General features: G+C 38.1%; 46 protein-coding genes and 3 long non-coding RNA genes across 76 annotated transcripts in view; 22 read left to right on the forward strand and 27 right to left on the reverse strand.

Moving 5' to 3' along the window:
• Positions 1 to 34828: 34828 nt before the first annotated feature.
• Positions 34829 to 40535, forward strand: LOC126373905 (uncharacterized). The gene is made up of 3 exons (XM_050020261.1): positions 34829 to 34973; positions 38976 to 39034; positions 39801 to 40535. Exons 1-3 carry the CDS (start codon positions 34895 to 34897, stop codon positions 39951 to 39953), a joined length of 291 nt encoding a protein of 96 aa, XP_049876218.1. The 5' UTR covers positions 34829 to 34894; the 3' UTR covers positions 39954 to 40535.
• Positions 40536 to 68117: 27582 nt separating this feature from the next.
• On the reverse strand, positions 68118 to 74896 carry LOC126373901 (uncharacterized). Its single transcript, XM_050020258.1, has 3 exons — positions 74781 to 74896; positions 71903 to 71977; positions 68118 to 68361 (listed from the first exon to the last, which is right to left on the reverse strand). The coding sequence occupies exons 1-3, from the start codon at positions 74854 to 74856 to the stop codon at positions 68150 to 68152; spliced, it is 363 nt and encodes a 120-aa protein (XP_049876215.1). The 5' UTR covers positions 74857 to 74896; the 3' UTR covers positions 68118 to 68149.
• Positions 74897 to 100385: 25489 nt separating this feature from the next.
• Positions 100386 to 101609, forward strand: LOC126373897 (uncharacterized). The gene has a single exon (XM_050020254.1). The coding sequence runs from the start codon at positions 100583 to 100585 to the stop codon at positions 100976 to 100978; it is 396 nt and encodes a 131-aa protein (XP_049876211.1). The 5' UTR covers positions 100386 to 100582; the 3' UTR covers positions 100979 to 101609.
• Positions 101610 to 153048: 51439 nt separating this feature from the next.
• LOC126373907 (uncharacterized) lies at positions 153049 to 197908 on the forward strand. The gene is made up of 7 exons (XM_050020264.1): positions 153049 to 153227; positions 174502 to 174731; positions 184723 to 184876; positions 189147 to 190412; positions 192496 to 193679; positions 194197 to 195163; positions 196096 to 197908. The coding sequence occupies exons 1-7, from the start codon at positions 153225 to 153227 to the stop codon at positions 197545 to 197547; spliced, it is 5256 nt and encodes a 1751-aa protein (XP_049876221.1). The 5' UTR covers positions 153049 to 153224; the 3' UTR covers positions 197548 to 197908.
• On the reverse strand, positions 176474 to 179544 carry LOC126373918 (uncharacterized). The gene is made up of 2 exons (XR_007567372.1): positions 179513 to 179544; positions 176474 to 176790 (listed from the first exon to the last, which is right to left on the reverse strand). It is a non-coding gene; the product is annotated as an uncharacterized LOC126373918 (long non-coding RNA).
• A 145-nt stretch (positions 197909 to 198053) lies between the features above and the next one.
• On the reverse strand, positions 198054 to 200272 carry LOC126373795 (SET and MYND domain-containing protein 4-like). Its single transcript, XM_050020097.1, has 2 exons — positions 198852 to 200272; positions 198054 to 198535 (listed from the first exon to the last, which is right to left on the reverse strand). The coding sequence occupies exons 1-2, from the start codon at positions 200270 to 200272 to the stop codon at positions 198142 to 198144; spliced, it is 1815 nt and encodes a 604-aa protein (XP_049876054.1). The 3' UTR covers positions 198054 to 198141.
• A 75-nt stretch (positions 200273 to 200347) lies between these two features.
• On the forward strand, positions 200348 to 201549 carry LOC126373910 (protein OSCP1). Its single transcript, XM_050020267.1, has 2 exons — positions 200348 to 200459; positions 200571 to 201549. The coding sequence occupies exons 1-2, from the start codon at positions 200348 to 200350 to the stop codon at positions 201377 to 201379; spliced, it is 921 nt and encodes a 306-aa protein (XP_049876224.1). The 3' UTR covers positions 201380 to 201549.
• A 6608-nt stretch (positions 201550 to 208157) lies between these two features.
• LOC126373759 (nuclear pore membrane glycoprotein 210) lies at positions 208158 to 246288 on the reverse strand. Its single transcript, XM_050020029.1, has 29 exons — positions 246017 to 246288; positions 245782 to 245932; positions 245241 to 245361; positions 244706 to 244793; positions 236870 to 237106; positions 235119 to 235590; positions 234645 to 234730; positions 233800 to 233976; positions 232752 to 232883; positions 231086 to 231171; positions 228361 to 228524; positions 227016 to 227144; positions 225910 to 226052; positions 225050 to 225257; positions 223538 to 223657; positions 222021 to 222218; positions 221235 to 221477; positions 220014 to 220160; positions 218808 to 218918; positions 217711 to 217900; positions 217164 to 217264; positions 216173 to 216324; positions 215608 to 215740; positions 214922 to 215100; positions 214309 to 214448; positions 213688 to 213869; positions 212785 to 212977; positions 209711 to 210178; positions 208158 to 209249 (listed from the first exon to the last, which is right to left on the reverse strand). The coding sequence occupies exons 1-29, from the start codon at positions 246178 to 246180 to the stop codon at positions 209026 to 209028; spliced, it is 5139 nt and encodes a 1712-aa protein (XP_049875986.1). The 5' UTR covers positions 246181 to 246288; the 3' UTR covers positions 208158 to 209025.
• Positions 228716 to 229782, forward strand: LOC126373915 (uncharacterized). Its single transcript, XR_007567369.1, has 3 exons — positions 228716 to 229235; positions 229371 to 229444; positions 229556 to 229782. It is a non-coding gene; the product is annotated as an uncharacterized LOC126373915 (long non-coding RNA).
• Positions 246289 to 249240: 2952 nt separating the features above from the next.
• Positions 249241 to 268397, forward strand: LOC126373764 (uncharacterized). Its single transcript, XM_050020041.1, has 9 exons — positions 249241 to 251964; positions 252058 to 252219; positions 253213 to 253431; positions 257871 to 258025; positions 258821 to 259043; positions 259476 to 259656; positions 260928 to 261034; positions 261502 to 261618; positions 262046 to 268397. Exons 1-9 carry the CDS (start codon positions 249391 to 249393, stop codon positions 262151 to 262153), a joined length of 3846 nt encoding a protein of 1281 aa, XP_049875998.1. The 5' UTR covers positions 249241 to 249390; the 3' UTR covers positions 262154 to 268397.
• A 2226-nt stretch (positions 268398 to 270623) lies between these two features.
• Positions 270624 to 280737, forward strand: LOC126373827 (homogentisate 1,2-dioxygenase). Its single transcript, XM_050020161.1, has 10 exons — positions 270624 to 270731; positions 271152 to 271324; positions 271876 to 271972; positions 272517 to 272700; positions 273334 to 273454; positions 274135 to 274265; positions 275455 to 275609; positions 276318 to 276444; positions 278165 to 278346; positions 280035 to 280737. Exons 1-10 carry the CDS (start codon positions 270717 to 270719, stop codon positions 280167 to 280169), a joined length of 1320 nt encoding a protein of 439 aa, XP_049876118.1. The 5' UTR covers positions 270624 to 270716; the 3' UTR covers positions 280170 to 280737.
• A 1652-nt stretch (positions 280738 to 282389) lies between these two features.
• Positions 282390 to 283394, reverse strand: LOC126373866 (uncharacterized). The gene has a single exon (XM_050020217.1). The coding sequence runs from the start codon at positions 283377 to 283379 to the stop codon at positions 282489 to 282491; it is 891 nt and encodes a 296-aa protein (XP_049876174.1). The 5' UTR covers positions 283380 to 283394; the 3' UTR covers positions 282390 to 282488.
• A 3672-nt stretch (positions 283395 to 287066) lies between these two features.
• Positions 287067 to 293474, reverse strand: LOC126373828 (chromatin assembly factor 1 p55 subunit). 3 transcript variants are annotated; one of them, XM_050020162.1, is made up of 10 exons: positions 293243 to 293474; positions 292914 to 293094; positions 292602 to 292717; positions 292102 to 292306; positions 291522 to 291596; positions 290202 to 290384; positions 289680 to 289797; positions 288930 to 289069; positions 287408 to 287585; positions 287067 to 287202 (listed from the first exon to the last, which is right to left on the reverse strand). In XM_050020162.1, the coding sequence occupies exons 1-10, from the start codon at positions 293268 to 293270 to the stop codon at positions 287110 to 287112; spliced, it is 1317 nt and encodes a 438-aa protein (XP_049876119.1). In that variant the 5' UTR covers positions 293271 to 293474; the 3' UTR covers positions 287067 to 287109. The 3 variants fall into 3 exon arrangements, with proteins under 3 accessions (XP_049876119.1, XP_049876120.1, XP_049876121.1); XM_050020163.1 differs by having other exon boundaries at positions 292914 to 293091; positions 293243 to 293471; XM_050020164.1 differs by having other exon boundaries at positions 288939 to 289069; positions 293243 to 293467.
• A 418-nt stretch (positions 293475 to 293892) lies between these two features.
• LOC126373877 (uncharacterized) lies at positions 293893 to 295420 on the forward strand. The gene is made up of 2 exons (XM_050020230.1): positions 293893 to 294018; positions 294093 to 295420. The coding sequence occupies exons 1-2, from the start codon at positions 293907 to 293909 to the stop codon at positions 294662 to 294664; spliced, it is 684 nt and encodes a 227-aa protein (XP_049876187.1). The 5' UTR covers positions 293893 to 293906; the 3' UTR covers positions 294665 to 295420.
• A 1046-nt stretch (positions 295421 to 296466) lies between these two features.
• LOC126373872 (transcription factor A, mitochondrial) lies at positions 296467 to 300692 on the reverse strand. Its single transcript, XM_050020223.1, has 5 exons — positions 300517 to 300692; positions 299204 to 299414; positions 298531 to 298689; positions 297427 to 297620; positions 296467 to 297000 (listed from the first exon to the last, which is right to left on the reverse strand). Exons 1-5 carry the CDS (start codon positions 300588 to 300590, stop codon positions 296889 to 296891), a joined length of 750 nt encoding a protein of 249 aa, XP_049876180.1. The 5' UTR covers positions 300591 to 300692; the 3' UTR covers positions 296467 to 296888.
• Positions 300693 to 301364: 672 nt separating this feature from the next.
• On the reverse strand, positions 301365 to 347541 carry LOC126373798 (frizzled-4). Its single transcript, XM_050020101.1, has 3 exons — positions 346498 to 347541; positions 306699 to 306874; positions 301365 to 302925 (listed from the first exon to the last, which is right to left on the reverse strand). Exons 1-3 carry the CDS (start codon positions 347421 to 347423, stop codon positions 302282 to 302284), a joined length of 1746 nt encoding a protein of 581 aa, XP_049876058.1. The 5' UTR covers positions 347424 to 347541; the 3' UTR covers positions 301365 to 302281.
• A 296-nt stretch (positions 347542 to 347837) lies between these two features.
• Positions 347838 to 365949, reverse strand: LOC126373786 (ralBP1-associated Eps domain-containing protein 1). Its single transcript, XM_050020078.1, is given in 6 exon segments — positions 347838 to 352100; positions 352102 to 352954; positions 353727 to 353880; positions 362176 to 362335; positions 365115 to 365525; positions 365614 to 365949. Coding segments are annotated over 6 exon segments (2094 nt in total). The 5' UTR covers positions 365764 to 365949; the 3' UTR covers positions 347838 to 351734.
• Positions 365950 to 366766: 817 nt separating this feature from the next.
• Positions 366767 to 369577, reverse strand: LOC126373855 (glyceraldehyde-3-phosphate dehydrogenase 2). The gene is made up of 2 exons (XM_050020201.1): positions 369430 to 369577; positions 366767 to 368002 (listed from the first exon to the last, which is right to left on the reverse strand). The coding sequence occupies exon 2, from the start codon at positions 367995 to 367997 to the stop codon at positions 366999 to 367001; it is 999 nt and encodes a 332-aa protein (XP_049876158.1). The 5' UTR covers positions 367998 to 368002; positions 369430 to 369577; the 3' UTR covers positions 366767 to 366998.
• Positions 369578 to 370148: 571 nt separating this feature from the next.
• LOC126373900 (uncharacterized) lies at positions 370149 to 374318 on the forward strand. The gene is made up of 3 exons (XM_050020257.1): positions 370149 to 370302; positions 371318 to 371441; positions 373098 to 374318. Exons 1-3 carry the CDS (start codon positions 370219 to 370221, stop codon positions 373250 to 373252), a joined length of 363 nt encoding a protein of 120 aa, XP_049876214.1. The 5' UTR covers positions 370149 to 370218; the 3' UTR covers positions 373253 to 374318.
• Positions 374319 to 374629: 311 nt separating this feature from the next.
• Positions 374630 to 381254, forward strand: LOC126373728 (uncharacterized). The gene is made up of 7 exons (XM_050019964.1): positions 374630 to 374650; positions 376010 to 376112; positions 377322 to 377482; positions 378328 to 378488; positions 379912 to 380260; positions 380345 to 380641; positions 381243 to 381254. Exons 1-7 carry the CDS (start codon positions 374630 to 374632, stop codon positions 381252 to 381254), a joined length of 1104 nt encoding a protein of 367 aa, XP_049875921.1.
• Positions 381064 to 388646, reverse strand: LOC126373843 (PI-PLC X domain-containing protein 3). Of its 3 annotated transcripts, none has more exons than XM_050020183.1 (8): positions 388388 to 388646; positions 387293 to 387406; positions 386867 to 387029; positions 386129 to 386258; positions 384869 to 385027; positions 383902 to 384098; positions 382817 to 383047; positions 381064 to 381453 (listed from the first exon to the last, which is right to left on the reverse strand). In XM_050020183.1, exons 1-8 carry the CDS (start codon positions 388416 to 388418, stop codon positions 381327 to 381329), a joined length of 1152 nt encoding a protein of 383 aa, XP_049876140.1. In that variant the 5' UTR covers positions 388419 to 388646; the 3' UTR covers positions 381064 to 381326. The 3 variants fall into 3 exon arrangements, with proteins under 3 accessions (XP_049876140.1, XP_049876141.1, XP_049876142.1); XM_050020184.1 differs by lacking the exon at positions 388388 to 388646 and adding an exon at positions 387647 to 387808; XM_050020185.1 differs by lacking the exon at positions 388388 to 388646 and adding an exon at positions 387605 to 387623.
• A 5508-nt stretch (positions 388647 to 394154) lies between these two features.
• Positions 394155 to 423976, forward strand: LOC126373801 (6-phosphofructo-2-kinase/fructose-2,6-bisphosphatase-like). Its single transcript, XM_050020104.1, has 9 exons — positions 394155 to 394652; positions 400800 to 401155; positions 408315 to 408449; positions 409904 to 410064; positions 411023 to 411412; positions 412477 to 412698; positions 420348 to 420582; positions 421445 to 421572; positions 422631 to 423976. The coding sequence occupies exons 2-9, from the start codon at positions 400810 to 400812 to the stop codon at positions 422736 to 422738; spliced, it is 1725 nt and encodes a 574-aa protein (XP_049876061.1). The 5' UTR covers positions 394155 to 394652; positions 400800 to 400809; the 3' UTR covers positions 422739 to 423976.
• LOC126373919 (uncharacterized) lies at positions 413228 to 417017 on the reverse strand. Its single transcript, XR_007567373.1, has 2 exons — positions 414307 to 417017; positions 413228 to 414235 (listed from the first exon to the last, which is right to left on the reverse strand). It is a non-coding gene; the product is annotated as an uncharacterized LOC126373919 (long non-coding RNA).
• Positions 423977 to 427146: 3170 nt separating the features above from the next.
• On the forward strand, positions 427147 to 472131 carry LOC126373826 (NAD kinase-like). 7 transcript variants are annotated; one of them, XM_050020156.1, is made up of 10 exons: positions 427147 to 427318; positions 430114 to 430248; positions 460489 to 460572; positions 462919 to 463048; positions 464730 to 464924; positions 465263 to 465365; positions 467140 to 467334; positions 468051 to 468208; positions 469421 to 469503; positions 470577 to 472131. In XM_050020156.1, exons 2-10 carry the CDS (start codon positions 430115 to 430117, stop codon positions 470782 to 470784), a joined length of 1290 nt encoding a protein of 429 aa, XP_049876113.1. In that variant the 5' UTR covers positions 427147 to 427318; position 430114; the 3' UTR covers positions 470785 to 472131. The 7 variants fall into 7 exon arrangements, with proteins under 7 accessions (XP_049876113.1, XP_049876114.1, XP_049876116.1 ...); XM_050020157.1 differs by lacking the exons at positions 427147 to 427318; positions 430114 to 430248 and adding an exon at positions 430398 to 430686; XM_050020159.1 differs by lacking the exons at positions 427147 to 427318; positions 430114 to 430248; positions 470577 to 472131 and adding exons at positions 436302 to 436819; positions 468664 to 468746.
• An 823-nt stretch (positions 472132 to 472954) lies between these two features.
• On the forward strand, positions 472955 to 473597 carry LOC126373890 (39S ribosomal protein L41, mitochondrial). Its single transcript, XM_050020246.1, has one exon. It carries the CDS (start codon positions 473033 to 473035, stop codon positions 473519 to 473521), a length of 489 nt encoding a protein of 162 aa, XP_049876203.1. The 5' UTR covers positions 472955 to 473032; the 3' UTR covers positions 473522 to 473597.
• A 955-nt stretch (positions 473598 to 474552) lies between these two features.
• On the forward strand, positions 474553 to 487121 carry LOC126373790 (1,4-alpha-glucan-branching enzyme). Its single transcript, XM_050020091.1, has 14 exons — positions 474553 to 474931; positions 476433 to 476602; positions 476985 to 477202; positions 478071 to 478215; positions 478562 to 478652; positions 479374 to 479583; positions 480405 to 480476; positions 481722 to 481893; positions 482900 to 483109; positions 483401 to 483572; positions 484078 to 484262; positions 485640 to 485777; positions 486345 to 486458; positions 486756 to 487121. Exons 1-14 carry the CDS (start codon positions 474819 to 474821, stop codon positions 486801 to 486803), a joined length of 2058 nt encoding a protein of 685 aa, XP_049876048.1. The 5' UTR covers positions 474553 to 474818; the 3' UTR covers positions 486804 to 487121.
• Positions 487112 to 489014, reverse strand: LOC126373797 (glutathione S-transferase C-terminal domain-containing protein homolog). The gene has a single exon (XM_050020100.1). The coding sequence runs from the start codon at positions 488911 to 488913 to the stop codon at positions 487132 to 487134; it is 1782 nt and encodes a 593-aa protein (XP_049876057.1). The 5' UTR covers positions 488914 to 489014; the 3' UTR covers positions 487112 to 487131.
• A 775-nt stretch (positions 489015 to 489789) lies between these two features.
• LOC126373888 (guided entry of tail-anchored proteins factor 1-like) lies at positions 489790 to 490643 on the forward strand. The gene is made up of 2 exons (XM_050020244.1): positions 489790 to 490058; positions 490147 to 490643. The coding sequence occupies exons 1-2, from the start codon at positions 489972 to 489974 to the stop codon at positions 490567 to 490569; spliced, it is 510 nt and encodes a 169-aa protein (XP_049876201.1). The 5' UTR covers positions 489790 to 489971; the 3' UTR covers positions 490570 to 490643.
• On the reverse strand, positions 490640 to 511156 carry LOC126373847 (mitochondrial carrier protein Rim2). 2 transcript variants are annotated; one of them, XM_050020189.1, is made up of 8 exons: positions 510743 to 511156; positions 508767 to 508923; positions 498114 to 498181; positions 496517 to 496695; positions 496217 to 496329; positions 495195 to 495414; positions 493129 to 493231; positions 490640 to 492520 (listed from the first exon to the last, which is right to left on the reverse strand). In XM_050020189.1, the coding sequence occupies exons 1-8, from the start codon at positions 510781 to 510783 to the stop codon at positions 492400 to 492402; spliced, it is 1002 nt and encodes a 333-aa protein (XP_049876146.1). In that variant the 5' UTR covers positions 510784 to 511156; the 3' UTR covers positions 490640 to 492399. The 2 variants fall into 2 exon arrangements, with proteins under 2 accessions (XP_049876146.1, XP_049876145.1); XM_050020188.1 differs by having other exon boundaries at positions 498114 to 498271; positions 510743 to 511154.
• Positions 511157 to 516447: 5291 nt separating this feature from the next.
• LOC126373878 (superoxide dismutase [Mn], mitochondrial) lies at positions 516448 to 521299 on the forward strand. Its single transcript, XM_050020231.1, has 5 exons — positions 516448 to 516639; positions 516909 to 517087; positions 518295 to 518433; positions 519567 to 519721; positions 521016 to 521299. The coding sequence occupies exons 1-5, from the start codon at positions 516608 to 516610 to the stop codon at positions 521159 to 521161; spliced, it is 651 nt and encodes a 216-aa protein (XP_049876188.1). The 5' UTR covers positions 516448 to 516607; the 3' UTR covers positions 521162 to 521299.
• A 444-nt stretch (positions 521300 to 521743) lies between these two features.
• Positions 521744 to 661623, forward strand: LOC126373756 (kinesin-like protein unc-104). 14 transcript variants are annotated; one of them, XM_050020012.1, is made up of 41 exons: positions 521744 to 521880; positions 537872 to 537911; positions 595482 to 595639; positions 612889 to 612971; positions 622042 to 622120; positions 623742 to 623902; positions 625597 to 625781; positions 626931 to 627042; positions 627631 to 627774; positions 629115 to 629278; positions 629879 to 630018; positions 630545 to 630586; positions 632519 to 632653; positions 632987 to 633187; positions 633776 to 633933; positions 634461 to 634590; positions 634843 to 635015; positions 635407 to 635521; positions 635956 to 636089; positions 636501 to 636712; positions 637750 to 637956; positions 642252 to 642389; positions 642937 to 643067; positions 644166 to 644333; positions 644928 to 645108; positions 646884 to 646974; positions 647791 to 647889; positions 648647 to 648691; positions 649423 to 649635; positions 650236 to 650374; positions 651010 to 651130; positions 652015 to 652117; positions 652707 to 652878; positions 653327 to 653439; positions 655195 to 655323; positions 655689 to 655821; positions 656243 to 656372; positions 656900 to 657086; positions 658035 to 658171; positions 659055 to 659156; positions 660271 to 661623. In XM_050020012.1, exons 3-41 carry the CDS (start codon positions 595540 to 595542, stop codon positions 660449 to 660451), a joined length of 5388 nt encoding a protein of 1795 aa, XP_049875969.1. In that variant the 5' UTR covers positions 521744 to 521880; positions 537872 to 537911; positions 595482 to 595539; the 3' UTR covers positions 660452 to 661623. The 14 variants fall into 14 exon arrangements, with proteins under 14 accessions (XP_049875969.1, XP_049875976.1, XP_049875973.1 ...); XM_050020019.1 differs by having other exon boundaries at positions 660285 to 661623; XM_050020016.1 differs by having other exon boundaries at positions 635977 to 636089.
• LOC126373729 (uncharacterized) lies at positions 555963 to 560068 on the forward strand. The gene is made up of 2 exons (XM_050019965.1): positions 555963 to 557652; positions 560019 to 560068. The coding sequence occupies exons 1-2, from the start codon at positions 555963 to 555965 to the stop codon at positions 560066 to 560068; spliced, it is 1740 nt and encodes a 579-aa protein (XP_049875922.1).
• A 7010-nt stretch (positions 661624 to 668633) lies between the features above and the next one.
• On the reverse strand, positions 668634 to 691711 carry LOC126373768 (vacuolar protein sorting-associated protein 11 homolog). The gene is made up of 18 exons (XM_050020049.1): positions 691584 to 691711; positions 691289 to 691357; positions 690794 to 690967; positions 689656 to 689808; positions 688867 to 688997; positions 687586 to 687736; positions 686259 to 686690; positions 685491 to 685625; positions 684160 to 684300; positions 683270 to 683489; positions 678069 to 678291; positions 677810 to 677968; positions 676373 to 676530; positions 675945 to 676026; positions 675138 to 675353; positions 674745 to 674867; positions 670991 to 671184; positions 668634 to 670324 (listed from the first exon to the last, which is right to left on the reverse strand). The coding sequence occupies exons 1-18, from the start codon at positions 691596 to 691598 to the stop codon at positions 669945 to 669947; spliced, it is 3156 nt and encodes a 1051-aa protein (XP_049876006.1). The 5' UTR covers positions 691599 to 691711; the 3' UTR covers positions 668634 to 669944.
• Positions 678479 to 682798, reverse strand: LOC126373773 (uncharacterized). The gene is made up of 2 exons (XM_050020054.1): positions 682222 to 682798; positions 678479 to 681898 (listed from the first exon to the last, which is right to left on the reverse strand). Exon 2 carries the CDS (start codon positions 681892 to 681894, stop codon positions 679288 to 679290), a length of 2607 nt encoding a protein of 868 aa, XP_049876011.1. The 5' UTR covers positions 681895 to 681898; positions 682222 to 682798; the 3' UTR covers positions 678479 to 679287.
• Positions 691712 to 692891: 1180 nt separating the features above from the next.
• On the reverse strand, positions 692892 to 694069 carry LOC126373906 (uncharacterized). The gene is made up of 2 exons (XM_050020263.1): positions 693981 to 694069; positions 692892 to 693470 (listed from the first exon to the last, which is right to left on the reverse strand). The coding sequence occupies exons 1-2, from the start codon at positions 694067 to 694069 to the stop codon at positions 693260 to 693262; spliced, it is 300 nt and encodes a 99-aa protein (XP_049876220.1). The 3' UTR covers positions 692892 to 693259.
• A 347-nt stretch (positions 694070 to 694416) lies between these two features.
• LOC126373730 (beta-1,4-galactosyltransferase 4-like) lies at positions 694417 to 699904 on the forward strand. Its single transcript, XM_050019967.1, has 8 exons — positions 694417 to 694562; positions 695397 to 695566; positions 695817 to 695934; positions 696284 to 696378; positions 697367 to 697553; positions 698169 to 698300; positions 698880 to 698969; positions 699687 to 699904. Exons 1-8 carry the CDS (start codon positions 694417 to 694419, stop codon positions 699886 to 699888), a joined length of 1140 nt encoding a protein of 379 aa, XP_049875924.1. The 3' UTR covers positions 699889 to 699904.
• A 503-nt stretch (positions 699905 to 700407) lies between these two features.
• LOC126373838 (beta-1,4-N-acetylgalactosaminyltransferase bre-4-like) lies at positions 700408 to 964162 on the reverse strand. Of its 2 annotated transcripts, XM_050020174.1 has the most exons (11): positions 963824 to 964162; positions 719510 to 719596; positions 717127 to 717322; positions 716512 to 716795; positions 715232 to 715367; positions 714553 to 714653; positions 713296 to 713485; positions 712145 to 712267; positions 710946 to 711041; positions 708766 to 708937; positions 707676 to 707816 (listed from the first exon to the last, which is right to left on the reverse strand). In XM_050020174.1, the coding sequence occupies exons 3-10, from the start codon at positions 717291 to 717293 to the stop codon at positions 708805 to 708807; spliced, it is 1230 nt and encodes a 409-aa protein (XP_049876131.1). In that variant the 5' UTR covers positions 717294 to 717322; positions 719510 to 719596; positions 963824 to 964162; the 3' UTR covers positions 707676 to 707816; positions 708766 to 708804. The 2 variants fall into 2 exon arrangements, with proteins under 2 accessions (XP_049876132.1, XP_049876131.1); XM_050020175.1 differs by lacking the exon at positions 708766 to 708937 and having other exon boundaries at positions 700408 to 707816.
• A 3289-nt stretch (positions 964163 to 967451) lies between these two features.
• Positions 967452 to 973964, reverse strand: LOC126373869 (beta-1,4-N-acetylgalactosaminyltransferase bre-4-like). Its single transcript, XM_050020220.1, has 6 exons — positions 973814 to 973964; positions 973064 to 973161; positions 971900 to 972092; positions 970928 to 971050; positions 968815 to 968910; positions 967452 to 967629 (listed from the first exon to the last, which is right to left on the reverse strand). The coding sequence occupies exons 1-6, from the start codon at positions 973951 to 973953 to the stop codon at positions 967497 to 967499; spliced, it is 783 nt and encodes a 260-aa protein (XP_049876177.1). The 5' UTR covers positions 973954 to 973964; the 3' UTR covers positions 967452 to 967496.
• Positions 973965 to 984990: 11026 nt separating this feature from the next.
• Positions 984991 to 988984, reverse strand: LOC126373731 (beta-1,4-N-acetylgalactosaminyltransferase bre-4-like). The gene is made up of 5 exons (XM_050019968.1): positions 988924 to 988984; positions 988037 to 988234; positions 987213 to 987321; positions 985804 to 985899; positions 984991 to 985261 (listed from the first exon to the last, which is right to left on the reverse strand). Exons 1-5 carry the CDS (start codon positions 988982 to 988984, stop codon positions 985129 to 985131), a joined length of 597 nt encoding a protein of 198 aa, XP_049875925.1. The 3' UTR covers positions 984991 to 985128.
• Positions 988985 to 998062: 9078 nt separating this feature from the next.
• LOC126373732 (beta-1,4-N-acetylgalactosaminyltransferase bre-4-like) lies at positions 998063 to 1004900 on the reverse strand. The gene is made up of 8 exons (XM_050019969.1): positions 1004717 to 1004900; positions 1004024 to 1004113; positions 1001843 to 1001975; positions 1000905 to 1001002; positions 1000494 to 1000683; positions 999542 to 999664; positions 999035 to 999130; positions 998063 to 998213 (listed from the first exon to the last, which is right to left on the reverse strand). The coding sequence occupies exons 1-8, from the start codon at positions 1004898 to 1004900 to the stop codon at positions 998063 to 998065; spliced, it is 1065 nt and encodes a 354-aa protein (XP_049875926.1).
• A 2673-nt stretch (positions 1004901 to 1007573) lies between these two features.
• On the reverse strand, positions 1007574 to 1013036 carry LOC126373758 (sperm flagellar protein 2-like). The gene is made up of 2 exons (XM_050020027.1): positions 1009726 to 1013036; positions 1007574 to 1009644 (listed from the first exon to the last, which is right to left on the reverse strand). Exons 1-2 carry the CDS (start codon positions 1013034 to 1013036, stop codon positions 1007574 to 1007576), a joined length of 5382 nt encoding a protein of 1793 aa, XP_049875984.1.
• Positions 1013037 to 1014152: 1116 nt separating this feature from the next.
• On the forward strand, positions 1014153 to 1015732 carry LOC126373895 (uncharacterized). The gene has a single exon (XM_050020252.1). It carries the CDS (start codon positions 1014377 to 1014379, stop codon positions 1014839 to 1014841), a length of 465 nt encoding a protein of 154 aa, XP_049876209.1. The 5' UTR covers positions 1014153 to 1014376; the 3' UTR covers positions 1014842 to 1015732.
• Positions 1015733 to 1019811: 4079 nt separating this feature from the next.
• Positions 1019812 to 1034134, reverse strand: LOC126373824 (PAT complex subunit CCDC47). 2 transcript variants are annotated; one of them, XM_050020150.1, is made up of 11 exons: positions 1033985 to 1034134; positions 1032883 to 1033031; positions 1031847 to 1031947; positions 1030374 to 1030478; positions 1028458 to 1028632; positions 1026861 to 1026994; positions 1025069 to 1025227; positions 1024160 to 1024350; positions 1023331 to 1023484; positions 1022681 to 1022815; positions 1019812 to 1020018 (listed from the first exon to the last, which is right to left on the reverse strand). In XM_050020150.1, exons 2-11 carry the CDS (start codon positions 1033022 to 1033024, stop codon positions 1019914 to 1019916), a joined length of 1401 nt encoding a protein of 466 aa, XP_049876107.1. In that variant the 5' UTR covers positions 1033025 to 1033031; positions 1033985 to 1034134; the 3' UTR covers positions 1019812 to 1019913. The 2 variants fall into 2 exon arrangements, with proteins under 2 accessions (XP_049876107.1, XP_049876108.1); XM_050020151.1 differs by lacking the exon at positions 1033985 to 1034134 and adding an exon at positions 1033537 to 1033559.
• A 10462-nt stretch (positions 1034135 to 1044596) lies between these two features.
• Positions 1044597 to 1060043, forward strand: LOC126373893 (lysozyme-like). The gene is made up of 4 exons (XM_050020249.1): positions 1044597 to 1044745; positions 1054962 to 1055153; positions 1056178 to 1056251; positions 1058782 to 1060043. The coding sequence occupies exons 1-4, from the start codon at positions 1044679 to 1044681 to the stop codon at positions 1058926 to 1058928; spliced, it is 480 nt and encodes a 159-aa protein (XP_049876206.1). The 5' UTR covers positions 1044597 to 1044678; the 3' UTR covers positions 1058929 to 1060043.
• A 3988-nt stretch (positions 1060044 to 1064031) lies between these two features.
• LOC126373896 (lysozyme 2-like) lies at positions 1064032 to 1071552 on the forward strand. Its single transcript, XM_050020253.1, has 4 exons — positions 1064032 to 1064720; positions 1069220 to 1069396; positions 1069787 to 1069860; positions 1070314 to 1071552. Exons 1-4 carry the CDS (start codon positions 1064669 to 1064671, stop codon positions 1070452 to 1070454), a joined length of 444 nt encoding a protein of 147 aa, XP_049876210.1. The 5' UTR covers positions 1064032 to 1064668; the 3' UTR covers positions 1070455 to 1071552.
• A 226-nt stretch (positions 1071553 to 1071778) lies between these two features.
• LOC126373880 (low density lipoprotein receptor adapter protein 1-like) lies at positions 1071779 to 1092164 on the reverse strand. The gene is made up of 6 exons (XM_050020233.1): positions 1091946 to 1092164; positions 1078747 to 1078920; positions 1076893 to 1076998; positions 1073813 to 1073984; positions 1072508 to 1072564; positions 1071779 to 1072193 (listed from the first exon to the last, which is right to left on the reverse strand). Exons 1-6 carry the CDS (start codon positions 1091992 to 1091994, stop codon positions 1072113 to 1072115), a joined length of 639 nt encoding a protein of 212 aa, XP_049876190.1. The 5' UTR covers positions 1091995 to 1092164; the 3' UTR covers positions 1071779 to 1072112.
• Positions 1092165 to 1101856: 9692 nt separating this feature from the next.
• LOC126373868 (inhibitor of growth protein 5) lies at positions 1101857 to 1104376 on the reverse strand. The gene has a single exon (XM_050020219.1). The coding sequence runs from the start codon at positions 1104124 to 1104126 to the stop codon at positions 1103305 to 1103307; it is 822 nt and encodes a 273-aa protein (XP_049876176.1). The 5' UTR covers positions 1104127 to 1104376; the 3' UTR covers positions 1101857 to 1103304.
• A 4540-nt stretch (positions 1104377 to 1108916) lies between these two features.
• Positions 1108917 to 1110446, reverse strand: LOC126373733 (nucleolar and coiled-body phosphoprotein 1-like). Its single transcript, XM_050019971.1, has one exon. It carries the CDS (start codon positions 1110444 to 1110446, stop codon positions 1108917 to 1108919), a length of 1530 nt encoding a protein of 509 aa, XP_049875928.1.
• A 207-nt stretch (positions 1110447 to 1110653) lies between these two features.
• Positions 1110654 to 1111429, reverse strand: part of LOC126373808 (wiskott-Aldrich syndrome protein family member 3) — a 27307-nt gene continuing 26531 nt past the window's right edge. For both annotated transcript variants that reach the window (XM_050020119.1, XM_050020120.1), the window contains exon 10: positions 1110654 to 1110847. In XM_050020119.1, the coding sequence (XP_049876076.1) occupies positions 1110654 to 1110847 (194 nt within the window). The remainder of the gene's footprint in view (positions 1110848 to 1111429) is intronic.

The raw sequence follows: 1111429 nt of genomic DNA on the forward strand, positions 1-1111429 counted from the left end.
AAATCACTTTGTGACCCTAGTTTGGTTAGGACGTAACACGCTGATCACCTGATTGTCCGAAAGTAATATGATCCGTGCTTCGGAAGGCACGTCAAGCTGTTGGTCCCGGTTACTACTTACTGATGTAAGTAGTCGTTTCATAAGCCATGTTAGGGGATATTTTCGTTAAATGCCAACCATTTGCGATTTTAAATATAAAAAAAACATGTCAACCATTTTGGATGAAAATTACGACATAGAAAAATCAACATCCAAGGTCAAACTTAGAGGTACTTTCAACTTTCTAGTGACAGATTTAGAGTTTACTATAGTATTATGTAATTTCATTGGTAGACAAAGTCGCGGGCAGAAAGCTGAGTAGTATTATTTTATTAATGAACATGCGAATGGAAGATTTTAATTAAATTCACGTGTTTTACTTAGTATCTAATTTATATTTGTAAAAGAAGAGAATGTGTATGGAATAATCTTAACATTTTACGTAACTATCAATTAAAATACGTACACTGTAAATCCGATTACTCTAGCCATAGAGGCAGCCAATCAGCTCGCGACACCAAACACTTCAGGACCCCGATACCGACCCTGTTGTCTTAAACGTTGTACCGGGTGAGAGCCTTCAGCGCTCCCCATTTGTCCGGCCAAGTAGTTAATGCCATCTGCGGCAAATCTACAATAAGTCACGTCAAAAAAAAAAAAAAACGTATACTGTAAGTAATTACAATGTCACTTCTTTTTTTTGATCTTTTATTTACTTAGTGTCACTTTTAGGAACCGCTTTTCGTTCGTATTTTTGTTTCTATTTATATTTCGTTTGTAGTTCACCATAAAAGGCACAGTTTCAAAACTTTTCACCACTTACATAAGCTCACGACTAAACAGAGGTGCGTCCATCACAAGATGAACTGAGTACCTACGTTTCACGGAACTCTAGATCAACGGGATAGGTAGTAAGCCGCGCTTGTCTATAACAGTAGAGTCAACCGTGTTAGTGAATATGATCAGCTCGTCTATTCCAATGTTATCATCAAAGCAGACAAGTTAATTTAATAACATATCAACACAATTAATGCTAGAGCTTAATAATAGATCGACAGTTTATTGAATAGGTAGTAAACAAGCATACGAGTATATGTCGGAAAATCAAATGAATGAATGTAGACTAGATATATTGAACTACTAGGTTATCAGCCACGTTTCAGCACATGAGTGATTATGACATAGAGCAGGAGATCCCAAACTTTATAAAAGGTTTTTGCACGGCTCGGACACTCCATACAAAAAAATATATTGTAATCACATAAATAATGATTTTCTGTATGGCCGGCTAAAGTGCGAGCGAGAGAAACTGTCCGCACGCGCACTCTCTTACTCGTAAAACTAACGACTATTTAAATTACAGCACACCCTGGACACTTCATACAAAAAGCCTATTTTTACACAAACACTACACATTAACATTGCCCTTTAATCCACGTTCGTAATGCGCGTGTACGATACGCGCATCTGTGTGTGTGACGTCTGACGCGATACGATTGTACACTGAAGTAAGACCGAAGGGGGTGAGCTCAGCCGCTGGTGGGGAGCGGAGAGTTGCTGTTCTATACGTAGTATTATTCCTTATTCTATATCTAAAGTGCGATCGCGCGGGGGGTGAGGTAAATCTAGCTCGGCACCGATACGAATTGGTGCGGGGCGGAGTGTGAGTTTATTCAGTGTTTTTTGTCTCGGATACAATGATTGTAAGTAGGTAGGAACAAGAATTACTACATCCACAAGAGTATAATTTAAGTATAGTAACTGTTTACGGTAAGCCACGGCGCCGGAAAGTAGTTTGGGAACCCATGACAGGGGATTTATATCAGTAGATCAGATACGGAAACGTTTAGGCACTTAAACAGTTTATCTACGTCATACTACTGGGCACACTTCACGCAAAGAGGATTACACTATATCTACACTTCATTTATTAATGAATACATTACGTATAATAGCAGCGCGACGTATATGCATGTCCGTCAATGTGTTAAACACAGTCTACACATACATTCTATCAAAATTCAAGAATTGTAATTGCATTTTTAATTAAAATACTTATTAGGTATTTACTTGTATTTTGTAGAAGACATTGGTGCCAATTCCTGTATACGTCATCTTATTTTATTTTAAGTTATTTCTGTCATTTTCTTATCCACTGACAAAGAAAGGGACGGGTAATCGACAGGCATAAAATTTATGGAACACGCGACAATTTTAGGCAGAAATTTAAAAAATATATTGGCCAATAACCTGACAGAATTAAGTTGACAGCACACGTCAAACGGGTTACATATGGACGAGATGCTTATTTTATTTGTCCGGTTTATATTAATTCATTTTAAAATTAACAGTATTCAAACATCCGTTTCCTTTTCGGCGGATAAGAAAATGACAGGTATAACTTAAAATAAAATTAAGACGTGTCTGCAGGAATTGTGGCCGTTAATTTTAAGACGCAAGAGTATTTTAAATGGTGATGATGTACAGTCATGAGCAATATTATGTACCCACTTTAGAACCCTGTCGCACTATCATATTTGACATTTAACGAGACTTACGGTTTAATTTGTCAAAAAAGTTAATGTGACATGGTTTCAAAGTGTATACACATTAGTACTCGTCACCGTACCCGTCATGGTGCAAATGTACGACATAAAACTTTCCACTAGCATATTATTTTGTACAGTACACTTCCTACATAATTAAGTAACTAGTCGGGCACCTGTTACTAATAACAACAGGTTAGATCGAATACAAACATAGATTAGAACGCTAGAACTGTATCGGAATGACTATTTATGTAAGACGCAAGGTAGGACAAATATTGTGATTAACAGCAATGCGATTCTGTAAGAGCAACTTCGGCCATCGCATCGTTCGTCTGTTTACATTGCAAGCGACGTTCTACGGCTATGCCGCCTGAGGGGTACTGTTTTGGCCATGTAAGTTAAAATGTTTACATAAATTCAATTAAAAAATAAAATAAATTAAAAATATATATTATTATTATTATTTATCTATATAATATTTAAATTTAATTTTTGAAGAAGAATAAATAATTTTTTTTAAATACTATGATAAAATGCAACAATGTCATTACTTATTAGAAATATGAAATAATATATGTACTTATATATATGTTTAATTTCATTGAATTTTGTAATATCTGTGACGTGTAATTATTATTATCAATAAATGACTATGACTATGATGTTCCACCTTTCTTTTTTCGCTTTGAGCTTCTATTTTTGCAAGTTTTTACCACGCACTTCCCCGTGTTGCCAGTTCGGCGCCTAATCACGCACTGAGGTAAAGTACTGTCAACGTCGCTATATTAACAGAAACTTTGCGTCCCACTTTTTGAGCGCTGATGTTCAGTCTACGGTAGTAGTAAATCTATTCACAGCAAGCGCTTACAAACCAAACCTCTTAATCAAAGACTTATTCGAAGTCCTCGTTAGAGGTCCATAAATCTACGTACCTACCTATACCGTCCGTCGTCTACTAAATTCCTGCGTAATTATAACAGCCACAGGACCCTTAAGACCTTGTGGTAACCCACCAACTAATAAATCTCATGTTCCCAGGCTTAATAACAAATGGCTGGAGCCTTTAAGGCTTTCACGGTTGTAACTCATGACCAATCATCCCTAAAGGTATTCCCTCACCGCGAACATTGGCCTGGAATGAAATGTTACAGATCCGAGCATTACATCGCGCATCGGTAAGGGAAAAGAACCGCTTCCCTTCTATCGTGTGGGTTGTGAGGTGTATTACCAACCTCAGCAACCCTGGTGTCAGGGTTACTATTGAGTCGCCAAAGGCCTCTGACATGGCTCTCGTAGCGATTACTCACTTACATCAGTAAGTAGTATGCGGGACCAACGACTTACCGTGCCTTCCAAAACACGGATCACCTTAGCCTGTAATGTTCTAACCAAACTAGGGATCACAAAGTGATTTTTGTGACATATCACAAAATCATGGTAGTGGTGGTGGTGGGGACATATCCCCACCGGGATTCGCGCCCGGGACCTCCGGATCGTGAGCCCAACGCTCAACCACTGAACCACAGAGGCCGCTAAAAAAACCCGCTAATAAGCAGATATGCAGTATTGTAACATAATGCTCAAAATCGAATCATAATTACATTACAGGGGAATGCTCCCGCTGAAGGAGTATCTTTATATTCTGCAAAGATGCGGTTTCATTCGTTTTAGACATTTTCTAGCTTTATTCATCATCATCATCTAGCTTCATAGTCATCTTATAACGATTTGTGGACCTGCGAAATAAAAATAGCGGTCAAATGTGAGTCCGATTCGCGCACCATGGATTTCTAAGTGAGGCTATGACGTTGCCGACGACATAGGTCGCGATTAGTTTACCAACTGCAAATAAGTTTATAATCGTAAAAAAAACATAGTATATATTTTTGTGATCGAACAACAAAGTGATCGTAAGAAGGTTCCATTTTTCCTTTTGACTTTTGGAACCCTAAAAAATCTTATAATAAAATTGCTTTGTTAAAAATGTTTTTTGGATTCAAATGTGTAAAGGAATATGACATCAGCAGTATGACTTCAAAATATATACTTATTTAGACTTTAAATCTTGAATTGAAATATGTACTTACTGTATGTAGTTAAACTGAAAGATAATATATAACGGCGAGTTCGATTGGCGTTTTCAGCATAAGTAGGTACTTATAAGCGAATATCACGGTTGTCGCACGCGACAACTACGTAATGAAGGAGTTTCCTGACCACGTTTCCTAATATAAATAATTATAGATGGCGTTGTATAACGCTGCCTTCGTTTAACCTTCTAATTTCATACATACCAGATATACACTATCTTTTACCTTTGTTTTTGGGTAAAAAATTACAAGGGTATTGTTGCACCCAGGCACAACACCAACCATTATTGAAATATAAGCAACAAATGTGATGGAAAATTAAGCAAAATTTATTTTTACACATGTCTCTATCAATGCTTAATATATTAATAATATAATCTAAAATAAATAAAATATATCAAATAATACTAAAAAATAATAATAATAAACAGAAAATACCTTAACTAAACATTGTAGCTGTAGCAGGGATCCATGCTTAGTCAAACAGCCCAATATATTGACTTAATTTTAATTTTACTATTTTATTGATTTTGGAATTTTAATTTTATAATTGCTCATGTAAATATGGGTTACATGCCTGAAATATATTTTCTTTTTAATAAATAATAATTTCGAATAATTATACATCTGAGTAATGAGTAAATAGGTAATTAACACGTAGGCATTTTTAGCGTCATTTCTTTTTTTTGAACGTCGCCTGGATGGTTCCTCATTGTTATGCTACAGAGGGCGCATAAAACTTTTAACTAAATCGAAATTTCACCATTACCATCCTACAACAGCGATGCCTTTGACTGGAAACCAATTAGCGGATTGTCAATTAATCAAACTCACGTTATCATTGTACTAGAACGTAGCTTGAACATTGAATAGGTATTTGATAGGACGAACTATACATTAATTGATAAGATACACGTGCATACATTACATTAGGTTGTCGCAACCAACTATTAGGCTGGTTTAACACGCGCGACGAACTGCCTCCGTGGTCCAGTAGTTGAGCGTTGGGCTCACGATCCGGAGGTCCCGGGTTTGAATCCCGGTGGGGACATAGGTATCACAAAAATATGAAAGTAAGACGATCCGTGCTTTGGCACGTTAAGCTGTTGATCCCGGTTACTACTTACTGATATATGTACGTAGTCTTATGAGACATGTCAGGGGCCTTTGGCGGCTCAATAGTAACACTGACACCAGGGTTGATTAGGTTGGTAATCCACCTCACAATCCACACGATAGAAGAAGAACACGCACGATGCTTAAATACCGCGGTTTTTGACTAACAAACGCAGCGATATTAGTGGGGTCTAATACGTCTAATACCGCGCGCGGCGCGACGATTGTCGCGGGCTTCAACTGTAGCAAGGATCGTTTATCTATGTAAGCGTGAGAAGCTGTAGTAGTTTTAGGCGGATGAGACGTTCGTTATGTAAAAAATCGTTTCAAAGTGTAACTATGTTATCTACTGAATAAAGATATTTTTGAATTTATCTACTATCCTATCCTATAAATCCTATAAATGCTGATTCAATGGTAGATTACAATACAAAATACAATACAAAAAATCGTTATTGCACTTGAATCACATTAAAAATACATTAGTATTATAATTAAATTGGCAGTACAACTCGTTAGTACTATTATAATTATCTAGGTAATCTTACCTAGATATTAAGGCCCGTCCAGACCAGGGATTCGAACCCTGAACCTTTGGAGGTGATGGATACTTTAAGGCGTTTATACCCTATAGAAAGTAATACGATTTGAATTCAAATTCAATTCAAATTCAAAAATATCTTTATTTATTTATTTATTCAGTAGGTAACATAATATTAACACTTGAAACGTTATTTTTTATTACTTAGAGTCGTCTCATCCGCCTAAAACTGCTGCAGCTTCTCTCAACCTGTATAGCCGAGGAAATGATAAACCTCGGCACAGACCATAGAAATTATTTTTTTAAAACATAAAATATGATTATACAATTGTTTTAGGTTTACGCGGTTATTATCATAATTAAAGCACATAATAACGGGTTCTTACCGGGTTTAAATGGGGATATGAGTATAAAGTATAGGTATCAAAAACATAAACAAGCGGCAGAGAAAGAGGGTAGACAGATATGTCTGCCCGTAGAAAATTATGGATCTACCTACTCCACTCCAATCTCATCAGTCATCCCGTGATCATAGCACTTGCAACAGTGTCGAAATATCGGGAGTCTCATATCCCCATTTAAACGCGGTAAGAACCCGTTATTATGTGCTTTAATTATGATTATACAATTTAGTACGGAATGTACTATTAGTAGTATGCCTACTATTAGTTCCTAGACGTTAATCCCATGCGTTCATATCTTCTAAATAATCACTAACCTTATAATAATCTTATGACAGGAGGACGGAGATGTAGTATATCGGCAAGTGCGAAAGAGACGAGAGATAATATCACGGTAATCATGTTAAGTTTTATTTATAGGGTAAGTATAGACTGCTATATACAGTTTTCTGTAGCGAAATTCATATCCCAAAAAATGGGATGATACAGGCTATGATTCATGATTTTTTATATTTTATTTTTTTATATTTTCAATTCTATACTTTTGCGATGGAAAATTCCACTTGATATTAACTAAGAATCATAATCTAAATCAAACCACAAAGTTTTCGTTACGATGTCACTAACACCCTGAATATCTACCTACTTATAGGTGGACTAACTAGCGGTTATTCTCAAAACCGAAACCACGAAACTCGGAAGACAGTCACTAGACGTAAACAAGAATTTATTGCACTGGATATTTATTATACTTACACAAGAAAATGCTGTTTCTGCTCCCCTGGTACATTTTACGACTATCACTAGTAAAAGGGTACTTTTATTGTGTCCGGTGGAAACACACTAATGCCGTTTTGTGTCTGCAGGTCGTCGCAAGTAATGAAACACACTTACCTACATATAGCACATTCAATGGTTGTCGGGTTTCAGTAGACAGACACATCCGGTCACGTAGTTAATGCCATTTGAGGTCAATCTGCAATAAATCACGTCACAAAAAAGTTATACTGATAAAAGGATAACATACTTGCCCGTAAACCATCACCTTTAGTGTTCTCTAGCTATAGAGACGGCCTATTAAATAAATAAAAATAAATAAATTGCCTTTATTGCAGAAATCATAGTTCCATACAGAGTTTCAAATAATTAATAATTCATATAATGATCGTTCTTAATATTATAAGATCATTCATCATCAATATTTATAAAATTACTATACAAAAGCAATGAAAAATTCAATACTAGGTTAAAAAGACCACATTGAAGCAATTCATCTAAACAAACAATATTGCTATTTGATATGTGTTTGCATTGAGCACTTAATTTTATATGCGCAAATGGCAACACCGCTGGTGTCAACGTATTCCCTCATTCAGCGTTTATGGCTATCGCGCCCCTAGAGTCGATTAATTCCTTTATGTGGGAAACCGTCGATCGGTCGGGTAGTATGATCCGAAACCGCAGACAAAACTCTATGAACCCGGCCTGCTTCTTCAGCTTTCCAGCTCTGTATGCAACAAGCATTAGGGTATGCCAGACACGATATGCATCTAAACACAACCTAATGTTTTTTCAACTCCTAATCCAGAATAAAAATCCGGCCAAATGCGAGTCAGACTCACGCACGGAGGGTTCCGTGCCCAGAAAGTTCACAACGCACAGCACTCAAAACAACCTACAGTGATTAAAGGAAATAATAATTGTGACTGCGAAAACCAAATAAAAAAAGACGAGTAAACGATTAAGTAAGTACGGTCACGAATACTAATATGTATATATACACTTTGCAACCATGTCACATTAACTTGTTTGACAATTTAAAACGTAAGCGTAAATGTCAAATATGACAGTGCGACGGGGTTCTAAAATGGGTACATGATATTGCTCATGACTGTACCTATTGTAGAACGGTCGTTTGAACTGACTGACTTACTCTCACCATAAGGGTTTCTTTTTACCAATTTGTTACGGAACCCAAACAATACTAGTATTAAATAGATACATTATTATAATGTCCTAGACTAACAATGAATGCTTAGGCAACTAACAGCGCGCAAACAAACTATCTAATTTAAGACAAAAGCAGGCGTAATAAAGTCGCAAATGGAAGCACAGTGCCCGTTTTCATTAATTTTAACTAAGTAAGTGCGTACTTAATTTTATAAACGAATACATTTATCAGCTAACTTTTGTTAGGGCCCAGCCCGCATAAAGTTAGGTTTTTATTTTATTTTGTAACTTTTATTTACTTAACAAAGACCACTTCCCTTTGTTTCAAATTATCTCTGTTGTGGCGTTTAATTGAAAGATAAACTGTCTCACCTAGATAATGGGGTATTTTCCAGGCTACGTTTCCCAAAACTAATATAGACAGCACTGTCGAGATTTAAGGTGATATTTTTTTTTCTTTGACGGGTTTGCTCTTGGCCCCAGACTTGCCCGAAGGCACTGATGAGGCCTAAGATGGAGCTCGCCCAAAATCGGACAAAATCGGAAGTTAGTAAAGTATTTAAGGCAAAAACAATTAAGAAAGCAGACACACCAATTTTTAGTGACTGGGCGACGGTAGGAATTTATAAGAGTAGAAACAGGTTGTATGAACTTTATGAAGAAAGAACATACAATCATAGCGTAGCTTTTCACGACTATGTAAAACGGTATTCAAAAGTTTTCAAACGTGTTTGCGTTACCGCGAAGGCAATGTTTGTTAGCAGTAAAATTAAAGGTAGCTCAGATATTATTAAAATGACTTGGAAAGTTATAAATAGCGAAAATGGGAAAGTCAAAGCACGCGATCTCGAGTATCAATTACAAATTGACGGTAAACTACTCACAAATGATAAGCAAGTTGCTGAAGCTTTTGAAAAATTCTTTACTGACATTCCATTTTCGACTACCAAGGACTTGAAGTCATCTCCTGCACTCGCTCAATCACTTGTAAAGGAGCACATAGATACGTCCAAAGTAGATAAACTAACATTTACACACGTGAGTCCTAGGGACGTCTTAAGAGCTTTTAAATCTTTAGAAATGAAAAAGACTGCAGATCTTCATGGTCTCTCTGTTAAAGTCATTAACTCTGTGATTGATTGCATAGCTCCCTATCTATCATGTATATTTAATAAATGTGTAGACAATGGTGTGTTTCCAGATTTAATGAAGCACAGTAAAGTCATTCCATTGTTTAAAGCTGGTAGTACTTCTGACCCTACTAATTTTAGACCAATATCTATACTACCCACGCTTAGTAAAATATTTGAAAAAATTTTATTACTGCAATTACTTCAACATTTCAATTTAAACAATTTAATGTCTAATAAACAATTTGGTTTCACAAAGGGTCGCTCAACAACCGATGCTGGTGTTGAGTTAATAAATCATGTTTTTCAGGCTTGGGAGGAGTCCAAAGATGCTATTGGTGTCTTTTGTGACCTTTCCAAAGCCTTCGATTGCGTTTGTCATGATATATTGATCGCGAAACTTCGTCACTATGGAATAACAGATAATGCCATCGCTCTTTTGGAGTCGTACCTTAGTGGCCGCGTTCAGAGGGTTGATGTGCATGGCTCCAGATCGTGTGGATCTAACGTCACTATAGGCGTCCCGCAGGGCTCAATTCTAGGTCCATTTCTATTCCTAGTTTACATAAACGACCTACCTAGTCTTGTAAAACATGAAGTGGTGCTGTTTGCAGATGATACCTCCTTACTTTTTAAAGTAAAGAGACGACAAGATTCCTTTGACGATGTAAACAACGCCATTTCAGAGGTAGTGGATTGGTTTACTGTAAACAACCTGCTACTTAATGAAAATAAAACAAAATATGTTTATTTTACGTTATCGAATGTTAGTAGGCCGCTCGATTCTATTATTGTAAAAAATAAGGAATTGGACCTCACGGATACTGCTGTATTTTTGGGAATTACTTTGGACGCTAAGTTGCAATGGAGTCCTCATATTGATAAGTTGTCCAAAAGGCTCAGCTCAGCAGCATTCGCGGTCAAAAAAATTCGTTTAATAACCGATGTAGAAACCGCGCGATTAGTTTATTTTGCCTACTTCCACAGTCTAATGTCGTACGGCATCTTGCTGTGGGGTCATGCTGCAGATGTGAACAGCATTTTTGTTCTGCAAAAGCGGGCCATTCGGGCGATTTACAAATTGGGACCCAAGATGTCACTTAGAAATAAATTTAAAGAAATTAATATTTTAACTATGGCATCACAATATATCTTTGAAAACTTAATATATGTAAAAAAACATATAGGATTATTTGCAAAAAATAGCGATCGGCACATTGTTAATACCCGGAATAAAAATAAACTTGCTTTACAAGTCAGTCGATTACATAAGATTACTAAATCTTTTAAGGGGCAATGTATACGTTTTTACAATAAGATTCCCATTGACATTCAGAATTTGCCTTTCAACTGCTTTAAGAAAGTAGTTAAACAAAAACTTTACAAAAAAGGTTATTATAAAGTTAGTGATTATTTAGAAGATATGAATGCATGGGATTAACTGTCTGAGAACTGATATTAGGCAGCTAAATTACTCAATTGTATATCAATATTTTATGTTTATTTTTTTTTTTTTTTAAAAGAACGTCTAGGGCCCTGTGCCGAGGTTTTTCTTGCAGCTTCTTTTCCCCGGCTATACAGGTTGTGAGAAGCTGCAGTAGTTTTAGGCGGATGAGACGTTCGTTATGTAAAAATTGACGATTCAAAGTGTAACTATGTTACCTACTGAATAAAGATATTTTTGAATTTGAATTTGAATTTGAGAGAAGACGGCAAAGAATTCCACTCCCTATATTCTCATTACTCGAGAACATAATTATTCCGAAATGATGATGACAGAAGCATACATAAAAATAATTGTTGCTTCATATTGGATCAAAATATGTATAGAATTATGTTGCAACCTAAGTATATGGCTTCTCTTATTTTGATCACAATAATAATGGAAGAAGATGTAATTGTGACTGGGTGTAATAAAAAGGGTCGTCATTTATACCCGAAAACAAAGATAAAAGATGCATTGCCAGAGTGGGATCTATTTGTGAGTGAGTGGACGTATGTGTGTCGCGTGTGTTTAAGGTTCTGCGAGATGATGAATGATGTGTGAAAATTAAATATGTTTTTATATTGTTTACACCTAAGTTTAATTATATTATTGTTTATATTGAAATTTTCACGGCGCATTGGCGCTTCTGCACTGTAAAGTCGTGAAATGTAAATAAATAAATATTATATTTGTTATCCATGAAATTAGAAGGTTAAACGAAGGATTTTTTTTTCTATATTGTTCATCTATATTGTTCTTGAGGAACGTAGACTGAATAGTCCCTTATAAAAAAAAACTAAATGAAGCTCACTCGCAGGTTTGCAAATAACAATTTACCTATTACCTACATAATTAAGTTCACATCCGTTAGGGAGCTATTTGGGGTGATGGGCTGAAGGCACAAGAAATTCTAATCAAAAGACAACGTAGAATGCAAGTGTTATTTATTGCCTTATTGGCCCAGATTCCTGCAGACACCGCCTAATTTTATTTTAAGTTATATCCGTCATTTTCATATCCGTCGAAAAGGAAAGGGACGGATGATTCACAGCTCTTAATTTTAGGAAGAATGAGTAAATGATTGAATAACCCGGGCGAATCAAAAGGTACGTCGCTGGTATGCAATCCGTTTGACGTGCTGTCTACGTACTTAACTGTGTCGGGTTATTGACGGATGTAAAATTTTTAGACGGTTGGTTTAGATTTGTGCTTAAAATTGACGTGTGTTCCATAAATTTTATGCTTGTCGATTACCCGTCCCTTTCCTTTTCGGCGGATAAGAAAATGACAGATATACGTAACTTAAAATAAAATTAGATGGTATTTACAGGAATTAGCACCATTGTGTTACCACGTACTTAAGTGCCTTTTGTGCCTTAAGTCTCCGGTTGATTGAGAGGAGGCCTGTGCCCAGCATTGGGACGTATATAGGCTATTTATGTTATGTTATATAAGTGCCTTTTTAAAAAATATCATTCTAATGTGATTTTTTTTTCAATTAATTACTTTTAGCTTGAGTATTGCCAGGTTTTGTCAAGAAAATTTAAATCCAAATGTGATTTTTACAAAAAAAGCACTTAATACATGATTTTCTCTATAAGGAAATCAAGTGATCAGAATGTCCTAACCAAGCTAGGGATCACAAAGTGATTTTTGTGATATGTACCAACCGAGATTCGGACCCAGGACCTCCGGATCGTAACGCTCAACCGCTGGACTGCAGAAGCCGTTATTTTCACAACAACACAACAAGGTACGAAACTACAAAAACAACAAGGTTTCGTTTCGTTTTGTTTGACACAACACGTTTGTTATAATCATGTTTACGAATGCAGCGAACACGGACCCAGTCACGTCTCGTAACTGATTGAGTTTGATCAAACTTTTACAGTTCCAACTAACTGAGGACACGAATATACTCGCACTATAAATCAAAGGTTTAAGAGCTACTTAGGTTTATTACAGTTTTCTGCACGGGATAGAACATAAGCATAGAATAAGGAATAATACTACGTATAGAACGGCAACTCGCCGCTCCCCGTCTGAGCTAGGTTTACCTCACTCCCTCGGTCATAGTTTAGTCTTCAATTGTGTGGTGTCTGCGCAAAACGAGGTTGTTTGTATGAAGTGTCCGGTGTGTGACATAAGATCAGTAGAGTAGAGTAAATAGGTAGGGCTCGGTGAGGAGTGGGTACTTAGGTCATCTTGCGATGGATATACCTCTGACTACCCCAATTGGGTTGTAGTTGTGTGCTTATGTGTTAGAAAATGAGGTCGAATACCTTTCTGGACGATTACACACACGACAAACAAACGGTAATTGAAGCGTATCAATGGGATATATAACTGGTCAAGTACCTATGCTATTTTTATGAACATCAATGACGTTCAAACAAGAAAAACATAATAAATTAATCCCTACGGCTTTATAGCAGGCGAAACAAAGGAAACAATGTCTAAAGAAAGGCGCTGAAAAATATGAGGCTGTAATTAATTTTCTCAAACCGAGAAGAATAACTGTCGCAAGCTCTTAGTCTACACAAAAGGTGTCGTTTTCCCATTCATACGCTTTGTATACGAGGACAGAAACTGTGTTGACGCATGGAATTGTGTTACGTTTTCTGTTTTGTAAAATAAACAAGTAAAGTTCAAATTTTGCTGACGAGCGCATTTTTGGGGATGAAGAGAGGTTGACACTTTAATACTTTGTCTTGCTAAGCTGTTTTTTAAGTATGCGTAAAACGATGTTTTTGAAACAAATTGTTGTTAGGAAACCGACTATGAAACCCGGCCATAAACTCCTTTGTTGCTTGCCACAAAACACCCCATTACAAAAAAAATCGTAACCTTATGTAGATTTGCCGCAAATAGCCGGACAAATGGGGAGCGCTCTCAACCGGTACAGAAAAGAAAAAGAAAAACTCTGTCGACTCATGGCCATTGGGCGCGAGAACTCTACAAACGTAATAAAAGTCTGTTAAACCTTATAATGTCTAAAATCCATTGAAAAGTGCATCAGAATTTTCTAGAATAAACCCCGCGAATAGAATAAAAAACGAACGGAAGAAATCCAGATGTAAGTAGATAGACTTTTCCCCGTAGTCGTGATAAGTTTGGGCATTTATTACTTAAACATTTTATTGTATTTCTAAATCACCAGTTACAAAATTAAAAAAAATATATATTTATCAAAATTTGAAATTTTCTGGAACGTTCCTCAAAGTTTCTCTTTAACCGTTCATATTCGTTAATACTGAAAATATCTTCGCCGAAGTAGGCACCCACAGAAAGATAATTATATTTCTGTAGCGTGCGTATGTTTAGTGTCATTTGCCAAATCCCTTTTTGCCGTGATAATGGATGTTGCCATTTTCCTTCCGGGACTAGCGATCCATTCTACTTTTAGCTCAAATATAATAGGAATATTCTTGACGCTAAATACTGTAGGATTTTGTGTGCAAAGTAAATATGGAACATATTTGCTCTTGGATATTAAATAGGCGCAGTATTTATAGCGACAAATACACAACAACATTATAATTATGACGTATTATATTATGCAAATACTCTCTTAATAATAGATTTATTTTGTATTATTTGAACTTGTCTAAAATTATTACATAAATAATAGAATTTCACGTCAGTACGTAATTTACTTTCATTAATTCTCTCTACATGTCTGAACCATCTAAGCGTCGCTGTCTCAAATCTCGTCTCTCTTCGTTCTCTCTCGACTACTTACTTACATCGGTAAGCAGTAACCAGGACCAACGCAACGGCTTAACGTGCTTTGCGCAGCACGGATCATCTTAGTTTCGGACAATCAGGTGCTCAGCGTGTAATGTCCTAACCAAACTAGGGATCACAAAGTGATTTTTGTGATATATCGCCACCGAGATTCGAACCCGGGACCTCCGGATCGTGAGCCTAACGCTCAACCACTGGACCACGGAGGTCGTTCTGCTAATTGTAATGCTTATTGTATTGCTAATTGGACTGAACTGGTCGATGTGTTTAATAGTGAATACATACCTACTGCTGATACATACACTGATATGCAAGTTCAGTGTACCCCTGTTACTGAAATGTAACAATTAGTACAGATTCTGACCACAAACCGTTCTCGTTATTTTGTGTTGATGCTAAAGGCTATTTGGGGAAACTCATTTTGTGAAATTATTACTATTATGCGTTCTACTTTTATACAGGGTGTTAGTGACATCGTAACGAAAACTTTGAGGGATGTTTGAGGCCATGAGTCTGAGATGATATCAAGTGGAATTTTCCGTCGCAAAAGTATGGAATTGAAAATAATTAAAAAAAAACCACAAAAATTTTCAGGAATATTCAGACTAAAATTCCACTTGATATCAACTCAGAATCATGGTCTGAACCATCCCCCTCAGTATTCGTTATGGTGTCACTAACACCCATACCTACTTGTATGGCTACCGTATGTACTTGTGTGGGGTGTAAGTGACATCGTAACGAACCCTTTGAGGGATGATTTAGACCATGATTCTAAGTTGATAGCTAGTGGAATTTTGCGTCGCAAAAGTATAGAATTGAATATAATTCAAAAAAGCTATTTGAATTTTGCGACGAAAAACTCATCAACGATTTGGTCTGAATCATTCCCTTCAGTATTCGTTAAGACGTCACTAACATCCTGTATATTGTGGTTTTAAAACCGTTATATTGTGCCCACAATCTATTCTATCCTGGTAAGGTCTAATTAAATAATTAGATCTTGCCTGTTCGCTAGATAACTAACCAACGGCGGAAGCGAGACGGTTGTATATATCTACTTCTGTCTTCCATAGTAGTGTACTAGTTTAGGTATCAATATTAGGACCCCGATACCGACCCCGCCGGCGTGGTCGACGATTTCCCTCATTCAGCGCTTATCGCTATCGACCCACTAGGGTCGATTAATACTTTCAAATATTTTTCCTCTCAGACGACGCCCTGAACCGAGGTTCGCGCCCAACTGGGCACCCTCAGGCCTGTTGTCTTAAACGTTGTAACGGGTGAGAGCCTTCAGCGCTCCCCATTTGTCCGGCCAAGTAGTTAATGCCATCTGCGGCAAATCTCAAAAAAAAAAAAAAAAAAAAAAAAAAAAAAAAAAAAAAAAAAAAAAAAGTATCAATATTTATTATAATAATACATGTTACATAATATAATTATTATTATGTAGTGTTTAATATGCACTTGTAAGTGTTGGTGCTTCGGAAGGCTTACTGATGTAAGTAAGTAGTCGTTACATGAGCCATGTCAGGCGAGGTTGGTACTCCACCTCACAACCCACACGATAGAAGAAGAAGTGTTGGTCTACCTTTGTATTTTATTTTTAAAGTAAGGTCGGGGCCCAATACGGGTTGTATTCTTTATTCTAAGTCTCTATTGTAGATTTGTATCTGTACCTATTACATTATGTGTCCGATATGACCTCCAAACCTTCAAGAAAAGAGCACACCCCATCTGAAAGGCTGACAACACAGTTGTGACTCGGGTTAAAAACTGAAGTCCGACAAACTGTTAAATCCGACAAGATACTTCGACAATATGAAAATCCTACACTTCTTTATTCCGACAATACATAATTACGACAAATTCAAATTCAAAAATATCTTTATTCGGTAGGTAACATAGTTACACTTTGAATCGTCAATTTTTATATAACGAACGTCTCATCCGCCTAAAACTACTGCAGCTTCTCACAACCTGTATAGCCGGGGAAAAGAAGCTGCAAGAAAAACCTCGGCAATGGACCCTAGACGTTCTTTAAAAAAATAAAAATAAACACAAAATATTGATATACAATTGAGTAATTTAGCTGCCTAATATCAGTTTTCAGACAGTTAATCCCATGCATTCATATCTTCTAAATAATCACTAACTTTTTAATAACCTTTTTTGTAAAGTTTTGTTTAACTTGTCTTAAAGCAGTTGAAAGGCAAATTCTGAATGTCAATGGGAATCTACGTATACATTGCCCCTTAAAAGATTTAGTAATCTTATGTAATCGACTGACTTGTAAAGCAAGTTTATTTTTATTCCGGGTATTAACAATGTGCCGACCGCTATCTTTTGCAAATAATCCTATATGTTTTTTTACATATATTAAGTTTTCAAAGATGCCAAAGTTAAAATATTAATTTCTTTAAACTTATTTCTAAGTGACATCTTGGGTCCCAATTTGTAAATCGCCCTATCTTCATGACATGTCTTATCTTCGCTCTTCTTCGTGTTGCGGGTGTCTATGGACGACGGTAATTCGATACCTATATAAGGGAGAAATAAGTTACGCTAATTCTAAATACAATTCCAGATTTCGTCTAAATTAGCTTCATTTATTTATTTTTAGCTCTCAAATCAGCCGGATGATGTCTATTTTAGCAATACTCGTGTATTTATTTGACCTTCATGTGACCTCTGTATTGTCTGTTTAGAATAGAATAGAATAGAAATCATTTATTTTAGGTATAAGTAGGTATAAGGTTTACCCAAATTGTCGTTGCCAAATGCCGTTTATAATAAATAAAATTTAATATAAACCGTCGTCATCACTAGGGTAAGGTGTCCTACGAGTGTGTGGTGCAAAAAAAAGGCGTAAGTATTCTTAGGGACCACCCACAGTTTGGGCCTGGGCACATTTCCCTAACAAAATGACAATATTAAAATTTTAATATAAACTAAGCAAAGGCAAAGGTATGAACGTCATTCCGCCTACTTTAGAAGATATAATTTAAAAATTAACAACTACATGGAAAACAAAAATATACGTACCACCACCATAACATATGGTACTAGTTTTTTTTTTATATAATAGCACAACGTTTATTTTAAAATATAAAAAAATACCTTGAAAACTATCTTACATACAAGAGAGCAATTCATTTAAAAAAAGCAATATTACAATTTGACAGTTGCGCGTATAAAATTAAGTGCGTAATTCAAACAAATGTCAAATAGCATTATTGCTTTCTTAGATGAATTGGTTCGATGTGTCCATTTTAACTCCCCCAGATATAATCTGCCGGAGGGACTAGCCGGAATACGCATAGGACCGCAAAAAATGGAAAGAGGAAGGGGAGGCCTTTTCCCAGCAGTGGGATCTAATAGGCTAGATTAGATTAGATATAATCTACCTATATTATACCCTCCCACTCATAGGGTGTTAAACACAATGCGATCCATTAGACTTCTATAAAATACCCTAAGCAGCTGTTTTCTTTCTAGAAAAGTATTTAGTGGTTTATTTATTAAATGGGTTGTTCTTCTTTTTTATCGACAATGATCTGTCCTTCGTTCTGCTTCTGATAAGTTATGTTTTAGAATTTTATTTCATGTTTTGATTGTCCAAAAATATAGTTATCTTATTATACTCAAAATACAAGCAAAATACTAATCGGTTCCTCAATTAGTTATTAACGTAGCTTGATCGTTTTTCACAAAATTATGTGACAGAGTGGTAAATTGAAATGCTGTCTCCGATGAAAAGGGCCACTCTGTCACAATATTTTTTGGAATGCGCCTGCAAAGAAAAGTATGTTACCAAGATAAAGAGAACCACTAAATAGTCCTCTACAGACACATCTTTATATGATGTTTTAAAATATTTATTGCCTTTATAATTTTAAAGATGTTAAATCCGATAAATCGAGAAAATGTCTTTTTATTGTCGATAAAAAAGAAGAACGACCCAAATAACATTATATTGGCACTGTATCGTATTACATTTTATGGCAGAACCCATTAGCACACTCTATGATGCGCTGAAAACCATTATGTCCAATCACACAAGGAATCTTGATAACACACACATTTTCGAGTTTATATTATAAACTCGAACCATGGTCGCCATGACCATGATGTATCTGTGACCAAAGCAAGTTGTTAGGAGATAACTTAAAAAAAAATGATTATTTTCTAATTATTATTTGTATGTCGTTTCCATATCTCGGGCCTACGAAGTCCCGGACTTTTGGAAGGCGTGCGTGGGGCCGAAGCCAACACGTAGAGGCCCCTTAAGACAATTGTTAATTATTATTTGTATGTCGTTTCCATATCTCGGGCCTATGGAGTTTATTATTATTATTAGCCTGTATGATCCCACTGCTGAGCAGAGGCCTCCCTCGTGTCTTTCCAAGTATCCCGATAGTGTGCGAGCTCTATCCAGTCTTTTCGGTAACCGTCGAGATCATCGCATATTTATCGTATATCGTATATTTTATTGTTATATGTTATTTTGATTTGAAATTGCCAGTACTGCAGAACTGCAATTTCATGTGTGATGCTCTGTCGCGGGGCCACCACCTCCAATTCAGTTGAAAACGATATAGATTACTGTACGTACCATGTACATAGTGTACGTGAAAAGATTTTATGTGTACGTGCTATAATTAGAAAGAAAACAACAAATTAAAGTGGCTTCGCTGGAGAGCATACTCCCCAGCGGAGCCACTCAGTTTGCATACTTCGAGATGTTTTCTTCCTGTAAATTGAAGTATAGTTTGATGTACGTACTACGTACATAGTGTACGTGAAAAGATTTTATGTGTACGTGCTATAATTAGAAAGAAAACAACAAATTAAAGTGGCTTCGCTGGAGAGCATACTCCCCAGCGGAGCCACTCAGTTTGCATACTTCGAGATGTTTTCTTCCTGTAAATTGAAGTATAGTTTGATGTACGTACTACGTACATAGTGTACGTGAAAAGATTTTATGTGTACGTGCTATAATTAGAAAGAAAACAACAAATTAAAGTGGCTTCGCTGGAGAGCATACTCCCCAGCGGAGCCACTCAGTTTGCATACTTCGAGATGTTTTCTTCCTGTAAATTGTAGTATAGTTTGATGTACGTACTACGTACATAGTGTACGTGAAAAGATTTTATGTGTACGTGCTATAATTAGAAAGAAAACAACAAATTAAAGTGTATATGACGGCATGAACAAAACGTGAAGCGCTGAAGATTTTAAGAAACAATCTCCTTGCGAGAACTTTTTATCTATGCACAAACTACTAAGAGAACCTATTTCAGACGAACGTCTCTCATACAAAACAAAGAGCCTCAGAATTTAGAGTATGACACTTGATTTGACATATAAAATTATATTGCCACACGCAAAAATAATTGTGGGGTTGCCATAGTAATGATATGGCACGGCGTGGCAGTAGTGATAGCTTTAAATTATTTAGATTACTTTAAATTTTGATGACAAGGTTTGGTGACGGATCGGTACGGCACTGACAATTTATGTCAAATCTGTCATAGATACACGGCCGGAAATGTTCATACAAAAAAATTGTACCATAGCGCAAATGTACCGAGTTTAGAAAATGACAGCTACTTCACCCCTCTCCTACTTCATTTCACCCCTCTGCGATCTTCCGCCATCTTGGGACAATCTTAGGTTAGGATATAAACATAGACACAAGGGCAAGCGCTGCCCGCCCGGCGTCCTAACCAAACAAAATCCAAAATCAATCATTGTTTCATTGTAGTTTTATAAATGTAAGTGATCGAGTGAAATTTGCGTTGAATAAATTCCGTAGTTAGCCTCTCAACTAGAAAACTGTGATATCCATACAGTATGAGTGTAAGATAAGTAAGCGAAAAGACGAAAAGACGCTATATTTCACCAGTTTCCTAAAAGTGAGCTAGGAAGAACTCTAGAAGTGCAGAAGTTACAGTGTTTGTGTGATGACAATTTGCGAAGGCTTAGGACTACTGGGAACAATTGTGTTTGACATGCGGATTGCACAAAGACATTTTTATTAAAAACTTTCCGGGTCTCTCAAGATTAGCAGTGTTATTATAAACAAAATATTAAAGGGTACAGATGTCTCTAGATTAGAGAGTTTAGAGGAAAGTTTGCCATTAATGCAAAAAGGCATATTTAAAATAATAATAATAAAGCTCTATTTCAGAAAAAAAATCCATAAAATATAAAACAAAATTAAAAAATAAAATGTTATACAAGTAAACTGCAGTTTTTTTTTTTTATAAACCTTGTCATCAAAATTTAAAGTAATCTAAATAATTTAAAGCTATCACTACTGCCACGCCGTGCCATATCATTACTATGGCAACCCCACAATTATTTTTGCGTGTTTTCAATATAATTTTATATGTCAAATCAAGTGTCATACTCTAAATTCTGAGGCTCTTTGTTTTGTATGAGAGACGTTCGTCTGAAATAGGTTCTCTTAGTAGTTTGTGCATAGATAAAAAGTTCTCGCAAGGAGATTGTTTCTTAAAATCTTCAGCGCTTCACGTTTTGTTCATGCCGTCATATACACTTTAATTTGTTGTTTTCTTTCTAATTATAGCACGTACACATAAAATCTTTTCACGTACACTATGTACGTAGTACGTACATCAAACTATACTACAATTTACAGGAAGAAAACATCTCGAAGTATGCAAACTGAGTGGCTCCGCTGGGGAGTATGCTCTCCAGCGAAGCCACTTTAATTTGTTGTTTTCTTTCTAATTATAGCACGTACACATAAAATCTTTTCACGTACACTATGTACGTAGTACGTACATCAAACTATACTTCAATTTACAGGAAGAAAACATCTCGAAGTATGCAAACTGAGTGGCTCCGCTGGGGAGTATGCTCTCCAGCGAAGCCACTTTAATTTGTTGTTTTCTTTCTAATTATAGCACGTACACATAAAATCTTTTCACGTACACTATGTACATGGTACGTACAGTAATTTATATCGTTTTCAACTGAATTGGAGGTGGTGGCTCCGCGACAGAGCATCACACAATTTCATAGGTAAAGACCTATTATTATGTGCACATAGTTCAACTAGGTTGCATCGTTATTATTCAAACTATATACGCGATTCCTATAAACTTTTTGAATTTATTACAGACGTTGTGTAAGCTTTGAGCGCGAATCGAAAAAGTTTTTAATACCCATCGACGTACCGAGAAAATCCGAAAACTTCACAATTTCAGTTCCGAAGCTACTTAAGATGTTATATGTTAATAATTAGGGTCTTCTTTTGAAGGGTCCTTGATGTGCAATGTAGCGTTTTTTTTGTATTGGATGATATAAATAAGTACAGATACTTACAGAGTTATTTTTATTTACCGTATTACGACGAAAGTACTTTTTAACAAGGATAATTTTGGTAACAGTCTTTTTAATTTTCCAAACAAAGTTCCAAATAAGATTTAAGAGACGAAATACGTACGAATAATTTTATACCTAGGTATACAATCGTTGAGAAGCTCGGTGGCGCAGCGGTTGACGCGCTCGGTCTGCGATTGTTGAAGTTAAAAAGGCCGGTCATAGGATGGGTGACCACAAAAAAAAGTTTTCATCTCGAACTCCTCCGTGCTTCGGAAGGCACGTTAAGCCATTGGTCCCAGCTGCAGTAGCAGTCGTTAATAACCACCCATCCGCACTGGGCCCGCGTGGTGGTTTAAGGCCCGATCTCCCTATCCATCCATAGGGAAGGCCCGTGCCCCAGCAGTGGGGACGTTAATGGGCTGGTGATGATGATACAATCGTTGGCACTAATTTCGGAAAAGATCGTAAGTTATCTACTGATAATATGCGGTTCAATCCAGCCTGATATTGATATGGGATATAAAATAAAAAAGAGATATTTTATTTACTTATCTTGACTCCTTTTATCTTCAAAAAAGAAATGCCCCTTACATTCCGACGACAAACCAATAGTGGACAACCACCTTATATTTTTTATAACTTCCTTCCATCCCATTCATTAAACATCTTAAATGATGCGTGCTTCGGACGGCACGTTAAGCCGTTGGTCCCGGTTACTACTTACTGATATAAGTAAGTAGTCGCTACATGAGCCATGTCAGGGGCCATTGGCGGCTCAATAGTAACCCTGACACCAGGGTTGATGAGATTGGTACTCCACCTCACAACCCACACGACAGAAGAAGAAGAGAAGAAGACCATCCTAAATTCATACCATAAACAACCAAATCCCCATTCATGATCCTTCCATAGTATTATCTCTGACTTGGACTTTTTGGCATGCCATAGAGGCGGCCAATCTGCTACCGACCCCGCAGCCGTGGTCGACGATTTCCCTCAATCAGCGCTTATCGCTATCGACCCACTAGGGTCGATTAATTCTTTAATTTTTTTTTCCTCTCAGACGACGCCCTGAGCCGAGGTCCGCGCCCAACTGGGCACCCTCAGGCCTGTTGTCTTAAGCGTTTTTTTGCGTTAGGACTTTTTGGCGGGAACGGGACGGTTGCTTTCTTCATTGAATAATCTAAATAATTAATACGAAGTGGTATTTTGTGGTTAATGATCGCATTAAGTTAGTCGGAAAACATTCGCAATAGTGTTATTATACCGGAATATTCAATAAACAAAGTGTACCTATCTATTTTCGCTTCGTGCCTACAAGCCGCTTCATAACTCGAAAGTTTATGCGGACTTTTGAGTTAATTCGTTTGGGGTTCGGAATAGGAGTCTGCTCCGAGGGTGGGGGCTTAGGTTTCATCATTCATCGTCATCACCTTTAATTAATCATCATCAAGGAAAAAAAATAGATACATAAGACATGGCTGTATGGGCATAGTTCCCTTTGCCTTGCCCTTCGGGGAAAACGAACCAAAACAAATATCTCTGATTTTCTACTCACTTTCCAACATGGATTACGGGCGTGAATTGATGTATGTGAGTTACAAATATTATAAGTGGATAATAAATATTATTTAATAGCCAATGATGTTCTACAACAAAGGCCCTCCCACCAGTCGACAAATAAACGCAAAAATACGAGGGCCGGTTATGTTTAGCCTTTTAAAATGCGATGTTTCATTTTACGTAAATAAAATTTATGTACTTACTTAATTAAATTGCATAAAATGTAACGTGTTTCTCTTTATATGCCTTTAGCTTCACATGATTAATATCCCAACAGGATTTAGTATTCAAAATTCGTTCGGTTAAAGTTAGAACAGTATTGCAGGCAATTTAAATTTCAGCAAGTATCTACGACGCTACGTGAGCAAAGCAGGAAGTCTCGGTAACTCATTCCTAACTTTGCCACAAAGTGCTACTAAAACATTAATGTATGCATGTTGCTTCAATAGTACCTACCACAGGCAATTGAAGTTGAGTGAAACAAAAGTTGTGTGCAATGTCCTATCCTATCGCTTCGCTATCGCTATTTTTATCAGACCAAAGCCTTCAACGCTTCCTATTTCATCCGGCAAAACATACTATTAGGGCTTATTACACCTACCTCTTCGATAGGCTAGACGCGCCAAGGTCATGGTGGTTGCCATGGTTACTCCCCACCAACTCCCGTTTTCCGATCAGATCATGTAGCCTAATAGCAAACCGGCAGGTCGTAACCATGGAAACGAGTCGACCGAGTTGGTGGGGAGTAACCATGGTAACCAGCCATAACCTTGACGCATCTAGCCTGCCGGACAGGTAGGTTTAATAAGCCTTATAACAAGATTAATAAGTTATTTCAAAACAAGATCTACCATGCGACTGGCTGTTACATTAATTATAACTTAAATACCCTTAATTTATATCACACCCAGCTATCACGGCGAGACCTCGTGAATGAGGGACTTTCTAATCGACGTTCCCCAAACACACGATAGATGGCGTTGTTAAGTTTTATCTTCGTTTAAACTTCTAATTTCATGGATAACAGACATAATTGTGCATCTTTTCCGAGAAAATGTGCCCGGCGGCCGCAGCAATGGGACGTATATAGGCTGTTTATATTAATTTGTGTTACGTTCAATATGATCAAAATGCGTGAATATTGCCGGATTTAGCATAGAGATCAAGTATCAATTCTGTTGATAATTATCAAAGCTTGTTCATTATAGAGTACACGTAATTACACCGCACCGCAAGTAATTGTTATCACGTGATATTGATTCGCAGGTCTACAGAATACAAGTTTAGGTAGAGTTACAAGTATTTAGAAGACAACTTGCAAACGTTCTTGATACGTAGTCCGATGATGGATACGACGCACCGTATACTTCTTCTTCTTTGCGAGTCGATGGCGATCGATATTAAATTTTTGCTGACCAATAATTGGCCACGCTTACGGCATTGTCAGTGGCTTCGTAAAGGTCTTTAATAGTGAAGGTGTTAGGGCACTTCGGACAGCACAACAGGTGAGCCATAGTTTGTGGTGATACTCCACACCAGTTGCTGGTGGCTCCACCAGTTTGTGGAGCCTCCCCGAGCGGCGCATTGAAGTTTTCTCGCGCCCGGCGCACCCCGGTAACAGTCTGCGGACGGTTTAGTCGGTAACGCAGACTGGCCGATCATTTCACCACGATGGCGATCCAATGTGATCGGTCCTCATCAGGACCGTATGCTGACAGGTGATCATCCCATCCCCCGTATCTGATCTACCATGTTAGAAAGAACACAACCCATTTGTCGATTTAAACGACATAAATCATGCTCAGTAGAGCTAACATGCGTAGCGTGATACAATTTTTTCACGGTCATTTTATCATGAACAGCCTCCGTGGTCTAGTGGTTAGAGCGTCAGGCTCACGATCTGGAGGTCCGGTTTCGATTCTCGATGGGGACATGGCGTGCGTGTAAGGACTTTTCAGGCTTGAATCACCTGATTGTCTGAAAAAGGAAGATGATTCCGTGCTTCGGAGAGCACGTCAAGCTGTTGGTCCCGGCTATTAGCCGTAAAAACACCTTCACTAACCCGCAGTGGAGCAGCGGGGTGGAGTATGCTCCATATCCCCTCCGGTTGATAGAGGGGAGGCCTGTGCCCAGCAGTGGGACGTCTGATTGTCTGAAAAAGGAAGATGATCCGTGCTTCGGAGAGCACGTTAAGCTGTTGGACCCGGCTATTAGCCGTAAAAACACCTTCCACCAACACGCAGTGGAGCAGCGTGGTGGAGTATGCTCCATATCCCCTCCGGTTGATTGAGGGGAGGCCTGTGTCCAGCAGTGGGACGTATATAGGCTGTTTATGTGTGGTCATTTTATCGATTCTGATAAAATTATGTCGTTTTGTCGATTGGTGCTAATATGTGAACCCAAATAAGTCATGTCGTTCTGTCATAAACAATATCACGTGACACGCATGTTAGGAAAAGAAAACAAACTTATCGATTTCGACAAAATTTAAATAATTTTATCACGTTGCGCGTATTAGCCCTACAGGAAGATAAGCAGCTGACTGCACCCGCATTTTATGTTTTTTTTTTGACTACTGAAATACTGAAATGTACATTCCATAAGTCCCTTTCCAAAAGATGAATTATTTTCCACCCAAAAGCTTTCGGTACTCATTATTTTCTTAATGTCTTAAAACACGAGCCGCTCTGGGTAATCCTTTAATACAGTTCTCATATCATTGTGAGAATAACACCTGCTCACTTTAAAGAGATTTAAGTGTCAACTAAGCCTTTTAAAGCGACACTAAAACATAATACCTACTCAAATTTATAGACGTTAGGTTCACTTTTGCCTGACCTGGCCTTTCTGTAAACATCCTGGATTTGATTCTGGCCTTTTGGGCTTTCTTTCACTTTTTTTTAATATTATTTTTTTCACTATATTCTTAATTGGACTAGCCATGTATGTCTGACCAATCACATATTCGAAATTCGAAACACATTCGAAAGCTCGGTGAAGCGTGGATATTTAACGGCAAGTTTTAAGAAGACACCTTTTAATTCTTATTTTTTTCTAAGTCTCTATCATCAACCAGCCCATTAACGTCCTCACTGCTGGGGCACGGGCCTTCCCTGTGGATGGATAGGGAGATCGGGCCTTAGACCACCACGCGGGCCCAGTGCGGATTGATGGTTATTAACAACTGCTAATGCAGCCGGGACCAACGGCTTAACGTGCCTTCCGAAGCACGGAGGAGCTCGAGATGAAATCTTTTTTTTTGTGGTCACCCATCCTATGACCGGCCTTTGCGAAAGTTGCTTAACTTCAACAATCGCAGACCGAGCGCGTTTACCGCTGCGCCACCGAGCTCCTCCAAAGTAACTAAGTCTCTATCGCCAGTTAGTAAAAACAGTGGAAATAATCTTGAAGTATGGAAATGACGTACCTACAATAAAGTATATAACTGTTTCCCAACGTCGCACTACTAGATTTCCCGTAGGAGAACCACGCTTCATTGAGCCGAGCGGAATGGTAGAGGCAGGGAGGAACTTAGGATGATCAAGTGGGTCCCAATTTGGAAATCTAAAACAAAGATTAAGATTTTATTTTATTTCGTGTAATTTCATTTTTATTATTAATAATATTATTTTTTTTATTTATTTATTTATTTATTTATTTATATAATTTAATTTTAATTTATCTAATCTAATCTGATGTACTTATAAAAAATAAATAAATAAAATAATTTTATTTCAGACAGATGCCCATATTTGTTAGTATTACAAAAACTTAAAAACTATGTTAGTAGTGACAAAACAAAATTTAATTTAATTAATTTAATTTTATTTTATTTACTTATACTTATAATTATGGATATTAATCTGAAATAAATAATTTGAATTTGAATTAAGTACACACAATTGACTTAATTGGAGACGCCTTTAGAAAAGGTTTAGTATGATCTACACTGAACTGGCGTGCGTGTATGAAACGATTGATGAGAGGAAGCAGAAGTGTGTCAGGATCGAAGCAAATAAACTATTTCTGTTCTACTCTATTCTATTCTACTCAAATGGAATTCCCTATGTCTTTACTTATCCCGGTGGGAATTGGCATGAGTTTATCTATGTATTAAATATTAACGAAGATAAAAGTTCAAATAGCGTACTTTTAAGGCTTAAATCCTTTTTTAGGTTTACGAGGGTAATCAAATCACTTGCCAATGCGAAAACACCGAGGTGGGAAAAAACACCTCCCAAAAAACAGCAATCTTCTGCGAGTAGCCTCATTTGTTATTAGGGCAATATCTCACTGAAACACCATGGTTGCACCACCCCGGTGGGAAATTGTTCAGAATTGTATTAGATAAGGATAGGAATAAAGAAAAATGCGTTGCGGTAAGGTAACATTTGTTTCGATTTTGAGCATAGTCTTCTTCTTCTATCGTGTGGGTTGTGAGCTGGATTACTAATCCCATCAACCTTGGTGTCAGGGTTACTATTGAGCCGCCAAAGGCCCCTGACATGGCTCATGTAACGACTACTTACTTACATCAGTAAGTAGTAACCGGGACCAACTGCTTAACGTGCCTACCGAAGCACGGATCACCTTACTTTCGGACAATCAGGTGATCAGCCTGTAAAGTCCTAACCAAACTAGGGATCACAAAGTGATTTTTGTAATATGTCTCCACCGAGATTTGAACCCGGAACCTCCGGATCGTGAGGCCATTGCTTAAACCACTGGACCACGGAGGCCGTTAGGCCGTTTGAGCATAGTTAATGCCAATGTATAATGCTCGAATCTGTAACATTACATTAAGAACAGACAATGCTGCGCACATGTTGCGCACTTTAATGTTCAGTTCTCCTGCCCAACAGAACATTACATCTGCTGTAATGTTCGTATCTGTAACATTATATTATAGGCGAATTCTCGCGGTGAAGGCGCATACTAACTTTATCAAATCAAATCAAATTCTTTATACAAAAAGATGTTACCTCCATATTTTGTTCGGTCTCTGCATTCAGCCTGTTAGTAGGCATACAAATAGTTGTTTATAGTTTAAATAATTAATAATAAATTCAAAATTTTACAATAGGACTAAGCAAAGGAGCCAAGTTAGGTATTCATTAATGTTATGATAGGCCTTATTAGTCAATAGTACATATACCCGGTTCTTAAAATTTTCTAGATCTAAACATTTATTTATTTTATTTTATAATTTATTGTACACAGGATAACACAGAAACACAATATGACAACACGAGGAGAGACAAAAGGTACAACTTATTTCTAACAGAAATCTCTTCCAGTAGGCCTGTGAGAGTGAAAGGTTAACGCGAAGAGGGCAGATATACACTAATCGCAACAATTAATATAATAGACTTATATCTGCAACAAATTAAGTATGTACTTACATACTTTAGACTATTTATTGAGGATCTTATGACCTAGACCTAAAATACTTTTTTGTTATGTTTATGTTATGTCAATTCTCACCCCTAAAACGCGTCTGGATGGGCACTCATACTTACCTAACACCAAATACTTACTAAATATTTCTTTGCAAAACTTTCTTTGAATAAAAACATTTTTCTACAAAGTTTAGCTAATGCTTTCACAGTCTTCTGTCTGATTTATAAATATTCGGGGTCGACAGACGACTATTCATTTATTTTATATTAAGATTGTTTGGCAAATAAATATACTTCAGATGCCAAAAGTCTCGTATGAAAAGATACAGGTCGCCGCAAGGTCACAATTGTGCCTTTTGTGGTTTAGTAAGTAATGCAGGGGTATAGCATGGGTAGAGCATCATACTTCAGTAGGCCGGAGTGAGATGGTGGCTGAGTTCGAATAGGGACCCAGACCTACGGGGTATAACGTAGAACCCTTGCCCAGGGATACGGGTGAAGACCTCAACGGTTGCAGAAGCGAAGATGGGAGCCATCGGTACGGCAATGCAGAACGGAAGGCGTAAGTCACAGGGACTGTAACCTGGAACCTGACAGAGGGCAGCAGTAACTGTCAGTACTATTCAGAGGCGGAGGACAGGAGTCCTAGTATGGCTTTGTAATGGACTACTCTGGATACCATCCCACTTGCGTCAGACAGAGTACTGCGGGGCGGAAGGCAAGAGGGAAACCACTGCCCTATTTTTCCCTAAAATAGTAGCAATCATGCTACACCGACAAGAACGTGGCTCATGGGAAGTGATGCGGAAAAATTATTTTCTATTAGAGCTGACACAACATGTTCAGGGAATCAACATGTCACTTTATATCAATCCAATATATTTTAATCACTGTTACTGTCGATTGTCATAATCGTTTGTAACTCGGCTAAGGCCCTCGGAGAAGCGTGGAAACTTTTCTTTTTCTTTTTTTTTTAATAAAATAAATTTATTTCACACAACAACAACAATTTACATATTTTTAAAAATTACATTAACAATAAAATATAATTTTGTTGGTGGCTATTTAAAAGCAGAAGGTAACCCTGTCTCTCAAACTAGGAGACCTGTATCTTGAGAGGCAGTGTTCAGTTTTTACAGTTTTTAAAAATAGCATTGAGTACTTACTTCATGGATGTACCTCTGACTAGATCAATTGATAAATAAATAATAAATACATTGAGTATATAGTCGTGAGCTTATGTTATATCATAACATTTACATAATAAATACTTAAGTTAAAAAAATTATGATCAAATTTTTTCTCGAATTGAAATTAATTTAAAGAAAAAGATAAAAAAATATATATTTTTATTGCATATAAATTTAGGTACAGTTTATAAATAAATGTTGCAGTTATATTTGCAAAAAATTGGGTCCTGTACTAGCTTCAAGATAAATTATGAAATTCTGATTACTAAATAAAGACAGATCTAAAACTGACGGAAAACATTTACTTTTTTTTAATTACTTACTTTTAACTTGTTTATGAATTTTAATAAACCTGATATTTTATCAGTTTTTTCTATGATTTAGTATACAATTTTCATAATAATTTTGTGTTTTGGCGTTTAGTAAAAAGTAATTGATTTCACTAGTTGGAAACTAGCCTATTACGTCTCATTAAATTCAAAATCAAAATTACGTTGAAAAGATTGCTCTATTTAGGATCAACAAATGCGGCACTGGCGCAGAACTGCATCGTGAACTTCTACGAGACGACGTCGTTTCGGGTGACGAGGCCATATCGTATTTATGTGAGCCCTTACCTCCCCCCTCCCCATTCTTTTCGGGATCTTGCCGCTGTTCTTGTTAATCTAAGTAGATTAACTACACTTACTTAGTATCTCGCACGTTTCACAATACTTAGCAAGTTTGAAACTACTTCAAATCAAATCAAATCAAATATACTTTATTGCACAGAACTAAAATTTCAACAATCAGACATAACACATGAATACAGTACAATTTGGGCGGCCTTATTGCTCTAGAGCAATTTCTTCCAGGCAACCAACAAAAGGAGACAAACATTTACAACTTGGATGCGGGATGGTGCAACAAAAAATAAATAAATAAATAAATAAATACCTAAAAGTAAAACTAAAGTTAATATAATAAATATTCTATACTACACGTACATATATTAATAAATACTCAATTTAATATAATCCATATATACTAAAAATATACCTAACCATAATCTAAAGAAAACTATAATAATAAAGAATAGACTATACACACACATACAAGACAGGTATTGAAATAAATAAAATACATCATACATAATAGTAATATCCTAAGAATATCCACATAAGGATTCAAAATGAGCTCGCAACTGGTTTTTGAAACTTTGAAGAGAGTTAGCGACTCTGATGGAAGCAGGTAAGGAGTTCCATAAACGCACAGCTTGCACAGTAAAAGACTGGCCGTAGTAATCAGTTCGGTGGGTGGGAGCTACTTCACTGGATATTTTTTCATTCATTCACGTTGGTCTAACAGAAACCCCGGTGAGGTGTGGGTACTTAGATCATCTTGGGATGGATGTACCTCTGACTACCCCATTGAGATATAGTTATGAGCCTATGTTATTGAAGAAAGAAAGAAAGAAGCGATTATTATATAGTGACATTACAGTAACAAATATAAAACAAAACTCGGAATAACACATAACTTACAATCAAAACACGCAAGAAAAACAATTTACACAACAGAGTACAAATAGACAGGAAACATCAAGGCAAATTCACAAAAAAAATGTGTTCATTCACTTCTAGTATTTCATTCTCAACGTTCTCTAGTGTTTCATTTTCATAGCTATATATAGCTACCTAGTAAACATTTTCTGAATACCCACTTACTACTACTTACGTACTTGTGCCACGTCGAGGCCAAGCGATGCGCAGAATTTGCCTTTTTATCGAAATTTACAAAGTAATTACAAAATTCATTAGAGCGTAATTGCCTTCGTCGTAAACAGGTCAGTAAAAACATTCTTTCATAGTAGAAAGCCTTCGTCCCGGGTTGAGACAAAATACCCTCATTTTATATCTACATAAAAGAAAAAAGCTAATCTATTAACCCGCCTAAAGTCATTGTACTGTGAAAACAGTTAAAAGTGACTCGAAAAGTCACCGTGTAGAAACGCAAACCCACCCTGTAAAGATGTAACTAACGACTAACTGTTTTTGTGCTACTTTATCTGATCTGGGGGCACGGGAGTGACACCGCCAAGACGAGTAAGAAATCTTTCGGAATTGTTTTGTTTTCTACAGAAATCTTTTAAGTTCACGTACTTAACGATAACAGTGACTTGATACTACTGGCCCGGAGAAGTTTTAATGAGATCATCAGGTACAAAATTTAAGACAACAGACCTGAGGGTGCCCTGTTGGGCGCGAACTTTGGCTAGAGCATCGCTTGACAGGATTGTATTGAAATATAATTAATCTACCCCAGTGGGACCATAGCGATAAGCGCTGTATGAGGGAAATCGTCGGTCACGCCAGCTCGGTATCTCATTTTTTTTTCTTTTTTTTTGACTTGACTTTTTGTAGATTTGCCGCAGGTAGCATTAACTAATTGGCCGGAAGTATCGCAATCGACAGTGATAAAAATGTATGGGATTGACATAAGGTGACAAGTCATTCCCATGTACATTTTATTACTGTCATTTTTGACTGTCATAATCATTTGCAACTTGCCTAAAGCCCCTGATGACAGAGCTATTATAGTATAGAGTCTTGTGTAGGTAATATTTTTCATTTTTAGAGATGTCTACTTAAATACAATTAGATAGATACACATACATAGAATCTTTTTCTTTTTTCTTTTTTTTTTATTTCTTTTCTTCAATTAACTTTTGTCTGCCGGAATCAGACACATTGTCAATAGATTTTTAAGTTTTCATCCATTGTGTAGGTGGGTCGTTCTTCTTTTTTATCGACAATAAAAAGACATTTTCTCGATTTATCGGATTTAACATCTTTAAAATTATAACGGCAATAAATATTTTAAAACATCATATAAATATGTGTCTGTAGAGGACTATTTAGTGGTTCTCTTTATCTTGGTAACATACTTTTCTTTGCAGGCGCATTCCAAAAAATATTGTGACAGAGTGGCCCTTTTCATCGGAGACAGCAATTCAATTTACCACTCTGTCACATAATTTTGTGAAAAACGATCAAGCTACGTTAATAACTAATTGAGGAACCGATTAGTATTTTGCTTGTATTTTGAGTATAATAAGATAACTATATTTTTGGACAATCAAAACATGAAATAAAATTCTAAAACATATCTTATCAGAAGCAGAACGAAGGACAGATCATTGTCGATAAAAAAGAAGAACAACCCAGGTACTTACTATTCTTATTCGAACAACAAAATAAAACAAAACAATGTCGCTTTATAAAATAAAAAGAGCTCGTAACTGGTAATGCGTGACAACCGTTTGGAAATCAGGTCAGGTTAGGCTGTTCAAATCGCTGCCAGTTTATCGAGACCTGTCTCTCAGCGTCAAACGTATTTATTTTATTTACAAACAAATGAATAGTATTGCAGCAAATACAGAGATCAACTTAAACTGGCTGTGTTACATAAGCTATCAGATTTATAGCCAGCAGTAAAAAGCTACAGAACAGATAACAAGAATTTTAAAGGAAAATCCTGAAGCTCCGAACGACGTTATTTTACACTTCCAAAGGATTGGGATAACATGGACATAACTCCCGAAACAATTTATATTAAAGCTTTTTTATTAATTTCGATTTTCCGATTCTATAATATTATGTGTAAATCAGAAAATAATATTAATGAAAGGAATTTATATGAAGTAAAACCCTTCTACGCCACATCTTATGAATAGATAAATTTAGATAGTGAAATTGATTACAGGTAGCCTTTCCCGTATAAGATCTATCTTCTATTCTTCTTCAGGGTTGATGAGGTTGATAATTCACCTCACAACCCACACGATAGAAGAAGAAAATAAGATCTATTAAAGCACTTTATTTCATTAGGTTTTTTTTTTTCATGAAATTAGAATGAAACGACTACGAGCGCATTTTATCGACTATGAATCCATACTGGCGTCCGGTTGTCCAGCCAAATTAATTCTGTTAGTTCCTATTATTATTTTGCCAATTTTCAATATTTTCTTTGTGAGATCCCCTAACCACTGGTAAGTGTTATGAAAATCAAATAATAATATATAATAAACCACTTTATTGCACAGAAGAAACATAAAGTACATACAAAACAAACAATATAAAAAATAAAACATTTTCTTATCAGCCGAAAAAGAAAAGGGACGGATAATCGACAGGCATATACATACTTTATGGTCATGTCAATTGAAAAAAGTTTTAAAGTAAGCACCCAAAGCCATGTCCATGTTTTCTTTCGTACTGTTACGTTTCGTTCGTACTACTTCTAAAGGACGGACGGACATATTTTTTGCCATTACACGAATAGCAGCAGCACACGACGTGATGGCATTTTTCAAAATTTTGCTCTTATTGTGCCTATTGTGCACCGCTGTGCATTGTCTTCCCGCCGGAAGGAGTGAAGGTAGGTGATTATTTTAGGGATAGGTATAAGGAAAAGTATTTTTTGTGGTACTTACTGAAAGAAAAAATATATTTTTTTGTACTTTATGTGGCTTGATACCTAACTTTAGCTTGAAATGTTTTGATATTTTATATATTATTGTAAGCCTTAATTATCTATGTATTGTATTAGAATAACAAACCAAGCTAATAACCAAAACACTTTAGACTTCGTACTAAAAGTTACTGCAAGTTATATTTTGATTAATTTTGTCTCAGCCCACCCCATTAAGGGTTATAGGCGTGAGTTTATGTACGTACTATACATGCATGCATTTACTATAGACCTAGAGCCAGTTTCCCTCTCCTGGACCCTTCCTTATTAATCCGTCCACCTGTACAAAACAACCTTGTAATTTTCTTCTTCGTTAAACCTGCCATGGAGTCTAATAAATTTTTGGCACCTATATAAAAGCGAACCAAGTGCGAGTCATAAATATGACGAGGGTTCCGTCACGAAATTAAAGCGAAGGAAAATCGTAAAGATTAGATGAAATTAACAAAGACACGCTCATTGGCCGATAGTAGAATTCGGTAGGTAGGTACTTAGAAAGTAGAGTACAGAGTTATAGTAAGAGTTTGGTTACATTTGCAACGTTTTTAATAGATCTAATATATATTTTTTGTAAATATACGTTGCCGTTACCCGAAAGACCACTAAAAGCAAGATTGTATGAAAATACGGAGTGTAGATTTTTATAACTAAAAAATGCAAGAAAGCTACTGTAAGTGGCGATTCTCGCAATTGCACATTTATTTGAATAAAAAAATTGTAGAAACCGAACTCTACCTTGCCGTTTCCCAACAGGCATTTAGTTAATGGCAAAATTAAAAAAAAAACACTCGAAAAACGGCGTGTAAAAGTCTTATTTTTTTACGTGACTTATTGTAGATTTACCGCAGATGGCATTAACTACTTGACCGGACAAAAAAAAGTAAAAGTCTTAAATACTTACTCTTTTATTAATGTAAAATACTGCGATACAGGGCAAATAAAACCTTGTGCAGGACCCGCTATTTTAAAACTTAAAACTTAAAACTACCCGCTAACTTAAAACTGCATTTTTATTTAGTAAATAAATATTTTATTATTATTTCTTATAAATTGTTTTAAGTTTACGCGGTTATTATCATAATTAAAGCACAAAAATAAAAATAAAAAATAAATATAAAAAAAATAAATATCGGGAGTCTCATATCCCCATTTAAACGCGGTAAGAACCCGTTATTATGTGCTTTAATTATTTCTTATAATATTTACATGCCATAATAATATTCTGTTTCACTGGCAAAACATCTTTCAGTTGATTGCATCCTATACAAACTCTTTATCAATCACTCTTCCAACCCAACTAAGTTAATAATGCGAATAATATTGTCAGTTTATGAAAATTTCTTGCCCTTAGGGTTGGGGTATAAACAAATATACTTTCATATTCCTGGCCCAAAATATAGCCAATTTCCTTTTTCGTGACATTATTGACAAACAAAATTGTTGTCTATTTTGTTGTTTTGTTTGGTTAGGAAAGTAATAAACGAGAACTATTGTATTCATAATATTTTTACTTAATTTGTTGCTCACTCTTTGTTTGTTGTAAATGCCACAATTAGGCTGCCTGTCCATTTAAGCGGAGCGAGCTTGCGGAGCGGTAAAAGGGATAAATATTAACCAATAGGATTAACCAATCTCCGTCCACTGCAGCTGAGCGGAGTTTTTATGCAATCCTATTGGTTAATATTTATCCGTTTCACCGCTCCGCAAGCTCGCTCCGCTTCAATGGACAGGCAGCCTCATAGACGTATTGTTGCTTTTGTTAATAATATACAGTGTTAGTGTGACATCGTACCGAATACTGAGGGAGATGCTTCAGACCATTATGCTGAGTTAATATAAAATGGAATTTTCCGTATACAAGTACGTATGGGTGTTAGTGACACCGTAACGAATACTGAGGAGAATTCAGACCATGATTCTGAGTTGATATCAAGTGGAATTAATTAGTTTAGTGATATTTTAAGTCAAGTTTAAAGGCTATTTTTTTATATTGTGAACTTTTATTGTTCAAAATTTCTCGTTTGTAAATCATGTGGTAAATAAATATATATTAACTGATTATTATAAAAGCATATTTCGTAAGTACCTACCTAAGTAAGTAAATAACGGTTAAGTTAGGTATTGTAATTGGCAGCCCTCAGACGTCACACACACAGTTGCGCGTGTTAATAATGTCAATGTGTAGTGTCTGTGTAAAACGAGGTTGTTTGTATGAAGTATCCGGGGTGGGACAATAGTAAACAATCGTCGTATGTAAAGTCACGGCGCGGCGCCCGTAATCACTTTTGAGCTTAGTAGGCCCACAAGTTGTCAAAGGACAACTTGCATCTATTCTTGGTATGAGGCTGAGGGGTGAGGTTTGTTTACACGGCTTTCACAGCTATAATCACCTCTATTTTCTTAGTACTAGTATAATATTTATTTTCGAAAAACGCTTACACATCCAAAAAAATATTGAAAATAAAAGACGTGGCCAGAAAACCTCCCAGCACAGGGCCCTAGTCCTACTGTTTCATGTCCTTGGTAAACGTTAATCGTCATCCTGGTGGACACCTAACTTTAAGAGTCACTGTGGTCTTGTGATACACCGGCTTGCTTCTCAATCGGGGAGCGCCAGTTCGAACCCCAGTACTGGACTTAAGTTCAGTTTTCACTATCACAGTAGTTGGCTCGACCATTATAGACGGCGATACTGTTCACCGCCTATCGCTCAAAACGAATACAGATGGATTACAGCTCAGCGGTCTCTTCAGCTTCAGCTTCTTTTATGATACCTATTGATTTATATTGATCTAGTAGAATAAAATAATTATAATTATAAGCTCACAATTATATTCCTAATTTTTTTTACGAATTTTAACATAAGACATTTTAAACTTAGTAAACCAACCAAGTAGTTAATACCATCTGCGGCAAATCTACAATAAGTCACGTCAACAAAATCTAAATACTAAGTTTAATAAGTAATATACTCAACGTGTTACTAAAATAAGTGACTGGACCCTAAAATCCTTTTACGGCTGAAAATTTCTGACTTTCGCTTTCAATGTCGTAACGGGTATTTTGCGCATTTTAAGGCTTGGTGCACAGAGAACCGGGAAATCGAGACAAGCGGTCCGGTACGCTAGTCCCTATCATAGAATAAAAAATGTAGAACGGTAACGAAGTTAATTTTAATAAACTAGTATTTAAAACCGAATTATACAATTTGTAATTTTAGACAGATTCATTAATGTAATTATACAATTTATTATTTTTATTTTTAACTAATGTATTAACGTAATTGGGTATACTTACAATTTATTTTAGCGTTTTAAATAAATTATTACTTGTAATGGTTTATTACGTTGACATTGGAATACGTAATAAATACCTCCCTACCTACTTATGAGAAGTTGTGAACTAATATGACCTGTAACGAATGTTATTAAATAAATTATCATTATCATCATTATCTCCGCTTGCACCGATTCGCACAATCGTTTGCAACTTGGCTAACAACTCTGGTCTAGAGTACGTTATGTAAGTTATGTACCTATATTTCATCTTCTTTTATCGTGTGGGTTTTGAGGTAGATTACCAACCCCATCAACCCTGGTGTCTGGGTTACTATTGAGCCGCTAAATGCTCCAGACATGGCTCATGTAACGACTACATACTTACGTCAGTAAGTAGTAACCGGGACCAACGGCTTAACGTGCCTTTCGAAGCACGGATCCACTTACTTTCGGACAATCTGGTGATCAGCCTGTAATGTCCTAGCCAAACTAGGGATCACAAAGTATTTCTTGTGGTATGTCCCTATCGGGATTCGCAACGGTCAACCACTGGACCGCGGAGGTATATATATATATATATATATTTTATATTCATAATAGGTATTCATCTTTTAACCTACTGTTGTTGCAGCTACACAAGGTGCCAAGGGTATATGCAGTCAGTTTTACAAACCCAGAGGGGGGATAACGGTATGATATTTTTAATATTTTTTTTTACTTAAGTGTAAATCCGTGATGAGCCCGAACCGGAATTCGAACCCGCGACTCTACGATATAAGTCACGTGTTCTCCGAACAGGGTTCAAAATAATCCCAAACATACATAATATTGAAAAGAGAACCATATTGAAGACTATAGAGAACCGGAGAGGAAATATGATTGGCCACCTGATACGACACGATTCATTTATAACAAACATTATAGAAGGAAAAATTGAAGGGAAGAGAGGAAGGGGTAGACCTAGGATAACATTTATGAAACAAATAAAAGAGAAGGTGCAGGTCGTGTCGTATCGGGAGGTGAAGGTTTTGGCGGGAAGAAGAGAGGAATGGCGGTTACTCCACCGACAAGAGCGCAGCTCTTAAATAGAGAGAGAGAGAGAGATACATAATATTAAACAGAATGACCAGAGGGGTTAAAACGGCGACATCGAAGCAATTCATCCAAGAAAGCAATATTGCAATTTGACATTTGCGCATATAAAACTAAGTGCGCAATGCAAACAAATGTCAAATTCTTAGATTAATTACTTTATTAGAATTAGATCTGTCAAAGTACGTCAGCTAGTGTTGTGCCGTTCATTAGCATAGTGATGAGATTAGCTCGATCGATTCTTTTCTATATAACAATACTTAGATATATTTGGTTAAAAAATAATGTATTCATTTAAACATACATATATATTATACCTAAATGCGGTATGTATATTGTTACTGGCAATATTTTCCTTCCACAGGCGTGGTGCTTGATCTGCACCGGGTTCGACCCATCATGTTTCACCACTTCGACCACCACACCGCCCACCACCACCACTTCTACAAGCACCACTACCACGACCACAACCCATAAACCTCCTCCTCCCACTAAAGCCACTGAAAGTCCTGAATAAACAAAAAATATCAAGTTCAAATTTAAAAATATATCTTTATCCAGTAGGTAACATAGTTACACTTTGAATCGTCAATTTTAACGTAACAAACGTCTCATCCACTTAAAACTACAGTAGAGCTAATTTTAGTCCTGTCAAATTAAATTAAAAATAAGTGGGTGGTTGCCCGAATCGGCACCATTTATCGTTAAAAAGGTTAGTAAAAAGTTAGTAAGTAAACTTATATTATTTCCATTTACTTTTTGAATATTTTATGTGGATTAAGGCACGCAGAACACACGCTAGTGTGATCACGGCCTTAGACCAGCGCCTAGTTACATTGTACTTAAGTTTTCGCACAAAAATACGCAGGTCAACTGGAAGAAATCTCTTTGTTTAGAGATAAGCTTACCCGTACTATCAGTTTTTTTTGTATGTTCCTTGTGTCTGTTTTACTGTGTGCAAATAAATAAATAATAAAAATAATAGATTTAATAATTTTGATACATTTAAACGGTAAAGGGTTGTTTTAGTAATTATTATTTTTCAAAAATACTTTTTACTTTTTGTGAGTGTTGAATTACACACGTTTATATAATATAACGCCTCAAATTGTTTTATTTATCCTTTTCCGTTAAGTAAAGTTAGTATGGCGATATAGAGCCGTGGCATGTCACACGAATAAATGGAGCAGTGAAAAACTTTTGACCGATTCATACTAATAAAAATAAAATGTAATAAATAAATAAATAAAATCATTTTATTTCAGACATGTAACCCATATTTACATTATTAAAATACAATTAAAATTCCAGAAACAATAAAACAAAATAATAAAATTAAATTAAGTTAAAACTAAATCAAATTAGAAAAAAGAAAAAAAATAGAAAAAATTGAAAAATAATCAAATAAAGATGATATAATTATAATATTAAGTACATATTCTACTATCGTTAAATAAAGAAGAATATTGCGTATAGAACGGTAACTCTGCGCCCCGCACCAATTAGTATCGAGCGCCGACGTTACCCCCTCAAAGTATTACTCTTAAATGGCCGTCAGCCGCTAATGCCTTGATCACACCTACCGAGTGGACGGGCGAGACATTGCGCTCGGCCGTGCACGCGGTGTGCCCGACCATTACGACGAGTGTACGGCCGAGCGCTCGGCCGAGTTATTTGGCGAGAGAGCTACTCGACGCTTGTTCTATTTGCTAGGCCGAGTATCCCCCCTCGCGCTCCCCACACTGTCTCGTCCGTCTACTCGGTAGCTGTGATCAAGCTATTACGAGTAAGGGGATACGCGCTCGTAGTCGTATGTCTGTCTCCCTCACACTTACACATGGCGACAGTAACAATTAGATTTGCGTATAGAGTGTCCGGTGTTACAAATGCGAATAGAATTCTAATAATCTGTCCATTATCATTTCACGAACAAGGAGTGAGAAGCAAAAGCTAATTCAGTATGAAATGAGCAGATTATTTTGTGGCAAATGTAGGTTAAGGAATACTTGTTAACATCGACAGCAGAAGCGCAGAAGCTAGGAGTAAAGAGCATGTGTTATGTGTTGTGCTGACATGCAATCAACTGGCTGCTAGTGGAGTGGAAGAGCAATCTACTGACACACACACACACACACACACACTTTCTTGTTGTTGTGAGTTTAAAATTCTTCTCAACAAAATGCGATACAAATTGGTAATAGCTTGAAGCGATGCTATCACGCCACACTATACTGCTATCAAAAGCGCGTTTGCAACACTGCAAAAAGTCACAGTGTAACCCGCGACAGACTCCGTACACAAATCGGCCGGAGCAAAGAAAACCGGTCCTGGTGGAGTTTCACAGATTAGGCGGACCTTCGCGGGAGGACTTGGTGAGTGCTTCCGCCCGTGCTATTGTCATTTTGGGCTGATAAATTATAAATTACGTCGACTTGTCATCGACGCAAAAGAAGAGAAGAAGACTTCAACTTTGCACTCCACTCGCCCGTAAACTTTAAGATGCACGGAGTAAATCATCTCACTCAGTATTCGATACCGTGTCACTAAGACCCTGCAGGTAAAAAGCCGAACGTTGACATGGCAAATCGTAAATTCAGAAGATCCTTAGTAATAAAAAAAATCAAAATTCAAAATTCAAAATTCAAAATTCAAAAACAAAATCAAATCAAATCAAATATACTTTATTGCACAGAACTAAAATTTCAACAATCAGACATAACACATGAAAACAGTAAAATTTGGGCAAATTCAAATTTTAATTTTTTTTTTTCAAAATTCGCTTACAAAGTTAGCGCTTTTTGAACGTCAAAAATTTAATTACATAATGGTTTTAATTCCTGTAAATACCATCTAATTTTATTTTAAGTTATATCTTTTTCTTATCCGCCGAAAAGGAAAGGGACGGGTAATCGACAAGCATAAAATTTATGGAACACACGTCAATTTTAAGCACAAATCTAAACCAACCGTCTAAAAATTTTACATCCGTCAATAAGCCGACACAGTTAAGTAGACAGCACGTCAAACGGATTGCATACCAGCGACGTACCTTCTGATTCGCCCGGCCCGGGTGAGAGCCTTCAGCGCTCCCCATTTGTCCGGCCAAGTAGTTAATGCCATCTGCGGCAAATCTACAATAAGTCACGTCAAAAAAAAAAAAAGATTCGCCCAGGTTATTCATTAATTTACTCATTCTTCCTAAAATTAAGAGCTGTGAATCATCCGTCCCTTTCCTTTTCGACGGATATGAAAATGACGGATATAAGTTAAAATAAAATTAGGCGGTGTCTGCAGGAATCGGGGCCATTATGTAACTAGCTGTAAAACTACTACCATCTGTAACGCCGAGGGAAAGACGTGGCCAAAAAACCTCCCAGCACAGGGCCCTAGTCCTACTGTTTCATGTCCTTGGTAAACGTTAATCGTCATCCTGGTGAACACCTAACTTTAATAGTCGCTGTGGTCTTGTGATACACCGGCTTGCTTCTCAATCGGGGAGCGCCAGTTCGAACGGCTGCTGCCGGATTTAAGTGAAGTTTTCACTATTACAGTTGGCTTGACCATTATAGACGGCAATACTGTTCACCGCCTATCACGTTGGTCTAATAGAAAGCTCAGTAAGGTGTGGGTATTTTGTTTATCTTACGATGGATGTAGGTTTGACTACCCCAATTGGGATATAGTCGCGAGCTTATGTTATGTTACATAACTGTTGTTCGTGACGCACGCATCTCGTCATGTAACCACAATTTATCGGTGTATGTATAATGTAGATGGGTTCCGCATATCGCTACGAGTACACAACACTAGATCGCCGTCCACAGCAGATTGAAACGCGGTCATTGTCTGCGCTATCTGTGTACGCCATGGAACCTATTAATCCAGTCACAACAAGAACTGAATTGTGTTGTGGTTATTAATATCTATACTCACTACATACACGGAAACTTACTTAAATACGACCATAGTATAGTTGTTTAGTCACCTAAAAACCTAAATGGGCAGAGACAAAAGTTATTAAAAGAACATCTGAAGGAATTACCTTTTGACAGAATTTTACCACTGAATAATGAACAGCGTTACGGCATAGTGAGGAAATATGGAAGGCCATATTCCCTACGACTGAGGGAAGCCTATTCTCAGCAGTGGGACGTAATAATAAGTCGGCTTCAACGACATTGGTGCTAATTCAATAACAGCACGTCAAACGGATTGCATACCAGCGAGACGCCTATTTTATTCGCACAGGTTATTTATTCATTGTAAAATTTACTTGTTGACAATCATCCGTCCCTTTCCTTTTCGGCAGGCAAGAAAAAGACGGGTATAACATAAAGTAAAATTAGAAGTTGTCTATTGGAGTCGGGGTCAATATCTACTCATGAAACAGCGTGAAATATTCAAAGTTTTCTTTCACGTCTCTGATCAGGAATGGAAATAAAATAAACTAAAATTGCAACAAATATACGACCCCATCTCTCTCGCACGATCCCGCGAGGTGTAAACCGAGCTGTAAACCAGTTTTACGGGTCACTTTATAGACTCATCTGACAATAACGCTTGGACATCCCCCTTTACTTCTTCCGGGTTTTCGCCGTGTGTTGCATAAACTTAGGTTTTATTGTAAGTGCACGCTAATGAATAACAACTATTCTTACTGACAGCGATAGGTACTTTCTTGGTGTTTATTTTATCTTTTAAGGACAAAAATAAAACGTTTTACGAAATAAGTGTAGTTATCCTTTAAAACATCGTGGAGAGACTAATATTGTAGTTTGTTATTGATGCCTTTTGTGAGAATTGTAGCGTTGACAGCGACTTTCCGAACGGCGACTCTCGCTACGGCGAGTCTCTTTACGGCGAATGGCCTTATTTTCCCTCTACATCGAGCGAGTTTTGATGTTATTGTACAGTTATGGTAAAAACTGTTTTGCTGTTTTCTTATACTTTTCAGTTCGAATACTCTGTTGCAGTTATAAGAAGGAATCCTCACTCGGATTGCAGAGAGAATGGACGATATGATTCCCGCGTGATAAAATAACAATGAAGTACTTAGTTATGTATTCAAATTCTGATACACAACAAATCTAATAATAGTAAGCAAGTAAAATATTTATTTCCGCTACATTGCTGAACATGGAAATCAGCTTTCGAAAAGTACTTTTTTTATTAATGTCGGGAAATTAAACAAATGTATTTTAAATCGACACTGTTTCATTTACTTACTAATAAGTATATATAATTACATAAACATTTTTAAATTCCTTTAACCTTTGTGGTGCGACTTTCCGTGATGTTTTCCAGAAGAACTCTGAAACAAAACAACGACAATAATAACTATTTAAAAAGTCAACTCAATTTGTTGGTTTTTTAGAACTCAATTTAAGAGACGTTGAGAAACGCTTCAGAACCCCGATACCGACTCCGTCGGCGGCGTGATCAACGATTTCCCTTATTCAGCGCCTATCGCAATCGACCCTCTAGGGTCGATTCATTCTTTTAAATATTATTCTCTCAGACGACGCCCTGATCCGAGGTTCACACCCAACTCAGGCCTGTTGTCTTAAATTTTGTACCGTCTGAGAGCCCTCGGCGCTTCCCATATTCTTCGGCCAAGTAATTAATTCTATTTGCGGCAAATCTGCAATAAGTCACGTCAAAATACAGGCTTTTTAACCCCACAGGAGCAACTACGTGTTGCCTTATTGATATATATATGTATGTGTGTACAGTCCCAGCTGTTCAGACTGGCAGCTGATATTTTTACATCAGTTTCTTTGTAGGTATGTGACATATTGTGTGCCGATTTGTGAATAAATTGCGTCTTTATCGAAAAGGACGGGAACCGAATTTAGGGAACGAGGAACGATATTGTCCCTTGCAATAATACGTCTTTCAGATGGATACGAGTATGTTATAGATTAGGCCATAGATCTATTTGAGGAATAATATTTGGACAGACAAAATGCATAACATCAGTTATCGTAGTCAGCATTTTATTATATTACTTACGCCTAATCATTTGAATAGGCCCAATTGTTTTATTCAAATAAATAGGCGTAAGTAATATGCTGATAACAACGTGTGACTATTTTATCTGTACTTAAACATTTTTTAGATGAATCACTGTTGAAAAATGACATAAATAATTAACAAAAATAATGCTATTTACTGCACTCCTTAAAAAGCCCGCCCCTGACTAATCCGGGCGCGAAGGGTTTTTTAGGTAATCATTAAATAATCATCATGATAAATACTTTACCTCATTTTGTCCGTCACTCCCTGAACCCCCTTCACTCCCACCACCGCCGCCTTGTGTGAAAATTTCAGGGATTTCGAAGTTGGACACCGATCCTGGGTTGGGCCAACCTTCGGAGCCTTGAGACCCCCCTAACCCTTGAGAACCCCCTAACCCTTGAGACCCCCCTGACCCTTGAGACCCCCCTGACCCCTGAGATCCCCCTGATCCTTGAGGTCCTTGTGGCCCTTGCTCCCCCGGCGGTCCCCCTATTCCAGAATCTTGAGATTCCTCATTCTTTGCAGATTTGGAATTCTGCTTTCGACGAGCAGCTGAAAATAAACAGTATTTTATGAAAGTCCTTAATAAAATTTGACAACCTTCAAATGTTATTCTCCATACAATACTGAAAAAACTGACAGCGCGTACCATTCGGAGGGATCCCTATATATCTGCTTGCACCCTAACCTTCTCACAAAAATATCATAGTGTTGCCCCATTCTTAATCCATTCATAAAGTTCAAATGCGAGGTTTTATTTCAACGAACTGAGCCACTAGTTCTTTCAGCAAATCACTAAGACAATCGAGGAATAAAAATTGTCCGCCTATTAGTAAACACAATTGGCATTATCCAGGTTTACTGAAGTTAACTAAGTAACAATGAGCATTTGAGTGACTACTAAGGATTTCTAGACAATGAAACTGTTCAAACGAACTTAACGAACTTAGTGAAGGCAAAATCACTAAGGCGTTTACGAGTAGGCACCTCGTTAATCTTATTGTGATGAAACTTATGTTAGAGGAAATATCGGGGAACAGCTGCTATCACAGAATTAATAGTAGTGCTTGGAATCAGGAGATTATTATTGCACGCGACCACTTTAGTACCATCATCACTAATATAAGAGCCACGCTCTTGTCGGTGTAGCATTGTCCATTGTTGTCTATCAAAGGCAACTCTACAATAACTAATGTCAAAAAAAGGATGTTAAGTAGAAACTCTAGCAGTGTTACTGCAAAACAAAGACTAAAAGATAAACTATTTTTAAAATATAATCCGTATACGAAAGAAGTCGGCGGCGCTACTGTCGCAGATTCTGCATAGAATTATGATAACTTGTCAAGTTAGTTTCATTAAAATCCGCCGACTTCTTTCGTGGCGCGAAACTATTTTAAACCTACTTTATTTTTAGTTCGTGTTTAGTAGGTACACTGTAAGTAGTTTAAAAATATTGATTTTAAAGACGGAAGCAAACATAATCCAGCAGATTTACCGAAATATAACGGAGATCATATTCTGTATAAATTCTCTAGAATTCTCGTAAACTCTTGTAGAATGTTCACAAAGCGTGATGCCAATGCGGGTAACAATATCGTTGACTTTATCTAAGCGTGAATTTTATCCAAGAAACCGATATACATTCGTAGACTTAATATCTGCCTTATTCCTTCCTGCATATTCAAAACGTCCACATGCTTGACTGAGGAGTATTATCACGAACAATGAATACCTATCAAGTTAATCTAACAGAAAACTCAAGTCTTCTATCGTGTGGGTTGTGGAGTGAACTCTAGTGAAGGTTGGGTACACAGTTCATCTTGCGATAGATATGGGTGAATATCAAAATGTGCCAAGTTTGGTGGCGAACTTTCATATTATTTTTTCGTGAAAAATTGGGTTCCGACAAGAAAAAGGAACCAAAAGGATCCCAATTTTTCACGAAAAAATAATATGAAAGTTCGCCACCAAACTTGACATTTTGATATTCACCCATATACCCTCTGACTTAGAATACAGAACAATACTACGTGAAGAACGGGAACTCTCCGCCCCGCGCCAGTTCGTATCTAGCTAGATTTACCTCACCCCCTCTGGGTCTTACTTTAGTCTAAATGGTCGTCCGATGTGTGCCTCTGAGTACCCAATTGAGAATATTATCATTGGCCACAACATCTTGATAGTTGATGGTAACATTGGCTGTGTAGCTGTCACGTTTTGCTGCAGAATCTCTTGTGACTTATAAAGCCTATAGCAGCACGGCATCCTTTGCCGCATTTCACACTAATAAAGCGTGAGTCGAAAGTATTAGATTTTTGTATGTAGTGTCCGATGCGTGCATCTGACTAGCCCAAATGGGAATATAATCGTTAGCTTATATAACGTTTTATATAGGTAATTATATAGCTTTATCATAGTATACCTATAGATACAATACTATAATCTTGAATGCAGTTTTCACTAACACAATTAACTCGATCAATGAAGACGGCAATACGGGTACCCTTTTACGTAGGTCTGTACAATATTTTAGTTTTTTTTTTAAGAACGTCTAGGGCCCTGTGCCGAGGCTTTTCTTGCAGTAACGTTTCCTCGGCTATACAGGTTGTGAGAAGCTGCAGTAGTTTTAGGCGGATGAGACGTTCGACAAAAGATATATTTATGTAAAAGTTGACGATTGAAATGTGGGTACTTAGTTCATCTTACGATGGATGCACCTTTGGCTACCCCAATTAAGCTATAGTCGTGAGCTGACGTTATGTTACCCATGGTATAAGAAAACCAGGTATGCTCAAAACTGACAGCTAGCATTTCAAAGTTAGCCCAGCTGACGTCATCCTACCCTACGTTGCCATTTCGTAAAAAATAAATTACCCACGTCCGATGTTTTTCATTTACTTTTCAAGGAAATTTTGTACTTTTATATTAAAAGAATGACGTACAGTTTTAATGTTTTTTATATATGTGACAAATAATTGTACTCAAATACATAAACTATATAAACTGCCTATATACGTCCCACTGCTGGGCACAGGCCTCCCCTCAATCAACCGGAGGGGGTATGGAGCATACTCCACCACGCTGCTCCACTGCGGGTTGGTGGAGGTGTTTTTACGGCTAATAGCCGGGACCAACGGCTTAACGTGCCTTCCGAAGCACGGAATCATCTTACTTTTTCGGACAATCAGGTGATTCAAGCCTGAAAAGCCCTTACCAAACAAAGGACAGTCTCACAAAGTGATTTCGACAATGTCCCCATCGGGAATCGAACCCGGACCTCCAGATCTTGAGCCTAACGCTCTAACCACTAGACCACGGAGGCTGTTTCTAACCACTAGACCACGGAGGCTGTTGTACTCAAATACATTAGTCAGTAATTCTATTAATTTTCAATAATAAAATTTACGTACTTGGAATGTTTGAGATACCCATTTTAAGGTAACACTTACGTCATTAATGGGCTAGCAATGGCGGCTTGTCATAGGTTGAGCATACCTGATCTTATACCATGATGTTACGTAGACTTTAGTTTGACTTCATTTTTTTTATTAATACCAAAGAGCGTAGCAACAGCATCCTTATAATTTCGTGGTTCACATAAAATTGTATCTGAGTTGTGTTGAAACGGAGCGTAGCATTTTAATTAGGTAGCGGTTGTTCTCGTGCAGAACGTTAATGAGTCATTAATTATAATATTACGGCCTCCGTGGTCCAGAGGTTTGGGCGTTGGGCTCACGATCCGGAGGTCCCGGGTTCAAATCCCGGTGGGGACACATCCCGAAAATCACTTTATGATCCCTAGTTTGGTTAGAGGACATTACAAGCTGATCACCTGATTGTCCGAAAGAAAGATGATCCGTGCTTCGGAAGGCATGTTAAGCTGTTCTAGTCTACCTACCTACCTTTGTCTACCTCTAGAGGTAGACAGATGACAAGGTGAGAAGACGATATCAAAAAAGTGGCGGGACCATTATGGACCTGTTAGATATTAAGCAGATAAGAGGGTAGTTGGTAATTTGTGAGTAGGCTGCGACCTCTCACGCTGGAGTTGTCAGTCGAATATAGACCTCGAACTAGCTCTGTTGTTTCATTGTGTCTTCTCGACTCCCTCCCCGGTTTAGGAATTAACAGGACCCGAATAGCAAGGGACAGAACCGTTCGCCGATACAGTTGATTAAATAACAGATTTAGTTCAGATTTTTATAAAGTCTTGGTAATTAGATTTAAAATGTAAGTAACATAAGTAACAGCAAGCTTTTTTTATGTAATAATCGAATAATGTATTCTTACCCTCACTGCAACTACAAGCTACTACCAAGATTACCACAAAGTATACAAACGTCTTCATCGTTACAAGTATCGACTGCCAATACTCAGCGATATCGTCTGCGACATTTTTATACTGTAAAATTATAGGTAAGTAATTTTCTTCACCGGAAGCTTAAAGGATTTTCAAGATAAAGAAATACTTAGATAATTTACATAATTACACTTAAATATTTACAGAATTGTCACTATCGATTATACGTAATTACAATGGACATATTCTGAGGATCGCATAATTACACTTTTAGTTAGTACTCGTAGGTGCAAAATATTACATAACGTAAGTTCACGACTATGTACTTATGTTTTTATTCGTATATTTATGTCCTTTGTATATGTCGTTGTGCAATAAAGTATTATTGATTGATTGATATCCCAATTGAGGTAGTCAGAGGTACCCATCGCATGATTATATAAGTACTTACACCTCACCGAGCTTTCTGTTAGACCAACATAATAGGTAGTGACAACATACTCGTAATGAAGCGTAAAACAAATTTATTTTTTATTTTTACTGTTATTTTTATATAATAAACGAAATTTTCATTTTTAAGCCTTTTTATATTCACGGGTAGCGTTCGAACCCGGGCACTGGATTTGCACCAATCAGTTATTTATATCTTAAGTGGAATTTTCACTAACACACTTAGCTCGATCATCATGGACGGCGATACAATCACTTTGGTCTAACAGAAAGCCCGGTGAAGCGCGGGTACTTAGTTCATGTCGCGAATTTTGATGACAGATCAAAAACTAACGACAAAACATTTATTTTTCTGTTTAACTTATTTATGAATTTCAATCAAGAAAAACGTAATAATAAGTCCGAAATTTAACAACTTTTTTCTATGACGTCACAGTGTGCTTTTTCATAAAAATTCCAACATAATTTCGTGTTTTGACGTTTAGTAAATAGCAACTAATTTGACTTGTTGGAAACTAGCCTACTAGGAACAGTCATGAGCAATATAATGTACCCACTTTAGGACTCTATCGCACTAACATATTTGACATTTAGTGAGACTTACAGTTCAATTTGTCAAAAAAGTTAATGTGACATGGTACCAAAGTGTATACATATTAATGATCGTGACCGAACATAGTCGTGGTCGTGAGCATATGTTACTATGATGTAATATTAGTATACTTAGATTTTATATTCAAACTTATAACATTAGGTAAACTATAATAATATCTGTGGCTTTCTAAAACACATTACGCCCCAAAAACTATCATATTACAGTTCCAAATTACATAAATCGCTCGCGTAATGTAGAGCTCTAATACCCTTAATTTGAAAGCTAAAAATATCTTCAACCAGGGCCGTACTGAAAGACTGTAATGATGCTCATTGATCAAGAGTTCACCAGGTCTATCTTGTTTTAGCGTGTGGGTTATAAAATAGATTACTAACCCCATCAATCCTGGCGTCAGGGTTACTACTGAGCCGCCAAAGGCCTCTGACATGGCTCATGTAACAACTACTTGCTTACATCAGTAAGTAGTATCCGGGACCAACAGCTTAACGTGCCTTCCGAAGCACAGATCGTCTTATTTTCGGTTAATCAAGTGACTAGTCTGTAATGTCCTAACCAAACTAGGAATCACAGAGTGATTTTTGTGATATATCCCCACCGGGATTTGAACCCGGGACCTCCGGCTCGTAAGCCCAATTCTCAAACCACTGGACCACGGACGCCTATAATAAGAACATTATAGACAGCGTTATGAGTCACCACCTATCACGATGGTCTAATTGAAAGCTCAGTGAGATGTAGGTACTTAGTTCATCTTGCGATGGATATATCTCTGCCTACCGCAATCGGGTTATAGTCGTAAGCTTATGTCATCAAGATTTCATTATTGGGAAAATACTGGACTGGAAAAATCTGAACAACCGAAACAATAAGAAGAAGAAGACTTCGTTTTCATCTCTACAATAAATCACGTAAACAAACCTCCTTGAGATATCTTCGAGAATAGAATAAGGAATGATATGATACTACGTTTAGAACGGCAACTTTCCGCTCCTCACCAGCCACTGAGCTGGGTTTCGCTTAGTCACAGATCATATAAAACTAACATATTTTAGTATTGTCCACGTTACAAAGGGCCATAGAGGCGACCAATCAGCTCGCGACACCAAACACTAAAGAACCCCGATACCGGCCCCGCCGGCATTATTGACGATTTCCCTCAATCAGCGCTTATCGCTATCGACCCACTAGAGTCGATTAATTTTTTCCAAACATTTTTCCTCTCAAATGACGCCCTGAGCCAAGGTTCGCGTCCAACTGGCACCTTCAGGCCTGTTGTCTTAAACGTTGTACCGGGTAAGAGCCTTCAGCGCTCCCCATTTGTCCGGCCAAGTAGTTAATGCCATCTGCGGCAAATCTACAATAACTCACGTCGAAAAAAATACAATAAATCACGTAAACAAACCTTAATATGATACTACGTATAGAACGGCAACTTTCCGCTCCTCACCAGCGACTGAGCTGGATTTAGCTTAGTCACAGATCAATAATACTAACGTAGCTTAGTATTGTCTACATTACAAAGTGTGTTACTCAATCGTAGCTTTGCTTGATCTCCTTCTTCCTAGCTCCCATCCTGCCTCCAACATATTGGCATTTTGTCTTAAGGCTCTGTTCGCAATAACTGACTTTATGCGAATGTAATCCCTAAGTCGTAAGACGTATAATTTACGGAGGATACGTTTTACTGCCGCTGCCGGTTGCCGTGGCAACCGCGTTATTCCGTCGCATCGATTACATTACTCTAGGGGATGAAATTAGTTCTTATCACTAAAGACTTTATATATCGGAATATACATGAAGCTATAAAATTTAAAACTAAGGATGTTACCTGATAAGTGAAGACTGAAGACATTTTCTGGGTGCTTCTCTAAAAAAGATTAAGATGACCAAAGACTAGGCTGTATGGGCTAAGTTCCCTTTGCCTGCCCGAATGGGCAAATAAAAAAAAATGCAATTAGTTCCCTGGATTAGCTAGGGTTTTTGGCAAATATTTATAAGTGAAATAAAAGTGAAAATGAAATTAAAGTTCAAAAATATTATTGTGATAAAATTTATTCAGTCGGAAACAATGCAGGAAATCTCTGAAACTATTTTAAGTATCGTTCTTTTCTACATATGAAACAATCGTTTCATGTGGAAAGCCACGGAAGCTCCTCAGGCCTGTTGTCTTAAACTTTGTACCGGGTGAGAGACTTCAGCGCTCCCCATTTGGTCCGGCTAGGTAGTCAATGCCATCTGCGGCAAATTTACAATAAGTCGCGTCAAAAAAAAAAGGTTCTATACAAGACCATTAACCCGACCCGAGGGAGGACAGAGTCATCTTCTCTGCCCTCCACTAGGGCAAATTCATTCGGCCAGGTAGTTAATGCCATGTGCGGCAAATAAACAATAAGTATACGTTTAAAAAACAGCAGTATACGTTCTCATACTTTTCTCACATTGAGACATCGCTGGCATCCTTTTTGTATAATATCGTCTTTTGATCATCTGCCCTGTAACGTGTTAAGGAATTATGTTTCATAATAGCAATAATAGCGATAGACTGGTAACCCTTCACCATACGCCACTACTAGTTGACAGCAGTTGACACTATCTTAGACGAGCACTCGACCGTGACGTATGTAGACTGTCATATTTATACACCGAAATTCACTGAGTGTGTTTGGAGACATCCGCAAGTTTGCACATCGTTAGTTAAACCTTTGACATCAATCATTGTCTGTGAGAGCGCAAACACTCCATGTTGGACTTAGCAACGAGACGCGGCGGCGCAATGTGCCATGCCTTACCTATCATACATACCTATAATATATCTTAGCGATGTGACAGCTTCAGCTTTACAGTTTCAAGTTTGAGTTTCACATTATAAGTCACGGTTGCCTGGAAGAGATTGCTACTTAGCTATAAGGCAGCCTATTGTATTCTCCTATTTCTCTTTTTTGGTTATTTGCAGTTTTTGGCAGTTTGTCATTGGCTTTTGCTTCCTTGATTTCCCGTCCCTTAGATGGTGCAATAAAAAAAAAATTTAATAAGATTAAAATGTAGTATATAATTACTTTTGACAGACTTTTTTATAATTTCCTGTGAAAGTTTTCACTTTCTTAAGTATCAATTACAGCAATAGCTTAGGTTCAAGATAAATTATGAAATTCTGATTAGGTACCAAATAAAAACAGATCTAAAACTAACGAAAAACATTTTCTTTTTTCTATTAATCTTATTTATGAATTTTATTCAAGAAAAGTGTAATAATAAGTCCGACATTTTATTACGTTTTTCTATGATGTCACAGTGTGCTTTTTCATACAATTTCCTCCGTAATTTCGTGTTTTGACGTTTAGTAAAAAGTAATTGATTTGACTAGTTGGAAAATAGCCTATTGCCGGGACCAACTTAGTGTGCAATTTTGCAAGCTTATTTCCGTCTTAGATATTCAAATTGATGCAGGTAATGCATTATTACAGCAAAAGTGATGAAGTGATGAAGATGAAAAGTGGTGATAAATATTAATTATCTGTTTAAACTCGAAGTTTTGGCAATAGTAGTTTTAGAAAAAAGTAAAAAAAAAACGATTGTACTTGTTAGGAACTAAATTTAAAATTTTAACGGACCGCAAGTCTGATGATACGCTCTAACAAAACAATTAAAGCCATACTGAGGAGGTGCTGTTTAACTATAGACTCCGTACGGGCAGTGATAAGTTAACTCCAGAGCCTGATAACGCGATTTCTACAGGCGTTAAAAAGTTACGATATTATTATTGGGTTGACGAGAAAATTTAAGTGAATGCGGAGCCACAGAAAAACAGGTTTGACAGTACTCGCATAAATGCCACACAATACCAAGACGGTGATTTGGTACTTGTAATAATTGTAAGTCCGCCTTCCGAAGCACGAAATAAGCTCGATAGACTGCTCCTCCTGGATTATTATTTGTGTAGTTAAAGATCTCATCACATTACCTACCCGGTATACCTAACCAATAAACGTCCATCTCTAGTATCGGGTGTCAGGTGTCACTCAACCATCAAGAGTGGTTATGCTAAGTACACTTCAATCACACAACTCTATAATTGAATTAATAATTAATTTATCCCTAATACATAATATAACAACACCCCGGACACTTCATACAAAACACCTCGTTTTAGACACATTGACGTTATCATACATGACCATCTGTGCGATATCTTAAGGGAGTTCCTTATACAACTCATCATCCCGGTCACGTTTTTCACACGGTCCGCTAACCTAACCTGAAGATTTGACAGGTCCGGTTTTTTACAGAAGCGACTCCCTGTCTGACCTTCTAACCCGCGAAGGGAAAACCAGCACAATAAAGGTTAAGTCACATACCTCTAATATGGTTTTCCTTCACCGCTGAGCACGTGATAATCATTTATGACGGCCTCCGTGGTCCAGTGGTTGAGCTTTGGGCTCACGATCCGGAGGTCCCGGGTTCGAATCCCGGTGGGGACATATCACAAAAATCACTTTGTGATCCCTAGTTTGGTTAGGACATTACAGGCTGATCACCTGATTGTCCAAAAAGTAAGATGATCCGTGCTTCGAAAGGCACGTTAAGCCGTTGGTCCCGGTTACTACTTACTGATGTAAGTAAGTAGTCAGTACATGAGCCATGTCAGGGGCCTTCGGCGGCTCAATAATAACCCTGACACCAGGGTTGATGAGGTTGGTAATTCACCTCACAACCCACACGATAGAAGAAGATTTATGATCCAAACAGGAATTCGAAAACAAATTCGACAATCATTGGTTTAGGCCTGTGCTGTATTCGAACCTGCGACCTCAAAGTGAGAGACAAGCGTTCTACAAACTGGTCTACCACGGCTCTCCATACAACTAAAACATCTATTTTGAAAATCCATAACATCAATCCACATGCCATAATGACAATTCACATAATGATTAGAAAGTATAATATAGGTATACAAATGAAATCGTATACCATTACTTGTCATATTTATAAAAATCGATAGTTTTATAAACCATAACTAGAAAAACCCATAATTTGAATCATCACCATTCATGACTAACATTGTCGCAGAGTCATGCATTTTTTTTAATGGCTGTGTAGGCCAATTAATTCTAATTTGAATATTTCCATAAAAGTAACAATGGCGGTAACAGGTGCGAGCGAAGCAAACACAAGTCCGTGCCACCTCGGCACTGTTGATATAGGTTAAGGCTGTATGGCAGGGGATCGCTTTGCTTTGTATAGCCAAGTGAATTAGGTTGCTTGGGACCATCGAGGCCCGAGGATGGAGAGGCGGCGGAGCAGACTTGCTTTTATGCAAATAAAAATTAGACGATATAAAAATTTGATTAATTGATTGTAAAACCATTATGATAAGCATTAATTTTATGCTTAAGTATTTAAATTAATATTTATATTAAAGATATACTTATTCAATTTTTACATTTTAATATTATAGATTTCATTGCTTATGGATTTTAATGATTAGGTATACCTAATCAAATTCAGTATTTTCAATTATGGATTCTAATATAGACCCATCCCACATCCATACGATTGAAGACTAAAGTAAGACCGAAGGGGGCTAAGGTAAACCTAGCTCGGTACAGGGCGGACAATTGCTGTTCTATACCTATTATTCCTTATTCTATGGTATTCACATCACTAATTTAAGAGCTACGCTTTTTCGGTATAGCATTTCTCCATGGTACTTTTTAGGGAAAAATAGAGCACTGGTTTCCCTCTTGCCTTCCGCCCCCATTCTATGGTACTACTCAGGGTTTATTGTTTACCTACTAATCGATCGTTTTACAAAGTTACATTAATTTTGTAAACTAACCTTGTATGCCTACTTAGTAGTGCTGGTTTCTGTACGGTTACGAATACTAATATGTATACACTTTGAAACCATGTCACATTAACTTTTTTTAGAAATTAAACCGTAAGTCTCATTAAATGTCAAACATGAAAGTGCGACTGTGCACTAAAAAGGGTACATGATATTACTCATGACTGTACACATCATCGAATTTTATTTAATTTTAAGTTTTGACAGTAAAATAGTTACGTAAAATGACGGTTTATTTATCGAAAATATTAATCAAATGCGTCTAGCATCTGTAAGTTTTTGGATTTAGAACGAGTATGCAAATAAAGAATATTAAATATTGAATATTGCAAGTAAGTCTAAAAAGTTATTATTGATAAAAAAGTAGGTAAGTAAGTACAGCTATTTGCTCCTTACACGTAGTTGTTAATTAATACAAAACTTGATGAACATAACAAACATAAAACGGCTATTACACCGTACCACTAGATTGTGTTGTACGATAAAATTAAAACGTTCAATAAATGTTATTTTATGTCCAATAATCGTTTATTTTCAATGTAGGATTTTTGTTTTTCATTTTTAATATTAATTTAATATTTTTTAATATTTTTGTTTTTAATATTAATTTTATCAAAAATCATTAACAGCAGCTAGGAGGCCGGGAAGGTATTTGCCCTCGGGGTCATATTTCTTCTGAAACTGTCCTACATCTTGAGGGTACTCCTTTACCAGCTCCTGGAAGAAACGGTGGCAATGGTGCTTCTGTTTCGGAGTGCACCTCAAACAGGCAGTCTCCACCGATTCCGGTAACACTTCTGTGTATAAAAAATCTTCATTAGTAACAGACATATTTTTTCTTGTCCACAATAAATACAAGTCCAAGAAATATCCACCCAAACCAAGAAATCGACCCAAGAAAGTCAATGTATTTATTGCACAGTATAAATGGTAAACAGTTGTTACAAATATTATTATTTTACCACATATGGACCCGGGAGGGTATAGAAAAAACAAGAAACTAAATTAAGCCAGAAATCAAAGTGTGGATTGATTTTGTGAAGAAGGATATATGTGAGAAAGGTATGAGTACTGACATTTCGACTGGCATTATGAATGGAAGAAGTACATAATTGTGCCGACTCCATTTAGACCGGTAGAAGGGCAGGTGGATGAGTACGTAGTCGTTACATGAGGCATGTCAGGTGACTTTGAGGGCTCAAGAATGACAAACAATGAAGATACAGATTAACCCTGAGTATTATGAATTGACAAACATTATAGAAGGAAAAATTGAAGGGAAGAGAGGAAGGGGTAGACCTAGGATAACATTTATAAAACAAATAAAAGAGAAGGTGCAGGTCGTGTCGTATCGGGAGGTGAAGGTTTTGGCGGGAAGAAGAGAGGAATGGCGGTTACCCCACCGACAAGAGCGCAGCTCTTAAATAGAGAGAGAGAGATTATGAATTGAAAATGAATCAAAAATATAATTTGTAAATTCAAACTATTAATTGTATGTAGAGTCGTTATAATTGTGTTTTTGAACTGTTCTAACAAATGACAGACGCGACGTAAACCCACTGATTGTGAGGAGATTCTCACACTGCCCCGCTTGATGCAGCGTAGCGCGTGGATGCGTGTTCTTCCGTTGCTTGTAAGTATCTCCGTTTGTATAGAAAACACGCACGGTCTGTTTGTATATACAAACCCCACCCCACCTTCTTTCACCCTAAGGCTGCCTGGCAGAAATTGCTATTTAGCAATAAGGCCGCCTATTGTACTTATGTTTTTATTCGTATGTTTATGTCCTTTGTATATGTCGTTGTGCAATAAAGTATTATTGATTGATTGATTGAAGAACACGCATCCACGCGCTACGCTGCATCATGCGGGGCAGTGTGAGAATAGCCTTAAGAGTATCTTTACAGCAGTGGAAATCGACGTTCGGAGACTCGCCGCCGTCAATGCCATAATTCGAAATAAGAGTTATTTTAGGTTCACTTACTTCTAATTTTAGCTCCGATTTCATCACATGGTCCCTGGTCCAAAAAGCAGTCTGAATATTTTTTCAAATTCTCTTTGACTCCAACTATATTTTCTATATCCAAATTATCCAGTCTACTGTCGTAATATTTTATCGGGTCACTTAAAACCATTGTAATGGAGAAAAGGAATATTGTGAATATGGGATTCATGTTTTTTTAGTTGTAGATAAACTTGTAAGTAGATTTTCAATTCTATGTTTCCAATAACGTACGTTAATAATTCATGATTTCAAAGTGTTCAAGTTTCAAAATGTAGGTAAGTAATAATAATTATTAGCACACGCGTGTAGTTTGAACGGAAACAATAGAATAAGTAAGAACCTTTTAATGGTGTCATCTTTTTATATTATTTTACGAAATAAAAAACAGAATAATTCCATTATAATTCAATATAATAAAATAATCTTGGGAATACTATATTCATAATTTAAAATGGAAATAAGAAAATTCTCCCAGCGATTATGTTAAATTACTGAATTTACGTAAGCAAAAATTATAATACAGTGTATTAGCATTACTTTACTTGGTGTAAACAACATGACCTTTATTTTTTTAAATACTTACTTCATATATGTAATATATATGCAAACGATTAAAAAATGTTCATGGCAACAGTTTAGATGCGGTTCTACAGGCTGGCCACAATGGCAATGCTATGCGCGCGCTATGTTACCTCAAAGGTTTCTTTTGCATACCTTCAGTTAGCTTCTTCTTAATCTATTGTGTGATGCTCTGTCGCGGGGCCACCACCTCCAATTCTGTTGAAGACGATATATATTAATGTACGTACCACTTTACGTACACTATGTACGTAGTACGTACATCGATCTATACTTAAATTTACAGGAAGAAAACATCTTGAAGTATGCAAACTGAGTGGCTCCGCTGGGGAGTATGCTCTCCAGCGAAGCCACTTTAATTTGTTGTTTTCTTTCTAATTATAGCACGTACACATAAAATCTTTTCACGTACACTATGTACATAGTACGTACATTAATGTATATCGTCTTCAACAGAATTGGAGGTGGTGGCCCCGCGACAGAGCATCACACAATCTATTGTGTGGGTTGTGAGGTGGAGTACCAACCTCATCAACCCTGGTGTCAGGGTTACTATTGAGCCGCCAAAGACCCCTGACATGGCTCATGTAACGACTACTTACTTACATCAGTAAGTAGCAACCGGGACTAACGGCTTAGCGTGCCTTCCGAATCACAGATCATCTTACTTTCGGACAATCAGGTGATCAGCCTGTAATTTCCTAACCAAACCAGGTCCACAAAGTGATTTTTAGATATGTCCCCACCGGGAATCGAACCCTGGACCTCCGGATCGTGAGCCCAACGTCCAACCATTGGACCACGGAGTTCGTTAGCTATTAGCTATTATACAACTTCACATCACTCCTGTAATCCGCAATGGATATAGCCACAAGTAATCAAAGACAGCACGAAGCTCAACAAGGGACTTTCCAGGCTACGTTCTCCAAAAAGAACATAGATGGCGTTGTACAGTTTACTTCGTTTAACCTTCTAATTTCACGGATAACAGACATATGCATCTTTTATCTTTGTTTTTGGAAATTATTAAATGAAGACCCTCGTTATTAGTGGGTAAATAAAAAACAGCAACACATCTTTTAATTCAATATGGGTACATTACAAGTTATTTAATTACTAGAGGAGCACATTTAATACCTTACTTATCATTTAGCTAATAATTAATCTTATGATAAGCTTTTTTACATAAAGTAAGCTTTACATGAGCTTGAATTATAAATACATTTATTATTTTCTTTCTTTCTTTCTTTTAAATTATGGAAATACTGAATTATAATTCTTTATTAAAATTCATAAATAACTATAAAAACTTAGTCTAATTACACATAGATAAAAAATGATGATGAGTGGGTAAATTGGATTATGTATTTCACAATAATATATCGTACGCTAAGAAAGGAATTCACCAAAGTTATTTTTTTTAATTTTATTGATTTAATTGGAAATAGTTGAATATGTTTCTGTTCATGTTATATTTAGCAGTTTCAAAAGATATTGTGCTTCTCATAATTTAAATACCAATTGAAAGGAAACTAACATTTCTTAGAAAAGCTTGTTTATTACGAAAATGTTTTGCTTCCCGTTTGAATATTGAACCACATTCCTTTATCCTAGTATTATTATGTCAGTCCTCACCCACCTGTTGTCTGTTTTTTACCGGGTAAGGACCCTTAAAGAACCATAATGAAGCCTATAGAGAACCGGAGAGGAAATATGATTCGCCACCTGATACGACACGATTCATTTATAACAAACATCATAGAAGGAAAAATTTAAGGGAAGAGAGGAAGGGGTAGACCTAGGAGAACATTTATGAAACAAATAAAAAAAAGGTGCACGTCGTGTCGTATCAAAAGGTGAATGATTTCGCGGGAAGAAGAGAGGAATAGCGATTACTCCACTGACAAGAGCGCTGCTCTTAAATAGAGAAAGAGAGGAGAACCCTCAGCGGTCCGGCCAGTGACTGCCATATGCATGCAAATCTATGACATGTAAAACCCGTATATTGTTATGTCTCATCCGTCCCTTTCTTTTTGGGCGGATAAGAAAATGACAGAAATAACTGATAATAAAATTACGGCAGCGGAGGCAGTGTCTGCAGGAGTCAGGGACATTATAGTAGGTAACTTAATTCAATGGCCACTAGCCACGAGAACCACAAGTCAGGCGTAAGTCAACTAGCAAATGACAGACCGCATTGTGAAAGGACATTTGCGAAAACCACCTTGGAAAACCATCATAATTTATTACGATATTAGTGCTAAATCCTGTACATAAAATAACATAACATAAACAGCCTATATACGTCCCACTGCTGGGCACAGGCTTCCCCTCAATCAAGCGGAGGGGGTATGGAGCATACTCCACCACGCTGCTCCACTACGGGTTGGTGGAGGTGTTTTTACGGCTAATAGCCGGGACCAACGGCTTAACTTGCCCTCCGAAACACGGAATCATCTTACTTTTTCGGACAATCAGGTGATTCAAGCCTGAAAAGTCCGTACCAAACAAAGGACAGTCTCACAAAGTGATTTCGACAATGTCCCCATCGGGAATCGAACTCGGACCTCCAGATCCTGTACACAGTATTTAATTTTATTTTAAGTTAAACCCGTCAGTTTCTTATCCGCCGAAAAGGAAAGGGACCGATGATTGACAACTCTGGTCCGCGGAGGTCCGTGTTGCTCTATGATTGACTGCTCTATGGTTAATTTTAAAATAAATAAGTTAATAAAGGAACAACCCGGGCGAATCAAGTAGGTATCTCTCTGTTAACTTAATCAAACTTGGGTTGATGAGGTTGGTAATTCACCTCACAACTCACACGATAGAAGAGTCAACTTAATTATGTCTGGTTTCTATAGAGGAGATAATTTATAGAGGGTTGTTTTAGATTTCTGCCTAAAATTGACGAGTGTTTCATAAATTTTAAGCCTGTAGATTTTTCGTCCCTTTCCTTTTTGGCGGATAAGAAAATGTGAATTACAACTCGAAATAAAATTAGATGGTATATACTGGAATTAGCGCCGTTAACTAAACACGGAAACTACTGCAGCCACGTATAAACATAAGTAAGTACTTAAACACAAAAAATATTGCATTTTCTCGATTAGTAAACATCTTAAAAGTATATACTTTAGTATAAGCAGCGTATTGCGTCCCACCACTAGGCACAGGCTTCCCCTCAATCAACCGGAGAGGGTATAGAGCATACGTCACCACGCTGCTACACTGCAGGTTAAAAGTATACTATTCAAAAAAAATATATCAAACTGCTGATAATAATGTACATTTCTCGTTGGAAAATAATACAAAAAGTTACTAAGTTGCGTTTTGACGACCTCGTCCTTCGACTCGATCTAATATAAGACGCAGATTGAAGAAATATATTGTCTAAATCCAAATACAAATCCCGGAAAAGGCTGGCGAATTTTTTCTGCATCCTTCCTAAGGAAAAAGTGTCTCCTGTTATCCACCGTTAGATTTGAGACAGTGATCTGTCTTAACTGGACACGCTAAAGTCAAAGCCATTATGGTCAGTGGTCAGAACGCGCCTTTAATTGCGACGAGTGCAGATTCTAATCCCGGTGCCTGTAGGTATCCGATGTTTGGTTTTCCAGTTAATGTATAGATCATAAAATTGATTGATTGATTGATTTTGATAGTGAAAAATCCGTTAATAATTCACAGTAGGTACATAAATAGGCAGCTTATATGTATACGTTCCACTGCTGTGAGCATACCTCATCATGCTGAACAATTGCGTGTTGGTAGTTTACAAACAATAACCGGGACCAGTGTAACCTACACTCCCGAGAAATGAATTTTCGGAGGTATGTGACTTAACCTGTATTGGGCTGGTTTCCCTTCGCGTGTTGGAAGGTCAGACAGGCAGTCGCTTCTGTAGAAAACCTGTCAAATCATCAGGTTAGGTAAGCGATGATGATGAGCTGGGACCAGTGTAGGACCGGGGTTAGTCCATGTAACCGTGCAAACCGTACAGGTATAAGAAGTCTCAAGTAAAACGACGCAAAACTATTTTAGATCTATTTATTTATCAATTCCATTCAATACAACGTTGGCAAATTTATCTATTTAAAAATGATGGATTCGAATTTGAGAATATTTTTCAACCCTGGGTCGTATTTCTTTATAAATTCTGCGTAAAGTGTTGGCTCCTTAACCTTCAAATGCATGAAATATTGTCGACACTTTTCCTTCTGCCGTTTAGTGCACTTTGCGCAACCAGTCTGGATTGCTTCCCGCATTAAACCTATAAAAAATTAACTCTATTTATTTAAATTCAACCTTCCAGCGCAGTCTGATAACACAATAGCAAAAAAAACCCACCAAATAACAAAATAGCAAAAAAGAATTGTATTATTTTAATAGTGTTTTTTTTATTATTATTAAAATACTTATTATATTGCATTACAGGCATTTTTTTTCTATGACCACAAAAAGAAGTTTTCATCTCGAGCTCCTCCGTGCTTCGGAAGGCACGTTAAGCCGTTGGTCCCGGCTGCATTAGCAGTCGTTAATAACCACACTGCACTGGGCCCGCGTGGTGGTTTAAGGCCCGATTTCCCTATTCATCCATAGGGAAGGCCCGTGCCCCAGCAGTGGGGACGTTAGTGGGCTGGTGATGATGATTACATTACAATGACAGCTAACATCATCATCAACATCTTTACGAACCATCTTTATTTATTTTCAATTTCCCGATTCTCAGAAAGGGACGGCCACAAATCGTTACAAGAGGACTCGTTCGTCCCTATATTATAAAAAAAAAAAAAAAACTCACCTTTGATGCTCTTCGCAAGCTTATTACACGAGCCTCTGTCCATAAAACATTCGTGTACGACATGCAAAGCCTGTCGATTTTGAAGTAACTTGTTGACGTCCATCTCATTTAGCCCTGGAATATGGTAGAATGTACTCGCCATAGCACAGATGTATGTACCTATCACTGATAGAAAAAAAATGGCATACAATGCCATATTTGTTTAGAGTTCGAGCAGCTTTGGAAGTATTGAAATATTCTATTCCCTGTCAACCCTAAAACAACCCGCAAATGTTCAATGGTTGTTTACTTACGAATGTTCATTTCAACTGTAAAAATCTAATTAAATTCTTATCATTGTGTAACAAAGTACCTAATTGCAATTTAGAAACGGAAGAGAATACTTCCTTTACAGGCTCGTAAAAATATAAAGATTATATTAATTGATAAATTACTCGACACTTTGTAGATGAGTACTTCTACTCAATAAATCTAAATATCACCATAACATATAACTAATTCCACACGCTCTTACCGGTGTCTCTATGCGACTTTTTCAGGGAAAAATAGGGTATTGGTTTCCCTTGCCTTCCGCCCCGCAGTACTCTGTCTGACGCGAGTGGGATAGCGCCCAGAGTAGTCTATTTCAAAGTTGTACTAAGACTCATGTCCTCCGCCTCTGAATAGTACTGACAGTTACTGCAGCTCTCTGTCTGGTTCCAGGTTACAGTCCCTGTGAGTTGCTCCTTCCGTCCAGCATTACCGTATCGATGGTTTTCATCTCCGCCTCTGCAACAGTTGAGGTCTTCACACGTATCCTTGGGCAAGAGTTCTACGTTATACCCCGTAGATCTGAGTCCTTATCCTTTCTGGTTTATTGCGGAGAGATCTGTGCATGTACATACATACATAAACTCACGCCTATTTCCCACCGGGGTAAGCAGAGACTATAGAATTCCATTTGCTTCGATCCTGATACACTTCGCTTGCTTCCTCCACATTCATCAATCGCTTCATACACGCACGCCGGTTCAGAGTAGATCGTATTTAACATTTTCTAAGGACATCTCCAATTTGGCCAATGTGAGTCCTTCTCGGTCTTCCTCTGCCAGCCCTACCACCAACTGCGCATGTAATTGTATTTTAGGACATGCTCGAGATGAATAGCAATTATATTATTAAAAACAAGGACAGAATATAAATTTATTAACGTAGATATGTAGTAGATACAAAAATAAAAGTTAAAACCTCATTATCGTCGTTAAAGTCGATTTTATTTATGACCCCAACTATTTTCGTAGCGACTCATTGACCGACTCTGATTCAATCTAATAGCTTGTTACAGTAACTCTGTGAAAGCCTCCCGGGGCCCAGTTAGGCACGCCTCAGGAAATTAAATAGTTACATATTTATTGACGGAATTTTTCCGTACCCATTCGTCCGTTCTGTCAGGTCCGTCAGGTCCGTTTAAGATATCATTAACATTATCTATGTCGTGGCCAGATCGTAAAATTGATCATTTCATGATGTGGTCGACCATTTCATGAAATGGTCATATTTCATTAATGGTCAACTTAAGTTGGTAGGTAGGTATGTGTGCTTAGGACTCGAACATCTACAAGCTGATATCATACCCCGGACACTTCATACAAAGAACCTCGTTTTGCACAGGCACTACACATCGACATTATCGTACACGCGCATCTGTGTGTGTGACGTCTGATACCATACGATTTAAGTCTAAATTATGTTCGAGGGGAGGTGAGGTAAACCTTGCTCAGACCCTGGTGGGGAGCGGAGAGTTGCCGTTCTATACGTAGTATTATTCCTTATTCTATTGTAATTCGTAAGTCTCGCTGACCTTGTGCAAACATTAATTATTGTGTAGAATTTGCATATTCCCATTATTCGTTTTTTCATTATTGTCTGACTTTTTATTACCTGTTCTCAAATGAACAACTTTTTATTAAACGTAAACGAACTCACGCGCAAAATGTCCCAGACAGGGATTGTAAAAAGATAAAAATAAATACCAAGGTTTAATATCAAATTGAATTGTCGTTTTGGTAAATTTGGGTGATCAGGAAAATCCAGTATAAGTTACCTTTTACAATAAAGGTTTAAACATTTTTAAAAGTAAGGGCAATAATTAATTAATTAATATAACATAAATAGCCTATATACGTCCCACTGCTGGGCACAAGGTTCCCCTTAATCAACCGGAGGGGGTATGGAGCATACTCCACCACGCTGCTCCACTGCGTGTTGGTGGAAATATTTGGGCTAGTAGCCCGGGTCCAACGGCTTGGCGTGCCTTCCGCAGCACCGAATCATCTTATTTTTCGGACAATTACTTAGGTGATTCAAGCTTGCAATGTCGCAATCGAATCGCGCTATATGCAAGGTCGTTGCCCAGGTATGTCGTTACATTACGCATGTATCTACAAGTAAACCACATAATTAACCATTTAAGCATTTCCTTGAACAAGGTAGGAAGATGTTTTGCAACTCAACGCTACTTATTATGCACAATTATAGAAATAAGCCCCTAATCTGTAACCAGTAGTCGATGCAACCGGTGACACTGGTTGGTTATGAAAAAGTGAGAGTGGTTCTCAATTTACCCAACTGTTTAACATAACATATCAACACGCCTGCATTCCTTAAGGAGTAGGAAGAAGTGTAAAGTATACACTCCAACTCCTCGATGAGCTAGGCGTGGAAACCCCGTAATATCCTACCAAACATTTCATTTCATTTCAAAGTCACAAATTCACGAGTGGTTATAAAGGCCACGTCGAAACAATTCATCTAAAAAAACAATATTGCAATTTGACATTTGCGCATATAAAAGTAAGTGCGCAATGCAAACAAATGTCAAATAGCAATGTTTTAGATGAATTGCTTTGTTCTGGCCTTTTTAACCCCCAGGTATAGCACGGGTCCAAGTGTTTACCTTACTATAATACGTAGTATTACCACTAAGTATGTTATTTCTCTACAGAATATTTCATTTATTCATATATCTATTTATTTATTTTATCTAATACAACTTAACAACAATGTAATAACAATCACTTTCTACTATGTTTTTATTTATTGATAATGATTTATTTTATTCCTTTTAATTCACTCCACGTTGGCCCCGATTCCTGCAGACACCTCCTAATTTTCTTTTAAGTTATACCCGTCATTTTCTTATCCGTCGAAAAGGAAAATGACGGACGATTGACAACTGTTAATTTTAAAATGAATGACTGAATGAATGAATAACCCGGGCGGGCGGCTAAAACAGGCATCTCGCTGATAATATGCAATTCGTTTGACGTGTGCAGTTAACTTAAATCTGTCAGGTTATTGGCCAATATACAATTTTGGGCTACTTTTCTGCATAAAATTAGCGTGTGTTCGATAAATGTTATGATTGTCGATTACCCGTCCTTTCCTTTTCGGTGGATATGAAAATGACAGGTATAACTTAAAGTAAACTTAGATGGTGTGTACAGGAATCAACACCATTATACGAGTAAGTAAATAATTCTTACATTCTAAGCTCAATGCAGACAGAAACTGTATTGGATTGGATGCGGTCAAAACTTTGGCCGAAACATAGTTCATAGTTCTTGGTTAAATCTCTGTAATTTTTGCGGTTCTTCACGTAGGTATTATGCACATAGCACAACTTTTTTGTCTACAAAAGTTTTCAGACTAAAGAGTCCACATAACATATACCGATAACGCAACTTTAATTCGCGGTGTTCCTAAACATCTGTGTAGCCTGTTTGCATTCAGCTTATGTGGTGAAGCTAAAACAGATCACGCGACGATGTTTTGTTTAGGTTCGCGCCATATAGCATTAACTACTTGGCCGGACAAATAAGGAGCACTGAGAACTCTCACCCGATACGAATATTTAATCAACAAGCCTAATTTGGGCGCCGTTTGAGAGAATTATATTTGAATGAAATAATCGACCCTAGTAGGTCGATAGCGACAAGCGCTGAATGAGGGAAATCGTCGACCACGCCGGCGGGGTGTCGCAGATTTCGAAGGAGTAACGTCAAGTCTATATTGCATCGCGCGTGATGCGTTTTAGCCGTAAACATATTTCGCAAATTCATCCTCGAGGGTAATTGCATTTTTCTTTGCAAAGGTCGCAGATGTAGGTGGTTTCCTCATCGGATTTTGGTTTCATTGTGGTGGTGGTAGTGGTGGTGGTGGTGCGATGTGGTTTGCAGAAGAAGTAGCGGCCGTAGTATGGGCCTGGCCAGTCCAGGTCGTCGGGACCGTCATGCCACGGAGGCGGCGAGTCTTCATAGTCTACGTAATCTGAAAAACAAAAGTATTGTCTAAAATATTTTTGTTTGTATAGCACTCAACCGTGTTTACTCAATCGCCGGGCGCCGGGTTAATGACGATACAGAGATCGAAGAATTTCACATGGACAGGAGGAGGACCCGATGGTGTAATGGTTAACATGCTCGTCCATGCCTGACAAGAACTGCAGGTTCTTGAGAGTTAGAACTTTTTCGATTTAATGTTCTTTTTAAAAAGTATTGTCCAATTATTTTTTTTCGACGTCACAGACCAAAAAGATCGCATGGACAGAATTAAGCAGTGATGTAAATTTCTTCTTTTTTTGGCGTGACTTATTGTGGATTTGCCGCAGATCGCATTAACTACTTGGCTGGACAAATGGGGAGCGGTGAAGGCTCTCACCCGGTACAACGTTTAAGACAACAGGACTGAGGGTGCCCAGTGTTGGGCGCGAAACTCGGCTCAGGGCGCGTCTGAGAGAAAAAATATTTGAAAGATTTAATCGGCCCTAGTGGGTCGATAGCGATACGCGCCGATTGAGGGAAATCCTCGACCACGTCGGCAGGGTCGGTATCGGGGAAAGTGATGTACCGGTTAAACACAAGAGTTGCGGGTTCGAATCCCATCCGACTCTGATTTTTTCGATCCTTTCTCGTTAATAGTACTTAGATATTATTCAGCTTCTCTATTTTGTGTTTGGAGCTCAAAAGTAAAATATATATTTCAGGTCAAGCCTATAATACTAAAGTGTGACAACATGACAAATTGAACTCATTTCACATGTGTCTAGAGTTCTTTTTTCTTTTATTTTTTATCTATCTGAGCAAGTCGTTTAAGTCGACATAAGTTGACTTTTATGACCTAGGTGATAAGCGCAATAACGGCTAAAGTAATGACGACGAGGAAAATCATACCTATTTCGTCTCACAGAATACCAGCTCACGCCGCGGCACATTTAAATTAGGTATAAGTTTCTGTGTTCGTTTTCCATGTTCCTATGGGCGAATATCAAAATGTCAAGTTTGGTGGCGAACTTTCATATTATTTTTCGTGAAAAATTGGGTTCCGTCATGAAAACGGATCCAAAAAGATCATTTTTCTTTTGATGTGATGTCATTCTTATGTACATATTATGTAATCCGTGTCTGTGGTGTCCTAAATAATAAATAAAGGTTTCTTTCTTTCTATTTAAAAGTTTTTTTCTTTTATTTTATAAGTATGATACACGGCAAATAGAAAGAAGAAAGAATTCATGAATATTGCAGTAAAATAAATATACATGCAAATGCAGTCGCATATATTTTACAATTTATAAAAATTGTATTCTGGGTTCGAAAAGTATTTGAATTTATCCCAATGTAGGAGCTTTCTACTCTTATTGAAATACATATAGAAGGTATAAGTGACACCGTACTGAATACAGCAATGATTCGGTTTATGATTCTGAGTTAATATCAAGTGGAATTTTCCGTCGCTCTTCATGAAAATGTTAGTTTTTTTCTTTAAATTATTTACAATTCTATACTTTTGCGACGGAAAATTCCACTTGATATTAACTCAGGATCATGAGCTGAATCACCCTCCTCAGTATTCGGTACGGTGTCACGAACACTCTGTATCTATACAGTTTTACATACAGAGTACATTGTATACAGAATGTTATCTGACTATGATTCTGAGCTAATATCGAGTGGAATTTTCCTCCGCACAATTCATGTTTTTTTAATAGTTTTTTAAAATTATTTTCAATTCTATACGTGCGGTGGTGCGTGCCAGCACCAACAGCATCCTGGCTGTAACAGCTGATAGGTGGGATAGCAGCTTTATAAAGCACTGGACCCATCAGCATTTAAGCGTGTGCCACTATGGTGTTTTATAGCTTTTAAGTATTTTCTTTCTTATATTTTAGGTTAGTAGATATGGATGTAAATTTGTCCGAAATAAAGTATATTTTATTTTATTATTTATTTATATATACTTTTGCGACGGAAAACTCCACTTGAAATTAACTCAGGATCGTGAGCTGGATCAATTCAGTCTGAATCATCCCTCAAAGTTTTCGTTACTATGTTACTAACACCCTGTATATAGCTCAATATTCCTATGAATAATCAGAAAATATTCCTATGAATATTGAGCTCATGTTAGATCGAGGGAAAACTAAAACAATTTTATAAAATTGCAATTTTGATGAGAGCGAATGAGACGAAAATGAAGTGTTCTATTCTAATATTCATGATGTCTCTCTCTATAGGCAATTCACGTGATCGTATTTGTATAAGCGTAAACACATTTTGAACAGCCTCCGTTGTCTAGTGGTTAGAGCGTTACGCTCACGACCTGGAGGTCCGAGTTCAATTCCCGACGGAGACATTGTCGAAATCACTATGTGAGACTGTCTGTGTTTGGTAAGGACTTTTCAGGCTTGAATCACCTGATTGTCTGAAAAAGTAAGATGATTCCGTGCTTCGGAGGGCACATACCCGTTGGTCCCGGCTTAGCCGTAAAAACACCTCCACCAACCCGCAGTGGAGCAACGTGGTGGAGTAAGCTCCATACCCCTCCGGTTGATTGAGGGGAGGCCTGTGCCCAGCAGTGGGACGTGTATAGGCTGTTTATGTCCACACATTTTTACATATAAACATACATATATAAACTCTCGCTCGTAATGCGTAAAGGGGTGGGCAGAGCCACAAGTAGTCAGGAGACAACTTGCAAGTCCTAAGATGGATATGAAGAACCTTATGGTGACCAGGAATGAGCTAGATATTCATTAGACGATCATGTAAGAAAGGACACAATCCCTCTGTCGGATTTTACGACAAGCAGCCAAACGTGTTCTGTATTTTTTCTATTTAATAAGATTGAATCTATCGATACTTAATACTTATTCAATAAGTTAAAGCCTCTGGAGAGGAAAATCGTTAAAACATCATCTTAACTTTTAATAAGATTGCTTTAATAAATATTAAAGAGTATCGTTTCATTCCAATAAATAAGGAAATTATTTACGTTTTCTAATATAATATCAATTATTCTTCTCTCGTGTGGGTTGTGAGGTGGATTACCAACCCCATCAACCCTCGTGTCAATGTTACTTCTAGCACGGATCATCTTACTTTCGGACAATCAGGTGATCAGCCTGCTTTAAGTGAGTAGTCGTTACATGAGCCATATCAGGGGCCTTTGGCGGCTCGATAATAATCCACACCATTCATAATATGAATTTATATAATATGTAATATTATGTACTTATTTATTTATTTATATACGTATGTGTCTACATATTCTATTGTTACTTACTTACTTGTTATAATTATTTTCTTGTCTGTCTTGTTTTGTATTCTTTTCTTTTTCCGATGTTTCATGGTAGAAAACTCAATGATTGAGTTAAGCTCGCCTTTGTTCATGTTTGCTTCAATTATATTTATGGACCGGAACTGGGTGCCCAGTTGGGGACCCAGTTCCGGGAACGCGTGATTTACTTACATAAAAGTTTCACGGGTTCGAAACCCAGCTAAACATAAAAATATATAAACATAGTCAAACTTACCAACATAACGCTTGTGCCGTGGGGAACAATACAGCGGACACACTTTTATGCAGAAAAATATTGGCTCCGTTTTCACTGAAACAAATAAACGGGTATAAGAGCTTTATAAATACACAACATAAACAGCCTATATACGTCCCACTGCTGGGCACAGGCCTCCCCTCAATCAACCGGAGGGGGTATGGAGCATACTCCACCACGCTGCTCCACTGCGGGTTGGTGGAGGTGTTTTTACGGCTAATAGCCGGGACCAACGGCTTAACGTGCCCTCCGAAGCACGGAATCATCTTTACTTTTTCGGACAATCAGGTGATTCAAGCCTGAAAAGTCCTTACCAAACAAAGGACAGTCTCACAAAGTGATTTCGACAATGTCCCCATCGGGAATCGAACCCGGACCTCCAGATCGTGAGCCTAACGCTCTAACCACTAGACCACGGAGGCTGTTTATAGCTTTGTAAATATAAAATTCAAATACAGGGTGTTAGTCACATCGTTCCCTCAATCAGCGCTTATCACTATCGATTCTTTCAAATATTTTTCTTCTCAGACGACGCCCTGAGCCGAGCCCTCAGTCCTGTTGTCTTAAACGTTGTACCGGGTGAAAGCCTTCAATGCTCCCCATTTGTCCGGCCACGTAGTTAATGCCATCTGCGGCAAATAAATCACGTCAAAAAAGTGGCATCGTAACGAAAACTTTGAGAAATGATTCAGGCCATGATCCTAAGATGATATCAAGTGTAATTTTCTGTCGCAAAAGTATGGAACTGAAAATTCCGACAGGAAATTCCACTTGATATCAACTCAGAACCATGGTCTGAATCATCCCCCTTGGTATTCGTTACGGTGTCACTAACTCCTGTATTCCTTAAGGCACCAAAATAAAATCAAATAGTTACAAACGTCACTTAACTAAGTACATGGCGAATGGCGGCCTTATCGCTTAAAGCGATTTCTTCCAGGCAACCGTAAGGTGAATCATCTCAGCAATGTCAGAAACAATATAGCAGTCGCTATATTCAACTGCATGCATTGAGGGACTTTGCAGGCTACGTTCCTCAAAAACAATTTTTTTTTTTTTCGTAGTAGTATCTGCGCGCTACACTGCAGCTGTACAAGTCGGCCAACCATTGCCGTCTGGCAACCATTGCCCAATGGCTCAAATTAGCTTCCAAACGTTTTTTCGATTCTGCTCCGCACCACCCGAATCCCCTGGTAGTTGCGGCTTCCGAATACATCCCGCTTAGGGATGGTACTGAAAAGTATCGGCGTCCGAAGGACGTAATATACGATCCCGACGACCCGATTACTCTAGCCATAGAGGCAGCCAATCAGCTCGCGACACCAAACACTTCAGGACCCCGATACCGACCCCGCCGGCGTGGTCGACGATTTCCCTCATTAAGCGCTTATCGCTATCGACCCACTGGGGTCGATTAAATTTCTTTCAAATATTTTTCCTCTCAGACGACGCCCTGAGCCGAGGTTCGCGCCCAACTGGGCACCCTCAGGCCTGTTGTCTTAAACGTTGTACCGGGTGAGAGCCTTCAGCGCTCCCCATTTGTCCGGCCAAGTAGTTAATGCCATCTGCGGCAAATCTACAATAAGTCACGCAAAAGAAAAAAAAGCAGCTGTACAAATGTACCATATCCTTTGCCGAAGGTTGTCTGGAAGAGATCGCTCTTAGCGATAAGGCCGCCTTTGCCCACCTTAGAATAAGTTTATCCTGTAAATGTTTTGTGAATTTGTGTGCAATAAAGTGTTTTTATTATTATTATTAATATAGATGGCGTTGTACAGATTTAACGTGATAATTAGCTATTTTCTCATTGCTCGGGTACATAATTATTCCAAAATATAATGTAATTTCAGAAGCACTTGTAAAAATAATTGTTATTTGATATTTGGATCAAATACGTATAGAATTATGTCGCTGCCTATAAAAAAATCAAAATTATTTATTTGCTCATAAAACATGGTACAATAAAGGTTTTACAATAAATGTGAAAGTCTCATGTTTTGCCGCAATTTATTTGTTTTTATTTATGTTTTATATTGCTTCTATTTATTTTGATCAGAATAAAAATGGGTGGAAGATGTGTTGTGCCAGGGTATAATAATAAGGGTCATCATTTGTACCCACAAACAAAGATAAAATTAGATGATGATGAAATTAGAAGGTTAAACGAAGGCAAATCTGTAACAAATGGACTCCATATGAAGTTCCACACGAATCCAAGCGACCACGTGAACTTGAAGTCACGACCATACAGTCGCACTGCGATACAGTCCATCTACTCAATAAATTATAAGAAGTTTCATTATATGTAAATATTCAGTGGGTGGATGGTTATCAGGGTCCACAGAATACCAGCATCGTGGCTCGCGCCGCGACTTATGCTAAGTGAGAAGTTTTATAAAGGACACCACCACCATTGTTGACCAGTCCATATACCAAATTACAATTTGGCTTAATTTTTTTTTTTGCTTATTAATTTTTTTTCTTGTTTTTTTTTATTTTCTTTTCCGCGGTAAGAACCCGTCATTATGTGTTTTAATTTTGCCTTAATATTTACTATTTATTTGTACTCTCTCGTGTATGTTTTTTTTATTACGTGTTTTGATTGTAAGTTATGTGTTATTCCGTCTTTTGTTTTTTTTTATCTGTTACTGTCGTGTCCTTTTATAACAAACGTTTCTTTCTTTCTATTACAGTAAACAATTTTTTACGTGTTTTTTTTTATAGATTTGCCGCATATGGTATTAACTTTCGTCGAACAAATGGGGAGCGCTGAGGCCTCTTACAACAAGGGTAGATATATAGATATACGTCTATGAGTATCTAGAAATAAATATACTTAATTATAAATAAAGCTTACGTTTGAAAAGAAAAAACGCTTCCCCTATCGCGACAGCCAATCCCAGGAATGCAATTATGAACAAAAAGAAATTCATTTGGTATTGCACAGAAAAATTCAGTAAAAACCGTACGGAACCACACGCGCCTTTCACTTTGGGAAGGAGACAGGGTTCGTTACAAGTTTTCCGCGATCTTTATAACAAGTACATACCACTTTGCCACTATTACGTGTTGCGATGGAAATTACAATATTAGTAGCGTGTTTACACAGCAAATATTTTACAAGTAAGTATTTTTACTTTACGAGTATTTTAGCAAGAAAGTACGCATAAGACTTGCAGTACTATTCAGAGGCGGAAGGCAGGAGAATTCCATTTGATGGAAAATTTCACTTGATATTAACTCAGAATAATGAGCTGAATCATCCCTCTCAGTATTTGTTAGTTACACCTCGTACAAGTACATACAGGTAGCCACACAAGTAAGTAGTACGTATGGTTAGTAGTGACACCGTAACAAATACTGAAGGGGAAGATTCAGACCATGATTCTGAGTTGATATCAAGTGACATTTGTTGTCGGAAAATTCATGGAAATATTAGTGCTTTTTAAATTATATTTTTTAAATTATTTTCAGTTACTTACATACTTTTGCGACGAAAAATTCTACATGATATCAACTCAGAATCATGGTCCGAATCATTCCCCAAAGTTTTCGTTACGATGTCACTAACACTCTGTATTATAAGCACCTTTAAACAACTGCACGCTTGGAGATATGATAAAAATTAATTGATTGTTTGTTTTGTGAAAATTTGATATGATGTTATTGTCTTGTTTTTGTGTGTGGCGCCCTTTTATAAAAAAAAACTATTTCTATTTCTATTAAACTATTTCTAAAAGCTATATAATAATATTGTCTATTCTAAAGTCTACCAATGATACGACGGTTCGAATGATGATGAATCGGACTGAATTTTGGGCCGATACCATTCAGTTGATATGCTGTCGACACGAAAAGAAGAAGAAATGAAAACCATCGTCCTTCACAATATTGTAATAAACACATGTAATACGACAGCTTAATAAAAACAGGGAAATATTGACCACGGCACATAACAGCCAGCTTTTCTCTCGTATTAACCGACAAAGTATCTACTTAATGATCAGTGACCTTAGGGCCCTACCTCACTAGGATACCGTGGTGTAAATTAGCGCCGGGAAATTATTCGGGATTTGGTTGCCGACAACAAGTCTTCAAGGCTAGAGTGAATAGGCTAGGTTTTCGTGATCTAGACCACATTGTCACTTACCCATCAGGTGAGATTGTGGTCAAACGCGAGCCTATTTTATTAAAATAAAAATAATATTGCTCATATTTTTCATACTGCAGATATTACACCTTAGACATCTACATTTCTCCCGGTTAAAAACTTTTACCCACAGACAGCAATACAATCCCGAGCAATCTAAATAAATCTGTCTGTATATAGCCTTAAGCCGACTATGGTCAGACGCCGTAAGAATGTGTTTAAGCCTTACAAGCAATTCTCCCAACATAACAACAAAGAAAGTTCATATTTTATATGAAGTACCAATTGTTTGAGTTTGGAACTATACTTTCGCTATTGTTCTTGTAGTCTTGTACGACACGTTATAAATTTCCAAGTTTTGTCGTTAATTCTATTATTATTTATTGTATGGTTTATCTTTTTTAACATACATATACATAAATAGCCTATATACGTCCCACTGCTGGGCACAGGCCTCCCCTCAATCAACCGGAGGGGGTATGGAGCATACTCCACCACGCTGCTCCAATGCGGGTTGGTGGAGGTGTTTTTACGGCTAATAGCCGGGACCAACGGCTTAACGTGTCCTCCGAAACACAGAATCATCTTACTTTTTTGGACAATCAGGTGATCATTCACATTCATTCATCTTCATTCATTCATTTGGTGGTAATTATTTCAGTTAATTTTCAATTAATTATTTTGAATTCCACACTTTTGCGACGGAAAAATCCACTTGATATCAACTCAGAATTATGGTCTGAACCCTCAAAGTATGAGCGAAAGGTCACTCACTGACTGACTCACTCATTGCGTAATCTCAGAAGAAACTATAAGTGCTAGGAGTTTAAAATTTAATAACTAGTTTATAATAACTAGCTGTTGCGAACGACTTCGCGGCAAAACATACCATTAAAACTATAGAAGTTTCATAGAAAGTTGCCCACCCTTTTTACCCCCTAAGGGGTGGAGTTTTGTAAAATCCCCTCTTAATGAGCACCTATGTCCTAAAACGAATCCCTATCCAAAATTTTAAACTCCTAGCACTTATAGTTTCTTCTGAGATTACGCAATGAGTGAGTCAGTCAGTGAGTGACCTTTCGCTTATACTTTGAGGGTTCAGACCATAATTCTGAGTTGATATCAAGTGGATTTTTCCGTCGCAAAAGTGTGGAATTCAAAATAATTAATTGAAAATTAACTGAAATGATTACCACCAAATGAATGAATGAAGATGAATGAATGTGAATGATCACCTGATTGTCCGAAAAAGTAAGATGATTCCGTGCTTCGGAGGGCACGTTAAGCCGTTGGTCCCGGCTATTAGCCATAAAAACACCTCCACCAACCCGCATTGGAGCAGCGTGGTGGAGTATGCTCCATACCCCCTCCGGTTGATTGAGGGGAGGCCTGTGCCCAACAGTGGGACGTATATAGGCTGTTTATGTTATGTTATGTTAACTAAAATGTTTTTTTTTCTGACAGAAAATTCCACTTGATATCTACTCATAATCATGGTCGAAATCATCCCCCAAACTTTTCGTTACGATGATTAATATCCGCATACTAGGCTACATCTTCGCACTTGTACAGGGTGTAAGGGACATCGTAACGATTACTGAGGGAGGTGATTCAGCTCATAATTCTGAACTAATTTCAAGTGGAATTTTCCATCGCAAAAATAAAGAATTGAAAAAGAAACACAAAAACAAAATTAATTGTGCGACGGAAAATTCCTCTTGATATTATCTCAGAATCATGAACTGAATCATCCCCCTGAGTATTCAGTACGGTGTCACAGCAACTTCTCAGTTATGTTTTCTCTATTATTTCTCATTGTAGTACCGGACCTCAGACCACCCCGAAGTGTTCTTATATCGAGTTTCCACTAAGGCTTTGTTGACAGAAGTTATCGGACCGTGGACGGCGCTTCGTCTTGCCTTTACACTGATTTCACCCTCTTCCACCTGATTGGACAATTCCAATGAACATTCCTTCACGATTTGATACTCTTAAAAAAGCTCAAGAATGGGGAACACCAATCCTTTTGTGTTAGTATTTCGTTGGATTTTATTTAAATAAAGACAATCATTCCGGTCGACACATAAGACGTGTTACTATTTATACATCAATGTATAAGACAGACACAACTAACTCCAGTAAAGACTTAAGCGAGTAGTCAAGGAGGCAAAAAGGATATGTGTTTGACCGATATATATAAATATGTAATATTTATGTATGTATGTGTATATGTACGTCTATTCCAACTTCTAAACCACCTGTCAGAAATTAACAAATGAGGTGTCACAAGAAGCGTTTTAATTGGCTATGTGACGTCACGCTGAATTCAATGTGGCGCCTTCTAGACGATTTTTATGAATCGTAGTGTGTTGCATATCAAATGAAAGTGTTTAATTTGCACATTTCAATTATGTACATATTACTAGCAATTATTTCCGGATTTCCTAGTATTTACTCGATAATTACGTCGCATTGATAACATGGCTGGTCAGATATGTTCCGAATAGGTATTATCTCCAAATCTGGCATAAAACTACCTCAAAATTTACCTACCTCACTTAGCAGGGTCCACAGAATACCAGGGTCGTGGTTCGCGCCGCGGCTTATGCTGAGTGAGGCCCTTTTATAAAGGACACCACCACCATCGTTGACCAGTTCATACACTCAATTATTTGTATTTCTCGTTTGATTGTAAGTTGTGTGTTACTCTGTGTTTTATATTATATATTTGTTATTTGTTACTGTGGTGTCCCTTTATAATAAACGTTTCTTTCTTTCTTTCTTTCTTTCTTTCAAAATAATAAAAATAAAAGTATAAAACTAAAACCCGACTACGGAATAACTTTTAGGACATATTGGCATACGACCACGTCTATCTTCTAAACATCATTATTCAAAAAAACATCAGGGAAATATACCTTTTTTCTTGTTTTATAGTTTTTAGAGCGTGTTTTTTTCGTAATAGGGTTTTAGTTTTTAAACTTTTATTTTACAGAGGTTGTAAATTTTTTATTCGAGTTCTATGTTTTTTTTTCGTAAAATTATTATTTTTATGTATTACTTACACAATGCTTCGTGTATCAACTACAATTATTAATCAGGTGCTATATTAATACTTAAAGGATATTCGGAGCCACATATAAGACCCTTTTCAATAGAATCTATTGTGTAATGTAGGAGCCTTAGGTATTTGAGTACATAAAACCCATTTTGTTTGATGTATCCTGCCTTTATGGCAAATTCCTTCGGTAAACGGCGACAGAAATATCGAATATTAAGTATATTAGTCAACATTCTCTCGTATCGGAGGGACTTGACGTTCCTTATAATGATATTTTTTATGTTCTGTGATAATGGCTAAAATGTTTTTATTCAGATTTCTATTGTTAACAGCCTCCGTGGTCTAGTGGTTAGAGCATTGCGCTCACGAGCTGGGGGCCCGTGTTCGATTACCGACGGGGACATTTTCGAAATCACTTTGTGAGAATGTCCTTTGGTTGGTAAGGACATTGAAGTCTTGAATCACCTGATTGTCCGAAAAAGTAAGATGATTCCGTGCTTCGGAAGGCACGCTAAGCCTTTGGTCCCGAGCTACTAGACCAAACACCTCCACCAACCCGCAGTGGAGCAGCGTGGTGGAGTATGCTCCATACCCCCTCCGGTTGATAGAGGGGAGGCCTGTGCCTAGCAGTGGGACGTGTATAGGCTGTTTATATTTATATATCTACCGTTATATACTTTCAAGCTGATACTAACGCATATAAACTATAAACAATAATTGAAACATCAAAAATCACTTTGAGGTCGCAGGTTCTAATCCAGCACTAACCAGCCTAAACCAATGATTGTCGAATTTGTTTCCGAATTCATGTTTGGATCATAAATTATTATCACGTGCTCAGCGGTGAAGGAAAACATCCCACATTCCCGAGAAAAGTATTTTCGGAGATGTGTGGGCTGGTTTTCCTTTTGCGGGTTGGAAGGTCAGACAGACAGTCGCTTCTTTAAAAAACCGGACCTGTCAAATCTTCAGGTTAGGTAAGCAGACCCCGTAAAAAACTGGATGATCAAATTTTCTCAGTTTGTTTTCTGATCACTTCGACACTGGCAGAATGGTCATACTCCTAAGCGACCCATTGCCATAACAAAAAAAAAAGGGATAATGCTAGAGAGATGATGATGATACTGAAACATCAAAAATCACTTTGTGAAACATCACAACCGGGATTCGTACGAGCCTAGCGCTTATCCACTAGACCATGAAGGCTACGGCGATTATCAAATACACTTTCAGATGTTATTAGAAATTAGAAGGCACTTGGGAAATGAGAGGGTATTGAGAGGAAAGGCTTATTTTGAGAGGACTACGTCTCAGGTAACTCTCGCAGGTAAGGAAAATGAAAATAATTACCGCCCTCTTGAGATGTTGGATGTATTTTTAATGTAGATTAGTTGCTGCTATTTATAAACAAAGGTATTTTCTTTTGTTTGAACGAAATTAAGTAGGTAGGTAATTACTTCATAATTATGACCTTAGTAAAGGACTGTATACATCGTGGCCAGATCTTAGAATTGATCATTAATTTCATGATGTGTTCGATCATTTCATGGATCACGGATTACAAAGGACTTCATACCTCTGCCTACCCCTTTAGGGATACAGGCGTGAAGCTATGTTATGTTATTCCTTTCCTTTTCCCCCCCGACGCCGCCTCTAGTTATATTTTCGCGCTGATGCACTTAAATCTCAAAATAGTTACTTACAAAATCCGTCCGCCCCTTAACGGTCGCAGTCTTAACTTTTTAAACTTAAATTTCTAAAGCCTTTGAAGCACTTGGAGTCTCAAAGACTCGAGAGCACTAAGATGACGCTTTCAAGTATTATTAAGTGCTTCATTATTACTACCTCATTAGTGAAACAAAGACAGTTAAAAGTTTCAAACATCATGTTAATTGGCTGAAAACAGAATGCCACCGCCGTTTGAATTTAAAATGTTTCATATTTTTTGTTCTCATTTTAAATTTGTATTTGTATTTGTTTGTGGTCTAAATTTAAATTAATAAAAATAACACTTTTCCGCCATTAGGTTATAATGGTAAATTCGTGTGTTCTATCTTCAAAGTGAATATTGATTTGAGACTGACAATTGCCATAATGAGAAGTCCATTTGCGAGTCGGTTGCCATAATGAGAATAAGACCTAATGCACCTAATTCGGTCATTTATTTGGTAATGAACAACCTTTTTGTTTTCTTGTTGCAACATAAACATCTTTCTTAAGTAAGTACTTTTATTATTTTTCGTCTATTTCGCCTTCATCATCATCACTGCTGGGGCACGGGCCTTCCCTATGGTTGGATAGGGAGATCGGGCCTTAAACCATCACGCGGGCCCAGTGCGGATTGATGGTTATTAACGACTGCTAATGCAGCCGGGACCAACGGCTTAACGTGCCTTCCGAAGCACGGAGGAGCTCGAGATGAAAACTTTTTTTATTCGTGGTCATTCATCCTATGACCGACCTTTGCGAAAGTTGCTTAACTTCAACAATCGCAGACCGAGCGCGTTTTCCGCTGCGCCACCGAGCTCCTCAATTATTACTATTTCGCCTATCAGATAACAAAGGGAGTTCGGTATCAAGTGCCTCTTTGATTATTTTCCGATGGTAGCCGAAATCCCTTTTCATTATTATAACCCTCGAAAAATCCTTAATACAGGCTTTCTTTGTGAATAAAAGGCCACTTCGATATCTTGTACGAAGACTATAAAGATGGAAAGTTGCTCTTTTACGAACTTTTTTATAAAGACGCTCACACAGCTTACGTTACATCAGGATGGACAGAACGACCTACCACACCCCAGGAAACTCTATGTAAAAATCTCATTCTTACCTTAAGTGGGAGGGAGGGAGACAATCCAACGCGCGCACTCTCTTTCTTAATAGCCATTTATATTTTTTAAAACGTCAGCAAGTAAATAGGTAGGTATAAATGAATATCAGTGTCCTGTTTATCAAACCTTACAAGCCCTGTCATAATCATAATCATCTCCCTAGCATTATGCCGTTTTTCGCAGGGTCCGCTTGCTTAACCTGAAGATTTGACAGATGCGGATTTTTACAGAAACCGGAATCTGACCTTCCACAAACCCACAAACAACACAAGACAACTCACAAACTTACAAGCCTTGTGTTACAAGAAATTTTCTTGTAATACTAATTCATTATTAATTTAATTATCAAAACTACACATGTAAATTACATGTTACAAGTGTCAATATTTATTTCACAAGTATATTTTACAATCCCTATACTTTTTTGATAAACGAAATTTACGCACACTTGTTAGTGAGTAACTTGTAGCTTGTGAATGTGGAGATTTGTAAGTTTTAATCATCATCATCATCATCAGCCCATTAACGTCCCCACTGCTGGGGCACGGGCCTTCCCTATGGATGGATAGGGAGATCGGGCCTTAAACCATCACGCGGGCCCAGTGCGGATTGATGGTTATTAACGACTGTTAATGCAGCCGGGACCAACGGCTTAACGTGCCTTCCGAAGCACGGAGGAGCTCGAGATGAAAACTTTGTTTTTGTGGTCACCCATCCTATGACCGTCCTTTGCGAGAGTTGCTTTACTTCAACTATCGCAGACCGAGCGCGTTTACAACTGCGCCACCGAGCTCCTCCGTAAGTTTTAATAAACACAGCATATTATTGTAACGATGAGATTTTGAAATCTGTCTGTAAATAGTGATATATCCGTAGAGTGGTACCCACGCTTCGCAAGGAAACTAATAATAATAAGTGTCACACCACATTTAGATTAAACTGTCATAAGGGGCCTCTACGTGTTGGCTTCGGCCCCACGCACGCCTTCCAAAAGTCCGGGACTCCGTAGGCCCGAGATATGGAAACGACATACAAATAATAATAATAAAAAAGTTTATTTAGGCGAAATCTACTACACACATATACATGAACTAGTTCAGAATCACTTAGCTAAACAAAAACGAAATTAAATGGATGATTTTGTACTATGAGTTTTACGAATATAGCTTACCCTTTGCACACACAGTATGAACAAAACAATATTTGGTCTATCCAATTGATACAAAATGCACTAAGTCCTGTGACGTGGCGTGGCCATGCATTTTTTAAAACAAATTAATTGAGTAGCGAACACACATTTATATTTTTTATCAATCCATGAGCTTATCCTTCCATTAGTTGTGTTTTATATTTGTTTTATATGAAAACACGGATTTTATTTTTATGAAATAATCGTTCATTTCGGTCTTTTCACCGGCAGGCATCTTAAAATTTACCTCTTGAGCTATTATAAAAAAGGATGTTTAGATGTCCAGTAGTTGAGCGTGTCACGATGCGGACATCCTGGGTTCGATTCCCGGTGGGGACACGTGTAACTAAGATGACTATACTAATATAACATTATTACATATTTTTTTTTATTTATTTACCCACAAACTGAAATAATCAATTTTGATCGTGTGAGACACAAACAGACCTCTAATAAGAAAACAGAGTCGGTTTCCAATAACTGCAGGATTAATTTGTTGATGTCACACTAGCTCCATCTATATTATGTAGTGAACCCTTTGGCTATTTAACGTCGGAGCGAGTAGGTATAAACAAAACACAGATAGGAATACCGCTAGCTAACTCTCTCTCTCTCTCTCCTTAGCATTTATTATTCCCATCTGATGGTGGGGTCTGCCTTCTTCGTACTTCTCTTCCACTTCGCTCTATCAGACGTGTCGTCCTCGGAGACATTGCACATACACAGGTCCTTTTTGACCACATCCGCCCATCTTGTTTACCACTAGCTAACTCTCTCTCTCTATTTAAGAGCTGCACTCTTGTCGGTGGAGTAATCGCCATTCCTCTCTTCTTCCCGCCAAACCCTTCACCTCCCGATACGACACGACCTGCACCTTCTCTTTTATTTGTTTCATAATTGTTATCCTAGGTCTACCCCTTCCTCTCTTCCCTCCAATTTTTCCTAAGTAACATAATCTCACTACTATCCCAATTGGGGTAGTCAAAGGTACATCCATAGCAAGATGAACCCACACTTCACCGAGCTCTCTGCTAGACCAGCGTGATAGGAGGTGAGCCGCATCGCTGCCGTCTATTATGAATCTGAATCATTTATTCAACGTAATTATCATAGATAAACTTGTTGAAGGTCAATGTAACATTTTTGAATCTACGTCATTTCGCAAGGTTTTATGGTTGAGGAGAAGAAATGACAAGAAACTGCAACAGCAACACATCTTTTAAATCAATATAATGTTATTTAATAACTAGAGAAACACATTTAATACCAGGCATTTTTATCATTTAGGTAATCATTGATCTTATAATAAGCTTTTTTACAAAAAGTAAGCTTCACATGAGCTTTAAATGTATTTTCTGATAAATTCAAAATACTGTCTGGTATTGTAAAAAGGTATACGTAACCCCAAAAAAGATGAATTTTATTTACTTAGTCTAGAATTTTGGATAGCAATTTTATAATGTGACTATTAATCGTGTAATAGTCAAGCCAACTGACTACATAGGTAAGAATATATTATTTTATACTTAATGTTTTACTTCTATTCTTCCAGTTGAAAATAATATTAAATACTAAAGTAAATTGGCATTCATAAGTTAACAAACATTAACATAATTTAAGAAACAGAAAATAAAACAGACAAAGTTTTTTTTAAGTTCTTTTAAAGATTCTCAACATTCCCATTTTCCAACCCTATAGAATGTTTGGGGTGTAATATTTTGTTAGTATATAAGACAAGTATTACCGTAATCTTATAAAAAGTAGATTTGAGTAGTCTATATTCGTCTACAGTCTGTGGAACAATACGTGCACAAGAGAAACTTTAGAGGAAATACTCGTCTCCAAGTCAAGTCCGTGAGGAGAATGATATTTACCAAAATATTTACGAACGTATTTTTTTTTTAATAAAGACATGTTTTGTTTGCATTTGAACAGAATCTCACCTGATGGTAAGTGAAGATGAGGTCTGAGGTACAATTACCTAGCTAATGCTCCTGTACGGTCACGAGCATTAATATGCATACACTTTGGTACCATGTCACATTAACTTTTTTGACAAATTGAACTGTAATTCTCACAAAATTTCAAATATGTTAGTGCGACAGAGTCCTAAAGTGGGTACATTATATTGCTCATGACTGTACGGTCAGCAAGGTTCCGCACCGCGCGATTCGCGAATTATGTCGAGGGTCTAAGCCCTCTATTGGTTTAGACCAATAGACGCAGCGAATACTATCTACGTAGATAAACCTCGTAACGCTATTGGGCGAAGCCCTCTATCTAATACGCGCCGCGCGTTGTTCGAATAAAACTTACTTGTCTCTCTGAGTATGTTGTAAATATATTGTGTGTGTCCTTTCTAACAATATGATAGACCATTACCACAGTAAGCTGAGGCTGTCATCACCGAAGTTCATGACTTTGAAGGTCAACGGCCAAGGTTGATACCAAGCGCGATGAATTGAAAATCACCTACGATAATCATCACATCAGTAATTTAAGTCAGTTGTCGGTGTAGCATTCTTCACGCTACTTTTTAGGGAAAAATAGAGCAGTCGTTTCTCTCTTGCTTTCGTAATGCGGATGGCGCCCAGAGTAGTCTATTTCAAAGCAGTACTAGGACTCCTGTCCTCCGCCTCTGAACAGTACTGCTGCCTCTGTCAGGTTCCAGGTTACAGTCCCTGTACCTCGCCTCTTCTACGATAATCAATTATACATTTAAATGATGTGCTCGCATTCCCGCAATGTGCGAGGATCTTTCCCAACAAAATTGGTTATATAAGCCACATGAAAGCATATAAACGTCGGAGTTAAAGCAGTCGCCGTAGCCGAAATCGGCTGGATCACATCACCATCTATGCTTACTGCGTCCTTGTAAAATTGTCTAGCATGTGTGAATCACAATACAGTCACGTATGATCCAAACTCATCCAATTTTGCTCATAAAAGAAATAAAAAAATAATAAGTATTCAGATGCTTTTGTAAATGCTAATTGCTCTGTCCTTCATCCAATATGCTCGAGATCAGATACCATGTAACGATTAAGTATCTGCTTGAATGCGTGTGTGTATCAAACGCAATACCCAGCCAGAGACGTATTTGGAAGAGGTCCAATGTACTTACGACCACGAGTACCGTATCACATTAACTTATTGCCGACGAATTAAAACAAAGTCTCACGAAAAGTCAAATGTATTAATGAAACAGGGTTCTAAACTTTATACCTCTACAGGTATCTCTATTGGTCACGTCTGTACTCTTATAGATAACAACTAGTTCATAACAATTAGTGCTTCAATTCAATTCAATGCAACAATTGGGTATCTGACTGGGTCAAAGATATATATATTTTTTTTTGTTTTGGTATTCCCCGAAGGGTAAGGCAAAGGGAGCTATGCCTTAAGTATTTTTTTTCTTGATGATTAATGAAATGATGAAAGGTGATGATGATGAAACCTAAGCCCCCACCCTCGGAGTAGACTCCTACTCCGAACCCCAAATGAATTAACTCAAAAGTCCGCATAAACTTTCGAGTTTGCATTTGTATAAATTTGTTTTGTATGTTGTGTGCAAAGTATATTTGATTGATTGATTGATTGAAGAGTAAATCGTCAGGAGAAGGGGGAGGAGGGTGTCAGGATAACAATGTAACCACAGAATACAATCCACAATGAAATTACACAGGGTTCAAAACACTATGAATGGCTTCAAGGGAAATATGGTGCGGCGGCGTGCAGTTGTTTTCGCTTGACTTGGCAGAGACCCTGCGGTGCCCGCAGATAGCACAATAAAGCATTCTGCTTACTCGCACATCCCTCATTCAGCGCTTATCGCTATCGACCCACTAGAGTCGATTAATTCTTTCAAATATTCTTCCTCTCAGACGACGCCCTGAGCCGAGGTTCGCGCCCAACTGGGCACCCTCAGGCCTGTTGTCTTAAACGTTGTACCGGGTGAGAGCCTTCAGCGCTCCCCATTTGTCCGGCCAAGTAGTTAATGCCATCTGCGGCAAATCTACAATAAGTCACGTCAAAAAAAATGCTTACTCGCACTAAGTCAGCTACTTGGCTGGTTTTCACCAGGTAAGTTCACAGGTGATTGTTTCATAAGTGTGTCATTTTTTTGGGTACATACAATATAAGACGGCCCTGTGCCGTGTCAAGTCAGGGTTTCGTTCACTGTTCAGTGGACCCCGACGCGGCCTGATGGGATGCTCGCCCATCTATGATAATCGGTTCTTTCGGTAATTTCGCCTTTTTCCCATTTCCCACTCCCACACTACCCGACCTTTGTGGTCTAGTTGCTACAGCTTTAGTCTCACGGGCAAGGTCTTGGGTTCAATTCCCAATGGGGACACTATCACAAAAAAAAATAAAGTGTATTCCCTAATTTGATTGGGACATTGGCTGATCAGCCAATTGTTCGAAAGATCATCTATGCTTCGGAGGACACGTTAGGCAGTCCGTCCCGGCTACTATTTTCAGTAAGTGTGTAGTCGTTGTATGTTTGTAACAGCCTCCACGGTCTAGTGGTTAGAACGTTAGGCTTACGACCTGGAGGTCCGGGTCCGTTTCCCGATGGGGACATTGTCGAAATCACTTTGTGAGACTGTCCTTTATTTGGTAAGGACTTTTCAGGCTTGAATCACCTGATTGTCTGAAAAAGTAAGATGATTCCGTACTTCGGAGGGCACGTTAAGACGTTGGTCTTGGTTATTAGCCGTAAAAACAGCTCCACCAACGCGCAGTGGAGCAGCGTGGTGGAATATGCTCCATACCCCCTCCGGTTGATTGAGGGGAGGCCTGTGCCCAGCAGTGGGACGTATATAGGCTGTTTATGTTTATGTGTAGTCGTTCGTCCTCCGGTTGATTGAGGGGAGGCCTGTGCCCATCAGTGGGACGTATATTGGCTATTTATGTGTAGTAGTTGCATAAGCCATGGTACCTTTGGTGCTCAATAATAACGGTGACTGACACTGGAGTTGATAAAATCGGTAATTGACCTCACAACCCACACTAGAGAAAACTCCCACACTACCACCACACCCGCACTCACACAAATATCACACATTACACCCACTCGTTTCCGATTCGATAAATATTTTGAAATACAACTCTCGCTCTGTATGACGTCATTATCCAATTTAAATAATTCCCAAGCAAATATGAATAAGTTACGCGGCATTACCGACAAAAGATATGTTGGTCCTAAAATTATTTCCTATTGGAAAATATTGGTATATAAGTGCCTACTCTGTATCCCGGAATCATTATTTATTATACCTATTATGAAAATGATTTATGGTGAAACGTTCGTAAAATATTTGTAATTATTTTAGTAGGTACTAGCGACAGTCGGCGACTTTGTCTGCGTATGTACATATACAGGGTGCTAGTGACATCGTAACGAATACTAAGGAGGATGATTCAGACTATGATTCTGATGGAAAATTCCATTTGATATTAACTCAGAATAATGATCTGAATTATCCCTCTCAGTATCCGTTACGATGTCACTTACACCCCGTACAAGTACATACAGGTAGCCACACAAGTAAGTATGTGCATCGTAACAAATACTGAGGGGGATGATTCAGACCATGATTCTGAGTTGATATGACTCAAGCCATTATGATGAAAATACTTGAATTAGACAACAGACGATTACTTGGAAACGGTCCCATTTGCAAACCAAACTACGCAAATCCCTCGCAAATTGAGTCAAATTACCGGCGGTCTCATACGACATCGGGGTTATGAGGGTCATATTATTGACAAGTTAGAAGTCTAAATTGTTCTAGATTATGTTGTAATAATAACCATTTATTTTAAGCCACAAGGGTTCTTACATTTAATACTTTAACCCAGGTTTTTCCAAGTATCATCATCTCCCTAGCATTATCCCGTTTTCACAGGATTCGCTTACCTAGCCTGAAGATTTGACATGTCCGGACTGTCCGGTTTTATACAGAAGCGACTGCCTGTCCGACCTTCCAACCCGCGAAGAGAAAACCAGCTCAATACAGATTGGATCACATACCTCCGAAAATACATTTCTCGAAAATGTGGGTTTCCTTACGATGTTTTCCTTCACCGCTGAGCTCGGTTAGGCACGTAGGTAGGTTGGGATATAAAGTATATCACCATTATTTATTCAAGTTTGTTGTCGTGTCGTCATTACTTGAGCCATGTGTCACAAAAGTTACAACCCACACAAGAGAAGGAATACTCTCTCTTTAGATTATAATTAAGGTTTATGCACAGAATAGAAAATATAGGTTGGAAAGGTCCTAACGCGCATTTTGTATGGGACCCGCTGTCGCCGGTTCGACCCTACTCTCTTTTGTTTGCTATTAATTTTGCAAACAGATTACTACGATAGCTCTACTGCTTCCATAGGTACTTTACCGGGAATGTATATTTTATGTGATAGACTGCAATTTTACCATTGCATTTCGTAAGATACTTACTGCACACAATAGTATTTTAGCTTTCCTGTGATCAGGAAGGTTCTCCTTGCATCATAGTCGATATTTGTTTATTGTGTTTTAATACACTAAACGACATTTTAATATACTATCGCGGAGCTCCTTGCGTGGTAAAGTTTGCGGACGAGTGGAGTGCAAAGTTGAAGTATGAACTATTTGCTCGTACTATTTTCGTTTCGCGCTCACTTTGCCACCCCGTGATGCGCAATGTCCTGTGCTCTAGTGCGACGATATTCCCAGGTTTGAAACTTCATAACTACAAGGGTCGAAGGAAGAGCAAACCGCCGACATTACGACGAAAAGTGACTTTGGGTCGGATCTAGGTAGCAACAACTAACGACTCCATTCATGATTAAATGAATACCATTAGAATAGCCATTCGGTTAATCATCAAAGTTAAAATGAAGTTTACACTTCAAAATTGGCACTCCAGTTAAGATCAATGGCCCTGGTGATTAGAAATAGTAAACTGATAATTTGTAACTTGAAGTGGTGGGTTAAAAGAAATGCCCATTTGAAACTCTTCCGGCGCATCGAGTATAAAAAGTTTCCGTTTGGTACTAAAAAAAGTAAATGTAACACGGGATGTACGTATGCATCCCAAAGTTGTATACTATACGTATACACCTACTACCGGCCGCTAAGCAATGCGTCCTCTCATCTGCTGCGATACCAGACAATAGATTTTACATTGTGTCTGGTTAAGATCTGCGGCGGGCTTTCAAAAACTTTTTTTTTTAATAATAAATGTATTTATTGTTTTATAAACTGCTACAATATAATTGTTGATACATTGTTATTATTGGTTAATGTTATATACAATGAATTGATTCTCTGGCCCCCAAACTAGGTATACCTGTGTCTTGGAGGTCAGTGAGTCTGGCATAGTCTTATCACAATTTAAAAGGACTTCGGGCGGTCGGGCGTGCGTGCGTGCGTGCGTGCGTGCGTGTGTTCATTCAAACTCAGAAAGTCGAATTCAGTTGTTTAAAGCCCGAGTTGGGATTCGAACCCGTAACATAAGTTGTAAATCACACGGCTATCACTGATACACCAACAAAAGCGTGGCTCTAAAGTGGTTAAAAAAAGTTTGAATTTATCCAATCGCATGCCAAGCTCTAATTACATTGTATCGGAGTAGAATAAAGTCATTCAAATAAGGGGTGATTTAAAATTAAAAAGCGTATAATGAGAATTTCGGGTCCGATTTGAACGGTTCGGCCAAGTGTCAATTGGCTTGAGGCCATTTGTATTCCGTCCGAATAGCGATCAAACAGAAGTAGCACTATTACTAAAAAAATATAAGTATTCATGTATTACGAACGTATGTACCTACTCATCATCATCATCTCTCTAGCATTATCCCGTTTCTCACAGGGTCCGCTTACTTAACCTGAAGATTTGACAGGTCCGGATTTTTACAGAAGTGACTGCCTGTCTGACCTTCCAACCCGCGAAGCGAAAACCAGCGCAATACAGATAATACAAAACAAATATAAAATATACTTTATTGCACCAAAAATAAAAATAAATCAAATAAAAAAATAGTTATTCGAACAACATAAGATCCATAGGATTAGTTACAAAAACTTACATAAGTACTAAGTTAGTTTCCAAAATAAGGTGGACGATGTTCGGATTTAAATCCGCCCGCCATCACAAATCGTATTTATCGGCAATCGAAATGATTACAAAAGACTCTTAACTAGGTACATGGCAAATGGCGGCCTTATCGCTTGAAGCACCTACTAAAGTAATATATTTCTTTCATGACAATTGAATTGTTGAACAGCAGGCTCGATTGTCGAACTTATGGATCTACCTACTCCACTCCAATCTCATCAGTCATCCCGTGATCATGGCACTTGCAACAGTGTCGAAATATCGGGAATCTCATATCCCTATTTAAACGCGGTAAGAACCCGTGCTTTAAGTATGTACAATCCAAAAGTCCTTTATCCGAATCCCAGTGCGTATATAGTACTAAAAAAAACCACTGTGAGACAGTTTTCAGATTAGTAGGGACATACGAGACAGATAACATTTACTGGTCCGAATAAGATGTAAATCTAGAAGCGGACATCTACACAAAAGCATTCTTACAATTTCGCTAGATTGGTTAGCAGAAGCGTATATTCCATATTCTATGGCCGAAGTGTCTGCTAAGCTGACCAGTTAGTAACCAACTACCATAAGTACCTAGGTATTTGCATACGCTCATTTTCTCAAGGATCTCTAAAACCGGGTTCTCAACTAATTTAGGAACTGCCAAACTCAATCTCAAGGGTTTTCGTTCACACTTAACAATTGATTACTACTGACTCTTCTGCATCAATAAGTACCCATTTTCCCCTCTTTTTCATTTCGTGAGGATCAGTTAGCGAATACGTAATAGAATTAGATTTTATTCATCGAATTGACACTTTTTATGAAGGGGCTTCGTTATTTTTTTCCTTTTAGTTGTAGAAGCGATAACCCAGAAAAGCGATCCCGGACTGACATTTAAAGTAATTAAATAAAGGATGCTTCGTCTTTGAGAATAACAAAAAGTGTAAAACCATCTGTCTATGCTTTGAAAATAACACAAAGAATAAGATTACTCTTAGATTTTTAAAATCAGAATTTGTATTTGTGTTGGAACTTATTCAAAATTCAAAAATATCTTTATTCAGAATCGTCACTTTTTACATAAGGAACGTCTGATCCACCTAAAACTACCGTTCAACTTCGTACAACTTATAATAGCAAGGGAAAAGAAACTGCAAGAAAAACCTCGACATAGGACCCTAGGCGTTCTTTAAAAATGTTAATACAATTTAATAATTTGGCTGCCTACTATCAGTTCCCAGACAGTCAATCCCATGCATTCTTATCTTCTTAACAATCGCTAACCTTATAATAACCTTTTTTACAAAGTTTCAGTTTAATTACTGTCTTAAAACTGTTCAAAGATTTCTAAATCTAAAGAACTCTGAATGTCAACGGGAATTTTATTGTAAAAACATATACCCATTATTGCCCCTTAAAAGATTTAGTGATCTTATGCAGTCGACTGACATGTAAAGCAAGTTTATTTTTATTCCGGGTATTAACAATGTGCCGATCACCATTTTTTCCAGATAATCCTATTTTTTTTTTACCTTTATAAATATATTGTGGTCGATGGTACGGCGGGCAGAGGAAGACCTAGAAGGACGTATATTGATCAAATTGGAGATGTCCTTAGAAAAGGGTACGATCTACTGTAAACCGGCGTGCATGTATGAAACGATTGATGAACGTGGAGGAAGCAAGAGAAGTGGGTCACGATCGAAGTGAATGGAATTCCATAGTATCTGCTTACCCAGGTGGGAGATAGATCTCAGACGACGCCTTGAGCCGAGGTTCGCGCCCGACTGGGCACCCTCAGGCCTGTTGTCTTAAACATTGTACCGGGTGAGAGCCTTCAGCGCTCCCCATTTGTCCGGCCAAGTAGTTAATGCCATCTGCGGCAAATCTAAAATAAGTCACGTCAAAAAAAAGGTGGGAAATAGGCGTGAGTTTATGTATGTGATGCCAAAGTTAAAATACTAATTTCTTGTCTTGGGTCCCAATTTTTAAATCGCCCGAATGGCTCGCTTTTGCAGAACATAAATGTTGTTGACATCTGCACAGCCTCATACTATATTAATTGGGTCGTGTACTAGGTTCAAGATAAATTATGAAATTCTGATTACTAAATAAAGACACATCTAAAACTAACGAAAAACATTTTCTTTTTTCTATTAAACTTATTTATGAATTTTAATCAAGAAAAACGTAATAATAAGTCCGACATTTTGTCACGTTTTTCTATGACGTCACAGAGTGCTTTTTCATACAAATTCCATAGTAATATCCTGATTTGACTAGTTGGAAACTAGCCTATTATGACATAACACTGAAAAATAAACTACTCACGTGGTTTCTATATCAGTTATTAAACTTTTTTTGACCACGAACTGGACACCAAAAACCTAAACTAACTCTTAGACATCTTATCAATACGAGGCGAGGACTCCATTGTAGCTTAGAGTCCAAAGTTATTAACATATCTCTCTCTATCTATTTAGATTTTACGTACTACGTAGTCACTTGTACTAAAAACAATGTTACAAAAGCGGAGGCCTTTGTTGTTCTATGTACAAAAACCCATCCCAACCACTTTTACTCTTCCCTTTCAAATACTCATAATATGAATCTTTTTATAAAAATGTCTATCGGTGAATAATGGCCTCATTCTCCATCATAGCAACTGCAGAGAGCGCATTAAAAGAAAGTTTGCTCTAACAATCCGATTAGGCGCTTTTAAAGATTCTTCGTTCTTACTAATCTGAACACACCGATCAATACTTAAGGAAAAGAAGGATAAATGTAGATAGGTCTTCTTGATATATTTATTACGGTGTGCATAGAGTAGACTTTTTACCTTTAGATCGGTACCTAAATAGTCTATGGTGTCTGGAATTTCAATTAACACTTTTAAAGAACTCACTTTTTTTTAAAGAAAAGAGAGAGGTCTTTGCCCTGTAGTGCGAAAGTATAGGCTAGTAATGATAACTTTTCACTTTACAAGAAAGATTCTTTTTTCAATCAATATGTTCCTTTCAGTAATAATTGATGAGGATTCAAGAGTGGAATTTCAGGAGTATCGATTTTTGTTCGCCCTCTATACTATAAGGGTTCTATCTCACTGGGACACCGTGGTTGTCCCACCAGCGGGAAAATACAGCATCAAATTGGTTGCGCAACCAGGTGAGGTAACCTTTACACAACGAACTGTAATGAAATTTAAAAACTACGTAAGCGCCTTTTTTAAGTATCATATTTGATTATGGTCTCAAGTTTTACACCGAACGAAATTCATTAAATGAAATCGATGATTTGTTGAAGAAAATCACATCAGAACAGGGCCACATCGAAGTAATTCATCTTAAAAAGCAATATTGCCATTTGATATTTGTTTACATTACGCACTTACTTTTATATGCGCAAATGTCAAAACGCAATATTGCTTTTTGAGATGAATTGTTTCGATGTGGCCTTTTTAACCCCCAAGAATGTGACATTACCAAAAAGGCGCTTACGTGGTTTTTTTTTTTGCTATAAGGCTACTTACCTACAATTCATTTTGTAAAGTTGCGCCACCGTAGTGTCCTTGTAAGACAGGGCTTCCCCTCTCTACCTCTCTCACCTGTCGAAGTCAATCTTTTGAAGTGCTCTTCTAAAGGAATTCCTTTGCAGCCAACGTTAAACTGAGGTGCAGTCAAAGACAAGAATTGCCGTCGTGTCGGATGCGAAATCACTTTGATTCAGGAATGTTTCGATATCCCGTCACATTACCGCTTCCTTTCACTCTGCGCCAAATCTACTAGCTAGTATATCGTTATAAATTGCTACTTTTAGGTACCTGCATAAGTATCATCAGCTAGGTCATGGCGGGAGAGTTGTAACAGGAATAGAATATCGTGTTATTAATCTCTTTGTATTGTGTCTCTTTGTTGGAAAGTATATAAGGGGGTATAAAATGGCCAAATCAAAGAAATTCATCTAAGGGAGCAATATTGTTAAGTACTTGACATTTGTATGCATTGCGCGCTTGCTTTTAGGTATGCAAAGGCGATCCAGATTTAATTAGACCGTTATTGTAACGGTTCTGCTCACTCTCCAGTACTTTAAGAGCGTGAATTCATAAATGTAAATAAGTAAATGTGTAGTATCTAATATGTAGTAATAACCTATTGCATTTTTTTTGACTTCCATTTGCCCTAATGAGACCCAAGTAGATATGTCTATAAGATGTCTTCTTACGATTTGAAGCTTTGCCAAACCTACAGGATTATACAATTAAATATATTATATTTAGGTATTGTACACACTGTATACAGGGTGTCATCGTAACGAATACTGGGGAGGACGATTCAGACCATGATTCTGAGTTGATAATTATCAAGTGATTTTTCCTGTAGGAAAATTCATGAAAATTTTAGTGTCTTTTTTTTAATTATTTGGCGTTTCATACTTTTGCGACAGAAAATTCCACTTGATATCAACTCAGAATCATGGCCTGAATCATCCCTCAAAGTTTTTGTTACGATGGCACTAACACCCTGTATAGGCTGTTTGTATGTATGTATAAACGATTACGTACATTCATATTTTATGTATACATTGAAGTACTATGTCACATTAACTTTCTTGTTGACAAATTGGACTGTAGTCTGCCTAAATGACAAATATGTTAATGCGACAGGGTTCTAAAGTGGGTACATGTTACAATACTCAAGACTGTAGATATGTGATACATAACAAAACATCACGCCTGTATCTCCCGAGGGGATAGGCAGAGGTGTATACATATAGTACAGTCATGAGCAATATAATGTACCCACTTACGGATTCTGTCGCACTAACATATTTGACATTTAGTGAGACTTACAGTTCAAATTGTCAAAAAAGTTAATGTGACATGGTACCAAAGTGTATTAATGCTCGTGACCGTACACCCACTCTTGGACTTTCGGGGGCGAGGCTAATCACGTGATATCAATGACCTATGATCCGAACATGAATTCAAATTCATAAAGTCAATATTTACATATATTAATTTTATATATTTATGTATAAAATAAATATGTAATTAAATTTTCCTGTACCCAAAGGTTGCCTGGAAGAAAGTGCTGCATGAGCAATAAGACGGCCTGTTGTGTTTTTCTGTATATGTTGTCCTTATCTCTGTATTGTGTGTCCATTGTGCTCAATAAAGTATTTTATCTATCTATTTATCTAAAGTCGAGTTCAGTGGTTTAGAGACCGGATCGGGATTCGAACCAGGGACTCTACGATGCAAGTCACTCGTTCTCGGATCACGGATTACGTGTTTGATAATGATGTGGGTACTACAATATAACATGAGACGATTCATTGAATTAAATTCGTCTCAAATTCATCTAGTATGAGAGAAGCATAATGCAGTAATTGTTCAAATACGTCAACATTCTGTAATACGAGTACTGTTTAATTAAATTCTACTCCTTCAATAAATTCCTTATACCTAAAGACGTACTCATACATAGTAACTGTATTTGTGGCTGAGAATATAATTTAGCTACACAAGACATATCTAAATGTGACAGTTTTGTAAGTTGTAGCATAGGATAAAGAATAATACTGCGTATAGAACGGTAACTTTCCGCCGCGCATCAATTCCTATCGGGCGCCTACCTCACCCCCTCTGGGTCTTACTTTAGTCATAGAATAAGGAATAATAATACTACGTATACACCTACCATATACACCTCGCCACATATACACCTTCTATCATTCTTCTAGAATGGCGACCACGTGTCGGACGACGCTCAGTGGGTAGGCCCGCTACAAGGTGGACCGACGATCTGGTGAAGGTCGCGGGAAGCCGCTGGATGCGGGCAAGGCAGGACCGATCGTCGTGGAGATCCTTGGGCGTCCTATGGCTGATGATGAGTACGTATACACCAGCGTCTGAGCTAGGTTTACCACATCCCTCCTCGAACATGGATCGTGAAGGCTGCGCGGACCATTGTTTTTATTTTTTATCAGTTTAGTAAAGCCTATTTATTAACATTGTGAACCATCATTGTTCAAAATTTCTTGTTTGTGATTTGTGTGGTAAAGTAATAAATATTCACTAATTATTGTAAAATAATCTTTCGTAAGTATTACTACCTATACCTAAGTATTAGTAACGGCAAAAATAGGTACTGTATTGTAATTGGCAGCCCTCAGACGTCACACACACAGTTGCGCGTGTTGATAATGTCAATGTGTAGTGTCTGTGTGTGTGTGTTGTGTAAAACGAGGTTGTTTGTATGAAGTGTCCGGGGTGTGGGGGAGTAAGGGGGAGCGCTGCTGACTGTGTCTCTTTCGCACTTACGCGTTAGGCTGCACAAGACCAGAGATTCCCAAACTAGGCGGAACTTGTATCTTGCAAAATCGAATAAAAAATGGGATACATACCTACAAGTAAGGTTGGCGTACAATCATGAGCAATATCATATACCCACTTTAGAACCCTGTCGCACTATCGTATTTGACATTTAATGAGACTTGTGGTTTAATTTGTCAAAGAAGTTAATGTGACATGGTTTCAAAGTGTATGCATATTAGTACTCGTCACCGTAAAGGTTGCCAAAGGAATATTAATAACAAGTACGAAACTTAAAGTTAAACTTACATCTGAATGTTAGAGTGAAAGGTGTGTGAGTTGAGTAGTACTATGCATGTGTGGGTGTGCGAGTTTAGCATATGCGAGTATCAATAAGATATAAATGCATGTGTATTTATGTGTGGGAGGGAGTGCGTTTGTCCATGTTTATGTATGTGACTGTATTTATGAGCGGGTGTGAGGGTGACTTTGTATGAACGTATGATATAAGCGAGTATACTGCTTGTAAGTTATTCTACAGCAGCTTTAGTACTAAGTAAGTATAACTACCTTTCTTTACAAAAGTTTCATTTTTCACACCCTTTGTTATGAAGCCCCGAAACCAGCTGTTAGCGTAGTTTAACTAACAGGCATTCGATTTGATTATTATTTTAGGAATGGAAGGCTGAATGAAACGTAACGCAAATGTAAGTATGTGAAAGAGAGAGCGACGAGTGAGCGAGAGAGAAGTGAGAAATGGCGGACGGTTGTTTTTAAAGAGGAAAACGTAAAAGATTATAAAACGTTTTTAAATAAACAAAGTTAAAGAAATAATAATCGTTTCGTTCATGCCTTATCCCTTTTTATTGTTTTTTTTAATGGATCACTTACAGCTATGCACATTATAACATTTAGTTAAGAAATAATTTAACAAAGTAAAACTACTAATGTGTAAGCCAATTACAATTAGTCTGTTGAGACTAACTTCTCAGCAGCTAAAATCTCACTACCAAATGGTTCTCGGAAAGCGGCAAGATAGTCGCGCGTCTATTTGACCGCATCCAGGAAATTTTAGAAGATCCACGAATGCTTGTCTGTGTTCTCTTGGATGAGGTGAGTCGTCATGTTAATAATACTTCATTCTTGGTCATAACAGTACTAGAGGTATATCATAATAAAGATAATCAATTATATTAAACGGTAGCTTCAGTAAGCTTAAAATAAACAGGGGGTTAAAAAGGCCACATCGAAGCAATTCTGATCATCTAAAAAGCAATAATGTAATTTAAAATTTGCGCATATAAAAGTAAGTGCGTAATACCAATAAATAATGTCAAATAGCAATATTGCTTTTCATGGTAAATTGCTTTTATGTGACCTTTTTAGCCCCTCTGGTGACATCAAGGATCATGTAATGAGAATGACAAAAAAAAATACTTCACTACTAATTTAGTAAAAAAGAAATACATAGAAAGTGTTAATTATGTCTTCGCCACGAGATGGCATATTAATATTAGCGACATAGCCTTACCTACTTAATATAATTGTACGTACCTACGAAAACGGTATTTCCGAATTATGGCATTGATAGCGACACCCAGAACGGCGACTCCCGCTACGGCGAGTCTCTTTACGGCGAGTGGTTTTATTTTCCTTCCACGTCGAGCGAGTTTTGATGTTATTATACAGTTATGGTAACAACTGTTTTAATGTTTTCTCGCCGCAGCGGGAATCGCCGTTTGGAGAATCGCTGTCAACGCCATAATTATGATAAGGTTGGTCATCCACCTCATAACCCACACGATAGAAGAAGAAGAATTGAATATGAATAAGTCGCATCGCGCGCGGTTCGGTTGCCGTGCCGCGAGGGCTGAACGTTTCCCGCTACTAACATAATCTCGTGGCCCCTCCGCCTATCGCCTTCCGTGTTATTCACTACGCTCCCATTTGTCACAGAAGAATGTCAGCTGAAACATGAAAGGGAAACTTTCATTGATAGCCTGAACCAACGTTATCTTTACTATAATTAGCCTTTTTAATCGTTTTTCAGTATTTTTCAAAGAAACTTACTTCTTTACCGACTCCTTTTTTGTCCTTAGAACTGGAGACTACAATCTTATTACTTCAAAACATATTGTTAGACCTTAGACATTTTTATCGGATTAATCTGGCGTATACAAAAGTTTACAATGTAAGAATCCACATGGGTCGCGAGTAAACTACGCCACAAGTAGCGTTGAATAAGATTTAAAATCAAAGATACTATATCTTAAGTAGCCTTCCTTTGTCAGCGCAGCGTTGCCTCAGTATTTGTACTACCCACGTATAAAGTTTAACTTGTTTATGTGTACACAGGTCGCACACTAATAGCTTTAAAACGGATTACAGGCGCGATCCCAGCCAGTACATACGTACATATACACGGCCTGTCAATACCACCTCGTTCCCCGGACATAAGCCCGAGTATTGATTTTTTTGCATTTTGCGTACATACAACTATGTGCTAGGTTCCACTTTTGCATTACCACGAAATGCCCGGAAAATGAGGTCTCAGTCAGTCGCGGCGCGTCCGGCGGCCGGCGAACTGACCTGCGGAGCGCGCTGCAGGCCGGGCTTTGTTTACACAGACAGGCGATAGTAACGGTCGGGATAATTACACCGGCACCTTGAGACGCAATCCACCTGAGCCCGGCTGACGGCAGATGCGCCGCAGCTGCCGCCCCGGCCGGTCCTGCCCGCCCGCGCCCCACCCCCTCCCACCGCGCCAAAACACCCGCGCAATCGCGGCTAACAGTTTTATTTTCCCGAATAAACTTTATCAAACAAAGCGTGCGTGCCCCGCGCCCTGCATCTGCTCGCCCAGCTGTTGCCGCTGCAGCTGGCGCGTGCCGTCCCGCTCTAACGCAGCCGCCCCGCGCGCGCCCGAGCGAGACAGCCGACGCCCAGTGTAACCGCGTCGGGCCCTATTCCCTGTCCGCTCTCGCGGCGCAGTCTGCATCCCGACACCGTCAGATTAACTATGACGAACAAACGTAAGCGCGAGGCCGACGAGCGGCGCGCCAAGCGGCAGCGGCTGCGGCACCGCGCCAGCAGCGAGCCGCTCATGCACGACACCGGCAGCGCTGAGAAGAAGCAGGCGCTCAAGCGGCTTTTCGGGAGGATTTGCTCGGTGGATAACCGTCCTGAAGAAGAGGAAGAGCCGGAGTTGTATTTCCCAGAGGTCGGGGACGAGAACGAGGACCCGCTTTTGGACTCGGTCCCGGTGGACATGGACCCGGAGCAGCTGGGGTTCCTGGTGTGCGCGCAGGAGACGCTGCGTTTCCTGCACGGCCGCGGCATACCTCCGAACCACCCGATGTTCGCCCGCCTGCGCTCGCGCCTGCTCCAAGGGATCGGCGAGATGGCGGCTGCCTGAGCAATGCTTGGCCCGGAGCCTCCCCGCAAGTAAACACCTATCTACCAAGCTAATCAGTGTTTCTCAGTGTCTAAGTGTATCTTGAAAATTCCAAAAATTCTTTGGAAGGCTCGGCGAGTGTTGAAGGACGAGATGGTATTATATTCTTAAGACGTATTTAAAGTTCCGGAGCAACAGGTGGCCCGCCAGGGCAATCTAGTCACTATCTAGTCAGTTATAAGGATTATTATTTAAGCAAAAATATACCTATATTATAATGTACTATCGAATTTGAAATACGTCCAATCAATAGTGTCGGGCTTTATTACTCGTATTTTTCCATCCTCATTCGGCGGCGATAGTTTTATGGAAGGATTCGCTTTTTGTGGCTATATTATGTATGTGTACAAGTACTTTTTTCACTTTAAAATGTTGTCATTTCTATAAATCTATGATACCTTTTATCTTACGTCCTTTTACTGTAATTGTACTCCCTGATTTAGGTATGTATTGTAATGTATTCTTCCTTTCAAACGCTACTTCTGTACTTGATAATCATTTCGACCATGTTTAGTTGAAAACAAAACTCTATATTAATGTTTTGTAGGTAGTATGCATACCTATATGTATAAATTAAAATTTTATTAGAATAAATGGCTGTTCTACTGTGTTTAAATCATTTTATTTATCACACACAATCCAATTTATACATATTTATCTGGTTAACATTAATACACAATGAACTATTTACTAGCTTACATTACTATATGAGTATTATTTTAATATTCCAATTATATAAAATAAATCAATTTATAAATAAAATCTAGACTAGAAAGATACAATGGTATTCGATTACAATACAACATCTTCTTAACATTAATATGACACTTTGGTTTCATAGTTGGATTCACACATTATAGAAAGTAAATTTTAAAACCTTAAATAATCAGAAACTGTACCTAAGTACAACAAAGGATTTTTTTATTGTACTCATTCTATTTCTGTTTTGTTTTTTCCTGTTTCTGCAATAAAGTATTTGTGATGTTATATACACCAACAGCTTATTATAAGACAAATGATTATTTAGCAAACAGGAAAGCTTGGGAATTGTCGCCTGGGAACCAGTATTAGGCAGCCAAATTACTAAAATAGTACAATATCAGCTTCATTCTTGGCATATTAGTACCTATAAAAGTTCACCGTACCATGGAGTCATAATATAAGCTGTCATTAGTATTTACAGTCTAATCTTTGGTTGGCAATACGAAAGTTTCAGACTATCTTCTAGACTCTGTTCTAGACTGTGTTGGTCGAACAAACCAATAAGTGTGAGAAATCCTACATTCCAGAGAAATCCATTTTCGGAGGTATGTGCACAACATGATATGTGTGGTATGTGTGGGTGGTTTTCCCTTCGCGGGTCGGAAGGTCAGACAGGCAGTCGCTTCTGTAAATATACCAGACCTGTCAAATCTTCAGGTTAAGGTAAGCGGACCCTGTGAAAATCGGGATAATATTAGAGGGACGATGGATTGACATATAACATTATATCACCTTTTTTTATTTTATTCGTTTACACTGTAGTTTTTCGTAATCTATAGACTGCAAATTCCTATCAGAATCCACTGATGTAGAAAAAAAACTACGTAATCTAGAGATACTTGGAATCCCTGGTATATAAATAGTCACAGCATTTTCCTTTCCAGGAAAACGTCTTAAAGACGACACTTAAATGGAAAGTAGTGAATCTTGCGAATTGCGCAAATAAAGAACTGCCCATAAGTTGTACGAATAAAGCAGATGTGAGACCTCTGCGCTCCACATTTGTCCGGCCAAATAGTTAATGCCATATACGGAAAATCTACAATAAGACACGTAAAAAAACGAATAAAGCTTCAGTTGATTTTTGAATACCCAAAGATAATTGATTATCACGTGATTTCCATGATTCGTGTCCGGTTAATGCCAATATGTTCGCCCCCTATTACTTTTTTTTTTTTTGGTTTGGTTTTCCCCGAAGGGTAAGGCAAAGGGAACTATGCCCATACAGCCATGTCTGACGTATTTTTTTTTCCTTGATGATTAATGAAATGATGAAAGGTGATGATGATGAAACCTAAGCCCCCACCCTCGGAGTAGACTCCTACTCCGAACCCCAAACGAATTAACTCAAAAGTCCGCATAAACTTTTGAGTTATGAAGCGGCTTCCTGACACGAAGCGAAAATAGGCAGATACACTTTGTTTATTGAATACTCCAATATAATAACACTCGCGAATGTCTTCCGACTAACTTAATGCGATCATTAACCACAAAACACCACTTCGTATTAATTATTTAGATCATTCAATGAAGAAAGCAACTGTCCCGTTCCCGCCTCCCGCCAAAAAGCCCTCGCCCCCTATTACATAGGACTTAAACATAGATGGAAAGGAGTGGACACCTTTGCTCTATAGCGCTGTCTACCCTTTCGGGGACGAAGGCGTGATGCTATATTATGATAACTCCGAAGCATAGATCATCCTACTTTCGGACAATCGGGTAATCAGCCGGAAACGTTCTAACCAAACTAGACATCACAAAGTGATTTTTGTGATATATCTCCTCCCAGATTCGAACCCAAGACCTCCAGATCCGAAGCCCAACGTTTTACCACTGGACCACGAAGTCTGATATATTTGTTTCACCTTTAAGTAGTAAGTGGGTACCAATTAGTGATTAGAGCGTAGAGCTCTTAAATTGGAGGTCCGGGTTCCATTCCTGATGGGGACATTGTCGAAATCACTTTGTGAGACTTTTTTTGTTTAGTAAGGACATTACAGGCTTTAATCACCTGATTGACTGAAAACTTAAGATGATTCCGTGCTTTGCAGGGCACGTTAAGCTGTTGGTCGCGCTTAGTATCCGTAAAAACACCTTTACCCACCCGCATTGGTGCAGTGTGGTAGAGTATGCTCCATACCCCCTCCGGTTCATTGAGGGGAGGCCTGTGCCCAGCAGTGGGACGTATATAGGCTGTTGATGTTTTGTAAGGCTAGGAGAAAGTTGTTTGCGTCTCATTTCCAACACAAGTTAATAATTTTACTTACTGGGAAGGTTCGTTTTATGTATTTAATAAGCAGTTAAATGTATTTTTCATTTCATATAGCATAGCATTAATAAGCGATCCAGTTTACATACATAAGATTACGCCTATTGCCCGTTGGGGTAGGCAGAGCCTACAGAATTCCACTGTCGCTTCTTCACTCTTATCAAAGACTGCTTACATGCTCGCCGGTTTAGAGTACTCTTGATCTGACCTTTCTTTAAAACATCATGGCGGTAGGTACGTCTAGGCTCTTTTTTTTTTCTTTTTTTTTTCTAGGCCTTCCTCTTTCAACCATACCCTACGTACACATGTCGTAAATCTTATTCGTAACTCTACTTTCATTCATTCTCTCTACATGCCCGATTTTTTTTTTGACGTGACTTATTGTAGATTTGCCGCAGATGGCATTAACTACTTGGCCGGACAAATGGGGAGCGCTGAAGGCTCTCACCCGGTACAACGTTTAAGACAACAGGCCTGAGGGTGCCCAGTTGGGCGCGAACCTCGGCTCAGGGCGTCGTCTGAGAGGAAAACTCTACATGCCCGAAGCATCTAAGCAATTCTTCCTTATTTCAATTCTCGTCCATACATTCTTCAGTCCAGTTTACATAGGGTTAAAAGTCGATATGAAATGAAGTGGTATTTTGGTGTGTTTCAGAATGAAACCGAACCAGGCTGGCGATGGCAACTGCGCATCAAATTAAGCATCCTTTGTTCCATTCGTTCCGACTATTTTCGAATATTCCACCGAATTTCTGTGTATCTGAAAATACTGTAATTTTCCGTAATATCGCCGGTGCCGGATTCACAAAAACCACTCAAAGTACATTGAATTTTCCGAGCTCTTTGTATATAGATATGTACCGGTTATTTACTTTAACTATGTAATTTGATATACTGGTTTGTGTATACGAAATCCCGTTTCACAGTTTTAATTACGCGTAGCCGTAGGTGCTTTATTAAAATGAACTTTTAGGGCAGGTAGAGAAATAGGAGACTTGTAATTATTTTGTTCTGTACTACAATCTATTCAGAGTAAATACTTCTTCCGCTAACACCACGCGCCATAGTCACTTGGCTTGCAACTTTGCAAGCGATTACGAAAGACATCACGTATTTTGTAAGTGACTTGTTGTAGGTTTTCCTCAGATGTCATTAACTACTGGACCGGACAAATGGCAAAAAAATGTGACATGTCAGTCCAATATTCGATTACAATGTCGCTTTTCGTAATCGTTTGCAACTTGACTAAAGCCCTGAAGCTTTGGAGTAATCAGAGGTGTATAATAATATACATAATATATGTATACAGATACATCTTTTTTTTCTTTTTTTGACGTGTCTTATTGTAGATTTGCCGCAGATGGCATTAAGTACTTGGCCGGAACAGATACATCGAATCCTCGCACTCCGAAGAACGTAATATACGATCCCGACGACCCGGTTACTCTAGCCATAGAGGCGGCCAATCAGCTCGCGACACCAAACACTTCAGAACCCCGATACCGATCCGGCATGGTCGACGATTTCCCTCATTCGGCACTTATAGCTATCGACCCACTAGGGTCGATTAATTCTTTCAAATATTCTTCCACTCAGACGATGCCCTTAGCCGAGGTTCGCGCCCAACCGGGCACCCTCAGGCCTGTTGTCTTAAATTTTGTGCAGAGTGAGAGACGTCAGCGCTCCCCATTTGCCCGGCCAAGTAGTTAATGCCAGAACAAAAAAAACAATCCTCGCACAGATATGTTTAGTCCCGTTACGAGGCAGCCTATTGTCAATCAGGGGTAAATAGAATATAACCCCGACATAGGCAGTTTTGTTTTTATGACTGACATGCAGTACAACCATCTGAAACCTCTCTGAAACCATACCACTATTATCAAAAGCCTCTATCGCTGAAAATCGTAGTATCATTTTTCTCTCCGCTTTTGCGCAACAGACTTTTTTTGACTAGTAATAAAAAAACGTCCACTTTTTTAAACATTTGAAGCGCGTGCCTTGTATGGACTGTTGCCTGAATCCGGCTTTTTTTTTAACTTCCAATATTCATATAACGACATTTTTTTCCTTTTATCACATTCTTTTTTTGTCACTCTTTACGTATAAAATACTACAAAACTACCGAGCAAATAACCCTATATGGTCTCGTTACTTAAAAGGTCTCATGAGATGTAAAAAGTGGAAGTTCTATAGTCTACCTATAGGGTGTTAGTGACATCGTAACGAATAATCAGGGGGATGTTTCTGATCAGTTGGAATTTTCCGTCGCAAAATTCATGATTTTTATTATTTTTAGTTTTTTAAATTACTTATTTTTAATTTAATACTTTTGCGATGGAAAATTCCACTTGATATTAACTGAAAATAATGAGCTGAATCATCCCTCAAAGTTTTCGTTACGATGTTACTAACAATCTGTATACATATAGTTTAACTTGAAATATCTTGCTTATCGTCCCAGACATATCGAAGGACCAAGCCGCCTTCTAAAGACGGTAATACTTTAAGTTAAACACCATCGTCGTATGTAGCTTAGGTTACTATTAACTGATTTTGAAACACATTTGCCGAAAATAACTTCCAGGAAGGTACTGACGCGAATAGCACTACCTACGCGAAAGGTTTTTTTGACGTGACTTATTGTTTTGCCGCAAATGGCATTAACTACTTGGCCGGACCAAATGGGGAGCGCTGAGCGAAAGGTTCTATTTGAGAGGAAGTCTCGTATGATGTGCACGAGACGGTCTAGAACACCCAGAGCATGCGAAAGGGAATCACGCGAGTTTATTATGTTATGTCCAGAAAATCTTTATAATATGTACTTGTTAAATACACTTCTGGACAAATAAATCGACTCAAATGTTGTTACTGGGTATTTGGAAATTCGGCTTATAATTATGCAAATTATTATTTGTCATATTGTTTTTTTTTATCTTCTAACTGTGGATAGGTACCTACCTAGTTACCTTCCCCTATACCTACATAACATCGTATGACATAAGTATAATCATATTATGGCCTCCGTGGTCCAGTGGTTCAGCGAGCCTAAGCTCACGATCCGGAGGTCCCGGCTTCGAATCCCGGTGGGGAAATATCACAAAAATTACTTTGTGATCCCTAGTTTCGTTAGGACATTACAGGCTGATGACCTGATTGTCCGAAAGTAAGATGCTCCGTGCTTCGGAAGGCATGTTAAGCCGTTGGTCGGGAGCACTAGTTACTATTTACTGATGTAAGTAAGTAGTCGTTACATGTGCCATGTCAGGGGCCTTTGGCGGCTCAATAGTAACCCTGACACCAGGGTTGATGAGGTTGGTACTCCACCTCACAACCCACACGATAGAAAAAGATAATCATAATATTTATAGGGGCTTGCATCGTAATGTTCCGGGTTCGAATCCCGGGTCGGGCTCTAAACCACTGAATTTGACTTTATGAGTTTGAATTAATTTTATTATCATACATACATACATACATAAACTCACGCCTATTTCCCACCGGGGTAAGCAGAGACTATAGAATTCCATTTGCTTCGATCCTGACACACTTCTCTTGCTTCCTCCACATTCATCAATCGCTTCATACACGCACGCCGTTTCAGAGTAGATCGTATTGAACCTTTTCTAAGGACATCTCCAATTTGGTCATCGTAGGTCCTTCTCGGTCTTCCTCTGCCAGCCCTACCATCAACTTTCGCTTTATATACCGCTTTTGCAATTCTATTATCCTTCATCCGCTCTACGTGTCCAAACCAACCTAACATTCCCTTCTCAATCCTAGTCACTATATCGTCTTTTACACCACATCTCTGTCTTATCACACTGTTTCTCACTCTATCACTCAACTTCATACCGCAGATGCTACGCAAATCATAGATATTTATTATCATAGATAGTTGATATCGCGTGATATCCAGGATTTGTACCCGGTTAATGGTAACAGGCTCGCCCCCTATCACATGGGATTTAAACATAGCCGACGAAGAGTTGGTGTATATCTATATACTATAAATCCCTGCCCTACCCTTTCGGAGATACAGGTGTGATGTTATGTCATGTTATTAAAAACCCGGCAACAGATCTGATTTTTATGTCTACCAGTGTAGTTAATAACTTTGGTCCCTGGATATACAAACTTCATTTCAGATTACTATCCCTTTGAGAAAACTCGATGTTTTCCAGTAGGTAGCTTTTTAATGACGTCATTAGTTACATATTGCTTCATTACAGCATATTCATTTGGGATTTGCGACTCGATGTAACCTCACGTGATTTGTTGAAATAGAAATATTAAAGCTGAAAGCAAACCTAAATTCTTCCGCGTGGTACGGGCTCACAGAATTTCAGTTTTAAGTATATGGAATTAATAATAATAGTTAATAATAGTAAATGGAATTGGAACTTTTTTGGTATTGTATCAATTTATAATTCCATATACTATAACTATATACTATATATAACTATTAATTAAAAAAAAACACTAGCATCCGAATCCTTTTTTTTTTGCTCATTCCAGTACACCATCTAATTTTAATTTAAGCTATACCTGTCATTTTCTTATCCGCCGAAAAGGCCCGTCCCTTTTACTCTACAGGCACCTACTCGACAGGCACAAAATTTATGGAACATACAAAATTTTATATTGGCCAATAATCACACGACGTTCACATTCTCTTTAATCTGTTCCATGTAAGCTCTTCTTGGTCTTTCCCTCTCTCTCTCTTTCCTTGTAGCTTTCCTTCTATGATGTTTTTAATAAATTCGTCGTGTCTTATTAAGTGTCCGATTGGACACTTCTCTCAATCATCTTGCCTCTTCTGTCCTCAATAACTCTCGATATTTGCCTCTTTTCCCTTACTCTTACTAGCACTTCCTCATTAGTAACTCTTTCAATCAAACTTATTCGTTCCATCCTCCTCCAACACCACATGTTCATGTCGTAAAAACTATAATAGTAAGAACATTTTATTTTTCAATTGTTCTTTTTTGTACTCTGATCCCATCTGTCTTAGGGCCAGGTAATAAGGTTCTGTTTGCATAACTTTTGCGCCTTTTTCCGCCAAAAATATTTCCAAAGTGGAAATGTTCCCACTTTGGAAATATTTTTTCCAAAGTGGGAACGTTTCCGAGAATGATCACATCACAGACAAATATTAATACTGTAGGTACACAGAGAACGTTTAGTTTACAGTGATCTGTGTGTGTCATGTGTAAATAAACTGAGTTCAAGTTCTGACTAGGTATACAACCATGTACCTAATACTAGTGCTTTGGTATTAAGTTTCTACATACTAGGTATTGCATGTCTTGTTGAGTAGGTACGGAAGATCGATCGGGGCGCGTCTCGTTTCTAAGGTGAGCTTAGATGCCTGTACGTAGTTACAAGTTACAAGAAGGTACTTTCCAAGCTAAGTTCCCCAAACAGATCACAGATGGCGCTGTACAGATTTAACGTGATAATTACCTATTCTCATATTGTCGGGTACATAATTATTAAAAAATATAATGTAATCGCAGGGGCATATATAAAAATAATTATTCCTTGATATTTGGATCAGATATGTATAGAATTATAACTACTCATTATTTTGATCAGAATGATGATGTGATCCAGCCGATTTCGGCTACGGCGACTGCTTAAACTCCGATAACCAATTATACAACCACATAGCGGGCATGTGAGCACACCATTTAATGGGTGGAAGATGTGTTGCCTGGGTGTAATAACAAGGGTCATTATTTATACCCAGAAACAAAGATAATGCATATGTCTGTTATCCATGAAATTAGAAGGTTAAACGAAGAAAACTCTGTACAGTGCCATCTATACATTTTTTGGGGAACGCAGCCTGGAAAGTCCCTGCATTCAATGATTTGAAATTTTACTAAGAATAATTTCTTTAGACATAACTACTTTGGCTGCGTCAGATTTCAATTGCCCATTATGATACTATTACGTTTTCTTTATTTAAATTAGAAACGAGAAAATAAAATTGCTTAATAATCTCTCCTCTACACCTTCCCACAAGGAGCTTAGTTTAAAACTAATAATAAATTCTACATTTACAAAGTATAAAAATAAAATTCAATTTATCTAAGAGCAACTTCACTTCAATGGTCTTATCATATTTCTCGGCAAAATGAATTAACTGGGTTCTTTAAAAACACCGCGTGGGTTTCCGCTAGAGGAGATCGTATTATTGAAGTAGTTAATATTACAGCCTCTATAGACGTATGCTATAAGGGCTCGATTCAACTGGGACTTACTCACTTCACAATATCGAGGGTCTTTGGACAGTAACTCGAGAAGAGCCATGTGAACTTCATGAGCTCTTTGCTTGGGTAGCACGCTGGCCTTTGACACGGATGTGTGGTCTGGTATCATTCTGAAACCAAAAGATTAAAAATAAAAGAAAAAATCAATATCTTGAAAATTATCGATATCAAAAAAATCAATAAAGATTTACTCAGTCATCCCGTGATCATGGCACTTGCAACAGTGTCGAAATATCGGGAGTCTCATATCCCTACTTTAAACGCGGTAAGAATCCGTTATTATGTGTTTTAATTTACTTAAAGATTATTTTTTTAAAACAAAACATTATAAACTGACGCTTGTTATCTCTAATATGGTAGAGCTACAAGCAATTCATCTAAAAAGCAACTTGACATTTGCTTATATAAAAGAAAGTGCGCAAAGTCAAGAAATGTTAAATAGCATTATTGTTTTTAGATGAATTGCTTTGATATGGCGTTTTTAAACCCCCTGGGGGATAAATAAATGATTCTGATTCTGATTCTGATATGCGTAAATGTCAGATTGCAATAAATTTTGAAACCCCTGATGTTTCTATAAAACCTCCACGACTTTAGCTGAGGAAAAACCACACCCGTTTTATAATTTTGATTATTACAAAAAAATAAAAAAGATTCTGCACGATCCAAACGTACCAAGTAGTTGTAGTATGCTTAGTAGTACAAAGTTTGTAGTAGACACAAAAACTATAATACAATAGGTATCTAAGTATATTTTTACATCAGAATATTAGTCACGATTCTAACTAAAATTGTAAACAGAATCCATAAAGTTACAATTTACACGGTAATGTGAACTAGCTAAACAAAGTAATTGGAAACTGTAACTTTACAAATATAAGAAATAACTAACAGGCATAACATAATGTACATAAGTAATTATTTACTAAGTCTAATAATAATATCAAAGTAAGGTAACAAAAAAATAATTCTCAATTGAATTGGGAATAATGAAAACCATAAACTGCAGCTATTTTATAGAATATAATAAATAGTCTATATTTGTAAAACATGGTGTATAAGTTAACAAAATCATTATATATCAGTACAATATATGTTTCGCCATAACAATGTAGACTGTAGTAAGTGCTTAAGTAAAAAAATATGTCCCAGGCGAATCTTATAAAAAGATTAATATGATGAATTATCTGTACGTATTTAGACTGTGGTAGAAAGACGATATAATATAGACGGTATGAGACGACGACCACTATATGTCACGCCAAGTTTTAGTGATGAAGCAAACGCGAAAAGAAGAGTAGGAGAGGAGAGGAGAGAACTGCGCTAAGAAGGGTATGACAGCATTTGGCATTGACCACAAAAGTCGAGAGAAACTCATCGCAGATCGAAACAGTTGGCGCAAGTTTCAAGACACACATCCGTTGATATACACATCGACGCATGGTTTAATCTCTTGGCAGAAAAAAAGTACCAAACGATATGAAAATGACACGGTACCCCCAGCCACTGACTATGTCAGTAGATCTTGACATAGCCATCATAAAAAGCGCTTCCTAGACACTAAAAATCATCTAGAAAAGATGAATGACAATGTAAGGCGATGGAGTGGTAAGCTCTCAACATAATGGTTCACCATATCCATCTAGGAATTACAATACCAAATGTGGCTGCAAATTGTGTCCCAGAAATCTGTGGCTCTGTTCACCCACACGGATATAACTGGGGAGAGCAATTTATTTAAAAATATATTAAGTATACAAATTATTCCTGCCTTTTCCTGGTAGCCAATAAAGAGTACATTGGTTTATTCAATCTGGTTTATTAGAGCGAACTGAAAATCGGAGCCAAAACTGTCGGAAATGTTTCTCCCCTTGTCAAACAAGTGAAGCCAAGTATAAAGGTCTCACCTGCAAGTCCCGTCCTGCGCAAACCTTACGAATCACCTTATGCTAAAGAAACACCTTGTGAACACAAAAAAACATGAACACACCACGCTTAGCGTACGACAACTATCGTCAAAATGCCAGAGGAACACACAACCGTTCATTCAATGGTTTTTTTCCTTAGTTCACTAGTTAACCGCTTTTAGACCCAATGTAATAACGTTTACGATTTATAATGGTTGGTGTTTGTATAGCGAGGGGTGTCTGTTAGACGTATGGCCCTATTTGTGTGATTTACCCCATGTGGCCGGGTCGATCCGCTTCTAACCGGTTTCGAAGCTCGTCTAAAACAATCAGTTAGTTACGATGTGCGATCGGCAAATGAATGGATTCAAAACGACAACTGTGCTTGTTTTTTTTTTTTCTAAAAAGTGTCTATCTATGTATTGTTATCGTTCGTCTACACCGCATGTCGAATTGTCCAGCGTAATTCCAAACACGTGCAAAATGGACCGTTGTTCGCATTTTGCTTGAAGCATTGTTTCAGCGTTTGTGGTGTTCTCTTCAATGTAGAGTTTACAGATAACAGAGAACAAATTGTAATTGGCACTTAGGAACTACTGACTTATTATGGTTTATTGGAGCGAACTTAACATCGAAGCCAATTATATCAGGAATGTATCTCTTCCTGACAAATTACTGAATCAAATCAAATCAAATAATACTTTATTGCACAGAATTTAATTTTAACAATCAGACTTAACACAACTGAATTGTATAACTATATTTCATTTTTATTATGAACGTCTAAGGTCGTGTGCTTATTCTTTTCTTTGACTATACAAGTGAGAAGCTACAGTAGTTTTAGGCGGATGCGACGTTCGTTATGTAATAAAAATTACGATTCAAAGTATAACTATGTTATCTAGTGAATAAAGATATTTTCAGAAACAATTCCGCTCATCAATTATTCCAAAAAAGTAAACATAATAATATGTATTTATTTATTTATTATTTATTTATTTAGGATCAATGCCGTAGAAATGAGGTCTTTGCGTAGCATCTGCGGTGTGAAGTTCAGTGATAGAGTGAGAAACAGTGTGATAAAATAGAGATGTGGTGTTATGGCGATATAGTGACTAAGATTGAGAAGGGAATGTTAAGTTGGTTTGGACACGTAGAGCGGATGAAGGATAATAGCGAAAGTTGATGGTAGGGCTGGCAGAGAAAGACCGAGAAGGACTTACGATGACCAAATTGGAGATATCCTTAGAAAAGGTTTAATACGATCTACTCTGAACCGGCGTGCGTATATGAAGCGATTGATGAATGTGGAGGAAGCAAGAGAAGTGTGTCAGGATCGAAGCAAATGGAATTCTACAGTCACTGCTTACCCCGGTGGGAAATAGGCATGAGTTTATGTATTATTTATTTATTTATTCATTACAAAACATATTATAAAATTCTTACATTACGACACTGAAACCCATAATGGGTTTAAGATATGTCAAAATATCAAAATTACAGAGCTTTTAATAAATCTATGACATGATACTACGAACATAGGTACGACAGAGGTTTTTTTGTCGTCCAATCAATAACATCTGGCCTGCGGGCTAGTTCACACTTTTTAATCATTTTTGTATTCTAATCGCCTGAATATCATCTGGGGTAGTTTACTCCGAGCGAAAAATGAAGGAGAGTTGGTCCTAAAACGTTGTAAATGATATTTTCTATGTGGAATAGGAACAATTTACCCAACACAGACGCAACATTAAGATTAACGTAACACAACATTTGAAATAGGTAAGCGATTATAATTAAACTTCTTTTTTGTGAGATACCTAAATGGTTTTAAACATTGAGGGACTGTCCAAGCTACGTTTTCCGAAAAGAATATGGATGGCGCTGTAGAGATTTAACGTGATAATTACATGATAATTATTTTTATAATTATGCTTCTGCCATTACATTGTATTTTTGAATAAATATGTACCAGAGTAATAAGAAAATACGTAATTATCTCGACAACGCCATCTATATTAATTTTGGGGAACGTAACCTGGAAAGTCCTTCATAGGTGCGGGGCGAGGTTTTACTGTTTTATATGTAGTACAATTCCTTATTCCACACCAACATGCAAGGGACGCCACAATATCGACGTGCTCGGCAAGATAAGGAGCTGAACGTATTCTGTTTTTTATTCGCTCCCAGTCTCGTAAAGAGGCAAAACTGGTATACAGTTTAGTAGGTACTGAACCATCTCCCTAGCATTATCCCGTTTTTCACAGGGTCCGCTTACCTAACCTGAAGATTTGACAGGTCCGGTTTTTTACAGAAGCGGTTTTTTACAGACCTTCCAGCCCGCGAAAGGAAAACCAGCCCAATACAGGTTAAGTCACATACCTCCGAAAATGCATTTCTCAGGAATGTGGGTTTCCTCACGATGTTGTCCTACTCCGCTGAGCACGTGATAATCATTTATTATCGAAACATGAATTCGAAAACAAATTCGACAATCATTGGTTTAGGCCTGTGCTGGATTCGAACCTGCGACCTAAAAGTGAGAGGCAAGCGTTCTGCCAACTTGGCTACCACGGCTCCCCGGCGTTAGTAGGTGCTGAATAGGGAACGAAAATACAGTATTGGCAACACGTCGACTGTCATCAAACCCAACATGACATATCCTCCGGCGAATTGAAAACTCACTATGGGCTCTCTATTAGCAGAAACAAAAGACCTAGGTAGGTAAAGGTTTTGTTGCTTACCGGCAGATAGACAGACAATGCTTACCGCTCGTAATCTGTAATCAAGCTGATAAGATGTAATAGGTATCCTCCTGCGGCTCAGATTTCCAGAAACAATTAGGTTTGGGTTTTAAAATAACTTTAATACGCATAGAAGAAAAGAAAGAGTTAGAAGAAAAAGAGAGAGAAAGAGAGAGGGGTGTTAGAGTGCCAGAAGGAAAGAGAGGAAGGGGGAGACCAAGAAGAGCTTACATGGAACAGATTAAAGAAAAGGTTAACGTCGTGTCTTAGGAAGTCAAGGATTGGCCTTTGATAGACTGAAATGGAAAATGCTACACCGACAAGAGCGTGGCTCTTAAATTGATGATGATGATGAATACACATAGAGCGGATGAAGGATACAGGATTACGAAAGCAGTATATAAAGCGAAAGTTGGTGGTAGGACTGGCAGAGGAAGACCTAGAAGGACTTACATTGACCAAATTGGAGATGTCCTCAGAAAAGATTCAGTAAGATCTACTCTGCACCGGCGTGCGTGTATGAAACGATTAATGAATGTGGAGGAAACAAGAGAAGTGTGTCAGGATCGAAGCAAATGGAATTCCATAGCTTATCCCGGTGGGAAATACGTGTGAGTTTGTGTATTATGTTGAAACACTGTACTTTGAGTAAGCAAATAAAGTAAATATATTATATTGTATTAAAGTGCGTGCGTGTATGAAACAATTGATGAATGTAGGGTAAGTAATAAAAGTACTTATATCAAAATCAAAGCAAATGGGATTCCATAGTATCTGCTTATCCCTGTGGGAAATAGGCGTGAGTTTATGTATGTATGTATTCTATTAAAGTGAATAACAGGTCAATAATAAACTGTTGTTACTTTCCTCAGCAAAAAACAATACTTCCTACATTATACAATGATATTAATTGCATTTGTAAGTACATGTAAACCTTACCTACTAAGTACCTACTTATCAGGCCATTTATGACTTCATTGAGGAGATATTATTAAGGATTATCTTCTTCAAGACGTTAATCCGCAATTATCAGGGCGCATTGTATTGTAATCTATTTCTGTAACATTTTTTTATCCTGTCAATGATAGAAATGTGAACAGTTGAACACTTTTCACGTAGGGAATCTGAGGTATAACATGATGGATGATCACGAGAATTAAAATGGCATCATATTTGTTATTGTTTTTCAAGTTCAGTCTTAATTTAATTGTTCCCATACTACACAAAGTCACGCACACCGGGGGAAAGCAGAGACCATATAATTCCTTTTGGTTCATCCACAGTAATCAATCCTTTAATACACGCGCGCCGTTGCTTAAAAGAAGTGTTGTGGGTTTAACCTCTATGTTAGTACGTATATATTTATTATCCCAACAAAAACATTTTCATGTAAAATGTGCCAAGACGAGAAATCTTATCGATCGCAATGTCAAAAAGTTATCAGGTCTCATGTAGAGCCAAGCTTCTAACTCTACACGGCTTAACTATAAAATCCCTACGTTTACAAACTCTACGTTAAGCAAAATATGGGGCTTGTCTGTTTCGTTCTTACAAGAACTGTAGTAACAGAATGGCAATAAATAGTCAATAAAGTTGTCCATTGTGGCAGAGTACAAACTCTGCACATACTGGCCTTTCGTTCTGACCATCATCATTTTGAACTACGAAATTCTCATTCGATTCCGCATTTCCTTTCATTTTATACTTTTTTGACTCACTGCATCCCCGAACTTCATTAAAACAACACAAGTGCATTATACTGTTTAGGGCCGTGCCCTTTAATTCTTGATTTTTTTATGAAGTACTTACCTATGTAGGTATATTGTGAACTATGTATATTCCTATCCTGTTCGTGAAGTGTTTTTAATAAACTGTATATATTCCTGCTTGCTGCGTGCTTCTAATTTATCATAGTTATCACCAATCACTCCCCTACTCTGTCGGTACGTCGGGATACCATATCCTCACCACCCAGCGTGCCGCACCATGGTGACGGCATAAAATAGTTTTTTTCATTCTGTGGTAGAACCCCGCCGACGTCGATGATTTCCCTAAATCAGCGCTTATCGCTATCGACCCACTAGAGTCGATTAATTCTTTCAAATATTTTTCCTGACGCCCTGAGACGAAGTTCGCGCCCAACTGGGCACCCTCAGGCCTGTTGTCTTTAACGTTGTACCGGGTGAGAGCCTTCAGCGCTCCCCAATTGTCCGGCCAAGTAGTTAATGCCATCTGCGGCAAATCTACAATGAGTCATGTCAAAAAAAGTGATGGTAGTGAAACGGCTAAACCACATAAGTATTTTATGTAGAATATTAAATCTCAAGGACACTGTTAATTCAATCAGGATTCAATACAAGATGTTTTCTAATTACAAATACTGTTTCGCGCTATTTATTATCTGCGTCGTCGGGACTCTTTGAGGGAGCTGTTTAAAGAAATAAATATACTGACGGTCGCAAGTCAATATATTTATGAAAACATTATGTATGTACGTAAAAATGTATCTCTGCTTCCGAGAAACTGTGAAAGGCATACTTACAATACAAGAAATAAAAATAAAATTGCTATTCAAAATTCAAAATACCATATAATATTTTAAATTTATCAGAAAATAAATTTAAAGCTCACGTGAAGCTTACTTTATGTAAAAAAAGCTTACTATAAGATTAATGATTACCTAAACGATAAAAAAGACTTGTTTTAAATGTGTTCCTCTAGTTATTAAATAACTTGTAACGTATACGCTCATTGATTTAAAAGGTGTGTTGCAGTTTCTTGTCATTTCTTCTCCTCAGCCATAACACCTTGCGAAATGACGTAAATTCAAAATACAAAAATGTTACATTGACCATCAACAAGTTTATCCATGATGATTACGTTGAATAAATTATTCTGATTTCTGATTACTTATTGTAATTTCATAAAATGAGGTTTGTAAATAAAAATAAATATGATATCCACGGTTCAGTGTTATTAAACTCTACTGACACATATACAGATTGATATGAATTATCATAATTATACCTATCACATGTTTTGCGAGGTAATTAATGTTTACGCTATAAGTTCATTAACCTTTTATCAATACACAAGTAGGTACCTACATAAGTAGTTTATAATGCCAGTAATCACCTATCTTGATCTATAAAAAGAATTGTAGAAATTCGTTTATTTTTAACGGCTTCCGTGTGGTGGTGGTATGGTGACAGTGTTTGAGTGATTGTCTCACAATCAGGAAGTTCCAGGTTCGAATCCCGGTGGAGACATATCACAAAAACTACTTTGTGAGCCCTGGTTTGGTAGGACATTACACGCAGATCACCCGATTGTCCGAAAGTAAGATGAACCGTGCCTCGGCAGGCACGTTAAGCTGTTGGTCCCGGTGACTACTTAATGATGTAAATAGGTAGTCGTTACAAGAGCCATGTGGCTCAATAATAACCCTGACACCAGGGTTGGTAAGCTTGGTAATTCACGTCATATCCCAAAGGAGGGGGGGATATTATTTTTATTCATTCGTACCTTATAATATAGGTATATTAGATAATTAATACTTAGAATGTTATCATGCTGCTTGCCATCTCAGGCTTCACGTCACTTACAAGTACAAGTATATACAAGTAGCCATTCAAGTACTTATGGGTGTTGGTAACACCGTAACGAATACTGAAGGAGATGATTCAGACCATGAATCTGAATTGATATTTATGAAAATGATAATGTTTTTTTAAGTTTTAAGTTTCATACTTTTGCGACGGAAAATTCCACTTGATGTCAACTCAGAATCATGGTCTGAATTATTATTATCCCTCAAAATTTTCGATACGATGTCACTAACTCCCTGTATACCGCTTTCGTAATTCTATTATCCTTCATCCGCTCTACGTGTCCAAACCAACTTAACATTCCTTTCTCAATCTTAGTCACTATATTATCTTACACCACACCTCTTTATTATCGCACTGTTTCTTACTCAACCTAAAAAAATATTATAATATAAACATATGTAACATCACGCCTGTAACCCCTGAGGGGTAGGCAGAGATATATTCAATAGTATACACAACTACTCCTCCAGCTATGTTTAAGTCCTATGTAATAGGGGGCTAGCCTATGGTCAACCGAGCACAAATCCTGGAAACAATGGTCCACACATGAATTCAAACTCATAAAGTAGAATTCAGTGGTTTACAGTCCGAGTCGGGATTTGAGTCCCGGGGTATTAAACAATGAAAAAAATGAAATATGAAATAAAATTTTATTCGCTCTAGAGGGGTACAAAAGATCTTAAATAATATTGTAACAAAAAATACCATGACTCAACCATATAATATAGCGTGCGAATATTAAGTAATGTAAATAATTTGTTATTAAAGGAACATGCTTTAAATATAGTCTTTAATAAATCTGTCTTATAAAAATAGATATTTTAAATACACAAAAAACGATTAACCTTAATTTAAATAAACGGTTGTGACTTTAAATTAAAATATTCATTCACTGAATAAAAGGTACGGTGAAACAAAATAAGTACATTATTGTGACTTGTAACAAAATCCGTTTTGTCCAAAACTTTCAGTAAAAATTAATTCGTCCATTACCTTATAAGTTATTTCACAGCTATAAACCTACATTATGTTTAACAGTCACTCTGTTTCATCGAAAAGCTTTCCAGTAGAATTTAATTGGGCTTTCATTGTTCAGTTTCTGTATTAAAACTGTATTGATTTACTGCGATGTCCCAAAGTACACATGTAGCCGACTACCATAGGCTATATGATATTATTATTATTAAACACTTTCACTTACCCACGGCATACTCGTAGAATAAAAAATAATACTACTTACATGAAGAACGGGAACTCTTCGCCCCGCGCCAATTCGTGTCGGGCGCCGAGCTGGATTTACCTCACCCCCTCTGAATCTTACTCTAGTCTAAATGACCGAAAGGACAAGGCGCGCGGACTGTCTGTCTCGCGGCGTAGTATTTCTTAACCTATGCTCGCGGTAAAACGGGACACGATAAAAATGAGATTCTCGTATAGAGTGTCCGGTCTGGGGTGTACTCACAGTGAAGCAATCTTAAAAACAAAATATTTTTTACAGTGGGTATTCTAAGTTTTCTTTTAATATTAATGTTCCAAATTCAAATTAAAATTTTAATTAAACTCGTGTTTTTCAAATTCGGAAGCTTCGATCATTCTGTGATGAATGAATTGAATTTTTTTAATGAGAATAATAATTAAGTATCTATTTATAGAATTTTCAACGGGTTTTACGTCGGGAAAAGCAAATTAATAAGGTGATTGTTTTTACCTTATTTACATTTAATCAGGTAATATCGATCCGTATAAAAATAGGTTAGGTACCTACTGTGCGTGAATCTTTAAAAGTTACTAGAAGTAAGTATATCTGTCCTATAATTTTATCATGTACCTAAAAGCAAATTATAGTTACTTTCTTCTTCTTATCGTGTGGGTTGTGAGGTGAATAACCAACCTCATCAACTCTGGTGTCAGGGTTATTATTGAGCCGCCAAAGGCCCCGGACATGGCTCCTGTAACGACTTCTTACTTACGTCAGTAAGTAGTAACCGGGACCAACGGTTTAACGTGCCTTCCAAAGCAAGGATCATCTTTTTTTTTGGACAATAAGGTGATCAGCCTGTAATGTCCTAACCAAACTAGGAGGGATCACAAAGTGATTTTTGTGATATGTCCCCATCGGGAATCGAACCCGGACCAGATCGTGAGCCTAACGCTCTAACCACTAGACCACGGAGGCCGTTAATTTGCTCTAAGCAAATATAAAACCAAGTGTAACATGAAAAATAACCTTTTGTGAAATAAACAAAACCACCCGGCAACAAAGCAGATTAATAATAAATTGAAATCCTATCGAAGTTATTAAAATGAGGCTTAAAATCTTTGTTCTCTTTTGTTTGCTGGATATGACGTAATACATTGTTTTATTATGATTACAAATTAAAATTCCCTTGTTTTTGCCGCAAATGGCATTAACTACTTGGTCGGAGGTTGCATTATGAAACATACCTAAGTTATTTGTAAAATTCAATCAAGATCTCTCTCTTTCGTCGTTGTATTCTTCAATAGACTAGTTTCCAACTAGTCAAATCAGTTACTTTTTACTAAACGTCAAAACACGAATTTTGTATGGAATTGGTATGAAAACCCAACCTGAGACGTCATAGAAAAACGTGACAAAATGTAGCACTTGTAATTACACTTTTCTTTATTAAAATTAATTGATCATTTTTATAAATAATAATTAATTATTGATTAATTGTTGATTTTTATTATTAATTGATAATTTTTTAATCGAATTAATTAAAACGGGATTAAATCCACCACAGGCTTCGTCAAAAAGGAACTGAAACAAGAATAATCCATAAATCCACAAAAGTTTCGTCAAAATACAAACCGAAATCAGCAACAAGCTTCGTCATTATTTAAAATTAATTATAGAAAACAGTTTTTGTCACCTTTAGATCTGTCTCTATTTAGTAGTAATCAGAATTTCGTAATTTACCTATTTTTTAGGGTTCCGTAGCCTAATGGCAAAAAACGGAACCCTTATAGATTCGTCATGTCTGTCCGTCCGTCCGTCCGTCCGTATGTCATAGGCACTTTTCTCCGAAACTATAATATAGCTATACTGTTGAAACTTAATAAATATGTGCATTCTGTGAACCGCATTAAGATTTTTACGCAATGATAGAAAAAAAAACAATAAATTTTGGGGGTCCCCATACATAGAACTGAAACTCAAATAATTTTTTTTTCATCAAACCCATACGTGTGGGGTATCTATGGATAGGTCTTCCAAAATGGTATTGAGGTTTCTAATAATTATTATTTTTTTCTAAACTAAATAGTTTGCGCGAGAGACACTTCCAAAGTGGTAAAATGTGTCCCCCCCCCCCTGTAACTTCTAAAATAAGAGGATAAAACTAAAAAAATATATGATGTAGATTAGCATGCAAACTACCAACGAAAATTGGTTTGAACCAGATCTAGTAAGTAGTTTTTTTTTAATACATCATAAATCGTAAACCGTAATTTACTTTTATATTATGTTACTTGCTGTTACGGAACCCTTCATGGGCACGTCCGACTCGCACTTGGCCGCTTTTTTGTAACTTAGAATGTTTTGTCATCTCTAATTATATCAGTAACGAGGTAGTAGAGAAGGATCATATCATGTGAAAGTTGTAGAATACACGTAAGTGTATGTGTACGGTCACGAGTACTAATATTTATACACTTTGAAACCATGTCACATTAACTTTTTTGACAAATTAAACCGTAACTCTCATTAAATGTCAATTATGATAGTGCGACAGGGTTCTAAAGTGGGTAGATGATATTGCTCATGACTGTATATCTATCATAGGCATGTCACAACTAGGATATGCAATCCCGACTCGATATCGCAAATTCGAGATCCCGCGGGATTGGAAATATCAATCCCGCGAGATCCCGAAATGTTCTTACATCAGTAAGTAGTAACTGGGACCAACGACTTAAAGTGCCTTTCGAAGCACGGATCATCTTACTTTTTGGACAATCCGGTGATCAGCTAATATTCTACCCAAACTAGGGATCACTAAGTGATTTTTGTAATACGTCCCTACCGGGATTTGAACCCGGGACCTCCGGATCGCGAGCCCAGGCTGATGAGACAAAAGATCTCCAAATTATAATTATGTAACAATAACTCAGGAAGATAATCCCATTTTATTATCGCCAGGGCGGTGATGTAAATTGTTATATATTATGACGAATGTATGATAATAATGAATCGAATAATATTAATCATTATCGTTACAATATAACCATGTAATAGTTAGTAATTGACTACTGACCGAGACTATAGTGGAACGAACTTGACACGTGTGTCAGCGTGCGTCGCATGCGCAGACATATTGATCGACATCGATCTGTAAACGGACTCGTATAAAATTTAGAGTTAAATCTCGGTTTGACTTCAACGACCTTAAATTATCTTGGTTATTGTTTTAGCAATATTTTTATTATTATTAGACAATCATTAGGCATACTAATAGCTTCTAATAACTACATCAATACTTAAATATTATGACAAACTTGAGTATTATTTTAATTTTAATTACATGTAATTATTGGTAAACACCACTGAATAGAAGAAAGACTGCTAATGCAGCCGGGACCACCGGCTTAACGTGCCTTCCGAAGCACGGAGGAGCTCGTGATGAAAACTTTTTTTTTGTGGTCATCCCTCCTAAACAAAAAACCACACGAACTATCACATTATAATTACTAACTAATATTCTTTGAATGTCACACCACTAACATTCAAAGTTATCAGTACTTATTTAATATACTTAGAACTTTATTTGCGTTACAATATTTGCTGTGCGAATCTAATCTCGAGAAATTGGCCGCATTTGTTCTAGACGCAAATAAATAAGCATTAAGTTGTAAAACAGTGTTATCAGCCATACCATACCTCATTGTGGTGCACGCACCGCTCGTCGCATGCGCACGTAAGCGGTTATTATGTTGTATTGTAGTGACGCGACCATACGTTTACAAACCGCGCTGCCGGACGGTCGTGTGTCACCCGATATTCAACATCGGAAAACGACGCCGGAAAAATCGTGACTAGAAAACTAACACAAATGACGTAATCAAACAAAGTTCGTGCTAACTGGTTCTCAACAAAATGCTCCGGTTTGGACCTCGCAGTTTTAAAAACTGATGTAAGATAATTTTATTCATAATATAAAATGTTAGTTAATGTAGTTGTGAAACGTGAATGAGGAACTCCAGGCTACAACAATATAGATGGCGTTGTACAGCTTTATGGTTAAAGAGAATTTATTTCTTATTTCCAACATATTAAATGTCATTTCCATAAGAAACAAAGTACTTACATTTGTATACATATAAGTTCACACTTCGCCTAATATACTTACACATATGCATTTCCTTCACGCACTTCCACACATACAGAGACTGGTCCGCAGAACCAAGCACCACACTTTCAAAATTATGATATTTTTAAGTAGGCTTTAACCTGATAATTACCTATTTTCTCATTACTCGGGTACATAATTATTCCGAAATACAATATCCTCTTAACGCCGAGATTTCCAGACACAATAGTTAAACAATGGGTTTTGGATTTTAAAAAAACATTCGGTCTTACGACTATTTAATGGCAAAAGCACGTTATACATATAAAAATAATTGTTGATTGATATTTGGATCACATTATGTATAAAATTAGAGGTATGTTGCTACTAAATAATAATAATGGGTGGAAGAAGTATTTGTGCCTATGTGCAATAAAGTGTCAACATTTATACATACATACATACATAAACTCACGCCCGTAATCCCTAATGGGGTGGGCAGAGCCACAAGTAATCAAAGACAACTTGCAGCCACTGTTGATACGAAGTCCAAAGATGGATATGATGAACCTTATGGTGATAAGGGATCAGCCTATCGCCCATAACATTAGTCCATCATGTTTGAGGACACAATCCCTCTGTCGGTTTTTACGACATGCCCGGGAAGAGAAGCAGCTGAACGTGTTCTATGTTTTTTATATGCTCCCAGAACAGCATAGAAGCAACATTCAACAGTCAACATTTATACCCAAAAACAATGATAAAATATCCATTATGTCTGTTATCCATGAAATTAGAAGGTTAAACGAAGGGAAATCTGTACAGCGACATCTATCTATATTGTTTTTAAGGAACGTAGCATGGAAAGTCCCTAGTTATGCACGACATGCTCGTAAAATAATAAAAAAGAAAACTCGTAAGTCATTGGATCGTGACCATGGAAATTATGCTTGTCATTTATTTTTTATTTTGATGGCTTTCCATAGTTGTAACTTCGTTCTAAGGTAACTGCTAAACCCTAACTGATAGTCACATTCATGGTTTATGAAAACCTGGTATGCTCAATACTATGTCAAGCAGCCATTGCTAGCCCATTGATGACGTAAGTGTTACCATTCAATTGGTATATCCAACATTCCAAGGACGTAAATTTTATTATGTACTGAAAATTAAGCAAATTACTGACTAATATATTTAATTATTATTATTTGTCACATATATAAAAATCATTAAAATTATACGTAAATCTTTTAATAAAAAGTACAAAATTTCCTTGCAAAGTAAATTAAAAATATTGGACGTGGGTAATTTATTTTTTACGAAATGGCAACGCAGGGTCGGGTGACATCAGCAGGGCTAACCTTGAAATGCTAGCTGTCAGTTTTGAGCATACCTATCTTCTTATACCGTGGTCACATTGACCTGATAAGTGTACTTCTGTTTTACGACGGTAACGTTGTAAATGGAAACTTGTTTCTTAGATAACTATCTCCTTTTCATCACTGATGTCACTAAGTGACGTATCTGCGATTTCCGGCGAAACTGATTTGCACCTTTTGCAATTGTCAATAAGACACAAATCACTTTAACAAAAACATACAGATACGTCAATTAGCAAAGTCAGTCATGTTTTATACACCTATAAAAGTAACTGTGTACGTTCGCGTATTGATTTAAAGTGGTATTTAAGGTGAAGGGCTGGCAGAAGACTTATAAGTATGGTCACGAGCATTAATACGTACACACTTTGGTACCATGTCACATTAACTTTTTTGACAAATTGAACTGGAAGTCTCACTAAATGTCAAATATGTTAGTGCGACAGAGTCCTAAAGTGGATACATTATATTACTCATGACTGTACGTACGTTGACGAAATTAGGGATGTCCTTTAAAATTTTTGGCTGCCTGTCCATTGAAGCGGAGCGAGCTTGCGGAGCGGTGAAACGGATAAATATTAACCAATAGGATTGCATAAAAACTCCGCTCAGCTGCAGTGGACAGAGATTGGTTAATCCTATTGGTTAATATTTATCCGTTTCACCGCTCCGCAAGCTCGCTCCGCTTCAATGGACAGGCAGCCTTAAGATCCGCTCTGGACTTTGGACTGGTGTGCATGTATGAAACGATTGAGCAAAGAAAGTATGGCAGGATCGAAGCAAAGGTAATTCCGTAGTCTCTGCTTACGCCGGTGGGAAATAGGCGTGAGTTTATGTATGTGTGTATTATTTATAAGGAGCCTATAGCTTAGTTGTATTTTAAGGCAGTCAACTTTCATAGGCTCAGTCCGAGATGACAAACAGCATGATATTCTAAGTATTAATTATCCAATATTATAAGGCACGAATGAACACAAATAATATCTCCCCCTCCTCTATCGTGTGGTTTATGACGTGGATTACCAACCTCAGCAATCTTGTGCATTATATGCACCAATTTTGATTTCGTAACAATACGTAAACTGCTAGAATACAGAACAACAAAAGTAATTCCTTTTGATTTAAAACCTAACCATATTCATCATTATTACACTATGGCTCTGTGCATACAATTCCACTACACCATAGACTAACAATCCGTTTCCATTTACAGATACGCAAATTGGTACAAATGTGGACGTATTCGAGTGTGGACATTCCGGGGAATCGCATGAGCCGAACTGATCGCATCAAGATTTACCTCTCAGAGTGTGTTGTGTGTTTTTGTATAGTATTCTTTATAGTCTGTGTTGGACTACTTCTGTACCTCTTTTTTCATCTGTATAGTACTGTTAATAGTGGTGGGAAGATAGCGGCGAACCTAGCTGAGAGCTGAAGTGATGTTAAAAGTGAAAATGGGGTGAAAAGTGAAGTTTAAAGTGATGTGCTGCACAAAGTTAGTGATTCTTATAAATATACTAATAAGGACTGAATTGTGATTTAGGTATGGGAATAAGAATAATACGATGAGGTGAATGGGAAAGATACAGTGAAAAAGAAAATCAAGTTAAAGTTAATAATGAAGTGTAGATAGGAAATGTTGTTTTGAATAATGAATAGCATTTGCTAAGTAGGAGAACAATGTAAAATATCTCTACAAAATATTATAACAAAAACTATATTTGCAGTAACAAACCTGCGAGTTTATTATCAATATCTGTCAAGCGGGGAACAGACAATGTACCCACTCTTATATTTTTAATAAATATAGAGCCACAAGTGTTCTGGTCTCAGGATTATTTCATAAACGTTCAGATTATAGCAACATTTCGGTGCTGATTCCAATACACACCACCTAATTTTATTTTAAGTTATACCTGTCATTTTCCTAACCCGAGTAAATGGGTAATCGAAAAGCATACAATTTATGGAACACACGTCAATTTTAGGCAGAAAACGAAACAATCACTCAAAATTTTACATTAGCGAATAACCCGACAGAATTAAGTTGACAGTACTCGTCAAACAGGTTGCATATCAGCGAGTTGCCTATTTTATTCCCCGGGTTATTTCCAATCATCCGTCTCTTTCCTTTTCGGCGGATAAGAAAATAACTGTAACTTTATATAAAATTAGACAATGTCTGCAGGAATCAGGGTAAGTAAATGAAGAACTTCCATCTATCTACCACATTTATAACAAGACATTTTCATTTAAAATCATTTCAATTTTCCAATGTGAAACAACAATCGTCATTATTTTCTTTTTAACTTCAACGTGATAGGTGGTGGGCAACACGGGCCTCCGTGGACCGGGTGGTGAGCCTTAGTGCTGTCTTTAAAAGTCGAGCCAAGGAAAGATTAAGGTTGCAGTCTTCGCAAAATTGTTTATGTTTATTTATTTATTGCTTCATGTACATAATTGTTACTGGCAATAAATTTATTTTATTCTTATTCTTATTCAAATTCAATTCAAATTCAAAAATATCTTTATTCAGTAGGTAACATAGTTACACTTTGAATCGTCAATTTTTACATAACGAACGTCTCATCCGCCTAAAACTACTGCATTGTATAACCTCTTTAAATTACTACTAAAAATGATAACAAGATTAACGTAACATAATAATAATATAGGCTCACGACTATATTCCAATTGGGGCAGTCAGAGGTACATCCAGCGGAAATTTAACTAAGTATCCACAGGTATCCACACCTTACCGAGCTTTCCAACGTGATGGGTGGTGAGCCGCATTGCTGTCTATAGAGAGTTTTTTTCTTCTTTTTTTTTTGACGTGACTTATTGCAGATTTTCCGCAGATGGCATTACCTACTTGGCCGGACAAATGGGGAGATCGAGCCAACTGAAGATTAAGGCTGCACTTTCGCAAAATTGAGTGGTTGCGATTTTTGCTGACAATTATTTTCCTAAAGTGTATTTTTTAAAGTACATTTAGCTGCTCTGTTTTACTTATATCATGTTATATGTATGTGCAATAAACGGTTATCAAAGAAATATCTTAACATTGCTTCAAAAAGGAACATAATTGTCAACAAAAACCCGCAACAACTCCATTCTCAACAGGGTCATGTACACCCTACCACAGTCATGTACTTACCTTATTAATCATAAATCATTATAACATCCTGTATAATTATGTACATGAAGCAATAAATAAATACAAACATACACAGCCTATATACGTCCCACTACTGGGCATAGGCGTCCCCTCAATCAACCGGAGGGGGTATGGAGCATACTCCGCCACGCTGCTCCAATGCGAGTTGGTGGAGGTGTTTTTTTTAATAGCCGGGACCAACGGCATAACGCGCCCTCCGAAGCACGGAATCATCTTACTTTTTCGGACAATCAGGTGATTCACGCCTGAAAAGTCCTTACCAAATAAAGGACAGTCTCACAAAGTGATTTCGACAATGTCCCCATCGGGAATCGAACTCGGACCTCCAGATCGTGAGCCTAACGCTCTAACCACTAGACCACAGAGGCTGTTAATAATAAATAAATAAACATAATCAATTTTGCGAAGACTGCGATCTTTCCTTGGCTCGACCTTTAAAGACAGCACTACGGCTCACCACCAGGTCCACTGAGGTCCGTCTTGCTCAAAAAGGTTAGACTTCAGTAATTCAAAGTAAAACAGAGTTGTGAAACGAATTGTAAAAGTACATTTAAAAACAATTCAGATTGCTAATGCGGAATAGCAAGCAGAAGCAATGTTTAAAAAACAAGAAATAAAAATAACTAGACTTTTCAATCGCAAAATTCACGATAAAATCAGACTGAAAGAGAAAACCTTTAGATAATGTAAAAGATAAAAACTCGAAGCAAGGTACGTGAGATAAATGAAAAGTAAAAAACTGGTTGAGAGAAACTAGAGAGGATATTGAATTAGCAGTACCTTACTCTACATTACAGTTCCTTTGAAAGCAAATACCGAGAATCGCTTTATTTTATTACGAATCTTTTTATAGCAAGCGAAAATAATGGAGTTTTAATGTTATTGAGTAATGAGTATAATAACAAAGATATAAGACGATTTATATCTGTTATCCACGAAATCAGAATGTTAAAAGAAAGAAAAATATCATCATCCTTATCAGCCCATTAACGTCCCCACTGCTGGGGCACAGGCCTTCCCCATGGATGGATAGGGAGATCGGGCCTTAAACCATCACGCGAGCCCAGTGTAGGGAGCGCTGGTAAATTGTAATAAAACCCCACACAAACAATGAACTGTATTACTTAGGATATTAAATTAAATTACAAGATCCAAACATTGAGACGCGTTGGCTTGCTCGCGCTAGAGATGTGACTGACCATAAATGGTAGACTATTAGGTATGTCCCTTACACCCAGTGCGGATTAGTGGTTATTAACGACTGCTAATGCAGCCGCGACCAACTGCTTAACGTGCCTTCCGAAGCACGGCGGAGCTCGAGATGAAAACTTCTTTTTTGTGTGGTCACCCATCCTATGACCGGCCTTTGCGAAAGTTGCTTAACTTCAACAATCGCAGACCGAGCGCGTTTACCTCTGCGCCACCGAGCTCCTCGTAAAAGATTTATTTACAGTTTAAAAATATATACAGCGCCATCTGTATTGCTTTTGAGGAACGTAGCCTGGAAAGTCTCTCATTGTAAACACCGGTTTGTTCGTTGTCACTATTTATTTATTTTATACATCATCATCATCATCACCGCGTCCAAGCCGTGTCCGGCGACGGCGACTCCTAAATGTCTATCCCAGGTCGTTTTTATACATATGTTACAAATCACATTTACGCGAGAGGCGTCGGCCATTCAATTTGGTTTGATATTGGTGCTAATTCCTGCAGACGCCATCTAATTTCATTTTAAGTTATACCTGTCATTTTCTTATCCTTTGAAAGGGACGGGTAATCGACAGGCATAAAATTTAGAGTACACGTCAATTTTAAGCAGAAATCTAAAACAAAAGTCTAAAAATTTATATCGGCCAATAACCCGACAGCGTTCAGTAGACAGCACGTCAAACGGATTACATACCAGCGAGACGCCTATTTTATTCGCCCGGGTTATTCATTCATTTTAAAATTAACTTGTTGACAATCATCCGTCCCTTTCCTTTTCGGCGGATAAGAAAATGACGGGTATAACTTAAATAAAATTAGGAGGTGTGTGCAGGAATCGGGGTCATTGCCAAATTGAAATATTCTAAATTGTGTAATATATTATTTTAGACCTCTGTTGCCAGCAACACATGTAAAAGTAATGTAGGCGTGTTTAAAAGTAATTTAATGAATTCGTGCGAAAGCGCAAAAGGATTCCTAGTAGTAGGTAGAGCCACTTCAACTTACTAATTGGCTTACGTTATTACTGTGTTCGGCGAATAGACAGTTAGTTAGCTCTTAGTAGATACTGATATTTGTAATTCTAGAAAATACTTAATGAATAAAATAAGAGTCTTTTAAAAAATTACAAATTAAGTAGTAGTTTTAAGACTTTCTCTCGTGTGGGTTGCGAGGTCAATGACCGATCTCATCAACCCTGGTGTCAGGGTTACTATTGACCCGCCAAAGGCCCCTGACATTACTTATGTAACGACCAAATACTTGATTATGTAAATAAATAGCAGCGTGCCCTCCGAAGCACGGGTCATCTAACTTTTGGACATTTGGGTGATCATCCTATAATGTCCTGAACAAACTAATTATCACAAAGTGAGTAATATGTCCCCACCGGGAATCAAACCCGGAACCTTCTCTTCGAGAGAACTTTTTTTTGACGTGACTTATTGTAGATTTGCCGCAGATAGCATTAACTACTTGGCCGGGCAAATGGGAAGCGCTGAGGGTCATCGAGAGACCAAAACTCTTATCATTAGACCACGGAGGCTGTTTCTAGATCTGTCATAATAGCACAGTAACCATTTCACGGTTAAACCGCTGAATTTAATCATGGATATAGTTTGAGGCCCAGGAAAAAAAATCAAAACTAGGTATTTATTTTTCAAAATTGGCTTACTAAGTTAGCGCTTTTTGAACGTCAAAAATTAAATAACATCTAGACACGCGGTAGCGTGTCAAGCCAAGTTCAAGAAACAGAACTGGCGAGCCGCACCGTCTGTAATATTACACGAACCATTTGGAGCCACTTTTGACCCCCCTCATAATATTATTTAACTAGCTGTAAAACTACTACAACATCGGAATCTGTAACGCAGAAAGGATACAGTATAAGGTTTAATTCTGGTTATCATCCCGAGGACGGACGAAAAAGGGAGTGGATCAAATAGCCCTACGCGGACAAAGTGACGCGCGGAAATTTAGTATTAAATTAAATAAATGAAAAAGGTACCTTTTCATATTAAATCCTTGTAAAGGTATGTCTACCTGTACTCTATCGTCCGCAATTGCCAAAGACTTATCCACAATAAGACTTATTATGTATTGTTAAAAGTATCCTCAGTTATTACGTATATAACTCCTATAATTATAGTTACCTATTACTAATAATAGTTATCATTATTGTTACGAGTATTTACAGAATGTGATATTTGTTAACTATTCTAGTGCCTGGTCTGTTAAATGTTTAAATAAACTTGTTTATTTTTTATCTATTATTTTTTTATCTCTTTTGTTTGGAGCAGTATAAATACGAAGGTTAACCATTAGTTACCACAGCTATCACGTACTAATGAGTTACTGGAGAAGCGTGGTGGAGTATGCTCTATACTGCCTATAGCTGTCCGCCGGGGTCATCGTCCGCAAAATTTCATCATTATAAATATCTTTAAAAAAATGACAAAGTTATATACAAACTTTCAACCTCTTTTTTAACCCTTTGGGGCTTGAATTTCAAAATCCCGTCTTAGTGAGCACCTACGTCATAAAAGGAACCCCCTTGCAAAATTTGAGACTCCTACCACTTGTAGCTTCTTGTATTTTGTGATGAGTCAATAGGTCAGTGACCTTCCGCATGCCTTTTATAATATAGAATAAAACATATCTTTATGTGAAACATATCTTTGTATGTGTGTTTATTCCTCGCGATTTCCTAGTTTGTTGCACAGCGGTAGGGCTTCCAGAGAAAGACCTAGACGGACGTACGTACAGTCATGAGCAATATAATGTCCACTTTAGGACTCTGTCGCACTAACACTTTTGACATTTAGTGAGACTTACAGTTCAATTTGTCTAAAAAGTTAAAGTGACATGGTCCAAAGTGTATACATATTAATGCTCGTGACCGTACATTCACCAAACAAGAGATGTCCTTAGAAAAGGTTTAGTACGATCTACTCTGAACCGGCGGCGCGTGTATGAAACGATTGATGAATCTGAAGGAAGCAAGAGAAGGGAGTCAGAACCAAAAATTGAATTCCATAGGCTCTGCTTACCCCAGTGGTGGGAAATAGAAATAGAAATACTCGTTATTTAATATGCATGAGTTAATATATGTTTGTCAGAGTATTTATAATGTGTACTTATAAGTTATTATATCCCTGTTGTTTTCCATTCCAAGACAGTAAAACCGATTGTAAATACTGTCGTATTGTCGTTGACTTATTGTGTAGATAACAATGAAACTGCAGCGCTGCACATCTTTATGATCAAAGTGCAGTCGCTTGGAACCATAAACAACAGTGCCTGTACTATTGTTGTGGAGTTTTCTAAGCTCTAAGTAGTAAACACTTTGGTGGCCATTCTAGCAGACACAAACTTAATTTTATTTTAGTTCGACAGTTCTAAAATATCTAGTAAATAGTAAAGAAGATAAAATAACCTAGGAACGTAGTTTTAAATATATGGGCTATTATTTTATTTTGGGTCCCATAACCTGTCTCTCACGTTCAAACACGATTTTTATAAAGCAAACATTTATTTTTTCAATAATTACACTATTGGTATATTTCTGATGTTATACTCGTACTTTTATGTTCCACGTTTTTATCAAAATTATTTGAATTTAAACAAAAACACGGTAACTAAGTTGTACTTTTGAGTAACGCAGTTGTTTCCCTACAAAATTCCACTGTCCCTCTCATATATTTACTCCATATAAACACACATTACTTAAAAATTCTTCAAGACGCTATTAAAATGTAATATTTGCGGTAATAACACGTAATTTAATCTTTACTTTAACAATACTAAATATTATTTTCCTTTATCAGTTTTTAATTATTCCAAAATATTTATTGTGTCCCCGCGGCAAACCAAAAAATTACGAACACTATGTTACCATACGAAACTGAGTCTTAAAATTAGAATTTTGTATGCATTTGCGCCAAAAGTCGTATAACATATAATCAAATATTATTGGGGCGCGGGGGGAGTCCGTGGCTTGGAAATTCGCCGAGTCAGTCGCGAGGACGCCGGCGGGATAGGTGCGTGTATTAATTGGGAGACCGCTGCGTGACCGCTGTGATAGGTGAGTTTTTTGAATATTGAATAATCTTTTCCGTTATATCTTTAAAAAAAGGAGCAAATATTAATTGTACACGATCTGTTTTATAAAATGAATTACCATATGAGTGCTATTTTAGAATACACGTGGTTTCTACAACTGAGTTACCGATGCACTGTGTTACTGCGAAATGTAACGCAGTTGTAGCCGTCGTAACGCAGTGGAAATACTCAAAGTTTTTGCTCAATATTTACAAATTTAATAGTTTTAATAATTTAATTTATAATTATTTCGTTACAGAGTGTCGAGTTTATCGTCCACAAGTCCCTAATCAACAACGTGTTGACCATCGGTAGTGTTTCGAGCAGGGTAGCGTGCCTGATACTCAGAATATCATCTCGATATTCGCTGACTGTCATCCAGGTATACGCTCCGACCTCGGGACACCACGATGACGAAGTGGAGACTATGTATGAGGAGATTTCTAAAGCCATGCATAGCCATAAAAGCCACTACACGATTGTGATGGGGGACTTTAATGCACAGTCGGGGAAGCGTTGTGGTAACGAGCTGAGAGTAGGGCAATTTGGATTTGGGGTCCGGAACACCAGAGGCCGGATGCTGGCGGACTTTATGGAAAAGGAGAACCTCTATATGATGAACTCCTTCTTTAGAAAGCCCGCACCCGCAAATGGACCTGGATAAGTCCCAGTAGAAATTATAAAAACGAGATCGATTTTATCATGTCGACGAAAAAGCACATATTCAATGATGTCTCTGTGATCAATGCCGTTAAGACGGGAAGCGAACGAACGGGTTTCCGAAAAGGCTTTTGCACCATAGACCACATCCATACACTGCGGCAGGTTATACAGAAGACCGAAGAGTATAATCTGCCACTTTGCTTGGCGTTTGTGGACTATGAGAAAGCCTTTGATTCGATCGACACCTGGGCGGTGTTGCAGTCTCTTCAGAGGTGCCAAGTGGACCATAGGTACATCGAATTGCTAAGGGACCTCTACCAAAATGCCACTATGTCAGTTCGAGAACAGAACCAGAGCTCTAATCCGATCCAACTGCAGCGAGGAGTGAGACAGGGAGATGGCATCTCTCCGAAACTGTTCACTGCTGCATTGGAGGATATTTTTAAGCTTCTGGACTGGAAAGGATTTGGCATCAACATCAACGGCGAGTACCTGACGCACCTTCGATTTGCTGATGATATAGTCCTAATGGCTGATACCCTGGAAGACCTGAACACCATGCTCGAGCATCTCAGTAACGCATCCCAACGAGTGGGTCTTAGCACGAACATGACAAAGACAAAAATTATGTCCAACGACCATGTCGCACTCACTCCAGTTCAGGTTGGGAACGTTACACTCGAAGTTGTAGACCAGTACATTTACCTAGGATAAATAATCCAGTTAGGTAAGTCCAACTTCGAGAAAGAGATCTCTCGTCGGATCCAACTCGGATGGGCAGCGTTCGGGAAGCTGCGGAATATCTTCTCGTCCAAAATACCTCAGTGTCTCAAGAGGAAAGTCTTTGACCAGTGCGTGTTGCCAGTGACGACCTACGGCAGTGAGACGTGGCCGCTTATTATGGGTCTCGTGAGGAGGCTCGGTGTCGCTCAGCGGGCAATGGAGAGAGCTATGCTCGGTATTTCCCTGCTCGATCAAATCAGAAATGAGGAGATCCACAGGAGAACTAAAGTCACCGACATAGCTCGGCGAATTGCAAAGCTGAAGTGGCAGTGGGCAGGACACATAGCGAGGAGAACCGATGGCCGCTGGGACGGAAAGGTTCTAGAATGGCGACCACGTGTCGGACGACGCTCAGTATAGGCCCGCTACAAAGTAGACCGACGATCTGGTGAAGGTCGCGGGAAGCCACTGGATGCGGGCAGCGCAGGACCGATCGTCGTGGAGATCCTTGGGGGAGGCCTATGCCCAGCAGTGGACGTCGTAAGGCTGATGACGATGATGACATACATACATACATAAACTCATGCCTATTTCCCACCGGGGTAAGCAGAGACTATAGAATTCCATTTGCTGAAAACGAATTGAATGAATTTGATGTCCCATTAAATATATTTGACTCAGACAGAAACTAATGTATGTTTAATATTGTTTTTTTGAGAAGTTTTGATTTTATTTTATTCTAAGAGAGTTTTGTTTAATTTGTTATGGTTTCAATTTAATTGTATTCTGTTTTTAATTGTTTTTAGTAAGTTAAACACCATAGATGCGGAAAGTTTACCATTATGTTACTTACTAAACTACTGCGTTACTTTTTTGTCCCCCATTTTTATGGAGACATTTTCAGACTTAGAACTAAAACTATCTAAGTATGTTTTAAAATTTTTGACTTTTTTTGATAATTTTGAATATATAAATGGCCTCCATAAATAAAATGCTTGAACTGCTATTGTTTTCCATTTTATTGCAAAAGTTTATCTCATAAAATCAAAATTAGGTAACGAAGTGGTAAACCTAACCATAAAAAGATGTATTAGACTGAAATGTTTCGTGATTTAATAACATAACGTCAAAAATCTTTTATCTTAATTTAAAAAAGAAAAGGTTTGAATTTAATGTGAACGTTCCCAATAATAAAACTACATAATGTAACAAAGTAACACAGTTGTTGTTTTTCTGCACCCTCCCTAGTATAAATATAAAAATAAGTGAAAAATAATTGGTAAACATCGCTGCAAATTCCTGTAAAATGTAATTTAAATATTATTATTGTTATAATAGTAAGAAATACTAACAAACAATAGCATAAATAAAAAAAAATTTTTTTGGCGAATAAGTTAACCATGGCACCCAGAATAAAATAATAGCCCTAATTTGTTTCCACTAACACAGTTGGCTCGACCACTATAGACGGCGATACGATTCACTTCCTATCACGTTGGTCTAACAGAAACCTAGGTCAGGTATGGGTACTTAGATCATCTTGTGATAGATGTACCTACCTCTGACTACCCCAATTGGGGTATCGTGTAATGACAAACTAAACCAGCATTAGCCCTATACACTACGTTAGTAAACATGTCATACTTACTAATATACAACTAACATTCTGATTTTCCAGAATATTTGCAAATTTTACCTATGGTCTTGTAAAAAAAAATCGAGACTATCATCCCTCAGAGTTTTCGTCACCTAAGTTGTCACTAACACCCGCTGTATAACACCTAAAGATTACGGCCCCTATAATTAGAACAATACCGGGTGTTAGTGACATCGTAACTGCGAAGGAAAATTCCATTTGATATCAACTCAGACACAACAGCCTCCGTGGTCTAGTGGTAAGAGCGTTAGGCTCACGATCTGGAGGTCCGGGTTCGATTCCCGGTGGGGACATTGTCGAAATCACTTTGTGAGACTGTCCTTTGTTTGGTAAGGACTTTTTATCACCTGATTGTCCGAAAAAGTAACATGATTCCGTGCTTCGGAGGGCACGTTAAGCCGTTGGTCCCGGCTATTAGCCGTAAAAACACCTCCACCAACCCGCAGTGGAGCAGCGTGGTGGAGTATGCTCCATACCTCCTCCGGTTGATTGAGGTATATAGGCTGTTTATGATGATGATGATCAACTCAGAATAATGAGCTGAATCACCTCTCTCAGAATTTGTTACGATGTCACTTACACCCCTTACGTGGGTATTAGTGACACCGTAACGAACACTGAGCGGGATGATTCTGAGTTGATATCAAGTGGAATTTCCTGTCGCAAAAATCATGAAAATTTTAGTTTTTTTACATTATTTTCATTTCTATACTTTTATTATTATTATTGTATGTCTTTTTCATATCTCGGGTCTATTATTACATTTATTTCAGATTGTACTCCATATTATTGTTAGTAAGAAAAAAGGCGCTTATAAACTATGTTAGTAAAGTAACACTTGGTAATATCTATTTTTCGTAGGCACCAGAATTAGGCATAATAAGTACCTTCATCCAGTGTACTACGATGGGCAGACAACCCTCTCGGTTAACGCGCTCAGGTATATGTTGTCGCTGCCCCGCACCCTGCGCCTCAGGGACGGAAAACTTTTGCAACGGAAAACTCCACTTTATATCAACTCAGAATTATGGTCGGAATTATCCCTCAAAATTTTCGTTACGATGTCACTAACACCCTGTATAGGTATTAGGGTACTGTGTTCCGAGACGAACCTCTCCGAGACGTGCCTCTCTAAGCTACGTCATCGACTGAATTCCTCAACAATGGATCTATACTGAATGATTCTGATATTTTGAACGCCAATAAGGGACTTCCAAGCTACGTTCCCTAGAAAATAATATAGATAGCACTGTCAATAATTACCAGTTATGAATAGAGACCACAAAAAAAAAGTTTTCACATCGAGCTTCTCCGTGCTTCGGAAGGCACGTAAAGCCGTTGGTCCCGGCTGCATTAGCAGTCGTTAATAACCATCAATCCTCACTGGGCCCGCGAGATGGTTTAAGGCCCGATCTCCCTATCTATCCATAGGGAAGGCCCGTGCCCCAGAAGTGGGGACGTTAATGGGCTGATGATGATGATGAATACAGAAAAAAAAAACATTTTCGTAGCTGGTTATGAAACATGGTTACAATAACGACAAGTAAAGTCCATTATCGTAACTGGTTATCAAGAAAGAAAAAAATCCATGTTCATATCTGGTTACCAAAGGTCAGTTACGAAGGATTAAAGGGATTTAACGTGATAATTTCCTATTTTCTCATTGTTCGAGGTACATAATTATACATACATTTACCATTAATCTACAGCCCAGAACCCACTCTTAGAATGATTTAACACCATCGATCTTCTCTCTGTCTCTATTTAAGAGCTGCGCTCTTGTCGGTGGAGTAATCGCCATTCCTCTCTTCTTCGCGCCAAAACCTTCACCTCCCGATACGACACGACCTGCACCTTCTCTTTTATTTGTTTCATAAATGTTATCCTAGGTCTACCCCTTCCTCTCTTCCCTTCAATTTTTCCTTCTATAATGTTTGTTATAAATGAATCGTGTCATATCAGGTGGCCAATCATATTTCCTCTCCGGTTCTCTACCATCCATCTATCCATCGATCTTACTTGACCAGTTATGAATTACTTAACAGCCTCCGTGATCCAGTGATCGAGCGTAGGGCTCACGATCCGGAGGTCCCGGGTTCGAATCCCGATGGGGACATATCACAAAAATCACTTTGTGATCCCTAGTTGGGTTAGGACATTACAGGCTGATCACCTTATTGTCCAAAAAAAGATGATCCGTGCTTCGGAAGGCACGTTAAACCGTTGGTCCCGGTTACTACTTACTGACGTAAGTAAGTAGTCGTTACAGGAGCCATGTCCGGGGCCTTTGGCGGCTCAATAATAAACCTGACACCAGAGTTGATGAGGTTGGTTATTCACCTCACAACCCACACGATAAGAAGAAGAAAGTAACTATAATTTGCTTTTAGGTACATGATAAAATTATAGGACAGATATACTTACTTCTAGTAACTTTTAAAGATTCACGCACAGTACCTAACCTATTTTTATACGGATCGATATTACGTGATTAAATGTAAATAAGGTAAAAACAATCACCTTATTAATTTGTTTTCCCGACGTAAAACCCGTTGAAAATTCTATAAATAGATACTTAATTATTATTCTCATTAAAAAAATTCAATTCATTCATCGCAGAATGATCGAAGCTTCCGAATTTGAAAAACACGAGTTTAATTAAAACTTTAATTTGAATTTGGAACATTACTATTAAAAGAAAACTTAGAATATCCACTGTAAAAAATATTTTGTTTTTAATATTGTTCTCTTAAGTAATTATAAGGAATTATAAAATTCCCTGGTGTTTCGAATTTCGATCGTGTAGCATACCTACTTATTGAACATAAAGGACACACAATACTGAAATGTATTCCGTTGTCGTATCCGCCAAAATAAACGATACATCGCCAAAAAGGTTTTAGTTCAGCACATTATAATTCCCGTCGTACACCACACCCGTCTACTTCTAGAATACGTAATGCCTAGTACGGTCACGAGCATTAATATATATACACTTTGGTACCATGTCCAATTAACTTTTTTGACAAATTGAACTGTAAGTCTCACTAAATGTCAAATATGTTAGTGCGACAGAGTCCTAAAGTGGGTACATTATATTGCTCATGACTGTACATACAATAGTTAGTCTATTAGGTGTTGTGATTATATTTTGTAATTGTGTTTTGTTTCATATTTGTTACTGTGGTGTCCCTTATAATAAACGTTTCATTGGATTAACGGCCTCCGTGGTGCAGTGGTTGAGCGTTCTGCTCACGATCCGGAGGTCCCGGGTTCGTAACCCGGTGGGGACTAATTACTTTATGATCCCTAGTTTGCTGATCACCTGATTGTCCAGAAGTAAGATGACCCGTGCTTCGGAGGGCACGTTAAGCCGTTGGTACCGGTTACTACAGTACTTACTGATGTAAGTACGTAGACGTTACATGAGTCATGTCGGCCTTTGGCGGCGCAATAGTAACCCTGATACCAGGGTTGATGAGGTTGGTACTCCACCTCACAATCCACACGATACAAGAAAAAGAACGTTTCATTCTTTCTTTCAATAGTTAAATAACGCGCAAGTGTGTAACCTCACTAAGTAACACTATATATATAGGTAAGTAAAGTTGCGATAACCAATCGTTCACAGTACGCCTACGCTCGACATCTGTCTCATAATAGAACGCTTAATGAAGCTTTAGACAAGGGATGATATCTAATTATTCCTAATTGGACGACAAGAAGCCTTACCCAATACTACGTCAGCTATCAAGGAAGTGAAGTCCTCAAACATGATTGGAATAATGCTGAATTAACGATCCGAAGGTCCTGGGTTCGATACGCGGCGGGCACATGTCAAACATTCTCAAAAAGCACTTTATGTGACTTTTCCTATTTCGATAATAATGAGATGTACATCAGCATCATCAGCCCATTAACGTCCCCACTGCTGGGGCACGGGCCTTCCCTATGGATGGATAGGGAGATCGGGCCTTAAACCATCAGGCGGCCCAGTGCGGATTGGTGGTTATTAACGACTGTTAATGCAGCCGGGACCAACGGCTTAACCTGCCTTCCGAAGCACGGAGGAGCTCGAGATGAAAACCTTTTTTTTTGTGGTCACCCATCCTATGACCGGCCTTTGCGAAAGTTGCTTTACTTCAACAATCGCAGGCCGAGCGCGTTAACCGCTGCGCCACCGAGCTCCTCCGCCACCGAGCTCCTCAATAATGATTATAATAGGTATATTGAAATAAAGTTTACGTTGTTACGATGTCACTGACAACCATACCTAAGTATCCGTATGGCTACCTATAAGTACTTGTACATGGTGCAAGTGACATCGTAACGAATACTGAGGGGGATGATTCGGCTCATGATTCTGAGTTAATGTCAATTGGAATTTTTCATCGCAAAAGTATTTAATTGGACAAACACACACATATATAAACTCACGCCCGTAATCCCTAATGGGGTGCGCAGAGCTACAAGTAATCAAAGACAACTTGCAGCCACTACTGATACAAAGTCGTAAGCTGGATATGATAAACTTTATGGTGATAAGGGATCAGCCTATCGCCCATAACATTAGTCCATCATGTTAGAGGACGCAATCCCTCTGTCCGTTTTTACGACATGCCCGCGAAGACAAACAGCTGAACGTTTTCTATGTTTTTTATTTGCTCCCAGAACAGCATAGAAGAAAAATATATTTAATTGAAAATAATTAAAAAAAGAGTTTAAAGAATAAAGGTTTTTGTTTTCTTTCAAAAAATATTTTGTTTTAATTAACCTCACTATCACAAACAAGCAGTTATGATCGTTTTCCCGAAAGTTTCAGGATCTCGCGGGATTGATATTTCCAATCCCGCGGGATCTCGAATCTGAATTCTCGAGTCAGTATTGCATTCCCTAGATGTCACACACACAGATGCGCGTGTACGATAACGTCAATGTGTAATATCTGTGTAAAGCTAGGCTATTTCTATGAAGTGTCCAGCGAATGCCGTACATCACACGCATTACTATGTATTATACGTATGTGGGTCGTTCTTCTTTTTTATCGACAATAAAAAGACATTTTCTCAATTTATCGGATTTAACATCTTTAAAATTATAACGGCATTAAATATTTTAAAACATCATATAAAGATGTGTCTGTAGAGGACCATTTAGAGGTTCTCTTTATCTTGGTAACATAGTTTTCTTTGTAGACACATCATTCCAAAAAATATTGTGACAGAGTGGTCCTTTTCATCGGAGACAGCATTTTAATTTACCACTCTGTCACAGAATTTTGTAAAAAACAATCAAGCTTCTTTAAGGACTAATTGAGGAACCGATTAGTATTTTGCTTGTATTTTGAGTATAATAAGATAACTATATTTTTGGACAATGGAAACATGAAACAAAATTCTAAAACATAACTTATCAGAAGCAGAACGAAGGACAGATCATTGTCGATAAAAAAGAAGAACGACCCATGTAGCAAATGTCTGGCCACGAATATGAAGGTAGGAGTACTGTACACACATTGGGAATCTTGCGGCCTAAGGCGTCCAAGTCACATGCAATGCAATGTCTATTTCCTCCCTAAGACGTATGGCTCTGCTGTGGTTGACGTTAACGAACATCAGTTCAGTACGTTTACGTAATAGGTATGTTCCCTATGTATACCTAGAGCTGGCAGACAACGTATGCCACGATTAGAGCGCTGAAGGTGATTTTACAGAATAGCATTGGGAAACCACTGCCCTATTTTTCCCTAAAAAAGTAGCATGGAAAATGCTGCACCGACAAGAGCGTGGCTCTTAAATTGATGATGATGACCATTGGATAAGCGCCTTTTAAAAAAATCACATACAGTAATACATATAAAGCTTTTACAGACAGCATTATAAAAAGAAAGACTTGGTATTGGCCCCGATTCCTGCAGACACCTCCTAATTTTACTTTAATTTATACCTGTCATTTTCTTATCCGCCGAAAAGGAAAGGGACGGATGATTGACAGCTCTTAATTTTAGGAAGAATGAGTAAATTAATTAATAACCCGGGCGAATCAAAAAGGTATCTCGCTGGTATGCAAACCGTGTGCTGTCAACTTAATTCTGTCGGGTTATTGGCCAATGTAAAATTTTTAGACGATTGTTTTAGATTTGTGCTTAAAATTGACGTGTGTTCACTAAATTTTATGCTTGTCGATTACCCGTCCCTTTCCTTTTCGGCGGATAAGAAAATGACAAATGTAACTTGAAATAAAATTAGATGGTATTTACAGAAATTAGCACCATTATATGCTTGCCAATTACATGCGTACACAGCATTTACCGTAAATGGTAAGTATATTTATATAAGTATATTTTCTATAATTTTCTTTCAATGTACCATTTCTTTATTTTTTATTTTCTTATGTATATTTGTACGCCTGCATGCAGGCCGAACACATCACAACATTGTTATTTAAATTATTTTACCACCTTTATTGTATCTATGTGTTCTCGCAAATAAATTGATTTGATTTGATTTGATTTATTTATTTATTTATTTAAAAAAAGTACAACCACATCACACCCAATTTGATGGAAACAAACAAACTATATAAATTAACACATTTTTTATGAACAATTTTAACAAAATTTAAATACAGTGTAACGCTTATAACGACAACCAAAGTGATTTAGCACTTATTTTCTTCAGCAAAACCTCGGTTTCTGTCAATGAATTTCATTTTGGGTAAAATGAGGGATTTTCCAGGCTACGTTCCCTAAAAACAATATAGATGGAGGTGTACAGCTTTAACGTGATAATAACCGTTTTTCTCATTACTCGGGTACATAATTATTCCAAAATACAATGTAATGACAGAAGCATATATGAAAATAATTATTTGACATTTGGATCAGACACGTATAGAATTTTGTTGTTACCTATATTTCTTCTTTTTATTTTGATAATAATAATGGATGGGAAATGTGTTGTACCTGGGTGTAATAACAAGGGTCATCGTTTATACCCAGAAACAAAGATAAAAGATGCATATGTCTATTATCCACGAAATTAGAAGTTTAAACGAAGACACTACTGCGGGGCGGAAGGCAAGAGGGAAACCACTGCCCTATTTCTCCCTACAAAAGTAGCATGGAAAATGCTGCACCGACAAGAGCGTGGTTAAGAGCTCTTAAATTGATGATGATGAAACGAAGACAAAACTATACAGCGCCATCTACAGTTTTTTTGGCGAACGTAGCCTGGAAAGTCGCTCATTGGACCACAATTTTTACCTAGATTGATACAAAAACCACACACGAATGCGATTTTTCATAAAAGACGCTTAAGTACGTGGTTTCCACTAACAATATCTGGGTTCGAATGCCAAGTTATACCGTTGACATGAACCCGAGGTAAACCTAACGCAATAACGTCACTCAAGCAACTACACTGTAAACTGTATTCGTCTGTCGCCAAGTTGAAAACAAAGTTAAGGCGAGACGAATGAGAGCGGAAGTTGGGCAAAGGATGGAGTTAACTTAGTATAAGTATGGTAGAACGTCTAACTGGAGTATGAAATTTGCGCTTAGGAAAGTATTTACTTAACACATTAGGTACTGTCTCCTTGCTGGACTGGGGGTAAAGACAATACTTACATAGAATGTACACACACATAGTCATTGTATTTCTGATTGAAACACATAATAACGGGTTCTTACCGCGTTTAAAGTAGGGATATGAGACTCCCGATATTTCGACACTGTAGCAAGTGCCATGATCACGGGACGACTGATGAGATTGGAGTGGTGTAGATAGATCCATAATTTTCTAAGGGCAGACATATCTTTCTACCCTCTTTCTTTGCCGCTTGTTTATGTATTTAATGTATTTGTAGTTTATGTAGTTGCGGCTTCCGAGTACATTCCGCTTAGGGACGGTACTGAAAAGTATCGGCGTCCGAAGGACGTAATATACGATCCTGACGACCCGATTACTCTAGCCATAGAGGCAGCCAATCAGCTCGTGATACCAAACACTTCAGGACCCCGATACCGATAATTGCATAGTCTCTGCTTAACCCAGTGGGATATAGGCGTGAGTTTATGTATGTTTGCAGTTTTCACTAACACACTTGGCTCGACTACCTATCACGTTGGTCTAACAGAAAGCTCGGTGAAATGTGGGTACCATCTAGTTTTTTAGAATACTGTTAATTTGTATTGTTTTACTGTATACATTATTGTCAATAAAAATAAATAAATAAATGTTATAGAATGTGTTCAACTGTGTTCCATAGACGTATTGTTGAAAATTAATGTTATCATTTATCTTTCACCCAGTAAAATATCCTATTATGTTCATCATATCCATCAATCTTATATTATATCCAATATAATCATCTTAAATTTTACTTATTGCTCTAGAATCTAAAGCAACAAGAAAATCTAGAGATTGAAAAAGCGTTGATAACCACTGAATTTTTCGGAACGCCTTCTCAAATAAAATAGCAAATCTTCACACCATGAACACAAAGCATTTGCTCATAACAATGTAAAAGGAATATAATGTGTCGCATGATGCCACTTTTGATCAATACAATGTTCGTTGAGCTAAAAAGAGTTACATGATAGTCTGGAATCCTTTCATCCTATTGTATTGCTGTCGGGCGCCTTGGCGCTGTGGAACAAACAGTATTACTTAGTCTTGGGGTTATTCTATGCTTGGTGTTATCTTTGATACCATGCATTATGCCTTTAAACCTATATAACCTCAGCCCCCCCCCCCCCCCCCCCATTACCTACCTCGTAACCAACACGGTAAGAAGAAGAGACCTATATACGTTATTGTCTAGCTAAACTTAACACTATCACATATAAATAGATGACAAAGTAAGAGGTAAAAGAGGTAACATACTTTTTTAACGCAAAAATGTGGATGATATTCCTGGGATATACTAAAAACAAAAGTTTTTTTACACCCAATTTATCCAACAAACAGAAATGAGTAAACACAGCTACCGGTTTACTTCAAGAATGAATAAATTAAAATGAATATTCTTGATAACATTTTATAAATTAAATCATAGTAAACATACAAAACAAAATATTTAAAAAATAAGTGCAATAATATTGTTAAAATATAGTTAAATTGTATCAAATAAATAAGAATAAGAATAAGAATAAAATAAATTTATTGCCAGTAACAATTTACATTTGCTATATAAACTAAGTACTTAATTATGAATATTGCGAATACGGGCAAAAGGAAATGGCTCAGCTTGTGCTGACTGATAATTAAGTATGTTGTCCTCTCTACCAGTTGCAGTGCCCTTACCGATACTATAATACTTACTATTGTACGAACACATGGTCGCAATAAAACATTTCTATTTCTACAAACACCTGTAATTTTCAGGGCTGATAATAAGGGATTTTCCAGGCTACGTTCACCAAAAGAAAAGATGGCGCTGTACTGATTTGCCTTCTAATTACATGGATAACAAACATATCCATCCTATCTTTTTTTGTATATATTTTATTGTATAAATGATGACCCATGTAATTACGCCCAAGCAGAACTCATTATCATCGTCATCATCAGCCCATTAACGTCCCCACTGCTGGGGCACGGGCCTGCCCTATGGATGGATAGGGAGATCGGGCCTTAAACCATCCCGCGGGCCCAGTGCGGATTGGTGATTATTAACGACTGCTAATGCAGCCGGGACCAACGGCTTAACGTGCCTTCCGAAGCACGGAGGAGCTCGAGATAAAAACTTTTTTTTGTGGTCACCCATCCTATGACCGGCCTTTGTGAAAGTTGCTTAACTTCGAATCAACAATCGCAGACCGAGCGCGTTTACCGCTGCGCCACCGAGCTCCCCAAGGCAGAACTCATCTTCCACCAATTATTACTGTGATCAAAACAAAGAGAAGCATTATAGGTAGCTTATTTTTATACACGCTATCTAGAGGTCCGGGTTCGATTTCCGATGGGGACATTGTCGAAATCACTTTGTGAGACTGTCCTTTGTTTGGTAAGGACTTTTCAGGCTTGAATCACCTGATTGTCCGAAAAAGTAAGATGATTCCGTGCTTCGGAGGGCACGTTAAGCCGTTGGTCCCGGCTATTAGCCGTAAAAACACCTCCACCAACCCGCATTTTAGCAGCGTGGTGGAGTATGCTCCATACCCCCTCGATTGAGGGGAGGCCTGTGCCCAGCAGTGGGAGGTATAGAGGTTGTTTATGTTATGTTATACACGCCTCTGCTATTACATTATACTGGGTGGGTACATAATTTTTGAATAATTATGTACCCGAGCAATGCAATGAGCAAAATAGGTAATTATCACGTTAGTTCTGAACAGCTCTATCTATTTTGTTTTTAGGGAACTAAGTCTGGAAAGTCCCTCGCTGAAAACAAATTGCCTAATTAAGTAAGCCAACTGATAAAATCAAATCATGCACCTGTGCCATGTGAGTGTCATGTACCTATTGTTTATCCAGCCAACTGGTTAATTCCATATTCGGCGAATCTGCGATAAGTCACTATCGCTGTTGTTGCAACAGTCAGAATCAATCGATACTATCGATACTGGTTTTTTTTTAACTATTGAATCTATCGATAGGCAATGAATTCCAATCTGTCGTCCTAAGAGTCCGCTTACAACGGCATAAGACCACAGCTATCTCCTAAACACCATTCCACTATTTAGAAGAATTTCGAGAAATATTTTCTTGTTTCGCACTTTTTACGCGCGATTTTATCGTAGCCGGATTTTAGTTTTTAAACTTCTATATTTTTTTAGCTCTCAGTCCAAAATAGAAGCATAATTCATCCCATTTTCCACAGGGTCCGCTTAGCAAACCTGAAGATTTGACACGTCCGGTTTTTTACAGAAGCGACTGCCTGTCTGACCTTCCAACCACATACCTCCGATAATGTATTTCTCGGGAATGTGGGTTTCTTCACAATGTTTTCCTTCACATAGAAGCATAATTAAAACTATAGTCGTGTGTAGTTATACTATTAGTCGGTGGTTCCGGTTACTACTTACTGATGTGAGTAATCGTTACTTGAGCCATGTCAGGGGCCTTTGGCGGCTCAACAATAACCCTGACACCAGGGTTGATGAGGTTCATAATTCACATCACAACCCACACGATAGAAGAATTAAAACTATATTATAATTCATTAAAACTATAATAATTATAATACTGGTTGCATGAGTGTGTCATGTCGTGCCACGTAACCAGAACTTTTTAGTTTTTTGTGATCCCCCGTGCGTTCACCCGGCGAAGTGATGATTGACAAGCCAAAAATACTAGTTACTTGGTCACCACATTCATACCTAATATAGATCGTGTTCGAGTAACTGTGACAAACGTCTGGACTACACTAGGAGCACCGTTATTGTTTGCATTGTGTGGATTCGAGAATAATAGGCTACTTGACAACCTAGTCAAATACTTTTTACGAAACGTCAATATGGAACTTTTCTATGAAGTTTGTATGGAAATACCATCCTGTGACGTCATCAATAAAAGCGCTTAATTCGTAATTAAAATTCGAAAATAAGTTAAAAGTAAAATTAGATTGATTTTTGAACATCATAGACTGGCTTCTATTTGTAGATTGGCATTTTATAATTTATCTTAGACCCCGTCAAATACCCAATTAGACATGTTATCAATACGCAGTTTAAAGAAAGTCTATCCTTTATAGACAGGGCTAATTTGGAGAATCACTGAATCGATTTGCATGCGTTGGATCTGCAAGAGGCTAAACAACTACCCTGATGAAAATTTTAGACCTAATTAGAAAGGGAGTTCGTCGCGACGGAAAATTCCACTTGATATCAACTCAAAATCATGGTCTGAATCATCCCTCAAAGTTTTCGTTACGACGTCACTAACACTCTGTATATGTATTATATTTAAGAGTCTAAAGTTAATTTAGTGCGTTAAGTTGATAATATGGACTGAAGAAGATTATAATTTCTAATAATCATTAATAGTTTCATTAATGGGTCTACCAACCCGCAGTGGAGCAGCGTGGTGGAGTATGCGTCGTACCCCCTCCGGTTGATTAAGGGGACGCCTGTGCCCTGCAATTTGACGTATATAGCCTGTTTATATTATATTTTTAATAGTTTAAAAATTAATTCAAATAAAGACAAAACCCTGACACCTGACAGAGGGCAGCAGTAACTGTCAGTACTATTCAGAGGCGGAGGACAGGAATCCTAGTATGGCTTTGTAATAGACTATACTCTGGGCGCCATCCCACTTGCGTCAGACGTAGAGTATTGCGGGGCGGAAGGCAACAGGGAAACCACTACCCTATTTTTCCAAATCAAAAAATCAAATCAAATATACTTTATTGCACAGAACTACATTTAAACAATCAGACATAACACATGAATACAGTACAATTCCCAATTATTTTTTTCCCTAAAAAAGTAGCATGGAAAATGCTGCACCGACAAGAGCGTGGCTCTTAAATTGATGATGATGAAAAACAAAAGCATTAACCTCTAAAGACCGAGATTGCCAGGCACAATAGTTAAACAATGGGCTTTGCATTTTAAAAGGACATTCGGTCTTACGACTTTATGTTACTACTGATTATAATTTGTGTTTCACAAATCCTGAGATGTCCTGGTATAACAATAATGATGGTCATCCTACAGCCGTAGCAAATGGTTCTATTGCGTGTAAATTTAGATGGCCGTCGGAATAAAAGGTGTAAAGATTATTGTCGTGCCGGTCAGTTTTTTTTTCTTTACTGGGCAATACTCGGAATAGACCAAGGTTAATAGCACTAATTAGTTCAAAAAGATACATAGGTATTCTTGTTACTATGTTTAAGATGAAGATGGTCTGAAAAAACAAATCGTAATTTAGGGTGGTATTAATAAACTAATCTTTCTCAAGATCGTGTTCAAGTCCCTGTTTTTATATGAGAACTGTCACATTGAAATGATCTTGAGGGCAGTCTCAAAGCTGAGATTAGTTTATTAAAACCACCCTTAAAGTTTATTTATTTTCACTTCTTACTTCTACATCTCCATTGGAGTAGGTAGCCACATTTAAATAAAAAAAAATATTTACCTAGAATGTTTTAGCTAAATTTTCATCCCAGGCAAGTATCAACAGTAATGGAGAGCAAAAGTAATTGAAGGTTATTAGTTTCGTTTCCAATACAATAGACTACCTACTCGGAGGAGCTCGGTGGCGCAGCGGTTAGTGCGCTCGGTCTGCGATTGTTAAAGTTAAGCAATTTTCGCAAAGGCCGGTCACAGGATGGGTGACCACAAAAAAAGTTTTCATCTCGAGCTCCTCCGTGCTTCGGAAGGCACGTTAAGCCGTTGGTCCCGGCTGCATTAGCAGTCGTTAATAACCATCAATCCGCACTGGGCCCGCGTGATGGTTTAAGGCCCGATCTCCCTATCCATCCTTATGGAAGGCCCGTGCCCCAGCAGTGGGGACATTAATGGGCTGATGATGATGAGGCTACCTACACCGCCTTGATATCTAATTAGGGAAAAACAGTAGGTATAGGTAATCATTGGTACTGATTCCAGTTCACGCCATCTAAATTCATCGTAAGTTATACCTGTCATAGACATGATAGACAACTGTTAATTTTAAAATGGATAACCCGGGCACATCAAATAGGCATCTCGCTCATAATAATATATGCAATCCGTTTGACGTGAGCTGTCAACTAAATTCTGTCGGGTTATTGGCCAATATAAAATTTTGGAAGGGTCTTTTAAATTTTTGCCTAAAATTGACATGTATTCCATAAATATGCCTGTCGATCGGGGGTTTAAATGATTGAAGCAATTCATCTAAGAAAGCAATATTGCAATTTCACATTCGCGCATATAAAAGTAAGTGCGCAATGCAAACAAATGTCAAATAGAAATATTGCTTTCTTAGATGAATTGCTTCGATGTGGCCATTTTAACCCCCCATGAATAAGCACCAGTGTTATACCGTGAGTATTAATTTTACAAACAAAATACAAAATATTTTTCTGACGTTTTCATCCGCCGTCCAGTCTTAACGAACGCATTGTGTATTTAGACAAATGAATATATTCAGAATTTGCGTTTATATGTCGCGTCGCATGCCAAAATCTGATAGTCTGAAGTACATTAACCCTACATACTATATAGCACACAGTATGTAATAACATAACACAACGTAAGCTCATGACTATAATATATCTCAATTTATGTAGTCAGAGGTGCATCCATCGCAAGATGAACTAAGCAGCCAGCCCTCACCGAGCTTTCTGTTATACCAACGTGATAGGTGAGCCGTATCGCCGTCTATAATGAAATAAATATGATGTTATAATATACTACAACTGCCAACATGTACTGAAGTAATCAACCTACCAAGCTGCTTAAATACAGCCTTTTTATGTTCACTAAAGATGATGGATGGCGAAACAAACTTGTAACAAAAAGTAATTCCTCGTCTAATTTACAAGTAATATTCAATTTTGAACAGACAGGAGGGTAAAAAGGCCACATTGACGCAATCCATCTGAAAAACAATATTACTATTTTATATTTGCGCATGTAAATGTACTTAAGTGAGAAATATAAACGAATAATGGTGCTAATTCCTGCAGACGCCATCTAATTTTATTTTAAGTTATACCTGTCATTTTCTTACCCGTTGAAAAAGAAAGGTACGGGTAATCGACAGGCATAAAATTTATGAAATACACGTCAATTTTAAGCAGAAATCTAAAACAACCGTCTAAAAATTTTACATCGGCCAATAACCCGACAGAGTTACGTAGACAGCACGTCAAACGGATTGCATACCAGGGAGATGCCTATTTTATTCGCCCGGTTATTCATTTGTTTTAAAATTAACTTCTTGACAATCATCCGTCCCTTTCGTTTTCGACGGATAAGAAAATGACGGATATAACTTAAAATAAAATTAGGCGGTGTCTGCAAGAATCGGGGCCAATGTCAAATAGCAATATTATTTTTTAGATGTCAAGAAATTGCTTGAATGTGGCCTTTTTAACCCTCAGACCCAAAACGGCTTAATTAAAGTTTTTATCTACTTGTTTACCGTGTGATTAAAATATTCGAAAAATAACTAATATATACGTACCTACTAGTTATTTTTCGAATACCTATTTTAAGTTAACGTACTTTTTTCTTTCTTTCTTTTTTCTAAATACGGCTACGAGTGCAAAAGAAAGAAAAAAGTGGAACTTTATATCGATATCTTATTGGTGAATCTGCTGAATTTCGATATCTAAAGATAATATAAAAATTAGGTAGGTACTATATGAATCATCAAAATAATGAGTGGTAGATAACAATTCCGGATTCATCATTCATTATTTATCGTCATTTACATACATAGGTACATAAATAAACTCACGCGTATTTCCCACCGGGGTGAGCAGAGACTATGGAATTGCATTTCCTTCGATCCTGCCTGACACACTTCTCTTGCTTCCTCCATTCATCAATCGTTTCATACACACACGGTTCAGAGTAGATCGTACAAAACCGTTTCTAAGGACATCTCCAATTTGGTCAATGAACGTCCTTCTATCATGTCACTTCTTATCTAAAAATAACATTATTATATACTTAAGTACCTAATTAAAGCACATAATAACGGGTTCTTACCGCGTTTAAATGGGGATATGAGACTCCCTACGAAACTCTCTCTTAAGTACCTACTCTCTATGTGTACCTAAAAACATCATGGGAATATCTTATTCTATTTATAAACATTCCCATTCTAATACTTCTCATTATATGGACCATTTTGTACGAGATGAACAGAAAATCGAGGTTGGTAAGCAAAAACTCGTACAAATGGCGCTTTTTGTCAGCCGGCGGATCATTTCACGGTATGTTAAACGTGGTAAAACTAACAAAATACACGTCTTTACATTCCTTCTATAATTGTCGAGTTTCAATCAAGACTTATTTAAAGTTAAACGGTTTTAAGTACTTGTACATATTTTGCTAAGTAAGTGGGTAAAAAATATAACCGCTGGCACTGAGAAAAACAACATTTACTATAAGTACAACGTAGAATCCACGTTGTAAATACTAAAGGGTTCCCCATAACTACTATATTTACCTGGTTTAATGTTTAAGTAAGGTTTTAATAGTCCTACCTACGTATTGCATCATTATATGTCATTTTCTGAATAACCTTGGTGAAGCTGCAATTTATAATCAGAAGCAAAGATAGCGTCGTCATAGCGCGCTCATTGTAGTCGCAGACGGGAAAATGGCGCGAAAATCGTTATCAATGAAGATGCGCTCACGCATGTAATTGTCACGCCGAAACCAATTTTTCATCAGTTGCGCCCCAACCTCCGGTCGAGGCGCCCGCTCGCCGCTCTCAAAAACCCCGTGATATCGCGTGTTAACCATAAAAACATGGTGAGTGCAATGTGATTGATTTATTCTCGTGTAATTTTGTGCCGTGACTTTTAAAGTTATTCGTAATTTATTTGCGTTAGCGTGCAAAATTTACAAAACACGTGTTCTCAATATCAGGGTTGAAGTAACATTATTGAAGCATTACATTTTTTATACAAAATTCGTGAAGAATAATATACCTACTTACCTACATACTTACTAAAAATAATTTAAATGGCGTTGCTTTTTATTGCAAAAACCACGTAAGCGCCTTTTTGAATAAAACCTCGAGTTCTTTCAATTAATTTCATTCCGGGTAAAGATTGAGACCACAATTTTTTACCTGAAATAAAATTAGCTTCTCTAATGAGAGGTTTTGTTAATTTCTAAAATGCGCCAACGTGGCTTTCACAAGCGACAATATATTATGCAAATTCCATAAATAAACTCATAAAAATGATGTGGAATATTTCTTTATCATCAATAGTCATCAGATTTCACAAGTTCATCATAGTACAATGTGTATATACCTACTTACACTAGCACACTAAACATGATTTCTTGTTGTAAAAAATATACTTACTACAGGACATAAAAACTTATTGAGTGAGAGCAAAAACCAATAGGTAGGTATACGGACCAGTTCGTTTTTTTTTAAAGAATATAAGGCTCTCAACTATGCAGGAGCTAGGAGGAAAAATTTGAAACGTAAACGATATAAGTTAGTTGTTCGGGTTCGTCCGCGTAGAATCCTTTCAGAAAGAAGCCTTTAAGCCCTGAGATAAGACCATTAATGCAAGCGAACACTACGAAGGGATTTCTGGATATTCAACACCTAAAGAATTCCTTTAAGTCAGTGGTTCTTAACCTTTAAAAGTTCTGGGACCACTTAATGAATTGTCCACATGCCATGGACCACTGCTTGGCGGTAATAAACATTCATATTGGAGCTCTGTTCATTAATAAAACACGTTAGAAATTATTCATATTTTAATCAAAAATATTATTAAGTACTATTATTTTCGAAAATAATAAAAGAAATATCTTAAAATTGTGTGGTATTTTTGCGGCACTTGTTGACTTTTATAGTAAAATTCTAATAATCTTCGGACCACTTTGGAAGGTTTTAAGGACCACCAGGGGTCCGCGGACCACCAGTGAAGAACCACTGCTTCAAGTGTTCTTAATTAATTTGACTTGACAACAGGTATTGATAAAATTAACTTCAGTGAACTATATATGTATATTTACTATTAGATAGTTAACATGCTAAAATGAAGCAACTTAGACGTGTTCTATTGCAATTATAATTGTTTTCATAGCGTTTTCAAAAGTTCTAATTAGGTACGTCGTCTAATTTAATTACCTTATCATCATTAATTTAAAAGCCACGCTCTTATCGGTAAGTATAGCATTCTCCATGCTACTTTTTTAGGGACAAATAGTGCAGTGGTTTCCCTCTTGCCTTCCGCCCCGCAGTACTCTGTGTGACGCGAGTGGGATGGCGCCCAGAGTAGTCTATTTCAAAGCCGTACTAGGACTCCTGTCCTCTGCCTCTGAATGGTACTGACAGTTACTCCTCGCCTCTGTCAGGTTCCCTTGTTCCATCGTTACGGCAATTTATTTACCTATCCCAAAACCCCTAAGAAATATTAAAAGGCAGCTTAATCGTAAACACAAGAAAAAAATAATGAGTTTACCTAAATTAGTGTCTAAATCTATCGTCCTAAGTAAGTTAATATTCAAGTTATATTAGTACACCACTGTTGGCGATAACACGGTTTTGTGTCTTGTTGTTTGCACAACCCATGGTATAAGAAGACCAGGTATGCTCAATCCTATGACAAGCCGCCATTGCTAGCCCATTGATGACGTAAGTGTTACCACTCAATTTGCTGCGTAAGTTGGTGGCACCACCATGGTGTCCTAGTGACATATGGCGTTAAGAATATGACTCAAACTAAAGATTAGGATAACAGTGATTAAGTACTTATCTACGTAATTATTTTTCGCAGAAATAATAATCTCATATCATTTTAATCAATGATAAATTACACAGAAATAAATATTAATTAATAAATCTTATTATTGTTTATTATTATGTTTAATATAATAAAATACCGGAATTGTTTCGGAGCGGAAAGCGAGAGTATATATAGCAAAGCGCCGCAGCAAATTTATGTGTCAATGGGTACATATATAAGATCACGCCTATTCCCGTTTAGGGTAGGCAGGCCCCACGGAATTCCGCTTGCTCCCGTTACACCTCTCTCATAGAGTATCTACTCTTGACCTGGCCTTTCTTTAAAACGTTCTGGATCTAATCGCGATAGACGCCAATGTCTTCCTCTACCAACACTAAGATTTACACCGGCATAATTAATCTTTTTCGTAAGGCAATTTTCATTCTTTTCTACACGTTCTAACCATCTAAGCGTCCATTTCTCAATTATCACATACATATTATAGTATCATCATCAGCCGTACGACGCCCACTGCTGGACATAGGCCTCTCCCAAGGATCTCCACGACGATCGGTCCCGCGCTGCCCGCATCCAGCGGCTTCCCGCGACCTTCACCAGAACGTCGGTCCACCTTGTAGCGGTCCTACCCACTGAGCGTCGTCCGACACGTAGTCGCCATTCTAGAACCTTTCCGCCCCAGCGGCCATCGGTTCTCCTCGCATAAACACACATAATATATAGTATACACAAAAATAAATCTACCCGAAACGCTCATCTCTCGTTGTGTATTCAAAACCGGACCCACTGAAGAAGAATACTTACAAATGAAGCAATGCATGTTTTATAGCGTATCGTAACACTGATCCAAATACCTCCTACATAATATTTCTAAGGACTAGCAGTATCAGTTTTCGTTTAGTATCGAGTACGAAACAGTATGGTAACCATCAATTGAACATCAACGGAAGTAAATCGTTAAATCACCCTACTAGAGACATATGAGAATATTACTTAGCCGCTATTTAACTGTTGATAGCTTACTAAATACACAATACACACATATATAAACTCACGCCTAATCCACACCGGGGTAGGCAGACTATGGAATTCCACGTGGTTTTTGAGCATAAACCTTTTAGATACCTATCTAAGTACATCATCAACATAATATAAGTGGTTGGTAAAAATTCTGGATCCATCATTCAAGTATTTATCGCCATTTTTATTCATGTAGTTTACATACATACATACATAAACTTACACCTATATCCCAACGGGGTAAGCAGAGTATGGAATTCCATTTGCTTCGATCCTGAGATACTTCTGTAGCTTCCTCCACATTCATCAATCGTTTCATACACGCACGCCGGTTCAGAGGAGATCTTACTGAACCTTGTCTAAGGACATCTCCAATTTGGTCAATGTACGTTCTTCTGTGTCTTCCTCTGCCTGCTACGTATTTTGAATTTTGAGCAATGGCGGCTTGTCATAGGAGTGAGCATACCTGGTCTTCTTATACCATAACTATTTACTTACTCTTTCTTCTCTTCCGCGATCCTGACACTCCACTATCGCTTCGTTTACTCTCAACAGTCATCACTAGTCATTCTTACCTAAGACCTTTCTTTCTTTCTTTCTTATTATGGCCTTCTTTCTCACCTTTAGGCAGACAGGTACATAAACCCAGATAAGTAGAAAGATAGAAGTACTACCTGTCATATAAGGACGTAAACGATACCTATTTCAGAGAATTTCATAAACTAAAATCCATTTAAAAATTTCGCCTCTATGAGAAATATTACTGGGATTAATATTGTCCGTTATCTTTTGTCAACGTCTACTTATCTGTTTATTCTGTTCAAAACAAAACAATACAATTATGAATACACCTGTACCTACTTTATTGCATGTAGGTAAAAATATTACCTATATTTTATCAAATGACAAATAAGTTTGGGAACTCCGGATTCAAAGTGACAGTACGAAAATCGCTTTATCAATTTTTATTGTCCTAATTATCACATATGTTTCTTATCAAATGATTGCGTTATTAAGATAACATCGATCGATCAAAGCTTTTTCTACGTATTGTCCTATCTACACTCCTGTTATAAAAATTACTAAAATTAATATAATATCGCTTCCGCGTCTACCATCTTTAGATAGGTACTTAACGGTATTTTTGTGCTACCAGAATGATTATATTATGAATGATTGCGTTGACAGCGATTCGCCGAACGGCGATTCCCGCTACGGCTACTTTGTTTACGGCAAGTGGCTTGTACGGTCACGAGCATTTTGGTACCGTGTCACATTAACTTTTTTGACAAATGGAACTATAAGTCTCACTAAATGTCAAATATGTTAGTGCGACAGAGTCCTAAAGTGGGTACATATTGCTCAAGACTGTACGACGTTTGACCGCTTTTATTGATGACGTCACAGGCCATTATTTCCAAAGAAAACTTTTTTGTTAAGTAGCCTATTGCTTTTTAGGTGAATTGCTTCAACAGACATGTCGAACTTGTATTCATGACGTAGATAGGTGTACATTGTAGGGGTATTTAAACGTATTAGAAAAACGTGTTATTTTTTAATATAATGGTAGATATTTACTTTGTAATGGCACTTTAGTTAGTCGGAGTACCTATCTACTTACCTACCGCTTTGTGTTGGTAATATAAACAAATGGGAAACAATGTAATATAACAGGTATGGAAAATTTCAATTTACACAAAAATGTGAGACGAATTTCTACTCGCATTCATACTTACAAATGTGAATATGATGTGAATGTGTGTGGACTGTGTGTGTGTTTTATTTGAAAAGGATGTCGTAAAAATGAATCCAAAAAACAATATATGAAAATACATTACATTAGAAAATAAATAAAAAACAATTAGGGACTTCCCAGCTACGTTCTATAAAAATGTTGGCGTTGTTCAGTTTCGAACTTCAAAGTCCATAAAAAAACAAATACTTTAAAGCCAAAGAAAATATCAATACTTCATTTTATTTTTTAACTTTGGTCCGCTAGCTAGGTCTGTGATTCAGAATCAGAATCATTTATTCAACGTAATTATCATGGATAAACTTGTTGAAGGTCAATGTAACATTTTTGAATTTACGTCATTTCGCAAAGTGTTATGGCTGAGGAGAAGAAATGACAAGAAACTGCAACAGCAACACATCTTTTAAATCAATGAGGGTACATTACAAGTTATTTAATAACTAGAGGAACACATTCAATCCCAGACATTTTTCCATTTAGGTAATCATTAATCTTATAATAAGCTTTTTTACATACCTAAAGTAAGCTTCACGTGAACTTTAAGTAAATTTATTCTCTGACAAATTTAAAATATTATCTGCTATTTTATTGTAAAAACGTATACAAAACCCCAAAAAAGATGAATTTAATTTACTTAATCTAGAATTTATTTAATATTTATAATTCACAATTTTATTATAATAATACAATTTGTCATATAATCAGAAGCATACGTAACTTATATCTAGAATTTTGAATGGTAATTTTATGTTTATTCCGTGTATTGTAAGTATGCCTTTCACAGTTTCTCGGAAGGAGAGATACATTCTAAACTCAACAACGCCATCTATATGATTTTGAAAGAACTTCATCTGGAAAGTCCCTCATTGCATATAAGTAATAAAAATAAACGTGTCTTCAAAACATGCCGGCATCACGACAAATGAATTTTATCATAATAGTTCATAGTAATCTCACAGTACAAACGTCTCCTCTAAGATTATAATTATATTACTATTTATGATATTCACAATATCTACGTACAACACTAAACGTAATAAAATTATGAAGATAACGAAGGAGGTTTCGTGCCAGAAATGCTATCAGAAGGATTTACACGCGCATACCTTTAAAAAACCAAAACTAAAAATTACAATAGAAGACCGTGACATAGAATAAGCAACCTTCAAAAACATAAATGTGAAATAAGAGCCAAGTTCAATATTATGATATACCGATGCCTTGGTTGTTGACTTCAACGACAAAAGAAGTGAGATCTAAATGGGTGCCAAGTTCAATGGTCAGTCCTGATAAAAATGTCGATTTTTGGACGTTAATATCTAAATAACCGTTTGAGATGTGTTTATGAAATTTAAAACACATAATATGTATTACTTACTTTGTTTAATTATGTCCTAACTAAATGTTATAATGTGCATAGCTGTAAGTGATCCATTAATAAATAAATAAATAAATATGTATCTCGCAAGTCTCAATATATGAGCCAAATTTGACACGTGTAGGTAAAATAGTTTTTGAATTATGAGGGGGTCAAAAGTGGCTCCAAATAGTTCGTGTAATATTACACACGGTGCTACTCGCCAGTTCTGTTACTTGCTGAACTTGGCTGGACAAGCTCCCGCGTGTCTAGATCATTCTATGTGATAAAGTATAACCATATAACGTCAGCTCACGACTATATCTGAATTGGTGTAGTCAAAGGTACATCGCAAGATGAACTAAGTACTCACACTTCAACGAGCTTTCTGTTAGACCAACGTGATAGGTGGTGAACCGTAACGCCGTCTATAATGGTCTTGGCGTTTGTGAAAACTGCACTGGTGCAAGTTCGACACCGGGATTCGAACCGGCGTTCCCCGTTTGAGACCACAGGTCCACAGTGACTCATCATTAGGAAGTTTATACGCAAGGTTTTGACATCTAGATACCGGTTGGCAGTCTGTTGTATTGAAGTGCGCAAACAGCTATCGCATTGACGTAGGAGCACGAGCGCCATAACACAGTCGCGTGCGCCGCTGCGTGCGATTTCATGAAATGGAATTCATATAAATTGAAGCTATGTTGATGTCGATGACAGTCGTGTCTACTGACGAGTCAGAATCAGTGACGAATGCATCGACATGCGCGTCCTTATACGGCTCACCACCTAACACGTCGGTCTAACAGGAAGCTCGGTGATTCGTGGGTACTTAGTTCATCTTGCGATGCATTTACGATAAGGTGTAAAACTCCAATCAGTTTCTTGCAACGTAATAAATTTACTGGTTGCACTTAAGACCTCCTGGTTACATGTCGTTTCTGTAATAAACCAAAAACACCTACAAAACTACAACTAACTTGTATTGTATAACTTTACAATATGTGTACTGTTGGTATACCTATCTAAATAAATAAATAAATAAATAAATAAACACACATTTTGTAATTATGCCAACTGATGGTTCATAATTTCACCACTGTTTACAAATAATTCGCTGGGCTCAGTGACTGCATTTTTTCTCTTTGATTGTACCTCTGACTACCCAATTTTGGATACAGTCGTGACCTTATGTTATATTATTATGATTTATTTACCTACAAGATTTGATAAATTACTTAATCGTTACCTGCTTTTTGTTGTTTTTTACTCATCAATGATTACATTCAGGGTCGAGGTCACAAGTGAGGAGAATTTCATCAATAGGTATCATAAATATTTTATCGTAAATATAATTTACCTACGTATTATTTACAGATAACTTATTACGTAGATTACCTACAAAATAATCACACAATTTACTAACACACCACATTTTTTATAACCCAGTGAAGGAGTTTCCACGCTATGTTCCTCAAAAAAAAATATGTACAAATTTTCCTTCGTTTAAGCTTCTAATTTCATGGGAAACAGACATGTCTGCATGCATATTATGCTTATTTTATCTTTGTTTTTGAGTATAAATGATGACCCTTTTTATTACAACTTCCACCTTCCAATTCCAAATTAGATTAGATTGGATCTACCTACTCCACTCCAATTTCATCAGTCATTCCGTGATCATGGCACTTGCAACAGTGTTGAAATATCGGGAGTCTCATATCTCTGACTTTAACGCGGTAAGAATCCGGTATTATGTGTTTTAATTATGATAATAACCGCGTAAACCTCAAACAATGGAGCTAATTCCTATAAACATCATCTAATTTTATTTTAAGTTATATGTCATTTTCTTATCCGCCGAAAAGTAAAGGGACGGGTAATCGACAAACATAAAAGTTATGGAACACACGTCAATTTTAAGCACAAATCTAAAACAACCGTCTAAAAATTTTACACTGGCCAATAACCCGACAGAATTATGTTGACAGCACACGTCAAACGGTTTGCATACCAGCGAGATACCTTTTTGATTCGCCCGGGTTATCCATTAATTTACTCATTTTTCCTAAAATTAAGAGCTGTCAATCATCCCTCCCTTTTCTTTTCGGTGGATAAGAAAATGACAGGTATAACTTAAAGTAAAATTGGGAGGTGTCTGCAGGAATCGGGGCCAGAGTATGTATAAAATCTTTTATTTTCCATGAAAGTCTGACATATTTAAATTCTTTCCTCGTTTATTCTTTACACTTGGAGCTTTAAAAATGTCGTACATCGTACCTCAGTCGGAGACAAGATGAATTAACCTAATTTTATTGGAATTCCTGCGTGGGGAACTAGATCGAATACCTACCTGAGTTGCTCGACAGCCTCCCACGTGACTCGCTTTCCGAGAAAATGAGAAAGCATTATGTCAGGTTTGCTATAAATACTACCTGGGGGGTTAAAACGCAACATTGACGCAATTCATCCAAGAAAGCAACAGTTATTTGACATTCTTCTTCTTTTTCTATCGTGTGGATTACCAACCTCATCAACCCTTGTGTCAGGGTTACTATTGAGCTGTAAAGGCCCTAACATGGTACATGTATCGACTACTTATTTACATCAGTAAGTAAAAACCGGGACCAGCGGCTGAAGCACGGATCATCTTATTATCGGACAATCCGGTGATCACCCTGTAATGACCTAACCAAACTAGGGACCACAAAGTACTTTAGTGGTATGTCCTCACCGGGATTCAAACCCGGGACCTCCGGATCGTGAGCCGGACGCTCAACCACTGGACCACAGAGGTCGTTATGTAAATAATCGTAATTATTTTAAAATATTTAACTTAAAAATAAAAATGATATTGATTTGCTGATCATCTCATGAGATTGGTCATCCTATTTCAAAACTTATCATGTTTTATTTTAGCCTGTGAAATAGACAATTTTAGGACTTCAATAGTTCCTAAACAAGTTGTCTTCTGGCACTTGTGGCCCTTCCCATCTCAACAGCGATCGCAAGCTTGTCTCAGTCAGATTTTTGTAAACGTGTTTAATTTTTAGTTTAAATAAAAAAGCGTACTTTTCAAAAAAAAATTCAAAAATATTTATTTTTCAAAATTGGCTTACAAAGTTAGCGCTTTTTGAACGTCAAAAAAATTTAATTACAAAAAAATATTATGTAACTAGCTGTAAAACTACTACCTTTAGTTTTTGTATCTTAGCAGTCGCGAAACTGTTTCTTAATTGGGTGTCAATTATTTATAAATATGTTATATCGGCTATATCCGACAATTTGTTTGTCAGTTTCAACAAATCCGGGAAATGTGGATTGTGTATAAGTATGTTTTACATCAATAATAACAACATTTTATATATATTTAGGTAGCACATTATAATAGGGTTTACTGCAGAAAGAAGCAAGACGATTGCATAGTAAGTAAATAGGACTCGATGAATTCGCTAAAGACATCATGGAAAGAAAGAGAGGAAGAGAAAAACCAAGAAGAGTTTAATGGTACGTGTTAAAGAGAAAGCAAACTTCTTGATTTCCTCGAAGTCCAAGAATTCGGTACCTATTTAATTGTATTGAAGGTATTCTTTTATATTTTTAAATGAAAAATTAAGCTATTAAAAAAAACTAATTTGAATAGTTTTGTTTTTCATGCAGTATTTACTTTTTTAGATTTTTTTTAAAAAGCTGAATGACGATTATCCTTTCCCTTTGCTTAGTTTATATTTTTTTATATAAATATTGTATTTTGCTAAAATAAACACCATCCAACTGTTTTAAGTGCTAAATCTAGAGAAATAAGGCTGACGAATTCTCGAAATGGTTTTAGAATTAGCGTAACTTATTTTTTCTTACACACCGAATTGGTTTCGGATAGGAAAATGCTATTCCGAACTACTACTATCGTGTGGGTTATGAGGTGGATTACCAACCTCAGCAACCACAATTATTATTGAGCCGCTAAAGACCCCTGACGTGGCTTATACGACTACGTTCTTAGGTACATCAGCAAATCGTAACCGAGACCAACCGATTATCGTACTTTCGGACAATCGAGTGATCAGCCTGCCAACCAAACCAGGGCTCAGAAAGTGATTTTTGTGGTATGTCCCCACGGGGATTCGGACATGGGACCTCCGGATCGTGGGCCCAACGCTAGACCAATGGACCACGGGGCTCTTTACATACCTATATCGAAAAGGGTCAGATGTCTATCTGTACGCCCATAAGAAAACCAGGTATGCTCAAAAGTGACAGCTAACATTTCAAGGATAGCCCAGCTGACGTCATACCCCCTGCGTTTCCATTTCGTAAAAAATAAATTACCCACGATCAATGTTTTTATTTTACGTTGCAAGGCAATTGGGAACTTTTAGTAAAATATTTATTTACAGTTTTAATGATTTTTATAATGTGACAAGTAATAGTAATTAAATATTTTATATTTTATTTATTTTTTTAATTTTGACATTGTATTTAGTTATGCGTACCTAATGAAATTAATTTTAATCATATTCACATTTATATTAACTCACATTATTTTAATATCTAATTGAAATTGTAATTTAAATATATTAGAATTAAAATTATACACCTAGACTGGTATGCTGCAGTGGATGTATGTAATATTGTTTAATACCTTCTTGACCTGTAGCAATGCAATAAATACATTTGAATTTGAATTTTTTATTAGTCAGTAATGTACAATAATAAAATTTACGTCTTTGGAATGTTGGAGATACCAATTTAATGGTAACATTTACATCATCAAGGGCTAGCAATGGTGGCATGTCATAGGACTGAGCATACCTAGTTTTCTTATACCGTGTACACCTACAGATGTCTATATCAAGCACCAACGTGGCGTCCAGTATCGCATGAAACAATATAATGGCTATGCTATCAGGCTTATCGGTATATGATTATAATCCAAAATCGATTAGGACATATTATTACTGATTGTGACGTAGGATAATAATTGGCGTGGTAATTGAAAGGCGAGTGAATGGAATGAGCCGTGACTGCATTGTTTGTCGCACACAACCATTATCTACAATTTCTTCATAATAACCTACCCTGTGTTGGGCTGGTTTTCCCTTCGCGGGTTGGAAGGCCAGAGAGGCAGTCGATTCTGTTAAAAACCGGACCTGTCAAATCCTCAGGTCCTCAGGTTGGGTAAGCGGATCCCGTGAAAACGGGATAACGCTATAGTAATCGTCATCTCCCTATTTAGTATTATACGGGTCCCGCTTACTTGACCGACTTGACAGGTCCAGTTTAAAGTTTCTAAAAATACTTTCTAGAAAGTTCTTACATAAAGTAAGATTAGGAAAATTACATAGACAATAACGGGGATGACGGGGATAATATTTACTTCCTTCACTATGTATGACCACATTTACTACAATAAATTTCATTTCATTTCATTTGGAGTGCGGGCGAAAAGCTAGAATTGACATAAAAAATTAGACAAACTCTACCATAGTTACATAGAACGACAACTCTCCGCTCCCCACCAGTGACTAGCTAGGTTTACTCCCCCGAGGGGGAGATTTACTACAAGGGGTAAACTTTAAACTTTAAAATAACACTGTTTAGTTTTTTTATATTACAAATTGTATTCCATAGAGGTTGCATGAATTATCAGTGGAAACTGTTTTGTTGTTAAGCTAGTTAAGTATATGTACTTATTTAAATATGTTATCAAATACAACTGTTTGGTTCCTAAATAAACTAAAATAATTCCATAATCTTTACCGTCTCAGTTCTAATCCCACTGAGGTAAACATACCAAACGAAGTAATCGATAAGCACCAGCTTTAATAGAAGCGACAGTCATCTGATATCCTGACCTTCGAACCCGAAGGTAAAACCATAGACGCGTGTACATAAGTTTATTGATTGATTGCCATGATTTTGAGCCATACAAAAATGTTAATCAGTTCCGCGAAGTTTTATTGCATGGATTTCAAAGTCTAGTAGTAATATAGCAATAAAACTAAAATCAAATACAGGGTGTTAGTGACATCGTAACCAATACTGAGGAGGATGATTTAGACCATGATTCCGGGTTAATATCAAGTTTTTAATTATTTTCAGTTGCATGCTTTTGCGACGGAAAATTTCACTTGATATTAAGTCAGAATCATGGGGTCCATCATCTCTCAGTTTTCGTTACGATGTCACTAACATCCTGTATAAATAATAGGTAAGTATATACCTACTTGTTAGAACCTATCATACTAGATCCCACTGGAATCATAAGACGAATTTCAAGATAGAATCGAACTACGATTTATAATGAAATAACAAGTTACTTATAGTAGATTTTTATTTCAGACGGCCTCCGTGGTGCAGTTGTTTGAGCGTTGAGCTCACGATCCGAAGGTCCCTGGTTCAAATCCCGACAAACGTTATTTGTGATCCCTAGTTTGGTTAGGACATTACAGGCTGATCACCTGATTCTCCGAAAGTAAGATGACCCGTGCTTTGGAAGGCACGTTAAGCCGTTGGTCTCGGTTACTACTTACTGATGTATGTAGTCGTTACATGAGTCATGTCAGGGGCCTTTGGCGGCTCAATAGTAACCCTGACACCAGGTTTGATTGTGTTGGTATTCCACCTCACAACCCACAAGACAGAAGAAGATTTCAGACACCAATCCGTATTGTGTTATTAAAAGAGAAACTAAAACTTAAAGGTTTTATTAGTAAGCATTGTTTCGGAAAGCAAGAACCCAAATGTAATTGTGTGCTTTACAACATAAGGCGACAATTTGAAATTCTCCCTCCAGGAATCGAACCCGGTTCTGATTTTTAGTTTAGGTCTCAACCCAACTACAGAGGAATAGCAGAACCAAATAGGTACACACACGTGTAATTACGCAATACTGTAATATAATATACAACACACATATAATTTTCCTTCCGGCTCCTTATGGCTATCAGCCCCTCAATCTATGGTATTGGTTCACGGCTGATTATAATTCATACGCAACCGTCGGAGTCAATCAACTAGGTTCATACACATCACATTATAGCCATGGGTTTATGAGTAATAATTTTAAAATTGCATATACAAGGACAACTACAAATGTATTATAATGCTTACGGCAAATATTAAAGATCTTCTGAAACACATAATAACGGGTTCTTACAGCGTTTGAAATAGGGATATGAGACTCCCGATATTTCGACACTGTTGCAAGTGTGTCAAGATGACTGATGAGATTGGAGTGGAGTAGGTAGAATTATTATATGTTTTAATTATGATAATAACCGCGTAAACTTAAAACAATGTATAAGATCTTCTGGCCTAAAACTATTATAAACACAGAACTGTGGAGATTGACTGAGCAAAATACTGTGGAGGCTAATATCCGCACGCGGTGGCGGTGGATTGGTCATGTCCTTAGAAGACCTGTGGAACACCCGTCCCGACGAGCTCTGACATGGTGTTCTTCTATCGTGTGGGTTGTGACATGGTGAGCGCGTGGAAAATGCAAAAGGGGGCGGTGTAAAAAGACCTGGCGGCGCTCCATTGACCGAGAGTTGAAAACTCTCGGCATGTTATGGGAACAAACTGCAGACGCTACAATAGATCGGGAGTAGTAAAAATCTGAAAAGGATTAGAAGAAGAAGATATACAAGGACAATGATGTGTTAGATTTAAAATGGGACGGTCTGTTAAAACGGGATAAGCATAGTTATGGTATATAAATTCTGTGATATTAGTTACACATGATATTTCAATATATGTACTATCGTCGCCATGTAGTAATATTTCAGTAAACTAAACTCACGCCTATTTCCCACCGGGGTAAGCAGAGACTATGGAATTCCATTTGCTTCGATCCTGACACACTTCTCTTGTTTCATACATCAATCGTTTCATACACGCACGCCGTAAACCAACTGCTACTTTTGCAAACCTAAATAAGTACCTACTTTAATATCATCATAGCACAGAACAAAGAAATTGAAAAGATTAACTTGATAAGTTTAATGGGACAATTTAATAAAATCCATTGGTATGTAGCTAAGTTGTGAAATAGCAATACTCACCTACTAAGATATTTCTTACTTGATGACAAACTATAAGGCAAATTAAAGGTTTTTTAAAGAACGTCTAGGCCCTGTGCCGAGGTTTTTCCTGCAGCTTCTTTTCCCCGGCTACTTGTACCGGTTGTGAGAAGATGCAGTAGTTTCAGGCGGATGAGACGTTCGTTATGTAAAAAATGACGATTCAAAGTGTGACTATGTTACCTACTAAATAAAACATTTTAGAAATTGAATTTAAACTTCTCAAATATGAAAATATATAACATAAAATACGGTAAACAATACTTGACGTAACTTGGCGTCTTCGGATTGACTTGAACTCGGTAACTTAAGCCAATTTGAATTGTTCCATGCTTAGAACAGTAACTCGAAATTCAAGTTGGATAAAGCATTATATAACTTTGGTACTTAAGTTAAATCCATGAGGTAGAGTCGCGTGAAATGGGACAGTACGTGATATATCTCTTCCGAGGCGAAAATTAAACACATTTTTGTGGTAGATAAAAGAAAACAATCATTTCTGAAAATCACGTGTTCTACCAGTGCATGAGGAAAAAGTTGTAATAGGTTTTGACGGAACTTTTATGGGATTTTCCTGTTGTCCACCCACCTACCACCCGCCTACTACATTTGTACAAAAAAAAATATAGCTGCATTGGATATTTTACTGGATTAACAGATGCTAAATTAATCTAGAAATAGAATGCAATAATCAGTCTCTTTTTTTTGTAACGGCCTAGCCCAGCTAGTGGTTGAGCGCTGTGCTAGTCCGGTGGTCCCGAGTTCTAATCCCGGTGGGGACAAATCACAAAAATCACTTTGTGATCCCTAGTTTGCTTAGGACATCGCTGATGTAAGTACATAGTCTTACATGAGCCATGTCAGGGGCCCATAGCGGCTCAATAATAACCCTCCAGGGTTGATGGGGTTGGTAATCCACCTCACAACCCACACGATAAAAGAAGAAGGGGTCTCCTTTTTCATTTTGATTTATTGATGAATTTGGATTACTTAACCCTTTCACGGACAGAGATCATGGGTCATTGATGGTTCATAATAGGTAATAATATTATGACACCTTGGGACCGGAACGTCATTAGACGTTCTGTCCTTGAAAGTGTTAATTAACAATGAGTACGTCGTCCGACCGCTTTTATTCACGATATCACATCGCAGTATTTCAATACAAATTCCATAGAAAGTTATCGTTTTGGCGTTTAGAACCATTACACACGGTGACACACCACCTATCACGTTGGTCCAAAAAAAGCTCAGTGAGGTGTGGGTACTTAGTTAATCTAGCGATAGATGTACCTCTGACTACCCCAATTGGGATATAGTCGTGAACTTCTGTGCGTGGTGGCCTTAGCTTATTAAAAAATTGCATAATATTCATCATATCACCATCTCGTAATATATCTTAAAAAACAGTAAAACCCGCGAAAAGATTTCCACTGTAATTTCCGCAATAGTTATTACGTTGTCAACAGTAATATACAAATGGAATATTTTATCCAAAGAAAGGATGTTTATTGTTTAAATTAGAATAGAAGCATTTTGGGTCATAATAACCTTTAGTGTATTTGTCTTTTAAGATAATTTTAGCGCAGTAATGATAAGGCGTGTTACAATTTGACAGAATAATATAACAGGTAAATATCTACCGTACTTACAGTCCTGAGCCGTGGTAGCCCTGTTCGTATAACGCTTGACTCTCACTTTGAGATCGTAGGTTCGAATCTCAGCATAGGCCTAAATCGAATTCATGTTTGGGTTATACATGATTATCGCGTACTCAGCGGTGAAGGATAACATCGTGAGGTAACCCACATTTCCGAGAAATGCATTTCGAAGGTTTGTGACTTAACCTATATTGTTCAGGTTTTCCCTTCGCGGGTTGGAAGGTCAGACAGGCAGTCGCTTCCGTAAAAAACCGTCACATCTTCAGGTTAGGTAAACGGGTCCTGTGAAAACGGGATACCGCTAGAGATGACTTACTTACAGTCTAGGGAATAAATTCATGTTAGGTACTTACATTATTTCACAGAATTAATACGTTTTTCTATGATATCTCAGGTTGCTTTTTCATACAAATTCCATGGTAATTTCTTGTACTTATTAACGTTTAGTAAAAAGTAACTGATTTGACTAGTTGGAAAACGATATCCTTAAGAATTTGGCAACACATCTGCCGAAGAAACATAACTCGTACAATATCGTGGCACCGGCCATAATTGCATAACCATTTCATCCGCTCTATATCGGCTCCGTTTCTCCATAATTGGCCTCGTCTCGTCTCGTCGAAAGGCAAAGGCGTTTTTATTGTCAGCCTTAATAAGATTCTGAGAAGCCGGTACCTGGCAGCCATTATTGCAATTACCTGTCTGTATGACAGCAAAATATTTTCAGAGTGCGTTCAACTCGGCCGATGTTTTGGCGCGAAACGCACGTGCTATTTTGAGGTTAAATTATTTTTAGGTTACTAAATTTTTTCGACGCAAAAAACTATGCCAAAAAAAAGATACCTATTATTAAAGATTATAACTATTATATAACTAGCATCATTACGTGACAATGTATAAGAACTGGCATAGTATAATTATATCTAAGATATAATATATTTACTTAGTAATACTTAATGGAGTTAAAACTTGGTATAAATATCGTCGTGGAGATCCTTGGGGGAGGCCTATGCCCAGCAGTGGGCGTCATACGGCTGATGATGATAAATATATTATAAATAAAATAAATAAAATAGCCTTAATCACTAACTTACATTGCTTTCTATTAATATTAACTTAAATCTAATAACTAGCCGACATCAACGACATCTACACCCTCCTTGTCAGGCTGTCCTAGGACATAGGCCTCCTCTAGGCTTCTCCAAATGTGGGCGATCTTTGGCCACTCTTCTCCAGCTTTTTGGGAGATCGTCTTCCCATCTTTTGTTTTGCCTTCCCCTTCGACGTTTCCCATCTCGAGGGTACCAGTCAACAATTTGGGCTATCCATTTATCTTTCGAGCTTCTTACCATGTGGCCCGTCCATCGGCATTTTAATAATGTTTTTACTTTATGGGTCACATCGACAACTCTTGTTTTCTTTGTCATGGTAGCAAGCCTCCATATGTCTAGTAGTTTTATTCCCAACATGCTCCTTTCCATTCCGTGTTGACAGATTTTTAATCTTTGGATGATGTCTTTTATGTAATGTTCTCCAATTTCTCCAGTAAGCTAGGCAGACAGTAAATAAATAAAACCCCATTTTTCCATTCTTACCGAACAAAAGAAAATTGCGACTTAGGTGTTCACAAAATAGTAAATAAATAAATAATTATAATATTATGTACCTACTTATACATATTTAGTTTTATAAAACAACCTAAGTATGCTTTCATCCAACTGCTGAAGACAAGATACTGGCTTAAAATTCAAAATTGCTCAGCGAGTATGGAGATACAGTTCCTTCCTTATGATCGAAGTTTCCTCGCGTGATTTGATCTGTAATTAGAATTTCCGTAGGAGAACTACTGTCGCCGTAGCTTGCAGGATAAGCTACAACTTATCAACAGTTGATTGCTACAGGAAATAGTAGGAAGCAGCAATTTTCATTTGATATACTTAAGCTCAATGCACACAACGCGACATAGGCAACGTTCTGGCACACACCGCTCATTCATCATGCAAAAATTACATTCATACCGCGTGCCCTAACGCCCTAAGCGTTTGCGAGAGAGACAGTCCGCGCGGCGCGAATTATATCGAGGGTTTCGACCAATAACCATACGTCTACGTACTCACGCCCGTTATCTCAAATGGAGTAGGCAGAGCCTCAGACTAGCAGCCACGGAGACGACATACCGTAGATAACATTCGCTGTGTCTATTGGCCGAAGACCTCGATATAATATGCGCCGCGCATGCAGGTTGCCGTGCAGATCCCGCTGGCGTCAGTTTTTACATGTGTTTCCATCGACGATAATAATTTTCCACATGCGGCATTGACCCCCCCCCCCCCATATCTACATATATTTTTTTTTATTTTGGGGATTTTCAAAGCACAAGTGAATAGACACTATTTGAGTATGCGTGCACCGCATTAGACCACATCGCTGTTTAAGACCAGGCTGGAACGTGGTCAAACATACTCAAAAGAATGTATATGCAACTGGTCTTTTTCTTACATATTTGTAAAATTAAACTGCCGCTCTTGAATGAAATAATGACCTTGACACAGTTAATTGACGTATACAAGCTGAACGTGGCTAGAACAGAACAATTTATTATAAGCCATTGTCGAACACTAACAGGCAATTAGATGCGTTATACGAATTAGTGAAACCAATTGAATAATGATACTCAAACATGGGAGCATTATCTTTTTGGGTTGTTCGCAGGTAGTCTAGAGAGCAATACGACTAAATTCATTAAAAACTATATCACAAACCGACTAGATATCATTTCACCCAGATCTCTCACCTCGACGCGAATTCATTTGATCGCAAAATGGCTACATAGCGGATTGTGTTTTGTTTCATAAATGTACAGTAAATTATTTGACGCAGGTTTTTACAAATATAGCCTTCCGCCCATGACTTCGTCTATGTGTATATCTACTTACTCTAAGTGAGGTCTCTGGGTATATTATATATCTGATATATTATATCTATGTGCCAATTTTCACCATAATCGGAGCCAAAAGAGAACAGACAGACAAGAGATTCTGAGACTTTCGCATTTAGGAACAATATAAAGAGTGAATAACTTTTTTATAATTAGTATGAAGATAGAGGGAGACAAAATATTGAGACGAAGACAGCCATAAACAAAATTACTCCCTTAAAAGTAATCAAGACTCGTTAGAAACCAGCTTTCATGCAATTTGTTACTTATCTAAATTGATACCTGCATTGTTAATTAAGCATTTTGTTGTCTACGAAATATTTAAACCGGTTGCATTTGCAACCACGAGCGCCAAAGAACAATTCACGACACTAAAATGTTTTCAATTTTATCTTAAGCGTATTTCAACAATACCTACTGCAAGACAATTCTGAGATTATTATCCATTTAAAAATATTGTAACAAAAACCTACCTTGAAAGATTTGCTTGGTAATTTGCATATTAATGTAATTAACTTCACATAGTTTTACATAATGGTTTCATTCAGACAAAATATAGATTATTGACTTATAATAAGCAGAAAAAAATACACCTGAAAAAATATTAAGGACCCAGTCTCTGAATGCAGAATTCAGAATTTCAATATTTCACCTCTCTCGGGGAGCATCCAGTACCTATTTATTTATTATTTTAAAGCGTGTTTTGGGCGTAGCTGGCGAGGAGTGGCTTTGGTACCATGTCACATTAACTTTTTTGACAAATTGAACTGTAAGTCTCACTAAATGTCAAATATGTTAGTGCGACAGAGTCCTAAAGTGGGTACATTATGTTGCTTATGACTGTACTATACAGTTATACACTTTTGCCTACACCTTCGGGGATACAAGCGCGATGCTATCTTTTGTTGTTAGAGCGTATGTATTTACTTTCCATGAATACAAAATTCCCACAATTTACGATCCAAAAAAATCTCTGCGAAGAAAACAAAAGAAAATCGCAGCCCCTTACAACGATTACTGGGTGGGAACAGCGCGGGAGCAGATATTATTCTATTAATTTCGCTTCAATGAACGCCTTCATTCATCCCTCAATTCATTCAAAGTCATTCATTCATCGGAGCGCTATAATGGGTGATTTACATTGACAACCATTCAAGCTAGTGAGGAGTCGGCGGCATTCAAAATATATTGCACGGGAATATTCAAGTCAACGCTGGTCTCCCAACTCCTCTTTTCGCGTTTGCTTCATGACTAAAACTTGGCGTGACAAAAGAGACCATTGTCTTTATACCACAGTCTAAATACCTACAGATAATTCATCATTTTAATACTTTTATACCAACCGTCTGAGACATTTTTCTTACTTAAGCACCTACTTGTAATAATAGGGTACTTTCCTAGGTCAAAGATAAATTATGAAATTCTGATTACTAAATAAAGACAGATCTAAAGGTGACCAAAGTTAAGTTTTTTTTTCCATTTAACTTAATTATGAATTTTCGAATGAAGTCGATATAACAAAACTTTCCCGAGCCGGAACTCCCCTTTTTATGGACGTGACTTATTTTAGATTTGCCGCAAATGGCATTAACTACGTGGTCGGACAAATGGGGAGCGCTGAGAGCTCTCACCCGGTAAAGAGAACTCCCTGAGCTGCGCCTCTATATAATACGTATATTTCCTTTTATTTTGGTGCAATAACGTATATTTGTATTGATTGTATTGTAAGCTTTAGACGTTTGGCGCCACACCTTTTGTGATGGACTAAGGTATTTTTATTGCAGTCTACCTTTAGTGTAGTACTGTAGTGAACAAGCAACAATAAAGTCAAATTATAACAATAGAAACGATAAAATTTCTTTTAAGATTTATAAACGTCAATGGGACCATGACTTAAGGGTGGTCGTGCACTTGTAGTTCAAATCTAACGCATATAGAAGTCTAATAAAGAGTCTAACGTATCATCATCATCAGCCCATTAACGTCCCCACTGCTGGGGCACGGGATAGGGAGATCGGGCCTTAAACCATCACGCGGGCCCAGTGCGGATTGATGGTTATTAACGACTGCTAATGCAGCCGGGACCAACGGCTTAACGTGCCTTCCGAAGCACGGAGGAGCTCGAGATGAAAACTTTTTTTTTGTGGTCACCCATCCTATGACCGGCCTTTGCGAAAGTTGCTTTACTTCAACAATCGCAGGCCGAGCGCGTTAACCGCTGCGCCACCGAGCTCCTCAACGTCTAACCTATACAGAAGGTCATTAATACCATTTTCTTTATATTATAAACCCACAATTATTGCGGATGTGCGGGTCAAAGTAGTTCCCAATTTCCGACAAGGTTTAAGAAACAGGCAGTCGCTCCTGCAAAAAACCGGACCTATCTTGAGGTTAGGTCAGCGGACCCCGTGAAAAACGACATAACGCTATGGAGATGACAATGTTTAGGAAATTAGATAGAAAAATGTTATCATTGACGAACGTCTTAACAAAATTCCAGAAGTACCTTACACAACTGGCGGCTGCCTTAGCCGTGGTGACCATCACATCTACGAGCGTGGTGAAGTCCCCGATGGTCACTCCTGGTGACGGCAAGTTGGAGCTGCTCATCCTGCACAACAACGACATGCACGCACGCTTCGAGCAGACCTCGCAACTCAGCGGCGCCTGCACCGCGGCAGACAGAGAGGCCGGCAAATGCTACGGAGGGTTCCCGAGGGTCGCACATGTGTAAGTCACCTTTTTTTTTGAAGAGACTTACTGTAGATTTGCCGCAGATGGCATTAACTACTTGGCCGGAAAAATGGGAAGTGCTGAAGGCTCTCACCCGGTATCAACGTTTAAGACAACAGGCCTGACGGTGCCCAGTTGAGCGCGAACCTCGACTCAAGGCGTCGTCTGAGAGGAAAAATATTTGAAAGAATTAATCGGGGTACATAAGATAGTTAATTCTCGGTAATTCCTAATACATAGCATAAACAGCCTATATACGTCCCACTGTTGGGCACAGGCCTCCTCTCAATTAACCGAAGGGGGTATGGAGCATACTCCACCACGCTGCTCCTCTTCGGGAATTCCTAATAGATTAAGCAAAGTAAATTAAACTGCGCTGTTGGTGGATTAAGTATTGATATAATAAACGTGAGATAATAATTTTGACAAAAGTACGTACTAATTTCGAGAAATTCAATTATCTTTGATCAGGCTTGCTACTTATAGGTACTTTTATCAGTTAGATTAGTGATTCATAAAACACTGACCGTTTCAAGGTATTCTTGTTCTGTTAGTTTTGCTAATTTGTAGCAAGAGGGAAACCACTTTCCTATTTTTCCCTAAAAAGTAGCATGAAAGGAATGCTACGCCGACAAGAGCGTGGGTCTTAAATGAGTAGTGTGATGATAAAAATGACAGTACCAAGATCAATATATCCAAGAAAAATCTCAAAAACTGTAGTTCAAGCGCGTTTCAACGACTCTAATAGCGCCGATTCTAGCAAATACTACATGTTCAGATATATCTCCACTGCCGAATAACGCCTGGGCAAGGCAAAAGACGATTACGAGCGAAATTCCTAAAGGCCGATCTCGGAATATAGACTAGAATATAGTCAAACAAGAATGTAATTATTACGACATACCGTTTAGAAAGTAAAACCAACTGGTTTATGGCAGGAACATAGAAACTAGGTTTGCAGCATCTCATTAAATACACTTGTCTCGAACTGTAATCAGTTCTCGAATTTAAATAATCAAATTCATAATAATATTAAAATACATCATATCGATTATATTTTTACTCGAGTGAGTAATCGATTTGTAGGTTATATATGTCATAACAACACTGGCCAGAAAAAAGTTGATGCTTTTGGCGGGCTGTCATTACGAAAAAACTAAATAATTTTCAGAGAACAAAAGAAGGTGCATTAGAACAGAGAACAGAAATAAGTGAACATTCAGATTATTCAGAAACAGATCAGAGCAGAAATAACAGTGTATTTTCAGATATAACAATCAACAACAGTTTTATCAGACTTCCTGTCGATGCGCAGGAAGAATATTCAGTTAAGTCTAATAATACTTATATATTTTCCTAATTACTTAGATATCAGTTATGCTATAGGTATTTGTATTATTTGGTATGAATCGACAAAGGGAACAAATGAAATTGCATTAAGAGGAGAGAACAGAAATCAGTGAATATTCAGATTATTCAGAAACAGATTAGAGAAGAATCAGTGTGTTTTCAGGTATAACAGGAAGAATATTCAGTTAAGTCTTATAATACTTATATATTTTCCTAATTACTTAGATATCAGTTATGCTATATTTGTATTATCCGATACAAATCAATAAAGAGAACAACAGACAGTAAACAGTAAAACGGATAGTAAAACAAACAGTAAAACATTGCAGTAGGTAATATCGTTGTGGTGATGTATCAGGTAATCAGATGAATTTATCAAGGCATTCTGAGTGGACAGGGATGGCTGTAAGGGGCGGTTGGAGGCCATTCGCGGGGTTTCACCCCATATTCAAACATCGTGGGCTTTTTGCCCTATATTCAGACGGCTATGGGCACGTTGTCCATTTGTGGGTATTTTGCCCCATAGGTATTCATATAACTATAAAACATTCTAATCACATATTCTAACATCGTTGGTTTTTTACCCTATATTTAGACAGCTATGGGCACGTTGCCCATTTGTGGGTATTTTGCCCCATAGGTATTTCATATAACTATGACACATTTCAGTTTTGGAATGTGATTCAGAATTCAGATAATTCGTGACCTTACATGATTATGTATGGCTCACGACATGGTGGAGGTGCTGGGATATCTTGAACATGTAATTTAGTGTTATGATACCCAGTACAAAATCAGTAGATACAGAACAGTTGACATCAAATCAGATGGACCTAATTAGATGGACCAATTCAGTTGTTAAATCAGATGGACCTAATTAGATGGACCAATTCAGTTGTTAAATCAGTTGGCTCAAATCAGATAGGCCAATAACAGTTGTTAAATCAGTTAGCTCAAATCAGATGGACCAATAACAGTTGTTAAAACAGGTGACTCAAATCAGATGGGTCAATAATAGTTGACTTAAATCAGATGGGCCAATAACAGTTGTTAAATCAGTTGACTCAAATCAGATGGGCCAATAATAGTAGTTAAATGAGATGGACCAAATCAGTTGTCAAAGCAGATTGACCAGATTATTTGCGAATCAGATCAACAAAATCAGTTGATAAATCAGAAGGACGAAGCCAGTTGTTAATGTTATCGACATCAAATCGGATAGACCATGTAACTGTTGACCATAACAGTTATCAACATCAAATCGGATTGACCATGTTAGTTATCAACATTAAATCAGATAGACTATACCAGTTATCAACATTAAATCAGATTGACTATGCCAGTTATCAACATAAAATCAGATTGACTATACCAGATATCAACAAATCATAAATCAGATCATGAAATCAGATCTGTTGAATTGAGTTGTTAAGTTTGTTGTCAGTCAGTTCATTTACGAGTTTCGAAAAGTACTAATTCATTGATTTTATGTTTTTGGGGTACAAATTTTATTATGTTTTACTTCAATTTATATTGCAAAAATTCAGTGTAAACATGTTCGTGTCATTAGAAGGAATACCAACCAGTTGCTAAGAGTTAAGACCAAGTTTTCAATTAAATATCATATATTAACCAATTCATATACAACAGTTATAGAAAATGAATCAACAATCGTGCTATCAGTGGCGCAGAAGCAATCCAGGAGTCATTTTCCACAGCTAGTGGATGCCTTCCAGGTTATTATTCAGTACAATTAAGAGTTCTTTCTTGTTGACGAGCTTCGGGAGTTGGAGAAGATTAAACAGCAGTTTAATGAGGTAAACCATACGCTGACGCATACCAGGGAGCTGTCAATGATATCAGCAGCCTCGATCTCTTCAGTCGCAGATCAGGATATTCAGGTGAGAGCCTAATTGCCCTCTATTAAGCCGTACCTTCAGTAGCAACAAATTGGAATGCCTCCGATTTTTAGACCTTTTTCAGTCGTTAGTTGTCAGCACAAACCAAACATACCAACATCATCTGGAGAAAGTTGTGATATTAGATATATTAAGTTGTGATGTTACTGTTACTTTCCAGTTACCCAGAATAGACGTATCTGCTTATTTTTATCAAAAACATCAGCCAAATTTTCAGTCAGTGCGCTGTCTCACAATCAACAACAGCTTCAGCTAAATTAACAAGACAGAGAAATGAACCAGAGTTTGAGTCTAATTCAGCAAACTGCTGTTGCTCAAGTTGTTCCGAACATAGTGCAGCAACTTACACAATCTACTCAAAACCTACAGCAGAGAAAAATGCTAAACTTAATCAAAACACAGGTGTATTTCATAATTCTCGCGTCGGGGCAGTGTCTCGAACTGTAATCAGTTCTCGAATTTAAATAATCAAATTCATAATAATATTAAAATACATCATATCGATTATATTTTTACTCGAGTGAGTAATCGATTTGTAGGTTATATATGTCATAACAACACTGGCCAGAAAAAAGTTGATGCTTTTGGCGGGCTGTCATTACGAAAAAACTAAATAATTTTCAGAGAACAAAAGAAGGTGCATTAGAACAGAGAACAGAAATAAGTGAACATTCAGATTATTCAGAAACAGATCAGAGCAGAAATAACAGTGTATTTTCAGATATAACAATCAACAACAGTTTTATCAGACTTCCTGTCGATGCGCAGGAAGAATATTCAGTTAAGTCTAATAATACTTATATATTTTCCTAATTACTTAGATATCAGTTATGCTATAGGTATTTGTATTATTTGGTATGAATCGACAAAGGGAACAAATGAAATTGCATTAAGAGGAGAGAACAGAAATCAGTGAATATTCAGATTATTCAGAAACAGATTAGAGAAGAAACAGTGTGTTTTCAGGTATAACAGGAAGAATATTCAGTTAAATCTTATAATACTTATATATTTTCCTAATTACTTAGATATCAGTTATGCTATATTTGTATTATCCGATACAAATCAATAAAGAGAACAACAGACAGTAAACAGTAAAACGGATAGTAAAACAAACAGTAAAACATTGCAGTAGGTAATATCGTTGTGGTGATGTATCAGGTAATCAGATGAATTTATCAAGGCATTCTGAGTGGACAGGGATGGCTGTAAGGGGCGGTTGGAGGCCATTCGCGGGGTTTCACCCCATATTCAAACATCGTGGGCTTTTTGCCCTATATTCAGACGGCTATGGGCACGTTGTCCATTTGTGGGTATTTTGCCCCATAGGTATTCATATAACTATAAAACATTCTAATCACATATTCTAACATCGTTGGTTTTTTACCCTATATTTAGACAGCTATGGGCACGTTGCCCATTTGTGGGTATTTTGCCCCATAGGTATTTCATATAACTATGACACATTTCAATTTTGGAATGTGATTCAGAATTCAGATAATTCGTGACCTTACATGATTATGTATGGTTCACGACAACACTAGGCAACAAATTAGCAAAACTAACAGAACAAGAATACCTTGAAACGATCAGTGTTTTATGAATCACTAATCTAACTGATAAAAGTACCTAGAAGTAGCAAGCCTGATCAAAGATAATTGAATTTCTCGAAATTAGTACGTACTTTTATCAAAATTGTTATCTCACGTTTATTATATCAATACTTAATCCACCAACAACATAGTTTAATTTACTTTGCTTAATCTATTAGGAATTCCCGAAGTGGAGCAGCGTGGTGGAGTATGCTCTATGGAGCATACTCCACCACGCTGCTCCACTCCACGCTGCTCCACACAGGGGGTATGCCCCCTCCGGTTGATTGAGGGGAGGCCTGTGCCCAGCAGTGGGACGTACATAGGCTGTTATGTCATGTATTAGGAATTACCAGGGATTAACTGTCTTATATACCTATGTAATATAAAAGTTTAGTATTCATTCACTCAATTATACTAAATTCATTCCTTTCTTATTATTTTCACCCTCTGGTCCTTGGCACGCCTCAGTGAGATAATGTTGTGAATTTCAATAAATAATTAGTGCTTACGAAATCTTATGAAATCATCATCATCATCATTCGAATCCCGATGGGGACACCACAAACAATTATAATTACGGTTTAGGTACGTAATTATGTGCTTAGACTTTAGAGCCCAGTTCTTTTTGTTTTACTGTTTTTTGATTCCCCAACCGGCTGCAGCTGAAAATCAGCATCATAGTCTTGCTAGAGCTAGGCCGTGACATTTGCTGAGCTGAAGCCGTTTCGGCACTATGTATAATCATTATTATTTTTTTGTTAATTAGTGTTTAGTATGCCGAATAAATATTTTCTTTCTTTCTTTCTTTCTTTAAACATAACTTTGTGAACCCTAGTTTGGTTAGGACATTACAGGCTGATCACCTGATTGTCCGAAAGTAAGATGATCCGTGCTTGGGAAGGCACCGCGAAGCCGTTGGTTCCGGTTACTACTTACTGATGTAAGTACGTAGTCGTTACATGAGCCATGTCAGGGCCTATGGTGAGGCGTATCGCCGTCTATCATGGTCAAACATTGGAGCAAGTCCGGTACCGGGTTTCGAACCGGCGCTCTCCGATTACTTGGATAATGTTGGTTGTAATGTTGGCACTTACATGGTCTGCCAACCATTGCCCAAGGGCTCAAATTAGCTTCAAAACGTTTTTTCGTTTCGACCCACACACAGAAAGAGATAACATATCAAAATAATTAACAATAAGTATGTACGGAAACTTATCTATGCCTAAAATACAAGCATCTGTGGACTTATCGCTAAGCGATGTAGGTAAAGATAGATTGACCATTGTACTCTGAGACCGCACATAAATACTATTGGAAGCAAATAGCAGGCCATTAGTTGTAGCCCTCAATAGTGCTAAAATACCCCGACTATATTCGTCTCGATCTACCTAACAACACCACGATCACGTTACGAATACAGATAGATAGCTGGAGTACCTACTGCAATCAGTGAAGTGCCGTCTCCGGCAATGTTCCCATATGCGGCGATAAAAAATTACAATACAAGGAATAAAAACAAAATTGCTATTCAAAATCTATCCTCTAGATTAAAAAACTTAAATTCATCTTTTATAATAAAAAAAAGTTATTTATTTACAGGCATGTAAACCCATTATGAGTAGAAAAAGAGTAAAGACATAATAATATTAATAAGTCCGGGACTCCATAGGCCCGAGATACTTAAAAACGACATACATATTAATAATTATCAGATTCAATGGACGTCCATACAAAAATAAAATAAAATTGCAAATACCAGGTCTTAAAAGTAACAGAAATAACTTTTGGGGTTATGTATACATTTTTACAATAAAATACCAGATAATATTTGGAATTTGTCAGAAATTTAAAGCTCACGTGAAGCTTACTTTATGTAAAAAATCTTATTAAGTATACGATTAATGATTACCTGAACGATAAAAATGACTGGTATTAAATGTGTTCCTCTAGTAATTAAATAACTTGTAATGTATTCATTGATTTTAAAGATGTGTTGCAGTTTCTTATCATTTCTTCTCCTCAGCCATAACACCTTGCGAAATGTCGTAAATTTAAAATACAAAAATGTTACATTAACCTTCAACAAGTTTATCCATGATGACTACGTTGAATTAATGATTCTGATTTCTGAAAGGTGCAAAAGTTATGTAAAAAGAGCTTTATCAGAAAAAAAGAAAAAGAAAGAAAGAGCTTTATTAGCCTTTAGGCAGATAGCCTTACTATTATAGAGATTTTATAACAAGAACATACCCACTTTGGAAATATTTCTAGAAACGGCACACCACATTGCAATCCAAAAATTACGAAATCCATTAATTATTAATTACGAAAATTAAGTTTAATATTGAATTATTGATATATTGACCTTCAATCATTATGAATTAAAGATGGTTGAATTAACTTGTTAACAAAGCCACTCTGTTCGAACATTAAAATAGACCTTGAGAGGAAAAGTGGGATTACCAACCGGAATTAAATATTAAAATCTCCTATTGAGGTTTTGTTTAGCCTCAATTGTAATGGAAAATCTTTTGGGAAATTAAAACTGTACGTCTCTCATTCTTGGACTACTGACTTTATTTATTTACATTTCCTAAACTATGGCTCCGGCGTAAGCAGAGTCTATGGACACACCCCGGACACTTCATGCAAACAACCTCGTTTTACACAGACAACACATATTGACGTTTCGGACACGCGCATCTGTGTGTGTGACGTCTGACACCATACGATTCAAGTCTAAACTATGTTCGAAGGGGGAGGTAAACCTAGTTCAGACGCTGGTGGGGAGCGGAGAGTTGTCGTTTTATTCCTTATTCTATGCTATGGACTTCGATTTGCTTCGAACCTGACACACCTCTCTTGCTTCCTCCACATTCATCAATTGTTTCATACACTCACGCCGGTTTAGTGTCGTAGTTTAAACCTTTTTTAAGAACATCTCCAATTCGAAAATTGAATTTTAAATTATTTAAAGTTGATATAAATAGGAGGAGCTCGGTGGCGCAGCGGTAAACGGTCTGCGATTGTTGAAGTTAAGCAACTTTCGCATCGGCCGGTCATAGGATGGGTGACCACAAAAAAAAGTTTTCATCTCGAGCTCCTCTGTGCTTCGGAAGGCACGTTAAGCCGTTGGTCCCGGCTGCATTAGCTGTCGTTAATAACCATCAATCCGCACTGGGCCCGCGTGATGGTTTAAGGCCCGATCTCCCTATCTATCCATAGGGAAGGCCCGTGCCCCAGCAGTGGGGACGTTAATGGGCTGATGATGATGATATAAATAAACTAAAATGTCCCAAATTGCACATCGAATCGGTAAATTCTATTATAGGTATATTAATGGATTTGTTTATTTATTGGCTCACTTACAGCTATGCACATTATAACATTCAGTTAAGACATAATTAAATAAAGTAAAACAGTACTAATGTGTAAGCCAACAAGTGAACACAACATTCATTATAAAAGAAACATCTAGTCTGTTCTTGAGACTAACTTCTAAGCAGCTACTTATTTAAAATCTCACTATTAATAACAGTACTCTATCCTAATATATAATTATTGCACAAGTTGGTACAAAAAACAAAGAAACTATACTAATATAACAAAATTTTAATAGAGATCATTTCTTGTCAGCTTGCTCTTGAGAGCCCGCTGCTGTGATTCTATAATAAACAAGGTCGGTCTTCTTATCGTGTGGGTTGTGAGGTGGAATACCAGCCTCATCAACACTGGTGTCAAGGTTATGATTGAGCCGCCAAAGGGCCCTGACATGGCTCATGTAACGATTACTCACATACATCTGTAAAGCCGGGACCAACGGCTTAACGTGCCTTCCGAAGCACGGATCATCTTACTTTTCGGGCAATCAGGTGATCAACCTGTAATGTCCTAACCAAACTAGGGATCACAAAGTGATTTTTGTGATATGTCCCCACCGGGATTCGAACCCGGGGCCTTCGGATTGTGAGTCCAACGCTCAACCACTGGACCACAGAGGCCGTTCATATAAGTATGGTATTGACAGAATACAAGCCCATCGACGTCAATTCCGTCAATCATTTCAACCACATATATCTTAGGAAGCCAATAGCAAGCACAACTGCAAATCGTCATCAAGTTGTCTTATGACAAGTGGTTCTGCTTCTGCCCAACCAATTACGGATTATGCGTGCGGTTTGCATTGTAGGTACGTGCGTCTAGACCATAGAATAAGGTATAATACTACGTATAGAACGGCAACTCTCCGCTCCTCACCAGCGGCTGAGCTTGGTTTACCTCACCCAGGGTCATACTTTAGTCTTGAATCGTATGGGCTGCGCACGGACCATTGTTTTTAATTTTTTATTAATATATTGTGCTAATTTTGAAATTGGACACCGACATTCTTTCGTCTGATTCGAAATTTGATCAGACCGTAATTGCCGCGCCAGCGAGCCCGCACGGCGTACGATCACGAGTACCAATATGTATACACCTTGAAACCATGTCACATTAACTTTTTTGACAAATTAAACCGTAGGTAAGTCTTATTAAATGTCAAATATGATAGTGCGACAGGGTTCTAAAGTGGGTACATGATATATATTACTCATGACTGTACCCTACCCACCTACTTACTTCATTTTAGTGTCTTTTTTTTTTCAAAATATACTTAGGTACTTACTAATAAAAAAAAAAGCTATAGACAATATTAGTTCATACTACACCGTCGCATGCGATGTTAAATGAATGTGGCCGATGTATTTCTGGTTATATATAGATTACATAAGCACTTGTATGTACCTAATAGGAGCGATGGTCATATTGATGAATATGTTCATTGAGACACTGACCTACTTATCTTGTGTCTTGGAATATATTACTCTTTTGTCCTCAAATAAATGGTGTTATAAAATTAAATAAACGTCACATTTTTGTATTCTTATACAACCGTTGATGTAAAATTATATTACTATAGTAACACTATACAACCCCGCTATAATACATACGAAATGAGGGGGTTTCCAAACTACGTACGTACCTCAAAATGATGGATGGTGATGGATGTACCTGACTGTATATAGTCGTAATCTTATGTCAAACTATTGGATGGGATCAAACGCAATACTTGTCAACTTGCAGGGTGAAGGAAGCGCGCCGCGCCGCTGCCTCGGGCGAGGGCCCGCCAGTTCTATACCTGAACGCCGGAGACACCTACACGGGGACTGCCTGGTTCACTATCTACAAGTGGAAGATTGCCGCGGAGTTCATAAACGCATTGCAACCAGATGCCGTGGTGAGTAATATAATAAAACTTGTCAACAACTATAACGTTGCCTTAAAATGAAAATCACATAAGCACCTTTTTGAAAAAAAAACATTCAGGGCGTTAAAAAGGCCACATCGAAGCAATTCATCTAAAAAAGCAATATTTCGTCGCAGACGTCGCAAAGTGACGTATCTCAAATTTTTGGCGCATCTTATTTGCACCTTATGCTATTGTCAATAAGTCACAAATAATTTATCAGAAAATTGCAGATACGTCTGTTTCTTTGTTTGTGTGTTATGTTGTTCTGGTTGGAGGCCGAGGAAATTGATTCTGGTAGGGCTCTAGCTAGAACATCACCGTTTGAGAAGTTGGTCGGTGTACTGCGGAACGGAAGGCGATTGGGGCAACGTTCTACACGCCCTATCTATAGAGTAAAGGCGATTACTCCACCGACAAGAGCGCAACTCTTAAATAAAGAGAGAATATTTGTTGCTTTTTCAGACGAATTGATTCTCGCCTTTTTAACCCCCCCGAACTGTCAAAGAGAACTGCTGATTGACAGAACTAATGGGATAAAAAACTCAGTAGTTCTCAGCAGAACCTAGTTTTACCACATTAGGTAATACATAGATTTATAAGCGTAAATTGACGTATTACAAGGCTGCCATTATTTGGGTGGGGTGCCAACATTGGGTTCAAACTACGTATTTACAAAAAGCGTTTCTTTGTTTGTCACGTCACATATGCGTTTGCTCCATACGATTGCAATTAAATTGTGAGTTGTTGTGCGTGTTCCCGTGGGGTCCAAGTTGGTTATACTGGATTCCACGACAACGATTTTGCTAGCAACAGCTAGTATGCTATACAGTATTGTCTGCTATGTTATTTATTATGTCAAGTTTCGTACAGTGTGATTTGTGGTGTTGATAAATGTTTGTCCATGTCTCCATTGAAATTAAAAATCTGCGCTACCTGTGGGTAAAGCTGCACTTGAGCGGAATCGTAGCTTACTTACACCATAACGTAGAGTCGGGTTCGAATCTCGATTCGGGCTACCACTGAATTCGGCTTTATGAATTTGAATTCATGTTTGGATCATGGATAATTGATACGTGGTTTCCAGGATCTGTGCTCGATTAATGGCAATAGGATCGCCCCCTAGCTGGCGAGGTGAGATACATAATGATTACACATCTGCCTACCCCTTCGGGGATACAAGTGTGATGCTATGTATGTTACTAGATCGGCAAATCCGCGCCGGAGGTTGCCATAACAACTCATATGCCGATGCTTCGTACACGCCCAGTAGTTGCGTACGGTCACGAGTACTAATATGTATACACTTTGAAACCATGTCTTATTAACTTTTTTGACAAATTAAACCGCAAGTCTCATTAAATGTCAAGTATGGTGGTGCGACAGGGTTTTAAGGTGGGTACATGATATTGCTCATGCTTCCAACCCGTACACGTTGGAAGGGCACGTACGTGTCCTCTTACATAGGTATATAAAAATAATTATTGCTTGGTCAAAATAATGAGTGGAAGAGGTAATTGTGCCTGGGTGTAATAAAAAGGGTAATCATTTATACCCAAAAACAAAGATAAAATATGCTTATCTCTGTTATCCGTGTAATTAGAAGGTTAAACGAAGGAAATCTATACAGCGCCATCTATAATGTTTGTGAAAAACGTAGCCTGGAAAGTCGCTCATTGGATGTGGCCTTTTTAACTCCTCTGTACTTTGATACCTATCTATAGTAAAACATTGCCTATAAGTAAATATGTACCAATTTTCTGAATTTCGTTCAATAAAATCCAATTTGGTTTTTAATGACTTTTTCATAGCGGATTAAATTAAAATCAGCTGACACGTGTTACAATGAATTGACGCATATTTTGTTTTTCCTTGAAAACTGAATATTAATTTAGAACAAAATCACGTGCAAAAATGTTTAGACATGTTAAGGCTATGTTGAAAATCCAGTATCGGGCGTTGAACAAAAAATAAGGACAGATTCGATTCGGGCTGTGATGGTAAAAAGTCCGTTGATTGCCACAATTCATGGACAACATAACTATAGTAGCATGTGTTAGGCGCTGTTTATAACAGAAACAGTGCCTGACCAGTTTTCGACCTAATAATACATGCTTGTTTCTAAAAAAACGCATTCTGTTTTTATATGTACCCATAGCTACTTACTTAGTTCGTCTGGCTAGGTAGTACCTAATGTCCTTGGGGGTTAAAATGGCCACATCGAAGCAATTCATCTAAGAAAGCAATATTACTTTTGACATTTGTTTGCATTGCGCACATACTTTTACATGCGCGAATGACAAATTGAAACACACATTGGTGACAAGGATCATCATTTATACCCAAAAACAAAGATTAAAGACGCATAATTAATGTTCTCCACGAAAATAGAAGGTTAAAGGAAGGCAACCCTGTACAGCCATCTATATTTATATATTTTTTTTTTTTGGGAACGTTGCCTGGATTTTGTCCCACATTCTCGAGCTGTAAGAATAATTTGGCCGACTTCAGTGGGCGTACCTACCAACTAAAAGTACAGACACCTAGGATAAATTTAGTATACAAATTTACGACGCAATTTAGAAATCTTATCTCCTAAGTTCGCTAACTAAAATTTACTTAAGCAAACACGTCAAACACGTTGAAGAGTTTGAATCGTTTTGTACGGCTACCCACATTCGACATACGTATTAAATTGTATAATTTCATATTGTTTCTATGCTAGAGTGGGAGCGAATAAAAACAGGCCGCGTAAACCATCAGCGAGGGATTGTCTTTATAACATCGTATTTATATTATACCATCATTAAAAAAACATATACTTTATCAGATTTTCCTCTTCGTTTTCCTGTTTTTTTTTTATATAGGTAATAAAAATATTCTTTAACTAAGAGATAGGTATTACACATGTTGATATTAGTTGTGGGTCATTATAATTGAGGATTTTACCTACCAAACTTAATCGTAACATTTATTTATTTGCAAGATAAGGATAAAGAGAAAAACATACATAAACAGCCTATAAGTACATACTATAGACTATACGTTCTACTGCTGGGCACTGGCGTTCCCACAATCAGAAGTCTGCCTAGAACGTGAGTAAGTTTTGATTTACAAGAACTTTTATAACTAACACTAACAATTGTAAGAATACTATAAGAAACTAACAAGTATTGTACGTGTACAATAAATTAACATAGTACCTATACATACTACGAACTAACCCATTCTAGCTCTTAATAAAAATACACAATGGTCCTGGTTCCAATACGAACCATCTAAGTTTATTTTGAGTTATAGGTACCTGGCATTTTCTTATCCGACGAAATGGAAAGGGACGGGTAAAATTTATGGAACACACGGTAATTTTTAGCAAAAATTTAAAAATAACATCCCAAAATTTTATACACCGACAGAATTAAATTGACAGCACATGTCTAACGGGTTGCATATCAACGAATTATACGCCCGGGTTATTCATTCATTCACTCATTCATTTTAAAATTAAGTTGTCAATCCTCTGTCCCTTTCCTTGTCGGTGGATAAGAAAATGGCGGGTATATAATAGAACTAATTTTATTTTAAATAAAATTAGGTATCTGCAGGAATCGGGGCTAACATGTAACACGTAAGCTAAACGTACTATTACGCATAAAATAAAAGCAAGGGTTAATGGTTTCTAATTTCTACCCGACTGCGGCGAAGCAAAAAGGAGAGTTGTTTGTTTGATGTCCGCCTGCGCCCGCGGCACGGATTCCGCACCGCGCGTGTAGCAATGCCGGGTGTTACACTAACACCCTGTATATGTATACGGCCGTACATAATTTATTTATGCGTAATATTATTTTTTACGTAATTTTATTTTATTTTACGCGTTATTTTTTTATGCGGATTATTTTATGCGTAATTTTAACGCCACTAGCACGAACTGCTTTATATTAAGGGTTTTGTGGCCAACCAAAGTGAAACTATAATTTAAGGGAGGATAATAAATAATGCTTGTGGTGTTGGTAACTGTAAAAAGACGGTGGTGGTTTCAACTTCTGATATAATAAACTCAAATTTTAATAAACTAACTCCAATAATTTTGCATGCCTTCTCCTTACTTACAAACTCCTTACTTTTATATTACCTATTAATTTAATATAAATAATAAAAACTTACTAACTTTTTCCCGCTCTTTTGATATAAAATTTTAATAATACTAACTAACAAGCATTTTGGTTATAAAAATACTAACACATTATGTTTACTATTTCAGTCTCTGGGCAACAATGAACTTAATGCTGGATCGAGTGAGCTGTCGCCTTTCTTAGAAAACTTGGAAACAAATATAGTGGCCACTAATGTCATCGTCAAAGGAAGGGAAGATAAGCTACAAAAATCCTTAGTGTTTGATATAAAAGGCGTCAAAATCGGCCTCGTTGGCTATCTCGCTCTTGACGCTAAAGTCCTAGACAGTGTCGGTAATGTCGAATACATAGATGAAGTCATAGCTCTGAAAGAAGAAGTTACAAAACTACAAGAACAAAATATCAACATTATAATAGCTTTAGGACACGCTGGTCTCGATAAAGACATAGAGATAGCAAGAGAAGTAGAAGGAGTAGACTTAGTGATTGCTGGTGAGAAAAATACTTTCATGTGGAACGGCGCAAGCGCTATAGATCAGGAATTAAATGAACCTATTGAAGTAATTCAAGAATCAGGAAAACGTGTACCAGTAATCCGATCTTCTGCGTACAATACCTACTTAGGCCAAATCTACGCTGAATTTGATGCTTTTGGAGAAATTACAGCATTGAGTGTAGATCCAATTGTTCTTGATGACTCCGTAAAGCAAGATAATGAATCTGTTGATATTCTCAATATGCTTCATGCAGAATTTTCAACAAGACAGGAAGAAATACTTGGTCAAACTGCCGTTGTACTCGATGGAGATTCTTGTAAATACGAGGAATGTAATCTGGGCAACCTGATAACAGATGCTATGGTATACTATCATGCTACAAGGTTTGAGGGCGAACAACCGTGGACTGACGCTTCTATAGCGATTATTCCTGCTGATATAATTAATGCATCTATAGCACCATCTATCCGACCAGCGAGCATCACGTTAGGCGACATACTAACAGTCTTACCGGTTGAAAGTAACATAGTTACTGTTACTATGAACGGAACTATTCTACTTCAAGTATTAGAACATGCTGTGTCCGACTACGATGTATCCAGTGAGCGGTTCCTACAACTTTCTGGTATTCGAGTAGAGTATAATTTAGAGAATGAAATCGGTTCAAGAGTAGTGTCCGCTGTAGCACGTTGTTCCTCGTGTTATGTCCCCGAATTCTATTCTATTGACTCTAGGAGTTACACTGTAATGATGCCTGCGTCTTTAGCTAATGGTGATTATGGATATTCTATGCTCGTAGGACTGCCAAGAGAAAATTTGGAGTACGATGAAGTAACATGTACAGCAGAATTCATTCGACAGCGCAGCCTAGTATATCCCGAAGTAGCCGGTCGCATTACGATTCTAAATGATCTAGAGACCACAGAAACTCCTCTACCATCGGTGACGGATACTCCAACAGGTACCACAGACCCCAACACAGAGACCACAGAGCTTGACACAGCCACTACAGAACCAAACACAGCGACCACAGAGCCTGACTCACAGACCACAGAGCCCGACACAGACACGACAGAGCCTGACACGGCGACCACAGAGCCTGACTCCCAGACCACAGAGCCCGACACAGACACGACAGAGCCTGACACAGCGACCACAGAGCCCGACACAGACACGACAGAGCCTGACACAGATACCACAGAACCCGACTCAGAGACCACAGAGACCACAGAACCTGACTCAGAGACCACAGAGCCAGATTCAGAGACCACAGAGCCTGACACAGAGACCACAGAACCTGACTCAGAGACCACAGAGCCTGACTCAGAGATCACAGAACCACCGGTAACGGAAGCTCCAGAGCCTACTGAGCCACCGGTGACGGATGGTCCGATATCTACCCCAGAGCCTGATACTGAGCCCACAGACCCACCAGGGACAGAAGGTCCAACAACGACGCCTGAACCTGACTCAGCTATTGCGCTAAGTTCTACACTTACAGTTCTCTTACTTACTTGCATACCGTTTCTTATGTCATAAAACTATAAAAAGTATTACTTGTATGTAATTATGATTTATGTTTCAACAATAAAATATATTTATTTTCTTGTATTTTTCTTTATTTATTCACCAGAAATATCACCAGGATGGGAATGCGTAAATACTGTTTTCTGCAGCTAATATACCGCCGATGATCGGTGTCAGTTAAACATAAATGGTAAATGTGAGTCAACTTTAGTATTCTAAGCATGTTCTACTTGGAATTTACACTCTAAACCATATTTTTTCTCGTAGTGGGCAACCCTAAAAACAATTAGCTTTATTAAAAAACTAGAAATTTTACTTGGTGTATGAAATGCTATCATGTGAACGCTTACTACCACTTCAGGTGCAAGGTTTCATAAAGCTAAAGTACACTGCTTCCATAGAAGGCGTCACTTCTGACCATTATTTATTCCGTCTACATTTTCATTAAGATTTAGTTCTTATCTAAGTATTAAAAGAGTGCACCAAAAGTTTCCATTTGCACAATCTGCGCAACTTTTGTAGGTAACAAAAACCCTAAAACTAGTTACACTGGTGGTGGTGGTGTTAATGACACTATTTTAATACCCCGATCTTTATTAAGTACATTTGAGTTATAATTTTACTGATAGGTAAGTAACGTATCTGAAATTTTTGCAAAGCATACAAACATAAAAGTAATAGGGAATCAGAAGTGATGCCAGCTACCGAATCAGTTTTCCAGTCTGCTTTAAGAAACGTTGCGCCTTAACTACTTTGCTTTCGATCTAATCGATGCAGTTTTTCAGAAATAAACGCAACTTATACATAATCTGCTATTGCCCCCGATTCCTGCAGACACCTCCTAATTTTACTTTATGTTATACCTGTCATTTTCTTAGTCGCCGAAAAGGAAAGGGACGGACGATTGACAGATCTTAATTTTAGGAAGAATGAGTAAATGAATGAATAACCCGGGCGAAACAAAAAGGTATCTCGCTGGTATGCAAACCGTTTGACGTGTGCTGTCAATATAATTCTGGCGGATTATTGGCCAATGTAAAATTTTTAGACGGTTGTTTTACATTTATGCTTAAAATTGACGTGTGTTCTATAAATTATATGTTTGTCAATTACTCGTCCCTTTCCTTTTCGGCGGATAAGAAAATGACAGATATAACTTAAAAAAAAATTAGTTGCTGTTTACAGGAATTAGCACCATTGTGAATATATTTTTTTAGAACTCGTTGTGTATTATCACATGCGAAACTGAATCGATTTGTATATAGTTAAAATTAGTTCTGTATATACTAAGAAGAATCATACTCTATTATCGACTAAATACTCGTACTTGATAACTTACCTTCATCGAGGTTTTGTAGATAGGGGATAAAATTAACATCGAAATGTACATATTGCATGCCGAATGTGTAGATTTTTTACTGCATCTTTAACTTTCTTGCTTTGTTTGTTTCAGTCGCTGGGAAACCATGAGTTTGATGACGGCGTCTCGGGCCTGACACCATTCATAGAAAATTTGACGTGTCCTGTACTAGCTGCTAATCTTAATCTCTACAACGAACCTACTTTACAAAAAGAAGCAAATCTAATGAAATCAGTCGTATTCGATATTAACGGTACACAAGTTGGAGTCATAGGTTATCTAACCCCTGAAACTAAAGTCCTAGCTGTAAGAAACAATGTTGAATATATCGAAGAAATAATCGCTATCAGACAAGAGGCAACAAGGCTGAAAAATACAGGAGTTAAGATTCTGATAGCTCTCGGTCACTCTGGTTTCAATAAAGACTTGGAAATCGCTGAAAAAGTAGAAGACATAGATCTAGTTATAGGAGGACACACAAACACATTTTTATGGAATGGCACTAGTCCTGATGTAGAGAATCCAGAAGGCCCATATCCTACACTAGTTAAGCAAGCTTCAGGTAGACAGGTACCCGTGGTGCAAGCTTACGCTTACACTAAGTATTTAGGCAAGTTGCATTTAACATTTGATGAAGATGGCGAAATCGTTCACATTGACGGAAATCCTATTCTTTTAGACAAATCTATACCTCAAGATCCAGAAGTTTTACAAATTGTTGAGCGATATAGAGAAGGAGTAATGAAGATATCGGAGGTAGTAGTAGGTAGTACGGCTGTGGTATTAAATGCGGTAACTTGTAAAAGGGGGGAGTGTAGCTTGGGCAATTTGATAACAGATGCAATGGTACATAAGTATGCATCGGAATACAGAGGACAAGGGTGGACAGACGCACCAGTAGCTATTATTCAACGTGGAGGCATCAGAGCTTCGATTGTTCACATAGAGCGACCTGCAAATATAACAAAGGGTGATCTTCTAGCTGTGATGCCGTTTGATGGCAATTTAAAGAAAGTTGAAATAAGCGGTGATAAAATCTTAAAGATGTTGGAATATGCCGTTGCCAAAACTGAATACGGACGTTTTCCTGGTCAATTTTTACATTTCTCCGGTATGTTTGTTGAGTATGACATAAAAAATCGACCAGGCATGAGGGTGGTAAAAGCATCTGTCCGGTGTGGTATATGTGATGTACCTATGTATTTTCCAGTGAACAGAAGCGAAACATACCATATATTGATGCCCTCATTCTTAGCCAGTGGAGGAGACGGATTCTCAATGTTTGATGACTTGCCTATGTCTATTCTAAATTACAATGAACTAATCGCGACCACGGAGTACGTAACAGGTCACAGTCCCATATATCCAGAAATTCAGGGTCGCATAATTATACACAATGCAGATAGAATTAATAACGCACCATTAACAAAGTATTCACTATTATCAATATCAATCTGTTTACTATGTACAAAATGGTTTTAAAAATGTAATTTGTATTTCCATTCCGTTGTATGTATAAAGTACAGTATTAGCAAAGAAACATTGTTAGTTATACTTGAAATAATATTGATTAATGAATAGGACATAATGTTATTTTGTTGTAAAGATCAAATTCTGAGTGAGATTTGAAGTATTATTGACGGATCTAATAATTAATTATATTTTGGTTGGTATACACAGCTGATATTAATAAATATTAAAAATAAACGTGTTTGCATTATTTAATTACAGCCTGTATAATTTTCATCCTCTATTTATTCTTAAGATTAAATGTATTCGGAATTATTTGTTTCAGTCCCTCGGAAATCACGAGTTCGACAACGGCGTCAGTGGACTCACGCCATTCATAGAGACGTTGAAATGCCCTGTCCTAGCAGCCAATCTTATACTTGATAAAGTCCCTGAATTAGCTAATCAAACCAACCTTAAGAAATCCATCGTGTTCGATATAGCTGGCACCAGAATAGGTATAATAGGTTACCTGACTCCAGAAACCAAGCAATCTGCTATTAAAAATAATGTCGAATACATAGATGAAATTACAGCTATTCAAGAAGAAGTTTATAACCTGCAAAATGATGGAGTCAACATCCTAATAGCACTTGGTCACTCGGGCTATGATAAGGATCAGCAAATTGCCAGGGAAGTGGAAGGTATTGACCTTGTTATAGGAGGACACACCCACAGTTTTCTGTGGAACGGCTCTGTTCCAGACACGGAGGAATCTCAAGGACCTTATCCAACTTATGTGACCCAGGACTCGGGGCGGATTGTTCCAGTAGTTCAAGCGTACGCATATACCAAGTATTTTGGAAAAATACACTTAATATTTGACTCTGATGGGGAAATCACTTTCTCCGATGGATTACCTATTCTTCTTGACAAGACAGTTCCTCAGGATCCAGAAATAGTAAAAATATTGGAACGTTACCGAAAAGAAATTCTAAATATTACAAGCCAAGTTGTTGGTAATACATCCGTCATACTCGATGGACAAACGTGCGATAAAAAAGAATGCAATCTTGGTAATCTAATAACTGATTCAATGATTCATTACTATGCAACCCATTATACTGGAGAGCACTGGACTGACGTTCCAATCGCCATGATGCAAGCAGGTGGTATAAGGGCATCTGTTGCTCATATAAAAATGCCGACAGATATTACTAAAGAAGATCTTTTAGCAGTCATGCCTTTTAAAGGTCCCCTAGCAACAATAACCATGAATGGTACAATACTTCTAGAGATGCTAGAACATTCCGTCGCCAATCACGACGCGCCAAGACCGCGTGAATTCTTACAAATATCAGGCCTTCGTGTGGTTTACGACTACAATCGTCCAGAAGGAAAAAGAGTAATCAGCGCTGAAGCAAGATGTTGGGCTTGCAATGTACCAGGATACTTTAAAGTGAAACCTAAAGAAGTTTACAAAATCATCATGCCTGCTATCATTGCCCAGGGTGGCGATGGTTATACCATGCTTCAGGATTTACCACAACAAATATTACCTTACAACGAGTTTACGTGTGCTGATCATTATGTTCGGAAAACCAGTCCAGTATTCCCCGCAGTTGAAGGAAGAATTACCATAATAAAAGAACAAGTACACAAAGGCACAACTCTAGCCTCATTTTCGACAACTTTATTATTTTTAGGCGTAGTTTTTAGTTTTTTGGTTTCTCGATAGTATAATTGTATTGAAGTATTATGTTGATAACTGATGAAGTATTAGGTACGATGATGACGACGAAGCAACAAATGACAACTTAGTATTTAAGCATTTTGATCGTCTGCATTGATACAAGACTAATAACGATCTCTTATCCATTGAACAAGCGTGACCAATGAATGTATACTGCATAATATTAAGGTAAAGTACATTGAGCATAATATTATAAAAAATGTTGTGAGATTATTACCTCAAAACTGTAATTTATTTTAATTTAACGTGGAATGTGATGCATGCGAAGTGTTTTATATTGTGAGCGTACATTTTCTATGTAGGTAATAAATATTTTCTGTAATACATCAATTTGTTGTTCTTTCAAGTACTAACCCAACATCATGGGAATGGAATATTTATTTCCCGATAAACGGACTCTTATCACAAATTACATAGGTATCTACTTTTTCTGTCGTTTGCTTGTAGTAAATTCATGTTATGCACATACTAAACTTAAACTTTCCTTGCAGTCTTTGGGAAACCACGAATTCGACGAAGAAGTGGCCGGAGTGGTACCCTTCATAAGAAACGTTTCGGCCCCCGTCCTAGCAGCCAACCTGATCCTGGATTCTGTACCCGAAATGCAAGAAGAAACAAATCTACGTAAATCAGTTATCCTCCATAAGAAGGGAGTAAAAATCGGCGTCATAGGATATCTAACCCCAGACACGAAGTTCCTAGCTCCACGAAACAAAGTCGAATATGAAGATGAAATAATAGCATTAAGAAGAGAAGTCGCAAAACTCAAGGATCAAAACGTAAAAATACTCATAGCCCTCGGACATTCCGGTTTCATTAAAGACTTACAGATAGCCAAAGAAGTTGATGATTTAGATCTAGTAATAGGAGGTCATTCCAACACTTTTTTGTGGAACAGTAATACTACGAAGGAAAAGCCTGAATACCCGCAAGGATCTTATCCCACTTGGGTAACGCAAGCATCAGGTAGAAAAGTTCCCGTGGTGCAAGCATACGCTTACACTAAATATATAGGAAAGTTGCATTTGATCTTCGATTCCAATGGGGAAATAATAGAATGCGATGGAACACCAATATTGTTAAACCAAGACATTCCAAAAGACCCAGAATTATTTAGATTGATAGAGAAATATCGTGCCAATATAGACAGTATAAATAACGAAGTCGTCGGTAGTTCGATGGTGTTTTTAAATGGAGAAGTTTGTCGTTTGCGAGAATGCAATATAGGTAACGTGATCACTGACGCAATTCTGTATTACACTAAGAAGTATTACGATGATCAACACCCGGAAACCTACATATCTGTTGTGCAAGGAGGTAGGATAAGGGCTTCCATCAGTAACCCAAAAGAGCCACCGTTTGGGTTGACTCATGGCGACTGGATCACAGTTCTACCGTTTTCGGATACGCTTAGTATTGTCTACATGAACGGTACTACATTATTGCAGACATTAGAACATTCCGTTGACTCGTGGCGTAAAATTGATACACCTGGACAATTTCTGCAGGTGTCCGGGATCAGTGTTACGTATGATTTGGCGAAACCACCTGGCTCTCGTGTTGTAGCCGCTCAAGCTACTTGCTCGAACTGCACTGACTTGGAAGATATTAGACCAGGTTATCAATACAACTTAATAATGTCCACTTTCTTGGCTGATACTGGCGACGGGTACTCTATGTTTGAAGGGCTTAGAAAAGAAACACTTCCATACAGTGAAGTTAGTTGTGTTATAGAATATCTGAAAAAATATAGTCCTATAAATCCAGGAGTGTATGGTCGTGTCATAGTTCTGAATGAAGATAAAGTAAATAATATTCCAGTCTTAACTAATTCAAATAGCATAAGGGAAAGTAGACTTTTAGGGTCAGGCGCTGCGAAAATCTACAGCAGTATCAGTTTTATAGCTCTCTTACTTTTATTCACATCCAATGTGGACTTTTAAACCTAATATTTAATCATTTGTGCCATCTACCTCTATTCTACGTAGAATTATAATTATTATCTCAATACAGAAATAACCATTTCAGTCATTCAAAGGCATATATTTTTAGATTATATAATAAAATGACAATGCTTAAAATTATATAACATAAGTAATAAAATATTTTAGAATATAAGGCACTATTACTTAAAAAGCTCAATGTAATAACATAGCAATGTAAATAAACTCTTAGTACAATTTTTGGTATACACATTTTTAGATAATAGATAATATGTGATAATGTATGTACATTGTACAACATTTACTGAAAATAAATTATATACCTACAGTACATAGCTTTTGATTAACTTCTAATAGAACTATAACAGCAAATCAAACAATTACAATGTTTTATAAATGTCAAAGAATAATCAATTATAAAATACACAAGCAACTTGGAGAGTATTCAATGTCAATATTATTCTAAAAATCAGTAATATAATCAGGTATATTCCATACCATATGTATTTTTGCCCGCATATGATAATTATTTCTATCCCAGTACACTCAAAACTCAAACAAAATTCTACAACTTCAATAAATCTAGTGGACGATCTATTTTACTTTAGGCACAGCATCCCATTGCACTATCTTACTATAACCATAAGGCACCAGACCCCTCAATATCGTCAAACACTGCTTCACTGATTCCTGACAATCAGCTAATTCCCCGCATGGGGCGTACGGCTCTAAAGCTTCAATCAATTCGCATAGAGGTTTATATAACTTCAAAGCAGTACCTTGATCTCCCTTCTGTAGCTCGTCTATGGCATCTGCATCTAGAATTTTGTCTTTAGTTCTCAGGATGTTTGCTGGTACATTTCTACATCGAGTCATTTGTAGATACGTAGGCCAGTTATTAACACATGCTTCACAGAGACATGTGAATTTGTACTGGAACCTCAAGGCCTCTTGACGGCTTTGCCTGTCTTGTAAAGCATGGTGTGACCTGGAAAATATGAAGCATAATGTTAATTTCCTAGTACACTACAAACAGCATAATAATATATAAAAATTCTATTTCCAACTAATTTTAGTATTTGAGCACTTAAAAATAATAATTTAGGTATTGAAATAAATATTCTATATATTTATATTGACCTTTTTTTATCATTATTTTTTTTTAATCATCATTTATCCAATAAATCTGATAAATGCCGAGAGGCGGGTAATAGCAGGAAAAAATAATTAGTAAGTATTTACATATAAGTACTGCAAATATCAGTGTCAATGAACACTGCTTATTAATATTGTAAAACACTCACCCATAGTTGTCAAATAACTGCATCCCTTTTTTGATAGGTCTTAAAGCGTACAAAGTCATCTGTCCTGTTCTCAATTTGCTAAACCTCACAACATTGGGAGCACATGAGTGATTCAAAAGACTGTGATAAGCATAAGGTGCGCTGGCTATACTCATCTCTTCTATGTAGTTGCCATCCCAAGTCTGTATGTTCGTACTCAGACCATGCATATTGGTCGGACTCGTCATAATATGCAGTAGTAATGTCCCAGCAACACAATTAAGTACTGCTTCTTCCTGGCTCTTATTATCAGGCTTAAGAAAATCAGTATTCGTAATCAAAAAGTGTAAGAATACTGCAGCAGTAACCGCCTTTTGGAAGATATCAGATATTGACCTCTTCTCTATATTGGAGGCTAGAGTATGTATTGATGGATAATACTGAGAATCATATACCCATTCGCCATCAACTTTGACATGACCACGATATTCATTATTCATATTACGTTCAGCCTCTTTGATGGTATCAAGCAGGCCTTCCCAATCAGAGTGGTCATTACGAGCTTTAATCACTGTCCTCAAAGCAAGAAGTTCTAATTTTGTAAAGTCCATTTGGACCAAAGTTGCCATCAAATAGCATTCAACTGCATGGTACTCCACCCATGCTTTCTTTCTGCACTCCTCACTACAGTAAAGACTTAAGCAGCACTTTGTACAAGGTAGTAAATTTAAATCCCGAGATAAACAATAGCTGCAACTGAATAGAAATTGAGACTTTAATAACAATGTAAAATAAGGGTCTTCTTGAACTAAAATTTCTCCGACTTTAATATCCTCTCTTGCAATAACATGACGACCCATTTCCTCACTGAAGACCACTTCTAATTTAGTACTTGCACAAGGAAATCTAGGATCTCTTGGCCCTTCTAGTTTGAGTATTTTTTGTGTGGTTTCATCATTACTTTCATGTATAAATTCATTTTCTTTTGCAAAATATTCTTCACATGTGGTCTGTCTTTTCAACATTTTATCTTTTAATTTTTCTGGATACTCCATGGTTTGTATTTCTTTGATGTCCTGCAAACATTCTTTGTACTTTTTCAGAGAGAGAAAAACAGCAGATCTGTTGGATAAAGCTAAGCAATAACATTCTGACTTCAAAGGGGCATGTAGGAGGGCCAAATTATAGTACTGCAATGCTCTGTAATCATCTTTGTTTTTAAAAACCTGGTTACCTTGGTTACGGTAGTATGAAGACACATTTTCAGTCTTATGGACCGCTGTGACTTTGGGTAGTGCTTTCAAGGTGCCTAGGAGTTCATATACATACAAAACTCTTTCGCCATTTGTTGTTAATGATAATAGTTTCTGGGAAATATCCTTGATTTTCCCCTGATTTGTTAGCTTTGCAATGACGTTTTCGTAGCAAGAATCAATAGACATTGTGGACTGCAGGAAAATTATTGATTATTTATAATTCAGTGTTGTTAGACTCTCTCGTGAAGAAGTGTTGTCAATATGTCGCACTTCGCCACCCCTTTTATTGTGGTCAACCTGGGCTGCGAGATGATTTATGTCGTGGACCAGCGTTTAAAAGCCCAGAATATTACATTGGACAAATCGGAAAGAGGTTAGTTTGCAGCTGTTTTTGTTTACATCTGTAATAGAGTGATAAATTGGATGTATATTACTATTAATATCTAAATATAAAAATTAATAGATGGTATTCTATTTATTGCAGTACTTACGGATATAGTTACAGTGCTACTCCATCCCAAACTGCTGGACGAGCTATTTATACCACAACCGGTAGCCACCCACACCGTCATCAAACAACTGCTGCAGGACATATCAGCCACATCTATCATGAAACTCGACGACTATTCCATGAGCAAATTATGGGATTTAATGACCATGATCTTCAAATGGCAGCTTTCTGTGACAACAAACCAAAATATTTTTGACATTACCCGCCGACATTTAAAAAGTGTTGCCACAATAATGCCAATCTATTTCTCCAAATTTACTATTGAACAAGCAATGATAAGATTCGAATATTTAGCGCAACGTTTTACTGACGATGATTATAAATGCCTACACAACACAATGATTTTGTGGTTTTCAGAATATCACACAAAAATATCTGTCCTACTCCGATTAGGACTTCAAAAAAAAGATGGAACATTTAGTTTGCCTGCTACGATCGAAACAAAGATTCTTCAAAATCTTGGTGAAAATATTTATAAACACGATAACAAGAAAAATCCTGTTGAAGAATATGAAAGCCGATGTTCCGATTCCAATGAAATAAGTTGTCTCTTGCCATCTATTGAAAAAACTACATCAAAACCAGTAATAGAATTACAATTGCCGATACAATTAGGAAATCAAGATTCAAAGAAGAAAACTCTGGAATTAACAAGAGATACTAAGTTTGAAAGTATTGATACGAATGTTAAGAGCAAAATTAATACCGATTTAACATTTGTTCCGGATATTCCTAAATCAACTCATGAAGATCTATTGGATATGTTAGAAAGTGACGAATAATATTTTCTTGTAGCATATTGGAAAGGGATTAATTTTATTTTTAGAACAACTTTGCTTTAGTAGAACAATGAAACGAATATATTTTCGATTACTGGCAACACAAGTACATACAGGGAAATAACCCTTTTAGTACCTAGCAAGTTACTGTTGACTATTCAGAGGAAGTTAATTCATAGCAAAGACCTTGTATAGAATAGACGGAGCATATTTAAGACGAAAGAAAAACATAGGTTTTGTTTTTCGCACTCATGTGAGCCGTCATAAGTTAAAAAGAGATAAATATACTATCGTCGTAACGCCTTTTGTACTTGCGTAGCGGGTTTGTTATAGAAACGTACTTATTTGTATATATTTTGTGTCAGGACCACTAGGGATGTTCTATGTCTTTATCGATATTATTTTAGGCCAAGATCTAAAACTTTGTACATACAAATTGAGTGATTAAATGCAGAAACAAGGCCCTTGTATCCATATCGGAGTGGATAACAAGTATTTTAATCAAAACGATACCTATTCGTTCCCAAATATATAGATACCTATGAAGAACCGTACGGTGTGCTCACAGATTCAAAATAACTTCGACCTTCTAGACCTTCTAGTATATAATAAAAGCAAATACTTCTTTATAAGATTTTTATTCAATATAGTTAGAATACAATGACCACGAAGCACTTAACAATTCCGATTTTTGGTGGTAAAAAAATTTTTCCTCATGTTCACTTTCTTTAGAAGTGTACAGTGTCGGCTCTGGTCGTTATAACTTTACCTGCAAGAATGGCACATATTAACGTGGAGCACACAAATACACAAGAATTACATGTTTACACATTGCACATAGAAGGAATAATCACAGGTACTTACAAAAATAGTTATTCATACTAATTATTTTGTGCAATAGAGAATATTTGTATTGTATTGAATTATTTTTTCCATGCTAATGTAGAATACAAAAACGAAATAGCTGCAAATTCATCTACAAACTTATAACTAAACTTAAACTCACCTTATGTGAGATATGTGAGTGAATATTGTTGGTACTGCATCTCTATGTAATATTTTTGTTTGGTATCCTGCTCGATAGAAAGCAAGATACATCGAAATGTAATTAGCACAGGCTTAAATAAGGAGAAGGCGTCCTTCAGAAGACAGAATCATCTCGTTTCATGGTCTGAATCCAATTGTTTCTTAATTTCTGGTTTCGTAAATTAGGATATTTAGAAAATCTGGAAAATACAATATATTTATGTAATCTTCATACAAATCGGAAACAGGTCGAAAAATAAATTAAACGAGAATAGAATAACACATGTAGATGATACATTAAAACATAATATTATGTTATCGACATCAAAGGACAACACTAGCGATGGGTCGTTATCGGTTTTTGAGATAACGTAACGTAAGCGTTATGTGATTTCCAATAACTAGTTTCTTAACTAGTGATTTTTATAACTAGTTATTTTCACAACGTTCTGAAGCAAACGTGATAATTGTAACGTAAAATCGTTTGGTTAGGTAGCAGTATAACTTAATTCTTCTTCACGCACACGTAGACCGAAAGCCAAAAAACATATACTTGTTTCATTCACACTTACGCTCGTGTTTCATTTAATACACGAAAGAAAGGATCGATTTTGTTGCGATCCTTTTTTTTAGGCGCGTTTTACATTACTCGTTTTACTCCTTTACGTTGTCAAAGCTATGTGTAAGGTGGTCAATGTAAAACGTCGTTTTCATCTTGTCATTACGAATATTGTAAAACCAGTGATTTTGCGTGAGTAGTGAAAGTAGCCAAACATCGACGCTATGCCTTAAACATAAGAGTGAATTCGATTTAACTTTATGGCGTTGTGATTAAAAGAGTTATTGAAGACTGATGCCTATTTCGATCGTTAAATGGCGTTATGAATATCACTAGTTTTTGTTGTAGTGGAAAACGAGTGATCACTGTTCGAGCTCGTAACTGCATATATAACCAGTTATGGTTAATAACGCCCATCGCTAGACAACACTACTTATAATACTTTGGGTACATGATCTGTCAAAGCTGATTAACGTAAAATGTGAAATCAATTATTTGTACAAATGGGACGGCTTTGCTGAAAATATGCATCTGCATCGTGTTTAGGGCTCAATAAACTTTACAAAAACCAGACCAGGTAATGTATTTCTTGCACACAAACATGTATTATGTGGTCGATAACTTACCCATGGTGAGACATTGTTTGATCGTTCTCCATTATAACACCCATTCTACTCTCACAACCAATAGCTACGCAAGCCATGGTTCATAATGAATAACTATTTCACAGATTGTTTATATAAAAAGTTAAAATAACGTCCCAAAACACCAAAAAACTAACGGCAGGTTTGGTATCCAGCTGACTACCACAACATCTCAAAACGGTAAACACTGACGTTCTAGACAGCGGTGTTTGTCTATGTTTGTTTCTTTTTTCCACAGAGATTCTTGCCATAGGGAAGAAAGAGAGCTGTGATAGTTTGATCGTCACACTAAAATATTATCCGTCTATTCTATACAAGGTCTTTGATTCATAGGTATACATTACATTCTATTTCGCGTAGCTATAATATAATTATTACCATGAAGTCAAGATTCAGATTATAATGAACGATCTTGCACATTCTTACACTGTTAATAACACCAACCTGAGAATTCAATGATGCCAAGGTCATTGGTTTTCACAAGGTTTTATTTTTTGATTTCGAAAATTGGAAAGTGCAATGAGTTGCTGACAGACGGGGTTTGACCCTTAGACTTACTTGTCGTTTAAAATATTATACATAGCCCATGTTCAATGTTTGTTGCAAAAAATCGCCTTTGCGCCTCATGTAGTAAAGTAAAAGTACTCAATTTTAGCTGTTCCAAAAGGTAGGTAAGTTATAAGTAAGTAAAAACCTTAGTAATAGTAAAATAATTTATTCACACCTTGTATCTTACGAAAATACATTTCATACAAAAGTATAGAACAACCACAGATCTAATAACAAACACAAATTTTTACAATTCCTTCGAAACAATTTATCAAAATATAATAGTAATGAATAATCCGTATAAAAATGTGTGTCTGTATATACAAGTATTGAACTTACAATCACGAATTTTCATTTAAAATGTAATCGTGTTTTATTTTATGTCAAACAACTACATTTTAATGAGATCTTTAAGTTCTATGACTTTATTATTCTTATTTGCTAGTTTTATGTAAGACAGAAATGCTATAGAAAGTTAAGTACAGAAGAATACCTTAAAGAACTTTTCAACAGGAGATAAACTCTGGGAATGCGTTTCAGACTTGGATAAACGACTAATAAAAAATCTTTGGAAAATGCCACATTACTAAACATCCGACAAAGATTATCTCCTCCGTTTAAAATGCCTATTATATTGTAAATCACTTATTCAAACATCATTGAATAGCAAATTAATGTATCTCAGCAAACATTAAATAAATATTACAAACACCAGTGTCAAACTTTATTGGAAAATATCTAACATTAAAATAAAACCAAAGCGCTTCAGTCACAACCATTCTCAAGCTTTACTGTAGCAACCTGAGCACTATCACCCGTATTCAAAGTTGTTAACTCAAAACTTCCTCCACTCTGCCTCAACTGAGTATTTCGGTATTTTAAGTTAACAATTACGACCTCGACTTGAGGATTTTACTCACTACAGCCCAGAGCACGCACTGCTCAGAAATAAAAAGAATATCAACCTCACTGGAATAAACTCGAGGTAAAGTTCAAGCTCTCCCTATCCATCCATAGGGAAGGCCCGTGCCCCAGCAGTGGGGACGTTAATGGGCTGGTGATGATGAAAGTTCAAGGGTCGTCTAAAGGTGGGCACTGACTGGTGTTACGAGGCCTAATGTAATGTGTTACACAGCGAGCGTTCGTGCTGTCAATACCGGGAAATAAGGCGCTTGTAGCGAGCATCAACACTGATTTTAAGCACATGACGTAACATATCATGCTCGCTGCGAATGGTACAATACGCCTCATAACGCCGGTCAGTACCCACCTTAAGAATACTGATTTTGAGTCCAGTTCGCGATCTTCTTTAACACGTTTACTGTGTAATTGAAAATTAGATGTCAACCCTTCACGTGCAATGTTATTTTTCGCAACACGTGGCAAAAAAATGTGCCCCACATATGGGACATGCACGTATAAGTTTCAAATTTATTGCCTCAACTGAGGATGGAGTCGAGGAAGATTCGAGTTAACATCGCGATAACCTTATTCGACAATGACGCCCCCTAGATTTAGTGTAGCCACCTTTTTAAAAATATACAAAAACTATCAAATATTATTATAATGAATGATACAATAAAGTATTCGTCAGGAAGCAAAGGAGAATGGACTACGGGAACGTCGGGGGTGATTGACCGGGCTCATTAGAGATAGTCTAGCCATGTCTATTAGTCCGGCATACGGTCTGTCTATTCTGCAAAGTAAAAGAAAGAAAATATACGATTGGCATGTAAAGCACATCTCTGGTTTGAAAATCATTGGTTTACGCCCGTGCTGGGATTACAACCTACGACCTCAGTAAGAATCAAGGGTTCTACAGTATATACCTATACATATATATTTTTTATATTTTTATTCCCTTTTGCCTTTTACTTTTACCAACCAGCATTGGAGCAACGTGGTGGAGTATGCTCCATACCCCCTCCGGTTGATTGAGGAGAGGCATGTGCCCAGCAGTGGGACGTATATAGGCTGTTTATGTATTCCCTTTTGTGCGCAATCTATCACCTCTGGATAATAAGCACTTCTTGTGGTGTATAGGTATCATTTTAGGTAAGCGACCCGTGTCGCTTCCTATTTAGGGCCAGTATAATAGTCTTATGAAAATATGAAAAGAAAAATATTCTCGTCATAATAAAACTTTTTTTTCAGTAACTTTTTACAGGAATTCAAATAATGAAGACAAAAATAAATTGCCGGATTAGTAAAACAGTTTAGAACTCACTCATTGTCGATCTCGTAAGTGTATGTAGACTGTAGGCAGTTTGATTATTATTTTTAATTTCTTTTTAATTTTTTGAGTCGCATTACACTCACCAACTTTTTCTAAAATAATTTATATTATTATTAGGTGAGAGAGGTCTACTGTATTGCAGGATATATGGATCAAGTAGGACGACAGGAGGAGCTCGGTGGCGCAGCGGTTAACGCGCTCGGTCTGCGATTGTTGAAGCAACTTTCGCAAAGGCCAGTCATAGGATGGGTGACCACAAAAAAAAAGTTTTCATCTCGAGCTCCTCCATGCTTCGGAAGGCACGTTCAGCCGTTGGTCCCGGCTGCATTAACAGTCGTTAATAACCATCAATCCGCACTGGGCCCGCGTGATGGTTTAAGGCCCGATCTCCTTATCCATCCATAGGGAAGGCCCGTGCCCCAGCAGTGGGGACGTTAATGGGCTGATGATGAGGACGACAGGATGGAGATAATTATTACAAACATAATCTAGGTTACTGATAGAAAACAAGCAATTACTATTGTACTAGGTTCAAGATAAGTTATGAAATGCAGATTACTAAATAAAGACGATCTAAAACTAACGAAAAACGTTTTCTTTTTTCTATTTAACTTATTTAAGAATCAAGAAAAACGTAAGTCACAGTGTGCTTTTTCATACAAATTCCATAGTAACTTGTGTTTTGACGTTTAGTAAAAAGGGGGACTATATTTTCTATCACCAAAATTTATATTTGTCATCAAGATGTATCACCTAATAAATAGATCTATCGCCACGAAATATTTTCGTTCTCAGATAAACAAAAATTGTTCCCAGGTATGAATTATCAAATTAATGTTAATATATGTGTAAAATAAGAGATCGATAACCAATAAAATTATATTGCATTACATGAATATAAACTTCGTTCTTATAATAACAGTTTTGTTACTTAAATAATAACTCTGTGCTCAGAATGGTAGATCTGTCACCAAATAAATCGATTATCGATCCCTGACTGCGACTCCTTTTTATTTGATATTTTGTCACCAATACAGTAGTAACATTTTATTTCGTTCAGATATTAAATTAATAGTATTCGTTACCAATTTAATACATCAATTTATAATTTTAATGAAAAAATGATCAAAGGGGCGGAGACAAATTGGCGCGCTTTAAAAATTGACCAATCCGGCCTCAACGATGGGTAGTAGGTAACTAGGTTCGATCACACGATGCGCGACGCGGGCGGCGTGCCATAAGCCAGCTATTTTAAACCAGCGCTGATTGTTCAGTGGTAATTATTTTAAACAATAAATATTGATTATATTGACTTTAATTGTTTTATTTACTACTCTGCTAAATATAATTTATACTACCAGTGGAAATTTAGAACCTTGGGAGTCTAGTTAAGTAGCAGAATCTTTTGGTTGAAACGATGATGACAACCTTAATTTTTTATTTGAACTTAATGCAATTTTCTAGTAACATAATATAATTTATTGGTAATCTCTTTAAATTAGTTTGTTTAAATACTTATTAGGACACACCTATTATAATACATACAAAAACATTTATTTGGTACTAGACCTTATATCTCAGGATTTTAGGTGATTTATTGTGGAACTGATTTTGCATTGTTTGGTGACTACATTTTGGTGACAGATCTACTATTTTGAGGACAAACCCTATTATTTAAGAAACACAAAACTAATTAAATTGGTGATAGCTTAAATGATACCCAGTAAAAAGTGACTGATTTGAATAGTTAGAAACTAGCCTATTCGTTATAGATATCTTATTTTATTAATGGTTTTCAACCATATTACACAATCAACAATGAACTTTTAGAAATGTCACTTAATTTGTGAATGATTATCATTGTCGAAAGATAGGCAACTAATTGTTCGTTCAAGTGAGTTAGCGTTGCCTATCTTTCGATGTAAATGTCTAACTAAATCACTATTTATTCTCTAACATAACACTAAATGAAGACACAAGAATCGAATTCTCAAACTTTTCAAACCCTACGAGTTACTTAATTATATCACAATTCAATGACAAGTTTTTAGAAAAGTTGGCGTTGAAAATTCGATCCTATCAGTACAATAATTAATACGTTTATGCGGCGCCGTTATGTAATTAGTTTTAGTCCAGCTATTCTCACATATGAAATGTCTTTAACAACATTGAAGAAATAAAAATAACAAAAGAGATCGGACTGTCGATCCCTAGTCACACTACCAACTTGTGGCTAGCTAATATGCTCAGTTCGGTCCCCGAAAACCATCCTTTGGCGGCAGTACATCCTCGTCGCCAAAATGTGACCCTCGACTGTAACTGCTTTGACAAGGGCGTGGAACGCCACACCCTCCAATGACACAAGAGTAACTACCAAAATTGAATTTAGAACGAAATAAAAACAATTATTATCAACTCTATTGCGGCGATCTATCAGATAATTAACTGCAGCATGGAGCCGGCGTCGCGTCTCGCGCGATACACGAAGAAAAAAAAAAAAGAAAAAAATGCATACTCGTATTCATAACAAACACTACATAACTGCGCGCTAACTCCTTTATACCTTACATGAAATTTAACCTACATGAACAAAAAAACATACTACTTACTTAAAACGATCTTACTAGTGCTACTGCTATAGAAACCTTGAATGCATGCGCGTAGTGTTAGGTGAGAAGCTGCTGTCAGGTAGGACACTGGTATCCCCGTATACAGGGGTGACCGGGCCGTTGGACGCGTATGGGCTGCGGGCCCAAGTCCTCGAGCGGTTGAGCGGCGGGGTCGATTCCGGGGGTAGCACTGATTGAGGGGATTCTTTGCGGAGCGCTGTGTTCGTCCGTTGCTGCATTTTCGTTTGTACTGTGTAAGGAAAAAACATGATGAGAAAAGATATACATAGGCTCTTTATATCACAATTCAATCATTTATTTCTAAGATTATTAAATCATACTCAGTGATGCCGAGTTTAGAGAATATCGAGTTTGTTCTTTAGTAAACTATAATCACATCGTTCCATCGTTCTTAGGACCAAAGCTGCAAGTTGTCTTGTGGTTATGTTTCGCTCTGTCTACCCCATTAGGGATTGCGGGAGTTTATATACGTCTAAATGCTTTGTGAGTTTTAATTCATATTTGGATCATAGAATTGGTCTCACGTGGTTTCCAGGATTTGTGCCTGGTTAACGGCAAAAGGCTCGCCCCCTATTACATAGGACTTAAAAACTGGCGAGGAGTGTGTGTACACTTCTACCTACCCCTTCGGGAAGACAGGCGTGATGCTATTTTATGTTAAATAATGACATTTGTTAAGATAACACTTACTGAACAACAACCCAGCAGCAACAGCAATAATGGTGAATAACGTCGACAAGTATGGCTTGATCAGTGAGAAGATAGCTCCTAGCAGCGTCCCGCAAGTCATATCACACGCGCGGTCGATTTCTACCCGTATCTCCTGTGCCGTAAGCTTCGATTTCACGTTCACCCAGCCTACACCACACGCGACAACTTCACTCTTGACAAGGACACTGATTTCACTCTCTTTCACGTGTTTCTCGATTTTGATACCAGGGGATATGGCTAACTTCACACCTTTCAGGGCTAAGGGATGGCCGGTGATAGTGAATATTGGGGATGGGTCGAGGAGAGAGAGTGATGTGGTGGAAACTCGGATAGGGGGGAGGAGGAGAACGCGCGTGCATGTACGGTAGACCTCCCATTCGGCGCAAAGTTCTACTTCTGACGATTCTGTGACCGGTCCGGCTGGCACGATTCTGCAGCCCAGTTGACCTAGAAATGAGAAATTAAATAATGCATCTACATAGTTTCAATCGAACTTGTACGTAGTCGTTACATGTGTCATGTCAGGGGCCTTTGACGGCTCAATAACAACGCTGACAACAGGGTTGATGAGGTTGGTAAATCCACCTCGCGAGCCATGCGATAGAAGAGAAGAATTTGTTTTAATAAGGTACAAAGAAAGACCTCTGTGACGTAATTAATAGTTGTCTAGACTTTGACCACAGAATAGAGAACTACGTATAGAACGGACACTTTCCGCCCCGCACCAATTCGTATCGGTATCGAGCTAGATTTCCCCCAGTCCTTCACGTCATCCCGGAATGCGTTGGAGTTGCAGCACAACGGGTACAAATCCTACAGCAAACAAGGTCGCTCCGTGAAGGATGTGAACGCCCCAGAAGGCTTCTGAGCTTCTGGAAGGAGCTAGATTGGCTAGTATAGCCAAAACGTATTACACGCGTAATGGGCCATCCATATGTCTAAATGCGGAAAATAAAGCCCACTACCATACCACACCATTCTCCCAGACCCCTGCTGGGTCTCACGCGCGAACTGTCTGTATCTTCAGGCGGTAAGAACGAGATCTTTGTTGGTGTGCGTCAAGCTAGCGGCCTCAAAAAAAAAATGGGCACGAAAAAATAATTTGACCATACCAAAAAATAGTACTTTTATTGAAAAAAATAGTACCTGTTGTAAAAAAATTAGTACCATCACGGTTCTGGATTTATAGCCATGTTTTATTGCACTTGCTAGCTTGACGGTGAGCGAAATTTGGCGAGAGTTAACGACAAGGTTTTTCGCTTTGATTTAAACGCCAAAAAATAGTACCGAAATAGTACTCACCCCCTGCAAAATACCGAAATGAGTACTTCAACGGTTCCAAACTTATAAAGGCAGTTCTTTGATCCCGCTGGCTTGACGTTTTGAAAATACCTATTATCTAGGGAACGCTTGCATACTTCAGTTTGTAACTAATGTCAATAAACTCGTATGAAATAGTACTCCCTACCATCATAATTTGGACCTGATTCTCTTTGTAGAAATATGTCAAAAAGTCATTATAACCTATGTCATACATTTATCAAGACAGGTACAGTCGCGAACAAAATTATTACACATGCTCAAGAAGAATGTTGTCAGATTTTAGTATTTTTTCCCCATTTTTGGGTAAAAATTGGTGAAGTGCCAGGGTTGTCAGATGAAAGTAATATCATTGTTGAAACTCTTTGAGTTATTCTACAAATACTGCAAATTGTTTATTAACAAACACTTCGATCCGTAACAAATTGAACATGAAGGTATAAATTATAAAATAAAACAGCAGATTAAAAATGTATTATGATGTATTAAAATCACAGATTGTTTTCAATAAGAACTAGACCCATGCAGCCATTTTTTATTAAAATTATTGCATATGGGTGTATGCAATAGCAATTTTTTGTAATAGCAACACTCTGAAGTGCAAAGAAATGGTAGGGTAGACCTCCAAAATGGCAATACTGGCGATGGCAATACTTACGAATAAATTGTGAGGTTATGTAATTGTCTACGTGACTGTATCAACAACAAATGTATGGCATAGGTTATGATGATTTTTTAACATATTTCTACAAAGAGAATCGGATCAAAATTATGATGGTAGGAAGTACTATTTCATACGAGTTTATTGACATTAGTTACATACTGAAGTATGCAAGCGTTCCCCAGATAATAGGTATTTTCAAAACGTCAAGCCAGCGGGATCAAAGAACTGCCTTTATAACTTTGGAACCGTTGAAGTACTCATTTCGGTATTTTGCAGGGGGTGAGTACTATTTCGGTACTATTTTTTGGCGTTTAAATCAAAGCGAAAGACCTTGTCGTTAACTCTCGCCAAATTTCGCTCACCGTCAAGCTAGCAAGTGCAATAAAACATAGCTATAAATCCAGAACCGTGATGGTACTAATTTTTTTACAACAGGTACTATTTTTTTCAATAAGAGTACTATTTTTTGGTATGGTCAAATTATTTTTTCGTGCCCATTTTTTTTTTGAGGCCGCTAGCTTGACGCACACTCTTTGTTGGAGTGTCTGGGGTGTGCTTTCAATACAAAGGAGGTCCTGGCATCCCGATCGGATAAAAGGAAAGCAACTTTTCTTGCCTCGGGATTAAATGCTTTATCACCAACGCGCAGAGTAGCATCGTTGATTAAAAGAGGCTGCGGTTGATGACAGGTGCGCTTAGGAATTTTGATTGTGATAGAAACTCATCATCATCAGCCCATTAACGTCCCCACTGCTGGGGCACGGGCCTTCCCTATGGATGGATAGGGTGATCGGGCCTAAACCATCACGCGGGCCCAGTGCGGATTGATGGTTATTAACGACTGCTAATGCAGCCGGGACCAATGGCTTAACATGCCTTCCGAAGCACAGAGGAGCTCGAGATGAAAACTTTTTTTTTGTGGTCACCCATCCTATGACCGGCCTTAGCGAAAGTTGCTTAACTTCAACAATCGAAGACCAAGCGCGTTAACCGCTGCGCCACCGAGCTCCTCAACAGATAGAATAAGGTGATAGAAACTAAAGTTACACAATTAGGTTTCAAGACTTACCATTGACAATGTCCAGAACAGGTTCGGCGGTATGCGGGGCCTTAGTGCGGCAAGTGATCGGCAGTTCTGGCTGTACTCCGTCTAGTGCGTACTTCTGATCTTCCGAGCAGAGTAGAGGCCCCGAAGTGAGGCCGGCCGCTTCTATTGACAGTGGGACTAGCGCCGACGGCCATTCACCAGGTAGGAATTCCATCTATGGAGAGACAGTTTGGTTAATGTATTAAACATGATGATAAAATTTGAATCATCATTCTCCTGTCCTTATCCCAGTTTAGGTGGGGTTGGCACAACATGTATTCCTCTTCCATCCACACTTTCTTAGGTCGTCCCCTACTCCTATATCTATCCACATATGCTCTTCATTCCGTCCTCATTACATGCCCATACCATGCCAACCTGTTACTCCGCAATTTCTCCCTAACCAGCGCTACTTTCAGACTTCCTCTTATATATTAATTCCTAATCTTGTCTATTCTGGTCACACCACACGTCTATCTTAACATTAGCATCTCTGCAACACTCTTCTTTCACCCGTCTCCTTTGTCACGTAACATTCGGAACCATACAGCATTGAATATTTCTTTTGCCTTTCTCCGTCGTAGTGAAAAGATTCGTGTCTAAATCTTCATAAAAATTACACAGATTGACCAAGACCTAAAAAGATTTTGTTTTAAAATCTGACAAGTTTTTTTTTCATTTAGGTACACATACAAAACCTGTACAGTTTTTAAAGTGAAAAAAAGGTGACTATCTTTTAACACGTTACGGCTTACCACTATACGTTAGTATAACGGAAAGCTTAGTGAGGTGTGGGTTATTAGTTCATCCTGCGGTGGATGTACCTCTGATTACCCCAACTGGTACATAGTCGTGAGCTGATGTAGTAGAGTGGTTGCGGGTTACCTTGGTGACGGGTATCTGGTGCAGCGTGTAGGTGGCGGGCGCGCGGTCGAGCCGCAGCACGTGGCGGGCGGGCGCGTCGCGGGCCAGCACGGCCAGCGTCACGCCGCTGCCCGCCCACAGGGACACGCCCGGGGGGGCGCGCCACCCCACGCCCTCCAGGCACACGGCCCAGCCACCCGTCGCTGTTGGTAACGATAATATTACCACTCAAATGCTCCATTCAATTCTTTAGATGATTCATAATTGGGTAGTGTCGTATATCAAAGATAAATGATGAAATTCTGATGACTAAATAATGACGTAAAGCTAACGAAAAGCATTTTCTTTTTTCTATCTAGCATATTTATTCTTTATTATATTTACTTATTTATTTATTACTTTCTTATTTATGAATTTTAATCGAAAAATGTCCGACATTTTGTCACGTTTTTCTATGACGTGACAGTGTACTTTTTCATACAAATTCCATAGTAATTTCGTGTTTTGACGTTTAGTAAGAAGTGACTGATTTGACCAGTTGGACCAGCCTATTGCATGAGCATGCCAAGATACAATGCTCAATGCGCGAGATACATACATTATCAGACCTCCTCACTCGTCTTCTGGTTACAATAAACTCACCAACAATCCTATCCGCGCGCGGGTCGGTGCCTGTGACCCACACCTCATCCCGGACTGTGACCCCGCCGGCGGTGCTCTGGAACGTCATGAAAGCTCCTGCAGAGTCCAGGCCCGCTACCAGAAGCTCGTTGCCGAATGCACTGCGAACGTAACGAAAATTAGAGGTAATTACATAGCTGGGGATCTACATAGTTGCGTATAATTCGACAGTGAACGTTGTACCGCGGCTCATATGGCGACAGACGTACGGAGGGAGGGAACAAGAAACGACTAGTTCAGATAATGCTCGACAAACAGAGAGGCAATCGTAGTTCTTTTTTCCAGAACTGTTGACGGGTTTATTAAAAAAAACTGCACACATTGTAGTTTTTTTAATCTCTGACGCCATTTGGTGCTAGCAGTCAGACTTATTTAATTATCCAATTAGAAATCGGCGTTAGGTTACGCTACCGGTATATAATTACTGTACCGATTCGGTTATCCAATAGGAAACCGGTGTCGTAATTTCTTACCTGTACGCCACCAATATGAAATTACGGTATCGATTTGGCTATCCAATAGGAAATCAGTACCGTAATTTCCGGTAGCGTAACCACGTAGCCTGCGTGCATACCTGTGTACAGATCGTCGCGCATGTGCCGCCAAGGGCGACACAAGAGACACGTTGGCGTCTGGACCCAGAAGCTCGCGACCCAGATTGTTGCGTAGCACCAACCTCACAGCTGTCTCATCTTCGTCGCCAGCTGGCTCGGCCGTGCAATAGTGCGGCACAGATACTTCTACATGGATAATCTGGGAACATAATAAAGTGCTCTATAAATTTCGAGAAGACAGTTCTTAAGATCACAGAAAGGCAGTCGCTTCTATAATCAGACTTGGGGGTGAGGTAAACCTAGCTCAGCCGCTGGTGGGGAGCGGAGAGTCGCCGTTCTATACGTAGTCTTCTTATCTTATCTAGCCTAAAGTGTCCCTCTGCTGGGCAAAGGCCTCCCTCTATCTTCCTTCCAGGACTCTCTCTCCAGTGCTTCCTCCGGCCAGCCTTCCAGGAAGGCATCCAAGTCGTCGCGTCATCTCCGCCTCGGTCTGCCACGCCTGCGTCTGTCTCTATTCGGAGATCATTCTGTGGTGATCTTAGTCCACAGGTCGTTAGGCATCCGACAGACATGACCTGCCCAATCCCCAATACGTAATATTATACCTTATTCTATGCTAGAGGTGAGGGTTAGGGGAGGGGTGAGGTGGGACTAGGCTTTAGGTTTATTTATATTTATTTTATTTAGATAAATATGTATAACTCACCGATTGTCTATAAAGGTTGTTCCTCTCATCGTTGTGCGTTGCTATGACGACGCCGTGTCCTGGCGTGATCGCCTTCACCTCGCCTTTACTAGTCAACTCAAACGCTCCGTCAGTGATCGCTTGCCAATTGCTCCTAGATAGATAAATTATCTATTTTGTAATAAGACAAAAACATACTATAAGCTAGAGCTACTCTATACCCAATGGACCCCTATTGAAGATACAGTCAAAGGTAAATTTCATCGCATGATATAACGGCGGATAACGGCCTCCGTGGTCCAGTGGTTGAGCGTTGGGCTCACGATCCGCTTTGATGGTAACAGACACTAATGACTCTTAGTTTCGGGACCAGTGCCACAGGTCAACTGTTCTTGATATTGTTAAAACTAAAAAGGACTGTCAGGGTGTCTAAAAAGGCCACTAGCATGATCATCATCATCATCTAAAAAGCAATATTGCAATTCCACATTTGCGCATATAATCGTAAGTGCGCAATATCAACAAATGTCAAATAGCAAATTTGCTTTTTCAGGTGAATTGCTTCAATGTGGCTTTTTTAACTTACCTAGGCATACTCTTCAATCGTACAGCCGCGCCCGGCACGATAGCTAAACGGTCCCCGGCGGATAGTTCCCTGGGTAAACCCTCGATAGAAGACCTGATGTCCGATATCGCGAGGATTTCTATTGTGCTGTCCCAGGATCGAGTTTCTGCTACCTGGAAGTAATGTTCTTTTAATTCCTTGTTTTTAAGTTGGTAGTATTGAAATGAAATACGCTTCAAATTCAAATTCAAAAATATCTTTATTCAGTAGGTAACATATTTACACTTTGAATCGTCATTTTTTACATAACGAACGTCTCATCCGCCTAAGACTACTACAGCTTCTCACAATCTGTATAGCCGGGGAAAAGGCTTCGGAAGGCACGTTAAGCCGTTGGTCTCGATTACTACATACTGATGTATGTGCGTAGTCATTACATGAGTCATTTCAGGGGCCTTTGGCGGCTCAATAATAACCCTAACACCTGGGTTGATGAGGTTGGTAATCCACCTCATAACCCACACGATAGAAGATAGCTTATTTATTAGTACTATTAAAAATCAATAAAATACAATCAACTGGAGCTCGGTGGCGCAGCGGTTAACGCACTCGGTCTGCGATTGTTGAAGTAAAGCAACTTTCGCAAAGGCCGGTCATAGGATGGGTGACCACAAAAAAAGTTTTCAACTCGAGCTCCTCCGTGCTTCGGAAGGCACGTTAAGCCGTTGGTCCCGGCTGCATTAGCAGTCGTTAATAACCATCAATCCGCACTGGGCCCGCGTGATGGCTTAAGGCCCGATCTCCCTATCCATCCATAGGGAAGGCCCGTGCCTCAGCAGTGGGGACGTTAATGGGCTGATGATGATGATGACAATCAACTGTCACATATACTATTATGACTTCGCACGAAAAGTGGTAGGCGGGAAGATGCCTTTTGATCTCCTGCTCTGCCCACCCCATTAGGGATTTCAGGCGTGGGCGTATGTATGAAATATGAAATTGTATGTCTTACCTGTCCCATATTACGCACTCTAACGTCGATGGTGATAAGACCCGGCTTTAGAGGTACCACTCGAACTGACAGTCCTTCAGCGACCGAACGCTCTAATAAATCTGCAAATAATAAACCAACATTCAATTGAAGTCTGTCTGACACACACATAAAACTATTAGGAAACAAGAATTTCCTCAAGATATTTATAGGTCTCACGATCCGGAGGCCCCGGGTTCGAATCCCGGTGAACATATCACAAAAATCACTTTGTGATCCCTAGTTTGGTTAGGACATTACAGGCTGACCACCTGATTGTCCAAAGAGTAAGATAATCCGTGCTTCGGAAGGCACAGTAAGCCGTTGGTCCCGGTTACTACTTACTGATGTAAGTAAGTAGTCGTTACATGAGCCATGTGAGGGGCCTTTGGCGGCTCAGTAATAACCCTGACACCAGGGTTGATGAGGTTTGTAATTCACCTCGCAAACCACACGATAGAAGAAGAAGAATAAAAATATATGTTAATGTATGCGAGCAAAGTAGCGTGTATTAGTTTGACGAACTTACCATCAGCATGCGTAGTATAGAGCCTGGCGGTGGCAGGGTCCCTCACGCTGAAGGTGACGCGTGGCAGGGGGTGAAGCGCCGCGAGAGATGACGCCGTCAATCCGCCGGCTTCTACCCACAACGGGCTGGGGGAGCCCACTAGAAGAGTCTGTGTCGCGGCGCGGACGCGAAGCCCTGATATTGGGATCACCTGTTGACATGTTTTTTATGATATACTTTTGCGATATAGGTATGAAGAAAACTTTGTCCGGGCGAATAGTTAATGCCATTTGCGGCAAATGTACAATAAATCACGCTAAAAAATAAAACGGTAGTGGGCTTCCGCATTTAGATTTTAAATAATCCAATATGCGTGACAAAGTTACATTTGCATTAATAAATAATAATGTAAAAAGAAAACAAAATACGTATAACTTCACATTATCTTCGTGGAATTGTTCTCATATTCTTATGAATTTATGTTGCGATCGTAGTGAAACGAAAGGAATTACAACTCAAATTCAAATATGGAATTTGTGTAGAATGTTTTCATATCTTAGGTATAATCTAGAATACGCCGGACGCACTGGAGGTGACATATACGTAAATAATAAATATACTATTTACTATATATAATAGGTACTACAAATAAACGTTAGGTCGCGATCCTAGTGTTTCCTTCCTATCAGGAGGTAACATAAAATACAACATACATAACATAAGCTCGCGCCTATATTCCAATTCGGGTAGTCGGAGGTACATCCATCGCAAGATGAACTAAGTACCCACACGTCACCGAGCTTTTTGTTAGACAGACCTGCCCCACTAATACGTCTGTTATTATCTATGGATCGATTTTCATCCAGATTGCAATGAACATCGGAAATTACCCGGTACCAAACGCCGAACTTCGATTTATCTGAATCGTTTTCAAATCGCCGAAGTTTGGCGAATTAGCCGGTAGGAGCCGGTAAGAGCCACGCTCTTGTCGGTGCAGCATTTTCCATGCTACTTTTTTAAGGAAAAATAGGGCAGTGGTTTCCCTCTTGATAAACATCTGAAGGTATATATACAATTAATCGGGCACCATATGCCATATAGCACATAATTGCTCTCACCTCGACTTCGGATTCGGCACTAGCCATCTCGACGGCGTTGATGTCAGTAGCCACAAGCTTGATACGCGCCATGCCAAGTGAGAGACCATGCAAAGATCCAGACGACGAAACCTGTTAACAGAAAAAATATAAGTTTAAAATCATAATCCCGATTACGGAAAAGGCAAATTGTGATGGTTTGATCACAAACCAAATTTCCCAATGGAAATGAGGATAAAAACTACCTAATTCTCCCATCAGGTGTCGCTACTGTTGAGTGTTCTTAAATTTTGACAGTTCCCCATACTATTTGAATAAACAAACTAATTGTTTCAGTTATATTTTTACAATATAACCCTTTGCGCTGCGTTTAACTGCAACATAGTGTTATATTTATCCCCTAAAGATCGGAAAGAAGAAAACTTAGACAAACTTATTTTCAATCAAAACTGCCTTTTTCCAACTGATGGCTGGTTTTCTTTTAGTGACTCATCCTTCAGACGGGATGCACTCCACGTTGCTCCATTTATTAAAGCAGTTTATCACGAATTTTACCTGGACGGTATGGGGGAACTGTCAAAATTTAGGAACACTCAACAGTGCTGACGCCTACATTTGGGCTTCTAGTTTTTATCCTCAATGCAGCTTGTCTTGAAAAGTTTACTTTAGAGAGAATTTAATTTAGACATTTTACCAACTGCTGAACATTTAGCTTCTTGGATAACGATGCTTATTCTGGTGCACACAAACTTAACCTATATTAGTTTGACAGGTCTTAACCTGTGAGAAGCTCGGTGGTGCAGCGGTAAACGCGCTCGGTCTGCGATTGTTGAAGTTAAGCAACTTTCGCAAAGGCCGGTCATAGGATGGGTGACCACAAAAAAAAAGTTTTCATCTCGAGCTCCTCCGTGCTTCGGATGGCACGTTAAGCCGTTGGTCCCGGCTGCATTAGCAGTCGTTAATAACCATCAATCCGCACTGGACCCACGTGATGGTTTAAGGCTCGATCTCCCTATCCATCCATAGGGAAGGCCCGTGCCCCAGCAGTGGGGACGTTAATGGGCTGATGATGATGATGATGATGAGGTCTTAACCTATGTCCTTCACTTACAATAAGGGCAAGAAAGAGATAAAACTAGTTTTATCTTGGTAAAAGTTTAAATTAAGTTAGTGGTTGCTCGAATCAGCACCATAATGGTACCTAGAGGACCTAGATTTCTTTCTTACCTCGACATTGTTGACTCCAGAGACAGCCTTGTAGTGCAAAGACGCGAGGTGCGGCGGTGGGCCTCCTTGATGACGCAGTTGTAACCTCGCCCCGGGCGGCAGTCGTGCCTTGCCCGGGATGATTTGTAGTGGTGGGAACACTAGGATCTAGAAAGGGATAAATATTTGAGTGTTTTTTGTTTAATGTGTTACCTGATCACCTTACCGGTTCCAACTGAAAATCAGCGTCATAGTCTAGGCTATGGCATTATGCTGTCGAACTGTTTCGGCGTACTTTCATAATTGTATTATTATGTTTCAATATGTGAAAACAATAAGTATGTCGAGTAAATATTTTTTATTTTCTTTCTTTAGTTTCTTTCAAATAAAGTACTGAATATGTAACGGCTACTTGATCACAATAGTTTATAATTTATGGTCTAGTCGGTATGCTTTTCTTCAATAATCACAAAACCTAGTACTTGAAAAAATAATATATGTCCGATAGGTGACACTGTGTGGTCATTTTGGTAGTTTTTGAGACCCAAAATTTAAACATTTAACCATAACCTCAGGACTCCATACACCGCCAAGGGCAACCCGTACCCTCCCGATCTATCCTGCAGTCCACACATCAATGGATCTTTAATCTCCATGTTACTCGTCACATGAAACTCATGCTCGACTCGTGCTCAGGTAGCGATGGCACACGCCCTTAACCCTAGCTGTGATGAACAGTCAACGTACGAATGCTGGTCTATGACGATCAACTCGCATCCGTAGCACTAGGGAGGTTAAGATTGTTCCTGCACAAATATACGCACAAAACGAATTCGTACGCAAACGCGGTCAAAGTGCGCCCGACCCTATGAATAAAAAATAACGGCCCCTGTGGTCCAGTGGTTGAGTGTTGGTGGCTCACTGTCCGTACTCCCCGGGTTCGAATCCCGATGGGGACATCACAAAAATCACTTTGTGATCCCTAGTTTGGTTAGGACATTACAGGCTGATCACCTGATTGTCCGAAAGTAAGATGATCCGTGCTTCGGATGGCACGTTAAGTCGTTGGTCGTGGTTACTACTTACTGATGTTAGTAAGTAGTCGTTACATAAGCCACGTCAGGGGCCTTTGGCGGCTCAATAATAACCCTGACACCAGGGTTGTTGAGGTTGGTAATCTACCGCACAACCCACACGATAAGAAGAAGAATGAATAAAATACTAACAATAAAACAAACTAACCTCAACTTCAGGGCTCCACACACCGCCAAGAGCAGCCCGTACTCTCCCCGATCCCTCTTGAAGTCCACACACCAATCCATCTTTAATTTCCACGTTGCCCGTCACCCGCCACTCCGGCGCTCGGGTCGTGCTGAGGTAACGATGTGACACGCCTTTAACCACAGCCGTGATGGGTACGCAGCCGCCTACGCAAACAGCGCGCGCAGCTGATATTTCCACGCTTAGAACTTCTTCTATGTGGACCTGTTGGGAAAGATGGAGAATGTACCGTATTGAAATGTTATACAAATGCGTACATAAACTCACGCCTACTTCCCACTCGGGTAAGCAGAGACTATAGAATTCCATTGGCTTCGATTCTATCTCTTGCCTCTCGCCGGTTCAGAGTAGATCGTACTAAACTTCTTCCAAGGACATCTCCAATTTGTGGCAGGCATATATATATAAATCTTCTAAAACTGCCATGCCCTATCAGGCGTCGGTGACCACCACCGCAAAGTCTTCCCTATTCTATACTTCCATGTTATATTGAAATAGGTAAATAAAATACAAAAAAAATAGTACTTTCAGATTAAGTTAAATTTTGAAATGTAAATGTTACGATCAGAAGTCGTACTTGGTTGCTTCTGAACACTCCATACAAAATGATGTTTGTATGGAAATGACAAAAAGTTTTATTTTTTCAGTTCCATATTTTTGCGATGGAAAATTCCCTTGTTATTAACACAGAAGCATCCCCCTCAGTACTCAGCACGGTGTCACTAACTTCCTGTATAAAAATGTTACCTCGACAATCTGGCGCTCCTTGACACAAGTGTCTTGGACGACGAGGTCGTAGCTGCCGGGGCCAGGCACCACGACGGCCAGGGCTCCGTCAGCAACCGAGCCGCTCACTCCGGCCGGGGTCTCCACGCTGTACCGCCCGCTGCCGCCCGTCACAACCGCTATATTGGCCACGCTCTCGCCTTCCCATGCTACGTTCACCTGGTGACAGATAAATAGATATTGGTGCTGATTCCTGTACCATTCAACCATACTATTTAATTTAATTTTAAGTTATACCTGTCATTTTCTTATCCGATGAAAAAGGAAGGGATGGGTAATTGACAGCCATAAATTTTGTGGAACACAAGTCAATTTTAGGTAGAAATTTAAAAAACCCTTCCAAAACTTTATATTGGCCTATATAACCCGACAGAATTAAATTGACAGCACACGTCAAATGGGTTGCATATGAGCGAGATGCCTATTTTATTTTTTCGGGTTATACATTCATTTTAAAATTAAGTTTTCAATCATCTGTCCCTTTCCTTTTCGGCGCATAATAAAATGACAGGTACAGCATTACTCCTGTATCCCAAAGGGGTAGGCAGAGATGTATATTATACGATCTATGTTTGATAGATAGAGGAAGACATTTATTTGGTTTACCTACAAGCACATACATACAACTAATTACCACATGCATTGGAGCAGTTTGGAGACATTGTATGAATGAAGTTAATCGATTCTAATCAGGAGCCTTACTCTAACTATAGAAGCATGATTATAATGTAGGACAGAAAAATAGTGCATCGCCTAGTTAGTGCGAGAGAGACAAGATATGTCACTCTAATCGTGCTACATTACATAAGATCACGACTCACCCAATAGGGTGTAGTTATTGTAGTTATCATATAATCATAAACTGCCTATATACGTCCCACTGCTGGGCACAGGCCTCCCCTCAATCAACCGGAGGGGGTATGGAGCATACTCCACCACGCTGCTCCAATGCGGGTTGGTGGAGGTGTTTTTTACGGCTAATAACCGGGACCAACGGCTTAACGTGCCCTCCGAAGCACGGAATCATCTTACTTTTTCGGACAATCAGGTGATTCAAGCCTGAAAAGTCCTTACCAAACAAAGGACAGTCTCACAAAGTGATTTCGACAATGTCCCCATCGGGAATCGAACCCGGACCTCCAGATCGTGAGCCTAACGCTCTAACCACTAGACCACGGAGGCTGTTATTGTAGTTATTGTATTATTATTGTATTATCGTGTAGTCAGAGTGACATCCATCGCAAGATAAACTAAATACCCACACCTCACCGAGCTTTCTGTTATACCAACGTGATAGCTGGTGAGCCATATCGCCGTCTACAATGGCTACGTTAAATAGGATATAAATACTTCACCGAAAGTAAATATCTTGTTAAAATGTCAACAGAATTTTAACAAACGATGGGATACAACTTCTAAGAACCTTACCATCGCTCTGCCATTACATAAAAACACAAGCATAGGAAACCAACACTTACCTTCAGAGGATCCACTTTGAGAGGGGCTACTACTTTGGCTTGAATACTGGCTGTGGCTTCAGGGATGCTCGCCTTCAACACCCCACTCCAACCGACAGCTTGTTCGTCCGTTACCACCAACTGTAGGAGGTAAAATCAAATATATTTTCATCCTTCAATAAGTTAACATGGTCAACGCAAAATATTTCGTTGTCTCATTCAAGCCATGCAGGACACAGGTGACCCAAACTATACTGACGTATTCAGGCCGCGGGGATCACCCGTGAGCCACGAGGGTTTCGATTTAAAAACCATTTACAGGCCATAAAGCAACGATCTCATGTACCGTTAGAGTGGGCCGCGTGGGTCTGTAGAACAACCAAGTCGACTTGGTTCTTGTACCTCGCAAAAAAAGACGTAATAAATATTTACGGATCCCAAAAAGTTTTATTCTAAACTTTACCAAAAAAGTCATGAATTGTGTAGTTTTTTTTGAGAAAATAAAACAAATTAGTAAATTATCAAAATTTTTATATAATAAATACTAATTTTCGGCTTCAGCAGTTACAGTCGGTTACAGTAGCTCACCATCTGGATGTTTCTGTTCGACTTCCGATTGGGATATTGTCATAATTTTTTTATGATAGTTTTAATATAGTTAGACTTGCAGTATTCTAACCATATTATAGGCCAAGTCAACTGATTGGACTAAAAGCATAGCGATTCTGGACATTCCATACAAAAATAACCGCCTAACGCGTAAGTGCAAGCGAGACACAGTCCGAGCGCTCTCCCCCCTACTCCTTAGCGGCTTACGGCCATTTAAGACTAAAGTAAGGCCAAGAGGGGGTGCGATCGGCGCCCGATACGAATTGGTGCGGGGCGGAGAAACACCGTACTATACGTAATATTATACTATATTCTATGGTACGTCTTTATGATACGTGTTAGTTATAATGAGGCCTCTAGCATTTGGGTAGTTTCCTAGGTCAAAGATAAATTATGAAATTCGGATTACAGATCTAAAGGTGACAAAAAACGTTTTCTTTTCTCTATTCAACTTATTTATAAATTTCCATAAAGAAAAATGTAATAACAAGTGCGATATTTTGTCACATTTTCTATGACGTCACAGGTTGCCTTTTCATACAAATTGAATAATAATTTCGTGTTTTGAAAGTAACTGATTGGACTAGTTACTAGACATTAACAGCTCATAAGATAAAGAAAGAAATACTTTCATCATCATCATCTCCCTAGCATTACCTCGGTTTTCACGGGGTCCGCTTACCTAACCTGAAGATTTTTCAGGTCCGGTTTTTTACAGAAGCGACTACCTGTCTGACCTTCCAACCCGCGAAGGGAAAACCAGCCCAATACAGGTTAGGTCACATACCTCCGAAAATCTATTTCTCGGGAATGTGGGTTTCCTCACGATGTTTTTCTTCACCGCTGATAACTATTCTATCTAAACGTGAATTCGAAAACAAATACAAAGAAATACTTGAATAAAAACGGAATATTAAAACTGACCTGATAGTACTTGTAAGGCACGGGTACGGGCGCGTACTCGGGATGTGTCTCCACCATCAGTCTGTCCGGGGATCTGAACTCTATGCCGAGGTGATGCGGCTCCACATCCCACGTCACCTTGGGCCCGCGTTCGTCCAACAACTCCCTGCCTATCGCGTCTAGTAGAGTAACTTTCACGCTCACTTCCTGTCCCGGACGGAGCCAGACCCTGGAAAACAAGAGGTTTTAGAACTGAAAATGTTCATTATTGACCACAAAAGGCACACCATCACAGAAATAGTGAGAAAGATGTATAAAAAGGGACCTTATGTAGCAAATTATTAAATAAAGACTTCCTTTTTACTTATAATAACTTTATTGTAACTTTTTTGTTGACTCTGTCGGAAACATAGAATTGTATGCTGGCTATATTTTTGTGTCTTTCTCCAGGAGAGAGGTATCATAGACTGAAATACAAGTATTTATATACTTAGTCGGCTATGGTACCTACTCAATTATATTCATGTCAATTATGCTTAACTTAAGGAAAACTATGTACCGATATTTTTCTCAATAAATATTATTATTATTATAATTATGATCTAATCCTTCTATTTTACTTATTTATGAATTTCAATCAAGATAAACGCAATAATAATTCCAACATTTATCACGTTTTTCTATGACGTCACAGTGTGCTTTTTCATACAAATTCCATAGTAATTTCGTGTTTTGACGTTTAGTAAAAAGTAACTGATTTGACTAGCTTGAATCTACCGACGTGTTTATTGGTGACGTCACACGGACAGTATTTCCATACAAATATTTTGGTTTTGAAGTTTCGTAAAAAGGATCTCAGCTGTACATCCTATTATACTTACTTAGGTCCTCCAGAGCAGTTGCCAGGTGTCTCAGAGGGTTCGAGCCTTATTCTGGAGACGTGGGGCGCGCACGCCGCTTCGAAGTCAACTGTCTCCCTCTCATCCTCCGTCTGAGATACCAGCTCCAAACGGGTATCTCCTTTCTGTTGGGAACTTTTTTACTTAGATTTACTGTTTCAGTATACGTCGTAACTTATACTTACTGTATACTTATTATTAGGTTATAAATTACAACATATTATAAAATTTGTAGTATATATTTTTTACATAAACAGTTAATGCAATTGACTTAGAATTGAATAGAAATGAAAAACCCGTTGTCATAGGTCACGATTACTCCAAAACATGCCAAACGGGTCCCAGAATTAAAAAAAAAAATACAAGTCACGACGCGAACCCCAATTGATATGCAAGTGGAAACAACCCTAGTGAATCGTGAATGTTAGTAACATTATACTTAATCATTCATTCATTTATTTATTTCCTACACGAGGAATTGTTCAAGTAACCTGAATTACAGTTAAGCTTAACGTGTTTTGCTTTACATAACATAAATATACATAGAAAGCGTATATATAGTGCTGGGCACAGGCCTTCCGTAACAAACAGATGGGCTATGGAACATATTCCACCACGCTGCTCCACTGCGGGTTGGTGGAGGCGTAGACTAATAGCCCGGGACCAACGACTTAACTTACGAAACGAAGCACGGAATCATCTTATTTTTTCGGACAATCCGAAGCCGAACAAAGGACAGTCTCACTAAATGAAGGATTTTTTTTTGTGTGTGTCGTCCTTTTATAATAAACTATTTCTATTCTATTTAAATGATCTCCAGATCGTGAGTCCATTGATCTAACCACTAGACCATGGAGGCGCTGTTTGTGTTTTGCTTTATATTCATTCAGTTATTGCGACATTTTTTTTTTACTTGTATCGAGGAGCTTAAGCTGGATATATGATCCACGCAGGATATTTCATTTTTGTCTGCCATACGCAATAATAATTATAACAAATTAAATAACTCAAGTATTCGATCTTTTTGGTGCTTTAAAGTATGTTGTTCTAATTTTTATCAACCACAGAGAATAATTAAAAGTGTTTACCCTGCGGCATTTGATGGTGAACAGTTGTACATCGGGGTACCGGTGCGGCGGCGGTCCGTCGCGGGTCGACAGCTCTGCTATACGCGGCTCGTTAGACTGGGTAGTTAGCGCCTCTCCTTCCGCTAAAACCTGGTTAAAACATATCATATGATTCGAAAGGGACACGGAGCATATTCAATTTCACCACGTTACGTTGCTCTACTGTAAGTTGTTAGGAGAACGAACAAATCCAAAATTTAAAATAGTTTTGTCAAATCTCTTGTTATGTGGGTTAAGAGACGGTTCCAAACGCATCAACCCTGTCAGGGTTATTATTGAACCAACCGAAGGCTCCTGACTCCTGACATGGCTTATGTAACGACTACGTACGGTCACGAGCATTAATATGTATACACTTTGGTACCATGTCACATTAACTTTTTTGACAAATTGAACTGTAAGTCTCACTAAATGTCAAATATGTTAGTACGACAGAGTCCTAAAGTGGGTACATTATATTGCTCATGACTGTACGTAGTTACAGCAGTAAGTAGTAACCGACACCAACAGCTTAACGTGTCTTCCGAAGCATGGATCATCTTACTTTCGGACAATTGGGTTATTAATCAAACTAGGGATCACAAAGTGATTGTTGTCATATATCCCCACTGTGATTCGAACCCGGGACCTCCTGATCATAAGCTCAACGCTCTACCACTGGACCACAGAGGCCGTTTCTATATGTTAAAGTGACGATATATTAAGGAGCTGTAACATTACATAGATAGGTATTACATCTTTCAATCATTCGTCAATTACGACTAACATCCATATTCTGAGATGTTAACTAGAAACTTCCTTCACTCGACTGAGAAGAAAAACTGAGGACGGAGTCGGGAAGGTTCGAGTTAACATCTCAGAATACGGCTGTTAGGATTCAAAGAAAACTCGACGTTATTATTACTATACTGTAACCAGTGCCGACCCTAGGGTGGTGCGAGCAGTGCGATCGCACCGGGCGCCGTTTTAGGGGAAGCGCCAATATCAACCGAATCCGACCTCATAACCGCTACATAAAACTCATAAATTTAATGGGTGGTCGTTAATGAGGCCTTTGGCGGCCCAATAATAACCCTGACACCAGCGTTGACGAGGTTGGTTATTCACTTCACAAGTTCACAACGCACACTATAGAAGAAGATGGGTGGCCGTGAACGACATTTCATAAAAGATTTAATTAAGTATATTTCGGTGGCCGTAAACTAGTGGAAAAAAACTGTATCTCGTTGTCTCGCACCACCTATTTTAGTAGGGCCGCCACTGCATGTAATCTTTATTTGTAGGGTGTTATAGAGGTGTGAGTTACCGGCAGCGTGCCGCCGACGAGCGCGGCCACCCCGGCGGGCCACAGCAGCGCGGGCGCGGCGCGCACGGCCACGCGCGCCGCGTCGCCCATGCGGCCGCGCCACACGCGCAGCGTGGCCACGCCGCGCGCGCCCCACGAGCACTGCACCACGCAGCACGCGCCCTCTGGACACGGGGGGGAAATACAATTTTAATAAAAGTACAAATACGCTTTATTGCACCTAAATGAAAGGAAATATTTAGAAAAGACTACTACTACTACTAAGGCGCAGGACCGATCGTCGTGGAGATCCTTGGGGGAGGCCTATGCCCAGCAGTGGGCGTCGTACGGCTGATGATGACTACTACTTATACTTAGGCCCGTATTAATAGATCGATCTCAAACGTCATCTTAAGTGCGTCTCAGCTGAGATTGACTTGAGACGTGAGCAACGTCTTAAGTCTGTCACTAATTAATAAACATGACTTAAGCTCAACTCAGCTGAGATTGATCTCAAGTAGCAGTTGGAGACAAACTCATGTTTCTTTTTTATTTCTTGGCTTAGTTACCAAACTTTCAAGTCCATTTCAATGAGTTGCGCGTGAATAGATGGCTTTTTTGTTATTATTTTTAACCAACAAAACGCAGATGTAAGTTACCTACTGACGCTAAACGCAACTGTCAGTATTTGACAGGCCAGACCGATTTGTTTGATTGAATTTTGCAAAATGGATAAAGAAATTTACTTTTTCCTGTGCCGAAAAACAATTACTTATTAAAAAACAGCCATATTATAGAAAATAAGCCGACGGACGGGGCCACACTTCGCATAACAAAATGAGTCGTAGAACTCAGTAACCCGGGAATTCAATGCGAGCCCGCTTACTACGCAAAACGTAAGTTCCCAATTTATTTTGGTCATGAACACAGCTATATATAATCTAGTAAATGATTGCAATCGAAAGCTTTATCAATTTTAAATATACAAGGAATTTTCAATATATATGTTAATTTTTAATTAATACTTTTAGGTCAAGAATCAGCACCTCCGCAAGCTGTGGCAAAACCTCAAGCAGCGTCAAAGGGATGCCTTGACCAAAGAAAGGTATAATAATAAATAAACTTGTCCCTTTTTGCAATATTTATATTATATACTGTAATATTCATTCCATTCTTTTGAAAATATTTAAATAAATATAAACTTTATTATTTACAGAGTATACAACACCGCTTGATTCTACGGATTCCGACCCAGACAAGACCCAGACCCAGACGACTATAATCCGACTACCGATCCAGCCTTGATTTAAAAAATGTGTTGCTGTTGCAGTTTCTTGTCATTTCTTCTCCTCAACCGTAACAACACCTTGCGAAATGACGTAGATTTAAAAAATTCGTAATTGTAAATAAGAATTAAAGTATACATTTCTCAATAACTATCTTTTATTTATAAGTCTACCATTATAACATTTACTAATAGTGGACACTATCTTTATATGGGTGCAATCGAGAGCGCCATCTATTCCCGGTAGACCAGGCCAGCGCCCATGTCTCCCCATTTCTTGAGATAGTTCCCTGTTTGCCATAGCTTCAGCTCCTTGCGGAAACTTGACATATTGCCGGATGAGTTTGGCCAGGAGTTCAAATACAATAATTACAATAAAGAACCATTCTTGTTGAAACCTGTATTTTTTATTAAAATCACGGTCTTCGTATGGATTACTAGCATCTCTGATATACCGCTTAGGCAAACGATTCCGCGTAGGCCGAAATATATATCGTCATAATATTGGATATCAACAATAACTTCGTATATCGACATGCTTACTTTCGCTCGATGCACTGTTTGTTGCGTTGAAACTGCTACTCAAGTCGTGCTCGAGCCGCACTTGACTTTGACAGCTCAAAATACGTACTTGAGCTTCGTCTTGAGTGCCGAGTTTGGTTTATTAATATGAACGTTTTTGACAACTCTCAGCTGAGAGCGAGTGTGACATTAGTGAGTCAAGTCCAATTTATTAATAAGAACAGATACTTGAGATCAATCTTGAGTTGACACTCGGAACTTGAGATTGGTTTATTAATACGGGCCTTAGTTACACTACACTACCTACTTATGCTTTGCCACTTATACTTAGTTATACTTTGTACACGCAATTTTTCAATTTCAATTTTTACATTATTCCTCACCTTATGGTCTGGAAGAAATCGCTATAAGCGATAAGGCCGCCATTTGCCATGTACCTAGTTAAGAGTCTTTTGCAATGATTTCTTTTTATTTTGGTGCAATAAAGTACATTTGTATTGTATTGTAAAATACTCTCAACTGGAAAATGGCGGCCTTATCGCTATCATATCACGATAAGGCGAAGAAATATGTAAAAATTGTAATTGAAAGATTGCGGGTACAAACTGGTGGACCGACGATCTGGTGAAGGTCGCGGGAAGCCGCTGGATGCGGGCAGCGCAGGACCGATCGTCGTGGAGATCCTTGGGGGAGGCCTATGCCCAGCAGTGGGCGTCGTACGGCTGATGATGATGGGTACAAACTATAAGTGCAACTTACCAAGAAATATAAAATAATGTGTACTAACTTACCGTTGAGTAAGAGATCACGCGCAGACTGTTTGTCTTGCTCGCACTTACGCGGTAAGGCAACAGTAAGAATGAGATTTTTGTATGGAGTATACGACTGCGCCAAATTTTCGATCTATCTATAAAACATTACAGAGATGACATTACTAACCAACAGGTTGTATCCAGGGCGCCGCGGTTACATTGTGAGGCTCCGGACCTTCCAGCAAAGACACGGTAAAAGATCCGCAATTACATCTGAAAAAAAAAAACAGTATACTATCACACAGAACGACTAGTTCGGTACAGTTATTGATTATATTTCAATAAAATAACAATTTACAATCACCTCAAATGCGCGGTAACAATTTTTTTTTTATTGTTTTGTTTTTCCCCGAAGGGTAAGGCAAAGGAAACTATGCCCATACAGCCATGTCTTACGTATTTTTTTTTTCTTGATGATTAATGAAATGATGATAGGTGATGACGATGAATGATGAAACCTAAGCCGCCATCCTCGTACATATTTGGAACATGCAAATTATGCCCTTTCATTTGATACCAAACACTCTTGGAAAAAAATGTTCTTTTCGTCCTCAATTTATGTCCTCTAGAGGACGCCACATTGATTTTTACGCAACACGTTGCGTATAGGCTATGTCACACATAGCCTATAACCACCGGACGACCAAGATGCTTCTAGTGACGCCTCATTTGTTAAATTCTGACAGGTGGTTTAGAAGTTAGGTGGAAACAGACGTGCATACACACATATAATAATATTAATATTTTGTTTATAAGTAAGTACTAGTAGTAACCAAACTACTTTACCGACCGAGCTAGAATCGGGGTGCGGCGCGCGCGATAGATAGGTACTAAGACAGACTACACAATACACATTCATGGAATTCGTATTTGTTTATATTATTACATTTGTTTACTAGTTTTACCTATATTAATAACTTTCTTTTTTATTCTAACCTTAAGTATTTACGTATACATCTTTGCGATAATATTTGTCTATGTACACTCTAATTCTATTAAAATAATTTGGTATATATTATAATGTATATTTTTGAATTGAATTTGAATATACACAGCATTAACACATGTTTATGGAATACGATGTTCGTGCATCACCTAAAAGGGTCCACATAATACCAGCGTCGTGGTTCACGCCGCGACTTGTGCTGAGTGAGGCCCTTTTATCTCAGGACGTCCACCACCACCTTATGGCCATTTCGACAAACATCCGTCTTGCTTTTTTGTAATTGTTTTAGTGGAAATTTGATATGATGTTGTTGACTTTCTTTTGTGTGTGGCGTCCTTTTATAATAAACCTTTTCTATTCTATTCTATTCTATTCTATTCTACATACATACATATCGGTTAAACACATAACCCACATGAGTGCATGTCTGTTGAGTGCTGCAGATAGCGCCATACTTGTTGCCAACTTTTGGGCCGATACTTTTTAGTTTGCCATCGACACCTTTCTGCTTCGCCGGGTAAATCTTCTTCTATCGTGTGGGTTGTGAGGTGTGGTGTCAGGGTTAGTATTGAGCCGCCGAAGGCCCCTGACAAGGCTCATGTAACGACTACTTACTTACATGAGTAAATAGTAACCGGGACCAACGGCTTAACGTGCCTTCCGCACGGATCATCTTACTTTTTGGACAATCAGGTGATCAGCCTGTAATGTCCTAACCAAACTAGGGATCATAAAGTGATTTTTGTCCCAACCGGGATTCGAACCCGGAACCTCCGGATCGTGAGCCCAACGCTCGACCACTGGACCACGGAGGTCGTTGCCGGGTAAATAACTAAATAGTACTTACGTGTGAAAGTTATAGAGTTCTCCGGTGTCGGGGTGTGCGGCGGTGAGGGCCACGTGCAGGTGGTGCGGGCGGCCCACGCGAGCCTGTCCCGACGACGACACCTGGATGTACTCTGCGGGGGCGGACCACACCCTGCGGGTACCATATTTACTCATAAATACTGATCGACAGCGACAATAATACAGGGTGTCAGTGACATAAACATAAATAGCCTATATACGTCCCACTGCTGGGCACGGGCCTCCCCTCAATCAACCGGAGGGGATATGTAGCATACTCCACCACGCTGCTCCACTGCTGGTTGGTGGAGGTATTTTTACGGCTAATAGCCGGGACCCACAGTTTAACGCACGGCTTTTTTGTGTCAGTCACATTGTAACGAAAACTTTGAGGGATGATTCAGACCATGATTCTGAGTTGATATCAAGTGGAATTTCCGTCGCAAAAGTTTGGAACTAAGAATAATAAAAAAAAATTAGCTGAATCATCGGCTTCAGTATTCGTTACCATGTTACTTACACCCCGTAGTACGTACAAGTAGCCAACTAGCCATACAAGTACGTATGGGTGTTAGTGATACCGTAACGAATACTGAGCCATCGCAAAAGTCCAGAATTTAAAATACAAGTAATTTAAAAAGAAACACAAAAAAATCATGAATCGAAAAATGCCACTTAATATCAACTCAAAATCATGGTCTGAATCATCCCTCAAATTGGTTACGTTGTCACTAACATCCTGCATATATATGTCGCAGATGGAATTGGATTTACATGAAAACCTACATCGCTATTACCGGTCGCGCTTATATTTTCGTCGGTGTCTAGCGGTGGCAGACTAACTGCCTGTAATCGCCCCCCGAACTCGTCGCAGTCTCGCGTTCACTCACCAGAGAGCAAAGAAAGTAAGACCGAGGGGGATAGGATACTCGTAAATCTAGTTCAGACGCTGGTAGGGAGCAGAGAGTTTCTGTTCTATACGTAGTATTATTCCTTATTCTAAGTTATTGTCTAACCCTAGTTACTCCACACATCAGACCAGTACTTACTTGCCATATGCCCTGACATGCGGGTACTTCTTCAACATGACTCGTACGCCGAGATCCCCGACGCCGCGCACCGCGACCACGCCATTGGGAGTGAGAGAGATAGGACTATGTGCCTTCTCGCTCTCAGACCATACTACTGCCTCGTCGCCCCCGCCTCGGTGCTGGAGTGTTACTTCTCTGTGAAGGAAATAGAGCTTAGTTTCTTGCTGCTTGTGAGTACTTTATTTATTTATTTATTTATAAAGTACAGCCACATCACATACATTAAAACATTTTGACATATAGGTTACGATAGTATGACTAATATATATGACAATTACGGCGTACATAACTTATACAATAAACACGGGTACATGAGCACGCGACAATAAACATGGGCTTTGGTTAATAGATACCGTAGTAAGCGTTTAAGCGCCTGTGTATTGGTCAAGTTATTTGTGTGCCGCCCGTGCTTAATGGGATCTTAAAATTGTGTCAGACCAAATTAAAACATACACGTCTCACTGCTGGGCAGAGGCACCCCTGGACAACAATCAACCGGAGGGGCTATAGAGGCACCACGCTGCTCTACTGCGGGTTGGTGGTGTGTGTTTTTTTGCCTTCCCCTCCGAAGAATCATCTTACTTTCCTCGCCGAAGTTCTCCCGTCTCTCGCCACGGCATCATGTTAAGGGACTATCCTTTTTTATTTTCAACGTCCCACCCGTTATTGTTAAGTGTTTGTGTATTGCTGAATAATTGTTTTGTGCTTTTTTGTTTTGTATAAATTTGTATAGTGGCGTCTTTAATAGAAATAAATCAATTTTCTTTCTTTTGTTTTTTTTTTTTATTTACAGAGATACTCACTGTACTGTTTCAGTCCAGGCGACGAATAGTTCAGGCGGCACGATCGCTAGAGGTTCCACAGCGATAGCCGACACTTGTCCCTCAACCTGCAATTAAACTAACTCATTATACTAATAATAATTTTATGGCGTGGCGATCTTGTGACGTAGCGAGTAGGCGCTACTACTTCAAAAGCGCACCCCTGATACCGAGCAGCAGTCTCAGTACTGGTTGGAGGTCGAGGAAATGGATTCTGATAGGGCTCTAGCCCATCACCGATTGAGAAATTGGTCGGTGTACTGCGGAACGGAAGGCGATTGGGGCAACCACCTTTAAGGGAGTAATGAAGGCGATTACTCCACCGACAAGAGCGCAGCTCTTAAATAGAGAGAGAATTTTATGGATAAAAAAGCAACGAAGACAAAGGTTACAGGACGACTCGCGTCGTCATAGCAACTGGCAACACACAGATTTCGCTGTACATAACATACGTACCTTATGAGACAACGTCCTTCCAGCAATGGAGTACAATCTCGCGGTGATCGTCAACGCTCCAGCATACCGCGCCACAGCGTCTGTTATCGTCCCATTCTCGGTCGACTTCAACAATTCCACATCAGCTTCGCCTTCCGCCGTCAACCGTATTAGCATTTCACTGCCTGCTGTCAATGCATGACCAGTTTTGTCCAACACTGTACAGTGCGCAATGAATGGCTCCCCGCGAATGAGGAGGTTCGGCGGCCGTAGTGTAACCTTGATTGAATGCGGCTCGGCCACTGATAGCGTCGCCTGGGCAACCTCTGTTACTCCAGACATAAGGACTATTGTCGTTGAGCCGATCTTGTTGCCTCTGACTAAACTGACGGTGTCTTCTAAAGCTGCTATTGACGTGTCCGGTACTTTCATGTAGTAGAGTGTTTCGGATATGTCTTGAACGGTCAATCTTCCTGCGCGTGCTCGCACCACTCTAGGAAAAAAGTTAAGATAAGTTTATATGAGGAGCTCGGTGGCGCAGCGGTAAACGCGCTCAGTCTGCGATTGTTGAAGTTAAGCAGCTTTCGCAAAGGCCGGTCCTAGGATGGGTGACAACAAAAAAAAAATTTCATCTCGAGCTTCTCCGTGCTTCGGAAGGCACGTTAAGCCGTTGGTCCCGGCTGCATTAGCAGTCGTTAATAACCATCAATCCGCACTGGGCCCGTGTGATGGTTTAAGGCCCGATCTCCCTATCCAACCATAGGGAAGGCCCGTGCTCCAGCAGTTACGTTGAGGACGTTAATGGGCTGATGATGATGATGATGAAGTTTATATAACAAATTATAAGTAAGTAACACAATTCCGTGCTTCGGAAGGCACGTTAAGCCGTTGGCCCCGGTTACTATTTACTGATGTAAGTGAGTAATCGTTACGTGAGCCATGTCAAGGGCCTTGGCGGCTTAATTATAACCCTGACACCAGAGTTCATGAGGTTGGTATTGCACCTCACAACCCACACGATAGAAGAAGAAGTAACACAATGAGATGTTTAACATAACACATAGCGCCACTCCTCGCCAGCTATGTTTAAGTCCCACGTAGTAGAGGGCAAACCTATTGCTATTAGCCGGGCACAAATCCAAAAATGCGAGAAGTTTAATTCGAAAACCAAATAATAAACTTTTTCAATTTCCTTGCAAAGTTAAAAGTGTTCTCTTTAATTATTTATATTAAAGAAAAAAAGAAAAAAGAAAAAGTTATTTATTTCAACAAAAAGGTACAATCATTGCCAAGTGTAGCCTTCTGTTAAGTGAACAACACCTGTGTATATTATTCTCTATTCTCAACTTTCAATATTCTTTATTTGCATACTATGATGGTGTACAAGTTTGTAAGTTACATATGAGTTTCACATCATAGACCCTTTCGGGCACAACAAAATAGAAGTTTAAAAGAGAGAAGGAAGCTTTAATTGTAACATCAGTATCATTATTCACTAGTGCTGTAGTAACATTTATTAATTAGAAGTTCTTTTACTTTTTTAATAAAGATTTTGTCACGTTTTTCTTCTTTTAATATGTTAGGCAATAGTTAATACATATGTTTAATGTGTTTTTTTTATTCTATGCTATAACTTAATACAATACCACAGATATATCGAAATTACTCACACCTTCTCTCGTGTATTGTGAGATCAGTGACCGATCTTATCAACCCTGGTGTCAGGGTTACTATTGACGATACCCACTAAAATACTCTACTTGAATACTCACTTATACCGCAACGTGTCATGTGGCGCGATGGTAGCGATGGCCGGAGTGAGCACGACACTGGCCACCACGCTCAGCGTGAAGTCCGTGCAGATGTTAGTGTCTGACAAACAGACAGTCACACGACACTCGCCCATAGCTTGCCCGTAGAGTAGCACCGAGTGGGACCGCAATCCTAATGCTTCTAGCTCAGCGACTCCACGCGGTGCTTCGTAGTCTGTGTCGCGCCACCGCACTAACCTGAGAGAGAATTTTATTTATTAATACTTTCGTACTTTCATACATGACGAGCTCAGTGGCGCAGCGGTAAACGCGCTCGGTCTGCAATTGTTGAAGTTAAACAACTTTCGCAAAGGCCGGTCATAGGATGGGTGACCACAAAAAAAAAGTTTTCATCTCGAGCTCCTCCGCGCTTCGGAAGGAACGTTAAGCCGTTGGTCCCGGCCGCATTAGCAGTCGTTAATAACCATCAATCCGCACTGGGCCCGCGTGATGGTTTAAAGCCCGATCTCTCTATCCATCCACAGGGAAGGCCCGTGCCCCAGCAGTGGGGACGTTAATGGGCTGATGATGATGATGACTTTCATACATAAAGGCGATATTCCGGTTCCAAGTGTCATACTATTTTGAATGAAAGGTCAATGGCCTGGTCTTCTGTCCCTGAAGGTGTGAAGCTCCAGTACAGTGTGTATAGGGACCACTGGATCGTGGCGAGGTGTACAGGAGGCTTTAGATAACTCTGCTTCGTTCTAGACTTTTTTTCGTTCAACTAGTTAGAAAAAATGCTCTTATACAGGGTGTTAGTGACATCGTAACAGATACTAAGGGGAATGATTCAGGCTATGATTCTGTGTTAATATCAAGTGGAATTTTCCGTCGCAAAATTAATTTTTTTTAAATTATTTTCAATTCTATACTTTTCTGATGGAAAATTTCACTTGATATTAACTCAGAATAATGAGCTGAATCAACCCTGTCAGTATTAATTACGATGTCACGTACACCCTGTATATGTACGAGTATTAGATATGTTAGGGCTGATGTGAACCTAATGTAGGCGGTAGGTGTACTCAGTTATCATTATCAGAAAAATATTTACCATAATATTTACCAAGAATGTTGCTGTACAAAAACAAAAAAAGAATCGCAAAAATGACGTCATAACTTACACAATACGACATAATGTGCAAATTATGAACAGTGACTCATAACATTGTACGACGTAACAACAATTATGTAAATATATGCAACAGATGTATATTCTTAAGTAATTTAACCGTTCCGTGCATACATTGTCTGGGATACACAAAGAAAAACTGAGAATTACACACCATACATAACATCGGTACTAACATAAGCTCGACTAATTGGGTTGTGTACAAGGTTCAAGATAAATTATGAAATTCTGATTCAGAAATCAGAATCATATATTCAACATAATTATCATGGATAAAACTGTTGAAGGTCAATGTATCATTTTTGAAATTACGTCATTTCATAAGGTGTTGTGGTTGAGGTGAAGAAATGACAAGAAACTGCAACAGCAACACATCTTTTAAAAATTCAAATTCAAATTCAAATTCAAAAATATCTTTATTCAGTAGGTAACATAGTTACACTTTGAATCGTCAATTTTACATAACGAACGTCTCATCCGCCTAAAACTACTGCAGCTTCTCACAACCTGTATAGCCGGGGAAAAGAAGCTGCAAGAAAAACCTCGGCACAGGGCCCTAGACGTTCTTTAAAAAAATAAAAATAAACATAAAACATAAAATATTGGTATACAATTGAGTAATTTAGCTGCCTAATATCAGTTCTCAGACAGTTAATCCCATGCATTCATATCTTCTAAATAATCACTAACTTTATAATAACCTTTTTTGTAAAGTTTTTGTTTAACTACTGTCTTAAAACAGTTGAAAGGCAAATTCTGAATGTCAATGGGAATCTTATTGTAAAAACGTATACATTGCCCCTTAAAAGATTTAGTAATCTTATGTAATCGACTGACTTGTAAAGCAAGTTTATTTTTGTTCCTGGTATTAACAATGTGCCGATCGCTATTTTTTGCAAATAATCCTATATGTTTTTTTACATATATTAAGTTTTCAAAGATATATTGTGATGCCAAAGTTAAAATATTAATTTCTTTAAATTTATTTCTAAGTGACATCTTGGGTCCCAATTTGTAAATCGCCCGAATGGCTCGCTTTTGCAGAACAAAAATGCTGTTCATATCTGCAGCATGACCCCACAGCAAGATGCCGTACGACATTAGACTGTGGAAGTAGGCAAAATAAACTAATCGCGCGGTTTCTACATCGGTTATTAAACGAATTTTTTTGACCGCGAATGCTGCTGAGCTGAGCCTTTTGGACAACTTATCAATATGAGGACTCCATTGCAACTTAGCGTCCAAAGTAATTCCCAAAAATACAGCAGTATCCGTGAGGTCCAATTCCTTATTTTTTACAATAATAGAATCGAGGGGCCTACTAACATTCGATAACGTAAAATAAACATATTTTGTTTTATTTTCATTAAGTAGCAGGTTGTTTACAGTAAACCAATCCACTACCTCTGAAATGGCGTTGTTTACATCGTCAAAGGAATCTTGTCGTCTCTTTACTTTAAAAAGTAAGGAGGTATCATCTGCAAACAGCACCACCTCATGTTTTACAAGACTAGGTAGGTCGTTTATGTAAACTAGGAATAGAAATGGACCTAGAATTGAGCCCTGCGGGACGCCTATAGTGACGTTAGATCCACACGATCTGGAGCCATGCACATCAACCCTCTGAACGCGGCCACTAAGGTATGACTCCAAAAGAGCGATGGCATTATCAGTTATTCCATAGTGACGAAGTTTCGCGACCAAGATATCATGACAAACGCAATCGAAGGCTTTGGAAAGGTCGCAAAAGACACCAATAGCATCTTTGGACTCCTCCCAAGCCTGAAAAACATGATTTATTAACTCAACACCAGCATCGGTTGTTGAGCGACCCTTTGTGAAACCAAATTGTTTATTAGACATTAAATTGTTTAAATTGAAATGTTGAAGTAATTGCAGTAATAAAATTTTTTCAAATATTTTACTAAGCGTGGGTAGTATAGATATTGGTCTAAAATTAGTAGGGTCAGAAGTACTACCAGCTTTAAACAATGGAATGACTTTACTGTGCTTCATTAAATCTGGAAACACACCATTGTCTACACATTTATTAAATATACATGATAGATAGGGAGCTATGCAATCAATCACGGAGTTAATGACTTTAACAGAGAGACCATGAATATCTGCAGTCTTTTTGATTTCTAAAGATTTAAAAGCTCTTAAGACGTCCCTAGGACTCACGTGTGTAAATGTTAGTTTATCTACTTTGGACGTATCTATGTGCTCCCTTACAAGTGATTGAGCGAGTGCAGGAGATGACTTCAAGTCCTTGGTAGTCGAAAATGGAATGTCAGTAAAGAATTTTTCAAAAGCTTCAGCAACTTGCTTATCATTTGTGAGTAGTTTACCGTCAATTTGTAATTGATACTCGAGATCGCGTGCTTTGACTTTCCCAGTTTCGCTATTAATAACTTTCCAAGTCATTTTAATAATATCTGAGCTACCTTTAATTTTACTGCTAACAAACATTGCCTTCGCGGTAACGCAAACACGTTTGAAAACTTTTGAATACTGTTTTACATAGTCGTGAAAAGCTACGCTATGATTGTATGTTCTTTCTTCGTAAAGTTCATACAACCTGTTTCTACTCTTATAAATTCCTACCGTCGCCCAGTCACTAAAAATTGGTGTGTCTGCTTTCTTAATTGTTTTTGCCTTAAATACTTTATTAAATTCCGATTTTGTTAGATTAAATAGGGAGTTATATAACAAATTTGGGTCATCACAGTAAGGAAGTTCTGGTAATTTGTTTGACATATTATCTTTGAATTGTTCTAAACGACTACTTGATATGGGATTGCATGTAACATCCTTTTTCAGTGAGCGGTCAACAAATAAGTTGAAAGATATTTGTTGACCACAGTGATCTGACTTTAATTTATTAATTATTAATTTATCACAAGGTTCTAAGTTACTAAAAATATTATCGATACATTTCGCGGACTGTGACGTGATTCGGGTTGGTTCTGAAAAAAGATTTACAAGATTATAACACAGAAATAAAGATTTGAATGTAGTACTTAATGAGCAATTTTCCAGAATATCAATATTAAAATCACCGCAGACGATAACATGTTTGCTTTTATTACATAATTTGCATAAAGCTTCATCAATAACTTTCTCAAATAGATCATAAGATGAAGCGGGGGGTCTGTATACGCTCAATACAATAAGCCGGCTGAGTTCAATACAGGCTAGCTCAACAGTTCGCTCAACTGAGAGACTTACAATATCCGTTCGTTCCTTATATTTTAAACAATTACGTACTAATATTAATGAACCGCCACGGATAGCCGTCTCCCTGCTGTACGAGCTGGCAACCTGGTGATTATTGAAGCAAACGAACTCATGTTTTTTTAGCCAATGTTCAGTTACGCACATAATATCAACACAATTACTGTTTAAAAAAAGTTCAATTTCAAGTTCCTTGCCCAATATTCCTTGTATGTTTTGATGTACCAGGTTGATTACATTTGTATTTTTCTTATTGCATTTTATATTTAATATGTCCTCATTTAACTTACTACAGCCAAAGTTTTTCTCTGTTGTCATTAAATTTAATTTAAATTACAAATGTCAGAAATAAAAATAGGCTGCTCAATAGGAGCAGACGCGTTAAAAGCCAACGAATTGGCTGATTCTATTGTAAAAAAAAAGGATAGCGACTTCGCTATTTGTCTTTTGTAAAAGTTAGATAGATAGTAATATCTACCTTTGGTCAAATAAAAATTCCTAACATAGGAATTCGTATCAATGAACTGAAATTTATTATAATAATCGCATACTAAAGTATGCAATGTCAGGTTTAGATCATGCCTAAACTTATTTTCGGAATTAAGCTGACTTTGGCTGAAAGGCAATGCAAACAAAATCACTTGTTCTACATTCGGTAGGCTGTTAAGTAAGGAAATATAATGGGAAAGTAGTTCTTTGTTCGCGTTACCTCTCCTACCGGCCAAGATTATGATTGTACTATTTTTCGAGAATTTATAAGAAATTATTCTTTTTAAAATGTCTAAATAGGAGGCACCCGGCATACAATTATTAATTACTGCCCGCCTCAAGAAATGGCTAAGTTGTAAACCCATTGTTTTGCCAATTTCGTCACTAAACATAATAATATTTTGCGCTTTGTTTACCGGCGCGGGCGCCGCCTGCCCGGTCGCCGACGAGAAGGACGTATTATTGTCATTAACAATTGGTGTGAGGAGCAAGTCCTGCGCCGCCGGTACCAGCTGATGGGCCGGCGCGGGCGCGGACAGCGGGGAGGACTCGGAAACACGAGCAGGCCGCTCAGTCTGCGAGGATGAATGATTGCAACTATACTGACGATTAATTAGTGAATCGAAGCGTTCCGCGTTGTGAAAACTCAAATTCACTAACTTATCAGCGGCCAGCTCGTGCTTTCGAATAGTTTTCTGAGCTACTTCGTAGTCCAGTGTCATATTTTCTAAGGATTTTGTCAGTTTTTTTTATCTGTGCCTGGAGCTGATCAATTTCACACTCATATTTTTTTGTTTGGTTTTCTAACGTTACGGTACAAGTATTAATTTCGTTCAATAGATGTTGCCCCGTATTAAACAAGTGGTGGTGTGAAGTTGATGCTTGTGGTGAGTCACAAGTGAGGTTACTCTTTGAACACAACACCTCGTGAGATGGGGTGGCGGCAGGGACCAAGTCAGGTGAGTCTGTGATCAGCTCGTCAAACAGCGATTGTGTCCGAGACGTTTTAGAAGTACTGTCCGCGAGTTCAAAGTCCGATATTTGTTTATGCGCGTCGCGCAGCTCGCGTTCCAGAACAACGGTGCGCTTGAGGGCGGTCTCAAACTCATCGCAGCTCCGGTCAAACACATGCACCGTTCTTTGTAGCTGGTCATTTTGGTCTTCCACATCATTTAAACGCTGATGTAAAGCCGCCATCTCACTCTTTAATTGTTTATTTTGTTCTAGTATGACTAATACCTCCTTCTCGCTATCCTCTCTCTCTGATAGTAGCTGCTCACATAACGCTTTAGAATTCTTAAGTTCTAGTAAAGTCAGCTTTAATTGATCTTCTAGCTTACGAGCTGCCACACTGCGAGTAGTCATAGAAGACATAGTACTCATAGTGTTTTAGAGGCAACAAAAAGAAAAGAAAACGTGTCAGTGAGAAGCCACCAAAGAAAGAGTGGTAGTTACTTACAATTTTGATAATCGTTATTCTTTAATAAGTATTTAAAATGCACTATAGATTCCGAAAAGATTACGCACTTTTGAGTTTGTAACGGTTTAACTGACACAAAGACACTTATCACAATTTAAACGCCTTATAGCACTTATAACCACACAAATTTATACAATATTGTTAAAATATGATAAGAATATTATGACGAAATTGGTTTTTTATGAATTTATATACGATAAATTAATTTAAATAATTAAAAACTACGAGAGCTAATTTGTTTACAACTTAACCGTAGGGTTGCCAATATAACCGTGAATCAAATATTATTACTAGATTACTAAATAATGACAGATCTAAAACTAACGAAAAACATTTTCTTTTTTCTATTTAACTTATTTATGAATTTAAAAAAAACGTAATAATAAGTCAAGGTATTTTATCACATTTTTCTATGACGTCACAATATGCTTTTTCTTTCATACAAATTCCATAGTAATTTCGTGTTTTGAAGTTTATTAAAAAGGAAGTAATTGATTTAATTAATTGGAAACTAGCCTATAAATCTTATGTAATCAGTCGATTACATAAGATTACTAAATCTTTTAAGGGGCAATGTATACGTTTTTACATAAGATTCCCATTGACATTCAGAATTTGCCTTTCAACTGCTTTAAGACAGTAGTTAAACAAAAACTTTCCAAAAAAGGTTATTATAAAGTTAGTGATTATTTAGAAGATATGAATGCATGGGATTAACTGTCTGAGAACTGATATTAGGCAGCTAAATTACTCAATTGTATATCAATATTTTATGTTTATTTTTTTAAAGAACGTCTAGGGCCCTGTGCCGAGGTTTTTCTTGCAGCTTCTTTTCCCCGGCTATACAGGTTGTGAGAAGCTGCAGTAGTTTTAGGCGGATGAGACGTTCGTTATGTAAAAATTGACGATTCAAAGTGTAACTATATTACCTACTGAATAAAGATATTTTTGAATTTGAATTTTGAATTTGAATTTGAATAAGAGGTGAGTACCCAAGGTTCACAAAACCCCGTCTTCTGAGTCTCTGTTGTCTATGCCTTAGAACATGCATAACCTCCGTTTTTTACGAAGTTTTGTAACGACGAACGTTTTTTACCCTTTAACGCTATTGTTTAACAAACCTGACCTTCTAATATTAATCATAAACTTCTGAAGGATTATTTCATCATGTGAGATAAAGTAAGTATACATGTTTGTCTATACAAACCCAATGTATAATATGTACAGTGTGTGTTTTTCGTTGATCAAACCTACAAACACATAACATGACATAAACAGCTTATATACAACCCACTGCTCGACACAGGCCGCCTCTCAATCACTCAAATTACATTCACGTACCATAGATGTAAAATATTTATTTATTTCTATTTGGAGAAAAAACAGATACAGGCTTATGATAATTGCAATCATAGTTTTCTTTAATGTATAGATGGATATTTATAAATATACTTACGTAACAAGAAGATCTTCACCAGCGCTATGACCAAGGTTCTCTATACTCCAGGTAAAACTGACACCTTCTAGAGTGGAGAATGTATTCCCTGTAACAACATAATGTTTAGGCAACCTTTTAATGATTTAAACTTTGCTCAAAAGATGTCATTTTGGCATTAATGGAATTGCTCACAACATTAATAACTAAAATAAAAATGGAGACCTATTCATATTTTGTCTATCTGCCAATTGTTTTTGCATTTTAAAACTAAATAGGTAAATAATTCTATTTTACACAAATAAAAAATAAATCTAAGGGAAACTACACATCAGCACAAATTTTAAACAATAGATAGAGAAATCTTTTGAGGTTTACACAGTTATTAATTATAATAGTTAAAACCTTTTCACATTGATATCATATCCCTGATTTTAATGTGGTATTTAATTATGATAGAAAAATTACTTGTCTCACTGAGACAACTGGACTGGACTTGAGTCTTGTCTGATTAATACTTTTTGTTACTCATCATTTAATGCATAAATAAACTTACCCTGATCATCATAAGCAACTACTTCGAAAGCCTCTGGGGCCTCCTCTAGGTATAGCTTCCATGTTGTACTCATCACTTTCAATGACCTGATCTTGTCAATGTCTACATCTCCTCGTAATATCTGGAAAAATATCAGTCTTATTTCACTTAATTTTGTATAAATACAACAATTTTATTAAAAGAAAGAAAATATTTATTCGGCAAAATTATCCTCAGTATACTGTTGACAACTCTCAGCTGGAAATTGAATTGGAAATTTTGTATGAAAAGACAGTAGGATTTACATAAACCTGTATGAAGCAAACAGCTAATTAGCAAGGCTAACTATGCTAAATGAATGATTTTAATTTTTAAAAGATTTTAAAAGTCCTAACATTTAAATCTTTAGACAGAAAATCCAGTAATATATTTTACAGTAATTCATACAGTGTACTATTTTTTCAAGTTTTATCATTGGTTATAGTACTACCATGCGATCTTCATGCGATGTTTATAAATAAACCGGCGTGTTCCCGCCAATTTGGGAAACCAAGCCCCTTACCTCGCCAGAGTTGACTTCCTCGGCCAAGATGATGACTGTTCCGGGTGGCACGCAAGACTTGGCCACCGACACACGTGCCGCCCGCGAACAATGTCCCCAACTGTCCTCGTACTGAGGCTCCAAATCAATGATGTCATCGCGAGACAAACTCCTACAAAAAACACCATTACATAATCAAATCACCCACTTTTTTTCAATCTATAATACTTGTTTAACATATTTAAACTTTGCTTACCAAGTATAACAGCCCCCTTCGATGATTTCAAACGTAAAATTAACGTGTATGTCCTCGAACCATGGTAACAACACTCTCGGTGTATTGATTTTAGCACTTTCACACGAAATTATTAGTAATTGTAGCACGCATATAGCGAAGACAGTTTTTGATAACAGTTCCATAATTATTATCAATGTAATTACATAAGTAAAACGAAAATATTCACAGTTTCTTAAACACCTCTAACCTCAAAACACAACCACAAATACGAACGAAACTCGCGCAGCCTACTCGCGCCTCAGTCGCGCTGTTTGGCCATTCATTCTTTCATTCATCGTTCGCAACAAAGACCTTGTATAGAATAGACGGAGCATATTTAAGACGAAAGAAAAACATAGGTTTTGTCTTTCGCACTCATGTGAGCCGTCATAAGTTAAAAAGAGATAAATATACTATCGTCGTAACGTCTTTTGTACTCGTGTAGCGGGTTTGTTATAGAAACGTACCTATAGTATATATTTTTGTATCAGAACCACTAGTGCCGTTCCATGTCTTTATCGACATTATTATTGGCTAAATATTTCATGTTAGTCCAAGATCTAAAAAAATATACATTACAAATTGAATGATTAATTAAATACAGAAATAACGACCTAGTATCCATACCTGGGTGGGTAGAACCACAAGTAAATTAGTTAAAACGATACCTATTTGTACCCTGATAGAAAGATACCTAAGAAGAACCGTACGTTGCGGTGACAGATTCAGAACCACTTATTCAACGTAATTATCATGGACAAACTTGTTAAAGGTCAATTTATCATTTTTGAATCTATGTCATTTCGCAAGGTGTTATGGCCGAGGAGGTCGAGGACGGTCCATCTAGTCCACATATACTATAGTATCATTTTAATACGACATTGCGGCCACCCTTTGGTTGCTATAAATCACATACCTACCCTTTTATAAAAATTAAATACACGTTTTTCATTGACTTGACCGGAAATCGAATCGGCTCTCGATACAAGAAGTAGACGACCTTCTAGTATATTTCGGGGATTATCTCAATGCGATTAAAGATTAAAAGCAAATACTTCTTTATAAGATTTTTATTCAATATAGTTAGAATACAATGACTACGAAGCACTGAACAATTCCGACTTTTGGTGATAAAAAAAAATATTTCCTCTTGTTCACTTTCTTTAGAAGTGTATAGTGTCGGCTCTGGTCGTTATAACTTTACCTGCAAGAATGGCACATATTAACGTGGAGCACACAAATACACAAGCATTGCATGTTTACACATTGCACATAGAAGGAATAATCACAGGTAATTACAAAAATAGTTATTCATACTAATTATTTATAGAAGGAATAATCACAGGTAATTACCAAAATAGTTATTCATACTAATTATTTTGTGCAATAGAGAATATTTGTATTGTATTGAAATATTTTTTCCATGCTAATGTAGAATACAAAAACGAAATAGCTGCAAATTTATCTATAAACTTATAACTAAACTTAAACTCACCTTATGTGAGATATGTGAGTGAATATTGTTGGTACTGCATCTCTATGTAATATTTTTGTTTGGTATCCTGCTCGATAGAAAGCAAGATACATCGAAATGTAATTAGCACAGGCTTAAATAAGGAGAAGGCGTCCTTCAGAAGAGAGAATTATCTCGTTTCATGGTCTGAATCTAATTGTTTCTTAATTTCTTGTTAGGATATTTAGGAAATCTGGAAAATACAATATCTTTATGTAATCTTCATCCAAATCGGAAACAGGTCGAAAAATAAATTAAACGTGAATAGAATAACGCAACATGTAGATGTTACATTCAAACATAATATTATGTTATCGATATCAAAGGACAACACTACTTATAATACTTTGGGTACATGATCTGTCAAAGCTGATTAACGTAAAATGTGAAATCAATTATTTGTACAAATGTGACGGCTTTGCTGAAAATATGCGTCTGCATCGTGTTTAGGGCTCAATAAACTTTACAAAAACCAGACCAGGTAATGTATTTCTTGCACACAAACATGTATTATGTGGTCGATAACTTACCCATGGTGAGACATTGTTTGATCGTTCTCCATTATAACACCCATTCTACTCTCACAACCAATAGCTACGCAAGCCATGGTTCATAATGAATAACTATTTCACAGATTGTTTATATAAAAAGTTAAAATAATGTCCCAAAACACCAAAAAACTAACGGCAGGTTTGGTATCCAGCTGACTACCACAACATCTCAAAACGGTAAACACTGACGTTCTAGACAGCGGTGTTTGTCTATGTTTGTTTCTTTTTTCCACAGAGATTGTTGCCATAGGGAAGAAAGAGAGCTGTGATAGTTTGATCGTCACTCTAAAATATTATCCGTCTATTCTATACAAGGTCTTTGGTTCGCAAAGATCGTTCGTCGCTAAGTTTGACAGAAAAGTTAGTATTGCCTGTTATTGATGTTTTAAAAATTTAAAACATGATGCTGTTCATGATTATGATGTGAAGATGATGACTTGTTAATTATTCTTTTTTGTCGATTACCGGCACTTATGTATAACAAACGTTTTTATAATAGTCTTCTTGTGCATTTTATTACTGGCTCAAATGTAGTAAAACGATGTTTATTAGCATTTTGCTCCTAAGGAAGAAAACGGTTTTGTTATAAATACAATACGGAATGAGAAAGAAAACCCTAAATAGAAATAAAGAATACGAATACAACCATTTTATAGAATGGCAAGAATGATTATAAAAGTAAAAATTAGCGATGGGTCGTTATCGGTTTTTGAGATAACGTAACGTAAGCGTTATGTGATTTCCAATAACTAGTTTCTTAACTAGTGATTTTTATAACTAGTTATTTTCACAACGTTCTGAAGCAAACGTGATAATTGTAACGTAAAATCGTTTGGTTACTTGTCATTACGAATATTGTAAAACCAGTGATTTTGCGTGAGTAGTGAAAGTAGCCAAACATCGACGCTATGCCTTAAACATAAGAGTGAATTCGATTTAACTTTATGGCGTTGTGATTAAAAGAGTTATTGAAGACTGATGCCTATTTCGATCGTTTAAATGGCGTTATGAATATCACTAGTTTTTGTTGTAGTGGAAAACGAGTGATCACTGTTCGAGCTCGTAACTGCATATATAACCAGTTATGGTTAATAACGCCCATCGCTAGTAAAAATGTCATTGTAATATTAAAAATGGCTGCTTGTGTTCGTCATGTTTTGTGTCGTATTTTATGTGAATTTTGTAAATAGAATCAGAAATGGGGACGAGAATCGCTTGAATTTTAACGTTATACAAAGTTTTGTTCAGTGAATTAGTGTTTAATATCTTTGAAACCTACAAGAACAATCATGTCACTCGAAAAGCCCACAGAAATAAAAAGCAACGAGATCGATAAAAGCAGACGTCGTCATAAAACTGACGACACTGTTGTTGCGACAGTGGCAATGAGCGGCGGCGAGGATACATTGCAATACGCGAAGATGGAGAACGTAGATGAAAGTGCAGGGAAACCTACAGAGTTATGTTTACAAGGCAACTCGCATTTGATATCTAGTACAACGAGTAGTTTGGCGGATACACCCGGTGATTCTGGTGTTCTGTGTTTGGATAGTGAAGCCTCGGAGGTGACCAGCCAGGCCCTAATGTCCCACAGTTTAATAGGCGCCGAGGAATTGGCTTGTGATAGCTTGTACGACGCCCTTCCGTCGTGTTCCCAGGACATGATCAAGAGCACGACGAGTAGTCTCATGACTCGCAGCGACATAGACAATCAAAACATTGGAGCACCTGGCGATATTGTTCCAGAGCTCCTTGTTGAGACACAAAAAAAGTCTGCACTATATGAAAACTTACCAGATGTAGTTTTAAAAGCATTAGAAAGTGAGAAAGTGTGCTCAGAGGAGCCTGCAAAGAAATCAGCATTAAGAACCAGTGAACCAAAAAAGTCATTATCTGAAGATATTGTGTACAGGAGGAGATGTAGGAAGAAGTCTCAGAGTGGACCAAGCTCTCAAAAGAAAAGGGTATCATTCCATGAAGATATTTTAAACAATACAAGAACAGACAACATCCATATAGAGAGGGGATTTGTCTCATATGAACCAGATAATTCATACTGTGATAGATTTCGACAAAAGAACAATGTTATTACTGATAGGTTTTCATGGTGTGCATCAGGTGACAAGCCAAAGTATGCAGCAGATGTTGCGCAACAAACCATGTCTGACATTCTTGGTTATGGCAATTCTAAAAATGACAGAAGTGGTATATTTGAGTACCAGGCTTTTGATAGAGTGCAAGATGACAATGGCAACAAAGATAAAGACAACAATAATGACTCAAGGCCACAGAGGAAAATGTATGGATGTGACTCTAACAGCTCAGATTCAAATTTCAGTTGTGACTCTGAAACCTCATCCAGTGACTCCTCCACTTCAACATCAAACAAAACTGAAACCTCTCCAGTCCACAGGAAACATGATAAGGCACAGAAGTCATATTCTTGTGATGGATTTGATAATGGACATGTAGCCTTCATGAGAAAAACATATTTTTCTGAAGCAGACATTGATCAATCACATGACAGAACAAAAATGCCTCTTGAGGTATCACAAAGCCCTAACACTGTCAAATCTGTATTGAAAAAGAAAAGGTACATTACTACTAACATTGTTGAAGAAAGGAAACAAAATAAGAAAATGTTAAACTTATTAGATGCAAATAACATCATAGGTTCTCTGAAGAACTTCTACAAAAACTTCAATTTCAACTTTACTCCTGAAAAAGGACTGCCTGAAAACAGTGTAGAATTAAACAATGTTGTTGAAGCTTTAGCTAGTGACGTCAACCAAAATAAGACACTCTCAAAAAGTCTTGATTCTGGGCTTCAAATAGATGATGAAGATGATTTTGTTGAAATAAACCTTTATGGTCAACCTTTAGAAGCAGATAAACCTAAAGAACTGATAACATCAAAAACTACTGTTGCAGGAGATAGAACCCCCAAAGAAGGGTCTCCTAGACATAAACTCACTTTAAATATGAAAGGTCAACATGACAAGAAGTCTGTCAACAAAGATGAGGTATTACCCCCTATCACCAAATATGTAGTCAACTGTGAAAGCACAGTCTATGAACATAAAGGAGTTTCTTATAGTTATGTTCATGATACATTCCAAACAGCATTTGATGCACCAAAAGAAACTTTTGTTCCATTACCAGAATCTACACCTGTTAAAGAGATGATTACCAGTTCAAGTAAATCAGAGTTGAGCTCAAAGCTATCAGATGTAGACACATCTAGCAAAACTTCTACCCCTAAAAGGCAATTTAGCAAAAATATACAGGATGAGACAGATTTAAAGAATGGTGTTTCGAAACATTTGTCTTCACCTAAGAAGCAAAATGTTAGTAGGTACAGTCGAAAATCTGCTACAATTTTGCAAAAGTCTAGTGAAGAAAATGGTCAAGCAAATAGTGATAACTGTTCAAATACTGATAATTCAACATTGAAGGGAGCAGAGGACTTTAATGATGAATATTTCGACAGCCCTGCTAACACGAAGCTGCAGTCGAACAAGTCTGCTCTATTGAATAGATACTTGAAGAATGTGTGTCAAAGAAAGGACCTTGAGCTGAAAATCAAGAACAATAAGTTTTATCAATTCAAACTTATGATGGAGAAACGGTTTCCAAGCATAATATTCCCTTTCAAAGACGTGTCGGAAACATTCCCTATTTCCGCCGAGCGTATGTCGAGGCTCATTGACAAAGAAGTGATAGAGAACAAGAGGCTTTCAGTGAGGCTGCTCACAGCTGACGAGCCTTCGTACTTTGACAGTTTCGAGGACAATGTCGCTATTGAATGCAATGAAAAGTTGAGGCTCAAAATATTTACGTATCCCAATGAGACTTTGAACAGGGTATGTAACATTTTTACGACATAGGTCGTATCTTTATTTGTATAACATATGTTTTGAAAGTATGGTGCTAATTTGTAATGTAAATTGTTTTAGATGATGAAAGTCCAGTCGCCGTACAACATGGAAGATGGCTCATGGACCCCTATGCTGGTGTTCATCACAGACTATGCCCTTTATGTGGCCTCAGTAAGACCTGGGGGCACAGAATACGACATTATATGCCGTCTACCGCACAATGAACTCGACGCTATTGCTGTGAGTGGAAAATTATTTTATCTTACGTTTATAAACAATAAGATAAGAAAGTAATGAATTGTAAACAGTTTAATTGTATTATGACTTATCTGGCAATGTTATTACTCAATTATACTAATAATAATCTTGGTTTTCCACTTAATGATTAGCTATTTCTTCTATTAATAGTATAATATTGCAGTGTTTACAATATTACCACCTACAAAGTTATACAAATGCTTTGAAGTTCATGAAATAGTTACTTAACCAATGCTATGTACATTAATTTTACTGTCCTTGCTTTGCTATCAAATGACCTTTCTACATTATACCTTTTATCTACAAGTTTCATTGTAAGCAAGCTGGTAACTTGTACTTTCGTTATTGGTTTTAAATTACTCAGATGAGATTAACTATTCGCACATTGATTTATCATACATTTTGGGAAAAAAAATCAATGTCTTGCAAAGAATATTCATAATAAAATACCCATGCAACACTACTCATAATTTCATAATATGATGATTAAAAAAATGACTAAGTACTATTACATCTTTATACAAATAAAGACTTCTGTCGCTAAAATTCTTATGATTTTTTGAGATGAACATTTTATGCGATACTGACTTTAGTCAATACGCCCAGGATAATAAGCAGATGAATAGTTCTTTCTCTCCAACAAAACAATTTAATGTTCGATTTTCATTTAATTTTGCAACAATCCTTGAGTAACAAGGATATACTTAATAATGACATATTTACTCACGTAGATTATTTAATTGCGTATACTAGGTTCAAAATAGATTATGAAATTCTGATTACTACATAAAGACACATCTAAAACTAACGAAAAACATTTTCTTATTTCGACATTTTATCACGTTTTTCCATGACGTCACAGTGTGCTTTTTCAAACAAATTCCATAGTAATTTCGTGTTTTGACGTTTAGTAAAAAGTTACTGATTCGACTAGTTGGAAACTAGCCTATTATAATGAATTTTACTTGTTCACAGGTGGGCCCGGAAGCTCAGTACATCCAAGTGATAGATGTAGCCGGGAACATAGCGTGTTCAGTGGTGACGGCTGAAGCGTCCCTGGGGGCTCGGCTGGCGTCCTCCCTAGAGTGGAGTGCGCGGACCTCTCCGCTGAGGATACAACGACCGCCTGCCATGCTGCAGCTCACGTGCCGGCAGCTCGCGTCGGCTGTTGCTAGACAACGACTTGAGAAGCGGGTGCGTTATATTAGCTTATTAATTAAATGAAATTAAAATGAAAAATGAAATAAAATTTATACGCTCTAGAGTGGTACAAAAGATCTTAAATATATATTATATCAAAAAAAGTCCATCACTCAACCATACAGCGTGCGAATATTAATATTAAATAATTAAACTGCCAAAGTTAACAAGATGCCAATATTGTATAAATTGATACATCCCAGGAAACCAAGCATTGGACAAATCAGTCCTGGATTAGCGATGCTCTGCGTCAAAACTGATACCTACTCAAAATTGCCCGGGTGAGAGCCTTCAGCGCTCCCCATTTGTCCGGCCAAGTAGTTAATAATATGGCTCATGTTACGACTACTTACTTACATCAGTAAGTAGTAACCGGGACCAACAGCTTAACGTGCCTTCCGAAGCACGGATCATCTTACTTTCGGACAATTAGGTGATCAGCCTGTAATGTCCTAACCAAACTAGGGATAACAAAGTGGTTATTGTGATATGTCCCCACCGGGATTTGAACCCGGGACCTCGGGATCGTGAGGCCAACGTTCAAACCACTGGACCATGGAGGCCGTAAATTTTATTATAACAAGTCATTACAATTTGTAAGTGCAGACGCTCTTCACCGTGCACACGCGGCTTTAGTTATGAAGGCAATCCTGCGTACATCCTTTATAATTAATTTACTCAAATAACACCCAGACGCAATATAATCAAATATGCTCATCACACAAATCATGTCCTAGGTGGAAATCGTAATCACGAACAGGTCTAGAAGGCAACCGGGTATTCCATGTAGCTGTAGTATGTACTAATATTATTTAATCTGTGTTGTAGTGCACACAAATATTCCTAAATTAACACCAGTAAGGATGCTTTCACACTGGCGTATTTTCCTCGGTGTTTTCCACACGCCGCGATTTCGTTGCGATTATTTTCATACAGCATTTGTTAAAGGGCGATCAATAAATCGCGGCGTGCTCGTGAAAACAGCCATTATTTAATTTACTTAATTTAGAATTTTTAATAGCAATTTTATTTTTATTCCTTACAATTAAGTTTGCCTTTCACAGACAGTAATCGGTGAACGATATCGATCATGTAATCTAAAACTATATGTGGTAGATACAATATATTTTTTTTGAAATACATTTTGATTGATGAATCTATATGCTCCCCAACCGACTGATGAAATGAAGGAACACACCTGCTTATGGTCCTCGGACCGATTGCAAGTGGTGACAAAATAAGAAAAAAAAAATTTTGAACTTAGACGTATATAGGCACAAAATACACTATACTACACATACTCAGAGTATTAAATTGACTATAATTTCTTACTCCATATTGAAACTAATGTTGTTTAACTTTCTGCACCTGAAAAAAGAATACAACAATTTATTAGCATAGTAAAAACAATAACAATTCGCGTTATTAGTCCTATACGCTACAACTGAGTACCCACTATGTAATCATATTAAAACAATTAATTAGCATGTAACATGGAATGTCTCCACAATGAGTGCGGAAGTTGCACAGCTCACCGCCACCGCTATCAACAACCATACCTGGTTCCGACCTTGGTGGTAATGTGGTAGCGAACCGTACCGTTGCAATCCTTGCCCAATAAGAGATTGATCTTTATCGGTACACCGTTTTGCTTATTTCTTTACTTGTGTTCTATATTTAAAAAGAATGGCGGGAATTTTATTTTAAGTTTTAAAATACTCGTAGTGTTTTCATTTTATGCTTAGGAACGGTAATCACATGACTTTGAACATCATGGTTACACAGTCATTTAACTAATTCGTATAAATATTTTACCCTACCGTACTTATTCTTGTTTATACTACTAGAAAACGGTGACGTCATCAATAAGCGTGGTCAAACGCCGTACCTACTCATTCTTATTGAAATTCATATTTTGAAATTCGTAAATGAGACAAAACGATAAACGAGGTTGATTTTCGATCACCGTAGATTAGCTTCTATAATTTATTATAGCATTTTATGATTATTTTATCATTATCGAGTCATCTACCCTATTAAGACCCGATTTTATAACTTCTTATACGTATTGTAGATGTTGCAATGCAACTCATTTAAGTAGGTACTTATTTATTTAATGCGGTATAAGTTAATTAAATTAAATATTTATATACTGTTGCTGCTACGGTGATTGCACACCAATAAAACCTTATTATTTGTCGGAAGTTGACGATAATGACGATCTCTAACCTAATAAACATCTATTCATTTGAAGCTTAAAGAGTCCAAAATTATTTTATTTAAAAAATGATGCATATTTGAGAACAAACACCGGCAGGTAGCCAGTTGGCATCGTTGTTAAAGTCATTGAAATATCTCATTTACTTTTAAATTACGAACACTAACTATGTGACAAACCACAAATCTGAAAATATTTTCCTATTATTAGGTACTTATAGAGTAAAATAAATAATTAAATTGTTATACAACACGACCTTTTGACGTAACAATGACGTCTGAACAACCTTTAACGTACATAAATGTGACCTAATCAACAACTAGGTAGATAGAGTAAGGAAAACGTATGAAGTCTCCTTGCCGAACAGCTTCTGCGGTCTAGTGGTTATAACGTTGGGCTTACGATCTGGAGATCCTGGCTCGATTCCAGTAACATTATCAAATTCCCTTTGTGAGATTGACCTTTGTTTGGCTAGGACATTGCTGGGTGAATCACCTGATAGTCTAAAAAAGTAAGAGGATTAAGTGCGTGAGATGGCACGTTAAGACGTTAGTAACGGTCTACTAGCCCAAACGCCTCCACCGACCCGCACTGGAGCAGTGGTAGAGTATGCTCCATTCTCCCTCGGTCTCCCTCGGGAGGTCTGTGCCCAGCAGTGAGACGTATATAGGCTGTTTATGTTACGTGCACCTCTCATGTTTCTGTTACGTCTTCACCTCCCTAGCGTTATCCCATTTTCACAGGGTCCGCTTACCTATCTTGAAGATTTGACAGGTCGGGTTTTTACAGAAGCGACTGCCTATCTGACCTTCCAACGCGTGAATGGAAACCCAGCCCAATACAGATTAGGTCGCATATCTCCGAAACGCATTTCTCGGGTATATGGGTTTCTTCACCGTTAAGCACGTGATAATCATTTATGATCCAAACATGAATTGGAAATACAATTTCGAAAATCATTGGTTTAGGCCCGTGCTGGGATTCGAACCTACGACCTCACAGTGAGAGTCAGGCGTCCCTCCAACTGGGCTACCACGTCTCTTTCCTTATTCATTATCATTAATTTAAGAGCCACGCTCTTGTCGGTGTAGCATGCTACTTTTTTTAGGGAAAAATAGGGCAGTGGTTTCCCTCTTGCCTTCCGCCCCGCAGTACTCTGACGCGAGGACGGGATAATCATTTATGATCCAAACAAATTCGAAATACAATTTCGAAAATCATAGGTTTAGGGCCGCGGTGGATTCCCGTGCCGTAGATTGCCATGGTGGAATGTTTATAATACTTATAAAATGGTATTCTACAAATGCTACAAGTATGCCAATCGTAATCGTACGACGGTTTTCCCATAAACAACAATTTATTACAACGTATTATTGATTATTTAATAAAGTTTTATAAAATTACCCGTCTAATTATATTACAGGAAAGTATGAATGGATCATTGTTTCGTTTCATAATAAATATTCAACTCCATAACATGTTTAAGTATAGGCAGACAATGAATTGAATAACTTGAAAGTTACATAAGATTGTGTGTGGCTATTGTTTTGGAATATATTATAGAAAGCACACATTTATACAGTTCTTCTTCTATCGTGTGTGTTGTGAGGCGGAGTACCAACCTCATCAACCCTGGTGTCAGGGCTACTATTAAGCCGCCAAAGGCCCCTGACATGGCTCATGTATCGACTACTTACTTACATCAGTAAGTAGTAACCGGGACCAACGGCTTAACGTGCCTTCCAAAGCACGGATCATCTTACTTTTTGGACAATCAAGTGATCAGCGTGTAATGTCCTAACCAAACTAGGGATCACAAAGTGATTTTTGTGATATGTCCCCACCGGGATTCGAACCCTCCGGATCGTAAGCCCAACGCTCAACCACTGGACCACGGAGATCGTTTTTTTTATACAGTTTAATCATCAAAAACCTATATTTGATTACAAGTATGGAGTATTGTATAAGTCCGTACAGTCATGAGCAATATAATGTACCCACTTTAGGACTCTGTCGCACTAACATATTTGACATTTAGTGAGACTTACAGTTCAATTTGTCAAAAAAGTTAATGTGACATATACAGGGTGTCAGTGACATCGTAACGAAAACTTTGGGAGACGATTCAGACCATAATTCTGAGTTGATATCAAGTGGAATTTCCTTTAATATACAATCCGTCCTATTTACAAATTCATGACCTCTCTTCCAACAGATGCCACAAATCCTGTTCTACGGTCGCGCGTGCTCAGGCGACGCGGGTGACCGGCTGATCGAGGCCCCCGGCGCCTTCGCCCCACCCTTGGAGGGCTACTTAATGTGCCGCACTGATAAGAGCCGTCGGTTTGAACCCTGCTACTTCTTGTTGAGGTTAGTAGTAAAAAATCTTCAAATCTTCCAAGAAGTTTTGACGACATAAAATCCTTAGCCCAGCCGCTCTTTGGACGCGATATCGTATGAAATCGACTCACGGTCGCGCACGGTCAATGTTGGTCGCATGTTACCGCATCCAAAGTGCGACCGACTACAGTCTAAAATCTTGAGAAAAATTTTAAGATGAAATGTTGCCTCCAGTACAATTAAAACAGTACAGTACAAAAAACAACATAATACAATTATTGTCGAGTCGAAATTTCATTTTAAATTTTTATTCACCTTTATTTCGTATTGGTTTCAAGTCATTGCTTTTCTTTTCTACTCCATTCTTCTTACATCTTCTTCTTTATAAGGTAGGTAGTACTGTCATGGTTTTCTTTCTTCCATAGTAATGTTTCTATATATTTACGTATTTATATAATTATTATTATCATTATTTATTGTTTTCTATGTATTGTTTATAATATAGTGTATCTAGTTATAAGTACTTATATTTTTTCAACATTTATTTTTTTATTTTGCACTGTCTATCACGCTACACTTTTCATTAAATTCATATCCTAAAGGTTGCCTGGAAGAGATTGCTACCTTAGCAATAAGGCCGCCTGTTGTACTACCAATTTAATTATAATACTATTTTTTTTAATGTGATTTAAGTGCAATAGTTTTTGTATTGTATTGTTAACCTCGTAAGGCCGAGATTGCCAGACACAATAGTTAAACAATGGGGTTTGGATTTTAAAAGGACATTCGGTCTTACGACTTTAAACTTACTCTACAACTAAACAGGGCCGGCGTCCTCCACTGGGGCCCGCACTCGGACGGGACCACTCCGTTACCGCACAACATCTCGCTCCGCGCCGTGGTGGGGGTCAGGAGGCACGTGGACTCCTCACGGCGACCTCATTGCTTCGAGATCGCGCTGGGGGACAGCAGCCGGCTGCTGCTCGCTGCCCCCGACGACCCCACCGCCTCGTCTTGGCTGCAGTCGCTGTTACTTCACGCTGCTCAGGTATTTAAAATAAAATAAAGCTTATTTCGTTTACAATAACCTTCATCATCATCATCATCAGCCTATTAACGTCCCCACTGCTGGCACGGGCCTTCCCTATGGATGGATAGGGAGATCGGGCCTTAAACCATCACGCGGGCCCAGTGCCTGTCAGTAAGTGCCAAAACACCTGTGACAACAGGCTCCGCTCCTCCATAGCCATTCTTAATTATTACAACATTTGCCGCTTATGTTGGTAGTTACTTTCTTTTTACAAGGCAATTAAGTTCAGAGTTCTTAAGGAACATTGATTGTAGTTGTTTCTTATGTCCCTGAAGGTGAAAGAAGCTGAGAAGAGACGTTAACAAATAAAAAAAAATGTGGAAAATTTTACGATTAGTGTATTAGATATTTTTGAGTTTCAGTGATAACCAACTGGCATATTGCTTACAGGCGTTAGAAGAAAAAGATGGCGCGAAGAAATCCGACCCCCGCGCGGGTGCTCCGCCCCCCGCGTGCACTGTCATAGTGACGCCCAGCGAGGTGATCAGCTTGCGGGACACCCTCGACATGGCGTTCGTGGCCGGCGCCGCCGCATACCTCAAGGAACGGGGCTCCGACGCCTTACTCAAAGGTAGGTTTATAGCAAGTAATGATGTTACAAAGGGATGTTATGGATATGAAATTTCGGATACGGATACGGATAATAATTTATTTCGGATTATCCGCTAGTTTCGGATAATTTCGGTTACGGATATCATTTTTTAAGGAATTTCTAAAGTAAAATACAAATAGGTACCTAATAAAGTGGTTTTATTTGTAACGACAAGTTAATATAATGTTATAAGTTTATAACGACAAAAGAAAAAAACAAACAATGCGCGCGGCTTGTGTGCCGGCACTGGCAGCGGCCAGCTAATCAAAACAACTTGTCATAACGTGTCTCCATTAGGCTCCGCCCCTATCCGATATTATCCGCAACTTTTATTTCGGATTCGGTTACGGATGATTTTTATATCAGATATCCGATAGTTTTGGTTACGCTTACGGAGCTCCCTAACATCCCTGTGTTACAATCTATACTTCTTTTTCTTGTTGAGCCTCCACTACGGGAGATCGGCGATCAGCTCACAGAATGTTTGCCGTACCTGGCCATACGGAATAGTTGCCACCCGTCACCACCTTTATCCACTCCTTGATGTCGTTTAACCATGGTATCCTCGCCCTTCCCACGCGTCTGCGACCCTTGATTTTGCCCGACTATATAACTTGAAGCAGGCAATACTTGCCCTAGGTACCCGACTACACGACGACATACAAATTCAGACTTTTAGCAAATAATACAGAAATAATACACTTGGTCGGACTTGTTTGTCGCGTGCACCGGGCACCGTGAGCGGTGGGCACGGATCGTCACACATTGGGTGCGTCATCACCCATGCCATGATTTGGACGCTTGTCGGAGGGACTGCCTGGAGTACGCACAGGACCGTGAAAAATGGAAAGAGGAAGGGGAGGCATTTGCCCAGCAGTGGGATCTTGTAGCCTAGATTAGATTAGACACATTTGGTGCGTATAACAATAACATACCCTGCCTCTTTAAGGCCTGCGTTAAGGAGTAAGGGAGAGTGCGCGGACTATCTATCTCGCTCGCTTTTACGCGTTAGGCGGAACACGGTAACAAAGAGATCTATGTATGGAGTGTCTAACGTGTACTTGTACGACGATGGTGTGATCATGCATTTGAACATGTTCTATGTTTTTTTTTCTTTACACCCAGACTTTTGAATAAAGAAGTAAAAAACGTTTATTATAAAAGGAAACCACAGTAACAGATAAAAAAACAAAACACGGAATAACACATAACTTTGTTTGGTTTTTTAATGTTGTAAAACTCTGTTACAGAATACATTGAAGAGATGCGAACTGACGTGGAGATCCTCGCGTGCGGGTCTATTAAGAACTTGACGGCGTTCAAGATACCCGACACCGACGAGAACTGGTGTTGTTTGGTAAGCAATATACATAATATACAGGGTGTTAGTGATATCAAGTGGAATTTCCACTCGGAAAGTTCATGAAAAGTTGAATTTTTATTTAATTATTTTCAGTTCCATACATTTCAGTTACTTTTTACTAAACGTGAAAACACGAAATTACTATGGAGTTTGTATGAAAATGCACACTGTGACGTCATAGAAAAACGTGATAAAATGTTTTTCTTGATTAAAATTCATAAATAAACTAATACATATCTGTCTTATTTAGTAATCAGAATTTCATAATTTATCTTGAACTTAGTACACGACCCAATTCTTTGTGTCGTTAGTTTCCTAAAAGTCTCGCAAAGGATTCCTTAAAGGTTTGTTGGTGAAAACGGCTTTATTATAAAACGTCTACATATGAAGTGGAATTCCGTGTTGTCTGCCTATCCCACATGTAAATAGGCGTGATGTTATGTGTCTGTGTATTGTTTCAGGAGTGGAGTGTCTGCGAGGCTCGTGAGCGTGGTGCCGGTCTGGCGCTGGTGATGAGCAGTAGTACGGAGTTGGAGCGGTTCATAGCGGCCGTTGAGCAGGCCTTCACTGCGCTCTCTGTAAGTTGGGTGGATTATAGTTAATTTAGACATCTATTTAAAAAACAACCGTTTAGCCGTTGGTCCCAGCTATTAGCCGTAAAAACACCTCCACCAGCCCGCAGTGGAGCAGCGTGGTGGAGTATGCTCTATAGTTCCATACCCCCTCCGGTTGATTGAGGGGAGGCCTGTGCCCAGAAGTGGGACGTATATAGGCTGTTTATGTTATTTTGGAAAACATGCGTGCGTGTATGAAACGATTGATGAATGTGGAGGAAACAAGAGAAGAACAAGAGGCGCGAGTTTATGTATGTATGTTGGGATGATAGGAGTTAATATAAAACTGCACTGCGCTTGTGTGAAAGGTACCGGAATCAGAGTGGTGTGAATGTCATAGTATTTCTTGCTTACTTATATTGATTTTGGAATGATAAATGATCCGTTCCAGAGCGAGCCGTTCCCGCTGAGCGTGGTGGAGGCGACCAAGTCGGCGTGCAGCTCGGCGCACACCAAGTACGAGGCCGCGTGGTGCCACATGCTGCCCGCGCACCAGTAGACACGCGGTAAACCAAACTGGCACTATGTATTTTTACAATGGCAACACTTAACTGCTCCACTCATAATGAATGCCCGGGCGGAGGTGACGCGAGAATCGTTGTTTCGTGGCTTTCTTGGTCGGATAAATGTCATGCAATTCGCGGGCCGTTTTCAGCCAATGGTGCCTATTCGGGCGGACACAAACTTAACCTAATTTTAGTTTGACAGCTCTTCTATCGTTGCCGTCCTTCACTTACAATACGGGCAAGAAAGAGATGCGACTAGTCCTGTCAAATTAAGTTAAAATTAAGTTGGTGGTTGTCCAAATCGACACCATTATCGCGAGAACTACAAACCCTTACAATACTGAACAATAATGAACGATCGTTGTGAGCGAAAAAAAAAATACAAATATCCATCCTAGGACTTCGCATCAACAATGGCTACAAATTGTCTTTGATTACTTGTAGCTCTGCCCACCCCGTTAGTACCGCGCCCGCGCTTTTACCATGAAGGTGTGTTGTATTTATACATAGTGCTTTATGTCTGTGGAGAACGATATATTATAAGCATTGATAGTGAGGCGCCTCATTCTATTAAGCCATATAGAGCGTGGAAAACAAGAATTAAAATGGATATACTTAACGTGAAAATTATAGTTTCCAAAAAAATGTTGCAAAGTGTACTGTTTCCTCTATATGTAGGGGCGTGTAGTCATCTTTCACATTGTTAACACACTACCATTTCCAGCCCCTATCGGTATAGTAATTTGTTCATCTAACCAAAAGTGTGTCTAAAAATATCTTCAATAAAATACTCGTATGATTACAAATAATAATCTAATTAGAAGTACTGCGCTCCACAGACATCAAATAATACTCAAATATTAGCATAATATGCACCTCGTGTACATTAAATAAACTTAGCGATAAGTTAGGCAGGTCGGCACAACATAGTTTAATTCCATCAAGTTACGTATTTACTTGAAAATATGCTTCCTCACTTTATGACTACTATAAGTGAGTACAATAATAGGTAATATTTATAAAACTGCACGGTGTTTTAACTAAATTTGGACCGTGTATTTCAGAAAATTCAAATGTTATTAGATAAACGAAATATTTATTAATATTACCTAATAACGCTACCTTCTTACTATCTCACTTATAATATATTTTTAGACTTAGATATTTATATAATATTTATTGCAGCTAATATGTAGACATTAGTATAGTTCGACCTTAGACTTAGGTCCCAAAATGATCTATAATATTTATGATATTTAGCTTGTGGGTACATAATGTGCATTCCCAAAACAAACAGCAATTTATGCATATAAAACGCATATCTAAATTATTCATTAAAATGAAATAAGTCAAAAATATCCCAAAGTCTTTTCACTTATAACCAAAATTTAATAATCTGATAATAATAATATTTATTATTAAATGTATTGTCCGTTCGATATAGATGTAGTAAAACCGGGAATTAAAGTTGTTGAACTCTCAATCTTATTACAATTGATATGAGATAATAATTGTTTAACAACTTTAACCGAATGTGTCCTAGTAAATTTATTTTCGTATTTATAAGGGACCGAAAGGATGGCTTACGCTGGTTGTAATGTGATGCGCTATTCTGAAACTTGACTCAAGGAAGTCAAGTTCCCTTTTTCATTGAGCATTGTATAAAGTTAGAATTGCACTTGATAAATAAGTATAATCAGTCAAATGAAATTATATCGCTCTTCAGAAGTATTAGAATGTAAAAAGCAAGTGATGTTTTCATAAATCATCTGTCATTTATAGAGAATATAAATTGCTCATTTTTCAAAAGGGATGTAGTGTTCACTGTCAAGTTTCAATGAATAAGGCTGCTTTAGTGACATGGCGAGGCTAGTAGATTTTGTACGTGAAAGAAATATTTTTCTCGCGAACCTTTTGTAGCTTTATTATTTTTGTAAAGCTAATTTTAATGGTTTCGTTGATTTAAAACATTTGTTTTTTGTAACCAAATTTTTGAACGAAAATGGAACGACGTGACGGTTTGTTGTTGGCTAAAAATATGTGTTTATAAAACGATATGAAGTACTTTCCAGGCTACGTTCACCAAAAACAATATAGATGGCGTTGTACAGCTTTAACGTGATAATTACCTATTTCTCATTACTCGGGTACATAATTATTCCAAAAACAATGTAATGGCAGAAGCATATATCAAAATAATTGTTGCTTGATATTTATATCACATTATGTGTAGAATTCTCGAGAGGAGCTCGGTGGCGCAGCGGTAAACGCGCTCGGTCCGCGATTCTTGAAGTAAAGCAACTTTCGCAGAGGCCGGTCATAGGATGGGTGACCACAAAAAAAAAGTTTTCATCTCGAGCTCCTCCGTGCTTCGGAAGGCACGTTAAGCCGTTGGTCCCGGCTGCATTAGCAGTCGTTAATAACCACCAATCCGCACTGGGCCCGCGTGGTGGTTTAAGGCCCGATCTCCCTATCCATCCATAGGGAAGGCGTCCCCAGCAGTGGGGACGTTTATGGGCTGATGATGATGATGTGTAGAATTACGTTGCTACCTATATTGCTTCTCTTTATTTTGATCTGTAATTGTGCCTGGGTGTAATAAAAAGGGTCATCATTTGTACCCAAAAACAAAGATAAAAAATGCATATGTATGTTATCTAAGAAATTAGAAGGACGAAGAAAATCTGTACAGCTCCATCTATATTGTTTTTGAGGAAGTAGCCTAGAAAGTTCATTGCTTTAAAAAAAAAACGGGTTGAATTCATCGTCTCAAATGACTTAGTAGTCGCTGTTAGAACAATTTACCAATGGTTGTCTTCGCTATTTATTATGTTTTTGTTACCAAATAATATATCAAATATCAATGTACATTATCATTGTCATGTGTATGTGTAACAGGCCTCTGTAACGGCCGTGTGATATTACTGTATATTTAGGTTAGAATTAGTGTTTGGAAGCTTTGACACTTAGAAATATACTATGTAAGGGTATTTGTATGTGTCGAAGTGTAGTTACAACAATAACTATTAAATAATAATGTTATAGTTCTAACTCCATTCGTAGCCCAGTGTTAAGGTGTCCATGTGGATGTACGCATCGATTCTGCCCGGGCCGGGTATAAAATCCGGGTATTCAAAGGCTCAATGCAGTTATTCTACTGTTATCGACAAATACGTTCATGTGCTTGGAAAGGTAACTATAATGAAATAAACATTTTAAATCAAAATCAACTATGTATGTAGGTATTTGTGGTTAGTGGAAGGGTCTTAGCAAAATCGATGTGTGAATTCACATTTAATATTCAATTCTTAAAAAACTTTTATTTTTACGTTACTATAATCAATGAAATCATTTCATTCGAAATTTGTATTTGCTTTAGATTTTTTGTTTATGTACAGGGTCTGTTTATTTACAATGTTTTTAGGGCCTATATTTTAAATTTGAGATTTTTTAATGATATTAATTTATTTGATAACCGCTTAACGTGTTTTGTGAACGCTTATCTTCGCAACTGTGATTGTGTTGTTCACCATTAAGTTTATTGTTGCATAATATTAGTATCGATGTTTTTAGCTTTTATCCCGAATATTGGAATGGCGTTTAAGTGAGTACGTTAGTACTTAGCAGCTTATAATGGCAGTTACTTTTCAAAACTTGTAAGATCTCACTACTGTTCTGAAATAATCGAGCGTTTAAATTTGGTGCTCGGTGTTCTTGTGCATTTCGTGAATCGATCGATTTTACAAAAAGAAACTCGATTTGAAATTTTCAGAACATAGATCTCTAATAGTAAAAGGCTAGTGCAATTGACGAAATATAGTAAATAAATCTTAAACGACCAACCAGTATTCGACGCAATAAATTGTGATCGTTATTTTTGTATTTAGAACCCTGAAATACACAGCAAGTGCCTTTCATAAAATCGCTTGTATTGTAAGTCGACGTGAAGTTCGCGCGGACGATGTCCCTCTCATTCACACTTATAGCTTGTGCCATAAGTGTGAGCGAGAGGAATAGATTGATAAAGTTGCTTGAACTATCTACACGCTTAAGTAGATTATGAGGTTTGGGTAATTACGTCGGGAATAACTTTTACTTATAAAATACAATATGAAGTAGTTTTATGAAATGGGACAAAGGGTAAGTTAGGCTGTTGATTTAAGCTGTTATAAAATGTAAAACTTTCGCTATTGGCTGTTTATTGCGCTTTGGTAGGCGCAAATGTTTAGTTATTTTCGCAAGGAATAAACTTTAATAGCTCATATTTACCCCGAATATTAATATTAAAACAAAATCAACTTTGAATGGTATAAAAATTAAATAATAATATGTATATTTTTTTTAATATTCACGTTTTAATTTGCATTTGTATTTAATTTGCTTCTTGCTATATTAGTAGTGTAACTAAAAGTATAATGCTAACTTACTTGTAATTCATTTTATCGTCAATAAGTTTGCGCTTGCCAGTTTTCTACAGTGTAATTTTGTAAAAACTTATGTAACCTGACAATATGTATTCCGTGACACTGGCAAAGTATTAATAAGAACAATAATAATGTTAATGTTTCGCTGTAAGTCGTAGGAGCGTTTTGAATATAATATCGCCCATTTTGAATGTTTATTGTCACATCCTTCAAAATTGCGGGTAAAGTCGAATAAGTTCGCATGTAAACTATAAAAAAACAACATGTCTGTATTCCAATATAAGTCAGCCTCAGGTTTCGACCAATGAGCGCAGCGTATTTTTAGTATACGGAACGATTATTGGTCGAAGCCCGTGTTATATGTCGCGTCAGTGCAGATGCTAGTTTATAAAGAAACGCGAAACCGGCAGTTTGTGCTTATTCTTGCCAATATTGTAATAAATTAACAATTGCCTGTCGGTGTTGGCTTTCTTTGTAACTGTGTACGGTCACGAGCATTAATATGTATACACTTTGGTACCATGTCACATTAACTTTTTTGACAAATTGAACTGTAAATCTCACCAAATGTCAAATATGTTAGTGCGACAGAGTCCTAAAGTGGGTACATTATATTGCTCATGACTGTACTCTTGGGCTTAAACCTACTAGATGTGTGTGAAAGAAAGTAAAATCGACTTTACCTGCATATCATACATACCCTAGTGAGTGTCTTTATCATGTTCTAATTGTACAGGAATCTTTCCTTTTGTAACTAATATCAGTCACCGTTCGAGTAAAAAGTACCGATCTCAAATATTTTAGTGGTAGTGTCAATAATCGAATACAAGGTAAATTATATTTGTGACTTTCTACAGGAAATAATGTCGGCTGCTAATTTGTTCTTTAATCTTTTATGGGCTTAGTTAAACGAATTTACAAGAAAATTTCAGACGTTTCCGTTTAGTAACTTCGGAGTTAAGGGGAAAGGAGCACGCTTTTTAACCAGACGGACTTACTTTCAGCATAAGGGTTCCTTTTTACCATTTTGGTTCGGAACCCTAAAAACGATGTCGTTGTTGTAGTATGAAAAACTCGTAAGGATTATTTTTCTGGATTCCCTCACAGGCTTTATATTAAATATCTTAATCAAAAGAGTAAAATATGTTCTTTGTGAGGTTTTTCGTTAACACCGACGATTGTGATGTGACGTGGCCGTTATTACCTCGCTCTTGGTAGAGCAGTTACTATAAACGTAGTAACCGTTTTGATCGGGTCGATAAGTGATTAGAATATTAAATAAGGTAAAAACAAATTACCTTATTAGTGATTTACTTTGTACTTTCTATCAAAGTAGTCTGTTAACCGTTATATAGACCTCAGCTCTCGCGGCACGACAACCGCGTCGCGCGCGCCTCTATTTATATCGAGGGCTTGAACCGATAGCCGTACGACGTGTATCTACGTAGATACTATCCGCTGCGTTGATTGGTCGAAGCCCTCGATATGCAGTTCCTTCAGCTATATAAAAAAAAACGATCGATCTTAATGTCTAGAAAGTTTTTGAGTGTAGAAAGATCGTCTGATTAAGCCCTAATTCCCGTTACATCAATGTCAAGAACTTAAGGATATAACAAAATAAGAAGGACTTTCCTCGTAGAATGTCACAAAAACCCGCATAGAAAAAATAAACGGCTTTTTAAATAAACTAAAGATCCTATAGACACTCAAATCATTGTAGCATAGCCATTGTCCTTCATACAAACAATAGATTGTTACTGCTTTACATTATTATTCATGTAAACAATATGTTAATAAATCCTTGCGGAAGAAATCTATCTTTTATTTATCTCCCGCATTTGTAAGGTCGACAGTCCTAATGGAAAATTTAGTCTGTAAGGCTGCTTCTACGGAAAATGCTTTACTTTTCGCTAAGTTCGACTTTATTTTATTTAGTAATAAAAGCATGCGAGTTGGTGGAGGTGTTTTTACGGCTAATAGCCGGGACCAACGGCTTAACGTGCCCTCCGAAGCACGGAATCAACTTACTTTTACGGACAAAAAAATTTTTTTTTTTTGGAGCAGCGTGGTGGTTTATGCTCCATACCCTCTCCGGTTGATTGAGAGGAGGCCTGTGCCCAGCAGTGGGACGTATATAGGCTATTATGTTATGTTAATAAAAGCATGAAAATCAAGACTGTCCGTCGCGTCGTTTGCATAAAATGGGAATCTACGTGAGGTAATGGAATTGAGATTGGAGTCACAAACACAAACTTATGCCTAGTTTTATAGACGTAAACTTGGACCACATTTTGCTAATTGCAAAGTGACGAGAAGTTCAATGTATTCGTTAGCGACTCGCCTTGGTAATTTCTTTTTCCTATAAAGTCCCCTCCCGACCCGTGGTACAACAGTCGACCGAATGTTCTTTTAAAATCCATAACCCATTGTTTAACTATTGTGTCTGGAAATCTCGGCGTTAAGAGGTTAAAGAAATACAGATCATACTTAACAGTAAAAAAATCGTTTAAAAAATTCATTCAGAGCTTCTCGAAATTAGCTCGAACGTACTATGTTATTGATTGAGTACCTAAGTACATTCAACTAGTCAAATCAGTTCCTTTTATACTAAACGTCAAATCACGAAATTACTATGGAATTTGTATAAAAAAGCACACTATGACGTCATAGAACAATGTGATAAAATGTCGGACTTATTACGTTTTTCTTGATTAAAATTCATATAAATAAGTTAAAAATAAAATGCTTTTCATTAGTTCTAGATCGGTCTTTATTTAGTAAGCAGAATTTCATCATTTATCTCCTATTACACAACCAATTAATAGGTAAATGTACTTATGTATTATTTTTAAGATAATTACTTAAGTTTTTTGCTTCTAATACTCTTATATAAAGCAGTGTTTATGCCGTGGAGGTGTGTTCGACTAGTATGCTAATCTAAAGACCTGTTTTACTTCGAGAATGTCTAATTCTTGTTTACGGTATTTATAACATTTCCATCGGCTATTGCGTAAAATGGTGCAATAGTTTAAGTAAACAACATAGAACAAACTCGATAGGACACACAACACATAATGAGATAGAAATACATCACCAAGCCTAATCGGTCATTGTAAATAGAGTTCAAACAGAGAGTTAACGATGTTCTTAGCATAATTACAGAAAAAATAGGGTGTTTCCCGTTCGTCCTGAAGGTCGACCAGCCAATCGCCCCAATAAGAATTCTTTTCCTTTTTTACCGTGTTACGAACGAGAAATAAAAATCATGTCCGATTAATCGGGCGAAGGGGAAAGTCTGTAGAAAACAGTTTTTTGATAAAATAGCACTGGGTGAGTTGAGATCATGGGTCCTAAGTAGCATTTATCCAGAGTCTTCAACCCAGCCTAGAGACCCCGCCATCCGGTTCAGTCCATCTTTGGACTTCAATGCGAAGGACGTCTCTGTTCGGCCGGCCTACCCCAATCGAAAAGAAAACCAGCACAATACAGGTTACCCCCGAAACGGATTTCTCGGGTAAGTACTTAAGTATGTGGATTTCCTTTACTTTTTTAGTCCAGTTGGGAATATAGTCATCAGCTTATGTTGTTTTTTTTTTCATACCTTTTCTCAGGGTCACAGCCTCCGTGGTCTAGTGGTTAGAGCGTTAGGCTCACGATCTGGAGGTCCGGGTTCGATTCCCGGTGGGGACATTGTCGAAATCAGTTTGTGAGTCTGTTCAAGATCTTGCAGGCTTGGTACACCCGATTGTCCGAAAAAGTAAGACTCCGTGCTTCGAAACGTTATAGCCGTTGGTCCTGGCTATTTGCCGTAAATCTCCTTCACCAACCCGCAGTGAAACAGTGCGGTGGATTATGCTTCCTACATCTCCGGTTGTTGATTGAGGGGAGGCATGGGCCCAGCAGTGGGACGTATACCTATATATATAGGCTGTTTATGTTGAATGCCATAAGTTTTTTATCACATCGAATATTTAATAAGTCGTTTATAAAGTTATCTACGTAGGTATGTAGTGATTCCACAAATACCTGTTATCTGGAATAACAAGGCATTTGCATACCGGTGTAGAGCCGGTTAATGTAAATATCATCTCGACAGTCTCTAGTTTGCTGTGGAACTGATAGTTCGCTAGAAATGACGGAATTAAAGGTGAGTAACAGTTGGAATAACATATTAATTTTATGTGGAGGAAGCAACAGAACTGTCAGGATCGAAGCAACTGGAATTCCATAATATCTACTTACTCCAGTGGGAAATAGGCGTGAGTTTATGTACTTATTAAATATACTTACTTAATTATTATATTTTATTTTACTCGAAGGTTGCTTGTTCATGACAAAAATACTGTAATGTTGAGTACACACGGGTGACACAAAAGCATAGGCTTAAGAATAGGTACTAGATATTAATCCGTAGCGAGGGTTCGCTCCCACTTAGGCACCCTGTACCTTGCCTTGACTGTCTTCAATTTTGTAGATACCTGGTGAATCAGCGCTCTCCACTTGTCTGGCTAAATAGTTGATATAATCCGCCAATATTTAACGCTACAGTAAACTTCATGATCCCCAGTACCTATCGGGCTTCGGGTCTGAGTTCGCGTCGGAGGACCCGCGCAGGCCGGGTGCTCTGCCCCCCGCACAGAACAGCCCGCAACGCTGCCCGTACGGACTCTACGCCGAGCAGCTGTCTGGCAGCGCCTTTACTGCGCCTAGGCATGATAACAAGAGGTCTTGGCTCTACAGGTAGGGTATATAATTGTAGCGATGTAATCTGTTTGGAACTCCTCAAAGCTAGTTTAAAATGAAAGCGAAAGTCCTTATTTGAATATAGAAAATAATAGTTTAAAAGTCAGCAGTTTCTAGATCGTCGCAATTTTAGTCCACTACTCAAATAGCAACGATTAGTAACTATGAATATTTGATCTTCGTGGCGCAGGCAGATAAGTCAGGCGTGTAGTGAAGGCAATAAATCATTTCGTAAAATAATTTTGGACTGAGAAATTATTCGGCCCAATATATTGAGGTATTTGTACTTTTATGTACTTATAAAGGTAAGGCTTTTTAGGTATCCAGCCAAATTACTGCGAATGAGAATTTAATGTTGGGGTCTTCATACAAACAATCGCTTCGTTTCCTACACTAGTGTGTATTCGCATAGCATGATAGCGACATATCTCTCGTCTCTTTCGCGCTAGGCGATGTACTATATCTCTGTCCTGCTATAATTCTAATCACGCTGTGTTGTAAAGGGTACCTAAACAAAGTACAAGTACCTACTTACAATGTGTCTGCAGGATTCACCCTTCAGTGGTTCACACGCCGTTCAAGAAGTACAATGTGGCCGAATATCTCACTCATAACTGGGACGAGCAAGAGCCAGATCCAAATCAGGTAAGTAATATTCACTTTTTAACTCATCGTTCATATAAGTACTTTTTATTCACCACTAGAATTTATGATTGTCAGTTTAGAAATCGAACTTTTATTTATTTCCCTACCAACCCGCAATGGAGCAGCGTCTTGCTTCGTCCACCCTGCCGATCGATGAAAAGGCTGTTTATTATATCGAAAATCGAAGATAAATCCGTGCTTCGGAAGACACGTTAAGACGTTAGTGCCGGTTATTAGCCGTAAAACACCTACATCAACCCGCAATGAAGTAACGTGGTGGAGTAGGTATGTTCCAAATGCTCTCCGGTTGGTCATGACATGAGTAATATAATGGACCCACTTTAATTTAGGACTCTGTCGCACTAACATATTTGACATTTAGTGAGACTTACAGTTCAATTTGTCAAAAAAGTTAATGTGGCATGGTACCAAAGTGTGTACATATTAATGCTCGTGACCGTACAGTGGGGGGGGCTGTACCCAGCAGTGGGACGTATGTCGGCTGTTTATGTTCTACTTATATGTAGTTTATCTTCTATACTAGTCCCGCTGGCTCCCGTTCGACATCCCATCCTCACCGCAGCGCGTGGACTTCGTCTCCGGGCTGCACACCGTCGCAGGCGCAGGCGACACGCGCGCGCGACACGGCATGGCCATTCACGTCTACTTGTGCAACGCCTCTATGGAGAACAGTGCTTTTTATAGCAGCGATGGAGATCTTCTTATTGGTAAGTTAACTGGTAAATTGGTGGTAGGTAAGTTGTTAAGGCCTTTAATTTATATAGAAAAGTACTCGTAGTCACTATAATTAATTAATATGAGCATATCCATGAAAAAACCTGAAATTATCCGCAGTCCAACCTATAAGTAGCCTATAACCACCTCCCCTTGACCAAAATTCTAGATTCATCATTGGAAAAAACATATAAGTAATGGAATAAAATTTTATGTTTCACTAATATTTTAGGAGAACTGCATTAAATATTCCTAAATATAAATTATAAGTAGACATTAAATAAATAATAAATAATGTATTTTACTTGAAAAATATATGATGTCCTTAGAAAAGTATTGACTCACGATCTACTCTGAACCCCCGTGCGTGTATGAAACGATTGATGAATGTGGAGGAGGGAAGTGTGTCAGGATCGAAGCAAATGGTATCCCATAGTCTCTGCTTACTCCAGTGGGAAATACGCATGAGTTTATATTTGAAAAATTATCATTAAAAATAACTACTTTGGTAAGAAAACTAATTTTCTATACAAAAGACATCAACGGGATCACCAATAGGTATGTAATATTTTTATTTACAGCATAGTTGAAATGTTGATAATTTACTTACATAAATAATGTAACAGTCCCGCAGCAAGGCACGCTGAAGATCACGACAGAGTTCGGGGTAATGCAGGTGGCACCCAACGAGATAGCCGTCATCCAACTCGGCATGAGGTTTGCTGTTGACGTCCAGGGTCCGACCAGGTAACAAACTTTCAAAATATACTTACTGGGACAACTCGGCTGGTCTGGGAGTACACGAATGCTTTCAGACTCTTAGCTCCTTATCATCATGAGCATGTTAAATCGACAAAGGAATTGTGTCGATGGAGATGGATTGGTAAGCCATCAGTATCCGGCCCTTTCTTCTCTTCTTATGACCTGAGAAAGACACAAATACCAAGTGAGACTGAAAAAATAAAACCGGCCATAAATCGGTCTTGAGTATTATAATTTTAATAACAAAGAATTTAAGAGCTGCTCTTTCTTTTTCTATTTTTTTAAGGATGAACTAATTCCATGTTAATAAAATCCTAGGTAAGTATCTACCGTCAGGTAGAATCTAAACAGATTTGTGGATGAATTACCTTGACACCGAGCTTCCTAAGTTGCTAATAGTCTAAATTTAGGTAAGTAAGTATCTTACATCCCGTACGATAGAGGATAGAAATTCAAACACCATAATGTCCAGTTAGAACATATTGTTAGATATCCAGTTATGTAACTGTGCAACATACATATGTTCTAACTAGATATTTTCCAAAAGACAAAAGGATCTAAGATATTTTTGTGGTAAGTACTTAATGATATGAAGATAAGAATGATTCTGACTTCTGGTGTTCGAAGAACCACCCTAGAATGTCAAGTAATATATTTGTTTACAGGGGATACATCCTGGAAGTGTTCGACGGCCACTTCAAGTTGCCGGACCTCGGTCCGATAGGAGCCAACGGGCTGGCCAACCCTCGCGACTTCCTCACGCCTGTCGCCAGATATCACGATGTCGAGATACCTGGTACGTTCATATGCGACCTGTTCATGTTTAAAGTTTAGTCAAAGATGTGAAATACTGGCTAGAACTCTAACCAGAACACCACACCAACTAACACTACACCAACACCAACCAACACCAGAACACCAACGCAAACCACACACCAACACCAACTAAGCCACCAGCCACCACACCAGCAAAACACCAACACCAAACACCACACTAACTAGAACACCAGCTCTAGACGCGAACCAATTGTCCGGCAAGACTTAAGATTGGCATTATTTAAAGCAATTTATTTCAAAGGTCTTTTTAGGTAGGGGGTTTACCCCTACTTTAATTACAGTTCAGGGTCTTTTTATACATACCAGTAAACACGCGTCATTGTACAACAAAATCTAAATTCGATGAAAAATGAAGTACTGCCATAATATCCGAAATCAGAGAGTTACAAACAAATGGCAATAGGTTTCTACATTCGTTGCAATGCTACAAGTACCGTTTTGCTACAACGCGACGGAGCAGTCCCCCACCACAGACTAATAACTATTTTAATATCTCCAGCGATAGACAAGATAAAACCGGATTTCAGATTAATCTTCAACATGCAAGCAAAGACAAAAAAATAGTTGACTACCCTAGCAGTTGCTGCTCTAGGGCGGTGCGAACGGTGCGACCGCACTGGGCGCCGAAATAGGGGGGCGCGCCAAAAACAACATGATTGGTCCGCTCTGGCCAGCATCCCCGTATTTAGAGGGGAGTAACTGGGTTTTGTGCTGTTTTGGGCTGGGTTAGGAGCTCGGTGGCGCAGCGGTAAACGCGCTCGGTCTGCGATTGTTGAAGTTAAGCAACTTTCGTAAAGGCTGGTCATAGGATGGGTGACCACAAAAAAAAAGTTTTCATCTCGAGCTCCTCGGTGCTTCGGAAGGCACGTTAAGCCGTTGGTCCCAGCTGCATTAGCAGTCGTTAATAACCATCAATCCGCACTGGGCCCGCGTGATGGTTTAAGGCCCGATCTCCCTATCCATCCATAGGGAAGGCCCGTGCCCCAGCAGTGGGGACGTTAATGGGCTGATGATGATGAACTGGGTTTTGTATTTTGAGGGAATGAGGGGTGCCACTTTGAGGTCTCGCGCCACCTAAATATTTTGCTAGGGCCACCACTTACCCTAGTAGTAATTTGCACCGTAAAATATCTACTTTTTTCCCACAGGATTCAAGATAATAAACAAATACCAGGGTGCCCTGTTCGTGGCGGAGCAGAACCACTCCCCGTTCGATGTGGTAGCGTGGCACGGCAACTACGTACCATACAAGTATGATCTGAGCAAGTTCATGGTGATCAACTCTGTCTCCTTCGACCATTGCGTGAGTTTTATTTTTTTATAATCATATTTATTAACGATCTCCGTGGTCCAGTGGTTGAGCGTTGGGCTCACGATCCGGAAGTCCCGGGTTCGATTCCCGGTGGAGACATATCACAAAAATTACTTAGTGGTCCCTTGTTTGGTTAGGACATTACTGGCTGATCACCAGATTGTCCAAAAGTAAGATGATCCGTGCTTCGGAAGGCACGTTAAGCCGTTGGTCCCGGTTACTACTTACTGATGTAAGTTTGTAGTCGTTACATGAGCCATATCAGGGGCCTTTGGCGGCTCAATAATAACCTTGACACTAGGGTTGATGAGGTTGCATCCATCCACCACACAATCCACACGATAGAAGACAAGAGCATAAAAAAATAATTTTGTTTATTTCGGAACAAAAAGGGGGCTTACACCTAGATCGGCCGCTGGTGGAGAGCGGAGAATAGCCATTCTATACGTAGTATTATGAGCCATGTCAGAGGCCTTTGGCGGCTCAGTAACAACCCCGTGTGGGTTGTGAAGTGGAGTACCAACCTCATCAACCTTGGTGTCAGGGTTACTACTGAGCCGCCAGAGGCCTCTGACATGGCTCATATAACGACTACATACCTACATCAGTAAGTATTAACTGGGACCAACGGCTTAACGTTCCCTCATTAATTATATCTCTTCCTCGTGGAAGAATCTTATACCTGCTTGCTTGTTCCAGGACCCGTCTATCTTCACGGTCCTCACCTGCCCATCAACGAAACCGGGCGTAGCGATTGCAGACTTCGTCATCTTCCCACCGCGCTGGTCTGTACAGGAGAATACCTTCAGACCACCGTACTATCATAGTATGTAGCATTTTTTTTAGTTACGATTTTATATTTACTCACGCCCATAATCCCAAACGGAGTGAACAGAGCTACGAATTATCCTAGTCATTGAATGCATCGGCATAGAAACCGTGATTTTTTACCGATAAACTTCGGTTGGGGGAGTCTTGATGGCTCTCACAGGAAAACATTGACCAAGCCCGCGGGGTCCAACTCCCACCTGACCGACCCCCCCCCCCCCCCATTTTAGGTAGGTACAAAACCTCACAATAGACAAGCCAGCTTCAATTCAGGTATTAATTTGTGGTCCCAATTTACACCCGTAACGAAGAAATCGAGGTTTTGTCAAAGAAAATTACAAAGGAATGTGTTTTTTTAAAAGGTGCGACGATATGCGAAATTAGCGTCTCTATTTCCATTTCCAACGTGGTTTACCAAACGAATCAAGAAGGTGAGCACCTTCGACATTAGAATGACGTCACAGTGTATTTATGTTGTATGTTGCATATAGATACTGACGTAAATATACAATGTTGACATTACCCTGCGCTATTTTCATCCCTTAAACGCACCCACGCGCCCACTCCCTATTATGGTTGCTATTAACACGATTCAGGACTGAGTGTTAAGAGGCAACCATACAAATTGTGTTTGATATCATACGTCACGTAGTCTGTCGACGATGAGCTTTGAGTTGAAATATGTCACACTATTAAGAATCGGGCAATCATACATAATAAGACATAACATAAGCTCACAGTCAGTAGTACTAACTAAGTACACCTCACCGAGCTTTCTGTTAGAACAACGTGATAGGTGCTGCTGGTAGCAGGTAGTGGCAATCATAATTCAATATATGGTAGACTGACGTAGGTACCTAATACTTAGTGTCCTATTGTGAGAGCTGTGGAGTGTCACATCGTAAAAACTTTCTTTTCTTTCTCGTTGCAAGAAATGTGTAAAAAACCCAAGTTTTTAGGGCTCATTCCTAAAATTTTTTTGTGTGTTCTATTTAATGTGCACTAAAGAAGATGCACCTGTTTGATTTGTTTTGAAAAAAAAATATGGAAAAGAAAATATGTATTTATCTGGGAAAATTAATGTGTCAATTTGACGCTCTGTTCCACAACGTGTTAAGCACACTATAATAAGCTGAAGTCACGGTAGTCACGCAATCACTTTTAATCAGTGTTAAAGTTTCCACAAATGTGTGTTTTGTTTAAATGCGGTCGTTGGCCTCATTAGATATGTCCTGTATTCTGTTTTGGTGACATGGTTCTGCCCCACGGCCCACCTGAATCTATCTGCGGATTTGTCATAACTTTAAAGGATGTATCCGATCATTATTCTGAGTTGATACCAAGTAGAATTTTCCGTCCATAATGTATGGAACTAAGATGGAATAATTAAAAAAAACACTAAATTTTATATAAAATTTCACTTTATATCAACTCAGAATCATCGTCTGAATCATGGCCCTCAGTATTCGTTACGAAGTCACTAATATCCTGTATATCTTCGGACACGAATACAAAGAGTTTTTTTTTATCTTTTATTTAATAAAGGACTTGGTACAAGAATAACGACCATGTCGTCCTCGTAATTAAACAGTAAATAGGAATTATTTTACATGAAATACAAAGAGTTATGAAGTTGTATTCTAAGGGCTTTGCCCCGTACGGCCCCATACGTCCACACACGCGTCAGTTTCTCTACAATCAGAACATACTTTTGCCAGGAAACTGTATGAGCGAGTTCATGGGCCTAATCCTGGGCTCGTACGAAGCGAAGGAGGGAGGCTTCCTGCCGGGAGGCGCTTCACTCCACTCCATGATGACTCCGCACGGTCCTGACGACCAGTGCTTCAAGACTGCGTCCAATGCAGAGCTGGTACCGCAGAAGATTGCTGTCGGCACTCAGGTTTGTGGTGACACTTAGTGGGAAGTTTAAGGGTTTTGTGCTGCAAAGCCAGTCCGTTTACCTAATGTAAAGTTTCGACAGGTCCGGTTTTCTACAGAAGGGACTGCCTCTGACTTTACAACCCGCGAGGGAAAACTAACCCAATACATGGTACGAGAGTGGACCGTGACAAACTCTACGCGATCTGTTACCACGATGGAAACAGTTTAAAGTTGTTACGGACTGAATAGGTCTTCTAAAAATATTGAGGGTTGCCTCAGTTATTCCTGGAGGGCTTGTTACAGTCCGCTCTCGTAATAACAAGTTCGGTCACACTGAACCGATGTAGAACCAACCACGGGAAGTCGAACCATCACCTACATAAATGGGGCTTAAAGGAGTCGCCATATATGAATGTGGTCACCCGGATCAACCCTATCTCACATAGTGAACGAGTGCCCTCCACACTGAGCTGCATTGTGTAATGCTGCAGAGACTTGGTTGAGGGAGCTTAAATTAGATACACGCTGAATATTTTTTTTTTATTTTTTTGCCATACGCAATAACAGTAACACACACATACACACCTCACACCTCCGAAACGCATTTCTAGGGAATGTGGGATTCCTCGCGATATTTTCCTTCATCGCTGATAATTATTTATGATCCAAACATTTTGAGAACAAATGCGAATATAATTCCAGTTGAGCGTCCTCACGCTGACAAGTTAGCAACGAAAATAACATCAATCGCAACATTGAATCCCACGCTCTTTTTTTTCTAGGAATGTAAGTAGATCTACGTTGTAACTTGTACGTCATCGCATACTAATTAGCTTACCTAGTTTCATTATTTTATCGATAGTAGGCACTAGATAACATTTACTCGTGTGTGTCTTTCTAGATTGATTTGGTCTGTTTTTATCCCCACCAGTGGACTAAATCAGAAATTAAATTACTTACAATCAGAAATTAAAATCAAAACTAGAAACCAATTAAATAAAACAAAATCAAAATGAGCTAAAAGTGGAGTAGCGTGGGGGAGTAAGCTCCATACTCCTTACGGTTGATGAAGAGGACGCTTGTGACCATCACTAAATGATTGAGTACCTATATAGGCCGTTTACCTATTTATAAAGGTGTGTTATAACACACACTAATAAGGCCTTCTCTAAGGGTCCTATCTCACTAGAATACAATGGTTGCGCCACCAGCGAGAAACTATTCGCGATTCGGTTACCGTCAATAAAGTTGCGCATCTTTGCCCTAGTCAAAAGACAGGTGAGAAGAAAAGTCCCAGTTGTCATTCCGGGGGATAACACGAGGCGACCGGGAATAACCCGCAAGTTGTCTTCTGACTATTGGTGGCTTTTACTACCTCATTAGAAATAGAGTATTTGACCGGGTCAAAGGTAAATTATAAAATGCTAATCTAGGAACCGGTCCAAGACTTTTAAAAATCAATCTCATTGTACTTTCCGAGTAGATATTTATGATTCAAGTACTTAACAATGAGTACGACGTTTGACCGCTTTTATTGATAACGTCACAGGATAGTATTTCCATAAGTACAAACTAAAAGGAAAACTTTCGTTTTGAAGTTTCATAAAAAGTATTTCATTTGACTAGGCTGTCAAGTATCCTATTACCCGCATGAGTTATGTAGGTATGTATATTATGGTGTGTCATTATTATTTTATGTGTTTTCAGGCTTTTATGTTCGAGTCGTCATTAAGTCTGGCTATAACCAAGTGGGGCGCTAAAACCTGTCAGAAACTGGACGCCAAGTATTACGAGTGCTGGCAGAACTTGCCCAAGTTGTTCTCTGATAAGATCCACGTGTAAAAAAAAAGTTCTTTTTTTTAAATACAGGTCATTGGGCGTTTCACACCGCGAGCGATTTCGACTTTACCTACGTAAAGTTTACAGAAAATTAACACGACGCACCTTAGTCCGAAAGACCAAATTCAAAAGCAGCACTTTGGCGATTCACCCTGTGGTCAATATCGCTTGTGGTGTAAAATGTTCATAAAGCCAAATTGATGATTGTTTTTTAAACATTTTTTATTATTCCAGTTGTTATAAATGTACGGTTTGAAAAGTTCAGTCCGTTTTGTTATTCTAACTATAAGTACCTACCTACCTATACATAATAATCAGTGATATGCGTGCCCCGGAATGTTCCCATTTTGGGAACGTTCCTGTCAAAAAGGTGCAAAACTTATGTCATAAGACCATCGTAAAAGAAAAAACAATTTGAAAAAGAAAAGCAGCCAGTGTCCTTACTATAAAAGAAATTTTATAACGGGAACATTCCCTTTTTGGAAATATTCCCGAGAACAGCACATCACTGTATTTAATAACAATTCCATAAGGAAAATATTGTTCTTTAAATAAAATCATATTTATCGAATCGTTTTTCCTTGTACGGATTTTCCTAACATTATAGTAAACACAATACATTTCAATTATAAGGATAAATAACATGATAATCGAAACAATTTATATCTAATTGGAAACCATGCACTGGGTAAACCGGGGGTAAACCCATTGATAGAAACATTTAATCTCTATTAAGTAGGTACCTTTAGGTACTTTAAGTAGGTATCACAGAACACAGATAATAAGGTCGATATAAATCAATACCTACTACATAGGTACACAACTAACACGTTCTTTTTTGTAATTTATAACAGTAAAGATTAATTAATAATATTTATTAACAATGATTCTATTTTCGCTCTATAACCAACAATATTATTAAACTAAATATCACTGAAAACACAACCAGCGGCGTATTTCGCCATCCATTATTGCGAAATGAGTTTTGTGTGTATGCTTGTAACAACCCACACGACACATTCTTATGCGAAACATATTTACCCCTTGATATCCAGATTATGTCACAAATCGTCTCTGGAGTAACAGACAACGATGGTCCTTTGTCATGTAAAGCATCAGTAGTATTTACGTTACCAGTCGTTACAGTAACCGCAGGAGTCGTCGTTGGAAACTGAAGCCTTTCCCCTTGAGCATTATAAACGAAGCCCGCCATCAATTTGCATTCAAAGCGCGCCTCTTCGAACTCACTTTTAGTTATGTTTACGCGTAGTTTGCACTCCTCTCCTATACACCCATTGTACTCCCTCCGTGGGTCATAAAAATTATCGGGCGATGAAGACATTATTCCCAAGTTGTACAACGCCAGACCGGTCAGCAAGTCGGCAAATCTGCTACCCGATGTCCTGTACTCGTTGACGTAGGGAGGCAGTTTACCGTGGTACACCGGATAATATGTCGACGAGTAGTTTATTCGCATCGGTGGCGTGTAGCTGGTAACGTTGTCGTCTTCCAACTTGTAGTATCGTGACGTCGTGAGGCAAGGCGAATTGGGGATAGGGGTACCGGTAATAAAAAGTTGGTCGTGCGGAGAGTCGCATGTTGCGAGTGATATAAGACACAAAATAAGGAAACTGAACCAAGGCGACATGACTTCGCGAGCGTTGCAGTACTACTAAACAGAATTATTACCGAGTCGCGTTTGTTATGAATCCCACGGCCGGAGAAGATCATAGTCACGACGTCACTAGACATGATGAATATAAACGCTGCTAAGTACCTAAGCTATGGGTTTCTCCAAGTAATGAAGGAACACACCCAGTAGGATTTCTATGTAGGTATTCTGTGTCATATGCTATGTATTTTAAAACGATGCGACGGGACCAATTAAATTGCTTGAAGGTCGATTGAATTAAAGACAACTGACAACAAATTGTTTAGTTTTTCCTGATGAAGTAATTCTTTAGCGGAATTATAATAAAATGGTGGGTAATATGTTTAAATATACTTAAGTACAAACACGTACATAAACTCATGACTACCTACCGGGGTAAGCAGACTATGGAATTCCATTTACTTACTTCGATCCTGACACACTTCTCTTGCTTCCTCCACATCCATGAATCGTTTCATACACGCACGGTTCAGAGAAGACGTGGAGTGGTTTATATTAAGTAGGATAGGATAAAAATAAGACTGGAAAAACCAGTTTAATCAAAGAATGTATAAAAAAAAAATCATTATATTTAGCAGTGTTAATAAAATCCTTTGCTTACTAAATGCTTGCTTAAATGTCCTTTAGAGAATTATTGTATTAAGTAAATTTTATTTGACTAAGAAAATTAAACTAAATATCACTGAGATCAGTATACGCGGAGCATTGCGCCGTGCATTATTTCTGAATGAGCTTTGGGCGTACGCTTGCAACAAACCACACTCGACGTTCTTCTTTAAAACACTGGTGTCTCTTGATACGCGAATCATGTAACACGTCATCCCAGGAGTGACGGACAACGAGGGACCTTTCACCTGTAACGCGTCCACCACAGTCGTGTTTTGAATCGTTGTCTTCACCACCGAGTTGTCGTTACTAGAATCTACACTAGTCGTTTCTTTAACCGTCGTAACAGTATTCGTCGACACAACTCGGTTCTGTTCTCTCTCTCGCTCGGCTTCCCAAATGAAACTCGACATTAGCTTGCAGTCGATACGCGTCTCTTCGTACTCGCCGTTAGTTTTACTTATAACCATCTTGCACACCTCCCCAGGTGTGCCTGTGTACTCCCTGTGGGAGTCGTAGTGGCTGTGGTGCGCCGACATTCTGCCTAGGTTATACAAAGCCAATCCAGTGAGCAAAGTGTCGAATCTGCTACCAGAGTTCCTGTATTCGTATACGTACACCGGCGGTCGCTCGTGGTAGACGGGGTGGTACCCCGACCCGTAATTTATCTGCTGCGGCGGACTGTAGTGGTGATGATGCACCTCCGTGTGGTGGTAGGTCGTGCCGTGTGTCGCTCTGTTGTTACCGGAGAGACCTGTTGATTGCGGGTACGTGCCACCTCCTGAATAGTGGCCGTTGCCAGTACCGGTACCGGACAGACCGTGCGACGAGGGGTACGTGTGACCCCCATGACCCCCGTGACCGCGGCCGCCGCCGCGTCTCGCATACACCGGGATTACAATAAACAAGATAAGTAAACTGACCCGCGGCGACATGACTGCACGAGCGTCGCAATACAACTAAATTACTGGCATCGTGTTTGGAATCTCACGGCGGGATACACCCTAGTGCGTTCCGAGACAAGTGTGACGTCACCAGGCGCCATAATAATGTGGGGAGCAGGGAGGCACGGGAGGATTGCGTCATTCCACTCTGCTAAGGGAGTGTGCATAAGTCGGGAATACTGTTTGCACGCAACATTTCGCACGGATCTGTTGTTCAATTAACGAAATTAAGGCGTGTCCATTTCTCTACTGGGTCATGTTTGATTTACTTATAGCGTTTAATCCTGTTTAGAAAAATTAGATAAAACGGCGAGCTTGCAAAAACGTACCGAGATAAAAATCAATACAAAGGAACGCTCTCTATCTCCCCGTCGTAAAAATAAACGGGACTTCAATGTATTATGATTGTATTAATATAGCGTACGCCTTGGTGGTATGCACGCCCTATCCCGGGTCGGAATAAAACCAGCTTCATAAAATCTATATCCTTATCTAACATTGTACCTAGTGTACGTAAAGTGTGTTTACTTGTCTGTGATGAGGATTAGGATTGCTGTGCTGTGCTGTAGCGGAACAAAACAGACACACAGGCGGAACAAAGAAAATGCATATCCGTGCTTCCAAATGTGGATAATAATCTCTCTTTGGCGATGAGGTGACAGTGTCACCATATCCGTCCCGGGACAAAATCATGAGTGGCTACGGGATACGTTATTGATGGCTTGTAGCTCTGTTCACGATTTTATTCGCGTTCTAGGATTATTCTCATGAATGACGAAATACACCTCTGCCTAACCCTTCGGAGATACAGGCGCGATATGTTATAAATAAATAGACCAGGTCAGGCTGATCACCTGATTGTCCGAAAGTAAGATGATCCGTGCTCCGTAAGCCGTTTGGTCCCGGTTACTACTTACTGATGTGTGTAGTCGTTACATGAGCCATATCAGGGGCCTTTGGCGGCTCAATAATAACCTTGACACTAGGGTTGATGAGGTTGGTAATCCACCACACAACCCACACGATAGAAGACAAGAGAATAAAAAAATAATTTTGTTTATTTCGGAACAAAAAGGGGGTTTATACCTAGATCGGCCGCTGGTGGAGAGCGGAGAATAGCCATTCTATACGTAGTATTATTCCTTGTTCTATGGCCAACCCGCAGTGGAGCAGCGTCGGTGGTATGCTCCATACCACCTCAGGTTACGTTCAACTTTTAAGTAAATATCTGATTAGATATTTCACTAGACATCCATCCGCAATCGCGATAATTTTTGGCTAGGTTGCCAAGAATGACACAGCGTTAACATGACGCCAGACTATCGATCATGTATTGTACAGGATAAACGTGCATATAAATCTAGGACTAAGGTTTTTCGAAGGACTTCAGGGCGTACGTTAAAACTCGCGCGGGTCGGACCAACTTATACTGGATAATTGTACAAATTTCATATTCGCCCAGTGTAAGTTGATCCAACTTGCGCTTTTTGTTTTTTGCCGTAACTAATTGTAGATTTGCCGTACATGGTTAACTACTACTTGGCCGGATAAGCCGACCTGCGTGACCGCGTGCGATCACTGGGCGATGAACAAGTTTGTAGAATACCAAGTTAGTTTCACCCAAGTGTGTTTAGCGGAAGACTTGAACAGCAATACTTAATTATTTTATTTTTTAAAAGGCTGCTATGTCTAATTTTGAGCTGAAAGTTACGTGATATTAACTAGAAAATAGTTTGCTGCCTTATGAACAGAGCAAAAAACTGCCTACCAAATAAATCCAGCGTTGAAAACCTTAGGAAAAACTGCGAAAACATCCTACGCAAATAGGCGAATCCTTAAATTCCAAAGTACATATTCTAATTGATACCACGAAGAGAATAAAACAAGTAATTTTATCACGATAAACTTTAATCAATAATTAGCAGAGCTTAATATTACATTCCATTACTGCATTAAAAATACCCTCGGTCAGTCGCGTCACAGGAGCTTCCTGTCGCAGTGAAATCATTCTAACAGAAACTATCCTTCTTGTGACTTACAATAACAAATAAATTAAAATAATGGAATTCTCACGGCTAGCGTGTTGTGCGAATTTCGTCGGTTTCTTGTCCGAATAGCATCTAATTTCCAGAATATTCCAGACGCTATTCTAGAACATTGGTTTATCTGTCGTAGTGGTTTATACGCACATGTAGACTGTGGCTACTAACTATCTATTGGCAGGAAATATTAATTCTTAGTTTCGAAATACTCCAGTGAGATTCGCGTGCATATAAACCACGTGGCGTTGGACCCTCCCAAACAGTTTCATACATTGACATGAACAATTTTATTCTCAATTTACATTTAATTTTTCTTAAGTATTATTTTTACATACATAGCATAACCCCCTTGATATGCCGAAACATTTACCGAATTAATTTAACAGATGGGAGATCAACTTGAGATCTGATTATGTAACTATTGCATAAACTGAAGAAAAAAGGAAACTTAGCAGCCGTATTTTGCAGTAAGCGTGCGACATACTGGCAACATCTACCCGAGGCAGTTACATTTACGTATATGTATGTATATGCTAGAGGTTGAGATCTATTATACAATGCAAATGGGATATGAAGGGGATTACACACATTTAATTGTTTATTTTATAAAGGACACGTGTTTATGTGATATGAAAAGCGATAATTTGTAAGCTTACTCTCCAGTTTCAGTCATAAAGACTGAATAATAGTGTTGCCAGGAAAAATACTCTAAATATTCATTTTTAGTGGAAAAATATAAATGAGTTTTATCTGTGAACTTTTTTTCTTAACACATCATTCACAACGATTCAACCTTAGTGCAGCCTACAAATTAAGCCTAACAAGTGTCCTCTATAAAAACAGATCGACAACGGCCTAGACTTACATTATGCCACGAAAATGAACATACGTTACGACGTAAAATTGCGACGTACTTTAGGCATCTGTCGCGCAGACACAATATGTCATTGGAACATCAAATCAACATCCACTTACAGCTAACTACGAACGTTCCCATTGCTGGAATCATCGCAGTTCACGCGATCAACTCCAACGGCTTCTATTTCACGGGGAAAAGTTTCGAGTATATAAATAAGTTTTTGAAACACACTGTCGGACGTTCTCTCAATTAACACGGGGTGCAAATATCGACAAGGATCTTGTGGCATATGGATGACATCGACAGAAGGGCGCTGGTGTGCGCCATTTGCATACATACTACATTTATTGAAACTGTCAATGCCGGTATAGCGGTTGTTAGACTAGCCAATCCGTTCCGTCCAATGCGTCAAGCTCATGGGCTCGGCGATCGGAATCGTGTAGTCTAATAGCAAATTGGTGGGCGTAATTATGGTAACCACGATCTCGAACGAGTCTAATAGCGTCGATTTTCGTGATGCGCGAGCCCATGACCTTGAGGCATCGGGCTGGATGGATTGGGTAGTATAATAACCGCTTAAGGTTACGAGCCAAAAGATCGTTGTCGCGGTCGTCGGGGATGACACTGGGGGTGTGGTGGCGCGTGTTTACATGTCCATGTCTGCGGAGAAGTCGTCGGCGGTGTTGCTGTCGGCGGCGGCGCTGACGGGCCGCGGGCGGGGCGCCGCGGGTGGGGCGGGGGCCGTGGGGGCCGCGGGGGCGGCGGGGGCCGTTGGGGCGGCGGTGGCCGCGGGGGGCGGCGCGGCCGCGCGCGGCGCCAGCTAGCCGTGGTTCACGTTCACGCCCGACTCCAGCTCCGACGCGGGCGTCTCCGGCTCCTCGTCGTTGTAGATGTTCTCCGCCATTTGCCATACCTGGTAACGATATTGATAACTTTATATTACATGGGAAATAATCTTTAAAGCCTGACCATAAGTTCATGAGCTCACTACTATATCCCAATTGGCGTAGTCAGAGGTACATCTGTCGCAAGATGAAATAAGTATCCTCACCTCACCGAGTTTTCAAAGGCTGACCTGATAATGTTGTAATACTAAAGATGCGAATATAGCACATTACCTGCATTATGTTGTCCTCGGAGACCGAGCAGATGACCCAGGGCTCGTTGGGGTTCCAGGAGAAGTCTGATATCTTGGCGGTGTGTCCGCCGTGGATGAACAACAGCTCGGGCGGGCCGTCTTCCGCGTCCTCCGCCGTCTGCTCCTCGCCGATCTTTGATAGGTCCCACACGTGCAGCCTACCCAACAAAATTTAAATTAAAAAATATCTTTCTTCATTTCCGTTCTCTTCTATCATGTGGGTTATGAGGTGGAGTACCAACCTCATCTACTTAAGATTACTGTTGAGCCGCCAAAGGCCCCTGACATAACTTATGTAACGTTTATGTAAGTAGTAACCGGCACCATCAGGGCTCACAAAGTGATTTTTGTGCTATGTTCCCATCGAGATTCGCCTCGGGATTCAGTTGATCGTTGGTAGTTGGTTTCAGTTGGTTGGGTTAGGGGGTGGGTTGGTTGGTAGTTACACTTTAAATCGTAGTTTTTTACATAACGAACATCTCGGCCGCCTAAAACTTCTCACAAACTGTACAGTCGAGGAAAAGTAGCTGCAAGAAAAACCTCGACACTAGACGTTCTTAAAAACGTGAACACATTTGGAATTATTACTTACTTTACCAATCAATATTATGCCACTGCTAAGCAAAAGTGTTCAAATAATAGTAAGATGTATTTTTTGGTATCGTAAGACTTTGGGTCATTTCGCCAAAATAATAAATGAATTGATGATGAACAAAACATCTTGAAGACTGAACGTCTAATAACTGTTCGAAAATTATAATTGTAGAATCGATTCTGTTCAAGCACTGTTTTGATGTCTAGTTAGAATGTTAATTGAGATTCTATGGCGTCGGAGAAGATAACTCAGCAAGCATAGATATAACTCATATAAGGCGACTTGACACCTTGAAATGAACCTCGTAACAGAAATGAAGTGTACAAAGTGCATAAACGAACGCTGCGCGCCGACAAGCGGAAAAAGGGTTGCATTCCTGAGACGTATCAAGTTGACTCACACTTGTAGTACATAACATGGCATCACGCCTGGATCCCCGTAGTGGTAGGCAGGTGTATAGTCTATACACCCACCGCCAGCTATGTTTAAGTCCCACTTAATAAGAGGCGAACCTATTGTCATTGTTCGAGCACAAACCACAGAAACCACGTGATATCAACTATCTATGTTCCAAACATGAATTGAAACTCATAAAGTCATATTCAGTGGTTTAGCTCGAGCCGGGATTCGAACCAGGGACAATACGATGTAAGTCACGCGTTCTCCGTACAGTCCTGGTATTTTTGAATCGTTCGTCCCCAACTCTGCGAATGTATACCTGTCTCATCTTGCAAATGACAAGTTCTGATGTGCTACGTGAAATGGGTATATACTTACGCACGCGAAGCGAAAAGGAACGATTCAAAAATAGTACTCCAATGTTGTTAAGGACTCCATCACTTGTATCACTTATAGTAAAAATCTAAATGTTATTTTAATTAAAGGTATAAGGTATAAAGTCCAGTACAGTCCATACCTCCTGTCAGTGCCGCTGCTCGCGAGGATGGTCTCGTTGTGCGGCGACCATTGCACCTGGAAGATCTCGTCCTTGTGCGACTCGAACGAGTGTAGCTTCAGCTTTAGGTTGCGCAGGTCCCATAGGGCCACCTGGTGACAAACAACAATAAAGTTTTAATCTAAATTACATAACATAAGCTCGCGATTATATCTCGGGGTTATCAGAGGTACATACATCGCGAGATAAAACATTCTAAGACGTACAAAATAAGCGTTTGTAATTTTTAAAATACTTATCCGAAAACTGTCAAGTAGGTAGTCAATTGGTTAGTTTGCTAGATCAAAGATAAATTATGAAATTCTGATTACTAAATATAAATCTAAAGGTGACAAAACATGTTTCCATTTTTCCATTTAACTTTTTTTTATTAATTTTAATAAAGAAAAATGTTGCAAATAAGTGCGATATTTTGTCACGTTTTTCTATGACGTCACTTGTTGCTTTTTCATACTCATAGTAATTTCGCGTTTCGTTTAGTAAATTCAAATTATTTATTTTCAGACACACGTCCATAGATGTTAGTAACAATGCAAACTTAAAGCTAGGGTTAGTATAAAACAGAGAAAATGAAAACTTAATAGAGGTGGAGCTTCAACCATCGCCGCAGCAATGGGGAGTCCTACTTATCAGCGAACACGTAACTGCGTAAAAAGTAATTGATTTGACTAGTTGAACACTACCGTATTGTATTGAACTTACAGTTTTGTCAGCACTGCCGGTGGCGAGGATAAACTCGGAGTAGGGGTTGAAGCTGAGGCAGTTCACTTCAGCGGTGTGAGCGTCTACTGTGTGCGACGGCTTTGAAGTATTGTTACACCTGGTCAAACATCATAATACTCATTTGAGAAGTCATGCAGACATTGATATTCTGAAAATAACTATTGGTGAACAAAAAGAACCTCACGCCCTGCTGGGATGGACAGTGCTAAAGTGGCCTATCGTGGACATATTAATACTTGCGTAAGTCAAAGTGAATGTACACATGACTTTTATCAAACAGATGTTTCTCCTGAACTTAGAATAAATTTGAAACATTGATTCAATCATTCATTGCCACCATTTCAAGTCCCAATGTTTTACTTTGCATCCACTTGCAAGCAGTCTGAAAACCATGATGCCAATCCTCTTTTGGGCTATCGCAGGATCAGGTGTCTTTTAAACCATGATAATGTTTCTTTCCTAGAGAGTTGGGCTGCCTTATTAAAAAAAAAGTTTCCTGACCTGGTATCCCAAATCATAAGCTTCTGGTCGTCGGCAACGGACCCGAAGAGCGACTCGTGCAGTAGATGCCAGGCCACATCCTCCACCACGGCGGTGTGGCCAGTGAACACTGACTTGGCCTCAATCACGCGGCCCTCCTTCGGTGTTGCGTTGATATCCCACAGACAAATTGTGTGGTCGTCACTGGGAGACAAATTATCATTTATTTGTTTCATGTATTCACCAATACACAAATGTTGTTAGATATACACACCCATAAAATAAAATATAGTCAATAAAGTGTATAGTATGCCTAAAGGCAGAACACAGAGTATTGGCCTACTGCTTAATCTAACATCTGGGGGGTTAAAATGGCCACATCCAAGCAATTCATCTAAGAAAGCAATATTGCAATTTGATATTTGCGCATATAAAAGTAAGTACGCAATGCAAACAAATGTCAAATAGCAATATTGCTTTCTTAGATGAATTGCTTCGATGTGGCTATTTTAACCCCCCTGTTACTATTTGTATTTACCTGTGTCACAATAAAGATTATGATTACACATGCATACACATCACATCACCATTTCATTACATTTATTATAGACCTACATTTAATATGAGAGTGGGCTGCTAATAAACGTGACATTTGTTACACAGATCATTTATTGAGTGTATCACAGAACATAATCATCTTACAGCACATGACTTTGGCTTTTGAATTTGAATGCTCCGAGGATAATATATAAAAAACTAATAATAGGAGAAAGTTGAAAATCAATATCACTCCCTGGGCAAATAATTGCTGAATCCTGACCTTATTTCACACCCATGTGCGTTTATATTCTGTTTTTTTCTAGGCAAAAGTAACTAAATGTTGTTTGTCTGTGTAAGTAAATGTTTATGTATCTCAAAGTTGGTCTAAAATATACATTTTATGACGAAATGAAATGACGTTTAAAAAATCGACAAAACATTTTGAGAAAAGTAGGTAGTGTCCTGCCCGTGCGCTTCCCTTTACCCGTCTCGGCGGGGGCACTCTCGTGCCCTCAGATTTAACTGTTGCTTCGAAAAAATGGGTACTCAAGGAATAATCAGTTGTTGGACTTCTGTTTTATTTCTTTTATGTGTCCTTTGTGCTCAATAATAAATAATAATAGGATACATGCATTTCAAATAGACCTCTAGAGCCTTCCACTTCAGCTGGTCTTATGTCAGTACTTGTTTGTATGTTTATATCTATCTTAAGTTTGTATCTACAGTCCAAGCATTTGTTTGAAAATGAAAAAACTGAAAACAAGCAATTTCAATGAAAATAAAATATATATAATTGCTTACCTGGCTGATAGTAGATATCCATTGAGGTTGGGGTTCCATGACAAGCCATAACCCTCCTTCTGGTGTCCTCGTAATCTGTGTAAAAAATAAACATAGTTTGGTTATTTACATGAATTGTGTCTATATCATCCTATGATTTATAAACCAGTTCACACTAGATTTCAATTAAGGGTACACAATATTTGTTGTATCTTCTACTCTCTTATAACCTTAAGTAAATAATACGTAAAGTAAAAGTAAGAAATTGCCACCTCTACAAGGCTATACAGAGATCGAATTACTCATCACCAAAACAAACTGGCCCGGAGTTTAAGTGACAACCACTATATGAGACGCCTAAAAAGGACGCACATATGGGATAACATACAGTAGCACCTTAATGAAGGCAGCCTTCTAATGAGGGGGCCTGTCCTGCATGTTAATAAAACCAAACCATCAAAACTGCTTATGGTCAATCGACCGATCGCATGTTTGGGCACAAAAATGAAAAAAAAAAAAAAAAAGTAAATAATACAAAAACCAACCATTTCTAATAAGAGGAAAAGTACCTACATACATGTATTAAAGTTAATCTCCTCACCTAAGATCTGGGTGGCATTCTCCTGAAGGCTCAGGCTTGGATGGGTGCTTGGTGTAGTCAAACACCAGCACATCTGATGATGGAGTCTTGGTGGCAATGACGCAGGGGTTCTGTGGCATGTAGCGGGCTCGGTTCACTTCTCCCTCATGGTTGATCTTGATCTCTATATCTATCTTGCCGGACACTGACCCGAAGCCACCAAATTCTGGAATTTGAAAGTATTTTTTATAGCTTATTTAAAAGTATTTATTATAAAGGAACAAATAATACCTTACAGCACAAGAACTACCTTAGGTGTCTACTAAATGAAATATCTAAATAAAGGTTTTTGTTATAGCTTATTAACATTGACTTTAGAAGAAATCCTTCAAAGATACACCTGAACACTTTCAAGGATACTGACCATGGGTCTTTGACCTTTCATTCATAATAGCATGACATTTGGGTAAGGGATAAACTCTCCTTGAATGTTAGTGTTGAGAAGATGAGGTTGTACATACCACCCTTATCATTGTCATAGTGGCTGGCATCAAACTGAGCGTCTTCATTCGGAAGCTGGACGCTGGCAATCAGCAGGTGGTTCTGTTCATCAGATGTGTGTGTGCCCAGGATCAACCTACACAACAAGTCATGAATTAAACATACCTTTCACTTATACATGCTGTAACGGTACTTCCTTTGTGAACTAAAATCTCTATTTCGGCTTAGTACAATATTTACACGAGAAAACAATGTCATTATCATTATAACAAAAGAAATAAAACTTATAAGTTACAACGCGCTTTGTTGTGTATCATGTGTTAATTTCGTACCTGTGCACAGAATAGTCCTTCCCCTCGGGCCTTGTGACGTCTGGAAGCCACTGAGCAGTCAGCGATGGCCACTCCAGAGCGTGTGTCATCACCAGGTCGTAGAGGAATGGAGTATTCTTCTTCCATATTTTGTACTCCTCGTTAATTACTCTCTCTTCCACCGCGTCGTCGAAGGTTTCTACTACAACAAACTCATTATAATACCACCGATACTCGCAACAACTTACTCAGATAACCAAAAAATTGCAACCAAGCTGTCAAGGAATTAGAAGCAGTGATGCTACAATATTCTAAGATACAGTGTGAAAGACTATCGCCAAAATATTTACCTCCGCCACCATCGCCTTTGTCTCCCATTTTTACGTTATTTGAGTTTCGCCGGAGAAAATAGCGAAATTACAATGAAATTTTACCGGCCTCGTAAAGGCGCCAAACAACTCCCTTGGCGTTGTGTTCGGTTCGGTTCGTCGGCGGAGCACTCTCCCGACAGCACACAAACTTCCGGTTATTGTATAAACTCAGAAACTGTATTGTTATTAAACTGCTTAAAATTCTTAAGTAATTATGCATAGAAATATTAAATTTTACTTCTACCTACATGTATCACTTATATGCAGTATTTTGTTACATAATATTTAAAAATAATAATTAGTGCTTGATTTGATACCCGGAATTCAGCACGTTTTTAATTTTTAATGTTGCCATTTTTGTCACTTACATGTTTTTTTTTTTCCAATCGTCCGTTCAACCGACCGATTATTATTTTAGCTGATATAATAATATGATTATGATATAATATAACATGGTTTCCATTATCAATAAGTTCAAACTTTTAATATTATGTAGTATGGCTCGCTGCACGAATGAAAGCGTTCTACTTCTAAATCAAGTTTCCGGATCTGGGAATCGGTTTACTGGATAAAAACACTTTCGTGAGACTGACATATTCTTTATATATGGCAATATTGTTTCCCATCTGTCAAATTGTCAAACATGGCTGATGCTGCAGCAGCACGTCGTGAAGCTCGCAGAAGAAGAATACTGGAAAACTCTCATAACAGGCTTAATTTTATATCTGGAAAAGCTAACGACGACTGTCCCAAAGGTAGCTTCATATATTATTATTAAATAACTATTGAACCCTAAATGTTTCATAACTAAAGTAATAATGTTTTTCAGAAACACCGAAAACTTTTTCGTTTACCGAACAGAGTTACGAAAATCTAGCCGCTTCAAGCAGTAACAGTTTCTATTTACCGCCTGTGAACAATGGCGTGGTCGTTCCAGAGGCTGAATCAGAAGAATTGTTTACTTTGTTACCCCATCAACAGTCTGATACGGCAGGTGACACTGAGATAGTAAATGACTTGGCAGCTTTCCTGACTCCGGCCTCTGAACCAGCTCAAACAAAGTCGTTATCGGAGAAAATCGTAGCCTATAAGTACGATGTAGTGATATTGGCCCTGATAATACAGTTACTGTACAGTTTGTATGCATTTGAGACTGCCTACTTTTTCCTCCCTCTCATAATGTATACAGTAACAAAACTTATATGGTTTCCAACAGAAAGTAAATCTAACATTGCCAATGCCTTTCTTCTTATGAATGGCTTCTCTGCGAGCAAAGTACAGAAATTCATGAATATCTCTCAATGGGTTGGTGTGATTTCCCAAGATGTCTGTGTGTATTTATTCACTACAATTTGCATACAATCGCTAGGTATCATGTTGAGGAATAATGTAATTACCTAGTAACAGCTACATTTTTACTTTTTATACAGATTTAAGGGCATTGCATTGACTGAACAGTTAACACTAGCCATCTAGCAATACGATAGAAAGTTCCATAGTTTGATTGCTTGTGCCTTCCATAAGTGAGACATGACATGTGTGCGTTTTAGTCACATAATGCCATTTTAGTTTTAAATAGGGTCATATTTGTACATAAATTATTAATGGGAAACTTTAGTTAATTTATTAGAGAAATTATTTTTGCTCAATGCTACTGTCATCTATGCCTTATTTGTATTTTCTTTGAATTGGTAATAAAAAATATTATTTTTTGTTTTAAAAGTCACAAAAGCTCCTTTATTTTCTGCATTTAAATGTATTTATTTTCAATGTTGGTAACTAATACATGAATAATAGTGGGTTGTTGAGGAGAAAGTATATCAAATTTATACCAAATTACATTTTATAATTCCAATTTTCACTTTCTGTACTATGAAATAGAAGCAATTAAGTAATATTAGTAAAATAAAACAGGATTTCATTGACTTTCTAGTCTTCTATACATAATTTATTTTCTTCTGAATATAAATAAATACTGTCCTGTTTTATTTGGCTAATCAAAATGACCATATTAAATGTAAATTACCTATTAACTATTTTCATATTGATAGAATTGATTATGGCTCAGGCCGTCTTGCAATTAATACTCTCAACACATTCTTTGTATCAAGTGAAGTATATTTTTAAAGAGTTGAAAATATAAGTGACCATATTGTTCTTCTTTATTTTATTTCACCTACCCCTAAATTTCAGAGGCAGTACCCAAATGAAAAACAATTTTCATCAACATTTTTTTAATAAAACACCAGAGCATTACTTTTTACTGTGTAACAAGTTCCTATAGTAGATCATAGTCCTAAAGAAGCAAACAAAAATCGTCCCTTTGACCTGGTTTGACAGAAGTTCTCTCTTCACTGGGAATCCAACTGAAATTGAAGTAAAATATTTATGTTTTTAATATATAGACAACAGCCTAAACTATGGTACAGCTTCATGATCCATGTGTTAGGCCAGGTATACACAGCTGCTTGACTAAGACCAAAAATAGAGTACCTCTACGCCTTATTGTGAAAGAGATATATCGGGAAAATGTACTGGAGGGTCATTTTTAACCCCCTACAGGCCATATCAAAGCAATTCATCTAAAAAAGCAATATTTCAGTTTGACATTTGTGCATATAAAAGTACCTAATTGTGCGCAATTTTGCAAACGAATGTCAAATGGGATGGGCCTTTTTTAGCTTTTTAGCCTTGTTTTTACCCCCTGTTCTGGCAGTTGTCCACAGACATCTAATACTTTTACATGTCTGTGTAGAGCAGTTGTCATTCTACATTAACATAGAAAAAAAAACAAGTCTGTGTTAAGTTGGCAACTCTGAATAGTAAGAATTTGTAATAACATATTGACTGATCTGATGATTGGCGACGGCAAAGAAAACTGTTATGATGCACTATACTTCCAGCATCCGCGGCACGGAACATACCATCTACATAGACGCAACAAGTAATGCTATCAGCGCCCTATTGGGAATACTCTTGAGAATATTGACTCGGAATACTATCTACACTCAGATTACGCACCGTGGTTTGCGGTTTGAACTACAGACAATACTACAAGTACACGCATATTATTTATTATATATGTACAGCTCTCCGGTCCGCGGAGGTCCATGTTGCTCTATGGTACAGCAAGATGATAAATGAAATTACAAACTTATAACTAAAAGTGAACAAAAAATAAAGGTTGAATAAAATAAACAAAAAAGTACTTAGTAATAGTTTACTACTGTTTTGAGAGAAGCATCTAAAAATCTTAACTTACAAATAATACATTCAAAATGCATACAACTCATTTATAACAAAACAATAGACATGATTGATGATGGCCACAACTGATAGAAACGAACAACTAAAATTTGAAGAAGTTTTTAATGCTACTCATGATTGTCTTACTTTCTTTCCCGTCACTAGGTTTTGGACGCATCTGAGGTGCCTCAGATTTCTTTTCACCCGTGCTCTGACGTCCTGACTCTTCCTTCCTTGGGGGAACAACTTCATTTGTTTGTGGCTTCTCTGAACTAGTAGAGTATGTCTTACTAATACTTTGTACATCTTGGTTATCCTTATCACTAGGGAAGTCAATGGTGGTTGAGGAGTCGATGGTGACGTCAGAGCACCCGAGTTCCTATTGGGCCTTCTTCACTGTCTTTGTTTTGCTCAGTCGAATGGGTTTCGTTCTGACCAAATCAGCACGGCCAATTGATATCATTTTCAACTCCCACGCCTCGATGTCTTTTCTGTAAGTAGATAAAGCTATTTTAATCAACTAGATATTGGAATACTCGCAGTATATCGCACTCGCGACGAATTTCTCGTTAATTTGTATAGAAGTGTGAATTCTGTTCCTACCACAACTAGTCTTTTCCACCTAAATGATGAAACATGTGACTTCAGATAAACAAAATTCCAGAGTAGTTTCTTCAATAAAGCTATGCAAGTTTTTGAGTGAAAGCAAAATGGACGTAAAAGTAGTTTGTTTCTACATGGATTTTTCTAGCTAATTTCTAAGATGAAAACTGGGCATTGTTTCCATAATCCATTCCAGTAAAGATTGTATGCATGTCATGCTAAGTACATCATGTCAATTTATATGTCTGTGTATATCTAAGGTTATAATATCTGTGTCTGTGGTAATGAGTAAACCAATAAAAAAAACGCCTTACTTATATTTAGTCATCAAATCCTGTGCTTGTTTCTCGAACTTGACTCGTTCACTCTCCGGCAGCTTGGTCCAGTCTTGTTTCACCTTGGCCTGGAATTCTTTCAGCTGTTTCCCTTGGAATGAGTCTTTTCTTGTCTGCATGTACAGGAAGTATGAAGACATCGGCTTTTTTGGTCGACCTAACTCTTTGTATTCCTAGAAAACAGATTTGAGACAAGTTATTTCATTTATTATTGCTATTAGTGTGTTCTACGGTATTTAGTGCGGCACTTTTTCTGCAAGAATGTAGAGCACAATGATGCCTAGCCTTTGCCACCAGGTAGCAATAAGATGGATAACAAAATTAACTGCACATAGGATGTATCCACATGTAGGTATTACAGTAAGGTGTCTGTTAAAGTCGTGTTGCGAGTTGGCGACACACATACTCAGTACTATATTTCATCATAGTCCAGTATTCTGAATTTGAATATAATGTAATTCCCACTACTGGATATAGTAACTATAATCTTTCTTTATAGGGTGAGGATACTCATAACTTTAGCTTGCCTCTTCTATCTCCTACTAACAACCTTTCCAACTGTCTCTCCTGGGGGGTTAAAATAAAAAAGCAATATTGCTATTCGACATTTCTTGACATCCCACTTACTTTTATATGCATAAATATGAAATTGTATAGTTTCCTAGGTCAAAAATAAATTATGAAAGACTGATTACTAGACAAGAACATGTCTAAAGGTGACAAAAAATGTTTCCTTGTTCCTATTTAACTCATTTATGAATTTTAATAAAGAAAAATGTAATAGGTAATATGTACGACGTTTTGTCACCTTTTTCTATGACATCAAAATCAAAATATCAAAATAGTTTATTTGCTTTAAATAGTACATCAATATATAACCTCGTTATTGGGACTTCCTAGTAAGCCTCATTTAAAGACCTGTCATCACAGGTTGCTTTTTATATCGTGTTTTGATGTTTAGTAAAAAGTAAATGATTTGACTAGTTGGAAATTACCCTATTGCAGTATTGCTTTTTAGATGAATTGCTTCAATGTGGCGTTTTTAAGCTCCCTGGTTTGCCATTAGGTTACTTATTTACTTACAGCTTTAAGTTTCCTCTTCTCTTTAGCAGTAGCCATTTCTTCCTTAACCCTCCTGATGTCTTGCTTCTGTTGGTCTGTGAGAGATGCCTCGTACATTGCCTTAATCTTCTTGTAGTCCTCCAGGTCTTTCTCATATTCCTTCACCATTTGTGATTTTGTCTGTAAAAAATGTTACATTGTTTTCAATTAGCTATAATTTTTTCTAATTTATTCTATGGCAGGAATAGCTGGATTCACTGTAAATATGGCAGTACATATTGTCCTAATATCTGGGCAGAATCACTTGATAACACACACACATACATACCTACCATAAACTTTTCCCTAGTTCTAGTGCACAAGATACTTCTCTAAAAATAACAGAATAAATCTTGCTGGTTTAGTTCCAGTGTTCGTTCAACAATACTTAAGGAATACTAGGGAAGTATTTAGGTATACTTAATATCTTAATGTTTGTTTTCTCAGATAACATTCAAAAAGAAAATTTTATTATTCTAAAATTTTTTATATACCTACTTAGATACAAAAATACAGAACATACATAGGTACATAAACTCACGCTTATTTCCCACCAGGGTAAGCAGGGAAAATGGAATTCTATTAAAAAAAAATTGTCTCGCTATTTTTCTTTCCTTTTTTTTCAAAAATAAGAAGCCCTTATAAGATAGTTTACCTCAGCATCTAACTGCTGCCAGTGCTTCGAGCTCCAAGCAATGGCCTCTTTTGATGTGATGCCTGGAGTTTTAGCCAACAGGGCTGGCCTCATTTGTTGCATGAACTTGAAGAACGGAGTCAACGGTCTTTTGGGCTTCTCTATGCCCAGCTTCTCCTCTGGAGACTTCCTTGAGTATGAGCATGCTTGGATCGGGCTAAGCCAGTTTGATCTATGGAGGGCAAGTAATAATTTAAATTGGTGTTTTGTCATCTTCATACAGTGTTCTTCTATCCATAGATATAGGTGTATTATATTCCAGAATGTCTGCTAAGTATTGGCAATTAATTAGGTATGAAGAGATAAGCACAAAATTATGTTAAGTCTTTTTTACATTTATCACATTTTAATAAGAATAAAAAAATACAATACTAGATAAATGTTGAAGGACAAATTCCTAGATAAATAAAAATAAATTGCTGTTATTTTAAAACTTCTAAATTTTTACCGATGTTTTTAGCACCTGGGGTGACCATACCAGCCTTTCACACAACAGTGCTTTCACATAACTTTTAGGCAAAGATAAATAAAATAAAACCTTGCAAAACAGCAATTGAGTCCTCCGTTGCCAAGGGAAATTACATTATGAGGATGAATAACACTAATCCTGTTTGTGTTTCTTGGTAGAGTGTGACCAGAACAAAGATATTAGAAGGAAATTATTCCACCAAAACCTACATGGAGGAGAGATTGGGTGCCTCTTGTCAGATCCAGTATCTGTAGCGGCAAGCCTTGAATATAATTACTGTACGGTGTCTCTTAGGAATAACAATCCCTGAACAGCATGGTGTAGTGCTGTAATGGTGTTCTTTTGTAAAGTGATGATTTGATCATCATTAAACGCTGTAAACTATGAGGCTGGCATAACCACCAAGAGTGGCTCAAGCCTCGATAAAAATTAGATAAAAAAAAACTAATTCTGTAGTTGCTATGACACCATTTGAAGATCTTTTTTTTGCTTTTAGTGAAAATTATTATGGTTAGATATTAGCAACATTTCATAAAAATAGCGAGACCTTGTTACTATGAGCGCATTGTCTATTTTCGTCGCAATACGCCGGGCGACGCGTAAAATATAATGATGGCTTATTTACGTGGATTCCTCAAGTTTGTTAACCCCTACACGCGCCATCATTACAGAAACATAGTTTATTATAAACGTACATTTACATTTCATCGTCCATTAGAACATAATTCACGTTCATTATTCAAAATAGTGGAAAATACATTTAGTAAACAATTAAAAAACTGAGCGTCCTAACCTCAACACTTACCTTCCGTGTAGAACAGTTTTGTAGCTCCCTATTACTAAATTACTCAAACGACACAACTGAGTTATCGAAGACATTGTTTTGGTTAAGAATTTAGAAATTAATTCTTAGTTTTCTCTTGTTACTCATGGAAAACGCCAAAAAAAATAACGCATTCCCAAAAACGACAATTTTAATGTGACAGATTTGTTTTTTATATATATTTTTTTTGGACAGGGTTGCCAATCGTATAACTTTTTTCCTCCTAGGTAGGGTAACTAAAATATACTACTTTGGCTTCGAACCTAAAATAAAACAGTAAATAAAATTGTTCTAATAAAACAAGAAAAAAAAGCGTATTTATATGAATACCTAGTTTAACTTGGCGGCTGTACATTCTCGAGTGAATGTTCGTATCAAGTATCGTCGAGCCACCTTAGGAGCGAGACGAAACGAATATTAAATACTCTCTTACTCGAAGTAAAGTTTACAGCTGCCGCCATGAAATTCCCAAAAAAATAAGTATTATATCTGAATACTTCTACTTGGTCTTTGTTTTGTTATCTGAGCCAATGAGCTTGTCTGAAACTGATGTGTTGCCATTATAATCTAAACCCTACCCTATGGTAGAATAAGATTATTTTTGTATAAGGTCAGCAACAAACTTTTCTGATTTTATTTGTTTGCCGTCTATATCTATTCCGATTACCAAAGAACGGCCAATAGTTTTGCATTATTGTTTTCGCAGTTTTAGCAGATAAGAAGTATAGGCATGCTTTTACGATACTGTAGGATTAAAGCAACGTGAAACATATTTAATTTTTGTGTTCTTCTGTAGTTATGGAAAAAAGGAAAGTAGTAAAAAGTACATATAAAAAGATTTTATTTTAGAACTTTATTTTATTTCTTAGTGTACAATTTACAGGCTATTGCATAACTTTAATAGCAGCTAATATTTACAATAGTATTTACAATTTCTTTATTATGTAAAAGGATCTTGGGCAAATTGAGAGTAGGGTCAACAAAAACGTCACTCAGTGCAATGCTAGTGCTTAGTAGATGTTAGGATGTCAGACGTCAGTTTTATCAGCTACCATACAACTTGCCCATTATCCTCGACAGTTAATATTTATTTAAATACCAACTACCTATGATAGTTAATATAGAAACGTATACACGACATGTAAAATACTCACTATAATCACTTACAGTAAGATAATGAAGTTAACATAACGTCCTTCTTTTTTGAAATCGGTTAAAAATCTATAAGCCAAATTCTTAGATAGTAAAACTTTCAATTTCGATGTCGAGACTTTACAAAATTACTTCAAAGTCAAAAACATACACCTATTTACACTTCAATTAAGTAAGAATTAATTTATTCATATGCAGTTACTTGACATGAAGGCGTCATCACAATATTCTGTATACGTAAGCGTAAGTAGATGAAGTAAAGTTACTTATTCGTAATTTTCAGTCGTATCATTTAAAATTATAAATTATCTTGGAAATACTTAGACACCTACTACGTATTCAATACAGTAGCACTCAAGAGACAATTAAGTAACTATTTTAAAGATTGAAGTCTCATACAATCAGTAGGTGCCTACGCTTTTCTTATCTGCTGTAAGTATAAGTAAAATTCATATTTAAAACAATTTGAATGGCACTTACGAAGCATATCTCTTAACCTACTTAATTACACACAACTATACAATAAATGCATCGGAGGTAAGAGGTTCCTCTGTAGAACATTGTCTTTTCAGTCATTATTCCACAAACAACTCGGTCAGATAATCGTCTCCCCGGCGGAGTAGTGGTAATGTCGAGGTTTTCTATACGAGTGTTGTTGCGGCGGCCTGTACGTCGCGTACTTGTGTGAGTGTCGCGACATAGTGTGCGTGTGGGCCGCGTAGCAGTGCAGCGTGAGCGGCGTGGGCGGGGGGCCCGCCGGACACTTGGCCAGCGCCGGCTTCCTCGGCCCCGCGACCCTCCTCCACAGAGCCTTCAGCCTCGGCGTTGCGATCCACACTGCGACCATCACGCCCAGAATCTGCGTCGCGAAGATCCTGAACAGGAACACCCAGAAGGCTGGCTGAGGATGCGTCGAAGGCTCCGAGGAGGGCACGGGCGCTGCTAGCCAGGCGTCTCTCCACGCGTATTCGTACACCCACGTGGCGAGGATGCACGCGGAGGGAACCGCGTAGAGAGCGGCGAAGGCGCCCAACCGCAGCAGACTCTGGTCGGTGTGCGCGAGAGGCGGTGGCGCCAGCAGCGGCAGCGGCGCAGGCGCGGGCGCAGGCGTGGGCCGCCGCAACACGGCACGTAGCCCCGACGACAGGAACACACAGCCTAACAGCAGGCAGATCGCTTCTGGCACGATCACCAGCGCCAGCAGTGACTTGCTCGACTGGTTGCCCACGTAACATGTCCCTGCAACAAAAACGACCATCGGTAAACGAACTGCAAAGTAAGTAGTTCGGCGGATACGGATTCTTTCTGTCGAGCCCTCTTTATCGAGCTGAATTACATTCCGATTTCCGAGCTCTCAATGCGAACACCTACACAAACATGCAGCGAGAAAAAAGGCTTGCATTAATAAGGCACCGGTTAAAAGGGCCGATTTAAAATTGAAATACGAGCGTGCGAGGAGGAAAGGTGTCGTATTTAACGGCTCGAATAATGGTCGAGCATTTCTTTCGCCCGCCATAATGGACATGAAAATAATGAAAAAAATAAAAACACAATACCACGAGGCATGATTGAAACTGCAATATGCCTGAGAATCGGGCGGTGTGGCACTTCGCCTGCACTTCTTGAGATGGCGATAAAAATAAAACCTAAGGCGATGACCGACACGACGACTGGCTCTTTAAGTTTAACGGGCAACATAAGTGTTGGAATAAGATCGCACGCTAAATGCATCCTATAAACCGCCGCTAAAAGCAGGAGCAGCGTCATGTTTTTATGTCTTTCCTTGAACTAAATTTAAACAACAATCAAATTGTTTTTATGAGTAGGTATTGGCGTTCGTATTTAAGTACTTAAGTATTAAATAAGATTCATACTGGCCCCGATTCCTGCAGACACCGCCTAATTTTATTTTAAGTTATATCCGTCATTTTCATATCCGTCGAAAAGGAAAGGGACGGATGATTCACAGCTCTTAATTTTACGAAGAATGAGTAAATGAATGAATAACCCGGGCGAATCAAAAGGTACCTCGCTGGTATGCAATCCGTTTGACGTGCTGTCTACTTAACTGTGACGGGTTATTAACGGATGTAAAATTTTTAGACGGTTGGTTTAGATTTGTGCTTAAAATTGACGTGTGTTCCATTAATTTTATGCTTGTCGATTACCCGTCCCTTTCCTTTTCGGCGGATAAGAAAATGACAGATATAACTTAAAATAAAATTAGATGGTATTTACAGGAATTAGCATCATTGTGGCACGAAATTATATTTGCATGGGGTAAATTCACTGGTTGCGAGTTGCGACGCGCCACTTGTCGAAGCACAATTTATGGCGACGCGACGCCCGGTCTTATTGATTTATGCAGCACTTCATTCGCAAGCAGCAAAATATTTTTATTCCGACTTGTCGAAGAACATAAATAAAGATATTGATAATAATAACTGTACTTACTGAATATAGAAGACTTAAAACCAAAGATTATCCTTATAAGTGAGATAAGACGCCAATTTATTACGAAGACAACAATAACAATAAAATAGTCTTTCGAATCGAGGTTGGTTTTCTCTGGAAACTTTTATGTTTCGTTTGAATCTGAACAAACTTTCTCATTCTCTGTACTTTTCTGCCTTATAAATCTATCGCACATTATCTTCGTGTACACACATTACTAAGATCCAGATCTTAGTATGCACAGCGTGTTGTCCATTCTATTTTATAAACAACTCTGCGGTCTTTTTTCTTTGCCGCAAAACTTAAGCCACTTAAGCACTCGTATCTTGGACAGGAAGACACCGAAATGTAAGGATTTAGGTACCTATCTGGACAGTTATTCTTAGCACTTACTTATTTATAATTAAGTTTTCCCTACTAAGTATATCAGCGCGGCAGTTTTCAAACTCACAAAAGTATAATCTAGGCTTATGATAAGGGACTTTTTTGATAAAATAATTTGTATTGCCATACCGCTTTTTGTTTGAAGTATTTAGGAGGGTTTACTGAAAAATACACTGCTACCGTAGAGATATAGTCGCCTATTAATTAGCCGCTATTTACTTTTACTAATTACAAAACAAAAAAAACCTTTAGTATAGTCCGCTGGCCCGTGTTGCTCTATTTAGTAAAAGTTTCATAGATTTACGCGGGTTCTAGGTACTGTAAAAGTGTAGACTTGCTGTCATATCAATATTTTGTCGTAGTAAGTAAGTAATCTTAAAGTTTCACCCGCCGATTATTTCTCTATCCCAATGGTTCAGCTGAAATCGCATTGATCACAGGACCACAAAGCGTCGGTTTTAACAAAACAGCGACTCAATGCCATCGCCGCATGAATGCGTGCCTCTGCGCACTTGTACCAGATTTAATCGCTTTGTGAAACGCCGCCGATCAAACAAGAAAGAGCTATAAAACGAAAAACTCCATTGTGATGCGATACGGATATGTATTAGAAGGTATTGATTGAATACGTTGAAACAATACGCGCATTCAGACAGAAATCTTTGAGTTTTTCTTAGTGGGTCTCGTTAGTTTGATCGTGAAATGGTAATAGGCTCAGTGGAGCGTGAGTGTGAGCCGTTGATTTTGAATGTACTTAATCGGTAGCTATAATAGAAGTTTTGAAATTTTGTTGAATCAAGTTGGAATTAGGAGTTGGAACAAAAATATATGATCTCTCGATTCGACATTTGAAATTATTTATCTTAGTCTAGCTGTAATTCGAACTCGATTCAACAAAATTTCAAAGCTTCTATTCAGTTTAGTTATCCACTTGTTTGAACAATCATTATGCAATGAGGGACTTTTGTCCAAAAAATATACAGATGGCACTGTACAGATTTTTCCTTCGTTTAACCTTTTACTTTCATGGATAACAGACATATGCATCTTTTATCTTTGTTTTTGGGTATAAATAACGGCCCTTGTTATTACACTCTGGCACAGCACATCTTCCAACAATTAATAAGTATTCTGAACAAAATAAAGAGATGCAATATAGGTAACAACATAATTCTACTACATAATGTGATCCAAATATCAAACAATAATTATTTTTAGATAAACTTCTGCCCTTACATTGTATTTTTGAATATTTATGTATGTACCGGAGTAATGAAAAATAGGTAATTATCACTATTAAATCTGTACAACGCCATCATATTGTTTTTAGGGAACTTAGCCTGAAAAGTCCTTCATTAGGTAGATGTTTTTACTCGTCGTACTTACAATAAAGGCTGTAAGTACAATCTAAGCACAATTAAATATGGAAATGCTTTCTATAGAAGCTCACGAGCTACTTCGTAATGAGATTACATAAAGACTACATTTCCTTTACAAACAAGATCCTTTGTAAGGCAACCAATATATGCACATGTTATTGAAACTTAATTAGGTATTTTCATATAAAAAAGCAGTAGTTTTTGCGCCTTTAACGCATTTTATTTATTAATAAGATGTTTCAACACCCTGTACAGTTACGTATGATGGGTCGTCGTATATGGAACTTCCCCTTATGGACAGAAGTTTCTTACGAGGAATATAACCCGACAGCTAACAGATGGACATGGATGTATGACTAGTTCTTATGATAGACAGACGTATTCGATATGGCCATGTAATAGATAGGTAATTATGGTGGTAGCCAGTAATGAGAAACGAGGTGTAAAAACTGGAAAAGTTGATGGATGGGCTTCTGGGACATTTCTAGAGGGTTCTCACCGTGGCCTCATACATAAATGTAAAAGTTGTTTTATTGAAGAGGTTTTTACTTTGGTACGGGTATGGTAAGCAAGGAGATAAATACATCCTGCAGGTTGATGATGCAATATCATTAGCTTTATAAGAAGCACCCCCCTCCTTCCTTTCCCTTCGTCCTTGCTTTTTAGTTGACATCTAATTAAGTACATTAATGACTCTAGATGTTTTGCAAGATTAAACTGACGAAGGCGTGCGCCCAGGACGCGGCCAGCTACAGCAGCTACGAGTGCCTGTCGTTGCGAGCATGAACGTCCTACCTGTGAGCTCATCAGCGTCAACATCCCTGGTGACCAGGACAGCGGCGGCGAGCGCAGCCGGGACGCCCCACGCGGCCAGCTGCAGCAGCGAAGAGTGCCTGTCGTTGCGCGCTGCCCCCGCCGGCGCGGGCGGGCGCAGCACGCTTGCTCGCCATGCCCCTGCTACTACCACCCACCTGAAAGAGAAAGACGACTGGTTAGACAGAGACAAACTTCAAAAACCTATACACAAGGTCTTTGACCTATACCTATGCGTGCTACACAGGATTCAGCCGAAAAAGATATGGCGCATACGGTGTCGCGGGTTTTTTGCGTCGCTTCTACTCGTCAGCCATAAGTACCTTTTACCTAAAACATTCGTGAGTGGTGGTAGATAGAAAAATACGATTTTGTTTTTCAATAGTGTTCTCTGATGATTCTACAGTGAAAATAAACGATTTTATTTTGACTCCTTGATTCCATTAAACTATTTCACTAGCGCAGCGGTGGGAAACGTTTGGGTTACATTTTCTAGGCGTAGTATTATTCCTTACGTATTCTGTGCTTCAGTCTTCGTAATTTATATAGGTATATAGAGTAGGTACATATTTATGAATACAAGTGTGTGTCTGTGTGTGTGTTTGTCTTTTTTCACTACTTGGTCCGCGGAGCGACGCGAGCGAAGGATCTTCATCATTTCTCACTATATATATTTTTTTATCGGTAAAGAAATGTCTGGAAGTGTATAAGTAAGTACCTATACTCTAGATTTACCCGATTATAAAACTGACCGTAACCGACCATTGGGTGGTTATTGAAATAATAACTGGTCAGCGGTGAAACCGATCAGCTGTTGACGGCAGGTGATAATGAAATTGCCATTGAAATGGCAACACTAAGTACCCATTTACAGGTACTTTGATCTGTAATTTTCGCTCTATTCTTTGAAATTAGAAGGTACAGTCAGAAGCAAATAGTTAGTGACAGTCAATGTATACAGTTAGCAACACTCAGAAAGTTCAAAAATTAGAGACGTTCAAGGTGGCCGCATAGATAGTAACACTCTAAGTGACCAGAAACATCGGCACGACCTGCGTGGTCAAAAAGTTGGCAACAACCTAATCGTACAGATTCGCGAGACGCTTACAATGTCCAGTAGTTCGGCTCAATCGTTGTAAATATGACAACACTCACTGCGCCAATCACATTCAAGCAATGAGTGAGAAAGTAACTAAATCAAATTAAGCACTTTGCCGGTGTAAAAGAACCCGTATATTTACAAACATATTTACTTACCATAAATAAATACATGAAGCCAAGTAACCAGTTCAACACGAAAACAAAGTCAGTGTCGGTGTAATCGAGAAGACAGCGTAATTCGATATCAAATGAACACAAACTTGTTTCGGAGATTATAACGAAAACGTTTTGATGATCCATGCGTCGGTAAAACGTTCTTTTATTATTTCTTTTAATTATTATCCAAAAGCAAATAGTAGTAAGTAAGTAGATAAGTACCTAATAATAATAAAAAGTAAAGCAAAAGTATGGAACTGAAAATAATTTACTACAACCAACAAAAATCATGAACTTTGCGACGGAAAATTCCACTTGATATTAACTCCGAATCATGGTCTGAATCATCCCCTCAGTATTCGTTACGATGTCACTAACACCCTGTATAGTTATAGTGAGTCAGAAAAGCCTGAAAGATCCCCAACACTTAACATTTTTAAGCGAGTGTGGTCGTACGAGACCCTTTCAACAACGGCCGTAAACCTTGTTGAACTTACGTCCAAATAAATTACAGCCTATGTCAACTCTTCAGCTCGTTAAAACCCGTTAAGACATCTGACAGGTAAATCCTTCGGCTAAAGGTGTTGCGTTGTGTACTGACAAATTACTCTTGAACCGCGATGTAATAAATTACTTGGGAAAATCAGAGGCCTACTTTCATCGGTCGGCCATCCAGTGGCGTGTTATGCGGGTACTTAGTCAAACAAGTGTTCCTTGTTTGAAGAGAACCGAAAGTGGCGATAGTCTACAAGTCTGTTTGTCTTCGACTGTGTTTGATCCGGCCTCTGCCGACATGTGTAGGTACATTTACCGATGTTTGAACGATTTGCATTGTAATAATTATGTGTTCTTAGAAGTGCAGTTGTGTGAACACACCGGACAGAAGTGTAGTATGAGTATTATTCAGTATTGATTAGGCAGTCGGTCTTGTAAGTGAGACTATGTGATTTACATTCGATATGGGTTCAGTGGTTCTATTTTCCTTGAGGAGGTTTTTCTTGCAGCTTCTAAGTATTCCCCGGCGACACAGGTTGTGAGAAGCTGCGATAGTTATAGACGGAAGAGATGTTCGTTATGAAAAAAAAAATACTATTCAAAGTGTAACTTTGCTACCTTGGTAATAGGTAATCATCGCATTTCCGAATACAAACGGATGCTAATTTCCATGTCGTATATCAGAATTTGAATTCAGAACTAAGTAACTAGTTCTAATAATAATAATATCTAATAATCATCATCATCATCATCAGCCCATTAACGTCCCCACTGCTGGGACACGGGCCTCCCCTATGGATGGATAGGGAGATCGGGCCTTAAACCATCACGCGGGCCCAGTGAGGATTGATGGTTATTAACGACTGCTAATACAGCTGGGACCAACGGCTTAACGTGCCTTCCGAAGCACGAAGGAGCTCGAGATGAAAACTTTTTTTTTGTGGTCACTCATCCTATGACCGGCCTTTGCGAAAGGTGCTTTACTTCAACAATCGCAGACCGAGCGCGTTAACCGCTGCGCCACCGAGCTCCTCTTACGGGTTTAGTTAAGTTAATCTACCTTTACCTATCACCTATACTATATGGGCTAGGTAAATTGAGAGCAGGGGGGTTAAAATGGCCACATCGAAGCAATATTGCTATTTGACAGTTGTTGGCATTGCGCACATACTTTTATATGCGCAAATGTCAAATTGCAATATCACTTTCTTAGATGAATTGTTTCGATGTGGCCATTTTAACCTCCCAGAGCACATAAAAGAGCATTTATTTGAGCAAAGTGAAAACGTTTATGGCATAAAAACGAACATTATATCCTAACATTAATAAAAGCTGTCTCAACAATGAAATTAAAAAACTTATAGAATATACATAACCATATTATGGACATACTTATAGTGAACAATTTCCGAGATTTCAAAATCCAATCAAGATTTAAGAATTTATGACATGTACTTAGCTATAAAATAAGTCATTTTAGTATACCTAGAAGTGTCTGTGGTTCAGTTTTATTGGACTATAAAACTAAGGTTTAGTATTACTATGAAAGGAAACTTATTAGGTACCTACCTAGTACGAATTTGATAGCACTTCTTTATAGTAGAATCAATTCTTTACTATTATATTGTATGTTCTTCTTCTTCTATCATGTGGGCTGTGAGGTGGTTTACCAACCTCATCAACCCTGGTGTCGGAGTTATTATTGAGCCGCCAAAGGCTCCTGACATGGCTTATGTAACGACTACTTACTTACGTCAGTCAGTAGTAACCGGGACCAACGGTTTAACGTGCCTTCCGTAGCAGGGTTCAACTTACTTTCGGACAATTTGTATGTTGAAATATTGTTAGTATTACTCAACTAAAACAAGATGTGGGGGCTAATGCCGCACTTGCACGACTCGAGAATGCGGCTGTGGGTGCAGAGCTGGCTAGGCTCAAGGCGGTATCGAGGGCTGAATCGGAAGCGTGGCTGCAGGCGTTACCTTCTCCTCACGTGGGAACACTGCTTGACGATGACTCGATGCGTGTGGCGGTAGCTCTCCGCCTGGGCTGCGATGTTTGCGAACCTCATAAATGCATCTGCGGCTCCATGGTGGAGGCGAGTGGTCGCCACGCGTTAAGTTGCTGTCGGTGTTCAGGTAGATTCCCACGCCACCACGCTCTCAATGACATCGTCCGGAGGGCCTTAATATCCGCCAACATCACATGTGTGTTGGAACCGCCGGGGCTTAGTCGGTCTGATGGAAAGAGGCCAGACGGCCTGACTGTGGTACCTTGGCAGAGAGGGAAATGCCTACTTTGGGATGCCACGTGCGTCAGCACTTTTGCCGCCTCGCACCTCAGCCGAACGGCATAGACAGCCGGTGCCGCGGCGGAATTTGCCGCGAGTAGAAAGCGGGAGAAATATTCGGCCCTGGAGGGCAACTACCTCTTTGTGCCACTTGCGTTTGAGACTACAGATTGTTGGGGGTCGGAGGCTATAGCCTTCGTTAGGGAGGTGGGGCGAAGGATAAGTGACAGGGGGTCGGATGCTCGTGCGGGTTGTTTCCTGGCGCAAAGGTTGTCCATCGCCATACAACGTGGTAACGCGGCAAGCGTGATGGGGACCTTTGCGCCCGGATCCACCCGCGGGGGCTAATTTGACTAAATAGATTGTTATTGTCTATTTTATATAATGTGTATTTCTGTTTTGACTGTAATGTTTATTACGAATATTTGGTTGTAAGATTTTAATAAATAATTAAGGACTGAAACAAAACTTAACGAAATACTATTTTATTTCAAATTAATAAAACGTAAGTAAGTACAAGTAACTCAAAAACCGATGAAATGCAAATGTTATTACAGAGAGGCGCGAATGGACAAACCTCTTGCAAGCTTTTAAATGCATTTTATTTTTCTTTTTATGCAGCGTCAAGTTCGCTTCAAGTGGCCATTAAGATAGCGTTATCTGCAAGAACGATTGGTTTCACGCTACGGCATTATGGAACCGACTTCTTAAAATAAAATTAGGAATTTATAGTCTGTAAGTACTTGGAATTTAAAGTGTATAAATCAATAATTTATTATTACACAAAATAAAAACATTTCTCCCTAACAAGAAAACTAATTTTAAAAGTAAGTACTTACCCACTTACGTATTCCTTCGTTTATTTTTAATGGTTTAAAATATGCGCGTCCAGTGTTTCCGCTAAGTAAACAGCCATATTAAAGTGGCCAGTATTATTTCTTAGCTCGTTATTTTTTTTTTTCATGTTAACCTTTAGGATACGGGCCACACACGTCGCAATCATGTTCTTATTTCAAATGTGTTCGGAATCGTAAACGTCAAAATAACGTATGCCTGACTGTGCGTCACTCCCACCTCAACTGGGTGCAAGAAGTTTCGGCTTCGGCTTAAAAATAAGAAGGAAATAAGTTAGGTAAGTACCTACTAAGGTTATGAAATGATTAAAATGTTTGCTGCATACAGAGCTAGAAAAGCTGACTGTCGAAATGAACACTACAAGTAATTTGTTATTTATATATCTGAATGAACATCCGATAATCGAACGTAAATCCTTAGGTACTTGAATTGCTGCCATAAAGAACACTCGTTAGGCGATCGTAACAATAAAGCTCACACCCACTGCACTATTTAGAACGGACCGTTCATCTACTTATGCCTGTTCGGTCACGAGCATTAATATGTATACACTTTGGTACCATGTCACATTAACTTTTTTGACAAATTGAACTGTAAGTCTCACTAAATGTCAAATATGTTAGTGCGACAGAGTTCTAAAGTGGATACATTATATTGCTCATGACTGTTCACCGTCAGACACCTAAGACAGGCTTTACAATCAGGAATAAAAGGTATCTCTACTATGGTTATAGAATAGGGAATAACAACGTTTAGAACGGCAACTCTCCGCCCCGCACTAGTTCTATCTGGCGCCGACCTCACCCCTCTGGGTCTGCCGTTAGTTAAGGAGATGAGATTTCTCCTTTTCTTTCTTGAGTGGTCGGGGTGTGCGGCGGTGTATTCAGAATTATCGACACCCTACACATCATAAAGCGTCGCAATTGAATTAGACTCCCAACAATAGCCTAGTTTCCGACTAGTTAAGTATTTTTACTAAACGTCAAACACGAAATTACTATGCAATTTGTATGAAAAACAACCTGTGACGTCACAGAAAAACGTGACCAAATGTCGCACTTATTATTATTGTATATGTCCCTATAAGGCACTAAGCATCCTGGAACCAGCAGAACAACTTCCGGGACAAGGAAACACGTCTGTCCACAAAACGAGATTTATTACAAGGGCGAATATCAAACTACTCACATTTCATCTTAATTAAAAATAATATTAAACGCCTAGTACTTTTGGTGGTATTACTTTTAATCGAGCAATTACGCTCATACATTACAATTATTACATTTACATTTATTAAAATTCATAAATCAGTTAAATAGAAACACGAAAAAGTTTTTTGTCACCTCCAGATCAGTCTTTATTTAATAATCAGAATTTCATAATTTATGTTTGACCTAGGAAACTACTTACCTAATTGTCGGTTGCAGGAGTTGCAGGTCAAGAGGCGGCTCAGCTTGAAGAAAGTTGAAAATTTCACTGCCCCTTGACTTCAAATATATCTACCTACTTACACAGAAAAACGGAGAGAGACTTGAGGCCTTTCAAATATGGTGTTGGAGGATAAGTATAAGTTGGACAGACAGGGTTTCTAATGAGGGAGTGCTAGTAAGAGTCAGGGAAAAGAGGCAAATATTGAGAGTTATTAAGGACAGAAGAGGCAAGATGATTGGACACTTAATAAGACACGATGAATTTTTTAAAAACATCATAGAAGCAAAGCTACAAGGAAAGAGAGGAAGGGGAAGACCAAGAAAAGCTTACATCGAACAGATTAAAGTCGTGTCTTATAAGCAAGTTAAAGAATTGGCATTTGATAGACTAGAATGGACAATGCTATACCGACAAGAGCGTGGCGTGGCGAGTGGTGTCTTAAATTAGTGATGTATCGACGTAGTGGAATTTCACTTCAAATTATTCATTTATCAGCCTTGCATGTTTTGAAAGTTAATCCTATAAGTGGAAATATCTAAACTGACTATTCAATACTTCATGCGGCTTTACTGGTGTTGTGTTGATCCTCAAAGATGAATTAAAGAATTGTTTCATTCACAAAATAATGCTGATCTGAATGCAAGTTGATCCTTTGTTTGTCCTATGCGTTGTCATAAAGACTGCAGAATGTGCGCAGTCAGGCGACGTGGGGCGCGTTATTTCGGGCGTCGTAAAATCGATTATCCACTGCGCGCGCGCCGAAACAGGATGCACTATTTTTGTTGCACCGCCATCGTTGACAGTGCGCCATACTTATGTGCTAAATTGACGCAAAGATTACTAACAGGTTATGTAGATATATTATCACATGGGACAGAAATTTAACTATTTTCAGGATTCTTCTGTAAAATGTATGTTGTGTTTTTGGTCTTAACTGTCATTCTATGCTGTGGCAAAATTTTCGTTGGAATAATGCCGTAGAATGTTATAAATCGAAGCAACTAAGTACTTATGTCGTTTACGCAATAGTAGCAAAGGGAGCCTATAAATAAATCAAACGGACAAGCACTGTATTTTAGGAATGTACCATTCAGTCTGTCGTGACTAGTGAACCAGCTCCTGGTTAACTTTGAAACTTCAAAGAATTCCTACGCGAGGCACGACCAATCAGTAAAATGAAGAAACATATAAGGGTGCCTAACACACTTAGCCACGGACTTTAGAACCTTTGAACTTCACGATACACCTTTAACGATAACCGAAAACGGCGAACGAGTTCACAGCAGGTGGCTAAATATGGACGCTCTTAAGTTGAACGAACACCATAATTCCATCCACCAACTTGTACAGACCTCTACCTAAAGAATTCTATTATGTTATCTCCAAGAAAAAAATAATAATTCAGAGCTCGACAAACTTCAGCCATGTTATGCATATGTGATGGATCCGATCGTGTTGAGATCGCGTATGATTGATGTTTTTGGAAAGGAAAATAAATGAGCTGCGTACACGCATACCGGGAACGTAAAACATAGCCATAATTATATTGAAGTAAGTAATTTTTTCTCGCGTCTCAGAATATTGTGAGTAATTTTTAATTTCGTCGAGGCCTTATTTGATTTCCACGGCAGTTTGTGAATAATTATAGTCTGTCAATATACTCGGATGTCGAGTTTGTTTCGTGTAATTATCGAATCGTTATGAAAATTTACGACATCCGACGGTCGTTGTTAATATTAGATACAAATTTAGATAGCGTAGACCGGTAGCGTGTTTCATGTTGGTAACATATACTCCATATTATACCGTTGTTGGTATCTCGCTGTTTTCCTTTTTAATCTATGGCGGATAATTACGGCTCCCATGGTCTAAGGTTCTCGCGAAGTAATAAATATGGATCGATGGTGTTACCGAGAAGGGCGAACCAGTGTGTCTTGTTAGACCGCTGTGGCTGGTGATCAGTGTGCGGTTGATTGAGTTTATTTTACGATGGCAAATTGCGAACACTCCCGCGCCGAGATGTTTCTCGTTAGCGTAACGAGGAGGATGCAGCAGTTATTTATTTAAAGTCATAAAATATGACAATAGCAATTACGCGGCTTGTTGATAAATGAGTATAAGAATAACTATTGATATTTTTTTTATTCGTTTTTATATTTTTTAAATTTAAGATAAGCGGTAGAAACCAAGTATATTGTGTTTTAACGTCGTTTAATTAGTGTGTGCTTGCCAGATTTTGATAGCAACGAAAGTATAGGTATTATTCATTATTTTCTTGTCCAAAATCCTGAACAACTCAAAACTTATCAATAAAAAAGTAAAAAGATACCTTGTTAAGGTTTCTTTTGTCGATAATTTATCAGGGGAACTGCACGCCGGAGGTATCCATCAATGTCCGCGTCTCATCTCATTGTATCCTTACGGGTTTGCCGCAGGATGCTTTGTACATGTTTTTGTTATCTTGTAACCACTAGTTATTTACATAATGGTGGCCCGGCTCGTAACGAAGCGAGCTTCGCGCATACAAACCATATCCTATTTACATTTTCTCTATACAGCTCTGAGAAAATTTTCTTTTAAGAGTCACGACTTGACTAGGCAGCGTATGGTTTTTAAGGTCCTTTTTGTGGACGGTATATCTATAGTTTTCGATAATGATGCTCCCATAATGCCAGTGGACTCTGCATTTCAAATTGCAACGTGAAACTTTGGTTTAAAGTTTATCCAAAATGTGTATTACTTGGTGGTAGAATTTGTTTTGTTCAAAGGTAGAATTTGGCATCGTTATGACGATTATCATCCGTCACATCTCTACTAGTGGCACCAAAAGAAGGATTACTTACCAAATTTAGCTTCGATCGCCATCGACTCGCAAAGAAGAAGACTTAGAATAGATTTAATTATACAAATGACTCGTATACCGAACACTACACACCTCTAGTCCTTGGTCTGAATACTTTACATACTGCGACTTAATGTATGGACAACTGTAACTAACAATTGTGCTAGCCTCGCCATTAAAATGCCGAACCTTAAAAGGATTTTGAAACACCACAATATTTACTCTACTAACTATAATTGTCCAATTTTCCTAACAGGCAAAGAATGATTTTGGATTACAATCAAAACAAACAGCGTTTGAGTGACGTTTTTAAGTCGCCATCGAAAAATCGAGCACAATAACAAGGGGCCTAGCATGCCGCCTTGAGTGACAGTCGATTCTCGATCAAAGGATGACTGTGCATTCGGCGCTCGGTGATTTCAAAGAGGTTTTTCGAAAGTTGCGCTTACGTTCGAACATTACGACAGTTAGGCTTGGTTCATGTTGAATGTATCCGTAAAGCTTTCCGAAGCTTTAAGATTTTCCTATAGGTAGGATACGACAGTTGTGTTCGTGGTTGAACAAGGTAAGTAGGTAAGTAAAAGTAATTATCTAAAGTAGTTATTAAACACTGTCAGTGTTACTACAAAACAAAGACTAAAAGATAAACTACTTATGTTTAAAATATATTCCGTATGCGAAAGAAGTCCCGAAGGCCACGGCGCTACTGTCGCAGATTCTGCATAGAATTATTATGACTTGTCAAGTTAGTTTCATTAAAATCCGCCGACTTCTTTCGTGGCGCGAAATACTATTTAAAACCTAGTTTATTTTTAGTTTGTGTTTTGTAGTAACACTGTAAGTGTCACTCGGTCTCGTCCACGCGACAAAATTATTACTTGCTACATAAGAAGTGTACCTACCTACTTAAATCGATAGGAAAATTCTTCAACGCTTCTATACAAACGGGTTTATTCTACCTATTTAGGCTACCACCCTTACAAATGAGGGACTTTCCAGGCTACGTTCACCAAAAGCAATATAGATGGCGTTGTCGAGATTAAACGTGATAAATACCTGTTATATCATTACTCGGGTACACAATTCCAAAAATACAATATAATGGCAGAAGCATATATAAAAATAATTGTTGCTTGATATTTGGATCACATAATGTATAGAATTATGTTGCTACCTATTGCTTCTCTTTATATTGATCAGAATAATAATGGGTGGAAGACGTATTTGTGTCTGGATTTAATAAAAACGGTCATCATTTATACTCAAAAACAAAGATAAGAGATGCCTAATATGTCTATTATCCATGACATTAGAAGGTTAAACGAAGAAACATCTAATAATGTTTTTGACGAACGAAGCCTGAAGTACAAGATTTCTTGCATTTCCAATCTCCATAGCTTTATCTTATCCATCGTGACTGTTCCGGATCCAAACCTTTACACTCGAATGTGTTCGTTGTCCAAATCCAATCGGCATCTCCGGTGATTAACTGTTTGACGGATTGACGGGCCGACGCGGCGTATTCTTCAAAAAAATATTTTTTTTTCAAAATTGTTATAATGGCTCCAATAATACGAGCGTAACTCGTTTCGGACACAACAAACACAACATTATAGCATCACGCCTGTATCCGCGAAGGGGTAGGCAGAGTGTACAACTTCTGTTGGACTGAAGAGCTGGTGTATGGTACAAACACGATGAAAGAAAACCACGTTTTGTTGATAGCATTTTCGCTTATATTTTATAAGTTTTAAAAATACAATACGAACGATATTCGATGTGAATCAATATGGCGGATTGTATAAAAAAAATATGACAACTACAAAAAAGAAGTTCGTTGTCAAATTGTCAGTTAAAATTACGTTGGTAAGGTTGGTGTTTCCATCACACAGGTTTATTGTATCTACACGAGCGAGCCTATCACACGTGATATAAATTATTGGTGATGCAAAAATTTTGTGGTTTAGAGCCCGAACCGGGATTTTAACCCGTGACACTACGTTATAAATCACGCCTTCTCCGAACTGGGCTATCACGGATCCTTAATCATGGAGAGAAGATGATAGATCTTTAGACGAAATCTAAAACTTAAGCTTCTAGTCCTTTAAGAACCACTAAAATGCCATCAAAAACTGTCGGTCACTACCATCAAACGCCAGTACGGTCACGTGCATTAATATGTATACACTTTGGTACCATGTCACATTAACTTTTCTGACAAATTGAACTGTAAGTCTCACTAAATGTCAAATGTGTTAGTGCGACAGAGTCCTAAAAGTGGGTACATTATATTGCTCATGACTGTACCATACTACAGTACCATATTCTCAAAGAAACCTCCAATCCTAATACGTAGAAGCGATCAGACAATATCGGGTGTAACGAGCCGATCGCTCGATTCCACTGAAATGCCACTTTTTTATCTGTTTCTTATTTTTGTCCGGCGCGGGAGCATTGCCTCCGATATATGAAACAAGTGCCCCTCGTACAACCTCCTGTTTAGACATTTTAAGGACATTTATTTTTATTTTTTATGAGTTGATCGTGTTATGTAATCTGTAACGTGTTAAAAGGAATTTCAAAGTAAGTAAATTCTTAAGTGCTAAATGGTAAACATTTTATTGGTATCTTGGGGAATAAAAATGAAAATTTAATAGGCTGTTTATAAATTAAGAAAGTTATTTAAATAACCAAAAATGTTTAAAAAAATTTTTTACCTTTAATATAAAATAATATTGTCAATAAGTATGTAGGTATGTTCAACCTGCATCCCTTAACGAAATCTTTTCTAGATTTCATTATCATATTTAATTTCACTTAGAAATTTATAAAATGGATTATCCTAAAATCCAAGAAGTTATAGTGTCAGTAACCGAGGAAGATAGAGCGAGTGTGAGAGTGAGACGGCGATATAGGCGCGATGCAGGTGTGAACGGGACACGCGCGGAACATGCCTCGAAAGCCTCCTGTCATTGTTCTCAAACTTCTGTTTGTTATTATTTAAATTTCTTATATTAGACTTACATTGACCAAATTGGAGATGCGTTTAGAAAAGGTTTAGTACGATCTACTCTGACCCAGCGTGCGTGTATGAAACGATGGATGAATGTGGAGTAAGCAAGAGAAGTGTGTCAGGATCGAAGCAAATGGAATTCTATAGTCTCTGCTTACCCCGGTGGGAAATAGGCGTGAGTTTATGTATGTATGTGTCTTATAAAAGAATCAGCCAAGGCTATTTTATAAAGTCGGCCAAAACATACTTAGTCCATTCAAATATTAGTGATTGGAGGTCTTTTATATGTGCTTCCAAAATAGGTATAATCGTTAATGAATTGAATATAAAATATGTACATCTTAAAAAAGTACAGAAACAAAAACCTGGCGAATCCTTTCACCAAGTGGCAATTCCTATTGCAAAATACATAACATATATTGGTATTATTTACTATCGATAAAAATTGATGAATGTGGAGGAAGCAATAGAGGTGTATCAGGTTCGAAGCAAATGGAATTCCATAGTCTCTGTTTTGTTTACCCTGCTGGTAAATAGGCGTGAATGTATGTATGTATACCAGTTGAAAATCCAAAGCACAAATACAGTTCATGGGTAAAAAAAAACCAAAACAATAACATTGAAACTTTTTAAAGCCTTTTAAAGTGCTTACTCAAGCCACTTTGAGAACCACAAGAAGGCTCGTGCTTTTCCTTCGCTTCTCGTTAAAAGCTTTTAACGAGCTGACCTTGCTGTAACGACTAGAAAGAGACAACGATACCCCCACACCTATGCCAGATAAGGACGCAAGATCACACAGCCAACAATAAGCTTACTAACAAGATCCACTCACCAAAGGAAAAACGCCCTAAACGCCGCAATTATTTTTTAAATTATGTAACTTATTTTATTTGGTTAGGGTGTAATTTTCTATAAATAAACATTGGTAGTTATTTGACAGGTGCTGTCACGGTTATACGGCTAACGAGAGTGACTCAGGCGCGGGTTTTGGTCGTTTTTGGATTATAAACCTTTCAGTGAAATGAGAAGGTGTGTTTTGGTTTGTTAGTGTTCGGCTGAGGGGTTTTCTCATAAATGCCTTTTTTGAAATTTATTTAAATTAGTTTTTCGTTGCGGGGCGATACAAAGCGGGCTATAAAGAATGTTACAGGCGCACTTTTACGAGGCTGTCGAGATACGATCGCCTATTGTGGTCATGAAATATTATAGGGCACTATCGTATACTATCTACGAGTGCGTATGCGCTGGACACAGGGTCTGTAGGGCCAACAACCGTTACTTATTATTATGTCTAATTAAAATATCTTAATTTATATTTGTAGCCATTGATCACCCTGCTAGGGATGTAGCGTGAACGTATAACTTTAACTAAGGGATGGGAATAAAATATACTTGAACATGTTATGAATTAGTTAGGTACTTATAAGATATTTTCCATTTGAATAAATAGCGCGCGTTGATGTCTTTTGTATCGCTTATACATATAGTGGTAGTATGCGATACGAAACAGAGCTTTATAGGAAAGTAAATATTTTTTATATTTATTCACTTATGAAAAAAGGATTTTAAGTATGTTATGTTCTACAGTCCGAAGACAAAACTTGAAGTCACTTTTGGTATTTATAAGTATTTCAAAGTTGCATAAGTGTGCCTTCTGAAGCACGGACTAACTACTTAAGTTTAATTAAAAAAATGTATTTTTAGTTAATACATGTGATTAACAAACAATAGGTAAAATTTTACATATTTTACAAAAAAAAGCACTGGAAGTTTTTCCCATCGCCATTAATGTGTAAAAAATATATGTTACTATTCTACCGCGGTATTTTTGTTTTTTCATGACTGTCATGTAGCTGTCCGTTAGGTAACGAAGCATACTTGATATGAATCGTGAATCATGTCTGACAGGTACAGCCGAAAAAGTCGATCCCGACCATAGTACAACACGGGTCCGCTAACATTCCAACCTGGAGATTCTGTGACTGACAGTCGGCGTGAAGATGCTTAAGTTACTGATAGAGACGTCAATCGACCTTCCAAGAGATCATATTCCACAAAATAAACATAACTAAATCACGTTTATAACAGCTACTGGAGTAGGTAGAGATTTGAAAGGGTAACATGCATCTACTTCCCTTCTATAGTGTTACCAACCTTATCAACCCTCGTGTCAGGAATATTACCCTCCCGACCCGTGGTAACAACTGCGATGTCCAACTGGTTGTACTACGGAGAAGTTAAGTTACCCATGGAATATTATTGAGACACCAAAGGCTCTTGACATGGATCATGTAACGATTAGGTAATTACATCAGTAAGTAGTAATCGGGACCAACGGCTTAACGCAAAACAAAACGCAACTACATATATATTATTAATTATTAACAGCCTATACAGCTCCAGGCTAGTACTCCGAGACCAACAGCTTCAACCTGCCTTTCCAAGCACGGAATCATCTTACTTTTTAGGACAATCAGGGTAATTATCGCTTATTCGTACTGAACACGGGCAAACTAGCACATTCTATATATTTACTTATGGAAGGTACGCAATTTCTGACTACACTGGAAAACTAAGTAGTAGGTACAGGTACACATTAATTTATTATTTCCAAACTATACACGAGTAGGTTGAAGGTAAGTAGAGATTTAAAATAAAAGAAAACCGTTTAATATAATTTTATCAGCTTTGTAAACACTATAAGTTAGTAAAAATTCGAGTCCTTTTTATTTCAAGTTTATTTTACAATGTTGTACGGAATAAAGGGCTTCTTGATACTTTAAACTTTCAAGGGCGAATAATATTCGTTTATCTCGTGTAAGTATTTAAAAAGTTACGAAATACTTTTAAAAATGTAGTGCTTAGTTTAGGCCAGTGTTTGTCAAGTTGCATAGTCAGTCATTATTGAAACAGCATTTCAATACCTATAATAAGTAGGTATATATCTACATCGAAAAGTTTCTTCTCGAACCACGATAGTTATGATCACCTTTGAAGCTGCCGCTCAACAAAATGCAAAATAGAGTTCAAACGCGCCGACAACGCCCGAATGAACTTGTAATTATCATATAGTTTATCACGTCTAGCTTACGTTAGGCAATGTTTCCTGATTAGAAGCTAGTATAACCTATAATTAACATAAGCTCACGACTATATCGCTATTGGGGTAGTCAGACGTACAACCATTGATGAACTAAGCAACCAACGTGATAGGTGGTGAGCCGTATCGCCGTCTATAATGGTCGAGCCAACCTATAATTAAGTAGACTAAAAATACATGTAAATCCATTGCAAAAGTAACTCTGTCTGTTACTTATTCATGCTTAAACCGCTGGAGTGATTTAGATGAAATTTCGTACTTAGATAGTTTGAGAGGGGAGAACATAGGATAGTTTTTATCCCGGAAATCTTTAAAGAGACAAAAAAGGAGACGGAAAAAATAGGTGTCGCGCGCGAGAATCGAAGTCCACGCGAACGGGGACGCGGGAGGAAAGTTAACAGCTTGTAAATAGCTTGTAATCAAAAGTCAAAGACCTAAAAATTATAGCTTAGGTAATGTGTGGTAAAGCTATTGTTTAACTGCGTTTCCTTGTTGGTTGCTTGTGGTAACGCAATCTTTGTTTTTCACGCTTCAATCGTGTTCGATTGTTCATAATACGCTGTGCTGATAATACATTTATTATAGGGGTTAGAAAAAGTCTTTAATACTTGTTTGCTTCTCATATAAGTACCTACACCAAAATTCGATAGAGTACGGAGTACCCATTTGGAATATGCGAATGACAAAGCTTTTCCTTTATTACGTGGGCTGTCGTAGTTTCACTATGGTTGGATAAACAGACAGCGCTGAAGGTTTTCATTAGGCAAGGAATTCCTGTTATAGTTCTTAACAGCTCCTCCACTTCCTTCTACTCTTGTTTCTTTGCGTTAGTACTTCTTTTTGTGTTGGGTGAATGTAATGAAATATACTTACAACCAAAGACCAACACAGCTCGGCTCACGGATTTTCGAATCAGTACCTATATTTTCAGTCAATATCACTAGTAAGTGATATTTAAATAACTAAAGTAACATGGGAAATTAATTCTATTATAATGAGGAAAGCGTAAGACATGTACTGGTATTAAACACTGGATATCATAGCGCAAGCGGGTCGTCTATCTGTTCGTCATGGCTGTCCAATTTTCCGCCTTCGCCTCACTCGATTCGCGTTACACGGTGCATCTCGAGAACTGGTAAATTGTTAATCGTATTGCCGGTAAAATACGTGCTTTAAGCCAGGCTTATTTATTTATAAATAAGTAACACCTTGAAGTCAGTGGTATAAAGTAGCTCGGTTAGGAGTTTGTTTTGCGCGCCAGAAGAACGCTCTTGGTTTATACCCCGTCCAGGAACAAGCGACGAATGACAATCAATCGAATGACTGTTTTCGTAGTTGATAATGCTACGTCCTTGCTATCCTATAGTGGTGTTACAAAATTTAAACTCTATTTTCGATACGTAAACATAAAACGGCTTTATTAATTACTTACCAAATTAACATACACTAATGAGAATCCTTAGACGTAGAATTTATTGACATAAGGCCAAATAGGTTCACTGATTAGTAATAGCTTTCATAATAACAGGTATTTCTATAATTAAAATCATACTATAAAACACTAATTATAGAGCCAGAATTTTGATAGAAAGGCATAAAATTATATCAATGTTGTTGCCGCCGCTCCTGCCATTTTAAATCGAATTCGAAATGGCGCGAAAACGCGCTGTCATGTAATGGGGCGAGATAAAATTCCGATTCAGAAATTAATTGACCGAATAAATAAGTTGGAAGTTGCGCCCGCTTCGGTGGGAAGAAAGAGCTACAGAGGCGCTTATGTAAACGATCTTGTTATATTCACTTTATGGACCATCTATGGAGGTTATTTTACATACAATTGAGCGTTGTTTCTTATAAGACGTAAATAAACTGGTTCCATCCTTTTGTTATAAAGGAATTATGATGCGGACGAATGATGGATCAGTAACTCCGAGTTGCATTCCGATTCGAATTTTGAATAAATACTCAGGCAGATGCAGATGGTAGATCTATTACAGTAAAGACCTTTAAACACGATTTTATTTAAAAAAACGAAATTGTTTTAATGTTTTGGGAAATATTCTGAAAAAGAATTAAGTACTCTCACCTTTTAACGTAAACGTTCCTTCAAACAACATGCGGAAACATTTAACCCTTTCAAAACTTTATACCAATCTCCGTAAGGTGGAATATATTAATCCCAACAAAAATATTTTCATGTAAAAATGTTGTCAAGACGAGGTCATATCGATCACATTGTCAAAAAGCGCCAAGTATCTAACTCTACACGTCCTAATTATACCTAAACTATAAGTTCACTAAATCTACACGTTAGGCAAAATATGGCGCTTGGCCGTTTCGACTGGCCGTTTTGACTGCCGTGCTCCCAGATATAGGTAGGTATTGTTACCTAGTAAGTATATTGTAATATTAAACCTACTGATGCGAGTTTTATACAAATGGAGAGGTTATAATAAAATCCTACAAATAAGATACGAAATTGTACTTAAGTTACAAAAATAGACCCAATATAAGTGTGACTACTTAGTCATATGTCGGGTATCGACGCGACGCCATAAGAAACGTATTATATTATATCCTCTATTACCATAACTGTGGTGCGGCCATAAACCGCCATAAATAACGTCCAGTCTCGTAACTATCTTATGGCACGAATTACATCGCTCATTCCATTTCTACGTGCTTCAGGTGATATGTTATAAATATAAATGTTTAGGGCATGTTTCTTCAACTGCCTGGCGCAGTTATAAGGCGATGGAGGTATGAATATCGGCCAATTAAGTTAAGGCACACCCTGGACACTTAAAAATAATCATAATAATAATGAAAAAGTTTATTTAGGAAAATCCTTCGACACACAGACAACAACAAGTATACATTTACAACATTAAAATACACTTCATACAAACAATCTCGTTTTACACAGACACTACACATTGACGTTATCGTACACGCGCATCTGTGTGTGTGACGTCTGACACCATACTATTCAAGTCTAAACTGTGTTCAAAGGGGGGTGAGGTAAAAAACCTAGCCCAGTCGCTGGTGGGGAGCGGAGAGTTGCCGTTCTATACGTGTTATTATTCGTGATTCTATGGCTAAGGGTAGGGTAAGGTAAGTTTAGTTGCATAAGAATATATTGGATTCCAATCATTGGGAAAGACTGAGCACGTTCAGAAAGGTACGGCGTCATTATCAGCGGGTTTGCGCTGAGTGGACAGGGTACCATCCTCTCCTACCCCCTTCGTGCTTTAAAGATAGTTTCACGAACTATCTGACGGGTAGGTATCGTTAAACTTAGGTTTTCGGGCGGCATTTGAACTCCGACGGATCACCACCTATTATGTTGATCTAATAGAAAGCACTGTGAGGTGTGGGTACCTCGTACATGTAGCGATGGATGTAGAGAAAAAAAACAAAAGCAAATCGAGCCATTCAGAAAAATAAAATACAGAAATTTTTATAACCTAAGGAAATTATGAAAAGTCTAAAGTCCGTATAAAAATGTTCGCAGGGCGTACGCAAGAGGTTTGCCGGAATCACGATATCTGGCTATGTCTGTCTTCTCTCTTCACTTCAGTCTACGGCCAAGAATCTTCAAGCAGTAAGTATGCAGTATTGTGTTCAACAACAAAACAGCCACAATCCGCCTTTTAAAATATTTTACTTTTAAAGTTGTGTGATGACCTTAATCTTAAGGATTTTGTATAAGGCGACAACACATTATGTGGGGGCAATTTATATCCGAAATAATCCCTTTCCCTTCTAAAGTTGTGACATAAAACCTTTTCCTATCATAGTAGAGTCTACTTTACAACATATAGGGATTATAATCCCCGATTTAAGCTGCAGGGATTTACCCTCGTAATCTCAAAGAACTATAAATAAGAAACAATCTACGGCAATAAAGTAATTTGTAGAACTGTGTCGTTTGTCCTGTTCTGTCTAACGGTGATATAGTGGGGATAGAAAGAGATGAAAGACGTGAGATAGTGGGAGGATGCAGGTATACCGTATAGCAAGCATGTGCATCTGCTTAGGGAAGCGAGTGTGGGACAGAGAATAATGGGAGTCGCATTGTATGTCAAAATATTATATTTATGTACTTATAATATAAATATGTAGTTAAATGTACTTATTTTATGTAGGTTGTTCTTTTAATTATTTATTTTGTTAGAATGCACTAACCCGCTATTATTATACTTGTACAAAATTTTCCTGTACCCAAAGGTTGCCTGAAAGAAATTGCTGCATGAGCAATAAGGCCGCCTGTTGTGCTTTTCTGTATATGCTGTCCTTATCTCTGTATTTTGTGTCCATTGTCCTCAATAAAGTATTTTATCTATCTATCTATATTAATATGTTTCATTTCTATCATGGACGAATATCATAATTATGTCTCGTTTAATCCTAAGTAGATGGAAAGTATTTACAGAGGAATTTATGTACTAGTTAGTTCAAAACACATCCGTACTGGGATATGTAGAGCTAGTAAACCATGAATCGTAACTATTTACAATTAGTAAATAATATACATACATAAACTCACGCCCGGAAGCCCTAGTGGGGTGGGCAGAGCCACAAGTACCTAATCAACGACAACTGGCAGCCACTGTTGAGTCGAATTACAATCAGTCTACTTATTATAAGGTGCGCGTCGAATATTTTTTTGTAATCACGCAGTGTGTACAACAAATAAAGAACCGGGCAGAGACTATGGGTCATTGATGGTTCATAGATAGTATGATACCTTGGAATCGGAACGTCATTAAACGGTCTATCCTTGAAAGTGTTAAGCTTTGTTCACTGATTCATGAATCATCAAACCTCTAGCAAACGACTCTAAACATTTCCCTGTCCGAAAGACCTCGGAAACATTTCGGTCGGCCTGAGTTTGGGTTGTTGTTTAAATCACCGCCGGGATTTCTCCTTACGATCAATAAATCAATAAATATATACATGCCTGTCCGTCCGTTCGTCCAGACATTAATGGAAATAGTTGTTTGTTTAGGATGCTGCGTCGTTATCTCGCAATGGATATAATTTTCGATTCGTTTCCTGTATAATTGTATAATGTTTATTCAATGAATGCTAAAATGCGTAAGGGGGTCGTTAAAAGCTGTGTTTTATTGTTAATAGTCTGACTTCCATTTCAACTGGATTTTAAACGATTCGGGCGATTTTTAAGGTGAAGAACGAATATTACTTAAAGTTTCCCGCCCGTTCGGTTGCTTGACAAACTGTGTTGCCATATTAAACGTCGATGTGCTTTTAATGGGGGACTTTTCAGGCTACGTTCTCCAAAAATAATATGGCGCTGTCGAAGTTTAACGTGATAATTACCTTTTTTCTCATTACTCGGGTAAGTACATAATTATTCCAAAATACAATGTAATGGGGCGGAAGGCAAGAGGGAAACCACTGCCCTATTTTTCCCTAAAAAAGTAGCAATCATGCTACACCGACAAGAGCGTGGCTCTTAAATTAGTGATGATGACAATGTAATGGCAGAAGCATATATAAAAATAATTGTTGCTTGATATTTGGATCAGAATTGAAAATAGGTGGAAGATGTAATTGTGCCTGGGTATAATAAAAAAGGGTCATCATTTATACCCAAAAACAAAGATACAAGATCTCTTTTATATATGAAATTAGAAGGTTAAACGAAGGCAAATCTTTACAGCGCCATCTATAATGTTTTAGAGGAACGTAGAATGGAATGTCCCTTATTATCCTCGGTCACATTTTACTATCACTCGTAAAAACATACCTGGTAATTGTTTACAAATAAAGGGCGCTTGTAAATTTTAATGGAAAAAATCTGCGAAAATCAATAAAACTTCAAACCGTACACGAGTTACACCGAAACTACTGTTCAGCGCATAAAAACAGCCGCCTTCAATAAATTATGAGTTTTTTTCTTGGTTGTATGGACAGGAAAAAAGTCCTACCTGCCTCCCTCACAATGGGGTCCCACCATTTATTTCGACGTCGTAACATTTTTCGAAAAAACGAACAAAGATCCAAATTTGAGAACAAAAGTGACCTTCAAAATTGAATAAACGGAAAAATCCGCAGACATTCGGGAGAAATTTGAAATTCATAGCTTAATGTGAATTTCTTAGCATACTATTTTATACGCGGCGCGGTGGGCGGTTACTTCACCGACAAGAGCGCAGCTCTTAAATAGAGAGAGAGAGAGACTATTTTACAACGTAAGCTCACGACTATATCTCAATTGGGGTAGTCAGAGCTAATGAACTAAATACCTGCACCTCACCGAGCTTTCTGTTAAACCAACGTGATAGGTGGTTAGCCCATACAGCAACACGGACCTCCGCAGCTGCATCGCTACCACTGAAATAAAATATATAATCATCATTATCAGCCGTACGACGCCCAAAATATATAATAAGCTCCCAAAATACGTAAAAGCCTAAACTAAGCCTAATTTATTTATAGAAAATCTAAAAACAATGCTAATTATAAAGAGCTTACACTGTAGACGAATTTTTAGGTGATAAGTTTAAATTGTAATACACACTTCCTCTCTTCCCTTCAACGTTGCTGTGCCTACCAGGGTCCATGTTTTAGTTCATATGCCTATGTAACACCCCATTGTAATACATGAATGCAATAAATAATTGAGTCCTACTATTATTATAATTTTACTAGGCATTAACCTAACGAGGGCTTTAGAAGCAGGCAAAGATATGCTTTACAGCACACGTTTTCAGTCTTGTTTTAAGTACTTATCAATGTATTGTATAAGATTAAGAAAAGTAAAACCTCGTTTTGGAACGAGAATATGTTAAGTAGTAACGAACGATCATCTTTTAATCGATTCACTTGTTTTATGCCCTTATTATCGCACGCGAGTAGTTCAGTAGCTTACCTAGCGTCCACTCTACTATCTTCGTAGAGTATTTAAAAAAGTTTAAGAAGGTAGACAACTGATAAAGCTCTGTCGCTGGGAGGGCGTTGATAATGTGAGAATGAAGCGTGAAAGCTTTTAAAGTTTGAGACATTGCGCGGGCGCATACAGCCTCGTTTGTGAGAGCAGGCGCTAAATGAGCCGCGCGCACGCCTCCGCGGTAGGGTCGCCATGATGAACTACAAACTTTTAGTTTAGTGAAGTTAGTTTTAATAGGTAAGTAGTAATAGGTGTTATTTACATTAATTACTCACTTAAATACATTTTACTAACAGTGATTGAATGTATAGAAGATTTAAACTAATTTTATAATTAATTGCGTATATGCGTTACATTTTACCTAAATTCTTTATTAGTTAATTCCTACTGAACAATTTATTTCACAAAAAATATTTACAGACAGAAAAAACAATAATATCTTAACCTAAAAAAGTAAAAAGCATAATAAAAAAGCAAGTAAGTGACTTACTTTTTAACATATTATTTAGGGTATATTTAAGTTCGCCAAACAATATTTAAGCGAAATAGCGAAACAAATACCATATATGCCTTTATAACACAAGCAAGTCGTGTCTGTACGTTAAAAAGAGGCAACAAAGTAAGTCTGGTCACCCTAGTAACATCAATGTCTAAAAGTGTCTTTAGTTACGTGTGGTCACCTTACTACGGGGCTCACTTTACATGGGTCGAGCAAACTTGCTAAGAGCCGCGACGAGACGGCGACCTGCCTACCTCACGTGCACTGCTGTCAACTTGTTCCTATGCTATCATGCCATGCTACTGGCATAATACGACTACATGTACAACATTTCGATGCTACCTATTGCAACCAATACTTTATAAAAAATGTTCTTTGTCAAAGTCTTACGGGTCCCATCTTCTAATAGGCATAGTGTTAAAGGCGAGATGTTCCTGCTTTTAAATGATTTATTTACCATTTTACCTTCTTTTTTCGTGTGGGTCATCAACCAATTCAGCCCCCTGACATGGCTCATGTACTTAACACTAAATAGGGCCAACTACTCAATCCTCCGAAGCACGGATCATCTTACTTTCGAACAATCGGGTGAATGCAATGTGCTAACCATTTTACCTTAATCTATGTTGTACAAAGGAATTTAATTGAGATAATCTACAGCTTATAACATCTAACACTTACCCTTTCAAAGGTTACGATAGCTTCACAATGTTATAAAGCTCTTACCAAAGTTATCCACCACATTACTTGTATACAATGTACTTAGAACAACCATTCCTTCACCTATTAAAGCAAAAATAAACAAAAAGTTTAACGAAGAACGAAGCCTATAAAATTTTACAACGAATAATTGAATGGAATTATCTTATCGATGACAAAAACTAGTTGTTTGCAGCAATTCAGAATAGCGTTCGATAATGGAGCTTATTACTTATTACCATAGCTGGGTACGTGGAAATTTAAGTCAATTTTAAAATTCCTGTCATGAGCGGTGAGCTTCGGGCGTGGTCGGAGATAATCGTCCTTAATTACACGGCTATCCATCATCGAAAACCAACAAACGAGGTGGTTTCCGAAACGCGCGCCCACCCACCCCGGGCAAAATTGCCTGCGAGGCTATATTTGTGTGCACGCGTAAGTTATAATTTCTATTTGATATCACTACATAGTATAAAACAAAGTCGCTTTTTCTGTCCCTATATCCCTATGTACGCTTAAAACTTTAAAACTACGCAACGGATTTTGATGCGGTTTTTTTAAAAGATATAGCGGTTCCTCCTCAAGCGCTAGTTTATTGATAAAATAAGGTAAGTACTTGTAATTAATTTTACAACAAGTCGGTTATAGACTATCCTTCAGTTTTATGCTCATACCTTACCATTTTATATATTTTACGATAAAGATGAAAGTCAAATTATAAATCTCGTCAAGAAAATAGAGATTCTATTTCACTTAAGATTACGACCAACTTTTGAATGGGAATGCTTTTATTACGAAACATTTCGAAAACCATCAAATACATCTACACCTTTATAGACTAAGTATTTACAAGACTTGTCTGTCGAGGAAGACACGAAAAGGAATGTTGTGGTTATTACCTTACCACTATTGTTTCCAACGTTCAGAAAAGGTACAGTTACAGTCATGAGTAATATCATGTACCCACTTTAGAACCCTGTCGCTCTATCATATTTGTCATTTAATGAGACTTACGGTTAAATTTGTCAAAAAAGTTAATGTGACATGGTTTCAAAATGTATATTTCGCAGTCGGATTGTATAATCCACTGTATTACATTACAGCTAGCTGTTTTCAAAAACAGGGCCGTTTTGTAATGCGGCGGTTCAACGATTAGCCGTATTGTCATTGCGATACGTTCTAAAATAAAGCGTAAGTATAGTAAGGTAAGGAGTCACTATGGACCATTATTACGGCGATACGGCTCACCACCTAGCACGTTAGTTTAACAGAAAACTCGGTGGTACTTCATCTTGCGATGGATGTACCTCTGACATTTTTCCATATCAAGCTTCAACTTCTTAGAAGACAGAATTGGCAGTTGCCACGGTATCAGCTGTCACTCGTCTACTGAGAAGGCTGACACCAAACATTCGAGTTCAAAGTCGCGCAACAATGGCGATTGGACCGACTCCGGCGCAACCCGGCTTCGTGTTGGGAGTATCGCTCGTGCATCGTGCTTAACAAGACCAGTATACTGAGAAACTTCAGAAGGACTTTAAAATGCTGTAAGGTTTATTGTTAGTCTAACTAGATAAGTATAGAGATGTTTTTTTTTTATAAAACACATTTCATATAGATCCCAATTCTCACTGAATGTCGTGGAATGACGATGAATACATCGGTTTATCCTATTAGAATCTCACTGGCCGTCCAGCAAGGCAAGGCAGCCAGCATTATGGGCACTTTTGTACAGGGGTCTCTGAGTAGAGGGTTGTTCGAATACATTTTGTATATATAACATAACACATAAACAGCCTATATATGTCAAAGGTAAGATGATTCCGTGCTTCGGAGGGCACGTTAAGCCGTTGGTCACGGCTATTAGCCGTAAAAACACCTCCACCAACCCGCAGTGTAGTAGCGTGGTGGAGTATGCTCCATACCCCCTCCGGTTGATTGAGGGGAGGCCTGTGCCCAGCAGTGGGACATTTTGTATATTTTTCCTTTATTATTATTTACTTATTATTATTATTAATTTTTATTGTGCTGTGTTTTTTTTTATATTATTACTTATAAAATTGTTATTTTAGTAATAAAACTACACAACGTTCCTTTTCACATATATGCTATATGTATAGTGATATCGGCTAGGAGTATATTTAATTCTGTGGTGATAACTTTCCATAAGCCGTTCTTTTCGTTAAACCGTTGGTCCCGGTTACTACTTACTGATGTAAGTAAGTAGTCGAAACATGAGCCATGTCAGGGGCCTTTGGCGGCTCAATAGTAACCCTGACACCAGGGTTGATGACGTTGGTACTCCACCTCACAACCTACACGATAGAAGAAGACTTTCCATGCTTTCATTTTGAAAACAGTAAGCATTTCTGTGTGTTGTGTTATAACTTAATAAAGCTAAGAAATATTTTGCAAAAAAAAAAAACAAAAAAAATTAGTTGTTTGTCCGTACAGACCACAACCATTACCACAACTTCAATGTTTATCTTACAACTAAATATTACCTTTTAGCAAAACTATAAAATATTAACGATATATGTTAGTAGGCGCATATATCTAATAGTTTTTGCGGTTTTAAGTAATTTAGTTTTATTATTGTATTTTCAAACGAATATTCAGAGGTTGGTACTCCACCTCACACAACCCACACGATAGAAGTAGAAGTTCAAGAAGTGTGTTTGTATTTTAACCGACTTCAAAAAGGAAGGGGTTATCAATTTGATATACCTACAATGTATGTAATTTGGGCCTTGCTTCGTTTAAAACTATTGGTACTCGTAAAGGCGATCTTCCTGTCTACGTATATATTTCGTCAGTCCTTGGAATTCCGATTAAAAGAAGTAAATAACTTCTAAACCAATACAGGCTGATTTTCTTTTATCTCCTTAGACAGTTCTCGGAGCTCGCGGTGTACTATTTGGCTCCAACAAAGCGTGTTCCAATAATGAGGATCGCGCGATACGATCGCGGCGGCGGCGGTGCGCGCGCGCCGATCGACGCCACAGATTGTGCACAATCCTGCTCTTCGGCTCTTTTGTACTCTCATAGGGTAAACACTGCATTGTTGCTGCGTCTCACACTACGCTTATAGATTTTAAATTTCGAATCAGTTTAAAAATCTTATAAAATGTGAACTGGTTCTCAACAAACGTGGCAATTAAAAATAAAGGCTCGCTGGACCTTGAGACCTTTCCCTGTATCTTCCCGATCGATACCAAAACAAGATTTTACGATTCTTTTATTGCACCTCACAATCGTTGCAATCATTGGTTTACAAGCAAATAATATTTTATTATTTGCAGGCTTCACCGATCCTGCGTACGCGTCGATTCGCAAATTGTTGCTTTTAAAAACAAGAAAATAAAGTTGGATCTCCCGTCGGTTGTTAAAAATGAAAATTATTCTGCCAGCGCAAACCACGGTGATTACATATCGGCTGGAGCCCGAGGGGCGCCGGGGCCGTCTCGCGGGCTTATTGCCACGTGATTGAAGACCGCCGCTTCGGCCGACAGGCTGGCGTGCGAGCGAGACGGCACGAGCCGGGGGCGTGGGTGAGAACGGGATGCAACCAGCTCAGCATCTGATTAGCATCCCAATTACGGCGCGGGCGCACTGGGATCGAATCTTCGGCTGTAGTGTTGTGCAGTCATGGTTGGAAACCTGTCGATGTCTTTGATTTTGTTTGTTTATTATACACACAACTTTTCATTCGGTCTCTGTGTTTGACTGTATGGATAAACAATACAATACAAAATTCTTTATTACACAATCACACAAGAAAAGATGAAGAACTTCATACAAGGTGAGGATACTTCCCGAACAACACGAGTTCAAACTATATTAAACCGAAATAGAAGTTCAATAAAATACTAACAAAATTACCTAAATGAAGTTATGAAGGATGTGATAAATAGACAATGAGAAACTCCGCCCACAAGTACCTATCGGCTAAGCTGAAATTGCAGTTTCTAATAAATACAGCTAGGCTATCTAGATGTTAGTAAGGAAGTTATTTCAGATCGATAGAAAGGTGGCAACCCTATTAACAAGAAAGGCGATGGCGGCCCAGCCAAGGCGGGGCGGTCGTGCCCAGATTACATCGGCAGCAAGGAAATTTTAAATAAACAAGAAATTATGAAACGACCCAAAGATTATACGCTACGTATTGACCGACCGACAACTAGCCAAGATAATGGCCCATCGTATTTTACTGCCCATCCGATATCGGCACCGAAGACCAAACTCGTAAAGTCAAAGATGGAACGCTTGGCTATAAACTGCAACGGCCAGAAAGTTGCTAGAGGATTTATGTTTTCCTGCAATATTGTGAACGGTTTACACATTCAGGATTTATACATATATCTGGTGCTTGCTTTTACAGCCTATTATTCAAGCAGAATTTATTTCGCTATAAGTTTAGTGAACAACAAACGGCAACAAAAGAATTTTACTATTGCAGTAGTAAGGTAAGGTAAGGTAGTATATACAATAATCTACAGGTTAGGTTAGCTGACCTCGTGAACGATAACGTAGACCCCTTGAGCGAAAAGGGAGGTGATACTGATGATACCAGTATCAAGGTGTTACAGGGTGTTAGTGACATCGTAACGAATACTAAGGGCGATGATTCGGAGTATGATTCTGACGCAATATCAACCTGGTTTTCTAAGATTGAGTCTTCTAGTAGAAAAACAACTGACAGTGTTTCTTATGAATTTACGTCATTCAACATTAGACAAACTTTTAAAGTAATTAAAATTTGCTTTGATAAAAATATATTATAGGTAAGTATTTTGAAATATTTCGAAATAATTACTTCAACCCGCATCACTGACAATCGCCATGTTTGATTACTATAGGGTACGATCTTTATAAGACATATTTATTCCTCATTATAATACAATAAACAAACCAAAGCCCAGCGAGTCCACCGCTAGTTTATAAAATTATGGATTTTAATAATTATGGCAAGTAAATACTTACTATTAATTGAGTCGTGTACTAGATTCAAGATAAATAATGAAATTCTAATTACTAAATAAAGACAGATCTAGAATTAACGAAAAACATTTTCTTTTTTCTATTTAACATATTTATTTGGCGGAAGGCAAGAGGGAAACTGCCCTATTTTCCCTAAAAAGTAGCAACGGAGAATGCTACACCGACAAGAGCGTGGCTCTTAAATTAGTGATGATGATGATGATTTAACTTATTTATGAATTTTAATCAAGAAAAACGTAATAATAAGTCCGATATTTTATCACGTTTTTCTATGACGTCACACTGTGTTATTCATACGAATTCCATAGTAATTTTGTGTTTTGACGTTAAGTAAAAAGTAACTCATTTGACTAGTTGGAAACTAGCCTGTTATGTTTAGGTAAGTACGTTTTCGAAAATATCCTAAAGATTTGGTCTATTATTGCCTAGAAGGACGTACATGAAGATGTCCTTAGAAAAGGTTCAGTACGATCTACCCTGAACCGGCGTGCGTATATGAAACGATTGATGAATGTAGAGGAATCAAGAGAAGTATGTATGTCAGGATCGAAGCAAATGGAATTCCTTGGTGCTTACCCCGGTGGGAAATAGGCGTGAGTTTATGTATGTTTTGTCTATTTATAGAGTAAGGAAGCTTTTAGCTGAAGCAAATGTATCTGGCTACAATCGTCGAACAATTTATTTAACAGTTTATTGTACACAGAACAGGATGAACAACAATAAGACTAACACAAAACAGACAAACAGTTAAGCTTATGTGGGTGACTATCAAAATGTCAAGTTTGGTGGCGAACTTTCATATTATTTTTTCGTGAAAAATTGGGTTCCGACATGAAAAAGGATCCAAAAGGATTACTTAGCACATTTTGATATTCACCCATTTCTAGTAGAAATCTCTTCCAGAAGACCGGGAAAGAGATAAACTTAATCTTTATTCTTCAGTTCTGAAACGCTAGCGACCGAAAATGTTAATCGAAACGAATACCGCAGTTTATGACGGCATCTGTTGGAACTTGGAATTTCGTCGTAATGAAAATAAAATTACTGTTATTTACGAATCGTAATAGAACAAAGCCCGTCTAAATTCTATAAACAGAGACGATTATCTGTTGAGGTCCGATCATAATGGTACATGAAACGCTATACCTCCGATCCGATTGTTTTTCTGATGAGTAAGAATATTGAAGTCGTTTGCGGTTTAGACGTATATCAATATATAATAGATAGATAAAGTATTTATTTACCTATAACGACATAACACAAAACATAAATACAACAGAAAGTACAGGCAAAAGAGATTTCAGCTCAGCAACTGAAGACCCACGATCAATGGAGCGCTGATTTTCAGCTGAACCCTAAAATAAAACACTTTCTTAACAATAAAAAAAACGTGCTCTGTGAACTTATGCTACTAACTTTCCTTTTTTTTATTTCTTATCTGCTTGATTTTCAGATCTTAAGATAAGAAAATTAAAAAGACATATTCGACCTGTTCAAACAGGACAGTAACCTACTTACTTCATAAACTAGCCGTATAACTTTGCGCATTGCATTCGCACCTTCGATAACCTACTCAAAACACGGACAAATTAAGCCCCATTCATATTCCAACAGCATATACAAACGATTCCAGTTTAAACGGAGTTTTACTGAGTGTAATCCTAAGGTAACGGCACCGGGCACTCAGGCGCATGCAGCGCGCGCATACAAACCAATTTGACGTCTCTCATTATGGAGACCACAATACGAAGCTAACTAGTCTCGAGCGCTCCGATCTGTTATTATGTTAATAGGACTGGCTTGGAGACCAATGCCCATTGCTTCACATGTAAAACTTTTAGATAAGCAATCTTTAGAAGGAAGGAAAACACCAGAGTTAATAAGTAGGTACTAAGAGTAGGGCCTGGAAGAGGTTGCTACATGGAAATAGAACCGCTTAATGTAGCTGTAGTTTTTATTTCTCCATTGTTTTTGACTCTTCTATTTTATAATGGTATAATACTTATGTAGTTTATTTAATTTAGTAAATTTTTGTTTCCTGGAAGTGCTTGCCTGGAAGAAATTGATCTAGTGCAATAGGGCCGCCTAAATTGTACTGCATTCATTATGTTATGTCTGATTGTTAAAATTAAGTTCTATGCAATAAAGTTAATTTATTGTAAGATGCTAGGCTAGATTGAGATTATTGAGTAGGAACACGATTATCCAAACTATAATTTAAAAAGTAAAATATCGATGTTCTTTTCCAAAAATAGCTTACGCACTAAATTACTTACGTAAGTATTATCTTTAATATTGTATATATTTATTTAAGTATAGTATAAAATCTTGAGTTGAGGAGCTCGGTGGCACAACGGTAAACGCGCTCGGTCTGCGATTGTTGAAGTTAAGCAACTTTCGCAAAGGCCGATCATAGGATGGGTGACCACAAAAAAAGTTTTCATCTCGAGCTCCTCCGTGCTTCGGAAGGCACGTTAAGCCGTTGGTCCCGGCTGCATTAGCAGTCGTTAATAACCATCAATCCGCACTGGCCGGCGTGATGGCTTAAGGCCCGATCTCCTTATCCATCCATAGGGAAGGCCCGTGACCCAGCAGTGGGGACGTTAATGGACTGATGATGATGATATTATAAAATAACATAACAAATACTTTATTACAGAAAGGAAATACAGAAATACAAAACAAAAGAGAAATGGAAATCGTACAATAGGCAACCTATTATCTAGACTACATTACAATAACCATTAAAGACAGACTGCAAGTCTGTCTCAAGGTGATAAGGATTAACAAAAAAAAACCTACAATCCTGTAATCACACTTAGTAAAACAAAGACTGCTTGCTGACATTCATACGCGCTTCTAAACAGGTTGAGCACGATAATCACGGGGCAATTAAACCGGCTTTCAGCTGTCAATATAGCTTGATAACTGCTAGTAATTGATAGTGTAATGCACGCATCGTCTCCACGGTTGTACACGGAATAATTTACACCCACAGGCTGTGCACCATGGAAATAGAAGTGATAAATACTAGTTACTTCATTATTTCAAATAATATAGCGAGATCTGAGACGATTCATATCATGTAGATAAGGTAACAATTTGATTTTACGATTTTTTAGTTTTGTCCACCGTATTAGCCGTGACAGGCGTTTTAATCTTCTCTTTCATTTATTCAAATCGCTGATCTTGTAGCCAATTACTCTCAGTTACAACAGAGTCCTTGTAAATGGTTGTATATTGTTATACTTGTACGGAAGAACCCTGACTCCCATAATCCAGATTCACTCTAGTTTGGGAGTTCAGAGGTCATTACTTTGTGAAAAATTGAAACAGCCACACATTGTAAAATTTATTTTTTAGCTCCCTGTGTATTAGGCTATTTGAAACAAATATTTTTATTATTATTATTAGTTTATATTCATTATGTAAGTAGAAAGCCATATATCTTAATAGCGACGTAGATAGAAGCCATCAAAACTTTTTGTCAAAGTGTATGGTGTGTATGGGTATCCAACGATAAAAAGACGGAAAATACTAAATAAATGGTTTATTTAGTAAAAAGCCCTGCCATACATCGAGCGTACAGAAACCGGAAGCAAGGTAGCTGTCAGAATAAAATTAAAAATGGCCGAACAGTGTTGTCATTTGTAATGCCACAGATTATATAATTCTACCTGAATATACTTTTTTATAATGTATATTTTAAGTTTATTTAATTGTAAATATTAATATAACAATACGTCACAAAAACAAACTTTTTTATTATTATTATTTTTAATTCTTATTTCTATCCGCTCAACACCTTTCCATAAGATCGTTTGCAAATAATTAATCGATTATTCTTGGTCCTTCGAGCCGGATCACGATGATTAATGGGGACGCCAAAAAATGCGTTGCAAAAAGATGGGTATCATAAAGCGATGTTGATGCATCGGCTGTCTGCTTAAAGGTGATATGGCTCGTTAAGTACACTTTTTATATGTAATTCATATTTAATACCTTCAATTGATGACGCTTCATCTTCCGACAATAAGTTTACTTACTTAATTATTGTATTGTTTATAATTATGATGGGAAGACATTTTTTATGCTTTCTAACAATTCTTAAAAATGTCACGTCAAATCTCTATAAAAAGAAAACGAGATCGAATACTACTACTTCATAGGTAGCATTTACATACAAATGGAATATCATTTCTCTTGTCATAACAGAGAATACGTAACAATATAGCAATATTTAATTACAATAAGATTTCTATCTTGTATGCCGGATCGTTGTCAGGTGACTCGTCTATGCTCGTTCCATTCCAAACCCCAAATATCACAAGATAAACATGCGGCATTACCACTATCTGTGATATCAATAGTTATTAGTACATGCCGAGGGCCATCTGATATTCCTTTACTGCGCCGTTTTAATAAAAACCGTCCAGAATTAAAAATAACACGTTATTCAAACCATATTTGGTGCGACAAGAAGGATGTCAGAGATCTTTTAAAATTTGTCGAGGAGCAGTATCAAAGAGCACCGACAGCACATAAATCTAGTAGGAATTATCATAACGAGTCGGTTTTGTAACGAAATTGGGACTTTCTAAGAAATCACTGGCGCGCGCTATAAAGTGAGATTTACAACGCAGCGCCGGGCATTTGTCTGCAACTGCCTGGTGTTGGTGTTTGTGTACTAGATGATGGTGATATATGCTGTACAACACAAACACACAAATAACATAAAAAGAAACATAGAGTAAGAACGCAAATAGGTGCAATATTTCCAGTTGATGAACTATCCATTGTTGCTTGCTTTTGTATAGACATATATTGGTGCTAATTCCTGTAAATACCATCTAATTTTATTTTAAGTTATATCTGTCCTTTTCTTATCCGCCGAAAAGGAAAGGGACGGGTAATCGACAAGCATAAAATTTATGGAACACACGTCAATTTTAAGCACAAATCTAAACCAACCGTCTAAAAATTTTACGTCAGTCAATAACCCGACACATTAATTTACTCATTCTTCCTAAAATTAAGAGCTGTGAATCATCCGTCCCTTTCCTTTTCGACGGATACGAAAATGACGGATATAACCTAAAATAAAATTAGGCGGTGTCTGCAGGAATCGGGGCCATTATAGTTTTTTTTTATAGAATAAGGAATAAGTATAGGTACCATAAGTACAGCGAAATGTCGCCAAGAAATAAGAAAAGTGACAGACCCAAGTATGAATTTGTGCTAAATCTACACTAATACAATTAAGAGGTAAAGTTAGGAAGTTTGACTTTAAAATATAAATAAATAGGGTTTATTTCTCTACTTAAAAATACTGTTCTCCACTTAAAAAAAACAGAACAAAACATTCTTACGCTAACTTTGTGATTGTGATACAATACAAGTGTAAGTAGTGTGTGTTTTTAGTGTAGTTTGTTTGTTAGTGTAACTACTGAACCGATTTTGTAAATTCTTTCCTGTAGAAAGCTACGTTATTCCTGAGTGATATAGGTTATATTTGCCCGTAGTCCACGCTATACACAATAGTGTTTTCGAATAATCGATTATTAATCGATATACAGTCGATTATCGGGCAACAATAGATACAATATACGAGATACGTAGATATAAAATGAAATACAGATACCAGAAGGTAAATTGTGGTGATAGCACTATATAAAATGCATTTTATATTAAACTAATTTACGAAACTGTAGAACCAAAGTCGTTAGCGAAACGATTAGACGATTTTACAGTCTAGTTCGCTATAAGATTGCCCTGGTTTTATTTAATGAAAATAATTGGCAGTTATTTAAAGCTGGTTGTGAATGTAATATATATAATAAAGGATGACTATATATTACCTGCCTATATACGTCCCACTGCTGGGCACAGGCCTCCCCACAATCAACCGGAGGGAGTATGGAGCATACTCAACCACGCTGCTCCACTGCGGGTTGGTGGAGGTGTTTTTACTGCTAATAGCCGGGACCAACGGCTTAACGTGCCCTCCGAAGCACGGAATCATCTTACTTTTTCGGGCAATCAGGTGATTCAAGCCTGAAAAGTCCTTACCAAACAAAGGACAGTCTCACAAAGTGATTTCGACAATGTCCCCATCGGGAATCGAACCCGGAACTCCAGATCGTGAGCCTAACGCTCTAACCACTAGACCACGGAGGCTGTTTGGTTTTTTATTTGGTAAAGGATGACTATAACAAGAGTATAATACTGGCGCATCATTGCCGATTGAACTTTGATTGCCTCCATAAACGTTGGAATACGTTTATATCGCGAACGTGTTGTAAAACTGTTAAAGCAATGAGGGATTTTTCGGCTACGTTCCTCAATATAGATGGCGCTGTAAAGATTTTCCTTCGTTTAACCTTTTAATTAAAGAAGGGGGAGGCCTTTGCCCGGCAGTGGGACACTAACTAGGCTACAGAAAAAAAAATCTTTTAATTTCATCTGCATCTTTGTTTTTCGGTATAAATGATGGCCCTTTTTATTACACCCAGGCACAATTACACCCATTATTATTATGATCAAAATAAAGAGAAGCAATATAGGTAGCTACATAATTCTATACATGATGTGATTCAAATATCAAGCAACAATTATTTTTATATATGCTTCTGCCATTAAGTACATTGTATTTTTGAATAATATACCTGATTCTGAGTTGATTTTGATATCAACTCAGAATCATGGTTTGAATTATCTCTCAACATTTTCGCTTCTCGACAATTTTACTATTTGGATTTTACGAGGAGTGTAAGACTGAGTGATCACGACCACGTTTCTCGGACTAGGCACCTAATTGACTTGGAACATTCTCGAAGCTGCTCTTGCCAAACGACCAACCCAAAGTGCTTTGCATCCTCAATACCCTTAGGCACACCTAGGACACTTTATACGAAAATCTCATTCTTAGTTTATGCTACCTAGCGTGTAAGTGTGAGCGAGACAGTCGTATGACTCCTTAGCGGCTTACGGCCAGTTAACACTAAAGTAAGACCCAGAGGGTGAGGTCGGCGTCCCATACAAATTGGCGGGGGGGGGGGGGGGGGGGGGGGTTTTGGAAGAGTTACCGTTCTATACGTAGTATTATTCTTTAAAATACATAATAACGGGTTGTTACCGCGTTTAAAGTAGGAATATGAGACTCCCGATATTTCGACACTGTTGCAAGTGCCATGATCACGGGATGACTGATGAGATTGGAGTGGAGTAGGTAGATCCAATCTCATCAGTCATCCCGTGATCATGGCACTGATCACGGGATGATCACATCATGGCACTTGCAACAGTGTTTGTTTTAATTATGATAATGGCCCCGATTCCTGCAGACACCGCCTAATTTTATTTTAAGTTATATCCGTCATTTTCATATCCGTCGAAAAGGAAAGGGACGGATGATTCACAGCTCTTAATTTTAGGAAGAATGAGTAAATGACTGAATGAATACTGCACAGTACTAGAATGAATAACCCGGGCGAATCAAAAGGTACGTCTCTGGTATGCAATCCGTTTGACGTGCTGTCTACTTAACTGTGTAGGGTTATTGACGGATGTAAAATTTTTAGACGGTTGGTTTAGATTTGTGCTTAAAATTGACGTGTGTTCCATAAATTTTATGCTTGTCGATTACCCGTCCCTTTCCTTTTCGGCGGATAAGAAAATGACAGATATAACTTAAAATAAAATTAGATGGTATTTACAGGAATTAGCACCAATACCCGCGTAAACTTAAAACAATGTACCTATTTATTCTATGCCTTAGGAATTTATCACCTACTTATTTAATACTGGTTTCCCCTCCGCTTGATCGAGGGGTGGCCTGTACCCAGAAGTGGGTCGTATGTATGATGTTTGTCACGTATATTATTAAGTAAAACTAGTTAATGAGAGGTACTTATCCTTCAACGAAGTTGAGAGACCATTAATTTGCAGAATAATGCTACCATCTGTCAAAATGTCAAGCGTACGCGTTTCAATTAGTCCTCTAGGGTCACATGCCACCCTTCGATACTCATTGAATTAATACATGTTGTGTTCAAACTATACGTTTGACATGTCAACAAGAGGGGCTCTGGCATATTGGAAGTGAAAAAAAAAGATAATACCAAAGGATATTAGACATTTTTTTTGACATTAGAAAGACCCAAAGCTTCTTCTATCGCGTGGGTTGTGAGGATTACCAACCTCAGCAACAATGGTGTCAGGGTAAGTATTGAGCCGCCAAAAGTCCCTGACTTGGCTCTCAAACCAAAACCAAAACTAAACTATTATGTAGGACCAAGCCCAAACTAAACATTTTTTTTCCAGTAATTAATGGTAACAATGCTACTCAAGAGTTTTCGCTGTCGCAGAAGTAAGTAATTATATATCTAGTATCTATTAGTGAGTAATATCCTAGTTTAGAATATTCTTGAAGACTAACAAACTAATAAACCTGAAGGCTGACGTAATTCCATCTCGGAGTTCATTATTGAGAACAACGACTATACTCTGTGCATTCGAATCAAGTGTATGAGTGCAAGAAACAAGAGCCCCTTTGTATCGCGAGTATGACATAAAAACAGATGAAGTGTTTATAATAATTAGCTGACAATGCAAGGAATGAGTTTCACTTTCCCAGACGCGCTGTGATTCCAGAAAATGTCTCGAGGTTCGCCTCAAACGGGACCCGACATTGATGGAATAACTTCCACGTGTTTTTCTATACGGCTTTGTTATGATGACCTCTTTGGTTAATTCGAAAACGGATGTTGACAAGCAAAGAATTGCTAAAAGCTTTTGGTTATCTTGGTGTTGTATGTAGTGGTTCGCCATTACCAGAAATGAATTGGACAAATAATATGCTTTTCTCTTCATTAAACTTATTTTTCTTCCGAAAAGAATCTCGAGTGTCGATATATTTCTGAATTAAATTAATTAGGTAACGGCACGGTGTCAAGCTCTCTAATTAACTTTAAAATATGTCGCTCCTCTTAATTACTACCAAAAACAACATATAACCGAAATATAAAAGGCCCAAAATTCATTACTGTTCCGAAAAAACTTTACAGACATCGTTTCGTTCGATCGTTTAAGGATACGTTGTTAAACCGAAATTTATGTAGAAATGCGAGTTGGCCAGTTTTTGCGATGCATCCAGGCGCATGCTGGTGCACCAACTTGTTTGTTCTTTTACATCCAACCTTCTTTATTTCGCATTAAAGATCAAAGTGGAAGAAATAAGTTGAACATTATCTTGGTAGTCTTGGAGGGCTAGCTTTTTTCTCGACAACGTGTATTTTGTTACAACGTTAACACAGCTGCTTGGTGTTATTTTTTTAAAGAGCGTCTCTCATTTCCTATGCAGTAAAAACGAGCTCTTGTGTGACAATATTAATGGTCTCTCTACCGAGAAGTATTATAATTTATGTTGATTCGTCCGGGAGGTCAACCAAATGCGATTTAAAATATAACTAACATATGATGTGGGAAAGCCATAAACAATTTAATTTTACTTCTAATACCAAAGTATATCTACTCAAGGATGACTGTAAATTTAAGAGACGTGTTTATGAGCTGCTTTCAACAAATGTTTCTGTAACTATTTATTATTTCCTTCGTAAATATTTTTGCGGTCTATTTCTCGTCTCAACTGTACAAAGTTTTTAGCATATTATTATAATTATTTGGGTTTATTTGGTAATTCATTGAATTGCTTTCCAATGGTTTGTCCACGTAAAACAATACAATCAAGTTGATATCAGTTAAGCTTTGCAGCACACGAACCAATTAAAAGCATTTCGATTTCCATTGTGAAGCGATATCAAATAGCTGTTGACCAATTATCAATGAACCGGGGCACTGAATGTCTTCACGTAGGGTGAGCCTAAGACGCCGTAATGTCGCTATTACACGAGTCGATTTTAAGGGCCCTATAGTATGTCTAAAGGGCGACTCATGTTCCTCCCTAAGTGTTGTTACACCACCCTGAACCCAACTTAGGGTCTTGAAATCGTGTAGTGTAATAGCGGCTTAAGCCACGTTAGCTTTCATCTGCACCGTCTCCACGTGATTTATTTTATTTCCCAATTTTACTACCGGCCTTCTTTTGGTTTCTTTCGTTTCATTTTAGGAAACGTTACGAGGAACACATGTGATTTATGCTCCTGTTTCGTGATCTTAGTTACTAAATTGCTGCATTGGAATGCCGGATTCATATTTTTTAATGCCCTTATAATAAATGATAGAACAAGTCACCAGCATTGTGAAATAAATGGAGCTTACTTCATAATCTGTGTTAGAGACAAACTATTTGGTCAGATGAAAAAGAAAGATCTTGATAAACTAAATCAGAACTTATGAATCGTATAGGTAATACAGTGCTAACAAAGATGGAATTCTAAATAAAGTACTTTTTTTTGACGTGACTTATCGTGAATTTTCCGCAAATGGCATTAACTATTTGGCCGGGCCAATGAAGAACGCTGAGGGCTCTCACCCGGTACAAAATTTAAGACAACAGGCCCGAGGGTGTCCAATAAATAAATTGCCACCAACGTCTACTATAAAACAAACGCTAAAACTCGAAGTACCAGAGGCCAAAAGCTATTTGTTTCAAACGGTTTCTAAGCATGACTTATTGCCGAGCAAACAATAAAGGCTACCAGCTACTTGCTTGTAGGAATTCCTGTTACTCTGTACTATTCACTTTAAAATTTAGTATTGTTTCAGCTCTCCGCACCGACTGGGAACAATGATCTGCGACTGATTATGCAGAGATCCTTACTTTCTGTAGAGTTGTCTGATTGCCTCGTGCATTAACGTATTTGTCGCTCAAAGGTAAGCATTGTATGCTTTCTAAAGCTTTCGGGCCAAGCCGAAGAACAAATTAGAAAGCATCTTTTATGTGACAAGTGACAAAACGTAATTGATCGGTGACAAAGTTACGGTTTGGGACGCTTTGAGAATAGATGCAGGTACTAGTAAGCCGCTTTGAGTCTGCCTATTGTAGCACCGCGAAGTGACGATTGTCGGGACTGCAATTTTTTTGCGTAGTAAAGTTTGTTTTGTATTTTTGCAAGGTGACGGTATGTAATGCTCACCCAGATAAAAATTGAAAACGAAGGTACTTATTGTTGTTTAGACTCGAAAGTTGTTTGGAAATCGCCGTTTGCAATTTAGAATGCTGTTTATAACCCTTACAGGCTTTGTTTGAATTTATATTAGGTATAACATCTTAGGTTTGGTATTTCTGTGGTACCTACACGTGTTTGATGTATGGATGTAGACATTGTATTCGACTTTGTGTTTCTAAATTCTTGGCCAAGTCTCCTATATGTTCTGAAGAACAAGAATCTTGGCGTAGATTACTCAATGTGGCGTAACTCACCAAACGGAAGCAGCTAGGCCGAAGTAGTAGAGCAGCAGGAAGACGACCGCGCAGTTGGGGTTGGCGAGGCCGTCGTGCGCCAGCAGCATGCGCGCGGGCGACGTGGAGTCCTTGGCGCAGCCAGCGGCGGCGCGGCCCGCAGCGGCCCGCACGCCCCAGCCCGCGGCCGCGGCGCAGCGGCACAGCGCCACCAGCACCAGCGCGCGCGACCCCGCGCCGCCCGCCCCCGGGCCCGAACCGCCGGCCCCGCACGCCAGTTGGGCGCCCACGGCCGCCAGCGTGCACACGAAGCTGAGCGCGGCCCACGTCGCCAGCCACACCTCGGCGGCGCGCCGCTCGCCCGCCTCCCACAGCACCTCGGCGTCGCAGAACTGCGCGCAGCGGCCCGAGCCCCGCACCCACACCCAGCTGTTGGGCTCCACCAGCTTCCTGCAGCCGCTGCGGCCGCCCGCCGCCGTGTCCAGTGGGGTCGTCCCCACGGGCGGCGCCCGCTCCCCGGGGCCCTCCATGCACATATGCTCGTGGTTGTTCTCGGCGGGGAACAGCGAGCAGTCCAGCTCGGCGGGCCACGTGAACCCGAACCCCTTCAGCACGGGGTAGCACCGCTCGTACACGCTCTCGCACAGTCCCCGGCAGGGTCCTATTGGCAACGCGACTTTGTCGGTACACATGGGAACGTAAACCGCGCACAGAAACAGGTGCAGCTGCGAGGAGCAGCCGTACTGCACGAGCGGGCTGAAGGTCTGCAGCGTGACGTCGGCGTCCGCCTGCAGTGTGTGGCGCGCCAGGTTGGGCATCCCGGTCTGGTTGTAGCCGATATTTTTGCACATGGCCACCTTGATGGGCTCGCAGCTGCGCACGGATGCCTCGCCGGCGGCGGCGGCCACGAGCGCGGCGGCCCACAGCAGCGCGCAGCAGCCCTGCATCGTGGTGGATGGCTCACACGGCTCGCATCGCCCGATGTTTACGCGCGGCCGCTGACGGAGCGCGACGTACGGCGCGCGGCGCGTCTCGACACGTAGTGCGGCTGAGGCGCTGCGCCCGCGACCCGGGGGAGGGGGGAGGGGGTTCACGCACTACGCAAACAAAAAAAGGTCCAGCGGGCGCAGGTATGCGGAATACAGGCGGAGGGCGGAGGGCGAGGGCCGAGGCGCGGGGCGGCTCGTTACCCCCCGCGCCGGTTATCGCTCGTTATCGCCGCCGGCTTTACACGCCGTGTGCCGCCTCCTCCTTATCCAATATCGATTTTTCGATAATCATGTTGTCGATGATTACGAAAGATATTTTGAGTCCGTTTTTTACTATAAATAAAATATAGATTCGAAATACAAATACGAATAAAATTTTGATATAAATTTATTGTACATAATTTACTACAATAATAAGCATTACTGTATTTCATGAAACATAAATAGGTAGGTAATATAAGGTGGAATATTAGTACAAAATTGGACCGAAAGTAGATCAGTGGGGTTATCAAGCTTTGCTGATACATTAAAATCGCGGGAGAAATGAATATATTTACACGCCACGGCTGCCGGACAGAGGATGGCCTCACTAACACGACTAAAATAAAGATAAATACTTTTACAATAATCTTATATGTTACAAAGTTGTTTTCATTCATTTTCATTTATACTCTATCAATAATAATTTTAAACTATAGGTATTTGTTAATAACAACATCTGCCAACATGTCTCGATGGCCGCTGATCAGCTGAGGGGTCTACTCAACAACAATCTTCTCCGCGTACTAATCAGTAACAAACACGTCTTCCCCGTCAGCTAGCGTACATTTTTACATTCGCTACACTAATTCAATATTATACAACATTCACATTTAACAAATAGTCTCATCTGATGTTTCATTTCTTTACAAATAACGTCAAAGCAAATTACATTAAAATAAGGAATGCAATGCAAGCAACTTTAGCGCCACTCACTCGTGTTTTAAATACTACAATCACATACAAGTTAACGTGTAGTAATAAAATAATTGTACCAATAAATACACCTATTGTGTTTGCCTACGTAATACGAGAAATAAAGATAAATGCCTTCATGTAACTGTTTGGTTCAAACAATACATTTGATACAGAATAACGCCCCGTCTCCACTAGACGCGATTTGACGACGTCGCCAGACTTCTACAGACGCTCCAAGTATGTATACAATTGGGTCGTGTACTAGGTTCAAGATATATTATGAAATTCTGATTAGATAAAGACAGATCTAAACCTAACGAAAAACATTTTATTTATTAATTTTAATCTAGAAAAACGTAATAAGTCCGATATTTTATTATGACATCACAGAGTGCTCTTCCAGACAAATTCCATAGTCATTTCGTGAATTGACGTTTAGAAAAAAGTAACTGATTTGACTAGTTGGAAACTAGCTTAGATGTCGGGCGATTTCTGGCGACGTCTCGATATCGCTATCTCCGGAGTGGAGACGAGGCTTAAGGTCAGCTGAAATATACAGTAAAAAGGTCAAGAAAAGAAATCATTTTGATAATTGAAAAAAATATCAGCTTAAATTAATAATATAGAAGATGTGCGCCGACCCTAAAATTGGAAATTGAAATAATACATTGAAATGATTAAACGAGAATAATGCAATGCACCCAATTATTCGCAATCGTGTTACAGTAAATAGTTACAAGTGATGTGTTAACACAACCATACAACGCATAGCCACGCCTCTACGATTCACCGAGAATTTTATATTTTAAAAATTTTGAGGTAGCTTTTCCATGACACCGAAAGTAATATATCAAAATATACGGAATTATTTCATAAAATTGACGTTTAAATTTGGCCAAAAGTGTATGTCTATAGGTACCGACTCTGGCAGACACAAACTTAAGTTGAATTTTAAAAGGACATTTTGGTAACGATTCCTGCAGACACCTTAATTTTATTTCAAGTTATACCTGTCATTTTCTTATCCGGTGGAAAGGAAAGGGGCGGGTATGAAGAGGGAAAGAAGTGAACAGGCTAAACATGTATGGAACTCACGTCAATTTTAGGCAGAAATTTTAACCAAACATTTCAAAATTCTATGGCGCATAACCCGACAAAATTAAGTTGACAGCACGCGTCAAACGGGTTGCATACCTATTTGATTCGTCGGGATTGTTGTTTCATTCACTCAGTAATGAAATTAAAATCTGTCAATTATCCGTCCCTTTCCTTTTCCACGTGTAAGAAAATGACAGGTATAACTGAAAATTAGAAGTGTCTGCGGGGATTATTACAATTGGGCCTTACGACCTTGATTTAGTTAGACAGCTGTAAAATTAGCTCTATCTCTTTTTTATACTCATCTCAAGTGAGGGACAGTACTATTTTTAAAATAAAATTAAGTTTGCGTTTGCCAGAATTGCTACCGTTGTAACCCTAAACTGCGTTTGTAAAGATGATACAATTATGTACTATTTTTTAAAAGATTTGATACTTTCCCTCGTTAGAAATAGAGCACAAAATAAGCATTAAAGTTACTTAGTTTACTTCGAGTCTTCAAGATCGACTGCTTGGAAATATTGTGAAGTAATATAATCTAAACGTATTTATTTATAGCTATATACAATGTTACATATAAAAAAACAATAGGGTTGTGACAAATTTCCTGATTAAGTAAGTAAGTAGTCGTTACATGAGCCATGTCAGGGGCCTCTGGCGACTCAATAGTAACCCTGACACCAGGGTTGGTGAGGTTGGTACTCCACCTCACAACCCACACGATAGAAGAAGAATTTCCTAATTTTGTTATTACTTTGATTAATATGCAATCAGATTTGGAAAAATACAGGAAATGTAAATAGCCTCTTAAATACTTGACGATTTTGAATAGCGTGTAAATGAGTGAGCGACTGTCCAGGCTACGTTCCTTAAAAACAATATAGAGGGCGCTGTACAGTTTTTTCTCCGTTTAACTTTATAATGGTGCTAATTCCTGTAAATACCATCTAATTTTATTTTAAGTTATATCTGTCATTTTCTTATCCGCCGAAAAGGAAAGGGACGGGTAATCGACAAGCATAAAATTTATGGAACACACGTAAATTTTAAGCACAAATCTAAACCAACCGTCTAAAAAATTTACATCAGTCAATAACCCGACACAGGTAAGTAGACAGCACGTCAAACGGATTGCATACCAGCGACAACGACGATCACTCTAGTTATTACACCTAGGCACATCTTCCACCCATTATTATTCTGTCCTCTGTAAAGACATTTATTTTTACATATTACATTCTATTTTGCATCTTCCAATACATTCTATTTTTGAATAATTATGTATCCGTGCGATGGGAAAATAGGTAGATATCACGTGAAATATGTTCAACGCCATCTATATTGTTTTTGGGGAACGTAGCAGGAAAGTCTGAAAGAAATAGAGGTTCCATTGAATGTACATACATACATACATACATAAACTCACGCCCGTAATCCCAAATGGGGTGGGCAGAGCCACAAGTAATCAAAGACAACTTGCAGCCACTGTTGATACGAAGTCCTAAGATGGATATGATGAACCATTGAATGTTTCTTTTCGAAAAGGCGCTTACGCCGTTTTCATTATAAGTCGACAAATGCAAATATAAAGTTCGTCATTTCATGGTTTTATACAACTTTCTGTAAATTCAGGCGTTTCAGTCTCTTCACTATTCACAAATAATACAAATTAGTATTCGTTAGTTTAGTAAAATGTTAACGTATACTGGGAATTCATGAGTTTACAATAACTGATATGAGATGTACAAAATGTAATATCTTGAACGTGAGAATATATCGATACAAGACGATGTGAATATTACATAAAACATACAACAAAGACGTAGTGGAGAAATGTTAGTCATACAAAAATGTAAAACTGCGGAACCATAATCCACTGAACCAATTCAGATAAAACTTTTTCAATACATTTTAAAAGTATATAAAGTCCAACACATTTTCGACAGTCATTAACTTCGACAGGCAGATCATTAATAAAGTTCCCTCGAAGACTGCATTTAGTAAAAGCTGCATAAAATCCGTCCAGCAGGTTTCGAGATTAGTAAATCCAATGCTCTAGATTCAGGTCCCGAAGTTTTTAACCTAACGTTCCTCCACCATCAATAGACATAGCAGTTCGCACCAGTTACATTACAGTAAGCCCAGAGAAAAACGCGCGTCTCAGAGTTTCCGGAATATCAAAGATATTCGGATAAAAGTGTAGAAGACAGCTCCCTAGACGGGCGTGTGCCCCAGGCGCACCCGCAGCGCCTCGCGCTCGCGGGCCACGTCGGCCAGCTCGGCCTGCAGCGCGCGGCACACGCGGTGCAGCACGGCGTTCTGCTCCTGCAGCGCCTTGACGTCGGGGTCCGCCTCGCACGACGACTCCCGCGACGGCTTGCGGTACACCTCGAAGGCGCCGTGCATCTTGGGCGCGTCCTCGCGGTTGTAGCCGAAGCCCTCCGCGTCGTACTCGCGCGGCGCGAAGGCGTCGGGCGGGAAGGCGGGCTCGCCCTCGCTGCGCTGGTTGAGCAGCGGGCGGCGCGGGCCGGCGCCGGGCGACGCGGCCGAGGGCGAGTGGCGCGGCGGCGGCGCGGGCGGCGCGGGCGGGGGGGGGCGCCTTGAGGCGCGTGAGGTCCAGCGACGACGAGCGCGCGTGCTGGCGCAGCGGGCGCGGCGGCGGCGGCGGCGGCGGCTCCTTCTTGGGCGGCTGCAGCGACGCCGGCCCGTCCGCCTCGTGCTCGCGGGCCGGCGGCGGCGGCAGCGGCCCGCACGCCGCCCGCGGCTTCTTGGGCTGCGGCCGCTGGATGGACTTGATCTCGGCGGGGGCGCCGTTGGGCGGCGGCTCGCTGGGCGGCTGCGAGCCCGTGCGCTTGGGGCTGGCCAGCTCGAAGGCGGCGGCGAAGTCGTCGCGGCGCGGGGACGTGGACGAGCGCTCGTCGTGCGGCAGCGAGCCCGCGTCGGGCGTCACGCGGAGCGCCACCGGGTGGAAGATCTTGGGGTCGCGCTCGAGCGCCGCCTTGTGGAAGTCGAAGTTGACCGGCTTGGGGCCGGGGCTCGACACGCTCGACGTGGGGGAGTCCACGAACTTGGTCCACTCCTTGTTGTTGACTTCGGGTTTCGGCGGGGTGAGGGAGGGGTGGTCGTCCTTTTTCGGTTTGGGCTCGTCCTTGGGGGCGAAGTTGAAGTCGGCGGAGGTGCCGGAGGAGAACATGTCCGGGCCGAGGTCGACGAGGTCGGTGGTGACGGCTCGCTGCGAGTACCGGCCGTCGACGCGCGGCAGCAGCGCGGCCGGCAGCACGTCGGGCACGGCCACACTGTTCCGCCGCAGCACTATCAGGTGCATCGCTATACTGAACTCCTCCAGCGACAACATGCCGTCCTTGTTGATGTCTGACAGCAGCCAGATCTTGCGCAGGTCCGGCACCGACAGCCGGGACTTTTCGAAAAACAGTCTGGAATTAAAAAATTTCGCATTAAATTCTTGCTCGAATATTTTCTACGGAACAAAAAGGCGTATTAGATTGTTACGTCTCTAAAGATTGATAATGAAGTTTTTCTTCAGTTCCACGGCCTTTAGCAGTTCAGTGTTCAGGCACAATAGATTGTCTCAAGGGCTTGGTTAGTAACAACAAAAGGTGCATGTTTTATAACTATTCCAATGATTACTGAACTCGCAACAGTCGACTTATATTTAACTTCATTAGACAATAGTAAGTGATCCTTTCCTTTTGAGATTCTTAGGCTATATAAAGGTGAAATACCACTTACTGATTAATCATGAAATCTCACAAACTACAAGTGCTAAGAGTCTCAAATTTCGCATGAGGGTTCCTTTTATGACGTAGGTATTCACTAAGTCAGCATATTAAACAGCGGCATTTTTACTGTTGCTAAATGTTTGTATGTTTTGTTTGTGTGCAATAAAGTATGTTCGTGAAAGAAAACTCAAGTACCGCGGGAAAACTAACTTTTTTATTGTCCGTTCATAGTGTATACAAATTGACCATAGACAACAAACTTATTTTTTTTTTAAATATATTGGCCTGGTTTTCTACTTGAACAGTATATTTGATTTGATTTTACGAAATTCAGCCCCCAATGGATTTAAAAAGGGGTTTAAAGTTTGTATGAAACTTTGTCATTTTTAAAGTTAGAAACGTGTAATTTCGCAGTTTCGTTTTCGTGTGTGGCAGCTAGTAGGTTTAGTAACGATGTATAACCCACCTGGCAGTCTGTCCGGAGAGCAGGCCCCGCTCAGGGCGCAGCTGCGCGAACTGGGCCGCATAGTGCCGCGCCTGCGCCTCGCTGATGGCCCACATGTCCCCTCCCTCCCCCTCCTCCTCCGACGAGTGGCGGTCAGACGACTCCTCTTCGGTACCTGGAATAGAGATGATAATAGAGTTCGATATAGTATCCTGAAAAAGTCAGTGGGCGTGACTGAAGGAAAACTGTCTTCCTAAAAGTAACAATTATATAACCTCACAACTATATCCCAATAATATAGAAACTTTATTTACACCATAAACAAAACAGTTACAAAGCAAAAATATTTGATAAATATGAAACAAAACAAAAATAAAATTTAAATAAAACTAAAACAAATAAACAGAACTCAAAATAAAATAAATTATGTACAATTAACACTTAAACTAAACTATATTATTTAAAAAAGCCCGCCTCGAATCGTACCTGGTGCAAATGTACCCATAATGCTGGCTGCGTTTCCGCGTTGATAACCTATGTACCCAAAACTCACCGAGTTTTCTGTTTAAACAATAAGTGGTGAGCCGTATCGCCGTCTATAATCTTGGAGGTGCTATAGAGTTTATCCTGTTTTAGTCCGGACATAGTATAGAAGGGTTACTCTCCGCTCCGCACTTATTTGTACAAGGCGCTCACCTCACCCCCTCTGAGTGTTACTTTAGTCTTAAATGACCGTAAGGCGGTAAGGAGTGAAAGGAACAGCGTGCGGACTGTGTCTCGCTCGTAAGATTTCTGTACAGAGTGTCCGTCTTAATTAAATAAATAACCTGGGGAGGTTAAAAAGGCCGCATCAAAGCAATTCATCCGAAAAAGCAATATTGCTATTTGACATTAGTTTGCATTGCGCACTTCCTTTTATATGCGTAAATGTCAAATTGTAACAATGATATTTGAATTGCTTCAATGTGGCCTCTTTAACCCCCCTGAAGTTATTAAAATGTAAAGAGGCTTTAAAAGATATAGTTCTCAGTGTAGAATGAGCAGTGAAGTGAAGCGTTCAAGACTCTAGAAGTGAATTCTTGTTATGGTTTAATGAACCGTGAATAAACGTTTACGAGTAAAGATAAAATGTTTCTTGTCCATAATCCGTATCAATGACTAACTTGGAAAATAAAGAAAAAATATTACGCAACCGAATAATGACAGGGCGAGGAAAAAACCAGTCCACAAGTTGTCAATTTTTGAAATTAAAAAATAGAGAAATTCTCATAAATGTAAACATACAACATGACTTTCGCATCACTAATTTAAGAGCCACGCTCTTGTCGGTGTATTCTCCATGCTACTTTTTTAGTGTTAAATAGAGCAGTGGTTTCGCTCTTACCAACAAACAAGACATTAAAGTGAAATAAATATACATACATACATAAAGTCACGTCTATTTGCCACCAGGGTAAGCAGAGACTATGGAATTCCATTTGCTTCGATCCTGACACACTTCTCTTGCTTTCTCCACATTCATCAATAGTGTCATACACCACCGTTTCGGTGAAAAAAATATATTATGTAAAATTAAAGCACCTATTTATAAACCAGGTCACAGTTCAGGTATAAACATTATAATAAATTAACTTAAGTATATCTGTGAATATGAAATAAGGTATTTTTTCCTATAAATAACGTGAGAGGAAAAGTTTTATTATGCGCGTTGATTTATAATTAAAATGATAATTGAATGAATTAACTTGTTGTTTTTGATACACTATCGCGTAACGAGGGGATATAAACACTAATCGCCTAACCAATAACAATAAACATTCGGTGAACATTTGATAATTGCTTATTTGATTTGGTTAGAAAGCTTGGTGAGGCGTGGGTACTTTGTTCATCTTGCGATGCACGTATCTCTGATTACCCCATTGGGATATAGTCGTGAGCTTATATTATGTTTAGATCTGCTTACCCCGGTGGGAAATAGGTGTGAGTTTATTATGTATTGTTAGATAGAAAAGAATCGATCGACCTAATCGATACATCACTGTACTAATGATCGTCACAACACTAGCTTACGTACTTTGACAGATCTAATTCTTACCGCGCATTGAAACGATTGCAAATTGTTATCTTATTGAAATATAATCAATAATTGTTCTGAACTGGATGTACTGACAACAGCCTCCGTGGTCTAGTGGTTAGAGCGTTAGGCTCACGATCTGGAGGTCCGGGTTCGATTCCCGATGGGGACATCGTCGAAATCACTTTGTGAGACTGTCCTTTGTTTGGTAAGGGCTTTTCAGGCTTGAATCACCTGATTGTCTGAAAAGTAAGATGATTCCGTGCTTCGGAGGCACGTTAAGCCGTTGGTCCCGGCTATTAGCCGTAAAACACCTCCACCAACCCGCATTGGAGCAGCGTGGTGGAGTATGCTCCATACCCTCTCCGGTCGATTGAGGGGAGGCCTGTGCCCAGCAGTGGGACGTATATAGGCTGTTTATGTTTATGTTATGGATGTACTGAATGAGGAACTTTTCAGGATACGTTCAAAAACAATGTAGGTGGCTCTCGTTGGATTCAATTTCGCTTGGCTTTCGGAGGGCACCTTAAGCCGTTGGTCCCGACTGTTAGCCGTAAAAAACACGTCCAACAACCCGTGGTGGAGCAGCGTGGTGGAGTATGCTCCATACCCCTTGCAGTTGAGTTGAGTCCAGGAAAGATGTATATAGGCTGTTTGTTTTACGTATGTTTGCTTGGCTTTGAAATACATAAACACATGTACCTATGTACACTGTTTATTTTTTATTGGTAAAGCATTATTGCTATGATTCTTCTCTTCAGACTAGCCGTGAATGAAAAAAAAACGACTTTTGTTACTACACTATGGCGTAAAAATGGTATTTGGCCCTCGAACGCCCCCGGTACCGCAGTATAACAAGTTTAACTGTAGCCAAAAGTACGAAACATTTCACTCCAAACTTTTAACGAGCCCAGAACCAAAACAAAATACGGGATAAAAATAGAACGGGAGCAAACACCACGGGAAATACTAACGAGATTCCAAACAGAAACAATTAGAAACGAACACCGCTGCAGATGTGAATACATTTCATTCATACAGTGGTGCTAATTCCTGTAAATACCATCTAATTTTATTTTAAGTTATATCTGTCATTATCTTATCCGCCGAAAAGGAAAGGGACGGGTAATCGACAAGCGTAAAATTTATGGAACACACGTCAATTTTAAGCACAAATCTAAACCAACCGTCTAAAAATTTTACGTCCGTCAATAACCGTTAAGTAGACAGCACGTCAAACGGATTGCATACCAGCGACGTACCTTTTGATTCGCCCGGGTTATTCATTCATTTACTCATTCTTCCTAAAATTAAGAGCTGTGAATCATCCGTCCCTTTCCTTTTCGACGGATATGAAAATGACGGATATAACTTAAAATAAAATTAGGCGGTGTCTGCTGGAATCGGGGCCAATATTGAACGTTCTCAATTTACGGCGATACGGCTCACCACCTATCACGTTGGCACACCCTGGACACTTTATACAAACACCTCATTTTACACAGACACTACACACTGACGTCATCGTACACGCGCAACTGTGTGTGTGACGTCTGACGCCATACGATTGAAGACTAAAGTAAGACTGAGAGGGGGTGAGGTAAACCTTGCTCAGCCGGTGTTGGGGAGCGGAAAGTTGCAGTTCTATACGCAGTATTAGTCCTTATTCTACGATGTTGGTCTAACAGTAAGCTCGGTGAGGTGTAGGTAATTAGTTAATTTCGCAATGGGATGTAGTCTTCTCTTCTACCTTGTGGGGTGTGAAATGGAGCACAAACCTCATCAACCCTGGTGTCAGGGTTACTATTAAGCCGCCAAAGGCCCCTGACATGACTCATGTAACGACTACTTACTTACATCAGTAAGTGGTAATCGGGACCAACGGCTTAACGTGCTTTCCGAAGCGCGGATCATCTTACTTTCGGACAATTTGGTGATCAGCCAGTAACGTCCTAACCAAACTGGGGACCACAAAGTAATTTTTGTGATATGTCCCCACAGGGAATCGAACCCGGGACCTCCGGATCGTGAGCCCAACGCTCAACCACTGGACTACGGAGGTCGTTATGGGATGTAGTGACCTTATGATATGTCAATTTATATAATTCTACAGGGCTAACATACGCAAAGTGATAAAATTATCGATCGATTCAATAAATTTTGTCGAATTCCATACGTTTGTTTTTGTTTTCCTAACATGCGTGGCACGTGATTTGTTCATATTTTGACATAACAACATTACTTATTTGGATTCAAATATTAGCACCAATCGACACAACGACATCGATCATTGTGATAAAATTTTGACCAAAATGACCGTGACAAAATTTTATCACATTGTGCATGTTAGCACTAAAGGTATGCCAATCATGTCTTCCATGTTAGATAGAGGACACTATACTGGTTTTTGGATATTGTACGGTCACGAGCATTAATATGTATACACTTTGGTACCATGTCACATTAACTTTTTGAGAAATTGAACTATAAGTCTCACTAAATGTCAAATATGTTAGTGCGACAGAGTCCTAAAGTGGGTACATTATATTGCTCATGACTGTACGTTGTGATGTAGGCTAAAGATGTCTTTTTCCTTTAATTTATTTTTTGTCAATAAAGTGCCCAGCAAGGGACGTATCTATATACGAAAAACGCACAAACATATTGTACGGGTTTCATAATAATAAAACAGTTACTAATCATTGTAATCGCCCTGTAGTTAATAGTCGTTGTGGGATGGAGGGTATAAGCTGGATTGAAATGGTGTCAAATGAAAGTCCTGGAAAGAGTTTAAGAAAAGAGAACCATAATGAAGACTATAGAGAACCGGAGAGGAAATATTATTGGCCACCTGATACGACACGATTCATTTATAACAAACATCATAGAAGGAAAAATTGAAGGAAAGAGAGGAAGAGGTAGACCTAGGAGAACATTTACGTAACAAATAAACGAGAAAGTGCAGGTCGTGTCGTATCAGGAGGTGAAGGATTTGGCGGGAAGCAGAAAGGAATGGCGATTACTCCACCGACAAGAGCGCAGCTCTTAAATAAAGAGAGAGAAATCAGTTACAGAACGACTTTCAACTCATCACCCGAATAAAAACTCGATCAGTTTTCATCAGAAAATCCTTGCATATTCATTTAAAATACATTTTATTGCTACTAAAACTATAAAATTACACTAGAACAAAAGGTATGAGAACAATCGACCTCGGCTCTGCGGTTAGGAATGCTAATATCATTGATAACACCGCATAATGATCACTAGTTTGCATCACAATTATATACTCCATTCATTATGGGAACTCGATTGACTCATAGGCGTACTCAATTGTATTAAAATGCGAAATTGTGAACCTCTTGTAATTAAATAAGTTTTATGCATTCGTTTATAACTCGGCTACAATTCTTTAAGCATATATTTTAATAATTATACAGATAAACTCACACCCGTAGCCCTTAAAGGAGCGGGCAGAGCGATAAGGAAGCAAAAGCCAACTTGCAGCTGCTTTTTTTTTGACGTGACTTATTGTAGATTTGCCGCAGATGGCATTAACTACTTGGCCGGACAAATGGGGAGGCTCTCACCCGGTACAAAGTTCAAGACAACGGAACTGAGGGTGCCCATTTGAGGGAAATCGTCGACCACGCCGGCGGGGTCGACATCGGGGTCCATAGTCCTAGGATGGATATGATGAACCCTATGTCGACAGACGATCATCCATTTGTCGGTGTGTCAGAAAAATAAGCAATTGAACCGTTCCATTTTTATTCGCCCCCAAATGAGATACCTTTTACAAAACGTCAAAACGAAAATTTTCAATAAAAACTGTTTTAAAATACTGCGGTGTGACGTCATCAATAAAAGCGTTCAAACGCCGTACTCATTGTTAGTTAATTCACGATTAAAATTTGAAAATAAATCAAAAAGAAAAATGAGTCAGTTTTTTGATCAACTTAGTCTGGCTTCTATTTCTAGATTAGCATTTTATAATTTACTAGCGACCCGCCCCGGCTTCGCCCGGGTGCAATGCTGAGGAAAAAATGAAATTATTTAGGACATCACATTAAAAACCTCAAAAATAACAGTATTTCTCCACTACTTATTTAATGGATGTTATTATACATATAAACATTCCTCTTGAATCACTATATCTATTTAAACAAACCGCATCAAAATCCGTTGCGTAGTTTTAAAGATTTAAGCGTACGGTCACGAGCATTAATATGTATACACTGTGGTACCATGTCACATTGACTTTTTTGACTAATTGAACTGTAAGTCTCACTAAATGTCAAATATGTTAGTGCGACAGAGTCCTAAAGTGGGTACATTATATTGCTCATGACTGTACATAGGGATATAGGGACAGAAACAGCCTTGGTCTGTACCTTAGCACTAGAACTTTCCGTTGACCCTCCAAAATACAGGTTTTCCTGGTTTGGGGGGACAGAGAATCACTATCTGTATCAAAACTCTGTACGATCAACTGCTATTGTAACTTTTCGTTTGTGTTATTTTTGGAAATAAAAAACTTATAAACTTATAAAAAGCGACTTTGTTTTATACTATGTAGTGATCTTTGACCCAGTCAGCTATCCAATTCAATGGAGCGTGTTCTTTGAGCTGCAATTTTATTCATAAGGGAGAAAATGTGTTATTCATGTCGATACAGATCACGTGCGGTGTCATCTGGCCCCACGCAATGTCGCCAGACATTTTGTCTCGCGACCTTGCCGTGTTGTCTGAGGCGTCAGACGCCTTACCGTTTATTATAATCTATCTTTGAACTTTGCTTCTATGCTGTTCTGGGAGCAAATAAAAAACATAGAACACGTTCAGCTGCTTCACTTCCCGGGCATGTCGTAAAAACCGACAGAGGGATTGTGTCCTCTAACATGATGGACTAATGTTATGGGCGATAGGCTGATCCCTTATCACCATAAGGTTCATCATATCCAGCTTAAGACATCATATCAACAGTGGCTGGAAGTTGTCTTTGATTGCTTGTGGCTCTGCCCACCCCATTAGGGATTACGGGCGTGAGTATCTTTGAACTTCGTATCAAAAATGACTGAAAGCCGTCTACTACATAACATAAATAGCCTATATACGTCTCACTGCTGGGAACAGGCCACCCCTCAATCAACTGGAAGGGGTATGGAGCATACTCCACCACGCTGCTTCACTGCGCGTTGGTAGAGCAATTTTTACGGCTAATAGCCGGGACCAACGTAACGTAACTTATTTTTTCAGACAATCAGGTGATTCAAGCCTGTAAAGTCCTTAGCAAGCAAAGGACAGTCTCACAAAGGGATTTCGTCAATGTCCCCATCGGGAATCGAACCCGGGGTTTCAGATCGTGAGCCGTTAGGCTCTAACCACTAGACTACGGAGGCTGTTAAGCTGTCTATTAATTACAAGTAAATAAGGTAACAAATTGAGTTCTTGCGGCTCTCTCTACCCCGACGGGCCTGAGTTTCCGTGCTTCCGTTGTCCAGTGGTTGAGCTCAGGCTCATTATCTAGATGTCCCGGGTTCGAATTCCGGTTGGGACATATGTTAAAAATACTTTGTGATTGCTATTTTGGTTAGGACATTACAGGCTGATCACCCGATCGTACGAAAGTAATGATCCGTGTTTCGGACGGCACGTTAAGCAGTTGGTCCCGGCTATTACGTACAAAAAACCTTCACTAACCCGCAGTGGAGCATGCTAAATACCCCCTCCGGTTGATAGAGGGGAGGCAATGATCAGCAGTGGGATATTATATAGTCGTTATATGAACCATGTCTAGGGGCCTTTGGCGGCTCAACATGACACCAGGGCTGAAGACGCCGCAGACATAGAATAAGGAATAATAACAACATATAGAACTCGGTATCGGTCTTACTTCAGTCTTCAGTCGTATGGGCGTCAGACGTCACACACACAGAATGCGCGTGTACGATAACGTCAATGTGTATAGTGTCTGTGTAAACCGAGGATTTTTGTATGAAGTGCCCGGGGTGAGCCGAAAAGAAGATGTGATATTATATGTTTTATTTTTTTTAAAGAACATTTAAGTCTCTGTGCCGAGGTTTTTCTTGCCAGTTCTTTTCCCTGGCTATACAGGTTGTGAGACGCTACAGTAGTTTTAGGCGGATGAGACGTTGCTTATGTAAAAAATGACGACTCAAAGTCCAACTATGTTACTGTGCTTCGGAAGGCACTTTCATTCAAGCCGTTGGTCCCGGTTACTACTTACTGTTGTAAGTAAGTAGTCGTTACATGAGCCATGTCAGGCGCCTTTGGCGGCTCAATAATAACCCTGACACCAGGGTTGATGGATTTGGTAATTCATCCACACGATAGAAGAGACTGAATAAATATATTTTTTGAACATTGTCTTACCTAGCAGCCTGGTGTGTTCCTCGGTGGTGTTGGCGGGCCAGACGCCGCGGCCGGTGGCGCTGTGCTCCCACACGGGGTGCACGCGCTCCGCCACGCTGTTGGTCGGCGTTGGACTCTCGCTGGCTGTACTCCACGGCGACCCCGTCTTTGTTCTCCTCGGCTGAAAATGTCAAAGAATTGAAAAACAACATGTAACTAAAAAAAATCACATTTTTTTAGTTACTAAAAAAAATTCACATTTTACATAAAAATACATACATTACATTTTTTTTAGTTACATGGTGGCCGAGAGTTCCAATTAAGTAATCCTAGGATACTTGTGGCGGGAATGTCTCAAAATAAATATAATCAATCAATCATCATCAGCCCATTAATGTCCCCACTGCTGGGGCACGGGCCTTCCCTATGGATGGATAGGGAGATCGGGCCTTAAACCATCACGCGGGCACAGTGCGGATTGATGGTTATTAACTACTGCTGATGCAGCCGGGACCAACGGCTTAACGTGCCTTCCGAAGCCCGGAGGAGCTTGAGATGAAAACTTTTTTTTTGTGGTCACCCATCCTATGACCAGCCTTTGCGAAAGTTGCTTAACTTCAACAATCGCAGACTGAGCGCATTAACCGCTGCGCCACGGAGCTCCTCAAAATAAATATAAAGAAATACTAATAATAAGTTGTGCCTTTTGTCTCTCCTCATGTTGTCATATTGTGTTTCTGTGTTATCCTGTGTACAATAAATTAATAAATAAATAAATACTAATTATATACATACATAACATACATAAACAGCCCATATACGAATATATCCCATTGTTGCACTGCACAGGGGGTTGAAAAGGCCACATCGAAGCAATTCATGTAATAAAAAAAGCAATATTGCAATTTGACATTTGCGCATATTAAAGTAAGTGCGCAATGCATGAAATGTCAAATAGGAATATTGCTTTTTTAGATGAATTGCTTCGATGTGGCCTTTTCAACCCCCTGTGCAGTGCAACAATGGGATATATTCGTATATGGGCTGTTTATGTTATGTAAATAATTATAATTTATGGCAGCAGGTGGTCGCGCCTTGAGCTCGTCTCGTCGTCGACATTGTATAGCTATAGCTAAAGAAAACAACTTTTTCTATTTAACTTATTTACAACATAACACATGTATTAAGCTCACGACTATATTCCAATTGGGGTAGTCAGAGGTACATCCAATGCGAGATGAACCAAGTACCCACACCTCACCGAGCTACTTATGAGTACGAACTTGTTTACGAGTTTGAATAAAGAAAACACGCAACAATGTCGATATTTATTCGAGTTCTTTTAATGACATTGCTTGCGTATCTATACAAATTCCATAATTTATTTTTATGTAAAAACTAACTGACTTGACTAATTGGCAACTACTGCAATGTTCCCAAGTTCACCAGGACGAAAAAGCTAGTATATTCAGTTCTATCATTGTTGTAATAAACTACTGTGGATTTATTTGATATCTTGTGGTTTAGAATAGTAACATAATCCCAGTTAACAATAGGTATGGGAGTGCCTAGATTATCATTGTAAATTGGCTATACACACCCACATCTAGTTACATCACAATTATTTGTTTAAGTTTTTATTTTAATATTATTATTTTGTCAATTTATACTTTGTATTTGGTACCTACAAATATAAATATACTTTACTGTACCAAAACTGTGGAAATATATACAAAAATAGTATATTTTATCCTCAACAATGCTATAAAACTGAAATGGTGATGGACAGGGCACATAATGAGAGAAGAGAAAGAGAAATGGACCACATTAATAACAGAATGGTACCCAAGAAATGCTAAAAGAAGTAGAGGTAGAGAGATGACAAGGTGGGAAGATGGCATCAAAAAAGCGGCGGGACCATTATGGACCCAAATAGCAAGGGACTGCACCAAATGGAAATCTTTAGATGAGGCCTTTGTCAAGGCTTACTTTATTTATTTTATTATATTTTATATATTGCACCCTTTTTTTCTCCCGCAACTATTCCTGTACTACCTCTTGGTTGGCTGGAAGAGATCTCTGCTAGAGATAAGTCCTCCCTTGTTAAAATCTATTTTATGTTTATAATGTAACTAGTTGTTAAGAGCATTATGGAATACTATAATAAAATAATAGTAAACTTGTCAGTCAATGTATAAACAAAAAGTGTTCAATATCATTCTGTGACACAGAGCACAGCTGTGTCCAAGGTCAAGATCTATCTCACTGACACTCACTTGACATGAATGGTGCATTGTTCAACATACACTAACAAATAACTCATAATCACAGTCATGAGATAAGAATAAATTCTGATAACAAAGAAAGTAATGAACACAAATATATAACAAGTTTTCTTTAGCATTTTTTTTAGTGTTAACAACAAAATTTATATCTCCATGATGATAATAGAAAATCTTTAAAAGAATAATTATGAATGATTTCTTGTGTATCTACGCTGAAGCGACATGGATGTATAAAAAGATTGATGTATGTGGAGGAAGCATGAGAAGTGTGTCAGGATTGAAGTAAATGGAATTCCATAGTCTCTGCTTACCCTGGTGGGATATAGGCGTGAGTTTATGTATATGTACGTTCTTGTCAAACTTGTATTTATTTAACGTCCTAAGAACCAGATGCCTTTTAAAATCCAATTCCCATTGTTTAACTATTGTGTCTGAATATTTCTTTGTATTTTCTTTATTTTTTTATTTCTCTGAATGGTTCTTATGAGATTAATACAAGTGAGAAAATGTTAGCAGATATAAATCATTTTCAAATATGTATAATTTTTAGATTTGGAAATCAGCATCATGAGTTGTGTACACTGAAGGAATAGTATTATCTTAACAATCCTCATTGACGTCAGAATGAAAAATGTAACAAAAGTATTTATTATAATGCACATCAGCAATACTTACACCATGTGAGCCTGATCTTTGTGATAGAGTTTCAGATTCCATTTCAGAGTCTGTGCTAAGGGCTTCCGTGTTGTCATGAGACAATGTCTGTGGAACATCACTGTCAGAGAGGTTTGAGGACAACCGCATTGGTTCATATGCTCCTACATTTGTTGCAAAGTTTCTTTCTCTTTTTGGGATATGTTGTTCTTTAGGGGAATTAGACAACTGTATTAGGTCGGCGTTAGCTTCAGAGTTAAGGGCCCATGTAAACCTCGGCAGGGGAAGGTCTAGGGCAGTTGACAGAAGTTCAGGTTTCAATGCCACATTTGTTTGGTGTGCCGCTATTAATTTTAATGCAGAGTAGAACTGTTTCCTATTCATATGGTTCAAAGAGGCACAACTGTTAGGAGCCACGCTTATATCCATGATCTGCAACATAATTAGTGCCAATGAAAATTCATCCACAAAATCAAACCTGTTTAATTAGCAGAACGGGTGAAAGGAGAGCGATAATCACCTGTTTTAGAACCTCATTCGGTACATTAGAGGACCTGAACAATTCCGTTGCTTTTAAAATCGGTATTTTCCCATTGGATTCTTCGTCGCAACATAAAAACAAATCGCCGAAATATCTCATTTCGGTCTCTGTCAAATTGAGATCCTCCATTATAACCAAAAAATCACAACTATACCAACTTATACACTGTTTATAAGATTCTTAATAAAATAGGCGACATAAATAATCATTATCTATTAATATAAACCATATTCATTGATAAATAGACGGATTTGAAACTTGTACATTGCAAAATTTACACGAAGCAAACGATTATGTCAAATGACAGCTGCCCGATTGTACTGAAAGCGGCCATTAAATTATAGTGTTGCTTTTATTTACAAAAACCGGTTTTTATCGTAGTCGATAGATTATAAAATTGATTATCTCCTTTTTTGAAGTCGGGTAAAAAAGTTAAAACAGGTAAAAAAACAAATTTTTTTTTATAATAAAGAGAAATAAATATAAGTGATTGTGAGTTATCAAAAGAATATTGAATAATTTTGTGTAAATAATGCTGTAGGTATAATTAATTATATTTATTTCAATAGATCACATTACCAACAATTTAAGATTTCATTTTATTACACTGTTAGTTTTTTTTATTAGGTAATTGTTGAGTTCTTTTAAATGAAAAATTTTTAAATACCTTTTTGGCAAATACGTCAAATGAATGTAGTTATAAAGTGCGTAGATACGTTCAGTCAGGAAAATATATTATATTCGGTCTAGTTACCTTACCTACATTGCTTTCCAACATACCTAGAACAGAAGGTTAATGACAGCATATGTCCTAGGCCCTCAAGTAATTCTACAATAATTAATTATGTTGCAAAAAGTGTTCAACATTTCAAGCGAGGTCAAATCTATTAGGTCGTTCATTGCCAGAGAACATAAGGGGGTATAAATAGGGGGGGGGGGGGGGGTGTATTGGGGTATAAATAACCCAATTCGTAGGTACCTAAATAGATATGTTATTATAGTAAAAATAAATGTCAACAATAAGCTTTATAAATCTAAAATCCAACTTTTATTACATTTTCTCATTCGTTATTCAGTTTCATTATAAAATTTAATAATCTATAAATAGTGTGTATTAAAAGTAAAAACCATGTTTATTGTATTATATTTTTATTACAATAATTTTTAATTATTTCTGGGTTTTATATTAAATTGCGCTGATATTACATTTACTCATACGATGAACAATTAACACATGCATAACAACTACTGTCAAAGTAGCATAATAATTTAGATTATTACACAGCTATCCTTAAAAAATAACTTATAAAACGTCGATAATCTCGACAAAATTATAATCATATATCTAAAACGAAATTAGGTATTTAATCCTTGGTCTGAATGTACTTGATGAGATCGATGACACGGCTAGAATAACCATACTCGTTGTCGTACCAGCTGATCAGCTTGACGAAGTTGTCGTTCAGAGAAATACCGGCAGCAGCGTCGAAGATGGAAGAGTGCGTGTCACCGATGAAGTCGGAAGATACAACCTGGTCCTCAGTGTATCCAAGGATTCCCTTCAAGGGGCCTTCAGCTGCCTCCTTAACCTTCTGCTTAATTGCATCATAGCTGGCAGGCTTGCCGAGGCGGACAGTCAGGTCAACGACGGATACGTTGGCCACGGGGACACGGAAAGCCATACCAGTCAGCTTGCCGTTAAGAGCGGGAATGACTTTGCCGACAGCTTTGGCGGCGCCAGTGGAGGCAGGAATGATGTTCTGCTGGGCGCCACGGCCATCACGCCACAACTTGCCGGAGGGACCGTCGACGGTCTTTTGGGTGGCGGTGGTAGCGTGCACGGTGGTCATCAAACCTTCAACAATCTCGAAGTTGTCATGAATAACCTTAGCGAGGGGAGCGAGGCAGTTCGTGGTGCAGGAGGCATTAGAGATGACCTTGGCAGACGGATCGTAAGCCTCAAGATTGACACCAACAACGAACATGGGAGCATCAGCACTGGGAGCCGAGATGATGACCTTCTTGGCGCCACCTTCCAAGTGAGCGGAGGCCTTTTCAATGGTGGTGAAAACGCCAGTGGATTCTACGATGTACTCAGCACCAGCCTTGCCCCAGGGGATGGTCTTGGGGTCCCTCTCGGAGTAGACGGCAATCTTGTTGCCGTTGACAACAAGGTTGTCGCCTTGGACCTCCACGGTGCCCTTAAAGCGGCCGTGAGTGGAGTCATACTTGAACAGGTAGACCATGTAGTCCAAGCCGATGAAGGGGTCGTTGATAGCAACAACCTGAGCGCCCTTCTCGATGGAGGCGCGGAGCACCAAGCGACCGATGCGGCCAAATCCGTTGATACCGATCTTCGACATGTTTTCTGAAAACAATATAAAATTATCGTGAGAATAAGAAAGAGATGGGGTTGGAAACTAGTGTTTATTACAATCCCCAATCTTAAAGCATCGGGCCCGATGGATTTCGTAATGTATTAAACCCTACTAAAAGAAAGGAGAAAGAAACTATTTGATTCGAATATTATCTCATTGAGTGACCTCTGTAACCTTTTCAACCAAAGTCAACACAGACACATGAACTTCAGAAGGTCACCACAGAAATAGGTAGCTACCCCTATTTCTGTCTGGATTAATTTTTCACACAAATCATAATGTCGTTTGTGTATACATAATTGTTATGATTGTATGACACATACTAAAATTTCAAGCTTCCTACTGAGTAAACAGATAAAATATTGTGCAATTTATAGATATCATTTTTTAATTTTGTTATTTTAAAAGTGATACCCAGTGATATGATAAATAGCAAACCATAACCTTTACTTGATAGCTAATAGCATAAATCATGTTTGAAATATTTAATTAAAGTCAACAGAGGGTAGGTAGGGATTTACCTTTGAAGTTTTAAGACAGTAATTAAACAGAAACCTTGTATTTTTTTTATTATAAGATTAGTGATTATTTATCTAGAAGATACGAATGCATGGGATTGGCTATCCGGGAACTGATATTAGGCAGCCAAGTTACTAAATTATATTATTTTTCTTTTTAATAATGTCTAGGGCCCTATGCAGAGGTTTACTTGCAGCTTCTTTTCCCCGGCTATACAGGTTGTGAGAAGCGGATGAGACGTTCGTTATGTAAAAAATGACGATTAAGTGTAACTAGGTATGTTACCTATGGAATAAATATATTTTTGAATTTAGAATTAACAATTACAAATACGTAATATGCCACTGTTAACAGTGTTAATATTGTTCATTTATCGTAAGGTAGATTATATACATTCAATGATGATTCAATCAAGATAAAATGACTGGAAAGTTACAAACTAGAAATATGCGTGTAGTATTGTGTAACACGTCAAAATTAAATAGTTTTACACCAGTATTTGAACTTGACCTTCGCGAAATGTCCTTTAATATTTGAATCAGTGTAACAATAATTGTATAAGAACAGTTATGTAGGTTGAATGAGATGACACGGTACCGGCGCGTGGAGGTCGCATAGAGGTCACACGGAAAATCAACAAAATACACAATAAAATATGAAATGTCATGCAAAATACAACTCTATATATCTATGGAAATCAGAATCACAACTATTTCATAGCTAATTACAAGCCAAAATGTGTAAAAATTGACAAATTGGAATAAAAGTTAATAGGGCGGTTGTTACGTATCATGATGTAAATGTATGTAAATACACTGCAATTACTAAGAAGATTGTCATAACTATTGAAAACAATGAAGACACGATTAGAATTTATGGTAATGACTTAAACACTTACCGGGTTGAGTTTATTTAAGTAAGAAGTTACAAGACACTCAACACGTACGCTCCGCGCAAGATGGAGTTTAAAAATGTCAGGCGAAGGACAGAGTGGGGTGGAGATCGATTTGACAAAGATAAGCTACCTTGAATTAGAGGTGACAGTTACCGCTGCAAAAATAGTAAAATACCTATCTAAGTACAGTGTCTAGGTACGACTGAATCGATTGTAAATGGTGGTTTGTATTACTGTTTATAAAAAAAATTATTAATTCAAATAAAAATCAATGAAACGCAGTTAATTTCAGTATAATTTGAACTTGTCTGTCGTCTTAAATATTAATATTCCAGTTTGTACATTTTCGATTATTTCGTGTCATTATCAGACAAGTGGTAATCAATATAATTTTAAACTATTGTTGTAATACTGAGAAATTTTAATTTTGGTTCGTTACCTAATTACATGTCTGCATGAATTTTGTTCTTTGGCCTGTGTGATTCCAACTTTCCGTAGTGATTCCAAAGACTTCCAACAATTATACCGGTAAATACCGGTTTTTAATGATTATTTTATTATTTTTTACTAACATTCATTTATTATTTATTTAAGGAACAAAAGTTATAATTTATATGTGTTTTTGTTATATTGAATCAAGTTAATTAGATACTAAATAAGTTTTTATTAAATTTATTGACATTGACCTTGACTTGACATTCTTGAACTATATTGACGCGGGTTATTCAAAATGACATTATCAAGGTCTTACTCAGGAAATCTATTAAATTTTTCGGTCCAAATAAAATTGTTATGGTTATAAAAGTGGGAATTAATGGATTTGGCCGCGTTGGCAGAGTAGTGTTCAGAACCTGCCTGGAACATCCAGATATTGAGGTAGGTACCCACCTACCTACTACCAAACTTCCAATAATCTCTATTTATTAAAATGCCTATTCAATCGGTCGTTGGTAAAAAAAATATGCCCATTTTCATATTTTAATGTGTTTAAATTGGTTTTGTGAGAACTATGTACACATATACTTACCTATTTAATACAATTTAGATCTTAACCCTTAGTCCCTATTTAGCAGTTCTAAATGTTCTTACAATGCTCTCTGGGTGTAAAAATACTGGGCTGAAAAAATCTGAACGCCATCAAAAGGACATAAAGAAGAATATTGTCACGTACTTCTTTGTAATCAAGTGAAAACCATATACATATTTACTTAAAATATACCTACTTACATTCACATACATACATAAACTAACGCCTATTTCCCACCGGGGTAAGCAGAGACTACAGAATTCCATTTGCTTCCTAACACATTCATCAATCGCTTCATACACGCACGCCGGTTCAGAGTATATCGTACTAAACCTTACTACCTACTTCATTATGTACCTACTTAGTAGCTTATTATTAGGTTGTCATGTGATATTGTGTTATCTGTTTCATCATCAGCCCATTAACGTCCCCACTGCTGGGGCACGGGCCTTCCCTATGGATGGATAGGGAGATCGGGCCTTAAACCATCACGCGGGCCCAGTGCGGATTGATGGTTATTCATCATCATCAGCCCATTAACGTCCCCACTACTGGGGCACGGGCCTTCCCTATGGATGGATAGGGAGATCGTGCCTTAAACCATCACGCGGGCCCAGTGCGGATTGATGGTTATTAACGACTGCTAATGCAGCCGGGACCAACGGCTTAACGTGCCTTCCGAAGCACGGTGGAGCTCGAGATGAAAACTTTTTTTTGTGGTCACCTATCCTATGACCGGCCTTTACGAAAGTTGCTCAACTTCAACAATCGCAGACCGAGCGCGTTTACCGCTGCGCCACCGAGCTCCTCATAGTTATCTGTTTATTTTTCATTATTGTACTATCATTGTGTTATTTGTTTCAGATATCTGCCATCAATGACCCGGCTATAGAGGTTGAATATGTTTGCTACTTGATAAAGTTCGACTCTACTCACGGAACGCTCAAAAAACATGTTACTCATAGAGATGACGAGATTACAATCGACGGTAAAATGTTATAAAAAAATATGTATAATACTTTTAGGTTTAGCAGCATCCATGATAGAGAGTTGGGCCCACGATCTGGAAGCCCAGGGTCGATTCCCAACGAGGACGTTGTTGAAACCACTTTACGAGACTGTTCTTTGTTTGGCTAGGACATTGCAGGCTGAATTACCAGATTGTCCAGAAAAGTAAGACAAAGCCGTGCTTCGGAAGGCACATTAAACCGTTGGTTTCGGGCTACTAGCCCAAACACCTACACCAGTCTACGTATAGTCTTTATACATACGTCGTCCCGTTGTTGGGTACGAATATGTATCCGCTAAATCAACAGGATGATATATGGATGGAGCATACGTCACCAATGTCCCCAATGTGGCCATGTCAGGCGCCTTTGGCGGGTCGATAGTAACTCTAACACCAGGGTTGATGAGGTTGGTAATCCTCACAACCCACGCGATAGAAAATGCTTTGGGTCTTTCTAATGTAAAAAAAATATATCTTTTTTTTTACTTCCAATATGTCAGATCCCTTGTTGACATGTCAAACGTATAGTTTGAACACAACACGTATTAATTCAATGAGTATCGAAGGGTGGCATGAGACCCTACAGGACTAATTGAAACGCGTACGCGCTTGACATTTTGACAGATGGTAGCATTATTCTGCAAATTAATGGTCTCTCAACTTTGTTGAAGGATAGTACCTCTCACAACCCACACGATAGAAGAAGAGACGTCACCAATCATGCCTCTGCTCCTCTTTGCTTTAGTAGCCACGAACAATCGTCGATCCAACACTCTCAACTAATGATACCTACCTAGTTGTAAACCAAGTCGGAAGGTGACGGACGGTCTGAAAATTTCATTCGAATGGATTGGCTACTAGCTAAAACCTTCACCATTCCGCAATGGCGGTTAAATTACGAAGTGCCCCGCCCAGATTTTTACATTGTTGCTCGGTCCATAAATAAAATTAAATACCTACACACAGTAACTTACAGATGATAAGTCGTAGAATAAAGCAGATACACCGGGTCGACGACCTGACTGTGCAGGGTTATCAGAATCCGCTTTTATTATCTAGCCTTAAGATAGTGTCCCTAGACCATTGGTTCGAGGGCCAAGGCCTTATAATGTTAACAGGATTGTAGGACTAACACGGACCAGCGTTTCTTGCCTAAGGCTGCATTTCCATTGACGCGGAGCTGTGCGGAGAGGAGCGGAGATGTGCAGGAATCGACCAATCACCGTGAGGGAGAGAGTGACAGAGCATCTTCGTTTTTCGCTCTCTCGAACGCTGTGATTGGTCAAATCTTCACATCTCCGCTCTTCTCCGCCCATCTCCGCGTCAGTAGAAACCCGGCCTAAGGACTGTCTTAAGAACTCCTTTTTTTTCACGTGACTTATTGTACATTTGCCGCAAATGGCATTTACTACTTGGCCGGACAACTGCGCAGCGCTGAATCAATATTTAAAGTAATAATATGTTATCATATCATTTACAATTTCAGAGTGGTTAAAAAGGCCACATCGCAAAGCAATTTATCTAAAAAGCAATATTGCAATTTGGCATATGAAATGCAAACAAATGTCAAATAGCAATATTGTTTTTTTAGAAAAAATAAATGCTAAATATTCAAACGTATTCCTTGGTTTACAGAGTTGCGTGTGAAAGTTTTTCAAGAGAAGTTGCCGTCTAACGTGCCATGGCACACAGCCGGCGTACAGTACGTCATAGAGGCTTCTGGAATGTTCACGAGTTTGGAAAAAGCATCGGTTAATAAGATAATATATAGGGTGTTAGTGACACCGTAACGAATCCTGAGGGGGATGATTCAGACCATGATTCTGAGTTGATATCAAGCGGAATTTCCTGTCGGAAAATTCATGAAAAGTTTAGTGTTTTTTTATTATTGTCAGTTCCGCAACTTTTGCGACGGAATATTCCATTTGATATCAACTCAGAATCATGGTCTGAATCATCCCACAAAGTTTTCGTTACAATGTCACTAACATCTGTAAACTTATTTGTAGCAAAGACACACAGAAAGCTCGTTGAAGTGTGGGTACTTAGTTCATCTTGCGACGGATGTACCTCACCAGCTTGACAAGGACAGCGGCTTTGAAACCCATCCGAGTCAGATTTTTCCTTTATTAACATAAGCTCACGACTATATCCCCATTGGGGTAGTCAGAGGTACATCCATCGCAACATGTACTATAATAATAATAATAATGCAAGATTATACAATGCAAAGACCGAAACACTGTAGGTACTTAATCCATGCTTCATCTGTTGACAACAACTTCATAATTCAAATTTGTGTACTAATTACCTACACCTCACCGAGCTCTATGTTACACCAATGCAAATGAAACAGGTGGTGATGAACTGTATCGCCTTCTCTGCTTACACCGATGGAAAATAGGCATAACTTTATGTATGTTTGTTAAAAAAAAACACAAGGAAAGTCGTGAATTTTGCGACGGAAAATAAAACATACAACATAAACAGCCTATATACGTCCCACTGCTGGGCACAGGCCTACCCTCAATCAACCGGAGGGGGTATGGAGCATACTCCACCACGCTGCTCCAATGCGGGTTGGTGGAGGTATTTTACGGCTAATAGCCGGGACCAACGGCTTAACGTGCCCTCCGAAGCACGGAATCATCTTACTTTTTCGGACAATCAGGTGATTCAAGCCTGAAAAGTCCTTACCAAACAAAGGACAGTCTCATAAAGTGATTTCGACAATGTCCCCATCGGGAATTGAACCCGGACCTCCAGATCGTGAGCCTAACGCTCTAACCCACTAGACCACAGAGGCTGTTGCGACGGAAAATACCACTTGATATTATTTCTGAATCCTCAGTATTCGTTACGGTGTTAATTACACCCTGTATTTGAAAACGTACCTATTGGCAAACATAGAAGTATCAATTAAATTAATGTATGTGTGTGTTGTATTACTTACCTTTCATTTGTGAGATAGAATCCACAGGATTATGATTTACTACGGTGAAGCCATCGATGACAACATAACAGAAAATATTTTGATTTTGTAGTGATTACTTGATACTTACCACTGGTTTTCACTGTGGCTACGTTTGTCATTATAGGTACCCTATAATGATTTAGTTTTAATTTATTTTTTGTGTTTTATAGTTTTTTAGGATTTGGTGTTCATAATGTCGTTCAAATTCAACTATGTACGAATATTTTCTATAGCTGATTAGCTATGTTGCTATAATTGATATTCTTCTATAAGGTGAATGTGGGGGAGATACGCATACAGTTCAAAACTTGGGTTTGACTCAATTTCATCATATCCCTAGCGTTATCCCGTTTTTCACAGGGTCCGCTTACCTAACCTGAACTTTTGACAGGTCTGGATTTTTACAGAAGCGATTGCCTGTCTGACCTTCCAACCCGCGAAGGTAAAACCAGCCCAATATAGGTTAGGTGACATACCTCCGAAAATGCATTTCTCGGGAATGCGGGTTTCCTCACGATGTTGATTTTGACTCGATTTATAAAAGCTATATTATATGTAGAGCAAGTCATGTGATCGGACATGATAGATAATTTACTTGGTTATATTTTTAAGTATAGAAATGAGAGAAAGCGCCATAATCTTTAGATTTACAAGATCAAAAGATTACGACAAAGCTTGTGCGGATTTTATTATGGATGATTTCGATGTGCTTTCCCTTTTTTTTGAATATGAATGTTGGCTGACGAAGCCTGTGGTGGATTTACATTCTGTTTATTTTTATCTCTTTATTGCAATACGTTAATTATAACTAGAGGAATCAATATTTACAAGATTATTATTGCCACTAGACGGGTCTTTTAACCCAGACGGTCTTCCCCACATTTACCTCAATCCATGTCTGCTGAAATACTTAGTCAGGCAGTCAGTAGCGAATACGTAAGGTGAATCAAGACATCATGGTCACATCAGTGATTTGCCGTTCCCACCAGGAACGTTCCGAGCATTAAAAACGTGAATTTTTTCTGTATAGAGCTGTATTACCTTTTTAGGCAGATTACCTAGACCAGTACAACAGAGAACAATTTGAAAAAGAAAAGCAGCCACTGCCCTTACAAAAGACAAGAAAAAAAAAAAACTGTCCTTGTAAAGAGTTTTTACAACGGAAACATTCCCATTCTGGGACTACCATACGCAATTTTTTCTGCAACATACCAACTTTTTTAAATAATAATATCGTTTTTTAACACACAACTATAATATTATGACCGATTGCTGTAGATATGCGACGGTCCCTGCACTAAGTTCAGCTTGTGCGCAGTCGCAGGGGCAAGACCAACATACAGGGTGTTAGTGACATCGTAATTTAATAGCTGATTATTCTGAGTTAATATCAAGTGTAATTTCCATCGCAAAAGTATATAATTGAAAACAATTTTAAAAAACTAAAAAAAAGTCATGAATTTTGCGACGAAAATTCCACTCGATTTCGACTTAGAATTATGGCCCGAATCTTCCCTCAAAGTTTGATATGACTAACACCCTGTATACCTAACTTGTATTTCCAACATTATAGGGGCATCTTGGATGCGACGGCGTAAAAAGGGTCATAGTGACAGCTCCCAGTATAGACGTCCCTATGGTCATCCTTGGAGTCAATGACACAAAAATTAAGCCAGGTACTTTTTAATTGCTAATTTATAGACAATATACCTATAATACTATCAGTGATGTTCCCAATTTGGGAACTTTCCCGGGAACGGCACATCACTCAATAAAACGTTTCGGGTAAGACGTTCGGAGTCGCCGGTGGTTTTATACTTTTTTTTATTGTAGATTTGCCGCAGATGGCATTAACTACTTGGCCGGACAAATGGGGAGCGCTGAAGGCTCTCACCCGGTACAACGTTTAAGACAACAGGCCTGAGGGTGCCCAGTTGGGCGCGAACCTCAGCTCAGGGCGTCGTCTGAGAGGAAAAATATTTGAAAGAATTAATCGACTCTAGTGGGTCGATAGCGATAAGCGCTGAATGAGGGAAATCGTCGACCACGCCGGCGGGGTCGGTATCAGGGACCGGGGTTCTGAAGTGTTTGGTGTCGCGAGCTGATTGGTTGCCTCTATGGCTAGAGTAATCGGGTCGTCGGTATCGTATATTACGTCCTTCGGACGCCGATACTTTTCAGTACCGTCCCTAAGCGGGGATGGTTTTATTCTATACGCAAAAAGTAGCACCTATTTACATACACTAGCGCAGCCCGGACTCTAGATACAAAAATCTCGTTTTTACAGTGTCTCTCACTCGCGCGCCCCCTTACTCCTTAACGGTTTATAGCTTATGACCCTACTACACTACACTATCGCGTGATAAGAATAACCCTAGACCAGAGATGGCCAAATTGATTAGACCCAAGATCTCTAGTTTACTAATGAAACCCTGTGCAATTTACCAATTGCATATGGAATCGTCTTACTTTTTCAGACAATCAGGTGATTTAACCCTGAAAAGACATCCTATAACAGTCATATGGTAGTACGTTTTTCTCGTAATTACACGATTACTCTAGCCATAGAGGCAGCCAATCAGCTCGCGACACCAAACACTTCAGGACCCCGATACCGACCCCGCCGGCGTGGTCGACGATTTCCCTCATTCAGCGCTTATCGCTATCGACCCACTAGGGTCGATTAATTCTTTCAAATATTTTTCCTCTCAGACGACGCCCTGAGCCGAGGTTCGCGCCCAACTGGGCACCCTCAGGCCTGTTGTCTTAAACGTTGTACCGGGTGAGAGCCTTCAGCGCTCCCCATTTGTCCGGCCAAGTAGTTAATGCCATCTGCGGCAAATCTACAATAATCACGTCAAAAAAAAAAAAACTCGTAATTACAGAGTACAAAGTGATATCCTGTGGATCTAGCACGCTGTATTGTTTAGCACCAATTGTGAAGGTTCTCGAAGATAACTATGGCGTGGAAGAAGGTTTCATAACCAGCATACATGCTATGACGCCGTCCCTCAAGCCTTTGGACGGGTTATGTCTTAGGGGAAAGGTGAGAAGTCAATTTAGTTCAGATTAAGTATAGGAAATGGGGTGCGGAAAAGGAGTGTTTCTATGAAAGTAACTTAGGTTCTCGGATACATTCCAGCGTTAGTTACGTTAGGAACTCACTAAACCTATCATACTTTAGACAAATCAGACTTACGGTACCATCTGCGAAAATAGTCAAAACAAACGAAACTAACGAATCCTCTAAAATATTTCAAAAGATTTGCCTTCGACACGTAAGATCAATTTAAAAGGACGGCAAAGTGATTCTTCTTCTTATGACTTAGTCACTGTTTAGCAAGTTAACAGTGAATAGTACCTAAGCAACGAACAATACAAGAATTTGTACATCATGAACCACTAGAGGATCTGTAAAACATAAGTTTATTTATTTGATAATTGATAACATTTTACTACTCAAATGCCATTGCAAATTAACAAGGTTAATTGGTCTTGTTCACTTGCAGTGGAACCTTAACAACCACATACCAAGTAAAGTATTTGATTACTAAAGACAATAAATATAGAGCAACAAGGATCTATTTGACACGTGGTCAAAATCGGAACTAATATTTTCCATTTTAGGACTCGTCATTTTGCGACAGTTGAAAGATGTGGTTGCCAGGATTTGTGCCCGGTTAATGGCATTAGAATCGCCTCCTCTTACATGGGACTTAAACATACCTGGCGAGTAGTAGGTGTGTGTATACCATACAACTCTGCCTACCCTAACCTTTCGGGGATTCACGCGTGATGATATGTTTGTAAAGATTTGGTGTATCCCAGCGCCCTGTCCATGCCATCTAAGTGCAAGATCCTTGTCACGCTATACGTAATGTTTTCCCGTAGCACTGGCGCGACCACAGAAGTATAACTCAAAACATAATACCAGCGGTGACGGGCGCATGCAAGGCGTTAGGTCGGATCATACCAGCGGTCAGAGACAAGATGTGCGGGCTCGCCTTTCGAGTGCCCATCGTCAATGTCTCTGTGCTCGATCTCACTGTCAGGTAAGTTCTTCGATCTAGTTTCGTAAGGTATCGAACTGGTGGTTCTGCAATCGCTTTTCTATTCTTCGTGCCGTGGTCGAGTTATGATGACCGGAATCCTCCAACGCGCGGCCAATGCCTTGGGCAAGTGGTTTCGCAAATGGAGAATCGAGGTAAACCCGGAGAAAAGTGCAGCGGTGTACTTTTCAAAGGGCTATTATAACACACCACGGTCACGCCGTCAACTTAAAATCATTAAGATGTTTGGCAAGCCGATCCCTTGGGAGGAGCAAGTCAAATATCTCGGCGTAGTCTTAGATAGACGTCTTACTTTCAAGGCCCATATCAAACGTGTGCGCGATCGCGCCGCGTTTGCAATGGGCCGTCTTCACTGTCTTCTTAACAAGCGAAGTAAATTGTCCCTTAGGAATAAGGTGAAAATCTACACGACTTGCATCCGTCCGATCATGACCTATGCAGGGGTAGTTTTCGCTCATGCGAGTCCCTCTCAAATCCACCGTCTACAGGTAATACAAAATCGTTTCATGCGGAAAGCCACGGGAGCTCCGTGGTTCCTTCGCAATGAAAATCTGCACATTGACCTAGGTCTGCCAACCATTGCCCAATGGCTCAAATTAGCTTCCAAACGTTTTTTCGATTCTGCTCCGCACCACCCAAATCCCCTGGTAGTTGCGGCTTCCGAATACATCCCGCTTAGGGACGGTACTGAAAAGTATCGGCGTCCGAAGGACGTAATATACGATCCCGACGACCCGATTACTCTAGCCATAGAGGCAGCCAATCAGCTCGCGACACCAAACACTTCAGGACCCCGATACCGACCCCGCCGGCGTGGTCGACGATTTCCCTCATTCAGCGCTTATCGCTATCGACCCACTAGGGTCGATTAATTCTTTCAAATATTTTTCCTCTCAGACGACGCCCTGAGCCGAGGTTCGCGCCCAACTGGGCACCCTCAGGCCTGTTGTCTTAAACGTTGTACCGGGTGAGAGCCTTCAGCGCTCCCCATTTGTCCGGCCAAGTAGTTAATGCCATCTGCGGCAAATCTACAATAAGTCACGTCAAAAAAAAAAAAAAAAAAAAAAAAAGCAATCGCTTTTTCTCTGACGGAAAAATCGAGTTGCCCACGTGGAACGACTTAATTGTTGATTTTGTCAGGATCACGAGATAAGTTATTCTTTAACTTCCCTACAACAGAGAAACGTCTGATTTACGTCATCAATGTTGGTTTATTTGTTTAATGTTCGCTTGTAATTTTCTTCTTCAGATTAAAAAAGTTTACATCCATGGAAAATATCGTAAATGACGTAGAGAAAATGAATAAGTCGTGTAAGCAAACGATTATCACCACGTCACGAGAGGAGTCAGTCTCCTCAGACTTTATAGGAGACAGCCATTCATGTATCCTAGATGTTGGGTCCAGCATGCAGCTCAAACCTAACTCCTACAAACTCATATGCTGGTATGAGAACGAATACTCTTACGCTTGTCGAGTGGTAGATTTGATTATCTTCTCAGAAGCTCAATTCAACCAGCAAAACAAAAATAAAACCACATATGTCAGACCGAAAACGTCGAAAAAACAAGATGGCATCCAACAGACGGAAAGTGTTAAAGACGCGCCCCGCAAAGACACTGCTGAAGTAAAAACAAAAGATGTCCCTGATATAAAATCCCGCATGGAAAAGCCATTGCCTCGACCTGTGCTTATGAAGAAACCTGTCATCACTCAGAACCCACTTCCATTGTTTCAACACGATGCCGACAGAAGGGTAGAATTATTCAAAATCTGGAAGGATGACGATAAAATAAACAAATCAAATACAGTCCGACAAAATCTCACATCTTTTTTTCAGATATACAATAAAGCCTCACCAACCATCGCTGCGTGTGACTGTTCGAAAGCGCAAGAACGTTTAGAGAAAGTTAAAAAAGAATTTTCTAAAATGGTTGGCATTACTGAACATTTACTGAGAAAATCGAATAATAGTAAATTGAGTTTGGCCACGCTGCAACAGGAAGCAGATGATGTACTGGATAGAGCAAGAATCTACGAGATAAAAACAGACAAAAAAGAATCTAATCAATTAGAAAAGATACATAAAAACAAACCTCTGGATGCTTCAATGTGCGACGCAAAGGGAGACGGCGAAGTAAGCGTCAGCACGTTAAACAGTAAAAATAGTTATACTGATTGTAGCAAAGAGGCAGAAGGATCATTATCGTACGAAAAAGATCAATCTATGTATAGCATGATGAACGAAAGTACTACAAACGCCAGGTCAGATTTTCAAAGTTCCTCACCATCTGAATGTTCAAAAGAAATGGAAAAAATACTAAACAAGATTAACATTGACCAGGAAAAAGTGCCTGACCAATATTCAAACAAAAATTCATTATCGAAAACCATTAACAATTTCTTAGATGGTTTTTCCAAAAACTTTCAGTTTCAATATAAAAATAACCCAGATCTCAACAAAAACAAAGATCAATCAACAGAGGAAAAGTGTGAAAGTGAAATATCTAATAAACTCGATCAGGAAAAAGAAACGAAATGCAATAAAACAGAATTAACTAAAGCTACAGATACTGTAATCGCTAACAAAGAATTTACGACACAACATCTTACTGTAAAAGTAGATAATATTCTAAATAAAGCTAATACAATTATGGTACCAAATCCAGAAGTTAACAATGATAGTGAAGACACTACTGATTCTAAAGATTCTAAATTAAATCCCAATCCCCTTATAGACGAACACATAGAAAGCATTAAGGACACAACCGCAGATGATCAAAGCATGGGAACAGAGCAAACACAAGATTGTGACGACAGCGTTAATGTTGTAACGGATGATGGCAGCAAAAATGGTGACGTACAGAAGCGACAAGGCTCTTACACGTCCATCTGCGAATCATTCGGTGTGTTACTAACTGACGACGTGTCCAGATGTTCCAGTCCTCACTATAAAAGCAAACAAGACATTTTTGATAAATTAGACAGCGACAGCGCCTCAGAGTCGGATAACTCGTTCGATATCGACAAGAAAAAATCACAGGTAATAAAAATTGGTGATTTAACGAATTCCTTAGATGATTTAGATCGTCTAGACAAAATCTGTAGGATAATGGAAATATCTGATGAGCTATCGGACAAGTTGTTTTCAGCTTTAGATCAAACTCCGGACGCTACATCTGTTACCAAGAAAAGGTGGTCATTTAAAGATTTGTGCGAGAGAATCAACCTTGATGAGTTTTGTAATAATGTTTTTGGAAAGTAAATTATTATGAGTGCGAATGTAATGAAACTGTAGCCATGTTTTATTAAAAGAATGTTTATTTACTAAAAGGCACTGTTTTATTATGCTGCTTTATATGCTACAAAAAGTAATAAAAAAGTAAATATGACCACTGTACGTATAACACGTGAATGATTGTACTTCACTGTAGAAAAAATATTATAAATATATTTATCACAGAGGTACTTTAACCGTGGTCCCACTGTTATGTATGACCAACAGTGGGTCCGTGGGTATTTTCTCGCGCCAGAAAGCGATCCCCTAGACTCACTGCTCCAGTTTTAACTTATTATTTTTTAACATGACAGTGCGCATCGTTGGGCGATTATATTCGTCTCAGGGCAGATTTATTTCAGTTACCCGTAGTCCCATTCTGGACTGTGGGTCATAGCAGTGGCACCACCATTAAAAGGGGGTATAAAAGTATAATTTACTTATTATCTATAATATATATAAACTGTATGTATAAAAACAGGTACATGTTGCAATCTCTGAGATTCAGTAATCAAAATGTAACCATGGAATTTCAGTTAGCTGTAGCGTGCAAAACTATTTATTTAATAAGGTGCTAATATTCCATGGAGATTTAACCAAATTCCACTTATCCACTTTACGAGTAAGTATTTAACACTTTTAATGACAAAATGGAAGAAGTGAACTGCAGATTAGGCTGTATGGCTGTATTCCATTGCCTTCTCAATCGAGACAAAAAACTACTACTACTGGAAGAAGTGATTATGCATTTTCTTCTATGCCTTTTTCAATATCAATATTGCACTTTGTATAATCAAGTGAAGGCAAGAACTTATTCATTTTGTTCTTTGAGCATACTTTGCATACTTATGGCTCTAAAGGTGATAATTTATTTAATCTCTTAGAAATGTCTGACAAGAATGACTAGAAAGCTGTCAATATTTGACTAAAAGAGATTCAAGTATAGTTTTTTTCTGTAATTTTACACCAGTGTTGCCAAATAATTCACTCTTGCCAGACTTGAAACTAATGAATCTATGAACTAAACAGTCTTACCCGTTATGGTAAACAATTTCAGTATTTCTCAGCAGCTTCATATTGAGTTGTATGATGGTTTTCGGGAAGATGGCGTCATTTAGTTCGACAAAGTCTGCGATGACGACGTTGACTGGCGACCTGACGGGAGGCTCCTGATATTTAGGAGGCCCTGGGGCGAAGTCCGTCAACTTTGGAAGCACCTCTTTAATAACTGGTTTCGCGCATTTCTCGCGGAGATTTGATATCCATCTGAAATGTATAATTGAAATATTTGGATTTGAGGAGTAAATACTTCTTGGACTGGTTGAAGAGGAAAACATAGATGGAATGTGTTTAACCAGCCGCTTTTTGTGAGAAAGAGTTAGCGCCATTTTGTGAGAAAGAGTAAATAACCTATGGCGCTAGCCATAGGTTATTTTCTTTTTTTTATCTTTGTATCTGAAGGCATTTGTACCTTCTCCCTATTTTACTGCCTTTTCAATATAATTTCTCATTGTTCCCACCAGCTCCCTAACATTGGGAACGCAATAAATGCTACGGTTATTATATGATTTTGATATGTTACATCTTCTTCTTCAAGTGATATCTCCATCCCGGAGATTGGCGACCATTTGTCCATGTCTTTCTGTCTTCAGACATGCGAATTAGTTGATCTGTGCTGTCTGCCTTCAACCAGTTTCTTACGTTCTTTGACCATGGAATTCTTCTTTTACCTCTTCCTCTTTTACAAAACACATAAATACAAAACTACCCTCAATTTTGCCCTCGATAAAATTACGTACCTGTACAATAATGAATGATGATTAATATCTTCACATGGCTAAACATTACCTGACCACACCTATACCTGGTTTCGACTTCGAATCCCGTTGGGGACATATCACAAACATGACTTTGTGAGCCCTGGTTTGGTTACATTGCTGGCTGATCACCCGATTGTCCGAAAGTAAGATGAGGTATGTTAAGCCGTTGGTCCCGGTTACTACATACGTAGTCGTTACATGAGCCGTGTCAGGGAACTTTGGCGGCTGAATAGTACCTCTGACACCAGGGTTGATGGGGTTGGTAATCTACCTTATAACTCACACGATAGAAGGCATTACCTGAGCACAATAAAGGCGGGTGTAGGCGTGAGTACGGCTTGGTGCACGAAGCCAGACCCTGGGTGTCTCCGAACGTGGTCGAAGAAGCTGAGCAACCCCGACACGGAGTCCTGCTGTGGCCACGGCGACGGCAGCATCTGCGGCTGCCAGAACTCGCTTGTCGCGTACACCGCTTGGTGGCGGTATACTACTATTACCTGGAAAGACGTAGACGGCACTATAATACTCAGGGGGGTCAAAAAGCATTGAAGCAATTCATTTAATAAAGCATTGAAATTTGTTGGCATTGCGCACTTAGTTTTATATGCGCAAATGTCAAATTGCAATATTGCTTTTTAGATGAATTGCTTCTATGTTTTACCCCCCAGGACTTATAATCCAGGAAAAAATCATCATGATCATCATTATCAGCCGTACGTAGGAAGGAAGGAAGGAATATGATATAAAAAAGCAATATTACTATCTGACATTTGTGTGCATTGTGCACTTACTTTTGTATGCGCAAATGTCAAATTGCAATATTGCTTTTATAGATGAATTGCTTCGATGTGGCCCTTTTAACCCCCCTAGACTTATGTTACAAGTCCTTCGTCATAATCGTATAGTCATAAACTTTATTTAGTTCAAAATAAGAAAAATAGAGGAGCTCGGTGGCGCAGCGGTAAACGCGCTCGGTCTGCGATTGTTGAAGTTAAGCAACTTTCGCAAAGGCCGGTCATAGGATGGGTGACCACAAAAAAAGTTTTCATCTCGAGTTCCGCCGTGTTTCGGAAGGCACGTTAAGCCGTTGGTCCCGGCTGCATTAGCAGTCGTTAATAACCATCAATCGGCACTGGGCCCGCGTGATGGTTTAAGGCCCGATCTCCCTATCCATCCATAGGGAAGGCCCGTGCCCCAGCAGTGGGGACGTTAATGGGCTGATGATGATGATACATTAAATAGACTATAGAATATACATATATATTACCTGTTGCCGCAACCTGTTGAGGGAGCTGAGCGTGACGCTAGGCAGGTCCTGTGTCCTGGGAACCAGTCTGGGTCCGTACATGTTGAGGAGGAACCGCATCAGCCGATTGTGGTCGTCTGGGGTGAACCCGTAGAAGTGTTGGAAGTCCAGTATTACTACCTGAAATATTTTTTTTCCTTTCAAAGATGCGATCGACCTTCCAACCATAAGCAGTTTTTTGCTCAGCAGTAATGGCGTATTGTAAGGCATGCCCGCCCATGTAGATTGCTACAGGTTGTCTCAAGAGTAGGATCTCTCCAGTCGTTTGTAGTGGCTCACTTAAGGTTGGGCAAGTTGGTGTGCAGTCATAATTTTTATCTCCTCTTGTACTGTAGGGATGTTTAAGGATTTCATCCATCTTTGTGAACCAAGGGGCATTTACTATGCCTTTGAGTACACAATTCTGATACAAAATCATTATCATACTGTGAAAGGGGGGGTTTGATGGGGTTTGTCCTAGCCGCGTAACACTGGTGTACGAAAACGACTACGTCACTATGAAATATGTTTATTACGCAAACTCTTATATCAAAATGTGCCAAGTTTGGTGGCGAACTGTTATATAATTTTTTCGTGAAAAATTGGGGAAATTGGGAAAATTGGGAATTGAAAAATTCCTTTTTCATGTCGGAACCGAGGATCCTTTTGGATCTTTTTCATGTCAGAACCCAATTTTTCACGAAAAAATAATATGAAATTTCACCACCAAACTTGAAATTTTGAGATTCACCTTATAGAAGCAAGGCACAATGTTTGTAATCTTCTTAATAGACTACTAACGCCATCTAATGGCGTGCCGCGCGAACTATTTTACATAGTTGTGTTACAGTCTCCCCCTAAATTTCTGAAAGTCGTCCTGACAAGGAAACTGGAGAATCTTTTTTTTTGTGGATCTTGCGATCAGTCTAATTGACTATAAACAGATGAGTTGGGTTTATATGGCATGGAGGACGCTACTCCCAGCGAAGTCGGTTCTTTGAAGTAGTCATTCGGCCTGACTGTCCTTATCGAAAATGTCTCGTTTCTTTTTTAGACGACGTATGGTTTCTAGAATAGTTGCCCCGCAAGCTGATTTGGGTGCATTTCTAATCTTTTTTATACTGGGTTCCACGAAAATGGAGAATCTAATTTATATTGTTGTGTTGCAATACATAATTATTGGCCACTCCAGCATTGGCTTGCATGAGAAAAGTGCGTTACTTCCAGGCAATCATAACTCACCTCGCCAGGATGTGAGTCCACAAAGTTCTGGACCTGAAGCAAAGGTTCAGAAATCTCACCCGCATATAGGCCATGAGTGAAAAAGAAGTTGTCTGACCCTGTCTTAGTGGCCAGTCTCAAGTCGAAGTATCTGAAAAAAAATAAACATAAATATTAAAGTGTCTTTTTTTTCTTTCATTGCAACTTGTTCTTAAGTCATTTCATTTAAAATTTAGCCACTATGTCATAGCATTGACTTGAAAAATTTAAAGAAAGTTAAAAGGCAGTAGATAGAATATCAGTGCTTGTTGATCAGAATTGATTGAGTAAAGTTAAACAACAAGGGCAGTTAGTTGGGGGGATGTATGAGTGTTCATTTTCAGCTCACAACTGTCGATCCAGCAGCAAATTATATCGAGGGTTTCGACCAATAGACGCGGCGAATGCTATCTACGTAGATATGTTTATCATACAACTATTGGTCAAAACCCTTGACATAATTCGCCCGCGCACTTGCCGTGCAACGAGGTCTAGTTATTAAAAAGCAGTTGAATCTTGAATTAAGTACTAATGTAGAAGGCTCCCTCAATCCTCAGGGCTCACACATGATTTATTAGTCAAGTATAATATCAATTTGAATTATTATAGTTATAGAAATTTTGTTTTACAATGAAAGTATTTAAATGTTAATGTTGCAATACCAACCATACCATATTTTAAAAATAAAAGTGCCATAGTATTATGTGGTTTATGATGTACCTAATGCCAATGAGAAGTTGCTGCAAGGTATCTAGCTTCTGCGTTATGGTCCAGCGTAAGATCGTACCTCGGAACAGTGGGTACAGTTTACTCCAAGTCGGCTCAGCATCGGGTGCTAGTCCACTTGACCGTGTTATGCTGTACGTCATTGAATCATGACTACCTGAAAATTATTTGAGTTCAAGTTAACTTTATTAAAATATTTTGACACTTGCAGCGGTAAAAAAGTTAAAATATTTCAAAATAGTCTTCATTACCATGTAATGTAATATTTGTGCGATAGGAATCGTGATTTCTTGAAGGTGTGATTGGCGGGAGATTTGTGCCCAGTAGCGGGACATATTAACAACACCATATTTATTATACTAGTGAAAACTAAGTGAGTACTAACCTTCTAATTTAAAGTAAATAAAAAAGTTAATTTACCTGGTATGGCAAGATATATCAATGGCACATCTTGCAGTTGTGGTGGAAGATCTCTCATCCATGTCTCCAAGTTCAGAGAAGACTGTGCTGAACTGTCGTCACTCATTATTATTGCTGAAAATAACAAAAAAAAGAAATCAAATGCACTGGTTCCACTTTATTCAGGTTTCTGACTTGTAATACGAAAAAATATTGTTAAAAAGAAATCCACACGCTTCTTTGTTTGTTAATGTTGCGCACTGATGTTTAATTGATTAAGGATAAAGCAAAATATCAGCAATGCTGATAAAAATTTAGTTCACATCACGTCACCTCAATTATATGATAATTGCTGTGTTTCACCCGACAACTCACCAGTTTGAGTATACAATCCATATATCATAATTTATATACCCAAAATACTTCATAATTATATTATTTTAAGTCAAAAAATCTGATAAAAAGCTATTTAAATTTCGGTACTAATTTGACACGAAAACAATTAACCGAATATATTTGATTGTTATCAAAAATTGCAATGCTAATTCCATTGCACTAACTACGGAAATTGGTTGGATAATGCGTCAACTGTCAACCATTTGTCACATTCGTTGTTGCTGCGTTTTGTTATTCCAATACAGTATGTTTCGGTATTGCTTATCGATATGAATAATAAATATAAATATTTAAAAAATGATAAACTTGACGATTACCATTAGAAATGATAATAATCATGAAACACACACTTAGAAATCAGCCACCAATATAAGATATTAAACAAATTATTATAAAGAAATATATCTATCTACAATCAAGTCCGTGTTATGTTTCATTTACCAGCAGATACCTACATAAATAATATCCTGTTTTGCTACTGACTATTGGTTGGTTGGCTTGTGCTATCTGTGTTAATATAAATTTTCCTTGAGTTATAAGCACATATTTATGTGGATATTAAGTTAACACTTCGTCGTCTTTGTTTGGAATCGTGCTTAACTTTGTGAGTCACGTATGAGTTAGGTGTCCAAGAGAAGCTCAAAAGTGGTTAGGTCATTAACAATAACTTTCAAAACCGGAGTTTAACATAAAATAATATTTGTAAGTGTACAAACTTACCTACGACGACCAAACACCCACCCAACTTCATGTCTTCAGTAAGTTAAAAAGTGGAATAATACACTGAAGCAAAACTTTCACGACTACCCGAAATCATCCGTTGTTCCTCCAAACAGAGTGACCGTTAGGTATCCGATGAGTACTCATTTATTATTCTGAGCGTATAAGATAACAGGGTACACTCGCTCGAGACTTAGGTTAAAATGAACATGAACCTAACATGCGAGCAATGCGATTCGCAGCAATAAATAAATGCAAAAAGATCTTTGTTTATAAGATCCAACCGATAGGCGATTTGCTTTGTTTCTAATCTTAAACCCGACTAGTTCACGGTGAAAGGAATTCAACGTTTAGTTGATTTTTTTGTAAAAATGCTCTGGTGCTCTAATATTAACATTAACCTTGGTTTTTTGTCGAGTTTCCCATAAGTTAGGTACTTACTCGCTCCTCTCGTTAGAAGCTTAATGAGTCAGAGAGCAGTTTTTAATGACGCGCGAGGGCACAATGATCTCTCCAATTATTTTGTACTTAAAAGTATCATAGAAGTACTTAGGTGTGTACGTGTGTATCTAAGTATGTACAAGTTACTCATACAGCATTATATGACTACAACGACCTCCGTGGTCCAGTGGTTAAGCGTTGGGTTCGATTCTCGGTGGGGACATATCACAAAAATTACTTTGTGGTCCCTAGTTTGGTTAGGACATTACAGGCTGATCACCTGATTGTCCGAAAGTAAGATGATCCGTGCTTCGGAAGGCACGTTAAGCCGTTGGTCCCGGCTACTACTTACTGATGTAAGTAAGTAGTCGTTACATGAGACATGCGCCTTTGGAGGCTCAATAGTAACCCTGACGAGGTTGACGAGCTTGATGAGGTTGGTACTCCACCTCACAACCCACGCGATAGAAGAAGAATATGACTACACATATAACCCACTTCAAAGTCCTCATTCGATTTTTCAAATCACATATCTATTTGCATCACGCCTGTATCGTGAAGGGGTAAGCAGAGGTGTATAGTAGGTATATAAGTACTCCTAATCCTCGCACAGCTTGTGTTTAACATAACATAGCTCACGACTTCCAATTGGGGTACTCAGAGGTACATCCATCGAAAGATGAACTAAGTACCCACACCTCACCGAGCTATCTGTTAGATCAACGCGATAGGTGGTAAGCCGTCTATAATGGTCGAGCCAACTGGGTTAGTGAAAACTGCATATAAGATGGTTTAATAACTCATTGGTGCTAATTCCTGTAAATACCATCTAATTTTATTTTAAGTTATATCTGTCATTTTCTTATCCGCCGAAAAGGAAAGGGACGGGTAATCGACAAGCATAAAATTTATGGAACACACGTCAATTTTAAGCACAAATCTAAACCAACCGTCTAAAAATTTTACATCCGTCAATAACCCGACACAGTTAAGTAGACAGCACGTCAAACGGATTGCATACCAGCGACGTACCTTTTGATTCGCCCGAGTTATTCATTCATTTACTCATTCTTCCTAAAATTAAGAGCTGTGAATCATCCATCCGTCCCTTTCCTTTTCGACGGATAACCTAAAATAAAATTAGGCGGTGTCTGCAGGAATCGGGGCCATTGCCTATATACGTCCCACTGCTGGGCACAGGCCTCCCCTCAATCAACCAGAGGGGGAAACTCATTGGCGTAAGTCCGGTACGGAGGTTCGAACCGGCGCTTCCCGGTTGAGAAGCAAGCCTTGAAATTTTGAGATTTGAAAAGTAGATAGTTTTGATATGATTGATAGACCACTAGTCCACTGTTGCCCAGACTTACATCAACCAGCATGCACTGCTTTAGGTCTTCGAAGTCCCTAGCCACAGGCAGGTTACAGATTTGACGATACTTGTTGTAAGCCGGTAGACCATCATCACGACCCTTCATGATGTCGCTGGAGTACACGTCTGAAGCTATCTGTAGGCTTCCGAGAACTCGCTCGTCCATCTGGAAGCTCATCAAGATCATCATAAGATATGGTTGATAGAGGAAGGATTACTCAAAGTCTCCGTCTTTCTGAGGTTAACAGTATGTGGCGAACCCATTGTCACAAATAGCGCTAACCCACAAGCACAACTGATTTACACATGGATCTACTTTAAGTAGTATGTCAAAGAAAGTAAAGGGCAGGCCAAGACTCCGATACTGACCCCGCCGGCGTCCTGTGGTTTATCATCATCATCAGCCCATTAACGTCCCCACTGCTGGGGCACGGGCCTTCCCTATGGATGGATAGGGAGATCGGGCCTTAAACTACCACGCGGGCCCAGTGCGGATTGGTGGTTATTAACGACTGCTAATGCAGCCGGGACCAACGGCTTAACGTACCTTCCGAAGCACGGAGGAGCTCGAGATGAAGACCTCTTTTTTGTAGTCACCGGATGGGTGACCGGCCTTTGTGAAAGTTGCTTTACTTCAACAATCGCAGACCGAGCGCGTTAACCGCTGCGCCACCGAGCTCCTCCTGTGGTTTATATCCTCATAAGGCCCGGATTTCCAGACACAATAGTTAAACAATGGGATTTGGATTTTAAAAGGACTTTGGGCCTTACGACCATATTTTAAACTAAATACATGGTTTATAGATATGTGGTTTATATTGTAAGTACCATAAATTGAGAGTATAACGAAATGTGTTTGTTAGTAATGAGGATCTTTCCAGGCTACGTTCCCCAAAACCAATATAGATGGCGTTGTATAGTTTTATCGTGATAGTTACCTATTTTCAGACACACAATTATTCAAAAATATAGGTAATGTAATGACAGAGGCATATGTAAAAATAATTGTTGCTTGATATTTGGATCACATATTAATTATGTCGTTACTACCTATATTGCTTCTCTTCATTTTGATCAGAATAATAATGGGTGTAATAACAAGGGTTGTTGGCATCCCCAACAAAATTATATTTCATATTTTAAGTATGGCAATACTTGCCTGCTTCTAGAATCTAATAAAAGTGCAGTCAACAACACTGTCCAGCTGTATTATTCCGTATTCCATCAAGCAGAGCATCGCCAACACCTAGATGCCCACATTGGTCCTTCGAGCCGGATATAAACCAGCGACCTATGGATATACCACAAGGGTCATCATTTATATCCAAAAACAAATATAAAAGATGCATAAGTCTGTTATCCATAAAGTTAGAAGGTTAAACACAAGGCTACTCTGTACAGCGCCACACGCCACACAACATCAAGAAACATCATAGAAGGAAAGCTAGAAGGAAAGAGAGGAAGGGGAAGACCAAGAAGAGTTTACATGGAACAGATTAAAGAAAAGGTTAACGTCGTGTCTCATTGGGAAGTCAAGGAATTGGCATTTGATAGACTGGAATGGAAAATGCTACACCGACAAGAGCGTGGCTCTTAAATTGATGATGATGATGAGCCTGGAAAGTCCCACTGATACTGATTATGCGAAATGTTTACTTAATCCAGTATATCCTAAGAATGCATAGGCTTATTTACTTGTTTAAGTTTGTGAATGGAACTGGCTATTTCGTGCTCGACCTCTAAGTTAGTAGGTGCATAATGTGCAATATGCAAGGACACACATGCGTACTTAGTACTGCATAGTTTAGCTAATCGCTAGTGCATGTACTTACTTAGGGAGTGGTTTGGTTACTCTAAGAGGTGTACCTATTTACTTGAGAATGCGGACAACGTATTATAGCCATCATCACTAATTTAAGAGCTGCGCTGTTGCTGGTGTAGCATTGTTCATGCTACTTTTTAGGGGAAAATAGGACAGCGTGGTTTCCCTCTTGCCTCGGCCCCGCAGTATTCTGGGATGGCGCCCAGAGAAGTCTATTTCAAAGCCGTACTAGGACTCCTGTCCTCCGCCTCTCCTGTTCCGATGTTGAGCTGAGCTGTGCTTTGTTGACAAAGTTTAACCTAAGCGGAGTTATTTATTCATCACCAATTTAAGAGCCACGCTCTTGTCGGTGTCGCTTTCTCCATGCTATTTTAGGGAAAAATAGAACTGTAACAGTGATTTTGAATCTTGTCTTCCGCCCCGCAGTACTCTGTGGCGAGAGTGGGATAGCGCCCTGAGTAGTGTATTTGAAAGTCGTACGAGGACTCTTATCCTTCGCCTCTGAATAGTACTGACAGTTACTGCTGCCCTCTGCCAGGTTCCAGGTTACAGGTGAGTCGCGTCTTCCGTCCTATATTGCTATACCGACTCCCAACTCCGCTTCTGCAACCGTTGAGGTCTTAACCCGTATCCATAGGTAAGAGTTCTACGTTATACTCCCTATCCAAACTCGGCTACCATCTCACTCCGCCCTAGGAAGTAGGTAAGAGGCGCCCACCCCCGCAGCAAGGATATACAAAGGACACACAAAAATCACGTCAATTCGACGCTCCGTTTTGCTGTGAAAGACGGACAAACAAACAGACAGCCACCCATTTAGAATATTAGTAAGTATGGATAAATACATATAGGAATGTGAAGCCAAAAAATAAATAATATCAAAAGTGAGCGGGTCTATACCTACACCCACTCCTCGTCAGCTATGTTTAAATTAATAATACTTACGGGGCGAGCTTTTGACATTAACTTACACGTGCCAATTAAACTTGCCATTAACAAGTGGTAGAAACCACGCGAAATCAAATATTTATGATTTAAACATGAATTCAAACTCTCAAAGCCGAAATCAGTGGTTTAGCCCGTTCAAACCCGTGCCGTGAGTTGTTGTAGATTTGCCGCATATGGCATAAACTACTTGGCCGGACAAATGGGGAGCGCTGAGGGCTCTCACCTGGTACAAAATTTAAGACAACAGGCCTAAGGGTGCCTGGGGTGATACGTCAAAAAAAAAAAACAAATATTGGCCGGATTTAAATTACGCGTTTTTCCGAAAATTTCTTTGAAAATTAAAGATGAAGATTACCTTACTTCGTTTGGCTAAATGAATTCTATAGTACCTATAGGTACTTTAAATCAAACATTTGTAAACAAATAGCCTACATGTCCGAGTACAGGGAACTCTCCTCACGCAAGGATCCCGGCACCGACCCCGCGGGCAACGATACCGACCCCGCCGGCGTGGTCGACGATTTCCCTCATTCAGTGCTTACAGCTATCGTCTCCCTAGGCTATAACTCTTTAAAATATAGTTGTATTCTGAGAAGGTTCTCTCAGAAGATGCCCTGAGCCGAGGTTCTGTTGTCTTTAATTTTTATTCCAAGTGACAACCCTTAGCGCTCCCGGCCAAGTACCTAGAAACCCTACAAGGGTAAAGCCAATCGTGAGACATCTTCGTTGCTTATGGAATTCAGCCGTGGATAGGCGAAGCTAGTTGTAAAGATTTCGGAGTGACTTCGAATCATTGTTGACTCGTTCCACCTTTAGAAATATCATCAATTTTCATCTAGAGACATTGCGACATTGCGGTTGCGGTTAGAACAAGATTTCGAAGTTGAATAACGTGAAACTTGTTAGTCCTTAGGTACACGGGTATCAAATTAACTTGAGAGTAGTATTAAGTTTAAGTACAGCATGTTACAGTTCTTTTACGTCGGTCTTGGCATACAAAGCTGTCTGCATCCCAGTCTAAAATGATCTTCCAGTTAGAGGTGATCCCTCTGCAGCTTAGTTGAGTAAGTCGTTTCAGTGTTGTAGAGGGACCATGGTATTGTGGTGGAGTGAGGACAGGATGCCAGACATTCCCCGCTGCCCCTCCCCGCCCCGCGTGTCCACGAAGGCAGCCGAGCAACAATCGATGTCACACGAAGTTCGTTTGTCGGCCGCTACGCTCCCTTCCACCGTCGCGCTTTCGCCTCGCTCAGCCAAACAGTCCACGTTATCACGCAACGTACGACACCGCACTGCGTAAACAGCACAAAATCACTAAATAAACCTCAACCAAACGGCAAAAAACAGTTAAAGTTTCGTTTAAAATACCGTTACAATGAGCAAAATAAGATCCGGAGTGAAATAAACAACGCCTGCACGCTGTTCCGCCAGTTTTTTTTTATCTAGAAGGCGCGAGGACTGTTACAAAACTGTATAACTACTGTGTGATAACCCCTGTGCGATGTTGGGGGAGAATTTTGGTTAAGAAATTGTGTCCGGACGTTTTATTGGACTTATTGCGAATGTGTATTGAAACGTTCATAGCTATCCACGGGCGCACTGCTATGCGCCACGATCTAGTACATTTCATACGACACACATCATCTGACCACTACTGCGAAGGCAGAATTTAGCTTCCGAGCCAGGTGAGACATACAGCAACTTTCACCTGCATGGGGAACTAACAAAGTCATCTAAATAAACGAATGATAAATAGCTAACATTAGTAAGTATATGCAAACAATGTAGGTAAGTATAAATCAACAGTTATCTGTACTCATTGCACTAACCAACATTGCTTTAAGGTTAATAATATTAATCATCCTGAAGCATTAGGTAAGGCCATGTACTTATAAATAAACTAACCGTATAAAATGTATAGATTATAAAATATAATCAACCAGACTCCGAAAGCCAATATGAAGAGGAAAACTTTACGAAGAATTGTTTACACGTTGATTCTGTTACATAGAAGCGTATTACATACTAATCCAAATGCATTCTAAGTAACCATGCAACTACGCAAGATCAGAGTTTAAAGACCTTTTGTGTGGGCGCCATTTCTACGAACCTGCATTTAAAATAAAACCCGAATACAACAAAGGGAACGTCTACAATGCCCAGCCTTGCAACTTTCATGCTCTAGTTATCTCTTGTGCATGTGTTATTGCAAAATCAGGTAGTATTATTAGAATACATTCACAACACAGCCTCACATTCGCAATGCAGGCAAACAGACAAGCGCAACTGCAGTGGTCAGTATCACAAAGGCAACTCTGTATTCTTTTTCTTGTCGTTTCGATGGCATTCAGATTTTTTCAGCCCAGTATTTTGCCACTCGGACAGCATTTTCGGTGGCATTCATCAACTCTGTATTATGCTTTTATTATTCAAGCTCTGGAAGAAACTCTTCTTAACTACGTATATGATTGAAGACTTCGGGCGACCCACGTCCGTACACACTTAATAAATTGAGCCCAAGGATGCGCCCTTGCGGCACACTTTGATGAGGAGAATTTATTATTATTATCTTCGTTGATTTGTCGATTTTTGTTCTCCATAGTACCGAATTGATAAGCCCTTTTGTAAACAAACAAATGACAATAGTACGAGATAAAAAAACACATCAAAATATTGCAGTCAACATAACTTTCATGTTGACATCACTGCTTATCTAACAGCTTTAAACTGAGCTTCAGTGTTGCAAAACCTCGAAACTCGCCTTGAAACTAGTTTTATCTGGTTATTACCAGTTTCTTGTTGGAAGCTGTCAAAGAAAGTTCCAGAAATATTCCGTTCCTCTCGCTTAAACTCTGTCTATAGCAATGAACCTACTTTGATATGAATGAGAGGTTTTATTGGCACTTTATCAGTTCGAGAAGACACAAGTGCTAATGAGCGGGCACGTTGTACGTACTGTGATGAGAACATCCCAGAAAAGTATAAAGATACTCATAAACCGATATTTGCGTTAAGCTATTATGTAAACATTTACGTCATCACTGATTAAATGACACAAAAACTAATTAGTGAATTGAACACAACTCAAATCAAGCAAAGTCAATATTTTCAACGAAAAAACTTTTGAATAAAATTTACTAAGAATTAATATAGACTTACTTAAAAGCAAAAAATATCCCGACGAATTAAGAACCTCCTCTTTTTTTGAAGTCGGTAAAAAAACTTATGTGCTTTTAAAATAGCAACATTATGCGAAACATTATAGAGCTAGACATATTTACTTACAGCTGTATGAGAAAATGGTCCGATGTGCAAAAAAACATTGGCACAAATCACTAGATTTTAACTCGTTTGCGTAAAATATATCCTCCAGACGCCCTGGAGACAAATCTGGCTGCAGAATGTGAGAGTTCGAGCCAAAATTGTCTAATGATTTGTTACTTCGGAGCAATGAACACTCGCTAGGTAGAATCGGGATTTTTCAATCAGTCCGAGCATGACTTCACGTGGAAATTGATGGGAGGCCATGTCACATGTTGAACATGTCCTAGCCAACCGTACTATGACATCGAATCCTCTACTGCTCAGTCCAATGGTCATTGCGGCGGGTTCTACTACTTACTTGAGTACCTACTGATATAACATGTAAAGCCTTTCACCTGCCTTTGGTATGTAACGTAGCCAATCAGCTCGCGACACCAAACACTTCAGAACCCCGATACCGACCCCGGCGGCGTAGTCGACGACTTCTTTCAAATATTTTTCCTCTCACATAATGCCATCTGCGGCAAATCTAAAATAAGTCACGTCAAAAAAAAGGTAAGTATATAACGTTGACATGATAACACTAGTCATAAATCATTAGATTAATAAACAATTTTAATTTATCCCGAAGACGACAATGAGAATGATGTGTCTTTTTATTATCCGTGGTTTAGCTGTGCCGAAAAAATTAACAATAAAACAAGAAACGAATTGACGACGCATTGAGAACTATAATATAATATAACTATTTGCAAATTAAGTGAACACATTGAAAGTTTTAGAGAAAATAGAGACAGAAATGCATGTGAAAAACAGGTCGTGTGACTTATTACACTCTTCTTGGTTATCTTGGTTTTTTCAGCGTTCAATGTTCAAATGTTGTCTGATTTTTGTAGAATATTCTCACGGACTTTGATTTATAGGTGTCTAATTATTCGTTTATCTGAGTTGATTGAGGGCAGTTATTGAATTAATTAACCTCATGTATACTCGCGTCTAGTGCATAATCATTCGACAGGTTCCAACAAAATTTTCCAAACACAAGACAAGATAATAATTTAGTTATGACCTTAGGTAGTTTCTTTGCTGAAACGGATCTTTTGTTTGGAAAATTTTCACACGTGTTTCAAATAGTTTCAATGGTTCTTGAAAATATCTATTGCGAAATAATATTATGGAGGAAATAATTATCTATGCTAAGTTACCATCTGTCTACAATGTTATTATCTATCTTCTTTTCTTACTTCTTCTCTACCAAAAATCACGTGTGTAGTAACTGTCTATCTTTTCTTTTGTGTTCACAATACTTTTGTAGAGTTGCAACGCAAGGCATTCAGTACTAGGCCGTAAGTCGAACATTTCTTTTTCTTTGCATCCCTGACCAATACATCTAGATGCCTATAGTATGAGGGTCATCAAAATTAATATAAAAGCCACGCTCTTGTCTGTATAGCATTCTCCATTCGTACCTATCAAAGCCCATTCTTTGATTTCTTTGTAAGACACGACGTTCGCCTTTTGTTTAATTTGATATCGTAAGCTCTTCTTGGTCTTCTTCTTCCTCTCTTCCATTCTATTTTACCTTTGTGCGTGTATTGTGTTTGTATTATGAGGATACTTAGTAAATACAATTACGACTCAGCTAATTTCAAATACAGAACTATGATCACATTTTTTTGTATTTATATGGTAGGTGCCTACAGCAAAACGGAATACTTAATGTTATGTTAATATAATTAACACAGGTGGTTGATTTCCAGTTTTGAAAACAATAAGAATAATTGTTTGGTCTGTTAAATTTCAAGGCTATCAAGTTGTTTAACAAGTCGAAAATGTTATTGTTTAAAAAAGGTTGCTGGGCGAAAGATGAAGCAAGTTTGATATGAAAAATATGCATATAATGCACCTTAACATTTTAAAATCAATACCTATATAACTTTGTTACCTAATACTGTAAAAAAACAATACAATACACAATCCGTTATAGCAAAAAAGGAACATACAACAGAGGAATAGAAATTAAAAAAAGTACAAAAGACGGCCTTACTAAAAGGTAGTAATTTCTTCCAGGCAACCTTTGGATGAAATGGACTACAAAATCCAAACTGTGTGCCAACATTGTGTTCAAATCGCGATGGAATCTAAATTGAAGGTACACAAGGCTAATACATAAGGTAATGCTAATGCAATAAGCATGAAATGAGATCCTTTATACCGTAGCTGAACATTACAGCAATCTTGTTTATTATTTATATCAGAATAATTTATTCAATGTGCTTAAATATCATGGATAAACTTATATTCACTATGCAATGGAAACGTCAAAAAAGTGAAACTTTTCGTGGGTGAAAGCGACAAATGAAACGACGGACAGATTTTTTCCAACAAGAATACTATGTATAAGAATTAAGACATGTGAAAGAAAAAAACAGTTTACTTACTGATTTTTAGGGATCAGGACTCAGGACACACACAAACCGAATACCTTTATGTTCAAAGCCAAAGGGTCATTATATCGTTATCAAAATGTATTATTGCCTTTACGAAGATGTTGTATCTAGGATAATATTTCTTAATATCGACGTCGACACAATCTAAACCAATTCAATCATTGATGTAATAACACAATACAAAGCAAAACCGTTTCATTTACCTCGATCATTTATTTCTTCCAGTCGCATCAATTTTTCTTTGTTTTTGACGTGACTTTTAGATTTGTCGGAAATAGCATTCACTACTTGGCCGAACAAATGGGGAGCACTAAGGGCTCTCACCCGGTACAAAATTTCACCAGTCGCATCCTCCTGCAGTTCTATTACAATATTTGCAATAGTTTCATCAACCGCTGTAGAATATGTAAGAACCTTTATTGCCTATTTCAGACTAATCACGATTATTCAAGTGTCTTGCCCTAGTTTGTTCTAAATGCGTATTCTACTTGCATTTTAATGCAAAACTGCAGACGTAAGCGTTGAAACAAAGGAAGTAAACAAGCCTCAATGAATTATGCATTTCACTTGTCCAGCGAATTAAAAATATATAAGTAAAGAAACTATTCTGGATTAAGTAGATACGTTCATTGTTTATGTAAACGATGACGCAATTCTCATTCAAGATTCCTTGGTGAGTACAGTGGAAGAATTTTCATTGTCAATTAAAACACGTTTGCAGCTAAACACAACCTGCCAAGAAAAACTTTTCCGGCAAAACCATTGTCTTGATAGGTATAATTAGGTATAATGAACAGCTTTTGTCTTCTTGGCATACATAACTACTGTAAAGACGAAGGAAAAGTTTCTCTGTAGTTATAAAAACTGAAAAGACATGTCGTACATCTAGGTAATTTTTTAAATTTTACAGTAGAGCGCTTTAACGATTTTTATTTTGCCATATCTACGTTAATTACTAAGTTAAGTCACTCAATTTCAGATTTTTTGACATATATGACTTTTAAGAACTAGATGTGCGATGTGTTGTAGAGAAAACCACATAAGTGTCTTTTTAAAAATCACATTCTAATGTGATTTCCTCGATTTTTTTAATTATTTTCTTCCGTGTAAAAATTAAGGCCCTAAATTTTAAAAAATAACCTACATGAAACGAGCTTGTCTATTGCGAGGTTTTATTAACAAAAATTACATCGGAATGTGATTTTTCAAAAAGGTGCATACGTGGTTTCCAATAAAAAGCAATGATAAGGTTGGTAATTGCCGATCACGACTGTAATTTTCCCCCTAGAATGTGACAACAATAATGGCGCATGGCGGTCTACGTATAATTCATGAAACATGACCACGGCTATCACGCCATGTTTGATCATCCTGTGAATAATTTCACCGCATTCGTAACGATCACGAAAAGAAAACCCATAACCACAACAGAAATGGCGGATGAAATAATTGGAAATTAATGGTTAGGTAATATTTCTCACTGTATTATTTTTCTTTTGTTTTATTTAACGCCATGACGACGGGAAAAATAGGTAATGAATGATTTCATTTTCGAATTTATTTTCCTTCCCAATGTAGATTCCATTTTCAAGTTCTTCGAAATAATCTTCATAGGGTTTTTGTCTTCTAAAGAATCAAATCTTCTTGGCAATCACAATGCATTTGATTATGCCCTCTAGCCGCTGTGTCATTCATAATATCTATTATAAGAGTTTAGACTTTGGCTTGGCTCGTTTTCATTAACATCAATAAAAAGATCAGCAATTGCTTTATTAGCATCACTTTGAGGTTGCCGGATTGCCTTCAAACCGCAAATTCGTTGCCAATTAAGCATTATTACAAAGGCATCAATTTAACCCATTGACGCCAGTTAATATCTGTTGTAATTAGTTATATAAAAGGCATTCTGTTGTTGGTTTTTAACGTTTTGTTTATAATTAAAAAGTATATTATCGAAGCATAACCTATTAGCGTTCTTCTGGAATTATCTCCCTTTCATTTACATAACACTACTGACACAAATATCTAACGTAATATTCATGTAAATGTTGTCATTTGTTCATCCACAGCTATCATAATGGGTGTAATATCAAGTGAAGGTGTGATCGTTTGTTCCAGATCGCTATTGATGGCGCTGCTCAGCGCTCAGCCTCACAGCGATTGGTATACATATTTCTGGTTGATATACTGCAAAATCTACTCGGCCATCATATGGTTGGTCGGCAATCACTGCCGCGGAGCTGATAAGAGCCGGGTCGTGATAACCGCCGGCGTTGGGAGCCAGTCGCCTTCAGGCCTTCACAGAGTGCGCACGCGCCGCAGGAAACCGCAGCAGCAGCACCGCGTTAGACACATCGTCGTCGCTTTAGCCAGAAGACCATCTTTGAGAAGAATAGTGATGGCCCCCGGAGCTAGCACTGCCCACGCCATGATGGAAGACAAGGAGAAAGCACTCCACGGAGCATTGGCGTCAGGTATTTCTTTTTACCAATTTTTAATTCACGTTTTGGAAATCACTGTCTTAGACTGCCGCAAGAGACGTTAACACGGTTAGGTTTGGCCAAGTTTTCTACGCTCGGCTTAAATGAGTTTCACGAGCTGGCCTTCTGCGGCTGATGACTGAAAACAAAATGCTCATTGAGGACAAGACCTTTTCAGTGAAAGCTTCTCAGAAGTGTCATTGACCCGGTTCATTTGTGAATTTCTAGATGGTTCCCAACTTTGCCGTGGGCCCAACAAAAGTGTTCTACAATCGAGTCAATGTATCGTAACAATCCATAACAATCCGCGTCATTCATATCAGGTGTTTTTCCGGGTCCATTGCAATGGTAACTCGTTGTTTTAATACCAACAGTCACTCGCATTTGCATTTCAACAATCAAAATAATGAACCATCTATGTTTATGTTTTGTTCATTCTTTACATTCGTTAACATTGAACTGTTTATATTTAGTACTTCCATACCGTTCCTTAAAGTTGAATCAAATTTAAGAAAAGTGAATGCTAGTTGCTTCCGTAAAGTACAATGATTTCCTATTCAGTCTTGTAAGGTCATTTGTGAATTGATGAATAAAATATTTGCTAGTAGTATTTAGAATTATGTTCACTTCATGTTTAACAGTAAGTACTTTTATTATTTGCTATTGGGCAAAAACCGCAAAGGCGAAATTTTCCAGCAGGTCTAAATAGGTTCTAAATCTTAGTGTGTAAACATCACTCCGAATAACAGTTTTCTTCGAATAGTCGGATAATAAATTATCACGGGTACAAAGTACAAGTGAAAATAGAATTCACAAATTAAACTAGTTGGCGTTCGACCAAATCATGGACAACTTCATAAAGTATATGCCAAACAAATTCGAAGAAGCCAAATATGATGATGTACTTGACTGAAATGAAATTCTGCGGAAATGAAACCAAACTTTTGCAAAAATAATCTCTTGGTCTTTGCCTTGGTACATATATACAGGTTAGGCAAGTATGATTCGGTCGGTTTACATTAATTTTGGCAACGACACTAAGGTTATCGCGTAAGGTAGGTAGTATCGCATCGCATCGCTTGTGTCACAAAAATGTGCGTGAAACCTGTTCGATGAATGATGTCACATAAATAGGATTGTTTTATTTCGTCACGATTTGGCCAATGAGTTCAAATTGAAGATGGGCAATGGTCGTGGAATACTCCGTGACATCGTTTGCTCCCTGGCTGTAACATACTGGCGCAGTGCCAAATGCAGCATTTGGTCACCGCACGGTCTGACTCGATACGCTAACTCTCGCCAGCTTTCATGCGTAGAACATGCAATCTAAACGTGATCGGACTTTGATAGTATTTTCGTTAATCCCTTATTTATCATATCAATAAATTCTTGTGAGAAATGTTAAGTAAAAGTAATAAAAAGTTCAAAGGCGTCGCGAACGTAGAAATAGGTAAAGATGCGTAATTATTAAATAGAGGAAGTGACAGACTGCATTAAAAGGAACACAGTTCCATTGCAGACGACAGAGTCGCCGATTGTTAGTGATCCGGTCAATTGCCTTCGGACGTCTCGCTCGATTCAATATCGTCAACCGGGAGTTCATGCTTGGACTCTGGACCGTGAACTAAAATAACTGAGATGACGTCTTCCTTCCTTCCATTAAGACATTTATTATTCTTAAGAGCCACTGTGTTTAATTGAGGTTAAAATAATATTGCCATGGGAATTAATTCCTTTCAATAAACTGCTATGTTTTTCTCTATCCATTGTTTAATATTTTGTAAGAGTACTTTTCCAGGCATGAATAGGCATAACGATAGTGAACAAGTCAAAGATCGTTGTATATCAACGTGGCGTGACGAAATGTAAAAACAATGTTACGTAGTACCCCGACCTTAGAATCGGTCTTATTAATATACAATACAAGTCCAGAAAGGTTTCACAGTTTCACAAAAGATCCGGCACTTCTTGGGCTAATGCCTCAAAAACCTGTATTTTTAGTTTTTTGCACAGATAAAAAAGCTGATTTTAAATGTCGGCGCCTGCGCAAGTCAGTTCGTTAACATTCAAAACGGAATAATAAGCTCACATCGCGGTGCTAGTGACGTAGGTGCCACGCCTCCCGGAGGCCAATCCGCTCAACAAACAATCGCATCTAATGTAACAAATGCTAATAATGAATAACTTAAAGCTATTTTATAGGTATTACGTAATGTTTATAATAAAGATGATAATATACTACACAATGTTGATGACGAAACCGCATAGCAACATAAAAACGATAGATAAAATTAGTTTGTGCGCCAGATTGCGGAGTGTTGTTCAGGCATTATCTTCGCGAATGTACCTGCCCCCAGTAGATTTATCGCTTGCCGCGAGTTGCTATGCTACTATCAACCAGTGCAAATAATAAAGTTGTTTACACTTATTATCAAGCAACGTGAAGTTGAAACAGATTCAAACAAGAAAGAAACAAATACAAATGCTGCAATAGAGTTAATGCTCTGCAAATTGGTGTTCCTAATGCGTATAATTGGTGGAGTACTGAAATAAACGAATGTCCACCTAATTACAGAACATAACAGCAATTAAAATACCTAATTATTATGAAGCAGAATATTTAAAATTAAGGAAAAACTTTCCATATTTAAGTAAGTTCCATAAGTATAAGAGTCTAAAACAAGAAAATCAACTTAATATTTAGAAATATGTTGATACTCTTGTCGTTGTGAATGCCATTTGGTTCGAGAACTTCATTGACATCATTCGAACTGCTGTTACTCAAGTTAGAGATAAAGTTGTTTTGAGGGCGTATCAATTGACGATAGTGTACGTAAACCTACAAAATTGACGAGCTTGCGCAAGAGTGGGCGTTAGTTGACGTTTTGATAGTAAAGGTACACAATATACCTAACGTATCAAATACCAAGGTCTTAGCCTAATACTATCTTTGTTATATTTTATTGTTCTTTTTTTATAATGGACTTGTTAGATATAAGTCATGTCGTCTCATTTTTTTATGTCTTTATGGTACAATGACTAATTTTAAAGCACTTTGTTTATTTTAGCAATTACAAACTGAGTAGATACCTATCATGTTTTCGAAAAAGAAATGGTGTTAATTGATACATTTTAATTGAAGTTGAATTGATAATGTGAAATCAATAAGCTTATATAAGACAAACAAGCGTATCGTAGAGAATTATCTCGAAGACATTTACGATCATAATCATAACAATGTTCATAGGTCATTTCTAACCATGTACGTCAATAGGAAAGATCGTTAGAAAGTCAGTAAGTAAACATCTGACTGCGATCATCACGGGAAGACCTCATGGAATCTATCGTTGTCCATTGATTAAAATGCATCAGCTGTATTCTTGGACTGTTGAATCATAATGCTAACAATTTTCCTTTTACCGTTGGGATACTTCCAAGACTTTCCAGGCTACGTTCACCAAAAGCAATACATATGGCGTCGTACAGCTTCAATGTGATAATTACCTGCTTCTCGTTACTCGGGTACATAATTATTCCTAAATACAAAGTAATGACAGAAGCATGTGTAAAAACAAATTTTTGCTTGATCTTCTTCTTCTATCGTGTGGATTGTGAGGTGGATTACCAACCTCATCAACCCTGGTGTCAGAGTTATTACTTGATATTTGGTTCACATTATAGAATTATGTTGCTACCTATATATTGCTTCTTTTATTTTGATCAAGGTAATATTAGGTTGAAGATGTAATTGTGCGGAGGTGTAATAAAAAGGGTCATCATTTATACCCAAAAACTAGGATAAAAGATGCATATTATTATGTCTGTTATCAATGAAATTTAAAACGTTTACAGCGCCATTTATATTGTGTTTGAAGAACGTAGCCTGGAAAATACCCATTACTCGTATAAATAACATACCTACCAAATTATTAATTCATACGTAACACATTCTTATGAGAATTCTATGGCTTACGTCGATGTAATGGGTTTTGATAAGGGAAATATGAATGTACTTAATGTTGCTCTACCTACGTACCTATTTAGTCTACATGTGACTGAAATTGACCCAATACTGTCCGTGAGTTTGTCAACGAAATCGTTTTATCTATCGGTGGTCCAAATGCGACATGTGGCTCCCAACGTGACTTCTATAACTGGCACGGTGCAACCAAACGAGGTGCCATAGAGAGAGATAGACACATATCGAGTTTAGGCGCTAATTAATATAGGCATTATACTCGTGAACACACATACATGCATAAACTCACGCCCATTTTCACCGGGGAAGCAGAGACTATGGAATTCCATTTCTATCCTGGCATACTTCTCTTGCTTCCACCAAATTCATCAATCGTTTCATACACGCACGCCGGTTCAGAGTAGAACGTACTGAACCTTTTCTAAGAACATCTCCAATTTGGTCAATGTACGTCCTTCTAGGTCTTCCTCTGCCAGCCCTACCACCAGCCTTCGCTTTGTATACTGCTTTCGTAATCCTATTATCCTTCATCCGCTCTATGTGTCCAAACTAACTTTACATTCCCTTTTCAATCTTAAGTAAATGTGGGTGGAAAGATCTGTTTCCTATCTTCATAATGTATTAGCAATAAATACAGGAGACGTGGAAACAACCGGTGGATGGTTGCCGTACCCACTGAGATCACTTTCTAAAAATACAAACCGCGCCTCTTCGTTCCATTTATATCTGTAAAATGTCAACATCTAATGAGACTAACAAACGTGGAAATCACCAGAGCCAAGACAAAACAATGCGTTTTGTATGTTTCTCACAATTCCTCGTGTCCCATTGTGCTGTCATGACATCTGGGGGGTTAAAATGGTCACATCGAAGCAATTCATCTAAGAAAGCAATATTGCTATTTGACATTTGCGCAAATAAAAGTAAGTGGGCAATGCAAACAAATGTCAAATAGCAATATTGCTTTTTTAGATGAATTGCTTCGATGTAGCCATTATAACCCCCCTGAACATTATCAGAGTAAAACATATTTATACAAAGTCGCAGCTCGTTATGAAAGGGCGAGGCAGACATCGAATGGAAGACCTCGAAAAGGTCAAACAACTTTGATCCCGGTCCCAAACAGGATCAACAATGACGAGCTTTGTTTAATGTCAACGAAGCGCATACATGTAGGTAGATACTTCGTCTTTGTCTCTCCTGCGCATCGCAATATTGATTATCATCAACATAAAACCAGAGTCATGCATCTCAATTTCACAGATTATCTATCATCAAGTTAATACTTATCGCTAGGTGCTCGTTGAGATCATTTATTTCTTTGAGCATGTGGCTCGGGGCAAAGTCCAATATACTTAGTTGGCACGCTCGACCATAGGCTAGAGCGCGACGCGCACCGAAGGGGCCACAAAGTTTATTTTCTACAAAACTGATAATTATAAACGATGTTATTGCGTTTCTATTATCATCAATCTAGTTTAAAAGTCAATAGAAAGTAAGATAGTACGGCAATATAACACGTGCAGGTAGATTAAACAAGCAAACGGCTCTAACCTTTGCTTTGTTTGCGGTTACATGTGGTTCCGGCCAAGTAGTTAATGCCATCTGCGGCAAATCTACAATAAGTCACGTCAAAAAATAAAAATTAAGGTCACATGTGGGTTTAGGTATGCTAAGCAGTAAGCACACCATGACGTAAGTTGTGTGGACGAAACAAATGGAAGGCTCGCCATCGCGCGGCATTTTTATTGGTCGGATTTTTCAATTGTTTAGTGCCAGAACAGCTGTATAATTACGAACGTATCATCATTAAAGCACTACGGAAATTCAAGGCGAACAATCGAGTTATGGTATCAGAATGAACTTTTTTGACGTGACTTATTGTAGATTTGCCGCAGATGGCATTAACTACTTGGTCGGACAAATGGGGAGCGCTGAAGGCTCTCACCCGGTACAACATTTAAGACAACAGGCCTGAGGGTGCCCAGTTGGGTGCGAACCTCGGCTCAGGGCGTCGTCTGAGAGGAAAAATACTTGAAAGAATTAATCGACCCTAGTGGGTCGATAGCGATAAGCGCTGATTGAGGAAAATCGTCGACCACGCCTGCGGGGTCGGTAATCAGAAAGACCGAGTGACAGTGTAAAGTACAATAACTTTATCATAATGTTATGTGGGCTGTTGATTCAATGAATATTTTGGTCCAATGAAATGACAGTTTGTTATCTATTGACTCGGACAGGCGAAGCTAAGGTCGAAACGTCTGATAAAAGCTTTGCTATACATAGTACTACATAAAATACCTAATCAGCTTCAGTCTATTTAAAGACTACTTTGTAACTTGATGCAGCATGTATTAATTACAATTACTTGCTTAAATTATATTATCCGTTCATTATTATTACAGTTGTAATAATAATTCTTATTTTAAGGTAAATGCCTATTCTTGCGGTAGTAACATCTCGACAGATTGCCTTGGCCTGACTAACTCAAAATCTGGTTATTAACAGTTTCTGTTATCTGCTTCAATTTTTCAAGTGAATGATAAACTTGAGTGTACTTTACAATTGGCCGGAACGTATCGTAGCTATTTTCGGATTTATCTTCTGTTCCGATATGATCTGATTATACCTACTCTCATTTATCGTTACATTATCAATCAACGCATGCTATCACTCATTAATCAAATAAATATATGAATATGAATCAATTTGATGATCTTCTTCCATTTGGACTTTATACTTTTACTCCCGCAAAGTGAAATTCGGTTAACAGGACGGAGATGGGTCACATCGAAGTGGGTCGGCATTATTTTTAAAACCGTCAAAATTTTTGGAAATCCAGAATAACTTTCAAGGAAAACGTTAGTCAAACACAAAACCCAGTATATTTATATCAGATAGATACATTTCCAATAATTATGTTATTTGCTTACTTACTATGTCTTTTACTTATTTTCCCATTCGTAAGTATACTATGATTCTTGCGTACTTACTCCTTATACAGTTCATTGACCGTAACCTATCTTGACTTATTGTTACTCATCTGTACTTTTCAAGTTCCAATAGTTTCGGACTAAGTACTTACTTACCTCAACAATCAATGAACCTAAATACAGAGTAATTTCTTCTTTAAACTGAAAATCTTCAGTAATTTGGTATTTTCAATTGTTACAGTGTCTCTGCGCACACGCCGCATCAGCCAGTTCGCGCCACTGCTCATCGTACTGGTTGGTCTGCCCGCCAGGGGCAAGAGCCAGCTTGCTCACCGCCTGTCCAGGCACCTCAACTGGAATGGAGAAAGCACTAAAGGTTAGCATTAAAATGTCAACACAGTCATACGTAAGGTCACACCTATGTCATATTGGAGTAGGCACGGAAGACCACGGAATTGACTGATTTCCTGAGAACCCTTTTTTCATCAATATCTTCAATCGTCATCAAATACTCGCTCGTTGGATTAGACTAGTCTTGAACTTTCCTAAGGAGTCTAGCAGTATCCAAAAAATGTTTATAATCACGAGCTGTAGAAAAAAATATTATGACTTCATTTGAATCTTTCTGCGTATCACATTTTCATAGTAACATCGCAGCATTGCAGTCTATAGACAACGAAACGTCCGAAACGAAACGTTTATAGCTCAAAATACTACAAACATGATCTTAATTTTGTCTCCGATTAATTGTCTCCGAGTAATCTACTTGTCCAGTCTCTAGATACATAGCTTTTTGTTTTCGTTACTTCTCGCATGTTCAAGGACTCTACACTTTCAGTTTCTTCACATTTACCTTGCTAAGCAAGTCTCTTGACGTCATTACTGGTTTATGAATGCTGAATTAGCTCCTATGTCAACAATGTACCTAGAATAGGCAATATAACGGATTATGAAAGTTAAACATTCAACACTCTATTTGCCAACTCTACATTACTAATCGACGCGCTAAGGTTATTGTTTACTTAAACGTTATATTTTTAATATTTTCTATATAATGTCTGTCGCAATACCATGTTTTTGTTGCACCAGTGTTTTCGTGATTATCTAGGTTGTAAAGCGAGCTGTCATGACACTTTTCGACGCTTTATTGCTTACAATACAATTAAAAGTTTGGTCTATTTGAATTTCTGAATTTTCCGTTTACTGGAACTGTGAAGTAAAGTTATTTGCTGAGAAACCTGTTATATGATGCCTTGACCTACATGCATGAAGGCGTCTGTTGATCTTGAGTTGCAGTATATAATATTTACAACGGCGCACATAACATCGTTTTAGATTAAATCGTTCTTGTTACTCTGGCTTCATCAATCAAGATGCTTAGTTTCTTCGAATATCATGGCCTGTTTAGATAATGTATCATACCTGTATCATATTTCATAACAACAAGAGATTATTTAACGTTTACTCACTGTGAATCACAAAGATTTATATAAGTAATTCCAATGTCGATAAACTATCTGGTAAACGTGTCAAACTCAGACACGCCTTCGTACCTTTTTAACTATTTATATTTCATTTCTCGCTTATCTCATTTTTAAATGACTATTCTACGCTTGCTTTTTTTCTACTTATCTATGAAATTCTTCACATACCGTACATTAAAATATTTACTACACTAACGAATTATATCGACAACAATCAAGACCATCACGCCGTCTTTTCCGGGGTCTACTACGACTGCGATGTCTGTCCTGTGTACCCATCTTGGCCTATGGTTCAGGATGGAGGGGGCATACATTTCCATCTCATATGTTTTGTCTTTGTCTCCAGTGTTCGACTGCAGCGAGTACCGTCGCCGCCGCATGGCCCTCTATGGCAGCCACGACATCTTCCGCGCAGACAACGCGCAGGGCTCCGCTATCCGCCGGCAGAGCGCCAGCGAGGCTGTGCAGGATGCCGTGCTGTGGCTCAAGGATGGGAACAGCGTTGCTGTAAGTATTCTTTATTTGGCAAACTTGTTCTGTTCAGATAATCGAAACAGCTGATCATCTAGGTACCTACGCATCATCTTTGATGCATTCTTGAACTAGCTTCTTTATGCATGATGCCGTTTACGTTGTGATGCACACCTTTTCACCACTTTCTTTGGAACACTTTAAGTGTTTAAAGGTTTTGGGCATACCATTACTCCAGACCAGATTCTGTACTCAATTATTTGTGTAAAATAAGGACTTGTTTAATATTAAGTTTCCTCCCAATTGACAGTAATTATGTAAATTGAGGTGACTATCGGTTCTTGCATATAAAAACCATAATCTTGTTTGCAAATTACTGGGTGCAGCGAAGTTGCCAATTACTTATGTAAGTACCTACGCTGAATCGCCTGAAGCGCTTTTGAAAGTCTTATGGTTATCAAAAACTCCTTTTGGTCATTTGCGAAAGTTGTTTATGTCAGTCCTCATAAAAAAGGTCATGTGATAAACTGTAATACATCTTGGTAATCTCAAGATTAGGAAGTATTTACTTCCTAAAACATTACCTCACTGGTTGGTGCATAATCTATCACTTGGACAGCATCCGTAAACAAGATCTTGATTAAGTTGTTATTCATGAGCACTTTGAACATTCCCGATGCGGCCGACTTACCAATTAATCACTTTAAACGTTACAACTGCATCGCACAAGCTAATAATAATTCCCCTTAAAGTCAATGGTTATCTCAGAAATGTTTTGAATCTAACACTTTAATAATGACGTACTGAAATCATTCCTACATGACTCAGATAAGGCAAATCCTGTTTACGCGGAATACTTGCAAATGCAAACTAATTATCGACGCTAGACATGACCCGGGAAACCTTAGACACATGTTGTCAAGAACTGTAGGAGGCGACCTCTTTTGTCAAGAACGCACTCAATGTTTGTTCAAACACAGTTGGCCGGTTTCAGATCTTCGACGGCACCAACATTACCCGCGAACAGCGCCGGGAGTTGAACGACTACTGCCTCGGTGAGATGGGCTTTAGGATTCTGTTCATCGAGTGCGTTTGCGAGGACCAGGAGCTACTTGAGAGGAACATCATTGAGATCCTTCATTACTCCGCTGATTACAAGGCGATGAGCGAGGAGGAAGCCGTCGATGATTTGAGGAAGAAGTTGGAGCACTACATGAGGCAATATGAGCCCATTGATGCTAATTTGGAGAACATCAGCTTCGCCCGCGTGGAGAATATGGGGGAGACTGTGACAGCGCACAAAGTCGCAGGGCAGAAGGAGTCTGGTATCCTCGGGTACCTGTCGGGCATGAGGGGTATGCCACAGACCCTCTACTTCACAAGGGTAAGTTTGAATGTCTTATCTCTACTTATTCTTCTTGGCTCATAAGTACCCATTTACTTGAGACCAGCCCTTCTAATTAAGCGTCAGGAGACCTGCAGGTTGTCTCTGACTGTATTTTTGCGTTGGATAGAATTGGAGACCTTTCTTCCCCCTTTCGAAATATGAAAGTCCCCTTATCACAGTCACGTTAGTTGAACTTAAAGATACGGCTATCATTTAATAATAGCCATGATAAAAGTTGTTTTTCATAACTTAAAACAGTGTATGATACGGAATGTAATAAGATTCTATAATCAGATACTTAGTCAAAACAAACATGGTTGGGAAAACAAGTTGATACTCAATAGAGTATGGTCCCATGCAAATGCATGCAGTAATAAATGTTCCTTTCTTTCTTTCATGCGTATTTTATCCATTTTGATCACTGTCGGGAGATTATGTAAGAATTATAAACTGTGATTTTGTGATAAACTGAAATACTTAAGTACTTAATTTATAAAACTTAAACAAATTGTTATCGATAACTGTTACTTCACTAAGTAGATAAACCTAGATGATGCCACTTTGCCTTTTATCTCAAAAGACCAGGTAAATCTGTGAAACAGGGTTAAACCTTCATCAAAAATGCATTCTGCTCGCAACCGACTCAATCCAATCGCAGTAATATCTACAAACTTGGATTGATTTTACTTTTAAAATATCATTAACGTCCTCTCTCGTGAGGACGCTAAAAATAATAGCTAACTCTATTTATGTCTGTTGCGGCGTGTAAGACATTTATGAGTATGCCACCATTGTATGTGACTATGTAGGCGTGCTGGCGTAATACTCATTATTATTTTTATGGCTATTTGTTTATTTTTATCAGATAAGCCTGCATCGCCTGGCAAGTTATAATTTAAAATTGCTATGAAAGTTTCTCTGATTACTTTTAATCTAAAGATTATTCACCTCGGTTCTTACACGTTCTTTTTGATTGAATCCGACATTCCAAGTGGTTCTACTCGTTTGACAATTCTAAAAGGCTAACTGTTCTTTAACCGTCGCTTTGTCTATTTCAACAGCACGGCGAAAGCGAGTACAACGTCTTAGGACGCATTGGAGGCGACGCGCAGTTATCTCCACGTGGGCAGCAGTACGCGCATGCGCTGGCCGAGCACATCAACGCGGTGGCCAATCACGAGCCGATGACCGTGTGGACTTCGGAACTCCGGCGCACCAAGCAAACCGCTGCGGAGATCAGGGCACCGAAGAGGGCCGTGAGAGCGCTTAATGAATTGGATGCTGTAAGTGTTTTGTTGGACTTTGGTAACTCTCCTATTTAACCCTCATAAGTAGGTACTTAGTTCATCTTGCGATGGATGTACCTCTAATCACCCCAATTGGGGTATAGTCGTGATTTTAGTTTATGTTTATAAAGCTATTGACTTAATTACTAGGTACGAGGCTTCAGTCATTTCTCTGGCTAAGAAGTTAATTCCATTTGATTGACGTCCAAAAAAAGACTAATTTCCCTTTTTCCACTAGGCCAATCTTTTCCGAAATAATCCTTAACTACGTATCTATAGGCAAAGCCCTGATTCTGTACCATAGGATAAGGAATAATACTACTCCTGTACTATAGATCCTTGGTTAGGTTAGGTAGGTTAGTTCCTCTAATATTTCTGGATGAATTTTTATAAAAAAAGTTTATATGTATGTCGTAGCAGTGGGGTCGGTCGCGTAACATCATCATCATCATCATCATCATCATCATCATCATAATGGAGGGTGGGCGTTAGAAGAGTGGGCGTTAGAAGACAATAATGGCCGTCATCAGTATCACAATCATTTTATTTACTTCCACATAGTTTTTGTATCACGATTAAATAAAGTCACAGCATAAGGTACACACTCACGGCAACGTCACGGTATTCGTAACGGTTACACAGTCTCTCGTTATCTAGCGCGCATAAGGACGCGCGAAGGGGCTACTCGCCCTCTACTTGCCCTCCACCACCCATGGTTCCTATATTCGGACCGAATCATCGGGACATGTGAACGTACGTGCGAGGTACTCTTTTCCGATCACACTTTCTTGACGTCCCTACAAGTTATAGGTGAGCGACTATATCACTCCACGTTCCGATCGTAATTATTCGACACGTCCGTTCACGACGATGGTTCGCGGTAGACTGTCCGACTATAACGGCAGTGCACGTCCGCTCGACACGACGACTCTGTAGTGACTCCCCCGACTTCACTCCGCTCTGCTCGTACGCCACCTTTCGTCGGAGCGTTGCAACTTCATGATGGAAGTGTTGCAACTTCATTGTATTTTCCGATTTGATCAATTTCTCTTCTTTATTCATAACTAACTCCGACACGGCCATCCTGCGTGACACACGTCCTCGTGTGTTAATCTGAAACAATATACCACAGCACAGTATCCAAGGTCGCTCGGTCATTCCTGACCTGACATGAGACTCTATAAAGGACTCTACATGAGCTCTACTTGTGACTCTACATGAGCTCTACTTGTGACTCTACATGAGCTCTACTTTTGACTCTACATGAGCTCTACTTTTGACTCTACATTAGCTCTACTTTTGACTCTACATGAGCTCACATTACATCATGATAAATCATCAACTAACAATACACGGACCATTGACCAGTATTCACACATAAACAACCAAACTTGAAAATCCAATTACTCTTTACACTAAAATCAGCTGAGTAACGATATCTCACAACCAGGCGTCACTACCACCTAAATCGAGCGGTAGCAACTCATGCCACTTACACCAAGTGACGATATCTCAACACAGTCGTTGCTGCCACCTAAATCGAGCGCCAGCAACTCATGCCACTTACACCAAGTGACGATATCTCAACACAGTCGTCACTGCCACCTAAATCGAGCGACAGCAACTCATGCCACTTACACCAAGTGACGATATCTCAACACAGCTAGCACACAAACTTTACATTTTAGTTGGTAGAATAGTGGTCAATGCGTTACACAATTTCTTTTATATCACTAATTTCTAATTTATGCAGTTCGACTAATTCTACCGGAGGTCAACTTGACTTAGATTCAGGTACAATGTCATGACCAAATACAAAGTCAACATGACATCCTGGCCTCGACCGCATACCTGTAGTTTCTAAGACGAGCAGCACAAAAGTGGCTGCAGCCCCGAACACTACAAGTGCGCAGCTCCCTACCAGAGTTGCTCCGAAACAGGTCAATGGGTTACACAATTTCTTCTACATCACTAATTTCTAATTCGTTTGACTAATTCTACCGAAGTTCAACATGACTTAGATTCAGGTACAATGTCATGGCCAAATACAAAGTCAACATGAAATCCGGGCTTCGACCGCATACCTGTAGTTTCTAAGACGAGCAGCACAAAAGTGGCTGCAGCCCCGAACACTACAAGTGCGCAGCTTCCTATCAGAGTTGCTCCGAAACAGGTCAATCATAGCTTTCATTGCTCAATTAAATCAACCAACATTACACATCTACTGCAAAGCACAACAGGCTGTAATATTCCTCCCCAAACTTCGGTTACGCTACAAAACAGTCATAAGTCACAACATCCCCTCCCGGGATGGCCACCTTGGTCCACGACCACAAAACGACAGAGCACCCTGGCTCTCTCACACACAAGTCATAAAGTCACAATGTAACGACCAACACCTTGAGGAAATATTACCGCACTTACACAATTACTGATTTGGTATGAACATCATTTAGAATGTTTTGCTCCAATTTTCTCACTAATGATTTACTCTGTTTCGGGCATTTTCTAAGCCTATTTCATTTAATCATGATCCAAATAATTTTACTTCGCAATGTTTACTTCACTTCATTACAATTTCCAATTTAACTAAAGTAAAAGAGAACTTTCTGCACTAAGTTCGTTTGTATCTTATTACAACTTCCCATATTTCAAATCAGGTAAAACAGATACGACTCACCAGGACTTATAAGAATTTCCAATAAAAGATCAACCACTGGTCTTGTGACATAGTTTAGGTCGTCAACAGCACCAGCGCAGTAAGTCCGGCTGGTATACAACGTGCTGCCATGATGTCGTCACTTTACACGGCTACGGCTCAGCCCGCGCCATTTTCATCCTCGCTTGCAATCCACCAATTGCCGAACCAAGTTATGACATGAAACAAAAGAATTCACTGTATTATCGTATTCACATGACTTTCTTTCAATCAGTTTAAAAAGATTACAATAAAGAATGTTGAATATTGAAAGATTTGATGAATGACGGTAGATTACAAAACACGTTATTTAACGAGACTCAATTATCATGTCATGATTAATTTCTTTTTGCTTGGAGTGAGAAAATACAACTTTAATCACGCAGGTTAAGCGTGTCTACACCAATTCGAAATATTTTTAGACCAAAATACAAAGATTTGACAATGATGAAAACAGATTGGAAAACGCGGTATGATTGACACGGATTGACACAATATGTCTCGTCAATTTTCTTTTTAAACAAAGGGAAATAGTAATTTCCAAGTTAATTTTAAATCAATTTCCTCATTATTAGAAACGAAAATTCACATAGCAATGAAGTAAAAAAACAATAAGGTTCCAGTATGAAAACGACTCACCGTTATAACAGTTTCCAAGTTGAGGTACCATAATTTCCAAACACGACTGCACACATTATGGAAATATTGTTGATGTTCACGCCATCATATCTTACGGCATGTAGTGATGCCGGTCATTAACAAGGTCGAGGTCACTTCAAAGTCAGGTCCATCTCCAAATTCAGGCATGACACTACATCTTCATCACGTGGTCACACGAATGTGATAATCATCATAATCTTCTTCTGATTGTGATAATCGAAACTTGCATTGTCTTGCTGTGAACGTCACATCACGTTGTCTTCATCCGAGTCCACTAATCCCGCTTCTGATGTCGTAGCAGTGGGGTCGGTCGCGTAACATCATCATCATCATCATCATCATCATCATCATCATAATGGAGGGTGGGCGTTAGAAGAGTGGGCGTTAGAAGACAATAATGGCCGTCATCAGTATCACAATCATTTTATTTACTTCCACATAGTTTTTGTATCACGATTAAATAAAGTCACAGCATAAGGTACACACTCACGGCAACGTCACGGTATTCGTAACGGTTACACAGTCTCTCGTTATCTAGCGCGCATAAGGACGCGCGAAGGGGCTACTCGCCCTCTACTTGCCCTCCACCACCCATGGTTCCTATATTCGGACCGAATCATCGGGACATGTGAACGTACGTGCGAGGTACTCTTTTCCGATCACACTTTCTTGACGTCCCTACAAGTTATAGGTGAGCGACTATATCACTCCACGTTCCGATCGTAATTATTCGACACGTCCGTTCACGACGATGGTTCGCGGTAGACTGTCCGACTATAACGGCAGTGCACGTCCGCTCGACACGACGACTCTGTAGTGACTCCCCCGACTTCACTCCGCTCTGCTCGTACGCCACCTTTCGTCGGAGCGTTGCAACTTCATGATGGAAGTGTTGCAACTTCATTGTATTTTCCGATTTGATCAATTTCTCTTCTTTATTCATAACTAACTCCGACATGTATATCTTCGGCAAATGTAGGTAATAAAATAACTATGCGTTATCGTATTTTAACGTACGTGTGGTCCTTTTAGTCCGATAAGTGGGATTAAGTATTGATAAAAATAATGGACATACGAATTAACATAAAATGTTCCAACTATACCGCGGGCTTTTCAAATTCAAATATGTATGTATATCTTTATTCGGTAGCATAGAATAGGGAATAATACTACGTACAATAGGTAACATCGTTTTTTTGTACTCTTTATTGCTTTAAAATACAAAGGACATTTCCATATAATTTACCGATAAAGCATAGGCGAGCTTATCCCTAATTGGGATTTCTTCCAGCTAACCTTGGACAGACTGAAAGAAACTCACTGGGCCGGTGTTAACACGCAATAAATGGGTATCGTCATTTTTTACATACATAAGGAACGTCTCATCCACCTAACTACTTACTGCAGCTTCTCACAACCTGTATAGCCGGGGAAAAGAAGCTGCAAGAAAAACTTCAGCACATGGCTTTCAACGACCGAGGCAATGAAAAGGATGCATTTGTCACAAATCAAATCAATTTTTGATGCCCAGTTATCGTTTTTTAAGCCTTCAATAGGTGGTTATTATTTGAATGAGCGATCTATTATACTTATGTCATGATTGTCGACAATGATTAAAGGTTTAAGAGAATTTTGGAGTGCAATATCGTGATTGTGATTTCTTTGTTTTTACAAACGATATCTTTAGAGATAAAAAGAAATATAATATATAATATAAGTACATTGATAAATTTAACATTACTAATATTGTTGTAATGTATAAAGTCAATTGCGTATATTCATGTACTCCTAGCCGATTTCAGCTTCGGCGACTGTGCATGTGTATGAAGTGACGAAAGGCTTCAAATTATGAAGTTCATACTTAAATCGGTTTGTGGAAATAACAAATGTTTCACGCAACTTTATCGCACTATTTTCAACTTATAATTATGATAATTATCACTATAATGATAACAATAGACAAAACAAGTGTGATGTCATCGATACACTTAAACTAGCGTTTGATAACACTTATAAAAGTCATTCGATAGAAGATAAAAAAGTCATTAGTATGTAGAAAGGTGGGTTTCCGGTAGATTTATTTACATGTACAATAGTACGAGATGTTATCAGATAGTAGATAATTTAATAAGTAATCACAATGCTCGGTCAATGTTGTCAGTGAGAATGAAGGGAGACCAAGAATAGACCATTATGTACCTATAAATAGCATCGTTACGAAATGCGGGTAACTTAGTTTCCTTGAGTGCAGTCGAGCGCATAACCGACCAGTTCACGCAATACTCTTTATCAGTTCTCACGTAATAAGGAAGTTGAAAAATATAACAAAGAAGCAGGAAAGCTTAAAAAAGATCAACCTTTAAACAGCATAACCACACCTAAAGAGCGACGAAGTAGGCACGAAATTTGGTTGAAACTGTCATTATTAATTTAACAGCCACGCTCTTGTCGGTGTAGCATTCTCCATGCTATTTTTTGTAGGGAAAAATAGTGGAGTTGTTTCCCTGTTGCATTCCGCCCCGCAGTACTCTGTGTGACGCGAGTAGGATGGCGCCCAGAGTAGTTTATTTCAAAGCCGTACTAGGACTCCTGTCCTCCGCCTCTGAATAGTACTGACAGTTACTACTGAAACCTGCTGTTGTCCCTGTAGAAACTATAATGATCTTAAAATCAAAGTCACTATCATGGGTTGAAAACACACCGCTAACAGATTCGATGACGTCATGTCATTGGACGGCAAGACACTGCGAAGGGGAGGCTTGCTGCTAAGCGAAGCCGTTAAAGTAAAAATTCGAACACATGCTATGGTTATGTAGATACTTGCCTTGGTTATTCATCATAATCATATTCATAAACAGCCTATATACGTCCCACTGCTCCACTGCGGGTTTAGTGTCCTCAGAAACGCGGAATCATTATACTTTTTACGTTTACGTCAGGTGATTCAAGTCTGAAAAGTCCTTACCAAACAAAGGACAGTCTCACAAAGTGATTAATTTATTCATTCATGATAATGAAAATAAAGAAAAGTGAATGGTCGACGCGTCTCATTATACCTATTGCGTCGCGTCGTTTTTCCGATCTACTTCATACGTATTAAGTATCTATGTAGTGTCGAGAGCATTTCACGTGCAGCAGCTAATGACGATCAATTATGAATATCGCATTTCGTAGTACGTCAACCCATAGCCAAGTTTTTATTATTTATTTGCACCTCTCAAAAACACAAACAAACACGAGTAAACACAAAGTTGTGGTTTTCCTGCCGCACCTGTTCGCATTAAGCAGAAAACTTGTTTGCAAACTCGGTTCCTTCTTGGCTCAGAACTACAGAGTCGTTTAATTTACGACTGTTTGCTCGACCTACATCACTAATTCACGACTCTACTACGGTCGATAGAAAAGTTCTAGGAATAATCCCAATGAAAACGTCATCAAGAAACGGTCGATAAAATACTGAAAGTATTCTTAGGTATAGGTGTGAGTCACTCTGTCTGCATGGTGACATTGAAAATTGTGTAAGAATTTAATAATATAAAAGAGGACGCAGAATTAAACGCGAAATAGTTTATATGTGTATAATTGCGCTAAATGTTATGTGTTTAATTATTAGAACAATTACTATGTCACTTCTTTTCTTTCGTGATAATTTTAATACCAATTCGCAAGTTTCTTTTTTGTTCCGGCCAAGTAGTTAATGCCATCTGCGGCAAATCTACAATAAGTCACGTCAAAAAAGCAGGTTTTTCTGCAATCCATTTAATATCAGTTAAAAATCTGTCTGGCAACAAAGATTTGAAAAACATTTTTTAAGTATGTGGAAACTACGCTGTGATTGTTTGCATACTAGGAGGCAATCATAAAAAGTGACTTGTTCCAAAAGTATTTAAAACTTTAGTACTTAAACATAAACTAAGCTAGATATAAATAAGTGGGATCGTACAGTTGATTCAAAAATCCGCAGGAAGCCGATGTATAATCAACGTCTTTTACTTTACGATCGATTTTCATGCGAGTGTCTACTATATCCTATTAAGGTAGTCAAAGATACATCCATCGCAAAATGAACTATGTACCCACACCTTACTGAGCTTTCTGTTAGACCAATGTGATAGGTGGTGAGCCGTATCGCCGTCCATAATGGTATAAGCCATAACTGTGTTAGTGAAAATTAACAACTCGTTGGTGCAAGTCCGATACCGGGATTCGAACCGGCACAATGACTACCTACTCCCTTATCAATGAACTTTCAGTATCACCACCTAAAATTCCTTCTCCATTTTTCCAGGGCATCTGCGAAGGCCTAACCTACGAAGAGATGCAAGAACGCTTCCCGCAAGAGTTCGCGTGGCGTGACCAGGACAAGTTGCGCTACCGCTACCCGTGGGGCGAGTCGTACATAGATATCATGACGCGCCTGCGCCCCGTGCTCACCGCGCTGGAAGACGAGCATAATGTGGTGGTGGTCGGACACCAGGCGGTCCTGCGCTGTATGCTCGGGTACTTCTTGGACGCTAAGCTTGGTAAGTTCTTCTAAAGATAAACGCGCATATAGACGCGCCGCAGAAGCCGCACGCGCCGAAATCATCGCATTTTGCGAGTCGTGTGGCGCGGAGAGGTGCGCGACGTTGCACACGATTTGATACAAAGATTTACAAAATGGAATGACTGCGGCGCGTCTAGGTGCGCATTTACCTTAAGCCTCTGTAGCCTAGTGGTTAGAGCGTTCGGCTCACGGTCTTAGGGTCCAAGTTCGTTTCCCGATGCCGTTACGCCGCCGTTGTCCCGGCTATTGTTTAGGTACTTGCAACCGATCCCAACCGAAGTATCGAATCCCACACACACTATTAAAATTGAACTGTAAAAAAATATGGAACGTTAGTGGGTAAATAAGGAGATAGATAAAAATAATTATCAAATCAAACAAGCTGATTTTTTTATCTCCATATCAAACAACAATAAAGATTAAAGATTTTAATTCACATGTGCTCTCTCTTTGTTTGTCTGTTGATAAACTTATATGACAGGGTTCTTCAAATAAACTAATTGTAGTTGATTTATTACGATAATTTAAAACGTATAACTTACAATGATTATCATTATATTTATATTATTCCGATCAAAGATTTACAACAGTTTTATGGGTCAAAGACACGTGTGAAATTAAGTAGGTACCTACATAATATACGTACTTATTACGAGTATGTTAGGCTGTGGTTATCGGTTTCAAAACAATTGCTTAGTTCTTTTTTGATTTTGAAAATACTTCGATTCCAAATATTTGAAAAATCGACAAACTACTTTTTTTAAATCTTTAGCAACGACAACACACGCGTTGTTCCTATTTCCACTGCAATAAAATCTCATTGATGGGTCTCTTTTCAGATGAACTTCCCTACATGACCGTACCCCTGCACACCATCGTGAAGCTGACGTCATACGGCTATAAGTACAAGATAGAGATGATCAAACTACCCATCGATTGCGTAGACACCCACCGCAAACAGCCCAAGGTAAGAATATCAGACAATATTGGACCAGATTACAGTGTTAGCTGAGCCTCGAAGATTAGACCAGTGCAAAGTCCAAAAACTGTAAGCATAGGATTAAAGGTTTGAAACTGTTTGGACTGATTGTGTATTGAAGAAAATTGCCGTTTAAGAAAGGCTTTAGCAGAAATCGTCTTAGGTACTTAGTTATATTCTAATTACAGGGTGTTAGTGAAGTAAACTTTGAGGTTCAGACCACGATTCTGACTTGATATCAAGTGGAATTTGCGATCGCAAAAGTATAGAACTGAAAATAATTTAAATAAACACAGAAAAATCATGAATTTTGCGACGGAAAATTCCACTTGATATTAACTCAGAATCATGGTCTAAATTATCAGGATTCGTTACGATGTCACTAACACCCTGTCCTGTATAAGATTGTGTGTGAGCGTGGGTACTTAGTTCATCTTGCAGTGGATGTACCTATGACTCGCCCAATTTGACATATAGTCGTGAGTTTATGTGTGTGTTTTGAACATGAGAAGTTGATTTTACGATGGTCGTTTAGCAAGCTGAACGGAAGTGGATTCTAAATACGAAGCGATACCTAATTTTACGAGCTCATATACATCCGATTACGTAAATCCTAGTTGGCATTATGGCTTACAAACAGCTGTTTGGTGGTGAAATAATGCCTATTTTAGAATGTAAATTACTTAGCAATAGTGCTTTTTTGTTTTAAACGCCCACAGTTTTGGCTGGAATCCATAACCAATCTTCGGCTAATTACGAGTACTGGGTAAAGTTTGAAAGTTTGTGCGTTTTAAAGTTTTAAAAACATTTTTGTTCTAAAGTTCATAGACGTAAGCACGAAATATAATCTAGGACTTTGTGTGAATTGGTCGATAAAGAATAAAAGTAGCTACGAAAGGCCGAAATTATATTCTCCATAGAACGAAATCTTCATTAACAGTATGGCACTCCGGAAGAGTATACTGTAGCGATGTGTATCAACCACCTGTACGACAGTACTTACCTGTCTGGCAGTCCAGTATAATAATACTCTGTCTTTTTTCCAGAACTGTTCGATCAGCCGCACCACAGCAGACGCGCTGGTAACCGTGCCGTCTCACTACGACACGCTGCCCTCCAACCTCTGGCAGAACTCTGCCGAAGCACAACTTTAGGCGCCAGAACTCCGACCCTAGGGGTCTTTGGCGCCCAGTCACACCATACCAGCATTACTAGGGTTACCCCCTCGGATGATGACCACAGTATGGCCCACGTCCTCGGATGTGAAAAACCCAGGACGACATCACGCCAAGGCTGCAGAGTCAATAGCGATCTCTAAGCGAACAGACTTTGGTGTGATCACACGCCAGTGTGAGAACGATAACTTACGTGTTTAAGATAAATATTTACAGTATAAATGAGATGAGCATGAGCACAAACTATAGGAACGCGTAGACATCGTTGTGTCACGGTCAATTGTATTTTAATCTCATTGTGTTTCACAGTAAAATTAAAGCCATGACTTTTCATATAGTTTTTGGTGCCTGTTCATTGTAGTAAGCGCTCATCCCTGTCTAGTGACAATACAGTAGATTTAAACGATCTCCGTTTGATAAAATTAGCTCAACTGAATTCGTACAAATGTGATGAACTGTGAGTGAGTTCCGCCACTTTACTAATAAGACTGAAGGAAATCCTTTTTCAATCAATCAATCGTGTCAATCATATGACTCAACCACATTGAATCATAAATATTTTGTGTTCTTACTTTTTAAGTAGGTATATAGATAGGTCATTTAGTTAATTACGTCTTTTGATTTACGATATTTTGTTTAGATAAGCACTTTTAATTATGAAACGTAGTTGCAATGTGTTGCATTGTATGACGGATTATTGAAATGTTTGGTCGATAGTTATATCAGTAGATAATAATGGTTTAAGACGCCCATTTTGTGGACTATCTAATACCTATTAATAAGTGTAAGCTTTATTGTCATTTTCTTATAACCTTAAGTTTAAAGATAACGAAGTTTTTTGTAGATTCTAGGAATTGTGTGTCTTCATCTGACTTATATTACATGCTGAGCAGTTTATTATGTCTTGACGCAACAGTTCATATTAGTTTGATTAAAGTAAATGTTTTTTTACTAAATGTGTTTTTAAACGATTGAAAAATGGAACGTACTTATAAGGAAATTCTTAAATCTTAACTATTCTTAAGAATGACTTAACATCCCACTGCTGGAAAAGTCTTCTAACATAAGGTTTAATAATGGAATTGTTGTAATGGTTTCAGTAAGAACCCACTAGAAGAATCCTCAAGTGAGGTAGGTTATTAAGATTTCAATAGGATTGTAATCTCGAGCATCTAGTATTGTATTTTTTTATAATAAATACTGCTGCTAGTTTAAAAGGTGTTTTATTTAGTCTTTATTAAACTCTTCATTGTACACATTAATTAAATTAACGACAAAAAATAAAAAAATAGGTACAAAAGGTGGACTTGTCTAAAAGAGATCTCTTCCAGCCAACCCCGCATGGTGTGAGAGGTCAATAAAAGTGTGTGTGTCTTTTAGTAAAGTGCCAACTTAGTTATTTTTTACTGTTTTTCGCCAAGTATGTGATACTACTTACATAAATTTCCGTGCCTTAACCGAAGTCTAGAGTAAGGAGGAATAATTATCCAATTTATATATATAATAATAATTGGATATTTTAGATTATAGTCCGGGTATAAAAATGAGATTTATGTATCATAAATGACTATTATGAGCTATGCGCCTCAGAAGGTGCAGTTGGTCTAAAAAAATACCTACGCCCTTTGCTTGGGATTTCTATTTCCGTTTATTTCCTGACTTAGAGTAGTAACTCTTAATTAGCAAAAGAATACCTAGTTATACAAGGTATTAGTGACATCGTAACAAAAACTTTGAGGGTTGATTCAGACCATGATTCTGAGTTGATATTAAGTGGAATTTTCCATCGCAAAAGTATGGAACTGAAAATACTTAATTTAAAAAAATACTAAAATGATACACATCTACATGATATTAACTCAGAATTATAGTCTGAATCATCCCTCTCAGTATTTGTTACGATGTCACTAACACCCTGTACAGAAAAGTATCATTTTGAGAGAAAGTCATTTATAAATGACGTCAAAAAAACAAAATTTAAAAGGCGTAATATATTTTTTTTAAATTGACCGTATCAGAAACAGCTCAGCCAAAAAGGCTTATATCACCTCCAAACCAACCTCCCTTTAAATAGAAAGTTTCGAATCGAGTCAGACAATGTGAACCAGTCTGACTGGCTCAACTCTGACGGCCATCGATCATGGAGGAAGGTCATGCACGTGGTCGCATGTAGATAACATCATGTGGTCACAGTCTTTCGGCAGAAAGTAGGCGAGACCTAATTATATGGGCTGGGTGTTGAGACAGGTAAGTAATTTGTGGGTGTGAAGTAAGATAATTCTTCTTCTATCGTGTGGGTTTGTGAGGTGAATTACCAACCTCATCAACCCTGGTGTCAGAGTTATGATTGAGCCGCCAAAGATCCCTGACATGACTCATGTAACGACTACTTACTTACATCAGTAAGTAGTAACCGGTATCCGTTGGTAACGAACGTTAAGCCGTTGGTTAACGTGCCTTCCGAAGCACGGATCATCTTACTTTCGGACAATCAGGTGATCAGCCTGTAATATCCTAACCAAACTAGGGATCACAAAGTGATTTTTGTGATATCTCCCCACCGGTATTCGAACCCGGGGCCTTCGGAAATAATTAATTGCCGGATATGGAAAAATATATTAAAGTAGTTATTATAGAGATCGATCTATGTTCTCTGGGTATTTACCGGGCACATTATAGGATATTGAGTCATAATGGGCAAATTAGGTTTGAAGAACCTGTTCGCAATGACGTCTGACGGATGTTACTTAAATAACTAAGACGCCATTGAACCAATAAATACTTAGTTAAGTATAATACTTTTCTTAATTCGTTCTTATTCTTTCTTTATTCGTTCTTCTAGTGTTCTAGAAAGCACGAATACCGTAACTTTCTGGGTCCTAAATCGGTATGATACCTACCCAAAAATATGGAAATGAAAATAATAAAAAAAAACAAAACTTTTATGAATTTTCCGACAGGAAATTCCACTTGATATCAACTCCGAATTATGGTCTGAATCATCCCCCTCAGTATTCGTTACGGTGTCACTAACACCCATACGCACTTGTATGGCTACCTATACCTACTAGTATGGGGTGTAAGTGACGTATTAACGAATACTGAGGGGGATGATTCAGCTCATTATTCTGAGTTAATATCAAGTGAAAATTCCGCTTGATATTAATCAAGCGGAATTTTCCGGCGCAAAATTCTTTTTTATTTTGTTTTTTACATTATTTTCAATTCGATACTTTTACCATGGAAAATTCCACTTGATATTAACTCAGAATAATGAGCTGAATCATCCCCCTCAGTATTCGTTAATACGTCACTTACACCCCATACTAGTAGGTATAGGTAGCCATACAAGTGCATCCATCCATGATTCTGAGTTAATACTCAGAATCATGGTCTGCATCATCCCCCTCAGTATGCGTAACGGTGTCACTAACACAAAGTATTGAATAAATAAATGAATGTCATTGTGACAACCTATTGCCCACGTTGATGGTAAATATTAACAAATATAATTTTAGTGAATCTATTTATCTAACTTGACTTAGTCACAAATCATATTATACACTTAGTATACACTACATAGTCAAATATAATTATACAATCAATTAACGACCACATCGCATGCAATTCTCATAACAAGACATACGATCGGGTTGCTTAGTCCAATGATTAATAATCTCCCATTGACTGTTACATAATAAGTGGTATAGTAAGTAATAAATAGTGGTTGCCTGCTCCCATTGATCAGTTCTCGTCGCGAGTGAGAGGGACCGACCGTGGCTTACTTCGTTATACTGTACAGGGACGCACTTAGGAGGTTTTCAACAGAACGTCCTATTGTAAATAGGTATGTCTCGTGGTTGTCAGTTGTTACGCAGTTTGATACTTGATAGGAGCAAGATATTTTTTAACGTGAATTATTGTAGATTTGCCGCAGACGGCATTAACTACTTGGTCGGACAAATGGGGAGCGCTGAAGGCTCTAACCCGGTACAACGCTTATGACAACAGGCCTGAGGGTGCCCAGTTGGGCGCGAACCTCGGCTCAGGGCGACGTCTGAGAGGAAGAATATTTGAAAGAATCAATCGACCCTAGTGTGTTGTAAAAAGATCTAATATCAAAAGTAACCTACAACTCGAAATAGAAACTAACTGTGATAATTAGGTAGGTTATTGGTTATTGAGCCTTCGAATCCTTGAGGATTTCTTTAGGTTTTTATTTTTGCTAAAACTTTATAATACAGTGTCCTTCCTTATGTTATTTAATTAATTAAAGCAATAATGCAGGCTGACCCTTTCGGATATCTGGCTACGTCCCTGTCAACGGATGCTGAGCAAAGCCTGCGACCCGGCGACCCTCGCGCGAAAATAGTGTAGGCTACAGATACCGACGCATTGTCATACAAATCGCTTGTATGCGCACACGCCGCGTACTCGGCTATTTTTAAAATATTTCAACTATGGTCGTTATTATACGAGTGATACGGTGACAGCTAAACTATGATTGGTGTGCAGTGATACGTTTTGATCTAGTTATACTATAGTGCGACTACTATTAGGTAAGTATCAAAAAAGCATTATAAATTTATTCAAACTAAATAAACACCACCTACGTGTTATCTTAATTGGTTTTACAAGATAGATTTTACAATACCTATTAGATTAGAATCATACATACATACATACATAAACTCACGCCTATTTCCCACCGGGGTAAGCAGAGACTATAGAATTCCATTTGCTTCGATCCTGACACACTTCTCTTGCTTCCTCCACATTCATTAATCGCTTCATACACGCACGCCGGTTCAGAGTAGATCGTATTGAACCTTAGATTAGAATCAATCTAGACATAAGTAATATACGTACATGCGAGCAGGTAATATCAGCGCCATAGAGATAAAACCTTAAAAGCGTTTTTTTTTAAATCCATTTTGATGTTCACTTAAATTTTTACCTGGATTGAAACTAGGGTGTCAATTGCGATTACACAGTTAAATTACCCGAAAGACGCTTCTGAGGTTTTCACTATAAAAAGTGACGATATTATTATGTAGAATCATATCCAGCTTACGACATCGTATCAACAGTGGTTGCAAAGTGTCTTTGATTAATTGTGGCTCTGCCCACCCCATTAGGGATTACGGGCGTGAGTTTATGTATGTATGTAGAATCAGTATCGTTCGTAAAGCTGGCAGCATACCTACTTAGTATAATAGCTATGTAAAAACATCCTGGGCAGGTCACAGAGAAGGTAAAAGTCTTATATTCCTGCCTCCGGATTTTCGGAAAATGAAATACCTTTACAGATCTAACATGAAAGAGGGAACTTTTAAGCTACGTTCCCTGGAAAAAATATAGACGAAGCTGAACAGATTTAACCTGATAATTACCTATCTTCTCATTCCTCGGGTAACTACATAATTCAAAAATATAACGTAATTATAAAAAACTAACATCCTAAACCACAGATAATAGAAAACTAACGTGCTAAACCACAGGTCATAGAATACTAAAGGTTTTTTGACGAATCTTTATAGCACTATACCACGGTAGCTGTTAATACTGTTACCCGCATTAGAGCACCGTGGCGGAGTATGCTCTATACCAGCTCTAATTTATTGAGACGTGGGGGGTTAAAAAGGCCACATCAAAGTAATTCATCTAAAACAGAAATATTGCTATTTGACATTTGGTTTCATTGCGCACATACTTTTATATGCGCAAATGTCAAATTGCAATATTGCTTTTTTAAATTGCTTCGATGTGGTCTTTGACCCCGACCCCGACCCCCTGTACGATGTATGGGCTCTTTATGAATGTAGGCTATGTCATGGTATAAGAAAGTTTCCATGGGCTATGTTACGCAATCCTTCGATAACTGTTATGACACGACCAGTTTCATATTGGCCATATACCTACCTCACATGGTGGTTGTAATTCGTAATTAGGCTGTATCTTTATTACGTGTTTGCCTTGGTCTCGCCGTCCTAAACGAGTAAAACTTTATTGGGGAGGCCACGGTTAATCTGCTGCTCTTGATTTACTTTTTAATACTCATTGAATAGGTAGGTAGTATTGAGTAGGTAGGGACTGTAACCTGGAACCTGACAGACGGCAGCAAAACTGTCAGTACTATTCAGAGGCGGTGGACAGGTGTCCTAGTATGGCTTTGTAATAGACTACTCTGGGCGCCATCCCACTTGCGTCAGAAAGAGTACTGCGGGGCGGAAGGCAAGAGGGAAACCACTGCCCTATTTTTCCCTAAAAAAGTAGCAATCATGCTACACCGACAAGAGCGTGGCTCTTAAATTTGTGATGTGAGGTAGTATAAACACCTAAGTAATGTGTAAATAACTGGTTGAATCGTTACGTTAATTAGAAAAGGCATTGCATATTGAAAGAAAATACCCACCTCGGCAAACCCTACTGAAGGCTGTAAAATTAAATTACCGTAACGTGAAAAAAATTAAAATTAAAATAAGTCACGTCAAAAATGCCCATTTGAGAACAGCACGAGCTTGAATCATACATACATATAGCATCACGCCCATTGATATACAACTACATAGATCACGCCTGTATTCCCGAAGGGGTAGGCAGAGGAGAATAATACACTTACAAGTGACGACAGCCGCTCATCTGCTATTAAATACATTACCTTTAGACAGGATGTACCTAAATGGTAGATAATGTATTTAATCGTCTAGGCAATTAATCGTACGAAGAAAACCCCAAATATTTCCAAGAAAAACAAATAAGTAAATCAATCAGAGCACGCGCTGCGTAGAGATATGCTTACAAGGTTTGAAGTGATATAGTAATAAAAATAATGTATTGGGTATCGTAAAGCTGCGTAAGCGCATGCCATTACACCATCGATGAGAACGTGACGATGCTGAGAGTCTGACATGACAAATACCCACGTCGTTCGCCGACGTCAATAGGATCTCAAGATCATCATATTTACAAGCCTCTAATATTTGTATTTGCACGTAGATGTGATAGGTACTTATTACGGAAAATACTTAACTCTTTAAGGTTCAGTCTCGTCATAGAATAAGTAATAATATTACGTACAGAACGGAAACTCTTCGCCTGCACCAATTCGTGCTGGGACTTACTTTAGTCTAAAACGGTCGTTTTAGCATTTAAGGAGTAAAGGGGAGAGAGCGTGGACTGTGTCTCGCTCGCACTTACGCGTTAAGCGGCACACGGTATGAATGAGATTTTTGTATAGAGTGTCCGTTTATCATATTCTTATCCACTGCTTCCGATAAACATTTTTAAGGCTAACTAAGTACCTATCTACCTACTACACCATATAATCAATTTATATTTGCATTGTTTTCAGGATGTTGAACGAACAAGACTTGGCGGTGGCGCGGGCCATAGCGGCGGAGTCTCGGGAGACATCCCCTGGGGGCTCCCCGGGTCCACTGCGCAAGAACCCCCTCACAAAAGTCATCGACAAACTCCAGACTTTCCGGTAAGTTACAGTTATAAATATACATACATGTAAACCTCATCTTAGAGTTTTTTATGAAAGATTTAAAATTACTTAATACAAGGCAGTATGATATTTTATCTTTACCAAGGAAATTTAAAAAAAACTAATGTCAAAATTGACAACTTTTGGCAGGAGAGTACATAACCTAAAAAGCACTGAATATTTTGTTTTTGTATTAATTATGCGCATATAATTAAGTGTGATGTGACTGTTTTAATCAAATAATTAACCCGTGTACAAGAGGATTGCATTTAAAATATGACACTTTTGTGGCGGACTTTAATGAAAAGTTGTTATGAAGATGGATAACAAACCTGTAACACAGACTAACACGAAACGAGCGTCTTTTACTTCAACTACCAGTAAAACGAGTAAACATTCGACTAAAGCAACTACTAGCAAACAGATAGACGATGAGTAAGTCTTTTATTTATTTATTTACTATAGAAAAAAAAGCTTCATGATAAATCTATTGCAAAACGTAAGTACTCACCCCTTTGCAAGCCACATAAACTTGTGCTCAGTGTTGAACATAACTTTAAATAGTATAATGAATTGAAAAAAATATATATTCAATCTTTTATAGTATTTTATGCAACAGTTGTATAAGAAGGGTCAAAAAATGCGAGTGGCGTGAGTTGCGATGTGAGCCTTGGCGAACATCGCAATAAGAGACGCCACGAGCATTTTTTGACCTAGTTATACAACGTTGCATACAATACTTTTTCTACGACGACGTAATTTTAAACGAAACACAAAAATTTTCCAATTTATTTTCCAACGCGCGGGAAAATGGCGGCAAATGTATACTTTTTTTTTATAGTATATCTATGGCACCAAACAAAGTAAAGGTGCCAGTTTCCAGGTCAAAAAAAAACAACAACAATGCTTTTTTGGCGACATTATAGTACAGTTACACTTTGTAAACAATGCTTTTATAGGCCATAGAGCGTACACTTTTTCAAAGAGTTTAATTATGTATGTACTTATATTAGACTTTTTGGTTATTTAAATGCCAGATTAAAGTAGAGGAGTAGAAAAAAAATTAAATTACATACTTTTTAAATTCAGTATTTTATATGTTAAATTAGTTCCATTAAATTACCGGTAATCGGTAAATACCGGTTTTTCGCATCCCTTGTTAACTGTCAACGTGTGTTTTTTTGTCACAATTATTGTTTTCAACGAATATTTGGAGTGAAATGATTGCAACAATGAAAAATGTTATAGCTATTACTTATAATATAATAAAAAATACGTATAAATAATGCAATTAAGTAGGTACCTATTTGGGGTTTAGGTTCCCGCAGATTACAAAAAAGATTCCATATTGATGACATAATAATTAGAACTCTAAAATATAGTGTTGTGATTTTTGAGCCCTTCACATTATTTTGCCAACACGATTTCGTTTTCAGACTCCTATATCGTAATTATTTTAGGGAGGGTGCCTAATCTAGCCGGAATTTTCCTAAAACGTATGCATCTATACTCCTAACTCCTATCCCGGCCGACAACAAGCGCGCCTCAATCCCGTATTACCCGTATAACTCGTGACTCGCGTATATCCAATAGCGTTATTCATATATATATATTTCGCGTCCGGAGCGATTTGCTATTCTGTGTATTAAAAAGTAAATAATAACTTAGCTATCTATGTTTTTGCACTTTATTATGATATTTGCTGCTTAATGCTCAACTTTATATCAGTTAGTAACTCCTTACACTTTATTTTGAGCAAATGCTTCTCTTCAAGTTTTGTCGAATAAGATTCAAAGGCGTTAATGCAAGATAAGAATACATTTAACTCTCACTAAGTACACCAATAACAAATACGAATAACTATCTACTGTTAGTTTCTTATTGTAATTATAAGCAGCCTACTCACAGTAAAACCCCGCATTTGGAACTCCGAAACGTATTTATTGCGGCCCAAACTTTCAATGCTAGTGACAGAAAATACCTATAAATAAATTTTTTCAACAATAAAATGCTCATTTATGGATGTGTAATTTAAATTCCGGAACCGGCAGGTAGGCTCGAAGGTCGGTCAAAAAATGGATACACGTCGAATATTTCAGATTCCATAGCGTTGCGGTTGTTACCCAGTGGCTTAAATAGGCAACTTAACAATGGACAACCGGGTTATTCTATTCTAGGTATGAATAATGCCATTTTTTTCACATTTGTTTATTTACAGGAAAACGATCCACTAACACGAGACCATTTTAGTAATAATAATACAATTTTATTGCATTGCCGTTGGTCGCTATACCTACGAGTATTTATGTTATTTGCGGTTCTAGTGTTCTGTTTTGGTTTTTTTATCATTTAATTTGCATCATATTATACCTACCAAGTTAATTCTGTTTTATGAATAGCCAAGGACGAAAAGATACCTACCATGGAATATTCCGTGTTGATTACTACCTCGAGCATATCGTAAATGTCGACCCACGTTTGGCTACGTGTTAATAGATGTCTGATTTTTATCCGGTAGGTATAGGTTATAGACATAGGTACGACTAACTAACTACTTTGGCCTAACAAAGAGCCCCGTGAGGGGTGCCTCTGTCTAGCCCTATTTGGAACACAGTCGTGAGCTTATGTTATGTTAGGTATCACCGTGACGTGTATTATTACGAGGAGAGGGTTTATTAGACTATCTAACGCGTTCGTTTAGTCAAACAGATGTATGCACGAAAACGCCTTTAGGTTCGCAAAAATGATTTTAAAAAACAAAACATTACGGATTGTAAAAAAATCGCATAATGGTATGCAACGTTTCTTATTCGGTTTTTTTTTTCCTTGAGTTAATATGTATAACTGGTACTCTTGCCAGCTCTCTGCGCTCACGACGCGGATAAAAATCGCCGCTAGAGGAAATAGGATAAAACCACAAATCCTGGCATGTGTATTGCCGCCTTTATTAGAGATTAGCCTCAGATAGCATTAACTTGGCCGGATATATGTATAATTGGGTAGGTATATAAGGTATTTTTGAAGATAAGTAATATTTTTTTTATATTTTTTATTGAAACGATATGCAATTATAAAAAAAACTAATTTGAATATTTTGTTGTTAATTCATTTTTTTTAAATATCTCCAAAAGTAGGCTGAATGACGTTTATACCTTTGCCTTTGCTTAGTTTGTTTAATATTGACATTTTGTTAGGGTAATGTGCCCAATTAATAGAGAAATAAAGCTAATTAAGACGAAATCTCGAAATGGTTTTAGAATTAGCGTAACTTTTTTTCCCTTAGGTACATACCGAATTATGGTCAGGCTACAATTGATTTACAGTAGAATAACCCGTCAGTATCGTTCGATTTCGTTATGAATTGTTGTACAAGCCCACGCAGTCCTGTGACACGGTTCCGATGGTGACCAGACCACCAGGCATGCCTGACTCACCGTGACCTGCCAGGAATGTGACAGTTTTGGGGCAACGACTCTTGCCCTATCTACACAATCATCGTATGATTCCTTTCTCTTTTCGCAAGATTGCAGAGTACATATTTTTAATGTACCTAATAAATTGCAAAATTGGCCAGGTAAAGAAATGTATAAACTTTTTCTTTGTACCTAGCTAGGAGTCCTAGTACGTCTTTTTTTGATGTGACTTATTGTAGATTTGCCGCGGATGGCAATAACTACTTGGCGGGACAAAACGGCTTCCAAATATACTACTCTGGGCGCCATCAGACAGAGTACTGCGGGGCGGAAGGCAAGAGGGAAACCACTGCCCTAATTTTCCTTAAAAAAGTAGCATGGTGAATGCTACACCGACAAGAGCGTGGCTCTTAAATTAGTGGTGTGATGCATACATACATAAACTCACGCCAATTTCCCCCCGGGGTAAACGGAGACTAAGTATGGAATTCCATTTGCCTCGATCCTGACACACTTCTCTTGAGTCCTCCACGTCCATCATAATTTTTTAAAATCGCAAAATTATACCTAAAATGTATCTATTGTCTTCCCCTTTCGGATGAAGATCACACGCGTAAGGAATCTTTCGGTTTTTTTTCAATTTTATCATATACATATATAACCCCGTATACGGTACTGGGGCATTCAGTAGCACAAGTAAGTATCGAATTGAATCGAATATTTTGCCCTGCGTTTCCGCAAGAACAATGGATTTATATATCTTAAATGTCGAACGACATCTTATTCCAAAATATACTTATTTTAATAATACACTTATTTCATAATACAATTACTTCAATATTTAATTAACGTGAATTTCCTACCCATTTTTATCCTTTGTGAAGTTTTTTATTGACACCATATAAAAGCACAGTAACTGATAATAAGATCAATACTCATGACATTCGTTTCAATGTCGGGCATCGTCGATAAGCTTGATACAAAACATACAGCTATATTTACTACCCTTCTTTAAGTACCACTTTTCGGGAAATGGTCTAGTAACCAGAGCTGACCCGTGCCCGCTATACTTAGGCATTACTCATCTAACTTCTCCTCTCGTGTGGATTATGAGATCAATGACCAACCTAATCAACTAAGGTTACTATTGAACCGCCAAAGGCCCCTGACATGACTCACATAGAATAGAATATAAAATATGTTTATTTATGAAAAACTTAATTCTTAGTCTTAATTTTTACCTTTTTTAAATGAGTTCTTGACATCGACTAGTAATCGAGGTTTTGTTAAAGAAATTCGCATCGGAATGTGATTTTTCAAAAAGTTTCACTATAAGGCGGCGATATGTGAACTAACAAATTAAACAGACGCAATTAACTCCCAAAAGCCTCTAACCAATAATATCTAGGTTCAACAAATCCTGTTCCGTGATCACTCTTAGACCTGTTATCTGGTAGGCCTAATCATATATTATCCATCATTTTTGTATACAAACATCCATCAAATTCTCTTGAAGAAATGCTTAGAATGTAACATCGTATGTATGCGTGATGACGCATACCAGATATGTGGAAGAAATCAATTTGATTTATCAAAAATATTTTCAGTGCATCATGAAGTTACGTTCCTAAATAATTAGCAGGTAATTCTGAGTGGTTCTATGCTGTTCTAGGAGCAAATACAAATCATAAAACACGTTCAGCTGCTTGTCTTTCCGGGCATGTCGTAAAAACCGACAGAGGGATTGTGTTTTCTAACATGATGGACTAATGTTATGGGCAATAGGCTGATCCCTTATCACCATAAGGTTTATTATATCTAGCTTACGACATCGTATCAACAGTGGCTGCAAGTTGTCTTTGATAACTTGTGGCTCTGCCCATCCCATTGGGGATTACGGGCGTGAGTTTATGTACGTATGTAATTCTGAGTATTTCTTAATTGAAGTTGTCTGGAAGTGGTGTTGCGTGTAACTCAAACAATTAATTAGCGAAACACTTTCGTGTATTATCGCTAAGCAGCCGGTCGTTATGATATGAGTAATGAGGATTACTAACGCATTTATGCACGGAAATCCAATCTACATTATCATCCACTCACTCTCGTTACCGTATTGCTTAACAAAAAGTATTTTAACTTAATGAGACTACAACCCATGACTCATAAATTGCCTAGCTACAAAATATCTAATCGCCAATTTCTATTCGCACATCCAAAAGTTTTTACAACAAAAATTATTCATAAAAAGTGCACGGTATAAATCTTTATAATTATTGCTCGTACACGTTAAATAAATAATGAAATGAACTACACGGGTTATCGAGTTGTAGCGATAAAAACGCATGCATAAGTTGTAAACACGCGAGAGACGCACGCGATGCACACGCGGGGGGTGGCTTCTATTGAAATGAACTTTAAAAAAGAAATTCAGAAAGTATAAACCGGATGAAGCCTCAAACCAGACTCGGAACCTCAGTTCTAGACCGAGTTAAGGTCCGCGATTCGTGTCATGGAGTCGCGATTAGGATCACCCGAGCTACTCATGAGCTTGTGATTGTGATAACGAGTACACGAGCTGTTTTGTTTGCAATTTCGGAGCTGTGGAGTGCGGTGCGGGCCTGCGGTGGCCGCCGCCTGGCCGCACTCGGCAGTCCGCGCGCCGCTCTACATCAGCCATCACGCGCGCTCGGCTCTCACACGCTCCTATACCTCGATCGTACGATCCCTAGCCTTGCATACACCGGGCCCAATTCGCTTCATACGTCCGAAATTTTGCAACACTCGCCGACACGCAGGTTACCCAAATCCGCATAAACACTGCCGATTGTGAAATTCGAGTTTTCGTTTTGGACGTTCTAAAATTGCATTCCTAGTGTAATTGTTGAATTATGCTTGCAAAAGTGAAGTGAAGATTAAAGATAGTGGATCTACGTGATGATAAGTTGGTTGTGGTAAATTGAAGCAATGTTGTCGATGGAGTCGCTGTGGTGTGGGTCGGAGAGTGAGCTGTCGACCCTGCGAGGCAAGAGTGCCGAGAGGGCAGAGTACCGGCTGACAAGGCGCAAGCCCTCCAAGAGTTTGATCCCTCAGGCCTTGCTGCACAACCCGGAGGTGCAACCGAGGGCCCAACGGAGGAGACGATCTGGCACTTGGCCGTAAGTTCAATTATGAAAATTACCTGCTTCGTTCTTGCCAACAATAACAATTTTGCTCGTATTTAGGTAATATTTTTCGCTAAGAAAATTTCATTTCGGAACAAGAATGTTCTTATGAGATTCTTTGAATAACTTCTGCACTTGTCTTAATATATCGATCTAGATACCGAGCTGGTTTTAAAAGGTTCATATCCTTATAAAATCTTTCAGTTTCGTAATGGTGTGCATTTTTAACGATTTCAAGACATTCAAAACTTGTAACGTAATCGACCTGATTAATGTGGGTACAATATGCGTGTAATGATAAGATTATTTAATTTTTCACTGTTAACCCAACTGCACGAGACTTGTACGTGTTCGTGATAATTACTATTTCAGAGAATCACGTACTAACTAGTAAGAGAGCGTCGCGCTGAAAACCGCAAACTATAACGCAATTCCAAAGTATGCTACTTCTGATAGATACATTATTCAAATCGCTGTCCCTATATTATTTCATGACCTCATACCTACAAAGACGTTTTAAAATCTATAGTATTCTAGTATTTACCGGCACTGAAACTGGGACAAAAGGCTAGCTGCTTCACTAAATGCAATTTATGGGTCACGATTTTGGCAGCTTGGAATCTAACCCAAGACACTGCATGTAACACGATCAGAACAGTATCTTTATAGAACGGTACTGAATGAATCTGAAGGCGAATAACAACAACAATTCATAGACAATAATTCCTGTCAATATTTTTTTGGAAATGTTTCCATGTCTGGATGGCTTATCATATAGTACAATTTTGGTGTTTGACTTGCGTTCGTTGTAAAATGATTCGCCAATTATTCTTTTGCGTTGGTTGTTTTATGAGCGTACCTAGATCTCCTGCACTCAGAAGCTTCCTTTTCTGTAACTAATTAAGCAATTTAGGAGCCTTCGCTGACTGACATACAGGTGTTGCGTTTTTTTTTTGATACTGTTCTGTGTAGGTATATACCTCGTCTAATTGTACTATTCCGTCTTCATGATACTCGCACACGTCCTATTAAACATGCTTATCCTTTCTAAAACTACTGTTAGTTTCCACACCTGTGTAACTAGCAATTATTAGACCAGTTTCATCGCTTTTGTTTCCTCTTAATTACATAGTACACGTATTATTATGACCCGGCTGCCGTTAGCTTTCTAGATTTAATACATCGGTATTATCAACAACAGTACAGTTTAGTCTAGACTAAGCTTGTAACGTGTCTTCAGAGACACTGACCTAGAAACCTATTGCGGCACTTTATGCTTTCTTTGAGTCTCATTATCTTTAGAATCTTTTGAAGAGCGTTAACGAGATTCTAAAATAATACATAAACTCACGCCTATTTCCCACCGGGGTAAGCAGAGACTATGGAATTCCATTTACTTCGATCCTTCACACCGTGTACACACACGCCGGTTCAAGGTAGATCTTACTGAACCGTTTCTAAGGACATCTCCAATTTGGTCAATGTACGTCATAGGTCTTCCTCTGCCAGCCCTATCACTAACCTTCTGCTTTCGTAATCCTATTATCCTTCATCCGCTCTATGTATCCAAACTAACTTAACATTCCATTCTCAATCTTATAAATAGTATATTCACGTTTTATTAATTGAAATGGTTTCTAGCATTCGGCAATATTGCGGTTAAAGTAGGATTTAATTAGGTTATAGGCGCTAATCAGTATGTACAGAAGGGACACTCCCCTCCCCGCACCAATACAGGCTGGATTCAATCTTAGTTGTAATCAATCCGATAGAATCTTTGACGTTACGTTGTGATAGATTCTCGCGAATATTGAATAGGTTAAGATGGATTCGGACTGTCTTGTAGTACCTAGCACATCTTCAGTCGTCTCCACTAAGCCCTAAAGATCTGATTCTCATAGCGTGTTAATTTAAATAAAATAATGGATTCCTGAGAGTAATTATGAAGTACATTAAGACACGGATTTCAGTAATCATCTATTGTTTTCGTAGTGATTTCGTCACAATTAATGTGATCGGCATCGGCCGTGGTAACATGATCGATAGCCCTGGCCAATTCCGGTGGTTAGTATTTGGAAGGACCTCTTTACATAAATGCTGATAAGTCAATCCAGTCAATCACTTACTGATAAAACACCTTTCTCTTTTATTAAGCAAGCCTTAATCGATATAGCGCTGACCACTATCAAGTTTCCATACGACGGGTAGTGTTTTTACACCGCAGTTGGTGTTGCTTCTATGGTTTCACTCAATCGCCCCATTTCTTGCAAACTGAGCCCATTAGCTGACCCAATGCGATTTGATGGGAAACTTACCTTCAATTCTCGTCTTTGTCGGTTTAAGCATATCTGCCGCAGGATCGAGGTAGGCTTCAGCAAACATTTCAAGCACACCAGATTACGCAATGCTCTTGTTCATTTTACTCGATTTATCCAACAGATTATGAAACCATGAAAGCTAAAATGTAGACAGATATCCGTTGTTGTGAAATGGCTAGAGCATCACTAAGGTATAAACCTCCTTTGTTGTAGCTTATGCATTTGATTCTTGCGATGTAACCGCAATTGTAAACTTGAATATAAACCACAATCAACTTGGCATACTTCATCTTCAAGCTATCAAATAAATTTGTCAGCGGCCAACGTAGACCAAAGATATATGCCGTAGAAAGCAATCCTGTTCACAATTAGCGTTCCTGGTTAGAAATGCTAAACTATTAAGCGTTGTTAAACCACAGGCTCTTTAATGGCCAGTGCTACTCGATATTCTTGATATTTCCAGTTCTAAGAGCTTTCTAGAAAGATTCTAATGCATTAAGGTTCAATTAACCTTTTAAGCGCTAATCAGATCAGTAGTTTGTAGAGTGGTTCCTTGTGGGTCTTAAGATAAAGTATCTGTTAATGTCGATAAATGTCGTTAGCATGTTAGTCTTGTATTTTATGCTGCAAAGTAGTAGTAAAAAAGCTTCCTCAGCTACTTGGCTGTTACTTTTCGTTAGTTGGTTCACTAATGTTCATTCCATCTTACTGTGAAGCCGCAAGGAATTGCTATAGAATAAGGAATAATGAACGGCAACTCTCCGCTCCCTACCAGCATGTACGATAACGTCAATGTGTAGTGTCTGTGTAAAACGAGGTGTTTTGTATGAAGTGTCCGGTGCTTCAGTATGCTACTGCGGTTAGTGAAGTCTCTGCTATAGCTAGACGGAATTCCTTAAATACCTTGCTTAAATATTTGTAGCTACGCAAAGTTCTTGTCTAGTTAGAAAGGATATTTAATTATTTATGCAGAAAATTCTGTTTGTCAGTATCAATTGAATTGACTAATAAAGCGCGTAAAAACAAAACGCATTACGCTGCTCATTTTTCCGGGTATGATGTAAAGCTCACAGAGCGACCATGTCCTTTCTGGCATGTTAGATATGGATGATGAAGACCTAGACAACTTGCAGTCACTGTTGATACGATGTCTTATCCTGGATATGATAAACCTTACGGTGATAAGGGATCAGCCTATCGCCCATAACATTAGTCCATCATGTTAGAGGACACAATCCCTCTGTCGGTTTTTACGACATGCCCGGGAAGACAAGCAGCTGAACGTTTTCTATGTTTTTTATTTGCTCCCAGAACAGCACAGAAGCAACTTTGATAACTTGTGGCTCACCCCATTAGGGATGACGGGCGAGAGTTTAAATATGTATGTTTATGTATGAAGACCATATTATGTAGAGTAAACGTGAAGAAAATAGAAAGGATTTATAATAATGTTTATTATTTGTAGGTTCTCTAGACCTTCAAGTAGTGGCATAAAGGTATAGAGCTCATTTAGCTTAGTTTATCTATGACGAAAATAATAATTTCGATCACCGAGCTAAGGCCACAACACGTTTAAGTAAGTGATTTTGCTAATTATGTTGAAAGATAATTTTCCTACCTTTCCTAATGCTTCTCGTTACGCTGCATTGCAGTCCGTAATTGGATCAATTTAAACAATGACTACAATTTATGTAACATCGTATTGCATATAGTGGCGAATTGATGTCAGTTATATATATCCTGGGGTTCAATCTTGGCTGTCACTGCACGTGTTGCACTGAATTAGCCCGTAACGCTTTTTTATTTATAATAGAATTCAAATAGAATAGGCTACCTGTAAACTTAGTCAAATGAGATACTTTTTACGAAACGTCATAACGAAAGTTTTCTTTGGAGTTTGTATGGAAATACTGTCGTGTGACGTCATCAATAAAAGCTGTCAAATGTAAGTAACAATTACAACGAGTACGACGTTTGACCACGTTTATTGTTGACGTCACTATTTTGTTATTCTCATACAAACGCCATGTTAATCAACCGTTTTAACGTTTCGAAAAAAGTATTTCATATGACTGGGTTGTCATTTAGCCTATGTCACTTACACCCTGTACGGTCACGAGCATTAATATGTATACACTTTGGTACCATGTCACATTACTTTTTTGACAAATTGAACTGTAAGTCTCGCTAAATGTCAAATATGTTAGTGCGACATAGTCCTAAAGTGGGTACATAATATTGCTCATGACTGTACAAGAACATACAACTTTCAAGAAAACACTGTAATTGGGTGACTTTATCGACTATTTATTATTTCCATCGTTATTCTTTCCACAACCAACATCTACTAGAAAGTCGGGGCACCAATCTAACCCCGTTCTTCACTTGTTTTCCTTCACCGCGTAATTCTCACTTCCGTTCCCGCCTTTTCTGTTTACTTACTTTTAAAATTTATTAATTAGTTTTATAACATTTTCAATTATAAATAATTTATATTAATTATATTTAATAATATTTGAAATCAATAAAATACTTTTAAATTATAGGCCCATTTGCTTCGACGATAATAGTGCAGGTAAATTAATAGTCCATATAAATTCCATCGTTTCGCAACTTTAACTTTAATCTAATTAATATTCATGTTAGATATTGAGATATCTACTTGCAGATAATGAAACTTCTTTCAAAATACGCGTGATCATGACACAAGTAGCCATACAATTAGATAGGGTGTTAGTGACATCGTAACAAACACTGAGAGGGATGATTCAGACCATGATTCTGAATTGTTTTTCGTTACGATGTCACTAACACTCTGTTTAATGTCTGGTGACCAAAGTATCTAGCCCTTACACCACAGTACTAGATTATTGCAACATTGGCACATCCAATACCAGAGTCCTGAGTTATCCAATGACCCATGTGTGGGCAGTAGGTATGTAATATTACGTGCGATGTTTGTCGCGTTATCCAACATGGTGTCCGTCTACGTAATATAGTTGACTATACCTACCTGCTCAATGCGTGTGCGCCTTTGCTTCACGTGCAGCGATATATGTTTGGTTTTCGTCATTTATTTCATACATACATACCTATATTAGCTTAGTAATAAGTACGGTCACGAGCATAAATATGTATACACTTTGGTACCATGTCACATTAACTTTTTTGACAAATTGAACTGTAAGTCTCACTAAATGTCAAATATGTTAGTGCGACAGAGTCCTAAAGGGTACATTATATTGCTCATGACTGTACAGAACTAATTAGAGCTACAACTCATTTTTACTATATTGTAACTTATTTATTGTATACATTGTAACTTTAAATAACAACATAAACTCACGACTATACTCCCAATTGGGGTATTCAGAGGTCTAACCTCACCGAGCTTTCTGTTAGACCAACGTGATAGGCCGTATCGCCGCGTATAATGGTCGAGCCAACTGTATTAGTAAAAACTACACTTAAGATAAATTAATAACTCATTTATGCAAGTCCGGTACCGGGCTTCGAACCAACCTTCTCTTTTGAGAAGCAATCCGCTGAACAAGGCCACAGTGACTACCTACTAAATAACAAATATTTTTGAAAACTATTCTAAAAATACACCTTCCTCGCCACTGTTAACTAAGTCGTATCCAGTTTTTTGTGACATCAAAATGTTTTAGATAAATATTCAAATTACTGAAATTGTTACCCTTATCAGTAGATAAATATTCAAATTATTTATCACAGAATTATATCATTGTTTTGGTTATTTCTGATACAGTTCTGATTATTATGTATTTTATCTTGACTGTCTAGTGTACACCTGGCAAAACACATCGCTAATGTATAAATAAAAAAGTAAAATAAAGTATTAAGTATATTTTATTGTATATTATTAAGCGGAAGGCAAGAGGGAAACCACTGCCCTATTTTTCCATAAAAAAGTAGCATGGAAAATGCTGCACCGACAAGAGCGTGGCTCTTAAATTGATGATGATGAGTGTATATTCTATCTACTCATCACTAGGTTGTTATTTCCAGGTTCTTTATGTAGAGATACAAAGGGCATTTCACAGAATGGAGCACACGCCATACATACACACATACATACATAAACGATAGAATTCCATTTGCTTCGATCCTGACATACTTCTCTTGCTTCCTCTGCGCTACGTAACGACTACAAATACGATGTTTTCAAGCTTCTAGTAACAGCCTCCGTGGTCTAGTGGTTAGAGCGTTAGGCTCACGATCTGGAGGTCCGGGTTCGATTCCCGATGGGGACATTGTCGAAATCACTTTGTGAGACTGTCCTTTGTTTGGTAAGGACTTTTCAGGCTTGAATCACCTGATTGTCCGAAAAAGAGGGCACGTTAAGCCGTTGGTCCCGGCTATTAGCCGTAAAAACACCACCAACCCGCATTGGAGCAGCGTGGTGGAGTATGCTCCGTACCCCCTCCGGTTGATTGAGGGGAGGCCTGTGCCCAGCAGTGGGACGTATATAGGCCGTTATATATATACAAGCTTCTAGTCTTCATCATCCCCCTAGCATTATCCCGATTTTTCAGGGTCTGCTTACCTAACCTAAAGATTTGACAGGTCCGGTTTTTTAAAGAAGCGACTGCCTGACTGATCTTCCAACCCCCGAAGGGAAAACCAGTTTCTAGTTCTCTAGACATCTAATTGGAGAGAGATGTAGTTGTCGTGCGAAGTATGGCGATGTCGTCCGATGTCGCTCGATGTCTCCAAGGAGACAGTAATGTCAGCCAGTGAGAACGAGGCTTTAGATTTCAGCCTTCTTTCTCTTTTTTCAGTTTTTTTTCTTGTCTACTCGATAGTAATTAATCGCAATATTGTTACCGATTCCAGTCTTAAATCGGCAATAAGTATGTACCACAGATTACTTAATAGTCACTACGTGTCTATTAATGTGATCTAAATCAAATCAAAGCATATACAAGGCGTTTACGAGTGTTCCCTTTAAAGAATTGACTCATTGTGCGCCGATGAATGGAACACTCGATGCTTACGAGTCTATTGTCGTGAACCACCTGACGGATCCACAGCTCTATAAATAATATCAGGTTTTTCCCATCAAGTTTGGTCTTGGGAATACTCTGATAATACCTTTCGAAGAATCAGGATGTGGAACTAAGTGTTGGAATAGAATACCTATAAATGATTGCTAGTAGTGGAAATGGGCTAGATGACTAAAGATATTATTAAATGTTAATCTAGAAAAATACCTATCATTTTTCGTTTTGAATTATTTACAAATTTGAATTAAGAATTACATAACAAAGAGTACGATGTTTGATCACGTTTCTTGATGACGTCATAATCGTCATATGAACGTGTTCTTCCTATCTACGCCGATACTGACAGTGGCTGCAAGGTGTCTTCCGAAGACTTCACAAATCCAACACTCACAAAAACTTTATTTTTGACATTCTAATTGAACTAATTCTAATAGATCTTTTTTATTGCTTTCTTTTTTTAGTGTGAAAGGATCGAAGCAAATGAAATTCTATATCTATAGTCTCTGCTTACCCCGGTGGGAAATAGGCGTGAGTTTGTGTTTGTGTATGTGTTATTGCTACTATTTTCTAGACCGCCTATTGTACATGATCTTTATTTTATTTCTCCTTCGTTTCTGGATCTTGTATTTCCTGTGTGTGCAATAAAGTATTTGTTATGATACGTTCAACAAATGTAATTTGAAATAACATACCTTATATATTGTAAATGAGGTAACCAGACCAAATTTAGTTTGTTTATGTATTTGTTGCCATAGCAATATAATATATATAATAATATAATATACACGTGTATTCACGTGCTGTCCTCGAGTTGCGAAGTGCTAATTATGCGCCGTCGGAATATAATGTCGCATACATTATTTGCAAAGCATTATTATAATAATTTTATATTTGACCTAGATAGGATATATTTGGGGGGATATTGTCGGAAGGGGCAAGTCACAGGGACTGTAACCTGGAACCTGATAGAGGGCAGCAGTAACTGTCAGTACTATTCACAGGCTGAGGACAGAGTCCTAGTATGGCTTTGAAATAGACTAGTCTGGGCGCCATGCCACTTGCGTCAGACAGAGTACTGCGAGACGGAAGGCAAAAGGGAAACCACTGTCCTATTTTTCCCAAAAAAAGTAGCATGATGACGACCAGTTGCCATACCACCATGAATTTGAAGTAGCATGGAGAATGCTAACACCGACAAGAGCGTGGCTCTTAAATTAGTGATGAGGATGTCTGAGTTAAGAGCTAACCATTGTTAAGAGTTTTTGTAACGCATGCTTTTCAAGACGGATTAACTAGAAACGAACATAATTATTCCAAAATACATTGTAATGGCAGAAGCATATTTTAAAATAAATTGTTGCTTGATATTTGGATCACATTGTGTATAGAATTATGTTGCCCCCTATATTGCTTCTCTTTATTTTTATTAGAATAATAATGGGTGGAATATGTAATAAAAAGGGCATTTTTACCCAAAAACAAAGATAAAAGGTGCACATGTCTGTTATCCATGAAATTAGAAGGTTAATCGAAGAAAACACACTGATTCACAGCGAGCTCTGAAGAGCAAACTGACAAGACACTATCTCCATCAAAAATTTGTTAAATTAGTATAGTTTATTTGTTTTTTGTACCATCTAGTGCAATAATATCATATATTAGTGTTATTAATAGTGAGATTTTAGCTGTTGAGAAGTTAGTCTCAACAGACTAGATGTTGTTTTCTTTTTATGGTGAATGTTGTGTTCACTTGTAATAGGCTTACACATAAGTACTGTTTTACTTTGTTTAATTATGTTCTAACTAAATGTTATAATGTGCATAGCTGTAAGCGATCCATATATAAATAAAATAAAATAAATAAAAAATAAAATAAAAATCTGTACAGCTCCATCTGTATTGTTTGAGGTACGTAGCCTGCAATTCTGATCATAGGTTTTATGAATTCTTCTGCATTTTAGTTGTGATCGAATGTACTGCAGTAAAAAGTTATAAGTCACGTGTCCAGTAATGGGTAGGCAACCAAACGGGTCACGGTTATACATTTTATATTGATTTTCCTCATATCTACCTCATTTTACATGTTCATACAAACTAACCCGCTACACACTTGATTGTGCTAGAAGTGGTAATTTGGACCACTTCTTTTCTCGTGTCATGAGCTCGATCATTGGTAAGAAAGAAAGAAAGAAAGAAACATTTATTATTTAGGACACCACAGACACGGATTACATAATACATTATAATGACATCACATCAGAAATCAACGCACACACGAAATATTTTCTATATAGAAACATGGAAAACGAACACAGAAACTTATACCTAAATTAAAATGTGACGTCATGTCGGCTTACCCATTGGTCCCTAATATAGCATCACTCCTGTATCCTCGAAGGGTGTATAGAATACACACAGAGGTATATTCTCTGTGTGTCTATGCACCCGTCGTAGCCAGGCGGGTTAAAAAGGTCACATGGAATTTTTATTATTTGACATTTGTTTGCATTGCGCACTTACTTTTTACGGGCGTGAGTTTATGTATGTTGATTCTTTTCTTTCTTTCCACCCGTTTTTGATTCCCCCCACTACCACGGATTCAATTACAATTTACACAGGTAGGTCGTTGGTTTAAAATGTTTTTTCGTAATGCAATAATACGTAGTTCGACGGTTAATGCGTTTCCCTGTATGCGGCGATGCGCATGAGTGGCTGCCATTGCGCAATTTTTAAATGTTCGTACAAATATTATTTATTACTCGTAATATTGTGCCAACTGGTTATTTGTTCATCCGCGTAGTTGAGCGATGATTATTTTAGTTTCACTCAATATAACATAAATGGGATATAAATACTCATCATCCCTAGCATTCTACACATTTTGCATTTTTTTTTTGCATTTTTTTTATTTGTCTCGTTTATCACAGGGTTGCCACAAGCCTCGTTTGTCACAACTAGTCACAAGGGCCTGAAGATTTGACAGGTCCAGTTTTATACAGAAGCGACTGCCTGTCTGACCTTCTAACACCAGCCCAATACAGGTTAAAATGGGAGATCAATACTGTCAACTTTAAAATGAAATGGGTAGTTTTCTCCACCAACCCGCACTGAAGCAGCGTGGTGGAGTATGCTCCATACCCCCTCCGGTTGATTTAGGGGAGGCCTGAGCTCATTAGTGGGAAGTATAGTATAGACTTTTTATGTTGGTTAGTTTCCTAGGTCAAAAATAAATTATGAAATGTTTATTAGTAAATTACTACAAGTCTAAAAGTAAAAAAAATCGATTTCACTTTCTTTCCATTTTTATTTAAGAAAAACGCAACAATAAGTTCGGTATTTTATCACGTTTATCTATGACGTCACGGGGTACGTTTTCATACAAACTCCATAGTTATTTCAGTAAAAGGTAACTGGGGGGTTAAAATGGCCACATCGAAGCAATTCATCTAAGAAAGCAATATTGCGCATATAAAAGTAAGTGCGCAATGCAAACAAATGTCAAATAGCAATATTGCTTTCTTAGATGAATTGCTTCGATGTGGCCATTTTAACCCGCCTGATTTGACTAAATAAAAAAAACATACGAAACCCGTTCTTGGTATCCACATTTGGAATTTTTCAAATTGACATAGATGACATAGAACATTAATTATTTGTTTGACCTACTTACAAATTATAATACGATTATTAAACAAACTTTATTATTAATTACTTAGCATAATCAAGAATGAGGACACGTAATTATATTGACAATAACACAGTATACAGGGTGTCAGTGACATAGTAACGAAAAAAAATAGAACGACTAATTGATTGTACTAAAAATGATGGTACGTGTTTTCCTTGTTTAATGTTTGTATACGTAATAATTTGTAATATCTACCTAAGTTACATGGTGTCAAGGTGAACAACCACAGATCATTAAATTTAAACAAAAACCTGTAATTTTAACTAAAATTAGACATACGTGGCTTGGCTTTGTCACATCACTAATTTAAGAGTAGCATTCTCCATTCCTGTCTATCAAAGACCAATTTATAGACCAAGACGAAGATCTGGCTTTATAAAGCTTAATAAATTGCGATCACTAACACAGTTGGCTCGACCGTTATAGATTGCGATCCTAGAGAAAGAAGTTCTTCCATGTTATCCAATGAAAACTCATAAAATTTTCTACAGCCTTGTCATTATACATTATACACTTTTCTAAATTCCTACCCGTTTTTAAATCCCCCCACTCCGGCTCGCCCCCTAGACGTGGGGACTTTTAGGCTTTAGCATGTTAACTCCGTTTTTTTTTTGACGTGACTTATTGTAGATTTGCCGCAGATGGCATTAACTACTTGGCCGGACAATGGGGAGCGCTGAAGGCTCTCACCCGGTACAACGTTTAAGACAACAGGCCTGAGGGTGCCCAGTTGGGCGCGAACCTCGGCTCAGGGCGTCGTCTGAGAGGAAAAATATTTGAAAGAATTAATCGACCCTAGTGGGTCGATAGCGATAAGCGCTGAATGATAGTTCTTCTTTCTTATTTTGCTTGCTTGTTATAGGATTGAGCATACCTGGTTTTCTTATACCTTGGACCGAACTATATGTCCAGTGTTCCGATAGAGCGATAATTTGATTACTATGGCTAAACAAGTTGCTATTAATATTAATTGGTCGTTTATCTCGATAATGCGTGTACAATTACTGACTTCTCGTTTTAGCAACCATAACCGTTCGGACCACCCGGCGTGATGACGTATTCCAGTCGATAGTGAAAGTACATACAATCAACCACCCAGGTTTATCGTCTAAAGTACCGGTAATGCTCCAAGTGATGCCACTGAGAGTGCCACTGTACGGCTTTCTGTGACTTTTTGACCGACGTGAAAGCTTCACGGCACATTGGTTCGAGTAATCAGTCAGAACAATGCAGTCTCAGTACGTTTACATAGTCATTATACAGGGTGTTAGTGACATCGTAACGAAAACTTCGAGGGATGATATCAAATATTCTGAGTTGATATCAAGTGGAATTTTCCGTGGCAAAAGTATGAAACTGAAAATATTAAAAATAACAAATTGTCGTGAATTTTCCGACAGAAAATTCCACTTGATATCAACTCAGAATCATGGTCTGGATCATTCAATCGTATTTGTTACGATGCTACTAACATCCTATCTACTTGTATGTACTTGTACAGGGTGTAAGTGACATCCATCGTAACAAATATTGAGGGGGATGATTCAGATTATTTTGAGTTACTATCAAGTGAAATTTGTCATTGTAAAAGTATAGAATTGAAAATTATTTAAAAAAAAAACGTGAATTTTGCGACGGAAAAGTCCACTTGATATTAACACAGAATCATAGTTCGAATCATCCCCCTCAGTATTCGTTACGATGTCACTAACACGCTGTATATAATATACTGTTCTATACACAAATTTTAGGTACCTGTACGGTCACGAGCATTAATATGTATACATTTTGGTACCATGTCACATTAACTTTTTTGACAAATTGAACTGCAAGTCTCACTAAATGTCAAATATGTTAGTGCGACAGAATCCTAAAGTGGGTACATTATATTGCTCATGACTGTACGTACGTATTCACGTTCCGAAGAATTAGGTAGATAGCAAAATAGACCTCTGTTCCTCCCCCACTGAAATCACTATGGTCGTGTGCTACACCGTTTTCTCAAATGAGGAGCGCCAATTCGAACCCGGGTACCAGAATTGCAATTTATTAATATTTTATCTTAAGTGCAGTTTTCACTAACACAGTTGTCTCGACCGAGACCATTATAGTATACGGCGACACGAATCACCACCTCACTAACTCACGTTCGTCTAACAGAATGCTCGGTGAGGTGTGGGTACTTAGTTCATTTGCGATGGATGTGCCTCTTCTTCTAAAACTGCCATGCCCTATCGGGCGTCGGTGACCACCACCGCAAAGTCTTCCCTATTCTGAGCCAGCCTGGAGAGCGCGGCTGCGTCCCTATTTTCAGTCCATTTCTTAATATTATCCAGTCAATTTATCCTCCTTCTACCCCTTCCCCGTTTCCCATCTATTTATTTTCCCTTCCAAAATTTCTTTTAATGTGCCTCTGACTTATACAATTGGTTATTAAACTCTTCATTGTACTCATTGATACATAATTCTTCTTCTTCTCCTAATCCATTTATCCCCTGTTGGGATGTTGGACTCGAATAACAGATTTCCACTCCTCGCGATCCTTTGCAGCCTCTGTAGCTTGCTCCCATGATATGCCGAGAGTTTTTAACTCTCGATCAACCGAGCGTCGCCAGGTCTCTTTGGGCCGCCCCTTTTCGCGTACATAATTATTAATGACAAAAAAAGATGCAGAAGGTGGACTTATCTGTAAGAGAGAGCTCTTCCATATATTCGCATGGTTATGTGTGATTTATGTAACCCTAATTATTTTCCGTCCCTAAAGCTGTTGATAACCTTTTAAGGCATTGCAGAAATGATTAGATAAGTGAAATGAATGAGAAAGCAATGTAAACCAGTCCAATCACCTGGTGGCCCTGGCGTGCACATCCAGCTATTGACGTGTGACTATCAGTCTAGTGACGGACCACATCTTCCAAAGGGGCGAGAAACTGATAACCCATAGAAATCAAGTTGTTTAACAAAGTGCTTTGATAACCATGTTGATAACAATAAACAAAGTATACCAGTACAACTGAACGTACTAGATTGTACTCTAAGCTACATAAATACAGAGTCTCATTCCCGTAATGCCTCATTGGGCAATGATTAAAAGGATCACATTTAAAGCGATTCATTTAAAAATCAATATTGCTATTTGACGTTTGTTGACATTGCGCACTGACTTTTATATGCGCAAATATCAATATTCTAATATTGTTTCAATGTGCCCTTTTTAGACTCCCAGAGACGACATTTTGTATATAAATACCTACCAAGTGCTAGGATAGGATATAGTGTCCGGTGATCACGCCATCGTCCAAATAATGGCGGGTCATTGACATACTAGAAAAAAGACAACTCTTCTGTCTGTTTTACGGCATGGCCGGGAAAATAAGTAACACAAGACGTTCTGTTTTATTTTCGCTAACAGTCCATACCATAACAAGTCCATTGACTTGTTATGGTGGTAAAAGAATTTGCCAATCCAGCAGTTGTTTGTTTAATACTCTTTCATAAGTAGCTGCTCATAAAGCATGAATAGTAATAACACCATATTCAGCAATGACCCGGACCCTGCAGACTCGGCAGTTTGCGGCTTTAGTTTAAAAATTCATTGCAATTTCATATGCGAGCGGAATTTCAGGGCTAAGACCGGAGTGGTCTATTCAATCACAGTCTAGGACGATACTAAAATATCCAAATGTTCAGTGTTGCGGATCATTCCAAGTTTGTTATGAAGAATCACGTCTTGGTTAAAGAATGTTGTTGGTAAATCCTTGCTATACATTTCATCATATTTATGATGCCTACTTTCCCTTACTGCTTTCCTACTTAATCTCCTCCACTTCGCTCAGTCTCTGTATTCTCAAGAATGAGATCGGGGACATGTCACAAAAATGACTTTGTGGTGCCTAGTTTGGTTAGGACATTACTGGCTAATCACCAGATTGTAAGTAAGATGATCCGTGCTTCGGAAGGCACGTTAAGCCGTTGGTTCCGGCTACTACTTACTGATGTAAGTAAGTAGTCGTTACATGAGCCTTGTCAGGGGTCTTCGGCGGCGCAATACTAACCCTGACACCAGGGTTGATGAAGTTGATACTTCACCTCCAACCCACACCATAGATGATATGACTTTCAGATCCCACCGGCGTTTCGTGGATTGATACCAATCTGTGTATGGAATTCAAAATCGAGAGGAACTCTAGGGTTGGGAAAGGAGTCGACCACGTTGCGCCGATGTCGAAATAGTGACCAGTCGTATGTCGGTCAATGCTACATGTTGACACCACTAGCGATGTATATAAGGCTGGAGTTCACCGGAGGATCTCAATTGTATCTGCAAACATTGTCAATTTCCGTCTAGTTATTACAAATTTTTAAGGTTCCTAGCCTAGTGGCTAGTGGAGCACTGTAGTTAGACCTCCCTATTTTTCCGTTCAAGTAGGAAATGTCATCAAAGACAGATCTACACGTCATAAGTCGTGACAAAAATGGTCCTTGGCTTAGTTGAACGGTTTTTCTGCTTAGTGCTTGGTTTATTTTTTTAAGTAGGAAAATACTGTTTTTATTGTTTTCTGATTTGTTTACATTACTGTAATCGGTTTTCAGCAGACTTTTGCTAAAGAAGCACTGTTATTGAAACCAAACACATAAATTGTTAATATCTGCCAACGAAACGTGCCGAGCGCTGGAAAATGCTGGACAAAATATTACCGTACAGATCCTGCTATTTTCTACTATTTTACATCAGCCCTATTGCACTTATTTCATCAGAACAAAAACACAGACATTGGGTCTGGAAAGTGTAGTAGTGGAGTCTGGTTTCAATGGTAGTCTTGGTCAGCCAATTAGGGGGAAATTATTTCCCTGGCCCTCGGGGCGTTGCGTGCGGCAAATTGGCAAAGGCATTGATTACTACTAGTACTAGTACCTCAACTCTAGAATTAAACACCTACTGCATGACCGACATAGCCGCTCGTCAGATATAATATGATGGATGAATAATAGACAGGTAGATATAATATGATGGATGAATAATAGACAGGTAGATATGTTTGTTTAGGTGTGACCTAAACTGGTGGGATATACCACCGAGTGAGCCTCATCATCACTAATTTAAGAGCCACGCTCTTGTCGGTGTAGCATTCTCCATGCTTTTTAGGGAAAAATAGGGCAGTGGTTTTCCTTCCGCCCCGCAGTACTCTGTCTGAGTGGGATGGCGCCCAGAGTAGTCTATTTCAAAGCCGTACTAGGACTCATATACTCCCCCTCTGATATTACTGACAGTTAATGCTGCCCTCTGTCAGGTTCTAGGCAGTGAATGCCTGTTCACTCTAACAACTGCTCATTCCGGAACAGACCTTTCCTTTGGTCCTTAGGCTTGGCTTTGTGTAGATTTGCCTGATTGACGTGGGTGATTTACGTGACTTTTAATAGATTTGCCTTGGATAAATAGAGATAAGTAACGTAGAGCGCTGAAGGCCCTCTTATCCGGTTCGAGGGTACGCTTAGATGGGATTAGTAACTAAATACCAAGTTTCTACAAATTGCCTATAGATCAGCTGCTTATGAAATTGAGTTATCTGAATTTAGATTCTTATATGAAGCTGGTAGGACAATAAGGGAATATTGTTTGTGCTAGCACATGTTGTCTTGGAAATTAATTCCCGGTAAACATGTTTATGCCTATCTGTCCCTACATAGGTAATACTCCTTTACTCAGTTCTTGCAATGTAATATTCATGTAAGTAATATTATCTTTTTTCAATTACCGGGAAGGCGATTCGGTTATTTTATCGTCGGCGTATTCTGTGGCTACACTAATGTTACTCAGTAAAATCAGCAAACGATCTGGAGGTCTGGGTTCGTTTCGCGATGGGGACACTTTGCGAGACTGTCCTTTACCAAGGACGTTGCAGGCTGAATCACCTGGTTGTCCGTTAAGGAAGTTAACGTTAAGCCGTTAGTCCCGTGCTACTAACACAAATGCTCCAAGCCGTAGTGGAGCAGCGTGGCGGAGTATGTATGCTCCATATCCCCTCCGGTTGATTGAGAGAAAGAAAGAAACATTTATTATTTAGGACACCACAGACACGGATAGGAGACCTGTGCCCAGCATTGGGACGTATATATAGGCTGTTTATGTTATATGTAATGTTTTATTCATAGAGAAACCATTTAACAATGTTTATTACAAAAGTTTGGGGGTCTTTTGGTGGACAACAAATTATTCAAATGGTCCCTGAAAGGTTCAGAACCACTGATCTAGGGCTGAGCCTGTGAACTCGGTCATACTCGGTCAAGACTTCATAGTTCGCTGGTCATATCGGTCATTGGTCACAATCACGCGCTTATTGAATAACATCGAAATGAAATTTTCAAGCTTGTCGATAAATATAAATTCAGGGCGTGTAATTGAGGATATTGATAACTTTATCGACCGTTGTAGCTGTCATTCATTGTAGGTTTGTTTGTTTTGTGTTGATTCTCACGCCGCCGCCGCCGCCGCCGCTTTTAAACTCCTATTAAGGTGATCCGTTTAATATTGTGCAAATTGACCCAAAATGGTGGTCTTCTGCGCCTTGTAAAAGTGTTGATCACTAAATTAAAAAAAAAATAGGTATTATTAAAAGAAGACTTTAAAAATAACGCACAAAGGTAGAATACCAAAGAAATGTAATATAATTTATTATAATCTTAATTCCGATTTATACCGTAAAATTGACTACTGCAGTGTTATGTGCCGGGAATTATACTCTGTTGTGTTACAAACACAAGTATCATTATGTTGTGTTTGTATTTTAAGGTTGTCACTTTATATGATTTTGGTTTATAAAGATTTTTCGTGAGACCGTTACGACGTTCACACCGTTTACCGCCGTTTTTTACGATTCTCATTGGTCGATGGTATTCGAAATTTAAAACAAGGAACGTCTGATAAGACTGTTGATGGAACCGGCCTGAACGTCGTGGTTGGACCGCGATAATCACGCGCTCAAGGTCGACACTGTCACTCGGCCGCGAGGCTAGACGCGCGCAGTCGCCAGCGCACGCGCACCTCCAAACAAGCGTACCCTCCGCGTTCGATATTTGTTTATCTTATACTCATTAGAGTCTTACAACCTATATTCAAAGACAACCTTCGCATAAATTTACAATGTCCTAACTAAAACGTTTGAATGGAACCTAAGTGCGTAAAATTTCCGGAGAAATACTAATGATTTTGTGAATAAGTTAAAAAGTTTTTAGTGTTTTTTTTATGTGCGATTGTGTGGTGTTAAGAAGCTTGGATATTTTGTTGTAACATGTGATCGGTACGAGAATAATATCCAAGTTTATTCAACATGTTGCGCCGCCAGTTTTCCCACGAGTCTGGAAAGACCGCTTTGGTCAGGGCGAGAGAAGAATACTTTGACAGGAGGTACGTTCAGGACATTTCGATCAAAGAAAGAATATAAAATGCTAAGAAGAAACCAATGTAACGTGATCAAAATTCAATCTCACTTTTCTTTTTGACTTATTTTATAAGTACGACTTTTGACTGCTTTCACTGATGACGTCACAGGCCTGTATTGCCATACACTCTCCATAGATTTTTTTTTCGAAATTTTGAAGTTTCGTAAAAAGTATCTCATTTGACTAGATTTTCAAATATCCTATGACTGTACAGTTAGGAACTTTATTCAATATAGCTTAAAAAAATAAAATAAAATTTATTCGCTCTAGAGTGGTACAAAAGATCTTAAATATATATTATATAAAAAAAGTCCATCATTCAACCATACAGCGTGCAAATATTAATATTAAATAATTTATAATTAAAAGAACATTTAATCTTTAATAAATCTGTCTTAAAAAAATTAAATAACAATAGATATTTTAAATACAAAAAAACCATTAACCTTAATTTAAATAAACGGTTGTGACTTAGTCTATTAATCTAGGTATATAATTGGCCTACCATCCTCATTGTTGTGATCGCTTAAGTTTATTATTAGCACTAGTATTAACTAAATAATTGCATTATCATTTCCCGTAAAGTTTTAACGTTTCTGATCCGGTGGGAGTCCTCAGTGCTCCCCATTTATCCGGCGAAGTAGTGAATGGCAAATCAACAATAAGTTTAAAAAAATATACAGAATGGGTATTGGTAATTCGGTACAATATAACATGCGAAGCACACGGGTACTACAGCGACATATTATTTAATTATTTTACATCAATTTACAAGAGAAGTAAATAGCTAACTTCTAATTATATTAAAAAAACTGTACATGTGCGCAAATGTCACAAAAAATAAACACAAGTAAATAAATGTTAATTTAGTACATTATAGTAACGAAAATCGTAGCACGCAATATTTGGAAGATTCACTTCGCAATCGTTGTAAAGACGTTCTCTTTTTTATACATACAATAGTCGAGTTTGTTGAAATATACATAGGTACTTAAATTTGTTTTTCTTAACATAGGTAGACCTATTTATGTTAATATGGAAATAAGAAATAAGGGCCCCTCGCGAGGTAAAACTACTACTGAGAATGTTATTGTCTCGATTTGTATTCAGAATGAATAAAGCTGTTTGATTAAATCCGAAATTATAGGAATTGTTTCCTATAATTAATATTAAATACAAAACAAGCTCAATTGGGTTATTTAGAGGTACATCCATCGCCAGATTAAGTACCTACACTTCACCGAGCTTCCTGTTAGACCAACAGAAAGCTTTCTGTTATTATAGGAAAAGCATTTTATAAATGCTTCAATAAATACAAAACAATAATAGTATTTTATGCAACAGTTGTATATGAAGGGTCAAAAAATGCGAGTGGCGTGAGTTGCGATGTGAGCCTTGGCGAACATCGCAATAAGAGACGCCACGAGCATTTTTTGACCTAGTTATACAACGTTGCATACAATACTTTTTCTACGACGACGTCATTTTTCCTTTTTATTTTATACTTTTTAGTGTTTTGAAACGAAACACAAAAATTTTCCAATTTATTTTCCAACGCGCGGGAAAACGGCGGCAAATGTATACTTTTTTTTTATAGTATATCTATGGCACCAAACAAAGTAAAGGTGCCAGTTTCCAGGTCAAAAAAAAAAAACAACAACAATGCTTTTTTGGCGACATTATAGTACAGTTACACTTGGCTTTTTGGCGGGAAACGGGAACGGGACAGTTGCTTTCTTCATTGAGTAATCTAAATAATTAATACGAAGTGGTGTTTTGTGGTTAATGATCGCATTAAGTTAGTCGGAAGACATTCGCGAGTGTTATTATATTGGAGTATTCAATAAACAAAGTGTATCTGCCTATTTTCGCTTCGTGTCAGGAAGCCGCTTCATAACTCAAAAGTTTATGCGGACTTTTGAGTTAATTCGTTTGGGGTTCGGAGTAGGAGTCTACTCCGAGGGTGGGGGCTTAGGTTTCATCATTATCACCTTTCATCATTTCATTAATCATCAAGAAAAAAAATACGTCAGACATGGCTGTATGGGCATAGTTCCCTTTGCCTTACCCTTCGGGGAAAACCAAAACAAAAAAAAAAACAGTTACACTTTGTAAACAATGCTTTTATAGGCCATAGAGCGTACACTTTTTCAAAGAGTTTAATTATGTATGTACTTATATTAGACTTTTTGGTTATTTAAATGCCAGATTAAAGTAGAGGAGTAGAAAAATTATATTATGTAGATGAAATATTTATCCAAAGTATCTTTTAACTTATTATAGCTTGGGGAAGCCTCAGTATTTAGGTAGTTCATCTTACGATGGATGTACCTCTGACTGTGCGACCCAATAAGCAGGCATTTGGAAAAAGGTAGTTTTGATTAAAAATAAGTTTTTCTAAGTTTTCTTCTTTCCGATCTTTGGGGAATAACTCAACAGTAGCGACACCTGATGGGAGAAATAGGTGGTTTTTATCCTCATTGGGCTTATAGTTGTTAACTTAAATTGTTATGTTTAACTCATTATTGGTGCTAATTCCTGTAAATACCATCTAATTTTATTTTAAGTTATATCTGTCATTTTCTTATCCGCCGAAAAGGAAAAGGACGGGTAATCGACAAGCATAAAATTTATGGAACACACGTCAATTTTAAGGACAAATCTAAAACAACCGTCTAAAAATTTTACATCAGTCAATAACCCGACACAGGTAAGTAGACAGCACGTCAAACGGATTGCATACCAGCGACATACCTATTTGATTCGCCCGGGTTAGTCATTCATTTACTCATTCTTCCTAAAATTAAGAGCTGTGAATTATCCGTCCCTTTCCTTTTCGACGGATATGAAAATGACGGATATAACTTAAAATAAAATTAGGCGGTGTCTGCAGGAATCGGGGCCATTATGTATATAATAATGACTACTCAGATAAAGATGATACAAAGTTGATTCACAATAGGACAAGATCATCTATAATGATATATTATTAGCGAATGACGATGACTTAATGACTTTTTAAAGAACGTCTCTGGGCCCTGTGCAGAGGTTTTTCTTGCAGCTTCATTTCCCAGCAAGGAACAATTGTTGATCGGACAGACAGATCCACTGAAGACATGATAGATTATAATTTAAAACACGTAATACCGGGTTTTTACCGCATTAAAACCGCGTAAAAACCTTAAACTATGATAGATTATGTGTGTAACTTTAAGTAACCGGTTACTAATCTAGTACAAGCGGTCCACTGCTGGGCACAGGCCTCCCCTCAAGCATCGGGTTAATGCGGGTTCGTGGCGTTATTTGGGCTGGCATCCGGTAACCTTTTCCTCTTCTCTCGTGTGGGTTGTGAGATCAATGAACGACCTCATCAACTCTGGCATCAGAGTTACTATTGAGCCGCCAAAGGCTACTGACATGACTAAAAGCAAAAGCAATCATTTAATAAACTTCAACACCTAGCGTTCAATAGCCCGGGACATTAACCTAATGACTAGGTACAAAAGAAAAACGAAAGTAGAATATCTGGACGCACGGCAGTGCCCCCGCCAAGTCGAGCAATAACAACGGGTACGCCGTACCATCCTTTCCTTGATTCCATTTGCTGGTCTAGGACCAGCTTACTCTTCATGCATCACTCTTAGCTAAGCACTACTACACGGTACTTTAATAAAAACATTGTAAGTGAAATGTTTTATTTTAAACTTTCAATACATAACAGGCCATTAAATGACGTTACTTCGAGTATTTCATTAACAAGATCAAGGGTTAATCCAAGTTTATAGTTACCTAAAACAAAAGAAAATTTAAATATCGCATGTAACAACTATACAGTATGAACACAACATAGCATAGCTTAGTGTTCAGTACGTATGCACCTTGCCAGCTATGTTGAAGTCCCATATAGTAGGGGGCGATCCTATTGCCATTAACCGATTCAACCGTGTATAAAAATATCCAACGCCCATGAAGTGAATGCCCACTACTTAGTTCATCATGCGATAGTTGTACTTATCTCTGACTATATCGATCGAGAATAATAGTCGTCATAGATTTTTATTTTATTAAAAACGAAAAATACCTAATAAATAAAGCCGTGAATGATATAAACACGCTGTAAGTTAATCAAAATGTGCATATTTGTGACGAGACGACGCGCGGCGCGAGTCGTTTTGTATCGCCTGACTGTGTTGTGTCAATACCGTCCGCTATGGACGTCTGACATCCATTCAGGTGATTTATTTATTTATATTTAGAATCTTTACTTTTTTAAATTTATTGTGGCTTATTACTACAATTTAAAAATTGGCCGATTTATTTATATCCAGGCCTGCATCTTTGTTTTTACTTTTTTTAATTGTCATTTTGTGGAAGTTTTAAGTCTATTTTTCCTGTTTAATTTTAAATCCTATTTTGTTTTGTGATATTATATTTTCCTTTCTTTTGCTAAATGATATTAAACTATAGCAGATACCTATTTACAACATCCTATTTATTATATTCATTTTTACTTTTTTAGACTCTCATATTTATTTTTTATTTCATTTACCTGATCCTATTTTTGTGTAAATTTCCTTTCCCGAATGTTATTTCCTTCCTTTTAGTTTCCCAATCTTTTAAAACTTGACATTGGCACAAAGCAACACTAGTGCCATTACAAAAACCATAAAAAAAAATATTTTTCAAATTTAGAACAATTGAGATGTAAAATAAAAATATATTTTTACGTTTTTATTTTATAAATGCACTAAGGAACAAATTAGAAATATTTTAATAAGATTTTTTTACACGTAGACTTGAGTTTTAGCGCCTTATACATCATTTTAAACTTTAATAACTTTAACCTATAGAATTGTTTTGTAAATACATAATATAAACAATGTATATACCTACCTACGTCCCACTACTAGGCCTCCACTCAATCAACCGGCACATAAATGCATATATATTTTTCCTTTTATTTTATTTCTATAATCTTCTTCGACTTTTGACTATTAATTCGCCGATAGCAAACTTCCTTTTTAAACTTTAATTTGCTTACAAACTTGAAATAAAAATATATGCTTCTAACTTACGTACCTATTCATGAACATTATACCTATGTACTGCACATATCAACAGTAACAGTATCGCCTTCGAAATTGTACCTTAAAATGTACGTGCTCAGATGTATTTTCGTTGTTACAGGAGGACCCGGTCCCTGAATGCACCAAGCCCCATACAACAGTTCGGACCATGCGGCAGGATAATGAAGAATTCGGCGATGGTTATGTAAGTACTAATTATTTATTATGTATACATAACAGGTGACAGACATATATATCTTATAACTAGGTAATTTATATTTACAAAAATGATTTTTAAATTAATCCAAAATTTATGAATTAAAGTTAATGTCCAAATAATCCACCTCGTGTCATTCCCGGCGCAAAGGTGCACATCAAACTAGCCGCGTTTACTGGATGGACGATGGACAACCGTTGCACAATAGATTATTTATTCATTTTTAATATTTAAAAATAGAATTGATCAATTCATGATGTGCTCGATGAAATGGCCATATTTCATGAAATAGAATATCATTCGTTAGCCACATCATGGTGTAGTTTGGCCACAGAACACAAAACGTTTAACGATATGAGCAACTAAATGCATGATTACTTCAGTATATGGCCAAACGACGAAAAAGGAAGAATAATCTACTTTCGACGTCGTAGGCAAATAGATTATTCTTCCTTTTACCGTGTGGTTCCTGACATTGTTATGTCCAAGCTTACAAATCGAAACCCCCCTGGCGTTAGAGTTAAATTATTGTCTCGTTAGAAGCCTCTGGTAGGTAAGGCGCATGCAAATATTATCAGTCGAAAATTTCATTACACCTACTTACATATTTTATGCTAGTCAGTAATCTTGCTGCATTTTTAGCAGTGTAGAGATATCTAATTACCTGTAATATGAACTCCTATTTAGATAGGACATCATAAACAGCAGAGTCAAATAACAGCCGTCTTCCGACCGGGTCAAAGATAAACGCTAATAATCTACGTAGAAATAGAAGCCTGTCTATGATGTTTTAAAAATAAAATCAGTATCACTTTTTTCTTGACTGATTTACGAATTTAAATTAAGAATTGGGTAGTTTCCTAGGTCAAAGATAAATTATGAAATTCTGATTAGGTACTAATTAAAGACAGATCCAAAGGTGACAAAAAATATTTTCTTTTCTTTTTTTTTCTAACTTATTTATGAATTTTAATAAAGAAGTATTTTATTAATAAGTACGACATTTTGTCACGTTTTTCTATGACGTCACAGGTTGCTTTTTCATACAAACTCCGTAGCAATTTCGTGTTTTGACGTTAAGTAAAAAGTAACTAAATTGTTGAGTTGGAAAGTACCCTATTTCATAACAAAGAGTACCAGATGTTTGACCATGTTTATTGATGACGTTATACGCGTGTAGATATTTCTATATATCGTTTTACCATTTCGTAAAAAGTGTCTCATTTGACTAGGTTACCCTCTTGCTTATTCTCGTCTATTCTTTGTAATGTGAATACCAAAACATTAGTCTCGTAATCACGAAATCTCAGCTTCATTTTAATGTAATTACCTAAAAAGAACCTCCATAAAAACACGAAACAATAATAATCGTGACATAGCAATTCTACGACACATCACGCTACCTTGATTATGCATAATTAAGTTGATGAATAAACCAAAAACGTGTACATAAAACTGGCGACAGAGGTTTTTTTACATGCCAACCAATTGAAATACACTGAAGAACAGATTACATACTACAACAGTAATTTTGAAATACTTTGGGATCCCTAATTTGGTTAGGACATTACAGGCTGATTGTCCTAAAGTAAGATGATCCGTGCTTAGGAAGGCACGTTAAACCGTTGGTCCCGGTTGCTACTTACTGTAAGTAAGTAAGTAAACATGAGCCATATCAGAGGCCTTTGGCGGCTCAATAGTAACCCTGACACGAGGGTTCATGAGGTTGGTACTCCACCTCACAACCCACACGATAGAAGAAGAAGATTGAAAACTGGTTCGAATGATCACTCCATGCCAATATATTTTAATCTTTTAAAAGATTCCGTCTAAAGTAAAAGAGACCCCCGCCATTGTCGCATTTGGACCTATTTTTGGGAATTTGCGAAAACGATACCTACGAAGGTTTCAGAAGCTATTTTTCTCTGCAAGTTGTCATCTACTATATAAGGACAAGGACTTAAGAAGGCTTTGAGCTTCTTGCCCACAGTTTTTGCCCCTTATGTCCAAGTAGTTAATAAGTCACATCATAAAAGCATCTTACCACCTGACCAAGTCTCAAAAATTGGTTAAACATTAGAGTCGTTAATAACCACCAATCCGCACTGGGCCCGTGTGGTGGTTTAAGGCCCGATATGCCTATCCATCCGTAGGGAAGGCTCGTGCCCCAGCAGTGGGGACGTTAATGGGCTGGTGATGATGAAGTCAATTACAGGTTACCCTAACATACTGGTCAAAGAAAAACAGGCTACGAGGTTTGAGTATAGTATTAGTTTACAAAGTATACCTGAAAAAAATATATCAATGAATGATGTGTACGTCTATTGTTTCCAGGCAAATCCAAGACCCGGCGTCGCAGCGGCTGACGTGGTACAAGCCGCCGCTGACGGTGCTGGTCATCAAGAAGGTGCACGACGTGTCCATCATCACACCCTTCGTGCAGCTCGTGCACTGGCTGGTTCATGTAAGTTGACAACGAGACCCGCAGCAGGGACCAATACTTCAGGGGGGTTAAAAAGGCCACATCGAAGCAATTCATCTACATAACACAATATCCTATATACGTCCCACTGCTGGGCACATGCCTCCCCTCAATCAACCTGAGGGGGGTGTAGAGCATACTCCACCACGCTGCTCCACTGCCGGTTGATGGAGGTGTTTTTACGGCTAATAGCCGGGACCAGCGGCTTAACGTGCCCTCCGAAGCTAGGAATCATCTTACTTTTTCGGACAATCAGGTGATTCAATTCATCTCAAAAACCAATATTGCAATTTGACATTTTGACAATTTGAAAACCTTTTTATGTTCCCTCTTCAAACTTACGTAGCATACAAATACCGGGTTGTTGATTTAACTCTGCCCTAATTATAGTCGAGTCACCGTACTACGGTTGATTCAACTTTGGATCGTGATTTGCTATGCGCGTGGGCAACTGCATTGACGTGCCCGTATCTTCTATATATGTGATTCATTCAAGTGGAAATAAATATAGGTATTTAATTTATATCTAGTAATAATTATGTAGTATTTGCATTACAACAACTGAGATGCAAATCATAGCAATGTTTACTTTTATCAGAGAGTTGTAATTATTTATGAATTACGTGCTTATATTATCTAAGATATCCGACAAATTTAAGTCCCCTACACATAATTCATTCATCGCACAAATATTAAACAGAACAGGGTCCTAAGAGGCCAAAATGCAGCAATTCATCTATAAAACGAATATTTCAATTTGATATTTGCGCATATAAACGTAAGAGCACAATTTCAACAAATTACAATACTGCTTTTTTAATTTCTACAATGTGGCCTTGCAAACCACCCAGAACTAATCTGAACAGTAATTGGAAAAGTTTATTTATTTTTAATCGCAAATTGTAAGGTAACAATGACAGGAAGGGAACTTTAAAAATAAAATAGGCTCCCGGTTGACCACAATCTCACCTGATGGTAGGTAAGTGATAATGTGGTGTAGGATGGATCACGCTTACCTAGAAAATGCCTATTCACTCTAGCCTTGAAGACTCCTAGACTTAATTGTTATGTTACTTAAATACCTAATGACTCTCTGAGCCCCGCATTACACACTTAATTGTCAAGTGTCTTTACAAGACACCTCACATTTGCACTGTAACGATACATTGGTAATTTGAAGACGTATTTCCTTATCGCTAAGTATCACTTTGATTAGATAATGGCCCCGATTCCTGCAGACATTTCCTAATTTTATTTTAAGTTATACCCTGTCATTTTCTTATCCGCCGAAAAGGAAAAGGACGGATGATTGACAATTGTTAATTTTAAAATGAATGAGTGAATGAACGAATAGCCCATTTTCCCGAAAAATGTGTTATGGACGTATGTAACCTAACTATTGGGCTAGTTTTCCCTTCGCGGGCTGGAAGGTCAGACAGGCAGTCTCTTCTGTAAAAACAGACCTGTCAAAACTTCAGGTAGGGAGATTATGATGAGCCCATCACCTATAAGAATATACATCATGTTGGAGAAGACTCACCCATATTTTTAACATTGCACAGTTTCGCCGTTTCTTCTCTTCAATCATAACTCTTTCCGCAGCGGTGGTATAGATGTTAATGTTACACAAGATGTATTTTGAATATAATTATATTATTTCCAGGAGAAGAGCATGGTAGTGTTCGTGGAAGCAGCAGTGCTGGACGACATGCTGCTGAAGGAGTACCACGACTTCTCGAACGTTCGAGAGAGGTTGATGACTTTCCGCGCCGGGACCGACGAGTTGACAGATAAGATTGACTTCATCATCTGTCTGGGCGGCGACGGTACGCTGCTACACGCCAGCTCGCTGTTCCAGGTATGAAGTGACATGACTATGCTTTAGCTTCTAGGATAGTCGGGATAGGTTGATAACCTTCCGCGCCGGGACCGTAGAGTTCGAACACAAAATTGGCTTCATCATCTGTCTGGGCGGCGACGCCGACGGCGCTGTTCCAGGTATGAAGTGTCTCCTTGTCTATGCTTTAACCTCCTAAGGCTGAGATTTCGACAATGTCCCCATCAGGAATCGGACCCGGATCTCCAGATCGTGAGCCTGACGCTCTAACCACTAGATCACGGGGGCTGTAACTTATCAATACAAAATACTCATGAATGTATTTAGGAACTAATTTGTGTTTATGTTCCTTGTTACAGACGTCAGTCCCTCCTGTGATGGCATTCCACTTAGGCTCATTAGGTTTCCTAACGCCGTTCGAGTTCAACAACTTCCAGGAACAAGTCATGACTGTTTTAGAAGGTAATTAATATTACATATTTACATACATGAATCAATAAAATCTATGATCCAAATATGAAGTCAAACTTACTAAGTTGGAATTCAATGGTTTAGACCCTGAGCCGGGATTCGAACCCATAACACTAAGATATAAGTCACGCGTTCACCGAACGGGGCTATCACTGATTTCAAACTAATTAATATCAAAAAGGGAATTAATACTTATTACTTTTTTACAATTAAAATTATGTTCGGAACTTCTAAACCATCTTCTTCATCTTCTAGTTGCTCTCCAACTAGTGAAGATTGTTCACCAGTTTTGCATATTACCCCTGATCAGGCGAGATTATAAGTTCCCTGAATTCGCCAATCCTTTCTTTCTAAAGATATTAACTGATTTAAAAAAATAAGGTGGGTTCGAATTTCGAAGATTTATTTTTTTTAAAAAACAGAAGAGTTCTTTCTAGCTATCGCTATTCGAATATACTAAGAAGGTTCTACAATGAAGATGATATTCCTAACTCTTGGTTGCATGTCTGAGTGACCTTAACTTGGATAAAAATATAGAAATCTTCACTTCATCGTTTGTAATATTCTCTAGCCATAACCACAGCGTTGAACGTGGCTACAATACTTATTACTTAGATTTTATCTCACCAGGGTTATTACTGGCCATTCGTTGACATCTTATCTTAACACGTGCCGGTGAAGATATGAATCTTATAATAGGTACCTACTAAGTACTATGTAAGCTCATCTCTATAACCTGTTAAGCAAAGCCACGGGCCGTTAGCAGTCTAGCCTTTGATACTTCTATGTTTGCCAATACGTCAAATAATTGACACCGTAATACTGCGAGGGGGATGAATAATTCAGCTCATAATTCTGATTCAAGTGAAATTTTCCGTCGAAAATTAAATCGAAAGAAAATCTGACTCGGACAAGATTTGAACCCGCAAATATAATTATAATTAATATCATACATACACATATTTATTTATTAAGTTATTATTGTTAATTATTTGCACTTAGTTATTTTAAATATTTAACCTAACCTAAAAAAGTACCTAATAGGTTTGAATACATAGTAAGTAACTATAAATGGCTGTTCACTATCATTGATGTTATCTGTGATACAAGTTTTTTTTTTTTCATTTCTATTTAGCCTTCGACGACATTTACTATTTGGCCAGTTCGAACAATACAATCAATCATCATTTAATGTGAAATGTCGATTTGAAATAGCACTCGTATGAATCATGTAAATCGATCGACTATGACGTGTGGCGCTTCATTAGATATGCTCAAGGTGGTCGAAAGCGGTCGGTGTTGCTTCGAATCGCTACTGAATTATTTATTTTTCTTCTGTTTATGTACGGTCACTGTTTGTGGTGGACTGGCAGTAGTATTATTATGTAAAATATTTTTGCAATGTTATATCAATTTTCCGAAACAAAGTTTCGAACAATTTTGTATTGGAAAGATTTTGGAATTCTTAATACGTACTAAATTCGAAATACGAAGGTACCTACAAATATAAATTTTAGTTAAACCAAAAATAACGTTCCTTCCGTTTAGAAGGTAGTTTCACTTTTATTTACTACGTCCATATGGTTCACAATGCACGAGTGTCTTACTTACATTTAGGAACCAAACACTAAGATACGTCTGGCTATTAACCTACTTTAAAATAATGTGCATTAATAAGTTTTCCTAAAAAAATGCATAAACCGTTTGTATAAAAAAGTTGCGCCTTAAATAAAAATAAAAAAAGTTTATTTTTAATAATTTCTAGGCCACGCAGCCCTCACCCTGAGGTCTCGACTACAGTGTGTGGTCCTCAGAAAGACTGAAGATGGTCAAGAGAAAAAGAAGCCCACAACTATTCTGGTGCTTAACGAAGTGGTGGTCGACCGCGGGCCTTCACCCTATCTGTCTAACATAGACCTATTCTTAGACGGCAAGCACATTACTTCGGTGCAGGGAGATGGTAAGTTGAGCTGACATTTCTATTAGAACTATATAAAAGAATCTTTATTGAACAATCACACAAGAAAAGAACAGTATAAACAGGACTGAAGACGTAGGCAATAGGGTAATGAAATGAAATGAAAATTTATTGTTATAAATGTGGTAGGTATATCGATGGAAACGAAGCTTATAGCGCTCAGCACATTTAGTCATGTTGTGACATACAATAATAATTACCTAAAGTACTGATAATTAATTACAAAAATACTTATCTATATAAAAAAAAGAAAAGAAAAACCTATTTTATAAACTGAAAAACTCACTTATGCTATAAAACTGCTTTCCCTTTAACCAGTTTTTGAGTTGGCGATATTACTTCTTACAATCATGACTTTCGATTCAAAGAAAAATCGGCCTTATTATTACTTTACTGAGACCGTTACTGTAGGGTCATATACTGTTTGTCAAAATATTGACCACAAACCATGGTTTTTTGACAAACAAAACACGGCCCCTTCAAATTATGATCGTCGTAATAATAAAGTCGATTTTTCAGAACTTTGTCGGTGTGTCTGAAAGATATAACAGCGCTCTTAAGTAGCACAGAATTCTCACTTTTTCTTCTTTTTTTGACATGACTTATTGGTTCACCGAACTTGGCCTGATTATTTGCTTTCCCTAAGCAAGGGTTAGTGTAATAAATACAAAAAAGTATTTGGAACTTTTCTTTTTCAGGATTAATAGTATCGACTCCGACCGGCAGCACAGCGTACGCGGTGGCAGCAGGAGCGAGCATGATACATCCATCAGTGCCTGCAATCATGGTGACGCCTATATGCCCACACTCGCTGTCCTTCAGGCCTATTGTTGTGCCTGCTGGTGTTGAGCTCAAGGTATGAAGGATTTTCGTTTTTAATTAAGCAATTTCAAGTAGTCGAATCACCGTGGAGAATAATAAAATACCCTTGCATATTTGATGTTCTTAAACAAAAGCACATCACGGATACTCCAAAAGCCTCATTCTTGTATGCCGCCTTATTGCGTAAGTGTAAGCGAGACAGACAGTCCGCGCACGCTTCTTACTCCTTAGCAAGTAAGACTCAGACGGGGTGAAGTAAATTTTGCTCGACCCTCGATACGAATTGACAGGGGCGGAGGGTTATCGTTTTATATTTTATATCTTTCCAAAGATCTTTACACAAAAGTCGATGTATTTTGTTGGTAAACAGATAATCACACAAAAAACACTCAGAATCAAGTGATTTATGTGAGGAATCCTGCCCATCTATTTGAAATTTTGAATCACACGCAAAATTTTTCTTCCGACTCACGTTGCAAAATATTTTAGATTGCGTTATCTCCGGAGGCCCGGAACGCGATGTGGGTGTCTTTCGACGGCAGAAACCGACAGGCGTTACAACATGGAGATAGGTACTGATGGCTCGAAACTATCCGCCATGCTGCACCAGTAGCACGCTAAACGCTTTATTATTCGCATGTAGTTGTTGTTTACTGTATTTAACTGTAAAATGCTTATTCGTAACTGAGTAGTTTTGTCTGTCTGACGTAGAATAATGACAACTTACAGATTAATAATACTAAAGTGGATTTATCCGGTCTAAATTGTAGGAAATTAGTCTACGAACAATGTTAAAGTCAGACACTGTACTCAACTCACCAAATACGAGTAGATGCCACTAGTCAAATGGATGAGATACTTACTTATTTTTTACGAGACATGTCTGTTGAATTTGTACCAAAAGCTTATTATCATCAATAGACATTCTGAAACATCAAACTCTGCTACATTTCATAATAAAAATTAAAAATAAGTTACCTCGTTGGTCGGCATTCCGACTCGGAACGCATACCTCAACTAGAGACAATGTAAAATCTGTTGTAACTCGACAGATGAGAGGTTAAATAGAAGAATGGGATTGATTATTGATCATTTTAGGCTGGCTTCTATTTCAATATACCTACCTGGTCATTTTATAGTTTATCTTTGACCCCGCCATCTACGTAGGTACCTACCTAATTCCGACCTCTCCCAAAATCGAAATTTGTGAAAGCAAAATGCTTGAAAGTCGAAGGATTTGTTTCAGATAACGCCTAGCATAGAGGCGAGAAACGTGGCTAGCGTATCCTTCGACGGGCGCTCGCAGTTGACGCTCAGACCTGGCGATAGGTACATTTATAGATGCTTAGTGTCTAAAACCCGTATTTTAAAATGTTAACTCTAATTTCTCCACTCAACTCGGCCTCAGCTGTGCATTTCGGTATTTTATGTTGAATTATATACGAAATTATTGGTGTATACTTGAGTTTAAGACCATCTACTTTGAGCCGTTTTCGAGGAAGACCTTGAGGTAGCTTCAACTGAGGATGGATTCGATGACAGTTCGTGTGAACATCTTAGAATACGGGTGTAAGGGTTCTAGACTAAATCGGTCTCGCGTTCGAGCGAGAGAGCTTGCTTGTGAATATGCCTATGTAAAGTATACAACACAGCGAATGTAGAATGCGATAATAGAAAGCTCAAACGCGAGACCCATTTCTGTCTGAACAAAATAGATACATTTGGGATCTTTTCATTACAACATACAACAAGCATTTTAGAATCATAATTCTATATCCATACTGGCATATCTTTTGATTTCATTTAAGGCAATAAATGATTAAATCGTCATATAAATTAAGAGTAAAAAAAACAGTGATAGAATGTTTTGTAGCATTGTGTGTTGGTAGAGCTTGTATTACGCTTGATGCTTGCATACTGATTATTGCATGTTTATTTAACATAATAACTAACTTTTCTAACACCAAATATTATTAACAATTGCAGCCAAAATAATATATAAAATTCAGTTATATCTGTTTAATAAATATATGACGTCATACGAGAAAACATGCTCTTCTGTCATTGGCGCTAATGGTCTTTCTACTGTCGACTATAGTACAGACTTGAAGTCTTGGTTGACCCCGCAGCATGGTAGACACTACCGACGTAAACGCGTCAAATATCGTATCCGCGATATTTTGGCCAATAGACTCCGAGTGTTTAGCTACGTAGATAGCTTACGCTGCGTCTATTGGTTGAAACCGCGATTTTCTCGCATGTATAATGACGTAGAACACATGCATCATGTATCAGATGATTTTAAACTAAAAGTGCGTACCTAAAAGCCAATGTTAAAGCAGTATGTTTTCCCGTAAAGCGTATCGAAAAAGCCGACATTAATAAAACTGTTCACGTTTCAGTCTGTACGTAACAACGTCCGTGTACCCGGTGCCGTCGATATGCGCGCAGGACCAGATCTCAGACTGGTTCGACTCATTAGCGGAGTGCCTGCACTGGAACGTGCGCAAGAAGCAGAAGCAAATAGATGAGATGAGTGACCTCACCTCCAGCGACCCTATGGAGGACCTCGACAATAACCACAGCGACGACCGGCCGGCCGACACGTGACCGCTCGCGGGCTCCACTCTAGCATAAGGCCTGTCTAATATGTATAAAGCTTTTTGTAAAGCAGTTTTAAGGGGCAGGAGGGATTGTTTTGCGCACCTCATATCATTCAATATTATGACTTCACCGGTCTTCAAGAAGTTTCTTGAAGACTAAGGAACACTGTTACTTCTATTGTCAAGTGTTTACTTTAATTTTACAAAGTGTCAAAGGGTCCTGTTATAGCCCGTAATATGCTTTCTAAGCAAATTGTTCGACATGCAAATTAGCTGTCTCGTTAATATTTCACTTATCCAATCTGTGATCGTGCGATGATATCTGCTAGTTTCAGTGTGATTATGATTGATACAAGCAAGTAAGAAAAATCATTGATATTTATTGAATGTAATAATAATGCGAAAGATTTTTGAGTCTCGAGAATATTCCACCCATTAAACACGTGTGTTGCAAACAGAGAAAACTTAGAATAATTTTATTGTGGCGGTGTGTAAATGATTCTCTAGTATCCTACTTATAGATATTGTTAAGTTTACACGCTATTTACTTATGTGATACATATTTTGTTTCAATTTGTTTTCAACATTCCCTTGGACAATAAAAAATCTGTTATGTCTCTTTTGGGTATGTTTGATTTATGTTCTTGTTTCGATGCAGGTTTTGCTTTACATTAATGAAGTAGTTGGTAAGGATATTACAACTTTCACTTCATAATGTATTGACTTTCGACTGTTACAGTAAATATTACTTGTACTCAGGCTTGGGCGCGCTAGTTCAGTCGTCATCTTGGTATAAGTGAAACTAGGTCAAATAGTCTTAAACACATCGATTTTAGTCGCCATGACGCTTTTCATAATACGTTATTCATTGCCCACACTTATGGTCGCATTAAGTATCGTATCGGTTAGGAATTGTGCGATAAACACGTGTGTGCTAAGGCTTTAAATGGTTAAGGTGCTACCTGAAATTGAATAGTGCCAATTTATAAGTAAGAAAATTCACAGGTGTTCATGGCGAGCACAAAGTGTTAAGTAGATATTAACAAGGGTTATACACTCTGCTTTTGTATGTGTGGTTTAAAGCAAAATGTAAATTTTAGATTATTGTTATCCCTTTTTACAGCGAGTATGTTATCCTTTCAAATCCTACACTTTTAAAAAACTATAAAATAATATAAATTAGTTACATCACAAACTACTAAATCTATATCATTGGTGTTGCTGAAATGTGTGAAGTTCATAAACTGACTGTTAAGAAATTTAAACTTTTTGGATTTGTTTCACGTGTATAATAAGATATATCCTACTTACCTATCATAATGTTCTATTATAAATTATACAAATTTTGACTCAATGTTGTATTTTTATTTCCGTGTTACTCTATCTTTTACTTCCGACTGATATTTTCAATATACCTACTGATTACAAGTCTTCTATTTGCAAAGAGCGAAAACTTTATTCCCACGTTAGATTGATTTAAAATGTTTGCAAAATGTAAAATATTTGTACATATCTGCTTGTTTAAACTTAATTCAATACACATAAATATACTTCATTGCACTTAACTAGCAAATCGACGCTAAAATATCAGAAGAAAACAAAAGGAAAAATATAAGGTCTATAAAGTAGTCATATTTTGATTTTTTGCCCAGTTTTGTAAGAATTTGATTTTCGCGGGATCTGGATCTTATAATCGATTTTTTCGGAAATTATCGGTTTACAACTATCAGACCTTACCTTGCGAAAATGTCAATTGAATTTGACAATTACAGGCTTTTTGGCGGGAGGCGGGAACGGGACAGTTGCTTTCTTCATTGAATAATCTAAATAATTAATACGAAGTGGTGTTTTGTGGTTAATGATCGCATTAAGTTAGTCGGAAGACATTCGCGAGTGTTATTATATTGGAGTATTCAATAAACAAAGTGTATCTGCCTATTTTCGCTTCGTGTCAGGAAGCCGCTTCATAACTCAAAAGTTTATGCGGACTTTTGAGTTAATTCGTTTGGGGTTCGGAGTAGGAGTCTACTCCGAGGGTGGGGGCTTAGGTTTCATCATCATCACCTTTCATCATTTTATTAATCATCAAGAAAAAAAATACGTCAGACATGGCTGTATGGGCATAGTTCCCTTTGCCTTACCCTTCGGGGAAAACCAAACCAAAAAAAAAAAAAAAATTGACAATTACATAACCTCAAACACTACGTTCAATGTTCGATACGATAATATAAATAAAATTACATATTTAACGAAAGATGTCGAAAATTATTCCGTTAATTCAGTTGATATCAAAGCGAACCATTTCTGTGTCAGCACCAAGGGAAGGGAAAAGAAATTTCCGTAAATTTGTGGTTGCAAATAAGAGAGGGAGCAGATTGCATAAACAGAAGCAAAACAGTTTGAATCCAGAGTTGCCTGTCGATAAACGAGGAGTGCGAGACACGGGATACATCCTGAACGGCCGCTTCGTCACTGTCCCCGAGATGATCCCGGAACTTATCGTACCGGACCTCAAAGGTTGTGATCTAAAACCCTATGTTTCCTACAAAGCGGCAGATGTTATACAAAGCGAATTTACTCCGCAACAGCTTTTTGACGCGGTATATAGCAAGAAAATTGTCACAGATTTTAAACAAGGAAAGTTAGACAAAGATGGAAAGCCTCTTGAGCCATCAGAGGATGAAAAATTGGAGCCTGAAGAAGCTGTAGCCAGAGCAAAGAGAACAGGCTCTGATATTTTTTAGGTTTTAATGCTTTTGTAGTCCGTTTTAAGTAGTTAAGTTAAATGTACAAAATAAATAGTGACGCTGTTATCAATTATTGTTGTAAATTCTTTTTTCATGTTTTTTCACCAACCTAAAATGCAGCAGTATTTGTAAATTGTAGTATTTATTGAATACTATTTATTACCCTCTTTACAGTTTGTGGCCAACAATGTGACAACGATATAGGCTACACATAACGTAGGCAATAATAGATAGTTCATTTCATTTTTATCACATTTAAAATCCCTATATGATTTTGGTAATAGGGTAGTTTCCAACTAGTCAAATCACTTTTTACTAAATGTCAAAACATGAAATTACTTACATGAATTTGTATGAAAGAGCAACCTGTGATGTCATAGAAAAACAAAACAGAATTAGGTATCACACCATATTATTAGGTACCACATATTATTATTATATATTTTTCTTTATTAAAATTCTTAAGTAAGTTTACCTGATTCCTGTACGTGAAAATGCTGTCCGGGTGGCAAAATACTGGGCTGAAAAATCTGAATGCCATCAAAACAACAAGAAGAATAAGTTAAAGATATTTTTGTCACCTTTAGATCTGTCTTTATGTAGTAATCAGAATTTCAAAAATTATCTTTGACCTAGGAAACTACCCAATTAATGTCTGAAGCCGGCCCGAAGCTTCGATTGGATCGGTAGGTAGGTATACTAATTAGGTATTTATGAAATTAAAACTCTTGGATAATGATGAATAATGTCAACACAAATAACTTAGTTATTTATAATGAGTTTGTTCTCTTAAACCTTAGGCAGCTAGAGTTGTAAACCACTTAATTCCTACAAGATTAGTGTGATAAAAAATATCTACTACTAACGAATAATACAACATAGTAAACATCTCTGCCACTAACTTGTGTACCTGTTTAGTTAAACAGGTAGGTACGTATAGACAATACTGTAGGTATAGAATATATCCACTTAGTGGCACGACACCTAATCTAGTTAAAACAACGATTGCAGATTGTCGACACGCGTGCGCAAGCGCAACGTGATTTTTTAACATTTTTAATTAGTAAGATAAGAGGGTGAATGGAAATCAAACAAAAAAGTTGGTATGTAGGTAGGTGCTACAGTACAATTACGAGTGATCTAGTGAGCAAACTTGACCCGAAGTTATCGGAAACTACATTAATTCCTACAATATCGCTTGTTTATCATTCAAACGAGTGCTATCGTTTCGCGCGGTTGTGAGGCGCCTGCGCAGTTCGAGCCGGTTCCACAGATACCAATACACAAACATAGAATGGGTGGTAATTATTCCGCTATGGATCCGATGGACGTACCAGTCCCCGACTTAGAGAAATTATTCGAAAGGGACGGCTATTTAAAACCCTACGAACGCGAAATACGTCGCAGGTGAGTTGTAAATAATTTTCCTTTGAGATTTATTCATAACAAAGTCTCATTATTAGTCAAAACTTCATTATACCGATAAATAAAACGTTAAATAGAGGTTACCTAAACTCATGTTTACTAAGCATTGGCATTTCAGCGAGAAAGCGCTTCAGTTATATAAAGTTGTTATAAAAAATAAAATGTAATTTATAGGTACATTTTTACCAATGGTCTTAATGGATTATGAACTTATTTAATTATACCCATATAACAACATCCAATAGGTAGGTATTTACCTACTTACCGAAACTTTGAACCATCTTACATGTAGGTAATATGAAGCGCTTCAAGCGTCTTATTTCATTGAACGAGACATCTTCAATGTCAAACTTAAGGTCATTGGTATGAAGTATGAAACCAAAGACCAAGGAAACGTATACATATAAACAAGAATGCCGTTTTAACACTTGCACGTGCACGTACTGCATTTAGTAACCTAAATATGAATGTTAGTTAAGCGTACTTAAACAGCATAACGTAATGTTCCACTCTCTATTGTGCAAAAGTTGTGCATTGTACATTGTGCAAAAAATAAACCGGAGGCACAGAATAAGGAATAATACTACGTCCGGAGGGTAGAGCCGGGAATATTCTCAAAGTGGGAAAGTTCCCGTTGTAAAAACTCATTAATAATAAGGAATAAGGACACTGCTGCTTTTCTTTTTCAAATTATTCTTTCTTGTACTCTGGTCTTATCTGCCTAAAGAGTAGGTATCTAATGAAGCTCTTTTTACATAAGTTTTGCGCGTTTTTACTGCCGGGAACATTCCCAAGCCTGCCTACTCCACAGAATACTCGAATGAGTCTGCCTTATTTACATGTTAAATTATACACTTCTTATGTTACGGTATGCGAACTTTACTAAAAACTTGTTTTGCTGCGCTCTGTGGCTGCACTCCTAGGGTACCTATGTCACGGTCGCGTAATCGCATTTGCAGGGTAACGTACCTAAATATTAGGTACCATCTACCATAATAATAAAATTACTGCTTGTTAAATTTAATGCTTATCAAATAAGTTGGAGTTTGGACCTACCAACTCTTCACTTTATTCTTCGATCTGATATAAACATAAAAACTTCATTTCGAGACGTTTTACAGCTAGTTAAGTCATAGAATGACGAATAAATACTACTAAGGAAATGCCGGCACTAAGCTGGTCAAATGAGTTTATCAGTTTTTAATTTATCTGTGTGTAAGTAGTGCAGTTCTCATTAACACAGGTGGCTCGACCCTTAGAGGAAGAATACCGACCATTATAAACGGCGAAACGGCTCATCACCGCCTATGACGTTGGTTTAACAGAAAGCTCGGTGAGGTGTGCGTACTTTTTCGTTTTCCTATGACGTCACAGTGCTCTTTTTCGTACAAATTCCATAGTAATTTTGTGTTTTGACGTTTATTAAAAAGTAACTGATTTGACTAGGTGGAAACTAGCCTATAGCACGACTTTCCGTCCTTAGATATGGGTGCTTCAAAGACCTGTGGCAGCGTATGGAGTCGTGGGAGGGCGGAGTTCAGGGTTTCACGCAGGGGTACAAGTACTACGGGCCACAGTTCCACAGCAACGGCTCCGTGACATGGCGTGAGTGGGCCCCGGGCGCGCACTCCATCCATCTGCAGGGAGACTTCAGTGAGTTGATGAAGCCAATCTTACACTTTAGCAGTCGAGAAGTTTTAATCTGCAAAAGCAAATTAATACTACGTATTACGTAATAAATACTACCTATCCTATCGATTTATATTACGAATAGGTGACGCCATCTAGCGATCTTTTAATGCCTATAATGATTTGTATCTAAATAACCTTATATGCAGGGCCTGCACGACAACCGAATGCTATCTACGTAGATAGAGACGACGTACGGCTATTGGTCGAAGCCCTTGATATAATTCACGCTGTACGCGGCGCGGTTGACGTGCCGCGAGGGATGTTATTAGTAAAAAGCCAGAAGAAATGTACTTACCATAAAATAAAATTCTAACTAATTAAATATACTTACACTTAATTCCAGATGGCTGGAACTCAAAGAGCCACGCGTTCAAAAAGCTAGAATATGGCAAATGGGAGCTGCACATTCCGCCTAACGCCGACGGCGCATGCGCGTTGAAACATGGCGGACGAGTGCAGATCATCGTCAACGACCATCTCTACAGGATATCGCCTTGGGCAAGCTACGTTAAACCTCACGAAGGGTTCACATATCAACAGTTCATTTATAAACCTGATCAAGTAAGTAAAATAAGTAGTACTTAGTTTAGGAGGGAACAGACGTACGTAGACACATACAAAGCGATCAAACACATAATACTCCTTTTTGCGTCGCCGCTGTCGGGTAGTAAAGTAATAATAATACAAGGCACCTTATCTCGCCTATAGTTAAAAGTCATCAAAATATGAAAAGGCACCCACTTACTAACCCAATAGATACTTCCATAAATATACCAAGGTTACTATTACTATACCACATTTCTAAGTCTTTTTTTTATGATTGCCTTACACTTAATATAGGCAACCTAGCCACATAAAATACCAAACACAACACATACCAACAAGATGATCCCCTAGCTAGTCGATCAATACGAGAGATTGATGATTATATACTTAGTGCATTAAATATACTGCGTATCTCTTTGCGTCGTAAGATAAGGTTTTACAATGCACCTAGCTAGACGCGTTATCTTTGTGGTTATCTATAACTAGATAAGTACTTATAGATAGGTATATACGGTCCCGTGTGTTATAAAGTACATAAAGATGATGATTAAAAAATATAAAAAATAATAATAAATAAAAAAATGGTCAAACTCATTTGATATGTTTTTTTATGCTGTCACACACATGTTCAAAATGATCTTTGCTTATTTATATTCCAAACAGATTTTAATGAAATAATCTTCTTTGTTCAGAAGTTACATCTGGCTGGTATATTCAAAAGAATTATTTCAGCCGCCATTAATTTCAGTAAAATATATGACGTTCTTTTTAAACTCGTAAAAGGCATTAATGATTCTTTTTTTCAGCATGTGCAGCCAGTGCGAAATATTCAAATAAATCTCGATAATCTCAAAATAAACAATAATATTTCCATTTATTTCAGCCGTACAAATTCAAGAACCAGAAAGTAAAAAAGCCCGCTTCTCTCAAAATCTACGAGAGCCATGTTGGTATCGCCACTACTGAGGGTAGAGTCGGCACGTACAAGGAATTCATGGATAATGTCCTGCCCAGGATAAAGAAACAAGGTTCGTATGCGAGGTGGAACTAAGTACTCGTAGAAATTTCACTTTGAAGAAAATTTTTTTGCTAGTTGTAAAGCTTCGTCTGATATAAAAATAAAATCCGACAGAATCTTAGGACTTCGTAGCAAAACTGGCTGCAAGTTGTGGCTTTGTGAAATTAGAAGGTTAAACGAAAGAAACTCTGTACAGCGCCATCTATATTTATTTTAGAAAACGTAGCCTGGTAGTCCCTCATTCGAACAAGTTCGTCGCTGTGAGTTCAAAACCCTGTCGACTAAGAATTTATTCGATCACTTTTCCTCTGAGGTTGAAAGTCACATCAATATGTAAACTAAAATGCTTGTTATAGGATACAATGCCATTCAGCTGATGGCCATAATGGAGCACGCGTATTATGCGTCGTTCGGGTATCAAGTGACCAGCTTCTTTGCGGCCAGCAGGTAAGCCGATGTTGGATTAAGATTAGATAGATCTAGGTAGATTAATGGATATAAAAGTGTGGAGTACTTTATATTATTATCTCCCTAGCGTTATCCCGTTCTCACAGGGTCCGCTTACCTAATCTGAAGATTTGACAGGTCCGGTTTTCACAGAAGCGACTGCCTGTCTGACCTTCCAATCCGAAGGGAAAACCAGCCCAATAGAAATTAGGTCACATACCTCCGAAACGTGGGATTCCTCACGATGTTTTTCTTCACCGCTGTGGAGTATCTTAATAATATAAGATACTATATAATTTTCTTAAATATCCGTGATACATCGTTCATCGTTCGAATCTCGGCTCCAGCTCTATACCATTGAATTTGACTTCAACTCATAAAGAGTTGGAATTCATGTTTCGATCATAGATAATTGATATCAGGCGGTTTCCAGGATTTGTACCCGATTATAATGGGCTCGCCCCCTGTTATATGGTACTTGAACATAGCTGGTGAGAAGTGGGTGAACCTATACAATACATCTCTGTCTACGCCTTCGGGGATACAGATAGTGTGCGTTTAAGACCCATGCATCTAATAGGGGACGAGTCTATTACCGTTTACTGGGCACAAATCCTGGAAACCCTGTTCTAAATGCTATCACGGATTCTTATTTTTAGAACACAGCTATTAAATAATGAATACCTATATCCATGACCGAGCCTCGCTTAACACCTTCCAGCCGCTACGGCACGCCCTGTGAGCTGAAGCAACTCATCGACAAAGCTCACGAGATGGGCCTGTACGTGCTACTGGACGTGGTCCACTCTCACGCCTCCAAGAACACGCTGGACGGACTCAACGAGTTCGACGGCACCAACGCGTGCTACTTCCACGACGGGCCGCGCGGCACACACTCGCTGTGGGACAGCCGCCTCTTTAACTACTCTGAGTAAGTAGAAAACAAAGCAAAGGGGGCATTGGCCAGTGGCGTGTCGTTACCGGGACTGTTCCTCTTAATAGTAAGGTCACTGGCATTTTTTTCTTTTTCACATTAAATCCAAAAAAATAATAATTGAAAATATATTTTTTCAAATTAAATTATTATTTATTGTATTCTGGTCTTATCTGCCTAAAGGTTAGGTAATATACCTAGTCGTATTTACGCCTTCCCGAAAATGGGAACTTTCCCGGGAACAGCAAATCACTGGCACTAACAGGGTGTCTAAAAAGGCTCCATCGAAGCAATTAATCTAAAAAGCAATATTGCAATTTGACATTTCCGCATATAAAAGTAAGTGCGCATTGTGAACAAATATCAAGTAGCAATATTTATGTTTTAGAGGAATTGCTTAGTTAGTTCAGCGCATACTATGTACTAAATTACTTACTGATGTAAGTAAGTAATCGTTACAAGAGCCATGTCAGGGACCTTTGGCAGCTCAATAGTAACTCTGACACCAGGGTTGATTAGTCTGGTAAACCACCTCACAATCCACATAATCTGTACGAGCAGAAACAAGTTATATTTAAAGGTTAACTTTTACAACTTCAAGCAACGGCGGGAAATAAAGCTGTCAAAGTTGTCAAATGTGAAAATTAGTGATGTGACTAAGGTTAATAATGTTCCTAGTCCATCGACTTTGCTTTTTCCTTTTAACATTAGTCAAACGTTCTGTGTGTTTAATCTGACGTCGAAGTACTAGTACTATTGGATTGTCAACCGTAATAACATGAATTAAGTACTTATCAACATACTAATTTGTATTTTAGAACGGAGGTGTTGAGATTCCTGCTATCCAATCTCCGGTGGTATCAGGAGGAGTATCAGTTCGATGGATTCAGGTAAATAACCATAATTATATACATTTATATATGACGAAGACGAAGTTCTGACCATGACGGTCACTGTATGAGACCCCCCCCCCCCCCCCATTCTAACACGTAATGTGTTGTATATCATAAGTATCTTTAAAAATATTACTAACTTGTTCTAACTTCAAATTCCAAAAAAAAAGCTGTCAAAAATCGAAATTGGTTGAAACAATGTTGTACCAGGTACCCAAAGTCATTTTTAACCCCCCCATTGGTGATACATGGTGAGGGTCAGGACTATCCCCCCCCCCCCATCCTATATCACGTGTAGTTTTAGTACCTACCAAAATAATGGCACGAAACGCCGCTTTTCGGTTCAGTATCGCGCGTTTGCCGAAAAAATAAATCATCATCATCAGCCCATTAACGTCCCCACTGCTGGGGCACGGGCCTTCCCTATGGATGGATAGGGAGATCGGGCCTTAAACCACCACGCGGGCCCAGTGCGGATTGGTGGTTATTAACGACTGCTAATGCAGCCGGGACCAACGGCTTAACGTGCCTTCCGAAGCACGGAGGAGCTCGAGATGAAAACTTTTTTTTTTTGTGGTAACCCATCCTATGACCGGCCTCTGCGAAAGTTGCTTTACTTTAACAATCGCAGACCGAGCGCGTTTACCGCTGCGCCACCGAGCTCCTCTCGTGATATATTACTACCCCCCCCCCCCCCTTATAATATTTCGTGATTTTTTTTCATGGACCCCTCCCCCCCTCTCGAGGCTCGCATGATTAATGGACGGCCCCAAAGATATCAATCCTCTATGCCACACTGTTAACCGTGTCAATTTCTCTTGTGTATGGTGACTTGTTATGTAAATTGTTTATGTAACAGATGATATTCCCCACAGATTGAATATATATTATATTTTTGATAGGAATATATATCTATAATAATATATGTAAGTATCATAGTATGTTTTCTTTATTGTATATTAGTAGGTACGTAATTGAGTTTGGTGTGTCCGTGGCTCACGTTCGATAGGTCTCCCATAAAACCAGCGCCGCGGCCCGTGCTAAGCACGTGTCACGGCATTATGCTGAGGGAGATCCTTTTTTTATTTTGGGCGCCTCCATTGTGTATTTAATTTGTCTGTATTATTTGTCTTTTTGTCTTTGTTTTTTTTTCAATTTTTTTTTATTTCTGTAATGTAAGTTTGTAAATGTGGCGTCCAATATGGAAATAAATATTTTCTTTCTTTCTTTCTTTCTTTCTAGATTCGACGGCGTCACATCCATGTTGTACCACAGTCGCGGCATCGGCGAAGGCTTCTCAGGTCACTACGACGAGTACTACGGGCTAAACGTGGACACTGAGGCGCTGGTCTACCTCATGCTGGCCAACGAGATCGTTCATACCCTCGACGATAGGGCTATCACTATTGCTGAGGTAAGCTTGATTAGTACATCAAGGCATTTGTATACTCAAGGGCATTTGCATCATCATCAGCCGTAAGACGCCCACTGCTGGGCATAGGCCTCCCCAAGGATCTCCACGACGATCGGTCCTGCGCTGCCCGCATCCAGCGGCTTCCCGCGCCCTTCACCAGATCGTCGGTCCACCTTGTAGCGGGCCTACCCAATGAGCGTCGTCCGACACGTGGTCGCCATTCTAGAACCTTTCCGCCCTAACGGCCATCGGTTCTCCTCGCTATGTGTCCTGCCCACTGCCACTTCAGCTTTGCAATTCTCCGAGCTATGTCGGTGACTTTAGTTCTCCTGCGGATCTCCTCATTTCTGATTCGATCATTGGGAGGTAAGGGGCTCTGACACCTTTGCATACATTTGCATATGTTGGTGAAATAGAAAACTCCGTGGATGTGGGTACTTCATCTTGCGATGGATGTACCTCTGATTACCCCAATAGGCTAAGTTTCCAACTAGTCGAATCAGTTAAATTTTACTTAACGTCAAAACACGAAATTACCAAGGATATTGTATGAAAAAGCACACTGTGACGTCATAGAAAAACGTGATAAAATGCCGGGCTTATTATTAAGTACGTTTTTCATGTTTAAAATTCATAAATAAGTTACGTTAGAAAAAGTGTTTTTCGTCAGTTTTAAAACTGTTTGTAAGTAAACAGAATACCGAGAAAGACCGAGAAGGACTTACGATGACCAAATTGGAGATGTCCTTAGAAAAGGTTTAATACGATCTACTCTGAACCGGCGTGCGTGTATGAAGCGATTGATGAATGTTGAGGAAGCAAGAGAAGTGTGTCAGGATCGAAGCAAATGGAATTCTATAGTCTCTGCTTACCCCGGTGGGAAATAGGCGTGAGTTTATGTATGTAAGTAAACAGAATATCATAATTTATCTTTGACCTAGAGAGCTACGCAATTTCCATTCTTTTTCTCTCCAAAGTTAAAATCATACCATTTTATGAACTCTAGGATGTATCAGGCATGCCAGCGACATGCAGACCAGTGAACGAAGGCGGCACCGGGTTCGACTACCGGCTGGGCATGGCCATCCCGGACATGTGGATCAAGCTACTGAAGGAGGAACGCGACGAGGACTGGAAGATGGGCCATATCGTGCACACCCTCACCAACAGGCGCTGGAAGGAGGGCACTGTCGCCTATGCTGAGAGCCACGACCAGGTATACTGCTTCTTCTCTTCGTGTGGGTTGTGAGGTGGAATACCAACCTCATCAACCCTGGTGTCAGGGTTATTATTGAGCCGCCAAAGGCTCCTGAAATTACTCGTGTAACGACTACATACTTCCATTAGTAAGTAGTAACCGGGAGCAACGGCTTAACGTGCCTTCCGAAGCACGGATCATACGTGTATGGCGCGCGTTTTACGGTCACTTGGCCCTTCCAACCTCTGTCTATTCCGTGGCTATTACGCATTCCTTGTCACCAATTTATGACCAATTTCTTTCCTGCAGGCGCTGGTAGGCGACAAAACTATCGCGTTTTGGCTGATGGACGCGGCGATGTATACTCACATGAGCACCCTCTCCGAGCCCAGCCCCGTGGTGGAGCGCGGCCTGGCGCTGCACTGCATGATCAGGCTCATCACGCACTCGCTGGCCGGGGAGGCGTACCTCAACTTCATTGGTCAGTTACTTTCTTATTCAATCCTGTGGGTTGTGGGTCAAATTTATAAAATACATACTTACCTACATAAAATTACGCCTATTTCCCGTTGGGGTATGCAGATACCGCGGACCCACTTAAGAGTGGAATAAGGGCAGAAAGATGATAACATCTTACTTACTTCTAACATCTCTTGTTAATGTTCAGTGGTTGAGCGTTCGGCTCACGATCTGGAGCTCCCGGGTTCAAATCCCGGTGGGGACATATCACAAAAATCACTTTGTGAGACCCCGTTTGGTTAGGACCTTGCAGGCTAACAACCGGATTGTCCGAAAGTGAGATGATCTCTGCTTTGGAAAGCACGTTAAGCTACTCATGTAAGCACGTAACCGTCAAATGAGTCGTGACAGATGCCTTTGGCGGCTCAGGTTTGAGGTGTCAACTCTTGACACCTAAAACCTCGGGTTGATGAGGTTGGTAATCCACCTTTCAATCCACACGATAGAAGAACTTTTTGTATCTGCAGGTAACGAATTCGGCCACCCAGAGTGGCTGGATTTCCCCCGCGCCGGCAACAACTCCTCGTACCACTACGCGCGCCGCCAGTGGAACCTGGTTGATGACGACCTGCTCAAATACAAGTTCCTCAACAATTTCGACAAGGACATGAATGACCTTGAAGAGAGATACGGGTGGCTGAGGGCGGACCCTGTAAGCAGCTGGTTTATTTTTACTGAAGTAATATAGTTAATAAATGAGCCGTGGTAGCCCAGTTGGTAGAGCGCTTGCCTCTCACTTGAGGTCGCAGTTTTCCAACTAGTTTCCAACTAGTCAAATCAGTTACTTTTTACTAAACGTCAAGACACGAAATTACTATGGAACTTGTATGAAAACACACACTGTGAAGAAAAACGTGATGAAATGTCGGACTTATTATTACGTTTACTTGATTAAAATTCATTATTTTCAGATCTGAGATAGATAAAGATATTTAGTAATCAGAATTTCATAATTTATCTTGAACCTAATACACGATCCAATTGCTTTGATGCGGCCTTTTTACGGTTACCGCAAGCCAGCCCAGTGGGCGACCCGTGCAGGCTGGGGCCCGACTGGCAAATGCCACCTCGACTATGGCCAGGCCGACCCTGGTCGTCCTATACACCTCGTCATTGTGTATTTTTTTTACCATAAATAGGTATTACAATTGTGTAAGTTACTTTTGTTTCCAACATTCCCTGTTATGTGGTCAAAAAGGTTACACAAATATCATACGTATTACGTATATGGGTAAATGAATTTGATGTGATATATTCGTCGAGTTACAAATCTCCAGATCTCGAATCTCTTTGACTTTGTGGCTCAATATTATAACTAATAATACAGGGTGTTAGTGACATCGTAACGAATACTGAGGGGGATGATTCAGACCATGATTCTGAGTTCATATCAAGTGGAATTTTCCGTCGCAAAATTCATGATTTTTTTTTAGTTTTTTTAAATTATTTTCAATTCTATACTTTTGCGATGAAAAATTCCACTTGATATTAACTCAGAATAATCAGCTGAATCATCCCCCTCAGTATTCGTTACGATGTCACTTACACCCCGCGCAAGTACATACTGTAGCCATACAAGTAGGTATGGGTGTTAGTGACACCGTAACGAATACTGAGGGGGATGATTCAAACCATGATTCTGAGTTGAAATCAAGTGGAATTTTCAGTCGGAAAATTCATGAAAATTTTTGTTTTTTTTTAAGTTATTATCTGTTCCATACTTTTGCGACGGAAAATTCCACTTGATATCATCTCAGAATCATGGTCTCAATCATCCCTCAAAGTTTTCGTTACGATGTCACTAACACCCTGTATATAAAATGTGAAAAAAATTGAATTTATTATTTGAGTACAGAATTTTAGAAATTATGAATTTTAATAAAGAAAAATGTAATTCTGTACATATTATATTTCGTGATAATAAAATTTGAGGTTGATTTTATATAAAATGCCATTTTGAAAAAACTATAATGTAATAATTATAGGTTTGTTTGTTATATTTATAATGTTTTGTTGTTGCTCTCCCTAGGGGTACGTGTCATGCAAGCACGAAGGGGACAAGGTGATCGCGTTCGAGCGAGCTGGCCTGCTATTCGTCTTCAACTTCCACCCCTACCAGAGCTTCACCGACTACAGGGTCGGAGTCAACGTAGCTGGCAAATATAAGGTGCATAAGGCCCCATTATAGAAACACTACGCCCCTTATCGCTGCTAATTTTCATTATTCAACCCCTAAAGACCTTTGAGTTATATAAGTACTATTAAATCCGTGATCCCGATGATCCGTGCTTCGGAAGGCACGTTAAGCCGTTTGTCCCGGTTACTACTTACTGATGTAAGTATGTAGTCGTTACATGAGCCATGTCAGGGGCCCTTGGCGGCTCAATAATAACCCTGACGGTTGATGAGGCTGGTATTCCACCTCACAATCCACACGATAAGAAGAAGTATTAAATAGAAGTAACATGTCTTCCGAAAAAAGGAATGGTATCTTGCGAAGTCTACACGGCAGCCTCACCGCGCGCGGTGCGAATTATATCGATTGCTTCAATCAATAGACGCTGCGAATACTACTTACGGTAGATAAATTTCGTACTATTAGTCGTGGCCGTGTCGCAAGTGATGGTGTTCTTTTTATTCTACAAATGATGCATGTGTCATAGCAGTCTTTCAATAGGTTATAACACTTATAACAGTGGTCTAATAAGGATGATCGTACCTTTTTTTTTTGCAGGCGGTGCTTTGTTCGGACAGTAAGAGATACGGCGGATTTGGTCGCGTGGAGCCCGATGGTGACGAACACCTCACGCAGGACATGCCTTGGGGCAACAGGAATGATTCTATACAGGTGAGGATGTTTATATGAATAGACTTTTCTTTAATTCATTTCACCCATTTGAAATTGTTTGTAGTCATGAGACTCATTATGGCACTATTAGTGTAAGGCTGTGTAAGCGTTGTTGCTTACATTAGGGCACTACCACACTACATTAGTTGAAAATTCATGTTTATCTCATCTTGAAGTCTGCGGAAATTATATTCTTTCTGCTTAGGCGATATAAAAATGTGAAGTTAGGCTTGTTAGGACTATAATAGATTTTAAAAAATGAAATAATGTTCTAAAACTATATTTTTTATTTCACAGGTATACATCCCTTGCCGCACTGCTATTATTTATGCACTTGTTAATTAAAATTTATTGTTGAATTTATAAATCTATTGCCATAATGAACACTTTTTTTGTTAAAAGTGCTTCTATAATTGTTTTAAGAATTGTTACTATAAATAATGCAGATGAAATAAAATTAAATCAAAGATTATTACCCTAATAATCTTAAAAATGTGTAACATTTATTTTATAGATATATTTTTTATTATATTTTAATATAATATACTGTTATGAAGCAGTAGTGTAAAATGAAAGACTTGTTATTATGATAGTACAAAGTGTGGTCTATTTTATAAAATAATAAAGTTGTTTTATGAAAATAAAGACAGATCTGTTTTGAAACCTTTTATTGTCATGATGGGATACCGACGAGTAGGTTATTCTTGGGAGTGCATGATAGAGGTTTAAGCCTAGACAGAGTAACTTTGTAGCCAAATTCTTCTGCTAATCTGCCACGATCGGAGTCTATAATTGCCATACACTTTGCTCCTCTCACTGTTAATGGGTGTTCTTCATGAGTTTGATCAGCTGCATGGCCAATGCACAGATACTGATCAATGGAAATGTTCTTGAACAAATTACTCCTTGGGTAGGCCAATCTGTCGGTGGCATGAAGAGACCCATAGCAACATGGGCACAGCACAAACTTGGCATTGGCCTTCAAACACTTATCCAGCACTAAATCACTTGCTATACCACAGGCATGTAGTGCAATTCCTATGTCAAACTTTCCTATGAAGAAATCCAAATTGCACTGGAAAAAGTAAACATTCTTCAAACCCATGTCATGAACTCTTTTCCTAGCTCTAAGGAGTGATTGCTCTTTATTCTCCAACAATAAAATAGTGCATTTAGGAAGTAAATAGGCAATAAGTATTCCTAAATGTCCACTGCCACTGCAAAAATCTACAATCAAATCTTCTTCTTTAGCTATCTCAAGTACAGCTAAAGCTAAGTTCTCCAGCTGCCATGACTTTCTTGCTTGTCTCTCATCAGGCAAATGTCCAGCAGATGGATTCGCTCCATCAGGAATTTCACTCCAATTAATTCTATTTTCAAATTCATTGCTAATAACTTCCAATGCCATTCCATCCATCAATGTACTTAAAGCATTTTCTATGTCTTCCTCTTTTGTGAACAATCTCTTTTTTGGGTTGTGAATTTTTGGGGCACATGGTACAACTACATCTTGGATTAATAAGGGCTTGCACTGCAGTCCATTTAGTACTTTACTTAAAACTTTTACTTCAGGAATATCCATAATATTTTTGTACCATTTGTATGTCAGAGGCAACTGAGTATCAAAGATTGATTCTCCTAGTGACTGAATTAAAATATAATAGGAAGGCAACAAAACTATGTCAGCTAGAGTCAGAAATGGTCCTTCTGCAAATTGATGGCTCAAATCTAGATCTTCAATCTTAGTTGAACTGTCAATTAGGAGTTCCTTCTTCGCTTTAGACTTCCACTTTCTTGTTTTACGCACCCTTGTCTTTTTTGCAGTTGCTTCTGACATTTCTTTTATAACAACTTCCTCATTTTTATTTTTTGCTTTAAGAGTTTCCTTTTTGATATCTCTTGCTATTTTGTACACATTATGCACTCGCACTGGTTTACTTAAATGGTTTTCGAAACGGACAATGTTTTCAGGCACTTCATGCAACTCATTCATGCTTAGAACTTCCTTCACTGTTTTAATTACATCTACTTCACACAACTTGGTCCATGTTGATACCTCATTCGGAGCTTGTAAGCAAGTTTTACGAAAACCGAGTAAACCTTCTTCGTGTTCGTGTGGAGATCGGATGGAGGACCGATATTTGGAAATATGTCTGGCAACGGCACAAAGACCTGTTATAACTGTATCATCGTACAAAACAACTGGATATACACAAGATGACACTTGCCATAGCAGATTACTCGCGTTTTCGAATAGTATGTCGTCTGTACAATTCAATTTCAATGAATCCTTTGCTAATTTCATCACAGGAACGAATTTCAAAATTACTTCTTCAGGAGAACAATACTTGTAAATTGAGTATGTTATGAATGAAACCAAGGGCAGCTCTACTGTAGAAGATTTCAGATAATCTTCATAAGTTGTATATACTTCGAGGTATACCGTATTTGCCATCGTTATCACTTTGATTCTAATTTATTTTTAATTAAAATTCAAAGTTTTATGTAGATAACCTAAATGCACATATGCGAATTGTCATTCATGACACATGTCAATGTTATGTTTTTTCTATTTATTCATAACCAGCTCTGGTTACTTGACTATTTGCCGAAGGACTGTTCGTTTTACACGTTTTTTTCTGCGCTCCACATGAAATACCTCGTTTTCTTTGTAAGTTTTCCTGGTTTTTCTGCTTGTTTGCTACGCATAAGCAACAGCAAATACATACTTCGTAAACAACGGAGGTCCGTTGATAAACAAGTATTCTCAAACGAGACACGTGAGAGGTCAGCAGTTGATACTTGGTCTTTGAGTTGATCTGAGTGTGTCCTTGTCTAATTCAAATACTTGGTCCTTGGCTAAAAAAAGCATCTAAAAGTTGTCAGCAGTTTGTTGTCGTCAGTGCAGTGAAAGACAGGCTTTTCGGCGGGAAACGGGAACGGGACAATTGCTTTCTTCATTGGGTAATCTAAATAATTAATACGAAGTGGTGTTTTGTGGTTAATGATCGCATTAAGTTAGTCGGAAGACATTCGCGAGTGTTATTATATTGGAGTATTCAATGAACAAAGTGTATCTGCCTATTTTCGCTTCGTGCCGGGAAGCCGCTTCATAACTCAAAAGTTTATGCGGACTTTTGAGTTAATTCGTTTGGGGTTCGGAGTAGGAGTCTACTCCGAGGGTGGGGGCTTAGGTTTCATCATCATCATCTTTCATCATTTCATTAATCATCAAGAAAAAAAATACGTCAGACATGGCTGTATGGGCATAGTTCCCTTTGCCTTACCCTTCGGGGAAAACCAAAACAAAAAAAAAAGCAGTGAAAGACAGAAAATCAGACTGACACTACTGACTGACAGACATAAATACTTTGCGTAAATATGAAATGTCTTATTTATTTATTTTCAATCTGCATCTGCACTTTTGAAAAACCAAATCTTACTATATTTTAATTGAAGCCCAAATACGTTTTGATAGAAATTACATTACACTAACTATACTCGGAGTGCAAAATGTTGGAGGTTATAAATGGATTTCTGTTAGCATACTTCATGATCTTGTGCATTCTTAGCGCATTGGTGCCTCAGTTGGGAAGAACAGTAAGTTTTACAGTTAAAAAATTTAATTCTCCGTACTAATTTAAATCATTTGATCAAGTTATTTTTAACATAACCTGAAACATTTTAGATTGCAGGCTGCTATTCTAGACCATCCAGTGAGGAGCGTATGATTTGGGGCGAAATTGTGAAGCTCAAAGCCGAGCAGAAGAATGTATCCATGAAAGACGAATTTGCTGCCTATTCAAAACTTCAGCGAAAGATAAACAAACTTGAGAATCATCTTAAAGACAACTCACAGTCTCGGAGGACCAAGAGTCTCGCCATCAAAGGATCCGTTCTTATTATCCTACAAGTAGTCATGGGCTTGTTGATAGTCGCCTCGGTTATTTGGTTCAGAAGAGAGCCAATAGTAGTACTGAAAGGAGACTTATTCCCTCTTACAACTGTCCTCAGCTATCCAAGTGACATGCCAAATGCTATTTCAACACACATGTGGGTGTTAATTTCTAATGTTTCTGTTAGATCACTGCTTCGGCCTGTAACCTCCTGACTAGCAGTTTTGTAATTGCTATTTATTGAGTATTGTTATTATTAATGGGACTGGAATAAAGACAACATAATATATTTTTGTAATCATTTATTTATTAAACAGAATTAATAGTATACTCAGTCCGACATAAGTCCAAATCTGTCCTCTAAAAATATTTTAACAATAAAGATTTGACTACCATGAGCCTTATTATGCTTAGGTACTATAAGAATTAAATTTCAAAATAAAATCCCATATATCTTTAAGATTTTAAGTTTCTATAAAATAATAACAAATAACTTTATCAAAATAATAATTTTAGTACAACTTAGGATTATACTGAGATGTGCAGAAATAATGTAAATAAGTGCAGAACCCCGCTGTTAACAGTAGTAGTGTAGTTTTACAAAACATGTGCTCAGGAAGATAACTTTACGTAATAGATTTAAAATTATATTTGTGCTTCATGAACAATGAATTTTTATGTTGTTTACAAAGAAAAATGAGAAAATATGTGTCCCTTCCTAACATAACTAATATTTACAAGCACTATATCACAGCTTACAACTTACTATATTGTGCTAAGACTGGAATAATAAACATCTAATGAATGACACAATACAATGAAAAAATTCCAATAAATCCAAACTACACCAAAAACCATAGTTATTATGCCAACACATATAACTAAATAAAACAATATTTTTTGCAAATTGTTTTCACGTAAATTACATTAGTATTTTGGTAGTCTCACTACATCACAGGAAACCCTTACAGTTTCTATAAATAGGCACTAACAGTCTATATAATTTACAAAGCACATGCACACAGTAAGCAAACAATGTATAAACTAGAATTTTCAATCACTGACATTATTTGGCTTCAGAAAAGCATCTCATTGCCTGTAATACAGTGAATATAATTTTATATTGAATAACATTCAATACATTTATACTATAACAAATATTTATATTGATTTAGAGAACGACATATCGGACTTTGACTGACTAGTATTTCCTTTCCTATGTACAATACATATTTTATAAACTTGAACTGGCTTTGATGAAAATATATATTTGACGTGCAACTATGTTGTCTACTGTCCGTCGACTGGTAGTAACAAGTTATTTACGTCCATAATGATAATAATTTATCGCTAATTCCGAAGGCTAAGCTGGAGTTATTGGCATCAATCCTAATGTCGGTCGACATGCAAAGTAAAACATACATTTTTGGCACAACATCTTGCTCTAGTGTGCGTTTGTATTGCATATACTTAGCTTGTGCTACAAGTATGGCCGGTCCACGGACTAGACTACTATGACTATGTTATTCGACATTATAATAAGTAGGCGGATTATTCGGGAAGAATTCCTTCCGAATAATCAATCATATAGAAGCATAACTTCAACAGTTGTATCAATGACAAGTAAGTACTGACTGCTTAGTTTTCTCTACATGTTATACACCTCAAGAAACGTTCAGTGATTTAAACGTTTGTGTTCTACTCCTACATCTAACAGTAATATGTACAAATAAAATAACAAATGTAAATTCAGTCGCATTTACTGTCAATCCCCGTGCGTGTGCAATGAGTATTATTCTCATCCCTCATTATTGAGACTGCGTTCGAGCATTGACAATATATTTCGTAGACAAGCTATAACCTGCCGAATGTGGCTAGGTATAGTTTCACATGAAGGGAACATTGAAATATTACATAATTTTGAATCTCTAAAATTGAGGTTTCGTAATCTACGTGTTCGCAAGTAATCTCACCTCTCTACCTGATCTGGCTAGACAGCCGTAGCTGGGTGACTGAATCCGTCTCTACAGTTGACTCAGAGTGAGCTAGGTGTTCTCGTAGAAGGAACTGTTGAAGTGTGTGGTGAGGAGGTACACCACTGCCTCGTAGGTGGACATCATGATGGCGGTGTTGGGTATCTGACGCACCAATTGTGTGCCCAGGCCCCTGGAAGTTAATAAAACAAATAAATAGAAGCTCACTGACGCGAAGATGTGCGGATTTGACCAATCACAGCGTTCGAGAGAGTGAAAAACGAAGACGCTCTGTCACTCTCTCCCTCACGGTGATTGGTCGATTCCTGCACATCTCCGCGTCAATGAAAACGCAGCCTTACCAATTGGGTAGTCATCGCATGATAAACATAGTACCGGTGTCATCGACCTTTATTAAACCAACATCACACACCAGACAATCCATACAAAAATCTCATTTTTACCGTGTGCCGCCGTGACGCGTAGGTAAGAGTGAGATAGTCCGCGCGCTCACCCTTACTCCTTACCGTCTTACAGCCATTTAAGACTAAAGACCCAAAGGGGGTGAGGTCGGCGCCCGATACGAAATGTGCGGGGCGGAGTGTTACCGTTCTATACGTACATACATAAACAGCCTACATACGTCCCACTGCTGGGCACAGGCCTCCAATCAACTGGAGGGGGTATGGAGCATACTCCACCACGCTGCTCCACTGTGGGTTGGTAGAGATTGAAATGTTTATATTTAAGTTATATTCTACCACCTACAACAATTAAATGTTTTCACGCGAATATATTTACCTATAGACGCCACGGTATCCCTCTTCCATCCAGACAGTATGCAGAGTCTGCCAGAATTTGCGGTACTTGTCCCCTTCTTCCCGCAGCCTTGTCCTTGCTACTTCTGCAATAAACAAACATACATACATAAAATCCAATATCAAGTGTGAATATAAGTTGGCTTGTGTTGACTTATGGCTCTGCTCTTCATTAAATAAATCTTATTAACGGTCTCTGTGGTCCACTGCCTGAGCGTTGGGTTCACGATCCGGAGATCCCGGGTTCGAATCCAGATGGGGCCATATCACAAAAATCACTTTGTGATCCCTAGTTTGGTTAGGACATTACAGACTGATGATCACCTGATTGTCCGAAAGTACTGATGTAAGTAAGTAGTCGTTACATGAGTCATGTCAGGGGCTTTTGACGGCTCAATAATAACCGTGACACCAGGGTTGATGAGGTAGGTAATTCACCTCACAACCCACACGATAGAAGACCTTGCTTACACACAAATTTTAAGGTTCTTTTTTATTTGAAACTGCATGTGCTAGTGTTTATATAAGATAGTATGTTTTAATATAAGATAGTATGTTCTAACTATAATGGTAACGTTTGAACGTGACTTCTGCGATACGGGCTTTCGCCTAGTGCAGGAGTTACAACTAATCTTGTATGAATGAATGTTTAATAACAGTTAAAATATGTACCAATACTTTGTCTGAAGATGATTGTTTGAAAATAGTTATAAGTAAGTACTTAATGTTTTTTCTGAATAATTTTTTATTATTATTATTATAAAGAGACTGTAAAAAATCGCGAGGAGTCGGAATCTATTATTCGAGCTCTACCTCCTAAAAGGGGATAAAATGATTAGAAGTAGAAAAAACTGCGTGTGTAGAAACATGTACGCAATAAACAAAGATTGGTATAATCTTTGTTATATATATATATATACATTGATACATTTATTTATTGTATTGTACCTAAATAGTTGTTGATGCCAGATTTACATTCGGTGCATATCTAGAGCAGATAGCGAAATGATAAGATGGCACAATTCTCTTCTAGAAAGCCAGACTGCGTAACCTTATTGACTTTATCATTTGTTTTAGAACGAAAGTGGTTTACGTTTCTATGCCAAAACCCAAAACAACAAGTACAAAATAACGTATCCTGTTGTTATGACTAATCATTAAATTTCCACGAAGATCTGCATCTGCATTCCATATTATATTATTTAGTATAAGCATAGTAATAATAATATGCATAAGTATAAGCATAAACAGAGTAGCTCAAGCCTCGATAAAAATTGGATAAAAAATAGCATAAACATTTTCTTTCCACAATATTCTTTAGTTCATATCCGCACATCATATCTAAGCTCTGGTAGAACTTACCCTAAAGGCTAGTTTCATGTCTAGCCTATAAAACTGATTGACATGCTTATGTGACAAATAAGATTAGCACCCCGGGTACTCCATAAAAAATATCTTTTTTTAATGTTTCGCCTAACGCGTAAGTGCGAGCGAGAAACCGTCTGTGCGCTCTCCTCCCTTACTCTAACGGAGTACGGCCATTTAAGACTAAAGCATAGAATAAGGAATAATACTGCGTATAGAACGGCAACTCTCCGCTCCCCACCAGCGTCTGAGCTAGGTTTACCTCAACCCCCCCCTCGAACATAGTTTAGACTAGTATAGTGGCGTCAGATGGCACACACACAGATCCGAGTGTACGATAACGCCAGTGTGTGGTGTCTGTATAAAACGAGGATGTTTGTATGAAGTGTCCGGGGTGTAACTAAAGACCCAGAGAGAATGAGGTCAGTGCCCGATACAAATTGGTGCAGAGCGGAGACTTGCCGTTCTATAATTATGTTAAATTATTAGATATAATTAAAAAAAGAAACAGATCTAAATTTGTAATCTCATATTGTTTAAAACTTCAAACACCCAACGATTTGGTATCTTTGAAAATGACAACTGCCGTCAATCTGTTGAAATTTTTGCCAATCACATGTTAGATTTCCATCTATCAAGCAAGAAATTAAATGGAGTTTTGACTCTGCCTGTATCAGTACTTACCATGAGGATAAGCAATACAGGATGCGACTGTCTTGGAGAAGGCCCCAGCGCCCATAAACTCTAGGAAGTCCCTCGGAGACCGCTGGTCACTTGGTACCCCGTCTATACTCCTCGCAGCCATCAGCCGGGCCTTCACGCCTTCGTACAGCACGAAGTGAACCACTGTCTCACTGATGCCCATGTAGGAAGCTGTTATACCCTTGTAGAAGCCCTTTATACCCTGAAAATGTTGGAAAATAAATAAATCAAGCGAACTAATAACACACCTCGCGTTATAAGGGTTGAAGGAAAACATTTGAGGAAACCCACATTCCCGAGAAATGCGTTTCGGAATGTGACCTAACCTGTATTGAGCTGGTTAAACCTTTGCCGGTTGAAAGGTCAGACAGGCAGTCGCGTCAAAAAAAACCGTACCTGTCAAATCTTCAGGTCAGGTGAGCGAACTCTGTGAAAAAACGTGATAACGCTAGATGGGGGGATATCAGTGAGACGTCCAGTTGATTCGAAATTCTGGAGTCCCTTGCTGGGTGCCAGTAGATAAACCAGACGTCCAATTTCAAAAGTTAAAGGATGATAAGTATTTCTACTTCTTCTATCGTGTGGGTTGTGAGGTGGATGACCAACCTCAGCAACCCTGGTGTCAGGGTTATTATTGAGCCGCCAAGGGACCCTGACGTGCTCATTTAACGTATATGTACTTCCATTAGTAAGTAGTAACCGGGACCACCGGCTTAACGTGTCATCACGGATCATCTTCTGAAGAACCAGGTGATCAGCCTGCAATGTCCTAACCAAACTAGGGAATACAGTGATTTTTGCGATTTGACCCCACTGGGTTCGAAACCCGATGGGGAATAATTATCTCTGGAAACTGGATTGCCAGTTTGGACCAGTAACTAAAGAACCTCCACCATCCTGCAACAGATGTTATTCTCCATACCCTGATGATGAAGTGCGACCTTTGTGAACAGTAGTGGGGGATATCCATAGGGGTTTATGTCAAAATTGATAGTAAACCTTACCGTTTTGTGATATATCCTCTTGATACATTGCACAGCGGTGACATTTTGCCCGTCAAGCTGCAGTCGGGTCTTCACGAACCATATCGGATTTGTCATCGTGCAAGATACGAACCCTGCAATGCATATAACAAGATAATGTACATCCTTGATGGATTGCAATTTACGACATAATTGGTATGTCGTGCTGCGTCGACGCAATAACAAGTAATTAATAGACGTAAACCAAACGTAAACAAACACTTTCATTACGTTAGATAAATACTTAAATAGCTACTATACGAACGAAATATCTTTGTTTACCTGCAGCGCTCGCCGCGGACAGATGCACTATAGGCGTGTCTGGCGATATGTGTTGATTCAAGATTGCCTTAGCCTGGGAGTACGTGCAGAAATATATGGCTCGAGAAGGCGCCACTCCAACAATATTCGGCCCTAGACCTTTGAACAACGCCTTAGGCCCCTCAGTCTGCACGATATGCCTGAAATAATCCAAAGTCATGAGATAACCTTTAACATCAACCACCTGCGTCTATTTTAACGTAAATGATAAGCAGCCGTTTGACGTAAATGGAATTTTATCTTGTTGGAGATTACCTAAATGTCAATAAAACAAAAATAACTTCTCGGACTAATTATTTTGGCGTCTAGTGAAGACCTCTCGATTTTGAACATGAAAAACATGAGTGATCAGGAGCTTACGGCTGATGTAAAAGTAAACGTGATAAGCGATCGTCTAATATTGGTAAAAGTGGTTAATGTGACAATATTGGTTGTTGGTTGTCGGGTGCAAATCCGGATCACGCGCGCCTCTCGTGACCATTCATGAACGCATATAATTTCTTATCTATTAACATACAAGCGATAACTAAGCCAGATACAAGCAGTTCAAACTCCTTGTACCCGTTGGTGGCAGAGTACTGTTTACTTGAAAAAAAGAATTGAATCTTGTTGTATATAGATAAATGTTCCGATTTTTCCATTACCCCCAGCGAGCGGAGGCTATCAGTTGATAAAGCAATGCTTGTACTATGTTGATAGGTATAATTCGCATATATTCTGTATGGTATTTTTGTAGAAGCAAACAAAAAGATACGGTCACGTTTGTGCACTATCGTTTGTAACGCTCCAAGCATTCGGTGGCTTCAAGCCAACCTGTCAATTTCTCTCGCGCTCATCTCACCCAGGGAACGCGAAAGTCGTGATAAGAAGATCAGTTTGTTTTATGAGTCTACATTATATTACTACAAGCATATTATAAGTGTAAATAAAATGGTAAAATATTTATTTTGTATAGTAAGTTATCACGATAGGAGCGATTGAGTAAATAAAGAAATGCCGCGTCTAGGTTTATTACGAGTATGGTGTAATTTTTAGATTTATATGACCAGTATCAGGTTGGTCACACTTCGGATACGAGTTTGCATCATTCGTAAACATATAAATACTGGTTGCCGTAGTTACAATGGAGTTTGGATTTTAAAAGAACTTGATCTTTGATACCCTATAGTACTTGAAAGGTTGAGATTATCTTGCGAGACCTGCGTTTCATTAGAATGCCAGCTGCCATAGATTTCTCTGATATATAGAATAGAAATTGTTTATTATAAAAGGACGCCACAAAAAGACAAGACAATAACATCACTTAAAATTTACAAAAAGCATAGGAGGATGTTCATTAGAATGATTATAAGGTGGTGGTGGACGTCCTGAGATAAAAGGGCCTCACTCAGGCCTCATAACGCGTAAACCACGACTCTGGTATTATGTGGACCCTGTTGGGTGAGACACGAACGTTGTATATCTCTTTCAAATTAGGCAGTGTACTATATTTCTGCCCTAAAGTCACTCAAATCGAGCTAGGTATATTTCATGAGGTATCTGTAGTTACATTTCTTACCTGATGCACTGTATAAGGCTCATCCGGGAGGCAACCCTGGCGTGTCCCGCCCTCGCACACTGCTGCACCTGACAATTGTACGACATCAGCATACGATCTGCTTGCTTGCTGTATGCGAACATCGCGCCCATCGTACGTCTGTAGCCCCATTTGGCCTCCTGTGTACACGGCCAATGTTACAACCATCGCTTGTGTCAAGTTTGCGTGCGGATAACATTTACAAATAGCTAGGCAATGACTGAAAGGGCTGTAGATTAAGAAAGTCGTGATTTTTTTTATATTGGCCAAATATGTTGGCTCAACTATGCCCGATGGTAAACATAGAGAAGCCCTAATTGCAGTAGCAACTGAAAAGCAACGCAATGAGTCAGTTTCGAATCAGTTGCGACTACCATACTGGCCTACTAGGTGCTTCTTCACGCTTCGCTTAAAGGACCCCATATTGTAAGAAGGAGGGAACACTTGAGCCGGCAACCCGTTCGACTTTTTATTGGTGCGGCAGAGATAGTTTTGTTTGGTGTGTTAGATTGTTTATAAGATTGTACTACACCAGAAGGCGCTTTCAGTCATTACTCTCATAAAATTAGTCATGCAAAAAAAATAGGAACGTCGCCAGTAGACGGGCTTCTGCGAAAGCGCAACTTAGTAACAATATTTATTTGAGATAATTAGTTAACTGTCACAGTGTCAAAATAGTAATCTGTGTAGGCACACTACACTTTTCTAAAGGAAGTTGAGCGTCTTGGTCACGGAATAGAAGACGTTGGAAAGGCCAAACGCGCATTTTGTATGAGAACCGCTGTAGCCAGTTCAACCCCGCTCTCTTTTACTACTTCTGCAAACATAACTACGATAGCTCTTCTGCTTCTCAAATTCCATACCCAGTTTACCGGCAATGTATATTTTATGTGATTTTATCATTTCCTTTCCGTAAGATACTGCAGATAAAAGTATGTTTTTGATAAATAGCCGACCATAGTAATGTTTTCGCTGTCTGTGATAAGGAGGGAGCTCCTTGCTTCATAGTCTTGCAGGTTTTAATGCACAAGACGACCTTTTAATAAATATGCTATCGCGGAGCTCCGACTGTCGTAAAGTTTGTGGACTAGTGAGTACGAGGGGAGGTCAAAAAGTTCGCGGAATGGAGGGGTTGGAGGGGGTTGGTTTGCTCGTACAGGTAGCCGCTAGTTGCACACCTCATTAACAGTATATGTACCAAGTTTGAAGCAAATCGGGTCATTAACGTTTGAACTATCGACCAGCAAACAAGTGAATCGGGAAGAACTCAGCGAATATGGAGAAAATTGAACACCGCGCCGTCATTAAGTTCCTCACCAAGCAAGGAAAATCCGCTCAGACGATTTTTCAAGAGCTGTTAGCAGTTTACGCGGACTCTGCCCCTGGTAAAACCATGGTTTACAAGTGGCATAGTCTTTTCAAGCAAGGAAGAGAGTCGATTGAAGATGACCCCCGCTCCGGACGGCCCATTGAGGCCATCACACCGGAAATCATCGAAAAAGTAGAGAAACTTGTATTAAAGATACCCGCTTGAAGAAGAAGCAGCTTGCAGCAATGGTCGGTGTATCCGAAACAAGTATTTTAAATATCCTACATCAACATCTTGGGATGACTAAGGTCAGCGCAAGATGGGTTCCAAGAATGCTCACGCCACTTCAAAAAAGCGAGCGTGTCGAGTGTTCTCGCCAGTTTTTAGAGCTCTGTGGAGAGAATAAGGAAGAAGTTATGGCCCGGATTGTTACTGGAGATGAAACCTGGATTCACCACTATGAACCTGAGTCGAAGCAAGAGTCGATGCAGTGGCATAAAAAAGGCACACCTCCTCCAAAGAAGTTTAAGGTGTCACAATCGGCCGGAAAGATCATGGCCACTATTTTTTGGGATACAGAAGGTATTTTGCTGATTGATTATAAAGATCGTGGTGTGACTATAACGGGACATTACTACGCTTCTTTACTGGATAGATTGAAAGAGGCTATCAAGGAAAAAAGAAGAGGAAAGCTGTCAAGAGGTGTGCTCCTTTTGCACGACAACGCACCCGTCCACACGTGCCATGTTGCGACGGCTGCCATTCACCGATGCGGGTTCGAAAAATTAAACCACCCGCCTTACAGTCCAGACTTGGCCCCCAGCGATTATTATTTGTTCCCAAAAATGAAAAAGGAACTGCGTGGACGAAAATTTGGCGATGATGAAGAAGTCAAGTCTGCAATTTCGGCCTATTTTGACAGCAAAGAGAAATCTTTTTTTTATGATGGAATAAACAAATTATTTGATAGATCCGGAAAATGTGTTAAGGTTAAGGGAGAATATATTGAAAAGGAAAAATAGTTTCGTGTTTAATTTCGACCCCCTTCCCCCTCATTCCGCGAACTTTTTGACCTCCCCTCGTACAATACAAAGTATGAACTATTTGCTCATACTTGTATGGCGCGCGTTTCGAACTAACTTGGCCCTTCCAAGCTCTTTCTTCTAATCCGTGGTCTCGATTGTGGAATTTGTGCCAAGCAAAGTACCATAATAATAAGACTGCCGAAAAACTACTACGTTCGTTACGGTAAACTACAAAACTATGTCTCAGACTTCTTAGGCGTAAGCACAAAATGAAAGTCTAAAATTACTATAAGCTGTCAACTTGTCTATTGCAAGCACCAAGTTTCAAAAGCACGAATTATCGTAAAGCCGTCATATGGGAATTTACTCCCTTGACGCTACTGCTGTTCAGATCCTATAGATTACGGTAAATTCGTGCTTAGGTCAATGTGGGATTGGTGCTTGCCTAGACATTCTATCCACTTCACAACGTTTGCGAGGCAAACGCAGCCATCTGCAGAATATTCTAGCAATTCTAGCCGAATGTTTTGACTGCTTCAATAAAAACAGGACGTCAATGTACGAGTGGTGTAGAAGCTCTGTTGCGTCTATAGATTGTGTTTGTTCTCACGTGTGCTGTATTTTTAATATGTACGCCAAGTCAAATATGTTTATCAGTTGCTAGCAAGTGGTTACGTTTGCCGGTCCGCGTGGTTCCAGCGTGGGCTGGTGTACAATAATAATACATCAACAACACTCCACTCGGGACTTCACTATTCCATCTACACACTAAATAAAGCAACAAACACTTTACACAAGTGATGGAAACAGGTCTAGTTTAACATACAGATTTCTAATACACAGGGCAAAATGTTTCCATACAATTAACATAGATAGACTTTCAGATATATATCCAAAACAACTTATGTATGATCTTTTGAATCTACAAATACATCGCCATAAAACAGTTCCAAGTGGCCGGATTGAAGGCCAGAAATATTGAATAAAAATATTGTGTATCTCGAATAAAGATGATGAAATTGATGAATGATCTTTTTATCATTAGAAAGAGTGATAGGTAAAGTTATCTTCCTGACAACGGAAAACTACTGCAACTTAAGAAGCCTTGCGTTAATGAAATTGTCTCCAGACTTGTTGATGTTGTGACAATCAATTTGATGGAGTTCGCTAACTGATACGGTATCCTTAATATAGACGCTTGCATTAAAGGTTCAATCTAACAAGCGCAAAACATTTTTGTTTTGAAACTTTAAAGTCATCACTCATTGGCGATAATAAGTAATTATGGATTGTCCATATTGGCACGGTATCAGAAGTGGCTGCGAGTTATACCCTTGGGAATACGGGCGTATTTGTAGATATGAGGTTTATGAAAGCTGTAAAAACTGTTTTTTTTCCCTGCCTAGTATGCCTAGTACCTTTGTAGAACTAAGTTTATTAACATTCCGATGTTCCGAAAATAGTCCCGCCCGTAGCTTCTAAAGCAATGTTCTATAAGTATTATGTAGACGTTCCCTACATCGTTGTTTACATAACTGCGGATTCACATTTCGCTGAGAAGTTATTTGACACGAATAGGTTATATTAGTTATCGAATATCGCATCGCGGCATCGGAAGTGATATTGTTTTCGCAGTAGACCGTAACACTGCATTAGGAATGCGAGCTAGGACTTAAAAAGGTTTAGTTGTACATACGGTTAAGGGTAAGTACCGATTTTACAGACCAATAAGAAATCGGTAACATAATTTTATACCGGAATGATAAGGATTAAGTAACCTTAACTGTTTGTTTACCTTAACCTTTCCAAACCCTGATGCGAGCCTCTTTTCAACGCAGAATGTAGCTTTTCCAAAATGGACATGTAAATATAATGGTATATCTATTCTGCGCCTGAGCGAGCACACGTTTATCGCGAAACAACTGAAACAGCTAACTTACTTACATCTCGATCTCGATACAATAGCCCGGCCCGGCCTTGAGCCTCTGTTAGCTTCTGAAGTGACATTGGCCAAGGTCGATTTTATCTCTAGGACCTAATCGGTCTAAATGGTTAAAGCAAATGTTGTTGATAAATGAGGATCTCACGATGCCCACTGTTATTCTGGTTTAAGAATTCGAGGTCAAAAAAATATATTTTTGAAACAAGTCTGTACGGCATTGGACTGAATTCGTAAGTTCTTAAAAGTATGTTATTAATTATTGAATTTAAAAATAATTGTGTTTGTCACCTCTAATGACACAACAAGTGATTTATTGACGATATTTCGATTGTATTAGACTCATTATTGGTGTCAACAAAGATCGTCTTTTGAAGTCTATTGTGTAGGCAAACAAACACTTTGGTTGATATTGGTTCGAGTCGTCAAAGCATTATTACGATAAGCAAGAGCACTGTCATATATCTTCGCTGTCTTGCATCGAGTCGTTTAAAATGTTTTGTTCCCGTTATTTAAACTTGGAACTAACTAAAAATTTGAACGTGTTATCTGAACGCCAGCCGTTTTAAAATTAGTCGACCAAACTATCGACCCTGCTTCAGCAGTGAAATGTAAAGATCAGTGACATGCAACGGCATTGAACAACGGTATGAAAATCAATATTCCTTGGCTCGTAATAATAAGCAGCATTTTGGATTCGAGCCAATCTCTGTTTGATTCATAGCGAAATATAAATAAGGTAATCAAAATTGTTTACAACAGTCAACGCGTAAGTTGTCATGGATTTGTAACCCTAAACGCTGCCGTGAAGGCAAGTCCATTTACAGGTCCATTTATGGGTACTAGCTATTATACCTCTAGGTACGTCCTGTTCCCACGGCAGCATACATTTCCGCCCAAATTATTATTGCCATTGGAGTCAAATGTACAAGTCAAGTCAATAAAATAGTGTATAAAAAACTCAACAGCATCCTGCGCTGCACATTACCGGGTACGGGATTTCATATTCCTTTAGGACCTAGGGGTCTTTTATGGATTTATGCAGGGACCTGTATTTAGCAATCCGGCTATTAAGTCATCATCATTAATTTAAGAACTACGCTCTTGTCGTTGCAGCATTTTCCATGCTACTTTTTTTAGGGAAAAATAGGGCAGTGTTTTCCCTCTTGCCTTCAGTCCCGCAGTACTCTGTCTGACGCAAGTGGGATGGCGCCCAGAGTAGTCTATTACAAAGCCATACTAGGTCTCGTGGCCCCCGCCTCTGAATAGTACTGACAGTTACTGCTGCCCTCTGTCAGGTTCCAGGTTATAGTCCCTGTGACTTGCCCCTTCCGTCCTGCATTAAGTATACCAGTAAAAAAAAAACAAAACATATATATGTTGTGATTTAGCGCATCATATTATTATAGCTTTCTTACACCAGGCGCCTGAGCATTCCAAATTTCCCGACGTAAAAAAATAATTGGAGACATTACAAATATTTAGATACGAATGATTCAAGAGAAATGCTATAAATAAAAAAGAGAACTTTGATATAACAGTTTAAACTGTGTACTTTGACTGTTTCGTGAGCGCGTTCGCAATGTCCTCAGGAAAGGTCGTCATCAAATTGACGTGGTTTCTGAATGTTTTGATATCTATTTCGGGAACCATAGGATAGACGATGTGCACGTACTTTTGGATATAATTCGCGCATCGCGGTAGTTAACTACTTCTTGGATTTTGATACTGAAACGAGTGACCGCGATCATCGCACTTGCAACAGTTTTGAAACATCGGGAATCTCATATCCCTGATTTTAACGCGGCAAGAATCCCGTATTATGTATTTTAATTTTGAGACTGAAGTTGATTTATTTTATTTTGTTCGGGAAGCTTACAGCTTAATTCACACAATGTTACACTTAGTAGTAAGTAAAGGCCAATTACATAAGCTACCACAATTAAATGAAAAAGAGTTATACAAGGTTTGAGAGTCTATACAGGGTGTTAGTGACATCGTAACGAATACTACGAAAAATTCACGCATTCAAACACAGAATCACGAGTTGAATCATCCCCCTCAGTACCTATTCGGTACGATGTCACTACCATCCTGTAGTTAACTGAGGTACTTCTTAGATAAGTTATACAATCTATGACATTTTCCCGATAGAAAACACAACCATCACAGATCCAACGACTAACCACACCTGCTATTACTTTATCGATTTATCATGAAGGGGAGGCTTTTCCCAGCAGTGGGACAATACGACTACTTATAGAAAATATAATATAATCAAGTGTAACTAGGCTTTATGCTCCCTTTTCTATCCTTACGCGAACTGAAAATTGAATGAATGTAGGTACGCACGGTCACGAGTACTAATATGTATACAGTTTGAAACCATGTCACATTAACTTTTTTGAGAAATTAAACCGTAAGTCTCATTAAATGTCAAAATGATAGTGCGACAGGGTTCTAAAGTGGGTACATGATATTGTACTGTACCTACTTATGTATAGTCACACTAATTTAAGAGCCACGCGCTTCCCTCTCACTTTAAAGGTCGCAGGTTCGAATCCAGCACAGGCCTAAACCAAAGATTGTCGAATATGTTTTCGAATTCATGTTTGGATCATAAATGTTTATCACGTGCTCAGCGGTGACGGAAACCACCGGTGGCCCCTATTTATTTATTTACATTTCACGACTTTACAGTGCAGAGGCGCCAATGCGCCGTGAAACTTTAAATATAAACAATAATATAAAAAAAACGGGATAATGCTAGGGATTTGATGCTCTTGTCGGTGTAGCATTCTCCATTCTTGTGTATCAAAGGCAAATTCCTTAACTTCCTTAAGACACAACGTCCGCCTTCTCTTTAAATAGTGCTAAGTTTAAAAACAAGTCGTAAAATAAACTTTACATAGTAACGGTTTTGTCCACTTAACAATTAAAATGGCTGTTCTTAAGAACTGAGTACCTAGTACCTACATACGAGGTAAGATTGTAAACAAGTCATTCATGTACTCAAGCTGTAGCTACTGGTTATGTAATCCACAAGATTTGCCTTTATTGCATGCGATACCTAAAGTTATGAATAGCGCATTATTGCGTTCTAAATAACTTGAAAATACTGCATAAATTATAAATGCAAGGCCATTGATATTTGAATCAGTTATGTAGGTATAAATATTGATATCTCTCTACGATTATCCCGGGTCCGCTTACCTAACCTGAAGATTTGACAATTCCGGTTTTTACAGAACCGACTGCCTGTCTGACCTTCCAAGTTCCAACTCGCGAAAGGAAAACCAACCCAATACAAATTAGGTCATACACCTCCGAAAATGCATTTCTCGGGAATGTGGGTTTCTTCACGATGTTTTTTCTCTTATGCTTGGTCCCTGTGAAAAATGGGATAAAGCTAGGGAGATGATGAGTGATAAAGCTATAGCCTACAAATTAGCTTAACAACTATTTATTTACATGCCAATAGCCGGAACTGATGAACGGATTTTACCGAAGAGTCCGAAATGAAAGCAAGAACGGTCACCCAACGAGAGACCGTTCCGATATTGCTTAACTCTGTTAACAATCAACAAGTAGGTACAATTAGACTACGGGCTCCTAGTTTTTTTTATTAAACAGCATACCTATATTACTATTGTGAGTCGCGATTGCTGCGTATATACAACCGGTACCTATACCTACATCGCAAATAATGTGTGAGAGCCTTGATGATGCCACTTCGCCAAGGACATATTATGTCGCGCCTATACAAAACGTAAACCTACAAAACCAATTTAGATGAAATTGGTATGAGAACGTAGTCTTCTTGTTATCACGTGGGTTGTGAGGTAGATTAACCAACCTCATCAATCCTGGTGTCAGGGTTATTCAAATTCAAAAATATTACACTTTGATTTTTTACATTTTTACATAACGAACGTCTCATCCGCCTAAAACTAATGCAGCTTCTCACAACCCGTATGGCCGGGGAAAAGAAGCTGCAAGAAAAACCTCGGCACAGATCCCTAGACGATCTTTAAAAAAAAAATTAAACATAAAATATTGGTATACAACTGAGTAATTTAGCTGCCTAATATCAGTTCTCAGACAGTTAAACCCATGTAACTACTGTCTTAAAACAGTTGAAAGGCAAATTCTGAATGTCAATGGGAATCTTATTCTAAAAACGTATACATTGCCCCTTAAAAGATTTAGTAATCTTATGTAATCGACTGACTTGTAAAGCAAGTTTATTTTTATAATTGAGCTGCCAAAGGTCCCTGGCATGACTCATGTAAAAACTAACGACTACTTACTTTCATCAGTAAGCAGTAATCGGAACCAACAGCTTAACGTGCCTTCCGGACCACGGATCATCTTACTTTCGGACAATTAGGTGATCAGCCTGTAATGTCCTGACCAAACTAGGGACCACAAAGTGAACGTAGTAAGAACATAAGATGGTTTTGTTCCGTAAATCGCCTTACGAGGATAAGAAGAGGATGGAAAATCGTACCGCGCGCGATAACTGCAGTCCAAGCCGACATGTCGCGGGCGGATGGCTAGTTCCTTATAATAACATAAGCTCACGACCACATCCCAACTGGGGTAGTCAGACGTACATAAATCCATCGCAAGATGAACTAAGTACCCACATTTGACCAATGCAATAGGTGGTGAGCCGTATCGCCGTCTATAATGGTCGAGCCAACTGTGTTAGTGAAAACTGCACTTAATATAAATTAATAACTCATTGGTGCAAGTCCGGTACCGGGATTTGAACCGCTGTTTGAGAAGAAAACCGGTGAACCAGAGGACCACGGTGTTATTTATATTAATTACTACCGATTTCGCTCGGGTGCAATGCTGAGGAAAAAAATGAAATTATTTACGACTTCACATTTAACACCTCAAAAATAACAGTATTTCTCCACTATTTAATGGATGTTATTATACATATAAACCTTCCTCTTGAATCACTCTATTTATAAAAAAAAACCGCATCAAAATATGTTGCGTAGTTTTAAAGATTTAAGCGTACATAGGGATATAGGGACAGAAAAAGCGACTTTGTTTTATACTATGTAGTGATAAACATGAAACCTGGTCACCGCTTGTGTAAAAGGACTTTGAAGATCGGTTGAACGATAAATGAACCGTCATTGTAAACACAACAATAGTAGGAAACAACGCATTACGTGCACTCTACGTGATAACCTACGTGAACGTAACTATGTTGTTTTCTTCTAATTGCGATCTTAAAATAGACATCGGTTACATAAACATCGGTTTAATGGTGTGCAGATAAATGCTTGTAGGTATAAACATATCGATTAACTATGTATAATATAACATAACATCCCGAAGGGGTAGGCATAGGTGTATATGTATACCTATGTATATACAATACACTCACAAAAAATGTTTCTAGGATTTTCCTCAACATAACATAAGCTCAATTGAATTAATTGAAAGCGCAAGATGAATTAAGTACCCACACCTCACCGAGCTTCCTGTTAGACCAACGTAATAGGTGTTGAGTTGAGGCCTATAATGGTCGACCCAACTGCGCTTAAGAAAGAAACTATAAGAACCTAATCAATTTAACATAACATAACATCGCGCTTGTATTCCCGGAGGGGTAGGCAGGGGTGGTAAATATCTGTATCTCTTATCTACAATTGATTGTCATAATTGATATATTTATCCAAATAAGATATATAATATATGTAAGATATACAAATTCTTAAGGATATTTAGACATTGATAAACTGATAATGATAAAATTTATCTTCTCACTGGGTAAGTATTTATTATGTCAGGTAAACAATGGAAGTAATCAAATGAAGTGTCATATAATGTTAAATAAGAAATGTCCTTGATAACAGGTTTATTGCGTATTAGAGTTGTTATTTTAATATAATTTGTTTAATATTCATTCAAACAAATTCTTTAAATAAGAAACATATAATTATTGATAGTTGAAAGTTGCTCCTCAGAAGTTTAATAAGTTGATAAAACAGTAGTAGTATTTTAATTACAATATTAACATTTACTTCGAATTGTTTTTTTTTAAATCAGCCATTGGGTGGGTATATCCTAGGCCAAAGATAAATAATAAATCTGATTACTAAATAAAGACAGATATAAAAGTATTGAAAATCATTTTTTTTTCTATTTAACTTATTTATGAATTTCAATCAAGAAAAACGTAATATTTTAATAATAATAAGTACCATTTTTAACATGTTTTTCTATGACGTCACAGGTTGCTTTTTCAAACAAATTCCATAGAAATTTCATGTTTTGACGTTAAGTAAAAAGTAACCAAATTAACCAATTTGACTATTCAGAAACTAGCCTATTACCTGGTGTTTAGGTATCTTGGAGCAAACTCTTCGTGTGCTGGTGGCATCTGATGGTGGGGGGTTGGAGGGTGGCACCCCCACACCCTTGGAAGACTGGAGTCTGGTCTTCACCACCTCTAGTGGACATGTCACCACCGCTCCGGCAGTGCCTGCCACACTGCAAGAAATTAACGTCAACATAAGGAATGAATTATGTAATGTTACAACAAGTATTTATTTTATTTATCAATAACACAATTTTTATATACTTTTATCAACTTTATATGATGAAAAAATAATTTGTTAAAAATAGTAATAGATTTACATAACCCAGGTACCTATTTGTGGCTTATTTATTGGTGGCTTACCTATTTGTAGGTTTGTCTCCGACAACACCTACTACTTGGCCAGAAGCAAATGTTAAGTTCTAATATCATAAAACACCCAATGCTATTCATTTTTTAAATTATAAAATACTAATTTAGAAATAGAAGCCAGTCTAAGATGATCAAAAATCAATCTTATGAATTAAGGAACAATCACTGGGTAGGTACGACATTTGACCACTTTTGTTGAGGATGTCACAGGACAGTATTTCCATACAAACTCCAAAGAAAACTTTTGTTTTGATGTTTCATAAAAAGTATCACATTCAACTAGGTAGTCAAGTAGCCTATTGCATCTAATAGGACTGCACAGATTCAGGCTGCCTGAATGATAGGTAGATGGATTAACATTTAATAAAAAAATAGGTATACAAATAACCTATCATATCAACTTTATATTCAAGATATTGTACTTTTATTTATGCTATTAATTATATTAAAATTATAGTAAATTATTAGAATTCTAGTTTCTTCTAATAATAATCTAGTTAGATTGAGATCAATGACCAACCTCATCAACACTGGTGTTAGGGTTATTATCGAGCTATTTAAGGCTAGTGACATGGCTCATGTAACATCATGCTTTAGTATGCAATAGGTATTTTGCAATGAGGTAGAAATGTTGTGAAATCTAATCTTTATAAAATGCCATGTGGATTTTTTGATGAATTGGACAACATTTTCGAGTTGTTGAGGTTCTTTACAAATTCAATATGCATAAAGAACTTGTTTAAAGATAAATTAGGTACTACATAAACTAGAAAAGCATAGGGTGTGGGTGATCTGTTTGTGTCTATGTGTGTTGTGAGTGTCTGAGGTTCTGCAAGATGATGAATGATGTGTGAAAATTAAATATGTTTTTATATTGTTTACTGTTAAGTTACCTTATTTGACCTACCTACCCTACCTACCTTATCTTATCCCTATGTTACCTTATTTTTAATCAAGTTTCTTATGTCTAATTATAGGTATTATTATGAAAGTTTCACGGCGCATTGGCCCTTCTGCTCTATGATATATTATAGTCGTAAAATATAAATAAATAAATAGCATAAAGTGCTGTAAGTATGAAATTCAAGTTATGTATGATGTAATACCTACCAAACTCCATTTTAAATAACCTAACAAATAATGTTAAATAGATATCAATTGATTAAAGTATAACAAAGACTTTCTGTATAAGATAATAAAATAAATATCAATAACAGTAGGTATTACCATACCACATTTATTGCAAAGTTTATTTACATCATTTTGTATGAGTTGTAATGTCAGGATAACTGAATCTTGGTAGGAAAACATATTCTTATTGGGAAGTATCTATTATTCTTTATACTATGAAAATATTAAAATCATAACAACTTACATATGTTAACCAAATTGCTACCTAGGTACCTATTCTCAGTGCACATGTACTTACTGGTTACTTTAGTTTCATATTCTATTTATAGACTGGTCATGCCACGCGCAATTACAGAAAAACGGTGTAAACAACGTCTGGCCATCGGCCACATGTGGCCGATGAGGACATGTCCTCGATTGTCCAAATTGATAAAGATAAAAATAAGAATTGATAACAGGTTCCGAAGCCGATTGGTACCGGTCACTTACCCTCCCGCCACAAGATGTATCGCTGTATCCCTCTGAGACATTTTAGCGCCACACCAATAATTACATGATGCAAATTGCGACTGTCTATAAATAAACAAATGCACCCCTTATTATAGTTACGTCGACACACTGCACTGCGAATCCGAACAAACACAATTTAACTGTTATTTCAACAGGAAAGCAAACGTGATCAATTCCACACAGTATTTTGATGTAAAACGAAGGAATGTTTCACGTATTTGCAATTAAAAATCGGCGAAATTCTTCACAACACCGCACTTCAACGTTCTTCGTCGTAACAAATTCACACACACGAGCGCAATATTTGTATCGTACGTGAAATTACACGTCTATTCAACACAGCACACTAGCGAAAATGCGAACATGCGGGAGGGAGCAACGAGCGCGCGGTATCGTGCGGGAGACAGGGAGGGACGAAGGTGAGGGACTCCAAGGGAGGTGAGGGAGACGAACTATGAAATGTTGCCATTTATATTACGAGAAATGAAACATTTTTATTTTGAATTTAATTTTCAGAAACTAAAAAAGATAATTTAGTCTATTTCATTTTTCTGAATAATGATCTTTTTTTTAATTTTGACGGTTTGAATATATTTTCTCCTTAATATTCTCTCTACTAGAGTTATAAACCGAATGTAAACAGAGCATACGTGACGTAATGCACGCAACGTGCGTAATTGCGCACACAAATGTGTGCGTAATTTTCACGATGTTTTCGTTCAAAAGTTGTAGTATTTGGTAGTATTTGGTAGTGGGTGTATGTAAGATGTTGTCTCAGACCAAGTAGGTTTACATTTTGTTGCCTGTACTTTAATTAATCTATATATAATTAATCAGTTGTTAATCAGTTGTCTATTGAATTTCTTGGTTGATAAAGTAAATAAAGTTTACTGATAAATAGGCAGCATGGACGTATAATCTTAGTTAGCCTGATGTTTATAAATTTGAAATGAACAATTTTTTTTTTTTTTTTTGTTTTGGTTTTCCCTCAGAACAATAACTAAAGCATAGAAGGAAGGCTAAAATAGCAACAGAACTCTATAATTCTGCTCTACTTTATCTTACGGAACCGGCGTAATGTTAGACAAAGACGCATATACAAAAATTGTTTCGTAATTTCGTAGGTTGTCACAAGTTTTTCATTGCCTAGTGTTGGGTTTCACTTTAGTAATATGTCGATAAAATTAAATTTACTTACAATTAATGTCGATAAATTTTTTTTACAAGATTTCTTTTTGTAGGATGCAATTATCTTCTTCTTGATGAAAGGAGACTCTGTCTCTGATAGGTAAGTATCTAACCATTTTTGGATTATATTGTCTGGTTTATATTAGTTTGGAGCTGCAGCTCACATTCAGGAAGGAAAGAAAATAGCCAACTGTTATCGTTTCATCGGTAAGTATTTTGTAATATTCGAATTTATTTATGATGTCATCCGCCGTGCACTGGTGTCGATCGACGTGCCGTGCAAATTGGAACCGCCGCCGCCGGGTCTAAGCCGCACAGACGGTAAGAGACCCGATGGGGTCACGCCATAGACATAGAAAAGAGTATGGACTGGAAATACCTACAGAAAAAACGTGCCACTCTGTAAACATAAAATGGCGGTCTTTACTAGGGCTACAAGCTGTTTCAATACTAGGATTACCATACTCGTACCTACTAGATATAGCATTATACTTAAAAAAATACGGCATACAAGTATTCATAAGAGAACAGAAAGGGAAAGTAAAAGGTAGGTAGGTGGTGTACTGTATCTTTCGTGCAAAACTTGTAAGTATTGTATGTTGTGTGCAATAAAGTATATTTGTATTTGTAAAGGAAGGTTTAGTCAAGATTTATCTAAGTCGCTTACACAAATCTATAACATTCATTACATTCTTTATTGGGCGCAGTTCGTATCAACCTGGAGTGTTGGAGTAGGAGTAAATAAGAAAAGGAGGTAAAATGAAATATAAATTAGATCGTAAATCTGTTCATTAGCAAGTATTTATTTCACACGTTATTAATTATGTACATTATATTTACAATAAATACAAATTTATTAATTTCTAAACAGTGTCAATTTGCTTAGAAACTGTCTTTGTGACACCCTGTCACATTGTTTTTTTTTTTTCATTAAGTCGTTTGATCTTGAGGCGGGACTTGTTCAGCTTTTCTTTTAAATTTTTCATCTCGTCTTCTTGAACTGACTGAAATAAAGTTTAATAATAATGTTAAAATAGTATATGTACAAAATAATCTATAAAAATAAAAGTAAAATATATCTGATTTAAGTGCATTGTGCAGCTGGTTGAATTATACACTCTATATATGTATATCATGTTAAAAATATAAAAAAAGCAAATTATTTGATATACCTTTTCATGTAAATCCAGTCGACACTTTTGGATTTAATATCTGAAATCAAAGATAATAATAATTTACTTATATAAAACGTGTACAACTCATAATTGTTTAGACATAAAACAACTACAGACTTAGTATATATACTAAGTTTATTAAGTACATAATAATATGTAGTTGAATGATAGATAGTATAAACGTGTTGTGATAACATGATACAAATATCTTATCTATCTATCCAGCAGTGAGATGATGCAGGCTAGGCTGAAATTTAAATTTAAACACCATTTCATCTGTCTGATCTATAATGTTCAATGTAGGAATAGCATCGTCTCGAAGACGCCTCCACTTTGAATTAGGAACACACATAAATGAATCCGCAGTAAAATGTTTCGAGCAAATACGGCTGTACTTATTTGGAATCCAATTTCGTCTATTAATGCGAATTATCCATTCTTTCTCTTTGTTATCGTCTACAGGAAATCTAAAAATTAAAAGTATCGATAATTTTAGTACATCACTATGGACAATCAACATAACCTCAAATCAATTCCGTATTCATCGATGAAACGTATAATATAATGGATATCTCAAATATTTTATGCTACAAATCTATTCAGCAAAACATATTACTTTCCTAAAATTGTTCAGCAGTTCACATTTCACTAGAAAATTACAAAAAACTTACCGATGAAACGACAGAAGTTGTTGGCTATTTTCTTTTCTTCCTGAATGTGAGCTGCAGCCCCATACCACACAAGACATAATGTCACACAGTCGAGACACTCAATTATTTGATATAAATAAAAGTTTCTTTCCATTTATTTGGAAAAATATTGTTAAATTATCACTTAAAACAATCTGAACACAAGACACTCGTAAACACAGTTGACGCGACCGTGTCAAATAGTTCGGTAAATATAAGTAAAATCTTCTTATGTATGTTACTATGTATTTGGCCGAGTTAAAATGAGTCCAATAGGTCCAAATGACATTTCATGTTGTGACAACCTCGGAAAAAATGAAGCAAAGAGCGAATCATTTGTCCTTTTCTCACTCATAGTTTGTGTCGTAAGCTAGAAGAGAGCCGGTTTATAGTTTCTGAATTCTTATTTTAGCCTTCCTTCTATGCTTTAGTTATTGTTCTGAGGGTTTTCCCCGAAGGGTAAGGCAAAGGGAACTATGCCCATACAGCCATGTCTGACGTATTTTTTTTCATGATGATTAATGAAATGATGAAAGGTGATGATGATGAAACCTAAGCCCCCACCCTCGGAGTAGACTCCTACTCCGAACCCCAAACGAATTAACTCAAAAGTCCGCATAAACTTTTGAGTTATGAAGCGGCTTCCCAGCACGAAGCGAAAATAGGCAGATACACTTTGTTCATTGAATACTCCAATATAATAACACTCGCGAATGTCTTCCGACTAACTTAATGCGATCATTAACCACAAAACACCACTTCGTATTAATTATTTAGATTACTCAATGAAGAAAGCAACTGTCCCGTTCCCGTTTCCCGCCGAAAAGCCTTGAAATGAACAAATGAAATCATCAATCAGCTGTCAATGTCAATTAGTGATGTGCCGCGATTGTCAATCGTGGAGTTCTGTCATTATCCATTTTTTTTTGTGGTGTAGGTTTGCCAATTTGTCGGGAATTCCCCAAAGTACGGGGAATCTCAAGTAGATTGGGGGAATAATATAATAAAATTTAGGCCGAGGAAATGCGGGGATTTTAAGGACGTTTATGCAGTAATCGCGAGGATAATACGATTATAAATCTTTTTCATGAATGTAAATATTTCAAAAACTTGTAAATAGGTATGTTAAAAGTTTTTTGACTTATTCGTTTCCCGGTTTGAACGTTGTCGAAATCACTTTGTCAGTCTGTCTTTTGTTTGTAGGCTACGAATAAATAATAAGTCAGGAAGAGTAACTATGAACAAACGCCGGCGAAATATTGGCCCCACGACATTCTAAAAGATCGTAAATCCATAAAACCAATCAGTAGCGATTCCGTGACGCGCTTCATTGCGACAAGCGCTGTGATTGGTTATCAACAGCAACCACAATAGAGGTTGGTGCGTGTGTTTCCGGGGTTCTCAAATCAAGGATGTTGTTATGCAATGCATGGATGAGTATAAGTAAAAAATGGACGAAACTAACGGTGGATTTAATAATTTTTAGTGTTATGTATTTCGGATGAGGCGTGTTGCTGAATTATGTATTCAAGTAGTATTATTATATTGCATGTTTTGTGTTTTTAATTAATTGGTATTTAGTAAAAACAACTATTCAATACTTTAATTTTTTACTTGGATGATATATAAATATAATTACAATGTTACTTTTTATTTACTGGAATAGGATGGAAGCCGATCATCCTCTCTTCTTTCGTAACGAACTGCTTTTATCCATTTTTGCAGTCGGTTTTCATTTTTGGGGAAAATAATAAAAGGAAATTTCGACAAGACTAAATAACTGAAAAACTTATATTTTGCTGGAAATTGATAATATTACTTGACTGCATAGTATTACAAATTATAATTTACCTATCTGAATATTAAGCTAGGAACTTCTTGAATAATGCGGACCAAAGTACAATGTGTTTACGAGAACAGAAATGTTATATTTACCGATGATAAGTTATTCCAATTATCTTTTTGCTGCGCTTTTTTCGTTTCCTACACCAACTAACTACACATGACGACATTTTACATAATATTTCACTGTTTTTTCCATAGAAATATAGCATAAATCGAGCAATGACATACGTTAGTGACGGCGCGAGGCAGATTGAAGTAGGTGCGAGTAGTCATTTTAAGCCCCGCCCACTCAGTGTACATTTTAGTGGCGTCAAATTGTGAGCGTTGTTACTCTTCCTGACTTATTATTTATTCGTAGTTTGTAGGTAACATTGCAGGCCAAATCGCCTGATGACTGAAAAAGCTTCGGAAGGCACGTTAAGCCATTGATCCAAATTACTAGCCGTAAGACAAACACCTCCACCGACCTGTAGTTGAACAGCGTGTTGAAGTATGCTCCATTCTTCCTCCGGTTGTTTGAAAGGAGGCCTATGCTCGGCAGTAAGATTATAAAGGCTATATTCGGTATAGCCAAAAAAACAAAATGAAGAATATTTTAATACATGAAATTGAAACTTTTGTCTTTGAGAGGAATTTGTTGGTAATCAGCAGATTTCCGTTTTTTTATTTGACCCTATATTATATATAACAAAAAAAGATTTTTCTCCCTAAATTGGTAAATTTGGCTTAAATTATTGGGGATATTAACGAATTGTCTTGGGCAACCCTGGATTGCTGTCACTCAACAATACATTACATTCTCATTTGATGACAGAAGTTTTTTGACATACTTTTTGTTGCATAATTTTGCAACTGATATCATAAAAATACATTTGGCAAGCAAGTATCTCGCCGGTTGTAGCGGAACTTGAGACTTGTTCGTAATTACATTTCTTTTGGAGTACAAAATGTTCGCGTCTCAAAGATTCGGCGTTCTTATGTAAGTAGCCGGCAAATGTATTGTACCCGCTGGTCTTCTATTTAGACTTTTGTCTATGCATAATTTAAAATGAAAGTCATAAGGTTAAGTAATATATAAATAAGAATTGTCTGGTTAACTTGGCCGTTACTGGAACTGAAAGGCTTCAGTCAGCTGCTGCTGTTTTTCTGTGGTACTTGAAGTTTACACTGTAAAAGACATAATCATTCTGCACTCCTTAGTATATAATGTGATAACAGCAATCATATATTTTTTTTTACGCAATTCAGGCGCACTCTGAGCGGTTCTCGTCAAAAGCACACTCTGCCAGACTTGCCATATGATTACGCCGCATTGGAGCCTGTGGTAAGCCGGGACATCATGAACCTGCATCACAGCAAACACCATGCCACATACATCAATAACTTGAATGCGGCTGAGGAGAAACTAAAGCAGGCGCAGGCTAAAGGTTGCTATGTTACATTTAAGAACATTTACATTCTAGTAAGATTCTGATTAGATAGGTCATAACTATCTTTCGATCAATGTGGGACTTTGTACTTAGGTTCCATACTAACAATGAACCCAAATTCTATTCTAACAGAACAAAATAAGAAAAGGGCTCTTATTGTGTTTACTTTAGTCTTATGAATCAATAACATGGAATAAAAATCATTTGAACAATTCGATGAAAAGCTCTTAAAGAAGTAGCTGTATCTCTGCAGTTTGGGATAGACTAGAAACTTCAAATAGATTTCAATATCTTTTAAATCTCCATTTTTTTTAAATATATTCCTGTTAATAATCCATACATAAAATAGACCTTAGAATGACAAGACCCAAAGTGGGCGTTCTTTGACAATAATTTTACAAATTAATTGACAGCAGCAGACACAAACACACTGCTGGCAATTCTCAGCGCAATTAAGTTTAATGGCGGCGGACATGTTAACCATGCTATATTCTGGAAAAATATGTCCCCATCTGCGGACCACCACAAGCCCTCCGGTTCTTTAGATTCTGCCGTTAAAAAGTAATGTTTATTTTTATTTACTTTGTAAAATTATAGTAATGTAATTTACGACAAATCATTGATTTGATTATTAGTTATTTCATGTTGAATTGTTGGTAATATATTTTTGTTACTAGTAATTATTAATCAAATATTATAATATTGCAAACATTTAAAGTTTATGGTACTAAGTTTATTTATTAACTAGAATTGTTGAATTGATTTATAAGACATTTTTTGCTGTAGGTGCGATCTTATGGGCCAAAGTCCTTTTAAAATTCAAACCCCATTGTTTACTATTGTTGGTACTATTTCTGATATCCTTTGCTCAGTTTCAAAATTTTTAGGGATACCAGCTGACTCATAATAATTATGTTACAGCCTGTAATTACATACTTTTAAATCTTAACAAATATTGCCATATATTTAAGGCTTATATAGTACAAATAAAGATATTATTATATTATTATTGTCTGGAAAACTGGGCTGCTGGGTACAAGAGGTTATTATTGAAGCTTATTTCAGAGACATTCTTAAGTCTGTTTTGTACTTTTAAATCTTCTTTCCAAGTTTTGTTTACCGATACAATTTGATACTTATAGTTTGTAAAACTCACATTTGCATTATTGTTTAAATTGAACAGATAAACAACTTCTTTTAACAGGCGACATTCAGACGATTATCAGCCTGGCCCCCGCTCTCAAATTCAATGGGGGTGGCCACATCAACCACTCTATTTTCTGGCAGAACCTGTCCCCGAACGGTGGCAAGCCTTCTGCTGAACTCTGCAAAGCTGTCGACAAGTAATTTGCATTCTTCATGGATACAAATCCTTACTAACTCGTCTATTTTGGTTTATTTTTCGTTTTGATGATTATCCTGCCTAACTAACCAGCACATTTTGTTTATATTTTGCTTTATGTGATGTGTCCGCATGTATTGTTTTCTAATAATTAGGAATTCTTGCAGTTCCTTATCTGTTGTCCTCTAAAATATAATATTCTGCCTCGGTAATATTTTCGTTCATTTCATCTTTTTTAAACTATATCTCTCTTGAAAACACTTTATCATGACTTTTGTTATCAGAATATTCGCTCTTCACTTGTTTACACTTTTGTTGTGCCGTTTATGTATTATAATTATTATTGGTATTAATTTAAGTGTAACTAACCATTATTTAAGATGCTCATGTCCTTTAGTTTCTTTTGCTAAGTAGTCTATTATTTTTATTTTATTTTTTTATTAAAGTATGTGCTTTGCTTATATGTTTTTTAAATCTGGTTTTAAAAGGTTTACCTAAAGCTACAAATTTTTTGCACTTCAATTGAAGATTTTGGTTACTTATCCTTCCCTGTCTGTTTATAACACATATTTATTCCCCTCACATAATTATTATATTTATTTTAGGATGAAAAAATATAGATGGAGCTGTACAGATTTTTACCTTTTCCCATTGCTTGGGTACATAATTATTAAAAATATTATAATATTGGTACAGTCATGAGTCATAATGTCCCCACTTTAGGACTCTGTCGCACTAACATATTTGACATTTAGTGAGACTTATACAGTTCAATTTGTCAAAAAAGTTAATGTGACATGGTACCAAAGTGTATACATATTAATGCTCACTGTACCTATATTTTTTCTCTTTATTTTGATCAGAATAATAATGGGTGGAAGATGTGTTGTGCTCATCAAAGGTCATCATTTATACCTACTGAAACAAGACAAAAGATCGATATGTTTGTTATTAATGAAATTATAAGATTAAAAATGTAGCCTGGAAAGTTCCTCATTGATTTATTAATATAAAAGATAGAATAAATAAAATAGCTATAATTAATAATTACATAATAATGATAATCACGGATCAACATTTTAAATAAACAGAATTGAGAACTGTGACATGTATATGTTTATATAAATGTTTCAGTGACTTTGGATCATGGGAGAACATGAAGAACCAGCTGGCGGCAGCGTCTGTTGGAGTGCAGGGCTCGGGATGGGGCTGGCTGGGCTACAACAAGATAATGAAGAAGTTACAGATCGCCACCTGCCAGAACCAGGACCCGCTGCAGGCTACAACTGGTAAGATATGATGAATATAAAGTGAAGAATCAGTTGGTGGCGTCTGAGGGCGTGCAGGGCTCGGGGTGAGGCTAGTTGGGCTACAACAAGACGATGAAGAAGCTGCAGATTGCCACTTACCAGAACATAAGTTACCAAAACTGGCAAGATCTGATGAACAGAACACCAACCAGCCTCCGCAGCATGCTGCACGCATGTCACGCGAGTTGCGTTATATAAACCAATGTTATTGGCTAGGCGCTAAAGTAAAGCGATTCTATTGGTTTAAATATCGCGTCACGCGCGTTATGTTGTTGCCTTAATAATAATACGGCTGCAGCTGGCGGTAGCCCCTGTGGGCCTGCAAGGCTCGGGATGGCGCTGGCTTGCACTGCAGGCTACTACTTCTAGTCAGAATACATGAAGGTTTGTTGTGGATATACCACCGATCCGCACGAAATGCTTCCCCTTCTTTTCAAAGAGACAAAACCGCCTTCGCCTTCTTTTCAAAAGACAAAGTGTGTTATTAGTTTACGGAGAAATTTTTCTAGCTCAGTCGATGCTATTAAATACAAAGGCACGGTACCATTTGAATCATTAAGCTCAGTAAATTGACGTATTTATAACTTGATGTGAATGTTTATGATTACTATACATGATTAGTAATGATTACATTACTTGGACATGAAATACACAGTTGAGATTATTCAGTACATTAATGCCCAGTTACTCGTAACAGATGATGATCTGTTAACTGGGCATTAATGTAAATGCTCATTTAGTTAGTAATTTTGTATTACCAAATGCACTTATTCCGTTATGGGATCGTCCATTAATTATGTGAAGATCAAATGTGATGAGGGAGTTCAGAAAAAAAATACATCACAAGGGGGTTAAAAAGTTGCTAAAAAACCTCATATGATTAATGGACTGCTACTATCCTTAAGAACATAACATAAGCTCACGACTATATCCCAATTGGGGTAGTCATAGGTACATCCATCGCAAGATGAACTAAGGGTGGTATTAATAAACTAGTCTCACCTTCGAGACTACCCTCAAGATCATCTAGTCTCAGCTGAGATTAGTTTATTTATTTCACCCTAAGCTCAGCTTCGAGACTGCCCTCAAGATCATGTCAATGTGACAGTTCTCATATAAAAACAGGGACTTAAGCCTGTTCTTGAGGACAGTCTCAGCTGAGAGTAGTTTATTAATACCGCCCTAAGTACCTACACCTCACAGAGTTATCCTTTTATAGGATGGTTTTTGAAAGTGTGAGGTCTATTAACTATGACTGTTCTTCACATTCCAGGTCTGATTCCCCTGTTCGGCATTGACGTGTGGGAGCACGCTTATTACCTACAGTACAAGAACGTGCGCGCAGACTATGTCAAAGCCATATTCGATGTTGCCAACTGGCAAGACGTCTCGAGCAGATACGAAAACGCCCTGAAGTGAACAAATTCCCAATGAATACTCAGCATTTAAAAAATCTTTAGTTGTAAAAGCTTTAAATCACGATCACATAGTGTCCATGATAGAATGGGATGATACTTTAAGTTTATAAAGGTACCTAATAAATAATATACAATAAAATTGCGTTTTATTGGGTAGAAATATAATTTAATTATGATTATGTTTATGATTGTATTGTATATTATTGTCAACATTGACAAATTGTATTAATTATAGTCAATAAGAAATAGGTGTTGCACACAAGAGAAACATCAACCATGTTGACAAAAAGTAGGAAAGCTTATATAAGGGGATTTAATATCGTACCCCCCTCCGATAGTTAGAGGGGGCCTATGGGACGTAATAGGCTATTATATGTTATGGCGGTGTGGCGTATTTATGTTACCTGAACAGGCCTCTATATCATGACTATATCCAATGGAGAAGTTGAGCAGGAAAACAGAAATGTATGAACATAGTCCATCTAAAAATATAAAAGTATTTTTAAACATTACAAATCAATAACGAAACGTGACACTGATTTTTTTTTTTGTGGAACGGAACGTAAACGTCAGGCAGAAATCTGTCAAAGTTCGCTATTGTCAGTTCGCTTTGTTGCAATTTGTTAACAAAAATAAATAAATAATACTTTCTCTGCACATTGTGAACTACAAACTTTATTTTAGTGTCGTCTACAACTTATTCTCCCCGTCGGCGAAGTGGTAAGTATTTATACTGTTTGTAAATTACGCATTTTCATTTAAATAAGTTGCCCTGTAGTCATGTCGGGGTGTTATTGATTTTTCAGTGAACTGAATAGCCAATACGTTACACAAGACTTCCTCCTAATTTACTGAAAGGATATTCGAGTTCCTTGTTATAGTTCGTTGGAGTAATCTTCGGTTCAAGGTAGGTGCTGAACATTATTGTGATGAGAAAGTTATGATTTGAATTGTCTGGCGTAGTGAAGGCCGACATTTCAGTGTTTTGAAATCGGTTTGTTCTGCTCGGTGCATATCTAGGTTTTTCATATTCCAACTGTATTGGTTCCTTTGTCAATGTTATTGCAATCAGTATAATGTTTAGAAACTTTATATTATTCAGCTATTCAAACCCATTACTTTATATGACCAGCAATAAGTACTTGCGTGAGTAGTACCTAAGTAATAAGGCAGATGGAAGGAAACATATTAACATACTGTTACATACCTACAGACTTACATCATATTAGAAGTAGACAAATTATCATCGTGAGGAAATTGCTTATTAGGGTTTAAATCCAGTGCTATTGGCTATGACTCATAATACAAACTGATTAAAAAATATATATAAGTATAAACAGGACATAGCTTAAACTATTTTAAAGCTAGTAATTTTCCCTTTGGATTAACCACTTTATCACCTATTCAAATATTTTACATGCCTGGAATAATGATTTGGTATTGCATTGAAACTTGCAATCTAAATCAAAAATATCTTTTTTGACTTCTATCTTTGATTTATTTTCTTATTATGGTTACACATTATAAATATTGATTGCTTGAAAAAGGTTACATATACAAAAGAAAATGGTCAAAAGAAAAGATAATTGTCCAATTATTTAGTAAAATAAATCACGTGCAAGTTGTAGCACTTTCTATATTACTAATAAAGAGTATTCTATATCCAAAATGGAAAGAATTGAAAAAAATATTCAGATTAATGAGTCCACAGAGCTAAAGTTTAATAGTTTAAGTGTAATAATAGCCCATTTGAACCAGGACCTACCACAGGGAAATTGCACAATGCGAGGGGATAATTGCAGAGTGCTGGCGGAGTATATTTGTGTAGAGATAGGTCATGTTTTGTTATAGGGTGACCATGTTTGGGAATGTGATTCAAATCTAAAAGTAATATGGTAATTTTGATTACGGAAATTCAAGATTGTAGAAAGATAAAAAGAAATTAAAAAAAACATTTAAATACCTGATACTTGAATATCTGTAATAACAGTGATGTGACTTGAATTCATGCTTGTTGAACTTTAGAATAAGTACTGTTAATTTGAAAAGAAAATCCCAGGGAGTCTTCATATATGGCTGCAGTCTTGGTTTCTGCCAATTTGGAGTTGGGTGTCTGTGTCTTAGCATGAACATAGCTGGCATCCTTGGGTGTAATATACACCTCTTCCTACCCATCCAGGGATACAGGTCTAATGCAATGTTTTGTTGTTTTTGGAAATCTAGGGGGTTAAAAAGGCCGCATCGAAGCAATTCATCTAAGAAAGCAATATTGCAATTTGACATTTGCGCATATAAAAGTAGGTGCGCAATGCAAACAAATGTCAAATAGCAGTATTGCTTTCTTAGATGAATTGCTTCGATGTGGCCATTTTAGATCCCCGGTTTTCTTCCCGCTGGGATCACTGTCTATCTACTCAGCCTGTATCCACCCAATGCTAGATATAGGCCTCCTCTCAATCACTGATTAAGGGTGTAATTTTAAAGTGTAATTTTTTTTCGTCTGTTTTTCCAACTCCAGTGAATATGCATTTGTTAGGTAAGCTTGATCCACCCTAGACCACACTGCCACTTACCATCAGGTTAGTTTGTGGACAAACACGAGCCTATTTTATTAAAAAAAATTGTAAGTTCTTCTGTATGTCTTAAATTGTATATCATTTAGATCCAGTCTTTTATATAATCTACAATTCCATCGGGATTTTTTAAAGTGTAGAGTACATCGCGCCTTCTCCTAAAACGAATAAGATATCTCTTGCTCTCTCTTTCCCTATCTATCAACAACCCAAGTCTTGCTTCTTTAGAAGACATGGTTACCGTGCACCGCGATGGTTTATCGCCGTCGGCGCCGCACGCGACGGCGACGCGGTGAATGCACTCGCCACCGCGCCCTGTACATCCATAATTGAACTTCTGGGCTATTGTGTCTCCGTGTTCCCGACCTATAACTGTTAAGTATGTAAGGGACTTTTCTAGAGAGGCTTGACATTGGTAACAAGATAGTCTGATCCTTCTTATGGAATGTGAAATGCCAATGACGACCACACTCTAGCATAACGATTAATGATGCTTCTTATTTGGCGACTAGCAATAAATATAGAACAAATCCAGCCTGTGCTCTAATGCATTAACTTCTTTCACCCTAAGGTTGCCTGACAGAAATTGCTATTTAGCAATAAGGCCGCCTATTGTACTTATGTTTTTATTCGTATGTTTATGTCCTTTGTATATGTCGTTGTGCAATAAAGTATTATTGATTGATTGATTGAACAAATGATGCTTCGGAGATATTGTTCACGTCAGTACTTGATAGTTTGGTAGATTCGATTCCAAAGTCTAGACCACAGACGTAGGGTAGCTTGCCTGTCGGTCTTTTATAGGATACACTTCGGTGAGTGTGCGCGGGAACTTCACGAGTTAATTCCACCCACTCCAATCCATCTACGGACTACTAGAAGTCGGCGGGCATTTCATCCTTATGTTGTGGATATACCACCAATCCGCAATAAACGTTTTGCCTCTTCCTTTTTGCGAACAGTGAAGGATTGGAACTGTCTGCCGTTGACTGTTTTTCCAAGTCGTTATAATCTGGGAGTCTTCAAGACTAGAGTGAATAGGCATTTGCTAGGTAAGTGTGATCCACCCTAGACCACATGGTCACTTAACATCAGGTGAGATTGTGGTCAAACTCGAGCCTGTATCATTTAAAAAAAAACCTACAGTAAGAGGCAAACGGAGGGCCTCAAAACTTTGTTAGCTTGGCAACTAGCACATTGCATTGAGTAGATCTTGTGTAGTTTATGTAAGTTCATCACAACCTATGATTGTGTTACTCATCTCATTGACGGTTAAAATAAATACCTACTGAATGAGTAAGCAAAATTTCGTGTGCTTTAAACGAAGAAAACCTAAGGAAGATACAATATTCTTTGACTTTGAATATGAACTTTCTTTATAACGTCTTCATAACGTAGAGACGAATTTGTCCCAATTATAATAATATTGTGAACTAAAAATCTATTTCGAGTCAAAAAAGTAAATGATTACATTATACAATAAAGCACTGGATGTGGGCGTGCTTCTAATTGATATAGATTGTTTTATTTTATCGCTGAAATAAATCGCGTCGCACCCTTTCAAAGTGCACTCATCAAGGAAGATCAATGACCAGACATAAGAATCATGTTGATATTTCGCCCGAGGGCAACAGACGGAGGGTATTGACCTTCGAAATTGACTTGTACAGGAAATACCATCCCTTTTATAATCTTTGCAGTTTGACATTTCCAATCAAAAGTAATTTCCTGGGTCTTTTTCGCATGTATGTTACGCAGGTATAGGAAAGTCGTATTGTTTCCTGACTATATCCGTAGGGGGCTGGGTACGCTGGATTGCCTCGTCGACGGATCCAATCAATCTAGTTATAAATGTTAAAAGACCGTCTTTTAAACCTATGAACCCCGGTACCGAACCAATGAGTTATTAATTTATCTTAAGCGCAGTTTTCACTAACACAGTTGGCTCGACCATTATAGACGGCGATACGGCTCACCGCCTATCATGTTGATCTAACAACAAGCTCGGTGAGGTGTGGGTACTTAGTTTATCTTGCGATGGATGTATCTCTCATTCCCAATTGCTATATGTATAGTCGTGAGGTTCTGTTATGTTTAAACTCTTTACGTAATTCATCGTGTGATATTTTTAAGTTTTAATACGTGGAAGTTCTCATGAGAACTTGAGAATCACTCGAGACCTGTGGGGTAATCCTGCACGACGGGAAGTCTGCACTCAGTAATGGAGGGTAATATAGACTGTTTATTACAGCCCTATTGGGTCTATCCATTAGTTTACTTAGGGGACCCGTGATAGCCCTGTTCGGAGTTTCAGAGAACGTGTGACTTACATCATAGTCCAGGTGCTTTGGGCTCTAAACCACTGAATTCGACTTGACCGTTTGTATTTATGTTTGGATCGTAGAAAAATTGATATCACGTGGTTCTAGGATTTGTGCCACGCTATTGGCAATTGGCTCGCCCCCTATTACATGGGACTTAACATAGCTGGCGAGGAGTGGGTGTATTATACTATACACCTTTATCTACCTACGCCGTGAATACAAGCGTGGTACGTTACGTGCTATGTTACGTTATTAGTTCACCTCAGGAATTCAACCGAAAATTCATAGAGTCAACACCAGGCAAACACTACTACTGGAATACAGGAATTATATAATCTCAAAAACTACACACTACACTGGAACTCTATAGTCTCTGCTTACCCCGGTGGGAAATAGGCGTGAGTTTATGTATGTGTATGTATACCAGACGCATTAAGTTTTCCTCCATGACTTCCTAACGCTGAAACGATTAAAGTTTCCACATTACCAGTGCGATAACCCGTCGATAATTTGGATAAGGACTGCAAGGGCCATGGGGTCGTTTAGTGCGGGTTGGATCACCCTCGCGTGGCAAACGTACCGTGACCCGGAAGGAAATGTAGGCGTTTTTGTATGTTTGTTTGTTGTTTTAAGAGTTTTATGTAGCTGCGAATTCAATGACGGATGTTTGATCTTTGCTGATTATTGACGACTAGGAACCGCTACTTAGGCAGGTGCTACGTACAGTGGTACCGGATATTTGTTGACAGCCTCCGTGGTCTAGTGGTTAGAGCGTTAGGCTCACGATCTGGAGGTCCGGGTTCGATTCCCGATGGGGACATTGTCGAAATCACTTTGTGAGACTGTCCTTTGTTTGGTAAGGACTTTTCAGGCTTGAATCACCTGATTGTCCGAAAAAGTAAGATGATTCCGTGCTTCGGAGGGCACGTTAAGCCGTTGGTCCCGGCTATTAGCCGTAAAAACACCTCCACCAACCCGCAGTGGAGCAGCGTGGTGGAGTATGCTTCATACCCCCTCCGGTTGATTGAGGGGAGGCCTGTGCCCAGCAGTGGGACGTATATAAGCAGTTTATGTAACATTTTCAAGGGATTTATTTTTATTTACTTACTTTACGGGCGTCGTAGGCACTTCCAAATTACGTATTTTAAATTAACTTATTTATAAAACAATGCTCACACCAGCCAGTACGACGTGCCTTGAAGAGGTCACATCGATGCGGTCTCTTTTTCAGCTTCTCCCGCACCTAATTCCGTATCGATACAGAACCGAAGATATTTCAAAAAAATAAATAAATAATCGGCTGAGCTTTTCCATCAAGCGGAGCGTGTGGCGTAGTTCATTATACCAGCGCTATTCTAACAACTTTTAAATCTGTAGGTACACTAATAGATAAAATAAGTATTAAATTAGGTATTTATGTGAGATGAGGCTATCTACTGGCCCTAGACAAAAAAATACACTGAAAATAAAATAAATATCTACTATTTAGTACGGTACTTTTTTTTAAGATTACGTGTTTAGTACCAAATGAATCGCGAGGTTATAAAAATCTGGTATTTTATTGAGGGATTTCTTTGCGTTACTCGATGTATAAATAATACTACTGAAAGGTTAAGTCATCGTATTGTATCCAGCATTGTATCGTGAGATTTGTTATTGTGATTTTTCGAAATGGCGCTTTTGATTTTGAGGGCGTCGCATTTTGTCTTCTGGTGATTGGACTGCCCATAACGGTAGGAATTAGGGGCGTGGGTGTCCATACTTACAGGCTAATTCCTCTGTGGATTTAACGTCCGACCTAAGGACTGGATTGCGTGACCTTATAATCTCGACATGCGAATGAATGGCCATTGGCCCCGATTCCTGCAGACACCGCCTAATTTTATTTTAGGTTATATCCGTCATTTTCGTATCCGTCGAAAAGGAAAGGGACGGATGATTCACAGCTCTTAATTTTAGGAAGAATGAGTAAATTAATGTGTCGGGTTATTGACTGACGTAAAATTTTTAGACGGTTGGTTTAGATTTGTGCTTAAAATTGACGTGTGTTCCATAAATTTTATGCTTGTCGATTACCCGTCCCTTTCCTTTTCGGCGGATAAGAAAAGGACAGATATAACTTAAAATAAAATTAGATGGTATTTACAGGAATTAGCACCATTTTGTGCGTAATTATGCTTAGCTACGTACACGTCTACATATAGGGTGTTCGCGACATTGTAACGAATACTTTAACGAAAAATTCTGACCATGATTCAGAATTGTTATCAGTGGAATCAGTGGAATTTTTCGTCGCAAAAGTATGGAACTGAAAATAATTAAAAAAAAACACTAAAATTTTTATGAATTTTCCGACAAGAAATTTAACTTTCTATCAACTCAGAAACACGGTCTGAATCATCACCATTCGTTACGGTGTCATTAATACCCATACGTACTTGTATATTGGTTACCTGTACGTACTTGCACGGGGTGTAAGTGACATTGTAACGAATTCTGAGTGGAATGATTCCGCTCATTATTCTGAATTAATATCAAGTGAAATTTTCCATCGCAAAAGTATAGAGTTGTAAATAATTAAAACAAAAATAATCATGAATTTTGTGACGGAATATTCCTCTTCATATTAACTCAGAATCATGGTCTGAAACATCCTGTATATATATTTATTGTTTTTCTAATAACTTTACACGCACTGAATGTTATTTAGATTGGGCTAAATATGGTTAGTACGGTTGTTCACGGTTGGCTAACTATACATACGCATAGCCACGCCCGTATCCGTAATGGGGTGGGTAGAGCCACAAGTCATCATAACACCGCCCGTAGCCCATAGCTTGTGTAGCTGAAAGAGCGAAAACGTCGACCACACCAGCGTGGTCGTTATCGAAGTCCTGAAGTGTTTGTTGTCCCGAGCTGATTGGCGTCTATGGCTAGAGTAATCGGGTCGTCAGGATCGTATATTACGTCCTAACTTCTGGAATTAGATCTTAAAAACTCAATATATCAAGCTCTGCCGCCTCGCCGCGGGCCAGTGCAGATTTTGAGACCTATTTTTATTTTTTCTTAATCGGGTCAGACTGCCAGCATGCTGTAAACTATCTAAACAAAATTGAAGTAGCTGCTATCTTTTCAGCACGAGTGTTACATAACTCTAGTCGTGTGTGCGCGCGTACATCTAAAAAGCAATATTGCAATTTGACGTTTGCGCATATAAAAGTAAGTGCGCAATGTTCTTCTGCTTCTTCTATCGTGAGGGATGTGAGGTGGATTACCAACCTCATCAACCCTGGTGTCAGGGTTACTATTGAGCCGCCAAAGGCCCCTGACATGGCATGTAACGATTACTCACTTACATCAGTAAGTAGTAACCGGGATCAATGACTTAACGTGCCTTCCGAAACACGGATAGACTTACTTTCGGACAAACAGGTGATCAGCCTGTAATGTCCTAACCAAACTAGGAATCACAAAATGATTTTTCACAAAGGGATACGAACCCAAGACCTCCGGATTGTGAGCCCAACGCACAACCACTGTACCACGGAGGCCGTTATGTTAACAAATATCAAATAGCAATATTGCTTTCTTAGGTGAATTGCTTCCATATGGTCTTTTTAATTCCCTGTGCGGGAAACTTAGTAAACAAACGAGGAAGACGGTAAATTAAGATTTGTACCCGCGCGGTCAGGTTGTCTCGATAGTCGATATTGCAATTAACTTAGGAATATACATTTCCAGCAGGGCAAATGTACCTGTAATGTATTGTAGATAGATACGAGTATAATACGCTTTTCGACCCTAGATTGTACGTTAATAGTCGCCGGCGACATAATTATCAATATGCCAATGACATTATCTTATTGGATAGTAAGTCTAAGGGTGGTATTAATAAACTAATCTCAGCTTTGAAACTGCTCTCAAGATCATGTCAATGTGACAGTTCTTATATAAAAACAGAGACTTGAGCATGATCTTGAGGGCAGTCTCAGCTGAGATAAGTTTATTAATACCCCTTATTCATTCAATCAAACAGATAAACAGAACTCTCCTTTGGTTTTTCTTCTAATAAGGTTGGAATATAATATTCTGACACAAACAGCATAACATATTGTGATATGTTTGATAAAGTGTATTAATACAAATGAAATGTGGTAAGTAAACGTGAATCGTTGTTTATTTTATAAGTGTAATTTTTTGAAAAGACTTCGGTTCTATCGTGTAGGTTGATTACCAATCTCATCAACCCTGGTGTCAGGGTTATTAAACAAGGGATCAGCTTGTACTAATGTCTTAGGACATTAGGGATCACAAAGTATTTTTTTTGTGAATTATTATTTATTCTTGTAGTATTCTAATAAATATAATCTCGGACTCAGGGGGTTGCGGGGTGACAGATAGGTAGCTCCGTATCATTCCGATTGAATTTATTGTGTTTCACTTACTAAAAGACATTTATCGTAATTCTATAGTGGCATCAGTGAACGCCACAATTCTATACCTAGAAAAAAGGGGTTTGGGGTTAGGGGTTTTTTCCCTGAAATAGTAGCATGAAAATGCTACACCGACAAGAGCGTGGCTCATAAATTGATGATGATGACCTAGAGTAGGTATCTTTAGTTTTCTATAAAAGGCACATTGTACAGGGTGTTAGTGACATCGTACCGAACATTGAGGGGGATGATTCAGACCATGATTCTGAGTTAATATCAAGTGGCATTTTCCTATATTTTTGTTTTCTTTTCAATTCTATATTTGTGTGATGGAAAATTTATTGATATTAACTCAGAAACATGGTCTGAATCATCCCTCAAAGTTTTCGTTACGAGGTCACTAACAACCTGTGTTGAGAGTGCATACATAATATCGAAAGCAAAAAACCTTACGCGTTGATTTTTTATTGAAAAACTGACATAGATATTTTAAATAACAATGGAACGTAATAATATTGACATGTATAAAAAATATATATATATGAGGAGCTCGGTGGCGCAGCGGTAAACGCGCTCGGTCTGCGATTGTTGAAGTTAAGCAACTTTCGCAAAGGCCGATCATAGGATGGGTGACCACAAAAAAAGTTTTCATCTCGAGCTCTTCCGTGCTTCGGAAGGCACGTTAAGCCGTTGGGCCCGGCTGCATTAGCAGTCGTTAATAACCACCAATCCGCACTGGGCCCGCGTGGTGGTTTAAGGCCCGATCTCCCTATCCATCCATAGGGAAGGCCCGTGCCCCAGCAGTGGGGACGTTAATAGGCTGGTGATGATGATGATAAAAAATAAATTAATAAGACCAAGGAGGCCGTCGTTAACAGCCTGTATATAATGACACACGTGTTAGGTATAATGTAGCTAGATTGGTATGTTGTAGAATTTGTACATGACAGTATTTCCCGGCATTGTTCCCGAATTGAATAGGCTTTCGTTGGGGCCGCTCTTTGTGACGTCGCATGACACCGTGTGGTTGCAGTTTCCATTTATATTTCAAGCCTTTCCAAGAAATTCCTTCTATTAGAGAACTGCAATGTGAGGCGTGACAATGGTTCTATGTAGTAGGAGGACATAATACGGTGCCTATCTTTTTCGGTGAATTGTAAAGTTTTACATACTATATAATATAAGCTCACGACTATATTTCCAATCGGGCTAGGCAGAGGTACATCTATCGCAAGATTAACTGAGTACCCACGCTTCACCTAGCTTTTTGTTACACCAACGTGATAGGTTTTCTTTTCTATCGTGTGGTGTCACGGTTATTACTGAGCCGCCATAGGCCCCTGACATGACTTATGTAACGACTACGTACTTACATCAGTAAGTAAGAACTGGGACCAACGGATTAACGTGCTTCCGAAGCACGGATCATCTTACTTTTAGACAATCAGGTGATCAGCCTGTAATGTCGAAAATAGGGATCACAAAGTGATTTTTGTGATTTGTCCCCACCGGGATTCGAACCCGGGACCTCCGGATCGTGAGCACAACGGTCTACCATTAGACTACGTAGGCCGTTAACGTGTTAGGTGAGGTGAGCCGTATTGCCGTCTATAACGGTTATGTACCCTCCGAAGCACGGAATCATCTTACTTTTCCGGACAATTAGGTGATTCAAACTATAAGCTATAGTGGCTGCAATGTCCTAGCTAAACAAAGGACAGTCTCTCAAAGTGATTTCGACAATGTCCCCATCGTGAATCGAACCCGGACCTCCAGATGACGAGCCCAATGCGCTTACCATTAGACCACGGATGTAAAACGCTTGTTAAATAAAATTATTACTTGCATCTCTTGGCCACCATTCAGTAACAGCCTTAGTCCATCTGTTGTCTTCCCGTCTTGCCAAGTGTCCTGCCCAGCCCATCTCCATTTAAGCCTAGCGATTCTTGTACCTACTCATAGTTAGAATAAATGAGAGAAGCGACTAGAACATTTTCCAAGCTGAAGCCACGTGTATGCTATATTAATTACACAACGCCTACGGACCAACCCCTCATACAAACGGTATCTAAAGTAACATGTCGAGTCGTTTTTATTCATTACAACTTTACCAAGGTCTACTTTACCCTACAAATGATATACCATAAATCGAGTTTATGATAACACATTATTTATAAGCTAACACGTGGACAGTTATGATCATCGTCATCATCTCCATAGCATTATCCCGTTTTTCACATGCTCCGCTTACCTGATCTGAAGATTTGATAGGACCGGTTTTTTACAGACGCGACTGTCTGTCTGACCTTCCAAGACCAGCCAGGAAAACCAGCCCAATACAGGCTAGGTCACATACTTTCGAAAATGCATGTCTCGGGAATGTAGGTTTCCTTCACCGCTTCAGGTGATAATCATTTATGATCCAAACATGAATGCGAAAACAAATTCGATAATCATTGGCTTAGGCCTGTGCTGGATTCGAAGCGGCAACCTCAAAGTGAGAGGCAAGCGTTCTACCAACTAGGCTACTACGGTTCTACAAATATAATGTAGACATAAAACATGAAACAAACAGAGTTATTCGATTGTTTTCGGTTCAACCCGGGCTAATCCACTCATCGCACTTCAGACCCAGATTTGATATTCAGACGAGTTCGTATTTCGTATAACTTCAGTTGTTCAGTGAGCACTCAGTATTCAAACCCGACTCTTTGTTTCCATTGTAATCCCTTTTCGGCCCCGAGAGATTATTTCCAACTGTTATATTAAAGGTACACGCTGTAATACATAGTTAGATATATTCGCTTGGACAATAAGCGGTATTGCTACTTTAGTAATACCGCTAATTGTCTTTTGTTTCGCTTTTCTTGTCATCTATTGTTTACTCTTATGTCCAATGTATAACAAGATATTAACATAACATAAGTTCACGACCATATTCCGAATTAGGCTAGTCATATGTACGTACAATCAAAGGGCAAAAGTGCAGTCACTGAGCCATTAGATGTTATAATTATAAAATGTATGTTTTTGTAGGTGTTTTTGGTCTATTACAGAAAAGACATGTAACCAGGAGGTCTAAGTGCAACCAGTTAATTTATTACTTTGCAAGAAACTGATTGGACGTTTGCACCTTATAACATCGCAAGATGAACTGAGTACCCACGCTCCGCCGAGCTTTCTGCTAGACTAACGTGATAGTATTTATATTGTGGGAATAACATTTACTCTCTATTTATTGAACCGTGTTTAGAAATGTATTTTTCAGACAGATCGCCTGTCTTGTCGGAGTTTCAGCGGCTGACATATCGAGGGTATCTTCGGTCTTCGGTCTTTGAAAACTGTTTTCTATCTGTTAAAAAAATGTTCTCTATTAAGGAAAACCCATATTAGTTCATACACATTTATATTGACATCCAACATTCATTATACACTTACATTTGTTTCGACTACCAATTACCAGTATTTATTCAATACGACTAATATGATTAAATATCTAGTTCAACCATGGCAATCCTTTTCGCGCCCGATCGTCAATTGTCATCCTTTCTTGTTTTCTTTTTAAAAAAGTCCGCCATTATGTTTCTTTTTTACATCTATATTGCTTCTATCCTGGATTGGGAGAATATAGTTTTATATAGGATACGTTAAGCTACTTATATTTCCCAACATGTTGTTTACCTTTCTAACACAAAGGACCATTATAATAGGCGATGGGCAAATCACCTATCTCTATACTGTTCATCATACCTATCCATCTTGGGACTTCGCATCAAAAATGGCGTCCAATTGTCTTTTCATTGAGGCCCATTGCCCATTAGCGATTATGAATGTGAGCTTATTATGTACGTATATGTGTATGTATAGTACATGCACTGTGGTGTAGACATATTTATCTACACTCCTCTTCTTCGTACGCATAGTTATCGCGCCTCAAACGCTTTCATCTGACAAGCCAGCTGCTGGTCTGTGCACTGACCTATTCTCATTCTAGGCGACCGCCCCGTTATCGCCTTATGTTACAGTACGCTGTCTTGTCTAAATCCCATCACAGATTATATCAGTTATTCGAAAGTATAAAGTGTTTAACATTAGGGTAGTTTCCAACTAGTCAAATCAGTAAATTTTTACCAAACGTCAAAACACGAAATTGCCTATGGAACAAAATGTCGCACTTATTATTATTTTTTTCTATATTAAAACAAGTAACTTTATTTACACCATAAACAAAACAGTTAATTACAGAACAAAAATATCAAACAAAACAAAAATAAAATTATATAAAACTAAAACAAACAAAACTCAAAATAAAATAAATTATATTATACAATTAACAAAAAAATAATTTAAAGTCGTTTTTAAATCTGGCGACGCGACAGTCGCGACGGGGCAGCTATTAAGGCTGTCGTCCACTCGCCTCTTGATGCAAATTTAATGGTTCCCGCCGGGTGCTAATTGCGCAAGCGGCTTGTTTACTACGTGCACTCCTGACAGGAGGTGTCGGGTTCATTTCTAGGGGAATTTTCCGGCTTCTATTACGTCGTTGCCTAAGAACAAACTGATAGAGCGCATCACAATCGCGGGGAAATGTACAGGAATTGAAATAAACGTGGAGGTAGACAAAACTGGGTTTGAAACGAATACTAATTGGTGCGGGGTAGATAGTTACCGTTCTATACTCAGTATTATTCTTTATTCTATAGTGTCGACTTAATTTCTCGAGGAACTCTTACGAATTTACTAATTACTGCAAAAGCCATTAAAGTTAAGCCTTACAAGTTTAACCTCCAAAGCCCAGGTTGCTTAAGGCTAAGACACTTAAAAACTCTGTACATAAAGCCTACAACAGACTAGACATATCAATGGCTACTTATGAAACTCGATCAGAATCTTATCAAAGTCGAGCCCCTTCTAATTTCTAGCCCCTGAAAGACTTGTAATGATATTATTTATATTCACGACACACTCCGTCTCGCCTAGCCTGCGTAATATCATTCCGACGCGAGTTATCAAATATCCATTACGGTATCTATATTTGTATTATCTTAAGGCGGTACACACCGATACACCTGTATTACAGACCTTATACGTTCCAGCAGGGAACCGCGCAGCGCGCGCCCCAATGATGTCCGTGGCTTTCGACCAATGGACGCAACAGATGCTTTCTACATGGATAGACGTATGGCTATTGGTAAAAATCAGCGATATAATTCGCGTCGCGCGCGGTGCGGGTGCTGTGCTGCGACGACTGAAAAGAACAAGTTGTAGTGAAATATAATCCAGAATGATTTACTGTGTACTTAGAGCCTTTAAATTGTAAAATTAAGTCTTTCTCTTAATCTCTTGATGGCGGAACTTAAGTGGTAAACTTACCATTATTACCTGTACCGTCTGTTTTCTTAGTCTGTCCTATTGTTTAGAGATACATAATTGATATATTTTTTACCTTTGATGGGTTTGCTCTTGGCCCCGGACTTACCCAAAGGCATTGACGAGGCCTAAGACGGAGCTCGCTCGCCCAGAAGGTGCCTGTTCACTCAGACCTTGAAAGCACCCGGGTTATATGCATTCGGAAATACAGAAGACGGCAGAGAGTTCCACTCTTTACAAGTGCGATGCGAAGCGCTTTGTGCGAATAGTTGGGATATCCACCAAATACGGATGGAACCCGGCCGTACGTATTTATATCACGTGGTATAAAGGATCTGTGCTCGGTTGATAGAAATAGTCTCGTCCACTTTTACGTGGGACTTATATATAGCTAGTGAAGAGTGGATGTATATACCGTATACCTCTACTACCCTCTGCTTGCTATGTAATTTTATATGATATATACATAAAATCTACTAAACTTGTGAGAATCAAATGTGACACTTGATCTACGTCAACCTAAACAATTTATTTTTAGTTATTTCCGTTCTTGAACGTACACAGCGTTACACGTGTAAAGAAATTACTGTTCCTTATTACTGGAAGGTATATTAGTTTCCCTGAAGTGGAAATTCTGAGGCGATTACGAGCGCTATTAATAGACGACTGAAGTTTCAAATTAGGTTTGTCTACCTGGCGAACTCGGTGCGGTGGGGACCCAGCTTAACATTCGACCTACGTCCTCCTCTCTTAAAAACTTCACCGGACGTGCGGTTCTGTTTTCGTATTTATTATTGCACGAGCCTGTTTTAGACAGAATTCCGCTCTGATGTGGTACTTTTAAGGTTGTATTTGGCGTGCCAGGTGGCACAGGCAGGTCTGAGGTGTCGTTTTGGGAGCTTACTCGGGTCGCGTTATTAGAGTCTTGTCCTTCTTTATTGGAATATACGAGGGCTTCGAGCCCCTCCCCCCGCGGTCGAGAGCCTCAGATCCAGACTTCCGTCCGACGACGACTGACTTTCTCTGGACAGGTGTTCTGATCGACGTCAGATGTTAGAATTTGTCATTCTTAAGGTCTCTACATCTATAAAAATGTACGTATCAGTAATGTGGATGACTGGATGATGTTTTAAAACTTTTAAATTTTTACTACGCGCTGCGGCGTAGCCATGCTACGATATGCTACGTCTTTGCTACGATGCACTACAATTCAGACTTGTAATAAGAATATAATTTATTTATTTATTTATTATGGTGAATCAACAGCAGTACATACACAAACACACAAAATAAAATACACATAGGAAAAGTACCGGTATGCCCGCATACAACACTGATAATAAAAAGCAGAAACTAAAGTTAACAAATTAAAAAGAACAATACCTAATTGAAAATGAAATTTAAAAAAGAAGACGCATGGATCGTGTAAACTTTCTTTAAATAACATTTAAATGGTAGGAAAAAAGAAAACGAAAACTAAAACTATTGCAAAAAAATATATATAATAGATATAATAGATAAGAGTAACGTAGTGACGCGTTTTTACAAGGCAGTGTTTCAAATGCACACTGAACATTGCAATGTGACTTATTCACTGTACATTTGGCCATGTACATTAATGTGCAGTAAAAGTGTGCTACGGACAACCGCTTTACAGTCCAAGGAAACAGCTCAAGAGTTGTAAAACGTGTTACATTACACGCCCGTTACGTTTATTTACCTCAGCTACGGCTTTTGGATTTTAAAAATAGAATTGTTACATCAATTCATTTTGGTTTTAAACATGTTTAAAATGAATATTGGATTTGTGTTTGGGATTAACTGTCTGAGAACTGATATTAGGCAGATAAATTACTCAATTGTATAAAAATATTTTTTCTTTATTTTTTTAAAGAACGTCTAGGGCCCTGTGCCGAGGTTTTTCTTGCATCTTCTTACTAGAGCTACCACAGCTCTTTTTTACATAATAGAAAAAAAAGCCGTGACACTAAATGCATTTATTTTGTTACAGATGTTTCCAGCTTAATCCCAACAACAATAGTGCCGTGAAGGTAAGTAATCTCTATTATTTCGCTGCTAAATCTTTTTAAAAAGTATAACTCGAGTAATGAGTTAAAGTAATGGCGGCACGTAATCCCTTAAATAAAGCGACCTTAAGAATTTGGACATAATTTGGGATATAATTCAAGGCTAAAATGGAGTAAACATAATTTAGGCCTTTTAGTAGGATTAAGTAGGTACTGGGCGACTGGGGACCTGACCTTTCGGAGGTAAACAGCTTACACTACTCGGAACAGGTCATCTAATATTAAAGTAAAAAAAGTTTCATCCGCTCCGCTTAAAAAAATATTTTTTGTTTTTCTGTCCTTTTCTCGCAAATATGTTTTTTCCTTAAATATTTAAATAATCGACTCCTGCTGCTGAATAACCACATAAATATATCTACAACTTTTTTTAAAAGAAGCAATATTCCTTTTTCGCATAGACGTGTTTGCGTATATAAAAGTAAGTGCGTCATGTTACGTCCAATAAATAGAAATATGTTTTTTTTTATACACGAGATGCTTGAAGTGACCTGTGTAAACCGCTTGTTTTCGTTTATGTTAATGTATTGCGTTTACTTCTTAAAATGGACCGCAATAACAGTTCATACTCAATGAGGGACTGTCCAGGTTACGTTCCCCAAAAATAATATAGATGGCGTTGTCGACATTTAACGTGATAATGATCTATTTTTTCATTACTCGGATACATAATTATTCAAAAATACAAATTGTATTGGCAGAAGCATACATAAAAATAATTGTTTTTTGTTAGTTGGATCACATTATGTATAGAATCATGTTGCTACCTATATTGCTTCTCTTTATTTTGATCGGGATAATAATTGGTGGAAGTAGTTATTGTGCCTGGGTGCAATAAAAAAGGTCGTCATACCCAAAAACAAAGATAAAAGATGCGTATGTCTGTTATCCATGAAATTAGAAGGTAAAACGAAGGAAAATTTAATATTTATACTTAGAGCAACTATTAGAACACACTCGCTTACCATCCGGTCTCAGGAATATGAAGAAATGATAAAACGTAGAGTTTACGTTCCTTTTGTTAGTACCAGCTTTTCAAAACGTCATCCTTTCTTTTTGCATCCATATCTTTACAATAAGGTTTGCAGAGCTCTGCAGTTCGTAAAAACATTTTCCACGTCCAAGGCTAAGAAAGCGATCGAAATTTGGTTACAAGAGCTAAATTATGACGAAACAGAGGCTCTAATGCCGAAAAACAAAAAAAATAATCTTTACAGTGCCATCTATATTGTGTTTGAGGGACGTAGTCTGGAAATAGCCCGGGATTATTGCCCGGGATAGGAAGCATACTTTACCACGGCATTGCTTTAATTACTGCTAATTGCTACAGGCATCTAAGTCAGTGATTAACCCAGTCGTGAAAGTTTAAAGCCCTCGTTTTTATACTGCGGAGTGGAAGTTTTTGTACTTTGGATTTCATAAATAACGAATCGAGGAAATAATTTGTACATCAAAAGAAATGCTATTTTCACTAGTCTCTTAACTACTAATTTCCACGCAATTCGTTAATGCGTCTGATTTTTAGTTCTAAAGCCCTTAATCATCCTATATGAAAGCGGGTAACGATCTCATCAAAATAAATTACATTCCCTACTTTGACCTAAGCCCAGGACATAAATTAGGGTTGTGACATATTCATTATCCTTTTCCCGCCAAAAGCCTATTTATCTGTCAGGTGTTGCCTAATTGGCTTCCTATTACAACAAAATGGCGCCGCAAGATGGCGATTGTGGCCACCTGCTACATAATATTACATGTTAATAAATTGCCTTTATTGTTCGTAGACAATTTTGAGAACAAGGAGCTTAAAAAATTCAAACAAAAATGAGGAAGAAAGAATTATATTCCGTTACCGTTTAAATAACGCTTAATTTTAGAACAAACTACTTATTTTGATTTCACAAAGCATTATTCAGAATCAGGATCATTTATTCAACGTAATCTGAGGGAGCTTAAAGTAGATATATAATCCACGCAGGGTATTCTTTTTTGTCATACAATAAACTTGTTGAAGATCAATGTAACGTTTTTGAATCTACTATTACACCGACTAAAAAAGTCACCAAACTGCGGAGAAGTTTGTGGTTGACGCATACACTCCTGGTAACCAACGTATAACTAACTTGAAACCGAAGCCTCGGAACTTTCTTAGCATTCTTAAATTACGAACGAGGTTTTAAAAATACTGGTGATACTGTTAGTAGGTATTTTATCGGTCTTCTCTCAGGACATCCTTACGAGTGCCAGGCTTTACTTCCCACCGGCGTTCTGAGGTATTAATTGCACTCGTTCAGTCTCCGGCATTTTACGACACGACCGTGCCACTAGAGACGTAACTTACTACAGTAACTATCGGTACCAACTCTAGATGCTTACAGTACTTACGACTACTGACCAGTATTTGCGCAAGTTATGCACACAGGTTTTACGAGCGTCCTTTTTAAGGTAAAACTGTGTTTAAATTAGCAGCGTCTGTGGTTGTAATGTTTAAACGTTAAAGCTAACCCCTTTGTGGCAAAAGGCAGCTGAAACTGTTTACACGGGCTGGTCATTTCGCGAATTAAAGAAGTATACCGCAGTAGGGCTAAGAGATAGGTACTTGATATTTTGTGTAAGTCATTGGTGCTGATTTCGGTATACACTATCTAGTTTTATATTGTTATACTTGTCGCTTTCTTATCCGCTGAAAACGAAAGGGACGGGTAATCGACAGGCGGAAATTTTATGGAAAACACGTCAATTTTAGGCAGAAATTTAAAAACCCTTCCTTATGTTGGCCAATAACCCGACAGATTAAGATGACAACACACGTCAAACGGGTTGCATATGAGCGAGATGCCTATTTTATTCGCTCGGGTTATTCATTCATATTAACATTAACAGTTGTCAATCATCCATCCCTTTCCTTTTCGGCGGATAAGAAAATGATAGGTATAACTTAAAATAAAATAAGGATGTGTCTGTAGGAATCGCGGCCATTGTCTGTATTAAAACGCTTAAATTATTATAAATGTTGTCGGGTCGTTACTTCAAATTATAACATAAAGTCTACGTCGAGGCTATTAGATTTTGCGCGGAATACCATTTAATACGAGTAATTTCAATCTGGGATGAAGATTCTGTTTCCAATGTCTGCAATTTCCGCCGCAGACTATTCGATTGTCCCGATCGTTATGTACTGTGCTTTTATGTCTCAATAAAAATAACAAAATAAACTTACATTTTGTAAGTCTCAGAAACATAATAAAGATAATGTTCGATTGTACGTACAACAAGTAATGAAAAATTGCAGATCATTTTTCTGTTTTCTCCAAAGGGATATTGTTATAGCAGTAGATTGAAAATCAGTCCCTCAAGATATAACAAAACTTATATGTAACCACTTGACCGTACAGCAAGATGGATTTCGTCTATTTTAAATTATTTATGAATTGATGACTAGTCATTCTCCGTTGGCGATCGGCCATGGCATGTCCCATGTTTATATCATCGTATATACGTTTTATTGTACTTAAACTTCGACACACGAAGTAGACAACCGGCGTTTTGAGGTTATCGAATGTTAAGTTTATTACTCCGCAACACTGTAAGCCGGTTATGAAATATTACGAGCCTCAAGTTTACTTAGTTCCCATGCTGGGCGCCAAATAACTTAATTATACGCGCTTCCACGTAGGTCGGCTTTGCAAAATGTTAATTACAGTGTTGTTCATTAGTAATATAGTTATTTTCGCTTCTATGCTGTTCTGGGAGCAAATAAAAAACATAGAACACGTTCAGCTGCTTGTCTTCCCGGGCATGTCGTAAAAACCGACAGAGGGATTGTGTCCTCTAACATGATGGACTTATGTTATGGGCGATAGGCTGATCCCTTATCACCATAAGGTTCATCATATCCAGCTTACGACATCGTATCAACAGTGGCTGCAAGTTGTCTTTGATTACTTGCGGCTCTGCCCACTCCATTAGGGATTACGGGCGTGAGTTTATGTATGTATGTAATATAGTTATTTTGATGTTTTTTATATCACATACGTCTGGGGTTTGCATAACTCAACATGGCAGTACATTTTTTGTGTGTTTTAATGATTTTCAGAGACTCCCTCTAGAAAAATAAAATACTTATTATTACACAGTAAAATAAGTAATGCTTAGAAAATCAACATATCACGTATTATAACATTTTACATATGAAATTCCATTATTATGCCATGATTTGTAAAACTGCATAAAGCCCCTATTTGGGCGCCAATAAGCGCTCTAGATTACTCAGCGAAGAAGATATCACTGCGTCATATGATAAATCGCTGATATCAGGGGCGTTACGCTATTATACAAAATCCAAACGTTCGGTGAAGACATTAAATAGATGTGTTTTTATTAAGCCTTTTCATTGTTAGTGCTTTTAACTGAGTTGGCTCAAACTCAATAATATCTTTATTCAATTACAATTTGTAACGCCATTTTTTTGTGGTATTCGTCTATAATTACTACAGCTTCTCAATCGGTATAGTTGAGGTAACGTAGCTGCAAAACCTCGGTACAGGGTACTAGACTTTGACCTTGAATTCACTAGTCGTACCACTCTGGTAATCCGAGAAAGTCTACGTCACCGACGCGACTTCAAGGCGCCATAATACCTATTTCTATTCGATTCGTACCGTATATTCGTTGTATAACCTTGAGTTTTTAATGTTTTGAATGTAAAATCTATGGACCGTTTAAAAATACGTATTTTTTAAAATAATATTGCGAATCAAAGTCGTAAAGACTACTTGCAGTTTTTTAGTAATTGGTGCTGATTTCAGTAGACACCTTCTAATTTTAAGTACATGCAATTTTCTTATCCACTGAAAAGAAAAAGGACGGGCAATCGACAGGCTAAAACATATGGAACGTCAATTTTAAGCAGATGCGTGAGCTGGTTATAGTTTATTTCAGTCTTCTTCAGTCATTTTGAAATTATCAGCTGTCAAGCATCTGTCCCTTTCCTTTTCGCCGGATAAGAAAATGACCGGTATAACTCAGGTATATTTCATGTTTTTCTTTACAATGGGCAAAATATTGTATGGTGGTGCACGGAATAGCAGGCGTTTCTCGCAGGTTTGTGGCCAGGTATACTAACCACAAATGGCCGGTGAGCGTTGCTTCCTGTTACAAATGGATTTCTGTGGGTAGTAGGGAGAATTTGGAACGTGTATTACACGATTCGGAATTCATAGCAGGGTTATACCTGCTTTTTTGATGTGACTTACTGTAAGTTTGCCTCATATGGCATTGATTACTTGGCCGAACATATGGGGAGCGTTAAATGATATAATAAATGTTAACCACTTAAACGCTAAGGACAAAACAGCGATAAAATCGTTCGCTTCCGTGGCTTTGTCAGCGATTCTCAGAATTTCAGTAACGATTTCTAAGGCTTCATCATCGTTTCCACAGTCATTTCCTGCCTCGGTGAAACAGCTTCGCTTTTTTTTTTGAATTTGGTCACTCGTTTTAAATTAAAGCTGAGTAATTTGAATTAAGAATAGAAACAACATCTGTTCCAACAAAGTTTTATTAATATTTTTTTTCTGTACACTTTCATTCTGTAGTATAAGTAACTTGTCTTCATAAGCGACGTTATTTACCGTGTGCTCAGTATATGCCGTCATATTTCTAAACTTATAGCTGCGCTGCAAAATGGATATTTAGTTAGACCGCAGAGCGGACGTGACCGACCTACTGACTGTTAGTTTTCTGCTAGGTATTACGTCACTTGAACTTTCTTATTTTAGGTTTAGGTAGCTTTATATGCTACTAACGGGCACCCGCGACTTGATACGCGTGGAGTTAGGGCTTTCGTACTTCCAACCCCCGTTTTACCCCCTTAGGAATTTCGTGAAATCCGTTCTTAGCGGATGTCTACACCTTATAAGGAACCACCTGCCAAATTTTAAGTTTGTACGTGTGTTCTTGTTTTTGAGATTTCGTGATTACCTAATCAGTGAGTGGTATACAGAAGATAGATGAGATAAATTAATCATAGCTTTTCAGATAAATGTTTTGCATGTGCGTTCATAGCCTAGATCTACATTTTCAGAAATGAAGGTACATAAATTGATGATCATTATAAAAAAATAGAAACATCGGATTGTTGGTTTTGTTGTTGTTTTTTGATTGCACGTCTTTCGTATGTATAATTATATCTTGTGTAAATGTGCAATAAAGTTATATTTCTAAAACAAATATATTCGGTCAAGTAAAATTATAAACATTCTATCTAATCTTCTTCTATCGTGTGGGTTGTGAGGTGCAGTACCAACCTCATCAACCCTGGTGTCAGGGTTACTATTGAGCCGCCATAGGCTCCTGACATGGCTCATGTAACGACTACTTACTTATATCAGTAAGTAATAACCGGGACCAACGGCTTAACGTGCCTTCCGAAGCACGGATCATCTTACTTTCGAACAATCTGGAGATCAGCCAGTAATGTCCTAATCAAACTAGGTCTATATAGGTCTAGGTCTATATAATAAGTCCACACCGGGAATCGAACCCGGGACCTCCGGATCGTGAACCCAACGCTTAACCACTGGACCACGGAGGTCGTTATTTTATTCTATCAAGTGAAAGCTATAGTGTAGCGCTGGCATATTTTACAAATGTATTACGTCGCATTGACCGATAAGATAAAAGCAGTACTTTACCAACGACAACTACATAGCGACAGGTCAGGCTAGCGGCATGTCAAGGCTTGTTCTGTTCGTATGAAATGGTTTGCTATTGCGTGCTACACAAACAGTTAAAATACTCGCTATCTCATTTACTCATGTGCTATCTTTGTTGGCCATTTATTAGTGTAATCTTCATCTGATCAATTTTTTTCCTGTGGCTTATCTCGGTTTAGAGCCATGATGCCTCCCATTTTACACCTTTTTTATATGCTTTGTGTTTGTGCGATAAATTATATTAAAATTTAAATTATTTAAACAATTTTTGGCTGTCATTCATTATGCATCGACATGGGTTTGAAACAATCTACTAGGGACAAAACATATCTACTCTATAAAACATTATTGGTTCGTATGAAATCGCGTGCTGGTGGTACTGCCTGCGGGGAGGGCACGGTAACCAGGGTATGCCTCACGTTGATTGGCCGCCGAACGCGACTCGGCGGCGCCAGCGCCCGTATTATCTGGAACCAGGGATTAATTTAGCTATACAGTGTTCCTAGCTCCACTCTATTACTAGCTTGACGTTATAAACCTTTTCATGAATACTAATTTATTCTGTTATGGAAATAGTAACGAAACGCAGTTTAGAGTTGGTTTCAAATACCTTTCTTGATCTTTTGTAGATCACTAAAGCGAGTCCCATGTTGGGCGCCACTTTTGCTTCAACTACATTTACTTAATATTTCAAGTTAAATAGGTATAGCTTAAGTTCAATTAATTGAATTGTCCTTCGTGTTTCCTTTTCGTTACATAATTAAAACAAGATTTCTTTTCACAGTAGAAGAAGGCGTTTCACAAGGCGGTTTAAAATAGCTTTTCCTTGATTACACGTGCGTCTTACAAAGTTGGTGGTGATCCTGTTAAAGCACCTTATTTTATAAAATTTATATTGATTTTTTCCTTTAAAACGAATTCCGGTTGTTGTGCTTATAGTATAAACAAAGGTAACACGTTCCCAAGGCTTCGCGATTGTATTTTGTCGCGCTGAGACGTGACCGGAATTTGGAGGAAATTTTACAAACGTTGAGTACATTCCGGCCATAATTTGTACTAGAGATACGGGAGGCCCGAGTTTCTACGCCTTTGCTGCTTTTAAACCTGTGGACTGTGATAATATAGCCAGCTTTTTGTAGTATCCAATATTCGAGACATAGTTTACATGGAGATAATAACTTTATGGTCTTATAGAAATGCTCTAAGGGGTTAATGTGGATGTAGGACCCTTACTACTCATTGTAATAACAGAGCGTAATAATTCAGTAATGAAATGAGAATGATTTTAACTGATAATCGGACATTCAAGCCACGTTACACGAGTACGTCTAGTGGGAATTACATCGACGCAAATAGAGAATATTAAATATGATGAAAAGCTGGATCCTTTCATTTTCTCTGGATTCCAATAACAACACGAGTAGTCCGTAAGTAGGTTGTGCTATTATTTACAGCAATGAATGTGGAACAACGCAATAATACAGTTTCTGTTATGATTGCGTCGGGAGTTATAACAATGCTTTGGGAATATATACTGGGGTTTGAATTTCTCCTGAACGCATTGGCTTGTGCATTCTTAATGAAGATACACGGCGACCTTCGTGGTCCAGTGGTTGAGCGTTGGGCTCACGATCCGGAGGCCCCGGGTTCGAATCCCGGTGGGGACATATCACAAAAAAATCACTTTGTCATCTCTAGTTTGGTTAGGACATTACAGGCTGATCACCTGATTGTCCAAAAAGTAAGATGATCCGTGTTTCGGAAGGCACGTTAAGCCGTTGGTCCCGGTTACTACTTACTGTGTAAGTAAATAGTCGTTACATGGGTCATGTCAGGGGCCTTTGGCGGCTCAATAATAACCCTGACACCAGGGTTTATGAAGTTGGTAATTCACCTCACAACCCACACGATAGAAGAAGAATGAAGATACAGGGGAGCACACTATACAACTATACAGTCGTATCGATGTTTTGGCCGTTGAATATCTATCTACACACACGTCCTCTTAATACGATAGCGTAGTCTTTATTAAGCACAGCAGAAAGTAACAAAAAATAAACGAAAATAACACACATAGGTGATTTTGTTTACTATTAAGTAAAACAAAAAAAAAATGTTTGTCTTTTAATCAGGGAAACAAAGAGTGTCTCACTATTCTCCATTTATTTTTGTCTCATAAATATTCTTCTTTATCTCTGTTTATCTCCCTCTAGTTTTCTTTTATTCAAGATACATTTGACTTTATTAATATTTAATTCAAAAATGTTCTTTGTGTGCATACAGTTTCATAAGAATATTATTGCAAATCTAGTCAAGAGCAGTCTAGATGATAATGGTTTCCAGAAAATCGATAGATTGTTTATTATTAAATTCAGCGTAGACCATTTTACTTCTTCTATCGTTTGAAATATAAATTCCAAATAGTTTACTATGGTTATGCCATCGAAAAGACGAACAAAAGGATTAAAATCCTCCTTCTTACAAAATGGGGTCCTTTGAGCGAAGCGTGAAGAAGCACCTAGTAGGCCAGTATGGTAGTCGCAACTGATTCGAAACTGACTCATTGCGTTGGTTTTCAGTTGCTACTGCAATTAGGGCTTCTCTATGTTTACCATCAGGCATAGTTGAGCCAACATACTTGGCCAATATATAAAAAAAAATATATTTATCAAAAACGACTAACTTTATTTTCTCATGAAAGATCGAATGTTTCACCTACATAACGTAGTAGACGTACCATTATAAATTCTCCAGGGGGAGAAAAAAAGGAATATTCGGGAATATTCTGGAATGTTCTGGCAAGTGGAGGTGCGTGTGGTGAATAACCGTGGGGATAGCGGCGCGATTTATTGGCGACCAGGACGAATTTGTGGCGCACCTTACTGGTTTGTTTATCTGAGGATGTGGGCTTTTAGTACAATCCTGGGAATGCAGGAAAAAAATATTGGAAGGAGGTTTTTTGAGTGTGCTTCAATCCATAATTAATCTCTAATTGTTGATTCAAGTGGGTAAAACTTAGATCCATTTATTCGAATATTTTATTCGTCATTAGATATGCTTAAAGACTTATGCTGAGCGAGGTCCTTTTATTCCGGACTCCACCGCAGATGATCGGGCCGTCAGTGCGTTGCATTTAGAATACTTAGTTTTATTATTATTGTTTTTATGATTTTGGTTTGGTTTGTTTTTCTTTTTGTTTTGGTATATTTTTTTTTTCTATGTACTTATTGATTTCCGTGTGGTTTCTGTCCTAAATTCTGTCCTAAATCCTAAATCGAAGGAGTCTTAAATTTTATTACGATAAAAAAAAGTAATTTCAATTACTCTCGTTAGTTATGTCGAAAAAACTGCTTTAATTAAAACATGGTACGATGTTTACAAAGTTCGTTGATGTAGTTTTAATTACGTAGCTTGTCAAGTGTCCTGGGTTACCATTACTTTATACGGTGATGTTTTGAAGAGTGTGTGATGTTTTCATACTAAACATGACTCGGATGACGTAGAAATTCTCCTTTAATCGTGGCAAGGACTTCTTTAATATGAATATTGCTGTACGTGTCTAAACATAAGTGTTCACTCATCAACTTGAGAATGAGAAAGAAATACTAATACCACGCCGATCCGTTGGTTAGTTTTGCCATGTCATCGAGTTCATTCATAGCAAATTATTCGTCGTGTTTGTCGTAAATGTTAGTCAAACACAGTGAATTTTCTTACCTGTTAGGCTGTTACATATTTAATTAAAATAGCATTTATTACGGTTAAATGATGATTACAAGGAATATATGTCTGACATATCCTTTTAACATCTCCTTAATACCCTCGGCATTTCTACGCATTAAAACGCAGCGTTTATAGCCAAACGTCGAGAGGTCGCAACTTGTGAAGTCTAGACTGTTGTCTATATAGGATCGTAACTCGTCGAGTATTTACTGTGATGTATGCCTATGTTTTAGTCTGGAGCGCAACATGAATCCTGGCTTTTTGCTCAATTCTCGTCTACTTTCGCTGCGTGTGCTGCGTAAGGAATTATATTTATGTTGCTTGTTAAAAAGTCCATTCCCATGCAATTCATTTAAAAAAGCAATATTGCTATTTGACATTTCTTGACATAGCGCACATACTTTTATATGCGCAAAAGTCATATTGCAATAGTGCTTTTTAGGTGAATTGCTTCCATGTAGCCTTTTTTTTGCCCTGATCATCAAATAAATTAAAAATTGTCCTCGGTGTAACTAAACATATACGTTAATGTAATGCACTTTGAAACCATGTCACATTTACTTTTTTGACAAATTAAACCGTAAGTCTCGTTAAATATCAAATATGATAGTGCGACAGGGTTCTAAAGTGGGTACATGATATTGCTCATGACTGTACGTGTGTAGGTATAGGGAAAAAAGCAGGAAAAACGGCTAATCTCAAAATATTTCCTCAAAATAATGTATTCCATGATATTTGCTCTGCGAAAAATAAAAAGGGGATCAAGATTATGCTGATGAATGTGTTATTTCGGTATAAGTTCCCGTATACAGCACCTCTGCTAAGTTCAGTCTCATCAATCACCCGAAACAGATGGTGGCAAGAAAACTACCCTTATTTCTTACTTGTTTTAGGGTAAACAGGGGGGTTAAAATGGCCACATCGAAGCAATTCATCTAAAAAAGCAATATTGCAATTTGACAGTTGCGCATATAAAATTAAGTGCGCAATGCAAACAAATGTCAAAGAGCAATATTGCGGCTTTTTGGCGGGAGACGGGAACGGGACAGTTGCTTTCTTCATTGAATAATCTAAATAATTAATACGAAGTGGTGTTTTGTGGTTAATGATCGCATTAAGTTAGTCGGAAGACATTCGCGAGTGTTATTATATTGGAGTATTCAATAAACAAAGTGTATCTGCCTATTTTCGCTTCGTGTCAGGAAGCCGCTTCATAACTCAAAAGTTTATGCGGACTTTTGAGTTAATTCGTTTGGGGTTCGGAGTAGGAGTCTACTCCGTGGGTGGGGGCTTAGGTTTCATCATCATCACCTTTCATCATTTCATTAATCATCAAGAAAAAAATACGTCAGACATGGCTGTATGGGCATAGTTCCCTTTGCCTTACCCTTCGGGGAAAACCAAAACCAAGCAATATTGCTTTTTTAGATGAATTGCTTCGATGTGGCTATATTAACCTCCCAGAACTTCTAATGTGTTCGAGAATAGGGCAAGTCTGACTTAGAAGTTACCTATACTGGAGTATTTTCAACAGATTTGAAAGTTTTTCGATCTACTTTGTTTATTTTGTCGCGTCTATACCTGGGTAATATTCTGCGTCTGAAATAAGTTGAGAAAAAACGTAAATAGTATTTACATCAGTTGAGTAAGTAGTCGTTACATGAGTCATGTCAGGAGCCTATGGCGGCTCAGTAGTAACCTTGACACCAGGGTTGATGGGGTTAGTAAACCACCTCACTATCCACACGATAGAAGAAGAAGAATAGTATTTACACAAATGGTGTACAAAAAATATTATCTAATTTAAGTTTTCTAAAGAGTGACTTGAAAGGTTCCAAAAGTGATGATTCAGATTCAGAGCGCAGTACTTGAGAGTAATAATGTTCACTTGTATGTAGAATCGTTCTCTCTATGGCACTGTGCCAATCTTTCTCTGGGGAATGACGTCATCTAGTAATTTTCATGGTTATATTATACGTCTAGTAAACTGTTATAGCTGGATGTTAGATATATGTATAGGTAAATAATTTCGCGCGCTGTTGTAGGGCTCTATAGCCATCAACAGCGATTCAGGAATCTGTGAACTCACTAGTGCTGCATCAATATCTACAATTGTTGTTCTGAACTTGTACTTGAAAGTAATAATGTTGAATGTTCACTTGTATGTAGGATCATTCTCTTTAATGGCACTGTGCCAATCTTTCTCCGGTGAATCACGTCATCCATAGTATTTTTCATTGTTATAGGTATGGCTTTTAAACTCATTGGTGGTTGTGCTATGAACTTTTATTTATTATTGTTACCATTAGATTATGAAAATCCCACCGCAAAACAAAAGCATTCCCTTCTGTTATTTTTCTTGGTCTCGTAATTAATAATGTTCGTACACCTATTGTTAAAAAAATAAGGATTTTTTTATCGAGTCTTTATTTGCACTGTTTGATAAGCTTTAATATAATAGTACTCGATTATATTTTTATTTGTTTGTTTTATATATTTTGAGCCATAACTACATTTCCTTCAGTGAAATGAAAAACTTTAGCTGTCATTGAGTCTTCGCATTAGTAGTAAAGACGTTGTGTGGGCGTACAAGTTCAAAGACTTCTGGGTTTTAATTGCAAATGGGCAATAGATTTCGATCGGCCGTTAATCCAAGGATTGGAATCCAAGCGGGTTCTGTAATTAGAATTCCTCGTTGGAATAAACCTTAATCGAGGTAAGAATGGATGCGGGTGTTAAATTTCGATGTCGCTGGCCTGAGCCCTTGATAGCATGCGTAGTTCCGGTTTAGGTCACCGTGAAGTGCAAGGTTGAAGTTCGACTTATCAAGGATATCGTACTGGTTGATGTGTAATGCGAGTGTATGCGTCAATTGCTCCTTTAGATGACTCAAATACTTATTTGAGTAAACAAACATATATTATTGTTTTGGTTATATATTTTTACAGTATAATCGATTACGCAGCTTATTCAGCAGATTATTCCCTAAAGATCGGAAAGAAGACAACTTAGAAAAACTTATTTTAAATCAAAACTGCCTTTTTCCAACTGGCTGCTTCTCTTTTTCGTAACTCATTCTTCAGATGGGATACACTCCACGTTACTCCACATTTTATAGCAGTTTATCACGAATTTTACCTGGACAGTATGGGCAAATGTCAAAATTTAGGAACACTCAATAGTGCTGCAATCAACCGAGCTTGAGGAGTTCGGTGGCGCAGCGGTAAACGCGCTCGGTCTGCGATTGTTGAAGTTAAGCAACTTTCGCAAAGGCCGGTCATAGGATGGATGACCACAAAAAAAAGTTTTTATCTCGAACTCCTCCGTGCTTCGGAAGGCCGTTGGTCCCGGCTGCATTAGCAGTCGTTAATAACCACCAATCCGCACTGGGCCCGCGTGGTGGTTTAAGGCCCGATCTCCCTATCCATCTATAGGGAAGGCCCGTGCCCCAGCAGTGGGGACGTTAAGGGGCTGATGATGATGATGAATAGTGTTGCCGTCTACATTTGAGCTTCTAGTTTTTATCCTCATTGTTTCAATGTGGCCTTTTTAACCCGCCAGATAAGTAATGTTATGTCTGAGTGCAAACGGACGCTTTTAGTGTCCTGTGGTTTATTCTCTGCTCGTTGCGTGGGTCTGATTGTTTGACGAGGTCAACCTGTGCAGTCTACAGTGAGAGCGTCACCAGACCTTGGCCCTGAATTTGAGCACTTATCAATGTCATTCTATCCTTGGATTCTATCTCATTCATAACAATTTTCGAGAAAATATCATAAGAAACCCCACTTTTGACAAGTCTAGTAAGAATGTAAAATAATGGAGCTCACGACTATATCCCAAATGGGGTAGTCACAGGTATCTCCATAGCAATATAAAAAAGAAATTAAATAATATAAAATGTTGTATGTATAAAGATCGAGATTAAAACGGAAATAATGATACCTATTCTAGGCATTATAGTTATAGGTCTAGTGTTTAATAAATCCCGGTTTTATGTCCATCTTACCGTCCAATAACAGTTCCAAGATCTTTGGTACGTGATCAGAAAATAAAATAGCAACAAATACAATTTTGCAGGACTAAGTACATGAGAAAGTACTTGATTTTTTAAGACATACTTAGCTGGAAAATACTACTTTTTAAAAACATATTCCATCGAACCTTTTAATTCATTACGTCCGGCAACAAATCTGTGGACCAATGGCGTGCGAGCTCTATGGTTGACGCATGCGCGGCCGTGGGCGGCGGGTCGATAGCGCCGTGACGTCACGCGCGCTGACCAATGGCGCCGGTCCGTCGCACGTCAATCGATGTGAACGGTTCCTCTGTTTCCGCGCTTTTCTTTTATTATGAACGGGCGCCATTGTTGACGCATTAAGGGGTGTTATCGATGAATTTCACGGTCATTGAAATGTTCAGGACATTTCTCGCCTTTTGTTAAGGGGTTCGTTGTTTATTTTCGATTGCAATATGGACTGAAGTAGGTTAACTGGTAGATTATACAGGTCAATCATAATCAGCTCAAAGCGAATGTAACCAGACGCGCCAGACCGCGAACGATTTGTCAACGTCATAATTAGTGTCAAACACGATCCTCTCTGTGCTAATTTTGCAAAAATTTACGTTTACGAACTGATATTTGTAATAAAACCCTATATTCATACTTACTCAGATATAAGCCTATAATTATATTAATAATCAGGTCAGGAACTGTCGTTGGTGTCAATTGAATTAAAAACGGATCTCATTTGCATTTTCAGTTTGTAAATTGATTGTGCGCCGTATCTTTCCTTCATTATCACATTTTTAGTCGCCTTCGTAAATAGCTTCTAGTTATTTTTAAGGATTTTTTATACTTACACCTCATGAATTGAAATGTTTTGTATAATAATGAATAAGGACTCGTCGCTTGAGATTCTTTTGAATCCTTAAAAGCTGACATCGGCATTGAAAGCATACGGACGGAAACATGAAATAAAATATTCGAATTTGACGCTAAAAGGGTTGTGTAAATGTATAGTCTGGGAGAGGAAGACGGGACATATCGACGCGATTTCATGTTTCCAATACATCTATGTTCACCTTTGACATTTGGAGGTTTTGCTAAAGGTACCTATGGCATTTCTATAGATGTTTCCTAATGAAATCGAATATTTATTTGATTTGTAAACAAAATACTTGACTGTTCACTGAAAATTGTTCCCCTTATTATTGTGTTAGTGTTCATGCCTTTTGTTCATGTCATTGTACGAATTGGCACATACTCGATCCTTAAGGCCTTTTTTTCGTTCTTTCAAAGTCGTCTCACACACCTACGTAAATGTTCATAGTTTTCAATTTCTTTGAATTGAACCGAAAATAATGTAAGTAATTTAATTTAACTGCCGTTCTTAGAAACAAGGAGTTTTTGTATAAATTTTAATTTTAATGTCATTAAACAAAGATGGCGCTGCCGTCACGTTCATTTCGGCGCGTTGTGGATTTTCAAATAATTAATAGATAACTTAAGATATTTAACCTGTGCCGATCTAAAACTAACAATTGACCATCAATACATAACAGTGAACGTTATCTATTTAATTAGATACGGATATACAGAAAGGTTTGCTAAAGTGATTCAGTGACATAGTGACGCTATCATTTTCAAAATAACGCGCCAATATGATGTTTAATATCCAGTTCTGTTTGGTTGGCATATAAAAACTGAATGAAAGAGGTGAAGGTGTGTGAAAAGTGACTTTTCTGACTGTTTTCCAGTGAATCTAGATTGTTGTATTTTAATTCATGTCAAACAACAAACAATTTTGCCGTTACGTTACTTTTTCAAAATTTTACACTTAGTTCATACTATTTGTAAATTTCAAAACTTTTGTGAAGTTCCAGTTGGCCTAGTGGTCTAAATCAGAGCGTACTGTTTCCAAATGGCGCATGAGCTATCCCAAGTTCAAACCAACACTCGGAAATATCTTTTTTAATTATATATTTTTTTTTATTATTATTTTATTTTTTTTTATTTTTTTATTTTTTGGATATTTTACATTAATTTCCCGCAAGTTCATGAAGATAACATTCAAGACAAATTTGAATGGGAAGGGTAAGAGGAAATCCCATGAACAACAGCTACAGGGATTGCCTTGAGATAATTTTATTATGGTGAATTTCTTACTGGGCTGATTAATATCTTTGGAGGCTCTCGTAAGCCAGAATTTGTCCGTGGAGTGATGCGTTCTGTGAAACGTGAAGTGTTTTGACTTTGAACATAAAAACAGATGTGAATTTTCATTTATTTTCCTATTTAATTTCTTAATTTACGACACCAGCGCCATCTCGGGAGTTTGAAGAGATATCACACAGTGATAACAAGCACTCGTACTTCGGATTGAGTCCTACAGATGGCGCGGTTTTCTCATCCGACCCGTTGCTCGTGAGAAGGTACTAATTTTGGTGGATACTGATAGACTTTTGGATCGGTGTGAAACAATGTTTTTTTTTTTTTTTTTTTTTACATACCTATTATTTTCATTTGTAATTGTAACTAAGAAACATAATATATGAATGTCTTATTATTGACATAGGTATTTTCTAGAAATAGTCAAGGATAAATTGTTTTTTATATTTTGTATTTTACGCTACTTTCTTAAAATTTTAATTGTCTTAATTTTTAGTTTAATTTGGTTTAATTTGTTTACAAATGTATAAGTACTTAATTTGAAATGTGGGGAATAATTTGGATTATTGACTTGCTCTGTATAAGTATATTGGGACAGGGTATCCTATATTTTTAAATGCAATGTGTTAATAATTTTTAGCAAGTGTTAATAATAGAAGTAAGATTAATAGTAAAAAAATAATAATAATGAATACTCTCACACGCACCCCTTGTCCGTATTGTCCAAGTTCTCAGCGCCTTTTTGTTGTGCCCCATGGTCTTAATAGGCACATTGGTCGTATGCACAAAAACATCGTGACACAGGAATCGGCTGCGCAGGACCCCGTGGTTGTGGACTCCAGTCAGACGCTGCCACATTTGAGTGTGCCTAGGCTCTTGGATCTCCCTTTTTTAAAAGGAAATGTCCGAGTTCTTAGGCATATACCTAAGGGAGCCAGAAGTTTGGCTGCAGGAAAACTTTCGGCGGTGATCGAGAACTGTATCCAGTACAATACCCCCAATGATTGGTTCGAGTTGCTATCTTTTTCATTTATAGCTTTGAAGGTTCCGGACCAGGGCCAACAGAAATCTTTAACCGCTAAGGTGAAGGCTAATATTATCGACTGGCAGCTTAAATTTCGGGACGATCAGGATAGTCGTAGGCCCCCATCTTTATACCGGGCAGTGGAAAGAAAGGTTTTTGAGGGAGATTTGAGAGGAGCGGCGCGGTTGCTTGTTTCCGACTGCACATTGGCCCCCTCAAACAGTGATACCCTTTCCGCCTTACAAGAAAAACATCCAGCTCCTTCCCGGATACTAGACGTCCCGGCAGCGCCCGATACATCTGTGGTTGGTCTCTCGGTCACAATGGAGGACGTGAGAAGTGCGTTAAGCACCTTTTGTAGCGGATCCGCGGGGGGTATCTATGGTATGCGCCCTGACCATTTAAAAGAACTTGTTTCAACGTCGGCCGGAGACAATGGTCCTAAGTTACTCGAATCTTTGACGAGATTATGCAACTTCCTACTTAAAGGCACTCTACACCCGGAAGTGTGTCCATATTTGTATGGGGGCTCTCTTTGCGCCCTTACTAAGAAGGACGGCGGAGTGAGGCCAATCGCTGTAGGCAGCACATTCCGTAGGTTGGTTGCCAAGGTGGGTTGCCACGCGGTACGAGACGGCATATCTGACTACCTTCAGCCCCATCAAGTAGGTTTTGGTACCAAGCTGGGGTGCGAGGCGGCCATCCACGCCACCCGCGTGTTTGCAGCCAGAGAAGGGGATGACAATGTCATTATTAAGGTTGACCTCAAAAATGCTTTCAACTCGGTGGAACGTGACGTTATCTTGAAGGAAGCGAAGGAACATATTCCGGGGCTGTACCCCTTTTTACACCAGGTATATGCAGTTCCTAGCAACCTATACTACGGGGTCTCCTTGATATCGTCGCAGGTCGGCGCTCAGCAGGGGGATCCACTCGGCCCATTACTGTTTAGCCTGGCGATTCATCCGGTAGTTTCCGATCTCAAGTCACCACTCAATGTGTGGTATTTAGATGACGGGACGATTGGTGGAAGCCCGGAGACGGTGGCGAGGGATATGAGATCCCTTTTCTCGGCTTTGCGTGTTATGGGGCTAGAGGTGAACACCGCAAAGTGCGAATTATATGGTTGCGGAGTGGAGTCTACAGCTTCTCGATCGCTATTTGGTGAGCTGATCCCCGGCTTGAGATTTACAGATAAATCGAACCTCAACTTGCTGGGAGCCCCTATCTTTGCAGAAGCAGTTGGTCCTGAGCTAAGGGCGAAGACGGACGCTCTTTCCTCCCTCGCAGAGCACTTGAAGAGTTTACCAGCTCACGTTGCCCTTACTTTGCTGAGGAACTGCTTCGCTATGCCGAAATTGACCTACACTATCAGGACGGCCCCTACGTGGATATATCCTCGTGAGGTACTGTTATTTGATGAGACCCTGAAGGTTACTCTCGAGGATATACTGAATGTCAGCCTTAATGAAAAACAGTGGTGTCAGGCCGGTTTGCCCATCCGCCATGGTGGGCTAGGTGTGCGTCGCCTGCAGGACACGGGACCTATTGCGTTCTTGGCCTCTGCGCATGGGGTAGCCGGACTTGTCGCCCGCATTTTGTCCTCTTATGGTGACGACCTCCGCATCCCTTATGTTGCGGAGGCCTTGGAGGCCTGGGAGACACTGTGTCCAGATTACGACCGTCCTTCTAACCCTGCCAGCCAGCAAGCTTGGGACGAAACCGTATCCAAGCATTTCTCATCCGGGCTCATTGAGGAGGCCGTGGGTGCGGATGAAGCCAGGTTGCGCGCTGCTGCCAGTCCGGAGTCAGGACTCTGGCTGAGTGCTTTACCCTCTCCACACATGGGCACTCTGCTAGATAATGACTCCATACGGATCGCAGCGGCGCTGCGGCTGGGGTGCAACATATGCGAGCCTCATCGATGTGTTTGTGGCAGCATGGTCGAGGCGAATGGACACCATGGCTTGGCATGCAATAAATGCGCAGGTAGAATGTCTCGTCACCAGACAATCAATGCCATATTAAAACGAGCCGTGGCGTCAGCGGGTGTGCCGTGCGTTCTGGAGCCGCCAGGTTTGTCCCGTTCTGACGGTAAGCGGCCGGACGGTCTCACGTTGATTCCGTGGAAAAAAGGGCGATGTCTTGTGTGGGACGCCACATGCGTTAGCACGTATGCGGCTTCTCATATAAGAGGAACCAAACGTGCTGCTGGCTCAGCAGCCGAGGCAGCGGCCGGTCTCAAGCACGGTAAGTACGCCAACCTGGAATCGACGTATGACTTTGTGCCGTTTGCCGTCGAAACGGCGGGGACTTGGGGTTCTGAAGCGAAGCGCTTTATCAGAGAGGTGGGTAAGCGGCTAAGGGAGCAGGGGGGCGACTCCCGGTCCGGGCATTACTTAGCGCAGCATATTTCTCTCGCCATCCAACGGGGCAACGCTGCGAGCGTGATGGGCACATTCGGTCGAGAGGTGATAAAAGGGAGCATTTTTAATTGAGCTTTTTAATTTAGTTTTAGTAGTATAGTTTTAATCCTTATTTTTGCGTTTATTACCTATTCTTATTTTTTGTAAACTTGTTTATTACTGTTTTTTATTATTGTTTCTATTAAGTTTATTTATATTTAAATAAGTTTATCCATGATAATTATGTTAAATAAATGAATGAACAGTTTAATAAAGAATTATTTTAATGTCTGGAATAAAAAATTATGCATGTCTATTTTTAGTATAATTAACTTAAAAATAAAAATAATAATAATAAAAAAGTTTATTCTGGTAAAATCAACGACACACATATACATTTACAACATTAAAATATACACACATTGACATTAATATTTAGTTGGAAAACATAAAGGTATATGGGTGACTTATATACCTAACAGTCCAATTCCTGATGTAACTTTATTTTTTTAAATGTTTTATTATATAAGCTGTTGGTGTACCTTTTATAAATACTTAAATAAATAAATACCTAGCTAATCCCTGACTAAGTGACGTCTTATCTGTCGTGATGAAATTATTATAAGCGAAGTGACAAGTCACTGTACGGCACGACATATTTATCTTCATAAATTAAAACTCCAAATGTGCAAAACATGTTCGAATTAACGAGTTAAGTATAATATTGTACAATTACTATTTGAAACACGCACGGGTTTTCGAAGCGTAATGTTATTTTAACCACATCACCCCTGAAAGGGTTGTCAACAACCTAAACCTCCCTACCCCACCCCTTAAGGCTTAAGTATGTACATAACACGTGGAAACATGGCCGGTATTTTTTTTTTAATTATTTAAGAGTTTCGGCGCGTTGTGAAATTACAAAGTGGTTGGTATTGATTTATGAAGCAACGTTCTCGTTTGTTCGAGTTTTCACTTTAGTTTTAATGAACTTTTCATTTGGTTTTGTTTCGTTTGCGATAGGAACAGGGGGGTTAAAAAGGTCACATCGAAGCAATTCATCTAAAAAAAAAACAATATTGCAGTTTGACTTTTGTGTGCATTGCGCACTTACTTTTATATGCGCAAATATCATATTGCATTATTGCTTTTTAGATGAATTGCTTCGATGTGGCCTTTTTAACCCTCCTGGGGGGTTAAAATGGATAAAGAAATATTGCAGTTTGACATTTGTGTGCATTGCGCACTTACTTTTATTTGCGCAAATGTCATTATTGCTTTTTAGATGAATTGCTTCGATGTGACATTTTTAACCTTCCAAGTCGTTAAAACTACCTTAGAAATGTTTATAAGCGTGACGTGAAAACAGGTTTTGTATTTTTTCCGCTTTACCAATAAATAACCTTCTTTTTCGAAGTCGGTTAAAAATAAAACAAGGGTCGAACTTGTGCAGTGATTTGATAGCCAAACAAAGTTCAATCGAATAATTTGATATTTGGATTCAATTTTACTTGGCTATCAAATACTTAAACACGTTCACCGCTCGTTTATTTTTTTTTTTTTTTTTAATTGATAAGGCGGTATATGTTTGTAATGATGTATTATTTAGGTCGGTATATTTGAATAGTCCTAAGCAAGATAGTGATCCGAATAGATCAGGTGTACTGTTGCTGATATGACTATACTTGGTATGGTGAAACGTTTAGATCATAAATGATTATCACGTGCTCAGCGGTGAAGGAAAACATCGTATGATACCTACATACCCGAGAAATGCCTTTCGGGCATTGGGTTGATTTTCCCTTCGCAGGTTGGAAAGTAAGACAGGCAGTCGCTTCTGTAAAAAAAAACGGACCTGTCAAATCTTTAGATAAGATGAGCGGACCCTGTTAAAACGGAATAACGCTAGGGAGATGATGACATAGTATGGTGAATTATATAATAGCAAAATTCGTACAGACAACAAACAAGAATGATCTTTACCACTATATTGTGTATTATCTTATGCATTAAGTTCTAAACTAAATCGTTTTGTAGTCATCTACTTCGTTGTAAACTTGTTCTGCGACCGCGCTAGTTCAAAGTAATAGTTGTGCCAGTCTCAAGTCTTTCATTTGATAAATTTTAAACTCTCAAGTAGTTACGAACTTAGTTTGTAAGCTTATACAGTCTATAATATTGCGAATTTATGTGCGATTTTAAAATAAAATACGAGATGTTAGAGCTAGAGACAGATATTCATTTATCATTATAAAGCAACCCTTATTCTAAAATTGTAAATAATAAAGTTTAGTCTTGTTTAAGCCGTCTTATTCGCCCAATGGCTCGACATTGATAAATGGTACGTTCCACTCCGATTAATACACGTTTTTCGTGAACGTCAGGGGACAATATAGAATGGTAATGTAACCACCGACATGATGTTATCAGTTCGACATTATCACGAGTGTCCAATGCGATTACAGTATACAGATTTGCATTATTTGGTGATAATGCCACTTACTTTGGTATATGAGGATCTTGGTGGCTGTAGTAAGCTTGAAATAAGCAAGTATGCATGCAAGTAAGTATGAACCTTCATATTGATTTAACTCTGAAAACTGAGGAACTCACTGTTCTCATCCTTAATAACATTTGACCTTTTCTGACGACAAACTTGAAAGTTTCAAAGGTTGAAATTAAAACGGTTTACACTAGAAGGTTGAGTTGCCGTCACGTCGTAGAGTTTATGTGCGAAGTTGGAATATTCTCGCTGTTGAAGCGGCGTGAATATAAAATTATGCAGGCATAAAGAGTGTCCGTCTGAGTGTTTCATAGTAGGGAACTGAGGGTTAACACGTTTTGTAAGAATGGGAAAAGATCGGAAATTATGTTCTCGATTTCGTAGAGAAGGTTTAGGTCAAAAATATTTATCAGCAGACTACACTTTTACAATTTAATTCTGTTTTCTAAACTAAAGTTTGAGATTTAAAATAAAAAAGCACATTGGTGATAATTTTGTCAGCTTTAGTTATAACTATTAAACTATTCCCAAATTTGGAGTCCTTTTTATTTCGAAAGTGTATACTATGTACTTCAAAAGTTATTTTAATTTTAAAAGTGTAGTACGTAGACAACCGACTTCAAAAAGGGAGCAGTTTCTCCATTCGGCATTAAAGAAAATGTTCTTGTCTTGGCGTATTTTATTTATTTATTTTATTTATTTATTTATTTAGGTACACATATAGCAATACATATTAAACTTTTACAGACAGCATTATAAATAGAAAGTTTTGTGTATAGTGTATGTATAGGGCTTGATACTCATGTATATTGTCCACTGGTTTAGACGCCTCCACCAATCTAAACAGAAACAACAGGTTCGCGATTATCCTGAAAATTGTATTGTGTATTTTGAACAATTATTTCGTTGCCAGTGACAAAAACACGTTAATAAAAAGCAGCTTAATATAATCCAGTCGGCAGTAATTCCTGGCTTAGCACGTTCTGTGGGAGCGGCGGATTAATTCCTGTCAGCTGTCAGCGTGGTGATGATAAGTGTAGAACTGTATAAAGGCATTCAGTATACAGGGTGTCAGTGACGTCGTAACGAAAACTTTGAGGGATGATTCAGGCCATGATTCTAAGTTAAAATCAAGTGGAATTTTGTGTCGCAAAATTCGTGATTTTTTTTAGTTCTTTTAAATTATTTTCAATTCTGTACTTTTGCGATGGAAAATTCCACTTGATATTAGCTCAGAATAATCAGCTGAATCATCCCTCTCAATATTCGTTACGATGTTACTTACACCCCATACAAGTACATACGGTAGCCATACAAGTAGGTATGGGTTTTAGTAACACCGTAACGAATACTGAAGGGGATGATTCAGACCATGATTCTCAGTTGATATCAAGTGGATTTTCCTGTCGGAAAAGTAATTTTTTTTTTGTATTTTTTTAAGTTATTTTCAGTTCTATACTTTTGCGACGGAAAATTCCACTTGATATCAACTCAGAATCATGGTCTGAATCATCCCTCAAAGTTTTCTTTACGATGTCACTAACACCCTGTATATGTTGACGTTTTATTTTTAACTGTGGTCCTTAACGGTTATCGCCGGATCGAACCACGGTACCGGACTTGCACCAATGAGTTTTTAATTTATCTTAAGCGCAGTTTTCACTAACACAGTCGGCTCGACCATTATGGACGGCGATATGGCACCTATCACACTGGTCTAGCAAAAAGGTCGGTGAGGCGTGTGTACTTAGTCCTAATTGGGATAAAGTCGTGAACTTATGTTTATTTTTGATTAAAGTGCCTCCCCCGTCTCGTGAAAACCGTAGTCAATCCCATACAGTGTAGCATTAACAGTAATAACGGCCTCCGTGGTCCCGTGGTTTGAACGTTCAGCTCACGATCTGGAGGTCCCGGGTTCAAATCCCGGTGGGGACATATCACGAAAAGCACTTTATGATCCCTAGTTTAATTAGGACATTACAGGTTGATTACCAGATTGTCCGAAAGTAAGATGATCCGTGCTTCGGAAGGCACGTTAAGCCGTTGGTCCCGGTTACTACTTACTGATGCAAATTAGTAGTCGTTACATGAGCCATGTCAGGGACCTTTGGCGGCTCAATTGTAACCCTGACACCAGAGTTGATGGGGGTGGTAATCCATCTCACAACCCACACGATAGAAGTTTAACATTAGTAGAAAATGGTTTTCCAAACTTTATTACAAGATAATATAAAAGCTTTCGTGTATTCAGATTCAGTTATTTACCAAAAATAAGTGCTTCTTAAGTTTAATAGTTTCTAAGTACTTCTAAACAAGATACGTACTTGTGTTATTTCAGAAAAATAAGATACTTAAAAAGGTATAAAAATATGAGTGCCTGATATTTTAACGTTAAATGTAACGAAATCTTAACACGTATCTATATAAGACACACAAGGCTGCATGCGAAGGTCTTCTTTGTTCGGAAAGTAGAATCTCTGCGTGGGATTTAATAATTGCAATTGCGCGCTTCGTTCCATGTTGCAGACAGCGTTACTACGTCGTTGCAACGTTGCTTGTGTAAATGTTGCACTAGGTGTTATAGACTACAAACTGTTCCAGTGTTGGTTAAACTTTCTGCAATTGAAACAGTTCTTGTTTTTTTTTCTGCTAGAAAAGGCGGGTGTATTTTTCCTTACTTTTTAAACATTGTTTCCCACTGCTGGACAAGGAGGGCTCATTCCTTTTGCATGCTCATTGCTCATTCATTACTAATCAGTTTTCTACAGTCAGTGCTACTAAGCATCATTATACATCCCGAACGGGTAGACAAGAGTGTATAGTAACGCAATATGGCAAGATCATAACCCTTTGTACTTTAAATTGGGAAAATCAGTCACTTCTGTAAACAACATAAACATAATATTATAGCTGTATCCCCGTAGGAGTAGCTAGAATTGTAGGTGTAGTATATACACCCACTCCTCGCCAGCTATGTTTATGTCTCATGTATAGGGGGCGAGCCTATTGCCATTAACCGGGTACAAATCCTGGAAACCACGATAGCAATTATCTATGATTGAAATATGAATTCATACTCATAAAGTCAAATTCACTAGGATACAGCCCGAGCCGGGATTCCAACCCGTGACTCAACGATGTAAGTCACGCCTTTTCCGAACAGAACTATTGTAGAACAGTGAGATAACTGGATACTTGTCTGCCAGCTCTCAGCTGGCAGGAGGTATTAGCAACTCTTCGTATAATGTCCGAGCCACAGACGAAGGTCAGACAAGGATATTGAAATTTGCACTTCACTTATCACGTTCTAATTAATCTTAGCCAGCTGCGGCTGTTTTATTAAGTTGAAGACATTTGAAATGGATGTTGGTTTTACATTATGATTTTACCGAGATAAAGTGAAGGCCACCTATTGTAGGTCATTTAGCTTCAGAGCAATAAGGTCGCCCACTTGTACTGTAGCGTAGAATAAGGAATACTATGTATACTACGTACAGAACGGCAACTCCTTGGGTCATATTTTAGTCTTGAATCGAGAAGGCTGCACGCGGATGATTTTTTTTTATCAGTTTAGTTTATCTGTTCGAATTTTGGATCTCACAATAATCCGGAGCGGCTGCGTGGCGCCTGTAAATATTTGTTTTTCATAGTGATTGTTCATCAAAATTTGCTAATAATTTTCAATGAAATTGAATCTAGTCTAAGTGCTTAATGTAAAAATAATGTGAATGCTATTATAAGTCATGTGTAAAGCTTATTTATTTATATTGTCAACCATTTATTTACCGTGTTTGTGATTTGTGTGGTAAACAAATAAATAAATATTAACTGATGATTAGAAAAGCTTCTTTCGTATGTAGTACTACCTACCTAAATCAGTAACGACCGTTAAATTAGTATTATAATTGGCAGCCCTCAGACGTCACACACACATTTGCGCGTGTATTTTATGTCATGTGTAAAACAAATGTCCGGGGTGTGACTGTAGATAAATTTTTGTTCTGTATGTGTTCAATAAGGTACGTTTGATTTGATTTAGGGTTTTTGTCTTGGTTTTAATGTGCTGTTTTTCTGTTATGTACAGTAACCTTATTGACAGACTGACAGCGAAGCATCACGATAATACAGAGTCGTATACTCCATAAAAAAAACATTTAAAAATACATATACGAATAACATTTGCATACTTACCTGTTTACATTTCGCAAATGAGGATAATTTCCAGAAAAAAGTAACTAAACCTTTTTCATCGTAACATCGGATAAAGGTTCCAACACGTGCCGACTTTTTTTTTGCCTTTTTGTAGGCGTGAATTATTGTAGGTATCGGGTGGCATTCACCATTTGGTTGGACAAAGGAAAGCGTTTTATTATTTAAAACGATGCTAAACTGCGAACAACAGGAGAGTTGCCGTTCTATACGTAGTATTGTTCCTTATTCTGTGACTAAAGGGAACACTATACGTAACACTCAAGTTGCTTACTAGCAGAGTACCACAGCGCGGACAGTCCATACAAATATCTGATATTTACTTTGTGCCGCCTTACCGCGTAAGTGCGAGTGAGATAGACAATCGGCGCGCGCTCCCTTACTCGTCTACGGCTTACGGCCATTTAGACTATAAAGTGAGACCCAGCGTGGGAAGTGCTGATACGAATTGGTGCGGGGCTGAGAGTGTCTGTTGTATACGTACCATTATTCTTTATGCTAGTACATAAAACGCTGTTGAAACCGTGTTTCAGGCTGATTGATGGATCGTAGGCTTTACGACATACCAGAAGATCGATGGCGGGCCAAATGTAATGGACCTCAGCGAATGGTCCTAGCATTCGTTTTGGATTCCCTAGGCATTCCATTTGGCTGTATCTTGATTTACCTATAGTTAAAAAAGTTGTTTTTAAGTTTTTACCTATATTACCCTTTCTGCTTGTAATTACAACCAGTGGTTGAGCATTAGGCTCGCGATCCAGAGGTCCCGGGCTCGAATCCCGGTTGGGACATATCACAAAACTCACTTTGTGATCCCCAGTTTGGTGTGGACATTGTTGGCTGATCACCCAATTGTCCGAAAGTAAGATGATCCGTGCTTCAAGGGCACTTTAAGCAGTGGGTCCCTGCTACTATTTAGCCAAGGGTGGTATTAACAAACGAATCTCAGCTGAGACTGCCATCAAGATCATGCTCTAGTCCCTGTTTTTATATAAGAACTGTCACATTGACCCCATTAGGGATTACGGGCGTGAGTTTATGTATATATGTATGTCACATTGACGTGTTTTTGAGGGCAGTCTCGAAGCTGAGATTAGTTTATTAATACAACCCTAAGTGAGTATGTAGTCGTTACATGAACCATATCAGTGGCCTACGGAGGCTCAATAGTAACCCTGGCACCAGGGTTGATGAGGTCGGTTATTGACGCATCCCACACGAGAGAATTATTTAAAAAAGTGACACCAAAGTGAAACATGTAAAATAGCTGTTGGAACTAACTAATGTCTGTCAGTATTGTTGTGTTACTAATGAATGTCGTATAATGTATAATTATTTTCGACGATAAAAGACGTGTAGGCGGGAAGGAGGCGTTTATAGCATGGTCGTGGGCGGATGAAGGTCCGGGATGACGATATTTGTTTTGTGTATGACTGCGATATTCACAGACAGATATAGAAGCAGACAAAGCTCACGCATATACAGGGTGTTAGTGGCATCGTAAAAAATACTGAGGGGGATGATTCAGACCATGTTTCTGAGTTACTAACATTTCCTGTCGGAAAATTCATGAAAATGTTTGTGTTTTTTTAATTATTTTAAGTTCCATCCTGATACGGAAAATTCTATTTTGAATCATCCCTCAAAGTTTTCGTTACGATGTAACTAACACCCTGTATAATCTTGTCTTGGCATTTCGTTACTAGAATTTCGGAGTTCTAGGAGTTATGATATTTTTTTGACAGTGCGAGCCATAATAGGGCCATAAGGGTAGTTTCCAACTAATCAAATCAGTTACTTTTTACTAAACGTTAAAATACGAAATTACTACGGAACTTGTTTGAGAGAGCAACCGGTGACGTCATAGAAAAACGTGACAAAATGTCCCACTTATTATTACACTTTTCTTTATTAAAATTCAAAATTAGTTAAATAGGAAAAACAGAACGTTTTTTGTCACCTTTAGATATGTCTTTATTTAGTAATCAGAATTTCATAATTTATCTTTGATCTAGGAGACTACCTTATTGGGTATTTGACTGGGTCAAAGATAAATTATAAAATGCTAATCTAGAAATAGAAGCCAGTCTAAGATGATCAAAAATCAATCTCATTTTAGTTTCGACTTATTTTCAACTTTATTTATGAATTAAGTCGTCTTCTATCGTGTGATTACCAACCCCATCAACCCTGGTGTGAATTAAGTAACAATGAGTACGACGTTTGACCGCTTTTATTGATGACGTCACAGGGCAGTATTTCCATACAAACTCCAAAGAAAACTTGCATTTTGACGTTTCGTAAAAAGTATCTCATTTGACTACGTTGTCAAGTAGCCTATTATGGTCTCGTCTTGGCAACATTTGACATGAAAATGTTTTTGATGGGAACTCTTTGCTTGTAACAGATGATACAAAGGGGATCCCGTCAAAAACTTTCTTTGTTTACATGTGTACAATAAAAAATAAATTAAAATAGCCTATTTCAAGAATGACACAACTTGTGATAATACCAAATGTCTCATCAGGATATTCTTTGATGACTTGAGGCACTGCCCACTCCGATGGAGATTACGAGCTTGGGCAATGTGTTTATTTAACAGCGAAACGACAGTTTCTCCCGCGGCTTCAATATCAGGGCAACATGAGTGACTACTCCTCTTTATTGTGCCCCAGATTTGCCGTAATGTCTCCGATGCATTACTCTTAATCTCACGCGCCGTGGCCTCATTTTGTGAAATTGTTTTTGTAGCCACAGCCCTTCATAAAGTTGTGATTGCGGTTAGTATATTTACAACTTTAAAACACCGTTGGGCGTATAACCTTGTAACGCATTAGTTAAGCACATTCGGTACATTTTAAAAGCATAATATCCGGTCCTACGACTTTACACGTATTTGTTTTACAAAATAGATATTTATAATAATAATAATAAAGATTTATTTTATCAATCTTATTCTATTGTTAGTTTAACCATACAGCATTTTGAGATACAATTAAAAAAATGAGGGATGATTCAGACCAAGATTCTAATTTGAAGTCGCAAAAGTGTGGGATTGAAAGAATTAAAAAAAAAACTAAAATTTTAATGAATTCTCCGATAGGAAGATCCACTCTATATCAACTCAGAATCATGGTTTGAATCGTGCCCATCAGTATTTGTTACACTATCACTAAAACCCATATCTACTTGTATGGCTATAGATAGTACGTAATTGTATGTAGTTCTTTATTCCTAGCTTCTGGTTACTTGTAGCTCCGCCCACCCCATTGTGCATTACATGGTTGAATTTCTGTATGTATGTATGAGTCCGTTTGCCAGCCCGTGGTTGTAGACGTGTCAATTTATTATTTATTTATAAGAAAGGAAAGAATAGAAACGGTTGTGTTCTTCCAACCGTTGGGATTCAATGTATTGTGCTACACGTGTTAGGCGAACTTTGACCTTGGCAGGATCACGTTGCCTTGTTACCTTTGCCAATTGAGAGTTCAAAGCTCAATGCTTAGGCTCGGACTACGGTCACGAGCATTAATATGTATACACTTTGGTACCATGCCACATTAACTTTTTTGACAAATTGAACTGCAAGTCACACTAAATGTCAAATATGTTAGTGCGACAGAGTCCTAAAGTGGGTACATGATATTGCTCATGACTGTACACCAATGCGGAGAGATGTGTTTTAAATAACCAATAGGATTTTAAAGAAAGAAAGAAACATTTATTATTACATGATTACTATTATCAGTCTCTGACTCTAAACAACTGAATTCACCTTTATGACTTTAAATACATGTTTGGGTCATAGATAAATTGATATCACGAAGTTTCCAGGATTTGTGCCTGGTTAATAGCAATAGCGCATGGAAAAAAAAGCAAAAAGCTTGTAAAAGTAGCATGGAAAATGCTGCACCGACAAGAGCGTGGCTCTTAAATTGATGATGATGAACAGCAATAGGCTCGCCCCCTATGACATGGGACTTAAACATAGTTGGCGAGGAGTGGGTGTATATTACATTTCTACCTACACAGGCGTTGAGGCACTGACAAAGGCGTGATGCTTTTTTATGTTATGCTATATTATTTCATTATTAACAATGGATGTGTAAATACCGAAAATCTATGTTTGGTCATTTAAAACAAATCTCTCCGAATTAAACACCTCATTGTTTTGGTGGAGACCGGGCCCCTGCAGACTACGCAGTTTCAGTGTTATTAGAATTTTGTTTTTTCACATTTTTGGACTAAAGAAAAACGTATAACACTACATAGTATAAAAGAAAGTCGCTTTTTCTGTCCCTATATCCCTATGTACGCTTAAATCTTTAAAACTACGCAACATATTTTGATGCGGTTTTTAATAGATAGAGTGATTCAAGAGGAAGGTTTATATGTATAATAACATCCATTAAATAGTGGAGAAATACTGTTACTTTTGAGCTTTTTAATGTGGTGTCGTAAATTATTTCATTTTATCCCCAGCATTGCACCCGAGCGAAGCCGGGGCTCGCTAGTAAAGTAATAGTAAACGGCGTTCTAGAAATATCTTTGGCATCTCCATTTAGACACAAATTCTTCTATGCATACGTTTATCAGTATAATCTGGAGACAAGTTTTATCTCCGTACATGTTTAGTCTGTGACGGAGCTGTCTCTTTTGAATGAAATAATAATCTAGCGAAAAAAAGCTACGCATACTTTTCATTTAGACATGTCACATTGTCCCACGCGTGACTTTGGCAATGGATAATCTCATAAACGGATTTATTTACCATTTTTCAAAAAATCCGCCTCCAATCTGCTTAGTTTAATTTTTTTTCTGCTTTTCCATTTGCAAGTTTAGCGACACTTTTTAGACGCTAAGTAGACTGACGTAGTGTTCAATGTGGCTTCGTCTACCTCATTAGGTATTAGACACATTGACGTGCTCAGATTTTGGTACGTTTTTATTTGACATATAAAAAACCTATCCTGTGATTGGCTGAAACTGTCGGCTCTTGTAAATATATTGATATTTTGTCCAATCATAGGATAGGATTCGCTCTGTTACAGTTGATGTATATTTTCTATCACAAGATTGGTTGAAAATAACAGCTGTCAATGTATCAAAATTTTTGCCAATCACATGATAGAATAAAATAAATACAATTAGTCATTTATGATTAAAATTACAATTGATTGAAACATTACATTATCTAAAATACCGCTCCCTCTGGTACCTGGTTCAAAGGTGCCCTTTATACTGGCCGCGTTACCGCGCACTATTAAACAATGATATACAATATATAATATATACAATATATGATAGTATTTTTAATGTAAAGATAGGATTGCGTTCGATCACTATAAAGACATATTCACTCTAGTTGTTAAGGGAGAAAGCAGCGTGGCAACACTGACACTGTGGTCGACATATGCATAGTACAACTGGCCGGACCTCACTTTTGCCAGCTTCTCTGGACTTAAGCTATTTTACATGGACAACCAACAGCTTACAAAACAAGTTAGACCTAAATATAGCACAATAAATAAAAGCCAATCATCATCACCAGCCCAATAACGTCCTCACTGCTGGGGCACGGGCCTTTCCTATGGATGGATAGGCCAATTACAGACTTATTATTTTATGTGTCTGTTTGTGATATCACAGTATTTTATTATTGTTGAACTGCGTTCAAATAAGCACAATTATGCATGTAAATAACCTCTGTAGATCTAAATGCGAGTACATATTCGCTTTGTTTGGACATAATATCAATGTGTAAACAAGTCGCTTGTATGCGGCCTCATAATCAAATAGTAGATCGTAATTAAATAGCTGTGTATTTATCTGTGCTGTTAACACACATTTTGAATTTGTTCAACGGAATTGGATTTTATTAAACTAACATCGAGGTATTTGAAACTACTTTTTTCTTATATATGTACGAAAGTGAGAATACTTTGGAAGGATAATTAATGGGAATTTGATTGTTTATGGTATGAATGGAGGATAGTTAATGAATGGGACGTAGGGCAGTTTTAAAAAGTAAGAAAGGGAGTCTATCGTGGGATGTCGGTCAGGGTTAGAGGATAAGGGAAGAAGTATTTTTTGTTTTGTTAAAATTAATTAAAATAGAAGGAGTAAAGATATTTAAAATACCCCGTTTTATTTCTATATCCCACATATATGTCGTGGCTTAGAATTTATCATTTCATGATGTATTTGACCATTTCATGAAATGGTCATATTTCATGAAATAGCCTACCATATCGTTGAAAAGTCAACGTTTCATGATATATCAATCAACGTTTAGGCGGTGTCCATACTATGTGGTGTAATATATATGCGAATAGTCAATTCATTTCTTAGATTTAAAATTATTTACCTAATCGATACCCTCGATATGGAAATTTATACAATTACATTGATACATAGATTATAATATCAATCAAGTTTTAAATATAATGAACACCAGCGCCATTACCGGTGGACAATGTTACTAATTTTACGATATGATTACCAGCGTTTGGCCATATCATGAAATAATCATGCATTTAGTTGCTCATGTCGTTAAAAGTTTTGTGTTTATTGATCTGGCCAAACTACATGATACTGTGGCCAACAAGTCATATTCTATTTCGTTAAATTATGATCATTTCATGAATGATCGAGAACATCACATCATGAGATGGTCAATTCTAAGTTCTAGCCACAACATAAACATTAGCAAAACGTTGATAGTTTTATGAAAACACCTACACGAATCACCTTGCGAATTAGAATAAAAGTGAATGGTAGGTTTTATTCGGTTTTTTATACACATATATGACTCTCATGATTTGAAGGTCAGGGGTTACAACGGATACGTATAATCTTCGTGCGTATGTTGAGGTCGACCACCTTGTTCGAGCAGGAAAAAAACATATTATAATCACAAATATTGCGTGGTAACATTTGCCTGTAGATATGATTTAAATAAATTTAAAACAATAAAAAAGGGAAATTCAATTAATAGACAAGTATTATAAGAGAAGCTTATGTAATAAACGTATTAGCAGGCATTATTACATTACACTACACAAGTATTATATAACAAAATTATAAACATAAAGCGTTAGCTGTTGTCCATTCTATGATTAAATTTTAATTCTACGTAAGCGTCAGGTTCGTAGCATAACGCTACGAACTGCGTAGAGCAGCTACGACTGGGCGGCGGTGACGTAAGCTGCTACGCAGATCAGTTTTGTGTGGGTTGGATAGCTGAACTTGCCATTTTATTACAGTCGGTTTACATTTAATATTAAAATTATTTCCAATTCTAGTTTTTTCACTTACATATTCATGCCTCTAGTCCCTATTGGGCAGGGCAGGGTCACGAAAATCTCTTCTTTATACACTTGCTACTGAAGTTCCGAAGTATTTGAACGATAATATGGTGGGTGCGCAGAGTCACAAGTTAAAATACAATTTACGACTACCATTGGTCCGTCGCCTGTGTGGTAAGTATAATACTTTGAAAATTTCTAAAACTAATTTAATTTAACATCCATGATCGCTAATGGGGTAGTCAGAGGCACAAGACTAATCAGAAGACACCTAGCAGCCAATCTTGATACGAAGTGCTAAGATGACGATAGTGACATCGTATAGAATACTGAGGGGAATGATTCAGCTCATTATTTTGAGTTAATACAATTTACAATTTTAATACAATTTTGCGACGGAAAATTCCACTTGATACTAACTCAGAATAATGAGCTGAATCATCCCACTCAGTATTCGTTACGATGTCACTAACACCCCGTACAAGTACATACAGGTAGCCATACAAGTAGGTATGGGTGTTAGTGACACCGTAACGAATACTGAGGGGAATGATTCAGACCACGATTCTGAGTTCATATCAAGTGGAATTTTCCGTCCCAAAATTAATGATCTTTTTTGTGTTTATTAAAATTATTTTCAGTTCCATACTTTTGCGACGGAAAATTCCACTTGATTTCAACTCAGAATCATGGTCTGAATCATCCCTTAAAGTCTTCGTTACGATGTCACTGTACGGTCACGAGCATTAATATACATATATACACTTTGGTACCATGTCACATTAACTTTTTTGACAAATTGAACTGTAAGTCTCACTAAATGCCAAATATGTTAGTGCGACAGAGTCCTAAAGTGGGTACATTATATTGCTCATGACTGTACACCTGTATATAGGTGGTCAGTCACTTAGTGCCCGAAGAATCCATATTAATATTATAAATGCGATGCGGGGAGCTAGTTTTTATATAAAGATTTTGCTTACTAGTTAAAGTTATACTATATGTAGGTTCCGACCTTGTTAGTGAACTCGTGGCGACGAGCATCTTCTAAGAAATGTATTAAATAAGCAATAGGGGGAGTCAGGAGTGCAATGAGAGACGAGGAGGGGGGGGGGGGGGGTGTTGTATTGATTCTATGATGAACTCCTGACCTTTATTCACGCTGAGAGAGGCTGTAGATATCTATGTACGCAGGTGGGAATTTTCAAATTGACATTTAATAGGTAAGATCAGATAGGTAGATTATCTTTATCAGCTGTACGACGCCCACTGCTGGGCATAGGCCTCCCCCAAGGATCTCCACGACGATCGGTCCTGCGCTGCCCGCATCCAGCGGCTAAGATATAAGGATAAAATAATGAGGGAAAATAATATAGATGGCGCTGTACAGATTTTTCTTCGTTTAACCTTCTAATTTCAAGGATAACAGACATTATGCATCTTTTATCTTTGTTTTTGCGTATAAATGATGATCCTTTTTATCATAACAAAGTTCGATTACAACTTCCATCCATTTAAACGAAGAAAAACTTAAGAACGCCATTGGAAAGTCCCTAATTGTTTCAATTTAATACTCATCTTCTATCCTGTGGGTTGTGAGGTAAATTAAAATTACCAACCTTTTTAACCCTGGTGTCAGGGTTATTATTGAGCCGCCAAACGCCCCTGACATGGCTCATGTAACGATTACTCTCTTATATTAGTAATTATTAACCGGGACCAACGTCTTAACGTGCCTTCCGAAGTACAGATCATCGTACTTTGGGACAATCAGATGATCAGCCTGTAATGTGCTAATCAAACTAGAGATCATAAAGTGTTTTTTTTTTAAACCTCCGGATCATGAGCCCAACGCTTGACCACTGGACCACAGAGGCTGTTGATAAGCCTCTCTTTTTCATGTTTAGTCTAAAACCCAACAACCGAAACTTTCCGTAATTGATAAAATTTATTGCCACATTATATACCTAATGGATGGCGACCAGTGTTGCTTACAGTAATGGCACAGTAGCTGAAAGAAAAAAATCGTGCAATACAGAACCATTATTTCGAATGAAATTAATTGAAAGAAATCTTTGCTTTGTTGAAGAGAATAACATCAGAATGTAACATAACCCAAACTCATTACTATCCAAATTGGGATGGTCAGAAGTACATCTGTCGCAAGATGAACTACGTACCCACTACCTGACTAACGTGGTAGGTGGTGAGTCGTATCGCCGTCTATTATGGCCGTGTCAACTGTGTTAGGAAAACTGCACTTATGATAAGTTAATAACTTATTAGAGCTTAATAACTTATTCGTTGACGCGCCATCACTGAAATGTTTCAAAAGTAGGCTTAAATGCTGGCTACTCGAACTCACTTTCTACAGCTTTTACGAATTTTTAACTTTAATATTTACCACTTAGTACTTAAGTACCATAATTGTATTACTATATATTACTATAACGGCCTCCCCTTTGTTCCCACTAGTTCGATTCATTAGTTCGATCGTCGGACTAGTGAGAATTTTTTTTCTCATTAGTTCGACCGTCGAACTAGTGAGCATTTCTTTTCTCATTTGTTCGACCGTCGAACCAATTTAAATTTAAAAATAGTTCTACCACATTTCAATGTTTTACTAATTTCGTAATAAAATTAAAAACGCTTGGTTCGTTATAAAATATATATTCGTGTACATCTATAGGATATCTTTGATCAAATACATATTTAAAAAAACTTATAAATTATAAGCTGGCTTCCTAACACAGTAAATAATAGTAAATAAACAATACATATAGATTACACAAATCATCGTCATATCACCCGGAATTCTCGGCTATAAAATTCGTAATAAAAATAAAAACTCTTGGTTTGTTATAAAATATATAAAACATTCTTATAAATCTTTGATGGGATATACATGATCAAATATATTGTTCCCAATCTTACTTATCTCAATAAGCAGATAGAGAAAGAACTATGAACACATGTATTCCGTCAAAGATATATATTGAATATTATCATATTATATAATTACCATGACGTTGATCTAATAATCAAACTTAAAAAATAATCAAATACTAAAAGTAACTAACTAGATTACATATTCGTGTTCATCTATAACATATCTTTGATTATAAAACATTTTTGTACTTACATCTTTGATGGAATATACATGATCAAATATATTTTTCCCAGTCTTACTTATCTCAATAAGCAGAGAGAGAAATAACTATGAACACATGTATTCTGTCAAAGATATATATTAAATATTACCATATTACCTCTATATGATTACCATTGATCTAATAATCAAACTTAAAAAATAATAAAATACTATATTGCCATATGCTTTGACCATTTTTATATTTACGCATTGAGTAATATTGATATCCCTCTAATTGCAGAAACCTTCCTCGACCACTTTTAATAATTTTCAATTCTTTAGACGTCATTCCGAAAAAATAAACAGTAAACTAAACAGGCACCAATAAATAAAACGTTATCACTGCAGCGCATGACTAGTGCAATACATCATATCGCATAGTTAAACAGGCTAAAAAAGCATCTACCCTCAAAATGAAAATAAAATCTACGTATTACCACACTCCTTCTGCAGTTAAATATGTAGGTGTTCCAAATAAATAAATGTTTATAATGTATAATGCACATACCTAGGCGATGTAGGTATAGATGTATTTAAGGAAATGTGCAGTAGACAACTTCCGGGTGATATGACGATGATTTGTGTAATCTATATGTATTGTTTATTTACTTTGTTAGGAAGCCAGCTTATAATTTATAAGTTTTTTTAAATATGTATTCGATCTAAGACAGCCTCCGTGGTCTAGTGGTTAGAGCATTGGTCTCTCGATCCGGAGGTCCTGGGTTCGATTCCCGGGTGGGAAACAGTTTTTTAAAAACTACTTTGTGAGACTTTCCCGGTTTGGTTAGGACATTGCGGGCCACCAGATTGTCCGAAAAATAAGACGATTCCGTGCTTCGGAAGGCACGTTAAGCCGATGGTCCCGGTTACTATCTATGGAGGTAGTCGTTACGAGCCACGTCAGAGGCCTTTGGCGGCTCTATAACTCTGACACCAGGGATTGATGACCAATCTTACAACCCACACGATAAGAAAGAAGATCTAAGATATCCTATAGATGTACACGAATATATATTTTATAACGAACCAAGCGTTTTTAATTTTATTACGAAATTAGTAAAACATTGAAATGTGGTAGAACTATTTTTAAATTTAAATTGGTTCGACGGTCGAACAAATGAGAAAAGAAATGCTCACTAGTTCGACGGTCGAACTAATGAGAAAAAAAATTCTCACTAGTCCGACGATCGAACTAATGAATCGAACTAGTGGGAACAAAGGCGGCCTCCGTGGTCCAGTGGTTGAGCGTTGTGCTCACGATCCGGAGGTCCCGGGTTAGAATCCTGGTGGGGACAAATCACAAAAAACACTTTGTGATCGCTAGTTTGGTTAGGACATTACAGGCTGATCACCTGATTGTCTAAAAAGTAAAAAGATCCGTGCTTCGGAATGCACGTTAAGCCGTTGGTTCCGGTTATTACTTACTGATGTAAGTACGTAGTCGTTACATGAGTCATGTCAGGGGCCTATGGCGGCTCAGTAATAACACTGACACCAGGGTTGATGGGGTTGGTAATTCACCTCACAATCCACACGATAGAAGAAGATTACTATATTATCATCCATCATCATCATCAGCCGTAAAACCCATTATCATCCATATGACATGTAATATAACTATTACGAAATAAATGAATATGAATAGAGTGTGATTTTTCAAAAAAGCGCGTATTATATTTCGCTTTTAGGCGCTTAGTTTCGCTTAGTTTATTCTTAAAGGGCGATAACCTAAGTTAATTTGAGATTCGGCTGGGTGTGTACAAGTAGGATTAAAGGAGAGTAATCCAATAATGGCCTTTCGGTCATTGATCTGTGTGACAATGTGGTAAGTGCTTCTCCATAGCTTCTTTTTCCGCCTTGGAAACAATACATTAGTTTGTAGGAGGATAATGTTGTAAAGGTATATATTGATTTTATGTATTTGATAGTACCGATCAGACTTTAAGTATCAATAATGTCTCTTTTATCAATTTATTATTTATTTCCTTACGATTGTATAATTTAATGATCATTCACGAAGCATATATACATCCCATTGCTCGGCACAGGCCTCCCTTCGACCGAGGGAATATTCTTATAAAGGTTATTTAAGATTGTAACTATGGTACAACAAAACAAGGTATGCTCAAAAGTGACAGCTAAAATTTCAAGGTTAGCACCGCTGACGTCATCTCACCCTCCGTTGCCATTTTGCAAAAAAAAATTTACCCACGACTTATGTTTTTAATTTACTTTGCAAGGCAATTTTTTACTATTTAATAATTTTTATATACTTATACACGTGGTAGTAATTAATTATGTTAGACAGCTTCGCTTAACTTTCAATAATAATATTCAAGTCCTTGGAATGTTGGAGATACCAATTTAATGGTAACACTCATCAAACGGCTGGCAATGATGGCTTTTCATAGAATACCTTGTGTGTACCATGATTGTAACATTGAGTGGTAAATTTTAGATAAGGCAAGGTCAACACAAATAGAAATTCCGTAGACAATATAAATGCATTCCTCAATTTCTGCAACTGACTCTGTGTAAACTAAATTCTTTGAAATATTCAACGAAAAATGAATTTTATATTTTTTGTCCTCTAGTAAAGTTCGAGTATACCAAATTGACACTTTTCAAAGGAGATACTTCCAATTCTTATTATTTGTTGTTACCTTTGAAAACTTCTCATAAGTGAAGTTAGTAATCATCCTCCTGCCCTTATCTCGCTCTAGATGGGGTCGGCACAACATGTATTCCCGTTTCATTTATTTCTGTCAGTCGTCATTTCAGTACTCACACCTTTCACACATATATCCTTCCACACTTTCTTGGGTCGTCCCCTACCCCTATACCTACCACATTCATACTCATAACTTACCTCGTTATATGCCTTTCATCCCTCATCATTACGCAATAAGACGAGAATAACGAGAAAAAATGATTTACTTTTATAATGTTTATAAATTGCACTATTGATGGGTTGATGAGGTTGGTAATTCACCTCACAACCCACACGATAGAAGAAGAAGAATTGCACTATTGCTGCTATTTACTTATTCCGCTCGATAACGATGTAATTCATGCTAAATAGTTTCGAATGTCCAAACTTCATTAGTTCCAAATATAATAAATTATCCTATAAACAAAAAAACACCCAAAAACACCTCCACCAACCCGCAGTGGAGCAGCGTGGTGGAGTATGCTCCATACCCCCTCCGGTTGATTGAGGGGAGGCCTGTGCCCAGCAGTGGGACGTATATAGGCAGTTTATGATGATCCTATACTTTTGTGGTGGTAAATTTCACTTGATATTAACTCAGAATAATAAGATAATCACACACTGTACAAGTACATACAAGTAGCTATACAAGTAGATAGGGTGTTAGTGACTTCGTAACGAAAAATTTAAGCGATGATTCTGTGGAATTTCAAGTGGAATTTTCTGTCGCAAAATTCTTGTAGTTTTTTGGGATATTTCATGTTAACTTAGAATCATGGTCTGAATCATCCTGTTCAGTATTCGTTACGATGTCACTAACACCCTGTGTACTAGAAAAAAGGCTGTAAAGCCGCTGTGGTCCACAATCAGATGCGGACGCGATGAATACGATGTCGCTCTCAATGCGAACCCTGCGTGGGTTGCAGCTGCACCAAGTATTGATCTGGGACATTACCTAGTACCCCTGATACAGGCGTAGACTAAACTATAGTAATAATAATGGTCAGAATCAGAATCATTTATTTCACGTAATTATCATAGATAAATTTGTTGAAGGCCAAATTAACATTTTTGTATCTACGTCATTTCGCAAAGTGTTACTTACGGCTGAGAAGAAATGACAAGAAAACGCAACAGCAACACATCTTTTAAATCCATGTAGGTATACACTACAAGTTATTTAATAACAAGAGGGACACATTTTATACCAGATATTTTTATCATTTAGGTAATCATTAATGTTATAATAAACTTTTTTTCGTGAGTTTCACATGAGCTTTAAATTTATTTTCTGACAAATTCAAAATACTGTCTGGTATTTTGTTGTGAAATAGTATACATAACCCTAAAAAAGTAGAATTTAATTTAGTAGTCAGTAGTAATAGTATATTCATATGTGTTGCACATAAAGAATTTGTTATGTTATTGTAGTAAATCACTTGTGTCTGAAGCTACACAGTATACTCTATACACAACGTTACATGATCGTTATCGTCACATGGGCCATGTCATGAGGCTTTGACGGCTCAATAATAACCCCGAGACCGGGGTTGGTGAGGTCGTTCATCGAACTTACCACCCATACTAAAGAAGACTATTAATTTATTTCCGAGAAATAGTTAATACCAATAGCAGTTACGTCCTTAGTCATTTTCTATTATTTTAACATTTCCTTTAAATTTTAAGTTAAGGTCTATGCATGTTATTTTTTTTTTAAGTTGACAATGGTGCTAATTCCTGCAGACGCCATCTAACTTTATTTTAAGTTATACCTGTCATTTTCTCATCCGTTGAAAAAGAAAGGGACGGGTAATCGACAGGCATAAAATTTATGGAAACCACGTCAATTTTAGGCAGAAATTTAAAAAGCCCTTCCAAAATTTTATATTCGCCAATAGCTCGACAGAATTAACTTGACAGCACACGTCCAACGGATTGCATATGAGCGAGATGCCTATTTTATTTGCCGGGGTTATTCATTCATTTTAAAATTAACAGTTGTCAATCATCCGTCCCTTTCCTTTTCGGCGTATAAGAAAATGACGGGTATAATTTAAAATAAAATGAGGAGGTGTCTGCAGGAATCGGGGCTTTTGATATGGCACTTTTGAAATGAAGTCCTAAGATGAACGTGGTAGGTGATCAGTTCATCGCCCCATAACATACAATGTCTTAGTCGGTTTTTACGATATGCATGCAGCTAACCAAAAACATAGAATAAAACGTGCGTCCTTGTCGCGTTCCAATTTTAAGTGCAACTATACGTATACGTAATGTTATTATAACCTAACAGGCTGGGTACAGGGAGGAGAGAAAGAGAAGGAGAGATGACTTTGCTCTGCAGTGGGACACACATAACATAAACAGCCTATATACCTACGTCCCACTGCTGGGCACAGGCCTCCCCTCAATCAACCGGAGGGGGTATGGAGCATACTCCACCACGCTGCTCCACTGCGGGTTGGTGGAGGTGTTTTTACGGCTAATAGCCGGGACCAACGGCTTAACGTGCCCTCCGAAGCACGGAGTCATCTTATTTTTTCGGACAATCAGGTGATTCAAGCCTGAAAGGTCCTTACCAAACAAAGGACAGTCTCACAAAGTGATTTCGACAATGTCCCCATCGGGAATCGAACCCGGACCTCCAGATCGTGAGCCTAACGCTCTAACCACGAGACCACGGAGGCTGTTACACACATGGCTATTAATAATAACAATGTCATTAGATAATGAAGCTTTTAAAGCAGTGGTTCCTAACCTGGGGGTAATTACCCCCTCAAAGGTAAAATGGAGATTCTAGGGGAGTAACACGGGATGGCACGAAATAGTATTATAACTCTTGTTACGTTAAAAACAAAAGCCAGAAACCGTCTGAAAGGTGAGCATGACATGAGATCCGCGTTGAGTGAAACCGAACCTAATATTGTCATACTTGCGAATGCAAAACAATTTCAATCTTCACACTAGTTAACTCCGAGATTTATATATTACTTTACTAGTTACCTAAACGGGCATTTTCTTACTTACATAATAAAAGTTTTAATTATTTTAAATTAGGGGTAAACTCAATTTCCATACTTGTTCACAGGGGTAGTGACATTAAAAAGGTTAGGAACCACTGGTTTAAAGCAATCTAGTTAGTAACAGGTAATTCAGTTTAGAGAATATTAAGTTTGCTTTACGTACATTGACGCATAGGCGAGCTCTCCATCAACATATAGGTAGCTATGAAGCATACTTCAGCGTACTGTTGCTAGTTGAAAATTGATTCTGGGAAGCTTTTGCACATCGTGACGCAAGCGTATAAGTGTAAAAACTATTAATCGATGTTTGTTTGCCGTGGTAGCCCAGTTGGTAGAACGGTTGCCTTTCACTTTGAGGTCGCAGGTTCGAATCTAGCACAAGCCAAACTAATGATTGTCGAATTTGTTTTCGCAGTCATGTTTGGATCGTAAATGATGATCACGTGCTCAGCGGTGAAGGAATACATCGTGAGGAAACCCATATTCCCGAGAAATGCATTTTCGGAGGTATGTGACCTAACCTGTATTGGGCTGGTTTTCATTTCGCGGGTTGGAAGGTCAGGCAGGCAGTCGCTTCTGTAAAAAACCGGACCTGTCAAATTTTCAGATAATGCTAGGGAGATGATGATGATGACTGGGCGTAATTTTGTTCTCGGTATATTTCAAATAGTATCTCTACGTAATTGAGTAATGTAACGCGTGCTGCATGACAGGACTTGTACTGTAAAACAGTAGGGACACAGCAAAGTTTAATATCATACAACTTGTTATGTAGGACAATGTATATCCTTGCTGGGGCGCTTTAAACAGGGTATTCTGTTACCGGCTCATGGCCGCAATATCTCCAACAAATTGACTTCGAAATGAAAAACTTTGCTGGCATTATCTTGTTGATATGAGAGCGCCATACTTTATATTGTTTATTGCACAAATGGTAGTACATACATACATGAGATCACGCGCATTTCCCGTTGGGGTAGGCAGAGACACGGAATTCCATTTACTACGACTCTAACACACTAGTTTGACCTCTTCCACTCTCGTCAAAGTCCTAATGAATGCTCGCTGGTTTAGAGTACTCTTCACCTGGCGTTTCTTTTAAGCATCCTCTTACATACGCAAAAAAAATAATAGTAGATAGTAGTAGAGTTAAATATGGACTTATCTATAAAACAGATCTTTTCGAGTAAACGTTTCTTTAAAATTCTTTTAAACCGATTCTCGTTGAGGAAACGAGACGTTTGTTAGTACTTTGTCGGATTTACTTTCGGTCGCATAACACAATATACTTATTATTATGTAGTTATTTAAGGAGATTCTTTAATGTAATTTTTCCGGCGCTACAGCCACAAATCTTTTTTTCCAAACATAAAATTCTCCCAATAATAGCTTCTATGTTACGAGAAAATTGAAGACCAAACACGTTGCTTTTTGCAAGCCAGAGTTATTCAGGGTTTATACGTGAGTTGTTTCCTTATTAAAGATACGAACTACAAAGTGAAGGCTCACGAAACCTGCCCCAGTCAGCTGTATCGGAGGCTCTTCACAATCTTTTGAACTTGGCTGAAGAACAAACATGCTGGCATGTGTGCAGGCATCCTTTGAGGCAATGTGTTAAATATTAAAATATTCATGAGCTCCAAGACGTCTACTCCAGCCCCTAGAAAGGTGACGGGGACCACGAAAATGTGAAAATATGTTCGGGATTATTGATGAGCCCTTTGCCGTCATGGAACGCTCTCGAGCATTCTCGAATTTTCCTCAGCAATACGTATGTTCTATTATAAGAATGGTACTTAAAGATATCTTGATAATTTATTGGATTTTCAATAAATGAATTGTGTGTTTGTTTATCGTCTAGTGACGTCAGAATAGATTCTGAGAGACGAACCCAAAGTCACATTCGTTATTCAATTTTCGGATCTATTTTTAGTGAACGAGAAAAGTTTTTTCCGATAATCGTTCTCGTATTGGAGGAGACGTTCGGCTGCTAAGTTCTATTACTTTATTATTATAAATAACAATCTCTAGTTCTGGGAAGTTTATTATTTATTCTCTGTGAATTGCCAATTTGAAATATAAATTACAAACAAATCTAATGCCAAACTTTGCAAACTTTTTAAATACTTACTTAATTCCTTGATGCTTAATACTGACATTACCTATTTGTAATATTGTACGTCCGACATGGACATGCTGTTGAGACAATTTCATAATGTTTGACATTGTTTAATAATTATAAAGCTGGATTCCAATTCAAACGGAGTAAATTCTTAGAATTAATAAAAGTAGCTTTCAAAGGTCGGGTGGAATATGGACCCGAGAGGTTAAGAAAGAGAAACGAAACAATGGCTATTGCTTCAGGCTCTCATTGTTTAGAAGTTTGTAGGTATTTTGTGGAAATGTTAGTAACATGGAGGGTTGTCGCAATCCCAGAGCAAGAACACGGTCCGAGAAATTGCCTCGTAATTGGTGCGGCAACGCGTTTGTTTCTAATTAACGTCTTTATTTGCGAATTGAGCACTACGAAACATTTCACCCCTTGTTTTGAAGTCTTTAGAGATATAATAAACGAAACTACGTGCTTTAACTTTCTGCGTAATGTTCCTTAGTTGTTATAGCAAATATCTTTTTTGGAATTTACAAAATTTTTAAAACGATATCTTATCTTTATTACTCCTATCTTTATTGTTCCTTGTTTTAGGTTTACGCGGTTATTATCATAATTAAAACACATAATAACGGGTTCTTACCGCGTTCAAATCAGGGATATGAGTCTCCCGATGGGATGACGGGGTGGTCATCCCGTGATCATGGCACTTGCAACAGTGTCGAAATATCGGGAGTCTCATATCCCTGATTTATACGCGGTAAGAACCCGTTATTATGTGTTTTTATTGTTCCTATCATTCCTAAATGTGCAATTTCGCTCTGAACTGTTTTCTTTTTTAAGAATATGGTAGAATTGGGAATGTTTTCTAGAGTCCTTGAGCTTCGATGGCTGGTCATTAAGTTAAGCACGAACCTTGACTGTGTTACTAAGTTCCGGTCGTTATTATCACGCTTTTGTTATTACGTCTATCTCTTTGTTACTAACTTCACGATGATGAGATGTGTTGTTTACTCGTGATTGTTTGTTGTTGGTTGTTGCGGATCTATCAGCCCGTTACGTCATGGGTCATTGTTCGTACGAATTATGTTGACATTGATTTGGTAGAGGCCGTCAACTGTAGCTGTTATGTATTTATATAGCTTTTCTTTGTTTCTATTCTCCCTATTATTTGGTACACAATGTGTGGTACAAAATACACAATAGGATTTATAATTAGACTAGCGACCGCCTGCGAATTCGTCCGCGTGGATTTTGGTTTCCGCGGTAAGAATTTCCGATTTTTTAAATGATTAAATTTAGGGTATAGACTCTAAAGTTAATAATTAAAAAAAAACGTATATAGATCAATCACTACACAGCCCTAATCATAGGCCTGGCTTTTTCGTAGGACCATTTAAGATAAACATTTCCATCACATCATACGGTCACGAGCATTAATATGTATGTATACACTTTGGTACCATGTCACATTAACTTTTTTGAGAAATTGAACTATAAGTCTCACTAAATGTCAAATATGTTAGTGCGGCAGAGTCCTAAAGTGGGTACATTATATTGCTCATGACTGTACATTACATATGTGTAACGGTATGTCAGCGCACGACAGAAATGCTTGCAGATGGTAGATTTTTTCCTACTTACTTGACACTTATCGTCACATTTTTGACAATTCACACAATCTCTTTATAAATTGTAGCCTATGTGTTATTCTGATGTATAAGCTACATAATTGTAATGTTTCATTAAAATCATTCGTAAGTTTTTGCGTGAAAGAGTAACAAATATCCAAACATCCCTACTCACAAACTTTCATATTTATAATATTAGTAAGATTCTTTCTTGTAGCCATGACAAATAAAAATATAACACTGACAAAGTGTAACAAAGGTGCACCTTTTTGAGTTTCTCGTATCTGGTAGGTACATTTTTAGAAAATAGATTACTCCCAAACAAAAATGGAAATGTGCATCGATTGTAAAAAATGTATACTTAGCTTAAAGTCTGCCGAAAGTCTGCTTAAAGTCTTCGCATTGATATTGAGACTTTCTTTATTTATCTTGCAAGAAACCTCAACGGGGCTGTTACCAGACGGCAAGGTATAAATCTTCTCGGATTAAACAAAGTTTGGATCTAGGATATAGATTCCCCGTAGACTGAACTTTGTAACAAACAGTCTCTTTGTTCTGATTGGACCTTCTGTTGGTCTAACAGTCTAGATAAACAATGTAGTGGATAAATAGTGCAAGTCTTTCGGTCTAAATTCTAACTAAGTGTAAACTTGTATTCCCACATCGGCCATATAATTCTTGGCAAGTATAAATTGTACGTATTTTTCAGGGTGACTTTGACTCTCGTGTTTAACCTTATGTTATTGTGCAAAAAGTGGAGCTATGTCTATTGCAACGTTTAAGAGAGCAAGTTCTCTCGATCTCGCTTTGCACTCTGCTCGATTAAGTCTCAAGGGTTTCTTTTATTCTTTACTTCCATTCCCCGCTCTCGCATCTCTTTGTTGTTTAGAAGTCTTTGCGTCTTTGCCTTTTCATTAAACATACGCTGTTCTAAGTATACATCATATCATATAAGTCCTTAGCTCTCTAGGTCAGCTCAATTTTATCTTGTTATCCTCGGGGATTTCAGCAGGAGTGGAAGGAAAATATTGTATGTTGTTTGTTCTCTGCAATATCAAACTTGTTATTTCATATTTCATCCCGTCACACCCAGACATCGATTTCCGCATTAAAATTTTCATTCCAAAAGCTTTAAAATGGAAAATGAAGCCTCGTTTACCGAATGGAATATTATTGACTAAAAAAACCCTGATTCTGTCTTTACAAATGTACCGATGTTCAATTATCATCCATCAGCAAAACGTACTTTTTGCGATCAATCTTTTTCATTTATCTTTTTCGTAATTATTATTTTGGAGTAACTGTCTAACAGAAAACTCGGTGAGATGTGAGTACTTAGTTCGTCTTGCGATGGATGTACCTCTGACTACCCCATTTTGATATAGTCGTGAGCTTATGTTATGATATTTTGGAGTAGGTAGACTTTTATGATACGCCCAGGACGATTTTTTGATATCGAACCGTGTATGTACGGAACTTTTTTAGCTACGAAATGTAGCTAATTTTAAATGTGTTAATGTTGAGTTATTCGCGTGTTTTTTGATAATCGTTTTAAGTCTTTGGGTAGTCTGTTGACTGACACCCAAGAATGTTCTGTATTACCTTCCCAATAATGGTCCAAAATTTATCGTCATCATCATCAATATGTACTTCCTAGTAGTCTTAATGTTAGCCGGTTTGTACTGTATTTTATTATTTATTTCATCCTAAATCAAAGCCAATAGTTTGTTATTACACGAGTACTTCCGTCTGTTTGGATGTTCCAGTTCTAACTATGCCCACCACGTGCCGGGTCAAAAATATCGTAAAATTGGCGCTGCGTGCCTTCTCCACAATATGGCCACCAATATAGTCTACGATACGTGTTTGGGTCGTGGCGAATATCTTGTAAGATCTTACTACCCGTATATAGTGTTCTTTCCTTTTGTGGACAACGACTTTATTAGAAGTATACAAAACTTATAGAAAGATGACCAAAGCTGCTTTTAAAGTTAATTTGACAAAATGGTTGCTACAACATTGCTTTTATAGTATTAAGGAATTTCTAGATTATAAAAACTAAATTTTGACATTGTTAATTAGAGTTTTATTATTATTATTATTATTTTATTTTATGATTGATTTGTATTATATAATTATTATTTAATTGTAGATGCATGTGTAGCAACAACATAAATTTGCATGCTTACTTGTAAGCTGAAAACACGGACTACTGTATACAATTACATCTGTAAATACTGTTTTCTGGCAAATAAATTATTCTTATTCTTCTTATTCTTAAGAATCACTTGTGTTATGTTCACGCATATAATATATACAGGGTGTTAGTGACATCGTAACGAATACTGAGGGGAATGATTCAGACCATGATTCTGAGTTACTATCAATTGGAATTTTCCGTCGTAAAATTCATGTTCTTTTGTGTTTTTTAAATTATTCTATACTTTTGCGATGGAAAATTCCACTTGGTAACTCTGAATCACACCCTGTACTAGTACATACAAGTAGCCATACAAGTAGATAGGGTGTTAGTGACATCGTAACAAATACTGAGGGGGATGATTCAGACTTTTTTTTTTTTTTGATTTTTATTCTGAGTTGATATCAAGTGGATTTTCCTGCCGGATTTTTTTTCCACTTGTTCCATACTTTTGCGACGGTTATATCCACTTGATATCAACTTAGAATTATGGCCTGAATCATCCCTTAAAGTTTTCGTTACGATGTAACTAAGATAACATCCTGTATTTTTATCCTCTAGTCGGGTAGGCTTGAAACGAGTATATTGTCTGTCGAGATAATGAAATCTGCTGAAGGTTTTCAGCCTTCCAGACAATACTTAGGACTCGTGATTGAGCACTGAATTTACATTAGATTAGGTATATAGGATTGAGGAACTTTCATTCATTCTTTGAAAATGGGTGGTGGTATTTACCTTGTTACCTATTACAACAAAACTCATCAATATTTACTTACTGGTTATGGGTACATATTATTTATTATGCAATTAAATTAAGAAGTTCATGTATTTCCTTATGAATTACAATCTAGTCCCCCCAAAAGTAGTGGGACCTATTTTAAATGTTCACGCAGATCTAGTGTTTTTTGACTTTTGAATTGAATCTGACACTACAATATCATCCATTAATTTAGGCATAGAATAAAGAATAATAACGTGGGGTTGATGAGGTTGGTAATCTACCTCACAACCCACTCGATGGAAGAAGAAGATGTATACTCGTATAAAGGTAACTCTCCGCACAGCACCAATTTGTGTCAGGTTTAGTTCATAAAAAATGTTAAGTTAGGTTGGCTGAAAACGATACGAAACGACCTTGTTTGGGATACGAGTACTGCGTTTAATTAAAAAAATATATCAGCATAATCAAAGCCAAAGGTATAACTCAAAGGAGATTCGTCTAATCCCGTCAATCTCGAATATGGGATCTCGTCATATTATGCTTCGGGATTGATCCCGAAAAATTAGACGAGATCTCGCGAGATCGAGATTCCGCGAGATCGGGATTGCATTTCCTAGCCTGGATCGTCAAATTTTGTAATATTAGTAGGACTGTATTTATACATTGTTTTAAAACACATAATAACGGGTTCTTACCGCGTTTAAATCAGGGATATGAGACTCTCGATATTTCAACACTGTTGGACTGTTGCTGTTGTGTTGTTTGGACTGTACTTATGATATCTCAAAGTGTTTTTTCGGCGTGACTTATTGTAGATTTGCCACAGATGGCATTAACTACTTAACTACTTTTTTTGTAATTGTGATTTTTATCTTTTTTAATGTTAGTAATATAATGACATGAATTTTATTAATAGTAAATATTAAAAAAAAATTACATTTGCATGCTTGCCTGTACGCCGAATACTGTACTGGACTAAGTTACTAATATCTAATTTATATAATGTATTCTCGCAAATAAACGATTATCTTGTCTTATCTTACTTGGCCGGAGATATCTCAAAGAAGACATTATAATGTAACATAACAACATTCGTCCCAACATTCAGGGTTCATATGGCACTACCTATCCCGATTACTGGTAATTTACATTAGAATCTTAAAAGCCTCCTCCAGAGTTTACTAACTCGACACTCGACTTCTGCAACAAACTAATTAGGTTTTGCGTGATAAGAAGCTGGTTCAACTAAGTTAAGCCAGCCACTTACATCGAACACGTTTTAACCTCATTCACGCTATATTTTGAATGGCCCTGTTCGGAGAACGCGTGAGTTACATCGCGGTGTCGCGGGTTCGAATCCCGGCTCCGGCTCTTAACCACAGTTTTTTTTTCCATTATGCTCTTGAAGCTTAAATGCAAGGGTCTCCTTTTAAGCAAAGTATGCCTGTGCCAGGAGACACCGCTCTTCTATATGAAGGTGGAAATCTAATTTACATACCTAATAAACAGTAACCATAACTAAAGAATACAAGTTAGATCCTAGTGTGAAAGCGGGCCGTGGTCGGCCGTCCAATGGTATGCCTATAGTACTGCCGTGCACATGCTGTATGTTATTATTGTACTTTTACTATAGTGTTTCAACGCATAAAGAATTTTATTTATTTTATTTCAAGAAAAAAAGAAAAGGAAATTGTGTTAGATTTTTGAGTAGATGTATGGCATGTGTAAATGTAAGTGTGTGTGTATGTGCGTGTGTATGTTAAGTGAGGTAGAATAGTTCGACTTCATGAGTGTGAACTCACGTTTGGATCATAGATAATTACTAATAATAATAATTAATTGATATCACGTGGTTTCCAGGATTTGTGCTCGGGCAATGGCAATGGGTTCGCCCCCATTACGTGGACTTAAACATAGCTGGCGAGAAGTGGGTGTATTATAGTATACAGCTCTGCCTCATGATGCTATGTTATATTAAATCTTATTCGTTAAGTACTCTAACGTCTTTATAAGATTACTTAGTATAATATAATACCAAAATATAATATCAATGTGCTGAGCGCTATAAGCTTTACTTCCATCGATATACTTACCACATTTATTGCAATAAATTTTCATTTCATTTGTTATGTTTCGATTGTTAAGCAACTTTCGCAAAGGCCGGTCATAGGATGGGTGACCACAAAAAAAGTTTTCAGCTCGAGCTCCTCCGTGCTTCGGAAGGCACGTTAAGCCGTTGGTCCCGGCTGCATTAGCAGTCGTTAATAACCATCAATCCGCACTGGGCCCGCGTGATGGTTTAAGGCCCGACCTCCCTATCCATCCATAGGGAAGGCCCGTGCCCCAGCAGTAGGGACGTTAATGGGCTGATGATGATGATGATGATGAGGTACCTAACATTGAAAATGACTATAGACTTACCGAGAGTAGAACCCTTGATTTAAAAAGTACTTAACACGTGTAATAATACCAGCCGTTACGGGTAACATTTTTCTTATAAATGATTCTAAAGCACCAATTACAAAGCTTCATCAAATAAATTACGATCATTCGCTGCAATCCATTAAGGCCGCTGGAAAACGCTTTTGCTTTGCGCAGCCCCTGCATCATTAGTCGAAGCATAAGCTATTTTTAGACGACATTCAGTTACCTGCCTTCTTCGTTTGGAATTTTTCTACAGAACGAGTAACTCAAGATGCTACTAATTGGATCTTGAGACATCTTCGGAGTCTATTTTCCTTTTTTTCTTTTATAAGTAACGAAGTATCTGTTGTTAAAAGTGTGTCTATTTATGTCGGGTCTGCGTGTTTCTCTTAAAACCCGTGGCGAATGGGACGTCGACGACGACGCCCGTTCTGTCCAGCAGTGGGTCTGTAATAGGGTATTTATTTATAGTTCCAGAAGAAAACAAATGAAAAATGAAATTGTAACAGCTATCCCAAATCAAGTACCGCATGTTCCTAGCGAAATAAGGTACAATAAGTTATATACAAATTTCGTTTTTCTAGAACAGAAAACAAACAGTCAGGTATTCTAGTAATTATAATAATAATGTGTTGGCTTCGGCCCCACGCATGCCTTCCAAAAGTCCGGGACTCCATAGTCCCGAGATATGGAAACGACATACAAATAATAATAATAAAACACTATTACATCTATACCCCATTTGCCTGATTGTTCAGAGAATTTAAAGAACAAAATCAGATTAAACAGACGTGCAAATTCCCCAATCCTCTTTTACTACCGTCTTCAATTCTCAAAAAGATATGTGCGTCTCTAGACGGTACTATAAAAATTTAAAACTCGTACCTAATATATTTTACTCGTCGTCCCATGTGGCTGACCCAGGTAGGAACACGGGGCAAAATGTCAGTATTGGAATAAAATGACGACACGCCCGTAACTTTCCAATCGATATTATTAATAACTGAAAAAGGTATCCAGTTAGATGTTACCCTCATGGTTGGTCTTCCATAAACATCTTTTATGCTCACGTTATATGTAATGTGAACCCTAACGGCGCTCGAGCTAATACGCCGGCAGTTACACGAGCCAGCTATCAATTTGTAATAGAGCCTTGTTGCTGTTGTCTTTATAAATATTATTATCATCACCATCCCATTGTTATGTACGTTACCTAGCGCCTTTCTTGCTATTGTTAGTGAAAATGACATGTTTATCCGGATCCTTACCTCATGTCTTTCTTAGCATGGTATTACGATGACCCCTTTGTTATCTATTTTTGTAGAGGCTTTATTTATGTTCTTCGTCTTCTATTGTGGGTTGTAAGGTCGATGAATGACCTGAGCAATACTAGCATGAGAGATTATTATTGTCTCGCCAAATATATAGTTACTTCGCACTTCGCAACCAACCAAGATCAACTACTTAACGTATCTGCCTTTCTTAATGTGATGGTATTGCATAGAACATCGCTAGTAATCTGATATGATGCCATGTTTTAAGATAGTTTCGCCCTTCACTTATCCAGAATATTTTCTTTAACCCTATAATGTTTATCTCCAGACGAAAGGTCATCCACTACCTACGCAGTTTCGATGAAAGCGTTACTGCTTTCACCAAAAATATTCTTACTTTTAGGTCTGTTGTCTATTGCTGTCTTATTAAATTTATTTTGCGTCATATGCTTTCAAATTACCGTGTCTTCATGCCTTTTATTTGAACATATTGCTTAGCTTACGATAGCGTCGGCAGACGTGTAGGTATATATCTGATCAATACGCGGGTATTGCGTCACGGTTTTGGTCGACAAGAATAAGTGCGTAGTTTGTCTAGTTCCTTGACCCACGCCGTTTCTCATGCCCATTGTGATTGGTAGAGTCTGGACTCTTGAAAAGGTCGGGGATATCGGGAAGTACACAGCATAAAGATTTTTTGTTGACGTAACAATCCGGTACACTTTTTATGAAGCAAAGAGTTAGTGGATCGAAGCAACTTAATCTCAGTTGAATTTGTGTGTAAGGTATCGGTACCAGCATTAAATTCAAAGTAGCCCCATCGAATTGATCTGGACGTTGAAATCAAAGCGCACGTGCTTAGAATTCTGCTTCACCTCCTTTCGACCCACCGGCTCCTTTGCATTCCAAGCGCCTATAAATATTCCCTACCTTTAACATTGTTACGGGAATAACCTCATATTGGCATCTGGCATACAATGTATCCATAATTCATAGAGTCTAAGCATTTAAGTAAACAGCCTCATACGTGGGAGCATTAGGACGGTGTAGACTGCGGCGGTCTATCGTTATTGCGGTTCTGACGTATTTGTAGCGGCGAAGGTTCTGGGCCAGTCGCACCGTCCCGTGGGACTGATGACGTCGCAAATTTTGGTGTGTATGCAGTACCTAATAATTAAGTGCAATCGAACCGTACTCAGGGAGTCGGCAATGAAATGGTCAGGTTTGTGTGGATTGTGTTATTTGCGGTGTGGGATGCGCGGCTCGGGGTCGCGCAGCGCGGCGTTAGATCGAAGGCTCGGCCGCGGGGTGCAGCGCGCATGCGCCGCCGCCGCCACCCGCCGCCTCCCTCCGCGAGACACCGGCCGCAGTCGCTCCGCGCACCCGACCGCGAAGCGCCATGTCCGCAAGCGCTGCCACTTGACTGGAGCGCCCTGCTCTCACAAAAAAAAAACAAACGTGAAACGCGATTCGAACACTCTTCGGTCGCACGGAAGCTAGGGTAAGTCCTTAGCGGTTAGGATCGTGGAGGTATTCTAGTGCAGTGTCGATTTTTCCAAGGTTAAAGGCTTCGATGTGCTCCCGAATCTTGGATGTGTAGAGGGCGCTAGTGTGGTGGTGAGTCATCTCTGCGGCGACACGTTTTCATGGCCGCTTCGATCTTGTGGAGTCCCGTAGGTATTTCTCGGAAGATGTAGACTGCAGTGGGTGTTACGTAAGTGCGTGCGAGTGCAGCGGACGGCCGACACTTTCGACGAGCCGCGCTCAGCCGGGGCGCACCGGACCGCAACCAATTACCGCACGCGAGGATCACTTTCAGGAAAACATTCACCATTTTATAAGCAAACCTTGTGCTAGTAACTGTGGATTTTGGTGCCGAAACATCTTGATCGTTCGTTGTATACTGTTTGTGAAAATGCCCCATTCGAAAGACTCTTGTGTGAAATATCCAGCGGATTGTGAAAGTGCATTTGTTTTTTTGACCGGGTTCGGAAATTCTAGTGCTGAGATCGTCAATTAATTACTTAATATAAATCTACTCGTCAGGTATTTACTTAGCTTTGTCATTTTAAGAAACAATTTACACGGAATAGGTCTTACCTATATGTGCGTCCATGAAATTATCGCAGCAAATCCTACGCCAACTCTTTGCTTGTCTCAAATCGATATTTTCATCTATTTTGATGTATGACCTTTTGATAGATATTTCCTCCTTTTACATCAACCTTGGTTGAGTCATATCTATTTCCAATTTGATTTATATCTATTTCTGTCTTGAGAAACAACGATTTTGGTGCTGCCAATTAGATCACAAATATCTACTCAATCTTCAAGGAATGCATTGTAAGAATACTATGCGTTGTTTGTAAACGAAATCGAATCAGCTGATAGACGCGTGCGCACAACAGAGTGCGCCGGACCGTGACGTGGTAATCGTTAATTAGGAACGCAGTATGACCCATTGCCTTGCTTCTCAATGCGGTTCATTTGTAACTGTTGTAATATGATTTGTACTAGAATTTGCACTTCATTGATGTATAGCTACTGTTACAGTTCTGTTATGTTGGATTATAGATGTACTTAGAGTAAGTTTTTGTGCATGTTTTTTGCTCTTCGAAGTGTCTTCGACCTTCCAATAACGGTTGAGTTCTGGATCACGTTTTTGTGTTACAATGAACTTTGTGTTAAGAGTGTTTTGGTTTTATTGGAATTCGTTCTACTTCTTCTTCGTTTACTGCATTATTGTGCTGTAAGTATAATTAACGAGATTCAAGCACCTCTGCTGCATTTGGGGAGGTACTTGTCTTTTAACAGGTACATAATACGGTACTAGAGGTTGTTTAGATAGATTAACAAGTTCATTCCTTTGTATCTGAAGAACATGCAATGTCACTTAAACAAGCTGCGTAAGAACCGTCGCCGGCTCATCACACTCTAATGACGTCACCGGAACATTTACACTAATTCCCGAATACTCGGTAATTGTTATGGCAGAGAAAATTGTCGCATAATCCCAGCATTTGGGTGGAAATAACCAGCGCTCCCCTCGCTACTGCCTCGTTACTTGTCGTTATGTCTGTAACAGCCGCCCTGAAAGAATATTCCTTTTCATTCCTTCTTGCCATTTAACGCCTTAATATTCTGTGCTCGGATCTACCTTTTAGCATTCTACAACTTTCCAGACACTAAATTTATCGTTAAGACTGAAAGTTTCTGTGAATTTTAGTTGAATAAATTGGTACCTATTTAAAGTTTTCCAGATTCTTGAAATATATTCTTTTTATAGCATACATTTGTGATCAGAATTTTAAAATTTGGCCATGGCTTCGTATTGTTCTGCAATATGCAGTAGGCGATTAATTAATAATGTAGAAACCGACACAACTAAACTACATTTTAATAATGTTCTAAGATCTTATCGGAACCAAATTAACTCTATAGTATGGTAATGGTCTGGCTATTTGATAGCTAGCACTGAATTGAATCGTGGCCATTACTCAAAGGTAACGCAATTTCTCCAAATGCATTTATTGAATTTTTGCTAGCTTATGGTTCCTTACATTTTGTCTCCTGGTTGCCTTCACTATTTATCGTCATAATTTGCCAGATCGGAAAGTTGTCACGTCAATTCATAGCTCTGTGGTTAACTACAAGTAAATCTAGAATTTAAGTGAAATTGAATCGATTAATACTTGGAGTAAGATGAACACGCAATTTTAATCCTTAGCTATTACCGAAATAAATAGCATTTTAAATATGAAGTACATTACAGTTTTAATATACAGCAGTAGTATATTAGTATACAAACCGATAATAGGCAACTTTCCGAAACTTCCAAATATTTCTTCCGCTTCTCCTGTTTACGTAACTTGAAGAAATTGTCAGGCACCGGTTTTATCATATTTCAAGATCAGAAAATATGTTGCTCTTAACCAACTTAGCTTAGTTTTGTCTAGAATTTCTTGCCTGCCTAGCACAGAGACTGAAGGCAACCAGATACCCTCAGTTTTGTCATCAGTCTAGTGACCTCTACAAAGATGGATTACAATTTGTTGCTCACAAATTAACTGTAATTTAATTAAATATTAAATTAAAGATTTATTGTTTTCAAGTCAAGATCAAGCAAGTCCCGTCTGAGTCAGATTTATTTTTCTCTTTGAAATAAATTAACACTAAAGTGAGCAATACCTACTAGCTTAATTGTATTGCCTATATTAACGGATGTCGTTTGTTGCAGGTGTAAATTCGGTGTCAGTACCGATGTGCTAGTGGCTGGGCGCGAGGACTGAGCAGCCATGTCGTCAGTTAAGGTGGCGGTGAGGGTCCGCCCCTTCAACTCGCGGGAGATTTCCCGCGAGTGCAAATGTATCATCGAAATGTCTGGCAACACCACAGGTAAGATCCTCTTTGGTCAACAAAAAATTTCTTATGGAAATCCTGTTTACATAAATAAATAAAAAAAAAAAAATAAAAAATGTTTATTTACTTTAAAGGTAGATTTTTACAATACAAGGGCTCGGGGTCTCCTTTTAAGCAAGAAGTTGCTTGTAGTAGGAGGCTCCGCTCTTCCATAACTATTTTATACATATGTAAACTAATAATTAAGTGTACGTGTGTATGTGAGGGTGTGTGTGAGTATGTGTAGTGTATGTGCGCTTATGCAGTGTATATGTACGTTATATAATTATGTTATTCTATATATTCGTTAGCAAGATAGATTCTACTTCTGCGTAGGTTTTTTGATTTAACCAAGCTGTAACAGATTTTTTACAGTTATAATGTGACATAGGATATATATTTAGTTTTTTATTTAATAAATTATATATATAAGATGACTGTTTATTGTATTGCCTCATTGCAAATGTAGTTTTAACTCTTACTATCGGAGCAACATCATGTTTTCTTCTCTTATTATTAAATAAATTTGGATCAAAAGGGAGTGCAAGATGTTTTTTAAGAATAAGATGTAGAATGTACAGTTTTCTTATCGTAAGAATATCCGATTTTGTATATAGGAGATCTGTAGGATACCTGAAGGGTTTGAAGAGCATCACTTTTATAAGTGATCTCTGGGCTCTTTCCAATTCCAAAAATTTAGTTTTTGTAGCACCACCCCAAATAGGCAAGCAGTACGATATAATTGATTGGCCTAATGCTGTGTAAATTTGTTTTATTAGCCTTTTAGAGGTTACATGGCGCAGGGTTTTGAAGATCCAAATAAGTTTGCGGATTCTCTTCATTATTAGCTCACTGTGGTCATGCCAGGATAGCCTTTGGTCGACAATAACGCCTAAGTATTTAGTGTCATGAACTTTCTCTAGCACTGTGCAGTTACAATCAGCCGCTGCCGGGGGTTGACATCTGTGGATTTTAATTTGGAAATCAGCTGTCGGTTGAGTGACTTCATACATGGTGAAACAAATATAGTTTGTTTTAGCGGTGTTAAGGGTCAATAGATGGGAATCCAACCATTCCACTATTTTAATAAGTCCAGACTCGGCGATCAAACGAACTTCGTTCCATGTCCTGCCATAGAAGACTACAGCAGTGTCATCTGCGTAGGAGAATATGTGACCTTTCTCTAAAACCAAATTACATAGGTGGTTTATGTATATCAGAAAAAGGGTCGGTCCAAGTACACTTCCCTGGGGAACTCCGTAAGTATTGATGCTCTCAGAACTGGTGTAATCTCCCACCTTTACAGTTTGCTTACGTTCGCTTAGATAACTTGCAAGCAATCTCAGGGGTACATCTCGTATACCTATCTTCTCAAGGCTGTGTAGAAGAATGGGGACCGAGACTGTGTCAAAGGCTTTTTTTAAGTCGAGGAAGACAGCCAAGCACTTACCTCCACCATCCAGTTTATCTGTAACAGTGGAAGCAAGCGCAAGGATGGCATCCTCAGTTGACTTTCCCTTTCTAAAGCCATATTGTGAATTTGATAAAATATTATATTTGTTTAAATATTTGATCATACGAACATTAATTAATTTTTCCAATATTTTAGAGATGGCTGTTAGTACGGATATTGGCCTATAATTGGCACAGTCGATTTTGTCTCCATTCTTATAAACAGGTGTTATAACAGCCTTTTTAAGGGCATTCGGAAAAACTCCTTGTCGGAAACAGAGATTCACCAGTTGAGTAATTATTGGGACTACTAGTTCATGTACTTCTTTTAGGAAAAAGGTGGGAATGTTGTCCCATCCGGCAGAACTATCCGACTTCAAGCCCATTAAAACCGCATGCACCTCCACAGGATCAGTCTCTAAAAGAACAAATGATGACAGTTTTGTGTTTGAAGAGGTATTGAGCCGCTTGATATTATTAGGCTTATGATGAGACGTATTTCTTGACATAATATCGTTTGCTAGATGGTTCCCAATATTAACAAAGTATGTGTTAATTTTATTAACCGCTTCCTGCGGGGTCGCAGCCACTTCTAGTAGTCTGGTATTTGATGACATAATTTTATTTCTGTTTGTAATGGTGTTAATAGCTTTCCATAACTTTTTAGGGTCCTTGCTCGACTTTGCTATCTGATCACGATCAAATTTTCTTTTTAATTTCCTGATTAAGCAATTGCAGTGATTTCTATAACGCTTATAAGTAATTTTTAAGATTTCATTTTCAGGGTTAGTTTTTAGCTTTTTTTGCATAGAATTTCTATTTGTGATGCACCATAATAGGCCAAGAGTCATCCAAGGTTTTATCAATCGACATTTTTGTGGTATTCTTATTTTAATAGTGTTTGCAAGAATGCAGCTTTGTAAATTATGTATAAGATTATCTGTAAATATATTAGGATCCGTTAATGAAATCAATTCGAGTAATTTGTTAGTGTTTAAGTGTTGGAGGGCAGAATCTAGGTTAATTATAGTTTTAGTTTTTAAGCTTTTGTCTAACTTTTGCAAATGAGATATGTTTAGTAGTATCATGGAGTGATCAGTTATAGTTGCATTAATTATCGCAATAGTTGCCTTTTTATTTTTATGATTTAATTTTAAAATGAAATGATCTAAGCAGTTTGCACCTCTCGTTGGAAGGGAATGACCAGAGAGCAGTCCATGCATGGCTAACATGTTCAAGTAGTTTAATCTATTAGTACGTTTATAGGCCACCTCATCTGGTCTATAAATTAAATTTATGTTTATGTCTCCGGTAATTACGATATTTTTGTATGAAGTTAAGTTATTTAAATGCTGGTCCAATGAATTTGTAAATTGTTCAGTATTTAGGTTTGACGGTGAACGATAAATCCCCAAAATAACAAGGTCAGTCAGTGCAATTTGTAGGCATGATGCATGTGTTAGAGACACTTCACTAATACTAGCTTTTAGTGTATTTTTAATGAAGGCAACTACTCCATCTGCTTTGTTTAGATGTTTTGAGGTTTGATAAGCGGAGTAATTATTCATTTGAGGAATACGTTTGTTTGCATCTAACCTGCATTCTGTTAAAATAATTAAGTCAATCTCAATTTTTAATTCACTTAAGTTTACTTGTAAGTCTTCAAAATTTGAGTAAATGCTGACAATGTTCTGTGACACGATAGTAAAATCATTGGACGTAACTGAGAATACCCTCGGAATTTCGCGTATGTCATAAGTATGCGAGTTTGCAATTTCTGTGTTATCAATATGTGTCATGACTTGTAAAGAGCTATCCATAATTGTATTTTAAGATTAAACTATGATTTGTGGCAGTCGGTGTGCTATATCTGTTTATAAGGTACAAATTATTTTGAAAGTATAATTGAGAACTATTTGTACGACAGCTAGGCAATACAACATTGATTGTATGGTAAGTGTGCATAGATGATTGTTTGTGTGTTTCAAATGTTCGTGTATAAGTTAGTGTTTGTACACATATTAGACTTAGCATAATACGATATAAGTAATGTTTAGTCTTAAATAATATATCGCTCATACACTGGCTAAGGCAATATAACAAAGTCTTAGATAAGATAACGTAAAAAATATAGAAAAGAGTAACTACCATTACAATGAAAATAACCTGGTAATGAGGGAAAGACGCGGTATTTCGATGCTTATTTTTGGTGATAGTGTGTTCTAGTCAATCTTCGTTCATCATCAATTGCTGGACTTGAGCTTCACTTGTAATTCGTATAATAGGCGAGTTTTCGGTTTTTCTTATGTAGATATTGCCGTAAGCGGTCCAACAGAATTTGTGTTTCTTAGTGTTTGTAAGGTCCCTCGCAAGGAAATAAAGACGGGAGCCGCGTGGTGTGAGATGTTCCGACATATAAATTGGTGTATCTCCAAAAGAAGTAAATCCAAGGTGTTTAGCAGATAATTTGATTTTCTGCCTTAAATTATACTGTTTGCACATTTTTAGCATTTCGGTTTTTAGCAACGTTGAGTTGGTTTCGACCACTATTGATGACGTACATGAATCTGCTTTTTTCGATCGAATCCGATATATATCTTTCACGTCCGCCGTACACAACTTGCCGCCAACCGTACTTGCAAGTGTGGTAACTAACTTCAGTAGGTCCTGTTTATTTTCATTTTTATTAATCGGAACATTTTTGATCTCAAAGTTGCATTTTCGGTATCCTTTTTGTAGTTCTTCAAGTTTATCCTCCAATAAGATTATATGTTTTTTGTCTTCAGTAGCTTTATTTTCCAAAAAATCAATTTTTTTCTTTAGCTCTTCATTTTGTTCCGATAAAAAAGAAATAGAATTCTCAATCTTTGTATTTACTTGCTGGATTTCTTTAAGTGTAAGCATGATGTCTTTTAGTTCGCTACGATTTGACTCGAATAAGGCTGTCATAGTTTTCTTCATCTCTTCCTTAAAAGAGCCAAAATCGTCCTCTCTCATTCTCTTCCGTGAATTGACAAAGTTAGTAGGAGTCTTGTCTCCTGAGACGCTCAAATCAGTTTCGGACATGGATCTGTTTGCCATTTTAAGTTACTTATGTGTATCTTTGCGATGAAAACAAAGTGTAGGCTCGCCGAGGTAATCGTTGTAACTAGATGCGTATGCGCAATTTGTAGGTATAATGTTAAGTGGGCGTCGCCAGATAGTGCGTAGTAGGCCAATTAGCACCTCTCACAGGATGACTCAGCGATGAGGATGCACCGGTTGGTTTGAGCAGTTTAAAGGCGTACCTTTAACAGTGGGTAGTGTCCGGGTGGGGGACGATGTACCAGGCGCCGCATAAATCACTCGTTATCGCCAACTCCAACTGACTTCTGCACTCCTATTATTTCACTTTAATTTTTGCGTTAGAAAATTGATTTAAATTTTAAATAAGAATTAAAATAAGGTCCAGAGCACGACTACACTCAACAGTGGTCCGGGGGGAAGAGGAACACAATATTCATTTTTTAGCAATCTTTACGGAACGAGATATGAAAACTCTGCAGATTTAGAATAGTTTCTTTCAAGCAGTTTAGTGTGAAGACACGGATGATATAACTGTTTCATAATACAAACAAGTCGAAAATTAATCAAATATACACAAGAGTTCCAGACATTGTTGTAATAGAATGTCTAACTAGTCTGTCCTTAATTAGACCACATTTCCAACTAACATTGCCACGTCAGACGCACTTGAATTAAATAGAAATTCCACAAACGGACCTCCATCTCGTGGCATTCTTCGAGAGTCACCTTGAGACCTTTTCACATTAACCACGGCTCTCCTGACCCTATAAATGAAGAGCGACGTTTATGTAGCAGTAAACCCACCCTCGCTCTTTGATGGACTGATAAACTAGATAAAGCAAAATGAAGTGCCTAAATAGACCCTCTTCGTTGTAAACGCTCGCTTGATGAAAATTGATACGACTTTTAGATGCCAACAAAATTGTAATGGACCATTCGATGGATAAGTTACTGTAAAGGATGGAGTTATATGAGTGGTTTCCAACAAACTGAAAACAAAATATGAGCTAGAATATGACGTAAGTAAGAAACGATTTATTGAACTAGTTCCCAGAAATGACACATGCGATTACTAATATCAGAGATCTGAATGATGCTATATATAAGACTAACGCTTTTACGTGACGAGTCATATATGCAAACACAAACAGCAATTCAAATTGAAATAAATATTTCTCGGCTATTAAATAAACGGTCTTAATTTGGCTGCGGTTGACCATAAACAGTAGCGTAACTATTACTGAAACATCAGATATGAGCGAATGGCGTGACAAGAAGTAAGAAAGGTATAAAATTTAGTGTAACTGCGCAGAAGGGCGCGAGCTGAGGGAAGGCCGAGCGAAGCCTTACGAATGGCAATGTCAGGAACCTTCGGCCTGTAAACCGGTTGGGTAAAACGATTGTAAAGACTACTGAAATCAATATAAGACACAACATAAATAACGAAACTACAATCGATACAGAAAAAAATGTAATTAACAAAAGACGAGATGTTGAAGCCTGAAAGGGTAAAGAAAAGTAAAATATGAAGTAGACGCGACTATTCAACGTCAAATAAATCATTCAACGTCAGATACATTTTCTACATTAAAATTATTTTCACGGTAGATTAAAACACTTATAAAGCTAAATTAAACATTTTTGTTTTAGCTCTGCAAATTATTAATTAGCATAACAATTATAAAGGACAAAATATTCACAAATGCCGACGTTAGGTGACGACGTTACCAAAAATAAAAACTTTATGAAATAACATAAGTCAAAACAAAAGAGTAGATTTAAAGCCCAGAGTTTGTAAGACATATTTAAAATTAACTGTAAGGTCGCTTGGAACATGCGGCCGGAATATTGTGTATCTCTGCGACCCTGTTTTCAAGGGCCGCTGTAAAATTTATTGCTCCAACCCTGATCTGGAACAATTTGATTACCGGTGCTGAGCTTTGATCATCTAAAAATGTACCTAAACTGGAGGAATATAGGATTTTAAAAGAGGAATCAATGGAGGGTTTTTTGGTTCAGTGAAAACAAATATAATAGTGTAATGTGATGATACTTGAGAAAGAAGTTACAGATTAGTCGTTTAAGATTTTTGTAACGTGAATACCTAATTAAAATTTATTTTAAAGGTATACGCAACATCCACAGTCATATAAAAAGAAGTATATAACCTTACCTGGAAAACACATCTGATCCTCTATGTTCTATTTATTGAAAATGATGATCTTCATATGGGTGCATTTTGGAGGTATGCGACCTAACTTATATTGGGCTGGTTTTCCTTTCGCGGGTTGGAAGGTCAGACAGGCAGTCGCTTTTAGTAAAAACCGGACCTGTCTTATCTAGGTTAGGTAAGCGGACGTGATTATGATCTTTATAAAGAAGTTTCGGGCAACGATCTTGAGAACTCTTGAATATAAAATATATTCAAGTGACCTTCAATGTTTACCAAATTACTTGTGAAAACCGTATCTCGAGACAAGCAGTTGAGGTTGTTAGCAGTGTACAGTTCTATTCGACACGGTCTGCGGAGTTTCTATACTAGCTGGTACTTCTAAACGCTCTGTTAACGAACCCGCATCTTGTTATAGAAGTCGACCATAATCCAATGAAAAGCCGTCTGGTATAATTTGGAATTTAAAAAAGCACATTCCAAACGACATTCAGACAAGAAGAATCGGTTAAAAACTCAATACCATTGCATTTGTGTGTCGAATTTCTATTGGATCAGAATCTTGAGGTATAATAACAGAACCAACATGCAAAAAAGCATTGAGGTTGACCAATGTAAACAACGTTGTTAAACGGAATCTGTTTTTGTTGATTCGATCCGCCAATTTTATACCAAATAAGCAGATTTCGTATCTTATAATAAAATGCGCACCTGACCGTGAAATACAACCGTTGCCGTTGCTCTGCTTTCTATTTTATTTCCGCTTTTCAGTCTTCATCTTTTAACTCTTCACGTTATATGGCTAGCTATCCCGGTCCGGGTACCGGACTTGCACCATCATCATCAGCCCATTAACGTCCCCACTGCTGGGGCACGGGCCTTCCCTATGGATGGATAGGGAGATCGGGCCTTAAACCATCACGCGGGCCCAGTGCGGATTGATGGTTATTAACGACTGTTGACCGCTGCGCCACCGAGCTCCTCCCCTCCACTTCACCAATGAGTTGTTAATTTATCTTATTTTATTAGTGCAGTTTTCACTAACGCAGTTTGCTCGTTCATTATAGACGGCGGTACGGCTCACCGCCTATCACATTTTTCTAACACAAAGCTTGAGGATTTATTTCATCTTGCGATGGATGGACTTGTGACTACCCCATTTGGGATATAGTCCTCAGCCTATGTTATGTTATGGTTTATGTTATATGGTATGGTCAGTAAAATTACGACTCGCTCCGTGAACAACGGACAGGGATATGAAATGACACTACCGTTTTGTCAAGTTCATTGTCAGGGCTACTCGTGTCGGGGAGGGCAAGTCACGTGGCCATGACGTCATCACGTGCGTCATTCCCAAGTGCCGCTACCTCTAGGTAAAGCTTTCCACCCCATTAATATGCATTAGCTCGAACATTAACAGCAACCCGTCGTTATTTGCAGATTTTCTAAAAGCTTGTCCTTAATGGCGTAGCTTGTTTTGTTTCATACACACACACACACACATCATTATTATTAGTTACGACTATATAACAATGTGTCTTATATGTAGGCGATGAGCTTGTTAACTTTCTATTAGTTTCCCTCTTAAACTGTACATAGCCTTCAATAAAAGTTATTACAAGTACAAACAAAATCAATAATATTTTATACAACATCGTGCATAAGTTAGTATGAATTTGTTGTGATTTCATTATTATCTTTAAGTCTCATATTGCAGAATTGAATTTTATAACTATAAATTTTACTTGCGTGTCGCCTGACTTAGTCTTGTTACCTCCGGACATAGCCCGATACATTCAGGCTGTTGAACCAAAATCCCTAGAACATTCCGCGATGTTTGCTGTAAGCGGCCGCATTGCGCACCGATGGCCCATAAACCCCATTATGCGCCATAAACCTTGTCCGTGGGGCGCTGACGACGCTCATAAATCCTCATGGTTCCAGACCCCCACGCCCCTGGGCGTCACTCGCTCTGATTACATGCCTCTTTAACACTGATGGGCATTAGCCCGGATCAAAATAACGGGGCTTGAAGCTAAGTAATGTACTCAATTTTTAAAAGAGTTTTATTCAAGCGTTCTATCTGCTAAGCTGTTTAAATCTTGTCTGAGATTTCCAACTCTTTCAGATTTTGGATTTTAACGCTTTCTGGCTTTCTTAAACTGTTTTTTTTCCATTAAACGCTCTTTTATTTTTCATATATTCCAGAAACGGTATAAATTGTTTATAACATAGTAGCAGCCTAAACATGTTATTTTCAATCTGGTTCCATTACAACGCCCATAAAAGGGACCACAAAGTAACTAAAGCACCTAACATAAACTTTTATTCGATGAACACAACACTTTTGCATGTAACTGCGGTCCTTACTTGGAATTATACCTGTACTAAAATTGTTACGCTACCCTCTATTATACACTGGGCTGTATAACTGACTACTACACTTTTAAAATTTCATTTATTTCTAAACTATAGAAGTTAGAGATTTAAAATAAAAAAATCTTTGTAACTATTAAATTATACATTAGTAACATTTCGAGTCCGAATTTAATTCGAAGTTCATACTGTGTTCTCAAAAAGTTATTATAATTTGAAATATGTAGTACTTAGTTTCGCAGGCCAGTGTAGTTTATTTAAAAACCGAAATTTTCTTATCAAAAGTGTATAAAACTGTGAAGCAATATCGTTTACAATATTGGTTATCAAATTTCATATTCTGTTGAAAATTCATTGTTTTTATCAAGGTTCAGTTTTAAAAGATCCTCTATGTAAACGGTTTCAAAAGCCAGCCACGGCGCAAAGGCTTTGTGAATCTACACGAGGGCTCTCGGTATTCTTTGAGGTCTTGTTATTCTTGGTTAGCACCAGACCACTGGCTCTGGCGAATTGTCTGAAGCAGACTCACGCAAGCCAAGCGTATTTAAATGCAACATACATACCGACGGAATGTTGCCCAAGGCCTTTTGTAACGAATTACATTTGTACGCTCTAAACCTTGGCCTTTTAATTTAATATTGCTTTTTTTTCATGCCTTTATAGTCATTTTCTTCCAACACCAACAAATATTTGTTTTTACTTGACAATTTCTATGTCTTCATCGGCTAAATGCTTGATATTGAAATAATGGACGAAAGTATTTAAGAAATTTGAAATTGATTTGAAAAGGTTTCTAGAGTTGGTTTTGTATTTCAAATTGGTCAACATAAACTTGTACTCTTTCGAAACTCAATAAAAAGCAAAAACGTTCTTATATACGGAACATTTTGAATAATTATACATATAAGACTGCCAAAAAATTGTTGGTACAGTTAGAATCACGTTAGAATGTTCTGGTTTAGTACCCAAATGAGTTCGTTCAACCCAATATCAGTTCCCGTATTCGGTCTCCCAATATTTTTCTCCACAAAAACCAAGTCGAACATCCGAATAGATGTATGTATATAAAATGATGATGTAATTTCCGCAGTAATGTCATATTGTAGAGGGTTACTCGATTTGTCGAGGATAAACATGTTAGCCCCTCTAACGCTCAGGATATGGGTTAGTAGGTTGATAGCGTTGCCATGAATGGCTTAGAACTTTGAATAGACGGATAGAATAAGGAATAACGCCACGTATTGAACGACAACTCGCCGCTCCCCACCAGCGACTGAGCTAGGTTTACCCCTCGGTCTGACTTTAGCCTTCCATCGTATGGGCGTCAGACGTCACACACACATATGCGTGCACGATAAAGTCAATGTGTAGTGTTTATGTAAAACGAGGCTTTTTGTATGAAGTGTCCGGGCTGTGGTAGAGGTGTTAAGAACGTACAAAGGGAACAAAGCACGACTAAACTATAAGAATACTTTCAAGAAAAGGTTCTCAACAATATTTATTCACCCTAAAACGTGCGTAGTGAGCCTTTGACGAGTATCGAAGTCCAGGATTATTCGCACCATCCAAGAAAAAAGGAAGGCGTTTTGTGTTGTTGAAAAAACAGCCCTAAATCAAGATTCATCGAGTTGCGAGAATAAAGGCGCGTTAACAAATGGTGCTCGACGTCTCCCAAATTTTCCGGGCCATCACTTCACAATCGCTGGCCTCTTTGTTAAGCTCGCACTTTGACCTCTTTTGACTTGTGGCTGCTATAAGTTGGGGGAATTCTATGCTTTGTAGTGCGGTATTGTGAAGTGCGGCTTTTATTCCTTTTTATAAATTCCTTCAACCTGTTCAGTAATTAAGTATTAAAGGTATCCAAATTATTCCTTATTGGAAATGTTTGGTCCCAATGCATATCTTCATAATAGCCTTCTTTAACATAATAGGTATTATCCGTCTGAGACGGCATTTCGAGAACCGTTTACGCGTGCATTATATTAATTTGGGAGCGTAATTTTCAATTTTTTTTTGTATTTACTTATCAGGTGCAAAGCTGTTAGAGTAAATTTGCGTCATCAAAACGTGTAGGTGCCTTCTGTGACCTTGAAGTAACACAACGCTTTGCCGATGCATTCGCTCGGCTTCCCGTAGAGGAAACGTGGTTTGTTTCCGCTTCCGTAGCCAAGATGGCGGATGTATTGTGCTGGCAGGTTGAATAACTAGATTCAAATAGACAGAGCACGCGCAGACTGGGGAAATTTTATATAGAAACAATTGGAAATGTTGAATTTTATGATTGCACATCACGCCTATTACCTTTTGGGGTGGGCAGAGATAGCGGGATTCCACTTACTACGATCCTGACACACCACTTTCGCTCATTCCTCTCCCATCAAAGTCTTCAAATAATAGGCACATGAATTGGACAAAATCAATAATTTGTTAAGTAGGTAATTATTGTGCGCTTGTGGTATTTCTCTATCGTAATACATACCTACATAACTTAGATAGCGTTTATATGTCCCAACGCTGGGCACAGGCCTCCCCTCAATCAAGCGGGTATGGGATACCCAAGTAAGCAACTCCACCACGCTGCTCCATTATGATAATATCTAGCATTATCCCGTTTTTCACAGGGTCCGCTTACCTAACCTAAAGATGTCTGACCTTCCAGCCCGCGAACCAGTTAGGTCACATACCTCCGAAAATGCATTTCTCGGGAATATGGGTTTCCTCACGATGAATTAGTAGTTTGAATACATGGAACATTACAATTTCGGCGACAGTTAGACGTAAGACAAATGGTAGTTCCCCTATTTTTGTAAGGAAATTCGGAATATATAGTTATTCTCGCATAATATAAAGTATACAAAGGATGAGTCAGCTTGGAATTGCATTGTTTGGCAGAGTCAGCGATTCGTAAATAGGGAGCATCCGCAGCTTACCCGGAGTATGACTCACACGGTTATTGTTTACGCTGGAAAATAGAAACGTATAAAAGGACAGGTTTCTATTTCCATAGTTACGTAACTGGAAAATAATAGCATAATATAATATCAGTTAACGGGCATTACATTTATACATTTTAGGATCATGACGCAGTAGTGATGATGCAGTGGGACATAGGTGTTTGTGAAATCGTAACGAATACAGAGGGGGATGATTCAGACCGCTGGGTTAATGTCAAGTGCAAAATTTATGAAAATGTTATTGTTTTTTCAGTTCCATACTTTTGCGACGGAAAATACCATTTGATATCGACTCAGAATACATACATACATACATAAACTCACGCCCGTAATCCCTAATGGGGTGGGCAGAGCCACAAGTAATCAAAGACAACTTGCAGCCACTGTTGATACGAAGTCCAAAGATGGATATGATGAACCTTATGGTGATAAGGGATCAGCCTATCGCCCATAACATTAGTCCATCATGTTAGAGGACACAATCCCTCTGTCGGTTTTTACGACATGCCCGGGAAGAGAAGCAGCTGAACGTGTTCTATGTTTTTTATTTGCTCCCAGAACCGCATAGAAGAACTCAGAATCATGCTCTGAATCATCCCTTAAATTTCGTTACGATGTCCGTAACACCCTGGATATATATTAGGCTGCTTACGTTTTAGAATCATGATATGCGTATTACTTAGAAAGCAATAAAACTGGGCATATGTTTTTTACATATTTAGTCTCTTGAATATCTAAATTGCAGAAAATCACTAACTTAATGCGTAGAGTGTTAAGCATTTACCTACTTCGTTGCTTGACCCACTTCGTAAGGTGTTGTCTTCCAATAGAATGCGACACCGAGAGCGCGATTCAAAATAAACACAACATAACAAACACAGCATTACGCCTGTATCCCCGAAGGGGTAGGCAGAGGTTTACCTTGCCTTGCCACAAATGTTGGAAACCACGTGATATCAATTATCTATGATCCAAGCATGGATTCAAACTTATAAAGCGGAATTCAGTGGTTTAGAGCCCGAGCGGAAACAACTTCCAATCCATTTTCTAACGAGTCCATTGAATACACCTATAGCTGGAGCAAGCTTCCATTTTCAAATCCGAAGTAAACATAAAAGTGTAGTATACGGGAGATGACTCAGAGATTGCACTGTCTGAACTGCAGACGTAAAGCGAGTCGTAAATAGGAAATGTTGCGATGCACCGGTAAAGTGAGTGACTCATCTGGTTGGTGTCCTGTGAGGTAAGAGGAAGCGATTTCCTCCCGTGATATAGCGTATACCATTTACTACACATGACAAATATCACCATGACATGAATAACTGTGGTGCAACGAGATATTTGCGCATTTATCTACGTAGATAACGTAAGTCGTGTTTCACGAGCTGGTTTGTTATCTAAACAATATTTTGTTCTGAAATTGAATGAAATTTACAGAGTTTAAACCTTCAGTATTTTTTTCCAATTCCGTATCCAGTTCAGTTATGCTTCATATAAATTTTATCATCATTCAATTTAGAGCCACGCTCTTGTCGGTGTAGTCTTGTGTGTGGTTTTCCCTTCGCGGGTTGGAAGGTCAGAAAGGCAGTCGCTTCTGTAAAAAACCGGACCTGTCAAATCTTCAGGTTAGGTAAGCGGATCCTGTGATAAACGGGATAACGCTAGGGAGATGACTGCTCATGTCGGTGTAGCATTCTTCATTCGATATGTTTCCACCCGGGATCGAACCGGAGGCCTTCTGCATGTCAGGCAGATATGATAACCGCTAATTTGCCTAAATATCTTTCCGCCTACGCTATCGTTATAATTAATAAATAAATATTCTCCCGTTGATTCAATATTTTCTGCCCCAATTCTTTTCTCAATTAAAAAGGCCTATTCTATTTTACGAGTCGTTCATAAATAAATAAGTTAGTCGTATCATTTCCGCCCACGCTACTCTGAGAGGGATCCAAACCAAAATAAACGGAACAATATACCTTCACATTTTCTGCTCTTATTATTCTTAAAGCTAAAAACATCCCATTGAACTTTTACGAGATTAGTGAGTAAATAGGTTAGTCGTATCACTTCCGCCCACGCTAAAACAACACGTTCACTAGAGCGTGAAAATATTAAGAAAAATATATTCGATTGGTTTTTTGTAGTGTAGGCGGAAACGTGCGCGAAGTTTTATTTTATTTACAACATTTTAAAATAGATCAAGATTATTAATCAATTCAAATCAGTTTATTTGTCTTCAGTAAAACTAAAGTTTCAATCAACCGAACTAAACAAAATTAAAACTAAAACAACGAATGATACTAACTTTAATTTCTGTTAATTAAAACTAAATTAAATCACTGATCCTTCTGTTAAAGACTGCCTGTGTCTTCTGCCCTTATATTAATGTACCCACACCTCACCGAGCTTTCTGTTAGACCTACGTGATAGGCGGTGAGCCGTATCGCCGTCTATAATGGTCGAGCCAACTGATCATCTGGTCGTGGATGTGGCCCTGACTACCCCTACCCCTACAGTCGTAAGTTTATATAAGAGACACTAAATCGGAAAATTTTACTTTTTTCACGACATGAATGATAAACTAAGTTAATGGTATAATTTTCGCCCACGCTAGACTCAGTCAGCTAGCCAGACGCGACGCGCTGGCGGCAACGACGATCGATAAGTCGCGACGGCAGCCTTTCATGCACTCTACTGACGCCTTTGACAACTGTACGAGACGTGTACTCGTCTAAGGTGTATGGTACCAGAGACAGTAGTTGCCTCATTTAAAAAGCTTGTTTTTGAAGCCTTTGATTATACTTTTCCTGACACCTTTGAGGAACGTACTTTAAGCGAGCTTCGTCATGCCGCCATCCGATAAAGTGACGATTTGGGCACAGGGTAGTTTAATTACTATTGATATCTTATAAACAAATAGATACGCTAAGGAGTTTTTCTGAAAACGCGCCCTACCCCTGTTGTAAATACGTATACATTAATAATAAAAACATTTATTTGCTCGAATATACATTGTTAAAGGTCTTAAATCTAGTACAGTAGGTATATCCAACCTGTTTTCAGGTGTGCAAATTAAGCAGAGGGCATGCATAACATAATTTCAGTCAAAAAAACTAATTAATTGTGAATGAATTGTGTGTGAATTAATTGTGGGATTATATAAAATTAAATTACTAAGTAAGTTATGTTAGATCATTGTTATTAGATAGTATAAGTTCGTTCCCGAATGTGGGTTTCCTCACGATGTGTTCCTTCAGCGCTGATACACGAGATAGTCACATAAGCAGATTATTTATGATTTTTTTAAATGAATCAATCATTTTATATAAGGTTCTCGCATGTAAGATTTTTATAAGCAAAAGATTGATGATTGAATGAGACAAAACCTTTTGGCAACTTAACAGCTGCTATGACATAGCTGTTTTAGGATAAAGTATTAGATATTATACATGTAGTATTATTGTTTATATATTATGGTAATATTCTCCATAATATAACAACATAATGGCCCCGATTCCTGCAAACACCGCCTAATTTTATTTTAAGTTATATCCGTCATTTTCATATCCGTCGAAAAGGAAAGGGACGGATGATTCACAGCTCTTAATTTTAGGAAGAATGAGTAAATGAATGTGTCGAGTTATTGACTGATGTAAAATTTTTAGACGGTTGGTTTAGATTTGTGCTTAAAATTGACGTGTGTTCCATAACTTTTATGCTTGTCAATTACCCGTCCCTTTCCGTTTCGGCGGATAAGAAAATGACAGATATAACTTAAAATAAAATTAGATGGTATTTACAGGAATTAGCACCATTATAAGCTCACGACTATATCCCAATTGGGGTAGTTAGATACATCCTTCACAAGATTGATAGGAGATTGATAAGATAAATCAATATATAACCAGTGAAAGTTAAAATACATAAACAATGACATCCGAGGCAAATCTACAATAAATCACGTCGTAAAAATTGTGGATAACTCACAATGAAAAAAATATGGAAAATTCTTACATACATACATATGTTTATGCATGTTTATATAGGCTGTTGCCTATATACGTCCCACTGCTGGGCACAGACCTCCTCTCAATCAACCGGAGGGGTTATGGAGCATACTCTACCACGCTGCTTCACTGCGGGTTGGTGGAGGTGTTTTTACGGCTAATAGCCGGGACCAACGGCTTAACGTGCCCTCCGAAGCACGGAATCATCATTTTCGGACAATTAAGTGATTCAAGCCTGAAAAGTCCTTACCAAACAAAGGACAGTCTCACAAAGTGATTTCGACAATGTCCCCATCGGGAATTGAACCCGGACCTCCAGATCGTGAGCCTAACGCTAGTGGTTAGAACCACTAGACCACGGAGGCTGTAGGAAAATTATTATTTTGATGGAATTCAAATCCGCAGTTTTTGTCAAGCCGGGACGAGTGTTTCGCTTCGAAAGAACTGCCGATTCTATACTTTAGTATGTGCCGTCCGTACCGCGTACAGACACGGCAACAACACAGAATGACACATCTGTCTCCTCACACGCTTCAAACCTCAGGACAAAGGATTCCAGGATAAAGCTTGATACCGCAGACAGTTGAACGTCGCAAAAACAAGTCTAGACACTTCTCTTTACAATTGTTTTGTGAAATGGTTTCCTTTGTTTTGTGCATATCTTAAGTTCAAGTTTTTATTTTCTAGTTTGCTTGAAAGAAATTGTTACTTCGGTTATATATCGTCTAGAGCCGTGGTAGCCCAGTTGGTAGGACGCTTGCCTCTCACTTTGAGGTCGCAGGTTCGAATCCAGCACAGGCCTAACCAATGATTGTCGAATTTGTTTTCGGATTCATCTTTGGATCATTAATGATTATTACGTGCTCAGCGAAACATCGTGAGAAAACCCACTGTATTGGGCTGGTTTTCCCTTAGCAGGGTGGAAGGTCAGACAGGCAGTCGCTTTTGTAAAAAGCCAGACCTGTCAAATCTTCAGGTTAGGTAAGCGGACCCTCTGAAAAACTGGATAATGCTGGTATATGATGGTTATATATCGTCTAGATCAAATAATTTATATATTATCTACGAGTATTATTGTAGTCTCAGTCTCTCAAGGGACACAAAACTACAGCTGAAATAAATACTTAATCAATGACATTTGATCTTTATTGTTATGTCCTGAGGGGGCTGAAAAACTCAGTCTCAGTATATACTAAGTATGAAATTTCTTTGTTTCAGTGATAGTAAATCCAAAAGCTCCGCCAGGCAGCAAGGATAGTGCTAAAAGCTTCAACTTCGACTTCTCATACTGGTCTCACAACGTAAGTATTTACAACCATCTATATTTGTGTGTATGTTTATACGTCAAACAATCTCGTCGTGTTTGTATTTGTCCAGCACTGTCGGAAAATAAAGACCAAATATTGGGATTGCCACCCCATGACTCGAATATCAGAGATGTTTGCCAAGAGAGGGGCCCTAATGGAAGTGCGAGAACTCTCAATTTTCGTGATACTCAATCAGTTTACACTAAAATATAAGCATCAATTGCAATGAAGTTCGTAAGACAGTCGTCAGTTCTTAAGGTGATGTGTTTCAGTCAGCTAGGTAACGCTGCGTCAGTAGATGGCGTTACTTCTGCAGTTTTCGTATTTTTTTCCATTTATTCGTTTAGTGTTGAGTTCTGACCCAGTGAAATGTTAGGTGGCGAAATCTTACATACATTATCTTTAAGTTAAGCTACAATTTTGAAGTATTTACTGAAGATATCATATTGAAACATTGCATCAAAAGTTGGTGTCACTTCAATTTGTGTACAAACACGAAGCTGTCACACACACATGCGAACTAGGTTAGCTATTAAAAGAGATGCATAATTTGAAGTCTACTTCTAACTTCTAAATGGCGCATTTGGTAAAGCAGTAGCCGCCATTCTTAAGGTTCACGGTTCAAACCCAACTGCATGTTTTAATTGTTTTTACTTTTTGTATTTTTTTTTACAATTGAATTTGGCGAACCCGTCTATTTGTTACGGAATTTTCAAAAAGTATCACTTTTACCAATAATATTATAATTAAGTATACAATAATTTACTTTGCACTAAAGTACCTTCCGTAATTTCCGTATTTTTTATTTTGTAAAATTCTAACAGGCATTAATCGCATCAGTGAACATGCGGCTAACTAAAAAACTTCTGAACGGATTTTCATACGGTTTTCACCAATGAGTAGAGTGATTCATGGGCGTGCTTTAGGGTTTATAATTTATACAAGTATTTTTTTTGTATAAAATGGTTCAAAAATGATGATGAATGTTAAACATAAATTTTATCGTTACAAATATAGCCGACTTGGAGCTTTCGGCGAAAACGCTGCCTGAGCCCATTGAGATATAACAAAACAACGTATGGTTGAATTGTTCCTTTTTTGTAGGTATACCGAAAAGTCCACAATATGTCATAATAATTAATAAAATATTATATTGTGTATAAAGAATTGTGTATATGTATTGTATGATTTTACAAATAACGATCACAGTACAGTAATAATAAGCTAGATTTTTCCTAAATTGCGTAGGTTCAAACTTTATCGCATCGCGTTTGAAAGATGTAATATCGCTTCAGGACGTCCCGCAAGCACGGCGCTGATGTCGCAGTATCCGCATATAATTATTATGACTTGTCATTTAGTTCCAATAAAATCCGCGGGACTTCATACGTATGTCAGTGACAGCTGGTGATAGCATGCGGGACACTTAGCACCTAATCGAATTCTATGTTGTTTTCGCGCCCAGTCCAGACGACTCACAGCGCATTTCTGGACATATATTTACGCGTGGTGTTTATTGTTAGGTTAGGACGTCTTTTTATAACGAGGACGTTAAAAAAAGACGAGGCTGGGACGTATTGAAGTAGTATTTCCATATATACGCGGCCTGAAATGGGCTGTTTCGGGGACCTGAACTGGTTGCTGTCGAACTTATATTATCACGTTTTCTTGATTAAAATTCATAAATAAGTCAAATAGAAAAAAGAAAAAAGATTTTATTTAGTTTTAGATCTGTCATGATGTCTGTGATGTTTGTTTATTATACATAAGAATTTCAAAATTTATCTTATTTTTTTTCCCAAAGGGCAAGGCAAAGGGAACTATGAACATACAGCCATGTCTTGTGTTTTTTTTCTTGATGATGATTAATGAAATGATGAAACCTAAGCCCCCACCCTCGGAGCAGACTCCTACTCCGAACCCCAAACGAAGTAAGCGGCTTGTTGGCGCAAAGCGAAAATAGATAGGTACACTTTGTTTATTGAATATTCCGATTTAATAATACTATCGGGAATGTTTTCCGACTAATGTGATCATTAACCACAAAACACCACTTCGTATTGATTATTTAGATTATTCAATGAAGAAAGCAACCTTCCCGTTCCCGGTCCCACCAAAAAGTCCGCGGCAAAGAGAATATAAATAAATCTGTATGTTGGATGGAAAAACAATTAATTATAAATGACTACTATTTAGGCCGGCAAATGCAACAACTTCTTTTTTGATTTGGTTTTCCCCGAAGGGTAAGGCAAAGGGAACTATGCCCATACAGCCATTTCATTTTATGTATTGATTTTTTATTATAATATATGTCCTCTTTTAAAACACGGTATTTATCCATTATTTAAAAAATGTTTAAATAAGATACGATATTACAAAAATATTTTCCCAATATTCCTTTTCTCAGATTGTAGTATTTTTAGTTTTTTATTTATATTTATTCTCTTCATACAAAATCTCTTTATAAATTGTCACTGACATTCTATTACACTTGTCAAGTAGTCAAAGCCTTTAGAAAAAAAAAAACTATCACGCACACAAACTAACATTGACACCTCTACACGCTCAGCAAATACACTGTAATCTGCACCACTACAAATGTAGAATTGATCAAAATTGAGGGTCTGAAATATGGTACTTCTCGTATTCGGACCCTAAATTTTTGTTAGTTTGCGAAAATAATACACCAAAATATTACTATTTATCGGTTTTATAACAATATTCCTCTATCCGTTTTCCTGTAGCACTGCATCAACTTTTGTATGGAAAACGAATCACCTTAACTGACGATAAAACTGCTACGCCAAAAAAATATGCTACGATTGCTACAGCGTAGCAGCTTGCACCAAACGAAGCGTAGCATACTATGAATGAGTATTCTAGATAGGTCACGCTTCATATACCGCGGATGACCTGAGCCGAGGTACTAATGACCCTCGATCGATATCGCCGGGTGGTAATAAGATTCCCGCCAACCGCTTGTTTTGGACGGCCGCCATATTGGATTTAGCCGCAACGCCCTCAACGCGATTATCGGATTACTATTATCTATGAACTCTATGGTTTCATTGCCAGCCTATTAAGTAACTTAATGCCGTATTACCTAATGATTTACGCCGAAATATTTGCCTGCTTATCCGTATGATTTATAACAGTCTATAAATATTATTGACGTCATCCATGTGGGGAATGATTTCTACGTTCTAATTTATGGTGGGTGGTGTTCACGAAACCAAATTAGATACTATTGGAAATGTTAATTTAGAACTTACGCAGTGTGTAACAAGTTTCAGTATAGCAGTAGGTGTAATTTAATATTTTTTCTACTCCTCTACTTTAATCTGGCATTTAAATAACCAAAAAGTCTAATATAAGTACATACATAATTAAACTCTTTGAAAAAGTGTACGCTCTATGGCCTATAAAAGCATTGTTTACAAAGAGTAACTGTACTATAATGTCGCCAAAAAAGCATTGTTGTTGTTTTTTTTTTTTGACCTGGAAACTGGCACCTTTACTTTGTTTGGTGCCATAGATATACTATAAAAAAAAAGTATACATTTGCCGCCATTTTCCCGCGCGTTGGAAAATAAATTGGAAAATTTTTGTGCTTCGTTTAAAATTACGTCGTCGTAGAAAAAGTATTGTATGCAACGTTGTATAACTAGGTCAAAAAATGCTCGTGGCGTCTCTTATTGCGATGTTCGCCAAGGCTCACATCGCAACTCACGCCACTCGCATTTTTTGACCCTTCTTATACAACTGTTGCATAAAATACTATAACGAGCCAGTTGAATTGTTTTATTATAGCGTAACCGTGAGCATAGCCAATAAAATTAATTTTATTCAATTGTAATTGTACTTTTATCGCGTTGCGCGCGATATACGGGCAGCATGCTACGGCTACGGAAATGCTTTATGCTACAAAATTTACAAAACGCTACCATTGGTGAATATTAGATTCAAAAATATACAGTCCCAGAAGTTCCTGTTTTAAAAAACAATGAGCTTTTTAAACAACAATTACGCAAGACGCAAAACCTCATAAATTCAAATTGAAAACCGCAATTATGTATATGCAAATGTAGCCAGAAACGGGAGATAGATTGTAAAATTAATTGATAATAAAGTACAAGTTGGTTTGTAACCGCAATTTGCAATCTGTTCAGTAATTAATTCACAGCTGATCGGTCTAGGTTTGTGGCAGTCGAACATCCCAATTTCAGTTTGATTGTTTATCGAATTTCAGATTTACTGCTCCAATGTTTGGGTTGTATTTTAGTTACTGGGTAAAGGGCATAGAGTGGCTTTAATTGCAGCCAGTAAATGTGATGATGTCTGAAATTATAGTAATTTATTTATGAGTACACTTTGCCATACTTTTACACCAATTACGTGCAAAAAATCCGAATATATACACACATACATAAACGCACACCCGTAATTCCTAATGGGGTGGGCCGAGCCACAACCAACGGATTAGCCTAACAATTGTCCATCATGTTAGAAAAGCCACAATCCTGTCAGATTTTACAACATGCACAGTGAGACAAGGAGCTGATCGTGCAACATAGAAGCTAAAACACCCTAAGATGGAATGAAATGTCAAATAGACGTATCTACAATATAGTGTTAGTTACATCGTAACGAATACTGAGGCGGATGATTCAGACCATGATTCTGAGTTAATATCAAGTGGAATTTGTTAATAGTCTTCTTTAAAATTATTTTCAGTTCCATACTCTTTTGCGATGGAAGATTCCACTTGACATCATCTCAGAATCATGGTCTGAATCGTACCTCAAAGTTTTCGTTACGATGTCACTGACACCCTGTATATAGTGTCGACGAAAAGTACAGACAAATCGCTTAAAGAACTGTAACTTAAAAGAGAAGTCACCGAACGGATACATAATTAAAATAGAGACAAAATAACAATGTACTTCTTAAATAATTTTACTGACTTGTAATTCTTGAAACTCATTTAAATCCAAGCGCTTGGTTGAAATTAGCCCTAGAGCTCGCCGTCTAATTTGCAATTTTAACGAACGATTTCTTTAATACTATTCAAATTTATTCTGCATCGGCACCAGCTGGTCTCAGTAAAATAAGCTTTATGGCAACGGCTTAAATTTTATAATAATGTTATGGATAGTTTTAATGCACGGAGCGGGCTCAGAAATGGCCGTAATTTATAGTTGTACAATTATTACAAGTTGCAGTAACTTATAGTTGTTCGACTATTAAATTATGTACGTGCATCTGCTACTAATTTCCATGGTCATTCATTTCTATTGTTGTGGGTTAGTCCGTTCTGTTGGAGATACTAAGGGTGGTATTAATAAACTAATCTCAACTTTGAGACTGCGCTCAAGACAATGTCAATGTGACAGTTCTTATAAAAAAACAGGGACTTGAGCAGGATCTTGAGGGCAGTCTCAGCTGAGATTAGTTTATTAATACCACCCTTAGGTCATAATCCCTGGGTAGTTTCCAATTAGTCAAATCAGTTGCTTCTTACTAAACGTTAAAGCAAGAAATTGCTTTTAAAGTATGAACTCACATTGTGTTAGTTTTACTCTTGTAGTAGTTTAGTAATTCACATTTCATAATTTATTTTTGGCGTAGGAAACTATCCGAGTCGTCTAAAGTTAATAATTAAGATAATAATAATAATAATAATAATACCAAAAATTAGAAACAATTCTATAGAAGCATCAGGCAGACCACGACAAATGTACAAGAATACACCAACAACACGAATTTTAACGAAAACCCAGATTCAGAAGATCTACACAAGTTTTGGGCTGGAATTTGGGAACAACCCGTCCAGCATAATAATCAGGCTGACTGGATACAATCTGAAATTGCAAACAATAGCACAACTACACCAGAAATGACTTTTGACCATATCCCAATAGACATTTATGAAAAAGTACTCATTAACCTACACAACTGGAAAGCACCGGGATCAGATTTTGTTCACAGTTATTGGTACAAAAAATTCACGAATATTCATGCATATCTACATAACCACCTAAACGAGTTTGTTAAGGATCCTAACACAATACCGCCGTACATTACACTCGGAACTACTTACATGATACCAAAAGATAGCGACGACCGTACTAACCCTGCAAAATACAGACCCATTACATGTTTGCAAACCGTGTACAAGATTCTTACATCTTGCATATCCGAACTGATATACAAACACATTGACGATAGTAAAATCTTAGCTGAACAACAGAAGGGATGCCGAAAGTTTAGTCAAGGATGCAAGGAACAACTACTAATAGATTCTGTTATACTCAAACAAGTCCAGAAAAAGAAGTCCGATCTGTATACAATGTATATTGATTACAAAAAAGCATATGACTCGGTGCCTCACTCCTGGTTAGTGCAAGTTCTGGAGATATACAAAATCCACCCGAAGATTATCACATTTTTAAAGACAATAATGACAAACTGGACTACCCGACTAAAACTTACCACTCCTACATCTACAATAGAGACCGATTCGATTAAAATTCAGCGTGGTCTATTTCAGGGCGATGCATTGAGTCCTTTATGGTTCTGTCTTGCTGTGAACCCCCTTTCAAATATTCTCAACGCAACATCAGTAGGATATAACTTACAATGTACAGAGATCGACGGACAGACTGACATTAGTGAAACAGTAAACCATCTCCTCTACATGGATGACATAAAACTATACGCTGATAACGAACACCACCTATCTCAGTTGGCTAACATTACAGAAAAGTTTAGCAACGACATTAAAATGGAATTTGGAATTGATAAATGTAGAATAAATTCAATGAAAAGAGGACAAAACTACCAACACCAGTATACATTGGAAACAGGAGAACAAATAGAACCACTAAACGAAGAGGAGACATACAAATATTTAGGATACAACCAGGCACGACAAATACAGCATAAGGACACAAAACAAAAATTAAAGCAACAATTCCGCCACCGACTAAACTCAATACTGAAAACACAACTTTATTCCAGAAATACAATAAAAGCTATCAACACATTTGCTATACCAATACTCACTTACTCTTTCGGCATAATAACCTGGTCTAAATCTGATTTGAAAGCCTTACAACGTACGATAAATACATCAATGACCAAATTCCGTAAACACCATCCTAGATCATGCTTGCAGAGGCTGACACTGCCCAGGAAGGAAGGAGGTAGGGGTCTCGTTGACATTTTGAACCTTCACAACAAACAAATCTCAACCCTACGACAATACTTCTTCAACAAATCTGAGTCTTCTATACTACATAAAGCAATAGTACTAAATGATAACAAATTAACGCCACTAAACCTGCACGACAATACGACACAAAATAATGAGAAACTGACTGACAACAAAACAAAATACGCCGAATGGGCTGGAAAGTCTCTGCACGGGAGACACTACCACGACTTAAGCCAATCTAATGTCGACAAAAAGGCGTCGAACGCGTGGCTGAGTCGTGGTGATCTTTTTCCGGAGACTGAAGGCTTCATCATGGCAATCCAAGACCAGGTAATAGAGACTAAAAACTACCAGAAATATATAACAAAAACGCTACTCTCCGATATTTGTAGAAAATGCAATAGCTGCCCAGAAACCATTCAACACATTACAGGTGCATGTAAATCCATAGCCCAAACAGACTACAAGCACAGACACGACCAAATAGCTAGCATCATACACCAAAAACTTGCCTACCAACAGAATTTGATTACTTCCGTAAAACCCTACTACAAATATAGTCCTGACAGTGTATTAGAGAACTCTACAACCAAGCTGTACTTTGACCGAGCTATACTCACCGACCGAACAATCCACTACAATAGACCAGATATCACACTAATAAACAAAACCAATAGAACCGGATACCTGATAGATATAGCCGTCCCTAATACACACAACCTACAGACCACAATAGCTGAAAAGCTCTCTAAATACATTGAATTAAAAGACGAAATAACCCGTCTTTGGCACCTTCAGAAAGTAACATTAGTCCCGATCGTACTCTCGACCACAGGAGTGATACCAAAACAGCTGCACCTATCTCTCAAAACCCTTAACTTACCACCAGACACGTACATTCTTCTACAGAAAGCAGCAATATTGAATACCTGCAGATTAGTCAGAAAATTCTTGCAAACTGAACATGAATCTCCCATACTTACAGCCACTCAAGCCACCCCACAGCCTAATACACAATCAGCCACACAACCCACACATTCTCTACCTGTACCACACAATACTAACGCAAGGAGTGACCCTGTCATGTACTTGGCTTAGGCCCGTGCATGGCAGTAAACCGGCAAAAGCCGAGGAAACCTAAGGTTTTAAAAATAATAATAATAATAATAAAGTTTATTTAGGTAAAATCTACGACACACATATACATTTACAACATTAAAATATACACACATTAACATTAATATTTAAGTAGTTGGAAAACATAAAGAAAAAAAGACACAAAGACAAGAGACATAAAGATGAGCAACGTTTTTTCGAGTTTAGCTGACAAATGACTTAAATAAATAAACAGTTATTCCCGGGCCCTTATATACGTGTTATGTAACGACCTACTTAAGTAAATATTAGCCGGGACCAACTTATTGTAGTCGCTACCTGGACCAATAATCGGCGACTTAATAATTAATAACCTTGACATCAGGGTTGATTTTTTTCTGGAAACCACTTGATATCAATTATCTAAATACAAACATGAATTCAAACTCACAAACTCGAATCCAGTGGTTTAGAGCCCGAGATAGGATTCGAACCTGTGATACGATGTAAGTCATGCATTCTCCGAACTGTGGCAATAAATGTGTACAATCTGATTCAGCAGATAAATTTCAGATAAATTGAATTGTTGCAGATCCCCTAAAGAATGCGACCATTTTACCAAAAATAGCAGAATTGCTTGAGTAATGCTCGGAATTCAGGAAATGATTTGGATTTAGATGAATTGCTAAAGTGGCCATTTTAGCCCCCCTGGACTATCACGGATTCATCTAAATAGATGTTGTGTTGTTTCAGCCGAGTGACCCGGAGTTTTCCTCTCAAGTGATGGTATACAAAGACATCGGCGAGGAAATGTTGCAGCATGCTTTCGACGGTAAGCAGTTTTACATTCTCTTTTACCACGTACAGTTATGTGATCCCTGCATATATATTATGAGACATAAAGTACTTAGGTTTGGTATAGAAGCATGGATAATAATTCTTCATGAAGAATAATAGTTCCTCAATCCCAACGTAAGTAACTCGTCTTGTCTCGTTACCGGTTTGCTTCTTAAACGGGAAGCATCAGACTTACACCAATCTTCTTCTTCTTCGCCGTGGTCCAGTGATTGAGCGTTGGGCTCACGATCCGGGGGTCCTGGGTTCGAATCCCGGTGGGGACATATCACAAAAATCACTTTGTGATCCCTAGTTTGGTTAGGACATTTCAGTTTGATCACCTGATCGTAACGTGTGAAGGCACGTTAAGCCGTTGGTACTTAGTGATGTAAGTTAGTAGTCGTTACATGAGCCATGTTAGGGGCCTTTGGCGGCTCAATAATAACCCTAGGATTGATGGGGTTGATAATCCACCTCACAACCCACACGATAGAAGAAGAAGAATTGGGGTAGTCAGAGGTACATCAATCGCAAGATGAACTAAGTGCACACACCTCACCGAGATTTCTCTTAGACCAACGTGATAGGTGGTGAGTCGTATCGCCGTCTATAATGGTCGAGCCAACTGTGTTAGTGAAAACTGTGACTGTGTTACTTCGCACGGGTTATCTGTTTATGTTATTGATCTAAACAATTCCACGTAACGTAATGATGATTTGGCTCTATTCAGTAGTCGACAAACAAACTGTCTAAATGATAACTATAATTATTATTATATGATCTTCTTGATGTAACGGATGTAACCACTTACGTTAGTCATTACGTAAAGATTGCTTTCTCTCGCATCTGAGAGTCAATTGAGTACGAGTAATTTGTACGTGTAAGGTAAATTGCTTGAATCTTATGCTTCTTTTTAATTTCGTTTGGGCGCCTAGTGTTTTATTGTTATAAATTAACTATCGGGAATGCAAATCACAACTCTTAACTCTGTCACACAAAGTCTTTTTGGTGTGACTTTGTGTGGTACAGCACAGAAAATGTAAAGAGATATCTTGTTACCAAGGTTTTTATTTGTAACAATTCGAAGAGATTTCATTTTTCCAAAGTTTTCGCAAGGAGATTACGATAAATTGTTTGCACGGAATACGGCTTATACTAACGCCTTATTATCCGACTGAGTTTGGAAGGGTAACGGATGATTAAAAGTATATTAAAGGTAGCACACCCCGGATACTCCGTACAATCTCACTTTTTTCATGTGCCGCTTTACCGGATAAGTGCGAACAAGACAAATAGTTTGCACGCGCACATAATTCGTTTTTAGCGGCTTAGGACCGAAATAAGATCCAGAGGGAGGTGAGGTTAAAAAAAATCATATTCAACTGGATTAACGCTCCAATAAAAAAAAACAATAATAAAATTATATAGTTCGGCGCCCAATACGAATTGGTGCGGGCGGAGAGTTACCGTTCTGTAAGTATTTCGTATTATTGTTTATTCTATGGCCATAGTATGGCAACTAGAATATATTCTTAACACTGTTGTCAGGTCTCTCTGGAGTCTAGTATAGTATAGTTCTCAGTTCTCAACCCTACTAACCCCACATAACTCCTCAGGGTACAACATCTGCATCTTCGCATACGGGCAGACGGGGGCAGGCAAGTCGTACACCATGATGGGCCGGGGAGAGGACTGCCAGGAGGGCATCATCCCTCAGATCTGCAAGGACCTCTTCCGCCGCATCCGGCAGACCACTTCGGAGGACCTCAAATACTCGGTTAGTTGCACTTTGGTCGTTTATTATTGAATAACATTTACAAAGCTGCTTAAACACAGTCTATTTAGTAGTCTAGTACTGCAAACTTTAAATGCCTGAAAAAGGCGTGAACAAAACCAAATCTCGTTTCAGGGGGGTTAAAAAGCCACATCGAAGCAATTCATCTAAAAAAGCAATATTGCTCTTTGACATTTGTTTTCATTGCACACTTACATTTATATGCGGAAACGTCAAATTAAAATATTGCTTTTTTTAGAAGCCTTTTATCCCTCCAGTATTCGATAAAATTATTTTACCCCAAACATGCCAATTTCAACTACACGTGGATATTCAAAATTCATCGCAATTTTCATTTGAGAACATAAATTTTTTCTCGTCAATTTATTGATAAAATGATTTCCCGTTCGATTCCCCCTTTTATTCTATTGTGATGTAAATACTATTGTAATTCAATCAGCCGTTATAGGCGCTCAAATAAAGTTTCCCACATACAGATCGGGAGCGTTCCGCGGAAAGCGGGATTTTGTTCGAAACTGCACCGCTCCGCGCCTGATCTCGATACTTGCAAAACCTCCCACCCCCCTATCGCTCCCGGTATCGCATCTGTGTGCATTAGCTTAAAGTCTGCAATAACGTATTCTATAGCCGTTTGGTTTAACGCGGCGATAAATTCACTTTAACTGAGCATAATAGCTTTGACACTTTATATTGCTCGTTCCATTTCTTGTAAATTAATGGTGGAATTATCCTGTTGGCACGTGATTCTGATTAATATTGTAAGGTTATGAAAGAATAAAGTTTTATTTTGAAATGCTAATTGGGTAGTTTCCTAGGTCAAAGGTAACTCTAAAATTCTGATTACGAAACTTAGGCAGGTCTAAAGGCGTCAAAAAACGTTTTTTTTTTCTTTCTATTTAACTTATTTTATGAAGAAAAATGTAATAATAAGCGTGAAATTGTGTCACGTTTTTCTATGACGTCACAGGTTGTTTTTTCATACAAATCCCATAGTAATTTCGTGTTCTGACGTTTAGTAAAAAGTAACTGATTTGACAAGTTGGAAACTACCCTATTCTGCAGGTTTATATCTTCGTGGTTGGAACGAGATACGAAATCTTGAATAACGTGTCGATGCTTTTCAAGATTCTGTTCTATAAATCAAAAGCATAGGGACATAGGTTGCTTCTCTGGGACGGACTTGGAGCACTATCTATGAAAGGACTTAAGTCGGTCGCATTTACGATACGAATTTGGATAAGAACATAGCCGTCTAAGTCTAAAGGCGCGCTCACTTTGGATGCGTTTTCGTACGAATTCTATGTGCTCTTTCGTGTACGCACGAGTTGAAACTCTGACAGTACAGGGTGCTCCGATAATACTTGGTAAATAGGGAATTGTTCCTGCATATCTTGGTGTTCTTTTTTTGTGTATTGATTTCCGTGTGGTTTCTGTCCTGTGTTGAATGTAATGTACCTGTGTTTGTGGTGTCCGGGAGTAATAAATCTTTCTTTCTTTCTTTCTTTCTTTCTTTCTTTCTTTCTTTCATATTCGTACTTGTGCTCAGACGAGATGAATTCTTAGGAAAACGCATCCTAAGTACGACCGGCCTTAGAGTTTTGTCGCGATGAATCTAAGAGCTATTACAAGTTATGCTATAATTAATCAACTCTTCAATAAATTGATCAACACCCCAGGTGGAAGTATCATACATGGAGATCTACTGCGAGCGAGTGCGTGACCTTCTGAACCCGAAGAACAAGGGCAACTTGCGCGTGCGCGAGCATCCTGCGCTCGGGCCCTATGTGGAGGACCTGAGCAAGCTGGCCGTGACGTCATACCAGGACATATACGACCTCATTGATGAGGGCAACAAGGCCAGGTAAGAAACATCACGTGCGTGCCACTTAATCTTTCGAACGCCGGAACGCGGATCTCGACCAGACACAATGTAAAATCTATTGTGTCTGGTATCTCGGCATATGAGAGGTTAATCCCCATATTTAGTTTATTACAAAACTCTAAATTTATCTTTATTTTGTTCTTTTTAGTTAAACTAGTAACATATACATTACATAGTGTTGTCAATACAAATCCAAATAAGCAACCGGCTGTCTTTTCTTCCAGACCAAACATAGAATATGAATTACGTTTGAGGTTAAATGATGATAGATATTTTAACATTCACACAACCAACATAAAAAAAGTCTTTTACACATACATACATAATCTCACGCCTATTTTCCATCGGGGTAAGTAGAGAACTCCATTTGCTTCGATCCTGACAAACTTCTCTTGCTTCCTCCACATTCATCAATCGTTTCATACACGCACGCTGGTTCATAGATATTACTGAACCTTTTCTAAGGACACCTCCAATTTGATCAATGTACGTCCTTTTTCCATTTTATTTTTTCTGTGTTTTTTTTGAGATCTCCATAAGGTATAGGTTTGTCCCGTTTCGGCTTGATACCCCCGTTCCATTCCACCCTGTGTAATATATTTTTTGCTGTGTCAAGCCGGGTCTGCATGACAGCCGCGCCGCGCGCTGCGCGAATTAGAAAGAAAGAAAGAAAGATACGTTTATTATAAAGGGACACCACAGTAACAAATATAAAATAAATAACAAATATATAATATAAAACACGGAGTAACACATAACTTACAATCAAACACATAATAAAAAAAAAATTAAAAGACAACATACACGAGAAATACAAATAATTGTGTGTATGGACTGGTCAACGATGGTGGTGGTGTCCTTTATAAAAGGGCCTCACTCAGTATAAGCCGCGGCGCGAGCCACGACACTGGTATTCTGTGGACCCTGCATTACATTGGGCGCTTCGACCAATAGCCGTTTGACGTCCATCTTCGTAGATAGGTAGCATTCGTATCGTTTATTGGTCCAAGCGCTAGATATAATTATTATTCAAGCCGCGCGCGGCGCGGTTGTCATGCAGACCCGGCAGGGGGTGGTTAGTTATGAGGTGGCTTTTATAAAGCGGGTGACAATACTGGTTGTTTCCAGGACTGTGGCAGCTACAAACATGAATGAGACCTCATCCCGCTCTCACGCTGTCTTCACCATATTCTTCACACAGCAGCGACACGACAAGACCACCGACCTTATGTCTGAGAAGGTACGTTGTGAGGAAGAAAATACAAAGATATATATATTTAGATAGATATATTTTTTGTAAGATATTAAGTAGTGATAACTATTTAAAAATCCTTGATAGCGCTGTTAGGAGAAAGCGTGACTTACATCGACTTGTCACGGATTCGATTCCCGGCTCGGGGTCTAAACCACTTATGAGTTTGAATTCATGTTTAGATCGTATATAATCACGTGGTTTTCAGGATAATAAACTCGTGGTCTATTACATAGGACTTATACATGAGAGAAGTGGGTGTATATACACATACATATTTTAGGGATACAGACGGAAAGCTACGGTTATATTATGTATTTTACCTAGTTTCATTAATATGGAACATTTGTTAAGTTATAATAATGAATTAATACATTTTCTACTTTTTTTTTAAAGGCCTTTTGCTGCAAATCGGATTCAAAACGATCGAGAAAATATTTTACTTAGTACCTTATTGTGGAACTGGCGTGTCTTCGTTCGAATTTCAACTTTAAATTTTTGTTTTTTAAATGATGAGGTATATTCCTAGTAGCTGGAATTACGTGCCTGTACTTACATCAGTGTTCACTCATGCAGGTGTCAAAGATATCCCTGGTGGACTTGGCTGGCTCCGAGCGTGCCGACTCCACCGGAGCTAAAGGCACCAGGTTGAAGGAAGGCGCCAACATCAACAAGTCACTCACGACCCTCGGGAAAGTCATCTCCGCTTTGGCTGAAATCGTAAGTAACTTGCAGAGGGGTTAAAAAGGTCACATTCAAGAATTTCACGTAAAACGCAATATTGCTATTTGATATTTGTTGACATCGCGCACTTATTTCTATATGCGCAAATGACAAATAGCAATATTGCTTTTTAGATGAATTGCGTTATGTGACCTTTTTAACCTAGGACTTAGGCTTGAATGTGTCTTATAGTTAGTTCGTACTCGAGCTAAAATACTTACATAATATTACGAGTATATAGAGGAATAATAAAAGCTAATAGGTAACCCGAAAGTTCTTTTAAAATTCAAATCCTATTTTTTAACTATCGTGTCTAGAAATCTCGGCAGTACGAGGTTAAATCAATCGTTAGCCGATGAAGTTACGTTTTAAATATTTATGTTATTTTGTTTTCAGTCGAATAAAATCTTTTCCGCAATGTATACAGTTTAAGCTGGTTATTAGCAAACCACGAATAAAGTGAGAGTTTTAGTATTTCAAATTACGTAATGATCCAAACGAGACGTATTCACGTTCACATTTGTAGCTCTAAAATCTTTATCTATATGTTCAAAATTATGTGTTTGAATTTTAATCCCTATAAAGCTATAACTTAAAGCTATAATTTTGAAGACATATCATTAACGTATTTTGGCTTGTTTTATCGCATCTGTTATCTGGATCATTGTAGTCGGTAAGTAAGCTAACATGTGCTAGTCTTTGTGACGTGTTTGCAAGTTTCATTACGTGTTTCGGTAAATCTTATTCGAAAATATACCCGAAAAATTGCTTATTTTTTTATTTATCGTTATGAGTCCCGAGACCAAATCACATGGTTTATAAATTATGCACATACTAAAAAAATAAGCAAACATGTTCTCCGAGCTTTATAAATTGAAGATGCTTTGTTCCTAACCACAAATATAATGTTGAAATGTTTACGATAATCGCAAAACTTTGAAAATGATAAGCCGACTTTCCAAATAATTTAACTGTATTTTTTTTGTGTTAACAATCGCTAATACTTTGCCGCGTCTGGAGTGTTAGACGCTCCTATAAAACGCCAAGCTTTGCATAGACGCAGCGAATGCTATCTACGTGGATAAACGTATTACGGCTATTGGTCAAAGCCGTCGATATAATTCGCGCAGCGCGCGACGCTGTTGTTGTGCCGCGAGGGTTGGAAAAGCTGGATTTGTTCGTCGTGTTTAAATTCGAGAAACGTATCTAGGTTGCAACCGGCCGACATAGCGAACGCGGCACCGATGATAGCTTATCAAATAATAATCAAACACCACAAAACAAATATCAACCATAAAAACAACATCGACCGTCCTAAATTCCCACGACTCCTTCAGGCGTCAAAGAGCAAGAAATCGAAGAAGGCAGACTTCATCCCGTACCGCGACTCGGTGCTCACGTGGCTGCTGCGGGAGAACCTCGGCGGTAACTCCAAGACGGCCATGATCGCGGCCATCTCGCCAGCCGACATCAACTACGACGAGACACTCAGTACTTTGCGGTAGGTACATACTTCCATTAACAGCCTATACATATACGTCCTACTGGGCACCAACCGACCATAGAGGGTATGGAGCATTTTCTACTACGGGTTGATAGAGGCGTTTTTTACGGCTGGGACTAAACGTGACTTCCGAAGTATTGAATCATCTTACTTTTCCGGACAATCAGGTGATTCAACCCCGCAACGTCCTTACCAAATATTTCTACAATGTCTAGTGGTTAGAGGGACACTTAGTTTACTTAAAATACAATTGCGTAAAATTCAAGTTTTTAAAAATACCAGGGCCGTTAGTTATTATATTGATATACTGTACCAACATCCCGCTTCCTGAGCTCTTCTCATAGGTTGGAGGAGGAAGGAACATATTGATTTCAATATATTGCGCTATTGCAAAGAAATACATTATTAAATATCTCTCTCTCTCTAATTATTCTAGTCTCACTCTCTAATTATTTAATGACTCTTAGTGTTGCTAGAAAGAACAATTAAAGTCTAACTCTACTAGATGGGAAAAAAAATACTCTAAAATAATAATCTCTTTTCCCCTACCTGTTTACAACCAGAATCCCTACTAACTTGTCAATATTTCCCACACAGCTACGCTGACCGTGCCAAGCAGATCGTATGCAAGGCCGTGGTCAACGAAGATGCCAATGCCAAGCTCATCAGGGAGCTTAAAGAGGAGATCCTCAAGCTGCGAGAGCTGCTTAAAGCCGAGGGCATCGAGGTCGAGGAAGGTAAGTTGGCTTGGAAATTTAGGGCATGTGTGATATCGGACGCTGACGGTTTTACTGCACAAGATTTTGTTAGAGATATTTGATGGAGGATTTTAATAAGATGCAATTAAATAGCTGGGGATTTCTTGTCAGCATGCGTGAGTAGTCCTTTTAGTGTTCAAAAGAATTTAATTTTGAAACGCCGTTTTAATCAAAGAGGATGATAAGCATTTAAAGCAAAATCCATCGTGTTACGTCGGAAGTTTTAGGACGATATCCTGTGAAATATTCTTGTTAAAATCCAACCAAATTTCATAAGTGACAGAAGCAGTAAAACCGCCGGTAACTAGTTACCGATGTCGTTGTAAATCTACTGTAAATGAGCCAGGATGTTAGTCGTCATGTGGTCGGATAGATTGTGTGACTGTTTGCATAGTGTGTGAGAACCATGCTACAACGACCGGTCGACAGTAACGCCACAATGTATTACCTTCCTCTTCCATGATACTAAATTTAAATTTCTGTTCTTTCAAAACCAACGAACTAGGACCAGATGGTAGAGTCGTTTATGAAAAGAAAGAACCAACCAGTAAGTAAACTGAGCGAGGCTTGCTGCGCATATGTACACCCCACCTGTACGCTTGGCCTCTATATTGACTAGGGTTGCCAGACGCAAAATTGTGCAGAATTTAGTAACTTTCCGGAAAATTATCTGGCAACCCACACGAATACTTAAAAAAGTGATATTTATTAAGCAATATATTTTGCACCCTTGTCCAGAGCTTGTGGCGTTCGTAGGCATACATACATAGCATTCACTTGGCAACGTAATATTATTATGTATTTGTGAGGACGGGAGGGACAGTCTCATACGTATTTATATCTGCGCTTCATAATTATGTTGGTGTTGGTTTCGTCACCTTATATTCAACTAGATGGGATGACGTATTTATGTACCTATTTATTAATATGTGTAATTTTGAATTTATCATTACAAAAACTGGGCATTTAAATAGGGAACAAAATCAAGTAATGATCTTCTGAATTAATCGTTATATTATAAAATAAATGATTGGAATGCTTAGTTTTTGTAGAATATATGTGTAATGACCGTTCGCGGCTATTTAAAATTTTGTCTAGTAATTTAAATAAGTAACAAAAACTTATATCGTTAAACGTATATGAAATATGAATAGTCTAATGTCGCGGACGGATGAAATCAGTATTTGAGTATGATTATATATTATGTGTCCGGCAAACAATGCTTGATAGCTCCGTGCATTGCATGTTTCCCTTATTGTGTCCGTTAGTCGTTGTTCAGTTTTACATTGACTTATTATATAACACTACATTCAAGAGTGTATAGTAAGTCGATGAGTATTTCCAATTATTTTTTCTACTCTCAATGTTTTGTAATAATGACCAGTTTTCCAGTGGGTATAGTAATTTTACTCCTTTGAATAAGAAGAGATGGCGCTCAAATCGCTTTCGGAAGTAACTTTTTAATGTTGCTTTAAAACCAGCACTTTTCACAAAAGAATAGCACACAAATCACAAGCGGATGAAATGAACCACAATTGTTTGTGTCAAAACGAGTTCGTGACTTTTTTATGACGTTACCAGTGTTGCCATAAAAATACTTAAATTTACCCATTTTTTTTAAGCAAATAAATGAAAACAGTCCATTTATTCGCATTAATTTATGTTATTTATTGATAAGAAGAAAAATACTACTTATAAATAATTTAGTAGTTCAAAATAGTTACTATATTATCGGAATATAAGTTTCCCTAAAGTGATGAGAACGCCATCTATGTATAATGATGGAACTAACTGGAAAACTGCCCATTGTATTTGTCAACGCGAAAAGTGTAAAAAATGTGCACAGAGCACAGGGGTGATAAAATAAATGTATTTAAATTCGTCATTTGCAAAACCACTAGAGGGCGTGGGAGCACAAGGCCGACCAATATTATCTGTGTTGCGCTTGATGGAAAAGTGGCAATTGCCATTTTAAAATATTTTATTATTTATGTTATTTTGTAACCTAAATTTTTAATATAATAAAAATATGTAATTATCTTTTTCCTTGAAGATGGTAATCGGTGATATTTTCCATTTATATTAAATATTTATTTTTTTACAATATATTGTGCTACTGTTTTCGAAGAATTAAACTTACGAGTGAAATAATTTTCCATCACGAGCAAAACAGTGTAAAGAGAAGGCAATGTGAGAGAATTGTGGCACTATGGGGATATACATCCATTCTATGAGTAATAAAAATATTATATCAACCATTTGACTTAATCGCAGTCGGGAAAAAAAACATGATGTAATAATGTATCTAACACGGGAGCATTCTCAATCTGTACTCTATTGCAAGTTAGTAAAGAAAGGATGTAGGTAATTTCTTTCTAAATTTAAAAATTAAAAAAAAAGAAAAACAAAGCTTTAAAAGACTGAGCTCCAGAACATTAGTCTCTTTCCTCCATTACAACTTGTGCGTATGATGGAACAGGAGAGGAGAACGCTTCCCCGATCCGCAAGAAGAGCGAGGCAGAGGAAGCACTGTCGCCGAAGCTGTCCCGAGCGGCCACGACTATTGCCGAAGAGGCCGTCGACCAATTGCAGGCCTCCGAGAAACTTATTGCAGGTATGATTTGGCTCAAAATTCTAATGTTTCATATCGGCATTTCTATGCTGCATCTTACCCACCATGATTCTTATAAAACCAACGATAGCTGGTTATATTACTCAATATGATTATTTTACATTTCATTACATATTATCTATAAATCACTATATCGAACTATTAATGTTTTATTACATAATAGTTAAGTCGTGTAATTCATTATAGTTACAATGTTAATAAAATATATAACATTCAAATTAAAAACCTACACTAAAATACATCAAAATACACAAATATATAAAAAACCATATCAAACATTATTACATAATAATAATAATTACTATTATTTAATAGAACTAAACGAAACCTGGGAAGAGAAACTCAAGCGTACAGAACAGATACGCGTGCAACGTGAGGCTGTCTTCGCCGAAATGGGCGTAGCCGTGAAGGAAGGAATTACCGTGGGTGTATACTCGCCCAAGAAGACGCCGCATCTGGTCAACTTAAACGAAGACCCCAACCTGTCTGAATGCCTCATCTATTATATCAAGGATGGTGAGTTTGTCTTTCAATTATTTTGTAGAGTCTTAGATCCCAATTTTCAGACGTATTAAACAATTGGCAAAGCTCCTTTTATTTTATTATTTATATTTTTTATTTTTGGAGGATTTTTTGACAAAATCACTTTGTGAGAGTCCTTTGTTTGGTAAATATATTCCAGGTTTGAAAAACCTGATTGTCTAAAAAGTAAGATGATTCTCTGCTTTGGAGGGCATTTTAAGCCGTTGGTCCTGGCTTTTTTACCGCATTTTAACAGGACTTTAGGCCCAACGACGAATGTGTCAACTCGGTAAATCATTCAGGATCCAGATGGTTTACAAAGTAGTTTTATTTATACATAGCTACTGCCATGGAAACAGGAAACTTGCACAGCTTACACACGTCCAATTTCTGGGCACATACCCTCCTTCATCGATAGGAGGTACAGAAACTATTTCTCCTCGTTGTTCAACTAGAAGTTAATATACACAGACCTGTGTAAAATAAGAACAGTTGATTTCCTGCATTAAGTCGACCGTAGGTACATTGGACCCATTACAGAGGTCATAGCTAGTATAATTAATCAATTTATGTGTTATATAGGTATCACCCGCCTGGGCACAGCTGAAGCGAATGTGCCCCAAGATATCCAGCTGTCCGGCTCTCACATCCTGAGCGAGCACTGCATCTTCGAGAATACCGACGGCGTCATCTGTCTCATCCCGCATCGTGGCGCGCTCGTATACATCAACGGACGTGAGGTTAGTTAATTTACTCTTCAGGCCAAAGGATTGTCTTCTCACCAATAAAACGAGCTCTTTAAGGAGAATCTAAGGGCGATGGGCTGGTTTATCTCCTGTTATTTTCAACCGTTGCTCCGTTGCCTATGGAAGAAGATTTGAACTGCTTGCCAACCCGTTCGCCAGAGTATTCAAGCCACCCGAAGACCATCGACTTGGCTTAACGATTATTTTCGGAGGAACGAAATGAATGTTTGCCGGTATTTTTTGACAATTAAAGTAAAACATATTTTTTGAGTTCGTAACAGAGACACTATTTATTATACGTGAGGAATCCCTAGAAATGTGTTTCGGAGGTATTTTTTCCCATCGCGGGTTAGAAGGTCAGACAGGCAGTCGCTTCAGTAAACAACCGCACTTATCAAATCTTCAGATTAGGTAAGCGGACCCTGTGTAAACGGAATAACGCTAGAGAGATGAATGATGAACAGATACTACTTTCATTCCTTCGACCGGTGATCATGACCTAACTTCAACCTATGTTGTAGGTGACGGAGCCAATAATCCTGAAGACGGGTTCCCGCGTGATCCTGGGCAAGAACCACGTGTTCCGCTTCACGCACCCCGGCCAGCCGCGCGAGGAAGCTGTCTCCAACAAGGAGCTCACCACTTCTGAATGTTAGTACCAATTGTTGTTATCATTCGAAAATGTCTGAGAACCCCACAAGGTTTATGTCTTTCAAGTTCCATGTTCTCACCACACTTCTTAGTGAGCTGCTTGATGCATAAATCGGGTCAGAGGTTTACATCTGAACTTACAACATAGTTTATACATCTTCCAGATTTCGAAGTTCAGATATGCACTGGAAATCTTCAAATCAAAATTGTCACTTTATTGAAAATCCACTAATAACTCTTGAAACTCTACAGCAGCCGACGTCAAAAATACTGAGAACGTAGATTGGGACTTCGCGCAGTGCGAGCTTTTGGAGAAGCAAGGCATTGACCTAAAGGCAGAGATGCAGAAGCGACTGCAAGGATTGGAAGAACAGTGGCGCAGGGAGAAGGAGCACGCCGACCAGCAGTTCGAGGAACAGAGGAAGGTGAGTACATATCATAAAATTACAGAAGCAGGGTATCAACTATGCGGTGCCTAGTAAAACTGCAGTATGGACTGTTTGTACCATGTGCCTTTCATATTCTGAGAGCTGAGCAGAGTTAGTAAACGGGTTCCGCGGTCCAGTGGTTGAGCGCTGGGCTCACGAAATGAAATGAAACCGCAGAACCGGAAATGAACCGGAGATCATGTTGAATTCCGGTGGCGATAATCACAAAAATCACTTTGTGATTCCTAGTGTGGTTAAGATATTGCAGGCTGATCACTCGATTGTCCGAAAGTAAGATGATCCGTGCTAATTAAGGAGGCAAGTAGTCGGTTTGTGGTCGAGGTGTGATAGTTTACAACACTGACATAATTGCCCCTTCCCACCTCAGAACTACGAGGCCCGCATCGACGCGCTGCAGCGCCAGGTGGAGGAGCAGAGCGTCACCATGTCCATGTACTCCTCGTACACTCCTGAGGACTTCCACAACGACGAGGACATATTTGGTATGTTCACACGCAGACTTTATATTCATTATAAATCACAAAATTTATAGTACTACCTACGCAAAAAGTAAAATTAAGTTTCTATGAAACTATAGCATGCCTTGTTTTGCCTTACAATTTGTACTGTGAAATTTCTAAACACTTACATATTTTGAATTCCACATCACAAGAACATTATAATAAAAAATAACTGACATTAGAATATTAAGTACTGATATAAATACGACTCTAGTGTATACCATTTTAAAATAGTTTTAATTAAATCATTAGTTTTCATTACTTTTATCAGTTTTGCCCTAAAATTGTATTCCAAAAATCATAATAGATAAATTATTTGTTTTACCCAAATTCTGATTTCAAAAATTCATGAAACATTTTTTTCTCATGTTTTGTTTCATGCATGTGTTTGATCATGTTTTGTTTTATTGGTGTAGTGAATCCCCTGTTTGAGACAGAGTGTTGGTCCGCGCGCGAGGTCGGTCTGGCTGCGTGGGCGTTCCGCAAGTGGAAGTACCATCAGTTCACCTCGCTCCGGGACGACCTGTGGGGCAACGCTATATTCCTCAAGGTTAGTAATTTGGGTTTATTTTGCTTCGACATATCGTGGCCTTATAGCGAAAACCACTTAGCGCCTTTCTGATGGGATTTTCTTCAACTAAACCTCGATTTCTTTCAAATAATTTCGTTCCGGGTAAAATTTAAGGCGACATTTTTTTTACACTGGCTTACAAAACTAAGTAAGATTTTTTTTCTAAACTCTTGAAGATTTGAAATAAAATAATTTTATCAGCTTTCTTTGTAACTTATGTACAAAATGTAACACTTTTTCGAGTCTTTTTGCTGTCGAAAGTTTATCTTGTTAAAAGATAACATACGGAACATATAGTTTTAACAGCAAACCTAAGTATCACACGACACTTATGTGTGCAGACCAGTGTATATAAGAAACACAAACTAAACCCATCATTGCTCCAAACAGGAAGCAAACGCAATATCAGTGGAGCTCCGCAAGAAGGTCCAATTCCAGTTCACCTTGTTAACGGACACGCCCTACTCCCCTCTCCCCGCGGAGTTGGCCCCCCGAGATGACGCGGACGACGAGTACCGCCCCAGCGCTCCCACAGTGGTTGCTGTCGAAGTTACCGACACTAAGAACGGCGCAACACATTACTGGACGCTGGAGAAACTACGGTGAGTTCTATAGACGAACATAAACAGGGAACAGTAACAAAGGGGAGTTAGCGATAGCTCATTTCGCTTACGAAAATGATGTGCAAGCATCGATAGGAAATGACGCAAAGACGTCACTTCATGAGATTGGATTGTTTCTTCGGAACGGTGATAACTCTTCTTTCGTATTACTCCGTCCGGTATGATACTACATTGTATGTTTGGGTGTGTCATAAAATAAATGGGAAAAGGGAAGGAGTCAAATAATTGAGCTTGGTTGTTGCATTTGAGGCCTGTGCCAGGCCAGTATTACGTACTAAAAATATACAAGAAATAATAGGAGAGTAATACATTTTATATTCGATTTCGATCATTTCTTTCACATTTTATTTTGACGAAGAGTGTTATTTCGTTTGTCATTCATTTTTTGGTTTTAACGTTTTGGTTGCATTTATTTTAAATTTTATTTGATCCTTATTTTTAAAATTATTTTATTTTTCAACAACTAATATATTTATTTGCTAGAGCAATGTCGGAAAGGGTGTCGTATATATTAAATTTTATTTACACGGAAACTAAATTCTGAATTGGCATAAAAATGTATAATATTATGTAAATAAGTTGTGAGTAAACAGAAACGAAGGTAAGTGCGTTTTTTTTGTCCTAGGTCTAAAATTTTATGTATAGATTGTGACGTCACAACTTTTTTATTAGCGCTTCATTCAGTTGCCGCTTATTTTATATATATTCTTTCATTTTTATCAAGCTACCCATTCATTGTCACGTTAGTTTTAAATATCTCTACTAGATGATAAGAACATTCATCTGTAATCAAGTAGAATTTCGAGTTTGTATAGACATTTTAATGAAGTAGCGCGCTCTTTGTTAACTAGTCGTAGCATGAATGTTCTGATCACGGACGATCTGAGGTCACTATGAAAGCAGCGTAGGACAACGGGCTTGGAGATTCGACGTATTTAAATACGAGAGAAACTAAGCGTTGAGGTTTAGTCCGAATGTTGAGGTTCTCCGCGATTGCATGCGGCGTGTTGTTGTAGCCACCGGCTGGAGCTCATGCGGCAGATATACAACATGAACGAGAGCGCGGGCGGCGAGGACGAGGAGCCGCCGCCGCTCGTGCTGCAGCCGCCGCCCGCGGTGCTGGCGCAGCAGCAGCAGCAACAGCAGCCGGCAGACTTGCTGCAGTGTATCTCTGCGGCGGCGCAGCACACGCGCCTGTCGTTAGCCAACCTCCTCCCCTCCAGGTTTGTGCTGACACAGCACGGCCGCTATGTCACCGTCTCCTGCCAATCTACCTGCAATAACATTAACAGATACTCCGCGCACTTTAGGGTAGACGTTACTTTACGATTCCCGCATAGTTTCCGAGTAAACCAATTAAAAATATACAAAGATAGGTTGCCTTTTTGTAGTTACAAAGTAATTTGATACAGAACATCCCTATTATTATGCCTCAATACTGAAAAAAAAAAACATCTGCAGCCCCATAGCATACTGCACATATCGCGCTCTTTGCGATATATGAACCAACCCTATTGGTTACGCGTTATGTAAACAAGTTCTATTGGCTCAATTATCGCGTCGTGCGCTATGTGTTTGTCATGTTACGGCTACGAAAGTAAATTATATATATATATATATATATATATACGAGGGGAGGTCAAAAAGTTCGCGGAATGAGGGGGAAGGGGGTCGAAATTAAACACGAAACTATTTTTCCTTTTCAATATATTCTCCCTTAACCTTAACACATTTTCCGGATCTATCAAATAATTTGTTTATTCCATCATAAAAAAAAGATTTCTCTTTGCTGTCAAAATAGGCCGAAATTGCAGACTTGACTTCTTCATCATCGCCAAATTTTCGTCCACGCAGTTCCTTTTTCATTTTTGGGAACAAATAATAATCGCTGGGGGCCAAGTCTGGACTGTAAGGCGGGTGGTTTAATTTTTCGAACCCGCATCGGTGAATGGCAGCCGTCGCAACATGGCACGTGTGGACGGGTGCGTTGTCGTGCAAAAGGAGCACACCTCTTGACAGCTTTCCTCTTCTTTTTTCCTTGATAGCCTCTTTCAATCTATCCAGTAAAGAAGCGTAGTAATGTCCCGTTATAGTCACACCACGATCTTTATAATCAATCAGCAAAATACCTTCTGTATCCCAAAAAATAGTGGCCATGATCTTTCCGGCCGATTGTGACACCTTAAACTTCTTTGGAGGAGGTGTGCCTTTTTTATGCCACTGCATCGACTCTTGCTTCGACTCAGGTTCATAGTGGTGAACCCAGGTTTCATCTCCAGTAACAATCCGGGCCATAACTTCTTCCTTATTCTCTCCACAGAGCTCTAAAAACTGGCGAGAACACTCGACACGCTCGCTTTTTTGAAGTGGCGTGAGCATTCTTGGAACCCATCTTGCGCTGACCTTAGTCATCCCAAGATGTTGATGTAGGATATTTAAAATACTTGTTTCGGATACACCGACCATTGCTGCAAGCTGCTTCTTCTTCAAGCGGGTATCTTCTAATACAAGTTTCTCTACTTTTTCGATGATTTCCGGTGTGGTGGCCTCAATGGGCCGTCCGGAGCGGGGGTCATCTTCAATCGACTCTCTTCCTTGCTTGAAAAGACTATGCCACTTGTAAACCATGGTTTTACCAGGGGCAGAGTCCGCGTAAACTGCTAACAGCTCTTGAAAAATCGTCTGAGCGGATTTTCCTTGCTTGGTGAGGAACTTAATGACGGCGCGGTGTTCAATTTTCTCCATATTCGCTGAGTTCTTCCCGATTCACTTGTTTGCTGATCGATAGTTCAAACGTTAATGACCCGATTTGCTTCAAACTTGGTACATATACTGTTAATGAGGTGTGCAACTAGCGGCTACCTGTACGAGCAAACCAACCCCCTCCAACCCCTCCATTCCGCGAACTTTTTGACCTCCACTCTATATATATATAGCGTGAAAAGTAACAATTTACTTACATTGCGTCTTAGAGTTGAAACACTATGCTTCTGTCCTTTTCTGTCACTCAGAACTAATTTACAAGTGCGAGATAAAACGATGCGGCGGCATCGACGAGGCGGTTGGATTGCGGTCGCACTCCCAGTCTTTATCTCGCTTTAGCAAATAATGGTTCTGAGTGACAGAAAAAAAATATTCTTTATTTCACAAATTTTACAAAAAAAAGAAGGAAAAGGATAGAAACATAAGAAAGTGCGATGCGGTCCAGACAGATGTACAACCCTTATGGTGCCAATAGCTTTTGAGTAACAAGATGGACTGATTATAGGCGACGAGTTAAAAAAGTGCATGTATAAACATGTATCTTAAAACAAAAAAAGAGGGAGAGAGGTTATTTCATACTCTGGTTAGTTCCTATCCTATTGACGCAACCGATTCACGCTTATGTAAGCTTCTAAGCTTTTATCTCTGGAGGTATTTTGGGTCTATAATGTATTTTTCGCTATTATACTCTGCGCAATGTATTTTTAACATTAATCTCATTGTATACTCAACGAATTGGCTATTGTAATCGGTAACAAAAAATGGTTATTGTAACTAAGTTTACAAACAATTGGATTTAGATGTACAGTCCGTTCCTCGATAAAAAATGTTTGTTTCATAATGTATTCTAAAATTTGTTAAAATGTATTTATTTGTTTCAAAAAGCATTGATTTAAATATTAGTGGGGCGCTGATTGTACACCGAAAAGAAAACATGTAAAACCTTATTAGGCAAGATGATTGGGTCAAAGATAAGTTATAAAATGATAATTTATAAATAGAACATCTCCTTTCTTGCATTCCTTTTTTTATCTTTGATGGGTTTGCTCTTGGCCCCAAACTTGCCCGAAAGCTTTTACGAGGTCTAAGATGTCTGTGCCTGTTCACTCTGGCCTTGAAAGCACCCGGGTTATATGCATTCGGAAATACAGAAGACGGCAGATAATTCCACTCCTTAGCAGTGCGCATAATGAACCAAATAGGGATGGAACCCGTGTTAAATAGCTCATTGGTGAGTGGGGCCACAGTTTTGTCATACATTTTATACTTACAGTCCTCATCATTGACGCATCAAGCCCGATGGATTGCCAAGTGTAAAAAGCGCTTTACGATTGTTGACCATTGATTATTGATGACGTCACACGTGTGTATTTCTATACAAATTCCATAAAAAATTATCGTTTTGACGTTTATAAAAAGCATATCATTTGACTAGGTTGTCTTGCCTATTGGCATATTGTATTCAAAATTTTGTAAATTTATCGTTAAATGAACAAAATTTAACATTACGTCGATCTTATGATGCTTGTGTAATACATTTTTCCTTCACAGCTGTTTTGTTAGCTTACTATACCTGTACTTTGTGGATTTGTAGTTTTATAAATGTTATGTTATATAGGTACCAATTTGTAATGTTTGCTTGCAGAGTGCCGTGCTATGATGTGTTATGTTATTTAGTCTATTGCATGCTAGTGTAGACTATGGCTAGTAAATGTTGTTTGCAGTGCCCTGTATATCAAAACTTACAAGTCCTGAATTACAAGAAATTTTCTTGTAAACATTTTTACTATTACAAGAATGTGTTTATCAAAACTACACATGTAAATTACATGTTACAAGTGTAAATATTTATTTCACAATCCCTCTACACAACTTGTAGATTGTGAACGTGTAGACTTGTAAGTTTTGATAAACACGGCACAGGTCTTATTTTTTGACTGCATCTTACGAAAACATTGCTTCTAATTCCCGTTGACATCGTCTAATATTGTTATAAATAACTTTAAATGTGTAATTTTCTTATCCTAATTAAAACACATAATAACGGGTTCTTACCGCGTTTAAAGTAGGGATATGAGACTCCCGATATTTCAATACTGTTGCAAGTGCCATGATCACGGCATGACTGATGAGATTGATGTGGAGTAGGTAGAACCCGTTATTATGTGTTTTAATTATGATAATAACCGCGTAAACTTAAAACAATTTTCTTATCCGCCGAAAAAGCAAGAGACGGGTAATCGGCAGGCAAAAAAAAGTAACGTTCGCTAATGTTTTCGTAAGATACCCGTGTACCAAATGCTTTCATGTATCGCATCCTAAAGACTAGAAGTATCTGTCTACTTGTAATTTAAAATATTGTGTCTACTAGATGAGAGAGTCTAGTATGGCTTGCGTAGAAAGACAAAGAATTGGCACATTTGTAACCTACACTATGGTTTAGCAAACTTAACCTTATATTTTATTAAAATTATATTTTTTCTCTTTCGCACTAGGCGAAGCTATCTCTGTTCTGCTATCATTCTAATTGTGTTACGTTTGTTGGGTCGTAGTGTTAATCTTATCTCAAGATATAATTATTACCAATCACGTTGGTCTAACGGCAAGCTCGGTGAGGTGTGGTTACTTAGTTCATCTTACGATGGATGTACCTCTGACTACCCCAATTGGAATGTATGATTTGACTAGTTGGAAACTACCCTATAATTTTCTATTGATGAAGAGCAGCGTTAGTTGACAAGTGCTTTGTTTGCAGACAACGCTTGGAGCTGATGCGTGAGATGTATCACAACGAGGCGGAGTTGTCCCCGACGTCGCCCGACCACAACATCGAGTCAGTCACCGGCGGCGACCCCTTCTACGACCGCTTCCCTTGGTTCCGTCTCGTTGGACGGTTAGTTCTCCATCTATACTGACACCTCATCATCTACCCGGCATTGTCCCGTTTTTCACAGGGTCTATGGCCTATGGCGGCTCAATAATAACCCTGACACCAGGGTTGATGGGGTTGGTAATCCACCTCACAACCCACACGATAAAAGAAGACAGGATCCGCTTACCTAACGGGTCCGGTTATTCTCCATCTATACTGAAATATGTCACGCAAAATAGGCGCTCAGACGTCGAATTGTGGAAAATGTAACCGCGAATACCAATACTAACTCGTGTAGTAACGCCGTTGGTTCCGGTTTCAACTAACTGATTTAAGTAATATTAAAGAGACGGAGAGAGGACGTATTCGAGTTGTCTTCTGATAGCTAGTGGCTCTGCCTACCTCATTAGGGATTACGGGCGTGATTCTATTATTAAGGGTTCATTCTAATATTATGGGTAAGTGTTATGGGCGATTGGCTGATCCCTTGTTACCATAAGTTTCTGACCTTTAAACCCCAAGGAAAATCTCGCAAAAAGTATCTTTATCACATTTTCATTGTACGCAGGGCCTTCGTGTACCTGTCGAACCTGCTGTATCCGGTTCCGCTCATTCACAAGGTGGCGATAGTGAACGAGAAAGGAGACGTGAAAGGCTTCCTGCGGGTCGCCGTACAGGCGGTCATCGACGCTGAGAAGAGTAAGTACACTGCGCCACCAGTTTTAGGTGTTTCCATAACATAACAAACACTATAATAAACACACGGGAAATACAGAAAGGAAAAACAAAAATGAAATAGAGTACAATAAACGGCCTTATTGCCAAGTAGCAATCTCTTCCAGGTAACCTTTGAGTATAGGAGATGTTTAATAACTTAACTTTACAATCTTGGAAATATCCGTGATAACCTATTGCCATTAGTCAGACGCAAATTCTAAACACCACGTAATAGTGAATTACCTATAATTCAAACATGAATTCAAACTCATAAAGTCTAATTCAGTGGTTTTGTGGCGGCCTCCGTGGTCCAGTGGTTGAGCGTTGGGCTCACGATCCGGAGACCCCGAGTTAGAATCCCTGTGGGGACATATCACAAAAATCACTTTGTGATCTCTAGTTTGGTTCGGACATTACAGGCTGATTACCTGATTGTCCGAAAGTAAGTTGATCCGTGCTTCGGAAGGCACGTTAAGCCGTTGGTCCCGGTTGCTACTTACTGGTGTAAGTATGTAGTCGTTACATGAGCCATGTCAAGGGCCTTTGGCAGCTCAGTAACACTGACAGCAGGGTTGATGAGGTTGGTTTAGCACCTAACAACCCACACGATAAGAAGAAGAAGTAGTTTAGAGACCGAGCCGGGATTCGAACCCGTAACACTGCGATGTAAGTCACGTGTTCTCCGAACAGGGCTATCACGGATTTCGGCCTTGAATAGAAATAACATAGTTGATATAAATTTCCTGTTTTGAGGAGCTCGGTGGCGCAGGAGGTGCTCGGTGGCGCAGCGGTTAACGCGCTCGGTCTGCGATTGTTGAAGTTAAGCAACTTTCGCAAAAGGCCGGTCATAGGATGGGTGACCACAAAAAAAGTTTTCATCTCGAGCTCCTCCGTGCTTCGGAAGGCACGTTAAGCCGTTGATCCCGGCTGCATTAGCAGTCGTTAATAACCATCAATCCGCACTGGGCCTGCGTGATGGTTTAAGGCCCGATCTCTCCCTATCCATCCATAGGGAAGGCCCGTGCCCCAGCAGTGGGGACGTTAATGGGCTGATCATGATGATATAAATTTCCTGTGTAGATAATGCGGAGTTCGCAGCGGGCGTGAAGCAGTCAGCGAAGATATCGTTCGACGACGACGTGGTCCCGGCGCGACGCGTCAAGGCCATCACTAATGTCGACAAAAACAACGCGCTCAACTTGGAAGACCGCATCCAGGATGTCACCGACTCCAACATTAAGATCGAAGGTGGGTACGAGTCAACCTTTGGGGTTAAAAACGCCATATAGAAGCAATGAGTTTCCAGGCTACATCCCCCAAAACAATATAGATAGCGTTGTGCAGATTTAACGTGATAACCACCTATTTTCTCAATGCTTGGATATATAATTATTCAAAAATATAATCTATGGCAGACGCATGTATAAAAATAATTGTTGCTTGATATTTTCTTGATGCCATTTAAGATTAAGTAAAACTCGGATCAAGCGTCGACCACCCCACGCTTGATACGAATTGGTGCGGGCGGAGAGTTCGGTACAGTCATGAGCAATATCATGTACCCACTTTAGAACCCTGTCGCACTATCATATTTGACATTTAATGAGGCTTATGGTTTAATTTGGCAGAAAAGTTAATGTGACATGGTTGCAAAGTGTATACATGTTAGTACTCGTGACCGTACTCGTCCGGTTTTTTATAGAGCGACTGCCTGTCTTGCCTTTTACACCCGGAGGGAAAACAGCCTAGTAGCCTCCGAAACGCATTCCTCAGGACTGTGGGGCTGTATGTAGTTTTATTCTTTATTCCGTGTCAAGATCTAGAACCTTCGATTGTCAACAGAATTGGCAGTGGGCGAGTGCGACGCGGACAGCGGCCGCGGCGACAGCTCGCTCGCTTCAGAGCTCAAAGAAGAAGACCTGCCCGAGCACCTGACTCTAGGCAAGGAGTTCACCTTCCGCGTCACAGTGCTGCAAGCACACGCCGTGTCCACGGATTACGCCGACGTGTTCTGCCAGTTCAAGTGAGTCCACCCTGTTGCTTATGTGTGGCGTGGCGTTTGTTTTGCCACGGTCGAAGCTTTTAATAATAAATCCAAACACAGTGGCAAGTAAGAACTGTTAAAACGGTACCCATCGTTGTATCCACCACAGGCGTTATACCTAAAACACTCCACACTAGTCTCCAAACTCTCAACATGCATCCATCCACACTCACGCTTCTTCAAAAAGCAGTAATTCTCAATACATGCCGCATCGTCAGGAAGTTTTTATCTCTGAAACAATAAAAGCACTTGGCTACGGCCCCTGCCACTTAAACATCTTCGGAGAGAATTTATAAATCTACAAAGATAAATAATAATAATAAATTGTTTATTTTCAAAAAGATGTACAGCTTATTTTACATATACATTTACAACTTTACATGGTTGTACATTGTCTCTAAAATATTATAAACCGTATCCCTAGCTAAGTTACTTGAGACTTGTGTTATAGGATACGAAGATTCATTTTTCATAAACACGTCTCTTGTTTAATACTTTTAAGAAAGTACGAAAGAAACGTTTATTATAAAGGCAGTAGGGACACCACAGTAACAAATATAAAACAAAACACGGAATAACACATAACTTACAATCAAACACGCAAGAAAACAACTTACACAGGAGAGTACAAATAAACAGACAGTAAACATTAAGACAAATTATAAAAGGGCCTCAATCAGCATAAGCCACGGCGCGAGGCACGACGCTGGTGGGTTTTACGAGTGGTCCTAACATATACGTACGTATATATGCACCGTGCGTTGAGGTGACATACTTGTAAATGACGGATATTGTCACAAACGACTTACGAAGCGTCGCTAAACGATACCATAGTTTTCTGTTAATAAAATGCTTTATAGAACCAATTCAGTGCTTGGTCGTAGCTTCTATGCTGGACTGATAATAAAAACATAGAACACGTTTAGCTGCTTGTCTACCCGGGCATGTCGTAAAATCCGACAAAGGGATTGTGTCTTTCGAACATGATGGACGATTGTTATGAGCGATGGGCGATCCCTTGTCACCATAAAGTTTATAATATCCATCTTAGGACTTCGTATCGACGGCTTCGAGTTGTCTTCTGATTGCTAGTGGCTCTGCCTACCCTATTAGAGATTACGGGCGTGACTTTATATAATTATGTTTTTAAACTTGAGCCACGTGGGTAAGCTCGCTACACCGTCGACATTTTTTTAACCTCTTTAAGAGGCAGAATGGTATCAAGGTCATATCCATTTGATTTAAAAAAAACCGAGTTTACTCTTTACACAAACAAACAAAACACTGTCTGTCTGTGGTTTAGGCTTTTCGGCGGGAAACGGGAACGGGACAGTTGCTTTCTTCATTGAGTAATCTAAATAATTAATACGAAGTGGTGTTTTGTGGTTAATGATCGCATTAAGTTAGTCGGAAGACATTCGCAAGTGTTATTATATTGGAGTATTCAATAAACAAAGTGTATCTGCCTATTTTCGCTTCGTGCCGGGAAGCCGCTTCATAACTCAAAAGTTTATGCGGACTTTTGAGTTAATTCGTTTGGGGTTCGGAGTAGGAGTCTACTTCGAGGGTGGGGGCTTAGGTTTCATTATCATCACCTTTCATCATTTCATTAATCATCAAGAAAAAAAATACGTCAGACATGGCTGTATGGGCATAGTTCCCTTTGCCTTACCCTTGGGGGAAAACCAAAACAAAAAAAAAATGTCTGTGGTTTATAATCTGTGTAGAATTTAAAAGGAGCTTGTTTGTTGCAGCTTCCTTCACCGCAATGAAGATGCATTCTCGACAGAGCCCGTCAAGAACACAGGGAAGAACACTCCATTGGGCTTCTACCACGTGCAGAATGTACGTACACTTCGATCTATCCCTTAAAACAGGGCAGAAATACAGGGGGGTTAAAATAACCACATCGAAACAATTCACCTAAGAAAGCAATATTGCTATTCGACATTTGTTTGCATTGCGCACTTACCTTTATATGCGCAAATGTCAAATTGCAATATTGCTTTCTTATATGAATTGCTTCGATGTAGCCTATTTAATCCTCTCAGTACGTTACCAAGAAAGGGACGAGAGATATGTCTCTTTTGCACTAACGGTATATATATACTCTTTTGTGAGTTTACCTAAGCACGGTTGAGTGCTATAAAAACAGAAAATCCTTTTAATTTTCTCTTTAATTGAATTTCTCTTCCAGAAGCAAGAATCTTCTTCAAGAATCTCAATCAATCGATCAATAATTATTTATTGCTCATATAACGTATGGGACAGTAACAAACGGATAAAATAAGCACAATATGCGGCCTTATTGCTAATAAGCAAATAAATGGCCCCGATTCCTGCAGACATCTCTTAATTTTACTTTAAGTTATACCTGTCATTTTCTTATCCGCCGAAAAGGAAAGGGACGGATGATTGACAGCTCTTAATTTTAGGAAGAATGAGTAAATAAATGAATAACCCGGGCGAATTTTTAGACGGTTGTTTTAGATTTGTGCTTAAAATGTGCTTACAATTGACGTGTGTTCCATAAATTTTATGCTTGTCGATTACCCGTCCCTTTCCTTTTCGGCGGATAAGAAAATGACAGATATAACCTAAAATAAAATTAGATGGTGTTTACAGGAATTAGCACCATTATGTTAATATTATTGTCGACAGATCACAGTGCCAGTAACTAAATCATTCGTGGAGTACATCAAGACACAACCGATCGTGTTCGAAGTGTTCGGACATTACCAACAGCACCCATTACACAAGGTAAATTCTATTTTATTATTAATAATAAATTAATAATTAATTGTGCATTCTAGTTTAATGACATTACTCTTTTTTATGTTATGTACGTACAGTCATAAGCAACATAATGTACCCACTTTAGGACTCTGTCGCACCAACATATTTGACATTTAGTGAGACTTACAGTTTAATTTGTCAAAAAAGTTAATGTGACATGGTACCAAAGTGTATACATATTAATGCTCGTGACCGTACAATGAGGGAATTTCCAATCGGCGTTCCCCAAAAACACGGTAGATGGCGTTGTTAAGTTTTTTCTTCGTTTATCATGGATAACATACATCTTTTATATTTGTTTTTGGGTATAAATGATGAGCCTTTTTATTACACCAACTTCCACCCATTATTATTCTGATCAAAATAAAGAGAAGTAACATAGATCATTCTATATATTATATTGTGATCCAAATATCAAGCAACAATTAGTTTGCTTCTGCCATTACATTACATTTTTGAATAATTGTGTACCCCAGCAATGAGAAAATAGGTAATTATCACGTTAAAAGTGAACAACGTCATCTATCGTGTGTTTGGGCAACGTCGATTTACATTTTCCCTCATTACGATGTCAATTTGCGATGCCCTAATAGGGTTATGCACTGATATTGTAATTAATTTTAAGACCAAGTATTTGACTAGGTATCACTAGTATAACAGTCATTTTTAAATTAGGTGTAATTTGGTATTATATTATTTGACAACTTCTTTTTTGTTATAGACGGCAAAAATGAGCAATGATAAACTTCTCGTTCAAGAAAAATATGTATGTTATTTTTATTTATTAAATATACATTATAAATATGAAATAAATATATATTTGATATTATTTATTGATGTAGTTTTGCAATTTGTATAGTTGGCAAAAATAAAATTGAAACAGGATGATTGATCTTAGAACGTACAGTCAGAGCAAAATAAAAGTATTGAAAACTTTTTGAAAGAAGGGAACCATAAATATTAAAATAGTATCCACTCTTATTTTTGTAGGATTTATGAATTTCCCCACAATTTGACCATCTTCCTTTAAAGTTGCTCGCCCACTTAAACGGTATCGGGCCGAACGGAGCGATGGCATTGACGAATTGCTATAGAAATCCTGATTTCTGCCGCACCGATTCTGTCCAGCTTTGGGCCAGGTGCGTTTTAAACGTGTCTTACAAATTCGTCTCGTACGTTTAGAAACGATCTTTCCAAGTATTATAAGTGCACGCACACTCTAGCAAGCTGGAAGGTTAAAATGGCCTGACCAAAGCAATTAATCTAAAAAAGCAATATTGCCATGTGACATTTATTTCCACTGCGCACTTTCTTTTTATGCGCTATATTGCTTTTTTAGATGAATTGCTTCGATGTGGTTTTTTAAAGCCACCCCTCTGGTCGTCGTTGACCAGTGTCCGTACGTATATGCACGAGTCGAATTGTCGAGAAAACACGTTTAAAACGCACCTGGCGTTGGCCTACGTATCATTCGCCTCACACGCCCGCGCCCCCCAGGACGCGAAGCAGGACGGGCCGGTGGCGGGGCGCACGCCGCCGCGCCGCATGCTGCCGCCGTCGCTGCCCATCTCGGCGCCCGTGCGTTCGCCCAAGTGGGGCGCAGCCGCCGTGGCGCCGCCCTGCTGCTCCAGCCACCTGCACTCCAAGCATGACCTGCTGGTCTGGTTCGAGATCTGCGAGCTCGCGCCCAACGGGGAATACGTTCCTGCTGTGAGTACTACTAACTATACCCTTTCGTCCACTTTTGAAACTATAGGTTCGAAACCAGCTTCGAAAACATGATTGTTTTTCTTTTACCGAAACCCGGTTTCCAACAATGAAAAGTATGTTTTTGAAGCTGGTATCGAACCTGTGGTTTCCGAAAGTAGCCGAAATGATTCATACAACTCATGCGAACCTTCTACAGTCCGAACGTAAGTTGTTGTCGCTACCCGAGGTAAGTACATGGCTGCGAGGCAGATTGGCGGATAGTTAATCGTGCCCTCGCAGTCTATACCTCAGGCGCTGACAACTATAGACACCTCCTCGCTAATATGCAACTCTTTTTCTTCTTTCTTAAGTGTACATGCGGTTTGTAACCTGAGCGATTTTCTTTGTAGAAAATAGTTTCGTAGAATAACTTTAAAATTTTCATTCCATCATGCCTGAAAAATTAACTTAATATAATTTCTAATTGGGCTGGATTCTCAATCCGAAGGTCTTCGGAAGTCAGATTGACAGTCGGCTCTGTGACTAACTTTCTTCAATGAAGTGCTAACTTGACTCGATGATGCGTGATGACAGACTGTATGACGCCATTGTTGTGTGCAGGTGGTGGAGCATAGTGACGATCTGCCATGCCGGGGGTTGTTCGTGCTGCACCAGGGCATCCAACGCCGCATCCGCATCACCATCCTGCACGAGCCCTCGCAGCACCTCGTGTGGACCGACGTGCGCGAGCTCGTTGTCGGTATGTATACATACAGGGTCTTAGTGACACCGTAACGACAACTTTGGGAGATGATTCACCATGATTCTGAGTTGACATTGACACCAAGTAGAATTTACTGTTATAAAGTTCATTCATTTTTAGTTTTTTTTTATTGTCGTTCTCATACTGCGTTTTGAGCTGCATAGAACCCAAATTTAAAATAAAATGATAATATATTGTTAAATCCGTTAATGTAAATCGAACTACAGTTCGCGTTGTTCATTTTTAATTGTTTTTTTAAAACTATTTTGCATTGAACTTTCATCTATACCATCAGAGTTTAGTCCAATCAAGGGAAGAAGGGATCACACGAGCCTTGCGAACTCCATGTTACCTTCTGGTTATAAGATTATTTATGCTGTAATGTAGATTTGTGCAATAAATTATTATTTTGACTTATTAAACTCAAAATTAGTCTTACAATACAATTTTTGTAATCAAATGCTCAATAATAATGTCACTATACTATTATCTACAATGCCAGTCGTGCGGCCGCTACTGTCGCTCTCGCATCAGACTTTACAGCCATTTTAAAAGCTGCCACAGAAATGCTGTTTGAATCATCTGATAAAGATGTAAAGGCGTGAGATGATGATAATGACTATTGTCTGCAGGACGTATTCGCAACACACCGGAAGCTAACGAAGACACGACAGACGGTGATGAAGATGGCGCGCTGTCACTTGGACTATTCCCGGGCGAGAGACCAAATCTTGACGATAGGGCCGTGTTTAGGTGAGCTGCCATTTCTCACCTACTCAGTTATACCTTTACGATTGAGTATTGTAAGAAACATTTGGAGTGTTGGTATGACGTACAAGCCAATGCAAAAATCAGCAATAATTAGCCGGCAAAGTTAGAGAACGTTGCCGATCCGTGCAATCTCTATCTCTCTCTTCTTCTCAATCTCTATATCTTTCTTGCACTCATTGTTAGTGAAGGTCGGCACTAGTTTATGACCTGTCAAACTAAAATTAGGTTAAGTTTGTGTCCGCCCGAATAGGCTAGTTAGCAACTACTCAAATCAGTTACTTTTTCCACTGTGACGTCATAGAAAAACGTTATAAAATGTCGCACTTATTATTGCGTTTTCTTGATTTTTTTTTGACGTGAGTTATTGTAGATTTGCCGCAGATGGCATTAACTACTTGGCCGGACAAATGGGGAGCGCTGAGGGCTCTCACCCGGTACAAAATTTAAGATAACAGGCCTGAAGGTGCCCAGTTGGGTGCGAACCTCGGCTCAGGGCGTCGTCTGAGAGGAAAAATATTTGAAAGAATTAATCGACCCTAGGAGGGTCGATAGCGATTAGCGCTGAATGAGGGAATGCGTTTTCTTGATTAAAATTCATAAATGCGTTAAATAGAAAAAGAAAACGTTTTTCGTTAGTTTAAGATAGAAAGAGAGAAATAAACATTTATTAGATCTGTTTTTATTTAGTAATAAGAATTTCATAATTTATCTTGAACGTTGTACACGACCCAATCAGTACTATTGTTATGTTTCGTAAATTGCTGATTTAAAACATTTACTAATTTCGATAAACGGTATTTTGGTTGTTTAGGATATTTTAAGACATTACGAATGACTAATTATTAATTTATTTTACGTGTTATCAGGTTCGAAGCGGCGTGGGACAGCAGCCTGCATGGGTCCCCGCTGCTCAACAGGGTCAGCCAGAACGGAGAGGTGGTCTACATCACGCTCAGCGCCTACCTTGAGGTTAGTCACTGTACTATTCTATAGGTCTCAGTAAATGTACACACATAAACAGCTTATATACGTCCCACTGTTGGGCACAGGCCTCTCCTCGATCAACCGGAGGGGGTATGGAGCATACTCCACCACGCTGCTCCAATGCGGGTTGGTGGAGGTGTTTTTACGGCTAATAGCCGGGACCAACGGCTTAACTTGCCCTCCGAAGCACGGAATCATCTTACTTTTCCGGACAATGAACATGCCTTCGTTTTGTATGGTCTGCCCCGCTTCAAATAGTCAAAACACAAAAATATATTTATGCATTGGGTCAATAAGTTACACTTTAAATCGTAAATTTTGCATAAATACTTTATAAATATATTATTATGTTTGTCTCAGCTGTCTTAAACTACTGCAGCTTCAGACCATGATTTTGAATTCAATAACAAGTAGAATTTTCCGTTGCAAAAGTATTACAGTAAAATTTTCGATAGGAAATTCCATTTGATATCAACTCAGAATCATGGTCTGAATCATCCCCCTCAGTATTCGTTACGATGTCACTGACACCCTGTGTAACTTTAGAGAATGACTAATGTACTTGTGTCCGCAGGTAGAGAACTGCAGCCGGCCAGCCATCGTGACCAAGGACCTGTCGGCGGTGGTGGTGGGCCGCGAGCGCTCGGGCCGCTCGCTGCGCCGCGCGCTCTTCGGGTCCCGCGCCGCACGCGCCGACCACCTCACCGGCGTCTACGAGCTGTCCTTGCACCGGGCGCTCGAACCAGGTACTGTATAACATACCTTCACTTCAATTCACAGCAGACCTACCAACTAGAACTAAGTAGAATCCCCTAAACCGGCAAACCTTCACTTAGGTAGCTGAGCAGTGCAACTTAGGTAGAGTACTCTACATCGGCGGGCGTGCATGATGAAATGAGGTCTTTAGAGAGAGTGGAGGAGGCGAAGACGGTGTGTCAGGATCGTAGTAAGGCGAATTCCGTGGTCTCTCTCGACCCCAACGGAAAATACACGTGATCATTATGTATGTAGCTCATCATTCAATAATGTAAACAGCCTATATACGTCTCACTGCTGGGCATAGGCCTCCCCTCAATCAACTGGTATGGAGCACACTCCACCTGGCGAGGAATGGGTGTATATACTATACACCTGCTCCAGTTTTTGGTGCCATGTTGCATAGAAATTTCTTGTAAACTATTTATTTGTGCGCAGGAGTACAACGCCGCCAGCGCCGGGTGCTGGACACGAGCGGCACCTACGTGCGCGGGGAGGAGAACCTGCACGGCTGGAGGCCTCGCGGGGACTCGCTTATATTCGACCACCAGGTCAGTAGACAACCCAACGCCTTGTATTGTAACTAAGGGATATATGAGTACAGAGATGTACGATGTGAAGAGACTATGTTATTGCGGCGCGCGAATACGAATGAAACGAGACGCATCGATATTACAACGCCACGATTTAACGGTGCCATTTTTTTAATCGGCAACATTGTGTCTATCAACATTATATGATCGAAGCAATTATCCTTCGTTTCCATAGATTTACTACTACCGTAGATTGAACATCAACGCTCAAAAAGTGGGACTAAAAGTTACCGTTAACATAGCGACGTTGACAGTACTTTACCTCAGTGCGCGATTAGGCGCCGAACTGGCAACACGAGTAAAAACTTGCAAAAATAGAAGCTCAAAGCGAAAAAAGAAGGATGGAACATCATATTTCTAATAAGTAATGACATTGTGCATGTTATAATAGTATACACATTTTAATTTTCTCAGTAAAACGCACCAAAATTATTATTTTAGTTTTAAATACACTAAAACAACGACTCCCGGTCAATCAGAGTCGCAATATAACCCGGCCGCGTTACTTTATTGAATGTCATATACCGCTGTGTACGAATGTATAGCTAAACAAGCGCCAAGTTTTCGCCGCATTTTTGTATCAAGCGGTATATCTACGGTAGTGGTAAATCAATGTTCGTTTCCATTAAAACATATTTTTATTATTTTTCACGCCTACAGAAGCGCATGTGGCGCAAACTTAACTATGATTGGCCGCTGGATACGATCGAAAAACTCCAGGTTCACAAACTATGTTTTCTTAGCTATTTAGTATGTCATATCACCCATTCAATGTATACTATACCATTTCCATACTGAATAGCTATTGAAATGTATTTTGTGTACTGGTGAATTCATTTATATATTTATCAATCACCTTTAGTCATTATTTTGATCAAATTAGGTCCATTAGAAATTTTTTTTTGTAGTTTTTATGTTTGATATTAGTAGCTAAATATGTCATTATCATATTGCTTTTAATCGTCTCATGTTTTTTACTTTTTTTTGGTCAATTTATAACCGTAACAATATGTAACTTAGGTACACATTATGAAGTCAAGAAAAGCATGATTTTCTGCTATTTAGGTATATACATACACCATGTAAAACGTAACGTGTTTAGAATGACATAAATTATCTTTCATCTCTGTCGAATCGTACTGTATATCGTTAGAGACGTATCTTTCATTTCTTTCGCACTAGCCGATGTACTATACAGGGTGTTAGTGACATCGTAACGAAAACTTTGAGAAGTTATTCAAACCATGATTCTGAGTTAATATCAAGCGGAATTTCCCGTCGCAAAAGCTTGGAACTGAAATTTATTAAAAAAAAAACAAATATTTTTATGAATTTTTCGACAGGAAATTCCACTTGATATCAACTCAGAATCATGGTCGGGATCATCCCCCTCAGTATTTGTTACGGTGTCACTGACACCCATACCTACTTGTATGGCTACCTGTACGTACTTGTACGGGGTGTAAGTGGTATCGTAACGAATACTGAGAGGGATGATTCAGCTCATTACTCTGAGTTAATATCAGTTTTTCATTCTGGCTGGTTGATTTTGATCCTCGACAATTTCACCTTCTACAATCGTTTTGAAATCTCCAGACCGTTATAAATTCATTGTCCTTTGCCATTCGTGGAACAGCTCTGCTATATCTTATTAATAAGAGCAACGTGTTACTTACGACCGTGGTTTTGATTGATGAACTGTCTCCTCCTCAGTGGGAGCTGGAAAAGATGACCCGCCTGGAGCAGGTGGGGCGCACGCGCCACATCCTGGCGCTGCGCGAGCGGCTGCGCCACGGACACGAGAACACCGTCGCGCCCAACGACTTTACCAAGACGGAGAAGGTAGGATCATGAGGAATACCTCTTTGTTTCGTGTGGGTCGTAACTTTCGTAAGGCCGGTAATTGGGTAGTGTCTTAGATCACAGGTAAATTATATATTTCTGATTACTTACAAAATAAAGACATCTAAACAAAACGAAACACATTTTTCTATTTAACTTATGAATTTTAATCAACAAAATCGGATATTTGGGTTTCCTCACGATGTTTTTCTTCACAGCTGAGCTCCTGATAATCGTTTATGATCCAAATATGAATTCGAGAACAAAGAAAATCATTAAGTCGAGCATTGTTCCAACTGGGTTACCACGGCTCTTGCAAATAATAACAAGTGTACTATACGTAGTAAACATCCTCATGTCTGCAGGAGGTGTGCAACATGGCGGCGAAGGCGGCTTCGGAGTGTGCGCACGCGGCCCGCGACGAGGCCGTGTACGAGCCGTGGGACATGACGCCGCGCGAGCGGGAACTCGCCACCAAGTACATCAAGCTCATACAGGGTTAGTACTATTGAACAGAACGACTACTTCAGCCCAATTCACAATAACCTTAATTATCCCTGATACGGAGGAGCTCGGTGGCGCAGCGGTAAACGCGCTCGGTCTGCGATTGTTGAAGTTAAGCAACTTTCGAAAAGGCCGGTCATAGGATGGGTGACCACAAAAAAAAAAGTTTTCATCTCGAGCTCCTCCGTGCTTCGGAAGGCACGTTAAGCCGTTGGTCCCGGCTGCATTAGCAGTCGTTAATAACCACCAATCCGCACTGGGCCCGCGTGGTGGTTTAAGGCCCGATCTCCCTATCCATCCATAGGGAAGGCCCGTGCCCCAGCAGTGGGGACGTTAATGGGCTGATGATGATGATGATCCCTGATACGGCCAACGTGGTCCAGTAGTTAAAATTACATATGTCTTCACGTTGCAGGGCGAGTAGGCAACGCCGGCAAGGAGGCGGAGGGCGCAGTCTCGCCCGCGTCCCCCGTGGACGAGGGCGTAGCCGCCGACCTGTCCACACCCTCGCTACTCTCCTCCATACACAGCGCTAGCAGCATAGAGTACGTACACCTTTTCCATTATCAATTAAGTCACCCATAACTGTTAGAGATACCCGCCTTCAAAAAATAAATAAAAAAGTAGAAAAAAACATAATTTTAATTTAATAAATTTTCACTAAAGCGGTTAGGCAGCACAGGAGAGAATATAGGCCCTCTCCTACGGCGACTTTGCAACGCGTTACAAATGGCCGTCCCTTTCCTTTTCGCCGGATAAGAAAATGACAGTTATAACTTAAAATAAAATTAGATGGTGTCTACAGGAAGCAGCACCATTATTTCAACTGTTTAATTCCGCAAATGTGTCATTTTACAAAAACTCATAAGTATTTGAAAACTACTTAAATCGCAACTACTTCATGTTGCCTACAAGCCAGGGTATGCTTAACCTACTATATTTATAAACATCCCGTATTATATGACCATGTGTGTGTAAACGTATCTATCTGACTAGTGCAACAGCATTGTATTGTTTGTTGAAGTATTTGCAATGTAGAAGTGCGGAATAAGAGGTACAGTGTTCCTCGCAGGTTGTGCTCGCCGGAGCGCGCGCTGCTGGAGAAGTCGATGGCGGCGTGGGTGGGCGGCGGGGGCGGCGCGGGCGGCGCGCTGTACGTGCCGGAGTGCGAGGAGGTGCGGGTGTCGGCGGCCGTGGCGCGGCGCGGGTACCTCAACGTGCTGCAGCACGGCTCGCACGGCTGGAAGAAGCGCTGGCTGGTGAGGGACCTGTACTCACATTATACATGGGAAAGTGTGTGTGGACTGTAGGTGTAGTAGATGGTGAGAGGTCGACGGTTCTAGTTCCAATTGCAGCAAAACACCAATATTGCCATGCCAAAAATATGATTATTTTATACTTGTGTTGCCAGCAACAGTGTGCCTCTCTGTTTGTTCGTCTTTCACGGCAAAACTGAGCGACGAATTGACGTAATCTTTTTAGTAGAGATAGTTGAAGGGATTGAGAGTGACATAGGCTATTTTTGCCGAGGTATCAAGGTTTTTCATGCAGCTTCTTTTCCCCGGCTATACGGGTTGTGAGAAGCTGCAGTAGAATTTGAATTAGTGTCTCTTTCTAACTCCCCACTTCCCTAAAATGGGGGGGTGGAACTTTGTATGGAGCATTCCGCAATTTACAAGGCAGAAAGCTAAAAATTAGTAAGCTGACTTTTTGTGACTAACAAAAAATTTTTTTTTTGGAAACCGGCGTCCAGCCCTTTCAAAGATGGGGTGAAATTTTATATGGGACTTTTCAGTTTTCAAGGTAGGAAGCTAAACTTTGGTACATTGGGAATGGGGAACCTTGTTACCCCGAATTTAACGCGTGGGAAGCCGCGGGTAAAAGCTCTACAGATCAAAAGCAGCAAAAGCTCTAGCGATCTACAGAGCGTGGCGAGAGGCGCACCACAGTGCGATATTATTTGTCAGTTTTAACTTTTACACTTTATTTTATCGATTTAAAATGATGTATTTATTTATCCTAAAACATACCTAAAAATATATATCCAGTTAGAACTGGATATTTGCGTTTACGGTTATGATATTGGCTTTCGGTGATCAAAGAACTACCCACAAATATCAACTAAAAACTGTGACAAGCATTTGGTTAGTTGGGGTTGGTTGTCATACACAGTCTACCATATTCTCACTACCCACAATTCCCGGCAGGTGGTTCGCCGGCCGTACGTGTTCATGTACCGTGACGAGCGCGACCCGATCGAGCGCGCCGTCATCAACCTGGCCAACGCGCACGTCGAGTACTCCGAGGACCAAGAACAGATGGTCCGCATGCCCAACACCTTCAGGTACGCAACACAGTTCATCCAGGCTGTAATAGGCTAGAAGCTCTTCTCAATCTATATCTCTTTCTTTCTTTCTTTTTTTTTCTTTCTTTTCTCTTTCTTTCTTTTCTTTTACTTTCTTTTTTTTTGTATATCTCTTTCTTGCACTCATTGTTAGTGAAGGTCGGCACTGGTTTATGAGCTATCAAACTAAAATTAAGTTAAGTTTGTCTCCGCCCGAATAGGCTAGTTTCCAACAAGGCAAATCAGTTACTTTTTACTAAACGTCTAAACACGAAATTTCTATGGAATTTGTATGAAAAAGCAATTTGTGACGTCATTGAAGAACGTGACAAAATGTCGCACTTATTATTCTTTATTAAACACATTTTTTTATTCTTTATTAAATTCATAAATAAGTTAAATAGAAAAAGAAAACGTTTTTGCCACCTTAGATAAAGATAAATGATTAAATTCCGATAACTAAATAAAGACAGATCTAAATAATAAGTGCGACATTTTGTCACGCTTTTTCAGATTGCTTTTTCATACAAATTCCATACCTAGTCTTCTTCTTCTATCGTATGGGTTGTGAGGAGGATTACCAACCCCATCAACCCTGGTGTCAGGGTTACTATTGAGCCGCCAAATGCCCCTGACGTGGCTCATGTAACGACTGCTCACTTACGTCAGTAAGTAGTGACCGGGACCAACGGCTTAACGTGCCTTCCGAAGCACGGATCATCTTACAAATCTCTTAATTCCATAGTAATTTCGTGTTTTGACGTTTAGTAAAAAGTAACTGATTTGACTAGCGGGAAACTACCCTATTCCAGTGTTTGTCATAAACCGTTACATTAAATGACCTCAAAAAAAAAAAATAAAAAAAAAATAATTCCCTCGCCAGCGTGGTGAGCAAGGAACGCGGGTACCTGCTGCAGACCTTGGGCGACAAGGAGGTCCACGACTGGCTGTACGCCATCAACCCGTTGCTGGCCGGACAGATAAGGTGAGATACCCATATGTTACATATTGTATTGTGTATTGTTACATATTCAAACCAAAGACTTTAAATAATTCGTAAACAAGACTGTACAAAGCATAATTATGATAAATTAAATTTAAACCTACTACCTGGAGCATAAGGTTGTTATTGCTTTGGTATGCTTCCTACACTATGGTCTCGTAGCAGGGAGGGAAAGAAAAGACACGAGTCTAGATAATGTAAACGACAAGGAGAGTCGAGCGCGACTCACACAGGGTGGCGGGCTGATCCGATGCTAGAGTGGACAGTATTTTATGTAACCCTGCCAAAATAAACACACAAATTGAATAAAAAGAATTTGATGATTCTTTCCACCTTTTCAACAATGACGGGTTTTAAGTGAGTTTATGTATGTGTATGCTACTTGATCGCCAAATCAGGGTAGATTATCTAGTTCATCTGTCAGCACTGCATCGCACTTTCCTATGCTTCTATCCTTTTCTGTCACTCAGAACCTTCATTTGCTAGACGAGATAACGCGACCGTACGCGGCGGAGTCGACAAGACGGTCTGAGTGCGGTCACACTCCCGCTCTTTATCTCGCTCTAGCAAAGCACTGTGCTGAATGACAGAAAAGGATTGAATCATAGGAGAGTGCTCTGGGTTCGATTCTCAGTTGAGTAAATTAATTAATGTTGCAGCAACTACACGCAGTGCGCATAGACTGTAGATAATGCTGTTCAGATCTCTTGTATTTGATGAGGAATATCCTAACGTACACTTCTACGAGTATAAAGTCTGTGTCTATGGCCGACGGAACAATATAAACATCAGTACTTACGCTTAGTGAGTGTCGCGTTTACCGGTACGACGTGTCAGTAATTTATTTGGGTCATTATCTTTTTCGCCTGCCCTAAAGACAGACTTTAGATAGTATTCATATATAATACGGCCGCCGTGAAAAGCCCGAATTGACGTTTTAAACCTCGTGCTCTGGGTTCGATTCCTAGGGTTAATTTTCCATGCTGGCTTCCGTTTATCGAGTCTGGCAGCTGCCAATAGGGCTTCTCTCGGCGGCCGCTCTGTAGTGTTACGCACCGGCATGTTTCCCGGCCGCTGTCAATGTACACGTGTGAAGGTGTGGTGCCGCAGGTCGCGCTCGGCGCGGCGCGGGCAGGCGCCGGGGGCGGGGCCCGCGGGCACGCCATGAGACCAGCTCACGATGGAGTCTATACTCGTTTTTTAAATGCGTCACCGACGCCGGCACCCTGCAAGCGCAAAGAGCCCTACTCGACGCGCATCCCTTGCCGAGGTATTGAAACGCCACCCTATCACTTTACTTCCATAACTCGTAAGCTTCTCTAGACTTAAGCCGACGACAACCTGAAACCGAAACAAACTAGTGGACCACGAACCTGTGCAAGGCCTTGTAAAGCTAAGAACGATAAAATTTATAAAAAAAAATGCTATTGTACTTTAGAAAGTATCATAGTCATTATGCTATAAGTTGCTCTGTATAGAACGAGTGGTCGGCCGTGCACACGCTCGTACGATGTTCCAGGCTGTCGTCACTTCTTCGTTAGTAAAGTGATGCCAAATTTTCATCAGTGAAAGGAAACTGTGTGTCACTGGTTTGGTGGGTTGTTGTAAACGAATTATAATGATGACTCAACTTTTTCATAATAAGAAAAAATAAGAATTTCAATAATTTATTTGTGGTCCATTTTTTAAACAGGTTAAATGGCTTTCGAGTTTCAATTGTTGCAATTTGGGACCACAAGAAAACGATTTTAACGCCAGGTGACATTGAAATCAATTATTTTAGCATATCCCAGATATTAAACCAAGGTGCATTGAATGCGAAATACGATTTATACGTAAATATATATGTATGTTGTTATATCTGTGTTATATCGTTTTATTAAAGAGTTTTAACTTTTTTGATGGTCAAAAGAGTGGATGGGACCAAACCGGTGCACTGATAACGGAGCGGGGTAAGATAAACTATTACAGGAGAGACGATACGGAACAATAACGAACGTTTAGGACGGGACTATCCAATGGCTGTTTCAATATCTACTAAATGGATGCTCGTTGATCGTAAGCTCTTTATACTAGTACTTATGTATTACTTTACTCAATACTCTTATGGTATATGAATTACTATCTTAGAGTTGTAAACAATTTAATGTTGAGTGCAATATGAAAGATTTTGTGATAAAAGCGTTCGCTTTAAGTTGAAGTGTTTATGAATCTATCAACATCGATTTGTGATTATTTCCATTTTGACGCCGTGTTTTACAGTTCCCTTTATTTTCCAAGGTTGACTAGTTGACAATACCACTTGTTTTTGAACGTGCAATAAATTGTAGATGTCATAATATATATTAATGTTGCGCACAAAGTAAATGTCGGCGGTGTCTGATAGACTCCATTTTGTAAGACGAGATTTAAGAATTTAATGTGAAAAGACAAATTACTGAAAATATCTATAATATTGGACACATTATTAATGTAATTTACCTTGTATATACGTATGACCCGAGCGGTAGAATAAATATATTTTGGGGGTCAACAGCCAGTGGGAGGCGCAGTAGTCCGTATGATGGCATACGTAAACGTTTATTTTCACATTTTAGTATTGATTGTAAATACATATTAATAATTTATAATTACTTATACCAATGTAGTTAATAGACTACGCGTTCTGAACAACTTGAGCAGTGTACTGTACGTTGTTGAGTAGTTGATTTATTTATCGATTTGTGTTGTAACAAAGTTTGATCAATTTCATTTTGATATTATTTGAATGGATTGTATAAAGTAGGTTAATGTGGCGTTGCCGTTAGTTTGAATGATCCCCCGAGGGCGCGGCGCGCGGCGACGCGTGCTTGCCCGCGTAGTACATTGTATGTGATAGAGGTAGCTCCATAGTTACTTGATGCTGTGCCGCGAACAATCACCACGTAGTGTGTTAATACGACTCAGTGTTACCTTACACCAACTCATTCGATTGGTCCACCACCTTAGTATTTATACAGAAGTAACATTTATATCATTCTAGGTAGTTAATCGATGTGAGGGTAGTTTTATATGGATGACTTTCCGTTCTCTTCTTTTGATGTAATTCAGCCGTCTGATGTAAGTCCATGCAAATCTTAATCTCGTTACCGCTTCGATAAATGTTGAATATTATTATATCGCCACTATTATATCGCTTCTAGGTGACTATTTTCAATTCATTCCAAATAAATCGAGCGAACATAAATCTATTTATGACAAAATCTTAAGCTTAAGTGAGTTTAGTACTTGTAAATAACTTCTATTAGTTAATTTGGTACGTATGTATGATTTACAGAAGTTTAAGGATAATAAAAAAAAATCGCTTTCATTTGTTGGAGTCCTGTCACCGGCTTACACACTGATCGTAGACTAAATACTCGGCTACACTAGAGGATATCCAGATAATAATTTAGCATAGAGTAAATAGATGTAAGATCAAAAAGTATTATCCAAAATTTAGACATGCTGTGTGTTATAATATTTCTTAAATCGAAATTAATACAATTATTGTCTTCGAGGTTATATTATCGTGTAACTCGTTCAGTTTGTGCGGCACAACGTGAACCGTCCTAAATTATTTTAACTCGTGGCAACACGGAGGTTGACGGTGTGCTGCATGCGCTGGCGCACTCATCTTCAGTGTCTTGATATGTGAATGTCTTTAGGTCGAGTCCAAACTATTCTTCATCACGTCAAATTGCTATTTGTGTACTCTCAATACATGTACTGTTACCAATAAAAAGATCTCGTGCTAACATGACATGATGTTGTTAATTCCTTTATTTTCTAGTCATTTTATATAACATTCCAAAGTTGTAAATTGTTTTCTTTCCAAATAATTAGGGTAATGTATTTTGCATAGCAAAATGTGTTTAAGTAGTAAATAGTGAGCAGGAGAACAAATCACGGGGGTGCAGGGGGAGGGGCACATGTTTTGTGACAACTTATTTGCGGAGCTTAATCGTTCATTTGTTACCTGTATTTTTGTAATTTAAAATGAACTTTTCGATTAGAGATTACAGCTGTCGCTGGATTATATATTTTTTATAGGATGTACTTAGCTATACTGCTATTTTTATAGGACTAGCGTTCGTTTCGATCTTTTTCTGTTTCGTGTAATTTATTTTTGGTCGGTTGTTCGTAATGTTTTGGAGTCTTGTTGTGGCTCTCGTACGTTTGTTTGTCGCTTTATTACTGTACAGCGAGGGGTGTAAGAGTGCGGGCGGGCGAACGCGGCTCGCGACCTCCTGGTCCCGGGTTCGAGGCCCGCCCGGGGATCCTTGTGATGTCGATAGTGATTGTTGATTGTTGGGCGAGAATGATATTTGAAAAATTATATATTCTATATATAATTTATGAATTTCATTCAATTTATGAAAATAAGAACAATGTAATGATTGGTAATATTACTCATTGCTCTAAATGTACTATCAAAATATATTATACACAGTGTTAAAGGTCATAAATAAAATGCTTTGAAAATTTCCAAATCCTTGTTTCTGTTACCCTTGCATACTACCCAGACAAGAGTCCGGTACCCAGACCCCGTGGAAAGAGTACTCTAGAGTAGTAGTGTTTGTTGGCTTGCTCACTTTTTTTTTATTAATTATATATCTGAAATCAGTCGCAAGACTAATCAGACGGCTTCCGTGGTCCAGTGGCTGAGCGTTGTGCTCACGATCCGGAGATCCTGGGTTCGACTCCCGGTGGGTACAAATCACAAAAATCACTTTGTGGTCCCTAGTAGTGTTGCCGCTCGATAGTGCCCTATCGATAGTTTTCGATCGAACTATCGATAGTTTACCAAAAAACGATAGTATCGATAATTAATCGATAGTATCGATAGCTCTTTTTTGGCGATACTATTGATAAGCAACGATAGTATCGATACTATCGATAGTTAAAAGATGAAAAACTATCGATAGTATCGATAGTTGAAAAACAAAAACTATCAATACTATCGATAGTATCGCTCTTCGATATTGCGCAAGCTATCGATACTATCGATAGTTTTGTATGATCGATAGTGACCTTAATTTCGATAGTATTGTAAAAAAAATCCTATCCACTCCACTTAACAGTGTTTTTTTAAGTTTAGAGAATTGCCTACTTCAAAACCAAATATCCACTGCAAAAACACCCACGTAATATAAAATACACTTCTCATCAAAAAAATCGAAACACTTCCGTTTTCATTGTTTCTGTCCGAATTTAACACAAAAATGAATTCATACGATGAAAAAAAATACATAAATGTATAGCTGGCAGTTTGGCCATTACAGTAATAAGCGAAAATTCTAAATTCAAAATTAGAATTTCATTTGTTTATCTTATAAACGAAATGAATCACTGTTTTGAGACAAATGTGTGTTTAGGGTTGGAGTACATTTAGCGTTTAAAAACTAAAAATTGGCGCCTATCCTTAAACTTTTTGTTTTTTATTTCAATACTGTGACTTTGGGACGTCTGAAAAAAGGTTTTTTTTCTAAAACGTATGGATACTTCGCCCACAGAAGCCGCCCAAGTTGTGGCATTGCTGGATTCTGGCCTTAGTCAGCGTGTTGTGGCTGCAAGACTGCATCTAAGCCTGTCATCTGTTCATAGAGTCTATAAACGTTATCGGGAGACTGGTTTGTTCACGCGCCGTTCAGGATCTGGCAGGAATCGGGTCACTTCTGAGCGAGATGATCGATTTATTGTAACAACTTCTTTAAGAAATCGACGCCTTAACGGTTTTCAACTGCAGCAGCGGCTTCGTGTTGTACGAAGGGTGGCTGTAAGTGACTCTACAATTAGAAGAAGGTTGAAGGATTGTGGACTGGTACCGCATAAGCCAGCAAATGGGCCGAAATTAACTGCAGACCATCGAAGAGCGCGCCTTAACTTTGCACGTGAGCACCTAAATTGGTCATACCTACAGTGGAGCAAAGTTCTCTTTTCTGATGAGTGTAAAATTATGCTGTATGGTAACGACGGAAGGAACAAGGTCTACAGAAGAGACGGAGAACGCTATGCACAATGCTGCATTGAAGAAAAGGTCAGCTATGGTGGCGGTTCGTGGACGGTTTGGGGAGGAATCAGCGCCGACGGTAAGACAGAGCTTGCTTTCGTGTCTGGGCCACGTCTGCCTGCACTAAACTGTCATCGGTACGTCGAAGAGTGTCTCGAGCCTCATGTGATGCCCTATGCACATTTTATTGGCAACGGCTTCATATTCATGCACGACAATGCTAGGGCTCACACCGCGGGCGTCGTACGAGATTATCTCAACGAAGTCGATATCTCTATTATGGAATGGCCAGCAAGAAGCCCGGACATGAATCCCATTGAACATCTTGGGATGAATTAAAGAGACGAATTCGAGCAAGAGATCCTGCCCCAGAAACACTTAGCCAGCTGCAAGATGCAATCCAAGAGGAATGGGACAATATACCACAGCATGTGATCGTGACTCTCATCCGATCGATGAAGAACCGTATGGAAGCAGTAATTAGAGCTCGGGGAGGGAATACAAGTTATTAAATAAACGTTTTTTAGCTTTTTTTTCATTTACGTGTGTTGTTTTATCCATTTCCTTTATACTCTCATTTAACAAAATACGAAACCTATGAAAAATTCATTTAAATTTAGAACATTAACATTAAGATTTGATAAGCTCATATTACTCACTATTAAACGACATTTAACATTTATTCCTAAATGTACACATTTTTCTGATAATCCTGACAAAACGTAAACTTGCAAGGTGTTTCGATTTTTTTGATGAGAAGTGTATATTAAATACGAGCTTTAAATGGTGTGAATTGTTCCACACAATGCTACATTCAATACTATCGAAATTAAGGTCACTATCGATCGTACAAAACTATCGATAGTATCGATAGCTTGCGCAATATCGAAGAGCGATACTATCGATAGTATTGATAGTTTTTTGTTTTTCAACTATCGATAGTATCGATACTATCGTTGCTTATCAATAGTATCGCCAAAAAAGAGCTATCGATAGGCCTATCGATTGGGTAGATGATTTTGGCTGTTTACTATCGATAGTAAAACTATCGATTTTTCGGCAACACTAGTCCCTAGTTTGGTTAGGAGTAATCTGGCTGATCACCAGATTGTCCGAAAGTAAGATGATCCGTACTTCGGAAGGCACGTTAAGCCGTTGGTCCCGGTTATTACTTACTGATGTAAGTGCGTAGTCGTTACTTGAGTCATATCAGGGGTCATGGCTCTTTCATCATTCACGATCCACACGATAGAAGACTTATCAGATTTGATGTGTGATTATTGATTAGTCGTTAGTAAAGCAACCCCAATGCCACCGTCTTCCATAGTACTCGGCGCCCAAGAACATCCTTCCTTTTGAGCCTCTTCACCCTGTTGCTAGCATCCAACAGCATAGTTGCTAAGGGATTTGGATGGTTATTAATTCCTTATGCCTTTTGTTGTACTTTAAAAAGGCTAGATCTAATATGGACATGTAAGTTTACTTCACGTCTCTAGGCACGAAAGGAATAAAAAGTGCAATAAACTCTTCTTATACATTTATTATCACATAATAATTATGACGATACATTATAAAATAATACATTTCCATGAGGGACTTTCTATGTTACGCTCACCAATAAGAATATAGATGGTGTTGTACAATTTAAACGTGATAATTATGTATTTTCTCATTACTCGGGTGATACATAATTATTCCAAAATACAATGTAATGGTAGAAACATATACAGGCTGTTAGTGACGTCGTAACGAATACTCAGGGGGATGATTCGGACCATGATTCTGAGTTAATATCAGGTGGAATTTTTCGTCGCAAAATTCATGATTTTTTTTTAGTTTTTTTAAATTATTTTCAATTCTATACTTTTGCGATGGAAAATTCCATTTGATATTAACTCAGAATAATCAGCTGAATCATCCCCCTCAGTATTCGTTACGATGTCACTTACACCCCACACAAGTACATACGGTAGCCATACAAGTAGGTATGGGTGTTAGTGACACCGTAACGAAAACTGAGGGGGATGGTTCAGATCATGATTCTGAGTTGATATCAAGTGGAATTTTCAGTCTGAATATTCATGAAAATTGTGTTTTTTTTAAATTATTTTCAGTTCCATACTTTTGCGACGGAAAATTCCACTTGATATCATCTCAGAATCATGGCCTCAATCACCCCTCAAAGTTTTCGTTACGATGTCACTAACACCCTGTATAAAAATAAAAGTTGCTTGATATTTTAATCACATTATGTACAGAAGTATATTGCTCCCTAAACTGCTTCTATTTATTTTGTTCAGAACAATAATGGGTGGAAGATGTAATCGTGTCTGGGGGTAATCAAAAGGGTCGTCATTTATACCCAAAAACAAAGATACAAGATGCTATTTGTCTGTTATCTATGAAATTAGAAGGTTAAAGAAAAGTAAATCTGTACAGCGCCATCTATATTGCGTTTGAAGAACGTAGCCTGGAAAGTCCCTCATTCAAAAATCTTAGAAATAATATCAAATAATTCAAGATCATCGATTTGTATGGGAATGCACCAATTACTCGAGCTGTATATGATTGGGATATGACGAGACGTGACAAATGCCTATGTTTATTCAAATCAAATCTTGACAAGTTTTAAAAATACTAAAAACAGTGTGTTTGAAACTTGTAATAGTTATGTTAGCATCTCGTGAAACATGAACTCTGTTCTTTTGATGAAAAAAGCAATAATAGATAGTAATAATATGTATGGTATAAGAAGGCCTTGGTGTGTACCATCTCCATACATTCTCCACAGTGAAAACGTTATAGTGAAAACCTCGTAAGCGCTTCTTTAGAGAAATCACATTTGGATATTATTTCTTTTAACAAAATTTCGCCACAAGCTAGTTTCAAAAAACTTGTGGCGTCATATTTTATTCGGATTGAAATTAATTTTAAAAATCGATGTTTTTCAAAAAGGCGCTTACGTCGTTGAATTATATCTGGCAGCTATCTATCGCCTCGTCGATTCTGCCGCGTGTCGCTCTCTCTCGCTCTAGCGAATGACGTGTCTAAGTGAGAGAAAAGGATAGAAACATAGAAAATTGTGATGAGGTGGTGACAAATGTGGTTTGACCCCACGGTGATGATTATGGCCACTACAGGACAGGACTGTTAGTGACATCGTAACGAAAACTTTAGAGGGATGATTGAATCTATGATTCTGATGAAATAACGCAATCGGAGCACGCCGTGTTTGACGTTGGCAAGTAAAGAGCCATACAGGGTGTTAGTAACGTCGTAACGAATACTGAGGGGATGATTCAGGCCACGATTCCGAGTTAATATCAAGTGGAATTCTCCGTCGCAAAAGTATGGACCTGAAAATAATTAAAAAATAACAAACAATTTCGTGACTTTTCCGAGAAGAAATTCCACTTGTATGGCTGTATGGCTCTTTACTTGCCAACGTCAAACATCTCGTATTTAATTTACATTCGTATAACAATGTATCTAAGCTTTATAATAAGTTACTTTACACTTCAGCTTACAACGATTTTCGACTATATAACAAGCGGTTGGCTGACGATTACGTGTTTATGAATACTTAATTACTAAATTGTGAGTGAAATTCGAAGGTTCGGCTCGTGGCCGTACGAGCCTACCGAACTTACTAACTTTGTTGACAAACTGAACTGTAAGTCTCACTAAATGTCAAATATGTTAGTGCGACAAAGTCCTAAAGTGGGTACATTATATTGCTCATGACTGTACTCGCACCGCTTACAAACACGAAGTTAAACGATGGTAAATATATAGGATTGACGACATAAGCGAATCATGTGACATTCCGTTAGAGTTCCATACCATTTTCATTCGTAAAAAGTTGCATTCTCTGTCTTAGTCCGACTCGCGCGCGTGCGCCAGCTTAGACTGGGTGACGAACAAGTTTGTAGATTTATCCAGTATAAGTTGATCCGACCCGCGCTTTAGGTTTCGGCCTATGAGTCAGCGCCAAGAACTTTCAAAAGGCGAGAACTTTCTGACAACACTTAAAAAATAACTTTATTATTCTCATAGTAGTATACGACCTTCTTCCTACTTCCTCGGCTCGTGCGCTTCTAACACGTGCGAGTTTACTCATTGTTGAACGTTATTACACTTTATCGTGAATAATTTCATGCCTCGAACTTGTGCATATATTTAAAAAGTCTGTAGTCTCCTTATCAGTGTTTGACTTTATTGTTATTTACTTGTCTGCTTATTTCTATTTAGGATTTTTACAGAAGGGACTGCCTGTCTGACCTTCCAAACCCGCGTAGGAAAAACCAGCCCGATACAGGTTAGGTCACGCCTCCGAAAATGCATTTCTCAGGTGTTTCCAAGTGGGTTTCCTCGCGATGTTTTCCTTTACCGCTAAGCACGTGATAATCATTTATGATCCAAACATGAATTCGAAAACAATTTCGACAGTCATTAGTTTAGGCCTGTGCTGGATTCGAACCTGCGACCTCAAAGTGAGAGGCAAGCGTTCTTCCAGCTGGGCTACCACGGCCCGAAGATAATAAAATACATATATATAATAATAAAGTTAGTTTTATCAGTAAGAGCTCGCTTCTTGGTCTGCGCTTACACGGAGACTTTAATTATGCCGTGCCTACATTGGCGTTACAAAAAGAGTTATGAGTTACCGAAATGCGGCTATCATATTTCTTTACTAAAAAAACCGGTTACGATTCTATACAACCTTACTTGCCTCACACTCACGAGAACGGGTTAAGATTCTTATCATAATCGTCATCCTCTCCGAACGGGTTGGTCGGTTCGTTGGTCTCTTCATCAGCAAAGGGGTTCTTAGCTTCATCGTAGGTTTCATCTTCGAAGGGATTTTTTGAAGTGTTACTGATGGCTGATGATATCTTTGGCGAGCTTGCAACACTGTCACTATCGGCCTTTCTTCCCGGCATGGGGGACGCGAGGGGCGACTGCTTCGGTTGGTGAATCCTCGGCTCCAATCGGTTCATGTTAGCTTCAAGGCTGGAGCTGTATCTCTGCTGTTCTAGTAGGCGCATCCTGCCTTCAGGCACGGGGATCACCGCTGTCCCCTTCGGTGCGACTTGCTTCGACGCGTTAGGTACGAACACTGGAACGAGAAATACATTGGTGAAAGCTTAAACGTTTGGTAGACGAGGAGTTTATTAGTAAAATCAGGGAATCAGCAATCAGAATCATTTATTCAACGTAATTATCATAGATAAACTTGTTGAAGGTCAATGTAACATTTTTGAATTTACGTCATTTCGCAAGGTGTTATGGCTGAGGAGAAGAAATGACAAGAAACTGTAACAGCAACACATCTTTTAAAAACCAATGAGGATATACATTACAAGTTATTTAATAACTAGAGGAACACATTCAATACCAGACATTTTTATCATATAGGTAGTCATTAATCTTATAATAAGATTTTTTACATAAAGTATTAGTGTTCACATGAGCTTTAATTTTATTTTCTGACAAATTTAAAATATTATCTGGTATTTTAATAAATAAAGGCCTAGTGCCTAGGGATCGACGGTGTCATGTTGGAAGTTATAATGTGCGTCGCGCTGAGCAAACTTCATGATCGAGTTTTGATTGTTGTGGGCGCCACATGTTGGTTATGGACGGAATTAGCTGGTCAACTAGTTGGGTTGGGGAATAATAGGGGGAAAATTGTTTATAAACATCCAAGCAATCCGCATCGTAAGATTAACTTTTAAAGTATATCTGCCAGTCAGGATGATATGCTCAGAAGAGGTCACAGTACCTTGTTTACTCTGTCCTTCCTGTAACCGCAGTTTGGCTTCGGCGCCGGGCCCGTAGGCCTGCGGCGGCGGCACGGGCGCAACGGCCGGCGCAGGCGCAGGCGTGGGCGCGTCGCTCGTCTCGTGGCCCTCATCCGTCACCACCGTCAACTTGTTGAACAACCCGCGACCGAAGTACTCTGACACCACTGCGTAACTGGAAAGAGAAACAGTAGGTATATAAGTATTCAGTTCTTCTAGTGAACTGTAGTGAAAATGTTTAATGTGGTGAGAGGACGAGGGTTCTAATTCTGGCCGAACAAATCACCAGTTCTGCATCGCTATTTGACTTTTACCATAGAATAAATAGGAATAGATACGTATAGTACGGTAACTCTCCGCCCCGCACCAATTTGTATCGGGCGTCGACCTCACTCACTTTAGTGTTAAATAGCCGTGGTAACATACTAACATAAAAACATGTAAACGTACTTTAAAGAATTTATACTTGGGTTCTAAAGATGTAACGTAATGTTATGATATTATTGTAACGAGCGAGCAGTTTTCATTCGCTTTTCGCATAAGCCTTATTCAGGCTTTTAGATAAGCGTCTTACTGTGTAAATAAATGATTTGTAAAGTGTTTTGAACAAAATAAATAAAAAAAAACGGCCTCCGTGGTCCAGTGGTTGTGCGTTAGGCTCACGATCCGGAAGTGGGGGTTCGAATCCCGGTGGGGAAATATCACAAAAATTACTTTGTGATCCCTAGTTTGGTTAGAAAATTACAGGCTGATCACCTGATTGTCCGAAAGTAAGATGATCCGTGCTTCGGAAGGCACGTTAAGCCGTTGATCCCGGTTACTACTTACTGATGTAAGCAAGTAGTCGTTACATGGGTCATTTCAGGGGCCTCTGGCGGCTCAATAGTAACCCTGACACCAGAGAAGAAGAAGCCGTAAACCGCTAAGGATTAAGAGGGAGAGCGCGCGCACTTTATCTCGCTCGCACTTACGTGAGGTTTTTGTATAGTGTTCCGGGAAAATAAAGATTTTTTGTTGTGTACAAATTTAGGTACAGTCATAAATAAATGTTGCCGTTATAGTTGCATATTACGTCTCGTCTTCGTCGGTTTTATTTAATATATAATAAAAATATTACGCGACATTACCCGTTGATAAGCAACTAACAAGGCAGATAAGAAATTCGACCTTATCGCTGCTTTCCATCAGGTGACTGAAACCAAGAACGAACCGGCCAACAATAACAAAAAACAACAAGGGCAGTCGCTAACAGAAACATATTGGAATTATTACTTGAAATTTGCCGTTTGAAATATTGTATCGAAGAAATGTAAGTATCGAACAATGTTATTGCTAAATCCATAAGAAAACCATTTCATAATACTATAATACACTATGGAGCGTTCGTAACGACCGAAACAGGTCACGGCGCGACATAAAACAATAACACCGCATTCTTTTGCACTTACATGGAACCTATACCACACCACATCATCCACTTTGTATTAAAATTCTATTTAAAACACATATCATATTCACCCTTCATAATTATCTTCGACACTGCCGTTGAAACACCACGCGAACGTCGACAGCATAATACAAACAAATTAAACCGTTTCACGATAGTCGATAATTTACAACTGATGATAAAGTTTAAACCATTCTGATAAGAAGTTGAGCGCGTTGTGCGGTGCGATCGACCGCGTTGTGTGACGTATCACGGAGCGGGTGATTGTTGAATGTTGAGACAAATGTGACGTGGTGAAGATCCGCGAGTTGGGAGGGAAAGCCTTTATGTACGAGTTGGCAGCGGACGACATGAGGTAGCAGCAGACGACGTGTCGCAGCGACACAACTGGTTTCTATGTATTTCTATAGCGGCGACATGTCGTTGGCAATGAAAGATATTTCATAGAAATACATAGAAATCAGTTGTGTCGCTGCGACACGTCGTTCGCTGCTGCCTCGTGTCGTCCGCAGCCAACTCGTACCTTTAAGCTTTTTATAGGCAAAGTATAGATGAAAGAGTCTCACGCCTGCATTCTAAGATATTATAGGCGCAACGCCGTAACCTTGAGCTCTTCACTAAATCTGCCAAGTCGTGTTCGTAATAACTGCCTGGATGGGTTGAGCAGTAGTGGTCGTGTGTGTCACCGGGTTGCTTTTTTATCACACAATACAAACTCAAACATTGCAATAAATCCCGCCGAGGAACGCTCCCGGAGCCTTTGTCTTACATCCATATTCTCAGATGTTGACTCGAAACTTCCTCCACTGGACTGGGCCTCAGCTGCAGTAGTTTTAGGCGGATGAGACGTTCGTTATGTAAAAATTGACGAACAAAGTGTAACTATGTTACCTACTGAATGAAGATATTATTGAATTTGAATTTGCTGAGCATTTGGGCAATTTGTCCTCGACTTGAGCAACTTGACTTGATTCTTACACGTCGCCTCAACGTAATGTCGAGTTTACTTCAGTGAGGTTGAGTGGAGGCGTAAAGTCATCTTCATATCATTTTGTTGACAGTATAATTTGCTCGACTCCAGTAAGTAAAGTCTACACTTCGAGGGCGTGAATGTCAACTTACAATATCAAAGTACTCAGCTGAGGCCGCGTCGAGTGGTGGAAGTTGCGAGTCTTAGAATTCGGGTATAAGACAAAGGTGCCGGGTGCGTTCCTCCCAACTGGGCACCCTCATGCCTGTTGTCTTAAACGTTGTACCGGGTGAGAGCCTTCAGCGCTCCCCATTTAACCGGCCAAGTAGTTAATGCCGTCTGCGGCAAATCTACAATAAGTCACGTCAAAAAAAGGGGCGTTTCTTGATGGGATTTTTTGGAATGTTTGAGTTTGTATTGTGTGATAAAGAAGCATCCCGGTGCCACACAGGACCGCAAATGTTCAATCCAGGCAGGTATTACGAACACGACTTTGGATTTAGTGAAGAGCTCAAGGTTACGGCGACGTTGCGCGAGTAATAACAATCGATTCATCATACAAACACAATGTCTCCGTATTGTATTGTCACAGCTGGTCACAGCCGGCTCAGACAATGTAAACACTATAATAGGCTAGTTTCCAACTAGTCAAATCAGTTACTTTATACTAAACGTCAATACACGAAATAACTATGTAATTTGTATGAAAAAGCACACTGTAACGTCTTAGAAAAACGTGGTGAAATGTCGGACTTATGACGTTTTTCTTGATTACATAACATAACACATAAACTGCCTATACATACGTCCCACTGCTGGGCACAGGCCTCCCCTCAATCAACCGGAGGGGGTATGGAGCATACTCCACCACGCTTCTCCACTGCGGGTTGGTGGAGGTGTTTTTACGGCTAATAGCCGGGACCAACGGTTTAACGTGCCCTCCGAAGCACGGAATCATCTTACTTTTTCGGACAATCAGGTGATTCAAGCCTGAAAAGTCCTTACCAAACAAAGGACAGTCTCACAAAGTGATTTCGACAATGTCCCCATCGGGAATCGAACCCGGACCTCCAGATCGTGAGCCTAACGCTCTAACCACTAGACCACGGAGGCTGTTAATTTCTTGATTAAAATTCATAAATAAGTTAAATAGAAAAAGTAAAATGTTTTTGTCACCTTTAGATCTGTCTTTATTTAGTAATGAGAATTTCATTATTTATCTTTGAACTACTCAATTGACGTGTGTCATATTTTTTTAAGGGCGGCCTTTGCCCAGCAGTGGGACGTATACGGATTATTTATGTATGTATGTACTCACACATCATGCTCCTGATGCAACCGGGCGTGCAGGGTCTCAGCCGCGTGCGTCGGCGGCTGCGAGCGGCGCTTCGGAGAGCACGCCGGACACTCCGCCTCCGACTCAGAGTAGCTTTGGAAGCAGCTGCAATACAAATATCAAGTCAAAGACGAATATACAAACCAACCAAACCAAAAACCGAACAAAAAACCAAACCGAATGTCCTAACCATTTAGGGATCACAAAATGATTTTTGTGATATGTCCCCACCGGGATTCGAACCTGGAACCTCCGGAGCCTAACGCTCCACTGGACCACGGAGGCCGTTAAGACACCAGTGACATAGAATAAACGACGGCATAGAAGGGTAGACGGGACAGTCCGTCCAGCGTGTGTAGCGTGTCGTGTACTGACTGGTGGTGGAAGGAGTGCTGGCACAGGAAGTGCACGGAAGGCAGCTCGAGCGGGCGGCTGCAGGCGGCGCAGCGCGAGCTCTGGAAGGTGACGGCGCCGTGCTGCAGCGCCGCGATGTCGTGCTGCATGCGCGCCCGCTCCGACCGGTACTTGCACGCCAGCTGCTGCTCGCGGGTGATCACCTCGCTCTCCGACTTCAGGACGTTCATCAGGTACCTGCGGGAGAAACGAGTTTGCTGTGAAACACGCTAGTTCCAGCTAGTCAAATCAATGAGGGATTTCCTTTTTATTTTTTTTCCTAACTGCTGGATAGATGCCTGGATGGAGTAAGGGCGCCTACGAGGTGGTCTGACATCTCGTGAAGAAGACGGTGGGCGGCAGAACACAGAGGGCGGTCCACGCAGCATATAGCCGTACCGAGTGCAAATCCATAACCTGTGGTCGCGATCCTCAGCAGTGAGGGTACGACGAAGAAGAAGAAGGATAGATGGCGCTGAACTAGGTAAGTTACTGCAAGGAAGGGAACCTATGATACGTACGTATGTGCATGTGTTCGTGTATAATAGTTGCATAGAACCATTACTGTTACATGATGAAATGTGAAAACCTTTATGACATTTTTTGTATTTTTTTAGCAAGTAAACTTTTAAATCGCACTCTATTAAATGTAGCACTAATAAAGAAGATTACTTTGTTGTTAATGTAAATTGATTTTATATGAATTTGAGCCTCCGAAAGGCCTCAAATATCTGTCAAAACTTTTCATAAAAAAAGGAAATTCAGTAGGAAATCTGTGATTATACTTACTTGCGAACATCCCCGAGGGTGTATGAAGGGGTGCTGGTGAGGCAGTCGATGACTAGAATAGGTGACAGCAGCTTCTCATTGGCTGTAGAGAAATAAACAATTTATATATATATATATATATATATATAATATATATAAAAGAACAACAAGTTACTGGGAACTGGATGTTTGTAAATAGTCAAAATTCTACAATATTACATTCTGGAATATTTTTGCGGTGACACAAATAGTTTTACATGACCCAAGAGTATCGTCGCGGCTCGGTGTGAGCTGACCCTTACTCCTTAGCGGCTTACGGCCATTTGAGACTAAAGTAAATCCCAGAAGGGGTTAGGTCGGCGCCCGATACGAATTGGTGCAGGGCGGAGAGTTACCGTTTTATACGTAGTATCTGTTATTGAAAAGATAGAAGAACAGTGTCCCCTCACCAATGACGTTGAGCAGTTCAGGCAGGTAGTGTGCGGGCGGGTGGCACCACAGCAGGTCCAGCCACAGCCGCGCGCACGCCGCGCCGCGCCGCCGGCACACGCCCAGCGCGCCCGCCGCCTCGCCGCTGCGCATGTGCTGCGCTATCTGCGCGCGCCATCTAGCGGCACGGGGGGGAATCATATAATAACGCCGCTCCGCATGTGCTGCGCTATCTGCGCGCGCCATCTAGCGGCACGGGGGGGAATCATATAATAACGCCGCTCCGCATGTGCTGCGCTATCTGCGCGCGCCATCTAGCGGCACGGGGGGGAATCATATAATAACGCCGCTCCGCATGTGCTGCGCTATCTGCGCGCGCCATCTAGCGGCACGGGGGGGAATCATATAATAACGCCGCTCCGCATGTGCTGCGCTATCTGCGCGCGCCATCTAGCGGCACGGGGGGGAATCATATAATAACGCCGCTCCGCATGTGCTGCGCTATCTGCGCGCGCCATCTAGCGGCACGGGGGGGAATCATATAATAACGCCGCTCCGCATGTGCTGCGCTATCTGCGCGCGCCATCTAGCGGCACGGGGGGGAATCATATAATAACGCCGCTCCGCATGTGCTGCGCTATCTGCGCGCGCCATCTAGCGGCACGGGGGGGAATCATATAATAACGCCGCTCCGCATGTGCTGCGCTATCTGCGCGGAATGATATACTAACGCCATCTAGCAAGAAACGGGGAACTTAGAGTAGTGTACTTGTCAATGGTCTGGCTTACGTCACCGCGTGTGCACCGCTATCTACGCACGCCATCTAGCGACTGAAGGAGGTATGTTAGACTAGGGTGTTAGAAAAATGACAATTGAAACTCTTGACTAAATGTGAAATTCGCGGGATTCGTTTAAAAACATGATGATATTAAATTAGTAAGTATCCAAGTCACATTACTGCCATAAAAAAAAAGTCACATTATTTGAAAACAAGTGGAAAAAAAATAACTTATTACATTTCCCCGTACGTAAAACATAACGCATGCTCCATCACCGAAAAACACGCAAAATCCACTTTTCTATTCTATTTTTTTTAAATATTAATTCTTGATTGTATTTCTAATTTTCATTTTCATTTCTCCTAAATTAGAATTTAATATTAATTTCATTTTTGATTGTGATGTTAATTTAAATCTTGATTTTTAATTTTAATGTCTAGTTTATAATTTTTACGTATTTGTACTTATTATTTTTTAACAATTTTTGTACTTATTTATTGTTTATTATTATTATTATTTTCTATGGACGTTATTATGGTCTGAAATTAAATTATTTGAATTTGAATTACTCCGTGAGTCTGTGATAAGCATATTTGACGTAGGCAACCGACTATAATATAATGTCTACTTAATGAGTGTGTAGTGTATTGCCTGGGATGATTGAAGAGTCAACTTACAACTTATTCTCCTCATACAAGTACAGTATGCCAGCTTTGAACCCTAGCATCTGGCATATGACCAGCGTTTGGTCCTTGTCGTAGTTGGCTTCCGGGTCCTTCAGCACTTTCATGATCTTCTGTTCGTATTCAGTCTTCTCTCTGTCTGAGGACTTCGCCCTGAGATTACATACAGATTGAATGTATACATTTGAAGAAAACTGGTGAAGAAACGCTATTTGTCGTTTTTCTTCAACTGGCGAAGTTTTGTTCAACTTACCAAACATGTATATAGTGTTCTATGAGCGCGTCGTAGACCAGCTTGGAGCAGTGGTTGTCATGGAGACACATGTGCTCGAGGAAGTCTATGAGCCGCTCCGAGTTGGTCAGGAACATGTGGATGTACTCGTCGGGCAGAGCGCGGTCGGCCTGCGCACGCGCACCCGACAGCGACGACTCGTCCACCAGCGGGGCGCTGCGGGGCTTGTAGTCCGTGCATAGCGCTGAATACATAAAAAAAAAACCAAAATTATTTATTTACCAAAAATCAATACAATCCTCGTATTTGGGACTACTTATAAGCAAATATTTACTTGTGTCAGTAGCGCCGCTCTTCTATGTGTCTACTGTGTGGTATTGGTAATCGAAATCGAAAGTAAACGTAAAAGAAATACAAGGGTGCTTTCACAAAAAACAGGCCATTTTTGGAAGTAATTTGTCTTAATTAAATTTTATTTGTTATTGGATTCCCTGTTAGTGTACATGATAGGCGATCAATTAATTGTGTCTTATCTAAAAGGGCCAGCCACTTTATGTCTTATTTTAGGAGATTTTTAGAGTTTTGCAAATTTAGGCATCTAGGGACTGACAGCTTTGATTAGGGACTGATATTTGTTGATCTAGGGACTGATAGGTATAGTTAGGGACTGATGAACAATAGTGATATTGTAATGAATTAAGTTGTGTATGTAGTATTATATTTATTTCTTACGAATATTTGTAAAATCACAATATTGCTTTGCTTGTTTTTTATAATTATCAGTCATATAATTATGAATTTCTTTAAATCAAATTCTTACACTCAACACGTTGGGCTTATACGTTAATCACTTAATTATTTTAGTTCTATGAGCTTATAAGTTATAAGTAACAAAAATAATGAATATTTAATACTTCTTTCCTTTAGTAATTCGCCATATTAGGTAAGGGAAGATTCTTTAAAACAAATTCTTATGCAGCCTTTGACTGAATGCTACTCACTTATCATAATCACTTGTTAAGGTGTAGGTGAGGTAGAAAATAACATTGTAAAAGTAAAGAAACAAAAAACAATCCTTAGTCATAAAATAAACATCAAACATAAAGGTATTTAGGTATTATATAAATCAAATAAGTCTTTATGTTACAAAATATTCAGTCTTAAATTTGTACTTTACAGTTTTACTGTATTCTTGTTAGTAACATAAACTAGACTTAACAATAACTAAATAAAATAAGTCTCACTTTTCGAAAACATTAACAGTAGTTTTAAAGTTATAAAATACTCTATCACCTTTGACTTTCAAACAGGGCACTGGCAGTTTTTCAATCACATCTGTGTAGGGCACATCAGCAACATCATGTTCATCAATTTTGAATAGTTTTCCTTCTATGTCACATACTTTAAGAAATGTAACAGACAATTCTCCTTCTTCATCATCAAAAGACGAACAAATTGCAGCATAGCGGTACTCTTTTTTTTTTACCATAAATTTTACTAAAACGTAATCACCGCTGCCATAGGTCACTTTCAATTTATCTTCCAAATCCTCACTTATACCTGCTTCTACAATATTTGTGTTTTTGCGTAGATTTGCTAAAGGAATATTCTCTTCAGAATCTGTGTTGTAAAATTCAGCAACATTCAAAGGTTTTGATTGGTTTGTAAATTGAAGTGTTCCTAATTTGTAGTGATCACAAGTTGAGTTACAGAAACAACTCAGTGATTTCATAATCAGTTTATTTGGAAAATATACATTGCCAGTAACTTGATGCACTTGTAGTGTGCCTTTGAAAGATTTAAAGTTACTTTCATTCTCCCTGATCAGGCTTTGTACATTCTCAATATCGGTATCTTCAATAACTGAAATCTTTATTCCAGAGCAACTTTCACGCAAAGTATTAGCAAACATGTTTAAATCAGTTATATCAGCATTCTGTGCAATACTTTTGTCTGCAATTCTCTTGCAAGTTGCCCCCACTCCATCTGGTGCTCCTTTACCATGACCTGCTTCATGGTAGTTCCAAGAAAACGCCATTATATTTGGAAAAAACTCTTGAATTTTGCAGGCCAGAATGAAAAACATCGCTTTATTTCTATATTGTGTTACAGGACCATCGCTCAAAAAGTGAATATTTTCTATGGTTGGCGGCAAAGATAAGAGCACTGGTTGTAGATGAGCCCAAATGGCTGCGACATTGTGAGCTAAATTTAAAGAAATAGTGCAATGAGAAGTAGTTGAATCTTTTGTGTAGACAACCACGGTATGCATAGAGATTTGCGTACGAGAACCTCCAAAATGATATGCTTGAATTTCCTGGTTACATTTAGTACTGAAATTTTCTGAAAAATCCATATGTATGACTACGTCTTTTTCTGTTAATGATTGCTTGAGAGATTTGATAGTATTATACTGGTGAACAATATTAACTTCGTGTTGAAACAATTTTTGCAGATCATTTTGCAGTTGTATTATCAAATCTCGCGGCCTCATACTCGTCGTCTCTTTTTTGTACTTTGAAATAATACGTTCTTTTTTTGTTTTAGAATCTGTAATCGTTTCTTTTCCGTGTATCCACTGTTGAACTAAGATGTCTTGACTGTTATCGAATTCAGCATATGGTAAAACTTTAGTAGAGCATTCATTGCACTGTCTCAATAAACATTTTTCTAAGTAGCGATTACAACATAGTATCTGTAAACCTGATTGATGGTTGTCGAATCCAAGAATCTTTGCCTTTTTTAAAGCTGATAATTTTAGGTTGATATTTTCATGTAAAATACAGGCACAAGTATCACGATCTGTTAGTTTAGGAGGTACAACCCAAAATGGACGTAACTGACAAAACAATGTGTATCCGATTTTAAGGGCATTTGTATCAAGAAACTTTTTATGTAAATTTTTTAAGGAGTCTAATAAATACCTTTTCTGTTTTTTAGTTCTATTGCGAGTAATACACTCCTTTTTTCCAGCTGCAGCGCGGCTATTACTATCGTCTTCATAAAATCTCTGAACCATCTGGACAACTCTGTTTCTCTTATCTTTCAAGTTCTTTTTAGGAATACGGGGTCGAAACTTTTTATGTGTTAAAGAGCTGGAACTGTATCGCCAAAGTTTATATTTTTCAACATTTGGGCCCGACAAAAGCTGTTTGAAATTTGACTTCTCTTGATGAGTTTTAGCTTTTGAAATATTTTCCGTAATTTGAGCTTCCAATACTTCGCCAAACAACGCCTTTTTCACAATTTCTCTTCTTTGATTAGGATCTTCTGCTAGTTGTTCAATTTTACTTTTAGGTGTGAGCAAATTCTTCGATTTCTTAATTTTTTTCTTCAGTCTACTATATTTCTTCAGTTGAGTGTTAAGCTTCTTTTTTAAATTGGCAATTATTTGACATTTTTTCTGCAAAAGTTTATTTCTTTCCTTCCGTTGAATTAGGCTTCTTCTTTTAGCTTCAACTTGTCTAAGGTCGTCATTTACGTTTTCATTGTAGATCAGCAGTTCTGGAGCTACAGGTTCTCTGATAGATTCATCGTCAGATGAAGGTGGGGTATTTTCAACAACAAAATTATCACAAACTTTTTGAAGTTTTAGGTTCTTTCTATAATCAGATGAGTACTTCTTCCACTTCTTTTTTATTTTCCTATGTTCACGTGAGGTCATATCCTGGACAAACTTTCGTTGACCCTTCTCCTTCTTTTTTAAATACTTTAGTCTTTCTTTCTCTTTGTGCTGTGCTAATAAAACTGGATCACTTTTAATTTTCTGTAAACGAGCTTTTGCAGCAGCTGATTTTTTAATGGCTATTTCTTCTTTGGATAATTTTGGTTTCTTTTTAGGCGGCATATTGCTATAAAATAGATAACAACAATTTATTAAATTTCACCAATAATTGTGAATATTATATAAGGATTAAACAATATATTTCGTTGTAGTACTGTTATTATAATAATAAACGTCAGTCCCTAACCACTTACATCAGTCCCTAGCACCTTCAAAAGCTAGGGCCTGATGGGCTAGGGACTGACGATTCGCACTAAAATTAAACATAAAATTTTGTTGCAAACAATACTATGAAATCTAATATGATTTACCGAACGAAACCGATATGTTATTTGTAAATATTGATTAATTTATAATAATTTCATATTAATTAACAATAAAATTACTTACCTAGGGACTGACCAAGTGACTGGATCCAACACGTGATGACCGACGAACTGCCGGGTTTGCACTGATTTAAAAAATGGCCGCCGCAAAGCGAGTGTTGTCTGCGGATAACTTCATGTAATACTTTAAAATTCACTAGTATTATTCAACGTTCATTAAAATTATGCCGCGAAATTTTAAAATTCGTAAGTGGCTAGGGCCTGACGAATAAAGTTGAGGACACTAAACTCATTTGAGGAAAAATAATTATTGTTTATTTAAATTACAAAATATTGACATAATTAGCTTCGAGTACTTAAACATTTTAAAAATTATTAATTAAAATAAGTATAAACTTAATAATCTTGTTAAATATGGATACCTAAGCACAAAATTTCGTAGGTTGGACATGCCTAGGGACTGACATTTGGGGTCCATAAAACCGATTTTAGAAATATAATATAATATCACTTGTAACATAATTTGAGAGATAAATAAAACACATTGTGAACTGTTATTTAACAAATTTGGTAGTAAGTAATTATTAATTATTTCAAGTGAAATGTGCTGCGGAAATAGAGTTGCCCTATTTTTGTGAAAACACCCACAAACATATTGATATCAATAATATAAAGACACTAGAATTGTTTATTACATTAAAGGACACAGTAAAAATAAGATAACAGACATAACATCACGCCTGTACCTCCGAAGGGGTAGGCAGAGGTGTATGCACACCCAGTTCTCCCCAGCTATTTAAGTCCCATGCATGTAACAAATAAAAGAGAAGGTGCAGGTCATGTCGTATCAGGAGGTGAAAGATTTGGCGGGAAGAAAAGAGAGGAATGGCGATTACTCCACCGGCAAGAGCGCAGCTCTTAAATAAAGAGAGAGAGAGAGAGAACATGTAACAGAGGCCGAGCCTATTGTTATTAACCGGGCAAAAATCCTGATAAGTAACCAAGTAATGTCAAGTATCTATGATTCAAATATGGCTTCCAATATCCATTCCAATATGGGGATTCAAAGCCGTGACTGGGCATCAAATTTAATAATACGGCGACGGACTTACTTTTAAGGAACTTAGTGCTTTCTTCAGGCTCATGCTGTATCAACCTGTGGCCGTACATCTTCATATATCTGTCTGCGTCTTCGAACTCCAAGTCAGCTATGTACTCCAACGCTTGCCGGTAGTCCTTCTTGTCTTCTAACATAATCTTGAGGTACCAGTCGTGGCGCTTGTGGTTCGCTGCGAGGGATAACGCGTCGTTTACGCTGACTTGGCGGACTACCTGTATAGATGACTAAAGGGTTAGTTAAGGCCTTATAAAATAAAGAAACAAATTACTCAAAACACTCTCTCTCACACGCACACACACATACACCCTCAAACACACACCCTCTCTCAACCTCACAAACACACAACTACACCTTGAGAGAGAGTGTGTGTTTGACACACTCTCTCTCAACCTCACACACACATACATACACCCACCCACTCATACACGCACAACGCAACGCTCACACTGTTTCAATGTTTTATACCATTCTACCAAGACACTTCTTGCAAGTGCTCCGGTTTTTTGTAAAAGGGAAAGTTTGCGAGGAAACTTTTACATACACACGCCGGTAATCCCTGACGGGTTGGGCAGAGCCACAAGTAATCACAAGATAGCTTGCAGCCACTTCTGCTACAAAAAATATTCTGTGATCCCTAGTTTGGTTAGGACATTACAGGCTGATCACCTGATTGTCCGAAAGCAAGATGATCCTTTCTTCGAAAGGCACGTTAAGCCGTTGGTCCCGGTTACTTCTTACCGATGTAAGTAAGTAGTCGTTACATGAGGCATGTCAGGGGTCTTTGGCGGCTCAATAGTAACCCTGACACCAGGGTTGATGAGGTTGGTAATCCACCTCACAACCCACACGAAAGAAGAAGAAGAAGAAACACAAAAGTCTCACCTTGATAGCAACATTGACGTCGAAATGTATGATTTTATCCTTGGAATTTATGAAATCCTTCAGTTTCCCTTGCTGGTCATGTTGGTCTATCTTCACGTAGCAAGTTAGTAGCAGAGTGGTGTGGTCTTCTGTCGCGTATCCCTGTTGAATTGAAAAAGCACTTATATATAGGGTCATATACATACACCGCCTCCAGTTGATTGAGAGGAGGCCTGTGCCGGCAGTGGGACCCAGCAAGGTCCATGTTTTAGAATAGAATAGACATTGCTTATTACAAAACGACGCCACGCATAAAAACAAGACAAAAATATCACTTAAAATCTTCACAAAACAGTTTTAGTTCTTATGTCTATATAACATCTCATTGTACATGGAATGCAATAAATGAGTATATAGGCTATTTATGTATATACATAATATATACCATATGTATATAAATTAAGGTTTTATGCAGCTTAAAGCGCGATATGGGACTGAATATATTTAAAAAAAGCACTAAAATTTGATATCAACTCAGAGTAATGGTCTGAATCATCCCTCATAGTTTTCGTTACGATGTCACTAACACCTTGTATATAACATCGGCTACTTCTGAACAGCACAGCGTCTGCGTTGTTGGGTATATACCACTGATATACCATAAACATACTCACAGTCAAAGTTTTTTTTTTTCTAAAAATGCGTCGGAACTTTGTTGTAATGATGTCATGTACGGTAACGAGCATTAATATGTATACACTTTGGTACCATGTCACATTAACTTTTTTGACAAATTGAACTGTAAGTCTCACTAAATGTCAAATATGTTAGTGCGACAGAGTCCTAAAGTGGGTACATTATATTGCTCATGACTGTAGATAGTATATGTTCGTTCCCTCGAATAAAGATGTTATAACTGTTAAAATAAAGAGCAATATCGGTTGTACATTACGCCCATTGCGACTAAATTCGATCTTGACACTCTATCGCTTAGTGACAAGATGTACCGCGGACACTTTTTTTTAAAGAGATTGGCAGTCTATTTTGTTTATATATACGAGGTCGGTGACCCAGCGGTAAACGCGCTCGGTCTGCGATTGTTGAAGTTAAGCAACTTTCGCAAAGGCCACCAAAAAAAAGTTTTCATCTCGAGCTCCTCCGTGCTTCGGAAGGCACGTTAACCCGTTGGTCCCGGCCGCATTAGCAGTCGTTAATAACCATCAATCCGCACTGAGCCCGCGTGATGGTTTAAGGCCCGATCTCCCTATCCATCCATAGGGAAGGCCCGTGCCCCAGCAGTGGGGACGTTAATGGGCTGATGATGATGATATACGAGGTCAATGGGTACATACCTTCTTGTGCAGTTCTTCTAAGTACTGCACTAACGGCTCCAAATGCCGTGACTCGAGGTACTTGCGGATCACATACGACGTCTCCAGCCAGCCGATGGTCTTCACGTATTGCTCTATCGCGCTTTTGAGGTCACCCTGACAAGGAAAGGATCAAGTTACTTAGTTCAGTAATCACAGGTACTAAGTATGGTCACGAGTACCAATATATATACACTTTGAAACCATGTCACAGTAACTTTTTTAACAAATTAAACTATCATCATCATCAATTTAAGAGCCACGCTCTTGTTGATGCAGCATTTTCCGTGCTACTTTTTTAGGGGCAGTGGTTTCCCTCTTGCCTTCCGCCCCGCAGTACACTGTCTGACGCAAGTGGGATGGCGCCCAGGGTAGTCTATTACAAAGCCATACTAGGACTCCTGTCCTCCGCCTCTGAATAGTACTGACAGTTACTGCTGCCCTCTGTCAGGTTCCAGGTTACAGGAAGGGGCAAGTCACAGGGAAATTAAACCAAAAGTCTCATTAAATGTCAATTGTGATAGTGCGACAGGGATCTAAAGTGGGTACATGATATTGCTCATGACTGAACCCACACCACTTTCTGTTACACCAACGTTATTGCGAAAATTCCATTTGATATTCACACAAAATTATGAGTTGAATCATCCCCTCAGAATTCGCTATGGTGTCACTAACACTCATACTATGAAATTTAAAATATTTCGAAGGAAAGTTAATAGAGATATACAAATAAGAAACAGAACTAACCTTGCTATACAAATGATCACCATACTGCTTATAAATCTCAGTCAATCCCTCCACGTCATAGTGCTGACTGCTCGCTATCCTAATAGCAACGTCATAGAGGTTCTTTTTGAATAGCAACGACAGCTTCGACTGCAGATCCTTCTCATCCAAATATATCATCTCCTTATTCTTCGTTAGTATGTGAAACGATCCCCATTCGGTTAGGACAGCGTCTATTTCATCGAATGTTTTAGAGAACACGATGAATTTATTCTGTATGTCCAGTATGGTGATGTGGTGGGACTTAGGGGCAGGTTGTGAGCTGGTGGAGGCTTTTGGTGGAGTGTCGTTGGTGGTGATGACCAGGTAGCTACGGAACCAGTTCAGGCGAACCTTCTCGCCTTCGAGGGCGTAGCATGGTCCGCGTCCTTCGGTTGTGTAGCAGTAGATTGCCTGAGAAAAACAAAAATGAAGTTGTGTTTTTTTTTTTGACTGAAACCCTTATTCTAATCTAATGTGTTCACTCGACTCAAACTCGGCCTAAGCTGAGCATTTTGGTATTTTAAATTGACATTTACGTCCTTGACTTGAGGGCTTTACGCACTGGAGTCAAGCATATCATACTGCCAACATAATAATACGGAATTAATGACGTCATGCATTACAAGAGTTAACGGCCTCCGTGGTCCAGTGGTTAAGAATTGGGCTCACGATCCGGAGGTCCAGGGTTCGAATCCCGGTGTGGGACATATTACAAAAATCATAGAGATCTATGGATCCCCACTCACTTACATCAGTAAGTAGTAGCCGGGACCAACGGCTTAACGTGCCTTCCGAAGCACGGATCGTCTTACTTTCGGACAATCAGGTGATCAGTCTGTAATGTCCTATAACCACACTAGGGATCACAAAGTGATTGTCGTGATGTGTCCCCACCGGGATTCGAACCCGGAACCTCCGGATTGTGTGCCCAACGCTCAACCACTGGACCACGGAGGCCGTTAACTCTTGCAATGCATGACGTCATTCATCATCATCAGCCGTACGACGCCCACTGCTGGGCATAGGCCTCCCCCAAGGATCTCCACGACGATCGGTCCTGCGCTGCCCGCATCCAGCGGCTTCCCGCGACATTCACCAGATCGTCGGTCCACCTTGTAGCGGGCCTACCCACTGAGCGTCGGCCGACATGACGTCATTAATTCCGTATTATTATGTTGGCAGTATGACATGCTCGACTCCAGTGGAATGGTGGAAACGCGTGGGACGACGTGGGACGAGGTGGTGCGGGTGGGTGCTAACTGGCTCTAATGAGCTGTGACCGGATATCAGAGCTGAGTACACGTACGTCATCCGTGGCGACGGTGAGGCGGTGCTTGTCGGCCAGCACGCAGCATCCGGGCGCGGCACCCATGGCGTCTAGGGTCACGCAGCGCTCCGCCCCCAGCCAGTACACCATCACGCATGCGCGGGACACCACAAACAACTTGTCCGCGCCTCTGTACGGTAACACATCATGAATAAGAAAGAGCAGGGGGTTAAAATGGCCGCATTGAAGCAATCATCTAAGAAAGCAATATTTCAATTTGGCATTTGCGCATATAAAAGTAAGTGCGCAATGCAATCATATGTCAAATAGCAATATTGCTTTTGTAGGTTACTTTTGATATCAAATCTTTTTACAACCTTTTTTGTATAAAATCTTTTTATTTAGAATATTTTTACTTTTTTATACGATATTGTTTTTCTATCTGACTTTTGACTTCTGACATGTATAAATCGAAATTGCTGAATTATTTCTCAAAATAATACACTTTAGTTCCACACTTTCTTAGATGTATTGCTTCGATGTGGCCATTTTAATCCCCCAGTTTGCACTAATAGTTCATTTAAAAGCCACGTCGCTCTAATAGAAAGCTCAGAAGCATGGGTACTCTTATTCATCTTGCGATAGATATATGTACCTCCTTCCGCCCGCGACATTGTCGGCGTAGACTGCGGTTATCGCGCACAGCACGTTTATCCATCCTCTTTTCATCCTCGTAAGGCGTTTTCGTATAAAACATCATAGAAGGGAAGCTACAAGGAAAGAGAGGAAGGGGAAGACCAGGGAGCTTACATGGAACAGATTAAAGAGAAGGCGAACATCGTGTCTTATAAGAAGGTGAAGAAGTCTTTGATAGACAAGAATGGAGAATGCTACACCGACAAGAGCGTGGATCTTAAATTAGTGATGAAGGTGTCTTACGAAATAAAACTATCTAATATTGTTACTACATTCACTTTGTGGTCCCTAGTTTGGTTAGGACTTTACAAGCCGAACACCCGATTGTCCTAAAGTAAGATGATCCGTTCTTCGAAAGGCACGTTAAACCGGTATCCCCGGTTACTACTTACTGATGTATGTACGTAGTCATTACATGAACCATGTCATGTCTTTTGGCGGCTCAATAATAACCCTGACACCAGTGTTAATGAGGTTGGTAATCCACCTCACAATCCACACGATAGAAGGGGAGGGAAGGGCTGCAATGGTATTAGAATAGCAGTGACCACACGAGTACCTATTCCATTTATATAATCGCGCTGCTCACTTCCCTACCCGCTAGGAGACGTGGGGTGAACTCACTTGAAGGCGAGTCCAGTAATGGGGCTGGTGCCCGAATCTGGCAGCGTCTTCATCTTGCCGCTGCGCTGGCGGGCGATGTCCCCGCGGAACAATGACACGGACCCGTCTTGGAAGCCCACCGCCAGGAGGTTCTGAAATATTCATTATTCGTCAAATGTCGTACTCATTATCACATACTTAATAGGCTAATTTCCAACTAGTCAAATCAGTTACTTTTTACTAAACGTCTAAACAAGAAATTACTATGGAATTTGTATGAAAAGCACACTGTGACGTCATAAGAATACGTGATAAAATATCGGACTTTCGAAATAGTTTATGTTAAAGATAAATTTCTTAATAGCTTTTAGAGGCTTTTAGCCTAGATTGTAATATTGTGAAGCATATATTTTATTCTAAGTTCATTTAAAAAAAAGCTTTATTTCACGATAATAATGTTAATTTTAAGAAAAAGCTTTTAGAATATTTGTCAGATATATAAATATACCTCCACCAACCAGCAGTGGAGCAGCGTGGTGGAGTATGCTCCATACCCCTTCCGGTTGATTGAGGGGAGGCCTGTGCCCAGCAGTGGGACGTATATAGGCAGTTTATGTTATGTTGTGTATTTAAATATACATTTTTCATAATCTTGATTGTTACAAAGTTTTGTTAAACTTATGGATAGTGCTATGTACGCCGTTACTGTGGTCTACATCAGATCCATTTATAATTTTAAGATTAGAGATAAGTAAATGCTTAATATCTGACAATACTTATATAAATAAATAATATACATAGCATTATTACCTTATTGTCATGCACAGCGAGCGCAGTGGCGTGTGTGGGGCGCATGTGCGAGGGCACGGCGCGCGACACTCGCACGCACGTCGGGTTGCCATGCTTGTCACTGCGCGACCAATCCCACACCTTGATCAGGGGGTTCACGCCCGCCTCATCATCCTGAGGAATTAATTTCGTTTCGTGTTTTTAAGTCAAGAAATAAGCCTTTTTAATATGTTATATTATTAATATTTATTTATCAATAATAAAGTAGAAAATGTCCTTGACAAAACCGATCACGAACAAGCACAAAATAGTCTTCGAAAACTACTGGTTTTGAAAGACAATTTCCATTCCAGGTAGTCAAAGGGAAGCATGTTTGGTGAGAAAGACAATTCAATTTATTCAAATTAAGTTTGCAATACCATTGTCTACAGGTAGAAAGAAATACTAATCAAATTCTATAAGAAATGACATTAGTTATAGGTACTTTATCTCATTTATAGGGTCTACAGTAAACATCACACTAATATTTAGAAGATTTTAATTTATTTTTTAGTAATTTAGTAATCCATGACACCTAACTAGACTTAATAATAGTGAAAGTGAACAACTTTTAACTGGTTTTAATAAAAAAAAGTATATGAAAGTACATGAAGAAAAAGAAATAGTCTAAGGACATCACTATATGGTACCCATAAAATGGAAATGGGAAGAAGAGAAGACAGAGGAAAAGATGGAAGGATGAACTTAAAAAGGTAGATGGAGCAACATGGAGAAGAATAGCATTGGATCGGGAATTGTGGTGTTCTCTTGGGGTCTTTGCCAAAGGGCAAACTGACACAAAGGAAAAAAAAAATAGGGAAGATGTCAGTAAATTAAAAATAATTAAAAAAAAACAATGTTACACACTAACCTGTCAGAATTAAAGGCTTAGGTTTAGGGGTTTATATATTATTATAATAAGTACAAAAGTGGTACTATGAGGGTGAAATTTTTTTAAATCTTTATTAAAAAAGTATATAATAATTATACTTGAGAGAATTAACACAATTATGATGAATCTTAAAAAAGATTATTGCTGATTATGATAATTTAATATTATTATATTAAAAAATATAACTTTATTAAATGTTTGGACTGTTCTCAACTAGTCAGAACTTACCCCTATAGTGATCAGGAATGGATCATGTGGCAGCTGCTGGGCCAAAGAAACCGTCAACTCGTATGCCTTGAATGAGGTGATCTCCCACGAGCGGGAGATAAGATGTGCCCAGCCCGTTACGTCACAGAGTACTACGTGGTTGTTGCCACTGGTTGCTACTGTTACACTGATGTCCTGTTGGATATGTATTTAGTTGAATTGTACAGAATTATATCTTTTACATACATTTCAAATGAAAACTTACTTTATTGCACATAAACAGAAACAAACTTACACAACACATAAAGCAATGCATCACATTTGTTCATTGCTATCCAATGTGGAGTGCCTACTTGTAACATAGGTACAACAACAAATTATATTATGCTTACAAAGTTCACTGCCACACTAATTCACAAGCCAAGCAAGAATATCTTCCTTATTATTCTTTTGATATTAAAATTTCGTATGTACAATATTTTAGAAAGTTTGGAAGCAGAACCAAGCAATACTCACTTCTAAACATTTTGCTATCTTCCCGTTGTCAACATTCTTGTGAATGTCGAAAAAGGTAAATCGCCTCCACTGAAAAAACAAATAATATAGTACAAAATAGTGTAATAAATTCAACTGAAAACGTACTTTTAGCTTCCCAATAGTATGCTCCAAATGATACATATACAGAAAGCGGCCTATTCAAGTAAAAAAGTGTAAAATAACTCACAATCATAATGGGCGGATTAAATGTTACCAAATTGACCTCTCTACAGCTATAATTGCAAACAGAATGCAATAAATAAAATATATTTACCTCTAGAAATGCCATGGTGCCTGTTTTATCTAATTCCTGGGCATTTTATCACCTCGATTTATCAATTTTATCCTATTTTCCTCTTTTGTGAAACCGCAAATTAATAAATGTTTGACAAATTAATATTGAATGACAGTACTGACAGCACAGTAGCTGTCATTGTCAAATGAATTGTCAAAATTTTCTTTTTTTTTGTGGTTTTGACCTGTGAGACTTTCAAGGTAGAGGGTCCATTGTATTGTAGTATCTTCGTAAGGTCGCACAATATTGTTTTGGCCAAAGTAACATCACTCTCAAACACAGATATCTGTGTAACTTTAGAACCATCTTATACTTGGTCCTAGAGTTATTCAGATAATCGCTTCCCACACACGCACTTCCTCAGCACGGCGCGTGGTCACACCACGTCACGGATATCAACAATAATTTACCTGTCGACTGCCGACCAGTGCTGTGCTGGCCTTTACCTACTCTCAAAGATGTTCGGGCTAATGGTTACAGGGTTAGAGCCACTGAACGAATTTGGATCATTCGGTTTTAATGTTAAAATTGTTGAAGTCGGGTTGAGCCTTGAGTCACTATACTCTTAATAAATAAAACAGTATTTTTTGAAAAGTTTTATATTTTCAAAGTTATCTTTTACAGGACTGTTTATAACCAAAAACTAATTGGGATGACAAAATTTTACTTCACATAATATTAATTTTGACCAGTGAGGCAGGCTGCTTGTAGCTCCATCAGGCAACTCGCAGGACATTTTTTAAAGTTTTAATAACTGTTTATCATTATTTTTCCTAAGGGCGAGGCCCCATTAGTGCGTTGCGCTGCGTTGCGTCGTCGCAGCTTCGTCGCTGCGTCGTTTTCCATACATTTTTTATGACATGCCCCATTAGACCGTTGCGTCGTCGCGCGCGACGTTTCAACGGATCGACGGACAAGAGACGAAGCGGGAGGGAGGGTGATGCGCTGCGTTGTCGGAGCTCCGCTGCGGCGACGGACAGTGATGCACTGCTAGAGGAGGAAGCTAGACGAGCGTAACGACATATTTTATTTTACCATGAGTGAGCAGGATATTGATATAGATTTTCTCATATCCTTGGTCCAAGAAAGACCCATTATATGGGATAAATCACACGAACATTACAGTGATAAATTTCGAACTGAGACGCAGCTGCGTCGGCGTGCATACCCTCTTGCGTTGCGTTGGCGCAGCGTCAACGCAACACAGGTGTGGCATACAATGCGTTGTTCCGTTGCGATGACGCGACGCAACGCAGCGCAACGCACTAATGGGGCCTCGCTCTAACACACACGAATATACGAAAGAGCTAAACAACCTACTGCAGACCGGACAGACACATGTCACGACATACGTACGTACGTACGTGTGTAAACATAACAAAAATAATATTTGACTAAAATTCACTTATTTCATTTTTGATAATTCATTTTCACTTAACCAGGCGTTCGCGTCACACATATATGGGTGGTTTAGTAGGTATTATTGACATTAAGTAAGAAATTAACAAAAAAATTTACGAATCTCAAAAACATTAAAAACAATCACAATTCCCCATTACGTTTTACCAAGAATCTAACACCAAATACCTACGCTCAAGTAAATTCAACGCCTGCAAGTCCACTTTCGCAAGTTGCCTGACGTGTGCGCAGCGATATCACATTTTAAGGAGTTCAGTGGCTGGCACTTTGAGGACAAAGATGGGCCGGTTGCTGAGGTGGAAGGAGGTTCGTAGGGTGGCAGAGAGCTGTCGCGGGAGGCCCATCAGCGGCGGCGACTGGCGCCATGAGGTGCGGCGCAGGTACCACGACGGCGCAGGCGAACACGCCAGCGTCAGGGAGTCTAGCCAGTTTCTCTCTGCTTCGGACCTGAATGCAAAATAAAAAAAGGAAGGATAATTGCAGAAGGAAGACACTCTTCCGCTCGCTGTGGTTGGTCGATTCCGAAAGTCTCCACTCCGCTCTGGTTAAGTGGAGACGTACCCTAACATCGGTTGCACTTAGGCCGCGTACTTATAGGTATTCGTCTCTGGAATTCGATTAGTGTTTACGCGTAAATCTAAGCTCTAAACCATAGGTAAGTACATCTATCGCAAGATGAACTAGGTAACCACGCCACACCTTACCGAGCTTTCTGTTAGAAACGTGATAGGTGGAGAGCCGTATCGTCGTCTTAATAGTCGAGCCAACTGTGTTAGTGAACAATTAATATACTTAATGATGAATTAATAACTCACTGGTGCAACTTCGCCGCGGCGATCCCCGATTGAGAATCAAGCCAAGATTCACTTTAAAATTATAATACTTACGGATAGAAAAAGCGTAGGTTTTTTGATTAGCGAGTGTGATAAGTACGTATTTTACTTAGCTACTACTCACTTTGTCATTTCCCTCTCCTTATCTTTATCTCGGCTCCGTTTCGGTTTGCGAGTCGGCGTCAGAGCCCTGAACCTATAGTATTTCGGCATATTTCAATTAAAATTTTGCAAAAAATACTCCTACACTATTTTCCGATACTAAAATGACATTATACAATTTGACTTTCAAAAAGACATAAATTGTATTTATTTTTAAACTCGGCTAGGGTCAACAAAAGGTTTTTAAAAGCTTTAATTTATTTATTCCTACTGGCTAATACTAAAAAGAATTTAGAAAAAAATATTTCGCTGACAGAAGTTTTAAATTCTTTTTCCGCGCAGAAATATTTTTTCATAAAATTAATGTTTATTTTTGTATCAATTTACGTTATTAATTTACAATTTTAGATATTTTTAGATTTTGTATGTTTTTAAATGTAAATGTACCTATAGTGGAGATGGCTTTGACACTCAACTTTCGAGTACTGATGAGCCTTTTAGGAGTCGTGGTCATTCTCAACTTCAGTCAGTTTCTCGTGAACTTCAAGAAGGGAAGACCACAGAAATACCCGAAGATCGCTGTCTTCGATGTCCAGGATTCAGAGTAAATTTTGTTTCCTACCAGCTTACCTAGCTTTTCGCCCGTGACTTGACCCCGATATCAACCCCTCTAGCTGCCTGGTCGACATCTTCGCTGTTCCAGCAATTTACAGCTATAGTACATACATTATTACCTATCGCTATAGCACACTCCGGACACTTCATACAATAAACCTCGTTTTACACAGACACTACGCATTAACGTCATCATACACGCGCATCTGTGTGTGTGACGTCTGACGCCCTTACGATTGAAGATTGAAGTAAGACCGAGGGGTGGGGGGTGAGCTAAACCTTGCTCAGCCGCTGGTGGAAAGCGGAGAGGTGCCATTCTATACGTATTATTTTACCTATTCCTTATTCTATGCACTCCGAACCGCGCAAACATAATCAATCCTCACAGACGAGGCTCACGCCCACTCAAGCTACTTTGTTTCAAAATACGTACGCACAGGGCGAAAGCCTTAAGCTCTCCCCATTTGTATTGAAGTATTGAATGTCTTCCAAGCTAAATATCATCTCAGGCCTTTACGTCTTTATCAGATGATTCAAACAGCGTTTCTGTGGCAGCTAAATATACAATAAGTTTAAAAGGACACAGAAGAAACAACGGCATAGAAGGATTACACGGAACACTCTCATTATCTTCATGAGCTTCATTATCTCCTCGGAGAGTACTTTAGTCTACTTAAAATGTAAGGAACAGCGCGTGCCTGTCTGTCTCGCTCGCACGCTGGTGGCGTACACTGCATCTGTGTAGATTTTTGTAAGTTACCCTACCCGTTATCCATTACTTTAACCACAGTCCTTAGATCGTATTACTATTATTTTTGCCCAGGGAAGTCCTCAAAAACCTGTCGATACCTACGTCACCGGGAAAGCGTGAAGAGCAAGGCGTGACCGAACAGATATCGGCAGTGGAAGAAAAGGAGACTTTCGTGAACGCAGACTACACGCCTGAAAAACGACCGGACTTAGAACCATGCCCGCAGATACCGCCTGGCTTAGGTAGATATTGATATCAATACTTGGTTTAATGCTCACAGACATAGATTTACTACTACCGTAGATTGAACATCGGCGCTTAAAAAGTGGAACGCAAAGTTACTGTTAATATAGCGACGTTGACAGTACTTTACCTCAGTGCGCGATTAGGCGCCGAACTGGCAAAACGGGGAAGTGCGTGGTAAAAATTTGCGTTTCGCCGAGTGAGTGAGCGTACCGGAGCATCAACCAATTTAACAATTCTTTATTACAGGACCCGAAGGTCGCATTTCCATTAAAGATACCTCAATTGAAGGCGTGGTGGCAGGCGGTTACCATAAGACTCCGTCTTGTGTGGCTCGACAGAAGGTGGCCATCATTGTCCCTTACAGGTTAGTACCTGTTTTATTTATAAAACAATTAAAATATTTAAAGTAGTAGTTTCAATCAACCGGAGTGGTATGGAGTTTTTTGCTCTAACCACTAGACCACGGAGGCTGTTTCATACTACATGGGCCCCATATTACATATTGTCTTAAGCTTATGTACATTTATCGCTATAGCGAGGAACATTTTTAAACAGTTTGCGGGACGAATCTTTCCCCGGCACCTTGCTTTTAAACGAAGTCCATTCCTTTAAGTACAGGTACCAAGGTACCATATAAGGTATATTGTACCTTGGTACCTACTCCCTGTTCGAGGCAACTTATGTCTGCTTTTCCAAAAATGTTGCTGTTCCAGAGGCCATTTGAAGCAACTGAACTTCTTTCTCCACCACCTCCATCCTTTCATGATGAAACAACAAGCGGAGTATCAAGTATTTGTCGTGGAATACGGTTAGTATGACGCTAACCCTTCTATAAAGTAGACATACTTATTCTACGGATCGTAAGTTACTGCAATTTTATACATTTTCTCAGCACTAACCGTCCCAGCCCATAATCCGTAAAGTTGTTCACAACTGTCAATATAATCAAAAGTTCAGCTAGTGACTCTTCCGGCCAAGTAGTAGGCAAATCTACAATATATCACGTCAAAAATTTTCTTGTAAGTACTCAATAACGTGAGCAATGTTGCCGAACATATTGATCGTCAATTGTTGCTTAATCTTCTTCTTCTATCGTGTGGGTTGAGAGGTGAATTACCAACCTCATCAATCCTGGTGTCAGTGTTACTATTGAGCCGCCAAAGGCCCCTGACATGACTCATGTAACGACTAGGTACGTACTTACATCAGTAAGTAATAACCGGGACCAACGGCTTAACGTGCCTTCCGAAGCACGGATCGTCTTACTTTCGGACAATTAGGTGATCAGCCTGTAATGTCCTAACTAAACTAGGGACCACAAGGTAATTTTTGACATATGTCTCCACCGGGAATCGAACCCAGGACCTCTGGATCGTGAGCCCAACGCACAACCACTGGACCACGGAGGCCGTTGCTTTATAATTCTTGTGCTCTAACATGGTGCGTGCTTAGGAAGATAGTGAGAGAGAAAGATAGAGTTACAGCTTGAGTGCGAAAAAGACAGTTCAAGCTTAGAATAAGTACTATTCTAACAGGTGCCCTAAGTACCAATCACGCTATAACGCATAGAGCAGTAGGCTCTGCACGGTAACCGCGCCGCGCGCTTCGCGTATTATATCGAGGTCTTCGACCAATAGCCGTTTGACGTCCATCTACGTAGATAGCATTCGTATCGTTTATTGGTCGAAGTGCTCAATATAATTCGCGCCGCGCACGGTGCAGTTGTCATGCAGACCCGGCAGGTAAGGTTGAGTCATTACGTAAGACATTAATCAATGCAGAAACTACTTTTGCAGGGAATAAATCAGTTCCGTTCAACCTAGGCCAGTTATACAACATCGGATTCAATGAGGCTCGAAAACAACGGGACTGGGAGTGCCTGATCCTCCACGAACCTCACCTCATACCGATAGACAGCAGGAACCTATACCGCTGCAACTGGTATCCACGACAGATGGCCACCGATTTTGAAATATCGAATCAGTAAGTTGACTGTTGATTGGGTGTCGACTTCTAAACGAATCAGAAATTGCATAATTATGTCTGTTATTCATGAAATTAGAAGATCAAACGAAGAAAATGATCACGTATATTTTAAAAGAAGTTTCATTGTCTGCAAGATCTTAATCTAACACGAATACTAACTAGGTTAACGTTAAAAGTTGCGAAATGATGGAGTTTATGTGGACCATTAATTTACCTGCAATTTTATCGTCCAAAGAATATTTTTATGTATTTTTAATTTTTTAAATATTTTTACTAAATTAAATTATTTATAATTGAAAATATTATACGACTAAGTAATTCATTAATTTAAAAGGTAAGTAAACAGAAAAGGCGGGAACGGAAGTGAGAATTACGCGGTGAACGAAACAAATGAAAAACGTGGTTGAACTTGTTCCCTGACTTTTCTAGGAGATGTTGGTTGTGGAAAGAATTACGATGGAAATGAATAAATAGTTGATAAAGTCACTCAATTACAGAGTATTCTTGAAAATCTATCCCCCTCCCTATAGCCCCTAATTATAGGAAGAGTTAAGGGGAACGTAACCCTACCCAACTTAGACACTTTTTTTTTCATAATGTTCTTATGCACAGGACCAGTACTCCAGCGCCAATTATAATAGGAGGAGTAGCTTTGTCTGTGACTCCAGAGCAGTTTGTAAAGGTCAATGGCTTTTCCAACCGCTTTTTGTTGCGAGATGCTGATTACTACGACTTCGATAAAAGGTACCTACTATTCTACTTAAATTAATGGTAGTCACGCCTGTAACTCCTAATGTGGGCAGAGGCCAACGCCACCAATAATCTGAAGACTTGCAGCCAATTTTGATACGAAAGCCCCCCCTGGAAGGTCATGTCGTCTGTAAACATAAACCTAAAGTGCTAGTTTTCATAAAAGTCATAAAGAATAGTAAGTAGCTATGTACTTGAAAATAATGGCCCCGATCCCGGCACAAATCTTAATTTTATTTTAAGTTAAGCCCGTCATTTTCTCATCCGCCGAATAGGAAAAGGACGGATGATTGGCAACATTATTGGCAAATAATTTTGAAATTAATGAATAACCCGGGTGAATAAAATATGCATCTCGCTCATATGTAATGCTTTTTTTTCAATTTCTGCCTAAAATTAACGGGTTACGCCTGTCGATCATCCGTCCCTTTCCTTTTTGGTGAATAAGAAAATGACAAGTGTAACTTAAAATAAACTTAAGATCAGATGCTGTGTACTGGAATCAGCACCAATATTTGAGTATTTTTATAATAATATCTAAGTAAGTAAGTAAAAGAATTTTAAAATTAACAGGTTACAATGGGCAAACTATCCGGTAGAACGAAGTGATACATCGATTGGCCGATACAGAACCTACGGTGTTGTACCAGATAAGATGAATGGGTAAATTACTTTTTCGTGTTGGACTCAAAAAAAAAAAAAAAAAAAAAAAGAGGTACGGGTTCGATTCCCGATGAGGTTATTGTCGAAATTAAGTTGAATTTTCACTGAAGCCTGGCCTTTTTTGGTGAACTGCGGCACCCATATACCTTTATGTTTTCCAACTAAATATTAATGTGTGTATATTTTAATGTTGTAAATGTATATGTGTGTCGTAGGTTTTACCTAAATAAACTTTTTTATTATTATTATTAAATTGTTTGGTAAGGACATTCCGCAACACCTCGTCCAAAAACGTCATTCAAGAATAACTTACTTTCTATAATCACTCGCCTGTCAAACAGGATAATGTGCCTTGAAGAGGTTACTTTTAACGGCTTCAATGGTCAAGTGGTTGAGAGTTAGGCTCACGATCCGAAAGTCCCGGGTTCGAGTCTCGGCGGGAACATATCACAAAAATTACTTTGTGATCCCTAGTTTGGTTAGAACATTACAGGCTGATCTCCTGATTGTTCTAAAGTAGGATGATCCGTGCTTTGGAAGGCACGTCAAGCCGTTGGTCCTGGTTACTATTTACTGAAGTACGTAGTCGTTATAGGTATGAGCCTTTGGTGGCTCAATAATAGCCCTGACACGAGGCACAATCCACACAATAGAAGAAGGTTACATCATCACAGTACCTACTTATCTATCTATATGGATGTATGATAAACTTTACAGGTCGCTGAGTATCGTAACAATAAACTCTTTACACCTGGTGGACGGTTTAACTACAGTGACTTATGAACTGGATGGAATTGATTACCAGAATCTATACACTCACATAAGGGTCGGTGAAGCTTCTACGGACTACAACTCCAGTGGGAAGATGGTCGATGCACTTTTAAGTCAAGTTTTACAAACATCCGTTAAACGTGAATAAAATATATGTATTGTAACAGTTGTTTTATTGATAAACTTTTTTAGATCGCAACTAGGTACCCGCAATTCATAAGCGATCCGACCCGGCACGTTCAACACGTAGTGGACTTGCTTCACTCTGCCCGCGCGTGCGCCAACTTTTGACAAACTTTTTTCGATCGCAATTACCCGCATTCAATAAGCGACCCCCCAACTCTCGGAACGTTCAACACGTAACTGACTTGCTTCACTCTGCCCCCGCATGCGCCATTTTTGACAAAAACTTTTCAATTGCAACTACCCGCATTCCATAAACGACCCCCCAACTTCCGTCACGTTCATCACGTAACTGACTCGCTTCACTGTGCCCACGCGTGCGCTATCTATCGTTGGAGCGTTGTAACTTCATGACAATCTGTTTGATTAGATTACCCTCCCCATAGACATTTTTTTGTTTCATATGCCCGCTCCGAAATTAGGCAGGCAAAGACGTCCAGTCAATAGACTCGCCACGCCAGGGAACTAAATGAAACTGCATTAGTTATTAAAAAAACAAACAATATATTCATAAAAACCATTTGGACAAATTAAAACAATGCGCGTAATCACCTTCCTTAAGTAACATGGTCTAACAGCTAGTTGTTACTACTTAATTATTATTCTGGATGGCTAAGCAGGATTTGAGACATGTTCATACTAGTAGAAAACACATGTAAAATATTCTACCAACAAAATAACCTGGCCTGCGACGTATTTGGGCATCGTTTCTGTATGCATTGAGCTTTAAATAATCCACATCTATTGACCCTCGCCACGGCCCGCAAACTCCATACAAAAATCTCGTTCCTACATAGACACTACACATATGTTGTGTATGCGGCTTTACCCCGTGCGTGCGAGCAAGACACACAGTCCGGGCGCGCTCCCCTACTGCTTAGTAGCCTAAAGTAGACTCGCAACGGGGGTGAGGTAATCCAAACTCATATTAGTGCGGGGCGGAGTGTCACTTCTGTACGTAGTATTACTCTTTATTCTAGGTTGCGCACACAGTAGCTCTTTTATTTTCTTTGAAGGAGGGCACTATTTTTAGAGCTGTCAAACCAGAGATCAGCTAGAGTCGAACATTAATTAAAAATATTTTTAATTAATAAAATAAGTACTAATAATACATAGGTATAATACAACGGTATTTATCTTTTCATTCTACTGTAATATGAACATAGTCTTCAATAATTAGGCTCTATTAGTTTGCGAGTACAAAATATACATAATTATATAGCGCGAGTTGTGAGCCTAATGTTTATAGTTATAAGTACCGATTCTGGTAGACCTAAGACTTAATTTTCTTTGTCTGAAATCTCTTAAAAATAGTGCTATCTTTTATTTACACCAAGTGCAAGAAAGGGATAGAGCTCGTTTTAGAACTTTCAAATTTATATTTTTATATAATTAAAATTAAGTTTATATCTGTCAGAATCGATATAATTTATAATACTTATATATTTATTGAGACAATTTAGTCTTCCAAGCTATGTATTACTCCGTATAACTATGACAGAACTAGGTAATTGATTCAGTTCGTAATTGTTTTTCCTAATACTTACAGTAAGTCGAGGAAGCGAATAATACCGACTTAATCAGCCAATAGTTTGATGCTATTTTTTATCATAAAATATTACGTTTTAAAAACAAGAATCGTTAATCAAGTTACCGGGCATATAAAGCCAATTTAAACAGTCTATCTGAGTTATCAATTTATCTTAAATGCCGTTTTCACTAACACAGTTGGCTCGACCATTACAGGAGGCGATAAGTCTCACCTAGCACGTTGGTCTAATAGAAAGCTGGGTGAAGTGCGGGTAATTAGTTCATCTGGAATTGGATGTACCTGTGATTACCCCATTGAAGGACTTTCCAGGGTACTTTCACCACAAACAATGTAGATGGCGTCTACAGCTTTAGCGAGATAATTACCTAGTTTCTCATTACTCAGTATTCCAAAATACAATGTAATGGCAGAAGCATATAAATCATTGTTGATTGATATTTGGATAAAAAAAAGAAAGCTGCCACAGAAACGCTGTTTGAATCATCTGAATCATCTGATAAAGATGTAAATATGTGATGTGATGTAAAGGCCTGAGATGATGATGATATTTGGATCACATTATGTATAATAATTAATAATAATAAATATTATTAATAATAATATTTAGTTAGTTGTTATAATATTATTATAATAAGGCACCTAGTGTCGCCTCTTTTATATTGCCGTGCCCTTGCAGGGCGTCACATGTACCTTTTTACTATGTTCCACCTTAATTTATGTTTGTGACATGCAATAAATGAATATGAATAATTTAGTTTCTACCTATATTGCTTCTCATTATTTTGATCAGAATTATAATGGATGTAAGATGTAATTGTGCCTGGATGTAATTAGTCATCATTTATACTCAAAGAAATGGATATTCCATGAAATTCTGTTATCCATGAAATTAGAAGGTTGAACGAAGGGAAGTCTGCATAGCGCCATATGAATTCTTATTGGGGAACGTCGCCTGGAAAATTCCTCATTAGGATATAGTCGTGAGCTGCAGGTTCACGCTAGACTGATGGTACTGATCAAACTATTGGCCTGTCAAGGTAGTGTGCGCTGACTCCAAGTATAGTAGCTATTTTACAAAATACTTAGCACCTAAATACTTACCATATAGAGGATACAATTAGAATGACACCACTCCACTTGATATTAACTCAGAATCATGGTCTGAATCATGCCTCTGAGTATTCGTTACGATGTTACTAACACCCTGTATAATACATCGTCTAGTGTGAAAGGAACGAGAAAAAGGATTTTACATTATACTGTAGTTACCATTTCGCTTTATCTTATTTGACGAAATCTGTGAAACATGTTAATGTGACAGGGTTCTACAAAATATTTAGTCTCCATAGAAACTTGGCTTTATCAAATCTGAAATAGGTACTAGATACAACGTAGCTATTTTCTAGCACGTAAACTTACGTAACCGTCAAAGTATTCGAGTACTAGTGTTTTGTAAAATAGCAAATACTTGTGTCAGTTATATACTCATTAGTATTTAATTGTATCTCGCGCTATAACTTTAAATGGTATAAAATTCTACTTACGATAAAATATTGACTTTTCAGTTAACAGTTTCCATATTATATTTTCTATGCATACAAGTGAAGGGAATATTTATATGTATACTCAATGTACGGTCACATCAGTTATGTGTGGGTAGTTAATATTGCGAGCACAAATGCCCGAAATTTCGTAATTTTGCAATGTGTAATTTTTATCAAAATTATCATTGATATAATAACTACCAATGATAATTATCGTATATCAATGATAATTACAAATGAAACAAGTACAAGTTACGCACGGGAAAGAAAGAAACAGTTTTGTTGCTCCCTCTTGTATCTCGGTGGTACCTGTACCGGCCTGACTGTACCTGTAGATACCATATTATTATAATTTTATTTTAAGTTATACCTGTCCTTTTCTTATCCGCCGAAAAGGACAGGGACGGGTAATCGACAGCCATAGTTTTTGGAACACACGTCACTTTTAGGCAGAAATCTAAAACTTTTAATTGGCCAATAACCCCACAAAATTCAGTTGACAGCACACGTCAAACGGGTCGCATATCAGCGAGACTATTCGATTCGCCCGGGTTATTTGTTCATTCACTCATTCATTTCAAAATTAACTGCTGTCAATCATCTGTTCCTTTCCTTTAAGATAAGAAAATGACAGGTATAACTTAAAATAAAATTAGGTGGTGTGCACAGGAATTAGCTCCAGTATCTATCTTAGGATATTTTAATATTATATTAGGTTTATCCATTGTGTGATAAGCATTAGGCATAAATGTACGGAGGAAAAATGCCATAACAAAGAGTAACATCTGAAGTATTTTTATTATTTGGTAAATATAATTATGTACTTAACATATTTTAATTTGAAACCTGAAATTAAAAACCTAATAGTACCGATTCTGGCAGACTCCTTGAGTTTTCTTAAACTATTTCTGTCTCTTTCTTGCACTCATCGTTAGAGAAGGATAGCACTATTTTTAAAACTGTCAAATCAAATTATGTTTAAGTCTGTCTGCCAGCATGGGAACCAATACCTATTATTTTTCATAAAAGTTTTTTTTTTAGGTTTTCTTATACAAAGGGTGAATTTTAAAGACAGTTTTCAATTGAATTGTTAATAAACGTATTATAAAAATTAATAATAATAGCAGCACAATTCGTAAAATATTATTAAATATAGGCCGATCTAACAGAGCATTGCTTTTAGTCTAAGAAGAATAATGTAATAATTCTAGTGTATAATTTTAAAACGCAATGGAAATGTTTACATTGTAAGGAATTAAAAGAGAACACAGCTCGGGGATAGTACAAATTAAGTAGTAGGTTATTATCATACAAACTGCCATTGTTTTGGAAGAAACACCTAAAAATTACGTACAGAAAACCATCACCATACTTTTCTATGACCCGCACTTTCCTAGGCTTCTGTCCTTTTCTGTCACCCAGTACCATCCTTTGCTAGAACGAGATAAAGCGACCGCAAGCGAGGAAATCGACGGGGCTGTCGGAGTGCACTCCCACTTTTTATCTCGCTTTAGCAAATGGCGGTTCTGAGTAACAGAAAGGAATAGAAAATCGGTGCTAATCCATTACCCAATGTTATCTTTCCAAAAAATGCTACGTGAACAGAGAACTCTGCGTGCATTGGTCGAAGCTCGAATAGTTGTCACTATCGGGCATTCGGACAATAAAAATCATATTATATGCGTAGCCATAGCTTTTTATATGAGAATAACCTACTAACTAAACATTGAACTATAAATTTTAACATCAAAAATCTTTCGAGCAATGTCTTATGTAATTTATCACATTGTCTTACATCTAACAGTAAAAACCATCTTTCTAAAATTAAAATAATGTGATGACAAATCTCATTTATATCACGATTAACATTTTAATTTTCGTTTGTGACTCAATATTGGCAATAATTAGTACTTTTTCAAGAGTATAATCTTATTGCATTAATATAAACACTGAAAATGTTTTGGTAGTTCTCCTATCTATCTACAAGCTATGTACAATTGTCTCTTTAAGTACGCTTATTAATAAATATTACTTTTAAAAGGTAACTACGATGATTCCGTTGCTGCTGCTGATTTTAAAAAGTTTATAATTAAAATGTAAATCAAGGTTATTTAACAGCAAAGAAAATGTACTGAAGACTAGGCAGCATGGTCTTATGATCTTAGCCTGACCCACAAATGGGCAAAAGAAAAAAAAAATCAAGGTTATTTTCGCGCGTTTATAATGACGTTTGTGTTTAATAGTTTCGAAATGCAACATGCGTGAAATGGAATTTTATCACTCTTTACCGCACGCGTAGCCATGCTGTAAGGTGTTTGAAAGTTTGTTTACTGCGGTCATTCAAATATTTATTTAATGGGCTATTTAATAAATACCTAGTACAGCTTATCTATACAACATACTAAAATATTTAAATATAGATAAGGGGGGTTAAAAAGGCCACATGAAAACAATCTAAAACAGAAATATTGATTTTACATTTTGTTTGCATTGCTCACTTACTTTTATATGCGTAAATGTCAAATTGTAATATTTCTTTTTAAATGAATAGGGTATTTGACTGGGTCAAGAATAGAATTATAAAATGGTAACCTAAAAATATAAGCCAGTCTGAGATGATCAAAAATCAATCCCATTATACTACTACTACTTATTTCCGAATTTTATTTATGAATTAAGAAACAATGAGTACGACGATTGACCGCTTTTATTGATAACGTTTCAGGACAGTATTTCTATACAAATTCCAAAGAAAACTTTCGATTTGACGTTTCGTAAAAAGTATCTCATTTGACTAGCTTGTCAAGTAGCTTATTGCTCCGAAGTGGCCTTTTTAACCCCCTTGTACCTAATTATTTAGTGAAATATTATTTATGAGAATGAATGTAGAAACTGCAATTCGCAACAGAAACGGAGTCATCACAGTCGGCACGACCTCTCAGTGCGTTAAAAACTAGTGCATTTTTGAATATTACAAATTTAATATACAACGACAAAATAAAACTAACAGTTTTACTCTTAAAATTACAACAAAAGCAAAACTATTTACTTATATAAATATTACGTTTACAGTCAAATGTATCGTATTAGTGAAGATTAAGTATACACAGATCTTTAAAAAAAGAATTACTTATAAAAATATAAGACAAACATTTTTCGAAAAATTAAAAGGAATTAAAAAGAAGTTTCATAATATTAAGATTCGCTAATATAGTAAGATTAAGAACTTTTTGAGATAATAATTGAATGTATTCGAGATTATAATGCATGCTATTAATTAAAGTATCTTAATGTACAGTCGCCATGAATTGTTGTAACGTTAAAATAATTAGTATGACCATATTTGTAGGAGTCCTCCGATAAAAAATAAATCCTAAAGCGACTGTACATGTGTTTACTTACATTATTCGTAGTGGACTAAGTCTTATGAGTTAGGTATATTGTCGTCGACTGTACTTGAAGAAAATTCTAATATGGCCATATTTTATCTAGAGAATAATTTTACTTTTTAACGACGACGGTACTGTACAATTAATGTTAATAGTTACTTAAATCGGCCAAAGTTTAGTAGATTTTAAAAATGGAAATGTTTATTAAATTACGATTCGGAAATTCCTATCTTATAGTTATTTTTTCAATCATTTTGGTCCAGTATTGGGAATCTGATTGCATAACACATCGAAAAACAGTAACGGTTTTACCACAAAACTGTAATGAGCACTTAGAGACTGTTTGAGCAAAACGACAGGTAACAAGCAAAAGTGAATTCAATTTTCAAATAATTTGGTTCAACTTCATTCTTTTCAAACAGTGTTTTAATTCTTAACATTGTTTTGTGGTAGGACCATAACTGTATGTATTTTAAAATACTTAATAAGCTAGTTGGTAGGTAGTGACGACTAGTGAAATGCAAAAATTATAAGATCAGTTTCGAGCTCCTACGAGATATCAAATTGTAATATCAATTTGTTTGACACCAAGTTAAATACAGAACAGTGCCAATAATATCCGATGTATGGACACTATGTCATATTAACTTTTTTGACAAATGAACTTCAAGTCGCACTTAATTTCAAATGTGTTAGGGCGACAGGGTTCTAAAGTGGGTACATGACATTGATTACTGTTTACATACAGTTTCCTAACGAGCAAATGTTTCTCATTTACAACTTTTTTTTATTACTACATGTGTAATGGGTGTGTATATTAGCTGCATTTTTTTTTCGAATTTATATCGTAAGGGACTCATGCACTTGCGGCATGGCGCTCGCTATCTGAGGGGATGCGACTAATACCGCTTCTTTTGACCAATAGAGGCAGCGTATATGTCTACATAGATACCATTGCTACGTCTATTGGTCGAAGCACGTATCGCGTCGCGAACGTCGTATTTAAATGTTCAAAACAGCACCCCTAATTACATAATAGAATCCCAATCTATTATATTACTTGAAAATCATAAAATATCGGAGAAAATCGCCACCAAACATTCTCGGACACAAAGAGATCTTAACAACTCAAAGGTAACCATTGCTTAACACCTACATTCATTATCACCTAGTTATCGCGGTAGTGCCCGTAATAGTTACTGTACTAGTTACCGCGTATTAGTTACAAAATGGCTGTTACCGCTGATCGCCAAACAGGAGTTTGGCGAAATACGTCCATCAGCTACTTTCATCTAAATTGACGGATATAAACGTGAAGAGCCGATGCTTCATGACTTCGACGACGGTGTACTCCAGATCGGAGAGGCCATCTGCAGCGATATTCTTGGTTTGATACAGCAGTTTGTATCTGAAAAGGAGAAACAGTACATCAAAAATTAAAAAAAAAGAAAGTATTATCCTCCCCTCCCAGAATATCTTGTTTAGCATGTTAGCGAGGGGTTAAAAACTCCACATCGAAGCAATTCATCTAAAAAAGCAATATTGTAATTTGACATTTGCGCATATAAAAGTAAGTGCGCAATGGAAACAAACCCCTGCTAACATTCTAAATAAGATATTACTATTATACTCTTAATATACTATACTATTTTTCTGTCCTGGCGGGTTAAAAAGGCCACATCGAAGCAATTAATCTAAAAAGCAATATTGCTATTTGACATATTATGTTTGCATTGCGCACTTACTTTTATATGCGCAAATGTCAAATTGCAATATTGCTTTTTTTAGATGAATTGCTTCGTTGTGGCCTTTTAATCCCTCAGAACGGAAAAATTGAAAACAAAGTGCGAAAGAGATAGATATATCAAGGAGTCATTGATCTGGCACTAGTCATTCTAGCGTTGTGATTAGACTGACATCTCTCGTCTCTTTCGCACTAAATGTATACAGATAAGTGAGATAGGTATATCCAGGAAATACACACATTAATTCTGACACCTGTCATTCTAGGACAATAGGCGAACTTATTGCTCTACGTGACAGGAAATTATTATTTTTTGGCTTGTGAGATTGATGACCGGTGTCGCTAACCATGGTGTCATCATCCCCTTAGCATTATCCCGATTTTCACAGGGTCCACTTACCTAACCTGAAGATTGGACAGGTCCGGTTTTTTACAGAAGCGACTGCCTGTCCCTTTCCTTTTCGGCGGATAAGAAAATGACAGGTATAACTTAAAATAAAATTACGAGGTGTCTGCAGGAATCAGAGCCATTGTCCAACACTATGTGATTGAATATTCGAACGCCGGATATTTGGCCAAATAATTTCATCTCTAGTATATAAGTATCTATTACCGAAGATCGCTAATATATATAATTGCGTTATTATGTCCATCAGCTGTTGGTTTCGTTTATGTCGACGGCTATATACGTGCAGAGGGGAAGCTTCACAACTTCAAGTAATTGATATTTGAGGTCCAAAAGTCCATCTCTCGGGTCCTGTTTCTTGGCATACAGATAGTCGAATCTGGTAGGGAGAAACATATATCAGGACATGTTAAGGTCTAATAGGGTTTTGGGTCTGAAAAGAAAGGTGGATGCGCACCGATGTATAGGAGTTGGTCTACTATTCAATACTTAAGCCTAATATATATTAATAAACTAATAACGAATGGTATAAAAGTATAAAGGGGGTGGCAGAATGAAGAAAAAAAAACCATCTCTATGCTATAGTCCGGCAATCTCGTGCGCGACCCTCCTGCGGGGCGACAGACGGTGGCGGGGACGGGGTAGCTAAGATGTCAGCGGGTAGCAGGTGGTGTAGCGGGGAAGGGAAACGCGTGCATCTGCGCGTCAAGTACGGCAGTCTCGGCCGCGCAGTCGAAGCGGCAACACGTGCTTGATAATCTGTTCTACTTTGAGGGCGACGCACACGAGATTACTATCTGAGACTATAGTTGCATTATTCCGGTCCGGTTTTTTACAGAAGCGACTGCCTGTCTGACCTTCCAACCCGTGAAGGGAAAACCAGTTTAATACGGTTAAGTCACATATATCCGAAAATGCATTTCTTGGTAATGTTATTCTTCACCGCTGAGCACACATTGATCATTTATGATCCAAACATAAATTCGAAAATTCAACAATCATTGGTTTAAGCCTGTGCTGGATTCGAACCTGCGACCTCAAAGTGAGAGGCAAGCGTGTTACCAACTGGAAAAACCACCAATTCAGATAAAAGACGAGATTTAAAAACCTGTTCTTTTTTGTCCATACAATACTCTTCTATAGACAAATTATAATAGCGGTGTTTCATAATACTAGTATAAATAAAGTATACGAAATATCATTAGCGTCGTAATGGTAGGACCATTGTTTAACGTATATAAATCTTTTGAATGACAAAGGTACTAGATTTTTTAGTTTAGGTATCAAATAGTAGTGGATAAGTAGTATATCTCATCATCATCATCATCAGCCCATTAACGTCCCCACTGCTGGGGCACGGGCCTTCCCTATGGGAGATCGGGCCTTAAACCATCATGCGGGCCCAGTGCGGATTGATGGTTATTAACGACTGCTAATGCAGCCGGGACCAACGGTTTAACGTGCCTTCCGAAGCACGGAGGAGCTCGAGATGCAAACTTTTTTTTTTGTGGTCACCCATCCTATGACCGGCCTTTGCGAAAGTTGCTTAACTTCAACAATCGCAGACCGAGCGCGTTTACCGCTGCGCCACCGAGCTCCTCGATAGTATATCTAACAATATGCAATTTCAACATTAAGCAATTGGTCCCGCCATTTTGACACTAATGGAATATCCTATCGCTCGATATATGGCTTGTTATTATTGAATAGATAGACCAACTTGCCCTTTCATAATATCAAGCTCGCTCCAAGCTCCTATTAGGACAAGGCGGAGTGTCCCTTCTATACTTAGTGTTATTGTTTATTCTATGATATGAGGTCACGTATATATCGTCGTTGGTCGTGTATATGTGTGTCGTAGATTTTACCTAAATAAACTTTTTTTTTATTTTTTATTTTTTCACGTTGCACCTTACAAGACATACAAATACGTTAAAATTAAAACATTTCCCTACCCCTGACTTTAGCCATAGAATAAGGAATAATACTAAGTATAGAACGGCAACTCTGTTTTACTCTCTCGGTTTTACTTTAGTCTTCAATCGTATGAGTGTCAGACATGACACACAGATAACGTCAAAGTGTAGTGTCTGTGTAAAACGAGGTGTTTTGAATTAAGTGTCCGGTGTGAGTTTTAACTACTACGTATAATATATTTGACGTTAGATATTATTTATTATTTTGTTTTTAAGATGATTTGCAGACGAATATCATATGCGTATGAAACTGATACCATAAAAAAATGCTAAGAAAAAAACTTTGTGGTAATTTATATTGAAAAACAGATATCTGATTTATTACCAATATGTTTGCGTGGTTTTAGATTATGTATAATGTACTTTTATCTTAATTTGTATAGTAAAGAAGTGCTTATAAGATTAACTTACCTCTTGGGGTTCGGCTTAGCTTTCTTGTGGTCTAACATGGTGTACCGAGCTATAGACTGCTTATATCTTGATAGATGGTAGCCCTTTTTCTTCAGTCTGCGAAAATATAACACAAGTAGGTAAAGCTAGGTGTTCAGGCTCCGTCTTCACAAAAATCAAAAATCTAATTACGAGATCAGGTTCTAATAATAAAACTCCAAGTAATAGTTGGGTAAATAGAATTCCGAATTTATTTTCACATAAAACTACTTGTAATATTCGCGGTAAAACATCGATAGTGAGTTCTAATTTACAACTAGCGCCATCTTAGTTATCTTAAAGGAACTAAAATTCTAATATCCAAATAGAATTACTTTCGAACACTAGGTTTAGTTAGGATCATAACTCATTGAGACATCAACAATTGATGAGTAAACGGAAGCGGTCAGGTACGCAGGCGCAGACGTTCGCGCAAAACTCGGGTGCACACACTCGTCAACAATTAATATTGCAATGTATTATAATAATTACTCTATAGGCCCACAGGAGATATCAAAACGACTTCCACATAATGTAATCTACAAGGTCGCTACTGGGCAGCTGCTAGCTGTTATAAATGAAATGCATGGTGCAAACCAGCACCCTCTAAGAGAGGGAGTTTTATAAATATAAGAGATTTATCGACCTTCAGTGATATAGCATTGCAATTATTGTCCTTTGTATGTTATATTTCTATTTGGCCTATGTATAGGTATCGATGGTGACGGTGGATTTCTTATCATTTGCCGCAAATAAATGGCATTATTTTTTTTCGTGTGGGTTTTTGGCTGTAACCTGGAACCTGACAGAGGGCAGCAGTAACTGTCAGTACTATTCCGAGGCGGCGGACAGGAGTCCTAGTATGGCTTTGTAATAGACTACTCGGGGCGCCATCCCACTTGCGTGAGACAGAGTACTGCGGGGCGGATGACAAGAGGGAAACCACTGCCCTATTTTTTCCTAAAAAGTAGCATGGAAATCGCTGCACCGACAAGAGCGTGGCTCTTAAATTGATGATGAAATGGCATTAAGTTACGTCAACAAAAAAGGGTGGTTGATCTAATAGGAAGCCCGGTGAGGTGTACTTAGTTCATCTTGCGATGGATGTACCTCTGACTACCCCATTTGGGATATAATCGCGAGCTTGTTATTCCGATGGATTAATTAATAAATAAACTGACCTGTACGCCATGTCGTCGTCCTCTGCCCCCCATCCCCAGTATTTGTTGGAGAAGCCGTTGACCTTCACGAACTGTTCGTTCGTCATTGCAGACACTCCGCCGAAAATCTGTTCGTACGGCAGTCTAGAATAAAAAATAAAAACAAATATTTCACACACAACAACAACAATTTACATATTATTAAACGTTACATTAACAATAAAATATAATTTTGTTGGTGGCTATTTAAAAGAAGAAGGTAACCCTGTCTCTCAATCTAGGAGACCTGTATCTTGAGAGGCAGTGTTCAGTTTTTACAGTTTTATAAAACAATGCGGTAAAACCTACGGGTAAAACAGATTTATATAAGAAAACTGATTCAAAAGGAAGGCAAAGGTTATTGCATGACAGAGGAAGGCCTAGAAATAAGTTTATTTTTTCTTCAATGGCTTCGCATTCGTATTTAGCCAATCACCAAAGTTAGGAAAACACGGATATAAAATTAACGGAGAGGACACGGAAAAGATTAGTTTGGGATAATATTATTATAATAATAAACATACTTAATTACAAAACGTGAAAACGAACGTATTCTTAAAAAAATCTATAATCTGGAAGAAGTAAGAGAAGGAAAAGTGTTGTGTTCTGTTACACGCGTGAGCAAAACAATATTCTTCTATCGTGTGGGTTGTGAGGTGGAGTACCTCATCAACCCTGGTGTAAAATAATGTAATTTTACGTCGCAAAAGTAGGGAACTTAAAATAATAATAAAAAAAAATCATGAATTTTCCGACAGGAAAATCCACTTGATATCAACTCAGAATCATGGTCTGAACCATCTCCCTCAGTATTCGTTACATTGTCACTAACACCCATACCTACTCGTATGGTTACCTGTACGTACTTGTACGGGGTGTAAGTGACATCGTAATGAATACTGAGAGGGATGATTCAGACCAATATTTTGAGTTAATATCAAGTGGAATTTTCCGTCGCAAAAGTACAGAATTGAAAATAATATAAAAAAAAACTAAAAAAATCATGAATTTTGCGACAAAAAATTCCACTTGTTGTTAACTCAGAATCGTGGTCTGAATCATCCCCTTCAGCATTCGTTACGATGTCGCTAACATCCTGTATGTATGCATGTTTAAAAAAAGCGTGTACGTACTTGTAGTTAAGTTTATCAATAGCGCAGGACATGTGTCGCGGCTGTCGCGGGCAGGTATACAGGTTCCTCTCATCCATCGGCAGCAGGTCCACGTCGTGGAAGATGAAGCACTGCCACTCGTCATCACGCATCTTATTGCTCTCCACAAACCCGACGTTGAACAGTTTCGCGCGGTTAAACTCGCTGTTACCTAAAATGCGGTTTGTTTCAAAATCAAAAGTTGTTCAACAATCGTAGTGGCGCCCAATGTGGGGCCTCCTATTGTAAGGCCGCCTATTGTACTCATTCTATTTCTCTTTTGTTTTTGTATTTTGTTTTTTCTGTTTGTGCAATAAAGTATTTTATTTTATTTATTTAGATAGGTATACCAACAGTACACATATTGTAAAGTTATAAAATGCAAGTCTTAAATTAGTATTTGTTATGTTATGTTATGGCCTCTGTCTGTAGCTAGCCCCAAAATGGGCGCCAGTAGGCGCCACAGACGTGGGGGATGTCGCCGTTTTTACTTCCACAGACGAGGTTATGATAGATAGGTACAGAGATGACATAATCTTGGGACATTATTATTATATACTGGTTCTATCTCTATACAATCATTAATAGCATGCAAATAGCAAAAATGATACTATAAGAACTATGTATAGCCACTTTCGTAAATTACCTACTTGTTGTAATTTTAGTTGAACCAGTTTTAATATTAGTTTATTTACAATACAGAATTATCAGAGAAGGCTTTTTGAATGTCAAGGTACTATTTTATATATACCTATCCTACAATAATAATAAGGATTTATTTTTGTTTTTAACCGACGGATGTTAGTGTGGCGAATGAGAAAAATGTGGATCACTGGATCGATTGATCGGTCGAACGGGAAACACTTTCAAACTTGTCATGGCTGTAGGAAGAAGCGGCGCAAGAAATTCGTCAACAAACCAATTTTAAGGAGCAGTAATTTAAAAAAAATATATTTTTTTTGGCCAAATTTTTATTTTAAACCTTTGGAACATGACTGTAGTACCGTGACAGTTCACGTGAATTGGTCATATTTTCTAAATGGTTGGCTTTTGATTCGGTCTAAGTTATTACCTAAGTTTATTTTTGTATTAGTAGGTTGACGACTCGCGTAAACAATACAATACAAATACACTTTATTGCACCAAAATAAAAAAGAAATAGTAACCGTGTCGTGTAATATTATATGTGTTATATTATAATAATTCAATAAAACTTAAACTTTATTCGTATCTCATTACCTTGTTGTTCCACGATAAATATCCCATACTCTATTACTTGTTGCTTCATCAAGAACGGATGCATGTGGTTTAAAAAGATCGCTAAATGTTGCTGGCGGTCTCTGAAAAAAATAAATGAAAAATATATTTATTTTATCAATTGAACATGGGGACAAAATGTCTACTTGGTACTGAAAAGTATCGGCGTACGAAGGACGTAATATACGATCCCGACGACCCGATTACTCCAGCCATAGAGGCACCCAATCAACTCGCGACACCAAACACTTCAGGACCCTGATACCGACCCCGCCGGCGTGGTGGACGATTTCCCTCAATCAGGGCTTATCGCTATCGACCCGCTAGGATTGATTAATTGTTTCAATTATTTTCCCTCTCTGACGACGCCCAGAGCCGAGATTCGCGCCCAACTGGGAACCGTCAGGCCTGTAGTCTTAAACATTGTACCGGGTGAGAACCTTTAGCGCCGTACAAATGCCGCAAATGGCATTAGCTACTTGGTCAAGGATCTCCACGACGATCGGTCCTGCGCTGCCCGCATCCAGCGGCTTCCCGCGACCTTCACCAGATCGTCGGTCTACCTTGTAGCGGGCCACTGAGCGTCGTCCGCCACGTGGTCGCCATTCTAGAACCTTTCCGCCCCAGCGGCCATCGTAAATGAACCAAAAAAATGAATTACCTATATGGCACAATGATGGCAACTCTATGCTTGGCAGTGCAATTGGGCGGGCTGTACCAGCCACCTTGCTTCACTGCCGGGAACTTGAGGTCCAGCGACGCCAGGTCTATCTCCGTCTTGTTCACGTCTATCGGACCTAAAAAAAAACATAAAAACATGGTCAACAGACTACTTGACTGACAGCCTAGTCAAATGAGATACTTCTTACGAAACGTCAAAACAAAGGTTCTCTTTGGAATTTGTATGGACATATTGTCCTGTGACGTCATTAATAAAAGCAAGTACTTAGTTATTATTGTATGTCACAACATGACTAAATGTGCTGAGCGCTATAAGCTTTACTTCCATCGACATATTTACCACATTTATTGCAATAAATTTTCATTTCTTTCTTTCTTTCTTTCTATCGTTGTACTCATTGTTACGTAGTCATAAATAAAATTTGAAATTAAGTCGAAAAGTAAAATGAGGTTGGTTTTTGATCATCATAGATCCACTGGCTTCTATTGCTAGATTATCATTTTATAATTTGTCTTTGACTCAGCCAGATACTCTCCTTACCAAATCAGAGACAAGGTTTTCATTGCGCACTTACAAACTTACTTTTATATGCGCAAATTTCAAATTGCAATATTGCTTCCTTAGATGAATTGCTTCGATGTAGCCATTTTAACCCCCCAGTTCATAAAATGTTTTTTCTTTGAATCTTCACCGGTAATCATACTCCGGACCTCCGCATCGTGAGTGCGACGTCCTAACCATTAGACCAGGGAGGTAATTTACTGATATATTCGGTGATTCGATAAGCACGGCAAGTTAAGCAAATAGTTTGCTTAAGTTAGTAAGCAGTCGTTACATGACCCATAAAATAACCCGGATTATTATGGTTGGTGGCGACGGCCTCCGTGGTCCAGTGGTTGAGCATTGGGCCCAAGATCCGGAGGTCCCGGGTTCGAATCCAGGTGAGAAAATATCACAAAAATCACTTTGTGATCCCTAGTTTGGTTAGGACATTAGGTACAAGCTAATCCCCTGATTGTCCGAAAGTAACCGAAGGCACGTTAAGCCGTTGGTCCCGGTTACTACTTATTCATGTAAGTACGTAGTCGTTATATGAGTTATGTAAGGGGCCTTTGGCGGCTCAATAGTAACCCTGACGCCAGGGTTGATGAGGTTGGTAATCCACCTCACAACCCACACGATAGGAGAACATGGTCACCGACGGTACAACCAACCTGAGAGAAGAAATAAGGAATAATAAATATTATTCTTCAATTCACCTAAGTTTGATGGTGTTTCGCAGTACGGCATTAAAGTCGAGTTTTTCGTGACGTTGCCGACATCGGTGGAGACCTGATTCTTCTCCAGCAACTTGGAGAATATAAGTGAAGAATTGTCCAACGGCTTCTTAGTACTCGTAGTTGTAGTGGGGATAATTCTTGGGGTTTCATTTAACGTAGACGTTCTGGTTTCAGCTGCTATTTGTGTTATGTTTGAGACTTCGCTTGTGGCGCTCGGATCCGTCAGTCTCTTAGGCCATGACGCCGATGAGGTTTCTCTCGTCCTGTAAAGAAAGACAATTGGATCGTGTACTAGGAAAAAATAAAAAGATAAATGCTGATTACGGTCAGGCAAGAAGGAAACCAATGCCCTATTTTTGCCTAAAATGTAGCATGGAGAATGCTACACCGAAAAGAGCGTGGCTCTTAATTTTTTGATGATCTAGAACATAGGCCGAAAGTACTGCTGACAAACAAATTAACTGACAGATAGGCTATCCGACGGTATATTCATAGCTTTATTGCCCACACAGGCAATACAAAACAAAAGAGAAAAAAGAAAGAGTATAACACACAGTATAACAGTGAAGTCAGTAGTAGTGAGAGTATTCATACTTGAGGGTTGGCTGCGTGGCATTATAGAGCGGCGAGTAGATGTAGGTGCGCAGCGGGGACGCGGGGAGGATGGAGCCGAAAAGGTACTCGACGGCGGCTAGCGCCATCACCAGGAGAAGCAGCAGCCGCAGCGCGCGCGCCGCTCGCCCGCCGCCTGCGCCGCCCATCAACGCATCCGGGGCACACGCCAACACCCCTGCAACATGACACAAGTCAGGGTGTCAGTGACATCGGAACGAAAACTTTGACGGATGATTCAGACCATGAATCTGAGTTGATATCACGTGGAATTTTCCGTCGCAAAAATATGGATCTGAAAATAATTTTAAAAAACACAAACATAAATTCCGACAGGCAATTCCACTTGATATCAACTCAGAATCATGGTCAGAATTATTCCCTTCAATATTTGTTACGGTGTCACTAACACCCATACGTACGTGGCTGTACGTACTTGTACGGATTGTAAGTGACATCGTAACGAATAATGAGGAGGATGATACAGCTTAGTATTCCGAGTTAATATCAGGAAAAAAATATTTAAAAAAAATGATAAATTTTGCGACGGAAAATTCCACTTAATATGAACTCAGAATCATGGTCTGAATCATCCTCCTCAGTATTCGTTACGATGTCACTAACACCCTGTATATATTATGTAGATACTACTTAGCTGTTACTACTGATGTATTTATGTACCTTTAAATTATATATAGTTCGTTAAAGACACATCAAAGCCATGTGGCAGTTTTAGTTTCGGTTCAATGAATATTTTAAAGCCATTCAAGAGTTATGTATACGAAAGGAATGCGCATATATTATTTCATCCTAGCGATCATTTTATGCCGGGGTTGCCCAGTTGGGAAAACGCTTGCCTCTCATTTTAAGGTCGCACGTTCGAATCCAGCACAGGGCCTAAATCAAAGATTGTCGAATTTGTTTTCGAATTCATGTTTGGATCATAAATTATTATCACGTACTCTGGGTGAAGGAGAACATCGTGAGGAAACCCAAATTCCCGAGAAATGCATCTTCGGAGGTATGTGACCTAACCTGTTTTGGGCTGGTTTTCCCTTCGCGGGTTGGAAGGTCAGACAGGCAGTCGCTTCTGTAACAAAACCGGACCTGTCAAATCTTCAGGTTAAGTAAGCGGACCCTGTGAAAAACGGGATAATGCTAGACAGATGATGATAGCCATCATGGTTGGATTGTACGTATATATACGTGATACATAATCATGCATCTAGCTTTAAAGTATTCCAGGAACGGAGAGCAAGAGAAGTGTGTCAGGATTAAGGTAAATGGGATTCCACAGTCTCTGCTTAGCCTGGTGGGAAATAGGCGTGAATTGATGCAAGTATGAAATCAGAAATCAGAATCATTTATTCAACGTAATTATCATGGATAAACTTGTTGAAGGTCAATGTAACATTTTTGAATTTACGTCATTTCGCAAGGTGTTATGGCTGAGGAGAAGAAGTGACATGAAACTGCAACAGCAACACATCTTTTAAAAACCAATGGTACACATTACAAGTTATTTAATAACTAGAGGAACACATTCAATACCAGACATTTTTATCATTTAGGTAATCATTAATCTTATAATAAGCTTTTTTACATAAAGTAAGCTTCACGTGAGCTTTAAATTTATTTTCTGACAAATTTAAAATATTATCTGGTATTTTATTGTAAAAACGTATACATAACCCCAAAAAAGATGAATTTAATTTACTTAATCTAGAATTTTGAACAACAATTTTATTTTTATTCCTTGTATTTATTGTATTGTATGTATGTAAGAACGGAGTAAATTGTAAGGCCATGTCAACTGTGACAAATGACACGAGGAAGCGACATTCTTTTATCAATTTCAAGCCTAAATTTGGAAGCCGGAGATGTGATAAGAGCCTATCTTTTATCGGGCTTAACGCGGATAACTCGAGCGAAAGGGTATTTTTTCCTGGTTACCCGTAATCCTTACATCCGGCGTTAAATAGGTTTAAAAACCTGTACGGGCATTAAACTGTATGAAATATATATCGTTAAGTCCAAAAACGGAGGGTTTTCAGGTTTTGGAAATAAAAGAAAAATGATATTTTCAATTTGAAACTTATACAGGGTGTTAGTGACATCGTAACAAAAACTTTGAGGGATGATTCAGGCCAATATTCTGAGTTAATATCAAGTGGAATTTTCCTCCGCAAAAGTAAAGAATTAAATATAATTTAAAAAAAAATCTATGAAGTATCTAAGTTCAGATATCTTAACAAGCTTGCGCCGGCCGACAAAGCGCGAGATGTTACGAACTGACTTTCCAATTGCGCGCATTATAGCTACAACTTTTCCAGTATGACGAGGGACCTATTCTAGGGTTACTAACCTTATATAAAGAGAAGTATAAGCAAGGGGCTCTATGGTATCGCCACATTCTCCTCAATGCCTGTCTTGTTGTGCTCGCTCCATTATTCTGAAACAAAAATGGCAATAGGTCAGATGTCTGGGTAAATGATAAACTATGAGTATGAATGTTGGCATTATTGGCGAGGAGTTGGTGTATACAGGGCGTTAGCGACATCGTACATTATACCTCTATAAAATATGATTAAAACCGAGCATTGAGAAAATAGGTAGTTATCACGTTAAATCTGTACAACACCACCTATATTATTTTTGGGGAACGTAACCTGGAAAGCGAGGAGCTCGGTGGCGCAGTGGTAAACGCGCTCGGTCTGCGATTGTTGAAGTTAAGCAACTTTCGCAAAGGCCGGTCTTAGGATGGGTGACCACAAAAAAAAAGTTTTCATCTCGAGCTCCTCCGTGCTTCGGAAGGCACGTTAAGCCGTTGGCCCCAGCTGTATTAGCAGTCGTTAATAACCACCAATCTGCACTGGGCCCGCGTGGTGGTTTAAGGCCCGTGCCCCAGCAGTGGGGACATTAATGGGCTGATGATGATAAACCTGGAAAGTCCCTCGTTGATTACATAAATTATTTACATTAATAATGTTCTATCTCTCTCTCTTTAAAGCATAGAACGCGCAATGTCAACAAATATCAAATAGCAAAATTTCTTTTTAGATGAATTGCTTTAATGTGGCCTTTTAGCCACCCTGGACCTCGAGGAATGCAATTTATACATAGTGAAGTATGTGTATAGTGATATTCAATATTAAAATCAGTCTCCCGCCCATTCCATCATTAGGGTGTCGTACTATAATATATTTATAGCCTAATTTACGTTGTCATAACACGGAGAAGGAACGTCTAGTCTCGTAACGGCGCCATTAAATTTTTATACCCTCATTCCGTAATATTTATGACTTTTATTTATTATCTTTTATCATAACTTATTGAGTTTCTAATTTACTTACTCGTCAAAATTATGGAACCTGTAAAATGATTACCATAATAATATTGTAGCAGTACTAAAATTAGATATTTTTTCAGTTTATCGCCTCGTTTTGCGGGACATTTTATTTATATATGACCAACCTTTTTTGTAAGTAGGTACGTAGTTCATCATGCGATGGATGTATCTCTAACTACCCCGATTGAGAATATAGTCGACAGGTTATGTTACGGTATGCTATGCTACTACACTCCTAACCTGACCTGTCATATCTTCAGGTTAGGTAAGCGGACTCTGTGAAAAACGGGATAATGCTAGGGGGATGATGATGCTACTACACTCCGTTAGCTCGATCAATTTTACAAGAAGGATATCACACACACATATACAGCGTACAGCACACACACACACACACACACACCTCACACACACACACTGCACACACACACACACACGCATACACAGCACAGCACACACACAGCTACACACACACACACACACACACACACACACACAGATACATACATACAGATACAGCTTAGTGCAAAAGAGACATCATCTACATAGGACCACGCCTGTATCCCCGAAGGGGTAGGCAGAGGTTCATAGTATACCCACTCTTCGCCGTTACGTTATGTTTTGAGTTATGCTATGTTGCTAATACCTGTCAAATTAATCCGGCAGTTACACTATACACGATAGAAACTGACAAGTCTTCATTTCAGTAACAAAGGTTACATATAAAGTCGAAAGGCACAATCACCCTTCATAATAAAGGTCTCGGAATAAAGAGAGGATGAATAAAAGTGTTATATGAACGCTGGGGTCCGAAACTCCGAAAATCTCATGGAATAAAAGGGTTCAGCCATTTTCCGGGTAGGCTCACTGCTGTTACAGTATTTTTACACTTAAGAAAGTATGTGTTGTTTCATTTAGTTTTATGCTTTTAAAAACATTTGCTGCTACATTAATGACTTATGGCTATGCTCAACCCGTAAGAGAGTACTAACGTGACTATCATCTGCAACTTTAATAATTAATTACGTTAAACAGGCAGCATGACAATACTAAAAGAAAAAGTTAACCTACGAGTACATATATAAATATAAGTATAAACACAGGCCTATTTATAATAATAATAATATTTATTCAGAAAAAAAGGTACAATTTTTACATAATCAGCATTACATTTTTAGTGTAAGTTTACAATTTTTACTGAATTTCCCACTAAAGAGGGGTAAGCAACGTATAGTATGTAATATACGATTACGATACTAATAATAACAATACTATGATTTAATATACGATTTGCTTTGATCCTGACACACTGCTCTTGTTTCCTCTACATTCATCAAACGTTTTATACACACACGCCGGTTCAGAGTAGATCATAATAAACCTTTTCAACAAATTAAGTAACACATCATCATCGATTAGTTTTTTTTTTAATATTACGTTATGTAAAACAAATGATTATGTTATTTTTAAGCCAATGTCAACATTTATAAAGAAGAAAGCTTGCATTTGTCAAATCACGACGGGACAAAGCAAACGGATGAAGGTTCCCCTAACCCGATAAATGCCGATATACTCCGATGATTTGTGTGATAAAGCGACGGTTTTTATTGAGCGTGCGTTTGACACCTGCTGAATTATTATTCTTTCTATTTTTTCCTTTACACTAATGTTTTCATGGCAGGTGAGAAAATGAATGTCAAATCTATGAAGTCGCTCGAGCGGACTAGGTTTGAATGGTTTAAATGGAATCGAAGAATGGTTCTTTATGGTGATTATGTGGTATTTTAGGTTACAGTAGCAGCCAATAAAATGTATTACTGAAAAGAAGGAATTTATTTTATATTTTTTAACAGCCTCTGTGGTCTAGTAGTCAGAGCGTTGGGCTCACGATCTGGAAGTCCGGGTTCCATTCCCGATGGGGACATTGTCGAAATCACTTTGTGAGACTGTTCTTTATTCGGTAAGGACATTGCAGCTTGAATCACCCGATTGTCCGAAAAAGTAAGATAGTTCCGTGCTTCGGATGGCACATTAAGCTGTTGGTCCCAGCAAACAGCTATATCAACCCGCAGTGAAGCAGCGTGGTGGAGTATACTCCATATTTCCTCCGGTTGATTGAGGGGAGGCCTGAGCACAGCAGTGGGACGTATATAGACTATTTACATTAATTTATGTATGTATATTGTTTTGGCAGTCCAACTTAAAATATCGTGTTGGTTTACTATCGTGCACTGGTTTCCCATTCGAGTTGGAAGGTTAGATTGCCAGTCACATTTGTAAAAGACCGGAACTATACATTTTTCAAGTAAGTAGGTAAAGCGGAATCTGTAAAAAACGGAAAAACGCTGGGAACATGATTTCCAGTCCCATTTGACGAGGTATTTCAAAAGGCCGTCTCGCTCTTACCCATTCTTTTTTTTTTGACGTGACTTATTGTAGATTTGCCGCAGATAGCATTAACTACTTGGCCGTACAAATGGGGAGCGCTGAAGGCTCTCACCCGGTACAACGTTTAAGACAACAGGCCTGAGGGTGCCCAGTTGGGCGCGAACCTCGGCTCAGGGCGTCGTCTGAGAGGAAAAATATTTGAAAGAATTAATCGACCCTAGGGGGTCGATAGCGATAAGCGCTGAATGAGGAAAATCGTAGACCACGCCGGCGGGGTCGGTATCGGGGTCCTGAAGTGTTTGGTGTCGCGAGCTGATTGGCTGCCTCTATGGCTAGAGTGATCGGGTCGTCGGGATCGTATATTACGTCCTTCCGACGCCGATACTCTTACCCATTCGAATGCTGTCTTTTCATCCTGCTCTATGCCTAAAAACCAATAGATAAATAACCTCACATAAAATTAAAAGGCCAATTAGAGCTTCTAACCCATTCTACCATGGTATATGTCTTTTATTTAACTTCTGTATAAAATACCCGAAAGCATAATGTGGTGAATACGAGGCAAAATGGATCGCACAGTGGTACACGCAGAGTAAATGGGACGGAAAATGTTTCAAGTTAATTTGCCGTGAAATTAAATGCCGCAAGCTCATGTCATTTAATGTGGAAATTTTGTAATTGAACGCGCTGGTGAAAAGTCCAGAATTAGTAGACGTTTTAGCGGAGGAATTACGAATAACTTTTAAGTACTTTAATATTACGATTTTTATTTGACTTGACTGAGGAGCTCGGTGGCGCAGCGTTAAACGCGCTCGGTCATCGATTGTTGAAGTTAAGCAACTTTCGCAAAGGCCGGTCATAAGATGGGTGACCACAAAAAAAAAGTTTTCATCTCGAGCTCCTCCGTGCTTCGGAAGGCACGTTAAGCCGTTGGTCCCGGCTGCATTATTAGCAGTCGTTAATAACCATCAAGCCGCACTGGGCCCGCGTGATGGTTTAAGGCCCGATCTCCCTATTCATCCATAGGGAAGGCCTGTGCCCCAGCAGTGGGGACGTTAATGGGCTGACGATGATTTGACTTGACTTATTGTAGATTTGTCTACTTAGCCGGAATTAACTACTTAGGCGAACAAATAAATAAGGAGCGCTGAGGGCTATCACCCGGTACAAAATTTAAGACAACCGACCTGAGGATGCCCGGTTTGGCGCGAACCACGGTTCAGGGTGTCGTCTAAGAGAATTATATTTGAAAGAATTAATCGACTCTAGTGGGCCGATAGCGATAAGCGCTGAATGAGGGAAGTCGTCGACCACGCCGGCGAGGTCGGTATCAGAGTCATGAAGTGTTCGTTGTCGCGAGCTGATGGGGTGACTGTAGCAAGAGTAATAGGGTCGTCAGGGTCGTATGTTACCTTCGGGCGCCGATACTTTTCAATACCGTCTTTAAACGGAATGTTTCGGAAACCTACAACCTTTGCTTATGGGAAATGTCTTTTAGCTACAAGAAAGAGGGAGAGGTGAAGACCTAAAATCACCTGGTTGACAAATGTCCAGAAGGACAAGAAGACGCTGGGTCTTCTCGCGTAACGAGAACTGGCGAGTACGAAGAAGAAGAAATATATTTTCGTAATAATAAGCTAAAGTCTTCTTCTATCGTGTGGGTTGTGAGGTGAATTACCAACCTCATCAACCCTGGTGTCAGGGTTACTATTGAGCCGCCAAAAGCCCGTGACATGACTCATATAACGACTACGTGCTTACATTAGTAAGTAGTAACCGGGACCAACGGCTTAACTTGCCTTCCGAAGCACGGATCGTCTTACTTTCGGACAATCAGGTGATCAGCCTGTAATGTCCTAACCAAACTAGGGACCACAAAGTAATTTTTGTGATATGTCCCCACCGGGAACTGAACCCAGGACCTCCGGATCGTGAGCCCAACGCTCAACCATTGGACCACGGAGGCCGTTAATAAACTAAAGTGGCGGAATATGACGTGTAGCCTTCACATTTCAGGTGTACAAAAAATTATATACAGGGTGTTAGTGACATCGTAACGAATACTGAGGGGGATGATTCAGACCATGATTCTGAGTTCATATCAAGTGGAATTTTCCGTCGCAAAATTCATGATTTTTTTTTAGTTTTTTTAAATTGTTTTCAATTCTATACTTTTGCGATGAAAAATTCCACTTGATATTAACTCAGAATAATCAGCTGAATCATCCCCCTCAGTATTCGTTACGATGTCACTTACACCCCGCGCAAGTACATACTGTAGCCATACAAGTAGGTATGGGTGTTAGTGACACCGTAACGAATACTGAGGGGGATGATTCAGACCATGATTCTGAGTTGAAATCAAGTGGAATTTTCAGTCGGAAAATTCATGAAAATTTTTGTTTTTTTTAAGTTATTTTCTGTTCCATACTTTTGCGACGGAAAATTCCACTTGATATCATCTCAGAATCATGGTCTCAATCATCCCTCAAAGTTTTCGTTACGATGTCACTAACACCCTGTATTGCTTTAAGTTGCTTATCATTTTTAACCCCTCCGTACCCTCGGATGTAAAGACACCCACTATAGTTGAATTTGTTCTCGCGACGGAGCATATGAGCCGAAACCTATTCTGTGCATTTCTAGTTATTTGACTCACAACCATCAATCTATGTCAGATCCACATGGTTTCCATCTTTGTGAAATTGCAAGACCATGAATCACTTCCAATTCCAAAGTTTATATATCACATTACCATAGAATAAAGAGTGATACTACGTCTTCTTTTATTGTGTGGGTTATGAGGTGGAATACCAACCTCATCAACCATAGTGTCAGGGTTATTATTGAGCCGCCAAAGGCTGACATGGCTCATGTAACGACTACGTACTTATAACAGTAAGTAGTAACCGGGGCCAACGGCTTGATGTGCCTTCCGAAGCATGGATCATCTACTTTCAGACAAACTTTACAAGTCAGTCGATTACATAAGATTACTAAATCTTTTAAGGGGCAATGTATACGTTTTTACAATAAGATTCCCATTGACATTCAGAATTTGGCTTTCAACTGTTTTAAGACAGTAGTTAAACAAAAACTGTACAAAAAAGGTTATTATAAAGTTAGTGATTATTTAGAAGATATGAATGCATGGGATTAAATGCAGCTAAATTACTCAATTGTATACCAATATTTTATGTTTATTATTTTTTTTTTAAAGAACGTCTAGGGCCCTGTGCCGAGTTTTTTCATGCAGCTTCTTTTCCCCGGCTATACAGGTTGTGAGAAGCTGCAGATAAGACGTTCGTTATGTAAAAATTGACGATTCAAAGTGTAACTATGTTACCAACTGAATAAAGATATTTTTGAATTTGAATTTGATTAGTGTATTAGCCATTAAAACACCTCTTTCAACCCGCAGTGGAGCAGCGTGATGGATGGTATGCTCCATACCTCTCCGGTTGATTGAGGGGAAGCCTGTGCCCAGCAGTGGGACATTTATAGGCTGTTTTTTTTTTCTTTTGGCCTCAGACTTGCGCAAAGGCATTGATGTTTATGTTTTTGTTATGTTTAAATAAAATACAATACCTATAACTTAACATCTGATCTTATATTTTCTTCTTCGGCGGATAAGATAATGACAGGTATAACTTAAAACAAAATTAGGAGGTGTCTGTAGGAATCAGCACGAGTGCCTTTATTTGTAGTCTGTTTTTATGCTCGCCCGAATAATGTCTCACTCATCATCATCATCAGCCCATTAACGTCCCCACTGCTGGGGCACGGGCCTTCCCTATGGATGGATAGGGAGATCGGGCCTTAAACCACCACGTGGGCCCAATGCGGATTGGTGGTTATTAACGACTGCTAATGCAGCCGCGACCAACGGCTTAACGTGCCTTCCGAAGCACGGAGGAGCTCGAGATGAAAACTTTTTTTGTGGTCACCCATCCTATGATCGGCCTTTGCGAAAGTTGCTAAACTTCAACAATCGCAGACCGAGCGCGTTTACCGCTGCGCCACCGAGCTCCTCAATGTCTTACAAACACTAGTTTATAAGTCGTTTGTATGCTAACATTCTATGGACTTTGTCCTACATAAACGATTTTTAATTTTAATTTAATTTATTGTTGACGTTTGTGTTGTTGTCTTGAAAAAAGTTCTGCCTGCGATACGATACGATATGTACGACATACATACATAAACTCACCCCTATTTCCTACTGGGGTAAGCAGAGACTTTTCCATTTGCATAAATCCTGACACACTTCTCTTGATAAATACCAACTGGGCAAAAAAAAGAATACTGTGTAGATATTTTTTTTGAACTAAGGCACGTCGTTAAGCAATGTTCAGGTTGCTTATCACGTGTCCTCACGGGTTATTGAGCCCTATCGTTAATTTACGATAATACTTTCACCAGCGACGCCTTAAAAACTTTGTCTCATAGTAAAATATGATGATACGCATGTCCCCAATAAAAACTTACTATTACATCCTTCTTTGTTTATTGTTTGGAAATAAAGATGATTTTATTATTATTTTTTTAAGTACAAATACTTATAAATGAAAAAAACTTGGACCGAAATCGCAGAACTGCATTTATTAGCTATTTCTAACGTAGTATTTTCTATAACATGGATCGGTTGCTTGGTAAATCAAAGCAACTGATGTAATTGAATATAATATGTATAATATGGGTAACTTGATATAATCAAATGTCATACCCATAAACAAGAAAAACTGTAGCCATACTTTGGCTACTGGTTTGTATACTCTTTAATTCTTTTTAAAAAAGGATATTTACTACATAACATTTATCCCATAGAGAAACACGGACCTCCTGCATTTATCCTTATTTGTCTTCTGGTGACTTGTGATTCTACTCTCCACGATAGGGACATTGAGAAATAGACAGTTTCCTTCCATAAACACGTTTTCGTAGCTAATCGTTACGACTTCGTAGCCAATGCTACGATGAGACAAACGGCATTTCGTAGTACTAGCTACGCTGTCACTACAGTGTTCCGAGACGTACGATAGTCATTTGTTTTTGGGAAAATGGCGATGATAATAAAAGTCGTGGTAGCCCAGTTGGTAGAACGCTTGCCTCTCACTTTGAGGTCGCAAGTTCGAATCCAGCACAGGCCTAAACTAATAATTGTCGAATTTGTTTTCAAATTCATGTTTGGGTCATAAATGATTATCACGTACTCAGCGGTGAATGAAAAAATCGTGAGGAAACCCAAATTCCCAAGAAATGCATTTTCGGAGGTATGTGACCTATCCTGTATTGGGCTGGTTTTCCCTTCGCGGGTTGGAAGGTCAGACAGGCAGTCGCTTCTGTAAAAACTGGACCTGTCAAATCTTCAGGTTAGTTAAGCGGACCCTGTGAAAAACGGGATAATGCTAGGGGGATGATGATGATAGGCTGATAATAATAATATCCATTACCCCACCACCATAACCTTTCTCCATACTTATTATTATAATATTATTTTTTCCACTTTGAAACAAAGGGGCTGCAAATTATATTGTCATAATTTGTGTCTCTTTCCACCCTGTTAGATATCGCGAGCGTGAGTATGTATGTATGAGTCTTAGGTAAGTTTTATTTTGTCGCTAAACGAATTTATTAGTATGTATTCCAGAAAGATAGCATGATAGCAGTTTCTGAACCCAAGACAACATTTAAGAAATTTACCAAAAGCAACTAATTTTATATTGGTAAACTCAGCAGCGAGTATTTAATTGCATTATTTAATTTTGTAAGTAGACCTAACTCTCTTTTGTTTTAATTAAGTTCTATATGTGGAAGCTTATAATTGGCCTCATTCTAGCTTATGTTTGTACGTATTTATTTAAGATTCTGTGCTGTTAGCTTTCCTCAAGAAATAAATAAAAAATAAAAATAAATAAGTCGTAGGGTTAACGCAAGCACTCACACAGCCACACACAAACACACACACACTAATATATACACATACACACACACACACACAAACACAATTAACATACAAAATGCATGTTTATTTGTTCTTATTTAACCACAGTTTATTGTCAAATAAATTCAGTTTAACAATGGTCTGCCTAAACCGACGTTATAAAAGATGTAATTGCTGAACACTGCTTCCTGAGATACAGGTCTCCTAGTTCAGGTAGCAGGGTTATACTTCTGTAGCATTTGTGTGTCCTAGCTGTAGTACCCAATGTTGTGTCGATCTTTTTCTATGACAATAAACATTTTTTTTTAAAGAGTTACGGGATGTAGATTCGGCCCTCAAGAGGCCGATTTGACCCTCTACTGCTCCTTATCAGCAGTTTTATCGCACCATAGTGCCTTTTCACACACCCTTTATTTAAAATAGGTAATGAATATATTTCGTCTCGCGGATTTAAGGCTTCAACATACATACATACATAAATTCACGCCCGTAGTCCCTAACAGGGTGGGCAGAGACAAATAATCAGAAGATAACTTGCAGTCACTGTTGATTTACTACTACCGTAGATTGAACAAGTGATTAGATTCAAAAAGTGGGACGCAAAGTTTACTGCCAATATACCGACGTTGACAGTATTTTACCTTAGTGCGCGATTAGGCGCCGAACTGGCAACACGGAAAAGTGCGTGGTAAAAACTTGCAAAAATAGAAGCTCAAAGCGAAAAAAGAAGGATGGAACATCATATTTCTAATAAGTAATGACATTGTGCATGTTATCATAGTATAAACATTTAAATTTTTGCAGTAAAATCCACTCTAATTAATCATTTTGTTTAAAATACACTAAAATAAGTACTCCCGGTCAATCCGAGTCGCAGTATAACCCGACCGCGTTACGAAGCACCACGCGCTAATATACGTAATAAGACGATGCGTACTTTCTTAATTTGACAATATTTTATTGAATGCATATACCGCTGTGTACGAATGTATAGATATATTTGATTCAGACCATGATTCTGAGATGATATTAAGTGGTATTTTCCATTTTCTAAAATTTCACTTAATATTACCTCAGAATCATGGTCTGAATCATCCCTCTCGCTATTCGTTACAATGTCACTAACACCCTGTATATACGGGTCAAATTGATGACCTCCTTCTTTTTTGATGTCATGTTAGTTGAAAAGGAAGAGAAAACGGGTGTGTGAGGTGATGAGGAGTTAGTAGAAGATATATGAACAAATAGATTTCTACATACGAAAGAACTGGGACTTCCGAATACCCGCTGCGCGTGATTAATGTTGCGTACAAGCCCCCGTCAAAAACACGCGCTCAGCGATTCATTACCGAACCAAAAATGTAGGAAATGTACTGAAAAATATTACATTAGCCTTTACTTTCATATTCCGTCACGCACAATTATCCTCGCTAATGAGAGAAAATCGATTATAGGTACGATTGTAAATAATCGTAAACCGAGTCATTTCAATCATGCGGTAGTAAAAAATCAAAACCAGTAATTAAAATATTGTATTTCCCATCAATGTGTTTATTTATTTACTAACATATTCATACAGTCCAAATGGATGATTTAAAATACGAATTATATTCCTGAATAGAAACGCTAAAATAAAAGCAGTAAATTACGAACGGTTTCCGTTCATCCTTTCAGATTTTATCATTTTAATGGCGTTAACAAAAGAACCTTTATTCCGTCCGAGGTGGGAACGCTCACATTATCACAGATTAAAAATAAAATAAGAAAAGAAACGCTGCCGGCAATTGTTTTATGAAAACTTCGCTTTCACAGAATTACGTGAGAAGAAAATTGGATTTAAAGCCTTTTTGTAAATAGAAGCTGTGAAAATGAAAAGAAAAATAAATGTTTATATTCAGTACTTAAATCGTTTTTCCGTGTGAATGACCTGATTAAAGTAATATAAAATAATAAACACATAAAATATATTTATTAAACTAAGAAAAACACAATAAACTCACGACTATGTCCTAATAGGGTAGTCAGAGGTACGTCTATCGTAACATGAATTGAATTTTGCGAATCACCCGTACGTATGGGTGTTAGTGACACCGTTACGAATTGATATCAAGTGGAATTTCCTGTCGGAAAATTCTTATTTTTTTGTGTTTTCGTTAAATATTTTCAGTTCCATACTTTTGCGACGGAAAATTCCGCTTGATATTAACCCAGAATCAAGGTCTGAATCATCCCTCTGAGTATTCGTTACGATGTCACACGATGTATGTAAAACGACGGAAAGGTGTCGCAACGAATCCACAACGCGTCATGTGGTGTTGCCCTTAATATGTCTGAATGAATTTGTGTTTAAATACCTAAGTCCTAACGCCAACTGCGGAACATTAATTAAACTAATGGGAATAATTTGTCTTTACCTAAATTATAAACGCTGAGAAAATTAACTCCTACAAAGTTTTATGCTAATTGACTAGGTAGGTAAATAATTAAGCGATCCAAAAGGGTTTAATTAAAATAAATTAATATCGAAACGTGAACTTTTTAAAGTATTTTGTTAAAGTACCTTGTATATGTTTCTATATTCTATGATTCGTCATATCTCCAGCGTTATTCCGTTTTTCACGGGAGACGTTTACCTAACCTGAATATTTGACAGGTCCGTTTTAAAACTAAACAATATTTTATTCCATATTAATCAAATTTGAAATATTAGTAGGGCCAACTTCCGAAAAAAAAATCGGTAAAACAATCAAAGAATCCAATAAGAACATTCCAGAAGCATGCCATAAAAGATAACGGCGCCCATAAATAATATCTGGGATGTAATTTATTAAAATATCTAAGTCGACACTAAGTAAAAAAAACACATTTACAACGGAATAGTTTGCTGATAAAGCATGAGATACTATATATAAAACTATACTAAGCTTCATATAAGATTTATTTATTAATTCTTTTTTATTTTTTAACTTTACTTCATTATTATTTTAAATTTTTTTCATTGTAATAACTTTTAATTTTAAAGTGACATAATTGTATCTTACAATATAGGTACCTAAATATATTCTAATGTTGTAAATGTGTATGTGTGTCGTAGGTTTTACCTAAATAAACTTTTTTATTATTATTATTACCTCCCCGAAATAAATGCATTTTATTTTTATTTTTTATTATTATTGGATAGTCGGCACAGTCTCATAGAAGTGGAGTATGAACATTACTCCATCAAGCAACACTGAGGGAGCTTAACCAATCCATTGGTTAAATGATATAATAATACTACGTATAGAACGGTAACTTTCCGCCCCGCACCAATTCGTATTTGGCGCCGACTTCACCCCCTCTGGGTCGTACTTCAGTTTTAAATGGCTGTAAAGCCGCTAAAGAGTAAGGGGGGGATATTTTGTATGGAGCAACCGGGGTTTTTATTTCTTAAGTTTTCGCATAGAGCGGATCAAGGATAATAGGATTACGAAAGCAGTATATAAATCGAAAATTGATGGTAGGGCTGGTAGAGGAAGACCTATAAGGGCGTACATTGACTAAATAGATGTCCTTAGGAAAGGTTCAGCACGATCTACTCTGAATCGGCGTGCATGTATGAAACAATTGGTGAATGAGGAGGAAGCAAGAGAAGTATGCCAGGATCGAAGCAAATGGAATTCCATAGTCTCTGCTTACTCCGTTGGGAAATATGCGTGAGGTTATGTATGTATGTTATTTTTTAAGGGTTTGACTAGAAATAAGGGCTTCATAGAAAATAACGATAGACAAAAAGGTAGTTATCGGGGGCTCGGTAGTGCCCTTCGCCAAGACGAGCATCTAGTTATCCTAATGTGAAAGTTATCCTTCAAAATAAATTCTGCCACCAAATTACATGTGATTTCGGTAGCGTATTTTCAATACACCTAAAGCTAGGGTTTGCCGTGCATTCGCATTTGTCCAGGGTTGCCTAAAGTTTCTTACCATTCTAGGTTTAAAAAAGAAACCTCGCATAATCTAATTAACGGCACACCTTTTACTGCGTATTCGCATGTCGGAAACCATCATGCTGTTTTATTATCCTGGCGGGGATTTATGACCTTTGATAACAGCCTATTGGCCCACGTTGAACCACTGGAAATCGCGGAACACGCAAATATTTTCGCATAGTATTTTTTTAAATAGGGTTCTTGCGTTCTCATCTAAATTTTCAGAATAACATTTTCCAAGATTACGTACCTATTATGATTTTTTTTTGTTTTTTTTTTGTATTGGTTATTTTCTATAAAATCCATTTTTTTCTCCCTTAATTAATTATAACCCCTAGGCTACAAATTTAATAAATACTCTTTAAAGAATAAGGCAGTCATGTCTCTTGCATGTCTCGAATGCCGTCCCCGGAATTTGTCAACCAAATTCTTTGCGCAGTGAAAGCATTTCTTTTTTATTTTCATCCTTTGTGCTGTTTTATTTTGTGCCAGTAATCAAAAACTGATTCTTACCATTGTCACGTACCGGGGTGTGTACTGCTTAGTGGTGAACATTTGAACAAAAAAATTGTTGCCAAAATGGCGGTAATTAAATGGGGCGCTCATTTCTTTTTTATTTTTACTCAAAAACTTCAATAGGTATAAACATTATATACAACCACGGATAATATATACTTTTTTAATATATGTGCGTTAAATCAATAAAAAAATGATAAAAACATATCGCAGGATGGAGTAAGTAATTATCATTTCACTTAATTTTCAGTTTTTGAACAGATATGCAAGTAAAATCATAGGTGAAATATCATAAGTCCGATGAAGAGATTCGAAGACATTTTAAAAAACAAATGCTTGTAATTTCCGTTTACATAATCGTGATTCAACATGATTTCATTGTTTCGCATTTTGTTTTTAAAATAACGTCACTTACAAACCAAGCCAACAAAATAGGGCGACAATCCATCCGCAATGAATTTTTGTGTGGCCACGGATTAAATATGGCGCTGGGTCTTTTATAATACCCACATCAACATCGCAAAATGAAATGGAAAAAGGGTCAATCAAGGTCCCTCAGTCGTGGGATTTCAGCTAATCCCACCTGTCTGCACTGGGGATTTGACCGGAGCGTGGGCAAAAAAATGCTCTACAGTAAACTTGCAAGCTTTATATTGCGAACGCAGAAATTAATCCGATTTACACGAGTTTATATTGTTACCCTTTCTATTATATTAATCTAAAAATAATAAAGCATTATAAAGGTCCATTCCGATAATTTTAAATATTTCTTTATTTATTTAACAGTTTATTATACACAGAACAGGATATAAAAACAATTAGACTAACACAAGACAGACAAATGGTTCAGCTTATAAGGTCCGCGGAGTCCGTGTTGCTCTATGGCTTATAAATATATAAAGTTAAATATATACAGCTTATGAATATATATAAATATATAATATTTTAAATACTAAACCGTCTAAAAACATATTGTTCCACGCAAAATAATTCCATGCCCTTGCAGGAAGCTGGTGAAAACTTATTTCCGAGGAATCAAGCCTCTAATTGGAAATTGCACGTTTAGATTAAACGGTGAATTCCTTTGAAGCTTATACAAAAATATATTACAACTGTTGCGGCTGTTTAGAATTTTAATTTAATTCAAACAATATTATTTTGTTATAGAACTTTTGGATAAAATATATTTTTATAAGTAGCCATTAGATAGAACCAAGCTCTGAAAAACTATGATATTGTTTGAAGTTTACACGGTTATTATTATAATTATAAGCCATAATACCGGATTCTTACCGCGATAAAATCAGGGATATGAAACTACCGATTGATGATGATGATGAATGATAATGATCGCGGTAAGAACCCGGTATAATGTGGTTTACTGTAATATTAATTACAGTAAGTAAGATTATCAATTCATCATCGTCGAGATCACCGAACACATAATGAACATAGAGTAACATTATTATAAAGTAGTCGGAATCAAATTGCCCAAGATTATACATACTTTCACGGACAGCGCCATCTAGCGCACATTTTGTGAACCATCAGTTCAGTTACCCCGTCAAAGTCAATGTCAAAGATATTTAAAAGGGTAAGTTAGTAACCGAAAAACGCAATAGATGTCGCTAAAAACCAACGCTAATAAAGAGAATACCAAGACGGAGTGAACGACGAACGTGACTTTTTTGCGCTCCCGATTAATATAGGTAATCTAATTCTACCAATTCCATAAATCTTTTCTTATTCCCATACATACATATATATAATATGAAAGAAGCATCCCTAACTCATGTAAGAATTACTATTACACGTAACAAAAGATCCCTAATACGGGGTAGATGATCTTTGATACCGACAAATCTCTTTGGTTCAGTAATAGCAATAGTCAGCTTAATAAACCGCAGCCAACCTCGATGTTACATTATTGTGATCCCGCAGTAACCGCACCGCTTTGTGTAGAGATGTACCGTGATGATAATAGCGGTACACGGCCTCCTTGTACTTCTTTAGGCGATTCTCACACTGTCCCGCATCATGCTGCATGTTGCGTGTCGACGCACCTACGCGCGTACCTGTAGGAGAGCAGATCTGCATCATCGTGCGGGTTTTTACGCACTCACGCGCGTAGGGGCGTTTTGTGGATTAACGCACGGCGGCTATCATTTCATTCAAAGCCGTTCTAAAATCACGCACGGCACTGCGGGATTCGGTGTGCCATACCTTACGTGCGGGAGTGCATGTTTCTCCGCTTGTATGCGCGTGATCCGCATGAACGCGCGTGGATTAATTTTCTGTGTGTTAGACTGTGCGTGTTTTCTATACAAACGGAGATACTTACAAGCAACGCAAGAACACGCATCCATGCGCTACGCTGCATCATGCGGGGCAGTGTGAGAAAAGCCTTAAAGGCAACTTGAATAAATTGACAGCAGGGCAGAAAGACGGTATACTATTGCAGAAGAGATAACATACATAATATAAACAGCCTATGCAGGGTGTTAGTGACGTCATAAGGAAAACTTTGAGGGATGATTCAGACTATGATTCAAGAGAAAAAGAGTACCAGTAACAGTACTACACCTACAGCTATTGAATCCTCCTAAGGGGTGAGGTCAATACAGCTAGGTGCCCGATGACACGAATTGGCCACTTGACAGTTTTCGGATAAGTATTTCAATGATTACAAACGCTTGTTTTATCCCTCTTAAAAGATTTTATTTTCCAGAAAAAGCTTTCATGCAATAGAAAAAACATATATTTATTTATCTTCATTAAATTCAAATTTCGCGCGAAAATGGTTGGTCACGCGGCAATAAACGAAGTGTACCTATCTATTTTCGCTTCGTCCCAACAAGCCGCTTCATAACTCGAAAGTTTATGCGGACTTTTGGGTTTGGGTTTTTAAGTTTCATCATTCATCGTCATCAACTTTCATCATTTAATTATTCATCATCAAGAAAAAAAATACATAAGACATGGCTGTATGGGCATAGTTCCCTTTGCCTTGCCCTTCGGGGAAAACCAAAACAAATAAAAAGTATTTATTCTATGGTTAAGGTTATGCCACATCACTAAGTTTAACATCAGTATATCTCTACCAGTGGGTGTACAAAGATCACACTGATCCCTCGACTTTGATTTACGATCCGAGCCAAATTGAGTTACAGCTGTAACGAGAGGCGCGTGTAGCCTACAATTAATACAAGATATCACGTGGAAAATTCTGGGGAAATATTATGACATAACTATTAGTGATGTGCCGGATCGTTAAAATGTATATCCGCGGATACGGATCTGAATACGGATATTTGGTGTAAAGGTCCGCGGATACGGATACGGATCTTTATTTTCTTATTCGATATTATTTGATTGGTGTCGGCGCCCGCGACCTTGAAACGATAGTTGACGTCTTCGCTCGCCGCAACGTCAGGCAGGACACGTTTTAACTTGCATTGCGCGGGTAGTACTTTTGTTTTGGTTATGGTTTAGTGTGACACTGTGGAATTTTATAGTTTTTTATTTAATAATTCTACTTAATCACCTGAAAAAGATCCGCGTGAAAAGTAACGGACACGAATACGGATACGGATTTTTCTTTTATCTCGGATATTCGCGGATACGGATACGGATATTCGGAACATCACTAATAACTATACGAATACAATAGGGTATTTGACTGGGTTGAAGATAAATTATAAAATGCTAATATAGCAATAGAAGCCAGTCTAAGATGATTAAAAAATCAATCTCATTTTACTTTTCGATTATTTATGAATTAAGTAACAATAATTACGACGTTTGACCGCTTTTATTGATGACGTCACAGGACAGTATTTCCATACAAACTCCAAAGAAAACTTTCGTTTTGATGTTTCGTAAAAAGTATCTCATTTGACTAGGCTGTCAAGTAGCCTATTGTCATTGGCGAACTATTCCTAATGTTTTATGTAATGGAAATAAGGGACACATTTACACAGTTTTAACATATTTATTGTAACTTTTTCATGTCACTGGTGAACTTTTGTAACCTTGGTTTTGATCTTGACCTTGGCAAAGAATAAACAATACTACGTATAGAAGGGACATACCGCCCGCACCGATACGAGCTTGAATTATGATTTAGTCTATTTGGCGGGTGCCTAGACAGTTTGTCTCGCTCGCACGCACGTGCTAAAGCGGGTTACACTGACAGACGGAGTCTTTTGTATGGGGCTTTGTGTTTTTGTGGTGTATGATCTCGGTAAAAGTGCTGATTCCTGTACACACCATCTAACTTCATTCTAAGTTATACCTGTCATTTTCTTACCCCCTGAAAAAGAAAGGGACAGGTAATCGACAGGCATAAAACTCATGGAACACACGTCAATTTTAGGCAGAATTTCCCTAACCCTTTCAAAATTTTATATTGGCCAATAACCTGACAGAATTAAGTTGACAGCACGCGTCAAACGGGTTGCATATGAGCGAGATGCCTATTTTATTCGCCCGGGTTATTCATTAATTTAGTCATTCTTCCTAAAATTAACAGCTTGAAATCATCCGTCCCTTTCCTTTTCGGCGGATAAGAAAATGACGGGTATAACTTAAAATACAATTAGGATGTGTCTGCAGGAATCGGGGCCAATAAGTATCTATACTTAGTGACAACAAAAAAAAACGACTTTTTACCATTCCTTCCTATAAAAAAGTCTTAACAATAAGAAACTCGTCAGAAGGTAGCAGATTAGGCCTAATAAATTATCAGAAGTTATTACATTATCCTTCATACATAATTGATTGATTGCTTTTGCCTTCTCTGAAAAGGTTCGCCCTTGTAACGTAACTTTATTGGTGAAAGTCATTAGTATACGATAAATACACATATTAGTAATATTAACATTATTTTATAATAGCGTAATTAATTTTGAAATTTGCCGAGTAACCCCACATGTTGATAAGATAAACAACAACAAAAAATCCTGCCGAATTGCAACATAGCTCTTTTTTCTTGTTTGGATTTCATTAGAATGTTATTTTTACTAGGCCGAACAAATTGATGGGGCGCTGAAGGTTTCAAAAAATTATAACGTTATCTGGGTCGTTCTTCTTTTTTATCGTTAACAAAAAGACATTTTCTCGATATATCGGATTTGACATCTTTCAAATTATAACAACAATAAATATTTTAAAACATCATAATATAAAGATGTATCTGTAGAGGACTGTGACAAGTAAAATATTGTCAACACCGGCCTGTTTTAAAAAAGTTGGAGAAAGAAAAAGGACGTTTGGCGGGTGATTCATTCGAGGATACGAAAAATACGTGGCTGTAGTTTTGATTGTTGTAAAATTATAAAAAAATATAAACGGAAAGTACTAGAAACAAATACAAGCCGTTTGATCGTAACTACATTCAGAGGAGAAATATATGTGATATAAAACTGACAAAGGTGAGTTTTATTATACCAACAAAGGTGCTTTACAATACTAGTACATAGACGACAATACTGCAGTTTAGCTTAGCTTGTGAATTGCAGTATACAGTCGGATAAAGCAGACACAGCACCGGATCCGAACTGAACGACAAATGGGAGCTTACGGTAACAATGGGTCGCTGAAAGTTGCACGACCGTTCAGGTATACTGTCCATTTCCTGATTAAAACTCTATCTGTTCCTATCAAAATATTCCAACGATAAAGGATACGTTATCATACACAGCTAGTGAATGCAGATGTGGATAAAATACCATACCACAACCTCCATGCGGGGTTGGCTGGAAGAGATCTGTTTAAAGAAAGAAAGAAAGAAAGAAACTAAAAAGTCTGCAATGAAGTGTGTTGCTGTTGCAGTATCTTGTCATTTCTTCTGCTCAGCCGTAACACCTTAATCGCGAAATGACGTAGATTCAAAAATGTTAAATTGATTTTCAAAAAGTTTATCTATGATAATTACGTTGAATAAATGATTCTGATTGTACGATACGATTTGTTTTTGATACGGCTCACCACCTATAACGTTGGTCTAACAGAAAGCTCTGTTAATAAACACATTTTTCTTCTTCTTTTCGTGTGGGTTATGAGGTGTACCAGCCTCATCAACCCTGGATAAGATGAAGAACACATTTTTGATTGATTAACTCAATACAGACCTCGGAACAACAATATAACTAGAGGGATAATTGGGTCCCGGTTGGAGTATCTTTTATACCTTCAGGGCAACAAATACGATCGATAAGTAAACGGATAATAGACGGGTTGGGTTGTATGATAGTTTCACGGGTTACAAGCCTTGAATTTTGTATGAGGGAAACATACGAAGAGGACAGTTCAATGTTTAATTTCTAAGTAGGTACGAGTAGGGCCCTATTTTTCCCTAAAAAGCAGCATGGAAAATGCTGCACCGACAAGAGCGTGGCTCTTAAATTGATGATGATGACGAGCAGGTGGCGCACACTGAGCAAGGGATCTAATATCGAAATAAAAACTTCTCAGGTGTATGGAGTTATCTCTATTATTGTAGAGATTAAAGTGTATTAAACACGTAAGTCTTAACATCATCGAGGGGAAGCATTAGTAAAAAAAAAAATCAGTAAATCTTTATTTAAACATCATAATATGCAAAAGCACTGTGGCACGAACAAGCTGGGGACAGGGAGGAGTGGAAGAAGGGAAGAGAGGCCTTTGCCCTGCAGTGGGACATTGAGGGCTATTCATAATAATATGCAAAAGATATATTAGCTATAAGTTAACTGTTAGTATTTTAAAACACAATAACTCCACTCCCACAGACAAACCGAGGATTTGGTTTTGTGGGGTTTTTATTGTACCAATATTTTTTTGTATTCTTATGAAAAATAAACATTTAAGTTACTTACTACTTGCGCGTTTGTTTATTCCAGTAGAGATCACCGCCGTGAATTTATATCGTGTAGATGCATAAGTAACAAAATAAAATCCAATACCACATCAATACCAAATAAAATATACATCAGCATACTTTCACTCGACGCCGCACCTTCGCCTTCTTTTCGTTATCGTATTCCTAACGTTTCTCTAGTGGCGGTCATCGATCACTTGGTAATCTCCATCCAGGCAATCTGATGAGCAATTCCGAAGGCTGCGGCGCATGACGGCTGCTGGTGACCGGCCAACGCCTGGTAATTTCCCTTGACAATGGAGACATTGCGTGGGTTAAGGTATGAGCGAAATCGGATGGCCCCAGTTTGGGCGCCAGTTATTTATTTGTACAATTTTGCATTTTTGGATATATAGTTTAGTATATAGTATAAATAAAATCACGCTTTATCTCTGTCGCATAATGTTATTAATAAATTCAACAAAAGACCAAAATTTGGTCCAGATTTCAATCCAGGTAAAAATTTGAAATCTCAGTTTTTACCTGGAAAGAAAGTAGCGTCTCCTTTTCCAGGTTTTGCTGAAGGAAATCGCATCAATATGTGACATTTTTCAAAAGGCGCTTACAAGGTTTTCACTTCTTCCTATGAGACCGACCACAACAACCTGGTGTGACTACTGAGCCGCCAAAGACTCCTGACATGGCTCATGTAACGACTACATAAGGCGACGACATGTGAATATAACTCGTGTATGAAAGTAATTAGTTCATATTATCTTAAAACATGAATTTCAGATTTTGTGTCAGTCCCAGTTGGGCGCCATTAAGATTAACGTAGCAGAAAGTGACTCAACATAATCTTACAGAGTTCAATTAAAACTTTAAGTAGTGTTTAGTAGTAGGCGTTGACGGAGATTTAAAGACTAGCGTCTTTCGAGCGTCGTCGTCGGGTCAGACGCGTGCGAAAACGCGCTAGTGTGGGAGGTCTCTTAAAGACTATTTCCTCTTGATAGAAGAAACGATTATGTACCTAAGTCTGTTGTTCCTCTTGATATTTAATAAGTTTGCAAATACCCTCCAAACTCATCATCACCATCCCCCTAGCATTATCCCGTTTTTTTCACAGAGTCCGCTTACCTAACCTGAAGATTTGATAGGTCCGGTTTTTTTACAGAAGCGACTGCCTGTCTGCCCTTCCAATCCGCGAAGGGAAAACCAGCCCAATACGTTAGATCACATATCACCGAAAATGCAAATACCCTTCAAACTCAAACGCAAACAGATAGTTACTCATTAGGTAGGTACCATTCTTACACTTGGAGTCGTAATTTTTCCAAAAACATATTTTTTGTCGAACGTCTCGTCCACCTAAAACTGCTGCAGCTTCACCTCACAACACAACCGGAATCCAGTAGTCCTCAAAGGAGTGGGCAGAGCCGTATGTGATCATAAACCTTATTACGGTTTTAGGTGATCAGGTTATCACCCCGTAGTCCCTCATACTTCACAGGTTGTTTAGACTCTCCTTTAAAATACATACATAACATCACGCCTCTTTCCCATTGGGGGAGGCAGAGACTACGAAATTCCATACATACATATATACATAAACTGACGCCTATTTCCCACCGGAGTAAGCAGAGACTATAAAATTCCATTCGCTTCGATCCTGACATACTTCTCTTGCTTCCTCCACATTCATCAATCGTTTCATACACACATGCCAGATCAGAGTAGATCTTACTGAACCTCTACGAAACTCCACTTACTACAAAAATAATAATGTAAATAATAATAAAATAAATCTCAATCTTCCCTGTAAGTCTGTTGATTGTACCATCTACACAATCTACCTTGTTGGTGTTAGTACGTAAACTTCATCAGCTAACACAACCTATGCAAGTCAGATACAAAAGGCTAGTTTCCAACTAGTCAAATCACTTACTTTCTACTAAACGATAAAACACGAAATACCTATGGAATTTGTATAAAAAAGCAACCTGTGACGTCATCGCGTCATAAAGAACGGTGATAAAATGTCGCATTTATTATTACATTTTTTTATAAAATTCTTTAATAAAATTCATAAATAAGTTTGGTCTTTCCTCGTGTGGGTTGATGAGCTCGGTCTTTGTCCCTTTACTTTACTTTTTAAATTGCCTTTAACCCTTTACTATTGAGCCGCCAAAGGACCCGGACGAGGCTTATGATCCAAGTTTTTTATGGCTGATTCCTGGTAGTGGTTGCGTAGATTTTGCTTCAGAGCATTAAGGCCGCCTATTTGTACTGTTGCTAAATGTTTCTTATAAAACATACTTTATCACACAAACATGTTTGTGTTCAATAGAGTATATTTGATTGATTGGTGAAACAACTACATGCTTATTCGAAATCGAACCGGGGCCCTCTAGATCAACGCTCTAACCACTAAACCACGGAGGCAAGCAGGTGGTTAGTCCACCGCCCGCCCATATAATGGTGTATCATGTTGGAAAAAAGGTAAATATCTGAACGCGTTCCGTGAAGAAAATGAACAATACCTTTATTGTAGTTTCAATATCTCCATTCAATCTGTCTGTATTACCTGAAAATAAGAAAAAAAAAATTAAAAATACACATTTTTATTTCTTATCTTTATTGATATTCATCGGACCGATCGTCGTGGAGATCCTTGGGGGAGGCCTATGCCCAGCAGTGGGCGTCATACGGCTGATGATGATGATTAATATTCATGTTGAAAATGAAAAGGAAACCCAAAAGGTCTCTACGTTAAAAAAAAACATTTTGTCCAATGTGAACAAAAGAATTCAATTAATTATTTATTGCCTTTGTTACAAATTACAAAGAAACGTTACCTGTCTCTCTATTCGTTCGAAAGAATGAATGAATATTTTAATTAAAGGTTTCGTTTCTATGAAATGTTGTTTATAATTTTAATATGTTGTCAAATAAGAAAGTCTTTGTTGTATACAGGGTGTTAGTGACATCGTAACGAAAACTTTGAGGCATGATTCAGGCTACGATTCTAAGTTGATATCAAGTGGAATTTTCCGTCGCAATGGTATGGAACTAAAAATAATTTTAAAAAACACAAAAAAACTTAAATTTTCCGACAACATCAGGTGATCAGCCTGTGGTCTGATACCAGGTTGATGAGGTTGGTACTCCACCTCACAACCCACACGATAGAAGAAGAAGAAGACAATGTGAAACTTAATACACGTGCGTAGCTTCTCCGTGTACCGCGGTGAGCCTGCGCCTTAATAAAGAATAATACTACGTATAGAAAGGTAACTCTCCGCCCCGTACTAATTCGTATCGGGCGCCGACCTCACCTCCTCTGGGTCTTACTTTAGTCTTAAATGGTCGTAAGCGACTAAGGAGTAAGGGGGAGAGCGCGCGGACTCTGTCTCCCTCGCACCTACGAGTTAGGAGGCACACGGTATTTTAGTATGGTGTGTGCGGGGCGTGACACGGGCAAAAAGCTAGTAACACAATAATTAACATTGTTTAATAAAATAAAAATGAAAAAATGAATTTTGCTTCAAATGAAATTTTAATTCCGACAATTCTTTATCCTTTTTAATTCTAAATTGTTCCCTTTGAGTTTTCCATCTTTTTCAGCAACACTTTATTGTGAGAGAAAGAATTTTCATAAACATAAATTAACATTTTAAAAAGGTCGCTAATGAAAAACGGATTTCACAGACTGTGAACTATGAATACGTAAGTAATACTTAAGAAGGACTTGGGTAAGTAAGTTAATTTTTTTCCACATAATGAAGTTTAGAACTTCCTTAAATTACCTAAGCGCTCAGCGACGCGACGGCTGCAATTTAAAAATGCTTTGCTTTTAACGAGTTATTTTTAATTAGCACTAAATGAAATGACCCCTGTTTTTCTTTTCAAGAAAGTGTTAAAATATACCATGCCATGTTTAAGGTGTCTTCTCTAGCGGCAAACTGCTTTCCACTATTATAACAACTATTAACTGCATCTACGGAAAATCTCTACCTTCGTTAGAGTAATTGCATATTACTACTAACCTTTAGTTCATGGCAAATGTAGGTATAAGTAATTATTTTGAGTTTGGAATGTTCTAAACTCTCTAGCATTATCCCTTTTTTCACAGGGTCCGCTTACCTAACCTGAAAATTTTGACAGGACCGGTTTTTAGTGTGGTGGAGTATTTACAGAAACGACTGCCTGTCTAACCTTCCAACCGTTAAGGGAAAACCAGCCCAATACAGGTTAGGTCACATACCTCCGAAAATGCATTTCTCGGGAATGTGGGTTTCCTCACGAAGGTTTTCCTTCACCGTTGAGCACGTGATAATCATTTATGATCCAAACATAATTCGAAAACAAATTCGACAATCATTGGTTTAGGCCTTTGCTGGATTCGAACGTGCGACCTCAAAATGAGAGGCAAACAAAAAATATAAAATCAGTAGTATTTGGTATGCAGAGGGTGTCGGGTGGCCTTATTTAAACAGAGTTATGACGAACAAAAAGTTTAATTGAACTGCGCGAGATTTAGGAACGCTAAGGATTTGTCACTTAAAGAGCGATGTAGGTACAATTAGAAGCTATGAATTGAGAACTTGCCAGGCGAGAAGTGAGTTGGGGCGTTAAAATGGCCACATCGAAGCGATTCATCTAAGAAAGCAACATTGCAATTTGACATTTGGGCACATAAATGTAAATGCGCAATGCAAACAAAAGTCAAATAGCAATATTGTTTTTTTAGATGAACTGCTTCGATGTGGCCATTTTAACCACCCTGATACGACGTTATTAGCTTTGTCTTGCAAGAATTGTCCCAAACGCAAAGTTTATTTTAAAATAACCAGAGCTATTTTAATTGAATAAAAAGTGTCAAGATAAAAAACAAAAAGTAAGAAATAATATAAATATGATCCAAATTCTGTAGCCGGCGCAAACAGAAATACAGTCGAACTGCATGCCCCGCCTATTGTCATAAGTAACGCAATGTTGCTGGTTGCGTCGACTTCAGAATTTAGATTCTAACATTACATGCAACAAAAAAGATAAGATATTTATGGCATTCCTGATGTTATTACAAAGGTCTTAAAAGTAGAGAAAAGTATAAATAGGAACCCTGTAAGGGTAGTACAACATAGAATTAAAATTTAATACATAAAGAAAATAGAAAACGGAGAATAAAAATAATAATTATTAAATTAAATATTTTACGTGCATTTACTAAAAAGATCTTACTTTTTATTTAAAAGATTTTGAAACATGTTTATTATAAAAAGCTTATTATAAAAAAAAAGATTTTGAATTCGGTTTTATTTTAATTACTTTTTTGTGCTCTTTATTTCTGTCTTTGATTTCTTGTGTGTGCAATAAAACATTTTTGTATCGTGCTCAAGTAGGTTTACTTAACTTAAAAAATACATAAAGAAAATAGAAAACGGAAAATAAAAATAATAATTATTAAATTAAATATTTTACGTGCATTTACTAAAAAGATCTTACATTTTATTTAAAAGATTTTGAAACATGTTTATTATAAAAAGCTTATTATAAAAAAAGATTTTGAATTCTATTTTATTTTAATTACTTTTTTGTGCTCTTTATTTCTGTCTTTGATTTCTTGTGTGTGCAATAAAACATTTTTGTATCGTATTGTAATTCACTTAGTAGTCACGTTTTATCGCTGCTAGTGAGACATGCACCTTAGGGGTAGGTAGGCACTAGGCACAGTGGACCGGAAAAAATGCGCAAACTTTTAATGGCACTTGCCTCAACTCGCCCCAGGAGAACACGGTGCAATTACCCAGGTTGTAAGCCTGTGCAAATGATTTTTACGATTTGTTTCAAACACTTGTATTTTTCTTCCACCGTCCCATATGTAGTTCTGTATAAGACCGCCGTTTCGTTCTCCTTTCATAATATATATGCATGGGTCCCAAGTTCGAATCCCGGTCACATGTAAATCACAAATAAATTAAAAAAAAAAACACTTTATGATATAAACGGATGTGAATGTGGTTTTACCGTTAAATCTCTTAGGATAAGATATAGTAAATATTATACCCAGGCGAACAGCCCCTAAGGTTTAGTGGTTAGAGGGTTAGGCTCACGATCTGGAGGTCCGGATTCGATTCCCATTGTCGAAATCACTTTGTGAGACTGTCCTTTGTTTGGGAACGACTTTTCAGGCTTGAATCATCTGATTGTCCGAAAAAGTAAGATGATTCCGTGCTTCGGTGGGCACGTTAAGCCGTTGGTCCCGGCTATTAGCCGTAAAAACACCTCCACCAACCCGCAGTGGAGCAGCGTGGTGGAGTATGCTCCATACCCCCTCCGGTTGATTGAGGGGAGGCCTGTGCCCAGCAGTGAGACGTACATAGGCAGTTTATATATCTCAGGCGAAACCAGGTCGAGTCGTTAGCGTAAGAAAAAATAAAATACAAGTTAATGTGTAAACATTACAAAACTCAAATAAGTTGGCACGTTCCCCTTTTGAAGGGTCCATGTGACAGGATGGAAATAGCGGACAATGTTACAATTCCCGTTGTATTGTTTGGGGTCAACTTCAGCGTCACTTCATGCACCAGCGGGGTCCCTTTTTAGCCCATTGTTTAAGAGATCGGTCATTTACCTTTGCCATAGAGGCAGCCAATCAGCTCGCGACACCAAACACTTCAGGACCCCCATACCGACCCCGCCGGCGTGGTCGACAATTTTCCTCAATCAGCGCTTATCGCTATGAACCCACTAGGGTCGATTAATTCTTTCAAATAATTTTCCTCTCAGACGACGCCATGAGCCGAGGTTCGCGCCCAACTGGGCACCCTCAGGCCTGTTGTCTTAAACGTTGTATCGGGTGAAAGCCTCAGCGCTTCCCATTTGTCCGGCTAAGTAGTTAATGCCATCTGCGGCAAATCTACAATAAGTCACGTCACAAAAAAGTCATTTACCTTACAACCCACACTAGTCATGATCCAAACAGGGTATTCTGAATCGTTTTCAATCGACAAACATTATATATCTAATAAACTCTTCCTTCGAAGCCTTTCGCACGTTATATATATCACGTAATTAAATTAATTATTTAACGTCAAACTCAATTTCAGTTTAATTACGCGTGTTAATGGAAAATTATGGTTTCACAATAATATGGAATTCACATGTACTTACATTTTATGTTAATAACTTATACGAGTATTACCTATATGCCTCTTTAATAATACATATTATTTAATAGTAGGTAAGGGTAGATAGTAGTTATGTAGGGAATATTATTTACCGTAAATACTTAGCTTGATTACTGGCTAATTAACTCAGTAACATGATCCGTGCTTCGGAAGGCACGTTAAGCCGTTGGTCCCGGTTACTACTTACTGATGTAAGTAGTCGTTACATGACCCATGTCAGGGGCCTTTGGCAGCTCAATAATATGCTGACACCAGGGTTGATGAGGTTGGTACTCCACCTCACAACCCACACGATAGAAGAAGATGGTACCAATATACATTCATAACATACATAAACTGTCTATATACGTCCCACTGCTGGGCACAGGCCTCCCCTCAATCAACCAATATACATATAATGTACAAAAACGATTCCATCCTTCGGGGGGCACGTTAAGCTGTTAGTCTCGGCTAATAGCCGTAAAAACACGCAGTGGAGTAGTGTGGTGGAGTATGCTCCATACCCCCTCTGGTTGATTGAGGGGAGGCTTGTGCCCAGCAGTGGAACGTATATAGGCAGTTAAAACAATATAAGTAAGTACGTACCTACATATAAACCCTTTCGTTGTCTGCATCGTACTGGAGATGGAATTTACAAACGTAACCAGCAAGTTTGTTAAGATAGAACCGTTAAAACATCGTTTAAATTTAAATAGACTGTTAAAAACGCATTAACGACATCGTAAAGTTTTTAAAGCATTTAGCAACTAGAGTTTACAATGATGTTGTTGAAACTTAAAAGTTGTTTAAGAATGTATTATAATTTATAATCTTATCTTTTTTTTGTCAATAAATATTATTATTATTATAGCCTAGCCCACTTTGTATTCATTATCCTCCCACTCTATGTGGGGTCGACACAACACAAGTCTTCCATTTATATTTTTCACAGGGTTCGCTTACCTAACCTGAAGATTTGTCAGGTCCGGTATTTACTGAAGCGACTGCCTGTCTGAGCTTCCAACACGCGAAGGGAAAACCAGCCCAATACGGTTTAGGTTACATACCTCCGAAAACGCATTTCTCGAGAATGTGGGTTTCCTCACGATGTTTTCGCTCTCCGCTGAGCATTTGATAATAATTTATGATCCAAATATGAATTCGAAAACAAATTCGACTAACCATTATAATAATATATTTGGCATTAATATTTCCGGCGTTAGATGAGATATTTAAAAACGGATTTCAGGTCTGTGTTATGCAATAAATAAAACCCAGCCAGCTACCCTAATATCAAACTTGGATTTCAAAGACAAAGTTGAACACAATAGGTAATTGTATCAGTCGATATGTGGCCTGACGGATTCGAAGTCAATTCCAATACTCTATCCGTACGTTGCTGGGGGAATTTAATTAAGCCATTGTTACTCCACTCCGGAGTAAAATCACTCTACTATACAGTCTAAGCTTTATATGAGACGTATAATGAGGGGTATATGAAACTCCGTGTTACTGTAGTTTTGAAACTCCGTGTTACTGAGTGCTATTTTAAATCAAGGAGGATACATTACAAGTTATTTAATAACTAGAGGAACACATTCAATACCAGACATTTTTATTATTTAGGTAATCATTAATCTTATAATAAGCTTTATTACATAAAGTAAGCTTCACGCGAGCTTTTAATTTATTCTCTTACAAATTTAAAATGTTATCTGGTATTTTATTGTAAATTAGCATGTACCTTGTATTAGTAAACACTACTGATGTATATTATTAAGCTGTTGAATAAGAAATAAATAAAAAAATATTCAAACATGAATTTAAACTCATAAAGTCTAATTCAATGGTGTAGACCCCGAGGGACATTCGAGCTCGCAACGCAAATGATCTCTAAAGAAATAGAAAATATAATACAATTTGGAATCTACAGAACAATTTGAAGATTACAGAAAAATATAGAGAATTGACGGCCCGAATTAGAAACAGCTGGCAGTTTAACCTTTAACTTGAATGATTGATTATTGCCTACGTTCACTATGTAATGAACGTTGCCGGCTATATTTATACGATTCCAAGAAACGATTTTCGGCACGATTTCAGGTCATCCATAATCAGGAGCGAGTTGGTCTCAGATTATTTAATTCATAATTAAATTATTTGATTAATTAATTAATTTATTATTTTTAATTATTTGATTATTCGTAATAAAATAATATATAATAATAATTAATAATTAATCATAATTACAACAACAACATTTATATTAAATTGTCTTGAGGGGCCTCTACGTGTTGGTTTCTGCCCCACGCACGCCTTCCAAAAGTCCGGGACTCCATAGTCCCGAGATATGGAAATGACATACAATAATAATAAAATAAAAATACCATTAATATAATATTTATTAATAATTTTAGGCAGCAATATGACTAACTACATTAAAAAAAAACACAACGACCTCCGTGGTCCAGTGGTTGAGCGTTGGGCTCATGATCCGGCGGTCCTGGGTTTGAATCCCGGTGGGGACATATCACAAAAATCACTTTGTGATCCCTAGTTTGGTTAGGATTTTACAGGCTGACCAAAAAGTAAGATGATCCGTGCTTCGGAAGGCACGTTAAGCCGTTGGTCCCGGTTAACACTTACTGATGTAAGTAAGTAGTCGTTACATGAGCCATGTCAGGGGCATTTGGCGGCTCAATAATAACCCTGACACCAGGGTTGATGGGGTTGGTAATCCACCTTATAACCCACACGATAGAAGAAAAAAAATACGATTAAATCGCAAAGTGTGTGATGCATCCTGGCCGGACCACTATTCAGTACACAACTTCTAATTATATTTGTCGTGGCCAGATCTTGGAATAGATCATTTCATGAAATGGTTATCTAAATTTACAGCGTAAATATGAAAATAATCTTCGTCACAATTTTTTAATTGAATTTTCTCTAGTGATATTATAACAGGAGGACAATACAAATTGTCGCTAAGATTCATCTTCAACGAACTCGGGACAGATAATAAATCTTACATTAAGCAGGGTACACATTCATCGTTGATTCTTAACTTTGTTTACATGTGCATAAGTCCGCGATTATATGCCGTATTTTCTCCAGACTGCGGATTACTGACAGTGGACCAGTTTTATAGCTTTTTATATAGTACTAGCTTTAGTCTTTAGTCTGCGTGGCGTGTTATAAGAGATCTTTGTGTGTGTGAGAGAAAAGTTAAAAAATGCTGAATTTTATTTTAACGGCGAAATCCCTAAGAATAAAATTAAGAAATCGTAAAGACTACCTACAATTATTTAAACAAAAATTAGAAATTACAACAGAAAACTACCTACTAAAGATTTGAACCATCCAAGAATAGTGAAAAAATCGCCCGCAAAATTCAATATTTGACACGACCATCAACGACGTCTGCCTTCACACGTCTGCCGTGTTCCGGTTGTTCACTCAGGTATCTGCCCCCCTCCGCGCCTCGCCACCGCTGTCGCCGCCCCACAACCGCCACCACGACCGCGACGTTTCTTGGTTGCCACTACCGCGAGCTATAAATTTCAAGCCTCTAACTCGCTTCCCGTTCCCAGGATAATTTTTAACTTTGCATTCACTAAGGTATATGCATGTCAATATTTTTTTCACATTAATCCGTGTGCATCCGCCTTTAGGAATGAACGGAGCGGAATGTTCAAGATGTCCTCTATGTTGACAGGAATTATTTATTTCTCAAATTGCCGATGAAAATGCGCAATTTCCTTCTCGAATCAATCACGCCGCGAGCAAGTCTTGTTGCTTTTCAATTTTAATTTTATATGTACCACGAATATTGCTCGCCATGTTTGTAGCTTGAGGGCAGATGTATTAAAATACAGCCTTTTACCTGTCGTAGCAAAGCTACACGGAATATCGGGCCCCACAGTAACTGCGCACCCTCAGGCCTGTGATCTTAACTTTTATACCGGGTGAGAGCCTCAGCGCTCTCTATGTTTCATTTCTATGATAATGATTCTCTAGTGGTTAACCAAACGCAATACAATACAATACAAATACACTTTATTGCCCGATCTCCCTATCCATCCATAGGGAAGGCCCGTGCCCCAGTAGTGGGGACGTTAATGGGCTGATGATGATGATGACACTTTATTGCATTAAAAAAAAAGAAATAATTACAAAAAGACTCTTAACTAAGTACATGTAAACCTAACTCTGAACTAAGTACAAACGCAATATATAGCAAAACCGAAACGCAAGTGGTACAGACTTCCAATAAGGGTGTTTTCAAGGAACGTTCCTCTAAATCAGTATAGATGGCGCTATACAGTTTTTTCTTCGTTTAACCTTCTAATTTCATGGATAACAGGTATAATGCATCTTTCACCTTTGTTTTTGGGTATAAATGATGACCCTTTTTATTACACGCAGAGACAATTTTACATCTTCCATCCATTATTATTTAGATCAAAATAAAGAGAAGCAATATAGGTAGCAACATAATTGTACGTGTACATAACGTGATCCAAATATCAAGCAATAATTATTTTTATATATGCTTCTGCCATTACATTGTATTTTGGTATAAATATGTACCCGAGTCACAGTCTCCGTGGTCTAATGGTTAGAGCGTTAGGCTCACGATCTGGAGGTCCGGGTTCGATTCCCGATGGGGACATTGTCGAAATCACTTTGTGAGACTGTCCTTTATTTGGTAAGGACTTTTCAGGCTTGAATCACCTGATTGTCCGAAAAAGTAAGATGATTCCGTGCTTCGGAGGGCACGTTAAGCCGTTGGTCCCGGCTATTAGCCGTAAAAACACCTCCACCAACCCGCAGTGGAGCAGCGTGGTGGAGTATGCTCCATACCCCCTCCGGTTGATTGAGGAGAGGCCTGTGCCCAGCAGTGGGTCGTATATAGGCAATTTATGTTTTATGTACCCGAGTAATGAGAAAATAGGTAGTTCACGTTGAAGCTGTACAGCGCCATCTATATTATTTTTGAGGTACGTAGCCTGGAAAGCCCCTCATTTGACAGATGTCAGTTGCGCGCGCAAATACTACTGACGCCCCTAAAATAACTGTAACATAGTTTTTTTGACAGCTACAGGCAGCTTTCATGTAGTGACCAATAAATCTTATATAAAAAAATACGGTCAAATTGAGAACCTCCTCCTTTTTTGAAGTCGGTAAAAATAAACCCAAGTGTTTCTATCAAAACGGTTTTTAATTAACACTTTCAAGGACAGAAGAATAAGATTAAAATAAATTTATTGCCAGTAACAATTTACATTTGCTATATAAACTAAGTACTAAGGACAGAACGTCTAATGACGTTCCGATTCCAAGTTGTCATACTCTCAACTACCTATTATGAACCATCAATGACCCATGGTCTCTGTCCGTGAAAGGGTTAATATTAAAAGCCGTAATTCGATATTTGAATATACTACAGATTCATTATATTTGTCTGGCCAAATAGTTGATGGAAAATCGACAATAAGTCACGTGAAAGAAAAGGAATATCGGCTCTTGTTTATATTCACAGTCAATTCAATATACGAAAGTATCTTTTTAATTAACTTGGGTTAAGCGCAATTTTAAAGCCCCTATAATAAACAGACGGACGGACAAGAAAGTAATATTACAACGGTTCTTTTTTCCTTTTGAGGATCGGAACCCTAAAGAGCAGCAATAAATATGCTTATATATTTTTTTTAAATCAAGGGACCTTAATTTGTTACTTTGCAAGAAACTGATTGGACTTTTGCACCTTATCGTACCTCTGACTATCCTAATTGGGATATAGGCGTGAGCTTATGTCATGTTATGCTATGTTTTCCATTCGTTCGCAAGTCCAGTACAGAAGCAATCGATACGACAGTAGCTTTTTCGGCTACTCTAGTTTAGTACGTGTGCTTATGCAGTTTAACGCATTGCAGAGATCGCCGCGTCGCATAGCCTCGCGGGTCCCGGTCTCGGAAGGAATTTAAGCTAATTAAACCTCTACTTCTCTCTGTGCATCTACAAGTTCAATTAAGAGAAGCATTTCACATCCCTAAGTTCATTAGATATATATTTGTTCATTGTTTCGTCTGAACAATGGAGCAACGACAATCTCTTATGTATATTTAAAATGTTAATTAAAGTTCGTTTGTATATTAAAGTTAGTGTTGTTTAAGATAACGTACAATAAAATAAATAAATGTGAAGGTAACAAACGAAAGTTTATCATTGATAAATTACGTCGCATAAATGTTTCGAATTCCGAAACATTCATATTGAAACAAAACAATAAACACTGAATTTTTTTAGAAAACAAATGAATGCGCTGAGTGAAACTTAGTAAAAAGAAACACTAGGGTGGTATTAATAAACTAATCTCAGCTTTGAGTCTGCCCTCAAGATCATGTTAATATGACAGTTATTATATAAAAACAGAGACTTGAGCATGATCTCGAGGGCAGTCTCAGCTGAGATTAATTTATTAATACCACCCTTAGACATTTCTATAAAATTTATATTTAATAGACCACGAGGAAAGGTATGCGTAGGCAGCCGCGATTACTACCTCTCGTAAACGTGGCCGTGGTAAGCGTTTGTTTGGGACACCTTCTCTAGTCCCTCTCCAGCTGAGCACGGGAAGAAGTGCCACTCACTAAACAGAGCTGCTTTGAACACACAAGGCGTAGTGACATCAATACCCAACACAATGCGCCACCAAAAATACTGTATGGAGTAGTATAAAGGCAACCGATGTATGCGCAACAACTTTCATTTGTTGCCAGCAACTAAATCTAGTCAGATAGGACCTTTAACTCTTCATGTAATGGAGAAGCAAGTCTATATATACCTATGTATTGTTTTTTATGACTGAGAGGACTAAATCACGAAGCTTGTGTCAATAAACAAAAGGCAAACGGGTAAGAAGCGAATCGCACGTAATGTTCTAAGTTCTTTCACGAAATGGAATGTACAAAAAGTAGAAGCGAGGCTAAGTAAAGTGCATTTTCCTTAAGACCCTCGCGAAGTTGGCCGTACACTTTGCATTTGCGACTTCTTAGTTCAGACTTGTTTGGCATCTGTTTATTTATTGCAATTTGATAGTTTTAGAACGAACCTTTCTCTGTATTGTACCACGTAGTAATTCATTACTTAGTCGCCATCGCAATTCAAATTAATTGAGACAAAAATGAAAAGGTAAACAGAATTGTCCACGCATGGACGATGAGAGGCCTGAGGAGAGGCGCGCGGGCAATGCGCAAGTTGATCGACGTCGGCCCCCACCAAGTGGTCATTCGCTAGATCCCGTTTGTCTTAGAGACCACACGTCATACATATTTTCGTAAATTAAAAAGTAAAAAAGTATATTGAAGCTTAAGCACTGTTTTCTTTCCAACACGAAGCCTATACAGAATAGCTTGTATTTGTTACAACAAAGATCAAATAAAGGTCTTTCGTTTTAATTAAATATCTTCAAAAATAATGAAAAAGTAAATACCTATATTCACTTTTGTTGAGTTGTTTAAAATTAATTTATCTCGAAATGGTTATGTGCTTTCTGTACTTTTACAAAAACCGAGCGTAAGCATGGCCAATTACACACATCCCTATACTTTGGTATAATACGTATGAACACGGATACCGGGATTAGTTCTGGCGCATTTCCAACCCCAGGTGGCAAGGATTGTCTACAATCAGCTGCGAGTAATGCCTGGGAACACGTGTACATTGATTGCAGCGAGACAGTGGAGGCACCCAGTCATCCCACTGGGACCAGGAACGAAGCAAGGAAGTTACGTAATAAAAAAATGTTTATTTTATAATAAGTTGTTTTATACATAGTCACTAACGACCTCCGTGGTCCAGTGGTTGAGCGTTAGGCTCAGGATCTGGAGGTCCCGGGTTCGAATCCCGGTGGGGAAATATCACAAAAATTACTTTGTAATCCCCAGTTCGATCAGGACATTACAGGCTGATCACCTGATTGTCCGAAAGTAAGATGATCCGTGCTTCGGAAGGCACGTTAAGCCGTTGGTCCCGGTTACTACTTATTGATGTAAGTAAGTAGCCGTTACAAGAGCCTTGTCCGGGGCCTTTAGCGGCTCAGTAGTAACCCTGACGCCAGGGTTGATGAAGTTGGTACTCCACCTCACAACCCACACGATAGAAGAAGGGTGTTAGTGACCCCGTACCGGGAATGATTCAGCTCACTTAGCGACGGAAAATTCCACTTGATACATACATACATACATAAACTCACGCCTATTTCCCACCGGGGTAAGCAGAGACTATAGAATTCCATTTGCTTCGATCCTGACACACTTCTCTTGCTTCCTCCACATTCATCAATCGCTTCATACACGCACGCTGGTTCAGAGTAGATCGTATTGAACCTTTTCTAAGGACATCTCCAATTTGGTCATCGTAAGTCCTTCTCGGTCTTCCTCTGCCAGCCCTACCATTAACTTTCGCTTTATATACCATTCCTTTATATTGCTTGCATTGCTTTATATTCCACTTGATATTAACTCAGAATCATGAGCTGAATCATGCCTCTCAGTATTCGGCACGGTATCACTAACACCCTGTATATTTCAGGACTCCAATACATGATGCGATGCGACGTCTGAAGAAAGGTACAGTCATGAGCAATATAAGGTACCCTCTTTAGGACTCTGCCGCACTAACATATTTCACATTTAGTGAGACTTACAGTTCAATTTGTCAAAAAAGTTAATGTGACATCGTACCAAAGTGTACCCATATTAATGCTGGGGGGTTAAAATGGCCACATCGAAGCAATTTATCTAAGAAAGCAATATTGTAATTTGACATTAGCACATATAAAAGTAAGTGCGCAATGCAAACAAAATGTCAAATAGCAATATTGCTTTCTTAGATGAATTGCTTCGATGAGGCCATTTTAACCCCCCTGGTGACCGTACGCCCTAGTGAGATAGGGCTCTTAGTGTCGAAAACCTTTATTACTTCCCGTTACTTGCAGACTTAATAAGTAAGAAACTCAAAGAAGATAAAGATTCTATTCATGCTAGTCTTAAGTTCCTTTGATGGCAGTTGTAACTTCATAATCCCTGAGAGCTAAATTGGTCCGCGATGACGTAAAGTAATTTTGAAAATTTAATTTCTTAGCGACTTCGTTTCCGACGGCACTGGCTGATGCAAACATGGTAATGGTTATTACCGACCTAATCAACTCAGGGCTATTATTGAACCGCCGAGGGCCGTTGACATGGCTCATGTAACGATTAATACTTTTAAGTAAATAGTAAGAGACTGCTTAACGAGGCTTCCGAAGCACGGGTCAAAAATACCAATGAAAGCTTTACATTACGCCTTAGACTGTTGAGACGGAGATAACATATTTATAGAGAGAACATATTTATTTCTATTTGATTTTTATTCGACTTCTCTTTCTGGCTCTACAGTCCTCACACTGAGATTTCTTTTACGCAATTTTTAAAGAAGCGCTGTTTAACTCCAATGTGATAATTACCTTTTTAAAAAAAAAATCGCAGCGGCATATATAAAAATAAAGCCTAAATAATTGGTGATGTCCTTAAAAAGGTTGAAAAGGTTTAGTATGATCTATTCTGAACCGCCGTGCGTGTATGAAGCGATTGATGAATGTGGACGAAGCAAGAGAAGTGTGTCAGGATCGAAGCAAATGGAATTCCACAGTCTCTGCTTACCCCGATGGAAAATAGGCGTTGGTTTATGTATGTATGTATATATAAAAAATGTTGCATGATATTTGAATCGAATTTGTATAGAATTGTGTTGTTACCCATATTGCTTCTCTTTATTCTGATCAGAATAGTAATGGTTGTAGGATGATGTTTTGTGCCTGTATGTAACATCAAGGTTCATCATTTTATACCCAAAAACAAAGACAAAATATGCATTTGTTTGGAATTCATGAAATTAGAAGGTTGAACGAAGGCAACTTTATATAGCGCCATCTGTATTTTTAATTAAAGCACATAATAACGGGTTCTTACCGCGTTTAAATGGGGATATGAGAGTGTCGAAATATCGGGAGTCTCATACCCCCATTTAAACGCGGTAAGAACCCGTTATTATGTGCTTTAATTATGATAATAACCGCGTAAACTTAAAACAATCTGTATTTTTATTAGGAAACGTGGCCTGGGCCTGGTTCGCTGACGCTTGGTTGAATGAGCATAGCCGTTCTAATGCCTGCAGTTCTGCAGACATAGACGCGTATTAGGCAAATCTGAATACGTGTCTGGCTGGTAGCTTCAAAGGAGGTATTCGCTTCCTATTTGGTTTAAGTAGTCCAGAGTAAACTATCCATTGAAGTGGGGTTCAAACCACGGATTGAATAGTTGAATTCTGTTGTGGAGAAACCTGTTTGAACACTGTTACACTGTTGAGCTCACGATCCGGAGATCCCGGGTTCGAATCCCGCTGTGGTCATATCACAAAAATCACTTTGTGATCCCTAGTTTGGTTAAGACATTACAGGCTGATCACCTGATTGTCCGAAAATAAGTACTTTGGATAGTACGTTAAGCCGCTGGTCCCGGTTACTACTTACTGATGTAAGTACGTAGTCGTTACACGAGCCATGTCAGGGGTCTTTGGCGGCGCAATAACAACCCCGACACCAGGGTTGATGAGGTTGGTAATTCACAATCCATACGATAGAAGAATAAGAACGACAATACTACATATACATATAGAAGGGTCACTCTCCGTCCCGCACCGATATCAGGTTGGAGCGAGCCTGGTTTACCTCACCCCTCCGATGAGAGCCACTTCAGTCTACGCTTAAGCCGAAAGCCGTTAAGGAGTAACGGTGTCTCGCTCGTACAGGGTAAGAATCAGATTAGATTATACCAAATAAGGAACTCCGTAGAAAATTATAGATCTAATTACCTCCAATCTCATCAGTCATCCTGTGATCATGGTACTTGCAACAGTGTCGAAATATCGGGAGTCTCATACCCCATGATTTCAACGCGGTAAGAACCCGTTATTATGTGTTTTAATTAAGGGACTCCCGTTTAAAGATCTTTTGGTCACTTGAATGACATTGACAGGGGAGGGGACTGGTGTGTACCATCTCCGTGTGCTCTCCATTTATGACAACTGTCAAAATGATAAATCAACTGACTGACTTAAATTAATGACTTTTTAATGACTGTGAAATCCGTGATAGCTTTGTTCAGAAAACGCATGACTTACTTCGTAGTGTCACGGGGTCGAATCTCGGTTTGGGTTCTTAACCACTGAATTTGACGTTATGAGTTTGAATTCATGTTTGGAGATGATTGATATCAAGTGATTGCCAGGATTTTCAGTCAGGTGATTTATGCCTAGAATATCCTTACCATGCAAACCACAGTCTCACAAAGTGATTTAGACAATGTCCCCACTGGGCATTGAACCCGGACCTCTAGAACGTGAACCTAAGCGCGCTAACCACTAGACCACGGAGGCTATCGGAGCAATCTCGACCAGTAGCGTACAATACTAGTGGAAGAAACTTTACAAAGCCATCCATCTTGATGGAAAGCAAACTGCAGCCGATGGTGGTCTGTCCAATTACCCTGGTACCCGCAATTTTATAACCAACTCCTTAAGGAGTTGAATCGGAGAAATTGAAAACTTTTTATTAGAGCAATACCGATTTTAACCAGTTTATTCTGGACGAATTTACCTGACGAACAATTTGAAGTTTAAGGTTACGTAAATTTATTAATTAAAATTACTTTTTTTTAATTTATTTTTTATGAAATGGCAACGCAGGGCGTGATGACGTCAGCTAGGCTAACCTTGAAATGTTAGCTGTCACTTTTGAGCATACCTGGTTTTCTTATACCATGATCGCGCCTATTTCCCGTTGGGGTAGGCAGAGATCACGGAATCCCACTTACTACGATTCTGTCTGACACAACATTTCCGCCTCTTCCGCTGCCATCAAAGTGTTCATGCATGCTCGACGGTTTAGAGTACCTTACACAGCTAACTCAGAATCATATTTCTCGGAATTGGACAGCCCAGCTCCGTTTCAATGCAAACTGCGGCAAAGTTGTCCCATCTCAGCGCTTTGCTCGATTTTATTGTCCATTACTTAAGGGGATGTTGGCTCAGGTGGGATACACAGACTAAGTTTCAATCTTCCGTGGGAAAGCACTTTACAGTTCTTTAATAACTAAATCGATCGATTCAATAGATTTTGTTGAAATCGATATGAAATTATCGACCATGTGGAATCCAGTAGTAGGTGTTGTAAAAAGCTTGAAACGGCCTAATGTGATGAAAAAACGTGAGGACACAGTGAGTGCGGTTTGTCGTAGTGAGTTTCGTGCGAGTTCAGATGGTTCCGAACATTCCGATATCAAAAACATAAACAAGCGGCAAAGAAAGAGGGTAGACAGATATGTCTGCCCGTAGAAAATTATGCATCTACCTACTCCACTCCAATCTCATCAGTCATCCCGTGATCATGGCACTTGCAACAGTGTCGAAATATCGGGAGTCTCATATCCCCATTTAAACGCGGTAAGAACCCGTTATTATGTGTTTTAATTATGATAATAACCGCGTAAACTTAAAACAATGTAGAAATCGATATGTTTGTTTTTTTCCATAACATGCGTGCCACGTGATTTTGTTCGTATTTTGACAGAACGACATGACTTATCTGGGTTTACATATTAGCACCAATCGACATAATTATATCGTCAGAATCGATAAAATGACCGTGACGAATTTTATCACGTTACGTATGTTAGCTTTACTGATGACGAACGTTCGCTTAGATAGGGTTCGTAATGGTGTTTGCTACGAATTATTTTCTTTATTGTACTTGTACTTTATTTCGATGTAATTATAATTTATTATTAATGCACCTTTTTTGTTCTCCCGTAGCTATTCTTGTACTACCTCTGGGTTGGCCGGTAGAGATCACTCTTAGAGATAAGTCCTCCCTTGTCAACGTCCCTTTCATGCTTGTAACGGAACTAGTTGTTAAGTACAATAAAGAATATATTAAGTATATTGTATGTGTTGTTTGTTGTATCGTATTAAATTGCTGTATTGTATGTGATGATACTACTGCTTTCAGGTGGGGAGTGCTTGTCGTAATCAAACAATTCAGCAATTCTCTTGAATAATGTTATATTTTCATAAACAATGTTAACTCTCCAAGTCTTCATAGCAGATTTACAACCGAACAAAATTCCCGCCACCGCCTTTTAAAAAGGCGGGAAAACGTTCCCGTTCGAAAAATAAGAAATTTAAAAATAAAAACAAAAAAAAAATTATGCCAGGTCTAAATGATTCACAGTTCCAAATTAAAAATAATAAAGTTATGACACAGATTCACGACTTTATTCCGTCTGTTATTAAGTTATAATCTAATAATAATTAAATAATAAAATAAACATTACGAACCCTAACATGTATATTATTATATTATATTATTATTATTAAAATACTTGTGCAACAGTATCGATAGTTACATCAAGTTTTCGATGTTCGCTTCCCGTTTTAAACGAACATAGAGGAAAACCATTTACAATTTATCACAATCCTGACACTTCATTTTGATCTAAAGATATCGTTTCGCTTTATATAATACTTTTAGGTTGTAATAGCTCTCTATTATTATATACCATACAACCCACTGCTGGGCACAGGCCTCCCCTCAATCAACCGGCGGGGGTATGGAGCATACTCCACCACGCTGCGCGCTGCTCCAATGCGGGTTGGTGGAGGTGTTTTTACGGCTAATAGCCGGGACCAACGGCTTAACGTGCCTTCCGAAACACGGAATCATCTTACTTTTTTGGACAATCAGGTGATTCAAGCCTGAAAAGTCTTTACCAAACAAAGGAAAGAACAAGACAACTTCAAGACAATAACAAGAGTAATTAGGGTAACTCTTGTTTGCATATAAGTAACTTGCAATGTATTTATTGTTGTTAACTCTGTTGGTGACCATAAATAAATAAATAAATAAATATTGGCTTTCAAAAGAACATTCGGTCAAAGATACTCAGTCATTTAAATCATTGATGGTACTAAGTATCAAAAGTCGCTGCCAGTTGGCTTATTGATAAATTGTGGGTTTGTCTACTCCGACAGAAATTCAGAGCGTGATTTTACTAAGAAAATTCAGTCTCCTTCAATTACTAGAAAATATTTCTAGAGCCCGGATTATGACTTTTCCTTAAGAAAGAAAAGGACGAATTACCACGGACTATTTCGCTGAAGTACGGCTCGAAGAAATTGGATTTTGATAGAAACTTCAGCTTTACGTAGAAGCCGACGGATTAAATGGATCGCCTTAATTCGCCTTCTATTTTCAAAATGATGAAAAATGAAAACTTTGCTTGGCGATGAAAAATATTACTTTTACCCAGGGTTGCTTTTTCGTTTTGTTTTTCAAATTGTAATTTAAACATATCTTTATTCAGTAGGTAACATAGTTAAACTTTGATAATTACACAGTAGGTAACGAACATCTCATCCACCTAAAACTACTGCAGGTTCTCACAACCTGTGTAACCGGGGAAAAGAAGCTGCAAGAAAAACTTCGGTGTAGGCACAAACCCTAGAAGTTCTTTTAAAAATAAACATAAAAATTGGTTATACAATTTAGTCATTTAAAATAATATCAGTTCTCAGAATCACTAATCTTATAATAACCTTTTATAAAAAGTTTCTGTTTAATTATTGTCTTGAAACTGTTCAAAGGTAAATTCTGGTTTCTTTTCGTTTGACAAAGACAGAGACGTCATTCACACCAAAATATGAAGCCTCTCTTGATCTCCTTTGGGATTTGACTTGCCATCGTGGGTAAACAATCCATCAATATTCGCTGGATGTTTTCTTACATCACGAAGATCATTACCACAATAATCTCACGAGAATACCTAAAAATAAATCTTGTTTTTTAGCCCCTATTGCTTATGAGTCTTAAACACATAACTTACGCTCACGAGTATATCCCAATTGGGGTAGTCAGAGGTACATCCATCGCAAGTTGAACTAACTTCCCACGTGATAGGTGGTGAGCCGTATCGCCGTCTGTTCTCATTGCACTTAATATAAATTAGTAACTCTTTGGTGCATGACCAGTACCGGGTTTTGAATCGGCACTTAGAACATTTCACAAATAGTTCTCAACAAATAAATATGAAGTGCTCGGGTTTTTAAACGCAAATTACTTCTTCTCTCGCGTGGGTTGTGACAATGACAGGCCTCATCAACCCTGGTGTCATGGTTACTATAGAGTCGCCAATGAACCACATGGCTCATGTAACCATTGCTTAACGTGCCCTCCGAAGCACAGATCATCTTACTTTCGGACAATCTAAGTCCTAACCAAATTAGGGATCATAAAGTGATCTCAGTGACATGTCCCCATCGGGACTCGAACCCGGGACCTGCAGATCGTGCGCCCAACGCTCAACCAATGGACCATGGACTTGAATGAATTCTTTAAAAGGAATTTATTTCTCTAGTTGGAACTTGGAAAACACCGATTTCATGCGTTTATTCGCTGAATAACAGCGGTGATTGGTTGGCAAATATTTTCGCGATCCTATGTAAAGCGGGCTATTCAACAGTAGACTAGCACTATTATGGAGAGTAAAGACGGTCGGTGAATAGTCCGTCTGGAGAATAAAGCAGGACTTAAGCAGTGCGCCAACAAACATTCTACGTTGCAAATATTCATGAAGGGATTTGACGATGATGAAAAGAAAATGTATGCAAATAACACGAGTCATTTTTCATAGAAAAGTCGTAACAGGCTAACTTATAAATTACAAATAACATAAAAAAAATCCAATACATACACATTTAAAAAATATATTGGCCCCGATTCCTGCAGACACCGCCTAATTTTATTTTAAGTTATATCCGTCATTTTCATATCCGTCGAAAAGGAAAGGGACGGATGATTCACAGCTCTTAATTTTAGGAAGAATGAGTAAATTAATGTGTCGGGTTATTGACTGACGTAAAATTTTTATACGGTTGGTTTAGATTTGTGCTTAAAATTGACGTGTGTTCCATAAATTTTATGCTTGTCGATTACCCGTCCCTTTCCTTTTCGGCGGATAAGAAAATGACAGATATAACTTAAAATAAAATTAGATGGTATTTACAGGAATTAGCAACAATATTGTAATAATAACATAACAAGGGAACCTAAATGGTAATGTAAGGATGAAATTGACGTAATCATCATTTTTCTTAAGGAACATTTTGGTTGACCTTGAACAAGGAGACTTACTGAAAAATCAAGCATATTTTAACAAGACTTTGAGAGATACGGAGGACAGGAGTCCTAGTACGGTTTTGAAATAGACTACTCTGGGCGCCAGCCCACTCGCGTCAGCCAGACTGCGGGACGGCAGGCTAGAGGGAAACCACTGCCCTATTTTTACCCTAAAAAGTAGCATGGAGAATGCTACTTTAAACGAGAGTGTGAAATTAGTGATTATTTAATACAATTTTATTAACGCTATTCACTTTTAAAACCAGATTCCATCAATCAGATTAGATTGGTTACCCCGGTGATTTTTCACCAAAATAAACTTACTCAAACAGATTTTATTAAGAATGGGTTACAACACGTCCTTAGTTTATCTTTTTTACGGTTGATGGGCTTACTCTTGGCAAGAAGCTAGTTCAAATACAAAGACGAGGCCTACAATGGTGCGAGCTCGCCCAGAAGACGCCTGTTCACTCTGGTGTTCTTCTTCTATTGTGTGGGTTGTGAGGTGAACCTCATTAACCCTGGTGTCAGGGTTATTATTGAGCCGCCAAACTCCTACTTACTTACACTAACCCGCAGTGAAACAGCGTGGTGAAGTGTACTCCATACCCCTTTTTTAATTTCAGTCCCAGTCAGCATGCAAACAATATTTCATTTAAACAAACATGTTTAGAATAGAAAACACGTTGGCTTGTACCTACGTCTTCAATCTCCGAAACAACTCGCCCCAAAAATGCGCTGTAACTCCAAAAAGTTTTGCTTGCTTAACTCAGTCAAGCTCGGTTTATGGAGTCATTCTGCTTATACGACCAACATTTTATCACCGCACAAACGAAGAATCGTTGTAGGCAAGTCATGATTGGGGATTTGTGTATGTTGTGATTTGAAGACTTTATGCTACGTAGTAACGCGGGTAAAAGGTTGTTTTCCTCCCCCAGTGAAACGTGACTGGCCAAGGAGGAGAAAAATTAGAAGCTCAAATGTAGGCGGCAGCACTGTTGAGTTCTTAAACTTTGACAGGTCTCCATACTGTCCAGCTGAAATTCCTGATAAATTGCTATAAAATGTGAAGCAATTTGGATCGTATACCGTTTGAAGGACGAGTTACGAAAAAGAAAAGCCATTAGTTGGAAAACAGCAATTTTGATTGAAAATAAGTTTTCTAAGTTTTCTTCTTTCCGATCTTTATGGAATAATTATAACACTATGATTTTGCAGTTAAACACTGCGCAAAGCATTATAGTATAAACATCTAACCAAAACAATACGTTTACGGAACTGTCAAAATTTAAGAACACTCAACAGTAGCGACATCTGATGGAAAACAGGTAGCTTTTATTCTCGTATTGTTGTTTCCTATTTACCACAAATTTGGGACCAGCAAGGGAATGAAATCCATACAGCCTAGTCTATTTTTAATTTGACATAATTATAAAGTAGTGAATGATATCACAGGCTTTATAAGTAAGTAATGTCAAAAACGTGAAAATTAAAGAAAAGAATGAGAAAGATTACACAAAAGCCATTTATCAAGAATTGAACGAGAAAGGATTAAAATTAAGTAGGTAAGGTTATAGTTTGCAGTTAGGGCTTCTTTATGGTTACCATCAGGCATAGTCGAGCCAACATACTTGGCCATTATAAAAAAAGGAATATGTTCATAAATTAATGATTACGGTTGTTCAAACGTGCCGTGCAGTGAATGTGGACGTACATTCACTGCTAAAATCCGTTACGTCAGCCATACAAGAGCGCATCTTAGGCGCTCCTAGATTGGAAACTTGTCGGCAGGGCCGAATACGGCTGGAAAGGATATTATTACGGTTGTTAGAATGCGTCAGGATCCTCAATTTAAATCTGTAGTCTCTGCTTGGCCCTCCAAAACAGCCGTACACTGCCCGAGCTACGAAAACGTGGAACTTTTTAGTTCCAACTCTGCAAATTACTTTCGTAAAATAATTTAAAGTATCTCCCGTTCACCTGCGTAACTTTGAGTCTTACTCATAAATCATGAGATGCAACAGCTGTACTTCAAAGTGTACCAATACTAACTCCCCCCTAAAGGGTATACATATATAACAACTCCCCTCAAAGGGTCAGGCAATAAATCCGTCGATTGGGGGGATATTGAAAAATGCACCACTCAATAAGGGGAAATTGTTGGATTTATCACCGCACCTAAATCGAGTGGTTGACTTAGCCGAGATAAAAATGGCGGACATTTGTAACGTTCACCGGGACGATTGTGGGTAAACTAGCGTTCTTGATTAAGTAAGTGCTGTGTTGGTTTTGGTATTGTGTCTAGTACTGTTCTTCTCACTGGACTCGCGTAAAAAAAATAATTAATGCGTTCAACTGCTTTTAAACCTACGATATGTTTGTCGTCTTATGAAAATATTCATCATAATCTCTCTAGCAAAATCCTGTTTTTCACAGGGTCCGCTTACCTAACCTAGAGATTTGACAGGTCCGCTTTTTTACAGAAGCGACTGCCTGTCTGATCTTCCAACCCGCGAAGGTAAAACCAGCCCAATACAGGTTAGGTGACATACCTTCGAAAAGCATTTCTCGGAAATGTGGGTTTATTTATGGAATTGATTGGAATTGACTGATTGATGGAATCTGGTTTTAAAAGTGAATAGCGTTAATAAAATTGTATTAAATAATCACTAATTTCACACTCTCGTTTAAAGTAGCATTCTCCATGCTACTTTTTAGGGTAAAAATAGGGCAGTGGTTTCCCTCTAGCCTGCCGTCCCGCAGTCTGGCTGACGCGAGTGGGCTGGCGCCCAGAGTAGTCTATTTCAAAACCGTACTAGGACTCCTGTCCTCCGTATCTCTCAAAGTCTTGTTAAAATATGCTTGATTTTTCAGTAAGTCTCCTTGTTCAAGGTCAACCAAAATGTTCCTTAAGAAAAATGATGATTACGTCAATTTCATCCTTACATTACCATTTAGGTTCCCTTGTTATGTTATTGTCAATTCCATGGAATTATTAAATAAAATTAAAATATCTTGTATATTTTCCTTTTTTTTTCTTTATTATTGTTTGATTTTTGTATATTATTTTATATGTATATTATTTTCACGCTATACAGCGCATGAGTTGTATGGCGTGATGCTGTATGTACCTTTGTAAATAAATAAACGAATGGCCTATCCAAAATCTTCTATTGTGTGGGTTGTGAGGTGGAGTACCACCCTCATCAACCCTGGTGTCAGGGTTACTATCCCCGCCAAAGGCCCCTGACATGACTCATGTAACGACTACTTACTTACATCAGTAAGTAGTAACCGGGACCAACGGCTTAAAGTGCCTTCTGAAACACGGATCATCTTACTTTCGGACAATCAGGTGATCAGCCTGTAATGTCGTAACCAAACTAAGGACCACAAAGAAAAAAAGAATGAGACAGTTATTCCACTATAACTCCCCGACTTGGAGCCCAATATTAAACTCGGATACACTTTCAGGCTATTATTGGCTGGATATCGATCATGATGAAATGTGGTTTCCATTCCGAAGGCAATTCATTTGCCTGGACAATAGGTATAGTTTGTTCATGAAATAGACCAAAGTTTCCTTTGTAATTCGTGTGGGAATCTGTGGTATAATGTTAGGTCAAACGTTGATATTCTATTGAAGATATGTTATTATAATATCAGATGTTTGGGTCGGTGACCGACCTTATCTACCTGTGTCAGTGTTACTATTGAGCCGTCAAAGGCCCTTGCTTGAAGAGACTAATTGCTTCACATGCCCTCTGAAGGAAAAAATGCACTTAATTTCCAGTCAACAATGGGGTGATTTGAAACCAGGGGCAATCTGACAAAACGCTTTTTTATACGAGTCCCCACCGGCAGTCGAACCCAGGACCTCAGGATCGTAAGCCCAACACTCTACCTCTGAACCACGGTAGCCAAATGCGCCTTTTCTCAAACATCATGATTGCTACGGCGTAGTATCGTCGTAGCCTACGCGTTACGTATTGCACCTACGCAACGTAGCAATACTAACCCATCGACCAAAGAGATTACACCATTTAAAAAAGTTACATTTGAATTGAAAAAAAAAGATAAACATGTAAATAAAAAAGTACAGAAACTCCAGTGGAAAACCAGTTAAGCGATCGAGTCCTCTTCACTAGCGCAAACAATTCGATAAGCGAGCAACTGTTATCGCGGCCCTAACTTCACTGCTGAGCGTTAACAACTTGTATCCAGTGTGGGATCTAGATTGGGTCTTATTTTAGTGTTATAAAAAATAAAATCATCTGGATGAGATCGTGAGAAGGGCACTTTTTTACCGATAGTTACATACGGATTCTCTCAAGTATACCCAAATTCTTCTGTATCAGAATTTTCTGTTTTATACGGAATTAAAAACCTCCACTTGATTTTAACTCAGAATACTGAGCTGAATTTTTCAGAATAACAGAATACTGAGCTGAATAATTCAGCTACAATGTCATTTACACTCCGTACAAGCACGTAAAGGTCAGTCATACAAGTAGGAGGATCATTCAGACCATGGTTCTGAGTTGATATCAAGTGGAATTTCCTGTCGGAAAATTCATGAACATTTAAGTTTTTTCTTTAATTATTTTCAGTTCCATACTTTTGCAACGAAAAACTCCACTTGATATCAACTCGGAATCAATATCTGAATCGCCCCTTAAAGTTTTCGTTACGATGTCACTAACACCCTGTATAATATTTTGCTGTTTAGCAATAAGGCCGACTATTGTGCTTATTTTTTTCGTACCTGTGATATATGATTGTCAGACAGATCAAACAGGCAGTCGCTTCTGTTAAAAACCGGACCTGTCAAATTTTCAGGTTAGGTAAGCGGACCCTGTCAAACACGGGATAATGCTAGGGTGATGATGATGAATTTTTATTATCACAAACATACTACGAGTATTACATTTCATAGGACGTCAAATATATCGAATCTGTGCTATGTGCTTGTCCAATAAAGAACTATTGATCGATTGAAAGACACATCGTGGGGAAACATACTTGACAATTGATATTTGATATTAGCCGGACCCTTTTCCTGCAGCGAGGTCCGCGAGAGACTGTGACGGGAAATACAGAACAGCGGGGTGCATTGTCATGGTAGGATGTACATGTCTTCAATGACATATCACTGTGGGAGCTCTTAAGGAAATAACATGATACATTACTACTTTGGATTGCTCTGTTCCGGAGTAAGAGATAGCGCTGAGATTTTTCTGCCTACAACGAGTATATTATTTGAGGATAATGTAGTAAATATATTGTCTGCAGTACATAGAAATACACGTAAGCGCCTTTTTTCGAAAAATCACATTGTAACGAATTTTATTACATTATTACTACTTACGCAACAAGCTTTTATATTCATCAGTCAATAACACACATATATTTTCGTTCAGAGTGTTAATAAAATCAGTCATAGAACTAATTAATTGAATTCACATTATTTTTACATTAAGACAGTGACAGTGGCTGCAAGTTGTCTTTGATTATTTGTGGCTCTGCCCACCCCATTAGGGATTACGGGCGTGAGTTTATGTATGTGTTTTACATTAAGCACTTAGCCTGGGTACATTTTTTTTGCAAATTATTAGAATATTGTAATAAATAATCACCATGAAAATTAAGTAGGTAAATGCGCCGTTAAATGTAAGATCAAAATTTATTCATTTTATTTATTTAATGTTATATGTACGTATAGCATCTACAAAAAGAAGACAGAAGCACCAGCACCTAAGGCTTCAAGAGGGAAATCACTGCTCTGTTTTTTCCTAAAATGTAGCATGAAGAATGCTACACCGACAAGAGCGTGGCTCTTAAATTAGTAATGTGAGCATCTACAAATTAGAAATTTAGTCAAAAAATATAATTTAGCATTAGGACTTAAGTATTTTTCATAAAATTTTACTAAGTGTCGTGGCACACATCAAGGTTTTCAGCGCGATTGCAAATCCAAGTTTGTTTTAGACGGAGGGATGTAAAAATGTTTTTAATTTTATAACAAGGATATTTATAGGGAAAATTTCCAATCAGACGAAAGAACATGGGCGTCCAATTTCAAAATTGGAACATATGTCCGCGCGCAGCCCTAACATTTGTAGACTAAAGTATGACCTAGCGGGGGTGAGGTAAACTTAGCTCAGCCGCTGGTGGGGAGCGGAGAGTTGCCGTTTTGTACGCACTATTATTCTATGCCCAGGGCGCAAAACTTCCTGGATCCGTCACTGTCTTTGCCACCTCGTCGACGTGCCTGCTCTGTTGGCGGATCGCCAGCCTCTTAACCAGAATAATTAATAAAGGACAGCCTTAGACAACGCGCAGACAACCGGAATTTACCTTTCCTACAGTCCCCGTGATGTTAATTTCTAATTATTATTCTGTCCTGACTTGAGTGGGGTACAAGGTCGGACTATACGATAATATAATGTTTTTTTTGTGCTTGTAATAAGGTAAGGTATGTTTTTTTTATCTATACTTATAATAAATCTGTAGAGAGGTCAATTCTGTACATTAAATATATTTTTAAAATAACTATCAGGGGGTGATTAGTGATCGATACTGATGCCAAAAATGCAATCAGTAAAATTTTTGTCTGTCTGTCTGTCTGTCTGTCTGTATGTTCCTTATAGAAACAAAAACTACTGGACGGATTTTAATGAAACTTGGTACAATTATTCTTCATACTCCTGGGTAGGTTATAATATACTTTTCATCACGCTACAATCAATAGGAGCAGTGTAGTGAAGGGAAATTTTGGGAAAACGGGAGAAGTTACTCCATTTTTTAAGCTAAACGGCTAAACGTAGGCACTTGAAATTAGGAAGGGACGTAGTTTAGGTACCGTAGAGGTGCACTAAGAAAGGAATTCCCGAAATTCCCACGGGAACAGGAATTAGCGGGAAAACCCTTTAGTATAAAAATTCTAAACCGCTTAAGTTAGACGCTTGAAATTTGGCATGCAGGTACCATAGTTAACTTAAAGCTTAGTTGCAACTGGATATTGCAAAATTCCCACGGGAACGGGAGTTAGCGGGAAAAAACATTTGTATGACAAAATCTAAACCGCGTAAGATAGATGTTTTCAATCTAGCATGCATGTTACGAATAAAAGCATGCATGCATACCTTAGTAAATATAAATTTTAGTTATAGCTGTATTTTGAAAAATGGGAATTGGCGGGTAAAAAAAATTGTATGAAAAAATCTAAACTGCATAAGTTAGATGCTTGAAATTTGACATGCATATATTATATACCTTAGTGAATGCAAAGTTAAAAATTTATCTGGGAACGGGAAGCGAGTTAGAGGCTTGAAATTTATAGCTCGCGGTAGTGGCAACCAAGAAACGTAGCGGCCGCGGCGCGCGGCGGTGTTTGTGGGGCGGCGACAGCGGTGGCGAGGCGCGGAGGGGGGGCAGATACCCGAGTGAGCAACCGGAACGCGGCAGACGCATGAGGGCAGACGTCGTTGATGGTCGTGTCAAATATTGAATTTTGCGGGCGAACTTTTCACTTTTCTTGGATGGTTCAAATCTTTCGTTCAAATCGTTAATTTTTCTGTTGAATTTTCCAGGCGGATGTTTCACGGCGTATTTCTGTTGTAATTTTTAAATTTTGTTTAAATTTTCGAAACTGATCGTATTTTCCTAAAATATCACACCAAATCATAAACTAATAATCTAGAAATTAATAACAATTCATTATGTAACTGAGCTACTTATACTGTAACCTCATTTAAAAATAATAAAATTAAGCATTTTTTAACCTTTCTCCCACACACACACAAAGATCTTTCTTTTATAACACGCCACGCGGACGGAGTCGCGGGCAAAAGCTAGTTGAAAATAAAAACATAAACATAATACCTAAATTTATGCACAATAAAAATCTTTATCTTTACCTTAAACGCTAAGAAGCATTGTTAAACCCGACATGGGTTTGTCTCAACGCAAAATATAATCTAAACTAAAACATCAGCAATCAATTGTTCAACTTAACTTATAAAGGGTAGCTAACTTACAAAGAAATAATAAATTGTAAGTAAGGGAGAAGGCAAATATTGAGTTATTGAGAACAAAAGAGACAAGATGATTGGACACTTAATAAGACACTACAACGAAAGAGAAGAAGGGGAAGACCAAGACGAGCTTACACGAAGGCTAACGTCGTGCCTTTTAAAGAAGTGAAAGAATTGGCCTTTGATAAATAAGAATGGAGAATGCTACACCGAAAAGAGCGTGTCTTTTAAATTAGTGATTGTGTCATATTTGTAGTGTCACTTTTCACTACTTTGACACGGCAACCATGGTACAGTGGTTGAGCGTTATACGAAACAAGTGCTAAAATGAAAGGTTCCATAGTATCATAAAGTTAACCGTCAAAGTCGCCGGTCTCTCGTATTCTCTCGGCGTATTTAAGTTGAAATGGTCCTCAAAAATTGCTGCCCAGTATGGGCATTATCACCAGACATTTGCTTTAAAAGCATTTTTTTATTGAAGTCGTATTTGTTTTTGTTGCGGAGGCGGAGATGGGAGCCATCAGTACGGCAATGCAGGACGGAAGGGGCGCGTCACCGGGACTGTAACCTGGAACCTGACAGAGGGCAGCAGTAACTGTCAGTACTATTCAGAGGCGAAGGACAGGAGTCCTAGTACAACTTTGAAATAGACTACTCTGGGCGCTATCCCACTTGCTTCAGACAGAGTACTGCGGGGCGGAAGGCAAGAGGGAAACCACTGCCTTATAAAAGTAGCATCGAGAATGCTAACACCGACAAGAGCGTGGCTCTTAAATTAGTGATGATGATGATTTTCTTTTGTGTCTAAATCTAAGACAAATAGAACCTTTGTGTAATATTCTACGTGATGTCATTTACTTAGATACATCAGAGATTTATGACGCAAACGTGGGTGTTAGTTTGAAGGGAAAGGCCTAGGATTGAAACGAGTCTTAAAGAAAGGCCAGGTCAAGAGTGCTTCAAACGACGAGCATGGTTGAAGACTTTGATGTGAGGGAATGAAGCAAAAGGGTGTCAGGATCGTGTCAAGTATCCGTAGCCTCCGACTACGAGGATGACGTATATGATATGATTTTGTAATATACATTATACCACGAATCTAACAAGACTTGTATCCCATTGTCCACGGTTTCCCAAGATGCCGGCTCCGCCTAGTTTGGGAGCCTCTGTTCAATTTGTAAAACTTATATTGTATCCTACCACAAACATACATTATGCCTTCTTTAAATCTATGCCTTAATTTTATATTATTTCTTATAATAAAAACATTTTAGGTTTTGATAACAAATACTTTATCGCACACACAGGAAATACAGAAAAACAAAACAAAAGAGAAATGGAAAGTGAAAAATAAGCGGCCTTATTGCTAAACAGCAACCTCTTCCAGACAAACTTTGTGTATGGGAGATATTTTAAGTTCTACACGTAGTGTCATTCTTAATTCGGTGCTAAGTAAAACTTAAAAAGTAAAACTTTATACGTATCATAAAGCGAAAAATTCGCGTTTTTTTCAAAAGAATCAAAAGCAAGGGTGAACGGCAAATATTGAATTATTCACGGAAATGTCCTCTGGGGGCCGTACCCAACTTTAAGGTCAACAAGATAAAGTTTAACGGACCTACTTGTTACTATGCGAAGCAAACGACGATTTATTAAACAAGTTTTCGCATTGTCACTCATTAAATTATATAATATTATAATCATAATGCTAATTCTAGTGCACACCAACTAATTTTAAGTTTAAACCTGTCATTTTCTAATCCGCAGAAAAGGAAAGGGATAGGTAATCGACAGGCATACAATTTATGGAACACGCGTCAATATTATGCAGAAAAAACAACCTTCTGAAAATTTTACATCGGCGAATAACCCGACCGATTAAGTTAACAGCACAAGTCAAACGGGATACAAACAGCGAGATACCTATTTGATTCGCCCGGGTTATTCATTATTCACTTATTCATTGTAAAATTAACAATTGTGAATCGTCCGTTCCTTTCGTTTTCGGTGGATAAGAAAATGACAGACCAGGTATAATTTAAAATAAAATTAGGAAATGTCTGCAGGAATTAGGGTCATAATCTTATTATCGCTTTAGTTTACCTACTGATAAGTAGCCAATGATGTATTTATAGATGAAGGGTTATAAGAAATACACATACATACATACATACATAAACTCACGCCTATTTCCCACCGGGGTAAGCAGAGACTATAGAATTCCATTTGCTTCGATCCTGACACTTTTCTTGCTTCCTCCACATTCATCAATCGCTTCATACACGCACGCCGGTTCAGAGTAGATCGTATTAAACCTTTTCTAAGGACATCTCCAATTTGGTCATCGTAAGGATTTGTTCCTGATTCGTCATATTCCAAATTGGTCATCTTCCTTCTCGGTCTAACAAATAGTTGAGCAAAATTTTGTTTTCGTTTAATTATTTACATAATACAGATATAGTGAGCAAATCCATTCCTCTCCAGCTAAGTTTCAGTCTCATGTAATCGCGGGGGAGCCTACGAGTATTGCCATTAACCGTTCACCGTCAAAATGGCTGGTTGCTTATGTCATTTAGCTGTGAGAGTTAAATTTAAAATTGCTACATAATTGCTTATATTTGCTTCATACAGTAAATAATTGCTACATGTGATAGATTTTTAGGAATCCGCCTATTTTTTTGACCAGCTATTCTGATATCAGGTTGACTGGTCACCTACTAGTTCAACATAAATCACGCAGAGTTTGTTTAAATATTTAGCGACAATAATTGCTACATACTTGCTTCATTTACATATTTTTGTATTATTTTCCTACAAGTGGTACTTAAGAAGATACAGCATTAATAAAATTTATTTCGGCAAAAGCGCCTGGCATATTACAAAGGCAAATATTTTTTGCAGCTTATCTAGATTGTTAAGGCGTCTAACTCAAATAAATCAGATCTGTTAACCGGACACAAATCTTAGAAACTATGTGACATCAATTACCCACAATTCGAACATGAATTCAATCTCAAAAAGTCGAATACAGTTTAGAGCTCTAGCCGGGTATCGAACCCTGTGACACTACAGTGTTAAACACGCGTTTTCCAAACAGGGCTATCACGGACCACAGATTCTTGTACAATAGGAATGGAAAGGAAGCCGTTTTTCATTATTCTTCTGTCATACTTCGTGCGGGTAAACGAGCAATTGGAATAAGATTACTGTGACATCTAGAAAGTTACCCCAAACATATAGGTGAGTTCCACTTTAGTCCATGGAGATAAAAATCAAACAAATTAGCCTCTTTTTTGCTTTGCTGTATTATTACGGCAAACCTTACCTTACTTTATGGTAACAATCATCCCCTGACCCATGCTTAGTTATATGATTTATTTGTTACTAACAAAATATGGTTAGTCCGGAAAAAAATATATATAATAGTTATTATTATTTGAAGGAGCCGTAGCCCTGTTGGTAGAACGCTTGCCTCTCACTTTGAGGTCGCAGGTTCAAATCCAGAACAGGCCTAAACAAAAGATTGTCGAATTTGTTATCGAATTGATGTTTGGATCATGAATTATTATCACGAGTTCGGTGAAGGAAAACATCGTGAGGAATCCCACATACCCGAGATATGCGTTTTCGGAGGTATGTGACCTAACCTGTATTAGGCTGGTTTCCCGTTCGCAGGTTGGAAGGTCAGACAGGCAGTCGCTTCTGTAAAAAACTGGACCTGTCAAATCTATAGGTTAGGTAAGTTGACCCTGTGAAAAACGGGATGATGATTATTTGTATGTCGTTTCCATATCTCGGGAGTATGATTTTTTTACTAGATTTTTTATTAACAATAGACCGGTCAAGTGCGAGTCTGACTCGCGCACCGAGGGTTCCGTACAAACTGCTGTAAATTGACAAAGATAATCGCTGCAGAGGATTGCTAACAATCCAAGGCATTATCTTGGTTAGACCTAAGTGGAACATAACAAGTGAGGCTAAGTTTTATTAAATCTCACAGCTGTTGCGTGGTTCACACTTGCATGTTAGGGGTGCGGGAGGAGGTGGGGAGGGGGGGGGGGGAGGGGGGAGTTGTAGGCAGCATGTGTGGAGGAGTGCATCTATTACAGATTAGATGATACTCGCTGTGAGAGCCACACGAGGCAGTTTGCGGATTTGAATTTGCGAGTGAAAGTTCTTTTTAAATTCTTTTTTTAAATTCGTTTTTAAATTCTTTTACATCGTCAAAGATCTTCTTTTTTGCGAGTCGATGGCGATCGATATTAAATTTTTGCTGACCAGTAATTTGCCACATTGGCATTGGATCGTCAAAGATGAGAAAATAAATCACATGTAAATAAAGACAACAATATAACATACAACATAGCATCCAGTGGTCCAGTGCTTGAGCGTTAGGCTCACGATCCGGAAGTCACGGGTTCGAAACCCGGTGGGGAGATATCACAAAAAATACTTTGTGATTCCTTGTTTGGTTAGGACGTTACAAGCTGATCACCTGGTTGTCCGAAAGTAAAATGATCCGCGCTTCGGAAGGCACGTTAAGCCGTTGGTTCCGGTTACTAGTTACTGATGTAAGTAACTAGTCGTTATATGAGTAATGTCAGGGGCCTTTGGCGGCTAAATAGTAACCTTGACACCAGCGTTGATGAGTTGGTAAACCTCACAACCCACACGAGAGAAGAAGATAGTATCACGTCTTTATCCGCAAAGGGGTAGGTAGAGGTGTAAATAAAACTGCCACCCGCCCCATAAGTAGGGCAATGTTTTTGGATATTTAAGAAAATCCCGCGGACTATCCGCGCCATTAAAAGTGTCCAAGGATTTTAATGGAACATTCATTCTCTTCTATCTGTTATGTTAGCTGGAAGAAATTCTAAATTTCGTAAAAAAAATTCTTATACAAACAAACGAACAAACAAATAGAAAGAAAGAAAGAAAGAAAGTATTTATTATTAGAGGACACCACAGTAACAATACAAACACAGTAGGGGAAGGAGATCGTGGTGGATTATACGCCTTAACCTGACCGATGTAACTCCTGTGCCATACAGCATTTTTACATATAAATGTCGTAATTATTCCAACCCGCATAATAATTAACACTTTCACATACACTACACGTGAGCACTTAAAGCTTTTAATGAACGGTCGGCTCAGGTAATGTGGCTTTCTGTTCAAAAACACCAAGGTTCTATTTTAAAAAAAATATATATACAGTGTAGTCTGTTTAGTACGACTTCGCATTTAACAACGGACCGTCTATAGCGACGTGAGTATAGACATTTAACATAACATAAACTATATACGTCCCACTGCTGGGCACAGACCTCCCCTCAATCAACCGGAGGGGGTATGGAGCATACTCCATCACGCTGCTCCACTGCGGGTTGGTGGAGGTGTTTTTACGGCTAATAGCCGGGACCAACGGCTTAACGTGCCCTCCGAAGCACGGAATCATCTTACTTTTTCGGACAATCAGGTGATTCGAGTCTGAAATGTGCTTACCAAACAAAGGACAGTCTCACAAAGTGATTTCGACAATTATGCTCCATACCCCTTCTGGTTGATTGAAAGGAAGCCTGTGTTCGGCATTTAGATGTATATGGGATGTTTATGTATGACCAAGAATAAAAAAATAATGAAAGAAAGAAAGAAATTAATGAAGAATGAATGTTATGTTCTTGTCACAAACGAAAAGCGGCAATGCGGTTTAAGAATGCACCACACTATTCTAGAGAATGCATTTGTGTCTGGAAAACAGACGGCGCCGTGGCTTCACACCTGGTGAGACGTGCTGATGTGTTTCTAGGTCAGTGGTTCCCAAAGTTGTCTTGGCTACGACCCATCTTAAAAAAAATCAAAAATATTTATTTTTCAAAATTGGCTTACAAAGTTAGGGCTTTTTGAACGTCAAAAATTTAATTACATAATTATCTAGCTGTAAAACTACTATCACATCGGAATCTGTAACGCTGAGGGAAAGACGTGGCCAGAAAACCTCCTAGCACAGGGCCCTAGTCCTACTGTTTCATGTTTTCCTTTTATTTGCTTAATTTCAAATATATCTTTATTCAGTAGGGAACATAGTTACATTTTCATTGTCATTTTTTACATAACTAACGTCTTATCCGCCTAAAACTACTGTAGCTTCCCACAACCTGTGTAGTCGGGGAAAAGAAGCTGCAAGGAAACCTCAGCACAGAGACACTTAGACGTTCTTTAAAAAAACATAAAATATTAAGTATTCTACAATTTAGTAACATCTAATACAAGTTTTCAAACTCAGGAGCCAACTCCAGGAAAGGGCTTTGGGCGATTAGTACAGGCGATTGGCGTCTAAATAAACTGCAGTCTTATATAGAACACTCATATGAACAATAGTTACTATGACAGTTGAGCTCTAAGCCGCATCTGTCTGGAGATGTAGTCGGTTAAAGTTGACTTTTACCAAAGTCTTTAGTTTTAAAATGGATTCCTATCTTAACAGTAAGGTCGCCGTTTGAACCAATCGTTTTATGTGATTGTATAATGTAATAATGTGTTTCTTTTGTGTGTAATAAAGAGTTATTGTAATGTGTGTTTTTTTTTTCAATTACCATAATTAATAAAGGACTTTTCAAATAACAATCAAAGTTTGTTACTGGCCGACGACGGCTCGGTAAGTGGTATGACATTCTAGAGGCAGGGCCCACTCCATATTCGCCCGTGGCCCACCAGTGGGTCACGACCCATAGTTTGGGAAACTCTGTTCTAGGTGATTTCTCTCGTATTCTGGGGAATCAAAGCTTTACTACTGTGCGGTGTTACGACCCGTCGGTGCATACTGTTTTCTTTTATTATTATCACAGACTGAATTTATTACTTGTATACACAGATAAGTGACGTAATAAGGTTTGGGGCCTTAGCCAAGATGCATACGATTTCGAAAAATGTCAGTGACAGTGATAAAACTGTCATCATCACCAGCCCATTAACGTCCCCACTGCTGGGGCACGGGCCTTCCCTATGGATGGACAGGGATAAAACTGTATACGACACTTTATCACCGCCACTGACGCTTTTTAAAATCGTTTCCAACTTGACTAACCACTCAGGATTCCGGGTGGGTGCGATAATGAAGTCAATGAAGGGTGTCACTTCTAACTTGCGAGGGACAAGTGGGTTAAAATGGCCACATCAAAGCAATTCATCTAAGAAAGCAATATTGCCATTTGACATTTGTTTGCGTCGCGCACTTTCTTTTATTTGCGCAAATGTCAAATTGCAATATTTCTTACTTAGATGAATTGCTTCGATGTGGCCATTTGAACCCCCCAGGTCTGATTTTGATGATTTTTGCTTTTGCAGGGGTAATTTTTACATCATTTAAAATCAGAAACATATTGAGTGGGGAAAATTTATATTTCGATCATATAAAAAAAGTTTGATTGTTTTTTGTTCTAACGAAAAATGGATTTAAAGTACAAGTGAACCAGAAAAGCACATTAAATCCTTTTTTTTACTTTAAACTTAGTGCATATTCTGTTCAAATAAAGATACAGTAATCTGTACTCATATAAAAAAGTTTGATGGTTTTTTTTCCAACGAAAAATGGATTTAAAGTACTACTACGATTTACTAATCGGAAGCAGTCTCTGTACAGAATCAAAAAAGTACTTTAAATCAATTTTTCGTTGGAACAAAAAGCCATCAAACTTTTTTATATGAGTACAGATTACTGTATCTTAATTTGGACAGAATATACACGTACTCCTAAGCCGTTTTGTCGTCTGTCCGTTTGTATGCCAGTCTCAAAGTTCAACCTTTAAAAGGCTGTATCTTAGTTTGAACAGAACATTCACTAAGTTTAAGATTTACATGGTGAGAAGAAACATAGAAAAGTGTTAAAAATATAAAGAAATGCTGAATTTATTAATCTATTTTGTTTACTGTCCCGAACTTGTTGTGACTAACTAAGAGATTATGAACAAGGAAGATTATTTATTTACACATTGTTTCTGATTTACGAGGTTATTATCATAATTAAAACACATAATACCGGGTTCTTACCATGTTAAAATCATATTTCATATCCATAATTTAAATGCGGTAATAACCTGGAGTTTTAATTTGGAGCCATAGTAGCCCAGTTGGTTTCTACCAAGCGTTCTACCAAGCGTGCAAGCGTTCTCGCTTGCCTCGCACTTTGAGGTCGCAGGTTCGAATCCAGCACGGGCCTAAACCTATGATTGTCGAATTTGTTTTCGAATTCATGTTGGGATCATAAATGATTATCATACACATTCCCGAGAAATGCATTTTCGGAGGTATGTGACCTAACCTGTAGGGCTGGTTTTCCCTTCGCGGGTTGGACAGTCAGACAGGCAGTCGCTTCTGTAAAACACCGGGCCTGTAAAACTTCAGAATAGGTAAGCGGACCCTGTGAGAAACGGGATAATGCTAGGGGGATAAATTATGACCGTTTATTTATACGGTAGGGTTGTCTTGAACTTGTGTTCGGCTAACTATTGGCACAGCCAGAACTCTCCATACAAAAACACCACACAAAACCTCAACAGGGATTACTTGCTTATTTCATGATAAGACGGAAAACATTCAACGTCTTTTTCTTACTCCCAGTCCAGCTAGAAAGAAACATTTTGAAATAAACCATCATACAACGCGTATACGCGTACGCGTATAAACCTTTTTCCATATTAATGTGACAATAATTGCGGCATGCATAATATAAGGGCATAGCGAGATTATAACGCGACTTAGTCCCGGCAGGTTGATATGTAACCATGTAATGTGGTTTACTTCCGTCGACCCACATTACACAAATATACATAGTTACATACATACACTTAGCCACATTTACATATTGTAGGGTGTACTTTTTGCGAATGGTTGTTAAGAACACGCAATTGCACCCCCGGGTAATGCGATCTTTCTTTTTTCTTTTGAGCTCGCACAGAACCGGGATACCTTTAAAGACATGGGGGAGGCCTTTGCCCAGCAGTGGGATCACATCATCATCAGCCCATTAACGTCCCCACTGCAGGGGCACGGGCCTTCCCTATGGATGGATAGGGAGATCGGGCCCTAAACCATCACGCGGGCCCAGTGCGGGCCAACAGCTTAACGTGCCTTCCGAAGCACGGAGGAGCTCGAGATGAAAACTTTTTTTTGTGGTCACCCATCCTATGACCGGCCTTTGCGAAAGTTGCTTAACTTCAACAATCGCAGACCGAGCGCGTTTACCGCTGCGCCACCGAGCTCCTCAAATCGGCTAATAATAAAATTATCCATGCCTGCTCATTTTATCCATGTTTACCAACATTGGTCGAACAGGCCCCCATAGCTCCAGTATCCCGGCCCACTAACCCCCAACCTAATAGCCCAGTTCCCTTTGTTCCCATAATCTGCAATAGTCCTACACGAACCGGGGATTGTCTTTGGGTGCACTCCCATAGTACTTACAGGGATAATCGCCGGTTGGTATCACACCATATTAAAATTTAGATTAAACTGTCTTAAGGGGCCTCTACGTATTGGCTTCGGCCCCACGCACGCCTTCCAAAAGTTCGGGACTCCATAGTTCGGAGATATGGAAACGACATACAAATAATAATAATAATAGGCTGCTTTTCCACCAAAGCTGTGCGAGTAAAATGTGTCGTACGAGGATGTGTAGCTGTGCTGTGGAAATGTGTCGGGGTTTCCACCAGAGCTGTGCGAGGTAAATGTCTCGTACGATGAAGCGTTGCGGAGCTGTCGAAATGCGCAAATGTGCGATCCTTCGCACACATTTCTCGCTTGTTTTGTATGTAGAACGACCTCGCTTCGCTAAACTCTTTTCCAACATAGCTGAGCTGTGCGAGGCTAGGAAAATGAAGTGATTATTATTATTACAATGTCCTGCAAAATTGCAAAAGCAATTTGACTGCAGGATCAGAGTCTCACTAAGACATGGTTAAATTACAAAAATTAAGAAATAGGTACTTGCTAAATTAAATCTAATAAATATTTTTATAACTTATTTTGAAACATTTTTGGCTCATTTTTAATGTTCTCAGGCAAACTGTTGATGAGATTCTATTGAAGATTCTAAAAGAAAATGCGCTCACATACAAAGTTTCCACTATCTTGTTCTTCTATCGTGTGGGTTATGAGATGGATTACCAATCCATCAACCCTGGTGTCAGTGTTATTATTGAGCCGCCAAAGGCCTCTAACATGGCTCATGTAACGACTACTAACTTACACCAGTAAGTAATGACCAAAGGCTTAACGTGCCTTCCGTAACACGGATCACCTTACTTTCGGACAATCAGGTGATCAGCCTGAAATGTCCTAACCAAACTAGGAATCACGAAGTGATGTTTGTGATATGTCCCCACCGGGATTCGAACCCGGGAGCCCCTCGTGAGCACAACGCTCAACCACTGGACCATGGAGGCCGTATTTTCTCTACAAGGCGATGGTATAGAACATTCATTTTTTTTTAGTTTTTGTAGCAAGAACACACTTACGAGATTAATAAACTTTCTTGTATAAAGTACAGTTTCACAGCTAAGAAAGACTATTTACCAAGAGAAGAGTACTATAAAGTACCATAGTTTAGTGCTCATTGTAGAAACTTAAGCTGTTGGACGGCTTCCTCCTTACCTGAAACAAACATAAAAACATCGCAATGAAAATGGTTCTCTTTATTCAAGAAAAACATCAATTCAATAGGCTACTTGCCAACCTAGTTAAATCAGATATTTTTTACGAAACGTCAAAACAAAAGTTTTCTTTGTTTGTATGGAAATACTGTCTGTGACGTAATCAATAAAAGTGATCAAACATTGTACTCATTGTTACTTAATTCGTAAATAAATCCGAAAATAAGTCGAAAAGTAAAATGTTTTTTTGCTTTTTGATCATCCTAGTACGGCTTTGTAATAGACTACTCTGGGCGCCATCCCACTTGCGTCAGACAGAGTACTGCGGGGCGGAAGGCAAGAGGGAAACCACTGCCCTATCTTTCCCTAAAAAAGTAGCATGGAAAATGCTGCACCGACAAGAGCGTGGCTCTTAAATTGATGATGATGATGATCATCCTAGACTGGCGTCTATTTCTAGATTAGCATTTTATATTTGAGAAAGAAAGAAAGAAAATATTTATTATTAGAGGACGCCACAGTAACAATACAAACACAGTAGGGAGAAAAAAAATATTTCATCTTTGACCAGGTCAAATACCCTATTCTGGAATATTACAGGTGGTTAAAAGGGCCGCATTGAAGCAATATTGCTATTTCACATTTGTTATTAAGCGCAAAAATGAAACAGCCAATTTTTGGTTTATCATGGCCGATTCCTAGTAGTGGTTGCCTGGAAGAAATTGCTTCAGAGCAATAAGGCCGCCCATTTGTACTGTTGCTAAATGTTTGGATGTTTAGTTTGTGTGCAACAAAGTATATGTACCTACTTCTGTACAACTCTCTATTGTGTTGTACACCTATGCCTAGCGCCTTGGGGATACAGGCGTTATGTACTTGTAACACACCCCGGACACTTCATACAAAACACCTCATTTTACACAGACACTACACAGTTATCGTACACGCGCATCTGTGTGTGTGACGTCTGATGCCTATACGATTGAGACTAAAGTAAGACCGAGGGGGTGAGGTAAACCTAGTTCAGGCACTGGTGGGGAGCGGAGAGTTTTCGTTCTATACGTAGTGTTATTCTTCATTCTATGCTTCTATTAAAAGTACCTACGAAAACACTGACATTGCGTGGGTGTGGGTCCGCCTTAATAATATGCTTACAACTTTTGATTAATTTAAAAGCATTGAACTGTGTCGCGTCAAAGTGAAGTTACAAAGAGATCGCCGAGTGATTGATTCGATTTTGATTAGTCATTTTATTAAGCCCACTGGTTCTTTTGCAAGGGTATCATTAGATATCATTAAACTGTTTTTTTAAATTCATTTTTTTCACTACAAAGTCGTGATTACGCTTGTAACGTAAAATACGTTACTGTTTTTTACTTACATTAATAAAACTTAGAACTAATTTAAACCTAAAATAATATGTACGTTAGAGATAATAAATACTTACCTACATTATAAAAATACATATTCTATAAAGTAACAACTTAAAACTTATTAAATTAAACTAAGTAGTATTACTTTTCTGACCGTACCCGGTCAGCGGTCTATTGTTCGGACGGGTTTGCACGTCATAGAAATCATACGATATTTCGAGCCACGCGATTGGCCCTCGGCCGGCGCGGCGCCGCCGCCGGCGCGAGCGCTGTGGTCGCATACCATTTTCTAGCGTCCCAGCGCCAACACGTACTGTTCCGCTGCGGCTCTCTAGTACCTAACTGCCAATTAAATTTGTCTGTTCTAACTTCTACCACATGTCTCGTGCTGTTACAGTGACATTAAAGTCGCGATTGTTTTAATATAATAAATATAGAATCGGTGAACTTATCACTTGGACATAAAACCCCTAATTGGGTAAGTGTTGAACAAATATTCTAATATGTATAGTTAGTAAGTTAGCTTTGGCTGCGTACCTATCTGTTTAATTAGGTACGAGTAATTAGTTAGTAAACTCATACCTACCAATCATTAGGTTCGAGCTTTAGTTGCGCTAAGCTGATTTTGCAACTCCTACCCTCTGGTGTTTTGTTAATTATTATTCTGCCTAGCATAGTTACATTCTAATCTTAATTGTAAAGTTTACGCACTTCCTTTGCTACTTTAAAACCCGCTCTGCTTGTCAACACTACACTGCACATACTACGCTAGTCTTCCCGAGTGCTTTTCGCTTTTACCCGCGGTGTTGCCAAGCAGAGCCGGAATGAGAACTTGTGCTGACCCGCATTTTGTTTAATTTAAAGGGTTCAAGATTTGGGTTACACAACCCACTCACACCGTGCGCACGAGTACCTGCCGGCCCACCTCCAGATCCGGCGACGAGTGAAGCCACCCCCCGCCGAGAACACCCTGGGAAGTACTGATGCTACTGGAGCATAAAGTAGACGGCCTATCTATCCACGACCCTTACTCTCTCTCTCTCTCTTATTATTATTTTTTTTAATTAAATTGAATTTTGTTACCGCCCTCAGTGGTTTTATTTAAAACAAAACCCAGGTCGTTACACGCTGTTGAAGAACGCCTGTAATTCCGAAAGGTTTGAAGCTCTACCTTTGTAAGTCTACAGAGATGAAGGACTAAAGGTGTTTGTTTGTAGGTGAAGAAAAACTTTGTGGAGGGAATCTATATAAGTTTGGTCTGGAATATGGAACATTCTCCATCAAACTGCTCCGGTGCCCGGCACCAACCGCAGCTTAACGTGCCTCTGGAAGCACGGAATCTTTTACTTTTTCGAAAAAATAGGCGATCTAGCCTGCAATTTAGCCAAACAAAGGACAGTATACTACTATACCCCATTATACTACATGGAATGCGATAAATAATTGAGAATTGAGCATCACGAAGTGATTATCGACAGTGTCCCCATCGGGAATCGAACCCGTACCCCGTGAGGGTTGAACCTAAATGATTTCTGACTAACTTAATAGCTTCCGTAACATTATTATGAATAATAATTAGTTCTATAACCACTTCTTAAATAAAACAGTTATTTTTAATATGTTATTTAATAAATAACAGTTAAGTCTTAATTATAGATACTCAGTTTTTTATATAGATACATCTTCTACACAATTGCATGCTGTGTTTACTTATAATTAGTTACTACATTTAGCTTTTAAGATCTGAAATGTAGTATATTATAATGTTTTAGTGTGACTGTTAGGCCAGGCGCGCACTACGAGTTTTTCGCCGCGCGGCAGAAAAGAGCAGCGGCATAATGTCGCACTGTAATACTGCGCCGCTGCGGTGGCTCTGCCGTCAAGTGCGCGCAATACAATTTAAAACTGTTTAGTACAGTATTACAGTGCGACATTATGCCGCTGCTTTTTTCTGCCGCGCGGCGAAAAACTCGTAGTGCGCGCCTGGCCTTAGTAAACCAAAATAAATAAATGATCAGGGGCGGGGCGGCACCGGTTTCACACACCGATGATATTTGACAATGATAATGACGCAATTACTGATGATATTTCGTGAAACATATCATTTTAACAGACCCAGACCCACAAGGTATAACGTAGAACCCTTGCCCGGGGATACGGGTGCAGACTTCAGCAGTTGCAGAGGCGGAGATGGGAGCCATCGATACGGCAATGCAGGACGGAAGGGGCAAGTCACAGGGACTGTAACCTGGAAACTGACAGAGGGCAGCAGTAACTGTCAGTACCATTCAGAGGCGGAGGACAGGAGTCCTAGTACGGTTTTGTAATAGACTACTCTGGGTGCCATCGCACTCGCGTCAGACAAATTACTGCGAGGCAGAATGTAGGGTAACAACTGCTATATTTTTCCCCTAAAAAGTAGCATGGAGGATGCTACACCGACAAGAGCGTGGCTCTTAAATTAGTGATGATGTGATCATTTTAATAATCGCCGCTAACTCCATCCGCTGTCCTCTGTCGTACTGGCCACAAAACCGACGTAAAGCGTAGGCGACGTCCCTCCCCACCCACGCAACTACCTATTGAAGTTGAACTACGCAACTAAAATAGAATCTTGACACTTGACATTCAATAAAAGTTAATAACTTTTATTTGAAACTGAATTTCCACACATTCATGACGCTTTGCAGACAGGATATAAATTGTCAGAAATATATGGCTCGGCACAAGCCTCCCCTCAATCACGCATATGGACCATACTCCACGACGCTGCACCAGTGCGGTTTGGTGGGCGTTTGGGCTAGTAGCCTGAGCCAACGGCAGTGGGTAACATTCCACTAATTACAAAACATAAATAGCTTACATACGTATATACTATTTTATCTATGTAATATACTTAATTACATCGCTCCTATTATGCCTATAAAGTTTCTTTCCCCAGCCAACAAAAATGGTGAACACATTGTATTGTAAAATGTAACTACTTATAATTTGACTAGTATTATTAGGTATTAATTTGACTAGGTTATTAGACTAGTTTATAATTCGATTAATTAATCAAATTATTATTAATAGTCTAAACTCAAGGCAAAGAAAAAGGAGGTATTTTTGGAAGTCGTTTAAAAGGATTAACGGATAAAAGAACAAAATAGGCACTTTTTTTAATACTGGTATCTCCTTTTATTATCGTAACTAGCTTTTGCCCGCGACTTCGTCCGCGTTGCGTGTTATATAAGAGAGAGATCTTTGTGTGTGTGGGAGTGCATACTTATGCAGTTTAGATTTTTTCATAAGTACATTTTTTTTCCCAATAACTCCCATTTTTCAAAATACAGCCAAAAATAAACTTTATATTTACTAAGGTATGCATGCATGCTAGATTGAATCAATTGATTGAATTGTTTTTTTTTTAATTGATTGTTCATTGAGTTTTAATTTTAATACACACTTCCTCTCTTCCCTTCAACGTTGCTGTGCCCTACAGGGTCCATGTTTTAGTTCCTATGCCTATGTAACACCCCATTGTACTACATGGAATGCAATAAATAATTTAATTGAATTGAATTGAAAATATCTATCTTACGCGGTTTCGATTTTTTCATACAAATGTTTTTTTCCCACTAACTCCCGTTTCCGTAAGAATTTTGCAATATCCTGTTGCAACTAAGCTTTAAGTTAACTAAGGTACCTGCATGCCAAATTTCAAGCGTCTAACTTAAGCGGTTTAGATTTTTCATACAAAAAGATTTTCCCGCTAATTTCCGTTCCCGTGGGAATTCCGGGAATTCCTTTCTTAGTGCACCTCTACGGTATCTAAGGTACCTGCGAGCCAAATTTCAAACATCTAACTTGAATGGTTTAGATTTTTCATACAAAAGGATTTTCCCGTTAATTCGCGTTCCCGTGGGAATTTCGGGAATTCCTTTCTTAGTGCACCTCCACGGTACCTAAGGTACCTGCATGACAAATTTCAAAGGTCTAACTTGAGTGGTTTAGATTTTTCATACAAAAGGATTTTCCCGCTAATTCCCGTTCTCGTGGGAATTTTGGGATTTCTTTTCTTAGTGCACCTCTACGGTACTTAAGGTATCTGCATGCCAAATTTCAAAGGTCTAACTTGAGTGGTTTAGATTTTTCATACAAAAGGATTTTCCCGCTAATTCCCGTTCCCGTGAGAATTTTGGGAATTCCTTTCTTAGTGCACCTCTACGGTACTTAAGGTACCTGCATGCCAAATTTCAATTGTCTAACTTGAGTGGTTTAGATTTTTCATACAAAAGGATTTTCCCGCTAATTCCCGTTCTCGTGGGAATTTTGGGATTTCCTTTCTTAGTGCACCTCTACGGTACTTAAGGTATCTGCATGCCAAATTTCAAAGGTCTAACTTGAGTGGTTTAGATTTTTCATACAAAAGGATTTTCCCGCTAATTCCCGTTCCCGTGAGAATTTTGGGAATTCCTTTCTTAGTGCACCTCTACGGTACTTAAGGTACCTGCATGCCAAATTTCAATTGTCTAACTTGAGTGGTTTAGATTTTTCATACAAAAGGATTTTCCCGCTAATTCCCGTTCCCGTGGGAATTTCGGGAATTCCTTTCTTAGTACATCTCTACGGTATCTAAGGTACCTGCATGACAAATTTCAAACATCTAACTTGAATGGTTTAGATTTTTCATACAAAAGGATTTTCCCGCTAATTCCCGTTCTCGTGGGAATTTCGAGAATTCCTTTCTTAATGCACCTCTACGGTACCTAAGGTACCTGCATGACAAATTTCAAACGTCTAACTTGAGTGGTTTAGATTTTTCATACAAAAGGATTTTCTTGCTAATTCCCGTTCTCGTGGGAATTTCGGGAATTCCTTTCTTAGTGCACCTCTACGGTACTTAAGGTATCTGCATGCTAAATTTCAAACGTCTAACTTGAGTGGTTTAGATTTTTCATACAAAAGGATTTTCCCGCTAATTCCCGTTCCCGTAGGAATTTCGGAAATTCCTTTCTTAGTACACCTCTACGGTATCTAAGGTACTTGCATGCCAAATTTCAATTGTCTAACTTGAGTGGTTTAGATTTTTTCATACAAAAGGATTTTCCCGCTAATTCCCGTTCCCGTAGGATTTTCGGGAATTCCTTTCTTAGTGCACCTCTACGGTATCTAAGGTACCTGCATGCCAAATTTCAAACGTCTAACTTGAGTGGTTTAGATTTTTCATACAAAAGAATTTCCTTTCACTACTCTGCTCCTATTGATTGTAGCGTGATGAAAAGTATACTATAACCTGTCCAGGAGTGTGAAGAATAATTGTACCAAGTTTCATTAAAATCCGTCCAATAGTTTTTGTTTCTATAAGGAACATACAGACAGACAGACAGACAGACAGACAGACAGACAGACAGACAGACAGACAGACAGACAGACAGACAGACAGACAGACAGACAAAAATTTTACTGATTGCATTTTTGGCATCAGTATCGACCACTTATCACCCCCTGATAGTTATTTTGAAAAAATATTTAATGTACAGAATTGACCTCTCTACAGATTTATTATAAGTATAGATTATTTTAGCTAGCTTATTTAAGTGACTTCAAGTTTCAAAAATAATTATATTATCGTTTTTAAAGGATTAAACAAATAAATTTCTTTGACGCAATAGGAAAATTGAAGGGTGTTTAATCTCTTTTCAAGAATTATTGTTTTTTTCTAAAATAGAATCTTATAATTTTCTTTTGAAGAAACTGTCACGTTCAAGACACGACAATAAACAAAAAGAATGTCTAATAACTTTTCCTTTCAAGTCTTAAGGTTTAAACTGAAAAATATTTTGCAATCAAAGGAAAGAAATATTATTTGTTTAAACCTAAAGTACGAACAATGAATGTCTGCCGCACACCTTGAAGAGAGACGGAAGAAGAAAATAAAGAATTTTTCTGTTATTCTAAACCCGCCCTAGTGAGTCGTAAGATAGCTATTTTTCTTAGTGAATGGATTGCAAAGTTTCTGAAGGTACATTTGTTTAGCTGAGTGATGAAGCGTTGTGTATTTATATGCGTGTAGTAAATCGCCAAGTTTTTGTACGAATACGTTACCATATATTATGGAGCTATTTGTTCCCCTCATATACCAAAAGTTTTGAGCGCAGCACTTCTGCTCAAGACTTCTGGGGGGTTGAAATGGCCACATCGAAGCAATTCATCTAAGAAAGCAATATTGCAATTTAACATTTGCGCATTTAAAAGTAAATGTGTATATTATATTGAGAATTTATTAATATTATGTACGTACAGAGCAAAAGTAAAAACAAAAACAATCACAATTTCATAATTTATCTTTGACCCAGGAAACTACTCAATAGACTATATTTAATATACTATTTCAATGATGAAATTATGTTTTGCAATGGTTTGATTGCGCGGTACAAGTTATATTTAGCAAAATACAGAAGCCAGATCACCTGATTGTTCGAATGTAAGATGATCCGTGCTTCGGAAGGCACGTTAAGCCGTTGGTCCCGGTTACTACTTACTGATGTAAGTGAGTAATCGTTACATGAGCCATGTCAGGGGCCTTTGGTACACCAGGGTTGCTGAGGTTGCTAATCCACCCCACAACCCACACGATAAGAAGAAGCCTGTAATGTCCTAACCAAATTTCACCACCACCTGTCCTGTATTTCAGGAGTAAAAGTTACCTTACTGACATTGGCCCCGATTCCTGCAGACACCTCCTAATATTACTTTAAGTTATACCTGTCATTTTCTTATCCGCCAAAAAGGAAAGGGACGGATGATTCACAGCTCTCAATTTTAGGAAGAATGAGTAAATGAATTAATAACCCGGTCGAAATAAAAAGGTATCTCTCTTGTATGCAAACCGTTTGACGTGTGTTGTCAACTTAATTCTGTCGGGTTATTAGCCAATGCAAAATTTTATAGGGTTATTTTAGATTTGTGTTTAAAATTCAGTCCGTCCCTTTCCTTTTCGGCGGATAAAAAAATTACAGATATAACTTAAAATAAAATTAGATGGTATTTACAGGAATTAGCACCAATGGCTGTCTATATCTCTAGATATATATTATATAATAGGTTAGCGTGTAGTGAAGGGGTAAAGTGGGGCAATTGGATTGTCAGTCAGTCAGGCTTCCAGTTAGCGGCCGGTTAGTGGACGGTGTCATGCAAAGGTCATCGCAAGCTGAACACCATAGAACTAAGAATAGTTTCAACATTTACCGTATTTTTGCCGTGTACCTAGTTAAGTCTCTTGTAGCTATTTTCTTTTATATTGGTGCAATAAAATATATTTGAATTGTTATGACCGCCAAAGGCCCCTGACGTGGCCCATGTAACGACTACTTACTTACATCAGTAAGTAGTAACCGGGACCAGTGTTTTGTTTGGTGTAATATTATAGGTAGGTACCCTTAATCTTCATCTTTCGGTAATAGAATAGAATAGAATAACTTTATTCCCAAAACAGTGAAGGTTACAAAAGCATTTACATAAATTAAGTTTAACAATTTATGACTAGTAGCTAACACTGCCCAGGGAAATGGGACTGACTCAGCATATTGTTGCTAAGAGTATGGTACGAATGCCCACTCTCACCAACACTGATATTCTGCCAGTACCCATATTACGCTTATAATTAGTAATAAATGAATTGAACGTGCCAACAAAAAACCGTGCCGTGAATTGTTTAAACGGAAAAAAATATATAACAACAAAACAAAAAACAAAGGTAAGATAAATAAAATTCCAATTGATATCAACTCAGAATTATGGTCTGATAATTCTGAGTTGATATCAATTGGAATTTCCTGTCGGAAAACATGAAATTTTTTGGTGTTTCTTTTTTAATTATGCTCATTTCCATACTTTTGTGACTGAAAATTTCACATGATATCAAGTCAGAATTAGGAGCTGAATCATCTCTATCCGTATCGTTACGATGTCACTAACAGCCTGTATAATACTGGCATAATATATATAAAAAGTATAAAACAAAGTCGCTTTTTCTGTCCCTATATCCCTATGTACGCTTAAATCTTTAAAACTACGCAACGGATTTTGATGCGGTTTTTTTTAATAGATACAGTTATTCAAGAGGAAGGTTTATAGTATAATAACATCCATTAAATAGTGGAGAAATACTGTTATTTTTGGAGGTTTTTAATGTGATGTCGTAAATAATTTTAGGTTTTCCTCAGCATTGGACCCGTGCGAAGCCGGGGTGGATCGCTAGTATTTTATAAAATAATAAGTGTGCTAAATGACGTAAAATGAAGCGTAAATAGTGAACCGACAAGAGTCGGTCGTATTTTCTGTGTAAAGCTGTGGTTATAAAGTGATACGGATGGCTCTCTGGAATACGATAACGCCTAAGATACGAGTACAAAGGGGCTGGGTAGGATTTGTGTGATATCCGAAAATCGGCTCAGCATGGATTGTAACGTCACAAGGCTCAACGAGATTTGCTTTTGAGAGCTTTGCGTTGCAGTTGAATCTGAGTTTGCACTTGTACATTTACACGGTTGTATATCTCTATTTACTTTTGACTGCATGGGACTAAATATAAAAAAAAAACATAGCGCATCGCATCGCGGCATCGCGAGCGATAAGTCCGCCATTTGCCATGTACCTAGTTAATAATAATAATAATTCTTTATTTTTACCAAACCTGCAAAATAAATACATTAAAGTTGACAACAATCTAGGCAAATACATTTTGTAGCATCGTTAATGTGGGTAGAAAAACCAATGGTCGCCGCACTAAGCACAGCTTGTGTCGCGGCGACCGTACAGTACGAGTTAAAAGTCTTTTGTAATTATTTCTTTATATTTTGTTTTTTTTTAAAGTATATTTGTATTGTATTTTACAGCGGCTGCCTATCCATCAATCAATCAATAATACTTTATTGCACAACGACATGTACAAAGGACATAAACATACGACTAAAAATAAGCACAATAGGCGGCCTTATTGCTAAACAGCAATTTCTGCAAGGTAACCTTAGGGTGAAAGAAGTCTAGTCCTTAGCCTATCATTCCAGGCATCCCGTTTAATATAGAAAAGGATATTATCCCGATTTTACGACATGCCTGGTATGATAAGCACCTGAACGTATTCCAAGATATTCCTTTACCAGCTTTGTCCAAAAGAGAAATATAAAAATTAATTCATAATACATAAATCGTCAAGCTTATCAAATGAGATGGGATGGGGCTACTTACTGATGTAAGTAAGTAGTCGTTACATGAGCCTTGTCAGGAGCCTTTGGCAGTTCAATAGTAACCCTGACACCTGGGTTGATGAGGTGGCCACCTCACACCCCACACGATTTTTTATTTTTATTTATTTATTTGGTCAACCAACGGCAACGGCAAGTACACTAATACATGGTTATAGTTTGCAGTTAATACATATAAAAAACTAAGCGCCTCGCCACTTACAGGTGGACACAACATGCACTAATACTTTAGGTACTTAATTACAAAATTAAATTAGAGCTAGAAAAAGTAACAACTTCAATGATTAAAAAGTATCTGTGATAGATAAAACAGTCTTTTTGATTCGAGGAACAGATGTGAAGAAGATATCTATTTTATCTGCATACAATTCGTAAGTAGTAAACAACGATAGAAGATCAAATGGGTAGCACAGCCGGTTCGATCCCCGGGACCGGAATTGCACCTGTGACTCCTGTGAGTTACTAAATTACCTTAAGTGCAATTTAAACTAACATATTTGGCTTGACCGTTACAGATGGCAATACGGCTCACCACCTGTCAGAAAACTAGGTAAAGCTTCTTGCGAAGTATGTATCTCTGATTAGCTCAATTTGTAACTTTTTTTACGTGACTCATTGTAGATTTGCCGCAAATGGGATTAACTACTTGGCTTAATTTAGGACAACAGGTCTGAGGGTGCCCATTTTAGCGCGAATTTCAGCTCAGGGCGTCATCTGAGAGGATAATATTTGACAGAATTAATCGACCTTAGTGGGTCGATAGCGATAAGCGCTGAATGAGGGAAATCGTTTACCACGCCGAAGGGGTCCGTATCAGAGTCAATATGGAACGTAGTCGTGTGCTTATGTTATGTTATATTATGCACCACACACAAAAATGTAATACAAATTGGAGAAATATAACACTAACAATACACGGGAATTTTGCTCTAAAAATAAAGTTTGGAGATGAAACTGTTGCAACTGACATTCCAATTCGTTTAAAGGAATATTTTCTATATGGGGGTGATACAACATATCACGAAATGTGCCGCCACTTTTTGGGTTTTAATATTTTGTAACGGTTTTTGGGTTTTCCATCAATTTGCAGGAGTGGGCGCAAATCGAGCGCTGCAGATAGGAAAATGAGTGAAATTTTTTTTTTGTTACTGCACGCTTTCACACGTACGTTTAAATCCGCGACTACAGCCGAATTGATATTATTTTCAGGGGGGTTAAAAAGGCTACATCGAAGCATATACCTCTAGAAGTAACTACGCAATGCAAACAAATGTCAAATAGCAATATTGCTTTCTTGGATGAATTGCTTCGATTTGGCCATTTTAACCCCCCTGATGTCAATTCGGAAATTATTACTATTTAACAGTTGTACTTATTTCGTCTTAATTAGCTTTATTTATCTATTTTTAGCACTTAAATCAAGCGGATGGTGTTCATTTTAGCAATTATCGTTTATTTATTTGACCTTTCATATTAGCTGTAAAGATAGTCTGTTTACCCAAATTGTCGTTGCCAAATGCCGTTTATAATAAATTAAATTTTATATAATCTGTGGTCATCACTAGGGTAAGGTGTCCTACGAATGTGCGGTTAACAAGATTAATGAAATAATTTCAATAATAATGATGATGACTAACACCCATCATGTTGATTAGAAGCACAAACTGATGGGTTATAGGTAAAGAAAACCAGGATTATAGGAGTTAACACAGATTTTATTTAGAGAAAGAAAAATAACATACATCGCTATGGAATATCAAATCGAAGAGAGAGTAGTGTTGCTAACAAGAAAATAAATTTAGACAGTTTCGTTTACAAACTAGTCCTATTCTAACACCTGCCCTTAAACTAAACAGTCTTAAATATATTTTAACACCTGCCCTTAAATTGAACAGTGTATGAACCTAACTTCACTACACTACTAAAGTCATTAAACCTAAATTAGTTATACAATTCAAATGTTTTTCCTTTCCCAAAGGCTTTGTCAACACATCAGCTGGCATTTGTTCAGTGCACAGATAATTCAAACTGACAATTTTATCCTTTACAACCTGACGTATAAAATGATGTCTTATATCAATATGTTTACTTCTACTATGATGAACTTGACTATTACACAACTTTAGAGCTGACTGGTTGTCATTATACAAAGTTATACAAAAATATTTATCTAAACATTCATATAAAAAGTTTCTAATAAATATAGCTTCTTTGGCTCCTTCGCATAAGGCCATATATTCAGCCTCTGTGCTGGAAAGTGCCACAGTTCTTTGTTTACGACTTTCCCACGACACAGCTGAACTACCTACTTTGAACATATATCCTGTATAAGAACGTCTATCTAACTGGCTAGATGCCCAATCTGCATCTACATAGCCTATAACAGAAAGTGTAGATTTTTCATATACTATACAATAGTCTATAGTACCTTTTAAATACCTAAGGATACGTTTTGCTGCTGTCCAATGTGCTTCTGAATAACAATTGTTGAATTGGCTCAATAAGCTTGCCGCATGTGTTATATCGGGTCTTGTGCACACAGCTATATACATAATGCAACCTATAAGACTTCTGTATCTTGATTCAGGGTCATTCTGCTTCCCTTTTTCAAACTTCACGCCATTTTCTAATGGAGTGCTCACTGGCTTACAATCAGTCATGTGAAACTGTGCTAAAACATTCTGTATATAGTTTTTTTGATCAAGAGTAATTTTGTTCTGGTCTTGTTTTAATCTCATTCCCAGTATATGTGTAGCTCTGCCAAGATCTTTCATTTCAAACATTCTCATCAGTTCGGATTTCAGTTTCTTCAATTCAGGTGTGTCTTTACAAAAAATCAAGATGTCATCCACATATAATGCTAGTATAATAAGGTTGTTTGCATCATCAGTTTTTATGTAAACACAAGGTTCACCGAGTGATTTTCTGAACTTGAGATCTTTTACTAAAGCATTGTCAATTTTATCATACCAAGCCTTCGACGCTTGTTTCAGCCCATATATTGCTTTCTTCAGTTTAAACACATGATTTTCTTTTCCTGGTATTTTGTATCCTTCTGGCTGAGCCATATATACAGTTTCTGCTAAATCACCATTTAGAAATGCTGTTTTTACATCCATGTGGTTTACTTGCATATCTAAATTGACTGCCAAGGAAAGCAAAGTGCGAATTGTGGAATACCTTACTACAGGAGAGTAGGTTTCTGTGTAGTCTATTCCATACTTCTGGGTAAATCCTTTCGCGACGAGACGTGCTTTGTAGCGCAACAGTTCTCCATCTGCATCTAGCTTTTTCTTGAATACCCATTTGCATTTTACAGCCTTCTTTCCCGCTGGTAGTTCTGATAATTCCCAGGCTTCATTCTTTTCAAAAGATTGATATTCATCTATGATTGCTCTTTTCCAGTGTTCTTTTTCAGGTCCTGATAGTGCTTCTTCAATGGTAAGTGGATCAACGGAGTGATTTGTTACTGTCATTGCCATCACCATCGCTGTAGCATCATCAAGATCTTCATATTCACTCGACGACGTGGCATCTGAAGTCATACCAGGAGACCATGTAACATCTGAAGGACAATAAATATGATGATCACTAACATCAGGACTAGAGTCCTCATTTTCTACAATATTGGGTTGCGGTGATTGCGGCGCCGGCGATTGCAGATCTATGTTATCGGTACTAATACCATCTTCATGATTTATACTGCTTGAGATATCTATCTCACCATCAGTAGTATAATTTATCTGATGTGATTCAATATCTTTATACATTTTTCCTTCTAAAAAATGTACATTTCTAGATTTAATGCAAATAGAGGGATTTTCTGTATCTATTAATCTATAACCTTTCGATTCAGTGCAGTATCCCACAAAGATGTACCTTTTACTTTTCGAATCCAGTTTCTTACATTTTTCACTAGGAATCAAAGCATATGCAATACATCCAAATACTCTCAAATTAGATAAATCAACTTTATTACCAGTCCATTTTTCCTCCGGTGTTGTTCCTCTCACTGCTTTACTTGGCGACTTATTTTTAATATAAATCGCTGTGTTCACTGCTTCTGCCCAGAATCTTTTGTCCATTCCAGCATCTTGTAGCATGCATCGTCCTGCTTCCATAATGGTGCGATTCGCCCTTTCCGCCACACCATTTTGTTGCGGTGAATAGGGTATTGTGGTCTGGTGCTGGATGCCATGCTCTCTTAGGTATGCCTGGAACTGTTTATTGACATATTCAGTGCCATTATCTGTACGAAGGGTCTTTATTTTTAAATCAGTTTGATTTTCTACAAGACTTTTGAAATACTTAAATGTCGGGAACACATCCTCTTTACTTTTGATAAAGTATCCAAAAGTCATTCTCGTGAAATCATCTATGAATGTTAATAGATATCTAGCACCACTAAATGAGGTAACTGGCAGAGGCCCGCACAAATCTGAGTGTATAAGACCTAATTTCTCAGATGCTCTAGTGAAAGACCTTTTTGGGAAAGGTAGTCTGCATTGCTTCCCCTCTATACAAGCTACACAGGGACTATATTCAGTATCAGTGTAATTAATTCCACTAGCCATACCTTGGTTAAGTAAATTCATGCTACGCCTGTTCAGGTGCCCAAGTCTACGATGCCACAGCTCCTGGGTTGCATTCATTTCACATACATGTGCAGTTTCTGAGCCCTCAGTAGTGGACGGAGCCGGTGTCAGACACATTGAGGTCTGCTCGTTTTCATCTTCCGTTTGCATGTCCAATTGATAGACACCATTCACCTTTAGAGCACTTGCTACAACTGTCTCGCCATGGTAAATATTACACTGCTGTGAGTCAAAGTGTACCTGAAGACCTTTGGCAGCCATACTGCCTACAGACAATAAGTTTGTTGACAAGTTCGGAACATAGATAACCTCACTTATTTTTATGCACTGTTTTTGTCCCTTTAACAACAATTTTACGTCACCATGTCCTTCACTGTACATTTTTTGATTGTTTGCAACTGTCACTGAACGTTGAGTGTCCACAACATAGTTTTTTAATAAGTTTTTATTGTTTGTCATATGACATGTTGCACCTGAGTCTACATACCAGGCACTTGAGTTAATGTCCACTGCTAATGCCGTCAACAATGTCCCATTCCACACGGTTTCACACGTATCACTGTTTTTAGCACTGTTATTTGTTTTTGTAGGACAGTTTTTAGCGAAATGGCCTGCTTTCTTACATATAAAGCATTTCAACACCGACTTTGTATATTGTTTGTTAACACTTTTTGACAACAACGCACTTTCCTCTTTGTCAAAATCTCTGCGCATGTTCTCTTGTAACAATTTGCTCTTCACGGTTTCACTGGATAGTTTGATATTTGAATTTTCCAGTGCCATGATTAGCGGGTCGTAATTAGATGGCAAACCACTTAGCATCAACACTGACAAGAAATCATCTTCCAATGGTGCGTTTATATCTCTTAATTGTTGATCCAATTCACAGATATTCAAGAGATACGCTTCCATGTCACTGAATTGTTCTAGTTTCAATCCAAACAGTGTTCTTAGAAGTCCAAGCCGTCTACATAGCCCCCGGTCTTCGTAGGCCGTTTTAAGGTTGGTCCACGCTTGATATCCGGTCAATGCATTTCTCACATGCGAAAAAGCCGCAGGTTGCACCATTAAGCATATTTTAGCGAGAGTTTTCTGCTGCTTCCGTGCATCTTGGACTTTGGGTACACCCGCCACCGACTCTTCGATACATTCCCATAAATCTTCATGTATCAGATACATTCTCATTAGAAATTTCCAATTAGTATAATTCGATAATCCGCTGAGCTTTTCGAAATTAATTGAAATTCCAGAACTCGTAGCTGTAGACGACGAGACCGCGCCCACGCCATCCGCTCCATTGTCCGTTTTTTCCATTTTACCACAGAAATATTATTTGAAAATACGTTTACGCGCGGCCTGGGCCCATAACCTGATGGGTTATAGGTAAAGAAAACCAGGATTATAGGAGTTAACACAGATTTTATTTAGAGAAAGAAAAATAACATACATCGCTATGGAATATCAAATCGAAGAGAGAGTAGTGTTGCTAACAAGAAAATAAATTTAGACAGTTTCGTTTACAAACTAGTCCTATTCTAACACAAACTATACAGACACAATTAAAGAAATGAACAATTAACAAAATAGTATATTATTGTGTATCTATCTTATTGGGAATAGTATTCTTAGGAACTGCCCACAGTTTGGGCACATTACCCTAATAAAATGTCAAAATTAAAATTTTAATACAAACTAAGCAAAGGCAAAGGTATTTATACCTTTGCCTTTGCGTTATTCAACCTACTTTAGGAGATATTTTATTAAATGTAAAAAATAAACATCTGAATGAAAAGCAAATACATTCAAATTATGTTTTTTTACAAGTAATTAAAAATACCTTACACACCCAATTTCCGTGCGTGTACAAGTGCCTATTAGTGTGGCCAATGAACCGCCGAGCGTATTTCATCGAGCTCTCGTTAATTCCATCTCGTTCAATTTCGCGAATCTTCCAATATTAAAACAGATTGTCGAACAATATGTGGGCGGAACAAGTATTGTAATCGGTGAGTTTTTTTTTTAGTTAAGGTGGGTTTGCTCTTGACTTCGTTCTTCCACAAGGAGAAGAAGAGATCGACGTTGGAACGAGCTTACCCAGAAAATGCCTATTCACCCGTGATTTAAAGGACCCCAGGTTATAAGATTCTGGAAACACCGACCGAGGTTATATTATTATTATTGCGTATGGCAACAAAAATAAAATATCCTGCGTGGATCATATATCCAGCTTAAGATCCCCCGTCCCCTAGCCAAGTCTCTGCCGCATCCTTCACATAATGCAGCTCGGGACTTTTTGGCGGGAACGGAAACGGGACGGTTGCTTTCTTCATTGAATAACCTAAATAATCAACACGAAGTGGTGTTTTGTGGTTAATGATCGCCTTAAGTTAGTCGATAAACAATCGCAATAGTGTTATTATAGCGGAATATTCAATAATCAAAGTGTACCTATCTATTTTCGCTTCGTGCCAACAAGCCGCTTTATAACTCGAAAATGCGGACTTTTTGAGTTTATTCGTTTGGGGTTCGGAGTAGGAGTCTGGTCCGAGGGTAGGGGCTTAGGTTTCATCATTCATCGTCACCACCTTTCATCATTTCATTATTCTCATGGCTGTATGGGCAGAATTCCCTTTGCCTTGCCCTTCGGGGAAAACAGAAAAAAAAGATACAATTGTAAATTACATAGACATTTTGATGTACATTGCGAAGGGTGTGATCACAAATATTTTGCAGCTTCATATTAGCTACGTAATGAACACCAAATATTCGTAATTTACAATTGTTAAGTTTTATGAAACAGGCCGAACAGACAGAAAGCAATATTGCTATTTGACATTTGTTTGCATTGCGCACTTTTATATGCGCGAATGTCAAATTGCAATATTGCTTTTTTAGATGAATTGCTTCGATGTGGTGATTTTAACCCCCCAGGTCGCAGACAATTAGATAAGATTTCAGTGGCCACCCATGACCCAACCTATCGCCCAAGATCCGCCCATGTTAGATCATACAAACATAATAATGATAGAGTAGATATCGACAGGTCGACATGACCGATAGAGGGCGTGTTGGAAATTGTACGGCTGTTTATTATCTGAGTGATGTTTTGCAGGTATCAAGTATCAAGTTGCAACAAACTCGGGACAATTACGTTGATTACTTGTTTTTTGAAGTACAATGTCGTTGTTTCATTTGTTTTTTTTTTGTTTTGTATTTCCCCGAAGGGCAAGGCAAAGGGAACTATGCCCATACAGCCATGTCTTATGTATTTTTTCTTGATGAATAATGAAATGATGAAAGCTGATGACGATGAATGATGAAACCTAAGCCCCTTCTTGGAGCAGACTTCTACTCCGAACCCCAAACGAATTAACTCAAAAGTCAAAAGCGGCTTGTTGGCACGAAGCGAAAAGAGATAGGTACAATTTGTTTATAGAATATTCCGATATAATAACACTATAGCGAATGTTTTCCGACTAACTTAATGCGATCATTATCCACAAAACACCACTTCGTATTAATTATTTAGATTATTAATGATTCAATTCAATTCTTGATGAATGTGGTGATTATTAATGAAGAAAGCAACTGTCCCGTTTCCGTTCCCGCCAAAAAGTCCGTCAATGTTTCATTACGAGTAGATGAGTACATTTGACGTTTGTGCTTTAATGGTTTTTTTTGACGCGACATTAATTGTAGATTTGTCTCGAATGGCAGCCGGACTATGTCATCGTAGGTGGTAGTACAGTTTTTACAATAAAATGACAGACAGTATATTGAATTTGTCAGAAAATAAATTTAAAGCTCGTGTGAAGCTTACTTTATGTAAAAATACCTTATAACAAGATTAATGATTAAATCATAAAAATGCCTGGTACATATTAAATAACTTGTAATGTATACCTAACAGCCTCCGTGGTCCAGTGGTTGAGCGCTGTCTATTTCCAGGTTTCGCTTTCGCTTCATCCACTCTCAGCAAAGCCTTCATACATGTTCACCGGTTTAGAGTACTTTTGACCAGGAGTTTCTTTAAAATATGAATTCGAAAATCATTGGTTTGGGCCCTGGATTCAATTCAACCCTGCGACCTCACAGTGATAATCAAGCGTTCTTCCAAAAGGGCTACCACAGCTCCGAGTTTACAACTTAGTAATCCGTCGAATTAGAAATGTACTCATTGGGTAAAAACTTTTTTATTGGGGAAAAGTACTCGTCCGTTCCGGGAAATCGAATAACAGGACGAACATCGGGTTAAACTAGACCAGTGGTTCCTAACCTTTTCAATGTCACTACCCCTGTGAACAAGTATGGAAATTTAGTTTACCCCTAATTTAAAATAATTAAAACCACACAAAACGAATATATGTTTATTATGTAAGTAAGAAAATGCACGTTTAGGTAACTCGTAAAGTAATATATAAATCTCGGAGTTAACTAGTGTGAAGATTTAAATTGCTTTGCATTCGCAAGTTTGACAATATTAGGTTCGGTTTCACTCAACGCGCATCTCATGTCGTGTTCAACATTCAGACGGTTTCTGGCTTTTGTTTTTAATGTAACAAGAGTTCATTCCGTGTTACCCCCCTAGAACCTCCGTTTTACCCCTGAGGGGGTAATTTCCCCTAGGTTGGGAACCACTGCACTAGAATATAGACGGCCAAAAAGGCACGTGCAAAACAAAAGAAGCACTCAGGTAGTCCCGCTAGAAAAGTTTTACTCTTGTAATTCCTGTCGAAGTAGAGCCACAAGTTATAAGACAACTTGCAACCACTTTCGATAAGTATTGGTGTTATATCTATCTTTACCATACTGTGTATAAAACAGTGAAATATGTACGAAAACATTGTGAAAATACCATAGACGAGAGTTAGTTTGTGCTGTAAATACATTATCACAAATTTAAGAGCCGCGCTCTTGTCGGTGTAGCATACTCCATGCTACTTTTTTAGGGAAAATTATGGGTAGTGGTTTCCCTATTGCCTTCCGCCCCGCAGTGCTCTGTCTGACGCGAGTGGGTTGGTGCTCAAAGCAGTCTATTTCGAAGCCGTAAATACACTCAACATACCACTCCTCGCTAGCTACGCTTGTTTAAGTCCTATGTTATAGGGGACGACCCTATGAAGGACAAAAAGTATAGATGGCGCTATGGAGTTGCCTTCGTTTAACCTTCTAATTTCATGGATAACAGACATATTTGTTATTACACCCAGGCACAACACGTCGTCCACCCATTATTATTCTGACCAAAATAAAGAGAATCATAATTCTACACCATATCAGATCAAAATATTAAGCAACAATTATTTTTCATATATGCCTCTGCAATTACATTATCTTTTTGAATATTTATGTACCCGAGTAATGAGAAAATCGGTAATTGTCACGTTAAATCTGTACAACTCTATTATATTGTTTTCGGGGAACCGGACACAAATCGTGGAAACCACGCGATATCAATTATATATATTCCAAACACGAAATCAAACAATTATTATTCATTTTATTAAACAACTCGATACAAATAATATAAACCCGTTACGAATGCAAAGCTAGAACAAAACGAATCCGTGATACTGATCAAATAATAGTTAACATAATAACGTACGTGATAAAGTAGTAATTAGATAAACACGTGTTGCGACTAGTTAATAAAACGACCCTAGTTATTCTGTTTTGTGCTATTTGAGTTCCATTTCAGTCTGACCTCTAATAAATTCACGAAAACCGCTGCGTTACAAACTTTTATTCTTATATTTCAACCGCTTTATTTGTTAGTTTTCAGTAAAAACATTGATTTGTTACTTATACATAAACTTTACAGACCGATTCTGGAATTATTTTCAGTTTTAAAACTAACTCTAACTTTGTTATGCACTCATTGGTACTAGTTCCTGCAGACGCCATCTAATTTTATTTTAAGTTAGACCTGTCATTTTTTATCCGCCGAAAAGGAAAGGGACGGGTAATCGACAGGCATAAAATTTATCGAACATACGTCAATTTTAAACAGAAATCTAAAACAACCGTCTAAACATTTTACATCGGCCAATAATCCGACAGAATTAAGTTGACAGCACACGTCAAACGGTTTGCATACCAGCGAGATACTTTTTGATTCGCCCGGGCTATTCATTTATTTACTCATTCTTCCTAAAATTTACGGCTGTCAATCATCCGTCTCTTTCCTTTTCGGCTAATAAGAAGATGACAGGTATAACTTAAAGTAAAATTAGGAGGTGTCTGCAGGAATCGGGGCCATTACCTCCCTAGAGCGAAGGGAAAACCAGCCCAGCCCAATGCAGGTTAGGTCACATACCTCCGAAACACATTTTCTCGGGTATGTGGGTTTCCTCACGATGTTTTCCTTCACCGCTGAGTACGTGATAATCATTTATGATCTATACGTGGGATCTAAACGCACGGCAGAAGGCAAGATTGAAACCAATAGTTTATTTTTCCTAAAAAATAGCATGGAAAATAATGCACCGACAAGAGCGTGGCTCTTAAATTGGTGATGAATAACTCCGCTTAGCTTAAACTCTGTCAGCAAAGCACAGCTCAGCTCAGCATAGAAACTGCTCACCGCAGCTATACAGCCATCAGCGATCTCTGCACAGCAATTGTTAAAGTATACTAACTTACCTCAGACCACTGATTGTAGAATGATGATATGGGTTTGTTAACCCATTGCATTCGGGATGGAATGACCAAACAGCGGCCTCATTAGCAATTCAAACAGATCTATCGTTGTTACTCTGCCCACGTTGAATAGATTATCTTTTGCCGTTCATTGGTAGCGCTCGCGTTGTGGGATAAATTATTGAATGTTGATCTGTACAGGTAACATGTGTACCGTGATAAAATATTGTCACCGTCATTTTATCGATTCCGACGATAAAATTATGTCATTCTGTCGATTGATGTTAATATGTGAAACCAAATAATAATAATATCATTTATATCAGATTTAAAATCCATACATTAAAATAGATACCACAAACAATTAAAATAGTAAAAATCAAATTACAAAGTAAACAAATAAGTCAAATCGTTCTGTTAAAATGGAGGAGCTCGGTGGCGCAGCGGTTAACGCGCTCGGTCTGCGATTGTTGAAGTAAAGCAACTTTCGCAAAGGCCGGTCATAGGATGGGTGACCACAAAAAAAAAGGTTTCATTTCGAGCTCCTCCGTGCTTCGGAAGGCACGTTAAGCCGTTGGTCCCGGCTGCATTAGCAGTCGTTAATAACCATCAATCCGCACTGGGCCCGCGTGATGGTTTAAGGCCCGTGCCCCAGCAGTGGGGACGTTAATGGGCTGATGATGATGTTCTGTTAAAATACGAAAAAAATCACGTGGCACGCATGTTAGAGAAAAAACAAATTTACCGATTTCGACAACATTTATTTAATCGATCGATAATTTTATCACGTTGCGATGTTGGACCGGCTTGAGAGTTTTTTTACGTTCCTCAAAAATAATATAATATAACTTCTTGTATAATATACGTAATATTAAAACATAAACAGCCTATATACGTCCCACTGCTGGGCACAGGCCTCCTCTCAATCAACCGGAGGGAGTATGGAGCATACTCCACCACGCTGTTCCAATGCGGGTTGGTGGAGGTGTTTTAAATACCTCCACCAACCCGCTATTTTTTTAATATTAAAACGTAAAAATAAAATTTTAAGTTTTGGTCAATGTACGTCCTTCTAGGTCTTCCTCTGCCAGCTACCACCAACTTCAAGGTAAGTATGGTAGACAATATATCAATATCGTAATTCAATCACCGATAACTAATAATACAAACGATGTAAGCAGTAAAGAAGCTTGTTTTAGCTTCCTCGCTATACAGTTGTTCCAAACTGTCACTGCTAACCAAAACTCCTTCAGAACGAGGGTCGGATCATTTATCAGACCGTATCAGAGCCTGCCAATACACCCGCACTCCCCAAATTGGAACGTTCGAGCCTCCCAATAGCCTTAAAACACAAATAATAAAGCTCAAATTCAAATCTCTATCGATATCCTCCAGCAAAAGTAAAATTGTTTTTCAGGGGTGTGATTCCGATATATTCCCGATAAAATGTTAGGTTTTCGTATTTAAATGAGATTGGCGACAGGTTATCACAAAGTCGCCGAGTTATTTTGCATAATATTTACTTTTCGTTGTAATATTAAAATCACGGTTGCCCGTGTGAAATTGCGATGTTTTATGGTAATATTTAAATGTACTTTTTATTATCAACTGTTTCAGTAAAGGTTTGTATAAATGATTCAATTTGGTTGGTGGTATCTTTGACAGAGGAAGACCCAGAAGAATGTACATTGGCCAAATTAAAGATGTCCTTAGAAAAGGTTTAGTACGATTTACTCTGAACCGGCGTGCGTGTATGAAACGATCGATGAATGTGGAGGAAGCAAGAGAAGTCTGTCAGGATCGAAGCAAATGGAATTCCATAGTCTCTGCTTGCCCCGGTGGGAAATAGGCGTGAGTTTATGTATCTATGTATGTATTTAATTTCAATCTTTTTATTACGACAGAAGCTTTTTTCTTGGGTTAGTAAAGTGACAATCAGTTCTTTACACTAAGTAGACGATCAAAGCTGGAATTCCGGAGTTTCGTACGGTTTTTCTGATATTTCAACTTTGGAATTGATTACTCCAATATCGTAATTCCGGAGTTCGGAATTACTTGATACTGAATGACAAAAGACCGATTGAATAATGCGCGAACACTCAATTTAGTGAAGAATAATTACTAATACTTAAAATCGTTCCGACCGTTCGTTGCAATAGTTTTTTTAGTGCAATAGAGTACAATACAATTCAATACAATACAGTACACATATACAAACATTACAAGTATACTTTATTGCACCAAAATAAAAGAAATTATTTACAAAAGAGACTTTTAAAAGAACGTCTATTGTGCCGAGGATTTTCTTGCAGTAGTTTTAGGCGCATGAGACGTTCGTTATGTAAAAATTGACGATTCAAAGTGTAACTTTGTTACCTATTGAATAAAGATATTTTTGAATTTTGAATTTGAACTTAATTAGGTACATGGAAAATGGCGGCCATATCACTTAAAGCGATTTACATTACAAAAGCACATTACAAAAAAGCGAAAGTACATTTGTATTCATTCCAATCAATTTACAATATAATGGTTGTTCTCTCCAGTAAATAAAACATACCCTTCCTCGTAAATATGTACATACATAACCTAACGCCGGAAACCCCTAATGGGGTTAAATTGGGAGTATACAAAGACAACTTGGAGCCAATGCGCACTGTTGGTATGAAATCCTAAGATGGTTATGACGAATATGATGGACTATTTATATGGGTGCTGAAGTAATCATCAGAATATAGCTCTGCCTACCCTATTAGATAATATGAGCGTGAGTCTGATGCAGCTCTGACGTTGCGACAACATCCGTGTGGCATCTTACTAATTTGTTCATTACGTAGCAGTTGTACTTTAAAGTACTCCATTTATGCTACGGGCGTCTACGGTTGCTACGGGCGTCTACGGTTGCTACGAGCGCTACGTAAATGTGGTAATAGCGCTACGACCTAGCTACGGTGCTAAAGTTGTCGTGGTATACAGTTCAAGAAATAGTGGCAAAAACGGTCTCATGCCATAATGTCACAGAGAAGGATTTTTGGGACAGATTTTTTATTATTTCCTGCATGATCAATAAGGTCGCCTATTGTGCGTTTCTGTATTAGTTTGTCTTTGTTCTCAATTATTGCAGATGAGATAAATTCTTACGAAATCACTTACACACTAATTTAAGAGCCACGCTCTTGTCGGTGAAGAATTCTCCATGCTACTTTTTTAGGGAAAAATAGGGTAGTGGTTTCCCTCTTGCCTTCCGCCCACGAACTACAACATCAAACTACTCTACTTATGAACTATTGCACCATACAAATAATTACAGGAAGGTAAACACTGAAAAACGAAAAGCCCCGAATTGAAATCCTCACAGATCTCTTAATAAAAAAAACTTAACAAATGTAACCCGAGTCAAACTTTTTTACGGGACACCACAGCAAAAAGTCCCGTTCCTGTCACAAGACAAACACGGGATTTCAACCTGTATAATACGGGAACCCCTGTTTGTACTTTTCGTTACCCAAAAATATTATATTCATGATTTTAGCGGTTACTGTGTGATGCGATTTTATTTTTGTTTACGAATGTGAAATATATAGGTCAGTTTGGGTCGCATGTTTCCGGAATATTTATGGACGGTATTTACTTTTAAATTTAGAACGCCGGTTTTTATACTGTTTTGAAACCGGCGGGCAGATGATATCGTTAAACGGCAAAAAAGTTGTCGATATAGGTACTATACAGGTTGTGGGAAGCTGCAGTACTTTTAGGCGGATGAGACGATCGACAAAAAATATATTTATGTAAAATATATTTTTCATGTCATCCAACCCGCAGTGGAGCAGCGTGGTGGAGTATGCTCCATACCCCCTCCGGCTGATTGAGGGGAGGCCTTTGTCCAGCAGTGGGACGTATAACATAACATAACAAATACTTTATTGCACAAACAGGAAAAAGCAAAATACAAAACAAAAGAGAAATAGAATGAGCATGATGGTATATAGGCTGTTTATGTATGCAAAAAATACGATTCAAACTGTAACTATGATACCTAATGCATAAAGATATTTTTGAGTTTGAGTATACCACCGCCACGGTTAGTGCGTTACTATGCCTTTGCCCTAATGAAACTGTAAACGTCATGTGCCCGACTGTACTGTTAGGACTCCTAATTTCTATATATTTTTTTTAAATCAACATCAGCACCCTTGTCAGTAGAGCCTAAAATAAAATGCCTTGGCGGTTAGGTTTGGCAGTCGCGTTTGTTAAAAAACCGGACGAGATAACGCAAGGGAGATGTTTTTTATTGACGTGACTTATTGTAGGTTTGCCTCAGATGACACGGCCGGACAGATAGGGAGTGTTGAGGGCTCTCACACAAAATGTATTTTCGAGGATCACGAATCCGCTAATCGATGAGTCATATTTGTTGCAGTAGTTATAGGCGGATGAGAAGTTCGTTATGTAAATAAATACGATTCAAAATGTAACTATGTTACCTATTGATAAAAATATGTTTGAATTTTAATTAGTTTTTAATCACTTCTTCTTTCGTGTGGGTTGTGAGGCGGATTACCAACGCCATCAACACTGGCGTCAGGGTTACTATTGAATCGCCAAAGGCCTGACATGGCTCATGTAACGACTACTAACTTGCATAAGTTTAAATCAGTGAAAATAACATTGACTGAATCCATGTTTAGAAGTTATGTAACATAATGTAAAAAAATATACTCAATTGTACGTGCTTTACCCAAATCATAGGCGACCACGGCAGTACTTGACTTAAATAATTCAATCAGCGTTCCTGGCATTATTTTATGACAAATTGACCCCGATTCCAGCAGACACGTCCTACTCGTAATTTTATTTTAATTAACACCCATCATTTTCATATCCGCTAAAAAGGAAAGGGACAGATGATTGACAACTGTTAATTTTAAAATGAATGAGTGAATAAATGAATAACTTCATCTTGTCAAGAAAGACAACAAAACAAAGTTGAAAAAGTACTTACATAAATAGCCTATATACGTCCCATTGCTGGGCACAGGTCTTCTCTCTATCAACCGGAGGGGGTATGGAGTATATTCCACCACGCTGCTCCAATGCGGGTTGGTGGAGGTGTTTTTTACGGCTAATAGCCGGGACCAAAGGCTTAACGTGCCCTCCAAAGCACGGAATCATCTTACTTTTTCGGACAATCAGGTGATTCAAGCCTGAAAAGTCCTTACCAAACAAAGGACAGTCTCACAAAGTGATTTCGACAGTGTCCCCATCGGAAATCGAACCCGGACCTCCGGATCGTAAAAAGTACTTACTCTGACGTATCTCGCGAACATAACAAATTTAAGAAAAAAATACTTTTTATGCTGCAATCTTGGGATGGGTGTAAGCTACATAGGCTGCAAAAGATCGTGAGGAGTGGAAATATGTTATTCGAGTCCTGCATCCCAACCGGGGAAGGGAGGATAAAAGGGTTAGAAGAAGAGAATCTTGACATGGCAATAGTAACGACCTGAATGTTCGGTGAAGCGAAGTGCTGTCGCCTACATTTCAGCTTCTAGTTTTTATCCTCATTCGTATCGGACCCCGACCTAACTCCAGCTGGGTTACTTTCACCTTAAATAGCCGTAAGTCACTAAGGAGTAAGGGGGAGAGCGCAGACTGTCTCTCTCTCGCTCGCACTTACGAGTTAACAGGCAGATAGTAAGAATGAGATTTTTGTATGGAGTATCCTGGGTCCTGTCGAACATGATGGATCATCTGTAAGAGCGATAAGCTGATCCCCTATCATCATACGTTTTATCATTATCCACCTTAGGACTATGTATCAAAAGTGGCTGCAAATAGTTTCCTGATTATTTGTAGTTCTGCCCACCCCTTCGGGAATACGGGCGTAAGTTTATGTATGTGTGTATAGTATCTTGGGTGTGATGAAATGACAAATACGTTAATGCGGCAAGGTTCTAAAGTATACACATGATCTTACAGTGACCGTACCATTTGTAAAGTTGTACCCCGCTTTACGAACATTACTTTGTAAGTTTGAAGGGAACTGGAGGCCTTTTGAAAGGGACGTGACGGGTACACTACAAACAGGATCAAAATTTGTCTCAACTTTCTCTTGCTTGTACGAAAAAACTTAGGAAAGTGGTATTTTGTAGACATTTGTTTGACGATCATTTTGTGTCTAACTGCTTGAATTAAGGCTTGTCTAACTGTAGGGAAAAGTGTGAAAATTTGAAGAAAAAACGTTGTCATGAAAAATAGATGGATAAGTATTAAAAAACTAATCAGGAACATTTATACGCCCGTCGAAGCGAACCCTAAACTTGTTTCCTTTGTAAAAAGTCTCCATAAAGCCCACAGTAAAGTATAATAATATTATATTTCTCTATGGTTGCGTATTTAATAAAATCCGTATACTTAAGGCAGTTTATTTAATATTAGGTGTGTTATTAAATTTCCGTGTACAAAGCGAAGAAAAGCTTTTACGATGGGAATTCGTAAACCGTAGTTTAATGCTCACGAGAAAAACTTCTTACGAACTTCTTCCGAACTGATTCACCTCTTCTGTCTTACCTGCAACAAATAAAAACAAATTACTCAAAGAACAATACCAGTGGGTTGCGCGGGGTAAGTTGGTATAGTACACGCCCAGTGGGAACTTCTATGCTTAATAGAAAAGTTTGATACCCGGTTGGGTCAACTTTGAAAACTTCCGTCTATGCTATACGGGGAGTGAATAAAAATAGAATGAGTGTGTTATAAAAATCGAGACAGATTGGGATTTCAACATGAAGGACTATTAGAGTTCTACTTCATCTTCTATCCTATTCTGTCACTGAGAACTTTCATTTGCTAGAGCGAGACCTTATGTCATCATCAGTCACTCTTCTCTTTTAATCACTTTTAGCTCTGCCGAATGAAGGCACGTATATCAATACACTTGTCACTTGTATCGTTGTGCCCCGGTTTAGTTCCCAGCTGGCGCTCTTAACCACTAAATTCGACTTTTAAATTCACATTTGGATCATAGATAATAATTGATATCCCGTGGTTTCCAGGACTCGTGTCCGGTTAATAGCAGTAGGCTCGTATCCTAATACAGGGGTCCGGTGTATACAGTATACTGTTACAATGGTGCTAATTCCTGTAAACACCATCTAATTTTATATCTGTCATTTTCTTATCCGCCGAAAAGGAAAGGGACGGGTAATCGACAAGCATAAAATTTATGGAACACACGTCAATTTTAAGCACAAATCTAAAACAACCGTCTAAAAATTTTACACTGGCCAATAACCCGTATTATGTTGACAGCACACGTCAAACGGTTTGCATACCAGCGAGATACCTTTTTGATTCGCCCGAGTTATCCATTCATTTACTCATTCTTTCTAAAATTAAAAGCTGTTAATCATCCATCCCTTTCCTTTTCGGTAGATAAAAAAATGAAAGGTATAACTTAAAATAAATTTAAATGGCGTCTGCAAGAATTAGCACCAATGTGACCTATGGTATTTTAAAGACTAATCTTTGAATGACGTCTAGAGTCAAGGGAGTGTCGACGGCGCCGTGCGCCTAAGAACGATGTGGATTGTTCCCGACTTTTAAGGCGCGCGCCCACCGCAATACTTCACGTATTGAAATAGTTTATTGATTTACAATAAATGTGGTTTTAATTAAAGTGATCATGATCAGTGATCGTGATCATGGCACTTGCAACAGTTTCGAAATATCGGGAGTCTCATATCCCCATTTAAACGCGGTAAGAACCCGTTATTATGTGCTTTAATTATGATAATAACCGCGTAAACTTAAAACAATGTGGTTTTATTTGCAATAATTCATATTTTTACAATTTTAGATGGATGTCCGTTGAGTGCGGCGAGTTGAATGTGTTGAGTGACTCGTGTGTGAAAGCGATTGGTTCGCATGTATGACGTGGTATGTGACGTGTATGATGCAAGTGTATGACTCGATACATAGCAAGAAGATATCTATTTGTTCAACCCGAACATGTATCCGAATTCCAAATATGATATAACCTGTGGTAGGGATAAAAAAAAGAAATAAAACGACTTCCTGTTTAATCATGTATAATGGTGGTTTTATTTTACTTCCATAAAATTAATTAATTAAAATCAGTGAAGTTCATTATGAAACTTATCTTTGTGCTAAATACTATTGCCTACTAAATAGGGTCGATGGTGCGTCGACAACTGTTTTCACCTGATGATTATTTATAGATAAAGATCCGTAACAATACCATGCGCGAGGAGCTCGGTGGCGCAGCGGTTAATGCGCTCGGTCTGCGATTGTTGAAGTTAAGCAACTTTCGCAAAGGCCGGTCATAGGATGGGTGACCACAAAAAAAAAGTTTTCATCTCGAGCTCCTCCGTGCTTCGGAAGGCACGTTAAGCCGTTGGTCCCGGCTGCATTAGCAGTCGTTAATAACCATCAATCCGCACTGGGCCCGCGTGATGGTTTAAGGCGCGATCTCCCTATCCATCCATAGGGAAGGCCCGTGCCCCAGCAGTGGGGACGTTAATGGGCTGATGATGATGATGAACAATACCATAGTATTTATTACCTCTGGCTTCGTTTTTGACGTGACTTATTGTAGATTTGCCGCAAATGGCATCAACTACCTGGTCGGACAAAGACCTTTGCCTACACCACCCCTTGCTATAAAAATAATTTCCTCTCGCAATGATTGGCAAATCACGCTGAAAGAATCTTAACGTGCATGACCGTTTTCAATCAATAAACGTCTCAACTTTCTCTCAATCTCAATTTCGTGGGCGAGCGATTCAGTAGCTACATCTATTTCCCTCTAACCTAATAGTATGAAAAATCGTTTATTTAACCTCTACGCGGTACGGGGCTCGGTTTTCATAATAACGGTGGCCCGTCGAGAGGGGTTGGTTCGGTTGAGAGCGGGTAGTGTGTAGAATAGTATGGCGTGGTCGACGATTACCCTCATTCGGCTATAGGGTAGTTTCCAACTAGCCAAATCAGTTACTTTTTACTAAACATCAAAACACGATATTACTATGGAATTTGTATGAAAAAGCACACTGTGACGTCACAGAAAAACGTGATGAAATGTCGCACTTATAATTACGTTTTTTTTTTAATTAAAATTCATAAATAAGTTAAATATAAAAAAGAAAATGTTTATCCTTAGGCTTAGATCTGTCTGTGTTTAGTAATTAGAATTTCATAATTTATCTTTGACCTAGGAAACTACCCAATTATCGCTATCCATCCACACTTTATCACACTCCGGATACTTAATACAAACAACCTCGTTTTACACAGACACTACACATTGAAGTTATCAAACAAACAAACAAATAATACTTTATTGCACAAACAGGAAAAAACAAAATACAAAACAAAAGAGAAATAGAATTAGTACAATAGGCGGCCTTATTGCTAAGTAGCAATCTCTTCCAGGCAACCTTTAAGTATAGGAGATATTGAATATTAGGTAATATAGCGGGATAGTGCAGCATGGGAATACTTGTGCATATAAAAATAAATACACTTTTGACTACATAAACTACATAATAATAATACACATAATTATAATTGTTATAATTATCGTACACGCGCATATGATTGAATTGTGTGTGTGTGTGTGTGTGTGTGTGTGTGTTAAGGTAAACCTAGCATAGACGCTGGCGGGGAGCAGAGAGTTGCCGTTTTATGCGTTGTAGTATCTCTTTGTACGCTATCTTAAAACATAAAATGCGTAAATTATGATACCCATGAGGAGCGTCCACAAGTTCTATATTGTACACGCGCATCTGTGTGTGACGTCTCACACCATACGATTCAAGTCTAAACTATGTTCGAGGGGGTGAGGTAAACCTAGCTCAGACGCTGGTGGGGAGCGGAGAGTTGCCGTTCTATACGTAGTATTGTTCCTTATTCTATGCCATTAGGGCGGATTAATTCTTTCAAATATAATCGTCAGACGACGCCCTGAGCCGAGGTTTGCGCCCAAAATTTTGTACCGGGTGAAAGCCCTTAGCGCTCCCCATTTGACCGGCCAATAGATACTGTCATTCGCGGCATGTAAAATTAGTTACGTCAGAAAAACAAACAAAAAGTAAGAAGCAGAGGTTTAGTTTTGCGACAAAGCATAAGATTCTTGTATACTTAAATGTTAATAAGTATCTTTGTAGTACCATGTTTTATGAGCAATTAAATAATTGGAACTGAATCGGGGAAAAAAGGAATAGTCTGGAGAAGACAATGCAATATTGCTATTTGAATGTTTGCATTGCGCACTTACTTTCATATGCGCAAATTAAATGTCAAATTGCAATATTGCTTTTTAGATGGATTGTTTCGATGTGGTCTTTTTAACCCAACTGATTTTCTTATAAGTACCATGATTTTAGTAAGAGTATCGCTTGACGTTCAACGCCATAATTCGCACTTGTACAAAACTGACCGTATTTCTTACATCCAATATCAGGTTAGTAAGCCCAGAACAAAATATTTTACTCCTTCCTCTGGTCGATTATTGTTGCCATAACTCATTGGAGAAACACCCTTGTTACAAGCTGGGAAAATCCAGTTTCCTACGTCGATGCACATATTGGAATATTGTTGTTTATTCTTCCGTTATTTCTTTTTAGTGTTCGGTTGTGTACGTGGGGAGAAACCGAGTTCCCTTTGTTATATCGACTAGCTGGCGCCCGCGACGTCGTCTGCGTGCAACCCTTCTATTCAATTCAATAACACTATATTGTACAAGGATAACCAACCATAAGAGAAGAAGTGGTACAATCCGCGGCCTTATTAATAACAAATATAAAATAGATTAGATTAGATTCATTTATTTCACATTTAGTTATACATCACATTTTAGACACAATACAAAACGGTAACAACATAAATATGATCGTCGAAAATGATAATAAAAGAATGTCAACAAAGAAGATAATAAATTAAATCAAAATGTCAAAAGATAATAAATCAATTACAATGTCATGGCTAATAATGATTATAAATTAATTATGTTGCCCGCCTGAACTATTTAGTCGCCCGAGCAAACGTAAACAAATGGTCCGCTGGCCGGCTTCGTGCAGCAGAAATAATTCAAAGAAGTAACTTTTTTCGCAATTTTCATTAAAATTTTTGTCTCATTCGTAAGCTTTTTATGCCAAGAATATGATCCTTACATTATTTCTTTGTTTACACTTATTTGTAATACTTAATTGGCAATCGTTTAGACATACTCAAACGTTCGAACTTTTTTAGGTTATGCCAGTGATTTTAATTTTAAACTTAGAAACCCCGCTGCTTAAGTCGTACCTTTGCAAAATTCCTTACTCGTACCGGTACGACTTATAATTTTCTACGCAATAACTAGTACTTTGTTTTTAAAAGTTTATAATTTTTACAGTTGTTTTACTAATTAAGTGCGACTATGTTCCTAATGACCAAAGAGAAATTGATCTCAGACTGATTTTTTAGGTATTCATATTTTGATCTCTGATAAAGGTAAGTGTTTTTCTATATAGTTTATAATATGATTTCTCAAATTTATTGTCTAAGTACGACTTAGGCTATAAGTAGTACGAATTAGGCAACCAGGCGCCTTAATCGTACCGAAGCTATATTTTGGAAAAAACGTTATAATACCTGTTTTGATAAAAGATTTTAAGTTTCTGTGATTATTAATTAAAAAGCAAATAAATAAAGATTCTTTAGATGCAGATGTTTTTGTATTATTTCTATTGCACTGAATTTTACAGCATTACTTCCTTAGGGGGTACGACTTAAGCAACCTTACCCTATTATATGTCGTCGGATTCTATTTGAAAGAATTAATCGACTCTAGTGGACCAATAATCATGATATCTGGGTTTGTTGTCGCGAGCTGATTGGCTGTCCGGGTTGCAATAGAAGGAAGTAAGAAGTACTCAAGGAGGTTTTCTCACACCCGAGAAGTAGATTAAAAAGGTTACAACACAAAACCAACACTCAGCAAGTTCATGATCATGACCCGTCTACATAAAGCAGTAAAAATCAACGTAAGTTAACATAAGTGGACACTTTTGACCTCCAGCTTTGAATAAGCACCCGGGGCCCCATTAAGTATTTCCGAAGCGCATGTGGGACCTTTTTAAGATACAGTCAGGGACGAAGCTAGGGGGCATCATAAAGCAATGAGGGGTCAATTTCTCAAAGGCCAGCAACGCTCAGCAACAAAGAATAATACTGCGTATAGAACGGTGACTCTGCGTCCCGCACCAATTCGTATCGGGCGCCGAGTTAGATTTACCTCACCCCCTCTGGGTCTTTAATCACACCCCGGAGACTTCATACAAAAAAACCTCGTTTATGTATTTTGTGTTGTTAATAATTTCCACACACATACACTCATCTCCCTAGCATTATCCCGTTCTTCTTCCGCTTACCTGCACACGAGATGTCCTTAGAAAAGGTTTAGTACGATCTACTCTGAACCGGCGTGCTTGTATGAAGCGATTGATGTATGTGGAGGAAGCAAGAGAAGTGTATCTGGATCGAAGCAAATGGAATTCTATACCCTCTGCTTACCCCGGTGGGAAATAGGCGTGAGTTTATGTATGTACGTATCCGCTTACCTAACTTGAAGATTTGACAGGTCCGGTTTTACAGAAGCGACTGCCTGTCTGACCTTTCGAACCGCGAAGGTAAAACCAGTCCAATACAGGTTAGGTCACATACCTTCGAAAATGCATTTCTCAGGAATGTGGGTTTCCTCACGATATTTTCCTTCACCGCTGAGCACGTGATAATCATTTATGATCCACTGTTGACGAGATGATCCCCCAAAATTTACTTCTGGATCCGCGTACGATGACTCCCCTTTACAATTGCTCTATAGACGACCATAACTGGCTTTGAAGAGGATCTCGGGAGGCCTTCATCGAAATAATAGCATACGTCATTTTATAATGGCTGCCGTTCTTTGGCAATGGCTTGGAAAATATGTATATGAGGGCTGAATAAGGCTCCTTATAGGTATCATAATTTACGCATTTTATGCTTTAAGATAGCGTACTAAGAGATACTGTAGTAGAATACAAATTCTGCACTTACTGGCCTTTCCTTCTTACCGTCAATATTTTTTTTCGAAATTCTCATTCCATTCCGTATTTCCTTTCATTTTACGCTGGCGCATTGCATCCCCGACCTTGATCAGAGCAACACATATAAGTACTGCATAGCTCTGGCCGTGCTCACTAATTTTAATTGTGATCATAAATTCTTCATTGTATTTTATATAGCATCGTTATAATTTCGTTAAGTTCTTGTTTGTGAAGTGCTTATTAAATAACGTCAATGTTGTGTAAAACGAGGATTTTTTGTATGAAGTCTCCGGAGTGTGCACTAAGCCTACTGTTAGGCTGAATAGTTCGTTGACAGTTATAAAACATTTTTCTATAAATGGCAACACAAGAATGGGGTTGTCAAATCGGACGGATTGATACACGCTCTCTTGCGTTGGGGACCTTGTCGACATCGGACGTGTTTACCAAGTTAAGTGTTATTTTCTTGATACCAGAATAAATAAGTGTGATTACTGTTGTTCCGTATTTTACTACACTACGTTGTTTGTCCTTTGAATGTGTCTTTTGAATAGAGCAGGTACCTCGTTTTAATTGTAATTTCGTGTTTTGACGTTTAGTAAAAAGTAACTGATTTGACCAAAGACCAAGTATTTGGTCCTTGGATTTGACTAGTTGGAAACTAGCCTATTGTACGGTTTTCTTTTTTTAAATCCCTGTCCCATAGAGAATAATATTAACTATTTAAATTCTGTTGTCTTTTAACTTGCACTTACTCAGTCTTCCAGACAAAACTCAATCAATATTCTCTCTGGTTGCGAGGTGAACGCCAATCAGTCAAGGGAATTCGAGACGCCTATTAATAATGATATTTGATATTCATAAAACTGTAGAATTTGTATTGAATATCACAATCATTCTACACCCATCGATGGCAGTGAAACGAAAATTATTAACGATTTTTGGTTGGTTGAATGACACCTACACATTCATTTGGTGGGTAATAAAGTGTGGGTACTTAGGTAGTTCATCTTGGTATGAATGTACAATCAAAGAGCAGTTCAGTCATTGAGCCCTGCGAAATATTTATAAAAAGTTGTGAAATTATGAACCATTAGTTGTCATAATTATAAAATTTACGTTTTTGTAGGTGTTTTTGGTATATAGTAACAGAAACTACATGTAACCATGTTTTTTGATATAATATTATTTAAGATCTTTTGTACCACTCTAGAGCGATTTTTTTTTGTAAGTAGTAAGAAGTGCAACTAGTTAATATATTACTGTGCAAGAAACTGATGGATGCCACTGGGATGCCGCCCAGCGAAGTCTATTTCAGGGCGGTACTAGGACTCCAGTCCTCCGCCACTGAATAGTACTGACAACAAATTATTATTAAAGTTATATTGTTTTCAGGGTTCCGTAGCCAAGTCGCAAAAAACGGAACCGTTATTTATTCGTCATGACTGTCTGTCCGGCGGTGCGACAAATACGGATCAATTTAGACTAATAGACGCAGCGAATGTTGTCTATGTAGATAACCTTCGCTAGGCTGTTGGTCGAATATCTCAATAATCGCATCAATTGAATTAGCATATCGTAGTTCTATAGAGAAAACCTTGGGCTCACGAGCCGGCTGAGCTAGGTTTACCTCACCCCCCTTAGTCTTTAATCGTATGGGCGTCAAACCACATTCTAAGGCGATTTTCTTCAACAAACCCTCGATTCTCTTATCACTTACTTGCCATAGAATGTAAATGGGTTGTTCTTCTTTTTTATCGACAATGATCTGTCCTTCGTTCTGCTTCTGATAAGTTATGTTTTAGAATTTTATTTCATGTTTTGATTGTCCAAAAATATAGTTATCTTATTATACTCAAAATACAAGCAAAATACTAATCGGTTCCTCAATTAGTTATTAACGTAGCTTGTTCGTTTTTTACAAAATTATGTGACAGAGTGGTAAATTGAAATGCTGTCTCCGATGAAAAGGGCCACTCTGTCACAATATTTTTTGGAATGCGCCTGCAAAGAAAAGTATGTTACCAAGATAAAGAGAACCACTAAATAGTCCTCTACAGACACATCTTTATATGATGTTTTAAAATATTTATTGTCGGTATAATTTTAAAGATGTTAAATCCGATAAATCGAGAAAATGTCTTTTTATTGTCGATAAAAAAGAAGAACGACCCAAATACTCGCTGCTGTCGAAAAAAATGGTTAAGGCTAGGAAAGAAAACTAGGTTTACTTCACCAATACCCCTCAGTCTTACTTAATTCTTCAATCGTATGGGCGTCAGTCTTAACACACACACAGTTGCGCGTGTACGATAACGTCAATGTGTAGTGTCTGTGTAAAACGAGGTTGTTTGTATGAAGTGCCCGGTGTCAAAAGTGGTACATTTCCCAACAGATGTCAGTCCACTTTGAGAAATGAAATGTCTATAAATTCGCAACAGGCAAACGAAAATTTACACCAAATTCGACGATGTTTGCACGTGCTCGATGCATCGTCAATACAACCAAGTATACGCCTATGTTTGACGTTTCGCAAAGAATTCATTCTGTCGATTAGCTGACGTAAGGGACGCAGCGTTCTGATTGGCTCTCTTAAGATCCTACACAATTCCAAGTGGTGGCGTTTGATCAAATAAATTCAGGTGATAAAATATATTTCCATCTATTATAGATGTCTTACCATTACCCGTTCGTCTATCACACTAAAATCACTTTCGTGATCCCTAGTTTGGTTAGGACATTACAGGCTGATCACCTGACTGTCCGAAAGTAAGATGATCTGTGCTTCGGAAGGCACGTTAAATGTATACTACTTAACGTTGTAAGTATGCAGTCGTTAGGCGAGTCACATCAGGGGCTTTTGGCGGCTCAATAATAACTCTGACATCAGGAGTTGAGTTCTGCCTTGCGCGACGCAAAAAAAGGGAATGACTTTTCTTTGAATACCCAATAGCAGGTATTATTCTTTGGTGGAAACTTGATTGGCTATTGTACTACATATATGTGTTATATTTATAATGTGTTATAAATGCTGTATGTTTTCCTTAAATAAATAAAAAAAAAGACAAGAGCGCCGCGCGCGCGGAACCCCACCCTCCACTTCTCGACCGACTCCGCCGCACGCGCGATTGTCGGTTAATTCGTCTACTACTTAACATATCCGTAAATGTAGTAATTCGCTGTAACTTTTAAATACATTTTTATAATTTTACTTAGCGTTGTTTAATTTAATAGTCAACAAGCAGTCTACTAAACAGGTCGCCTCTACTGAAGTCGGAGACGAGGAAGTTTGGAGTAAACATCTTAGAATACGTGTGTAGGAGTCTAGGTGCTGTATCGTCGATGGCTCGATGTGAGTGCGCGGCAATTTTGTTCCATTTTGTGACGTCACTTTTCGTACGTTGCTCTGCCACAGCTGTCATATTGCGACATTTCGATGCAACGCAGCCGAAATTCGTATCCCAGTGGGGCCATACCTCTGAATTTGTTTTCGGATTCATGTGTCGTGTTTGATGGCATTTGTGTTTGTAAAATGTTTAGGAAATATCCGCGGTGAGAGGTGAAGATTACCAAAAATTCTTCTGAATCGTCATGTTAATTGGGTTGTGTAATACGATCAAGATAAAGTATGAAATTCTGATTACTAAATAAAAACAGATCTAAAACTAACGAAAAACATTTCCTTTTTTCTATTTAACTTATTTATGAATTTGAATCAAGAAAAACGTAACAATAAGTCCGACATTTTACCACGTTTTTCTATGACGTCACTGTGTGCTTTTTCATACACATTCCATAGTTATTTCGTGTCTTGACGTTTAGTAAAAAATAACTGATTTGACTAGTTGGAAACTAACCTAATCATTACTTTAATTAAGTATCATTAATTGAACGACGGAAAATGGGTTGTGGACTAGGTCAAAGATAAATTGTGTAATTAAAACACATAATAACGGGTTCTTACCGCCTTTAAATGGGGATATGAGACTCCCGATATTTCGACACTGTTGCAAGTGAGAGAGATTGGAGTGGAGTAGGTAGATCCATAATTTTCTACGGGCAGACATATCTGTCTACCCTCTTTCTTTGCCGCTTGTTTATGTTTTTGATATCGGAATGTTCGGAACCATCTGAACTCGCACCAAACTCACTACGACAAACCGCACTCACTGTGTCCTCACGTTTTTTCACCACAGAACCCGTTATTATGTGTTTTAATTATGATAATAACCGCGTAAACTTAAAACAATGTATAAATTGTGTAATCCTGATTACTATAAATACACATCTAAAACTAAATAAAAGCATTTTCTTTTTTCTATTAAACTTATTTATAAAGTTTACCTACTCAAAAAAAAAAAACGAAAAAGAAAACATAATATTTCCGATATTGTATCGTTTATCTATGTCGTCATTGTGCTTTTTAATATAAATTCCATAGTAAATTTGTGTTCTAACGTTTAGTAAAATGTACCCAACTAATCAAATAGTTGGAAACTAGCGTATTATAGAATTTTTGAAATGTTCCAGCACGAATTTCTTATTAATATTCTAACATGAATTTCTTAGATTTTATTTATATATTCCTAACATTCCAGAATCATCATCATCATCAGCCCATTAACGTCCCCACTTCTGGGGCACGGGCCTTCCCTATGGATGGATAGGGAGATCGGGCTTTAAACCATCACGCGGGCCCAGTGCGGATTGATGGTTATTAACGACTGCTAATGCAGCCGGGACCAACGGCTTAACGTGCTTTCCGAAGCACAGAGGAGCTCAAGATGAAAACTTTTTTGTGGTCACTCATCCTATGACCGGCCTTTGCGAATGTTGCTTAACTTCAACAATCGCAGACCGAGCGCATTTACCGCTGCGCCACCGAGCTCCTCAAATACGGGTCTAATATTCTGGAATATTAGACCCTTATTTTGAATTCAAGATTCCGAAGTTCGTTAGCCCTTGTTGGCTAAAACCTGACATTGTGTAACATAAATCAACCTTCAGGCCTAACTAGATAAATCACAGGACACAGGCGAGGGGATCTTCCAATCAACACTAGGCTAAAGGTCCTTTGGTATGGAGAAAAATAAAAATAATAAGAAGAGAAAAAGAAAAATAAAAATCAGACGATTAAAATGCTAATTATTTTATTTTTTATCTGACTGCGGCGAAGCGAAAAGAAGGGTTATGTGGGTGTATGTATATGTCTGTTCCCTCCTAACTTCTAAACCATTTGTCAGAATGTGATGGTCCGCTGGTTTATAGGTTATGTGATTATACATAAACTGTGGCGGGCTGGAGGAGAAATGGTTGTGTATTTACAACAAAAAAAGTAGTCGTCCTTTAAGCATATAAATACTACGAACGGTAACTCTCGGCCGCGCACCAATTTGTATCAGCCGCCTCCTTCACCCCCGCCAGGTCTAAGAGGTTGGTGCTAACTTCAGTCTTAAATGGCCGTAAGAGTAAGCGGGAAAGCGTCGACTATGTCTCGCTTGCTCTTACCCCAGACATTTCATACAAAAAATCTTGTTTTACACAGACAGCACACATTGACCTCATCGTACACGCGCATCTGTATGTGTGACGTCTGACGCCATCCGATTGTAGACTAAAGTAAGACCGAGAGGGGGTGAGGTAAAACTATCGCAGCCGCTGGTGGGGAGTGCAGAGTTGCCGTTCCATACGTAGTATTATTATTCCTTAGTCTATGCGCGCGTTACTATGTAATAGGGACGCGGTAAGAATAAGATTTTTGTAGGGAGTATCCGTGTGACTATACGAAGAACCGTTCGATTTCCAATAATTAAAGTGATCAGCTGTCGTGTGGGAACTGACAGGGACAGACATTATATCAAATTACTACCGATGTAATTGTAGGTATGGGGTCATAAAGAATTCATGACTGAGCCCTCCTTGTTACACTCGCGAGACATTATTAATGGAAAAGAGCTGAATTGTTTTATCAGTCCGTGAAAAAGCAAACCTATCAAAGGTCAATAAAAAAAATAGGACACACGCGCTTATTGAGCCTTCTTATATTTTTTTGCGAAACTACTTAACTATCATAACTACAAAAGCAGACATCTATAATTATGTTTCTATACGTATACTTACAACATAACATAATCTCACGATTATATCCTAATTGCGGTAGTCAAAGAAAGATACATCCATCGCAAGATGAACTAAGTACCCAAACCTCACGTGCCACGTGTATGTGCGTGTGTGTGTGTTTGTTAGTGTGGGTTGTGTGTATGTGTGTTGTGTTGTGTTTATTTTTCTGCTTCCGCGCCCGCTGATTATGCGGGTAGGCGTAAATAGGTCTACTCTCAAACTAAAAGAAAAGAAGATAAATAGGCAGCGCTTATTCACTCTCTAGGCAAATCTAAAGGAAGCATTTAGTGCCGCGTTTACTAATGGAAGGGTAAATATTTTGACGAATTTTCTTTGAGTTTTTTTTTCAAAGAACTATAACTGTCTAAAAGGTCTATTTAATTCAAGTAAAACAAGTTTAAAATAAATATTAATGTTTAGTTCATTTATGTTTCGTTAGATGGCAGCACTAGTATTTTAAAACGCGGTATCGACATTCCTATTGGAATCTGTTATAGATCGGAGCATTTTTTCCAATAAATTAATATTGTGCAGTGTCAAGTGTGTTTTATTCAAGTGTTAGTAACGACATCTGGTGCCGAAACCCGCGAGTGAGCTTTGAGGACATAGAAAATATTACAAGTGTTTGGGACTTAGAAAAATTACGAGTGATTTGAACTTAGAAAATTTCGAGTGTTTGGGACTTAGAAAAATTACGAGTGATTTGAACTTAGAAAATTTCGAGTGTTTGGGACTTAGAAAAATTTCGAGTGATTTGAACTTAGAAAATTTTGAGTGAATTTGGACTTAGAAAATTTCGAGTGAATTTGGACTTAGAAAATTTTGAGTGAATTTGGACTTAGAATAATTTGGATTTGGAACATTAAATTTGGACACTAAAATTAAATACAAAATGGTGGAGATAGAGGCTCTTATACGGAAACAAGAAGATTTATTAGAACGTGTTAAGAAGGCATATGCGAATTATAAAAAATCACCTAAGGACAGAATTACAGTGACATACATTGAGACAAGAACGGAAACTTTACAAAAGCTATGGGAAAGCTTCGTAGAGGATCATAATGAGATTGCTTCGTCTATAGAGAAGTCAGAAAGAGAAGAATTTGAGTATTTTGCAGAAGATGTGTACACTACATTCGAAGAGGTTTACATGGAGTATAAAACAAAACTTAAAGATGATTCGAGAGTTTGCATGTTGAGTGCCCAGCCTTCAGCATCTACATCGGTATCAATAATCCAAAATGCAACAACGCAGAGTTGCGAAGTTAAACTACCACAAATACACCTTCCGAAGTTTTCTGGTGGTTATGAAGAATGGGAGACTTTTCATGACATGTTCCGATCATTGATTCACAACAATGCCAATTTGAGTGCTGTTCAGAAGCTACACTATCTCAAAAGTTGCTTGTCTGGAGAAGCGGAACATCTGTTGAAGAACTTATCCACTACAGAGACAAATTATAGCGAAGCATGGAGTCAACTTACTCGTCGCTATAGCAACAAGCGATACAATGCTAATGAAGTCATGAAGCGATTATTTTCACAAAAGACTTTGTTCTCTGAGTCTCCGACGGCAATCAAACAGTTACTAGATACAACATCTGCGTGCTTAAAATCGTTAGAAAATCTAAAAATTGATACAAGTTCCTGGGACGCTATAATTAATCACTTGGTGGTATCAAAACTTGATCATGAGTCGCGCAAACTGTGGGAGCTTCAAATGAGTGAAACCAAATCTGATGAGATACCAACCTGGAGTAAACTAAAGGCGTTTTTAGAGACGAGATTCAGAACACTAGAGATGTTAGACGCAGGAAAGCCTACAACAAAGCAACTTGCCAACAGTACGAGCAACAAACAATTTAACAAATCTAAATCATTTCACCACACTGTTAACGATGAGAAGAAGTCTACTAACACATGTACAATGTGTGAAGGTCCACACACACTGTTTCAGTGCAAGCAATTTGGAAAGCAATCCCCCAAAGAGAGATCTGAGTATGTGCAATCAAAGGGTTTGTGTTTTAATTGCTTGTCTCCAACGCACCCCGTGAAGAGTTGTCACATGTCTACCTGTTGTCGTCGCTGCGGCAGGAGGCATCATACACTATTACATTTTGAGAGAGGTACCAATCAAGATTCAACTTCCAATGAATCTCCGAGCTTCGAGAAAAACCAGAACACAGTGCAAATTCAACCAAACAGAGAACCTGAGACAAAAGTGGTAGCACATTTTGCAAAAGAGAGTCACCAGAGTAAGGTATTACTTGCGACGGCTTTGGTGAAAGTAAAATCAACAAGTGGCTATACACTTACCGTTCGTGCACTCATTGACCAAGGCTCTGAGGCTTCATTTATTAGTGAAGCAACTGCACAAGCACTCGGCCTTCAGCGATCTTCTGTGAACGGCCTAATATGTGGAGTAGGAGATGGCCAAACAAGAACGAAGAACATAGTTTCATGCGTGATAGAATCTATTCATCAACCTACCTTCTCCGTTCCAGTAAAAGCCTTCGTGTTGAAGAAACTGACTTCATTTCTACCTTCTAAGAAGTCGATGATTTCAGACTGGCCTGAAATACAGTTCTTACCTTTAGCTGATCCGCAGTATGGTACACCTGGAAAGATTGACCTCATTTTGGGAGTTGAGGTGCACAGCGAAATCTTAATAGAAGGGCTCGTGAAACATCCATCACTACGTGGTCCAGTGGCACAGAACACCCAATTCGGGTGGATCCTGTCTGGTAGTCTCGGAGGTGTAGCACCGTCGGAAGAAGGAAAAATAGTAAGTCTGCACATTCAAGTGAAAGAAGATCAGATTTTAAAACAATTCTGGGAAATAGAGCGAGAGCCTGATTGCATAGAAAAGAGAATGACAAAAGAAGAGCAAAGATGCGAAGATATTTACGAAGAGACAACTATAAGAGACGAAGAAGGAAGATATCTAGTGAGGCTACCTTTTAAAAGTGCTAATCCTGAATGTCTGTATGGAAGATCAAAGGAAGTAGCCTTACGACGATTCGATTGGTTAGAAAAGAAATTGTTGAAAAACCCCCACCTCCACATCGAGTATAAAAAAGTGATGGACGACTATCTTGATCAAAACCATATGGTTAAAATTATAGAGGAGAAACAGTTGTCTGATCCTTACGTCATTTATCTTCCACACCATGCCGTAATCCGTGAAGACAAGGAAACGACTAAGGTCCGAGTAGTTTTTGACGCTTCGAGTAAGGGAGTCAACAACGTGTCACTAAATGAAAATCTGCTGGTGGGACCTAAACTGCAGCAAGATCTACGTCACATACTCATGCGATGGAGACGTCATGCCATTTGCATTGTCGCTGACTTAGTTCAGATGTACAGACAGGTTCGAGTGAACGAGGGAGACACAGACTTCCAGAGAATTTTGTGGAGAGCTAATTCGAGTGATCCCATCCAACACTATAAGTTACTAAGACTTACCTTTGGGACTGCCTGCGCACCGTATTTAGCAGTAAAATCTCTTCAACAATTAGCTAAAGATGAGGAACTGAAGTACCCTATTGCATCTAAGATTACGTTGGAGGATTATTATATGGATGATCTACTTACCGGTTGTGAAACTCATGAGCAGGCCGTTGAAATATACGAGCAGATGAACGAATTGATGAAAGCTGGTGGGTTTGAGCTGCAAAAATGGTGTAGCAATAGTGATGAGCTACTTGAGCATATTAAAACAGAAAGTCAAAAGTCAAGTCAGTCTGTACTTATTAAGTCAAAAGATATGAAAGTGTTGGGAATCACGTGGAATAAAATATGTGACAATTTCGGATATACATTACAATTACCTAAATTGAGAGATACGGTTACAAAGAGAGGAGTGCTGTCTGACATTGCGAAATTGTACGATCCAATGGGTTGGATAGCACCAGTAATTTTCATGGCAAAGGTTTTTATTCAGAAATTATGGAAATCTGGATTATCATGGGATGAGAATGTGACAAGAGAACTATTTCAAGAGTGGCAAGAATTTCGAGAAGATTTGACAAATATAACGAAAGTTGTTATACCTAGATGGTTGCAATCAAAGCAAGACGACAAAGTAGAGCTGCATGTATTTGCAGATGCGTCTCAAGCAGGATACGCCGCTGCTGTTTATATGAAAGCCAAAGATAAGGACGGTCATACCGTTGCAAATCTCATTTCTGCGAAAACTAAGGTAGCGCCTGTGGAGAAGGAAATCTCCATTCCCCGAATGGAGTTATGTGCTGCGTTACTTGCGACCAAACTGGTTTATGAGGTCGCACAGATTATGGAGGTGCCTAAGAGTCAGTTATTTGCGTGGTCAGATAGCACGGTTACGCTAGCGTGGTTAGCAGGAGAACCAAGTCGGTGGACGACTTTCGTGAGCAATAGGGTGTCAGAGATACTTACCATGCTAGATCGTCATCAATGGGGACATGTGAATACCAACCTCAACCCAGCTGACTGTGCGTCCAGAGGTTTATCTGTTGCAGAATTGATAGATCATGAATTGTGGTGGCACGGTCCAAAGTGGCTACAGGAAGATACTTACCAAAAGAAAACTAGTGAACAGTTTGAGACGGCTGAAGAAATGAAGGCAATTAAAGTCTTAACTTCTACTATTCAAATTGAGGAGAAGTTCATTTGGACAAGATTTTCTGAGTTAGGTCGAATGTTGCGAGTACTATCCTATTGTAAGAAAATTTTAAAGTTGAGACTGCCTAAAGAAAAAAGAGATACAACAAAATATGTGACAGATAAAGAGACACAAGAAGTCTTACAATTTTGTATAAAGAAAACTCAAGGATTATATTTTGAAGAGGAGATTAAACAGATAAAGTCTAACGGTTCTGTACGAAAGAACAGCCAGTTGCACACGCTGTGTCCCATTGTTGATGAGTGTGGATTGTTGAGAGTTGGTGGGCGAATTCATGCTGCTAAAGTGGGATATGACAAGCGACATCCAATTATAATGCCTAGCGAGAGTCACCTCACGAAGTTATTGGTATTAGATGCTCACTTAAGAACGCTTCATGGAGGCCCTCAGCTTATGTTGAATTTATTGAGATCAAAATATTGGATCATTCGTGCTAGAGACTTAGCAAAGAAGTGTTACAGAACTTGTGTTAAGTGCGTTAGATATGCAAGGCAAAATAACAACCAACTAATGGGACAGCTTCCAGAAGCCAGATTAAAACCTAGCAGACCATTTAAGACTGCCGGCGTTGACTTTACTGGTCACATTAATATTCGATTTTCACCTGGAAGAGGAGCGAAATCTTATAAGGGCTACATTTGCATATTTATATGTATGGTATCAAAAGCTATACATCTTGAAGCCGTATCGGATTTGACATCTCAAGGCTTTATAGCCGCCTTTCGAAGATTTGTGTCTAGAAGAGGCTATTGCGAAACACTATTCAGTGACAACGGCACGAATTTTGTGGGGGCCTGTAAGGAATTACAGCACATGTTTGATCGATCCATGTCACAAATACCTGACGAAATTAGTCATTTGCTTGCAAATGAGAAAACTACGTGGAAATTCATACCTCCCCATGCCCCGAACTTTGGAGGGTTATGGGAGGCAGGAGTCCGGTCTGCAAAGACACATCTGAAGAGAGTTATCGGTGATTCTACCCTCACTTTTGAGGAATTATCGACAGTGCTGACGCAGATCGAAGCATGCTTAAATTCGCGTCCACTGTCCTATTTAAGCAACAACCCAGAGGACCCGTTGCCACTAACACCAGGCCATTTCCTGGTGGGTGAGCCTTTGATTGTAATTCCGGATGAAGATTATGAGAAACAAAATATTACAGGATTGCAGAGATGGAAGCTTACACAAAAAATGGTTAACGATTTTTGGCGCAAATGGTCAAATGAATACTTAGTGACGTTAAACCAGAGATACAAATGGAACACTACAAAGTCAGAGCCTCAGATTGATGATATTGTTTTTATCCAGGATCACAATTTACCTCCGGCGAAATGGTTATTGGGTCGAATTGTGGACAAGCATCCGGGTAAAGATGACGTTACTCGTGTAGTGACGATTCGAACAAAAAATGGATTGTGTAAGCGGCCATGTAATAAATTATGTTTTTTACCACATTCTTAAAAACCTAGAAGTTGACATAAGTAAGTAATGTTCTTTCATTGCCGAAGTTTAATTACACTTTGTTCTTATTAGTTAAGTATTTTAAATGAGTTTGTATGGTGATTGGTTAATACCTAAAGTATTTCATCTGTTTGTTTGTAGATCATTTGTTAAGTTATATAAGAATCTCCTACAAATTAGAAAACATAAGTTTATAGTTAATAAAGTTCAGATTGTTTACATTGAGTTATGTTGAATTTTGTATATTTAGGTCATCAGAATTAAGAGTTCTTATTTAGTTCATTTTGTTTGAGTTAGTGATTAGTTCATTAGTATATTTAAGAGTTATTTCGCATTAAGTGGTTTGTTATTTCAAGTTTCTTATTATGTGTACTCATGAGTCACTGTGGGTCTCACTTATTTATCATTATCATAGATGGATCACGCTGTTTTGTTACTTTTAACCCAATTAATTTGCTACGTTTTAAGTAACCACCAGTGACTTATATTTCCTTAATTGTTGAGTTGTGTGTGTTAGAGTAATGGAGTATATATTGTAAGTTTAGGAATATGTTTATGTGTCGATACCGTATTCCATTCGTCAATTTCTACTTGGATTGTATTCAATTTAGTAATGTTCTCAAAGATTGTGTTATATTCTTTCTTTTGTGTGAAAAAGGACGAGGTCCTTTGGTGGGCGGGATGTCTAAAAGGTCTATTTAATTCAAGTAAAACAAGTTTAAAATAAATATTAATGTTTAGTTCATTTATGTTTCGTTAGATGGCAGCACTAGTATTTTAAAACGCGGTATCGACATTCCTATTGGAATCTGTTATAGATCGGAGCATTTTTTCCAATAAATTAATATTGTGCAGTGTCAAGTGTGTTTTATTCAAGTGTTAGTAACGACAATAACTATGCGCTGTTTATTGGAAGTTGTATAGTGATGTAGCTAAATGAAACGGGTGAGAACCGTTAGCGCTCATCATTTGTCCGGCCAAGTAGTTCATACCTGAGACAATTATATATAGCTGTAAAAACCCATGTACTGACTGACTCACTGACATAATTGTACTCCTAGAAGGAGCGTCGGTGTGATCGGGACCTCCTGGTAAGTATGGGAAAGCTTCCAAATTTTGGAAAAATGCTCCAAATCAGGGAAATATCCTACGGTCTGGCGCAACTATCATACATGGATCGATTTTTTTTCGAATGACGTATTTAAATATTGGTCAAATCCAATCGCCGGAAATAAAATCAAAATGGCGGAAAATTTTTCCTATCACTGAATGGTCACATTATCCGTAGTTTTTGAATATCCGAGAGAGTTCTGGGTGTGTAGTATATCATCAGTTCGTTCTCGACTGTCAATATATTAGTGATGCGGCACGATAAACTGTCGATAGACAACCCAAAACAGAGTATTACTATCCCTGTCTATAGTATTTAAAAACGCTGCATTTACCGCCATCACCATAGGCCCCATACGTTTGTTTCAGATGATTTATGACGTCACTGCCGCGAAGTCATGCACTATTTTCCATGGTTGTACAAGCCAATTCTGGAGCGGCAAATTTTAGTGCACACTCTACAAGGAGAAACATCTGACATGTGGAATGTTGTCGGCTTGATTATTACTATTATTGCGTATGGCAAACAAAAATCATATATCCAGCTTAAGATCCCCTAGCCAAGTCTCTGCCGCATCCGTCATTCAATGTAGCTCGGCTATGCCATCTGGGAACCGGTGTAGATGACACTCGTTCACTATGTGAGACAGAGTTTGATCTGGGTGACCACATTCACAGTTTGGCGACTCTTTTAAGCCCCATTTATGTAGGTGATGGTTCGACTTTCCATGGTTGGTCTTACATCGGTTCAGTCGCTTGATGTCGTTTTAATATCCATACTGGTGCTAATTCCTGTAAATACCATCTAATTTTATTTTAAGTTATATCTGTCATTTTCTTATCCGCCGAAAAGGAAAAGGACGGGTAATCGACAAGCATAAAATTTATGAAACACACGTCAATTTTAAGCACAAATCTAACCCAACCGTCTAAAAATTTTACATCCGTCAATAACCCGACACAGTTAAGTAGACAGCACGTCAAACGGATTGCATACCAGCGACGTACCTTTTGATTCGCCCGGGTTATTCATTCATTTACTCATTCTTCCTAAAATTAAGAGCTGTGAATCATCCGTCCCTTTCCTTTTCGACGGATATGAAAATGACGGATATAACTTAAAATTAGGCGGTGTCTGCAGGAATCGGGGCCACTGTCCATAGTATTTAAAAATGCTGTATTTATCGACCATTGCGGTCCAGTGGTTGACCGATCGGCTCACGATCTAGAGGTCTTGGGGTCGATCCCCGCAGAGGCTCCGTTCCGATCTATTTATCGATAGGTAGTCGGTTTATCGATAGCTTTGCAACACTAATCTAATCACCGGGCAAATAGAAATCTTGGGGGATACATAACTAGTTAATTATTTGCAGAAGACATTAAAGTTATTGGCCATTGTTGTCCAATTGATTAGAATGAGACTTATTGAGACTGCGTGATTGGTCGAAGATAAATATTTATGTTGATTGTATTTGATATGAAAGGAAAGCTATATTGGTTGGGCTAAACGCGAGTTGCGCTATCGCCAGCGGCGCGGCGGTGCGGTAAATACAGATCAATTTTGACCAATAGACGCAGCGAATGGTGTCTATGTAGATAACCGTCGCTAGGCTGTTGTTCGAATATCGCAATAATCGAATTAAATTAGCATATCGTCGCTCTATAGAGAAAACCTCGTAAGCGATTTAAAAAAACACACTCAAATGCGATTTTCTTCAACGAACCCTCGATTCTCTTCTCATTCACTTGCCACAGAATGTAAATACTCGCTGATATCAACAAGAGAAATGATCAAGGCCAGGAAAGGGGTTCACGAGCCGGCTGAGCTCCATTTACCCCCCTCCCCCCTCAATCTTACGCAAGTCTTCAATAGTACGGGCGTCAGACGTGTTCGTTATCCTAACGTCAATGTATAGTCTGTGTAAAACGAGGCTTTTTGTCCGAGATGTGCATAAAAGTAGTATAAAGCAAATTCTGAATGAACGCTGAGCAAGGTTATAATTTCAACACTAACTTTAGAAAACCCGAAAGCTGAACGTTGGCTAGTTTCCAACTCATATATAACTTTTTGTTGCTAAAACTTGGTCTACCCCTCCGCCAGTATTTCCGACGAATATAAACGGATTTTAAGCATACATACGTAATGTACTTTTTTAATTTAATTCAAATTTAATTCTTTATTCTATGGTATGGCGTCTCCTTTAAGCTCCATTTATGTAGGTGATGGTTCATCCTGGGTGGATCATAAGTCCAGTTTAAGCTCCCTCAACCAAGTCTCTGCCGCATCCGTCACACAATGCAGCTCGGCTATGCCACTTGGGAACCGGTGGAGGGCATAACCGAGCTGAATTGACATAATGATCCACCCAGGGAAGTCGCACCATAACCTACATATTTTTCCATCATCACATACATAATTTTTGCCATATGCAATAATATTAAGTATATGATAAAAATTATATCCTCACACTAGCGCGGGAGGTCTAGTGTTGGAGGTCTCATGATAGGAGTTGTATAATGACTTTATTACAGTATCCTGAGCATGATTGTAAGTAGGCTGGACTGTCCGTACATAACTCATTGCGTCATGAGTCACTTGTACAGGAGCAGTAAATAAATGTCATATTTTTATTTCAATTTTATTGTGTATGTGTGTGTATTGTGCATCTATGTAATACTAATATTAGTGAGTAAGAAATCATTGTTACTAACAACCTGGGTCCAAGTTACCCGTAATAAAAATTATTTTATTTTATTTATTTATTTTATTACGATGATGGATTCCAATCACTTGAACATCGGCTTCCGTCGCAGTCGGATTGCATAAATAATAGCCCTATGGGCTAGTTTCAAACTAGTGAAATCAGTTACTTTTTACTAAACGTCAAAACACGAAATTACTATGGAATTCGTGTGACGTCATGGAAAAACGTGATAAAATTTCGGACTTTTAATTACGTTTTTCTTTGTTAAAATTCATAAATAAGTTTAATAGAAAAATGAAAATGTTTTTCGTTTGTTTTAGATGTGTCTTTATTTAGTAAACTGAATTTCTTAATTTATCTTGAACTTATTACACGACCGAATTACGGATACACTACGAATGCGACATAAAATGTATGTAAGTAGAACTTTTAATTCGCTAATAGGTACAACTGCAAACAATGTCGTGTACTGTACACACGTCAGAACTCTGTCACATTAGCTTATTGGAAAGGTAGCGAGACCTTGAAATCTATTTGTCAAATAAGTTAAAGTGACATGGTAGTAAAGTGTATTAAGGCGACATAGTACTATAATGACCTTTACATGTTTATGCATGCGACCTTACACTACTTAAAGTGATGATGTATACAGGTGTATAAGTGACAAATTATTTAAAAATTAAGTAGGGTTGGTGGAAATCCGACAAGTTGTACGTTAACGTCGTGTCCTCTGGGACCCTAACGAGGATAAAGGATACTGTGTCTGCTAGTGATGTTACAGTGTTCTCTCGCAAGTCTTTTTCTTTCCAATTTCGATGACATATTTCAGAAATGCATTATTATTTTTTTGTTTTTTCTTTTAAGAACGTCACAACCTGACCGTTAGCATACTTGCATAGTTTTCCTCGGTTATTACTACTTATTACAGATTGTGAGAAGTTGAACTAGTTTTAGCCGGATGAGTCTTCGACAAAAAAATATTTACGTAAAAATTAACATTTCAAAAGGTGACTGAGTTTGAGTTTGAATTAAATTTTCTAAAGTCATATTATTATAATATCATAATCCTCCCCACCCGGGCAGCGCCACAAGTAATCAAAGACAACTTGCACCCACTCTCGATACGAAGTCCTAAGCTGGATATTATGACTTATGATCAGCCTATCGCCCTTAACATTAGTCCATCATGTTAGAGGACACAATCCCTCAGTCGGATTTTACGAAATGCCCGGGAAGACAAGCAGCTGAAAGTGTTCTATGTATATTTTTAATTCGCTACCAGAACAGTATACAAGCATCGTTTAAAATTTTCTTTCTTTCGCTCCGGTTGATTGGGGGAGGTCTGTGCCCAGCAGTGAGACGTATATATAGGCTGGTTATGTTATGCGGATAGTTACAATATTTAGTGGAAGTTGTATGCAGAACATTAAAAAAATATTATTGTAAACTAATATACAATATGTCGAAAATAATTATAATAAAAAAAAACAAAAATAATTAAACATTGAGCAGGGATCCCTGTTTAGTCTAATTAGAGGTATGATACTACGCTACCCGACGACATACTTTTAGGTATTACCGAATACGTTTTCGTATAAGGCACCTCACTAGTAACCATGAAATATTCAGTGGAGCACATTGGAAATACTCTTCCCACGTGACAGGAGTGTACGATGACAACACTACGTGAATCTGTAACTATGAGATTCGCTGCCGACTTTATCAACATTTACACCCGTCCAAACAGATTACATTTATGAATTGTAACGTCTTTTGAGGAAAAAACGCTGTGAGTAATGGGAAGGACTTGATTTAAGATGAAGGTGGTAATATGACACATTATGTTAGAATTACAGTCTGAATGTCGCGATAAATCTCCTTTCCAAAAATATTCTGTCTATTTGGACGACAGGTTGTAATGCTGGAGGCAGATCAATATTAAAATTAAATATATTTTTTCATATATTTATTCGTTCTAGAGTGGTAAATACAAGGAGGTTAAAAGGTCCCATCGAAACAATTCATCTAAGAAAGCAATATTGTTATTTGACATTTCTTCTAAATATATAAAAGGAGAAACTGACTGACTGACATATCAACGCACAGCCTAAACGGCTAAACGTAGGCACTTGAAATTTGGAAGGGACGTAGCTTAGGTACCGTAGAGGTGCACTAAGAAAGGAATTCCCGGAATTCCCACGGGAACGGGAATTAGCGGGAAAATCCTTTGGTATGAAAAATCTAAACCGCTTAAGATATACGCCTGAAATTTGGCATGCAGGTACCTTAGTAAACTTAAAGCTTAGTTGCAACAGGATATTGCAAAATTCCCACGGGAACTGGAGTTAGCGGGAAAAAACATTTGTATGAACAAAATATTCTCATCTCTGAATTCCAGACGAAAGCATATAGGTACTTTAGGGTTAGCCTCCACTGATCGTATTTTCCTAAATTTATATCAAACCAATTTAACTCAGCTACTTATACTATAACCTCATTTAAAAATAATAAAATTAAGCATTTTATAACCTTTCTCTCTCACACACTAAGATCTATCTTTTTATAACATGCCACGCGGACGAAGTCGCGGGCAAAAGCTAGTAATAAATATAGATGGATATGATGAACCTTAGGGATATCTAAGTTATGGAAGGCGAACGTCGTGTCATATAAGGAAGTGAAAGATTGGCATTTGATAGACAAGAACGGAGAACGCTATATTTCGTTCATTAGGAAAACGTCGTGAGGAAACCCACATTCCCGAGAAATTCATTTTTAGGTATGTGAATTAACCTGTATTGGGCTGGTTTTCCCTTGGCGGGTTGGAAAGTCAGACAGGCAGTTGCTTCTGTAAAATACTGGACATGTCAAAATCTTCAGGTTAGGACCCTGTAAAAAGCGGGATAATGCTAGAGAGATGATAATGATCCTTTCGATCATTCTTATATTCATGAAATTGGAAACATTAAATCTTTTTTCATGTTCGCAGAAGTTACATTGCTAACACCATAGTTTGTACACACAATTTTTATGAGCGATGTAATTTTGCGCAAAGGTAATAAAAATATTATTATAATCTGAAAAATACTTCGTTTTACTACCAACTATTCTGTTACGTGACATTATTTTATAACATTTTTATTTTAATACTTTTGGTATACACAATAAAACTTTATTGTTTGATATAGGTAAAAAAGAGTCAAGTTATTTTTTTTTTGTTTTGTATTTCCCCGAAGGGTAAGGCAAAGGGAACTATGCCCATACAGCCATGTCTTACGTATTTTTTTTCTTGATGATTGATGAAATGATGAAAGATGATGATGATGAAACCTAAGCCCCCACCCTTGGAGTAGACTCCTACTCCGAACCCCAAACGAATTAACTCAAAAGTCCGCATAAACTTTCGAGTTATGAGGCGGCTTCCTGGCACGAAGCGAAAATAGGCAGATACACTTTGTTTATTGAACACTCCTATATAATAACACTCGCGAATGTCTTCCGACTAACTTAATGCTATCATTAACCACAAAACACCACTTCGTATTAATTATTTAGATTATTCAATGAAGAAAGCAACTGTCCCGTTCCCGTTTCCCGCCGAAAGCCTAAGAGTCAAGTAAACACACAAAGTAAAAGGACATGTTCGTCTATAGAATTAAAGATTTATTTCACCGAATAAAAAAATAAGTATACTTTGTAAGCTACTTTCTTGTCGATCACAATCGTAATAAAAAATCGGAATTGATATGTCAAAGAACAGATTATATTTATACATACATACATACATACATAAACTCACGCCCGTAATCCCAAATGGGGTGGGCAGAGCCACAAGTAATCAAAGACAACTTGCAGCCACTGTTGATACGAAGTCCTAAGATGGATATGATGAACCTTATGGTGATAAGGGATCAGCCTATCGCCCATAACATTAGTCCATCATGTTAGAGGACACAATCCCTCTGTCGGTCTATGTTCGTCTATAGAATTAAAGATTTATTTCACCGAATAAAAAAAATAAGTATACTTTGTAAGCTACTTTCTTGTCGATCACAATCGTAATAAAAAATCGGAATTGATATGTCAAAGAACAGATTATATTTGTCCAAATACCTAAAGCATTTTCGATTAAGTAGGTTTTTCACGAAATTCAATGTTTAAGTATTATGTATATTGATTGAAACTAATTACGATAATTACAGTAATATTGGTGCTGATTCCAGTACACACCGTCTTATTTTATTTTAAGCTATACCTGTCATTTTCTTATCCGCTGAAAAGGAAAGGGACGGGTAATCGACAGGCATAATTATAGGCAGAAATTTAAAAAAACCCTCCCAAAATTTTATGTTTGCTAATAACCCGGCAGAACAGCACACTTAAAACGGGTTGTAAATTAACGAGATGCCTATTTCATTCGCCCGGTTATTCATCAATTTTAAAATATAAAAACAATACCTTCAAAAATACTTTACACCCGGCAGCTTTATAGTATGTATGCATTAACTACTTACGGACAAATGAGGAGCGCTGAAGGCTCTCACCCGGTAAAACGTTTAAGACAACAAGCCTGAGGATGCCTACTTGGGCGCGAACCTCGGCTCAGGGCGTTGTCTGAGAGGAAAAATATTTGAAAGAATTAATCGACCCTAGTGGGTATAAACGCTGATAGCGATAAACGCTGATTGAGGGAAATCGTTGACCACGCCGGCGGGGACGGTATCGGGGTCCTGAAATGTTTGGTGTCGCGAGCTGATTGACCGCCTCTATGGTTAGAGTAATCTGGTCGTCGGGATCGTACATTACGTCCTTCGTAGGTATATACGAGATCGAAGACATCCCCATAACCCTATATTACATGTTAACACAATCCCTCACAGTTATCTATACGAGGTATAAAACTTTCATAAAACGCGATCAGAAAATGTCATTGCTTCGTTATTACATTTACATAATTTATGTGACACTTTGTCAAGTATAAACCGCGTTACATTCTTGAAGATAGAATAATTTATGTGAAAAATAACTTGAAGTTTTACCATGCAGAGTGCCCTCCGACCTCCGTGGTCCAGTGGTTGAGCGTTGGGCCCACGATCCGGATGCCCCAGGTTCGAATCCAAGTGGGGACATATCGCAAAAATCACACTGTGATCCCTAGTTTGGTTAGGACATTACAGGCTGATTACCTGATTGTCCGAAAATAAGATGATCTGTGCTTCGGAAGGCACGTTAAGCCGTTGGTCCTGGTTACGTAAGTACGTAGGTGATGGAAATACGTAGTCGTTACCTTAGTCACGCCAGGGGCCTTTGGCGGCTCAATAATAACCTTGACATCACGGTTGATGAGGTTGGTCATTCACCTCACAACCCACACGATAGAAGAAGTATAAATTTTCCTGTAAATGTCTTGTTAATGTGTGTGCAATAAAGTATTATTTAATATTAAATGTTTTACCTATCATTCTATGTGATTGATAAACAAGACGTAGGTACATTCACAGGACGTTTACCATAAAAAAAAATGTTTACCTTATGCAACCAAAGGGAAGTTTTTTAAATACCTAACACAAGGGCGTAAGGGTTAGTAACTTTCTTATTATGCTAGTTATTAAAGTAATTCTATTTTTAAGTGGTAGACAAGAAAATTCTAAGAATTTTGGTATTTAACATCTTTCAATACGTTTAGAATTACAAAAGTTATGAGACTTTTAGTATCACGAAATGATTTTTGTTTCTCCTGAACACCTATCATTTGTCCCTTACGTCAATTGAGATTTCCAGCGACGATATGATTTCGCTTATTATACTTTACGAGTATGTGAATCGACGTTATGGCAAGTCTGTTATGGATTTTAAAAATAGGTGTTTTAATTGTTTGGAATATAAGGAACTCCCCGTTTACCCTTAATACGTGCACCGTTTCCGTGAACGAGACAATTTACCAACGGAAAGACTTCCGTGTATAGACATTACGGATTCGACCCGGGTTCGAGGGTAACTGGCCGAGACAAGTCTCGTAGCTTTCTTTGCTATTGGTAAGTCTTCTTCTTCTTCTATCGTGTGGGTATGTGAGGTGGAGTACCAACCTCGTCAACCCTGGTGTCAGTGTTACTATTGAGCCGCCAAAGGCCCCTGACATGACTCATATAACGACTACTTACTTACATCAGTAAGTAGTAACCGGGACCAACGGCTTAACGTGCCTTCCGAAGCACGGATCATCTTACTTTCGGACAAGCAGGTGATCAGCCTGTTATGTCCTAACCAAACTAGGGACCACAAAGTATTTTTTTGTGATATGTCCCCACCGGGAATCGAACCCAGAACCTCCGGATCGTGAGCACAACGCTCAACCACTGGACCACGGAGGTCGTTGGTAAGTAAAAAATAAACAGAGAAGCCAATTCTAGTTGCTACGACTATTTTAGGTCTTTTTGGTTCCGATTCTGGCGCAAATTTTATATTTTTACAGACGTAAAAGTCAGCTTTACTTGCAATATTATAACGGCCTCTGTGGTCCAGTGGTTGAGCGTTGGGCTCACGACAGTCGAGACTTCATGAGCTTAAGTTATGTTAGGTAGACAAATAATGTAAGTCTTCTTCTTATCGTGTGGGTTGTGAGGTAGAACCCTGGTGTCAGGGTTGTTACTTTTTATTTATTTAAAAAAGTACAACCACATCACACATATTGAGCTTATTCCACAACTTAACTAGGTACTATTCTGACTAATATGTGTAACAATATCGATGTACATAGCACTCGCAATCAATAAACTAATTTACTGAGCCGCCAAAGGCCCCTGGCATGACTTAAGAAACAACTACGTACTTATATCAGTAAGTAGTAACCGGGACCAACGGCTTAACGTGCCTTTCGAAGCACGGATCATCTTACTTTCGGATAATCAGGTGATCAGCCTGTAGTGTCCTAAGCAAAGTAGGAATCACAAAGTGATTTTTGTGATATGTCCCCACCGGGATTCGAACCCGGGGTCTCCGGATCGTGAGTCCAACGCTCAACCACTGGACCACTGAGGCCATTTGTGAAAACATTATATGTCGAATAAAAAAAAAACTTCTGTTGTGTGACGATAACTAATAAACTAGTCCAAAGAACCACTGAACGGATTTGCATGTGTTTTTTACTTTTATGATGTACATTTGTCGACGACTAAGGTGGGTAAAAATATTTTCAGGCGTCACTCACCAATATCTAAAAGGCAATTAACAATTTAATTTTCGAATTCTATAACGAATAACAAATACAATTATATTGTTTATTCAAACAAAAATACGCTGAATTGGCGCCGATTTTCACAAATCTTCCTAATGGTAACGGAATCACAATGCGGCTGTAACATCGACGATACGACCAACTAGACGCCTACAGCCTTATTCCATAAACAGCCTATACTACGTCCCACTGCTGGGCACAGGTCTCCCCTCAATCAACCGGAGGTGGTATGGAGCATACTCCACCACAATTAAAACACATAAACGCGGTAAGAATACCGCGTTTCAATCAGGGATATGAGAACCCGTTATTATGTGTTTTAAATATGATAATAACCGCGTAAACTTAAAACAATGTACATCTTCCACCACTCTGCTCCACTGCGGGTTGACAGGGGTGTTTGGGCAGTAGCCAGGGACCTACGGCTTAGCGTGCCCTCTAAAGCACGGCATCGTCTTACTTCTTCAGACAATCAGGTGATTCAAGCCTGCAATGTCCTTACCAACCAAGGGACAGTCTCACAAAGTGATTTCGATAAAGTCCCCATCGGGAATCGAACCTGGACCTCCAAATCTTGACCCCAACGCTCTAACCACTAGACCAAGGAGGCTTATACGGCCTTATCACAAAACGAAAACTTAAGATAATACCAGGTTTAAAATATAGTCCGTGACACAATAGAAGTCTCAAAGCCGCGGCGCTAGTGTCGTATATTCTGCGTAGAATTATTATGACTTGTCGATTAGTTCCATAAATACAGGGACTTCTTTGATGGAACAGACTATATTTTTAACCTGATAATAATTAGAATTTTTCGTATAGAATTCATTTTGTCAACTAGCTGCATGAGGTAAGGGGAACGGAGGTGATGGAATCTTTCCGATTGGCTCACTCAAGATCTTAAACACGTCGAAAGGTCAAGGAAACGATCGCGATTGGTCGTTCTCAGGCGTCATCTTATCTGATCTATTTGTCAGATGTGTTGACACATCTTATTTCGTCTAATATTAGGAGTCTAGACGTAGTATCGTCGATGGGCTGTATAAAGCGCGACCCTTTTTACCCGGACATGGTTTGCGGATTCGGTTCCCGGGGGGGACATTTTGCTGGTTTTCAATGGGGGCTGATCACCGTTGGGTAAACCAGTAGTAGGTGGTATCTGTGTTTAGCATGGATTTAATCGCGCTTTGGAGAAAGACTGCTGATTCGTTTCAAACTTTTTTATGTCTACAATTCGGCTGTTTAAAAACAAAATACATGAGAATAATACAGTAATGGTATTATTTTTTACTTTTAGTAGATTTTTTATTAAGGGTGGTATTAATAAACTAATCTCAGCTTCGAGACTGCCCTCAAGATCATGTCAATGTGACAGTTCTCATATAAAAACAGGGACTTGAGCATGATCTTGAGGGCAGTCTCAGCTGAGATTGACTTATTAATACCACCCTTAGTCGTCTGTTTAAATAGCACTCACAAAATAACTGGTCTTCAAGCAATTTCACATCCAAACTTGGGTAAAACTCGCACAATCTGCAAATCATGCTGAAAAAGGGCGATCGTTAAAAGTTCTTCGTGAAAGCGTCTATTTATCAGATAGTCCGGACTGTGGACTGCGTAGGTCACCGTACGGGATAAAACGCTGACTTGGCTATTTTATACGAATGTCGGGGCTATCTGTATTGTGAATAAAAGAACATATAGTATGAAAGCTAGGAAGTGGTGTTAGACCGAAGATGAAATATTGTTACTGGCCGGCGAAAAGGAAAAATCAATAAAAAGTTTCCTAAGTGATTTTAAATTAAGACATCTGCGCTCAAGAATTCGATTTTCAAACGAGGAAGAACATGAAATTCATTCCTTGATTGAGCTACTTGACAACCGATTTTGAGAGCCTTAAAGTGCTTATGGTCCTTCTCCTCAATACGATTGACAATTTCGTGGAACATGGCCCTATTCGTATACAGGATAATAGTGACATACATAGTAACGAAAATCTTGAGGGATGATTCAGACCATGAATCTGAGTTGATATCAAGCGGAATTTCCTGTCGGAAAATTAATGAATAGTTTGGGATCATGAGGTGAATCATTCCCCTCAGTATTCGGCACGTTGTCGCTAACAACCTGTATCCTTCACCTTCATACTGAGAGGTCAAAAAGTCCGCATATTTCTGACGAGGGTCCACAAACTGCTAACAGTCAACATCAGTCGACATTTTCCTACGTCAGGGACCTGACTTCATTATACGGCATCCGAAGTATTGCAAAGTTGCTGACGACAAGCTGCGTACGACTATCAGCGCTTTCGGAAATTATTAGAATTATTATTTATAAAAAAATACACATTTTATACATACATAACATGAAGCCTATATAAAATAGGAATAGAATAGAAATTGTTTATTATAAAAGGACGCCACACACAAAGTACAAGACAATAACATCATTTGATCACAACACAATTACAAAAAGCATAGAATCATTCTAATGAACATCCAACCAATCCCAACGGGGCCCCACCTTATGATCATTAGAATGATTCCCCGTTGGGGAAGGCAGACCACGGAATTCCACTTACTACTCATGCATTCGCGCTAGTAACTAAATAAAAAATGATTGAAATAAAATTAAAATTCCACCATCTAATTTTAAGTTATACCTGTCATTTTCTTATCCGCCGAAAGGGAAAGGGACGGGTGATTTACAGCTGTTAATTTCAAATTGAATTAGTGTATGAACTTATAACTCGCGCGAATCAAATAGGTACCTCGCTGGTATGCAACCCGTAGACGTGTGCTATCGTCACCTTAATTTTGCCGGGCTATTAACTAATGTACAATTTTTAGAGGGTTGTTTTAGATTTCTGCCTAAAATTGATGTGTGTCAACTTTGTGCGTGTCTATTACCCATCTCTTTCCTTTTCGGCGGATAAGAAAATGACAGGTATAACTTAAAATAAAATTAGATGGTGTATATTGGAATCAGAACCATTTTAGAAACACTTATCGGTTATTGATACTTTTTACTCTGTATTCAGTATTTCACAACCCATCTCACCTAGGTATCGAACATAATATACTTAGTTATTCGCAGACGAAGTCAAGTGAGAGAGCGATCACGGTTCCCCTACATAAATATTGAGCAGACATGTTTTATTTACCACAGTTCGTCGAGGAAATATTATCGATAGTGTGGTAAGTATAAAATACGTGTGCAACGTTCAAATAGAAGATATTGTTATATACAGGGTAAGTGACATCGTAAAGTAAACTTTGAAGGATATACAGAACCATGACTCTGAGTTGATATCAAGTGGAATTTTCCGTCGCAAAACTATAGAACGAAAAATAATTTAAGAACACACTTAAATGTGTATGAATTTTCCGACAAGAAATTCTACTTGATATCAATTCAGAATCATGGTCTGAATCATCCCTTTCAGTAATCGTTACGGTGTCACTAACACCCATACCTACTTGTATTGCTACCAGAATGTAGTTGTACGGTGTATAAGTGACATCGTAACGAATACTGAGAGGGATGATTCTGCTCATTATTCTGAGTTAATATCAAGTGGAATTTTCCATCGCAAAAGTATATAATTGAAAATAATTTAGAAAACTAAAAAAAATACGAATTTTCGGACGGAAAATTCGACTTGATATTAACTCATGATCATGGCCTGAATCATCCCTCTCAGTATTTATTACGTCTTGATGTTTTGACTGCAAATTGTTCTTTAACAGTACGCTATTGAATGACTTTTACATCGCAATTGAGAATAGGTACAATCGAGAGAATGTATATTAAACAGTGACATTTTCGAAAATGATTTAATATAAAATCAAAATTTATAGACAATCTTGATATTTTTCAAAGGGTTTATAAATATGTATCCTATTGTAAAGCTAAAACTGAAAAGTATCTAGAACAAAGGCAACGCGCGCGATTACTTTTAAGTTTCACTTTGCAACGCAAAGTATGCTATCGAAACTTACTTCACAGTTCGGTTTTCAAAAGCTTTCTGATAGCAATATGCTACAAAGTTAGTACTTCAGCCGGTCACCGAACTCGAACCATTGGAGGGGAAGGAATACCTACTTTACGACAAAACACATATTTTATATACAGCGTTACGAAAACTTTGAGAGATGATTCAGACCATGATTCTGTGTAGATATCAAGTGGAATTTTCTGTCACAAAAGTATGGAACTGAAAATAATTAAAAAACACTAAAATATTCATGAATTTTCCGATAGGAACTCCATACAAGTACGTACAGGTAGCCATACAAGTACGTAAGGGTGTTAGTGACACCGTAACGAATATAAAATTGATGATTCACACCATGATTCTGAGTTGATATCAAGTCAAAATTTCGATCGCAAAAGTATAGAATTGAAAATAATTAAATATTTTTTTTAATTAACGGAAAATTCCACTTGATATTAACTCAGAATCATGGTCAGAGTCATAACCCTCAGTATTCGTTACGATGTCACCAACAGCTAGTATTATACTTCATAAGAGGGATACAAAGTCTGACGGACGGTCTTTGTAGGCGTAATATCGTCACCCTAAGCCTTTTATGATGCTTTGCTGCATAGAAGATTGCCAAGTACGCCTGCACAAGTACTATGCACTGAGGGTCTATCTCACCAGAACACTGTGTATAAATTGTATACCTAAAGAGGATTAAGTGCAAGACACATACAAGGTTTTAGTGACACCGTAACGAAAAAAATATTTCGTACTTCTATTTGATTGTACTTAAAGAGCCGTGGTAGCCCAGTTGGTAGAACGCTTGCCTCTCACTGTGAGGTCACAGGTTCGACTACAGCACAGGCCTAAACCAATGATTGTCGAATTAATTTTCGAATTAATGTTTGGGTCACAAATGATTATCACGTGCTCAGCGGTGAAGGAAAACATCGTGAGGAAACCCGCATTACCGAAAACTGCATTTTCGGAGGTATGTGACCTAACCTGTATTGGTCTGGTTTTCCCTTTGCGGGTCGGTAGGTCAGACAGGCAGTCGCTTATGTAAAAAAACGGACCTGTCAAATCTTCAGGTTAGGTAAGCGGACCCTGTGAAAAACGGGATAATGCTAGGGAGATGATGATTTGATTATACTAAAAACGATGGTTGCTGTTTTTTGGTCGGATATGTTTAATATTTTGAGTTAGTGCGACGCCATTGACCCGTGAGGTGTGCACAGCTGCAGTGTTGTTGTAATAATTTGTCATATTTATTTAAAATGTGTTCTACATATATACTCACGCCTATTTCCCACCGAGGTAAGCAGAGACTCCGGAATTCCATTTCATCATGACACACTTCTCTTGATTCCTTCACATTCATCAATCTTCTAAGGACATCTCCAATTTGATCAATATACTTACGTCCTTCTAGGCCATAGACCTTCGCTTTATATACCGCTTTCGTAATAATTAAAATGTGTTCTATGCAGTGTAAACATAAACGGGATGAAAACAATTTAAAAATCCCCAAAAATTTTAATGAAAAAAAGTTTTTGTTACGGTATCACTAACACCCTGTGTGAGCGTCGTTTCGGCGCGAGGAGCAGAAGTTTGTATGAACAAAGTCACGCGTGGAATTTTGTAGTCAGGTGCGGACAAACACAGAGAATGTTCATGTAACACGGTTTCTATCTTGACAGACAGAATCCTATCCTGTGATTGGCTGAAATGTCAATGAACTGACAGGAGTTGGCAGTTATCACAAGATAGGATTTCTATCTGTCAAAATAGAAACTGAGTGACAAGATCACGCTTCAGAACATAATAAAAAATCCCGCACGGTATGTTGCCTGTATCGCCTCTGTGTTCCTTGATCTTATAGTAATGTATAGTTCCTTATTCTATGAGCACTAAATTCTTGTAGTTTGCCCGCTTTGTTTCGGCTGCAAGGTTCGTTTACCATAAAAACAATAGCTTCTGTTTCCTTTTCTGTAGTCGGGTAAAAAAACAAATTACATAATCACTACACTTCACGCACACCACTTACACTTCACTCCTCTCTTTCACTCATTTCTTTTTTCTTTGACAAACTCTTATAAACTCTCTTCAGATAATTTACAAAAAATAACTGGACCAAAAGATTTTCCGAAGGTCCGGGCAAATACATTACCGTAATATATCATCTAAGAGAACATTTCTATTCATTTTTTCGCCGATCATCTCTCAGACAATTTTTCATTGGTCCTGCGCTTTGAAAACAGCTCTGCTTAACAATAAGGTACTGTGCCAGTGTTTTTACATTTTCATCCCGATTTGACTTTCTGAAAGTTTCAGACTAAGGATGTAGTTACCCAGCCAGCGTGGTTGCCGATTTCTTTAAAAAAAAGGCTAATTCGTACTAATCTCGGTGTTGACACCTTTTTAAAAAAAACAAATAGGCTCGCGTTTGACCATAATCTCACCTGATAAGTGACGATGTGATGTAGGATTTACCTTACAAATGGACGGAACACCTTACCATAAAGCAAGCAAAAACCTTACACGTCTCATATATGACTTCTAGAACATTCGTCATCTTTAACCTTTCGTTTGGCAAGCGATTTTTCATTGCCTTCGATCCCTCGTTCTATAAGTTACTCAAAACTGTCACTGTATTTTCCTTGTCCCAGAACAGCGTACTAGAGAGGTCCACGGTTTGCAGACCTACGAGTGGTTGATTTATCACCGGCTTTGGGACACAGTAAAAATAAAACAGTAGTACTGCACTTATGAAACAAATAAAAGAGAAGGTGCAGGTCGTGTCGTATCGGGAGGTGAAGGTTTTGGCGGGAAGAAGAGAGGAATGGCGATTACTCCACCGATAAGAGCGCAGCTCTCAAATAGAGATAGAGAGAGAGAGAGAGAGAGTACTGCACTTACACAAGCGCATCTAACTAGTGAATAGCTTAATGATAGTGAGATGTTACTATTTGAAAAGTTTCCTTCTCTCTTTTGAACTTTTATTTGGTTGTGCCCGAAACGGTCTGTGATGTGAACTTGTACACCATCATAGTAGGTATGCAAACGGCCTCTGTGGTCCTGTTGTTGATTCAATATTCTTTATTTACATACAATCTTCTTCTATCGTGTGGGTTGTAAGATGAATTACCAACCTCATCAACCTGGTGTCAGAGTTCCTATAGAAACCACCAAAGGCCCCTGACATGACTCATGATAACGTCTACGTACTTACATCAGTAAGTAGTAACCGGGACCAACGGCAACGGCTTAACGTGCCTTCCGAAGCACGGATCGTCTTACCTTCGGACAATCAGGTAATCAGCCTGTAATGTCTTAACCAAACTAGGGATCGCAAAGTGATTTTTGTGATATGTCCCCACCGGGATTCGAACCCGGGACCTCCGGATTGTGAGCGCAATGCTCACCCACTGGACCACAGAGACTGTCAAGATAATTAAAATATCCCTTTTTAATTTATATCCCACATGTATTCGGGCCAAGTTGCCATAATCTGTAGGTCCGAATGAGGTAAAATTTGTCAGACCAAATCTTACTTTTTATCTTCTACAATAAGTCCGAATAACCTAAAAAAAAGTGTCACCTTAGGACATCATGTCGTTTGGAGTCCGATGACATTTCTTGTTTGGCAAAGGTAGGCATCTAGGTACATGTGCGCATGCGTTAGAAAATGATTCTACTGTTCTCCTTGTACTATGTTTTGGGGGAAATCGGAACTACATCCGCTGAGCCAACGCTTTGTGACGTCATCGCTGCAATTGTTCAGTGCTCAGTGGAGCGTTAGGTAGCGTTTCCACTTTTGAAGCAGTTTGCAGTTTTGAGAATAAACAGTTAAGGGTTTAGTCATAGAATAAAGAACGAACAGAATGGTATCTCTTTGCCTCGCACCAATTCTTATCGGGCACTGAGCAAGAAATCAGAATCATTTATTCAACGTTATTATCGTGGATAAACTTGTTGAAGGTCAATGTAACATTTTTGAATTTATTCATCGCAAATACTATCCTCAAAAGACACTCGCAAATAACCTATGATCCTACCCTCACTCAAAATATGAGAAGACATGACCTGGTCTGTCCTACAAGATTATTTAAAACAGCTTTTTCAAAAAGATTCTATGACTTTCTAGGATCTTACCTTTATAATAAATGTAACAAAGATAATAATATTTACCCATTAAACATTTACCAATGTAAAAAATCAGTAGCTGAATGGTTACAGAATTTTAATTATGACGAAACAGAGAATCTTTTAGACATAATTAAATAGAAGTGAGACGCACACACGCACGCATACACGCACACACACACACACGCGCACACACACATACACATACACGCACACACGCACGCACACACACACATACACATACAAGCATTTATAAATTTGATATTTTCTTTTTAAGAAATATTTTATGATTTAGTCTAACAATTTAAAAAAAAAAAACTTAACTTAATTTTTCTTAATTTTTTTTATATTTTGTTATTTTTTCTTGACCATGACTTTTTGGGGGTGGAGGCCTGGAGTCCTAAAACACAGGGTATCCTAGTTTAGGCTCCAGCCTCTACAAATTTTGTTTTTTTTTGTATGTAATTATGTATCCATGTGTTTTATAATTTGTAGAGGAAATAAAGATTTTACTTACTTACTTACTTACTTACTTACGTCATTTCGCAAGGTGTTATGGCTGAGGAGAAGAAATGACAAGAAAGTTATTTAATAACTAGAGGAACACATTCAATACCAGACATTTTTATCATTACGGCAATATTGCGTAATATATTGCAATTGATGGAAAGCACGTCAGGTTAAAAAAAACTCGAAACACTGCCCGTTTGGTTTGCAGTTCTATTGCAGTCGTGTCAACTGCATTCAAACTGCAACTGAACTGCAATTTGCGGTTGATTGCAGTTGAAATGCGGTCCGTCTGTCTAAAGCCTAATACTTCCCTAAGGGAAAGTTTGCACTCGCATGTAAGATAGCGTTAAGATAGCACACAATAAGAATAAGATTTTTGTATGGAGTGTCCTGGGTGAAGTTTAGATTAAATTAGAATACATTCTAGAAAATTTTCGTAGTCCGGAAAGTCTCTGATTGAATAAACTAAACACGAGTAAGATGATGCGTACTTCGGAAGGCACGTTAAGCCGCTGGTACCGGTTACTGTTTACTGATGTAAGTGAGTCGTTACATGAGCCATGTCAGGGGCCTTTGGTGGCTCGATCATAACTATGATACCAGGGTTGATGAGGTTGGTATTCACTTCACAACCCACACGATAAGAAGAAGAACTAAACACGTAATTAAGCGTTCGCACAAAATTTTCACTAACTGAAACACGTCATCAAGTAATACTGATACAATTTAACATAGGTAAGTACTTAAAACAACATTTACACTTAGCAAATGAAATTCTCGCGTGTTGATAGCGGGTAGGTATTGCCTACAGTGTCTCAGGCAGTCACATTGAGATGTATTTATGTGGGTGGATGTAAATCATGACGTCACAACGAAGCCATTGATTATGCTGAGCGACGCGAACGACCTATCAACTGTCTGAGTGCTGAAATTACGCAAACAATAGTTTGCTGTTCATTTAATTATTGTTTGTATTTATTTATTTAGGTACACAAATACAATATATATAAACTTTTACAGACAGCATTGTATAAATAACAATTTGGTATATATGCTTGCCAATTACATGCGTACACAGCATTTGCCGTAAATGAACAAAAAATAAACAAACTGTATAAATACTAAACAAACTCATTATATAACAATCCAACCAAAATCATAATCAAATGAAAACCAAAAAACAAAATAAATATATATTTATTTTATATTTTATATATTGTTTATATATTCAGGGTGTTAGTGACATCATAACGAATACTAAGGGAGGTGAATCAGACCATAATTCTGAATTGATATCAAATACAATTTTCCGTCGCAAAAAAACACTAAAATGTTCATGTATTTTCCGATAGGGAAATCCACTTGATATCAACACGGAATCATGGTCTGAATCATCCTTCTCAGTATTTGTTACGTTGTCAATAACACCCTATATATAAAAGTTAAAGGTCACTCACTGACTGACTTAATCATCACGAAATCTCAGAGGATACAAGTGTTATTTGCAAGAGGAGTTATTTATTTATTTATAAAAAAGGTACACCAACAGCTTATATAATAAAACATTAAATAAAATAAAAGTTACATCAGGAATTAGACTACAAAAAAAACAAAAACAACAGGAGTTCAAAAAAACAGTTGATAGTTTACAATATGATTTTTGTCATTTTTTAAGATTGAATCATTTTTCGTGGGCGAAATCGCGGTAGGTCGACTAATAATATATACCTAAATTTGTTTTCACTATTAACTAGATTGCCATACACAGCATGCACTGTTTATCGAGTAAGTTGTTCTAAATCGTGATAGGCACTGGGAAAGTAAACAATAGTAATTTAATCACAGAGGTTCGCGTCGTAGGGGCAGAGGGAAATGAAATTGTCCCTTAGTTTTCCCCGGCTGAACCCGGAAAGGGAAGGGCGTTTAGAGCATAATGAGAAAAGTTGTCGCTTAGACACTTGATTGTCAGGTAACACGTATTTTGCATGTGTACAGTCATGAGCAATATAATGTACCCACTTCAGGACTCTTGTCGCACTAACATATTTGACATTTAGCGAGACTTCAACTTCAATTTGTCAAAAAAGTTAATGTGACATGGTACCAAAGTGTATACATATTAATGCTCGTGACCGTACAGTCATGAACAATATCATGTACCCACTTTAGAACCCTGTCGCACTATCATATTTAACATTTAATGAGACTTACGGTTTAATTTGTCAAAAAAGTTAATGTGACATGGTTTCAAAGTGTATATGTATTAGTACCCGTGACCGTACACGAGGTTCAAAACGCATGTTATATATTAGTATTCCCATACTAACGTAACGGTAAGTTTTTTAATTATTTACAATTCTATACTTTTGCGACGGAAAATCCCACTTGATATTACTTAGGATAATGCGCTGAATCATCATCCCTCACAGTATTCGTTACGATGTCACTTATACATACCCCGTACAAGTACAAGTCGGTATGGGTGTTAGTGACACCGTAACGAATACTGAGGGGGATGGTTCAAACCATAATTATGAGTTGATATCAAGTGGAATTTCCTGTCTGAAAATAAAATTGATGAAAATTTTAGTGTTTTTTTTTATTATTTTCAGTTCCATACTTTTGCGACGGGAAATTCCACCTGATATCAACTCAGAATCATGGTCTGAATCATCCTTCAAAGTTATCGTTACGATGTCACTAAAACACCCTGTATAGAGGCGAGATGTTTGGCCACTCAATAAGATACGACAAAATTAAAAACATCATGGAAGGGAAGATAAAAGAAAGAAAGGAAGGGGAAGAGCTAACATGATACAAATTAAAGAGAAGGCGAACGTCGTGTCTTATAAGGAAGTAAAAGAATTGGCCTTTGATAGACAAGAAAGTACAATATAAGACACAAAAAAGCGTAAAGGAAGGAAACTAATATACCTATGTAGGGACTCTTTAAGGGAGCTGTTTAAAGAAATAAATATACCGACGGTCGCAAGTCAATATATTTATCAAAACATTATGTATGTACGTAAAAATGTATCTCTCCTTCCTAGAAACTGTGAAAGGCATACTTATAATACAAGAAATAAAAATAAAATTGGTATTCAAAATTCTAGATTAAATAAATTAAATTCATCGTTTTTGGGGTTATGTACATGTTTTTACAATAAAATACCAGATAATATTTTAAATTTGTCAGAAAATAAATTTAAAGCTCACATGAAGCTTACTTTATGTAAAAACCTTATTATAATATTAATGACTACCTAAATGATAAAAATGTTTGGTATTGAACGTGTTACTCTAGTTGTTAAAATAAATAACTTGTAATGTACTCACATTGATTTAAAAGATGTGTTGCTGTTGCAGTTTCTTGTCATTTCTTCTCCTCAGCCATAATAACACTTTGTGAAATGACGTAAATTCGAAAATGTTACATTGACCTTCAACAAGTTTATCCATGATAATTACGTTGAATAAATGATTCTGATTTCTGTAATTATGCCATAATTAACATATCAACTTCGCTCGCTTTGGGTTACCAAACTTGTATTAATATATTATATATATAGAGATGTATATATATCCTCATCAAATTACAATGTAATTAGATTAAGATATATGTTGTGAGGTTGTATAAGCAATCGGATTATCAAGTTTAAGTGCTCGTCGCGAGTTACCTACTCAAATAATCAAAGTAATCTAACTCTTAATTTAGTAATCCTGGATTATGAAGTTACAGCTGCAAATACATTCTGGGTTATGTAGAAATGTTGCTATTATAAGTATTTATGATTATTTTCCTAGACTGGTTCTAGACTTCATGGATAACACTAATAGACACGCTTCGTACCATTAAACTACCACACCTTTTGTCTCACCAAGTCACCACCTACCACGATGGAAGTACGTAGTCGTTTAGCCATAGCAGGGGCTTTTGGCGGTTCAATAACAATCCTGACATCAGGGTTGATGAGGTCAGGTCATCCACCGGACAACCCACACTAAAAAACAAATTGACTCTACCGTAGACAAACTCGAACATTTGCGGTAAAACCGCATGCAAAAATAATGAATAAAAATCAACCGTAGGATTCAACTCAACGTTACTAATCCAAAGTTACGAAGGTACATAGAGTAGAATCATATGTAAATGATATGGTCGGAGTTTGTTACCGGCATATATTACTCTGTGAACACCCAGGAAAACTTTGAAGCGTCTAAACGAAGCTTAGGAACTGTAGTTGTTGGGTAACTCAGCGACGATTTGCATTTTGTCGACGAGACAAAGCTACGAATGTTTAAATCGAGACATTCTGAGATGTTTTATGTACTTAAAATGTTGCAATTTAAGAATGACTTCTTTAAGTCACTGGTCTTGGCTATTAACCGTAAAAAGAACACCTCGACCAACCCGTAGTGGAGCAGCGTGGTAGAGTATGCTCCATACCCCCTCCTGTTGTTTGAGGGGAGGCTTGTGCACAGTAGTGGGACGCATATAGGCTGTTTATGTTATGTTATTCTATATATTACATACAAAATATTTTCTTAACGGCCCAGATGGTACGAATAATAAATTCTAAGCTAAGCTTGTCACAAAACAGATATTAAGTTTTCGTCAGAAAAGGATTTGTCATTTTCGTACACGTGTATGTCTAACGAATACTAATACATCCTTGTCAAAAACACTCTTAGTAATACATAAGCCGCGTTTCCACTTGGAAACATTTAGCGCGCAACATGACGCGCGTCATGTCAACATGTTGTTGAATTTTTTTTTTTTTTTTTGACGTGACTTATTGTAGATTTGCCGCAGATGGCATTAACTACTTGGCCGGACAAATGGGGAGCGCTGAAGGCTCTCACCCGGTACAACGTTTAAGACAACAGGCCTGAGGGTGCCCAGAGTTGAAATTTAAGCCGTGTATCCACTAGGTATTTGACGCGCAGCACGTGACGCTCAATATGCTCGGCAACGTTGCACAACAGCGCGCGACGTTGCCAGCTGGCGCGCAACATAACGCGCGCCTTGTTGTTTGTTTAGAAAGCATCATTAGTTGAGCATCACATGTTATCGAGTGGAAACGTTACGGACGAGTGCTCAAACTAATCGAACTGTACCAAAACTATAAAGGTCTTTTTTCTTTTTGATCCAGTTTTCGGTGAAGTTATAACCACTGCCGCTGAAATCAACACTAGTTCCTCTGGCGACATGTTGGCGAAGACTGACATGCGTAGACAGACAACGTTGTTAAACAAAAAGCTCCGCGCTACTTTCAACATATTAGGCAACATGTTGTTCAACATGTCGCGAGACAAACGTTGCTTAGTGGATACACGGCTTTAGCACGGAAATTTTGTTTAACAACGTTGTCTGTTTACGCATCTCCTACCAGTCAGTCGTCAACGTGTCGCCAGAGGAACTAGAGTTGTTGCGCGTCTTGTCTCCACTCGACAACGATTGATGCTCAACTAACGATGCTCTCTAAACAAATTACAAGCCGCGCGACGTGTTGCGCTTCAGCTGGCAACGTTGTGCAACGTTGCCGTATATGTTGAGCGTCACTTGTTGCGCGCCTAGTGAATACGAGGCTTTATAATGTACGGTCACGAGCATTAATCTGTATACACTTTGGTACCATGTCACATTAACTTTTTAGACAAATTGAACTGTAAGTCTCACTAAATGTCAAATGTGTTAGTACGACAGAGTCCTAAAGTGGGTACATTATATTGCTCATGACTGTACGTCATGTCTTTGTCACTTTTTAATATCTATAAAACAAACAGTGTAGGTGTAAGACGTGGCTGACGTAAACAGTAATAAATTAATCATTCAAACTTTGATGGCTTGAACAATTTGAACAATCCGATGCGAGAGACACGTGTAGAACTCAATAAACTTAAGATATAATACATGTGTTTACCTTCACATCAAGTAGCCTACTAAGGCAAACAATAAAATACAGATTGGTAAGCACACCTTTCCTATGTATACATACGAAAGATACATACCAAAGATTAATCACGAAATGATGATTACTAAGTAAAGACTGGGGGGTTAAAATGGCCACATCAAAGCAATTCATCTAAGAAAGCAATAGTGCTATTTCACATTAATGTTTGCATTGTCAGTATGTCCATCGCTTACATTTTTATCACTTTCACTTTTCGAAATCGTTTGCAACTTAGCTGTATCACGTTTTTTTATGACGTCCCAGGTTGCGTTTTCATACAAATTCCATAGTAATTTCGTGTTTTGCCGTTTAGTAAAAAGTAACTGATTTGACTAGTTGGAAACTAGCCTATCAAAGACTGTTTATCAAATAATAATAACCCAACAAGAACAATTTAAAAATATATTGCACTTAAATGTAGGTTAGGTTAGGTTAGATTAGGTAGAAAAATAATTTTACATTATTTTTAACTCGGCAAGTGTGGGTATCACCACACAATTGTAATAGTTATACCTATACTATTGGTACTTTAACAAAACTAACAGTATAGATAAACTTCAGTCGATTTAATGAGATTCCGTAAAAACAAACAGAAACAAACATATATACTTAAAACCAATTTAGATGTAAATGTAGGGAGCAACTATTCAGTCTATTACACAATCTATCGCACAATGGTGCTAATTCCTGTACACACCATCTAATTTTATTTTAAGTTATACCTGTCAATTTTTTTTCCACTGAGAAAGAAAGGAACAGATAATCGACAGGCATGAAATTTATGGAATACACGTAAATTCTAAATCTAAAATGACCCTCTAAAAATTTTACATTAGCCAATAATCCGACAGAAGTAAGTTGACAGCACACGTTAAACGGTTTGCATAGCAGCGAGATATACCTATTTGATTGAACTCTATCGGGTTATTGGCCAATGTAAAATTTTTAGACAGTTGTTTTGGATTTCTGCTTAAAATTGACGTGTGTTCCATAAATTTTACTTAAATTTTATTTTGCCTGTCGATTACCCGTCCCTTTCTGTTTCAGCGGATAAGAAAATGGCAGGTATAACTTAAAATAAAATTATATGGCGTCTGCAGGAATTAGCATCATTATGTAATTAGCTGTAAAACTACTACCACATCGGAAACTGTATCGCTGAGGGAAACACGTGGCCTGAAAACCTCCCAGAACAGGGCCCTACTCCTATTGTTTCATGTTTTCCTTTCTTTTTTTAAGTACAGTGTGTCTAAAGATCTATATAATATATGAAGTAGTTGCAGTAAAATAAACAGTAATATGTTGTTGACATAGTCATAATGCTGGTGACACAACAGATAACATACTTGTGTAACAAAGCATATTTGCAAGTTGGAACAAACAATGTAATTTGTCAAAGTTAATCGTCTGGCTTCACGTTAGTTGTGCCTTAAGATGACTATGTTCACCATTACGAGAAATAATATAATTAAAGTCCTGCCTTCGAGAGAATGTGCATTTGACAGCTGGTGATTCGATATTCGGGATATCTTTGAAGCGGCGAACACGTTACTATGAAAATATTTTGACCATACCTCGGCACAAAATAATACAAAAAAATATGTAGGTAATAACGTCAATTTAATGAACATTCTCTTTTTTTTGACGTGACTTATTATAGATTTGCCGCAGATGGCATTAACTACTTGGCCGGACAAATGGGGAGCGCTGAAGGCTCTCACCCGGTACAACGTTTAAGACAACAGGCCAGAGGATACCTAGTTGGGCGCGAACCTCGGCTCAGGGCGTCGTCTGATCCCTCTCAGACGAAAATATTTGAAAGATTTAATCGACCCTAGTGGGTCGATAGCGATAAGCGCTGATTGAGGGAAGTCGTCGACCACGCCGGCGGGGTCGATATCGGGGTCCTGAAGATATCGTGGTCCTGAAGCACATTCTCTCGACGGCAAGACTTTAGTTACTTAAGTTCATAGACGCGTACGGTCTGAAATTTTTGTGGTGTTGGAGGAGGATGGAAAGAATAAGATGGACAGAAAGGGTTACTCGAGGAAGGACTAATAAGAGTAAGGGAAGAGGCAAGATGATTGGACACTAAAACACGACAAAATTAAAAACATCATAAAAGGGAAGCTACAAGGAAAGAGAGGAAGGGGAAGACCAAGAAGATTACATGGAACAGATTAAAGAGAAGGTGAACGTCGTGTCTTATAAAGAAGTGAAGGAATGGTCCTTTGATAGACAAGAATGGAGAATGCTACCTACAAGTGCGTGGCTCTTAAATTAGTGAGTGAATGAAAGAAGCCCCTTACAAAAGAAAGTTTTCGAATTAATGTTTGGTACATAAATGATTATCACGTGCTCAACGGTGAAGGAAACTCACATTCCCGAGAAATGCATTTTCGGAAGTATATGACCTAACCAGTATTGGGATGGTTTTCCCTTCGCGGGTTGGGAGGTCAGATAGGCAGTCGCTTCTGTAAAAAACCGGACCTCTTCTGTAAAAAAAATCTGTACAGTCATGAGCAATATAATGTACCCACTTTAGGACTCTGTCGCAATAACATATTTGACATTTAGTGACACTTACAGTTCAATTTGTCAAAAAAGTTAATGTGACATGGTACCAAAGTGTATATACATATTAATGCTCGTGACCGTACAAATCTGATCCAAATATAAAGCAACATTTACTTTTTATATATGCATGTGCCATTAGATCATATTTTTTTTAATAATTATGTACCCAAGCAATGAAAACGTAGGTAATTATCACGTGAAAGTTGTACAGCGCCTTCTAATTTTTTTTTTGAGGGAAGTTAGTCTGGAAAGTCTTTCGTTACACACTTTAGAAATAGTCTAAAAGTTCAATGAAGCGCGACGACACGGATTTGCTCCTTTACTAGAATAGTACTTCAGATAGAGGAGTCACGTTATATAGAAGTAACGGTTGACTGAACTTCGCTCTTTTGAATGTAGGAAAAGGTTTTCTTTGTAGAAGTCATACTTGTTATTACTTTTCTTAACTCACAAACTGTACCCACCCCTTGGGAATTGCGAGACATTCCAACCACAAGTATCCTAGGATTACTTAATGGGAGGTCTCGGCCACTATGTAACTAAACATTTGTGAAATAAAGAATATATATTTTTTTTAAATCTTATACATTGTTTTAGCTTTACGCGGTTATTGGTGCTAATTCCTGTAAATAACATCTAATTAAAATTAATAAAACACATAATACCCGGTTCTTACCGCGTTAAAATCAGGGATATGAGACTCCCGATATTTCAACACTGTTGCAAGTGCCATAATCACGGGATGACTCCGGTGTGTCATCGCGGTATTATGTGTTTTAATTATGATAATTGCCCCGATTCTTGCAGACACCTTCTTATTTTACTTTAAGTTATACCTGTCATCTTTTTATTCGCCGAAAAGGAAAGAGCCGGATGATTGACAGTCGTAAATTTTAAAGAGAATGATTAAATGAATGAATAACCCGGGCGAACCAAAAAGTATCTCGCTGGTATGCAAACCGTTTCACGTGGGCTGTCAACTTAATTCTGTTGGGTTATTGGCCGATGTAAAATGTTTAGACGGTTGTTTTAGATTTCTGCACAAAATTGACATATTTTCCATAAATTTTATGCCTGTCGATTCTCATCTCTTTCTTTTTCATAAGAAAATGAAATTTGATGGCGTCTGCAGGAATTAGCACCAATATTAGTGTATTTTTTATTTTAAAATATTCCGATACTTTTTGCAAATTGGATGGATTTTAAGTGTCGCATTTGGCACCGGGTGGGTCATCAGAGGGACATCCAGCGTTCTAGAATAGCCTAGTGACCCGCTTTTAACTTTAGCATAACGCAGACCTGGCTGAGGGCCAAAAACGAAGGCTACGCGGGCGCAATCGATAAGTTCAGCTATGGAAAAAGGAATAATACGTAAAGAACGGCAACTCTTCGCTCCCCACCAACGGCTGAGCTAGATTTACCTCACCCCCCTCGGTCTTACTTCAGTCTTCAACCACATGACACACACAGATTTTCGTGCCCAAAGTGGAAACTTTCCCAGGAAGACACATCGCTGGTAACCATCCGGTTTCCATTAATCAACATCCTACTTACTATCTTGTGTTACTTTATAAGGACAGCACTCAGAAGGGGAATAATTAAGACGATATCAAAGCTCGTTTCGTGCGGGGAGGTCGTAAAATAAACATTTCCGTGTAAGGAGGTCAGTTTTATGTTTATCGAGGGCGACTGAAGGAGCGACTAAGGGGACGACGTTGTCTTAAGTACAGGACTTTTATAGCATGCGCTGTGATGGGTAACTTTTGTTGATTTAGTCCTTAAGTTTCGTCCCACATTCTAAAAATATCTCTTTGTTCCATGTCACTATTAACGATGTGCTTCGTCCCAAAACTCCCACAAGTACTTTCAAGTTACAATCAACAAAATAAAATTGTGTTGAAACTGTTGTTGTGTTTAGCTGTTCGTCCCGGTTACTACTTACTGACGTAGGTATGTAGTCGTTACATACCTACGTCAATAACCCTGGCACCAGGGTAGATGAGGTTGGTAATCCACCTCATAACCCACACGATAAGAAGAGAACTAAACAAGGTATTAAAAAGTATTATACCTTATTTTATTAAATTGTAATAAAATTTTACATAGAAGACCTAGATGTCCTTAGAAAAGGTTTAGTACGATCTACTCTAAACCGACGTGCGTGTATGAACGAAGAAAAGTGTGTCAGGATCGAAGCAAATGGAATTCCTTAGTCTCTGCAAACCCCAGTGGGAAATAGGCGTGAGTTTATGTACGTGTGTACTAAAATTTTACTAACACTAGCTAATAAGAAAAACAATATGGATAACTAAGACAATATGGATGTATATTGTTTGAAATAAAATATTTATTTATTTTGAGAGTAAGTTTTCTCCCGGAGTGTGTAAATTGTCACTACGTCGAGGTCACTTTTACATTTATTGAGGGCCTCAGAAGGGGGGGAAGTGTCTTGAGTGTGACAGGACCTTTATTACTCTCATAGCGGTAGCTACTTGCTTGGTTTGACAATATAATTAAATAAAGTATTCGCATCTTGCTTTATATCGATTAGACTTTTTTTTTGTCTTTAATTTACTTAAGGGCTTTTTATGAGTTTGTTTTATTTTAATGAATTATGATTCATGTTTAGGTTATAGACAATTGGGTCGTGTACGAGTACTAGGTTCAAGATAAATTATGAAATTCCGATGAATAAATAAAGTCAGATCTAAAACTGACGAAAAACATTTTCTATTTAACTTATTTATGAATTATTATTAAGAAAAACGTAATAATAAGTCCGACATTTTATCACCTTTTTCTATGACGTCACAGGCTGCTTCATACACATTCCATTGTAATTTCGTTGATGTTTAGTAAAAAGTAACTGATTTGACTAGTTGGTAACTTGCCTATTGTGTTCAATTTGAATTAAATAAATATACCTATCTTGTTTTAAGTTTACGCGGTTATTATCATAATTAAAACACATAATAACGGGTTCTTACCGCGTTTAAATGGGGATATGACTCCCGATATTTCGACACTGTTGCAAGTGCCATGATCACGGGATGACTGATGAGATTGGAGTGGAGTAGGTAGATCCATAATTTTCTACGGGCAGACATATCTGTCTATCCTCTTTCTTTGCCGCTTGTTTATGTTTTTGATATCGGAATGTTCGGAACCATCTGAACTCGCACCAAACTCACTACGACAAACCGCACTCACTGTGTCCTCACGTTTTTTCACCACATTAGGCCGTTTCAAGTTTTTTACAACACCTACTACTGGATTCCACATGGTCGATAATTTGAACCCGTCTTCCCTGTTGAAATTTTTATGTTTTCTGATTTCAATAGCCTCTTTTACGAGTCTGGGGATGTAATGACCGTAGAAAATTATCTACCTACTCCACTCCAATCTCATTAGTCATCCCGTGATCATGGCACTTGCAACAGTGTCGAAAAATCGGGAGTCTCATATCCCCATTTAAACGCGGTAAGAACCCGTTATTATGTGTTTTAATTATACCTATCTTAATCTTAATAAAAATTCTTTACATCGTTTTAAATTTTCATGAGCAAAGTACATCGACCTACATGACAACAAGGCGATGTAGATAAGTACTTGTTTCTGATCAGTTATATGCCGTTCCCGAAAATGTTCCCGTTGTAAAAGCTCTTTAGTCACGGATTGCTTTTCTTTTTCAAATTGTACTTTCTTGTACTCTGGTTCAATTTCAATTTTCAAAATATCTTTATTAGCATAATTAATATACACAGTACAATGCCAGTGTAAATAACATTAAGACCCTAGTAGTACTATATACCTAAAGAAAGTTAACATCATATTTTGAGTACGTACATATTATCATAATATAATAGTATAAAACAAAGTCGCTTTTTCTGTCCCTATATTCCTATGTACGGTCACGAGCATTAATATTATGTATACACTTTGGTACCATGTCACATTAACTTTTTTGACGAATTGAACTGTAAGTCTCACTAAATGTCAAATATGTTAGTGCGACAGAGTCCTAAAGTGGGTACATTATATTGCTCATGACTGTACGCTTAAATCTTTAATACTACGCAACGGATTTTGATACGGTTTTTTAATAGATAGAGTGATTCAAGAGGAAGGTTTATATGTATAATAACATCCATTAAATAGTGGAGAAATACTGTTATTTTTGAGGTTTTTAATGTGATGTCGTAAATAATTTCATTTTTTCCTCAGCATTGCACCCGAGCGAAGTTAGGTAATAAAACTCTTATTACCGCCTTCAAAAAAGGAGGAGGGATCTTTTTTATTACATTACTTTTGCACTTTTTTACTAACATTCTCAGGAACGGCACATCACTATTTCTCATTTCTTTGTTCATTTTTATCAATTCAACTTTTTTATCCATCTTTTATAATATTTTCCTGCTTTCCGTCAGTTTGAGAGCAACACGTGTAAGTGTGTGAAAATGTAAGTCTACACAAATATATTTCGATGTCAAAGGGCGACCTTTTACCTCCAAAACGACAATAACTTCCTGCAAAGCGGACATTCAAAATAATGTCCAAAAATGATTAAATTCAACAAAATAGCCTACGATCCTTCAATAATCAAAGTAAAACAACTTCAAAATTGAAGAGTATTTTCGTTTCGGTTTTGTCCTATAAAATGAGGGATTGGTTGGTAATCCACCTCACAACTCACACGATAGACGAAGAAGGGATTAATAATGCTATTTTCCAATTGCATATCAAAAGAACGGAAAATTATTTAAAACGCGTTACTAATAAAAAAACCTTTAAAAATAAAATAAATCTGGCTACATTTTATTAGAAAACTTTTTACAAGCTTTAGAAAAAGCAATTCATATTTTATTCCGTGTTGCTGCCAGTACCTACTAACTTTTATAACATGAAAAAGTAAAAAGAACTCTTTCGTTTTGAACTCTTTTATTTTTAAATCTTCAACTTGAAAAGGCGGGAAATTTGTGGAACTCACGAAAGAAAATGAGGTTGGATTTTCACTCTTTCGTTTTACCAGCCGTCCACTCTCTTAGTAATTTGATAGGGCTCTGACACGGTCCTTGAGGGACTCTTAAGGATGCCTTCTATGTTGGTTTGGGCGTCTAGTGATCTCGAGAATGTCGGCAAGTGTCTCGGTTAGGATGGACACTTAGTTAATAAGGAAGGATATGAGTCCTGGAATATTTTGAGAATGCTTCTCTAGCTAGCGAGTATATAATTGAGTAATCGTTGGTTGCGTGAGACGTGTCAGCGGACTATGATCGTTAGACAAGGCTGAATTGCTTTAGTACTTTTGCCTAGATAAATTCAGTCTAAAAATATTACTCACGTTTATTTTATTGATACTTTTTAAGTCATAAAAAAAGAAAAAAAAAAGGTTAACGTCGTGTCTTATAGGGAAATCAAGGAATTGGCCTCTGATAGACTGGAATGGAAAATGCTACACCGACAAGAGCGTGGCTCATAAATTGATGATGACTTTTTAAGTGGTTCGCATTACTGCGGACGACATTTTATGGAACTTAAACAGCAAACAAAACGTACTGAAGACTAGGCCGTATGGTCTTACGATTATAGCCTGTCTGTTTAGTCTGTCGGAAAAAAAATGTGGCTCACATACTTTACGCATACAATTATTTTAAGAATGGTTTATTTGAAAAATAATAGCTTTGGACCTTAATGACAACTCTCGAAGCTAAAGAAATATCACAAAAAAATTGTACCTACGCGTAGAAATATTGGTAATTATACTCGCTCCTTGTTCGAGAGGTTTTAAACAGTGTAGTCTACGTCTTATGCTCCAGCATCGTCACAATTTTCAAAGCTCATATCCAAAGCTAAAAAAAAAAGTTAGTTTCCCGCTTCCTGAACGCAGCTGTCAACTAATGTCATTACGGTTTTTGTGCACCGGCGCGTCACTTCGCCTCCGTAAATAAACTAATTGAAAACTAATATTTAATACAAAAACATGATTGATATAGTGCGAAAAATGTGTTACTTACATAATCAAGTGCTTTTTTCTCTAAAAAAGCTAGAAACAGTACCAAAGAAAAAATGTGGATGACGACGAGCGTAAGTTCTTTTTGATAAAACAAAACGTGGATTATACTGGTAAGTCTTAACATTATCCATCTACTAAAACAAGAGAAGATATAATTATGATCAATTCAATTTAATTCCTTTTATTGTCGAAAACAAATTACTTTTTTTTTGAGGTTATAATTTTATAATCCTAACATTCGAAGAAGTAACTTAAGTTGGTACTTATTACTAATAAAAGTAACTAGTTTTATTAACAGAAATAATAATAATATTAAAATTGTATCGTGTTCGTGTTATAACAGTGATTTAAAAGTTATACTTTATTCCGATGTTGATGTTGTTTAAATTCGCCTTATATAAGGCAGGCAAAGATCTCAGGACTATACAGTCTTGACTTTAGTAATTTAATATTCGAAAATCACGATCAAAATAGGCCTAAGCCTTGTCTTCAGTCCCTGATTGCCGCGTTTTTATTTTCATCTGTCAAAAAATAAAATAAAAAAAATTTTTGTTTCTTTTTGTAATTGTGTTCTTGGCTTATGTTGCGGTTGATAACTTACTATCAGCGAATGAAATGAGCAGTTTTTTTTATAAAACAAAGAGAACCAGTGAAATATAACCGCAGAATGGCATAGAAAAGTAAATAATTAACTCGGAAATAATTTGACAAGTTCAGATAATTAGATGACAGAAGCACTTCATGTTTACCCTGTTCATCAAGAAGTACCTATGACACAGTAGTACTCAATATCACAGAGGTCATCTACACCATTGGTAGACAAGATACATAACTTATTCAAGATAACACTTAAAACATTTAGAGGATTATAATTGGTTTACTATAAGATAACCATACTTAAAAATGATATTATATATATTATAACAGTACATAATCCCTTCTCACAGTCTCTGTTAAGTGGTGTTAATAATGTTATCTTCTCCGAATGATACTTACAATATAAGATGATGAAAATATACCCTAACAATAAAAACAGAAAGAGTGTTAAGAGAGTACAGGCAAAAGATAGCCTTATTATAGTAAGCAATTTCTTCCAAATTACTCTAATCTTATTATAATTCAAGCTTCCAACGTATGGGTGATGATTATTGGTACCAACCTAACCAACAAGAGAACACCACTTGGAGAGTCACCTAGATAAGCACTAGTAGTGAACTGTCTGACTAGAGAATAGACAGACTATTTGTTTCCCTTTAGAGCTATCACAATAGAGGATAGACAATGGACATGATGTATCAACCCTATTAACATAAAAATCAACCACTAAGACCATTGCTAAGCGCTAATATACCTATTTTACATTTCCATACCTAGAGCTATCACTTAGAGGATAGACAATGGACTTAAAGGCACAATGCACATAAGAGCTACCATTAGGAAGGTCGCCATTGATAAGCGATAATATACCTATTTGTCATTTCCATACCTAGAGCTATCACTTAGAGGATAGACAATAGACTTGAAGGTATCAATGCAATGAATGTAAGAGCTACCACTAAGAAAGTCGCCATTGACAAGCGCTAACATATCTATTTCTCATTTCCATACCTAGAGCTATCACTTAGAGGATAGACAATAGACTTGAAGGTATCAATGCAATGAACATAAGAGCTACCACTAGGAAGGTCGCCACTGACAAGCGCTAACATACCTATTTCTCATTTCCATACTTAGAGCTATCACTTAGAGGATAGACAATGGACTTGATGGTATCAACCTAATTAACAAAAGATCTACCACCAGGAAGGTCGCCATTGCCAAGCGCTAATATACCTATTTATCATTTCCATGCCTAGAGCTATCACTTAGAGGATAGACAATGGACTTGAAGGTATCAACACAATGAATGTAAGAGCTACCACTAAGAAAGTCGCCATTGACAAGCGCTAACATACCTATTTCTCATTTCCATACTTAGAGCTATCACTTAGAGGATAGACAATGGACTTGATGGTATGAACCATATTAACATAAGAGCTACCACGATTATGGTCGGCATTGGCAAGCGCTATATACCTATTTCTCATTTCCATACCTAGAGCTATCACTTAGAGGATAGACAATGGACTTGATGGTATCAACTCAAATAACATAAAGCTACCACTACAAGTATCGCCTTTTGCTAAACGCTAGTAGATAGCTAGAACATAGACCAACTATTTTTTATACTTTTATTTCCATGTTTGGTTTGTCACTTGAGGAATCGAAGATAAACCATTGAATTGTCGGGGCTTACCTACCCATGTTGAAACTCAAGATTAGACTAATGCTGAGAAACAATAGACTATTATGTCAAATTGATTATTATAAAATAATGAGAGTACAAATTCTGAAGAAATAACCGACAATTCAAAACCTAAAAGCCTCTGTTCTATTAATCAACCTCAACTGTGCTAGAAATCAAAGTATGTAATGTCAGAGATTACTTTCAAAAGAGATAACTGTACACAAGACATGGTTAGAGAATACTGCTATTAAATTCTTTCAACCAACATCATAAAATTCAAATAGCACATAAATAATAATGAATAACATTGCCCGAAGAGTGAGTAAACGAGATAGCAACAGGATCTGTGGAACAGAGACAACAGTATCAGCAGGCAGCCCCACAGCCAACAGCATGAACAGAAAGCCCACAAGGAACAGTATCAGCAGGCCGCCCCACAGCCAGCAATAAAAGCAGTGATGCAACCAGTCATGATCAGCAGTGCTATAACCAGCAGTACCAGCAGCCCTACAGCCAGCAGTAGTAGCAGAGCTACAACCAGATGTATTAGCAGTCTCACAGCCATTAGTATCAACAGTGGCCCAGGCAGCAAGGCCGTTTAAGAATAGTACCTCATGAGGAGGAAGAATTCCCTATAAAGTTATAATGGGAAAATTTGCACAAGCAAATATATTTTTCAAAATTCTGGTAAAATTAATTCCGAATGTCTATCACTAAAAGTTTTAGCATTATCATTAAGACATGGGATTCAAATCCTGTCTTTGTTAATCAGGAATAACAATACCAATCTCAGTATAAATTGGGGTACCTACCTGATAATATTATAACTTCAATGAAAATTTCCTTCAAGTATTACATTCGAAATTGTAAAATATTGATACCTAGTTCGGTTAGATAGAATAGTTGCCCTTTTTATTATTAACTCATAGGTGAAAAGGAAGGAAAAATAGTTCATTAGTAACATATAACTTACATCACCATTAGCGTTTTCTCTAAATTATGTTGTTGTAGATTTATTATGTTGTTGCTGATCAGCCCAAAACACAGTTTACAATTAATATAAAAATTACAACAATAATGTCCCTCCACTTAATCAATCGGAACCAAACTGTAGTGGAGAAGTAACAATAATATTTGCATGATAAATATATGTTTATCTTATTTTTCGGTTAGTGTTGTAACGTAAATCAGGCAGGTCCCTTCACTAAATAACCTGACATATTAAATCTTCAGGATGGGTACGAGAAGTGAATCCCTGTGCAAACAACAGGATCATGTTAAGTTAGGTTAAAGGAAAGGATGATTTTTACGAACGATGATAATATACCTACACGACCGATAATTAATAAATTAATGTTATCCTTATATGTAACTGCACACCTAAGGGTAAAATATGTTTTATTCATTTATTTATTTTTTCCAGTAAATAATAGGACGTCACTATTACTGTCCTAAAAACAAATTCAATAATTATTACACTAAAGAGATAGCTGCGTAAACAATGTTACGTGTGTTAATGTGTTGTGTGTACGTTGTTCTATCATCTGATTGGTGGGTGAAAGGTTGCATAGAGGAATAGGAAAAAAATTCACAACAAGTTATATTTATTATTACCACATAAAAAAAAAATATACTAAATATTATTACCAAGCCCATATGGTCGATATTAGGTAATACACAATAACTTGGGCTCAGGTAATCTATTTTAATAAAAACAAAATCTTAATTATTACGAAGATAATTATCACACAAGTACATAATGTAAATGCATTTCCCCTCTTTATACTTTCAGCCTCATTTAACAATATCTTATAATAAAGAGGAAAGTTTAGTTCAGTGGTTCTGAATATTTTAATGAAAAAGGTCATTTGAATAAATGTATCGAAATTCTTACTTGCACTTATATTTGTATTTTCTCTAATCAATTTGACATGTTGTCTTAGGATTCATTTAACTACTCAATGTCGACAACAATTGCCAACTTAGCACAGGATGTTACAATCAATCTTGTGTCTGGGTGCCCTCGTCATTACCCGTTCTTCTTTATGTATTTCTTCTTCTTTTATGTATGTAAACAAATAATGTGTAACTTTGATAATTATTGTAGCCCTTGGTATGCCAATGAAAAATGAGTGTTATACTATATGATGAAGTCTCACAGTCCTTTCGACTATAACTATCGTTGTTGTTCAAGAGCTTCGGAAATGTGCTCTATGGTGAGGTCCCTGTGAGGCTCTTATAGCCAATCTTGATGTTGAGCTCATTCAGAAATTTGTTCTTGTGTAGTTCTTTTGTTGTGAAATTGATAGTAATGTGAAATAGGTATTTAATGTACTCGCTCAACTTCAACTTAATTATTTAGAACTATGTATCTATTCTAGTACAGTATAGTATAACCATATATTATATAACATACATAATATCGATTCCATTCTTGAGAACTGGTGAAACTTGTTTAGCTAACAGTTATTATTCTTATTGTTTTTTACATGATAATATCAAAACGTTTGGTGGAACGCCGCGCTGAGTTTATCAGGCGACGGCTGTGCCTCTCACTGCCTTTATTGGGATTAAAGTCATGGGCAGCTTAATTAGCTTTCGTGATAACAATGTACTTTATTCACTAATGAATAATCATATTATTGGTACTCGTTTCAATTTAAATGTTTCATTCCCAACTAAACTTTGAACATCTACACTGTTTAAAACCTCTCGAACAAGGAGCGAGTATAATTATGAGATTAAACGAACTTACCTGTAAGTGAAGTTCTATCTCAATTATACGAAGCTCCTTGTTCGAGAGGACTCCCTCCCTTCAATTTTAATATCCCGCCCTAAAGCTTCCACAGGTGATGGAGTTGTCCATGAAACATGCTTTAAACATAATGACATTAGTTGACAGCTGCGTTCAGGAAGCGGGAAACTAACTTTTTTTTTTAGCTTTGGATATGAGCTTTGAAAATTGTGACGATGCTGGAGCATAAGACGTAGACTACACTGTTTAAAACCTCTCGAACAAGGAGCTTCGTATAATTGAGATAGAACTTCACTTACAGGTAAGTTCGTTTAATCTCATAATTTTAAGGTTTAAGTATGTTATACCCTATTTGTCTAAAGATAGGTATATTTATTTATTTAATTCACATTGAACACAACATCAAAACACGTTTCTATGGAATTTGTGCGAAGCAGCCTATGACGTCATAGAAAAACGTGATAAAATGTCGGACTTGTCATTACATTTTTCTTGATTAAAATTCATAAATAAGTTAAATACAAAAAAGAAAATATTTATTTATTTTATTTATGTAATCGTTAACAATTTTTACATATTATATAAAAAATATTAATAATTATTAATTATAATTTTTATATTTTTATTCTTCGGTAGTTTTACATCTGTCTTTATACAGGGTGTTAGTGACATCGTAACGACTACTCAGAGGGATGATTCAGACCATGATTCTGAGTTAATATCAAGTGGAATTTTTCGTCGCAAAATTCATGATATTTTTTTAGTTTTTTTGAATTATTTTTAATTCTATACTTTTGCGATGGAAAATTCCACTTGATATTAACTTAGAATAATCAGCTGAATCATCCCTCTCAGTATTCGTTACGATGTCACTTACACCCGGTACAGCTTCATACAGTAGCCATACTAGTAGGTACGGGTGTTAATGACACCGTAACGAATACTGAGGGGGATGGTTCAGACCATGATTCTGAGTTGATATCAAGTGGAATTTTCAGTCTGAATATTCATAATTTTTTTGTGTTTTTTTAAATTATTTTCAATTCCAAACTTTTGCGACGGAAAATTCCACTTGATATCAACTCAGAATCATGGCCTCAATCAACCCCTCAAAATTTTCGTTACGATGTCACTAACACTCTGTATAGTAAACATAATTTCATAATTTAATTTGAACGTAGACACGATCCAATTGTATAGCTGGAAAACAACCATATTTTAACATAACAATAATCTAGTAATGAATAATGTTACGAACGTACTACTACTATTGTTTTGCGTGTATTGTGGAAGTGATAAATTACTAGGTATAATATTATTTTAATAGCAAGCAAATTGCGGGGCGTGTAATACAAATCATGGTAGGTGAATTAGTAACAATACGTTATATAGGACAGTAGGTAGCCTCGGGCATAGAATAAGGAATAATACTATCCTTAGGAGAACAAAGTTCATAAAACCACCATTGGTTTACCACTACCACAGATACAGAGCTTGATACAATAATGAGGCGAAAACTTGACGCTTTTTTAGCTATACATTCGTACACAGCGGTATATACATTCAATAAAATCGTGTCAAATTAAGAAAGATATTAGCGCGTGGTGCTTCGTAACGCGGTCGGGTTATACTACGACTCGGATTGACCTTTTTTTTGACGTGACTTATTGTAGATTTGCCGCAGATGGCATTAACTACTTGGCCGGATCTCGGATTGACCGGGAGTACTTGTTTTAGTGTATTTTAGACTAAAATAATAATTTTAATATCATGATAACATGCACAATATCATTACTTATTAGAAATTCATGTTTCATCCTACTTTTTTCGCTTTGAGCTTCTACTTTTGCAAGTTTTTACCACGCACTTCCCCGTGTTGCCTGTTCGGCGTCTAATTCCGCACTGAGATGAAGTACTGTCAACGTCGCTATATTAACAGTAACTTTGCGTCCCACTGTTTGAGCGCTGATGTTCAATCTATGGTAATAGTAAATCTATGAAAACCACCTAAAGTAGTTGACCTTCCCTTCTTTCTTTCTCTTTCTTTCTTGCAAAAATGGCGGTTGTTAGTGATGCAGGTTGGTCAAAACAAGTGTGCCTTGCTAATTCTAACAAAACAAAGTACTAAAACAAACTTCACCACGCTACCAAACTGTGAAGATGTGAAGATACATGAAATTGAAGACATGTATCAATCATTAAAATTTGGTACTTTCATTACATAGAACTTTTTAAGAAAACAATGTAATTGAGAGACTTTTATCACCACTAATTTAAGAGCCACCCTTTAGTCGGTGTCGCATTCTTCTCCGTGCTACTTTTTAGGGAAAAAATGAGGCAGTGGTTACCTTCTTGCCTTCTGTCCCACAGTACTCTGTCTGACATGTTAGACAATGAGATCATCATCATCATCCCATTAACGTCCCCACTGCTGGGGCACGGGCCTTCCCTATGGATGGATAGGGAGATCGGCCCTTAAACCATCACGCGGGCCCAGTGCGGATTGATGGTTATTAACGACTGCTAATGCAGCCGGGACCAACGGCTTAACGTGCCTTCCGAAGCACGGAGGAGCTCGAGATGAAAACTTTTTTTTTGTGGTCACCCATCCTATGACCGGCGAAAGTTGCCTAACTTTAACAATCGCAGACCGAGCGCGTTTACCGCTGCGCCACCATCTGCTTGCAAATAACAAAACTTCTTTTAAAATATGCATGTTCATGGCAAACGGATATGGTTTTCATTCCACGTAGTAAACATGTGGTACTGAAATGAAATGAGAACATTACATCACAAACATTGCCGAGTTTCATATGTCACTAATTTATTATTCCATCCCACTCCTCATATTTCTGTTTTGACGGAATAATGAGGGAGGGGCCACGTTCCTCAAAAACAATATAGATGGCGCTGTAAAGATTTACAATACAATACAATACAAAAACTCTTTATTGCACTTGAATCACATTAAAAATACATTAGCTTCGTTTAACCTTCTAATTTCATATTGCTCTAAAATAAGATTTTCAAGTGCATTTGTTGTAAAACCGATAACATAACATAAACATAACATAAACTGCCTATATACGTCCCACTGCTGGGCACAGGCCTCCCCTCAATAAACCGGAGGGGGTATGGAGCATACTCCACCACGCTGCTCCAATGCGGGTTGGTGGAGGTGTTTTTAAGGCTAATAGCCGGGACCAACGGCTTAACGCGCCCTCCGAAGCACGGAATCGTCTTACTTTTTCGGACAATCAGGTGATTCAAGCCTGAAAAGTCCTTACCAAACAAAGGACAGTCTCACAAAGTGATTTCGACAATGTCCCCGTCGGGAATCGAACCCGGACCTCTAGATCGTGAGCCTAACGCTCTAACCACTAGACCACGGAGGCTGTAAAACCGATAAATTTGGCAAAAAATAAACGGTGGCAACTGTGTTCGGATGTTTTTCTCCGCTCTCTCCGACATTCATGGATTACAAACATGTATGTTTTATCTTTGTTTTTAGGTATAAATGATGACCCTTTTTATTGCACCCAGGCACAATTACGTCTTCGACCATTATTACTCTGATCAAAATAAAGAGAAGCAATCGATCTAACGTCAAATAACATTTATTTTTGTATGTGCTTCTGCTATTACATTATGTATGAAAGTACGATGTTAAAGATAGATCCTGCATAATATACTTAAGAAAAACATTATGCATGTCAATCGTAACATATTAAGCTAGCAGTATGCTCCATACCCCATCCGGTTGATTGAGTGGAGACCTGTTTCCAGCAGTGTGACATTCGTCCCATATATCATCTTCTAAAAATATAATAGGAGAAACTGACTGACTGACATATCAACGCACAGCCTAAACGGCTAAACGTAGGCACTTGAAATTTGGAAGGGACGTAGCTTAGGTACCGTAGAGGTGCACTAAGAAAGGAATTCCCGAAATTCTCGCGGGAACGGGAATTAGCGGGAAAATCCTTTTGTATGAAAAATCTAAACCGCTTAAGTTAGACGTTTGAAATTTGGCATGCAGGTACCTTAGTAAACTTAAAGCTTAGTTGCAACAGGATATTGCAAAATTCCCACGGGAACGGGAGTATGCGGGAAAAAACATTTGTATGAACAAATGTAAACCGCGTGATAAGATACACGCCACGCGGACAAAGTCGCGGGCAAAAGCTAGTGTATTCATATATGTATTCACATGGCTTTTGTGTTCACGTTTTAATCTCCAAAATGAATTTCTCAAACTTACTCCAAAAACATATCGTAGGTCTTCAGGCTTCTAGAACAAGTTTCGAAAGCTCAAACAATCAGCAGAGTATGTGCAAAAGCTCTCCAACTTTGGGTGCGGCGGTAGGCACAAGGCGGATTGCCTTAATGCTTTTTAAGGAATTAGCCTGAAAGCTTCTCGACTACGATATGAGAATTGCGAAGCTCTGGAAAGCTTTTATTTTTAGTGTTTTAGCGCAAAGTTGGAGATGAAAACATTTAACACTCTATGGACTTAAGTTGTCTGAAAATAAACAATTTTTATTTTTATTTTTATTTTTTTATTTTTTATTTTTATTTATTTATTTTATTTAATGGTATTGTTTGATTTTTGAAGCGAATTTTCGGGATAAATTGAGGAGCTCGGTGGCGCAGCGGTTAACGCGCTCGGTCTGCGATTGTTGAAGTTAAGCAACTTTCGCAAAGGCCGGTCATAGGATGGGTGACAACAAAAAAAAAGTTTCATGTCGACCTCCTTCGTGCTTCGGAAGGCATGTTAAGCCGTTGGTCCCGGCTACATTAGCAGTCGTTAATAACCACCAATCCGCACTGGGCCCGCGTGGTGGTTTAAGGCCCGATCTCCCTATCCATCCATAGGGATGGCCCGTGCCCCAGCAGTGGGGACGTTAATGGGCTGGTGATGATGATGATGCAAAAGATCCGTCTTTTTCTTCTATCGTAAGGATTGTGAGGTACCAACCTCATCAACCACAGGGTCAGGGTTATTATTGAGCCGTCAAAGGCCCCTGACATGACTCATGTAACGACTACATACTTACATCAGTAAGTAGTAACCGGAGCCAACGGCTTAATGTGCCTTCCGAATCACGGATCATCTTACTTTCGGACAATCGGGTGATCAGCCTGTACTTAATGCCCTGACCAAACTAGGGATCACAAACTGATTTTTGTGATATGTCCCCACCGGGATTCGAACCCGAGGCCTCCGGATCGTGAGACCAACGCTCAACCACTGGACCACAGAGGCCGTTGAAGAAGAAAAAAAAGTGAAGAAGCAATTCATGACATTTGCACATATAAAAGTAAGTGCGCAATGCAAACAAATGTCAAATAGCAATATTGCTTTCTTAGATGAATTGCTTCGATGTGGCCATTTTTAACCCCCTGATCACACTGTGGCCAAGTTGTGTTATGACAGTTCTCTATCTGTTCTGTAATCTATCATTCGGATCTAAATCGGATCCGAAAACTTATTGATCTTGGGTCCCAGCCAAATATCTACCCTAACGTTAGGTAATATTGGTAACTTTCGGGTAAGTAGGCAAATCTTGGAAGAATTTAATAAAGAGACCGCAGGCCATCCCAGGACATTTTATCAAAAGTGGCTAAAGTTGTTTTCTGCTGAGTCTGCCCACCTACTAAGGGATAACGGGTTCAAGTATCATCATCTCCATAGCGTTATTAACCGTCCGGTTTTTTACAGAAGCGACTGCCTCTTTGGCCTACCAACTCGCGAAGGGAAAACCAGCCCGATACAGATTAGGTCACATAATAATAATAATAATAAAAAAATTCATAAATATACAGATTTAAAAGAAGAAGTACATACATACATACATAAACTCACGCCCGTAATCCCTAATGGGGTGGGCAGAGCCACAAGAAATCAAAGACAACTTGCAGCCACTGTTGATACGATGTCGTAAGCTGGATATGATAAACCTTATGGTGATAAAGGATCAGCCTATCGCCCATAACATTATATCGTCCATCATGTTAGAGGACACAATCCCTCTGTCGGTTTTTACGACATGCCCGGGAAGACAAGCAGCTGAACGTTCGTGTGAAAAGAAGAAGTAACAAGAATATGGAAACAAGATAAAGTATATATAGTTCCAATAGTTGTGTCCACCACAGGTATTATCCCCAAACATTTGCATCATAGCTTGAAATTATTAGATCTGAATAGAAATACATACATAAACTTACAGAAAGCCTCAATTCTGAACACCTGCCGGATAGTTAGAAAGTTCCTCCAAACAGATGAATGCGACACATCGACAACAGTTGCAGATCCATAATACCTATGTTATTTACTTGGCGCTAGCCCGTAAATATCATACACATACCAGCATTAAGCTGAGATAATATTAATTTCACAAGAAAATAATAATAATAGTAATAATTTTATTGCCAAAAAAGTAGGCATGCCTCCGAAACACATTTCTCGGTAATATTTACTCAAAAACTTAATTAAAGACATTTAAATTTAAGTTGACTAAAATTAATTGAATTGTATTTAATTGAAAAGACATTTTATTTCGATGGCGAATATTTGAATTAATTATATTTATTGTTTTTTTTTCTATTTATATTATATTATGTAGCTTTATTTTAATGCTATTATAATTTATTTATTAATTTTATTTGTAATTTATTCTGTTATGTTTTAAATTCGTATACCGAATGGTGCGACATAAATTTTATTGTAATAACCCTTTTACCTATGTTGCGAAATAAATGAACTTGAACTTATATTTTGACGATTCGCAAAAAGTATCTCATTTGACTAAGATGTCAAATAGCTTATTGGAAGTGAACTTGGCACCACAAACTTTTGATACAAAGTCTTTAATGGTTACCGATGATTTGCCCATCGCCAATATAATGAGCCATCATCAGTTAGTTAGTTAGCTAGTCGAATCACTACTACATGCCCGGGAAAAATCAGCCGAAAATGAAGTTAGCTCAATCAAAACTAGAGTGGTGCCTAGATAATATTTTTGTTACTAACTTACACGAAGAAGAGCTTACATGGAACAGATTAAGGTGAACGTCGTGTCTTATAAGGAAGTGAAAGAATAGGCTGGTTTCCAACTAGTCAAATCAGTTACTTCTTCCTAAACGTCAAAACACGAAATTACTATGGAATTTGTATGAAAAAGCACACTGTAACATCATAGAAAAAAGAGATAAAATGTCGGACTTTTTATTACGTTTTTCTTGATTCAAATTCATAAATAAGTTAAATAGAAAAAAGACAATGTTTTTCGTTAGTTTTAGATCTGTCTTTGTTAAGTAAGCAGAATTTCATAATTTATCTTGAACCTAATCGTGTTAGTCGACTGATTACTCCAAGCCCGGGAAAAATCAGCCGAAAAGGATGGATGAAGTTAGCTCAATCAAAACTAGAGTGGTTCCTAGATAATAAGTATTTTACTAACGAAGAAGAGCTTACATGGAACAGATTAAGGTGAACGTCGTATCTTATAAGGAAGTGAAATAATTGGCCTTTGATAGACAAGAATGGAGAATGCTATAGCGGCAAGAGCGTGGCTCTTAAATTTGTGATTAGTGTAGTGACAAACACACACTAATATGGATGTGACATATGTGTGTCCGAAATAAAACATATCATTTTTCCCTTATACTTTTCAACTCAACAATATTATTGTGACAAGGGTCAGAAATCTATTGCCGACACTTAAGATAACTGTAACGCATCAAATTCCAATACATTGAAGCAATATAAAGTAAGTAAAGAACAAAGGGTTCATATATAATAAAGTTATGTGTTTGCATTATGTCGATAAGAAAAGGGTCAAACGAAAGCTGCTTAAAGGCAAATATACCTATAGATATCTACATTTTTTCACTAGCTCTCTACTCCCGGCTTGGTCTGCGTAGAATATTGTATAACAATACCTATATTATGTTCTTTTTTTAAAGAACGTCTAAGGCTCTGTGCCCATAATTTTCTTTCAGCTTCTTTTCCCAGACTATATACAGGTTGTGAGTAGTTTTAGGCGGATGACACAAAACTGAATAAAGATATTTTTGAATTTGAATAAGGGTTGAACCACATGTTATCGTGGGAAAGAGGTACACTAAATTCGACCCTGAAAAGTACTTAGGCACTACATTTAGTGTCTGGGTTTTGATATACATATTTGTGATTCGATAAATTTAGGGGTTAGGGAGGTTAGGGATACCTGTACCCTTTTTAGGACAAATAAATGATACTTACTTAAACATTCGACGTTTTCAAAATACTTACTTTAAAATCTTTTTTTAGATGGTTGTACAGCTTAGCTGGTGCGTATATCAGTATTACGTTGAACATCGGATATGGCACATACCTGTCGACAAACGAAGAAGTTTTTGTAATACACAATTTTCAGTCAATAATATTACAATAGAATAAGAAAGAAATAGTTCATTATAAAAGCACGTCACACACAAAAACAAGACAATAACATCATTTAAAATTTTCACGAAACAATTACAAAAAAGCAAAACATAGATAAGATCACGCCTATATCCCGCTGGGGCAGAGAGGGGACCACGGAACTTTACTTACAGCGATCTTGACACACCAGTTTCGGTTCCTCCACTAAAAATTTTAAAAAAATAATAATAATATTTATCCTTCAATACATAGTTTACATACTTAGCGCTTTTTAAACGTCAAAAATTAAATTGCATATCATGTAGCTGCAAAACTATTACCACATCGGAAGCTGTATCGCTGAGGGAAAGACGTGGCCAGAAAACCTCACAGAACAGGGCCCTACTCCTATTGTTTCATGTTTTCCTTTCTATTTTATTTTTATTTATACTCTCATCAAATACATTATGCTGGCCGGTTTAGAGTGCTCTACCAAAGAAGAATAAACAAAAAATAATAGCACATTTTATCTTGTCTTTCCAAAGATTTAGCGGAAGTGTCTCGCTGTCAAAACTAAGTCGTTCCCACTAACACAGGGGCCCTGCTAATTGGATTGGCGCCTTCGTTTAACAAACTCTGACAACTTTAATGTTTATAACGTCAAAGGCATTATGTACAGTACCTATGTGTATTTGTCTAAGCCGTGGCAGCCCATTTGGCAGAACGCTTGCCTCTCACTTTGAGGTCGCAGGTTCGAATCCAGCACAGGCCTAAACCGATGATTGCCAAATTTGTTTTCGAATTCATGTTTGGACTCAGCGGTGAAGGAAAACATCGTGAGGAAACCCACATTCCTGAGAAATGCATTAGAGGTATGTGACCTAACCTGTATTGGACTGGTTTTCCCTTCGCAGGTTGGAAGGTCAGACAGGCAGTCGCTTCTGTACAGAAGCGGACCTGTCAAATCTTCAGGTTAGGTAAGCGGAACCTGTGAAAAACGGGATAATGCTAGGGAGATGATGGCTTGTGTATTTGTTTATCTACGAACTGCGCAAAACAAACAAAAACTGACGCTCGTAATCTGTACTGGGGTTGGTAGAGACACAAATTCTCAGAAGATCCAGAGGCATTAGTGTTCATCATCTCTCTATATTTATTTATCTCAATATTCAATTTTCACGGCCATTTAGACTAAAGTACAGACCCAGAGGGGGTGAGGTAAATCTAGCTTGGCGCTAGATACGAATTTATGGGGGGGGGGGGAGTTACCGTTCTATACGAAGTACTGTTCTTTATTCTATGATATAGTGGTGCGTATTGCTGGCTAGTATTACATTTTACCATCTCATCGGAAGTCTAAATCGTAATGAAATAGTTTTAATATTACTATCAATTTTCAATGACTAACTCTAACTCTACCTACCCTGATAGAGAAACCGCGACATACAACAGGAAACTTAAACGTTAATAGCTTCAAAGCAGCCAGTTTATAAACGCAGCAAATTATATTGACATTTCGAGTTTGGAACTATGCCGCTGTTTGTACTTCGGCCGCGTTTACAATGAATGAGCGGGAGCGATATTTCATTACTCTGTGAGTTATTCATTTATCTTAAGTGCAGTTTTCACTAACACAGTTGGCTCGACTGTTATAGATGGCGTTACGGCTCATCACCACTGAGTGAGAATTCATACAGGGATGGATTTACCTCCATATAAGAAAACACATACCTACATACACTTATGAAAAGTATACGGGTTTAGAAGCCCACATAGACTAACATTAATTATACGAATATGACGCAATTGCAGTAATGTTACATTCATATGGGTCAAATTGATGTGATAATCTTGAATCCTTCTTTATTGAAGTCAGTTGAGGAGCTCGGTGGCGCAGCGGTAAACGCGCTCGGTCTGCGATTGTTGAAGTTAAACAACTTACGCAAAGGCCGGTCATAGGATGGGTGACCACAAAAAAAAAATGTTTTCATCTCGAGCTCCTCCGTGCTTCGGAAGGCACGTTAAGCCGTTGGTCCCGGCTGCATTAGCAGTCGTTAATAACCATCAATCCGCACTGGGCCCGCGTGATGGTTTAAGGGCCGATCTCCCTATCCATCCATAGGGAAGGCCCGTGCCCCAGCAGTGGGGACGTTAATGGGCTGATGATGATATCCGCTTGATTCCATACTAACCGATGATTCTTCCGCTTCCGCTCATTTATTGTGGAAGAGCAGTTTGTGAAATGCAAACTTAACAACTCAAATAATAGTTCTCAGTAGTTGCGAAGGTACTGCCTACGGGGGGAGTTCCTCTCAGAAGCTGAGGTTTGTTGCCTAGTAACTGAGATCAAAGGTTTACTGGAGACATTTCAAAAGAAGACAGAAAGGTGTGGAGTTTAGCCTGAGGCTTTGAATAAAACACGCAAAAACGTCAGTTGAAATGAATGAATTCTTTTTTCCTTAGCAATGTCCTTATCACAATGAGGTTCAGTAATATTACTATAAATCAAAGCTTAAGCATATCAATGAATATCTTTATAATCACTGTAACAGAACAGATTAAGGTCGACTTTAGTTTCGTTTACTTTTTAACAAAAAGGAAAGGGATTTTTAATAATATTCATTTCCCAAAATTCAAAAATATTTATTTTTCAAAATTGGCTTACAAAGTTAGCGCTTTTTGAACGTCAAAAAAATAAATCACATATTACGTAACTAGCTGTAAAACTACTACCACATCGGAATCTGTAACGCTGAGGGAAAGACGTGGCCAGAAAACCTCCCAGCACAGGGCCCTAGTCTTACTGTTTCATGTTTTCCTTTATTTTCTTTTTTTTAAATCCAGTTTGTATTACATAATTTATAGACTCAAATTCAGAGGGGGTGACCCTAGGTCTGCGTTTTACCTGGTCCAACGCCTGTTAGTGGCTGTGCAACGGGGCAATGCCGCTAGTGTAATGGGTTCGTTTGGACCAGGTCAGATTCAGAACACTTAAACGCGTAGTTGGACGTGACGAAGTTACGTATGTTTCTGATTATGTGACAGATTGTATTATCTTAAGTATAATAATAATGTAATTTTATATTTAAAAAAAAAATAAAAAAAAAATTATAGACTTAATTAAGAACTCGCTAGCTCAGAAGAATATTTGTATTGTATTTAAGTAACCCAAATACTTTGCAATGAGGGACTTTTTCAAACAGACGATTTTCAAATCATTTCCCAGTTATATCTGTTGTATAGAGGTCGTATAAACGTATTGATAACCACAAAATGGTTTTATTTCAGTTGGGCTAGGAACCATTGTTAAAATGAGTGGGCCATTACGGTTTGAACTTTTGCTTCCAGCCAGGAAGTTTTCTTAGCGACCCTCCTCACGGCGCGATTGGAAAAAGAATTGCATCGATTGGCGATATCGCACGAATACACTAACTAAGAAAATTAATTGACGGAGCAAAATTGACTTAATTAAATAGTTCGATGGTCTGGCGATATCGCGCACAAACAAACAACAGCACAACATACAGATACTTTCGACTTTCGAAAAGCAATGGGTACAAAATTGCAGATTTTTTAAAGAAAATATTATACTTTTCCTACTGAAATCGAACGCTTAGACAAAATTGCTTGCTGATACAAATCAGCATTGCAAAATGATTGCTGATTGCGTATTTATCAAATCTAATCAACAATCAGACATAACACATGATACAGTACAATTTGGGCGGCCTTATAGCTCTAGCGCAATTTCTTCCAGGCAACCACTACCAGGAAACAAACATTTACTAAACTTGGATGCGGAATGGTGGAACAAGAAGTAAGTAAAAGGAAACTAAAGTCTATATATAGATCTGCGATATTATTGGAAAAAGATTGTCGGATCGCGTCGCGCCTGCGACAATGTATATGCAATTTGATTCTGTCAATTGCTACGATATCGCAAGATTCACGTTGCGCCGCGCGCCGTGAGGAAAGTCGCATAGGAGTTTATACTCTTTTCAGGATATAACAATGTTTCACGCGGACTATTATTGAGATTGTGAATTGTGGTGCTTCTGACTCGGACTTGTTATTGCCATTTTAAAAAAAGGTAAGTTGATACAATTAAATACCTATTTTATTGAAAGATGACAATTATTCCTAATATTAACGATATTTTTAACAATACGTACATTATTACGATCTACTCTGACCCGGCGTACGTGTATGAAACGATTGATGAATGTGGAGGAAGGAAAGAAGTGTGTCAGGATCGAAGCAAATAGAATTCCATAGCTCTGCGTACCACGGTTGGAAATAGGTGTGAGTTTATGTATGTATGTGTACGTTTATTATTCCTAACATTGTAGTAAAAGTCGACCAAGTGGTTCAACCATCATCATCAGCCCATTAACGTCCCCACTGCTGGGGCACGGGCCTTCCCTATGGATGGATCTCCCTAGATCGGGCCTTAAACCATCACGCGGGCCCAGTGCGGATTGATGGTTATTAACGACTGCTAATGCAGTCGGTACCAACGGCTTAACGTGCCTTCCGAAGCACGGAGGAGCTCGAGAGGAAAACTTTTTTCAACAATCGCAGACCAAGCGCGTTTACCGCTGCGCCACCGAGCTCCTCAACCATCATTGATGTACTATTATAGTAACACTTCCAATATAATGGATATGATACGTGCAAAAGGCTGGTAACCTGGTTGTTATGTTTCCTGGAAAAGTTATTTTTTATTTTATCTTATCTTATCCTTTCTAGCCTAAAGTGTCCCACTGCTGGGAAAAGACTTCCCTCCATTTCTTCCACGAATCTCTCTCCAGTGCTTATTTTTTATTTTTCCTACGGAAAATAGGAAAGGACGGAGCACAGGAAAGAGCGCCATATAATCCAGAGACAAGCCCAAATGTAGAAGCCAAAAAAGCTGAATCGACAATCAGGGGCAATAACAAATGACTGGGGATGTATATGCAATTGTTACATTCCGTATTCAGGTCACAGGAAAAAGCATACTTTCCTCTTGAAAAGTATTATGAATAGGTGTTATTTTACGTCGAATACGGGAAGGGGAGATCGGTCTTTCGTATATACGAAATGAAGCTTGAATTTTCACATAGGAATATTACTAAGAATATATTATTGAATGCAAATTGATTCATTTTCCTATCAAAAAAAAGCATATTTCGTCAAAGAAATGTGATTATTCTTGCGTATAATGTATGCAGGACCAATTCACATTTTGTCGCATGTCAGAGCCACACGAGTCAGCGGAATGGTCATCATTCAAGTGGAATGCCTGCCCATGTAACGTGCATTAAGCCTGCAATGTCTTTACAACTGACAGTCTCACAAAGTGATTTCGACAATGTCCCCATCGGGAATCAAACCCGGACCTCCAGATCGTGAGCCTAACGCTCTAACCACTAGACCTTGGAGGCGGTATTGCATTGTGGCAGGCTATAAATATTAAAAAAATATTAGCGTGGCGTTGTCGTCTGATAAATAGTGTTCGTGGTTGTGGCATGGTAAATAGATAGATAACACATATATGTATATGTTATGGCTAATACCCGAAGTGTGGATACACCTAGTTTTAGCCGGTTAGAACTAGGTATACCTTGCCACTTACTCTTGGTTAAACCTAGTACGAGCCGATTGTTTTCGGGTAAAACTAGGTCTAACCCTCATCATTCCGGCTAGAACTAGGTCCAGACAATCCCTGTAGGATAAAACTTAGATGCGTGTCCCGTCAAGCCTTCTGCTCCGCGTCACACAATTTGTATATGGTTTTAAGACAGTAGTTAAACAAAAACTTTACAAAAAAGGTTATTATAAAGTTAGTGATTATTTAGAAGATATGAATGCATGGGATTAACTGTCTGAGAACTGATATTAGGCAGCTAAATTACTCAATTGTATACCAATATTTTATGTTTATTTTTATTTTTTTGAAGAACGTCTAGAGCCCTGTGCCGAGGTTTTTCTTGCAGCTTCTTTTCCCCGGCTATACAGGTTGTGAGAAGCTGCAGTAGTTTTAGGCGGGTGAGACGTTCGTTATGTAAAATTGACGATTCAAAGTGTAACTATGTTACCTACTAAATAAAGATATTTTTGAATTTGATTTTGAATTTACAACGGCACAACGCGTAATAAACTCAAAGCGCAAGGGCAAACGCGGGTGTACAGGTGGCGGGCGGCAGGGGCGCGCGAGCGCGACGCGTATCGCGTGAGCCACCTACCTACACCTAGTTACACCTAGTTCTAACCGGCTAAAACTAGGTATAGCCGCACTTCAGGTAATAGCCGTAACATATATATATATAGATAGAGCGAAGTGGAAGAGAAAGACGATGAAGGCAGACCCCACCATCAGATGGAAATAATAAATACCAAGGAGAGAGACAGAGGGTTGTGGCATAGTAAAAAATATAATAACAAATACTTTATCTTATTACAATACAATAAAAAACTCTATTTTGCACTTAAAACAAACATTACAATAAACAATTACAGTTAGGCAGTACAACAAACAGCCTAGCCTAAGGTAGCTATCTCTTCCAAGCAGTCTTTTAGTATAAGGCAATGAATATACTTAAAAATATATCACAACCATATTGCGATAGGTTCGACAACCGCAATTCACGCGTGTTGCTCTCAAGCCATTCGAACCCACAAGAGTTATATTTATCTATCGCATGCGGTAAGTATATCGCGGGGAGGGTAAATGCGAACAAATCCCGCAAATGAGGCTAAATCCGTAATCAGGATGACAAATGACTGCGGTGTACGGAACGACGTCGGCTTCCAAATCTTAACGTTATGTTAAATTATAAGCACAAAATCCAACAAAATTGAGAAAACCTGCTTATTTCGGGAATAAGGGACTTTCCAGCTACGTTCAAAAACAATATAGATAGCGCCGTAAAGGTTTTCCTTCGTTTAACCTTCTAATTTCATGAATAATAGACATGTATCTTTCATATTATTATTAATTATTATGTTAATTTCTCAGGTTGGTTTAGTTTGTTATATGCATGACAATTTTAAATTCGTATGCCAATTCTTGGCTGAATGTGCTGAGACCGATGACAACACTGTAATATCTTGTAACACGCAACATTCAGGAATAAATATTTTTGTATTTTATCTCAGTTTTTGGGTAGAGATGACCCTTTTCATTACACCCAAGAACAATTACATCTTCCACAAATAAAGAAAAGCAATATAGGTAGCAACATAATTCTACACATAGTGTGATCCGAATGTCAAGCAACAATTATTTTTATATATGTTTCTGTCATTACATTTTTTTTGCATAATTGTGTACCAAGTAATGAAAAAATAGCTAATTATCACGTTAAATCTCGACTCGTAAGCGAAATCTATATGATTTCTGTACAATGTAGCCTGAAAAGTAGTATTAATAAGTGTAGGTAAATATACAAGTAAACTAGGCAGATGTCTGGAATATTTTTAGAACAAAAACATATAGATAAAAGATCATCTAAATAAGTACTGTGACCTTTACATCTGTCTTTATTTAGTAATCAGAATTCCATAATTTATTCTTTGATCTACGAAACTACCCAATTCGTACCCAGAATTCGTACAAAAATTCAAACCCAGTAGCGCCGCGCCGCTGGACAGTAGCCTACTTGACAACCTAGTCAAATATGAGATACTTTTTACGAAATGTCAAAACGAAAGTTTTGCTTTGGAGTTTGTATGGAAACTGTTCTGTGACGTCATCAATAAAAGCAGTCAAACGTCGTACTCATTGTTACTTAATTCGTAAATAAAATGAGATTTTTAATCAACTTAAACTGGCTTCTATTTCTAATTTCACCATCACTAATTTAAAGGCCACGCTCTTGTCTGTGACACTCTCCATGCTAAATTTTTAGGAAAAAATAGGGCAGTGGTTTCCCTCTTGCCTTCTGCCCCGCAGTACTCAGTCTGACGCGAGTGAAATGGCGCCCAGAGTAGTCTATTATATTATTTGCAGATTACCATTTTGTAATATATCTTTGAGCCGGTCAAATATCCTATAGTCCTTTTTTCATGACACGGACTATATTTTACATCTAGTTTATCTTTCAGTCTTTGTTTTGTAATAACACAGTAAATATTTAAGAATCTACCAAATAAGGTGCTGTCACCAATTATGCTAAAGTCTTGGAGTTTGGTCTTCGGGTAATTCACGAGGGATACGCTTTAGGGACTTACTGAGGGCACAACATACCTTCGTCAAGCCTATAACTTGAAGTTTGTATCACTTATTAAGCCGGGTACTGAACACCTAATAACGACTAGGGGGGTTAAAATGGCCACGTCGAAGCAATTCATATAAGAAAGTAATATGTTTATGCTCAGCAGTGGGATCATATAGGCTAATAATATGGATGGATGGATAGGGAGATCGGGCCTGTTGTTGTTGTTATGTCCACTACAGGTGTTATACCACACCAAATACATACTTCTTTATTAAGCACGCTATCCTTGCCGCCACTCTCTTATGCCTTAATGCAAAAAGCCGTTATATTAAATACCTGCAGAATAGTTAGAAATTTTTTACAAATCGACATTCAACCTCCAAATTTACAGATTCAGCCAGTTTTACCGATTCCTACTCCAACAGACGTCGACCAAACTTTGACTGCACCAGACACTGAAACTGAAATACACTTGGCCTAGGCCCGTGTATTTCATTAGTACACCAATATTTCTTAAAAATATTGAGAATCTCAAAGATAGATAAAAATAATAATAATTAGACATATGAAACAGAAGTGTAAATAATATAAAAATATATTTAATTTTCACACATCATTCATCAGACCTCAGACACTCGCGACACACATACGTCCACTCACTTACAAACAGATCACACTCTGGTGCTGCTATAATATATAAGCTGTGTAGGATTAAACCATATTATGTTAAGAAAACAAATATTTATGGGCCTAGTAATAACTTACCTGATTATCGATTCCTATTACCTGATTGTCCTTATGTACTATCAAATGTCCGATTCGGAATGTTTGGAACTATTACGTCACATTTTACAACGATGTTCGATTCTATTTTCACTTTTATAGACTTATAATGAAAAACAATAATTTTCGATACTTGTATGAATGATTTTTTACTTTTTTTTTATTATGTCTTACACGATTTTCCTCCACTACACATACATAAGTCCAAAACCGTGATATAATAACATTGAAGTGTTTAATGAAATATCTCCTGCAGCTGTATTGACAAGTAAATTTATTTATACAATATGATATGATACAGGTTGTTTGAGCAATAAAATAAATAAACTTCAGTAATTCAATGACATGACATGTCGCTGTGGTCCTGTGTGTCATCAAATCAAATCAAATATACTTCATACTTCATTGCATTGAGGAGCTCGGTGGCACAGCGGTAAACGCGCTCGGTCTGCGATTGTTGAAGTTAAGCAACTTTCGCGAAGACCGGTCATAGGATGGGTGACCACAAAAAAAAAGTTTTCATCTCGAGCTCCTCCGTGCTTCGGAAGGCACGTTAAGCCGTTGGTCCCGGCTGCATTAGTAGTCGTTAATAACCACCAATCCGCACTGGGCCCGCGTGATAACCACAAGGCCCGATCTCCCTATCCATCCATCCATAGGGAAGGCCCGTGCCCCAGCAGTGGGGACGTTAATGGGCTGGTGATGATGATGATACTTCATTGCTACAGTACAATTTGGGCGCCCGCCGAGACCAATTTCTTCAGGCAACCACTACGAGTAAGATTACGTCGATCGATTCTGTTCTATCCAACACTAGTTTCTACTGCATGTTGGTTATCACATAATCTGCCCGGGGTGAAGTGGAAACGCGACCAGCCATTGAAGTTTGTTGAAACAGTAAGAATAATCTCAGCAAACTGCAGACACAAATAGATGTAACGTATGTGCGGTAGATAAAGGGGTAAACTTTGCAAGTACAATTGAGGACAAAATATATTCCACATCAATGATAAACCTAAAGAATTGATTAAAACTGAAATTGTAATCTCAATTTCGAACAAAACGAAGCCGACTAATAAACACGCAGTGACAAGCCCTAAACCTAAGGGTGCTACCAGACCAATCGATCGATCATCGATCGACGGTATCGATCAACGTCGATCGAAGTTGATCGACTGGTCTGGTAACTTTAATTGATCGACAGATACTGTTCGATTAAGCAATCGATCGATTGCCGGGCGATGACAATAATCGATCCGTCGGTCTGGTAGAAACTATCGATCGACGTCGACTATTCCATTCTACCATCGATCGATGCCGTCGATCGATGGTCGATCGATTGGTCTGGTAGAAACTGTCGATCGACGTCGACTATTCTATTCTACCATCGATCGATGCTGTCGATCGATGATCGATCGATTGGTCTGGTAGCCCTTATGGTTACTTTTTTATAATGCCATATTTTTTTGGGAACCCCTGGAAAGACCCTCATCGCTTTGATATGGTCTTTTTGGGACGCCCTAATAACTTCGTAGTTCTACTCTCCCCTACTCTAGGGAGTTAGGGGGAAGACAGTGATATGAAAGTCCTTATCAAAAACTTGGACTTTGCCTCTTACAAAAGAAACAACAAAAAGTATTTCGATAAAGATACACATTTCGCCAGATTTCAATGAAAAATTTAATTTAACTTTTCGGCCAAAAAATGGAAGTTCGCATTGTTGATAAGTCAAAGCAATATACAGGGTGTTAGTGACATCGTAACGAATACTCAGGGGGATGATTCAGACCATGATTCTGAGTTAATATCAGGTCGAATTTTTCGTCGCAAAATTCATGATTTTTTTTTAGTTTTTTAAAATTATTTTCAATTCTATACTTTTGCGATGAAAAATTCCACTTGATATTAACTCAGAATAATCAGCTGAATCATCCCCCTCAGTATTCGTTACGATGTCACTTACACCCCACACAAGTACATACAGTAGCCATACAAGTAGGTATGGGTATTAGTGACAACGTAACGAATACTGAGGGGGGTGGTTCAGACCATGATTCTGAGTTGATATTAAGTGGAATTTTCAGTCTGAATATTCATAAATTTGTTTGTGTCTTTTTTAATTATTTTTCGTTCCATACTTTTGCGACGGAAAATTCCACTTGATATCATCTCAGGATCATGGCCTCAATCACCCCTCAAAGTTTTCGTTACGATGTCACTAACACCCTGTATATAGGCACCATCATACTCATGAATGTATACCGATTTATAAAGAAAAAATATTTTTAATTTAGAAAATATGTATAACATCATCTCCCTAGTATTACCCCGTTTTTCACATGGTCCGCTTACTTAACCTGAAGATTTTACAGGTCTGGCTTTTCACAGAAGCGACTGCCTGTCTGACCTTCCAACCCGCGAAGGGAAAACCAGCCCAATATAGGTTAGGTCACATACCTTCGCAAATGCATTTCTCGGGAATGTGCGTTTCCTCATGATGTTTTCCTTCACCGCTGAGCATGTGATAATCATTTATGATTGGTAGGCCTGTGCTGGATTCGAACCTGCGACATCAAAGTGAGAGGCAACCGTTCTACCAACTGGACTGCCACGGCTCGGCAAAATATGTATAACAGCATCGTAACGACACAGACGAAGAAAATTACTAACATTAGGTATCTATAATAAATGAATATACTTACCTATCATATTTTTATTGCATATATATAAAAGATCACGCCTATTTCCCGTTGGGGTAGGCAGAGACCTCGGAATTCAATTTACTACGATCCTGATACTCCACTACAATGGCTTCTATAATTTTTATTTGTGTAAAGTTTTATATTGTTTCATGTTATTGTATTGTTACTGTAGCGTCTTCTATTAATACATCTTTTCTTTCTTTCTTTAAAAAAAAACAAATACAAATTTTACGTTACGTTCGTTATGTAAAAATTGACGATTCAAAGTGTAACTATGTTACCTACTGAATAAAGATATTTTTGAATTTGAATATAATTTATTGCACCGAAATAAAAAGAAATAATTACAAAAAGACTCTTAACTAAGTACATGGCAAATGGCGGCCTTATCGCTTAAAGCGATTTCTTCCATACAACCATATAGTGAGGGGAAAAAGTAAAAATTGAAAGATTGCGTGTACAAACTATAATTACAACTTACCAATAAATACACATGCTAATAAATATATAACACACATACAGAACCTGTAATAACCTGTGTGGTCAATGAAATGTCATTATAACTATCGACCCGTGCCGTCGTGTGGTATTGTGCATGTAAACTAATGTTTTTAAGGCTTGATTGGTGCTAATTCCTGTAAATACCATCTAATTTTATTTTAGGTTATATCTGTCATTTTCTTATCCGCCGAAAAGGAAAGGGACGGGTAATCGACAAGCATAAAATTTATGGAACACACGTCAATTTTAAGCACAAATCTAAAACAACCGTCTAAAAATTCACCCGGGTTATTCATTTATTTACTCATTCTTCCTAAAATTAAGAGCTGTCAATCATCCGTCCCTTTCCTTTTCGGCGGATAAGAAAATGACAGGTATAACTTAAAGTAAAATTAAGAGATGTCTGCAGGAATCGGGGCCATTATAAGTTTATAACTGTATACTTCTCCTAACTTAAACAGGGGGGTAAAAATGGCCACATCGAAGCAATTCATCTAAGACAGCAATGTTGCTATTTGACATGTGTTTGCATTGCGCACTTATTTTCACATGTGCAAATGTCAAATTGCAATATTGCTTTCTTAGATGAATTGGTTTGATGTGGCCCCCAGATTAAGTCTCTAGTAGTAAAATGTATATCTAAACTATGTATGTATATCACAATATTTTAAATTGACAGTTCCTTAAAAAGGAAAAAAGGAAAGGGACGGATGATTGACAACTGTTAATATAATAACCCGGGAATAACTCGGGCGAATAAAATAGGCATCTCATTCATATGCAACCCGTCTCATGTGTGCTGTCAACTTAATTCTGTCGGGTTATTGGCCAATATTATTTTGGGAGGGCTTTTTTAATTTCTGCATAAAATTGACGTGTGTTCCATAAATTTTATGTCTGTTGATTACCCGTTACTATCTTTTTCAGCGGATAAGAAGGTATTTCAGAAGTAGCCCTAATGAGAAGTAGCCCTAGTGAGAAGAAGCCCAAGTGAGAAGTAGCCAAAATGAGAAGTACCCAAAATGAGAAGTAGCCAAAATGAGAAGTAGCCAAAATGAGAAGTTCCCAAAATGAGACGTAGCCAAAATGAGAAGTAGCCAAAATGAGAAGTTGCCATAATGAGAAGTAGTCCATTTGCGAGTCGGTTGCCATAATGAGAATTAGCCCTAATGCGCCTAAATCCTTAAAAATAAAATTAAATTGTGTGTACAGGAATCAGCACCAATAATTAACAATTAGTAACAAGAATTAACCAGGACACGAATCTAAAAGGTACCGTTTAAGTAAACCCTTCTGTGAGCGACTGTACACATCACTTGCAGATTGAGATAAATTTCCTCCACTTTTGGGGGTGGGGCAGTACTGCTAAAGCAGCTGTTATGTTACTTACTATGCATTTTATTACTCTCAAAAGAAGGTTATTATTTGAAGTGCGATAATTGCATAATTATCATTACAGTCTGTTGTAAATATTTCCTTTTATTTTAGTGCAATGAAGTATATATGAATTTTACACACATTGGTGCTAATTCCTGTAAACACCATCTAATTTTATTTTAAGTTATATCTGTCACTTTCTTATCCGCCGAAAAGGAAAGGGACGGGTAATCGACAAGCATAAAATTTATGGAACACACGTCAATTTTAAGCACAAATCTAAAACAACCGTCTAAAAATTCGCCCGGGTTATTCATTTATTTACTCATTCTTCCTAAAATTAAGAGCTGTCAATCATCCGTCCCTTTCCTTTTCGGCGGATAAGAAAATGACAGGTATAACTTAAAGTAAAATTAAGAGATGTCTGCAGGAATCGGGGCCATTGTATTGTACACATTAAAACTAAAAAGAGTATATTTTGTTCAAAATATAGTTTTTAGTTGGTAATGAGATTATTAAGATTAGGATTATGAATTCTTTTAATAATTATGTCATTTCCGTATGTCGGGACTCGTCACTTAGTCGTCCCGGACTTTTACTATTATTTTAGAATATTACATTTATTATCTTTTATTTTGTTTTTTTTTTTTATATTTCTATTATTTTAGATTATTACATTTTAATTACTATAATAATAAAAGTGATACACTTTTTTTTTCATGAACTTAATATATCATTAATTACGCACTTAGAATACACTATTAGAATCCCTGCCTACTCCGTAATGGTAGAGAAGATGTATCATCTGTACCATTGTCTGTACCATATATCTGTCTGTCGCCTTATAGTGAAAATTTCGCAGGCGCCATTTTGAACAACCACACTTGGATCATGGTATAAGAAGACCAGGTATGCTCAACCCATGACAAGCCGCCATTGCTAGCCCATTGAAGACGTAAGTGTTACCATTAAATTGGTATCTCCAACATTTCAAGGACGTAAATTTTATTAATGAAAATTAAGCGAATTACTGACTAATGTATTTAATTACAATTACTTGTCACTTAGGTATATAAAAATCATTAAAACTGTAAGTAAATCTTTTACTAAAAGTTCAAAATATCATTCCAAAGTAAATATTAAAACATTGGTCGTGGGTAATTTATTTTTTACGAAATGGCAACGCAGTGCGGGATGACGTCAGCTGGGTTACCCTTGAAATGTTAGTTGTCACTTTTGAGCATACCTGGTTTTCTTCTACCATATTTAAGATGATTGTTGTTAACAAAATCTTGCAATAGACACAAAATTTTCAATTCAAGTAAAAATATGTAGGTGGTGTATTTTTTTTACAAAATTGTTATTAATTCAATGAAATCGAGAGTTTTGTTAAAGAAAATCTCGTTAGTGCTTACAAGGTTTTCACAATAAAGCGTCATTAAGCATGATTATCTATTAATACTGAAGGATTCTTGAATTTGCAAATTTCATTAAAATTGTGATTAAGATATCTTTCGCCTACACCAAGGAGCACTTAATCCATTCAACAAAGACGCCCACAATATATACGTAAAGCAAAGGAGTGCCAAAATCCTACACAATAGAGCCTACGCTTATTTACTCGACTAAACTCCGTCCAAATATGGACGTACGCTTCGATTATGGAGACGCGAGGCGTTGAGCGGCGCGGCGGCAAATTCAAACATATAGCGATATATAAAGGCGTTCCCGCAGAATTGTAACTTCTCCTGTTGACGACAAGGGAACACTGTGTTCAGTAGTGGGCGTATGTAAGCTGCTTATGTATGGATTTTTTCATGAATTAATTAACGGCCTCCGTGGTGCATAAGTTGAGGATTCGAATCCCGGGACATATCACAAAAAAATATCATCCCTAGTTGTTGCCACATTGTTGCAATTCACCTAAAAAGCAATATTGCTATTTGACATTTGTTTGCATTGCGCACTTACTTTTATATGCGCAAATGTCAAATTACAATATTGATGTTTTAGATGAATTGCTTCGATGTGGCTTTTTTTCTGTGGTAGCCCAGTTGGTAGAACGCTTGCCTCTCACTTTGAGGTCGCAGGTTCGAATCCAGCACAAGCCAATGCTTGTCGAATTTGTTTTCGAATTCATGTTTGGATCATAAATGATTATCACGTGCTCAGCGGCGAAGGAAAACATTGTGAGGAAATCCACATTCCCAAGAAATGCATTTTCGGAGGAATGCATCATGACCTAACCTGTTTGGGCTGGTTTACCCATCGCGGGTGGGAAGGCCAGAAAGGCAATCGCTTCTGTAAAAAACCGGACCTGCCAAATCCTCAGGTTAGGTAAGCGGGCACTGTGAAAAACGATGATGATGATGCTTCGATGTGGCTTTTTTAACCCCTGATCATCCGAAAAGAAAGATGATCCGTGATTGATGAGGGCACGTTAAGCAATCAGTCCCGGCTCCTATTTAAATATGTAGTCGTTACAATGCTCCAGAACCTTCACACCAGGGTTAATGAGGTCAGTCATAGATCTTGCAACCCACACGAGAGAAGATGTATTAATTATAAAATATTTTTTTAATAAAAAAAAACACCGACTTCAAACGCAAAACTAAAAAGCAATAAATAAATTTGCTTCGAATAAAGTACGTATTTTCAATTAGTTAATTAATTTTATAATTCTGAACTCGGTGCCAAGTAAATGCTACAGACCCTGGGACCACCTTGGGAATATCTCCTTTCGATCAAAAAAAGAATTATCAAAATCGGTTCATACACGGCGAAGTTATCCCCGGACAAACATAAAAAAATATATATGTCGCCAACATGTTTATCTTACACACGAAAAGTATACTGAATGATACGTTTCAGATTTTTTAATTTTGATACATTTTTTCTTACCATGTGATGTCAGAATTATTGATTACTTACTAAATAATTAATAAATACGTACTTGATTTCACAATCTTGAAGAGCATTTATTTTATTTGACTGACACCTGTGTTTTATTCCTAACTCTATGGACACAGAACGGTCTACTGTAAGGCCGACCAATCAGGGACAGCCGTCGGACAGTTGACAATTTGACAATTGTAAGATTGTGATTTAACAGTTTTACTTCGATAGATTATAATCTGACGAATAATAATACGTTAAATTGTAAGCAGTATATAACGTTTCACAATTTTTCGACAGTTCACAATCTCGCGAGATAGATTATAATCTAACGTTATTTACAATTTTACGGTGACATATATATACGTTCGAATTGAGAACCTCCACCTTTTTTGAAGTCGGTAAAAATGAGAAGAGGTTACCATTTTTGTTTTGTTGTTATACGTCTGTACGTATAAGCGGTTAATCCGGTAACGTTCCGCTACTCGCATATTTGTCTTAAAACCACAGCCTAAGGGATTGTGTGATTTAAGCAGAATTATAAGATTACTTTGAGATTAGGCAAAGCAAAACTTTCTCCCAAACTCTGAGTAAACAGATTATTGCGCACAATAAACAATTCATGAATTTATTTATCCGCCTCGGAGTAAGTTTAGCCAGTTCATCCATAAACCATAAGCTTGATAAACAAATAATCCTTACATCACTAGATAGTATAAAACAAAGTCGCGTTTTCTGTCCCTATATATCCCTATGTACCCTTAAATCTTTAAAACTATGCAACGGATTATGATGCGGTTTTTTTAATAGATAGAGTGATTCAAGAGGAAGGTTTATACAGGGTGTTAGTGACATCGTAACGAAAACTTTGAGGGATGATTCAGACCATGATTCTGAGTCGATATCAATTGGATTTTTCCGTCGCAAAAATCATGTATTTTTTTTTAGTTTTTTAAAATTATTTTCAATTCTATACATTTGCGATGGAAAATTCCACTTGATATTAACTCAGAATAATCAGCTGAATCATCCCTCTCAGTATTCGTTACGATGTCACTTACACCCCGTACAAGTACATACGGTAGCCATACAAGTAGGTATGGGTGTTAGTGACACCATAACGAATATTGAGGGGGATGATTCAGACCATGATTCTGAGTTGATATCGAATTGGAATTTCCTGTCAAAAATTCATGTTTTTTTGTGATTTTTTGAATTATTTTCCTATCCATACTTTTGCGACGGAAAATTCTACTTCATATCAACTCAGAATCATGGTCTGAATCATCCCTCAAAGTTTTCGTTACGATGTCACTAACACCCTGTATGTATAATAACATCCATTACATAGTGGAGAAATACTGTTATTTTTGAGGTTTTTAATGTCGTAAATACTTAATTTCATTTTTTCCTCAGCATTGTACCCGAGCGAAGCCGGGGCGGGTCGCTTGTAATATAATATAATAAATAAAACCATTCCATCCTTTGCGCCATCCCCTCCGGTTGAATGAGGGGAGGCTCAGCTTTTTGACGGGACTTATTGTAGATTTGCCGCACTTGGCCAGACAAAAGTGCTGAACGCAGGGATATAAGCTATTATAGTAATTCAATTCGAAAGTTAGTTTGTTTGTCTGTCATCGGACCAACTGCTTAACATGCCCTCCGAAGCACGGATCATCTTACGTTCTCTGAACAGGGCTAACTTAACAGGGGTACAGAAACGGTTATAGGGTACTTTTCAGAACATAAACAGCCTATAATCATGTCACCTTAGGTATATCAATAAGAAAGTTTAATCGAGATTTAAAACATTCATAATTTAAATTTTATTCTAAAATAGAATGAGGAAAATGGCAAGGAAAAGCCCTATGATCCCATTATTATGTAAAATTGTCTTGTTCCAAACTTTGTGGCGTTTTTATTATGAAAATTACATTTATTATTTACTAGCATTACACCCAAGGCTTCGTCTACGAGGACTTTGGTTACCGCAAACTCCAGTAACGCGAAGTAGAGTAGCGTGGTGGAGTATGCTCCATTACCCCTCTGGTTGATTACGGGGAGGTCTGTACCAGCAGTGGGGCGTATATGGGCTGTTTATGTTAGGTTATGTTTATAACATATAATCCGGTCAGTAGTGTATCAATTACATTCCAATAAGTGGCGGGTCTAGGTCGGTGCGAGCGGTGCTATTTATTTTGTTAGGGCCACCACTGCCAACAATCCTATCCGCGTATCGTTTCGATGTCGTCGTGGTGTGGAAACACGCACGTTGGATCGGGAAAATGATACATAATAATGCCGACATAATTTTGGGAGACTAGCCTTTGTTTGGTAAGGACTTTTCAGGCTTGAATCACCTGATAGTCCGAAAAAGTAAGATGATTCCGTGCTTCGGAGGGCACGTTAAGCCGTTGGTCCCGGCCATTAGCCACCTCCACCAACCCGCAGTGGAGCAGCGTGGTGGAGACTGCTCCATACCCCCTCCGGTTGATCGAGGTTGCCTGTGCCCAGCAGTGGGACGTATATAGGCAGTTTATGTAACTTTAAATACTCTCAGTCGATTTCGATTGCGACACATACATAACATAGAGTCACGCCTGTATTTCCTAAGGGGTAAGCAGAGGAGTATAATGTACCTATACACCAGCTTTACGCCAGCTATGTTTAAAGCCCATGTAATATAAGAGGGGGGGGGGGGGGGGAAGAGGCATTGCCATTAAATGTTTTTTTTTTTGTGGGTGACCACAAAAAAAAAGTTTTCATCTCGAGCTCCTCCGTGCTTCGGATGGCACGTTAAGCTGTTGGTCCCGGCTGCATTAGCAGTCTTTAATAACCATCAATCCGCACTGGGCCCGCGTGATGGTTTAAGGCCCGATGTCCCTATCCATCCATAGGGAAGGCCCGTGCCCCAGCAGTGGGGACGTTAATGGGCTGATGATGATGATATTAAATATCTATGATCCAAACATGAATCCAAACTCTTCAAACGAAGTCAATGGTTTGAGCTCAAGCCAGTATTCTAAACCGTGACACTATCCATATCTTTCAGAATAGGCTACTTGACAAGCTAGTCAAATGAGATACATACTTTTTACGAAACGTCAAAACGAAAGTTTTCTTTGGAATTTGTATGGAAATACTGTATTTTCTCTTCTATCGTGTGGGTTGTGAGTTGAATTACCAACCTCATCAACCCTGGTGTCATGGTTATTATTGAGCTGCCAAAGGCCCCTGACATGGCTCGAGTAACGATTACTCACTTACATCGGTAAGTGGTAACTGGGACCTCCGACTTAACGCCTCCCGAAGCACGGATCATCTTACTTTCAGACAATCAGGTGATCAGCCTGTAATGTCCTAACAAACCAAATACTGTACTGTGACGTCATCAATAAAAGCGGTCAAACGTCGTATTCATTGTTATTTAATTCATTAATAAAATTCGAAAATAATTCGAATAGCAAAATAAAATTGAATTTCGATCGTCTTAGACTGGCTTCTATTTCTACGTTAGCATTGTATAATTTATATTTGACCCAGTCAAAACCCAATAGTATCTTCGTAATGCGTCCTCTCCTATGTAAGAACATGTCCAAACTTCGATCCCTAAACGTCTTAAACATTAGGGTTGACTAACTTCGGTAATCCCGGACCTATTATCGAAAATCGTTTATGGGTAATTACCGGGGATTGTAAATGGGACCATGATGGAACAAGGTATGGACCCTAAGGGTCGAGCGATCAATCTTCATCATACAAAGAGCATAGATTAGGAGCTTTCGAGAATTCGTTAAAGTTATATGAGACGGAAATGGGGAAATGATAGTTATCTACATAAATCACAGTATATAGAAGGAAATTACTCCTATTTTCGATTGATATCTAGTTAGGGCACTATTACTACTCTACAGGATCCTTCGCTAAGACTTATTACATAACTCTAACCCTAAGTTAGGGTTCTTTATCACTATTCTCGCGTATACTATAAAAGGATCGTGTACTTAGTTCAAGATAAATTAAGAAATTCTGATTACTAAATAAAGACAGACCTAAAACTAACCAAAAATATTTTCTCTTTTCTATTTAATTAATTTATGAATCTTAATCAAGAAAAACGTAATAAATTCCGACATTTTATCACGTTTTTCTATGAAGTCACATTGTACTTTTCATACAAATTTCATAGTAATTTCGTGGTTTGACGGTTAGTAAATAATAACTGGTCTGAGAGTTGGAAAATAGCCTAATACGTAGGTATACGTATTACGTATACGATAATACACGCAGAATCATCGTTTTTCAAGCGAAATTTTTATTCTCGGAATGTTTTAGTACAATTGATAATAAAAAAAAGGGATTCCTCGCGTTTCTCTTCGAAATTCTCCGAATCACATATCACGTTGGTGCCGGGCCATTTTTAACCCAATTTTCTTAAAAAAGGGGATATATTTAGGGTTGCCACTCCTATTGTATTTTATAGTATCATACTATATTCGAGGAGCTCGGTGGCCCAGCGGTAAACGCGCTCGGTCTGCGATTGTTGAAGTTAAGCAACTTTCACAAAGGCCGGTCATAGGATGGGTGATCAGTGACCACAAAAAAAATTTTTCATCTCGAGCTCCTCCGTGCTTCGGAAGGTATGTTAAACCGTTGGTCCCGGCTGCATTAGCAGTCGTTAATAACCACCAATCCGCACTGGGCCCGCGTGGGGGTTTAAGGCCCGATCTCCCTATCCATCCATAGGGAAGGCCCGTGCCCCAGCAGTGGGGACGTTAATGGGCTGGTGATGATGATGACTATATTCAAGTGAGTAGTCCTATATATTTTTGAACAGCGAGGCAGTGAACGTGGAATCAATGTGACGTGGCTTTGAACACAGCCAAATGTACAATTGTTAATAAGATTTAATCGAAAAAACTGTAGGGGGGGGGGTGTACAAAAGTTCAGGCAATTCATGTAAAAAAAAATATTGTTATTTAACATTTAGTGACATTGCGCACTTATTTTTATATGCGCAACGCAAAGCAATATAGCTCTTTTTAGATGAATTGCTTCGATGTGGAATTTTTTAACCTTCCTGTATATTTTATATTCTAGAATTGTCGGAAAATAGCATATACTTAAAGACCATTTGTCAAAAAAGAACTATATTTCCGTTAAAAAAGTAGCAACCCTAGATTATATTCCTCCTTATAAATTGCTACAATTCACTATACTAGAAAGAAGTATGTTTTCTATGTATCTTATTGCGTAGCGCGTCTGTCATAAAGTATCACTTATCTCTTTGTAGGGCTTTTCACATTTCGCCTGGAGTATGCCGAAATCGCGTCAAAGGCTAAATAAATACGCCTCAGTCCCAAATCGGGATAGACAGAATTACAAGTTACCATAAGACAAACTGCGTACTCTTTGTGTTGAAGACCTAAAGATGCCTCACTTTCTTTTTATTTAAGAGCTGCGCTCTTGTCGGTGGAGTAATCGCCATTACTCAATAGATAGGGCGTGTAGAATGGTGGTTGCCCCAATCGCCTTCCGTTCCGCAGCACACCGACCAATTTCTCAATCGGTGATGTTCTAGCTAGCCCTACCAGAATCCATTTCCTCGGCCTCCAACCAGTACTGATACCGCTGCTGCCCGGCATCAGGGGTGCTAAAGATGTCACCAGACCGAAATTCTTCCGCAACATACGCAATTTTTTACAATAGCAATCACTTTATACTATATACCTCTATGAAATATCGACTTTAGGTGTTCAGTGGTTTCTTTTGTATGAAGTATCACTTCACTGTAAAGCATTACGCTTGTCCGTGTTTAAGTGGACCCCATACTTCACAATGACGAAATTGCGTCCCAGACGATTCAATAAAGGTTCGTTAAATCTAATCTTTCCTCTGTTCCAAAGGTTTTGATGTTTGTAATTAAAAAGAATAAAGCTGCGCGTGTACTTGAACGGAATCGGAGCGGAAAGACCGTGCGTACGGTCACGAGCATTAATATGTATACACTTTGGTACCATGTCACATTAACTTTTTTGACAAATTGAACTGTAAGTCTCACTAAATGTCAAATATATTAGTGCGACAGAGTCCTAAAGTGGGTACATTATATTGCTCATGACTGTACGAAGTGGTTTCAATGCCTGTGAGAAATTTACTTTAGTTTATAACGATATAAGTATAACATTCCGATATCAAATACATAAACAAGCGGCAAAGAAAGAGGGTAGACAGACATGTCTGCCCGTAGAAAATTATGGATGTACCTACTCCACTCCAATCTCATCAGTCATCCCGTGATCATGGCACATGCAACAGTGTCGAAATATCGGAAGTCTCATATCCCTACTTTAAACGCGATAAGAACCCGTTATTATGTGTTTTAATTATAGCGATAAGGCCGCCTTTTTCCCACTTTAGTTTAAGTATTTTCTTTGTAAATGTATTTACAGGTGTATCTACACCTAGATACTCCGCCGCGCATGCGCGTTTACTTTAATTAATATGCTAGATTCCAACTAGTCAAATCAGTTACTTCACTAAACCTCAAAACACGAAATTACTATGGAGTTGTATGGAAAAGCACACTGTGACGTCATAGAAAAACGTGATGAAATGTCGCACTTATTATTACGTTTTTCTTGATTAAAATTCATAAATAAGTTAAATAGAAAATATAAATGTTTTTCGTTAGTTTTAGATCTGTCTTTATTTAGTGATTAGAATTTCATAATTTATCTTGAACCTATTACACGACCCAACTATAGTATCTGTCCGCACTCTCAAATTGTATTTGATTATAACATAACTATTATCGGTTCAGTCGATTAAAGTAGACCATTCAAGTGGACGCGTAGCTTTAGAAGCTAGAGGAAATTCGTACCAACAATAGATTTTATTTCCTTGTCGTCGAGTCGAGATAAAAGTATTTCTTCCGAAGGGACAATGAAAACTAACATTGCTTTCTTCAAGATGCTGCGAATTAATTTCTAACTTTCAGTTTTGTGACTTATCAAGATGTAATTGGATAGCAAAAACAAACCTTTCTTCTTATAAGAAAACACAGGATTTACATGTTTTGTTTCAAAAGTGACGTGAGTGTTAATACCTAACCGACTTACTTATTACACAATTAACTATAAAGATACATGGATTTTATGTAGAATCTGCGACACTAACGCACGCGCCGCGTGACTTCGTTCGTGACGCAAACTATACTTTAAACCTGGTAAGTATTATGTAGTGTTCTTGACTTACTCATAGTCTATCAAACTGAACTTAAAAATCGTCACTGTCAAAGCTCTCGACGTGCAATCGGCGTGACGAGGTTCAAGGCGCCACACACGGCGACGCCCACATTGTGACGTCTCTCCTACATTTCAGTACATTTAAGCCCTCGTCATGCCGTCTGTGTGCCGAAAGCTTTACTCCAGATTTACACACTGTACATCTATATTTGTCCCTGTCCCTACCATCATTTGACTCCCTAGCGGAACAAGACGACATTTTTCACGCAACTTCTTCGCTCCACAGCTTATTCTAACTAATGAGAGGGTTGCGAAGTCTTTTTTCCGGCGAGGAAGTTTACTATGAATTATGGCGGCAAAGTTCGTGAGTTTAATTATAAGGGGAATTTAGTGGCAAATCAAGTTCACAAGTCCTTGGAATATAAAACGCGAAGGAGGATACTCGTACCTACTAAAAACAAAAAAAAAGAATTTTCCGACGGGAAATTCCACTTGATACTCGTATTAATTCAGAATCATAATCTGACCTCAAAGTTTGCGTTACGTTACGTTACCTAGACTCATCATCATCTCCCTAGCATTATCCCGTTTCTCACATGATCCACTTACCCAACCTTAAGATTTGACAGGTCCAGTTTTTACACTAGCGACTGCCTGTCTGACCTTCCAACCCGCGAAGGGAAAACCAGCCCAATACAGGTTAGGTCGTATACCTCCGAAAATGCATTGTTCGGGAATGTGGGTTTCCTCACGATGTTTTCCTTCACCGCTGAGCATGTGATTATTATTTACGATCCAAACATGAATTCGAAAACAAATTCGACAATCACCTGCCTTACGTTACCTAGACTAAAAATAAAAAATATTCTTGCATCCAATCCTATTACAGGATATCGCATCAAAAGTAGCTGCAAGTCTCGTGGTTACTGGCTCTACCCGCCCCGTTCAGGCCACAACTGTACCCGTACAAATGTAGTAGTACAGAGTGCGCAACATAAATTGTTTGATGTAATGTTTATCAATCCCATCTGGATTTTATCTGCAGTGAAACTGGCCCACTGTGGTCCATTCGTCAGTCCGAATTTAGGCGAAGAGCGAGTATCGAGTAGTGATAGTAGTCTAGACAGCTAGATATCAGTAGTTGGGTAGTTTCGCAAACATACATAAACAGCCTATTCAGGGTGTTAGTGACATCGTAACGAATAAGGTTGTGATGCAGGTAGCTACTTACGTTCGCTGTAACCTGGACGAGTACACAACATCGAAGATGTTCATGGACGTAACCTGCGGAACTGTAATAGGCTGAGAGGTGTTCAACACAGACTTGCCAAGTCTGACCGGGTGACCCACGTCATGGGTCCGGAGGTGTACAACAAACTACCGACACATATCACTGACGCACCGTCATTGCCCTGTTTTAAGTCTCGACTCAAACGCTGGCTTCTTGAGCATACGTTCTATAGTTATAACGAATTTATTTCATTTAACTCATAATTTTATTTTAATATTTAAGAATGACTTCCTTATTACGCTATTGTATTCATTTTATGATTATTATTATTTTATTTTGTTTTAATATGTAATGAATGATACCAAATGAATTATTCTACTAGTAGAATGTAACCTAGATTATAAGACATATGACATGTAATACGAACTATTACGAATAAATGAATATGAATATATGAATACTGAGGGGGATGATTCAGACCATGATTCCGAGTTAATATCAAGTGGAATTTTCCATCGCAAAATTAATGGTTTTTTTTTCGTTTTATTTTTTATTATTTTTAATTCTATACTTTTGTGATCGAAAATTCCACTCGATATTAATTCAGAATCATGGCCCGAATCATCCCTCAAAGTTATCTAAATAATCTAAATCAGCCCCCTCAGTATTCGTTACGATGTCACTTACACCCCTTACCAGTACGTAAAGGTAGCCATGCAAAGTATGGGTGTTAGTGACACCGTAACGAATACTGAGGGGGATGATTCAGACCATAATTCTGAGTTGATATTAAGTAGAATTTCCTGTCGGAAAATGTATGACCTTGTTTATGTTTTAGATGCTTAGCACGGGCACCAACGCACCTTCTATATGCATTTTTTTTTGTTGATTGAATAAGTCCCATATTTTATCACGTTTTTCTATAACGTCACAGTGCTTTTTCATACAAATTCGCTATGGAATTTAGTAGTTTGACGTTCAGTACAAAGTAACTGATTTGACTAGTTGGAACTAGTTGGGAACTAGCTCATAGTCTGGTCTAGAAGCTAGTTATAAATAGCCAGTGTTATGTCATAGATTATACAATAGTACTAAGTATAGAATGGACACTCCGTCCCGTACCAATACGAGCTTAGAAAGAGCTTGATTATATTCCGACTTGCGTGAGTTTTGTCTATATGTATACACCAGTCAAAAAGTGCCCTTATAAAAAAAATATTTAACGTAGCTTGTAGCAGAGTTGCCACAAATGTTTGGCTCTTTTCCGCGGAAAAGTTTTTTTTTTAAATTTGTAATTAATTATGTTAGATTTATGTTTCTTTTATGTGCAGTAAAGAGGTTTTGTATTGTATTATGGGTTCTATCGTCACCACAGTCGCGTCAACGACAAAATGTATACGGTTGTTTAACGTAACCAACTGCATACAATTTGTTGCCCTAAAGTGTACGTAAATAAGTACGGTCACGAGCTAATGCTCAATTCATATTAATATATGTATACACTTCGGTACCACGTCACATTAACTTTTTTGACAAATTGAACTGTAAGTCTCACTAAATGTCAAATATGTTAGTGCGACATAGTCCTAAAGTGGGTAAATTATATTGCTCATAACTGTAGTTTACGGCTCTAAATGTAATCGCCTATCGCCACACCCCAGACACATCATACAATAAACCTCGTTTTATACAGACGCTACACATTGACTTTGACCCTGACTCCTGCAGACACCTCCTAAGTTAATTTACATAGATTAAGTCATACTAACATCAATATGGACCATGGTAGTTCGAAATAAATAATTTGATTTGATTTAATTCTATTTTAATTATTCATTTATTTCAAAAGCAAAACGAAACTGTTCATTCGTTATTTTTCTTCAAAAAGCGGCAACCCACAAAACGTCATTTTACTTAAAAAGTTCGACTTTAATATACTATAAACCACTGCTTACACCTTGGGGGATACTATAATATGTTATCGCTATAACGCTGCTAGACAGGCAGATGCCCCTCGCTATTCAAAACCATGTTTGATGGAGTTGAAGGTCATGTACGGTCACGAGCATTAATATGTATACACTTTGGTACCATGCCACATTAACTTTTTTGACAATTTGTACTGTAAGTCTCACTAAATGTCAAATATGTTAGTGCGACAGAGTCCTAAAGTGGGTACATTATATTGCTCATGACTGTATTGTGTCCTATCTACACACAAATAAACGTACGCCGAATTCTTATCTATACATCAAGTACTTTTGACAAAAGCAAACATGTAATAGTAGCAAATTCACGACAGATAACGCGGTATAATAGCAGAACGGAAACAGTGGGGTAAAAAAGGCCACATTGAAACAATTCACCTAAAAACCGTGGCCTCCGTGGTCCGGTGGTTGAGCGTTAGACTCACGATTCGGAGGTCCCGGGTTCGATTTCCGGCTAGTTAAACCCCTGAATTCGTCTTGATGAATTTGATTTGTGCTCGGTTAATGGCAATTACGCTTGCTCCCTACTGCTCTGCTACACGTGGGACTTAAACATATCTGGCAAGGAGTGAGTGCCCACCCCTTAAGGGATACCTCTCGGAGAACCTTCCACCGGGTCATGAGCTGACAAGGCCGACCCTGAAATCTTTAAATAGACTCCCACACAGGTTGGCCGAAGTAAAGGTATTTCAATTGGTTAGAATTACAAGTATATTAAGTTCCATAGTTGATATTATAAGTGTTAATTATACATATATTTATAGTCTTATTATATTAGTAATATATATAATTATAATAGTTTTCATCATCAGCCCATTAACGTCCCCACTGCTGGGGCACAGGCCTTCCCTATGGATGGATAGGGAGATCGGGCCTTAAACCATCACGCGGGCCCAGTGCGGATTGATGGTTATTAACGACCGCAAATGAAGCCGGGACCAACGGCTTAACGTGCCTTCCGAAGCACGGAGGAGCTCGAGATGAAAACCTTTTTTTTTTGTGGTCACCCATCCTGTGACCGGCCTTTGCGAAAGTTGCTTTACTTCAACAATCGCAGACCGAGCGCGTCAACCGCTGCGCCATCGAGCTCCTCAATAGTTTTATAAGTGTTAATAATAAGTGTATATTATGTTTATGATGTTCCTATGCCGTTGTGAACTGAAAGGGTCTCCGTATCCAATAGCGGGGTTCCTGAAGGATCACAACATATTGTTAGTCAGTACTTATTTTTAATTTTAATTTAAGGCATGTAATTCTAAACTCTGTGTTTAATGTTATTAAGTCTAGAATATAGTCCTCTCGAGGGCAGTTATAACCATCGGGAGAAATAATAGAATAAAATTTAAAAAAACATGTGATACTGCGAAGAAGAGTTCTCAGAACGCGACTATCCGGATCCTAAAATAAAACGGATAAGGAAGCATCAAGTATTATCGAAATCAAACACTTTACTTACCTACACTTAACATAGGTTAGTAAATATTAGAAAAGTGCTCAAATGAGGAAAATACATTGTTTGTTTTACAATGTTAAGTAAGTATATATTGTTTCACCTTCTCAAGGTCCCCCGAAAAATACGACGAAAAGGTGAGGTGTTTATATTCGGTATTATTACATTTGTCGTAGGTACCCATTTTATATTATCTAAGACATAGAAACAATGTAGATTAGACAATATAGCGAAAATCGGGTCATGTACTAGTTTCAAGATAAATTATGAAATTCTGATTACTAAATAAAGACAGACTAAATAAAACTAACGAAAAACATTTTCTTTTTTCTATTTAACTTATTTATGAATTTAGAAATAAGAAAAACGTAATAATAAGTCCGACATTTCATCACGTTTTTCTATGACGTCACATTGTGATTTTTCATACATATTCCACAGTAATTTCGTGTTTTGACATTTAGTAAAAAGTAACTGATTTGACTAGTTGGAAACTAGCCTATTATTCTTCTAATTCGGAATAAGTACAGTGACATCGTAACGAATACTGAGCGAAACGATTCACACCATGATTCTGAGTTAATATCAAGTTGAATTTTCCGTCGCAAATTGAAAATACATGAATTTTGCGACGGATGAGAATAATAAGCTGAATCATCCCCCTCAGTATTTGTTGCGATGTCACTTACACCCTGTACAAGTACATACAAGTAGATATTGTGTTAGTGACATCGACAAATACTGAGGGGAATTATTCCGACCATAATTTCTAATTTGATATCAAGTGGATTTTCCTGTCGGAAAATTCATGAAATTTTATTTTTTTAATTATTTTCCGTTCCATACTTTTGCGACGGAAATTCCACTTGATATCAATTCAGAATCATGGCCTGTATCATCCCTCAAAGTTTTCGTTACGATGTCACTAACACCCTGTATAGAATCTTATTATAATTCATTTGAAATAATTCTAAAGTTTTACTCATAAATAAACTTATCCTACGAAATACGACAACATATTTTTTTCTTTATCGTCTTGATCTTGAGACTTAGTAGAAAACTTCTTAATTGCCGGAAATTCTTAATCAACGAGAAAACCTGGGGTTACCTTGCAAGTTCCGTGAAATTCGGACCGCGGACAATCGCGGGAAGGGGGGCGGCTCGAAAAAGGGTGGGGATAAAGGGAGATTTACACTACTGGCTACTTAGCGTGTAACTGTATTTTTTAAACTGTTATTAAAGTAAGGAGGAGCTCGGTGGCGCAGCGGTAAACGCGCTCGGTCTGCGATTGTTGAAGTTAAGCAACTTTCGCAAAGGCCGGTCTTAGGATGGGTGACCACAAAAAAAAAGGTTTTCATCTCGAGCTCCTCCGTGCTTCGGAAGGCACGTTAAGCCGTTGGTCCCGGCTGCATTAGCAGTCGTTAATAACCATCAATGCGCACTGGGCCCGCGTGATGGTTTAAGGCCCGTTCTCCCTATCCATCCATAGGGTAGGCCCGTGCCCCAGCAGTGGGGATGTTAATGGGCTGATGATGATTAAAGTAATAAATAAAATCGACCCATAACAAAGTTGAAACATATTATATGTAGCGTGATTAAAATTGTGTTTTGAACTATACAAGCAAATGACAGACGCGACATCAAGCCACTCGCCGTAAAGAGACTCGCCGTAGTGGGAATCGACGTTCGGGGAGGCGCTTTCAACGCCATAATTCATTAAGTACACCTATCCCCTGCGAGATATGTATGTCTCGGAGCTCCGCGAAGGTCGTCTTATGCTTTAATGAATGAATGAATGAATTATTTTTATTTCAGATCTAAATCCATATTTGTTAGTAAAATTGTGAACTTAAACTATGTTAGTACCTATCCTACACACACATTACACATACATAGGAACTGCCAATTTGCGATTATTCACAACAGCATCCTCCTCGTAACATATCTTGAGCACACATGCATCTTCACCCAAAAACCCAGAATAGGACTATCCCACCTATCAACAACAATAATATATCTATGCTTTATCTGCATGGCAAAAAATATCGACCATCATGCAAGGAGATTCCTCCTCATCACATGAAAGCTAAAAACCTTAATATGATCGACTATTTACCAAAAAATACTTTTGTATTCATACTTACGAAAAGTAATGATAAAATTAAAACCTATATATATGTAGGAATGGTAGGCTGAATGAAACGTAACGCAAAGTGTGTGAAAGAGAGCGACGAGTGAGCGAGAGAAAAAAGGATTGCAGAATGACAGAAATGGCGAACGGTGGTTTTTGAATAAAAGTACAAATATTATACAACGTGGTGAAATAAACAAAGTTTATTAGAAATAGTAATCGTTTTCTTCATGCCCCATCCCACAATTTTTGGGGGCTCGTCCGGGATGGGCATATAGTTGACGATTACCAAGTTTGAAGAAGATTACCAGCCACGAGATGGAAAAAGGTTATGAAAATTTAAGATGAAAAGAAGATTTACGACGTATTAAAGGTGTTTACTGAGCATTAAAGGTGTTTTGCGAAGTAATAAGAAAACTAAGGAAGAAATAAGACGAAAGATGTTGAAGACGAAAGAAGAAAGAGGTGAATTTACATTTATGAGTACGGGGAATTTGTGTACAATGGCCGATGTTATTCCGAAGTTTAGCGCCGAAGATAAAACCTATTCATCCGCTAAATGGGCGCAGGATATTGAAGATAACGCCGAGATATTCTCATGGACCGCGCAGCAGAAGTTAATTATAGCGCGACGATCATTGGTTGGTACCGCGGAGCTATGGTTGAGGTCCGAAAAACCGTTTAAATCGTATGAAGAACTGAAGAATGCGTTACAAAAGGAATTTCCAGACTCCATAGAAAATTGTAAGGAAATGCACGAGATTATGAGTGCACGGAAAAAGCGCAAGAACGAGACATACTATCAGTACATGCTGACTATGAAAGAATTGGGCCGTAGGGCGAAATTCCCGGATTATGTAGCCATTCAGTACATAATTGACGGAATTACCGATCATGAAATGAACAAAGCTATTTTGTACGGTGTAGTTACGTATGGTGCATTGAAAGAGAAGTTAATGTTGTATGAAACTATGAAAGAGAAGATGAAGAAACGTTATGAAGGTGAAGGAAACCAAAGGATGTCTACAAGCATGGAGCGATTTGAAAGTAGAAAATCTGTGAAGGGGCAGCATTGTTATAAGTGCGGCGATCAAGATCATGGGGCTATTGCGTGTCCGAAAGGCGTGAAGTGCTTTAAGTGCAATAGTTTCGGCCACATAAGCAGAGATTGCAAGATAAATCACGTGACAAATTCTACGGCTTCGACAAGTCGCCAGGACGGTGGGCGTGAATTCCATAGGCAAGCTTTATACGTGCAGTCGCAAGAGGGCGCTCCGATCGCGAATGAATGGAATGAACGAAGTCACGCGGACACGAATGAAGAAATGTCAACGTCAAATCAGACGTCAAAGGCGGCAACGGTGCTTAGTGTTTTCAAAAGTGGACTTTCGAATAAATCGCTTAAATTATCGCGCATTTGTGAAGAAGAAGTACAATGTTTGATCGATACCGGCAGTGACATTAATCTCATAACGAGTGATACGTATTCTAAGCTCGGACTAAAGTGTTGTGAAGATGAAAAGATGACAATATCAGGAGTTGGTTCTACAAAGGTGTATTCTCATGGCAAGTTGACAACTAGTATGGAAATGGACGGGTATGCTTTTGATGTGGTGTTCCACGTAATACCGGACACTGCTATACCGTATCAGGCCATTTTAGGACAACCTTTTCTGGCTAATACTACAGTTGTGATTGATGCTGGTGATATTAAGATTATGCCACATGATAATAAATTGACTTTACGGTGTCTACCTGCCCGTGATGAGCAACAGGTTACCGAAGTTCCAGTAGTACCAGAAGTGACTGACAACTACAGGCCTATGAAGATAAAACAGAATCTGGAATGTTGTCAATTGTTTGATAAAAATAACAAGAAAGAATGCATGGACAAAAGTGTACAAGATAAGGTGCTAAAACTAAAAGTACAAGAGGAAGACAATAAGATATTTAACAGGAAGAAAAGACAGAAGTACATAGGAGGACTACGAAAGGTACACGAAGAAAATGAAAGGGCATTTGACAGAAAGAGAAAGAAAATACGGATGTTTGAAGAAGGAGACCTGGTTGGTACTCTGAAAAAGACTATAAACGAAGTGACTATGATCCAGAATGGTGTTATTTGATAGTGTCTTTATTTAGTTAATTTTATTTCAAGGTTCAGGTGTTTAAGTTACTTATTTTGTTTTTTTTCTAGTAGGTATGTTGTAATAAGATGTTAAGGAGTAGTTTAAGATATCATATTATTTCTACAGTGTGTTTAAAGATAGTGTAAGTAGTGATGTTAAGTTTAACAGATAATTATTTCTAAAGTTTGTTCAAAAAGTTATTGATTTTATTATTTCATTTACAACAAAGATGTTTGTCAAGTAGTAGTTATTTGTGTATAAAAGTTGTTATTAAATGTAATATCAGAATGTGTCAGTCTGAGGACAGACTGAGAGCAGGATGGCCGAGTGTAGGAATGGTAGGCTGAATGAAACGTAACGCAAAGTGTGTGAAAGAGAGCGACGAGTGAGCGAGAGAAAAAAGGATTGCAGAATGACAGAAATGGCGAACGGTGGTTTTTGAATAAAAGTACAAATATTATACAACGTGGTGAAATAAACAAAGTTTATTAGAAATAGTAATCGTTTTCTTCATGCCCCATCCCACATATATGTTTTAATTTTATCATTACATGTAATATACAATGCAAGTAAAGTCACTAAGGAATTTGAGAAGCCGTAGAGCTATCGTAGCTGTTTGCAGGAGTAGTAGTAAAAGAGAGTGGGGTTGAACCGGCGACGGTGGTTCTCTTACATAATGTTCTAACCTCTTCCTTCTATTCCGTGGTTTAGGCTGTATTTTTTATCTGGGAATTTTCTCCGCTTCTCGCCAGCACTAGAGCTAAAAGCGGAGTCCCCCGAAACCCTCTTATCTATTGTTTGCCGCTGCAGGCACGCAATGTATGCACTCTGCACACTGCCTACCGTAGCGTGGATGATGGTATTCTGTATCGCCATTGTGACTCAAGGAAGAATTCTTCGCTACTTACCAACCGCTATGTTACTCTTACATACATACATACATACATAAACTCACGCCTATTTCCCACCGGCGTAAGCAGAGACTATGGAATTCTATTTCCTTCGATCCTGACACAGTTGTCTTGCTTCCTCCACATTCATCAATCGCTTCATAAACGCACGCCGGTTCAGAATAGATCGTATTAAACCTTTTCTAAGGATATCTCCAATTTGGTCAATGTAAGTCCTTCTAGGTCTTCCTCTGCCAGCCCTACCATCAACTTTCGCTTTATACACCGTTTTTGCAATTCTATTATACTTCATCCGCTCTACGTGTCCAAACCAACCTAACATTCCCTTCTCAATCTTAGTCACTATATCGTCTTTTACACCACATCTCTGTCTTATCACACTGGTTATTCTTACATACATAGTATTAAACGGAACGACCAGTGTCGTGTATATCAAAACTTACAAGTCTACACTTTTACAAGTTACAAGTATATGCAAATTTCGTTTAACAAAAACGTAGAGGCATTGTAAAATATACTTATGAAATAAATATTGACACTTGTAACATAATTTACATGTGTGTTTTGATAAACACATTCTTGTAATAATAAAAATTTTAACAAGAAAATTTCTTCTAATACAGAGCCTGTAAGTTTTGATAAACAGAGCACAGTTCAATATAATTAGTGATTATATTTCAATATAGATAAAATATTACAATAGCTTCAATGCGCGGTAAGAATTAGATGTGTACGTAAGCTACGTAAGCTAGTGTTGTAAAGTTCATTAATATAGTGATGTATTAGTTGACATTAGGCTGATCGATTCTTTTCTATCTAATAATACATAAGTATAAAATGAATAATAGACCTTATTATCATTGTACTGTGGTTAGTTACAATTTTCACCATTACAGACGGCGATACGGCTCACAAGCTATCAGGTTGGTCTAACAGACAGCTCGTGAAGCGCTTAAAAAGCATGCGATTGCTATCGACTAGTTTTTTTTTAAAGCTTTATCGAAGCGCAAGCAATGGCTGTATGTTCGGGCAGCATCGCCTAGGGGAATAATGCACCTTTCAACATTTCATGGTCTGCAAGTAATATATTGCCGTTCCAAAATAAATAAAGTACGTATATCTACCGAAGATGTTCTCTAAAAAGGCGACATTGAAGCAATTAATCTAAAAAGTATGATTGTAATATCGCCACCACGGTTGCGCCACCAGCTCACCTGGTTGGGTAGCCAATTTTTTCCGACAACCAAATCCCGTATAATTTCAGATTTTAAGTTTAAATTCAGGTTTTTTGTTCTAAATAAATAAAAATAAAATACTCTTCATTTAATTTGTCAACCAACTTAATGCAATGGTTCATGGTTATAAAGTGGTCATATGAACGCTCATCAAGCGTTTCGCAAAGTAAACCAATAGAGCTCTTCTTCAGTTTTCAACGGTTTTTTTTTTAAAAAAAACCTCTCACTGTCCCTTGTTTTCGAGAGTGCAATTTGCTGCACAATACACCGTGGGCGACTGTACAAAGCTGGCTCGTATCAAAAGGACAGATTACACCACACTACTATGCGCTGGTGTATTTTGTTACGAGACCGTAGAATAAGGAAATAATACTACGTATAGACGGCAACTCTCCGTCAATAGTCAATTATTTATTGCGTTCCACGTAGTACAATGAGGTTTTCCATAGGCATAGGAACTAAAACACCTTACGTCACAAACAACAAACGTCTTACTTTAGTTTTCAATCGTATGGGGGACTTTTTGACGGGAACGAGAACGGGACAGTTGCTTTCTTCATTGAATAATCTAAATAATTAATACGAAGGGGTGTTTTGTGGTTAATGATCGCATTAAGTTAGTCGAAAAACATTCGCGATAGTGTTATTATATCGGAATATTCAATAAACAAAGTGTACCTATCTATTTTCGCTTCGTGCCAACAAGCCGCTTTATAACTCGAATGTTTATGCGGACTTTTGAGTTAATTCGTTTTAGGGTTCGGAGTAGGAGTCTGCTCCGAGGGTGGGGGCTTAGGTTTCATCATTCATCGTCAACACCTTTCATCATTTCATTAACATCATCAAGAAAAAATACATAAGACATGGCTGTATGGGTATAATTCCCTTTGCCATGCCCTTCGAGGAAAACATAAACAAAAAGAAAACACAATCGTATGGGCTTCAGACGTCACACACACAGATGCGCTTGTACGATAACGTCTGTGTAAAACGAGGTTTTTTGTATAAAGTGTCCGGCGAGTGACGGCAGTACGTTAATTTGGAGTTTTTAGTGAGCAAATATGTATATTTTGGTCTATTTTCTGCCTGGACAATTCCCAAACAATTTGCCTTGCAAACGACATCGGACCCAACCAATTCGGGCCATTGTTGCAAAATTCTATTCATTCAAAACTTTGTCAGTGACAAAGACCTCTCGATTTTACTTTGGGAAGTTTAAAACGATTTTCATAAGCAAATTGACTCGTATTTGAATAATGACCTGTTTTAAGTCCTTTGTAACGAGTAATTTATAATCTTTACAAGGTAATTGACGGAATTGTGTCAGAAATTATGGTTGTTAATAATACGTCTGATATAAATGGGTACATGTATTCATGTGTTTATATATTTCTATTTTATTTTATTCTTTATTTTTTTAATTTTATTTTTATTATTTTTAATTTGTTTTTTTTGTTAGTATTTTATAATTTTATACAGTGCAAGACACTGTACCGCACCAAATTGTAATAAATGTTTCCTTTCCACTGGTTGCCTGGAAGAAATTGCAGCTTAGCAATAAGGCCGCCAGATTGTACTGTATCTATCATCTCATCCATTTGTGTAAATTTGTTTTGTATGTTGTGTGCAACAAAGTATATTTGATTTGTTGTGAAAGTAAAATTCGATAATTTAAGTTCAATACCAAATAGACAGAAGAACGCTTGACTCGCACTGTGAGGTCACAGGTTCGAACCCCAATAGAGACTTAAACCGATTAGTTTCACATTTGATTCAATTTGGATCATAAATGTCGATCACATGCTTTCTACGTGAAGAAAGTGTCGTGAGGAAACCCACATTCCCGAGAAACGCGTTTCGGAGTTGTGTGACTTAGCCTGTATTGGGCTGATTTTCCTTTAAAATAATAAAAAAATAAAAATAAAAAAGTTTATTTAGGTAAAATCTACGACACACATATACATTTATAACATTTTGAATTATACACATTAAATTAATATTCCCTTTCGCGGTTTGGAAGGTCAGGCAGTCACTTTTGTAAAAGAACTGGTCCTGTCAAATCTTCAGCAGGGCTAGCATGCGCAACGTGATATAATTATCGATCAAATAACTAAATTTTGTCGAAATCGATAAGTTCATTTTTTCCCGTGCGTGCGTGCGTATTTTAACAGGACGACATAGCTTATTTGGGTTCTCATATTAGCACCAATCGACAAAACGATATGATTATATCGTCAGAATCGATAAAATGACGATGATGTTAGCTTAGCGGACCCTCTGGAAACGGAACAACGCTAGGGAAGACCAAATGCCACTGTGGGCGGAGAATGTGCCTTCTATACGTACCTAGTATTTATTCTTTAGTCTATGACACGACATAAATAGTGTTGCTAATATTGAACAGTAGACTAGCTCAGTACAACAGGCTACTTGACAACCTAGTCAAATGAGATACTTTTTACGAAACGTCAAAACGAAAGTTTTCTTTTGAAGTTATGGAAATACTGTCCTGTGACGTCATCAATAAAAACAGTCAAACGTCGTTCTCATTGTTACTTAATTCATAAATAAAATTTTATAATAAGACGAAAAGTAAAATGAGATTGATTTTTTATCGTCTTAGACTGACTTCTATTTCTAGATTAGCATTTTATAATTTATCTTTGACCCAGTCAAATACCCTATTAGTATTTATATTTCAATATTAGATGAAATTTGACAATAGCTTCAATGCGCGGTACGGTCACGAGTATTTATATGTATACACTTTGGTACCATGTCACATTAACTTTTTTGACAAATTGAACTGTAAGTCTCACTTAATGTCAAATATGTTAGTGCGACAGAGTCCTAAAGTGGGTACATTATATTGCTCATGACAGTACGAGTTACATGTGTCAAAATATAGAAGCCAGTGTTGTGGCGTTCATTAGCATAGTGATTATATCAGTCGAGATTAGACCGACGCGATCGATTCTTTTCTAACACTAAGTAGTCTGTGTCTAGGCTATAAATAGCTGTATTTAAAAATAGTATTCAAACGAGCAGAGAGTGTACTAGTTATGAAATCACTGAAAAACATGCAACAGCTGTTTATCATAAGTGTTTGTACAACGTATTGTAGAATGATTTATAAAGATTTATTTTATCTTTGTGTTGGTTTTGATTGCAAGGACGTTAAAGGTCACCTAGCATTTATCATATTTTCACGGAATTATAGCGAGTTGTTCAGAAGTTTACGAATATATTCTGAATGAGGGCTTTCTAGAACAACGTTCAAAAAAACCTACAGATGGCGCTGTACGACTTTGCCTTCACTTAACCTTCTAATTTCATGGGTTCAAACCTAATTCAGACATATGCATCTTTATCTTTGTTTTTGAGTATAAATCATGACCTCAGGCACAACAATCTTCCACCCATTATTATTCTGAACAAAATAAAGAGAAGCAATAAATTCTATAAAAATCTGACCCAAATATCGAACAACAATTATTTTCATTTATACCTCTCCCATTACATTATATTTTTGAATAAGAGGCGGAATACCAACCTCATCAACCTTGTCAGGGTTATTATTGAGCCGCCAAAGGACCCTGTAACGACTACATACTTACATCAGTAAGTAGTAACCGGGACCAACGGCTTTACGTGCCTTCCGAAGCAGATCAGCATGTGATGTCCTAACCAAACTAGCGATCACAAAGTGATTTTTGTAACGTAACGGGACCTTCGGATCGTGAGACCAACGCTCAACCACGGGACCGCGGAGGCTGTTGCAGCAGTAACTATCAGTACTATTCAGAGGCGAAGGACAAGAGGCCTAGTACGGCTTTGAAACAGACAGAGTTCTGCGGAGCAGATGGCAAGAAAGAGCTCCTATCGGTGCTACTTTTTCATGCTACTTTTTTAGGGAAAAATAGGGCAGTGGTTTCTGCCCTATTTTTCTCTAAAAAAGTAGCATGAAAAATGCTACACCGATAGGAGCGTGGCTCTTGAATTAGTGATGACATAAAATTATACCGCATGTCGAACCATATCTCGTGTAATTACAGAATGTGATTAACATTTCATTTTGTAGGAAAATTTCGCTTGATTTTTTATTAAACTTGCCTATCAAATTAAAGCACAGGCTTACATAATTAATGTCATGTTAATTTAATGCATGTAATTTCGGATAATTTCGACCTACTTTTAATACACCGATAATTTATTATTTATTTATTTTATCAGATTAATTTTTTTGCTGCTTGGCTACCTACTCAATTCATCTTAGTCCGTAGGTCCATAGTTAGAATATAGTCCTGACCTTATGTTGTTATTGTTGTAGAAACTTCTAGAATTTTCTAGCGGATAGCACGACTTTTCCCAGGAGATAAAGTACCTACGAACACAGCGAAAACGTCAACAATGAAACGAGCAGCCCGCTTCCGCCAGAAAAGGACATAAATATTGCTAACTGCCAGCGAAAACAAGATGGCATAACAGAATGGAGACTGACAAATGAAAATCATATTTTTAACCTTCCTTTCCCATTAAACTTTATTCGAATGCGCTGGAAGCCTTTTAATTCTCTCTAATGAAGAGAACAGACAAGAATAATGGTAATATCGTGTGTTAAAACGGCCAGTAATGGCTCTGGGGTGTTTTCTTTTGCTTCCACAAGCTATTTAAAAAGTAATAAGTTCGCCAATGCGGCTGGCCATAACGCACAGATGAATGAAGGGTTGGGCCGCCGCGGGTGGAACAAATTGGAATGACATTCGAATTTCAAAGTATATTTATGTATTATTCAGTTGCTCTAAAAAATTGCGACGAATCAAAAATGTTGCGATTTATGATTTATATTAAAATTCTCTCCGTCAAAACACAAATAATTAATTCCCTGGAAACCCGATGTCTTTTTTTGTACTCATCGGAGTTGTTAATCCGTAAAATCACAAAAAACTATACGCACCAATGAAAATCACTTTCACATTTAAAATACACTTCTCATCAAAAAGAAATCGAAACTCCTCGTGTTTCATAAGGATTATCAGAAAAAACATTAAAAAGGAATACCAGTTATTAGGAATAAAAAATACATTTTACAGTGGGTATTACTTAGGTTGATAATTGTTAATATTTTGCTCAAAGGACTTCATTCCAGGCCATAATCTTAAAAAAACATGTTAATATTGCCTAATATTCTAAATTTAAATTTTAATATCCGTATACTACAAAATAAAAATTTGGATTTTTTATGAGAAAGGATCACATTCGAATAAAATTCAAATTGAAATCCGGTGTTGCAATTTGGAGTAAAATTTATATTACAAATCTTGTAAAGTTAAACCCACAGGGTATAAACACACAGTCTAGTTTTAACCCTACTCACCGCCTGTGCTCTTTATTGATCTAAACGTTGGAACCCTCATTAGCTGTATAGTGGCATCTGTCTAGTGCACTGTGCAACTTATGAAGACACGAACTTCTATTTGAGCACTTGGCATGTTGGCACTACTGTCCGGATTGTGTAAACGATGCTCTTATATTGGACTAGACCCTGCCAATCAATGGAAGAGATTACACATAGATACATAAACTCAAGCCTATTTCCCACCGAGGTAAGGAGAGTGTATGGAAATCCATTTGATTTGATGATTTTGTTTCAATTGGAGACTACCATTTATTTATTATTTATTGGTTTCACAAGTCTACAAGACAAATGTGACGCATAAAAAATTGACTGTTTACATATAGTGGTTGGTACCTATTTATCCAATTCGGGTAGTCAGAGGAACATCCATCGCAAAATGGACTAAGTGCCCACACCTCACAGAGACCAAAGTGACAGTTGGTGAGTATCTGTACCTAGCGATTGACCATGGCCTGCGTTTTAACGAATATATTAAATAATTAGTTCTATATTTGTTTTATCGAAATATGTATAATACACAATTTGTTCCGTTTTAGTTTATATAAAAAAATACTTCTCCTGTAACAGTTAGCCAGCGATGTACTTTTGAATTCCGCACTTTGAAAAAACAAAATCTAGATAGGCGATTAGTTCTACATTAACTCTAATTACTTATCTACTTTTTACTTATAAAATTCATTACTTTAATTTAAAAAGAAAATATAAAGGAAAGTAAAGCTAGCGATGTATTGTAAAATAAATTATTATTATTATAATATGAATGATCAAAATTGTCTGTACGTTTTTAAATTTTAATTAAATCATCCCATTTTATGTGTTTTTAAATTGGCCGGTAATTTCTAGAAGTAAATAAAACTAATAGTTTATTACAAAAAAAAGATGAGTTTAATCTAAGCAGTTTTTTCAACATTGAAGCAAATCTAATTTGATTTGTAATGGGGACAAAACTGTCCCATTATAAGCGAACGAAATTCATTTACTTAGAAATACATCGCTGGGTTTAGTTCTTTGTATTTTCTTTTTTAACTTAAAGTAATGAATTTTATAAGTAAAAAGTAGATAAGTAATTAGAGTGAATGTAGAACTAATCGCCTATCTAGATTTTGTTTTTTCAAAATGCGTAATTCAAAAGTACATCGCTGGCTAACTGTTACAGGAGAAGTATTTTTTTATATAAACTAAAACGGAACAAATTGTGTATTATACATATTTCGATAAAACAAATATAGAACTAATTATTTAATATATTCGTTAAAACGCAGGCCATGGTCAATCGCTAGGTACAGATACATTGGTGAGCCGTATCGCCGTATGGTCGAGCCAAACTGTGTCAGTGAAAACTATTTGCTTACTTATGTGCTATTTCCTTCAAAATATTAACCAGTAACCCGAAACAACATTAATGGCAGAATACAGCCCACTTTAATAGAACCATTTGAAATTCATTACTCTAGATACCGACATGAAACAACCTCTTTAGTCGCGAGTACACGCGATAATTATCAAACTATGAGGTACACACAAATTAGCATAGCGGTAAATTACCAACCAACTTCGGGACAATGTTGCCACAGATAAAATTACAGGATTATTCAGAGGCGGAGGACAGGAAAACTCGTACGGCTTTGAAATATACTTCTCTGGGCGCCATACCACTCGTATCAGACAGAGTACTACGGGGCGGAAGGCAAGAGGGAAACCACTGGCCTATATTTCCCTAAAAAAGTAACATAGAGAATGCTACGCCGACAAGAGCGTGGCTCTTAAATTAGTGATGGTGATGTGATTACTTACACACTAGGTGGGTACTTCCTCTAATAATGAAAACTGCACGTGTCTCGTAATTCGTAGATCACAAATATTACCTGGAAAGAAAAAGTATGCGTTAGTGATGTCGACAATAACATGAGCTGAATAATCCCCCTCAGTATTCGTAGCGATGACACTTACACCCCGTACAAGTAAGTACGTATGGGAGTTAGTGACACCGTAACGAATACTGAGGGGGATGATTCTGAGTTGATATCAAGTAAAATTTCCCGTCGGAAAATTCATAAAAATGTTAATGTCTTTAGTAATTTTTTTTTTTAGTCCCATACTTCTGTCATGGTCTGAATCATCCCTCAAAGTTTTAAATATCAATAATAGCAATAATATCAAGTGGAATTATAATTTTCCATCGCAAAAGTAGGTATAGAATTGAAAATACACGAATTTTGCGACGGAAATATCCATTTGATATTAACTCAGAATCACGGTCTGAATCATCTCCCTCAGTATTCGTTATATATTTAATACTAAAAAGATACTACATAAGTAGATATGTAAAATAGATACCACCAGAACGTTTCATTTTCAGCTCGCCGGCGTTATTGGGTGCATAACTATGGTATTTGCATAAAAATTCGCGCGCAAATGAGCTCGAATTGAGAAGTAGGATGTAATATGCATGCTAAGTGTGCATTGTACCATGTATTATGCAAGAAATTCCACAAAGCCAGGGCGAGGGTTGTGGGCACATACTTTATGAAGATTTCGTGCAACGATCGCGTTGTCCAAATGATATCATATCGAGCCAAATTCATGAGTTATAAAGTAAAAACAACTCGCCAGCAATATCTGTAGAGGTGGATAGATTAGAGCCACAAATTAGCCGGAGAAAAGTATAATTAAGTGGATGAAAAAAAAACAGTAATTCTGAAAATGGCTACGACCCTGCAAACTTTTCCTCTATTAAGTAGCTCTGGCATTTTTTTATATTATGTTCTGTTTGTCAATGCGCGCCTCTCGCGAAAACTTTTAATGAGCAAAACACTAATATGCATTCAGATATAATACTGAAAAAAAACTCTTCCCCTTACTCCTTACCGGCTTACGACCACTTAAGACTACAGTAACACCCAGAGGGGGTGAGGTATATCTAAAATAAGACCCAGAGGGGGTGCGGTCGCTGTCGGCGCCCGATACGAATTGGTGTGGGCGGACACTTACCATTTTTTATTCTACACATCATCATTATCCCGTTTCTCACAGGGTCCGCTTACCTAACCGGAAAAATTTGACAGGTCCGGTTTTTAAAAGAAGCGACTGCCTGTCTGACCTTCCAACCCGCGAAGGGAAAACCAGCCCAATATAGGTTATAATTAAAACACATAATAACGGTTTCTTACCGCGTTTAAATGGGGATATGAGACTCCCGATATTTCGACACTGTTGCAAGTGCCATGATCACGGGATGACTGATCATGATCCCGTTATTATGTGTTTTAATTATGATAATAACCGCGTAAACTTAAAACAATGTACAATACAGGTTAGGTCACATACCTTCGAAAATGCATTTCTCGGGAATGTGGGTTTCTCACTCAACTCACAATGTTTTCCTTCACCGCTAAATACGTGATAATCATTTATGATCCAAACATAAATTCGAAAAAAATCGACAATCATTGGTTTAAGGAAAATGGTTTTTCGTTAGTTTAAAAGACAAATCTAGTCTTTAGTTAGTAATCATAATTTTATAATTTCTATCGAAGCTTAGTTCACGACCCAATTCCAAAATGGCCATTTTGCGACGTTTTCCTTCACCGCTGAGCACGTGATAATCATTTATGATCCAAATATGTTGCATTAGTATATAGCAAAATGTACATCTCAAAAAAACGCTGCTTTTATACGTAGTATTTGTTCTACAGAATAACACCCGAATAACCGAGACAAATCCGAATTTAATTAAAACACATAATAACGGAATCTTACCGAGTTTAAATCAGGGATATGAGACTCCCGATATTTCTTTTCGAGTGTCGAAATATCAAAAGTCTCATATCCCTGATTTAAACGCGGTAAGAACCCGTTATTATGTATTTTAATTATGATACTAACCGCGTAAAATTTAAACAATGTATAAATCCAAATTTCGCCCCCTAACGGTAATGAGATACATACAGGTGTAATACAATTTGAGTTAACAGCTCTTGTGTCTGTCGGCGCCTGTAAATGTTGGTAAATGAACGAATTATTCCATTGCCGTCTGTACGGCTGAGTGATCTGACGTCATACTTCTTGCGTCACTTTTTAATCATAAAACTTTCCATAGCCGGAGTCCTCATAGAATTGTATCTAAAGGGGGGGCGGGGGTAACTTTCATCTAAAAAGCAATTTTGCTTTTGACATTTGATGATAATGCGCACTTACTTTTATATACGCAAATGTCAATTTTAGACGAACGAATTGATTTTGATTTAACCGTTTTAGACCACCAGAACACATAGAGCAACTCGGACCTCAGCCAGAACATGAATAGAATCGTGACGCAACTGTCTTCCAGTTTGGCGTATTTATTCTTCTTCTTCTTCTATCGTGTAGGTTCAGAGCTGAATTACCAACCTCATTGGTACAACCCTGGTGTCAGGGTTACTATTGAGCCGCCAAAAGCCCCGACATGGCTCATGTAACGATCACGTAATTACATCAGTAAGTAGTAACCGGGACCAACGGCTTAACGTGCTTTCCGAAGCACGGATCGTCTTACTTTCGGACAATCATGTGATCAGCCTGTAATGTCCTAACCAAACTAGGGATCACAAAGTGATTTTTGTGATTTGTCCCCACCGGGATTCGAACCCGGGACCTCCGGATCGTGAGTCCAACGCTCAACAACTGGACCACGGAGGCCGTTGCGTATTTATTGGAAATTGTATACATAATGTAGACGACAGGTCGACATGGCAATTCTCTAGTGACGTGACGTTTTCAATATCGATATATTTTTATTATGTATGTACCTAACAAAATGTGAATAAAATAATATCACGTTTTCATTTAAGTTAATATTTATTCATCTGAATCATCTTGCGTTAATTTTATTTCTAAAATATTCTTAGTTTTCAATAATTTCTTAGCAAGTATATGTAAAATATACTTACTATATTTATAATTTTCATTGACCATAAATATTTAGATTAGATTTCTTTTAAATCTATTGTTTTTCTTTTGTGTTAATGTTAATTTCTAATTCAATAAATTATGTGAGCGAGATTATAATCGATAAACGCGGTCGATACGGACTCGTGCGACACTAAGACTAAGACGCCGCGGGGACTGTGCGGGTGTGCGGGGCGACCCCGCCTCCGCGGCTCACCTCATGCCCCGATTGCCATGTCGACCTGTCGTCAGCAGTACATACATAAGTTCACGACTATCAGAGGAACATCAACCGCAAGATGAACCAACCCACTCCTCACAGAGCTTTATTTCTGGCACGTCTTTTTTTGAAAATTGTAAACGGAACTTATTTTTAAAATAAAGAAATATAAATATATTTCTACAAAGTGGTGAAATTCAGAGACATAATCACCATCATTTACAATTAATAATTTTGTTTGTGAATGTGGTCTATTACAGAAATAACAGGTAATCATACGGCCTTAAGTGACATATACTTATCTACGAGTACAATGCACTCCTAAACCACTGCTGAACGGTTTATTATGTTAAATTAAGTATGTACCCAAATTCATAAAATAAATTTGATTTACATTTAGTTTATTTATTTGGCGTCGAATAATACCTACTTAAACAGAATTTACGAAGTCCCCAAACTTAATTAACATGAAAACCAACTAATGGAATTAATAATTTGCGCAGAATAGATAGCTACTTATTTGACTTTCAAAACTAAAGGGTTAAGAGTTATTTACAGAAATACAGTACGTTAATAACAAATAAAATAATTATTATTAATAATAATAAGTAGGACCTTTTCCATTAGCTGTATATAACCCAACGGAGTATGTATGGGCTACGCTGTCGCACGCAACGCGACAAGTCAAGAGGTCTTCAACCAATAGACGCATCGAATTTTGTCTATTTAGACGTAAAGGGTTTTCAAGCGTAAAACGGCACACGACTATTGGTCGAAACTGTGACCGAATGATGTACGTAGATAAACATCGTACTGATGGTACAGTCATGAGCAATATATTGTACCTACTTTAGGACTGTCGCACTAACATATTTGACATTTAGTGAGAATTACAGTTCAATTTGTCAAAAAAGTTAATGTGACATGTTACCAAAGTGTATACATATTAATGCTCGTGACCGTACGTCTATTGATCGAAGCCCGCGATACTCGTCGCGTTGAGTAACCCACGCCGCAGGGGCTGTATGATTTGTATTCCCGAGGTCCTATAAAGCTAAACGAAACCCTATTTTAGACCCTCCGAAGTTTTTATACAACAAAGTTGATATAACTTTCCCCATTCATTCCGTACTTTACAATAATTGTTATTGTTAACAATGAATAATAACACAACAAAGTTGTTGTTGCAGAAGTCTTCCATAATAACTTTTGAATATTTCATTTTAGGTTCAAGAGTTTCCAAGAGTATCCTTTATTATTAACTATTTTCAATCTTCTTCTATCGTGTAGGTTGTGAGGTGAAATACCAACCGCATCAACCCTGGATTACTATTGAGCCGCCAAAGGCCCTTGACATGGTTCATGTAACGAGTACATACTTACATCAGTAAGTAGTAATCGGGATCGACAGCTTAACATGCCTTCCGAAGCACGGATCATCTTACTGCCAGACAATCAGACGATCAGTGTATAATGACCTAACCAAACTAGGGATCATAAAGTGACTGTTATACCTTTTAAGTCTACGGAAATATCAAATTATAATATTGCTCTTTAGATGTATTGCTTTAATTTCTTTTTACACCCCCCGCACTAAAACAGAGAGGTGAAACTGGAAAGTTTAACCACTAAATGTTGCGACCGGTAATAAATCAACAAGATTTTGCAAAAACTTTGTATAAAAACCGTCCCGTTATATTGGCCGATAGTGTGTGAAACAAAATAAAATTATATAATTCCAACTATATACTATAAAATTATATAATTCTAACAACTGAGTCTTTATTTAGTAATCAGAATTTCATAATTCATCTTTGACCTAGGAAACTATCCAATTCTGAATAACTACAGTGAAAGCGTAGCCTTAGAAGCATTTAATATGCGAGAATTGTAGTTAAGTACATTTCTACTCTAAAAATAAACTCTCAAAAATATACAATTTTAATTTAGCCCGAAGTGTCTGGGCTAAATTACAATTGTATAGTATTTTTACTATAATTGTACAATAAACGCACAAAAATATACAATTGTAATTTAGCCCAGACACTCCAATAACAACTTTAATACTTTTCCCGAAACTTCATAATAAAACAAACGAAACCGAATGAAATTTGAATATCAAGGGACGGGTATAACGGGGTGGACATGCAGGTCACGTCTGACCGAGGAGAGGTAAGGGGGGAGGGGGCCACCCATGTGCTGTATAGGAAATAATAAATAGTAATATGACGTACTATAATACTACGTATATGACCGATCGTCGTGGAGGTACTTGGGGGAGGCCTATGCCCAGCAGTGGGCGTCGTACGGCTGATGATGATGAATATGACATACTCAAATAATATTGTGGCGAATTACGCACACGTATTTATTTTATATTACATAATATTTATCTATTGTAATAATTGAGGAGCTCGGTGGCGCAGCGGTAAACGCGCCCGGTCTGCGATTGTTGAAGTTAAGCAACTTTCGCAAAGGCAGTCATAGGATGGGTGACCACAAAAAAAAAGTTTTCGTGCTTAGCACACTGAATGTGCGTGTCAGGTAATTGTTTTCATGTTATCGGTTCATGATGTACATTGTCGATAAATCCCGCCCATCGCATTTGCCTTATCATCAGATTTGAAGGGGCGTTGTTCACAACCGACGTATAACTGATAACATAATTGATACACAAACCACTGCTTAATTATTGACGAATGACATCGATTTGTCTGTTTCTTTTATCAAGTTTTATGCCCTTTCATGTTGGGGAGCCATGGTAGCCCTCATTTTCAAGTCGCAGGTTCTTATCCAGGACAGGCCTAAACCAATGATTGTCGAATTTGTTTTCGAATTGTTGTTTGGATCATAAATGATTATGACGTGCTCAGCACTCCATATAAAAAAATAATTCTGAGCGTGTGCCGCCTAACGCGTTAGTGCAAGCGAGACACAGATAGTGCGCTCTCCTACTTACTCCTTAGCGGCTAACGGCCATATAAGACGCAGAGGGGGCGAGGTAGGCGCCCGATACGAATTGGTGCGGGGCGGATAGTTACCTATGTAGTATATTAATAAAATAGTATGCAGAAAGATTGTACGAATATTCATTGTCTTAGCACATTTCAGCACAAAATTCGTGCAATCTACCTGCATATTTTTTATTAAGAATGATAATACATAGGCGGTCCTGACTTTCACTTTATTCTATAGTCTATGGTAACTAAGTATTCTATACAAATTCTACAGAAAAAATCGTTTATACATTTCGTAAAAAGTATCTCATTGTGCTCTATTTACCTACAATTTAACGTGTGTGGAATTCGCGAAGCAATTTATTAAGACATAGGTACGGTCACGAGCATTAATATGTATACACTTTGGTGCCATGTCACATTAACTTTTTTGACAAATTGAACTGCTGTAAGTCTCACTAAATGTCAAATATGTTAGTGCGACAGAGTCCTAAAGTGGGTACATTATATTGCTCATGACTGTACCTAGAAGCATGATTAAGTGCAGGCCTGGTAGGCGGGACGTATCGTTAAATTTTCTGGCTCCAGACAAATATTCAGTTATTTGGTCCACACTACGCGTACAGATGACGCGGAACTGCCATTAATGTAACCAGTTTCAATATCCTAGAAGTTTTATAATACAGAATCTATTTAATCACAAATGAAAGTTAGGTAAATATGGGAAGTACGTGGTTTTTCCTTCGCGGGTTGGAAGGTCAAACAGGCAGTCGCTTCCATAAAAAATAACTGGACCTGTCAAATCCTCAGGTTAGGTAAACGGACCCCGTGAAAAACGCTAAGGAGCATTTAATCTCATATGAAAGTTAGGTAAATATAGAAGGTATGTGGTTTTTCCTTCGCGGGTTGGAAGGCGACACAGGCAGTCGCTTCTATAAGAAAAACTGGACCTGTCAAATACTCAGGTTAGGTAATAGGACCCTGTGAAAAACGCTAGGGAGTATTTAATCTCAAATGAAAGTTAGGTAAATATGGGAGGTATCTGATTTTTCCTTCGCGAGTTGGAAGGTCAAACAGGCAGTCGCTTCTATAAGAAAAACTGGACCTGTCAAATACTGAGGTTAGGTAAGCGGACCCCGCGAAAAACGCTAGGAGGATGATAATGAAATGACGTTTAGCTAAAGACAGACCCACAGGCAAACACAGACAAACGAACATAGGCTCACATTATTATTAAACACATCTCTCGGGAATGTCGGTTTCCTCACGATGTGTCCTTCACCACTGAGCACGTGATAATCATTTATGATCCAAACATGAATTCGAATAACGTTTCGAAAATCATAGGTTTAGGCCCGTGCTGGATTCGAACCCGCGACCTTACAGTGAAAGTCAAGCGTTCTTCCAACTGGGCGACCACGGCTACAATAAATTATTAAATAAATAAAGGTCAACGTATGCACGTGCTATTTGTATAACGGGAATCAACAAGGAACAAATGAAAAGTCATTACCGAGAGTGCGCGCACGCAATAAATTCGTCTTCCCGCCATGTTAAGGGTAACCTACATACATAACATCCCTATAAGTACACAACATTTGCCAAATAGATTGGAGTATAAGATCTGTTGTATAAAATTATTTACGAAAATCTACCTTAAAATTAAATATCGATAATATTTATATAACTACATATTATTATGCATAAGCCTTAAGCTACGCTATATTCTTTGTAGGGTCAGCCATGGCAGTTTACGACAACAATAATATACCTACTATATCAGATATACATAAACCATTATACACGGCGATACGCCTCACCACCTATCACGTTGATCTAACATAAAGCTCGGTGCGGCGTGGGCACTTAGTTCATCTTGCGATGGATGTACCTCTGACTACCCCAGTTGAGATATAGTCGTGAGCTTATGTTATTTTACGTAGATATATACTTGCTTGTATAAGTGCGCCGCCTGTGAATAAATAATCCAAATTTCATAGGACTTCGTCAGCCATTTTTGTTTTAACAAGACTATAACAAAATGTAATTTTTTAAAGGAAACAGTTTTTATATAATGATAATTAATACATTAAATTAATTATAGAAGATTAAGATTAGATTAAGTTGTTTATTGCTTGTTACTAACCACTATGGAACATGTCCGAAATAAACTCTTTTTATTTATTTATTTTTATAGACTCAAAATTGTGTCGGGGTGAGATTGTGTAAATATGTGTTTGAGTGGGAGTGTAAGTGTGGTTGATAATGCTAGGGTGTAGTTTAAAGAGAAAACGGGATTACTATAAGTTTAGAATTTTGTTTAATCAGTTCAAAACGCCAGGAATGGTTTATAGGTTACATTTTGGTGAGTGAGCACAGGAACTTCACGAGTAAATTCCCTCACTCCATTCCATCTGCGAACAACTAGGCTTCGGCGGGCATTTCATCCTTACGTCCTGGATATACCACCAATCCGCACTAAACGTTTCGCCTCTTCCTTCTTGATGCGAACTACGAAGAATTGGAATTGTCAGCCGTCGTCTGTTTTTCCAACTCGTTATAATCTCGAAGTCTTCAAGGCTAGAGTAAATAGGCAATTGCTAGGTAAGCGTGATCGACCCAGTCCACATCGTCACTTACCACCAGAGGGGTGAAAAATGGCCACTTCGAAGCAATTCATCTAAAAAAGCAATATTGCAATTTGAAATTTGCGCATATAAGTGCGTAATGCAAACAAATGTCAAATAGTAATATTCGTTTTTAAGTGAATTGCTTCGTTTTGGCCATTTTAACACCCCAGGTGAGATTGTGAGAGATGATATGTACAATACAATTCAAATACACTTTATTGCACCAAAATAACAAGAAATAATTACAAAAAGTCTCTTAACTAAGTACATGGAAAATGGCGGCCTTATAGTTTAAAGCGATTTCTTCCAGGCAACCATAAGGAGAGGAAAAATGTAAAAAAAATATTGAAAGATTGCGGGTACAAACTATAAGTACAACTTACCAATAAATGTATGTATGACATACTTACAAATATATATAACCTAACATACATACCTACTTATATAAATAGTACACACAAAATACCTAATAATAAGCAACTCAAGAGCTTCAGAATATGAATATATTATAAAAAAGACGTAAAAACATTCTAAGGTTAGTGTTAATTATTTATTTAAGGGGTAAACACGGCAGAGGCGTCTGCGTTGAGGCAATTGCAGAAGCAAAACAGAGAGCCTCCAACCGACTCGAGAGAAATTGAAGTTTGCATAAAAGACCCCAATAGGGTCGTGTACTAGGTTCAAGATAAATTATGAAATTCTGATTACTAAATAAAGACACATCTAAAACTAACGAAAAACATTTTCTTTTTTCTATTAAACTTATTTATGAATTTTAATCAAGAAAAACGTAATAATAAGTCCGACATTTTGTCACGTTTTTCTATGACGTCACAGAGTGCTTTTTCATACAAATTCCAAAGTAATTTCGTGTTTTGACGTTTAGTAAAAAGTAACTGATTTGACTAGTTGGAAACTAGCCTATTACAGGGCGCCTTGAATCATTTAGATGCTGCGGGCATTCTTGCTACGACATTAATTGGAGCATTAATAATATTCCAGATTTTGTTTAATTTTAAATGCTAAAGGGGCTCGCTTGCGCCAATTACGAGCTATCATTACGGAATCCCTTTCAGACTTAAAAGATATAAAGAATAATTGGGTAGTTTCCTAGGTCGAAACTAAATTATGAAATTCTGACTATAAAATAAAGACAGAAAAAGTGACAAAAAACGTTTTCTTTTTTTTTTATTTAACTTATTTATGAATTTTAATCAGCCTCTGTGGCCTAGCGGTTAGAGCGTCAGGCGCACGATCTGTAGGTCCAGGTTTGATTCCCGATGGGGAAATCGTCGAAATCACTTTGTGAGGTTGATGAGGTTAGTAATTCGCCTCAAAACCCACACGATAGAAGAAGAAGAAGACTTTGTGAGACTGTCTTTTGTTTGGTAAGGACTTTTCAGGCTTGAATCACCTGATTGTCCGAAAAAGTAAGATGATTCCGTGCTTCGGAGGGCACGTTAAGCCGTTGGTCCCGGCTATTAGCCGTAAAAAACACCCCCACCAACCCGCAGTGGAGCAGCGTGGTGGAGTATGCTCCATACCCCCTCCGGTTGATTGAGTGGAGGCCGGTGCCCAGCAGTGGGACGTATATAGGCAGTTTATGTAACTGATTTGACTAGTTGGAAACTACCCTAATGCCAAGGAGAGAGAGAGAGAGAGAGAGAGAATTCTAATGAGCACAACCAGTACAGTTTGGAACCCTGTCGCTTTAACATTTTTGTAATTTTTAATGAGACTGGTTCAGTCTGCCAAATTAGTTAATGCGACATGGTTCTAAAGGAAGTATACACTTATTACTAATTTAGTTAGACAGTAAGTTTATCCTTCTAAATTCGAAATCCAAATCCCTTCCCTAAAGATTTTACAGCTTTGGCCTATCAGTTTAAAGTCAAATTAAACAAAGTTTTCGTACGTTTTCCAACATCCCGCGGAGACATAAACGTGCATGATGAAATCAAATATGTATTTTATCTAATTGTACTGGTATTTGGTTTCAGGCATGTGTGGTTCATTATTTGTGTCGTATTATCAAGAAGCGTCACGAATTATATATCAAATATAATATGATACGCACGCATGCACAATAATCATGCCTTTCAACATATTTAACGCAACTGTATCAATAGTTTTGCATAACATGGAATTTGTTTTTTTTTAACTTGTTTATCCCCTTGGGGAATGGCAAAGGCAAACCCGTGCAGCCGCCGTATATGTATTTTAATAACAGAGAATAATTTCGCATGCGTTTTTATTTTCATCATAACGATCACAGTCAAAAAAGGAATGTAACAAAAAGTTTGTATTTACAAAAGGGATAATAAAGCGCGCCAGAAATTAATTAGAGGAATTTTTCGAATTTCGAATAGCTCAAAGCGCCTGCCTAAATTGGAAACTGTCGGAGTGAAGCCAATCTACGCATACCGCCCAATTCCAATATTCCGATGGCCTCCGCATTCCTCCAATATTCAATAGATCAAAGGCAACTGGGCACTACTCTAATAACTCCATTCAGACTAGCACTATCACGGAACAACGGTAATAAAGAACCTACCAAAGAGAAGCCTGTAAACGCTTTGCTTCCTTTGTCTTTTCAAAGTCGGCCATTATTAAAACGCTAGCAAAGGGCTATGAACCTTTCTGGCATATCTCAGTGGCGCCACCTAGCGGATTTTTTAAAACTGCGGCGCACGATGAAACCTGTGCAAATCGATAGGGGACACTTGTCTGAACAAAAAAGCTTTAATGGACCTATGCTCTAAAGTGTCACGTTTTCAAGATATCTAGCTTGAAAGTTACGAAAAGTGTCGTATGGATAAATCGATTTTACTATTTATCTATATACAATCGTAATATAGTGACAAAGTGATTGATTATACATGAAACATTATTTAATATACAACATATTTATCTTATTGAAAAAATGAAATTAATAAATACTTGCAACAACATTAATGGTTTTTGTCTTTTATTTATTTATTTATTTTTTTAGGAAGATTTACAGACAAATAACTGTTATCTGTCTTTGCTACATTATATAGGAAGTACATAGGTACTTAACTGTGCACACCTTATCTAAGGTTACTAATTGCAAACTGAGTTTATCAGTTTGTGTTATGTATGATATAGGCGTCATTTACTCCTTAACTTGATTTTACTTGACACAACGATAGGATCTAATGAAATATAAAATAAAGTTTACATTTTTATAAACGCAATGCGTTTAGTGCGGCATCATTAGTACTCGTTAAAAAGCAGAATTCTCGAAGTTTAAGAAATCTGTGTAAGAGAAACAAAATTGTGTACTTATTAACTGCCATTTTGCTTTCTCGTTTAATTCCAGGAACTACGAAAATGGAGGTCCTTTGTTTAAAGTTGCACGAATTTCTATTATTTCGGCGGAATCAACAAGGATAGCGAATAGCCATACAATAAGTGTGAGTGAGACAACATCATACAATAAATACAATAGGACGATTGGCAGCCGGGTGAACTTTCAGTCAGTTTGCCACTTTCATCTTCAACGTGCGCACGCGCTTTTCTCTGTTCTGAGACTCTATCCTGTTCATTCTGTTGTATTTGTTACCACTGTTGAGTTTGTTAATATTCCTCTTGAGTTTGTTAGTATTTTTGTTGACTTTGTTAGTGTTATTGTTGAATTTGTTGTTGTTGTCTTGGCAAGATGTCCAGTCATGTTGGTGCCAAGCAATGTTTTTTGTTGTGGTGTAAGCACTGTTCGTGGCCCGCGCCGAAGATCTCGGCGTCCTATATAGTCTTACTTGACAACTGAAGATTATATTGCTAGGCACCCCAACATCCTGAATTATGCTCGCCACTTATTTGACGATCGAGAGCTAAGTAATCTTATTTGAACATTGCAAAAATTAAAAATCTCAGTATGCAGTGTATCTGGTATCTATATTATAGTCCCTGGTCAGTATAATACATAAAATGACAATGTATAATTCGGCTCGTTTCTCAATCGTGCTTTTCATAATCGAAATGTCATATGAAAAAAAATTCGTGTATGAAAATAATATATATCCTACTTTATCGAAGCTCTCATTATGTAGCGTCTTAGACGGAGTGTAATCAACGCAAAACATTTTTAACAGAAAGTCGTCAACTTATCTCTATTATAATTAGCCAGAGATAGCTCTTACGCCAAGCGTATCACTTGTGTACCAGACTTACGCTTTCAATAGATTTTATAGCCAACTATTACCACTTAATTATGTATAATAAATGATATTTGCATTTTTTGTAACAGTAGAGAGTAATCAGTTCATATTAATGCAAGCACAACGGTAAGGCTGTTTTTTCATCTGACATGTGCTACATTGCTAGGTTTAATATCCACCAATCAGATAATTGGGTCTGATTCTGATCGGCACAATGAACCCGATTGTAGGGTATGCAACGTAGCATCTAGCATGTTACTGGTGGAAACGCAGTCTAAATGTGACGTACTTACTTCATTATTGATGGAACAGTATTCTTATCGTTTCCAGCTAACTACGCAATACCGAATATGCCACATTTAAAAGAGGAAGTGAGGATTGCTTGCGCCCTAATAAATGCCTTCGGAAAACGGGTGACAGATCACCCACTCGTAAATGAAATAATCAACGATATATACCTTAAGCACGACGCCCCAAACTATCTGTGCGAGTTTGTAATACAAAACAATTTAAATCAACGCAGAGCCGCTTTCCAAGCTATGAACTCAAGTGAAGGCTTTCAACAGTTTCCCATCTTATCATATGAGGATCTGTTGATAATGTCTCTGGGGCCGTATCAAGTGACGCAGGCAAGAAGCTACTATGGCGAACACCTAAAAGAAAACGGAACGTTTTTCATTGAAGTGTATGAAGATTTTGAAGTTGACTATAATTTAAATCAATACAACATAGTAGTTTGTGATCCTTGGCTGACAAGAGCTAAAATACTCTCGAGGCACCAGAGCAACAGAATTTATTTTGTATATATCTTGCTAAATAATAGTTTGAAAAACAGAAATAAACTTGTCGGTCACTATTGCAGCTGTATAGTTGGAAAACGGACACTCGGGTGCTGTGCTCATGTCATGTGCATAGTTTGGTATATGGGATGGGCTCGGCACCAAGAAATTCAACCCCCTGCTGCCTTTTTAGATCAAGTTATTATTTCTGATGAAGAAGAAGATTGATTATTCAAGAAGACTGATATTCATTATCCTAATAGGTACGAATTTGTATAAAAAAAGCCTATTTGTTATAAGTATATACACTGTATGTATTTAATAACAATTAGTATTGATTTCATTTTAAGCAAAATATAAATAACTATATGACTACTTTTACGATGTTTTATTTCATACTTATAAAAACACAACTAAGAAAATCGATGAATAATTGAACAATGTGTTCATGTAATATGATTGTTATGAACTAAACAGCTTAAGGTCCCGTTGCATTGAAGGCACACACCCCGTTGGTGTGTCTATACGAACTAGGTATGTTCCATACACTGCTGTAAAGTAAAGTAGTCCTAAAAGCGAATTTTCACACCCCACCTGCTTTCACTGTGATTAGACATTTAAGCTGCCTTTCATTGAATAAACATAAAAACTCAAAAAGTGTGAAATTGTTAGACAATCATAGCAAATAACTTTGAGCGTGATTACCACGAGAATAAGTCATGAGCTGTACATCTCACGACGCGTTTCTGGATTTCTTTTAAGTTACACATAAAAGTAAGTTATACTCGTAGATATTTATTTTACCTATTTTCTATTTATTTATTTTTCAATAAAGTAAATAATATGTGGTATATTAAACACTAATATTCCATGCATAATCACTTAGTCACTATATTCCAATTGCATATAAAAGTAAAATCGATTTGTTCATACAACACTTTTCGGAACTTTCAAGCTAAATATCTTGAAAACGTGACGCTTTAGAGCATAGGTTCATTAAAGCTTTTTTGTTTAGAAAAGTGCCCCCTATCGATATGCACAGGTTTCATCGTGCGCCGCAGTTTTAAAAAATCCGCTAGGTGGCGCCACCAGGCTATGCCAGCCTCCATAGTGAAATGTTCAATGCCCTTAAAAATAGATTCTAAGGAAAAGACATACTTAAAAGTTAGGCTCTATGGACTCTTGTCCCTTGCTTTTCCCAAAAAGAATAAGTTATAAAAAATTGTGTAAGAAAAGGTACACCGATTTATTTCCTTATAGCAACACGAGGTAATAGTACTTTCAATAGGGTAAGTTTTAAGTAGGGTGCCCGAGTTACTTCAGTTTTTATTGCAACTAGTTATAATGAAAACTAACAAAGCAAGTTTTCATCTGAAATTCTAAACTTATGTACAATCTAGAATAAATTCTGTAGTTTAGACTCAAAAAAATATTTATAGATTTGGTTAAACAAAAGATTTATTTTATTATCAGACATCCGAACACTTTTTTTTGACATGACTTATTGTAGATTTGCTGCAGATGGCATTAACTACTTGGCCAGACAAATGGGGAGCGCTGAAGGCTCTCATCCGGTACAACGTTTAAGACAACAGGCCTGTGGGTGCCCAGTTGGGCGCGAACCTCAGCGGACTTTCACAAATGAGTTACTAATTTATCTAAAGTGTAGTTTATACTAACGTAACACAGTTGGCTCGACCATTATAGACGGCGATACGGCTCACCACCAATCACGTTAGTCTAACAGTAAAGCTCAGTGAGGTGTGAGTACTTAGTTCATTTTGCGATGGATGTGCCTCTGACTACTCCATTTGGGATATAGACGTGAGCTTATGTTGTATTTTTTATCAAATCATAACGCCTTGATATTTCAAAGCTTTTAAAATATTTGATGTTATAAGTTTCTTTGTAGAGTTCACAGTTCACTAGACTGAAAGTAATTTCCTGCCTTTGCATCTGTTTCTGAGGAAAAGCAATAGGTACCTATGTAAGAAGTGATAAAACCTACTTTCAATGTTTGCTATATTTTTTAATCTTGGTATAATATCAAAGAGAGTAGGGAGGTAAATTGAGTAGTTTCCTAAAGTTAAAGATAAAGTATGAAATTCTGATATTTTTTTTACTAAATAAAGACAAATCTTAAAGGTGACCAAAAAGGTTTTATTTTTCTATTTAACTTATTTATGAATTTTAATTAAGAAAAATACACAATACAAGTTTGACACGTTTTGTCATTTAAGAGATTTTGTCACGTTTTTCCATGATGTCACAGGTTGCTTCTTCATACAAATTCCATAGTAACGTGTTTTGACGTTTAGTAAAATGTAACTGATTTGACTAGTTGGAAACAACCCTGTTCTATTTTCAAACTTCCTATCTTTTCTGCTACTTCAAATATTGTCGCCATTTGTGCTAAATAAAACAAAGCAGGGCAATCAACTGTGCATTTATAGCGATGGGGTTCCGTAGAAGGTTGGAAATATAAACAGCAGAACGCTTGTATCCCCGGTGCGGTAGGCAGATTTGTATAGTATAGCTATCTATGTTTTTTTAATACCCTTAAATTCACCATCATCAATCATGACAATGTCACCTTATGTCAATAAACGTCATAATCGTTATAGGGTATTTGATACTACTTAATTATAAAATGCTAATCCAGAAAATCAATCTCATTTTACGTTTCGACTTATTTATGAATTAAGTAACAATGAGTACGTCATTTGACCGCTTTTATTGATGACGTCACAGGACAGTATTTCCTTACAAACTCCAAAGAAAACTTTCGTTTTGACGTATCGTAAAAAGTATCTCATTTGACTAGGTTGTCAAGTGGCCTATTAAGAAAGCGCTCATATCGTCTAGGTTTAATAATCTTTATAAGTGCGGCTTTATAGACAACAGAATGAACCCTAAAAAGGCCGTGTGGAACACAATCACAGCGGATTGCCCCGCTCCTGACATCGTGCTGAAGGGTACTTGACGCTCTTCTGAACAGCTGATGCAGGGCTTTGTTAGGGCTTCGCCACAACCTGAATTATAGCTTGGGTGATGGCGAGAGCGAGCGAGGAAACTGCATATTTATTTGTATGGAACATTACACGCAGAATCACATGAGCTGAGTGGCGAGTCGTCATGTTGATGACGTGAGTCTCTACCCACACCAATAGGGATATGAGTTTGAGAAGCACGTCCCTCCCTATGTACCTATATATGTAATAGGGTTTACATAAGGCGAAGCGGTGAGGCGCGAAAACAAAGTTTTACAAAGCTTCGAGAATAGAACTAGGTACGTATTTGAATTCGTACAAAGGAAAATAACGAGAAGGAAAACATCGTGACGTCAACGGAATATATTCCCGAGAAATGTGTTTCGAAGAGGTATGTGACCTAACCTGTAGTTTTCCCTGTGGTAGGTTGGAAGAACACGGGACTATGCCATATTTATCAAAACTTACAAGTTCACAAGCTACAAATTACTCACAAGTACGTATAAATTACGTCTGTGATAATACTACTGCTTTCAGGTACTCGACGAAATTAAACAATTCTCTTGAATAATGTTATATTTTGGTAAACATGTTAACTCTCCAATTCTTCATAGTAGATTACCGCAACCGAACGAAATTCCCGCCACCGTCTTTCAAAAAAGGCGGGAAAATGTGAACGTTCGAAAAAGAAGAAGCCAAAAGAAATTTTTTTTTTTTTTTTTTAACTTTTTTATCCCTTTGGGGAAAGGCAAAGGCAAAGCCGTGCAGCCGTCCAAAAGAAATAATTTTGCCAGTTTCAAATTAAAAATAATAAAATCGTGACACAGATTCACGGCTCTATTCCATCTATTATTAAGTTAAAATTAATCTGATAATAAAATAAACATTACGAACCCTAACACGTATATCAAACAAAGTAGAGTGATTGTAAAATATACTTGTGAAATAAATATTGACACTTGTAACATGTAATTTACATGTGTAGTTTTGATAAACACATTCTTTTAATAATAAAAAAATACAATAAAACTTCTTGTACTACAGGGATTGTAAGTTTTCATAAACAGGGCACACTTTTGTAAAAAACCGGACCTGTCAAATCTTGGTAAGGTAACCGGACTCTGTGAAAACGGGATAACGCTAGATGATGACAAAGGATAATAACAGTTATTTAATATAGGAACTTTATGTGTGTTACTTAAATTAATTTTATTTACACAGATGTGTTGGTAAGTACTGTGTCTTGCCACAGAAAAGTAACAATGGCCTGATCAATTGTTGCGTTAGCATCTGTTTTCTTTACTCTCTGCCCATTTGACAAAATATTATAGCACAACCACAGTGAAGCGTGACAAATGAATATACTTAGATTACAATTTCCATCCTACTATACCACGGAATTTAATTAAAATTACGCCAATATCCGATCCGTATCTGAAACCGGTAAAACATATTTTTCTATATCCGTATCTGAAACTTCATAATGTCTTTATTTATCTAACATCCCTCGATATAATTGAGTAACAATAAAGCAAGAATAGTAATTCATGTCATGGGGGTTAAAAAGACTGCTTTTTTGACACTTGTGCATTTAAACATAAGTGCGCAATGTGAACAAATGTCTAATATTTGACGAATTGCTTGAATGTAGCCTTTTTAGACCCCAAGGTGTGCAAAGGCCGTGATAAGACCATAATGGTTCTCATTTGTCACTACAACATATTAGTAACATATTTTTATATACATCAATGTTTGCACTAGTCAAGGCATTTTATCTTCCGAAGTAGTCGCCATATAAACTTTTCGTATCTGGCAACATTATACTACGAGCCTTTACGCTGTTACTTTTTTACAGGGATGCAAGCGCGCATTTGACACCAGCTTGTAACGAGCACTTTTTTATCGATTCAGTGGCGACACAGTATTGTAGCAGAGTACAAACTCTGCACATACTGGCCTTTTGTTCGGACCATCATCATTTTAAATTACGAAATTCTCATTCCATTCCATTCGCATTTCCTTTCATTTTACTCACTTTTGACGCACTGCATCCCTGACCTTCATATAAACAACAAGTGTATTATACTGTTTAGGGCCGTGCCCTCTGAAACCCTCCTCAGTGCCCTCCTTTTGTGAAATGTGTATATTGTGAACTATTATTTTTGTGACTATGTTACTAAGTTTGTGAAGTGTTTTTAATAAACTATACTACTACTGCTTGCTGTTGCTTCTACTTTATCACCAATCATTCCCCTACTCTGCCGGCACGTCGGGATACCATATCCTCACCTCTCAGCGTGCCGCAGTATTGATGCTACGATATATCGCGACAGTAGCTGTAAAAAGTCGCACCGTGTACATTCACGAGTACTAATATGTACATACACTTTGAAACCATGTCACAGTAACTTTTTTGACAAATTAAACCGAAACTCATTAAATGTCAAATATGATAGTGCGACAGGGTTCTAAACTGGATACATGACATTGCTCATGACTGTATAGGACTTGATCATAACCCGAATAACAAATAGGTCGGGGGTCTTTGTACACATTCTGTACGGAATTGATCGTAGGTGAATGGAACGCAGCACAATAGTAAACGACGCGCAGGCGCCGACGCTCGCTGATGCTGCTGATTAGTATACCTAACATTAGTGTGGATTTCAGTACCAAACAAGGTTTTTGACAGCTCTAATAACAGAGTCCTGGGTGCTTAAAATGGTCACATCGAAGCAATTCATTTAACAAAGCAATATTGTAATTTGACATTTGCGCATATAAAATTAAGTGCGCTATGAAAACAAATGGAATGGCGGTTACTCCACCGACAAGAGCGCAGCTCTTAAATAGAGAGAGAGATGAAAACAAATGTCAAATAACAATATTGCTATCTTAGATGAATTGCTTCGATGTGGCCATTTTAACCCCCCAGGTCGTTCTGTTTAATAATACATACATACATACATAGCGGTCAAACACATAACCCTCCTTTTCCTCCTCCTCCTTTGCTTCGCCGTACAATTTTCCACAGACAAACATAAATAAACTAAGTATGTTTTCCGCTTACACATACTAAGGATATGATGATTTAAAGAATAAACATACAGACATACACATATAGCATCACGCCTGCATCTCCGGAAGGGTAGGCAGAGCTTTAAGTATAATATATACCCACGCCTCATCAGTTATATTTAATTAAATATTACGTAACATAAATAACATGAATATTATTATATAAATAGGTATATTATTTATATATTACTTTTATATTATTTCGTTATATAAGTATATATTATTTATTATTCTTTTTTAGTTATGTTGGTATCATTATGTTTATTGCACCGTGCTCCAATGCATAATCTTCTTTCACCCTAAGGTTGCCTGGCAGAAATTGCTGTTTAGCAATAAGGCCGCCTATTGTGCTTATGTTTTTATTCGTATGTTTATGTCCTTTGTATATGTTGTTGTGCAATAAAGTATTATTGAGTGATTGATTGAAATAACCTATGTACGTACAATCAACGAGCAAAAGTGCAGTCACTGAGCCCAGCGAATTATTTGTAAACAGTTGTGAAATTATGAACCATTAGTTGTCATAATAGGCTACTTGATAACCTACTCAAATGAGATACTTTTTACGAAACGTCAAAACGAAAGTTTTCTTCGTTGTTTGTATGGAAATACTGTCCTGTGACGTCATCAATAAACACGGTCAAACGTCGTACTCATTGTTACTTAATTCATAAATAAAATTCTAAAATAAGACGAAAAGTAATTTAAGATTGATTTTTGATCATCTTAAACTGGCTTCTATTTCTAGATTAGCATTTTATAATTTATCTTTGACCCAGTCAAATACCCTAACATAAAATTTATGTTTTTGTAGGTGTTTTTGGTCTATTACAAAAACGACATGTACGCAGTAGGTCTTAAGTGCAACCAGTTAATTTATTACTTTGCAAGAAACTGATTGGACTTTTGCAACTTATGGTACCCCGCTGCTGGGCGCAGGCCTTCCCTAGATCAACCGAAGGGCGGTATGGATACTCCATCACGCTGCTCCAATGCAGGTTAATAGAGAACAAGGGGGGTTAAAATGGCCACATCGAAGCGATTCATCTAAGAAAGCAATATTGCAATTTAACGTTTGTTTGTATTGCGCACTTACTTTTATATGCGCAAATGTCAAATTGCAATATTGCTTTCTTAGATGATTTGCTTCGATGCGGCCATTTTAACCCCCCAGATTCACGAAAAAAAAATGTATACAAAGATAACCCTACAGCCCATATTTAATGGCCAATCTCAGTCCCAATTAATGCTACGGTCGTAAAGTGTACGATTATTTACGGGTACTATCATGATTAGTGTACGAGAACGCCTCTATTGGTCGCTCGTAGTAATAGCATTTTGATTATGTAGGGTTGTGCTATCATAGTTTATTTTTACGCTGGATTTCTTTTTGTGGTAACGGCCTCCGTGATCCGGTGGTTGAGCGTCAGGCTCGCCAGGAGGTCTCGGGTTGAAATCCCGGTGGGGACATATCATAAAAATCACTTTACGATCTCTAGTTTGGTTAAGTGGAACGTTAATTCCCCGCTCCGCACCAAGTCCTATCGACCGCCAAACTAGATTAAGGTACTTCAGTCCTTAGTCTAAATAGCTGTAAGCTGCTAAGGAGAAAGGGAGAGCGAAACGGACTGTCTATCTCGCTCGAGTATCCGGGCTAAACTAATGGGAAGAAACGTTGAAATCAACGCGGCAACCCTAGAAACGAGTTACAGAGAATCTGTTTACTTATCGCACGTCACTCATTCGCATCCATACCACAAACACATACCACCTAACGAATGTCAAGCGAACATGATCCGATAATGAGTGCCGTTTTAGAATTCTCCGAACTTTATAGTTCTGTCCCAACAAAAACAGTGATTTCATTCGGAAATTAAATAATATGCTTCATTATTTTAAGGATAATGCGGGGAACACCAGCATAGGGGGAAGTCCGTCTGCCCACGATTTTCATACAATTTAATTTATTATTCAATTCAATTAATGTTATCATTACAGGAAGATCGAAATCCAAATCGATAACATCTCAATAAAAATGAAATACAACCCTCAATCAACCGGAGGGGGAATGGAAAATACTCCACCGCGCTCCTCAGAGTTGCCATGGTGTTCCGGACCATGACGGCTTAAAGCGCATACCGAAGGTGCAAACGGTTTCGAAAAATGACCAGTGACATACGGTGTATGGTACATTTTTTTTCGATTACACTTTCGCTTTTCGTGATCGTTTCCAACTTGGGTAAGGGCCAAAGACACCGGAAGAGAAGCGATCCATGTTTCTATCGCTTCCATCGCACTTTTATTACTCAAACTTAAAAATATCTTTATTCATTTGATAACATTATACTTTAAATCGTATTTTTTACATATAACAACACAAACAGCCTAAATACGTCCCACTGTTGGGCACAGGCCTCCCCTCAATCCATCGGAAGGGGGTATAGAGCATACTCTATCACGCTGCTCCACTGAGTTAGAAAAGGTGCTTTTACGGCAATTTTTACATATAAATCTATTTCCTTCTCACAACCTTTATAGCCGAGGAAAAGAAGCTGCTAGAAAAACCTCGGCATAGGGCGACGTTTTTAAAAAAGCAAAACAATATTGAATACAATTTCAGTAATTTGGCTATCTAACATTGGTTCATTTTCAGTTCATACAATGTGCATTCAGATTTCTAAAGGTCCGTCTTTACTAACCCTTTCCTTATCTACGTATGAAAAGACATAGTAAACAGTATACTGACCTACAGAACGGTAACTATTTACAAATATGCTGCACAATGTTTGCACACGTCATTATCGACGTTATCGCATGGTGATTGTTAGTTCACGATGGTCGTATTGACTGTGATTTTGTTGACACAGATTAGATAATAAATACAGGTAAGTGTGTGTTCTCATGATAACGCACTATCGCAATATTCAAGTGACAAGTTCATTTAGTCAAAAAAAACGAGACGTGTGAGTTATGTTGGACTGGGAACGAATGAAAAACAGGACGCGTCAGCTGCTTATCTTACAGCGCATGCGCAGTCCTAAAAGTAACAAGAGCATTGTGTCCTTACTAATGTGATGGACAATTATAGGGGCGATGGGCTATTATTTTCCTTGCAAGTGACACGTGCTATCGTGCGGGTTGTGAGGTGGATTACCGACCTCATAAACCCTGGTGTCAGGGTTACGATTGAGCCGCCAAAGGCCCCTGACATAGCTCGTATAACGCTCAATAACTTACATCAGTTCAAGGAGCAACCGGGACGAAGCACGTATCATCTTACTTTTGGACAATCAGATGATCAGTCTGTGTCATGGGCACCTTTGCGCGCTTGGGTGGTATCTCTTTGACTAGGCAGGAACCCCTGCTACAATTTTTTATTTATTCATTTTAAGTTTTGTTTATATTAATAATTAATTATGTTATTAAAAAATAATGAATTCGTATTAAAAATGCAATATTCCAAAACAAAAAGGTTTATCAATTGTTATTATAACTTTTCTGATTACATGTTGGTCTGTTTTTGTACGTTGCATGAAGTATATTATGAAGTCAATTTACGACACGTTTAATTTTAATAATTTATATCTAATAGATCAGCAATGGCACATTTTAAAATTAGAACACTAAGCGACCATCCCCACGGCGCAATTCGATGTCACATTGATCACCGACATTAAAATAAAATCAAGTAACAATTTCCGGTCTTAGAAAAGAACGTTTTATTTTTAATCCTTGAGTAAAGGTTGCCAGTATTAAACCTAACATAACAAAAGGTTCCCCGATTGATTATTTTTTTACGAAGTCATAACTATTTTTTTTTCTATATCTAAGTTAACATCTATTACACTCAAATCGTCAAAATAAGGATACAAACAAGAAGCTGAGAACTGTCAACATTTCAGAACACTCAACAGTAGCGACATAGGAAATAGGCAGCTTTAACCCTCATTGTCAACGGCATTCTGAGCGTGTTGACTGATAGGTGGGACTCCCCACTGCTGGGCCACTGGATGCGCTTACATACTGAAGTGGACTTGCAGATACCGGTGACCAGGCGGTGGAAATCTGCTTATTAGTAATGTGTTGTATTAATGTGTACGTTTTCTTGTTATTTGTAATTGTCGAGCCGTGTCGTGTGTAAATGTTTTTTTTATCGTTCTATTAAATAAATAAATAAAAAATAGCATCTCTTTGTGGAGGGCCGATGCCTATACTAGGTGGAAACCTGTATTATAGGTCATCTCCCCCCCCCCCCCATATATTATTTTCTTAACGTGTGGGAATAAGAATAACACTAGATTAAGTTGTTTATTGCTTGTTACTAACCTTGGAACATGTCCGAAATAAACTCTTTATTTATTATTGTTTCGATATCGTACGAATGCGTCATACGTCACACCGCGCGCCGTGAGGAAGGTCGCTTATGTTTACGACAAACGCGTCCGATAAGTCGTCCGCAGCAACAGAGTAGTATTGTAAGTTTGTATGTATGAATTGGAAACAGCCACACAGATCGCCAGCGAAGTACTTGCGATACTGGATACGACTGGACATTATTTTAACGTCGTTTTGTTCGAAGACAATCGTCTCTTTATTACATATTTGTTATTAACTGAGACTGATATGTTATGAATCATCAGTCTCCAGTCCATCGACAAGCAAGTAGTGTGTTGAATACTGATTTGAATCCAATCTAGGGTTGTCACAGGGAACGGTCTCTGTGGTCCAGTGGTTGAGCGTTGGACTCACGATCTGGAGGCCAAAAATCACTTTGTGATCCCTAGGGTGGTATTAATAAACTAATCTCAGCTTCGAGACTGCCCTCAAGATCTTGTCAATGTGACAGTTCTCATATAAAAACAGGGACTTGAGCCTTGAGCATGATCTTGAGGGCAGTCTCAGCTGAGATTAGTTTATTAATACCACCCCTAGTTTGGTTAGGACATTACAGGCTGATCACCTGATTGTCCAAAAGTAAGTTGATCCGTGCTTCGGAAGACAGGTTAAGCCGTTGGTCTCGGTTACTGTTTACTGATGTGAGTAATCGTTACGTGAGCCATGTCAGGGGCCTTTGGCGGCTCAATCATAACCCTAACACCAGGGTTGATGAGGCGGGTATTTCACCTCACAACCCACACGATAAGAAGAAGGGTTCTCCAATGCATTTAGTTCTTCGTGCATGCCTGCGAGTATGATCCACATGTAAATACTTATGCCTATTGCTTTTAACTTGTTTCTGTGTTTTTAGCTAATTTAAGTCAAAATTATGTACCTATATTTAAATATAAGATTAATTGTATATTTATAACGTCATGAGGAACTGTAATGTTGTAAATAATAAATAAATAAATGTAAGTTCAATGACCTCAGGGTTACTGTCGAACGTGCACTAAAGGTTTTGGCTCATGTAACGACTACAAACAAACAAACAAACAAACAACCAAAAAGGCGCGCCATGGAAATACGCCAATTACTAAGTTTGGTTTTTACAAGCCGTTTTTTACTTTGACGTAGTTTAGGTAGGTATTAAACTCATATAACGATTTCATAGAGAACCGGAGAGGAAATATGATTGGCCACCTGATACGACACGATTCATTTATAACAAACATCATAGAAGGAAAAATTTAAGGGAAGAGAGGAAGGGGTAGACCTAGGATAACATTTATGAAACAAATAAAAGATAAGGTGCAGGTCGTGTCGCATCAGGAGTTGAAGGATTTGGCGGGAAGAAGAGACGAATGGCGATTACTCCACCGACAAAAGCGCAGCTCTTAAATAAAGAGAGAGAACGATTTCATTATTAAATTATACCGAAGCGTCGCGGTTGAACGGATGTGTCAGCCCTATTTCAATCGGAACTGTGACTAAAGCGGAAAGAGGCCTCGATTCAATTCGGACGCCATTCAAAATTAATTATTTATTAATTCCACTGTGGTTAGAATATTTACTAGACTAGAATATACACTCCAATACCTATCTGTATATAAGTATATGATGTAGAAGAAAGAAAAACAGGGTCGTGTTGCCCGATTACGGAATGTATTTCGATTAATAATCGATTATTTTCTAAGCCCTTAAATAATTTAAATATTGATATGCCTAGACGATATGAAAATTCTTCAATTCAAATCAAATTGCAATATAATCGAATTAATCGCTAGTATTATAACTATTATATAATTGATTATATCTAACAATTATTAGCTTATAACCGATTACTAACGTTTAGTGCGGATTGGTGGTACGGTCAAGAGCATAAAAATGTATAGGTACACTTTGGTACCATGTCACATTAACTTTTTTGACAAATTGAACTGTAAGTCTGACTAAATGTCAAAATTGTTAGTGCGACAGAGTCCTAAAGTAGGTACATTATATTGCTCATCGTACATCTGTAAGGATGAAAGAGTTATTCGTCAACTCGTCCCATATGCCTACGGCCCATTTGGGACGAGTTGCAGAAAATCAAAATAAACAAAAATTTCATTCTGCAACTCGGCCCACGTTAGTATCGACATGATAAAATGTACAATCAGAAGCAAAAGTGTAAGGATAGAAATAATAAACAACTATGTGTTTGTTACAAATTATTTAATCATACCGATTTGTCACTGAATGAACATAATAATAAAAAATTACAAAAGTAATAATTATAAAGCAATAAACAGTTAAAAAAGATTTTCATCACAGAGTTTACACCATTTAAACACACAGTAATCAAATTCAAATCAAAGTCCAAAATTCGAAGCCAGAGTCACAGATTTCACAAAGGGATCGGAGTCCAAATTCAAAGCAACGGTAATATTTTTGAAGATGTTCCACAGGCACTGAATAACGTAGCACTTCACTTTTCCTGTCGGGAAGTAGAAAGCATACTAACCCTGTTTTTAAATCAATCATCATCATCATCATCAATTTAAGAGCCACGCTCTTGTCGGTGTAGCATTTTCCATTCCAGTCTATCAAAGGCCAATTCCTTGACTTCCCTATAAGACACGACAAATCAATCATATCTATGTAATATTCCCTCTCCAAGAGCGGCACTTGCAAAGATAAGAGAAGGATCAACAAAGTAATTTTATTACTTTATTGTCTATAAAACATCACTGGACAACAAAAAAACAAAAAAATATTTTGCGGTCTCATTTTTCTATTCATAGGCCACCTGCATCATTTACTTCAAAAGCAAGCGCCACAACCATTGTTTGTTTTCGGCAAGTAACCAAAAGCCATAAATATCTATTGTATTCACTTGTACCTTTGATAAAATTTGTCCATACGTCGGTAAAATGAAACAATGAACTATTTTCGCAGAAAATCTTTAAATCTTTAAATTTTATAATATTAATATAATCAAAACAATGTTGATAAAAAAATCTTAAGAAGACAACAGTTTAAAGGAATACATTTTATATTAACACTTGTCTTGCTGACAGTACTCAACGTTGATAAGGTTTAAAGTTCCACACAGAAAATAAATGGGACGAGTTGCACAATAAAAATGACATTTTTTTCTGTTTTCTTCAACTCGTCCCAAATGGGCCGTAGGCATATGGGACGAGTTGACGAATAACTCGGATGAAATGCCTGCCGACGCCTAGTTGTCCGTAGATGGAAAAGAGTGAAGTTTCCTAAACACGTGTGAAAAAAAGAATAATACAATTTCCAAAATATAGCTGTAAATATTTATTTGTATTACGAGCAATTTTACGAGCATATAATGTAGAAAATTAAATTATCGTACCTTGTACTAAGCGGTTATTAACAAACAGCAGTTACTGTTTGGTGCTAGTTAAACAAGATTTTGTAATGATTACCATCGTATTGTATGATTAAACCATGCAATTGTGCTGTTTACAGTGTTAATAATGTAATGAGGAGCTCGGTGGCGCAGCGGTAAACGCTTTTTTTCGCAAATGCCGGTCATAGGATGGGTGACCACAAAAAAAAAGTTTTCATCTCGAGATCCTCCGTGCTTCGGAAGGCACGTTGAGCCGTTGGTCCCGGCTGCATTAGCAGTCGTTAATAACCATCAATCCGCACTGAGCCCGCGTGATGGTTTAAGGCCCGATCTCCCTATATAATGGGCTGATGATGATGATATTTACAATACGAATTGTAATTGTAACGTGAACGCTTTGTCGCACCCCGCATTTCATACAAAACACCTCGTTTTACACAGACACTACACATTGACGTTATCGTACACACCATTCGTCAATACTTAATAGTTTTGTTACTACGGAAACGATAAATTGTGAATCACGGACTTTAATCATCGTATTACATTTCATCCAGTAGATATTCTACTCAAAAATAAAAAACATTCTTCAAGATAACGTAATCTCACGAGTATATTCCCAACTGGCTAGCCAGAGGTGCATCTCAAAATGAACTAAGTTTAAAAAGAAAAAAGTTTAACGACAAAGGGAATAAATACTGGCCACTTATTGCGCAAAAAACTAATAATACCATTCCAAAAAAATAAGGAAGTTATTTTTATTTATAATAGCAGTTTATGGCCTTAAAGAACGAGTAAGTAAGCAAGGACATTTTATGCTCGAATGGATTTGAAGCGATTAGTGTGATTCTGTACCTTTTCAAATTAATGATAGGTATTTGTTTGTACAATAAATAAATAGTTCATTCGAAAATAAGTAATCTCATAATACTGTTATTCGGCTTCGGATTACAAGGTAAATATAGGTGACATTTTCTAAGACTATTACGACATTACCAAGAACTTGCTCAGTGAAGTACGAATATGTAAATTCAATTAGAATAATCCGATTTTCCATAAACCTACGTTAGTACAAGTAAAACCAGCTTCTGCTTAGCTGAGAGGTACAATTTTTACCGTTTAGTCTTCATAGAAATACAAATAACAACACTAAAAAAATGCATGCAAATCCATACAGTGGTTAACGAGATTAGCCCGAACATAAGCAGGACGGTTTTACTTTTATAGATACTGTGGCGTACTGTCTAATACGCCACCAAGTCTAATTTGGACCACCCCCTTACAATTTGGGGAAATCGCTTCCGCTCATGAATCTTGGACTATACACCATCCGCTACGTCACGCGTTGCGTTGCACTACTCGCGCTCACGGGCGCGCGCTCATTGTACCGTTCTCACCTATGCGAATTCCCTATACGAGCGCCCCACGCAGCTCGTGACCGGCGACAGCGAACACCATGCGAACACACTGACTTCTACCCTCTCGCGCCGCGCACTTTGTTTTGTATCGAGTCGTTTGTTTCGGACTGTGTAATTACTTTATATTATTAAATATATAACCCATAATACAATCAAATGGTAAAGGCATACATAAAAATGTCTTGTGAATGCTCGTGGGCGCCACTCCAACAATGTCCGGGTCCATCTTTCTTTGCTCATTCGAGCAATGTGTCCCGCCCAGCTCTCTGGGGATCTCGGGAACATAATTATTCCAAAATATAATGTAATGGCAGAAGCGTATATAAAAATAATTGTTACTTGATATTTGGATCTGATATGTACAGAATTATGTTGCTACGTATTATTGCTTCTCTTTATTTTGATCAGAATAATAATGGGTGGAAGATGTCATGTGTCCCGGTGTAATAACAGGGGTCATCATTTATGGCCAAAAAATAAAAGATAAAAGATGGATATATGTTATCTATGAAATTAAAAGGTTAAACGAAGGAACCACTGTACAGCGTCATCTATATTTATTTTGGAAAACGAAGAATGCAGTTCCTCATTACATTTCATACTCATCTTCCTAGCATTATCCCGTTATTCACAAAGTCCGCTTACCTAACCTGAAGATCTGATAGGTCCGGTATTTTACAGAAGCGACTGCCCTTCCAACCTGCGAAGGGAAAGCCAGCCCAATACCGGTCACACACCTCCGAAAATGCATTATTCGGGAATGCGAATTTCCTCACGATGTTTTCCTTCACCGCTAAGCACGTGATAATCATTTATGATCCTAACATGAATTTTAAAACAAATTCGACTTCGAATTCGAATTTGTTTTAAAATTCATTTCAATTTGAAATTCAATTCAATTTGTTTCGAAATTCGAATTCGATTTTTAATGATTGGTTTAGGTCTGTGCTGGATTCGAACCTGCGACCTCAAAGTGAGAGGCAAGCGTTCTACCAACTCGGTTACTACGGCTCACCAACTCATTATATTCCATACTAGAAAATAATATTAGTTATTCATAGGTGCACAACGGTTTCACGAAGGTAATGACATAATAACTTGTAAGTCATTTCATGACAACTAGAAACATTATGTAGTGTATTAGAATCAATAACATGACTTACTAAGTAGCATGAACGTAAACTTTTAGCAATAATTTATAAAACTGAACTGATTCGGTTTTATTACTTTTTTCTCTGATAACGAACGCCAACCAAAAGCGTATCGAATATTTATGTTCTCCGGCTATACAGGTTGTGAGAAGCTGCAGTAGTTTAAGACGGACGTTCGTTCGTCATGTAAAAAATTACGTTTCAAAGTGTAACTATGTTATCTACTGAATAAAGATATATTTTTAATTTAAATTTAAATATAAGATTTACACTCTTCAGTTGCTGAAGGTGCGCTAAGCTACGACACCAGTATTTGAAGTTTTCATATATCTACTTTCTAGATGTTGTCTTTGTATTATTTTTATTTATTTACATGTTTGGATCATAGATACCTAATTGAAATTACGTCATCAACATCTCCCTAGCGTTATCCCGTTTTTCACAGGGTCCGCTTACCTAAACTGAAGACTTGACTGGTCCAGTTTTTTACAGAAGCGACTGCCTGTCTGACCTTCCAACCCGCGAAGGAAAAGCAACCCAATATGGGTTAAGTCACATACCATTGTAGTATTCTTAATACTTATCAAATCGTTGTTAATGGTATTTTGTTTAATACGTATTCCTAATATATTTCAATTTAGATGCATTTTTTATTTTGCGTTAAAATATTTTGATATATCAGACACTTTTACTTTTATTTTGATTTAACAGCCTCCGTGGTCTAGTGGTTAGAGCGTTAGGCTCACGATCAGGAGGTCCGGGTTCGATTCCCGATGGGTACATTGTCGAAATCACTTTGTGAGATTGTCCTTTGTTTGGTAAGGACTTTTCAGGCTTGAATCACCTGATTGTCCGAAAAAGTAAGATGATTCCGTGCTTCGGAAGGCACGTTAAGCCGTTGGTCCCGGCTATTAGCCGTAAAAAACACCTCCACCAACCCGCAGTGGAGCAGCGTGGTCGAGTATGCTCCATACCCCCTCCGGTTGATTGAGGGGAGGCCTGTGCCCAGCAGTGGGACGTATATAGGCAGTTTATGATATCAGACAATTATTAAATCCTAGTATGATAAATAAAATCTACGCAGTATTTTTCCTTTAAATGATACCTGTTACTTACTTGTAACTAATATTAATATGAGATACCTAAGTGTGACCATCAGATGCAGTGGACATTTCCATAATTGAAGTCTTACTCATTATTGTAATTATGATTGACGAGTAAGGTGCGTTTTGCAACGATCTCTAAGTAGTGATTATTTCTCTGTTTTAAAAAAAACTAATTTATGGAATGGCACAAGGTAAATTAGTCCACTATTACTAACTTTATTTACATGCATCTTACTGACAAAAAAAGGAAGTTATCAATTTGACCCGTTTGTATGTAATTTATTAATTATGTTAGTGTCCGTTATGTTTATTCAAATAATTATAACAGACGGAATAAAGTCGTGAACCTGTGTAACGACTTTATCATTTTTAATTTGACACTGGCAGTTAATTTCTTTTTTTACTTTTCATTTCTTCTTTTTCGACTGGGAACGTTTTCCCGCCTTTTTGAAAGGCGACGGCGGCAGATTTGTTCGGATGCGACAATCTTCTGTGAAGAATTGGAGAGATAAGACTGGCTTAGAAAAAATAAAAAAAAATCAATTTTTAGAGTTATCTTTTCAGAAAGAGAATGCATGAAGCAATTTTTTACATTATTTCTTTAGATAAGTATAGGTATATTATTTATTATTCTTTTTTTTTGTTTTGTTATGTTGGTATCATTATAATAAATGTTTATTGCACCAGCCCGTACTCCAATGAATAATCTTCTTTTACCCTAAGGTTGCCTGGCAGAAATTGCTGTATAGCAATAAAGCCGTCTATTGTGTTTACGTTTTTTTCGTATGTTTATGTATTTGTATATGTTGTTGTGCAATAAAGTATTATTGATTGATTGAAGCAGTACACATTTTTTTTTTTTTTACTGAATCGAATGTGATAGTAGCTACAACAGAATTGACAAATAACGAATTACCGCGTAATTTGAATAATTTGTATCTATTTTATCCCTTCTGATTTTATTGGAGGGCGATGAACGCGTGACATGGCTCAATATTATTAGATCCTGTCGCGCACGCGTCAATAATATTTATTATTGTGGCGCGTGTGTGAGAATGAACGACAAAAGAATAAACAGACAAATTTCCGCATTATGTATGTTAATGAATAATCACGTTATCCTTTTAGGAAATTATGTTTTCGGACGGTAAACCTGATGTGAATTTGTAGAGCAATTTTATGTTATTTCCTAGTCTGAATGTTTAAAGGTATTAACCCATTTTTTCAGGTGCATTGTGCGAAACAGTTTTTGGCCTGAATTCATATAACATGGCCTCGCGAAATATTGTGCAAAGAATGACAATTCCAGTAGACAACTGGAAGCGGGTTGGCGTGCAAATTGTTTAATTTGCGATAACGGTGGACAAGGCCAGTCATAACACAATAAAGTGTTTACTGTTTGACTCCCCATTGCGGCAGACGCGGATTTACTCCAGGTAACTAGGAGAACAGCCATTTTTTTTTCAAGTTTTTACTACACAGTGACGTCATAGCCTTAAGAAGCATCACAAGGCCTTCTGAAGCTGGTTAGAGCTAGATTAAGGATTAGCGCGATTCTATTCCAAATAACGGCCTCCGAGATACAGTGGTTGAACGTTGGGCTTACGATCCGGAGGTCCCAGGTTCGAATCTTGGTGGAACATATAACAAAAAGCACTTTCCGATCCCTGGTTTGGTTAGCACATTGCAGGCTGATCACCCGGTTGTCCGAAAGTAAGATTAGGCACCTTAAGTCGTTACTCTTGGTTACTACTTACTGGGGGGTAATGCTAGGGAGATGTTTGCATTGCGCACTTACTTTTATATGCGCAAATATCAAATTGCAATATTGCTTTCTTAGATGAATTGCTTCGACGTAGCCTTTTTAACCCCATTTAAGTACGTAGTCGTTACACGACCCATGTCAGGGGCCTTTGGTGGCTAATTAATACACCAGAGTCGCTGAGGTTGGTAGTCCACCAAACAACCTACTCCATAGACAAAAAAGGTTATAAATTGTATATCGTCGTTTCCGATCAGGGAGGCTAAAAAGGCCACTTTTGATGAATCATAAGTTCCTATTATGAATTAAATTGTAAAATGGCCACTTAAGGATTTTCATCCTCCGTGGTCTAGTGGTTAGAGCGTTAGGCTCACGATCTGGAGGTCCGGGTTCGATTCCCAGTGTCGAAATCACTTTGTGAGACTGTCCTTTGTTTGGTAAGGACTTTTCAGGCTTGAATCACCTGATTGTCCGAAAAAGTAAGATGATTCCGTGCTTCGGAGGGCACGTTAAGCCGTTGGTCCCGGCTATTAGCCGTAAAAACACCTCCACCAACCCGCAGTGGAGCAGCGTGGTGGAGTATGCTCCATACCCCGTCCGGTTGATTGAGGGGAGGCCTGTGCCCAGCAGTGGGATGTATATAGGCAGTTTATATTATGTTAGGATTTTCATATTACAATTCATATTACGATTCATAAATGAATTTCCCATTTTGACAGTTCTCTATGGAAAGTCTTAAAATGGCCAATTTTAAGATGAATTGTAAACGTCAAGTAGCTGAATTGCTTCAATAATGCTCGGAATTCAGGAAATGATTTGGATTTAGATGAATTGCTAAAGTGGCCATTTTAGCCCCCCAGACCACATAAGTGGTACTACCCTGGGGGTTAAAACTATATATATACTCCAATATCCATCACATACATACATAAACTCACGCCTATTTCCCACCGGGGTAAGCAGAGACTGGAATTCCATTTGCTTCGATACTGACACACTTCTCTTGCTTCCAATCATAATGATCTCCCACAAAAATATTTTACGACTTCTTAATGCCAATCTTGACTGATTGTACTCCGTTTTACTTGACTGTCACCTTGTCCCTGTATGATATAAGTAAGTAAACTAATATCGTAATGTAATAACAAATATTGATTAATGAAAGAGGTTGTGAGAAGCTGCAGTAGTTTTAGGCGGATGAGACGTTCGTTATGTAAAAAATTGACGATTCAAAGTGTCATTAGCGGGTTCGACAATGTCTGCATGGGGAATCGAACCCGGACTTCCAGATAGTGAGCCTAACGCTCTAACCACTAGACTACAGAGGCTGTTACCTGATTATCCGAAAAACTAAGGTGATTCCGTGCTTCGGAGGGCACGTTAAGCCGTTGATCCCGGCTGGTGCGTGGTGGTGTATGCTCCATACCCCCTCCGTATGAGGGAGAGGCCTGTGCCCAGCAGTGGGACTTTATATAGGCTGTTTATGTTATATAATCGATAGTCGTTCTTTTGTTTCTAGCTTATTTAAGATGCAAATTCCGTACCTGGTGAAGTCTTCTAACACTATTATTTAGAGTGTATTTACATACTATATTTAGTTCAAGGTTTCCACGGTACCGCGATAATTGCCTACTAAACGGTCATAGCGTATTAGACCGTAGAAAACTAGGCTATTCAGCCTCCACAGAAAATAGATAGACCGAAGAACATTGACGATAGAAACGGCAAAGACATTAAAATACGAAAAGAGGCTGGTGTTATGTGTCTTTAAAAATATCATTAGTGCCATCTGGCTTTGACTCCAAACAAAAAATCTGGACCTGACTGAACCGGTGTAGGACCAACCATGGAAAGTCAAACCATCACCTACATAAATGGGGCTTAAAGGAGTCGCTATACTGTGAATGTGGTCACCCGGATCAAACCCTATCTCACATAGTAAACGAGTGCCATTTACACCGGTTCCCAGATGGAATAGCCGAGCTGCATTGTGTGACGGATGCGGCAGAGATTTGGCTAGGGGAGCTTGAGCTGGATATATGATCCACACAGGATATTTTATTTTTGTCTGCCATACGCAATAATAATAATAAATTAGTGACATCGTAACGAAAACTTTGAATTATTGATAACATAATGTCACGACTAATATCCTAATTGGGGTAGTCAGAGGTACGATAACGTGCCAAAGTCCAATCAGTTTCTTGCAAAGTAATAAATTAACTGGTTGCACTTAAGACCTCCTGGTTACGTCGTTTCCGTAATAGACCAAAAACACCTACAAAAACATAAACTTCACCACTGTTTACAAATAATTCGCTGGGCTCAGTGACTGCACTTTTGCTCTTTGATTGTACATCCATCGCAAGATGAACTAAGAAATATAATCGTGTACGTATTGTATCGATTAAGAGCGTTGTATTATTTAAGCATGGCCATTTAACGTACGTACCGTTTACGTCATGTGTTTGAAGTCCTACTTCAATTAGTACCATAGCAACTACACGGTTAATAGCTCCATTTACTTAATTTATTATCTATACAAAAGCGACTTGTGTAAACAATTGTAATTTCAATGAGGAACTTTCGATGCTACGGTCCTTCAAAAACAATATACTTAGATGGCGCTGCTAAGATTTTCCTTCGTTTAACCTTCTAATTTCATGGATAACAGACATAATGTCTTATCTTTGTTTTTGGGTACAATTACATCTTCCACCCTATTATCATTCTGGTCAAAATAAAGAGAAGCAATATAGGTAGCAACATAATTCTATATCTAAGTACATCATCAGCGCATTAACGTCCCCACTGCTGGGGCACGGGCCTTCCCTATGGATGGATAGGGAGATCGGGCCTTAAACCATCACGCGGGCCCAGTGCGGATTGATGGTTACTAACGACTGCTAATGGCAGCCGGGACCAACGGCTTAACGTGCCTTCCGAAGCACGGAGGAGCTCGAGATGAAAACTTTTTTTGTGGTCACCCATCCTATGACCGGCCTTTGCGAAAGTTGCTTAACTTCAACAATCGCAGACCGAGCGCGTTAACCGCTGCGCCACCGAGCTCCTCATCTAAGTACATAAAATTACCAAAATATCAAGCAACGATAGTTTTAATCCTTATTTTTGCGTTTTTTCCAGTAGCTTTGTAATAAAGCAACGATTATTTTTATATATGCTTGTGTCATTATATTGTTGGAAAATTTCACTTCATATCAACTCAGAATCATGGTTTGAACTATCCCTCAAAGTTTTCGTCACAATGTCACTAACACCCTGTTTACACCCACGCCTCGCCAGCTATGTTTATGATATGTATTAGGGGGGCGAACCTATTACCTATAACGGAGCGCTTGTAACATTAAATTGTAACAACGATAAATAAATAAAATAAATAAATAAATAAACATATACTCGAAACTGTGTTATCGATTATCTATAGTCCAAACTCATATTTAAACTCATAAAGTCGAATAACATAATATTGAAAAACGTAACCTAACAGCGTTATTTTTTTAACTTATAAAGAAGAGAAATTACTTTAAAATAAAAAGAAAACTCTACTTATAGTGTAGGTACCTACTTTCTATTTCACTCCAAACGAGAGTGCTAGCGTGAAATATTCGGTCAGGGACGTACACTGGCCCTTAAGCGAAGGTAGTGAGAGTGCTCCGCGCGTACGCATGTACGTATTCCGAACAAAAATAACCTAACTAATATTATGAATGCGAAAGCGAGTTTGTTACGCTTTCACGGCATAACCATTCGACCGATCGTCATGAATTTTTTATACAGAAAAGGACATAAGGTACTTTCCAATGCAAATAATGCAGAAAAAACCGCGGGTTACAGCTAGTACTTTTAATATTTACATATATATTTTTTTAATAATTTTACAAATATATTTAATATAATATATTACAAACGTATCAGTAATTTTCCTTCAGCAGGTACTTCATACGTTCGGAATCGCAGATCTTTATCGTAAAAAACATAACTCCTGCATTACTAAATTGCAGTAAAAAGTCGAACTATTACACAAGATAAAGTACGGTTATAAATTGAAAATAACCTACTACCAAGTTGTATTAGAAAATTCGTTAAAATCATTTCTAACAAAAAGTATTTTTGGTATGTTTTTTTATTCTTTAACTGTTTTCTCAGTTAAAAAAAACTTTTGTAACAAATTATATTGATTAAAGAACTAAATCAAATGAGTTAAAAGTGAATGCTTAATTAGGTATACTTCAAATAGGTAGAACTATAAACAAAAAAAAACATAATAAATAAATAGCCAAAAAATAGCAGGAAAAAATGTGAGAGAATCATGATTGATTCGTCATGTAAAAATTGATTCAATTGTAACTATGTTAACCTGTTAATCTACTGAATAAACATATTTTTGAATGTGAATTATTCGTACCTACTCACATTATTATTTATTAGCAAAAAAATCATAACATTATAAGTTTTTGAACATTTATATATCTGACAGAACAATTAATTATTTTTCTTATCGTAAGTCGTAGTTGGATGCTTCGTAGATGATTACTGCATGATAATTATTACAAGGTTAGTGGTCTCAATTGTTAATGAAGTTATTTTTTAAATCGTGTCCAAGCTAATTCTTGTAAAATAGGTAATGCATTTCGCACTTACTCTACGTTTAATTATTGCGTTAAATTAAAACATAAACATAAACATGAACAGCCTATACGTCGCACTGCTGGGCACAGGCCTCCCCTAAATCAACCGGAGGACCATACTCCACAACGCTGCTCCACTGCGGGTTGGTGGAGGTGTTTTTTACGGCTAATAGCCGGGACCAACGGCTTAACGTGCCCTCCGAAGCACGGAAAATTATATGCTCAATTATATACCTACTCTATACTTTATTATATCTCTATGTAGTTGGCTCACTAAGAACATTACTAACAGAAACATCGCGGGGTAATAATGATGTATGGGGGATATGACCGGGACGTCACAGTGAGTATGGAAAATCTTCCAGATCTTCGAAAACTGCTTCGCATCAAGGAGACACCCCACGGCCTGGCGAAACTATGACACTTCGATCATTATTTTTTTCATATAACTTATTAAAACCTTTGTCGAGTTCTATAGCCTTGCCTAAACGATAAACGACTTCCGTGGTCCAGTGGTTGAGCGTTGGGCTCCCGATCCGGAGGTCCCGGGTTCGATTCCCGGTGGGGACATATCACAAAAATCACTTTGTGGTCCCTAGTTTGGTTAAGACATTACTGGCTGATCACCAGATTGTCCGAAAGTAAGACGATCTGTGCTTCGGAAAGCACGTTAAGCTTTTGGTCCTGGTTAGTACTTACTGATGTAAGTATGTAGTCGTTACATGAGCCATGTCAGGGGCCTTTGGCGGCTCAATAGTAACCCTGACACCAGGGTTGATGAGGTTGGTACTCCACCTCACAACCACACGATAGAAGAAGAATTGCCTTGCCTTGAATACTGTTGTTATTACACCCAGGCACATTGCATCTTCGGACCGAGAGGAAACATCCATCAAACTATAATTAGATCTATAATGTATGAACTAACATGCCTGAGCCAATTGTATGGATGTAGTAGGGCCCATGTAGGGCCAAAGGTTAATAAGAAACAGTAATCTGGAGGCCATAATAGTTAAGAACCTTACAGACACTCAATGTCAGAACTTATACTAAGTACTTTTCGCAGCAAACATTGCCGATTAATAGTATCTAACCTTAGCAGAGCCTTCAGTTTTTTGGGTTGATAGAGCAATACCGTGAATATAATAACCAGCTCCAAAATGAAGACGTGGCTTAAAGGTCTTTGTAACCAGGTCAAAAAATTAAAAAAAAGCCTACTTAACAACCTGAGATAGTTTTTACGAAACGTCAAAACGAAAGTTTTCTTTGGAGTTTGTATGGAAATACAGCCCTATGACATCATCAATAAAAGCGGTCAAACGTTGTACTCATTGTCACTTAATTCATAAATACAATTCGAAAATAACTTGAAAAGTAAAATGAGATTGATTTTTGATCATCTTAGATAATTTATCTTTGACCCAGTCAAATACCCAAGTATCTAACGCATACTCGAGTCATTTATGGTAAAATTTGTGAATTATTTTGGTTTTTAATAAATGTCACTCAATCAGTAAAAAGATCTTTTCTAAAGTGGTAACGAATTTGTATAATTTTAGTTGCGAGCGTTAGGCCCACGATCTGAGGTCCGGCTTCGCTTCCCGATGGGGACATTGTCGAAATCACCTTGTAAGACTGTCCTTTGTAAGCACATTACAGGCTTGAATCACCTGATTGTCCGAAAAAGTAAGAAGATTCCGTGTTTCGGTGGGCACGTTAATCTGTTAGTCCTGGCTATTAGGCATAAAATACCTCCACCAACCTACAATGGAGCAGCGTGGTGGAGTATACCCTCTCCGGTTGAATGACGGTAACAGTTTTTTTGTTATTATATGTCTATACTTTTGAATAATTATGTATCCGAGCGATGCAAAATTAGGTAATTATCACGTTAAATCTGTACAACGCCATATACTTATATTGTTTTTGGGGAACGTAGCTTGGGATGTTTTATTTCTATTTATTTATTCTTAAAGTGGTATTATAATATTTACATAACAATAGTCTCGACAAACTGCAGAGGCAGTTCGTCCTTCATTGCCACAGTGTAACTAACTGTCCAATAGAGCAGTTATTTGATTTATCAAATGCCATTCTCATCATGGAGTGAATTTTCCACTCCAAGTCGCACTCGTAGCCGTGACCAGCCATTAATGTTCCGCTCAGCGATACTTCAAATAGGTATGTCCTTTTGTCTACTAAGGCATAGAACGTAACGATACGCCCAGCTCCTTACAATGGACTGAGCTATAATGAGCAGTTCCAATAATGAGGAATCTTTTTTTGCTAAAACACAAAGGAAATGCGCCCTAGGATTTGTTTGTTACTTACTGCCTTCTTGTTATTAATGCTTTTTTCATTTCATTCGTTTCACCAACCCGCAGTGGAGCAGCGTGGAGTATGCTCCATACCCCCACTGATTGATTGAGGGGAAGCCTCTGCCCAAGAGTAGGATGTATATAGGCTATGTGTCATTCTTTAATTTTTTTTTGTACAGTCATGAGCAATATAATGTACCCTCTTTAGGGCTCTGTCGCACTAACATATTTGACATTTAGTGAGACTAAGGGTGGTATTAATAAACCAATCTCAACTGAGGCTGCCCTCAAGATCATGCTCAAGTCTCTGTTTTTATATGAGAACTGTCACATTGACATGGTCTTAAGGGCAGTCTCGAAGCTGAGATTAGTTTATTAATACCACCCTTACAGTGCAATTTGACTAAAAAATTCATTAGACATGGTACTAAAATGTATGCATATTGATGCTCGTGACCGTACACAAGATAACGCAATATGACAACAGTAAGAGAGACATATCGATTGATTTTTTAAGTTATACATACATACATAAACTCACGTCCATAATCCCTAATGGGGTAGGCAGAGCCACAAGTCAAAAAAACGTGAAAAGACAACTTGCACCCTCTGTTGATATGAAGTCGAAGTGTTATTGTTTTAGTCTTGTTTTTGTTACCTATTTTTTAACTACTGCTACGTTTAGTAGCCATTACGCAATAATTTACTTATAAAACATTTACAACTGATAATTAATAGAATTCAATGCATGAAATAAAATAAATGAACATAGAAAATAGGGTCTGAAATAGCTGTGAAAAACCGGAAGATGATGATGCTTTTCATCATCACCAGCCCATTAACGTTCCTACTACTGGGGCACGGGCCTTCCCTATGGATGGATGGATAGGGAGATCGGGCCTTAAGCCACCACGCGGGCCCAGTGCGGATTGGTGGTTAATAACGACTGCTAATGCAGCCGGGACCAACAGCTTAACGTGCCTTCCGAAGCACGGAGGAGCTCGAGATGAAAACTTGTTTTTTGTGGTCACCCATCCTATGACCGGCCTTTGCGAAAGTTGCTTAACTTCAACAATCACAGACCGAGCGCGTTTACCGCTGCGCCACCGAGCTCCTCTGCGCAATGATGCTTTTAATAATCTTAAATAGGTACCTAAACTCCACAACTAGATTAGTCTACGGTTTCGTTTTAAAAACTATTAAATAATTAATGTGTTTATTTCCACTGAACGTCTGTATCGTCGTGTTAAATAGTGAGAACCACGCACCTGTTTAAAAATTACATTCTGATGTGACTTTCTTCAACAAAAGCTCGATGTTTCTCAATTAACCTCAATCGAGGTAAGAATTGGGTCCACAGTATTTTACCTGGACCGAAACTAGCTTATCTATTGAGAGGTTTTGTGAACAAAAATCACATCCGAATCTGGTTTTTCAAAAAGGCACTTTCGTTTTCACTACAAAACGGAATAAGGAATATTACGTAAAAACGTCCAATCTTTTAGTATAGGTAACATTGGCTTCGGGGTAAAAGATCTCGAAATATCTAGAATAAAGCCAGTCTGGAATCATTTTCACAATTTAGAATTTGACAAGATTTTCCCAACATAATAAATTATTTTTTATTTGATATTCGTAAACTCGATTCTGAGGCAAAGATAATCTTGTTAACATCGCCCCTTTGCTCAATGCTCAGCCAAATTCAATTACAAACGGGTAACGATTCAATTTGATTAAGTATGTACGATAGGTATGTATTAGTAAAAAAGGTAAAATAAAAAAAATATGCGACAACTAAATTGTTTACTAGGAAGTAACACAAAATTACTATTTTACATTATTGCATTTGCAGTTTTCAAAACATATTTTATAATAAACCGGCTGACACGAAATTTATGACACAATGAAATGACAAATTAAACATATCCAACTAATTTTACAACAACTACCTAATTCATTTTAACAGTAGGTAGGTAGTACCTACCTATATTTTTAAACACGGCATCTGATACGAATACTCACGCACTTTACTACTATTATTTAATTAATTAAACATATTACGTACCTACTTTCGAATAAGTTGTAAAAATTTATTTGAAAAAATAGTTTGTGTATAAATAGAAAAACTATTTTTTCACGTAATTCGAAGCTTATTTTTTTATATATTTTTTTAATATGAATGTTGGTACTAACGAAGCCTGTGGTGGATTTACTTTCTGTTTTTTACTATTATCACGTAATTTAAATTGTGATTAATATATTTTTTTAAGTATCAGACTCCGGCTGGCTTGGCTAGCTGGACTCGCTTCTATAATTTGGCTATTAACAACATTATACAAATTTGAAGCAGTCATGCATAACATAACCAAGCTTCACTTTTAGGGTGTCAGCACTATCCCGGGTTTAAATCCCGGACGAGCCCCCAAATTGGATATTTGGGTTTGCTCAATTAAATAGTTCAAATATGATTCATACACTTTTTTTATTTTTTCTCCCAGTACAATAATTCACACCACCACCGTCAACAATCCGCCATCTTCTCTCTCCCCTTCTCCTTCCCTTCTCACTGCTTCTATCACTCTCTCACTCATTCACACTCCTTCACTCAATCTATCATTTGTCTATGCATCCCTTCTATAGTCTATACCTTCTGTACTACTCATGTCACTCGTCTACTTCTCACACAATCATCTCAACTCACCTTCAGTCACTCAGAACATGCCCACATGCCCACATGCATATATATCTATTTAGATATCTAATTAATCTGTCTTGGAACTGTATTTAGTTGGAGAACGTCAATCTAAGACAATTTTCTACTCCAGTGATGCGATTTATTGGTTTACAAACCTTAGAGTTAAGAAAAGTAGTTATGAGAAAAACAATTATTTTTTCACCGCAAATAAATGTACAAAGTTGTAATATAACACATTTTGCAGTTCATAATATACCTAATTAATAATTATTTTGACCATTGAATGATAAAATTAAAAAGTAAATATGCTACCGAACATGTAGAGATGCTGTTTACGGTTGAACTTTTGAAACACATACAGGTACATGCTGTAAGTGACGAGACAAGCCAGAAAGAAACCGAATACTGTCAACATCCTGTACTTATAACTTGTCATGTTAACTACAAACAATGAACAAAAATTACAGGACAATTTTACGGTGATAACCGGGACATTTTCTTTGTAACTTTGAGGAAAACATGCAACGGGCTTCTTTCTTCAGGATAGGAGTGGGATCAGGTACGGGAAACTGGAAAAACAGTATTATAAATAAATTATGTTTATGTACAACTATATCCAGAATTGAAAATACACCTTATCAATATCCTAATGCAAGCAGAAATAAAAAATACTGCAAACGCTATGAAACATAACAACATACTTAACAATAAAGCATGCGTTATTACATCATAACATCGTAACAAAATCCCATTGTTCAGTAGAAACTTTAAATCAGTATAAATACAAAGGTCAAGTTTGCCATAAAATATGTATAATATGAACACCTACAATGAACAATGACTTTATTTTCAATAACTTGACCCCGCACTTATCAGAAATTAAAAAAAAACAATTTAAATAACTTTGAACTTATGTTCAATGTTGATATTATCATAAACATTAATTGTAAATATCAGTGAAATTATATTTCTTATCTTTGTGTTTACATAGGCTTCAAGGTGCAACAGTCCAGAGTTCTCAAATGCTAATAGATTAATAAGCCTTGATACTTATAAGAACTTGACAAAACCTAGTACAAAATCAAAATACAAAAATAATAATTATATTATTCAATCAATTGTTTAAGCTAAATGCATAACACTGGTGGTTTTAAATTCACCTAGTCCTTGTGATTCAAGATGGATTTTTTATGAGGCCGTTGCTTGGATAATAGGGCACATCCTCAAGACAAGGACAGATCTAGTCCATCGCTGCTGGAGGTCATTTCAATATGACATAACACAAGCACAGACACTGGCCGCATTGTCACCTATTAGTCTAAGCTTAAGGAAGTGATTATAGCCAATTAACAGCACTAGAAGATTGTATAAGATGGTATTTGCAAAATTACTTCCTAGTTTATAAGTAGTAGCAAATATTTTTCAAATTAATTTGAAAAACTAACAACTTTATTTAACTGAAAAAACACTGTATCCCCACAAAATATGCTGCACTTTAAACACGCATTCACAACAGTATTGCGATAATATTTTTGCTACCAAAAGCATTGGCATATAAAATGATTATGACATTTTTTATGTCCTTACATTCTTCGAATTTATAGTCATGAATGAATTTCTGCTGCGGTTGATAACTAGGTAGCTTGCGGTTAAAATTAAAATTATTAATAAATTTGAATGTCGTAAAACATTATCCTGTTACTCTGAAGTAAAAAAATATAAAAAAGCAACGTAAGAGATCTTTTGTATACAAACGAGAATCGAGACGAAGCTCTAAATATAGAACGACGCCGGAACCAAGTTATGACTTTGTTTATGAATCTTAAAGGCCAGAGAAAAAGTTATTATGTGTCCACTCACCTTTCAGACCATCCAATAATATATTCCAAGCAAGTTGCGCCAAAACGGGAACGAATTTGCACACAAAAACAGGTCCGTCCAGAAAAACTGCACTGCGTTAAAGGTTTTGCCAAAAAAACAGTTCGGCAACAGTTCACAAGGAATTTCACACTACTAACTTTTCAGGAAAATAGTTTCAAACAAGAATTAAACAGGTTAAACTAGTGAAAGTGCGATGTAAATTATACAATAAATCAGAATTCAAGTTCGACTGATCACCAACTGCCGCAAACTGCAATACACAACTGAACTGACTTACTGACTGACATGACATTCGCCTGCCGTTTCGTTGTCGAGCGAAAAAACTGTGTTGCCACCGTTGCATTTTTATCTGCCTTTGTTTATAGGTAAAATGACATAACAACCGCTGTAATGAGGAACTTTCCAGGCTACGTTCCTCAAAAACAATATAGATGGCGCTGTACAGATTTTTCTTCGTTTAACCTTCTTAATTCATTAATAACAGACATAATGCATCTTTTATCTTCGTTTTTGGGTATATATGATAACCCTTTTTATTACACCCAGGCACAATTATATCTTCCACTCATTAGTATTCTGACGAAATGAGAATAAACAATATGGGTATCAACATAATTCTGTACATAATGTGATACAAAAATCAAGCAACAATTTTATTTATATATATTTAGGTAATTATTGGTGCTAATTCCTGTAAATACCATCTAATTTTATTTTAGGTTATATCTGTCATTTTCTTATCCGCCGAAAAGGAAAGGGACGGGTAATCGACAAGCATAAAATTTATGGAACACACGTCAATTTTAAGCACAAATCTAAAACAACCGTCTAAAAATTCGCCCGGGTTATTCATTTATTTACTCATTCTTCCTAAAATTAAGAGCTGTCAATCATCCGTCCCTTTCCTTTTCGGCGGATAAGAAAATGACAGGTATAACTTAAAGTAAAATTAAGAGATGTCTGCAGGAATCGGGGCCATTATCACGTTAAATCTGTACAGCGCCATCTATATTGTTTTTGGTGAACGTAGCCTGGAAAGTCCCTCATTAACAAAGAATATAGAGCAATTCTAAGACGATGGTAAATATTAGTGCTGTCCTTCACTCACAACTTGTGCTTGAATGAGCGACCGCTACATATTATACAGTAAAAATAAAATTAAGTTTGTATATCTGCCGGAATTGGCACCAAAATATGGTCAAGTGCATCTTAACAAGAAACTGATTTAGCAAACTAATTAGTTATTTCTATAAGTAACTAGGAATCATAAGTTGTTTTGATTGTCACGTTCGGTTTTTCAGTTTGAGTAAAAAAACAAACAAAACAAAGATAACTGTTTGATTCTATTTGTCGTCAAATATAGTAAATTCTCTTGTTAACAAATTCCTTTTTGAAACATGGCGATATAATAACCATTTTACGGATGTGTCGGGATAATTCTCAAGCATGGTAACACTGACGTACCGAATGTTTTCGTTTCGTTTTTCCTTGTCTTTGTTTGTGTGATAAAATACTAATTAATGTACCTAACTTATTTTCATTCATACGTATCCATTAAGATAATTAATTTTATTATCAATCAAAGGAATAAAGTTACTTACAAACCTATTTAAATAAACTTTGCTTTCAGCGACATCTCTGAGAATGTCTGGAAACTTTTAAGGGTTGGGGTTGAGGGGTGCTTGTAGTGATAAGCCTACTATCTTATTATACACAATCTGACGTCCGCGCGAACCTTATTGTTGTAGGTAGAGCCATATAATAAGCACACGCACACACACACACACACACACACACACACACACACACACACACACACACACACACACACACACACACACACACACGCACATAGCAAGTTGCATTTTACCTTAACTATTAATTATTATTTTCTCTTTTTATTGATAACTTGATATCATTTAAATTTTAAATACTATAACAATATTCATTGTCAGCACCCTCACTTTTGGCTTTTGCATACAACTTTTGGATGGTAGCTGGTATCCTTAGCTCAGTTTTAAAACTTTTAGGGATAACAGCTGACTCATAGCAATTATCTCACAGCCTGTAACTACATATTTATAAATGTAAACATATATTGTCATATATTTAAGGCTTTAATGGTACAAAATAAAGATATTATTATTATTATTATTAATAATACTGCGTAGAATAATACTAGGTAGAACTAAAAATAACGGCGTCCGAAGGACGTAATATACGATCCCGACGACCCGATTACTCTAGTCATAGAGGCAGCCAATCAGCTCGCGACACCAAACACTTCAGGACCCCGATACCGACCCAGCCGACGTGGTCGCCGATTTCCCTCAATCAGCGCTTATCGCTATCGACCCACTAGGGTCGATTAATTCTTTCAAATATTTTTCCTCTCAGACGACGCCCTGAGCCGAGGTTCGCGCCCAACTGGGCACCCTCAGGCCTGTTGTCGTAAACGTTGTACCGGGTGAGAACCTTCAGCGCTCCCCATTTGTCCGGCCAAGTAGTTAATGCCATCTGCGGCAAATCTACAATATCGCCCATGCACTCGTCCATCGTTCATCATGTTTGAAAAAACGCAATCCTTGTGGAATTTACAACATGTTGAGAAACACAATAAGTATTAATGTCTATCGATAGGCTAACAGCCTCCGTGGAGTGGTTAGAGCATTAGGCTCACGATCTGGAGGTCCGGGTTCGTTTCCCGATGGGGACATTGTCGAAATCACTTTGTGAGACTGTCCTTTGTTTGATAAGGACTTTACAGGTTTTAATCACCTGATTGTCTGAAGAAAAATAATATGATTCCGTGCTTCGGAGGGCACGTTAAGCTATTAGCCGTTAAAACACCTCCACCAACCCGCAGTGGAGCAGCGTGGTGGAGTATGCTGCATACCCCCTCCGGTTGATTGAGGAGAGGCCTGTGTCCAGCAGTGGGGCGTAGGTATATAGGCTGTTTATGCATGTTATGTATGATTGGCCACTATCGAAAAACTCAAGAGGATCAATTATAGGCTATCGATAGTATCAATGATGACCATGAAAGAGTTTCCAGGTTAAGTTTCCTAAAAACTATATAGATAGCGCTGTTCAGATTTAACATGATAATTACCTATTTTCTACCTATTTTCTCATCATAAGTATTCAAAAATATAGTAATGGCAGAGGCCTTTTTCTTCCCTTTAATTTGATCAGAATAATAATGGGTGGAAGATGTGTTGTACCTAGGTGTAATAACAAGGGTTAAACGAAGACGAATCTTTACACCGCCATCTATTATCATAATTAAAACACATAATAACGGGTTCTTACCACGTTTGAAATAGGGATATGACTCGCCCGATATTTCGACACTGTTGCAAGTGCCCACTGTTGCAGATATGTCTACCCGTAGAAAATTATGGATCTACCTATTCCATTCCAACCTCATCAGTCATCCCGTGATCATGGCACTTGCAACACCCCTATCTCATATCCCTATTTCAAACGCGGTAAGAACCCGTTATTATGTGTTTTAACCATCTATACCTATTGTTTTTGGGGAACGTAGCCTTGAAAGTTCCTCCGTAAACTATTGATAGTTCGGCAACGCTTGAACACAGCTGGATGCGTTGTATGTCATTTATTCACTCCCAGTTCAGCAGAGAACAGTTTAAACTTGGTCATCAATGTCGACGAGGATGTGCGTGTGAAGATGATCATGTTTGGTGGTGACCACCCGGTACTGCAGCTGCTCCAGACCCTCGCGACGGTAGCGCTCAGCCGCGTTCACCAACAGAATGGCCCTGCGACATAAATATGACTTTTGTATTATTTGCTATAGGTGTAAAAATATAGTATAGCTTTATTAATCTTAAAAATTATTTAATATATTTAAGTAAAAATACTTGGCCGGAATTGATTTAAAGTGTAAATTACCTACTGAATAAAGGTATTTTTACTTACTGGCAATAAATGTATTTTATTTCATATTTAATACATTTTTTAAACCGTCATCTTTTTACTCAATAAAGTTTATTTAATTATTAAAATTATTAAATATAGAATTTAATTTATTATTAAGTTTTATTATTAATTTGTTATAATGAAAAATATTATTAAGTAGGTACTAGCGGCCCGTTCCCAGCTTACATAGATGGACATTTATTTTATTTATAAACAAGGGCTTAAAGGGCAAATTGTACGTTTTTTCAATAAGATTCCCATTGACATTCAGAATTTACCTTTGAACATTACAGTTTTAAGACTGTAATTAAACAGAAACTTTGTAATAAGGTCATTATATTAAGTATAGTCTTCTTCTATCGTGTGGGTTGTGAGGTGGAGTACCAACCTCATCAACCCATAAGATTAATGATTATTTAGAAGATATGAATGCATATGATTAACTGCCTGGAAACTCTTATTTGGCAGCCAAATTACTAAAGAACGACCAGAGGGGTTAAAATGGCCACATTGAAACAATTCAACTAAGAAAGCAATATTGCAATTTGACATTTGTTTGCATTGCGCACTTACTTTTATATGCGCAAATGTCAAATTGCAATATTGCTTACTTAGATGAATTGCTTCGAGGTGGCCTTTTTAACCCCCCAGAGCTCTGTGTAGAAGTTTTTCTTGCAGCTTCTTTTCCCCGGCTATACAAGTTGTGAGAAGCTGCTGTAGTTTTAGGCGGATGACTCGTTCGTTATTTAAAACTGACGATTACATTTTTTTACGTGACGTATTGTTGATTTGGCGCAAATGTCATTAACTACTCGGTCGGAGATGTTTCAGAGTGTAAATTACCTACTGAATAAAGGTATTTTTACTTTTTGAATTTGAATAAGCGCTGAATGCGGGAAATTGTCGGCTACCAGGGATTTTATAACTTCATAAATATTGATATCTGCTTCTATGAAATGCTCGGGTTGTTACAATCCAGACTATACTCATTCTCACTCAACTAGGTAGGTATTTAATCAACTTACTTAGTATTGTTGTAAGGTTCGATTAGCCCAGGCAGAAGCACATATTTCGAAATAAGTCTGCTGTATCTTACTAAACGAATCCTGGCATGACGAAGACTGAAAAAGAAAATAAGTAGAGTAAGTACCTAATTGACAAGTTTCAAAAATTACCTACTTCATTTTAGTTAATTATGGATCTACCTACTCCATTCCGATGACTGTCTTTCCAGGCTACATTCCTCAGAAATAATATAGATGGCGCTGTAAAGTTTTTTTTCTTTTTTAACCTTCTAATTTCATGGATAACAGACATACTTAATAAAAAAAAAATATTACGGGTAACTTGGACCCAGGATGTTAGTAACAATGATTTCTTACTCGCTAATATTAGGATCTTCTTCTTATCGTGTGGGTTGTGAGGTGGAATACTAGCCTCATCAACCCTGGTGTCAGGGTTACTATTGAGCCGCCAAAGGCCCCTGACATGGCTCATGTAACGACTACTTACTTACTTACATCAGTAAGTAGTAACCGGGACCAACGGCTTAACGTGCCTTCCGAAGCACGGACCATTTTACTTTCGGACAATCAGGTGATCAGCCTGAAATAATATTAGGATTACACAGATACACAATACACACACACATACCTACACAATGAAAATAAGACATTTATTTATTTACTGCTCCTGTACAAGTGACTCATGGAGCAATGAGTCATCTACGGACAGTCGAGCCTACTTACAATCATGCTCAGGATACTGTTGGGTCTGGCGCGGATCCTACGAGTCAGTGATGTGCATCGTGTACGCATTGTGGTGTAGAAGCAGTCGACCCGCGCCTCAGCGAACATCCCTGCATCTTCATCTTAACGCATGTTTTGTTTTCGATAAGTAAGTAAGTATAAATGATAACCCTTTTTTATTACACGCAGCCACAACACATCTTCCACCCATTACTATTCTAATCAAAATAAAGGGAAGCAATATGTACTTATAGGTAGCAACATAATTCTATACCATATAATATGTGATCCAAATATCAAGCAACAATTATTTTTATATATTCTTCTGCCATTGAGTACATAGTATTTTTGATGAAATAGGTATGTAGGTCTGCGTTCAAAAACGGGAATAGCTGATGTGGGACGAAAAGCCGCCAAACAAAAATGGGATTGGGCCGGACATGTTTGTCGCATGCACCCTGAGCGGTGGGCATGGATCGTCACGCATTGGGTGCCTCATGACATGACGGGTACAGGCGACGTGGTAGACCTCGGAAGAGATGGCGTGATGACTTGGACGCATGCCGGAGGGACTGGCCGGAATACGCACAGGACCGCATAAAATGGAAAGAGGAAGGGGAGGCCTTTGCCCAGCAGTGGGATCTAGTAGGCTAGATTAGATTAGGTATGTATCATCACGTTACATCTTGACAGCGCTATCTATATTATTTTTGGAGAACTTTCCCTGGAAAGCCCCTCATTTCATCAGTCATCCCGTGATCATCGCACTTGCAACAGTATGGAAATATCCGGAGTCTCATATCCCTGACTTAACACGGTCAGAACCCGGTATTGGATGTGATTCGTGCTGAAAACCTCCCATTTCTTTAAGTTATACCTGTCCTTTTCTTATCCGCCGAAAACGAAAGGGACGGTTTAGTGACAACTGTTAATTTTAAAAAACGAATAAGCGAATTAATGAATCATCGTCCCCCTAGCATTATCCCGTTTTTCACAGGGTCCGCTTACCTAACCTGAAGATTTGACAGGACCGCCTGTCTGACCTTCCAACCCGCGAAGGGAAAACCAGCCCAATACAGGTTAGGTCACATACCTTCGAAAATGCATTTCTCGGGAACGTGGGTGAATTAATGAATAACCCGGACAAATTAAGTGTTTGTGAGTGAGTGGACGTATGTGTGTCGCGAGTGTCTGAGGTTCTGCGAGAAGATGAATGATGTGTGAAAATTAAATATGTTTTTATATTGTTTACACCTAATTTTCATAATGTTTAATTATATTATTGTTTATATTTAAAGTTTCACGGCGCATTGGCGCCTCTGCACTGTACGTAAAGTCGTGAAATGTAAATAAATAAATTAATAAATTAAAAATTATAAATAATGTTTACCGTAAACTCAGATCGTGCTCCTGTATGTTCCACCCCCAGTACAGGTTCGAGTACCCGTTTACTCTGAGAAACTGTTTTCTTGTCATGGCGGTGACACTTCCGTATATGTGTGAAAGCGTTGTACTGGGAACAATTTAATAAATTAACTGAAAACACATGTTTAGTATTCATTCACATGTACATACATATACATACATAAACAGCCTAATACGTCCCACTGCTGGGCACAGGCCTCCCCTCAATCAACCGGAGGGGGTATGGAGCATACTCCACCACGCTGCTCCAATGCGGGTTGGTGGAGGTGTTTTTACGGCTAATAGCCGGGACCAACGGCTTAACGTGCCCTCCGAAGCACGGAATGTATTCACATGTACTCATACTAAATTCATTCTTTTCTTCATTCCTCTCTGTTCGCCCAACATCCGCAGCATCAATAAATATAAATAACAAGTGATTATAAAAGTGACTTTTTGTTTATAACGCCCCGCTGAATTAGAACATTCTTTTAGAAACCAAAATAGTGAACAACACAATTATGGATAAATACATACTCATAAACTCTCACAAATAATCACTAAAAATTTTAACAGCCTCTGTGGTTGGGCTTACGATCCGGAGGGTTCGATCCCGATGGAACACACAAGTCTAACAAAAAATCACTTTGTGAAAAGTTTGATTAGGACATTAAATCATAATTAGGTCACCGACATAGCTCGGAGAATTGCCAAGCTGAAGTGGCAGTGGGCAAGACACATACCGAGGAGAATCGATGGCCGCTGGGGCGGAAAGGTTCTCGAATGGCGACAACGCTACAAGATGGGCCGACGATCTGGTGAAGGTCGCGGGAAGCCGCTGGATAAGCGCTGAATGAGGGAAATCGTTGACCACGCCACGCCGGCGGGGTGGGTATCGGGGTTCTGAGGGTGTACAGACTTCCCCGCAGAACCTTCCCCAAATTGACCGTCTACCTACTTCATGATAGTCCCATTGGATGCTACTATGATGGTGCTCATCTGTCGCGGGAAGATGGGACAGGTGTACAGGATGCGCCCACTCATCGGCAGCAGGTTCACGTCGTGGAAGACCACGCAGTTCCACTTGCCGTACTTCTCCGCTTCCTTGAAGCCAGCGTTGAAAAGCCTGCCGCGATTCAACTCGCGATCTCCTGGTAAATTAAAACTACATGTATTACGTACAATCAGTGCACCAATGGTCTCAGCGGTCCAGTGGTTGAGCTTTGACCTCACTATACAAAGGTCCCGGGTTCGAATCCCGGTGGGGTTATATCACAAAAATCACTTTGTGATCCCTATTTGGTTTATGTTTTATATTATAAAGACAAATAGACTAGAGGTATACGCAACAGAGACCAACGCAAGGGTTCAGTGTATTTCTTTTTATGATTTTTTCAGTTCATGTTTCAAATTAGCTTTCAGTAAGTACATTAGCCGATGGCCGCTGGGGCGGAAGGGTTCTGGAATGGCGACCACGTGTCGGACGACGCTCAGTGGGTAGGCCCGCTACAAGGTGGACCGACGATCTGGTGAAGGTCGCGGGAAGCCGTTGGATGCGGGCAGCGCGGGACCGATCGTCGTTTAGATCCTTAGGGGAGACCTATGCCCAGCAGTGGGCGTCGTACGGCTGATGATGATGATGAAGTACATTAGAAGCATTGTATTTATTTTTTAACAACATAACACATAACATAAGCCCATGACTATATTCCAATTAGGGTAGTTAGAGGTACATTATTCGCAAGATGAACTAAGTACCACACCTCTCTGAGCTTGCTGTTAGACCAACTATACATAGGCGGTGAGCCGTATCGCCTATAATGGTCGAGCCAACTGTGTTAGTGAAAACTGTAAAACCACTACATGTAGGCTCTGCACGGTAAGCGCGCCGCATGCGGCGCGAATTATATCGAGGCCTTCGACCAGTAGCCGTTTGACGTCCATCTACGTAGATAGCATTCGTATTGTTTATTGGTTGAATCAATATATAACGCGAGCCGCGCGCCGCGCGGTTGTCATGCAGACCCGGCTGGTGGTATTTTATTTTAATCTGCTTAAATTCCTGGTTTCTTTGGTTTATCATTGAGATCGAAACTTCTCGAGTAAAAAATATACAACTCACCATATTGTTCTATAACAAATACTCGATACTCCAAATTCTGATTAATCAGGAACGGATGAATGTTAAACAGGAAGGCTGTCAGACATTTGCTTTGGTTTCTATAACAGAATAAGAAAAAATGCGTGATAGTTTGGTTATCTTAGTTATATTAGTAAGATGATCCGTGTTTCGGAAGGCATATGAAGTCGTTGGTCCCGGCTACTGGTGAGAGCCTTCAGCGCTCCCCATTTGTCCGGCCAAGTAGTTAATGCCATCTGCGGCAAATCTACAATAAGTCACGTCAAAATAATGATCCTGGCTACTGCTTACAAATGTAAGTACTTAGCTATGTAGCCGTTATGTATGAGCCATATCAGGCATATATTTATAATAAATAAAAAAAATAAATAAAAAAAAGGCAATAAAAGGAAAATAAAAAGGTAGGTATCACAATAAAAAGGGGCATTTGGCAGTTCAATAATAATCTACACAACAGAAAATGTCATATCAGCTATATGTAGACATAAGCAGCAGGGCACAGGCCTCCCCTCAATCAACCGAAGGGGATATGGAGATAAGGAGCATACTCCACCACGCTGCTCCACTGCGTGTTGATGGAGTTATTTGGGCTAGTAGCTAACTGGACACTCTCAGGCCTGGTGACTTAAATTGTGTACCAAGTGAAAGTAGGTACTAGACGCTCCTCATTTGTCCGGCCAAGTAGTTAATGCCACTAGAGGCCTTCAATAAGACAAATAAAAAAATACAAACCTGTAAGGTACTATGATGGCTACTTTATGCCTTGACGAGCAGTTTAAAGGCTTATAATATCCTCCGTTCCTGACCATACTATGCGGGTACGCAGCCTCAGGTATAAACAACTCTTCGAAGTGTTTGATAGTTAAATTCATATCCGACTTCATTTTTTCTGAAAAAAAAAAAGCATAGGACCAGGTTAAAGTCTGTGGTCCTGTATTACACCGCCTTGCTTCTCAATCGGGGAGTGCCAGTTCGAACGCCGAATAATGTACAATCAAAGAGCAAAAGTTCAGTCACTGAGCCCAGCGAATTATTTGTAAACAGTGGTGAAGTTATGAAACATTACTTGTCATAATTATACAATTTATATTTTTGTAGGTGTTTTGGGTCTATTACAGAAACGACATGTAAGCAGCGGGCTCGGCACGACTATCTACTGCCGCGCGGCGCGGAATTTATCCGAGGGCTTGGACCAATAGGATCAAAGAATGCTATCCACGTGGATATATTAAATCGATGCGTGCACGACGTCATCGATGCGGCTGCCGTCTGATTTCTACGTATGACATTTCGATTGACATATATTTATCTGCCTCCCGAGAGTGGCAGATAGGCTTGAGATAGGCGTCGTTAGACAAGTATTTGCAAGTTATTTTGAATAAAAATGTCGAGGGGCTCCATCAGAAACTTATAAAGTTTTTATGAAGAGAAGAGGGAGAGAAAGGAGCAGCGGAGCGATGTCAGGAACTTCGCGTATAGTTATAGTTTGCCAAGAAACGAGTTTCTTGGCAACTAAGTCACGGCAGCAGGAGGTCTTAAGTGCAACCAGTTAGTTTACTGTACAAGAAACTGCTTGGACTTTTCGTACATGTTTTTCTACCCATCTTTAATGTTAGGGTAGGTACATATTGCAATAATAAGAAAACCCTCAAAAAACGCTTCACACACTAGCATATAATAAAGAATAATACTACGTATAGAATGGTAACTCTTCGCCCCGCACCAATCTGTATCGGGCGCCCGGCCTCACCCCCTCTGGGTCCTACTTTAATCTTAAATGGCCGTAAGCCGCTAAAGAGGGGAGCGCGCGTATTATCTGTCTCGCTCGCACTTATGCATTAGGCGACAGTCAGAATGAGATATCTATATGAAGTGTCCCGGGTGTGACTTAGTGTCACACCAGGATTTAAAATATCAAACGAAATTATACGCACTAGTTATATTATGGTTAACGGTGCATGAGGGCAGAAGATCATCGTTTTCAATCGTCTTCGATGTTGCAGCTTCTGTAAAATGAAATTAATTTTAAAATATATTTGTTTTTTATATATTGTTTAAATTATAAGTAGATTTTAAAACTCACGTTCCGGGGCAGAGCGTCGGGAAACAACTATAAAAATCGAGTTTGATATGAGACAAGATCTGCCGAGGAAAACGGAGGGAATTATTTTAACTTCTCGCCTTTTAATGCTATGTTCCGACACGATCGATTTAACTTTTTTAAATAAAATTTTAGACCTCGGATGACATCCTGTACTTTGGCGGATACGTAACTTTTTTCGTGACTTATTGTAGATTTGCCACAAATAGCATTAACTACTTGACCAGTAGCGAGGGGTACGCACCTTCAAGCCCTAAGCTGTGAGGTGTGAGGTAAACATTACCCTGTTCCCTCATAAGTTTAATGCGCCTTTCATTTGCCACTGGAAACAAACATAAACAAGTGCATAGAGTCACAAACATCTAAAACTTGGGATTTTCTTCTTCTATCATGTGGGTCATAGAAGGGAAGCTACAAGGAAAGAGAGGAAGGGGAAGACCAAAGAGCTAACATGGAACAGATTAAAGAGAAGGTGAACGTCGTGTCTTATAAGGAAGTGACGGAATTGGTCTTTGATAGACAAAAATGGAGAATGCTACACCGACAAGAGCGTGGCTCTTAAATTAGTGATGATCGTGTGGGTTATGAGGTGGATTACCAACCTCAGCAACCCTGGTAGACTACCTACATACTTACATGCAATAGTAAATAGTATTCGAGACCAAGGGATTGAGCATGGATTACGTTTTTAGGACAATCGGGTGATAAGCTTGTAATGTCTTAGGGGTCGTCCATTAATCACGTGATGTTTTTTTTTCTCATTTTTGAAATGGTATAAGTATCTAAATAGTTTATTAGCACGTTGCTTTTTCTTAGCCTGAAGTATCCCACCGCTGGGCACAGAACCCTCCCCCCACGTTTCCATCATTCTTTTCCTTCGAGAAAGATAACCACATTGGACGTGGAAAGTTCAACAGTCTAAGAAAGTGGAAGAAAATTCACATTTAACGTGTTGCATTGCAACTAGGCGGAATACTAAAGTACTGAAGTATTCCACTGCTGGGCAAAGGCTTCACCCCCCTTATTTTCAATCATCCTTTTCCTCGAGAAAGATAAACACATTAGGCACGGAAAATTCAACAATATAATAAATTAACTTTCACGTGTTGCATTGTAACTAAGCGGAATGCATTTTCGCAACCATTAATCGAAATTGTGGTTCAGTCGGTATGCCAGGTATCTGGTATGTGGCCACGTGCATTGGTGCATTAGTATGCGTGGGAATGGTTGGCATACGTGGTCACGCTTTTTTTTTTTTCAAACAAATTAGCATAATACTGGTCTAATTCCTGTAAACACCATCTAATTTAAAGTTATATCTGTCATTTTCTTATTCGCCGAAAAGAAAAGGGACCGGTAATCGACAAGCATAAAATTTATGGAACACACCTCAATTTTAAGCACAAATCTAAAACAACCGTCTAAAAATTTTACATTGGCCAATAACTCGCCAGAATTATGTTGACAGCACACGTCAAACAGTTTGTATACCAGCGAGATACCTGTTTGATTCGCCCGGGTTATTCATTCATTTACTCATTCTTCCTAAAATTAAGAGCTGTCAATCATCCGTCCCTTTCGGCGGATAAGAAAATGACAGGTATAACTTAAAGTAAAATTAGGAAGTGTCTGCAGGAATTAGCACCAGGATGTTAGTGCCATTGTAACGAAGACTGAGAGATGATTCAGACCATGTTTCCGAGTGGAATTTTCCGCCCCTCAGTTCGTTACGATGTCACAAACACCCTGTATAAAGTAATAAAGTTAGAAAGAGGAACAACACGCACTCACTGTGGCCCTGTAGTTTGGCCACCAGCTTGTTTCTCGGGGAGCGCGCCGGTTCAACTTGCACCGATGAGTTATTAATTTATTATAAGCAATTTCCGCTTGACAAAGAAGTAGTAGTTAGTTGATAAATAAATAGCTAGATATAGTATTTTTATTATATATTTAAGTAAATACTTACGATGTCCTCTGACAATACCTAACTTTGAGACATACTGCGCATGAACAAGTCCTAGGACGTCTGTACCTTTGAAACAAAAATAGAAAAATAAAGTTATACTTACCACCTTACAAATCACTACATAGTATAAAACAAAGTCGCTTCTTGTGTCCCTATATCCCTACGTACGCTTAAATCTTTAAAACTACGCAACGGATTTTGATGCGGTTTTTTTAATAGATAATAGTGATTCAAGAGGAAGGTTTATATGTATGATAACATCCATTAAATAGTGGAGAAATACTGTTATTTTTGAGGTTTTCACGCTCTTGGTCAGAAGTAGACAAAGAAGGGTGAAAAATGCCACGTTGAAACAATTCACCCAAAAAGAAGCAGCCAAGTATTTAATGCCATTGACGGCAAAATTGATTCTGTCAAAATAAAAAACTAAAAAGTAATCATGGAAATTGACATTTGCGCATTTAAAAGTAAGTGCGCAATGTCAAATAACAAATGTTGCTTTCTTCTTTCTTCGGCCTTTTTACCCCCCAACGCAATTTGCATTTGCGCATATAAAAGTAAGTGCGCAGTGCACACAAATGTCAAATAGCAATATTACTTTTTTTAATGAATTGTCTTTTTAACCCCCCAGGACTTCAGGTGACATTAACTAACATACTTGGTCGGAAAAAGAGAGAAATACCACAGAGTAATAGTAATCATACATAACATACATAAACAGCCTATATATGTCCCACTGCTGGGCACAGGCCTCCCCTCAATCAACCGGAGGGGGTATGGAGCATACTCACGGCATAAGCACGGAATCGTCTTACTTTTTCGGACAATCAGGTGATTTAAGCCTGAAAAGTTCTTACCAAACAAAGGACAGTCTCACAAAGTGATTAATAGTAATAGTAATCATATGTGATAAAATGAATATTTACGGTATATTGGTCGTACAGTAAGCATGTTTTCTGGTAAGGTCTCTGTTTCCATCGCTGGAATAGTGGTAGCTTGTAGCTGTAGTCCCCTGGGGCCGATAGCTGATGAAAATAAAGTTAGTTAATTGCTAATATGTATGAAGAAGCCCAATCCAGCTTATCCTATCTCTTCATATCTCTCTCTCTCTCTGTTATGTTGTGACGTTGGAGGTTAAAATGGCCACATCGAAGCAATTCATCTAAAAAAGCAATATTGCAGTTTGATATTTTTGCATATAAAAGTATGTACGCAATGCAACCAAATGTCAAACAAGAATTCATATTGCTTTCTTAGATGAATTGCTTCGATGTGGCCATTTTAACCTACCCTATGTTATATTGTCATATTTTAAGAACTCTTGCTAATGGTCTCCGTGGCCCAGTGGTTGAGTGGTCTCACAATCCGGAGGTCCTGGGTTTGAGACCCGGTGGGGACATATCGCAAAAATCACTTTGTAATCCCTAGTTTGGTTAGGATATTACAGACTTATCGATCACCTGATTGTCCTAAAGTTAAGCCGTTGGCCCCGGTTACTTACTGATGTAAGTAAGTAGTCGTTATAAGCGCCATGTCAGTGGTCTAATAACCTTGACACCAGGGTTGATGGGGTTGGTAATGCACCTCTCAACCCACACGACAGAAGAAGAGACTTACTCGTACTATCATTAGTATCATTCTCCTGGACTCGAGTCAGCAGTGGGATGATCCTGAACTTCACTCCTTGTACAGCGGAGACGATGGGTTGCCGGACAGCGTCGAAGACGGTGCTGTCGACCCTGGAGAGCAGCAGGTAGAGACAGCAGGCCGGGATGGTGATGATCACGATCCACGTTCGACTGTACCGGCGCCCAGGTTTCTCCAGACATTCGTATAGGGTGTGTGGCTTGTCATTTTCTTTGTTTGATTCTGGGAATTTAAATTAAAAGAACAAAGATTTGGGTAAACCTACAATAAAGAATAATTAAAGAGAAGGCGAACGTCGTGTCTTATAAGGAAGTCAAAGAATTGGCCTTTGACAGACAAGAGTGAAGCACTTAAATGAATGATGAAACCTTCAAAAAATATTTAAATGGAACAAAAGAATAATACTTACTACGTATAAGTAAGAACGGGGGGTTAAAATGCAACATCAAAGCGCATATAAAAGTAAGTGCGCAATGCAAACAAATGTCAAATAGCAATCTTTCTAATTAAAGCACATAATAACGGGTTCTTACCGCGTTTAAATGGGGATATGAGACTCCCGATATGAGTGAGTATGTGAGTATGTGAGTATGTGAGTTTCGTGCGAGTTCAGATGGTTCCGAACATTCCGGTATCAAAAACATAAACAAGCGGCAGAGAAAGAGGGTAGACAGATATGTCTGCCCGTAGAAAATTATGGATCTACCTACTCCACTCCAATCTCATCAGTCATCCCGTGATCATGGCACTTGCAACAGTTTCGAAATATCGGGAGTCTCATATCCCCATTTAAACGCGGTAAGAACCCGTTATTATGTGCTTTAATTATGATACTGGTGCTAATTCCTGTAAATACCATCTAATTTTATTTTAGGTTATATCTGTCATTTTCTTATCCGCCGAAAAGGAAAGGGACGGGTAATCGACAAGCATAAAATTTATGGAACACACGTCAATTTTAAGCACAAATCTAAAACAACCGTCTAAAAATTCGCCCGGGTTATTCATTTATTTACTCATTCTTCCTAAAATTAAGAGCTGTCAATCATCCGTCCCTTTCCTTTTCGGCGGATAAGAAAATGACAGGTATAACTTAAAGTAAAATTAAGAGATGTCTGCAGGAATCGGGGCCAATAACCGCGTAAACTTAAAACAATGTAGCAATCTTTCTTTTGGTGGAGAGTGCCGGGCGTGGCAAAGGGTCTAAAAAGGCTATCTTAACACGTTCACGTAAACAGGCCTTGTATTGAAGACTAAGCTCTATAGCACATACTTTTTTCATACAAATATGATTAACGTCTAACAACGATGTACCACACCAATTTCAAAATAAAGTTATGATAGTAGCACTATCGCCATCATACGTCGACGTTAGAATACGTTCACTTGTATTATATCAATCAAATCCTATACAATTGGTAACAACGTTTAATCACGGCGACGTTCTACGATGTTGTTTGCTATTGAGTGACATAAATCGAAAATATTATTGAACAACGTTTATTCACGGCGACGTTAAATGACGTTCTGTCACGGAATATAGATATGATGGGAAAGAACAGAAAACAGCGTATACTCACGTCAACGTTCAGTAACGTTCAGCCTTAGTCGATATGGTAATAATTACAAACCAGGGAATAACATTAAAGCACTTCCACGGTGATAGACGTTCTGTGATTCGGCTGCAAGGTCCGACGGTGGAGATGGTAACGGCTCGCATGGTCCCGGGTTGCCTTCTTCGGCTGCAAAGTCCGGCGGTGGAGATGGTGATTGCTCACGTGATCCCGGGTTGCCTTTATCAGCTGCAGGGTTCGGCGGTGCAGATGGTGACTGCTCGCGTGGTCCCGGGTTACCTTCTTCGGCTGCAGGGTCCGGCGGTGGAAATGGTGACTGTTCGCGTGGTTCCGGGTTATTTTCTTTGGCTGCAGGGTCCGGCGGTGGAGAAGGTGACTGCTCGCGTGGTTCCGGGTTGCCTTCTTCAGCTGCAGGGTCCGGCGGTGGAGATGGTGAATGCTCGCGTGGTCTCGGGTTGCCTTCTTCGGCTGTAGGGTCCGGCGGTGGAGATGGTAACTGCTCACGTGGTCTCGGGTTGCCTTCTTCGGCTGCAGGGTTCGGCGGTGGAGATGGTGACTGCTCGCGTGGTTCCGCGTTGCCTTCTTCAGCTGCAGGGTCCGGCGGTGGAGATGGTGAATGCTCGCGTGGTCTCGGGTTGCCTTCTTCGGCTGTAGGGTCCGGCGGTGGAGATGGTAACTGCTCACGTGGTCTCGGGTTGCCTTCTTCGGCTGCAGGGTTCGGCGGTGGAGATGGTGACTGCTCGTGTGGTGTCGGGTTGCTTACTTCGGCTGTAGGGCCAGGCGGTGGAGATGGCGGCTGCGTGTGTGCACTTAGGCCACCTTCTTCGGCAAAAGGGTTTAGTAGAAGGGATGACTGGTGCGCGCGTGATTCAGGTCTGATGTTGAATGCAAAAACTGATGAAGGTGACAACAGCTGGCTTTGGTGGCCTTCTATATGTGCTCGATTACGAAAGATGAGGCTTCTAAATTTAGGTCATCTCCTATATTTCTCCTCAATAGTGTATTGAATGATCGGAATTGATCGAAATATTGTCAGAGTTTTCTTCGTCACTGAAATGTTTGGGGTCGAGTCCAGATCTCTTGCTTTTAGGTTCTGAAGAATTTGAATTGTTAGTATACGATTTTCGTTTACGAGTATTAAAAATGCTATCACAACTAAAAGTTTCAGTTTCACAATCTTCTGCAGTCTCAGTGTTACTGCCAGAATTATCTGAATCACTCGTTGTATGCGGCGCAAAAGCATCTCCTCCTGGACGCGCACAGGTGAACTTAATGAAAGGCGATATTTAGACAGATCGACGTGTATGGACGTTGCGCGGGGGGAAGTAGGAAAGTATGTAGTGATTGTAGTGTTCCGAAAGACATGAAAAAATTTCGATGTAGCGTAGCACTAGAGATTTGAAAATTTGATGTGTTGTGGCACAGTAACTGACCTGTGAAATAAAAGTACAGCTAGTCTACGTTTACTGACGTTCTGGTATGAAATAATATTTTTTATAAGACGTAATACCACGTTGTGCTGTGCAGTTTATACCTAATTTCGGCGTACTATGACGTTGTTTACGTGAAAGTGTTAAAAGGGTTATTTGACATTTGTTGACACTTTGCACTTACTTAGTTATTTTTTTTTACATGCGCTTAGATAGATGGATAAAAACATTTATTTTGCCTGTAGACAAACATATCACAATACACTTATATCACAATATTGCTTTTTTTGGATTTTTTGCTTCAATGTGTGTGTGTGAATTTTTAGACCTCCATTTCTCAACAACCCGACTTCTACCGACCTTACTTCATCATTATCATCATCAGCCCATTAACGTCCCCACTGCTGGGGCACGGGCCTTCCCTATGGATGGATAGGGAAGGGGGATCGGGCCTTAAACCATCACGCGGGCCCAGTGCGGATTGATGGTTATTAACGACTGCTAATGCAGCCGGGACCAACGGCTTAACGTGCCTTCCGAAGCACGGAGGAGCTCGAGATGAAAACTTTTTTTTTGTGGTCACCCATCCTATGACCGGCCTTTGCGAAAGTTGCTTAACTTCAATAATCGCAGACCGAGCGCGTTTGCCGCTGCGCCACCGAGCTCCTCAACCTTACTTTCTTACTTTTATATAAAATACGAAAAGGTACTTACTAAACACATAAATATAGAGTTGTCGAAAGTATAATTTCAGTGCTTTACTAGTCCTGTGGTAGGAAATCACCATTCTCTCGATTACTTCACTTAAAGAAACCAATATAGTGACTGAAAGTCAAACAACACTGCAACTAAATATTTCATTTGTAAAAGAGAAGGATGTTGCAAGTATCACTGACAACGGAATTTGTAAACACGACTCGTAAATTGGCTTCTTATTATTCATTCTTGCACACTGGGACGGGCTAACCTATAAAATGCTACTTAGGTTCTATGACGATCTTGTGACGTAGCGAGTAGGCGCCGCTACTTCAAAAGCGCACCCCTGATGCCGGGCAGCAGCGGTATCAGTACTGGTTGGAGGCCGAGGAAATGGATTCTGGTAGGGCTCTAGCTAGAACATCACCGATTGAGAAATTGGTCGGTGTACTGCGGAACGGAAAGCGATTGGGGCAACCACCGTTCTACACGCCCTATCTATGGAGTAATGGCGATTACTCCACCGACAAGAGCGCAGCTCTTAAATAAAGAGAGAGAGAGAGAGATTAATCATTGATGTGTTTGCTTTTGGCTCGCTCCCTATTCTTCTTCTTCTTCATATCGTGTGAGGAATATCAACCTCATCAACTCTGTTGTCAGGGTTATTACTGAGCCGCCAAAGGCCCCTGACATGGCCCATGTAACGACTACATACTTACATTGAGTAGTAACCGGGACCAACAGCTTAACGTGCCTTCCGAAGCACGGATCACCTTACTTTCGGACAATCAGGGTATCATCCTGTAATGTCCTAACCAAACCAGGGAACGTAAATTGATTTTTGTGATATGTCACCACCGGGATTCGAACCCGTGGCCTCCGGAACGTGAGCCCGACACTCAACCACTGGACCACGGAGGCCGTTATTAAGCCCCCTATTAAGTATGTGGGACATAATACCTCTGGCGAGAAGTGGATGTATCTCATAGCTACAGGTTGTTAGTGTCATCGTAACGAATACCAAGGGGGATGACCCAGGCCATGATTCTGAGTTAATCAAGTGGAAGTTTCCGTCGCAAAATTCATGACTTTTTTTACTTTTTTAAAATTATTTTCAATTCTATACTTTTGCAATGGAATAATGAGCTGAACCATCCCTCAGTGTTCGTTGCAATGTCACTAACATCCTGTTTACACCGCTTCCTACCCCTTCACGAATACAGGCGTGGTGCTATGTTATATTGTTATGCGTACTTATGAAATCGGTCATGTTCATATCAGTATCTTAAACTTCGAAAACACAAACATTTGGGACTGTTTTTCATAGGAAACATTGCTTACCTTGGCAAGACCTATCGAATATCACACAAAAACAAAGATAAAAGATGCATAGGTACTTACCTATGTTTGTTATCCATGAAATAAAAGGGTAAACGAAGGAAAGACTTTACAGCGCCATCTATATCGTTTTTGAGGAACGTAGCAAGGAAAGTTCCTCGTTGATCAAATTAATTGTACATAATTTATTTTATTTTGAGTATTGTTTATTTATTTTATTTAATTTAATTTTTGTTTTTGATATTTTTGTTCTGTAACTGTTTTGTTTATAGTGTAAATAAACTTTTTAATACGTTTTTTAGAATTGGATGAATAAAATAAAGGACAGAGATTGGAAAATCATATTTTATTCATTTAAAGCTTAAATATTATTTAGAATGCCTGCAATTTGTGTTGTAAGTAAACAAACTTATTCTCCATCTATCGTGTGAAAAATACTACAATGAATACTAAATTATATACCTATGTTTTTTTTTCCTTTTGCCCATTTGAGGGTCAGGCTAAGATCATAAGACCATTCTGCCTTGTCTTCAGTTCATTTCCTTTGCTGTATGTACCTATGTATAATGAGAAGTTTTTCTTCTCTCTTGCCAATAGACACACGCGTTTCGTCGGCGTCGTGTCTTATAAGGAAAATAAGTGAAAGAATTGGCTTTTGATAGACAAGCATGGAGAATGCTAGACCAACAAGAGCGTGGCTCTTAAATTAGCAGAGAGATTGGCAATAAACTAAGGGCCATGCCTCGCTGAGACGCCATGGATACGTCACTGGTGACTGTCGCTCAACAATTCATAATAAAGCGTTTTGTCAGGTACAATGGTGTTGTATCAGGAGGTGAAAGTTTTGGCGGGTGGCGGGAAGAAGAGAGGAATGGCGATTACTCCACCGACAAGAGCGCAGCTCTTAAATAAAAAGAGGGAGAGTTACGTACAGTACAGTACTTGCCGACGCTCTGCCAATTGCGCAACGATTTGGCAACATGGAGATGCTATGGCAACGAAGCCATTTCAATACAAATTCTTTGGCATCATGACAGTCATGTTTGAAAAGGACGATATAATAAGAAAAAAGCATAAAACTCTACTTCACCTCATCTGTTGTGTCTTCATATCGTAATAGACTGCGTTTCGTATCGTATTTGTTGGTATAACAGAAAGCTCGGTGAGGTGTGGCCGTAGTTAGTTCATCTTGCGATGGATTTAATTCTGACTACCCCATCGGGATAGTCGTGAGATTATGTTATGCTTATGTTATGTTATGCATCTTTAAATGCACCTAATGTTTCTGACAACGGTTATGGGTCGATATCTATATCAACAACAATATGCGTGTACAGATGTTCTAACTTAGTGGATATCACGTTGTACTCTATGTCGTTTAAACCTTCCAACTTCCATCGGTCTATTGATGTATGGAGCAGTTTGTACCTGAGAACAAGATAGTACTACTATAGAACAAGGAACAATACTACGTATAGAACGGAATCTCTCCGCTCCCTACTCCGATCTTACTTTAGTCATCAAGCGTATGGGCGTCAGACGTCACACACACAGATGCGCGTATACGATAACGTCAATGTGTAGTGTCTGTTTAAAATGATGTGTTATGTATGATGTGTCTGTGGTGTAGTACCAACAATTTTTATCTTCGAACATCAACTTCTCTAGGTCAAAAAAAGAACAAAAAACCCGACACATTGAGAACCTTTTTGAAGTCGGTTAAATAAAGGATGTACTACAATTTTCATACTGCAGCCCCCGCGGTTGTTGCCCGCGCCGTGCGAATTGTATCGAAGGCTTCGACCAATAGTCGCAGCGAACGCTATCTACGCAGATAAACGTCGTATGACTATTGGTCGAACAACGTTTCAACGTTCGAGCGTTCACTTGCGTCGATAAAATGTTTGAATTCACCACGCGACATGCTGCTAAACGCCCACCTGACAAATCTGGTAGGGTTTGTATCTCACCTGTCTGGATTCTCAGGTTCTCTCTGATGTGGCAGTGCTAAATACTGCGCGTAAATCTTATCGTATCTGAACACTGGCAGTCCCACACCTCGGAGCCTGAAAACAAAATAAACCTAAGTACTTACGATATATTTTTTATTGTTTGTCGTGATTTATTGTAGATTTGCCGCAGATTGCATTAACTACTTGGCCGGAAAACCTAAGTAGATAAGTAGGCATACTACAATATCAATTAAGTATATGTGGGATATACAATTAAAAATATATTTTTTTAATTCAATTTTATTCATATTTGTCAGTTAACGATAAATAGATACTGCTTTGTTAACTAAATTACTAATTTGTATAATATCTACAAATTAGTAATTTAGTCCACTGTAATTGTCATATATACAAGACTTAATTTTAGTAATTGTCTTAGTTGTTAATATTTCATATACATATATGGTGTAGTAGTACTTAATTAATAAATAAAAATGGAAATTTTATTCATTATCACTCTTTTTATTTTCTCCTTTTTACAAAGCACCTTTAAATTCCGACCCCAATAATCATAGACAACCCTTTATTCAAACCATACACAACCAAATCCCCATTCATTGTCCTTCCTTAGGTAAGGCAACCCTATTTTTTAGGAAGCCTGTTCAAACAGTGACTACTATAAACTGCTCCCATCGTGGTAGTCGATGGCGTAGGGTTTGCTGCGGTCCGCTCTCGTAAAGGTGCTGATAGACTTGAACATTCACTTGTAACAGAACATCGAGCATTCGCCGTTTTTATATTTGTCGAACTGAAAAACGAGTCGAGCCAAACATAGAGCCAAACATTTTTATGAGCAAGAACGCTCGATAGAATGCTCGCTAAAATGTTCTTGTTATCAAACTCTACAGTAAAACGTAAATATTAGTAACATACCCAGTTTTAATCAGTAAATGTTAAGTACCACAAATATCACTCTTATTATGGAAACCAAATATTATTACTACAAATTATAATAAGAAATATTACACAAAATAATACAGCAACTAGTCTTTCAGTTTTCGCTTCTCCCGACAAAAATCGTCTTCACTTGTTTTTTCTCTTCGTAGTCCCAGACGGAACACCCGCCAAAACGTTTTTCTCTTAAAAAGTGACGTGACGTTCCTTTTTTGAATTCTCGCATTGTAACATTCGCACAAATGCTCATTACAAGTGAATGCTCAAGTTTATCAGCACCTTAATAGTATTCTCTCTTAGGGTCGTATTAATAAACTAATCTCAGCTTCGAGACTGCCCTCAAGATCATGTCAATGTGACAGTTCTCATATAAAAACAGAGACTTAAGCATGATCTTGAGGGCAGTCTCAGCTGAGATTCGTTCTACTCACTATCCTACATATATATATTATATGTACGTATATTATCCACACCTCCAATACATATCATTGTCCTCCGCGCCCCAGCCCCAATACAGGTTGGAGTGGCCGTTCACCTGCTCGTAGTGCGCAGGCGTCATCGCTGTCACGCCGCCAAACATCGCTGACGACCATACACTGAGAATAAGTGGGTGAATTGTTAAAAGTGTCTCTCATTACTAATTTAAGAGCCACGCTCTTGCAGGTAGCATTCTCCATGCTACTTTTTTGGGGAAAAATAGGGCAGTGGTTTCTCTCTTGCCTTCTACCGCGAAGTACTCTGTTTGACGCGAGTGGGACGCCCAGAGTAGTCTATTTCAAAGCTCTTTCAAATCTACTGTCCTCCGCCTCTGAATAATACTGACAGTTACTGCTGCCCGCTAAAGTATTAAAGTGTTTTTATAGGTACGTAATTTTGGCGAATGGTCTTGCCTCTTGTTTGCAGAGTACTCTGTAGGAGAACATGCAATATGCTACCGAAATTACGTAGGTATCGAACGAAATTTTCTTCCTATATTTGGTGTCAGCTAAGCTTCGATCATACAAGGTGTTAGTGCCAATGTAACGAATACTGAGGGGGATGATTCAGACCATGATTCTGATATCAAGTGGATTTTCCTGTCGAAAAATTCATGAAAATTTTAGTGCTTTTTAAATCATTTACAGTTCCATATTTTTGGTCCCGGTTACTACTTACTGATGTAAATAAGTAGTCGTTACCATGAGCCATGTCAGGGGCCTTTAGCGGCTCAATAGTAACCCTGACACCAGGGGTGTAAGGTTGGTACTCCATCTCACAACCCACACGATAGAAGAAGAAACTGGTAACTCAGTTTTACCATACCAGAATCTGACTCCCTTGCTGTTGAAGAAGACGGGGCTCATGTGCCTCGGGAAGGAGGGGCAGGAGTACAGGATGCGGCTGTTCAGCGGCAGCAGATCCACGTCGTGGAAAATTATGCACCTCCACTGCTCATACTTCATCACCTCCTTGAAGCCCGCGTTGAACACACGCCCTTTGTTGAACGTTTTGTTACCTGTTTAAATAATTTATTTATACCACCACCACCAATAATATAAGAGCCACGCTCTTGTCGGTGTAGCATTCTCCATGCTACTTTTTTAGGGAAAAATAGGGCAGTGGTCTCCCTCTTGCGTTCCGCCCCGCAGTACTCTGTCTTTCGCGATTGGGATGGCGCCCAGAGTAGTCTATTTTAAAGCCGTACTAGAACTCCTGTCCTCCACCTCTGAATAGTACTGACAGTTACTGCTGCCTTCTGTCATGTTCCAGGTTACAGTCCCTGTGACTTCCCCTTCCGCCCGGCATATTGCTGCTGTTATTTATTATTATACTTAATAAGAATTATGAATAAATTAATGCCAGTAACAATTCACATTTTTTTTTAAAATTAGGTAATTACAAATTTTGTAATGTGATAGTTTTTAATTTGGACACTTAGAACTTAGTCAAATGTCAATTTAACTTAGATATTATAATTATATAAGTAAGTAAGTAAAGTACGTATAAGAAGTAGTCGGGACGGACGGCATGCGGCAGGAAAACCACTGCCTTATTTTTCCCTAAAAAAAGCATGGGAAATGCTACAACGACAAGAGCGTGGCTCTTAAATCAGTTATGATTTCTACGCATTATCCGTAACACTAGTTATTTAAGTAAGTAGGTACTTAATTTGTTACTGTACTTACTCGCAGACTAGAAACTTACCATACTGCTCAACGATAAATATCCGATATTCCAATTTCTGATGAATTAAAAAAGGATGCATTTTAACTAAAAATGTCGTCAGGTTTTTTGTTCGATTTCTGGAAACATGAAACATACAATGGTAAGTAAAAGCGTACACTTCACATAGGGCTGAACAGAAGGAACTGACATAAGTACTTACCTAATATGCCAACCAGACATCACGTGATGCGCATAAGCAAATAAGCAGAGCACGTGGTGTCTCGTGGGATCCATTGATAAAAATCCACCTCATATATTTGCATTCACTTACTTAAATTACTTTTATTAACACGTTCACTGTGTTTGAACCACATATGAGGCAATAAATTTAAAACTCATACGGGCCCATTATGTCCCATTTGTGGGCCACATTTTTTCTTGCCACAGTGTGTCTATGTACATACATTCATGTGTTTATTAGTTTTATTAACACGTTCACTGTGTATGAAACACATATGAGGCAATAAATTTGATACTCATACAGGCATGGCCCATATGTGGGGCACATTTTTTTTTGCCATAATGTATGTACATACATTCCATTGAAAAATAACATTGCACGTGAGGGGTTGATATCAACTTTTCAGTTACACAGTGAACTTGCTTATCTACGGCAAGGCCCTCAGGTAAGTATGGTAAAACCTTACTAAGACTCAAATACTAACCGGTAAGGCACAAGAAGAGCTACTTTATCCCTGGAAGCACAATTTGGGGGTCTGTAATACCCTCCTAGGGAAACTTCAGGGTACAATTCATTTAACGGCTTTGGTGACAACCCTAAGTTTTTTAGAGTTTCCTTTACGTTCAGTCTTATTTGACCTGGAAGAAAATTTATTTGTGTTAATAACTAGATTTTGTGTGATAAAGCTGGGCCGAATGCACTTGGATAGGTGGGCCGTAGCACTCATGCAATAGTTGCTTTCAGCTGGACGTCACAGCAGAGGGAGGCCCAAAATATGGAAAGACGACCTGAGGCGGCATGCCTTTGAAGGGGACTAGCAAGATATCTGCCTGGAGAAGGAACTGTGGAAGAGGAGAAGGAGGCACATCCATCGCAAGATGAACTAAGTACCCACACCTCATCGAGCTTTCAGTTAGCCAACTGTGTATAGTGCAAACTGCACGTAAAATAAATTAACCCTTTCACGAACAGAGACCATGGGTCATTGATGGTTCATAGTAGGTAGTATGAGAGTATGAAAACTTGGAATCGAAACGTCATTAGACGTTCTGTCCTTGAAAGTGTTAATAACTCGTTGGTGCAAGTCCAGTACCGGGGTTCGAACCGACCCTCGCCATTTGAGAAGCAAGCCAGTGAACCACAGGATCTCAACGGCTATAACACCATGGAAGTAAAGATAACATACCAATAGCAGCTGCCGTCATGATGCATGGCGGCAATAAACTCCCAGTCGCAGTGGTGGTCCACCTTGATGACGTCATTGTACTGCTTTCTGTAATTTTTGTGATCATTCATTGTAAATCAGTCAATGCTGTAAAGCCCAAGTAAGTAGGTACTTACTTATATGTTAATTTCTTCTAAAGGAAATCTACAGTAAAAGAAGCGATATTTTTAAGAACTGTTGACTGTTGACAGAAAATCCCAAAATTTTGTGAATATATGTCATTCTATGTATTCAGCCTGTATCCACCCACTGCTGGGTATAGGCCTCCTGACAGGTCTTTTTCTTTCTTTCTTTTCCTTTTTTTTCTTTTGTATGATATCAATCATGGGTACTTAATTTGTCTCTAAATGTTCGTTTGAAAAATAACTCTTTTTAATACAACTATTATTTAATATTTTAATAAAATATTCTGATCACTTTATGTGGTGGGTTAAGTTATCTTTATTATTCTCATTATTTAAATTAAGTACTAACCTTTCTTGAGGGTCATGCGCAAATCGTCTTTCACAGGAGATTCTCGTAGAATAGGTCTATTTTGTCTATACCCTAAAAAAAAATAACAAACTCTTCAAATCGCTGAGGAAAATTTAGTAAACACAATTTTCATAATGCAACTTATTAAATAAATACTTACGTATCTAATAACGAATCCAATCCGATCGCGATACGGATTGGATTCCCGATGAAAACATAGTCGAAATCACATATTAGTAAGATTGTCCTTTGTTTGGTTAGGACAATGCAGATTAAATCAACTGATTGTCCGAAAAGTAAAATGTTCCTATCCAAGTTTCGGTCACCGGTACTCACCGCTTAATTAAGTAAGTAGGGACGTAGTCATCACAGAACTTAACGGCATATCGAACGGCCTATGGCGGCCATAGAGGAACACGGACCTCCTGCTCTTTGATACATACACATACATAAACTCACGCCCGTATTCCCCGAAGGGGTGGGCAGAACTACAAATAATCAAGAAACTATTTGCAGCCACTTTTGATACATACTTAGTTGCTCTTTGATGGCGGCTAAATAACAACCCTGACACCATGAAAAAAATAATATTATTTCATGTGTGTTGTGATATGGAGGACTAACTTCAGCAAACCTGGTGTCAGGGTTCGCCAAAGGCACCTGATATAACTCATGTAAAGACTGCGTACTTCCATCAGTAAATAGTAAATCCAGACCAGTGGCTTAACGTGCCTTCCGAAGCACGGAACATCTTACTTTCGGAAAATCGGGTGATCAGCTGTAATGCCTTAACCAGACGACAAAGTAATTCTTTCTAATTTTTGAAAATATGTCCCCAGCGGTATTCAAACGTGGGGCCTCCGGATCGTGAACCGAACGCTCAACCACTGATCTATAGCGACGTTAACGTAGTTAAAGAAAAATAATGTCATCATCTCCCTAGCATTATCCTGTTTTTCACGGGGTCCGCTTACCTAACCTGAACATTTGACAGGTCTGGTTTTTTACAGAAGCGACTGCCTGCCTGTTCCAACCCGCGAAGGGAAAACCAATGTAATGTCATCATCATCATCAATATCAGCCGTACGACGCCCACTGCTGGGCATACGCCTCCCTCAAGGATCTCCACGACGGTCGGTCCTGCGCTGCCCGCATCCAGCGGCTTCCAGCGGCGGCAATGTAATGTAAATAAAAATAATGTAACAGATACAAAGATACATTACAGAGCAACGTTAATTCATAGTATATGCCTTGGTTGATGTCAGTGAATGGGTATTTGAGGGTCAAGTTGGGTGGAGCACGGATTTGCCAGCCTTTCGTTTCTGAAATTAGAAACCAAACAGACAAAACATTACTATTTTTTTTTTGACGTGACTTATTGTACAACTTATAGTACAACGTTTAAGACAACAGGCCTGAGCATAACAAAACATAACTTTCCTCTTGTAGAACAAATATCTATTTCTTTACGCTCAATTCAGAATTATACTTACAGTTGGATTACAACAGCGATATCACACATCCTTACCTCCTTTATATGCAACGGGTGTTGTCGTATTCGCCATTTCCACTTCCTCTGTAGTGTTTTCGACCTCAGGGTCCATTGGATGTATGGGTTCAGAGTCTCTAATATTATGGTCTTGAGGAAGCAAGAGGCAAAGCCAGCAGGTTGTGGAGATGACAATAAAGATAATCAAGACGCATCTAATTTGTAACTTTTCTTGTATATTGTGGATGCGAATAGTCCTCTGTGTCTCATGTTTTATTTTTGATTCTTGAACAATAATAATAATAAAAAATATAATAAAAAAAATACGAAAAATAAAAAAAATATATATATTTATATAAATATATACACGCTGCTCCACTGCAGGAGATGGTTTATTCCCATTGGCCACCACCCTGTTTACCACCACTGGTGGCCCGTGACACACGACATTAAATATTTTCCCATCCGCCACCAGTGGTGGTCTACGGGAACAATCTTTTTAGGGTATACCCATTGGCCACCACCACGTTTGCCACCACTGGTGGCCCGTGACACACGACATTAAATATTTTCCCATCCGCCACCAGTGGTGGTCTACGGGAACAATCTTTTTAGGGTATACCCATTGGCCACCACTCTTGGCCACCACTGGTGGCTAGTGACACTACATTAAATTACATTCCCATTGGCCACCTTGATAACTGAGATATATTATTAATTATTTAGTATTACTAATATATTAAAAAAACAAATATTCTTGTTTTAAAATCAACATTTATATTATTAATTATTAGCACAGTTTGAATCAAATTATAATTAAATATAGTATTGTAAATATTGCTATAAACAAAAAGTTTAAAAAATAATTATGTATGATACAATGATTTGTAAATAGAACCAAATTAAAATTATTATTATCACAGCTTAAATCACATGTTTTACAACAATTATTTGATACTTATCTATGTTTCATCTACATACAAATTTAAACAATAATCAGCAATAGAAAGTTCCTAATAGTCAGAGTGTAGTAACAATGAATATACTTTTAGTATTCATATCTCAATGTCTCATTATTTCTAAAAAAGTACCCACATTGATTAGGCCGTTTACAAGTTCCATTTGATGTTCTTGTATGAATTCGTCGTTCAAGAGCGCCTTTTTAGACCTTTTCTTTGTCTTGGTGTGTTGTATTTGCTCTTTTCGTACTATAAAGAAACGTGCATCTTCTTCAATAAGTTCATGACCTGTACAATGTTTGGGTTTTTTTTCCCAATTCTCCTATTTAATTAAGCTGTGATAGTAATAATTTTAATTTGGTCCTATTTACAAATCATTGTATCATTCATGTGATTTAAGCTGTGATAATAATAATTTTAATTTGGTTCTATTTACAAATCATTGTATCATACATAATTATTTTTTAACTTTTTGTTTATAGCAATATTTACAATACTATATTTAATTATAATTTGATTCAAACTGTGCTAATAATTAATAATATAAATGTTGATTTTAAAACAAGAATATTTGTTTTTTTAATATATTAGTAATACTAAATAATTAATAATATATCTCAGTTATCAAGGTGGCCAATGGGAATGTAATTTAATGTAGTGTCACTAGCCACCAGTGGTGGCCAAGAGTGGTGGCCAATGGGTATACTCTAAAAAGATTGTTCCCGTAGACCACCACTGGTGGCGGATGGGAAAATATTTAATGTCGTGTGTCACGGGCCACCAGTGGTGGTAAACAGGGTGGTGGCCAATGGGAATAAACCCAGGAGATTCCACAGACCCGAGTTAACTTAGAAAAGGTTGATTCCAAAACTGACCGGATCGGGAATAGAAGCCAAGACCTTTCGTTTAGTGATGGAAAAAGAAACAATACTCACTTATATAAAAACGCCGGAAAAACTGCTTGAATGATCGTAGAGTTTCATACATATTTTTAATACTAACTACATGCTAAAAAACTAAACTAATCTAAACTGTGTTTCACTTTGTTGTGTTGTCTATACTGGAAATAAGTGATGCACAAATATGTACGGAGGATATTATCAAAAGTATCAACTTCGGTATTTGTTTAAACAATACTCGTGATCGTGAAGTGGTCAAAAAAGTTGAACAATATCGTCGTTGAAAGGATCTTCTTTTGATAAGACATTAATTAAAACTTCTGTATTTCTTTGTTTCGATAACATGAGTATGTATACTAGCTAGCTTTAACATAACATATGTATCCAGGAGAGAGGCATCATAAGCTGTAATACAAGTATTTTTATACTTAGTCAGTTATGGTACCTACCTATTTATATCTGTGTCTAATACTAAGCTCTGTTTAAGGAAAGAATTGTACCCATTTTTTTGACAATAAAAAAATATAAAAAAAAATATTACATACATACATACATAAACTCACGCCCGTAATCCCAAATGGGGTGGGCAGAGCCACAAGTAATCAAAGACAACTTGCAGCCACTGTTGATACGAAGTCCTAAGATGGATATGATGAACCTTATGGTGATAAGGGATCAGCCTATCGCCCATAACATTAGTCCATCATGTTAGAGGACGCAATCCCTCTGTCGGTTTTTACGACATGCCCGGGAAGACAAGCAGCTGAACGTGTTCTATGTTTTTTATTTGCTCCCAGAACAGCATAGAAGCAAAAAAAAATATTACAATAATTAAACCGGAATAATAAAGTCGAAACACCTCCACCAACCCGCATTGGAGCAGCGTGGTGGAGTATGCTCCATATCCCCTTCGGTTGATTGAGGGGAGGCCTGTGCCCAGCAGTGGGACGTTTATATACGTAGGTTGTTTATGTTTATGTTATGTAATAAAGTTTTTTTTTGACGTGACTTATTGTAGAATTGCCGCAGATGGCATTAACTACTTGGCCGGACAAATGGGGAGCGCTGAAGGCTCTCACCCAGTACAACGTTTAAGACTATGGCCTGAGGGTGCTCAGTTGGGCGCTAACCTCGGATCAGGGCGTCGTCGTCTGAGAGGAAAAATATTTGAAAGCGATAAGCGCTGATTGAGGGAAATCGCCGACTAACTTTTTTGTATGCATGTCTGTAGACCATTCTATCTACTTACTTACTTACATAAAATATTATACAGATGTAAGATACATTTTCCAGTAAATGCTGTGTAATTTTGCTGCCGGGATGTAATTTCTCATCCGCCTTCGATAGAGGGTTTGTTAATCCACAAAATGGACTCACTGATACGGCTTAGCCCTTTATTTCCGTTGGGAAATAGGGCGCTGATTCCCTATTTACTGTGTAAGTACTTAACGTACTTATTATTACATACATAAACTCACGCCTATTTCCCACTGGGGTAAGCAGAGACTATAGAATTCCATTTGCTTCTAACCTGACACACTTCTCTTGCTTCCTCCACATTCATCAATCGCTTCATACACGCACGCCGGTTCAGAGTAGATCGTATTAAACCTTTTCTAAGGACATCTCCAATTTGGTCAATGTAAGTCCTTCTAGGTCTTCCTCTGCCAGCCCTCTACTTATTATAAATATAAAATCTTTATTTGTACCATTTAAGCCTTAAATATGACAATATTAGATTATTTAAATATGACAATAAGTATGTAGTTACAGGGTGTAACATAATTATTATGAGTCAGCTGGTATCCCTAAAAGTTTTAAAACTGACCTAAGGATAACTACCAGCTACTATCCAAAAGTTGTATACAAAAAGCCAAAAGTGAGGGTGCTGACAATTCTTCTTCTATCGTGTGGGTTGTGAGGTGAATTACCAACTTCATCAACCCACAATTAACATTATACATACATATTACATTATTATTATTGCTGACCATTAATATTGTTATATTCAGACAATAATATTTAAAATAATATTCTATATAAGGTGCGTATCACCTCGCCGGGCACCCTCAGACCTGTCTAAATTTTTGTACCTGGGTGAGAGACCTCAGCGCTCTTCATTTGTCCGCCTATGTAGTTAATGCTATTTGCGGCAAATCTACAATAAGTCACGTCAAAAAAAAATCTATAAGCTCTCGATATGCAAGCTACTGTTCCGTTCTAATGACGTGTTCGCGTCTTTATAATCCGTCGATGATAGACTTTCTGTTAGACCAACATGGTGAGTCTTTATCTGTAATTATACTGTATTACAACAAGCTGAGGAGCTCGGTGGCGCAGCGGTAAACGCGCTCGGTCTGCGATTGTTGAAGTTAAGCAACTTTCGCAAAGGCCGGTCATAGGATGGGTGACCACAAAAAAAAACATCTCGAGCTCCCCCGTGCTTCGGAAGGCACGTTAAGCCGTTGGTCCCGGCTGCATTAGCAGTCGTTAATAACCATCAATCCGCACTGGGCCCGCGTGATGGTTTAAGGCCCGATCTCCCTATCCATCCATAGGGAAGGCCCGTGCCCCAGCAGTGGGGACGTTAATGGGCTGATGATGATGATGACAATAAGCTATTGAATCATCATGATCTCCCGCATTATCCCATTTTTCACATGGTTCGCTTACCTAACCTAAAGATTTGACAGGTCCGGTTTTTTACAGAAGCGACTGCCTGTCTGACCTTCCAACCTGCGAAGGTAAAACCAGCCAAATACAGATTAGGTCACATACCTCCGAAAATGCATTTCTAGGAAATGTGAATTTCCTCACGATGTCATTTATGATCCAAACATGAATTCCAAAACAAATTCGACAGTCATTGGTTTAGGCCTGTGCTGGATTCGAACCTGCGACCTCAAAGTGAGAGGCAAGCGTTCTACCAACTGGGCTATCACGCACATTAATAAGCTATTGAATAATCTGATTATATTCCAAATCCCGTAGATTACAACAGAGACACCACAGGGCCGACCTCATCCTTAATCCAGACTCGCTAATCACCGTAATTTGTTACACTTAAAGACCGAATACTTGGTCCTTGGTTACACCACTACACAGAAATCCCATTTGTATCGAAACATTTGTTCCGCTAAATTAATTAATCATCCCCTAACAATTTTCCTGTTTCTGTTACCATCTAGGACTACCCGCTTTAATTCTTGTTTCCTTATCGTTGTTAAACCTCCGAGTAAGTAAGTAGTCGATGCCATTTGCGGCAAATCCATAAAGACACGTCAACAACAATTTATTTATTTTATTTGTACACAACAGCGGGCTTAGCAAATTAGCACCGTAACGCGCCTCTTTCTCGCCGCGACAGAGATCATCTCTCTCTTTCTGTGCAGTGCTGTGAGAGAGTGACGGGTGACATATGTCGAGGCAAGAAAGAGTCGCACGTTTATGGGGTTAAGCCCGCAGAACAGACAAAAACATACAAAGGAAACAGACAGAAAATGAGTTAAAAACAAGTAACAGAATGAAACTAGGTAAGATTAATTAATTAATTTATTACTCCTTTATTACTACTACTATTTATTACACTTACAATAAAAGCTACGCTTATTATAATATTATAAATGATAATATGTTTTAAAAACAGAAGCGTTAAAAAGGACACTTTTAAAAGCAATTCATCTAAAAAAACACAATTACCATTTTTAATGTTTGACACTGACATTGCGCACTTAATATATGTGCAAATGTCAAATTGCAATATTGCTTTTTTAGATGAATTGCTTATAAAGTGGTCTTTTTAACCGCCCAGAAGCTTTCAAAGGTTGATGACGTCACCGCCGCTGGGGTTCACACTGACAACATTCTAAATTATTTTAAAAACAGAATGTCTCAAAGGTTGATGGCGTCATCGCCGCTAAGGTTGATGTTGACCCGGATGTGGGTGAAAAGGTGGCGGTTGAAGCACGTCTCCACTCTGTACTCCAAGTCTGCGAGGCCCTCCTCCTGCCATCTGTCTATAGCAGTGCGGAGGAGGCGGTATCTGAAATATAAGCACCAGATAACAATAGCCTGTATACATGCCACTGCTGGGCTTCCCCTGAGTCAACTGGAGGGGGTATGGCATACTCCACTACGCTGCTCAAATACTGGATGGCGGAGGAGTTTGGGCCAGTCTGCCAGGCCACGAAACCAACTTCCTTTTTCAGAAAGTCGGGTGATTTGCGCACTGCAATGTTCTAACCAAACGAAGGACAGATTCACAAAGTGATTTCGACAATGTCCCCATCGGGAATAATAAGCGGTGATCGAGCAAACATCGACTCCACTGGCGGAGTTAGAATCATAGAACTAAAGTTAATACTACTACTGCAATCTGATGGGCCGCCTCTATGGCTAGAGTATTACAAATTATCAAGTATCTAGGTACGCTACCACATAAAAAAATTTGAATAAAGTGTTGAATTTTCGTCAACACCATGGTATAAGAAAACCAAGTAAGTAAGTATTCTCAATCTTATGACAATCGATGACGTAAGTGTTACCATTAAATTGGTATCTCCAACATTCCAAGGACGTAAATTTTATTATTGAAAATTAAGTGAATTACTGACTAATTTATCTAATTACTCACTAGAACTTGTCACATATATAAAAATCTTTAAAACTGTATGTAAATCTTTTACTAGAAGTTCAAAATTTCCTTGCAAAGTACTTACTTAAATATAAAAACTTTGGTCGTGGGTAATTTATTTTTTACGAAATGGCAATGCAGGATTGGTATGACGTCAGCTGGGCTATGATGTTAGCTGTCATTTTTGAGCATAACTGGTTTTCTTATACCATGGTCAACACGGGACTCACCTCAACGGATTCACGCGTTCTCGACCGTGTGGTAGCGCCAGGTACCTAGCTACAGTCTTGTTGTACCTCACCACGGGAATACCAGCTGCCCGTAACCTGCAAGAAGACACATGTCTATTTGGATCGGATTCTTCTTTCATCATCATCATCATCAGCCCATTAACGTCCCCACTGCTGGGGCACGGTCCTTCCCTATGGATGAATAGGGAGATCGGGCCTTAAACCATCACGCGGGCCCAGTGCGGATTGATGGTTATTAACGACTGCTAATGCAGCCGGGACCAACAGCTTAACGTGCCTTCCGAAGCACGGAGGAAAACTTTTGTTTTGTGGTCACCCATCCTATGACCGGCCTTTGCGAAAGTTGCTTCACTTCAACAATCGCAGACCGAGCGCGTTAACCGCTGCGCCACCGAGCTCCTCCGGATTCTTCTTTATTCGTTTTCATTTAGAAAAGTTTTCGTAGCTTCCTCCGTAATACCTTCACAGTAAATAAGAGAATTGTACCTCCAGAACATGTCGTAGTCTTCTCCACCCCAGCCCCAATACATATTTGAGTGTCCATTGGCCTTTTCATAATGCTCCAAGGTCATTGCTGTCACTCCACCGAATAGAATTGGAGAACTGGCACTGGAAAAGGAGAATGTTTTACAGATAACCCTTCAACCACGTTAAGGGCTTAAATGCCCATATAGAAATCTCGGAGTAGACGCTGAACCCAGGTGAATGTCTTTGCCCACTTTTAGTTTTTCCTTGTTGTTCTGTGTTTGTGTGTGCGATAGACCCTTCCGAATACATCCCGCTCAGGGACGGTACTGATAAGTCCGGGTGAGAGAATTCAGCGCTCCCCATTTGTCCGGCCAAGTAGTTAATGCCATCTGCGGCAAATCTACAATAAGTCACGTCAAAAAGAAAAGGTTGATAAGTATCGGCGTCCGAAGGACGTAATATACGATCCCGAGGACCCGATTACTCTAGAGTATGCCTAGGCATAGAGGCGGTCAATCAAACACTTCAGAACCCCGATACAGATTTGACAGGTCCGGTTCTTCTGCTTTCGTTTCGATTGTGTTAAAATTGACGGAAGTGAATGTGTTGCCTCCATAAGGATGCAGAATATAACTTATTCTTCCACTAATACGTTAAAGACAATGATAAAAAAAACAGAAACGCCTGAAAGTAGTGTCAATTAATGAGTTATAATGTGTACTTAAATCATGGGGTTTCAACTCATTCTTAATTCGACAATAAGCTGTAGTACTGCCGTGATCGACGATGATTTCTGTATGTAGTCCATAGTTTTCGAGTACCTATTTTACCTTCTAAGCCCCATGGATTCAATCAGTGCTACTTTTACTGCTTTATTTGATTAACATAGGTGGCGTCGTGATCCACAACAGTCGACTTTGGGTTTTATGTCCATAAATTTTGAGCAATGTCCAGAAATTAAGGTACAAACTTTGTATGAGCTGTCCTATCGATGACGGCGCTGCTCATGTGTCGCGGGAAGGACGGGCAGGTGTACAAGATGCGCCCGCTCAGTGGCAGCAGGTCCACATCGTGGAAGACCACACACTTCCACTCGCCATACTTCTTCATCTCCTTGAAGCCAGCGTTGAAGAGACGGCCCTTGTTGAACTTGCCAAAACCTGGTGATGGTGGTGTGGTGAGTAATGAACATTATCAATTTTCAAATTACTAGACTATCAAATTGAAGTGGTCATCAAATTAGTCTTTTTTTAATGACAAAATAAGTACAGTTTACAATTTTAAACACATCACCAAACTTGCAGACATAGTTTGTTGGCGAAGTCATGCTTATATACTCAAAACTTTACAGCAAGTTAAAAAATACAGAATTTCAACTCACCAACTTGCTCGATGACAAATATCCTATATTCCAACTTTTGATTCATCAGAAACGGATGTATGTTGAACAGGAAAACCGTGAGGTTCCTCGTCCGATTTCTATACGAAAAACAAATTAAAAAGTTTAAATACGTAAGTTTGTTAGTACTTTATCTAACTAAGTATTTATTCATAATATCAACCGGGTAGGCACGCGATATAAAAAATATAAGTTTTAAAACTAAGACTAAGTACGGAAAAAAAAATCTCTGAAATTCTTCCCAACAGTGTCTTTAGGTGATAGCCCTGGTCGTATGCCTACCACGCATGAGTTTGTTTACCACGAACTTTTATTTTTATAACTTAATTTGGCAGGACTACAAAGTTGTATCTCTTTTATGCACGTATTGTTAGTGAAGGACGGCAGTAATTCAAGAGCTGACAAATTAAAATTAGGTAAAGTTTGTGTGCCAAAGCAATCAGAAAACGATGCATCAAAACTTTGGCAAGTATGGAGTATAACCCTCTATGGATGTGATGAAAGACAGAGAGAGATTCGAGGCCTTCGAAATGAGGTGTTGGAGGAGGATGGAAAGAATAAGTTGGACTAAAAGAGTTACTAATGAGGAAGTGCTAGTAAGAGTAAGAGAAAAGATGCAAACATTGAAAGTTATTGAGGACAGAAGACGCAAGATGATTGGACACTTAATAAGACACGGCGAATTTTTTAAAAACGTCATAGAAGGGAATTTACAAGGAGAGAGAGGAAGGGGAAGACCAAGAAGAGCTTACATGGAACAGATTAAAGAGAAGGCGAACGTCGTGTCTTATAAGGAGGTGGAGGAATTGGTCTTTGATAGACAAGAATGGAGAATTCTACCCCGACAAAAGCGTGGCTCTTAAATTGGTGATGATGAAAGTTTGTGTCTGCCCCAATAGGCACCATTGCTGGTCACTGACCTGTAAGGCACCAGTATAGCAACTTTATGCTTGGAGTGACAATCAGGAGGCTTGTAGTAACCCCCAGACTGCACCATCGGGAAGACCTCATCCAGGGACACTTGGATTCTGGTAGTGTTCAACGTCATCATTTCTAAAATCAAAACGCTTTTTATCGGACGTCAAATCCAAAACTGTATACGTACCTATTTAAGCTTAAGTAGTCATCATCATCATTATCAGCCCATTAACGTCCCCACTGCTGAGGCACGGGCCTTCCCTATGGATGGATAGGGAGATCGGGCCTTAAACCATCACGCGGGCCCAGTGCAGATTGATGGTTATTAACGACTGCTAATGCAGCCGAGACCAACGGCTTAGCGTGCCTTCCGAAGCACGGAGGTGCTCGAGATGAAAACTTTTTTTTGTGGTCACCCATCCTATGACCGGCCTTTGCGAAAGTTGCTTAACTTCGGCAATCGAAGACCGATCGCGTTTACCGCTGCTTAAGCTTAAGTAGTGTTATTAGAAAATATAGCCTAGATAAACTAGGTTTTAAGTATTGCTACTTTAACCGACTATATCCTAAGACGGATGCGGTTTACGATTTAGTAAACATTTAAAAAAGCAAAGGCTAGGTACTCCCATGTGTCTTCACAAGTTTCGATTAATTCTTGCAAATATTTTTCCTCTCAGACGACGCCCTGAGCCGAGGGTCTCGCCCAACTGGTCCGTGGTCCGTGTCACAAAAGTCCCGCGGCCCGGCGCTATTGACGCAGATTCTGTATAGATTTTTTTAGACGTGACTTATTGTAGATTTGCCGCAGGTGGCATTAACTACGTGGCTGGACAAATGGGGAGCGCTGAAGGGTCTCACCCGGTACAAAATTTAAGACAACAGGCCTGAGGGTGCCCAGTTGGGCGTGAACCTCGGCTCAGGGCGTCGTCTAAGGAAGAATCATCATCCCCCTAGCATTATCCCGTTTTTCGCAGGGTCCACCTGAAGATTTGACAGGTCCAAACCTTTACAGAAGCGATTGCCCGTCTGAGAGGAAGAATATTTGAAAGAATTAATCGACTCTAGTGGATCGATAGCGATAAGCAAGTAAGAATAAGGGAATTCTGTATAGAATTATTAGGAATTGTTAATTACTTAATTACTTCCATTAAAATCCGTCGACTTCTTTCTTGGCGAGGACTAAAAAGTTGGACAATACTCACCACTTACTTTCTGATTCAACACACACTCCGGCAAATGGACAATAGATGTTGTAGTACTTAAATGTTTTTTAACTGTTTTTCCTGAAAATATTAAATACTTTTAACGTTATTTAAACCAACGGGCTTTCTCGCCTCCACATACGTCACCCGTCACTCTCTCACAGTACTGCACAGAAAGAGACAGATGATCTCTGTTGCGGCGAGAAAGAGTCGCGTGCTTACGGTGCTAAAACCGCTGTTCATTGGGTCATCATCATCATCAATTTAAGAGCCACGCTCTTGTCTTGTTAACCTTACAAAGCGCAGAACGAAGAAGCGTAGCGAAGAGCTTACATGGAACAGATTAAAGAAAAGGCTAAATGGGTATCTGGGCTAAAGATAAATCTGTGTGGTTCTGTGGTACACCGACTTGCCTCTCATTCGGGGAGCGTCGTCGGTTCGCAATCCGGTACTGGCAAAGAGGAACACGAGGTCCGTGTTGTTCTATGGGTACTGGACTTGCCAATGATGTATTATTAATTTTCACTAACACAATTTGCTCGACCATTATAGACGGCGATACTGCTCACCACCTATATCACGTAGGTCCAATAGAAAGCTCGATGAAGTGTGGGTACTTAGTTCATTGATTGCGATGATCAAAAATCAGTGGGTAGTAACAACCACAGATTATATTAAATTTTATTTATTATAAACGGCATTTGGCAACGACAATTTATTTGGGTAACAGACTACCTTTAAAAGTGAAGGTCAAATAAATACACGATCATTGCTAAAATAAACACTATCCGCCTGTTTTGAGAGCTAAAAATTAAGCTAAATAAAGCTGATTAAGACGAAAACTCGAAATGGTTTTAGAATTAGCGTAACTTTTTTTTCCTTACATACAAAATTAGTGTTCACCTTTAATGACAGCTTGTTTTGAAATAATTAAAAATAAAGTTTAATAAAATAATTGTGATAACAAGGCAACATACCTACCCTTAACAAACACGTTGTCTGAATCCGTAGTTGTCTTGACAGGCGTATGCGCATTTCTACTGTCAATCCTCTTCTTCCTAAGACGGGACACTGAAATATTAATTCAAATATAAGATAGATACTGGACCAATGAGTGGTCTGTAGGCGTGGTAGCCCAGTTGGCAGAACGCTTGCCTCTCACTTTGAGGTCGCAGGTTCGAATCCAGCACAGGCCTAAACAGGCCTAAACATTCATGTTTGGATCATAAATGACTACCACGTGCTCACCGGTGAACTAAAACATCGTGATGAAACCCACATTCCCGAGAAATGCATTTTCGGATGTATGTGACCTAACTTGTATTGAGCTGGTTTACCTTCGCAGGTGGGAAGGTCAGACAAGCAGTCGTTTCTGAAAAAACCGGACCTGTCAAATCTTCAGGTTAGGTTAGATTAGGACCCTGTGAAAAGCGGGCTAATTCTAGGGAGATGCTGGTTATTCTTCTACTTATCGTGTGGGTTGTGAGGTGGAATATCAGCCTCATCAACGCTGACTGGTTGACTGGTTATTAATGGTCTGATATTTGGAGTCAAAAAAGCACTTCACCTAATATAATTCAGCCTAAGATCCCACTGCTCAATTGTAACCCTGACATCAGGCTTGAGGTCAGGCATTGACCTCACAACCCAGACGAGAGATAAAGAAGTGCTTACCAGCCTGTTTCATATTGTAGACATCTCTGAAGGAGTACTTCAGCCCGTTGTACAACAACTTCTTTGCCGTGTCGTCTTCTACCGCCGGCTCTTGAGATATAAGGCTACTGTAGGGCTTTGAGGGTACGCTGGTGTCTTTGGGCATCTGCACGCAGAGGTAGCAGGCGAGGGGGATGGAAGCCATCAGGAGCCAGGATTTCTTATAAGCCCATCGTTCTGAACGGACCAGGTCTTGCAGCGGACGACCTTGCTCTCGGTCTGTGCTTGCTCCTAAAGTTTTGTTTTTGTTGTGTTACCATAAGCGACCTACCACGGGAAAACTTCGCCCTGAGGACGTAATATACCATCTCGACGACCCGATTACTCTACCCATAGAGGCGGCCAATCAGCTCGCGACACCAAACACTTCAGAACCCCGATACCGACCCCGTGGTCGACGATTTCCCTCATTCAGCGCTTATCGCTATCGACCCATGATATTGCTCCACCATACTCCAACGAGGAATGGCTCTTAAAATCGCGATCCCAGTGGGACAGACATAGCCACAAGTATTTAGAAGACAACTCGCAGCCACTTTTGGCACGAAGTCCTAAGCTGAATATGACAAAACGTATGGGGAGTGATTATCAGAGATCGGGATAGGTTTGCGAAATTTGGATAAGCATATAAGATAAACATGGATTAGCCTCCCAAATCTGGAATCTCTTCTTCTTTCGGTCTTTCCTATTTGTGGTTGGCTCTCCTAATCCTTCGTCGCCAGAAGCTGTTACCCGCGACTTCGTTCGTGCGAAACCCTACTATAAAAACTACCACCTTACATATAAAAAATAAACCAGGGATGAACGTGGGTTTAAGTATTTGAGAGCCAAGCAAAGATCAGTCGAATTGATATGATGATAGGATTTAATTTTGCTTGGCTATCAAATACTGAAACCCACGTTTATCCCTGGTTTAGTTTTTATTTGTAAGGTGGTCATACACACTTTGCCACCGTTTTTCGAAAAATCCCGAATTAGTGAGCACCAGGTCTTAAAAGGAACCCCCATGCGAATTTTGAGACTCCTAACCCTTAGGGTGTATCCCATATTTCCATTACGAATTGTCAATGTGGAAATACTGGGACACATTCTCCCACTATTTCCATTGTGACTATTTTCAATTCGGGCGGCAGCGGCAAAAAACGCTGCATCAGCTGTTACTTATGACGCGTGCGCATAGCGCCCACCGACGTGCCGTCGCTGCATTGTGGCCGCGGTCGCGGTGTGGTTGTGGTAGTAAATACACACTTAGGGTGACATGTTTAGTGGCCCACTAAACATGTTTAAAGACCCTTACGCAAGCCACCCTTAAAGTAGAAACAGATTCTCAAAAAAAACGCAGTTGTGTTAAAATGGAAGTAGTGGGATACACCGAACCCTTGTAGTTTCTAAGATTTCGTGATGAGTGTGTCTGTCAGTCAATGACCTGACGCTTTTGCATATTGTTACGTAAAACAAAGCCACCAACTTACGTAAACATAGCTTCCGTAGAAGCAACCGCATCGGTCTTGTATAGAACATTTTACATTGATCTACAAACTAGTAATCACTAAGATGAATAAGCAACAGATTTTCAAAGACGCACTTCATTACACCAACACACGGCAAGTAGGTATTCTAGAAGTTAGCAAACGATTTCAACGGATGTTGTGTCCAAACAGCTTCGGAATTCGTACACATATCTCATATAACAGTTTTATTCATACTCACACCCTCACAGCCGCTTGGCAAACAAAAGGCACGTGCTAACGAGCAAGTTGGACACTTCCATGCCTTCATGCCAGAGAACTGAAGAGTTCAATTTTCTTAAGGTCTATAAACACGAATGCAAAGGGTTACCACGAGTAAACAACTACTTCGGTGACAGAACACTTCGTAAACGCATACCGTATCTGTACAATATGCAATATGGTCGACATACGTCAGGAGCGCAATATAAATAAATTTAGAAAATCTTTATTTAAACATCTCATGCAAAAGATCTCTTAGCTGTAAGTTAACTTTAAGTATCTTAAACATAATAACATGAAGCGAACTCCACTCCCACAGACAAACCGAGGAATTGGTTTTGTGGGGTTTTTATTGTACCCATATTTTCTGTATTTCTCATGAAAAATAAACATTTTACTTACTTAAGTACTTACTTACCCCTTTGCAGAGGTGTAGGTATAATATAATATGTATACACCCACTCCCCGCCACCTATGTTTAACTCCCATGTCATGGAGGACGAGCCGGGAACAAACCCAGGAAAACACGTGATATCAATTTATCTATGATCCAAACATGAATTCAAACTCAAAATGGAACAAGTAGGATAGGTTTGCGAAATTTGGATAAGCATATGATATAAACATGGAGCCTCCCAAATCTTGAATCTCTTCTTCTTCCGGCCCTGAGAGACCCGGCCACAAATAAGAAAGTTAAATTTTCTTATATGCTTATCCAAAACTAGCAAACCTATCGTAATTGTTCCATTTTTTCTATTTCCGTGGCTATCTTTTCCCTTCTCACTTTTTAAAGCCTGAGTCGGGATTCGAACTGGCGACACTACGACGCGAGTCACGCGTTCTCCCAACACGGCTACCACGGATTTTTACGGATTACAAAAAATAATACATGCCTTTGTACATACTGTACTCGTATGCAATTAGTTTAACACACTGAAAACACCTGAAAATGTACCAAATAAATAATAGATATTTAAAAACAAAATATTTATTTAATTTCAAATCCATGATAACACAAAGTAGACAAGAACAATATTAAAATTAAGAAGTAAAAATAATTCTATATTTGATAATAATTAAATTGGAATTTACATACAAACCTTTCGTACTTCGTGGACTAGGTTTAGAGCTGTGAACTTGTTGACTCTGTTCAGGAGTTTGCATATGACGGGGTCTGCGACGAACATTGACACGTAGATGTCTCCACTGTCTGTGTTCACGGCTAGCTTCTTCATCACCTCTTCTACCTGGCCGACATAAGGAGTCTTTTTCTCTTCAGGGAAGAGCACAAAGTGCCACGGTAAGCAGATGCGCAGAACGTTCCAGATGGTTTCCTGAGTAACCGTGTACGCGAGGTCCGGGTCGATGAACAAGGCGCTCTCTTCTTCAACAACCTTGTCTAATTCCACCGGCTTCTCTTCCGGCATCGCCTCTTCGGCGCACGGCCCGCAGATATACGTACTGATCTTCATATTTGTATCCGATTGCGCCTGCGTCCTGCTGTCCTGTACACTCTTTTCTTTCGCTTTTGGCGTGCGAGCGCTCTGCGAGCTCTCCACTTTCCCTCCTTTTCCTTCTTTTCCATCTTTACCTTCTTTTCCTTTGCCAGCCTTCTTCCCTTTGCCACCTTTCTTCTCTTCAACCTCGGTAAACTGTATCTCTGTAATAGACGTTCCTGCGCAGAAGTCGATGACGTTCGCTATCAACTGATCTAGAAATTCATTAGTACATTTGTGCGCACAAGCTAAACATGCATCTCTATACTGTTTCTGTTCAATCAACTTGCACACGACTTCCTCACACTCTTCATATACGTAACACGTCTTCTTTCCGACCGCCATAGACAGAGCTGCCGCGAATCCTTCAATGGGATCAACGCTTTTGCAGAAAGCCAAAAGAAACGCTGAATAGTTCATTTTATTCTCGGCACATTCAAACAATTCGAATAAGAAATGCTTAATCAAATTCTTTCGTAACAATGAATAACGATCTTCGGTGTCAAAATCTACTTCGAACCACAATTCTTCATTTATGAATACATCCCTATCGACAAGTTCAGTGGAGTTGGGGTCACTGCATCTAAATTTCTTTCTTGTCTCTAATAATTCCTCTATTGTTGGGTATCTTACATTCAGACAATATACAAGAAAATCTCTCCAATCAACGTAAGCCGTTTCACCAAACAATAAGTAGACTAGTTTGGTAACTTGTTCCGGATCGATTCGTTTCCATAACTCTGGGAATAGAGAACCCTCACAGGACTCCTTGCCGAAGAATATGAAATCCTGTATGAGGTAGACGAACGCTTGCTGCAGCGCGATGCCATTTGGAGCGACGATCTTGAACTGCGTGCGCAGCCGCGCCAACTGCCCGATCTTGAACTCTATCGAGTCGACCATCTCGGTGAGGTCGCCCGTCTCCGGCGCAGGTTGCGGCTTCGTAAATAGCAACAAGTTAGGATCGATTATGAAGGTATCTTGGTCGAGCACAAGGAGTTCAGGAATCTTTTTGCCGTTCTCAACAGCCAGTTGCAAATATTTGCACAATCGATCAACCGATTTGATTTCGTTCATGTAATACGCGTTAATACTGTTTTGTATATCAGTAAAAGCATTATATATCATATTGTTGAACAATCTCATGTCTTGGTAGCATTTGTGCTGCAACGCCTGCAGTCGCAGGTTTGCTCGATACATCTCACCATTAATACCCATTATCCATTCATCAATACATTTTAGTCCATTTGATTTAAATAATTCCTCGAGATTGATGGATTCCTGTGAAGCATTTTCATCTTTCTTTTTTACTGCCGGTACCATTTTGGCCAATTCACTATATTCTTTACTTATGACTGAACGGTAATGATCGTTGATATCTTTAATTACTTTTTGTGCAAATTTCACGTTATTTTCAATTATCATATTCAAGGGATTATTACTGTAATCAATTTGAATATTTTTCAATTGCATGTCTTGGAACGCAGCTTTCAACTGTCGGTAAATCTTATCTTCCACAGGTTTCTTCCCACCACCACCACCACTTTCTTCCAATTCTTTACATACTTTAATTAGATCCTTTGATGTTAGCCTGTCGTGTGGCGGCATTTTCTTAATCATTGCAAAATAGAAATCATGCAATGCTTGAAATGTGAGCACTGATCTGGAAGACGTAAAAAAGCCTTTGTAGTTATGATAAAAATGTATTTCTAGCGATTATGTTATTAAAGAGATTAATATTTACCTGTTCAGCTCAGTTTGCATGCATGATATGTACGTATTAGCCATAGTAATCAGCTCTTCGGCAGTCCAGTTTTCCATAATGAGTGACTGCCTTTGCTGCTCCGAAAAGATTTTCCTTTCATCGCAAATGTTGTAAAGTTTGTTTTTTAACTCTATGATACGACAATGCCATTCATTCTTCGTCAAATGTACATCGCGCCAATCGTCTTCAAAGTTGTTGTACTCTTTTTGGAACCGGCTAACTAAATCTTGCTTATGAGATGGCAGTCTTATAATTTGTTCCATTTTGTCTTTAAGAAATCTAGTGTAGGGTATTACACAATTCATTTGAAGACGTTTAGCAAAAAATAATTGTTCTAAGTCGTGTATGTAAGTTTTCTCTATCTGCTCCCAACAAGTAGCAAGAGCTATACCGATAATTTCGCTAATAGGCAACACTCCATAGTCCCATTCTTCTTCCCCAGCCAATATTTTAATTTCTTCTGTAGTTGTAACTGATTTCATCTCTACTTCTTCTTCAGCTACTTCTTCTAAAATGGCGATAGTGTCATCGCGTACTTCATCTGTCGAGTCAGGTGCTTTCACCACTTCAAACTCTGGATTTGTATTAGATCTACTACCTTTCGATGACCGTCGTAATTTATCTTTTGACTTTATAGTAGACGCTTCGGGCTTTATTGTTTTGGATTTTGTTCGTCTATCATCGGATAAAGGGAAATCTAAGAGGCTTAACACGTTTCCACCAAATAGCCTTTCATTTGATTTTAACGGTAACGAATAATCACCTATTATATACTTACATATTTGAGCAAGTAAATCTTTCTCTATTACTTCGTAATACATACTATAGTTCATACCCAAAGCAGCATAAAATCTGTCAATCAATTCAGAATTTTCTGAAGTTAAGTCCCATATTATATATTCTTGGAGTATGTCTTCAGTTTCCTTTAGCTTTAAGTAACACGTGAAATAGCTTTGGAAAGGTTCCTCAATCTTTCTTTTGTGAGGATTATTTACAATCCTTGATACTCTTATTTCTTTGAACGGATCTTTCTCTTTTTTCCGATGTTTCACTATACTTTCTTCTAAATAAATATCATCTCTATCATCTAAATCGCCCTCAGTTGGGGGTTCACGCCCAGAAAATGTTTCTTCCAATATCTGAGCTTCACGGTAAGAGTTTGGATAATTTATGATAACAAAGCCATTTATGTCTTCCTGGTCCTTAATATATTCCACTAACATTGCGCAGACTAAGTGATCTGTTAAAGAATCCCCAAAACTAAGAGCTTCGTAGGCATATTTTCCCAGTTCTGCAGGAGTAGATAAGGTTATATCTTCTTCAGGAAGAGTCTTAGGCGTTTGTGTCTGTTTACAGTTTGGTGGTATAGGGCCTGAGATAGCTGAAATATTTCCATCACTTGTTTTACTGTACATTTCATCATCTGCTTTAAGCACTTTTATGAATTCCCTTCCTTCTTCGTCTGGAGCAGCTGCGCCAAACTTATCATAAGAAATTTCTATATCAGTACAACCTATCATTTCATGTTTAAACTGTCTAAGGCAAAAATTGATAGCAGTCTCTAGTCGGACCACGTGTATTCTGCAGTGATTTAGTAATGTTTGCATAGGTATAGTAATTGCCTTGTCAGGTAAATTGCGAATGAGACCTTTTGATGGAAAATCAGGTAAATCCGCTGGTGGCCTTGGAGGAGGATATGGATATTTGATTTCAAGCAAAGTATAAACCAAATGTCCCAAAATTCGGGTACCTAGGTATTCGTATTTTCTTTCTTCTGACTCGTGATCGTAGTTGGGAAGTAACAAGTCTAATGTCCATGGATAAGAGTAATTATGGTATTCCATAAACTCGCTGTCATTCAGCGCGTCCTGGCGATCTAACTCGAGCCTTATTATCTCTTCCTCCTCTGGGGCCGGTTCTTCCTCCAAAGCATGTTCTTTCAAAAGATCTTCCATTGGGTCAAGTATATCAAATATAGGTTGTTTTCTAAAGTATAAAGTTTTCCACTCATGAATAAAGTGTTCGGGTATATCGTCGTCTAACAAACGTCGGAAATATGCGTATTTTGTAGCATAATCTACCAGAGACAACATAGTTTCGTAGCATATTTCATAGTAATGTTGTCTTTTACGTTTCATTTTCTCAGCGTATAATTTTTTGTGAAGCATTTCTTGTCTGTGCTTCTCGAAGTCTATCTCCACCACTTCCATATGTATTTGCTCTTTAAGATTATCAAGATATTGATTAAACTGTAAGTCTCTTTGATCTGCGTATTCCCTTTCAGCATCAATTCTGTTCTTAACGAGATTGCGAGCCTGCTGTTTAGTTTCCATTATTTGAGTGCACATCTGTTTCTCAAACTGCGACAACTTCATACTTTTCTTTGCAAGATCAAGATCCACAATTGCTTCCTCTTCACCAACAGATAGGTCCCATAGCGAGTTGCTTATAACGTTTCTTAACTGTGTTTGAAATTCTTCAGAATCTTCTTTTCTACGCAATCTACAATACAAGTCTTCTAAGTAGTGTTTTGCCCACTCTGTATCAACAAAAGATTTTCTTCTTTCCTCGGATTCCTCTTCCATACCAAGTAATTCCTCATAAGTATAATTTTCAAATTTACAAGGATATTTTTGTGAAAATGTTTCCATATCTGTTTTCTCTTTGCTAGAGAGTTTTTTTACTTTAGGAGGTACGTATTGCCAACAAGGTGTTTTTGACTCTTCAATTTTCTCCATCATTTTAGAGTATTTGTATCTAACATAATCGTATGTATCTTTAACTTGCGCGGCTTTTTTTCTTTGCCAGTCGATATAATGTTGTTCATTAAGCAGGGGTCTTGACAGATCATCTACAGCTGATTCTTCATCTTCGTCAACTTTTTTAACATCAAACCTATGATTTATCTTTTCTACAAGACTTGAAACCATTTTTCGCTCTCGTTTGAGAAAGTTTGTGCGGTCTCTCTTGTCTAAATGAAGGAACAGTTGATAAAAGAGCCGGAGCAGCGCAGAGCCCTTACCATCCATGATGTTGCTGAGCTCTACTTCCGTCAAGTAAACGTCTACATCACGCAACCAGTCTGCCAGGTACTTCCAGTTATTCGCGACGTCAACTGGTGCATTGCTAGGCCGTATTAAAAACACCTTCTCCTCGTTTATTACATGGTAACTAAGGAGTACATTCGCTACAACGTTTCCGTTTTTCATCATATCCCCAAATTCTGTGGCTTCCCATTTTATTGGGCGCTGCAGTCGCTCCGTTAACCATTCTTTCAAGATTTCAGCCATGTTTGTCAATAAGAAGTTATTGTTTATCTAATATTTTACCCAATTCTCATCTTGCATATTTATTATTTGAAAACTGTTGAATATTTCAAAATGACGTTGTTTGACGTAAATAGATTTAAGTATTCATTTTGTATCAAAAGAGACTTACTACAATTACCGTAGAGAGATATACCTACCTAATACTTATAATACCTCCGGTCCGCCGCCGGAAGCCCGTGTTGGTCTATGTCTATGTTGTGTTGTGTTGTTGTTAATAGAGTAACCTGTTAAACTATTATTATATTATTATTCGACGATCTGGTGAAGGTCGCGGGAAGCCGCTGGATGCGGGCAGCGCAGGACCGATCGTCGTGGAGATCCTTGGGGGAGGCCTATGCCCAGCAGTGGGCGTCATACGGCTGATGATGATGATGATTATTATTATTATATAGGTACCTACGTGAAACTTCCCTAAAACCATCTTGGGCTACTTCTCTCGTGGTAATTGAGGTGAGATCAATGACAGACCTCATCAACCCTGGTTACAGGGTTGAGCCGCAAAGGCAAAAGACATCTTGGTTTGCAAATGCATCACTACAATATAACCCGAGTGAAAAAGTGTGGCATTTAGCTTTTGGCACTTGTTCGGACGAGAAGTAAAAAAGCTTATTATAAGATTAATGACTGTCTGGTATTGAATGTGTTCCTCTAGTTATTAAATAACTTGTAATGTATAACCTCATTGATTTAAAAGATGTGATGCTGTTGCAGTTTCTTGTCATTTCTTCTCCTCAGCCATAACACCTTGCTAAATGACGTAAATTCAAAAATGTTACATTGACCTTCAACAAGTTTATCCATGATAATTACGTTGAATAAATGATTCTGATTTGATTCCGATTTGATTTGGTACCTAGTGAATGCTTTTTGAGGAAAATCTACAGCACCTACGAAAAACTTTATCCGTCTAATACAGGGAGGAAGAGGCGTATTATATTTATTAAGAAGCATACCGACTTCGTGTTTTAACCCTTTTTTTAGAGTTCAATATTATAATTTTAACAAGTAGGTATTCAAATCTGGTACGAAAGAAAAAATAATTATAATAAAAGTTATTTCAAAATAGCAATACTAAATTTCGTTTGTCAATCAATCCAGTATTATGACTTTTTTGTGATGTTTATTTTCATGAGTTTTCGTGCATATTTCCGAAATTTTAACTAGTTTTGAGTTAGAATAACGTGTAATGAATACGATAAAAGTTCATCTTGTGCCATCACCTTTAAAAATTAAGTAAATTCACAAACGTGAGCTGGTGATAACCAATTAATTGCGTTGTATATTGAAAACACTGCAGTCACATGAATCTGGACAATTTAGACAAAGCCTTACACGACTTGGGCATGTTGAGTGCAATAACAGAGGCACGGCGCGAGTATCTGCGCGAGTCCAAGTCCAACTTGAACGTGATGCGGCTGAACACGCGCTACGTGTCCAACGTCACCGTGGGCTATTGCATGAAGAGGACCACAACCAAGAACAGGCTGTGTCCGTACGTGCTTCCCATGAGGCACCGCACCAAGAGCGAGAACTCTGAAGCCGTCAGTGCGGAACCGGGCGACGCCGCCTGCGAGTTCAAGAGCAGTATATACGAGCCATCCACGAGCAGCTGCACGCGAGAGCCGCTCGACATCAAGTGTCCGGCGAAGCGCTGCCAGTCGCTCGAGAACCTCAACCTAGCCGTCGAACCCCCACCAGGGCCCGAGATCTCTCCAGAAATGGACTGCGTGTCTACACGTATACAGAAGCTGCAAGTCGATGAATGACGAAGCCACCGCCTGCCCAACATCACCGAATGTAGTGCAGTGATGCGAGCGCCCCCAGCAGATACCGCAGGACTGGGGCAGTAGTATTGAAGTGAATGGATGTTGACATATTTTTCAATGTATTTGTACCAATGATAATGCGGTGTAAGTGTAGAGACGTTGTGTCATGTTCCTAGCTCCTCGGTGTAGTTAATTTTGCATGTAGCCCGCGTCAGTGAATGAAAGTAATCTCAGGTCACGTCTTTAAGCATTCAATGTTGCTCAAAATTGTTCAATGGGTACAAATTGTGAGAATACTAGAAAATTTTATTTTGTATTCATATTTAGGTAATTCCAAGAAGTCACATAATTTATTGTAGTTCTTGATTGTATGATTACCACCTAAGGGTTTGTTAAGAACAATATAATTTTGTTTTCTCTAAGTCACAGGATGCACTTTTGAATTTGTTTAAATATTTATTACAATTGAAACTCGTGTGTTGAAATGAGAGGTGGAGATAACATAAAATTTTATTGTTTACACCTAATAATAATTAACATCTTCTCATTGATAAAAGACTGTGTAGATCTCATTTCATAATCTTTCATTCATTTAACATTTCCTTGTAATTTAAGTTTTAACTTGGGTGATTGTAACTCTTTCAAATACATCCTTATTATAAGTATATTTATTGCGTACCGTGTTTTTGTCACATAGTTACCAGTCATTTCTAGATCATGATAATTCAAATCATAAACAATGATCATTTTTAAAATGAAAATACATTGTTTGTGCCTCCCATAACCAGCCTTTGTGACTTAGATATAGATACTTATGTTTGTTAACATATTTTGTTATTTTTAATTATTTAGTATAACAAATATTAAAATAAATATTGCTTTGAGTATTTACTTACGGGTTTTAATATATTTACCAATATTATTTACTTACATTTGTAATAACATTAAGTATATGTATAGAACAGAAATCACCAATTTCTCTATTGTTTTTTTATTATCTTTATTTTTGGGCTTGATATTTTATACACTTGTAATATTCTCTAGATTGTTATGTAATATAGATTCCAGTTTCACGATGATAAAACAATCTCATTTTCCTGTGTGGCACATTATTTTCATATCATTAGTTCTTCGAACACCAAAAGTCCATATTATTACTGTAAATGCGAAACATCTTAGAATCTTTTGTCTGTTTACAAATATCCAATAAGATACTATGTACGTCGCCAACTTAAGATCTAACTGGATATTTGCAAAAAGACCAAATAATCTAGGATATTTTCGCATTCAAGGTAATGAGGACCAAACAATGGGAAAGTTGTTTCACCACTTACCAGATTTCTTTATGAGATACAAACCCAAAACAAAAAGTTTGGTCAAGAGGAAACCCATCTTAATTAAAAAAAAGATACCCTTCTGTCGTGTTGGTTAAGATGTGGATTATCTACCTCAGCAACCCTGGTGTTAGGGTTATAATTGAGCCGCCAAAGGCCCCTCTGCCGTGTCATACGAATCTCTGCTATCTCAAAAAATGCTGTTTTGAGAAAATCGCATTTAAAGTTTTTTTCAGTTAATCGTCTGTATAGTTCGTATTAAGTGAAATATCTTTCATCAAAATATCAGAAAATATTCTAAAATGTACTCTGAATAACAGGCACTTTTGATTTTTTTCTTTATTATAATAGTTTTTATTTAAATCGAGTTTAAGAGTTGTGCATGACCACTCTTCCATAGAAATGTGGTCACGCGGTCTGTGCTATATTAAATTAGCAGAGTTTGGCACATGCAGCCGGTTTGTTATAACTTTTATCTATCTATGCTAATTATTAGTTGTAAGAGATGATCGTTACAAGCTTTCTATAAGGACTGCTTTTTGGGGTAGCCCGGGTTGAGTAGACTAAGTGAAATATTAATGTACAAGTTGGGAATTCCTTTTTTTCTACCCTGACATACTTTTTTTGCTTCGTACACATTCATCAATCAGCAACCACCTTGACACCAGGGTTGATGAGGTTGGTACGTCACCTCACAACCCACACGATAAGAAGAAGATCAATCAGCAATCAGGAGCTCAGAATTATGTAATTTTATAATTTTAAATAAAATAATCTAAAATATAATGAACGTTTGGAAAAAATATTTGTGAAATATATAATTATGTTCAAACTTCTTCTCAATACAATGAAAAAAATGGGATTCCAACAGCATGTTTGCAATCATCAATCACAATGCCATAGCTAAAAATGTTTTAGGCATAACCTTCAGGAATCGATTAATTCCTCTTCACAATTTTCATCACTCCGAAATCATCGGCACACATGCACCACCCCTTACTAAAAACATCTGTTGAACCCTTACTAAATTCAACCATCCTCAAAGCCAGCACACCACACCCCCTTGGAAACACCTTCCAGTAGTTCGATAAAATAATGTTTTCGTGGCCAAGATTTTGCATTGTCGTACCTTCCGACGACTTATTTACTCTTTCTCCATACAATCTGCTAGACTGCATAACTCCCCTCTCCCGAAAACTTGTCTGCTATGCAAGCACGAACTGTACCAGACACGATGGAAGTTTGCACCGGCTCGAAACATACTCCCTACGCTTTTTGCAGCCACAAGCGTAGAAGAGTCAATCACTCTCAACAAGAATGTACAAGAATGGATCCTGTGAAGTTTGTACACAGAGTAGGAATTTGGTTTTCTATCGCGAGGGACAACCCTCGAAGAAAGTAGAAAATAAAACTATAAAAACTGGCCTCCTCCGCCTGCTTCGCCTCAGTATCATATTTCACCCTTGAGACAAACGTCTCAATGAACAGAACCAACGTTCTTGAAAACAGCAATCCCCACAGCTAGCCTGGGCATGCAAATAGCATCCTGCACTTCCACAGCAAAAACCTCGTCAACAGTAGGTACCTTCATTATTTAGATCGCCCTCTAAACATCTATGGGACTTATTCCACATATGAAACCCGTAGATATTCAGAAGATGGTGTTAAAATTGAAAGTACTGCCAAAAAGCTTTTAGCTTAGGATCATTATGTACATACTATGGATGTGGAAACCAACCGTAAAGGATTATTTTTCGAGAAAGGCAGTTCCACTGCAGGGTGAAAAGTCCATAATACAGCATCAGCATTCTGTCTCTGTATTAAACAACCCTTGCAACCACAAGAACTTGGCTTTGAATTGTGACAATTATACCTCACAAAAGAAAAATATAATTCTCTTCTTGGCTAAGATGAGATCAATCAACTCGTCCTCACTTGTGACTGCAGATAACACAAAGCTCTGGAACCAAGGTACACCCTCATGGCAGCTTATACAGTTCCCGGTTGCACAGCGAACTCTTGAATTCTCGAGAGTAAAAGAGATTGACGATCTGACAGATTATCACAAAAATTGACAACACAGACCATCAGTCCACAAAACCTGAATCCGTTTCGCGACAAACCACAAAAACCGCTTCCAAGGGGGTGTAATATACATAGAACCCTTGAAGAAGCCGAACCCAGCAAAGGTTCAACAAATGTTTTACAAAAAATCCCATTCGGCGAACGAGAATCATCTAGGAATAAAAGCAATAAACAAAATAACCCTGTGCTCATGAACTATTTACGATTTTGATGCTGCAATTGATGATCGAAACTAAAAATAATATTAATAGCGATGATGTTATCGCTTGCTTAGTTATGAAAACCCAGGGTTACATCTATTGCAATTCTTTATTCAACAAAAAAGTCACAAGACCTTATCATCCTCATCACATTTGAGTATGCTTTCTCACAACAAACCGTTTTCCAGCCTGGTATTGTATCCTCCCATTGATGGTTCTTGCAAAACTCGATCCTTTGACCAACGGTTCCAGGTAGTATCACTGTTCTAAAGAAGTTTCCCATTCTTATTCAAACCAAAAAATATTTCCCCTTTATGCCTGGTTCAAAGCATTTTGGGTCCTCGACTTCTCTCTCAGATTCAGGAAGTGTTTCCTCCCTGGGCGCCGGGTTTGCAAGTACAAAGAATGTCGCGAATCGCTAGGATTGCCTTCGTCGTAGTCACGCCTATCTATTGTAACTTTTAGTTAGATGAGTTAGGCGTGACCCACATGCAAAAAAATCAAGTTAGCAGACTTTGTCAACCTCTGTATCTCAAAAAGTATCAATAAATTTTAAAATGTTTTTACTGCACTATGTAAAGCATAGGATATAAACCCCTTTTGCACTGGTTATTCGTAACTCGACTATTTTAAGATAGCAGACTTGTGCGTGACACGGCAGCCCTCATATAGCTCATGTAACAACCACGTACTTATATCAGTAAGTAGTAACCGGGATCAACAAGCTTAACGCGCCTTTCGAATCACGGATCATCTTACTTTCGGTCAATCAGGTGATCAGCCTGTAATGTCCTAACCAACCTAGGGATCACAAGGTGATTTTTGTGTGTCCCCACCAGGATTGGAACCCGGGACCATCGGGATCGTGAGCCTAACGCTCAACCACTGGACCACAGAGGCCGTTATGATAAGATACTCTAATCTTTTTCCATTTAAATGATATCGTTTTGCCGAGTTGCCGAAATAATTCATCTGACTTTAGTTCTTTGTCAATTTGTCATGTACCCTATTTAGTTTATTTTTTTTTATACGTTACTCCCGTTTTACTCTTCTATAGTGTGGGTTATGAATTGGATTATCAACCTCATCAACCCTGGTGTCAGGGTTACTATTGAGCCACCTAAGACCCCTGACATGACTCATGTAACGACTACGTACTTACATCAATAAGTAGTAACCGGGACCAACGGCTTGAACATCAGCCTGTAATGTCCTAACCAAACTAACACAAAGTGATTTTTGTGATATGTCCCCACCGGGATTCGAACCCAGAACCTCCGGATCGTGAGCCCAACGCTCAACCACTGGACCACGGAGGCCGTTACTAATAACAACCAATAAAAACGACAAGTAAGGTAACTTAAAATTCATTTATTCGTAAGCTGAGTATACTAACACTTAGGATAAATAACAAAATCCGTAGTAAATAATATTGCATTGTGACAGTTGCAGGCTACAGCGCTTTCACCTTCAGCTGTTTCATCTTGGGAGTTTTGCGTTTCTGTTGTCGCTTCTGCTCTTTCAGTTCCCATCGACGCTGCTTCTCCGGGTCGTCCTCCTGTCGACATTATTATGTTTATTAAATAAATAATTAATGGCCCCGATTCCTGCAGACACCTCCTAATTTTACTTTAAATTATACCTGTCATTTTCTTATCCGCCGAAAAGGAAAGGGACGGATGATTGACAGCTCTACATTTTAAGAAGAATGAGTAAATGAATGAATAAACCGGGCGAATCGAAAACCAATTCTGGAAAATACGTTTTTTTTAATTAAGTTTGGAAGCAGCATAAATAGTGCCGTCCTTCACTAATGATGAGTACAAGAAAGAGATGGAGCTATGTTTAGAACTGAAACTAAAATAGGGCCAGAATCGATACCATTCGGTATTTCGAAATAAAAAAAAAACACAAAAGAGAAGGAACATAAAGTGGACTTATCTCTATTTAACAAAAACAGCACATAAGGACGGCTTTTTGGAGGGAAACGGGAACGGGACAGTTGCTTTCTTCATTGAATAATCTAAATAATTAATACGAAGTGGTGTTTTGTGGTTAATGATCGCATTAAGTTAATCGGAAGACATTCGCGAGTGTTATTATATCGGAGTATTCAATAAACAAAGTGTATCTGCCTATTTTCGCTTCGTGCCAGGAAGCCGCTTCATAACTCGAAAGTTTATGCGGACTTTTGAGTTAATTCGTTTGGGGTTCGGAGTAGGAGTCTACTCCGCGGTGGGGGCTTAGGTTTCATCATCATCACCTTTCATCATTTCATTAATCATCAAGAAAAAAAATACGTAAGACATGGCTGTATGGGCATAGTTCCCTTTGCCTTACCCTTCGGGGAAAAACAAAACAAAAAAAGCACATAAGGACACCCGATTGTCACTTTTTCGACCCATATTTAAAAAAAAGAAGCGCGACAGATTTGCATTGTTATTTATTTGTGTGACCGATATTTCCGTGCTTTTCTTGAAGAAATAAAAACGTACTGGAATCGTCTGCTACAGGCGACCATGTAGATAAGTGTAACCATGGAATAGAATAAAGAGGTTGGATGGGCCAATTGAGCGCGAAACGCGCACCATACAAGTATGAGCAAATGAACTATTTGCTCATTCAATTTTGCACACAATCACGGACCTCCGCGAAAATACATTAAAAGGTTGTCATGTCTATGGCAAGATGTCGATACCTGCAGGGCAAGAAGTCAAATATCGACTATCATGCAAGAAAATCCCTCCTTCACAGGGAAGCTAAACATACATACATACATAAACTCACGCCTATTTCCCACCGAGGTAAGCAGAGACTATAGATTCCATTTGCTTCGATCCTGACACACTTCTCTTGCAAAACACCTAAAAACCTTCTTTTAGCGTGAAAATGCTTCTTTTATGCGTGTTTTTTCTTTTTTAGGAAAGCTAAAAACCTTCGTATATTCGTATTTATAAAAAAAAATTGTATGCAACGAAAGTAGCCTTATACATTGTTTTAAGTTTACGCGGTTATTATCATAATTAAAACACATAATAACGGGTTCTTACCGCGTTTAAATGGGGATATGAGACTCCCGATATTTCGACACTGTTGCAAGTGCCATGATCACGGGATGACTGATGAGATTGGAGAGGAGTAGGTAGATCCATAATTTTCTACGGGCAGACATATCTGTCTACCCTCTTTCTTTGCCGCTTGTTTATGTTTTTGATATCGGAATGTTCGGAACTATCTGAACTCGCACCAAACTCATCCCGTTGTCGATGATGAAACCTAAGCCCCCACCGTCGGAGTAGACTCCTACTCCGAACCCCAAACGAATTAACTCAAAAGTCCGCATAAACTTTCGAGTTATGAAGCGGCTTCCTGGCACGAAGCGAAAATAGGCAGATACACTTTGTTTATTGAATACTCCGATATAATAACACTCGCGAATGTCTTCCGATTAACTTAATGCGATCATTAACCACATAACACCACTTCGTATTAATTATTTAGATTATTCAATGAAGAAAGCAACTGTCCCGTTCCCGTTTCCCGCCAAAAAGCCGTCCTTATGTGCTGTTTTTGTTAAATAGAGATAAGTCTACTTTATGTTCCTTCTCTTTTGTGTTTTTTTTTTATTTCGAAATACCGAATGGTATCGATTCTGGCCCTATTTTAGTTTCAGTTCTAAACATAGCTCCATCTCTTTCTTGTTCGGAACTATCTGAACTCGCACCAAACTCATCCCGTGATCATGGCACTTGCAACAGTGTCGAAATATCGGGAGTCTCATATCCCCATTTAAACGCGGTAAGAACCCGTTATTATGTGTTTTAATTATGAAAGTAGCCTTGGAATTTATTCAAAATCATAACGTAACCGCTCGTATAAGATGCACCTATGTGACTAGTCCTGCCACAGGCCGAGGCCTTTAAGGACTGTCACTGCAGACCATAAATAGTTTTGGAGCCGATTGTCGTAATTTCTGTGCATTATATTTGCATACTTTTGTAACTTGTATTTTATTATAAGTCTATGGTTTTAAATTGTCATGTAAAATTATAAAGTAAATAAATAAAATAAAATAAATAAATTTGAGAAGCGGTAGAGATATCGTAGTAGTAACTAGTAGCAAATAGTAGTAGTAACAGAGTGGGGTTGAACCGGCGACGGTTCCCATACAATTAGGGCCTTTCCAACCTCTTCTATTCCGTGGATGTAACATTAATTACCGCTAAGATCCTCTCCTTCTCTTGCTTCCTCTTCTCCTCGCGTCGCTGCGCAGCCTGCTCTTGTCTGGCGGCGTGTGCGCCCCGCATCCACGCCTCCGCCACCTTCTGACGGCGTTTCTCACACTTGGCCAATGCCTGAAAACAAAGTTAAACGATATAGTTTATTTGAAAAGTCCTCGAAATCCGTGATAGCCATAGAAATACTCTTTATTTGCTTTTGAAAAGGGTACATTAATAGATGAATGTTCATAAAAGTCCCTACTCATCGGCTATCAACGATCATCATCATTGGCCTTATACGTCTGTTTCAGACGATTTATGACGTCAATGCTTCGAAGAAATGCACTTTTTTTCATGACTGTGCAAGCCAATCCTAGAGCGACAATAGCACGCAAATATTGTTACAGTTTAGAAACATTTCCAATAATTTATCATGATTTGTGCTATTCGGAGAACGCAAGACTTATATTGTTTTTTTTTGACGTGACTTATTGTAGATTTGCCGCAGATGGCATTAACTACTTGGCCGGACTAACATTGTAAACCACTGAATTTGACCTTGTGAGTTTGAATTCATGTTTGAATTTGGACTTGAACTATCCTAATTGGGATAAATTAGTGAGCTTATGCTATGTTGTGTTTTTAAATACCTCCTTGCTGAGCCGCAGCCTCTTAATCTTGTCAATGAGGTGGAAGACCAGCTGCAGTAGAGGCCGGACCTCGCTGCCCCCGCCGTCGGGGCCGAGTGCTAAGCTCGCTAGTAGCACGCGTTCAGTCTCCGGGGGCTTCGTTGACGCTGTCTCTCTGTGGAATAATGATAATGTAAAAGACTCCCTAACTCATCTCCTCTATTAATATTTTCTGATCTAAGGCATACCCCAGACACTTATACAAAACACCTCGTTTTACACAGACACTACACATTGACGTTATCGTACACGCGCATCTGTGTGTGTGACGTCTGACGCCCGTATCATTGAAGACTAAAGACCGAGGGGGGGTGAGGTAAACCTAGCTTAGCCGCTGGTGGGGAGTGGAGTCAGTGGTTGACCGTTGGGCTCACTATCCGGAAGTCCCGGGTTCGAATCCCAATGGGGACATGTCACAAAAATCACTTTGTGAACTCTGGTTAAGACATTACAGGGTGATCACTTAATAGTCCGAAAGTAAGATGATCCGTGCTTCGGAAGGCACGTCAAGCCGTTGATCCCAGTTACTACTAACTGATGTAAGTAAGTAGTCGTACATGAGCCATGTTAGGGGCATTTAGCGGCTCAATCATAACCCTGACACCAGGGTTCATGAGGCTGGTTTTCCATCTCACAACCCACACGATAAGAACAGAAGACCGCGTAAACCTCAAACAAGGTTGCTTTTTCATACAAATTTCATAGTAATTTCATGTTTTGACGTTTAGTAAAAAGTAACTGATTTGACTAGTTGGAAACTAGCCTATTAAGAATAAAAAAGTATACATACTCAATCTGTTTAGGTCCGCAGTACCGGTCAGAGATGTGAATGTACTGTATGTGTTTGTGGTACTGTGTAAGGGCTGAGGTGACGCGCGTGTCCAAGATGGCGGCGGTGGCCTCCGCTGCTTCGGAGAGCACGGACAGAGCGGGCGGCAGTCCGTGCTTGTCGCCCGGACGGCGCTCTGGGCAGAACACGCTCTGACGACAACGTACATTATTAGGAGGCGTCATACACATGAGTGTCATACAGGGTGTTAGTAACATCGTAACGAATACTCAGGGGGATAATTCAGACCATGATTCTAAGTTTATATCACGTGGAATTTTCAATCCGAATATTCATAATTTTTTTGTTTTTTAAAATTATTTTCAGTTCCATGCTTTTACGACGGAAAATTCCACTTGATATCAACTCAGAATCTCGGCCTTAATCGCCCCTCAAAGTTTTCGTTTCGATGTCACTAACACCCTGTTATATGTCAGGGTCATTATAGGCTGGTCACCTGATTGTCCGAAAGTAAGGTGATCCGTGCTTCGTCGTTACATGCTCAATAGTAACCCTGACACCAGGGTTGATGAGGTTGGTGATCCACCTCACAACCCACACGATAGAAGAAGAAGTTTGGAAACTTATATTTTTAGTCATATTATTTTTAAACTGTTTTTTATGCAATGTAGACTACTAGCGGCCGCGTGGATATCGGTATCCGCGGTGAGAATTTCCGTTTTTTAAAATTGTTAAGCCTGTGTGTTATTCTGATGTATAAGCTACATTATTGTAAAGTTTCATTAAAATCCATTCAGTAGTTTATGCGTGAAAGAGTAACAAACATCCGAACATCCATACTCACAAAAATTCACATTTATAATATTAGTAAGACATTAGTAAGATAAAAAAAGTCGATGGAACTCGCACCAAGTCCTGCATCTCCTTAGCAAGTCGCGTGGCGATCTTCTTCTGTGCTACGCAGAGCACGAAGGGGTCTCCGTCTTCTCGGCCGAGCTCCACACGCACCAACAACGTGTCTGGTGTCGGCCTGGCCAGACCTAGCACCACGTGGACTAGGTCCTGACGCTATGGGAAACAAGAAATCGTCATTAAAACGTTATTATGAGAACACGAACGAAAATAGACCACAGACGAGAGTATAGTCACAGTGGTTCAATGGCATAGAATAAGGAATAATAGACATCGTAACAAAAACTTTAAAAGATGATTCAGACCATGACTCTGAGTAGATATCAAGTGGAATTTTCCGTCGCAAAAGTATGGAACAGAAAATAATTAAAAAAAAAACACAAACATTTTCATTAATTTTACGACAGGAAATTCCACTTGATATCAACTCAGAATCATGGTCTGAACCGTCATCCTCAGTATTCGTTACGATGTCACTAACACCCATACCTACTTGTATGGCTACCTGTATGTACTTGTAAATGACATCGTAACGAATACTGAAAGAGGTAATTCAGCTAAATGATCCAAACAAGAGTTCGAAAACAAATTCGACAATCGTTGGTTTAGACCTTTGCTGGATTCGAACCTGAGACCTCAAAGTAAGACAAGCGTTCTACCAACTGGGCTACCACGGCTTGATGGCCGCCATACAAAGTGTTTTATATTTGCTCAATCGTTAAAGGATCAATGCTAACAAATACAGGACACACAAAGCTGCTTTGCACCATGCAGCATCTAGTTTAATAATATATCTTGGGGTGGTATTAATAAACTAATCTCAGCTGAGACTGCCCTCAAGACCATGCTCAAAACCCTGTTTTTATATCGTCTCTGGAAAAGCAAAATTACGTAAGCGTCAATATCGTAATATTGCAGTCAATGTTTTAATGTCTTACTAAATATAGAAAATGAAAAAAGCTATGTAGTATGTTACTATGTTACGTTGACGTCATATAAATTGGATAAATGGATAAAAAAAACGAAAAATAAACTTTAAATGACTTTTTCCCGAAATGGCCTCTTGGCGCTTACGTATTTTTGCCTTTCCAGTGATGATATAAGAACTGTCGCATTGACATGATCTTGAGAGCAGTCTCGAAGCTGAGGTTTGTTTATTAATACCACCCTTAAAGTTTTACATTAATGTTATATAAGAACACTGTAGTTATATAATATTCTTATTTATCACACACTACTTGACACTACCACTCTTCAACTGAACACTTTAGGCTAAAAAATAAAAACAAATATATTTTTATTATTAATCATAAGTTTTTCGTAATGATGATACATCATCATCAGCCCATTAACGTCCCCACTGCTGGGGCACGGGCCTTCCCTACGGATGGATAGGGGGATCGGGCCTTAAACCATCACGCGGGCCCAGTGCGGATTGATGGTTATTAACGACTGCTAATTTAGCCGGGACCAAAGGCTTAACGTGCCTTCCGAAGCACGGAGGAGCTCGAGATGAAAACTTTTTTTGTGGTCACCCATCCTATAACCGGCCTTTGCGAAAGTTGCTTAACTTCGAAAATCGCAGACCGAGCGCGTTTACCGCTGCGCGTAATGTAATGGGTATAATACCTACTTATTTAAGCTTTTGTATTGGTACCATTAGTAATCGATATTGAAGAGCGCGGTCTTCTAACACAGGTGTTGTTCACTTAACAAAAGGCCGCTACACTTGGCAATAATTGTACCTTTTCGTTGAAATAAATAACTTTTTCTTTTCTTTCTTTTCTACCTTGATCAGTTTCAGGGTGAGCAGCATCCCCTCACAGCACAGTCGGCCGCTGCACCACATAGTGAAGCAGTGTTCCGCCTCTCGTCTCCAGCCGCGGGTGTCGCTGCCTGCCACCACGTCCGCGCCGGGCTCACCTGGGTACAACAAATTTAATAAGAATAAGATTAAAATAAATTTATTGCCAGTAACAATTTACATTTGCTATAAGAACTAGGTAATTATGAATATTACGAACACGGGCAAAAGGAAATGGCTCAGCTTGTGCTGTGATGGAGCCATGCTATGGCGCCATCCAGCGCTGGTTTTCAGTCATTTCCTCTTCCTGGGATATTGTGCGGAAGTAATTGTCAACGAGGGCTAGAAGACATTGAATAGAAATATACAGCAGATTTAGGTAAAAAAAAAACAATAAAATCAAAAGACAATCAAATAAAATTATAAGTAGGTACTCTTGAGTGTGTGTGTGTGTGTGCGCGCGCGCGAGTGCGTGAGCGTGTTTGTAGGTTTGTGTTTAAATGAATGTATATGTGAGAAGTAAACTATTTTAATAGCAATATAACAATTTATGCTCAAGTAATAACATAAGGTCACGACTAAGGATAGCTTGTCTAACGGTCTTTTATAGGATACACTTCGGTAAGTGTTGTTTGTTTAAAAATATCTTTATTTATAGAAAGTAAGGTATACAAATAGTTTAGATCTAGTACTAGCCTAGAATAAACAGATAAATGAAACTTACATATGTTTTGCAGGTTGTAAACACCTTTATAACTCATTTCAACACTAAACATACACTATTTTTATTTTATATCATTCGGTAAGTGTGCGCGGGAACTTCACGAGTTAATTCCACCCACTCCAACCCATCTACGGACTACTAGGCGACAGCGGGCATTTCATCCTTATGTTGTGGATATACCAGCAATCCGCAATAAACGTTTTGCCCCTTCTTTTTTGATGCGATCAGCGAAGGATTGGAACTGTCTGCCGTCGTCTCTTTTTCCAGCTCGTTATAATCTGCGAGTCTTCAAGGCTAGAGTGAATAGGCGTTTGCTAGGTATCTGTGATTCACCCCAGACCCTATCGTCACTTACCATCAGGTGAGACTGTGGTCAATGCGGGCCTATATTATATTTATAAAACTATATCCCAATTGGGGTAGTCAGAGGTACCCACACCTCATCAAGCTGTCTATTACAGCAACATCATTGAAAAAAGTGTAAAAAACGTGTGTGTGTGTGTGTGTGTGCGTGTATAGTGTGTGTGTGATGTGTAGTGTGTGTGTAATGTGTGTGTTTAGTGTTTTTATTATTATCATTGTTATTTATAATTTTCTTCTTTTCTCACCTTATCAACCCTGGTCTCAGTCCTCACGTGGTGGTATATTATGGAAAGCAAGGTGAAGCGTGGGTGCTTAGTTCATCTTGCGATGATGTACCTCTGCTTACCCCAATTGGGATATCAGAGCTTATGTTATGTTATAATGTTAAAGTCGAACGGGTTGGCTCATCAAAGCACCCATCAACTCGATGATTCTGTTACCAGGGTTGATGAGGTAGGTCATTGACCTTACAACAAGAAACATGAAGCTACTGACCGACTAGCGTGAAGTTGTCGTCGAGCAGTGGTTTGTGCATGGTGAGGAAGTTGTGCGCGATAGAGGTGTTCTTGGCGCGGCCCACGGCGTATGCCAGCGCATACGCAGCCAGCAGGCAGCACAGCATGCCCTCCAGCCAGTATGCATCCCAGCGCGGGCGCACCATTATTGGGACCTGCGCACAAACATCAAAACTAACTAGCGGACCCGGCAGACTTATTTTATCATACTATATTAAGTTATATAACTCCCGGCAAACTTCTTGAGCATCGAGTGTCGTAGTGGGGGAAAGTTCGCGCACGTACACTTCCGTGCAAAAAAAAATGAACTTTTGATTATTTTCTTAACTTCATTAAAAAAAAACAATTATTAAGTATATTATTTAATTATGTTAATAAAACTAAACTTATCTATATTATTATAGTTTATTAAAACTTATATTATATTATTATACTTAATAAAAAACTAATCGTCAGGTAAGTATGATATTCCTTCCATGAGATTGAAACCAGCAATACCAGAGCTAGTGCTAGGTTTTGGATCTGTAGACATAGACCTCGTGCTAGTAACTAATTCTTAAACTTAAAAAAATGAGCAATAACAAAAAAATCTAATAAAAAAGCAATAACAAAAACGTGAGAGTTTCACTGCACGCAAGTGTATTCGGGAGTCAAAGGGACGAAGACAGAGTGCGCGGGGGAAGTATCGACTGATCTACCAATAGCCGGTCAATGCGGTATTCACCCGCCCCCGCGCCCCGTACCGCACCACCAAAGAGATCTAAAATTCGGTTGTGCGCAGTCAAGGTCGATGCTCAAGAAGTTTGCCGGGACCTATACCTATCGTTTTCTCATCCGCCGAATAAGAACGGACGGATGATTGACAACTGTTAATTTTAAAATGAATGAATAATCCGGGCGATTAAAATAGGCATCTCCCTCATATGCGATCCGTTTGTCGTGTACTGACAATTGACGTATGTTCCATCCCAATTACATTGACTAATAACCCAACAGAATTAAGTTGACAGCACACGTCAAACGGTTTGCATACCAGCGAGATACCTTTTTGATTCGCCCAGATTATTCATTCTTACTCGTTCTTCCTAAAATTAATTAAAAAAGAGGTGTCAATCATCCGTTCCTTTCCTTTTTGGTGGATAAAAAAATGACAGGTATAACTTAAAGTAAAATTAGGGGGTGTCTGCAGGAATCGGGGCCAATATACATATACAATATATGAGTACGAAATCTAATATCTGAATAAGGCTCCCACATCTGTCAGCACCTCTTCGCACTTTCCTATGCTTCTATCCTTTTCTGTTACTCAGAACCGTCAGTTGCTAGAGCGAGAGGGAGCGACCGCACGCGGCAGAATCGACGTGACGATAGCGTAAGCACACGTACGCCAATTGAGACAGATAAGGTTCAAACCGAAAGGCTTTATTTGAAAAAATAAGCATTAGATGTCAATTTTAAGTTGATACATGGAAAAAGTGAGGAGCTCGATGGCGCAGCGGTATACGCGCTCGGTCTGCGATTGTTGAAGTTAAGCAACTTACGCAAAAGCCGGTCATAGGATGGGTGACAACAAAAAAAAATTCATCTCGAGCTCCTCCGTGCTTCGGAAGACACGTTAAGCCGTTGGTCCCAGCTGCATTAGCAGTCGTTAATAACCACTAATCCGCACTGGGCCCGCGTGGTGGTTTAAGGCCTGATCTCCCAATCCATCCATAGGGAAGGCCCGTGCCCCAGCAGTGGGGACGTTAATGGGCTGGTGATGATGATGATGACATGGAAAAAGTAAGTTACCGAGAAAATTATCTTGACAGACAAACGGGCGGACAACAAAGTGATCCTGTAAGGGTTCCGTTTTTGAGGTTTTTCCTTTTAAGGAATCCTAAAAAGAGAACGTACCTTTGATATGGTGATCTTTGGTTGTTCGGCGGAGCGCGGCGCGTTATCCTGGAACCCTTCGAACTCCTCCGGGTCGTGGAAGTGCTCGAACTCATTGTCCTCATCCTGGGTACGATAAAGTTATAATTATGAAGACTACAGAGGATTTCTTCACTAACACAGTTACCTCGGCCATTACAGACGGCGATACAACTCACCATCTATCACGTTGGTGTAATAGAAAGCTCGGTGAGCTGTGGGTACTTAGTTCATCTTGCGATGGATGTACCTCTGACTACCCCAATTGGGATATAGTCTTGAGCTTAGGTTACGTGTTTTGTTATTATAGGGTTGCATGCAACCCAAGGCCGCAAATGCCTGTTTCAAAATGATGAACTAATTATTTGGGCGTCCTGCCAACAAAATACGTTGTAAATACGAGAAGTACTTAGGTATGTACCTATCTGTTAGTATATCTATAGTACTTGGTACTACATAGTTTAGTACTAATAATAGTACCTACCTACCATTAAACAGAATGACTAGATCAGTACAATTAGCGATTATATTTAAATATCACATTTTAAAATAGTTCCAATGCACGGTAAGAATTGGGTAGTTTCCTAGGTCAATGATAGATTATGAAATTGTGATTTCTAAACACTAACAACAAAATGTAAAGGTGACAAAAGTGTTTCCTTATTTCTATTTAACTTATTTATAAATTTTAATAAAAAAAATGTAACATTTGATTACATTTTTCTATGACGTCATAGGTTGCTTTTTCATAATTCCATAGGCATATCATGTTTTGACGTTTAGTAAAAAGTAACTGATTTGACTAGTTGGAAACTAGCCTATTAGATCTGTCAAAGTACAGGAGCCAATGTTGTGACTTCATTAGCTTAGTAATGTATCAGTCGAAATAAGGCCAATCGATTATTTTCTATCTAAGACTACTTACTTCTATAATCATACTTATAACCTATTATTTTATTTGTTCGCATGAATATTACACCCAAATACAGCAATTGATCTATTTTTCATCATCATTAAATTAAGAGCCACACTCTTGTCAGTGTAGCATTCTCCATGCTACTTTTTTAGGGAAAAATAGGGCTGTGGTTTCCCTCTTGCCTTCCGCCCCGCTGTACTCTGTCTGACGCGAGTGGGACGGCGCCCAGAGTAGACTTCTGTCCTCCGCCTCTGAATAGTACTGACAGTTACTACTACCCTCTGTCAGGTTCCAGGTTACAGTCCCTGAGACTACTTTTTTTGGTGATCTAATTATTCAATATTCTTTATTTGCATACTATGATGGTGGATCTATTTTTAAATAATATTAATCTATAACTTTTCCTACAAGTTGGTGGTGAGCCATACCTCTTCTTGTAATAGTTGACAACCACCTTGGTTATCTATAAAATATATTATTATATAAAATGGTTAATTCCCTATTTAGTTGTCATGTTTAATATATAATCTTGAACATACCTCTACCATGATCTCGTCTTCTTGTTCTGCACTGGGCTGGAACTGTTCCTTGGGCTTCGGCTTTGGTGGAGGGGGAACCTCTTTGACGTCATCACTGAAATCTGAATAATACAAAACCGGTAATTTGTCACTTATAACAGACAGTCTAAATGTGGAGAGTATAGCCCACTGCTATACCGGTAACATTACTATTACATTACATTTTTAACACATTTATAAGATCATCAAGGATCATTCAGTTGCAGTAGTGTTGCCCAATAATCGATTAAATATTGATTAATAATAAATTATTTACCCCAAAATAAACTAAATATTGATATCGTCCCTTAGCTTACAACACCGCTCAAGTCGAAAATTGGCGGTTTTTACATTTTAATGCCATTGGATGAAGAAAATAAAGGTTAAAATAAAGTAAATCGTCAAAATAAGTATAAATAATTATTTATTAACCGCTAACTAGAGTATGTATTAAGTAGCAATAAAAAAATCTACAGATATTTTAAATAAGACATTTTTTTTCATCTCCTGTAAAGTTGGTAAAAATGACTTAAGCGGTGTTGTAAGCTAAGGGACGATATGCCTGTCAATACATATCAATATTTAAACTATTTAGGGGTAAATAATCAATTATTCGGCAACACTAAGTTGAAGTCAAAACTCTGTGTGAATTCACTTTTACAAATCTATGCAAAACCCCTAAATAATTTAAATATCGAAAAACCTATAGATACATATTGATATTTAGATTATTTAGGGGTAAATAATTTATTATTCGGTAACACTAAGTTGAAGTGAAAACTCTGTGGTAGTTCACTCTTACAATTCTGTAATCTATGCAAATTGAAATGACTTTTAGGTTTAGCTGAGCCAGTGAGTCAATCAAGGAATCGTATCAGAATCATGATAAATATCCAGCTGATTTCGGCTATGGCGAATGCTACAGCTCCTACATTCATATGCTTTCATGTGGCTTATATAACCAATGATGGTATTTACATGTGACTCTCTTTATATCAGTAGACAATATTTAACCAACCAGTCTTCCCAGCAATGGCAGGCTCGTCATCAGCATCAAACTGCTCAAACTCTGCAAAGTCATCATCCTCCATCTGGTCTTCAAACCCTCGCACTAGACATGTGCTGGCCAGGAGCACCAGGGAGAGAAGGAGCAAACGCATCTTGACCCTGGAATGTGTGCAGACATATTAAGAAAATCTTAATGTTAATGTTAATCTCAGTGTTAATTTTACTTTCATTTGGTACATAAATAAAATAAATAATTTGTACCTTGCAAGAAGCCACAGAGGAATGAATACAAAAAGGAATAAAAAATACTATGAATTAGCATTTACTTTGATGTAAAATTGATTGTCTGATATCTTAGACTGAAAAGGAGTTAATGTACCGTAACATGCTGCAAAGACTGACAGCATAAGGGAAAGTCATGTTCAATAAATTAATCAGAACCAGAAATAAACAAAACAATTATAACATACCATACTCAGTAAGTATATAGAATTCTTGACAAAAAGTATGATATAGTGTGAAACTAGATAAAAAAGCAAATGTCATAATTTCATAAACCATGAGAAAATAAGAATCTTTCTTTTTAAAATTATACAAAGTATTTGCGAATCTATCTACTTAGTTTTTTGCTATAATCAGCCACTATGTTATGAATGAATAATACCGTGAAGTCGAACGAAAGCCATCCACAAACAATAATTGAAATAATCTTATCTAAGTTAGGTTCTCCAAGGTTGAAACTACAGAACAAGAGTATTGTAAGGCTTCTCAGAGATTGAATTACACTGTTTTACGCCTTACTTGGTGGTTAACATTCTAATACAATTCTTACAACTATGCAAGGGACAGGAAAATTAAAATTATTCTGATGTTTATTGACTTTGAAGGTACTTGACCTACAAGTATAGGTTATGCAGTAAGAATTGTATGATTTTAATTGAAGAATCAATTACAATATTTTTTATTCATTAAAAATACGGGAGAGCATTAGTTTCAAGGCGTTCTAATTATATTTTTTCAGATATATCAAGGTAAAAATAGCAGGAACTCAATACGCATTTTCAAACCTTAGTTTACGTCGGATTTATTAGCACAATAGAAATATCAATTACCTGGTAACTTTATTTTCTAAACTTAATAATTAAATCACTTCATTAACTCAAATAATTAAATTAATTCAGAAAAAACCTATCATCACTCTTTATCACGGCATACATTGAAATAATAAATTTGACGTTCCTAACAATTCATTTTCATTGCTCAATTAAATCAAATAATCTTATTGGTGTAAAAGTATTCGGTGTTTTCAAATAACCAATAAGAAACAAGTTTTGTGTAACAAGATTGCGCATGCGTGAAAATAAATAATGTAATTGACAACACATTTATAATTGTCACGTCATCTCACATGACGTTTTTCAAAAAGTTGCCAATATCGAAAAACATTTATTTTTTCATAGGTTTCGGATACTATAGGTGTACCAGAATCTGATGGCAAATGGGGAAATAAAATTTCTATAGTAAGCAACACTCGGGTAATTGGATGAAAACGTCTTGATACTTTTTATTTTTTACCTATTGACGGACAATATGGACATTATATAAAGTACTTATTGTATGCAATACAGTATTGCTTTCGTTCTATTTCAGAATAGTTTCAAGGAATCTTTGGAAAATCTCAGTATTGTTGACAAAACATGTACTTCGACATGACAGGAGACAGTTTAATATTACCATAGGAAAATCAATATTTTTTTTACTTTTTTTATGCCATCAGATGCTGGTAGACCTATAGCCACGTTTTATCATAGTAATTTTCATAATAAAATGCAGTAAATGGAAGATAATTCGCACAAAAGCATTTCAATTAGTAGATTATATTTTTTATTCTAAATATTTATCTCCATAGTAACAAATCACAATAAACGTAGCCGTAGCCGTAATAAACGTAGTTAAAGAAATAAATCAAAATGTAAATTAAGATAATAAACATGAGATGCTAAACAAACTTGACTCCAGACTCCAACAAGTTGGCTTTACGAGGCCATCCACCCATAATCCTGAACAGATGCAATCGCGTTCAGTCAATGAATACCATTTAGACTTGATTACTTCGTGCGCGAAGGATCGAAAGGCCGTTGACCACACTGCTTGCTAATGTGAAACGAGCTATCAATATACAGTTAGCAGTTAGCTTGTATAAAAAAGATCCTTCTTAATAATATATTATGTGGACTTGTACCGCTATAATAAAGTAATATATTGTTCCATTCTAAATTTCGCTTACAATTATAGACATAATGACATTTCTGCTTAGGTTTTGTCCGGCTAAGTAGTCAAATGCCAGCTGAAGCAAAGCTACAATAAGTTTCGTCAAAAAAAAGATAGGTACTTACCTTACTACTGACGGCGTCTGTGGTACAGTGGTTGAGTGATGTACTCACGAGCCAGAGGTCCCGGGTTCGATTTCCGGTGGGGACAATTCACAAAAATCGCTTTGTGATCCCTAGTTTGGTTCGGACATAACAATCTGATCAACTGACTGTCCAAAAAGTAAAATAATCCGTGCTTCGGAAGGTACGTTAAGCCGTTGGTCCCGGTTACTAGTTACTTACTGATGTAAGTACGTAGCCATTACATGAGTCATGTCAAGGGCCTATGGTGGCTCAATCATAACCCTTATACCAGGGTTGATGGGGTTGGTAATCCACCTCAACCCAAACGATAGAAGACCCCTATCTACCCCTTTAGGGATACAGTCGTGGTGCTATGTATTATGGCACACACAGCAAAATGCATCCCTGAAATGAAAGAATGATTTCCGAGAAATGCATTTTCAGAGGTATATGTGACCTAATTTGTATTGGGCTGGTTTTTCCTTCGCGGGTTGGAACGTCGGACAGGCAGTCGCTTCTGTAAAAAACTGGACCTGTCAAAATCTTGAGGTTAAATGAGGGGACCCTGTGACAAACGGGATAATGCTAGGATGATCAAGTACTACTACTTTACTGGCAATAAATTTATTTTATTCTTATTCTTATTCTTAATATTTTAATAATGGCCTTAAGCTGTGGATGTATCTAATTTGAATTATGTTATTTTTTAATAATATCTTTAAAAAAAAGAATACATACATAAACAGCCTATACGTCCCACTGCTGGGCACAGGCCTCTCCTCAATCAACCGGAGGGGGTATGGAGCATACTCCACCACGCTGCTCCAATGCGGGTTGGTGGAGGTGTTTTTACGGCTACTAGCCGGGACCAACGGCTTAACGCGCTCTCCGAAGCACGGAATCATCTTACTTTTTCGGACAATCAGGTGATTCAAGCCTGAAACGTCCTTACCAAACAAAGGACAGTCTCACAAAGTGATTTCGACAATGTCCCCATCGGGAATCGAACCCGGACCTCCAGATCGTGAGCCTAACGCTCTAACAACTAGACCATGGAGGCTGTTAAAAAAAAAAAGAATAGTCAAAATTATTACGTTATTGAATTACAAATAAGGAACTCTCTTTAAACTAATAAAGTGATATATAATTATTATTATATTCTACATTTGGCCGGATGTAAACTTTATTGTAATAAATTTAAAATTGCACTTTAATGGGCTGACGTATTGTTGCGGTTAGCTGTTGAGGATGTTCTGTACCTGCAACATCTTTGCTTTGTGCTACTTGTGTAGTGTTATTATTCGGACTCGCTTGAGTAGCAGTCACCTCAAAGCCATAATTCGCCAGAGATACTTTCATCGCAAGATGAACTAAGTACCCAGACCTCACCAAGCATCTAGCAGAAGCTAAACCTACGCGATTAGTGTTGGTTGAGCCGTATCGCCGTCGATAATGGTGGAATCAACTGTGTTAGTGTCTCTCTCTTTATTTAAGAGCTGTGCTCTTGTCGGTGGAGTAATCGCCATTCCTCTCTTCTTCCCGCCAAATCCTTCACCTCCTGAGACGTCACGACCTGCACATTCTCTTTTATTTGTTGCATTAGTAACTGCACTTAAACTAAATTAATAACTCATTGGTTTGCACCAATCCGGTAGGATGAAAGCCTTCAGCGCTCCCCATTTGTCCAGCCAAGTTGTAATGCCATCTGCGGCAATAAGTCACGTCAAAAAAAAGTGGCAGCATATTACTTGTGGTTTTTACACTGTATTGATGTGATGAGGAAGAACCTACACGGGATAATACCTCAGTATTTCTCGGTAGAACAAATAAATTACGATCCTTAGTAAGTCATCTTAAATAAGATGTTTGATAAGACAGCCTTTATAGCCTTTCCATATCACGACCCAGACTAATCCTAGAATAAAATTACCTAACACAACAATAAGTGCGAAATGCAAACCTATTTAAATACAAAATAATATACGAAGTACGGCTCACCACCTATCAAATGTGGGATTTGGGTTTGGTCAATTAAACAGTCAAGTACTTACGGTTCAAACACTTCTTTTTATTTATTCTCCCAGTACACGTTTACACACGTTTGTATACGTTTTTACAATAAAAAATACCAGATAATATTTTAAATTTGTCAGAAAATAAATTTAAAGCTCACCTACACAAACCCGCAGTGGAGCAGCGTGGTGGAGTAGAATAGAATAACTTTATTCCCAAAACAGTGCAGTACAATAGTAAAGAAGATAAAGATAAGTATACAAATCAAAAATACACTGCCAGGGAAAGGGGACTGACGACTGACTCAGCATGTTGTTGCGAAGGATAGTAGAAATACCACTTTTAGCAACACTGATATTCTGCTAGTACCAAAGTTACGCTTATAAATACTTTGAACTATCGTGCCAACATAAAAGTGTCGGGATTTGCTTAAAATAAATAAGAAAATAAGCAAATATAATTATGAAGAAAATATACGAATTATGATTACGAAAAATATGAAAAGTATCAGTCAAAGGTAGATAGCCAAGGGGTTAAATTATACATAATAGATACGACAAATAAACAGATGTGTAAAATAAAGGCAACAGATAAACAGATAACGAGAGAGAATCATAAACAATATATGACAAGTAGGTGTGTATAACATAATTATGAAATAAGTATAAAGTTCAGTCACCGAGTAAGCTCCATGCCCCCTTCGGTTGATTGAGGCGAGGCCTGTGCCCAGCAGTGGGACGTAGATGGTTATGTTTTATGTTATGTTAGTAAGTACACCGAATGAGAAAGGTATATTATCATAGGTCACTATGATTTACTAAGGTATTAGGTATTTCAAGGTATTAAATATGACATTAACACAAACAAAAACAAGTGACGTAATAATCTAGTTCCGTGTATTATAATATTACTCAGGCATTTTGGTATTTGAAGTCCTAAGATGGATATAATGAATCGAGTGGTCATTACAAATCCAGTATTGTGATTTATTATAAACTTGCCGCAGATGGCATTAACTACTTGTCCGGACAAATGGGTAGCGCTGACTGGCTCTCACCCAGTGCCCCTTCTTCGTCTATCGTGTGGGTTGTGAGGTGGATTACCAACCTCAGCAACCCTGGTGTCAAGGATATTATTGAGCCGCCAACGGCCCCTGACATGGCTCATGTAACGATTACTCACTTACATCAGTAAGTAGTAACCGTGACCAACGGCTTAACGTGCCCCTACAGATAAGTCACATCTTATAAAGAGACAATTTTCTACTATTGTCCTTAGTCGATTTTTATGACATAAGTACATAGGATACCTATTTGGCATTATTAAAAAAATAAGATTAGAAAATAAATCCCTTCTACGGAAAAATCTCGCGGTCTAAAATGTATGAAACAAGAAAATATTCCTCTGAAATTCTTCTGAATAGTGATGTTCAAACACATAACCCTCCTTTTTGCTACGCCGCAGTCGAATAATAAAGAAAGAAAGAACCTAAGTAGTAAAGAAACAATCTATGTTTATTCTTTAAACCCATTTCATCGGAGGAGCATAGGTATGAACTTAGTAATAAGCAACAAATTCATCATCATATTTAAGAGCCACGCTCTTGTCGGTGTAGCATTCTCCATGGTAGATTTTAGGGAAAATAGGATAGTGGTTTCCCTTTTACCTTCCGCCCCGCAGTACTTTAACGCGACTGGGATGGCGTAGCGCCCAGAGTAATCTATTTCAAAGCTTTACTGGGATTTCTTTCCTCCGTCTCTGAATAGTACTGACAGTTACTGCTGCGCTCTGTCAGGTTCCGAGTCCCTGTGACTTGGCCCTACCGTCTTGCATTGCCGTACCGATGGCTCCCATCTTCGCTTCTGCAACAAATCCGCCATCATCTGTTTTTCCAACTCTTTACAATCTGAGAGCCTTCAAGGCTAGAGTGAATAGGCATTTGCTTGGTAAGCGTGATCTACCTTAGACCACGTTGTCACTTACCATCAGGTGAGACTGGTCAAACGTGAGCCTATATTATTATTTTTTGTATGTCGTTTCCATATCTCGGGCCTACGGAGTCCCGGACTTTTGGAAGGCGTTCGTGGGGCCGAAGCCAACACGTAGAGGCCCCTTAAGACAATTTAATCTAAATGTGGTGTTACACCAACCGGCGATTATCCCTGTATGCACTATGGGAGTGCACCCAAAGACAATCCCCGGTTCGTGTAGGACTATTGCAGATTATGGGAACAAAGGGAACTGGGCTATTGGGTTGGGGGTTAGTGGACCGGGATACTGGAGCTATGGGGGACTATGGCGCCTGCTCGACCAATGTTATTATTAGCGTGTATGATCCGACTGCTGGGCAAAGGCCTCCCATGTCTTTCCAAGTATCCCGGTTCTGTGCGAACTCTATCCAGTCTTTTCGATAACCGTCGACTATATTATTATTTGTAGCCTATATTATTAAAAGAAAAAAAACGAGCGTAATCTTATCCGAGTTTATGTCTCACAAGTATGCAAGTCCACATAAATTCAGGTTTGTAAGCGGATCATCAAATCAATAAACATTTACTATGCGGTTTTACTCGCCGCCGCTGTTATAAAATCAGGTTATAAACGGTTGGAGTCCCCTATTACATAGGACTATAGCTGGCTTCGGCCAAGTACTTAATGCTATATGCAGCAAATCTAAAAATAATACTTAATACGCCAATGAGGTCGCTCCAAGGAGTCCGTGGTTAACACTCCCCACCCAAGTGCACTAGCACTCATTCGACAAAGGGATTGTGGCGATGCGTGCCATGGTACGCTTCAGCAGCCCATACAGGCCTTCCTTCATCATCCCCCTACCATTACCCCGTTTGTCTCAGGGTCCGCTTACCTAACCTGAAGATTTGACAGGTCCGGTTTTTTACAGAGACAACTGCCTGTCTGACCTTCCAACCCGCGAAGGGAAAACTAGCCCAATACAGGTTAGGTCACATTGTCACATACCTCAGAAAATGTATTTTCTCTGGAATGTAGGTTTCCTCATGATGTTTTCCTTTTTTAAAAAGTAATTATAAAAAATAACATAATTCAAATTAGATACATCTACAGCTTATGCACCCCATTCAAATATACGTATAAATAGTAAATATTTAATAAAAGTGTAAATTGTACAATATTTTGGAATACTTTGTTAACATACACCAATAAGTATAGTAGGACGAGAAATGTAGATTAAAAAGAAATGTTTAAAAAAAAGAAAAAAGGTATGATTAAACTAGGAAGAGAGACTTGTTTCCAACTATTAAATAGTTTTTAATAAAAAAACAACACCAAACTGAAGGTCGAGAAGAAAAAAAAGAAAATTAAAAGAGAACGGAAACTCGTTTAGTGTTTATTATTGTACCATAAAATCTTGAAGATGGAACATTGCACCTTACGTTCCGAAGGTCGCAGGTTCGGACTTTGGTAAAGACAATTTTGCAGCCATACTTTCTTTCTCCCGCTCTCTTTCCTCCACCAACTCTCTTTCTCTCCTCCACCAACCCGTGGTGGAGCAGCGTGGCGGAGTATGCTCCAAACCCCCTCCAGTTGATAGCAGGATTTGCAGGGAGAACTGTACCGGCAGTGGGGCGTATATAGGCTGTGTATGTGGTATGTGTTTATGTAATTTAAATAGAAAAAAATAAATATTTTTCGACAATTTTAGATCTGTATTTATTTAAAGTTAAAACAAATGTTCAAATAAATAAGTACTTAATCAGAAATTTCATAATTAGGGACCTAGGAAGGTCAAAAAGAAGGAACATCCTTAGTACAAAATTAATTTTAACAAGCGAGTGACTTCACGAAGGTTGTCACAAGAAAAGGGAAATGATTGTTATTTTAAACTTTTTTTTAAGAACTTCTAGAGCCATATGCTGAGGTTTTTCTTGCAGCTTCTTTTCCCCGGCTATATAGGTTGTGAGGAGCTGCAGTAGTTTTAGGCGGATGAGATGTTCGTTATGTAAAAATTGACGATTCAAAGTGTAACTAAGTATGTTACCTACTGAATAAATATTTTTTTGAATTTGAATTTGAATTATAGTTATTACAGCCACTTCCTGCCACCTATGTTTAATGTCGTAAGACCGAATGTCATTTTAAAATCCAAATCTCATTTAATGCCACAATCTTATAAGCGTACCTAGGTACTTATATGACTGTCAAATAAAGAAAAACTGAAAAATAAAGGTGATAAAATAGTCTGTCGCGTTTATTTACTTTGCTGTCCATCATAAAAGAAAATGATTTATCTTCACTCATATTTTCAAATATTTACGTAAATAAAGTACCCTTACATAAGCATAAGGTTTACCTATCAGTTTTGTGATAATATATGTCATCTAAGTGTATGAATATTTTTGATTTTTTTGAATTTGAATTGTCTGGTTTGCTGTAATAGTACAAGCGGGGACACGTAGATGTCTATTTGTAGGCAGATGTTAACACGCCACGGTAAAGAGTTGAAGAGAAACCTCATGAATATGTATGCGTAGTATACATCGCAACTTTGCAGAGACCTTTTATTGGCATGTCTCCTTAACGTTATAATACCTAGATAATGCGATGGTGGAGTCAATGAAGGGTTTCCCTTCTAACTTCCCAGGGACAGGTCCGATTTTGATGTTTTTTTTTCTTATGTAATTTTAAAATGGAAAGAGTTAGGGGAGGCCTTTGCCCAGCAGTGGGATCTTGTAGGCTAGATTAGATTAGATTTTAAAATTAAACGGTTTAGGAGTACTAATCGGAAGCCGTCTCTATGTAGAACCAGAAAAGTAGGTACTTACTATAAATCCATTTTTCGATTTTTTTTTATTCGATCGAAATATTTATTTGCCCCACTCAAGACGCTTCTAATTTTAAATGATATAAAATCATTAAAATCGGACTCGTCCCTAGCAAATTAGAAGTCATTTGACTTCCTTTTTTTTTAGGAAGGTCCGGCTTTATTGACTCCAAACAAACATACAATCAAACAAACAAACTGCACAGGTTGTACCTATTGTAAGTTCCACCAGTGGTTTAAAATCGTTACTTTTCTAATATTATCCTATAAACTGCCTATATACGTCCCACTGCTGGGCACAGGCCTCCCCTCAATCAACCGGAGGGGGTATGGAGCATACTCCACCACGCTGCTCCAATGCGGGTTGGTGGAGGTGTTTTTACGGCTAATAGCCGGGACCAACGGCTTAACTTGCCCTCCGAAGCACGGAATCATCTTACTTTTTCGGACAATCAGGTGATTCAAGCCTGAAAAGTCCTTACCAAACAAAGGACAGTCTCACAAAGTGATTTCGACAATGTCCCCATCGGGAATCGAACCCGGACCTCCAGATCGTGAGCCTAATGCTCTAACCACTAGACCACGGAGGCTGTTGTAATATTATCCAATCTGTACCAATAGTCATTAAGTTGTTTGTAACAATAAATACATTTTATTAGTATTATAACGGCCTCCGTGATCCAGTGATTGAGCGTTGGGCTCATGATCCGGAGGCCCTGGGTTCGAATCCCGGTGGGGACATATCACAAAAATCACTTTGTGATCCCTAGTTTGGTTAAGAAATTACAGGTTGATCACCTGATTGTCCGAAAGTAAGATGATCCGTGCTTCGGAAGGCACGTTAAGTTGCGGGTTACTACTTACTGATGTAAGTTGTACTTAGTCGTTACATGAGCCATGTCAGGGGCCTTTGGTGGCTCAGTAATAACCCTGACATCAGGGTTGATGAGGTTGGTATTCTACCTCACAACCCACACGATAAGAAGATTATTTATTATAAATATAAGTATATGTACATAAAATCTCTGCCGTAATCCCTAATGACTTGGCACACCTTTTAACGATTTGCCCGAAAAGATAGTACTTAAGTTTTTTTGATGAGACTTATAGGTTTGCCTCAGGTAGCATTAACTACTTGGCCGGACTAATGGGGAGCACTTAGAGCTCTCAACCGGTACGATAATGTGTTCTACATTACATTTAATATACTAACTACAATTATCTAGAATAGTTTGTTACCTAATCTGTCAGTATAAATTTTTGTATCACATTTGTATCATGCTATTGTGAACATTTGAGGGTCGGGGTCCTACCTACACCGATTGAAATTACGGGTCTGAATTTAATTATAAACTGAGGTACCAATTTTTAACTCTTATGTTTGTTAAGAAGATTTATGGTTGTTTTCATTTAGAAGATAATTTCTGTTTAAGTTTTATACATATTTATTTATATATATTTATATACACCTAGATATATACTTTTTGTTGTTGTAATTGTGATTGTAGTGTGTACTTGTAATTGGGGCTCATATGCAAAAACTAATTTAAGACTTGCATTTTATAACTTTACAATATTATACCAGATAATATTTTAAATTTGTCAGAAAATAAATTTAAAGCTCATGTGAAGCTTACTTTATGTAAAAAAGCTTATTATAAGATTAATGACTACCTAAATGATAAAAATGTCTGGTATTGAATGTGTTCCTCTAGTTATTAAATAACTTGTAATGTATATCCTCATTGGTTTTTAAAAGATGTGTTGCTGTTGCAGTTTCTTGTCATTTCTTCTCCTCAGCCATAACACCTTGCGAAATGACGTAAATTCAAAAATGTTACATTGACCTTCAACAAGTTTATCCATGATAATTACGTTGAATAAATGATTCTGATTTCTGATTTCTGATATGTGTGCTGTTGGTATACCTATATCTAAATAAATAAATAAATTAAAATAAATATCTTCTTCTTCTATCGTGTGGGTTGTGAGGTGGAGTACCAACCTCATCAACCCTGGTGTCAGGGTTACTATTGAGCCGCCAAAGGCCCCTGACATGGCTCAATACCTATTTACTTACTTACATTTAGTGTTTTTGCCACACTAGCTATATATTTAATGTTGTTATGACACTTAACTTCCTTGTTATTGCATTTAAAAAGATAAGCTTTTTGCGGAAACTTTACTCTAGCTCTACATTTCATCATCATCAGCCGTAAGACGCCCACTGCTGGGCATAGGCCTCCCCCAAGGATCTCCACGACGATCGTCCTGCGCTGCCCGCATCCAGGGGCTTTACATTTAAAGTCGGCTAATTGATAACCTGACGAATATATCTCAGTTCCATTTTTGAAATTACACTTAAACACGTCTAGAAGGAAAGCTATTACATTCCTAAGTAGATACAAAACAAAAAATATATTGATACATTGTACGAAATTCGCCAAATTCTCCGTAGTGTGAATCAGCGACAAGCGGGGATATAAGCGCGGTAAGGCCATGATCAATGCCAGTCGGATACAGTGCGCGCACGCAGCACGAGTCTTTTTTAGTTTATTTTTTTATTATAAGTTTTTATAGTTTTAAATTCGCCGCCATGGCGTCTGCCGTGATCAAGTTGAGTGCCATATTGTTGCTGATCGGCGTTTGCGCCGCTGATGTCTGTTAGTATAAATATTGCTTATTATTTATAATAATTAGGTATTGTTATATAATACATGGTAAGTATTATAATGTTAAGTACTTGTTTAAGATTACACCCTTCCGGGTAGCCAGGAAAGACGGAGTAACGTCTTCCGCGTGAACAAAACGTAGAGTAGTAAGACGTAAGTGTACTTAAGTTTTATTTTTGCGTATAGGTTTATATTTAGCGTGTACAGTTTAATAAATATTTTTAGCTTTTTATATTGCAAAAGTACTTAGTAAGTAATTAGAGTTTAGGCAAGTCATAGGTACTTGACCTTAGAAGAAAAGTAAGTTCGACTTTGTTTTACAGAACGTTCTTAGGAGTATCATAAAAGCTTGAAGAGCCTCTTTAGATCTGTAATTTGTCTTGTACCTGTGTCCATTGTATTAAGAAGAAAGTTTATATGTACTTACTTACGTAGTTTATGTTTATATTCTTACATTGTTTTATTTTTTTTTCTTACATTGGATAAGCAGAGACTATGGAATTCCATTTGCTTCGATCCTGACATACTTCTCTTGCTTCCTCAAAATTTATCAATCGTACTCTCGTGTCGTGTGTCGGCTGCTTACCCCGGTGGTAAATAGGCATGAGTTTACGTAAGTATGTACCTACGTACGTGTACATGTAAGTCAGAAAGTTGTGAACAAAAAATATATTAAAACAAAGTCAAGGTTGAAATATGAATAATTTAAAACTCATCCGGATTCCGCTATCATTAGTTAATACATTAAAGGATAAACTTGAAGGCATAAAATAATCTTATAATAATATACTACTACTTAATATATCGATAGGTAGGTAATAAAATTAACAAAAATATTTTATTCATGATACCTAACATTCTGAGTAAACATGCTTTTCGCTATTATAAGACTAATGAATTTTTGAATGTGTTTATGTTACAATCAAAGATTTATTGTGTACTTAATAAACATGCAAATACTTATTGATAATGTCTGCAACCCCTACTGGCGTGCACACAGGTAAAAAAGTCGCAAGTTTCAAGGCAAATGTGAAAGACCAACTTAAAAGTATAAAGACCAATTGAAGCAAAGTAAGTGCGCACGGTCAACAAATATCAAATAGCCCAAAGTAATGCTTTTTTAGATGAAATATGGCGTCTTAATCCCCCTGTTCTAACCCACTAGAATCGATTAATTCTTTCAAATATTCTTCCTCTCAGATTTCCCTGAGCCTAGGTTCGCGCCCAACAGGGCACCCTCAGTCCAGTCAAGTAGGTAGCTAATGCCATCTGCGGCAAATCTACAATAAGTCAGGTTATTTCAAAAATCCTCCTGTTCTGTTAAAAGAAAAAAAGAAAAATTGACAGACACGTCACAAGAAAGAATAACTAAGTACTTACATATTATTTTTTAATAATTGTAAGAGTAGCTTTTCCACACAAGCTATGAATTAAATAACAGTACAAATTACTCGTATTTTGCATTTGAATAATTTTACCGACTTAAGTAGTAAAGTGCCTACTATTATAATTATCTTTTAAAAGTATTCGTGTGTTAAAGTCATTACTTGTTTAACTAATCGTCTTCGTTCCTAGAACTACACAACTGGTAGTAAATATACATAGAGAATAATAGTACACATGTTAAGTTTTTGATTTATTGCTGTTATGCATCTGATATGGTAATACCTGAGTACAAAATATAATTCTCACGCTATGTCGCGTTCGCAGAAGTTCTTTGTATTATTTGCTCTATGGTAGAAGATAAAGGGGTTGGGAAACATATCTACTTATTACATTTTGATTGGATATGGATATCTACTTACTTCTTTATGTCATCATTTTTGGTTTCCTCAATCAAACAATGTACTTAGTCATTTAGCGATATAGTCTTTAATGCATGTAGTCATAATGCCATTTAGACAACCTGAGACCAACCCATATTTTAAGAATAAGAATTATTTAAATTTTACGTTTTTTTTTTTAAAAAAAGAACGTATCTGTGCCGAGGATTTTCTTGCAGCTTCTTTTCCTCTGCTATACAGGTTGTGAGAAGCTGCAGTAGTTTTAGGCGGATGAGACGTTCGTTATGTAAAAATTGACGTTTGAAAGCGTATCTATGTTACCTACTTAATAAAGATATTTTTGAATTTGAATTTATAAATTAAAGAATTCATTTCTTTTTTTCGTCGGGATTATGTGATTTTAACATTTGTGCATTTGCGGTTTTTAAACATTAATAACCAGTTTATCTAGACTAAAGGAACCGGGCGTGTTTTCCAAACTACCGCTACAAAAAAAAACAACACTAATTAATGCAGCTATTTATCACAAATTTAAATTAAATGGTCTATAAATTTAAACGTGTAATTTGTGGTGTGTGTGACAAGAAAATGACATAATAGGGCCTTTGGCCATTAATAGACTTTATTGGGTATGAATGTACATAATAGTAATTGCCATTGTTACAATGCTGCAGGCTAATTGAAAAGAACACTTAATCATTATTGATCAACCTATCAATTCATAACCTATTAATCGTTTTTATAATTATTCAAAAGTTACTGGTCTGTCGTTAATATTATAGGTAATTGACCACAATTTACAGTAAACAGTAATAACAGTAAATCACTGAATTCGACTTTATGAGTTTATAACGCCCCGGCTTCGCTCGGGTTCAATGCTGAGGAAAAAATGAAATTATTTATGGCATCGCATTGGAGCAGCGTGGTGGAGTATGCTCCATACCCCCTCCGGTTGACTGAGGGGAGGCCTGTGCCCAGCAGTGGGACGTGTATAGGCAGTTTATGTTTTTTATATTATCGCATTAAAAACCTCAAAAATAACTGTATTTCTCCAGTATTTAATGGATGTTATTGTACACATAAACCTTCCTCTTGAATCACTATCTATTAAAGAAAACCGCATCAAAATCCGTTGCGTAATTTTTAAGATTTAAGCGTACATAGGGATATAGGGACATAAAAAGCGACTTTCTCATCTATCCTGCCAGAGTTAATGGCGATGGACTGATTACTTATCACTATACAGTTCATCAGCTCTATCTTGGGAATTCTTATCCAAAGTGACTGCAAGTTTTTTGCTGTGAATTTATATGTATGTATCGATTAATAACTAACATAACTATGTCAAGTTGAAATTGCATTTTCATATTTGAAGACAAACATTTCGTTAGTGCTAATATTAACACCGACTACTGTCTAACTGCCAGTGTAAATTGGTATTTTTACATTTTTTTAGTTAAAGGTAAACCTACTTACCTATTAAAAAAAGTTCTCCGGCCAAGTAGTTAATGCCATCTGCGGCAAATCTACAATAAGTCACGTCAAAAAAATAAAATAAAAAAGTTTCCATATCTATTTATGTAAAGCTAGGTTTTTTTTTATTAAGATGGGTTTGCTCTTGACTTCGTTCTTCCACGAGGAGAAGAAGGAGAAAACTTTGGAACGAGCTTACCCAGAAAATGCCTATTCACCCGTGATTTAAAGGACCCCAGGTTATAAGATACAGGAAACACCGACGCCGGCAGCCCATTCCATTCCATGGCTGTGCGCATTATGAAAGATGAAGCGAAGGTACTTAAATGAAACAATATTAAATGACTAATCATGGGTTGATAACCTGTGTCTTATTTTTAACATGACCATAGAAGAAGGAATAATACTGCGTATAGAACGGCAACTCACCGCTCCCCACCAGCGGCTGAGCTACCTCACCCCCTTCGGTCTTACTTTAGTCTTTAATCGTATGCCGTCAGACGTCATATACACAGATGCGCGTTAAAAATTAAAAATTGTGTTCCATAAATTCTGTCGTTATAAAATAGATTGTCTGTCAACAAAAACTTTACTTGTGCCTGCAATGCTCAACACTGCACTGCACTGCTAAGTAAGTAGTGTTTTTTATTCGTGCAGGTAACTTTTCATTTATAGTCGGCCCTAACATATAGGAAGATGTATATTTTTTATAGGATATGACTGGATGTCGATAGCCCAAGATCGTCGGAAGTGGAAAAACATGGAAGAGGCATACGTCCAAAATGGATATCAATTTAGGCTGATATAGATAGACTAGCTTTTGCCCGCGACTTCGTCCGCGTGGCGTGTTATAAAAGAGAGATCTTTGTGTGTGTGGGAGTGCATATCAAATTTCAAGAATCTAACTTATGCAGTTTAGATTTTTTCATACAAATGTTTCTTCCCGCTAACTCCCGTTTCCGTGAGAATTTTGCAATATCCTGTTGCAACTAATCTTTAAGGTAACTAAGGTACCTGCATGCCAAATTTCAAGCGTCTAACTTAAGCGGTTTAGATTTTTCATACAAAAGGATTTTCCCGTTAATCCCGTTTCCGTGGGAATTCCGGGAATTCCTTTCTTAGTGCACCTCTACGGTACTTAAGCTACGTCCCTTCCAAATTTCAAGTGCCTACGTTTAGCCGTTTAGGCTGTGCGTTGATATGTCAGTCAGTCAGTTTCTCCTTTTATATATTTAGATAGATATTTTTTTTATATTTAAAAGCTAGCAACCTTCAGGAGGATCCGTGACAGTTATTCCAGACAACTTACGAGCTAAGTGTCGCGCCATACCGGATGATACGAGATTGTAGGCTGTACTAGTTTGACCGCATACTTATGTGGATAGAGCACTGGACAGACAAGGATGTCCGTAAGTATTAAGGCTCCTTTTTTGTTGTATTTTGTCTTGAACTTGTTGTGCGCCGCGATAAGTGGTTGTTTCTTTATTTGTCTTGTAAATAAGAAATGTCTTTACTAAAACAAATGATGGCGAGGCATGGCAAAGAGCAGCTAAGGGTGGCGTTCTGGGTTTCCCGCGGGATTCCCGCTACGGCGACTCTCTCTCTCTCTCTCTCTCTGTTTAAGTCTATTAATATTTAAATTAATCGATAAGTAAAGATAGCGATAAGTGGTAAATCGTCGACCACCGATATAAAGTCTTGTAAGGGGCATAATCTTTTAGACAGCTGTCATGACAAGCTCATAACGGCCTCCGTGGTCCAGTGGTTGAGCGTTGGGCTCTCGATCCGGAGGCCCCGTGTTCGAACCCCGAAAGTGATTTTTGTGATATATGGATATCTCAAAAATCACTTTGTAATCCCTAGTTTGGTAAGGACATTACAGGCTGATCACCTGATTGTCCGAAAGTCCGATTTACTGATGTAAGTGAGTAATCGTTACATGAGCCATATCAGGGGCCTTTTGAGGCTCAATCATAGACCTGACACCAGGGTTGATGAAGCTGGTTATCCACCTCACAACCCACACGATAAGAAGAAGATGACAAGCTAAAGATGGCGGTGAAAGCATTGAGTATACTCTTTCTTTCTTACTCTTCTGGGAGTCCAGCTAAAGAAGTAAGCTTATACCGCTTTAATACATGACATAACATAGCTTCACGCCTGTATCTCCGAAGGGGTGGGCACCCGTATGGCTACCTTTAAGTACTGTACATGATGTAAGTGACATCAAACGAATTCTGAGGGGGATAATTCGGCTCATGATTCTGAGCTGCTATCAAGTGAAATTTTCCATTGCAAAAGTCATCACTAATTTAGGAGCCACGCTCTTGTCGGTGTAGCATTCTCCATTCTTGTCTATCAAAGGCCAATTCCGTCACTTTCTTATAAGACACGACGTTCGCCTTCTCTTTAATCTGTTGACGATTGTTGATGTTGACTTAACACTTAATAAAACACACTCAATAAGACACGAATTTATTAAAAACATCATTGCAAAAGTATAGAATTGAAAATAATAAAAAAAAAACACAAAAAAAAACATGAATTTTGCGACGGAAAATTCCACTTGATATCAACTCGGAATCATGGTCTGAATCATCCCTCAAAGTTTCCGTTACGATGTCACTAACACCCTGTGTATATATTTTTTGCAATATAATATATATTATGGTCGTAAGGCCCAGATGCCTTTTAAAATCCAAATCCCATTGTTTAAATATTGTGTCTGGAAATCCGGGCCTTACGAGGATATAATAATACCTCTATAACTATACGTACTTACTGAATAAAAAAATATTCTTCACATTACTAAGTTACACATAATGTAGAGTCATGCTCGTGCTCATAAAATATTATAATTAGTGCGCGGAGTTTACGCGCAGAACAATAGAATACATACTCGTAATATACTCTAAATACGAGTAATTGTACGAATAACTACCGCCGTACTTCCCGTACGCATAGTTCTTAGTAATATTTTACTCATTTTGTACATAGGAAAATCCGTTTGTTTATTAAAATGTACCGGAACGAGAAGTGATGTTTTTTGTTGCTTTGGGTAGAGGCAAGAGTGTTTCAAATCGTTTTTCTGTTACTTTGCATCAAGATAATAAGTTTATCGAGCGAGAGCCCTAATTTGTCCAACCAAGTCTTCTTGGGGTTCTTCTGAGTTGAGAGGTGGATTACCAACCTCAGCAACCCTGCTGTCAGGGTTACTATTGAGCCGCCAAAGGTTACATGACTCATGTAACGACTACTTACTTACAGTAAGTAGTAACCGGGACCAACGGCTTAACGTGCCTTCCGACGCACGGATCATCTTACTTTCGGACAATCAGGTGATCAGCCTGTAATGTCCTAACCAAACTACGGATCACAAAGTCATTTTTGTGATATTTTCCCAACGGGATTCGATCAGGGACCTCCGGATCGTGAGCCTAACGCTCAACCACTGGACCACGGAGGCCGTCGACCGCCGACCAAGTAATGAAAGAATAAACAATGAAAAATAATATTAAAGAAGTATTATCTGGGCGCTTGTTAACTATCTAGAACCTACCTACTAATTAAGTGTAGCGAGTTAAGCACATTCATTCGCTCTTCGCATAAACCTGTACGGGTTTTTTTTAGAAGGGCGTCTTATTTATTTTTTTATTATTACAAGTTCTTATACCTATTTTAAACCATTACTTACTATTTTCCACTTTTTACTTTTTATTTTTTTATAATGATTGAATAAATAAAAATAATGAAATTCTACATAATATCACTTTAAAAATGGTACATCAAATTATGAAATATACTACCGTCACAAAAACAGTGAAACAAACAACCTATATTTACAAAATTTTATTATAGGATAGGCAAACAATCTTCTTATCGCGTCGATGTCAAACTAAATAGTATCGGCCCAAAACTTGGCAACAAGTATGGCAAACAATATCAAATATTAATCTTTTTTTCGCTTTAAGCATTCCATAGTTATCATTATTTACAATACATTATTTATTAAATAAATTATTTATAACCGATTTTTGAAAATACTCGCGTTGATGTCTTTTCTATGCTACAAGCAATTTTTCGGTAAGATATGGACGGGAGGATTTCTTTCTTACTCCCTTTGTCTCTTACCCTCTCTCTCTCCTTCTTTCACTCTTTTTCTCTCTGCAGAATGCCTAGTTTTCAATTATAGAACGTAATTCTAAAAAGTCTTATTGAATTGCTTCCTTAATCGTGAGTTTGCACAGTCTATGCGGATATTCTTTAATTAATTAGATAATCGTGCACCATATGTAGATAATTGTTTAAAAAAAAAATGATTGAAGCACAACTCTCTGACCTAGGTTATCCTCAGGAATATTATTTCTTTGCACACCTTCAAATCGCATGAACATATTCCGTGCAGTATTCTTTTTTTAATATGAAAAAAATGATTTTTTTTTTACATTTTATTATACAAAAAAGTATTTAGATTGGATAACGTCATACCTGCCTGTCACCATACGTTTCGTCATATCCATTTTAAGACTTAAAAGTGACTGCAAGGTGTAATCAGATTACTAGTGGTTATCCACCTCATTAGGGGTGACGACCGTGAGTTTAGATTAGGTGACACAATAAACTTAACAGAAACTTTAATAAATTAATTTAATTACACAATAATTAAAAACAATACAAACAAATAACTTATGTATATACAAACATATAACAATACAAACATATACAAATAAATAATCGAGACAAGGTGCCCAACAAGCTGGCAATATTGCCTCTCTGACTACAGGAACTTAAAATACTATTTGACAAAATATTTATCTACTTACCAACAATAATAATTGATATACATAAAGATTACAGATAGCATTTTTGGCCATCGGAAGGTAAACGCACCCATAATGTTAAAAAAGTGCTTATAATGTTTACCCTTGGTGCTTAAAATATACTTACATAAAACATTAGTATTCGTGTCACGAAGCAATAATATAGAACCTATACGCAGACATACGACTTGCAATAAATTCCACTCGGTCAAGGCACCAGCCTTGGGGCCGAGTACTGAGCTCATCATCGTGACGTCATGGTCTCCTAATAAGTAACAAAATGTTCACGAAATTCAGAATACACAGCTACTATGTCCCAATTGGGGTATTGAGAGGTATTAGCATCCATTATAACATACATACATAAATAGCCTGTATACGTCCCACTGCTGGGCACAGGCCTCCTCTCAATCAATCGGAGAGGGTATGGAGCATACTCCACCACGCACCACGCACCACGCAACTATTATAAGATTTATTTATGAAGGTTCTAGAACTATCTTTACAGGACTATCCCACTACAATAGTTCACTAGTATATACTTATACAAATCTTAAAGTAGGAACATACATACATACATAAACTCACGCCCGTATTTTCCGAAGGGGTGTGCAGAACTACAAATAATCAAGAAACTATTTGCAGCCACTTTTGATACATAGTCCTAAGGTGGATAATGATAAACCGTATGATGATAGGGGATCAGCCTATCGCTCTTACAGATGATCCATCATGTTCGACAGGACGCTGTCCCTTTGTCGCCTTTTACGACATGCACGGGAAGATAATAATAATAATAATAAGATTAAACTGTCTTAAGGGGCCTCTACGTGTTGGTTCGGCCCCACGCACGCCTTCCAAAAGTCCGGGCCTCCATAGGCCCGAGATATGAAAAAGACATACAATAATAATAAAATGTATTTATTGTTCCAAACAACTTAAAAACTAATAGGTACAATTATATGATAATATTAGGAGATTAACAATTTTAAAGCACTGCTGGCACTTACAATAGGTACTACCGCATTCTATGTTTTTTCTTTACTCCCAGTCCAGCAGAGGAGTAAAAGTAGGAGGAGTAAAGTGGGAACAGTTAATTTAATAATGTACATTAACACATAAATTGACCTATTGGCATTCGGATAGGCTACAAGTAAATATATCTGTCCTTACTGCGATCTCGTCAAGTGTGTGGAGAGCTCGAGAGAAGATGAACTAAGTACCCACGCCTCACCGAGCTTTCTGTTAGACCAACGTGATAGGTGGTGAGCCGTAGCGCCGTCTATAATGGACGAGCCAACTGTGTTAGTGAAAAGTGCAGTTAAGATAATTAATAACTCATTGTTGCAAGTTCGGTACCGGGTTTCGAAATTCTCACTGTTTGAGAAGCAAGCCAGTGAACCACAACACCACAGAGACTTTTGTTAGAATAAGGAATAATACTACGTATAAACGGCAACTCTCCGCTCCCCACCAGCGGCTGAGCTAGCTTTACCTCACCTCTCGGTCTTGCTTTAGTCCTCAAACGTATGGCGTCAGACGTCGCACACACAGATGCGCGTTGTACGATAACGTCAATGGGTAGTGGTGCTAATTCCTGTAAATACCATCTAATTTTATTTTAAGTTATATCTGTCATTTTCTTATCCGCCGAAAAGGAAAGGGACGGGTAATCGACAAGCATAAAATTTATGGAACATACGTCAATTTTAAGCACAAATCTAAACCAACCGTCTAAAAATTTTACATCCGTCAATAACCCGACACAGTTAAGTAGACAGCACGTCAAACGGATTGCATACCAGCGACGTACCTTTTGATTCGCCCGGGTAATTCATTCATTCACTCATTCTTCCTAAAATTAAGAGCTGTGAATCATCCGTCCCTTTCCTTTTCGACGGATATGAAAATGACAGATATAACTTTAAATAAAATTAGGCGGTGTCTGCAGGAATCGGGGCCAGTGTCTGGGTAAAACGAGGTTTATTGTATGAAGTGTCCGGTGCCTGACCGGGGTTCGAACCGGCGCTCCCTGTTTGAGAAGCAAGCCGGTGCACCACAGGACCACAATGTCTTGCAACTAGTGATAAAAAATATCATTATATAACCGTTGTTCCCCACCCCTTCCAGCGGAGCTAGCAGCAGCGAACGCGCAGCCAGTAACGGAGGTCTGCCTGGGCTGCCTCTGCCAGGCCGTGTCTGGATGCAAGCAGGGTCTACGCTGCGAGGGCGACGTCTGTGGCCTCTTCCACATCACGTGGGCGTACTGGGCAGACGCCGGCAAGCCCACGCTGCAGGGCCAGTCGCCTGATCAGCCTGACGGTATGTGTCTTTATATCAGTCTTAACAAAGCGGTGGTGAGATTTATACTACGTTCCGCCCATGTTATATGATATGAATGCATGGGATTAACAGTTTGAGTTTGCCCTGTGCCGAGGTTTTTCTTGTAGCTTCTTTTCCCCGGCTACACAGGTTATGAGAAGCCGCAGTACTTTTAAGCGGATGAGACGTTCGTTATTTAAAAAAATGACGATTCAATGTGTAACTATGTTACCTACTGAATAAAAGATATATTTTTAATTTGAATTTGAATATAAGATTTACACTCTTCAGTCGCTGAAGGTGCGCTAAGACACCGAATTTTCATATATCTATGTACTTTCTTCTCTTGTATTTTTTTTATATATTATTGATAGGTACGTAATTAAAATTACGTTATGAATAATTATTAAAAAGAAATCTTAGTGCTGAGGTTAAGGTTTCCAGGATTTTGAATATCAATTGTTTTTCATTCTTAATTTTCCTGTTTTGTACAAATAAGTAGGTAGGACTGTTTTACCTATAATATTTCCTAATACAAGATAAACATATGTTATTTGTGGTCATGTTAATGTCCTGTTTACATTTTATTGCCTCATTGCATCCTTGTAAGCTGTATACATATCCGACAATAATTTATAGCAAAAATACGTATAAGTCTTCTAAATAGGTATCTATTCACTTAATTTCATTAGTGTCAAAATGGGGAGACCAATCGCTTAATGTTGAAATTGCATATTGTTAGATATACTACCTATCCATTACTATTTGATAACTAAATTAAACCAAAAAAAATCTCCCAAAATTTATCTCGCAGAATTAAGTTGACAGCACACGAAAAGCCTATTTTCATCGCCCGGGTTATTCATTCATTTTATAATTAACAATTGTCAATCATTCGTTTTTTTTTTCTTTTCGGCGGATAAAAAAATGACAGATATAACTTAAAAAAAATATTATAAAATTACGAGGTGCAGGAATCGGGGTCAATGACAAAAAAAAAAATTTAAAATGTATTGTGTTCCAGCATACTCTAACTGCGCCATCGACCCGTACTGCGCTGCGCAGACCGTGCAGGGATACATGAAGAGGTTCGCCCAGGTAAGGATAACGTCCTCAGCTATAGACTATATAAAATCATTTTAATGAATTACAAAAAATAAATATTCTCTGCATTAGATAACCTGCGATAGTGTCGATATATAGAAATGCACAGTCCTATTTTTTATCTTCTATCGTGCGGGTTGTGAGGTGGATTACCAACCTCATCAACCCTGGTGTCAGGGTTACTATTTAGCCGCCAAAGGCCCTGGCATGGCCCATGTAACGACTATTTACTTACATCTGTAAGTAGTAACCGGGACCAATGGCTTCCGAAGCACAGATCATCTTACTTTCGGACAATCAGGTGATCAGCCTGTAATGTCCTAACCAAACTAGGGACCACAAAGTAATTTGTGATATGTCCCCACCGGTAATCGAACCCAGGACCTCCGGATCGTGAGCCCAACGCTCAACCACTGGAGCACGGAGGTCGTTAAAAAATGTGATCATGTTGGATTGAGAGGGAGATGCTTATAGAGAGATCTTTTTCTAAACGGATTTCAATTATTTTACCTAATGTTTCTGAACTTTGGCATATAAACTATCATAGTAGCAGGTCAAAACAAAGTTAAAATGTAATCTTTATGATTATTATGAGACGTGATGTCATGCGCATGCAAATCGAAATGACAACTACTTAATAAATATTAATTCAATTTACTTGACGCCCACTAGGCCGTTTTTGTGTGGAGGTCAAGGTAGCTGGTGACACTGTGTGTTGTACAGTCATAAAGAATATCAGCTGGATCTGCATGACAACCGCGCCGCGCGTAATTATCTTGAGCGCTTCGACCAATAGCCGTTTGACATCCATCTACTTAGATAGCATTCGTATCGTTTATTGGTCCAAGCGCTCGACATAATTCGCGCCACGCGCTGCACGGTTGTCACGCAGACCCGACAGGTACGCACTTTAGAACCCTGTCGCTTTAAATATTCGACTTTTAGTGATACAGTTCATACAATAGGTACGTTAAACTAGTTAATGTGGCATGGTACTAAAGTAAATAAATATTACACTGTGAACACACTTTCTTAGAAAATTCGATAATTTCCACCCTTACTTTCTTCCTTCTTTCATAAACTGCCTATACAGGGTGTTAGTGACATTGTAACGAAAACTTTAAGGAATTAAATGACGGCCTCCGATGTCCAGTGGTTGAGCGTTAGGCTCACGATCCGGAGGTCCTGGGTTCAATTCCCGGACACGTCTAATATAAAAATCACTTTGTGAGTCTGCCAGGACAGAGCAGGCTGAAATCACCCACTTATAGATGATTTCGTGCTTTGGACGACATGTTCAGAAGGTTAAAAAAGCCACATCAAAGCAATTTACCTAAAAAAGCAATATTGCTATTTTGACAGATGTTTGCATTGCGCAATACTGGGGTGCAAAAAGGCCACATTGTTACAATTCATCTAAGAAAGCAATATTGCTATTTGACAGTTGTTTACATTGCACACTTACTTTTGTACACGCAAATGTCAAATTGCAATATTGCTTTTTAGATGAATTGCTTAGATGTGGCCTTTATAACCCCCCCCGGTGTATGAGCCGTGTCAGAGGTCTTTGGCGGTTCAGTAATAACCCTGACACCATGCTTGATGAGGTTGGTTATCCACCTCACAACCCACACGATAGAAAAAGACTGCATCAAATACGTTCAAAGCGGAAAAAAAACTGACACTAGCAAAGAGTGTCGCCGTTGAAGGATAAGTCTGGGAGGATATTATCATAATTTGATGTAGGCGTTATTAGCTAGACAGTCATATATATCAAGAGCACAATAGCTCAGTTTTTGTCACCGATCTTGGAACATTTCACAGCTACAAAAAAAATTCATACTTATGTAAATGCAAGCCTTTGTTCCTTTAATGGTCAGTGTCCTATCCAACACGTAACTACGATACTTACACACGTAACTGACGTTGATGGACGCATCTGTTATGTTTAATAGATTAAAATTCAATTCGAAATAAAAAGACTTACTTTAGAACCCTGTCGCACTAACATATTTGACATTTAGTAAGACTCGCAGAGCAATTTGTCTAAAAAGTGAATGTGACGTGGTACGAAAACGTAACTACCCCATTACGTCTCTCTATACTGGGCACAGGCATCCCCTCAATCGATCGAAGGAGATCAGATAGGTGGAGATACGGGGTACGGATGTTACTCCACCACCCTCTTCAAGTGCTGGGTATTGGTGGCTGTGTTCATTTCTTCTAGGGCCCTGTGCCGAGGTTTTTCTTGCAGCTTTTTTCCCCGGCTATACAGGTTGTGAGAAGCTGCAGTAGTTTTAGGCGTATGAGACGTTCGTTATCTAAAAATTGACGATCCAAAGTGTAACTATGTTACCTACTGAATAAAGATATTTTTTGAATTTGAATTGAATTTCTAAGGCTAGTAGCCGAAATCGACGGCTTAACGTGCATTCCGAAGCTCAGTTTTTTACATACATACATGTAGTGTAGGAAGAGAGTTTTTGTTACAAATTAAATAAAAAAATCCAACTACCCTTTCCAGGATTGCAACGGAGACGGACGTATCGACTGCTACGACTACATGGCGATCCACAAGAAGGGCGGCTTCGGCTGCGCAGGCGATCTCCCCTTCCAGTACGTCAGCGTCTTCAACCAATGCATCGACGCCGTTGCCCGCGCGCAGGGATAGATTGCCCTATGACAGATTCTTTATACTTAAAATATTTCTCACCCATTGCAAAACAATACATATTAAAAAATAAATCGAATGTGCGGCGTGCCGTGCCCTCGGAAGGTTATAAAATATACTTACTTATTTACTTAATGCCTTCTATATACAAAATGGCGAATTTTAAAAGTAAAAAGTGCCTCCCATTACTGTATTTCAGTGGCGCAACTTATGCGTATTTTTTTATAGAGTTGACTAGAAATATGTGTCTCATAAACCATTCGATTCGATCGATATGAAATTACTGTCACTTAACATGACATAAGCTCACGACAATATACCAATTGGGGTAGTCAGAGATACATCCGTCGCGACGCCTAACCGAGTTTTCTGTTAGATCAACGTAATAGGTGGTCACTTTATTATTAAAAAAAAAAAACATTAAAATGCGGCACTGAAATTACTTACGGTAATTCGTGATAATTTATTTTCGTTGTGTTCTAAGATACTTGTATTATGCTCACTTAGAGTAAATAACAACTTCAGATATACGTAATTAATTATTATATCCTTCTTAGTACACACACATAAATTCACGCCCGCAATCCCTAACAGGGTGGGCAGAGCCACAAGTATAAGACAACTTGCAGCCACTAAGGACATACATTATGAACTTTTTTTTTGCACCATAGACACTTTTTATAATACATTAAAGTAAACATAACATAGTATCACGTTTGTGTCCCCAAAGGGGTAGGCAGAGGTATATATATTTTACAAGTCCCTACTATCTTTTAGCCGTCTTACGAGCTGCACCTGCTGTCGACCTATCTCGACAGCAAATGCTGCACGTTTATAAGCTGCCTTACTGTTTTATGACTTGAAACATTTTAAAGATTTTTAATAATAAACTTTTTGTCTTGTCACTTGACTTTAATAACTTTTTGTGTCAACAATAATAATATAGATAGCTAAAAGTAAGTAAAATGCATTTAAATACTGCATTTTTAACTATAATTTTGTAAATAAACCAACATACTGAACTGCAGTCGAATTTACAAATTAATCTCATTTTACTTAGCTTGTTAAGTTGTAGATTAAATAAAATAATTATAATAAACTTTTAGAAAACCGTTTTTTTATTTTTTATACATACATATTTTATACCTACATTAAGTACATACATAAGATCACGCGTGTGAATGTACATTCAACAAATTGGGAATGTCCTTACAAAAAAAGTTTAGAACGAAAAAAAAAAGTAAAAAACAGTAAAAAAAATGTAAAGTAAAGTAAGTTCCCTTTTTTTACGTGACTTATTGTAGATTTGCCGCAAATGGCATTCATAACTTGGCCGATACTATGAACCGGCGCCCACGTGCGTACGTATGAAATGATTTATGAGTGTGAGAGAAGCAAGAGAAGTTTGTCAGGGTCGGAGCAAATGGACTTCCATAGTCTCTGGTTACCCGGTAGGAAATAGGCTGAGTTTACACGCGTTTCCCGTTGGGGTAGGCAGGAACCATGGAATTCCACTTACACCGATCCTGTCACACCACTATCGCTTCTAACACTCTCATCAAATACCTACATACATACATCAAACACCTATTCTCTCTTTGTCTATCGTGTAGGTTTTGAATAAGAATAAATAGCCACAGAACAGGTGTAGATGTATCGTTTTCAGTCATATTCTCTGCCATTACGGGCTTCAATAATGTATAGAATTCTAATCAAACAATTACAATACTATAAGTCATTCCTATTAATCATCAGGTGATAAAACAATCAATGGCAACGTTGATCCTTGATGAGTCAGGAGTAAGTGAGTCAGTCAGACATCCCTAAGCCAGTGGCTAGTGGTTAGTTACCAAAAAGGACACTGCGGTCATCCACCTGGATGGCCAACCCCAGCAAACCTGGTGTCAGAGTTACTACGGAGCTAAGCCTTTGCAAGCCACATGTAACGACTACGAACATTAAGTAACCGGGAATAATGGCTTAAAATGCCTTCCGAAACACGGATCATCTTGCTTTCGGACAATCGAGCGATCAGCCTGTAATGTCCTAACCAAACTCATCATCATCATCAATTTAAGAGCCACGCTCTTGTCGGTGCAGCATTTTCCATGCTACTTTTCTAGGGAAAAATAGGGCAGTGGTTTCCCTCTTGCCTTCCGGCCCGCAGTACTCTGTCTGACGCAAGTGGGATGGCGCCCAGAGAAGTCTATTACAAAGCCAAACTAGGACTCCTGTCCTCCGCCTCTGAATAGACAGTTACTGCCAAACCAAACCAAACTAGGGATCACAATTGTTTTTTTGTGATCGAACCCGGGGCGTCCGGATCGTAAACCCAACACGCCGCGGAACCCATTCTGTACTATTATGACGTATCCTTCTTCACACAATCCATCCACATTCATATACATAACTTTCCTCGTTATATGCCTTTCATCCCTCCTTATTACATGTCCATGCCATGACTTAAATTCAAAAACTTAAAAGTTACACTTCAGATCGTCATTTTTTACATAACGAACATTTTATCCGTCTGAAACACACCCTGTATAGCCGGGGAAAAGCAGCTGCAAGAAAAACCTCGGTACAGGGCCGTAGACGTTCTTTTAAAAAAGATAAAATATTGTTATCATCATCACCAGCCCATTAACGTCCCCACTGCTGGGGCACGGGCCTTCCCTATGGACGGATAGGGAGATCGGGCCTTAAATCACCACGCGGGCCCAGTGCGGATTGGTGGTTATATATATATTAACGACTGCTAATGCAGCCGGGACCAACGGCTTAACGTGCCTTCCGAAGCACTTCCGAAGCACAGACAAATTTTGTTATATAATTTAGTAATTTGGCTGCCTAATATCTGGTCCTAGACAGTTACTCCCGTACATTCTTATCTTCTAAATAATCGCTAAGTAACCTTATGAGTACTTATATAGCCAACCTTTTTTTTTAATTTATAAACTTGCAATCAGTCCTTGGACTTTCAGCAGTACTTTTATATATTATGTCGAGTGAGGCTTGTCCTTCCATTGTTGGACAGCCTTTATTGTGATTTATAAGTAGCCGTCTAAGGCGTCTCGTATCGAGCGGTTCGCTAAGGTTCTAGGCATAGTGGTTTACATGGTATAGCCGTAGTGTTATTGTATGTATGTATAATTATTTAGTTATGTATTATATATATATATATATATATATATATATATATATATATATATATATATATAATATAATATGTGTAGTTAAATGTACTTATTTTATGTAGGTTGTTCTTTTAATTATTTATTTTGTTAGAATGCACTAACCCGCTATTATTATACTTGTACAAAATTTTCCTGTACCCAAAGGTTGCCTGGAAGAAATTGCTGCATGAACAATAAGGCCGCCTGTTGTGCTTTTCTGTATATGTTGTCCTTATCTCTGTATTTTGTGTCCATTGTGCTCAATAAAGTATTTTATCTATCTATCTAAATACTAAATCCTGTTGCACTACATACCGGATACATTAAAAAGCTGCTAAACGGATGTCGTGCTTTTTGCAAAGTTCATACATTAGTCATTACTTACGTTATATCCAAGGTAAGTACCTAATCCTTATGCTATTGTAATACCGGTGTGTTTCTAAACACAATGACACTGTTCATTGCTTGTTTTTATTGCATAAATACATACTGTAGAAATGGTAGGCTGAATGAAACGGAACGTTTAGGTGTGTGAAAGAGAGAGTGAGGAGTAAGCGAGAGAGAAAAGAGGATTACAGACAATGGGATGACAGTGGGCCGTTTTTGAGTCGAAGGTGTAAAATTGATCCCATCAAAAACATAAATGTGAAATAAGAGCCAAGTTCAATACTATGATAACTATGCCTTGGTTGTTGACTTCAACGACGACGTGATAGCATAGATTAAGGAATAATACTAAGTATACATAGAATGGCCGTGGTCTAACAGCCTCCGTGGTCTAGTGGTTAGAGCGTTAGGCTCACGATCTGGAGGTCCGGGTTCGATTCCCGATGGGGACATTGTCGAAATCACTTTGTGAGACTGTCCTTTGTTTGGTAAGGACTTTTCAGGCTTGAATCACCTGATTGTCCGTGCTTCGGAGGGCACGTTAAGCCGTTGGTCCCGGCTATTTGCCGTAAAAACACCTCCACCAACCCACAGTGGAGCAGCTTGATGGAGTATGCTCCATACCCCCTCCGGTTGATTGAGGGGAGGCCTGTGCCCAGCAGTGGGGCGTATAGAGGCAGTTTATGTTATACATAGAATGGCAACTCCCCTCTCCCCACCAGCGGCTGATGATTGATGTCACTTATTGTAGAATGATTGTTATTGTTGCCGCAAATGGCATTAACTAAATGGCCGGACAAATGGTGTGCGCTGAGGTCTCTCACCCTAGATGCGTACTAACTCCTCTGGGGATATCAAAAAGAGAATACTTTCACCATGATAGCAAGTCAAACTGCAAAGAATATCACATGTCATCGACAAGAAAAACGGTAGGTACAAAATAGGTACAATTATGAATAATTAATTCCGATATTGACGTAATTAAGTAATATTTATAGTCTTGTTGACTCGACTCAGCCAAATTTAGATTTTTATGATCTTACGGTAATTCACGCGATGGATTTAAGCCCAATTAAAACAAATAATTACTTACCGATAACTTGCTCGTGGTTTCCATGGTTACGACCCGTCGATTTGTTATTAGACAAAGATATTAGACTACAGGATCTGATCGGGAAACGGGAGTTGGTAGGGAGTAACCATGGTAATATTGTGACCATCTATTGACGCATCTAGCCTGTCGGACAGATGGGTGTAATAAGCCCTTATACCCAGATGACAGGCCTGAGGGTGCCCAATAGTTGCAGCGTAGTCATGAAAAGTTAACAAACAGACAGACACAATTTTACGTCATACATAAATGGGTAAACATTCAATGGACGTCGAACATACTTACCTACATTCTCGCTAGTAGAATTACAATTCCTGCCATTTTATTGCTCTCCACATGATCTAAATTAATTCATTTGTCTCTAACCATATTTAATTGTACTATGACGATATATACGCTTAGGTACTTACTTACACGAGGTAGTCAGTACAAGTATAGATACGGACGCGAAAATACGGCGAACATACCACCCTAACTCTTTGTGGGGTAGGGCTGTAACGTGAACGCAAAACACTGTGAATTTTAGTCAAAATACAAAATCAGTGGGTGTAGCATTTTTTTTATTTTTATAAAACAAAACTGGCACATCTTTTTTTTTGGACTTTCTGTAAAATAGATTTGCCGCAAAAGGCATTTAACTACTTGGCCGGAAAATTAGTCAGCGCTCAGGCCTCTCACCCGGATTACGTTTCCAATAAATGAATGACATAACATAGGTATTACGTTACGAAAATATTTTTTAATACATCCTTTTTTTATTGATGCAAAAAAAGAATGTCCAATTCGAATTTCGAAGCACAAACAAATCAATTCCCACCGCCGATCAAAATAAAGCGTTACTGAGAATTAATTTGCGAGTCAAAAAGTCGTGTCGCTGTTTTTATACATTTCGAGAACAATAATGTATACGTTAGCAGTTTTTTTAGACCAAATAAAATAGTAAAGCACACACATCCGCGATGAACGGAGCTCAGTTGTGAACGAGGCATCGTCGACAATGTAACGAATAAATGGATTTGATAATATATTAATTTCGTAGTAAAATTTACTTTAAGTGCCAGTGAACATGTTTGGACTTCGTGTTGTGAGTTTTCTAATGTGTTTAACATCGGTTTTTGGTAAGACTTTTGTTATTATGTCAATTTTTTTAAAAGTATACTTATACTTATACATACATAGGTAATATAATGTTTGCTCCTAAGAGTATAAGATCGATATTTTCTGATCTATGTTTTGCTGTTAGTAATGAAGTCATCTAGGTAGCAAACTAGCAACTGAAACTCCAGATTTCAAAAAGATTTCTTTGCGTAGGTACTTACAGCTTTTTTACGTAATTTGTAAGTAAATTGATATATATAACTAACGTACTTACCTATATTGATATAGGTTTCCTACTATAAACTGACGCTAAACAATAAACACACAGCAATAAAACGGAGACTAATGCGTCCTTCATAATTCATATCTACTTACTTAGGTGCCAATATACATTTGAAAGTCATTCAAGTTAATTTATAGGTTAAACAAGGCAGGTATGTACCTAGAATTAAATCATAAATGTATGATATGAATTTTGGTCACAAAAAACTAAGAATTATTTGACTCATGTTGTCTAGATGAGCATTCTTAATTAGCCGGAATTAGGAACATAGATAAAACTGATGACCGAACGTAAATATTAGTTATTTATTATCGATTTGTTTTGTATAAGATCTCGAATCCCGGTTCTGAATTCTGTCTTGGGATCTTAACCGCTGAATTCAACTTTATGAGTTTGAATTCATGTTTGAATCATAGATAATTGATACCACGTGTTTCCAGGATTTGTGCCCGATTAATGGCAATAGGCTTGTCCTCTACATGAGACTGAAACATAGCTCTATACTATAGTATAATTAATATATATACGCTTAAGTATTTACACCCTGCCTACCCCTTCGGGGCGTCCAACGGCTGCGGTGGTCCAATGCTTGAACTATGCTATATAGACCTATGTCCTAAACAAACTAGGGATCACAAAGTGATTTTTATGATATGTCCCCACCGGGATTCGAACCAGGGTACTCCGGATCATGAGCCCAATGCTCAACCACTGGCTTAACACATTAAAGATATAAGTAGTTAAGATTTAAGATAGATATATGAACTATAACCGATTAAGTATAGTATCGAGCAGGTCGAATACATTTGATAAACTAATGGCGATAAAAGTTATGTTTTCAACATCATTATCTTTATTTATATCGTCCCGTGTCATAGTTAAGAAAATAATATCTTACTTTATCGTCCATGATTACGACAATAAACATCTCTAGATCTGTCTTTTAATGGATTTTACTAGTATGAGAATATTATTAATAAACTTCAGCACGGGGTGAGAAACAGTGTAATAAGAGTGACTAAGATTGAGAAGGGAATGTTATGTTGGTTTGGACACGTAGAGCAGTAGTAGTAGTAAATTTTTTTTTATGTCGATTATGTCGTTTTGTCGAACGGTGCTAATATATGAACCCAAATGAGTCATGTCGTTCTGTCTGTTTTTTTTTTTTTTATAAAGAACGTTTAGGGCCCTGTTGCGAGGTTTTCCTTGCATCTTCTTTTCCCCGGCTATACAGGTTGTGAGAAGCTGCAGTAGTTTTAGGCGGATCGTGTACGTTATGTAAAAATTGAAGATTCAATTTTTTTTTGACGTGACTTATTGTAGATTTGCCGCAGATGGCATTAACTAAAAATGTACAAAATACGAACAAAATCACGTGACACTCAAGTTACGGAAAAAAAACAAACTTATCGATTTTAACAAAATGTATTTAGTACTACTTAGAAAAGGTTCAGTACGATCTACTCTGAACCGGCATGCGTGTATGAAACGATTGATGAATGTGGAGGAAGCAAGAGAAGTGTGTCAGGGTCACATTAACTTTTTTGACAAATTACACCGTAAGGCTCATTAAATGTCAAATATGATACTGCGACAGGGTTCTAAAGTGGGTACATGATATTGCTCATGACTGTACACACCATCTAATTTTGTTTTAAGTTATACCTATCGTTTTATTATTCACTGAAACAGAAAGGGACGAAAAATCGACAGGTATAAAATTTATAGAACACGTCACTTTTACGCAGAAATTTAAAACAACCCTCTAAAAATTTTACATCCGCCAATAGGTAACCTGACAAAATTAAGTTGACAGCACACGTCAAACGGTTTGCGTACCAGCGAGATACCTATTTCATTCGCCCAGGTAATTCATTAATTCACTCATTCTTTTTAAAATTAACAGCTGTCAATCGTCCATCCCTTTCCATGTCGTCGGATAAGAAAATGACAGGTATAACTTAAAATAAAATTAGGTGTGTAAGTACAGGAATTAGCACCGATATGTAAAAACATCACACAATTTGCAAAAGTCATATACACAGATCCAAGAAAGCGCCAAACTGGCTGTGTGTGAAGCAAGCACTAGCCATTTAAAATATAACTACTCAGGATGCCGATTATACGTGACACTAGGAAACCTTACTAACCTGCATCTAAGCTGCGAGGTATTTCGAAAATTCAACACTGTTAATGGCCGATAGCTAATCTCAGATAATTACATACTTCACTCGTACAACGATCCGGTGATTAAACCAATTACCACTAGATTGCTTTTAATCACTGCACTTCTTGTAGAAAGCCCTTCGTTGCTCCACGGAACTGGAAATACTTACATTGTTGCTTGTAAAAATAGAATACTTGGGTCTATATTAAAATCCATAATTGAAAATGCCTATATTGAAAATCCGTAATTATTTAAACACATAAGTAATCATTAAAATCCATAACTTTAAAATATATATATTTGAAAAGTATATCTTTAATATACATAATGGTGCTAATTCCTGTAAACACCATCTAATATTATTTTAAGTTATATCTGTCATTTTCTTATCCGCCGAAAAGGAAAGGGACGGGTAATCGACAAGCATAAAATTTATGGAACACACGTCAATTTTAAGCACAAATCTAAAACAACCGTCTAAAAATTCGCCCGGGTTATTCATTTATTTACTCATTCTTCCTAAAATTAAGAGCTGTCAATCATCCGTCCCTTTCCTTTTCGGCGGATAAGAAAATGACAGGTATAACTTAAAGTAAAATTAAGAGATGTCTGCAGGAATCGGGGCCAATGTCAATATAAATAACGATTAAAAATATATATAATTAACATCCTTAATTTTAATACCCATAAAAGTTGAAACCCATACTCTTAACATAATAATAAATGGTTGCTTTCCAGTACAAAAGAAACGAAAATACACTGAAAGATCAGATAAAATAAATAATATTATACGTCACAAAAATTAGTACCTAAATAAAACTGAATTTTTAACAGCTATTGCTGCGAACTTAAAATTATTGTAAGCCTCATTTATGATTTATCAGTTCGATGTAAAATAAATAATATTTTTTAATGATTTTTTTTAAATAAATGTTGATTTTACCATTACCACTCTTTCAATTCATTCATACCTACCTATTACAGTAAAATCTTTAATGCTATGCTCTGTCCAGAGACAGGTATTAACTACAAATGTTAATATTATGGATTCGCAGATTTATTGCTTTTTATGCTATGAATTTTAAAATTATGGATTTTCATTAATATGCTTAATAATGATATATATTTTTATGTTATTCATTCTAATGGGTATGCAAATTACAGTTATGTCAAGTCTTTTATGGATTTTCAATATAGGGTTATTAATTTTATGCAACTTAAGGGACACCCAGAATACTTACATACACAACACACGTGCCCGTACCTAATACCTACATGGTCCTTGCAGGGCGTCACATGTACCTTCTTACTATGTTCCACCTTAATTATGTTTGTGACATGCAATAAATGAATATGAATAGCACTAATTAACGAATGGACCTTAAAGTTGGGAAGGGTCCCCAGGGGACATTTCCGTGAATAATTCAATATTTGCCTTGCTTTTGATTCTTTTGAAAGAATGCGAATTTTTCGCTTTATCACCTCTATAATACATATAAAGTTTTTATTCTTAAGTTTTACTTAGCATAGAATAAAGAATAAATACTACGTATAGAACGGTCCTTCTCCGCCCCGCACCAATACGTACGGCGCCGACCTCGCCCCCTCTGAGTCTTACTTTAGTCTTAAACGGCTGTAAAACGCTAAGGAGTAACAGGAAGAGAGCGGACTGCGTTTTTATGGAGTGTCCACAGAGTCAAATTGATGGAGATGCCTAAGGAACCGTGGAATAACGCTTGACTCTCATCATGAAGTCGCAGATTCGAACCCAACACAGGCCTAAACCATTGATTTTCGATTTGTTTTCGAATTCATATTTGAATCATAATGCGCTCAGATTTGAAGGAAAACATTCTGAGGAAACCCACATTCCCGAGAAATGTGTTTCGGATGTATGTGACCTAAAATTATTGGGCTGGTTTTCCCCAAGCGGATTGAAAGGTCAGACATGCAGTCGCTACAGTAAAAAAACTGGACCTGTCAAATCTTCATGTTAGGTCAGCAGAACCTGTGGAAACGGGATACCGCTGGGAGATGACGGAGATGCCTAACTTCGTTTATTTCTCCAGGTATTTACATCTCGAACCTGAACGAGTCCTGTATCAGGTGTCTGTGCCACATATCTGGCTGCGACACCGGCCACGGCTGCTCTGAAGGATACTGCGGGCCCTTCTACATTTCCCGGGTCTACTGGGCCGACGCTGGCAAGCCTACCCTGCCTGAAGATGACCCTAACAGGGAGAAATGTAAGTATGATAGTCTGTCTACATACATATCTACTAAATGGTGTTAGCCTTCTTCTATCGTGTGGATTGTGAAGTGGTTTACCAACCACGTCAATCCCGGTGTCAGGGGTTATTACTGAGCCGCCATAGGCCCCTGACATGACTCATGTAACGATTTTACATCAGTAAGTAAGAACCGGGACCAACGGCTTAACGTGCCTTCTGAAGCACGGATCATCTTAGTTTTTGGACAATCAGGTGATCAGACTGTAATGTCCTAGCCAAACTAGTTTTTAGTTAAATTGCTTCGATGTGGCCTTTTTAACCCCCCTGCTTTTTTGTACTCATCGAGGTGGTATAATTTTTACATTCTTGGTACTTATTAACTTGATGTTTGTCATTCTGTTCCAGCATTCGAGGACTGCGCTAGGAACTATCATTGTTCGATAAAAATCGTTACAAGCTACCTCGCAAAATTCGGAAAAGTAAGTTTGCCAACCATCCTGCGCTTTGCATCAAGGTTACTTATTGTAGATTTGCCGCAGATGGCATTCACTCATTGGCCAGACAAACGGGGAGCGCTGAGGGCTCTCACCCGCTACAAAATGTAACGGGGCCTAACCATGGTAACCACTATCTCGAACGAGTTGATAGGGAGTAACTATGGTAACCACGATCTAGAGCTAATCTAACAGCGCCGATTTTCCAAATCACAAAGTATTTTTTGTGATATGTCCCCGCCGGGAATCAAACCCGGGACCTCCGGATCGTGAGCCCAACGCTCAACCACTGGACCACGGAGGTCATAACTTACCCTGCTGAACAATTGTTTATTATTCTGCATACTTACCCCAACACATACGTATGGAATAGAACATTCTAGAACTATATTGCCTTACAAACGTATGGAAATTAATAAAGACCGGTATACGTTCCAGGACTGCAATTACGACGGTGTTACGGACTGTTATGACTACATGATGATCAACCACAATGGTGGCGGTGCCTGCCACGCACCCTTACAACAGACAGAGCTTGGCCGCGCCAGGCTCGAACTGTTCCAGCAGTGTCGCTTCTAGAACGTTGTGGAATATTCTAGAACGTTCTACAGCGAAGTATCAAACACTATGGCGGCGATGCATGCCATGCACCCCAGCAGCAGACAGAGTTTGGCCGCGCCAGACTCGAACTGTTCCAGCAGTGTCGCTTCTAGAACGTTGCGGAATATTCTAGAACGTTCTACAGCGAAGTATCAAATACTATGGCGGCGATGCATGCCATGCACCCCAGCAGCAGACAGAGTTTGGCCGCGCCAGGCTCGAACTGTTCCAGCAGTGTCGCTTCTAGAACGTTGCGGAATATTCTAGAACGTTCTACAGCGAAGTATCAAATACTATGGCGGCGATGCATGCCATGCACCCCAGCAGCAGACAGAGTTTGGCCGCGCCAGGCTCGAACTGTTCCAGCAGTGTCGCTTCTAGAACGTTGCGGAATATTCTAGAACGTTCTACAGCGAAGTATCAAACACTATGGCGGCGATATCTGCCAAGCGCCTCAGCAGCAGACAGAGTTTGGCCGCGCCAGACTCGAACTATTTAGAAATAATGGACACGCGAACGTTGTGGGACATTCTAGAACGGCCGTTAAAAACTTGTACTTCGTCTTAGCGGTTTGGTAACTCAAGATCGCATTGTAGATTTTTTTTTACAAAGTGTCTCATAATTATGTCATTTTTGTGTTGCTATTACCTGTAAGCTGGAGTTAAGCCTCCCCTACTTCTATTATTGTTCAAATCAAATCAATCAATCAAATATACATCATTGCACAGAACTAAATTTCAACAATCAGACATAACACATGAATACAGTACAATTTGGGCGGCCCTATTGGTCTAGAGCAATTTCTTCCAGGCAACCATTGTTTCGTTATGATGCAAAGTAAGTAAGTAAGTACTTTAATTGTAGAAAAAAGCCACTCATTGCGTAAATATTTCCTAAACTGTGATATTTGTTTCTCTATTCTAATAAGTATATATAATTTATTATGTTGTTTATTATTTATTATTACTTTATACTATTTTTTTTTGTTATATATTCTAATTTGTCATAATACTTAATGTTGTTAGTAAATGCATTTAATAGTGAAGTGACTTAAGCTTGATATTATTATAAAAATATGGAACTGATGAAAATAATAAAAAAATACACTAACATTTTCATTAATTTTCCGATAGGAAATTCCACTCGATATCGACTCAGAATCTCTGTCTGTATTCGTTACGATGTCACTAACACCCTGTATTACGTAGTTGGTTACGAGTAACTTAAGGGTACCTACTTACTAAAATACTTTTTGTAAAATTAATTAATTCCTTACATATTTTAGTTAGTAAAATAAAACAAATTAACAATACAATTTATTTTATATATTTCGACACTTTTAAACTTATTTACGTATTTTATTTTAAAACTTACAATATAGTATCTTAGACTTAATAGAGAATTTCGGCACTTTATGAATTCTTGATACTTATTCTAAATAACACAATTACTTAAATATTTACATAAAATCAAATTTAAAAAATAACTAAGAATAATTTTATGCAGTCTACCTCAATGGCACCTAAAATACACGTCTAAAGCTTTGCTACCCATTCTTTTAGTACACTTTTTCTATATTTAATAAAATCTTACGTAATAATTTCCTAAAATAAAAATTAAAAATAATATTTTAAAGTTTATGCGAAAGTCACGAGGGGTGCGGGTGATTGCCAGTGTTCATTGTCTGTCTCCTCATCCGAATCTTCCGCAAATTCCACCTAAAAAATAGTAAAACAAGTAATAAAATAAAAGTCACATATTTTCATTAAAAAGAAGTGAACGCTTTTTACAAATCACTGGTAATAAATGTCAAAAACATTTTTTGAACGCCATTTAAACAGAATTAAAAATAAATACCTTTTTTATTTTTTGATATTAAATGTCAATCGCTTAATTTTTCTCGCGATTTTAGCCAGTACCTATTTCAACTTTTTAGCAAGGAGATTTCATTGTTAGCTAAGTACTAAAAATGAAAACTATTTTTTACAAACTTTAATTTACTTAAATAAAAATAAGTATTTTTAGTTCTTACCCAGGGGTTTGTGCGTTTTCCAGTTGACTGCAGTGAGCTGCCTTGAGACTGCCATGCCTGTAAACACCATAACTTTATTATAACTGACTAAAATCACTTTATGATCCCTTGTTTGGTTAGGACATTACAGGCTGATCACCTGATTGTCCGAAAGTAAGACGATCCGTGCTTCGGAAGGCACGTTAAGCCGTTGGTCCCAGTTATTACTTACTGATGTAAGTACGTAGTCGTTACATGAGTCATGTCAGTGGCCTTTGGCGGCTCAATAGTAGTTACCCTGTCAGGGTTACCAGGGTCGATGAGGTTGGTAATCCACCTCAAAACCCACACGATAGAAGACTGAGTAGTTAAACTAACTCATACGTGTAATAAATAGGAAATAAGAGGTAAGTAAGAAGTATGAGGCAATATGACAGCCAACATGTCTACGATTGGGAAGGGTTGCCTACCGAGAGTGGCAGCTTTATCTATCTTTTTTTTATGATGATAGGCAAGCATTTAACTATAATTCCACCAGATTCATGATGGTAGTAAGTAGTAGTCATGCTTCTTCTTATATCGTGTGGGTTGTGAGGTGAATTACCAACCTCATCAACCCTGGTGTCAGGGTTAATTATTGAGCCGCCAAAGGCCCCTGATATTGGTCATGTAACGACTACTTACTTACATCAGTAAGTAGTAACCGGGACCAACGGCTTAACGTGCCTTCCGAAGCACGGATCGTCTTACTTTCGGACAATCAGGTGATCAGCCTGTAAGGTCCTAACCAAACTAGGGATCACAAAGTGATTTTTGTTATATGTCCCCACCGGGATTCGAACCCGAGACCTCCGGATCGTGAGCCCAACGCTCCACCACTGGACCACGGAGGCCGTTTTTTTATGATGATAGACAAGCATTTAACCATAATCCCACCTGATGGTAGTAGTAGTCACGCTATGGTCGTAGAACGTACTAGAACGTGTCTATTCACTCTTGGCTTGAAGAGACCCAGAAGTTAAATTTTTCGGGAAACCAATTCGCAGCTCTGCCTGAACCGATAGACGACTCTACGTAGTATTGTATAAGTTAGCTGATATTATAAAGGCCTTAATTGTTAACCTTTTTTTTAACGTGACTTAGAATTGTTCAGAAAGCTCTGGGAGATGTGGGTACTTAGTTCATCTTGCGATGGTGTTCCTCTGACTACCCCAATTAGGATATAGTCGTGAGCTTATTGTCTGTTAGAATTGTTGATGTATATGGCACTCATTGCACTAAATACTTGTTAACATTGTAATAAATACGTAAAACTGAAAGACATACCTGATAAGCATCATTGAAGGCATGCGCGAGCGACAGCGCAAGCGCGCGCGCCTGTTTTCTCCGCGCACAAACGAACACATGCGCAACGTGCGACTCTGCCGCGCCTGCGCCCTTGCCCTCCACCACCGCGAAAACGCGCGCGTTCGCCGCGTCCGCCGAGCAGTACGAGATTCTGAAAAAAGATTCGGTGTAATTATCATCGAAGCGGTGTAACAATTTGTCTGCTTCTATCGTGTGGCCAATAGTAGTAAGAATAAGGAATAATACTAATACATAATGGAACGGCAACTCTCCGCTCCCCAACAGCGGCCGAGTTAGGTTTACCTCACCCCCTTGGTCTTACTTTAGTCGTCAATCGTATGGGCGTCTAAGGACTCATGTAACGACTACGTACTTACATCAGTCAGTAGTAACCGGGACCAACGGCTTAACTGCCTTCCGAAGCACGCGTCAGCTCATTTACGGACATTCGGGTGATCAGTCTGTAACGTCCTAACCACTGAGGAGACCGTTAACTACTTTAACCACTTGTAAAAATCTTGTAACGCCGCATTCAGGTACGGTCTGCCGCAAAACAAACGTATGACAATGTTCCTGAGCGTTCACCGAGAAGCGTTTTTGCAGGCGTTTGAATTATAGCGTCACGAATGGCGGCTGCGTCTCGGCGGGCTGTTACTGAAATGCGCGCGCAGTTTGATGCGCCGCTGGACGAGCAGCTAGAGGCGCCTATTGACGCGCCGCCTCTCCATGAACGGAGAAAATGCCCCGCGCACTGCGCCGCGTGACGCCCCGCGTGTCCTTGAACGCGGCCTAAGTAATCATAGTTTTTCTGACACCAAGCACAGTGCTTACGGTCATCGACCTATGAGATGATATAAGACTGACAGTAGATCAGGAGGTTAAAATGGCCACATCGAAGCAATTCATCTAAAAAAGCTTCTTATTGATATTTGTTTGCATTGCGTACTTACTTTTATATGCGCAAATGTCAAATTGCAATATTATTGCTTTTTAGATGAATTGCTTCGATGTGGCCATTTTAACCCCCCAGAATATTAAGTTTGTTGTTTTCGTTAATAAAACAGACTCTATCAGAATGAAGAATAACTATTTTACATGTCGATATTCATATTGATGTCCTTTATAACTACGTATTATAGATGATTAAATGTTATGGGCGATAGGCTGATCCCTTGTCATCATAAGCACACCCAGGACACTTCATGCAAACAACCTCATTCATTTTACACACACACCACACATTGTGTGTGATATCTGACCATACGATTCAAGTCTAAACTATGTTGGAGGGGGGTGAAGTAAACCTAGCTCAGCCGCTGGTGGGGAGCGGAGAGTTGCCGTTCTATACGTAGTTTTATTCCTTATTCTATGCCATAAGGTTCGTCATATCCGCTTATTAGTTGTAGCGCTACCATTCGGGATTACTGGCGTTATATATTCATACAATAAACAGATCAATCAATACACGCGGCAATAAAAGTCGTTTCTGAAAAGATTTCTTTCTATATTCATAAACTTACGGGGTCAAGCGCTCAGCTCGTTCGTTTTATTGGACGGAGAGTAAATAAAAAAAGTCATATACTTTTTATCTTAGCTCATATTGTCACATTACAATAATATACGGGATCGGAACTGTCGACAAGTTACTTATAAGTCATTCACTTTCTCGACAGAATAAGTTTGCAATTAATAAATACGTAAGTACTTAAATAAAATATGATTTAATAGATATAACCTAAGTACTCTGACTGGACGGCGTCGAGATACAAGTTTATCGACATTTTTCGCAGTAGCATAAATAGCGGTTTCTGCATATAATTATAATACATAACATAACATAAACAGCCTATATACGTCCCACTGCTGGGCACAGGCCTCCTCTCAATCAACCGGAGGCGGTATGGAGCGTACTCCACCACACTGCTCCACTGCGGGTTGGCGGAACCAACGGCTTAACGAAGAACGGAATCCTCTTATTTTTTCAGACAATCAGGTGATTGAAACCTGTAAAGTCCTTACCAAACAAAGGACAGTGTCACAAAGTGATTTCAACAATGTCCCCATCGGGAATCGAACCCGGACCTCCAGATCGTAAGCCTAACGCTCCAATCACTAGACCACGGATGCTGTTAATTATTATGACTTCTCAGTTAAGTTACTCAGATACCGACCCCGCCGGCGTGATCGACGATTTTCCTCTCGCAGCGCTTATCGCTATCAATCCACTAGGGTCGATTAGTTCTTTCAAATAAGTCGTTATTATCCTGTTAGACAACGCTCTGACCCGAGGTTCGCACCCAAACGGGCATCCTCAGGCTGTAGTCTTAAATGTTGTACCGGGCGACAGCCCTCACCGCTCCCCATTTGTCCGGCGAAGTCATCATCATCATCAGCCCATTAACGTTCCCACTGCTGGGGCACGGGCCTTCCCTATGGATGGATAGGGAGATCGGGCCTTAAACCACCACGCGGGCCCAGTGCGGATTGGTGATTATTAACGACTGCTAATGCAACCGGGACCAACGGCTTAACGTGCCTTCCGAAGCACGGAGGAGCTCGAGATGAAAACTTTTTTTTGTGGTCACCCATCCTATGACCGGCCTTTGCGAAAGTTGCTTTACTTCAACAATCGCAGACCGAGCGCGTTTACCGCTGCGCCACCGAGCTCCCCTGTCCGGCGAAGTAGTTAATGCTATTTGCGGCAAATCTACAATTTCAAATTCTTAACATAATTTGGCCGTGTTCTAGGTTCAAGATAAATTATAAAATTCTAATTACTTACGTAAGTACTAAATAAAGACAGATCTTAAACTAACTAAAAACGTTTTCTATTTAACTTGTTTAAGAATTTCAATCAAGAAAACGTAATAATAATTCCGTCATTTTATCACGTTTTTCTGTGATGTATTTTTCATTTTCCATAGTAATTTTGTCTTTTGACGTTCAGTAAAAAGTAACTGATTTGACTAGTTGGAGACTAGCCTCGACTTTCAAGGAATTCTTACCATACTATACCTCATTAACGTTGGTTTTCTTTACCATAGATTTATATAACGTACCTGTAAATGGATATGCTGAGCACGTTCTCTTGAGACTCGGCATCAGTGACGACCACTCCCTTGGGGCTGATGTCCAGGTTCACTCGCTGCAACTTCTTGGTCAGACCTGGAATTATAATGAGCCATGGTTACTTTTGTCCGGCTGAGTAGTTAATGTCGTCTACAATATTTGGAGGTCCGGGTTCGATTCCTAAAAGAGACAGTCGAAAATCACATTGTGTTGTCCTTCGTTTGGCTAGAACATTACAGGCTGAATCACCTGGTTGTCCGAAAAAAGTAAGAAGCCGTTGGTAGCAGCCCATATGCCTCCACCAACACGCACTGGAGCAGCGTGGTGGAGTATGCTCCAAACGTCCTCCGGGTCATTGAGGGGGGGGGGGGGGGCTGTGCCCAGCAGTGGGATGTTTATAGGCCATTTATGTAGAGGTATACTAAATTGATAAAAGTGTATGCCATGGGGCTGGTGGTCCCTGTTACTACTTACAGTACTTTACGCTCAGTACATACTCGTTGCATGAGCCATGTCATCATCATAGGCATTTACATCTTGATCAGATGATTTATACAGTGTTTCTGTGGCAACGTCTTGTATGGCTGAAAAGTCCAATACGGGAACGGCAATAGCATCCGAACAGCTGGCATTTCAGCTGAGGGACGTTTGATGGTGTGGATAGCGAAGCGACCCTCTCATGCCAATGTTTAAAGTTGTTTGAGCCATGTCAATGTTTAATATAATTAATCAGTCTCATATGCAAATAATAATAGTACACATATAGGCACTTGTAAGTAATCTAATTAGGTCATCATTTATTATATTAAGTACATAATTAGTTCAGTAGCAACACGTGTCTGACCGCGGAAACCTCTGTCGGAATACATATCGGATTGATTTAAAAATAAAAAGGTCATACCGTCATAAAGATGGGAGCCGTGGTAGCCCAGTTGGTAGAACGCTTGCCTCTCACTTTGAGGTCGCAGGTTCGAATCCAGCACATGTCTAAACCAATGATTGTCGAATTTGTTTTCGAATTCAGCGGCGTGCTCTCATAAATCCGCCTATCCCACCTTCAATTGACTACTCCGCTCTTTCGCTACCAACCCTTGACTAGTAACTAGAGTCTATTTACCTTTAGCGGAGTGTAAAGCGGAGAGCGGAACACACGGCGAGCATTGGCACGGAGGCGGCTAGACCTTATAAATCAGCGTCTCGCATCTCCATTTGACTGTTCGGCTCCTTCGCTACCAAACCTTCGCTAGTAATTAGAGTGTATTTACCTTTAGCGGAGTGTAAACCGGAGCACACGCCGAGCGCTGGCACGAAGGCAGAGCGCTCTCATAAATCAGGATACCGCACCTCCACGTGACTGCTCGGCTCCTTCGCTACCAACACTTGATTAGTAACTAGAGTCTATTTACCTTTAGCGGAGTGTAAAGCGGAGCACACGCCGAGCGTTGGCACGGAGGCGGCTCTCATAAATCTGCGTATCGCATCTCCATTTGACTGCCTGGCTCCTTCGCTACCAAACCTTCGCTAGTAATTAGAGTGTATTTACCTTTAGCGGAGTGTAAAGCGGAGAGCGGAGGACACAACGAGTGTTGACACGGAGGCGGCTCTCATAACTCTGAGTATCGCATCTCTATTTGACTGCTCGGCTCCTTCGCTACCAACCCTTGGCTAGTAACTAGAGTCTATTTACCTTTAGTGGAGTGTAAAGCGGAGAGCGGAGCACACGGCGAGCATTGGCACGGACGCGGCTAGACCTTATAAATCAGCGTATCGCACCTCCAATTGACCAACAATTGAGCTCGGCTCCTTCGCTACCAAACCTTCGCTAGTAATTAGAGTGTATTTACCTTTAGCGGAGTGTAAAGCGGAGCGCACAGCGAGCGCGGTGGCGGGCGCGGAGGCGGCTCGCTCCACCGGCGCGGCGCCAGCGTACCGCACGTCCACCTGGCTGCTAGGCTCCTTCGCCTCTCGCCACCAACCCTCACCCTCGCACTCCGCCAGCGCCCATTCTTCGCAGAGCTCTGGAAGAAGGAAAATTCATTTTATAAAATTAATAATCAATGAAGCTTTGGTGCGTGACGTCTGTCGCCGTATAAGGGTTGGCCGATATCACGCAGCAAAGGGTGGAGATCCTCGAGTTGGCTTTTTCCTCGCGGAGCGTTTTTCACTTGCGGTCCAGAGAGACAACGCTGCAAGCATAATGGGTACGTTCGGGCGGAGCTTTTTGACGGCTGATATGGTTTACTATATCTTTGTGTGTTTTATGTGTTTTGACGTATTTTAGTGTAGGTATTTAATTTGACTATGTTATATATTTTCTTAAGATATTAAATTACATTCAATGAAAATAGTCTGTAGTTGTTCACTTTGCTAAAATGTGAGAGATAATTAGATGTAATGATTCCGTATATTTAAGCAAATAAGGTCTACGACTACAGAATCAAGATTGACACTCATTTTATTGTACTCCATCAGCCTCCATGGTCTAGTGGTTAGAGCGTTAGGCTCACGATCTGGATGTTCGGGTTCGATTCCTGATGGGGACACTGTCGAAATCACTTTATAAGACTGTCCTTTGTTTGGTAAGGACTTTTCAGGCTTGAATCACCTGATTGTCCGAAAAAGTAAGATGATTCCGTACTTCGGAGGGCACGTTAAGCCGTTGGTCCCGGCTATTAGCCGTAAAAACACTTCCACCAACCCGCAGTGGAGCAGCGTGGTGAAGTATGATCCGTACCCCTTCCGGTTGACTGAGGAGAGGCCTGTACCCAGCAGCAGCTGTGGGACGTACATAGGGAATAAGTCGTCTATTTTTAAGTTTTACAAATAAAAACTTTTATGCATATAAGTAAGTACTTAATTATAAATTCATAATACCTAACGCTCACAGTATATATCACAAGAATCTGCCTTCCAACTTCTAATACCAATGTAATTAATTTCGCCCCAATCTTACAACTCCGCCAAAACCATGTCGAGCTAGACTGTACTAAAGTCATAAAATATTAATACCTGCTTAAGTACTGAACTAGAAACATGTAATTACATATAGGTAATACGAAAATAAATGATGACTACCTATTTGCTGGTTTGTGAGCAAAAAATATATCGAACGCTGTCTTTTGCTTATCTCTTCGGGCATGTCGTAAAAACCGACAAGACGATTGTATCCTTTCTGACATGTTGGACTATTTTATGAACGACGGTCTAATCACCTGACACTAGGGTTCATGCATTTTAGGACTTCATCCCATTATTTTTTTTGACGTTACTTATTGTAGATTTGCCGCAGATGGCATTAACTACTTGGCCGGACAAATGGGGAGCGCTGAAGGCTCTCACCCGGTTCCACTTCATCCCAAAAGTGGTTGCAAGTTGTCTGTTATTACTTGTGGCTGTGTCCACCCCATTAGGAATACAGGCGTGAGTATGATAGTGAACCTATAAAGCGGTCGTAGGCTCATGGCGGTTGATAATTTTCCAGCATAACTCAAAGGCAATTTCCTACAGGCTTTACTCTCATTAACTCATTATAGTGATATAGTCACAGACAGTAAGGTGCTGTTCCCGGAAATGTTCCCAAAGTGTTCCCACTTTGGGAATATTCCCGAGAATATTCCCGTTGTAAAATCTCTTTAATAGTAATTAAACTGTCTGCTTTTCTTTTTCAAATTATACTAACTTGTACTCTCATCCTGTAGGTAATAAAGCTCTTTTTACTCAAGCTGTGCGCCTTTTTACTGCCGGGAACGTTCCCAAAATGGGAATATTCCCGAGACCAGCACATCACTGGTCACAGCTAGTACGCGAGCGAGTTTCGCAAATATTAATAGCCGCAGATTGCTTATGTAAATTGCGCCAAATCATAATGACATATCTCGCTTGTAGTAATGTCCTTAGGAAGTCAGTAATTTTCCTGAAAAGGATACTAATCTGGGGGGCTAAAAAAGCCACATCAAAGCAATTCACCTATAATAAAGCAATATTGCTATTTGACATATATTTGCATTGCGCACTAACTTTTATATGCGCAAATGTCAAATTGCAATATTGCTTTCTTAGATTTATTGCGTCAATGTGGCCTTTTAAAGCCCCCTGTTTATTTCCTTTCACTTCTTATTTGGGTGTCTACGCTACGATGCCGTGTAGAGAATGTGAATAATTAAATAGGTAAGTTAGTAAGTACCTAATTTGTCTAATACTTATCGAAATTCAATTCAAATTTTCAAATTCAAAAATATCTTAATCAGTAGTTAACATAGTTACACTTTGAATCCTCATTTTTTACGTAACGAACGTTTCATCCCCTTAAAACTACTGCAACTTACCTGTATAGCTGCAAAATAAATTGGAAGAAAAGGGCATAGATGTTCTTAAAGAACAAACGTAAAATATTGTTATATAAATAATTTAGTAATTTGGCTGCCTAATATCAGTTCCCTGACAGTTAATCTCATGCAATCATATCTTCTAAATAATCACTAACCTTATAATAACCACTTTCTAAGTAATTACTGTCTTAAAACTGTTCAAAGGGAAAGATACTTTTATCAAAAGTACTTAATGTTATTATGTCTATGAAAAGAAAATTAAGTTTTAAGTAATAAGTATACAATTTTCGACAAAATAAAGTGTAACTATAGGTATATCTACTAAATAAAAGTTATTATTCTTTATACGACTTTCAGCTTAGGATACTTGGCATTCTAGTAAGAAAGTTGTTATATTTTTCATGACAAGAGTAAATACATAATTCTTTTAATGACTAGCGATTACAAAGTCGACTTATCACAAATTATAATATGAGGGAGTTTATTTATAAGTATATAAACACAGAGTACTTACATAAAATGTTATATTAATTGACGTATAAAGTCTAAAGCATGACCATTATAGTACATACAGCCATTAATTTCTAGGCAATTAGCTAAGGAAATAAATCATTTCACTTACATTTAACTACAGATAGATTATAATACTACTTAGTCATGTTGAAGTGAACCTCTAGCCATAGAGGGGCCATTCAACTAGCGACAACAAACACTTCAGGACCCCGATACCGACCACGCCGGCGTGGTCGTCGTTTTCCTTCATTCAGCGCTTATCGCTATCATATCGTAACATAATAAATACTTTATTGCACAAACAGGAAAATATAAAACAAAAGAGAAACAGAATGAGTACAACGGCTTTATTGCTAAGCAGCAAACTCTTCCAGGCAACCTTTAAGTACAGGAGATATTCTGATGTATCGTCCCGTGTGTCATCGTGGGTCGATTAATTCTTCCAAATAGGATTAACAATCCTTCCAGATGATGCCCTGTCTGACTTTCCAATTAGAAGGAAAAACTAACTAAATTACTAACTTACAGATTAGGTCACATGCCTCTCAAATTACGTTTCTCAGGTAGGTAAGTAAGTATTGTTAATTATTTCCTCACGGTGTTCCTTTACTGCTGAACACGTGATAATCAATTATGATCCAAATATGAATTCGCAAAACAAAGTCAATTAACTAGTTCGATAATCCCGTGTTGGGATTCGTACTCATATACTGCGACGTGCGACAATCAGTTTTTTTTTGACGTGACTTATTGTAGATTTGCCGCAGATGGCATTAACTACTTGGCCGGACAAATGGGGAGCGCTGAAGGCTCTCACCCTGTACAACGTTTAAGACAGCAGGCCTGAGGGTGCCCAGTTGGGCGCGACATTCAAAGGAAACTGTAGGTATTGTAAGCAACGCTGCGCTGTTGAAGTACTTATATTCAATAAACTACACTACATGGAACAAAGTACAAAGACATTCCAAGAGATGAATGAAACGAACTACGCAATATAATAAAACAGAGTCATACAAATATGACACACACAACTTGTGTCACGCAAGTACATCAGATAAGGATCTGGTATACAAACATCGGACAGTGGCTGATAGCCGAGACCCGCGACCCGAAACATGTTATTGTCCAAAATACAGCGTCAAACAAGACCCTGGGACCCTGGTCCAGTCGCGAATAATTTCATCATTGCATAACGATCGTTCACAATAATATTTCTTATTAATTCATACTAATGACACACACCGGACACTTCATACAAAAATACTTGTTTTTACACAGACACGACACATTGACGTTATCGTACGTGTGTGTGACGTCGAGCCAAACGATTGAAGACTAAAGTAAGACCGATGGGGTGAGGTAAACCTAGCTCATCCGCTGGTCAATGCGTACTATTTTTCGTTATTCTATTGCTAATGATGAAAGACGGATGGCGCAGCGGTAAACGCGCTCGGTCTGCGATCGTTGAAGTTAAGCAACTTTCGCAAAGGCCGGTCATAGGATGGGTGACCACAAAAAAAAGTTTTCATCTCGAGCTCCTCCGTGCTTCGGAAGGCACGTTAAGCCGTTGGTCCCGGCTGCATTAGCAGTCGTAAATAACCATCAATCCGCACTGGGCCCGCGTGATGGTTTAAGGCCCGATCTCCCAATCCATCCATAGGGAAGGCCCGTTCCCCAGCAGATGAAAGACGAAAAAAAATATATAACGTTTAAAAAAACTGATCGTAAATAAGTCGCTGTGGTCCTGTGGTTCACTAGCATGCTTCTCAAACGGAGAACTCTGGTTCGAACCCCGACAACGGAGACCAATGAGTTATTAATTTCAATAACACAGTTGGCTCGATAATTATAGATGGCGATACGGCTTACTACATAATATCACGTTGGCCTAACAAAAAGCTCGGTAAGGTGTGAGTAAGTATTTAGTTCATCTTGCGATAGATCTACCTCTGACTACCCCAATTGGGATATAGTGAGCTTATGTTATGATCGTGTTTCTTTTTTTTCCGCGACTTATTGTAGATTTGCCGCATGGCGTAAACTCACTTAGTCGGAAATCGTGTATCAGCGAAGGCATTTAATCTTTCTATTCCTTTCGTTATTCGAATGTGAACCTAGCCTAGTCTGATATGGCTATCTAGGCCAGACATATCGATAGCGAAGTGGGCCATAGGTCAACATCAGGCGTAGTAGCCGCGAAAGATGGCTGATATTCGGCTAATTTTAACCTTATCACACTTAACTGTTGAGACTCGAACCTTGACACATTGAGGCGGTAGGTCGTCTGTCGATGAACTAAGTATTTGTCGCGTCGCGTGTATGTACGGTAAACTTCAGGTAATAGTAAATACAGATTACTTACCTATATACCATTTGTCTTTTTATTTCTGTAAGTTGGTTTCTTACCTATTTTTTTTCCTAAAAATAAATAGATTCTTACTTACGTGTAATGTACAACTACGACTTACTTTCCGCTAAGAAAGGATAATATACCTAATTTAATAATTTGATATATTTTATAGTAGCACTCGATTTTTGAAGACATTCTAAGCTCATGACTATGAAACACATAAAATATGACTACTTATATTATAATTAATGTTTTTAAATACGGGTAAGTAAGTATATTTTATATTTTTTCGCACAATATGGTTTTACAACTGGGGGGTTAAAAATGCCACATCAAAGCAATTCACCTAAAAAGCTATCGCTATTTGACATTTATTTGTATTGCGCACTTACTTTTATATGCGCAAATGTCAAATTGCAATATTGCTTTTTTAGATGAATTGCTTCGATGAGGCCTTTTCAACCCCCATCCAAATTCATATATTTTTTATGAATATTATTATATGTGGTAGATTGTTATTATAATTATGTTCTCTAAGTAATTCTATAAAATGCCGTATGCTCCCCTGACATAACAAAATAAGTACATAAATAAATAATTTACTTAAATAAGTACTTCTATTTTTTGTATAATACATACCTACTACCAAAAGTTTTACAAATTAATTAGACTCTCGGCTGTAGGTACAGTCATAAGCAATATAATGTACCCACTTTAGGACTCTGTCGCTCTAACATATTTGACAATTTGTCAAAAAGTTAATGTGACATGGTACCAAAGTTTATACATATTAATGCTCGTGACCGTACCTGTTTCGCAACATACTTTTTGTACTACATGAAACAGGAATCAAAATCCCTGCTTCTTAAATATGAACCTAAATTAATTCAAGCACATTATATTGAGATTCTACAATAATAATCACTAAATATGAGGACTTTAAACCGAACCTTGATCGTCTATAATTAAATGATAAAACCCAGCACGATGCACGACAAAGGAAGCACAAGAATAATGGAGCTTAATCAAACCCAAACTGTCAATTAGCACAAATTATTGAGACATACATAGTGATAAAGAAACTATTTTACTCAGCCGCTAAATTGCGCATTTTGTAGCCTGAATACGATCAAAATAAACCTACTTTTATTATCGGTTTTTTAATTAGGTAGTTTCCTAGGTCAAAGATAATTTATAATATTCTGATTACGTACTAAATAAAACAGATCTGAAAGTGACAAAAACGTTTTCTTTTTTCGATTTAACTTATTTATGAGTTTTAAGAAAGAAAAATTGTAAGAAAGAAAAATAAGTGCGACATTTGTCACGTTTTTCTATGACGTGACAGGTAGCTATTTCATATAAAAGCCATAGTAATTTCGTGTTTTGACGTTTAGTAAAAAGTAACTGATTTGACTAGTTGTCAGGTACAAATTCAAATTCAAAAATATCTTTATTCGGTAGGTAACATAGTTACACTTTGAATCGTATTTTTTTTTTTTGTATAACGAGTCTCATCCGCCTAAAACTATTACAGATCTTAGAAAAAACCCGAGCTAAATAATAAAAATAAAATGGTGTAATGTTTTTCAGTACTAATATGAAGTGAGGGTGTTGTTGTTCTTGGGGCTTGTTGACAATTGCAACATAAAAATACCTCAAAAAATATATGAATTCTTTGCTTTTTTAATTAATTCATCGATCTATTTCTTATAGTCGGACCTGTTTGTAACCTCTGCAATTACCTAACTAAACTGAATAATTAATACTTTTTATTTAATTATTTATTTATTTTTTAATTTTATTATGATGTTATTGTCTTTTTTTTGTAATAAACTATTTCTATTCTATTCTAATTATATGCGAAGTGGCAAAACAATCAGCGTTTCTTTACTACAGTCTACGAGTTGTGAAAGTAATTAATCCACACACATTTTAACATGGCCCACATCGATATAGATTCGGGCGAGGCTTTGTGTGTTCTGTTTGTTATTCATAAACAATAACCACGCTTTTTCAAAACCGTAAACACATAGAATTAGGTAAGTATTCAAAGTAGGTAAGTAAAGCATAGAATATTATCCATGAGCGTTCTATGCTATCCTCCAGGCCTCCTATCGTGTGGGCTGTGAGGTGGATTACCAACCCCATCAACCCTGGTGTCAGGATTACTATTAGAGCCGCCAAAGGCCCCTGACATGGCTCATATAACGACCACTAGCTTACATCAGTAAGTAGTAACCGGGACCAATGCCTTCCGAAGCACGGATCATCTTTCTTGACAAGAGCCTGTAATGTCCTATAGGACATCACAAAAGTAACTTTTGACAAAGTGACTTTTGTGATGTGTCTCCACGAGGATTTGAACCCGGGATCTTCGGATCGTGGGCACAACACTCGAACCACTGGACCACAGAGGCCGTTAGGTCCGCCAGGTAAGATAGCACGACAAACCTTGACGAAAAATGGATCTAAGTAAGTAAGTAGTTTATTCCCCGTTAAGTGACACCAAGTATAAAAGCTATCCATCATAGCAGAGCATTAGGTGGAAAATGGATTACCCGCCTTTCACGCGCTTTCACGGCGCCGTTTTTGCCTTGCGTCTGCGCAACCATTTTACAGGAATGTCGTCCGAGCCCCGGTCTATCGCGGGCTTTCTTCAATTAATAATTTATCGCCTACTGGGAAATATCAGGGCAAGGGTCCGGTTCACATTCTACGTTCTGAGTATATTTTTTTTATTATTTCTTGCTGTATTTGTTTAGGTGGCTCACTTGTTGATAGGGATAATTATTGTTACGTATATGGCGGATGGTCACGTATCAAGGCAAAGGAAAACATCGTGAAGAAACCCACATTCCCGATAAATTGAAGTTAAGCAACTTTCGCAAAGGCCTTTCATAGGATGGGTGACCACAAAAAAAAAGTTTTCATCTCGAGCTCCTCCGTGCTTCGGAAGGCACGTTAAGCCGTTGGTCCCGGCTGCATTAGCAGTCGTTAATAACCACCAATCCGCACTGGGCCCGCGTGGTGGTTTAAGGCCCGATCTCCCTATCCATCCATAGGGAAGGCCCGTGCCCCAGCAGTGGGGACGTTAATGGGCTGATGATGATGATAATGAGATAAAAGGTAGTAACTAGTAGATTCACGCTCATGTAGCATGTAGGTAGCGAAAGCTGTGATAGTTATCTACTTACCCTTAAAGCTTTTATAGTGAATGCTCACTCGTTGATGTCTTTTGTATGAAACAAGTTTATCAATTATGATCGACTTCTATTTTTTTTAAATTTCCATGCCAGGATAAATACTTATTTGTAAGATATCCCACTCCTATTAAGGGCCCAATCTTTTTTTAGCTTTTTTTTTAATGCTCACTCGTTGATGTCTTTTGTATGAAACAAGTTTATAAATTTTGGTCGACTCTTATTTTTAACAATTTCCTTGCCAGAATAAATACTTATTTGTAAAATATCCCACTCCTATTAAGGGCCCAATCTCCGGTGTCAGAATTCAGAATTTAAATATTTTCACCCCTGTCGGGGAGCATCCCCGCCGACGACAATATATCTGAAGTTGCTCTAGTTATGCGCAGTTAAACGGCAGTTAAAGAAATATGTTCCAATTGTTTGAAAAAGGAAAATAATTATCACCAAAAACTCGCAATGATCCAATAGGGTAGTCAAGTCAGTTACTTTTTACTAAACGTACCCGTACGTACGTACGTACATGATGATGATGATAAGGCAGAAGGCGAGAGGGAAACCACTGCCCTATTTTTTCTTAAAAAAGTAGCATGGAGAATTGCTACATATATTTATTCCTATTAAGGGCCTTTTTTGTACCTACCATTTTTAAGGCGAATAAATGAATTATGAATTATTATTATTATGAACGTCAAAACACGAAATCACTATAGAATTTGTATGAAAAACCAACCTGTGACGTCATAGCAAAACGCGAAACGCGACAACATGTCGCACTTATTATAAGATTTTTCTTTATTAACATTCATAAATAAGTTACTTAAAAGAAAAATGAAAGCGTTTTTGTCTCCTTTAGATCTGTGTTTATTTAGTAATCAGAATGTCATAATTTATCTTTGACTTAGGAAACTATCCAATTTTGTGGAAACTGCAGCCTTAAGGCTTAGAAACAATTTTTACATTTAGATTTCCTGCGATTCTTAGTGGCCCTATTAGTATCTAAAGATATCGTTGTTGTCATTAGAAGTCCAACGTGCTAAAACTTGTCACGGTCATTTTATCGATATTGACGATATAATTGTTATTTTGTCGATTGGTGCTAATATGTGAACCCAAATAAGTCATGTCGCTCTGTCAAATTACGAACTGAATCGCGTGACATGCATGTTAAGAAAAAAAACAAATTCATCGATTTCGACCAACCCGCAGTGGGGCAGCGTGGTGGAGTATGCTCCATACCCCCTCCGGTTGAATGAGGGGAGGCCTGTGCCCAGCAGTGGGACGTATACAGGCTGTTTATGTTTAGTATCGATTTCGACAAAATGTATTGAATCTATCGATAATTTTATCACCTTGCGCATGTTAGCCCTGCCGCCAATGATTTCTAGACGTCGCGCATAATGTGCCCTTACACTCACTTTCCAAGCTAGAAGTTTCAAACCACATTCTGCGACGCATCATTAATCATAGCGCAACCACTGCGCTCTACATTGCTGGCCTAACAGAGAGAGATCACTTGCCATCGTTACTCGCCGCAGCGATGTATAATGAAGGCATAAATTACCCATGGTGTAAGGCAAAGTAAACGAGACGAGTTTTTTTTTCTACCTCTAAACCAGTAATTCTCAACCTGTGATCCGTGGACCACGAGTCTGCGAAACCTTAAATATGTTCCCTACCGATGCTCCTCAAATATGATCCGCTTTTAAAATTACATACTTTGAATCATTTTTGGAATGGGGTATTTGACTGGTTCAAAGATAAATTATAAAATGCTGTTCTAGAATAAGAAGCCAGTCTAAGATGATCAAAAATCAATCTCATTTTACTTTTCGACTAATTTTCGAATTTTATTCATCAATTACGTGACCGCTTTTTTATGACGTCATAGGACAGTATTTCCATGCAAACTACAAAGAAAACTTTCGTTTTGACGTTTCGTAAAAAGTATGTCATTTGACTAAGTTGTCAAGTAGCCTATTCGAACGAGTTTGGAAAGACAAAATTAAATCCAAAAAATCTTGACGAAACGAGCGTGAAATGGTTACATTTCACCAATGAGTCCTCATCCTGTCCATGAGACTTTTTCGATCTAATATCGTTATAATGCCGACGAAACAGTTTATATTAGTTAGTTTGTTGTTTTATTTTTATTGTTTATTGTATTGTTGATATTGTTTGTTTTTATTGTATTTGTTTGTTTTTATTGTATTTCATTTCATTTTATTTCATTTCAATTTCTTTTTGTAACGGAGTCCCTGCTAATAAAAATGAAATCATAGTGGTCCCTAGGCAAAAATGGTTGGGAGCCACTGTGTCACTGTTGGTACGGAGAGGTTGTAAGAGAGCTAATTCTAGAGTAATTAGAGAGAAACCAGACACGGCCTTATGCAGGGTAGAGCCAAGTTCGGAAGGTTTAATGAAGATATAAAAAATACGCAGTTAGATATTGAACATCATTGGATGAACTCAATATGTCAATACGGCTGATCGTATTGAATGCCCTTTTGCACAAAAAACTGTAGGTACCGTATGCGATGCGGATATTCAGTTTTCTCTCGTCTATAAAAAAATACATTGCTAGCTACTGTGCTGTGTATTGGGGCCTTCAGCGGCTCAATAATAAACCTGACACCAGGGTTGATGAGTTTGGTACTCTACTCACAACCCACACGATAGAAGAAGAGGCTAGCTACTGTGGTCCTATGGTTTACCGGCTTGCATCTCAAACGGAGAGCGCCGGTTCGAAGCCCAGTAGGTACCGGACTTGCCCCAAATGAGTTATTAATTTATCTTAAATAAGCGTGGCCAATTATTGGTCAGCAAAAATTTAGTAGCGATCGCCATCGACTCGCAAAGATGAAGAGAATTTATCTTAAATGCACTCTACCGCAGATGATCGGGCCGTCAGTGCGTTGCATTTAGAATACTTAGTTTTATTATTATTGTTTTTATGATTTCGGTTTGTTTTTCTTTTTGTTTTGTTTTTTTTTTCTGTGTACTTATTGATTTCCGTGTGATTTCTGTCCTGTGTTAAACGTAATGTACCTGTCTGTCTGTGTCTGTGGTGTCCGGAAGTAATAAATGTTTCTTTCGTTCTTTCTTTGTTCTTTAAAAGGCTAAAAGCTACTATAACTTTTTTGCTGAACTGAAAAACCGATGAAGGTTTTTTTTTGACGTGACTTAATGTAGATTTGCCGCAGATGGCATTAACTACTTAGCCGGACCAATGGGGAGGGAGCGCTGATAACTACCCGGTACAAAACTTAAAACAACAGCCCTGAGGGTGCCCAGTTGGGCGCGAACTTCGGCTCAGGGCGTCGTGTGAGAGAAAGAATACTTGAAAGAATTAACCGACCCTAGTGGTCGATAGCGATAAGCGCTGAATGAGGAAAATCGTCGACCACGCCGGCGCGGTCGGTATCGGGGTTCTGAAGTGTTTGGTGTCGCAAGCTGATTGCCCGCCTCTATGGGTAGAGTTACCTATTTTTCTATCGTGTGGGTTGTGAGGTGAATCACCAACCTCATCAACCCTGATGTCTGGGTTACTATTGAGCCGCCAAAGGTCTCTGATATCTAGTATAACGACTACATACACAAGTAAGTACTTAAAATAAATAGTAGCCGGGACCAACTGCTTTACGTGTCCTCCGAAGCACGGATCATCTTACTTTTCGTAACACTATTGTATTCTATGACAAATCAAAAAATCTGCAACAGGCTAACGCGTAACTTACACCTGTTAGTGTCACGGGTACGAATCCCGGTTCGTGCTCTAAACCACTGAATTCGACTTATTATTTGAATTCACGTTAGGATCATAGTTAATTGATATCACGTGGTATCCAGGATTTACGGCCGGTTAAAGAAAAAAAGATCGACGAATTGAGAACCGCCTCATTTTTTGAAGTCGGTTAAAAATTGGCAATAATGTGCCCTGCCTACCCCTCTTATTTATCTACATGGGACTTAAACATAGCTGTTGAGGAATCACAGCCGAAGACGATGGTGTCTTGGATGGATCACACTTACTTACTTAGGAAATGCATATTCACTCTACCTTATAATTATGTACTCTAAAACAGACACTTGAAAAAGTAGAAATAAAAAATAAACCCGTTAATATACCCGTTAATATAATATATGCTAGTCTTTAATTTAATAAAGGAACCAGTACCTAAGACGGTCGTAAGCTCGGGGAGGAGTGGGTACTTAGTTCATCTTGCGATGGATGTACCCAAAAGGATGTCTCTCTGACTACCCCAATTGCGATATAGTCGTGAGATTTTATTTTATGGTGCCTAAGGCTACGAAAGGTTTTATTCGATAAATTCCATATTATTATTTTCTGTTGAAATCAGTGTTAGAAATAAATAATTAAATCCATTTTTTGACGTGTCTTATTGTATATTTTTGTGATATGATTAACTACTTGGCCGGATGAATAGGGAGCGCTGAAGGCTCTCACCCCGTAAAATTAAATCCACGGACCTTAATAAAATATAGGCAAAAAAATCCTTTTAAAAATAATGGCATAAAAGATTTAGTCTAGAGAAAGAAAGAAAGAATAAGCAGAAGAAAAAAGAAAGAAGAGGGTTAGAAGGTCCAGTGTAATATAATCCAATAAAATTAATACATAAAATACTCACTTTTGTGTTTCGGATAATTCTTCCACATCTTCCTTAAAAGCGTCGTCATTTTCTTAAGCTTTCCTTTTCTTTCAAAATAATAAATTTATTGATAAAAATGAAATTTAAAAATGTTGAACTTAAAGTTTTCGCGCGCGTGGCGTGTGCTGCGCGCGCGGCCAGTCAACCCTTTGCGCAGTGGGCGATAGGCGCGCGATGCGCACCATTTTACGTTCCTATACGCAGCTATATGTGCGTATGTACTATCGCGAAAATCATGTGCACATGTTGATCGGGGTAGGCGCGTCTGTGGACGATCATTAAATGTGGAAATTTACACGAGTGGCTGAACAAAGGATCAACGATATCTGAGCTCAATTTTTCCTTGTTAGGTAGGTATATTTTAAGCCATATTTAGCCAACAGAAATTACGAAAAGCTTGGAAAATCTAAATCTAACTCAAACAACTGGGATGAGGATGACTAAGCAGCGTTTTGCGAATAATGAATGCTTAACAATGACAACAAGAGAAGAAAACCGCTTCGACACTTGCTGATGAAATATTCGATAACAATAAGTAAGGTAAGATAAAGTATAAGTAAGGTAAGGCTTAATAAAACACGACGAATTTATTGAAAACATCATAGAAGGGAAGATAGAAGGAAAGACAGGAAGGGGAGGACCAAGAAGAGCTTTAGTACATGGAACAAATAAAGAGAAGACGAACGTCGTGTGTTTGAAGTCAAAGAATTGAATTGGATGCTACACCGACAAGAGCGTGGTTCTTAAATGGATGATAATGATAAGTAAGGTATCTGGGGGATAAGTGTCTGATAACAACCAGGTGTCTAGCACTCTGATAGACGATCCAGGTCCTTAAAGGCCATGTTTTGGTGGAGACTAATAAAGGTGAATGAAGATGATATACAGAAACTTTCTCTCAGCTCTCCACATTATTTTCGAGGGTTTAACCTTGAAGATGGACGATTTGCAGACCAGAAACGAAATATTTATCAAAACAAACACACCAGGAAGTATTTTATATATTCTGATAAAGAATACCAAGGTTCTGTGATTACAAAAATAGTTTAGTTCAAATCAAATAGCTACTTTATACCACAAAATAAATACTTATTAGTTATTTCCATTAGTTATTGGACTTTTCAGGCTTGAATCACCTGATTGTCCGAAAAAGTAAGATGATTCCGTGCTTCGGAGGGCACGTTAAGCCGTTGGTCCCGGCTATTAGCCGTAAAAACACCTCCACCAATCCGCATTGGAGCAGCGTGGTGGAGTATGCTCCATATCCCCTCCGGTTGATTGAGGGGAGGCCTGTGCCCAGCAGTGGGACGTATATAGGCTGTTGATGATGAGTTATTTAGGTATATCCCCCCTTCTACTCCGGTTAATTGTGAGAAGACATGTGCCCAGCAGTGGGACGTCTATGTTATATGCTAAGTAGGGTAGGTAGATAATAAGATTATAAATTAGGTATAATCTTAGTTTCATAAATTGACACGAATTAAATGGAGAAAACATTTTGGACATCAGTGTGTAGGTAAAAAACAATAGGTAAAGTAGGTATTTTGAAAGCACGTTTAATCAAACTCGAGCCCTTTTCAAAATGCCTAATTTTTCTTACGAAATCTCGCGATTTATTTCCACGCGAGTTCATGAAACAGGTACCGAGCTTTACAAATTAGCGCAGGCGCGGAACTCGGCGCATGCCTGCATGATTGCCTGACGCAAGCGCACTCGTTCGCCGCTCATGTCTGACGCAACTTTAGAGCTTTTCCCCTCACACCAAATTCATGTTATCCCCACCAATTACTCGTTTTGCTTCGCTAAATAATTACTTACCGCCCGAAATCTCTATGTCAGTGCAGTTGCCCATATTGTCATATTGTTTGTTATTGTTGCTTGTCTGGACCAAGTTTTATAATAGTGGAGTTAATGAAGGGTTTCACTTGTAAGTTGCCAGGGACAGGTCCGATTTCGATGATGTTTTTTCTTTTGTAGGGGTAGTTTTTTATATTATTTAAAATCATTGGCGCAAATACATATTTCGAAGAAAATACAAATAAAAAGATTGATATTTTTTTTATTAGAGCAAAAATGAATTAATGTAGGTACTTTTCTGATTCTGTACAGAGACAGTTTCCCATTGATGATGATGATGATGATGATGTCCTCCCAGACGTATCCGTCGACGGCGACACCCTTAGGTAGTGTTAGCCTTGGCTCTTGTGTGTGTGTTTGTAACAGAACGCACCACAATAATCGTCGCGGATGGAGTCATCTAGTTTATTTTCAATAAACTTTAATGTACATCAATAATGTGTTCAAATATTTGTCGAAAAGTTAGTACTTAACAGTAACTAAAAGGTTTGGCTATGGGGTGAAATATTTTTTCGACATTTATTTATTATTTTCGTCTTTTTGAATTTATATTTTTATTATTATAATATTCTTTTGTTTTTATGACTTTAGACAGGAAAAACATAATTAGAACTTTGAGAAACATGTAGGCTTTGTTTCATCTTTAGGTTTCATAATTCCATAGACCTACAAACAAAAGGAATTCAGTGGTCTCAGCTTGCCCTGGTGGGAGGTAGGCGTGGGTTTGTGTATGTGTGTATGTATGCACAAACCTATATGGAAGTGATAATGATATTCTAGTGATTATACCATTATGTGTGTCTGTGCCCTGCAGTGGGACGTATATAGGCTGTATATGTTTATGTATACCATTATGTAAATACGTATTTCTTAATTCGAATCTAATGTTTCTATAAGGTAACTATTTTTTATTATTTTTATAAATTTAACGCCATCTTTTAGGGAATAGATTTGGATAAGTGCATCTATTCGTACATAGATGGGGTGAGAAATGCCTGTCATATGTGAAAAGCAGATATCCATCTCTAGGCAACTTGATAGCTAGAAGTCATTGTAGTACCATAGCTTGCTAATAGATGGAGCTGTACGATATCAATAAAAATAATCAACCAGGGTATTATTAATGAAACATACTATTTTTCTCCAAAACTGCTTTATTTAATATTGATACGCATAATTAACAAAGTACCTTTGATGTGAGAAACAGTAGCGTGCTTGTAGGCTTAAATCTTTTATCTTGCTAAATCTGTCCGTCATTCACATTTGTTTTCCCATAATTTTCTTTAATATTCTGCAACAGATTCCAGGTTTGGAGTAAATATCTGTCCCTCCTGGATCTTTGGACGATTCTGAAAGTAATTCATAACTTAAATTAGGGGTAAATTCTATGTGTGAGCATAACCACTGTCTAGTACCTACTAAGACAATGACTTGCATTTGCTTATTGTTTCTACAGGTATTATTTGTGATTCACAGGACTCTAATAAACTAATAAAAACATGTAAGTACAATAGGAGTAGGATTCATTCTTATTCTCAAAACAATATGAAGGGAGATCAAATCTCATCATGAAAGCCAGTTTTAACCGAAACCGTTTTGCTAATAACTTTATATTTTATTTATCAGTCCAGAAACTATTGGTTGATTTCATGTCTGGTAGGTATGTAATTTACTAATTATTATATTACTCATCAATAAAACAAGGTTGTTAGTGACTGAGCATGTGTAGGAATTTAAGGAATATTTGAAAAATTTCATCTGTTAATATCTCATTAAATCCTAAACAGATTCAAATAATTCTTGTAGTCCTGATAAGAACTATCTCTCCACACATGGAGTTAAGTAATAAAATTTTGCTTGATTGCTGTTTGATAGTTGAAATTATCATAAGAAAAATTGGAACAAATGGTTGAAACAGTGACTTTTTGCACTACGAATTTCTCTATAAAATACTTAACGAATACAAAAGGTATTTATTAATTTCTTACCTGGCGAGTGAATATTTTATAGGATACATTATAAACATCGTCAAGAAGTCTTCAATCTTACTAATTATTGTAGCTAAAACCCGTACGTTGCATCTTATTTTGTCTTCCTTCCATTATGATTCTCACTATTTTGTAGTCATATTAAACACAATCTGAAAGGTTTAATAATTATATTTAACACAAAAAGTACACTAATTGTCCAAACAATACAAACCACACTACTTGATTCAACTGTTTTGTTTAACTGTGAGAACGAATGAAGGATATGTTCAGTTTACGTCACAGGAATACATAGATTATAAAAAGGTATACGAAATTTTAGAGTTTGTTAATTAGGATTCGAGATAGGGATGTTATTTTGAAAGAATATGTACGAATTCATGGAATAAAATTATTTAAAATACAAAAATAGACATTAGGATAGTTTGAATTTTCGCGGGAGTAGCAAGCACCAAAAGGGTGTCGATGTAAAAATATATGAATGAAGGGTTTTGAGCTGGTATATTTTACAAAATTGAAAATAATAGCTATATTACGTAGTATTTCTTGTTGAAATTGATTTATAAAGCATACGAAGTTCGTACCTATCGTTTAAAATATTATTCTAATTTTTTAGAACTGTAATTCGTGAAAATTGAAAAAATCATGAAAAAAAAAGTAAAACTAAAATAATGCCAAGTGTGAATCGCATTATTTTGAGGGGTTCCGTGCCTACAATTGAAAGAACATTTAGTGAACAAAAACATGAACGTGAGTTGATCGTGAATTTTATATTGCTAGTATGTTGTCGTAGTTAATGACAAGCCAAAACATGCATTGGAGGATCGGGTTTGTAGAGTGGGGAATCTTTTTAAATATTTGATTTATTGTGTTTCTTTGAATTTGTAGTTGTGATGGCAATGGAGATGCATTGTTTTTGAAAGTTTCAGCTACCTGATTGTCACGGTTTAAGAGATATAGAGGAATTTAGGTATTATTCATGGTTTTTGTCTCCAAAAACGGAACCGTTTTTGGATTGTTGACAAGGTGTTGTATTGTACGCGTTTTAGACCCTAAAATAGAACAATCCAGAAGTCACGCCACTTTTCGCGTACACAGAGAAACAGCCAATAAGGTTGAGGAGCTTGGTTTGTGTAGATTATGTAAATTAGAGATGTGTGCGAGAAACGTCAGGCAAATGGTCGAGCGAGTGTTTGGCTTTTTAGAAATTCTACAAAATTGGATATATTTTTTATCTAAAATTCTGCAGTTTTGATTTGATAAATTAAATAGAATTTGATTAAATAAATAACATCATTAGTATTATAGTCTACTTAGGAATAAAAATAAAATTTAATGAATATTTTTATGTCAATAGGAAGTATGAGATTTTCAATAAATACCTCGATTGTCAATGTCGGGTAAATGTCATTTGGATGTTTTTGAGGCGCTAATGGTAGCAATATCGCGATTGCCTGAGAGATGGGACGGAGCATAACGGGTATAAAAGGGGTTTTGCACGATTTTTTGGGGAACTTCGCTCGGAGCAAGAACAGCAGGAGGTGCTGCCGGTTTAGGAATTTCAAGTCGGACTAGCTATTCTGTAAGTTGGTAGGGATCCGTTCTGCTGGATTACCAGCTGTCGCGACTTTTGAGAGCTCCGTAGCTCAGGATTACAGTGCGCGATTGTTATTTTGTCAAAATATGTAAATTTGCTCTTTAATCAGCTATTCGAACCTTCCGTGGTGTAGCTGATCGTCTACCGCGTTAGAATAGGGATTAGAATTAGCTTCCGTGCGTAGATTACGTGAAATATTTAGGGTTTTGTCCGACAAAAGTCCGCGGAGTGCGCTGTAGGGACCCTGTTAGGTTTAAACTAGGAAGTGTGGTGTACTAGTTACCTTTTTCTTTCAGGCTTCGTTGGAAACAGGTCTGAGATCATCAGATCTCAGACGACAGGTACAATTTTACGCTAAAGATAGGGCCCGATAGGAGTAGGATGTGTCAAAAGTGTGTAGGGAAGCTTGCGAATGTAGGGATCATGTGCTGCTTGTGATTGTTTACCTTTGTTTGTGTTTTGTTATTATTTATGTTATTTTATGTAGTTTATGTATGTTTATCTATTTAACTTTTGACTGACACTTTACTGACGCGTAGGGAATGACTGCTTGCGATATATTCTGACTGGACTTTTATTTTCTTATTGGTTATGTTTGGGCTGTGTGTCAATGTTTACAATGAAAATTGTAGATATTGCCGCATAGACTGAACAAAAAAATGTTCTGCTTGTAGTTCTGTGTGTTGAGATCCGCATTTCGAGGTAATATAATTATTGCTTGGAGATGGGGAGATCAGCATGCAGAATGAGGTATCCTTGTTTTAGAGGTAACCTCATGGATTTAGATTTTTACCTTATATTGTGAACCTAGACTGATGGTCCAGGTTGGATTGTAATCTTGCTGTGTTTTATTGTAGTTAGAATTCCCCTGAGGATTCTATTCGAAAACCAATCTGAAGTTACACAGGGTGAACCTTTATGGTTTACGGCCTGCTACCTCACTGTGTCAATGTAGAATAATTGTAGGAACAGTTGTTGTTACCACTGTAACATGGTTCTGGATTGTTCTATAGTGGTGCTTTGGGAGATACAGCTATCTACAGGAGTGGGGCGGTGAGATATTATTATCCATGACCTTCTTTCTGATATTGGGATAGGATGACCATCCGCCAATATGAGATGAAGCTAGATAATCAGTATCGAGCCAGCGCTGCGACTTGGATAGTCAGGTTGGATTGCCTCCTCCTGATGAGCGGTTGTGCGTGGCGATGCTTTCGAGTATGAAGACTCTAGCCGATGCCATATAATCAGTAGTAGTATTGTATGGTATGGGTCAACTTTGTCCTCTTGTGTTATATTGTAAATTTATTATGACCCTCTCTGGACCTATCAGCTTATTGTGGCTTATTAAGCCATGTAAATAATACAATTAATTACTAATTTGAATTGAATTATAAAAGTCTGGATACCATGAGATGAAGGTAATGGTATTGATAATGGCTTTTGAATAAACTTATATACTCTGAATCTGTGTTGTTATTTCACCTATGTGACTTAACATGACTTCTTATATACGTACTTACTGTATTGTCCGGGCCTGCCTGGCTTGATTACACTGATATACAAACCAATTCAACACAATTTATTTGTGTTATTTTACTATTCATCTACCTGATAATACCTTAATGTCACTGCTGTTAGTTTGTGACATACCTAACAACCTATACCTTGTCCAGGGGTTTACCTGGCCTGATTTCACTATGCAACTTGTTTGCTTACTAAAATGCAATATACAAACCAATTCAACACAATTTATTTGTGTTATTTTACCATTCATCTACCTGATAATACCTTAATGTCACTGCTGCTAGTTTGTGACATACCTAACAACCTATACCTTGTCCAGGGGTTTACCTGGCCTGATTTCACTATGCAACTTGTTTGCTTACTAAAATGCAATATACAAACCAATTCAACACAATTTATTTGTGTTATTTTACTATTCTTCTACCTGATAATACCTTAATGTCACTGCTGCTAGTTTGTGACATACCTAACAACCTATACCTTGTCCAGGGGTTTACCTGGCCTAATTTCACTATGCAACTTGTCTGCTTACTAACATGCAATATTATTGCAATAATGCATTTATGCATAACAATTACATCCAGTTTGACTGCATATATTCTTGTGATTCATGGTTGGTGTCATATTCATGACCATCCATCTCACAATCATACTTATTCCTATGGCTGGTGTTATTGCAATGCCGCTGAAGCCATAGTAGGGACGTTAGGGACATTTTTGCTTAGTATACTCGGGGTCAATCCAGTTCGGTAGTCTCTGCTTCTGTTGATCCTCTTGCACTGTGGTGTATTGGGGGGAGGACAGTGATGAGTAGCTGCGTATTGCCTTCGGTTGCTAAGTCGCTCATTCGTTTTGTTAGGGACCTTTTGCTTAGTATATTTGGGGTCAATCCAGTTCGGTAGTCACTGCTTCTGTTGATCTTCTTGCACTGTGGTGTATTGGGGGGAGGACAGTGATGAGTAGCTGCATATTGGCTTCCGGTTGCTAAGTCGCTCACATACTTACCTTTTTGCGCCATGGCTATGGTGCTAGCTATGCATCACAATGAGTTGTGTTGTTAGATTGGATGTAAATCTGTCTAACTTAAATAATTTTATTACATATGTGAAATTGGTGTTGGGAAGCTCTTCCCTTTACCTACCAACTATTTACCTAATGCTCCTGATATGTCACATTTATGTGCTTATCATTTCATAAAAAACCTATTTGTTCTTTCGGAGAGGGGCCTAAATCAGGGTAGGGCCTCATTCGCCGGTGAGCGTGGTCGGGGCTCGAAACGGCACCCTATACTATTACATTGTTGGTATGGTATTCTAATCCTTTTCCTGTGTTCCTAGATCTTTTACAATAATAAAACCAAATTCCTAACATATTTTAAATAACTAACTTATTTCTTACCTTCTTGTAAGTCTCTCTTGTTTAATTTGATTAATTATAAGCTTTAATCAGTGTCATTAAGTTTAGGTTTGCTTGGCGTTGATTTGACTGTTTTTAAACTATAAATACTTATATTATCTTACATTCCATTGCCCTATTACTTAGATAATTCCTTGACTTTCTCATTTACCATAGTGATATAATTATAACCTATTTGTATTGTTATTAAGTATATATATGTAGTATATTAAGTTAGTATTATTCTTTATTTACATGCCCTCAATAACATGCATTCATATCTGACTCAGCTACCTTCATATAAAAGAATTTGAGTTACTACAAAACACAACATAAGGTCCTACCTTTATACTAGACGATCACAACAATAATAATGGCCAATTTAATCACTTAGTTTGACTATAACCCAGGGTCGAATCCTGGTCAGATTAGTCATTGGAGTGGAGTGTGTGGGGTATTTAAGTAATATATGTAAGGGGGGGTTGTTACATGTTCCTATTAGTAAGTACCCTAAACCGTTTTTTCGTCTGTCCGTTTGTCTGTCAGAGGGTCTCAAAGTTCAACCTTTAAAAGGGCTGTATCTTTTGAACTATATTTGACCCAGGGATGGGAGCATGGGTGTCATTACCCCATCCCATTAAGGAGATGATGATGATGGGTAGTAAAGTCCCCACCACGAAACCTTGGGTCTGGCGCCATTGTCGCAGGTTCTGCATATAATTTATTATGGCTTGTCTTTTAGTTCCATTAAAATCCGCGGGTCATTTCGTATGTAAGTACCTACTTCTGAACTAATTATGTAAATACGAATAAGATAAATACGAATATGATGCCCCTTACCTACTCTACATCATATTCGTAGATTCGTATGTAGAGTACCTACGTCATAGTTGTTTTAAAGATAAATGAAATAGGTACCTATACATCATATTCATATTACTTGTAACTTTAAGTTACCTCAAACATGTTTACGTGTTGTTTTATTATTTGTTTAAAATTTTAACTTGAATGTTATATACGCCTGTAATAGTATAACATTTTTTTTTTTGTTTTTTATATACCGATGGTGTGTATTAAAAAATAAATAAATACTAAGATTAGAAGCACGCATACGAAGATTAACCAAACATACGTAGGTATGAGGCGAATCTAAGTGGTAGAGTCGAAAGAGAAACAATGTTTTATAAGGTCAGGGTTGATGAGGTTGGTAATCCACCTTATAACCCACTCGATAGAAGAAGATAAGGATTATATTTGAAAGAATCAATCGACCCTAGTGGATCGGTGCGGGGGCTGTGGTATCTAGTAGGTACAAATACTCTTATCAAATTAGTAGTCAATGTTTAAGGTTTTGTTTTCATCTCTGACCACGACTATACAGGACGGAAGAAACGAAAATGACAGTAAGTACCTATTAGTTTGCGTATTTGTGTCTTTTCTAGGCGTCTGCAAGTACTTGTAAGTGATAAAACGTTGACATGCAAAATTGTTATAATTATTATTGATAAATTAATAATAATGCGTAATATTTTCAATCAATTTATTAAACGCGAAGACAATAACAAAATAATATTATTATAATAATAAATCTGTCGCCACAGCTACGTTGATCTCGGGGCTCTTTGTAGCTTATCAGTAAGAGTTAAGTACCATACACATTATATTATGCACTGTCAGTGCACTAACATAATGTATATAGACTTATTAGGACAAGTGGTTACTTATGTTACCACTGACTGTACTATATTTTATAATCAAAATCTCCCCCTGAAATCAGCATAACTGTTGCTTATTTCACCAGTGGTGTATCATAAATGTGCAGTTATTAAAATTACAAAATCCTTACAACTTTCATTTCTATGTTGTTATACATTTATAAAATCTAAAAAATTATAAATTCTAAAATGACTGGAAGATTCCCTAATGGACATCACTCTTGTTGAGCATTCACATAGTAAGTTGTTTTCTCTAGAGGGCCGTCTGTGTAATACATGTAACAGAATTAGTATAGGTACCTACCCACTAAAATATTTTTTTACAATTGCTGATAAGTGTTGTATAGCTTATCCAGAATGTATCCTTTAAAATAAACTATCAGAAACCTATCAGCATTTGGTGAAACAGGCCTGAATGTACTTTTTCTCAACTTTCAAGTAATTTTGTAACATTGTATTATTATAATTAAAACTAACAGATGAAGTTAATTAAAATGTTATTTATTCTAGGACAACACATTCAGACGAAGGGAATCAGTCAGTTCTTTCTACAATTGTTGTAATGGAAGTCTTATGTTAAGCACTGTACAGTCTTATGGTTTTAACTATCATTGCTACACAATAAAACGCTATCTCATAAATATAAATATATTACATAAAACTGTCGACATTATTTCCTTATATTTATTTTTAAATAATTAAAATAATTGTTGATATCAATTAAGACAATGAAAGTCACACAAAGACAGACAACAGAAATAAATAATTCACCATAAAGATTTAGGCAATTGTGAACATAATTCATTTTTATTTCTTTAAATGGAGATCCCAAGTCCCAACTAAGATCCATAATATGTCTATGTTTTAGGAAATCATTAATACACAATGGTATCAGAGCCTTTCACTAAATATCTATATTTCTAGATCAAAAGAAATGCAAATTAATACCATTAATTGACTATTACTTTCAATATAAAGAATATTCGTTCATATTAAATTAAAAATCCATATATTTCATATATTATGATCTAATTTTATATACATTTACAAAGACTTCTTACAAGAAGGTAGTTAACACATAGTCATTATGTGGATAAGACCTTCCGATAAAGAAAATATATCTTTAATTGGGACATAGCCTAAATCATATTTGTAATTATGACTAAAACATTTCAGCTTAAAGTAATAGACAGTCACTTTACTTCTTTCTTAACCGTCACAGTCTTTTCTGTTGTCTTAACACTAGGTTTGACTGTGGATCATTTCTTTTTCCGATCTTGTGTACACTTAGGGCAGTACCACTTGCCTTTAGGCTTGATCTTCAGATCCACACAAGCAAAGTGGAACCACTCAATTGGACAGTCAGGATTGTCACAGCCAATCATCTCTCCATAAGACACTTGATGGCAGAGGCAGTAAGTTGGTTCGTTTGGATCAACTGGCATGTCCAGGACATCACTAGGGTGTGCCATACCAACGGAATCCAAATCCGCATTCTCTTCCTCTTCTTTAGTTGCAATGGCAGTTGCAGCAGCGCTTTTACGCGAAGCCTTCTTCTTCGCAGCCGACCTGCCATTTGCAGCGTCATCTTCACTAGACGCAATCGCTCGCTTTTTCTTTCCTGTACTGGCAGCAGCTTTCTCATTGGCTTTATGTTTCTTCCTACCTTTTTTAACAGTCGTAGCATTATTTTCCTGGTCAGTAGTGGATTGTTGGCCGGTGCGAGTGGAATTCAAGGCCTTTTCTTGAATTTCAGATTCAAAACGAGCAAGGTCTGAGTCAAGGCGACGTATGTGTTTGTCTACCAACTCGTAAGTTTGTATGGCAAGCTGCACCTTGTCATCTCCATATTCTTTAGCTTTATTGAATAGTCCCTGAATGGTATTTACCTTCTCCTTTTTCGTCTCTTCGTCCATTTTCGGGATATTAGGCAACAACTCATCGGCCATAAGGTCAATTGTCCTCATTAACCCGTGCGCCCGATCATCAAGATCCCTCATCAGTTTGAAGTTCCGCTGCAACTCTATCGGCAGGTGTTGAAGACTGTCCAGATAATGCTCCAAATACAGGGCTGAAGTCATTTTGCAAATTTCGTAACGAACCCCCGGGATGAATTGAAAGATTTATGCACACTACAAAAAGAAGGACAGCCGTCTAAATGCGACATGCACTTCCGAAACCTGTTAGCTTCTTTGCTGCACCAATAACTAACAACACTTCATTAAATTTATCACTAATAAAACAATAAAAAGCCTAAAACTTTTACTCAAAAAAGCAATTCGCATTTTTCAGTGCAAGCGAACGAATGGTTGTAACGTTCCATTTTATGCAAACTCAAGAACGCGGCAAACAACATAATGCCAGAGTTTTACAAATAAACATTGTTTCTGTAACATTCCATGCAATAGTTTGTAGTAGTTTACTAGTAATTTTACAATTATTTATACTTTTCATATCTATAGACCAAATTCAATTGGTAGAAATTGCGGATGCAATAAGCGTTTGATTCATGTTTCTATAAAATTATACGTAAAACGGAGTTATTCGAAATGGCGGAAGTAGCACGTTTATTTTTTTGGCGCCTAATTTAATAAGAGTGGGAACACAAAATAAGATGGAAGCCCCTAATATCTGTGCCCATGCTCATATCTTCATATCATACTAAGTTGTGATCACAGTACAATTATGGGCAAAAGATGGTTGTAATCATGTGAGTAACAAAATCCTTGTAACGTCATTACTAATTTATTCACCACAAAATGCAATGTTATGTAATTGCTTACATACATTCATACAAAAAATGTGTTTTGTTATTTTAAATTAACAAAACACATTTTTGAAATATTGCCATGTCGATTTTTAAATTACTTACGTGTTTGCCTCAGAATAGAATGCCGCTATATGTGCTGTATGATATTACATAAATAGATGTATACCATTGTACAACTAACGGTAGTTGTATATCAATGATGTATACCAAAGTTTTTACAGAAATATGTACGGGATATAGGGACATGAGTATACACTAATTACTTACGTCTGCAATCCCTAATAATATCTGGGTAGAGCCCACAGTAGAGCCATTAGTAATCGGAAGACAACTTTCACCCATTTGTCATACGAAGTCCTAAGTTGTTTATAATGATGGCATCAGCTGGTTACCAGCTCATCACCCATAACGTTTTACTTCATAAAGAATATATATTTTATATGTGCGCCAAATATTTGGTATATTTGGAACCAATACCGATTATTCGGTATCGCTTATGAATAATAAAAGTAAGAACGAATTTCAAAACTACAGTGAATAGGCATTTTCTAGGCAAGCGTGTACCATCTCAGGAAACGGTACCGTATGCGAGAGGGAGCCAGTCATATACAATGTGAAGAGGACGAAAGAGGGCGGAGTACTTAAATATAATTTTTGAATAACAGTCTCTTCTCCGTGACGAATATTAGAGGTAGTGGCTGTTCCTTGATGACTTGTGTGTTACTTGTCCGTCCCAACTGTAGACTATAATTACGTATTTCTGCATCCTATGTTTAGGTATTGTGGATGAATAAATAAATGAAACAACCAAAAAATATTATTAACTTATATTGTATTAGCAAATAAACAATTTATAAAATATTTTCTTATTAGACATAATGACATTATTATAGTCCATGATACGAAGCACTTTTTCCTTACGATTAATTGCGATTTGATTTGCATTTTTGTTCAACCTCCTATCTGAAGACTGATAGATTTGCCCTTGAATAACGATAGTATTTTTTTACACTTCCACTTACATTAGAAATAGTTCCTAGATACATACTTTACATGTTTGTGACCTCTTACATAACAAATCACATCGCAAGTAAGCATTATAACCGTATGTAACTGGACTATATTAGCGATTACAACAACTAGCTTCAGATTTCAATATTAAAAATTAAAATCATTTAAGAAAAAATGCAAATAAATAATTAGCAATTGCCAGACTGGCAAAATAAAGAGGCTTTACGTAATCTACATAATATAAAACATGCTTTATTTAATTTCTTAAACTATTCTTTACATTCCTTAATGCTAGTCGTGATCGTACGTACATTACATCTATACTACATTGCTGCTCATTACCACTTGCAACCAAAGATAATAATTTATGAAAGAGTTCGAAATATTTTAATCTACATACTTGGAGACATTCTTGGGTAATCATTTGTTACGCGACAACGATTTTACGATTATAAATATGTACAATAATATGGGTTTAATTTTCATTTACACAATACAAAATTCAGGGTATAAAAATAATATTTAATTCCTTGTATACCCAATCAAATTATTTGGGACAAACCATGCAAGTATTAGAGCATTATAAATTGGTACCTACGTATCTTTTTTTAGATGACTACTATTGAAACAGTACAACTCTGTGGTCACTAATACGCTTACTTTGCTTATACCAATTTATACGTGCTCCTTTCTAAGACACGATACTCGACTCTATAAACTTCATGCACCATTTAAACAAATACTAGAGTATAATACGCGTCATCCCACTTCATTGAGTAGTGGGAAATAGACGATTCACAAAATCGTTATAACAAAGCGTACTAAACATAACATCCGAAGAGGTACTTAATTCCATTAGTTTTCTAGCTAGGGACAAATACTACATAGATTTTGGTACACATTCGTTGCTCATTTTAACATTAACACAATAAGTCGTTTGAGGAGTGAGCAACTAAATATTTTGGAATGCATCAATACAGATAGGAAATGCAACTAAAAGTCCATGCGGGATTATTGGAAAGATATGTTGATGAATAAGTAAACCAGACTCTTTGCTCCTACAGGGGGGTTAAAAAGGCCACATCAAAGCAATTCATTTAAAAAAACAATATTGCTACTTGACATTTGTTTGCATTGCGCACTTACTTTTATATGAGCAAACGTCAAATTGCAATATTGCTCGATGAAGCCTTTTTGACCCCCTTGGTGTAAAATGTAAAAATTAATGACACATAAAAACAATCTTAGTATACATATTAACTGGTTTCCTTTTTCAAAGAGATAAATTGTGGTATACAGAAGATACAAGAAAACGTCGAGATTCCCTTTTTCTTCGCAGAGCTTGAAATAGCGGTATTTCAGGACATGTGATAAAGGTACGTTGAGCTAACACAGTACGCAATGGAGCCTATTCCGGCGGATACAAACTTAACCTAATTTTATTTTGACAGTTCTTAAAACTAGCGCCGTCCTTCATTTACAATAAGTGCAAGAGAAAGAGAGCTTTATAAGTCCTGTCAAATTAAAGTTGGTGGTTGCCAGATTCGACACCATTACCATTGTAAATCATTTTGATACCAACGTTGAGTGGATATCACGTTTTAGTAGACTAAATATAGTATAACACAGCTCCACGGATAGGTAGGAATTAAAGCACCAACCAATATACCACCTTATTTCAAGCCCTGCTGAATACATTACAATTTTTCCTAAATATGCCCACTATCAGGTGAATATATACTTTTATTATAAAATGGAAGTTTACGATCAAAATATACAGTCGATATTGGCACTACATACGCAGGTCACATTATATGAAATTACAAAATTGTTACATTACATTTTCGAAATTGAATCTTACTTTGTATATCTACCTAAATATTTCTAGTATAAAGTTAGAAATAATTGTTCATAATCAAAACATAAGATTTTAGTATCGCATAGGTGTGTTATTAAATATTGTATTCCTACAGAAAGGTTATTTATATTACAGTCTACTAAAATCAACATTTTAATGACAATTTGTTAACATTTTCGGTTATTGATATTCCAATTTGGACACTAAGAAATCGTCGCGTTTTTAAAACACACCTACGTAAATTCATGTCTAATAATAAAGTTCAAAATAGTGATATCATAAGTGATACATAAGTAATACACGTTTAGATTTTCAATCGACTAGCAACTTCATAATATTTGCCGTACAAAGCATTTTCATAAATAATATTACATTTAAAATCTCAAAACATAATTTCACAACCGTTAATTAAAACAGTTAAGATGTGAAATATACTCATGATTTAACAAGCGAAGCACCATTGTGGTAAATTGTGCTTAGGTGGGTGTGATTCGATAGTCACCGGTCGAGCCATCAGTCGGGAGCTACTGGGTGGAAACGCGATCCACGGTCCACTCAACGCGGGGCCCGGCTAGCGACTGCAACAGAATTTACCAGGAATCATCTGCGATTGGACGATAGTAATTCACAAACGATAACCACTTACAGGTCCTACAATTTTATAAAAGGGAAGAGTAGATCACTCGTTAACGCTACATCTATCCTTCACTAATGTAATCTTTAACATATTTTTGGTTTACAAGTTACAAATTACCGTCACTCCCTAAATCCCAGCATTTTCCCTAAGACTAGCCAATAATCATTCCGATAAACAGTTTAATATCGAATTAATACAACACACTGATTATGTGGATATTTATCTTTAGTAGTTCTGTGTACCGCACCAAGTCTCGTATATTCATTTCTATTAAAGAACATTTTACACTCCAAAACCTTCTTGTAATTTATTATTTTCCTATTCTCAGTAATTTCTTAACACTCTCAATTTATAAATTCTCGTAACCGCACCGCACCGTCCACAATGCCTATCTGTCCAAGCCTAGAAAGAGGACGGAACTTAGACCATAGCTACACACACGCCAGCCAAACTTTCTCAAGATGTCGACAAGCACACATATAACACGCTGCTATTTGATCAGCTTACATCGTCCAAACGATGTTTCCAGCCGTCACGACATAGCAGGTGTTTAAAAGTGGTCACCGTGGGTGTGGCTGTGGCCTAAGGCGTCGTACTACACGAGGGTCTCGTACTTGTCGAGCACGGCGGGCTGGTCGTCGCCGTGCGAGCGGCTGCGCATGCGCGGCGCGTCCTGGCCGGCGCTCCTGGCGCGCGGCTTCTTGTCGTGGCCGCACGTGCACGCCACCGACGTCTGCCGCTTCAGCGTGTGGGCGCGCGCGGCCGCGCCCGCGGGGTCCAGCGACTCGCTGCGCGCGTACGCGGGCCGCTTGCTGCGCCCCATGGTGGCGTGCGAGAACGACGCGCCCTGCCCGCCGTCCGAGGCCGGCCGCATCGACTCGCTCCTCATGCAGATGTTGCCGCCCGCCCGGCGGAACGAGTCCAGCACGCGCTCCTCGATCTCCTCTATATCTTTCTTCTTCACGAGCCAGATCTCCTCGGACCCTCTCGTGAAGTAGCTCGACCCCTTGCTCACGGAGTACTTCTCTTTAGTTTTCAATTTGCAGGGCTTGAGGTTATTGTGAGTATTTACTTCTTCGTTGAACTTGACGGTGCGGGCCTGGTCGGGCGAGGCGACGTTGCGGAACGCGGTGCCGTGCGACGGGAACTGGTCCGGGACCTTCGCGCCGAGGCTCGGCGAGCGGATGGTCACGTCGACCGGCGACGGCATTGGTTTGAATTCTGGCTTTATAATCTTTTGGGGTTCAGGTTTCTGAATAACTCTTTCTTCGTGGCTCTCGCTGCGCTGCCATTTGGGAGTGACGGTGTTATTCTTCATGATACCTTGTCGTTCCGTGAAGTTAGTTTCCGGTTTATCTGCTGGACCTAGATCGAAGTGCACGTTGTCTTTGAAGGGTGTGGCGGGCGGAGGGAAGTCCTCCCTGGCTTCGCAGGCGCGCGCCCTGCCGCGCACGGAGCCGGGCCGGGACAGGCGGCCTACAGTGCCGGTCGCATCCTCGGCCGCCTTCTCAAACTTCTTGATTTTGTCCCCGACCCCATTGGATTCTTCTTCCTTCGAAGATGCGGGAGTTTCTACTTTAGAATTATTGTCTACAGTATTTTTGTTACTGTCCAGTCCGACTTCTTTCTCAGAAACCAACGGCAACTTTTCTACTTTGGGAGGCTCTTTGTTTAGAGAATTTTCTCTCTTCGGTACTTTTGGAGGGCAAGAATTTTCCTTCGAGTTGGTCCTGGTGATTTTGGCCGCGGACACGGGGGGAGAAGTGACTTCCTTATTAGGAGGCGAACAGGCGGCTTCTATTTTGCTCGCCCTAGCGACGACCGAGTTTTCGTCAGCTTTGGAATCGGCTCGCTTGAGTCTGAAGGAGGAGACTGCTGCTGGTGGGGACGTGACCTCCTTCGGGGGCGAGGCGCCCTTCGGCGGGGAGGCTTCTTTCTTCGGCGGGGACGCGGCCTTCCTCGGCGGCGAAGCAGTTTTTGGCGGCGACTCCTTACCAATCTTGGACGCTATTTCCTTCACCTTCTGCGCCTCGATATCACGACTCAAGAACGAAGAATTCTTCACGTAGCATTGATCATCAGCCCGCTCCTTCTCGAGCGACGTCGACCGCTGCTTCTGGAGCATCTCGATCTTCTGCGCCTGCTCGCGGACCGAGTTGGGTGGGCTGGTGACCTTGTTGGTTCTGTCGGTTTTGATGGTGATGGTGATAGCTTCACCGGGTGGGGGCGGTAAGGGTAGGTCTTGCTGGGGTGGGGGCAGGTCTTGCGGCGGGTCGCGGGGCGCGGGCGCGACGGGCTGCGGGGGCGGGTCGCGGCGCGGGGAGGCGCGGCGTCACGCGCGGGACTCCGTCCACTGGTCCGAGTCGTCGGAGTCGGAGTCGGCGCCCGAGCTGGTGTCGCTGAGCTCCACGGCCACGCGCCGCGCCAGGATGGACGCCACGTCGAGGAAGGCCGGCACGCCGCGCAGCGTGTCGTAGCGGCCGCTCGTGTCGTCTACGCGCTTCTCCACCTTACGGAGTTTGATGCCTGGAAATGAAGATTCAGGAATTTAAATTTTACCCACTGTTGTATCCTCACTGGATATTGAGATCTTGATGGAATAGTGGATAGGTTAAAACCCCATTGTACTTAGACCATAGTAGTATGTTATTGGGCATTCTAGACCATCGAAGTGAAGGGATTCGCGAAAATGTTATTGGGCATTCTAGACCATCTTCGTTCAGTCGGATCGCTCGAGCGCCAACGCGCTATCGCGCGCGCTCTCGCGGATCCCTTCACTTCGATGGTCTAGAATGCCCAAGAACATTTTCGCGAATCCCTTCACTTCGATGGTCTAGAAATACCCAATAACATCGATGGTTCTTAATATTACGATCAATCGGTTAGCAACTACAACACTCACCAGTATAGCACGAGTCGATTTCATATCACATTTTTTGAGTCTAGATTTTTGTCCTGGCTTTCTAGACCACTTTATCGTTAAAACACAAAACTTCACTTCGTTCGCTTGCGTTCACTCCGTTCCGTGTGGGGTTTTAACAATAAACTCGTCTAGAATGTTCAATTCACACATTGAAAGTAGGTATATTCACACAACAATAAACTGTT

Source organism: Pectinophora gossypiella, chromosome 16 (assembly GCF_024362695.1).
Source record: "Pectinophora gossypiella chromosome 16, ilPecGoss1.1, whole genome shotgun sequence".
Classification (NCBI taxonomy): Eukaryota; Metazoa; Arthropoda; class Insecta; order Lepidoptera; family Gelechiidae; genus Pectinophora; species Pectinophora gossypiella.

Coding starts and splice junctions, on each gene's coding strand:
- LOC126373888 (XM_050020244.1), top strand. CDS start 489,972: ATGTTGGAGGTTATAAATGGATTTCTGTTAGCATACTTCATGATCTTG. Junction 490,059..490,146: donor TGCCTCAGTTGGGAAGAACA/GTAAGTTTTACA, acceptor GAAACATTTTAG/ATTGCAGGCTGCTATTCTAG.
- LOC126373759 (XM_050020029.1), bottom strand. CDS start 246,180: ATGGAACTGTTATCAAAAACTGTCTTCGCTATATGCGTGCTACAATTA. Junction 245,362..245,781: donor AGGAAGTCAACTCTGGCGAG/GTAAGGGGCTTG, acceptor ATATTTTTCCAG/ATATTACGAGGAGATGTAGA. Junction 216,325..217,163: donor GAGTGCGTAATATGGGACAG/GTAAGACATACA, acceptor CATTACTTCCAG/GTAGCAGAAACTCGATCCTG.
- LOC126373907 (XM_050020264.1), top strand. Junction 174,732..184,722: donor TTCCCGAGGGTCGCACATGT/GTAAGTCACCTT, acceptor GTCAACTTGCAG/GGTGAAGGAAGCGCGCCGCG. Junction 190,413..192,495: donor CCGAAGTAGCCGGTCGCATT/ACGATTCTAAAT, acceptor TGTTTGTTTCAG/TCGCTGGGAAACCATGAGTT.
- LOC126373910 (XM_050020267.1), top strand. CDS start 200,348: ATGTCGCACTTCGCCACCCCTTTTATTGTGGTCAACCTGGGCTGCGAG. Junction 200,460..200,570: donor ATTGGACAAATCGGAAAGAG/GTTAGTTTGCAG, acceptor TATTTATTGCAG/TACTTACGGATATAGTTACA.
- LOC126373868 (XM_050020219.1), bottom strand. CDS start 1,104,126: ATGACTTCAGCCCTGTATTTGGAGCATTATCTGGACAGTCTTCAACAC.
- LOC126373906 (XM_050020263.1), bottom strand. CDS start 694,069: ATGCCGAAATACTATAGGTTCAGGGCTCTGACGCCGACTCGCAAACCG. Junction 693,471..693,980: donor AAGGAGAGGGAAATGACAAA/GTGAGTAGTAGC, acceptor TTTTGCATTCAG/GTCCGAAGCAGAGAGAAACT.
- LOC126373801 (XM_050020104.1), top strand. CDS start 400,810: ATGGCGCTGCTCAGCGCTCAGCCTCACAGCGATTGGTATACATATTTC. Junction 408,450..409,903: donor GAATGGAGAAAGCACTAAAG/GTTAGCATTAAA, acceptor CTTTGTCTCCAG/TGTTCGACTGCAGCGAGTAC. Junction 410,065..411,022: donor AGGATGGGAACAGCGTTGCT/GTAAGTATTCTT, acceptor GGCCGGTTTCAG/ATCTTCGACGGCACCAACAT.
- LOC126373824 (XM_050020150.1), bottom strand. CDS start 1,033,024: ATGCGTTTGCTCCTTCTCTCCCTGGTGCTCCTGGCCAGCACATGTCTA. Junction 1,030,479..1,031,846: donor AAGACGAGATCATGGTAGAG/GTATGTTCAAGA, acceptor TATCGTACCCAG/GATGAGGACAATGAGTTCGA. Junction 1,026,995..1,028,457: donor CGACAACTTCACGCTAGTCG/GTCAGTAGCTTC, acceptor TGTTGTACCCAG/GTGAGCCCGGCGCGGACGTG.
- LOC126373826 (XM_050020155.1), top strand. CDS start 436,629: ATGTTGTCGATGGAGTCGCTGTGGTGTGGGTCGGAGAGTGAGCTGTCG. Junction 460,573..462,918: donor AAGAATTCGGCGATGGTTAT/GTAAGTACTAAT, acceptor TATTGTTTCCAG/GCAAATCCAAGACCCGGCGT. Junction 467,335..468,050: donor TACTTCGGTGCAGGGAGATG/GTAAGTTGAGCT, acceptor TTTCTTTTTCAG/GATTAATAGTATCGACTCCG.
- LOC126373795 (XM_050020097.1), bottom strand. CDS start 200,272: ATGTCTATTGATTCTTGCTACGAAAACGTCATTGCAAAGCTAACAAAT. Junction 198,536..198,851: donor CAGTTATTTGACAACTATGG/GTGAGTGTTTTA, acceptor CATATTTTCCAG/GTCACACCATGCTTTACAAG.
- LOC126373880 (XM_050020233.1), bottom strand. CDS start 1,091,994: ATGACGACGCTTTTAAGGAAGATGTGGAAGAATTATCCGAAACACAAA. Junction 1,078,921..1,091,945: donor GAATTATCCGAAACACAAAA/GTGAGTATTTTA, acceptor TCCTTCTTCCAG/AGCTCTGCGAAGAATGGGCG. Junction 1,073,985..1,076,892: donor CTCAGCATATCCATTTACAG/GTACGTTATATA, acceptor ATCTTTTTTCAG/AATCTCGTACTGCTCGGCGG.
- LOC126373869 (XM_050020220.1), bottom strand. CDS start 973,953: ATGAATTTAACTATCAAACACTTCGAAGAGTTGTTTATACCTGAGGCT. Junction 972,093..973,063: donor ATTTGTTATAGAACAATATG/GTGAGTTGTATA, acceptor TTAATTTACCAG/GAGATCGCGAGTTGAATCGC. Junction 971,051..971,899: donor TCCAATGGGACTATCATGAA/GTAGGTAGACGG, acceptor AATTGTTCCCAG/TACAACGCTTTCACACATAT.
- LOC126373728 (XM_050019964.1), top strand. CDS start 374,630: ATGTCGTTCAAATTCAACTAT. Junction 374,651..376,009: donor TGTCGTTCAAATTCAACTAT/GTACGAATATTT, acceptor CCAACATTATAG/GGGCATCTTGGATGCGACGG. Junction 376,113..377,321: donor TGACACAAAAATTAAGCCAG/GTACTTTTTAAT, acceptor TCGTAATTACAG/AGTACAAAGTGATATCCTGT.
- LOC126373838 (XM_050020174.1), bottom strand. CDS start 717,293: ATGGGCGGCGCAGGCGGCGGGCGAGCGGCGCGCGCGCTGCGGCTGCTG. Junction 713,486..714,552: donor ATTTATCGTGGAACAACAAG/GTAATGAGATAC, acceptor ACCGCATTTTAG/GTAACAGCGAGTTTAACCGC. Junction 708,938..710,945: donor GCTAAGCCGAACCCCAAGAG/GTAAGTTAATCT, acceptor TCTCCCTACCAG/ATTCGACTATCTGTATGCCA.
- LOC126373900 (XM_050020257.1), top strand. CDS start 370,219: ATGGTTATAAAAGTGGGAATTAATGGATTTGGCCGCGTTGGCAGAGTA. Junction 370,303..371,317: donor TGGAACATCCAGATATTGAG/GTAGGTACCCAC, acceptor TATTTGTTTCAG/ATATCTGCCATCAATGACCC. Junction 371,442..373,097: donor TGACGAGATTACAATCGACG/GTAAAATGTTAT, acceptor CTTGGTTTACAG/AGTTGCGTGTGAAAGTTTTT.
- LOC126373758 (XM_050020027.1), bottom strand. CDS start 1,013,036: ATGGCTGAAATCTTGAAAGAATGGTTAACGGAGCGACTGCAGCGCCCA. Junction 1,009,645..1,009,725: donor ATGCAAACTGAGCTGAACAG/GTAAATATTAAT, acceptor TACGTCTTCCAG/ATCAGTGCTCACATTTCAAG.
- LOC126373866 (XM_050020217.1), bottom strand. CDS start 283,379: ATGTCGCCGCGGGTCAGTTTACTTATCTTGTTTATTGTAATCCCGGTG.
- LOC126373798 (XM_050020101.1), bottom strand. CDS start 347,423: ATGCAGGGCTGCTGCGCGCTGCTGTGGGCCGCCGCGCTCGTGGCCGCC. Junction 306,875..346,497: donor GGCCTAGCTGCTTCCGTTTG/GTGAGTTACGCC, acceptor TTTCTCTTTCAG/GTGGGTGGTAGTAGCAGGGG. Junction 302,926..306,698: donor TGACGCTGATGAGCTCACAG/GTAGGACGTTCA, acceptor TTTTTGTTGCAG/GGACATGTTACGTGGGCAAC.
- LOC126373773 (XM_050020054.1), bottom strand. CDS start 681,894: ATGCCGCCTAAAAAGAAACCAAAATTATCCAAAGAAGAAATAGCCATT.
- LOC126373797 (XM_050020100.1), bottom strand. CDS start 488,913: ATGGCAAATACGGTATACCTCGAAGTATATACAACTTATGAAGATTAT.
- LOC126373896 (XM_050020253.1), top strand. CDS start 1,064,669: ATGTTTGGACTTCGTGTTGTGAGTTTTCTAATGTGTTTAACATCGGTT. Junction 1,064,721..1,069,219: donor GTGTTTAACATCGGTTTTTG/GTAAGACTTTTG, acceptor TTATTTCTCCAG/GTATTTACATCTCGAACCTG. Junction 1,069,861..1,070,313: donor ACCTCGCAAAATTCGGAAAA/GTAAGTTTGCCA, acceptor TATACGTTCCAG/GACTGCAATTACGACGGTGT.
- LOC126373847 (XM_050020188.1), bottom strand. CDS start 510,783: ATGTCTCAGAGGGATACAGCGATACATCTTGTGGCGGGAGG. Junction 508,924..510,742: donor ATACATCTTGTGGCGGGAGG/GTAAGTGACCGG, acceptor AATTTCTTGCAG/TGTGGCAGGCACTGCCGGAG. Junction 492,521..493,128: donor GGATACCGTGGCGTCTATAG/GTAAATATATTC, acceptor ATTAACTTCCAG/GGGCCTGGGCACACAATTGG.
- LOC126373733 (XM_050019971.1), bottom strand. CDS start 1,110,446: ATGCTCCAGAAGCAGCGGTCGACGTCGCTCGAGAAGGAGCGGGCTGAT.
- LOC126373897 (XM_050020254.1), top strand. CDS start 100,583: ATGACGAACAAACGTAAGCGCGAGGCCGACGAGCGGCGCGCCAAGCGG.
- LOC126373893 (XM_050020249.1), top strand. CDS start 1,044,679: ATGGCGTCTGCCGTGATCAAGTTGAGTGCCATATTGTTGCTGATCGGC. Junction 1,044,746..1,054,961: donor CGTTTGCGCCGCTGATGTCT/GTTAGTATAAAT, acceptor CACCCCTTCCAG/CGGAGCTAGCAGCAGCGAAC. Junction 1,055,154..1,056,177: donor GTCGCCTGATCAGCCTGACG/GTATGTGTCTTT, acceptor ATTGTGTTCCAG/CATACTCTAACTGCGCCATC.
- LOC126373895 (XM_050020252.1), top strand. CDS start 1,014,377: ATGAATCTGGACAATTTAGACAAAGCCTTACACGACTTGGGCATGTTG.
- LOC126373729 (XM_050019965.1), top strand. CDS start 555,963: ATGCGCCCTGACCATTTAAAAGAACTTGTTTCAACGTCGGCCGGAGAC. Junction 557,653..560,018: donor GTGCGTTCTGGAGCCGCCAG/GTTTGTCCCGTT, acceptor ATCGTTTTGTAG/TCATCTACTTCGTTGTAAAC.
- LOC126373732 (XM_050019969.1), bottom strand. CDS start 1,004,900: ATGGCTTCCATCCCCCTCGCCTGCTACCTCTGCGTGCAGATGCCCAAA. Junction 1,004,114..1,004,716: donor CTACAATATGAAACAGGCTG/GTAAGCACTTCT, acceptor TTAATATTTCAG/TGTCCCGTCTTAGGAAGAAG. Junction 1,001,003..1,001,842: donor GCTATACTGGTGCCTTACAG/GTCAGTGACCAG, acceptor TTTTTCGTATAG/AAATCGGACGAGGAACCTCA.
- LOC126373843 (XM_050020183.1), bottom strand. CDS start 388,418: ATGAAGTTGGGTGGGTGTTTGGTCGTCGTAG. Junction 386,259..386,866: donor CAACTTCTCATTGGCATTAG/GTACATCATAAA, acceptor ATTTTTTTTCAG/ATACTTCGACTTGAGACTGG. Junction 381,454..382,816: donor GAAATTGTTTACCATAACGG/GTAAGACTGTTT, acceptor TTGCTTTTATAG/TGAGGACTGGAACATCTGGA.
- LOC126373730 (XM_050019967.1), top strand. CDS start 694,417: ATGGCTTTGACACTCAACTTTCGAGTACTGATGAGCCTTTTAGGAGTC. Junction 695,567..695,816: donor GCAGATACCGCCTGGCTTAG/GTAGATATTGAT, acceptor TCTTTATTACAG/GACCCGAAGGTCGCATTTCC. Junction 698,301..698,879: donor TACTACGACTTCGATAAAAG/GTACCTACTATT, acceptor TAAAATTAACAG/GTTACAATGGGCAAACTATC.
- LOC126373890 (XM_050020246.1), top strand. CDS start 473,033: ATGTCGAAAATTATTCCGTTAATTCAGTTGATATCAAAGCGAACCATT.
- LOC126373905 (XM_050020261.1), top strand. CDS start 34,895: ATGGCATTTTTCAAAATTTTGCTCTTATTGTGCCTATTGTGCACCGCT. Junction 34,974..38,975: donor TCCCGCCGGAAGGAGTGAAG/GTAGGTGATTAT, acceptor CTGTTGTTGCAG/CTACACAAGGTGCCAAGGGT. Junction 39,035..39,800: donor AACCCAGAGGGGGGATAACG/GTATGATATTTT, acceptor TTCCTTCCACAG/GCGTGGTGCTTGATCTGCAC.
- LOC126373901 (XM_050020258.1), bottom strand. CDS start 74,856: ATGAATTTCTTTTTGTTCATAATTGCATTCCTGGGATTGGCTGTCGCG. Junction 71,978..74,780: donor AGCGTTTTTTCTTTTCAAAC/GTAAGCTTTATT, acceptor TATTTGTTTCAG/TGAAAACGGAGCCAATATTT. Junction 68,362..71,902: donor ACGGCACAAGCGTTATGTTG/GTAAGTTTGACT, acceptor TTTGTTTTTCAG/ATTACGTAGACTATGAAGAC.
- LOC126373827 (XM_050020161.1), top strand. Junction 274,266..275,454: donor TCACGATGTCGAGATACCTG/GTACGTTCATAT, acceptor TTTTTCCCACAG/GATTCAAGATAATAAACAAA. Junction 275,610..276,317: donor CTGTCTCCTTCGACCATTGC/GTGAGTTTTATT, acceptor TGCTTGTTCCAG/GACCCGTCTATCTTCACGGT.
- LOC126373878 (XM_050020231.1), top strand. CDS start 516,608: ATGTTCGCGTCTCAAAGATTCGGCGTTCTTAT. Junction 516,640..516,908: donor CAAAGATTCGGCGTTCTTAT/GTAAGTAGCCGG, acceptor TACGCAATTCAG/GCGCACTCTGAGCGGTTCTC. Junction 517,088..518,294: donor AAAGCAGGCGCAGGCTAAAG/GTTGCTATGTTA, acceptor TTCTTTTAACAG/GCGACATTCAGACGATTATC.
- LOC126373731 (XM_050019968.1), bottom strand. CDS start 988,984: ATGCATCCTTTTTTAATTCATCAGAAATTGGAATATCGGATATTTATC. Junction 987,322..988,036: donor GGGAGTCAGATTCTGGTATG/GTAAAACTGAGT, acceptor TATGGTCGTCAG/CGATGTTTGGCGGCGTGACA. Junction 985,900..987,212: donor GACAATGATATGTATTGGAG/GTGTGGATAATA, acceptor TTTTGTTTTCAG/GCTCCGAGGTGTGGGACTGC.
- LOC126373764 (XM_050020041.1), top strand. CDS start 249,391: ATGTCACTCGAAAAGCCCACAGAAATAAAAAGCAACGAGATCGATAAA. Junction 251,965..252,057: donor CCAATGAGACTTTGAACAGG/GTATGTAACATT, acceptor AAATTGTTTTAG/ATGATGAAAGTCCAGTCGCC. Junction 261,035..261,501: donor ACGAGAACTGGTGTTGTTTG/GTAAGCAATATA, acceptor GTATTGTTTCAG/GAGTGGAGTGTCTGCGAGGC.
- LOC126373872 (XM_050020223.1), bottom strand. CDS start 300,590: ATGTCTTCGATAACTCAGTTGTGTCGTTTGAGTAATTTAGTAATAGGG. Junction 297,621..298,530: donor AGAAGAGGAAACTTAAAGCT/GTAAGTAAATAA, acceptor TCTGTTTTCTAG/GAATACAAAGAGTTAGGTCG. Junction 297,001..297,426: donor GATTTGATGACTAAATATAA/GTAAGGCGTTTT, acceptor ATCTACTTACAG/AAAAGACATCGAGGCGTGGG.
- LOC126373756 (XM_050020012.1), top strand. CDS start 595,540: ATGTCGTCAGTTAAGGTGGCGGTGAGGGTCCGCCCCTTCAACTCGCGG. Junction 630,587..632,518: donor TGAAAAGAAAGAACCAACCA/GTAAGTAAACTG, acceptor ATGATGGAACAG/GAGAGGAGAACGCTTCCCCG. Junction 632,654..632,986: donor CTCCGAGAAACTTATTGCAG/GTATGATTTGGC, acceptor ATTATTTAATAG/AACTAAACGAAACCTGGGAA.
- LOC126373828 (XM_050020162.1), bottom strand. CDS start 293,270: ATGGGAGACAAAGGCGATGGTGGCGGAG. Junction 290,385..291,521: donor GGATATCTACTATCAGCCAG/GTAAGCAATTAT, acceptor TTTGTCTCCCAG/TGACGACCACACAATTTGTC. Junction 289,070..289,679: donor CCGGCAGTGCTGACAAAACT/GTAAGTTCAATA, acceptor GTTTGTCACCAG/GTGGCCCTATGGGACCTGCG.
- LOC126373768 (XM_050020049.1), bottom strand. Junction 688,998..689,655: donor TCGCTGTGCATGACAATAAG/GTAATAATGCTA, acceptor TGAATATTTCAG/AACCTCCTGGCGGTGGGCTT. Junction 683,490..684,159: donor ACGTCAATGTTGCTATCAAG/GTGAGACTTTTG, acceptor TCATCTATACAG/GTAGTCCGCCAAGTCAGCGT.
- LOC126373790 (XM_050020091.1), top strand. CDS start 474,819: ATGGGTGGTAATTATTCCGCTATGGATCCGATGGACGTACCAGTCCCC. Junction 474,932..476,432: donor GAACGCGAAATACGTCGCAG/GTGAGTTGTAAA, acceptor TTCCGTCCTTAG/ATATGGGTGCTTCAAAGACC. Junction 486,459..486,755: donor ACAGGAATGATTCTATACAG/GTGAGGATGTTT, acceptor TTTATTTCACAG/GTATACATCCCTTGCCGCAC.
- LOC126373877 (XM_050020230.1), top strand. CDS start 293,907: ATGGCTGATGCTGCAGCAGCACGTCGTGAAGCTCGCAGAAGAAGAATA. Junction 294,019..294,092: donor TAACGACGACTGTCCCAAAG/GTAGCTTCATAT, acceptor AATGTTTTTCAG/AAACACCGAAAACTTTTTCG.
- LOC126373855 (XM_050020201.1), bottom strand. CDS start 367,997: ATGTCGAAGATCGGTATCAACGGATTTGGCCGCATCGGTCGCTTGGTG.